This window comes from Mustela putorius, unplaced genomic scaffold (assembly GCF_011764305.1).
Source record: "Mustela putorius furo isolate JIRA1106 unplaced genomic scaffold, ASM1176430v1.1 tig00537227_pilon_pilon_pilon, whole genome shotgun sequence".
NCBI lineage: Eukaryota > Metazoa > Chordata > Mammalia > Carnivora > Mustelidae > Mustela > Mustela putorius.
The window spans coordinates 40784774-41800000 of NW_025422368.1; the positions used below are offsets into that span (position 1 = coordinate 40784774).

A 1015227-nucleotide genomic window follows, 5' to 3' on the forward strand; every position below is an offset into this window, starting at 1 on the left:
ACTCTGGAACTAGCCTGCCTAGGTGCGAATCCTGGCTCTGCCACTAAGTAGCAGGGGACCTTGTGCAAACCACATAACGGTCCTGGGATTCGTCTGTTCATTTTTCAGTAGAAATAATAACCTTTGTCTAAGAAGGCTGTTAAGAGGATTAACTAAGTCAGTACATATGAAATGACTAAAAGCACTTGGCATGCAGAAGATGCCCCATAGTGTTAGCTATTATTTCCTTTATCCTGCTTCTGGCCACATGGTGGGCTAAAAGCGAACATTTTTTCCCCTGGTTTCCATCATTATTTGATCTTTGGCACAAAAGGGCTATCTAGACATCATGGGCAAAAAGGTGTCAGGGTTTTCGAACCCCATTTTGGTTGTACATTTCATGCATAGAAATCATTTCTATACATACTTTCTCCCCACTGTGGCTTGTGCTACATTTGATCTCACTTGATTTACTTACTAAGGAATCACCCCTAAAAAATCAGCCAAATGCAAATTGCCCCCATTACAGTGCCGCCGCTTTCAGGGATCCCTGATGTCCCACCGCTTTGTTTGCTTAAGGGGATGCTCACTTTCTGCCATTTCAGTCCAGCTGTCAGCCCTGGTCACTCCCGGCTTTTGTCTTTGGCCGCAGTTGAAAGTATCCTAGTGTTGGGGGTACTGATCTTCTCAGTGGTCTCCCTCCTCCTGGCACATAGCTCCCAGCTCCTGATATAGCAAAGTCAGCTTTTCAGGGGATCACTGCAATGGCAATGTGCTCGCTCTCTGAGTCTTCACCATCCACCAGAGTTCCTTTGTCCCACCACTGAACGTCTATCTCAACCCAACCACTTGTCCCATTTATCAATCCAAGAATATGCATCAGGAGAATGTGAGCTCCAACAGATTTAAGGGATTATCTAAACTGCAGTAAGCAAGCTGGCTGTAGAACCCAGAACATTCTTCAGGGCCACCAGAGTTTAAAGTCCCATTCCTTTATCTTTAGTTTAGCCACCGAATCTGTAGGCTCAACCAAGTTCCCTGTGGTCTTGTACTCTTAAATCAGGCACGTGGCAGGCTGATATATGGCCATTATTTATTACAATGGGATACATTTAGCCATAAAACAATTATGTTTAGCCTAATCCCCAGCTGATTTAATACTGTCATGGAAAATAAAAGCCACAATTCGACGAGCTAATGAAAATGTGAAACTTTCACAAATCCACAGTTATTTTGCACTGCCTGTCCAATGACTGCAGAAGTCATCTTTGCAAAACCAAGATTTCCCAATACCTCTCAAATGTGGCTGTTCTCTCTTCATTTCCATTGTCACTACTGCAAGCCAAGCCACCACCAATGTTGGGCGCTCTGACTGTGTAGACGTGCCCCATTTCATTCTTTCTCTACCCACAGCAAGTGAAGGCTTTCTGAAAACACAAATCTAAGGCTGTCAGTAAAATTCAAAATCTCTCCTGTGACCCAATTTGTAGCCCAGTCTGGCTCCTGCTTCCTTCTCCAGCCTGAGCTCTTACCAACCTCCCTCACTCTGTGTCCCGCCACTGGCCAGCCTTCCTAGGAGAGCTCAGAATGCACCAGTCTCTCCTCTGTAATCTTGAGCACTTTCTCAGGGGCTCTGGATATCCTCTGCCTGGAGTGCTTTCCCTTGTCCTGGTCCCTCTGACACCTTAGCAAACCTCCTCCTCGTCCTTCCAGTCTCACTTGAAATGTTCCTCCAGGCTATTTTCTCTGCCTGCCTCACTGCCTGCTCTCTCAACTCCGTGCAGCCAGCTCCTTCAGTGTACCTTCTCTTAGAACATTCTAGACTTCTCCTTGCTGGCAATCACTGCATTGATCTTTGTGTAATGAGCTGCCGGAACAACATGAGGATTGCCTTGCCACCTCTGTGTCCCTACCACCTGGCACAGCAGCTGGCCACAGTCACCCCTCCGGAAAGTACTTGAATGAATGAACCATGCTGGGTCACCCCTGGGGCTGAGCAGATAGATTCTCCCTGCTGGCTGGCTCATCACATGGTCTTTTTCCAGATCTCTCCATGCCTCTGGCACCTACTGACCTTCATTCAGGCCTCACTTTTCCTCCCTTAGGCAGGGCTCTGTACCCCAAGCCTCTCCCTGTTGCCTCCCCATCACCCCCTCAAAATATCCAACAAAATCTTTCCTCTGCTGCATTTCTGTTGGTCCAACCTTCTGCCCACATGCTCGTTTTGAAGAATCAACTAATTTTTAAAAATGGATTAACAACAGATACTATACAGACACCCAGAACAAGTTCTCAGACATAGAAGGTAGATGAAGCAAATTGTGGTTGCATCAAACTACTCAGCATCGATTTTATTTTCCTTTGCCACCAGCGCACCTGCCCTTCCTTTTGGTTCAGGGACAGGCGCATTACCCATCGTAAACCCATGAGTCTTAATATCAGTACTTTTTTGGGACCAACTAGGAAAGTGAGCCTTTCTCACTCTTGCAGAACTAAATCTAGCAGGTTGCACGCCTCTAACTTCTAAGGGAAGGGTGGTAAGAGGGGAGGTATGTTGCCATCTATCCATGAAGCCAGCACGGACAAAAGTGGTGACAATATTGGGAGACACTGCTTGCATTGAAGACACTGCTTGACCCACTGGATTCTATTGTGCTTGAAAGCTCATAAAGTTTCTTCTCATAAAGTTTCTTCTTTTCTTGAAGTATGTCAGAGTTGGGCTTCTCTCACTTGCACCTTGAAGAATCTTGATTATGCTATGAGTTAGAGAATGAGTAGATGAATGAATGAGTTAGAGAATGAGTAGATGAATGAATGAGTTAGAGAATGAGTAGATGAATGAACATAGTGAAAGGCCCTTCAGAAGGCCTTCCTTCTAGTCTTGGTTCTACAGCTCTCAGAGTGAGAGCATGGACAAAGCTCTGAGTTTCCGTTTCCTTATCTACAGACTGAGGAGAGTGCTTTGATCCATCTTTAATATTCCTTCTAGGTTTAAAAGTCTAAGATTCTGTGATACTCAGATGTCCACAAAGCTTAACACAAAGGAATGAGCTCGAAGGGGAGGGAATCCAGAAGAAAGGTTTCTACAGGAAGCTAGTGCTAGATGGGGAGAAGGCTTCCTGCCTGTCCCACATCTCACGGGTGCACAACTTCCCATTATAGTTCCAGGTTAGAGACACAAGCAACTTCCTGGACTCATAATAGAACCTACTGGAGTTTGAAGCCAACAAATAGCAAAATAGTCACCTCAGAGTCAGTAGTAGTTTCATGAGAGAAACTGTCTACTACATAGCTGCTGAAGATGATGTATACCTGTATATAGATCACTTTAAATTAACAATTCTGGGGGATTTCTTAATTTTAAAATAATAAAAAATACAATTAGTCATAATTAAGCAATAATAACCATTATTATAATAACTATTATAATTCGAGCCAGAGACTAGTAGCCAGAGACTAACGAGTAGAGTTAGTAAAGTAAGTGAATGAGGGGCACCTGGTGGATTCAATTAGAAGAGCATATGACTCTCGATCTTGGGGTTGTGAGTTCAAGCCCCACATTGGATGTAGAGATTACTAAATAAAAAATAAATAAATAAACTTAAAATAAAGTGAATGAAACATAGCTTATTATCACACTTGGCTAAGTGAAAGATAGTGTGGCTGTTGTGGTCATAATGGATGACATGATAAAGATTTGTGACCAGTGGGATGCCTGGGTGACTCAGTTAAGTGTCTGCCTTTAGCTCAGGTCATGATCCCAGGGTCCTGGGGTCTAGCCCCACATTGGGTTCCTTGCTCAGCAGGGAACCTGCTTCTCCCTCTTCCTCCTGTTCTTCCTGATTGTTCTCTCTCTCTCTCTCTGACAAATAAATAAATAAAATCATAAAAAAAAAAACCACACACACACAAAGATTTGTGACCAACTCTGTTTCAACTTTTAATTCTATGTATCTCTGGAACATCATTTGAATCAAAGATACGTTTTGTTTAAAAGAAATACTTTTCTGACAGAAGGAACAATTGCCATATAAAAATAGGCATTGAGGCAGAATCTAGTCTTCCCTATCAATGACAATTTTCCTATGATTATTGTCAATAGCATCCTGACTTATCTATTGTCTTTTAGAGTCACATAAACTTTTAGAGTCACATCGCACATATGTGTGATGTATACAGCATCGCACATAAGACACATAAACCATCACATAAGCCAAGTAGAATAATTCTTTCTTCTTACTGCTCCTTTGCAAGTCCAGAAGGCAGTTTCCCCAAGAAATGTTTTCCTTTGATTTGTCATTGCTTAGCCTCTCCCCTAACATGCATCAAAAAATAAAATCTTGCCCAACTTCGCAGTGATCACAGAATGACCACACCCCCTGAAACAATCATCTTCCCGCTAACCTTAGATTCGAATTTTAAAAACTTTAAAACCTTTAATGTTCTCTTTCAACTTTTTCATATCGCTTGTGAGGGTGTTCAGCTCTGACCCGAAGAAGAGCCATAGAGAAGCAGGAAGTAAGCCTGATGCTTCCAGCGTATCTCAAGGCCCCAGCGAGGGGATGGGGGTAGGTGGGGGAGGGGCTGCGCTGAAAACATTTCACTTCACACAGCGCAGAACTCATGAGTGATGAGGCGAATTCAGTTTTCCATATGGCCTTCGGCTAACGATTTTTGAAACGCTCTGAAGAAGTAACTACTTTCCCTCACCTATTTGTCCAGCCGTGAAGAAGAGGCTAGGTGATAGCATGAAGAGCAAACCATTTTGCAAATATTTTACTTTCTTCTTTCACGGGACTGTACAATTACGTGGTGCATTCTCAATTGACTTAGGAAAGTGCTGGAGAAAAAGAGTTGAGAAATATTCATTTCCTACGAAGCATAGGAAAAATGCACAGCCTTCTGTCTCGTTTTCCTTTAGCTTTGGGATTGAAGCCAATGTTTTTAACTCGTTAGCCTTTGACTTAGCAACTTTCAGCTCAGCGGTGCAGTTGTATTGCTTGTGAGTTTTGACGCATACTCAGTCCACGCAGACTACGGAGGACCTGCACACAGGGACAGATGCTTCATTCTTTTGTTCGTTCATTCATTCCCTGGACCTTTCGTTCATCCCATAAATGCTTACTGAACTCCAACTTAGCACCAGGGCACTCTGCCACGTCCGGAGCCGAGCAAGACACAATAGTCCAGCGTCTGCATGCAGGGAGCCGCAGATCCAGCAGAGAACAAAAATAAATGATAATGACAATGCAGTATATGACACGAAATGTCAGAGGGATGCTCTGGAAGCATGGGGAGGTACGGGAGTCCCACTGAGGTTGTGTCATCGCCAAAGGAGCCTCCTGCAGGGGGAAGAACACGTCTAAGCTGAAGCCCGGAAGGTGGGAAGGGGTTGAGCCAAAAAAAAAAAAAAAAGGGAAAGGGGAAGGAGAGGGAGCTCCCAGCAGATCCATAGCACAGTCTAAGCACCAGAAACATCTAAATAAAAGAATCATGCTAAAAAGGTTTTGACAACTAGCAATGTTAAATTTCACCTCTGGAATGACTGAGGAATGATTTGCAGTGGTGACTGGTTCCTACGTGTTCCTCAAGGACCAATGCACGACAGCGCGGCTGAACACCCCGGGGCCAGCCCGGAGGAAGCGGATCAGCTGAGGCCCAGAGTTGACTTTGTCAGATGTCATTTCATGTTGTGGAAATCTCATAAATTTCCTGCAACAAAGGTCACTTAGCCTCCAGATGAACAGACTTCCAGAGAAATGTGGAGTGGAGACAAGAGTGGCAGGAAAGTAAGCAGATGACACCGACAGATATTTCCAGAAGAGCTTCCACACAATTTTCCTTTTACTTTCTACAGTTCCAGTTGCAACAAATCCCGTGGGCAGGCGGGTTTGCGAGTCTACAAGGATTTCCTAGGGAATAAAAGCTTGATTTAAAAAATATTTGTGGGATTTTTTTCTTGCATTTTAAGGACGTGAGGAGGCATATCAAATTTGTATCTTTGTTATGAGGACTGATAAGCAGAATTTATTCAGCTGAGTTTAAGTTACTAAATATTTATATTTTTGGTTGGAGGGTAGGTTTTTTTCCTATTTTTAGGTGAAATCCAGATGTTTTCAATCCATGCAAAATGACAACAGATATATAATACATTCTCCAATAATCCATCGTAAAGCCTGACACAATGCCTGGCATGTAATAAGTGCTCAATAAATTTTAGCTATTTTTATCATTGATATGACATATTTACATTAAATAAATTTTTTAAATGCTTTCTAAGGCATACACTCTTTTTTTTTTTTTTTGAATAAAACAAACCATTCAGGCTCATGGTGAAAAAGCAAAAGGTTCACAAAAAACTTATGAACACCAACAGTGACTGCCTGTTCTCATTCCTGCTCATCCATCCCAGCCCTGAGGGGCGGTTCAAGGCCTTTAACTCCGTTAGTTGTGCCTGCAGGTGGTTGCCTCATATTTCTAAACTATGAGCCTTACATTATTTTTATTGGTGAATCAATTTGAGGCATTATCCATTGACTTCGCTCATGGCAGAGGAGACTCTAGATCTCAGGCATCATTGACTTACATATTCACTCAACAAATAATTTACGGAAGACCTACTGTGCCAAGCACCAGGCAGGCACTGAGGATGCTACCGTGAATAAAGCTGACAGAGCTCCTTGTCTGAGGGGTCTGACATTCCAGTGGGGAGAGAGAGTTTAGATGAACAAGTACAATATGTACTAGGTCATGTGGTTACAAGTTCAAGGGAGAAGAACTGAATAGGGAGGGAGAACACAGCACCGAGGAGAGGGGCTGCAGTTTAAAGAGGTTGATCAGGGAATGTTGCACTGAGAAGCTGATTATTTGAACAGACTCTAACCTTGTGAACGCTCCTTTTCTTTTCCTTTGATACTTTCTTCACCTTCATTTTCTCTCTTCTGTCTTTGTGGACACCCCACCGGTCAGCTGTTGATCCTGCTGCTTTAATCCTTTACACTGCTAGGATTGTCTTTTATATATTCTTCTGCCTTTATCATTTTGTCCTGTTTTCTGGGAGGTTTTCTTGATTTTATCTTTTTAACTCTTCTTACACCAGGTATGTGGAGGTTGTTATTTTTCTCCAAGATTCTTTGGGTCTCCTGGGAAGTCACCTCTGATTTCTCGGCTCAGTACGGAAACAAGGCTATTGATATCTTATTGTCCAAAGTCAGTTGACTCATATTCTCTCCAGGTGTCAGCCCTATGCCTAAATATCAACCACTACTCTGCCTGGCATTCCGAATGCTTAATCCTTCTAGGAGTCCTCTGGGAAAATCTGATTTCCTTTGTCCCTGTCTCCCTCTGCGTGGAGTCAAAAAGGCAGCCTCCCCTCCTTTGCTAAATTTGCTAAATCTGTGTTCCAGGATTGTGTAGAAATCTTTTATCTGCCACTGGCCCCAATTCCATTCTTTTTATCCTCAGGGATCCATACTTTTTTACGGCTTTACTAAGATTCTAATGGGGCCTAGAGATGAAGAGAAAGTTAATATGTTGGTTAATCTACCATCTGTAATCAGCCAGCTACGTACAATTTTTTTAAAGATTTTATTTATTTATTTGACAGAGAGAGACATCACAAGTAGGCAGAGAGGCAGGAAGAGAGAGAGAGAGGGGGAAGCAGTCTCCCTGCTGAGCAGAGAGCCTGATGTGGGGCTCGATCCCAGGGCCCTGAGATCATGGCAGAGACTTAACCCACTGAGCCATCCAGATGCCCCCATCTATGTATAATTTTTAAAAGCATCATTGATTGCTGTACTTCCCGTCATATATATATACACATTTATCTCAAACATTTATTACACATACATACATGTAAGTATATAAATATGTGTGTATACAAATATGCATATATGTATATAGGTATTTGTGTGTGTGTGTGTGTATGAGCACATGAGTATAATCTTTTTTCCATCATTCCACTCTCTGGGAGTTAAGATATATAAACTCAAGAAATATCATCAGTCTCAAAGACATAAAGCTCTACACATTATGTTTCAAGGTGACAGGGCCTAGCCTCTTTTAAATCCTGCAAGAATGGCTAGACTGCAGATTCGTTTTAGGAAGAGAGAAATGATCACAGAAGATGCTAGAGAGAAATTCCAAAAAAATGGGTTTAGTTCCTGAAGGGTCATGTAAGCCAAGTTAGGAGGTTTGAAGTTTTTGAAGTTATTCTAGGATCTATGGCAAACCACTGAATGAGTTGAACAGGAATGATGTCATCAGACTTATATTTCAGGAAAATCACTGACTCCAGTGGAAAGAAGTTAGTAGGGGTTAAAACAGATAAGGGCCCATCCGCAGACGATTGCAGTGATGCAAGCAGGAGATAACAGTGGCCTGAACAGAGGCAGGGGCAGCGGAGACTGACAGAAGTGGACCAATGTGAGAGAGAGTTGGGAAGTAGAGTTGATGAGTCTTGATGTTTGTTAGAAATACGGGTGGACGTAGGATGAGGAGTCCAGGGTAATTCCCAGTTCTGACCTAGGCAGGTGCGTGCTGGTGCAAAGAAGGAACAGCAAGCAGGTGAAGGAGAAGCTGATGTAAGGAGAGAGAGGAAATGAAGACCCAGAAGCCAGCAATACCCACCAAGGCAGGGCGCAGCCAGCCACAGACCTCAGCGTGGAAGGAAGAACCATCTCATCTGAACACAGACTGAGGCACTGGTGGACATCTTCTGCAGGACCCTGCCCAGAAACAGGGATTTGGGGCTCAAAGTGAGAACAGGACTGTTATTGGGGAGTTCGCCAAAAAGACATCACATTTTCCAGAACTTACATCCAGTGACAGAGGAAGTTTACTCCTGCTGAGTAAATTTAAAATTGCTTTTTTGTTGCAGGCCGTGCATCGTGGTTTCAGTATGCTAATTACCGCTCTATGGATCTCTGTCCTCCCCAAACTGAAGATACACATCCTATCCAAGCACATATAAAACATTATCACAATTGACAGACTAGGCTGCCAAGGATAGCTTGAAATTTTTCAAATATTTGTTGTCATAGAGATTACATTACTTTTTTTTTTTTAAGGTTTTATGTATTTATTTGACATAGAGAGACAGCGAGAGAGGAAACACAGGAGAGGGGAGCGGGGAGTGGAAGAGGCAGGCTTCCCGCCAAGCAGGGAGCCCAATTCAGGGCTCGATTCCAGGATGCTGGGATCATGACCTGAGCCGGAGGCAGACGCTTACCATCTGAGCCACCCAGGAGACCCGAGATTACATTACTTTATACATATCATCACCAAATGAGGTATCATTGACAACACAGAAAGTACCACCTATCAGAATTATTGGGTAGATGGTCTGAAACTTCAGCGAGTTCGTAGATATTTGGCTTTCATATATATATATGTATACATATATACATATGTACATATATACATATGCACATATATACATATATATGAATATATATTAATATATATAATGTATAGACAATATCCATATGTATACACAATGTATATGATTCTCTGTGTGTATACATCATAGTCTAACTTGGACATGTTAGGAATGGAATGTAGGCCGTCTCTAGAGGCCAGAAAAGTGCAGGTTCTCCCCTAAGCTTTCAGTAGAAATGAAGAAAGGAAGCCTTGTCAATGCTTTGATGTTAGCCCAGTGGGACCCATTTTGTTTTGTTCTTCTGACCTCCAGAAACTGAAGAAAATAAGTTTGTGCTGTTTTAAGCCACTGAGTTTATGGCAATTTGTTATAGTGCCAATAAAAAAATGATACCTAAGTGTACCTTCCAAGAGGAAAGACTGCATGGCCATTGACTAGATTAGTTTCTGGAAGTCTTCCTTTCCGTCAACACACAATAGCCTGAATATTAAACGATTGTGACTCCTGCCTTTGCTACAGCTCCCTGGGATTTAGTCCTGGGACATGTCACCCCTTGCCCTTCCTTGCCCCTGTACTGTCATCCACACTTGTGGCTTCGGATGCTATTTGTATACGTGGGTGACTAACAGGTTTGTATCTCTCACTGACCCCCCCTCCAGAGCTCCACTCTAAAATATTTCCATTTGGATGTCACAAACTTAATGTGTCTGACACTGAACTCTTGGTTTCCTACTCCCCACCCTCCATGCTTACATCACCAGCCTGCCTTTCCCTAGACTTCCCCAACTGCTCATGACAGAAACTAGCTAAAAAACATGACTCAACCTCTAGTCACCAAATCTCATCAAGTCTCTCACTCTCCACGCTGCAACCAGAGTGATCTTTCAAAACATGAACAAGACGGTATCACTCCTCTGCTTAAAACCCTTTAGTGGTGTCCCCTTGTTTGGACTTAATAAAAATAAAATCCTTGAACATGGCTTAAAAAATAAAAATCCTTGAACATGGCTTAAAAAACCCTGCATGGTTCTCCTCCATTCCTCCAAATCTACTCCTACCAAATACTCCCTCACTGCTTCTGGAAAGCCGAGGCTACATCAACCTTCTTATAATTCCTTGAACATTCCAACCTCCTTCCACCTCGAGGTCCGCATAAAGACTGTTCCTTCTGCCTAGAACATGTTTCTCCTAACTTTTCACATGACCCTTCATCCTTCAGGTTCCACCTTATCAGAGACATCTCGCCCAACTTAAAGTGGTTCTCTTAACGTCCTGTTACTTTCTTCCATCATTCTTACCCAAATCTCTAATTATACATGCACTTACTTAATTTCTGTAACCTTGCAAGTCTGTAAGCTCCCTGTAATCTCCTAATGTTCATCTGTATATCATTAGTCCCATGCGCAGTGCCTAACACATAGTAGGTATTCAGTAATGTTTGATGAAGGAATAAATTAATAAATTAATGATGAGTTTGAATAAAGTAAAGAGAATTTTAAAGATCTCTTATCCTACCCCCTTCCGACTATCTTGACCTCCAACTCCTACCTTCTCTAAGCAGTCCCTATGTTCTGAAACTTCTCTGCAATCCAAAGAATGTCTCTCTTCACATTCTCACAGGGATCCTGCCCTCTTCTGGACATTGTGGGAACCAATTCTCTTTTAATGGATCCTTAAGAACTAATTTAATTTCCCCTCTCCGAATTTTTATCTTAATCAGCAAGTTCTGGACAAAGAGCTTGCCCCAAAACAAAGACTCCAAATCCATTTCTATTTGGTAATGCATATAAATCAAGTCAATTACCAAATTCTTGAGTGATGAACCCATAAATATAACGATGCCAGTCTTCATTTGTTAATTCAACACCTATTTATTGACTACTTTGGTTGAGACCTAAGATTTTTCAAAGAACTCCAGACCTGGTAGGGGAGAAAGATACGGTAGGTAAAAGAATGAAACTCTCACCTCTGTGGACAACTTCCAATCTCAACTTCCCTCGTCCAAATCACTGAGAAGGAAGATGATCCCTGGGCTCTAAATTTAATCAGCAACTATATTATGGCACACCACTTAGATCCTATCATATTTAGTCATGCCTAAGTTAGGGGTAGGATCAAAGAAAAGAACTAAAGGCACTCTGTAAGACTTCAGGTTATGTTTAGGAAACCTAGGCTTTGCCAACATTGTCTTTGAGAATCATTCGTGCTTAAATGTGTGTGATCCTAAAATTGATTGCTGGACAAGGGGAAATACTTGTTGGACAGGATGTCTGCAACTCCCCCTAGTAGAAAGACCTGAAAAAACCAGTCAAGATTTAGAATATGCATACTCACCTTGGGCTACGAGGCACTTGCTATGCCAGAGGCTACCTCAGATTGGCCTGCTGGAGCCACCATTCTTCCTCATGTCATCTTCACCCTTAGGATTTCCCAAAATCTGGGTGGAGTCTCCCCCATGAGAGTTTAGGAAGAAGAGGCACGTTTTTTAGAGAGGCATCCATGTGAGGACAGGGGTGTGGAATATCCATAAGGGAACACCCTGTGAATTGTTCAACTTCTTGGATGAGCTTCTCTTAGACTATGGGAAATGTCAAAATACATCGTTGTAAATATTTATCCTTTTATTATATAATTATTATCTTATATTATTAACATAATAATAAAAACATTAATATATTGTGTCCTGTTATTACTATAATCCCCCATTCAGTAATTCTCTTTAAAGGCACCAAACCTTCAGTAAAATCTCACTTGTCTGTACATCCATGTAGAATGTGGAGACAAATACAGAACTAATACAGTATAAAAATATTTGTCAGAATCTTTTGGTTGCTGAAAATCAAATGGGCCCAAGTGAAAATAATGAATTCACAGGATCATTGAACTGAACATCCGAGTGTTCTGTATTCAAGAATTCTGTAAATTCTGTACAAAATTCTGTATTCAAGAATCTCTCTTTTCTTCTTCCAGTGTTATTTTTCTCCATATTGTCTTTATTTTTTACATGGTGTCTCCCATAGATTGGTGGAATGGCCACTCATGGCTCCAATTTAGCAACTCCAACAGAGAGTCAGAACTTCTGTTTGCAAAATGTTTCAGTAATGGTACTAGGCAGATACTTCCTTCCTTCCCGGGTCTAAACCCAGAGCGATCACCATGGCCAGGCATGTCCAAACCTGGGTAAAATGTCCATCTCCAGACTCAGGAGGATAAGTCAGTTCTTTGAAATACATAGACTAAGTCTGAAATGACAAATCTGGATGACAGACACAGTACATTAAAAAAAAATAGAAATGTAAAATTCTATCAAGGATTAATAAATCTCCTAAATAAAAGCATAGCTGAGTAAAGGAGCAGAGGAGGACAAGATTTGCCTTTTAGGAAAAGCCAGCAGGGAATGAGGTGTAGGAGAGTTCCGGATGTGGGGAATGACAAAGGGAAGGCTCTGAGGGTGGCTGGTGCTGAGAGCATCTGACAGACAGTGTAAGGCCCATGCGGCTGGAGCACAGAACGCCAGGAGGAAATGGTAAGAGATGAAGAAAAAGAGGGATACAGGATATAAATTAGGAACAGCCTTGTACACTGTGGAAATGGAGAGTTTATTCTAAACATGACAGGAGAGTATTGAAGCAATTTGAGCACAAGATGGACATGACGTTTCCTACATTCTAGAAGGATGACTACCTGCTGTTATGGACTTTAGGGGGCATCAGGGGAGGGCAAGAAAGGAAAGAGAAGAGTTAGGAAGCCCAGGGCACCAAGAGGAGATGGAAGGTTAACGGTGGCTTGGGCTGCAGCGGTGCTGGTGGAACCTGGATGCATGGTCTGATTCAAGAACGAGCTTCAAAGTTTGTGCCAACAGGATTAGGAGATGGATTTCATAGACGATGAGAGAGAGAGAGAGAGAGAGAGAAAGGAAGGAAGGAGGGAGGAGAGAAGGAAGGAACAAACGAATGAAGGGAAGGAAGAAAGAAAGAGGTCCAGGGTGATTTCAAGCCTTCATGCTAGAGGAACTAAGGGTTCCATCTAAGTAACAATATGTAAAAAAATAATGGCAGCTCCAGGTGCTTGGGTGGCTCATTCCATTGAGCGTCTGACTCTTGATTTCAGCTCAGGTGGTGATCTCAGGACTGTGAGATCAAGCCCTACACTGGGCTCTGTGCTCAGTGGGGAGTCTGCTTGAGATTCTCTCTCTCTCTCTCCCCTCCTCCGCCTCTTCCCCTGCTCATGCACTCTCTCGCTCTCTCGCTCTCTCTCCAATAAATATATGTCTTTAAAAAAAATAATGGAGCATGTCACAACACACATTCACACATCCACACACATTTTATTAAAGCGCTCATGGGCTCTGTGACTTAGGATCTGGCACTCAGTGCCTGCACATGTCTGGTAATGCTAAACATTGCTCCTAAGACTAATATCCTTCAGGCTCTCAGGGAAGCACTTCTCTCCAATTTCTTGCCCCATATCCTTGAGCTGTAAGCATATGAGTGTCCTGAAGGTATACAGATTTTGTGATTCCCAAGGCTGGAGAGGAACCCCTGCTTTCATCTGGGAGACACTGAGAAGAGGGCCTGAGCAGCGCATGTGCTCAGGGAACAGAGAGAGACAAATGAAGTTATTGCGTGTCCCCTCTTGCATGAAGAGTGTCATTTCCAGGCAGTCCTGAGAATCCGTTTTCCTGCTTCTCTTGATATTCCGATTTGTGGCCTGGGAGATATTCTTCCATTGCTCATGTTTCAACATTGTCATACATGGCTTCTGAAGAAAACAATTTGCAACATTTTAAAAATTCAGATCACTCTTAAATGTATATCTAGATCTAATTGATGCATGAGATAGACTACTGATTATTTATACCGGTGATTAGATGCCTACTGGGCACTAGATTTTTCAGTACTTTAACTTTTTTTTCTTTTTAAGATTTTATTTATCTATTTGACAGAGAGAGAGAAAGAGAGATCACAAGTAGGCAGAGAGGCAGGCAGAGAGAGAGGGGGAAGCAGACTCTCCACTGAGCAGAGATCCCGATGCGGGGCTCGATCTCAGGACCCTGAGATCATGACCTAAAGGCAGAGGCTTAACCCATTGAGGCACCCAGGTGCTTTTTATAAAAGTACTTTTACATTTATAAAAATATTTAGTAAGATTTAATTAACTTTTCAAAATAATAAATTTAAATATATGAAACTTAGGAGAAAAGACAGAGTCCTACAAAGACAAGCCTTGAACTTTACAGTCATCAGCTTCATTTCCTTATCCATAGTCAATGCATCATGGGTATCTCAGTACCAATACATTGGTATGAACATTTTCAGGAGATGGAATCATTTTATGTTAATAATTTTTATTTAAACTATTGATATGCATTAATTTTCATATGTATTTCTTTTTTTTAAAGATTTTATTTATTCATTTGACAGACAGAGATCACAAGTAGGCAGAGAGTCAGGCAGAGAGAGAGAGAGGAGGAAGCAGGCTCCCCGTTGAGCAGAGAGCCCGATGTGGGGCTCGATCCCAGGACCCTGGGATCATGACCTGAGCCGAAGGCAGAGGCTTTAACCCACTGAGCCACCCAGGTGCCCCGTATTCATATGTATTTCATATGTATTTTACCTTCTAATTTTGTAATCAATTGGAAGTATTCAATTTTGTATTTACTAAATACATTCTACTGTTCAATCTTTTAGATCATAACTGACAAATGAAATGAATATCTTTATTATAATATAATAAGTGATTTTGCTGAAGTCAAGAAAAATCTATTTCGTAGAATAACTATATAAAATCATACAAAATAATATATAATAATGGTGAATTCTGTATATCTTTCTTATAACTCATCCAAATAAATGAAATTAAACAATGCTTATAAGTTAAACCTATATATTAAAGAATGTTTATTAATTAAAGAATGTTTAATAATGATTGATGAATTTAATTCAGACATCTTCAATATTTTGCCAACTTCCAGTCTTTAAAAATAATATTTTCTCATAGTTGTTATTCTGTTATTATGGTGATATATTTGACAAGGGAGGAAGAGAGAACATATTTTATTTTATTGATTAGCTTGATTTATAACTCTTAAACATTTGGTCATTTGGCATGCAGGTCTCCATTCGTGCTCTTGCTTGGGTCCTATAAATGTCAGGGGGGCAGCCTTATTCAAAACACCAAGAGAACACCAAGAAGAGTATGATTAATTCCCAGAGGTCAGAGAATGTTCCACTGGGGAGACATATATCAGGGATAGTTAGGAGCTCATCAAGCAAAGTAAAAAGGGCATCTAGAGAGTGGGAACAGCACATGCAAAGCCGAGTAATCATGTATTGTGAAATGCAGTTAGCTTGACATGGTTAGACATGAGGGTAAGGGAATGGTTGGACATGAGCTAGAATAGAACCCAGGGAAAAACATCTAGAACCAATACACTTATCTCTTGTTGGCACTCATGATCTACTGCTTTTATATTTTATTTTATTAGTTTTTATTTATTTATTTGAGAGAGAGAGAGTACAAGCAGGAGTAGGAGCAGAGAGATTGGGAGAGGGAGAAGCAGGCTGCCAACTGAGCAGGGAGTCCAATGCAGGATTCAATCCCAGGACCCCAAGATCATGACCTGAGCTGAAGGCAGATGCTTAACCGACTGAGCCACCCAGGCACCCCTCATCTACAGCTTTTATTCATTTAGAGTGTCTTTCTGAGTTCTCACTATGCATCAGGCACCAGGCTAGATGCTGGAGGTACAACTACAAACCAGGCACCATTTCTGCTCTCCGGGAGTCTAAGTACTGAAAGTCCAGTGGGGCAAGGTGTTCTGTAAGTCACTGTGCAGGTAAGAAGCTTTTGTGTCTTAGGAAACACATATCTTTGCAAGCCTACCCAGCCCAGGATCTGAAACCAAATAAATACTCCATGAGTATTTGCTGAATTGAAGTGAAAAAAAATTGCCGCCGGGATATTTGAATTTATTCTTAAGGACACATTACAGAAAGCACATTTGTGAACTATTTCCCAAGGTTTCAAGTCTGAGGGATGTTTGGAATCCATTGGCTAATGAGAAATGCTGTAACCGAGTCAAAGATTTACAAACAATAAAATATTATCAATGTTAAAATAATAAGTTATTATTACCAAGAGTAGCTGCCATCTACCAATCACTTAGTATATGCTGATCTTTGTGCTTAGTGCTCTGCGTAAATGATCTCTATGACTTCTTCATTCTTATGCCAACCCTATGACATAGATGGAGATACTGATGGGCAGCAAAATGAATTTACCTGCCCTGATACAACTAATTAGTAATAGACTAGAAGTTCGAACCCAGATCTGCCTGTATCCAGAAAGACTTGGAACGTGTCCCTTAACACACACACACACACACACACACACACACACATGCACGCACACACGCATAGACATGGAGCAGACAGTGCTTTTAAAATAGTCCAAAGAGCTGTGATCACCCTCAAAATGCACCGCCTTGTGGTTTTATTCTCTCTTGGTGATTTTGTAAGATTTGGACAATGGCCACATCTATATGATAAACAGATGGAGTGTGGACCCTTTCCATCTGGCCCATCTCTAAAACAAGCTCAACTCAATCGACTAGTCCTGGGGTTTCTGTGGTGAGTGAAAGGATCCTCTAGCCAATATGGAAACATAGTCACTCAATTGATAGAGCTAAGAGACAAGGTTTCATTTGTGGGGTTCCTAAGTCCTGTTAATGAGAATCTATTGCCTTGTCAAGGAACCTGTTGAGAGACACAGGTTTTGTTTTGGTTTGGTTTTTGTTTGTTTGTTTGTTTTAATTAGAAGCATTTGCTTCTATCGAAAATGTTTAAAAGAATGTAAAAACTCAGATAGGGGAAAGAATTACTTCTCAGGTTACAAAAGCTTGATGAAGCTCTACAGATGAATCTTCGTTACTAAGAGCCAGAAGATGATTAGAGAGTTTACTGAAGAAAGATAAAGAGGTGGGCCACCATGTGCAGCTGTGCGAGTTGTTCACTGCATAAGGATTCCTGCTAGACGGGGTGAGACTAAACTTTAGCAAACACTCTGTTTGCCAAATCAAGCACACTTGTGCAGGCTGTGTCTACCCAGGAGAAGAACTTCAAATCTGTGTAAATTTACCAAATGTACTGGTGGCAGCCCTGCCTTAGCTTCCTTCCATTTCAAGGGTGTTAGTGGTGACATCAGGTGTTCATTGCCACTCTTCCAAATCCCTCCCACAATGTGAAGCATTTGAGAAACCATATGGTTTAGGAGACTCTAGCTCTGAGCTACTGACCCAATTCTGTAGCCATTAGCCACATGAAGCTCTTGAGCATTTGGAATCTGGCTAATACAAACTGACACGTTCCAGGGGCACCTGGGTGGCTCAGTTAGTAAAGCATCTGCCTTCAGCTTGGGTCAAGATTCCAGGGTCCTGGGATTGAGCCCTACATTGGGCTCCCTGCTCAGCGGGGCACCTGCGTCTCCCATCTCCTTCCGCCCCTCTGCCAGCTTGTACTCTTTCTCTCTCTGTGTCAAACAAACAAATAAAATCTTTTAAAAAAATTGTCATGTTCCATTAAGGTAAAATACACCTCATATTTGGAAAACTTAGTATGGAAAAGAGTGTAAAATATTCATTAATAATTTTATACTGATTATGTGTTAAAAGTCACAATAATTAACATATTGAGTTAGAAATAATATATTATTAAAATTAATTTCATTTGTTTTTCTTTACTTTTTTAATGTGGCTGTAAGGAATTTTAAAATTACATGTTTGGCGTGAGGGGGTAGTGCCAGGTGGTGGTATAGGACCTCATCTCCTCCTATGGAATAATTCCCATTGAAAAAGAACAAAAATCTAGCTGAACAGTTGCCTCTGCAAGGGATAAAAGGGCCACACTGAGACAGACAGGAGAGGCAAAGATGTAGTCCTACCAACCCCCATTCCCCACCCCAGTACAGCAATCCACAATAGGGAGAGATCTCACAGACCCAGAGCCTCTCCCTGAGAAGTGAATGGGTTTTGCTCCACATCAGCCACCTCAACCCTTAGAAACTGTACTAGACAGACAAAGCCCCCAAAACATCATCTGGGAACCAGCACAAAGGCAGCAGATTGAGAGATAAGGGAATTCTATGTGAAGGTGATTCATTTGTTAGTCTTAAAGTACCTGATGGATGGGGCAGAAATCAGTTGGGATTTTCCTCAGGAATAGAGGTGCTAGTGAGTGCCTTCCCTCCCAACTTTGGTAGCACAGGCAGGCACAGATGGACACAAACTCACTAGAGCCAAACGCATGCCCCACTCCCAATTCTCTTCTTCACCATCATTAAAGCATGGGCCTGCCCAGCTCCTGGTATGTTTCCTGGCTTTGTTAAAACCACAGTCACCCCCACCCCTCCTACCCCAACACTCTCCAGCAGCTGAAGCCAGTGGATAACCTCAGAGCAGAGAGGGAATGCCCCTTGATCACCTGGCTCTGATGGCCAAACGGTCTTGTGTTCCTGGCTCCAGAGAACTGTAACAGTCAGAAAGACAGTTCTGGGAAGGATACCATATCCAGAGCATCACATAGATGGGAGACTAACATACATCTCCAGTCTTCAAGTGAAAAGGGCCCATTTAATTGTCCTGGAGCTTCAGCTTGAGGGATAAGCTTCAAGTTTGCCAAACACATAAAGGCTACATAGGGGCTTTCAGGGAACACGGGCAGGGAGATACCACCTAGTAGCTTGCTACAACTTCCCAGGGGAGCCCCAATTCTTGCAACATTCACCCAAGAGATGCCTCTAGATAGCTTAGTCTGAAGGTCAGCAGGGTCTACAATGGCAGCCCCATAGGACTGTATATATTGGGATACCTTAGAAGTTTCTGCCTGAGGATCTGTCTGGCAACCTGAACCCAGGTGCTGACTGAGATCTCTCCCTTCGCAACACTGACAAGTCCTGGCAGACCTGCCACCACTGGGGCCTATCAAGAATAAATAAAGTTAAAAATATGGAGGCAGCATAAATGAATGGGTAAAGAAGTTGTGGTGTGTGTGTGTATTACTTAGCCATTAAAAAGAATAAAATCTAAAATCTTGCCATCTGTAACAAAGTGGTTGTTGAAAGTATATTAAAACAAAATAAGTCAGTCAGAGAAAGAAATACCATATGATTTCACTTGTATGTGGAATTTAAGAAACAAAACCAAAAAAAAAAAAAAAAGGAGAAAAAAGAGACAAACAAAGGAAAAACCAAAACCAGAATCTTAATTATAGGGAACAAACTTATCATTACCAGAGGGCAGGTGGTTAGGAGAAGGGTGACATAGGTGAAGAAGATTAAGAGTGCATTTACCTTGATGAGCACTGAGTAATGTATAGAATTATCAAATCACTGTATTGTACACCTGAAATTAATATAACACTGTATGTTAATTATACTAGAATTAAAAATTTTTTAAAAGAATAGATCAGACTATTTAAACAATCACAAACATTTGAGAGAAGACTAAGAGCTAGGGCAAGGTTGGAACAAGACAGTCTCTTCAATAAATGGTGCTGGGAAAACTGGACAGCTATATGTAGAAGAATGAAACTCGACCATTCTCTTACACCGTACACAAAGATAAACGCAAAATGGATAAAAGGTCTCAACGTGAGACAGGAATCCATCAGAATCCTAGTGGAGAACATAGGCAGTAATCTCTTCGATATCAGCCACAGCAACTTCTTTCAAGATATGTCTCCAAAGGCAAAGGAAACAAAAGCGAAAATAAACTTTTGGGACTTCATCAAAATCAAAAGTTTCTGCACAGCAAAGGAAACAGTCAAAAAAACAAAGAGGCAACCCACGGAATGGGAAAAGATATTTGCAAATGACAGTACAGACAGTACAGACAAAAGGTTGATATCCAGGATCTATAATGAACTTCTCAAACTCAACACACACGAAACAGGCAAACATATCACAGAAACATAAACAGAAGATATGAACAGACACTTCTCCAATCAAGACATACAAATGGCTATCAGACACATGAAAAAATGTTCATCATCACTAGCCCTCAGGGAGATTTAAATTAAAACCACATTGAGATATCACCTTACACCAGTTAGAATGGCCAAAATTAACAAAACAGGAAACAACATGTGTTGGAGAGGATGTGGAGAAAGGGGAACCCTCTTACACTGTTGGTGGGAATGCAAGTTGGTGCAGTCTCTTTGGAGAACAGTGTGGAAGATTCCTCAAGAAATTAAAAATAGAACTTCCCTATGACCCTGCAATTGCACTCCTAGGTATTTACCCCAAAGATATAGATGTTGTGAAAAGAAGGGCCATCTGTACCCCAATGTTTATAGCAGCAATGGCCACCGTCGCCAAACTATGGGAAGAACCAAGATGCCCTTCAACGGACGAATGGATAAGGAAGATGTGGTCCATATACATTATGGAGTATTATGCCTCCATCAGAAAAGATGAATACCCAACTTCTGTAGCAACATGGACGGGACTGGAAGAGATTATGCTGAGTGAAATAAGTCAAGCAGAGAGAGTCAATTATCATACGGTTTCACTTATTTGTGGAGCATAACAAATATCATGGAGGACAAGGGGTGTTAGAGATGAGAAGGGAGTTGGGGTAAATTGGAAGGGGAGGTGAACCATGAGAGACTATGGACTCTGAAAAACAATCTGAGGGGTTTGAAGTGGCGGGGGGGTGGGAGATTGGGGTATCAGGTGGTGGGTATTATAGAGGGCACGGATTGCATGGAGCACTGCGTGTGGTGAAAAAATAATGAATACTGTTTTTCTGAAAATAAATAAATCAATTTAATAAAAAAAAAAAGAGGGATCATAACCTAACCACTTCTTCAAGACTGGGAAAGGTAGGTGCTTCACCTTATATACGGAGAGGCAAATGAACATGGAGAATCAAGCAAAATGAAAAAGCAAAAGAATATGTTCCAAATGCAAGAATAAGAAAAACCTAAGACAAAGACCTTAATGAAACAGAGATAAATAATCTACCTAATAAAGATTTTTTTTAAAGATTTTATTTATTCCTTTGACAGAGACAGATCAGAAGTAGGCAGAGAGGAAGGCAGAGAGAGGAGGAAGCAGGCTCCCTGCCGAGCAGAGAGCCCGATGCGGGACTCGATCCCAGGACCCTGAGATCATGACCTGAGCTGAAGGCAGAAGCTTTAATCCACTGAGCCACCCAGGCGCCCCCCTAATAAAGATTTTAAAGTATTAAAGATTTTAAAGTCATAAAGTTGCTCACCGAACTTGGGAAAAGAATAAATGAACATAATAGGAACTTCAAGAAGATAGGAAATACAAGAAAATCTCAGCACTGAAAAATATAATAACTGCACTCAAAAATACACTAGAGGGAATCAAGGCTAGATTAAATGAAACAGAATAATGGACTAGTGACTTGAAAAACAGGGCAGTAGTCTTCACGCATTCAGAATAGCGAAAGAAAAGTGAATTTTACGTAGTAAAGATAACTGAAGAGACCTATGGGACAACAACAAGAAGACTAACATTTACATTATAAGAGCCCCTGGAGAAGAGAGAGGGAAAGTAGAAGAAAAATTATTTAAGGAAATTATGAATGAGAACTTTCTTAATCTGGGGAAGGAAACAGACTTCCAGGTCCATGAAACACAGAGAGTTCCAAATAATATGAACCCAAAGAGATTCACACCAAAAAACATTATAATTAAATGTCAAAAGTTAAAGATAAAAAATCTTAAAAGCAGCAAGAAAAACAATTCCTTAAAGCTATGAGATGATTTTTCAGCAGAAACTCTGCAGACCAAAAGGCAGTGGGATTATATAGTTAAAGTACTGAAAAAAAGAACTGCCGACCACAAATACTCTACCCAGCTAGGCTAAAATTCAGAATTGAAGGAGAAATAAAAGTTTTCCAGAGAGGCAAAAGCTAAAGGAGTTCATCACCACTAAACCTTATATGAAATGTTAAAGGAACTTCTTTAAGCTGAAAAGGAAAAGCATTAATAACAAGAAAACATATGAAAGCAAAAATCTTGCTGGTAAAGGTGAATATGTACTAAGGGAAGTGGATTAACCACTTATAAAGCTAATATGAAGGTTAAAGCACTAAAATTATAATTACAATTATCCATTAATACAGAGTATAAAAAATGTAAAATGTGACATCAAAACCATAAAATGGGTTGGGGGAGTAAATATTTAGAGTTTTCAGAATAAGTTCAAGTTTAAGTTGCTTCCAACTTAAAATAGACTGATATATACATAGGCTGTTATATATGAAACTTATGGTAACCATAAAAGAACCTACAGTAGATACACAAAAGATAACAAGAAATAAATCAGAAAGTAGTACTAAAGAAATTCATCAAACCACAAAAGAAGTGAGCAAGAGACCAAGAAAGAAACAGAGAGGAACTATGAAACAGCCAGAAAACAGTGAACAAAATGGAGATAAGTACATGCCTTTGGATAATTACTTTAAATGTAAAAGGACTAAATTTTCCAATTAAGAGATATATCATGGTGGAATAGATTATAAAACAAGACTCAACTATATGTTGCTACAAGAGACTTACTTCATCTCTAAGACACACAGACTGATCTTAAGGGTTGGAAAAAAGATTATCCATGCAAATGGAAAGAAAGAAACAAGAAATCTGGGGTAGCTATACTTACATCAGAAAAAAATATACTTTATTTTTTAACTTTTTAAAAAAACTTTATTGTACTACTGTCACAACATTGTTTCCATAATGTGGAAAAATATCCTTTAAAATAATGGCTGTAATAAAAGAAAAAGAAGGACATTACATAATGATAAAAGAGTCAGTATAACAGATAATACAGCATTTGTAAATATTTACACACCAACATAGAAATACCTGAATATATAAAGTAGATATTAATAGACTTAGAGGGACAAATTGACAGCAATACAATAATAGTAAGGAATTTTAATATCCCACTTACTGCAATGGGTAGATCATCCAGAAAGAAAATCAATAAGGAAACATCAGCCATAAATGATATATTAGACCAGATGAACTTAATAGCTATATACAGAACATTCCATCCAAAAGCAGTGGAACATACCTTCTTCTCAAGTGCACATGTAATATTCTCCAGGATAGATCAAATATTAGGTCACAAAACAAATCTCAAAAAATTTAAGAAGTTTGAAATCATATCAAGCATCTTTTCTGACCACAATGGCATGAAACTAGAAATCAATTATAAGAAGAAAAGCAGAAAAAAAAAACTACCTGTTTTTTAAGTTTAGTTTAGTTTAAACAACATACTACTAAGCAACCAATGGGTCAATGGAGAAATCAGAGAGGAAATAAAAATTACTTTGAGAGGAATGAAAATGGAAACATAATAACCCAAAGTCTATGGGATTCAGAAAAAGCAGTTCTAAGGGGGAAGTTCATGGCAAGACAGACCTACTTCACTTCAAGAAACAAGAAAAATCTCAAGTAAATAACTTACTTTCACACACACACACACACACACACACACACACACACAAAAGAGTTAGAAAAAGAAAAACAAATGAAGCCCAAAGTTAGTAGAAGGAAGGAAATACTAAATATCAGAGAGGAATAAATTAAATAGAAACTAAAAAATAAAAAGATCAATGAAACTAAAAGCTCATTCTTTGAGAGAATAAACAAAATTGACAAACCTTTACCCAGACTCACCAAGAAAAAGATAGAAAAGGTTCAAATAAGTAAAATCAGAAATTAAAGAAAAGTTACAACTGACACCACAGAAATTTATATAAAAGATCATAAGAGACTTCTATGAATGATTATATGTCAACAAGCTGGACAGCATAGAAGAAATTAATAACTTCCTTGAAATATATTCTTTCAAGACTGAATTATGAAGAAATAGAAAATCTGAATAGACCGATTGCTAGTAGGAAGATTCGATCAATAATCAAATCAAAGATTCAATCAATAATCAAAAAAAGAAAGTGCATTACCAGATGGCTGCAATGGTAAATTCTGCCAAACATTAAAAAATAAATAAATAAAAATTAATACCTATACTTTCAGAAAATTGGAGAAGAAGGAACCCTTCTAAGTTCATTTGACAAGGCCAGCATTACCCCTATACCAAAACCAGACAAGGACACTACCAAAAAAAAGAAAGTTATAGATGATTAAGATAGATGCAAAACTCCTCAACAAAATATTAACAAACTGAATTCAGCAATACATTAAAAGGATCATACACCCTGATAAAGGTGAACTTAATTCAGGAATGTTCAACATTCACAAATCAATCAACATGATATACCACATTAACAAGATGAAGTATAAAAAATATGTGTTTATCTCAACAGACACAGGAAAAACATTTGACAAAATTCAACATCCATTTAAGACCAAAATCTCTTAACAGAGTGCGGAAGAAGGAACATACCTCAACATAATAGAGGCCATATATGACAAGCCCACTGTTAACATCATACTCAACCATAAAAAGCTAAAATTCTTTTTCTCTAAGATATGGAACAAGGAAAGGATGCCCACTCTTACCACTTTTATTTGTCATAATACTGGAAGGTAGCCAAAGCAATTAGGCAAAAAAAAAAAAAAAAAAAAAAAAAAAAAAAAAAAAAGAAATAAATAAATAAAAGACATCCAAACAGGAAAGGAAGAAGTAAAACTATCACTATTTGCTGATGATAAAATTCAAATTGAGAAAACTCTAAAGACTCCATTAAAAACACTTGGAACTAATACATAAATTCAGTAAAGTTACAGGATACAAACTCAATATATAGAAATCTGTGACATTTCCATTAAGAAAAAGAGAAATTAATGAAACGATCTTGGGGTATCTGGGTGACTCAGTCGGTTAAGCCTCTGCCTTTGGCTCAGGTTATGATCTCAGGGTCCTGGGATCAAGCCCCACATAAGACCCCCTTCTCAGTGGGGAGCTTGCTTTTCCCTCTTCCCTGCTGCTCCCGTACTTATCCTTGTTCTCTCTCTGTCAAATAAATAAAATCCTTAAAAAATATATATCATTTACAATGATATAAAAAAGAATAAAATACCTGTTAGCAGTCTTTTTCTATGCTACCTGGGAATAAATTTAACCAAGGCTATGAAAACTCTTTGACACTGATGAAAGAAACTGAAGAAAACATAAGTATATAGAAAGATATTCTGTGCTAATGGACTGGAAGAATTAATATTGCTTTGTTTTGTTTTGTTTTAAAAATTTTATTTATTTATTTGACAGAGAGAGAGATCACAAGTAGGCAGAGGCAGGCAGAGAGAGAGGGAGGTAGCTGGCTCCCTGCTGAGCAGAAAGCCCGATACAGGGCTTGATCCCAGGACCCTGAGATCATGACCTGAGCCGAAGGCAGAGGCTTTAACCCACTGAGCCACCCAAGTACCCCAAGAATTAATATTGGTAAAATGTCCATACTACCCAAAGCAATTTATAAATTCAATGCAACCCTTATCAAATTCCAATGGCATTTTTCACAAAACTAGAACAAATAATTTTAAAATTTGTGTGCAACCACAAAAGACCTCTAATAGCCAAAGCAATATTAAGAAAGGGAAAAAAAAAAAAGCCAAAGGTATCAGACTCTCTGATTTCAAACTCTACTACAAAGCTATGGTAATCAAAACAGTATAGTATTGGCATAAAAACAGACATACAGATTAATGGAACAGGGTAAAGAACCCAGAAATAAACCCACACATATAGGGCCAATTAATAAATGGCAAAGGAGGCAAGAATATACAATGGGAAAACAACAACCCCTTCAATAAATGGTACCGGGAAAACTGGGCATACACAGCTAGTGCAAAAGAATGACACTGAACCACTATCTTGTTGAAATAATTTACAGAGTTGAATGTAAGACCAGGAATTATAGTACTTCTAGAGGAAAACAAAGATGGTAAGCTCCTTGACATCACTCATATATATATTTGTGGATCTGACTACAAAGTCAATAAAAGCAAACAAACAAACAAACAAAAACATGTAGAACTCCATTAAGCTAAAATTTTCCTCATACTGAAGGAAACTATTAACAAAATAAAAATACAACCTTCCAGATGGGAAAAGATATTTGAAAATCATATTTCTGCCAAAGGGTTAATACCCCAAATATACAAAGAATAAGAAAGCAAATTTAAAAAAATTGATTAAAAAAATGGGCAGAAGATCTGAATAGACATGTTTCTCAAAGGAAACATACAGATGGCGAACAGGCACCTGAAAAGATGCTCAACATCACTCATCATCAAGGAAATGCAAATCAATACTACAATGAGCTATCACCTTACATCTGTCAGAATGGTTAGCATCAAAGAGATAAGAAATAACAAGTGTTAGAAAGGTTTTGGAGAAAAAGAAGCCTCATACACTGTTGGTGGGGTTGCAAGCTGGTGCAGGCACTACAGGAAAACAATACGGAGATCCCTCAAAGAATTAAAAATAGAACTACCATATGATCCAGCTATTCTATGACTGGGAAACTTATCTGAAGAATACAAAAACACTAATTAGAAAAGATATATGCACCTTTATGTTCATTGTAGCTTTATTTATATAGTCAAGATATGGACACAACCTAAGTGTCTGTCAAGGATGAATAAATATAGATGTGATATATAGATATAGATAGATACAGACACACACATATATGACATCTCTGTAGATGTGTATCTAGAACAATGTGATATATATGTGTGTGTACATATATATGTAGATGTGTATATAAATATACAATGAATGGAATACTACTACATCCAGAAAAAGGGAAGGAATCTCACCATTTGTGACACCATGGATGGACCTTAAGGGTATTGTGCTAAATGAAATCAGCCAGAGAAAGACAAATGCCATATGGTTTCACTTACATGTAGAATCTTAAAAAAAAAAAATTCAAATGAACAAACAAAACAAAACTCATAGATAATGAGAACAGATTAGTGGTTATCGGAGGGGAAGAGTTTTAGGGAGTGGGCCAAAATGGTGATGAGGGTCAACTGTATGGTGGGGATGATAACTAGATTTATGACAATGATCACTTTATAGTATAAATTCAAATATCAAATGATAGTGTTGTTCACCTGGAGCTGATATAATGTGGTATACTAAGCTTACCTCAATAAATACAATAATAAAATATGTGGCCTGTGTTATATTTCCGTTAGATAGAGCTGTTGTAGAGCCAGTCAGAGAAGACTTAAATACCCTCCTATCCACTTATGAGCTCTGATTCTTTGGGCAAGGTCTTTAATCACTTATTTCATATAAAAATGAATTTATCAAACAAAAAGCAGAAAGAGACATATAAATGCAGAGAACAAACTGATGGTTGCCAGAACGGAAAAGGGCAGGGAAATGGGCAAAGTGGGCAGAGGGGAGTGGGAGACCCAGTTTTCCAGTGATGGAATGAGGAAGCCACAAGAATACAAGGTGCGGCATGAGGGATACAGTCAATGAGGCTAAATGGCAATTTATGGGGACAGACGGCAGCTCCCCTTGTGGTGAGCATAGGATAACGTATAAACTTACTGAATCCCTATATTGTACACCTGAAACTAATGTAACATTGTGTGTCAACTCTACTCAAATTACAAGTAATAATAACAAAAATGAGCTTATAATTTCAGAGTGTTAATTCTGACGATTAAGCCTTCCTGAAGCAGATGGGTATTCCCAGCTTCCAAAACACAGGTTGAAGTTTCATCCCAGAATCAAGCCAGAGCCTCCAGCCAGGAAAGAGACTTTGAAAAGGACCTTGCCTTTGAGCATCATTTTCACTTTTCAGAAATCCTGTCTTTGCTTCCAAGAAGCCTGCTAACACCAAGGAACCATTCTTGCTGTCATTGTCCAGTGCCATCTGCCTGCACAACACTGAGCCAGGATCCTGGATAACAAGGCCCTCGGGACCAAGATGCAGACCTCCACCCTTCACCAGGGTCCCTACCCCTAGGTTATGTGTTTCCACCAGCACTAGTCATCGCACCATAAGTATACTTTTCTTTTCCTCTGCCAGGGGAGTAAAAATAAACAAACAAAAATCCAACTATTCTTCAACCATAATACTTACTTAGTTATGTCTGTGTCCAGCTTTTTCTTGAATAGGTGAAGTTAGGAGGGAATGTTCATCATCTCCATTTTTGAAAAGGCCTCGAATATCTTAATGTCTTGGTCCAGAAGTGTTCCTTTGTAGGTACATTTACAATGTTTTTACTCACAAATTAGAAAGCTGGGACAGATGTGTTCATATAAATGCTCAACGTCAGACCAAAGTTTTGTCTGCTCATTCCATGTTTTCGGGGTGGGAGGGGGGGACCGGGGAGGAGGGTCAACACCAGATATCCAGGGGCCAAAAAGTCATAACCTGAGTCAATGGCATGTATCACAGATATTTGTTTCTCAACCACAACCTCACATGCCTCATGGTGATTCATTTGGTTCACTTGCCCACTAAAGCTTGTCCCTGGAATGCTACAACTGCAGTTTTCCACTACAAAGAAACTGACTAATTGATAAACCCAAATCCAACTGACAAAGAAAACAGCAATAAAACAAATGGGTCACTATCTGCTGACCATATCTAATCTCAGAGAATCGTGCAACTTTCTGAGTTTGAGCTAAAATCAGAAAGGAGAGTTAAACTATGTGCTGAAGTCTTTGGGAGGGGTTGGGGGGCGGAGGTGGGAAGTGGATCAGAATAAAAGACAGGTAACAAGTATCATTAATTTTAAGAAATCTACTCAATTAATCTCCGTGGTCTTTTAAAGTTCTGGAATTGCCTAACATGGGACCTAGCCCTGGTTATAATACATCAGTGTCTCCACACACCCTAATGAAAACCAAACAAACCCAGCTCCTTAGCATGGAATTTGAGGCCCTCCATCATTATGCCAACCCATGGATCCTCTTTTCCAATCTTGACTCTCTCCCTTACCCCTACCTCCTCCCCTCTGGAATGATCTCACTTCTATGGCTCCATCCACACCATGTTGTGTCACGTCCCCGTATCTCTGCACATGCTGTTCTCTTGGCTTTTCCCACATCCTTATCTGCCAGCATCACTTCAAACCCTGCTTAATCATGGCCTCTTCTGTAAATTTTCCATGGCTCTGACCTCACAACAGACCCCCTACGGTCCTCTATTTTTTTACCTTAGCATTTCAGAGATTACAGGCATGATTACAGCTATGACACAGTGGCTGTTGATCTCTATAGGTAGCTGTCTCCTCTTCCAATACATCCATTCTATGTGGATGAAACATTGCGATTCAATCCCCCGATAAGGCTGGGCCTTGTACAGATTTCTCTGAACCATATGGTTATTGTGATGCCTCCTTAAAAGGCATTTTCTGAAGGATCTTTCCAGACCTCCCCTGCTACACCTGTTCTGGGACCAGTTACTCACTCTTCTTCCAGCACTTGTTCTACTCTTTGTGGTCTGCTTTAGGCTTTAATGTTTAAGATCCATCCATATTTCCAGCCCCAGACTTTGCCTTGAACACCGAAAACTTACAATCTTAGGTCCAGTTTAATCAATCCCAATACAGGGACAACCACGAAAGCCAGAATCCTGTCCTTTGGTTCCGCCGGCAGAGGGACACTGCTAATCTCTGTGCACACAGGAGTGCAGAAGGAAGCTAGCCTCACTTTGCAGAAAGGAGGTATGCCTTCATTCTTCTTCACTTGTGTGCCACCTCATCCCTGCCAATCTCTACATCCACAGGAACAGATTTTCAAAAAATCTGAAGGGTGAGTGGCAGCAGCTTCCAAGCAGATTGGGTGGTCCCCCTAGAGCCCATCAGGCTTATCGTACCCAGCCTTCCTCTTCCCGACCTCGCCTGTCTCCTTTCTCCCTCAAGTTGCTGGAAATGCTTTCAGAGCCATCACTTACAATAGAATTAGTAGAATTTGTCCAGGCCTGTCTGAAATGGGGTACAAAAACCACAAGAATGAAGTTGTGTGCTTTTTTAATTTAATACTTGGCAATTCCTCTCAAATATGTATCCTGATATGGGAGAGGGGTCGGAATAAGCTATACTCCTTGTCAGACTCTGTTATGTGAGCACGAATCTCCTCCTGGGGCCATTTTGCCTCAAAGAGTGTGTTTTGAATCTTCTCTGTCTTGGAAAAGCCCGCAGGAGCTGTGAGTAAGAATGGTGGTATGCAGGGGCCTGGGTGTGGGCTGGGAAGGCTTCACAGTTTCTGGGAAAGCAACATAATTGTGGTAGGAAGAATTTCTAGGCAATACTGATTTCAGGGAATAGAGGTAAAAGTAAAGGGAAAATAAAACTCAGAAAGGAACACAAAGGATCAAGTGATCTTCCTTTTGAATGACCTGATTAAGCCCATTATTCCCCAACTGATGGAAAGAAGATCCAGCATTGGGATTATGAACTTGTGCTGTCCACACTGGCTTCAGATCTACAAGGTATAGGGAGTTCTCAAGTCCCCAGCTGGAGGAAAAGGCACCTAAGAAGGTCAGAGATGTTGTGGTTAGTTCCAGATCTCACAAAGGGAAGGGAAGACCTGGTCTTGTCCATGCAGCCTCTTCTTTTGGAAGCCTATGGTGACCTACAAACATCAGCAAGGTCCCTCAAATGGTATAAGTCAGACCCTCTGCCATCTCCTCTACTTTCTTATTTCAGCATGGATTAATGGCTCATGATATTGCTTGACAGTGCTTTATTCAAACCAGAACTAACTTCCCTTAAATTTTAGATATGGATACGGTTTATTCAGAGACCACTGAGAATGCGTTGGATTCCAATGGAAAGGTATAAAAGCTTGTTTTCATGTAGAACCCCATTGCTCTTGGTGTTTGAAATAAGGCCCTAACCCCACAGGAAGGCAATTTGCAGTTCACCTCAGTGAGCCCTGGAGAGACAGGAAAAGCCAAGGAGAAAGTTTCTCTGAGAATCAGTCAGAAGGCTAGGCCTGTGTTTCTCCATACACTGAGATCAGCTGGGAGTTTTTTAATTCCCAGAGAAAGATGATAAGCTCAGAAGAAAAGCTCTAAAACTGGCAAACTAGGGCAATTATTGGAGTAGTGTAATACAGCTGCTGCCTCAACTATAAAATGAGAAGAAAATATTAAATATTAAATGATATCCACTTAACATATGAAATTTATTAACCTAATAATTTATATATTAAGTTATAGTATCAATATATTAATTTGGTGATTATATTAAACATTATTTTATTAATATAACTAATCAATGTGATTACAACCATTAATTTAATAATGATTAATATTAGATTTATTAGATATATATTTGATTTAACATATATAACTATTGGATGAGATACCACCCAACCTTCAAAGAACATTTAACTCCTATATTAGATAAGAGCTCTAGAGATTAAAAAAAGTGAGTAGCTCCCCAACTCCTTTTGTAAGCTAGAAGAACCTTGATGTTAAAATTCCACAAGGCAAATAATAATAATAATATTTTCACAAGGGCAGTATAGTATGAGAAACAGATGTAGACTTGTCAACAATCTAAACCAAATGTCTTACTAAGCATGAAGCATTAGAAGCATTACTTTTTCTTTGATTGAGATATAATTGACATATCACATTGTATTAGTTTTAGCTTTAAAGTCAGGGACAAGGCAAAGATGCTCACTAGTACTGCTTCTATTCAGGACAGAAACCCAGAAACAGAAAAAAAAAAAAAAAAAGAAGAGAGAGAGAGAGAAAACTCAAAAAATGAGCAAAACAGTATGGTCAGTATTAACCAGTGATATGATTATCTACATGTAAAATTAGAAATATCCATAAGTGATTTAGTAAAATTAATGAGAGCTCATTGAAGTTAATGGATAGACAAGCAATAAATAAAAATAGTAGTTTCACTATACCTAATAAAGAACCATTTAGAAAATGTAATTAAGGAAAAGATCTTATCCACAATGGCTGTTGGAAGTTATAAAGCAGGTAATACATATAGCAAAAGTTGTACAGTATCTTACTAGAAAATAGAAAAATGTATTTCAGGACACAAATAAATGGAAAAGTATAGACTGCTAATAGGTAAAAATACTCAATGTTTTGAGAATGACAATTTTTCCCAAATTAGTTTATAAATTCATTGCCATTCTAATTCAGATTTTAAAAGAGATTTTGACTACATTTGACAAACTAACCTTAAAATCCATATGGAAGAGTAAAGGACCAATTTTGAAAAATTAGAATAAGGAGGGAAGCATCTTGTCCTCCCAAATCTCAAGATTTATTATAAAGCTTTGGTCCTTAAACAATATGATATTAGTTTGAAGATAAATAGATGAACTAATGGAACAGGCTAGAAAACCCCAATACAGACATACACATACAGAGAACTTAGTATATATACTTCTGGTACCTGGTGGGGGGCAGGAGGGAGCTAGCAGTGGCAGAATAAATAGTGGGGAAAAAAAGTTCTAACTCATTAGTGAGGTGCAGAAAATTGACGATCCTTATTGTAAAAAAAAAAAAAGAAGAAGAAAGAAAGAAATAAAGAAAGAAAATCCCTACAGACCTTATATATAAAAATGAATTCTGTGTTAACTAAAAGTCTATGAAATGCAAAACTTCAAGATTATGAGAAGACAATGTGGAGAGTATCAATAGAGAAAGAAATATCTTTATGACCTTGTGGTACAGCAGAATTTCTTAAATAAAACACAGAATTTGCCATGTGCTTCAGAGGAATCTGTCCCCTTTCTAGGCCAGAGACAAATCCTGATGTTAAATCTAATAGGGGAGTTCCATTCCTATTCTAGTAAACAATTGAGCAATGGGCATGTGACCCAGTCCTGTTGAATAAGACATGTGGCAAGTCTGATAGGAAGTCTTTTGTGATTTCCTTCTTTCTCTTAAAAAATAATGACACAAAAAAGTCATTAATTTTATTTAAATTTTTAATGTGTGGCTTGTTCGTTTTTACCTCTCTGATGTCCAGAACTCTGGTAGCCATCCTGGGACACATGAGGAAGTTACCCTAAAGGACTCAACAATGTCTTGAGAATAGCAGAGTGGAAAAGAGAAAGAACCCAGAACCCTAACAAAATTGTTGACTTGTAAACCTGTACCTCCGCTTTCCTTTATAAGAGACAATAAAAACTTCTGGTTTACATATTTTGGATTGGATTTTCTTTTATTTGAAGTCCAAAATTACCTGACATTTGGTCTATGAAATAAGATTTGCTCATAGATGGTTTAAACACCTAGAAATAATTTTTCTTATAGGTCAAGAAATAGGGTTTCTGGCCTCATTATGGGATGAGGCCACCCAAGCACCCCTATACTACTTTTTTAATGAAAAAAAAAATATGGAAAGAGATATAGATAAAAGTGTTATCTAAAAAATATGGATCCTACTTCCAGAAGTTGTTCAATTATTTAACTTTAATGGTCATCATTTTCTACATTTGCTTCAATTTTAATTCTCCATTCTGGATTTCACACTTACTTGATTTTTGTATATAAAGACAATTCCTGAGTTATACCTACATAATTACTTTTAGATATAAATTAACAGAAACTTGGTTCAAAATGTTATTAATATACTACCTTGAATTCATGGACATTTTAAATTAACAACTTTATAAGCATTATTAAAACTGTTCCCACAACTCCACAAAGAAGAGAAGAATATGTAATCATGAGACACAGAAGTTAAACAACTTTCTCAGGCTCAAGCTATATTGACCAGTTCAGATCAGTCCAACTAAAGTCAAGTGCCTTGAGTCTTGTGTGCTACACTCTTATGGTTGGATTAACTAGATCTGGACACTGTTCAAGGTCAAAAATACATGACCCAAAACTTCCAGTCTAGGGGAGAAATCAGGAGTTGGAGCAAGATTACCAGACAAGGTAGACATTGAAAGATGGCGATCTGGGACAAAATAAGCACAATCAATAGGAAGCAAGAAAGGCCAAAAGTTTTGGAAGTTTGACCAACCTTTTATGCTATGGTGGGACAAACCAGAGGTAAAGGGGCACCCTGAAAAATGTAACCCTTTAGACTCTCCAGCTGAAAAACAATGGGGTCAGGGAAGCCAATGGCCAGGTGAGAGGAGAGTCTGAGGTTGAATAACCAATTCAATGTGGGCAGTCTTGTTACCTTTCTGATCCAGGTTCCCAGATTAACTCTTGCATGCTCAGTTCACCCAGCAACACTGCAAGGTCCACAAAACAGCCAAATGGCTGATTTTGTGGAATAAAAAGCCAAGCAAGTTGACTAAATAGACAATGTCAGCAATTTGTCAGATGTTTTGGTTCTTTTTGATGGAACTCTTTCAACATCACTTTGTTTAATATTTCAAAATATGGTTTTATGTTTAAAAGGAAACACAGAGTAGCAGTAAGAACATATTTTTTGGAGTCAAGCAGACTTGAGTAAAAAATCATTGCTCTTTCTAGGTATATAACTTCAGACAATTAAAAAATCTCTGAATCTCAGTGTCCCTCTATATGATGGGTAAACAATGCTACCCTATGGAATTCCTGTGAGAAATAAGTAAAATGGAGTTTGTAAAGTTCCTAACACATGGAAGGCATTCAGCGAACAGTAATAACAATAATCATTATTAAAAAAAAAAAAAACACTTCTTATTTAAATTGAAGCTTGCGCATTTCATAAATAATCCATCTAGTTTGTTCAGGAAATGTTTACTGAGCACCTGCCATACACCAAACACTCTTCTTGGTACATAGATTTTGACAACAAGGAAAACAAAATCTCTGTCCTCCTGGAACTATTCTACTGGGGATTTGTATATTACATGCCACCCACATAGCAAGAGATTCTTCTTGCACTGAGCCCAGAGTACAGCTCCTCACCCCCCACTGAAGCTCAGTCAGCAAGGACCAAGGCCACTGAATTAGCTCTATTGAGAGAATGGTCTGTGATTTCCCATACAACTTCTGCATCAACATAATGCCCAGCTAAAGAAAAGAGTTCAGTTCTGCATAATGGGTATCTAATCAAAACAGAACTTAAATTTTGCAGACCACGTGTCATAAGGATACAGAAGTAACACCGTTAGTATTGCAGAGTAATCTTTCTACAGGAGTCACAGACGCAACGGCCAACAGAAGGCCATGGGTAAATGAGTCAGGAAGCCCAGTGTCATGGCTGAAGAGTAGAAAATATTATTTAAAAAATGAAACTGTCTCTTAAAAAATGTGCAGCCACTACTACTTCTAGTTGGTGTTGCTGGAGAAAATGCTAGTGTTGCCAGAATGGATTTTTCGATAGAAGCTGAAATCTACATTTTAACATGACATTAAGTGATTTTCCAAGTAAATTCCCTCATCAGTACGAATCAGCATAGGAGATGTCAGTTTGCAACTACTATAGAGCTCCAGAAGACTCCATTTTCAAAAAGCAATAGCATAAATGATCTTTAATCCCTTTTCACATTTTATACTGAAAGATATTTTTAAAATTGAAAAATGCCAAATGGTAAAGATTTCTAATTTTGTTTGTTTCTTTGATCTAAATCCACAATTTTTATCCAACATCTAAGGATGTAGAGCTCAAAAGGTTGATCCCCTAATTTATGGAAAAGCTACAATGAGGTTGGAGTAATGATGGATTAGAGCAAATAGGAGGCTCTCACCCTGATGTCTTATAGCCTACTCTTGCCCTCACAGTAAGACATGCAAGGACTTGTTTGTAGTCACAGGTTTTGTATTCTGTCTTGACATGGCTGCAGTGGAAAAGCACATCTGTGAAGTGTTTACCAGCATGTCAAAAGTAACAGGACTCTTAAAGCCATTTCAAATGTCATGCCAATCCTTGCGCATAACATCTTTAAAAAGATTGTTGCTTTAGAGATCTTAATATTTAAAAAAAGAAAAAACCAGAAATGCAATACTCTTAGCCACTTAAAAGTAGAGTTTTTTCCACTAAGCAAAGTTGAACTTTTTAAACTTCTTTTTACCAAACAAGCCTTTCTGGTGGTGAGCAAATAAATTAGCATGTGAGTCCTAAGTGCTCTTAAAATCGTTTTGCTATAGATCTGTCCACTGTTTATAATTCCTGAATAAATCTAAAAGTACAGAAAGCCATTCTCTAAAGGTTTATGAGCATTTTTCCATGAAGCAGAAGTCAAACAGAAGATCAAAGACATCTAACAAAATGCTTCAAATTTGGGATAGGGTGGCCTGAAGCCTGGGGAAAAGAAACCAACCTCTCCAGATAGTTTGGAAGATATGTCTTGTTCTTTCAAAATAAAAGGAAACTAAAACATGATAGTCTAAGTATATCAAACTGACATTTTTGAGCAATGCTGCTAAAAGTATCAGTCTTTGATATTTTACCCGTAGTATCAAAGGCATTTTAAAAGTGATTAGACAACTGTTTTACCAAGTGGCAAATATGAACAAAATCAGGTGAATTTCTTCTCTATTCTTAACAGCCATTCTTCTCTTGGCTTCTCTGAGTCTTTCAGCAAAGACTTTTTTCCAGGCTCACCAAGAATTAATATACAGTCTTGAGTTATCTTGAGCAGTATAATAGATTCTATATTTTGAATACTAATTATTTGGTGCTTCAGCTTTTGATATGGTACCAATTTACATGCCTACAAACCACTCACTATAAAAAAGGAAAATAAAACAAAAGAACTAAAATGAATATATTTGCTGGAAAGACATGAATCTATCCAGCCATGATTAAACCCTCAATAAATCTGCTTCTAATCATCCACTGGCATTTAAATACATAGCAACTACTCTATTAAATTTAATTCTCCTTATTTTATGACAGTTATTCTAAATTTAATGACAGTTGTTTAAAATGTATATCCACAGATCACTAACAACATTTTAACAAGATTTCAAAACCAAGGAACACAAGTATGAATCCATCAAATGTCAATAAATCAATTGCTATTTAATGTAGAATGCTCAAATTGTTAATTTGAAGCATACACAAATGAGAATACTTTGAAAACACTTCAGTGAAAAGTAATTTGCTAGGGTGTGTGGTTTGGGGGTTGGGGGCATGGGAGGAAGGGTGAAAGGAATCCATCTGTGATCTGCTAATACTATTTCAGCATAAAATTAGCGATATATAACTTTAAAATATATTTACTTTGTAGGAAAGTGTGCATTTGGTGAAGCACATTAAATTTTCCTGATTTTAACCAGAATACCATTTTCACATTGTAAGTCACGTGGTTTTAATTTTTCTGTTGCCTGTTAAATATGTGCTAAAAATATTACATACTATTTTATTCTGGAGATTCACAACCAAGTCGATACAGAACATTCCTTTATACTGAATACAAGAAAAAACATTTTTCAAGTTATGGTGACCACCAAGTCACCAACCATCCAGCAAAACCAAGGCCTTAATCCAGATAATTCTGTTTCTGCCTGCTGGTGGAATTTGCTTTCTGTCAGGACTCTGGCGGCCGTGCCTTTCTGGTGAGCATGAGAGACCCATGCCATTCTTGCATGGCCTTGCCTTTCCCGCTATCCTCATCCCCATCACTGGGGCATTTACTGGGATCGGCAGTAAAGACTGGCAAGTTCATGTGACGTAAGAATACTAACCTATAAAGCACATCAGTAGACACTTTGTAGCATATGCCGTTTATTAGAGTTTCCATTAAAAGTATTATGTTTCCATACTTTACAACCATAAAAGGGTAAATAATTTCAAAGGATTGCTTGATAGGAGACTTCTGTTTTAAATGGAACTTGGAAATATCTGGGAAATCACTGGAATAAATGTACTTAATAGACCCAATGCTGTGAAGTTCTTTTTAACTGTTTTCTTAAGCACATAAAAAGAGATACCATTTCCTCCAACATTTTTTGAAATAGGTTTTGGTTTGGAGTTTTTCTCTGTAACATTTGACTTATAAATATTTCTTACAATGCTTCCTTTGTTTTTCTTTTTTTCTTTCTTTCTTTCCCTCTTTCCCTCTTTCTTTCTCTTTCTTCTACTACTGAGACGTCTTAACACCAACAGATTTGGCCCCTACTTCACTGCTCTATCCTATAGGATAAGTTAGAACTTCAAGCCGGAAAGTAACATCACATGCCACTCAGGAAAACCTGCTATACCACTTGATATGTTGGCAAATGTCTACTAAATGTCCCTACTGAGATATTTTTTTTAGAGGAAACACATTCCACCCATGACACCAAGCAAATAGTTCATCAGTCTGGGCGTGTGTGAAGCCAGTACACCATCCATTGCATGGAAAAGATGAGATTAGGTAAGTTTCAGAATAAAACTTGTTTTTTAAAAAAATATTGCTCATACTAAACATTTGAAGAAAAGCTAAGTAATCCATCGAGTATTAACATGTTACAATCTAATTTGATTCATCTACATTAGCTATGTCTAGGTTCCTATTCTCCCAGAAATTACATGAACTTCTGTCTGGTTTTGTTTGTGTAGACATAGTGTTAGAGCACTTGTTTTTTTTATAAGATCATTATTTAAAAGGTGAAGTTGAAAAAAAAATAAAATACAAGGTGAAGTGAGACATTTCTGAGCACCAGCAACCCTAGCCATCAGAGACAAAATGATAAGCAGGTCATACTGATGGTGAAAATCATTTATTTAATTGTACAAATTAGACATCTGAAAAAGAGGGAGATTAACTTTTTTAAATGCCAAATTTTAAACTCTCAATAACAACCCTTGGAGCTAAGGAAGAAGAGTAAACATAACATGGTCAGGTGAATTTCCTAGACTTGGTGAAGAGGGCACCAGTCATTGAGAATAGCAAGTACCAGATTTGCATGCATGCCACGCACTACACTCAATTCTTGGCTCATATCATATCACTTAATTCTTACCACTCCTCCTCAGCTTTATTTTACAGATGAAGAAATTGAGTCCCAGGGAGACTGAGTAACTTGCACAAGATCACAGAGTTAGTAGTGTTGCTGCATTTAACCCAAGTCTGATAGAATCCAAAGCTATGCCCTTTACTCCTAAGCAGTATCTTTTGGTTCAGGGTCAGGTATGGCCAGAGGATAGAAGCCAGAGCCAAACCTAGAGAGAAGCTTGATTCTTCAGAGCTGAGAATGCAGTGAAGTCAAGAAGGAAGTCACCCAATGGCTGTTTATAGAACCAAGGCCTCCTCCTGGCACTGTATGTCTGGTTGGCAGGGAAGAATAAATGGGAGATGCAGGTATGGTCTTTTGGATCTGAGCACAAGATTTAATTTCTGTACTCTGTCTCCTGGAGATGAGTAAAAGCTATGTCCTTGCTCTGGTGCTAAGCCAGACCTGCATCTCTGGGTGGTAGAAAGTTAGAGGATTCATCTAGCCAGAGTGGGCAAAGAAAGAGGAATAAAGGCAGAGAATGACAACCCAAGGCATATCTTAAGGTGATATCTTAATATATCAGTTTATATCTTAGCAATCCAGTAAAGCTTTACTGGATTATTTACTTTACTGGATTAGGACACGATCTAGGAGAAACTGGGAAATGGAGAAGAGGAATTCAAGGCAATGAATCACCTTGCCTGCCAAGGAAGTGCAGTTCAGAAGCCAAAAAGAAAACAGGGCTCCATTCCACAAAGCACTCAATCTCCTGGAAGCAACAGTATAAATAGAGTTACCTATGCCAATGAAGGTTTCTAAATGTTTAAACTAGCCAGTAACACCACACAAATGGAGAAGCTAATGCTTGCGGAAGTTAATGATTTGTACCATAGTCACAGAGGGAGTTGGAGATAGAGCAGATGTGAACCCCCAATCACTTGACTCCCAGGTCTGCACATAAACCTTCAAAAGTACAAAGCTTCTAGCCCTGAAATCTGCCCAGCCCTCTGTCTACTGTGTGGTCCCCTGTCAACCTCAACATTGTACTATGCAGAAGGGATTTCTTTCCCCGTACACAGTAACTCTTGGTCAACTACATTACAGGGTCTCCTTGCTTTCTCTTTCTATCTTTTCCTTCACTTGACAAATATTTATTGAGTGATTACTATGTGGTAGGCGCTGTCCTAGATGCTAGGAATATGTGGCAAACAAGACAAAGATCTTGTTTTCCTGGAGCACACATTTTAGGAGGGATAGACAGACAGTAAACAATGAACAACCAACTAAGAAAATATCAAGGAGTGAAAGCGCAATGTGGAAATGAAAGCAACATGCCCAGATGGAAAACAACTGCACAGAATACCTTTGATTGAGTAGTCATGGAAGGCCTCTTAGAGGAAGAGACTTTTGGGGTGAAAGCTATATGCCAAGAAAAGTCAGCCAAGTACAGATTGGAGGAAAGCAGATTTTTCAACCCAAACACACTCCTATAGACTTCCCCAGTTGTTTTCCTTAACCTGGTTTTCTTTTCTACCCAAGACAACTTAGAACATTGCAAGTGAGTGGAAGTGCCATCCTACTGAGAAAAAGGCAAAACATTTTATTCTAGATTTCAAACTTTTTTTAGTAATCTTCGATATTTTGACTATTATTAACATTAATTTGTATTAATATAGAATTCCCTACACATTTGACAAGAGATTATGATGTAGCAGTGTCTTATACCAGAGAGATTGATACACAAAGGAACTGGGATGTTCACAGAAGAGCTCAATGGCATGACAAACGTCATATCCAGATTATTCCCAAATTTATGCACACAGCAGATTCTACACTCTCTCGGGTTCACCATTATCATCATCTCTCCCCCATTTTATCATAGCAGCCTCCTAACTGCTCTCCCAGCTTCTCAACAACCAAGGTGATTTTTTTCAGAAACTCTCAGCATGTCTCTCCACCACTCACCTATCTCTGACTTACAACTTTCTGCAATAGTAGATGGTTATGGACTGAACTGTGCCCCCAGCCCAAACTCATATATTGAAGCTTTAACCATCAAGGTGGCTTATTAGGAATAGGGCCTTTAAAGAGATAATTATGGTTAAATGAGGTCAAGATGAGGGAGCCTGGATCCAATAGGACTATTGTCCTTATAAAAAGAGACAGAGACACCAGATCTCTCCCTCTTCCTTGCTCTCTCCCTGTCTCTCTCTCTCCTCTACTCCTCACCCCCGAGCATGAACAGAGGAAAGGCTATGTGAAGTTATAGTGAGAAGGCCATCATCTGCAAAATAGGAAGAGAGGTCTCACCAGAAACCAACCCTGATGGCACCTTGACCTTGGACATCTAGCCTCCAGAACTGTGAGAAAACCACTTCTTGTTATTTTAGCCCCCAGCCTCTGCTATCCTGTTGTGGCAGCCTGACCCCACTGCTGCATGGATACTCAACATCTGCTCACCTCACGCTCACCTCCTGCTGGCCTCCCTTCTCCCATTCCATCCTAGCCGTGTGGCTATCCTCCTTGTTCCTTTTTTTTTTTTTTTTAAGATTTTATTTATTTATTTGTCAGAGAGAGAGAGAGCAAGAGCGAGCACAGGCAGAGTGGCAGGCAGAGGCAGAGGGAGAAGCAGGCTCCCTGCAGAGCAAGGAGCCCGATGTGGAACTCGATCCCAGGACGCTGGGATCATGACCTGAGCCGAAGGCAGCTGCTTAACCAACTGAGCCACCCAGGCGTCCCCATCCTTGTTCCTTTTAGCTTGAAATTCTCCTCTCCAAATATCCACATGGTTCTCTCCCCCTCCCCCCATAGGGTTTTGCTCAAATGTCTCTTCACAGTGAGACCTTTTGACCACCTCTATTTAAAGTTATAAAAATGTCCCCTCCCCTGCATTTCCTGGCTTTATTTTTCCTTAGAGACTTATCACTTGCCTATGTAATTGATAACTGACATATTTATGTTGATGTATTGTCTATCTTCACATTGTTATGTAAGCTCCAGGAGGGTAGGGATGGTGAGCTGTTCTGTATTCTGCCAAACGGGGATAGAATGGGGAGTATGTGGGCATGAGAACGAGGAGAGACAGAAAGAGACAGAGAGACAGAGGGGGAGAGAGAGAGAGAGAGAGAGAGAGAGAGAAAGCCAGAGAAGGGGGCAGAGAGAGAGACAAGATCATCAGTCATATCAAGATTGTGTCCATTGGGGAAGTTCTATTGAGTTCTCTTTTTATTTGGGGGGATGGTGGGCAGAGGGAAGGAGAGAGAATCTTAAGCAGTCTCCATGCATGGAGCCCAACTCGGGACTTGATCTCACTACCCTGAGATCATGACCTAAATGATATCAAGAGTCAGACACAACTGACTGAGCCACCCAGGCACCCCTCTAATGAGTTCTTTGACCAAGTTCCTTAGATATTGACTTGTAAATGTTAATCAAATAAAATAAGAAAAAATAATTTAAAGACTTCAAAATCCAATGAGAAGTACTACTTACTGCACAGCTCCTGACAGAAAGCTTGTTATAAAATAGATTTTCAGTGACTGTTTTTTAACTAACTAGTCATCGTTATCATAACCATCATCTCCATAATCTAGTAACCCCCAATGACTATTGTTTGATTATGGAAAGATACAATACACAATGGCATTGTATGAATCTCCAGGCCCCCATTTCTGCAAATTACTCTCCAAATAGTCATAAATCTAAGTAAATTCCTGCAGGACAGCTCCCAAACAAAATGTGGCCGAACACAGAAAGCTGAAATACATAAAAAACAGGCTTTGAGTATATATTTTGTCTGGAATTTATTAGGAAACAGAAATGCCACCAAAATGGAAATTGCACACAGGGAAAAAAATTCCATCATGCTTTTATCCGGATAGGTTGGAAGTGATGTAATAAGGCACCATAATTTATGTACATAAATGTGTGGGCAACTTGCTCAGGGAGTGACAAATACAGTAATCCAGTTTAAAAAAAAAATAGAGGACATCAAAGAAATTTGACCAGCTGCCAAGAACCATTAATCTCTTCACGACCTTTTTACTATATAGATGCCAAATAGAGCTTGTCATTTTATTCCATCCTCAAAGCAAGATATTCTTATTTATGAAGTTATGAAATAATATAACATTTTACTTCATTTGACATACAACCACAGAGTGTATGGCAACCTCGAGAAGATTTCATTCTTAAAAATAAGGACACTGATAAATCAACAGCCATACACCTCGAGGATAATGGCTTAAGTCCGACCATAGTCCTCAACTAAATGTGACTGTGATCTTCATTCATCTTGCCATGGTCAGAAAACCACATCACAGAAACCACTGTACGTGATGCATCACCCACAACCAGTTCACTAACCAGGAGGGACTTCAAATAGAGACAGCACTGAATTGTTTCAGATGTGGAAGCAGGAAAAAAAAACCCTCAGAATTAAGACAGAATACATTAAGTATCACACTCAAAGAAAACACTGGTGTCGTAGTCCAGAAAAGCTAGGAGCTGTTGGCTGCAGTTACCACAGAATTGTAGCTTTCCATGTGCTAACACTGTTAAGTGATAAACCTTTCCAAGGATGTGGCTTTACAGGAAGTCACTTAGCACTCTTCAAACTCATAGTTTGATAGGTTTCCATGGAGAGCTTGCCATAAAGATATTTCCTTCTTTGGATTTCAATAATTTTATCTCTTACACACCTCAGCAATAAAACACAATGTGTTACTTATTACCCCTTGTGAGATGAATAACCACTATTTCCCACCTTGAAACATTACTTCACACAAGTCTCGATGAAAATATTTCTGCTTATCTGGACATGAACAGAAGAGGCCTCGCAAATAATCATTTAAAATCCACTCATGTGGGTAGTCATAACATTGTCCCCCTCACTGCAACCTCAATAAATACTTGGAATGAGGAGTGTGTGGTTAGTACGAGAGAGAGACAACAGAGACAGACAGACAGATGAATGGATGGATGGATGGATGGACACAGGTAGTAAAGCATTAGATCAAGATTTATTGAGTTCTTTAAGCAAGTTCCCTAAATGTTGACTTACAGATGGTAATAAAATAAAATAACAACAACAAAAAAATAGCTTAAAAAGTTCAGAATGCAACAAAGAAGTACTACTGCCCAGCCCCCAGCAAAGGGCCTATCACAAAGTAGAGGTTCTAGAAATATTTTATGAACAGATGGATCATTGTTGCTGTAACTATCCAATCCTTAATCTAGTGACCCTTCTTGCCTCGGCAACTATCCTCTGATTATGGAAAAGTTTTCCTTTGGAAACTTCCCAGGAGAGACAGAACAAGGTCTTATGTGTGGACATAGGCCTGCTCATGGCAACCACCCCTGCTGGCCTTGGAAAATGAATGTTCCCATCTTCTTCAAAATGGTCTAAAACAACGTTACCTGGCACCTTATGAGAAAGTTATGGAGACATATAATGAGTTCCATTCTCCCCCTGTTAGTCCACTTGAAGAACAGACCAGGGTCAGACTATGTAATCATGATCCCAAGCCTCTGAAAACATGCTAATATTGGGTTTGAAGAGACAGAAGATGAAGCAACAGAAGTCACAACTGTCCTTCCAGTTTCCACTATTCTAACATACACAAAGTATTCACATTATAGATTTGTATTTTCCAAAGGGGCAAAGAAAAATAAAGCCAACAAAACCAGTGTCACTTACCAATTAATCAACACTGGTCCTTCTTCTATTTCTCTTAGTTAGTGGTTTTTTTCTAACAGTTCCTAAAACCAAAGCAGCCAGTGTCATCACCGTGGAAATGGAGTCATGACCGCCACCAAGAGAGCAACCAGCTAGAGCTGTATCTTCACAAGCAGAAGGGTGGGAGCTGAAACAGAGGGGCACAAAATGTTAAATCACATGCTGGGATCCAAAATAGATCCAACAAAGAGACAGAGAGAAATGATCCAGGAAGCATCCCTCTCAGAACACAGAATGCCTCAGATTTCTGGATGGGTCCTGCCACCCAGGAACACTGCAAGAGTCCCCTACGGGAGTCAAACAACTTAAATAGGGGGTACAAACAGATGTTTTAGCAGTCTGAGGCATCCAAAATACAGTCAGACATCACACCTAGATTTTGGTGCACCCAGACCCGCAAAAACTGTCCCCCCAGTCCTGCCATTCTGTCCTGCTTCTAATTCCACCTTAAAAGAGCCACCTCCTCTCAGCCACAACAAAGCCAATTCATGTCCATTTGTTGCCACTCACTGGATTTTAGTTCTACTTTTAAATTACATATTTATATGAACTCGTCTCATGCTCATCACCCAAAATTTACTTAGTCAGTGATTTTTTAAGATCCCAAGCTAATAAACCATTGAATTCACATGGTTCAAATACTAAGTAATTCTTAAAATCTCATTACTTGAGTGAGACATTTATCTCAAGTTAAATCTACAAAGAAAAAAAAAAAAGATGTGATGGTAATAAAAACTATTGAAACAGAATCATAAAGTTGGATGTCAAACAATAAGGTACTGTAAATGATAGCCTCCCCAGAAGGTTCTCTCTGATAACCACAGCTACAGAAAACATACGCTAACAATAAATATGACTTCCACAACACCACAGCCCTTTCAGCACTTGGTTCATGTGGGGATGATAAGCAATGGTTCTGCTCTGCATTTTTTGTTCAATAAGAAATTCTTCCTCACAAATAATAAATTTATAACAAGAGACTGTCTTTGTGACTCAAGCCTGCATTTCTTTAACTTACTGCTTTTCTAGACATAAATTCTATTAGCCTACTTGTGGAAAGTTTGTGAGGGCAACCTGGGACCAGTGGGAATTGGTAAATGCCTCCTAGTTGAAAAGGAAAACATACAATTCACTTTAGAATCTTTGTAGCTCTCCACCATCTTCCTGGCCATTTCAACCCAGCATAGGAATTAATACTACTTCAGTCAACAGTGGATTAAGCAACGGTCTACATTCATTCATTATAGTAGGGTAAAGAAAGATCAACTGAAAAAAAATAACATGGCATACGTGAATGTGTATATCATGTCAGTTAGCTGTATATGTATTTCAGAATACCATACCCTTATTTACATTTTAGAAATTGTTTCATTCTAAAGACGATTTCAGTGTTAAAATAGATTCATTCTTCCAGTCTTGGAGTACAAGCAGGACCCAGATACCAGATACCAGAGATACCCCGCATACATAGTTTATTTTACTTAAGGGAACACTTCAGTGATTTTTATAAATCAACAGTGCCCAAGTAATTATATATTTTCCTTCAAAAGAAAATAATCCATAATTATAGCACAAAATCAAATTATTTGAACAACACCAGAATTTATCTCACTGTCTATATCTCAATAGCACTTTAATGGCTCTGAACTTAATCGATTATCCTTTTCCTTTTGTTTGTCAGCATGAGACCATCTACAAGGGCACCATTCAAATGGTATTTGAAGAGTAGTGCTAGCCTCAGAGGGGACAGTCATACACTATACTGAGTTAAGTACAGAAACTAAGAATAAGCACTTAGAAATTTTTACGACAATTTGACATAATTTTTGCCTGTTAAATCTAATATTATATATTAAAGGTTTACCTTCTGCATGATTTGGGGTATTTTTTAATTTAATTTTTCTTGTAATTTGTTGTGGTAATATTTTATAAAAATATCAATCATGACTGATTGGAAAATTTAAAAACTGGGCCTTTGCCACCATGGTTTGAGAGGCATCAGTGTAAACTACAAGGTGGTGGGGGTAGTCAGGGAGCGTTCTTTGGAATTAAATGTGCAATACCAAATATATGTATTTCTGTGTGCATATATATATTTATAATTCGATCTAGGTCTTATCTATGTAACAGAACAATTAACTTGGCAAAAACAAAGGTCGGAAGTCTGTGAACTCCTTCTCTCAATCTCTCCAGATGTGTTGCAGCGAAAGAGATTATTCAGAAATAGAAGTGCTTTGATTAAAAGACTGAAGCAACTGGATTGGCTATGCCTTGATCTTTTTCCTTCCATCTTTCCTTCCTTAGTTCCTTCTTCCTCCCTTCTCCCCTTCTTTTCTACGTAAAGACGGTACCATCTTCTTCTCTTTCTTTAAAACATGAAACCAAGAGCTTCCTGTCACACACATCAATAAAATGCATCCGTAAAATCCACTGTGGTGGAAAAGGAGGAAAAAGTATATCCGTATATCCATCCGCTGGATATGGATATATATATGGATATATGGATATATGGAGAATCAAAACTATGGACAGGAAATGCAGTTACAGTAGGATCTAGAAAGAAGTGTTCACAACAAAAGAAGCATTTCTTCATGAATCCCTCAAGGACTTTTTTCCTGAATTAAGTCACTTTTTATTAGTGTATTTTAATTGTCTAGAAAAGTGATTTCTTTTTAATCTGAATTTTTGAAGAGCTCTGCTTGGTTATTTACCCATGAACAGCCAAAGAAATGTCTTGGAAGTCCTTAATGAGCATTCCTTTGGACTCTGTTGGGAAGAGAACTGGTGAAGCCATTTCCCCTGCTGCTCGCCCCTTCCCCCACAACCACCCCAGATCCACACTGCAGAACACGGGACTTTCATTAGGTCCAAGTCATTTCTTCTCCTTTCTGAAATATGGATGGTTAAAAGTAGGACACCAAAGCAACCATATTTCCTCCCACGACTCTGCCTCTTTCTATGTACTCAAAACAACTCGGGTTTGTTCTGCCTCACCTATGTCTAATGTTACACACATGCCCAAGAATCTCTGACTACTTTTGTGTGTCATTTCACAATCAAGGGAACGTATAGTGCAGACTTACAAGAAAACAGAGAAATGAATCTATATCCCTTAAGCTTTGCAATTCATTTTTCCTCTCTGTCTGTTCTGAAAACAACTCCTTGGGTTGCCGTTTTATCCTACAATTTGTCTTCTGCCCTTTTCCCTACTCCACCCCTCCCCCATGGAGTCTTTGGCTCCAAATAAAAGCAGCTTTCAAACGGCCAGGACCAAGTTCCAAAGCTCCTACGTCTCCTAGAGATTTTCCTTCTTGTCCAGATTCTCCTGCATCCCACCCTTTGTAGGAGATCATGACTCGAGGTGGGGCTCTGACCCAAAGTATTGCACCTGGACCCCCACCCCAACTGCAGAATTTTATTTGAAGTTTGTTACTCTTTGCCTGCTTCTTAACTTGAGCCCCAATAGTCTTACAATGTCATTTTTTTTCTCCCTACTGTAATTCAAGAGACAGCTGTCTTTGGGATAAATACTAAATAGTTGGTCTTGAAATGAACTTCGCAATGGGTCCCTCCTCCATTCTGGCTGATGTTCCCCTATTAATTTCTTTTTCTCTTTCAACCATTCATTGGCTGATACATCTATAAATACATCTCATCTGCTTTTACTTTGCTTTTTAAGAATAAGCTGATACCAAACACACTGTCTTAATTACATCCACAGGCAAAAGCATAACACGTTTAAATGTTGTCACAATCTAGTTTTAAAAACTTGACATCCTTAATTATGCCAGCTGTGATAAAACTGGTAAATGAAAATTCTAATTTGAATGTGTAAATGAGTAATTCATCTGAAAGGCATGCTTAACGTTAGTAAGTGAAAACAAACTAGCATCCCACTAAGCAAAAGAAGGCCGTCTGGCAGTGAACTGGTAAGTGGATTTGTAAGGAGGCAGGGAAACATGGCCCCAGGTCCCTGGGTCAACACACTGCTAAAATCAGGCAAGTCAGTCCTAAATTCAAATCAGACTTGAATTTGTATCTCAGTGTCCAAATTATGCCCTGACTGTACATTCATAAGGATCTGAATCCTACAGGCATTTCAGGAAGGAAGGCCCAGGACAAATTCTGACTTGTTCTCAGAAGTTGGTAGGTTTTGGAAAGTTCTGCTTAGGAGAAGCAGACAAAATTAAAGGAAAGGATAAGCAAAAGATAAGATAAACATCTTTGCAGGATCTTCCCAGAGAGGCTGCCCTATACCCAAACCAGTGTTCCCCAAGCCATCTTTTTTGTGGTTATATTAACATTCTACCCTTTTATAAAAAATGCCTTCTATAAATGCGCCCATGAAACCATCTCTTCCTTTTCTCTCCACGAGATTCAGAAAGGGAAGAAGATCTCACTTTCAGTCCAGAAAAAAAGCTACTAATCTACAAACTGGTTAAGTAATGGTGGTCCATTATATAACTTACTATTTGTCACTCAAGTCCAATACCTTTCAAGTTATTAAACCCATCGGGATTCACTTTTTAAAAAAAAGTTTGCTGATACAAATAATGATCATAATAGCAAATATTACTTATATATTTTTATAGAAAATAATGGTTCTGATGGTACAGTTGATAATTCTCAGATAATAGTCGGCTATTGGGATTAATTTTCTGAATTTTATTTAAAAATCCTTGTTTTCTTGAAGTATTCATACATAATATACAATGCTTATTTGACAAAAAGCACCAGAGAAATGAATATCCATTTTGAATGGGAAATAAATGTCAACAGGAACTTTCTCAGGTATTAAATGATTATAATGTGGCATTTTTCACATACAAAAATGCCACAAGAAAATAGCAGTCGATCTGTTTTGAGTCATGTGTAGAAACTGGTAGACATATTTTTTAAAAGTTTTAAGCGAGCCAAAAAAAAAAAAAGACATACAGATGGCCAAATGGTCTTGACATTGATGGAGAAATATAGGAAGAGTGATGATCAGATGTTTTACTATTTCAATGAGGACAACTCAAAATGAACACAATTAAACTGTAGAAGAATCAAGTCTGGCAGCATATAAGAAACTTCAGACTAGCTGGAACCAATTCATCACTACAAAAGCTTACTAAAGGAAACTGTGGAAGAATCTATTTTATTTGAAAAGAATGTTCCCCCTTTTTTTTTTTTTAAAGATTTTATTTATTTATTTGACAGAGAGAAATCACAAGTAGATGGAGAGGCAGGCAGAGAGAGAGAGAGAGAGGGAAGCAGGCTCCCTGCCAAGCAGAGAGCCCGATGCGGGACTTGATCCCAGGACCCTGAGATCACGACCCGAGCCGAAGGCAGCGGCTTAACCCACTGAGCCACCCAGGTGCCCCTGTTCCCCCTTTTTTGAAAGAACAGAAGAACATCAAGGTCTAGGCTGGTAGTTCTCCACCTTCACTAAGTCAGAATCACCAAGAAGGATTGGTTAAAATACAGACGGTTGGTCCCACCCTGAGAGTTTCTGATTCATCGGTCTGGGGTGCAAACCAAGAATTTGTATTTCTGACAAGTTCCAAGGTGATGTCAGTGATGTTGGTCTGGTGGCCACACTCTGAGAACCAGCGGTCAATATTAACTCTGTGGTAGGCATCATCACATAAGTATCTCACTGATTCTCTGTAACAACTCAGAAGTAGTGACATTTGCGAATATCTTCTCTCATTCCATGGGTTGCATCTTTGTTTTGTTGATTGTCTCCTTTGCTGTGCAGAAACTTCTGATCTTGATGAAGTCCCGAAAGTTCATTTTTGCTTTTGTTTCCTTTGCATTTGGGGACATGTCTTCAAAGAACTTGCTTGGCCAGTGTTGAAGAGGTTACTGCCTATGTTCTTCTCTAGGATTTTGATAGATTCCTGCCTCATGTTGAGATCTCTTATCCATTTCGAGTTTGGGTTTTCCATATAAAGTATTATGTCATGTGTGAAGAGAGAGACTTTGACTTCTTCTTTGCCAATTTGAATACCTTTTATTTCTTTTTGTTGTCTGATTGCTGTTGCTAGGACTTCTAGTACTATGTTGAACAACAGTGGTGAGAGTGGACATCCTTGTCGTGTTCCTGATCTCAAAGGAAAAGCTGTCAGCTTTCCCCCATTGAGGATGATATTCGCTATTAGCTAGGATCTTGTTGAGATCCTATTAGCTAGGATCTTGTTGAGAATCTTGGCATCCATATTCATCAGGGATATTGGTCTGAAATTCTCCTTTCTGATGGTGTCTTTGCCTGGTTTGGGAATCAGGGTAATGTTGGCTTCATAAAAAGAATCTGGGGGTGCCTGGGTGACTTAGAGGGTTAAAGCTTCTGCCTTCAGCTCAGGTGATCATCTCAGTGTCCGCGATCAAGCCCCGCATCAGGCTTTCTGCTCAGTGAGGAGCCTCTCTCTCTGCCTGCCTCTCTGACTACTTGTGATCTCTGTCTGTCAAATAAATAAATAAAATCTAAAAAAAAAAAAAAAGAGTCTAGAAATTTTCTTTCTGTTTCTATTTTTTGACACAGCTTCAGGAGAATAGGTATTATTTTTTTTTTTTTTTTTTCCATTTTATTTTATTTTTTTTCCATGTTCCAAAATTCATTGTTTATGCACCACACCTAGTGCTCCATGCAGTACATGCCCTCCTAATACCCACCACCAGGCTCACCAAAGCCCCAACCCCAGCTCCCCTCCCAAACCCTCAGTTTGTTTCTCAGAGTCTGCAGTCTCTCATGGTTTGTCTCCTCCTCTGATTTCCCCCATCTCACTTCTCCTCTCATTTCTTCTTTGAATGCTTGGTAGAATTCTCCATGGAATCCATCAGGTCCTGGGCTCTTGTTTTTTGGGAGGTTTTTGATCACTGCTTCAATCTCGTTACTAGATATTGGTTTATTCAGGTTGTCAATTTCTTCCTGATTCAGTTTTGGAAGTGTATAGGTTTCCAGGAATGCATCCAGTTCATCTAGGTTGCTTAACTTATTGACATATAACTGTTGATAATAATTTTTGATTATTATTTCCTTGGTGTTAGTCATGATCTCTCCCTTTTGATTCATAATTTTATTAATTTGGGTCCTCTCTCTTTTCTTTTAGATTAGTTTGGCCAGTGGTTTATCAATCTTATTGATTCTTTCAAAAAACCAGCTTCTAGTTTTGTCGATTTGTTCTACTGTATCTCTAGTTTCTATCTTATTGATCTCTGCTCTAATATTGATTATTTCCCTTCTCGTGTGTGGGATTGGCTTAATTTGTTATTGATTCTCCAGTTTTTTAAGGTGTAAAGAGGGCTGGTAATTCTGGATTTTTCAATTTTTTTGAGTGAGGCTTGGTTGGCTATATATTTCCCCCTGAGGACCACCTTTGCTGTATCCCATAGGTTTTGTACCAATGTGTCTTCATTCTCATTGGTTTCCATGAATTAAGTTATTTGATTTCCTGGTTGATCCAAACACTCTTAAGCAGAGTGGTCTTTAGCTTGAAAGTGTTTAAATTCCTTCCATACTTTTTCCTGTGGTTGAGTTCCAGTTTCAAAGCATTGTGGTCTGAAAATATGCAGGGAATGATATCCAAGATCTATAATCTCAAACTCAACACACACAAAACAGATAATCATGTCCAAAAATGGGCAGAACATATGAACAGACACTTCTCCAAAGAAGACATACAAATGGCTAACAGACACTTGAAAAAAGGTTCATCATCATTAGCCATCAGGGAGATTCAAACCAAAACCACATTGAGATACCACCTACAACTGTCAGAATGGCCAAAACTAACAAGACAGTAAACAACATGTGTTGGAAAGGATGTGGAGAAAGGGGAACCCTCTTATACTGCTGGTGGGAATGCAAGTTGGTGCAGCCACTTTGGAAAACAGTGTGGGGATTCCTTAAGAATTTAAAAATAGAGCTAGATAGCTCTAAAAATAGAGCTAAAAATGACCCTAAAATTTCACTACTATGTATTTACCCCAAAGATACAGATGTAGTGAAAAGAAGGGCCATCTGTACCCCAATGTTCATAGCAGCAATGGCCACAGTTGCCATACTGTGAAAAGAACCAAGATGCCCTTCAACAGATGAATGGGTAAAGAAAATATGGTCCATATATACATTGGAGTATTATGCCTCCATCAGAAAAGATGAATATCCACCTTTTGTATCAATATGGTTAGGACTGGAGGAGATTATGCTGAGTGAAATAATTCAAGCTGAGAGAGTCAACTATCATATGGTTTCACTTACTTGTGGAGCATAAGGAATAATACAGAGGACTTTAGGAGATGGGGAGGAGAAGTGAGTTGGGAGAAATCAGAGGGGGAGAAAAACCATGAGGGACTGTAGACTCTGAGAAACAAACTGAGGGTTTTAGAGGGGAGGAGAGTGGGGGTTTGGCTGAGCCTGGTGGTGCATATTAAGGAGGCAATGTATTGCATGGTGCACTGGGTGTGGTACATAAACAATGAATTTTGGAACCCACACACACACACAAAATAACAAAGCTAAATTAAATTTAAAAAGAAAGAAATAGATATGAAAAAAATAAAAGTAAAAAAAACCCCAGAAGTAGACATAACTCTGAGAGATAGATATACAGATATTCCCTAACTTTCATACATTTCATATATCATGTATGGACAGCTATAACTGCCTTTATATACCCAAACCACCTTTTTGTACATCAGTTGATGAGCAAACTTCCTGAGAGACCCCCTGGTCACTATCTGACAACTATGATTCATTTTGGGCAGCAAAGATGACAGCAAAAGCCATGTGATAAGTTCACCAAACCATTTTGTTTTCTCTCCTGGGCAAACAGGAAAACCACATCTCTCAGTTTCCTTGCATCTAGATGGGATCTTGCACCAATATATGCCCAGTGGAATATGAGCAGATGTGATGTAGGTATGTACATGCCTGGCCCTTGAAAAGATTAAGGAGATTCTCTTCATTCTTTCTCTTTGCTCATCAGCTAGCTGAATATAGTGGATACACCAGAGACCTCCCAGGGAGGCCCTAATGGATGACAAAGACACCAGGAAAGATGTGAGGACCCCTGAGCCCCCAGTTTGGATAAGAGCTGTCCAAGCAAGATCAACCCCTTTGGAGTCTGTGTGAACAAAGAAATAAACTAAGCCCCTGAAGTTTAGAGGTTCTCTGCAGCAACAGCTAACAGTAGCTACTTCAATAAATAACTTCCATAGATAAAGCAATCCAAACAAAATTCGATATTTGTGCTTAAGTCTAACTTCAGTGGGATTCTCACTTAAGCAAGCTGACTCTGTGTTCAGTAGCAAAGCAATCAAATTCAAGGATGTCAGTGAAATGCTAGCATTTTAGTCATTCAAATGTGTCTAAAAAGTAAAACTTACATGGAAACACAATCTCTCCCCTTTGAATCCATTGTTTCACTATCTTACAATCAACTTGCAGTCACGTCTTAAGGATCAAAAGCCCAAAAGTGCCTATTTCCTCATTTTTGAATACAGGAAAATTAAAAATCAGAGAGGCTGAACAATTCCCTCAAAGTCATGTTAATAAATAATAGAATTAAGGTTCATTCCAACATTTGTATCAGCCTACACCCTCATTCTTTTCACTGTACTTCACTGCCTCTCATCTCTCAAAATGTCTGCCTATCTTGGAAAAAGAAAATATAGAAGATGATCTTACAGTACCCCCTTTAAGCAATCTAGTTCTGTGAAAGTTATTCCCATACCTTTCTAATCTTGTGAATGCAAGAAGCCTATGAGCAATGTCCTTTTGCCTTCCACGTGGAGGAGTTCCCAGAGATAGGGCTCCAGTCAGCTACATCATGCTACCTCTGCAGAACAACCTTGTTTCTACGAAATATTTCTATTCATTTAATGTGAAAAACAAAGTTACCACAACGTGAACGATTATGCTACAGTTTCATGCTATACGCTGTGGACAGAAAAGTTGGCCTGCATCCCACTTTGTGCCCCAGCCACATCTCAGGGGGAAAGAATTCTGCCTATCACCCCATAACAGCTCATTCTGCTCAACTCAGACCCCCACAGATGTATGGTGGTGAAGACAAAAGGTTTCCAAAGACAGAACTGACAAACAAAAAGCTTGGCGACGCCCAGCTCTTGAGAAAAAGGAAATAAATTATTTATTTATTAACATCACAATGGTCCTTAGATGAATGTCATAAAAAGCGTCCTTTGTCACTACTGCCATATCAAAGCAAATGTGTATGAGATACTTTAACTGGAAAAATTATTTTTCACTGACAATCCAACAACTTTGACCTCATCGCAGTATTTTGAGAGCCCAGTTTTACCATAAATCAGTCCTACAGTCTCTTGGGCCCCGTAAAATATGTACATCATGGTTAGACATTTGCTTGTGGATGGTAGCAATGTAAAAATAAGCTTGAATAAAGTTATTACCATCCATATACCTCTGTACCCATAACCACTTCCATGCCTCCAGTTCTGTTAAGATTCTTGCTTGATGGGTGTTTCCTATGAAGATTCCCCTGACCTCCCACCCAGAGGACTTCCCAATGGACTGTATAGGGACAGAAGCAGCCACTGGGAGAAATTATTATTCAGGTGGCTCTCCAGAGTCCATCAGAATTAAGACCATACATTGTTTAGAGTCCCAGTGTCACAAGCAAACTCCATGGTTCATACATTTCTCTGCGAACATCCTGGCTCTTCTCATTCACATCTTTGAGCCATGTCCAAAAATGCGAAGTGAAATATGGTGATGGATGAGAGGAAAGGAGAGATCTTGGAGTGAGGATTCATGTTAACACAATGGAATTCTACCAACAAACTTTTGCTACTTAAATCACTCCTGAAGAGACAGTTGCACACACTAGGAAGTATACTGAGGCTTCCAGCCACAGAGTTTGGGAACTATCAGACATTTGTCCCCAAGAGAAAGTGGTATCACGTAGACCAGTGTTTCTCAAGTGTTAATATGCATATGAATCACCTGAGATAATACTAAAATGCAAGTTCTGATTCAGTTGGTCAGGAGTGGGACTGGAGGGGCTATCGTTCTAACAGATATTGATGTGATGATGCTTTGAGGATCTAGGGTGTAGAAAGTAAGAACACAAAATCTAATTTCTGAATATGTGAGCTGTGAAACCTCGGGCTTCAGGTTTCTTTCCTGGGAAGTAGAGATGAAGTACTCTCCTGTAGGATTACAGTGAACACTAAATGACATGGTTTCATCTACCTGACATGTAATAAGAACTCAATGTACTACCATTAATATTGTATTTTTACTGCTCTAACATTGGAGCAGCTTCCAAAACAAACACACAAAAAAATGATGCCAATTGTCAACTTAATTTTTTAATAGTGAGACCAAGGTGGGCATAATAAGGTAAAATCTACGTCTGTACAAAAGTATTCTGGGTAGGTAAAAAAGAGGGCTAAAAAGAAAACCTGGGGATGAATAAAAGGAGACATCCCCCTCATACTTCCATTCATGCTTAGATAGAAACTAGCATAGTAAGAAATGCATCTCAGTGAAATTACACTAGGGAAAGTATGAGCAGTTATTAGGAGAAGACAAAGAACAAGCTTTTTCTTTTCTTTTTTCCCCCAAAGCAAAGGCATTAAGGTAAGACTGCCACAACCAAAATACCACATCCCTTTAACCCTTATACCTGTGATTCTCACAAATACTTCCATCATAGGGATAACATAGACTTATCAACTAAATAAAAGAAAGTAAATTAAATCACTGTGATGCATTCCCAGAGTACTCTACCAAAATTTTAGTCAAGTACTTAACTCCTAAGTGTTCCCCAGTTCTCTGAGCTGCACGTAAGATGAGCTCATTGGTATAAATAATATATTACAGTGACTTCCTATTTAACAAGCACATGTTAAGCACTTCCTTTGTCAGACAATGTACTAATTACTTGGAATATAAAAATAAATAAGATATGGTTCTTTTCCATGACCAGTTTTAATCTAGTTGGGAAGACATATATATCAACAACAACAATAAAAATGAGACTACACTTTAGTAAGTACAACAGAGATACCCACTGAGTATTTTAAGAGCACAAGTGAAGAATTTCTAAAACAGTAGTTGTGTCCCAATGACCCAAAGACCAAACATAGCCCATGGGTATAAGATATAGATAGGAACTTTTGGTTTGAATTTAGTCTAATTAGTTGACAGCATTAAAATAAAGGACAACAATAAAATAAAATAAATGCTCAAATTCTCTCTGTTGAGTAATGGATGTACCTTTCAGATGAGATATTCATGGTCTAGTTTACCACTGTTTCCTATTGACCTAATCATACACAGGCTTCACTCATTTGCCTTATCATTCTGGACTATGTGGGCTGTTGAGTTTGGCCCAATGAAGGATGTTGAAGAAGTATAGAATTTCTTCCTGGAGAAATGGATACAAGCTCCAGGGTACCTGGGTGGCTTAGTCAGTTAAGCATCTGACTCTTGATTTTGGCTCAGGTCATGATCTCAGCCTTGTGTCAGCCTCCATGCTGGTTGTGGAGCATGCTTAAGATTCTCTCTCCTTCTAACCCTCCTCTTGCTTGCTCTCTCTTTCTCACTCTCTCTCTCTCCCAAGAAGAAAGAAAGAAAGAAAGAAAGAAAGAAAGAAAGAAAGAAAGAAAGAAAGAAGAAAGAAAGAAGGAAATGGATACATGTGAAAGAGATGAAAAATTACCCAAAACACTCTCATTTTTAAAAAATATTTGTCCATTGGGGCACCTCGGCGGCTCAGTTGGTTAAGCGACTGCCTTCAGTTCAGGTCATGATCCTGGAGTCCCAGGATTGAATCCCGCATTGGGCTCCCAGCTCCACGGGGAATCTGCTTCTCCCTCTGACCTTCTCCTCACTCATGCTCTCTCTCACTGTCTCTCTCTCAAATAAAAAAATTTTGTCCACATATTTACCATCTGTATTGCTCTTCATCTCTTTCTGTAGATCCCAATTCCCACTTGGTATCATTTTTCTTCTGCTGAAGGAACTTCTTTTAACATTTCCTTCAGTGAAGTTCTCTTATCTTTTATTGACCTGAAAGGTTTTTATATTGCCTACAGTTTTGAAAACACTCTTTGCTGGGTATAGAATTCTAGGTTGGTTTTTCTCTTTCAGCACTTAAAAGTTAGCATTCTATTATATTTAGACCTGCATGGTTGATGATGAAAACTTTGATGAAATTATTGTCTTCATTCCTCTGTACAAAATGTAGTTTTCCCCTCCCGCTGCTATTTAAATTTTCTGTTTGGCATTGATTTTGAAGTTTAATTATGATGTGTCTTAGTGTGGTTTTCTTTGTTACTTCTGTTTGTAGTTTGATGAGCTTCTTGGCTCTGTGGGTTTATATTTTCATAAAATGTAAGTACTTTTCAGCCACTGTGTCTCCAAATAGGGTTTTCATTTTCCTGAAACACATTTCTAGGACTCCAACCACACATATGGTTTAATATAATCCCAGAGTACACTGAGGCTCTGTTTGTATGTGCACATTTATTTTGGGTTTTGTTTTTAGTCTTTTTTTTTTTCCATCTACAATTCATTTTGGATAGTTTTTGTTACTGCGTCTTCAAGCATGGTGATTTTTTTTCTGCAAAATTTAATATCCTGGTAATCTTAACTATTCTATTGTTTTATTCCATAAATTTTCATACCTGCAAGTTATATTTGGGTCTTTTCTTTATATCTTTCATTGTCCTTTCATTATGTTTGTGATTTTTTTACATCTTTAAGCATAAGAATAGTTTTGTAATGGTACTGTTATGGTCCTTGTCTTCTAATTATCTCTGTCATTTCCGAATCTGTTTCTATTGATTAATTTTTCTCTTGTTGTGAATCATATTCTCACACTTCTTGGCATGTCTAGTAATTACTTTTGGAATTTCGCATATTGAATTTTATTTCATTGGGTGCTGTATTTTATTGTCTTCCTTTAAAGAACATTGGATTTTATGGCAGCTCAGTTTGATCCATGAGAGCCTTGCCTTTAAGCTTTTTATGGTAGGTCCACAGGAGTAATGTAATCCCTTACTAAGGCATGACCTTTCTGAGGACTCTAGCCAATGCCTGAAGTATTTTGAAGTTTCTGCACTCAGGTTGGTGGAAACACAAACTCTTCCCAGTCTTGTGGGAGCTCTAGGTCTTGTTCAGCCCAGTGCATTCTGGGTAGTTCTACCCAGTCTTGGTAGTTTCTTCACATGTGTGTACAGATGATAATATTCAGCCAAATATTTGGGGTAAACTCTGCAGATCTCCACAGTTCCCTTTCCATTTAGTTTTCTCATTTCTAGTAATACACCTTGTAAATGCTACCCTCCTTGTTCTTCCCAAACTTCGATCTCTGCCTCTTCAACTCTGTGAGACCACCAGACCCTCTTCTGGTTCCCCAAACTAGGAAGTAGCCTGGAAACTCTCTCCAAGCTGGAAACTGTGACAATAAGAGGGCTCACTTCATTTGCTTTCCTACTCACGGATTTAAACCTTTTGTCTAATATCTGACCTTTTGTCTGATTTCTAATTGTTTACAGTCAGATGGCAATTGTGGTAGTAGTTAATCATTCATGAGCAGAAGCAGGAGTTAGTGTAGTTAGGAGAAGAGGAAGACAAGAAGAGGGAAGAATTTCAGGCAAGAATGATCACATAGGCCAAAGGAAATAGGTGAGAGACAGCAAACACGAGTATGAGGAAGTAACACTTTGGTATTGCTGCACCATAAGATAAAGGCAGACAGAGACTAGGAATATGTGAGTCTGGAGTTGGTGTCTAGAGCCAGATTTTGGGACCTCAGAGATCACATGATTCAGAACTGTGGAATAGGAAGAAAAACAATGGACAAAAAGGAGTACTTTGTGTGAGTTTTAGCCTATTATTAGCTGTGTAACCTTGACCAATTTTTGTGCTTTAGTTTTCTCATTTGTAAAACAAGAGGCCTTCACCAGTTCTTACCCAAGACTATATTTCAAGGCAAAATCTCTCTAATTGGGCTCAGTGGAGGCAGAGGACACGTGAGCTTGTGATGTTTTTAGAGAAAATAGGTTATTAACAAATAGTATTTACTTCTCACCTACTATAAACCAAGATTTTTGCCCAGTTTTAAATACATCATCTTTTATTCTTACAACAACCCCATCTCACACATTAGGAAAAAGAGAAGCTAATACTTTGTCAAAGGTCATATAGGTTAAAAATGATGCAAACAAGATCTGAAGTCTGGGTGGCTACATTTTGCTGCTGCTGTCCTGGGACCAGGAAGCAGTATGTCCTTAAAGCTCCTTGGATGATTCTAATGTGCTTCCAGGACCAACAAACATCTACTAAAAAGGCTAAAAGCAAGTTCGAGATATCTACCTAATAATAACAGGTAACACCTTCAATACTTTCAATACCTTCAATACTGTCTCCCCTCCCCCATTCCACTAATTCAGACAAACTGGGATTACACCTGTACGATACCCCAACTCTGTAAGAGATGGAGAGGTAGATGGATAGAAAAAGCTTTAATTTTTCCAGAAGAGGATACATTCAAGAGGTGTCCTCTTCATGGACCTTCTTGGCTCAGTGAGTGGTCAGGTGTCCTAGCTTGTCCTCTCTGTGCTTTTAGCAACCATACTAACTGACTGAAAATATATTATTTAATAATGTTGGAGTAAGTTGGCCCGTATTTTATGCAACTTGGTTTCTGGAGCATACCGATGGCTTTAGGGCAAAACTTTACTGTACTCACAGCAAGTAACTGAAACCTTCCTCGGGTCCAGCTGAGCACCGTACCTGTATTATCTCAGCTGATCCATATAACAGCATGGTAATTATTTCTGTTTTACAGGAAACCGGGGCCCGAAGTTACACAGTGGGTCATCCAGAAATGAGGCCAGGCCGTCTGGCTCCAGAGCCAAAAATTTCTGAGCCCTGCATTGCCCTGCTCCTCCCCTTGCCATGGCTGCTGGTGAAAGGGTGATGGTCTTTATTTCTCTTTCAACAATAAATAGTGAAACTAGAATAATCAAAAGAATTTTAAAATGTTGTCCTCCCACTCTTTGAAAAGGTAGACTACAACAGAAAAAGGAAAGTCTTGATACCCTGAGACCAAACTCTTACATTCTTCTGGTCTATTGTGGATGAAACCTCATTTTTGGCACACGGGTCATTGCTCAAAAGCAATGTGTGCCTTTATCTTTTTAATCTGTGTGTGGTCTCAGTAACGTACGTGTGTTATGGGCCGTGCCACAAATCTGGCTCTCCCTTCACTGGCAAGGATTTTACTACACAGACCACGTTAACATGAAAAACCTGGAACAAAGAGCAACACTGACTAGCAGCATTGTTTCTACAGCTAAATGGGCTAAATGATGTATATGACCCCTTGATGAGAAAAACAATTTCAAAATATTTTCTTGCACTATGGGAATCAACAACTCTAACTAGGAGATGAGTGCTTAAAAGGTCTAGGGAGGTAAGAAGCCAGCGATTACAAGTATGCCTCTGCATGCAGGTCTCTGATAGGAAGCAAAATGTTTTACAGAAAGGAATTGTACCTGAAACAAGTCTTGATTACCCAGCAGGTAACAGGCCTCAGTGAACTTCTCCAGGGGACAAACAGACATTTTTTTCCCCATGTGAGGTGACTTTTCATACTTCTGGAAGAAAAAAAATAGGGGAAGAAGTTGTTTTTCTATTAACCTCCAATCATAGATACCCATCCCCTCCCCAGCAAGACTGGCAGGGAAAACAGTATACATAAGAACAATGCATAATGACTCTATCATTTCATTTAGGTATTAGTTTCCTCAAACAAATGGGCAAAACTCTCTGATCAATCTCACCACAAAATATGAACATTAACATATCATTCCACACATACTCCCAGCTCCAAACACGGAGGAGCTAACAACAGCAGAAAGAGAAGCCAGATCCAACATGATAGTAAATCGGGTAACAGCCCAGAATAAACAGCTGGTCAACCTTACATTTTTATCACTTTTCATTTAAGAAGCTTTGGACCCAGCATAAAGTTTCTCTATAGTGTGGAAACCTGACAGGGGCGAGGGCTCTGTCCCGGGGCATATTCGGTGTCAGTCCTGCAGAAGGGAGGTACCCTTTGAGCAGGAGCCTGGACTGAATGATTCTGGATGTTGGATAGCACATGCTGAGCTGGCAGACAGACACATCCATCCAAGAAGAGAGGAATGCCTACACTTGACCTACTTGAGCTACCACAGAAAGTCACCTGGAGATGGGCTAGTTCCTTCTGAAGTGAAAACCCCACGCAGCCCTGGGTGTGCTCTAGTGGACAATTGCTATGTGGAGGGTGGGTGGGTAAAGGGTGCTCCCCCACCCCCCAGAGATTAGGTGGCTGCCTCTCTTCCTACTCTCTGTGGTCCACTGGCAAGGGTCAAGTTCCTGTACTCCACCGAGGCATCAATGCCTCCAGGAACTCAACCCCTTAGATCCTGGTTTTACACAGTAATGGGGAGATCTTTGCTGGGACTCTGCTGTATGGGGTCTGAGGCAAAGCAAAGCCCATAGCAGAACCCAGTGACCCCGTGGGCCCCAGAGAGGTGATCCCAATGGCTGCTGAGCAGCCCCCGGCCTGCCTGCATCATTCGAACAGCTGGACTCCCACAGTACTCTTTCTCACCTCCTGGTGAATCAGAAAGGTCTTCTCCTTTCTGATTCCAGTTCTCCAGATTAAAAGCTGAATACCCTCTGAATACAGTCACGTGGATATTGTCTTTTAGTTCTAAGTTTTAAAAAATTAAAATTACTATTAAAAGGAAAACCTTCATCACTGCTTTTGTCTTCTGAACTGCTAGTGAGTTATACAACTCACTTGGTCACAATCAAAATGTCCGAACCTGACCTGAAATGCAGCTCAGACCTGCACAGAGCCTTGGACTTGACGGCCACTTGAGCTGGGCTGCCTGCTTGCAAGCCTCAGAGAATGCAATTCCTTCTCTTTCCCTGTGCAGGCAACTTTTGCAGGGCTGTGAGCCGAGCAGTAAGTGTCCAAGCCTATGATGAGAGCTTTCCTGTGTGTTTCATCAAAACCAAAGCCAAATCCAAAGGGTTATGTCAAGGAAATCACGTTAGACAGTGCCCTTTCAACATCTAAACACCCGTGCCTTAAAGACACTGAATAGAATCCATGATTTTTTTTTTCCCCCGGAGCTGTTTGCTCTAAGTTCATGACAACACCAGGAGAACCATCTCTCTTTTCTCTTGTTTGCAAGAAGCATTAGATGCAAAGGACAGGCAAGAATCAAGGTTGGGGGGGGGGCGTTACTAGTAGACAATATTAATGAGACACCACAAAAGTAAATGCAAGCTGTTGTACTCGTCTTCTCTTAAGCTATCATGGGTAGCAAATGGAAATAAATATAAAATAAATGCATTTGCTGGTGGTGAGCGGGGCTAGGAGCGGAGTGGGGAAGGGATTCTTTCTGGTGCTTTCTGGTGCAGCTAGAAACTGCCTCAGGACAGGCTTCGGACTTTTGCAGCCAAAAGGAGTATTTGGCAGTAGAAGGATATGGTTAAGGGAAAAGTTACCCTAAGCTTCAGAAAGACCTGAGTTCGAGGCTTAGCTCTGCCACACACACACACACACACACACACACACACACCCGTTTATACTTGTGCTTACTACATTGGGCAGTTGTAAAAATAAGTAGTATTTATAGAGTACCTATTCCATGCTGGGGGCTCCTCTTACTGTTTTGTGTCTATTCCTTCAGGTAACCCTCCCAGTGGTAGGAGGTACCACTCTCACACCACTCGATAGAGGATACAACGATGCCCAGTGCCATGCAGCTCAGAAGTGGAGGACCTGGGATTCCGACCCAGGTGTTCTGACCCCAGAACACAAGCTCCTAATGACTACACTGTCTTTCACCTGCACAAGACTGCACGAGCCCCGTCTTCCCTTCTTAACAGATGAAGGTTATAAAACTCATAGATTTATCATACGTGTTCAATGAGATAGGGTGCAGCACAGGGACTGGGGTAGGAGAGACAACCGAATAATGCGAGCTGGGATCTTCGGTCTTTCTTTCCTTCTCCTTTCATCCCAGACCCGAAGAGGCAGAACGCGCAGGGAGGACTTGAAAAAATCATGCTAGTTTCTTTTCTTCCCCACCCAGGGAATCCTGTGTCCATACACTACCGTGCTACACAGCTAAGACACACAGGGATAACAATGGGGCTGTTGGGTGCCAAGAACATGGTAGGCATTATACAGAACCCGTCTTTCTCCAAAACCTGTCTGCTTCCCAAGCCTGCCCAGTCTCTGCCGCGGGTTTAAGATTACTAGCAATATATCCATCTCAAAGCCCTTTAGTCAAGAGGGTCGGCTCCTTTGTCTTTAGAGCCTTGTGTCTGCAAGAATACAAAACTTGTTTATTTCGGCTGCAAGAGTGTTTGGGTAGCAGCCAGAGTCTGTAACATTTGGGCTCCTTAAGCCTTTATGCCTCTGTTGTTTGGCCATCACGACTGACTGCATTGACTTGGTTGGAGTTACAACTCAATTTACACCCCGTATTCCCCCTTTACTTATTCTGCATCATACAGGACCAGAGATTTAACAGCATTTCTCTGACTTTCTGGCCTCCTCTCAAGACTTGATTTGATTTCTACAAGCCATATAATGGTGTTCTCTGCAGCCAATAAGAAGTCTTCAGTAGGATGTTTGAACGAGGCTCGTTCCCTGAGCAACAAGCCCCTGCAGCCTCCTCTTCACTCCTGCAGGCCGAGAGAGACAACTCTGCCAAAAACAGACAAACAAACAAAATATGCTCCATTGTCAGAACGAGGCTAAAGTTTGCTCAACAGGTAAAAGCAAGCTATCATCCGAGTGGGAAGGGTGGTTCCTCTGGAAGAAAACTCTCCCTCCGCAGGCACGTGATTCCTGAGAAAGCGACGAGGCCCATAGACCCGCTTGTAAGCCAGGCCATGAGGCGTTGTTCCTGATGCTCACTTGGCCCGTGATTTAAGCTTATTTGCTTCTCTGGGACTTAGTTTTCACCTGTAGAATAGTGGTCTCTGGCACTTTCACCACAGAGCTTAAAACATTTCACCGTATGTGACATCGTCTTCTCACAATCCTGTAAGTCAAGCCAGATGCTTTGCTTTAGGACCTGAAAGGAAGCAGAGGAACAAAGAAATTGAGGGACCTGCCCAGAGCTGCAATATAGCTGGGATAGGAATTCACATTGTTCATCTTAAAGGTGAACGCCCTTGTTCTCTAGAAATATCTTTGCCACAGAATGGAATAATATAGAATTAAACCATTTTGCTTGCAAGTTGCTTGATTTGGGTATTCAGATGAACTTAGGGGGCTTTGAAAAACCTGTCGAATAGAAAACATTTACGTTCAGTCAGGAAAAAAAAAATAGGTTCACCAAAGCTGCACATAATAGAAATATTTCATCCTCGGGGTCTGCTACCATGAAACACTGACTACTTAAATCTACCTTGTGAAAGACATTATTAGTCATTATTAGTTCCATTTTACAGCTGGAGGAACTAAGGAAGAGTGTTCAAATGGCTTCTCTGGGGCCTCAGAGGAAGTCAGTACTGCACGGGAGAAATTCTCGTATTTGCTCTCTCTCCCTCACACAGATAGAGAAAACAGGTTGTCTGGAGAAGTTCTCACAGCTGAAATCGTTCCGGCAGCTAGAGGCACAGTCTGCTCACGCCAGCTTGGGGGTACCGTAGGAGCAACAGGATTTCTAAAAGACAAAATAAAAACAAATGTGAGCTCCATAGTGGAAAAACTCCTTGGAGGTTGTGTTTCTCTAACCGTCGTCACTGGGTCACCAGAAATTTGGGAGGACCCTACAGCAGTCACAGACTGGGACACTTACTGTAGTCCTCATGAATTAACTCCGTATTTGATGGCAATCGAAGAAAAGCTGATGTCTTCATGTGTGCCAGGCTTTCCGCTGGTTTTCAAGATGTGGAGTGTTCGGTGTGGTGCTGAAGTGTGTGTGTGTCACTTCCTGAGCATTAGCTACCTATCAAGCTCTGTGCCTACTTGTGGGAAATAGAAACAAAAGTATTCTCTCTTCCCCTGAGGAATTTAAAAGTTAGAGAAGGAAACAAAACACAATATCCTAGGTTTTGATAAAACCTGGAGTTTAAATATGTTATTTTAAATTTTGCTGAACCCCCACATTCCTTTAGTTTGTCAAATTCTGGAAAAGGTTTGTTTTCTTTTTCAAAATGCACCTAATAACATCATTACAATTAGTTCTTTACACTTGAAATTAATTTTTTCCTCTCCCAATCAACATTTAGGATTAGAACTTCCTAAAAGGCCATTGCACTTAAACCCCCATATAAAGCAATTGCGTAAATAAAATGCAAACCAAGGCTGCTTAAATCACATCTACATTCCCTTCTTTAAGGGAAATCATGGCCTTCCTTCTGCCAGGGGCTATGCCATGTGTTGAGCATAAAGGAATCAAGCGTGAGCCCGACTGGAGGTGGGGTGGGGGGCGGCCTCAGCGGGAATGAGACAGAAAGCACTGATTTCAATACAGTAAGGTAGACGCCGGTTAACACCCCTACAATCTACAAGGAGAGCCCAGAGAGCAGCCCCACCACCACGTGGGTGTGTGGGGGTGTGCCGAGGGAAGGCCGGCTTTCTTTATGGAGGAGGTGACGTTTGAGCCGTCCTCCAACAACAGCAGGTCCCCCCGGAGCAGGATGAGGACTTTTCCAGGCAGAAGGAGAAGCATGTGCAGAGACAAAATGGCATGATTTGGGAGTCTCCGGGGGTCTGCCGATCAAAAGAAAACCTCCTGAGAAGGTTGACAAGTCGGGCCGTGTCCGCAGGGTGCTTTGCACAACCAGCTGAGTCAGACACCAGACTGCTTCGGCTAATGAAATCTGCCGGCCGGCCGGCATCCTCTCCCCCGCGCCCGCGCTCCGGGAGACACCCCTAGCTTCTCTCGCGTCTCCCCTTCTTCCTCTGACAAATAATGGATGGTAGAGTCTGCTTCTAACTTTCCCAAGCATGGAAAAAAAGACCTTGAGCTCCACCCAGGAGAATCCCCGAGAAGCCACCGGCGGGTCCTGGGTGGTGTCGTCTTTGTCAATTGCAGGAACGAGCTTCCCGCAATAGGAACCTGTAGTGAAAATTCCAAGGCGTAATTGCTTCATATGTGTGTTAGCCGAGCCTCCAAGACCGCCTCCTTCTGTTGCTTACCCGTGGGCTATCTCACTGTTGACCCTTATGCACATAATTCATTGTGCCCTTCCAGTGCTGCCTACTGTGACTTCTCAGGGTAAGGAAAGTGAACACCGCAGAGGGTGATAAGATTTGGGAATGATTTGTGTGGACTGTTTCCAGTTTGATCTAGATCACGGAAAATAGAGATTTTTTTTTCTATTTTGTGTAAAATTAACACAACTGTCAAAATGTTCTTTTACAGTGTTTTCAGCTGGTGTCTAAAGTCGTTGGACAGCTAAACTGCTGCTGAATTTCTTGAGTCTTCAGAGAAGTCCCCACAGCGAGGGTAAGCCCGTTGACATGGATAGCAAGGGGAAACACTGTGTAAAGATAATTCTGTTGTGGCTAAAGACCTATCTTAAACTAAAGACCTTGAACAAAGAACAGTTCCAGGTATCTGTGTTTGAAGTTTTGTGGTGAAATAATAATCGGAAGCTTGTGTAGATACGCCTTGATTGATAACTGTTGTATGAAAATATTTTTAAAAGGCTGGACATTTGCTAGGTGATACAAAGTGCGGTTTAAAAATTCCGTATTGACAAGGTTATATATATTCACACAAATCTTTACTGAGTTACTTCATTTGTATAGATACACTCAGATATAAAAGCTTGACATGTCATCTTTAAAAGAAGTAATAATTAGGAGCACTTGAGTGGCACAGTTGGCTAAGCGACAGACTCTTGGCTTCTGCTCATGACCTGAGGGTCATGAGATCAAGCCCAGTCTTTGCTCAGCAGGAAGTCTGCTTGGGATTCCCTCTCCCTCATCCTCCGACCCTCCCACTCATCCTCTCTGTATCTCTCTCTCTCTAAAATAAATAAATAAATCTTAAAAAAAAAAAAAAAGGAATAATGATTATAATGACCCAAGGAGAACTTATAGTGATTACCATTGGCAAAGACAAAAATTTAATAATATTCTATTACTATGTATTAAGCAATTACTAAGTACCAAGCACTATGCTAATCACTCAATGTATATATTACCTCATTTAATCCTGTTGGTAACCCCTTGAGGTAAGTTTATTATCTCCCTTTTTATAGGTGAGGAATCTGAGAGCTAAAAAGATAAAGAAATTGGTCAAAGTTTGTCAAAGCTGATAATAACACACACAGCTAGGTTTTGAACTCTGGAATAGCCTAACTGCAAGGACTGTCTCTTAACCACTATCTCTTCATTGTCTTAGGTAGTTTGCTTCCTAATAGGAGAACTACTTGTAGTAGATACTTATCCCTGGTTGATAATATGGTGACGTTCTCTAATAACAGTATTTGATGTAGGTATTATTAATTCTTCCTTTTTAGAACTGAATACCTTGAAGCTCAAAGAAATTAAGGAACTTGGGGAACCTAGGTGGCTAAGTCGGTTGGGCATCCGACTCCTGATTTTGGCTCAGGTAGTGATCTCGGGGTCATGATTTCAGGGTCATGGGATCGAGCCCCAAGTGGGGCTCTGCACTCCGTGGAGAGTCTGCTTAAAATTCTTTTTCTCCCTCTCTCTCTGTCCCTCCTCTACTCACGTGCCTGATCTTTCTCCCTCTCTCTCTCTCTCTTAAATAAATAAATAAATAGAAGAAATTAAGGAATTTGCCTAAAGTCTTACCATGAGTATGAAGCAGAACAAAGACTGAAAGCCAGGTCTTTCCATCTTAAATCCTCTGCTACAATTATGATTGTCATTCTTATTCCAAATAGGTAGAAAAAGAAGTAATAGAAAGTTTGCTCTACACAACTATATATGCACATACACTCAACAAGTAAGGAGGCATTCCTATATGTTTTTGTATAAATAAAATAATAATTCACATCAATTTTTATTTTTTTACAAAAACTTAGTGGCAATTAAAACTTCTATCAATCTCATAATAAAGGTTAAGAGACTCAGATATTTATCAATGCTTATGAAATAAGATTTTACAAATTCTAAGATATAATTTCCTTAGTTCAGCGACTTAATAATCTTTCAAAAATGGAGACCTATTAAAATTATAAACAATGATGGGGCACCTGGGTGGCTCAGTGGGTTAAGCCGCTGCCTTCGGCTCAGGTCATGATCTTAGGGTCCTGGGATCGAGTCCCGCATCGGGCTCTCTGCTCGGCAGAGAGCCTGCTTCCCTCTCTCTCTCTCTCTGCCTGCCTCTCCATCTACTTGTGATTTCTCTCTGTCAAATAAATAAATAAAATCTTTAAAAAAAAAATTATAAACAATGATGAAAGTCTTTATCATGGTAGGCCAAAAAAAAAAAAAAAAAAAGGAATAACTCACAATCTACCTGTTTTAACATGGCAAAGGGGAAATTTTTCCAAAATGAATTGTTAATGAAAATTCTGAAAAGATGATGTTCCTTGAGACCTTTGGATCTTGTTAGTTCTTGGAGTTGAAATTTTTACATTTAAAATGGAGAGAAGAGTAGAACGTTAGCCCTCTGAAAGATGTTTAGAGGATAATATCATTCAAAAAGTCGGTGCCAACAACAATTTATACACAGCATGAAGAGCAACAAATTCCGCTTCTGTGGTTTGTATCTGGAGAGGCAAACAAGCCAAAAGGAAAAATTCCAAAGAAGGTTCAAATTTATTCTCTAACCTCAGAACCTAGTTCAGGTTTGCCTGTGTGGTTTTATTGCTTAGTTCACACACACAAATTAGCACTGGAGATCCTAAAAGCCAGCTTAAAAAAAAAAATCTTTTGCTCCTGGTGTTGATGAAAGAAAACACTCTTTCTCAAAAATGTGATTATTTGGTTCCTCACAAGTTCAAGATGTGTGAAAAGAGAGAAGGAAATTTCTTTAAAAGAACTTCCTTCTACCACATTTTAAAATGTTGCTCTTTCGTCAGTGATAGGCAATCAGGGGCTTCTAAAAGTAAAGAAACATAATGGTATCTTTCAAATTAGTCAACAGGGAACTTAGTGTCAAATTATGTATATGACCAGAATACCTTGGAGCTGCTTTCTGTAGTTATTTCTTTACAGGGAAAAAATACACACACCACACACACACACACACACATTGTAATTTACATTCTAAATCATTGGAAATTAACAGTGACCAGTAAAATCTCATTGAAAAAAAAAAAAAATCTTGCTACAACCTTACCTCAAGAATAACTTTTTATAGTTATAGTCAGATAAAATATGATTTGCTTTAAGGTGAAAGCTACTACTATATCCTACCATCTGCATTATATATTACTGTGAAATTATATTGAAGTTATAGTGAAACAAGTATTAGAATAAGACCAATTGTCTAACCAAAGAAAACATTCACAAATATAACAGTTAAAAAAATTATATGAGAAATGTAAGTTACCAAATACATATTTTGCTCAAGTTCTATAACAACCATCAGGGAAAGAGTGTGCACACGGCGCAGGAGGCCAGGAGTTCAGAGTCCTGCCTGGAGCTCTGGGGTGAGAAGATTCTCTGTCCTGGCGTAACCATATGAGTCACTTGGAAACACACCACATGCATTAGCGTTTGAGCTTTATCTAATACCTTTCCACGCTTCTCAGGCCACTGCCGATCAAACTAGTTTTTAAAAATACATTGGCTCTTTTTCTCTCGGCCAACCTCATGAGGTTTTTGTGACTTTGCCCTGGGTGGCATCACAGCACATCCTAGATCTGTGATCAGGAGAATCTCCGAACCCATTTGTTTTCTCCTTAAAACATGTACCAGCTCCTAAATCTGTGTTTTCATTCAAATGTGTTCATTTCCAGTTATTTTATCTCAGCATCATTTTTTACCTTCTGCAGATGAAAGTTTTCTTCTCGATTTAACAGTGTCAAGACCTATGACCTCTGTTACATGTGAGGATTTCCAAGCTGCCTCCTAAATTGGAAAGTATTATTTACATCCCAAATATTTTTTAAAAACTGAAAATGCTCAAAACAAAACAAAACAAAAGACCAAGATGCACCAATATGCCCATTTCAATATTTTGAATAAATCTAACTTTTAAAAATGATTTAAAAACCCAAACCGAGTCCCTTTGGCTGAACCCCCTATGACCACCTACTCTGGGTAGATGTAATGAAGCTGAGGTATTGGGGTATGACATCTGGCAAGGACTTGTGAATTACAATTTTCTTTTACAACTGAAAACCATATCCTGGGCAGGCCTCAGTGGGGTTTAATGCTGTCAGAGCACACAAGGTTTGTTTTGATCTGTTATAGAGCAACACACATAGCTTTCAGTTCACACTAATAACGTCTCCATGTCTGGTATACACCAATCCAGAGGCTACTAATTAAAGGCTGGAATTAACCAAACACAGTTTCACTACAAGACATGTGAAACTTATTAAAACTTAAAAGTAACTGCTGATTCTCAATACAGGCAGAACTAAAGAATGTGGGAGTCTTGTGAGGTTACTTAAGCAAAAAATTTTAAAGCACTTTCAAGATGCTTTGGGCCGGCCTGTTCAGTACACAATGTGTTAACATAATAGGAAAATGTGCTCAACTGAAGATTACTGAAACCAAGAGATGAAAAGGATTCAACAAGGAAACAGATCATTTCCCTCACCAGGGTTAACTTCTACTCTGAGTCTTTGGTCTAACACGTAATTCTATATACACTTGTTGGAACAATTACCTTACCATTTTCTCACCAGAAACTGTGTGTTGATTTGGAAATGAAGGGGGAGTGGGGACCAATGGAAGACGGCGGAGAGGAGGTGGCTTTCAGCAGCTAAGTTGTGTAACTCAATGTGAGCCTACAGCTTTATTTATTTATTTATTAGCAACGTGTAATGTACTAATAGGGAGGTGGCATGAGTATACAGTTTGCTGAATTTTCACAAATTAGATTTCTCCATGTAACAGGGACCCAGATCGAAGAATAGAACATTCTTGGCACTCCTACAGATTTGTTTTAACTTAGCAACATATCTTCACCCAGAGTAGGCATTTAGATCTCACTCTATGTCATGATTTGAAAGAAGAGCAAATCCCCAGACCTGGAAAGCAAAAGGGAATGACAATAATTTTCAGTTTTCTCTGCCATGTAGGTTTTGATAGGGCTACTGGGTCCTAACAAGCAGTGTGTGACACCAGCTGCTCAAGCTGGTTCCAAGAATGACATAAGAGAGGTGGAGAATGCTTCCGTTAATGTTCTTTTCCTGGGAGGTTCCCTCAAAGCTTAGGCTTATAAAAGTTATGGAAACACTGTGGTTTGGGAGGCGAAGCTCCCCCATTTCTGGAATCAGAGATACCATTCCTGCAACTTACTATAAAGAAGACCCAGTCCAAGAAGTGTAATCTCTCTGAGCCTCAGAGACCTCATCAATAAAATAAAAAAGTGCCAGTCTCACTGAGTTGCTGAGAGGGTCCAGTGGGAGTCCTACGGTGGCACGCAGAAGTACGGAACGCGAAGAGGCAATCAGAAGATGGCATTCATCATTGCTATCATTAGTACCGGGCCCAAAAAAGCGATTCCTCCATTGGAGAAAAGACCTCCAGCTTTCCCCTCCGTTAGATACCAACTCCTCCTCTTGGTGCAGACTTAGTTGTCTATCTCTTAGCCTTTAGAACCATATTCAAGTCCAAAGAGTGTGTGACCCCTATTGGTGAAAGAACCTACTGTACCCCATCCCTTCTCTTCCGGACTTACCTCAATCTTTAAACAAATACCTCTTACCTTTTACCCTACCTAAAGTTTTCAAACTCTGGTGTGCCTAGGCGTCCCCTGGATGTCTGGGACTCCGCAGCTACCCATTCTCTTTCACCAGATCTGGGGCGGGCCCCAGGAATCTGCATGCTAATCAATGCCTCGGTGACTCTGACTTAGGTGGTCTCTGGGCCACCATTTCAGAAACACAGACCTTCTGATTCTAAGACCCCAGAGGTTATAAAGAGCATCTGTGAAAGCAGACGAACACTCACTTAATCTATTTTCTGTGCTGAGTAGACAGTGTCCACAACTGACACTTTCCAACCATTAAAATAATTTTCCAAGGAATAAAAAAAAAAAAATTCTCCAAACATACGGGCTACTGGTTTTCATTTCAAGTAGATTATTGGCATATCATTTAAGGTCCTAAGCAGAAATGAGATGCTAATGAAATCAGGTGAGTTGAATCAATGCAACTTCAAAATTCATGAAAGAAAACTAAGATTCCTGCTAACATATAAATGAAGCATTTTTCTCATTATGGTTTCCTATTTCTTGGGCTTATTTCTTGGTAGCTGACATTGACTGTTTTTTCACATTTTCAGTTCCTCTTATTTTTTTTTTTCTAACAATAGGACCATCGGCACCACAGCCCAAGACATGTATGTAGAAAACTTTATTTGTACATATGCACTTAGAGATCTGTATGTATAGATATTCATTGAGATGAAAATAATGCTCTGTTGAGTGCATAATTCTTCCCGGCTTTCACATTTCCTCTCTCCACTGGCATCATCATCACTTCATTCAGTGTATATTGAATTACGTCCACATTCGCTTAAAAGATATATCCTTTAAATAAGTTCAGTTATAGGTCATTGAAAAAAACAATTTGGCTTCCTTAAGTGAGGTTGCAGTCCAGATGGTGAGTTTCGATTTCTTCCGTTGTGTTCCATAAATATCTCTGTAAGACCTACTGCGTACTCGATTCTGTTTGCTGCGTTGGGTGTTCTCCCTAGTTGAGAGGGAGATGAAAACCACATCGCGGTGGAGCACACGTTGAGGTGAGTACCTGGAGTCACTTCTCTCTACCGAAGAAACACCGTTAGCAAATCTGAGCTGTGGATAGACAGATCATTCGGCACCCAATACATCTGAATTTGCTTTCAGGGAACAGATCATTTTCATTTCCCTTCCTAGACACCCCACCCACAAATTCCTACCCAGAGGACACAGTTGTTGGAAACTCCTCTCTCACACAGTTCTTGGCTGCCCAACCCTAGTTCATGGCCTGACATTGTCAAATTTGCTTGCCTTCCTAAGACAACTTGAACCAATCCATTTCTAGGAAACCACCTGCTGTAGTGAGAAAGAAAAGCTTTGGGACTGGGTGAAAATATATCAGCAATAGTGCTTATCTTGAGAACTGGGAATAAAGAAAAGTGTTTTTTTGTTTTTTTTTATGTCCTCCAAATTTTCCATAATTAACATGTTACTTTCATAATTGGATGAAGTAACTTAGAAAAAGAATGAGGAAAGCATACCTTCAGTTGGGGTGTCCCACCATTAAAAAATAGGGTACAGAGTCATTGTAATCAGTGCTATTACCAATATACTTTTATTGGTGTTTTAAATTCAACTGCATAGTAAGTTCAAAATATTGTTGCTTTGAGAAAGGACCCTCAGTAAAATATACAATTGCTTTTTTCTTGGATGTCAAGATTTCAGGCATGAGTAAGATTGAAGATGGTTTTGTTTTCTTCCTTTTTCCCTTTAAGTTTTCTAAAATAAGCATGAATAACTTTTATAATTAGAAACATACCAATAAATGCTATTATTTGAAAAAAGATTTTAGGCTTGCTGAAACCCACAGATATTTAGACTGTGCCCAAATTTATTCCTACACTATAGGAATTTGCCCAACCACTTTCAGTGTGGTGGACAATTTCTTAAAATAGCACTCAATGAATTCATTTGCTTTAATGATTTTATAATTAGATATCTTATAAATATTCTTGATTTTTAAGTATCTGATATTGGTATGAGTAGAATCCAGGAAACTATGCAATTAACAAAATTCAATCTCCTTTGGATATAGCCTTTTAAATAAGCAAGCTTCAGATTTACAATGTGGGACTTGTGAAAATGTCTCATTACCTAGGATTATCATAATCCTGGAAATGACAAATTTTAAAATTTGTAGATTCATTTTAAGACCACAGAGAAGGCTGAAAGAAAGAGCCTATATTTATTGTGACCAGGTGTGCCTGGCCACTATCTTTAATAGCCGAGACCACATTGCTCTATCCCCAGAGCTCTGTTCAGGAAGGCATAAAAGGTATGAACGTTTAAGAGGGCCTGGTAAACTTTTCACCTTAACTGCTCAAAGAGTACCTATTTCTTGGGGTAGAACTTAGCAGCTTCCAACTTAAGGTGAGAAGTGCTGAGATTTCTGAAAACAGATGTTGAAGTCAATAAACTCAGTCTATGTCTAACACTTGATCCCACTGGACCAAATAAGAGTGTAAGAAATTGAATTCATTAAAACAAACACAAGAAGGCAAACAAACAGGAAAAGACAAATGATAGAACTGCCTGATTCTAGGCTCAGCCCGAGTGCACCCATCACGGAGATCATTTTTATTCTTCTGTTTCCTCTTAGAGGCAATATTTCACACTAAAAACAAAATTTAAGACATACGGTATTTTTAAACTATACCAAGCCGAGAAAAGGAGAAGGAGATGCACATCTGTCTGGTTTAATTTCCAGGACTCAGAGTTGCAAGCCTGGAAAGAGATTAGATGTCTTAAATACCACCAAGGATAATTTTCCTCAATGGAACCTTCACTGAAAAGGAAGTTTTCTTATCATTGGACCCTGTAAACAACCTTTGTCATAAAGATTGAATTGACCCTTAGAGGCTGCATTACTTTAAGCAGCAAAGGGATGAATGGCCTCCAGCCAAGGTCACAGGAGCTGACTGTTCTCCAACACAGAGACCCAGAGGCTACTGGTGGCCTTGCAAGCTTCTTCCATAACTTCCACAGTCCTTGGGTTTGAGCTACGGAGGCCCTCTCAGAGGGCCATTTTGCAAATACTAGGGCTTAAATGGCACTGGAGTGTTGTAGTCAAGAGCTGGTGTTACTCCACTGCCAGACTGCTTGGGTTCAAATCCCAGCTCCCTTTCTTACTAGCTTGACCTCAGGTGACTTATTCTAGTTCTTTCTACCTCCTGTAGATGAGGATACTACTACTACTCTATCATCAGGTTGCCATAAGATGTTAATAAAGTTAATCCATGTGAAGTTCTCCCATCAATATCTAGCGCAGAGTAAGTTGTAAGTATTAACTGTATTCATAAATATAGTCCGTGTGAAGCTACAAATAAATGAGAGAGATCAAGAAGGAAGAGCAATCAGCGAAGAGAACTGTGAGCATTGCCTTAGGAAAAGCAGAAATTATACGTGAACGGATTCATACTTCCAAGCTACGCAGTTCAGTTCGGGAATGGTCTTCTCTTTTCTCTTACATCCAGGTGAAAGTCTCCAGGAAATACGACTGGGAACTTCTCTATTATCATCCAAACTTTGCCGTAAACAAACATCAATTTCCCACAAGGCTGGGATAGCATTTTTAAAGGAATAGCCGTCACTTGTGAAACATTTTCACCTGTAAAAGTAATAGCCAAAGCTTGTTCTCAGTTTCACTTAGAACCCATTGTGTTAAGAAGTGAATCTCCTGGGGACTGAACATCAGTTCCATGTCAATGTAGAAAGTATTTTTAATTGTGCCCCACCAGTGGGAAATAGCACGGAAGACTAAGGAGGCTGCCTAACGAATGGGAAGTACAATGACGAGTCTAATTCACCAGATTTCTCAAAGGCCTTTCCAACAGCTATTACAGCAGTCAAATGAAGGGGGAAGGTAACAGTGGATTATTACCTTTCACTCAACACTTCTCCCTCTGCCAAGAATTTTTAAATGTCACAGGAATATAATTCACATGCTTCACAGATTGTGAACAATTTTCCCTAAACCTTCAACCATGTATCTAGCAAGCACTGAGGCTCCATATAATCCAAGCATGACAGCAAGGGGACAATGCATCTTGTGCCCTGCCCCCTTCTCCTCCAAAGCCCCCAGGATATGGAAGAGAGGACTCCCGTGACACTTGCCCTCAGGGTTGGGTGGGGCACCAGTAACACCCTGAAGCTTTGCCAAACATGTGAAGAACTCTGAACCAGAAACTCTCCTGGATGGTCATTTTGTCAACTTGACTGGTCCTAGTAAGAAAAGGAAAGATACTCTCCAGCGTTCCTGGGCCACTTATTCCTAAGCCATGAATTCATGAGAGAGAGAATCACCTCCTTTCAAGCTTGGATGGCCAGTTTAACACAGTCCCTGCCATAGCAAAATCATGACGATCACTAACATTGTTGGTCATCATCACTAACATCGATTAGAAACTTATTATCTGGGGTGCCTGGGTGGCTCAGTGGGTTAAAGCCTCTGCCTTCAGCTCAGGTCAGGTCGTGGGATCGAGCCTCGAGTCAGGCTCTCTGCTCAGCTGGGAGTCTGCTTCCCTTCCTCTCTCTCTCTCTACCTGTCTCTTTGCCTACTTGTGATCTCTCTCTCTGTCAAATAAATAAACAAAATATTTAAAAAAAAAAAAAACTTACTATCTACCAGGCACTGTGCTCAAAGTTTGACTACAAGTATTACCTCACTTAATCCTAAGAATCCTATCTTACACTTCAGCAGCCAGAGGCTCAGAGGTTAAGTCACCATCACCCGTGGGCAATTGTGACTTCCGTAATCAATACCCAATATGTACTTGAATGAATAAATGAAGTGACACATTTCCAAGTAGGTCTAGTTTCCCAACACACAGATTCACCAAATATGCACATATAACTAGAGCTGAAGGGAAAAGACGCCAAAAACTGGGTGAGAAACTTTGAAAATTACTAGTACTGCTGAACACAATTAGGAAGAAATATCATTGCCTACTGCAGAGAAATACAGAAATCAGGATACAGCCCTCCTCCTCGTTATCTTTTTTAAAAAATCTAATTTCTTAGGGTGCTTGGGTGGCTCAGTGGGTTGGTCCTCTGCCTTCAGCTCATGTCATGATCTCAGGGTCCTGGGATCAAGTCCCACATCAGGCTCTTTGCTCAGTAGGGAGCCTGCTTTCTCCTCTCTCTCTCTCTCTGCCTGCCTCTCTGCCTACTTGTGATCTCTGTCTGCCAAATAAATAAATAAAATCTTTTTTAAACAAATCTAGTTTCTTAGGAATATGCTTCACCTGGCTTGTAACTGTTCTCAACAACTGTGACTATTATTGCTGTTTCGTTTGGAGCTAACGGTGTATTAATCTCCAATAAATGGTGGCTACTCCCTCCCTCTTCCAGTAGGAACAGGGAGCAGCATCATTCTCTTGTTCATTCATTCTGCAGTTATACATGGAATATCTATCCTGTGTCAGGCTCCAGGGATATGGTGATGAATCAGACATGGTCCGGCTCCCAGGAGCTTGCAGTCGACCCAGGAAGCCAAATGTTAAACAATTACCTGGAGAGTTAGCAAATTACAACCAGGATACACACTATCAGGGACAGACACATCATACATGAGGGTATAGGGGTGGTACTTGGCCAGCCTGAAGGAGACGATGAAGGTTGGCACTGATGTGACTTTGAAGCTAAGACCCCAATAGAAAGTATGGAAAATGCATGGAAGTTTGCTGGGGTTGAGTAGTAGGTAAAAATGTCCCAAGCAGAGCAAACAGCCTGTGACAGCTCGTATAAAGACGTTAAAGCAGGAAAAGAGCTGGATACAGTATGGATATTCGTTTTCTTTTCCTTTTTTTTTTTTTTAAGATTTTATTTATTTATTTGACAGAGAGAGACACAGCAAGAGCAGGAACACAAGCAGGGGGAGCGGGAGAAGGAGAAGCAGGCTTCTTGCGGAGCAGGAAGTCTGATACGTGGCTTGATCCCAGGACCCTAGGATCATGACCTAAGCCAAAGGCAGACGCTTAACAACTGAGCCACCCAGGCACCCCTTCATTTTCATTATTAAATAATTAACACGTCAGTGGTTGACATCAGAGCAGTATTTTCTAGAAACTGCTATACAAACTGAGCTCTAGAAAATAGGATACAGCCAGACAGACCAAGGATAGTATCCAAACCCTAAATGACACCACTGGCCTTGGTGCAGGAAATTCTTGGGAGCATTTGCTCTGAGAGCCACCTCAAAAGTGTTGGTGAGCCTACCAGAAAATCCTATTGCCTCTCTCAGTCTCTGCCTGTCCCATCTCCCACCATACAGAATGAGTATGAGAGAGAGATTCCTACAGAAGAACCTCTTCTGAAACATTCACCCAGTTCAAGTCCCCCGGCAAAGCAAAACAGGGTGGCAGCTGGCCCCATCGCATTTCCATTCTCTTCCCCCACACACTTCCTTCCCTGAATGCTTCCACCCCCCCCCCCTTTAACTTGGACTGATGTATCTGCCAAAGTAAACAAGGATGCCCTGAAAGAGGGAAAGAAAGAGAGAGAGAGAAAGGGAAGGGAAAAGGAGAGGAGAGGAAGAAGGAAGGAAGAAAGGAGGCAGAGAGAGAGAGAGAAAGAGAAAGATGGATGGAGAGGAAAAGGGGAAGAATGAATAAAATAAATCCCTTTAGGACTTCTTGCACTTTGGGATTCATACAGCAACACTATCTGAATGCCAACCTGACTCCTGCAGCTTTTCAAAGTCCACAACAACCCCATCACCCAGCTTAAGTGGCAGAAAATCAGACCCACCAACTAATTGCATTCATGATGTGTGGTCCAGAAAATCAATCCGGTAGGAGGACAAAGCCCACACCTCTTCTTTGCAAGTTCCTTTGGTTACTTCACTTACTGTTTTCTCCAGGTAATGCCTGCAACCTAAGTAGGATCAGTAAAGTAAGGAGCCCTTGATAAAGTGCAGGAAACACAGGCGGGAGGGAGAGGGGACAGGAGGGCAGAGGGGGAGCTGGAGGCCCTCCATTATCCTGGGAGCCAAGGAAAAGTGTGATCAAAGCCTTCAAAGGCTTCAGTGTACTCTCAAGTTATGGAGAACAGAGCAGAGAGCAAATAGTTCCTAAATGTTTACTTACAAATTCGTATAAAGCTCCATCACAGGTTACTCAGCATTTTCCGAATTTTGAATCCCTGGAGACGGCTCTCAAGAAAAGTGCCAGTTTGGCATGGAAATGGGGTGAGTGCCTCCCAGCACACCTGGGATTTCAACAAGCTCAAGCCTTTTTCAGGAGGCTGGGCGGGAATTTAAACTTGCCCACCTTACTACACAGAGTCATTCACTGTTCATGACTGACTTTTAAAAGTGAAGTCGGACAACCCAGTACTAGGTAAGCCTATCCTTAGTTCTGTTTTGAGTTTTAAAACAATCTCATTGTCCTAACCAAACAAAACGAGTTGGTTTGTTTTTTTGTTTTTTTCTTTAAGATTTCATTTATTTATTTGACAAAGAGAGAGATCACAAGCAGGCAGAGAGGCAAGCTGGGCGGCGAGGGGTGGGGGCAATCAGGCTCCCTGCTGAGCAGAGAGCCCAACACAGGTCTTGATCCCAGGACCCTGAGATTATGACCTGAGCCAAAGGCAGAAGCTTAACCCACTGAGCCACCCAGGCACCCCACAAAATGAATTTTGACTTGAGCAAAATAAATAAATGTTACCTGAAAGAAAAAAAAAACTATATATATATATATATATATATATATATATATATATATAATTTTATATATATATAATATTGTGGCACCTGGCTGGCTCAGTCAGTTAGGCATCTGCCTTCCTCTCAGGTCATGATCCCAGGGTCCTGAGATGAAGCCCACCATCAGGCTCCCTGTTTGATTGGCAGCAGGCTTCACCCTCTCCATCGCTTGTGCTCTCTCAAATAAATAAAATATTTAAAAAAAAATATATAGTATATATAAATAAAAATTTTAAAATATGTATGAATTATAGATATAAATATGGATCAAGTTCTCTCTTTTGCAGAGGAGTTTCTCTCTGTCAGTAGTTCTCAAAGCAGGAAAAAGTTAGAGCTGCAGGGTAATGGTCTGGTTTCTATTTGGTTCACCTCAGTTTCCACAAGAGATAAAGCCAAGCTACCATGTTGACCGACCGCAGGAAGCTCCGAATTTTTGTAAACCACAGTGTGAATGGTGCAAGGTGGAAGAGCTGTTCTACAGAATATTCTGTTCACAGAACACTCTAGAACGTTGGTGAGATGCTCATCAGCTTCTTCTTTTACATGTGGCTTCTCTCCACCACTCTCCTAAATGATGCTTCTATTTAAAAAAAAAATATTTACTTATTTGTCAAAGAGACTGAGAGAGTGAGCACAAGTGGGACGAGCAGCACGCAGAGGGAGAAGCAGGCTTCCTGCTGAGCAAGGAGCCCAATATGGGACTTTATCCCAGGACCCTTGGGGCATGACATCCTGAGCCAAAGGCAGCCACTTCACCAACTGAGCCAGTTAGGCATCCCCAAAATGATGCTTCTTTTCATCACAAATATTCTGTGCACGGGAGATGAAGCAGAACTGAGGAAGCAGGGCCCAGTGAGAACCGAGTTTTTAAGAAACACACATTCAGGGGTGCCTGGGTGGCTCAGTGGGTTAAAGCCTCTGCCTTCAGTTCAGGTCATGATCTCAGAGTCCTGGGATGGAGCCCCGGCATCGCATCCAGATCTCTGCTCAGCAGGGAGCCTGCTTCCTCCTCTCTCTCTGCCTGCTTCTCTGCCTACTTGTGATCTCCCCCTGTCAGATAAATAAATAATCTTTTTTTAAAAAAAGAAACAAACAAACAAACACACAGTCATTCCGCTTAGCCCCTCTTGCCCCAAAGAAGCCTAAAAGCCATTCCTTTTCTGCGTCTTCTTAAAATGAGCTATTTTCCAAGTGCCACTTCAGCCACCCCTCCCGATTTTGTGAACATACACAGGTTCCCACAATTCTCAGAGCCTGTAACTGTGGTTCACTCCGCAGCTGAGACCCTGAGCTTCTCACTTAGTTTCCCATTTCCCCGAAGCTTTTGCTCTTCAAAAAAGGACATCTCTGGGCACTGGCACAACTTTTTCTGATAGAGCTTAAGTCGGCTTTAGGGATCCTGGGCAACTCGAATTTAACAAAGGATTCAAAGCAGGCAGGACGAGGGAAGGTGCTTGGAAACTAATGGCTTGGCTTTTAAATCCTCAGTTTCCAGGCTGTACTCCCGAGAGTATCAAGCTTCGAGGACACTTAATATGCTGGTAAAGAGAGCCCAGAGAGAACCCCTCCGACCCCCCGGAAGCACTGGGAACGCAAAGATACATTTAATAATAAAATTTGACGGGGGTGGAGAAAGAACTTTTTTTTTTTTTTTTTTTTTTTTTTTTAATTTCCCAGGGAGAACTTCCTTTGGCACCACAAAATTAAAGGATTTTTTAACCCTGTCTTCTTTTCCACCTTTCCCAGAGGAGGCAATTGTAAAGGCCGGCCCTTGAAAAATAATATAGTAAAATCTAACTTTATTCCCCTAATCTCTTAATGATGCAGCACCTGGCTGTGATCTATCCAGCATCGCACCAAAAATACTGTATTAATACCAAGAACGTTTGAAATGCTTTAAAATAGTGAAAGCTATTTACTTGATTAAGTTAAAGTGTTTACATAAAAGTGCCGTATTTTGACATCAGTCATACAACACCACATCTGGTACTTCTAATTAAATTGTGTGAAAAAGATGACATTTTTTATTCAGTCGCAACAATATGGCTAATGGGAAGTACAAACGTATGCGTCATGCCTAGTCTGGGATCTGCTCTTACGGCACGCGGCTGCCGAAATCCCCAGATTTGGATTTTGCAAAGCCCTCATAGCTTCCAACACATGTTTTGCCTGAACAAAGACAAAGTAACTGGGCCCCACCTCTGTGAGTCAACGGTTATTATTTTTCCTATTTTGATTTAAACCTCTCCAAGCGCCCTTAGTGAGCTAAAATGTAACAAGAATTAGAAAGAAGTTATCTTAAGGAATTGGTGCTCAGAGCCCAGGTAAGGCGTTTTGTTTTGTTAAGCGTTAGGCCTGCAAATTAGGAAGTAAACTGGAGAAACTTTAATGGGGGAACAGGGGAGTGAAACCCTATTCTTCATTCAGAGCGGAGTTCATTTGTATCTTTGTTGAAGTGTGGAACCCATACAGTACCTTAAAGACAGCCTGCTCCTTCCTGAAGCTCTTGATTTAAACCACTGGTGTTGTTTTTTTTTTCTTCCAGAATTGAGATGAAATATTTTAAATATAACAAATAAAGGACAAAATGGCTTGGCTTGTTAAGGCATGCTTATTTCACTTTTAATATAGACAAATAATACTTCAAAATCCTTTTCTTATTTTTTTAAGTTAAATTATGTCCACCCCATGTGCAGATTCAATTTACGGACTAAGTACACAACCAAATCTAGCTTCCCTGGGAACCATCCATTTGCCTAAGAAGGTAGAGGATTCACTGCTGTATTTTCTTAAAGAGATTCCTGGCATTTTTTTCCTCCTTCGTTTTGCCTTAAAGACTACCTTGAGAAATGTTGCCCAACAGTAAAAGGAAAATGAGTTCAAGCTTCAAAAATCAGGAAATTGGGGCAGTAAAAATGTAAGTTATAAAGTCAATGTTGATCAGAAAATAAACCAAGCTCTTTTAAATGGGTTAAGTGTCAGCCATGAAAGAAGGAAAGACCATCGGACTTCCTGTGGAATTAGTCATCCTTCCCAGGACAACGCTGCCTCCAAAAGGCTCTTTCGCTGCAAGTGGATACGTTGGCCCAAGATGGTAAAGTATTTGAACACGCATATGGGGTATGCACTTATTTACCATGTACTATGTTCAATTTAAAGAAAATAAGCGTGAAGGCAGGAACCGTGAACAAATAGAGGGCATGGTTTTCCATAATTGCAAGGAGGCTTAGGTAATGCTCTCTGTGGTGTTTGATTTAAAATGTTAAAATATTAACAGAAGTTTTCTATAGCAGAGTGTTCCTATCACAGTGAAATGACTCATAAGAATGCTAAATTCAAACCAGATGGGCACAAACATTAACTGGGGAAAAAAATCGGATTTTTAGGGGTCAGCATGGGTCTTCATAAAAATGAAGACCTTGTCTGAGTTCGTGAAAAATGAACTTGCAGTGATAAAAAAGAAAACAAGATAAAATATTAGCGACTTGATTTTAATTATACAAGCCACTGTCAATTAGAAGAACTAACATTTACAAAACTTTACATTGCCATTTTAATTTGAAAAAGATGACGAGGGTAATCTCTGAGACTTCAGACAAGCAGGGACTTGGGTGTCTCCTCCCGGTCAGCCAGAGCCTGGGATGCAGGAGTGCAGTTGTGTGCCACCCTCAGATTCTAGAGAAATCTCTCCGCTTCCCACCGAGAAGGAACCCTCCTTGAGGATTTGTGTGGTAGAGAAACCTCCAGCCGTCTGCCCACGGCACGATGCCAGGCTCTGCTCTTCTTTCAACAGACCACAGAGGAAAATTCTCTTTGCCGGGTCAGACACCCCACCAAATCTCTCCCCGGCTCTCTCGTTAAAAATACGTTCCCTCGCCTTTCTTCCTTTTTGTTTTTTCTACCAGAGCTTTTGACCATTTGCAGATTGTCTACAACATGGGCTGTGCTTAAATGCGTACATACCCTACAAGAAGAAAAATATGTGGGCTCAGAATTAATATTGTATTTGACTTATAGGGAAATTCCAGTTGTGTTTAACTTGGACTGTGGGATCCAGGAACTTTACCGAGAGGAGAAGCGAATATGTTTTGCACAAAAAAATGTGTATGGGGAGTTCCCTACTGTTTTGTTGCTGGAATCTTGGACAACACGGGGAAAAATGACAAGCACATAATTCAGTCTGGCAGCCACACGGCTTTGTGCTGTGAGCCTGTCCGTTCTTACTAGCTAAGCGAGGGCTGGTCTGCTCTGGTGCAAGGATGAGAGACCTCCCAGGAACAAGAAGGTACTTCAGGAAATGGTGTTTCTCATTCAGTAGGTGGCCTCTCCTCTCTGGGTCCGTGTGAATCGATGCCCTGCGTGGTGTTGGGGGCACTGTGCTGCACTGAGCTGTTTACCTTTTGGATGAAACCTAAAACCACAGACCTAACCATTTGTGGTCACCAGAGATCTTATGGCAGACTTTCTAAGAGCAGTTGTGTTAACTCTGGAATCCTGGCGTGAGGCCAACTAAAGTAATTACATTCTGCCTCCCTAAAATTCCCCCTGCAGTTTCCACCCAATCCGAGGGTCTCAGGCCCTTCCCCCGCCCCCCACCGGCTCCCAGCGTGGCCGGGCATGGCCATAAGCAGGCCATGTTGGTCCAGCCTGTGAGTCTGGAAGAAGTAGGTCCCTGGTCCTCGCCAAGGTGGGAGAAGGTTTTGTTGACTAGTGCTCGTAAAAGTTTGTGGAGAACCTCACTTTAAAAGTGCTCCTGGTATGCAAAGGGGCAGAAATGTTCACACGCTCATCTGTCCCTCAGAGCCGGTGAGCGACGCGCTATTAGGGGCTCCAAGGGAAGTACAGCCTGAGGAAGGAGGAGGCAGGACTAGAGTCCCGCTGCTCTCGAGCTGGAAATACTGGACGCATTTCCAAGAGGCACCTCATCTAAATAGAGTATTTCTTCAGGGACATACTGTCATGAGGAGGGATCTCAACATGCTGTCCGATGAGGCACAGGCCTGAAGGAACTGGGGATGTTTGACTAAAAAGAAAAGAAGGAAGAAAGGAACAGAGGAAAGAAGAACAGAGAAAGAGGGAGGGAGGGAAGAAGAACGGAAAGCTGAAGAGGGAACATGCTTAGCAGCTTCACAGAAAAGAACCAGGACTGGTGGGCAGAAGTTCCAGAGAGGCAGAGGAAAGCCCTTCCTCTCAGTCCCAGCCTAGACTATCTTAACCCACCACCCCTGGGTGTTGGTCCAACTCTTACCCATTCTCGAAGACTGAATTCCATTCTAGCACCAGATGAAACTCATGCCATGTAAACTTATACCAAACTCACTCAGTACTTACTGTGTGTAACACTACTGTGGCCCTTGTCATAGGCACTCAATGGATAACTCATTAATTCTGCCCTTCCTTTCTCATCAGTATGTCTCTAAGATTTATCCCAGCATCATACCTCTCCATAACCACAGAAGTGTTAAGTAAGCAAAGTACCTTCTCTCAGTTCTTCCCAGGAGCTATTTATTAAGGGACAGTGACATATGTGCTGGGTATACAAAGATGAATAAGACAAGCCCACCCTCAAGAGTGGACTCCCACTGCAGGCCATATATTATTTTTAAAGTTAATAAATAAGAGGGAGGAAAAACCAACATACTAGAAGCTTCCAGAAAGAGTTTCATGAAGAAGTGATATCTGTGGTGGGCCTTGAAGAAAGTGTACCTTTCTAATAGGTCGAACTGTCAGTGAAAGTCATTTTACAGGGAGGGAACCTTAGAAGCAGAGGCTTGAAAGTGGGAAAACAGAGTAATTTATTGGACCTATATAAAGACGTTTCTGAAATAGAGGAGTAAGTTAGGGAAGAGCAAGAAATGAAAGGGCTAGTCGAAATCTATTTTGGAGGGTCCTGAGAAAATAGTACTTAATCCAGCAATTAACAGGTGGCAGTGAGAGATTTTATCTTTGTGTTCAGGGGGGACAATATTAAGATGAGACATTTGCATTAGGATACGATATGATATGATATGATATGATATGATATGATATGATATGATTGATAGGGTATTGCTGAGGACTGGAGTCCAGTCCATGTTAAGGTAATTGCAGGTCCAACCAGGGCGCTAAAGAGGTGCTGCAAGGTGGGGTCGGAGGGAACAGAGAAGACTCATTGCACAGAAATTCAACAAGTTTGCCGTGGGGATATGAAAGGAGATCTCTAGGTTGGAAACCAGATTTTTTAAAAAAGAAATAAAAAAATAAAAAGAAATAAAGAAATCAGGATTCAGATTTGTTTTCCTTGGGAAAATGATCAATTTTGTCTTGTATATGTCAAGTTCAGGAACTTGGGCCGAATCCAGAGGAAGAGTCCTAGCATGCCTTTGGAAATGCAGTACTGCTCCCTAGTAATAGAATACACAGTGGTGAATCTACCGCCTCCGTCGACAAGGTATAGAGTGTTTGCAGGAGCAAACTTCTCAAGAAAGAGAAAAGATCTACCAGACCGTCTGCTGCAGAAGCCAGGCAGGACAAAATTTAAGATGATTACTGGTGAGCTTCAAGGATTCGGTAGAAAAGTGGAAGTGCAACAGCTCAGAAGAAAGTAGGAATGGGAATGAATATAATAAACATTTGAGTCCGAGGAGATTTAGAAAAGCTTCTATCAAGCATATGATTTTAAAAAGTTGAATCAATGAGGGATGGATTGAGTAGTATTGAACTGAGTGAGTGCCCAAAAAATATCATACACACCAAAACAAAACTAAACATGAGGAATACACACTGGCTTATGGTTTTTCTTGGCAGGGGCACTGAGAAGACAATAAGTGAGGGCTGATCTGGATGTGGATTTGATTGTGAGGGAGACAGTGAGTATAGATGGATGGCAGGTGCAACATGAAACTGACTCTCTCAGATGGCATCTAAGGTGAACCTGGCCCCATGGTCCAGTTGTGTAGAAATAAGAACGAAGAAGGGGTAGACGCAATCCCGGACTCCAGCCCAGAACCATGGGAGGTACTGGGGGATGGAGATGAAAATGTGTGTATCTCTTGGGGAGAGTTCAGAGTGGGAACATTCATGTCGATGATGATGCAAGGGTATGATGACCAATACCAGGCCCCACCCCTTAATGGCTAGGGCATCCTTAACCTCTAAGCCTCAGTCTCCTATCCTGTAAAATGGGCGTGGCAACTTACCTCACAGGGTTGTTATGAGAATTAAAGAAAATGCTTTTGGCTCAAGGTAAGCACCTAATAAATGGATGTCCCATGTTGCCATGTTCTCTTTAACCTATTTTAATCTGTAGACTTCTAGTGTCCCTTTCCTGTGGTGTTACCATCCTGACCTTCTGTGAGTGCTTGCCCTGATTACTTTCTCCTCCACAGGCCAACTGTGTTGTTATCCCCTGGGGAATAGTTAAGGATAATGAATCTCAACCCTACCAAGTGTTGGTGAATTTTCCAGCACTTTCTCTCTCTGTCTCTATAACCCATAGCAGCTCAGATTAATAGCGGAGGGACTATACCCAAATAAGGATGGGTTGTATACTGAGGAAAGTGGATTCACTTTTTAGTAGCTGGGTCTATCTCCAAGATTTCTCTTTCCTCAGTGGAACACCTTAGCTACAAGTGATTTCCCAGGATCATATCCTCAGGGAATCGGGTGAAGGAGGAACATAAGTAGCCAGCTGGTTAGAGAATTACTAGCCATAGCTAGGAGTAGAAAAGGAAGAAATCAGCACATGGTGGGGAATTCCAGTCCTTGCACTCTCTGCTTCTCGTGGGCCCAGAGACTTTCTCTTTGTCAACAGTGCTGTCTATGTATCCGGTGGCTAAGAATTTAGCTCTTTGCTGCACTTTGAGGAGACCACAGTATATTTTGCCTTAAAAATAAACCCCAACATTTTACCAGCCTTGCAGACTTTACATTTCATTGCTAACATAAATTTAAGAGGGAAAAAAATGAATATAATAGTTTTTCTGAAATTGAATGAAATCAACAAGTTTTTCTATCTTGGGGGGGAACATAAATTGTGACCTTCCCCAAAGGTTTAGCAAATTACTGGGTCTAAATTCTTGGAATGTGCTTCTGCAGCTCCCCTGTTTTCAGGAGAATATGGATAGTCCAAAGATAAAATCAACTAAATGTCTTATCAAGAGACAAGAGGGTGGGAACATAGAATAAGGGTCTTTCAAAGAGGTTCGAGATCAGTAGAAAAAATAACTCAATGATCTGTCTTGGACCGGCGTTCAGACCTGGCCAGGTGTCAGCTCCCTCTTAGAGAGTCACTGGCAAGCTGGAAGTTCCCCTCATGCCCAAATTTTCACTTTACACGTGAGAAACACTAACCTGAGAGAGAAATTTTTGTAAGTCCCATTTTAAGAAATAAACATGTAGGAACAGACTAGATATATGGCAACTTTCATAGTTCCAAGGTTTGGTTCCCTGAACCTATATTTTGTTGATCTACTAACTACAAAATCTAATGCAAGAGACACCGCTACCTAAAAATCCATTCCTTGCCTAGAGCCTTAAAGAGGCAAAAGTATTCAATGACCATGAAAAGAGAAGATGTTAGGATTTATCTATCGCAAACTGTCATCTCATTTCAATCTCTTAGAGTCCCTTAAGGCTGGTATTATCACCTCGTTGTTAAGATGAGGACATCTATTTGTCTGAAAGTCACACAACTTGCAAAATGTGAAGCTTGGCTTCCAAGCCCCGTTGTCTGTTGCTCTGGTGTTCAGTCATGACATTGCATTGATTTCTGAGTTTGCATGTTAAAATTCCATTCTTAATTCCATTTTAGAAATGACTCAAAAAGAAGAAAGAAGAAGAAGAAGAAGAAGGAGGAGGAGGAGGAGGTGGTGGTGGAGGAGGAGTAGTAGTAGTAGTAGTAGTAGTAGTAGTAGTAGTAGTAGTAAAGTAAAAAAGAAACCCTTCTCCAAAAACAGTGACCTCTAAATCAGATCCAGGGATGAGGGAAAGGTGGACAAAAGGGAATCCATTTGATCCCACTTTCCCCTTGCTGGATCAAGGCTCTTTCTTCACTCATTCAGCCATGCCAAAGAGAATTCATTTCACTTAAAAATGGAACTGCAGCAACATTTCATTCAAAAAACAGCTGAGGTATCTTCTGCTATTTTTAGAAAAGAAGTTGAACCCAGATATTCTGAAAGTTTTCCTACACCTACCATCTTTTTTTTAAATTGTGAACACAAAGGCAATGACAAGGAATATATTCTTCAAAGTGATACAAATTGTTTCTAATGAAAAGATACATCACAATGAGCTCTGTAATTAATACACCCATTCGTTCTTTTAACAAATACTTCTTGGGTACTAATTATGGATTAGACACTATCGAACTTGCAATTTAGCCTCATAATTGGGATCTGAAATAAACAAAGATTTAGGAACCCTTGCCTCCCTAACTAGAAATATGATCCTAGCATTAAGGTGTGTTTCCATCTGGTAATGCAAATCATTAGTTAGCCTTTTCCTAAAAAGGGAGGGGAAATAACCAGATTTTATTATAGAATCTACATGTATTGATGCTAGTTGCAAGTAGGAACAGCACAAAACTACCAAAATTGATAATGAATGCTCCAAGCATTTCGTGCTTCCCACACAAGCATATATCCGGCCACTAATATAAACATAGTCCTCCCACGGAGTCCTGGCATTGCCGAGGGGAGGCATAAAGCAGGAAGGCCTAACCTCATGACCTCTTTGTTTCCCAGCTAACATATGGTAACAGAATTCTTGCTGATTTATTTTATTGAAATCCCAATCAACTGTCCTTAAAGGATATGTATTTTTTCAACATCAAAAATATTTCCATAATGTTTCCAGTTGGGTCCTCCAGAAAGAAAATGAAGTTTTCATTCAAAGTTTGTACTCAACACTATTATTATTACTGCCTTGGACATAAATGACATTTTTCTTAGAAAAAGTCAGGTTTCTGACAGAGTAAGTGAAATTCAGATGATTTAATTAATTTATCCACACATACAGATGGTTTCTAAAGGACGAACATAAAAATAAAACACTGCTGTTGGAATTGCTACACCTATTTTCGGACACAACAATTTCACTTCCAGGATTTTACTCTGTAGATATGCTCACACGCGTGAAGCATGATTTGAGGGTGAGAGCAGAGGGAGGAAAATGCCTTACAGATGAGTTTGAGGCAAGTATTCAATAAATCTTGGGTTTAAATTCAAACACTGAATGAGTTCAAATTCCTTCAGAAGTATCTGAGCCATTGTTACTGAAGCATCCAGATTGCCACTAGTACCCAGTGGCTGCACCCTCAAAAGACAAAATTCATGGAGGAGAAGGATAAAACCAATTTGCCTTAGAGAAAAAGAAACCAAAGGTCTCTAAATGCTGAGGAAACGGTGTACCAGAATGTATTCCAGATGGGACACATTTTCACCTCCCATTTCCCTGCCTGGAGAAACCCTCTTCCACTCTCGCCTTGGCACCATAGATGCCCCTGCTTTGCCCCCAACAAGGTTGGGTTGTGACGGGCTGCAATTCTCACACCATCTGTACAAAACCTATGAAGCTCAGATTTTTCTAAGTGTAACTTTCAATACATTGTGTGAGTGCATCATTGATTAATCATTTAATTCAAGTGTAGAGCAAGTTCTAAAAGAACAAAACTATTGGGACCCTGGTAAACTTTGGTTCCAAGAGAGCTCTCTTAGGTTGACAGCTTTGCTAAGGATAGCCCAAGGTCCTGGGTTTTCCCTGGGTTAGTTTGTGGTGAATCTGATGGAAAGGCGAAGCCTTTGAAACCTCACTTTGTTGGCCCTTTGATGCCAGATACATTAGCCACAGCTTGACCTTCAAACCACTCCAGGGTGTGGCCCCAATATACATTTCCAGCCTCACGATTACATCTTACCTCAGCCTCTGCTCCACCTTTCCTCATCTAGCACTTTCCCCTTTTTCCCTGCAAGAAACTATGACAAATAATATTGTACAATCTCTGAGGTGAGAAAGGCAGAAACTCCCTCAAATTAGCTTAAGAAAAAGACAAGACATACAGTTGGCTCATATAAGTGAGTGTTCTATTACCAGATAGACATACTTGAGTGGAGGAACTCTGATCATATCATTAGGACTTGTTCTATCTTTCAACTCTGTTTTCCTCAGACTTACCTCTGCTTTTATTAAGATTGATTGATTGATTGATTTGAGAGAGAGCATGGAAGGGGCGCACAGAGGAAGCAGACTCCCCTCCAAGCAGGGAGCACCCATTCGACCCAGGCTCAGTCCTGTTGAGAAGATCATAACCTGAGCTGAAAACAGAGTGGGACTGAGCCACCCAGGGGCTCCGATTTATCTCTACTCTTATGAAAACTCTGCCCTGGGGAGGTAGGATGGCTGTCCATACTCCAGAAAAGCCCCATCTTTTCTCAGCTTGAAGAGATTTTTGTCTTTAGCTGCTTTGGTAAAAATTCTGAAACTGAGGTTTATGGATCTGCTTGGGTGCCATGCCCCCATGCACAGTATTCACTCTGACCCAAGGAATGCAATGTTCTGATTGGTTAGGCCACTGCCACTGGCCCTTCCCTGAAGCCAAGAGTGAAGTCAGCTCCCCATAATCTACATGGAGTAAGAATGGAGGTGCTGTTATCAAGAAAAGGGGGAGTGTGTGTGGAGGGTGGGAAACAGAAACAGATGTCTGCTACAAAGATTGACTTCCCTTGCTCCAAAAGCCAAAATCTTGTGAGGGAGCTATATGTGGGAATAGGTGATGACCAATCTTGCGAAATTTTGCAGTTCTTACTATTTCCCAAAGAAATACATCAGTGTGATAATAATGAGTTTATTTTACTTCACTGCCATTTTTATGAATTGCTGTTGTTTGAGGCAGAAAAACTAAAACTGGTTTGTGTCCAATTCAATAATCAGAGATTGTTTTATTTGGGGGGAAAAAATACACATAACCCCATGTCTGAAAGCTATTTTCTTTTTTTTTGTAACTTTGGGTCCTTGTTTTTATGCATGTATTTTCATAGAAACCTTGGTGGTAAGCAACATTTTGCATTCATTTTTAAAGTTAGATCATTATAAATATGTTTCTGTATTTTCACCAAATAACCTAATGATCTGATTCAGCAATTGCCTAATACTCCATGGAGCAAATCTCTTCCGGTTTCCTTAGCCATTCTCCTATTGTGAGAAAGGGAGGTGGTTTCCAATATTTGTTATGATACAACCCACTGCAACAAACATCTGTGCATATGCAATGGGCTTTCTCTGTTTTCTTTTGTTTTTCTAAGAATCGCTTCCTTAAGTTACATATCCCAGGGTAACATTACTGTGACAAAAAGTTTAAGTATGCAAAGAGGGTTAAAGACATAGGATTTGAAATCAGATAGCCTTGAGTTCAAATACCAGCTCTGTCACTTAGTATGTGACCCAAGACAAGCACCCAGGCTTTGTGAATTTCCCCTTCTTACCTGTTAAGTAGGGATGAAGATAACTATTGTTTTAGGGTTGTTGAGAGGATCGTATGGAATAATTTGTGTAAAGTAGTTAGCACAATGTATGGCACACACATCCAACATTATAATTAATATTGGAATTATCATCCTAAATCTCTTGGTGATACAGTATCATATTATTTCCTTAAAAAAATTATTAATCTGCACAGAAGTTTACCCAGTTTTAATACATTTGCAAAACATATTTGTAAATCCTATAGCTAACCAACTTAAATTGGTACTACAAGGCTATTTTAAATGGGAAGTTTTATGATAACTTAAATAAACTTCCTCCTTATATTTTAACACCAAGTTGTTCTCAACTAAAAGGACACCATCACCTCAAGTCTCAATAAGTGAGCCACTTACAATTAGTGGTTCTCAAGATTTTTCCAGCCTAAAATACCTGAGGGATATAATGTACTTCATCAATAACAGTGACATTTTATGGCAGAGTTTTTCCATCTGGAGACCATATCCCTTGGAAGTTACACTAGAATTAGAAAAGAGATGGTTTGAATAAGTCTCTCAGGTGATTTATCTCTTTCAATTAAGAATCACCAATGTAAATAAACATATACATTTAATTGTATTAAAAGTTCTATATTCCAATACCCACAATTGTACCAGCCTTGTTTTTCTACCTATGAATATGAGATTGCCCTGTCTACAAGGTTAGAGGACTGAGAAACAGGCTATGAGGTAGGGGTATGAGCAGAGAAATCCCCCTCAAATGGGACCTCAACGACATACTTGTTCCAAATCTCATAGGTATAGAGGCTTAATCCTACACCCGACCCCTGTAGCTGCTGTGAAAGCAAGCAAGTGATTAGGCACCACAGTGATGGAGAGGATGGTGATGTGGTACAGTGGGAGACTGAAAGCTCATTAACACTTGGTGACAGATTGATTGATTTTCCAATTTCTTCCCTGACCCAGTGACAGAAAAGGACTACAACCACACAGGACCATGGATGGCCCCAATCTCAGGGGGTCTCTCTTCACACAGAGTCAGTGTTTCGAGCCCAGGTAAGACAGAAGACAGGATTTTGTAAATTAAAAACCCAGTGGAATAAGGAGGAAGTGGGAGAAAAGTAGCCCATGGGAAGAGGGGGGCAGAGGGTTTCTAAACAAAGTGTAATGGTACTAATTATTAAGGGGGGAAAAAAAGGTAGCCGTAGCATCTTCTTTGCCCATCAGCATCCCAGAAAGAAATGTAGATTGAGTCTCTAAACTCATTAATAAGCCTTAGAACACTGACTCCCATCCCCCATCATTACTACCACCGGCCCTTACTCAGGATGGGGAATAAGTAGTAGTTTGTGTAGATTATGCACACTGAAGATTAATCTGCATAGCCTTTGAGGTAAAAGTGATGGAGTTTAATCCCAAAGTGGGGGGTTAGAGTTCCTTTGAGACTGGGGAACAGATGAAGGACAAAGTAGCAAAGGAATCATCGCTTTATAGAGAGGGATAGCTCTGAGATGCTGATTCTGTGATCAGGGGAAGATTATTGGGAGAAGCATCTCTAAGCCTGGCCAGAGCATGGAGCTGAAGAGACAGAGGGCAGAGGCTAGGACAAACCAACTGCAATGGGCAGCACGGGGCATGAGAGGAAAGCCAGAGTGGTCCCAGACTACTGCCAAGTCCCACCTTTTGTTTTTACTTAAGACCAGGATTCTTGCCTGATAACATAACATGAAAGGAGCTTCCTCAATGACAACAGATCCATGGCCGCTCAAACAGGTAATGGGCTGAAGCAGAATAAACTTTATCTAGAAAAATAAAGTAGGCTTGTGGTTAAAGATGGCCATAGCCTCTGCTCTCTCCCAAGACCCAATTAAAGTAAGAGTAAAGAAAACATTTTTAAAGCATATACCCACAAGAATAAAGAAAAAGAGAGAGAACACAACAGCACTTTGAAAACTAAAAAGCTCATGGACAAATGCAAATGCATTTAGCAGAGTTAAGAGCTAAATCCTAAGCAAACACCTAGGAATACTGATAAGCAACCTGAATTACACCTACAACTCACAAAGGCTCAAATATTCACGGTACAATATCTCTCTGGTTGTAGGCATGAGATGGACTTAGAAAGATCTGTTGGAAGTCGGCAGGTGAAATCATTAACTCCTCACCAGATCCCTCTAGCTGACTCTGTGCTGTTGGTCAACTGTCCTCCTTCCACCCCAGCAGAAGACAGGAGGCTCCGTCTCCAAAGACAAGGAAATGGAAGGTATTCAGAGTGGGGATACCAAGCTCAGTTGAAGACAAAGATATCATGCTGAAAACATAATGATGAAGTGAGAAGTGACATTCTTTATGTTGAGACCACTGAACCTTCTTCCCCATAGAGCTTCCAGAATCCTGATATCCCAGCAGAATATTCAAAGTCTTCTCTAGGTCATGTGATTAGCCTAAGAGGAAAATCCTTAATCCAACAGCCTGAACAGCTAACCATCCACATACTCAAGCCCCTCCCACAAGTACAAAGTTCCAGTCATCTTTTTACAGCTCAAATATTAAATATGAGCAGATAATAATGGTCACCAGGCATTTGAAGAAATCTTCCTATGTAAAAGAAAGGGGTCCAATCCAACAAAGAGCAAAACACAATAGAGTTAATGACTACTGCCGGAAAAATAAAATGTCAAAGATAGTCATTGCTATCCAAAGAAAGATAAAACATTCATGACACAAGAATAGGAATTTACTTAAAAAAAAAAAAATAGTACATAGAATATTCAGAGACTTAGGGGCACCTGGCTGGCTCAGTCATTAAGCGTCTGCCTTCGGCTCAGGTCATGATTCCAGGGTCCTGGGATTGAGTCCCGCAATGGGCTCCCTGCTCAGTGGGGAGTCTGCTTCTCCTTCTCCCACTCCCCATGCTGTGTTCCCTCTCTGGCTGTGTTTCTCTCTGTTAAATAAAAAAATAAATAAAATATTTTTTAAAAAAGAATATGAAATACTTTGAAAATTTTTATTAAATGATATCTAGTCATTTTTCGATACTTATTAGTAGGTAGGAGTGAATGTGGAAAAGCTCTGAATGTCAAATTGCCATCAGTATGGAGGGCTTTAAGAAAACTTACAGAAACAAGTTCATTGAATTTTAGTTCTTGGAAACATGACTTCATATCACCAAATTGTACCAAACACTTGCTAATTTGTAAACACCACTACTTCATAGCATCTGGCAGTTCATTGAAACACCTTCATATGGCAGATTAGATTATTTTTCAGATTTCTTCTTCACCTCACCAATGTTGGGCTCAGATATATGATTTGCCTTGGTCAGCAGAATGTGGGCTGAAGTGACCAGGCAATAATTCTTAGCACGGCCTTAAAAGTCATTGCTGGTATCCCCTCATTCCCCTGGCACTTTCTGACTTCTGCCATGGAAAGAACATCTCCCAGTTAACTGCTGTTCCTCTTGCCTGGGTGCTGGAATAACACATGAATTCCACCTACACCCTAGACAACACATAGACCCGTGCAAGAGTTACCTGCTTATCACCGTCAGCTGCTGATGTACTGTGGCTGGTTGCTGCCCAGCAGAATGATGGACTTATAGATTTTAAAAAAAAAATTTAGAATTTCTAAATTCTATTAAGAAAATCAGACCTAATATTCCACACTATATACTATATACAGGCAAATAAGGCTTCACACTCCCTTCTGCTGTTATACTTATCACTTTTCACCTGTATTTAGTTTTCATTTTACAAATATCTTTTTCTGAATTGCACACATACCCATTTCAGAAACCCATTACGGATAAACCAGAGCATTAGCCGTCCTGTAAAGATGGCAGAACTAAATCTAAATGGCTTCCTACTGAAGAAAACCAAAAGAGTAGACACGTCCTCTTAAAAGCATCAAAGAACTAACAAAATAGCAAAGAACTGCTGGCCCAAAATCCAGGTGAAGACAAGACCCCAGAGAGGTAAACCCAGGATTCAAAGCTGCTTGGGCCTTAGGGCATTTGTTGATGTGTAAGAAACAATTTTGAAACTTAGCTGTACTTTGAGCGGGCTTCAAAGGATCAAGAGGATGAAGGTAAAAGCCTAGGGCTTGCCAAAAGCAAAGACTCTGGTAAACTATTTCTTAAGATCAGTAGAAGGATGAACTGAAAATAACCCAGTCTTCACATGGTTTTACATCTAGCATCATCTGGCTTGTTCAGGAAACTTTAAGCCTTAAAAGGAGATTAAGATACTCCCAGATTGGTAGTGTGCCCAGGCTCCTGGTTGAAGTCAAATAATATGAATTAGAAGAAGACAAGTTTTTAGGCCTCAGAATAGTTGTAAATGCAGTGTCCAACACACAGACAAAAATAATCAGGCAGACAAGAGAGCAAGACACTTCACGTGACACCTGGAAGAAATAACAACGGACACATAAACACTTGAGAGATTGAAACGATCAGATGAAAACTACAGAACAAATATGCTTACATTTTACCCAGAAAAGTGAAGCCTGAAAATTGCCCTGGAGAACTGGAAACTATAAAAAGTGATAGAACAGACTAAAATGGAACCAAATAAAAATTCTACATATGAGGAACACAATGGGAAAAATAGACAGAAATCAAGGTAGTAGACAAACCTAAGAAACTATCTGTATCAAATGCAGGACAGATTATGGTACTACTCTTCCTCCAGATTAAACCAACTTCTGCAGCAATAATTCTTGCAGTTAAGAGAACCCATTTAATTCTTTTAAGCTATCACTAATAGTTGGTGCACAGCCAAGTCCATGAGAGAAGAATGGCCTATGTGCAAATACAGGGTGAATTCTATTGAAGAGGAGCACCTTAGCTTACTGTAGTTTGCATTTCTCTTCCCCCACCTCTCCCTCTCTCTCTTTCATTTCAAGACTGAATTATTTCTGTTGACTAGGGTAGAAAGCCAAGCCCACAACCTTGATCTGACCTATGATTTGAGGTAGTTGCTGGCAAATGTAGAATCTCCAAATACATAGTCATTTTAAGAAGCAGGTCTGTTGTAAGATATTGGGCCAGAGTCCCCACTATTTGTGTCTATAAGACACAATGTAGCGGAAATAGGTTCAGAAGAAAACTTAGAAAGAATAACAATGAAGACACTAGGGAAATCTGATAATACATCTTTGTTTGTTTCTTTTTAAAACCAGAGTAATAATCCTTTTCTTTCCCATGTTTTTGTGAAGGAAAGAATAAGCTCTATCTTCAGAGAGCCTTGCTAATTAACTCCTGCATTTTGACTTTCTCAGTCTTTGGGGGAAACAGGTTCTTCCCCATGACACAAAGTCCTAAACCAGCATCTAGGGCATAATTATTTATGAAAAAAAATTTTATTGAGCATCTGTGTTTGAATATAGTAGGCATTTAGTAACTATCAATGTGAATGATAATATTTCTATATTCATTGTAGCATGTTTTCATTTTGTTTTGAAGTAGATAAGATTGTCTTAACTCAGAGAAGTTAAGAAACTAGCTGACAATCACACAATAGTATATGTTAGAGCATCAACTCTAAAACCAGGTCTGTTACCAAGACTAGAACGGTACAAACTGTACAATAATACTCCTTTGTTGAATGAGCTGAATAAACTCCCACACTTGCCAACATCACTAGCCCCCCTGTGAAGTAGAAAGCACCAGACTTAGCTTGTTTTAGCCATTTAGAAGCAATTAGGTGTATTTGCTCTCTGTGCTCTCTCCCCTTGAAAATCTGAAACATTCCTGTGGACACTAAATCAATATTGCTTTTGTGATTACCTGTTTGCTGAAACGATGGCCCGGTCCCTTTTTGTGTGTTTCAGGCAATTCCTCAATAGTCTTCATATTTACTTTTTATGGTTTGCCATTTGAGATATCTACTTGGAAGACTGAAAATAAAACTACTTTTCCCACAGACCAGTCTCTGTTTCCATTTGACAAACTCCAATGATTTGTCTCTCTGTATGTTTCAAATTCAACTGAAGTCAACAGAGCTTTGCTCTTGGCCTTCCTTTTACTATTATCATCCTTGTGCATCAAGGTCAATGAGCTCTTAAATGCAGTTGCTTTGGGGAAGGGTGATATGAAGACCCTTACAGCCAATTGCATTTGAATCTGCTTCCAAACGCGACATGCATTTTTTCCCAATAGAGCAGCACTCCTGGGGACACTTCAGACATGGACCACTGACATCAGGCCTTGGGCATGGGTGCCATTGATCAGGATTTCTCTCTTTCAGCAGTTTCTCTGCCCTCTTGCCCTACTCAACTTCCTGAGGGATTTCCTCAAACCAACTTGCAACCCACATGATCAAAATTCCTATAAAAACCCAATACAGGGACGCCTGGGTGGCTCAGTTGGTTAAGCAGCTGCCTTCGGCTCAGGTCATGATCCCAGCGTCCTGGGATCGAGTCCCGCATCGGGCTCCTTACTCCGCGGGGAGCCTGCTTCTCCTTCTGACTCTGCCTTCCACTCTATCTGCCTGTGCCCACTCTCGCTCGCGCTCTCTCTGACAAATTAAAAAAAAAAAAAAAAAAAAAAAAAAAACCCAATACAAGCTCATCCTCTCTGGACACCCCCCAAACTCCAACTCCCCTTTGCTACCAGGTTACCTCAAAGAATAATTATTGTATTTTCTAGAAGATATAATTCCACCTGTACCCCTGGAGCAAATAATACATTATGTGTTAATAAAAATAATTAATAAAAAAGATATAATTCTGTGCCAAAGCTAGAAAATAAATGAACTAGGAATTAATAACAGAAGTCAATATTGGGGATTAAAGAGATTAGTAAGTCTACCAAAAAAAAAAAAAAAAAAAAAAAAAGGAGTGCCATCAAGAAGGGCAAGGAGACATCCTTGAAGACAGATCTTGCATCTTCCAATGGAATAAACTTATAACCAGAGTTCACCCCAGGAAGCTAACTTTGTTCTGCTTACAAATGCTCATCATCATGTGTGTGCATTCTTCATCTGGAGTCTTGAATATTCCCACAGTTTCTCCTTTTACATGTACCTTTGGGACTTGGGTGTCTCTCATTAACACCCTTCTGATAATTGTCCCTGACTTTGTTTCTATTCCAAATACACTTGTGGCGTTAGACTTAAGTCTTTCACCCTCCACTCCGCCTTATACTTTTTGCTTCATATCTACCAAATCTTGTTAGACTGCTCACTCAGCAGGGAGAATGTCAGCAAAGAGATAGCTGAACTTTTTGTCCGGACTTCCACCCAAGGCAATGGCTTGTTTAGTTAAGAGGTGGCTTCTCTTCCAATTGCCGAATCTACCACTGATCGCAAAGAATCATTTCCTACCATGAAATCTTCAGGTTTGGAAGTGGAGAGGAGTCTGAAAGAGGGGCGGCATCCTCTGCAAAAACCATATCGCTTATTTGTCAGTTCAATCAGGAGTTACTGTTTCTGTACACATCTCCAAACAGGCGCACTCATGGGAATAAAGACAGATTTTATGCTGGTCTTTTAAAAAAATACACACACACACACAGGGTGTTACAGTGCATTTCAGCTTCTTCCGATAGGAATGAGTTTCTTCTACACGGGTACTTAGATCATGAAAAATAGTCTCCTGAGTTTTACTGGGCAATGGTATGACACATAACCACTAGACCTCATATTAGGAAAAAGTGAGCTTAAATAAGAAATTGAAAAATCTGCCTGCAAATAATACTGTAAAAGTTTACAGTCCATCCTAACCATCAAGGATATTTTCCATAACTTTAGGGTTTGATAGTAAAATATATACACACACATATGTATGTTTCTAATAACAAAGCACTAAAGTAAAATAAACCTGCTTGTCCAAATACGGTTGCGTTTCAGTCAAAGTTTTGCTTAATATTTTGAGAAGAGCTTTGAGAAGATAAATGGTCTCAGCCTTGGACGTGATAGCAGGTGCTCATGGTGCCATCTACTGGCTGTTGGTTACATGACTCTCAGTTGAGAGACCTTCAGAAAGTTGTTTGCAACACAGAGCAAACTCCATGGTACCCCATAGGCACAGCTCCACTGGTAGCCCAATTTTAAGGTAATGTCACCCATGTTGATTTTCTTTTTTTATAAAAGGATATCCAAATTCTTGAGTGTTTTCAGAATTATGAGGCATCTCTTTTCTGAACAGCAATGCATCTGCTAATAAAACGCCCGAGCTACCTTGTGCGGTAGGAACCACAGATAAAAAACCTAACTGCACTGCGATGTCTGGCTCTGCCCAAGCCCCAGAATGAGGAGAGGCAGCACACCTGTGGCCAACTGTGTCTCCATGGAAATACTATCTTAGGCGCATAGAATGTTCCCAGGAGGGTGAAGCTAGACAAGAATGGCAGTGTTGGGTGTTGGTCTAAAGTGATCATTCCTCTGTAAAGACAAGAGTTGAGAGACCTTGTCCCCTTACCCCCCAACCCCCCTTGGAAGTCATGAGATTACGGCAGGTGGCAGGAGATGGCTCACCTTCACCAGGTTCTCTCTTGAGGTCCATTCCTGGAGAGCAGATCAAATGTCTTCTTCTTTCGTTACCTCCCCATTGAATGCATGCTCTTTCTGTGGTATCTTTCGACTTCCATTTGCCTTTCAGAAGTTAAGGTTGTTCTCCTCTTTAATATTTTCTGGGTCTCAGTGCAAAAGGCCTTTATGGATATTCTGCACATCACTAATGGGTTCATGGATTATCCCGCGTGACCTCCTGGGGAGATACTCTAAGTTTGGAGCTCCCATGGGCCTGGATGCTTTCAAATGTAAGCCCACCTCAGCCACAGCAGGAGGCCTTCAGAGCCACCCCAGCTGTCGGTTAACCGGGTTGACTGAGCAGCCATGTTCCCTCTTACATAAGAGGTCACATGCAAATCAGGAAGTGGTCTATCGGTTTCTGTGTGGAGACCACCTGAACAGACTTCTGAAATCTCCTGTTTATTAAAAAATCTATGAAGAAACTATTTTCCAAGAATTAAATTAAATTCCAAACCTGATGTATACTTTGAGGCTAGAGTCCAAGATTCTGAGAGGAGGGTAGAGTCCCTCCTGAACCAAATATCAACCTACCCCCTTCCAAATGCAATGATAATCTGTGGTCTCTAAGAAAAGATGTAGTGAAATATTTTGTAGAAATTAGGAATCAAAGACAATTCCTTCCTCCCTTCACAGCAAACCCAGGTCTATCTGCTGTCTTTAAAAATGCTAGTAAGACTTACACAACAATATTGGAAGCATATTGATGATTTTAGCAATTATCTTCTCCTCCTGAGAAATAAGAGTTGGAAACCTTAAAAGGATCTAAGTGTTTACAAGAGCAAAGAGTATCAAGTCCTGGACCAAAGCACATATTTTAAACAACAGGTTTTATAGGCATGAGTTATTTTAAAATAAAGGTTGTTCCTAAACATTGTTTTATTTTTAAAAAGCCGTCTCAATTTAGTTGGCACGGAAAAGAGGTCTAGAAGAAAAATCGTTGTTTCTTGAATGATCATGGAGCTCTGAAAACCTTGCTAAAATGCAACTGATGCCTCTGTAACAGTGGGACTAATGGAAAGGATTTGTCAGAAGAAACAAAACAGCAGTTTTTCTACCCGGGATATCTGGGCTACATAAGAAGCCTTTTAGAGAAGGATAAGTCCTTAATAATATAACTAAAAATGAAAGGATACAAAATAGATTCGTGAAGCACAGAGAAAAAATACAAGGTAAAATACTGACATCACTGACTGTATCCAGTCAGCTAATATAATTTGTGACTTTTCTTTCTTTATTAAAAAAAAAAAAAGATTTTGTTCATTTATTTGAGAGAGAGAGAGAGCACAAGAAGGGGGAGTGGCAGAGGAAGATGGAGCAGTGGGCTTCCCACTGAGCAGGGAGCCTGATGTGGGGCTTGACCCCAGGACCCTTGGATCATGACAGGAGCTGAAGGCTGTCTGTCTACTGAATGAGCCATGCAGGCGTCCCTAATTTGTGAATTTCCAATCTGATATGTCAGGAGGTGTAGGTTTCGGTTTGGATCTCTTGAGGATCATTCTTTTGTTTCAAGTTCTCTAAAGAAAACTACCAGTTTGTAAGTGCCATGTTTACTCTAGGAAGGAACCCAGGTTGTTCCAGAAAGGCACCAAAAATGCACAGCTCCCAAGGAAAAAATGCTCCTGCTGAACTAAAACTTCAATCATATTTGCAATGACAATGATGGGATTATCAGCCCAGAGAAACTAAGATAACATATTTTCTTTTTTAAAAAAATAATTAATTTATTTATTTGAGAGAGAGATAGTGAGAGAGAGCATGAGAGTGGGGTGAGGGGGCCGAGAGAGAAGCAGACCCCCCACAGAGCAGGGAGCCCGGTGTGGGGCTCGATCCCAGGACCCTGGGATCATGACCTGAGCTGAAGGCAGACGTTCAACCGACTGAACCATCCAGGTGCCAGAAGATAACTTATTTTCATGCCCAAACTCCTAAATACCCTAAGTGTTCATTCATTTTTTGAAAGAAACATACACCCATTCTGCTTCCTTTGATCAATCCTTCTGGAATTTTCCAATACTTGTAACTAAATGGTGTTGCAAAGGGAAAATAAGGTAGGTTGAAGGAAAGAAAAAGAAACGTGTGAGGAAGAGCAGGAGAAAAGAGAATACTCAGAGAAAAGAGAGATACTACAAGGAGAGAGGAAGGAGAGACCAAGAGACAAGAGGGCATGAGCAGGGACACAGCAAGAGAGTGAAAGAACCAGAGAAAGAGAGGAAGGAAAGAAGGTGGGGATGGGCGGGCAGGCACTGCAAGAAAGCTGAGAAAAGGGCGGGGGGGGGGGAACAGGAGAGAAAGGGTGGAAGAAGAGAGAAGAAGGGAGACAAAATGACAAGACGGGGGTGGGGAGGATTGAAAAGCCAAAGAAAGGCTCCTGCGGGGTTGGATTCTTGGAGAGGTTGAGCAAGAGAGGTAAGAAAGTAGTCACCCAGCCATTCAGAAGCACAGCAGGTCCCAGCTGGAGGGAATATTATGGAACATCTCCTCCAACTCTCCAGAGCACACATTCCAAAATAGAGGCCAGCAAGTTAAATAAACTGGACGGATGTCACACAGCTAGATAGCGCTGGTGGGAAAAGTCATAGAAACAGGACCAAAGAGCACTCGACGTTTCTGCCACAAACCGTGCGCCGGCGGCCCGGCGCCTTGGGCAGGTGCTGGGCCGGCTGGTCGGTGACACGGGACAGGGCCCAGGGCAAGGGGTAGGACAGGCACATCCAGAGAGGGTGGGGTGTTGTCTGATGTCATTACTCTGCTCCTAGTGAATTCCCAGGGCAAGTGGCAGCTCCACTGTCAAAGAGAAGTGTCAAAAACAGAAGAGCAGTTCTAACAAAACTCCAGTCCCTCTGGTGTTTAGAGGAGGATGCGAGCTTGATCTCCAAGGTCAGGCTGCCTCCGTGTGAATCCTCACCGAGCCACTGCCCCTTGACTTTGGAAAAGCGTTTTCTTGACCTCGGTCTCCTACTTGGTAACTTGAGATAAGAATACTATTTACCGCCCAATACTGCGGTGCAAATGAAACGAAATAATCCGGGGTCCTGCGTGGATCGCGATGCCCCGCACACCCAACGGGCACACATGGTGTTTGGATTCCCTGTTGATCCCTCCGAGCGTTGTCGCCCCCCCAGCTGTGTTTAAAGCACTGAATCGACTGCCTTTCTTCTGGGTAAAATACTTCATTCTGAAATGCCTTTCATTCACTAATAATTTCATTCAATTATGAATGAAAGAGGAAGGAGAGTCCTAGGCTGTCTCTCTGAGGCCACCGCTTGGTGAGGTGTTCAAGCACCCCTGACCTATTTTGAAGGACCCAAATTTCTGATGTCACCAGCCTTGGTTATGAGGGATAAACTTCATTTGGCGTCTGACGTGCTTGCCTGCAGACCTACTGAATGCTATTCGTTTTGAATGAAAACAGAAAATTTAAACTATGGCAGGGATTATTAACGAGCAAGCATTAGTGCTCATCTGTGGCTTTTCCTATTCAGAAAGCCTTCCTTGTGCCCATCTCAGCTGAGGTGCTGAGCCCTCAGTGACGGCCTCTGTGGCTTTCATGTCACTTCTGAGGGCTCTTTCATGGCAGGAAGTGAAGTAAATCAGTTGGGAGACTGATTAGAATCCCTGCTAGAGGCAAGTGGACAAAAATGAGATTAGGGAATGTGAGTGCATCTTTAAATCACTGCACGTGCCCAAATCAATTACATGTAAATATGCCTTCTCCTTCAATCCAGAGGAGAGAAAAGAGGAAATCCAGGAAAAGAGAGACTCAAATTCACAGAGTGGTAAGCGGTAGTTCCTGGCTTGGCTTGGCTTATCTCTCTCTCTCTCTCTCTCTGTCTCTCTCTTTCACACAAAGACACACACACACACACACACACACACACACACGAGAGCATGCATGATTTTCATCAGGTGAAGTGGTCATTTTCCTTCTCTAAAACTTCTCCAGATGTCCTTAAATCTGCTTTGCAATAACCACTCTTCTTATTTATGGCGTGCATTCTAAGTACCCAGCACTGGGTTAGAAATTTTCCATATGTAGCTTCACTTCATCTTCACAACAAATCTGGGACGCAGATAGCGTTGTCCTCTTAAAGATGAGGAAATGGGAGCTCAGAAAATAATAATACCAATCCTCAGAGTTACATGTTTTAATACTTACATGTGCTAGATGGCTTTACATATGCTGCTTCATATCTTCTTAATGATTGTGTGAGATAGATTTTTGTCCCATTCCAGTTTTTAAAGGGGAGAAGAGTGTGGCTCATAATTATGTATAATTACCACCGTGTACTGGATACCAACTGTGTACCAAGCACTCTGTCACACCCCCCCTTTTTTTTTAAAGATTTTATTATTTATTTATTTGACAGAGAGAATAAGAGAGGAAACGTAAGCAGGGGGAGCTGGAGAGGAGAAGCAGGCTTCCTGCTGAGCAGGGAGCCCAATGCAGACAGGGCTCTATCCCAGGACTCTGGGATAATGACCTGAGCTGAAGGACATTAATGACTGAGTCACCCAGGCATCCCTGTGTCACACCTCTTAATACAACACATTATTTTTTTTTTAATTCTTATAACCTAGTAACCTAGTAACACAAATCTTATCATCTCCACTTTACGAATAAGTAAATGAGGACATAGCAAGGCCAAGAACTTACCCAATATCATGCAACTAAGGCAAGACTAAGCCAGGATTTTACCCAAGATTTTGGTGATTTCAAGTCTGACTCTTTAACCTGTGCCATGCACCATTCCTACTTCATTGCTTTTCTAATTTTGCATTTTTAATTTTGCTCTATCTCTATTTAATGTAGCATAAAGGGTATAATGAAAGAAGCTCCAGATCTAGAAGACATGGATTTGAAACCAACTTGAAGGGGCTCCCACTGTCTAAATCTGGGACAATTTGAGCATCAAAATAAATAATGACAGTAAAGAATTGTAATCCACTTAGTAAGAATTTATGTGTCCACACTGATATCAATGAATGTATGAAAGAAGGAAGGAAGGAAGGAAGGAGAAAGCTCTTCCTTAACACAGAAAGGCAGACAATAAAGAAAGAAAGAATGATGGAATTGGAAGACCACCATAGTGGCAATTACCATAGTAATAATTAACTCTTGCAAAAAATATCAGTGGACGTCAGAAGTAGTGGGTGAATGTGGAGTAAGGAATGAGATTTTATTTTATTTTTTTTAAGATTTTATTTATTTATTCAACAGAGAGAGACAGCAAGAGAGGAAACACAAGCAGGGGGATCTGGAGAGGGAGACGCAGGCTTCACACGGAGCAGAGAGCCCAGTGCCGGGGCTGGATCCCTGGACACTACAATCATGATCTGAGCCGAAGGAAAATGCTTAACAACTGAGCCACTCAGGTGCCTCAGGGAATGAGATTTTGTAGTCTCAAAGTATCTTCCCACAAAGTATTTGTTAGTAACAAGGGAGAAAATAACTCTATAGCAGAGAGACAAAGACAGACGCTGCAATCTTAATCAAGAGCTCAAAGTTAACACTCCCAGGAACAGGGCAGACAGACAAACATGCCTCTTATAAGATGCAACAAAAAAGATCATGAAAAAAGTATCAGAAGAAAACACCAACTGAGGGACATTCTACACATCAAAAATGTCAAGTCATGAAAAGACTGAGGATCTGTTTCAGGATAAAGAGACTGGAAACTCAACTGAGTGCAGCATATGTCTTTAGATTAGATTCTCCACTGTAAAGGACGTAAGTGGGAGAATTGGACAATTTTAAGTGAGGTGTCTGAGTGAAGAATGCAGATTTCTTTGTGCCATTCTTGCAACTTTTCTTTAAGTCTGAAATTTGTCAAATAAAGAATTTTTTAAAGAATTCAACCGCTTTTATGTGACCTTGGGCAAGCCATCAAAATTCCGAGTTTGTTTTTTGTTTTGTAAAAATGGGGAAATAATTCAGTACTTCTGATGGGACAATAAATGAGATGGTACACACAAAAACAGTGTTTTTTAGGGGCTCAGTAAATACTGGTTCCTTTTCCTATTCAATCTGCTTACTAATACTTTGAACTGATCTGTTGGTGGGGAGAGGGGTCGGAAGCAACAACGTGATTTATGCTTTGCTTCACAAGGTGAATGTTCAATGTAACATCAGAAGAAACATTTCACAAGCTCCAAGCTTTTCTTTGAGTGAACTTAACATCTGCTAAAAAATTATCGTTCTGTAAGGCTGTGATTCCAAAATCAGGGTCCACAGATCTATTCTGGGAGGTCCAGAGAGTTTGAGTCCAGAGAGTCTGAAGCAAGTTTTGTGTGTTTTCGTTTAAACTCAAATAAAAATCAATACATTCTTATCAGCATAATGATTTTCAATTGAGTGACTTTAGTATGCATATTTGTGATTATTTTTGCAATTTCAGAGCCCAGATTTACAATGGTGTTTATAATTACTTAGAAACCAAATAGTCCTACTTTTATTATCATGGGCTAATGAGAAAAAGAAGTGGATCCTATAAGTAATTTATGAATTGGTACCAAGAAAAGGTTACTGCTAGTGAATGCAGACCCCTTGTGTTAATACAAAAAAGATGTCCTGTCCTCAAGACATCTTACCTCCAACTGTCAGACAGATTATCCTACCATAAATAATAGGCATAACAAATTGATAAATGATATACTGTTAGAAGGTGATAAGTATTTTGGCTTTAACCCACTGAGCCACCCAGGCGCCCCAGAAGGTGATAAGTATTTTGGAAAGAGAAAAAGTAGAGCAAGTGAAGGGTTATCAGGAATACTGAATCAGGATTGGAGAAAAGCATCAGGTTCAATATTAAATATATTGAACAGAGTAGGTTCCATGGAAAGGTAACATTTAAGCAAAGACCAAACAGAGGTAAGGGAGATGCCTGAGGCAGATATCTGAGAGAAGCAGATATCTGGCGGAAGAGTATTTGAGGAAGAGAAAGCCAAGTCACCAGGGCAGGTATGCCTGGTGCCTTCAAGGAACAATGAAAAAGGCCAGAATGGCTGAAGCAGAGTGAGGAAGGGAATGGTAGGAGATGGAACAAGAGTGTGGGACCAATGATGTATTAGATTTTGCAGGGCATGGCAAAGATTTGGGTTTTAGTTTGGAATGGGGTTTTGAGCAAAAGAGTAACTTGATGTGAGTAACATTTGGAAAGGATTACTCTTAAATTAAATTTACTCAATAAATTGTAGGTGGCAAAAGCAGAAGTAGGGAGATGGGTTGGGAGGCTACCTTAGTAGTCTACATAAGAAATGACTGGTTCAGACAGAGGATGGTCAATGAGGATGGTAAGAAAAAAGATTCTGGTTCCATTTTGAAGATAAAACCAATTGCATATGCCTAAAGATCAGATAACAGTGTGAGACAAAGATAAGATTGATGATGAATTCAAGGTTGTTGGACTGGATGATTGGGAGATGGATTGTCCAATCACTGAAAGAGAGAAGGCTGGAGGTGGAGGAGTGAGACGTACATACGGAGTTTGAGATGTCCGTTAGGCACCCAGAAGGATATATTCTGGGCCTCCGAACTGGTGGAGAAAGAACGGTGGATGTCACAGGCCACAAAGCAGGAGTACAATGTCTGGGAAGTCAGATGAAGGTAGGAATCCTTGGTCCAATTCCTCACTTGCCTGTAACAGGACTATACATCCAAACCATTCGCTGGGTCACTCTGGAGCACCCTCCCATGGAGGTAGGGATACTTCCCCGCTTCCACGGGGCTTGGGCATGCGAATAACTTGGGGGTGTGACTACAGCAGAGGCTTGAAGTGGACTTGCATGGTTTGCCTGATCTCTTGCAGTCCTGGCATTTTCCATGAGAAGAACATGTTCTGAGTAGCTGTTGGTTGAAGGGAAATGAAAGCCTCATCGGGTACACCTGAACCCAACCTAGAGCTTTAGCAGATCTGCCCCCTCTAACTTGTAGCCTTGTGAGCGTGAGAAATATATGTATTGTTATGAGTCACTGAGCTTGGGATACAACTTCAAGGCAGCGTTAGCTGACGATTATGATCACACCTACGTCCTCAGGAACATTTACACAACCCAAAGAAAAAGGGAGTCCCTCTTCCTTGGTCATAACTGCCTGCATCTGATTTAGATCAATGATGTAACATTTCTTGCACCTGCATGATTCAATTCGTTCCTGCCAGTGTGTGTGTGTTTGTGCACGCATGCGTGCGTGCGTGCGCACGTGTCTGTATGTGATTTCTCAGGTGATGCTTAGGATCAGCCACAGAAACCACTAGACTAGATGACTTCTAAGGTTGCTTCCAAATCTAAAACTTCATGATTCTTTATTTTTTTAAGATTTTTATTTATTTATTTGACAGAGAGACACAGTGAACAGCGAGAGAGGGAACACAAGCATGGGGAGAGGAAGAGGGAGAAGCAGGCTTCCCACCGAGCAAGGAGCCAGAGCAAGGAACTGATCCCAGAACCCTGGGATCATGACCCAAGCCGAAGGCAGCCGCCCAATGGCTCAGCCATCCTAAAAATGGCTCAGCGCCCCTAAAACCTCATGATTCTACGTGTTCCTTTATTTTTTCCTTATTTTTCACCATGTCACATGTAGATCCTCCCTTCTGGTAGCTTCTGCTTTAAGTCAAATGTTGGTCACTGTCCACCCCTAGGCTTTAAAAGTACCATTACTTCTGAGGTCCTCTGCAACCAGCAAATACACAGCCTGTAGATGAGGGAGGAGATGAGCATGGGGATGGTGTGGCTCCTGCATGGTGTGGAGGAGAGCCATAGAGACTGTCAGTCTCGAAGATACCAGCTTCCAGATCCCCGGACTTCAAACGACTGCTTGCAATAGACTGGGAGGGGTCTGGGAAATAGGGCAAAATTCCTTTAATAGCACAAATGTGGAAATAAAAGTACCATAGTAGCAATATTGGACCAATATTAACACTTAGGATTCTTAGTAGATTTGCCATTGGAACAGAAAACCTAGGAGGAAAAATGAAACTCTGTGGAGTATTTGAAAGTCTCATCATCACAAATGTTCGCTGATACAGTGGAAATTCCCAGACAGGACCTGGACTTAAATGTAGGTGGATATTGGGGAGGGGGGGAAGAAACTGTTGTGCTCACTATCTCTCTCATTCTCTCTCTCTCTCTCTCTTTTTAAATAAGCTCCCTCTAACTTCTAGAGAGCATACACAACTGATGGGAGATAAAGTCCACCTTTGGGGGAACTCTCAAGTACTTTTAAAGTTGTTATTCATCTTAATAAGGTGTCAACATGGAAAGCAGACCAGTATTTACATCAGCTCCAAAAGAATTTTTTTCTACCCAAAGACACTGAAGTTTTACTGCATTCTAAAGGGATTTCCTTCTTTATCTTTAGAGATTTTAGAATTTCTTCTTTTGTTATTTCCTTCTCTTTCTTTCCTGGAGGGCTGATCTATTCCTACACTTTTCTTCCTGATCCATCTCATCCCATCCCAAAGAAAGTGTCGAAGGTTAGACAGACCACAGACTATGTTTCATTGTTCAACTCCTTTGAAAGAGCCATAAGGATCCTACAAGCCCTGATAACTTTTCTTGCTCATCGTTAGTATCTTTCTTCGTGAATCTTCCATTCTACCTCCAGTGGTGTGTCTGTGTGTGTGTGCATGTGTGTGAGCACACCTATTAGAGGCAACACTATATTTTTAAGACACAAAAAAAACCTTTCTTGGCAAACTTACCTGCTGTTCAGTGACTCTGGGAGGCCATATGCTCTTTCTAGTCTTGACTCATTTGTTCCTTAAGAAGTCTTTTTTTTTTTTTTTAAGATTTTATTTATTTATTTGTCAGAGAGAGAGCGAGAGCAAGAGCGAGCACAGGCAGAGTGGCAGGCAGAGTCAGAGGGAGAAGCAGACTCCCTGCGGAGCAAGGAGCCTGATGTGGGACTCGATCCCAGGACTCTGGGATCATGACCTGAGCCGAAGGCAGCTCCTTATCCAACTGAGCCACCCAGGCGTCCCCCTTAAGAAGTCTTAAAGCCTGGCTACATTGACAGGAGTATAGTCATGTGACAATATACTTTCTATTAGATTCATCAAACTCAATTACATAAATCAGTTCAACTAAATAAAAATTATGGTTTTTACCTACAATGGGAAGTATTTCCCACTCTCCACCTGTTAAAAACAACTATCTAGCTTACCTCCAGGATCCATTAGAAAGTGGAAAAAAAAAAAAAAAGATGCAACAGTGTGTTGAGTGCACTACCATTTACATAAGGGAAGGAAAGAATATATATGAACGTGTTTCTAAAAGCTCAAAATATGTCCAAAAGAATACACAGGAAAAAATTAACTGTGGCTGCCAGTGTGAGCGTGACTGCGGGAGGAGTAAGGAAGGACAGAGACTTCTTTGTGCCTGTGTACTTGAATTTATCATGCATATATTTTACCTATTCAACAAAAAAGCAAAATCGCAGAAAGAAGTTTCCATTGGCCCGATTTTTAGGAGTCATGTGTTAGAGCGCTCTACTGACATGAAGCTAGGCTTTGGGGCAGGCAGGTTAAGATCGGAATCCACACGCTAACTCTGAGACTTGCTACCAGTGGCTGAACTTGCCTGAAGAATGTTAACTACTGTAAAGGACTGCCTCCTGCAGGAGCGAAAGCAATGAGTGGAGGAACACAGTAGGCACTCAGATTCGTAGCCTGGATTTCTGCTCTGAATGTGGGAAGGGGCTGGCTCTGCCTACATGATGTCCTTCACAAGTCTAATTTTTTTTAAAAAGATTTATTTATTTGAGAAAGAGAGTGGCGGGGAGACGGGCAGAGGGAGAGAATCTTTGAGCCGACTCCCCATGGAGCACAGAGTCCCACATGGGGGCTCAACCCCATGACCCAAGGGATCACGACCTGAGCTGAAACCAAGAGTCGGTCGCCCAACCAACTGAGCCACCCAGGCATCCGCTTTGTTAACTTTAAAGTTATTTGGTTGCCGCCTGTTTTTTTCCATCGGTCGCATCCAAAGGAACAAAACTTTATTAACAATCTCCTGACTCTGCCCCAGGGACCAGTTCTCGGTGCCTCAAAACCAAGATCCCATTGCCTTGAGGGGAAGATGCGTTTGGAGAAAAAAGAGAGAGAGAAACTTTTTCTACTTGTTTTGGTACAAAACTTCACCATGAAATGTCTGCCTTTTATATCTTGGTAGCTAGCAAATCCTTAGCAGCCTTAGTATAGATGATATTTAAACCTCATCTGCTAACACTTTCCCAGAATTAGTTTAAGCAATTAAAATCATTCCCTTCTCCAAACATCACCACCTACCCATAAAAGAGGACTTATGAAAGGCGAGGCCCACCAACCAGCCTCCCGTCTGGTCCAAACCAACTTGCTGAGATTTTAGAAGTAACCTTCTCCCCAAGACCCTTTACCGCCACCTGCTGGAAAACTGTGGGTATCAACTAAACAGATGCCCCTACACTGTGAGACCTTGGCACCCCTAGGAATTGTGCAACAGAAAGCGTGCACAATCAGAAACAATGTCCCCAAACAAGCTTCACGGTTTTGCCAAGGGCTGGCACTACTCCAGGTGCACAGGCACCTTGGATATATAGCTGTCATCCTCCGAGGTGCGCCCCGCAGAAATTTTTGCCCAAAAGGACTCTCCTTGCCCATCCATGGTACTGGACTGCATTGCTCCTTCCTCTCCCTAAAACCTCCCGAATGGACTATCTGTAGGTGCCCTCCAGACCGTTTCTAAAACCCCTTCAGGAGTCCATGACCTCCCCAGGTGAAAAAGGTTTTAAGGCGCGTGAATTCATCTTTCCATCATTGCTCGAGGCAGCACCATAAATCGTGGCAGCCCAGGGAGGTCGAATGGAATGCAGCATCGCATGCAGGCTCCGAGGATGGGAAACAGATCTGACTAGGTGTCATCAAAACAAGGCAACTGGCCATTGGAAACTCTGCTGAGGTCTCGGGTGCTGGGAAGTTGGAGAGGAGAGGAGGGGGAAGAAGTCCTGCGGGGTGCACACAGCCAGCCAGCTCCTCATCTCAAAGACACAAATGAGGTTTGGCTTCCTTTCAGCCCACTGATTGCTTTATTTCAAATTACCCTAACTACTTAGCATGGTAAATTAAGTTGAAACCCCCAAAAGTTTGCAGAGGATGTCATCTAATCTGATTAAAAGGAATATTCCCGTCACAAGCGAGGGAGGAAATGGAAATTACTCTGAGCCCGCTGCTATTAAATAATTTGCATAGACTTGCATATGCTATACATCAGAAAAGCATATGCTGTTTAGATTTAATGAAATAATTTTCCCTCTCTAAAGACTGTTACAGTTTCTGTCCTTCCCTATCTGTCTTTTTCCTTTCCCATCTGTCTCTTTTTTAATGTTAAAATTATTTCATGGGAAGGGCACATAGCAATGTATGAATTACATGAAATATGCTAATAATCTTCCTGCTGGCGGGGCTGGGAGGTCCTGAAGCTGCAGGGCCAAACTTCCCATGTACCCTCCCCTACGTCCTCCTCACATAGTTGAAGTCTCCCTTTACAGCCCTTAAAAGGCCCAACTCGATTCATTTGGGGCTTCCATTGATGGGAGGACGGAGGGATGGGGCAGGGTGGTTAAAACCAACCCTTTGGCTATACTTTCCAAAGAATGTTTTCCTAACCCTGAGGAATAGCATCTAAATCAAAATAAAAATGAAAGGAAAAATCCCCATCAAGCCCATGTCATCTGTATCTGTTGAGACTAGGACGCTGCCATTGTGGTTGCACGTGTACAATAATCATCCTTGAAAGATTTTTGTGCCTGCTCTGCTTCTCAACGTTCAAAACCCTTGACAAATGTTGGCTGCTGTTAAAGCATCACCCCTATTTTTATCAATGGAGACAAGGAAGCCCAGATAGATGAACACGATGCAGGGGCAGGGGGCGGGATGGGGGGGTGAAATCTATCTATTTTTGTATTTTGTATTCTCTATGGATATTCACTAGTTTTGGGTAATATTTTAGCAGATCTCATGTTCAGTTGTAACGTAGCCAACAGAGGAATTCTAGTGAATTCCCCAACAAAATTACATTAGGATCAAATGTGATCGTTATAAACACTATCCAGATGTTGGGGATGGACTGGATATAACTCTTTAAGCCCCAAATTACAGTATAATAAATGCAAGCATGGGGATCTGCCAATACATCTGAACTTCGTGTCGGAAACCAGGTCTGACCTTAATTTAACTCTATAAGGAACTAAGAGTTTCCCCACTTGTATAGTTAGGATGCATCCAAAGATCTCCAAGTCTTACACTGTCACAAGTTTTATCACTTACTTGAAGAATGACCATATCAGATTCTGGAGTCAAGCCAATCTTAATGCAAGCATTTTAGTAACACATTTAGAAAGGAAACAGAATTGCAAATAGAAATAACTACTGAGGTTATGAAACAAACCTGTGAAATGAAATACAATATAATACTAAGGTCACATTTGTCCTTGGTAAATCTGAGGGAGTTAAGATACTATAAGAAGCACTAAAATATTTTACTACATAAACCAGGGATGCTAACTAACACAGGCCCACAGAAAAAGATAAAATTGAGCAAGGAAAAACTTCATCCTCTGCCCCTGAAGTTTTCCTTTCCGTTGGTAGGGCTGATATAAACTGATAACTTTGTATTACAGCTCAGGACCAGTACTGAATTGTATCCTAATAAGAACATCAGTGTCTGGGTGCCCAGTGGGTTAAGCTGCAGCCTTCGGCTTGGGTCATGATCCCAGGGTCCTGGAATCGAGTCCTGCATCGGGCTCCTTGCTCAGCAGGGAGCCTGCTTCTCTCTCTGCCTCTGCCTGCCTCTCTGCCTACTTGTGTGCACTCTCTCTCTCCTCTCTCTCTGACAAATAAGTAAATAAACAAAATCGTAAAAAAAAAAAAAAAGAACATCGGTGCATATAATAGAAGATAAATATTTCAAATATTCTAGTGTCAAATAAAAAGAAAAACAGGTACTCCAAAAAGCAGGAATCAATAGATTAACTAATGTGTTAAGTAGCATACTATGGCACGCCTACTAGCCGCATACTAATGTTCTGGATGTTGCTGGAAGAAACAGAAAGTAAAAGGAAATGTTTTTTTTTTTTTTTAAAGATTTTATTTATTTATTTGACAGAGAGAGATCACAAGCAGGCAGAGAGAGAGGAGGAAGCAGGCTCCTCGCTGAGCAGAGAGCCTGATGCGGGGCTTGATCCCAGGACCCTGAGATCACGACCTGAGCCGAAGGCAGCAGCCCAACCCACTGAGCTACCCAGGTGCCCCAAAAGGAAATGTTTTAAGGAGAGTCAAATACGCATCAAGTCATTTAAGAGATGTATGTTCTTTCTCTGGATATGCGAAACTATAGAATAGTCTCCTCCCTGGAGAAACTTAAAACATAGCATCAAAAACCTGAGATATACAACCCCCCAAATTCAGCAGTTAAATCAGCGAACAAAATAATAAATGTCACAAGTCAGTATTAACTACAGCATTGAGAGGCTCTCTGTATCTCCCACCACCGACTTTCTAAGCAAACAAACAAACAAAAGCTATTTGTAGCAGTCAAAAAGGATTGGGGGGAAAAAAAAAACAAAACATAAAATCAGCTACCAAAAATGTGGAACTTACAGTATGATTATAATTTTTAATCACAAGTAGTTTTCTAAATCACACTTTTTTTATAAAAAAAAAATAAAAATCTATCACTATTACATTTATATAGTCTGTGAACTCTCCCTCTGCTCCTTCCTGATGGTCTTCCCCATTATTTTCATCACTCAGTAAAAGAGTTTAAGGCAAAGGAGTTCAGACAAAGGAATTTCAAGAAGGGAAGTTTGTCTGAGAGCGGAGAACCTGGCTTAGCCGGCACCGTAATGAGACTCAAGATATTCTCCGTAGATAACCCAAGTGTCCACTGATGTTTTAATGGAAAAACACAAGTGGTATATCCGTACAAGAGAATATTATTCAGCCATTAAGATTAATGAACTTCTGACACATGTCAATATGGATGAACCTTGAGAACATTATGCCGAATGAAAGAAGCCAGGTGCAAAAGTATAATTCCCCTTGTGTGGGGGGAATTAAATTCTTAGAGACAAAACAGAGTAATCGTTACTGGAGGTTGAAGGGAGGATGGGATGGGGAGTTATTGTTTAATGGGACAAAGTTTCTCTTTGAGGTGGTGAAGACGTTCTGGAAACTGATAGTGATGATAGTCGCACAACACTGTGAGTGTCCATAACGCCACTGAGTTGTATACTTAGCAATGATTACAATGGTAAATTTTATGTTTTGTGCATTTTACCACAATAACAAAATTTTTTTTCTGGGCACCTGGGTGGTTTAGTGGGTTAAGCATCTGCCTTCAGCTCAGGTCATGATCACGGTGTCCTAGGATCGGGTGCTGCCTCGGGCTCCCTGCTCAGTAGGGAGTCTTCTTCTCCCTCTCCCTCTGCCCCTCACCCCGCTCATGCTTGCATGCTCTCTCGCTCACTCACTCTCCCTCCCTCTCAAGTAAATAAATAAAATCTTTATAAGAAAAAGTTAAAATGAAAATGAAAAAAAAATTTTTTTAAATACATAGGAGAAAAGCCAGTGGAAACCAAGGTGCGCTGACAGTAACAGATCTGAAATGTGCAAGGGGAAGATTAGTGAGGACTAGCAGAGAAGGTTTGTGGAAGGTAGACTTCCTCTCAGGGTCAATTAACTGTGTACAAAACAGTATGGAGTAGGGACTACTACAAGAACTTACAAGTACCTGGGGGCACCTGGGCACCTGGTTCAGTCTGTTAAGTGTCTCACTCTTGGTTTTGGCTCAGGTCTTGATCTCAGGGTCCTGAGGTCGAGCCCTGTGTCGGGCTCCCTGCTCAGTGGGGAGTCTGCTCAAGAGTCACTCCCTCTCCCTTTGCCCCTCCCCCTCCATGTGCTCTCTTTTTCAAACAAATAAATAAAATCTTTTTTAAAAGTAAAAACGGGGCACCTGGGTGGCTCAGTGGGTTAAAGCCTCTGCCTTCAGCTCAGGTCATGATCCCAGGGTCCTGGGATCGAGCCCCTCATCGGGCTCTCTGCTCAGCAAGGAGCCTGCTTCCCTTCCTCTCTCTCTGCCTGCCTCTCTGCCCGCTTGTGATCTCTGTCTGCAAATTTAAAAAAAAAAAAAAAAAGGTAAAAACAAACACTGAGAAGTGTCTGACTCACCTAAAGGCAATAATTCAACTAAAAACCAAGTAGACACTGATCGAAGTGTCTTTAGGGCAAGGGTACCAATTTCTCACTCTGGATGTTAGACATCTATGTGATGTTAGACCTACAATAGATATTTTATTATAGGGCTATTTCAAAGGACATCATACCAGAAACCGGAGGGACAATTTGAGGAGTGACAGAGGGAGATCAGATACAGCAACAAAACAACCACTGGCACGTATAGTAAGCTGACTATGTACTTGGTAAGCACTGGAAGTGTTTTACCTGTGTTTTATTTAATCTGCACAACCACCTAGGAGGTAGGAACTACAATTGTCCCCCGTGTGACAAATGCAGAAACAGGGGCACAGAGAAGTTAAATCTTTCCCAGGTAGTTAAGTGGAAAAGGCAGCTGGCTATCTGGTTCCAGTGTAGAGTCCCAGCCCTCAAAACATTAAAAAACTAAATTAAATTAAAATAGAGTAGACCAGCGATTCTCAAGTTGGAAAGCTGTTTCAAGCATACAGTGTTGAAAGAGACATGATATTGAAAGTTGGGAGCATAAATAAAGTTGGCAGATGATGATGAGGTCAGAAGCTCGTCTCATATCCACACTTAAGTGGAAAACGAGGGATGAAAATGCGTTAGAGACTGAGGATAGGTTATAGATGAAGGAAAACACCAAGAGTGTTAACGGCACAAGACAAAAGAAAAGACGGCTTCAAGAACCTCAGAGATATCAAATTCTACAGAGGAAGAAGGACCAAGCATAGGCTCATACCACCAGATCAGAGCACAATCGCAAACAACCCCTACCCTCAGGCTTTAGAAAAGCGAAGTCTAACTCTCGCTCCAGGTGCACATCCATTACTGGGCGGCTGGGGATTCTTCTTCACATTGATGATCTCTGTCCAAGAGCCAGGCTCATGGAGCGACAACCTCCAGAATTGCCATTTGCCATGGGCGAGAGAACGGGAGAGCAGCTGCCTAAGGGCTAGCTCTTACGAGGTTTTGCCTATATGTGCACCTGTCATTTCCATTCCTATTGTGTTGGCCAAAGTCAGTCACGGAGCCACATTCAAATTAAGGGGGGGTGGAGCAGGAAAGTGAAATTCTACCATAAACCTAAATGAAATTAGAAATATTTGGTGAGGGGCACCTGGTGGCTTAGCAGGTTAAGCCTCTGCCTTCAGCTCAGCTCCTGATCTCAGGGTCCTGGGATCAAGCCCCATATCGGGCTCTCTGCTCAGCGGGGAGCCTGCTTACTCCTCTCTCTCTCTGCGTGCTCGTGATCTCTCTCTGTCAAATGAATAAATAAAATCTATATTAAAAAAAAGAAATATTTGGTGAATAGCACTAATAACTACCACATTACCCCCAAGAGTAGTCTCCATAACAATATACCCCCCAACATTTACAGATTAAAAACATTTCTTGCATATATCATCATGCATATCCCACAAATCAAAGTCTATTTGATTATTTCTATTTTAAAGCTGAGGAAAAGGACTCGGAGAAATTAACTTACTTGCCCAAAGTCACATAATACAGAGTGTCGGGGCTGGGTTTTGAACCCTAATTTCCTGACACTTTGTCTAGTCCAGGACTGTTTCTCTGAGGCCTCCAGGCAGAAAATGGGGGCAGATGCCAGACCTCGGTAGTTGAGGAATCAGTTGCAAGTGAAGAAAAGGAAGAGTTTCACTAAGAAATTTAGATTTGACCTTGCAGCCACAGGAAGTTTCCTAGCTGGAGAGGGACATATTGAAAGGAATGTTTTAAAAGGCTTAATTCACAGCTCTGCCTCAGATGCACAGACGCACACTCCTGGAAGAATAATTCATTGTTTCAGCCTTTTGGGAAAGTGGTTTGGCAATATGGATTGGGAGTCTTGGTAAGAAAATTCATTCTCGGGACGCCTGGGTGGCTCAGTTGGTTAAGCAGCTGCCTTCGGCTCAGGATCCCAGCATCCTGGGATCGAGTCCCACATTGGGCTCCTTGCTCAGCAGGGAGCCTGCTTCTCCCTCTGCCTCTGCCTGCCATTCTGTCTGCCTGTGCTCGCTCTCTCCCCACCCTCTCTCTGAAAAATAAATAAAATCTTTAAAAAAAAAAAAAAAAGAAAGAAAATTCATTCTCAAAATAAAAAAAGAAAGAAAGAAAAAGAAAAGTTTGTTCTCTAGAACTCCTAAAAGAATATAATCAGATAAGGATTAGTAATAACATTAATATCACTGGAAAATATTTTCATCAAAAAAAATTTTTTCTGGGGCGCCTGGGCGGCTCAGTGGGTTAAGCCACTGCCTTGGGCTCAGGTCATGATCCCAGGGTCCTGGGATCAAGTCCCGCATCGGGCTCTCTGCTCGGCGGAGAGCCTGCTTCCTCCTCTCTCTCTCTGCCTGCCTCTCTGCCTACTTGTGATCTCTCTCTGTCAAATAAATAAATAAATTCTTTAAAAAAAAATTTTTTTTTCTGAAAAACTTTTTAAGTACCCCAAAATAGACACACAAGAATATTTTCAATTTCCCCATGGGATAGAATATAAGGGAACTTTTCAAACAACAGTTTTGAAGAATTTTCAGTGGCATGGGAAAAATCCTCCTGATACGAACTGAAGAAAGCAGAATATAAATTTATACAGGGTTAAGGCAATTATGAAAATATACACACATACATATATTCTCTGGGTGTTTGGATTACAAATGATTGTATTTCATTGAGACTTTCCTGGGTTTTCTAATTTTCTAAAACAGATATATGTTACTTTCATGTACATGAAAAAATTAGTAAAAATTACAATAAGCCATAGAAGTTTTACAAAAGAATAAAAGTCATAAAAAGAAAATAAAATTGATAACCGCACAGGTTAAATTACAAGAATAGAAGCCCCCCCCCAAAAAATACAGCCTTTTCTGGGGGGGCACCGTGGAAGAGGATGGTCTGTCATTGTTCTGTTTCAACTAAAACATGTAGCATGGGGCACCTGGGTGGCTCAGTCATTAAGTGTCTGCCTTCAGCTCAGGTCATGATCCCAGGGTCTGGGGATCGAGCCCCGCATCAGGCTCCCTGCTCATCAGGAAGCTGGCCTCTCCCGCTCCCACTCCCCCTGCTTGTGTTCCCTCTCTAGCTCTCTCTCTCTCTCTCTCTGTATGTATCAAATAAATAAATAAAAATCTTTAAATCTCTAGAAACTCTAAAAAATAAATAAAAATAAAAAATAAAATAAAACAAAACATGTGACACCACATGTGAGCAAGGGGCACAGCCACCAATGGGAAGGGCTCGGTTATCAACCACAGAAGCAGACCTGTGGGAAAGACCACCAGTCACACACCCTCACTGCATTTAGCCACCCCTGTCTTTATCTTTTTAAAAGACTTTATTTATTTATTTATTTATTTGACTTATTGTCAGAGAGAGAGAGAGAGAGAGAACACAAACAGAGGGAGCAGCAGGCAGAGGGGGAAGCAGGGTCCTTGCTGAGCAGTGAACCCGATGCGGGACTCGTTCCCAGGACCCTGGGATTAGGACCTGAGTTGAAGTCAGATGCTTAACCTACTGAGCCACCCAGGTGCCCCCTTTCCTGTATATTCTTCTTTTTTTAAAAGATTTTATTAACTTATTTGACAGAGAGAGACACAGGAAGAGAGGAAGCACAAGCAGGGGAAGTGGGAGAAGGAGAAGCAGGCTCCCCACCGAGCAGGGAGCCTGATGTGGGCTTGATCCCAGGACTCCGGGATCATGACCTGAGCCAAAAGCAGAAGCTTAACCAACAAAACACCCAGGCATCCCTTCTCTTTGTATTTGTTTCTGGTTTTGTTTTGTTTTAGTGGCCCCTCTCTTTAGCAAAAGGAAAGGAACAGAATTAATTGTAACATTAGTCGGAATGTTACACTTGCACAGCTAGGTGTCACTGCATTATGGTTTAGGAAATATCTGGTCTAAAAATAAAGAGACTTGGGCTCCTGGAACTCTGTGCTAAACTCCTAATATCTTGGGAAAATCAGAACCTCAGTTTTCCTTATCCTTTGAAAAGCACAGTGCTAAAATAAGTGATCTCTAAAACATTTTCCATCCTTAAATACTATGGCTATTTTAAATCCATATTAATTTCATGACAAACCAACCAATAAGTTAACGTGTATACAAAATTCTCAATGAGACCACCTGCCAAATCAAACTGAATTGGAATGTTTTTCTATGTGCCCCTATTCTGGGTGCCATCCTAAATTAAAACAGTGCCCTTTCTCCAGCTTCTAACATTTCCAAAAACAGATCGTAGGTATAAAAGAAAAGTTAGTTGTTAGATTTTTTTTTTTTTTTACATTTACAATGGAATTTCTTTCCCCAAAGACTAAAAACAGTCCAGTCAGAGGTGGAAAATGGGAAACACATGTCAACACAAACACACCACAAACAACAACCCTTCGGTGTTACCCACCTTGTTAGATAGGATGAGCTTGTCTTTTTTCTTTTAGATACCATTGTCTTCAAGTAAAACATTTAGGGGAACATGAAAATATAAAAGGCGACTTAATTTCATTAAGTAGGGATAGGAGATCTAAAACCAATCCAAATCGCCTGAATTTCCAAATAAAGAACAAAGCCTTCACTTAATACAAAAATATCTTAAAGCAAGATTCAGAAAACTTCTTGAAAAACTAGATGGTAAAAATACGGCTTTGCAGGCCAGAAGACCGTCTCATTCATGACTACTCAACTCTGTCTCTGTAACACAAAAGCAGTCATAGACAATATATGAACGAGTGAGTGTAGTCGCTATGTTCCAATAAAACTTTATTTTAAAAGCAAATGGCCAGCCTGTTTGTCTTTCCCTGTTATAAAGCATATTTCCTAGTCATGCATCCAGTTAAGGTGAGGCAAGAAGGGTGAAAAGAAAGAGGAAGAAAAACGTAAGGAGCTGGAAGACAGGTGAAAGGGAAGAACCAAGGGGAAGGGAGTCAGAGCATGCCAGGAGGGTAGTGATTTGAGCCTGGAGAGGAAATTAAGAAATACCCACACAGAAGAGGACAGTGTAGAAATAGGGAGAAAAAAAAAAGGGGGAGGGAAAACAGAGGAAGAGAGAAAGACAAAGTGGTGAAGAGAAATAGCACAGAAGCTGGAAATCTATTTCTACCATGGGCACTGGGCCACAGAGAAAAATGCCCTGCATCATTTATAATCAAGAAACACATAGAACTAAACTTAGCAGATTTTTTTTTTCCCTAAGAGGTAAATTAAAAAAAAAAGTCTGACTTACAGCTTTAAACTTTTATTAAATAAAACAATTTTAAAAAATAATTTGCAAGAAACACAGACTGAAGGAGAAAAACTAAAAGTGAAGACATGCAAAGAAAAGGGAGGTACGGAAGGGAGTGCCAAGTGGGGACAGGGGCAGGGTGGTGACCACCGGCAGGGAAGAAAAAAAAGGTCAATTTTCCCTGACCTTGGTCTTTGTTCTCTGGAATTCAAAGTGCCAAGTTAGATCTGAAACCTCTGGTCTTTCTGGAGACTTCCTGGGAAAAATATTCTGCTGGAATAGGCCCCGCCATGACATGGTAGCTGTACCTGCTCCCCGGGCCTCCCAACCCATCCCGAGCCCAGTGGTCTCAGCCTACCAACCACTTGTCCTTCCACAAATGGCTCAGTGTCCAATTCCCCACTGGCACACCACGAACTCAGTGTGTACGCTGGTCTTCAATGATAAGGGTGGAAAATTAACCCTGGGTCCGCTTCCTCATAAATTGGCCACACCTTAGCGTTTCCTTCCAATTATAAAATATACCAAAAGGACATCCAGACCTAGGGGTCCCCTGGCATTTTAGTTCTAATGACTGAAGTCTATCTGTTCTTCAGGTCTGACCTTCTAAGCCTCATAACCTGAGATGGGAGTGTGAGAAGAGAATGAAGCCCTCATATCCATTGGGCAGAATTATACTTAAACCATCTTGATTAAGGGGGTTATCTCCCACTCTTCGGCCCCCTTCCATTTCTTTCTCTAGCACGCTCTCTCTCCTCCAGAGACAACTCAGACAGCCTCTTTTCAATCCATACTTGGCTTTCAATCACACTCACATTCAGGAAGTTCTTCTTTACATTTAACCCAAATCCCTTCTGCTACAGTTAAAACCCGTTTCGTCAGTGGAGATTTGGAACAGCTGGTTCCCATTCTCTTTATGGCAACTCTTCTTAAAGATTCATAGTCTTAGGCAGAACGTCCATACCAACTACACCTAAGGCACAAAGCTTCCTTTTCCTTAGCATTTTCCAAGAATATTTTCCTATACAGTTACTGATAACCAATTCCTTAGTTTGCGAAGAGCTGACTCATGGAGCAAATTTCTACAGCTAAAGAAAGACAATAGCTGCTCTCCAATTACTCAAGGGTTTACCTGAATTTTAAATACTTTGGCTTTTGTGAAGACACTGTCAGTTTGAGGTTTGGGACAAAACAAAGACTAAAACTAGGGCAGAATGCTTATGGCTGAGTAGCAAAGCATGTGGGAATGACCAATCTTTGGCCAACTGCCTACAGCTCTGGTCAAGAATATCATCTCTTTTTGTAAGGCGAGGCATTTTAGAATTTTGACAAATGGCGCCCAATGTTGGTCTTTCACTTAAATTTGTAACTCTACCCCTCACCCCACCATCATATCTCTCAAACCATTTCTTCTCTATAGGATTAACAAACAAAACAAACAAACAATCAAAAAACCCTGGAACAAGACAAAAGATCTTCAGCTGACCCTTAGGAGCAAACGACATATGTTCTTGAACATCTGGGCTTTTCCCAAGCTATTTTTTTCCATTATTGTCGAGAGAAAAGAACTTGAGTGGAATGTTTCTCCACAGAGGCACAAGTCTATAATACTCCCTGTTGATTACATATAAAAGACACAAAATATTAGTTTATTAAAAGCAGCTTCAACTGTTGCTGTGCAAAGCAGTTCTCCGATGGAACAGATTTATGAAGTAACAGCTGAAAGGTATGCAGATCACAAGAGACATGACAAATGTACTTTATTACACGGATCAGAAATACCATATGTACTAGCAGTTACTGTACAATGATACACAACACCAAACTAAGACCCTTTAAAGGTTTTGCCGATATTGAAAACTTATAAAGGAACAATGTGAGAGTGAGAAAGTGTTTCATAAGATAGCATAATGCCAAGACAAGTCATCGCTTTAGGAAATTAAATACATTCTGCATAATATAAACAATGTATAATAGAACTATGCCATTCTCAAAATTAAAATGCAAACAACTTTACCCCATTCATTGTTTAAAGCAGATGTTGACAAAGATTTTCCATCCTTTACAGTGGAACTTAAAGGAATAAATACCAGACTTACCAACATTAACAAATTTAAGATCTCAGATTTTGTTATTTTCACCCAAAAGAGACTTAAGCCTGTAATCATGGGACACCAACAGATTGTAAAGAGTAAAATAAGCACAACACGTTTCAGACGTGACAACTTCCAGCCAGCCATTTCTTAGCCAAAAAGGACTTTTGCAGGTTTCAACCCAATTTCCAAGTACCACATTTGAATCCATCCTGCTGTGCTCCAGCCAAGTGGCTCTCCAACCTCCCACCCAAGTTTGATAGGATAGGGCCCCGAAGGCTGCCTATTCCATTTTCCATATCAGTTAGAAGATTCTTCCTTAGACTGAATCAAAGTCTGACCCTCTGAACCCACCATCCGGGCATTCATTCCACAGTCTAGGGCAATCTTGCTCACATCTTAATAGGTGCATAACTTGAGGCATGTATACTGACCTCTTCAAAGGTGTTTCCCCTTCCAAAAATCAGGACAAGGGTATTGATCCCACAGTATCATTTTAAAGATTAAATGAAATAATATAGGTAGAGTATTTAACACAACATGCTCTAAATGTTGGTTGTGATCACTACTATTATTCTGCCAAATGAGTCTTATTTGGTAACATATATTTTTCTCTTGCTCTGAAATAGGTGACGACTCTTGGCATTCAACTACATGAATTTAGGGTTTTCTGTAAGCAGACACAAATCTGGCCCTTGCTCTCCTGTTGCCTCATGAGGCTCTGGGAACAGTCGAGTGGCCTTTGACCTGGCCTGAGTCCCTAACAGTTCTCCATACACACCCCTCCCTATCCAGCATTTCCTTGTAAAATTAGTGTGTGCTGCAGCGGCATTTCAGGGGAAAAGGATCCTTTCTTGTGCCTAGCATGGACTTTAATCACTCTGCCAGGTGGCATCACAAGTTAGTCACTTGGCTAGCAGACTGCTTCACAGCCCAGCATCTGCTTCTTGAATGCAATATTTATAAACCTGGGAATTCCTCAACATGTCTTCAGATGATGCCCATTTATGGTGTGGCCAGGTCTGTGCTGATTAAACTATACACCCCTAACCCTCACAGTCACAAACAATCCATTGCAGGTATTTAAATCAAGGAATTTATAGCCACTTATTTTGAATTTTCCAACTCCCCCAAATCATATCCCAGATATAGGAATTCAAATTTTGAAAATATCTAAATTTCCTAATGAGCAAATATATTCCATGGTGTATTTATTCTAGGCAGCATAGGGGAGGAACAAACATATCTACATCAGTGTAACAATAGGGAAAAAAAAAAAAAAAGATGTACTCAAAGCCACTCCTTGACTCGGCCTAGAGCTTCGACTGCGGCTCGCGTGACTCTCTGGGCGGTCCCACACCACTGACTCAGGCCCACACCTTTAGAATTGGGGTGGCCCATTCTATAGGAGTACTACCTATGGAGCTCTGGTCTGGGTTAGACTGAAATTTGAGAAAAGGTCTATAAGTCATGAGCCTGCAAACAGATTGAACCCAACAGAGGTGCTGCTGGGAGGATTAAGTGAGTTAATACTTTGACTGAAGAGTTTAGGATTAAGTCATATAGACAAGACCTGTTTAACAGACAACAAATAAATGAAATCAATTTTGAGTCCCCTTATTTTAATTTCTTAAAAACAAAAATGGAATGTTCTAGGAATGTTCTATTCAAGTCCTATTGTGATTTAGGCCCCTCTACTTCCAAAAAGTGATTTGGTGCTTAGCTTGAGCTCCATCTGGTGGTTTTACAGCAATTCTCTGGAACACGGGAGTCAAATGAACAATTTTAAAAAGCTAATTGTATAAAAGACGAAAGGACGATGCTGTACTTAACATAGGATCCTTAAGAATAAAGCAACAAAGAAAAGAACTTTGGTGGACTATACCCCTGTACAGTACTGATATTTTGGAATGTCAGTCTAAATTTCCTACCAAGCTTTGGAGGTGGGATGAATCTTGCTGGCTATCCAGTTCAGGACGCCTCAGAGGCCCCAGTCAACAGCCTCGTGCAAGACAACTTCTCTCTCAGACCCACCTGTTGAGAAGCCCTAGGATATCCGAGAGCATGTTTCCCAAGTATGTTTTCCAAGAGTGCGTTTTTATCATCTTAAGTGAAATCCTGAACAGACACATTTGTCATTGGACAAACATCAGTGAATGTCCTAATATCAAGAGGCCCTGGATGAGAGCTCAGAGCTGTTACCACTGGAGTCAAATTAGAAGTTACCCACCACAGAACACATGAACATATCCCGGGCATTGGCCTCTGATGTCAACTTCAGGAATATCCAGGGGCACCTGGGTGGCTCAGTCGTTAAGTGCCTGCCTTCGGCTCAGGTCATAACCCCAGGGTCCTGGGATCAAGCCTGAGCTGCAGGAAGCCTGCTTCTCCCTCTCCCACTCCCCCTCGCTCACTGGCCTCTGTGTTGTGTTCCCTCGCTCACTGGTCTCTGTCAAATAAATAAATAAAATCTTAAGAAAAGAAAAAGAAAAAGAAAAGAAAATCCAGCTACAAAATACCGGACAACACTGCTAAATTTTAAGTAGGCACCAAGTGTGTAACATCATCAATACGGTCAATTCCTATGATAGTGTAACAAATAAATAACTCGGCTAGTATATTTAGGCCGATATTGCCATTGGCTTAGATATTGTTAGCAACTTTTTTTCATGGATACACATGTATTTACTTTTTCCTCACAAACTATTTGTTGTGTGCAACTATACCAAAAGGCAAAAAAAGACCATGGGTAACATTTTCTTCCCAACTCTTTTCTATTAGCTTTGAGAAAAATCTATTTTAAATATTTAAAAACTATCCACTAAACTTTGGTGAACTAGTCACTGAGTAAATTAAGAAGAGTCTATTATATAAGATAATCTATATAATATAATCTACTATATGAGATTTTACTGGCACTGAATTTTATTAATTCAAATCTCCTCAAAGACTTTGGTCTTGTCCTCCTATTCCTCTCTATGATGGTGTCATAACCTAGCAGCGTGCCTGGCATGAATCTGTGTCTTGATGACTAAGTGACTTTATTCTAATAAGTTTTACTTTTAACTTGGTTACCCTCTAAGCTAACAGCCTCTTCTGAGTAGATGCCCAAAACCTCCTCGGTCTCCTTCCCTATGTCCTGAGCACGTGGAAAAGTCCCTAGCACTTGGTAGGCATTCAATCAATGTTATTCCAGTGAACATGTAAGGATGGTTAAAAGGACTACAGTAAAATTTCAGAGGGAATAAAAAGTTTAAATTCCTTAACTAAAACTAAATTTAAATAAGGGTGAGATTAGTAAACTGTAGCAAGACATGACTTAACAAAAGTCATCTCATTTTATCAGCATTTCTGACAGCATATTCTATCCTTCAGAACACTAGTTTGAAAGTCAAAGTTGAACAGTTTTCTCGACTGTTAGATCTCTAGAATACTATACTAATACTTTCTGTGAATCTTCAAATATGTGGCATTTCCCAAACTGATGTGACTATCAAATGTGTTTCTCACCATGCATTCAGAAAAACTGCATCTGAGAAACATACTCTGGGGAATGCTGTGTTATACTAGGCTACATAATATAAAAACTGAAGACCATTAAACTAGTTTCCAGGATATTCTATCTCCTGAACAGATGGAGCATACAAATTGTAGATGTTAATACTCTACCCAAAAACTTCAGTTTTTTTTTAAACAATTTAACTGAAGGTGGTCTTCTCTACTACTAGAAAACCTGAAGGATAGGTGAAAGAAAAGCTCTTTAAGATCTTGACAAAATATCTTTTACTCTGAATTAAACAAAAGCAAAACTCCAAACAAGAAATGCTTCTACTCACATTGTATTTTAAATTGTATAAAAATTTTCTTTAAACCTGAATCACCTCAAATTTGTCAGTAGGTCTTTTTTTCTTCATCTTTACTGAGACCAAATAGTCACAGCCACAGTAACACTTGAGAGAACTGTGATATCTGAGAATCCCTTCACACTGGACAGCATCCAATTAAAGTACCAGCATAGCTCTCATTTATCAATGAGAATATTTTATTCAAGATCCCAAAACAAAGTTGAGGAGTTAAGGTAGGTTTGAATTGAAGAACAAGGTCAAGTTAATTCTGGAGACAAAGTTTTCACTTGGTGGAAGTTGAAATCCATGTATACATTGTAATCAAAGACCTGTCCCATGTAGGAGTTTTCAAGTTTTTAAGAGTCTACCAGGCCAAACCCTTGGGCGCCTTTGCTGCTTTTGCTTTGCTTTTCCCCTTCCCTTTTTCTCGCTTTGCCTTCAGCCTTTTCCTTTGTCTCTGGTTCATCCATATGGGGTACTGTCCATGCTGGTCTAGAAGACTCTTTTTGTTTCTCTTAATTTCAGTCTCCATTTTCATGTCATCTGAATAAGAGACAGAAAACTATTAATGCTCATCAATGAAGAAGCAATCTTATGAAAAAGCATGTTAAGGCAATAACAACATGAGACTTGAAAGTGGTCTGAAACTACAAAAGGAAAAAAAATCCCTTTTTCTGTGGAGCACTCTTTGACTAACACTGAAAACTTCTCACAGCACATTCAATGGACTGGACATCCTCTGATGTATTCCTACAACTGTGAAAGACATAAAAAGTGCTTATAAGGAACTAGAGATGTCATTTAGTCACTAAGAAACTTTCTGAAGAATGTGTCATGTGTGCCCATCTTTGGAATAGAAAAGTTAAACAGGAAACATGCATTTAGGCAGTGTAGGTTTGTGTCACTGCATGAAAGGTAAGTGTATGGCTGTGAGGATATGTGCATTAGAAGAACATTTCGCAGTGCTTTCCTGAGCTAAATAAGACAGTTGAACCTATTAAGAGCAACCACACTTTCAAAGGACAGGCCTTAGATGCAAATGAACTATCAGGAATGGCTGGCCACTTCCAGAGAAGTGTACGTGGAAGGAGTGGGGTAGGAAGCAACAAGACTGTGATGACAGAGATGGGCAGATGACAAAGAAAAATCTGGATGGGGGGGCTTGGCTAGCTCAGTCAGAGGAGCACGTGACTCCTGACCTCAGGATCCTGAGTGTAGAGATTACTTAAATAAATAAAAACTTAAAAGAAAGAAAGAAGAAAACCTGGATATACGGGCACCTGGCTGGCTCAGTTGGTAGAGCAAGTGATTCTTCATCTTGGGGTCATGAGTTTGACCCCCACAGAGGGGGTAGAATTTACTTAAAAACAAAATTATATGAAAGAAAAGACAGGAAAGAAAGGGAAGGAAGGGACAAAGAGAAAGAAAGGAAGACCTGGATATACACTGGGCTGCGTCTCTTTCTTACCCAGAAAACACGCAGAGATCCAGCTCCACTGAATAGAAGACCTGGCAGGAAGCCCAGTGTGGCCACACTACGGTACATCTATCACCAGCCTTATCTGCTGTGAATGGTCTGCCCAGAATGTCCCTCTCTGGGAACTTATCAGGGTATACAGGGTCTTTCATGATCGCCGCTGCCTGACATAACATTAATTCATTTATCTGGTTCACTTTTAGTCTCCTCCGATATAATGTAAATCACATCAGGATGGAGGCCAGTTCCCTTGTATGTATCATGTTTCCTCAGTGCCTAGAATAGTACCTGCTACAGATCAGCCATTCAATAACTAGTTGTTGAGTGATTATTTTACGTACTGCACTAGGTTCTGGGGATACAATGGTCCAAACATGCTGTCATGGAGCTTACAATGCTCTGTAGAAGGGAGTATAACAAAGCAAACTGTAGCCTATGTTAAGTGGATTTAAAAAAAAAAAAAAGTACCAGAACCAGATTACTTAGGACCCGGTAAGCTCTGATGAGCACATGGAAAGACAATGAGATGTTTTAAGCAAGGGAATGCCGTAACTTACGGTAGGTAAAAGAAGTCAGGCACAAAAGGTCACATGTTATATGATTTCTTTTATTTGAAATAGCCAGAACAGGTAAATCCATAGATACAGAAAACACATTAGTGGTTGCCAGAGACTACGGGAAGGAAGGAAGAAAGGTACAAACTGTACAGGTTTTCCTTTTAAGGTGATGAAAATGTTTTGGAAAGACGTGATAGTTGGCCAACATCATCAATGTACTAAATACTACTTACTATATACTTTTAAATGGTTAATGTTATTTTATGTGACTTTTACCTCAATGACCAGAGAGCCAATGGGTAGAGGCAGTGTACCTATGAGGAAACACGAGTGTTAAGAAGCTTCAAGGAGAGCTGAATAAAGCAAAAGACTGAGAAATGTGAGATCAAAGGGAGGATTTTTTTTTTTCAGAAGGAACATTCCAGAACACAATGGTTGAAGAAACAACCCAAGGGAGAAGAGAGATTGATAAGCAGGATGCATGCCGACAGCCTTTGAGAATGGAGAAGATTCAGAACACAAACAGAGAAACTGGCCTTTGAGAGAGTATCGGCAAGCGGGAAAACGTCTCTGATTGGAGGGCTGAGGATTGCTGCTCCCTTCCGTGGACACCACATAAAATAATTCTATTTTAAGAAACTGATTATCATGCACGCTTATTTCAGTTTGTTGCCAAACTGTTACAGTATGCGAAAACCAATGAGTCTTTTCCCTTGCTGAAACTAATATGCTGATATACACAGCGTCCCTCTGCAGACTATGATTAAGACAGAGATACCTAAAATCTGTCAAAATTGAATACAGATTTTGAAAACTCCTGTTTTTTTCAGGAAAATGACATAATGGTATACAAGGATTCTTGGAATGGGAACCAGATGTTGCAAAGGATAAAATGAAGAAAGATCTCCCACCTTGCCTAGTCCCTGACTGAATAGTGTACCCTTCCAATGAGGATACGTCTACGTCTGTCTACTCGTGTTGTACTTTGTACAACTGAGACACTCAGGCTACTGCATAAGCACCTGAGGCACACTATGAATAATCCAAAACACGCCTATTCACATGAACCAGCTTTAAAATAGTTCAGCATAAACTACCTAGCAGCATTATAAGTCTTCAAAAAATTACACGGGCATGGCAGGAGGCTTGTACGAAGCATGTGCAGCAAAGAACGGAGGGCAGTCAAAAAGGGAAAAAGTCACAAAAGAAAACGGATAGAATTACTATTTGTTTTTTTTTTTTTTTTTTAAAGATTTTTTATTTTATTTATTTGACAGAGAGAAATCACAAGTAGTCGGAGAGGCAGGCAGAGAGAGAGAGGGAAGCAGGCTCCCTGCTGAGCAGAGAGCCCGATGCGGGACTCGATCCCAGGACCCTGAGATCCTGACCTGAGCTGAAGGCAGCGGCTTAACCCACTGAGCCACCCAGGCGCCCTAGAATTACTATTTGTAAAATGAAGCACATAAACTCACCTTTTTCATCTTGTACCACACACTGAGTTTTCTCTTCACAATGTTTGGGTACCACCACAGTTGCTATCTCTTGAACATCTTTCATTAAAACATCACTATCTATTTTAAGAATACTTTTCAGTCGGCTGAGTTCCTTTGGGGCATTCTTTTTTCTCTTTTCTGCACGCATCTTCCTCTTCCACTTACTCCGTAAGCTTTTAGCCATATTTTACCTGGAAAGCTAACAGAAATACAAATACCAAAGCAAAAATTTGCTATTAAAGAACGGCAAATCCTTGGAAAACCAGGTCAAAAGGTATCTCTACAGAACATGAACAAATGGAAGGTAAAATCACTCTGTTCATGATTTATGATGGCATAATGAATTACGTGAGGGTCAACATGTCATATACAGCCATTAAATAACAAGAGCACCAAGTTAAACTCCCTGTGGCCGCTGGCAAACTCTAAGTCAAGCCAATTTCTGAAAACTCCTGGTATTTCCATACAAGATGCAAAAATTTAATTTCCCCCCAAATGCAAAGAGCATCATCAACTTATATTTACACAACTTACAAATTACAAAATGTTTTTTTTTTGGGGGGGGGGCGGTATTTTTAAAGTAGGCTCCATGTGCAGCTTGAACTCAGCAGCCTGAGATCAAGATCTGAGCTAAGATCAAGAGTCTGACTTACCTGACTGAGCCGCCCAGGTGCCCCTAAAATGTTTTTATAAATATTTTTAAACTTGATTTCCTCCAAGCCTATAGGACATCCCACCTGTCTTCCTCATTATCCTCCCCTCAATTCAATGTAGCTATTTTAAGGTTGTCTATTTCCACTCCTGCTGTTCTTCACCCTCAGCCTCAGCCCTAAATCCTCCACAAAGCAATAGTATGAGCTTTTTTGTTTTTTTTTTCCTTCCTTCCTTCCTTCCTTCCTTTGGCAGGGGTAGGGGCAGAGGGCGAGGGAGATACAGAATCTTAACAGGCTCCAATTCACAACCCTGAGATCATGATCTGAGCTGAAATCAAGAGTTGGGACGCTGACCCAACTGAGCACCAAGGCACTCCTAGTGTAAGCTTTTAAACTTTGAGCTTTTCATTTTTTTTTTAAGATTTTATTTATTTATTTGATGACAGAGATCACAAGTAGGCAGAGAGGCAGGCAGAGAGAGGAGGAAGCAGGCTCCCTGCTGAGCAGAGAACCCGATATGGGGCTCAATCCCAGGACCCTGGGATCATGACCTGAGCTCAAGGCAGAGGCCTTAACCCACTGAGCCACCCAGATGCCCCTGAACTTTTCATTCTTTCATGGGATTCTTTACTGATATCCCACCTCATACTCATGATTACAAGATTATTTTGACTGAGCCCTGCCTCCTTCAACTCTTTTCATGATCCAAGCTCCATCCCATCCCCAAGCAACAATTACACCTGAAAAGAGTTAACTCAATGAAAACCTAGGGACAGGGTGAGGAAGGAAGGAAGTATGGGTATTACAGAGGGCCTGGAGGACGGCTTCTGGGAGTGATGTGCAACATTATCTTGATTGTGCTGATGGATGTTTGTATACATATAGGAAAACTTATATTACATACTTTAAACATGTGTAATTTATTATACACAATCAAGCAATTAAATAAAACATTAAGACATGATTTTAGAAAAAAAGAAAAATTTACAAGTCCCAATCAGGTCCACTTTAGCACCTTTCCAATGTGCTGCCCCTAAGCCTGGGAGTGATCTTCCCAACGCTTGCACCTTCACTTAAGTACCTCAGAGAGAGCTTCTCTGACCCCTACCCCTATAGACTCCCCTCCTTTTATTCTCCACCATATCACCATTTTCTTTCCTTTTAAATGGAATCTGGAGTTACATTCTTTATTTTCTGTCATTCCCTGTGGACTGTGGGCTCCACGAAGGCAGAGGCTAAGTAAATAGACCTTGCTCTCCGTTGGATCCCCCAAAGCAGTGCCCATGTGTTGAATGGCTAACTAATGGAGTACCAGTTTTTGGACGTCAGCAATCACAACTCACTCTGTTTCCCTGTCCACAACAACCCAAAACTTCGAGGTATAGAAGGGTTCCGGTAAACGACCTCGAGGGCCCAGATTAACCTAAGCGAGACCACCGAAGAAGGAGGGCTCCACCTCGCAAAAAGCACAGGGAAGCCGGGGGCCATCACCAAGACCACGGGAGACCCTCGTCCTGGAAACAGGTCTGCGTCTCTCCCGGACTCAGTCTTGTCCAGAGACGGACCGGGCTTGAGACGAGATTCTCTAGCGGCGACGGGATCCAGCGACAGGTTCCACAGCCCACTACACCGAGAAAGCAGAGAACTCACCGGGAAACTCACCGACGACACTCAGAAGCACGCTGACCGGAAGCTTCCGCACTTCCGCCTTCCGGCAGCCCCGTCCACAAACCGCAGGGAGTCCCGGGCGGGCGCACTGCACGCCGGGAGCCAAGATGCCCCGGAAAGCCTCAAGAGGCGGGGTCTCCCGAGTCCGGCGCACGCGTACTTCCTTTGATGGGCGGGCGACTCTGGAGCTTGGCTCCTCCCTTGTGGGTTTCCAAGGGGCATTTGGACAATGCGTAAAATAGCGGTGGAGGCTGGGCGTGAGCGAGTTAGCTCGGACCCCAACAGCGATCCTGGCCAGGTGACCCTGCCTGCCCAAGAGTGAACTCAGAGCGGACCTTCGCTGAGCAGGTACTGAGTCAGATAACGTGTTTTTCGAGAAGCGTTATTGAAATCTCTTTTGCTTGAAGCCCTTAAATTTTCCCATCTTGGGTGATGATCTCAGGAATGTGCCATTTGTCAAAACTGATCAGGAGGGCGCCTGGGTGGCTCAGTGGGTTAAGCCGCTGCCTTTGGCTCAGGTCATGATCTCAGGGTCCTGGGATCGAGGCCCGCATCGGGCTCTCTGCTCAGCAGGGAGCCTGCTTCCCTCTCTCTCTCTCTCTGCCTGCCTCTCTGCCTGCCTCTCTACTTGTGATCTCTCTCTGTCAAATAAATAAATAAAATCTTTAAAAAAAAAAAAACTGATCAGGAAACAGAGGGCAAGTTGAGGACAAAGCCTAAGCCGACACCCTGCAATCTCACCTCCACTCCTAGATGGGAAACGTGTGACATTCTTCCAGGAATTTCCCAAATGTTATTAACATTAACATTAGTGTTAATACCTTGCTAGAGGGAACAGAACCTTAACCGACAATGTCAAGACGTTGTTATATTGTGGGTACTTTGGAGGTCCGTCCTCTTTAGCATATCAAAGTTGTTTTGAAACCTCCCTTTTCCTTACTACCCCCAGTCCGGAGTATATACGCTCAAGACAGTGTGTGGTGCAGCAGCTCTTTCTGCACACAGGTCCTGTCCCGGTGCTTTAATAAAACCACCGTTTTGTACCAAAGACGTCTCAATAATTCTTTCTTGGTCCTCGGCTCCCGACTCCACCCCACCAAACCTCACTCGTATTGCAAAACCACACTGTCAGTATATTTGAAAATCTTTAATTCATTCCCTCATTCCTACATGAGTATGCATTCTGTGATAGGCTCTATGTTGGTTATACAAAGATGACTGAAACTCAACTACGGGTTTCAGGAATCTTTAGCCCCTGAGGGAGGGTCGAGGCTTAAGAGTCACTCAGAGCTCCAGCGGGAAAAATCCCCTGGGACCCCAGGCACAGTGGAGAGCCTGACTGGAAGCACACTGGTTGCTACACAGCAAGCACCAGTCAGTAGGGCCCATGGAACGCCCAATCTGAATAATCACTCAGTGAGGACTACAAAGGCTTCCTGGGATTCAGCTGGTGACCCCATGATGTCTAGGTTGTGGACATATAGGTGGTGGGGACTTCAAGGCAAAGCTCTACAAAGATGAACATACCTCTCTGGGAAAAGAGAATTGAGGATGGGTGGTATGTCAGGGCCTGCACAGCTATTTTTTTTTTTTTTTAAGATTTACTTTATTTATTTATTTGACAGAGATCACAAGTCGGCAAGAGGCAGGCAGAGAGAGAGGAGGAAGCAGGCTCCCCGCAGAGCAGAGAGCCCATGCGGGGCTCGATCCCAGGACCCTGGGATCATGACCTGAGCTGAAGGCAGCGGCTTAATCCACTGAGCCACCCAGGCGCCCCAAGCTATTTCTTATTATAGAGGGAATAGCACTTTTTTTTTTTCTAATTGTATGTTTATTACTTTGATAAAAAACACACTGTCATCAACCTGCTCTTCCCTCCTGTACTCACTGGTACCTGTATCTGGCCTGGTCTTACCTTTTTCTTCTCACAGAGAAAGTAGTGTTTTCCTGTCTCATTATCTGTGACCTAGATCAGTAGTTCTCAGACTCTGCTTCACTTTGTAATCACCTGAGCCATTTTAAAAAATCCAACTGTCAGACCTCACCTCAAGTAATGAAATCAAGTATCTGTGGGTGAAGCTTAGGGATTTTTTTAAAGTTCTACAGGGGATTCCAGTGTCCAACAAGTTTGAGAACCAGTAGTCTAGATTCTTGCTAATCTGAGATCTACAGAATAGTGGTATCAGCACCACTTGGGAGCTTGTTAGAAATGCAGAATGTCAGGTTGCACTCCAGACTTACTGAATACATTTTAGTAAGACAACCCAGGGATCCAGGTTGAAGTTTAGGACTCTTTAGTCTACATGTCATCCCATTCCTTCTCTTTTGGATATTTCATCATTGCTCCTTCTGCATCTATCAATTTCTTCAACTGTCTCCACTGATTTCTTCTCCAAACACATTCAATTCCTTTATATAATAAAATAAAACAGAACAACAAAAATACCAAAAAGAACAAAAAAATTTGAAAACAAAAACTCTAGAGTACTCCCTGTATTCCACTTTTTACTAATTACCTATATGCCTCCATTTTCTTCATAATCCATTTTATTGAATATATTATGTACACATTTTCTCCTTTATTTTGGATCCAGTTATTCATTGCAATCTGGAATCTTCTACCATGACATGGAAACTGCTCTTCAAAAACAGCCAGTAAATTTTAATGGACTAAAATATCCTTATTTTCACTATGTGTTACATTTCACTATTGATGTCATTCCATACACAGCCCTTTTAAGCAGTTATCCCTCTAACTTCATGATACTGCTGAAAATACACATAAGCAGGCTCTCATTGATCTTGATTGCTTCTAAATCCTAGGTTTTGTCCTCTTTTTTTCCCTTAAAAAATTAATGTAAAAGGTATATTGTAAATGTTTCAATGAAAATAAATAAAATTATAATACAAAAAAAAAAGATGAATAAGCAAAATTCCCAACTGTTCCAAAAAGGCCCACAGCTGGCTGCTGACACTACAAATCTCCCAAAGTGCATCAAGTGGATCAAAGTGTGGTGTGGAGAAGACTGCAGGAAAACATGTAGGCAGCCAAGCAGAGTCCACTGCACCTTTCGCAAAATTACATTCCGTACAAACAGTTCTCAGCACTGCTCTGTCTTCCTCCTACTTCTGGCTATACTTTGTACCTTGCGTGTGGAGTTGATCACTCTGTCCAAGTCCTGCTAATTCCACTTTTTAATATATTTCTGGAGTTTGCATATTTTCACCTTTACTTTTTATTAGAAATTGAAGTTGCATGTACCCTTTATCCAGCAATTCCGCTCTTAGGTATATCCCCGTCTAGGCAAACTAGTATCTGTGCACACTGTGACATATAGGGACAAACACAGCAGCACTGATTTTGCCAGTAAAAAAGAAGGAACCCCATAAAATTCTTCAACAGGATAAAGTACAAATAATTATGTTTCACTGACCGAATATAATAGTCTGCATCAGTGGTTTTCAAACTTCTTGGTCTTGTGATCTCTTTACAGTCTTAGAAATTCATCATTTGTCATATCAGAAATTGAAACAATTTTTAAAATTTAACTCCTTTAAAAAGATAACTGAATTACATGTCTAAATTATTTTTGTTTAAAAAAAAACCTATTTTCCAAACCAAAAAAAAAAAATTAATGAAAAAGAATGGCATTGTTTTACATTTTTTAAATGTCAAATATGCATTTGCTTACTTACTATCTTTAGTCACAATTCAATGCATTCTGCTTTTGGACTGCCTATAAGAATTAACAGTAGCTGACATTAAGCACTTAGTTTATATGACACATCCATCTCAATTATTCCTTACAGTAGTCCAGTAAGGCAGGTATTATGATTCTCATTATAAAGATGAGGCAAAAGACCTAAGAAAGGATAAGTAACTTGCCAAAAGTCACATTACCAGTTGGTTGCACAGCAAGGATTCCAATTTAAATGCTCTTACCCACTATGCTATGTTAAACTTGAGTATAACACCATGCAACTGAGGATTCAACAATTAATTGATAATGGTGGAGCCAAATTTGCATCTAAAATTCACCAAAGGCTAAATCTCTATTATTAATTTACTTCAACTTAATAGCTGGAGAATGATGCTTAGTGGGTGTTATGGACCGAGTTGTGGTCCCCAAAATTCAGATGATGAAGTCTGTCTTAAGTCATTTGGGCTGCCACTACAAAATACTAGAGCTAGTTATAAACAGCAGAAATTTATTTCTCACAGTTCTGGAGGCTAGGAAGTCCAAGATCAAGGTGCTGGCAGATTCAGTGACTAAAGGCCCTTTCCCTGGTTTGAAGACTGTGTCTTTTTACTGTTACCTCATGTGACATGAAGGGTGAGGGATCTCTGTGGGGTCACTTCTATAAGAGCACAAATCCCATTCATGAAAGCTCCATCCTCAGGACCTAGGCATGACCCAGATGACCTACCTCCTCATACTTCTACACTGTCATTAAGTTTCAACATGTGAACTGGCGAGGGGGCAAGGGAAAAGACAACAAACATTCAGACTGTTAAAAGGTCCTAACCTCTAGTATCTCAGAATGTGTCCGTTTTTGGAGACAGGGTATTTAAATAAGTAATTAAGGTAAAATGATGTCATTAGGGTAGGGCCTAATCTAAAATGACTTGTGTCCTTTTAAGAAGAGGAAATTTGGACACAGACAAGTAGAGAGAAAACCATATAAAAACACATGGAGAAGATGACCATCTACCAGCCAAGAGAGAGATCTCAGAAGAAACCAAACCATGATCTCGGACTTCTAGCTTCCAGAACTGGGAGAAAATAAATTTCTGTTGAAGCCACCCAGTATGTAGTACTTTGTTAATGGCAGCCTAGCAAATTAATACAGTGAAGGAATTCATGAAAGTTTGCTTGGTCACTGGTACACTGCTATAATTTCTATACAGAACCTGTAGTTTAAAAAAACTAACAAAGTCAATTTTATATCAAAATATCTGACTTTCAAGAAGATGTCGCACTTTTAATACATCATTTTATAAAGAAATGTCAATCACATTTTAATATAATGCTGAATAAGTCAATGGAATTTATCTTTTATACGTTTTCCTCTCTAATAAATAAGATCAAAATCTTCTAGTAGAAAGAAATTTATAATTTTTTTAAAGGATTTTATTTATTTATTTGACAGAGAGAGAGATCACAACGAGGCAGAGAGGCAGGCAGAGAGAGAGGGGGGAAGCAGGCTCCCTGCTGAGCAGAGAGCCCGATGCAGGGCTCGATCCCAGGACCTTGAGACCATGACCTGAGCCGAAGGCAGAGACTTAACCCACTGAGCCACCCAGGCACCCCATATACTTTCTAATGGTAAGAACCCCAGTACTTTTAAATCAAAATCAAATCTAACATTAATTAAGGAAAAATTTAGATAAAATCACTAGACACAGATAAACTGACATTCTAATCTACCCAGGAAATTATTTTTCAATTGCAGATAAACAATCTATATATGGCAAATTTCGGATTGAAAAAACTGAAAAACAGAATTTTGATTATCTCCTGAAAATACAAATCAAGGATTCAGAAATGAGACACCATAAAGAATAGTAAGATTTATATTATTAGTATATAATCTAGTAATTGTATCACATATTTAATATATTACACATAATCAGAATTATTATAATCCCTTTTATACAACAGTAATACAGATACTACTATTATACTATATAATAGCTCAGAAGTACATAGCATACGAAGAAAGTCACAGAAGTATTTAATAGTTAATTTTATCTCAACCTTTATTAATGAATCAGTTTCCACATACTGCTTTCAATCACTTTTTATTAATTGCTTCCAAAAACCGCAACACATGCATGAAGAGGTTGATGACATCCAAGTAGAGGCTGATGGCAGCTAATACATACTCTTCAGGTGACAGCCTATGCATCAATGAGTGTGTGTCATAGATGATGAATCCACAGAAAAGAAGGGCTCCCATGGCAGCCAAGACCAATTCCATTGTTTGACTATAGAAAAATAACTACAGGCAAGAGATTAGTAAGTTTATATTTAAGAACCCTATTAAGAAGAGTTACATATAGCTATATACATATTTAATAATGCTTTACAGTTTGAAATGCAAATGTTAAAAAGCAGAAAACGACAAGGCAGGTTCATCCTCATTTCTGTTGGATGTAAAGATGAATGGATGAATTCATTACATCCTTTCTATGCCATTACCCACAACTTTGAACAGCAGCATTCCAAATATAAATTATTTAAAAATATATTTCTTTTTCAGAATTTTATGTGCCACATACAACAGTAATTACAAGTGAGGGCCTCTTTCTTTGTAATTTAAGTCACATGTTTATCTTTCTCCCAATCAATAATATTAACATAAGATTTTGATGTTTTTAAGATTATTTTTCACAATTTATACAGAATTTCACAATTCTTTAAATCATAAATCTTTATATAGAATTTCACAATTCTATATAAAAATGTTCCAGATAATCATAACTAAGTGTCCTAGCATAAGAGTACCTCTTACAGTTTTTGAAATTATTTATAGTGACATGGCCAGAATTATATAATTCAAGTTACCAATTTAAAACAACTTACCTTCAAGATTCCTGACAAGCACAAAATCCATAAAACAGCAAACAGTCTATAAAAACAAAATATTAGTAATTTAGAATATTGTTCCTTTACAAGCTATGTAAATGGATATAACATTTACTGAAAAAATAAATCCATCCTGGTATTTGCCAAAGAATAAGTAAAATATAAGAGTTCATAAACATACAATGAATACTACAAATACTCAGAAACTTAAAAAACAGCCATCCGCTCAACATTTGTTTTTATGGTGAACAAAACTAATTGAAAGTACCATTTTTAAAGTTTTTGACTGGAATACAAAGAAAATATTGATATAAGCAGAAATATCACTAGAAACATTTTAAGACAAGGACCTGCAAGACTTCTAGAAAATATATACATGAACAAATGAAAGATAACTGCATTTTTAAACCAAATAACAATAGCAAATTAGTCTGTGAACATGCATATCTGTTAAAGTACCCGATGTACTCCCTATTTTATTTTAATGTATTATGGAAAGTAATATACACAAATAATAAATTTGCCACTGGTATAATGAGTTACCACTCATATATATTATATATAATGTATAGTTATTATAATATAAAGTATAAATATATGACAAAGGACACCTAAGCAATCAGACCTTTGTTATCAAATATGTCTTAGAAGCCCAAACACACACCTGCTGCTTCAGACCACAAGGAAGTACTGGAGTCAAATTTACCCTCCCTCCTTACATAAAAACCACACAAAACATATGACTGAACAGCAGGCAGCACAGTACAGTAATTCCCGAGATCAGGGAAGCAAGGAAGGTAAGCTCTGCACCTGACCCAGCTACAAAGTGTTTCCAGACCATGAGAACCCATATGAAGCCCCACAGTCTCCCTGAATTGAGATGGTGAGAATTCAGAGGTCAGAGAGGCCACGGGGGCTAGAATTTGTGGAGCAAAGTTCCAGAAAGGGGAAAGCTAGAAAGAGAGCTAGCTAGCTCTGGTGATATGTAGAGAATTCTTTTCAAGTCGTTAGCTGAGCACAGATTAATGCATACATATGAAGAAGTGACAAAGCCTTCTGTGGAGAAGCAGGCAGAACAATCCTCAAAGCTCATACAGGGCCAGAAATAGTTCATGTTCACCCCAGCCAAAGTGGAAAGACTTCCTAAGACATGGGGCTTTGAATAATTCTTAGAAAGTTACTGTCTCAAGAGAGTGGCCAGATTAGCTCTCACCTAAATGTTGTTCTGGACCCACCTAACAAAGTGTGTAAAAGCAAGTGTCAAAAGGTTCAGACAGTTTCCAAGAAACGTAACAGCTTTCTAGAAGAGTAAAACCAACATATTTAAAGGAAAACAAAAAAACTCACTATCCAACAATATAAAATTTACAATGACCAGCATCTAATAAAACATCATAAGGCATGCAAAAGAACAAGGAAATATGACCTATAACAACAAGAAATATTAGTAAATAGAAACAAATTCAGAAATGACACAATGATAGAATTAGTAAACAATGACATTAAAAGAATATATTCTGTATATTCAGGAAGGTAGAGGAAAGCATCATCATGAGAAGAAAAATGGAAGACATATATTTTTAAAAGACACAAATTAAATTTCCACAAATGAAAAATATGTCAAAAGAAAAATATTCTGGTTGGACTTATAGATGCTGAAAAAGAAAAGATTATCAAACTGAAAACAGCAACAGACATTGACCAAAATGAATCCCAGAGAGAAAACTGGGTGGTGGGGGGGGGATAAACTGAGCATCCCATGAACCACAGGACAACATCAAGAAGTCTAACATATATGGTGAAGTCTCAATAGAGAGGAGAATGAAGGGGTACATAAAAATGTTTGAAGAAACAATTCTATTGGTGAAAACTTTAAACTGATAAATCCAAGGGCCAGAAGAAACATGAAAAAACCACACCGAGGAATATGATAATCAAACTACTAAAAATGTTAATCAAATTACTTAGAAAATATAAAAGGTGGCTGGAGGATAAAAGACACGGTGTACAAAGAACAAAGATAAAGATAAAAGACTTCTTGTTAGAAAATATATAAACCAGAATACTAGGGAATGGCATCTTTAAAATACTAAAAACAGAAAAATAAACAACAACAACAACAACAACAAAAAAAGACCTAGAATCCTACACTCAGCAAAAATAACAAATTCAAAAAACAAAGTTGAAATAAAGATTTTTTTCGGACATGCAAAAGCTGAGATCAAGACACCACCCAGCACTATAAGAAATATTAAAAGGGGGCACCTGGGTGGCTTAGTTGGTAAGCGACTGACTCTTGGTTTCAGCTGATGTTGTGATGACCTCAGGGTTAGGAGATCAAGTTTCCCATCAGGCTCCTCACTGGGATGGAGCCTGCTTAAGATTCTATCTTTCCCTCTTCCTCTGCCCCTCCCACCCCGCCCCCACTTATGTGCATGTGTGCTCTGCCCCACTCTAAAATAAATACATAAATAAAATCTTTTCAAAATAAAATAAACATTAAAAGGAAATCGTTTGGGCAGAAGGAAATACAAGATGGAAATGTGGATTGACACAAAGAAATGGAGAACAGAAATGACAAAGTAGTGGGTGAACATAAAAGTCTTCAACTATTTTTTAATCTCATTAAAAGATAATTTAATGTGGGCATCTGTGTGGCTCAGTGGGTTAAAGCCTCTGCCTTCGGCTCAGGTCATGATCCCGGGGTCCTAGGATCGAGCCCCACATCGGGCTCTCTGCTCAGCAGGGAACCTGTTCCCCCCATCTCTCTCTGCCTGTCTTTCTGCCTACTTGTGATCTCTATCAAATAAATAAATAAAATCTTTAAAAATAAAAAAAAGATAATTTAATGTTTAGAACAAAAATAATATTATGAGGTGTATAATATATGTGAAACTAAAAGTCATAGCCACAATAGCACAAAGGTAGGGGAGAGGAGATGTAACTATGCTCTACAGGAAATGGTATATATTATTTACAGGTAGACTATGGTGATCTAAAGATATATAGGGATGCCTGGGTGGCTTAGTCAATTAAGCCTTTGGCTCAGGTTATGATCCTAAGGTCTTGGGATTGAGTTCTGCATCTGGTTCCCTGCTCAGCAGGGAGCCTGCTTCTCCCTCTGCCTGCACATCCCTCTACTTATGCTCTCTCTCTCTCTGACAGATAAATAAAATCTTACATTTATATATGTATTTTTTAAAGATTTTATTTATTTGAGAGAGACAGACACAGAGAGAGAGGGAACAGAAGCAGGGGGAGTGGGAGAGGGAGAAGCAGTCTTCCCACTGAGCAGGGAGTCCAATGTAGGGCTCAATCCCAGGACCCCATGACCATGACCTGAGCCAAAGGCAGATGCTTAATGACTGAGCCACCCAGGTACCCTATATATGTGTGTGTGTGTGTGTGTATAAATATAAAATACATTAAAATATATATATATATATATATATATATGTAAAAAAATACACATACACACACACACACACAGCCCCTGTAGGGGCAGCTGGTTGGCTCAGTCCATCAAGCATGCAACTCATAGGTTCGAGCCCCATGTTGTAGAGACCGTTTAAATAAAAAAGCTTTAAAAATCTGGAGTAAGAAGAAGAAAGGAAGGAAGGCAGGCAGGCAGACAGGCAGGCAGGCAAGCAGTATACTGTTTACAGTATACAGTATAACCTAGAGTAATACTTATTTAAAAGAGCTATAGCTAATAACTAATAAAGGAGATAAATCAAATCAAATAATCCAAAGAGAGGAAAAGAGGTACAAAGAACAGATGGGACATACAGAAAGAAACATAACGGCAAGATCGGAGGCTTAAATCCAACCAGGTCAATAATAACATTAAATGTCAGTGGTCAGGGACGCCTGGGTGGCTCAGTTGGTTGGACGACTGCCTTCGGCTCAGGTCATGATCCTGGAGTCCCGGGATCGTGTCCCGCATCGGGCTCCCAGCTCCATGGGGAGTCTGCTTCTCTCTCTGACCTTCTCCTCATTCATGCTCTCTCTCACTGTCTCTCTCTCAAGTAAATAAATAAAATCTTTAAAAAAAAAAAAATGTCAGTGGTCAAAACATTCTAAGAGCAGAGATGACCAGACTGGATAAGAAAAAAAAAAAAAGCAAGAGCCAACCATATTCTCCCTAGAAGAAAACCATAAAGCTACAAAGAAGCTAAAAATAAAAGGCTGGAAAATGATATACCATGTTAATGCAATCAAAAGAAAGCTAGAGTAGCTGTATTAATAAAGTAAGTTTCAGGGCAAAAACATTACCAGAGACAACTACTTCAAAATGACAAAGGAGTCATCAAAAGGACATAACAATCCTAAATGTTTATGCATCTAAAAACAGAACTTCAAAATAATATGAAGCAAAACTTACAGAAATGGTAAGAGAATCATACTCTAAATCCGTAATTGTAGTTGGAAATTTCAATATTGCTTTGACATTAACTGACACAATGAGCATGCAGGGATTACGAACTGTGCAGGGCACTTAAACAATCCTATCGACCAACTTGACATGATTGACGTTCATCACTCGTCCAACAGCAGCACAATATATGATTCTCTTCAAAAAACATTTACCAAGTACCACAAAATGAATCTCACACTAAATATTATGGGACTGATAATAAGTATAATATGTTATTTAACAACAAAAATAAAATCAGAAATTAAGTATACATAGTATTGTAGTCACACACGGCGAACTGAGGGCATAGTGAGGTTCCAGCTGTCAATTCTCATGCTGGAACAGCCACAAAATTTCTCTGGATACATCTGGAATACCTACTTAGAATGAAGTATCATGCCACCACATAGTATAGATCCTTCAGGATTAAAATGGACTCATGACTTACTTGGACTTACTTACTTACAGGACTTACTTTTTATTTTTATTTTATTTTATTTTTTTAGATTTTATTTGAAAGACAGAGATCACAAGTAGGCAGAGAGGCAGGCAGAGAGAAAGGGGGGAAGCAGGCTCCCTGCTGAGCAGAGAGCCCGATGCAGGGCTCGATCCCAGGACTCTGGAACCATGACCAGAGCCGAAGGCAGAGGCTTTAACCCACTGAGCCACCCAGGTGCCCCCAGGGCTTACTTTTTCATACATAAACTGCACCAAGGAGTGTGGGGAAGGTGGTACTAGTAACTATTTATCTGAGGTTTTACCCTACTCTCTGGATGTCTGCACAAGACAGGGGACCACCGGGTCTGAGGAAGAAGTTGATCACAGCAATAGCAGCTCTTAAGGAACAAGCACAACAGAGAGGTATTGGGGGCACAAAGAAATGAGAGAGCTAGTAGAAGGCGTAAGAAAGAAAGTCAGTGACTGGCATTTAAGATTTCTTCAGTGCAACAATCTCTAGTGGCAACAAGTTCCACAATGCAGTCATGGCAGGGAAATGAAAAGTTGCTCAAGAAGAGCTCCAGACACACTGAGAAGCCAAGGTGACAGATGAGCCTCACATGTAGTTTGATGCTAAAGTCTTTAAAGAATGAGGATGGGCTAGGGTGCCTGGCTGGCTCAGTGGAAAAGCCTGAGACTCTTGATCTTGGGTTGAGAGTTCGAACCCCATACTGGGTGCAGAGGTTACTTAAAATTAAAATTAAAAAAAAAAAAAAAGAGGGAGGCTTGAACAAAGGGAATCAGTGGCAATAATGGGGAAGATTGGGAAATGTATACCCAGATACTCAAATGTTAAAACATAAACCTTAAAGCATTGAATTTCCAGCATGCCAAGGAAATAATGAAAGCACAAGGAGACTGGTGCAGTTTTCAATACTAACACCCCACCTGAAACTATACGGGGTGGGGGAGAATAAGGAGCTAGAGAACAGTGTTCTCAAGGAGGAATCAAGTTTCAGCTGAAATAAGAAGAAAGAATATTATTATTATTAAGATTTTATTTATTTATTTAACAGACGGAGATCACAAGTAGGCAGAGAGGCAGGCAGAGAGAGAGGGAAGCAGGCTCACTGCTGAGCAGAGAGCCCGATGTGGGGCTTGATCCCATGACCCTGGGATCATGACCTGAGCCGAAGGCAGAGGCTTAACCCACTGAGCCACCCAGGTGCCCCAAGAAAAAACAATATTATTATGAAGAGACTGAAATATGGGCAAGATTGTTTATTAGAATGGGATTTCTAGAAACTATACTAGAATGGATGGGAAGAAGCAAACAGCAAATCTTCCATCATATATACCACATAAACGTGTATCTCCTCCAAAACACGAAAAGCAGGAAGTAAAAAAACTGCTGACTCTCCCGACATCACACTTCATTCTAATATAACTAGTTAAGCATCTTGCACAATTGTTAGTGTTGGCTGACCACTTATACTTTATCGCAATAAAGATTTCTGGTAATCTGGATTACCAGGGGGAAAAGGGGACAAAAAATGTTTTGTAAGAGCTTTTGTAAATTTTTAGTGTTGTAACAGGAAAAAAAAAAAAACAGAAGATGTTGACTAAGTGTCAACAGGAAGCCACTGTGAGCTTAGAACGGAGTATATACATTCTTACCAGGTGAGGGCAACACTGTATCATTATCCTAACATAAAAAGCTTCACCCTTCATTTTTAATAGTTTTAAGAAGGATACAGGTTAATCTACATAGGTCAAGAAGTTTTTGGTTTTTTTTAAAAGATTATTTATTTGACAGACAGAGATCACAAGTAGGCAGAGAGGCAGACAGAGAGAGAGAGAAGGAAACAGGCTCCCTGCTGAGCAGAGTGCTGGATGTGGGGCTCGATCCCAAGACCCTGGGATCATGACTGGAGCCAAAGGCAGAGGTTTTAACCCACTGAGCCACCCAGGCGCCCCAGTCAAGAAGTTTTTAAAGTTCATGCAGATATCACCATCACCTGGGTCATTTACCCTGTTTCTGCTAAAGAAGCGGATGGTCTTGGTAACATTTATGTTAAAACAAAGACCTACATAATGTAGGCAAGTTCCATAGAGCATACAAGCCTAGCCTCTCTAGAAAACTGGGGAGATTTTTTTGGGCATTCCCTCTCTTTTCAATATAGAGAGGAAGCAAATGACTCAAAGCCACCTTCCATCTCCTTGTATGTTCTAAAAGCATAGAGCCTGGCTTTAGTTAGTACTCAGAGAGATGTCTTCTCATCACCCTCCATTTTATTTATTTATTTATTTTTAAAGATTTACTTATTTGAGAGTGCACATGCACAAGAGAGAGAAATGCGAGTGGGGGGGCAGGGCCAAGGGAGAGGGAGAGAGGGAATCCCAAGTAGACTCCCTACTGAGCACAGAGCCCCACTCCCAGGCATTTATCTCAAAACCCATGAGATCATGACCTGAGCAAAAATCAGGAGTTGTACACTTAACCAACTAAGCCACCCAGGTGCTCCTCATCACCTTCCATTTTAAAAGACAATATCTAAAGCTAAAGGTACAGCCATTCTCTTAAGATGACCTATAATATAATGTTAAAAATATTTATCTAACATAGCCATGAATATGTAACTTACCCCGCTCCAAATTTGCTGAAATCTCTCTTAGATTGCAGAGTATACATAGTCAAACCAAGAAATACAGCAGTAGTCAGTATAAACGCTTGCAGAACAATATATACATCATAGAAAGTAACTGTAAAATTAAAAAAACACCGATTAAAAATACATTTAAACATACTCTATATAAAATGGCTTTTTTCCTGGCGTTTAACAGAAATCCTATACTTGCTCCTGTACTACTTGTGAATAAAATTAACTATGAAAATATTCCTTATTCAGCCTTTAATACTGATAGAGTAAAACCACACTCATACTGCAATAAACAGTCATTCACACAAAATAAGGTAGCCACATTATTATGAAGCTAAAGAAATGACTGGAGAGGGAGGACATAGCCAGCAGGTTTGGAGTTTGAGGGATATGTTTGGAGTTTGAGGGATATGAAAGAATGACTGTCATCTATCTCTGTCCCTGCTTCATTTTATTACCATCCGTGGTGACTGTTATGACTTAAATATCAATAGGGATGACTCTGAGTCCTGTGACTGGCTGGGAATTTCTGGGCAGTAGCAGCAATTTTAGCAATCATCTGGTTAATTGCATACCCAATTCATCGATCCAATCAAAGAAACTAGGCAAGGTTGCCATTCACCAACCCTGCAAAGAACAGGAATGAACCACTAATTGCTTTACATCCAAAAATGCATACGATGAATACATAATTGGGGGTTTCTTGAATACATACCAAATTCCCTTCTCAATTTTTAGAATGAACATCTAGATTGACTGTGTCTATTTTAATTGTAATAGAACTGCTTAGCATTTTAAAAAGAGGCTACATCCTAACCCCTTTAAAGGAAGTTAAGTGCTTTGAACCCAAAACCATTTAAATAATTTTTAATCTGCGAAGGTTTAATTTCTATTCCTAAATACTATATTCCTGGACAGGATTAGGAAAGTGAATGCAGAAATGAAAAAACAAGAGATTATTTTGCTTGTCAACAATTTAAGTGTAGGATTAGGTGGAAGGGATATTATAATTAATGAGGAAAACAATGTTCTCAGATTACCCCATCTATGTATTTCTACCCCCAATTCCAATAACTTTGAAATAGCTCTCTCTCCTTTATCTTTTACAAATGGTGGGAGCCAAGGAGGACAGAGATGGACTTGATGATAACATTAATAGATAGTAACCTTAATAAGTAAATATTAATAACACTTCCTTTCTATGCTGAAAATTTCAGTTCTATTTAATAGTTATTATTACATATATTACAGTTCCTTTACAAAAGGAATAAGTGAATTACCAAACAATATATAAATTTAATAAAACTGGCACAGAAAGGTTAAAAGCAGTAATGACAAAAGGAAAAAAATATATTAAACTGAGATATATGCAACTTACTATTATTGACAGCTAACAGTTCATTCTAACCTTTTTTGTATCCCAGGTTAATCATTTTGAGACAATCTGAATCTTTATTTTTAATAAATCATGAAATTTTTTACTTGAGACATTACATATGGTACATCAAACAACTCTAACACACACTTCCTTTCAAATACAAATTTAACATAAAATATACAGTAGAAATTACTAAGTTTCTTATGGGGTCATCTGATGAAATATGAGACTATATAACAAAGCACAGTTCAGTGCAGCAATTTGAGAGGCTGGGCTCTGTACTGATGATATATGGCTCAAAATATATTTTATCAGGGGCGCCTGGGTGGCTCAGTGGGTTAAGCCGCTGCCTTCGGCTCAGGTCATGATCTCGGGGTCCTGGGATCGAGTCCCGCATCGGGCTCTCTGCTCAGCAGGGAGCCTGCTTCCCTCTCTCTCTCTGCTTGCCTCTCCATCTACTTGTGATTTCTCTCTGTCAAATAAATAAATAAAATATTTAAATATATATATATATATATTTTTTATCAGTTCCTTTGAGATCCCTCTAAATTAGGGGGAAAAGATTAGCTACAGTTGTCTTGTTTTTATAAATGGATAAACACACATGAATATTATTCTCATTATTTTCCTAGTTCTTTTCCACTTCCTCTAAGCTTAGTTGAACTAAGTATGAACCTTTAATTTTGCATATATTTTAAGAATTCTTCATCTGCTATGTATTTGAAATGTAATATCCCATGATATTAAGCTTTAGTCCTGAACAACTTTCAACTCGAGATTTATCTACATTGAAACATTATTGTAACATACAGAAGCACAAATTATGACTTACCGACAAAGGCCACAGTCAGAGCTTCGAATAGCGTCTAAAAACAAGAAACTAAAATTACATAAATGCACATAACATTTACACTATGTCATGTACATGTTCTAATTTCTAAGAGTTCCATGTGATTCCATATGTATGATCTCTCCTTAGCTTCAAAGCAGCCTTGTGAATTACATGGGACACATGATACGCCTACCACAATGAAAATGAGACCTCAGTGTATTGAGTGAGAAGACTTAGATTCTAAGAGTGATCCTATCACTCTTTAAACCCTAACTAGATTTTTTATATTTGTAGCAGGAAGATACAGAAATAGTATGGGAAATTCTATTTTTCTCACTCTGTGTAAGTAAAAATGAAACTGCAAATGATATGCACGTTCACAAAACTCCAACTTCACACATAAACATAGGAAGAATAAAATATTTATGTAGCACTTTAGTGTGGCAGTCCTGAAACTGCCTCCCAGTGTTCATTCTCTTTCTTTCCTAGTAACAGAACTTTTACCTGGACACATAGGTATTCAGATTAAACATTACATTTCTCAGTCTTCCTTTTAGCTACCTCTGGTCATAGGACTTTATTCTAGCCAATAGAATGTGCGTGGGGAGGGGTACAAGTGCTAAAAGCACAGTGGCTGGGGCGCCCGGGTGGCTCAGTGAGTTAAATCCTCTGCCATCAGCTCAGGGCATGATCCCAGGGTCCTGGAATGGAGCCCCAACTCAGGCTCTCTGCTCAGCAGGGAGCCTGCTTCCCCCCCCCCCCTACCTGCCTCTCTGCCTACTTGTGATCTCTATCAAATAAATAAATAAAATCTTAAAAAAAAAAAAAAAAGCAAAGGGGCTTGCTCTCCCTTTTCTCTTCTCATTTTTAAAAATAACTGGATGGCATATGTCTATGGCAGTGAGCTATCTTATGTCATACACTGCTTCAGGAGTCCTTGAACCATAGCAGGTGCCTGAACCCCTAACAACTTCACTACACAATCATGCAGACTTTTACATGAAAGAGAAGCATCTTGTTTCACCCATGTCATATGTAGCTGAACTCATATCCCAAATAAAAGATTTAGGGATGTTGAATTTTTATCCTCTAGCTTCTCTTTAACTACATACCTTTATTTTGCTTTAAATGCTTATTCTAGGGACGCCTGGGTAGCTCAGTCAGTTAAGCGTCCAAGTCTTGATTTCAGCTCAGGTCATGAGCTCAGGGTCCAGAGATCAAGCCTCACTTCAGGCTCCATGCTGAGCATGGAGTCTGCCTGAGATTCTCTCCCTCTCCTTCTGCGCTCCACCCCACTCTCACACATTCTCTCTCTCAAAAAAAAAAAAAAATTAATAAATGCTTACTCTAGTTAGATTTTACCAACTACTTAATAGACCATATCATAAAGGCAAATCCAGAAGTAACATCTGTGGCTATGTACTCATACTCTTGGTAGAAGCACTCCTTCTAACTTTCCCCACCTGAAATCAAGAAACCTATCAGGACTAGAGCAAAAATGGCATTAGAAATTGCACATGGATGTGGAGGCAATATTTTGTCATAATGTTGTTGACAGTGTCAGGGAAGTGGTAGCAAAAGACGGCAGAAATATTTCTTTTTTCTGGAAAAATAAAATTAAACCTCATTCTTGGTATTTGTGACATGATTTTAGGTAAGAAATCCTACCCCATACTCAAGTATCCAAAAGAAACAGAAGAGGATGAACAGGAGAAAAGGTAATACTAGGAAAACATACCACCACCCCAAAACAGTACTCAGGAAACAAAAGAACCTAAGATTTAAATGAATAACCTTTCCTATAATTGAAATTTCTGAAATCATAAGCTTTTCTTTCATCATATTAATATAAACTTGTTACCAGAATTCATAATCTTTCTTAAGATTAAAGCAAATGAATCTCGTAAATAGCATTTTCACTCTTATTTGACTATAAATATTATTAATATTAGTTTGAAATATTTTGAAGTAAATTTTTGGTTAGAATCCAAAGTCATACTGGATAAGAGAACAAGAAAAATAATTTAAAAAACATGTAATTTGAGCTTTACCAACTTATTCTGGTCATATTACAGACTGGGTTTTTAAACACAGTGGTTTGGGTTTTCATTTTCACAAATATCTAAATAGACATGACCTAAAGTGAAGTTCCCCACTCGTGATTTTAAAACATATTAGTAGAGCACATCGATTGAGCAAAGAGGTTCTTTAAAAGAACAGAGTACTGGGGCACCTGGGTGGCTCAGTGGGTTAAGCCTCTGCCTTCAGCTCAGGTCATGATCCCAAGGTCCTGGGATCGAGCCCCGCATTGGGCTCTCTGCTCAGCAGGGAGCCTGCTTCCTCCTCTCTCTGCCTGCTTCTCTGCTTACTTGTGATCTCTGTCTGTCCAATGAATAAATAAAATATTAAAAAAAAAAAAAAAAGAAAAGAGTACTAAGATAAAAAGTAACACTGAGGGATTAATCATAAAGATTTTACTTTAAGGTCTATGATACTAAGGTTACAATTTCTTCCCAAGAAAATCACAGAATATTAGGGGTCCCAAGAATCACAGAGATAATCCACTTCAACATGTCCATTGTACATACAAGCAGACTTAGGTACAGAATGGCTAAACATCCTGCCAAATGTCACATAACCAGAAAGTGGCAAAGCCAGGTCATGAGATCCTACTTCACTATTTTTTTCTACTGTACCATTATTCACAGAAAAAAAACACTGAAACTGACAAATGTTAAAAATTCTAAAATTAATTGTAATTTCCTAAAATATTTGTTTACTAAAAACATTAATTTTGTTATGCTACTATTATATATGTATTTGCATTCAATTAAATAAATAAAGTTAAAATACAGAAATAAATGCTAAAGTAAAAGATATTGTCAAAATACTCACAAATCCAAAAAGCAGGTACAGGTTAAGGGGATGCTTATGTCTGTTTACAGTCAATACTAAAATCAAACTCAAAGATCCAAGGGCAAACACCAAAATTAAGGCAGGACTGAAAGACAAAATTGAAAGCATTTTTAAGTTTAAAAACAGTATAAATAGTGGGGTGTCTGGGCGCCTGAGTGGCTCAGTGGGTTAAGCCTCTGCCTTCAGCTCAGCTCATGATCTCAGGGTTCTGGGAAAAAGCCCCGCATCGGGCTCTCTGCTCAGAGGGGAACCTGCTTCCCCCTTTCTCTCTCTGCCTGTCTCCCTGCCTACTTGTGATCTCTCTCTCTCTGTGTCAAATAAATAAACAATAAACAATAAACAATAAATAAATATGTTATAATATAAATATAAATTAATAAATAATAACCTTTAAAATAATATAAATATTAACAAATTTAATAAAATAGCAATTTAATAAAATATTTTTTAATAAAAAACCAATTTAATAAAATATTTTGTTTGTGAAGGTAAGAAAAGGAAATCTGGAAAGAATGACACTAAACTGTCAAAAAAAAAGATCTCTCCATTCAGGGAATGGGAGGACTGTGAGCTGGGGAGGGGAGCAAGACAAAGAAAAGAGCCCACAATGAATGAGGAAGACTTTTCCTTTTTACTTCACGAACTTCTATCATATTTGAATTTTAATATTTACAATTACCATACTGTTTTTAACAGAAAAACAATAAAGAACAACTATTAAACAGTAAGTAAATTTTATATACATTTACTATATAGCTGTAATCTAAATTAAAGAACTTGAGTCCAAAGAGCAAACGCATTTTTTTGTAGGGGGAGGGATGAAATTGTCTACTTCTAGGAAAATATTCACTCCTTATTTTCTTTTAATATACAAAATCTATATAACTTTTAGCCATGGTAATCATTATTTTGGAGGTCAGATCCTAAACAAATTAGGGATGAACCATACAAAGCTCCTTTTTCTCAGTGAAATTTCTCAGTGAAATTATCTTAGTCATGAGCCAACATTAAGAAAAATTACATATACATTTATTAAGTACCTTTATTTTTCAAGCAGTCTTAGGCTTGGGGGACTAGGCATAGGTGTAATAAAAGCAAAAAACAAATAAATAAATAAAACTTCAAATAGTTGCATACAGTAAAAATTCTTACTACTACCTGGGAGATGAAAGTTTAAACGTACAAAACTATAAGCTAAAAAGTTTAGAGATAAATATCATGTTGTAAGAACATTTTCTCAAAACTAGTCTTCTAAGAGTTAATAAGTGTTTTTACATTCTAACCTCAGGAGTTAATAGAAAAAAGAAAAAAACTTTACGTATAATACGGCCTTTTGATCATAAGCAGCAGCTAGAAAGGTTTCAGAATCATCAGCTTACTTTTCATGTACAACTGTCCGTATAGACTCAAAGTATAAAAAAAAAGCAGCTGTCACTGTAGTTAAGAGAACTTGCAGAGAAAGGATGCTGTAGACTTTTCTTAGAAAGGCTGAAAAAGAAAAATAATTATACATGATTATTTTCTTAAGCATTTATCATAGAACAGCAAGATCAAATCTCCTCTTAGAAACATTAAACTTTTATATATAATCTTTAAATCCTAATCCAAATAATGTAGTCTATAACTTGAACTAAACAACAACAACAACAACAAAAAAAAAAAAAAAACAAGAAAAACACTTCCAAAGAAATCACAAATTGTAAATAAGTGTGAGTTTAAAAAATATTAATAGCCCTGGGTGGCTCAGTGGGTTAAGCATCTGCCTTCAGCTCAAGTCATGATCCCAAGGTCCTGAGATAGAGCCCTGCACCAGGCTTCCCCACTCAGCAGAAAGCCTGCTTCTCCCACTCCCTCTACTTACTGTTCCTTCTGCTTGTGCTCTCTATCAAATAAATAAGTAAAATCTTAAAAAAAATTAATAGCCCATAATGAAAATGTTTTCAGCAATGGGGCACCTGGCTGACTCAGTCAGTAGACTCTTGTACTTAGGGTTGTTGTTCAAACCTCCTGTTAGACGCAGAGCTTACTTAAAAAAAAAAAAAAAAGTTTTCATCAAAATAAAAAGTATAAAACACATGTTTGTACACAGCAGCATACAACAAAGCAAAAAGATTAAAAAGAGAACATTTCTAAATAACAAATCTATCTTGAGACTGAAAACCAGGAAAAGAGGACATATGATTAGACATATATTTTAAAAAGATATCCAAATTTCCAAGCAGTACAAATGCTTCCTCAAAACGAAAACTTATCCCTAAAAGGCAAATAATATATAAACTTACTTTTACTCACCTCCTTTTATTTCTCACACATAGTACCTCTGCCTCTAATTTCTTCTACACAAAAGAAATTCTTACCTTCAGTGTATTTTATTACTAACATCCATAAATCAACTCTAAGGCCTAACGATGAAAAAACTTAGTAAAGTCATCTGCCATACAGATGATATAAATATGGTGAACACCCAACTCACCACCAATTTTAGAAAAAAAGACATTTTTCCACCTCCTCTATGTACACATACTGATAATAACATCCTTTTCCCCCTCACCCCCTTAGATGCTAATCTTTCAACATTCAGCCTTTCTCATTTCCCCAGTCTGAATTAAATGCTCCTTCTGTTCCCAGGAGACCCTGAACATACATCTAATTGCTTCATTTTATAATTATAAGCCTACTGGCCATTAACTCTCATTAAACTCTAAAGACTAAAAACCTCCCTAATTACAGGGAACACATCTCACTCGTTTTTGTACCCCAAACACCCAGCCAAGTGGATGGCACACAATGCTCAGTACATTTTATTTGCTTTTTAAATAATTGGTATTGAATTTATGAAAGGTAAGTTTTGCCACTCGACTGTGTTACTCTAGAACAATAGTGGAGCCACGTAACTTTTGTAGAGCACCAACTGTGCTTAGAGAGGCAGTAAAAACATTGTTGAATGGGGATGCCCAGGTGGCTCAATCGGTTAAGCAGCTGCCTTCAGCTTGAGCCATGATCCCAAGGTCCTGGGATGGAGCCCCACACCAGGCTCCTTGCTCAGCAGAAAGACTGATTCTCCCTGCCACTCTGCCTACTTGTGCTCTTTCTCTGTCAAAAAAATAAATAAAATCTTTAAATAAAATCTTTAAAAAAAAATTGTTAAATAACTTTCACCCAACAAACCAGATGAAACATCGATTCTTGCTTGTCATGACAATGCCCATACAATAAAAGTTCTCTTTGAAAAGAATCCCTACTAGACCCGGCTTCCCAAGTGAGGATGAAGTACTTTGATGGCAGGTCAGCTAAATATCAAGTAATAAATATTCTGTGAGAATAAAGGAATTTTCCTAAATACCAAAGATTTAATCCTTAAAATGACCCCAAATTAAATCTTAATTAATGTTTCCCACTGGTACCTTTTCCAAAATATACGGTCAATTTTTCCTGATGTCTTAAACAGGTTTTACTGAGCATATAAGTTAACCAAAGACTCACAGTAACACTGATTATCATGTGTATTCTGGCCTACATGTAGGTATATGACAGAAAAGAGACCAAAAGGGCTAACTTCCACCATAGATCTATAACTTGCTTTCTTAAAAAGGCCCTGATGTCTGCATGCTGTGGAAGGTCATTTCCACCTTTCTCACAAGAGCAGAGAAAAGCACATATTACTGTCGTGGACAATGTTATTTGGGCTATCTTTCTGCAAATTTAATTACTAAACTAAAGGCCAAATTATTACTCGCTCAAGGGATTTTCCAGACTGCAAAAAAAAATCATACATTTAATTTTGATACCATATTATATACCTCACATAACTCAAACCTATTCCATATATTTTCTCAATTAAGCAGTGAAAGTTAATGTTAATTTTTACCATTTCCTGGAACTGTTCCATAGTTCAAAATACTATATGCAATGTTTATTTGGATATGGGTGTGTGCACACAAGTGCATATATAATGGAAGTGTGGGAGAATATACACTAAGGTATTAATAATGGTTTTCTCTGAGCAGAATGACTGAAGATGATTTGCATGTTCAGTTCTTTGCTAATCTGTGTTCTTTATATATCACCAGTAAATATTTATTACTTTTGCAATAAAAAAACATTTTGAGGAAACCTGTGCTAAGCTGGGGCACCTGGCTGGTAGGTCAAGAGAATGTGACTCTTGATCTTGGGGTTGTAATTTCAAGCCCCACACTGGGTATGCAGATTACTTAAAATCTTTTTTTTTTTTTTTTTTTTTTTTTAAATTAAAGAAGGGTGCCTGGGTGGCTCAGACGTTGAGCATCTGCCTTTGGTTCAAGTCATGGTCCTGGAGTCCTGGAGTCCTGGCATTGAGTCCTGCATCAGGCTCTGTGCTCAGTGGTGAGCCTGCTATTCCCGCTCCCTCTGCCTGCCACTCCCCCTGCTTGTGCGCTTGCTCTCTCTGTGTCAAATAAATAGAATCTTTTTTAAAATTAAAAAAGATTTATTGTGCTAAGCCAATAAATTCATATTCATAAAAATAATCCTTATGCCAATAGATTTCTAGTGTCTAGATTTCTAGACACTTTTTAAAAGGGACCTTAGCAGTGCCTAAGTGGCTCAGTTGGTTAAGCTTCTGACTCTTGATTTCAGCTCAGGTCACGATCTCAGCATTGTGAGATCGAGCCCGGCAGGCTCTGCACTCAGTGAAGAGTATACTTGAGATTCTCCCTCTCCCTCTGCCCATTCCCCCATGTGCACATGGGCATGTGCACTCTCTCTCTTTCTAAAATAAATAAATCTTTAAAAAATAAAATGAAAACTTAAAAGGACCTTTAATCAGATCCAAAGGAAAAGCAACATGGGACACCCATTTTGAATAACTAATACAAAACATGGCACAGGCTATTCATACTTAGCTCACAGAGCAAAATAAAAGAGCCGACAGGAAAAGAATATAAACCAAACAGCAATTATCTTTCATTTTTTTTTTTGACCCCTGATCTCTCCCCCTGCTACTTTAATTGCCCCCTTTTCTTCTACTCAAACTTAACATGGCCAGAACGGCAGCTCTTCATTTCTACCCAGATCTATCCTTCTCCCAGTCTTCTTATCAGTAACCAGCACCAACATTCCCCACACCAAAACTGTGGGGGCATCATCTCTGATTTGCCTCCCTTCTTCCAACTATCCACAACTACTGAGCCTTCACTCATAAAGTACAACAGGTCCTCCTCATTGGTCTCTGCTACCTGTTGGCTGTAGGAGCAGTCACCTACTACTAAAGCGGTCCTCTTATGGTCTCCATGCTTCCATTCCTGTCCCACATCCTTCACACAGTGGTCTGAGTGATCTTTTTATAAAATGAACGATGTCATTTGACTCCCTGCTTAAACACTTAGAATAAAATTAAAAGCTCTGAGGTCTACAAGGCCCTAGCTGATATACAACTTTTCCAACCGCATCTCACACCAACCACTCCTTCCTTTCCTCACTAGCTTCACCCACACTAACTACCTCTCTGTTCAGCAAGCATGCCAACTCCTTCTTTGTCTGGGCCTTTGCCCTTGCTGCTTCCCCTGCCTGGAATGCCTGTGTTCTTCTTTACATGGAATGGTAGTTTAAAAGGGAGTTTTTGACACTCCCTTCAAGGGACTCACTTCCAACAAAAAGAATAAGGCAGAAGTGACAATGTGTATTATTTCTAATACTAAGTCATAAATGGCAATTTTTTATACCTCAGTTGAAAGAAAAAAGTAATATTTTTTTATTATTTTATTACTATTATATTGTAAGAGTCTTCTTAGAAGACTCACTCTATGGCATTGTTTCTCAACTTTTTTCACTCTGTACCTAAGAAGCCTTCTGGACATTATTTTCCTAATAGTCCTCCAATAAAATTTTAATGGCACAAACATACTGTACATCTGTTTATGTATCATGATTCTTCAGGAGGCTACAAACCATTGTAAAATCTGAAGGTTTTCTGCTCTCCACCTCAAGAACCAGTTTTCACCCTCTTGGCAGCCATTATTGGCCCCACTGAGAATGAATGCTACAGGAGAAGCCAGCTGCCAATGTTGTGAGGAATCTCAAGTAGTACTATGGAAAGATCCACCAAATGGGAAAGTGAGGTCTCCTGCCAACAGCCAGTCAGAAGAAAGTCTGTTGCTAATAGTGATGTGAGTGAGAATTCTTGGAAGTATATCGTTCAGTTGACTTCAGCCCCACCCTATATTTTGACTAGAACCTATGACAAATCCTAATCTAGAGTAAGTAAGATGCCTGGCTCTTAAAAACTGATAAAAAAGATATTTATTCAAGCCATTATATTTTGTGGTAATTTGTCACACAGCAACAGAAAACTCATTTAGACCTTGGTACCTGAAAGTAGGGTGCTGCCACACCAAAAATCTAAAATACGGAAGAGGCTCTGGAATCAGGCAGTGGATGGAAGATGGCAGGTCTTTGAGCTAAAAGCTAAAAAAATCTTGAAAAAACTGTTTATAGAAGGAAGCTGTGGGTCACAGCTTAGAGTAAAGTGAGGAAAACCTTATTGGAAACTGGAGATAAGAAAATCCTTGTTTTGTACTGGCAAAAAAAAATTAGCAACACTGTCACCTGTGGGAACACAGAAAGTAGAAAATGTACCTAACGATGTGGGTTCGAACTAAAGGAGATTTCCAGACAAAATACTGAAGGTACTTGCTGGCCTCTTGCTGCTTATACTAAAATACAAGAGCAGAGACAAAGGATGTGATTGTAAAATCCTTTGTTAAAACTCACAAATATCGGGGGCGCCTGGGTGGCTCAGTGGGTTAAGCCGCTGCCTTCGGCTCAGGTCATGATCTCAGAGTCCTGGGATCGAGTCCCGCATCGGGCTCTCTGCTCGGCAGAGAGCCTGCTTCCCTCTCTCTCTCTCTGGCTGCCTCTCTGTCTACTTGTGATTTCTCTCTGTCAAATTAATAAATAAAATCTTTAAAAAAAAAATAAATAATAAAAGGGAAAATGTGAAAGTTTAAAAAAAAAAAAACTCACAAATATCTAATTTTGCACCTCAGAAAAACCATTCAAACACAGGGCTTCTGAGAAGCTTGAGGAAGCCATCTCTTCTCTAAGCTGACTCCAAGACATTTCTCGGTGTAGCTTTTATCTACCAGAATGAACCTCAAGAAGAACCACAGGAAATCCAAAAAGGTTCTAAGAAATTTTATTGGAAAAAAATACCACCACATTATGCCTGTCCAACCACCACATACTGGGGGTGTGGGTACAGATCAATTTGTCTCTTTAGTTCCGAAGTCTTCAAAAGGAAATATACTCAGAGGATATACTTAAGAAACTACACCCAAGAGGCCTCATTCACATCTGAAATTTATTTAGATGACAAAAATGCTGGATCTTGCATTGAAGCTATACTCGAATAAGACTTTCTGAGGGTATTAGCCTTTCAAGTGGAAAACAGAAAAATCTGTAACCAGAGAAAAGGCTGTGGTAGTTTAAAACAATTATTTTATTTGGCCCACCAATTATTTGACACTTACCTTCTAAAGGTGAGGCCTAAATCCCCTCCCCTGGAGTGTGGACTGGACTTAGTAACTTGCTTCAAATGAATACAAGAAGGAGATGTGATGGTGCGTGAGTACCATGACTTAGTTCAGTAAAGACACTGTGGCTTCCTTGTTGCTCTCTAATGGATCACATGCTCTGGAGGAAGCTAGGTTCCATGCCATAAGGACACACAGGGGCCTATGAAGAAGTTCATGTGGCAAAGAACTGAGGGGCCTTCTGTCAACATCCACATGAGGAAGATTTTCAGGAAGATCCTCCAGTCCACTCATGCCTTCAGCTGACTACAGCCAAAGTCCCCATCTTGGCTAGAATCTCATGAGACACCTTGAGCCAGAACCAAGTCAAACCTCTCCCAGAATCCTGACCCTCAGAAACTGTGAGACAATAACTATATGTTGTTCTAAGTTACTAAGTTTAAGGATAATTCTTTATAAAGCAATAGATCATTAATAAATGTAGCTAGCTGCTTCTCATCACAACCACCATCTCCTTTAAGAGTGCGTTCCCTGACCATTCCTTACTTATACTGCTGCCAAATTACAATTCATAAAGACTGAAATGTTGTCTGGTCACTGCTATATCATAATATCAGTACAAGGCCCAATAGTTTTGTAAATAAAGGAAAATGCTCATCTTTACTTACAGAGCTAAAGAAATGCAAATTAAAACAAGGCAATATTTTTTACCTACCAGGAGAGTCAGTAACCTAAGGCTCCTGGGCTAACTGGAGCCCACCATTGGATTTTGTAAGTAAAATTTTCTTGGGCAAGATAGTGCTCCCAAGTATATATCGTGTATGTATCATCTCCAGCTGCTTCTGCACTCCAAAGGTAGAGCTGATTAGTTGCAACAGAGGCCTCGTGGCCCCACAAAGCTGAAAATGTTCACCATTTGGCAATTTGTAGAAAATGTTTGCCAACCCCTGATCCAACAGACTGCCAAATAAGAAAAGAGTCTGATGATATTCCGTGTTGGTGAGGGTGCAAAAAAGTACCCTCATATATTGTTTGTCAGGAGTCAACAGGTACAATCTCTTTGGAGACTGATAAAGCTACATGTACTGCTTTTTTTAAATAAAAAAAAAATTGTAAATGAAAATAAGTTGTAGTAACGTATAATATCATCCCAAAGATTATAATGTTGTGCTTCTGAGTCTATAAAATAGTATGTTTTAGTGTTTCACAAATATACACATAGCTAAAACAGACTAGCTTAATAGACTACTATGCTACATATATATTACAACTAGTTACATAAACTAGGTTAATTGGTACTGTAAAGAGCTCAAGACAGAGACTTACTCAGAAATTCATTCTCACATAACTTTCCTGTAGCTTCACGATTTGTGCTTTCCACCAATGAGTAATGACATTTTAGATATGATGTTCCGAAAGCATTTCCCAGAAAACATATGCATTACATTTTTAAAGGAACCTCTTTTTTACGCATCTAAAGGCAGTGAGGAAGTAAAATTTTGAAGTCACAGTGGTTCTCCTTAAGGCATTAGGTTACCTAACTTATCCTGCTTTAAAAGTCAGAGGGAGGGTTCACTTTGTTTTACCATTTATTTAGTAAAGAACAAGAGACAGATGAGAACCAGTTTTTTAATACAGACGTAGTCAGCTTAATTACCAGCTCAATTATCAGAGCTCCTAAGTAAAATGCTCCTGCATTATTTAATATTCATGAATTATTGAGTTTCTGGTATTTGATCAGCATTGTTATAGTGACGTTGAGACCTACGGAGGTAAATCAAGTATAAGGCTTATTATTTCTTTAAAAACAATCTACATACGTAGACATGTGGAAAGAGCATTCACCTAGGGATTATGAAACCTGGTTTCTAGTTCCCCTGCCTCACTCTCAAGAACTATGCTATTTTAGACAAGTGTTTGGAAACTTAGTTTTCTGTAAAACATATGTGTATATTATGTTAGGGACTGTAATTCCAGAGAAAATAACAATATTGTTATTACAAAATTTTTTCAGCATTTATATATCCAAACCAGCCCTCCACTGGGATTCTACTTCCTCCTTGAAACTTGCCTAGATTATTCTGGTTTACACAACTCTCACTTCCTTCCTTAAATTCCCTCCAGACTTGGCACTTTAGAATTTCATTAAGTTGCTATCACAGATTAGTTTGACCACTGGCTTACCCAACTAATGCCTTAAGGACAGCAACTGAGACTTCCAAAACTTTAATTTCCTCACTTCCTTTACATTCAATAAAATGTACTTTTAAAAAAATGTAGTGTATCTATGAAATGAATATTAATGATTCAAAATTTTCCTAAATGGCAGTATCCTAACTCACTAAGATTTCTCTAATAACTGCCTTCTATTCACACATCTGATACCACCTCCACAGAAATGTAATTTGCCGCACTAGCTGCAGTTGTCTATCCCTGTCCTTCCCTGAAGTAACTGATTCTCTTTCTTTATCATGTTTGGGATCAGCAGAGACCCTCATGTTCCCTCTGGAATCTATGCCATAGCCAGGAGTTCTAATCCCCTGGGTGTTCTTGCAGTAACAATTCTTAATTACTCTAATGTATTACATCGTCACATCATCACTGTGCACTTCACAGATGAATGGAATCTGAAGTGCCTTACTGGTTTAAGCAAACATATAGTAAAAAGCTGAGTTTGAAAACCAATCTTCCACAAACTATCCCAAAAAGCTGAAGAGGAAAGAGTACTCCCAAATTCATTCTATAAACCAGCTTTACCCCAATATCAAAGCCAAAGACACTAGAAGAAAAAACTACAAACCAATATCCTTGGTGAATACTGACTTGAAACTCATCAACAAATACTAGCAAGACAGACATACAGAACAATGGAACAGAAGACCAAAAGTAAACCTGTGCATATATGGTCAAGTGATTTTCAACAAGAATGCCAACACCATTCAATGAAGGAAAGCCCTATCTCTTCAATAAACAGTGCTAGGAAAACTGGATAGCCACATGTGAAAGAATCAAGTTGAACCCTTACTTTATGTCATACCCAAATATTAACTCAAAATAACTTCAAGGCCTAAACATCAGACTTAAAACTGTAAAAACCCCTAGGAAAAAAACACAGGGGAAAAGCTTCATGATATTGGGTTTGGCAATGATTTCTTGAATATGACACTAAAAGCATAGGCAACAAAAGTAAAAATAGATAAATTGTCCTACATCAACATTTAAAACTCTGTACACCAAAGGATGTAATCAACATAGTAAAAAGGCAACCTAGAGAATGGGAGAGAATTTTAAGTCATTATATATAAGAGGTTAATATCTAGAATATATAAGGAATTCTTACAATTCAATAACAAAAAAATAAATAACCCAATTAAAATATGGGCAAAGTCAAGAGAATGAGATGCCACAGACTAACAGAAAACATTTGCAAAGATGCATCTGATAAAACTACTGTTATCCAAAATATACAAACTCAACCATATGAAAATGAACAACTCACTGAAAAAGCAGGCAAAAGACCTAAACAGACACCTCACTGAACAAAATATACAGATAGCAAATAACATATGGAAAGATGCTCAACATCATACATCAGGGAAATGCAAATTAAAACACTACACACCTATTAGAATAGCTGAAATCCAAAACCTGACACCACCAAATGCTGACAAGAATGTCTAGCAACAGGAACTCTCATGCATTGCTGCTGGAATGCAAAGTGGTATAGCTATTTTGGAGGATGGTTTGACAGTTTCTTACAAAACTAATCGCACTCTTACAAGTTCCAGCAACTGTGCTCTAGCAATGTCTTACAGAACTAAACATATTCTCATCATACAATCCAGCAATCATACTCCTTGGCATTTATCCAAATGAGCTGAAAACTTGTGACTACAAAACAATCTACACATGGAGGTTTATATAGTAACTTTAGCCATAATTGCCAAAATTTGGAGGCAACCAAGATGTCCTTCAGTAGAGGAATGAGTAAACTGAAGTACATGCTGACAATAGACTATTATTCAGCACCAAAGAGAAATAAGCCATCAAGCCATGAAAAGATATGATGGAGAAATCTTGAATGCACATTACTAAGTTAAAGAAATCAATCTGAAAAGGCTATATACTGTATGATTCCAACTATACAACATTCTATAAAAGGTAAAACTATGGAGACAGTAGAAAGATCACTGGTTACAGGGGCTGGTGGGAGGGAAGGATGAACAGGCAGAGCATAGAGGGGTTTTAAGGCAATGAAACTATCCCATATAATTCTATAATGGGGGATCTTTGTCATTACGCATTTATCAAAACCCATAGGATGTACAATAGTGAGAGTGAACTCTAAACTATGGACTCTGGGTGATAACGTGTCAGCTTAGGCTCATGGATTATAACAAAGTGGGAAAAGTTATGTACGAGCAGGAACAGGTTATGCAGGAACTCTGTACTTCCCACTCAGTTTGCTGTGAACCTAAACTGCTTAAAAAAATTAAGTCCATCTTAAAAAAGGGCGAAGTATTTAAAAAACATTTTTACAAAGAAGATACAAATGTCCCATAAGTATATGAAAAGATGCTGAACATTACTAATTATTAGGGAAATGCAAAGCAAAACCACAATGAGGTATCACCTCATACCCATGTGGATGGCTACCTTCAGAGAAACAGGGAAAAGAACAAGTGTCAGTGAGAATGTAGAGAAACTGCAACACTTATGCAATGTCAGTTAGAATAGAAAATGGTGTTGTCGCAATGTAAGACAGTATCTTAATTCCCTAAAACACTAAAAATACAATTACCATACCATGAGATGATACAAAATATATATTGGTTTCTGCCCCAGCTTCCTGGCACTTGAAACCCTTGTAACTTCCGAACTGATAAGAGCAATGAACAAAAAAAATCTTTTGTCCTAACATTTGGTCTTTCACCCCAGTTGCTGACACAGGGTTCCTGAAACCCTTATAATTTTCTGTGTAACAGGTGTGTCTTTTGTTCTACTGAGGTGATCCCACATGAGCTCTTAGATGAGGGCTGGTCACCAGAAAGAACAAGCCATAAGCAAGTGCAGAATTTTCAGCCCTGCCGAAGTGGGGAGAAGAGAAAAGGTTGAATATGGGGCTAATAACTGATATCCCTAAATGAGGAAGCCTCCATAAAATATTATGAGTATGGGGTCTAGAGAGCTTCCAGGTTGGTGAATGCATCCACATGCTGGAAGGATGACACAACTCAACTCTGTGGGGACAGAAGCACCTGTACTTGGTGCAGACCTCCTCCCAGACCTCCCACTATATCTCTCTTCATCTGGCTGTTTACCTGTATCTTTTAATAAACTGCTAAATATAAATGTTTCCTTGAGTTCCGTGAGCTGCTCTAGTAAATTCATCAAAACCAAAAAGGGAGTCATGGGAACCTTCAATGTATAGCCAAGTCTGACAAGTTATGGGTAACCTGGGGACCTATTACTTGCAACAGGCATCTGAAGTGGCGTGAGAGCAGTCTTCAATGGGACTGAGACCTTAACCTGGGGGATCTGATACTATCCACTCAGAGAGAGCATCAGAACTGAGTTCAGACTCATGTCTCACGAGTCTCATGAGTTCATGACACTGAGCGGGTGTCATGGAGACCTGCCTGATATAGGGAAAACATACACACACACACACACACACACACACACACACACACATACTTTTGGTGACCACAAGTATCAAAACTGAAGTGTTCTGTGTAAGTAATAAAGGAGAAACACAGGAGGAAGAACTGGTTCTTACCCTACTCAGGTGGGAAAAAATGGGTTTTTCACTAAAACACATATGATCCAGCAATCCCACTTCTGGGTATACAGACAAAACAACTGAAAGCAGGATCCCACGTGGGTATTGTATACACATGTTTATAGCAGTGATTCCTAGTGAGGTGGAAGCTATCCAAGTGTCTACAAGTGGCTAAACAGAAAAACAAAATGTGATTTTGTCACACAATGGAAAATTATTCAGCCTTAAAAAGCAAAGTGTAACACATGCTACAAAATTGATACACCCTGGGGCATCTGGTGCCTCAGTGTGTTAAGTGTCAGACTCTTGAGTTTGGCCTAGGTCAGTTCTCAAGAGTTGTGAAATCCAGCCCCAAGATGGGCTCTGCCCCAGGCATGGGGCTTAATATTCTCTCTCTCTCCCTCTCCCTCGGCCCCTCCCCCAACCTCCCTCTCTTAAAAAAAAAAAAAAAATGGATACAACCTAAAAACACGCTATCTGAAATAAACCAGTCACAAAAAGAGACACACCGTATGGTTCCACTTACATGAGGTATCTAGTGGAGCCAAATTCATAAAGCAGAAAGTAGAATGATCATTGCCAGGCACTGGGAGAGGGGAAAACAGCAAGTTCTTTGATGATACAGAATTTCAGTTTTAGAAGATTAAAAAGTCCTGGAGACTGGTTGTACAACTAGGTGAATACCTACTGAACTGTACATTTAAATATGGTTAAGAACGTACATTTTTAAGGAAATGTGTTTCACCACAATTAAAAATTTAATTGAAAAAACTATGCTCATATGCCAAAATCATTCCAAAATTCAATTCCAGAAATATCATAGATGTCAGGGATCAAGATTCTTAGCGCATCAGATTGTCCTAATTCTTTTTCCAGAATAAGTTCCAGCCACGGGAACAGAATGAAAATATGGGACAACCTCTGAATGAACTGGCTGAACTAGAACGGACAATGAACTCCACTTACGTGAAACTAAGCATTTTATATTTTTAAAGCATTTTAAATTCAGTCAATACTGCATAATAACTTAAAACTAATACTGCATTTTGATTGGTCTCTAAAGCTTCCATTTCCAGCAACCGCCTCAATTAAATCTCAAACTTATGTTGAGTTCTAGGTCTTGCAGACTCCAAATAGTGAAGAAGAACAGAGAGGGTCCCTGTCCCCACACATCCTACAACCCAGCAAAGGACACACCCGAGTATACAGAAACTTGAAACGCGATCACACCCCTAAACCAAAAACATGTAAGCAAATAACTGCATTCAGGTGCATGTCACAGTAACCACCTAATAAACTTTTCACCTTAAAAAGTAACCCTGCATTTCTTTTAATATCAAGATGCCAAATAAAGGCTGCCGAAGTTTTCATGTCCCTTTGTAGGGGGAGGAAGTCAGGATTAAAGCAGGATGGGCTTGGGGTGCCTGGGTGGCGCAGTGGGTTAAGCCTCTGCCTTCAGCTCGGGTCCTGATGTCAGGATCCTGGGATCAAGCCCCACATCGGGCTCTCTGCTCGGTGGTGAGCCTGCTTCCTCTCTCTCTCTCTCTCTGTCTGCCTCTCTGCCTACTTGTGATCTCTCTCTGTCAAATAAATAAATAAAATCTTTAAAAAAAAATAAATAAATAAAATAAATAAATAAAGCGGGATGGGCTTCAGCTCCGGTTCCCGAAGGGAGCGCGCAACTACCCGACCACCGCGCCTCCCCAGGGCCGCGCTCTCCCCGGGAGCGCTTCTTCCCGACTCCCGGGGGAGGGCGCTCTTCCGCGGAGCCCGGGGGGCGGGGCGGGGAGCCGCAAGCAAGGCTTTCCTCTGAACCCCACGGGAGCTGCGCTCAGCCAGCGAGCCGGGCCCCGGGAGGAGCTGCCGGCGGAAGCCGAAAGCCACCCCTAGAGGCCGACAGCGCAGCAGGCTCGGCGCGGAGCCGCCCGCAGGGACCGGGCTGGGGGAAGGGGAGGGGGGAGGGGAATGGGAAGGGACGAGGGGGATGGGAGGACGCACCCATTCGGATGTGCACACTGGCCGAGGCCACGCAGCTGCCGTAGTTGAAATCATCCTCGATGGAGGAGCAGGGGTAGCGGGGGTCGGGGTTGGCCATGTCGGCAGCAGCACCCCAGCGACCCCGCCGAGCTAGGGCAACGACGCCGAACTCAACGGCCTTCAAGCCACTTCCGGGATGAAGCGCTCCAGCCCCAACTAGCCGAGCGCAGCCCGCGCTCATCGATGCGCTCCCCCGGCGCTGCGGGAAGGCTGGGAGCGAGGAGGTTGCTTCAGCTTGGGGCGGGAGAGAAAATGAATGACGTTCTCGGCGTCATCTAAAATGCAGCTTTTCTCAGATTTTCCCTCGACAAGCTTTTTTAAATCCTCTGACCTGGAGAGTTGCTGAAAGTGATAGAAGCGAGGTCCCATCCATCTGTTCTTGCAACAAATACTCAGCTCATTCACATGGTCCTTCAGTAATCACACGGGAGATACACTTTTTATTATTTTTAATATTAATAATATTCCCTAAATTTCTTGAGCACTTTCTATTAGCCAGGCTTTCCGAATGAGGTAGTGCCCCATGAGCACAGAAGACAAGCGCCAACCAGAGAAGACTGAAGTGATGCGGGTAGGTTCAGGTGAGGGGCGAAGCTTAGGGTTAAGATACAGGTGACAAAGAATGAGACAGGGATGGGAGGGCACAGACAGTGCGAAGGACTGTTTTACCAATCTCTCCTTACCAATCGGAACTTACTATGAATGCAAAAATAAGGCGGTGGTGTTCTAAGAAGCATGAATGTCCAAGCAATCCTAGCCTATCCTTTTTCACTTGTGTTACTTCCCAATATTAGCCAATTACTAACACTAAAATGAAGCTATTGAGGGAAAGGAAAAGAGGGCCAACCATAATTTCTTTTCCTGTACATCCTTGCCAGTAAGCTGAAGGTAAAGAGTGTTAGTAGAATGTGTACATCTCAAGAAGTAAGATAAAAATATTTTGAGTTTGTTGTATATAGCTGTTCCACAGTTCTAGTAAGAATGAAATGCTTATGTATATACAGGCTAGGAAATACAAACTGATTTTGGTGATCTTTATGAGCTTGCCTTTAAAACTGGTATTATGCCGTATAAGGATCAATGATAAAATTAGTGCTAATAATTTTTTTAAAGATTTTATTTATGAATTTGACAGAGAGACACACAGCGAGAGAGGGAATACAAGCAAAGGGAGTGGGAGAGGGAGAAGCATGCTTCCTGTTGAGCAGGCTCCACCCCCCCCATGTGGGGCTTGATCCCAGGACCCTGGGATCATGACCTGAGCCAAAGGCAGACACTTAACAACTGAGCCACCCAGGCACCCTGTGCTAATAATTTTAAGTGACATTTTTCCTTCACTTAAGCGACATTGAGTAGCAAGGTAAAAAAAAAAAAAAAAATCATGGTAAATGTGGAGACTGCAAAAGAAATGAGAGCTTTGGGAAGATTATAAATGGCTTCACAGTGTTTTAGTTTGCTAGTACTGCTGTAATAAATTAGCACAAACTGGTGGCTTAAAACAACAGAAATGTCTTCATTTACAGTTCTGGAGGCCACAAGTCTGAAATGAAGTTGTCAGGGGCTTAGTTCCTTATGGAGGTTCTCACGGATAATCTGTCCCATGCCTCTCTTCTGGTGTTGGCAGTCCTTGGATTTCCTTGGCTTGTGGTTGCATCACTCCAATCTCTGCCATCATCTTCACCAGGCCTATATTCTATGTTCCTGTGTCCAAATTTCCCTCTTCTTATAAGGACACCAGTCTTATTCCAGTGCGGCCTCATCTTAACTCGATTACATCTGCAGAGATTTTACAGGCATACCTCATGTTATCGTACTTCAGTTTTGAAGATACTGTGTTTTTTACAAATGGAAGGTTTATGGCATCCCTGCATTGAGCAAGTCTATTGGCATCATTTTTCCAATAGCATTTGCTCACTTCTCATGTGTCTGTCACATTTGGGTAATTTTCATATTTCAAACTTTTTCACTATTAAAATGTTTTTTATGGTGATCTACACAGTGAGTACTACCATGTGAAAGCTCATATGATGGTTAGCATTTTTTAGCAATATTTTTAAATTAAGAGATATACTTTTTCTCTAGTGATGCTATTGAACACTTAATACACTACAGTAGAGGGTAATACAGTATAGTGTAATATAGTATAAACTTTTATATGCTTTGGAGACCAAAAATTTATTTGACTCACTTTATTGCAGTATTTGCTTTATTGCAGTGGTCTGGAATTGAGTCTGCAATGTGTTCCATGTATGCCTGTTTTTCCAATTGAGGTCATGGTCAAAAAGACATCAGTAGTTAAGCCTTAAATGTATATCATGGGAGCCCACAAGCCAACCTACATCAGAGGTGGTGACTTTTAAATAGGATCTTGAAAGATAATTAGGGGCTCATCAGGTAGGAGATGCTGAAAAAATCCAAACATGAAACAACTAGTTGAAATTGGAAAAGATCCAGACACTCATGAAGGACATTACAGAAAAATAACATTTGGTGATTAATTGTATATAAGCATCAGCAAGCATAATGTCTGACATAGCAGGTGCTCAGTAAATTCTAACTATATCAATCAATCAATCAGTGGAACAAAAGTACAGAGTTCTTTTGGCTCCTGCGACCAGACAAAAAGAAGCTGATTTTCTAGGAAATGATCAGATTGGGGCATGCTGAATTGGGATGAAAGAAAGAAATCAAAATGCAATTATTCAGTAAACATTGGAGGCGGGAGTGAGAAGAAGCCTACAGGGCAGGTTAGGGCTAAGGACATATATATGAGAGTGGCCCACATAGAGATATAGATGTAGAGTGGATTATATGAAATCTTCAAGACCTGGAATAAAAAGATCAATAGAATTCAGCCTATGGGTGCACAGTACAAGCCAAAGGAAGAGTTAGTTGGGAAAACAGAAGAAACAATCAGTAAGGTAGGTGCAAAACACTGAGTATTGTCTGAAGAGACCAAAAAAAAAAAAAAAAAAAAAAGACCAAAATTCACAAAAGATGGTGTGGTGAGGGACTAATGCTGTGAAACTGTCAGAATAAGCCCTAAAGAAAGACCATTTGATCAGAAGTTACTAATAGTTTTAGATCCAAATATGCCAGATACTTTCCTATACAGACATATTACCTTCAATATCAAGGCACCAGATTGGATATCCAAGCTTTTGTTTTTCTTTCAAAAAAACGAATGAATAATGAAACAAATTCAGTACAGAACAAGAGGAACCATGACCACTATGAAAGGCCAGAAGATACAGATAACTAATTACCAAGTATTGTTAGAACGTGTACTATGAAACCCAATGATGTGACATTACTTCTTGAACTTCTGTGCAGAGGGTTTGTTATGGACTGAATGTGTGGCCCCATTTATATGTTGAAGCCCTAACTCCCCTTGTGGCTGAATCTGAAAAGGGACTTGTAAGGAGTCAAGTAAGGTTAAGTGAGGTTATAAAGGTAGGCCCTGATAAGATGGAATCAGTATCCTTATAAGAAGAGACACCAGAATGCTGGTGTGCTCTCTCTCTCTTGCTCATTCTCTTTTTGAATGTGTGTTTGTGTGTGTGTGTGTGTGTGTGTGTGTGCGCACGCGCACACACCTCCAGAAAAGGCCATCTACAAGCCAGAAGGAAAGATTTTACCAGAAACTGAACCTTGTGGACACCTTGATCTTGGGATTTGTAGCCTCCAGCACTGTGAAAAAATAAATTTCTCTTACTGAGACCATGCAATCTGTGGTATTTTTAATGCCAGCCTGAACAAACTAATACAGGATTTATTGGGGGGGATTTACTAAATAACAAGGAAAAGAAAGCCAAATCCTTGAGAGGGAAAAGGCACACGATTTGTGCTGATAACTTGACAAGGAAATTTGGAAATCCTGAATGAGATTTTGTGTGTGTGTTTCTCCAACAAACATTGCATCCAGAGTTCACATAGCCCGCAGCAGTTTTGCTATCTGTAAAATGCAGTACTTGGATTAATATCCCTAAGCCATTTTCCATTATTAAATTGCAAATAGTCTGAGTAGAGTCTTGACTCCAAAAGAAAAAATTTGTGCCATAATCTCAGATTTATGTCACATGTTTGGGGTACTTCTAGAGATAAATAAATGATTGTGTCAAAAATATAACTTTAGCTAATATTGAAATTATCGTGAAAAGCCCTTGACTGAAATCTCTTCAATTAAAAAATCAGATTTTAGAAGTTAGTGGTGACTGGGCAAAAGTTATTATAGCAACACACTCTAGGGTGAAAAAATACTTTGAAAATGATTTAAAAAGAAAATGGTGAAACAGGATGAAGCATGAAAATGTTGAAAGAAATTATTTTCTATAGTTGAGTGTTTTCTAGTTGAGACAATACACGTTAACTTTAGAAAGTGTGGAAAACACAAAGTAAGAAAATAAAATCACCAGTTAACATTCCATCAACCCTAAAAGGATAATTGTTAAAATCATAGTATACATCATGTTATAAAATAATAGGGTTTTTTTTAAGGATTTTTTTTTAAAGATTTTATTTATTTATTTGACAGACAGAGATCACATGTAGGCAGAGAGGCAGGCGGAGAGAGAGACGAGGAAGCAGGCTCCCCACCGAGCAAAGAGCCCAATGCGGGGCTGGATCCCAGGACCCCGGGATCATGACCTGAGCCAAAGACAGAGGCTTTAACCCACTGAGCCACCCAGGCGCCCCAAAATAATAGGTTTTTAGAACAATGTTTTTGATATCTTCGATGGGAAAAAGTTGAGTTACAAGACAATGGAAGCCTAATGTTCTTTATAAATACACACACATACACATACATCAGGGGTGCCTGTACCTGTGTTCAGTCAGTTAAGCATCTGACTCCTAGTTTTAGCTCAGGTTGTGAACTGCTGGGTCCCGATCTCATGGGTCCCGAGATCACCCGGCGTCAGGATCCATGCTCAGCTGAGAGTCTGTTTGTGACCCTCTCCCTCTGCCCCTTACCCCACTCAAATAAATCTTTAAAAATACACACGCAATAAACTGGAGGAGTAACTATTGCATGTTATTATTATTAGGTCATTTTTCTCTTTTTTAAATCTTTTATTTAAGTTAGATTTAATGAACATATACTTTGTTAATAGTTCAGAGGTAGAATTCAGTGATTCAGCAGTTGCATACAACACCCAGTGCTCATTACTTCAAGTGCCCTCCTTAATGCCCATCACCCAATTACCCCATCCTCCCATCCACCCCCCCTCCAGCAACCCTCAGTTTGTTTCCAAGAGTTAAGAGTCTCTTATGGTTTGCCTCCCTGTTTTTGTGTTATTTTATTTTTCTTCCCTTCCCTTATGTCCATCTGCTTTGCTTCTTAAAGTCCACATATGAATGAAATCCTATGGTATTTCTCTTTCTCTTTTTCTGATTCGCTTATTTTGCTTAGCATAAAACCCTTTAGTTCTATCCACGTCATTGCAAATGGCAAGATTTCATATATTTTGATGGCTGAGTAGCATTCCACTATATATATATATATATATATATATATAGATGTGAGATATATATATATATATATATATATATTGTTCTATATTCCTATATATTTGTTATATATATATTGTTCTAAAAACCTATTATATATATATATATATATATAAAGAAGATGTGAGATATATATATATATATATATATATATATATATATATCCCACTGAGCCACATCTTCTTTATCCATTCATCTGTAGATGGATATCTGGGTTCTTTCCATATTTTAGTTATTGTAGACATTCCTGCTATAAACATTGGGGTACATGTGCCCTTTGAATCACTGTGTTTGTATCATTTAGGTAAATACCCAGCAGTGCAATTGCTGGGTCATAGGGTAGCTCTATTTTGAACTTTTTGAGGAAACTCCACACCATTTTCCAGAGTGACTGCACCAGTTTGCATTCCCACCAACAGTATTATTAGGTCATTTTTAAAATAAAGTTGTTTTTTAAAAAATTTATTTATTTGACAAAGAGTGAGAGAGCACAAGCAGGCAGAGCAACAGAGGGAGAAGGAGAAGCAGGCTCTGCACTGAGCAGGGAGCCCAATGTGGGGCTCGATCCCAGGACCTTGGGATCATGACCCAAGCTAAAGCCAGTTGCTTAACTAACTGAGCCACTCAGGCACCCCTTATTAGGTCATTTTAATGAAAGCCTAAAACTATCCAACTCTTACTTCTTAAAATTACCAAGTAATATGCCCTACAAACATTCTTACCCCATACTGATCTTTACCTCATCCCGAACCCCAGTGCACCTAGGACCTTCTAAAGCCCAGGGAAGGGATAAAGCTCAAAGATGGCATAGGCTAATGACCTTTATTTTGGAAATTATTTCCCAAACAAAAAAAAAATCTATGTCCCACAGTTGGTTGTCCTTTGAGCGTCCATCCTTAGGGATGCTGGGTAAATAGCTTATAGTTTTTCATATACACGAAGTGCTGTTACCTGACTCACCTGATTTTTTATTTCTTAGACTTCAATTCCTGTGCTTAGCTGGGACTTTGTCTCTGATAATACCGTGTATCTGTGCCATTATGCCATCTGTGCTCTGGCCTTCAGGGTTCCCTCAGCATCTCAATTGATTATGATTCTCCAGTGATCATCTCCAGTGATTGTGATCATCTCCAGTGATTCTTTGCAGTTCATTACTCTCTTGCCTCCAGCTGGGGTGGAAACTCTTTCTCCTTCTAGCATCTGAAATTTGGGGTGGGGTTAGGAGGGTGAAAAACAGTGAAAGTGTTTGAGGGTTAACCACAGCCACGTCCTTGCCAGAAGCATGTATGCTAGAAGTGGGTGCATGGATTGCCGGGCTGGTCTGGTTCTGCATGGATTTTCACTGCAGTCTCACGCGCCTCTAGAACTTCATACTGCTTCCATCCATGCTGCCAGGACCATTCCCTACTAACACTTATTTTTTCCAAGACACCCAGTTGTCTCTACAATGCAGTTTTCATACCCATCTGACATTCCAGAGATAGAACTGTATAGATCTGAACTCCAGTTTTGGACAGAGGTTAGTTTCTTTCCCATTCTCTTACAGGCCATCAACAAACCAAGAACTATCATCACATGTCTGTTTGGTGTATCCATTAGGATGCATTTGTCTGTGAATTACAAGATTCCCAGTTTAAAAACTGACTTACTAAGGAATTTGTGTGATATAATTTTAAGTCCAGAAGCAGGACATTCTCTAGGCATAGAACAAAAGAGCTGCTTAATGCCATTATGAAGGATCTGGTTTTCTCCCTCACGAGACCATCCCCAGGGCTCACTTCATTCTAGTATTTATATCCATGTGGCTACAAAATGGTTCCAGAGATGACCAAAGCTGCTGCACGTTCCTATTCAGATTCGGAGAGAAGGAGAAATCTCAATGATATTTGGTCCTCCAAGCCATATATTATTGCCATTTCAGTCATACGCCAACCTGACTCTCAGTGCATGGACCACTGCAGTTTTAAATATGGAGGTCAGGGTAGACTGTAGCAAGATGGGAAGAGCATCCCTGGCAAGGGAACAGCAAGTGCAAAGCCTTTAATGTGGGACTCTGCCTGGTGTGTTCAAGGACCAGCAAGGAGGCAGTGTGGTTATGCAGGATGAACAAGGAAACAAGATCAGAGGGTAACAGCGGAGTGGGAGAGGGAGAGTGAATGCACATCGGATAAAGAGTTTGACTTTCATTCTGACTGAAATTAGAAGCCATTGTTGGCTTCTAAACAGATGAGAGACATAATCAGATTTGATTTAAAAGGATGAATCTGCCTGCAGTGTTGAGGAAAGTCTATAGGAAGCAACAGTGGAAGCTGCTTTAGTTCTAAGATAAATGTAGCAAAGCAGGCAAGATACGATGATGGCTCAAACCAAGGTGGCAGTAGCGGAGATGGAGAAAAGGATGATTTTAAATATATTTTGAAGAGTCAACAGGGTTTGGTGGTGGATTGAACACGGGCTGGGAAAAAAAAATAGAGGAGCCTAGAATGACTCTAGATTTTGGTTCAAGCAACTGGAAGCAAGAGTGACTTGGATGGGGGGGAAGAATGTCGAAGAGCAGGTTCAGGAGGCATGATCAAGGGTTCACTTTTGGAGATGAGTCTGAAGTTGAAGGGAGATGTCTGAGCTAACCATATGCATTTGGCAGTCCTTGGTAGGTGGTATTTAAAGCCTTGAAACTGGTTGAGATCATCAAGGGAGTGGGTGTACATAGAGAGAACTATGAACTGAACCCTGAGGCACTCCAGCATTAAGGGAGAAGAGAAAGGACAGCAAGGGAAGGTGACCAGTGAAATAAGTTAAAATGTAAGACAATTTGGAAGACAAAGTGTCACAGAAGGAGGGGGGTGATCACCTGTGTTTCAAAAACTACTGAGAGGTCAAATAAGATGAGACCTAAAAACTGTTATATTCAGCAATGATGTGGACATAGATGACCCTGACAGCAGTTTCAGTGGCGTAAAGTAGGAGGGGTGGCTCTAGAGTTGGCTTAAGAGAAGATAACAGAAGAAAAGTTGGGAGACAGTGAGAATATTCAACCTTTTACTATGGAAAGGAGCACAGAAATGGGGAGGGGGTAATAATTATGGCATCAAAGTAGGGGAAATGGCATCAAATAGTTTTTTGGTTTGTTTTAAGGTGGGAAAAATAACATCGTATTTGTATGCCAATAGAATTGATACTGTGAAGAGTGAGAAATTGACGACATAGCTGAAACTGAAAAACACTGCCCTTGATGTCTTTGAGGAAGAGGCAGGAAGGAAATCAGATCTAGTGCAGGGGTGAAGGGATTAGATTCACATAGGAACCTACATAATCTACCTATAGAAAAGGAGGGAGGCATGTATGTCTGTTCAGATACTGGTAGGTAGAAGATGTGATGCTGAGATTCTGTGGAAGGTTTTTAATTTTTTTTTCTGATACATCAGTACTCTTAATAAATATTCTCAAGATCATTAGTTGAGCCCAAGGATGGAGGAGAGGGTAATGGGCGTTGAGAAAAGAGAAGGCATAAAACAGTTGTCAAGGGGACCAGCAGGGTAACAGTGTGACAGCCCGGTAGCATAAAGGACCCATTTGAAAGTCATGGTTTTGATTTTAAATTAAGTCCAATCAACGGGTTTTTATTTCCCACCCCACTCCCAGCTACATTCTGGTACACAGGTATGCAGCCCAATATTACAAACTCGTATCTAATCAGGATGGTAGATTTAAAAGAGCTCAACAAAGCCAGAGAGGAGCAAGAGAATGGAAAGCATATGCAAGAGAGGGATTATAAAAATTGAGTGTGGACTTTATGGATAAAGAGAAAAGCAAGGGCATCAAGAGGGCAGAGCCAGAGAAGAGGTAGCAAGATTTTGGAATTGGTATCCTGGTAAGGGAGAAGGATTGTTGGGGTCAGAGTACTAGAATGAATGCACTAAAAGGGCAGGAGGTGTGGTCAGAGAGTGGATTCATGAAATAGAAATTACAGAAGGGATGGTCATTGATAACGACAAGATCTAGGGAATTTTCATGGGAATGACTGGCTAAAATAGGGTGGAAGATAGGATTACTGGAGGAGAGGAGAGCCAAAGAACTGGGAGGACGGGTCCTGGATCATCATTTGCCCAACAAATATTTCAGATCACCAAAGATTAAGATAGGGTTAGTATTGGAGAGGACTGCAGGGAGCAGGAGCTATATAGCCTAAAACAGAGAGGGCAGAATTAAGGTGGAGGAGAACAGTGGATGACAGCAACAGCGAAGCTGTGAGTGATACAACCTGACGATTTAAAATTCAAAAGTCAAAGGCAGTTTTAAGGAATAGGGAGGGAGCATGGTCTGATACTAGCTGCCAACACTGAAAATACAAGAATTGTCGCATAATCCATATAGATTTCACATAATCTGGCTTTCACATAAAATTCTTGCTTCTCTTGAAGTCAGAAGATCTGGAAAAGCAGGCCATGTTGACTGCTTCACTCAGCGACGGTGATTCGCTTGATCACGGTCCAGCGACTGGTTCCTCTTCGTGGGAGAGGTTAAGTTTGGGTCCCCTGTTCTACCAGTTCACCAACTCAACAGCTGTCAAATACTTGGACCCTGCCTCTCTTGCTCAGTTTACTCGGGTAGTCCCTTTGAGAGGTATAGGGCTTCTTAAGCGTGTTCAGATCGACAATAAAAGTTTAGCTATTCAAACAAAGGGATATAGAAACCTTTGCCCAAAAAATATTGTATTTATCAATTTTCAAGTGTATTTTGTGGTATATTCTAGCTGAGAACGACCTGGGACTACAGAGAGTGGTAGGGGTACGAAATGATAATGTAGCATCAACGTTGGTCTCTAGGGGGCACCATAGCCAAAGAGTACAAATCTGAAAGCTTTCAAATAGGGTTGCTATTTTTCAGTTGATGACAATTGTCCACTCTACAGTCATTAAGGTTGGGATTTTTTTCTCACCACTTTCAAAGCATCTCCTCTTTTCATTAGTAACATTTGTATCATGCCTGTGATGGGCTATTACAGCACACACGATAGAATATTTTAAAAACAATACTCAATTTTACTTAAACTCCATGTTGGAAGCAAACGACTCCGTCAAACACTTTGGAGAAAGAAAAAGTAGTGGAACAATGTTTTATCAAAGGGCGCCTGGGTGGCTCAGTGGGTTAAACCTCTGCCTTCAGCTCAGGTCATGATCCCAGAGTCCTGGGATCAAGCCCCGCATGGGGCTCTCTGCTCAGCAGGGAGCCTGCTTCCCCATCTCTCTCTCTGCCTGCCTCTCTGCCTACTTGTGATCTGTCAAATAAATAAATAAAATCTTTTAAAAAAAAAAGAAAGAAAGAAAGAAAGAAAAGAAAAGAAAAAGAAAGGCCAGGGAGGGGGCGCCTGGGTGGCTCAGTCCTTAACCCTCTGCTTTCAGCTCAGGTCATGATCCTGGGGTCCTGGGGCTGCCTTCTCAGCGGGGTGCCTGCTTCTCCCTCCCCCACTCCCCCTGCTTGTGTTTTTTCCTCTCTCTCTGTCAAATAAATAAATAAAATCTTAAAAAGAAAGGAAGGAAGAAAGAAAGGCCAGGGAGAAAAGGATTTAGTAAAACCAAGTAGCAATGTGGAGAATGGGCAGCCTCATGAAGAAAATGAATACAAATTTTCTTCTGCTTTGTTCTCTTTTTTGTTTTCCTGTTGTTGTTTTGTCTTTCCCAACATTAACTTCATATATGCACATTTATCTGTTCAACTTCAGTAAAAGTTGGGAGGAAGAATGTGCCAAACCTTTTGAATGGTTGTCTTCAGCTAAGTGTTTTCTTCCTTCAGTTTTTCTGGGGTTTCCAAGTGTTCCTCAATAAACATGTGTTGCTTCCTGGCGGGGTAAATAAAAATGCATTTTTCAAAGAAGTCGTGGCAGGTCTCTGTCCATCCCGCCAGGAGCCGGCCCATGCAGAGTGTATGATAGACCCCCGCCTCTGTGAGTTCTGCCCTCCAGGTCTTTCCCCAGCTCTCGGTCTCTCCCGTCGCGCCCCAAACCCAGAGCAACGAAAGGGCCGGCCAAAACTTAAAGCCTGTGACAAGGGCCACACCGAGGCAGGGAGACCCCGCGGGCGCCCTCCCGGGCATCGCGGCCGGGCGGCGCTGTGCGTCATGTGGGGCCCGCCCCTTGCGGGGCTCGGCAAGTTCTGCCGCCTTGGCCGCCGCCGGGGAAGCAGGATTTCCGCGGTTGTGTAATCGCACCTCCCCGGCGCGGAGAGGCCTGCGCTCCGCATCCGTCCTCCGACCGGCCCCTGGTCTCCGGCGGCCGAGCCATGGCCTGGACGGCGGCGGCGGCGGCGGCGAGGAGCTGCGGGGCTCGCGGCGCGCTCACGGCGCACACGCTCCTGTTCGACCTGCCGCCGACGCTGCTGGGCGAGCTCTGCGCGGTGCTGGACAGCTGCGACGGCGCGCTGGGCTGGCGCGGCCTCGGTGAGTGCGGCCCTCGGGGGGGCGGCGGCGGGGCGGGCGGCGGGCGGCGGGCGGCAGGCGGGGGCGCTGCGCTGCGTCGCGACGCGCATGCACAGTCCGACCTGCTTCTCTTTCACAGACGTTTTGGGTCCCTCGGTGGGATTAGGCGGCAGCTACCCTCCTGAAACCATCCCGTGTTTATCAACTGTTCCCGCCTTGCTTGGTTCAGAATATTTTAAGTTAAATCGCCCATGTGATGCCTTCTTATGGCAAAATTACCCTAGAATATAATTTTCATACTAAAACATGTTTATCCCTTTAAATTTATTCTTTGGTGTTTTCAGGGCACTTGCAAGTGCCCTTCTTAATTAAATTCTAGGTGAAATGGTAACGTAAAATACTATTTGTCATCAATGTGGCTCCCAGTTTTCTTAATATTTTTTGCTTAGTTATCATATTCTGTGGCATGAAGGTTTATGCTAGATGATGTCTTTTTATATCCATGTGGAAAGTTGGCTTTACAACCATTCTCTGCAGTCATTGGGAAGTTGAGCAACTGCCTTTTGGAAGTCTTGAGTGTGATCACTGGAAATAATTCAGGGGGAAAAAATCTTTGTTTTATTAAGTACAGGCACTTTTGTTAGATTTGATCTTCCATGGTGACACATTTAATGTTAGTTGAAAATAAGCACAATCATGTCAAAACAACTCAGCCTTTATTCTCTGAAACATCTTTTTTTTTTTTTTTTTTAAGCAATACTAGCAAAAGACCTATGAGAAAAAAAGTTTTGTTGTTAATGAACAATATGGTCACACTTTGTGGAATGTGGCCGTGGGCTTCTAGGTATATTTAAGAAGCAAAACAAGATCATAGGGAAAGGGAAAAAAATAAGACGGAATCAGGGAGGGAGACAAACCATAAGAGACTCTTAATCATAGGAAATAAACGGGGTTGCTGGGGGAGGGGGGAGGAAGTTGGGGGATGGGGCAACTGGGTGATAGCACATTAAAAAGGGAACGTGATGTTATGAACACTGGGTATTATATAAGACTGATGAATCACTGACCTCTACCTCAGATGCCAACAATACATTCTAAGTTAGTTAATTGAATTTAAATTAAAAAGTGAAAAAAAAAAAACCCTAAAACCATTTGTATATTATAAGGCTCTGTAATTTTAAAGTATGACCCTTATGTAAAAATATCAGAAAATACTTGACTCTTTGACTTCTGGAAAACATAGAGTATGCATTTGGGGGATAAGATCCTTCCCATACCAGATCTTTTGGAAATGGATGACATGGACGTTTTAGGACCCACTGGTTTCCTAGAATGACTACATTCATGAGAGAAGAATGTTTTTGTTGCAGTCCACAGTTAGTCAGTGGGGCCAGGTGGCTATCATAAATGAGTAAAGCACGATGAAGACTGAACATGGAAGAGTGTATGTCCCATCTAGTAGGGGTGGTTAGTTCTCAGTCCCACATCACTGGTGCTTTTCAGGAAGTCCAGCCCAGTATTGCTGCAGTCACTCTCTCTCTCTCTCTCTCTCCCTCTCTCTTCTCTGCATTCAAATCCAGACATTCACATTTTACATGGGTTGTCTCATAAAGCATTAACAGTTGCCCTTTGAGGCAGGCGCTATTATCATCACCGATGTGTTAACGGATGAGGAAACTGTGGTACACATTCATTAAATGACACTTGCCCAAACTGACACAGCTAAGGAGTAGCAGAGCCAGGATTTGAACCATGGCAATTTGGATCACTGCCTGTGCCCTTACCCACAGCCACACTATTCTTCCAGACCATGACTTCCTCAAGTTCACAAGTACTGACTGCTCTGCTCTTTCCGCTCTAAAGTACACTCTCTAAAATAGCCTCTCTAAAGTACACTCATTTCAGCTGTGAAAGAACAATTCAGTGAGCCATTTCAGACATGCAGCCCCATTTTTCTAGTTGTGGAAATCAGTGAAGACCACCCAAATGAGAATAAGCAGAGGCTATTTATTCAAAGCAAGGGAGTTAGCCACCATCACTTGCATTTCACAGAGACCCAAAGGCAAGCAAGGAGTGGAAAAGCTTTGTGGTAGAAAAAAGAGAAGGCTTCAGGTCTTCCACTATTGGAGGAGTTGACATGGAGAAGCTATGGACAGGCTAACTAGCAGAATTGTTTAGGGTGTATATTTGGCTCTTTCAAGATGGTCCTGAATTGGAAGCAGGGGCGAAAATCAGGGAAGTTGACAGTTGTTAATTGAATCGTAACTATTTGGGACTGATTGCTACAGAGATTATCTTTTGGTTTCTTGGACTAGCTGCTACAGATGCTAACATGACTTCTCAGACTAGTTACTGTGTATAGTAGATTGGCATTCTGGACTGGGTAACGCATGTTGTGAGTCACCATTCTATTTTTGTATAGAGTCTGGCCATTGTTCCTTTGTATATTCTTTCATAGGAGAAGAATCTGAAATGCCTATTTCTTGATTCTCTAGCTTAATTTACTGTGCACATAGCTAGACTACGTAGCTCTGAAAGGAGACCTAGTACAGAGCAGCTGCTTCATGAATTATTGGCTCAGCCAGAAGGGAAGCCTGACTCAACTCAGGGTGGTTGAGGGCACTGCCCATGTTAAATAGATGCTGAGTTTCCCTATTGGCATGGGGAAAGGAGAAAGACGGGAAGAGGTAGAGGGAGGGAAAACTTGACCTTAGAGGGTGAAGGCGAGAGTGCTGGAAGACTGAATCAGGGACGCAGTCCCTTTTATGCTCAGGACAGCAAAGAGCCTGAAGATACAGAGTGTCCAAAATTCCATGTAGAAAACAATGCAGTGTAATAGTTAAGACTGTCTCAAGCTGATCATGATGCTTGATGATGGTGAATATCAGATGACATTTACAAAGGCAGCTCTGCCATAGATCATATGGCAGCTTGGTTGTTCACAAACCGGAATCATCTGTGTGATCTTTTAAAGATACAAATGCCAGAGTTCCTGGGTGGCTCAGTCAGTTAAGCATCTGCCTGCAGCTCAGGTCATGATCTCAGAGTCCTGGGATCAAGCCCTGCGTCGGGCTTTCTGCTCAGCATGGAACCTGCCTCTCTCACTCCCTCTGCTTCTCATTCCCACCACCCCCCCACTCCAGATTGTGCGCGCTCTCTTGCTCCCTCTCTATCTCTCTCTCTCAAATAAATAAATAAATAAATAAGATAGAAATGCTTAGGTCCCACACCCAGAGCTGTTGATTCAGCATTTGCTTTAAGGATCCAGCATCTTTCTGTTTTTTGCAGAGGTGAGTCTGATGCCCAGCCTGGCTTGGGAGCCATTGCTCTGGCCAAATTCTCTACTTTAGTAGCATCTTAATATAGCAGTTATTTTACCACACTCTTTCACTTCTCCACTTAATTGTTTTTTATCCTTAAACATATTCTTCATATTACTCCTCAAGTCCCTTTTGTCACATATGGTTATTAAGAAGAGGAAATCACAAGGTAATACATTCTCTGGTCGATGATGATTTATGGCTTTGTAATGAAAGGAGGAGCCCAAGCTGAAAATGTTACTGATCTTATACTCCCTTCCAGACGTGGTAATAGAGCCTCTGGTGACAAGTCATTTCATTACATTATCATAGGGTAGTACTTGAATTAAATTATTTGGAGAAGTGCACACCATGACCCATTTCAACACTTGTGATACCCTGGGAAAGAAACCCTTTTACAGGTAGTCTGGAATGGGTTGTATTCAGTTTTTTTCCCTCTGAAAAAAAGAAATGAAATTATCATAGAAATTATTATTAATCACTTTAAAGCAAATTAAGTATAAAATCACATTAAATGTGTCTTTGAATATTCAACAAAGAATCAAAATAATAGTCCTAATAATAATAAAAGCTGCCATCTATCCAGGGCTTGCTCTTTGCCAGACACTCTCTGCTAAGCACTTCTTGTGGATTATGTCATTTGTCACAAAAATTCTATGAGGTAGGTATTTTTCCTATTTCCACTTCATAGGTAAGGAAACTGACTCTCAGAGAATTTAAGTAACTTAAGTTACGGTCTAGTAAAGTGCAGACTAGGATTCTAATCAGATGGTCAGACTCCAGAGCCTATGTTCTTTAAAAAAAAAAAAAAAATTTAGATAGATTTTATTATTTAGAACAGTTTTAAATTTACAGAAAAAATTAGGAGATTGTACCAAAAATTCTCATCTTTTATATCTTCTGCTTATACTCTCCATCCAGTTCCCCTGTTATTAACATCTTACATTAGTATGGCACAATTGTTACAATGTCAGTATATTATTATTATCAAAGTCAATATTTTATTCAGATTTCCTTCATTTTTTTCCTAAACCCCCTTCTCTCTCCCAGGATCCTATCCGAGATTACATTTAGTCATCATGTATCCTCGGGCCCCTCTTCACTGTGATCGAGTCTCAGACTTTTCTAGTTTTTGATGACCTTAACGGTTCTGAGGAGTACTGGTCAGTACTGGCCTACCATTTTGTAGAATGTCTTTTGATCAAGATTTTACTGATGTTTTACTCATGATTAGACTGAGGTTACGGGTTTCTGAAAGGCAGGGGCACGTGGGTGGCTCAGTTAGCTAAGCGTCTGCCATTGGCTCAGGTCATGATTCCCAATGTCCTGAATCAGGCTCCCTGCTGAGTGGGGAGCCTGTTTCACTGCCTGCCACTCCCCTCTGCTTCTGTGGTGACGTGCTCGCTCTCTTTTTCTGAGACAAATGTATAAGCAGAATCTTTTTTAAAAATTTTGAAAAACAGATTTTTTGAGAGGCAGACTGCAGAGGTAAAGTGCCATTTTCAGGACATCATATCAGGGATACCCACTGTTTACGTGACTTACCCCTGTTGACATTAACCAGAGTTGAGGTCATATCCATCGATTTGCTTTGCTGATACTCTCTCTCTTCCCCTCTTCACATATGCTTTGGAAGGAAGTCACTAAGTGCAGCGTACACTTAAGGAACGAGGAGTGATGCCTCCCCACCTTGAAAGTGGAGTAGAGCCTGTGTTCTTTTGACGACCACGGAATTTCTCCCATCTTACAGTGTTCTTTCTAGATCTTATTTTTAGTCTAAGTTACCACCCCATTTCTCTGTTCCCTTTAAGGTGAAATTCTGTAAAAGGGCTACTTATATTTCAGGCCCTCCATTCTCCCTGGAACCTGCTCCAATATGGCTCTCACCCCCACTCTGGGGGACGCCTGGGTGGCTCAGTTGGTTGAGTGACTGCCTTTGGCTCAGGTCGTGATCCCGGAGTCCCGGGATTGGGTCCTGCTTCGGGCTCCCAGCTCCATGAGGAGTCTGCTTCTCCCTCTAGCCTTCTCCCCTGTCATTCTCTCTCTCACTCTCTAGCAAATAAATAAATTAAATTAAATTAAATAAACACCTTAAAAAAAAAACAACTCCAAGTCCCAGGGGCTAAAGCCAATGGTCAGTGCTCAGTTTCCTCTTATTTGATACACTTCCTTCCTCCTTGAGGCACTTTCTTTCCTTCTAGAACTTACACTGTTTATTTTCTTCTCATCTTACAGGTTCCTCTTTATCTCTCTGACATCCCCGAGTACCCGTGGAATTAGTCCACAGACCTATGTATCTACCATACCCACGATCTTGCCGGTTCCATCCATATGCTGATAACTGCCCCGGGTCTAGCTTGCATCTCCCTCTCCGACATCAGCACCATCTCTTCTATTTGCCTACTTGACAGACGTCTCCAATGTAACAGCCCAGAAAAGCTTCGCTCCACCAAAGATTTTCCCCATCTTGGCTAATGGCAACCCCATCCTTCACTTGTTCAGGCTGAAAATACTGGTCTTCTTGCTTTCTTGCCAAACCACATTCATGTCTCTAAGTCTATGTTGTTAATTCTGCCTTCAGGCTCTATCTAATAATCCGACTGTTTCTTAGGACTGCCTGGTCCAAACCACCATCAGGTCCCACTGATGCCAGTGGGCCAGGAGCCTCTTTTAAAGATTATTTATTTATTTATTTGACACACACACACACACACACACACACACACACAGAGAGAGAAGGAGGGAGAGAGCAGCAGAGGGAGAAGCAGGATCCCTGCTGAGCAAGTAGCCAGATGCAGGGCTCCATCCCAGGATCCCAGGATCATGACCTGAGCCGAAGGCAGACGCTTAACGACCCACTGAGCCACCCAGACACCCCTTTCAGCAGCCTCTTAACTGGGCTCCCTGCTACTGCCCTTGCCCTCCTGGAGTTCCTTTTCAGCCAGCAGCCAGTGAGCTAAGGTCATTGTCCTATTCAGAACCCTTCAGTAGCTTCCCTTCTCACAGTAAACCCCAAAGTCCTATATGGCTTTTCTCCCTTCCTTCTTGTTTGCCCCATGCCAGCTGCATCGGCCTCTCCTGGCACATGCCAGAAACATTTTCCCTGCAGGTAACCCTGAGGCTTATTTCTTCACTTCCTTTGTATTTTTAACTATTATCTACTCTGACCACTTTATAAAAATTGACACCACTGTGGTCCTTATGCTCCTTTCCTGCTTCGATTGCCTTCACATCACTTATTGTCACTCAAACACTTTATCTCTCTTCATTTGTTTTTTGCCCATCTAGATAACAGGCTTCAAGGGGAAAAGAGATGTTTTGTTTGCCTTGTTTCTTGCTTGCTCCTCGAGCATCTAAAATTGTACCTAGCACAGAGTAGGCATTCTGTAAATATATGTGATTGAATGAATGATGAACAGATGCCTGCTAAACATCCAAAGCTCGTGGGGAAGAGTATTAAACAAAGCACTGTACTAGATACAAGTTGTGGTCCCTGCTTGTCGAGATTTTCCAATTTGATTTTGCCAATTGGTAGAGGCAGTAGGCCTATACAGATTCTATAAAGAAGTTGAACAAAGGAAGAAAGTGAGGAGAAACAGTACCGATCATTACCCAGGTATGGAATCACACAGCTTCTGAGCTTTAGCCTGAAACGCTGGTGTTGAGGGTGAACTGTTCTTAAATTGTTTCCCAGAGGTAGTTAATGTTACATGCGTACCTGAATCTGGGCTTGAGGGAGCAGGGCACATGGAAGGATACCTGAGAAATCACGCACAGCCCTGCCATGGAAAATAAGTCCTGCTCAAGTATGGGTCAAAAGTAAACATAAGCTTAAGTATGGCTCAGAATTACTTCTCATAAAATGTATTAGCTGGTGGGTGTTATTGCGGTAGTCTGGTAAGAGGAGTTGAGCCAACTCACACATTTGACTTTTGTTTGACTTCTTTTGCAATTAAAAATATCTTCAGTTGTGTGTTGTTTTAAAGAAGAAGGCCTTGGGGCGCCTGGGTGGCTCAGTGGGTTAAGTGTCTGCTCGGGTCATGATCCTGGAGTCTGAGGACTGAACCCTGCATTGAGCACTGCGCCAGGCGCTCTGCTCGGTGGGGTGTCTGTTTTCCCTCTCCCATTGCTCCGCCCCCTGCTTGACACTCTCTCTCTCTCTCAAATAAATAAAGTCATAAATGAATGAATGAATGAATAAATAGAAGGCCTGTGTTGTGTGCTTTGTAGAAAGAAAGAACAGAGGCATCTTTTCCTTTTCCCATCATGTTATTTCAAAAACAAACTGTGCAGTCTTAACTTACTAGGGATTTTGGCTTGGGGTTTTATGCAAATACAGATTCCAAACAAGGGTGTGTTGCCTTATTCTAAAAAACCCCTTCAGAGAGCTATTTGCATATGGAGTGATTTCTGCAGTTGAATTCCCCAGTGGTTAGCACCACCTAGATAGTTCTGCCCTCTCAAAACAAAGCCTGAAAGGAACTTTGAACATTAAATGATTATTAACAATCAGTGTCTTCAGGTAAACTAATCTCTGAACTTTTCAGGTGGACTTTTTGGCTTCTGTTCTGCCAAGATGCCTTTCAAACGAAAGATTTGCCTTCCAAAAAACAATGTTTGGGGGTGCCTGGGTGGCTTAGGGGGTTAAAACCTCTGCCTTCGGCTCAGGTCATGTTTCCAGGGTCCTGGGATCGAGTCCCACGTCAGACTCTCTGCTCAGCAGGGAGCCCGATTCCCTTCCCCTTCTCCGCCTGCCTCTCTGCCTACTTGTGGTCTCTGTCTGTCAAATAAATAAATAAAATCTTTAAATAAAAACAAAAACAACCCCCCCAGTATTTTAAATAATGCTTAACTGCAGCATATTTTTCTTAATTTATCTTTTCCTTTAGAATGCTCGAGTTTACCAACGCAATTAGTCATTGAGAAGTTTACTTTTTGTTTAGTACTCTGAATAAACAAAGTTCTGTGTTCTGGAAGAAAACAAGGAAGATTAGAGAAAACCATGAATACTGAAGGCTGTAACTAACTTGTCAGGAGTCTGCATTCCTCTCTCATCACTCTGAAGCTCTTGTTTTCTAGAATCTGTTCCAAATGAAGTATACATTTTATGGATGCTAAATAATGCTGTTTCGTGGTGTTTCTGGGCAGAATGCATCATCGCTGAAGAAAAGCTATTAAGATTGCACTGTGAATCCCCAGTTAGAGAAAGAGAAAATGTATTTCATGTCTCATCCTGAAAGTAACTCCACACATGCAGTATCCATTTCAGCTGAGCCTGTATCCGTTTTACACGGTGAACTAGTACTATTGGAAAACACTTTGCTGGGCGCCTGGGTGGCTCAGTGGGTTAAGCCTCTGCCTTTGTCTCTGGTCATGATCTCAGGGTCCTGGGATCGAGCCCCGCATAGGGCTCTCTGCTTAGCAGGGAGCCTCCTTCCCCCCTCTCTCTCTGCCTGCCTCTCTGTCTACTTCTGATTTCTCTTCTCTGTTAAATAAATAAATAAAATCTAAAAACAAGAAGAAAGGAAGAAAAACACCTTGCTTTATATAGACCTGGGGCAAACCCAGAACCCTCTGACCCTGCTCAGTGTTAGGAAACCCAAACCTCAGCTCTGTTGGCATAGGTGGTGCCTCAAGTAACAGGATGACAGGGCCCAGAATTGTGGCCTGTTGCCCTTTTAAAAGGGAAATTCATAAAGTTAAAAATGGTAATAGAATTATGTGGGAAATCTGACTTGAAAAGTTAACTCCAGATCTCCTTGGCAGCTGTAAGCTGTTCTTTTCCTACTGTGAGGATTGTGAGCCATAGAGTGTTTTTACCTTTCTGTGTGCGAATATTGTTGGTGACATGCCTGCTAGTATTGCCACCAGATGGATTCTCCCACAACTGGAGCTACTCTCTTGGCGTCACCTCCTCAAAAGTCTTCTACTGACCTCGAGTTTGCTTTCAGGATGTTTTCAGTCTGTATGCTATCACTCAGGGCCTCTGTCTGTCACTCAGCAAATCTGCTATGTGTCGAGTGGTTCGTACCAAGGTAACACAGAAACTCTATGGGGCTTGTTCACCCTTTCTTTAACATGAAGCCTCCGCTGTAAGCCTACCCGCCTCCTCTTGACCCTATCAGGCCCTTTCCTTCCCTTCTGGAACAATTCCCCACCTGACTGATTCTCTTCTTTCAGCCCTTAAACCTTGCCCCAATCTATCCCCATTGTAAAGGGAGCGGATGTTGTAACCGAACCAACACGAGTCCACCACGGCTTGGTGAGTCAGGCACCAGGTTCAGTTGTCCCACAAAGAAAACTTTCATCTGTAGCAAATAAGAAGATCACAGGGGTGGGGTGGGGGTGGGGTTGGTTTCCAAAGCCAGGACTCCTACAGAGAGGGTGAATGGGTTCCTCTTGTTTAGGGTTAGGAGGAATATTTAGCTAGGGAACTGTGTTGTCCTCAGTAGAGGCAGGCAAGAGGTCACATCCTCTACGGATCTTGTGTGCTGTGTTAAAGAGGCTGAAGCTCCCCCTTGGGCAGAGATCTTCATATTATGATGAAGTAAAGGTAGATCATTCCAGAGGCCACTCCGTGGTCTACCTGCAGAGACTCATGCCAGGTTTAACTCAAATGGTCTGGGTGGTCTGGACCAACAGGAGGTCTTGTGAGGGCAGAAGCCATACCCTGGAGGAGTGGTTTTGGGGTTTCACTTCTCTGAGTTAAGGGGAAAGCTGGAAAGAAGAGCTTAGGGAAAAATATAAGAAAAAGTGTACAAGCAGGGGGGCAGGCAGTAAAGGCCAGGTCTTGGGGTCTAACTGGTAACAATGTCACTCCCTCACACTCCTCCCTGACTGTGGGACTCCACAAGGGTGTCCTCTCTCCTGTCTATCCCAAAGTCATGTCATGTCTTATGCCAAAGATTCAAGTTGGAGGGGGACCTGGGTTTTTTTTAAGTTTATTTATGGTTTTTTTTTTAGTGACCTCTACGCCCATGGTGGGGCTTGAACTCACAAATCCTGAGCTCAAGTGTCACATGCTCTTCTGACCAAACCAGCCAGGTCCCCCCAGAGGAAGCTGTTTTTTTTTTTTAAGCCTATTGTATTTTGCATAGATATTAATAACTGATAGAGTTCATTATGCCTATTTTATGCCTAATACTCTATAAATAGTAGCCACTAATTTACTAATAGAAAAAGTAGAAACCTAAATTTTCACTTTGCTGAAATTTGATATTTAGTGTTCCCCTGTTGGCATGTTAATTTGGAGACTGGGAAGTGTTCTAAACACTGGGGTATTTTAAGGTCATCCTATAAACAGTAGACTAGAGAAACTTGGTGTCTGTTTTGGGAGGGATTTCAAATGGATTTCAAAGGATATTAATTAATGACAAGTTTGAAACTGCTCAGTGACTTGCCTGGAGTTGCACCATAGGTCAATGGCAGAGCCACCACTGAACCCACATTTTCATGCATATATCCAGAGGCCACAGGGTCCTTGGTCTTGACTGGTGACTTTCTCTTCTAAAGACAATATAACCTCAGAGTTCATTCTTTTATCTTGTTTTCCACTGAAAAGTCTGGTGATTCTCTTTTTCCTCCCCAATGTAGTATATTCCATTTAATAATTCCTTGACAATTGGTCTCTCTTTAGAAAGACTTACAGTTTTCAACTTGGCTCATGCTCCAGAAACCACTCCTGTAAGAAGCCTTCCATAATGGTCTCATCTTTTTTTTTTCTTTCTAAGACTTTATAAGATTTTATTCTTAAGTAATCTCTACACGGAACGTTGGGCTTGAACACACCACCCTAAGATCAAGAGTCCCATGCTCCACTGGACAGAGCCAGCCAGGTGCCCCCAGGATGCCTCCATCTTTAGTTAGGGAAACCTCTTCTTACTTCACACATGCTTTTTTCTTTTCCTTTTTCTTTTCTTTTCTTTTTTTTTTTTTTTTTAAGATTTACTTATTTACTTGAGAGAGAGAGAGAATGCATGAGCATGGGGAGGGACAGAGGGAGAGAGAGAATCCAAAGCAGACTCCACACTGAGCATGGAGCCTGACACGGGGTATGATCTCATGACCCTGAGATCGTGACCTGAGCTGAAATCAAGAGCCAGGCACTCAACTGACAGAGCCACCCAGGCACCCCTCTACTCACACTTGATGTATGCAGTTACTGTACTGCTAGCACATCAAACCAATGTTCCAACTTGTTAAAAAAAAAAAAAGTGAAATTCAATCAAGTAAATCTGAAGATCTAATTGGCTTTCTTTAGTGATTCATGAATCAGTCTGTATCCCATCTAGCAAACAGGGAAGTTCAGGGAGTTGTACAAGATGGAAGGTTTCTATAGGAAAGATGGTGGGTCAAGAAAGTTATTAGCAAAAGAAAAGGATTTGTCCTGGCAAGATCACTTTCCCTTAAGGAGAAGAACAAAGTTTCTTATCATGAAGATGATCTCATCTTCCTTTGGGGATAGAAAGAGCCCATGTAACAGATTACTTCATTGGCCCTGATTAGAAAATTTCTGACTGACTACGATTTATATTTCTGAGGGAGGTTGAAACTCCAGTTAGATTAGATATTAAGCCCTGTTTGGTGACTTGGCCTACGTGACGCCCTTTGGGGCCCATGGTTTTCTTTTTAACAAACTATACTGATTTGCACTATTTCCCCTAAGAGCTTCTAGAAATAGTGAAATAAAATGTTTATGAAAATTGTGCCTCAACCAAATAGGCAGACTACGTCATCAAAAAGAAATACATTAAAATAGTTACGATGTCTTGCCAAATAGTCTTGCTTTGAAGGTCCCCTTCCTTTTTTTTTTTTTTTTTTTTTTTGTAGTGATAAGCTATCTAAAATTTATATGGACATTTGGATAGTCCTTGTCTCTTGATGAGACATCATCTCTTCTAAGAAAGAAATAATAAAAATATTCTTGCCAGAACTTAAAATATGGAAGAAAGGCAAAGACATTCCAACTTAATGATGTCAGATAATTTATTGTAGCTGTTTTTTCCTCTGCAGCCTAAGCATCCACTCATATGGAATGTCTCAACTTCATCATCCTTTGACATGTAGTCACAAAAGCTGCCACTTCCTTTCACTCTTCTCTGAGTGACTGAAGCAATAGAACACCCAAGATAAAACTTTGTGTGTATTAATGAGGGTGGACCCAAGTGAGACTGCAGGAAAATCACCACTAAAATCACTCAGTGGTTGACATGATAAAAGTGTGCCTTTTGCTCATGGGAAGAGGGTTGAAGGTCCAGGCCTCCATGTGTTGGCCCAGCATTCCAGGCTGCTTTGATCCTGAGGCTCTCCCATATCGGCATGTCCTGCCACAGCAATCTGCTATTGCTGTGGCAGGAATGGGAGCCTGGTGCGTTGTGCCCTGGCTCTTCTGTGTTTCTGGCTGAAAGAGATACACAGACATAACTAACCCAAGCCAGGACCCAAGGTAACTAACCCAAGACCTAATCCTTCCTCTCTGGTGGGGTAGAGACAGGAAATGTTGGTGGGCACTGGTAATACTTACCACATCAGTTTTGGGTTCACAGAAAGAAGGGCAGTTATGATTTCATATTGTGATCTCTGTCAACTTTCAGGATTTACTTATACTGTCAGCAAAAACATAAAGCTAGAGGAAATAGAAGGACCCAGCAAAAGGTGGAGGGACGGAAAATGTAGGGAGAAGGGATGCCATATTGGATCAGAAGATGTTTGCCTTTCTGATATCTTGATTGAGATACTGTAACTGGTGTAGGAGCTTCCTAAGAAATTGTTTTTAAACTTCAGAGTCTGAAATAGAACACAGATAGTTCCCTAGGGAGTTTATTACGTGTCTCCGATCTGAGCCCGTTCGTCTTTTAAAAGGACAGCAATATTTGGAGAATATCATTGATGAATAGGTACATCCTTCAATGAGATTACCTTGGTTACTGCTGGAGAGGAGCTTCCAAATTTATGTGCGGCAGAGGAAGAGAAGGCTGATTTCCATGACCAGTTATGGTGAAATATTGGGGGTCCCCATGACCACACTCAGATGATGATAGGATTTTATCTACTGATGTGTATCTGACTTCCTAACTTTTTTAGACTTTCCAGAGGATAAAGGTAGGAGAGAATGCTGCCATCACCATCACTGACTCCCAATCACATTGCTAATTTTAGTGCTCAAGATGACTGGGTTAATCTGGGAGCATTGTCCCAGGGGCCAGAAAGACACCCATTTGATCTGTCATTTGGTTTCTTTCCCCCTCCTTTGCCTTAAAATACACTTCAAGATTTGGAAGTTGTGCAGAGAATCCCATTAACTTGGGGTGTCATACAAACTCATATACTCTCAGTAAGTACAGCTTCAAGATATTTATACCAGACCTTAAATAAGTCATATATGCTGTTTTTGAGCAATTGAAATCCTAATATCCCAGTAGAACGTTTCCCCCGATGCTACCCAGATATTAACTTTTAATTGCTCAAAATGTTTCAGCAGCAGGAGAGTATTGAACAAAAATTTAAAACAGCATTCCATTAAAACTGCAACACATGAACCTAACTATGAGTAACCACACCAAAGGGAGTGATGAAGAAAAGAACTAACCTAGTAACTTTGGGAAAATAAGCTCTTACCTGAATATTCTTAAGCTGAGGGCAAATAGAATGATACGTACATAATGTATTTTAGTTAAAGTGTTTCTCAGAGGGACAAAGAACAAAGAAGTAAAGACATTATAAATAATGAGAGCAAAGTTTCTTGCTGTTTGGGAATAAAGTTACAAATGAGAAAGAGCTGAAATATGCCATGTGGTATTGATTTAGAATTACAGGTATCCGTATAAAATCATGGTTTTCAAGATGTATACAGACAGAGAAATATAGGTGTGTGGGCTCATGCACATACCTAAGTTTCTTAGCTCTGTCTGCTTGGATGGCCTAGAAGCAATGGAACTCTGGCAGTCATGAAAGCATCTAGCACCTACATCTTGTCCTCTAAATACATTATCTAATAAAAGCAACCAGGACTCCTGGGAAAAGCAATCAATTCCATGGCTGGGGTGCAAAATGAGCCTGGAGCTTCTCATAGGGTCAGAAAATAAGGAAGTGTTCCAGAAACCATGCGGCTATCGGAAGAACGTGGGATCCAACCTGAATGGACAGAGCTGGAATAATTGTGACACCAAAGTCAATAATAATAATACTGGATTTTAATCTGTAGAATAAAATAAACATTCATGAGTCCCTACTGATTTAAATAAGTTAAATAAAGGGGGGGGGAGTGGAGAACACTTTCTTGCAGAAGAATTATAGTAGGAGGAGGAAGGGGAAATAAAAGATCACCATTAAGCAAAGACCACAAAAATTATTATGATATGCACGATCCACTGGTGGATGCAAGTGTTTATGGGTAAAACGTGAGGAGAAACAGCGTATTTCCATAGTCTCAAAGTATCTCCACCAACATAGTTATTAATTTTACAGGGAAAGGTAATGTCATAGTAGAGAAACCCATTAAGGTAGCAGATACCACCTTAACTAAGCAATCAAGTCAGGATCACTAGTATAGGACTTGGACACCATGAACCTCTTGATACTAAACCCTGAAGAAGACGTAATCGTATTACGCTGTCCTTAAACTCAAGGAAAGACTGAAGTCCATGAGAATCGGGATTAAGAAGTGCCAACAGGGGCGCCTGGGTGGCTCAGTGGTTGGACCGCTGCCTTCGGCTCAGGTCATGATCTCAGGGTCCTGGGATCAAGCCCTACATCGGGCTCTCTGCTCAGCAGGGAGCCTGCTTCCTCCTCTCTCTCTGCCTGCCTCTCTGCCTGCTTGTGATCTCTTTCTGTCAAATAAATAAATAAAATCTTTAAAAAAAAAAAAAAAGAAGTGCCAACAAATGGCACTGTGGGAAACTGGGTAGGATCATAGAACAGGAAAAGGACATTTGTAGAAAGAACTGGTGAACATAAAATAAGGTCTGCAGTTGAGTTATGACTGGTTCTGAACATTGTACGAGGTAATGTAAAATGGTAACATGGGAAGTTGGGTGGGAAGTAGACGCTGAAATTAGTTCAAAATCAAAAGTATAAATAATATGAAATAAATAGATAAAATACCCCCAAACAAGTATCCCAATCAAAGTAAAAAAAAATTATTATTATTAATATATATATATATATATATTGGTTCTTCCCATTGCAATTTCCACAGCGGAGCGACTTTCAAACAGCTGGCTGGATGTTCGTCATATTGAAAAATATGTAGACCAAGGTAAAAGTGGAACAAGAGAATTACTTTGGTCCTGGGCACAGAAAAACAAGACCATCGGAGACCTTTTAGAGATTCTTCAGGAGATGGGGCATCATCGAGCCATCCATTTGATTGTAAACCATGGTAAACATTTTTGATTCTTAAATGTGGCTCTTGGTCCATTTTTGGGCGATGTAATTTTTAAATATAAATATTGCCTTTTATTCAAGATATTGACTGGTCATGTTGTGTCATTTGATTCCATACCTGAGGCTTTCTCTAAAGGCTTTTATTACTTTTTGTTGTTGTTGTCGTTATTTTCTTTCCTTATTGCCTAAGTTATACAACACATTCCTTTCTACCACTTGTTCAGTTTTTAAAATTTTTTACTTAGAAACTATATGTTTTAAAGTGTAGAATCAGTTCTCCACCCAAAACTCTGAACCTATTTGAATCATAACCAGAATCACAATATTTGAGTAAAATATACTTTTATAATTAGTTTTATTATATGATTAGAAGTCAAAATATAATTGGGTTCCCCTCCCTGTATTTTATTTTATTTTTGAAGATTTATTTATTCATTTGAGAGAGAGAGAGAAAGAGAGAGCACTCACACACACACGTGTGTGCGAGGTACAAAGGGGGAGAGGGACAGAGAGAGAGGGAGAGAGATAGTCCTTGTGCAGGACCCAGGGCTCCATTCCAGGACCCTGAGACCAGGACCTGAACCAAAACCAGCAGCTTAGCCCACAGAGCCACCCAGGCATGCCCCACCCACTCCACCCCACCCACTGTATTTTAGGACAAATGATATCTACAAACTAACCCTGGGATGTATCTTTTATCTTTACTGCTGTGTTTATGCCATGGCCTCTAATTTTACCATACTTATCTGCTATCCATTTCACAGTGGCCTAACCTTTCCCTCCTGTCTGTTTCTGATGCTGTGTCTTGCCTTCCATTTAGAGCAACCTGATAAGTAAAGCTCATGAAGCTCTTTCCATTCATCTTTATCAATAAAATAATTTACTAATGTCACCTGTTCTGTTTATTCCCCTTTAGATTTATTGACCTCAACAAGAGTGATCTTGGGTCTTACCTTACAGACTCTGGGCTCTTAGGCTGAAAATTCTTTTGAATCAGCATCCTTATTCTTTTGGCTTTTTCATCCAGACATATTTTTAGTCCTTGGTCTCATAGAATGATTTGGGTGTTGTTAACTTCATCTTCTATTTTGGAAGAATTTGTAAAGAACCCATATTAAATTTTGTTCAAATGTTTGGTAGGATTCACCTGTGCTTTTGTTTGTGGGAAATCATAGATTATTAATTCAATTTCTTTCCTTGCAATACATCCATTCAGATTGTTTCTTCTTGAGTTAGTTTTGGCAGTTCGTGACTTTCTAGGAATCTATCTGTCATTTCAATTATCTGATTTTTTTACATACAGGTATTCATCACCTTCTCTTATAATTCTTTTTATGTCTATGAGGTTGGTGGTTGTGTCTCCTCTTTTGTTTTTGGTTTTAGCAGTTTGAATCTCCTTCTTTCTTTCTTGGTTAGTCTATCTAGAGGATTGTCAATTTTGTGATAATTCCAAAGAACCACTTCGGTTGCATTGATTTTTCCCTTTGCTTTTGTTGTCTATTTCATTTATTTCCACTGTAATCTTAATACTTTCTTTCCTTCTGCTTCCTTCGGTTTAGCTTACTCTTTCTTTTCTAGTTCCTTAAGGTGAAAATTCAGGTTCTTGATTTAAGATTTTTCTTCTTTTTTAAGGTAGACATTTACAGCTATAAACTTCCCTTTAAGCACTGCTTCTACTGTGTCCCATAAGTTTTGGTATGTTTTGTTTTCATTTTCACTTATCTCAAAGTATTTTCTGATTTCCTTTGTGATTTCATCTGAACTCATTGGTTCATCCTGAACTCATTGCATCTCCCAACCCTTCCAGAAGATTCCACCAGTGGTTGCTTGGTTGGATTTGTTGTTTAATTTGGTTGCTTATGGATTTGTTGTTTAATTTTCATGTATTTGTGAATTTCCCAAATTTCCTTTTGTTATGAATTTCTATTTAGGTCCATCGTGGTCGGAGAATATGCTTTGTATGATTTCAATCCTTCCAAATTTATTGAGGCTCATTTTATTGCACAGGATACAGTCTATCCTGAGGCTTGTTCAATGTACAGGTGTGAAATATGTGTATATTCTTCTGGATGGAATGTTCTAGAGAATGTCTGCCAGGTCTATTTGGTTTATAGTTTGCTCAAAAAGTCTGTTATTAACTGATTCCATTTTGTTGTCAGTCTTCTAAGCAAAATAATTTTGAAAACACTAGAATACAATCTAAGAAAAACTAGATGAAATAAAATTTTTCTGAAGTCTAAATAAAAATGTCAGACGTGATAGCGAAATAGTTCAGAGTTTTCATCTTTTGTAGGAAGCTACACAGACTGCCTCAATTCAAACAAAACAAAAATTACAGTGTGTATTCGGGAGGGGGTGGTAGGTATTTGTGGTTGAACACACACGTGTGCATGCACGCACACACGCACACATCTCTAACACCTTAAGGCATAAAATGGGATAAAAAATAAACTAATCTCGGGAGATAAAATCCCATGATTGTAAAACTTCAAAATATATGGGCAAAAAGCTGATACAGTGTTGCTTTTTCCTTTCCGTTTTCTGCTTTATGCTCTAATATATTTAATGATATCTAACAATAATTTAAGGTAGGTCTTTGTGTGTTAAGTGAACAAAAGCATGTTTGTATCATTTTTGATCCTTAGAAAGCTATTCACATATGCATACTTGTTACCATTCAGAGAATGACACTGAATTTTAGAAATTAGCATTACTAGGAAGGTGTTTATTTTCACTAAGACAGAAAAAAAAACCTGCTTATTAGAGACATCAATTTTTTCTGCATCTAGCTCCTCTTATTTCTCTTTCAGGAGCATCCGTGAATCCTTCAGAACAGAGGCATCAGGGAGATGGATTTCCAAACATGTTACCCAAGGTAGAGTGTATGTGCATAGATAACGAACCTTGAAGTTGGTTGCATGTATAATTGAGCATGGGAAATGAAACTGTCAGGCAGAAAAAGGCTGGATTTGCAGGTACTTTCCTAAAGCCAGAAAAGCCTTAGTTCTCTCATTACTCTTTGTTTAGTTGGGGATTGAGGAAATTAGAGATTTGTGAATGTTTGAAGAGTGAAAAGCTTTCTCCTCATGGTGATCTGTCATAGATGAGGCTTGGAACTATTCAGAGCGCCATGAGTTATGCATTTGTCTTAATTCAGTTTTTAATTTTCCTCTTTTAGTTGGCATTTTGCATGTTGCTGTTGGTTTTTATTGGAGCAAATAAATTGGCAGTAATCATCTTTTATAGCATTGGAAGTCATTTAAAATTGACTATAACCATGACATTGAGTTTTTGCAGTGGTATGGAAGGCTTAACTGTGTATGGCAATGAATACTATTGGATTAAATAAAGTAACTTTGCTTTCCACTAGATTTCTTCTAAATTAGATTCTACTCTACTGCACTGTATAGTCCAGGGGGAGCTTTGGATTTCTGTTAAGATTCTGTTCTTTCTAGACTTATGAAATGGAATTACTTCAGTATGTATTTCCTCTCTTAGGAAACAGCCCATGTCACAGTGGATAATGTTAGTATTCCTGAACGTAATGAAAAAGGTAAAAAAAAATTTTTTTTTTTTTTAATTTTAAATCACGTTTTGCTTTAAGTTAACTTACAGGGAGAAATAACCAATAAACCTATTGATTATTCGTTAATATGCAGGTGTAGGGTAAAATTTTCATGGATATTGAAATACTTGCAGTTTTGACTGACACAGAACTCTGATGGATGATATCTTCTGGTGATATTTTTAAAAAATCCATTGGCCAATGGGGAACATAATGGTGGTCTCATCCCTTAGAGGGGTTTCATATTTTCCATTAGTGAAATTTGCATTTTTATATGTCATTGGAAAACATTTAAAAATTATACTGAGTTTAATATAGTTTTAGAAATTTCCATAGCCCTTGCAGAGATCTTTAGAGACGCCTGTAGAGCAATGCTGAAGGTCACTATGAAAATCCCGTTATTTTCCTTATCAACTTTATTACTGTATTAGCAGGGAGAATCATTCTGATAAACTTTAATGGCTAGTTAAGGCTCTTTGCCTCCTCTTTTACCACTAGATTTGCATCCATTCTTTGGTTCAGAAGAGAATTAGTAAAGATGGATAAGGTTTTGCTCCTTTAAGATTTAACAGTAAGATCTAAATCAAACATCAAATGTGGAAATACAGCCAAAATTGGGCCTGGAAGGATTTAGCTAAGATTTTCCCTGTAGATATGTATTTGATTACCTTTTAAATATTTTCTCCCAATCTCTGCTTTAGAGGATTTTTTGAAAAGCTGAAACATCTTCCTAATTTACTCTGAGGAAGTAAGTTAGGAAGAGAGAGGATTTGGCTCATGAAAAATGTTTCCATCAGTCATGCTTGGAGAAAATTGTTTAGTCATAACAAAATTTCCCTATGGTTTTTGGGTTTTTATGGGTTTTGGGTTTTAGGTTTTTTTTTCTTCATGGTTTTGGGTTCATAGTGAATCAAAAGCAACCCATTGATCTAATGACAAAGAAACCAAATTTTGGAAAACTTTCCCCAGCTACGTTCTTTGGGTGACCTCTTTGGAGGGGTGAGAGAATCACAGTGCTAGTGTTCAGATATCTAAAAAGCCATTTGCTCTCTGGAATGGTGGGTACCAGACCCGAGTAAATGGGCAGAGAGCACATGGTAGGCTTCACTTTTGGTTCCTGGGCCTAGCCCTGCTGGCTCTCTGTTGGACTCTGATGTATTTCTAGTATGGAAGTCCTGGTTCTTTATAATGGCAGCATTGATTCTTAAGAAGAGAAAAAGTAATGGGGCGCCTGGGTGGCTCAATGGGTTAAGCCCCTGCCTTCGGCTCGGGTCGTGATCTCAGGGTCCTGGGATCGAGTCCCGCATCAGGCTCTCTGCTCAGCAGGGAGCCTGCTTCCTCCTCTCTCTCTCTCTCTCTCTCTCTCTGCCTGCCTCTCTGCCTACTTGTGATCTCTCTGTGTCAAATAAATAATAAAATCTTTAAAAAAAAAAAAAAAAAGAAGAGAAAAAGTAACTTCTATTCTCCCTCCTTTCCTTCCTAAGGAATATTGTTTAAATCCTCCATCAGCTTTCAAGATATCAGTGACGGAACCAAAAATTTCCACAAAGACTTTCTAATTGGAGAAGGGGAGATTTTTGAGGTCTACAGAGCTGAGATCCAAAACCAAACCTATGCCATTAAATTATTTAAACAGGTATGGAAAGAATTACTATCCCAGGATACCCATTCCATTTATTTGCTCATATTTCATACTAGAATGTGTCACTTTTCATCAACATTGAAAGGAGGTATATTTGAAAATAAAGTTTCATAAATGGAAAGAAGATCTATGAGCTCAGGTGACTGGAGAAAGACTGTGAAATGAATGCCTGTCTCCTAGGAATGTGGAAGGGAAATTCTTCCCATCCCCAGATGTGTCAAAGGAGGGGGACTTTACTGAAAAGACTTGCAGGACCGTTGGCCGTTTGTGCTGGTCTGCTCTGGTTCTCTTGTTCTTTTTAGGATGGGCGGTGTCCTCTCCAGGTAGCTTCCCAGGTTAAGGCACAGGCCGGTATTTATAAACTGTCATGTATCACGGTTATCACGGTTCAGGAGGGCTGGAAGAAAGAGACTTCGGGTAGGAGGAGCAAGGCAATGATCAGAGTAGGAACTTAAGAGAAAGCTGAGCGGCCACCAGCAGTGAAGCAGAAAGGGTACTGGAAGGTCAAACTCAGGAGTCAGGAGGAGATAGGGGTGCAAACAGACGCCCCAGAGAGCTGCTCTTCATCCTCATTGTTTGTCAATGGTCAGTAAGCCTTTATTAAACTCTTGCTGGGCTGGGTGCTGGGCAGGGACAGTTAAGGCATAATTCTGTCCGCAGGGAGCTCAGTCTTCTGGGGCAAACAACCGGTCAGGTAAAGACAAGGTGAACCTGCAGGGTGAGAAGCAGTTGAGGAGAGATTTGTAGGGAAGGTCATGGGAGCCCAGGAGACAACCAGCCCAGGGTGTACCCAGCACCTGGAAGAGGGGCTGGCCCAGAGGAACTACTCCATACACATTTCTGCAACACACACATGGGAAAGTGGGTGAAAGGAAGTGACCTTTCAGCTGGAGTTTGAAAGATGACTATGGCTTTGGCAGGCAGCGAGGGACGGGAGGTGCTTTCTGGGCGGAAGAAAGAGCAGGTGCAGCCGCATGGAGGTGTGCGCGTGGCGGCATACGTCTTAAAAATAACAGATCATTCGGTGGAGGAGAGCTTGGCGTCGGGGGTGGGAAGCTTGCGGCAGGCGCTCCTGGAATGACCGGTCAAGTGTGACTGGTTTGCTTCTATGTGGGAGAGTGAAAAGACTACGTATTGTGTTTTTGAAATAAAACTTAGATTACAGGTTAGATGATGGGCTGGAAGTTGGTAGAGGCATTGGAGAAGAGATGACAAGGGCTGGATAGGAGATGAAATGAAGAAAAGAGGGATTTTTAAGATGTATAATGAAGACACGAATGGGGCTTAAGCCAATGTCTTCAACCCTATAGCAGAGTCACCTTGGGAGCTTTCTGAAGTGAGCGGCCTCAGGTTAGGTCAGAGTACTGGGGACAGTGGCAGGCATCAGCATTGGTGAAAAGCTCCCCCCATGGTTCAGATGTGCAGCCAGTGTTGAGACCCAGGGCTGGGGAGCCAGGGCAGAGGCAAGGAGAAGGTATGTCTAAGAGCTGAGGTGAAATGGACCAAATCTCATGACCAGTCAGATAGAGCTGCGGAAGTAGAGGAGAGGATGGATCTGAGCCATTCCTCCTCTGCAGCTTGGATTATGGGCCCCCCTTTTTCTTTTATTATTAACCTGATGTTTCCAGTTCCCCAAAGTGCATTTTTGCCCACTAATTCTATATGGGCATCTCAAGATTCCTGAGGAGATGAACGTTCTAATAAAGGAGTGAAACTATTGGGGCATCTGGGTGGCTCAGTCAGTTGAGGGTCTGACTCTTGATTACAGCTCAGGTCGTGATCTTGGGGTCGTGATTTCAGATCCCTGTGTTGGACATGGAGCCTACTTTAAAAAAAAAATTGAAAAGAAAAAAGATATGAAACCATCTATTGGTAAAACCACTCAAGAGGTTGCTCTAGAGGTGGCCTAACTGAAGCCTCTTTCCTAGGGTCACATGCCCCTCCCCCATCTGTATGGTCTTTCAGGGTTGAGCCCCAAGGCCACCTCCCCAAAGGCTCCAGCCATCTGCTTTCCTCTTCTCTCTGCGGCTGCCACAAACTCACACTCCCTTTTGGGAGGTTTTTGGGTTTTGGGTTTTTTTCTTCAAGGAGTCTGGCTTCAGAATGAAATGTCATTGACTTTAGATCTCCTTTGCTTCCTGTCCCAGAATTCCTGTCCCACAACGCTCATTTCCTTGATTGCCTTCCAGTATAGTTTTGGTGACCCACCGACGTGCCCACACAGCATCACAGCATTATCTCCTAATATTGATTCTTCACCCACCTCTCCCAATGAACTTGATGGTTTTCTTGAAAGAGACTCACTTATCTTTGTTCCCTAGAGCCTCGTACAGGGCCTGACCCATGAAAGTTGCTCAATAAATGTTCATTAGGGTGGCTTGGATGAAGCATGTATGTCCTTTTCATGAATTTAGTGGCTAATCTCTAGGGGTAAAGAGACAGGAGCTGACAAAGTTACCAAAGACTGTATAAAGTCCTACACACACATCAGGAAAGATGCAATAATTTAATGAACACTTAGCCACAGAGCATTTGTTTTTAAAGAAACGTGTTTTTGTAAAATTGGGACATTAACTTCAGTAACCTGTCTTCAAGGGACAGAAGTGGGGAAATGTACAAGATGTGTTAGATGGGTGCGCACAGATCACCTGGAGATCCTACAATGCGGATTCTGATTCAGCGCACCTGGGCAGGACCTGAGCGTCAGCATTTCTCACCAGCTCCCAGGGAAGCCTATGTTCCTCACACACAGAAGACCAGACTTTGAGCATTAAGAGTGCTAAATTAGCATGAACACAAAAAAAACTAACCCCTTCATTTTTCAGATTAAGAAAACAACCACCTCAAGGATGTTAAGTGACAAAAAGTCACAAATATTGAGTATTGGAAATAGGACCGAGACCCAATACACCTGACTCCTGGGACAATGGCTTTTTAAAATGTAAATTCTCATAAAGTGGTTCTGGAAAATGATTTTTTAGCTTAGTTTACTGTTTCTGACTTCCTGGATTAACTTTTGGAAAATAGCTTCCAGAATTCCTATTGGATTTCTCTCCCTTTCTTCCTGAGAACAGAGCTCTAAAAACTCTGGCCAGTCTTAGAAACTTATAGCTGATGGAGCTTAAGAATATTTAACTCTTTTGTGGTAGAAGTTAGGAACTGGAGATGTGGAGACATGGCAGTGACATCAGGTGTAAGCCATCAAGAAAAATGTCCGGTACCAGGAGTAGGTGCTCATACAATAATACTGAATTCATCAATCTGGTCAATAAATACTCATGTGTCAGATACTGAGCTAGCTTCTGAAACTCCTTTGAAGTTCTATTTCTGAATGTCTTAGTAAGACCTTTCCTTTTCTTTCTTTCTTTTTTTTTTTTTTCAAAATCAATACAAAGGTAAACAGAGTTGCCATCTCCAAATGACCCAAACCAGAAATGGCAAATTAGTGAAATCACTTCTAACCGGAATATAGCAACAACAAACTGGATTCTTTGTGAGACCAAGTGGGGAATTTCTGTCCCCAAAATAAATAAATAAATAAAATAAAAATCTGATGAAAGCTAGGGATCCTCTCCCCGGAGATATATTTATATGCATTTACATGAAAAAGGGCAGCTAATTTCCAGGAAGGCTATGGGCCCTGGGTTAAGAATCCCAGAAATAGAGAACCTTTCCTTAATTTTTTTTCCTCATTTTTCTGTACGATATTTAGGAGAAAAAAATGCAGTGTAAGAAACAATGGAAGAGGTTTTTATCTGAGCTTGAAGTTTTACTACTGTGAGTATATTTTGTCTGGAATTTCTCCGTCTGTGCCTGTTTTTCAGCTTTGTGCATCTTTGATGCTAGAACACCATGTTTGGCATGGTCGGCATGTAATAAATGTGGGTTGGCCGTGAGAACACCGGGTACATTTTTGACATCTGCTTTAGTCTTTTCCTTAGAATACATTTTAAAATAGACCATTCGTGTAATTCACTTGAACATATTTTAACAAGAAACTGTCACAAGGCAGTGGGTGAAATCATGTGTGACTAACGTGGCTCAAGGTCAAGTAACTCCTAAAACATGAGAATTGCATATATTTGACCATTTCCCCCTTCCTTAGAGACATTTTAGTCCAGAAACTGTTTCATCCATATAACTCTCTGCAGGAAGAGAGTTTAGACAAAGAAATCAACTGCTTTTGATGTGCATATTATTTTCTGGGAATTCATTCATGAGCCCGGGAGTCCTCGGAGACAAACTAAAATGACTTCATTTTCATATATATTCATATCTGCAGCTGTGCATCTGCTCAGCGAAGGCCCTTAACCCTATAGAGCTCACTCATCACTCTTTATGAAAAGAAAATGTTCTTTTCAGATGTTTTCTAAAGCAATAAGTGAAGTGGGTGGTGGTGGAGGAGACTTTGTGCTAAATCCTTCTTTTATCCCCAGGACCAGAAATCAACACATTAAAAGTCTGATCATAAAAATTTAATGTGTATCATTTAGTCAACCAAAAACTAAGACCCAAATTGTAATAGCAGAGGGTTTCTATAGTTCAACTTTATTTATTTGCTAATGAATAAGTCATAAGTTGGACGATTTCAAAATTCCAAAAATACCAAAGGGTAAACCAAGAACAGATTTTTTTTTTTCCGCACTATTATCTTTAACTACCCCATCAATTTCCCCAAGGGCAACAGTTGCCTGTTTTCTGTATCTCCTCCCAGAGATACTTTATGCATAAGCATGCATGTATTTTGTTTTCTTATTTTCACACCAGGGGTAGCAAATATATTGTTCACTTTGCTTATTTTAACATTTCATGGTGTGCTGTACTGTGATTTAATTAACCACTCTCATATCGACGGATTTTTAAGGTTTTTTCTAATCTTTTAATATTAGAAAGTAAGATGCTGCAACAAGAAAAGCTCATATATGTTATTTTGTACCTGTTTGAGTTTATCTAAGTTCCCATAATACAATTGCAGGGTCTAATGGTTATATGCATTGCATAATACCAAGCTGTCCTCCAAAAGACATACCAATTTACATATACAAGGGCTCCTGGCTCCCCATGTTTTTGGCAACATAGTGTTTATTCTTAACTTTTTTTTTAAACTTTTTATTTTTTATAAACATATATTTTTATCCCCAGGGGTACAGGTCTGTGAATCGCCAGGTTTACACACTTCACAGCACTCACCAAAGCACATACCCTCCCCAATGTCCATAGCCCCACCCCCCTTGTCCCAAACCCCCTCCCCCCAGCAACCCTCAGTTTGTTTTGTGAGATTAAGAGTCACTTATGGTTTGTATCCCTCCCAATCCCATCTTGTTTCATTTATTCTTCTCCTACCCACTTAACCCCCATGTTGCATCACCACTTCCTCATATCAGGGAGATCACATGATAGTTGTCTTTCTCTGCTTGACTTATAATTTTTGCCAATGTGCTCAGGGAAAATGGTTTCACATTTTTTCTATGGTGTGGTTTAAATTTCTTTTTCTATTATGGGTGAATCTTTTCACATATTAAGACACCTTCCAGGATGCCTGGGTGGCTCAGTTGGTTAAGTAGTCGCCTTCGGCTCTGGTCATGATACCAGGATTCTGGGATCAAGTCCCACGTCAGGCTTCTTACTCAGCGAGGAGCCTGCTTCTCCCTCTCCCTCTGCCCCTGCTCATGTGCACTCGTTCTCTCTTTCTCTCCCTCTCTCTCTGTCAAATAACTAAATTTTTAAAAATCTTTAAAAAAATAGAGACCTTCGTTTTCTATGAAATATCTGATACTATTCTTTGCCCATTTTTTAAAAAAATTAGGCTGTTGGCATTTCTCTTAATGATTTGTAGGAGCATTTTATATATTAGAGAAAATTCACATTATTCCTGTTTTGAGATTATTTTTTTTTACCAGATTGACAACTTGTCTTTGCCTTTTCTAGTGTTTGCTATCTGGAAATGGTTTTAATGTAGTGAATTTTTAAATTTAAATTCAATTAATTAATATATAATGTAGTATTGGTTTCAGAGTAATGTAGTGAATTTAATCTATATATTTTTTTTTCAAGACTCTACCCATCTATTTGACAGAGAGAGAGAACAAGAGAGCAGGGGGGGTGGCAAGCAGAGGGAGAGGGAGGCAAAGAGAGAGGGAAAAGCAGGCTCCCTGCTGAGCAAGGAGCCTGATCCCAGGACCCCAAGATCATGACCTGAGCCAAAGGCAGACACTTAGACTAAGCCAGCCAGGCACCCCAGATTCTGAATTTTATATCACAGTTTGAAGGAACTTCCCCAGTGAAAGATCATAAAATAATTCTACCATGGCTTTTTCAAGTCCTTTTATGGTTTTATTTTTTACATGTATACATCTGATCCTTTTGGATTTGTTCTGATGAGGTGTTTATGTATGACTTTAGAGAGAATTGGCAACTCTATGATGGTGAATATTCTTGGTGTGCTATTATTATTACTTATATTGCTAATATTTATTTAGTTTTAGGCTTTATACCAATTACATTACATGTAGTAATTCATTAATCCTCACAACAATCCTGTGAAGTAAATACTGCCCTTATCCCTATTTTGGAGATGAGGAAGATGAAGTAGATCCTACCTTTTTGATCCAACTCATCTCCTAAATCATCTTCAGTCTTCTTCTCAGGTATTTACTTGTGAATAAATCAGGTGCAGCCCTCTCCTTTCAGAGCATGCTGCGTGGTGTGGGGTTAGGAGAGAAGTACATAAGTCAACAGGCAATTTCAGTAAATGAAGGGGTAAGATGGGGACATAGAGGATGCTGAGGGAGGGAACATGGTGACCTGGGGGCTGGGCAATAGAATAGGCTTCTTGGAAAACGTCACATCCAAGCCAAGACCTGAAAGTGAGTTTTTTTTTAGTTCAATATTAAGGGAATCGCTTAACCCCTGTCCCTTAGACAGAATTGTAAACTCCTTGAGATGTGGCTTCTGATTCCTTTTTGCGCTTCTTTCCCAAGGGGAGAGGAAGCGCTAATAATTTTTGAGGATCCGGTACTTGGCTAAATATTTAACTTTTCACTTAATTTAATTAAGAAACTTGGGAAGGGGTATCTTAATTATTGTTTAAGTTGAAGAATGTTCATCTGCTAGGACTGCCGTCACAAAAGAGACAGGGTGACTTGAACAAAATCTATTTTCTCGCATTGCTGGAGACTGAGAAGTCCAAGATCAAGGCTGATCTGGTTCTTGGTGAGGATGGTCGCTTGCAGATGTCTGCCCTCTGATTCTGTCCTGACATGGTGGAGAGAGGGGGAGCAGATTCTCCAGTATTTCTTCTTATAAAGGCTGTAATCCCATTGTGAGGGATCCCATCCTAACCCTGACTAGCTCCCCAAAGCCTCTCTTAACACCTTTACATTGGAGGTTAGGGCTTCGATGTTGGAGCTGGGTGGGAGAGGAGAGGAGGGGTGTGGGGGAGAGACATAATTGCGACCACAGCAAAGATACAGGCTTACAGACACTAATTCACGTGGCCAAGTTCACAGCTTGGTCTTTAAGAAGACCAGAGATTCAAACCCAGGTCTGTCTGCCACTCGAGTGTGCCTGCTCTCCCACCCCGCGGGGCCCTGCATCATGTTTCCTCTGCAGCAGGCACTCACAAATATGTGGCAAAACGATTTTAAAGCTTTTGTATCTGCAGACCTTCGGATCTATGTAATCTAAAATCCCACCAACTTAAAAACTTGCAGTGAAAGGATGGGTGAGAAGCGTCTGTAGATGTGAAGCCAGAAATCTTCTTCTACGGCTGCCCCATCTTCCATACCTCGCTAACTGGTACAGTGTCCAATTTTCTGCTGGATTGGTAATATCTAAAAATAAGCAAATGCAAGCAGGCAGAGCAGGAGAGCAGAGCACCTGGCCGTGGCTGTGTCTGTATGAGGTCTGCTATCCGCTATCCAAAAAGATTTCTGTCTCTTTGAATTATTTTAAGGGGCAGGACTCCCAGATAGTGGTACAGATCCATTGTTTCGGCAGCCAAATATGCCAGCTGAATTCCTTTTCAGTCCCTTGCTTTTCATTGTACAATGATGGTCTGGATTATAGTAGGTGTAGGAATTTTGAGTCACGGGCATTTTTTGCCATATTTAAAAGAAAAATATGTCTGTGTTTGTGTATGTACACACACACACACACCACACAGACACACACACTTCTTTAAGGAGGGAGGAATAAAAGAAATCTGGAGCTATGTGTGTGTATGTGTGCGTATGTGCGTTTTATAGGGCAGTTTTGCTATTGAAGAAACTAATAATAAGTGTTTATAAATAGAATCTTTAAAAAAAAAAAAGCTTTATTTTAATATCCCCGAGCATGCCTGGAACATAGTAGGCATCCAGTAAATATTTAAGTTGAACTGAGTTCCCAGTATGGGTGAATTTCACATTTTGTATTTCATAGTTGTTACCTGAGTTCTCCTGGTTTTCACAGTGATGATACAGGCATTCAAGAAATAGTGTTGAGGGGGTCGGTGCCTGAGTGGCTCAGCTCGGGTCATGGGATCAAGCCCTGTGTCCGGGTCCCTGCTCAGTGGGAAGTCTGCTTCTCCCTCCGATCCTGTTCCCTACTTGTGTTCTCTCTATGTCTGTCTCAACCAAATAAATAAAAATGTTAAAAATAAATAAATAAATAAATAGAGTTTTGGGGCACCTGAGTAGCTCAATTGGTTAAGCATCCGTCTCTGGGGCTCTGCTCAAGTCATGATCTCAGAGTTGTGAGATCGAGCCCCACATGTGACTCCATGCTCAGTGGGGAGTCTGCTTGAGATTCTCTTTCTCCCTCTGTCCCTTTCCCTTCTTGCATATTCTCTCTCTCCGTCACTTTCGCGCTCTCTCAAATAAATAAATCTTAAAAAAAAAAAAGAAATAGAGTTATAAAAGAAAGGAGTCTGAAAATGTCTGCTACACTGACAGAACTCTGGCATTTACAAATCAGTGACATGTTCTTCAACATCAGACTTTATTAATCACATGAATTTTAGATAACTGTACAGCTTTATGAAGACACTGGATGTCACAGCCTTTAACGGTGTGACTGGTGCCTCGCACAGTATCTGACAGAGTGGATGATTAAATGGACGAATGAAAACAGTCTTCTGAACTCTTCTATTTTGGTGACTTACACAGTGTACCTAAAACAATGAAATAAATAATCTCATTTGTACCATATTTCTTTACTTAATAAATAAGTTGCATTGATAAACAATTTTGATAAACATAATTTAATATCAGATAGTGTTGTCTATTTATTATAAAGTTCCTAAGACTGCCAAATCTCCAGAAATCATTACTTTCTTAAATTTTCTCTTATATTTGGGTATTTTATTTATAGTTGCATGGTCATAATCAATCAGAGTGGCTAGTGTTTGTTAGATCTCTTTAGACCAATTTGGGAAACAAATCTGTGCTATGTGTCCAATGAGATTACTTCTCCCTTGGCCAAATTTATGTTTTGCTTTAGACCTATTCCCCATCCCACCTTATCACCCCCAAACCACAGCACTGTTCATTTCCTATTTGCATAAACAATCTGATGGATTTGAATATCTTTTCTTTCGAGGTTTCATCATCCGAACATACTGGAGTTGGCTGCCTATTTTACAGAGAGTGAGAAGTTCTGCCTGGTTTATCCATATATGAGAAATGGATCCCTTTTTGACAGATTACAGTGTGTAGTAAGTCATGCCTATGACTCTCCCTGGCCCTCTGACCCCCTGAAGCCCTGAAGAAGCTGCTGAAACGTCCTGTGGGATCTAGGAGGCCAATATGGATTCGCAGGAAGGGATAGCCTCCAGTGGCTTTCCCAAGGAAGTAGAAGTCTTTTTCATCCATTAATATTTTACTCTTAAAAAAGACTGCCTAAATACCCGAGTTGTGGTGTGTTGTGCAGCACGGTGGCCAAATGATTTGCTAGGCTCTTACTCCTTAGCGCTTCCATATCTCCAAGGAGTTTACATCAACTACCCTTATTTCTTAGATAATTTTTATTTGCATAACTTCACACAAAGTACCATTCAATACAAAGGATAGACATAAATGTGATACAGACTCCTTAAAGAGAAAGCGGTTGAATACATGCCTTGATTTCTCATGTCTTTGAAAGATAAGTTTAAAAATTCATTCTGAATAGGTTACATTTCAGTTAGGATAAGAATAAAAACATTATTCTTGATAATCCACACTATTAGGCCACAGATAATTTTAAGTCTTATTTAATGAACTTTTTTTTTAAAGTTCCACACCCAGTGTGGAGCCCAATGTGGGGCTTGAACTCCTGACCCTGAGATCAAGACCTGAGCTGAGATCAAGAGTCAGATGCTTAGCTGACTGAGCCATGTCGTGCCCCTTATTAGTGAACTTTTAAACATAGTTACTGGCCATATTTTGATTAAGCTAATGTTAAAATTATTGGGTATTTCCATTGGCTATAAAAAGGCCTGGTACCGTTGGCTGCAGAGGAAAATGTATCTTGAATTACAAATAGGTTGTGGGAAACCAAAGTGTTCATTGCCTAGCCTTTCCCCGCCTTATCATCTGCTTTTCTTCTGGCACACTCCTATGTAATGAGGACACACGTTTCACTCCCATACCAACTACTGCTGTCTTTTTAGGGTAACACGGCCCCACTCCCTTGGCACATTCGGATCAGTGTTTTAATTGGAACCTCCAAAGCCATTCAGTACTTGCACAACACGGAGCCATGCTTGGTCATCTGCGGCAGAGTATCAAGGTAAATTATCCCAGAGATTTAGGTGGCACCCAAAAGCCCCTTTCATCATCATGGGTGAGTCAGACTTCACACTGTTCTCTACCTGTAGCTTCCCTGGTATGTGTATGTGTGTAAGGATTAAGAATTCTCATCTAAAGGGCGCCTGGGTGGCTCAGTGGGTTAAAGCCTCTGCCTTCGGCTCAGGTCATGATCCCAGTATCCTGGGATCGAGCCCCGCATTGGGCTCTCTGCTCAGTGGGGAGCCTGCTTTCTCCTCTCTCTCTGCCTGCCTCTCTGCCTACTTGTGATCTCTGTCTGTCAAATAAAAAATAAAATCTTAAAAAAAAAAAAAGAATTCTCATCTAAGAAGGGTGTCTGGGTGACTCATGGTTTTGGCTTGGGTCATGGTCTTTGGGTGATGGTCCCAGGGTTGTGGGATAGGGTCGTGGGATCAGCCTGTGTCGGGCTCCGCCCTCAGTGTGGAGTCTGCTTGGGATTCTCTCTCTCCCTCTCCCTCTGCCCCTCCCCCACCCACCTCCACAGGTGCATGCGAACCTCTCAAGATAAATAAAATCTTTTAAAAAAAGAAATTCTCATCTAAGTATTTACAACCTTACTTTTTTTTTAGTGAAGTATAATTGACATATAGTACCCAATTAGTTTCAGGTGTACATTACAGTGATTCACATTTTTTTTATTAATGAAAATTATCTACCCAATTTAAAAAGCCACATTTATATGGCCAAAGGGAGAGTTTATATTATCTTTGGGAATTATTAATGAACAGCGTAGAATAGACACTATTTGTGTAATTATTCCTGGCACTAAACTTTGAAATGAACCTTATTACTCTCCCTTTTTCCCTTTTAAGTGAGTCTGAAGGAAAGATTAAGTGACTTAAACAGAGATTCCAAGCAAGATAACAGCAGTAGACAGTAGACGGTAATTAAAATTCTCTGTCCCTGAGTCTCCAGTGTCTTTATGATTCCACTGAGCCTAAAGGCTCTTAGCTGTACGTATTCATCTGTGACAAGCCAAGCAGCAACTCCCGGTGTTCATTTTTGAGACACGAGAAAATTAGAAGCAACATCTTCCATCCTTTTTTTTCAGGAGACCTAAAGAATCATTCAGACAGAGAGTAGATACTCTGTAGCAAAATCCCCCTGGTAGATTTTTCCTGTGTGCCCTTCATCTCTAATCTGTCCAAAAGTAGGTAAATACATCGTGGCTGAGAAGCGGGGATGACTGAATTTAAAAGGCTTCTGCCTCTTCTGAACCATCTCCTGGTATCTTGAAAAAGCTTTTAGTGTGCTTTTGAGTTGAGCAAAGAGGGACCGATTGCTTACTTCTTTGTTTTTCTGGTGGAATGAACTCTGTATCAAAAGACTAGATTTTTCCTGAGTCCTGGGTGTGTGCGGAAACCACAGACAGGTGTCTGCTCCCATGGTGCTGGGGTAATTCATCAACTCTGCTGAGAATCAGCACAGAGTGGGTGCTCCCTCAGGAGACCTGGGTCAGAGATGCACAGCAACGGAATCAGGGATCTGTCCCAAAGGGCTGAGGTGGTCACCCCCAACCAGAAACGACCCACCTACCTCACCGCCAACTCAGCCTAGTATTTTATCTGATAAATAAATATCTGGAATATTGCTGTGCATATATTCTTTTGGTTTAAACTTAAAGTAAGCCTAGCTTCTTTTCCGTCCCAAGGGGTAACACATTAATGGTATTAATTTTTCTTTTGTGTGACTGAGCTCATCACATCCTTTCCTGAACGTGGAACTTGATGGAAGAGAAGAGTGTCAAGGTTCTGGTCCTTGACAGACGAGGGAGACAGGGAAGGCCACCAAGGGAGTGTCAGGATGGAGAGCTACACATCCAGTCCCTGCCCATGGCCAAGGTTTTCAGCAGCTGGGGATGTGCCCCGAAGCCTCTTTCTGCAGGGATTAGGTGAGAGCTCAGGCAGTGGTCTGACACCCACTTTTTCATTGTAGATAGGTGTCTTCAGGCGCGTTCCCAGGAAGTAGGCTCAGAAAGGAATGACTTGGCCACAGGAGGGTTTTAGAGTCCTCTCAGGAACAACAGGAGCGAGGAAGGGAGGAAGGAAGGCAGAATTGGGCAGTTGGAGAAGCTGAGCTGGGATATGGTGGTAGAGTCTGACCAGCCCTGTGTGGGACTGTGACTTGGACTTTGACTTGGGTGAGGTAGCTCCCCTCAGCCAAGGGCAGGTTCCAGGTAGAGGTTTAGCTGTGCACCGTCAGCAGCTGCTGGGGTTTGTCTCCCTAAGGAGGGATCTGGGCCGTACCCCTGCAGTCACTGTCGTCCCGGGGAGAGAGATGACTGCCTCGTGCTCTGCAGAATGGACCCAGATGAATCTTCTTTTTCATCTGCTTCCCTCCCCACTCACCTTCTTCCCATTCTTTCCTCTTATCTCACTATCCCCTAATGTTTCAGAGACATCTGATTTAAGAAACCGACTTTCTGCTAATTGTGATTCTGAGCAAATTGCTTAATTTCTGTAAGCCTCAGTGTTTCTCTGTGCAAAATGCTAATAAAAGACTAACAGCATCTATCTCTTAGGATTAGGTGACATAAACTACATATGGTGCTTGGCAAAGAGACTGTGCTTATCAAATGGTCAAATGGTGGCTTCTTTTATAATTGGTGGAGATGTGGTAGGAAGCCCGTGGCAAAGGCTAAGAGATACCATGGCCAATCTGTCCTTTTGCTTACGCTCTTAATCCATTCAAGATGCTATAATCAAAATACTAGAAAGTGGATGACTTAAACACACTCTTATTGCTCATGGTTCTGAAGGCTGAAGTCCAAGATCATGGCACCAGCTGATTCTGTGTCTTCTGAAGATCCACTTTCTGACTCATAGGTGCCCATCTTTCCTCTGTCCTCATAGGGTGGAAGGGGAAAGGGATCTCTCTGGGCCTTCTTTTATAGGGTTACTTATCCCAGTCATGAGGGCTCTGCCCTCTTGACCTACTCCCCTCCTGAAAGTCTCACCTCCACATACCATTCCACTGGGGGTTAGGAGTTCAGCTTATGAATTTGGAGAGGAACACAAACATTCTATGCATGGCATTCACTTCCATCATTCGCTTACTGTGTTTGGAAAGTAGGACCCACAAACCAAGCTCTGTTTTAAGAAAAACAACTTCTTATTTATTGAACATCTTGAACATCACTTTATTTTAGGTTACAAATATTTAGGGAACATCTGTTGTATGGAGAGTGTTGTATTAGACCACGTCAGGTAGATGCTGGTGGTCATGATATTGGCCTTGAAGGTTCCACCTGGTGAGCAGAGGGATAACACCAACACAGAAAATAATGTGCTACAACGCTAGAGAAGCCCTGCCTGGTCTGAGAAGGGTCATTCTACTTGCAGAGTTCCAAGCCCAGCCTTTGAGGAGATGGGTCATAGCAGTGGATTGGTTGAAAGAACAAGAGAGAATATTCCTAACAGAGGCAATAATTTGTTCAATGGAAAGATCAAATAAAGAGTGTTTAATGAAAGCAAGAAAAATGGGTTGACTGGAGAGGAAGGGATGAGACTGGAGAAGGAAAGGGCTCCTGGGAGGGATGAGGAATGTGGGGGGCAGGGCTACAGTGGGGTTGCATGCTAAACAGGTGGAGGGACTCTTGAGACGTTCCTGGGACTGTAGGTGAGAACAGAAAGATTCTGGAGTCTCTTACGATGTCTCACCCTTAGAAGGAGGCTATTTCTTCCTGGCTAGTATCTCAGGTACTTGTCTGGATGTGGCCAACTATAAAATAATTACAGAGTGCCCAAGAGAAAGAGCCAGTGGCATAATAGAGTGCCCAACAGTATCACAGATACAGAGCAACCAAAAGAGATCTGGTCAGAGACAGAGAATTTCAGGGAAGAGGCAGAATTCAAACTGGATATGCACTACCAGCACATTTTATGTTTTTTAGGTGGTGAAGGGGCTGCTGAGGGTTGTTGCCTTTCTGGGTTTTCCAAAGGGATCGAGGACTCAAACATAACCATCAATCAATTATGCCTGCTTGGGCATGTGTCAGGGTGTGGCATTCCGGGGCTGTGGGCATTTTTTTGAGATTATGGTTTCACAGGGCTCATCAGTGTGTCACTGTCTGTTCCAGAGCAAATCAGTCCCTTCTATGGCCAATGAACTCTTGGCCTTTCTGCTGAGCTTGCCAGCGAGAATGTTAATTAGTACCAACTATAACTATGGGTAGACCCTCCCCCTCCCCCTTTCCTTGTGTGCACCTGTTCTCTAGAAGCTGGAATGAGATCAACTTCTTTCATTTGGGGCACTGAACACCTAATGGTAACAACATTCAGCCTCCAGCAGTCTTGACTGAATGTGGATTGGTTGACCCAGATTACCCTCCTGATTCTTTCAAATGAACTCTTCACTTTGCTTTAAATTTCAACATTCCTGATTCTTGGTCCCTGTTAGTGCAGGCTAGTGCTTTGAGGAAGGTCTGAGATTTCTATTCTTCTGCCCGTGTCAAATACATTTTCTCATTCTTTGGAAGGAAAGGCCACTTCTAGGAGAGATGTCATTTTATTGCACGGCCCTGATAATTGGCTCGAAAAAAGACATCTCAAAAGGTGTTCGGCAGTGACCTTTTCTAAGACTAAGTCAGAGCTCTGTTTTTGATGGAGTAAGAAAAGGAAGATATCGTTACCTTTATTTTCTTTTCTTCATTTGGACCTCAGATTGATAAGTCGCAGGAGAGTTTTCTGTATATCATTTGACATCACTAAATAATGGTTTTTAATAGTATGAAATAACATGGAACAATGCATGCAAAGTAAAATGAAGTTTAAAAAGCCAAATTGAACTAGTATACAGTGTACAGTTATGACTTTGCAGAACTACAAATTCATGAATTTTTCAAAAGATTAAGGGGTGCCTGGGTGGCTCAGCAGGTTAAGCCACTGGCTCTTTCTCTTGGCTCTCAAGTCTTGATCTCGGGACCATGAATTCAAACTCTGTGTTGGACTCTGTGCTGGGCGTGGAGCCTAGCTTAAAAAAAAAAAAAAAAAAAAAAAAAGCTTAAAACATACCCCACTATGAATTTAGATGGAGAGACTATGGCTTTTTCACGAATGGTTTGTTTTTTCCTTTTCTATCATGTTTTAAAATTTTTTAATTAAGGATTATGTTCTACTGTTATAATAAAGTAAAACTCCTTGTCTGGAAATGGGTAGGTGACTTCTGCACTTCTTCCCAGAGTTAGGGGGAGGCAGTGAGGTAATGAGTGTGAAGCCCAGGGCCAAGCTTGGCAGTAAGCTCTCATTCCTCCCACGTCATGGACAGTGTCTCTAAGCATCTCGTCCAGCCTGTCCTTGGACCCTTGCACAGCACGTTATTAGTACTCCATTTGGATGCATCTCTAACCCCCTGGAACTTCATTTATTTTGAGCTAAAATCTGTCTTCCTGTAACTTGCCCATTAACCGTTGTTCTGCCACTATGATTATCTGTATATACTCCAAGGAAACACAAGATGAATTTCATTTTACATTTGCTTGGTAATCAAGAGTTTCTTATCTTTTATGAGTAGCTGTATAAAAAGGTTTTTTTCAGCCAGCTATGGTAAATTGAAAGAGTAGCAAATGGAAAAAAAAAGGAGGGTTAGGCTTTAGTCCTGGCTCTGCCATTAAGAAGCTATTTTGCAAAAAAAAAAAAAAAAAAAAGACAAATCTTTTTCATCCCACATTCCATCATTGATGGATTAGTAATGACTTTCCACCTGCAGTGTTGAAAGGGAACCTGGGGTGAACTCAGTTAGTGATGTCTGCCAAGGAACCTGGAAGATGCTTTGGCAACATTTGGGCCATCTATTCGCCATCGAGGGAGTGGTGTGGGTCCGCTTATGGTTTCAAATTCTCTTAATGAACAAATTGATCAGATCAACACATGTTTGCTTGATATCGCCTATGGACTCAGCATTATGCTTATGTAAACAACATAAGCTGGTTTCTGAGTAAGTGCCAAATGGTATCGTTGGGGCAGCACAGTGGGAAGTTGGAGAAAGGAACACCACTGGAATTCAGGGTAGCAGAATGAAAACTTCAGGGAAGAAGTGAATCTTGGGCTGCAAAGAGGATTTGAAGGAAAATAAGGATTTGAATGAAAAATAAAATTTCATTTGAATGAATATGAAAATAGGTACCTTGCAGGTGAGGGGAACAGTATAAAGAAAGTCCCCAGATGGACAGTACTTAGCACTGCCTACGCAGACTGCCTTGGTGAGTGCTAATGGATTCAGGGGGGCTGATCAACTGCAGACAGATTAAGGAACTCAGTGAAGGTCAGCCTGACTTTAGACATGACATAAAAGCTCATTGAATAATTTACTCCTCCCAACAGCCCTGAGTTTGGGTATCATTGGTCTTATCTCAGTGTGACAGAGGAGAAAGCAGACTTAGAGAGGTTTGTAATCGGCCTCTATCCCGTGTCTGCAGATGGTGAAGGAGGTAGGGTTCCAGGTTTGTGTGGGTCCAACAACCACGGTCTTACTAAGCAATTAAGTGTTCGGAGCCAGGATTCCTGGGAGCATGTTGGTTTTTTGGGCAGACGGAGAAACTGGGCAGGAGAAGAAACCATCACGAGTGCAAACTTGGGAAATGTTGACATTGAGCACCTAGTGAAAATGGCAGTAGGCAGCAGACTTTTAGGGGAGATTAGGCCTGGAGGTCTATTTTGGGAATCTTCATCTTGTTCAAGCAATGAGAATAACTAGTCTTCTAAGGAGACACTGAGGACATAGCTGTAGAACACCCAAGGAGGAAGCCAAGCCCACATTTCAAAGGTATTTTCAAGAAGTCTGGTGGTTTAGTTAGCCCCAAAATGTCTTCGTAATTTGAACTCTTCAAAGAGAATGTTATAAAAACAAAATTCACTTCCAGATGGTGGAATTTAAGGAGGAAAAGGATTTAAAGAAAAGAATCTTGCAGAGTTGAAGTCTCTGTTCTTGGCAAAGTCTCTGTTCTTCGGGAAACGAAGATGTTTTTGACTTACAGAATCACATAAAAGCATCTGAAAGCAGTAAACCTTCTTGTTATTTCCATCCTATCCCTTAGCCGGCTTAATTGTTTTCACATTTATGAGTGATTTTAAAGTGAAATGCATTTTATCCTCGGCATTTTTCATCCCAGGCATTCATTCCTGTTAATGTTTCCAAAGCCGAGATAATCTCAGTGAACGTTTCTAATGTTTCCTCTAAGATCATGTTCTCTGTCCGTATTGCCATGTGTCTCCTGCCAAGTCAAACAGCATTTCATACAAGGGAGGTGGTTTCGGAAGGAAAGGAGGGGAAAAGCCATATGCTTGAAAAGGAATTCTTTAAAAAGGGAAAATGATCAGAGATGGATGGTGGTAGTTAATGCGTGGAGAATTCCCGTTGTGAGGGACTAGAAACACTGAGCGGCTGGGTGGGAGGCCAGAAGCCACAGATAGGCCCCTTCCTACAACCCTGACACTCTTGCCTGAGGACCCAAGCTCCGCCTACATTTACCCCCCAGACCTGATGTGTGTGGCCAGGACTCAAAACACCAGCTTTGTGTTTGGTAGGGTTGTAAAACCTGCCAGGAATGCAAAGTCCATTTGTTTGGTTGATTGTTTCATTAATGAGTCCTCTTCCCTCTCCTCTCCCTGCACATCCAAAGACGTACTTTTGTTTTTCAGAACCATTTTAGACACGAACAATTGCTTTTCCTCAGATTTCCCTATTTCCCCCGAATGTCTCCCTTCTTCTAAAATTTCCAGATAGGTTCATTTTTTTTCTCAGGGCTGCCAGCACAATGAAATAGTACATAAATTTAAATTTGCCCTATTAATTATGTTTGCCATCACTGTCTCTAAACCCCAACATTCACCTATTTACACACATGTGTACAGATGTGCATGCACACATTTATGCCAAAAATTCTATTTTTCTCTCCACGATCTGGAGTATCTGGAAATGTTACTTTAGTCAGGTCAGAAGGTCTCTGGAAGTCTTCTGGAACTCAACAGATGCCCTGACACTAATTCACCCGAGGATCCTCAGCTCTCCAGGGTCATCGTGCATCCGTCCCTCTGTACTGCGGTGACTTCAGACTGGTGCCTTGAACCTCTAGAGCTACCCAACCAGTTTCCTGGGATTTTAGGGTGGGTGTAGGATGGACAAAGGCCAGCCTACATCCTTCAGAGTATATTTCAGGGCCCTCCCTGTGTAGCAGGACTTCTGATTACATTTTCTCATTTAATACTTACAATAACCCCGAGAGGCGAGCCTTTTCAGATCTTTTACCCAGGAGGAAACTCAGCCTTAGGGAAGTTGTGCTGGTTTGGTTAGAGACAAAATTTCACATTAAAGGCGGGAATATGGGTCACTGGCTGGGCCTTTACATGGAGAGCCTAGGACTCATGAAGTCATCAAAAAGCAATAACCACCTTTAATACTGTCTCTGAGTTCTGCCTGGGTTCAATGGAAAAGAAAGAGAAGGTCATGCAATTGGAGGGAAAAGAAAGGGCTTCAGTTTCGACAGATGTATGGCTTGCTGAAGTGGTGGGGGAGAGGGTGTGTGTGCCCTTTTCCGGTAACCTATAGATTCCCTGAGAAGCTGGATCTTGCCTCATCTGGTGAGGTATCGGTATGGTGTCATAACAGCAGTGACACATAGTAAGATGTCCTGTTGCCTCAGGCTGTCACGAAGAGGGCAGTGGGTCCTCTATCTCTGCGACCAATTCGTGGGAGACCAGACTTTTCTGGAGAATTACCAGGCACTCAGAGACTGGGCTACTTTGTATCAATAACTCCCCCTAAAATCCCTTAAAAATACATCTTTTTAAAAACCAGTTGTGTGCTTCCCTGTCAAATGTGTATTTGCACTTCCATTCAAAATCTGCATTAAAATCTAGAGGTATCATCATGCTTTAGATTTTAGGCCCAATGGCTTTGACTAAATCAGGAGAAAAACTAGTGTGCAAAGAAAGCAAATCTTGTAGCCTTTGGGAGGTTCAGGTCCCCCAGAAAGAATTGTCCTGAAGACCCCCGGCAATAGAGAGATGGAGTATGTGACTCCCCAGAGGCAAGATACATATTGACCATCTTGTGTAGGATCTTCCCTGTCTCCTCAGTGTACCACCACTGATACTTGTCCTAGGAGAATCAGCTAGAGAGGTGATGGTCTGTGTTATAGTAAGTAGCTTTGTGGGAAAGAATAGAGAAGCAGGTTGTGGAGACACAAAATTGAAGGTGTGGACCATTACCTGTATTTCTCGTCTGCCTCGTTGGTAAGCATGATAGCTAGCAAGCTGCCCTTTTGTTCAATTAATTATAGGGTTATATGATTGCAGTTAGTTTATGTTGTCTTTCTTTTATTAGTCTGTTTTTACACCCATATTATTACTATATTATATATTATATATTATCCCATATTATTATATAATATATAATTATTTATAATTATATGATATTATATGTTATATATTACCCCCATATTCCATTGACCTGCTTGATAGTTGAAGGCATAGCGTGTTCTATTCAAGGCTGCAGTAAGAGAAAGAATTAGGATGGAACTTACTGTTGAAGGGTCTTTTGCAATTCCTACTTTCTTAAAACAGAACCTTCTTCTACGTCAGCTCCTGCTGACTTTTGTTTAGAACGGGGCAAATCACTGCACTCAAAATCCGTGTTACGCACTCAAAAGTGTGCTGGTCTTTTCACCAAATATCATCATTAAAAGTGTAAATGCGGTGCCCTAGGACAATTTCACACTCTTACTGTCGGCCTCTCACTGACCCAAAGTCCTCTGTGGGTGATGTTGTGTCACACATTGTGGTTACCCATTCCCCCAAAGTCTGTTGGAAGCATGAGTCAGTTGCTGACAACTTCCCACTCACTTTGCTGAGGGCCAAACAAAGGGATTAGATTACGATTTTGTTTTTGATGCTTGGTTGTTTTCTTTTCTCCTGTGCGTAGAAAAGACCCATTCTTCAGGAATTCTAAATGTTTTACAGAATCAGCTTTTGCATCCTCATGGGTCTAGCATTTTAAGTTATGATTTTATTATACCTTCCTTAGAGCTGGAGTTGAGGAGGAAGAGGGCGAGATGTTTGACACTGAAACTCTGGCCTTCGGAGCTTTGCTGTCCCTCTGTGCTGAAATCCAGTGTGTGCGTGCAGGGGGAGGGGGTGTGTGCAGAAGAGAGCGAGGCTGTCAGTGCGGCAGAAGCTGGAGAGGCAGAGGATGGGGTCCTGGTAATGGCAGTTAGTGAACCTCTCTGCCCATCTCACCTCCCGGCACATGTGGCAAACTCCTAAATTAAGTATCCTGGTGCTCTGAAATGATCAAGAGATCTCCAGAAGCTGCCTCCTTGGTCAGAACACAGAACACTTGACGTGTACACGTACCTATGGAAGAAGTAATTATGAACTCTATGTCTATTCTTATCTGGAGCTGGAGAGAAGGTAGGGTCTGCCTCTAGGGGGCGCACATCTTCAGAGGTTTGTCAGGATAGTCAACACTGTTTTCCAGAAGAGATAGAAGGTGAGTGACCTAGTTGTACGTAACCCAGGCTGCCCTTGGAAGCTACCAGGTTTGCCACATATGGAGAAGAGACAAGACCAGGAGAAAAATAAGGACTGGGATTGATACAGTTGAGGACTGATCCAAGTCTGGAGGGCTGGACCCTCTCTAACATTTTCATACATGCCTGGGTCCCACAATAGGTGTGGGCGCTGGGACTGACACATGAGGTGGGTTCTTTGGATTTTGCAATTCTCCTGCCACCCTTAAAGGACAGAGAGTGACATCAAGTTGAGAATGTGTTCTTCTGGATCCCTAAAGGGTCCTGTGGAATGTCTTCATGCTGTCGTTGGCAACTCAGTTCTAGACAAAGTCCAGGCTAGAAATCTTTTTTTTTTCTTCTTTTTTAAATATTTTACCCATTCACATGAGAGAGAGAGAGAGAACAAGCAGTGAGAAGAGGCAGAGGGAGAGAGGGAGAGAGAGAGAGAGAGAGAAGTAGACTCCTCACTGAGCAGAGGGCCTGACACAGGGATTAATCCCAGGAACCAGACACCGTGACCTGAGCCGAAGGCTGATGGCCAGCCAACCGACTGAGCCACTCAGGTGTCCCCAGGCTGGAATTCTTAAAGACCCCAGCTTTGAATCCTTGAAACAGAACTAGGACTCTGAGTACTCTCGATTATTAGAACACCTGCAATTCAGACCTGTGAAACTAGATTCTGCCTATCAGCCTACCTGTACAGGGCCAGCAGGGGACTTCTAGAACTTTTGTAAGATGCAATATTTTTTCAGGATTAAGAATTTCTTATTCTTTTCCCATAGCTATTAATACTATTTTTTAAAAAAGATTTATCTATTTATTTTAGAGAGTCAGAGACAGGAGTGGGAGGAGCAGAGGGAGAGGGAGAGAGAATCTCAAGCAGATTCTGCACTGAGTGTGGAGAATCAAGAGTTGGACACTTCACTGATGGGCCACCCCAGGGCCCCGCTGTTACCACCTTTTTTTTTTTTTAAGATTTTATTTATTTATTTGATAGAGAGAGAGAGAGAGAGAGATCACAAATAGGCAGAGAGGCAGGCAGAGAGAGAGGAGGAAACAGGCTCCCCGCTGAGCAGAGAGGCTGATGTGGGGCTCAATCCCAGGACTCTGGGATCATGACCTGAGCCGAAGGCAGAGGCTTAACCCACTGAGCCACCCAGGCACCCCATCCACTTTTAATCACAATATGTAACACTGTAACTATACCACTTGTCATTTTTGGATGGGCAGGCCTGGTATTAGAAGCTTTGGTTTCCAGGAACAAAAAGCAAACTCTGAAGACCTCCCCAAGCAAAACAGAGAAACAGAAACTTTCTCTTGGCCCACCCACCCCTTTATCAACATTTATCTGCCCTCTTATGATTCGTTACTAATTTTCATCTTCCTCACCATTTATTGGGCATTATTGTATGCCAGGGAGTGGGCTGTTTGTATTCAGGTCCGTGAGTCCTCTTGTTCGCCTCATTTCACAAGCAAGGAAAACAACAGGGAGGGGAACGGGACGAAGTAAGCCAGCCACAGTCAAGGAGCCAGGGAAGGGCAGAGCTGGGTCTCCCAGCAGGTGTGGGCTGTGTGAAATGCACGGGCTTACCCTGTCCCATCCCTGCTCAATTACCTTTGAGGGTAAAAGTAAGCTGAGGCTCACTTTACCGTCAGCCACGATGTTAAGTGATTCTTAAGGTTTTTATGGGACAGGTAGCTCAAACTGACTCTAAACACTTCAGCTTTACCGTGGCAGGTGTTTATCTTCCAAATAAGTCTCAAACACATTTTTGTCTTTACTCCATAGAAAGTCCGTAGAGATGGGACAGTGGACTAGGGTTATCCTTAAGGCAGGAGAATTCCTCACCTCACGGCAGGTTAGTGGCTCTCCGCTGATAGGCTGGGCATTCTGTGGCAGGGCTCTAGGCACCTAACAGGTACTTGATTATTAGCTGATTAAAACCCAGTTCATGTCCTCGTTGTGAATCAGAAGAGCACAAGGAAAGCTGCTTTGGTTTAACTTTAGTTTCTCTTGCTGGCAAAGCATCAACTTTACCCAGCAATTCCCTATATGTATCTATAAATTTGAAAAGCTCACTGTTCCTAAGTCAGGTTTCCAGCATACCTTATGTTTTTAGGATTGACTGATTGATTTGAAAGAGAGAGAGTGAGAGCGTGTGCACAAATGGGGTGAGGGGTGGAGGGAAAAAGAATCCCAAGCAGGTGCCCCACTGAGCATGGAGCTCAAGGGGGCTCAATCCCAGGACCCTGAGATCACGACCTGAGCTGAAATCAAGAATCGGTCGCTCAACTGACGGAGACCTGCAGGCGCCCCTGGTTTTCGTTGTAGAGTCTCATATAATACTTGTATATATACTTTAAGAAAAATGAGAAAATATCCTCTAGTTCATCGAAGACTATGTATGTCTTTGTGTTGTTGGCATTTGGAATTAACTGAGCTTGTCATTTTGTTTTTCACCAGAATGCCTTTATGTTTTTGTCTTGTTGGTCCTTGATTATAATTTTAGTGCAAACATACTTCTGGATGATCAGTTCCAACCCAAACTAACTGATTTTGGCATGGCACACTTCCGACCCCACCTGGAACATCAGAGCTCGACCATAAGCATGACCAGCAGCAGCAGTAAACATCTGTGGTATATGCCTGAAGAGTACATCAGACAGGGCAAACTTTCCATTAAGACAGATGTCTACAGCTTTGGGATTGTGAGTACCAGCTCCCAGTCAACCAAGGAGGAAAGCTGATGGCCAGGAATGCTCTAAATTCTAAGAAATTTTTTTTAAGGGTTTCACTTTTAGACCTATTGATTTCCTGTTGCTCTTGTCTTATATGTTAATGTTATGTAATCAAAGAGTAAAACGTAGTCATTGAGTAGAGTGAACGTTATCTATTGTCAAGGTTAATCACTGCAACTGACTCTATGTAGGTGTTTAACATATGTAACTCATTTTATTTTATGTTTCCCATAGGTAATAATGGAAGTTCTGACAGGTTGTAAAGTGGTGTTAGATGATCCAAAGCATATCCAGCTGGTAAGAATTGTCTTTATTTCTGTTCCTATCTCTCCGTCATTTCGGGGGTAGAGTTCTGAAAGATAAAGTTGTCTTCTTGTCTTCCTAGAGGGACCTCCTTATGGAACTGATGGAGAAGAGAGGCCTCGATTCATGTCTTTCATTTCTAGATAAGAAAGTGCATCCCTGTCCTCGGAATTTCTCTGCCAAGCTCTTCTCTTTGGCAGGCCAGTGTGCTATCTCGCGGGCAAAGTTAAGACCATCAATGGATGAAGTGCGTACACATGGTTTTATTCAAAACCAAGCCCACAGAACAATGGAAAATCTAAATTGTGTCTAATTGAATTCTTTATCAGTGGGGCAAATCCAGCCCCTAACAGAGAATTCTAGTCTCATAGTTTTTGCAAGTCACCAAGTCACAGTATTTGGTACTCTGGCAGAGGTCATTGCTAAGTAAGACCAGGGCACCACAAAAATTTAATGAAAACACTTGAGTAGTCCGAAGAGAATTTTATTCAACACTCTTTTAGAGATCTGGCCCATTAAAAACGCATTCTATATTTCCTCTATTGATTTTTTAAATTTACTCATCAATTTAATCATCCATTCACTGATTTGCTTATTTGTTCACCAAATATTTAGCTAGTGCTTACTTGGCATGTGCCAGACTTGGTTCTGGGTGCTGAGGGTACAATAGTAATCAAGAGACAGTTGCTGCCCTCAAACTCACAGTCCAAAGTGAGAGTCAGATTACTTAACATGGCATTCCAAGATGGAGACATAAGCATGATTGTAGGTGGAAGCCTAGATCAATATGGGAGCGTAGAGTCGGAACACATACCAAATCACAGAAGCCCTTCGATGGAGGTGACGGCTGAGCTATAGTCTAAAGAATGGTGAATTTAGGCAACAATAAGGACAGAAAGACATGTTAGTCAGGGAGAATCCAGCTCAGAGATGATGGGTTTTATGGCACTAATACTGCAGGCAGTTCATGGACGTGGGATATAGTGATGGAAAAGCTGGGGTGCTTAAAATGATAGAAAGTTTCAGGTGACAGAGGGACATGAATTCCATTCTGGGATTTGGGGCTTTACCCTGAGTCTATCGTGGAGCTATGAAAGGGTTTTAAACAAGAGGTCAACAGAATCTAATGTAAGGAGCACTGGCCTGGGAGTCAGAGCTACATTCTGGGCTTAGCACCACCAGTAAGAGCTATAAGAGCTGGAATCTTGGGCCCAAAAAGAGCTGTGAGATATATAGTGGAAGAAACATGGAATTGGGAGCCAGATCTGAGGTCAAACAACAGATCTGCTCCTTACTGGCCAGTGATACTCATTCCCTTTATCTGAGCCTCAGCTTTATTATCTGTGAAATGGGAACAATAATGTTGTTTGTGCGGATTAAATGAGGTGATGTGTATGGAAGCACTTTGTAAGTAGTGAAGTTCTCTAAATGTATTTTAAAAATTACACATGTGTGTGAAGAGATGTTACATGTTCTTCCAGACAAGGTCAGCAGTTTTCTCAACTTGGACTGCACATCCAAATCAACTGAGAAGCTTTTAAGATACAGATTCCTGGGCCCCTATCTTCATATGTTGTTGGTGATAATCTTTAGGTTGGGGCCAAGGGATCTGTATTTTAAGAAGGCTCCTAAAGCTAATTCTGGCATTTGACAACTACAGATTGTGTCCCCTGGACCCTGACCATTTCTAGTACTCCACATATTAAGGTTGAAGTAGAAAATGTACAGAGACTCACCCCAAGTCACACAGTAGTTGGTGGCAAATCTGAGCCTCAACTCAGGTCTCTTGGTATTTACTTCAGGCGAGTATCTTTTATATTTGGCTTTAAGTCTTTTAATTTACTCATTAAACTGAAGGAGTTTAGCTAATTTTTAATACCCTCCCATTCAGAACTCTATAGTTGAACTTAATTCATGAAAATAAGAGAATATTCCGGAATAGGTAGATAGAAAAAAAGGTAAAAGGAGAGGCTATGGAAGTTTAACGTAAATATTTCTTTGCTTCTTGGTGAACTAGGTCCTAACTACTCTTGAAAGTGCTCAAGCCAGCTTGTATTTTGCCGAGGACCCTCCCACCTCCCTAAAGTCCTTCAGGTGTCCTTCTCCTCTGTTCTTGGAGAATGTACCGAGTATCCCAGTGGAAGATGATGAAAACCAGAATAATCATTCATTGCCTCATGATAAAGGTTTGAGTAATCATTCATTGCCTCATGATAAAGGTTTGAGAAAAGATGGAGTGACTCGAAGAGTTCCATTTGAATGTAGCCAGTCTGAGGTGACATTTCTGGGCCTTGACAGAACAACAGGCAGCAAGAGAAATGAGGATGCTTACAACAGGCCCAGTTCTTCTTGTCCAGAAAGTTGGTCTCCTGAGCACGCAGCTGTATCCCAGGACCCAAGGACCTATGTTACAGATATGGAACCTTCGGCAGAAGCACCAGGCCATTCATACAGGAGCAGGCCAGTGGAGACCAGCAGTTCCTGTGAATTTTCCTGGAACGAATGTGAACCGTGCAAAAAGGAATCGATTTCACCAGAAGATAAAGAAGGAAGCAAGTATTGCTAAGGCACCTGAGTATAGGTACCGTCTTGGGAAAATACTGTCACCATAAGTCATGCTAAGAGGACCATCAATGCTGAGTTTAGGTGATGGAGATCAACTATCTGCACAATGCCATTCCTTTCTTCCCAATCCCTAGGCTTAAACCTAGGCTAAATTAGAGCCATTCAAAATTACTTCAGATCATGAGCTCTGACTTCAGACAAACAAAACCTACCAAAAGGGGACTGGGTTCTACTGGCTTCTTCCTCATCAGCGCCATGAGCCCTCGGAGCCTACAGTCTGCTAAGTGGGTTCAGTTCAGTTAGATCCCATTGTCTGGTGTAGCTTGATAAGGTTGTAGGAAGTGTCTAATTTGTAAATGTTAACAGATGCCTTTTTAAAGAATTACCTTTTGGTTTGTTCTAATTAACTCTTAGTATGTTTTCTGTTCATCCCTGTCAAGCCTGCCTACCTGAAAATGAACCAGATTCGCTCTTGCCTATGACATGTTTGCCGTAGAACGGGGATTCTTGCCCAAGATCTGGATTTCTGTATTTAAATTCTTAGGATAGTTTATCATATATCATATGTTGTTGGCTATTACTACTTTTTTGTAAACAAATTTAGAGACCTATTATATCCTGAGAAGAATGTATGAAATTTTACTCAAGTAATTTTTGTTTCTGAGAAAAATGGCTGGTCACAAGGTCTGTGTCAGCTTTTTGTTTGATACTCTACCTGCCAACTCTGTGCCTTTACTCCTCCTGTTTACTGGGTCTCCCCCTATTGAAATCCTACCGAGTCCATCAAGGCCCAGCAGAACTGCCTCTTCCGGGAAGCTTCCCTGATCTCTCCAGCCAGAAGTACACACAGTTCATCAGCATTCCCATAGCATTGTTTTGTGTTTCTATTTTATACTTGTTACTTTCTGAATTGTAGCAAAGCTGCCTGTGCCACCTTCTCTCTCACTAGATTATAAACTACCTGTACTCATGTCCTATTGTTGCTATAATAAATTTTGACAAACTTAGTGGGTTAAAGCAATGTAAGTTGGGGTGCCTGACTGGTTCATTCAGTAGAGCATCTAGCTCCTGACCTCAGGGTCATGAGTTCGAGGCCCACATTGAGTGCAGAGATTACTTAAAAAAAATATATATATATATATTATTTTTAAGTAATATGTATATAAATTATTTTACAGTTTACAGTTTAAAAATATATATGTATATATTTTGAAGATAATATATATATATATATATATAAGTTATTTTACAGTTCTTAGGTCAGAAGTCCTTGGCATTCTTTCTGGAGGCTCTAGGGGAGAATTTGTTCCCTTGCCTTTTCTAGCTTCTAGAGACTACCTGTATTGTCTTGCTCCATCCTCAAATCCAGCATTGTGGCATCTCTGAATCTAGATTTCTCTTTCTTTCTCTCTTTGATCTTTTCTTCATCTCCTCCTTCTCTTACTTTGGCTCTCCTGCCTCTCATAAGGATCCTTGTGATTGCGTTGGGTCCACTCAGATAATCCAGAGAAATCTCTGTTTCTCAAGACCCTTAATTTAATCACATAATTCACAGATTTCTGGGATTAGGACATGGATATCTTGCAAGAGGGGTGGTGGGAGAGGTGGCGGGGGAGAAAGCATTACTCTATTAGATTTCCCGAGTGTGTAGGAGCCAACTCTAAAAGGCCTAGTATGTGAGCCTGTACTGAGCTGTTTTTTCCTTACAAGTGAAGTTGAATTAAATTATCCCTAAGAACCCACATACTAAAAAATTCAGCCACAGTAAACATTGCTGAGTCAAGTGGGGATAAGGACTGTCTTTATGATGATGGATAGAAACATTTCAAGAAAGCCATTACCACGGGTTAATGGAATTTCCCTATCTAGAACATTTATAATAAAAGGGTAGACCTGTAGCCTTCTATGCATCAAAGGAATAGGCTCACACATTTTTTTCTTTTTTTTTTTTTTTTTTTTTTTGGTGAGTTATTAGGGTTGGGTTAATCATAGATTGGAGTCCAGATTTAAGAACAAATGATTAAAGAAGGAAGTCATCAGGAATCAGGGTCAAGTGAACAGACCAAGGTCAGAAACATGAAGCTACAATTTGGGAAAAGGGCCTCATGGTGAGGTTGAAACACAATAAGCCTTAGTCTGATTGAGTCTGATTGGCGGGCCACATAAAGACCCAGGTAAGCAGTTGGAAGAGGTCATGCTCAGGCTGGTCCTCAGGGACCCTGACTACCCCTTGCTCTCTTCCCCATATGTTCATGGCACCTGTTAACAATGCTCCCAAATTGCCCATGTCCCCAAACCAACAGGGGCAAAAGGGTTGAACTAGACTTTGGATGATTTCAATTCCTGCGACCTGTCCTACTTTGGAAACTCTTGATTATCCATGTTAATGAAAGGAAACATAAAAGCCTTTGATGTTTGGCTTTATTTATGTAAGCCATTACAGACCGATTTAGCTTATCTTAGAAATATAGTCTGAAAATCTTTTGGCTGAACTGGGGAATTAGCCTGGGATTGCGTGCAGTTGCCATTAATAACACAAAAGTGGTAATCAAGACAATCAAGGATTGACTTTATGTTAAACTGCTTTTCACTTTGAATACGGGCCTCCCAGAACCTTCTGTGAGAGGTCATAAAGGAAGCTGGGGTGAACACAAGCCCGCCATGACTCAGCCCATGTGGAGGCTGTTGGAATTATGTTGATCTGAATGTGCTTATTTGACTTAAAGCAGTGTTTCTCAAACTTTAGTGTGCATCCAAATGATGTGGAAGCCTTGTTAAGAACACAGATTGCTGGAGCCTGCCCCTTTCCGGTGCATGAGTTCTGCGGTTAGGAATTGGGCTTTCTGACAAGTTCCCAGCGGCTGCTCATGCTGCTGTTGTGTATACTCTTGGAGAAACACCACTTGAAAGTGTTCTCAAGTCTTTATAAATCAGTAGCTTCTACCTTTCCATTTAGGTGTACGTTTTTTGAGAGAGTAATCATTTTTAAAAATTCTTTTGTATTTACCCTATTACTTAGGATTTTGCTTAATTGGAGGAGGAGCTCTAGAAATATTATTAATCAATAATCTTTTTTGATAAGGTCACCTTGCTAAGGTATGACTACTTTGGAAAACTTAAAGAGCAAGTCAGATTGGCTGGCAATAACCTGATCAGTGATCCAGCAAGCAGATGTCACTATGGCTGGAAATGAAAAGAATCTTCTATTTGAGTGATCTAGTCCTTGATTTGCCTTCTGGTGAGTGTGTCAATAAATGTTAATCGATAGGAATTCAATCTTTCATCCCACTATGGGCAATAAGAATGTACCCTCGTAGCTTCAGGAGGTAGAGATTCAGGTACATGAAGAAACTGAGAATGAGCTTCCAGTGTTCCCTTCGATCAGCAAACATGAATTAATAAGGAATGTCAGTCATTTTCATCCTTATAACATACCATGGGCAATCCCCAAGGCCGATCCCATTTGCTTGTTAGGTTTTTCTTCCATTTTATAAGGCCCCATAGCATAGAGAAAAATACTTTGTTGTTTTTGAAAATAGGTATGGGATTTCTGGCACTGTCACATTTATTGACTTCTTGAGAATTGTTATAATGATCCGTGACTCACGGCATAATGGTGTAGTTTCATGGGGTGGTACGTTAGCCTGTGTAAAAACAGCTTTTAGGACCTGAGGTGTGGTGAGGGTAGCAAGTGATGTTATCACGAGTAGCATCTATTAAACATCTGCTAGATCAAGGCACTGTATTGGCTCCTGGGATACACCAAAGGAGGAGGAGAAGGCAACTGGCCCACTCAACAGTTTGGTGACATCTGTCTTTCGAACCGCATACCTATGGAACTGAAAGTAAAATGGTGAGGCAGTTACTGTGCACTTTCAAGAGGGGAAGGAAGGCTTTCGGAGAAGCTTGCTGGAGAGAGAGAGGGAGGAGAAGAAATAGCGAAGGGGGCCCAGGATGGACATCCGGGGATTGGGGGCCCAGCGCTATTGCAGAGTTCTGCACAACACCAGCTCTGAGGCTGGAAGGATAGGGCAGAGGGAGCTGGGTCCAGAGCTTTCTGTATTTTTTCCTGTTTATCCTTCACAGTCACCCCGGAGGTCCAAATCCCACTTTAGGGCAGAGAAGACTAACTTAGGTTAAGGAATGTGAATGGGGTCGTCCCAGATCTGGAAGAGCCACGATTTGAATGCACATCTGTCTGACTTCACGGCCCATGCTCTTTCTCATACTCCACATGGTACATTAGAAGCCCCCGCAGATTCAAGCTCTGATGAAAAGGAATGGATGTGAAAAGTCATTCGTTGATTCCACAGTGTTCGTAAGCACACAGGTCTCGCTGGGTCTTTGGCCTTTTTCACTGTGCTGCTCCTCTGTTAAAGTTACCCACATCTATAGTCATTAGATGTGAGCTAAATATACTCACTGATCCAACCATTCATTCCTTGAATGAATGTTTATAGACTGCTTCCTTTGTGTCAGGGCTGTTCTGGGAGCCGGGGACACAGTGAGGATCACAGCCAACAAAGATCCCTGCCCTCAGGGAGCTTATGTCCCAGTGAATAAATGAATGAATGCGTGAAAGGAAACTATTGTGGGGGAGTTTTAATTTTGGTTCTAATGCTCACTGGTGGCTCTCGGAGAGCAGCTTCACGGAGCTCTGTCAAGGTGTTGTCTGGAATGAGACTCTGGCTTCTTCGCCAGCTCTTTCTAGGGATTCACAGAGGTTCCTCCTTATGCTATCATACAGCTGATGTCTCCATGGTAGCTGGCTGCTTTACTAATAGTGAGCACGAGGCGCACTCGTGCCTTGTGGCAATCATAACAGACCTGATTCTTCTACTGATATGGGGTTTCTTCAGGACCTTTATTTGGCTTCTAATGGCGTCTTCCACTGGCCTCTTTTAAGAACTCTGAAGTACCTACATGTACCTCGCCTCCCTATAGCTCCATCATGTTAATTGTTGACTTCTCTCTTCTCCACAAAACTGAGACTTCCTTGAAGGCAGGGGCTATACCCTGCTTCTTTTTGTATCTCTAACAACTAGCATGGTACCTGGCACATGATATGGTTCAATTAAGAAGTTGTAAAATGAATGAACCAAACAGTCCTTTAAAACATCTTCAAATCATTGGCATCAAGATATCAAGACTGTCATCTACCCATCATCCAAAGTGCATCTTTCTTTTTTTTTTTTTTTTAAGATTTTATTTATTTATTTGACAGAATGAGACACACACAGTGAAAGAAAGAACACAAGCAGTGGAGTTGGAGAGGGAGAAGCAGGCTTCCGGCTGAGCTGGGAGCCCAATGTGGGGCTTGATCCCAGAACCCTGGGATCATGACCTGAGCTGAAGGCAGTTGCTTAACCAACTGAGCCCCCAGGTGCCCCCAAAGTGCATCTTTCTAATACCCATACTACCAGCATTCATTAGCCTAGATGGTTCCATCCTGCTATTCGCAGATAGAAAGTTTTTAATGTCAAATAGTAATGTCTGAGATATCTTGCAAAGGAAGAATTAGCCATTGTGAACATTGCTTATAAATTTGCCTCATGGTGGAAAAATTCCCAAACCATTTCTAAGCAATGGTAAACCAACATTTTGACAGAGGATAAACTGGTATTTGTAATAGTTTGTTTCCATCTTTCTGTCATATTATTTATATATATTTGATGGTCTATTGAAATTGACATGCAAGTATTTTCTTGGAAAACATTTTTCCTCCAAAGATCTACATTGCCTACCAAACCTTCACTTCAGAGCCTTCTTATGGATGTCATCTGTCTCATCGAAAACTTTGCGGTTATCTCTATAAATAGCAAGGGAATATTTCCAAAGTTTGTTTTATTGGCTCCTTAATTTTAAAATTTCCTGTAGAGCAACACTGATTGCAATGGAGAGTAAGCAGGTGGAAAGAGCCACTTGTGGGAGATTCAAACTTAGTCAACACTGAGGTGTCTAATAGTGTGGTAGATGCATTCATCACTTATGCTTTGAATGCCTACTATAAGGCATTACTATAAGATCAAGGAAAATGATATTTTTTTTAAAATGACTCTTCTCTGGAGACACACCAATATTGGAATGAGGATGCAAACTGAAAAATTTTTATTCAAATCCAGGAAAACATCTGCTCTGAAAAGGGGTGACTTAAAAATTAAAGGTATCCCCCACTTGAAAATAAAAATAGCAACAAATATGTGTTTATTATTTCATTTGTTTTAATTGTATCCTCCCAGGTTGGCAAATATTAAAGTAATTGACAAGAATATGAGCAAAGGGGCATTCTTGTTCATTCTTGGCAGGAGTGAAAATTGATACAACTTTTCTAGAAGACAATATGTATCAAATTTGACAATATGTATCAAAACTTTAAATGATAAACTTTTACCCAGCAGTTTGTTTAGACTTTATCCTAATGAATAAAAATTGCACAAGTATGTAAATATGAGGGTAAAGAAGTACTTTATGATGTTTATGATACTAAAACTTGGGGGGAGCACCTGGGTAGCACAGTCGGTTAAGCATCTGACTCCTGATTTTGGCTGCAGTCATGATCTCAGGGCTGTGAGTTCAATCCCTGTGTCAAGCTCCACGCTCAGTGTGGAGTCTGCTTGAGATTCTCTCTCCCTCTCCCTTTGTCCCTCCTTCTTGTTTTCTCTCTCTCAAATAAATAAATACATCTTAAAACAACAACAACAACAACAACAGCAAACTTTGGAAACAGCCTTTAGAAATATCCTTTAGTAGAAAAATGGATTAAATAAATTCTAGCACATATATACCATTGAGTCATATATGACTGTCATTAAAAATTATTTAGATCTTGTTTATTGCTATGGAAATTTGTTCTTGAAATATTATTGAATGAAAAAGCAGGCTATAGGATAATGTGTTCAATATGGGCCCATTTATAATACTGAACATTTTAAAATAGTATATGTTTCATGCAGAGATCTTTTCCAAAAATTATGTCTTTTTCCAGGCTATGGTATTTGGTTGACCCTTAGTTTCTTTAGACTTTTATGTATATGAAATTTTTATAGTGAGCATGTATCGTTTTTGTTACCAGGAAATAATACAGCTATTTTTATGTTGGAAAAAATATTCTATACATTTCTACATTTGCCTGGCTCTTCGCTTCATTCCACCACGATAACAACTGGCAACGACCAGTAATCTTATATTCCATTGCCCTTTATTATTTCTGTGTTCCAATCCTGGTGGCCGAAGCCCCCAGGAAGATCTGTCTGCTAACCCCTGAAAAAGAGGTTTTGAGAGGACTTAGAGAAAAGCAATGTGAGATGCAAAAACCAGACAAGCCGAAATACAGAAGAGTGGAGAACAGATCGCAGCGCACAGCTGAGAATGCTTTATAATTAATATTAGTTGATTTTGGTAAAATCTTTCAAAATTACCCTTAAGCTCTATACTTACAAATCAGTACTTCAAGGAATAGCCTATAGTTAAATTTTAAAAACTTTTTTAAAAAGGTCTTTGGAGAAATAGATTTTTATTAACCATCAAATATCCATTCTTCAGACTTGTGTCCCACTATCCCTTTTTAGCCTATGTAAAATTTTTAACTTGATAAATTTAGTAGGCTCGGGGCTGTAGTTATCAGTTGAACATAAAACTTGCCACAGTGCAGAAAACATGTGACGAAATACCACGTTTTTCTCCAGCAGGTAGAGTTGGAACCTATGTAACAAGGCTAATGGGGCCCACAATACATTAATTATTATTTTTTTTAAGATTTTATTTATTTATTTGACAGAGACAAATCACAAGTAGATGGAGAGGCAGGCAGAGAGAGAGAGAGAGGGAAGCAGGCTCCCTGCCGAGCAGAGAGCCCGATGTGGGACTCGATCCCAGGACCCTGAGATCATGACCCGAGCCGAAGGCAGCAGCTTAACCCACTGAGCCACCCAGGTGCCCCATTTTTCTTTTCTTTTTTTTTTTTTAAGATTTTATTTATTTATTTGACAGAGAGAAATCACAAGTAGATGGAGAGGCAGGCAGAGAGAGAGAGACAATACATTAATTATCCAGGGAAATAGCAAAGTGGACTCCAGGGTAAAATACCAATTCTAATGAGTTCTATCTGGAAGGACTGTTTTGTGGGCACAAGTTACAGAGGTAAACATGATAAAAACACTTCCGAGACAAATCCCGGCTAAAAGATAAATTAGTGCTGGCTTCTTAAGAGCGTAACACGGCCATGAATTTTTTTTCTCTTGGAACCAGATAAATGTGTCACTGCTATTTTTGTGTTTCCTGGAAGAGAAACACCAGGTAATACCATGGTACCATCACTGCAAAGATTTCACAAAAGAGCCGTTACGGAGCGGTACCTGGGTGGCTTGGTCAGTTAAGCCTCTGACTCTTGATTTTGGCTCAGGTCTTGACCTCAGGGTGGTGCGATGGGGCCTGACATGAGGCTCGGTGCTGGACGTGGAGCCTGCTTGAGAGTTTCTCTTTTCCTCACCCTCAGCCCCTCCTCCTTCTCATGCACATGATTCTCTCTCTCTCTCTCTTAAAAAAAAAAAGAGACAGTGAGAGAGAGAGACATTAGGGAATCTAATACATAAACATAGTGCAAAGCGAAATCATTCCAACAGCACACTTGGGAGAAGCATACCTAACTTCTGGTACTCTTCTTTATCCGATTATTCACTGATGATAATTTCATGTCCTCCTGAAAGTGTATTGGCTAATTATAGTGTACTTGCTGGACCATTAAACATTGGATCTTGTGATATTTCTTTTTATTTTACGTTTGTAGCATGGAATTTTTTTTTTCAGGAATTTTTTTTTTTTTTAAGAGCTGCAGTGGCTTTAGCCAAAGGCAAATATTAAGCTGTGACCTTTATTATTTTTATTTCATGTACCCTGGAGGAAAAATGTAAGATTCTGGTCTGCCTACAGAGCCAAGTATGCGTGTTTATATTAGGTCACTGCCAGCAGCTCTAAGGTGATTGCCTGAGACAGGAGGAAGAGCCATCTATGACATTTTCATTATGCATTTGTCTAGCAGTTTGAAGAGGGGGAAATAATTCATGTGACTACTGGTATCCCATCTCGGCTATGAAAGGGTATTTCCCTAGGGGTGCCGGGGGGCTCATTCTGTTAAGCCTCCAGCTCTTGATTAGGTCATGATCTCAGCATCCTGGGATGGAGCCCTGTGTCTGGCTCCCTGCTCAGCCTGGAGTCCCCTTGAGGATTTCTCTCTGTCTCTCTCTGCGCCTCCCACCACTCATATTCTCTCACTTTCTGAAATAAACAAACAAACAAATAAATAAAAGGTATGTCTCTAATGAAAAAATTATCATATTTTAGAAACCGTGGTCTGACATGTCCTCATCTCTCTCCCTGTGTCATATCCCAGCATCATCGGTCCTTGTGTCAATGCCATTTGAGCGAACCACGTAGTGTCTCTGCATCACAGTTAAATGATATTATCAATCCCAGCAAAACTACACCTCCACTCTACTTCTGCCACTATTTCCAGGGCACACTCCGGACCCCATTCTTACCCAAGGCTGCTACACATCAGATATCGTAGCACGTTGTCCTGGACTTGATGAAGACATCAAGTCTGACTTCTCCAGTTTTTCCTGGCCTGTCAATGACCATCCTTTTCCTAACCATCTGTTCCATGTTTCTCTTTGCCTAGGTTGAGCCATGGGTTCATCTGTATCAGAGTTTATCCTTATGGAGAAATGGAACCCCTAGTAATGGTTTCAAATGGATGGAATTTAATATTGGGAATTGGTTATCAAGGGCTTGGAAAGGCTAGAAGAGAGAGAGAGAGAAGGAAAATGCAAAGTTATCCAGAGATTAATAACTACGGGAAGCCATCCATTGTCACGGTTCTGGGTGGAGGAGAAAGAAGAGAAAAGGTGTAACTAAGAGCCCATGATCACTGTTCTGCTAAGGTTGCAGTGCGCTTGCTGCTGTTGCTTCCGAAACATGCTGCCATGGAGGAAAGCAGGAACATGGACCACCATGGACCACCACCTGTGCAACTCCTACATGACTGCCAGGGGCCCGACAAGAAGCAGAGAAAGAAAAAGCTTCTCCCGTTCTTCTATGTTCCATAGGGAGGAGCCAGCTGTTGGGGGCACCCAGGATGTGGTTTTCTCTAAACTACAAAGGAAAGCAGAGAAGGGCAAGAACAGACAAATCCTGCCCTCTGGCTATTCAGCATTTATTTTCACCTTTCTACTTCAGGTTTAAACTTCCAGTAACAGTAACAAATATTCCTTAACTAACTGAGGATGCTGTCACTCTTTCAAAAGGGGAGACACAGGATCTCATCAGTCATGATCTCTGTCTCCAGGTGATTTTAATTTATCTTCTGCCTAAACTTTCTAAGAATAAAGGTAACCATCATCAACACTTCTTATATACTACAAGAGAAGAGAGAGGGAAAATCGGTAATTGGTGAATGTACACGGATACACACAAAGCAAAGGAAACCTGCAGGGCTGCTCTAGTCTTTGTTTCTGTAATTTGTCACAGGCTGCAACGTCACTCTCCTTCCAGGTTCCCTGTGCCCTGGGCCAGCACATTTGTTGTGTAGGGCCCCCTCCCGGAAGGTGCACCAAACCTTCATTCCTAAAGGGTGTGAGTCATCTGCGGTCTTTAGGAGCGCTAGGACCACACACTAGCTTTCATCACTGGATGTGGAACTGTTAGTAGGCAGGGTTCCCTGGATGCCAGTCGTAAGCCTTCCTGTCCTGCCTGTGCTCACCAGTTTGATTTCCCTCCTCAAGAGCTACAATCAATACCCAGAATCGGTATAATAACCTCTGTCTTTCTTCTTGGCTCAGTGGCGTACAGAGCCCAAAATGGAAGTCTCGACCTTCAGGCTTGTAAAACCACTATGCCTACATGGGATAACTTCTCACTTCAGATCTGAGAGTTTTAAATTAGCAGAGCTCATGGGGCAGCTGGCTGGCTCAGTTGGTGGAGCATATGACTCTTGAGCTCAAGGTTGTAAGTTTGAGTCCCATGTTGAGGTAGAGTAAGTCCATACATATAAACATAAATACATAAATAGAGGAATAAGCAGAGCTCAGAAATGACAAGATGAGAAGCTGAAAAAAAAATATATGAGTGGGTGTTTCTATTTTTCTCAGCACCCTTGTCATTGAATAATGGGAAACATTTAAAATCATCAATAGCTCTCTCAAAATTTATCATACCAAATCAAATATAATACTTTAAGTATTGTATGTAAAAAGAATATTAGTTTATTCTGTTAATTTGGGTCTATTTCTGTTACTTTAGTCTCAGTTGGTGCTAAGAGTGCATCCCGGTGTGTGTTAAAGCCATCACTTCATACTAGCTCTCACAGAGCTTGTGGGCCTACCAAGGCCTTGAGATCTTTTTCATGTAAACTGCTGATAGCATGTATCTCCTTCATTTTTCCCTTATGCAATGGATTGTCACAAAATAAAACATTGAGTTTATTATATTTTTATTGTCCTAACACTGTCCAACTATTTTTCAATGACTTCATATGGTTATCTTGTGTGTTTTGAGTCACTGATCCAACATTTTGAGGTAGCCCCTGTCTGACTCCGTTTCTTATCACTCAGCCTGTTGTTCGGCAACCGAAGCCACACTAGCCTTCCTGTGTGCCGACCTTGTTCCCACCTCAGGACTTCTGCACTCGCTGTTCTCCTGCCTGGAACTCTCTTTCCCCAGAATTTCTCTCTCTGCCATTACTCCCCCCTCCTCTTTGACAATGTGTCGGTATCCTTCAATTCATTTGTCAGTGCAGGACACTATATTATACACTTAGTTGTTTATTGTCAGTCTTCTTCCCTAGAATATAAGCTCCATGAAACTAAGGCTACTGACATGTTCACCACTAGATCCCCAGCACTTAGAAAATTTCTGGAAACATACTACGTGTTCAATAAACACTTTTAGAATGGTGGAATAGCTAGTTCTTCAAATTTTTAATTCCGTCATCCCAATGATTAGCTCATTTTTTTCAGGTTTGCATTATTGGCCAGTTGGTGAAGTTATCTTCTCCATCCACAAAATTGTTGATAAAAAGTGCTCTACATGATAAAGTCAACTTTGGAACCATGAGGCACTTCACCAAGTATCCTCTTCCAGATTAATGTCTTTCCAGTAATTAAAAAATCTTTAGGAGGGGTGCCTGGAAGCAGGAGGCCCCCGAAAGGGGTGCCTTGTACAAGCAGACTAGTTCTTAACGTTTTCTTCCTGGTTAAAGTTTTTTTTTTTTTTCCCCCAGAAGGCTTAAAAGTAATCTTGAAGACATTATTCTTTTTAAGTTTTTATTTAAACTCTAGTCAGTTAACATGCAATGTAATACTAGTTTCATGTGTACAATGTAGTGATTCAACACTTACATACAATATGGGGTGTTCGTCTCAAGCGTACTCTTTAATGTATTTCCCCCATCTCTCCATCCATCTCCCCTCTGGGAAAGATCAGTTTGTTCTCTATAGTTAAGGGTCGGTGTTTCTTGGTTTGTCTCTCTTTTCCCCCCTATGATCATTTGTTTTGTTTCTTAAATTCCACACAAGAATGAAATCATCTGGTGTTTATCTTTCTCTGATTGACTTATTTCACTTAGCATTATGCCCTCTAGCTCCAGCCATGCCATTGCAAATGGCAAGATTTCATTCTTTTTATGGCTGAGTAATATTCCATTGTACATAGATGCGCACCACATCTTCTTTATGCATGCATCAGTTGATGGACACTTGAGCTCTTTCCCTAATTTGGCTCTTGTAGATGCTGCTGCTATAAACATCAGGGTGCATGTATCATTTCAAATTAGTATTTTTATACTCTTTGGATAAATAACTAGTAGTACAGGGACACATGGCTGGCTCAGTTGGTGGAGCATGTGACTCTTGATCTGGGGTTGTAAGTTCAAATTCCATGTTGGGTGTAGAGAGTACTTAAAAACAAACAAACAAACAAATAAATAAATAAATAAAAATAAAACCTAGTAGTGCAATTGCTGGATCATAAGATGATTCTATTTTTAACTTTTTAAGGAAACTCCATACTGTTTTCCAGAATGGTTGCACCAGTTTGCATTCCCACCAATAGTGTAAGAGTATAAGAGGGTTCCCCTTTCTCTGATTCTCACTTTGAGATGTTATTGACATCTATGAATCAATCCTATGGAAATAATCATAGAGGTGCAAAAATTATTGTTTTAAGGATGTACATTTCTACATTGTTTATAATAGCAAATAGCTGAAATCATCTAAATGTCCAACAATCAGAAATTTTAGTTAAAAAATAAACCGGCTAAATGTAGTCCTTGACATAATGTTATACAAGAATGTCTGTCTTAACCATAAGAGACTCTTAATCTCAGGAAACAAACTGAGGGTTGCCGGGGGGAAGGAGGTAGGAAGAGATTGGTTGGGTTATGGACATTGGAGAGGGTATGTGCTATGGTGAGTGCTGTGAAGTGTGTAAGCCTGACAATTCACAGACCTGTACCTCTGGGGCAAATAATACATTATATGTTAATGTTAAAAAATTTTAGAAAAAGATAATATATGAGAAAAAAAAGAATGTCTGTCTTACATTGTTAACGGTAAAAGGCAGATTACTAAACACTGTGTAAAACAGGATCTTACTTTTTGTAAAAAGGAAGTGTATGGACACATAGTTGTAGAAAAAGGACTAGAAAAAATTAACAAATTTATCTAAAAATAAGTGGATGTTAGGATTATAGTGATGCCACCTTTCTTTTCTGCTTATCTATATTTTAAATTTTCTCTACAATGAACATGTGTTATTTTAACTTTTAAAATAATTGTCACTATTTGAATAGTTTTAAAATTACTTTTTTAATCTTCTTTGATGGGGTTTAAATAAAAAAATCATATGCAACAATATGTCCGTATTTTCATGATGCAGCTTTCTGTGTAAGAAACTGCTTTTATTTTATTTCACGTGTTATTAACATCCTGAAGTGATATTTCAGTACAGAAGCTCTTTAAACTTATTAATCGCTTGTATTTCTATCCGTATAAATGCAGACAAGGCTTTTTTGTTGTCGTCCTCTGGGAGAGACTAATGTAAGAGCAAGGATAATGACTCAACTGAATATATACAAGGGACTAAGTTTAATTTGTTAGAGCACTACAGTGATGTGATAACAATTATGATTTCGTTTCCAGCGTGGAAGAGTAGGCTGCATAATAAAACTTACTTACTGCATGGACTGGAACCGACACCACAAGAGAGCAAGGGCAGATCAGCATGAAACGTTTTCCCACTGGCCAGTCAGTAACACCGTGATTGTATATGAAGGGCAGCAGCCGGTGGATGGAGGAAAGTGAATATTTCATTATAATTCAGTTCCATTTTAATTTAATTTCTAAATTCTGGGAATTAAAAACCAGCGTACTGAAAAGTACTGAAATGTAAAGTCCTCCATCTCTCTTCACACTCCCATCCCCGTGCGCTTCTCTTCTCGCCAAAGTTTATCTGCTCACTGCTGACCTCCCTCCCAGACGCTTCTCCTCTCTGCGGTGGGATGTTCACTTGTTTGCAAAGAAACTTTTCTTCATCCTCAACCCGCTCAAGGGCGTTTTACACCTTCTTTATTATCTTAACCAAACCTGGTTCTCACCAAGAGCCCAGCTTTGCTTCCTTTACAATCTGTCCAGGGAAGGGTGCTCATTCTGCTAGGAACCTCTAGGTCCGGGTTGGGGGAGGGGGTCCGAACCTTCCAGCTCCACACTGTTGCTCCTGCACCACGCATCTCCCAGTCCGGGGCTGGCTTCATGGGCATGTCCGGTGCCATCACCCAGGGTCCACGCACAGAAGTACCCCCTGCGTGGGGCTCAGCGCTCTGGTGTTGCTATCTAGAAACTTGTTATGGGCTGAATTGTGTCCCCCTAAATTCATATGTTGAAGACCTCACACTTAGTACCTCAGAATGTGACAGTGTTTGAACATAGGGTCTTTAAAGAGGTAATGAAGGTTACTGAGGTCACCAAGGAGAGCCTTAATCCAATATGGCTGGCATCCTAATACGAAGAAGAGGTGAGGACACAGCACAGAGGAAAGAGCTGGTAAAGACAGAGAAATAAGTTGGCTGTCTACAAGCCGAGGAGGGGGGCCTCAGATGAAACCAAGCCTACACATGGGACATCTTGAGCCAGGACTTCCAGCCTCCAGAGAATTGAGGAAATACATTTCTGTTGTTGAAGCCACTCAGTCCCTGTTTCTGTGTTCCCGCAGTGTTAGCAAACTAAGAGAACAATTTTACCTTTTAATTTGTGTTTAGCTTGTAAGTGAAGTCTGATGGAACAGTACTCAAGGGGCATGGAGCCATAGCTCACATGGAATCCTGCCTCCACCCGTGTCACCACCTTCCCTAGTCAGATTCTTGGTTGCTGTACTCCCTCTTCCCCACCCCCAGCAATCTCAGTAATGCCCAGTCTACCCCTTCCCGTCCCCTCCCTGGGTCGTTCAGCAGAGCAAGTCCACCTGTGTCCCATCATTTCTCCCTGTCCCTGGTTGAGGGGACATACATGCACCAGTAGGCTTAACGTTGGGGGAACATTCTCTTCCACATACATAGGGAAGGCACAGAAGCACAATCTCTGTTCCAGGAAGACAGTTGGCAAGGGCGAGCATGTTGCCCACCCTGATCCAGGCCCCAAGAAGGTCCTGGGACAGGGACTGGCTGTCCCTCTGCTCTGGGCTGGGGTGGCAGAACTGGGAAGTCAGTGGGCCACACACTGAGTCATGAGGTGGAGCCCCCATAGGGCATCTGTGAGGGTCTACATTCACTCTCCAAGTATCCCCGTGTCCAAGGAACCATGACACAAAACTGCAAATAAAAACACCATGACAGGTCAAGAGACCGCAGGGGCAAAGAGAGAGTCTTTTATATTTTAGTAATTTTAACAGCTTTATATTCAAATGAAAGCCTTCACAGATTCATTTTTTTAAGATGTATTTATTTATTTTATTAATTTAATTTAATTTATTCATTTAATTAATTCATTCATTTATTATTAATTACATTATAAATTATAAATATATAAATATATCATAAATTATTATTATTTATTAATTACTATTTAATTCAATAATTTAATTTATTTATTTTAGGCGGAGCTCGGAAGCAGGGGGAGGGACAGAAAAAGAGAGAGAGAGAGAGAGAACCTCAAGCAGACACTCTACTGAGTGAGGAGCCCCAGGCGGAGCTCAATCTCGTGACCCTGAGATCATGATGTGGGCCAAAATCAAGAGTCAGAAGCTTAACGGCCTGAGCCACCCCACATTTTCATTTTGTACTGGGCCCTACAAATTATAGAGCCAGCTCTGCCCAGCCCCATCCATTAAAAGTACACTTTTAGAGCTTAAACAACCTGACTTTCAGTATCCCTGCTTCTGTGCTTAACCAAATACTCCCTTTGCTTCTATCTTCATCTCTGCTCCTGGCCTTCAGGGGGTGGTAATGCCTTATTAGTGAGTCAGAGCCAGCTACATCTCGCTCTGTCTCCCCGACCTTGAATCCAGTCTAGGAGAGCAACTCACTCTGGTGGCCACCCTCATCTTCCTTAGCCAGCCGCCCCACCTCTTGACCTCACTTTGCGATTTGGTGTACGACGTGCTATGGCGGAGAAGAGTGATGTTGACTTTATAGGTTTGCCGTAAGGCTCAATAAAATAATAAATAGGATGGGCTTAGCACGGGGCCTGGCACATAGGCCTTCTCCCTAGGAGGCTAGCATTTCCCCCTTCGCTCACGACCTCCAATTCTTCAGTTCCTCCCACTCTTTTCCTCCCACCAAAGTGGCCTCCAACACTAAGATCTGAGCTTTCAATTTTCCTCTTTCATGTCAGTCTATCACAATACCTCTCACCATCCCCAGGCTTCATTTTTTTCTTTTCTTCTTCTTTTTATTTTTTAAAGATTTTATTTATTTATTTGAGAGAGCGAGAGAGCACAAGTGGGAAAGGGGGTAGAGGGAGAGGCAGGATTCCTGCTGAGCAGGGAACCCCATGCCGGGCTCTATCTGAGGTGGGGATCGATCCCAGGATCCTGGGATCATGACCTGAGCTGAAGGCACAGGCTGGCTGTGCTTAACTGAGCTAACCAGGCGCCTCCTCCTCCACCATTTTTTTGTCATGTTGGTAGTATTCTCATTTTTTTCTGCCATATCTGATCTGCAAAATATGTGCCCTGTACAAATTTATCTGTTGCCTGAGGTCGGCTATCTATGTTCTGGGACCAAGTCCAGCTGTGTAGGCCTGGGCCAACACACCAGGGCAGCGGCTCCAGCCGGCCCCCTCTGGCCGGTCTCCGTGCTCGTGAGAAGGCTTCTCTTCCGGCTTCTTGTCCTTTCCTATCTGACTCTGAGCCAATGTCCCTGATTTCTACTTCAGAGGGGAAAAGAAAACAAAAAACAGGCATTGGACTTGACTCTTCCTTTCCTCCTCTGCCTAAGGGTGGATACACATGTGGTGGGGTCCACCTTCCTTCCCTCTCTTCCAGCATCTTCTTGCCCGTGTTCCTCTATGCTCTGGATCCCCCTTTTCTCCCAAACTCGGTCAGTCATTCTTTCTACTTACCTTCAACATTTGTCTCCTATGTTTGCTTCTTCTCCATGCAGAAACTGAATTATATCCTCTTCAATATTTATGGGGGAAACGCCTCTATTCTCCTCAGCCAGGCCCTTGATAAAGCAGACTGGCTTGCTCCCCTCCCCCACTTCCAGCACATTCCTCAGTTCCCCTCATAGATGGTTGTCCTCCATGCCACCAACATTTCTCTCTGTGAGACCATCAGTGGGCTCCTAGCTGCCAAACTGTGACTGACATTCAGGCTTGTTTTCTCTGCAGTGTCTGACATTGTTGAATTCTACTTCCTTCTGGAAAAGAATTCTGGAATTCTCATTTCTTTAGGTGCTCTCCCTCTTTCTCTTTCTGCTCTCTTTACCTTCTCCTTTTGCTCCTTCTCTGCCATGCCCTCAGACAGGGCTTCCATACTCCCCTCTTCTCATTTCCCCTCGCAAGCCTCCCTTGATGAATTCATTTGCTCTGGTGGCTATGTTGGCCCTCTCGCTTCTGATGACCCCGGTAGTGCTTGGGGACAGGCCCTCCAGACTAGCTTAGCACAGTGGCCGTACAGTTGATCTGTCACACTGATGATCAGCTGAAGGGACTTGGGGCAAATGATTAACCTATGCAAGTTTCACTTGCCCTCCATGGTACAGTGAGACTAATAATATACAGTTCATGGGCTTATTGTGGGGATTAAAATAATGCACATAAAGCCCAGCTCCTGGCACATACAAATGACTTAATAGATAGTAATGATCCTGCTGCTGCTAATGGCAATGAACTTTAAAAGTTGCAGGGACTCGAGCCCTGATGGGTCCTTGTAAGATCTCACCTACACGTGTTAACCTGCCACCTGCTAGTGGTAGTAACGGCAGAATCTGGGTTTGGCCGCTGGCCCCGGCTTCCGTCCACACTCATAGCATTTCCAAGTGTTGCATAGTCTCTGCTCCTCTCCTGTATAACCCACTTCCCCTTTCTGTCTTTACTTCCTGACTTCAATAATCTTCTATTCTAGCTGACCTGATCTTCCCGAGATCTGCAAACTTAAAGAAACCCATTTTTAAACAGTCTCCCATGTCTAGGTAAAGCCTTGTAACATTCTCCATGTGTCTTCCTGCAGGATTTGCTACAAATCTGTTAATAGCCAGCAAAGACAGCATGAGGGACACTATGCAATAGGATGAAGACAGGTTCTTGCCTACTTTTCCACTTTCTCCGGTCTCCTGTAAGGGCACATGCACCAAATGAAACTGCTGACAAATTCTAGAAGGTACCAGGCTGTACTAGCTTCTCTGCTCCAAACAGCTCGTCTCTGTCGCTACCCTCCTCTGCGTACCGACCCCCGACCATCTATCCCCAAGCCCCTTGCCAAATTTGCTACTTCCACCAACTCCTGCAGCTCTGATCAGCTTTTTTTTTTTAGATAAAGGGTTGTCTCTCAGCCATACTGAACTTCGCTTTTGTCATGTCTTTGTCTCCAGAGTCCAGCACAAGGCCTGGCACACCGACCTTTAGTCCCTCTCCATAGGGCCAAGAGGGAAATACAAAGCCCTAGAGAAGTGCTTCATCAGAATTCCACTAGGGGTCACTTTCTTTCCATTTTCGGAAGAAACGGCACAGGCACTTAGTAAATCAATTCTTTATGAAAAATTTAGCTCTGTGTTTAATTTTTAAAGTCATTTATTGTTTATTTAATGGAAACTGAAATTCTGCCGTGTTGTACAAGCCTCGGAGCACTATACAATCTGCAGCTCTTCCAGATTTTATGGATAATGTCAAAATTCATGTTTGGGCAAACAACAAAATTGAACGTGGCATTTAATTTTGCATATGAAGAATTCAGATCTCTGAATTTATATGAGAGTTTCTTCCATATTTTTTAGGTTAATATCTTTAGATAGGGATATTAGTATTTCATTAGTTCCTTTCAAATATGTTTATAGTTTATCCCGAAGACCTAATCTTCCAAAGCTTTATTTCTTTATTCATCTCAGTTGCAAAATTAATGGTGTATTCCTACCAATCATCTTGATGCCTGGCTTGCAGTGGGCACTGTAATTTGTATCATTATCATTATTGTCTCTACGAGAAGTGGCCACCACACAGAATGAGAAACCTGTCTTCTAGGGAGAGTCAGGGAAGACTGCCTTGAGGAGGTTACACTTGTCCAATGGTCTGGAACAAGAAAGAGCCCAACATTTGGACGAACTGCCCCAAATTCAGTGTGGCTGAAGCTTAGGATGGAAGAGGGCAGTGGTGGGAGAGAAGATAAACTCAGGGGTTACCTGAGTGATCCCAGTAGTTAGCTGGCACCAGCCAGCCCAGAAAGAAGCTTGTAATCACGTTTCATCTGCTGAGCAATGAGAAACCATTAATGGGGCTCGTTCTAGGATGACTCTGATTGCGTTGTGGAGAAGGGATCAGAGAAGCATAAGAAGGGAGTCAGCAAGACCTTCTAGGAGGCTGTTCACAAAGACATACTGGTGGCTTGGACTGGGGTGGTCCAGAGAAGCGGACACTGGAAGCTTATTCTTGGGAGGTAAAATTTATACGACTTCATGAAAAATTGCAGGGGTAGGTAGGGTGGAGAAAGCCAGGATATGAGGTGGCCTCTAGGATGCTAGCCTGGGCGATCGGGTGGAGGAGAGTACCATTCAAGGAAGGCCAGGTGTAATACACCTGTCATGACACCGCTTCTTGACCCAGCAGCTGATACCCATCACCCATTTCTCTGCTCATCCGGTGTATCATTTCTCTTTTAGCTGGAATACAAGTAAACTGTAGGAGTCTGTGGAGTACATAGACTGTCGGAGCGGGACAGGGTCTCACGGATTAGCAACAAGGTCATTTTTTTAAAAAAGATTTTCTTTATCTACTTGTTTGTGAGAGACACAGAGTGAGGGGTTGGGGGTGGGTGGGGAGGAGCGGAGGGAGAGGGACAAGCAGACTCCATGCTGAGCATGGAACCCAGTACAGGGCTCGATCCCACAATCCTGAGATCATGACCTGAGCTGATGCCAAAACACTCAACCGACTGAGCCCCCCACAAGACCCAGCAACAGCCTTGTTTTATATGAGCTTGAAGAATCACAGAATTCATCAGGCCTCTGTGGTCCTCCTATACACATAAAACATATCAGGTCCCTATGCTGTGTAACTCTAGGAAATATAGTGAACATCCAAGTATCTCTAGTTATTTCTAGGAGGATGTTTACACGGCCTCTTGTCGTCTAGAACCACCAATGCTCCATCCTTTCCTTAACCTCCCCCCACCCCCCCCGACTGCCTCTTCCTCGGCTCCCCTTCATGTTCTGGCTCTCTCGGAATCCCTTCATTCTAAGTTGGCTATAAAGCTCCAGACATTTATTCCTAGGACCTATGAACCTAGCACTGTTGCCTGTAACTTGCTTTATGAAAGTAGGATTACTAAGCCAATGACGGAACTTTAGACTCGGGTATCAGACTGTCCCTTATTCCTGGGCCCGGCCAGCTGCCATACTTCTAGGCATGCTCTCATTTACAACAGGTGTCTTCACCTGGCTTCTCTCCTCCCTATCTTCTAGGACCCCAACCCCTCATCTCCAGTCCCATTCCTAAATCAAGGATCATCCAAAGCAGTCCTCTAAGGACAACACCCTTTTCCCTATTATCTACAGCAGTTTGATCCATTTTATTTACTTGTGTTTAATTTTTCTCATCCTTGTTAGCTCTGGGTCCTGGCTTTGCGTGGCCACGAGTTTCCCCAAAGCTGTTATCTCTAGTTGAACTCTGCTGCGCTTTTCAAATAGTCATGATTTCCTTCTTTCTGTCTGTACTCTATTTTTGTTTTTAAAGATTTTGTTTATTTGACCGAGAGAGAGCCAGAGAGGGAATACAAGTAAGGGGAGTGGGAGAGGGAGAAGCAGGCTTCACGCTGAGCAGGGAGCCCGACACGGGACTGAATCCCAAAACCCTGGGATCATGACCTGGGCCAAAGGCAGACCCTTAATGACTGAGCCACCCAGGCGTCCCTGTCTGTACTCGATTTTAATGAGAAAGCAGAGCCCCCCAAATCCAAGTGCGTAGCTTGTGAGTGATAGGTATTTGAGCAGAACATCTCTTTCTGAGACATCTGACCTTGAATCCAGTGTGCTTTCTGTACAGATCTCTTGTCTTCTAGCCGGGCACTTCCCTGAGGGTGGGGAATTGCTAGCTAGCTCAGCACAGTGCCTGGAAGGAAGGAAGATCATGCTCTGTGAATGTTTGCTGAATGGACATGCTTCGTCCTGGTTCCCTCAGAATTCTTTAAACCCCAGCCAGCCTTTCCGGTGCCAGTGACCAGCTGTGACCATTAGAGGGCAGCAGAGGTACAAAAGCACTCCGCAGGGGACAGCGGAAGTCCCTCAGAAACCTGCAGAACCTAACGTCAGGGGACACAAAGTGCAGGGCTGTCAGGGTTAGGTAAAACCAAAACCAAAACCAAAAACAAGAAATAGGAAACTCTGGGAATACTTACATTGGAAAATTTTCATTGCTAAAAAGAAGAAGAAGAAGAAGAAGAAGAGGAGAAGAAAATTTTCATTGCTTATCTGAAAGTCGAATGATCCTGGTGTCCTGTATTTTACGTGGCAACTCTAAAAAGTGCTCAAGAGGTGGCTCTGGTTCCTCTCAGGAACCCGTGGGAAGGAATTTAATGGGGAAGGTGTATGGTGAGCTTACAGAAAACAACTGTGGGCGCTCATCACACAGGGGATTAACTAACGTGTTAGCTTAGCCCAGGCTGATTCTGCCGGGCAGAGAAAACTGTAAGGGGACCTGGAGCAATCAGGATGACACATCCTTCCTCTGTCTCTTCCTGCAGGAGATGAACCAGTGCAAAAGATGGCAACGGCTGAAAGAAGATGGGCGACATGTCTACATGCGGGCTCGGATTGAGCAACCATTGTTGAACTCCACACAGTGACAGCTGTAACTCCTGTTCACCCTCCTCCTTGATCTTGGCCTCTTTCAACTCACATGACATCGACCGAGTCTCTTATTCCAGAGTCTGCCATTTTACACATAGTTTTCCTAGGACACCTCCTTTCCCCAAGGTTCTTTTTCTTTTTAGAGACCTCATAATTGAAATTATGCTTTTTAAATGTACCGTTCTCTAATTAAGCAGAGACATCCATTCTTCAGCCAAATGAGAAACATAAACATTGAGTAAGTTGAGACACATTTGTTTCAATACATATTGATGGAGGGCCTACTAGGTAGGAGAAAGACTTCACCATGAAGAAACTTGTAATGTAAATAAAACATGCGAAACCAGAAGAGAACCCTTCTCCCCTGTAAAAAATGATTGATCCAGGTAGGAGAGAACGACTGGTTCCTTTACAAATCACTGTTCTCATAGTCCTATGAATTTACTTTTGGAAATAACTTCAGAGTAAGAGAATTTATGATTATGTTATAATTGATCTGTGGAATTAGGGAAGTTATCAGTAGAGGCTTCTTTTTTAAAAGATTTTATTTATTTACTTGAGAGAGAGAGAGAGCAAGAGAAGGGAGCAGAAGGAAAGGGAGAAGCAGACTCCCTGCCAAGCAGGGGCTCAATCCCAGGACCCCAAGATCATGGCCTGACCTAAAGGCAGACACTTAACTGACTAAGCCACCCAGGTGCCCCAGTAGAGTTTTCTTTAAATTCTTCCTTAAGGAGAAGTTGCTTGCATCCTCTTTTCGTGTAGGCAGATCTGTCAACATCTAGCCTCAGTTATCATTCTATATATAGAAGCAACTGAAACACACACACACACACACACACACAAGCACACACACCTGCATGGCTTCAGGATGAACAGGCAGTAGTGACAACTGGCTGAAGGAGGAGGCTTCTGAGTATTCTAGAATGTTAGTACCTCAAAGACTAGCGATCCATAACCTGGCCCAACTTCCTTATTAACAGATGTAGTATCTGAGGCCCAGATATTAAAAAAAAAAATTGTGTAAGGTCCAACACCAAGTTGGACATGAGCCCAACACTCCCATCTGTGTCTAAGATTAGGTTCTGAAGGACTAGATATGATGCTTGGTGACATCTAGCTACTAACCTTTTCCTCCTTGGAATCTTTAATTTAATCTTTAACCAAGGTCCTTGGCTTATATGACCATTTCTCCCTGGGCAGTCTCCTCCCCCTCCTGGATGTTCATTCTCTGCCTCCTTTGCCAGTCCCTTCCTCTAGTCTGAAAGGAATGTTCTTGAGGGTTCACTCTCCCACCGCCCTCTACGGAGTTTCATCATCTGTCATGGTTTTAGGCACTATAAAAACTACCTCTTCAACTCCCAAGTCTTTCTCTCTTGTTCTGACCATTTCTCCAGGATCCATATGTTCAACGGTTACTTGGATGTCTTTTTTCCAGATGTTCCACAGACATCTCAAACTGTCCAAAATGGAACCCTTAGCTTTTCCACACTGGGTTCTCTTCTTGTGTTCCATGTCTGACACGGTGATGTCATTATCTATCCAAGTCTCCTTGTCCCTACCCCCTTCCTACATGCAAATTGGTCACCAAGTCCTCTCAAGTTTGTCCCCTTAACACCTCTTTAAGAAGTGCTTGCTCTGCATTCACACACCCCTGCCTTAGTTTAGGTCAGGAGTTAGAGAGTCACATGCATACAGGAGGTAAACACGTGAGAGGGGACACTTCTGTCTATGAGGGAATGCAGCCCCAGTATCGCCAGATACTCTAAATTGAGAAGCCTAAAACTTTAATATAAAATATTCCGATTTTTAAGTGGGGCAAGTCATTTAACTCTTAAAAGACACAAATATTGGATGGAAAACAAGCACACCCTCCCTGTCTCCCCACTGCCACCACCGTCACCATCACCAGGCTTTATCTGCCCTAGAGCTCTGCGTCTAGCACAGTGCCTGAAACACACTAGGTGATCAGCAAGCGCTTGATGAATGAAAATGGACTGTGAGGTTGTAGAAGGAAGTTCTTATTGAGTTGTTTGTAGTTAAAACTTAAAAATAATTGTAATTACTGGATCATTATGTGCACATTTTAGTGAATGAAACAATCCAAAAGTATTTCAAGAAAAAGTCGATTATTTTCCTGCTCCATTCCTGTACCCTACAGGTAACTGATATTAATAGTTCAGTGTTTATCCAGTGACACGTTCCCTGTGGCCTTAAGAAAATTATGTAAAATTTTCTTTTTTCTTTTTTTTTTTTTTAAAGTGTAAAAGTACTTTACACATTACTCTGCAATGTGCAGTTCCCAGTTAATTATCCAGAATCGACATCTTTTGGCTTGGTAACTATCCACCTAACTTCATTCTTTTTAATAGCTGCAGAATGCTCTTTAATATGATTCGCCATAATTAATTCAACCACTTTTCTATTGATTAACACTCAGATTGCTGCTAGCTTCTTTTTGCTCTCAGAACAATGTATAATAAATATCTCTATAAATTTACACAAGATGCTTCCATGCTTTCTATTTCCATGGGAGATATTTGCCAAAATGGCATCACTATATTAAAGGATGTTTTAATACATTTTAAAAGACACTATGCAATTACTTTCAAAAGGTTGTAGCAATTCACATTCCCATCAAGGCCTTTGGCAGAGCGAACAGAGAAGTTCCCACTGGGAAAATGATGTATGAGCAAAGACTCAAAAGCTGGTGAGGGACCTAGCCACACATATCCCTGGGCAAGACAATTCCAGACAGAGGGAACAGATTGTGCAAGGACCCTGAGACTGATGTGTTCAAGGAACAAGAAAAAGGCTGGTGTAGCGGAAGCAGAATGAACAAAGGGAGAACAGGAGATGATAGAGTCAGTGAGATTGACGGTAGCCCAGAGCAGGTAGAAACTTACAGGCTTTGCCTTTATCATGAGTATGATGGGAAGTCATTGCTGGGTTTTGAGCAAAGGAGTAATATACTAAGACCTGTTTTAAAAGGATCACTCTGGATCTTAAATTGAGACATACTCTGTAGGGAGAGCACTGGAAGCAGGAGACCAGTTAGGAGGCCACTGCAATAACCTAGCACAGAAAGGATGGTAGAGATGAGACTAGTGGGAAAGTAGTAGAGACGGTGAAATGTGTTGGATTCTGGGCATATTTCAAAGGGAGGGTCAGTGGAATTTGCTGATGGGTTGGTGATGGGATATAGGAACAGTGAGGAGTTGGAGATGAATCCAAAGAGTTCGACTAGAGCAACCAAGAGGATGAAGTTGCCATCCATTGTGATGGGGAAGAGTCTAGGTGGAGCAGATTTGAGGGGAAAAGGTCAAATTCATATTTGGTCATATTAAGTGTTAAATGTGTATTAGTGATGTAAATAGAGGTGTTGAGCAGGCAGTTGGAAATACAAGTCTGTAGTTCAAAAGAGAGGAAGAAGCAGTAATACAAATTTAAGAATTGCAGCATATTAGATGCTGTTTAAAGACAGAAGACCACGAGTGAAGAGACTGTAGAGAGAAGACCAAAGACAGAGAGCGCAGAGAGAATAGGGGGGACCAGGAATGGAAACAACATAGAAGCAGCAGCTACAAGACGGGGGAAAATCAAGAGCCTGTGGTGTCCCAGAGACCGGGAGCCCCAGATGTATCAAGGCAGAAGGAGAGATCAAGTGTGCCCAATACCACTGGCTGGTAACATGAGAGGACAGCTGGTCAGGGCCCCTCGATTATGTTCACAGCTTAGTCCCCAGAACCTGTGAATATGTGACCTTCTGTGGCAAAAGAGACTTGGTAGACATGATCGTGTTAACAGTCTAGACATGGGGAGACTATTCTGGATTGTCCGAGTGGGATCAATGTCATCACAAGCATCCTTAAAAATGGGAGGCAAGAGGTTTGGGGTCAGGCACAGAGAAGAAGATGGGACAGTGGAAGCAGAGGTTAGAGTGACGTGGCAAGGACCACCAGAAGGAAGGCAGTCCCACTGACCCGGTTTGAATTTCTGATCTCCAGAAGTGTGTGAGGATAAATTTGTGTTGTTTTCAGGCACAAAGTTTGTGATACTTTGTTATAGCAGCAACAGGAAACAAATAAGCCAATCCTTGGATTCACCCATGTGACTGTCACATGGTGACATTGGACCAGAGGAGTTTTAAGGGGAATGATGGGGAAAGTCTGACTGAAGTGGGCTAACGAAGTCCAGGAGGATATGCAGGACCGTTGGGCAAAGCCAGTTAAAAAAAAAAAAAAAAAAAAAAGCCTGCTTCAGGCTGGCCAATTGGAAATAGTGATGCCTCAAGGCAGATCAATTGCAAATGTTGTTCCTCAAAAATGACAAAGTGCTGTGTCAAGCATTTTGCTTGTCAAACAAAGAATGAGGGAGATTTCAGCCTCTCCCCATCCCTCCTCTACCAAATGCCTTTGTGCAGAGCACAAGTTAGCAAGGGAGGAGAGGAGCCAAGGATTCCTTTTAAGTGGTTTTGCTGCAGGAGAGCCACACAGTGGGCTGGTGGCTGGTCGGGGGAGCAAGGACAAAGAAAGGATTTTAATAAGTTGGCATATTTGTGTGATGATGGAAGTAATTCATGAGACAGAGAGAGAAATGAATGATACAGGAGAGAGGGGAAGATAGCTGGATTGATGATCTTGAGACAATGAGAGGGGCTAGGGTCTAGACCGTAACCTAAACGAGGACCACAACAGAGGGCTTCATATTTGATAAAATCAGTAAGAAGGAACGTGGTACAAAAGGAGATAGTGGAATATTAATACTATGTTTGCACTGTGAGGACAATGCGCACAAAAGGAGGGAAAGGGGAGGGTGTGAGATAAAAAGGAGGGAGTTGTAATGAGTTCGGCGAGGAGGGACAGAGGAAACTGTTGCTGTAGCGTTTACACTTATAACTTAGGGCTCCTAACGAGGGCCCCAGGCATCAGGGGTTCTCACTATCTGAAGGGACTTCCTTTAGTCTTCTTAGACCCTCTCCGGTACCTGGATCTGGCTGAAATTGAATTGGCATCCATCTGGATGGGGTACATCAAGACCGAACTGGGACCCCATATGGGCTCAGTCAGTACCACGTTTTCTTTGGGGGGATGATCTCCCACCTCCTGTTTAATGAATGGACTTGACCAGATCTCTCCAGTTGCTCAATGATTCATGCTTATGCAGTCATCCTGGGGTTCTGTGGCTAGGTCCTCGCTCTGGGAGGCTGACCTGGCAAGCCAAATACACCTGTGGGGAAGTCGGGGGTGCTTGGTTTTGTTTTGGTTTTATTTTTGTTTTTAGGATTGTGGGAAAGTGAGATTGGACTGTCAGAATGATACTGGCATGCTGATTTCAGGTGGCTTCAATTGTTATATAGACAGGAGCCCTGCAAAATGTATTTGCACATGGCTCCATACACCCTAGGAATGGCCCTGAGTGTGGCATAGCAGTAATGAAAAGGCAATCAAAGAACCATTTTAGAGGAGGAGGAAGAGGGGCACCTGGGTGGCTCAGTGGGTTAAGCCTCTGCCTTTGGCTCGGGTCATGATCTTGGGCTCTTGGGATCAAGCCCTGCATTGGGCTTCCTAGTTCTCTCTCTCCTTCCCTCTGTCCCTCCCCATTGCTCATTCTCTATCAAATAAATAAATAAAATCTCTAAAAAAATAAAGGAAGAGGAAGAATAGACACAACTTAGGGATTAATTAGATGTTTTGATATCTGAGTGTCATCTTTTTAGATAAATCCACCCCCCTGACTACACACATAGCTCAAACCCTGTGTTTACCCCCATCATTTGGCAATAATGTGATTTAACACAGAGATAATAGGTGAGGCTTTTTTAAGAGCAGTGTGGGAGCTGTAAGGAAGTAGTTTTTCTCAAAATATGAAGTAGTGGTCAAATATTATGGGGCAGGTATCAGCCAACAATAATCTTTCCCAAACAGAGCTAGCCAGGAAAGAAGGAAAGAACATTCATTTCTCCCATGTGGACCATTGGTCTTAAACCACTGAGTGTGGAGTTGTTATAGGTTGATCCAGCAGCTATGTGAAATTAACAAGCCTCTGTGCAATTTGAGTTATTTATCACGTACGGATGACATCACCGTGTGGCCATCTTTTTATAATTGTTTTATATGTATAGTAGGATCACAAAGAAATGTGTGTATGTGTTACAAATCTCAAACACATAAGAGAAGGCAGCACATCAAGGAGTTTTATTTTGCAGTAATGTGCGTCCGCCCCAACGCTGTGTCCTCACTGTGTGTGTAGATGCTGAGAACATAGCGCTGTGTCTGAATGCTTAGCTGCGGAGAACTCAGGCACGGGAGCCAGACTCCCTGGGTTCAAATCCTGGCTGGGCCACTTCCAGGTATTCAACCTCCTCACAGCCGGTTCCTTGTAAGGAAGATGGCTGTTTTATTGATACTTATTTCACAGGGCTGTTGGGAACAGCCAGTGAGTTCACAAATTAGGTATTTTTGTTGTTCATAAATAAGATAAAAATACATAAATGTTCTATTTTTCTCAGTGTGAAAACCTTTTATGCACCCTCTTCAGATTGTTTTCTTCTATTAAAAATGGAATTTCACAGATTTTATATCCCTGAACGAAATAAGCCATTGGGTAAAAGAAGCTATTGTTAGAGCTTTATAGCCTTTTTTTTTTTTTTTTTTTTTTTTTTTTGCTGGGGGGGGGGGGGGAGTGGGGGAGAATTTTCAAATTCTTTTTTCTACTGCCCTGCATATGATGACTTTATCCTCAGTGTACTTCTCTTCCTGTACTACTCATTCCCTCCCTTTTTGCTCCTTATCATTCTAACCTAGTTCTTTGCACCTTATTCTTCTCTCATGCTCCAAAAGCTGGGCAATTTTTTTTTTCCCTCCCTGTCTTTGGCCAGAGGTATGAGTCATATGTAGAATCTTTTCACAAATGCAGGGGATTTTCCAGTCATTTAAAATGAGCCCAGGAAAACACACCTTCTAATCTGAAGGCAGTTTGACTTCTGCAACTAGGCTGACCCTGTAGAAAGCGCAAAGAGATTTCCGTTTCAGGGAGTCAGTCTTATCATCTGCTAATTATGGATTGCATAAGTGCTACATTTTTCACTTGTTCCTCAGTGTGCCTTGCTTCTGTTCAATAATTCATCCCAGAGACAGTATAACACACTCTCTCATCAATGTCAGTTTAATAATATCTCTGCCTCTATTTCCGTCAATCACCACTATCTGAAATAACAAACCTCCAGTCATCCTCTGTCCCCTTGATCTCTTTTATTCTGGTCCCTCATACTCATCACTACTTGGTATTTATATTTACTTGCTTTTTGACTATCTCCTTCCACTAGAATATGCAGGGACTTTTTTTGTTCGCTGTTCTTCTCTACTGCCCACAACAGTTACTGTCCTCGAATAAGTACTGACTGAATAAATGGATTATAACCACTTGCTCTTCTCACTAATACTTTTCAAACTTCTGCTGCTTTTTTTTTTCACTTATACAGAATGAGATTAATAATTTTCATAAAATGCCTAACAAAGACCAAGATGGCCAATGAGGGATCGATCGGGGGCATCATACCTCTGTGGTAGCAGAGCTGATCTGCTTTCACTTTGGGGCTTATCTCATTGGCGGCATATTTCTTAGGAAAGGAGGGCCTAAGAATATATTTAAGAAAGCAGTAATTTTTTTAATCAACAGATTGTCCTATAACTTGAAAACTTATATACTAAAATAGAAACATAAGGGCATGGATTGAGCCCTACAGATATTTTAGCTTGAGTAGACTTACAGAGTAATGCAGACTAAGTGGAACTGTAATTGAGGTAACTGGGGCCATTGCTTTGTAACATTTAGAGAGAAGGGCTTAACATCAATGGCGATTAATTATATCAATATTTCCACTGAGGCACCCATGTGGCAAAGAAGAGGGCATGAAGTCTTCATGGGATCTTGCAGTATTATTAACCTGTCTCCTCAGAGGGAAAATTACTTTTATCTTTTACCTTAAAAATTTGTCACTTTTTCATTCTGTATATCATTTTTTAAAAGATTTACTTACTTGGGAGAGAGAAAAAGAGAAAGAATGCTTGAGAGCCAGGGAAGGGGCGGAAGGAGAGGGAGAAACTCAAGCACTACCACCCCTACCACCACCTAGCCCTGCTGAATGCAGAGCTAGATGCAAGGCTCAATCCTGCATCCCTAAGATCATGACCTGAACAGAAATCAAGTGTTGGTCATTTAATCTACTGAGCCCCCCAGGCACCCCTCTGTATATCATTTAAAAAAATATATATGTCGCTATATAGGTGGCTCAGTGGATTAAGCGACTGCCTTTAGCTCAGATCGTGATCTTGGAGTCCCAGGATAGAGTCCCAGCATTGGGCTCCCTGCTCAGCAGTGAGTCTGCTTCTCTCTCTGACCCTCCCCACTCTCATGCTATCCCTCTCTCTCAAATAAATACAAAAAATCTTTTAAAAATTAAAAAATATATAAAGACATATCTTACATATTAAACAATATAATATGAGCCAACTACACACTTCCCAAAGCCTTTTAGCTTCAGTCTTTTTGTCCCTTTTTGGTGTATTACTAAACTACTGAGAGTCTGAATTCCTGGTTGGAGAATTATGGAACTAGCTATCAGCTCTTTGTGGGTAGGGTTTTATGCGGCCTTAAATCCATTTCCCTACTGCACAATGCTGTCTCAGTGTTTCAGCATTTAAAACTCCACTGAATCACGTCCCCAGGTCAGTTTTGCAGCCCCTTGGCTCGTTAGCTTCTGATCTACATACCTTAATTAATTTACAGGAACATTTTGGCAAGGGCTATAATTGTTTCCATATGTCTCTCACTGTGCCCACCAGCACGACCACCTAGTGTAGATCAGTCTTAAGTCAGGAAGGGTAGAATAGGTTCTGTTGACAGAGAAACAACTCCGTAATCTTAGTGGATTAACACAACCAAGATTTATTCTTACTCACAGTTGACTGTAAGCCTACAGAACTCTCCTGGGCAGTTGTCCATGATACAAGGGCTCACTGTCACACCTCACACTCCCACAATCATCAAGGTAAGGAATAACCAAGGATAGAGAGCTGAGCACGCCCCATTAAATGTTTCCCCCTTGAAGTGATGTGCTACTCTTAGTTCATTGGCCAAAACAGGTCAGATGGCCATGACTCACCTTAGATTGGTAGGAAAGTACAGTTCTACTGTGTGCCTAGAAGGAGAGGGGAACTAGATATCAGGTGACAATAAGACTTTGTGCCATACACATGTGTATGTACTGACTGAATGAAACTGAACGCATTTTTATTACAATTTCTGCTCTGTATATAATTACCAATCTTTTCTGTCATCCTGTTACTTAAGTCCTTTCTTGTTTTGATTCTACCATTCCCTTTCAGACATTACTTTAATAAACAAAAGGGGCAAATTGCTAATTCAAAAACACTCCTCAGGATAAATGAGTCGGAATCACTTTCATATAGCTGTGAAACAATCATGATCATGACTTCACATTAATTGCATGCTTTCCTTCGTCACATTAATTAAACAGGTCACTACATCTCATTCCCTTCCTGCTCTCCTGATAAAATGTTTAAGTTTTACTAATGGTAACTTTACAGTTACCTGCCTTGATACCATCCAGGCATTCGAAAACAAAGACATTTCCAAAATAACCAGAGGACACGTTACATATAACATAGAGAAACAACTTCCACAGGAGAAACGGTATGAATGAAATACCAAAAATTCTTTGCTTCATGATTTAGATTGATTTATTTAACAGGCATTTCTTAGGGTAGATTTCAAGGGGACATTGAAATGAGAGCTTGATTAGTATGAGATGAATAGCCTTGGTTTCAGGAGAAAATGGTTAAGCCTTCTAAAACCTTCTACGGCTTCTTGCTACCCTTACTGTGACCTCTCAAAGCACTGCGTGGTCTGGCTCCTGCACTGTTCTAGAGCCTCAGCTTGTACCTAATCCTCATGCTCTGGACTTCGGGCACTGGCCTCATGTGAATCCTGGAATCCCTCTTGTCCTTTCCCACCTTTTCCCCCCATGACACTGACTTTCTGGAAAACCCAGGTCTGTTGTCTTAGAGAATGTCACATATGCCAGATAAAGTTGCCCATATTAGGGCCTGTTTTTGTACAGCACAGAGCTAAGACTAGTTACTATATTTTTAAAGGTTGTGAGAAAGAGGAAGAGGAGAAAGAAGGAAAGGAAGGAGGAGGAGGTGGGAGGAGAATGATGTGATAAAGACCATATGGCCTGCAAAACCTAAAATATTTACTATCTGGCCCTTTACGAAACAGTTTTCTGACTTCTGTCTTCAATCTTTCTGTTTCCTTGTGGTATTAGTAGGTACCTTGGTTTCTTCGATTTCAGACAAGTTGGAAATTAGATCTGGAAATGTGCTGTCCAGTATGGTAGTCAGGTGGGTAGATGTAGTACTGGGCACTTGAAATGTGGCTAGTCCGAGTTAAGATGTGCTATAAAGGTAAAAGACACACCAGATTTCAAAGACTTAACATGAAAACAAGAGTGTAAACTATGTATTTTTAAAAAGATTTTATTTATTTATTTGACAGAGAGAGTGATCACAAGCAGGCAGAGAAGCAGGTGGAGAAAGAGGGGGAAGCAGGCTCCCTGCCAAGCAGAGAGCCTGATATAGGGCATGATCCCAGGACCCTGAAATCATGACCAGAGCCAAAAGCAGAGGCTTAACCCACTGAGCCACCCAGGGGCCCCACAAGTATAAAATAACTCATTAGTGATTTTTATGTTGATTACCATGTGGAAGTAATAGTATTTTGGATATATTAAATTAAATTAAATGCATCATTAAAATTAATGGTAGCTGTTTCTTTTTAAAATATGGCTACTAAAATTTTTAAATTATTTATGTAGTTCACATTGTATTTTTATGGACAATTCTGGTGTAAAGCCTTAACTTAAATCAGATTAAATGTTTCTGGCAAGAATGCTTCTTAGCTGATTTTACATACATCATACCATGAGACATACAATATCAGTTCCTCTCATTAATGACACTAAATTTGACAACCTGATTCAGGGGTGACTGACGAGTATCTTCATTGTAAAAGGAAATTTTTCCCTTTGCCTTTTGTAATCTTTTATAGCCATGAGACTGCTGAGCCGTGGTTCCCCACTGACTTTTCACTTAATGGTTTTAGTAACCTTTGGTGGTCCTCGCTTGAATCAATTATGACGTCAGGGATTGCAAAATGGTGTTTTATACTTTTTGAGTTTCTTTTTAAATGTCTTACCTGGTATTCTTTTCTTCCTTTCCTTTTTTTCCTTCCATTTCTTTCTTTCTTAAAAAGGTTTTATTTTTGTTTTTAGTGAATATCACAATGGACACATCCTTCTAAAAAAAAAGATTTATTTATTTCAGAAAGAGACAGAATGTGGGGGAGGCGGGGCAGAGGGAGAGGGGAAGCAGGCTCCCCGCTGAGCATGGGGAGCCAGTGATGTGCTAGATCTCTGGACCTGGAGATCATGACCTGAGCCGAAACCAAGAGTCAGATGCTTAACCTCTTAATCAACAGAGTCGCCCAGCTGCCCCCACATCACTTTTTATGTACTCAGTGTGTTACAGTCAAGTGCAGTAATTATTCTTTTTGGTTCCCAAACTTCCCTAAATTTGGCTAGTGGAAGTCCCTTCAAGTTGACTCCTGAATCCTTTCACCATAACCGCATTAGTTTTTGAGGGCTTCCTTGGCATCTGATTCAAGAAGTCCCAGGTCTGCCTTGTATTTTCCTTGTTTTGGAAGTAGAAACAGCTATTCCTCAAGAAGCCTCTGCTTCCTTGAATGAGAGATGGTACTCCAAAGCCAAGATTATGATGGTAGATGTGATCAGAGTTACTGGAGTGACATTACTTTTAGGCCCTCTCAGTAGACAGAACTAGAAAATATATTTTAAGAAATCACAAGATCATACTGATGTTTCTAATTTAAGTTTAATATTATAGGAGTTATTCCTATTTTGTTTGTATTTCTTTTCATGTACATTAAAAAACTTCATTTGATGAAACAAAAAGACATTTACTTATTTGCTTTCTCCTATAATATGTAATTTCAAAATTATAATAACATTATTAAAACTAACATTAAACATAGTGTGCGGTGAAGTTTAAGATTACTTTGTGGATCTTTTGTCCTCAGCGTATACCCTACTAAAGGTATATAATCAGAGTAACTTAAAATATTTATTTGAAGTGTTCAAAAGTTACTTGAAGTAATTATTTTCCCTGAAAGGTTATGTTATACATTTGAGAGACATTTTGATTTGTTTCTGTTTGTGTTCCGTTTTAGGTTTGCTTTTGGTTTATTTATTTTTGAACATATGAACATTCATATGAACATTCACATGGCTCAGAAGTTCAAACCATTACAAAAAGTTAAACTCAGGGCACCTGGGTGGCTCAGTGGGTTAAGCCTCTGCCTTCAGCTCAGGTCATGATCTCAGGGTCCTGGGATCAAGCCCCACATCGGGGAGCCTGCTTCCCCCTCTCTCTCTGCCTGCCTCTCTGCCTACTTGTGACCTCTCTCTCTCTCTGTCAAATAAATATATAAAATCTTTTAAAAAAAAGTTAAATTCGGAGATTTTTTTCCCCATCTTTGTCTCCTCTATCTTGTTTCCATTATACCTGAGGTAACTATTTTCATTAATTTCTGTGTTCATCTCTCCGGTGTTGCTTTTCCTTCCTCCCTTCTTCGCTTCCTTACATCCTTCCTTTTCCCCAAAACAAGCTTACCCACATACACATAAATTAGACTATATGCACTGTTCTTGCTTTTTCTTATTTAATATATCTTAGAAACCACTCCCTATCAGTTAAAAGAGATATCCCTCTTTCTTTCTTTTTTAAAATTACTGAAGACTATTCCCTCGTGGGGATATGCCATATTCTATTCAATAAATCTCTTAAACACGTTTCTGCTGTTTCCAGCCATTTGCCACTCCAAAACTCACTACACCGTGAATAACCTCATGTCTGTGTTGCTTTGTGTTCATGGAAATATACCTTCAGGGGAGAGCCAGGAATCTTATTTTTAGAAACATCCCAAATGATTATAATGCACAGCCAGATTTGAGTACTATTGCTTACTGTGTAAAAAAGGTAAAAATGGTATTCAGGAACATAGAATTGCTAATTTTTTTTTTTTTTTTAAGTGAAGAAACAACAGGTAAGGAAACAAAGTTCTCACCATCCTGAATCTTCACCTACACTACTTAGAAGAATGCAGTTGAGTTATATAAACAGCAGCTTAATTTCTGGAGTCTTGTGCCCAAATCACCATGTTGGTATCAAGAACATCCTATGTAGACTACGTACGCTTATGTGTATAAGTGACGTGGGTTTGGGGAGAAAATACCTTTTTGTTTAGATACACTGAGTCTGAAGCAGCCATGGGCCCTCCACGAGTGGCATCTAACAAGCAGTTGTGGGCACCTGTTTGCAGATCAGGTTAGGAGTTATGAGCATGTAGATGACAGAGTAGGTCAAAGATGATCGAGGGAAGGATTACAGAGTGAGAAGGTGCTCAGGATGGAACCCGGGGGAATAGTAGTACTAAAGACAACAGTAGAGGAGTGCAAGGGACTATCCATGGCTAGAGAGGTAGGAAAACCTGAGAACACAAGTCATGAACAATGTATTACAAGAAGAAAATAGTTACTAGTGTCAAAGGTTGTTGAGAATTGAGGTAAGACTCAGGCAAGAAGGTATTCACTGGATTTAGCAACAAGGAGACCAGTAGTGTGACAGAGCAGATTCAGTGTTGCGGAAACAATAGCCATTAGGAGTGTTAAGGAAGGAATTCAAGCTCACATAGTGGATTCTTGGAAACAATGGTGTTTTGTAAGCGGTAACACAGTTTTTCTAAAAGCAACAAAGAGACATACTTGTACCCAAAGGGAAAAATCAATTTTAGTATTTTTCTCCCACAATTTTTCTTAAACCTTTCGTGCTGGCTGTTGTTCATGTATATTAGAATCATAAAGTGCTTTAGGATTTAGCAGTGTCTGCTTACTTATTTTGGGTTTATTACTAATAGAGTAATTCCATAATAAACAATACAAAAATAGTGAGAATAATATATGTTATGGTGTTCCTCAAAGAGTAACAGGACTTTCAAACAGTATCCCCAGCAGGCGTGGAAACCATGGCTCCAGAATAAAGTTTTTAAGCCACTGTGCTTCTCTTCTACTTCCCTTCCCCAGTCCTTCTCTAAACTCTTGGCTATAATCAGGTGTTTTTTTTTTTTTTTTCTGTTTTGTTTTGTTTTGTTTTGTTTTGCCCCCACTGTGAGCAGGTGTAGTCCAGCTTAAAGAAGCTTGGGAGACCAGTTTGTACTCAGAGAAGAAAAGATGAAAAGACTTTGAATGTCAGGTAATCCAGCTGTTCCCAGACCTGGCTGAGCATCAAAATAGACAACCCTGGGACGTAAATTAAAAAGACAGAATCCGGGCGCCTGGGTGGCTCAGTGGGTTAAGCCGCTGCCTTCGGCTCAGGTCATGATCTCAGGGTCCTGGGATCGAGTCCCGCATCGGGCTCTCTGTTCAGCAGGGAGCCTGCTTCCTCCTCTCTCTTTGCCTGCCTCTCTGCCTACTTGTGATCTCTCTCTGTCAAATAAATAAATAAAAAATCTTAAAAAAAAAAAAAAAAGACAGAATCCTGGGGTCCCTGCCCCAGATCTCGACACGGTGTGTATAGAATGGAGCCTTGAGAACTGTACCTTGATTAAGAGCCTTTGCTGACATAAGTTCAAGTCCTTAAGGAAACGGAGGACAAGAGCAGTCCTGAGTAAACGGGTCTCCCATCTGGAGATTCGCGGCTCTGTGCCTTGGGTGGTGGCCGTTTGCTCTGAAGTGCATCTGGGCTTTCGTTCCAGGGTGTTGGGGAGGGCTTCGCTTTTCCGGGCTCTCCAGGCTCTCTAGACACGGCCTTCCCTCTCATTTCTCTCTCCGGAAGTGCGATAAGTTCTGCGGATGCCACACCTGACGCTGCCCAGCGGGCGGTGCAGTCCAGGTACCGCTCGGACCCTCACTTCTGGATGCCGAGTGCGCAGGTTCTTCTCCAAACCCCCAATCGTCCCGCCTTCATCCCGCCCCTCCAGGGTCTTATCCCCGCCTTCCGTGGGAGTTTGGGGAGGAGCTTCGCCGCTGCCCCGCCCCTCCGCACATGCTCGCCGCCGTGGGGGCGTTCCCGGAAGTTCTTAATTCGCGGAACTGATTGGCGGATCCTGGCTGTGTGCCCTGCCCGGGTTTTCCGGAATTTGGGGAAAACTGCAGGGGGAATAATATGGCTTTTTCGAGTCAGCCCTTGCGGGAACTGCAGGGACCTCTGCTCCCACCCAAGGACTTGTTGGCGGAGGACGATGACTGTCTGAAGGAGGACGTGGAGGAGGATGAAGACCTGGAGTTTGTGGATGCCGAGGAGCTCTGCAGTGGGGGCGTCAAGGCTGGTACCCTCCCCGGGCGCCTCCACGGTGAGGAAGCCCCCTACCCCGAGGGGATGGGATTGGTGGGTGGAATGTTTCCCGTTCTGGCCTCGTCCTAAGTAAGACGCCCCATTGCTGCTAGCAGACGTGTTTTGGGGATGGCCTAGCTGTTTCCTCCTACTTAGGATAGGATTCGGTAAGTAAGTAACAATAGCCGTGACTTGAGAATACGTGACTTGAGCTTGTGCTCAACGTGTTTGATCTCATTCGATGTTCACAACTCTTTGAAGTAGTTTTATTTTTATAGTCCAGGAAACAGTTGGCTGTCGAGCCTGTATTCATACCCAGAATTAGAGTTTTTTAAACTATTTTCCTATCCTACCCGGAGACAAATATTTATTTACCAGCTACTTAGAAAATACACACACTCACACACACACACACACAAACACCTCAAGGCATTGTGGATTCATTAACTTTGTGTCAGTAACGTTGTGATGAGAGCTTATCTTGCGCCGTTTCCTGTGTTATGAATAATACCTTTTATGTGTACGTTGTGAGTGATAGCTAGGAAAATTTTACGGGTAAGACCAGAAAAGTGTTGTGTGTTGATGGCATTGTTCTGAATTTGCGCTGTCCAGTACAATAGTCACCAGCCTCCCGTGGCTCTTGAGAACTTGAAGTGTAGCTGGTGTAACTGAGGAGGTGAAATTTTAAATTTTGTTTAATTTTAATTAATTTAAATTTAAATAGTCACATGTGAGTGGGCAACACAAGCTTAGACAGAAAGTTTTCAAGTATTTGTGGAGGGTTTAGTCATTTATCCTAAAAGTATTAGTGACTGGATACCATGTTCCAAGCAGGGTACTGTTTGTTGCCGGGGGGATACCCAAGAGCGGTAAGATAATAAGGTTTCTGTCTTAATGGGGCTTGTTCTTTGGTGAATAAAATAAGACATTTTAAAAAATAATTACAGAAGTAACTGTAATATTACTTAATGCATAGAATGAATAATAAGTATTGCTCTGAGAGGGCTTGTTCTTTGGTGAATAAAATAAGACATTTTAAAAAATAATTACAGAAGTAACTGTAATATTACTTAATGCATAGAATGAATAATAAGTATTGCTCTGAGAGGTTATAACCTTGAGATTCAAGGAAGACTTTCGTGAGGAAGTGGCCATTAAATTTAGAGGTCAGTAGTAAATGGGGGTAAACAGTAAGGAAGAGAACATTTGAGGCAGATGGAACAACTTACGTAAAGGCCCTGTGGTGGGCCGGTGGGGGGGACCATGGGATATTTAAGAAACTGCATGAAGGTCACTTTTGGTTTAGGTCAGAATAGCAGAGAGGTGGCTGTTTTTAGAAGACAAACAGCAGACTTGCCATGTACCATATGTACCTCTTGGAATACAAGGACAAGTGGAACATTATCTTATTCTAGAGAGCTTACAGCACAATGGAGGGAGACTGATAAATGGGTAAGTGGAATGTATATGTAGATACCCTAATAAACATCTGTACAGGGTGCTGTGGGGAGGAACAGAGTGGTAGATTTGGTAAAGCATTGAAAAAGAGGTTTTAAAATGTCTTAAATTAACTTTTTTTTTTTTTTTAAGTTGTAATTTGTGATGAAAACACTCAAGAGAAATGTGACGTGTTTGGACGTTTTCCAGTAACGGGTCCTTGGTGGCGAGTGAAAGTGCACGTGAAACCTGTGGGATCAAGGAGCTATCAAGTTCAAGGATTTCCATCTTACTTTTTACAGTGTGATATGTCACCGCCAAATCAAGAACATATCTGTTCCCTGTTTCTTAAAGACTGCAATTTCTCCAGTGATTATATAAATAAATTTTTAGCATGGGTAAGTGCTGTATCAAGCTATAAAAACCTCAACTTTGGAAATATTAGGGAAACATTAAGAATGTTCCAAAAGGAAACTGGAAAGAAGGGTCAAAAACAGTCTACACAGAATGAAGAGGAAGAGTCTCTACTGGAAAATGAGATGTGCCTCCCTGTGGAAAACACGAGTAGGTGGGATTTTATCATCCAGTTTTATTGTAATTGAAATACTTAATGGCTAATGTGTTTTAAGATATCACCACTATAGTATGTTGGCACACTATTCTTTTTTAAAATCTGTTTTTGAAAATGTGTTTCTGTTGCTTTTGAGTTTGTCATTGTAATTTCTAGGTTACCTCATCATTAAGGTGGAGAGGTTGGGAGAGAGGATCTTTAAGCTCCTTTCAGTTCCTCCCCAGCCCTAAAGCTATGTTTCTCTCTGACTTTTGTGTGAATTGGATTACCTTGAGTCATTAAGAAAAAGTTCAGTTGTGGGGCACCTGGGTGGCTCAGTGGGTTAAGCCGCTGCCTTCGGCTCAGGTCATGATCTCAGGGTCCTGGGATCGAGTCCCGTATCGGGCTCTCTGCTCAGCAGGGAGCCTGCTTCTCTCTCTCTCTCTCTCTCTGCCTGCCTCTCCGACTACTTGTGATTTCTCTCTGTCAAATAAATAAATAAAATCTTTAAAAAAAAAAAATTCAGTTGTTAACTATTCAGTTCCAGTTATTACTCTGTTTAAGAAGGCAGAAGAGAAAAAGAAGAATACGAGTATTCCATTTTGGAAAGATTTCAGTCCAAAATGGTATAAAATAATTTTTTAGTATGGTGTTTTATCTGGACATTCACCTGAATGCAATATTTCATTTCTTAATTATTTGAAATAAATTTGGCAGGACATCACCGAATGACATCAGTGACAAAAGAATCTTGATAACAGAAAAATGATTATAAAGGTTAATATGTCAATGATTTATTTTTTGTGCTTAGCTTTAAATTTATCTTTATAAATGGAATCACAAATTTTACTCTGATTATATTGTACACAAAAGTAAACAGGAGGCTCAGGAGTGGTTGTCTAAGCATTCGAAGAACATAAATTTTGGAGTTACATACAATGATGAAAACCACTTCAGTGCAAAATCGATTGTTGTAATACAATCAATTTTCTTGCTGGTTCAAGTAAATTTATTTATCTCTCTTTGATTTGGATTTTTGGAACTGGTTGTGCTCCAGAAGGACGTTCATCACATCGTTGTTCTGTGAGCTCATCTGTATGTTTTGATTTGTTCTTTTCTGTTATCCTGTAGTTCCATTTATAAATGTAATGACAGCTTTGCAGTTTCCAAAAGTAATGGAATTCCTTCCAGTTCTTCTGCCTCGACACTTTAAACGGCTCATAAGCTCGGGTTCTACGAAGGTGTTGGAAGACATAGAAGAGATGTTAGGTACGCATCCATGGAAACTTGGATTTAGTAAAGTAAGTAAGACACTCACTTTAGTAATCTTGTGTAAGGGAGGATTTCTCAAACTTTACATCTTTACAACTTTACATTTACAAACTTTACAGTTTTTGCATCTCTTTCAGAGGAAGAAAATTTGTATGGATCTCAATGTTGATTTTTCTTTTAGTGTTAGAACCAACTAGAACTTCTTATACTTGTAGCTCTTATGCAGGAAATTTATGAAGGACAACAAAATAAAAGAATTGATGACATTGAAATTGTCAATAATTTAATTATATAATTTAATTTAATAGAAAACATCTTTTTGGTTACTGGTCATTTGCAATGTGAATATAGATCTCATTGAAGACACAAGTTCTTAGTAATTTGGCAAATCCGTTTAATCCCTCACTTTTCTATTTGAACTTTTGAAAACTTTCATTACTCTTGTGGTACATCATGATATGATTGGAATTTTTATTTGGCACAATAATACCACTTACATATGAATATGAATCCACTTCTGTTCTTACCATTAGAAACCAAGAGGAGGAGTGGCACTATGAGACTTCAGGGGTGTTGGAAACCAAACTCAGCACTAAAATGTTGGCAGTACTTGGTTATGGGTGGTTTTCCAAGTGAAATACAGTTTAAAAATTCTGAGATAATTCTTGGATCCCCAAGAATGCTTTCCAAACCTCTTTCCCCCCAATCTGAGAAATACTGAAATGATGCATTTGTTCCCTATGTCAAATGATGATGACTTCAGTATATCTTGCAAAATGAAATTCTGGAGCATTAGATTACTATATATATCCAGTAGAGAAGAGAGACAGAACAATGCACATACTAAGACTCAAGTGGGAACAGGAGACTTGAAATCCTGCTGTTCAGTATGGAAACCACCATCAAGAATAAAGACCATTAGTGAGGTATTAGATGGCTGAGGCTGCCAACCCTCTAAGTTGGTGCTTCACCCCATGGTCTGGGTTTAAACAATAGAATTTTATTAATAGAAATTTATTTTAAATAATAGAAATTCATTTTCTCATGGTTTTGGAGGTTCTAGGTCCAAAATCAAGTTGTTGGTTGGTTGGTTTCTTCTGAGTCCTTCTTAGCTTATACATGGTTGTGAGAAGACACTTCTCCCCAAGTCCTCACATAATCTTCTTTTTGGGCCTATCTGTTGTAATTGCCCTTCTTGTAAGGATACCAGTCATACTGGATTAGGGCCAGTGACCTCATTTTAACTTAATTACCTATTAAAAGACTGTATCTCCAAATATGGCCACATTTTGACATACTAGCAGGTTAGGATTTCAACATATGAATTTTGCAGGGACACATTTTAGCTCATAAAATGTATAGAGGGCTCCAGGAGGGATGTCTCTGTGGGTGGGGGAGAGAAATGGAGCTGGTGGAGAACCTACTGAGGGGATCATGGTGAAGGAAGTTTCATGCCCCTTCAGCAGAGTTTGGGCAGAATGGTTGAGAGGGATGTCAAAACCTAAACAAGCCAAGAAAGTGAGGCAGTCATGAACTTCACTATATATGCAAGAGTTTGACACAAAAGTTAATATAATTGTAGTATATCCTGTCACTCAGCTGTGAATCCTAAAATCGATTTAACCAAAATTGATTCACAAAATGTATAACTTTTTTTCAGAGATGGGAAGAGGAGAAGCATGTGTGGAGGCGATGGTGTGAAAAATAGAGAGCTTAAAAAAAAGAAAAAGAGAGAGAGCTTCCCTAGAAAAAGACTTACCATAGGAGGGAGTTAATATTAAATAGCAAAAATTAAAAAAAAAAAAAGGCTAGTATAAACAGTACTTAGAACAGTGTTGACTTTATAAGCCATGGAAAGGGTGAGTCAGGGGATTCCTATCTTTTGTGAGAAGCTGCATAGTGTTATTTGACTTTGAAAACTGCATGTGTATTGCTTTGAGAAAATATAATTTTAATTAAAAATGTATATAGATCTTTAATTACAGTATGGCAAAAACTTGGTAATGTATTATGTACCCAGTTTTTTTCCCCCAAATTTTGTTGATATACATTTCCTCTGGGACTTAAGCATTACTAACAAATAATACAGTTTCATGTAATTCTGATAATATTCATCAACATTTGTAATTTTTATAAACCAACTTGAATTTTATTTTCTTAAAGATAACCTACACAGAACTGAAGCTTTTGCAGTGCGAGGCAAGTTGGACATCATTTTGTCAGTGCAAGTCTCTTCTCCGGTTGATGAGTGATTTGGAGAAGAATGCATTAATAATATATTCAAAACTGAGGCACATATGTCGAGACCAAGGGCACACATGCATTGAAGAAGCTGACTTAACTTCTAAGTTGTCAGACCAGATGTCCTTCCAAGAGGCTTGGCAGTCTCTGAAGTTTTTGAAGGACATTGGTGTGGTGACATACGAGAAGGGCTGTGTCTTCCTTTATGACCTCTACCAGGCTGAGCGAGGCATTGCCTCTTCGATATGTGACCTGATGACGAGGCCTCCGTGGCATTTACGGGTGGATGTCAAGAGGGTGCTGTCATTAATTCATACCACGAACCCTGAGAATTCAAGAAGCAACGAGACGCTGAACGAAAGCCAACCGGACGAATCAAGTTTAGAAAACTCTGTGGATGTTCTGGACCCCCAGGACAGTGGTGACCACATTTGGGAAAACGGTGAAAATGACGTGAACGCAGAAATAAATGAAGCTCAGCTGGACCAGGGTCAAGTGGCTGCTTTGGAAATGGTTTGCTCCAATGCCGTGACGGTCATCAGTGGGAAAGGCGGCTGTGGGAAGACCACCATCGTTAGCCAGCTTTTTAAGCATATGGAGCAGTTGGAAGAAAGAGAGGTAAAAAAAGCCTGTGAGGATTTTGAACAGGACCAGGATGTCCCAGAAGAATGGATCACCTTTACCAAGCAAAGTCTTCCGAAGGCCGACAAGGCGCTAGAGGTGTTACTCACTGCCCCGACTGGGAAAGCAGCCGGCTTACTGCGGGAGAAAACTGGTTTTAATGCTTACACACTGTGTCAGGTAAAACTTTGCCCATTTTTAAATTTCTTCCTGATGGCACTCAGTAGGTACTTCTTGGATGTCTTAGGGCTCCCTTCTTTGTAGTAGAACATTTAGATCAGAGCCACTCAGAGCAGCCGGTCTATAAACTGCAACTGGTTTGCAGGGAGGCGGAAGCTGGTGTGGGAAGGTCAGTCAGTAACCTGCTTCTCTCATGGAGAAAGTCTTGCTGTGAAAAGGAAGTTGGCCAAATGGAAGTGTAGGCATCACGTCGTAGTCCGTGTAGATTCTGGTACAAGCTTTATCGGGGTGGGGCTGCTTACAGGCATGTTATTATCCACAGACCTTTTCCGAGAAGCACTTGTGTGGAAAGGACAACGTTTTATCCTATTTTATAGAAGGAAAACTGCATAGAAGTGAATGCTTTGATCATCGGGTTCAGTTCTTTAGCTCCTTGACCCACAACAACGCATGGCCCACAGTCACATAATAAAATTTTCAAATGAATTGATATGCTCGAAAAACATAGTTGGGGCTGTAGTTAGAACTCATGGAATTTTAAACTTGTCAGGAACTGAAAAGGTTTTTCTAGGTCTGACCTGTGATTTTTATAGATCAAGGAACTCAGTTGTTGGAAGATTTCTGAAGGAAATAATCATTGACTTGGACTGTAAAGGACAGAGAGGTTCAGGTGAGAAGGACGTTTTGTTTAGGGGGAAGGCCTTTCCACAGGCATTGAGGAGAATGATCATAGTGTGGATAGATGGTTTTGAGGTGATGGCATTGATTAGAATGAATTGTGTGTGCTGTAAAATAATGGAAATTGAATTTGGTTTAGACTGGGAACTTGAGCTTTAAAGTTTGCAAAGTATCTCATTAAATCCTTGGTAAACCAGTGAAGTGAGTAGGTGGTATCATCTCCATTTTACAGAAGAGCCCAGTTGAAAACTGGGGGTATTAAATGACTTGGCCAAGATCGGAACCAGGTGTAGAGCTACTGGCCTTTGGATTCAGGTTTGTGACCTCCCCTCTCATTGCGCTTCCTGTGGTGCCACAATTCCCTCCTTTATTATAGATCTCGTATACCTAACGGAGCTTGGACTTGGTTTACTGGGGAGCCATTTAGGATCCTAAGCAAGAGAATGAAATGAAGAAAGCAGTTTTAAGGAAGATTACATAGAATCATATAGCTATGAGCCACCTCAGAAAGGACATTACACATTACCTTTATTTGTCACATGAGTGAACATAGCCCTAGAGAAGTTCAGTGTAGCTCACTGATGGTAGAGTCTTCTGATTATTTTATGATTTTTCTCATTATGCCTTCACATCTGGTTAGTCTGAAGGGTTGGCTTAGAAGAGGAGAGCTAGAGACGCATTGTTACTAAGTTTCATCTTATGTTCTAACTCTGATCAATGAGTAGTATCTTAATATCTGTCTGGGACGCTGGGAGAGAGTGTAAGGCCACAGGAAAGGCACGCCATTTATTTATCCCTTGGGCTTCGGGTTGCCAGATGGAGCAGATAAAAAATAAAAGTATTTTTTCAGTATAAGGAAGTAGCAAATACTGCATCAAACATAGTTGTACTAAAATGTCATTTATCATTTATCTGAAATTCCTGTATTAATCAGGCAATCCCATTTTGGGTTAGAATATAGGGGAACATGATTGTAAGGCTGTGGGAGTAATCTAGGCTCATAGATGGGGCCTATATTGGCCTATATTGGCAACACCAGAAATATAGTGGAAAATGTCAACCAGGCATTTCTAAGATAACTGATTGAATATATAAAATCAAAGGAAGCAGTTGGCCACGATTCAGATGTTCTTTTGAGACAAGGCCAATTGAGAGAATGGGGGTTTTATTGAAGGGAATTGATGCATTTGGGTGGAAAATATGAAGGCTTTTACTAAATAGTAGACATGTTGAATCTAGCTTCAGTAGAAAAATTAAATAAAGATAGGATACCATTTAAGAAATCTGTGTACATATATAGTTGTACATACTTGCAACGTAGAAACATTTTGAGAATGATGTATACCAATATATGTAATGTTCTCTGGTTTTATTTTCCAGATTTTTCTCCTCATCTGAATTTTAAATTTTTATTTATTTTTTTTAAAAGATTTTGGGGCGCCTGGGTGGCTCAGTGGTTTGGGCCGCTGCCTTCGGCTCAGGTCATGATCTCAGGGTCCTGGGATCGAGCCCCGCATCAGGCTCTCTGCTCCGCAGGAAGCCTGCTTCCCTCTCTCTCTCTCTCTCTTTCTCTGCCTGCCTCTCTGCCTACTTGTGATCTCTGTCTGTCAAATAAATACATAAAATCTTTTTTTTTTTTTTTAAAGATTTTATGTATTTATTTGACAGAGGGAAATCACAAGTAGATGGAGAGGCAGGCAGAGAGAGAGAGCGAAGCAGGCTCCCTGCTGAGCAGAGAGCCAGATGCGGGACTCGATCCTAGGACCCTGAGATCATGACCTGAGCCGAAGGCAGCGGCCCACCCACTGAGCCACCCAGGCGCCCCGTAAATAAATAAAATCTTAAAAAAAAAAAAAAGATTTTGTTTATTTTTGCAAGAGAAAGAAAGAGAGAGCACATGCATGAGTGAGCATGAGGGGGCGGGTAGGAGCAGAGGGAGAAGCAGGCTCCCCACTGAGCAAGGAGCCCAATGCAGGACTCTGTCCCAGGACCCCAAGATCATGACCTGAGCCAAAGGCAGACGCTTAACCAACTGAGCCACCCAGGCGTCCTCATCTGTATTTTTAAAATAGTAAATATTATTACATCTTTAATAAATAATTTTAAGTTGTTTTGTTGGCGGTGGTGGGTGGGTTTTTAAATGTTGGGGGCGTAAGGGAACTAAGACTATTAGAAGAAAAATAGTGTTTTCATCATTAGGATGGGAAAGCAACCTTATTTCCAGAAGGGAGTGTTACGATTAGGAGGAAAGGAGGGCTGAAGTGACCGGGCCGTCTCCGAAGGCCAGCAGGTTTATTTGGGAATGGGAAAGAACAGGGAGCTCTGTCTGGTCGAGAGCGACAGGAGAAGGGTTGAGATTCTGCCAGTACTATAGTACCGGGTGTGAAGCTTGTGAAAGTTAACACACGTAGTACTTAGCAGAAAACCCTTTTTAAAACTGTTTGATCTTTTTGTTGTTGTTGTTTTTAGATTTATTTGATCTACTTCTCTGTGTGTCCATCCCTTTAGGGTTTTAAAAAGCTTTAACTTGTGTGTCCTCCAGTTTTTTAGACTGTCTCCCTGTGTGGCTTTACCTACATCCTCCCCCCCACCCCACCCCATTTAAGTTTTGTTTTAAAATTACATGTTGTTAAGATTTTGTTCTGTGAACTTTATAACCTGAACTTAGAAATGCCATACTTTGCTTGTAGGTCAATTACAGCTTTTATTTATGGGAGAAGAAAAGCCCGGACAAGAACCGTCCATGGAAGTTTTCTTCAGTTAGAGTTCTGGTTGTGGACGAAGGGAGTTTGGTATCCGTCAGAATCTTCAAGTCAGTTCTAAAGTTATTGTGTGAGCACTCCAAACTTTCTAAGCTTATTGTCCTTGGTAAGTTAAAGAGTGTTGGAATCCTAATTGTTTAGTTCAAAGCGTTGCAGTTGGTAGCCCGGCTTACACCATTTCACTGTTTCAGTATCCATATCCTACAGGCAGGAAGCCGTTTCTTAGAGCCCACCCCCTCAGCCCACCCTGAGTTCAGTCCGACCTCTCCCTCTATCAGCTCGGGTGGTTCTTCAATTGGGCCGGGATATTAGAAGAGCAAGCTGCAAAATGAAATAGAGTTGTCAGGGGTTTCTGCTAATCACCTGAATGATGACCGTTAAAACAGTAAAAATGTCCCGCACTTAGAGCAAATAATGATGTAGATCGTTTGGAAATAATAAGAAGACTGAACTATAGACCACTTAGGAGTGCATTTATGATTTTCGCTAATAACTCAAGTTGGATATCAGTAGCTGCTTAAATCCTTTCCCATTCCAGTGAGATTTAGATTCGGTTGGGTACCACTGGTCTGTAGACAGTATGATTTCTTGGAGAATCCTGCCTTGGAGAATCATACCTTGAGAAGCAAATTGTATGCAAATAATTCTCTTAGGTCTTTGAGGATGTGCTGTAAGCAGTTGATTCTGTTAATGGCTTAAGCATTTCCTCAGTTTCCATTGAGAAAATAGTTGTGGTTTGCTTTTTTTCTTTAAACTCCAGGGTTGGTTTGTTTCAAGAGATTTCTAATAAAGCCAAACATGATTAGTTATATTATGGGAATTTATCTCTTATCAAATACGTAGGGCTTGTTTGTGTTTTATATGTTCACTCTATTTATTTGAGGGCATGGATTCTTCTAGGTCCACTAAGATGTGAGCAAGATTGAGTAAGTGACTGAATACCATATACCTGAGATTCTAAGGCACGTTTTTCTCTAAAATGTATGCCCCTAGACAGTTTGCCCGGGGTTATAGGTATGAAGGAAGTTCAATTCAGATGTTACCTTACTGTGTTATCACTGTTTTTTATATCTCAACTGTTCCTTCTGAATGCTTTGTTGTTAAATGTTTTTAAAGAGTTGATGTTCTTAAGTAATTTGGGGGACGCTTTTTTTCTTAGAATAACTCTTTATAATTATAGCACATGGCAGTAGGGAGAAATAAAAACAACTTCTAAATTTCAGGAACCCCATTACCGAATACCTACTATATCTTATTCTCCTCTTAGGTGATATTAGACAGTTGCCCAGCATCGAACCTGGTAACTTGCTGACAGATCTTTTTGAGACTCTTAAGTCAAGAAATTGTGCTATTGAACTAAAGAAAAACCATAGAGCAGAATCTGAGCTAATTGTGAACAATGCCACAAGGTATAGTATAATGAAAATTTTGCATTTTCTCTCTGTTGTATTAGAGATTCAAAGTAAGAAAATACCTATTAGCTTTTCTATTAGGGCAGTTCAGTGCGGTACGTTTACTGTGCCCTTCTAGCACACTTATTCTGGCCTTCAGGCATATACGCACTCTTTGCCCCAGAATTAGAAAAACAAGGTAATGTTTTTCATTACTGGTCCGGCATGAATTATTGAAATTTAAGAGCAAATGTATTTTCCCGATTAAAAAATATATATATATATATGAATTAAAATTACATCAAGCTTAGAGACTAGAATAAGCCCAAGGGAAACAGAGACTTGGAAATGAGTTCATTAGACTTCAAGGGAGAATGGGAAGAATTATCCCCTAATTTTTGTAAGGGGAGCCCCAGGCCAAAAAAAAAAAAAAGGAATATGGTATTTTCCGTGATGAATCCTGGTGGTACCCATGGCATATTATTCCCCTTAGAGTAGAAGAGAATCCTTCTCTTCCCTTAGTCTTTGCATACACCTTTAGAGTGACCCTCTGTAATTGATGTGATGGGATCCCAGAATACTAAGACTGTTTTATTCATTGGGCCAAGATTTATCTTTGTTTTTTGACACTCTTTTACAAAATGTTGGTTTTGTTGCTCGAACATTTTCATGGTTGGCTTCAGCAGAAATGAGAACATTCAAAACTTCCTTTCTCTATGCCCGTCTGCCCTGGGTAGGACTATGGCAGTATAAGAAGGATTGACAGGGATAGGGCGGATATGGTAGGTTCATATTAATTCATTAAGCACAAGAATGCAGTTGGATGTGTAATATCCTTTTTGTCTAACCGGGGTCCCAGGATCGAGGTCCACATTGGCTCCCTGCTCAGCAGGGAGTCTGCTTCTCCCTTTGACCCTCTTTCCTCTCATGCTCTTTATCTGTCTCTCAAAAAAATAGATAAAATCTTAAAAAAAAAATCTTGGAGGAATCTAAAGCACATTAGATTTCTTAGAACTTAGTTTATCTGAAACGTAGGAATTCCTTTTATTAACCCTTTTAGTGTCATTTGAGCTGTGCTGCTTTCATCATTCCTTCTTAATTGTCATCACCAAATATTTAATGTCACATAGAATCCCAGTGATAGCAGAGAGGGGCTCATAGAGTTAGAAGTGTTTCAAGTTCTGGGTCAGAAGCAAAACAGGAATTCCATGGTGATTCTCAGCACCCCCAGATTTAGTTCTGGGATATTTATATATCTGGGATATATAACAATAATAGGACATTGCCCATGGAACTGTTTGAGAGTTGAGGGCATTCATCTGTTTTGAGGCACTGTATAATTTAGTTTTTTGTGAATAACAGATATTAAATGATCTATTGCAAATCAGTTAAAACCTTTTGATCTTTGTCTTTTTGATCTTTGATCTTCTTCCTTTTCCTCCCTTTCAACCCTATGAGGAAAGGTTGAAGATGGCAGTAGGGTACCACTAGCTTTGAAGCAAGGTTGCCATTAGGTCTTTTCAGGGAGTTGGTCTTCTTCCAGATAACCAAGGGGAGACCTTGTTATGACAAGGCACCTGCCCCATGCTCTGTTTTCTGATAGGATTTGCTAGTCTTGGGAAATATAAGAACAAAAGAAGGAGGAGGGCATAGAAGCAAAGAGAAGATGTGGATACTTGGTTCAACTGAGAAAATGAGGCCACATGTATGATACACACAAAAGAAAGGTGGAAAAGAGTGTGATGTAAGCCTATGGAAAAGGCCCCAAAGAGTTGGGGAAAGGGCTATGGAGCCAGAAGGGCCCAGATTTACCTCCTAGCCCTCTGCTTTCTACCTCTGTGTCTGGAGGCAGCCCACCGCAGTTGCTTAAGCCTCATGCTACTCATCTGTGAAATGAGGATAATACCTACCCTTGTATTGGTCTGGAGGAGACTAGGTCAAATTCTCAGAATGGTAAATTCCCTGGCAGTTTTAGCTAATGCTTTTAATTTGCTTGGGGGTAGGGGACTAACTGATACATGTAACATTACAGTCTTGCTAGTTCTATTTTCAAACTCATTTGCTTTTTATAATGCCTATATGAGTAGCCTTTTCATCTTATTTATTGTCTATTAGCAGATATCAGTTATTGTAATGCCATTATCTCTGATAATATATGAGGACACATTTTTGGATGTTAATGTATTGCTCTATTATTTTATCTTCACTTAAGAATCTCAAGACGCCAATTTCCAATATTTGATGCAGAGCTGAATATCTCTGATAATCCAACATTCCCTGTGTCAATACAAGATAAAACATTTATTTTTATCAGACTCCCAGAAGAGGATGCCAGCTCTCAATTATCGAAAAATGATCCTCACTCTTGTAAGTATAAACATCTGTATTATGTAGCGTTACGATTTCAGTTTTCTAATATACTTACTAAATGACTAGTTGCAATTTTATCTGGTGGTAAAGATAAATATTGCTAGTAAAACATTTAGGCACTGTTAATAAATAAACTATTTATTCATCATCAAATGCAGAGGACCTTGGATTTTGCAAAGAAGTAAGTTCTCCAGCCCAATATATGTAACCATATATATGTATATTTTATTTATTTATTTATTTTTTTTTTTTTTTTTTACGGTTCCAAAGAAGTTGTTTATTTGCAGATACAAAACAAGGCCCTGGCCATGGGAGGGCTGCCCCTTGGGCTCACCCACAGCAATTTTTCCCTGGCCAGAGAGAATGAGTAAGACTAGAAAAACTTCATCTCTCCCATCCCACCCACCAACTCCTAGTCAAAAATAACTGGGACCCCAGCAGAAGGTCCCGTCTCTCCCGCCCCGGTTAAAACTTAAAACCGAGCCCAGTATATGTAACCAGATCTGCCTTAACAGATCCTATGTGTAACATCTCCTGGTGGAAGGATCTTGGAACGACTAATGACCCACATATAAATACACACATATCCAAGAAGTAAGCTCTTGACACATACATAGTAAGAGCTCAGTATTTGTTGAGTGAAGAGGTGGATGTAGATGATAAGTTTAAAATGAAGCAAAGCCCCAGGAATCCAAGTTCATTCAGGAGAAAGCATATGCTAATTAATGAAGATTTTCTTTTATAGCAGTTGGAAAAGTAATTACATTTGCTATTGGGTACATTTGAGAATCAAAAATAATGGTTAAACTGTTGCCAAGTTGAGTTCCTACTAGTTCTTTCTGTTTCTTATCAAATGGACAGGGATTGCTTCCAATTATGGGTCTTAGGATGACAACGTAACAGGGTCAAAAAGAGCACAGGATGCGGAGTCTTTTCGCTTACGTGTATGACCTGTGTCACATCACATAAGCATTTGTAAAATGGGATTAATAGGACACTGCCCATGGAGCTATTGTGAGGGTTGAGCGCATTCATCCATTTCAAGGCACTATATAACTTAGTTTTTTGTGAATAATAGATAGTAAATGATCTATTACAAATCGGTTAAACCTTTTGATCTTTATTTGTATTCTGAACATACCTAGCAAGCTTTTTTAAAATAGTGTAACGGTTTCCTCAAAATTGAATTCATGAAGGTTTAAATGATTATTACCGAGCATTTATTGTAGTGTTGTCATCATTCTTCAGGGTATATCCTAACCACTTAGCAACTTTCACTCTGATGTGAAATTCAGGGTTGTACTGCTTTATGTGTAAGCCTCTCCTGCTTTGTGGGTCATAGTCACAGTTCCCTTGGGTTGGGTTCCATTCACATGGTATAATAATTTTTTTCTCTTTTGAAATGGGATCATATAATACATAGTATTCTATAAATGCCTTTTTCATTTTTTAAATTATGGAAATAATTTCTATTCCTTAAAAAACGTCAAATAGGGGCGCCTGGGTGGCTCAGTGGGTTAAGCCGCTGCCTTCGGCTCAGGTCATGATCTCGGGGTCCTGGGATCGAGTCCCGCATCGGGCTCTCTGCTTAGCAGGGAGCCTGTTTCCCTCTCTCTCTCTCTCTCTGCCTGCCTCTCCATCTACTTGTGATTTTTCTCTGTCAAAATAAATACATAAAATCTTAAAAAAAAAAAAAAAAAGTCAAATAATTCAGAAGTGTCTGAAGTAAAAATGAATATTTCCCTGTTGTCTTCCTCTCCATTTCCCCCAAGGCAACCCCCAAAGAGTCACATACTATTTTTCTTCCTCATCCACTACTCTTACTATGCTGTAAGAATTTGGTGTTGATCCTTTAAGCCTTATTATATCCAGACACAAACATATAGTATTTATTTAATATGAATAGGATGATAAGCTGCATGTTGCTTTGTGATTTTTTATTAAATATATTTGAATCATTAATAGGTAACATTTATTCTCACAACAGCTTAGTTAAGAGTAGGTACTAGTACAGATAAAAAAATGAGACTTAGCTGGTTAAGGAATGTGCCCTCCTTGTCACTCCATTTGAGGCTACCTAAAATAGGATTAGTTTTATTTCCGGTGCCCATTCTTTATGTTAATGAGAATGTACTTTAAGAAAAGAGCGGTCTGCTTCAGAATGACAGCAGAGCTCAGCCGATGCTGTTTTTCCATCTCAATTATAAACTTCAACTGGGAAGTTAGTCCCTTCTTTAAAAGAACTGAATAAATAATATTCCATAGAGAGAGGCATGTTGTGCTTTTCCATTAATAATTAAGTTACTGAGTAAATGATTCCCATTATTACAAAGTAGAGAGATGGAAGACAGGCTTAATAGCTGGGCTAGAACTTCAGAGGTGCTGAAGTGTGAGAAAAATGCGTGTCTTAGAATCAATGAAATACAGTGTACATATTGATCTGTAAGATGTCGAGAGAATAAAGAAAGCAAGGAGCAGAACAGCGCGATCCTGTATGTGTAGAGGAAAGCAATATCCTGTGAGACCTTTGGAAATTCCTGCTCTGGCAGGCCTGGGGTTGGCTGAGGGTGTGCTGAGTGGCCATTTGTTAGTCAGAATCTTCCCTTCATCTGAACAACGAAAGGCTCATAAGCAACTAATTTAATCTTCCTCGAGCAGGGCCTCACAAGGCCTGGGTTTTTTCATTCCACGTGATTCATCTGCTACAAGGGGAAGGCACATAAGCCTAGAATGCTCTTACCTAAGTTTTTCTGTCTTCTCTCTCTTGTGAGAAATGTTCACTGTTTTGCACTATTGGTAAGACAGATGAGAGGAAGTCTCCTTCTCAGCGCTTTGAGGGAGGCTCTAATCATTGTCAGTGATCCGAGGTCTAAAAGGGAGGCCGGCCACCTCTGCCATTTGGAAAGTGGCTTTTACTTCCAAGAGCCTCAGCTTCACATTTCTAACTAGAATATAATCGGTGTCTGCGTTCCAGCTATTTCCTAGCTGGCTAGGTTTGGCCCCTCTTGGGATGGACACCCCGGCTGTCAGGGGTTAACCTTTTAGTTGCTGGCTCCTGGAGGTCTGGGCATCTTGGGGGAGCAAATGAAATCAGTGCCGAGTGGTTATATTACAAATTAGGAGCTGTCCTGGCTAGTGGTTGACGCCTCTGTTGAGGATAGGGCATCTGGGATCTTCATCGTCGTTCTCGCTCCTGGTGCTCTGGCTGCTGTTGCAAATGATGTTGGCGTCCCCATGGCCTGCTTGAATTCCATTTCCCAGAGCCCCCTGAGCAGGAATTCTGAGCTGCTCCGTCAAAACAATGTTGTACTTTGGTGCTTTTCTCTATTAACTTTCTTCTCTTGAATTACCAGATTTATATTCTGCAGTTAGAACCCTACTCAAAGAAAATGACCTACAAGATGCACAAACATCACAATTTATTGCATTTAGAAGGTAAAGCATTTACAGCATTTTAATGTTCTCAGCCTTGCCTTTAAATCTCATAACTTATATAGATGCTGTTTAAATGGGAGACTCTCATCATTCATCACTGCGAATTCTCTCTCTAATCTTGAGGTCTTTCTTTGTTAGACATGGCAGAAGGCAGTTTTTAAACAGGGCTCTTTGTGTGGCTCAGTCAGTTAAGCCTCTGACTCTTGGTTTTGGCTCAAGTCATGATCTCGGGGTTGTGGGGTCCAGCCTGCATCAGGCTGTGCACTGAGCGCTGAGCGTGGAGCCTACTTGGGATTCTCTCTCTCTCTCTGCCCCTCTCCCCACTTGCACTATCTTTCTCTCTCTCAAAATAAATAAATAAAATCTTAAAAAAAATAAATAAGGCTCTTGCTACCGAATATTACCTTTGGAAACTCCCATGAAATCTGAGCGGAACAAAGATTTACATTGAGATAAAAATGACAGAGGCCCTTGGCTTGGCTCAGTCAGTGGAATGTGGTGCTCTCGATATCCGGGTTGTGAAGTCAAGCTCCATGTTGGGTGTAGAGATTACTTAAAAATAAAAACTTCAGAAAAAGAAAAGATAAAAATTAAAATGGTTTTTTCTGGACCTCTTCCTAGAAACTTTTAGTCTTGTGTAGTACATTGACATCGTGGATAATAGGAGTAAACACAGAACAGATACCATTATGGTGACCCTCGCTTCTTGCTTGTTCCTGTGTTCCAGGCAAGACTGTGACGTCATCAACGCCTGCTGTTGCAAGCACTACACGGGCCACCTAATCAAGTGAGCACAAAAGATCGGAAAGCTCCAGGACAGTCCTTCCTTTAGTCACTGTTCTTTTATTTGTCTTGACCTTTATCATTGTAGCCACATATTTAAAAATCATTTTTATTCTCACTTGTGAAGTCAGACGATCTCTTCAATTAAATATAATGTGTATGCTTAGGCACTGACTGTTTTGGCAATCCGTGTCATCAGAAAAATAAGGAATACAGTTTTCCTTGTGGTTTTCAAGTTGGCAACCTCCAGCTTCTCCAAGATGAGTGTGGGGAATTCAGAATGGTTTCCAAATACGATATGTGCTTAGGTGTGTCTGGGAACCTTAGCAACTGGATACCTGCAGAGAGCACCTTTGTGGACATCTGTCAGAGAAATAGGAGTATGGAAAAGTTGCTCTGTTTACACACCGGAAGAATTAACTCACTTGTCTTGCATTTATCTACACTTACTATTTAATAAGTGTAGAGAACGTAGAGATATGAAAGTTCTAGAAGAAGCTCCCTGTCTGTTGAGGGAAGCCACAATGAAAACCACCTGAGGTTAGGGAACACCAGCAGGAGGTCATCCAGTCTGTCCCAGTGACTGTGATCTTGGTGGGGGTGGGGGTCAGTTTCTTTTTTCCACATATGTAAAAAGAGGATACCGAGCAGCATTTCCCTTGTGCAGTTGTAGTGAGGGTGAAATGAAATAATATCTCTAAAGCACTTAGCCTAGTAACTGGTATATCACCAGTGTTTATTCAATTTGCTGCTGCTGTCCTGATAAAAATCATAATTATTAGACTAGAAGTATGTGTATGTGGGGTTAAGACGTGAAATAGGATAGTGATAGGAGAGATTGGCGAGGAGAGGATGAGTTTAAAAGGTAGACTCAGTAAGATCTTGGGTAACTTTTAGAGCATAGAGGAAAAGAGAGATGTCAGCATTTATGCCAAGATTTCTAATTTGAAAAAAATTGGCTGGGATGGGTCTTTGGGTTTGCAGTGCTGCGGAGGGGATAGGAGTTCAGACCATGACCGTGGGAGCCCGATTTCTTGTTGGCATTTGGAGAACAAAAGTGAAGTAAAGAGAGTATGGAAATCATCTTGAAAATTGGATCAGATCTGAGTCGGGATTAATGCTTAAAATGAAATCGAGTTTTTCTAAACCTCAATGACATATTCTCATTTTCTGACCCAGAGACCATCGGAATAGGCTTCAGTTTGGAGTTGGTGATAAAATTTGTTGTACCAGGAATGCATATCTCTCGGAGTTACTCCCTGGAACTGCCTCTCCCAGTCAGGAAAGTAATGAACGCGAGGCCAGTGGTGACGATTTTAATGGTACTCCTCATGGTTTTGCTAAAAATAAGCATGACTTTGAAAGTGATATTCGACTCTGCAATGGAGAAATATTTTTTATAACAAAGGCAAGTGATAACAGAAAAATAGTACCTTTTTACCTATTAGAGATAGGTGTGTGTTTTTTTTAAATTACCCTAGGTTTGATTCAGAATCTAATATCAGAGTTGACATTCTTCCATAATTTTTTGCTAAAAAGATTTTTGTATTCACTTTTTTTTTTTTTTTTTTAAGATTTTCTTTATTTGAGAGAGCACAAGAGAGGGTAGGGTCAGAGGGAGAAGTGGATCCCTGCTGAGCAGGGAACCTGATGTGGGACTCAGACCTGGGACTCCGGGATCATGACCTGAGCCAAAGGCAGTCACTTAACCAACTCAGCCACCCAGGCACCCTGTATTCATGTTTATGAGGGATATTGTAGTTATCTAGTAATATCTTGTCTGATTTTGGTGTCAGAGTAATGCTGGCTTCATAAAATGACTTGGGACATGTTTCTTTCTCTTAAATTTTCTGGAAGACTTTGTGAAGAAACATTTTTTAATAAGTTCGAAGAGCTTGGGTAGCAAAAATAAGGGACAAATGACACACTTACTGTATTTTGCAAAGCATCATTTCTTTGGTTGCTGCTTACCTGTAGAAACAAGAAGTTACCTTGAATTTGTTCTCATTGTGTAAATGTCCTCTTAAACTTTGAGGTTATTCTTTACAAGCTGTGAGGAAAAATTAACTTTTTACAAAGAGTATATGCAGACTTACAGTGCAAGAAGTGAAATGTGTAGACTTCAGAGCAAGTCAGACAACACAGACTGTTCTCCAGAGAGTCAAACTGAGGTCAAGTTTTAAGCTGATTAAAATTTGGCTGTATATGTATTCAGTTTGTGCTCAGGTATAGGTTTTCAGCCTTTTAAAAGTTCTTAATAATCGTGAATATACATGCTATTTTATGTTCAACACAAAAATAGAGTATCTCTACAGTGTGCATATTTGAAAACATACAAAATAGTTCTTTGTTTTGGCTATAGGATGTCACTGATGTAACTTTTGGAAAGAGAAGATCTTTGACCATTAATAATGCAGCTGGTTTGGAAATAACTGTGGACTTCGAAAAACTAATGAAATATTGTCACATAAAACATGCATGGGCAAGAACTATCCACACTTTTCAGGTAACAGTGGACATTTATAAAGCTATTTGGACAGGTTTCCAGGCCACAGAGTACCTTCAGTGATTTTCTTCTTAACCTTTGCTGTCTTTATTTGTTGAATGAGAGACAGGTTACCAAGGTTTACATAAATGGTACCGGGGTGTTTATTTTTGCAGCTTGCTTTTTTACTGTTGTATAATCAACTTTATTGGGGTATAATTTGCATAGGCATTTATATTTATAAAGCTGGGTGCATTTTGATAAATTTCTCCTCTTCCTTTGCTCTTGTGAGGCACCTACTTTCTACTTGGGAATTTTAGTTTTCTATAAGAGTTGGAAAGATAGCACAGACTGTCCCCACGTACCCTTCCTCCAACTTTCCCTAATGTTAACATCTTATACAACTATGATGTTTTTGTCAAAACTAAGGAATTACCATTAGAAGAATACTATTAACTAAGCTACATACTTTATTTGGATTTCGCTCGTTTTCTAATAATATCCTTTTTCTGTCCCAGGATCTTATCCTGGATACAACATTGCATTTAGTACAATTTGCATATAAATTCTGGGTTTTTTTTGTTTTTTGTCTTTTTTTTTGGTGCTAGGGGAGTACACGATGAAGGGTAGAAGGAGACTGAGAATCTTAAGCAGGCTCCACACTGGGTTTGGAGCCTGACATGGGACTTGATCTCACAATTCCGAGATCATGACCTGACCTGAAATCAAGGGTTGGTTGCTTAACTGAATGAGCCACCCAGGTGCCCCTTCACTCTATTTTAACACTTTTGAATTCTTGTAAGTTTTTTTTGTGGTTTTGTTATTTAACTCTTTGTTTTGAGCACACCTCTTTGATGTTGGTATGTTGCTTTAATCATGAGGCTGCGTCAGCCTACATTTGCATGGGGAAAAATTTAGGTTAGCCTGTATCCTCCATTGGTAGGCAAAAATTAATTAGCATAGGGATTTTGTTTTTTTTAAGTAGATGGTGTTTTATTTATTAACCTACTCCATCTCAGCTCCAAAAAGAATTTGAAATGACATACAAAAAAGCTCACAATTCAGCCTGATTTTTTTTTTTTTAAATACAAAGTAATGATGTGAAGTGGAAAATAAAGGTAAGGCTAATAAAAGGATTCTTGCTAAGAGTGGGATGGAATGCTGATCTGCGCACTGACCTATTTGCCTGCTAGTGTTGACGGCAGATTTGGCTCTAAATTTTCAAACCAAGAGAGAGGCAATCAGTGGACTGTGTCTGTGGGTTAAAAAACACAAAACAAAACAAAATGAAACAGACAGTTGTTTAGAAGTACAAATGTTCATGGCTGTGAGGTCCTGGCACAGTTTCTCCCATGGATGTTTATGATGGGCTCTCTATAATTCTGAAAACTTGTATCATGCAATTTTGGGGAATTTTCTTGAATAATTTCATAAGATTTCTTGTCCTCAGTTTTCTCTGTTTCATCTTTGTAGAATTTCTTCTATGTTCAACCTCCAGACTGATTATCCAAATATCCTGTCTCTGTCCTGTTTTCCATCTCGTTATCATTTTGCTGTATTTTCCGAGAGACTTGGTCAAATTTATAATCCAGTCTTTTTTTACATTTCTGGGCAAATGGAGTATGAAGGGGTCTTTTTAGTACTTGATTAAGGTTGTAGTAACTGTCTCTAAATGTTCCTTTTATTGAGTCTGGCTCTTATTTTGTGGTTGAAATAGCATCTCTTACCTCTAAGAACATTCACGATTGCTCTCTTGTATGAGTGTAGTTTGTTTCTTCCAAGTTCAGTTCAGTTCAACAAATACTTATTGAGTCAGACTGTTCTTGGTGCTTGGTTGAGATCAGTCCATGAAACAAAGGTACCTGCCCCTGTGAAGATTACATTTGGTGGGTAGGAGGAAGGAGACAGACACAGTAGTAAAACACTTAAGTAAACGGTAGCTAACCCTTGAACACTGTGGGTGTTTGAGGCACCGACCCTGCCTTGTAGTCAGAAATCTATGTACAATTTTTTGAATTCCCAAAGATTTAACTACTAGTAGTCTATTGTTGACCAGAAGCCTTACCAATAATGTAAAAAGTTGATTAACCACATATCTTGTATGTTCTATGTATTATATACTGTATTCTTTTTTTTTTTTTTAAGATTTTATTTATTTATTTGACAGAGACAGCGAGAGAGGGGACATAAGCACGGGGAGTGGGAAAGGGAGAAGCAGGTTTCCTGTCAAGCAGGGAGCCTGATGAAGGCTTAATCCCAGGGCCCTGAGATCATGGCCTTAGCCAAAAGCAGATGCTTAACAGCCAAGCCACTCAGGCACCCCTGTATACTGGTATTCTTAACAATAAAGTACATAAGGAGGTGCCTGGCTGGCTCAGTCAGTAGAGCATGTGACTCTTGGTCTCCAGGTTGTAAGTTCGAGCCCCATAATTTTAAAAACAAAGTAAACTACAGAGAAGAAAATGTTATTAAGCCAATCACAAAGAAGAGAAAATACATTTGCAGTGCTGTACTGTATTTATCAGAAGGAAAAATTAATATATAAGTGGACCCATGCAGTTTAAACCCATGTTCCACGGTCAGCTGTATGAGTTACGGTAGAGGTTGGCAAATGCTATGGAAATGGGATGGGGATAGTTGTGGGATGAAGCTGTCATTTTAAATAGTAGTTGGGATAGGCCTCATTGAGAAGGTGGCTCTTTTTTTTTAATATAGTCTAAAAGTATTTTGAACTTTATTTTTTAAAAAATTTCATGTTGCTATTTTATTGTTTTATTATGTTCAGTTAGTTACTGTGTAGTACATCATTAGTTTGAGAAGGCGGCATTTGAGCAAAGACTTGAAGGAGGTAAGGAAGTTAACTGTGTGGGTGTCTGGGAGAAGAGCATTCTAGGTGGAGAGAATAGCTAAGGCCAGGGTTCTTAGGTGGGAGCCTGCCTGGTATATTTGAAGAACAGGAACAGCAAGGAGGCTGGCACTGGAGAGTGAGAAGAGATGAGGTCAGAGAAGTAACGTGAGGTAAGGGAAGGTAGAAGGATTGGGGACTGGGTCACCTCCTTCATCTTCTAGGACTATAGTATCTAGTATGATATCCATTTCTGGCCCACTATCAATTTTTTATAGATAAAGTTCTATTGGAACACAGCAGCACTAGTTCATTTACATATTGGCTATGACTGCTTTTGCATTGCAAAAGAATTGAGTAGTTGTGGTAGAGAACATCTGGCCTGCAGAACCTAACATACTTATTTTTTGACCCTTTACAGAGAAAGTGGTTTGCCCCCCCAACCCCACTCTAAGGGCCATATACACTTTCACATTCTAAGTCTATAAAATCTCAAAAGAAATGAATGTTTTGTGTTTATTTTTCCAAATGTTGAGTTTCGGGTCATATTTAGAGAAGAGAAGTAAATGTATAAAAACTTGCCTCCTTCAAGAAGTTCAATAGTTCTAATGATTCAAGGAAGATATGAAAAGAGGACGAATGATTTCTAGTAGGCGATGGAGGTGAAATTCGGTGTCCCCATCCTGCTTTCTGAGCACATCTTTGGCATGACCATTTCATTTTAGCATCATTCATTCAGTGAGACACTGGATAAAGAAGAGTGAATGAGGAAGAGCTTACAGTCCAGTGAGGAATACAGCCAGGGAGGTGGAGAGTTCTGTTCCGGCTTGGTGAGCATTCTGTGACGGAGGAAGTACAGGGGACTCGAGAGTGCACAGTCCGCAAGTGGGTCTGCCCTGGCAGGACCACAGACAGGTTCCTTGTGTCCAGTGGAGCGTGGCTCGGGGGGAAGGAAGAGGAAAGGGGAAGGGAAGGCAGCAGGCTCAAGGCTGGCCTTTGAAGGAGCAGGTGAGCCATATGATGGAGTCAGGACTTCGTTTTGAGAGCTTGGGAGCTGTTTATCAGCTCTAAGCAGAGTCCGATGCGATTGGATTTGCTTTTTACAAGTATCACGAGATGCTGTGAGGACAGAGGGTGGTAGCATGTGTGAGTCTGAGGGAGACCAACTATGACGCTGTTAAGTTTTTCTGTGTTCGTTGATTATTAGGAACTCAGTGAACTAAGTTTAGGTTAGGCATTTACCTGCCTAGGAATATGCAGTACGAAGTCCACGGGGGGAAGTGGTGCTGTGTATCTATAAAGTGTACTTAGTATTTGATCAGGTGTCATTTAGGTAGATTTCTGAGACTCAGCGGCACCTGAAGAAGTGCTTATCACACTTTTATCATCTGAAGACTGGATTCCCGTTCTCTGTGTCTAGAGAGCTAGAAGTGCTTGCTGAAAAAGAGGGTTTTAACTGTGGATCTGTATTTTCTGAATGCCCCGTCTTGTCATTCGTCTTCCCACAATTCTTTGGTCTAGGGGGATGTGGGGACACGAGATAATGATTCACAGCACTCCCTGGTTTATGTTGGCACTGAAAATATAGGGACTAAGAATAGCCCTGAAACTTGAAGTTGTTTTCTTACAGTTATGTGGTGACATTGGGCATTTTTCTTGCCTATATAATTCTTGGCTTGCTAAACTTAAAAACCAAATGTTCATTGTTCTTTTGCATTGTTTATCATGATGAAAGCAATAAATGGTTCAACAATGGGAGAATACAGAAAAGTAGAAGAAAAAAGAATCATCCATAGCGCCCTCCATTTTTGGAGACAGACTAGTTAATTTTTTTTTTTTTTAAAGATTTTATTTATTAGAGCACAACCAGGGGGAATGGCAGGCACGGGGAGAAGCAGGATCCCTGCTGAGCTAGGAGCCTTACGCGGTACTTGATCCCAGGACCCTGGGAGCATGACCTGAGTTGAATGCAGACGCTCACTGACTGAGCCACCCAGGTGCCCCTAGTTAATTTTTTTTTTTTTAATTAAAAAAGAACTTTTAAAAAAGATTTTATCTATTCATTTAAGAGAGAGCGAGCGAGCAGGGGGAGTAGCAGGCAGGGGGAGAAGGAGAAGCAGACTCTCTACCGAACAGGGACCCTGATGTGGGTCCTAGGACCCTGGGATCCTAACCTGAGCAGAAGGCAACCACCTAACTGACTGAGCCACCCCAGTACCCCACCCCTAGTTAAATATTTGATAGAATTTTTCCTCCTTTTTTGTGACTTTTCTTGTCAGATATTTATGTTCATTTTGTATGTACTTTTTTGGATCAGAGTAATTTTATTTTGTGTTACATAGTTGTGATCATTTTCTACGTGAAAGTATCCAGTTTTTAAAATGTTAGATTTCAAAGCATCTTTGATATTTGCAGAATAGTTTATCAAATGTCTGTATACAGATACTTGATATAAATGTAAACAAAGAAGCAAATTTATCTATGCGCTTATTCCTGAATATTTAAGGTGTCTATTTTTTGCTATTTAAGTACCAATGGGCCAACACATTTGTACATAGAGTCCATACGATCACTGAAAATTCTTTTATTAGGGAAGATTTGGCACTTCATACTGTCTTTCAAGTTTATTGTTGGGTTTCTATACTCTAGTTGCGCATCTCTAAGACCTGAACCTAAGCGCATAATTAGGAAACATGAGTTTTTGGGTGATGAATAAACTGGAACTGTAAGGTGGATTTATAGGAACATTCTGGCCAGGTGGCACTTTGGGGACTTCTCTCTTTTCTGTCTGGGTAGACTGAGGCTGTGTGAAGACATGAACCCATGACGCAACATTAACTCTTCTTCCTGCATTATCCCCTCCCAGGGGTCCGAGGAGAAGACGGTCGTGTATGTGGTTGGGAAGGCGGGCCGCCAGCACTGGCAGCACGTTTACACTGCGGTGACCAGGGGCCGCTGCCGAGTGTACGTCATTGCAGAAGAGTCTCACCTCCGGAGTGCAATTATGAGAAGCAGCGCTCCCAGAAAAACTCGCTTAAAACATTTTTTGCAAAATGAGCTCTCCAGGAGTTGTGCGCCTCCAGCAGATGTCGCCTCCCCGTCGCAGAGCTCTGGAGAGTGCAGAGGACCGAGCACACAGCCCTCAGGGTCCCCGTTCCCTCCAGTGACAACCAGCAATGTGACCACCGATATCCCCGGAAAGGGAAGCGAGGCCTCTGCGGCTGAGGACCAGACATTTGCCTATCCTGGAGAATGGACAACAGCTTTCTCCGTTCAAGTCGACCCAGAGGAAGATCTAGCAGAACTTCGCGGGTCCAAAAGAGCCTGTGGCCTGAGTGATGCTGAAAGTCCAAGCAAAATGAGGATGGTAGGAGTTTTAAGTTTTTAAAGTTTTTTAAGTTAAGCTCCAGTTTTAAGTGCCGCTCACTTCGGTGTGCTCATCCGTGGCTATGTGTTTTCAGTAGCGTCACCTTGTGCTGAAGCACTTAAAAACAAGGTGTTCTCACCTCTGTCAGCTGTCCTCTGTTCTGTGCCTGTTCGGTTCTAGCACCGTCTGTCACTTGGCTGGAGGCCGGCCACTCTAGGCCAAACGTCGGTCTGTTGATGCAAGAGGGTGTGCGGAAGAAACCGGCCACTCTGCACCTTCTTTCTGAAATCTTCCATATCCCCCACCCCTCCCTTCGGTGGCCCCAGCCTCACATTAATCCCCACTTTTCACTGGCGGGCTGGTGGTCTCCAAACCCAGTGGTCTCCAAACCCAGTTTAGATTGTTGCTTAAGGTTGCTGTCTGTGCTGCCGAGTAGACTTGCTCCAGTGTCCTGAGGCTTTCAAGGCCGTGCCAGGGAGAAGGGGCCATGGTGGGAGCCCAGGGGAGGATGTGCTCATGGAACCTGCCAACGCCTCTGACCCCACATGGCATGGAGACAGTGAAACAGTTCTCTAAGCGGGTGCCCAGCCTATGCAGCGGGCGATGTCTTGGTGTCTTAGGCAGCCACAAGGATGGAGTATTGTGGCTGGAGCACAGTGTGAAAATGGAGGTTGAGCGGAGGACCCTGGAGAGTCGGGAAGGCACAAAGGCTCTTCCAAAGAGATTGGACATTCTCCTGAATGCGATGGAGAACACTAGATGCATTTTAAGAGCTCTGCGAATTGAAATTTATGAAGGTCACTTTGGAGTTTAGTAGATTATGTTTTGGGAGACTGTAGGGGCCAAGTTCCTTGCAAAAAGATGATTTCAGTAGCTTGAACAAAATTATTAGGTTCTAAAGTCAGGTAGTAGTGATGGGGTTGGAGAAGAGATGTTTGGGGGGTGGTGCATGGGATTTAATGGGCATTTATATATTGGGGGGTGAGGTTGGGCCTGAGCGTGTGTCTTTGGCTTCTGGCTTGGGCATCCAGGGGGATCCAGGTACCATCAATCGGGACTGGGAAAAGAGGCTGAGACCCAGGTTTTGTAAGGAAAGTGATAAAAGTAGGCATAGTAAAAGAAAAGGTTTTTTTTTTTCCTTCTTGGAAGTAGTAGGATCCTGCTGATTCTAAGGTCCGTTCTTTTTTTTTGTGTTTAAGGATTTGATTTTTTGGCAGAGAGGGAATACAAGCAGGGGGAGTTGGAGAGGGAGAAGCAGGCTTCCCATTGAATAGGGAGCCCAATGTGGGGCTCCATCCCAGGGTTTCGGGATCATGACCTGAGCCCAAGGCAGACACTTAATGACTGAGCCACCCAGGTATCCCTCTAAAGTCCATTCTCTGCTCCAGATCAACTCTCTGATACGGAATTTCCATCTCAGCACAATGTCTTTTTCTGAAATGGAATGTGTTACCTCTTCCAAAGACCCAGGGATAATAAGGAGTTTGGTGTGGAACAGAAAATTCCAAAGAAAGTCATTTCCTAAAAGTTTCCTGATTTTTATTTCTTCGCACCAGCATGGGGTGGGCGAGTTGTGGTTTCTGTGGTAGTACAGAGAGACAGTGACAGCATTATCCATCTTACCTGCTGAACTGCCCCAACGTTTGACATTCCGGCCAAGACCAACCCTGTAGAAGGTCTACGAACAAAAAAGGCGAGTGCTGGCTGCTGTCACTGTCCAAAGGCTCCAGTGTGAGTGAAGTTTTCTAACTGAAGAGGATAAGTTTCCTCACAATGCTTGCCAGAAATGTGTGACAGCTACAGAAATCCCTAACAATGAGGAAATTAAGAATTCAAAGCCTCAGGCCTGGTAAATTAGGGACTTCTGTGTCTAGACTTTGTAGTGCATTGAGATGTGTGATTTCTAAAATCTCAGATACAATGGCCAGGGCTGTCCCCTTTTCTGTCCTTCATATCCTCCACATGGCTACATCAGAGCCAAATCAGCATTTAAATTCTGCAGGTGCTAAATGACAGAGTTCCTCCTAGATGAAAGCTTTTCTTCAGTTCTGTGGGTTAACAGCTTTGGGTTTTGAAAAAAAGTTTTAAAAGAAAATGTCCTGATTTTGTTTTTTGGGGTTGTGGGGTTTTTTTGTTTTGGTTTGGTTTTTTTGGCCTCATGTTCCACAACCAAAAAGGGAAACACAAAAATGCCCCTTTAAATAAAAGCGTATGTATAAATATTCTAAAGTTTATCATATAAAGCAGTGATTTCCAGAATTCTTTGAAAGAAAATTACATTTTGTCCTTAAAATAATCTAGGAAGGATATGATCATAAAATCCCAAATAGGGCACCTGGGTGGCTCAGTGGGTTAAACCGCTACCTTCAGCTCGGGTCATGATCTCAGAGTCCTGGGATCGAGCCCCTCATCGGGCTCTCTGCTCAGCAGGGAACCTGCTTCCTCCTCTCTCTCTGCCTGCCTCTCTGCCTGCTTGTGATCTCTCTCTGTCAAATAAATAAATAAAATCTTAAAAAAAAAATTTTTTTTTAAATCCCAAATAAAGATAGTTCTTATGTTAGTCAAGGTTCTCTAATGAAACAGAACCAATAGGCTGTGTCTGTATTCCTATCTATCTTTTTACCTGTCTACTTTTTATTTATCATCTGTCATCTATTTAGATTGTTTTTAATTTTAATTTTTAAAATATTTTATTTATTTATTTGACAGAGAGACACAGTGAGAGAGGGAACTCAAGCGGGGGGAGTGGGAGAGGGAGAAGGAGAAGCAGGCTTCCCACGGAGCAGGGAACCCGATATGGGGCTGGATCCCAGGACCCTGGGATCATGCCCTGAGCCAAAGGCAGAGGCTTAACCACCAAGCCACACAGGTGCCCCTATTTATTTATTTTTAAAGATTTTGTTTATTTATTTGACAAAGAGGGACACAGCAAGAGAGGGGACACAGGCAGGGGCAGAGGGAGAGGGAGACGCAGGCTTCCTGCTGAGCAGGGAGACTCCTGGCGGAGCTTAATCCCAGGACTCTGGGATCATATGAGCCGAAGGCAGATGCTCAACCCACTGAGCCACCCTGGTGCCCCTATTTAGATTTAGTTAAGACTTGGCTCATACTTGTAAAGGCTGAGAAGTCCAAAATCTCTGCATGGTAGGCTACCAGACTGGAGACCCCGAGTTGATAATGCAGTTTGGGTCCAAAGGCAGGCAGAATTCTCTTTTTCTAGGAGGTGGCCAGTCTTTTTTTTTCTGTTAAGGCCTTCAAATGATCAAGTGAGGCCCCCTGCATGATGGAGAGTAATCTGCTTTATTCATTGTCTGCTGACTTAAATATTTAGCTCTTCTAAAAATACGTTCACAGAAACATCTAGAATGGTGTTTGACCAAATATGTGGGTACCATGGCTTGGCTGAATTGACACATAAAGTTAACCCTTACAAGTGCTCTAAATTGAGCAGATTTAGCATCGTGAAAGATGAATTGTGCTTATTTTTCTCATTTCCCTATGATGGCGAAGCTTTCTCGTGACCATACTGGTCCATTGCCTTGTGCTTGGGAATCACCAATAGCACCAGGGATGCGGGTCTTGCCCTGTCAAGTCTTACCACACCTGATGCTGGCATCATGGGTGTGCATCCTGAGCAGCCAGTATGGGGCTTTGTGCTTCAGACCACTCATACATGTTTTAATGTTCTGTACTTGTCATCTTGAACATCTTTGAACAAAGGGCCCACATTTTAACGTTGAACTGGGCTGCCAAATTATGTAGGGGCCACACCATTAGAAATTATATACATGTACTCATTCAACCAATGGTCACTTCTTCATGCCCGTCCCAGAGCTGAGTTCTGAGGATACCACAGGGAGCTGATAGCTCGGGTCTGCTCAAACCTTCCAAGGGGAGGGTGGGGGAGGGGGAACGTGTTATGTCTTCCATAGAAGTTGTCAGTTGGAATAGAAGTACATAGGGCAAACTATATTTTCACAAAACTATTTTTATTGCTGTCCTTACAGGTGGAAGAATCCTCTCCTCATGTGTCTTCCAGACTACAGAATTTGAGACTAAATCGTTTAACCCCCAAGCAACTTTTCTTACCCACAAATAATCAAGAAACTTAATTTTGTTTCAGATGGCTCAAAGTAATTCTCTGTCTTTTTTCCTACTCCACACGAAATGAACATCATACCTTCAAACTCTCAAGAAACAAAACAGGATGTCTGTAACTGGAGTTTTATTTTAAGGTGTTTGTGTTAGCAGATATTTTAAATTCACTGGATCCGAGAAAACCATAATGATTTCAACATCGGTCATCATGAGAATTGGTAGCCCTGGACATAAATGCAGGCAAAATTTGTTGTCTTTTTTGGTTTTTTAAAAGACTGTACTCAGTAAGTTTTATTTTTATAATAATGCCTTTATTGACTTCCGTGATCATTGTGGGTGATTGCGACCAGCGGTTTGAAGCCATGGTCGAGAGAAACCATAATTACACCTCCTGTGTTTTTGACACACATTTCAGGATGTTGGGTCTCCCGCTGGTTGTTCAACTTGCAACGTGGCTGCTCGCTCCGTCCCTGCTAGCCAGACCCACTTCACGCGGGACTGTTTTCCTGGAAATTGCCTTCCGAGTTGGGAGTACTTCTTTTTCCTTAATTGGAGATATAATTGACATATACCACTGTGTAAGTTGAAGGTGCACACCGTGTTGATTTATTTATGTAGTCCGCATGATTACTGCTGTCACATTATCTAACACCATCATGTCACATGATTGTCATTTCTTCTAGGAATACGTTGTTTTGAAAACATACCACTTGGGAAAATTATTCTCTCTCAGAGTGACTTTTATTATTATTTAGAGTGTTATTTATTGCTAAATGGTAAAAGAAAAAGTTAAGAAAAAAATTTACCCGTGATTCCAATATTTGAAAAATAGCCTCAGTGGGATATAATTTACACACAGTTCACCCATTTAAAGTGTACAACTCCACGGCTTTTAGTATATTCACAGAGTTGTGCTAGTACCACCACAATGGGTTTTGGAACATTTTGATCACCCTCCCCGCTCCCCCCAAGAAACCCTGTACCTCTTGGCTCTGATCCCCTCAACCCCTCCAGCTGTAGGCAACTGCTAATTTGTTTTGTCCCTACTCATTTGCCTGTTCCAGACATTTCGTAACAGTGAGATCATACAATACGTAGTCCTTTGTGACTGACTTCTTTAACTTAGCAGAATGATTTCGGACTTTCTGTTGTGGTATTTGTGCTCTACTTCTCTCTCTCTCTCATTATTATTTTTTACTATGTTAGTCACCATACAGTACGTCACTAGTTTTTGATGCAGTGTTTCCAGGTTCATTGTTGACCTGTAACACCCAGTGCTCCATGCAGTACATGCCCTCCTTAATTACCAGGCCAAACCATCTCCCCTCCCCCTGCAAAACCCTGTTTGTCTCTTAGAGTCCACAGTCTCTCATGGTTCGTCCCCCGCTCGGGTCCCCCCCCCTTTTGTTTTTCCTTTCCTTCTCATGTCCTCCATGCTATTCCTTATTCTCTACAAGTAAGTGGAACCATATGATAATTGACTCTCTCTGCTTGACTTATATCACTCAGCATAACCTCCTCCAGTCCCATCCATGTTGATGCAAAAGTTGGGTATTCATCCTTTCTGATGGCTAATATTCCACTGTGTATATGGACCACATCTTTATCCATTTGTCTGTTGAAAGGCATCTTGGCTCTTTCCACAGTTTGGCTATTATGGACTTTTTAAAGATTACAAAATATTATGTAGAAAGAGCCAGCATTGTTCCTTTTATTGGGTAGAGGTCTTGGAGTGTCCAAGCAAGGAAGCTCACTCAGTCAAACCTGATGAAGCCTGTATTCTTTGCGGACTGATGGGGAAACTGGCAGCGTCTATAGAGGCTGTATTTCTGGATCAGACCATGTGGGTTTGAGCTGATGGGGCAGAAATCAGGAACTCTGGCCGAATTCTTGCAGGTAGCCCCAGCAGAACTGCCGCTGATCTATCTTGCTGTCATTATTACCATGAGGCAAAAGACCTTCCTCTCCTTTTATTACCAAATACTACGCTATTGTGTGGGTGTAGCACATTGAACTTGTCTGTTCATCAGTTGAAAGACATTTGGGTTGTTTCCACTTTTTGGCTATTATAAAATGCTACTATGAAATCCGTGTACAAGTACAAGTTTTTCTGTGGACGTGTATTTTCATTTCTTTTAATTATATACCTAGGAGTGGAATTGTTTGGTCATATGGTAACTCTGTTTCACCTTTTGAGGAGCTGCCAGATTGTTTTCCAAAGCAGCTGCACCATTTTGTATTTTATTTTCACATTTCTTCACATTCTCTCTAACACCTATTATTATCTGACTTTTTGATTATAGCCATTCAGTGGTTGTGAAGAGATACTTCAATGTGTGTTTTTTTTTTTTTAAGATTTTATTTTATTTTTTTTTAAAGTAATCTCTGTATGCACTGTGGGGCTTGAACTCGCAACTCAAGAGTCACGATCTACTGACTGAGTGAGCCAGCCAGGCAGCCTTCCCACAATCTGGTTTTGACTTGCATTTCCCTTATGGCTAATGATGTTAATGATCTTTTCATGTCCTTATTGGTCATTTGTAGGACCTCTTTGGAGAAATGTCTATTCAAATCTTTTACTCATTTTTAAATTGGGTTATTTTTCTTTTTATCAAGATACATGTTCTTTATATATTCTATATACAAGGTCCCTTATTAGAAATGTTATTTGCAAAAAAAAAAAAAAAAAAGATTCCTATTCTGTGGATTTTACTTTCACTTTTATTGATGGTGTCCTTTGATGCAGATTTTTCAGTTCTGATTATGTCCAGTGTATGTCATTTTTGTTGTTGTTGTTTATGCTTTGGTGTTATATCCAAGGAACTTCTGCCGATCCAAAGTCATGAAAGTTTACTCCTGTTTTCCTTCTAAGAATTTAAATAGTTTTAGGTTTTACATTTAGCACTTGGATTCATTTTGAGTTAATTTTTGTGTATGGTGAAGTAACAGTCCAGCTTCGTTCTTTTGTACGTGGATATCCAGTTTTTCTAGCTCCATTTCTTGAAGAAACTATTCCTTCCTCATTCACTTGTCTTGACACCCTTATCAAAAATCAATTGATCATAAATGTGAAGGTTTTTTTCTGGATTCTGAGTTCCTGAGCCTATTCCATTAATGTATACATCTATTGTTATGCCAGCACCATGCCCTTTGTTAGCTTTGTTTTGAGATCAAGAAAAATGAGCCCTCCAATTTGTTCTTTTAAGGATTTTGGACTATTCTGAGTCCCCTGTACTTCCATATGAATTTTAGGATCAGTTTGTCAGTTTCTACAAAACATTCAATTGGGATTTTGAGGGGTGATTGTATTGAATCTATAGATCTGGGGAGAATTGCCATCTTAATATTAAGTCTTCTGAACCATGAACATGGGTTGTCTATGTCTCCTCTTATTTTTTCAACATTTTGTTTTGCATTTTATTTTTATTTTTTTTTTAATTTTTAAAAAAGATTTTATTTATTTATTTGAGACAGAGCATGTGCGCACAAGTGGGGAGGAGGATCAGAGGGAGAGGGTGAGGCAGATTCCCCATAGAGTAGAAAGCCTGATATGGGGGTCGATCCTGGGACGCTGAGATCATGACCCAAACTGAAGGCAGACATCTAACCAACTGAGCCACCCAGGTGCCCCTGTTTTGCATTTCTTAAACTTATTCCTGGATATTTTATTTTTGATCCTAATGTCAGTGGAATTTTTTTTTTCTTATATTTGGTCTGTTAATTGCTACTGTATAGAAATACGATTGATCATGTATCTTTCAATCTTGCTAAACTCATTTATTAGTTTTAAGAGGTTTTTAGTTAATTCCTTGGGATTTTCTATACATAAGGTTATATTATCTGCAGATGGAGATAGTTTTACTTCTTTTGAATCTGGATACCTTTTATTTAATTTTCTTGTCTTAAGGCTCTGGCTAGAACCTGCAATAAATTGTTAAATAGAAGTGGTGAGAATCCTTGGATGGTGGTGAACATCCTTGCCTTTTTCCTGTCAATTTACAAGGCCTGCAAGATAGTTTGCAAAAATGAAAATGTTGGGACTACAGTGTAGATTTCTTTTTAAAGATGGCGTACATTAAAATTTGTATATTTCAATAGTTAATGTAAATGTATTTCATAGAATATATATAATGTTCTCTGAGGGCAGGTGCTATTATGATCCTTGAATTAAAACCTGCCTTTGTTACCTAAAATAAATGTATCATTAGTCTGGGAGGGTCTCTGTCTGCAGGCTGTTTTAGGACTTAGACATATATTTTACATCTTGTCCTTACAGCAGTCGTGGGGTGCAGATATGACCTTCAATACCATGGGTGGGGAAACTGACTCACAGCAACTAAATTTTATGAGTGAGTACCAGAGCTGGAATTCAAACTGAGATCTGATTTTAAAAGCCATGCTCTTCCCATTCTTCCATGCTGCTTTTCAAATTGATGGCAAAACCTTTCCTCTTTAGAAAATTCTGTACAGTAAGCATCGTGTAGGGCTCATCTAGAATACCAAAATATAATCAAAGTATTCCAAAAAACCATGTCATAATTTTGACTTTTTAAAATCACTGTTTATTCCATTTGGTAGAGTATTTTTTTCCATACAAATATTTGCAACAATTTTGAATTCCCCAAAACCATACATAGACGATAAATACCATGCTATTAAAGTATTAAATTTGTACAAAAATACTTTACAGCTTAATACTTGTTTGTTACAAATAAAAATACATATTTAAGTGACTCATGATCTTCTTTTTCTCTTAACATGATTCTGCTTTATACTCTCTTGCCCTGGCGGGTTGTGAAATATGTCTGAAATAATATATTTCTCTGCACAAAAAGAAAGGTGAGCTTTCTCCTTAAACAAAGGACACAGTGTTCAAATGCTTTACCTAAGCAGTTGTTGGAACCATTGACCAAAATGAAAATGTTTGGAAAATAATCATTTCAATATGGAGATTCTACAATCAATATACAGATCTATTTTTTTTAAATATTCACCAAATAACAGTTATTAGCGTAACTATTCAAAAGATCTGAACAAATGAGAACAGTTGCTGACGAACATCTTAAAAGCAACTGTCACAGTTTATTGCTTTGAGGGATGGTGATAATTGGCAATGCATTTTCGTGAAAAATGTATTTACAATTTCAGTAAAGTAGCATGGCTCAGAACAAAAGACAGTCCAGTGTCATCTCAAACGTACATGTGCTGTCCACCCCTCTGTAACCAGTTTTCAAAACATGGCAAGCAAGATGAGTTTGATCTGCCTATCATTAAGATAAACCTCACTGTAATAGACTCTTCATTCTCTCTTAAATTCTTAGTCTGGAGTTTTAAAAATAACTACTTCTCAGTGTTACTAAGCACGCTAATCCATTATCAGAGATTCGCAGCTATTCAAAGTGTGTCCTTAAAAAAAAAAAAAAACAGGTCACAAGACATATCCTGTTTGTTAATTTGTTGCATAGGGAATAGCATACATCTTAGTTAAAATCATTCCTATATTGGGGCAAAACATTTACCACCACCTATTATGGTCTCCTACGTGCATCGTCGCTGAAACGTTTCAAATAATGTTCCACCTGGACCCTCCCATGGCAGCGGTCCCAGCCGCGTCTCAAACCCCAGATCCCCTAGGAGAGCCAGCTTTGTGACAAGCCTTGTTGGTCAGGTCCTCAACGCTGACGGCTTCATAGTAAGAAACTGTTGATTTCAAAGTGACTTAAGGAAATTGTCATAGAGAATATTTTCAAACAGACATTTCTCTTTTTAAAAAGTGACTGGAAGATGAACTTGTAAAAAACTTCCTCTGATGTTAATTGCGGGGAAGGGGCGGCCTATGTAGTTTTCCTTTTCTCTACCATTGGGCCTGGCAGGGAACCCTCTACCACAGCGGTCACTAAGAAAGAAACCTCTTCAGCTTGAAAGGGGAAGTGAACATGAGCCATGAGAGAGATTTAAAAGACCCCTGTGCTTGCGGTTAATGCCACGTGATATCTGTGCTTTAAATGCCACAGAAATCTCAAAGGGATTTTTTTTTTTAGCACCATGTAGATATTGTCTTTTGTCCTGCTTTATAAAAAGCATTGCTATAATGTGTTAGTGGGTTCTCGTATCTCCAAATTACCACCATGACTAGGCTGTTGGAAAAAAGCACTGTTCTGTTCACTCCATTCTCCTCCCGGTAGAGTCTGTTCTATAGACTTCTGTGAAGCCAGTGGGTTTCTACTAATAACCAAGTCCAGCTTATTACCAGATTCTGCTATGAGGGGCACAACAAGGCAGCAGTCAAAGTCTCTCGTTCGGACATGATTAACCTGAAAAATCAAGAAGAGCCATTTTGAATTACAGCAGTAATTCTCCACACCGAGTAACCCTTCCTGTGTAACAAGTCGAAGGTGCCGAAAGGAGCAGCCTGTGCTGAGAGGTCTCCCTTCTCTGACCACACGCGGAGGTGGCTATTGGCTGACTTATTCTTTGCTACTAAATCATAAAGCCCTTAAGAGCTGGGAACAGGGACACCTCCCAACATCCCCATTCTGGGCAGGCTGCCTTGCTCATGCTCCAAGGGCTGAACATTGCCCCCCGTTTCCAGATGAGGTAAGTGAGTCAGAGTGGTGAAGAGATTTGTCTCAGAACAGTAGTTGTTAAGTGGCCCAGCTCGGATGGGCTCCCAGGCAGTCTGACTGACTCCCAAGTTATGCTCTTGACCGTGATGTTGAACTGCCTCTCGCAAGTGAACCCATTCCTGTCCTCAGCTTGCACATGTGCTCGTCTTTCATTTCTCCTTACTCTTCGCCAGCAAGGAGTTTCAACCCATCTACAAGCTGCTTCTACTCTTGGCCTTTCATACTCAATCTTCTCACGTCTGGAACCTGACACTTATACTGTACCACTGACCCCAAATGTCCAATACCCAAATGGTGTCTCCAAGTCTCGTCCACTTTGGCCTTTAGCACCGGCCGTGCTTCACGCCCACTCACCCTGAAAACTCCTTCCTTGGCACTTTGTGACACCGCTTTGTTTTGATCCCCTTACCATTCTGATTCACTTTCAGTTCTTCCCTGCCTTTATCTCTTCCTGTCCTTCAAATTTGTTTTTCTCAGGATTCTAGCCTTGATTCTCTCCTTTTTCTTACTCTAAGCCCACCATAGGTAACTGTATCCAAACACATGCCTTCAGTGTCCTCAATCTCCTAATTCTGGCTCTAACATCTCTGCTGGGCTCTAACATCTCTGCTGGGCTCTAACAGCTCTGCTGGGCTCTAACATCTCTTCTGAGCAACGTCTCCAAACTGCCCCCTGCCCCCAAGGCTGCTCTGCCAGGATGCATTGAAGGAAAAAGGACCCAGGTCTGACACAGGCATCTGGTCTCCTTCCCTGCAGCCTCCCCCCTCCCCATTCTATGCCAATCCACCTATAGTATTATTCTATTGTCGCTCTCAATTACGAACGATGTCATTATTCTGCTTAAGAAGTTGATATCCTTGAGGGTTAAATCCAAGAGCTTTCTCATGGCATTCAAGGCCCTCACAGTCTGAATCTACTTTATAATAGTCTCACTGTCTATGGAAGGAGGGACAGCACATCCCCAATTTAGCGATTGGGAAGAGCCACAGAGTGGTTAAGTAACCATTAATTCAGCAAATATTTATTAATTCAACAAATATTACAGTATCTGTGAAAAATGAAAGCATCCCATAATGCCAAGATAAGACCAAATGTTCTGCTGCCATTGTAAAAGTAACCAGAATTTGTTTTAAAACTACCTAACTGGTCAATGATGACGCGCCTTGGTGAACACGTGTTGGAAAGCCAACCGCCCTTAGTACAGCCTCGTGCTCTGAAAGTCAACTCTTTGGTTCTGGACTCATTCCAGCTAAACACACTGTCAAGACTGATGTCAACCCTCTCCTTTTTGCCTACAAAATGCTATTCCTAAAAATTGTGAATAAAATCAGGGATGGGCTTGGTTCACTGAAATTATTCCTGACCGTGACAGCATTCCGCTCACTAAACAAGATCTGGCTTTTCGCTTTCAGAGAAATTGTGTGAGACACTGAGATATCAAGTACTGTATAAGGAGAAATGGGAGCATAAGTTCTCAAGAAGTTTATAATCTGCTGGGGAACATATACAGAGAACCAGACAATTTTGATTAACCTAAGGAGAAAGTTTCTACCCCATATAGGAAGGGCCCCTAATCTCATCTTGAGGCCAAGAAAGATGGGTAGGCATCAATCAAGTAAGACTTTGAGAAGTGAAATTAAGCAAAAAGGTCACCTGCGGTCTTACCTGTAAGAGTCTATCATAGGGCTTTAAGCCACCAAGATCTCCTGGCCCAGCTGGGCGAATATTCTTGACATACACTCCTTTCTCCAGCAAGCCATCTGCGACGCTGAACCCAAAGTCCTCCATGTCAGAGCTCTTGTACAGGGTCACCTGGAAAGTGAGAGCATGCGAAGGACACATTCAGCTTGGCTGCAGACTTTTGCGTGTGAAACTTCTTGTCCAGCAATCTTTGCAAATTAATTTATTCAGTAACATCATAGACGTGTAATATATTAGGCAGCTCCTTCTTCCCTTCTAAGAGAACAGGCTTAGAATTTGTAAAGTCCCACCCAGAGCTGAGAAGGAAGGAGAAGGGAAAAAGCTGCTCCCCCCTCTCCCTGCCCCACGCCCACCCGCGCAGGTGCACTTCTCTGTTTTCTTGGAGCGGCACGCTGCTGTCCCAAGCAGCGCAGCAGCCCATTGCACCTGCTGGGTGTCAGGACAAAGCCAAAGGCCCTTCCTTCCTGCTCACTCTGCCTGATGCTGCTCTGGGGACAGTGCTCAGCCTATCACCTTCCTTTGAGCAAATGCCAGCCTGGAGCCCATCATTTGATTTGTTCTGGTATTCTAATCAGAATGTCAGTACTGACTGCAAATTGAGTTAAAAGACCTGAAAGTGTTCTTATAACCAACATGTTACTCTGGGGTCCGGCTTGACTAGCAACCAGGCTTTGGTTTAGCAACTCAAGTCCTTTACCCTTCCTGGCTATGGGTCTCACTGGTGCCCTCCGCTCCTACGGCCATCTGCCAGCCAAGGCTTCCCCCGATCCTCGTGCCTCCTATCTGACCACCTGGAAGAGTTAGTCTGAGGCTCAGACATTCAGCCAATCATGCAAACATTCACCAACTGTGGACTGAGTCCCTACCCTGTTCTAAGGACGGCTCTGGGTGCTGGGGGACAGCAGTGAATGAGAGAGAGAAAAGGCTGCCTTCCAGAGGCAAACACATTTCTGTGTAATATTTACAGATCACCTGCTGGCCAAGGCCCTGCCAGGAGGCATATGAAGCACTTGGTGCTCATTTAATGTCTTAAGCTGGTCACTGATGTCACTAGGTTTTGCCTGATGCCTTCCATATAAACAGATGCCCTCTTCAAGTACTGATCTGGGCTGATACGTTGTTTTACTCTAATTTCTTTTAAAAATGGATTTTATTTTCACCCAACTACATGAATATTTTCTTGTAAAATAGTAAAAATTTCAGGGCTCCAGAGGGCCAAAGGTAAAGATAAAACAGGTCCATTTTTTATACCCAGCTAGTTTATTTCAGAGAAGTAGAGAATATTGAAGGAACTACAAAAAATGGTGTTAGTGGTGGTTGTTGTTGTTGTTTTAAATTTTGCTATGCTAAGAGCTAAAATATCAAGCTGGCTGAGTCTATACTACTCACCAGGCAGCCCTCGTGGTTATTGCCATATTAGAGGTGAGGAAATTCAGTTTTACAGAGGTTAAGTCATTTGCCCAAGGTCACAAAGATAATGAATAGTGGGGCCCGTTTGTCTGATTCCAGACAGTAAACACTTAATCATTCTACACTACTGTCACTCAAAAAGCTTTATTTTTTAGGTTCTAAGATATGCTTTATTTTTCATACTTTAAAATCTCTGAAATCAGGTGTGTTTCATAATCCATGGCCCCTTAGAGCCTATGAATTAAGATATATAAATGTTCTATTGCCACCTGCCTCTTTCCTACAAGGGCACTAGAAGGAAACGGGCCACAAGTCTGCTGCAACTTTGTTTTAAGAGGAAAAAAAAAAACGTGCTTTGCAAGTTCCAGTGAGGTCCAGAAACAACACCATCTCTCAGGAGCATGTTAAAATGCCGAGTCTCAGACCTTGCCCTAAGTCACTGACTTAGCCACTGCAGATCTCTGGGTATTCCTGCTGGGTGTGGTTCTGGGCATACAGGGGGGCTATCACACGCTCTGAAAAGACGAATCAAGAAAACTAAGGTTTAATGGGATGATACTCTTTGCAGGCTCATTCCGTCATTGTGTGTGTAAATGTGTGTATGTGTGTGTTGCTTAGTAAAACCCAGCCCCCCATGAGACATGGACTGTGATAATGCACGGGAGAGATGTAGGTTCAAACTGCATGAGTGAGAGCATTCCCTCCCCACCAAACCTCAGGAGGGGAGGGGGAGTCTTTTGGTGATCTGGGCTCAGATGGTCTTAGAGAGTATGTGGAAGAGGCACCCAGATCCCAAGCTCCTTGAGGTGAGGAAAGAATCTTTTTTTAGTTCACTGATACCTTGAATCCCTAAAATGATGTCTGCCACATAGCAGGGTTAGTGCTTGTCAAATAATGAAATGAATAGGTTTTGTTTTTTGTTTTGACAAACTTTTTTTTAAAAATTAGTTTTGGAGGTAGAGTTTAGTGATTCATCAATTGTATCTAACACCCAGTGCCTTCCTTAATACCAGTCAACCAGTTACCCTATTCCAGTCCCCCCCAACACCGCCACCTCCCCTCCAGCAACCCTGTTTGCTTCCTATAAAGTCCAGCATCTCTTATGGTTTGTGGTTGAAATTATAAGCCAGTTCGAATTGGCCAAGATGTGCTGTGAGCTTGAACCAAGAGGGATTTAATTCAAGCGGCGCCCCACCTTCTCCCGCCCCAGGGCTCTGCCGGGAATTCTCAAGGCTCCCCCAGGAGTGGGGCTGGGGTCCGGGCCAGTTCGAAGTTCCAATGGCGCCACCGTGTGGTCACCCAGGTGAAACATCGCAGCCAAGCCGGCCCTGCCTAAGGGCTGAGGAAGCTCCGGGATATGAAAGCACATGGAGGGTTAGAAACTTCTCCACGGAGAAGTGGTTCAAACCCAAGTGTAGTGGCTGTGACGCTCAGATATCCCCACGGCACACCTTCTCTATACCTAGAAGGTGGTTGATTAATAAGCACTCATTATAGAGAAGAATTTTGAGGTTCCTCTCTAGTTATGATTTGCCCTCAGGCCACGGGATAGGAAGAGTCCTGCCTCTTTCTTAAGGTGGGGCAGGTGGTTATTGGAGAGGACTATTTAGAAAAAATTTTTAACTTCCAGTTTTGCTGTGATATAATTGACGTACAGCTCTGTATAAGCTTAAGGTAGACAGCATCATGATTTGACATATATATATATATTTACCACAGTAAGTTTAGTTAGGAGAAAGTTATTTTTTAATGGAAAACATTCAAAATGTCTTCAAGAGCAGAGAGGCTAGAACAAACAACGATTCCCCATGTGCTCATCTCCCAGATCCAAAAACCATCAAGAGCTTGCCCCATGGGCTCCACCCCCCTTCTTTCTTCTTCTTTGGGGGATTATTTTAAGGCAAATGCCAGTCCTTAAGTCATTTCACTCCTACATACCTCAGGATGACTCTCTAAAAAAGAAAGATCACTCTTTTTACATACCCTGGATGTACGAATTCATTCACAAATTCACCCTGATTCCCTGATATCCTCCAATACCTAGTCCATAATGAAACGTCCCTGATCGTCTCAAAAGTGGTTTTTAGAGTTGTTTTTTTTTTTCAGATCAGTATCCCAAGATCAACACAGTAGCATGAGGTTTCCATAAGTCCTCTTGTCTAGAGCATGGCACCACACTGCTGATTTATTGCCGGGAACTGTATTTGTCCTGCACTGTGTTCTTCCAGTCTTTGTGTCCCTCTACATGGAAGTGACCCTGGCTGGGTCCTTGACTGGAGTCAGAGTCAGCTTTGTGGGGAGGGATGTGAATGGATCACGGATGCGACAGGGTGCTCCCTACGACATCACGTGATTCAATATCTAGTTGTCCCACTAGGTCCAGGGGAGGACAGCTTAATGCCTTCATTGGAAGGCTCTCCCTCTCATCTAAATGTTTTTGACCATTGATGACCATTGTCTGAATAATTTCATTAGGGGTTACAGAGTGATAGTCTTTTTCTAATTCCATAATATCTTCCGTATTTGTTAGCTAGAATTCTTTCATAAATAACTGTCTTCTCTTCAAACAGTGCTTTTTATTCTGATGTGCACACTGATCTGTCAGAAAGGCAGAATGAATGTTAATTCTTTTCTTTCCTTTTTAGTATAGGGCATTAGTACACTAAACACTTCTAAGACATCTTTTGTTTGTGCGGGGATGACTTTCATTAAGTATCACTATGAACACATGGGTTTCATATAGATGTTTGTATTTCAAGTAATTTTCATCATTATTCTTTTGTGTGCTCAAATTTTCTCATCTTTGGCTAAGGGGAGTCTTTCAGGTTAACCTCTGTGTCCTTTTGATATGACTCATTTGTGGTGATAACTTTTTTGCTTTCTGGCTCAAGATCTCATGACTCATCATGAATATTCCTTGCATTCAGTCTGGAATCAGCCACTCCTCCAAGGCACCTTCATTGGAGGAAACATTTTTAGGTTATATTCCAGTTCCTCCCCGCCCCCCATCCTCATGCTCCTTTCTCAAAGGAAGGGAGGGAGGAATGGGGAAGGAAGGCCAAATTGGGGGCGGAGGAGGAGGAGGAGAAGCAAGAAATAGCTAACAGGATTGGTGATAGCCTGCCATTTGGGGGCCCTCTTTATTGGTAGATGAAATCTCTTTGCTCAAAGTTGCTGCTTCTACGGCCCTCTTTGGCTTTGCCTGTGCCTTCTCTGTGGGATTTCTCGTCCTTCTGCCCCACATGCATTCTTTGTTTCTAGTTGCATGTGTTCTCACCATGTGACAAGCAGCCTGCCTGGGGCAGGGAAAACCACGGCTCCTAGAGGCTGGTGCCTCCTACTTCTCTGTTCCACTTGCTGCTAGATACAGGGGAAGGTGCTAGGGACCCTGTGCTCATGGCTGGATGGGTAAGTGGGTTGGCCCAGCCACTCTCTCTCAGTGCCTCCGAAAGTGAGGGTTCCAAAGCCTAGGCTTGTGATGGACATTAAGGAGCCCACTTCTTCAATCTGAGACCGGTTTTCTGACACAGTGAACCAGTAGCCTTGCACGGGGGCGGGGGGGATATTTAGTGTGGGCCTGGAATGACAGTGAAGTTCTTCATTGCTCAACTGGCCTGGTTCTAGGATGTCAGCTCCATTGCCAGAACTCAGGAGGGGCACCAAATACCGCCAACACCAGTCAGGGGGTAATACATTAATGAAAATATTCAGAGCCGGATGTCAGCCGGAGCAGGTTAACAGATTAGCTCCCTGAAGGTCAGAGTTGCTGGCTGAGAGGCTTGGTGTTTCAGAGCCTTAGACCAGATGGCAAACTCTTCAAGATGAGAGCCTAATCAATGGTTTACATTTGAGATGAATCTGTTTCTCTGGAAAGATATCCTAAGGTTAGAGGAAACTGAATTTTCATAGCCAACTCTATTGATCTCCTGGAGAGAGCCAATAACAAAAAAGAAATTATTTTAAAGTGACACAACAGATAAGATTCCTGGAATCAATAATTCACAAAAATGGGGAGTACAGCTGGCCGCTCCCACAGCAGCGACAATAAATTGTGCCGTGTCACTGCTGCCCTCCTGCTTGTGTGGAGACTGGTGGTAGTTACTTCTGATTTATTTCCTATCCAAAAAGAATCCAAAGGATTCCAAGGCTTAAGTCTTTTTTTTTTTTTTTTTTGCCACAGATGAATTCCTTACCCAGGCACTTTCTTCTATATGATTGCTTTTGAACTAGTAACTCTGTGCAGCAGAATTATTCCCTTCCTGTTAATGAGAACACGGACTCTTAAAGGTGATGGACGTACTTGTCTAGTTGCAATCAGAAGCTAAGAGGCAGTAGTGGAAAAGTATCTGACCTCATATACTGTGTTCCTTCTACTACATCGTCATTTTTTCCCCCTGGACATAAAATCTCCTAACTGGTCAGGCAGCCTTTATCCATTTCCAACTGCCCAACCAGCTAAAGATGAATAATTGATCATGCCTGCTACATTTCTTCTGATCGGGCCCCTTTGTGGCTTTCCCTGAACGTCTGCATAAACTCCTGCTCTGAGAGCTCTTCGTGGTCCACTCTGGCTCATGGGAATCAAGATTCTTCCCGTGGGGTCTCTGTTTTGTGCTGACCGAAAGATTCAGCTGCAAAACCTGGGCTATGAACCCAAGGCTAGATTTTCCTGTTCTGAAAAGGGCCAGTGAGACTCTTGGAACATTAACTCTGGGCAGGAACGTGGTTCTACAAAGCTCGGTTCAATTTTAACTATTCGCCAGTGCACGGTGCAATTGCTTCTAGCCCTCCTGAGAACAGAAGCTTTAACGGGAGGCGAAAGGGTTCACCGCAATTCAAGCTGTGCCTTGTTTTCTATTTCTAAGCAAGTCTATTCACATGTCTGAACAATGTCCTCAAGGCAAAGAGTAGAATCCTAATGTTTCTGTCTTCGGTTTTGACACACGTGAAAATCTTTAAGTAGCAGAAACAATTCTCCCTCCTTGGAATTTAAAGGCGATGTGTCTACCGTCTTGAGCAAGTCACAGCAAGTGACGGCTATCGCAGAAGCAGTTTCTAAGCCCTGGCCGCCTTCCTACCATTCAACCCCTGGCCTGATGCCTTAAGGGCCAAACCAACACCTATTTCTCAGAGATGGTACTAGTTTCCCCATAAATCACCAGGCACTTGGGTTTATTCTTACAGACACCACTGGGGCAGCTCTCTTCCTCTAAACAAGGAATGTTAGCCTTGAGGATAATCCTATATTCCTTGTGGGGCTGGGGAAAAAAAAAAAAAAAGGTATGGCCTTCCCAACTGCATCCTTCCAGCCCAAGAGGAAGTGACTTCAGTTTTTGCCACTCAAAGTGGGCATCAAGACAAGCTGGGTCGGGAAAGGCAGCTGCTGCCCTCCTGTCTGGGGAGCCTCGTTGGCAGAGGAGAGCAAGGGACAGCTGCTTCAAACAGTGCCTCCTGCTGCTTCCTGGCAAGCGTGTGGCACCACAGGCTTGAAAAGTAGAGGCTCAACAAGGACAGATTCAGAAGCTCGGAATCTGGCTCTAAGCAGGAGCAAGTAAGGGCTGACTTGGCCTTTGGAGAGCCGAGTCCTAGGCAAGGGAGTGTCGCAGTTCTTAAGATCTGAGGTGGATTTATGTGCTGCTTCCCCCATTCATGTCAGAGCAACGCCACCTCTCCCATTTCACAGCACATCAAAGAGAAAAGAGCTAGATCTGTCTCCAGGTTCTCTAGGAGATCAAACCGAGCCATGGGCACCTTGGTCCACTAGTTATTGCCAACTCTGTGGTCAGAGAAGGCAGTTAGTTAGGTTCTAACAGGATGTCTGGAGGCCAGCGCCGAGGAAGTCACGGTCAGCTATCAGGAAAGTCAGAGGCCCATCCTGGCAGCCCTCTGCAAGAAGCTGGACCAAACCAGACAAGCCCAAGATGGGGGATGCCATGACAGGAAACCCATGACCAAGGAAGGAAGGAAACACATGAAACTCTGCATCTCCACCCCCTGTTAACAACTGTCAATAAAAAACAAAAACCCAAACTCCAGAGTGCGCAGCAGCGCGCTCTCTCTCTCTCTCTCTCTCTCTCTCGCTTGCCCGATCTCCCATCTCCAGAGTATACTTTCACTTTAATACACTTCAATGTTTGTGTCACTTGTCCACCATGTTGTGTGTCGTTTATTCTTGAATTCTTCCGTAAGGAGACTAAGAAACTTTGGCACCATCTTTGGGATAAACTGAGTGGAGGCCCCAGGGCCCAGGGTCTCTTTCCCCAGTTCACCCAGCAACCCTGCCCCCGGCCCCTTCCCCTTGCCACAGCCACCACCAAGTTAGTTGGCTGGCAGAGTCTCTGTTCCAGGGTTTTTCTCAGGACTGCCCACTGGTTACTCAGCACCTGCTCCTTCTGCTTCTGCTTTCAGGCTCCCAGCTCTGCCCTGGCCTGGCTCTCCTCCAGTTCTTGACCCTTCCCGATTCCCTCTGCACCCCACCAACCTCTGTTCTCCTCAGATCTAAGGGCCTCCTTGCTCCAGGGGCCACCTACTTCGCTGGGTGGGGGGCATGCCTTCCACTCATCCTCTGGCCCTGTGGGAATTCAGGACCAGGATCTCGCGGCCATTCAGGAAGCATGACAAGTTACATAGAACAGACCAGACCCCTGCCGCACTGAGCGCTGACAGTCTCGATTTTATTCCTCGTTCCAGGTGTTGCTGTGGTCAGACACGTCAAAGATCCTCAGAACAAGGAGAGAGCTCTGTGTCTATCTAAGGGAAAGAAAGAGACAAGCCCTAGGCAAGACCATTATCAATGTACTCCTTATGATAGCCAGACAGGTCAGAGGACAGAACAGTGGGGAAGGAAGACGTTGAGCAGGCTACTCTCCAAGGACCAGGGGACCAGAGTGACCCTCAGAGAGCAAGCCATTTGTGAGGGAACATCCTAGATAAAATACAATATCTTACAACCTATAAATGAATATATTTGATCACCACAGAGAGACATAAAAACATGAGGAAGATATGCATGATCTCTGGCCAGAGCTAGACTTAAGGGAAGCTATTAACATTTCTGAAGAGGTCCTTGACCAAGTGCCAAGATGAAGATCAAAAACTAGGAAGTAAGGCACATTGGAGCCCTGACACCGCCTGAGGGTCATCTGGGTCGGGGGGGACTGTAACTTTGTTGGGATTTACATTTCTAGTGCTCAGAGCTCAGGCCCAGCCAAGGCGGATGGCAACTTGCTAAAAGGTAGTGAGATGCAGACTGAGTAGGCCAAGTAGAGTTGCAGATGAAAAGACGACCTCAGAGGCTTGGCTTTTATTTCTCTATAAGTCATTGGGCAGCTTTAATCCCAGCTCGGAAATCTTATTCTAGCATTCTTCCTTCCCTCCTCCTCGCTGCTGCCACTGATGGAGACCTATCCATCCCTTTGGACAAGCTTTATCATCTCATGGTCATTCCCCTTCATAGGGGAATAGGAAAATTTTTGACATGAGCTTAGGAAAATTTTTGACATGAGCTTATCATTTCTCTAAGAATTATATTGGGGCCTCTGGGTGACTCAGTGTTAAGTGACTGACTCTTGATTTTGGCTCAGGTCATGATCTCAGGCTTGTAAGGTCGAGTCCTGTGACCAGCCCCAGGCTCAGCTGGGAGTCTGCTTAAGATTCTCACCCTCGGGGCGCCTGGGTGGCTCAGTGGGTTAAGCCGCTGCCTTTGGCTCAGGTCATGATCTCAGGGTCCTGGGATCAAGCCCCGAATCGGGCTCTCTGCTTGGCAGGGAGCCTGCTTCTCCCTCTCTCCCTCCCTCTGCTTCTCTGCCTGCCGCTCTGCCTCCTTGTGATCTCTATGTCAAATAAATAAATAAAATCTTAAAAAAAAAAAAAGATTCTCACCCTCTGTCCCTGCCCCCTCAAATAATATTTTTTTAAAAAGAACTATATCTTCTACATTGCATTGCCCCTGTATGTTTTAATAAGACCATAGACAAAGGAAGCTGAGGGAATCCATTTCGAGGACTGTCAGGGCTGAATACCGTCACTTATTTAAAGCATATAATGTAGACTCCAACCCTTATTCTACAATTCCACGCTCCCCCAACAACCTTCTGATGATCAGCTGGCCCTGGTTTTACAGGGAGAGCATATGTTCATCAGACTGAGGTAGTGACTGGTAACGAGACACGCATCTACCTGTCTGCACACAGATTTCCATCCTGGTTTACATCTCCATCTCGGGGGCTCTGAGGCTGAATCCGCTCTTTAGGCTGGGAGGCTGTGGAGACCTCATTTTCTGGGTGTCTGCCTGACTGAGGCGAGACTCTGAAGGACGGTGACTTCCCCAGGGGCAATGCTATTTGTGAAGGCTCCTCTCCTGAGCAGGATCCTGCCCCCTCCTTTGCTAAAGGAGAAAACCAAGGTTCCGAGAAGGGACATGGCTGCTGCCTGTCAGACTGTGACCAAACCTCGGTCTGCCTGATGACAAAGTCTGTGTTCTTTCTAATTTACCCCTCTTCACCTGGAGGAAGAGAAACTGGAGGTAGCAAAGAGGGTTAGCAAAAGCAGAAGGTGCATCTATCCAGTGTGTCATTTTTAGCTTCTCGTGACTTCCACAGTAAGACAATTCGACACAAGCTCTTTGGAGAAGGTCGAGGCCTGCCATGAAGACTCATCTGATCTGGAGTACCAACTCCAAATATCTGGTGAAGAAAGACACTTGTGTCTGAATAAGATACGTTCTGCCATTTCTTATTTCCTCCTGGGGCTGAGCCTCTCTTCTCGACTTGGGGAGAATACTGCAGAAGAAGCTGCCATCAGGCACTGCAAGGGACCCTCCTTACAAGGACAAGAACAACTTTCTCATATCAAGAAAAACAAAGCTCCCCTCTCAAAGCATTCAGATACATTGAAAATGCAAGTTGAACTTGGCTGGGGGAAAAGTTGACAGCAGCCAAAGCAGCTATAAGAAATACGGGGGTGGGTGGGTGGGTGGGGGTTGGCGCCTGGGTGGCTCAGTGGGTTAAAGCTTCTGCCTTCGGCTCAGGTCATGATCTCAGGGTCCTGGGATCGAGCCCCGCATCGGGCTCTCTGCTCAGCGGGGAGTCTGCTTCCCCCTCTCTCTCTCTGCCTGCCTCTCTGCCTACTTGTGATCTCTCTCTGTCCAATAAATAAATAAAATCTTTTAAAAAAATAAATAAATAAAAAATAAAGGGGGTCCTAGCAGGTGATTTCAATATCCCCGGGTGGTGCCACCAGCAGCCATAAATAAATGTAGATGCTGAAAAGGATTTTTAAAAACCTTTTTGTAAAATGTAAATACAAATAACTACATACAGTTACGGAATATGATTTTATTTAAAAACACAAATGACAGGGCAAAAGGAAAAGTTCAAATGACCCCCCCCCCAAAAAAAGGGCCAAATGTTCTGAATGTGGGGAACTTTCTACTCTACAGAAGAAAAATCTTTTTTGCTTCAAAGTATGCGAAGAAGTAAGGCGAGACTTCATCTCAGAAATAGATTAAGTGGACATAAAGGATATTTAAGCATCAGAAGGGAAAGCAGGGTTATCAATGAACTATAGCCAAGATCACAGGCTCCTTATCTGTAAAGAGAAAGAATCTGGGATAAACTATAGTACAAACCAGAATTCATTTTGAAGATAAAACCCAGAAGCTGCAGAGCTGAAGATACAACCTCATTTCCTTTTTCCCCTGCCACCCAGCTGCTGCCCATGATTTCACTGAAACAGAATCATCACCTTCTTTAGCAAAACCTAAAGGCGTGATCCTCAGTCCTTAGGGCACAAAAGAATCCACTGCAGTCCCAGAAAATGCTGAGCAGGCAAGTCTGGGTGGGGTTTAGAAAACTGAATTTTAATAAGCATGCCATGTAATCATGGGGGAGATCATCAGAGGTTTTTACTGCGGACTACTGTCTAAGGGAGTAGTCTGCCAACTTTTGATTAAGACCCATTACTAAATTCTGAAATCAGCTTAATACAATAGTATTAAGTATTTGTATTAAGTATTAAGTATTTGACAAAAGAACAAAGAAAAAACAGAAAATGTTTGGCATAAGCCATGCAATCAAGTTCTGGATGCATTCATATATGAATGAGGATATTTCCATGTCCTGAATTGGGAGGTAAGGCATGTTTCGGATGGTCTCAGCCAACAAATACCAAGGGAACCCGAGTATCAGTTCCCGGTGACCCCCTCTGCCTCCGTCCCCCCACCACCCTACTAAATATCAAATCATCTTGCCAGCTCTAACTTCCTTCCCCATCCAAACAGCTGAAAAAGGAAGTGGGGCTGTGTTTCCACGTTGGTTTCAATGTCATGGAGGACAACTAGCTTTGGGGGTCCAGGAGAGAATGCAGACACTCGCCCAGACCTGAAAGAGCCTCAGATACAGCAGATGATGTGAAATGAAAGCAAACCGTCGAGACCCTGACCCGAGCTTGGGGCTATCTGAAGGTCTGGAGGAGGAGAAGGAATGGAGGCCTGAGCAGAAAGTTCCGGGTAAACCAGGGAAAGGAGCGGAAACTCAAGAAAGTGCAAGAGAAGCCCACACTGAGTTCTTCATGTTTGAAGATGGTGTTAGTAACCCGTCAACCAGAGAAGGAACTGCCTTTGCTTTTTGTTTTTTTTCTCCCCAGGAATGAGGATGGATACTTGCCCATTTATACACATCCTCTTTTTTTTTTTTTTTAAAGATTTTATTTATTTATTTGACAGAGATCATAAGTAGGCAGAGAGGCAGACAGAGAGAGAGGGGGAAGCAGGCTCCCTGCTGAGCAGAGAGCCCGATGCGGGACTTGATCCCAGGACCCTGGAATCATGACCTGAGCCGAAGGCAGAGGCTTTAACCCACTGAGCCACCCAGGCGCCCCTATACACATCCTCTTGATCCAGCTTCTCACGAAACACAGTATGAGTTTGGAGGTGCCGGCTCAGACAGGCACAGATCTGCAACCTGTCCTTGAGGAGACAGGTTTCACCAAGCAGCCAGCAGCCATGTTTCTCATGGCACCCAGCCTGGTGTACCATCAACCTCATCCGGCCCCGCCGCCCTGGTCTTGGCAGTCCCTTGGGAATTCCTCTACCAGATCCATTTGGAAATGTTCACAAAGGGGGCTCAGGGAACTGACAACCAGCCCTCATTCCACCCATCACGCTGTACACCCAGCACGGGATTATCTTCAACTTGAAGAAGGAACGTTTTCGAATTCCCTGGCCCTTCCCCATGCCACCACCCACCAGAGTGCCTTTCCCTCATTTTTCCAAAGGAAAAATAGGCTAAAAAACAAACTCTAGGCTAGGAGCACCCCACAGGGAGGCTAGTTCAAGTCCATCCACAAGTCACTGCCCTTTATCATGGCGTCAGGCAATCCCGCGGTGTTCAAAAGTCACCCCCGTGCAGGGTGCAAGCCCGACCAGCGGTCCGAGTGACTTCTCTCACACACTTCAGCACTGGAGAACGTACTTAACCGCCAACACGTGCACGGCCCGACAGAGTAGCCGAATCACTTAAAAAAGGAAAAGATACCCGGACGTGAGCTGACGGCCACTCCCAGAATTCCATGCTGCCAGCTCAGACTCCCCCGCTGCCTTCACTTCCCTTGATCTTTTCTTCCTTGTGCCTTAGGATGCCCAGGACACCATCTCCTTTTGAGAGTCCTCTTTGGTTAGGGACTGATTCAGAAGGAAAGTGAAGCTACATGGGAGACACGCTTATTGTCCCCACCGAAGGGACTGTTTGAAGTGAAGGCAAAAAGAAGCATCCCGCGGATTAGGTCTTGGCCCATCTGTGTGTGTGTGAGCTGGTGGCCTCCTGGTCATCCTCTGCCACACAATGTTCCCCCAGTCCACAAGCTGCCACCCATGCTGTTGGGATGTGGAGGAGGCCTTCTTAAAAACATGACATCGATTTTCAGCACAGGCACTTTTTTAAAAACCTCAGCTCCAACGACTTGCACACCCAATTTCTCATCATTATTCTTGCTAAATGCTTTCCATGCAGGAGGGATGGGCTGATGGGTCTTTGTACCGGTTGCTATCAATATTCTCCCTTTGAGGCAAGTGCCTCACTCTAGAAGGATAAATGACTCTATTTTATGCCTGCTATTTCCTGATCTTATAGATGGAGATAATACATATCTGCTAAGAAGGGCTGTTGTAAGGGCTAAAAACAAAGAATATAGCGTATAATAGGAACTCAATACATGCTGGTGTCCTTTCCCTTTGGGGAAAGGAGGGGCCTGGGCAAGAGAATTAGAGAAGAAGGGTGGGTAGTTTTCTTAGACACCTGAGGGAATTGGATGAGGCTCACTTCTTCCTGGTATGGCTGAACTCACACGGACTGGATAGCTTCTGCTACGTAACCCCCAGAGAGGATCTTACGGCCTCCTCGTGGGCTTTGTCAATAGCATCTGAGGTCATTTGGCAGGCAGTGGTGGCTAGTGCGTTTCAAAGAGATGCCCCAATGCAAAGAAAGTGGATAAACTAGGTAACCTGTGACATGGGTCTACACCTGCGTCCCCACCCTAAAGTATCTGACATTTCTTTGCTTTTCTGTAAGTCTGTAGTGTCCCTGAAGGCACAAAGCTCTAAATTCCAGGCTCTGGTCACTTTGGGATGTTTGCATTCCCTCAACATGCCACCATCCCTTGGCACAAGCGTCCGTCTGTGCTTGGAATGCCCTCTCATTCTCCACCTTCCTGCAGGGTCCACACCTACTCCTAAAAGCCTTTCTTGTTTCTTCTGTAGTGGGTGAGGGTCTACCCTCTGTCCCCCAAGGCAGCTGAGTCTTGCCTCTCTCATTGTTCCTACCTCACCCTCTTCCTACTGTTTCCCAGACTGTCTCCCCATTAGACTCTGGGCCCCTCAGGGGTGCACAGTACACTGGATCAGTGACTCAATGTGCAGAATATGTATGAAATGAGCGAATGAGTGGTAAAAGAATCAACCCAGAATTGGAACACAGGGTTCAGAACTCAACTTCCTGTTCTAGTCTCTCTTTCACTACATCCTTTGTCAGCTGCAAAATAAATAGCTTCAAGAAGATATAAAGTATCTTTTATAGGGTGCTTGGGGAAATTGAAGACTTCAGAGAAAAAAAGGAGGGGTTGGCCTGTTACCTCCTCTCAATCCAACATTTACTTGCTTTTTCTGGGTAATCATAACTGATTACTCGTTAACAGAGTATCAACTACAGAGAGGGTCTTGGTTCTCAAGAAAAGTGGGGTGAGATTATGGCTGTCTATACATCCTTATGTATTAACTAAAAATAAAACATTAGTTCCATGGAAAAAAATCAGAGACATCCCCTGACCACTGCTCTCCTCACCCCAGGATTCTTACATCTGCCTTGTTTAAACTCGGCAGATTAAAGAGTAAGCACTCCTACACTGAACCCGAAACTCATTTTCAATGAAGCTATGAGTGTAGGACACTTAGAAAATCCTTCTCCCACTTCCAAAGAGATTGGAATGACAAACCAGTTCATCTAAACTCCATAGGATCCTGAAGTCTCCCCCTTTTCGAAGAAGAGTCTGGCCATAAATCAACTTTTAGTAAATTCACTGCCCCAAAGCAAATTGTCCCTGCTCTACCGGACAACCTCCCGAAGATCACATTTGGAGAACAGAGTCTCCGATGATCGGCCTTTAGGCTCTGGCTTCTGTCCCTGGCCGAGCCCTTGGTAGAGCGTCATTCCCATGTTTGCACCCAGGCACTCACACAGGGCAGAATGGCCACTAAAAGGGAAGAAGGAAAGGGAAGACAGCATCCTGACCTTGTGCAGCTCCACAGGAGTCGGGGACATGATCTCCTTGATTTCTTGTTTCATTTTTCTCAGGGGGACAGACTTCCTGCCCACATCTGTGGGTAGGGTGTTGCTCCGAGTTGTTTGGCTATAGTGTGGCCGTGAGCTGCTCCGTTCCTGGAAGCTGGCCTGTCGCCCCAGCTGACTGCGAGGTGATGGGGCCTCATGATTCAGACTCATCGTGCTTCCCGACATGATTGTCGCCTGTGGCATTGACAATTTTCAGAAACAATTAAGCCGTGGACTGAGGAAAGGGTTTGGTTGTTTGACACTAAGCACATTTCTCCTTCTGCCCAGTCAAAATACAGTCTCTTCGGGGCACAACCAAAGGCCGGAGAATGGACGTACTAACTGACCTATGAAAGTCTGGGAAAATGCTTTCCAAGTGACTTTTATAATGCACATCTCAAATCCAATTTAAGTACTTAAGCCACTGGGTTTATTTAATCAAATACCACCCCTGGCAGTTTTGAGGCAAATTGAAAAGCTCTAACATTTGCTTACTGCAAACTACATTTCAAGCATTAACTTTCCACTGAGTGGGCTCTAAAGATGGGATTCATGAAGCAACTTCAATATATCTTACAGAAATGGACCAAGGACTTTTTGAATGAAACTAGGCAGCCTCTTTGGCAATGCTGCCTCTAGCCCCACCTAGAGGTAACAATGGGCTAAAACAGGGCTATTGAGAGAGAGGCAATAGCCAATGAGGATGGCCTACCACTGGTAAAGGGTCTTTCCTTTGGCTACTGGCCTCAGAAGCTTGTAGAACCAGCTAGATCTCCACACCATTTGGTGTAGGTCCCCATTTTTTAGATATAGTCTTTGTGGGAGATCCTCAAAGGCCAAAGAGTAATCATTCATTGTGCTGCTGGATTCAACCCTTTGCTCGAAAGCTGGGAAACCTGGATTGGATTTTACCAGTGAACTGGGAGGTTTGTTCAGTTTCAAATATGTTCATGTGTGGGACAACTGGGTGGCTCAGTGGGTTAAGTGCCTGCTTTTGGCTCAGGTCAAATAAATTCATATGCAAGGAAAGGCAAGATAAGACCCCAAATAGGACTGAATCTTAGAAGTGAATCTTAAAAAGCATCTGAAATTAATGTCATGTTGAGGATGTTCATTTCTCATGGTTAGGAAATGCTAAAATTCTGAAAACATGTCTGTAAGGCAGCTCCACCCTCCTTGGTAGGATGGTTGAACGATGGCAAACCAGCACTGGTGAGTCCGTCTGAGGTCAAAGGACCAGAAAACAAACTCTGCATCTGTGCTGCTGGCTACACTGTGAGCTGATGGTTTACATTCATGCTGATGCTGACAGTAGTAGAGTGTCATTTCTTGAGTCCTTGGGTTCGCTCATTTAAGCCACACAACAACTTTGAGATGGCCACTGTTGTGACTCCCAATTTGTAGGTGCGGAAACTAAGGCTGACTTACCTACCCAAGGTCACCCAGGTAGTAAATGAGCCAAGGGCACCATCTAAAGTTACTGATTAGGAGGGAACACTGCAAAGTGATCGAGTTCTCATTTGTTATCACTCTAAGATTTTGTAATTCCAAGTCACCTGGTGTTTGGCTACACACACATCAGTAATAAGATCTTTGACTTGTAGCCAAGTATGGGCACACATTCACGTATACCTACGACTCCAGTGAAAAAGGAACAAAACCAGTTATTTCATCAATATTCTGACTAGACCAGTTATTGTGCTCAGTACCACATCTATGTGTCTATAAAAGGTCATTTAATACTTGTGATGAGTCTCTAAGATATGAATTAGAGTTATCATACCTCCCCACCTCCATCATGGAAAGGGATGCCTGGAAAAGGTAAGCAAGCTGCCCAGCAGTCCAGGACTGCAGCCCTCACACTGATTCCAGAACGCTTATTCTTGCTACCAGGCTGGATTGTTTCTCAGTCAAGTATTAGGTTGAAACATATAAAATTGACTTTTTAGGAGATTAAAAAAAATAAAATAAACCAAATGGATTATCCATATTATGGTTTATTTCAGTTAAATCCTTTTTAAGATGGAAAGCTTTTGACTACTGGCTTTGTTTGGGGTCGTGGGACATCCTTTATTTTATGGCACTTAACTCACCGAAAGCATTTCTCTGTCCACTATAAGTGACAGCACCCAGTGACTATTTTCTTGCAGTGGTGACCATTCGTCTATGGTTTTTACCTACTTAGACAAATTATCGGTTTTGTTAACATCTATTTTTTATATTCATTTGTCATGGGACCAGTGGGAAACATGTTGGAAGTAAAATACTTCATTATTACAGTAGAGAGATGCTGGTGTGAGTCTTGGCCACTACAGAAGTTTCAAACCTAGAAAGAGTTCTGATGGAAGTAAGATTTCAAAGCACAGCTTGATTGCTTTGTTTAAAGTGAACTTCAACTGAGTTACTACAAAGGAGTATAAAAATTAAAACACAAATATAAAAACTAAAATAAAGCTTAAAATAATTATTTTTTAAATTATCTAAGATTTGTTTTCACTTCAGGATTATCTATTGCCTGTTCACATTTTGCACAATTCAAAATTTATAGCTATAATCCTCTCCCCCAAATTATCAGTGAGACAACTGATATACATTAACTTAGCGGGATAAATTCAAGGGCTTTCTATCTGATATTTAGTTAAGCCTTCTCCCTATATTAAACAAAAAAAAAATAGTTAAGGCCGTGCTCATTAATAAAAATGGCAAAAATAATAATTTCTTTTGAACAATTATTAAGTGCTATGTTCTATGTTAAGTGCCCTATAATCATGAATCATTATAATCTCCTTATTTTACAGAAGAATAAATATCTGATAAGACAGATTAAGTAACTTGTCCAATGTCTTAGTTTGAAATTTTCTCTTTCGTTAAAACTATACATTTTTCAGTGTTAAAGTTGAATCTAAATAATTGCTAGCTAATGGGGAGAATGCCTAGTATAGTTTTCATTTCCATTTCAGTTATAATCATTCTTTATCTCAGCTAATCTTCTACACTTATGATGGTTATAGTACGCTGTAACTTTTAATACTGGACGTAAATTTCATATGCAGGAAACCTGCTCCAATAATATTTTTTGTGTCGTAACATTTACAATCAAGCCATCAGTTCATTTAAACTAGTAAATGAATTGTCTTTGCAATACAAGTATAAGTAAGACTCTAATTTACAGATTTGCCAATCATTCTTCCTTGTTGAGGGCTTTAATTTCCTTTTGGCTTATAAATTCAACCCACTTCCTTTCTGGTGTTATAATTTCAAGGGCCACACCTGCCCGAAGCTATGTTAGAAATAGTTTCTAGGCCATTGCAATGTAACTTCTATGCTCACAGATGTCGTTTTCATTAGATAACTCAACCTCTGGGTGAAAACCCAACCTCACTGTGTTACTTTTTACATCACCTTTGTTTTGCCTGCTGTAAAAGAAGTTATTAGAAGAATGGCTGCTTCTTTAAAAGAGAAATATCAAAATGCAAAGCAAAGAAGGCATATGAGCCAAACATGCTTTCAAAAGCAAGTATATATTCAAGAATTGTGAATTGAGCTCATTATCCAGTTGGGGCCTCTTCTCCTAATCATTCTACATATAGGAAGTGGTAAAAGTTTAAATAAGCCAGCTGATACTTAAGCATTTTACTCGTTTTGAAAGTTGCCTGAATCAATTGCTAATGTCTTTGTTTAAGTTTTATAGCAGTATCCATCTCCAGGCTCTTCAACTGTGCTCTGAAGTTTCAGTTCATGCCAGGTAATACTACGATATTTATAAATTCAAACTAATATTTTCCTTCATAATTCTCTTTGCGGATTCACAAACATTAGAATCACATCAAATATCCACACATGCAATTGAGAAGCAAAATAATATAAAGATGAGTATTCGTTTTAGAATTGCAATTTCACCCACTTATGCCATTCACATTCCTTATGGTGACTCGGGGACCTCAAATGACATCAAAATAAAAATGAGACTTTTGCCACTCTATTTTTTACAGCTCAGAAAATTTAAAAGAACATAAAAGGAAACAGTCCAGGACCTCCTAGACCAAAGAGTGAATATCGTCAGCAAATTCATGGCTTTGATTAAAGAACTCACCAGGAGTCCAGCTATTATGTTCCATCTCGCCACAACTCCTAGAATTCACACTAAGTTAATACGGAGTCAGGATTTGCAATTACCAGCAAAGCACTGTGTAATATTTTGGCTGCTTTTCACACAGACTGGCCTTTTTCACCAGCTGCATTGTCATCTACTTTAAGGGCAAAACAAAACAAAATAAAATAAAATTTCCTCTTATGTTCCTCTTCACGATCAAATTAATTGCTATACCAGGTACAAATGAAAACATGCCAAAGAAACCTTTCTAAAGCAGCTCAGAGAATGAGATGCGCCACGGCTGGGGGGCTTAGCTCCCTCCCCAGTGACTCAGTGGCAAACAGGGACAGTCAAGGTTAGCACGGAGCGATGGCAGAAGCCACAAGTCAGTAAGCTCGGGGTAGGGGGTGGAGATGGGGAAATCAATACTTCCAACTGCACTGAATAAAATCAAATTGCTGTCCAGAAGGCGAGGGGGCAGGGAAGGCAGCTTCACAAGCAAAAATATAAACATAAAAGGTAGCTACCAAGAGAGTCATGTTTCTCAAAGACACACGCCTGTCAGCTTTCTCCTGTGGAAAGGGGTTAAAGCTTTTAAATGAACTGATGTGATAAATGCAAACTCAAAAGGACCAAAAAAAAAAAAAAAAATGAATGTAGAAACAATAAAAGTAAGTAGCAGGACCAAGGCTACCTCGAGTTCTCTCAGAATTCCTGACTGTCCACAGGTTTCCAAATCCTCCAGCGCTTGGGACCAGAAGTTCTCCTCTTGCTCAGCCTCTGAACTGTCGGGAGCCCCTGTAAAACTGTCATCAGAAAGCACAGTCCAGGGTGAGAACTTTCCAGATATAATCCCAGAATCTCTCTCTTTCCTCTCTCACACACCCAAAAAGTGGGAGATTCTTTTTGGATCTGGCTTTCTTCAGCCGTCATCTCCAAGTGAGGCTGCTTTCGGAAAGGCAAAGCATCTACACAGAACCGAGGGAAGGACCACGGTCTCACTAACAGAATCTGCGTGTTCCAAGCCACGGCCCCATGAACCACATCAACATGGCGCCCTGGGGGAAGAGCTTCCGGCTGCTCTGCCTGCTGAAAGACAAGCCAAATTTCAACAGAAAAATGTTTTCTCACGTATAAATATCAGTGTAGATCATCTAAGAGCTATCAATTTTTATCAATTTCCTTGATATATTTTGGTAAGGAACAAAATCCTAAAAGAAAAAGAGAGGAGACTAGTCCGAGAGTGAGGACAGGGTTTACAGACACAGATCTTCCCGTGTGCTACTATTGTTTTCATGAAGGGAAACTGAATTCTTGCCGTGCTGTGGGGTGATGCCCAGGCTCCTGTTGGGCAGGCACTGGTCGCGGAACCCTGCCACGGGCCGGTGGGGTGATGACAGGGGTTCCTGTCATGCTTCTGATACTAGCGATAGGTGCCATCAGAAGTGGAGAGAGTCAGGTCTGGGCTAATGGCCGCAGTGTGGACAGGCAGCAGTTGATGAAAACCTTACCCACTGACTGTGGACCGGTCCCAGTCTTCATTATTCAGCCCCACATCTGGGTAGGTCTGGCTTCGCGGCTTAGTGACTGGGGACAGGCTGCCTCTCTGTTTCGGACCCCTCCACTCGTAAGTGTTGAAGTTGTAGCCTGAGGCCTGAAAGCTAGAGCCTGAAACAAAAATCAGGTGTCACCTTCTGTTTGCTAATTTGTCTTTTTCTGCAATTTCCATTAGCTCACTCAAAGCAGATGACCTTGACTGAATTTGGGCTCAGAAAGGCCATCGAGATAATACTCAAGTCTTACATGCAACACACGTTCACACACGTCCTGTTAGCTGATGCCAACAACAGCTCTAAGGTAAGACCTTCAGACCTACGTGGGAGAGCCCACTGCGCTGGACCTGCCGGGAGCAAGTTCTGGAAAGTCAGAACCCTGAGCTTCTTGCCCAGATACCCTGTGTCCACCTAAAGGACGTATGAGGGCTTCTTACCCAAGTCTGTCCTTTAGAGAGTGGAATTTGCCACCCAGATGTGAGTTCAGGTCCAACCCACTGGTCCAACCAGTGACTAAGAAGTTGCTGGTTGCAGGGGTGTGGATGGAGCCTGGCTCTGTGGAGCTGAGGCCCACAAATGTTAGGGATGGGCCCGAGGATGACTCACCACTGAGAAGTGACACTGTTAGTAGAAAAGGGGTGGAATAAGAATGGTGACAGCAATAACAATAGGGATCACAGAGTGGGTACTGACGCACCTGAAACTTCACTGAGTGCTTGATTTGCATTTATTTATTCTTCCTCACGTCTTCGAAGGTAGTACTATTATTATTTGCCTCTTACATATGAGCGTACTAAAGGCTTAGAACAGTGGTTCAAGTATGTAGGGGTATCTGCAATCTCTCCCCGGTGGGGGGTGGCGGTTTCCAGTCATAACCTTGGGAGCATCAGTTCTTAGACCCTCAAGTTTCTTAAGCACATCTTCCCCAAATCAACCCCACTGAAAAGGACCAGGGTTCTGAGATCTGTTGGCTCTCCCTTCTTACTTCCCCCTTCACAGTTGTTTTTCTGTCACTTTACAAATGAAAGCCATCTCCCTTCTTTACCATCTCAAACCTTTGGAAGGAGCTTGGCCCTAGGATGCAAAACCCCCCAGTTGTCAAATCGAGGCATAATTTGGGAAAGCCTTGCTCCTGCGAGAAGGCCTCCCGGGAGCAGCGCCTTAATTCAACCAGGCACAGACTCCTGGCAAGGCTCTCCCTTTCCATCATCCGCCTGTCTCTCTGCATCTCAGAGTTAGAATTCAAAACAGTTGTTGGGTGGGAGGTGGGCACATTGTTATGTTTATTTGAATTGCAAAATGGAGACTGACTTCCTTTCTGACAGGAAGTTAAATCTGATTAGCTGGATGGGCGAGGCAGGGAGGAACGGCTTTGGCAACTGGGTCATATAACGGACATTTTCCATAAATTTGAACTAAATCCGTGGTTCCAGATTTTGACAAATATATAGTCACGGCATATTAACAACCAACTGGAAATTATAGTCTTTGCAAGTATTTAAATTTGGGGAGAAAAAAAACGAGATGACATTGATGGGGTATGTGGTTTTTCAAAATTATTTTGGGAGGTTTAAATAGGAGAGCAGGGGCTTACAAGCAGGTCTGTCTCCACAGTGTGTTCTGTAATTGTGATACACGGCTCCATCCACCATTTTGGGTTGTGACCCACTCTGTGTGTGTGTGTTTGTGTGCGCGCGCGCGCATACATGTATGTCTGTATGTGTTTACATGTGTGTACTGGGTTTCAATATAATACGTATTTCCTACTGTGTTTAAAAACTGTTAAGACAAAAGACAAACAAGAAACCCACAGAAAAGCCAAAATAGTTAATACAGTGAACAGGCCTTGGCCACCATTTTCACATGAAATGAAACGAGCGGATCACATAAGATGACGGTCACCACGGTATCCCCGTTTCGTCTTACTCACTTTTCCTCCATTAGTTAGAACCTACAATGCCATCCTTACTAACACGGAGCACGGAGGAAACAGGATACCCAAAGGATAACGCTCTGCTCAAAAGGACTTGATCTCAAGAATGCAGAGGAATGCCCACAGCTGCAAGAACCTTCTGTGAACCTTCTGTTTTAGGATCCCAAGCATTAGGAGTTCTTGGCACAGAGAAAATACTTACAGTTTGGTATCTCATTTTCTTCCTGGGTAACGACAGAAGGATGGCTAGCCCTTTGGGAAGAAATTGTGCTGTTTTCTGTCAAAAGTGTTGAATTAAGGAAACACACAGGTCTCTTCTTAAAGAGGAGTGACTACATGTGACACCACTTCTCCTGACTTCTTTTCCACAGGCTATCCATTTTCTCCTTCCCAACCAGATAAACCAACCCATCAAATAAGCGAAGTCTTACATTTTGTGATACGAAAAAAGTTAGGGGAAGACTGCACCTCACTTGCCTTAACTAGCCTTCAACTTGCCAAGGGAGACAAATTGTAAATGGTGGTGTCCTCGGGACAGTACCCTTTTCTGGTAGGCATTAGCCCGTTTGACCGATCAGTTCCCTGGGGAAATTCTAACATGTTTTAAACGGGACAGATTAACTTTTCGATTTTCCTTCCAACTGTTGTTTGCAAGTACTTCTTAGTGGGCAAAAGAGTGGAAGGATGGCCTTGAGCAGATGTGCAGAATTGTTCGTTACTCGGGAAACGCCTGTCTTGAAAAGTCTGTCTGTCTACACCAAGGATGCCTTGTGTTATTAAACAATATTAAATGATTATTGTATTATAACAAAGAAGGGCCTGAAGAGGGGGAAAATTTCAAATATTCTTTGGTTAGGTGTAAGCTCAAAAGACCTGGGTCCGCCCCGGGGCTAATAATACATTATATGTTAATTAAAAAAAAAAAACCCGGGTCCCAATCACGCCATGCTGGCACAGGGACTGACTCAGAGACATGAGTTCAAATCCCAGTTTTGCCACTTCTTTGCTCTGTAGCTGTGGCCAACTCACCTCATTGTAAAATGAGGGATAACCACACATACTGACATGAGGATTGAGAATAACATACATAAACTCTCAACACATAAAGAGGTTTTAATAAATACAGGTGCCCATTACTTTTATTTCCTGCTCTTTCCTGCAGTTTCCTGCTCTTTCCTGCTGCCTGGGATGTAGATGAAATAGCTGGTGCTCTGTAGCCACCCTGGGTCATGTGGTAAGCCCGAAGATGGAAGCCAAGTGCTGGGCACAATAAAGAAGAAATATGGAAGAGCATGGGTCTTTGAGGACCCTGGAGAGCTATATGCCAGCTCTGAAATGCCCGGTTTTTTTTTTGTTTGTTTGTTTGTGTGTGTTTTTTTTTTAAATGATTTAAGTCACTATAATATTAGAGTATTCAGTTCTATTTAGCTAATTCAAACCAACTGATATGTTGGAATACAGTTAGCTGGGAGACAGTTTGTAGATCTGACTTCTTCCTCATTTAAATCCTAGCATCTAGACTTGGATTGGGAGGACAGAGATAAGAACTGATTCTGGCTGCATGTCCAAGCCAGATTTTCCAGAAACAAACAAACAAACAAAATTAAACAAAAACCCGCCTCTCCAAAAAACAAAAATAGCTGGTCTTTTAATATACAGCCAACTCCATTTGTACTTCTCCACTGATTTAGAATGGGTAAAGGTGGTGAATAAATTGACGAAGATATTAACATACTGATGAACAGACCCAGTGCTGTGTGGTACCAAAGAGTAAAGCTTGCCGGTGAGGAGTGACCAGCTCAGGGTGTGTAGATGCAAAGGTACTGGAAAGAACTATCTGGAAATGAGACTGATAAAGCGATTGGGAACTAGATTACCAAAAAACTCTGATTTAAACTAAGCATCTTTGATGTTATCCTAAAACAACAGAGAACCATCCAGAGGGTTTTGTGTGTTTGTTTTTGAGTGGCAAGATTAAATTTAGGTTTCTTTTTTTTAAGATCATTGATGGTAATATACTCAAAGTAAGGAGCTGGTGAGGAAGTAAATATTTCAGGCCTAATGGAAGTTTTGTATCAAAGGTGTGGTGTCTATGTGGTGTCTCTCCTGATTGGGTGTCGGATGAGGGGCCCCCAAATGTTGGGGGGGACAACTGGGTGGTGTGGGTAGTAAAAGGATTTATACTCGGAACAAAGGAGATAGAGGTGTATTGAATACATTGCAAGGGAGAGGCTGTCTGCTCTCCCTGGGGACTGCTGGGGACTTGTGGGTGGGGGCTCCTTTTAAAGGGGGGAAGGTGAGGAGGTTTGGGACACACGGAATTCTCCCTTTATTTTAGTGACTGTGCCTCGTTGGAAGTAGCCCATTGGTCAGTTAGGGCCTACGGATATCTTGAGGCGGGTCCTCTGAGGGGCCAGTCTGTATCCAGCCGGGGGGTCACTGTAGGCCCTTTCTGCCTTCCATTGCTCAAGTCTGTGGGCCTCAAGGCAGCCTGTACAACAGGCAGTGACAGTGAATGGAGAGACAGGAGAGATGTGAAGCTGGAGGCCGGAGAGGCTGGGTCCTGATGACACTGTGGGGACCACCTGCCTCGCCTGCCTCTTTGCTACAGTGGGAGAAAAATAACTAACCCTACTTCGACACCATCATTTGTATTTTCTTTCATATGCAGGTGAACGCCACCCTCCCTGGTGCAGGTGGAGGACGCCGGCATAATGTAAAACAAGACATGTCTGACAGAAATTAAGTGAAGACAAGCTGCTTGCGATAGCTGAGAATTCAGAGTTCAGAAGTTCTGAGGAATATCCTTTTTCACGGGGAGTCGAACTTAAAAGCCATGGGAGGAATGGAATCAGTGAGGCAGCCCACATATAAGAAAAACCGACCATCAGAAACAGAATGGTTTTTACTGAATGGTGGTGTGAGCACATAAAATTAAAATGCAGGGATGAGCTAGATTTTAAATTCAAAATTTATAAAAGAAACACCTTGAGAGACAGATATAATTAAAAAAAATGTATTTCCTAAGAAATTACTCCTTTTATTTAGAATTGGAAACCTTTCTGTTTTTCCCTCCCTTTTTCCTTCCTTCCTTCTTTCCTTCTTTCAATCTAGGTTTCGATATCTGTTTTTATCCTCATAAGGTGAGGTGTGTTATGGACTGTATCATACCTGCACCTAAGTTCATATGTTGATGCCCTAGCCATCAATGTGACTGTATTTAAAGATAGAGCCTTTAAAGAGGTAATTAAGGTTAAATGAGGTTATAAGGTGGGGCCATAGTTCAATCTGACTGGTGTCCTTATAAGAAGAGACAATTTGGACACCCATGAGAGATACCATGGATGAGCACACGCAGAAGAAAGGGCATATGAGGAAGGGAGAAGGCAACCCATGGTTTGCAAACCAAGGAAACAGACCTGAGGAGAAACTACACCGGATACCTTGATCTTGGATTTCTAGCCTTCCAGGCAGTGGAAAATGAATTTCTATTGTTTAGGCCATCCAGTTTCTGGTACTTTGTTATAGCAGCCAAAGCACACTGATACAAGGTATAAAATTCAATCTAGAGTCCTTTCATTGAGAGTAATGGTTAGTTTTGTTTGTTAGTGTTATGGAAAATAGGTCTTCACAAATGTTGGCACTTCTAATAGCATATGGAATCTTGGTACAGTGATTTTTATTTTGAGGGTAACCATACTTCAGATACCTGTAAAATTCTCATATTCCAACATTGTACTATTGGGTTTTCAGTACAACAACATTGTGAAAGTTAACATCTTATACTTGTAGCTCTTAATTCACACTCTGTATTAGTTTTAAAAGGCAAACTAAACAATGTTGGTTCATATTCATAAAATTTGGAAATCAGAGAATGGTTTTGGAATTCAGTCGTCAACTCTACAATTTTGGGACTGTAGCTCCTGCCATTACTTTCATTTTTGGAAGCCAATTTTAGTACAGGAAAGCACACCAGATAATTCCCTGCCAAACTTGTTTCCTAAAAATCCAGTTTTGTTAAGAATGAGAAAATCACATCATACATTTACGTTAACTATTTGTAATTGTTCTAGCCAAGAAATACTCAAAGTGTTTAAATGAGAGTATTGTTTTAAAAAGGCAGAGCCGGGCGCCTGGGTGGCTCAGTGGGTTAAGCCGCTGCCTTCGGCTCAGGTCATGATCTCAGAGTCCTGGGATCGAGTCCCGCATCGGGCTCTCTGCTCAGCAGGGAGCCTGCTTCTCTCTCTCTCTCTCTCTCTCTCTGCCTGCCTCTCTGCCTACTTGTGATCTCTCTCTGTCAAATAAATAAATAAAATCTTTAAATTAAAAAAAATAAATAAAAAAAAAAAAAAAAAGGCAGAGCCTTTTTACCTTCTCTAGAAATCACCTCAAAACAGGAAGGGTTGACAAGTAACATAACCTACATTTTTAGCAAAACTAGAAGCTCAAACCATAAATACATAAGAAAAAGTGACCAAATTCCACTAGTCAAAAAGGAGGTGGGAGGCAGTGATAAAAAGCCAAGAGGAGACACCTATAACCAGCAATTTCAGAGAGGGCCCAGTCTTTCAAAGCAGGGGCCATGGCATAAAGCAAAACAACAATGCTTTGTTTGCAACACTGGAATGGATCTTATAGGCTGGTGGCAGCAAGCTCCCAGGACTAGTATATTAGGGTAAAGCCAGGGAGGTGGGCAAAAGACAACACCTACAGATATACCACCACTTCAGGAAGCAATCTGTCAGAGAGGCAGGCTAGCAGAGAAGAATTCTGTATTGTTGGCAGCCTACAGTTATGTCTCTGGGCTGAGGAAGAATGCACTCATCACAGGTTACTGTGAGCTGCGGGGTAATTTTTGCTAGTCTGGAGCACAAAGTTAGGCTCTTCTGTCTCAGAACTCCTTTCAAACATCCAATTTAGAAAGAAGTCATCTCATTCAAAGATGCACATTAATTCTAAAAGAACTAGCATAAGATGTATACCAAGTTAATATAAAAAAAAAAAGGAGAGAAGGAACAGGAAAACAAAGCAATAGATGATGGATACTCATGAGCAAAAGACTGCCCCAGAGCAAATGATAAATATGACCAAACAGATCATCACAAAATGTTAAAAATATACACTGAAACTATCATCTCTATAAAGCAAGAGATCAAAGCAGATATATAAGAGCTCATGGAAACCTGGACAAGCCAACATGAAAGAAGGAGATAAAACATGAGCTTGTAGAGATCAGAAGGGAGATTAAGGAGAAAAATAAAAGCCCCCACACCCACCCTGGTCACCAATGGCGAGAATACTGCTAGGGGTCTTGCTCTGTTACTCTCTTTATGTACTATGTTGTATGCCTTAACTACATTAAGGAGAAGTCGGGCTCTTTGTACATATTGATGTCTCTTTTTTTTCTTGTAAGTTCTAATTTAAATTCTAGTGTAATATTAGTTGCAGGTGTACAAATAGTGATTCAACACTTCCATAATGTTGGCCTCTTCTCAGTCATCATTATCTTTATGAAAACTACAAGGAAGCAGGGAAATAGATAAATTATGCATCAAATTCTAGTTACAAACAGAAAATCTAAGAAGAAAGTTAATCAAATTAAAAGGAAAAATTTATTTTAGAAAACAAGAATAGAACTGATAAATACATTCAAGGGTCAGCTCTTTGGAAAAACACTAAATAAAAATAAACTATTACCAGTATACTCATGGGTAAAAAGAATAAAAACACAAATGTACCAAATATGGAACAATATTCAGGATATAATTCTAGAAACTAAGAAAATAAAAAGAAACAAATTCCTTAACTGTGTGCAAATATATTTGAAAACCTGTATGAAATACATTTTTTCCCTGAGAAAATAAAAATGATAAGAATGACCTCAAAATGGATCCAGCAATCCTACTTCTGCATATATATACATTGAAAGGAAATAGAGTAGGTATCTTGAAGAGATAGAACTGTGGCATTATTCACAATAGTCAAGACACAGAAACAACCTAAGTGCCATTGACAGATGAATGAATAAAGAAATGTAGTAATATATACACATCAGAAAATTATTCAGCCAGAAAAGTGAAGGAAATCTTATTTGCAATGACACAGATGAACCTGGACAATATTATGTTAAGTGAAATAAGTGAGAGACAGAAAGACAAATACTATATTAACTTAGTTATATGTAAAACCTAAATTAAAAAAAAAAAGTCAAACTCAGCTCTTAGAAACAGAAAGTAGAATGTGTCTGGGGCCGGGGAGTGGGAGAATGTTGGTCTAATGGCATATAGTTTCATTTATAAGATGAATGAGTTCTGGTAATCTAAAGTGAGCATGGTGACTATAGATTAAAATAAGATTGTATTGTGTACTTGAAAAGTGCTAAGCAAGTAGTTTTTTTTTTTTTTTAAGATTTTATTTACTTATTTGACAGACAGAGATCTCAAGCAGGCAGAGAGGCAGGCAGAGAGAGGAGGGGGCAGGCCCCCTGCTGAGCAGAGAGCCCAATGTGGGGCTCGATCCCAGGACCCTGAGATCATGATCTGAGCTAAAGGCAGAGGCTTCAACCCACTGAGCCACCCAGGCGCCCTTAAACAAGTAGATCTTAAGCATTCTCACCACACACACCCACACACACCCACACACAAATGGCAACTATGAAGTTGATGGGTGTGTTCATCAACTTGATGGTGGTAATCGTTTCACAATGTGTGTGCATATCATAATCATCACATTGTACACGCTGTCAATGATACCTTAATAAAGCTGAAAAAAGTGAACTGAAAAGAGAGAAATATCTAAAGCTTAATGTGGGATAAGACAGAAAACATAGCTACCTGAGTTGATAGTCAAGAATTACAGACACCAAAAGAGCTACACCATCCATGAGAATGACAGAGTCCAGGTACCAGCAAACTGTCAGTCTCCCTTGTATTGAATGATCTTTGCTAAATCCAAGGAAAGGGTTTTCTGAGTTAAAAAGAGGAATAAAGGGTTGCCTGGGTGGCTCAGTCAGTTAAGCGTCTGCCTTCAGCTCAGGTTCTGATCCTGAGGTCCTGGGATTGAGTCCTGTTTTGGGCTCCCTGCTACCTCTGACTCTGCTTCCCTCTCTCTCTCTGTCCCCCATAAATAAATAAATAAATAAATAAATAAAATCTTTAAAAAATAATAGAAAGAGGAATAAGACAGACAGAAGGGGTCCAAAGCATAAGATTTTGATAAAGCAGAAGGGTATAGGTCTAAGGGTCAGGAGAATGGGAGGAGAAGAAGCTGACCCAGAGGCAGAGGAGAAATGTTTTGCATCCTAGAGTTGCGCAGTAGAATTGAGAGTCATCCCAGCATGAGACTTCCGTAAACACCCACCATACCCCCCAGCTTGGGTCACTCCATTCTATTTCTCTCTGCATTAACTAATAGTTTGCACTGTAGGTACTTGGTGATTGTCTGGCCCTTCAACTGGCTTACATCTTCCGTGAGAATAGGGACCACAACTCTTTAGCTGATCTTTGTAGATCCACTGGCCTTCTATTGCGCCAGCCATTACATATTTGTTGAATGAATGAATGGGGCAGATTTGACATTTGGAGAAGCAGCAGAGAATAATAAGGAATGTGGCTACAGAGACATTGGACCCAAGAGGAAGATGAGCATCACAGAGGTGTGATAGCTTGCTGGCAATGGGACAGCTATAGTGGACCACATGGTGTGATAAGAATGGGCAAGATCTTCCTGGTAGATGGTATATGGTAGAGTCCCTGACAGGCTGGAGCCACAGGTTGAAGAGATCATGAACATGTCACAACATAGTATTTGACGAGGAAAAAAGTGTGGTTCTGTGTCTTGCTTTTATTTATTTATTTATAAAAGATTTTATTTATTTAACAGAGAGAGAAAGAGAGAGAGATCATAAGTAGGCAGAAAGGCAGGTGGAGGTGGAAGCAGGCTCCCTGCTGAGCAGAGATTCCCAGCGTTGGGCTCTATCCCAGGACCCTGAGACCATGACCTGAGCTGAAGGCAGAGGCTTAACCCACTGAGCCACCCAGGCACCCCACATGCCTTGCTTTTAAAAAAGTCAGTGTCGTTCACGTAATCTGGAAAGACTTGGTTTAACCTAATAACACAAGTTAAAAAAAAAAAAAAGCTGGACTTTGAGAACTTGGTAAGCAATAAGCACAAAATGAGTGACAGGATTCAACCACTACAATTCTGTCAAGGTAGGTAGGCTACTTTCATAGGGTCTGAAATTCTCAGTGATGAAGGTGACAGGCTTGAGTTGCTCTGGGCTGTCAGACTGTTGTATAACCTTTCTTTCTGAGCGCTACATTTTAATAAGTAGGGAGTTAAACTTGAATATACTCAGAAGAGAGGCCTTCAGGATGATAAAGATACTCAAAAGTAAGTTTTATGTGAGGAACTGTTAAGGACCTGGGGCAATTTTGCTTGGAGACGGAATGACTTCAGAGAGGCATGAGGGCTCTCTTTCAGTTACCTGAAGGGCTGTCAAGGGGAAGAGGCTTTAGTCTAGTTCTGAACGACCTTGAGGGTAGAATGGAGACTAATAGGCAGGAGCTACAAGCAGAGAGATTTCCACTCAATACAAGTGAGAACTTTGGGCTCCTGGTGTGGGGTGGGAAGACTGTCTCAGCCTTCAGGGAGCACCTGGTCCCTGTGGGCGCTGGCGTCCACAAGCAACCTGACTTCCAAACTCTCTGCTAACACTGAGCTCCTGTGATCAACCAGCCTTTCGACATCCACATTCCATATGAGAACTGAGATGGGTGCTTGGGATGGGCTATTTTACAAAGATGAGGTATTGTTACTGGGTTTTCATCGTCCTGGAGGACTTCGATTCTCTTACAATTGCCATCTTTTCTCTTTATCTTCATGAAGATTTCTAACTTATTGATGCCCAATTTAATATTATTATGACTACTATTCTCTGTCTAGGAATTCAAATTTTCAAAAGCCTCATGAATAATAAATGGTTCTTCATTTTATATTCATGTGGGAAAGGCTCTATATTTAGTGTGCTAATCAGGGTTCTCATCCTATGGTATAAAAGGTCAGAGTAGCTAAGTTCTTTCTTTCAAATTATTATTATTATTTTTTTTAGTTTTTAAATGTATTTAGTCATTTTAAGTATTCTCTACACTCGATGTGGGGCTCAAACTCATGACCCCAAGGTCAAGTGTAGCTCGATCCACTGACTGAGTCAGGCAGGCAGCCCTGAGAGTAACTTAAGTTCTTACAGATTACCTTATGGGCAGAACTCATTAAAATCAGTAACATCCTTACAAAAGAAAAATCTTTCTAACAAGAAAGTCTCCAAATTAAGCAGCAATAAATAAGCAAGCACATTAATAAACAAACCTCGGAGTTCTACTCTGATAGAATCTGACTTTTGTCTTTTATCAGAGACCTCTGGTGGCTCCTCAACTCATAGGCAATGAGAAATCAAGAATTTGATCAATGACAAATTGATAGACAAGTTATCTGGTGGCACAGCCAACTTGTCACAAGATATTATGACTTAGAAACACTAATTACCAGATAAACAAAAGCTCTAACTTTATTTTGGGTCTTCAAAATATTTTCTCCAGTATAATAATAAATCCCAGTGTGTGTGTGTGTGTGTGTGTGTATATATATATATATATATTCCAGTATCATCTCTAACAAGTAATTACTTGATGGTTTTTGAAATATCATTCCTTTTCCTTGTCCCCTATTCGTGGGACTTGACAAAGAGTGACCTAGGCAAAGGCAAGGTGAGAGAAGAAAACTAGCAGAACCAGAAACAGAGTGAACTGGTTACAGAGCCTTCCAAAAAGCGGTTAATTAACTAAGTTGCAAAGCAACCCCCAAACTTCTGGTTTATGTATTTTATTCTCCAAATGACTTAAATCAGAGCAGAAAAGGGATTTGGAGGCTGGGATTTATACCAGGCAAAAAAGAGAAGGTAAACTCTTTTTTTTTTTCTTTTTGTACAGATTCCCTAACTTTAATGTCCTGTCACTTGATATTTTTGGTTCACTAATATTTAGGCATTGCAAGCAACGTGGGAAACAACGTGTTTGTCTCTCTGTCTCTGGTATAATTATTTCCTCAGGATAAAGTCCTAGAATGGAATTGCAAGGTCTAAGAGATGATGAGTATTTGGAAGGCTTTATGCTATCGTCTTTATGGTGAATCTGTTATATTTTGCTTCTAAACAAAATCCTCTATGTAGCTCATGCCCCACCCACTTTCGGCACATGTGAAGATGGCCAGGATGCCCCCAGTCAACACTCCTGCCCAGTCCGTCCACCTTCAGGTAGGTAAGCAGCTGTGGCTTGACCTGGAATTCAAATATTCTCTAGGCACACATGGGCAATCTGGAACATCCTTTTCTTGAGGGATATTTTCACTGGAGATCCAGAGGGGGGCAATCACATCTCAATCCCATACAGGAGAAATACAAAGAATTTCTGACACACTTTTCTTTTGATGTCAGGTATCATTGGAAGGAGACAGATGTTTAAAAGAAGCTTTTAGTTTATTAGTCTGCATTCAGTCTAATACTTTTTGTGTGTTTACGTTCTGTGGTGAGGTTTAGCTTTTTTTTTTTTTTTTTTTAAATTTATTTATCTGACAGAAATCACAAGTAGGCAGAAAGACAGGCAGAGAGAGAGGAGGAAGCAGGCTCCCTGCTAAGCAGAGAGCCCGACGTGGGGCTCAATCCCAGGACCCCGGGATCATGACCTGAGCCGAAGGCAGAGGCTTTAACGCACTGAGCCACCCAGGCACCCCGTGAGGTTTAACTTCTAATGTAGGTTATACTTCTTCACATGAGGCTGATGCCTGTAAAGAAAAATCTACTCTATACTTTTATGTATTGTGGTCACAACTCTCTCATCGTGGGTACTCAGCAAACCTGTATAAGTTTCTACTAAAAGTCAGGAGGAGGCAGGAATAAATGGGGTCACAGATCATCGGCTCACCTCTCAAAGCACACCTGCGGCACTCCCCAATCCGTCTTTGTGGAAAGCCTGCTTACAAAAGTAAGAAAGGGGCCTGTCTTTGGTGAACCACTTTATTGTATGGTTTGCCTCCTATTAATCTAAGCAGGAAGGACAAGCTCTGAATTGAACACTCAGACATCAGCAGACCTAATGCGGGCTCGCTAGTGTTTGATAAATGTTCAGGACTTATCAGTATTAAGGAGGAGAAAATGCAAGGTCACCATATTCAACAACCATCCCCCCCCAGTTGCACTGAAGCAGACACAGTAAAATAAATAAAGAACTTGTTTTCTCCCCAAAGAGCAGAGGGTAGATCTTTGAGGAGCACAGGCTTCAGCTGTAAGCCCTCTCTGTTCCCCGAGGCTCAGACGTACCTTGATTCCCATAGCTGCTGTCTATCCCAGAGCTGTCCCACGAGTCCACCGCACTGTCCACACTGGGCACAGTGGATGGGTATGTGTCGGAGAGCTTGCCTGGCTTCTGCCCTGGAGAGGGGTCCTCCTCCACATCTCCCAGGTCACTCAGGTGGCTAGCCATGGGGAATTTCTTGGGACTGGATGCTGATTGGGCTGCAAAGACAGAGAAGGAGTTTAAGTCTGAGGGTAATAAGAAGATATTCTAATCCTCCCTCTGGAGACTCGTCTTCCCTAGAAAGATACAGAGGGATAGAAATGCACTGAAAATCCATAACTGTGGCTCTCAACCTACTCACCATCTGTCTGTTTCTTAATTTTCAAGGTGACAGTTTCTCCTGCCATCTGTAACAAATGGATGGCTTCACTCAGAGGCTTTCCTTTCAAGCTGCTGCTGTTGATAGCCAGGATTCGGTCTCCTATGTGGATGGCGCCAGTTCTGAAACACCAAATAGTAATAGGAAAGGTAGAAAAATCCCTGTGTGCCACTGAATAGAAATCCCCTGCCATACTTTATACATTCATGATAATAAAGCCTTGGCAAGGGTCTCTAGAAGCCACTTCTTGCTTTCTCCTGGGCAATGTTACAAGATAACTGCATCTTTTGTGAATAACTTTTTAGTTTCAAATAAAATTAGAAAAATTGTTTTAATTAGGGTGTAAAATGGACTTGCTGTGCTTTTTGAATTCTAAAAAATCAGAGGCATTTAGTAACCCTCTTAAAAAATCCCAAGTGGCTCAGTGGGTTAAAGCCTCTGCTTTTGGCTCAAGTCATGGTCCCAGGGTCCTGGGATCCAGCCCTGCATCAGGCTCTCTGCTCAACCGGGAGCCTGCTTCCCCTTCTCTCTCTGCCTGCCTCTCTGCCTACATGTGATCTCCGTCTGTCAAATAAATAAATAAATCTTTTTATAAAATCCCAAGGAAATAAACAATGCTGGACAGTAAATGCAGTGATACTTGGGATGGAGCACTGCTTCTTTGCACAGATTTAACTGTAAATTACGGGTTGAACACAACCATGACCCTAGCTCACCAGAAGTGAGGATCAGAGAGATGGGGACCTCCCTCAAACCCTGGTATGGCAGGGTCCCTCTGTTGGTCATTCTAAGGATTGAAAAGGCTCAGAGAATCAATTCGTGCTACGTTTGAATCCAACTCTGCCCCTCTCGAGTGACCCGGATTTCTTATTTTAACCTCTCTGGGTATCACTTGCCTATGTCACTATAATGGGGGCTTGAGGATTAAATAGGAAAACATATGTAAAGGGCTTGGCCCACTGCTTGAAATGTGGAAAAAGAAAATTTCTTTTTTTTTTTTTTAAAGATTTTATTTATTTATTTGACAGAGAGAGAGATCACAAATAGGCAGAGAGACAGACAGAGAGAGAGAGATGAGGAGAAGCAGGCTCCCTGCTGAGCAGAGAGCCCGATGCGGGACTCGATCCCAGGCCCCTGGGATCATGACCTGAGCCGAAGGTAGAGGCTTAACCCACTGAGCCACCCAGGCGCCCCGAAAAAGAAAATTTCTTGATCAACGAACTAATAGACCCTTGGCCTTTGCTCTTTTCTTTCCATCCTCACCCAGTTCTGAGCAGGCAGGCTGGAATTTATAGCTCTGCTGTTCACCATACCTATCTTTGGGAGCCCTGAGTGGGACATTCGGGCTGGGACACTCAGGGATGGTCTAAAAACTCCGATCTCTCCAGCCGGGTTACAGGCTATCGAAGGGGAGTCCCAAGTACCAGCCTCTTGTCCTGGCTTAGTGCGCAGGACAGTGAGTGAAGGAATGAGGCCACCTCACCGGGCTGCCTGTGGCTGAGTGCACTGACAGCAGCTTGCCTCTGGGGTAGTGGCAGCAGCACCTGGGGTAACAGGTGACATGGGGTCACAGTGGTTACGAGGGACTGCTGACCACATCCACCCAAGCACCTACTCTCAAAGAATATATTTTCTTCGGGATAAAGGGAAAAGATCACTTCATTTGTTCATAAAGGATCTCCAGTTTAGAAAACTAGGTTGTAAGCCAGGGAATACCTGACCAGTAGGTTGCCAAACTGGATCAACATGAAACTTTTCTTGTTGTCTCCCTGATAGAGATACCTAGGATGGTCTCCCTAACAGAGGAAGCTAGGAGAGGAGGATATCTGAAGAATACCCCATCATAGGTGTCTCTGTTAATATCACAATATGACTCCCCAACAGGGTAACCCTTTCTCAGCTGCCTCAGTGCCCTCTTTCAGCAGATGAAGATCTTGGATGAGCTGATTTCCAGGGGGTCTTGCAGCTCCAAGATTCTGCAGTGCTACAGCTCTGTTTTGCAAACCTGCGTCAGCATGATGTGTGTGCATTCTTGAGCTAGATTACTGAAGGGAAAGTTTGGAATATGCACCACCATGTGTCTCAGAGAGAAAGGCGATTGAATGGGGGTTGGGGGTGGGCGTGCATCTTGGCCAAAAGAACTAATGGACATTTTAAATCACATTATGAAGATGGGTCACTGTGCTTTGTCTCCCCAAATCTTTGAAGACAAAGCCTGTGTCATCCTCTTTGGAAAACAAAGCAGCCAAGCCCAGTACCTGTCAGGTAATACAGGCTCAGTAAATGTTTGCTGAATTGAACTGGACAAGCCTTTTAACCTCCCTGAACTTCAGTCTCCTCCTCTCAAAACGGACATGATATAAATCCACCTCCAGTCCACTGTGGTCAAGCGTAGACATTTCCGGAGAGTAATATCAATGTTAAGCCCATGACATCTTTTACCGCCTGTAGATGCCCCTCGAAGTCAAGTTGGAGCTCTGTCTGACAGTTCTCAAGCTCTAGGATCGATCCTTTGTGCAGATGTGAAAAAGTTAACAGGTAACCAAGCAGGGGAGGGGAGCATGTATTCTCTGAAGCTGTGAGGAAGAAAACCCAGCACAGACCCAGGTAATTGTAGCAGTTTCTTGAAATCTTACCTTTCAGCTAATCCCCCTTTAGTGAGGCTTGAAATGATTATAGGATCAAAGGGTTCTTCAGTTCCTGAAATTGTGATGCCAAGGGGCCCCCCATAGCGCTTGAGCTCCACAGTGTAAATAATGGCTCCGGAACTTTCTTGCTCATCTGCAATAAATGCCAAGGAGTCATAATTGGTTTCTTTGGAGGGGAATAAAAAGCAAAGTAATAAGACACATATATTCATATATAAAATAAACTCAAGACATCATCATTAAAGCATTATGTCTCAGAAATTATTTGGGGAGGTAGATTCTCCTTCGTAAGATATTACATTCTAAAACAGGGATGTGGCCGTCATTAGTGTTGGGGGAGGGGTCCACTGCCTAATGACCTATGTTTTAAATCAGGGAGTGACCCGCCCAGCTGGACCTCGAGCCCTTTAGCCTGTGTCCATGCCTAGCACAGGGCTTGCCCTGCACTTCCTTAGAGTGCCCTAAATACCTGTGAGAGGAGAGAGTCATGTGATGATAGAGACTGGGACAACCCATTCCTATTTCCAGGCCTTCCCAAGCAAGCTAACTTTGAATACAAAGAAGATCTTACTCAGGGTTGGAGCAAACTTTAACATATCTGTGGTTAAGTGGGGCTTAGAGAAGCTGGCTTGGAAATCTAGAATCCTTTCCACATTATTCCACTGATTGTATCTTAAAACGTCAATCCTGTGGATGAATTCCCAGATACTGAAGTGCAGGTTTGAATGGTTCTCTGTCCTCTGCTCTAGAGAGGAAGAGCCATGTCAAGTACGTTTCAGGAGAACAGACCAGGCTGCTACACGGCCATGAACTGATCTTCCCTGTTTCACACCGGCATGAAGGAAATGGTCTGTTAACAGGGTCTGCCTACAGCACTGGCCCGCACCATGTCATGGGACACCTTTGACACGGCAGGGTGTTTGGACTGTCAGGATTACAAATACGCTGTCTCAGACTTCAAAGTGTTGTATTTGCTTATGACATGCTTAAAGTTCTTGGGCATTTCTTGTTTTATTCCTTGAGCCCGGGAGCTGTGAAGGGTTAGGGAGCAGTTTCATTTCTGTACCCAAGGATACAATGAAATGGTCCAGTAGCTACTTTAACTAAACAGTCAGCTTTTACAGACAGACTGCATCATAGCTAAAGGTTGACACAGTCGCATTTCTGCAATGAGCAGCTGTTCGTTTATGACATGAAACCCTGAAATAAGGAGGAAAAGAAAAGCTTGAGTTAACAATTCAATTATCTGTGTGTACAGTGAACAATTACAAGGAACATAAAATGAAAGGTCTATAAAGTAAGGTACGAAGCGATGTGTCCTCTCCTACCAGCACTTACTTCATTTCTGCCACAGAGCAGGCTTTTGGAATGCACCGGTCACTTCCCCTTCCGCAATCCTCTACATCTAACAGGCTACACACAGAGAATTAAAGACTGTCTACCATACCCTACAATGTTTAAATCAACCTCTTAGGATAGAAAGATACTCAATATTACACTCAAGTGTATATATACGTACATATATAATTTTTAAAGATTTTATATATTTATTTATTTGAGAGAGAGTGAGAGCGAGAGAGAGAGAGAGAGGGAGTGTGCACATGTGGGTGGGGAAGGAGCACAGAGGCCCCGACACAGGGCCCAATCTCAGGACCCTGAGACCATGATGCTAGCTGAAACCAAGAGTCAGACGCCCGACTGACCGAGCCACCCTGGCTCCTACACTCAAGTTTCTAGTGACAGCTGAGACTCCTCCACATCAAGCTTCAGTAATTCGCTTGATGGTTTGCAAACTCCTTACAGGTTTCTATTTGTGGGGGCCACTCAGGTTGTGATAAGCTGCTATCGAGCTGCTAGGAGAGGCCTGAGGATACAGTGCAGGGTGGAGGCTGGGGGGGGCCCAAGGATACGTGCAGGGTGGAGGCTGAGGTCAAAAGTTGAAATTTTTCTACACTATGATCTACCAGCACCCTTCAGAGCTGGCTTTGATAGATAGGGTGTTATTAGATAGATTACATGTGCTTTGTAGACTGTGCCTCCTACTATATTCTGGATAAAATTCTAGATGAGTCCTTTGATTAGTAGACCTTGGCATAGTTAAGTATCAGCTGCCACTGGGCACTCTGCTGGTCATTCAGGGTGGGTGTTTATGCCAGGGGAAAGACCCTGGCCCTTTATTGTTCTCCCTTATAGGGCAAGCAGGAGGCCTACCTTGTCAGTGGTCACCAAGCATCCTGGGTTTGGCCATCAGCTCTTCATGGGAGTTGTGGAAAGTAACAACTCTCTAGTACCTGGAACCAGCTGCCCAGAACCCAGGGGACTGTGGGAAGTTTCAGTTGCAACTTCAGTCCAGATGAAAATAAACACTGACCTATAGGATGTCGGAGCAGGTTGAGTCCCACTCAATGCAAGAACATGGAGAAACTGGTTCTAATTTGCTCATTCTTTAGGCAACCCAGAGTGCGTGCCTGGAGTTATTTTTTGATCATTTGGCAACTTACGTCACAAAGATGACACACTAACGTCAGAAATGGAGTAAATGGGTTTAAGTTCGTTTCAGGTGGGGACATTTTAAATTAGGCAGCTGAGGCCTCACAATAACAAGATGGCAATTGACAGTGAGAGAGAGAGCATGAGCGAGGAGAAGGTCAGAGGGAGAAGCAGACTCCCCGTGGAGCTGGGAGCCTGATGCGGGACTCGATCCTGGGACTCCGGGATCATGACCTGAGCCGAAGGCAGTTGTCCTACCAACTGAGCCACTCAGGCGTCCCAACAAGATGGCAATTCTTAAGGCACTCAATGAGTTTAAATAGCGATGGGGATACAAATAAAAAAAAATAAATAACAATTTTTAAATGGCAGTATTTTAGTGAGGAAGGACACACTCCTGTTAGAACATTGTGATGGAAACAGGAAGTGATGCTGTGTTTAAATTATGACAGGGGCCTCTGGGTGGCTCAGTTGGTTAAGCATCTGCCTTTGGCTCAGGTTATGGTCCCAGGGTCCTGGGATGGAGCCCCATGTCAGGCTCTCTGCTCAGTGGGGAGGCTGCTTCTCCCTCTCCCTCTGCCTGCTGCTCTCCCTGCTTGTGCGCTTTCCCTCTCTCTGTCAAATAAATAAATAAAATCTTTAAAAAAATTATGACAGGAATAGAAACTGATTTCTGATTTCTTCAATAAACACATTATTAGAACCAAAAATCAGGGAAAATTTAAGGGACATTAAAACCAAAAGCAATGAGTAGATCTTTTCAGACCCAAATTAAAATCAACTTTATAAAATAATCTATCATCTATTTATCTATCCATCCATCTTTATCCATCTGCTACCTAACTATGTATGTAAATGAAAATCAGGAAATGGCACGATGAATAAATATTAGGTGAAATCAAGAATTACTGATAATATTTTGAACCATGATGATATGGAGTTATGTATTGTAGAAATCCTTTTAAAAAGTAGCATTTAGGGATACAGTAATATTTACAAGATGGAATGATATGTCTGGAATTTCTTCCATATAATTCAGTGTGTAGGTGGGGTGGGACAGTTAGGCTGGGAACAGAGCTGAAGCAAGATGGAGCCTAAGTTAATAACTGTTGAAGTGAGGTGATGTATGATGGTTCCTTAACACCATTTTTCTCTACTTTAAAAAATATACTTGGAAGTATCCCTAATATAATTGTTTTTTAAAGAGAAAACATTGGGGTACCTGGCTGGCTCAATTGGAGGAGCATGATGTGCCTTTTGATCTCGGGGTCCTGAGTTCAAGCCCTACCTTGAATGTAGACATTGCTCAAACAAATAAACTTTAAAAAATAAAAGATATTAATTCCCTTAGAAAACCCTAGAGGATGCCTTGAGTAAATGGCTTACTTAATTAGCTTGGCTTCCTTTCTTTCATAGATGATGGTGGTGGCTGTATACCCAGTCTCATCCAGACCCTCCCGGTCCATCTGCCCACCAGGCAAGGTTCCCAGAGCTTCCCACTGCCACTGGCTCTAGAAGAGCCCTCCCCCCCCCCCACCCCCCGCCACCGGCTCTGCCCTGTTTTTCACAGCAACAATTTCTTCCTAATTTGTTTTCCTGGTGGGGCCCCAGCCTTTGCCCCTCCTATTTGTACTCTCACCCCCGCCACCCATTTTCACCAGTGCCTGGCAATATACAATTCCTTCTCTTTTCCTCCCAGAATACTTCTAAAGCATAAATCTGAATAGCTTGCTCTCTTACTTGAAGATTTTCAGTAGTTCCCAATTTTTTAAGAATAAAATACAGCCTCTTTGCATGAGCTGAGCTGGAGCCTCTGTGTCTCCAGAGGCCCGGCCGTCCTCTGTCCCGCAGTCCAATCTCCTACCTTCTCTCCTTACAGAACCGCTGCAGTCCCTTAAAAAGCACTTTTCTCACATGGCTAGCCTCGCATGCGTTACTCCCTATGCACAAATATCTTTCTCCTGCGTATTCTTCCAGTGTTCTCAACCTCTCTTAATTCTTGTTTTTGTTCCCCTCGCCAAGGGGGGCAATGAAATGAAACAAAGTCTTGTTCTCCTCGCCAAGGAGGAAAATGAAATGAAACTTAAATTCCCCCTAACAAGAGAGATTAAATATGAAGGGATAGATCCAGTCAGGTAGGGTCGAGCTCTGAAGAACGACAAACCATCGTCACATAATATCTAGGATTCTTTGCTTCTGGAGAACCAATCTTTCTTTGCCCCACAAGAATGCCTGTTCTAGTGCCTGTTCTAATGGCTGTTCTACTTTTCACTCTATGTTTGAATGATTTCTCTACTTGTCTCCTTCATTGGAACAGGATCACCTTACAACAGACATTTTCTCTTCATGTCCCCAGAGCAATGCTGGCACCACGGAGATTTTGGTAAATGCGTGGATAAATGAGAGAGGGGGTACAGGAGGGTTGTTAGCCCGAGTCCCAGTTCCAAGGGAGGAGGTCTCTGAGCTTTGCGAGTCACCCTCCTTGCTCCTCTGAGGTCTGGTTCCCTCCTGCAAGGTGATGCACACCCAATATGGCTCGCTCAAAGACGGACACTCGGACCTGGGCTGCCACTGTGGGAACCAGCTATGCTAAAGCACTCTCCCTCCACAAGGCCAAGAGCATCTGAGTCAGCTTCAGGCTGCACTTCCAAATCCATCTGCCTTCTCGGGCATTAGCCCAACTGGCAGTGGGAGGGCATACAGCTTAGGAGGGTGAGAACTTCCCTGTATGCTCACACCATTTTGGGGGTGGAAGCACTCCAAGACCCTCTCCCCCTGAAGCTGCTCCAGCTTAGAAAGAAGCAACTGAGAGTGTTTAACCAGAACAAAAACTTTCTGAGACAGAAAAAACGCAGGATCACCACTACGTTTCAAAATGAGCCCAAACAGATGTTAATGATATTATAAGAAGCTTTTGTATCACAACAGAAGGTTTACAACTCTTAGTGAAAGACATGAAAAGGGGCCAGCCTACTTGTTTGCTCTGCTCAGCTCTAGTTAAGAAAATTAATGGGACCACAGAACAGATGCAAAATTGCAGCATTACTTATCTGCAATGTTATTTTCGGGCTTCTTGAGTGCTGCCTGTTTAACAAAATGAACGCTATCTGGCTTGAATCCATAATGGCAGCTGCTTATGTGGACCAAATAGGAGGCTTGGATTTGGGAGCGAGCCTTTGGAATGCATACATGTGCAGGTCAATCAAAGTTCACTTCAACTAAAAGCGATGGACTTCATTTTACGCAGTCCGGCTACATTTCTTGGGGGACAGGCCCGAGAGGATCAACCATTTAGAAGAGCGCCTTTATAGCTTCCCACTACGGTGTGGTCTTTCTATCTGGCCGTGTCACAACAGTGTGCCAACAGAGTTCCAAGGAGTTGCTGAGTGTCTAAGAAGAGAATTTGAATTTCTTTATGTTACTGATTATTTATTATTATTATTATTATTATTATTTATTACTCTCCAAGTTAGGCTGCTTTGTGACAGTGCTTCTCAAAGTGTAGTCTTGGGACCAGGAACTTCAGCATTACCTAAGTACGTGTTGGAAATACACATTCTCAGCTTCACTCAGACCTGTAGGAACCCTTGACACTAGGGGAGGGGCCCAGTCACCCATGTTTTAACAAGCCTTCTGGGTGATTCTGACTAGACTTTGAAACCATTACTTTGAGATCAAGCATTAAAAAAAAAGAGAGAGAGAGAGAGAAAAAAAAAGAGAGAAAAGAGAGAGAGAGAGAGAGAAGAAGATAACCTTTCTTTTCCTTCCTTCCTTCCTTCCTCTCTCTCTCTCCCTTTCCTTTCCTTTTTTTCTTATTTTCTTTTTCTTTCTTTCTTATTTTAAATATCATACGTTCTTTTTTTGGAGACAGCCTTTTGCCAAAACCATCCCTACTATTGCCCCTAACACAGATAGGATCATTCTTGCTTGCTTACAATGAGGTCTTTCTGCTACTTCAACCTAGATTTAGGGGGTGGGGAGCTGGGGTAAATTGTTCAGCTAGCTTAGCAATGATGAACTGAAAAAAAAAATTCAAAAGCTGAAATCTTTGAAGGGCAGATTGAACTGGTACTAAGGCTAGACATGCCTAAGACTCTATTTGGAAATGTGTAATGGTAATTTGCTTTGGATGGGACAAATTGCAGCCTGTAAATGTTTCTCTGCACAAATTAGAGCCAATGCAGGTAAAATGCTGAATTTAGAGTCTCTAAAACATGCTCTATATTAGAAGCAAGGTGCTCTAAATCAAGAGAGAAATCATTAGCAGCTATGTATTTGATTGGCACAAAGGCAGTCATACAAAGGAGAGAGGTCCGTAGGAATTTTTGGTGACAGGTTTGGAAGGCCCCTCTACTTCTTTCTACAAGTCCCCAAATTCTCGACTGTTTTTGCCTCAGGCTACTTCTTAGCTGTCCAATATCTCCCTCTTCATTTACATTGGATCTAGAAGCAATCAAAGAAAAACAATAGATTTTATGTCAAGAGGGTTATTTGCATCTTTGGGACCCATCTTTGGGTTTGGGTAATAGCCTTGTTCTGGAGCCTCAGACCCAGACAAGAACCATCTGGCTTTACTTGACTTGTCTTCCTATGGTAATGAAAGATTACAAACGCAAAAGCTCCTGAAGGCAGAATAGTCACTGAATATTAGGGGGTATAGAGGTGGGGGGCAAATCCCTATAATTCCAAGTGTTCCAAAAGATTTGGAAAGTAAATAAAGCTAAAATTAATTTTAAAAGTACCCTAATAATGGCAGTTAGCATTTTGGATTCACTGGGCCTTATTAGGTGCCAAACATTATCGCTGAGTGCTTAAATATATTACCTCCTTTGGTCCTTCAAACAGCCATGTGAAGTAGTCATTAAATGGACATTTATGGACGAGAATTTCATTTTCCCATTTCCCAGCTTGTTGGCTGTGAAGCCAGTTCGTGTTCTTATTCATTTCATCCTACTGCTCCCTAAGCCAAGGCTAGAAACAGAGTGGATTCTGACTCTTGAATGCCTCCTTCTCCAGTAACCGACCGCAACCAGTCATCACTGACCAAACACTTTGGCCTCACTCCCTGCTTGACGTCTTTTAATGGCTCCCATTGGCTTCTGGAGTGAAGTTCAAATTTCTTAACACGGTTTAGGACTGTAATGATCTGGCTTCAGTGTATCTTCCTACTCACCTTCTACGAAGTCCTTACACATAATTTTTGCCTCAGCTACATCTGCTACTAGGATGTGCGTGCTCTCTGATCTGCTTTGGCCCATTCTCTTCTGGTTAATTCTAACACATTTCCAAATGCTTTCAAGACCAAGGTTGACAGAAGCATCTCCTTAGCTCCCCCGGCTCAAATGGATGCCTCTACATTCTCTTAACATTTTGTGCTTATACCTAGAACATTCATCATATTTCTTATTTTCTTCTGTATCTCATATAAGGTGGTGACTTGACTTGGGGGCAGGGATTATATCTTTTCTCATCTAAGACCTGGTTGACCCTAACACCTCAGAGAACCAAATAAATGCTGGTGGCATGACCGAATGAAAAACAAAGACTTTAACAACTTTGGAGAGTGGTTCTACCATTTCCTCGGGTAAGGGTCAAGGCAGAACAACGCCATTAGTATGACTGGAAGATGAGCTCATGTTCTGAAGTAGCATCTATTAAACCAATTGCAGTATTGCTAGCTTAGGAAACCAAGTTATACTGAGTATGCTTATCAAGTTTCTGTAAGTGATAAGAGAAGCAAGATGGAGAGGGCCAGATGATTAAGGAAAGAACTGGAAAACTCCTGGAGTACAGAAAATCCTATATCAGTATGAACAACATTTTAGGGAGTGAAGACTATATACTGAGTATTGCCATTTTAAAATATTGAGACAGGGGCGCCTGGGTGGCTCAGTGGGTTAAAGCCTCTGCCTTCAGCTCAGGTCATGATCCCAGGGTCCTGGGATAGAGCCCCACATTGGGCTCTTTGCTCTGCGGGGAACCTGCTTCCTCCTCTCTACCTGCCTCTCTGCCTACTTGTGATCGCTGTCAAATAAATAAATAAAATATTAAAAAATAAAATAAAATAAAGTATAGAGACAAAGGATGGTAATAATTCAAATCATCAGTTTAATTTCAGATGAAGCACAGTATCAAACTTCCAAAATCAGTGACTGTTGTAATTATTAATGGTTATTTACCATTCATTTAAATCTTGATGAAGGATAAGAACAATGGTGGGGAAAGGCTTTTTTAGGATGTATTAGTAATAAAAAGAGTTTCCACGTATTGCATGCGAACTGTGCTAGTAAACATTTATATTAGTAAGTTACAGCTGCTCCCTAAGGTGGGCATTACTATGTGTACATGACTGGAAATGGAGCTGGATCTCAGACTGGTTAAGTAACTTTCCCAAACTCACATAGCTCAAATGTGGTAGAGCTGCCTTGAATGCATTCATTTTGAATAATTTCCTCCCCCACTCCTTGCTCTGCTCTGAATAAAAGAGAATTCAGTTACCCAAATTATACTTATATTCTCATTTGGAAGAGGATAGAGAAACACTCAAATTCTTCCAAATCAATGATCAGATGGTAATTTTCAAATAGTGCTCTGTTATAAAAACATGTCTGCATGAGTATATTATTTTCATATATCAATTTAAGGAAATCTGGTTTGGGTAAGTATGAATCTCACCCCTATATATTAGTCTTATTTTGGGTAGGTGCATGGTTTTCAATGGAAGGATTTAGGATTTTAAAAATAGCACCTCCTAGAGATTAAAAAAAAAAAAACTTAATAAGCAAGAGAATTACCATAGGATTAGGCATCGGGATTGTAGAGGGAAAGGTCTACAGGGGAAAAAATAAGCTGAAAGGAAGAAGCAATTGAAGCAGGACCGGACTCTCCAAGAGCTCGGTTATTGTTTCTGAACTCCTCCCACCTGACATATCTGCAGAGCCTGGCTTCAGTACTGGGAGAATGGCCAACTGTGGGCACCTCCGGCTTGGCTCTTTTGTTCTGCACGAAAGGTAGCTGAGATCTGCGTAGTTTGGCAGATCATGCAAAATGGGTTTCTCCACAGAGCTTTGCCTCTTCACTAGGACAGAACCCAGATTGATGCTTGAGGCTTTATCCTTTTTCGAAATAAATCCCCCAAAGAAAGTGCAATTGAAGCATGCTTGTAAGGAGAAGAATGCAAATGCTGGTACAGAAGATCAGTTGCTTGAGAAATAATGAGTGGAAATTTTTAAGCGTTGGTTATAAAATACATTTGGATACAATCATCCTTACCAGCTGTACCAACGGATGCAACTACCAACTTGTTTTGACGTTGAGCAGGAATCAAAAACACATGGCCTGACATGACCATAAACTTTAGATCTAGATGGCTTAATTATAGAAGATTCCAGAACATTGACAATAATTCGTCATCAGTGGGAATTAAGTTATACACAGTAGAAGTTCTCTTAACCAATCTCTCTTTAGCCATTACTGGATTAATTGTGGTTCTTTATCTTCTTTGTAAAATATACCTAGCAATGCCACTGAATACCCCAGAATAATAGGTCTTTCTTTCTAGTACCTCTGTGCACCTCTGTGTCTGCTAACAATTGAATTGCAAGCTTAAAAATTTAGAGTCAATTTTGTTTATTCCAAAACCTGATTATGTCAGTTTTACTAGTTTTTGTAACTATGTAATTTAATGACTCTTACATAACCTACGAAACAGGAGAATAATGGTTCTATGGAAACAAAATCAAATGCTTTGGAAAAATCAATAAGGAGAATCATTAGGCAAAAATCTACCAATTCTGTAGAGAGCAAAGTTGAAAACATTGGGCAAATAAAAACCTAACTGGAGTGAACATTCAGATTACTTTAAATTCTTTAAATTTTCACTGTATTAAAATAAAGCAATAAAAACTGGGAAATACAAACTGTATATTATATATAAGGTTTGGGCCAACAAACAAGTAAAAAGGCTTATAACTATAACCAGCAGGATGAAATTCACAGCAAAGAAGTTGGCTTCATGCATAATATTAGCAAAATATTAAATTAAATGTTCATGCTATCCATATCTATCAATTTCTATAATTCCCCACATTAGCTGCATCTTTCAACTATGGACTTTTTCCAATTACCTCTAGGTTTTTATTGTAATCAGATAGATTACAATATTATCTACTGCTGGGCTGCTCACATTGTGTTTCTTGGACCACAGTAGTATCATCAGGAAATCTGTTAGAAATTCAGAATCTCAGGCCTCATCTGGGGGTAGTGGCAAGGAACTGTGTTTTAACAAGCTTTTCAGGTGATTCTGAGGCCTAAGAAAGTTTGAGAAGCCCTGCCCCTCTATATTCATCCATTACTGGAAACCCCACAAATGGATATGGCACTTTTAGAAAGCAACATGGTACAAGACTTGTCAGAAATCCTGAGAAGTTCCTTTTTATTCATACTCAGCAATTCTACTTCTAAAAATATTTCCTAAGGAAATAATTCAGAAGAAGAAGAAAAGTTGATTAAAGATATCCATACATAGGGGCGCCTGGGAGACTCAGTGGGTTGGGGCCTCTGCCTTTGGCTCGGGTCATGATCCCGGGGTTCTGGGATCGAGCCCTGCATCAGGCTCTCTGCTCGGTAGGGAGCTTGCTTCCTCTTATCTTTCTCTGCCTGCCTCTTTGCTTAGTTGTGGTCTGTCTGTCAAATAAATAAATAAAAATCTTAAAAAAAAAAAAAGAGAGATATCCATACATAAAGATGTCCATGATTACACTATCTGCAATAGTGAAACAATTGGAAGCAATCCAAGAAAGAAGAGAAAAATGATAAATAAGTTACAGGCAGTAAATAAAAAGTGTTCGGTATTAAACGTTTGGAAAGTGGTAATGTCCTTATAAAGTTAAAACGTGCACTATGGCTATAATTATGTAATATAAATATCAACTAGAAAGTGACTGGTTCTGGGGTGCCTGGGTGGCTCAGTCGGTAAAGTGACTAACTTCAGCTCAGGTCATGATCTTGGGGTCCTGGGATAGAGCCCTGTATCAGGCTCTTTGCTCAGCAGGGAGTCTGCTTCTCTCTCTCCCTCTGCCCTTCCCCCCCTGCTCATTCTCTTTCTCTCTCTCTCAAATAAATAAATAAAATTTCTAAAAAAATGAGGTTCCATTGTATCAGGGTAGTACTGGATGATGATTTAATTTTCATTTTTGAACATTATTTTGATACAACCATAATCATGCTTTAATTATATCATTAAAAGCACCATTATTTAAAATTCATCCTACACTCTCAACACACAATTTAAAGACCCTCTTTAAACTATGTGAAACACTGCTGCAGTGTCACTAGCCAGCGGTCGTGTGTGAAACATCAAGATCTAACATCTGCGACAGATGGGCAGTTAGAGAAATCAGTCTCAACTAAGGAAGCTTTCCGTACCTGAGTTATCTTCGTCTTTGCGGATTTTGAGCTTCACCAGGTCTTCACACTGCTGGAGGATCTGAACAGCATCTTCCATTGAACAGTTGTCCAGTCGGATGTTATCTATTGCAAGTAATTTATCCCCGAGTTCCAGGGTGCCAGTCCTGTTAGCCAATGCAGAGCAACGCATGATTAATGAGCACTTACCCGGGTCGTTTAAGAGGCATTAAGAATAATGTAGTATTATGGCAGTCTTTAGAGAAGAGACGTTCTTCAACTCTTTTTAAATTGCATTTTATTAACAAATCCCTTTTTTCTAGTCTTAGTTTGGATGGCTGCCATGACATTACATTTCAGAGTATTAAAAACATTTTTTTAAGATTTTTTAAAAATTTTGACAGACAGAGATCACAAGTAGGCAGAGAGGCAGGCAGAGAGAGAGGGGGAAGTAGGCTCCCTGCTGAGCAGAGAGCCTGATGTGGGGTTTGATCCCAGGACCCCGAGATCATGACCTGAGCCAAAGGCAGAGGCTTAACCCACTGAACCACCCAGGTCCCCAACATTTTTTTTAAAACTAGTTTCTTGAACTAGTCCAGGACCACTATATAAGCTTCACTCAGGAATTCAAACTTTCCTAGGAAGGGAGGTAATGGCGCAGGGTGTACAGACACTGGGTGTTCTCATGCTTCTCCACACTGTTGCACTACTTGTCAGGTACTAGGAGAGAGTTCGGAGAGTGAGGGGGTCATGGTGGGTTAACTTCGTGGGGGTCTGAATCCTGGCGTCCCTGCCATTTCCACCTGCACCAGGAAACCCAGGGTCTTTGAGAGTCTAACACTGGCACTGGACCTCTGCAGGTCTGTTGAAGATTTTTAAGGTCCATCATGAGATGAGAAAAATAATGAGAATGTGTATGTGTTTGTTTGTGTATATATATGTATACACATACATATTTGTACACTGAAGGTTATGTTTTGGTAAGAACTATCCTTGAGGAATTAAGTCTGTTACAGAGACTGCTAATTACTTTCAGCCTCTGTTCTCCTCGCTTTTCTTCTGGGTCATTCCCTGAAGATGCACAGCCCAGACTCTCTCAGCACCACTCCCACTTCCCTTCTGTGGCTAGAAAATTGCAATGACTGGAGCAAACTGGTGAGGATAACAGAGTTGCCTCCCCAGCCTCGAATTGCCTGCCTACCTCCCAGCTGTTACATGAGACACACACTGCAGACTTCTTTGTCCCAGTATATTTATAAATCTCTCTATCGTGGCATCTGAGCTTATAGCTATATACCTAGACTCATACAATGTCCTTTCTACTTATTGAATATTAAAATATTACTTTAATGAAATGACTATGATAATGGATGGAATATTAAAAAAAAAGTCCTTAATTGGACAATAGAAAGTTAATAGTCTTTTATCAGTATTCCCAAAGATTTGAAAATATTTTTGATCTAGGAGCACCTGGGTGGTGCAGTTGGTCAAGTGCCTGATTCGAAACCTAAGGGTTTAGACTCAGGTCATGATCTCCAGGTTGTGAGATCTGGCCCTGAGTCAGGCTCTGCTCCCGTGTGCTGGAGATTGTCTCTCTCTCTCCCTCTATCCCTCCTGCTCATGTCCTCTCTCTCTCTCTAAAATAAGTGAGCAAATCATTAAGTATTTTTGATCTGTGAAATCAAAAGTTTGAGACTCTCTGATTTTGACGGTATATGGATCAAACAGAAGACAAACGTTCAAGGATCAAGGACCTAGCTTGGCTACGGAGGACATTCTGGCATCTAGAAAAGCTCTTCCACAAGCAGTGATCTATTTCCATATGGGGTGTTTCTTATAATTGGGTCATTTCCAGTTTTTCAGCTGGAAAATGAAGGCTGGAAGATGATCAGTGAAGGAGAGTGTGATAGACTCAGGAAGGACCCTAAAAGGTGACTGTCGTCTGCAGTGGGTACAGAAATAAATTGACACGAGGAGAGCTACAAAGTCGTTGCATGAGGAATGTTGAATACAATCGCTTAACAGTGGCTGTCTGGAGAACATTAAGAATACCATGATCCACACTAAGAAGGTCTGCCTTGAGTGTTGAAAGGGTGTCATCTCTACTTTAATTAAGGAATGTCTTAGTAGAGCATGTGACTTTTGATCTTGCGGTTGTGAGTTCAAGCCCCATGTTGTGGGTAGTTACTCTGAGAAAAAGAAATGCCTTGGAATGAACCAGAAAATTCATTTTCCTTACCTGTGTGCCACACTTCCTTTCTTGATATCTGATATGACAAGGGGATCTCCTGGTTTTCTGCTAGATGGTGCTGTAATAATGAAGTTAGAATCTTTATATCCATGATTCACCCACACCGTATAGTAGCTATTTTATAGCAATGGTTAATGCAAGTACATATTTGCTTTGTATGCAAAGCAAAGATGCCAGCAAACGAATTAGAAAATGCGCACATTACATTTTCTTAATATAAAAATGTGTTAAAGTATGTATAAGCTTAAAAATGAAAGCAAATTCATTTTAAATTTGTAATTGGAAAAAGCAATCACAGAGCTGACCATCGGGTTTAAATCTATTTCAACCTGTGATTCCAAAAAGAAAGGTGAAGGCTGAGTATCCAAAGAGGAAACTATCAGAAGCGACTGGGGGCTCTTGTTAGTGGTGTCCATATATGCTCCCTTCTCCTAGTTCTTCCCTTACTTCTTTTTGGTGAGGAGACATCACCTTTTGTGGGACCATGCCGTATTTCTTCAGGTATATGGAATTGGAAAGTGGATGAGATTCAGTGATTTAAAGTTCTTTTTCCCCCAGAAGGAAATCTGTTGCTAGATAGACTGTAAATCTTAATATTTTGCTCACACATTCATACCTAAAATGCTCCGAAGTGTTCTGGAATATGAATATTTTATTTTATTGACAGCAGTCAATATTTGACTTAATTATATTTTTATACATATTCATATTCTAAATGTGAACATTCAACTTTTATTGAGTCTACAGATTATCCTATTATCCTGCACAGTGGTCAGTTTTTGGTTTTATAACTTTTCTCAGATATTTCTATTTGATGAGAATGAAAAGCAATTAGTTTTGTGTCTACCGTAGAGTTAATCCTGAAAATGAGCTATAGTTCACACAGCACAAAAATATCATCTTGTCTAGAAAGTGTATATTTAATTTAGGTGTTTGATAATTAAAATAACCCATACTGACATTTATAAAAAAAAAACAATTTGCCTCCAAGAGGAGATGTTTTGCCAGTTTGAAGTCTGTAGTGATTTTCTTTTAAGAATCATTAAAAGGCCCCTAAAGTAAGATTTTATTATAAACAGGCTGATCACCCCATTATAGTCATAGAACCATATCATATCCCATAATCCCACCTGAATCCCAGGAAAATGTTTATGCATAAGAACAGATGGTTTAATATTTCAATATAACATTGAAAGAAAAAGCAAATATATAAACCAATATCTTACCCACTGTCTAAATTAGCCCATAGTAAATGTTAATGGGACTTGATTCAATCATTATTCTTAGCTTCTAGCAAAGTATGCAAAACATTCTATTCACTACAATTAATTCATAATTTAAACCTCCACTCGATTTGATATAATTCCTCCAGAGAAATAGAAATATTTAGCATTTTTATACATGTCAATTTTACAACTACAAATCGTTTTGGACATAGGGCTCAAAGACAAAAACTTTGTTATTACCCCAAAATACAACTTTTTAGCATCTGCCAATGACTTTATACTCTATTTTGCCAAGCTGTAGTAACCATCACAAAGCACTCAATGTTTCCCCTGGTTTTTAATAAAATCCATGTTCCACCAAAATGGTCTGAAATGAAACAATAGTAGAGGCAACAAAATACATCAAACCCATCTCTGTCATCTTTGCAACAGAGGAAAATAGCACTGGGGTCTCTTGGACAAACCCACCCAGCTTTACAGAGAGGTTTGAAACTTATTATGGCATATGGACACATATGGTGGCCATTCTCACGTTTGCTAGATTCTTCTCTTTCTCTTTTAACCAAGATCATACCTGAGGCTTGAGAAGCTCATCAGGGTAAATGCCCCTTGGAGTGATGAAGTTAAACTCAGAAGTTGGTCCAAATCTGTATGAGCTCCTGGCACTGTGGCTCCCGTGCCTACCAGGCATGTTAAATGTGGTTCTGAGGGCTCAGATATCGTTTGCATACCCCAGGACCTATGTTTTAATTCTCCACTACCCAAGAAGAAGTCATAAACCAAGCATGCTTTGCTTGACTTGTAGGGCTTCAAGAAATTAGGTTAGTTGTCATCATTTAAAAATTAGTAGATTTCATGCACATGTATAGTTTGTTTTAAAAAACTGGACAGGCAATATGGTAGAAGAGCTTGACAGCCATAATGTTTGGATCCAAAATCCTGGCTCTACCACTTGTCAGCCATGGGCATTTGAGTGCATAGTCTTTAGGCACCTGAGTTGATCTGAAAATAGTGATGAAGAATAGTAAGAGTGCTTACCTCAGCGTTTTTGTGGCAAGGATGGAGATTTACATTAAAGCAATGGGACCAGTGCACAAGCAATGCATAACATAATTGTTTACTGTTATTATTATCCAGCAACACTGGACACTTCCAACTCCCCCTTTGGATGGAGCCTCCAGTTTCCCATTTGCCACTGTCCTCCATGGATGGATCTCATTCACTGACTTGCCTCACCTCTGAGGGCTTCTGAATTTGTGACCCTTTGAGAATACACTAGTGCTTAATGGTTCAAATTTGAAGTTCTCCACAGAATCATTTGTTTAATACATATTTATTGATACTAACTATAAGTCAGGCAGCTCTGCTTTGAGCACCAGCCATGAAACCCCATAGAAGTTGCATAAAATGGTGGGAGTGGAGGCTGGGGCAGGGATGGTTAAATCTTATGAAGTTATTAGCCATGAAACTCTCTCTTCTCCGAAGTGAGTATAGCTGGGAAGGCCATATAAACCATCATATGGCTGGAAGGTTACCCTAAATGGGTCAAGTGTGTGGCCTAGCAAAGAAGGGTAGCACATGGTTACTGAGCTCTGAAAAAGACAAAATAGTTTCACAACCTCTTGAAATCTCAATATAAACTGGTGAAATGTATGGAACTGAAAGGCTGACAAAGGAGAAAGAACAAGATACAAATCCCATGTTATAGGATACATGTTAAATTTAACATACTGCCTTTTTCTTAGTCATAGTTCATAAAATAATTTTAATTCAAACTCTTCTATCTCTGTTAGTTGTTTTTGTCTTACTAGATCTACATTTTGAGTCATCTACAAGTTTATTTTTTTTTTTCTAAACTCATCACTTTCATGTCTTTTAAGGCTATTTTGCTGTCTAAGAAGATGATGTCACTAGAAATTGTATCCTAAATCGTAAGTACCCATTTGTATACATCATAATGACTGATTTTTTCATGCTGCTCATAGGTGGACATTCTTGATCCTCACAAGAAAACTACTATATATTTTTAAATTTACTTTTACTCATTTATATCAAAATTACACATGCATACAACTTGAAGAGTCCAATTTCTCCAAGACCAGCCCTTCATTTCTTACTTCTCCAGATGCTACTGCTATATTGCTAAATAACATACAACTGTTATATTTAATTATTTTTCAGGGCTAATTATTTACCTTCTGTTATGAAAGATGCTATTCCAGCCCTATATTCACATACATGCCTTGTCCTGTGGGCTCCCCACATTCTTCCATCACAGTTTGGTCTGAATTTTTTATAAGATTGATATTTGTTATTTTCCTCTGTATGACTACATAAACAGTATTCACAGATAAGTCATGTAGCATACCATGACTACTTGCCTTTTCATAGGGTATGTTTTCCCTTTAGTTGTCAATTGCCTTGGTGTCTCTGGATAGTTTTCTTGTATTTATCAAGAATTCAACTCCTCAGATCCCAAGCTATATAAATTTTCTCTTAGTATGATAAATCATATCAGGGTTTCTAGCAGAGGTTTACAACTTGTCTGGACTGTTTACTTTCTAGGGTTGCTCCATAGATCTTGGAAACTTCCTTCTCACAGATCCTGGAAGATGTTCTCTTGACTCTGTTACACTAAAACAAGGAGGCCATTAGACTAAGGTGGCTGTAAAGCCGTGATGGCCTATAGAAGCAACCTAAAATCTAAGCCTGTCAATGCCTCAAAGTTACAAATTCAAAATGCTAAGGAAAACCAATCACAAACAGCCAACTAGGCTTTAAGTTACAGATGATCAATAATTTCCTTTCTCTGTGTCTGTACTTTGTCTACCTGTCTTCTCCCAGGCTCTTGTGGATAGAGCCCTCCTATTTCCTTCCACTTTGGCACTGCCTGATTTGAATCTATTTTTACTTAAATAAATCCTTTACATTTTTAATATGCCTCAGTTCATCTCTTAACCCTCTCTCTTACATCCTTGGAGCCCTCACACTTTTCTCTCCTCTTTCATTCTGTAATGGCTATTATTGGATATTGTATCCTTTGGACTCAGCCTGCATACTTCTTTTCTATCCTGGATTCCTTATTTGTGGTTTTCTTCTAATTTCCGGCACTTTCTCTCACCTTTATTTTCCAATATTTTAATTTCTGCCATGTTCTTAATTCCAAGAGGTCTTTGTCCACCCTGGTATGTTATGTTATACTATGTTATGTTATGTTATGTTATTTATTTATTTATTTATTTTTGGTATGTTATTTTAGACTAGTATTCATTTCTTGCTTCCAAGCACACAATCTCTTAGGTTAGTACTGACGTTAATGAAGCCTTGTTCTTTTTTAAAGTTTTCTTCTTCCTGACTGCGCTGCTTCTGCTTTTCTTCTTTGTTTCTGGTGATAGACTTGCATATCAGATTCTTCCCTCAGGTGTCTGCTTTTTCTTAGCTGTCTGTTCACATGAAAGAGGCAGCCCTACAAAGCTGTTAGAAAGCTTGGTGCATCTGAGAGGGGTCTGTGGACTCTAATCTTCCCTGGAGAGTTCAGGCCAGGCTGTTTCTTTGGGTCAGATGGCTCTGATTCTTCCTCTTGGCTTGGAGGGTATTAAGCCGGCTACCTTGCTTCTCTGAGTTTATAGAGGAGAAGACTAGCGGTCTCAACATTCAGTATGTACACTTTTTTTTTTTTAAAGGTTTTATTTATTTGACAGACAAAGAGGGAATACAAACTGGGGGAGAGGGACAGGGAGAAGCAGGCTTCCTGCACAGCAGGCAGCCGGATGAGGGGGCTCAATCCCAGGATTCGGGGATCATGACCTGAGCCAGGCAGACTCTTTAAGAACTGAGCCACCCAGGCGGCCCTGCTCATCTGTTTTTGGAGAGCAGTACAGCTGCCCTCCGCTGTGCTCTCCCAGGCCACAGCCCCTCCATTTCCTGTTTTCCAGAGAATGAAACTCCATTCTTCTGTGGAGGGGAGATGTGCCTGGATGTGCTGGCTGGCAGAAGGCATCTAAGGGACTAATTCATTTTTCACGGACTTTCAACCATTCCTCATGTCTCAGCTCTCCCATCACTCTCACTTCCGGAAGGTCGTCATTCCACCAGTTCCTGATGCTGCTGGGACTTTCGGATGCAAATCCGGTTCCCTGTCAGCTTTCCCTTCTGCTTCTTTAAATTCATCTTTCTCCATCTTCTCTGCTACTTCCAAATTTGGTTGCAGCTATCTATATTCCTTTTCTTCTTCTTCTTATGGGTTTGTGCCTTTTGAAAAATCTTACACTGTTGTTTTAAAATGCTCTGGGGTGGGAGCAGCGCTAACACCAGGGTTCACGCTATCATCTTTTGACCCTGAAGTTTAAAATCATTAGTCCAGGGACTCCTGGGTGGTTCGGTCAGTAAACCACTGCCTTTAGCTTGGGTCATGATCCCAGGGTCCTGGGATTGAGTCCTGCATCAGGCTCCATGCTCAGTGAGAAGCTGCTTCTCTTTCTGCCTCTGCTTGCCACTCTGCCTGCTTGTGCTCTCTCTCTGACAAATAAATTCTTTAAAAAAAAAATCATTAGTTCTCTTTCACTATCAGAAACTGATTATTAAAGTGAACATGGATTCTTTGCTTCTCAAATAATCGTTGAAAAGGTGGAAAGTGATATTCTCTATCTTTTGCTTTAAAAACTTTGTAGTAGAAGACAGGTAAAATCTTCTGGATTTTGTAGTAATTAAACTTGAATCAACAAAGTATTCCAAGAACATTCGATAATATCTAGCCATTCATGGATCTTACTCTACTAGTCAGGGTACTTTGATCAAAGGGCTGATAAAGTGTCCAAACTATACTGGACACACACACACACACACACACACACACACACGCACACAGTCATTCAGTTTTGCTTTACTTGTAACCGTATATATGATACTTGGCAAGTAAAACAAGTTATTTGATTTGAAATGGAGCAGTGAGTAGAATTTTTATTGCAAAGTTGGCAAAAAACTTGAGCCATTCTCTTATAAATACGCTTAAGACTTAAGGGAAAAAAATGACAGATTTATAGTGCTTGTCATAAAGGCTGCTTTATGATTTTTTACAAAAAAAAAAAAGAGCAAGCCTTTGTTCCTGAAAACAATTCGGTCAAAACTAAAAAGGAAAGCCAACAAATTAACTCCACTCATAAAATGCTGTCTTTTGCTTTTCTGATAAAGGATGTGGGAAAGGTCATCAATCATGTAGAGGCAGTGATGAGCACTGGCGGGACAGCAAAACCCATGTTAGGTCAGCAGCATGGGTTTAAAACCCATGCAACCTTTATGAGCTCTGGGGCCTGGGCAGGTTACCCAGCCCAGCCTTTCTTTTCTATAAAATGGGTATAGACGCCACAGGGCCGCTCTATGGAGTAAGTGGGAAACACACAAACTGCTTATGGTCATGCCTGTCACAAAGTAGGTAAAAATCCTTGTAGTAAAACAGCAAAAAGAAAACATTAGTATCAAAAAGATTTTACTGACAACTGCGCATGATAGAGTTAAGGGGCGTGGTCTGCAGTGAGGGTGGGTGGGGGGCGCTACGCGGCTGGGCATGCGCTCTGGTTTCCCACTGGCTGAGGTCTTAGAGCTTCAGGACGCTGTTTCCAGCACGAGGCCGTTTCACTTTATTTGCTAGAATAGATTGCTCCACATTATAGCAATAACATCAATAAAAGTCATGGCTGATGCTAATGTGCTATGAATGTCTCATCAGGAACTTCAGAAAATTAGTCTAAAACTGCTCACCACATCCCAAATCAGAGAGACTCATTTCTCAGTCAATTAGGTATGAAGAGTGAGTGAGGCTTCAGCCGAGCGTGCCAGGCTCTGGCAGAACGTTTCCCGGGATGAAGGCTGCGTCTTCTACTCAGGTTCTCACAGGGTGAAGGAGACAGAAGAGGGCTTTGCACAGGGAGTGGGACAGATCAGTTAGACCCTTGCAGGCCTCAGTTTCGCTAACAGTACCTGGGTGCTGGAGAAGAGGGTCCCTTGCTTTCCTCCCTAAGTGCTAGAGTTGCAGTTGGCATAAAATTTTGTGGGGGTAGAGCTTGGATTAAGCTATTTCAGGAAGCTCTATATGTAAAATAAATAGCAGTCATCATAATAATGAACACGTGGTTAGGGCTCATAACTGGTCTAGGCACTTTACATACACTAACTCATATAATCTTCTCAATAATGCTACGAAGAAGGGAACAAGCGCACTGTTTTATAGACAAGGAAGTGGTACAGAGAGCTCAAGAGGGTCGAGGAGTGGAGATGTGTGTGCTCTGGGGCCTTGCTTTTTTTCTTTTTTAAAGCTTTTATTTATTTATTTGACAGAGAGGCAAAGAGACACACGCAGAGAGAGAGAAGCAGACTCCCCTGCTGAGCAGAGAGCTGGAAGCAGGGCTCTATCCCAGGACCCTGGGATCATGACCTGAGCCAAAGGCAGCCACTTAATGGACTGAGCCTCCCAGGCGCCTCTGAGGTCTTGCTCTTAATCATTTTCCAAGTTAGTGCTTCTTTAGTTCACCCAAGGGCCTTTGCATAAACATCTGTATTCATCATCACCTTCAAAGGCTCATTTTCTGGAATGCACAGTGGTTAGCAGATTATCAGCAGAAGATTATTTTTTATAGACTCTTTATTCATTCATTCTACAAAGACAGGAATTAAATAAGCACCTTGTATATGCCAGGAACCACTCTAGACCTCAGGAGTTCATTTCATAACAATATAATTGGATTCTGGCTTTTTTTTTTTTTTTTTAAAGTAAATTCTGTTTTCTCAATTGAGAAAATATTAGTATTTTCCACAAGGAGACACAAATTCAGCATGGTGATGGTTAAGTTGTATAAAGGGAGCTGTAGGTCTGGATGGGCTGACAGATGAATCTGACAAGCTTATGTATCATTCCTCCATCCAGGAACAACAGAACACTTCCAGCTTCCATGAATAGCTTTAGTTTATGCTGGTTGAAAGTCAGGCCATTCTTGTGAGGGTTTGGGGGAAGTTTCTATTGTTGGCATTAAATGTCATACTTAGTTCACACACAAAACCACCATAAAGCATAATTTTAGATGATTGTTCATATGAATAAAATATGTTGTGGTTGTGTATACATGAATACACTTCAAACAAATGGAGCATCTAAATATTGACATCACAGGATCAGTTTTTAAATGGGGACTCTCCTTAATAGTTGTATTTTTAGGTATGTCAATTTTTTCTTTAATTGAAGTTAGTGGACACACAATGTTACATCGGTGTCAGGTGTAAAACATAGCAATTTGACAAGTCTACATGCTAGGCTAGGCTCACTGGCATGTAGCTCTCACCTGTCACTGTGCAATGCTCTTACAATACCACTGACTCCATTCTCCGTGCTGTCCCTTTTATTCCTGTGATTCCCGTGACTTATTCATTCCATAACTAAAGCTGTACCTCCCTCTCCCCTTTATCCATTTTGTCCATCTCCCTACCCTCCTCCCCTTACATATATCAATTTTTAAGAATAAATCTATTTTTTTAAAAAAGATTATTTTCCCAATTAAAATTTGGAAGGAAAACGATTATGTGGCAATAGGCTTCCCACCTGTGGGTGCCTCCAGCGGACACACTAGCAGTAAGTATCTCTAAGGACAGGGAGTGTGTTTTCAAAACTTAGCATAGGTTCTAGGCATCCTAGGCACTCAGAACGCATTTATTTCATGCAAGCGAAGGGAAGAAAGAATAGAGTGGAAGGCAGGGCACCTGAACGCAGCCGGACGGTTATACACTCCTCGGAGGGAGACTGCTTTCGCAGCCAGTACTGACGGGATCAATCAATGGAGTGGAAAAAATAGAATAAATGAAAGCGGTCTTAAAGTAACATGGGGTTTCGGCAGCCACCCTGTCCCAAATATTTTTAGAATAGTAAGTTCTGATGAGCTCTCCCTTTATTTCAGTAACCACCGCTGTTGACAGAATAATGGCATACTCTCTTTGTTCCAGAATGAACAAACTGAGAGGCTCAGTGATCCGATTAAAGGCACAAATGACTTCAGTAGTACCTAGAATAGGTCTGGAGTCTCCAAAACCCCATCTCATCTTTCTGCTTAGCGGAGAAGACATGGAGACACATCAGTCCTCCTCTTCTCTCAGGAGGCCTGAGAGAACCTCCTGGGTTCAGGAGGTGGGTGTGAGCATTCTCTCATGCATGTGGCTTCTTGCTCTTTACATTTATTCTGTATTGTAGTTCCACTATTTTCGGGGCTGCGCTAGATCTGTCTGATGTATTGGTTATACCTCAAATTTCATTTTCAGTGTTACACTGATATTGTCAAAGTTGAAGTAGACGGCCCCCATTTCATACCAGCCCAGCTGAGAACTATTTTTGCCTTGACCCCTAACATAAGTGGGATCCAATAGTGTGTAATGAGGCACTTCACGTGAGCTCATCGTTCTTTCTTGAAGGGACCACTCCTTGGTCACAAACACTGCCTCTTTGGTGTTTATGCATTAATCATTTGCTTCATTTTGTTGGGGGCATTTGTGGACAAACCCAGTTTATGGATAGTAAAAGCATAAAAAACTTCAATTCACATTCTATAAATGTTTCTCAAAGCCATTTTACCAAAACAGTTATAAATCTAGAGCTCGAGGAAAGGAGGGAATTTAACACATTTATATGTTCTGCTTTTCTTTTTGGTTTGGTTACCCAGACGTCTTGGACCATGCAGGAATTCCAAAGGTTACTAAATAAAGAGACATTATTTTTAGTCTTGCAAAATAGCTTTTAAATGCATAGTGGACAGACAGGAGCATTGTCTTGAAATAAACGTGATTTTTGTTAGTTAAACGGATGATTGTGAAAACTTAACCCATAATATACTAAAATGTAGAGAACGTATAGGCACTTCTACACACATCTAATCATTCATGGTGAGGGTGAGACACATTTATTGAGTCCTCATTACCTGCCTTGGACTAAACTAGGTATAAACAATATGTTCTTTTATTTCACACTTCAAATAATCCTTTATCTTGTAGATAGCCTTATTTCCATTTTACAGCTGAAGAAACCTAAGATTGGAGGGAATTTAAGTCACTTGCTCTATTCACACAGCTAGTTAAGAGAGGGAGGGGGGAGAGGCTCTGCCCATGTGTAATGTGAATTAGAAACTTGGCAATGACACTTCAGAAACTTCTGTCAACTTCTAAGTCATTCAACAACATATTTTCTAATGTCTTTTTAAAAACTCTACATTTTAAAGGGAGTCACATTTACTTACAACTTATGGTTATTCCAAGTTCCACACTGTGCTTCTTAGGGAGCTTCACATGAAATGTCCCACTGCTTGGGATGACAGACTCTGGAATTTCAAAACAGAGAAGAGAGGATGTTTGTAGGTGACCAGGAAGCATGGAGCACCAGTCAATGAAACTGTGTCAGGAATTCTTGTATCATGAACATCTGGAGTTAAAGTTGAAGGAACTAAAGGTAGGCAAATGCCTATAAAATCCTGGTAAGTAATGCTTCTGGTGAAGAAAAGATGTCCTGCCCCAAGGCAGCTGTGTTTTTTTCATGGCAACACCTGAGCTCAGTATTAGTGAGGTGTCATTTGGGCAACCTTTGGGCCAAATTGACCTGGAATGCAAGTTACAGAAACAGATTCCATTCATGCATATCTGCATTCATTCATTTGCCAGAGGGAGAGCACAAGCAGGGGGAGCTGCAGGCAGACGGAGAAGCAGGCTCTCTGTCTCCCGAGCAGGGAGCCCGATGTGGGGCTCAATCCCAGGACCCTGGGATCACAACCTGAGCTGAAGGCAGACACCTAACCCACTGAGCCACCCAGGTGTCACACAAATACAGATTCCTGAATCATCCAGATCTACAGGATCAGAATTTCTGAAGATAAAACCTAGAAATGAGCATTTTAAGTATGTTCTCCAGATGATTCTTAGGCACACCAACATTTAAGAACCACAGGTCTGGTTATCTTCTTTTTTCCTCTTCAGCCATGTTTCCCCAGAGTTAACCTATTCTGCAATACTTTGTCTTCAACTGTTGTTTGAAGGTAGCTGGGGAAATAGGTTTGATGTTGTTAGGTCCGTGATCAAAGGAGCGAGACTGATACAAAGGGAAGGTCAAGCAAAGCTATATTTCGTGCCAAGGATGGAGAATCAAACCAACCGTTCGGGGCCACCTCTTACAGAGAGAGCGAGCAACCCCCAGCCTCACAAACTAACTTTTAGAAAGCAAAGGCCATGTGGTTGAGCCCGGCCACACACAGGTGGCCAATGAGATCGTAACACACAGACAAAGCTGCGCAGTCATGCTAGGCCACAAACGGGTGGCCAACTGCATTACAATTCACCCCATAGAAGCTATTTGAACTAGCCTATCACCTTGGTCAGAATTGGTGCCCAGAAGGTGGGGCCCACACTCCTTGGTAGCTAGGGAGACAGTATGTGCGCCCCCACTGATTGGATGTCTCCACCTGGCCTGACTCATCCCTGCATTCCTGCTCTGTTATCTCCACCTGACCTGACCCACCCTTGTATTTGGGCTCTGTTATCAGGGACTGGTCGACCACATTTTACTGGTTTCCTGGACTTGCTTTTAGGGAAGTTCCCCTGGTGGGGGCCAGGGTCAGTTTAAGTTTTACTGCATAAACAACAAAATCACTGTTTAATGATATGAAATTGCTCTGGCTAAGTAAGCACTTACAATGTGATGGTTGTTGATTTGGGGGCTAGGGAGGTGCCTTAATTTGTACTGTAAATAGTGAAAACAAGAGTGTAGAAACAAGAGGTAGAAACAAGAGTGATGCTCAAAGTATTTCTCAACCTTTCAGACCGGATGCTGCCTTCAGGGTTGGAACACAGGACCCCAGGAGGCCCCAATTGCCCTCTAATTTCTGGATCCTGGGAGCTCCAGGAGGTCCCAGGGAGGAGCAAGAGGGCAGGGGGCACTGGAACAGGGTGAAAGTGGGCTCAGACACTGACCAAGCACTTCTGGGGTAATAACTAACATTGCTGCAATAGAAAGAGAACCAGCGTGCCCTGGTTGAAATGTGACGGTGGATGGAGCTAAGTTGATTTTACTAAGGCTTGACCAGTATTTGAGAAAAGAAAGAACTGCTACAAATTCTTAAGTATACTCTTCTTCAAATTCCTTTAACAGTCTGGGAAACCTTCAATTAGAGATAAGGTTAAAAAGAAAATATATTCTAAAGAGATAACATCTATTCACACTAAGCTGCTAATGACTGTAATCCTTTCTGGAAGGTTTGGGAAAGGGGTGGAAGGAGCAGACAGGGGAGGCCTGTGGGATGGGGAGCTCAACTATTTTTACTGCTTTATTGTGCTCAATGCTAGCTCCCCAGTCTACACAGCAGGGATTGCCTACAACTATGGGGCCCCTGGTTCAATTTGCAAATCCCATATTTAACACATTTCCTGTCACTGCAAAGTATGGGTGAAAAGTTGGGTCGGCCTCATGGAAACAGAGCTGGAGTACTCCCTTCTTCTGCCTTAACTTGCTCTTCCAGGCCTTTTATTCTTTCCCGGGCGAAAAGCAGGCAGTAAATCTTACAAGACCAGAATCTCATCTTCCAATTTTGCCACAGGCTATTAAGACTTCCAAGATTTGCCATAGGCTGTTAAACTGGAAAACACAATAAAAATTTGATTTCTCTGGGCCCTCCAGGCTTCTAGAATGCCACCTGTAAAAAAAAAAAAAAAAAAAAAAAAAAAAGGGAGGGGGGTCCCCAGGCTATCCCTCACAGTCCCAGCTGCTGTGCCCAGTAAAAGCAAATCTACCCTCTTGGGCCTGTTCTTTCCTTCCAGTGTTTTGCCCACTTCCCAAGAAAGCCAGGGGGGTTGCTGCTTCCCCCAGCCCCTCGCACTTGTCTTTCTTTTACTTTTAAAGTTTTTATTTAAGTTCCAGTTAGTTAACATACAGCATAATGTTAGTTTCAGGCGTACAATTTAGTGAGTCAACACCTGGTACTCACGACAAGTGCCCCCCGCCGCCCCAATCCCCTTCACCTACTTCCCTCATCCCCCCCACCCGCCTCCCCTCTGGTAACCATCAGTTTGGCCCCTACAGAGAAGAGGCTGTTTCCTAGTTTCTCTCTCTCTCTCTCTCTCTTTCCCACTTTCTTCATTTGTTTTGCTTCTTAAATTCCACACATGAGTGAAATCATATGGTATTTGTCTCTGACTGACTGAATTTCGCTTAGCACCTCCCACTCTTCCTAACTCTTCTGCGAGTGTCACAGACCGTGAGTAGATGTTTTTGGCTTTGCTGTTGTCCTCAGCTAACACTCTGATATACTGGAGAGGATCCATATAGATTTGTTTGTTTATTCATTAATAATTTGTACCCTTAGGCACCTGGGTGGCTCAGTCGGTTAAGCACCTGCTTTCCCACACAGGGCTTCTTGCTCAGTGGGGAGCCTGTTCTCCCTCTGCCCCTTCCCCTGTGCCCCCCTCCCTGCTTGTGCTCTCCTCTCTCTCTCTCTCTCTCTCTCTCTCACAAAAATAAGTAAATAAAATCTTAAAAAAAAAAAAATTTGTACCCTTCCATTTCCCAATAGGACTTGAGATAGACAAAATTATTTCCCCTAACAGATGTCAAAAAGACTGGCTAGTTGGCTAGTTTTCTACACTGGTGTAGAAAAAGAAATGAGGTAAGTAACAACATGTAGGTGTGCTTGATTTCCTCATCTTGGAGGCTGCAGGTATCATAAATACTTACTTCCAAAATATTCCTCAAATCTGGGTCTTCCCTCCATCTCACCCCTAAGTCCTCTACATGCCTCCTTCTGGTAATGGAAGGCTAATTGCCCCCTTCTTCCCACCCCTAAAGTAACAGTTTACAAATGTGGAATTAGCATGCAGACCGGGGGCAGAGAGGGCATTTGAAATGGCCCCATTTTGCCCATCTGCACCAACAGCTGCTCTGGGGAGAGAAGGGAAAAACAATGAGAGGAGGAGCATGCTGAGGTCTTGGAGAGCGCCTGGACTTGGCCTTGAAAGCCCTCCGTCTGGTTCTAGGCCTTCCTGGGGGCTATCCTGTCCTCCTGGGCTGTGAAACTCCTGTGTGCTTCCAGTAAATGCCCCCTCTCTGTCTCATTTAGCTCGGGGCATGTCTGTTGCTTGCAACTGAACCATCTCTGATGAACACATTGGTCTAGCAGAGGCAACGGGATAGGAGCTAAAAGCAGACCGCCTCCACGGAAGTGTTCATGGGAGTGTTAGGAATTTGATTACCCAGATAAAGCACACAAGTGGCCCATAAGTAAATGCAGAAGAAGCTTTAGAGGCACAAACAGCTTCGCTCGTTATGGAACTCATTTCATGTATGTTTGTTTTAGTGTTATGTGCTTTTTACCAAAATCCTCCGTGAAAGGGGAGGGGAGAATATGCATGCTTGTATGTATGTATACTTGTATTCCTGTAGGTGTGTAACAGCTTGTTCATGATGCTATACAAATAAGATCTTGCAACCCTAAGGGCCAGGAATCATTGATCTAGAAGAGTTACCATAGCAACATTTTGCTTTTATACATTTTTAATGCAGGGAACCTTGACCAAGATTAACATTGTTAATGACACTGGAGGAGATGTTATCACTTCCCGGAAAACAGTAATGAATCATGTTTGACTACATAAGATTTGAAATATTCATAGTGATGAACAAATATCAACAAATGAATCTCTTTGATCAGCTGTGGCTTCATTTTAATCTTTAAATACCAACATGATTTATTTTATATTTGGTAATTTTTTTTGCCTACACAGTTATTTGGTGGGTAAAGCAAAGGCATATGTAATTTGGTGTTTCTTAACGAAATACTAGTAAAGAGGCAAAAAAGATGTTTGGAGAAACAATAGGTTTCGAGTAAGTAAATAGAATGTTTACTTTATTAGACTCCCATGTGATTATTTTGTGCTTCCCTCATTTTGCTTTATCTTTGTTAATACTATAATTAAAAACACATTTGGGTAAACAAAGGCGCCCTTCTTTCCAATTGGCCTGCTTTTTCTGCCTGAAGCATTCGTTGTTGGCACAGTAAGATAATCACTGCATCATAATGCATTAACCTGGACATTCTTGTGAGATTTGAAAAATTAAGAGATTTTAACGGGGGACGGTAAATGTAAATGCTTAATCCCTCCCCCAACTCAGAGGAAAACACTGGGGGCTCTAGTAATAATGACAAACATCATTTGACAGCATTTTCACTGGAACTTCTTTCCAAAACTAAGCTGCATCTTTTCCAACAAAATAATGTCAAAATGAATGCAGAATCTTCAAGTATTTATGATTTTTTAGACCTGTATTTAAAAGACAGTATTGAAAAAAGGCAAAATGTAAATTGTGCATATATTATGAGTATAGCTTTATAAAATTATATGTATGGTAAAGGAAATATTAATATATATTATTACATATTATTATATTAGACATATATAAATATATATGATAAATATGTATGGTAAAGAAATATAAACAAATTAAACTTTTGTTTTTTAGAGTGATGAGGCTATGAATCATTCCAGCTTTAAAAAGAATTCCGTAAATGTCATCACAGTGTTGTTTGTACAGTAGTACCCATTTAAAGAGAGATTTAGGCAAGAGTGTACTCGCAGTCAAGCTTTTTAAACATTCTCTGTATCACTTAAAATAGTTATAAAGTAGAAGTGGCTAATCTCTGAGATGAGTAGCTTGGGAATAAATATCTGGGTAAAATATACTGTTGAGGAAGAATTTTAGAAATAGGTAGCCCACGCCTGTACAATGAGGAGTGAATCCAGAAAGATAGGGCAGCCTTGAAATCGCTCATGCCCAGATATTTCCTACCAATGTTCCAAGTTCTCAAATGGCTAAAAAAAACCCTCTTTCTGATTCCAGCAGTTTCCAACAGATGCCAGTAGACTGGTAATGACTAGCTAGAGTGTTTTTTTGGAGATTCTGATGTTGTGTCTGGGCTCAGCAGGAGGATACTGAAATCAATTAGTGAGATCAGCCATGAACAAGGGAAGAGAGGATGATAGCATGGGAGCAGATTGTTTTCTGGCCCTAGTCTATATCATTTCCATCCATTTGAAATGGACTGAATTATGGAACAACCAGGGCAGGGGAGAAGACCGTAAGTCCCTTTCTTCCTGTCTCTTATTCAGGCAAGTTTGGTACTGAATAAAGTGAGTTTACTAGACATAGTTTCTATTTCTTAGGAGCCTAAACCAAGGATATTAAAGTATTTAACCAACAAATATTAAAGTATACATATATATTAAGAATGGGTTAAACAATGAATAAATATTGAGGATATACATAAAACAAAAATGCATTTATAGCATGAGTAAATACTTAGAGACTGCTTATGGAAGAGGTCAGATCGTGCTGGCCATTCATAATGGGAGTGTTTCAAGTAAATGCTACCCAACCTCCTACAGTGGGCAGAATAGCCACCTCCCCTTGACAAACAATGACAGTAGAGCATAGGTTCAGAAACCCTGCTCTTTCATGCTGGAAACTCTGACATCTCTTTGAAGAGGCAGTGTAACATGATATGAAAAAGACAGGTACAAGTCAACAGATCTGGGATCTACTATTCACTTTGTTGTATGACCTTTAGTTTCCCCACCCAAACTTCAATTTCCCCATTTATAAATAAATGAAGGTATTGGATCGGAAGAGTCACTTCACCACTAATGTTGTGTGCTTGTAGAGAGGACATTCTGGGGCTTGCGGACAGCCTCCTTTGAAAACCATATCCTCACCACCATCTGACTGATTCTTACAGGGTCCATCTACCAGATTCCTGCTTGGCTGTGATGAACCAAATCTAAGAATTAGAAATTTGAACTGGCTGGTCTTGGCAAAGATGGGGCAATCAAGTATACTCAAAAGTCAGAAAGAACTTGTGCAGAGACAAATAGAGCAGATATGCAGAAATATGCAGCACAGAGAAACCAGGAACCCCAGAGAAAGAGTGGGTATGGGACGAGTTCTGGATGCAAACTGAAATTCCTGGTTCCAGTCCCTCAGGAGAGGTAACTGTACTTCATTCATTCATTCACCGCCTCTTGGCTGAGAGTCTCCTGCATTCCAAGCGCTATTCTAGGGCCTGGGATACATTCATGAACAGAAGGCACAAAGTCCCTGACAGCATAGATTTTTTTTCTGCTGGAGAAGACAAGACAAAAAATAAATCCACAATGTAACATCAGAGCATGAGAAAGGCTAAGAAGAACCATAAATCTGAGAAAGGGGACAAAGTGATAGATGGTGAGGGAATGATTCTCTGAACAAGTGATATTTGAGCAAAGACCTGAAGGAAGTGAGCAGACCACCTGAACATGGTGGGGAAGAGCTACAGGTGGGGGAAACTGCAGAGATCCTTTGATAGGATTGCATCTGCCGTGCCAAGAGCAGCTAGCTCATATTCCTTTCCTCATTCCAAGTCACGCCCTCCTTGTGGGAGATTCCACGGTATGCAAGGTCTTTCTGTTACACTGCATTTCCAATTCTCAAACCTCTGGTTGACTAATATTCACCTCCACGCTATATCAGTTCAGCAGCCTGCTACCCTGAGCCTTTCTTGACCTCTGAAATCCTAAGCTCTAATATGCCACTTTGACTCGGTCTCCTGCCATTGGCTCCCTTCTCAACTTTCTCTTGGTAAGCCCATTTCTCTTCCAGAATACTCCTAGATTCTTCAGTCCTCCCTTTCTTCCCAGTCTATCATGTGGCTCCATTATTGACTTCCCCTCTGCAACCTGTGTCCAGTGGTTAGAGCATGGCCTTTGGAGCCAGAATGCCTGGGTGAAAATCCCAGCCCTACCAGTGACTATGTGGGCCTCAGTTTTCATAGTAATCATAGTAACCTCAGTAAACATAGTAACCTCCACTGCTGTTATAAGTGAGCTAATACACAGTGCTTAGAGGAGTGACATGTTATAGAGCAAGCATTTGATAAATATTATCGTGATTTCTGAGGTTGTCACCGTATTTATTCATGTGCTCTTCCTGGAACAATTTGACCCACTGTGACTTTAGTTTTCTTCCTGTTGAACCTTCTCCAGAAATCTCCATCTCTGGCTCAGTCTACCTGCCCACTACCTCTACTGGTATTCCTCAGTAGCTAAGGTCACATGACCAAGAACTACTTGACCATACAGGTTGACAGGGCTATCCACGTGGAGCTTCTGGACTCTGCCTGGTCCACTGCGCAGCTTGAAAATTCCTTTACAGGAGTCTGGCTAGCTTTCTCACTCATTTCCCCATTAGGTATTCTAAACTATCACTCTCTTCAACTCCCCAAGATGCTGATCTTTTTACCTTCCATTGACAGTTCTTACATAAAACCCTAAACACAGATAAAAATGTACTTATATTTTCATATCCTTCTCTTTAAACTCACAAGAGGCAGCTGCCAACCTTCTGTCTTAGGCCTACCTATGTTCTAGATAACTTCTCCTCTCATCCCTTTAGGGGATGAGACCCATAAGGGGACCCATACTCATCAGTTATCTTTTTTCGCCTTCATTTACTTTAGGCCGCAAACATGTTCAGATCTCTCCAGTAGCAACAAAACAAAATACCTCCCCTCCGGACCCTGAAGCCCCCTCTATTGTTTATCCCATCTTTTTTCATCCACAGCTACACTTCCTAACATTGCCACATGTTCCCTAGGGCAAAACTGATTTTGACCGAGAACCACTGGGTGGAGGATTAGGCGGTATAAAGGAGTGTCCAGTAGGTAATGAAATGCTGGAGCAGTTCTAAAAAGAGAAGTCCACAGTGGCCTCCATCTTTTTTTATCCATTCACTGCATTTGTCTGGCCATACTCTGTTCCAAAACCCAGCTCCTTGGCAGAAAGCAAGCATAGCTTGTCTGTAGTTCTCTACCCTTTCCAAACCCCTCAGTTTACTAGTCTGACTTGGGCACCTCAGTTCCCTGAAACTACTCTGCAATGTGCTCTTTCCTAATTGCCACATACAGTGGACCCTTCCTGCCTTATACTACTTGAATTCTCTGAAACACCTTTATGCTCTTGACCATGACCTTGAAATTCTTGCGTTGGCTTCCAAAATGCTACCTTTTCTGGTTCTCCTTCCACTTCTCAGACTGCATCTTCGTTATCTCCTTTGCTAGCATCCTTCCTCTTTCAATTTTAGTTTAATTTCTCAGGCAGAACCCCCTCCTTCCTGTCACTCGTTCCTTAGTGCTGGCCTGTATTCCAAAGACTTTATCAATCACTGACAGGTGGTCCCCCTCAGGGCTGCTCTCTGGCCCACGCACCCCTCCCATCCTAGGCTACAGGAGGGATTGTTGGAGGTCCCCTGGGCCCATCCTTTTACATTCCAGTGGCAACACACACTCAATAAGTCTGTTCTTATCTTGCAACAGCTCTTGCTCTTGTCTAATTGATTCTGAGCACTTGGAGGATATTAATCCTTTATATTTTCCCTTTAAATGATTTGAAGGTAACACAGTGCCTAGCATTTAGAGACTGGTGCTCGACAATTGCTTTTGAATTCAGGAAAGGATCTGCTTGTACTTTCCCCCCCTAGAATTAGCAGTGGATTTACCAATTCAGGTCTAAAATACAATTTGTTGTCATCCTCAAATTTCCATTCTTCAAGTCTTCCTCTCCTTAAAGCCATCACTATTTACTCAATTACTGACCCTTCCACCTCAGGAGTCATCCATGATCTTCCCTTTCTCTCATCTTCCATATTCATTCCATAAGCGAAGTCTGTGAGCCCTGCTTCAAGCCATGTCCTAAATCTCACTCTTTGTCACTATCTCTAGCTCCACCACCTTGTCCAAGCTGCCATCATTGTTTACCTATCCCACCCCTGCAACTTCCTAACTAGGTTTCCTGCTTCTGTTATTGTCCCTTCTCATTTCAGCAGGATCTCTAACACATCCATCAGGATAGCCCACTACTGTCCATAAAACGCTCCATGATATCATTACACTTGGAATATAAATTCTTTATACCAAGGCACTGCATTAATTGGCCCCTTCTAATCTCTCTCACCCCATCTCCAACATCAAATCTAATCCCCATTCCCAACTTCCTTATGCTACAGTAAGCGTCCCTCCTCACCTTTTTAAAGACTCATTTACTTACTTGAGAGAGTGTGTGTGAGCATGCACGCCCATGTGAGTGGGGGAGGGCCAGAGGGAGAGAGAGAATCTCAAGCTGATTCCCCACTAGTGTGGAGCCCAATGTGGGTCTTGATCCCATGACCATAAGATCACGACCTGAACTGAAATCTAGAGTCGGACACTTAACTGACTGAGCTACCCAGGCACCTCGGTAAGAGCCACCCAGCCAAACTTGAGCCATTATTCTGGCTCAAGTCTTTTACACTGGCTGTTCCTTCTACCTGGAGTACTCTGCTCCCATATTTCCACAGAGCTGGCTCCTTTCTAACCGTCAAATCTCGGGTCAAATATAACTTCCTCCAAGAGTCATCTCATGAAAATAGCTCCCCACAGTCATCCTCTAATTCCCCATTCTGCTTTATTTTCCTCAGAGCACTTATTATTGCTTACATTGATATTTGTTAACTTAAAAATCAACTTTCTGTACTACCACAAGCTTCACGAAGAAAGGGATTTTTTCTTCACTCCTTGTCTACTGTTTCATCTCCAGTGGACCCCCAGTGAACACTCAGCAAGTATTTGTTGGGATAATGCAATCTCTATGTCCAAAGGCACATCTTTAGTGATTGGTAAAGATTATTGGCTCTTCACTGTGTGAAGACAATTTTATTAAATAGAAATTGGCACCCACTTCTATAACCCACACACCTTTTAGCTACTGACAAGGATTCCCTTCCTGACCAAACTTACATCAGGCTCCTCTTCTCAACCAGGCCTTGTCTTTGGCCTAGTCCATGGCCTGCTTAGCCCCGTTTTAGTAAGAATCTTGTTCAGTCAGTTTATTGAGAATCTCTCCACCTTTGAGTAGAGAGTCAAATTCCTTATCTCCACACCCTCGATATCGAAGTAAGTTCCTGTTAGTCAGTTTCCATTCCATGACTCCCTCACCCTTCCCTTGCTTGGTGGCCTTACATTCCCAGCTGTCCTTACTGTTTTTGAACTTAAATTCAATTTCTCTTCCCTATCCAGGTCTTGATTTCTTTTGAAATAGTCCTGAAGAAAGCCTTCCTTGTTTTTATCAAGTGTCTGTTGCAGTTTTCTTTTTAACACTAGAGACCAAATATTTACCAACTGTGCTTGTATAAATCCACCTAATGAATTTTCATTGTTCACTACCAAACTTTCATATGTTCTTTGCAAGGGTCAAAGAGAGGTTTTTCAGTCTGCGTGACAGAAGAATATGGCTTCTCTGGCATATAAGGACAAATCTGGAAGAACACAGGCTATGTGATTTTTTTTTTATCACCCGTATAGTAGCTATTACTTATTCATTTTGTCACATTTATTTTCAAGTGTTCTTATGGTGACACTTTAATGAATAGTACAAAAACAATGCTCAATACAAAATGACACCCCAAATCTCCTAAACAAAAACGTGTTTGGTATATAAAAAAATAGTTCCACTTCTACCACATAATCCATATAATTCACACGCAGTCCACTGCCAATTCTGCAGCTGACTTGCGATTATATGATCATACCTGCGACATCAAACTCGATTTCCAGTGTGACCTTGCTTGTGATTGAAGAGTCTCGGAGGAGCTGGTTGGCTTCCTCAAAGGTGCTGTCTTCAGTCGGAATCCCATTAATGGCCATCACTCTGTCTCCGATCTGTAGCACCCCACATCTATATTTAGAACCACATGTTAGAGGTTGTAGACAGAGCAGGTAATTATCAGGTGGATGTTGCCAAATCTATTTTGTTTGATCCTTGTGAAATAGCATACCCATTTGGTTTTGTTTATTCAATGCTGTGGGCATCATATGAGGACAACTGCAAGGTCTTGCCCTCTTGCATTTGACGGCTACAAATGTGAGGGAGTCTCAATGTATCCCAGAGAAGTGATTCATAATTTAGCACTGTGGTATTCTTATAATCGGATCTGGACCAATATACAGTAATGGTGAATGTACAGTCCCCGCACAGCAGAGAAATTATTATAATTAAGTCTGAACTTCAGAGATGTTCTTTCCCTTTTAGTTAAGATGGCCACCAGTCCCTGATGGACAAAAATCTGCCAGATAAAGGCATCTGTGCTCATTATTCTTCTCAAACCTTATCAAGAACATAAAATTTTATTGGTCGAACAGAGAGTTCATTACATCCTGCATTTCCTGCATTGAGCACTGTTCCATAATTTATTAGCTAGTCAGAGATAGCCGGCACAAGAAATGCACAGAAAAAGATGCTGTGAAAGAGTGTCTTACCTCTCTGCTGGGCTGTCAGCTTCAATATAGGAAATCAGAGGTGGAGAAGAGAGCGTCTCCGTGGCAAACACACTGCCCTGCAGCTGGATCCCAAATCCTGTGACAGGATCTGCTGTCAGCACAACTTCTGTGGTTTCTGTGTGAACGACCTGCCCAGCCAAGCCCACTGTGCTGGAGGCTAATGACACTAGAGGAACGAACACAAAAAAATGACTTTGGGTTGAGGCAAGCACAAGGAATACTAGCATTTCTTTCTTTTCTTATTATTAGACAGAGAGAGAGAGAGAAAGGAAGGGGGAAGAGAGAGAAAGAATCTCAAGCAGGCTCCATGCCCAGCACAGAGTGGGATGCAGGGCTTGATCTCAAGACCCTGAGATCATGGCCTGAGCTGAAATCAAGAGTTGGATGCTTAACCAACTGAGCCACCCAGGCGTCGCAGAATACCAGCATTTCTGACACAGATCAGGTCTTTGTTTTTTTTTTTAAGATTTTATTTTTTTTATTTTGTTTGACAGAGATTACAAGCAGGCAGAGAGGCAGGCAGAGAGAGAGAGAGAGAGAGAGAGGAGGAAGCAGGCTCCCTGCTGAGCAGACAGCCTGATGCGGGGCTCGATCCCAGGACCCTGGGATCATGACCTGAGCCGAAGGCAGAGGCTTTAACCCATTGAGCCACTCAGGCGTCCCACAGATCATGTCTTTGAAGAAAAAAAAAAAAAGCTCATTGGCAATGGCGGAGGTGATACTTTGGTCTTCTGGACAAAAATTTCATCAGAGCTGAACTAGATAAAGGAACCTCCCGGTATCTATCACATTTTAGTCACAGTGTTACATACTCAGTCACATACTCAGCCCTGGTACCAGAGACAGTTGCAGGAGCTGGAGGCAGAGGACAGCTTTGGGACTGGGTATCTGGCTTTTGATCCTGGCTCCATCAGCAGGCAACCAGCTGTGTAACCTTGGGGGAAGGCATTAATTTCTTTCCTATGAAAAAAGAGTTGAGCTAACTGGTCTAATACGTTTTTCCCTTTATCCATTGGTGCCTAAGCTTTAAGGTTTTTTATAAACAATCTGACCTTCAGCTTTGAAGAAAAAGTCTGGCTCCTGATGTGGTGAGGACGAGCTCGTCATCAACCTTATTCTAGTATGGGGTTGGCATGATGGAACGGTTGAAACTTTACATTTCTCCTTTCCCCCAGTTTAAGCTCTTCGGTCTTCATTCTATCTCGCGCCATCTCCAGCCTACTTTGTCATCTCTTATTGCATTCATTCTTTTGATACTCATCTAAGCCCCAGGTACCCATCTCTGTCTTGTTCCTATCCCCAGTTTGGGTCATGGAAAGGCCACTCCACTCCTCGATGCCGATCAGCGTTGCCCACTGGGACCCTTGCCTCCTTTACTCTCTATGAGCAAGCTCTCCGAACAGTCCGATGTTGGACCGTCCCTTCCTCCAAAAGAGATCCTTTGGCCTCTTTACTGTAATTGAAACTAGCTGACACCATATACCTCAAAACTCGCGGCAACCAGAAGCCATTTTCTTTTCGCTTTCCCTGCATGGGGCAAGGAGAAAGAAGAGCTCATAACCCTTCTTGCTCCCCACATCCGGTGTTGTTTTTGTTTTTGTTTTTACCATAAGCCACTTCTATTTTAAAGTTCTATATTATGTACTTAGTTCTCCTTTGTCTCACCTTCAAACTCATACTTTTCTACTTTTCCTGTTTCCTCCCATTTCTTCACTGACATCAGGGCTTGACTCTTAATTTGCCTCCTCTCATCTGCAGCTTTTCCATATCCTCAGTATTTTTGACACGATGGCAACACGTAATGCACTATGTTTATGGTTCTTTAGCTCTCCCGGTGCTGATTATTGGCAATCCTACCCAACTTCAGCTCTCCATAAGCAGAGCCCTGGGCATCCTTCAAACTGGAGAGAGTTCTGGGATCTTCCTATCGGAACCTCCCTATTGATCATGCAACCTTATTAGCCATCTCTCCCAGTCCTTAGGCCCTAACTTTCCCTTCTTGATGACTCCTAGCCCCACTCCCTTTCACTTGTCTTCCAATCTAGTGGTTTTCAAATGGTTTTGGTAGCAATAGCTTTCACCCCTCCCCCCACTTCAAATGAAAGTGTGTAAAGGATGCTTTTGTATTCCAGATAAAAACAGCTACTGAAGGTACTGAAGTAGGAATAGCAGACCCTAGAGGAGGCTTCCCCATCCCTCATGTGTGAATCTGGGGAACCCAGTTTGAAAGCTATCATCTTTACCGATTGCCTTTTACTAGCATCATTTCCCTCCATAATCCACTTGGACCCCTGGTGACCACTTCAATGAGGCATCTGCTGGTATCAGAGATGCTTAAACCTCATGACATTTTCTATAGTCTAATACACTATACTCTTTGATAATATCTGCTCAAGTCCACTGCTCTTACTAGTTTGCTGAAGGGTGCTAGAGAAAGTCACTATGAATTCACACAATTCTCTGTGGGGCCCTGGAATCTTCTGTTATGTAATATTTGATTTCTCATAGGATCTGTCTCAAACATTTCTAACATTTCAAGGGCCAAACTTTACTCCTACTTCATTTCTTTCATTGACAAGAGTTCCTTAAAAACATTCTTTTCCACCTCGATTTCTCTATATCATTATCTGCTCTCACTTCCTTTTTCTTCCTGCTTCAGAAGGATGGATCCTTCCTTCCCTTTCAAGGTCAGCTCCTCCTTTCTGAGATTATCTGTTTCCTCTCCTTGTGATTTTGTGCCATAAAAACTTTTCTCACTTACTCCAACTTTCCTCACTTACTCCAACTTTCCTGCTCACTCTCCCTGTAGGTTTTGTACTGATTCCAAAACTGCTTTAAACTTGGCCTCTCCCTTCACCCTTTACAGAATCTACTCTCACTGATGACTTCCTGATTGCCAAAATCAATGGCCTTATCCTTTCAAACTACCCTGCAGCAACTGGCCTTGGGAACCACCCTTTTCTTTCTGAAATTACTCTCTTGGTTTCAGTGAAGCTTTGTTCTGTTTCTGACTTTTCCCACCCCCTCCCAAGTCCCTTTGCCCTGCAGAGAGTTGCCCCTGGTTCTCTTCTTAGCCTTCTCTCCTTTCCTTTCCCTCATTCACTTGTCACACTTCTTTAACATGACCTCTGTGTGTATCTTCTCAAATCTAACCCTCCGGTTTCTCTCAGGCTCCAGTGATGGATTTCCTGACTTGGATAGCCCATCCACAAGAATATCTCACTGACTCTTCAAACTCAAAGTTTTAGAAATTGAGTTAATCATTTTCTCTTTCTCATTCCTGCTATTGTTTCTATGAATAGGACCATCATACTTCTAGTTCACCAGGCTTGAAATCCCGAAGTAGGCTTTGACTTCCAACATCCCCATTGTCTCAAATTCAATTGACTAGTAAGTCCTTTCAAAATGACCACTAAAATATAACCTCTACAAATCCTCTTTTCCCTTCTTACCGTTAATGCTTCAATTCCGGCTTTTACTACTTTTATTTTAAGTATTTGAACATGCATGTTTCTGGTTCTTCTGCGCACAACACTTTCTGCATATTATTGCCAGATTAACTTTCTTTTCATGAGGAGGCCCCCAGTTCATCTACTCTCTGAAGGAGATCTTCACCATTGCTCACAGAGCTCACTGTAGACTTACAACCTGCGTCCTTGCCTCTTGTCTTATGCTAACAGCCTCCAAATTGCTGCCAGAGTGGCTTTTCCCATATATGCAGGTCATCGCCCAATTTAGAATCTTTCAATGCCTCTCTGCTTCCTGTAGAACAGCATCTTCAATGCTGGCAGAGCTCACGAGACCCTTCCTAAGTTCATGCTCTTCTGCCTATCCAGTCTTGTGCTCCTTGATGCTCCCTCCATGTGCCATGTCCTGCAGCCCTGTTTTCATCCCTCTGTCCCTTTAGCCCTTCCCCTGGGTTTTCAATGTCCCCTTCCCTGCCTTATCCAGGTACTCATTTTTCACATATCCACACTTCAAACGCACGGTCCTATTTCAGTATTTATCAGGTTTTTATTTGCCTGACTTTCTCTCCACTTGACCCTGAGTTCTCTAAAGACTGGGACAGAGCTCTCTTTCTTTTTGAAATCCCAATGTCTGGAACATTCAAAGAACACTAAATAAACAAAGAACAAACTGGGTCTTGTGACATCATCCACATTTTCCTTTTGGGAATCAATAGTTCAGTTTGGAATCATCAGGTTCTGCTGACTTATGGAACTAGAAGTTGTTCCTCGGACCCCCATTATCTCTACTATATGGTTCATTCCAACATTGTAGCCGACATGGCAGAGGATGGTGAGATGGATCATTTGTCTGGGCAGAGGAAGGAAAATCACCTTCTTCTTAAAAAGCACCATCATTGTCCTCACAACAGAATTCGTACTGTTGAGATTAAAGTAGCTTGCAAGTAGGGGGTAAAGTCAGCTTCCAACTCTGAGCTTTTTATAGGTGGTGGCCTAGATCATTCCCAGATCTGACCCAGGGACTACCTCATATTAATTCACACTTGATCTCAGCCAAAAGGCCGAGAAGCGATATCCCTTATTAATTCAGATCACACTTTCTAGTGTTCCTTTGTTGATGTCAACTGTACTTTGATTGTCCTTCATATCATGCATTTATTGTTGGTGGCAGACAACGACTAGAGGTACTCAGGAATGATCTGGAGAGTTGGGTTTGTACCCGGTCTGTTTCCATTGCAGGCAGGAACACAGTAGTAGAATGTCACCTCTCTGGCAGATTACTTTTATTCTGTCTTCCAGGTGATGATTTTCGTACTTCATTAGGAATACTTTACTCCTGTTAATTTTCCTATAGGTTCACATTAATATGTATTTTTTTCTATGTGAGGTCTCGGTTTTGTATAGATTTTTGGATTACTTAATTGGAGTTAAAAGGTTTGAACCCTTAAATCAGCTGATTGGCATTTCCACTAAGACAGAATTAAGAAGAAATAGGTCAATCATAATAGGAAGGGTTAGGCTGGATACAGTAAAGACCTTCTCAAAGGACAGACTTGCTACATTTTTGGAACGGTTAGAGAAGACAGTTGAGAAACTGAAATCTCTGGAAGGTTTTGAAAATAGAAATAAGTGCTCTCTGTGGGCATCGTTAAGTTCGTAAGCTTTATCAGGAGGAAATTCGAGGTAATACAAATTATTAGGGCCTTTAATTTAGGATTAAAAATATGTTAAACGGGGGCACCTGGGTGGCTCAGTGGGTTAAGCCACTGCCTTTGGCTCAGGTCATGATCTCAGAGTCCTGGGATGGAGTCCCGCATCGGGCTCTCTGCTCAGCGGAGAGCCTGCTTCCCTCTCTCTCTCTCTCTGCCTGCCTGTCCATCTACTTGTGATTTCTCTCTGTCAAATAAATAAATAAAAATCTTTAAAAAAATAAAAAAAATATGTTAAACGTTGGTTCTATAATTATATAAATTTATAATTTATCTAATAAATATAGTATTATATTAAATAATCTAGGTTTTTATAATTAACTCTGAAAGTCCTTTGATATATTGAAATCTGTTCTCTGAAACAATAAAATTTCATTTGAAATTGTACATACTGATTACTCACAGGTATTAAAGTCTTGCAAATTATTACCAGATATGAAAAAGATAAATTGTACATTTAAAGATGATGAGCCAGAAGAAAAAAAACACCATACTACTTGGAGGAAAAAAGGATGAGCTTGATTACCCTGCTTCATTAATGGGGCCAACCAGCAAGAGAAAAAGGTGATTATAACCCTGTAGTTTACACATTTCTATGATGGATTCTCCCCCAGTAGCAGATACTCCGGGAAGGTACTGGCTCTGGTCTGAAGAGTGCCCACTGCTACTCACAGGTGAAGAAGGGAATGGCTAAGTTGCTGCTGTAATGTACATGCAACTTGCTCATTAGTGTGCGGCAAGGTTGCGTTCAGGCTTCGCATCTGCTCTGTCCTGTTCCTGTTCACACCTGGAGGGTTCCGTTCACAGATAAGACAAGAACTGTCTTGTCTCAGTATAAGTAGGAGGAAAAGGGACCATCACTTGTCAGCTTCTAAAGTTTTAAAAATCTGCCGAATGTTTTCTTCACTTAGAAGTCTGTGAGGTTGACTGTCCGTTACGAAAAGCATTTAAAGGTATCCAGAGCCATGGTCGCAAAGATTTATTAATATACGGTTTTTCTCACTATTCAATCCTGTCCGTACCTCACGACCTCTAGCTCACTGAAGTGTTCCCCATCGGAGTCAGCCTGCTCTGGGTCCAGCACACGTGATCCGGTTCCGGTGTCCAGCAGCTCCGTTCTCCAAATGAGGGTGGGCTTGGTGGTGTGTGGCGGGGGAGTGGGGGGCGCAGCTCAGGAGCCACCTCCTGGAGGGCTCCCTGCACGCTCCCGTCTACAAGCTTACCATTAGCTGCCTTTGCCTTCCGGCCTTTCCTCAGGGGTCGGTGGCAGGGACAGAAGTTGTTCGGCTTCTTCATTCTCTTCCTTTTAGCTCTCTTCAGTGTTGGCCACCCTGCTAGTAAGTGGTGATGGCACAAGAGGCAAACACTGTTCTGGGGACGTGGTCTAGCTTCCACACTTGGCTGCAGGTCAGGTAAACTGCAAACAGACAGAGTCTACACTGGCTCTGTGTGCAGGAGCGGGAAGCCGGGGGAAAGAACCAGGTCCGCCGCTCAGTCATGCTGCCATCACGGAGGGGATGATAGGGTTCTGGAAAAGGCCCTGACCTCCAAGCAGCCCAGACTGCTTGGTAAGGTCAGTAAGGTCAGTAAGATTCCAAAAGAGGTGACAAGAGGGTACCCTCTGTGACACGGCCCTGTGACGCTCCCAGAGTTTTGTGACACTTCACCCAGCCCAGTCCTGGGAGACTCCTCATTCTTCCTGTGAAGCAAACACAGCACTTTCTTCTTTTAATTCTTGTCACGTGTTGCTACAGACGTCCTGTATTGTCCCCCTTTGGTCAATGAGACAGAATGTTTTAATATTTAGGGGAGAAGAATTTAATTCTTCTTGGCATGCCCTTCTCTACTAGAAACATATGTGGGGATTTTTTTCTGTTTTGCAAGCTCTGGCCTCACCTCATCACCAATACAGCGTAGAAGCTTTTTATCATATTTGTTGTGACTCTGCCATGATTCACCGTCCATACAAATGGACTGGTTGCCATAGAAACGTAAGTATTAGAAAAGGGGAAGCAAACGGCATAGAATAAAGACATAAATAAAGTGGTGGAAGTAAACCATGGTATAGTGAGAGAGTAATCAAACTTTTATTATCCGTTCTTTGGGAAAACCTCTACATCTAATATGACCATAACCAAGAAGCAAGGAGAGACAGGGAGAGGGAGAGGAAGAGGGAGAGAGAGAGAGAGAGCGAAAGAGAGAAAGTGGGAGGGAGGGAGAAGAGAAACTAAAAAACAAAACAAAACAGAGGGGCACCTGGGTGGCTCAGTGGGTTAAAGCCTCTGCCTTCGGCTCAGGTCATGATCTCAGGGTTCTGGGATCGAGCCCCGTGTCGGGCTCTCTGCTCCACGGGGAGCCTGCTTTCTCCCCTCTCTCTCTCTGTCTGCCTCTCTGCCTACTTGTGATTTCTCTCTCTGCCAAATAAATAAAATCTTAAAAAAAAAAAAAAAAAAACCAACAATGACAAAAAAATCCCCAAATCCAAAAAACTTCATTCTTTTTTTTTCTGACTTCGGAGTACTATCATTATTTTTATAGGTCTCTTTGGAGTAAGAATAAAAGCGTTGGATGTTATTGTTTGATTGCAATACAAAATGTCTGATCTCTTGAGACACATTCAGAATCTCTTTGACACAATGGTCAAAGACACTTGGTGGCTAATGTGTACCACAAACCCAAGTCGCTTGAGCTTTCCATTTCTGTTTCTCCTATGCTGGAGCATCACTTTCTGGTTCCAAACAGAATTTCTGAGTTGGTTTTGAGTGTCAGGGACAGCCTGGCCTTGGCTTTGTTTCCTACTACAAATTCAAGCAATGTCAATGTCACCCCGAGATAGCCAAACATGTTATTACTCATTTGTAGCCAGTAATGTTTTTAATTAATGCAGCGAGTCTTACCTAACACAAATAAATATTTAGCCAGTGAAGCAGAAGTACAAACAGTAATGAATTTGCTTTAATTGCTCTTCCCTGCTGAGGGCTGTGAGCCTGTTGCTGTCAGTGAGGGACGCTGCCCATGGAAGCATTATATCTAAAAAAATTGCATATACAGAAATCCACCACCAACCCTGAAAGTTTATATAGAAGACTCAAAACCTATGTAGTTAGCTAAAGTAACCACTGTGAAAAATGCTTAAATTTGAGAACACTGCCAATAGTTTTTTGCACATGACAATTTAGATACAAGGAATAATAACTAACACTTAAACTATTCAAATGGCTAACAAATGGGTAAGTTAAATAATGTTAACTATTTACCAGGTGTTCTAGTGTCTATCTATCTATCTGTAATTATAGTACTTATTTCATTGGATAATTGTGAAAATTATATATATAATACACATGTGTATAATATGTATATCCATATATGTATATATAGTTACCATATAATTTAGCATATAATTTTATTATGATATGAATAATATATATTCAATCATATATTATATATATATATATATATATATATATTCACATCATAGCCTAGAGTGTATTTCTTGTCCCATATGTCCCTTTTGGTGGGGGACTATATATATATATAGTGAAGATTATATGAGAGTCTCTCATATAATCTTCACAATTACCCAATGAAGTAAGCACTACAATTACTCCACAGTTCATAGCTCCGGAAGCCAAGGCATAGGGAGTTCAGGTGACTTGCTGAAGGTCCTACAGGAATGATGCTGGGAGAAGAACACGGGCCTCTGTCCTCATCACCAGTTCATTCTACTGCCCTCAACTAGTTTCTTCCAAGAGGGAATAGTTTACTTTGGTTTCAGCTAAGAAACATATGAGACTCTAGAAGCTGTTTATTCTCATTTTAACCAAACTCAATCTTCCTTCTAGTTTCCCAATTTCAAACTTACTGTCATGTACCTATACTAAAGGTGACAAAGCCCCTTATTCTTGAAGGGATATGCAAGTCCAAATCACGAATATACCACAGTGGTGACCCTATCTTTTGCAATGGTTTTCTTTGTAAGGAAACTGTCAGCTTCCTACAGCAGGAAGAGATGGTTTCCTAGTGTGGGTGATGGCTGGCCTCCCGCACTGATGGTGGCCTGGTGGGTCTACTTGTGAAGATGAATCTCTGGAAAACAATAGGTCCAGACATCCCTTCTCATAAGAACATTCTCTCTTCACTTCCAGCCTTGAAGTACCTGGGTTTCATTCTATTTAGGTAATGTAAGGGTGTTCCTTATATTATTTCTATGGTAAGCACAGGGAGAGAGCCCATCGTCTTGGAGCTTTTCTATAGGAATCATAATTGCAGCCCCCAAAGGGGACAGATAGGACAAGAGACACTCACACCTCTCTGGACTATGATTAGATCTGGCTGGAAAGATAACTGAGTAAATTTATAATCTTATTAAACAAATGCACGGGATTCTTCTATTTATCAGAAGGGGGACATAGTTTTCAAAAAATTGCTTTAGCATGAATAAGAAATTAAGAACAAATGTTTCATGTCCAAAGCTACCCAAAATGGAAGGAGTATCCAAGGGAAAAAAAAATCACCTCTTTGGTTATCTTCTCAATTCAAAAGAGGAAGAAAAAAAAAAAATTGAAGAGACGAAGTTGTAGGCGGAGGCAATATGAACTAATTCAGTCTGAAATTGTATTCCACGCAGTTGCTTATCATAGAGATAATAGATATCATTTCCCCGACCTCTGGCAGAGAGCTGTGAGCTCCTTAGCAACCACGTGATCATTTAGGCACTGTAAACCACGCTGGCCACTGACACCAAGCCGCCCACACGCTTTCTCCAGGCCAGAGACAACGGTTACCATTTCACTTACGTGAGCTTTTGAAGTCTTTCTTTTTCAGTCTCCTCCTCATCATGGTTCCACGAGGGCTAGTAGAGTAGAGGCTTCGAGGTAAAGTCCCCATGTTCAGGGAACTCAGGCTGTATGCACTCATGGAGGTAGGAGAGAAGGACGACACCAAAGCTGCTGTAAGAGAGTAGACACTTGGCACAGAGCGTTCGCAGGGGGTTGGGAGCCTGCTACCCTTGCCAACCAGCAACGATCCACAAAGACAGAGGATGCACAGGAAGGACCCCAACCAGACAGAGAGCAGGTCTTGGAGGGCAGGGAGACAGCCCTTCGGACTCTCCGAGTTCCCAGAGCCTACACCCACTTGATGGAGTGCCACGACCCTCGGGAGCACAATGAAACACAGAGACGCTCTATCAACGCTGCTTTAGACACACACAAATAAGCATTAAAACAAGATTCCCCATAAATGACAACTCCATGTATCAGGTACATTGTCTCATTTTCATAGATACTTTCTGACATGAATTTCCCAAGTGGTGCCAAACACACAAGAAAACCCTGGGAACATTGTAGTCTCCATAATCTTTGGAACTGTTATCTCCTGACCACCTATTAAAGCCTTCTGAACAGTGACATCCTTCCCTAATGACAAATGCTTTCTGAAGAAAAAAAAAAAAAAAAGACTCAGATGTCAGAAATGGTTAAGTCCTTACAAAAAAAAAAAAAAGCTACTACAAAAACTTGCTACTACAAAAAAAAAAAAAAGCACATAACACTCATGAAGCCAGATATGGTATGAATTAGATGAGGAAGGGGAAAGAGGAAGAATATCATTTCAATAAAAGCAGGAGGAGAAAGTCTGGAACATTACGAGGGCTGTTGGAAGGAGACGCTTTCGGGCCCGTCAGGGCTGGCACTCTGCAATGGTCAGGGTGGGTCGTATGAGGGTGATGGTAGGTGTGAAGGCTGCAGTGGTTGCCGGCCCAGGAATCCCACGCAAGTTGCCTGTCGCTCCTCTGAATTTTCACTGCCCACATGAAGTGATGATGAGAAATAAGAAAAACAAACAAAGAACCAAAAAAAAAAAAAAGAAAGAAGAAGAAAGAAAGAAGAAAAAGTAACTGAATTGTACAAATAAAAAATGTAACCAAAAAAATGAAAGCTACTTACAAAAAAAGAAAAAAAATGTACTGCCTTTGCCCTTTCTCAGTGGTCAGCAAAACAGATGATTAACATCAGGGATGGAAGCCTTTCATCTTCCCAAGAATAATGCATGTCTTTCCCCAGCCCATTTTTTTCTCCCTTTAAAATGACTATTGAATCAATTTCTAATCTCCCCCTATGCTTTGCAGCAGAGATTAAAAACATTTTTTTTAACACTTAAAAGTCAACCCCATAAAGATCTATGGCACATGACTAGTAATTAAAGATTTGCACATCTTGGACAGTTAGTAGCGCTTGTTTTGACAAAAAGAAAAGAAGGAACAATAAATCACATTGGCTCCTGATTTGAGTAGTTTACCAGCCACACATCACAATTTCCTATTCCAACATTGTAATTACACTCCAATCCATCACTTGGACTTGATTTTTCTTAAAACAACAACAACAACAACAAACAACCCCTCCAAAACCCATTCTCAATCATCAATATCAGAATCTTATTTGTATCCTCATACAGAGAAAATAAGTCTCAATATACTTTAAACTTTTTTGTATTTTTGAAAAAATTTGTTTACATTTGAAAGAAATAATTCTCAAAAGAGCTCACATGTTCTTCTATTTTAAGATGCCATAACTTTTTAAAAATTAACATATAATGTATCATTTGTTTCAGGGGTATGGGTCTGTGATCAATGCCATAATGTTTTAATAAAGCTTATTTCAAAACTTTCCTGTCTCCTTCATTGAAAAAGAAAATGTATTTGTGTTTCTATTCTAATTTTGACATTATTTAGATTTTATTTTCTACCCAGCATTCTGAAGGAGGGTCAAGGTTATGTTTGTTACTAGGTCTGGTATGAGATTTTTTTTCATTGAACAATCTTAAAGAGTTAAAAATAACATATGAACTCGTAACTCCTTTCAGTGTCCTGATTCTAAAGTAAAGTAAAAGATGCCTAACGTGTGAATTATTTAACAACATTTATTCATGTAGAGGGTCAAATACAAGTATTTGAACATGGCTCATTCTGATAATGGCTGAAGTTGTGCCACCTGTGATAATCAGCACCACTGGCCACCTGAAAGCCTTTCTGGAAGAGACTGCTCATGGAACCAAAGCACCAGCGGGGAAGGGCACCTCGGGCGGCAACCCACCCGGCTTTCAGTCCTGGCTGCAGCCCAGCCTTTCTATAGGACCCTGGCCCGTTACTCAGTCTCCCTAAGCCTCAGTTTCCTCACGTGTCAAGGGGAGATTGAGAAGGCATCTCCCCTGCAGGACGATTGCGGTAGTTATGCACATAGTGCTTCGCAAGGTGCTGGCACACACAAGGAAAACAAATGAGCTCTTGCTACATAGCCTGAGTCTGCCTCTTTGCCATCCACTTGGCTACACATGAAGTCTCTCTTAAAGGAAAAAGATGTTATCTCTCACTTAACAAATTTCACTCACTGGACACTCAGGTTTAGAGACTATCTCAGGAATCTGCAGAGCACTTGCACAGGCACTGTAATTTTATAGCTCTGTGTCCCTTGGCCCTTTCCTTCTGTTCCACTCCTGTTTCTAGTTTGGGTTCCAGCTCCCTGTCCATATCCTAGCTTCAAGCCATTATCTCCCTGACCCTTGCAACACTGGCAGACTTGGTTCCCCGATGTATCTACTACATATGTCTCTCCCAGTATCTGTAAGACAGGGTAATCTTTTTTTTTTTTTTAATTTTATTTATTTGAGACAGAAACACAGTGAGAGAGCATGAGAGGGGAGGACAGAGGGAGAGGCAGACTCCCCATAGAGCTGGGAGCCTGATGTGGGACTCGATCCCAGGACTCCAGGATCATGACCTGAGCCGAAGGCAGTCGCTTAACCAACTGAGCCACCCAGGCGCCCCAAGACAGGGTAATCTTTTAAACAAGTCCCTCCCATTTAAGCTGCTTCAGTGGGTTATAATTACAAGGAGAATTGAATGTGACCCATACTTATCTCTCTCCAGCTTTCTCCCTATCACTCTCCCCACTGTGTTGGTCTTACAGCTATTCTTAGAACAAGCCAGGGTTCTTCCTGCCACAGGGCATTTGCCTGTGCTCTTCTTTCTTCTCCCAGTTGCCCGCAGAGTTGGCTCCCTCTTATCAAGCAGGTCTCTCCACTAAGGGGCTACCTCGCTGCCCTACCCCACGCTGTCCCATTACTACTCTCTAGTCTTCACAGAACTTATCGCAGCCTGAAATGGCTTTATTTATTTAACATATTTTAAATGTTTGTGTCTCTATACTAAAATTCCATGAGAATTTACTTGGCTTGTCTGGCTCACTAGACGTAGCAGCTAGAACACTGCCTGGTCCATAATGACGGATGAATGAATGAATGCGTAAGTGAGTAAGAAGGAGCCAGAGTGTATCCGTCCACAGTGCAGCAGCATTTTCCTTGTGATAAAGAGTGTGGCAGGGGAAGTTCATAATGGATTCTCTTTGCCCATCCTCATTCTATTTTGGAGAGTGCAAGAAGATCTCTTAGAAAGATGCAATCATGGCTGTGTCTGGCTAATCCACAGCAACAGCCACTCTAATGAACTTCTTACCCAGGACTGTCTGTGTTTCAAATGAAGGCAGAGCATAGAGAATGGGCTTTAGAATCCTATACTCACTTTCTGATCCAGTTCTTTAAGGGGGACTTTGAAAATCACTGGGCATTTTTTTGTGACTGTAGTACCCAATTAACAAATCCGTAAGAAAGATATTATTGACCACTACAGGTGCCCAGCTCTGTGCCAATTGTTACAAACAGATTAAGTGTAGGTTAGTAACCTGTATCTTGACTTTGAGCTTTTCCTGATGACTATAGCTTCACATATATGAAATATTAAGGGGCAAAAATGATGTCAGAGAAATCATGAGATTGTATGCCATGCATAATGAATCCAAAAGGTGTTCAACAAAAATGTGGGTTAGGGAGACCAGCTATTGCCTCTTTTAAGAGAACATACACTCCAAATCTGTTCTGTTTTATGGAGGTGGACTTGATGCTCACTTGCTTGTGGGGCAACCATTTCAGGAATTTCAAGATAATATGTTACATTTTGCAAAAACCATTTCTTTACCTTCTCCCATTTAATGGTCCCCATAATAACAGCCAACTCTCACTGAGCACTTGCTAAATACCAGGCATTGTGCTAAATACTTTTTCATGGATTGTCTCAGATAATTCTCACAATACACTTAGGAGGCAGGCACTGCTGTTATTATTACGCCCATCTTACAGATAAAGAAACTGAGGAATAGAAGAGAGGGAGAGCTTGCTTACGGTCCCAAAGGGTGGAGGCAGAATGAAGTCTGCAAGTCTGATTCAAGAGGCCCTGCCTGGAACCACCACACACGGCCTCTTCCCGTGGGTGTTCTTGGATTTGATATAGACACATATGTAGCAAGTTAAAAATAAAATGCTCTTTACATCTCCCATGATGGCATCATTCATGGAGTTTTACGAGGTATCTGACATGGAGGGGACTTTTTTCTGCTCCCCTCTCTTGCTGTACCCTCCTGCCCTGTCCAGAATATCTAACAGGCAACAGCGGCTTTCGTGGTTGCTGCTGGAGCTCACAGATGGCAGGTTCTCACTGAATGTACTGACCGTGTCACTCTGCTCCCATGTTCTCTTCCAAAGTCTTGCGAACCTCAATCACGATTATGTCTCCCAAAGACCCTCAGTGGGACCAATTTCTAACCTTACTAGAAACTCAACAATAACTCCATCTTGGCATTTTTAGTGCTATTTATCAGCAAAAGGCACAGTTACTCTCATTCTTAGCTGATGGGCCCATTTCTTTATTTCTCTGAAAAAACTGTGGCAGTGAATGCTTTGTTGGGAAGCAAAATTTGGGAACTGTACCTTCATCCACTTTGGGATGGGAGACATGCTGTTCAGGCATCAGAATTCCTGAAAAAAACAAGCTGAACTTTCTTGTGGACAAAGGGTAAAACTATATAAAACTACTCTCCCACATTAAAGACCCTCAGAAGTTTGAGAATATATAAAAATACATAAAATTCTTTAGGTATTTCCCCCCCTTCTTAACTGTGATTAAATTGTGTTTTAAAGCCAATACTTTTGTCCTCTTGGAAATGCAAGTCTGATTTTAATGTAAAATGCAGGGAGATGCCTGTAGGCTAGATAAGAAAGATGGTACTGTCAGCCAAAGTAGATGATAAGGTCGGAAGTGGAAGCTAGAATTACTTCAACTACCAGCCCCCATCCTCCACCCCTCCAAAAAAATCACAATGACATCAGGTTTTCCACAGGGGAAAAAATTTTTTTTTTGTTCTTGGTCTCCATGTCTCTTAGTATATGAACGCACCCTCTCAAACTGTCTTGACAGGTAAAAATTTTTAATATTTCATGCGTTGGAAACTAGTTGGACTACTTAGGATTTCTACACAGGGCCAATAAAAAGGGGGAAACGGGGCTGCTATAGATAATGACATTTTGCAAGGGTCTGTTCCCTAGTCTGATTCTCTTGACAGTGGAATTTACCAAAATGAATCTCACGCAGAGAAAGCATGACACTGTGTGTGTTCATGGACCCTCCGCGGTCCAGATCCGGTGACGACTTTGGGCTAATTTAGAAGAAACTTAGTTTTAGAAATCTCTTCCCTCTGCCAGTGTGCCCTGTGGGGTCTCCTGAGCGGAAAGGGGGCACAATCCCATGAACCCCTTACCATTTCTAGTCAAAGGAGGCAGAGATTCCTTCCCTAACCTGCCTCTACCACATCACTTCTCTGCTCCATTGTGTCAAATTAAAAGCTGATAAAGGTAATGCTTTTCTAGAGATTTTCATTAGCTCCAGGGCTGTCTAAGCTCCATTTAATTAAAAAAGGTTGCATCCAGCTGACTCATTCAGTATGAAAATGATCTGGTCTGTCTTTTTTTTTTTTTCATCCCCCAAAGTGCAGTGGGTTTCAGAAGGTGGGAGACACATGATACAAACGATATCCTCACAAGCAAAATTTCAGTTCCAGGGAAAGTTCTTCTCTTTCTTTAAAAATACAAAAAAAAAAAAAAAAAAGAAAAGAAAAAAAGAAAAGAAAGCTCTTCTCCAGTCGGGCCCCCTGACAGCACTCTTGAAGCTTCAAGGAATCCATTTCAAGGAATAAAAAAGGAGGCCGCTTGGTGTAAGCAAAAGGAGAAGGAGTTGGAACAAGGACTCCACTAGAGAGACTTTCTTCATGTGATTTGGCGTTCTAAGTCCTTTACCTTGTGCCCGGTTTTATTTAAAGATGCCTAAGGGGTGGGTATATAAACACTGAGCACACATTTCTGTGAGTGTCTGTACAGTACAGATGTGGATTCCCTCAGCTGGCAGCTGTTACTGGATAAATGGAGTCAAATATTCTGATACTCCCAGGAATGGTCCTTGGTCACAGAGGTAGTTCTCCATCCCAAAAAGCTACTCTGGCAAAGAGACAATATATAGAGAAATTTTTCTCATGACTGTTTTTTTGTTTCTTTTCCTCTCCAAATATTTGAAGGGTGTGCCATTAATACCCACTTCCTAATTATTTTTTAAAAAGTGAGAGTTTTATCTTTAGGGTAAATACCCAATAGTGCAATTGCTGGGTCATAGGGCAGTTCTATTTTCAACATTTTGAGGAACCTCCATGCTGTTTTCCAGAGTGGCTGCACCAGCTTGCATTCCCACCAACAGTGTAGGAGGGTTCCCCTTTCTCCGCATCCTCACCTGATATGAGGAAGTGGTGATGCAACATGGGGGCTTAAGTGGGTAGGAGAAGAATCAATGAAACAAGATGGGATTGGGAGGGAGACAAACCATAAGTGACTCTTAATCTCACAAAACAAACTGAGGGTTGCTGGGGGGAGGGGGGTTTGGGAGAAGGGGGTGGGATTATGGACATTGGGGAGGGTATGTGCTTTGGTGAGTGCTGTGAAGTGTGTAAACCTGGTGATTCACAGACCTGTACCCCTGGGGATAAAAAATATATGTTTATAAAAAATAAAAAATTAAAAAACAAGAAAGTGAGAGTTTTACAATTTGCCTTTGTTGTCCTTCAAGTAGAATGGAAATTCAATATGTCTAACAGGAAGTCCAATTATTTCCTTTCTCTCCACATTCAATTCACAACAAAGGCTTAAAAAAAAAAAAAGTACAAGCCTGAAAATTCTGTTTCAAACCCTGTTTCTTTCCTCAGTTCTGAGGTTTCAAATAAATTACGTTTGGCTCAGGGATTGGGATGCGGGGGGGAGGATCTGCAAAATGAAGAAAAGCCAACAAAGATAATCTGCAGCTTTGAAAGAAATAAAGCCAGGAGTAGACTCCCTGTCTCTCGCCTCGAACTCTGCTGGAGAGGCAATAACTATAAGGGGAAGATAAAGAGAATTATCTAGACGGGTCCTCTCACCGTGGTCGGGTCCCTTCAGGGCCAGGCGGGTCTGATGATGAGGAAGAATCTCAAGCTTGACCTGGTCCGTGGTGTTTGCCAGGAACTGAGTGGCTTCCGCTAATGTACAGTACTCCATGCTCGTCCCGTCGATAGACAGGATGTGGTCTCCCACGTGCAGGGCACCGCATCTACGGAAAGGGAAAGGACACGTACTCAGTGGAAGCGCCTTCCGCTTTGGAATATGACTTTCCCGTCCTTCACAGTTAACGTTTCACACAGTTTCAATTGACTTAAGAAAGGAAAAGTTTGAGTGTTATAGGAAACACCATCTGTCAAATGTTAAGTACCTCGCGTGTGAATAGGAATGTAGAAAATAACAGAAAAACTCAAGGAAACGTTTTTCTCTCATGCTTCTTAAAAAAGAAGAGATTATTTCGGGGTGGCGGTGCCCAAAGTTGAAGGGAAGTGAGTGGGAGGGAAGAGAAGAACAGGACAATTTTCCCCCTTGGCTTTATTTTTTTCTTTCCTGTGATTTTTTTTTCCCCTTTGTTAGTTTTTATATCTGTAAATACGAGCTGGTAAATACTCAGAATGTCAGGATGTGACTCATAAATGGAAGGGGATCATTTACAACTATTTTATGTGTGAATGGGAATAACTGGGGGGTGGGGAGAGTGTCAGCTAATGCTTTCTCAGAACCTCTCACAGGAGCTGCCAAATCACCACTGCTTTAATTATTCTACTTTATTTTGTTATTCTGGAGTTAAACAATGATTAGTACAAAAGCTCTCGATGGTGATGGAAATTATGCAGGAGTCAGAAGAGTCAAAAAGGAGGCCTGCATGGTGAGTGAAGGGGAAAGCTGGGGGGGTGGGGGAGGGGCTAGCTGCTACATCTTGCTGAACTCCAAGAGACTGGCTCCTGGATGAGTTGAGAAAAGCAAACACAGCAGTCAGCATCCCGACGTACCAGTCAAGTGGACAGCTCCTTAAACTGGTTACCCCCTGCGGAATGGGAAAAAAACAGGGAGAAAATTAAAGCATCCTGCACCATTGAACTGGAGAACACCCCTGGATCAATGGCCGTCACTGGTAAAGGACCAAATGTAGGGTAAGACCACAGTGGAGCTGTAGACTGATCACTGCAGGAGCTGAAGACTGACCACAGTGCAGCGGCAGACGGATCACTACAGGGTTTGCTGCAGGTTACTGTATTGGAGTGCGAGGCTTCCTAGGGAGGGTGAGGGCATATGGAAAAGAGGCTGGAAACATGCAGGGGAGGTGGGGCCTCTGGGAGTGTATTGAGCAATTTCCACAGTGAGAACAGTCTCCTTCTCAAGACAAAAAAAAAAAAAAAAAAAATGGCATTTCAAGTCATCCCTTTCATCTAAAAATCAAATTCCGTGCTGATGCCCTTGGAGAGCTTCAGCGATGGAAGTGGGGGTTTTCTTACCGGGAGCTGGGAAATAATTTATTAGGTGGGCAGGTAGTCTTTTTGCCTCCAACCCTTCTTACCTTATAAGTCTAAAACAGTAATTAGGAAGAAAAACTCAGGAAGAAGGGCTTTTGTTTTCATGGTGTCATAGGAACGAGTGCTGTTTCAGGGGCCCTTGAAAACTGTGAAACCTTAAGATGAACATTCTGTGACAGCGTGAGAGCTCTCTTTAAAGACTGCATTGTTTCAAAAATACTGTTTTACTCATTTATGAAAAAAGGAATGAGATTTTTATCAGATTTTGGCAAGATTTATTTGTTAACAGTTCAGGAAAACGTATGACTTCTCTAAAGGGAGCATACTGAAGACCCTACACCAAAAGCAATCTATCACCCTAGAACAGTAGGAAAACTAGTTCAGTTGCTTGACTTTCTTTTTTTTTCTATCTCTAACAGCCACACCAAACATCAGATGAGACAACAGTACATGGTGGGGTGGCTATAAGGTAGGTGAATTTTTAAGCCCTTAGTACAATAACTTGCTTTCTCGATGAAACTCATATAAATGGGCAGGTGAATTGTTTTCTTTAATCATATATGTATGTGTGAGATGCATGTGTACATGTATAAGTATTACATGTGTGTATATACACATAGAAAAACATATATATATTTATATTTTAGCACATGCAGTTTTGAAAAGTAGGCACTTTGTACAACACCCACCTGTCTGCAATACTTGCAGATTTGATTTTGTCTATGACAATGACCTGTTTGTTACAGCACATCGAGGTAGTGAGGGCAACCCCAAGGCTGGCACCAGGAGTTTTGGCAACTTCGACTAGCAGTGGCCCGGATGCCGTTGCCACAGTATCTATGGAAGAACAAATATCAGAAAACAAAACAAAACAAAACCAGTAAGCAAACAGACACATAAAAAATGCGGATAATGTTTAGTCTGATGTTGGTCTGTTAACGTTATCGCTGAAACTTACATTTTCCTCCGGTACCATCCTCCTGGCCAGTGGTAACTCCTTAGAGCACCTTTTAGGACACCTGTTCTGCCCAGCTTGTATATCCAGTAATACGTACACAGGTTTACCTCTTCAATTAAAGTTCAAGCTTCACATTAGTTGGGGTAATGTCTTGTGTGTCCTTATGCCCTCTTTATCACTCGGCACTACCTGAAAGTACTAGGTTTCTCAATAAAAGGTTTTCAAATAGCACCTACTGTGGATGGATGGATGGATGGATGGATGGTTGGTTGGTTGGATGGAAGAGATGGATGAACAGATGAAATCTCTCAGTAACCAAGTACTAGGAATGCACACACTAAGCTGAACTTGTAAATCCTTTGCATCTTTCCCTATTCTGGACCTGATCTGAGGTCACCTCACCCTCTGCAGTGACTTCACACCACACAGATTTTATTTTTGGCTTGGAACACTCTTTCTTCCTTCAACTCCTACTCACCCTGGGGACTCAGTGTAAATATCAGCTCCTCTGAGAAGCCTCTCCTGACTCAGGATTTGGGGAGATCCCTTTCTCACGTGCTCCTACAGCCTGCTACACTCCTTCTGTTGCTGCACACACCCCAGTGTTTCGCAGCAGTCAGGGTGGATTACACGCTTCTGTCCTTCGCCAGACCGCAAGCTGGCTGTGAAGGCAGAGAGGACGTCTTGTCGGTCACAACATCCTCAGTGGCTGGCATAATGATCGGCCCAGAGGAGGTGAGCGACAAACAGTTGTTGAATGAATGCACGAGTACATGAGAAAGCTCATGCAGTCCCTTAAAGTTCAGAAGAGGCAGGGGTCCTATGGGTGAGAGCCTTGGACATGGAAATAAAACACCTGTGTTTAACCCTTTTTGTCACACTATTTTCATCACAGCACCTCAGATGAGTTACGAAAACTTTCCAAGTCAGCTTGCTCGCTTACAAAACGGTATTCTTTCCAGAGTGTTTATTTCAATGACATCAACGTCTTGTTAAAGCGTTTTGTAATTTACAAAGTGCTATACATTGATTATTGCTATATTGCGACCCCAACCGTTTTATAAGACTACATTAGAAGACTCTAATATTTCTCCGATTTTCTACTGCTTTCATTAAAGCAAACTCTGTCTTTTCTGCAAGTACATCTTTATCACAGAGGTGACGCTCGGGTAGGGCAAGCTAGGAAATCTGTCTTCCTGTTGTTGAAGCTCAGGCAGTATGGACTGGTTCATGAAGCTGAAAGTTCCACTGGAGAGACCTATTTTCAGTTTGCTGTGAAACAAGGTATTTCTTTTCTTTCTTTCTTTCTTTTTTTTAAGACTTTATTATTTATTTGACAGAGAGAGAGATCACAAGTAGGCAGAGAGGAAGGCAGAGTGAGAGGGGGAAGCAGGCTTCCTGCTGAGCAGAGAGCCCAATGCGGGGCTCAATGCCAGGACCCTGAGATCAGGACCTGAGCCAAAGGCAGAGGCTTAACCCACTCAGCCACCCAGGCACCCCACAAGGCATTTCTTGAAAAAGGTAAAGATGAGAACATTCATGCCAGCAACATCCATATTCCAGTGCTAAGGATTCTTGTATATACTATGTTTCCTTCTTTTTTCTTTCTTTTTTTTTTTTTTTTTTTTTTAGATTTTATTTAAGCGACTGAGACAACACAAATGCGGGGGTGCGGTAGGTAGAGTGGGGAAGGGCAGAGGAAGAGGGAAAAGCAGACTCCCTTCTGAGCAAGGAGCCTGATGTGGGGCTTGATCCTGGGACTCCAGGATCATGACCTGAGCCCAAAGGCAGATGCTTAACCCATTGAGCCATCCAGGCGCCTTATACTTGCTTCTTAAATGGTTGGTGATATTGCAATAATTCAGTCCTAAAAAAGGCTAAGTGACCATTAGGGCCTGTCAGTTCTCTTCCTGTCAATTCCGGTGCAGAATCTCATTAATAATAGCAGGGAGGACTCAAAGCTCTTAGTCTGCTAGCAGGACTTTATGACTCTGGGGTGTTATGACTATAATTTTCTCATGAACCTAACTCTTGTGGCTGTGACTCTCTCTCGTCTTGCTCACCTTGCTGTGTCAGCACCCTGGTCTAGGGCCATCAGTAATGTCTGGCTTCTCCTCCTTCTCCCTCACAGCTGCCTTGTTTCTCTCCAGTGCCTCCCTCACTTGGTCACGGTGCTGCCCAGGGTCCTGCTCTACTCTCACCTTGCGGTTTACAGTGAGCGGTCCCCTTGGCTATGTGCAACAGTGGTTTGCACCTGATTTGCCTCAACGGGGACCCCCGATAAAGAATTCTGCTCAGTCCTCATAATCTCTGTTTTGGTGGTCCTTACCTCACTAGGGTAGTGGATTCTGCCCACCTCTCAACTCTCACACTCCAAGTTCTGTGATTAAGTACACAAAATCTGGTGCCTCAAGCTTCACCCCCTGAAGTCCGCTGTTCTCCCCTTCCTTGAGCAGGCTCCCCAGCAAGCTCCCTTCTTGCTTAGGTTGACCCTCATGTCAGCTCTGGCCCAGCAGGACCTTTCCTCACACTATCTTTAGAGAACTTTGGAAAGACTTAATTAATTAATCAAAGAATAATTGACGGATTACATTAGTTTTAGGTATACAATGTGATGATCTGATATTCATTCATATATGCTGTGAAATGGTCACCACAAAAATAGAAGGAATAACTTTAGAAGGACAAATTTCCAAAACCACTTCTCACAGATTGGTTGGATTTTAATAGATAGCTTTGTGAGGTGATAATCACATATATTCTTCCACTTGGTTTTCTCATGTCGAAAGATCAATTTCTTTGGCTTAACGGATAAAAGTGATAAAAGTTTCTCTGGTCCTTATAACTTAACCTCTTACAAATGACAGAGACTGGTGGTTGTTCCTTGTTATTCCATCTTTCCTTCTTTCTTCAGTAACAAGCTGCTCAGCTAAGGACATTTCCCAGCCTCCTTTGCAGGGAGGTGCATCCATGTGACCAAGTTCCAGCCAATGCGGAGTGAGTAGAAGTGAGAAGTGAGCCATTTGTTGCTGTTGCAATATGGATCCAGGACTGGTGACCCATCTTCGGCCATGTAGACAAGAGCAGGGAGCCAGGTAGAACAAGCTTAGGCTTCTGAAACCCTATCTCCAGAGTTTGGAGCTCTCCCATTAAATAAACTTCTATCATATTTAAGCTAAGGTATTAGGTTTGAGTCTTTGTTAAAAGCTAAATCTATATCCTGATAAGCCTTTTCACTTGCGTCTGGCCCTCCAAAGTATCCTTCTTGAATTGCTATTCTAAGAGGCAGCTATTTATAACTAGGCAGATGTAAATTTTTTATAAAACCACAATCAACCATTACCCAGTACACATGATGTATTCATTTTTCTTAAAAGCATTACATCATGATTAAAGGTCAGAGTTTTTTTAAAAGAGATTATCAGTGTATGTGGAAATTGTTTAAATGTAAACTCTTATATTGTTATTCTTTTTTCCCTGGCCTATATTTGTCAAGGTCCTAAAAATTATATTCTTGTATGGTTCTAATGTTCCAGTTATAGTGAAGAATGAATGTTAAACTTTTCCTTTAGAAAGAAATGAGAGGAACAGGGGTATCAAGAAACACAGAAAAATACTGGCAGACTTGAAAGGAACTGATTACCCATGAGAAGCGTTTTACTTTCTGTTCTTTAAGGACATAATTAGTGCTTAAGAAAACTTTTAAGATGCATGCAAAGGTCCTATATCAGGCTATAGTGTTCTAGAAGAACAGAACAATTAGGAGAAATCATTGGTAGGAAAGGGGCGGACAGAAAGTCAAAAGGGAAGAACTACACATTAAATCCATGGAGTAGCTGACAAAATAGGTTTAAGGAGGTCATAGGAGACCTTTGCTCCCATCATCCCTTTAGCTTTGCACTTGGCTATTAGTGCTCTGCTATCACTGAATTATGGCTCCTCCCATGTGGAGGGGGTCTTGGGGTCAGACTGAGGAGAATGGGGTGGGTCTAGAACAAGTGTCAGGTTCTCTTGAGGTAGATGATGTACATACATTTAAAGCGGTTTATGGGGGGAAAAAAGAAGCATAGAGAAAGTGCACCAGATCTTCTGCTGCCATTAATTTAGAAGAGAAGAGAGATCATACCCACAGTTTCTCTGGTGCACCTCTTGAGTAAGTATCTCTTTACATAGTACTTTCCCCAATAAGGCTTCAAAGGAACAAGTGCAATATTTCCATTTAGGAGAGCCAAATGTGCCATGAATGAGTTTCTTTTACATTTTAAAGTAGAAAGCTTCAGAGTTCTGAGAAGAGAAATTTAAAGTCCTGGTTAAGGGAAGAAGCAGTGTACTTCTAAGCTGGGCTCAGAGCTGGAAGCTGGGAAGGTGATGCCTAGTTATGCCACCAACTCACCATGAAGCCCAAGCCATCATTTCCTATAAGCCTCATTTTCTTCATTAGTAAAATAAGGGGACTTGAATAAAAGCTCTCTAGCCTTAATAATCTATGACTCTACAAAGAAATAGCAACGTCAGGTAAGGAAAAGCCTAGGGAATCAGTAACTTACAGAAGGTTAATAAATTTTATAAAAATATGCAGTAGCTAAATTTAAATCCCAGTATCCTGCTAATGAGTAGAAGAGGTGAACTCTTCTAGAAAACCCATGCTTACCAAGATGGGTCGTGAAACCTCACGCTTTTAAGTATTTTGAGAACAACAGTAACATCCTTTAAAGATTGAGGTTGAGGGATGGTCTCCCATCTTTATACACTCATTATGTAATATTAAGATTTCACATTAAGACATTTCCAGGGCACAACTTTAACTTTCTAACAAGACTGTCATAATGAGGTCCTAATTTCTGCAGGAAAAAATAAAGATGTGGAAAGGAAAGGTAGGTGCTTATCTCAGGGAAGGATGATGAGGGATTTAAAAAAAAAAAAACCTTAATTTAAATTCAGTTTAGCTAACATATACTGTATTATTAATCTCAGGGGTAGAATTTAGTGATTCATTCGTTGCTTATAACACCCAGTGCTCATTACATCAAGTGCCCTCCTTAATGCCTGTCACCGAGTTACCCCATCCACCCACCCAACTGCCCTCCAGCAACCCTGAGTTTGTTTCCTAGAGTTAAGAGTCTCTTATGGTTTGCCCTCCTCTCTGTTTTTATCTTATTTTATTTTTTCTTCCCTTCCCCTATGCCCATCTGTTTTGTTTCCTAAATTCCACATATGAGTGAAAGCATATTGTATTTGTCTTTCCCTGACTTATTTCGCTGAGCATACTACTCTCTAGCTCCATCCATGTTGTTGCAAATGGCAAGATTTCATTCTTTTTAATGGCAGAGTAATATTCCATTATATTCGTATCTGTATACACACACACACACACCCACAAGGATGATCAGGGATTGTTGACAACAGTTTACTAAATATGAGCTCACCCTTCCATTGTCTCTCCTTAGTAGTCCAGTTTCACTTAATCACAATCACCCTTAAATTTATGTGTCCAGCATATATCCTTCTATGCTCCCACTGCTACTACCGCCACCTTGAACAATTCTTGGATGTTTCATGAGCACAACAAACATAATAGGTGCAAAACTGATAGTGAGCCCACCACATTTCATGGTTCTTCTTCATGTTTCCTTCTTCCAGCAACTGACTCCCATTATACACCTTCACACAAACCAGAAACTGAGGAGTCATCTCAATTCCATCTTCTCCCTCATCCTCATAAATTCCTCTTGACTCTAATTCCCAATAACTCTCAACTTCATCCTTTCTTTCCATCTCCACAATCACTCTTTCAGTCTAAGTTACCACCATCTGATAGGTCCTCATCTTCTCATGGCCTCCTCTCTCCCCCAAGCCAGTGATTTTTTTTTTTTTAAGATTTTATTTATTTATTTGTCAGAGAGAGCAAGCACAGGCAGACAGAGTGGTAGGCAGAGGCAGAGGGAGAAGCAGGCTTCCCGCTGAGCAGGGACACTGGGATCATGACCTGAGCCGAAGGCAGCCGCTTAACCAACTGAGCCACCCAAGTGTCCCACCAGTGTTTAAAAGTATCTCACCATGTTGACGCCATGCTTAAATCCTTTCAATAGCTGTTCATGTGGGGTAAAAAAAAAAAAAATTAACACAATCTACAAGGACCCACATCTGGCTCCTGCTTAACTCACCAGTTCTGTTTTCTACCATTCTGCTCTTGTTCTCTCTTCTCCAGCCCCCTCTTTTTCTTTCAAGTCTTCAAAAATGCCATGTGCCTTCTTGCCTCTGGTCCCTTCTGTCTATGGAACGCTCCAACTCTCCCCCATTCCTCCTTCACCTACTTCTTCACCACTGCCTTGTCAAGTGTCACTTCCTCAGGGATTTCTGCCTCACATCAACCTTACTGAGAAATGTATTAGCAGAACCCAGTGCTTTTTCTTCACAGCACTTCTAATAAATGCCATTCAACAATTATTTGTTTAATTAGATATTTACTTAATCTTCGGTAAACATGGAAGCTCCACACAGCAGGCATTATATAAGCCCTCCTCATGACTGTGGTTCTCCACAGTCTACAGTGTCTATGTATATAGTAGGTGCTCAGTGATATTTGTTGGTGAAGCAAGCGAAAACACGAACATTTATTATTTTAAGTGCTCTGCAAAATATACTGATGATGCGGGATTAAATCATACCCTTTCGCTTGAAGTAGTCCCTAGTGTAGTTGGGATCATGTTAACCCTATGCTTAAATCCTTTCAATGGCTATTCTTGTAACAAGGTCCATATGCATGCATAATGTTGATGATGAAGAGTATTTTTCTTTTGTCTAGATTCTAAGCCTGCATAATGAATTTCTTCTAGTGCTTCATAATATCAGACTGAGAAGTGTGTGTTTATCTAATAGTGAAAGAATTAGGGAACAGTCCATCGGCAGAAAGGTAACCCACCTTCTTCCAGATGGAACTTGAGCTCATTGGTCATTCCACTTCTAAAGTGGGTATTACAGCAGCTGAAAATGGTCAAGTAAATAAGCCTCCTCCAGGATTATGAGCTTTTAAAAAAAGACTGCTGTCATTTAAGGACTGCACAGAGGTCCTATGCCTTAAAACCATGAAGAGATGTGAATGCTCTGGATATCTGGGAGAGGACATTGTCTGGCCCCAGGAGAATCTGCCAGACCAGCTTATCTACACAGGACCTGAGCAAATCATGTTGACCTACAGCTCAAAAGAATCACAGAGTAGAATATGCTTATTTGAGTCAGGGTCCTCGCAAGAGACAGATGATACACTCAAATTGGGATAATTAGAAAGATGTGGGCAGGTTAGAGAGAAACTACAGGGATAATGCAATACTCTGGGTCCAGAAGCAAAGAGCACTTTACTACCCTGTCCTGAAGCAGCAAAGGATAGAGCTGTTAGTGAAATGGGGGTTCAGAAAGGACTGTGTGGAAAGGACGCCTGACAGGAGCTGGCACCTTCCGTCCAAGGATGTAGATCGCTCCAGTGAACCCACAGAAAAGCAGCCAGGGAAGAACACTCTCCATCCCTATTCTTCCTCCCTCTCATCCCCTGCCAGGATTCCCTCAGCTAAACCCAACTGGAGCCTGAGGTCATGAGAGCCCATTCCGCAGGCCCCGTAGGTCAGAGCACATAGCAGCATGGAGAAGGGTGGCCAGAAGCTCTAGAGGAAAAAAGGAGGATGTCCTTGTTCGTATATATCTCCACTCAATTTCTTTCCACAAAGTCAGGGGGCTGCCCGCTTTAAACTAAATATGTAATACAAAGAAATAATCAGGAAGAAGAAAAGGAGCCTACACTGCCTTGCCCACAAGGGTTAATAGAGGTGCTCTGAACTGCAAAAATGACTCAGGACTAACAGGTAAATTGAAGGAGACAGAAAGTAGATTGCTAGTTGCCAGGGCTTGGGGACAGAGGGGAAGAGGAGTGACTGCTTAAGTTTTGCATCTAGACAGAGCTGATGATTGCACAATGTTGTACATGTACTAAATGCTACTATCAGGTTGTACACATTAGCATGGTTAATTATAGATTATGTGAATTTTGCTTCAGTAAAAAAAAAAAAAAAAGATTTGGAGTTTCCTGGAAATTGGGACAATAAAGGAAGCATGGTCAATTACGCAGTAATCAATATTGCAAAGGGTGAAGTCTTCTAGTCCCTATATGGGAAGTAAGGATTTTTCTGTCAGAGAGAAAGATATCTCTCCCATGGGATTTCATATATATGATGCTAACTGATATAATGGGGAATATCCTCAACACATTTTTATAATAGGACACAGAAGTGATTTCCAATGGCTATTCCTTGACCAAGGCTAAAAAATAAAATTGAAAAACAAATCAATGATAGTGTCTCTATAAAGGAATAAGCTAATGTGGTGGTCAACTTGATTTAAAGGCAGACCCTAGGATAGACAGACTAGATACCTCTCTGGGGATCTTTCCTAGATATCAATCTTTTCCCTCACTTGGGTTTCCAACAGAAGTTGGATATCAGACATTTCAAGAAGGTCCTCTGTGAGAAGACTCTGGTATGTTGGCATTTTATATACGTGACTGAGACCAGATCCATTTGGTTTAGACATCAGGTGAATCAGGGGCAGGACTAATGTACTTTTCCGGAGATGAGAGGCCTAACCAGATCCTTGCCAGGTTAGAAGATCACATACCTCATATTCCCACAGAAGTGAGCTTTCTAAGTCTGTGGCTAACTCATCATTCTTGCAACAAAATGAATTTTAAAAGTACTTTTATTGAGCACTAACTATATGCCACAACACCAGAGAGTACCGGGACTCAAAGATGAAAATGTATTACCTCTTCCTTCTAGTAATCCCTGGGGAACTCTTGCCAAGAAGGTGGGGGGAAGTAGGACAGAACTCCTGGATCCCACTATGGAAAATGATTCTGTTGGACCTCCTTAAGTTTTAGTTATTTTTTTTTAAACTGTAGGATATACAATGTTTGCAATCCCCCCCACCCCGTGAAATCTTTAATATAGTAGGGTCAATGTGCTTTATAAAAAATAATGGGTCATCAAATAGGATGTGATTTCTAGGTTTCTAGGAAAATTACTCAAATAGGTTCGAAAGATCCAGAGAAGGTGACCAAAGTTCCCTGTCCATGAGGACCGTCTGTAGAAAGGCAACTGGTATGACCAAACATCTGTGGTACATTTCTCGGAATGGCAATGACAATGAGACCTATTGGGATCTGAGGAGTTCCCAGCACAGTGAGTTGGGATAGTTAGGAGGAGCTTTTTGGATAACACAGAATTTGATCTGAATGTTTTTCAGCTGCCTTGATTTTAATGGGCTCTAAGAAAACAACAAAACTGTTTCAGCAAGTGAGCTTTCCAGCATTACCCTAGTGGCAGTTACTTTCTGCATCACAGAAGGGGATCTACAAATGCTAACGTTTAATTGATCATTAGCCTTTTCTGGCAATTGCTTTCCATAATAAATGTTTCCCCATAACAACATCAAGAAGCTCATACTGCCTTGTGGTATTAAGCCCATTTCCCTAGTTGCCACCTAATTCCATTTACAGAAGGCCTTATGAAAAGTAGGCGTCCAGAAGCCCTGGCTTTATTCCAAGATGTCTAAGAAGATGCATAGCAAAAGTAAAAGCCAGCAGACAGGGTGGATGAATGAGTCACCCTTATTTAAGAAAGTGCAAGAGGGAAAAAATGGAGTGTGTCAAAATGAGAAAAATAAAGAGAAGAAAAATCAGGAAGAAATAATCAAGAGCCCATCCCCTGACAGAAGATTAGTTTGTCCTGCAGAAGTGAAGCATGGTTGAGAAAAATGGATCATGCAGATATAAATTATTCATGGTTAAAGACGGCTCAGTCATTAAGATATTTACACTATGGCTGAAGCCCTTGCACGCTGTGTTGATTTATGGGCTACATAATTACATAAGATATGTTGATGACTGTTTGCATGGGAAACACTCCGGATTTTTTATTTTGTTAATCAGTTTTCCCACTCTGAGCCCTGCATTTCAATCAGAGCACAAGGCTTGATTAGAACCTCCCGGGGTGGCAGAAAGACTGCTTGGTATTATTAGCTTTGCCTGCCTTCCATTCATTCTGATAAAAAGTACCTTTGGGGTACTTTTCCATTTACCCATTAGTTAAAAGTATTTTTATTAGTGATAACCTATTCAAATAATGCTACTAATAATTTCAATCTCCTTCAGATGAACTAAACTCTAAAAAGAATTTTTTTTAACTTTCAAAACAATTTCCAGGTTTTTTTTTTTTTTTTTTCTTACTGAAATACACTGCCTGGGAAATATTCCCAATACAACAGAGTGTACCTTCCATGTTCAAATGAGGTTTATCTTAAATCCTAGGTTTTTTCTAGGGAGTTAAAGGAGATAGCTGGCGTAGTTACTGTGCTGTAAGAAGAGTCCAAAGTAAGTGAAACTCAGTAATAGGTCCCACGTTAACTTGAGCTTGGCTAAAGCATGGTTGATGATTGACTTTTGTTCTCTGTAGGAGCTCACCCTGGGAATCTGATTTCCTTTGGACTATCTTGGCCCCTTACCCCACACTACATGACTGATTTTTTTTGTACCCTTCTTATTGGCTTATAGTGTCCTATAAACTTTTTATTGAAGTATAACAAACATACAGAGAAATGCATAAATCATAAATCAGCTGCTTGATAACTTTTCATAAACTGAATACATCTGTGTACCATACCCAGATCCACAAATAGAACAGTACCACCATCAAAGAATCCCCCCACTGTATAGTCCTTTAAATCACTCCCTTGTTCCTGGTAACCACGGTCTTGACTTCTACCAGCATTGGTTAGTACTGCTTATTTTTGTAGTTTAAAAAAACAGACCCAGTTCTTACTCTTCTGATTCCGGCTTCTTCTGCTCCATATTATGTTAGTGAGATTCACGTATATTGTTGGGAACAATTTTAGGTAATTCATTCTCATTGCTATATAATATTACATTGGGTGATTATGCCATAGTTTATCCATTCTACTATTTAGGTTTGGGGCTGTTGTTACAAATATTGTTATGAACACTCTACTGTGTCTTTTGGTGGACACAGAAATGCATTTCTGTGGGAGTCATAACTAGGAGTGAATTGTTGGGCTGTAGGGTATGAATATGTCAACGCAAGTAGATACTGTTAAAGAGTTTGTCAGAAGAGTTGTATGAGTTTACCTTCTAATCAGCAGGGAACGAGAGTTCCAGTTGTTCTCCATCTCTGTCACCTCGTGCTATGGTCAGTCTTTTCCACCGTGGCCATTTAGGTAGGTGTGGTAGTGGTATCACATTGTGGTTTCCATTTGCATCTCTGTGATTACTAAGGTGTTGAGCCATCTTTCCTGGCTTATTGGCCACTTTGATAACTCTTTTTTTTAAAGATTGTATTTATTTATTTGACAGACAGAGATCACAAGTAGGCAGAGAGAGAGGAGGAAGCAGGCTCCCCACTGAGCAGAGAGCCTGATGCAGGGCTCGATCCTAGGACCCTGGGATCATGACCTGAGCCGAACACAGAGGCTTTGACCCACTGAGTCACCCAGGCGCCCCTTAATAACTTTTTTTAATAAAGTGCCTGCTCAAGTTTTTCCTTCCAACTTTCCATTAGGTTTTCTGGTTTATTGACTTGTGGGAATTTAAAAATAGCATATTCTGATATGAGTCCTTTATTGGATACATGGTTTGCAAATATATTTTTCCCCTCTGCAACTTACCATTTCAGACTTTCAATGGTGTCTTTTTAGACACCAGACTTTTAATGATGTCTTTTAAGTGAAGAGAAGTTCTTAATTATTCTTTTTTTCTGTTATGGTACTTTCTGTGTTCTTTTAAAAAATCTCTGCTTACTATGAAGTCATGATGATGTTATCCCATACTTTTTCTAAGAGTTTTATTATTTGATTTTCACCTATAGATAAGGAATCTAGCTGAATTGATTTCTATGTATGGTATGGGGCAGTGTCATGGTATACTTTTTCCACATCATGGTATACTTTTTCCACATGGCTATAACCGACCCATCATCATGTGAAAGAAAATAAAACAAAACCATTCTTTTCTCACTGCATTGCAATGTCACCTTTGTCATAAACTAGGAAACTATATATGTATATTTCCGTTTCTGAACACTCTTTTTGTCACATTGGTCAATTTGTCCTTCTTACGCCAGTACCACACTGTCTGAATTATGTTAGCTTTTTCCCAGAACCTGATGTATGGTAGGATTAGTACTCTGTTCTTCTTCCAGACTGCCTTGGGTTTTCTTGGCCCATTGCAGAGTGATGTCTTACCATGAATGTAGTTCAGGGGAAGCTAGAACCCAGTAGCTAAATAAATGAAAGCATTTTGGCCCCTGGCTAAGGGAATAATACTTTCAGGTTTCAATATTAAATTTTATAGACTCACATAGTACTTATAGATATTTAAACGTGTTTTGTAGGATACTAACAAAAGTCTTCTAACACTAATTTCTCAGGCTCTAATCTTATCCCATGTAGATTAATAATAAAGAGTTTTTAAATTTTAAAACAGAGGATGAGAAAAATCAGGTCACAACGTTTCTTAAAGAAATTTATGAGTTCAGACAGAGTGAGTTGGAATGCACATTGTAGACAATGCCATGTGTCTAACCGCACAAACTCCAGAAGCTTCCATTTCCACTGCCAGTCCTAATGTGATGACTTTGTAAAAATGGTGTAATTTCACCAGGAGCAAGCTTTCAGGAAACTCACAAAATCTATGTCCTATTTGCTTTAAAAGGTGTAAACAGCCAAATGAATCTGGCATTTAAGTGACCAGCACCAAGGGGAAAGTAGAAATATTTGCCAAAAAGTAAAAAATTCTTTGCCCTGACTGTTAAAAACATTTGGCATTTATGCATGGCTACTCTGTCATCATCATATTCCCTATCATCACTCTCCAGGAAGTCTGATTCCTCCTCAGTCTAAAAATAGTCCCTGTCAGGTTTTCTGAGCTGGGTAAGTGATCCATGCAAAAAATGGGATGAATCTCCATCCGATTCTGCTGAGGCAGAGAAAGTACTTAAGTAGGAATAAGTGTCTGCCAGCCTGAAAAAGAATTCCTACTACTCAGGATTCTTAACCTCCCAGGACTAAGAGGAACGGTAAGTCAGGAAAAGCAAAGGCTTCAATAGCAAGACACAGACTCTCTGGCACCCTGTGCTAGATTTGGCTTTACGTATACAGTTAAAAAAAAGGTATCCTAGCTCCCTAGGAACCAGATCTGAAATAAGACAAATGAATACCAACCATAGACGCATCCTAAAAGCCAACTTTCTTGTACGTTGCCAAAAATATACTTAGAAATACTTAAAGCATCTATATTTCTGACTGACCTTGGGTTTTTATAGGGGGTAAGAAAGTAATGCTGGGCAAATGTATAGACATAAAGATATGGCTAGATAAAAAAAGGAAAAACAACTTGATCATCATGTATTAAAACCATAATGTCTTGTCAATGAAGAAGCAAACGACACCTGACCAAGGCATCAAGAGTGAGAGCTACCACTGCCCAGCCCCCACCCCACACCACAGCTTGGGCCAATGGTGATCACTGGATAGAAATAATAAGCACAGAGTCTACTATTTTGAATCTGGTAGGTCCTCAATAAATATTGATTTATTCATCATAAATAAATACAATTTCTAATTAGAAAAGTTTGACATTGGGGTACCTGGGTCGCTCAGTAGGGTAAGCCTCTGCCTTTGGCTCAGGTCATGATCTCAGGGTCCTGGGATCGAGCCCCGCATTGGGCTCTCTGCTCAGTGGGGAGCCTGCTTCCCCCCTGCCCCCTCCTGCCTCTCTGCCTACTTGTGATCTCTGTCAAATAAATAAATAAAATCTTCAAAATAAAAAAAGAAAAGAGAAAAGTTTGACATAGCTGGAAAAAATAGAAAATAAGTTGGATGGCAGATCTGAAAAAGTTTAGATAGGCTGGAACGATGGGTGAATATTTAGAAATTATTGTTCAACAGCACAAACAACGATATGCCTTCCATTTCTGCTGCGAATTATAGTTTACAAAGTGCTTTCCTATATACCATCATGTTCTCTTTGTCACAACCCTCCAGGATGGGATGGTCATTTTAAATGCTCTCCAGGTAATTCCATTGTAGATTAAGCATAGAGGACTCCTGCTTTAGGCTTTGGCAGGAGGTTGTCTGCTGTTAGTACTGAACATTTAAAAAAGAAAAGAAAAGAAAAGAAGTGGTCAAATAGGGGTGCCTGGGTGGCTCAGTCAGTTAAGTGACTGCTTTTAGCTAGGGTCATGGTCTCCTCTAGGTCCTGGGATCAAGCCCCAGGTCAGATTTCCTGCTTAGTGGGGAGTCTACTTCTCCCTCTCCCTCTGCCCCTCTCACCACTCGTGCTCTCTCTCTCTCTCGCTCTCTCTCTCTCTAAATAAATAAACAAACAAACAAACAAACAAATAAAACGTCTTTAAAAAAAGTGTTCAAATAGAGCTTGGTAAGGAAGGTTCTGAAGGGATTCCTGCATTGGGTAGTGGTCTGAGCAGATGCTGCTGAGATTTAACTGTAGTGTGTTAACTTTAGAGAGTACCATCTCCAGGGAGCCTTCTGGGTCTTCAGAAGTGTCTGTAGAACAACATCTTTTTGTTACAGTTATATATATATATTCTTGTATTCAAGCCTTCTATAGGCATCTGTCTCCTGACCAGGGAGGGCATTTGAAGATGACAAACAGCCTTTCATGCTACTCTAAGATACTCTACTATTGAAGAGAAATTGAAACAACTCCTGGAATATTTCAAAAGATGAGAGTAGAAAGCCTCCCTAAACCAGTACACACAGCAGAAAGTAGAGCCAAGTAGCTCCGCCGTGAACTTCTGGAGTCCAAGCACCTTTGGCACATGACTGGAGAGTTAAGGAAGGTGAGAGCCTTTGCCGAAGGACAAGAGCAGACAAATGGCTCCAGTGTAAAGCCACCATTACGGAACCCCGAATCAGATGATGGTGCCGTGCTATCTTCATTATGTTAGGAAGTGAACACAGACCCGACTTTGGGAGTATACTTGTGTTCCTTTTCCTGGACTATCTATTGCTCTCCTGTCTTTGGAGACTAACTAGATCCTAATGCTTTTGGCTCATTGTGGCGATCGTGGTCATCATGCAGTGCTTGGGAATCCGCGAAGATGTCTCTGGATGTGCATGAGCTATTAAGAGACCAAGGAAAAAAATAGGTAGAAGGATTCCTGGATTCTTATGCCCCACTCCCTTAGTCTGAGTAGCTTTACAAGAATTCGTATTGGTAAAACCTGAATGATTAAACACCAGTAGATAATTAATTCACTGTCTCACTTTCTTCCTCTTACTCAGAACTCTCTTAGGTACTTAATGTTAAATATTTGATGCTCTGGGATTTTTTTTTTTCCCTCAGTAATGCACTTAGGACTAAAATGATTATATTTTCTTATTTTTTTAAAAGAATTAATTTACCTACTTACTTACTTGAGAGAGAGGCACAGAGAGAGCACAAGCATGGAGAGAGGCAGAGAATCTCAAGCAGATTCCACGCTGAGCACAGAGCCAGACCTGGGGCTCAATTTCATGACCCTGAGATCATGACCTGAGCCCAAACCAAGAGTCAGATGCTTAACCAATGGAGTTGGCCACCCAGGCACACCTCAAGTAGTTATATTTTAAATAGTAAGATTTTACTTTTATATTTAAATATTCCCTGTAAGTCTTTTATTTTTGAAAGATTATCAACTGAGTCTTACCTTTCAACTTCAAAATTTTAGGTTTAGAATATATAAAGATACCTTAAAGATACAAACGTAGTGATACAAAGGGGCACGTGCACCCGAATGTTTATAGCAGCAATGTCCACAATAGCCAAACTGTGGAAAGAACCTAGATGTCCATCAACAGATGAATGGATAAAGAAGAGGTGGTATATATACACAATGGAATACTATGCAGCCATCAAAAGAAATGAGATCTTGCCATTTGCGACAACATGGATGGAACTAGAGCGTATCATGCTTAGCGAAATAAGTCAAGCAGAGAAAGACAACTATCATATGATCTCCCCGATATGAGGAAGTGGTGATGCAACATGGGGGCTTAAGTGGGTAGGAGAAGAATAAATGAAACAAGATGGGATTGGGAGGGAGACAAACCATAAGTGACTCTTAATCTCACAAAACAAATTGAGGGTTGCTGGGGGGAGGGGGTTTGGGAGAAGGGGGTGGGATTATGGACATAGGGAGGATATGTGCTATGGTGAGTGCTGTGAAGTGTGTAAACCTGGTGATTCACAGACCTGTACCCCTGGGGATAAAAATATATGTTTATAAAAAATAAAAAATTAAAAAAAAAAGAAGATATAAAGATACATTTCATTAGTTTTTCTGCTGCTTCCAAAGCTTTCATCCATACTTAAAATATTTCCTGTTTCATACATTGGCCATAATGACTGTCAGTCTTCTGTGGGCACATAATCAGATGTGTGAGGGCAATCTGGCTTTAATCTTAGGTTTTACACAATATTATCTGTGTGAACTTGGGCAGTAAATGCCACCTCTTCAAGACAATTTCTTCACTTATGAAAAATAAGGATAACGATTTATATGTCACAAGATTGCTATGACAGTTAGAATTGATGAAACAGGTAAAGTACTTTGCATAATGCTTCACAGAAATTAACCACACACATTAGTACTTCTGTCCTTCTTTGCTACTTCCTGGGATAAACCCAGGACATGCTGATGTCATCTATGCTGCTTAATTAACTTCCTAGTTGATGTGAACAATTACTTTCTTTACTTAACTACAGAAAGAGAACAAAAGCCTCTTACATCAGTGAATGAAATTATTACTTATATGCCCCCAGAAGTTTGAATCTTTGCCTAATGTACTATGTAGTGATGTTGTCATTAAGAGAAAGTTTTAACAGAAGAGAAAGGAAGGGCAGGATGACAGAGCTGGACAGTATTCTAGTATATCGTTAGTTAGATTTTCTTGTGTCTTTCCACTTACTTAGCTTTAAGTGCCGTAAATGATCTCAATATTCCTCTCTCTCTGCAATTTCAGATTATCTACATTGCTATGGATTTATTTTATAACCTATAACTAATGAATCCATATCTTGGACAAGGTAGTCAAGAAACACATGTGGGGGCACCTGGGTGGCTCAGTTGGTTGGACAACTGTCTTCGGCTCAGGTCATGATCCTGGAGTCCCAGGATCGAGTCCCACATCGGGCTCCCAGCTCCATGGGGAGTCTGCTTCTCCCTCTGACCTTCTCCTCGCTCATGTTCTCTCTCACTGTCTCTCTCTCAAATAAATAAATAAAATCTTTAAAAAAAAACAAAAGAAACACATGTGGAGCCTTTGAACGATACAATAATGAAAATTAAATCAATTTTCATTTTTTTTCCACAGATGGGATATTTAGTATATCTGCCAAATGATATCCTCAGCTTGAATGACCGCACTAAAATCTCAGGCCCCCACATGCCCTCCTGAGTTCAAGAATTCTGCAAGTAAGGCTGCCAAACTTTTGCTGCAATTCTGTTTGGATAGGAAGGCTCAGGTGAAGCAGATTCTGCAAGGCAAATGTCCCCCTCGGCACAGAACTATCCTGTAAGGGCCTCAACAGATGCGTTCAAGTCAGGAAATCATCTCCGAGAAGGAAGATGTCCCAGAGTATCCCAAAGCACTTCTCCTACAGTGTGAGACATCTTAGACAGAGTCTGTGGCAAAATCTGAAAGGGGTCCTAAGAAGCAGGCAACCAACCGCCAGGAACTCATAAGGCAAAAAGGCCGGTGAGATTTCCCTTGCATGCTGCTAAAATATTGCTGGAGTACTCAACCCAGTTCTTGTGCATTAATGATAAGCACTCCTCCTGCCTCTCTCAGAGAGAGAGAATGTGTGTAGCTTAGTAGTATTTTTTTTTAAAACCTCTTGATAGTCGCCAAGTTCAACATGCCAGGATGAAAGGCTCCAATGAGCCCAATATGTCAGGTCTCAAAAACTTGCTTGTTCAAATATCTGATGCTTAGCTGGAATCACAGTTATGAATGTCTAGGAGAATCTCCCTTTTACCAGTATCTATAGGGCTCAGGCCTCCGTGAAAGGCATGGGATATGACAGAGGCCGGACAGAGAGTATGGATGGTACAACACATCAACATTCCCAATGAACAGCAACAGCTATCATTAAACAGAGGCTGAGGATCCTCAAATGATCTCAAATGCAGAACACTGAGCTTTCAACCAGCTAAGACCCCATAGCAGGTCAACTCGCCAAAGCTATGGAATTAGGAACTTTGATCATGAAGACTCAAACTTACTTCTCTGGTAAAACAAGGGTCTTCTAAAATAGGAGATCTGGACACAGGTGATACAGGCCACTTTGAACTCTGATCCCAGCTCTTCCCAATCTTCAAAGAACTATAGAGAAATATTTGTTGCTTGTACGCTAGTGCACCTAATTTGGGGGGAGACTGGTATATTCCCTGAGTCTGGATCTCCAGACTAACGTTTACTGTTAGACTCTAGGGCTATGTGTGGTGTCTTGGAATCACTGAAAATAGCTAATGAAAATTTGGGCAAGAAATCAGCTGCAGGTATGGGTCAGTGAGTCACCGAAAAGCCTTGCAAGTGGCTCTCTGGGTATTAAAGCACCCTGATGGTTTTGTCTGTTACCTGCAGGAAATGCTTCTTGAAGGAAAGAGAAGGGAAGGAGAGGGGGGTAGGGGTGAGAGAAGGGGGGGGGCAGGAATGAGGAGGGGAGGGGAGAAGAAAGGAGACAACAGGGAAAGAGGAAGGCAGGGGAAGGAAGACAAGAATGAGTAAGAATATTAAACTAGGAATAGGAGTTGGTTACTGAAGACTTTATTGCATCTTTTACTATTACCTTTGGAGTTCTTCAGAGATGAGTAAATATTTATTCTCAATTTAGTGAAATACAGTAGATGCACTGTCCTTAAGCTGTTTGTCTTTCATTCATTCAACAAATATTTAATGTGCACTTTCTTTGGGCTGCACGCATATGCTTTGCATACAGTGGTGAAAATATTTACTGTCCCTATCCCTGCCCTTTTGGTGCTTACAGTGTCCCGAAGGAGACAACAGATAGGTGATAATTACTGCGAAGGAAAAGTAAGGGTTCCCTGGGCAAGTAGAACAGGGAGACCTAACTGAAACAGGGTGCCAGGGAAGTTGTCTCTGAGGAAGTGACACGGAAGTAGAGACATTAAAGGCTATGTACAAAACAGTTGGGTAAAGAATGTGTTTGTGTGCAAGGGCCAGAGAGTCACTTCTGAGGCAATGGGAACAGAACTTGCCAAGTCCCTGAGGATGGGAGCCTGGTATGGGGGAGGGGGTTACAAAAAAGAGCCCTGGGACTCTAAGAGAAGAGAGCTTCTGGGAAACCACGGAAAGTAGAGCGGGGGGCAGCTTTGGGACAGAGCATACAGGGATTCAGGGGCACAGCACAGTTTAACTTTATTGGAAATTTAGTGGGGCCACACTGAGCTAAGGGGCCATAGGCGTTAAAGGTCTCTGGGACTTCTGTGGGAGCACAGATATGAGTGGGAGGGAGGGGCGAAGAGGAGACAGAGGTAACTGGGAGACGGCTCACTGCATCTGTGAGTGACAGGCAAGGACGAGTGCGTGGAAAGCTAAATGGAACAAGCCAGGTGACGACAGGGAGAAGAACTGGCTGGCTGGAAGGAGAGTGAGGGAAAATGAAGGATGAGCCAGGGCTCCGGTGTGAGAACTCGGATGGAGGCACCACCACCTGGGATGGGGAGGACGAGAGAACAGGTCAGGGGCAGGAGTCAAGTTCAGTTCTCAACACTGAGCTTTAGGAAGTATCATAGAAACGTGGCATTAAGACTGCTCAGGTGGTTAAATGGCTTTGAGCAAAGCTTCTGGAATCAGACATAACGTTTGAATCCTGGCTCTGCTATACTCCACTGAGGCAAATTATTTTATTTTCTCCGCTTCCTGAAATGGGGGATATACACACATTTACCTCAGAAGGTAAGAACACAATGAGATAATGTTTATAAAATGCCTTCAACAGAGTAAGTACTTAGTAAATGGTAGTTAGGACTACTATAATTTGCTAATAGCAGCATTAGCATCATATATGATGTCAAAGGCTGAATTTTAATTTTGACATTTATAAACTATGTCATCTAGGGGAATAATGTATGTTAGATTTCTAATTTTTAAAGCAGCCCAAATCCTTCCTTTTCTTCAATATAAGACATAAAAACAATAACTCGAACATCCTTGATTTTGTCTTGAACCTATAGGACCCACCAATAAGGGATGAGAAACCCGGAATGAACAATTCTTTCTTCGTATCGCAAGGAAGAGAAGATTAACAATATTTAGTCTGTGGCCGTAGGAGCTCTGTAAAAAACAGCAGAGCCCTCAGGGAAAGACCCTATATAAGGTCAGTCTCACGTGTGTTCCCTGAGAAGGAACAAAAAGTTGCTTAAGATATGCAAACATTAACTGCAGAGTTCTTACCTAATATTCTAGAAATGTAAACATTTCTTCAGCATTAACTATCATATGTGAGATGATCATGAAGCAAGCCTATGTTTTGATTTGTTCAAAGTGCAAATGAGTTTACTAGCTTAGTGTGAACTGACCTATAATTGTAGAAGTCGTGTAGATTCTTTTATCAATCAGAAAGCATCAGACTCGAAAGGTCAATATAATCCTTTCAGGCTTTCTCAAAAAACATGGTTTAATAGAGGCAAGAGGAAGATAAAATAGGATAAGGATTGTAAAATGTCCTGTAGACTAAAAGCGTTCTCAACACATGAGAAGTTATTTTGAATATCATTAAATTAAAGGGAAAGGCAGGCTTCTTCACATGAATTACTCCTTGTTTATTTGTTCATTCATCTGTTCGGTCAGCCAAGAGATAAACAGGGCACTGCAGAGGATACAGTATGGGTATGAAGTAGCCTCTGCCCTCAAGGAGTTTTCCATCTCAGAGAAGAGAGAAGTCACACACATAAACAACGACACTCCCATACTCAGTGGCGTAAAGACTATAAAAAGTGTATTAAAGAAGATAGAAGCTAGGATGACAGAGGGACTGCTGCCAACTGGAGTTGCTAGGTCTAGCTTCAAGAAACAGAAGTATGTTTTCTCATTGGCAGGTATTGTCTTCATGTGTTTCTAAGGAAACAGAAGCCAATGGGTCTCTGGTTTATTTCTTTGTTTCCACTCTGACGTTGTTGATGTCAGCAAAAAAATGTAGGTTTGTTTTTTTGGAGAGGGTCATGTTTTCTTTTTCCATTTAGCCTAGAAATGGTGGATCCCACCTGCCACGTCCCTCTAAAATAATAAAATATATTTAGAATATGGGGGGGAAAAAAAAAAGAAACAGAAGTAAAGCTGGAAGGCCGTAATAGAGTGAGAAAGCTCACAGAACAACAAAAATAATAAGAATAGTAACAGCAGATTTTTTTTATTTCTATGTGCGCTGGGAATATACCAAGTGCTTTAAATGTACTAACAACTTTAATCACCACGGTAACCACAGGAAGGAGCTGCTATGATGAATCCCTATTTTACAGATGGGGAAACTGAGGCCTAGAAGGAAGACACACCTAGAAAGTTGCAGAGCCAGGAATCATACCTGAGTCCTTTAAATACTATACTTGCAGGTGGGATGAACGTCATGAGGAAATACACAAAAATGGTAGGACATCGTTCACAAATTATTAAATGTCCAGTGTGGCTGATGAAGCACAGGATTTTCCAGGGATACAACAAAAAACTAACTTAGAAAAGTAGGTCAGGAAAAGCTTGGGGACGGCCTGAGTCTCAGAATAAAGACTTTGGGTTTTATTTTATAGCTAACAGGTGGGGAGATGTCCAAATAAAGATGGCGGTCGTCGTCAGAATAGACGATAACATTGTGAGAGAGTATGTTCAGAGACAGGAAAGTAAAGAGGTTGGGGGAAGAAGTTTGAAATGGCTCTTTGCATTTTACTTTTGCAAAATAAAATAATTCCGTAGGAGGTTTGGTCTGTTTAGCAGTCATTTGATGTTTGTTGTGAATTACTCCGTTAGATGCTCTAGTGATTTCAAGTAGGATTAACGCAGGGTAGTAGTGCCCTCATAGAGATCAGGTGAAAACTTGCTGGCTTTTCTATTTCCTATTTTATTACCAACATGACCCCTTCAGGTGATGAGAACTAAAATCTGCAGAGAAGATGCTGGATATTTGTGTGTTTCTAAAGGAAATGAGTATGAAAAGTTTGATCTCAATCTGCTTCTGTGAATTCACAGTAGAAAATTCTTCAGTTATCTTCAAGTAAACCAGAGGGTCCTTACAAAAATGCTCTGACCTCCTGACTTTCATGAAGACAGATTCAGGGCAGTTGTTAGCATTATAACTGTGGATCACACAGAACATCCAGGAGGCAGGGGACTACAGTGGTGCAGGCATATTGAACAAACGGACAGTGGCATCAGCATCATAGCCGCAAAGACAAGTAGAAATACTGTTTATTCCCTATATATTTATGACTACTGGCAGTCAACCTGATACTTTAACCCCCACTAGTATTCCATAAATAATGCTAAAAAATAATAATTTTACTATACACCAGGTACCGAAGTGGCTGCTGTTGAATAAAGGTAACTTAAGTATGGAGAAAGAGGTTTCATGTCTCATAGGAAGTTTGTGGTCTTCTGTTTCTTTGGAAGTTATCACCCATAGCTAATACATAATGGTTAACAGGAAAGTATAAAGATATGAAAAGACACAAAAAAGAATAAATTTTCCCCAGTAAAAGATGATTTGGTGCTCATCTGAATTAAGAATTAAGCAAGGAATTACAAAACTAGTATCCAATCGCAGAGCAAAGTAATCTTGATTAGTACTTGGGTAGTATTCTAAAAAAAAAAATGGCCAAGAACTGACCTTGTGATCGAGAGAAGTTCTTATCTGTTACCCTTCTTAAAAGGAAATACAATTCTGCTCTACCTAATACATGTACATGACCTTAAAGAAACCATGCAAAGAGATTTCCCCTGACAGAATTCAGTCAGTTTTTCATTTTTCTAAAACACACTAAAATTAAAGATCTAATTTTCCCCTTAAGGGACATGTTTAATTTTAGAAGATAATATTCAATCAGAAATTGAGGGAATTTTAGCCCATTTTCCATTAATTTATTAATGTCTCAGAATGCCAAGATGCAGATTCTTGCAGTTAATGGTTTCACAGCAGCAACTTGGCCTGATGCCTATTACAGAACTGCTGGGAAGAAATCTCAGGGAAATTGTAATTGTCAGTGAGATTGCTGGGTTTGTTTTGATTAACAAGGGAAATGACCAACTTTCCTTTTTAGATAGTGTTTTGGCTGTACCATTTTAGTTCACTTTGAACTATAGTTAAATGTTATTTTGAACTATTTTTGTACATAGTATTTTGCTTTGGAGTTACATCATTGAGAAAAGAAGTGGTAATTACTTCTTAAATCTTTCATGAGAAGTTGCTAAATTCAAAGACCCAGAATTTTAGAGCTGGAAGAAATTTTGAGATGATGTGGTCTAGTATCCTCAGGTCCCAAGTGACAACAGTGATCCAAAAGACTTAAAAGACCTTTCTGATTTGATTATAATGGATAGCATCTAATATACAGTAAAATGGGCTCTTGTCAAAAAGGTAGATATTAAATTGCTAACCTATATTACTCCTACATTGGTACCACCACCCATCTTCTTAGTACCTAATATAACACTGAACTCCTAGGAGTGAACTCCTGATTGATATTCTACAGTATTTTATGTTCTTACATTAGTGTTACTGAGTTATTTAAAAATGTGCATGAGTACATCTTACACTAAAATCAGACTATCCACATCACTTTAGAGACCCAGAAACTAAAAACTAACGCACTCAGCGTGGGCTTTCAACGGACATTATCTGCTGCCAAGCCCAAGGAAAGAATCAGGGTGCAATCATCATAAAGAAACAAGCTAGTAGGAAGCAGAATGGGGAGGGGCACCTGGGTGGCTCAGTGGGTTAAGCCTCTGCCTTCAGCTCACGTCATGATCTCAGGGTCCTGGGATCGAGCCCCACATTGGGCTCTCTGCTCGGCAGGGAGTCTGCTTCCCCCTTTCTCTCTGCCTGCTGCTCTGCCTACTTGTGATCTCTCTCTCTCTCTCTCTCTGCCAAATAAATAAATTAAAAAAAAAAAAAAAAGAAGCAGAAAGGGGAACCAAGAGAGGCTCATATGAGAGGGACCGAGAGTTGGCCGTTCTGAGTTAGGCTGAGCATCTCTACTACTGTGCCAAACATGTGAAATGACAAATAGTTGTAGCTTTAAGCTCTAGTTTGTGATATTTTGCTCCCAAGCACTAGTTAATACTAACACCTTGCTCATAGCACTGGCTAATAGTTATCGAGGACTAAAATCCAATGACAACACTGGATTTGGTAGATGAAGACGGTAGAACAAACTAGATGGAATTTTACATCTTCCTCTAGGCATCTGTATGTCTAAATCTTAGGACATTTCCAAAAAAGCATGCAAGCAGTTTCGTGAATGTTACAGTTTAAATCTACTAATTCTGGCATTTCTTCTCCATGTCATAGTTAGGGTTAATTGGTAATATATGTAACTAAAATAGGGTTTGTATACATAACGTACAAAGAACTCACATAAATTTATAATGATACGGTGGCCTAACAGAAGGGAAAAAAAAATGGATCAAAAGACTTGAACAAACACACAGCAAACGAGAATATCCAGATGGCCAATAATGAAAAGGTTCCCAACATCCTTACTCATCTGGAAATAGACATTAAAGTCACAAAGACATACCATCACACACTCAGAATGGTTAGAATGAAAAGGATTGACAATGCCAAGTGCTGGGGAAGATGTGAAGGAAGCAAAACAGTTGGTGCAAATGAAAATGGGTACGTCCACTTTGAAGAATTGTTTAAGACCACATACTAAAGTTGGGCATAAATGTAACTTAGGGCCTAGCATTTTCACTCCTAGGGATAACCTCAGAGAAACACATATCCATGTTCACTCAAAGACGTATGCCAGAATGTTCACAGCAGCATTACTTAAGAGTCTAAACTGGACAGTACCCAAATGATCCACAGGAAGGGCTAAATTGTGATCTACTGCAACAGGAGAATACTATGATGACAATGAAAAAGAATGAATTGCTGTTATAAGTAACAGTAGGAGAGCACCTCACAAAAACACTGTTGGACAAGAGAAACCCAAGGCCAAAGAAATACACTATCTGATTCCATTTATATACAGTTCAAAAATCAGGAAAATAATAAATTTATGGTTTAGGAAATCAAGATGGGGTTACACTGAGGAAAGAGATGGAGTAGTGATTGGGTGGAGACAGAGTGGGGTTTTTGGCAATAATAGTTATGTTCTATTTCTTGACCTGAGTGGAGAACATACGAGTGAAAAGTCAACGAGGTGTAAAAGTAAGATTTCAGCACTTTCCTATTTGTGTCTTGGACTATAATACACAAGTAAAGTTAAAAACACATCTATTATAATCTAGTAATATAAAATAAAAACATACTTTTTCTAATTTAAGGTAGCTCTCTCATCATCCACTCCTTTTGCATCCATAAACATATGACAAGTGGCTCTGAGTTCAAATACGTAAAAGAACTATATGAGGAGGAATAAGAGTGTTCTGCAAAAATTAATTTTTTAGGTAAAAATGTTATAAGGAAATCTACCTTCTATCTTAGAAAAATAACATTCCAAATAAATGGCTGTTGCCATTTGAAGATTAGACTTTTTTGTGTAGAAAACTCTTTCTGAAATTGTCTATGAAGTGGAGGTTATGCTGGTCTCCCACAAAGCAGGTATGTCATAAATACTTCTAGGAGCCCTTGAAAATCTCAGTTTCCAGTATATCAAGATCATCCGGAAGAAACGGACTAGAATGTACAAATAGTAGCCAATTTCCTCTTGGTACCTGTGACTCAGAAGTCGCTGGTAGAAGTGTTATATCTAGATCTTGATATTCTGAAAAAATGAAATGCAAAGCATAGCCAAGATCCAGTCGTGACAACACCAATAAACCAGCACTTTGATTGCAAAAGGGTTAGTCATCTTTTCTGAAGATTTGTAATGTACAAATCGATCCCTACTAAAATAGTTACTTGAAAACTACTAAGGACTATCCATACATCTGGGCAAACATATAATACACTTGGGCATTTCCAATGAAAGGATAATATTTTTCTTGGCATCCTTGGTTTTGCATGCTGGCTTAGTCCAGGTAAATAAAAGGAAAGGTTTGAAGCTGAGCAGAGAAATTGTTAAGAGGAGAGTCAGAGGCTTACAGGAACACAAAAAAATACCCACAGGCAGATTAAGAGGGTTTTGTGATTTAAAGATTCATAATGTCATTCTGCAATGTAAGAAGATGTCATGAAGTAACCTCATTTTAGACCTACCACATAAGCATCGATATTTCGCTATATTCTATACACATCCACTTAATGGTGATTAGTCATAAGAACAGCTAATCTATAGGTGATTGCATTGTTCAATCTGCCGTTATCATTAAGAGCCTACTATGTATGTCTAGAGTCTCCATGTGAGATAAAGAAATAAGCAAAGAAGATGATTCAGTCAGTGTTCCCAAGGAGTCTACAGAACCCAGAAGCACAACAGAAAAACTCACAGGTAGCTAAGGCAAGACAAAATGTAAATCCCTCACAAGTTGCCAAAAAAGTACTAGTGGGGTTCAAAAGGGAGAGAAAATGAGAGAAACTAGGTGAACTAAATCAGAGTAGGATCAGGGAAAGAGGTGGAGTTGACTTAGGTATATTTATATAGAGAGAGTATATTTTTGAAAGGTCTATGCATGGGAATAGTAGATATTAGAAACAACAGTAGAGGGGTGCCTGGGTGGCTCAGGGGGTTAAGCCTCTGCCTTCGGCTCAGGTCATGATCTCAGGGTCCTGGGACTGAGCCCCACATCAGGCTCTCTGCTCGGAAGCAAGTAGACTGCTTCCCCGGTCTCTCTCTCTGCCTGATCTCTGTCAAATAAATAAATAAAATCTTAAAAAAAAAAAACAGTAGAAAAATGCACAGTATTTGAGAAAACATTTTAGTTCCGTTTCCATCTTAGTATCAATGATAATAACTTGTTGGTTACATTTGATATCTACTAAAATGATTCTGATACTGTTTCTTAGTAAAAAATCTTACTTAAATTATACTACAGTGAGCCTTGTTTAATACGGTCAACAGGAAATCCATATTAACTGATGGCTCTCCACAGGACTTCCCATGGAAGAAAGAGGAAAGTTATAAAATAAATAATTATTAGAGGATCTTAAAATTTTTAAAAAGCCTGAATAAGCTATTTTAGTACAGATTTGGTATAATCTTCTAAACCTCTTGACTCTGCACTGATTTGAAGATTAAATTGTTCAGAACAATGTTCTTGAGATAACTGTGTGTTCCTCTCTCCCAAAGATTCAAGTATCTTTAATATTAAATACATTACCAGAAACATATTTTAGAAATATTTTTAGCAAAGTTTTAAGCAAAGTAAGTGTTTTGATGAATTTTAGAAAATAAAATTATCCAGGACACAAATGTCTCAAATACTCTTTTTATCAGTGACTCAGTATTGTCCAGAATAAAGCTTCAGCTACTTCTTAATTCAAGGTAATAATGGAAGACCTGAGTTCATTTTAGGGAAGTGGAGCATGGAAATAGTTAACTTTAATTTCCCAGAATTCAGTAACACTTTAGTTTAGTGATGGTAAGCATTTTATATGCATTCACTCAATCTTTCCATCAAACCACTGTAGAAGTCCTATTATCATCCCTGGTTTAGAGATAGGAAGGTTGAAGTTTGGAGAGGCTCAGTAACATGTCCAAGGTCAACAGAGAGCCAAGACCCATCCAAGTTTGTTTGACTTAAAAGTTTGTTTGACTTAATGAAGTCATTGTTTTCAGATGTTCTTATTCTCCGTGTATTTTATGTTACTTGGTTTCCAGTAGCAGAACTCCCAGACCCAGTTGTTTGGTAATACACTTCTACAATAATAAAGGGGGATGCTTTTCCCTACAAATATTTTAAACAAGTAGTTCATGTTTACTGAGCACATATTTTGTGTCAAATGCCGAGTATGTATTGATTCTCTTGCTTCTCATAGCAACTTGTGAGTTTGATAGTATAATTACCACCATTCTGCAAAGGAAAAATCTGTCCTCTGCGACTCAGCACTTTGCTTTGGTTCTCCATCTCTTCCACTGGATGCTCCTTCTCAACTTACTCCATAGGTTCCACTTTATCCTTCTGACCTGTGACTTGTCACTTTTGGAGAGCCCCAGAGCTCAGTCCTCTCTTCTCTCTCTCACTTCCTTATGGTGCCTCATGGTTTTAAGATCCATCTCTGTGCTGTTGACTCAGTAATTTATATCACCAGGCACCTGGGTGGCTCAGTCATTAAGCGTCTGCCTTTGGCTCAGGTCATGATACCAGGGTCCTGGAATCAAGTCTTGCATCAGGGTCTCTCCTTGGTGGGAAGCCTGTTTCTCCCTCTCCCACTCCCCCTGCTTATGTTCCCTCTCTCGCTGTCTCTCTCTGTCAAATAAATAAATAAAAAATCTTAAAAAAAAATTCATATCACCTACGCTAACTTCTGCAGTAAAATCCAGGCTTAAATACGCAACTGCATACTCTACACATCACTTAGATGATAGACATCTGAAACATAACACATCCAAAATTGAACTCTTAATTTCCTTCTCACAGTCTTCCTTATCTCAATACACTTTCCTTAAAATTTTAACACAGACTAACTTCACTTTGATTAATAAAATCTAGAGTTGCAACCCTTTTCCAAATAGGTTACTGAATTCGCCAACATTTATATTCTGAGATTTGCTGAAAAATATATCTGATTCCAAGGTTGAGATTTATGGTTGTATGCACACGCATGCGCACTCACACACACACACACAACTTACTTAGAAATAATTTGTGTACATTTAATAATGTATAAATTAGATCAATATATCGACAATTATAGATACTCATCTAAGATACACTGTGTCATATTTTTAATAGTATATGAATAAATAAAAGTACTAAAAGTAAAACCAATGCAACAAGTATGTCCCACTGGCAAATGAAAAGGCACTCCACATGGTTATTCACTGAGGCAATGTACATTAAAGTGGGGTACCATTACACATCCATCAGAAGAGTTAGCATGAATCAGACTGAGAATACCAAGTGCTAGTGAGGTTGTGAAGGAAAGGAAACTCTCACATTAGAGAAAATATAACTCATGTTAGTGGGAATATAATGTTTACCATTAAAATATGGTCTCAAAAGGGCATCTATTACTCTCATCAAGTCAATACCATCTGCTCTGGGGAAGTGCCATTTTTCTGTCTCATTCTGTTGGGGCTGTTTACCAAACATTCCTGCCTCCCTTACCAAAAGAGCAAAGAGTGTATTATATCTCTGGATATAGTGACTTGTATAATGGTCAGCTTTTGCTTCAAGCTAAGTCACTAAGAATCCTCTAGGGGTGATCCAATCTCATTTCTTTCTTTGACCTCATCAACGTTCAAGGTAATGGATACTTGTGGCTGCTGGGGCCATCTTATCACAAGACAAGGAGAGTCCTACTAGAGAGACAGAGGCCTATGACATTACTGAACTTGTATTTGAAGCTAGGATACACCACGGACTTCTGACTTTTGCAGGCAAATAAATTCCCTCCTGATGCTAGGTTATACTGGGTTTCTGTTATTTGTACTTGATGGTATCCTCGTAAACTGTTGAACTACTGCTCTTCATTTTCCCAGTTTAAGCCCTCAAGTTTTCTGTTGCATTTTTTGGCATCTATTTAGCTTTATCTAAGAGTGATAGGAAGGTAACTGAATGGAGGCCTATAAACTTTGAGTTTTATATATTCTTTCATAAATTTATTTCTTTTGTATTTCTAAATAGCTCCTAGTTCCTAGTTTCCTTTAAAAAATGAATGTCTTTTTGTTTTAAATGCTTAATTATTGAGGACTTTAGTATCTTAATGAGCTGAATAGGGTAAATATCATTATTCTTATTTTATAGAAGGAAAACATAATACAAAGAAATGAAGTCATTGAGTCTAACTTCAAGGGAGATTGGCAAAAGTACAAAATAGGAGTCGATATAATCTAATGCCTACCTCAACACATTTTCCCTTAGGATTGAGGAATATATTATGTATAAAAAGAATTGATAATCTTTAGGCCAGTACCTGACCTAGAGTCTCAAGCATTATAAAACATGTTTAATACTTATATTCAATAAAGAAAATATCAGTGTCTTTGTTTTATTTTCCCATTAAAAAAATCCTTTTCTGCTCATATCCTGTTAAAAATTTGATAAAACTAATTTTTCTTGGTTTATCAAATATTAAGTCTATGAATGTTAGATTTTTTTCACAAAAAATAGGGTGGTAAACTATTTTTTAATGGCAATTGACTTACAAAGAGTTTGAAATGCTAATTGGGCCTCTTAGAGTAAATAGGCTGTGTTGTATAAGAACTCATTTCATTCCTTTTGAGGAAGAAAAGTAACAAAAGTTATAAAAGAAAAAGTATTACCAAAAAAGGGAAATGTGTTTTTTGTTAGAAAAAGCTTCCATTAATATCTGATGGGCAATTATAATTTAAAGTATCCCATATTGTAAGGCACCATTTTTACTTCTCTTTTCTCAAACTGTCATTCTCAATCATTTGACCTTGTGGATACTCAACACTATTGTAACCCAATTAGGAGAACAGGAATGGGAAAAAGCAAGAAAGACAAACATCAGGTAAGACAATTAGAATAGAGAAACTGAGAGCAGAATATTAAAAAGAACTGGGTGGCTGGAAAGGAAAGGAGGAAGAACAGAGGATGAAATAAAGGAAGAAAAGAGGAGAGAAGTTGAGAGACAGTAAGCAAGTGGGTACAAGAGAGGCGAAAAAGAAGAAAAGAGAGAAAAAAGAATTTAAAAAGAAATTGAAAAAAAAAAAAAAGGAATAACCCAAATCAACATTTGCTCATTTACTACATAAAGCTAACAAAACTTAGAATAATATAACAGATGTAGTATATATATAAATATTTTTTCCAAATATAAATGTGTGTCCTTTGATATGGTAACAAGAGCTCATATGCTCTAACTTCAGTTTAAAAGTCTGATCCTGAATTCTGGTGTGAAACTAGATACAGAGATCAGAACAACTAGCCCAGATGTAGAGGTTAGTAAATTTAATAATTAAATGTATGATTAAAAAAATTTAAAAATAGGGGATATGTGACAGATCTTTCATTAAGTGATTGGGATATTAGGTAACTGTTTAGAAAAAAATAATATTTAAATTCTAAGAAAAAAGTTAATAAAGAAAAAACACTTCAATATGTTAAAAATGGGAAACTACTGACAAAGTTTTTAAAAAAACTGATAAGGATGAATGTCCTTAATATTTAGTTTACACAAACCAATAAAAAATTAAGAGCATATCCAATAGGGAGTGAATAAAGGCAAAAGCATACAATAAAAAATGAAATTGGCTAGTGTTCATATGAAAAAATATTTGTACTAGAAAATTTTAAGAGTAAATTAAAATATAAATGCAATTTTCACTTAACAAATCAGAGGGAGTAAAAGTGATAATTTCTAATATTGACAAGCTCTGGTGAGATAGGTACACTTAAAACATTGCTGGTAGTAATATGAAATAGTATACATTTTCTGGAGGACAATTTAGAATGAATATCTAAATAAGAACTACATACTTTAATGAAATCAGAAATACAGACAAAAAAAGATTTGGGTAAAAGGATGTTCATTCCAGTTATTTGTAATAGCACTTCATTGGGAAATGGTTCTGCAAACACAGCATTTATTTTTGAATGGGTTACGAAGTACGAATTTAACTGAAATTTCCCCATGTGGCTAGTTGACCCAGCATCACACACTGACTAGTTCAAGCTTTCCCCACAGATGTAAGATGATACCTCTGTTTCTGTATCCACAGTGGTTTGTTTGTAGGTATTCCATTCTCTTCCACTGATCTCTTTATTATCCTATGGCTGATATTACACAGACTTAACAGCATCATTTTAGAATGAGTCTTGATATTGGGTAGAACAAGTTTTTCTGCTTTCCTATTGTTTCAAAAACATTTTGGCCTTCCCCCTCCCTTTCTTACTCAAAGTACATTTTAGAAATAGCTTAGTAAGGTCCTCCCAAAGATCCTTTTAAGATTTTGGGTAGAATTGAATTTATGGATGCATTTGAGAGAAATGACATCTCTTAGATATTAAGACTTCCCATTCAATAATGTTACATAGGTCTTCATTGAAGTATTTTTTAAATGTATATGCCTGTATCTATATATTTATATAATGGGCACACACAACTTTTTTATATTTATTCCTTTCTATTGCTATTATAAACGGTCTCCTAAAATTTTAACTTTCTGTTTTTGGCTGATACAAAGAAATACAACTGATTTTTGTATACTGATCTTATATTGAGCAACTCTTATATTTAGCAACCTCTTAATGTGTTTCCTTCCTGATGGCCCACTTTCCCCTATGTTTGGGGCTATTTGAGAACTCTGAGGTGTGGAAACTGTCAAACATCATTCAGAACAAATGAACTGGGGTGAAGGCAGACAGATGGGTCACCTCTTCCCCTACTGATGCTGGTAATAATGGAACATGGAGGAATTTCCTCTGAAGTGGTATCCATCCCCATGCGAGAGTGCTTGCCTCTTTGAGGTAGAGTGCTCAGGCCCTATAGACATATTGTTTCCTTCAGTTTGGGAGCTGGTTCCTTTTAAGCTTTCAGGTTTTAGTCCACACGTCACCTTTCCACTGACCACCTTACTGGCTTCTGAACTCTCCCCTGTCCTTTCCTTTATTCCCAGAATCCAGTTCATCCCCTTTATAGCAGGTAATGATCCCATATCATGGGTATAAGTTTGATCAAGTTCTTGCTTACTGTCTGTCCTCCCCATCTACTGGAGGCTTCATAACACGCAGGGACCAAATCTGTTTACAGAACTCCTGTATTTTTGTTACCCGCCACTTAGCTCAATAAATATTGGTGGACTGAATGAATGATTAGATATATTAAACATCTGTTTGAATTTTTAATGTTAATAATATATTGTACCATCATTTAAAATATATTTTACTGGGTAATTTTATTTTAACTCCATTACCTTTAACATAGGCATCGCTAGTCCCCATTTGACCAATGAGATAACAAAGGCACAGGGAAATAAGTAACACGGTCCAAATCAACAGCTAGAAATCAGTGGAGTGAAAAACAGGGCTCAAGTCACCTAACTCCGAATCCCATTCAAAACTATGTAACAAAAGAGAAAGAAATAAAAAGGAGGAGGGAGAGGATACAAGAGAAGATAGATGAGGGAGGAAAGTTCACTTATTTCTGAATTTTCCATGTCAAGGGCACACCATTCAGTTTATTCTGCTAAAAACTCCTTAAATCTCATACTTTAAAATTTTTTTTAAAGATTTTATTTATTTATTTGACAGAGAGAGATCACAAGTAGGCAGAGAGGCAGGCAGAGAGAGAGGAGGAAGCAGGCTCCCTGCTGAGCAATTCCCAGGACCCTGAGATCATGACCTGAGCTGAAGGCAGAGGCCTAACCCAGGGAGCCACCCAGGCACCCCTCATACTTTAAGTCTTTTCAGAAGCTTCATACCTCATTAAAACATTTCAGGCCAGTAGATATATTAAGACTTCCAAGCAACACTGTTCTCCATGAATCATACAGAGGTGGGTAAAAAAGGAGTTTGCAGTTACAGAGTAAGTCTCTTTTCCTCCAATACACTTCGCCAGTATAACACTTCCTGGTAAAATCCAGTCAGATAATTATGTCTGATAATTGCAAGAAGTACTTAGAACGTGATTCAATTTCAAGTTCCAATTCATTATTTTATCACTTTTCCTGCCTTAGTTAAAATTACACAAAACTTTGGCTTTCTCGTAACATTTAAAAGCCAGATGAGAATCTCTTCCAAGTTTTACCATAGTTGTGAGGGTAGAAATAGAATTCATTTCCATTGGAAGCATTATTGAAAGAAAGAACAGTACACTACATTTTGCTAGATATGTCTCCTAAGGTGAGGGAAAGAAAAGCAAAAATAAACTGTTGGGACTACATCAAAGTAAAAAGCTTTTACACAGCGAAGGAAACTATCAACAAAACAAAAAGGCTACCTAGTAAATGGGAGAAGATCTGCAAATGGTACATCTGATAAAGGTTAATATCTGAAATGTATAAAGAACTTCTATAATTCAACACTGAAAAACCAAATAATCCCACTAAAAATGGGCAGAAGAACTGAATAGACATTTTTCCACAAAAGACATTCAGATACAAACAGACACATGAGACACATGAGAAGATGCTCGACATCACTAATCACCAATTGGTGAGGATGTGGAAGAGAAGGAACCCTCATGCACTGTGGGTGGGAATGTAAAATGATGCTTCAGTATGGGGGGGGGTTCTTCAAACAATTAAAAATTGCAATACCCTATGTTCCAATAATTCCACGATTGGGTTTTTACCTAAAGAAGACAAAAACACTAACTTGATAAGATACATGAACCTTTATGTTTATGGCATTATTTTCAATAGCTAAGATACAGAATCAACCTAAGTGTCCACAGACAGATGAATAGATTAGGAAGGTATGTCATCTGATGCAGCCATAAAAAAGGATGAGACAGTGCCAGTTGAGACAACATGGATGGACCTAGTGGGCATTCTGCTACATGAAGTGAGTCAGACAAGGCAAATACTGTATGATTTCATTCATATGTGGAATCTTAAAAAAATCAAACAATTGAATAAACAAACAAAAGGCAGAATGAGGCCCTATAAATACAGAGAACAAACTGATGGTTACCAGAGGGGAAAAGGGTGGGGGGATGGGCAAAACAGGTGAAGGGGAGTGGGAGATGGAGGTCTCTAGTTACAGAATGAACATGTCATGGGATTGAAAGGCGCAGCAGAGGGGATATAATCAAAGGTACTGTAATAGTGCTGTGTGGGGACGGATGGTAGCTACAGTTGTGGTGGGCATAGCATTACACACTAGCTTGTCAAATCACCATGTGTACACCTGAAATGAATGCTACATTGTGTCAGCTCTATTAAAAAAAAATACTACACTCAACAGTATTTGTACTTGAATCAATGATTCTCATTGATTTTAATCAATGATTCCATATGTCCCCTTTTCTTTTTCTGTTCCTAAATCTAATGATAAGGTGCTTGGTAATTTCCACTGATTCTGCTTAGGGAGCTTCACACTGTGAAGTTCCAAGAAGGAGAGAAATCTCCCATTCTTCCCAGTCTCCGGGTAGTAAAAGACAAAATACCAGCCCTTACGTTAATAATACTATTTTTGTGATTTGGCGGGGAAAATACTTTGCTGCCAAAGGGTAATCCACACAGCAGAACTGATAGCTAAGTGAAACACTCTGACGGAATGGGACCTTATTACAGAAGCTATTGACACAAGAACTCTAACTCGCTGAAAAGTACCACTCACCTCTTCCTGAACCCAACAGAGTAATGATACAGTACTGACGAAAATCTGTCTGCTGCAGGAGGACAGAACAGTCCATTCTTAATCCAGAGTGGTTTATCAGGGATGGACAATGACATGACCTAGAGCTTAGTGAGCCCCACGTCAGGACTCGGACATACCCATCACTGAGACATCATATTCTATCAGCAGTGTTGCTTCTTGTCCGCACTGTTTAAGAATACTCATGGCTTCAGCATGTGTGGTTCCGAGAAGCCGAATTCCATCCACACTGAGCAACCTGTCGCCAGGTTTGATCGTGCCCTCTCTGCAGGGAGAACAGAGAAACAGTCTTCATTAGCGGAACATAATGTGGTTTAGCATTAACAGCTGCTTAGCTAAAGCGGTTCTTTCACGTGTTTGACCATCCATCCCATTTGCATTTCCTTTTAAGCATCGTTGTGACCATAAGGGAGGAAAGCCGTAACCCTGAGCAGAAAATTGCTGCAATATGCGTGTCAGTAATAAGGAAATGACTACCCATCAGTCAACCACCAAGTCACCCACACTTAACTCTTGGGGTGCAAAAGTATGAAATGCACAGTTTTCTTCCCTTTTCTAGGTTTTTGCCAAAATATCCAAAATTCATTTGCTAGAGCCTGGCTTTGGAAAACTAGGTAAATGCTTTGGAAAACTAGGTAAATCCTACTTTTTTAGTAGCATTTACCTAGTTTTCCAAAGCCAGGTGAGCAGAAAAGACTGCTGATTCCATTCAGTTTGTTACCAGTGAACCCAAGTGGGACAGGGAGCACTGGTGAAAAATTTCCCTAGTCTATAAATTTCCTTATTGATTTATCAGGCCATTTTGGTAACCATTAAATGGACTCAGTCTCATATTCCCTATGAGAGAGGGAAATACTATTCTTTCTGCTGTGACCACAGACACTAAGGTACTGGAAAAAGATGCCTCAGATATTAGGGTACACCACTAAAATACAGCCCATGAGCCTCCTAGATCATAACCTCCCTGCCTCAGGGAGGGTCATGGGGATGAGAAAACCAAATGGGGGGATTGCAAGTTTAGGATTTGAAAGGATAAAATTGTCTTAAATATCTTTCACCTAGATAACTCTCGAGAATTTTGACTCGAAATTTTTATCTTAAATTTTTAGATTCCATTTCATCCCCAATTAAGTTGGTTATACATTGCTCACAAACTAGTGGCCTGCTTCTGACATTTTGGTCCACCCCAACCTAAATGTTAATAAGGAATGGAAATGTTATTTACTTCCAGAAAAATCATTGACAAGAGAAAACAACCTCTTTGTAATCTCTTATTTTATATTAAATACAAACTTTTTAGAAAAGTAAGCTAACCGCATGAGTTTTGAAGGAAAAGAAACCTGAATTCCTATCCTGGCTCTTCCATGTATAAGCTAGCTGCCAAGTCACTTAAGCATACCATACCTCAATTTTGTCACCTGTAAGTGTGGATTAAAAAATACTTCATTTCGTAGGCAGCTGTGAGGATGAAATAAAATAATGTCTGCCAAGCACTTAGTACACTTCCTGGCACATGGTTAAGTGCTCAAAAAATAGTATGTATCATTACTGTTTCTATTGCATAAGGGAAGGTTTAAAAACTGTATCCTCGTTTGAAACATAGTGCAAAGTCTGGGGTAATCAGGGGATTTTTTTCCCAACCCCTCAACAGTATTGAACGGCAGGAGTTGTGGTCTCCTGCCTTTATGGAACTGACTTTTGCTGTGGGAAATTAATACAAAGACAAGTATCTCCTGAGACAGCTAAGTTGTGAGTTTACTTAGGACCCCTCCCTGAAGTTTATGACGTGAAAGGAAAGAGAAGCCCTTCCGAATATTCTAATCAGTAAGAAAGAGATAGCTCTAGACACTGACCACCCTCCTTCCCTCTTACTAAAAGTCACTTTCAGGGGCACCTGGATGGCTCAGTCGGTTAAGCGGCTGTCTTCTGCTCAGGTCATGATCTCAGGGTCCTGGGATAGAGGACATTGGGTTCCCTGCTCAGTGGGGAGTCTGCTTCTCCTCCACCCCTCTCCCCAGCTTGTACTCTCTCTCTCAAATAAATAAGTAAAATCTTAAAAAAAAAAAAGTCCCTTCCATTCTGACATACATAATCGTCATCAAAAGGTAATAACAGTCATAAGAATGTGGATAATAGTAACAACCAAAATGCCACCACCCGTCTTTTTGGGTTAGGAGATTAGCAATTGGGGATGATGCATGTAAAGCGCTTGCCAAAAAAACCAGCCACCTTTTATTAAGTATCTACTGCATGATAGGTCCCCTGCAAGGCACTAAGCAGTCTTTGATAAAACTTTGAAGACCTTGAGGGGCGCCTGGGTGGCTCAGTCATAAAGTGTCTGCCTTTGGCTTAGGTCATGATCCCAGGGTCCTGGGATTGAGTCCCGAGATAGGCTCCCTGCTCAGCGGGAAGCCTGCTTCTCCGCCTCCCACCCCCCCCTGCTTGTGTACCCACTCTTGCTGTGCTCTATCAAATAAATAAATAAAATCTTAAAAAAACAAAAACAAGGGGCACCTGGGTGGCTCAGTGGGTTAAGCCGCTGCCTTCGGCTCAGGTCATGATCTCAGGGTCCTGGGATTGAGTCCCACATCGGGCTCTCTGCTCAGCAGGGAGCCTGCTTCCCTCTCTCTCTCTCTCTGCCTGCCTCTCTGTCTACTGTGATCTCTCTCTGTCAAATAAATAAATAAAATCTTAAAAAAAGCCCAAAAAACAAAACCCTGAAGACCTTAAAAGGTAGGTATTGGTGTCTACATTTTACAGTGGAGGAAACTGAGCTCAGAACCATTAAGTCACTTGCCAAATACATAGGGTAATTAAGGGTCGAGTCTGGAGTCAAACCTTCTTTCTTCTGATTCCATAGCCCGAATAATTTCAGTTTTCACGTTCCAACATATTTGCTTGCCCCAGCTTTGTGTAATCTATCTGTACAGCGACACAGAGAGACAAAGTTTACCTGTCAGCAGGTCCTCCAGGACGAACGCATGTTATTACAACTGGACGAGATTTATTTCTATCATCATGTGCTCCTCCTAGCAAAAAAAAAAAAAAAAAAAAAGAAAGAAAGAAAGAAAGAAAGAAAAATACAGCTTAACAATGTTTTTGTTAAAAAGAATCACTTACAAAATGCCAGCATGGAACTAACGTACATTTTGTTGCTGTGCAGAGGGAAACATGGAAATTTTTTCCAAAAATCTTCATTTTATATAGAATGTGCTTTTGAAGTCACAATGTCTCCGCCTCTCAATAAATATATGACTGGATTCAGGGGTGATACAGAAAATATTTAACAACTAGGGTCACAAGAGCACGAACTATTGGCGAGTACCAGCCTAACGAGAACAACCAGTTGTGAGCAAAGTGCAGGTGGCTATCCTGGGGGCCGATGAACCTGGGCTATGACACAGGTGAGTAGGTCTACAACCTGACACAAAGGAAGCAAAAACTAAAGCAAGAAAGAAAAAATTCAAGAGGCTGAAGTCTGTTCCATTAAAGTTGGGCTGTTCAAAAAATTGGGGGCAAATTTGACAGACTATTTCAAAACAACTGCAATGCTTATATGGAGATTTTAGCTCTGGATAAGGACAATTTCTGCTTAAGAATTCTTGGAAACAGAGAAACTTCAAGACGGAAGATAATTGATTATAAATTCTCTTCTACATCCAGGACCCCTTTGTAAAACTTCCATACTCTGGGCTCCCCCAGCCTTTTCTTGAGAACCCCCAGATGGCCTACTTATTAGATTTGAAGAGCCCATTTTACATTTGGACACATTGTGGTGTTGGAAGCTTCTTTCTAATTATTCATCTGATACTTCTTCCTTTAGCTTTCATCTCCTGGTCCTTGTTCTATTATTTAGAGCAGTGACACAAAAATGGATGCTCTCTACTCTAAGAAACATTTTCTGAAATTAGGAAACAGTGATCATACACCTGTAAAGTCTCATCTTCTTTAGGCTGGACATCTCCACTTTCTTAACTATTCTGCATCTGACCTGGTTTCTTTATACATTACCATCCTGGCTACCCACCTGGGGGTCCCTGGTTTGCCAGTATCTGAAAAATATGAATATTAACCATTGAATATTCCATCCCTTTTCTGCATGGTAGAAAAGACTGGCATTTCCCAAACTTGGAACAGGTAGAGAGGTCAACTTAAAGAATCTAGCCCCAAAGAAAAATCAAAAGGCATTCACTGCTCCTGATGAATGCAAGTGCTTCCTTTCTGCTCACTTCTGCTACAAATGATTTATTCAGTCTGGCTGAATGATACGAGCTCCATTTCAGTATCTCATTCTTTCCCTCAGTTTATTGGCTTCTTTCAAAGTTCCTCTTTACTTACAATAGGAAATTCACAACTTCCTCGGAAAAGCATTTTTAAAATGCAAATCATGACAATAAATTACAGCATATGCTTACCCACATTTATATAAATACTATTATGTAATTTCTCTTTGGCAAGGTGATCGTAAAAAGATAGATCTGTTTTCTCCTGAAGGGATGCTGATTTAGAAAAGGATGGGGGGCCAAAGACAGTACGAGACTTCCCATAATTTTGATCTGGTCTACGTTTAAATCCCTAACAGTGAATGCATGGCAAAGGGTGAGATAGCTCTAAATTTCTTGATATGTGGCATTTTATCAGTATTTGAAATAACAACCAAATTTAGCTTATGATTCTCCTAGTTCTAGACATTTGGAGCTGCAAAGCAAAACAGAGACCACTGAGAAACCAGTAGTATTCTCAATTCTAGCTGCATGTTACTCGTCTGGAATGCTTTTTAAAAATATCCATGCTGTATGATCTCCCTGATATGAGGGAGCAGAGATGCAACGTGAGGGGGTTGGGGGGGTAGGAAAAGAATAAATGAAACAAGATGGGATCGGGAGGGAGACAGACCATAAGAGACTCTTAATGTCACAAAACAAACTGAGGGTGGCCAGGGGGAGGGGGTTAGGGAGAGGGTGGTGGGGTTATGGACATTGGGGAGGGTATGTACTATGGTGAGTGCTGTGAAGTGTGTAAACCTGGCGATTCACAGACCTGTACCCCTGGGGCTAATAATACATTATATGTTTATAAAAAATTAAAAATAAAAAAAATGTCCATGCTAGGCCCACAACGCAGACCAAATCTGAATATTGGGCTCCATGTATAGGCGAGTAGACCCTATCCACAATTTTCTAGCTGAGAATGACGGATAAAGTTTCTTTGCCCAAAGTGAAAAGGAACTTAGTGGCAGTGTGCTTTCCCTATTATTCCAAGCTGTCTTCCGTAGCTTGGTGGCAAGGGCATTAACTCAAATTTAACTCTGCAAATTTCAGACCAGACATCATTTTTCATTCTATAGGTGAAAGGTTCTATTATTTGGGGAGTCAAGGTTTTAGAACCTCTCACAAATAGCATTAGAAATGCAATTCCATTCATCAGGTAGAAGCCCGCTTTATTGTTCTAACACCCATCCTAACTGGTGAAGAAGAAATTCACCCATACGGAATAAAGGTCCTCCATCTGTGATACTGTCCTCCTAATACTGTCCTCTTCCTTCCTGAAAGTCCTGGTGTTCTCACTGAAATAAGTTTAGCTCAAAATCCACTGATGCCATGATGTCTTCTCTGCCTTGATAACATCAACCCACAGTACTTTCTCATTCTGTATGTCTTTTGGGGAAGAATCAGGATTCTGAAGGGAGGGGAGGGGGCCACCTTTTGAGCATAGACGTCTGACCCTTCAGGTGGGCCTCGAACTATTCTAAAAATATAAATGCTTCCTTTGATTCTCCTGAAAAATTGTACAAAATTCCACAAGCTTTTACATTCAACTGATGTACTAAGGGAGTGTTTAAAGCCTACAAAAATGTGGTTTTCATAAACTAAAACTGATTCATTGTTACGAAGGTTTTAAAATCAGTGTAACACTAAGAAGTCTATATCTGCACAAATCTAGGCCACATTCAAGTATTTATTCATTTATTTATTAAGCACCTATGGTGAACCAGATAGTATTCGAGGCTCATCCTAGAAAATGCTTATTCTTCATCTATGTACAGATACTTGAAATTCTTGCAAATGGTGGGATGGGCGTTTTATTGACATTATATTGTCGGTTGTCTTGAGGTGGTTATAGATTTCAAATGCTTCCATTCTTTTTTTGTTCCTAATGATAAATTACTGTTGTTTTAGCTCTTTCATTAGCAATTTGATTTGTTATTGATTAACCATATAGCAACTAGTAATGAATATTTGTACCAGCAGTATTTTTTACTGCAGCTTTTCAATAATTAGGGTTGTAGGCATGTAGTTCAAGTGTGTCATTCTATCATACCTATATTGCAAAAACGGATTTGTATCTACCACCCTCTGAGCCAAAATTACTTCTATACTGACTTTTTATTATATTCTTCTAGTTCCTTTGTGCGGCAATGTGGGAATGGTTAAAGGTAAATGATGAAGGTATAACGCTGCATCTAAAAATAGGAGCTGGTCAGAAAAAGGTAATAATTGCTGGTCTAAATCACTCAGTGAGTTCCACATTTTTCATTTTCTCTATCATTCACTTGGGTACTTTATCAACTTATGTCTTAAATTCACTGGATTATAATTCCCTGCAGATAGGGAGCTGTCTTATGACTCCCTAGTACTCGGCCCTCTGCTTACATGCTGACATTCTGACAAGTCCTTAATAAATATATGATTGATTTGCTAGATAACTGGCACGGAATGGAATCTAATGTTTAAAGCTTAGTTATTTAAGACAAGTCTATATAAGTGAACACATTTCTTTTATTCCTTGATGCATGTATGTTTATTAAGATGCTTAGTTAACTTTAACCAATGTTTTAATAATTTGGATAATAATTTGATCTGGTGAAATATAAAATACAATAGGTAAAGACAAAAAAAAAATCAAGAAATGTGAAATGTTAAAAAAATTCCTTGATGCCTACATAGTTCCCTATTGAAATTTATTGTCACACTAGCAATTACAAGATGTTTATCTGCAGTTTTTAAGGTATGAAACGGCTAATAAGAAAAATAAAATATCGAAAGCCAGAATTACGGCTCAGAATTGATGATTTTATAGACAAGTTGGAGTCACTTGGAATCTTTATTATTAATGTCATTCCATAATAATGTAAATTAAGCTGATGCACATAGGTACTCAGGGATTAGATTATCTTTAATCCACTCTTAGAAAGCTACAATAACAAAATGTATTTCAGGAGAAAATAAAGTTGCTTAATCCTAGTGTATTAAATCAAATCAAGCCATATTCATCAACGTTTTGGACTCGAAGGTAAAAAAAGTATAAAGGGAAAGCAAAACACATGTTGAAATTTGGTTAAATCAGTAGGACGAATGAATTGACAAGGTTTACAAACGGTGACTTCTTGCTCTGTATTAATGGGCTGAAAACAAATCTAGGTTATTTGGATTCCTTGATTCCCACTCATTGTTTTATTTTTAAAAATAATGGTGCAAATATTATAAGGTGACTTTATGCATTAGAAACATCTGTTGTTGTTGTTTGGATGACTTTCTAGTTCACTGCTAATATTTCATTGACAAATCCTCTAAGAATATCAGATAATTCATATTTTCCAGCCACCACCTACCTCGTATTACAAAACCAAAGGTATTGCCTTCTTTATGTAATGTGACCTCCACCGTTCGGAAAATAACACTTGATCCTTGAACAGCTGAATGCCAGGAAGAGAGAGAGAAATGTAAGTCTTAAGTCATAAGAACACATCCATTTTTTTGATGTGGCATAAGACACTACAAATCCTGTTGCAAATTATTTTTATTATGAGTAATCAAGAGGCAATAATTTCTTTTCAAAGATAACGTTAGAAAAAATACTTGGAGTGTCACACAAATACCATAAAATAGTCTGCACAAGGGATTTAGGCTTAGGCCCAAGTGGAGTCAAAGTCATGGGTACTTACTTCTGTCTTATGTAGCCAGCTTGTAGGTAGAACATACAATAATCACAATGTTAAAACTCATATAACAAGAGAGACAATCTTCATATACTCAGTAGAATTATTTCCCCTTCGTAAAATTTAAAACCAATTTTGATTTTGTAAAACTTGAAATAATGTATTTATATTTATTTTTGCAGCTAATACGGGAATTAAAAGTGCTACTCTCAAATTATCATTAACAGATGATGCTGATGCAGGTAGATTTCCTGACATGATGGAAGCATAGCAATTAACAAGGGTAACCCAAATCAAACTTGGAAGGCAAAAAAAAATTGTAAGTATATTCAGAATATTACTGCTGTCTAATAAAATAAAGATTAACTTAATTTTATGTAATACCATCAGGCATATGTTATGTTTGTCTGCTTATTGCTTCTATTTCAATTTCAAAATAAAATTGCATGATCAAATTGAATATCTAATTAATAATGTATACAGTATAAGTGTGTAACACAGGGTATAAGTTGCAGGAATGTATAGTAACTAAATTCTTCTGTGAGATTGTTTTCAGGCAAGTGGTGAGTATTTCTGGTTATACGGCACACCACTGCTGAATTAATAAAAAACAAATTTCTACAAATGAGTATTTCATCATTATGAATACAGGGATGTTTTTATTCAGAAAGACAAAAGAATCTGCAAATAGTAGAATTTGATGGTCTTGGATCCTAATCTTAAATTTGTATAACGATAACTAATTATCTGATGCTGTGTTTATTATCAATGGCACACTTTTTACATTGCTATTAGATCTTGAGAAGTTTATTACATGAAACTACCAACAAAAGGGGAGCCTGGGTGGCTTAGTCAGTTAGGTCTCCAACTCTTGGTTTCAGCTCAGATCATGATCTCATGGGTCGTGGGAGTGAACCCCATGCTGGGTTGGGCGCTCAGCCTGGGACCTCCTTGAGGGTTTCTCCTTCTGCCTCTCCCCACCACCATGTGTGTGCTCTCTCTCTCTCTCTCAAATAAATAAACCTTTAAAAAATAAAACTATCCACTAGAAATATATGGATAGACTAGATATAGGTATAGAGTCTATAGATAGAATTTAATTGCATCTTTTAAAAGAACATTTCTTACCATTTACAGATTTTAATTTAGCATTAATTACAACTATTTTTAATTATCAGAAATTCTGAATCCTCAAAGGAATAAACATGATTATGAAAAGTACACAGTTAAATTCACAAAACTGCACACAACGGACTGGGATATAAAGTACAACATGAATTTGGATCTGCTGAAAAACAACATAAACCTACAGCTGAACAAATGTTTTGGTATACTGCTGATTTAATTAAATGTCATATTCTTGCTATCAGGGGAATTTTAGTTTATTTTAATCAGCTAGGAACACTACTTTCAAATAGCTAAAACTGTTGAGGTACAGTTTTAATTAAATGAAAAAAACATTGAGTTCAAACCAAATGTTTTCTTATTTCCATGACCCAATAAGCCACTTGAAGTAATTGGTTAAGAACATGATCTTTTTGTTCTACTGGAACAAATAGAAAGGACAGGAAAAGATGTGGGGAGAAATAATTAATGAGCATCTACTGTGTGCCAGAGAATTTGCAGCATGGTTTACAAATATTATTTCATTTAATCATTAAATCAACTTTCAATTATATACCACCAAATTTTAATTCTGGACCACCTGTCCTTGTTGGCTGGGTGTCTGTTTTGGGAATGAAAGACACCATAATTTAAATTTTGCTTGAGCTAAATCTTGCTGACCCCAAAATCTTACAATCAAATCTAGAGTCAATAGAAAGACTTTTAGGATTATCTACAGCTTTAGATTATCCACACTCTTGCTGTTCATCATTTACAAAACTAAATGTGAATGTTGATTATATTTTTATATTTTTATTTTTTATTTATTTTTTTAAAGATTTTATTTATTTATTTGACAGAGAGAAATCACAAGTAGATGGAGAGGCAGGCAGAGAGAGAGAGAGGGAAGCAGGCTCCCTGCCGAGCAGAGAGCCCGATGCGGGACTCGATCCCAGAACCCTGACATCACGACCCGAGCCGAAGGCAGCGGCTTAACCCACTGAGCCACCCAGGCGCCCCTGATTATATTTTTATATACTTCATGAAATAGATTTGGTCTTCATAATTTTTGTTTGCATGGCTAGATCTTGGTGACTGGGTTTGCATATTCAGTAGCTGGACACCCTATATTGCCACATCAATTGTATTCGTTACTTCACATTTGCATATGTGGACATATGGACATATCGATATAATCTAAGTAAGGGTCTTCCCCAAAGAATGAAATCCAGTACATAAAAGGGTTAGATTGAAATGAATTTTGCCATGCAAAAATTGTTGTATTGTTGTCCCTTGTTTCCATCTGTGAAATTGTATTATTTTACTATGGCAGATAAGATTTTTCTAAATTAGATACTACTCCCCGCCTCCTCAACCTCTACCTCAACAGCAGAATAGAAGTTGGATACTTTGCCTCCTCATTATCTCACTGTGTTGGCCTTCTGTGTGACTTGCTTTGGGCAATAGGATGTTAAGAGATGTAAAAAAAGGTTGAGAAGGTGCTTGTCCTGTTTTTCCTTCACCATTGTCATATGTGGAGGAAGAGCTTTCCCTGGGTAGCTTCTGCTTCCTCACACTGATTTCTGGGATGAACTACACGGAGGGGACCTGAGACGGCTTCCCCAGCTCCCCATCATCATCTTCATCATCGTTATCATCAATTACCTGTCTCTCTTAGAACTGGAATTGAGAAGTAAGGAGGCCATCTCAGGGACATGTTTTTTTGTTTGTTTGTTTTAAAGATTATTTATTTATTTATTTGACACAGAGAGACACAGCGAAAGAGGGAACACAAGCAGGGGGAGTGGGAGAGGGAGAACTAGGCTCCCCGCTGAGCAGGGAGCCTGATGTAGGGCTCGATCCCAGGACCCTGGGATTGTGACCTGAGCTGAAGACAGACGCTTAACGAGTGAGCCACCCAGACACCCCTCAGGGACATGTTTTAACACGTTTATTTGAATTAAAGAAGTCCCTTTTCTGAGGGAAAGCTAGTCTGATTTAGCTGATGGTGTAACAGTGAAGCCTGCCTTTGCCAATCAGATGCCGTGGTGGACGTATTCCATAAAATAAATGAAGCAAATGTGTAGCACCAAGTTCTGACTGGAAACACCATTTAAAGACATATAAATATTATGCCAGAAACTACATCCTCTCCAATTATTTAAGCTCATGATAAGGAATGTTAAGTGCCAACTAAAAAAAATGAATGACAATTATGTAATATTTCAAAACCCTTTAAGGGGTTATGTCACTATAAAATATGAAGGCACTGCTCCAGACCAAGTTTAATACAAAAATACCTAAGATATGGATTGGTAATAGCCTCTCTAAATACAAAACACCACATAATTTTTAAGTCGAAAAGAACTTCAGAGCTCATGTAGGTCCACCATTCCTTTCTCAGAAAAAAATCTGAATTTAAAACAGGTAAGTGGTTTGCACAAGGTCCAACTTCCATTTCTTCTCTGTCAGATCACATACACACAGACACATGCACACGCGTATCCTTCCTCCACTTCCTTCTGGACTCTGGGGGTGGCTGAGCCTCAAATTGCAGATTCCTGAGAGAGCTTCCAGTCTCGGCCTCCGGCGGCTTATCTCTTGGCAATCAGCTCTCTCCCCAGGTTTTCCCGGCAGCGGCCTGCTCCTGCTAGCTGTCTGCGCTCAGCGAAGGGGCTGCTTATTAATCCCTTCAACCTCCCTGAACTCAAAGATCTTATTAATTTATCCAAATATAATAGAGACAGAGATAATCCGCAGAGGATACATCTCCTCCATCTGATTTCTACCATTGTAGTCACACTTTTGTTTTTTTAAAAATATCTTTTCCCCTTTTCTCATCAGCTTTCATGCATGAGGAAGGACAAGCTGGTATCATCACCAAGTTATGATGGTTTTCAATCCCTGCATATGTCTGATCCCTACTCTCTCCTCTTTAACTTTACTAAAGCTGTATTTATTCAGGATGTCACTTCACTTTTGGAAAATTGTAACACCCTTTGGACTTACAGCCTCTTACCTATTCTCCACTTGGCTCCCTAAAATGATAATTCTAAAAACTCAAATATGATGATGATGATCCTTGGCTTTCAAAGCCGTTAAAGGCTCCTTATCGCCCACCTGCTAGTATCCAAGCTCCACCAATACGGCTTCCAAGGCCCTCCACCATTTTGTTCCTATTTATCTTGCTGGTCTCATCCTCCTCCTGGTCTTCGCTTTCCCTTTGTGCTTCAGCAACTCCAGTGTGTCGTTCTGTGTTCTTACTTCCTTGCTGTACCCTCTGCCTAAAATGTTCCTTTTCTTGGTGGACCTGCTGAACCTCCTTCAAATCCTCTGAAACTCCTAGTTCTAGATAACCCCTAACTCGGCAAATCTCTATTCCTGGACTTACCCCTGGACAGCTATTCTAAGAATTCTTTTTAGGAAGAGGTTGTGTTTTATTGATATTTTATATCCCCAATGGAATAAAAATGGTTAATCAAAGAGCATTCGCTCTAGATATCTGGATTCTCTTAACTCCTTGGTGATGGTCTGAGATAGTGATTTCAAAACAAATGGACTCTTTTGAAGTTCAAGAAAACAGTACTTGAGTGTAATCATGGCTAATCATGGTAATGATGGCTGATAGGCACTATGGCTTGCTAAGTGCACGGTGATGATCTAAATACATGATAACAGCCTTGGATTCCTGTCAAAATCCTATATTTACGATAGCCATTTTACAGGTGAGAAACCTAAGGCTAGTAGAACTTAAATAACAAAGCTAGAAAGGGGAAAACTGACATTTAACCAGTGACACAGTCTAAGTTCTCAATGCTCGATTCTACTGCTTATTCTTGCTGAAGATGAAAAATGGTATAGCAAGGTTTCTGAACACAGACTTCAGTGGATTTTATTATAAAAATACCATTGCATTTTCGGTGTTGGATTTTATGTTAAGAATAAAAACTCATGATTGGTCATATAATACTCAATCCTCGAGTGCTTTCATCTGGTCCCAAAGCTTCAAATACCTTCTATGTTCCCATTACTCGAAATGTACATTTCCAGCTCAGATCTTCCTTCCAAACTCCTAACCCCAACTCCAGTTCTTTTCTTGACATTGCCTTTCTGTACATCAAGTAGACACCTCCACGGTAACATTTCAAACAATGAACTTCTGATCTTCTCCTCACAAATCAGCTCTGCCCACATTCTTGCCCACCCCCAACTAATGGCAACCCCAGCTTCTCGTTACTCAGGCTTAAAATCTCAGGTGGTCCTTGACTGCTCTATTTCTGCACAACCCACATCAAATCTATCCAGAAATCCTGTTAGCTCTACCTTCAAAGTGATCAAGAATGTACCTGCTTTTTCCCTACCTCTGCCTCCGTCTCTCACCTGGACCACTGTAACAGCCCCCCAACTGGACTCCCAGGGTCTCCCATTGCCACTGCAGTGTCTTCTCAACACAGCAGCCAGAGGAAGCCCTTGAAAATAGACATCAGATCAGGACCCTCCTTTGCCCCAAATCATACAATGCCTTCCCCTAACACTCAGAGCAAAACTTAAGGTCCTCCCGGTGACCTACAGATACACCCCATCCTTTATATTTCTGATCCCCTCGCCTAAGTTTTCTTCTTTCTTCTTTCTTTTGCTCTAGCCCAGTCACGCTTAACGTTTCTACGACAACCCCAATATATTTCTGCCTTGGATCTCAGCACTGACTGTTCCTCTTTCTGCAGTCCTCTTCCCTCAGAAATGCACACAGCTATGTTTCTCACCTCCTTTGAGTCATTGGTTAGTGTCTCTCTCTCTCAGTGACGCTGTTCCTAAGCACCCCATTCAAAATGGCAATCTCACCCCCCTCCCAGCATTCCCAATCCTTCTCCCGACTCTGTAGTGCCGATCATACTATCTTGTTTCCTTCCTATTGTGATCCTGTTTTGTTATCTGTCTTCCTCCATCAGAATGTACAGAGCGGAGGCTGCATTGTAGCAAATGCTCAAGAAGATACTGCTGAACAAATGAGCTATTATCAGTTATTAATATTCAACTTGAGTTCTCACCGGGAGAGAAAAGCAAAGAGCTTTCTTAGGGTAGCGTTCGTATTAGTAACATTAACAGGAGAGAAGGTGCTAGAACAGCCCAGCTCAAATGCAGGACGGCAGTAACACAGAGCATATGTATATATATCACCGTGAATAAACGTATGGACTTTGGAGTCAGGGAGCCTGGGTTCACATCATGACTTGGCTGCCTATATATTTGGGAGAGATACTTAACTTAAGCCTCCGTAAAATGAGAATAATAATAATAACAATGCCTGTCTTGTAATACTGATTGATTTGTGTATTTGTTATTACTTTTTATGTATTTATTATTTATTTATTTATTTCTATTTTTATGGAATCAGACACTGTTCTCATTGCTTTACAAACACTAACTCACTTAATCCTCATGACAGATCCATGGGTAGGAACGAGTGTTATGCCCATTACCCAGATATGGGAACTGTGACACAGAAAGCCTTAGCAACTTTCTCAAAGGCATGCAGTTAAAGGTGAAGCTGGGGTTCAAGGCTGGCTATTAGACCCCAAAGTTCAGCGCTGCTATGCTGACTCCCCTTATGATGAGGATTAAGGGTATCCGTGCAAGTCAGGTTTCTTATTGTGCTGGAGACTTAGTAAGTCCTGAAAATGTGTGGTTCTATTACTATTATTGTTACTGGATAATAATGAGTTTCCAATCTATTTTCATGGTTCAGAAATTAACATTGCTATAGAAGAATCAACATAAAACACATTAAACATGCTTTTCCTACCCTGGTCACTAAACACAAAGCCTGGATGGAAATGAATGCACAGAACTTATAAATATGTTGACTGTTCATGAAAGTAGCTTAAATGGCAAATATGATGCACACAGATCACCTTAATGAAACACAAATCCTACATAATTTTATTGTTATCCGTGCTCTTTTTAATTCTTCTGGAGCGGGCTACACATTTATCAATTCAAATAATTTCTAAATACCAAGAAACCCCGCTCTGTCATTCATGTACAGAGACAATGTTGGCCAAAGGAGGGGAGCAGAATGGAGAACCCATTGTTTTAGGCAAAAACGTGGCCCTGTTCTGCCCCGGAGTCGCGATTACTTACAGACTGGCGGCAGCTCATACTCGACTTCAAGAACCACTCTTTCGCCGACGTTCTTCAGCAAGCTGATGATCTCATCATGGCGGAATTTGGCCAAGTTGATCCCATTCACTGCTTTGATGTAGTCCCCCACATCCAGCTGGTCACTTCTGCAATACAGGGAATGTCGTTTCAGCGGACCCGTCCTCTCTACAGGCCTATATTTTCCACGTTTCCTTCGTGAAAATGCACCCAAGCCCCCAAGGCCCATGTGGCAGGAGCCCCTGCCTTCTAGGGTGCGGCTATCCCCTCTCCCCGCCCCCAGCCCCAGGAGTAGGAGTACAGCTAAAGGTGGATGAGAGATTCAGCGATCCCTCCCCTGCTGACCGGGATACTTTGAAAGCCCTCTACAGCATCTGCTGTGGTCTCTAATTTTTTCCTAACCCATTGCATCTTTGATTTTTAAAGACACAAAATAAAGAGGTTTCTGGTTGCTGTTTGGTTGCTCTGCCTGTAAAGAGTTGGTTCTCTAGGAACAGAGTATCCAGATCCTGACACACCAGGGATAAAAGGGACTTTTTCTTCCTTTTTATCTCTATCATTTTGCTGCCGGCCTCCTGGACATTTCCTAGCTCTCAAGATCTTCCCTGGGAGTTTCCTGAGGGCTAAGGAAAGGGTCAGCTTCTTTTGCTACTTATTGCTTACAGCAGGATGAAAGAAAGAAAGAAAGAAAGAAAGAAAGAAAGAAAGAAAAAGAAAGAAAGAAAGAAAACTACAATGAAAGCATTGGGTTTCAGTACTATTCTTGCCTCTCCCCGGCACCATAATAGGACTGTGGCTAATTTTGGGTTTTAGGCAGACTTTATTCCTAAGGCGAGAGCAGGCAGTAAGACCAAAGACAGTCCTTACAATTTGCATCATGAATGAGGACCTTCAGTAATACTCTGTCCCCAAACAGAAACACCTAAATGCATTTATTTTATATAAGTCCAGCTCTAACCATTCCTCTTGGGCGAGCTCTCCTACCCTGCTCCTGCCTGAGGTCCCTCCATGCTGTCCCTCCTCCCTCGGGTTTACTCACTCTCACTGGACAACTTAGCCACCTAATTCTCCGTGACAATGCTCACCTTGTCGCTTTTTACTATCATGCAATGCTGTTATTGTTCCCACGCTTTTCATGCTTTTTACACCTATCTCCTCTAGTAAATTATAAGCCCTCCTAGGGTAGGGATCTTATCTGTAATTATTTTAGTTTACTACTTGGAAAATGGTAGTGCCTTCAACAATGAATAGTTGGGCACTGATCACACGTGACCGGCACAGCATCACCTTTAATTATGGCATCAATACAAGCGAAGATGGCATTTTCCCTTCTATTTACTCTCGCTTCCAGGCTATGTAGGAAAAAGTTCTGGAGATGTATGAAGCCCTAGCATCACAGATTGGCCACAACGGTTATAAAATAAAGGAGGCTGTGGGGTGCAAAGAAGGCTCTCTTCTCCTGAGAAAAGGAGATTAAGGTGCTTGTGTTGACATCAGCCTACTTTATAAACAATACCCAGATTATGGAGCAATCAATTAGAAGAAGCTCATATATTGTACAAACAAGCTGATCATCCAAAGTAATCACCATTCTCGATGATGCTTCATAAAGCAAGAGCTCTAAAACTTAATTTGTGATTTCATAGACAAGACTATCAGTGTCCAGGATTTAAGAACCATGAACCTCACTTGTAATGAAACCTGATTGTCCCCTCTAAAGTACTTGGTGACTCCGTCTCTAAAGCGAGCCCTCCTGTACCCAGCAAGCAAGACATTCTGCCTTTGGCCACGATTAGGCCAATGTGCTGTTCATCAGAACAAGGACACCATGAGACGTCTTCATCTAAGCTTTCTATCCTTTTGGAAGTTGTGTCTTTGTCTTGATGAAAGGGAAGCTCTCGCAGGTAGAAAAGCAGAGACGATATGGGACAGGGGGAACTGTCACTCAGACACTCGGAGATGGCCTCCTCCTCCTCTAGGCTCACCACTTCCCTCCATGCCAGGCTTACGAGTACCCATTATGTGGATCATCCTTCCCGTTTCTGTGATGGGAGTATCTCAATCCCACAGCAGCCTGTCTGCTGTTCAGAGGCACGTTTGGGGATGACAGCCACACAGGCTTTTTAGATTTTTTTTTTTTTAATTTATTTGCCAGAGAGAGAGAGAGAGGGAGAGAGAGCGAGCACAGGCAGGCAGAGTGGCAGCAGAGGCAGAGGGAGAAGCAGGCTCCCCGCCGAGCAAGGAGCCCGATGCAGGACTCGATCCCAGGATGCTGGGATCATGACCTGAGCCGAAGGCAGCTGCTTAACCAACTGAGCCACCCAGGCATCCCCACACAGGCTTTTTAAAATGAAAGTCTTCTGAGGGCCTGGTGGCTCCCCGGTGACTCGGTACAGGCCAGAAAAGCTTCTGAAAACATGCCCCAGTACGCTTCTGCCCGGCAGACGGCAGCTGTCATATTTATTTATTAGTGACCTTTTCTGATGGAGCCTCAATTTTTGCATTAATCACCCCCCTGTGTTCCTTTTCCTACATCCCCCTGAGATGCAGTTACCTAGCAGCAATTCCTCCTTGCCGCAGGTTCGAGACTCGGGGCTTGCCGTCCTTGTCAACTCCGCCCGACACGGTCAGCCCTAGGGTGGTGCCCTCCTTCTTCATCAGCTCCACCACGGTGGAGCCTTTGAATTCCTCTGTGAAAAGAAAAGCATTTGCTTTATTAAATGGCAGTCGAATAACGAGATACTGCTGCGCCTGGTGAAGGGACTCCATCCCATAAACTCTCCCTGCTTTTTCTTTTATGAGAAAAGATCTGCAGCCTCTTTTCCACTGCAGTTTGCAGAGTATCTCAGAAAGACGTCCATGCAGGTTAAGCGGAGAAGATATTCCATTAGAGGTTATTAAAATGGGTACCAGTGGGGTAGTTCCATCTAGGGTCACAATTAAGAGGCCGGCATGGGTTATATGCACATGACAGTATCTGCCCTTTGTTTTCTGTTGTTCTCAAGCGACTTTCTCGGGTTTCTCTCCTTGCAACTCCAACGGGAAGAATTGAGAGTTGCAAGATAAGAGCCTAGAACAGAGTTTTAAGTAATGATACAACAAGAATGATTTTAAATAATAATATATATTATGCAGCAGCAAACTCCAAGCTCTTGGGACATTTTGGCTGAATACAGCAATGGACCCAAGAGAAAAGAGCTGTCTATAGGTTCAAGAAAAATGTTCCTTTGAGAGGCAGGGCAGAAGGTCATGGCAGAGAGGGAGGGAAAAAAAATGAAACAAGATGGGACCGGGGAGGGAGACAAACCATAAGAGACTCTTAATCTCAGGAAACAAACTGAAGGTTGCTGGGGGGAGGGGGAGGAGGGATAGGGTGGTTGAGTGATGGACACTGGGAGGGTATGTGCTATGGTGAGTGCTGTGAATTGTGTGAGACTGATGATTCACAGACCTGTACCCCTGGAGCAAATAATACATTATGTATTAATAAAAAAAAAATAGAAAAAAAGAAAAATATTCCTGACTCTATTGTTTTTCATCTTTTGGGAAATGAAGTATAATGGCTTCAGTTAACAACTCATATCACTTTGTACAGGATGTGTCACAGTATGGGAAGTCAGGGTGGGTCCTCAGAATCCCCAGGTAACTGCCATAAATCCCTCATTCTACACTTTCAAATTTAAGATCTCACAGATCTTGTCCACACAATGTCTCTATACGAAGAGGGGACCCAAATCTTCTGATTTTAGGCACAACAGAAAGTGAGAAAACTTTGAGCATATCCTTTCTTTCAGAAGTAAAAATAGGTAGTCAACCTTGACCTATCCAGAGGTTAATTATGATAAACGCCATTCTCAAGTTCTCTGTTACATTATTCCCCCCTCTGGATACACACTTTCTGAAGAGGGATGGGGAAATTCAAGTTGCCCAGTTCCTCCTGAATCACATTACGAATTTTAGGAGTTATGATCTTCTAGGACATCAAAGACACTCATATTAAAATGCAAGAATGGGGGGCACCTGGGTGGTTCAGTGGGTTAAAGCCTTTGCCTTTGGCTCAGGTCATGATCTCAGGGTCCTGGGATTGAGCCTCACATCAGGCTCTTTGCTCAGCAGGGAGCCTGCCCCACCCCCCTCCGCCGCCTGCCTCTCTGCCTACTTGTGATCTCTGTCAAATAAATAAATAAAGTCTTTTAAAAAAAAAAAATGCAAGAATGGACTTTCTTCTTCGAAGTTAAGAAACCCAAAAGGTTACTAGCACACCTCTTCTCCTTCCTTAATTACACATAACAGAGTTAAATGTTATTTCAAAAATCTATAGGAATGCTTACCATAAAGTTTTTAAATTGTTGCTGCTGGTATACTACCTCACTAGCCAATGAAAAAACTCAAATCATGTTCGGGAGGGAAATTTTCACTCATCTGACCTAGTAAGGAGAACAGAGTATTCCAGGAAGGAAGGCGAGGGGCCAGGCCACTGGCATCCTCACCAATGTACTGAGTCACATTCCAGGCAAGGCTTTCAAGATTGCCAGGTCCTGTGACCTTAGCAACCTAGAACACCCACTGTTTCATGATAGACTCATGACCCTGCATATGTGAGTGGTACTGTTTTTTAAAGTAGAAGCCAAGGAAGAGTCTATGAGTGTGAATGATATCAGCTTCCTTCTCTACATTTTGTATGAGAGACCAAACCATAATTGAAATTCAAGGATCAGAATTCTTGTCATGCATATACAAGCACACGGCCTTTTCCATCATTTACCAGAAGGGTTTGAAACAAAATTTCATCACTGTATGCATTTAACCTGTATCCCCTCAAATCAGAATAAAACAGCCCCTTCTCCCTCCCATAAAAACATAAATAAGCTCAGCTGTTATTTACAGAGCCTAACTTAACAACCAATCCCTGTAAGTCATTCTTGGCAGGAGGCTAGGTATACATTATGTTCAAAATTAGGTTAAAAAGTTAAAGTAATGAGAATAACATAGCAGATGATGACTAGATACAATATAGAGGCATAATGTGCTCAATGATTTTGCCCAACAGAAGAATTCTTTGCATTTTCTTTAAATACGTAGATTGATCCTGTATATTTAAGCATTTGGTCACAGATCTGTACCTGAAGAATTGGAAGAATAGTTTTTTAAGGGCCTATTTCAAAGGTCAATCAGAAATGGACAAGGAAGCAACTATGAAACACTGATAACTGGTATAGGAGAAATAAGTTTTAACTAAAAGGACCTTCATTCCTACTCAGTTTTTCAAGAACATGTTTCCTGCCTAAAATGGGATACCTACATAGGTGCAGACTTATGGGATGTGGACAACGCAGTTTTCTCCGGAAGGGACCCAGGTCCTTACCAGGCTTCTGGCTGAATCCTGGAAATCTAGAAAAAGCTTAATTCCTTTAGTTTAATTTGTTCTTGTTAAAATATAAATCTACCTGGGCTTCTTTTTAAACTGGTAATAGTCAATTACCTTCTTATTTTAAAATCTTTCCAAACTTTCCCCAAGTGCTAGTTTTAGTAACTTGAAAGAGAAAATATTGACGCGCCAGTTAATTGAGTAATTTGTGCATTCATGGATTCGAGCATTTACTGAGTGCCTACTATGAGCCAGACAATGAAACTCAAGAGATGAAAAAGTCACAGATGCTTGCAGCCTAGTCACAGAGGCAAATGAGTCCCCGGCCACCATGCCAGAGTGTGTTCTGGGGCAAGGTGGCCACAGGAGAGACGGGCTTGTCTACGATGTAAAGTGAAGAGTGGCTGTTCCCAATGCTGCATCTATTTCACAATTTTGTCTCCTGTCTAATCTGTCTGTATTTATCGACAAGGATAAGCTGAGCAGAACAGACTAAAGGAGGAATCTAAATTAGGCAAAACTCAGGAGTAAAGAGAGAATATTGTTGCAAGAAAATGTGCTGAATCACGTGAATGTTAACTGCCAGTAAGCATATCTAGACCCCAAAGGACTGACTAAATCTGTGGGTGTTTCGAAGAAACAGGAGAAAAGCAGCAATTGGGAGAGGGAGGAGCATGCTTCTGGAGTTTACTTCCTGCTAATCTGCACTCTCCATCAGATGAATTGATCATGTTATGTATTTTTTGATGTTTCATGTTTGCATAATGATCTAATGACAAAGAGAAATGATGACAGATGCATTCAGTTGCACAAGTTCATGTACATATCAAAGCTTACTGAACAAAACTCTGCAGCAAAACACTAGAACTTAGGCCAGTCAATATGTAATGACAATTTCTTTCTTTGTGATTTAAATTGTAAACATCCCTTCCTAAATTAAGAGGACCATGTTGAGAAGACTGTAGCTTCCCCAAATTAGCAAGCAGCACAGGGAACAGATGATGCCCAATTGGCAAGGAATGAGATGGTTCTGGATTAGACGTTTTCCTTCATCACCATGTTTAATTATCTTAGCAAAGAAATTGCAGGTTTACATCTGTATGTGTGCTCACTCAACGTAGCCAACAAGAATCACACCGATAAAATGGGATTTAGTTATTTGCTGTTTCCCTTGGATTTGTAATTCAGTCCTCTTGATTACTGAACTCCAGAAAGCTTTAAGGAAAGTAATAGTGATGCCTGGTGAAAGCAAGAGAATTACAAAAAGTTCTTGCAAACAAGGAAGTTCAATAACATAGTTACAAAATTAATGTGCAGGAAACCATATCCTTTACATAAACAAATAGATGGTTAGAAGTTATCATAGAAGGAAAAAAAAGCCATTTACAATAGCAAAAAAAAAAAAAAAATCCCAGGAAAAAATTTAATGAAAAGGTACAAGATTTACATGAAGAAAACATCACAAACATTTCTGAGGAACAAAAGATGAGAACAAATGTAAAAGCACTGAATTGATTCATTCAATAAAAAAATGAGCACTTACTACATGCCATGCATCATTCTAGGCTTTGGAGATATAAAACTAAACAAAATCAAGAAAATCCTTGCCATTTAGGAATTAATATTCTAGTAGGTAGCATAATCTAATATCAAAAATATGTCAATTCTCTTTAATCTCTGAAGTTCATAATATCAATAAAAATGCCAATAAGATTTTTTTGGACCCAAGATATATTTAATATTATTGCAAAAATAAAACATGCATCCTTGCAAAGGTTCTGCAAATAATTTTTGTCCCAAAGTGGAGCTGTTTAATGTTGCTATGAAAGAATATAGAGAGCCTGTCCATGATGCCAACTGGATGAGGTACTGGAGTCATGACTGGAGGTTATGCTACTAATTATAGATACCCAGATACTCTGGAAGCATGAACCTGGAGTGGGAAGGTTGGCAAAGCCTCTGTGTATGCCTTGCAGATGTTGGTCAGAGTCTGGATCTTCTAGGCTTTACCAAAGGAGAGAAGCAGAAAGGAAGGAAGGAAGGAAGGAAGGAAGGAAGGAAGGAAGGAAAGAAGGAAAAGAGGGAGGGAGGGAGGAAGAAAGAAAGTGAGAGGAAGGAGGGAGGGAGAAAAGAAAAAAGAAAAGAAGTAGCATAGACATAGGGCATTCAAGACCCATCATCAGACCATCCTAGTGTTTTGTAATACTGATTTGCATAAAAGAAAGGTTTGGCATAAGAATCATATTTTGTTTCATAAAACTCTTTGGCATCTGGACATTCTGGCTTCATGGCTTCTTTTAAAAAAATATAATTGGTGGGTATTATGGAGGGCATGGAGCAATGGGTGCTGTGCATAAACAATGAATTCTGGAACACTGAAAAGAAATTTAAAAAAGAAATAAAAATTTAAAAAATATACTAATAGTTTACTGTGGGAGAAAAAAATCTGCAAACACAAATTATGTGAAATGTGATATACAAAAAAAAAAAAAAAGTCAAGAAAGGGCTGTCATGGTGTAACCTGCGAGGACCCTTATCAGTCTGGGCAAGTAGTGCTCTGGATGGCTCCTTGGAAGAGTGATCCCCGAGCTTTCTTGACAAGAGCCTCAGTTCAGCAAGTGGAGAAGGGAAGGTACTAGAGGCACAGGAACAGTAAATGATAGGTGATTACATGGGTTCTGGGAAGAGGATATCCATCAGTTTAATCTGCACTTTGTCCATCAGGCTGGGTGTTAGAATCGCCTGGGGAGCTTTTCAAATACCAATGCCTGGGCCAAACCCAGAACAAACCATCAGAGTACCCCCTGATGGTAATTTTTAAAATTAAACTTTAAATTTTGAGATAACTGTAGATGCTCATGGAATTCTAGGAAATATTGTAGAGATCCTGTATACCCTCTGTCTTGTTTTCGCTTGTGGTAACATCATGTGAAACTGTAATACAGTATCGCAAGCAGGATATTGACATGATGCTGTCAAGATACAATATAACATGTTCCCACACCCACTTCTCTCTTCCCTGGACACCCTAACCCTAACCCATTCTCTGTGCTCATGACTTTGTCATTTTAAGACAGTTAAATAAATTGCATCATACAGTTTGAAACCTTTGTGGTTGACTTTTTACATTCTGTACAATCTTCTATACAGTAACAATAGTTTGTTCCTTTTTATTGCTGAATAGTCGTCCATGGTATAGATATACCACTGTCTGCTTAACCATTTACCTGTTGAAAGATGTGTAGGTTGTTTGTTGTTTGGGACTGTTATGAATAAAGCTACCGTAAACATTCACGCACAGGTTTTTGTGGGAACCATAATAATTCATTTCTCTGGAATAAATGTCCAGGAGTACAACTGCTGGGTCATATGGTAGTTCTATATTTACTTTTCTTCTTTTTGATTATTTAATTTTATTATGTTATATTAGTCAACACACAGTGCTTCATCAGTTTTTGATGTAGTAGTGTTCCATGATTCATGATTTGCATATAACCCCTGGTGCTCATTGCAAAATGTGCCCTCCTTAATACCCATCACTGGGCTCACCCATCCCTCCATGCCTCCCTCTGAAATCTTCAGTTTGTTTCCTGGAGTCCATAGTCTCTCTTGGTTCATCTCCCCCCCGATTCCCTCCCCTCATACTTACTTTTCTACTAAATTGCTAAATTGTTTTTCAAGATAGCCATACCATTTTATATCCCCACCAGCAGTGTATGAATGATTCAGTTTTTCTACATCCTGTCCACTACTTGATGTTAGCCATACTGATAGATGTGTCAGTAACATCTAATTATGGTTTTAATTTTTGCATAATTTGAGTCATTTCCCTAATGGAAGGGAAATAGAAATAGAGGGGAATACTGAGTGCCTAGGAGCCAGACAATGAAACTCGAAGATGAAAAAGTCCCAGACGCTTGCAGCCTAGTCAGAGAGGCAAATGAGTCGTAGACCACCATTTGTGGTCTGTGTGTGTATTTATTTGCCATCTGCATATCTGACAGATGACGTATCTTGCCATCTGACATTTCTTTGGTGAAATGTCTCTTTATGTCCTTTGCTTATTTTCTTTAGATCACTTGCTTTTTTACTATTGAGCTTTGAGAACTGTTATATATTTGAGGTAATAATCCCTTGTTGATGATGAGATTTGCAAATATTTTCTCCCAGTCTGTAGGTTTTCTTTTCACTCTTCTGTAGAGCAAATATTTTTAATTTTGATGAAGTGTATGTAATTAATCAATTTTTCCTTTTATGGGTCATGTTCTTGTCAAGTCTAAGAACTCATCACCAAGCCTCAGATCCTGAAAATTTTCTCCTTTCTTCTATAGTTTCTAAAAGTTCTATAATAATATTGTAACATACTATAACCATAATATAGAACTATCCATTTTGAGCTAAATTTTATTTAATGTGTGAGACTCAGTAAAAAATTCATATATTTTTTGAGGGGAAAGTTCTATAGATGACCAATTGCTCCAATACCATTTGTTGAATAAGCGATCTTTCCTCCATTAAATTGCTTTTGCACCCTTTCAAAAATCAAGTATTTTATGTACCATTACTAAGTACTTCTGATTCTTTCAATTTATATGTATTATTTTATTATTTTTTTTCCAAATTGCAAGTAAGTGGTTAGGATACAATATATACTGTGTTTGTCAATTTCCAGATCCTTCATTCTTTATTTTGTTCCATTGATGTATTTATCCCTCCACAGATACCACACAGTCCTTATTACTCTATCTATAAAACAAGTCTTGAAATTGGGGAGGCCGATTCCTCCCTCTTTATTGTTCCTTTAAAAAATTATTTCAATTATTTCTTTGCCTTTCCATATAAATTTTGGAATAGTATTGTCTATATCTACAAAAGCTTTACCTGGGATTTTTATAGGATTTGCATTAAGACTGTATGCCAGTTTAGAAAGAATAGACATCTTTACTATGTTGAATCTTCAAGTCTATGAACCTGTTATGTCTCTCCAGTTACACAGACCTTCTTTGATTCATTCATCGGCATAACGTAATTTTAATTTTGTATCTTGTGGTCTTGCTGAACTCAATACTTCAAGGAGGTTTTTTGCTTGTTTGTTTGTTTTGGCTTTCATAGGGTTTTCTATGTAGACCATCATGTTCTCTGCAAAAAAGGATAGTTTTGTTTCCAATCAGTATGCCTTTTATTTTTCCTTTCTAGCATAAAGCATGAGTTAGAAATCCCAGAACAATGTTGAATGAGTGGTAAGAGTGGATATCCTTGCCTTCTTTCCTGTCTTAAGGGGGAAAGATATCAGGTGCTTCATCATTAAGTATTATGTTAGCTGTAGGTTTTCTTCATCAAGCTGAGGAAGTTCCCCTCTATATCTATTTTTCTGAGAAATTTTATCATGATGAGTATGAATACTGTCAATTTTTTCACCTTGATTAGTTGCGGATCATGTGATTTTTCTTCTTTAAAGTGATAATGTAATGGCTTACACTGATTTTCTAATATTAAACCAATCTTGCAAACTAGAAATCAATCCTACTTGTTCATTATATATAATTCTTTGTATACATTGATGGATTCTATTGCTAATATTTTGGTAAGGATTTTCTTTGCATTTATATTCATGAGGAATATAGTACGTAGTTTCTTTTTGTGCTATCTTTGGTTTTGGTATCAGGGTAATAATACGAGTTTCATAATATGAATTGGAGAATACATTCCTTCCTTTTCTATTTTCTGAAGAGAATATAGAGAATTGGTGTTTACTCTTTTTAAACATTTGGTGTAATTTTTCAATGAAGCCACTTGAATCTGAACTTTTTTTTTTTTGCAGGTTTTAGATTACAAATTCAATCTCCTTAATAGTTGTAGGATTATTTATATTAACTATGTCACATTGTGGTGAGTTGTGGTACATTGTGCTTTTCAAGGAATTGGTCCATTTCAATTATGAAAATCCTTGCAGGTGGGGGAACTGGACATAGGTATTTTTTTTTTTTAAGCTCTCCAGGTGATTCTGACATGGAGTCAAATTTGAGAGATACTGATTTAGAAATTGGTGCCATGAGGAAAGATGGGTAGAAAACAGACTGGGAAGCAAACAAAGAAAGTGCTCAGATTTAAGTTTTAGGAAAGGTAAGCCTGTTATTAGGTAAAGTAGTGGACTTGGTAATGATGGTATGAAGTGTTAAGGAGAAAGGTATTAGATTTGGGTCAAGGAGAACCATTAAAAGCCACTGCAGTAAAATAATGTAAGTTAGACTTTGTTGTGACAAAAATTAAAAAATGAACAATTGCTCAACCACAACAGAAGTTTATTCTGCTCACATACAAACCTAAGGTGGGTGTTCCTGATCAACACCCAGCTGCTCTCCACATAATGGTTCAGGCATCTATGCTTTGTTCCATTTTTACGACACTGTCATCTTTCAGGACTCTGGTTTCCAAGTTATGAACTAAGACGCCTCAAGGTTCCCTAGTGAACTCACAGGACCACCATAGACTATTTTAAATTTTTGAGGAACATAGAGCCATTCTTGATATCTGTTGGACACAACACCACCTATTATCTTGAAGTAGTTTTGCTCAACATTGGATAATACTGCATTGCTTCTGTTGATGTCCTACCTTTCCAAAGTTAGGTTTTGAGTTTTATAAGAAGGGAGCTCCATGTGAAAATCAATGCAGAATAGGAAATAAAGCTGTTAATGTTTGATCTGAAAGTCTGAGAAGTTGTGCAGTGCCCAAGAAACAAACATATACCATTCTAAGTACTTCTGATTCTTTCAGTTTGTATGTATTATTTTTTTTCAAATTGCTAGTAAGTGGTTAGGATAATATGTACTATGTTGTTTAAACTTAGCTATTTAATAAATGGAACTATTGATATTTCATTTGACCTGGAGCTCCTGTAAAAAAAAAAATAATAATTACTGAGACATTAAGGGCTCTACAACCGAGAAAGTTTGGAAACTTCTGCCCTAGGACTTTAACCTGTCTTCTTGCACCTGGGGCAAGCGGAAAAAGAACTTTCTTAAAAGCCACACTGTTTACATTCCAATGGCAAGAACACATTCCATGTCCACACCTAACTGTAAGGGAGGCTAAGAATTGGAATGTAGACAGATGTCAAAGCAATAAGGGTAGGTTGGGGTTTAAGGGACAGGTAGGCAACATATGAGAGACTGAAATCCATCAACAGCTATATGGATGGTATGGATTCCAGAAATATTGAGGAAGAACTGCCCCGAGTCAGAGACAAATCACTGTGTGGGGAGTGAGGAACTGTGAGGGGCTAGAGGATCTCAAGGAGTCCAACTCGTTTGATTGGGGAATATTGATGTCTGTCACTAAGAAAGGGAATCTGGAAAATGAGAGGAAGTTTCTGTGGCTGTGTCTCATTGGAGAGGGGACAGTCACATGATATAATACCATATACAGAGAAGGAAAATGTGACTTAAATATCAGGGGAAAAACCTAGTGCTAGGATAGTTTTTGTCATACCTTAAACCAAGTGAGTGGTCTGTAAGACCCTCACCCTACAGCTGTAAAAAAAAAAAAAAAGTACATTTTAGAAGCAACCTCCATAGGCACATTCAGCCAAATAAGCATTGGTGAAACTCTTTACTTCTTGAAGTTCCATTAACTACATAGATTTTACAAAAAAGATATAACCAGTGAAATGGAAATACAGCTGATGAATACTCTATGCCATAAGTCACAAATTTCCCAACGCTAGTGATAAGGATAGTGTTTCCTCCCCCTCCCCCACATCTCCAGCGCCTAGAACAGTGCCTGGTGTATTAGTAGGTATTTCTGGTAACTGCTGAATGAATGAGCACATCAGTTCCAACAGAGGGAATTATGACTAGGCAATGAGCATTGGCTTGCAGCGAACAGAATTATTGTTGGATGGTGCAGAAGCAAAAATGATAAAGGAGCAGAATTTAAACAGCAGAAGACATGGTTATTTCCCTAAGCTTACTTGGTTGATCATTATCATCATTATTATTTTTACCATTTCTTTAGTGAGGGGGATTGAGGCCCACACCAGAATACCATAGCTATATCTGTGTATTACTTTTGGAGAGAATATTACTGCTCACACTACAGTTTTATCTACATATTAATTTTAGTGGTGCCACTAGAAGTTTATCCCCCTCAGGAAATAAGCAGATGCTTTTTCCAATACTCATTCCAAGTTCCTCCTAACAACCCCTCGTTCAGCAAAGCTGCTGGGATCAAAGCTGGGTTTCTGTGATGAATGGCTGTATTTTCAGTCTCAGTTCTTGCCACCCAGACTTGCGGAGAAAGGTCTTCTGGCACTTTCTATCTCTGTGTAGTGACATGAAGGATGGACCTGAATTTCTCTCATCCCCTGGGAATCTGAGCATAAGTTAGACTAGTGGCAGAGATGTACAGCACATAAATATTACCCAGCACAAATATTCATGTGAAACAAAATCATGATTGGTATTTATCTTACACAGTGATAGAGATGGCTGGATTAATATCCATATGTTTCTTAGGGCACCTCAAGAAAAAAAGAATATATAAATATGCAGGACCGAATATAAAAACCTGAGCCTCCTGAAAGTACATGATAGATCCCAGTGTAACTGATTCAGATACAATATGTCTCCTAAAGCATTGGGAAAAGGTGTCACCGATTTTTAAATATGGCAAAACTAGAATTCTTTCAGTTTTCCACTTTTTCAAAATCAATGATTTAATTGTCAAAATTTGGTGTTAAAATTTCCCAGTGGCACAACTTATTAACACATTATTTAATTTCTCTGGGTCTTAGTTTCCTTATCTCTAAAATAGTGGTAATAAGAGTACCTACTCCTAAGGTATTGTGAAAACTAAGTGATAAAATTCTTGTAAGGAACGAACTTATTAAGTGACCTTATTATATGTGGCACATGGTATAATATATATTTATTATGTTAATATGTATTAATTATTATTGTATTTATTATAGCACCTGCTACATGCTGCACATTAAGTGTTCAAAATATATGTTAGTCATAGTATTATTATCATCAGGACCTTAAATTCCAGGTGTGCAGATGACCAGTCTTCTACTGTTTCTGATTGTTATGAATAGAAGACAAAACAATGAGCAGTGGCATTTCATCATTTGTAAAGTCATATATTCCTTTGAGAATCTAATGAAAGCGATTGGCTCCCTCTCCAGAGAAGTTTTGTATATAATTTCAGGGGAATTCATGGGCACTCTTGACCACATCCCTGTACTCAAGAAACCATAAGGCTCTTGAGTCACATCAGATTTGAGCAATGTGAAAATCAAAGAACACCAGCTGCTAGGCTGATATTTTCTAATTTGTGCACATAATCAGGTAAGGGTCATGAAACAGCAAATAACACCCAAACCTACCATTCATATGTTCCTATGTAGTCATTTAACAATCGAAAGGAAACCATATCCATGATAGAAGAAATAGGAAGTGATTCACCTCAGTGAAACTTCCCCTCTTCCTGAGCAGAATGGCCTGTGCAGTGGGCATGTATATCTCAGAATCCATAAGGACCAGCAAAAGGCACTGTTCCAGTAATTGCGCTTGTCTTAAGAGCCCCAGGCAACTGTCCTTTGAGAGAACTCTCCCTCTGTGACTTTTTACTTGCGGCTGGTTTTAACCACATTTTCCAAGTTGTTGACACAATCGAAAACTGGATTCTATAAGTGAATCTTAAAGAATTGGCACAGCTAATTTTGAAATTATTTGGATCTTCCATGGTCTCCTAGAGAAGTTAACTGCATTCTTATAGCTACTTGTGTACCATATAGGTTCAAAAATATTTTTGAGCTCTAGCATTTCAAAGACCAATAATCACTGCCCTTACCCTTTACAGCTTACATTCTACATGTCTAAGGGACAGATGTCTAGGCTAATAAATTCATTTAAGTGTGTTTGGTCCACAGCATGGCCCAGGAGCCTGAAGAATCACAGTTCAACCTGTGGTCCTGGGAAAACCTCCTACAGCCTATAGATGTGCAGTTAGAGATTTAAGTTCATCCTTCAGGTGATAGTTCTTAGGTGATATCTATTAAGATATAAAAACCAGAGCTACTGTGTAGGGCTGGATTAGAATGATCAGATGGTCTGGTCTGGGAGTCTAGTTGAACTAAATGGATGAAAGATAGGTCTTTTCAGTTGAGAGTGAGAAGAGAGAAGCACTCTGGAAGGGAAGGAAGACATTGAGACATACAGATGTCAGGTGAAGCTATCATCAGGGGATTAAACAGCTTAGCTAGTTCCCAGGAGGAGGGCTAACTGCTGCTGAGGCACTGTTGCTTCTTCAACGATAACTGGAAGGACACTGCTTGGGGTCTTATTCTGTGTGAGAAGGAAATGGGTGGATGATGAACTTCAACGAGAAATCAGACTTCTTAAATCATCCGGGCAAAGTGGACTGAGAACTATGCTTGCTCCCATGGCTTCCTCCTTCCCGTGATACCTCAGTACCCAGGAGTCCAGCATGAGGTAGACAGCTTGACTGAATAGAGAAGTTAAAATAAGGAAATATTCTGACACCTTTTAAGATTATCCATCCTTTTAGAGCAATTAATACTTTTCAAAATGTTCTCACATGCACGATCATATTTAACCTTCCGAACAACTCTGTGAAGAGAGTAACCCTCCCATTTTACAGACTAGGAAACTGAGATTTGAAAATTAGTTTGCTGTGCAGAACTTTGTACCTGTTTCAGCACATGAAACTTGCATCCTTGTATAACTGAAAGCCATAAATGTTTAGACTCATCATCAATTAATGGCGAAACAACGGTCATAGAATGTAATGAAATGCTATTGAGAAAGGGGCTGAAAAATAAGGCCCTCCCCAGGTAGAGTCCAAGCCATCAGAGTAACAGTAAGCTAGTGAACTAGTCCCTCTCACGTTGTGACAGATGTCATAGGTATTTATTTGACTTTGTCTTGTTTTACGAGACTTGATCTGTTTCAAATAAAGGAACAGATGGAGAACTAATAGTGCACTCACCGCAGACAAACAAGAGGCAAGGCATCAAGGGAGCCCTGTTGGCTCTCCACGGAGAAGCCAGGCAGCAGGGCTGTAGTGAATATGAGTTTTATTGGAACCCTCTTGAGACCTCACTGGAATTCAGAACAGGGGAGGCTGCGCTGCCCCCATCAAGGACAGCTCCCACATCCTACCTTTGACTTCCTCTACCCTGACAAGGACAGGAGACTTCTCTCCTAGCCCCTCTCCTGGTCCGACTCTTATCTTTGGCTCCACATGGGAAACAACTATATTCTCATCCCAAAGAAAAGGTTTCCCATTAGGGTGAGCAGCAGGGAATGAACAGACAAGCCGGAGTCATTACTGCTTCCTCTCTGTATTAGTACCTCCATCACTGTAGGGAACGCGAACTTACCCAACTATCTTGCAGCTTCACTCTGAATATGAAATGTTTTAGTCCTTTCTGTCCCTCCCTATCTTCCCTCCCTCCATCTTTCCATTGAATAGTTACTGATAATTTGCTAAATGCTGGGCACTTTGATATCTAGCAGTAAACAAGACAGACTCAGCCCCTGCCTTCAAAGAATTTATATCCTAGTAAGAAATATAGATCCTAAACAATTAAAAGTCATAACAAATATGATTAGTAATAATTAGTGAAACAAAGGGTAAGGATTCTAAGTCCAGGGCTAACTAGGAAACTAGGAAACAACTGCTTGAAAAATATTCACAACTGGTTCATTATGTTCACATGGTCAAATGGTTTTGTAAAATTTGAAAAACATATTTTGGAGTTCTTTTTCTTAAACAGTTGCCCCCCCCCCCCCCGACCAACCCAGTTCCAAAAGCTTCAGGTACCACAAAACTTAGATCTTCCTCTGGTAACATCACTTTACATCTAAATAGAGCTTTAAGAGTTGCCTCATACAGTAACATGCATTTTCTCATTTGATTCTCATGGAAACCCAGGATCTAAGGATGAAAACCACTGAAGCTGTCCAAGGTTAGATGATTTGCCTAAGGACACCATATCAAGCAACTCATTTGCTAGAACTTAAAACCAGGTGCTCTAATCCTAAATTCAACCTTCTTTCCACTCTATCATTTTGCTTCACTCAGGCTCTCTTGGCTTGACAAGTTGCCCAAGTGACACTTCACCAAGTGGTCCATATACACCATGGAGTAGGATGCCTTCATCAGAAAGGATGAATACCCAACTTTCATATCAACATGGACAGAACTGGAAGAGATTATGCTGAGTGAAATAAGTCCAGCAGAGAGAGTCAATTATCATATGGTTTCACTTATTTGTGGAACATAACAAATAACATGGAGGGGGGTGCCTGGGTGGCTCAGTGGGTTAAAGCCTCTGCCTCAGATCATTGTCCCAGAGTCCTGGGATCGAGCCCCATATCGGGCTCTCGGCTTGGCGGGGAGCCTGCTTCCTCCTTTCTCTCTCTCTACCTCTCTGCCTACTTGCGATCTCTGTCAAAATAAAAAAAAAAAAAAAAGAAATAAAAAAGAAAAAAAAAAAGAAAAGAAATAACATGGAGGACATGGGGACATGGAGAGGAGAAGGGAGTTGGGGTAAATTGGAAAGGGAGATGAACCATGAGAGACTATGGACTCTGAAAAACAATCTGGGGGTTTTGAAGGTGCGGGGGGTGGGAAGTTGAGTGAGCCTGGTGGTGGGTATTATGGAGGGCACATATTGCATGGAGCACTGTGTGCCGTGCATAAACAATGAATTCTGGTACACTGAAAAGAAATTAAAAAAATAAATTTTTTTTAAAAGTCCAAAATTCTAACCAATTCTAAGATTATTTTTCTTTTTCTTCTTGAATGTAAGTATGAAACATTAAAACAAATTGTGGTTCAAACTGATTGTGAAGGTCACTTTCACACAACAGATAAAGGAATATTTACTGATTTGTATTAAGTGAGCAACCTGCCAAATCCTCATTTGGAAGGCCACCCCAGTTCCAGAAAATAACACCTTTGTGTTGAATTTCATGAAACATATGCCTTGCTGAGTATCTAAAGAAAAGGCGGACTCTTTTTTTTATTGTTTTAATTTTTGTTCAACTCAGTGATATATATACACATATGAACATATTTTTCTCCTTTCTGAAATCTGGATACACATTTCCTAGAAGAACATCACCACTCTCGTCTTCCTCCCCACCACATACTCTCCGTTAAGAGATTCATCATGCGGTCTGAATACAATACCCGCCTACGTTATCAAGTATGAACAGAGCAAAGGACAGTTTCTTTTTAAAAGCACAATGCCCTACCAACGCCTTTAAAATCCATTAAAGAAATATCTCACCAAGCCCAGGAGAGCATTACAATAATTGCTTCTCTCACCCAGGTGAAAAAGGACATATCTGTCAACGAAAGAAGTGTAGAAGCAATTAACACCTCAACACTCTCCTGGGAAATTGCTTAAATTAAGGAAATAAGAGGGATGCTTTATGGTTATTGTATTTCTCATATTTAGTTACTAGCATGGCTGGAGAGTGCCTCAGTCATTCCCAACTACTCTCCCCCAAGTAACAGGGTCAGGAGCCAGCATGGGCATGACTTGGGGTGTATGTGGATGATTCCATGTGTGGCCCATATGGGTTCTTCATTTACTCCATTTTTCCCGGGCTAGGAGCAGAAATAGGGCTGGTTGATGCACTAATGAAATCTACATCCAAGGCTAGATATGTCTTAAATCAATAGCTTCTCAGGCATACAAAACTCATTTCTGAATTCTGTGCTACCACAATGGAACTGCTTTCTTCTTGCTCTGCTAAAGATGGGCTACCAAAAGTTCATGTTTACCGAGCCTTCTCTACAAATAGCAGAGGCCTGTGATTGAGCTGGGGAATGAATCAGACAGCTAAAAGCCTTTGTTTGTCAGCCACAAGATCTAGAGAGAACCTAGAAACCCAATCTATCATCTCTCCCTCTTCTGGGAAACACCCAGTAATGTTATATGGCCTTTATTGTACAATATAGGTACACAAATCTGCTTAGGGTTTTGAGAGAAGCTGAAAATAGAGCCTGGGATTCTACAAATCTTAGTAAAGGGAAAATATATTTCTTTCCTCCCCACCCCATCCCCAAAGTTGGAATATTGAAGAGGGACCAAAGCCACTCAGAATTCCCAAGGAAAATTACAGAGGATGCTGTAGTTCTCCACCCCCCCCTTTTTTTTTAACAGGTGAGGTCAGGTAAAAATGAAAAAGAAAGCACGCCAGAAGAAAAGCATCAATGAACCCAGAAAGATGCTGGGGGAGATTTTGAAGGAGTAGGGCAGTTCTTTACCCTTCCTGGTGACTGAATTATACTACAGACAGCCTTAGAGTTCAAGACCTACTTTCATTTGTTTGTTTTTCACTCTGTGCCTATAAACATCATCCAGCACCTGTTTAAATACTCAAAGAGCCATCGATGTCTTCTTCAGACAGTTTCAGTAACTAATAACTGCACTCACTAAACACCTTATGTGGACCAAGACTGACGTAGGCTGTGGCAGACAGATTCTCGTGTGGTCCTCTATGATCCCTAACTCCTGATCACGAGCCCTGGTGTTGCTCCTTTTCTTGAATGTGGGTGTGACTCGTATCTAACCCGCAGAATATGGCAAAGGTGCCGGGATGAATGTGATTCTGGGTATGTGATTTTGCACACACGGCTGGGGTGCTCATCTTGCTGGAGGCTTTCCCACCCTTGTGGGCTTTTAGGAAGCAGACAACTGTGTTGGGGCTGAAGGCAGCATCTGGCTGACAGCCAGCAAGAAACTGAAACCCTGAACTGAATTCGGTCAACAATCTGTGTGAACTCAGAAGCAGATCCTTCCCTGGTCAAGTCTTATGAGACTGCAGCCCTGGCTGATGCCTTGACTGCAGCTGTGTGAGACCCTACAAAGAAGACCAGAGGAGCTGTGCCTAGATTACTGATGCACAGAAATTTTTAAGGTGCTCAGGCTCCGGTAATATGGTTACATCGCAATAGAAAACCGACACAGATGCTCTCTATGCATCAACTTTTTTTCTTAGATTTCATTACTCTCCCATTTCACACAGTGGGAAATGGGATCACACAATGAGACACACAAAGCATGACACTTAAGTAGCCAGCCAAAGTCCCCACAGCAGTAGGTGGCAGGGCTGGAATTCCAAAGGGATAGGCTAACTCCAGAGCTAACTCCAGAGCCTGTGTTCCCAACCAGTGAGGTATACTGCCTTTCTGTAGTCTTACAAAGTTCTACCTTAAGTCGCTTCTAAATCTGATTTCCTATAGCTTACCCTTGTAGTAGCGGTCAAGAACCCAAATGCAGGTACTAATTACAGATAATAAATGAATGAAACAGGCTGTGCGCCACCTGATCCGTAGAGTGGGGTGTGGGCATGAAATATTGTGTAAGGCAATGGCTGCTGTCTCATGGTATTTACCGGCCAAACAAATGCATCTAGAGGCTTCCCTGAACTGGTGGGATGATGCTGGTTGGGGACCTATGACATACATGTTCCAGTTACACCTCTGGGATCATGGAGGACACATTGATCCCTTTTCCATATGACTCAAAATATCTGAAACCAGTGATGGTTTTTGTTTCAAATCTTCTATTTTCTCTTACTTATATGAAAAGTGATGACCTCACCTTTGTGTTGCTCTGCCTTGCGGATCACCTTCTTGACATGCGTGGAAGGGTTTATAAGGTTGCTACCTCTGCGGTGTGAGCTGCAGAGATGCCTCCCTCTCACCTCCATCTGTGGGGTTGGATCTGGTATGCCCACCGAGATAAGGTTCTAATCCACTAATTTTCCTTCTTGTTACCAACTTCAACATAAGATTCAGCAAAGCCCGGGTTGAGGATGCCCTTCCACACTCTGCCTCAACTCCTCCTCTCATCTCAGGAAACAACTGTCAAAATTTGTGTCTAGACTTCCATTCTCTTGTCAGACACTAACATTTAACCTAAACCGGATCAAACAACTCAGTGATAACTTGCTGTTTTCAATGTAACACATATGTCTTGGAGATCTTTTCACCACAGGGACTATATATCCACTTCACGCTTTTTAGAAGTCTTGTGATCTTTCTTTGAAGGATTTGTGTGATCATGCCTCATTTGATAGATACTTGAGGTTGTTTCCAGTATTTACTAATAAGCAATGCTTCAGTGAACATCTCTGTATATATGGATTTGCTGGCACATTTTATTTCCAGTCCTGCCCATTTTCAGCCACACCCCACCTGTCCACTCATGGCTGACTGAAAGCCCTCTCATTCCACTTTTCAACAGTGAAGCAACAGAGCTGGGGGAGGTCTCTTCCTCTCTTCAGAGCCACCCTCCTCCAACGCTAATAATGCTCTATCTCAAAAGCAGGCAGTGATGGTGACAATGGTTGTTGGGAGCCAACTTATACTTTTTGAAAGCATTTCTTTATAGAGTGGGGATGATCCTCAAAAACTACCACATCTCCTAAGTAGGCAACTTATAGTTACGTATTTGTGCATAAGGATGAGGACTGCTGTAGGAGAGATCTCCAGAAAATTTGGGAAAAGTGGATACGTTTTTAAACATTTGGATGGATGCTACCAATGTGTCTTCTAAGAAATTCATATTCCTACCAACAATATATGTTCTTATTTTCCTATGTCCTTGATATAATTTAAATATTTGCCATTTCATTTTTTTGCAAACTCCTAATATATCCTTCCCTTTATCTCTCGCTCCTGAGAACAGAGGATGAGTTCTTGTTCCCATGGCTACTACACCTTCATGTGGGCTTCTAGAAAGAATAGTTCTTGGATATACTTTATTATAATATGGACAACTTTTTCATGTGAGAACAATAGGAGGTATTAAGGACACCTAGAAGAATGTTTTTGAGTTCTCTAGGCCCGAACAAGAACATGGGAAGAAGTCTAATGCTGGTAGAAGCTGGGCTAATGTTGCTTTCATCTTGGTGAAATGTTGGGTCACTCAATTCTAATGATGCATATCTTGAGCGGCTTCTGAGGAGAATGATCTTAAAATGGAAAAGGTAGAATTTAAAATTAATGCATGAGAAAACTGCTGAAAGTAGGTAAAGTGATAGTAGAACAATTCCTTGACTGTTTAAAAATCTATTTTAAGGAGTTTTCTGGAGTCAGAAAAATAACCTCCCCTAGCATTAAGAGAATGTACAGATGTGACCATGAAATGAAGATATGCCAAAAGACTAGGAACGAGTAAGCATCTCAATTTTTACAATGAAGTGCTCTGGAAATCACAGATTTCTAGGATTAAGGGCATGTCCTGGTAAAATCTGAGATAGAATTATCTCACCACTGAAGAATAAGGCATACAAATCAACATTATATATAAAAACAATATAACACTTGAGCCTTTCAGTGGGCTTTGAGAAAGATCTCTCATGATAACCTGTGGACAGAACAGAGTACCAAGAGCTCAAAGCCTGTGGTTTTAAAACTCACTGAGGATGATAACCAAAGGCTGCAAATCAATATTAACAGGGGGAGGGTCAAGATTCCTGGTGGGGTACTTCAAAGTTCTGTCCTTGGTACTGCTTATGCCCCAAATTCTTAACACTATTAGATGCCTTGAACCATTTGAGAGCTGAGTATGGAGCTGAATGATGAGGAGCTCTGGATTCAGATGATTCTAAACTCAAATACCAGCTCTGTTGTTGCATAACCTTGGACAAGTCAGTCAAGCCTCTGTAAGCCTGCATTTCTTCCCCCATAAAATGGAAATAATTAACTATCTCTTTTGAATAAATAAGGCTGGCCCATGATAGATGCCCAACAATTGTTAGTACCCTTCCCTCCTCTTCTCAAATTTTACTAGCTGAAGACAATAGAAGTGAACATGCAGACAAGAGAACGAAGGGTCCCGTGTTGCCCAGCATTACACACAGTGCTGATGCTCAAGGCAGAAAGGCCGACTCTTAGGAACGGTTCAGGAGAACAACACCCACTGGGTGCCAGGCCAGCACAAACAAACATCTCTATTTCATGTAAAAAAATACAACCTTAATCTGCATTAACCCAATGGAGAGCATCCAGGTCACGGAAGGAGATGGTTTTCTCACACTGTGTTCTCTTCAGTTAGAGGAAGTTTTACTTTTGGCTGCCACCTGGTGAAGAGCATTAACAACCTTAGAAAGACCACTAGGGTGAGGAAAACACATCATGGAAAGCAACATTGAAAGAATGGACATGCTTTACCTGGTTGAACAACAAGAACAATGACAACTCAGGGAAGAGATGATCAGTGCATGAAAGTACATGAAGAACTTACTTAGGCGAAATTCAGGAGGATTAGAAGAACCAATGGGTGGAGGTACAGGGTGGGAAATTTCAATCCATTGAAATCCACTGAATCCATTATGAAGAACAGTTTCTAATAAGTAGAGATAATAGAAAGAAAAAGTGGGGGCTACCTTGGAAGGTAGTCAGTTTCCTGTCTCTAAAAATATTGAAGCAGAAGTTGGATGTGGAGTTTCCTATATTGAAAGAGGAAAACAGAAAAAAAGGTGCCATGTGTGTGTATGCATGTGCACATGGATATGAATGTGGTAGGTTTAAGTGTTTATTAGAGAACGAGTTAGAGTATTATGAGTTGTACTCATCATTTCATCCATTATTTTATAATGTTTGATGTATAATAGTGATCAGATCCTAACGTAAGTGGTGAAAGCAGTCTTTATACAACCAACAAGGACTTCACTGAGATATGAACCCTACTAGGCAAAACTTTGTGGGCGGAAATTTTAATAAAGGTATGTTTTCTTGAATTTAAGGGACTCTAACCTCAAATTAGAGATGAGTGTAGAATCCAGAAAAATAATTGTAGAGCAGCTTGAAACAGGATGAGCTAAACTGCAAAAAAAATCAATAAAAACACATGATATTCTGGGTTTGGAAGGGAGAAGTTAGAGGAGAGCTCCCAAGGGAAATGGAATAGAAAGTGGCAACATGGGGTATCAGCATTAGGTGGGTGAGTTCATTTTATCCTGTTTGATTTGAAGAGGTAGGGTTTGTAGGAGACAAGAGGGTTTTAATTAGAGATCTACAGAGCTGCCTGCTGAGCCTTGGAACTTGCCCTAGGAAATCTATTCTCCCAGACTTTGAAATGACACCTCCTCTCTCTACTAGCCTATACCATTCCCTTCACCACCTTATTCTCTGTAATGATCTCCTTCCTATTTCACAAAGAATATGGAACACAGAAGAGGACACACACACACACACACACACACACACACACACAGAAGAGAACTCACACATCTTCTCAGCAGGAAATCTACCACCTGCTTGCCTTTGTGCCTTGGACGGTCTGCCTTGTCTCCTGCTGACACATCCACTGAATGCTGGATAGTCTCTCTCTAGACTCTTCAAAGACTTTGTGTTTGCTTTTACCCCCCTCTCCCTCCTGTGTCAATTTCTCCCACTCCACTGGATCAACCATATTAGTATTACCCACAGTTACCTCTCCCATATTATTTTTTAAAATTATGTAATGTTAGGCACCCTACATATTTTTTAAAGAAAAAAGAGTCCCTCACTCCCAGGATCATATGTCCTCTCCAACAACTGCCCCATTTTCCCACTCCTCTTGATAGTTTTCTGTTGAGAGGCTGAAAAGATTGTCTACCTTCTCTGCCTCTGTTTACTTAAGTCCTATTCTTACATCAACCCACTCAAATCAGGCTTTTGCTCATACCATGTTATTGAAACTAGTCAGAGTCACTAAAAACTCCCTGCTTAGGGCATCCTATGTCAATTCTCAGCCCTCATCTTATTCATCTTAACAATATTTGACCCAGTTTTTTCTCCCTCCTCAATGACAGGCGGTTCTCAGCTTGGATTCCTGGTATATTCTCCCGGTTCTCCTCCTACGGCTTCTGTTTTGTTCATGTCTCCCGTTGAAACTTCCCTCACAGCTGACCTCTGAAGGCTGGTGTGCTCCAAGCTCAGGGCTTGGACCCCATTTTAATCGATCTGCACACCTAAACGATCTCACTCATCCACAGGGGTGAACGTATGGCTGCTGAGCCCACAGTCTGTATCACCACTGGCTTCTCCTTTGAGTTCCCTACTCCCTCTACTGCTGATCTAGGGCGTCTTCAGTGGCTCTCTATCTCGGTAAAGGGCATCTCTGTTTACCCAGTGAAGAGAAAAAACCATGGACTTATCCTAGACTCCTATTTTCTTCTCACATTCCACATCTCATTTTTAAATAGGTTCTTGGGCATCTTTATTCAAAATTTGACTATTTTTCAACATTTGCACCTACATCATCCTAGCCTGACTTACCACCATTTCTCTTTTCGTTTTTTTTAAAAAGATTTTATTTACTTACATGTATGTGTGTGTGTGTATGTGTGCACGCGCGAGCAAGTCAGAGAGAGAGAGAGAACATAAGCAGGAGGAATGGCAGGTAGAGGGAGAAGCAGACTCCCCATTGAGCAAGGAGACTGATGTAGGACTTGATCCCAGGACCCGAGCTGAAGGCAGATGCTTAACTGACTGAGCCATCCATACATCCTGATTCACCATCATTTCTTGTCTGAAATACTGGAATGGCAACTGATCTTCCTGTTTCCACCCTTGTCTCCTTCAAGTCTATTTTCCATATAGAAGCCAGAGAATTTTTAAAAAGAAAATTGTATCGTACCTCAACTGTTTGACCCTGGCAGTGGCTTTGGGTCACACTCAGAATAAATTCCAAACTCTTACCTTGGCTATAAGCTCTACAGAAGCTTTGTCTCTCCTCCAATCTCCTTCCTCACCTCCTTCCTTCCTTCCTTCCTCCCTCCCTCCTTCCCCTTCTTTCTCTCAAATTTTATTTTTAAATATTCTCTATACTTTTAAGTAATCTCTACGATGTGGGGCTCAAACCTACAGCTCTGAGATCAAGAGTTGCATTCTCTACCAACTGAAACAGCTAAGCATCCCTTGACCTCATTTATTACCACTCTTAGCCTTGCTTCTCCCTTTCTGACCACGTTGGACTTCTCTCAGTTTCTTTAACAAGCCAAGCTTATTCTGACCTCAGGGCCTTTGCACTTGCTATTCTTTTGATCTATACTCTACTTCCTCCAGAACATTATATAGGTTACCCTTCATTTTAGGCTCCCCAAATGCTATTTCCTCCCAGAGGCCATCCTTGACTTTCCTCACAAACCCAGAGCCCCTGTCTTTCTGCATCCACTACTTTCTACCCCTTATACTAGTTTATTCCATGCTATTATACTTAGCACAGTCTGACCTTATGTTAGGTACTTGTTGAATGTATGTCTCCTTGACTAGCAGGCCAACTCCAGGAAGACAAAGGCTTGTCGGATATTCCTACTACCTGGAATAGTAAATAGGCATATAGCAGGTGCCCAAGAAGTTGTTGGATAATCAAATGTTGAATGACAGTATAAAGGTCACTTTTGATAAAAACTCAGAATAAAAAAAATGAGAGATCATGTTAATTATAATGGATTTAAGAAGAAAATAAAAGTATGGCTGGAGAAAAAAAATAAAAGCAATGCAGCCAAGTATGCAAGAGTAGAAGGCATGGAATTGATGCACAGTTTACATTCTATGCAGTTACATTCTTTGCAGAAAACAGGAAAGCACCAGAAGTGCAATCAAACTCTTAAAGAGAAAAAGATATTTGGCAGGTGCTGTAAAGTATTTTCTCCCAGTTATGATGCAGAAATCTTATAACATCAGTTTAACATCTAATTCATTAATAGACTCTAGAATGTATAAGAATGTTTAATTAAAAAAACTTTATATATAAAATATATATGTTATATATTTTTATGTGTGTGTGTAGAGAAAGAAAGAGAGAGGGAGGGAGAGAGAGAGAGAGAAAGAGATGGCATGCACATTGCCTAGAGTCAGTCTTTACTCATTTAATCCGATAGTGGGGGATATATATATATCCTTATTTTAGAAACCTCTTTGCAAGGTTAAATTCTCGGCCAACAAATGGGGATTGATTCCATTTATTCAGTGTTATCCTAAAGTTCTGTATTATTCTAAGGTTTTAAAAGGGAAACATAGAATATGGTATTACCAGTTTAAGAACAAGTATTTACTAGCCTACTTGGCCAATTTTAATTTTTTCCTTTGAATCGGAAGCCCTGAAAAATCACAAATGTACAGAAGAAAGTATAGCACAGCCTGAAGCATGGCCAGTTTTCTTCCCTGGATTCTCCTAGGCCTTTGTTACTAGAGAAATCATGGTATGATCCCCCTGACTTCAGCCTTCACTCACTGACCCACTCCAACAAAGAGTTCCAGTTGGTTTTGACTAAGATGGATTCCCTACATTTTCCATATACATCTGAGCAGAGGTTCATGTGGCCCATTGAAGTCAAAGTCTTTATACCTCTTACTCATTAAGGATTGTCTTCACCACCCTCTCCTCTGCATTGTTCAGGATTCTAGTTGAACTTGCGTTTTATCTAGGGTTTGTCCAAGCTCCACAATTCTCCAGGCCCTGTGACCATGGGCAAGTTCTTTTAGCTCTCCAAACTTAAATTTGCCTATCTGTTAGAAAAGAATAAATGAAACTTACTTCCTGAAGGAGTTTTGGGGAAGAGAAAAACAATATTTATCAACATAGTTGTCTAATACTGGAAGCATAGCATGAAATAAATGGCACATAGTATTTTTATAATTTTCTATAGCTTCCCTCATTTTTTCTTTCTAGATTAGGTTACTCTTAGGATCCATGCATTCTTGTCTATCCCTAAGCTCTGGATTAATATTGCTCAACCTCCTCCTTTCCTTTTAGTATTTCCTCTCATTTTCTAGCAAAAGCCCTAAATGCCTTCTACTGCCATTCCAAAGATCCATGTCTGCGCTATGAATCTACAACTACTTAGCAACATACGAACGAAGCACAAAGCATTGGGGTTCTTGAAGTCATTTCTTTTGAGAAGAACCTCATTCCAACGCAGTGCTTCCTGAAGTATGGTGTATATAAACGTTAACAGATGTATTTGAGAGGACACATAGCCTGTTTTTTAAATTTCTTTTCAGTGTTCCAGAATTCATGGTTTATGCACCACACTCAGTGCTCCATGCAATCCGTGCCCTCCATAATACCCACCACTGGGCTCACACAACCCATGACCCTCTTCCCCTCCCAAACCCTCAGTTTGTTTCTCAGAGTCCACAGTCTCTGACACAGAGCCTTTTTAAAAACTTCAGGGTTAGAAATTTTAAAAATCTATGTTAGAAAATAGAATTAGTATCTCAAAGCCCAGATAACAAAGGTTTGGATAAAGCTAAGAAAAAAGTGAATCGATTTAAATTGACTGAAAACCACAGTAATTATGGTATGGACAGAACACAGATATATCGCCAGCATGATGAGGATGGCATGTGAGTGACAGAAATTTGGGAAACTATTCCAAGTCATGTAATAAGAGAATATTGATGGGCCCAACTGCTCTATTCTACCGTAAATTGTGTAAGACGGTTCTTCAGTTTCCCTAAGCGCCGGTCAATCAATACAGCTTTCACCCAGCTTAATTCTCTAAAGTCACTTGATTTAAAAACCCTGATTGAAGGGCTCCCTAACTTGGAAATGGGGAGAATTAATTTTTCTTCAGCGCAAAAGTCTCAAAGGGAAAAGTCTTTCTCCTTATAGTTCTTGTCCACATATCCTTGAGCCTCTTTGTAAAATGGTCTTCAGACGCTGGGGGGCTGTGGTGGCCACCCCGGCCACCCCATCCCATTACTATGTGTATCTGGAGCATGACAGTGACCAAATGCCACCACTCCTGTAGCACGGGGTGGGGGCGGGGGGACTCAGGAAATATTGAGGCACAGTACTAATTCCCTACAAATAATTTTCCCCTAAATGGCATGCTGGAAGAATTACTGTTTAAAAATTGTTTGCCACATACATGCCACTTTATTATATTTCACCCATGTTTACTAAGGTGTGAGAGAAGTTCACGCATAATGGACTGTCACTTTTCTGAATTGCTAATGAAAGTGGCAGCATGGAGCACACAAATCAAGCCGGCTCCTCTTGCCCAGCGTTATTTGAGAGCTCACTACGTGCGACCAGCCACACAGCAAAGTGGATCAGTTCTCTGGGGGAAATCTTTAATGTGCACCTGCCATCATAAGTAATAAGTTCTGCCTTGCATCCGTCTATTGATAGACTCTGGCTCTTTTCACATACTTTTTAGCCTTTTTTTTTTTTTTCCTTCTCCTAGAGCAGAACACTTGAATGTCTCATTCTCATCTTGTCAATTGTATTGTTAAATTGTGCTCCGACTTCCTGTGTCGTGCGGCGTTCTAGGACCGCATGGACATTTTCTGCTCCGAAGGAAACAGGTAAGGCTGGAGGGGGTACCTCTGGCCTTTAAAATACTCTAGTTTCTAGCTGACCTATATTTCACTCATTTGTCTTGGGCCGTAGACGATTTCCTTAGAAATGTATTTGGTGCAGCCTCAAGGCCCACGTGAACAAGGGCTACACAGCATTCCACGAGTCAGAATATATAGGGTAAAGAGACACTGTTAGACTTCTATAAGGAAGCGTACTCGTCATAAGGTCACAGATTCTGCCCAGAGCAGAGCTGCCTGCCACTTTCTGCCTGCTCATTCATTCTACAAGGCCTGACTGAATATCTACCATTTGCTTAGCTCTGTTCTATGCACTGGACACACACTTGGCAACAAGACATGGACAGTAACTGCCCTCCATCAGCTTACATTGGGTGGAATGAGAAACAAAAACAAAAACAATAAATCAATGAGTCCATTTCAGAGCATGGGAGATACAGGATTATAGCCAGAACAAATAACCAAGTAAGGGTATGGACAGACTCTCAGACATCTCTGAAGCTACCCATAGTCTCGGCTTGATTGGCTCAGAAATTTTTTGTTAAAGATGTGATTTAGTTTTGTTGATTCCTTAAATATCCAGTCATCAGAATGCTGGTAAACACTGCTATGTTGTGTTCCGAATACTAACTGTGAGGGGTTCCAGGAAGGCACATGACGGACCCGAGCGCCCTTGTCCTTCTCTTGGTCTGCTGTTTGTTTCTGAGGATGTGGGGAGAGCCTGGCTGAGGGGCAGAGGTGCTTGTCTTTTCCTATTCTCCTGCGTGGGTCACTCCCTCACTAACAGCGGAGTTAGACGCAGTATCTTTGGGCAACATTGGTGCACTATGGCACCATTCTTTTTTTTTTTACTTTAAATCTTTGAAATAAGTTGAAAATTCGAAAAGAGTGGTAGAAACACTATGCGGGTCTCCTTCACACACACACATGCACACACACACACACACACAGAAACAGCAAATTTTCTTTTCTAAATCATTTGAGAATACACTGGAAATAGAATGGTCCTTTACCTCTTTTTCCCCAGCTTGACCGAGATGTAATTGATAAAACCGGAAGATACTTCAAGTGAACAATGTGATGATTTGATACACGTATACATTGTGCAGCACCTTTCTTTGTAGGATATTTACTTGATTCCACTGGCTGCAGTTTGCCACCAATGAGACTCCCCTATTTTTTGGAGGAACTCTGTGGTGGAACTACATACATGCCCCCATACACAATCTTATAGCTAAAAAACCCTAGTGTAAATGTCATATTCTATGGGCCGTAATAATGAAAATGCTGACCGATATAGTGTCACATTGTGTGTTAATGAAGACAGGAAAGTGCTGGACAGAGAAGGCAGAACTTTCCTCCTTGATTTAATGTTGCCAGCTTCTCTGTGGTGCCAAGGTCCCGGTAGTATTCTCCAGACTGATTTTTCCATAGGTGTTGACCCTTTCCTGGATGTATTCTAAACAGCTTGGGTATGTACATCTTGGGCTAATGGACATTTCAGACTCAGCTCCATATTTTTACTCCCCCGGCAAATACCCAAATGTGAGAGGTAAGAAAGATTGATACAAACTTTATTCCATTATGGCCAAACTGATGTGTCTTTTTTTATATTCTAGGAGAAAAAAAATCCTGCATGAACTTTTGTAGCCCATTCTGGCTACAGATAAGATAATTTTTCTGGGGCGCTGATGTTTGGAAATACAATAGATGTGAACGCTTGACATCTTGCAATTTTGAACTGCCCAGATATCTTTGCCAAGACTAGCATAATCAAAGAAGCTGTCCTACTTGGAAAGAGGAAGCATGTCAAATAAATAATACACTAACTCTAGGCCTTGAGCTCTACAGTAGTATCCTATCTTTTCCCTTCATTAATATTAGACACATAATTAAATCTTTCATCTCTAAGTTGGTAATGCAACAAACTATTGCAAAATGTGTTAAACTAAGAATCAGTAGAAATTTCCTCTAATTTGGACAGATCCTTGAAGTGGCCAAATTTCAGTTCACCAGTACTCTGTCAAGTAAACGGGAACAGATCAAGTGATTCTTTTTAATAAACATAGATGTGTGGTAGAATCTGTTACTTCAAAATATCTTTGTACTTGGAAATCATCTTCTCTTTGATTAAAAAAAAAAACACAGGCAGAAAAGAGATTGAAAATATGTTTCCTTAATATTTTTTAACAGACTTAACAGGTCTTTAATCTAAATTTAAACTTCAGTGTTGTAGAGACACTCATGTCGCTTTTTTACTATCATCATTATTAAAATTTTACAAAACTTTATGAAAGGCTAAAAAAATCTTTTTTTCCTTCACATTTAGTGTCATAAGAGACATGATTAAAATGACAAATTTCCAAATAACATGAATAATGCATTTCCCCTTTATCCAAAGCAAATGTATTTTGTTCCTAAGAGACGTTTAATCCATTCCCTTTTTTGAGAAGAGAATAGGAGGAGGATGAAAGGATTTACAATTTGAATTGTCACTTAAGAAAATCACATATTTGACTTTTGAGTATAAAATAACTGCTGCAGTAATTTTGAGTTTAGACAGGGGTGGTGGATCTTGATGTGAATGAAAAGCAAATTATATTTCTGTTAACATTCAAGGTTTTCTCTTTGGACAGAATTATTACAAGTTGCTCCTTGTTATGCCATGAATACAGTGGAACCCATGTTAAGAAATCTTGGCTATGCATATGCATATAACTATTTACTCCAGGAAGCACCAGGTCTACATTTGTAGAATAAGTTTCAAAGAACTAAGCTTTCATAAAACTTGGATCAAGAAGTGCTTTCCACTACCCTACACCCTCCACTACACTCTAACCCCTTTCATCAGAGAAAGTGCTAATGAGAATGATCAAATTCAGTCACTACCATAGGACTGTTGAGAGTGGAGTCTGGGTGAGAAAAACCATAGCTCCTTTAAGGTTCCAGCTTCCTTGTGTTTCCTTATGGTGTCTGGGTAGCAAAATGGCTGCAGGGCTACATCTGCCTTCAGAGCTACCTTTGCACTGAGAAGATCCATGTTCTGCTAGATTAGCCAAGAAAGACCTGTTTAGGCCTTCCTTCAATTCCTTGTTCCATTCCTAGTTACAGCCTTCCTTGCTACCAAGGCGGTAAAACTCATTTGACAGGGGTAAGACAGGGAGTGCAGGAGAAAGGAACAAAGACTATAAGCTTGCATTCTGCTCTTATGGCTTCATGTGGTCCAATGGAGTTCAAAAGGAGAATCTTTTAGGATTTTTTTTTTTTAGCTAAAGATTCTGCAATTAACAAAGAGTATGCACTTCCCCAGACTCTTGCTCTGTGGACTTAGTAGGTACAAATGTTGTAAACATAGTAGGTGACTGGTCAAGTCTTTTGGATGCTGGGTTAGATCTCTCCTTAAGTAACTTCTTGGCCATAGATCAAGGGAGGACCTTCATCTCCCCTTTTTGTTAGAACAAGAATGAATAGGGACTTTAAAGTAAGACAGTAAAGTCAAGTAAGTAAAGGTTCGGAACTCCAAGTGTTGAAAATCAGGAAGCAGTTTCTAAGGAGTTCCTTAATCTTCTCCTTACAATAAAGTAAGTGATAATCAGCTATTAACCACTTTGGTTTCTTAAACCACTTAAACCACTTTGGTTTCTGGCTGGTGAAGTCTCTCTTCTTGGACTGTTCTAAATAAGAGGATTATCAAGACCCCCAACCCTTCTGACTGCTACCTCTCCAGAGAGGAAGAGAAAGATGTCTGTCCATGTGTAAACCCTAAGAGAATAACCCATGAAGCCTACAAAAAAGGTTCATGATTCTAATTAAATTGATACTAGGAGGACCAAAGGAAAAAGTTCTGTAATAAAGAATTACTGTGTGTTATGAACTGAGGATTATGATGAAAGGCTTCTGTGTACCTAGCATGTAACTAAAAAAAACTACTGAATGACTTTAGGGAAGTTTGTCCCTCAAATATGTGTTATGATTTAGTAACACTAGAGAACCCATGAAAAGAAAACACGATTATCATCAGTGCTTTTGTCCAATATCACATAAAGTGTTAAGGACACAAGGACATCTCTTCACTCTTTCCAGCAGAGGAGTAGTGCATACCAGGTAATGTAAAGAAGCCAGCAAGGAATTGGTGGATAATTGGCATTCTTGACCTTCAAACTTTGGGCACTTCCTTACTGCTGACAAGGAGAAAGTAGAGAACACAGCCCATGGCTGATTACAGTAGTTTTTCTAAATGTGACTAGCATTAAGAATGATGTTTTATAGGATGGAATAGAAGAAATCTCGGCACTGGGTGATGCTATCCAATTATAGAATTCAAATTACTTTAGAATCTTCAAAGCACACAAACAAGGATGTATAACACGTTCACAATATGCCTCTTTACAAGCCATGTACTTTCATAACGAATCCAAGCCTTCAGAATAAAAATAAAAATAACCACATGTCATTCTTATAAAAGTAAATAATAATCATGGGCAGGGTTGCTCAGAAACTGGACTCGTATTGCTCTTATTCAAATAGAAAAATTCCTGTTTTCATTGTCAGAGTTTGCCAAACCATTCAATTTAATGTTTGAAATACTGCTTTATTTCTCCTGAATTGTTAAACTACTATGATCTAAAATCCCACAGCTAAGGTTTGGCGGTACTCAATCTACTCATATAAAATACATAAAGATATTATTTTTGATACATGTCTAAATGTATTAATGGTTTTAACCCTTCTTAAGAACAGTTGCTTCCATAAGCGGTTTTCCATGAATTAACTCGTTTACATCAAGCTTGAGTAGTATTTTGAATTTTTTTCCTTCTTTAGAACTTTTGTGTCATTCTCAAAATCAAAGCTTCAAACTATTGAAGTTTTGGAGTAAAGGCATTTTAAGATGTTTGTCCAAAATGTTTTGCTGAAGAAACAGGTATCACTTATTCAAGTATGAGAATCCTAATCACAGCTTCCTAAGGAGACAAAGTCCCAGAATTTTACAAGAGTTGCCCTGGAAGTCAATCCATGTTCAAAGAGCTAAGAAGAAAGGACCAATTTGTTATTCAGCAAATATACGTTCTGCCACAGCAATTTCGAACCCTTTTGTTCTGGCTGGTATGTCTCAGTAAAGAAATAGATGCTGCTGTGAAAGTCACCCCCTGGAAACAGAGAAGAGAGTAAGCAAATGAGTGAGAGCGGACATAACTTCAAGTCATTTTACAAAGGATTTGTACATAGATGATTTCTCACAAGTTGGCAAGCTTTCCCAAAGGCTAGCTGTTATGAATATCCTTTGAACAAGTTGCGTAGAATGCAGTCTACACCCTATGAAATTGCATTGATTTTTATTACCAAGTCGGAACTATTTAGGATCACCAAATAACAGGGTTCAAAAGTAAAACAGCTGAAAAATCCAACAGTCTGGTCTAACCTGGGATGCTCTGTCTCCTCACAGCCAACGCTCCATCAGGCGGCTTTGTCTGGCTGGCGGATTTAGTGTAGGGGCTCTCATCTGCAAAGGTACAATGAAGCGTTTGGTTAATTTCCATCCAGTTTCTAACGCAGTGAAGACCTTTTAATGGATTGCAATCCTTCTGCCAGAGAGAGGTGATATGGTACGGATAGGAGAAAGAGTTGGGAGATCTGAGTCTTAACCTTGACTTAGTTGTGGGACAAGCCATTTGAAATGCTCTGAACATTCGTTTTCTCACCTATAAAAGAGGGAGATACTCTCTCATTTACCTCTTAGGATTGTCAGGATCAAGCTATTGTGTACATGAAGGCATAAAAATGATAAGAACTATGCAAATATAGTGTACAAATTATTTGCCTTTCACTTAGATGCATTGATCAGAAGTATCAGTGAATATCACTAAGAGGAAGAGAAAGAAGGAATAAAACGGCTCAGGGGGCACTAAGAGTAATCAGGTCAAAGAAATGAGAAGAAAGGTTATATTGCAGATGACAGAGCATTATAAGCAGATGACAGAGCATTAGTATTGCAGGAAAATAAAGACACACAGAATTAGTAGGTTCCTCTTGGAAGTGAGAAATGGTATCCAAGCAAAATGAAGGGATTGGGACATTTAGAGTAAAACCAGAGAAGCTATGTTAAGAACAAGGGAGGAATGATGGTTTGGCAAAAGAAACGTATATTGCAATGGACTAAGCCACCCTCTTTGAGAAAGAGATAAAAAATAACCTACAGAACCATGAGGAGAACAACTGAAAAGACAGAAGGACTAAAGCTCAGCATATCTGTGACAGTTAGGCAAGAAGCTGAACGAACAAAACACTATGTGACAAGATCATAGAAGTGATGGGTCCATGAAAATTTAAGGAAAGTAACTTATATTTAAATACAGAAAATTCTGTATTTTAGAAATATAGAAAATATTCTGGCTTGGAATACAGGAGTAATGATCTAGGATGGCAAATATTAAAGTTAAAAAAGAAAGGAAGTATTCTTCCCAGTTTGCATGGGGCATTTGCATAAAGTAAGAGATGTCTGAGTGACAACCTTAAATATTTTCAAGAATAGGATGTATATGGCCTGAGTAGACATAATGTAAAATAATTATTTAGCAAATCTAGTCAAGCTAGATGATCCAAATGGTACTTCTGGTCACAGTGTAAGGTAGGTTTATTGTGGTTTTTGTTGGAATAGGAAGTCATTAAATGATCGAAAAGAACAACACTGTACATCATAAACTGTTAAATATAACAGTGATTTAATTCAGCAAGTAGGCTTTATCATTTGAAAACATTAGTTCTCCCAACTAAGTGGTCTGTGTTTCAAAATTGAGGAATTGGATTCTGTTCTAGGATGTACTTCTGGTTGAAATTATTCACGATTTCTTCATAAAACTAACAAGGCCTTTATAAGCAATGACAAAAAAGAAAGATTAATACTGCTGTAGGCTGCAATTAACTTAAAAAATGGAAATCATACTGTTTCATGTTTATATTCCATTTGTCACACAATTCTTTATGTTCTTCCAACCCTAAATGTAATCTACCAACTTTCAGATACCAATACAATCAACAGCATCATTCTTGTTTATGATACAATATCCTTGGTCTTTGACTCTTCTCCTTGAAAATGCAATTTTGAGTCATAATCAGAAACCACAACACAAAATGTAACCATTGCACTACAGAAGTCTCTATCTGCCCCTCTTGAGTATGTCAGTGCTTTTCTCACAGCACTGACTTCATAACCAGGCAATAGGCTTTATACAGCACCTATTAAAACAAATTTACTCTAAGTGAAAACCAGAATTCTTTATAAAACCAATTAAAAATATTTTTTCTTTCATAATCTAAAACTTTGAAACTGTATGAGTATACAACGCTGAGCCAGGGAGATATAGATCATAACCACCAGTTTTAGGAACAGTGTCTTGGAAGCCTAAAGGCTTTCCTCAGTTTTCAATTTGTCAAGAGTCCAGCCAATTAAAGTCTTGGGTTGAATCCAGTATTGGATTTTCTTAAAGGGCAATAAGAGATTTGCCCAGGACACTCTGGGGGATTTTTGCACTCAACACTCTATTTTAAGGAGGTCTTTCTTCTTTCCTTCTTTCCTTTCTTTTTCCATCTCTCTCTCTTCTTTCTTTCTTTTTGAAATTTATCACTTTGCACTACATAAGTAGTCAACCTTGGTAAAATTGTTTTCTTATTTATATTTGAAAAGTTTCCACATTTAGAGCTGAGATTGTCTAGTTATGCACATCCTTATAAGGTTGGAACCACATTACAGATGATCACCTGGCCAGCCTCTACATATTCATCCCCCGCCCTCCACCCGACTCCCCATACTACGAGTGTCCTTATTGAGTGTAAACAAAAATCTAGAAGCCAAAAGTTGTATTGGTTAAAATTCCAGACTGAAGTAAATTGGATATTGTCTAAAAATAGTTTGCCAAAGTTAGTCAGGTTGAAAGCAATAATTTCTAATGGAAGGGAGTCAGAATCCTGGCACCATCTATCATGAGAGTTAAGGGGAGCACAGCAACTCTGCAGTATGGCACCATTTAACACCTGCATGTGTGTTTTTATACGTGTCAGAGGTAGAATGTTGTGATTCATCAGTTGCATATAAGACTCAGTGCTCATTATACCAAGTGCCCTCCTTAATGCCCATCACCCAATTACCCCATCCCCCAACCCATTCCCCTCCAGCAACCTTCAGTTTGTTTCCTAGACTACATCATCTCTTATGGTTTGCCTCCCTTTTGATTTTCATCTTATTTTATTTTTCCTCCCCTTCCCCTATGTTCATGTTTTGTTTCTTAAATTCCACATATGAGTGAAATCATATGGTATTTGTCCTTCTCTGACTGACTTATTTCACTTAGCATAATACCTTCTAGTTCCAACCACGTTATTGCAAATGGTAAGATTTTATTCTTTCTGATGGCTGAGTAAATTCCATTGTATACATACACTACATCTTCCTTATTCATTCACCTGGCAATGGACATCTGGGTTCTTTCCTTATTTTGGCTATTGTGGACATTGTTGCTATAAACACTGGGGTGGATGTGCCCCTCCATACTGTTTTCCAGAGTGGCTGCACCAGTTTGCATTCCCACCAACTGTGTAAGAGAGCTCCTCTTTCTCCACATCCTTGCCAACATCTGTTGTTTTCTGAGTTGGTAATTTTGGTTATTCTGATCAGTGTGAAGTAGAATCTCATTGTGGTTTTGATTTGGATTTCCCTGATGCTGAGTGAAATTGAGCATTTTTTTCATATGTCAATTTCTAAATAAACCTTTCCTAAGAATATGTTTATTTTAAACCTCTAGGAGGCAACTTTTTTATAAAAAATTACCCATGTCCATAATGGACATGAACTCTTGCTGTGATTTACTCAAAGTCAACTCTTGATTCAAACTTTGCTTGAAAGTAGAAGTGGAGAAAAGAAACTGAATAAATCAGTGGCTGACGGGTCCACAGTAGGATACTAAAGGATAAGAAGGTCTGGGGTACATTTTAATCCTTGAGCATAAAGTCACGGAAAGTTATGGAATCTTCTATTGCAGTTTTCTCATGTGTTCCTTAATGGAGATGGGTTGATGTATCATTAGAATCTCAATGGTTATAAGGGATGATTTAGACCACTCTTTTCATTGATAGTCAGGACTTAGTGTCCAGAGAGGTAAATTTATAGAAAACACAACTAGAGTGAGTCTGGATTGGTTTTCTTTTATTTTTACTCACATGCTCTTTCCTCCTTATGCTATATCCTCATAGGTGAACAATGAGCTTTGATAGGTTCTTAGTCACATGCTTCTGTGTCACACAGGTAAGGTCTGGACACATCACTCCAGTGGGGAGCTTGCACAGTATAAGTTAATTCCTATGGAGAGGGCTATGAAAAAGGAGCAATCATACCTAATTCCTTTTGTGTCTATCTAAATCTCATCCCCCACCTTCCTCCACATATTTGTTTGCCTGAAAAGAAATATACTTAAATTATACCATGGAACCAGTCTATACTTTTAGTTCATTTTTTTTTTTGAAGATACAAATTTAAAATAAAAGCCAATATAATGCACGGTTCCTCAGTAAGGACCTTAAAAGATTCACTGAATGTAAGATTCATGTTAATACTTCTTTATCTTATCAGGGAGACACTAAATAGACTTTCAAGTTCCACCCAATTACATAAATGAATTTAAAAAATAGGTCAAGGAAAGGAATCAGTAGATAATACCTGTGTTATGTGTCCAGAACAGTGTCTGACACGTAATATGCATTCATTAAACATTTGCTGATAGATGATTGAATGATACTCAACTTTAGATTAGAGCATTTATTATAAATAAGCAACCTGAAGAAAGCCAAACATTTGCTATGAGCTATCCTCCTTCCTACCTCTGATTTTCTTTTTCTAGGTTTATAGTTTATTCCTTTCAATGTCATATCATCACCTGGCAGCTATTAAGTACTGACTTAACATGTATGTTAAAAATTTGTGATCTTTGTAAAACTAGTATTAAAATATATTTCCTTTAATTTTCACTCAGACTACAGAAAGATTTCTCAAACAACCTTTAAAATAATGCCTTTAATAAGCAAAAGACTTCTGATTTATACACAGGACTTCCAGCTTTGATTTTGATGGTGGGTCATTTAAAAAGGGATCGTTATTGAAAGTCATCACAGGGGCAAAGCAGACTTTCAACTGGTGAGCTACTGCTCACTGAAGTGAATGCTATGAGTAATCATTAAGGGCATCACAGGGTGTCAGAACTGTCAGCCTTTCCTAATGACATCTTAGCAGCTAAATAATCACTGTCACACTTGATGGCCACCCACTGTCACAGGAGCATATATTGGTTCTAACAAGGAAGAGCACAGGGCGCCTTTAGAGTGACATCCCATGAGGCTAGGGAAAATACCCTCCATTAAATGGAGAAATGACACTGTGACAGAGGCACAGAAAGGGCTTAGTCAAGCATATACATAAAACAGAAGTAGAACAATGGGGAAGACCATCTGTCCCTCCCATTCCCTCGAGCTTGGTCAGTCTCCTCATGTGCCAAACACAGGAGGAGCAAACACAGATCATTTGTTTTGATTACATATTCCAAGTGAAGCTGGTGTTTATAAGCCTGGAAAGCTAACAGCAGGCACCTAAGGAGTAATGCTTCATTCTGGATCATGACCAAAGCCCATGCTGGAACTGAGAAAACCACATCTTGAGGAACGCACTCAGGTCCCCTCCCGTTCTCATAACCTTGAACGGCTGCCTGACATCAAATAGCATCCATGTGTAATCAGGCTGCTGGTTCTCTCTCCGTCTTCTGCCTCCCCCATTCCTAGTGTCTGGGCTTCCCAGAGGAAGCAGCTATGAATATTGTTTCAAGAACCCCTAGCTATGTTCATGGCTTTGTTGAAGAAAAAAAAATTAATGTTCTCGGGCTGAGACTAATCAGCTTATGCTTAACAATTCCTAGCAACTAATTATGCACAATTGAGGCACCTGCTAAGCCAACGGATCCCTTAATTTCTTGATTAGGAAAAAAAAAGACATTTTGTGCAATTAAACATTATGACCATTTCCTAGCAGCGGAGAGATAGGCAGCTCATGCCACAATGTTCATGCACGTCATTATGAACTCAGAAGTAAACTCTGTTTTTCATGAATGAACAAAATGAAATCCATTGTGAAGGGATTAATCTGTCCCTTGAATTCAATTACATTCCACAAATTTTAGTGCCTACTATGTGCAAAGTAGGACTCAAAGTGGATAAAAGATAATAAAACTTTAAGTGGAATGGTGATTGAAGAATCCTTATTGCTTCGTGGATTTGAGACTAGAACATGAGCTTCATTAGCTGAGGGGGGAAATTAGCACAGGCTTAGGGTACTGGTGGGGGAGGGGGCACACGGGAAAAGAAAGGGAGCTCCACTGCAAAAAAACGTATCCAGAATTCTGCAATCAGAAAAATCAAGAAACAGGCCATTTTAATTTTCAACTAACCTGCAAGTCTTGTGTGATGTGGGACCATAATCTTTTCAGGACCTGGGTCTTGTGAACATTTTATGCCAGGCCAGCATGAATGTATTGTAAATCAGCTGTGCTCTTTTTTAGACACTAGACCACCAGTTGAGTTTGCTGCCTTGGAGGTTTGATGGCACATTCTAAAATTTAAGCAAGATTCCCTATAGGGTAGTTGTAAAAGGGTTTTGACAATAGACACCTTATTAAAATAATGTATAAATGCAAGCACCATGACCCACATAATGTAAAGAAAAACACACTAAAAAATATGGCCCAATATTCCTCTTCAATCCCAAATAGTTCTTAGTCTCTGATAAAATAACCTTTTCTCCCTAGGGCCAAACCAAAAAACGCACCCTCAATTTTTCCTAGAGTCAGAAGCTTCTGAGTCATACATGGGCTTCAGTTCTATAACTGTGGCGTGTTGAAGTGACAATATGGGTAACTGCTGACATCTGACCGTGAGAGTGAATTAGCTTAATCTCTTTGCCTAATGGATGAAGTAGTCCACAAACTAGGTTTAAACCAGAAGGGGTGGGAATGATCTGAGCTCGATGGTAGAAGGCAGAGGTAGCGTGCTCCTCTGGTCCAGTCTTCTTCCTATGAAGAGATGGTTTCCCTCCTCTCTTTTGTTAGTTGTTTTACATCTGCTGGACATTATTGTCTCTCCTCGATTCTGCAGGCCTCTGTACAGTTTTATAAATCAGACACAGACATGCTTTATGTACTTAAAGGGGACCGGCCCTTTGTTTTTGAACATTAAATAAAGAAATCATCCAGAGAGTGACTTCATTTTAAAAACAAACATACAGTTTCTTCACAACACAATGATACAATGTCCTCTGAAAGAATATTAATCATAATCGCATAACCATTTCAGGGATTAAATACTACAGCTAAAAACAATGCCAAGACAAGAGTTTGTACTGCTGCAAGACCATTTTTCTCCCTTCCTGCTCCATTCTGTAACTCCTTGCTACTCAAAGTGTGGTCCATAGATAAGCAGCCTGGGCATCACCAGGGAGTTAGTCATAAAGGTAGATAATCAGGGCCCACCCCAGACCTACGGAGTTGGATTTAACAAAATCTTCGGGTGATTTGTATGCACATGAAAGTTTGGGAAGCTCTGTCCAATTGATTTGACCAACAGCAAAAGCACAGGTAGTGAGGATGCATCTGTTCTGACTGTCACCTGATTGTGTCACCGGCGGCTCGCAGGAAGCTGTCAGACTGTCAGAAAAGCTTCAATGGTATCCCCCGTTCTCAAATACTATAATTATCAAATTACTTATGGAATTATTTCCTCAAATGGAAATGAAACTGTTGCAATGTCCTCTCTTGATTCACTTTAAACCCTCTGATAATCCTAAAATGACTACTTTATGGAGATAACCGGATACATCTAAGGTTAGATTACCTACAAGAGTTGATTGATTAAGGTGGAGACAGGAAATGGTATGGTGTTACTACCCCTCGAGCCAGTATAAAACAACTGAAAATGAAAAGTTATGTCCTGTCTCATGGTAGGAACATGGGGGAAAGAATCTTCTGTGGTACCATCTCCTTAAACTCTTTTTGTCAGATACAAAGTTGCTTCCTTGCATGCACACAGTTCTTTTTGGAACCAGGAAGTTCTCCAGCACAGAACCTGGCCTATGATCTTCATGCAGGAATGCACGGGACCACTGTGGTCACCGAGCATCTGGTCAACCTTGTGTAAGTGGCCTGCAGTAACTGTGCTGCTTGATGATGCCTACAGATTTTTTGGAAGAGTAATATCTCTAGCCAGGTTAACTTGTAAATCCTCTCTGAAATTAATGAGCATGAAATTACACATTTTCTGCCTCTGGCATTCCCATTGCTCATGTGTCTGAATCACAAATGATAACTCCTATGTTCTTCTTAGTATTGTTTCCAGTAGGAACAGATGAACAAGAATCACAGCAGTAACAGACTGGCCTCATCACCAAAGAATCGACATTTCTAGAGTGATGGACACTATGCATGAGGCTTATTTTCATTAATATATCTTAGATCCCAATTAAAATGTCTAAAATTTTATTTAAATTCAGTATTCTACATTTTCCATACATAGGGAGGGCTATATGCTTTGATTCTCTGACTAAACCACCAGATCATGCCAGTTAATTATTCCTGATATCTTAACACTATGAAATACATTTAGGTTCAACAAGCTCTTAGTATTAGAATAATAATGTAGTGAAAAATATTAGTTACTTCCGGGTAACAAGTATTGGCTATCTGAAGCCACATTTGCTAATTCTTATTTAAAAAGTGCACCATTGGAGTGCCTGGGTGGCTCAGTCATTAAGCACCTGCTTTCGGCTCGGGTCATGATTCTGGGTCCTGGATCAAGCCTGGATTGGGCTACTTGCTTGGGGGGGGAGCTCGCTTCCCCCTCTCCCACTTGCCCTGCTTCTGTTCCCTCTCTCACTGTGTCTCTCTTTGTCAAATAAATGAATAAAATCTTAAAAAAAAAATTAAAATAAAAAAATTAAAAGTGCACCACTATTCAGGAAAAGTATTTGAGTATAAACAGGCTAGAACATATCTGAATATTATTGGAAGGTCATAAGAATCGATGATTGCATGTAATAGCGACTAGAGCTGGGTGGATCAATAGAAATAAAACATTTGGAGAGATTAAGGTTTCCCCAAATTTTTTTGACCAATAAATAATATGAAATTAATTAGTTACTTTGAGGGGCGCCTGGGTGGCTCAGTGGGTTAAAGCCTCTGCCTTCGGCTTAGGTCATGATCCCAGGGTCCTGGGATCGAGTCCCGCATCGGGCTCTCTGCTCAGCGGGGAGCCTGCTTCCTCCTCTCTCTCTGCCTGCCTCTCTGCCTACTTGTGATCTCTGTCTGTCAAATAAATAAATAAAATCTTAAAAAAAAAAGCTTACATTGATAAATACAGAGCACAAACCGGTGTTTGGGAGAGGGGGTTGGGTCGGGAATGGATAAAACAGGTGAAGGAGATGAAGAGTGCATTCGTTTTGCTGAGCACTGAGCAATGTATGGGATTGTTGAATCATTGCACATCTGAAATGAATATAACACTGTATGTTAATTATACTGGAATAAAAATAATGAAAAGAAGTTATTTGGACACATATTGATCACAATGTCAACTGGAGTACATTTGGGGAACATTTTCTGAAAGTACATGGATTTCCTAGTGATAACTCATGAAACAAAATGCTCAACATGTCTTCATTGAAAGGACTGAGATTTTAAAAAACATTCCAATAACAATGGTCACAGCTTTTAAACCAGATCATTTAAATGATTACATCTTTTGACTACTCAAATCTCTTCATTTTTTGGTCCCTTTGTCTGGGACACTTTTTGCATATCTAGTATAAGCTGCAGAGAAGAAGGTGGACCTTTTTGCAAAAACCAGGGCTCTCCAAGAACTCTTATTTTAAATGATATTACTACAATGCTTTCTATATTTAGAACATTTCAGTATGAAATATCAGTTGCAGGAATGAGATTAAAATTTATGGAAAAAATAAAGAGGAAGCAAAACGCAATCCGGATGACATCATTTTAAGAGGTCTGCATCTTGTGCCAGTGAGTGAATAAACACTGGATATCATTAGATAAAAGAATGATTAGCCTATAGTTGCGGGGTGGAGCATTCTGGTGTAGGTTTGATTATTGAGAAAACAGCCTTTAGAGCCTTCACCTGTTGGTAGCAATCAGTGACAATTTTATAACTAAGGCCACTTTCCAATCTGGTTCAATGGCTCAGTATCTTTCTTTCTTTTTTTTTTAATTTTTATTTTTTCCTGTTAACCAAGTATAGTGTAAGCTAAACAAATGCCAGCTTCTGCCAAATTACTTTATACAAATAAATGATCAGATAGCCCATGACTGCCACTGAATTTCTAGATGAAACTGAAAAAGTATTATTACCACCATTCAGACTCAGTTTCTAATACATAAGCTGAATCTATATGAAGCATTCTTGAGTAATAGATCGGGAAACATAGTAGAATAAATTTATAAGCTGACATTTTGGAGCTAGGAGTGGAGACTGTTTTCCCCAGCATCTTTGATCTGCCTGAAGCACAAGGACTATACATATTAAACCCTCCTTCGTGGCTCAAGTGTGTGGTGGCCTTAGAAACAATACTCCAAAGGATGTTTCCAATATGCCAAGAAAAACCAAATCTTTTTCAAGAGTCTACTTTCATTAATAATCAAAACAGTGAAACAGGAAATGAGACTTTGTGGTAATGGGGAAAAGAGATTAAGACATAAAAAAAAAAGTGAACCTCAGGTTGAACTCCCTGGCTATATGTGAAAGATACAAGATACATGAAGAAAAATTAGGGTTTGACCTTAATCATCTATGATTTTTTAGATGCTTCTGTCCTTATACATCAACGCCATTGATTCCCCCTACAAATAACCCAAATACTTTCTTAGAGACATTTCCTTTACTTCTGACTTTCTGCTCTCTTTAGGAAGTAGTCCAAACTACTTGAGTAGTTTAAAATTTTTTAATTTTTTAAATATTTAAATAATTTTTATTACTTAAAAATGTAAATAATACTAATAATACTGTAAACAATTACAGCTAATCCTTAGGACTTACTGTATGACATCTTGAGTCTTAGTCCTTTTGTGTTTAATTTTATCCTCACAAATCAATAATACTTAGAACTGTGCATGCACACACACACACACACACGCACGCACACACCATACAAAAGATAAATTCATTTTACAAAAGAAGTTCTGGTTTAAAGGAAGAATTTGCCATTGTTCGCCCTAAATATTAGATTCCATGGAGAATTTATTTATTTATTTAAAGATTTTGTTTATTCATTTGATGGAGAAAGATACAGGGAGAGAGGGAATACAAGCAGGGGGAGTGGGAGAGGGAGAAGCAGGCTTCCCACTGAGCAAGGAGCCTGATGCAGGGCTCGATCCCAGGATACTGCAATCACGACCTGACCTGAAGGCAGACGCTTAATGACTGAGCCACCCAGGTGCCCCTCCATGGCGTATTTAAAGGCAACTCCTACTATATTAAAACCGAGAGCAGTGTGGAGTATACCACATGCCTAGCACTGTACATAGTACCTCGTATACATTATCAATAGCCACAACAATACGATTGTGCAGATACCATTATACTACTCGAAACACAAGGATATAGAGGCTTATAGAGATGAAAATAACAAGCCTGAATGTTCCCAGGGAGCAAAGTGCAGAAACAAAGCATTAACTTACTCGTCTTTATAGGGTCAGCTCTTTACCACAATGATATATTATTCACCAAAATTTGATGCACTTCCATTTTTATAATTTCTTGTGTGTGTGTGTGTGTGTGTGTGTGTGTGTGTGTGAGAGAGAGAGAGAGAAGAGAGAGAGAGAGAAAAAAAAAGAGAGGCACATTTTCATACACAAATCACCCCTGGGTATATTCTGAGTGACTATATATCACTGATAGAGGATACGACTTACGGCTGCATTTGAAGATTTCCTGGAATTTCAGTTTAGAAAAGAAAATATCTGCTCCCAGTTTTTAGATCTCACTTCCTTGCCATGAATTCTTAGCTTAATTTATGACATAAGATTCAAGTTTTTTCCTGGCACACAAACAAATCACTTGAAAGAATGCCTTTTAGCCAAGAAGCCCCAAGCATTCTAGGAGATGAAATCTGGCTGAATTTCTCTCTCTAACTCTTGCTCTATGCCAACCATTCTCTACTGATAGGGCAGTTATGAACAGGTTCCTACAAGTGGTTTATCATCTTAAAAATGAGTAAATAGTGGGACAGTCTCTACTCTCCTTTCGTATTCCAGACACCATGTTCATACCCTGCTGCTTACAATATTTCAAACCTTTCATTAGTGTTCATGCAGCTAGAAGGGGAAAATAAATCTTGGACCAGGCGACAACTCACAATACAATGAAGAAAATGGTGGCATGCCTCGGGCGGTTGGCAAAGGAGCTCACTGAAGTCTGTCTTTCCTCTTCAGCTGGCTCCCCCAGACCATATCTACAAATAGCCAGGCCCCAGAGCAGGGGTGCTGCAGTCTCACTTCTCAGACTCAGGAGTGGCTCTGGGCAGCAGAGTTACTGGACAGATGGGTGCAGACTCTTTGCCAGACCTAAGAATTTCACAGGGATCCTACGAAGCCCAGGGACGAACACCTATTAGCTATTCTTTCCAAGATTGTCACTCTTCTCGCCTTGGCTCATTTCAGGACCTATCTCTGAACTTACTTTTTAATAGCTTATAGTTTTAAAAAATTCCCAGGTTTTAGGTCAATTTGTAAGTGTGAGCTAGTGTCGTTATATACCATTTTAGAGCTAACACCTTTTTGCCCGTTGGGCAAAGGGTGAGAATCACATTGGGATGCCTTGGGAATAAGATACTCCATACACACGCCTTGGATTGCCAATGTTTTTCCTTATTAATTCATTGCTAGGTCAAGCAATAGCAGATGACTGCTTATCAAACAGATGACATGTGTTTTTAATGCGTGATTAAAGCAGGATTTATCATGGCTGTCAGAATCCAGGGTGTGTGTGATTTTTGTTATTTAAAGCCCTATTTTGGATTCTCTCTGGTTTTACAGTGAGAGGCAGTGATTATACAGGCAAAACTTTACAAGGGTGTTAGACCAGAAATAATTTTTGTATGTAAAACATTAAACCCCCTTAATACACTGGAATTTTACTATAATGCAACTTTCGTAGTTCACACGGCTCTGTCATTTACTGTGTTAGTAGGTTACTTACTAACTGTGTAAGTCAGTTACTTACTCTCTTTGAACACCACTCTCCTCGGCCTATAAAATGTAAATAGTACTGTACGTACTTCCTAGGTTTGCTGTGAGGATTGAGTAAACAGGGTAAAGAAAGCACCAGGACTGACCTGTGTTCCATCTCTTTACTTGGTATATTAGGAAGCTGAGGGATAGGCAAGAGTCCGCAGGGACCCTCTGCCACAAATGTTTTCACGATAGCCCTTACCATGCTATCTTGTAATCACCAACCTGTTTTTCTTCATAATATGAACTCCTTTGAGTGAGGATTTACTTTGATAGTTATAGGTATTATTATCCCCATTTTTTATAGATGAGAAAACTACATCTCAGGGAAGCCAAAAATCTTTCTAAGGCTAAACAGCTAGTAAGTGGCAGACCATTCTTTTCCTAATACTGCTGCACGGCCTCAATAAAGAGAGCTTACACAGCAAACAAACTTAAGCGGAGAGGGAAGCATGTTCTCTGTCTGTTTAAACCAAAATGAGTGTCGTCCAACCTTCCATTTTCTATCATAATGAAGAGGCAGATACTTGACACATCATTTTTTATTTTTTCAAAGCTATGGGACACCATTTGCAGAGTTTTCAGATAGAGAAATTCACTGATATTAAGTGGTCTATAATGATTCAATTTGTCAGTGGCAAAATAAAAATTAAAACCCAAGTACCTAGATTTAATAGTCCAAAGATGATCAAATTACCTTCATTTGCTTCTGAGACAAATTATTCAGACATACAATTTCCTCACGAATTACTTGCTTGTCTAACTCTCCTTGGGTTATGTCTACTTCATCAACTCCACTACTTTTTCACATAAATCTTGCCTGAACAAAGATTCAGCTTTTATAGTTAATTAGGACAAACAAGGAAAATGCAATTCAACTTCACAAAACATGAATGTTTAATTTTGAACTGATTTGGTAGCATTATACTCACTAGGACTCTTCGAATTTTCCAATTAGCAAGTTACTGACGTGTACAAACATCTAGAATAAAAGAAACCCTTTCTTCCATCACTGTTTGTCAGTTTCATTACTGAATTTGGGTCTGCTTTGGGACACTTCAATCATGAAAGTAATCATGGAAAACTATATTGGATTCTATTAGCAATAATACCTTAGAGGAGGTTCATTTATGATAACTAAAACTTTCTCCAACTGATTCTCATCTGCCATGTAATTTGCCTAAGGTATCATACTGTCAAAGCTTTAGAAGAGTTCTTCTAAGCACTTAACTCTGAGCCACAGTGTATTTTGAAACAGGGATTTTTATGAAATCCAAGGCTGACAAGCAAATCACTAAGCATTTTTTCAATGTGAATATTGTTTAAATTTTCTAGATCAGTGTATATCAATGCCATAGGAGACAACCAGGAAGATCAATATCTATATTTTCATATCTATATATTTGTATCCATAGCTATGTCAACATACACATATACATAAATACACACACAAACTCATACATACATATTTGATAGATGCAGTTATCCATATCTATCTATCTATCTATCTATCTATATATCTATGAGTGCTGGTAAAAAAAAAAAAAGTATGCATATGAACAGGAGATCTAAAAGGAACTTTGAACCCCAAGACAAGCCTCTTCTCCTATCCTGTAGGGCAGATGCCATGGGCAGAAGTTGGAGGCCATCACCTTTATTCCAGTGACCCCGCCCCCCCCCCCCCCTGAGTCCTATAGTAAAATGAGCAACACCTTAGCGCTAATGGCAAGAATCAAGATGGTATGGAGCATCTAGAACATCCAAGACATGCCAACTTCTAGAAAATACATGCAAACTGGTGTTTTGAGTTATAAAAATTCACAGACTTTGGGATTCTATGTTTAGGATTGCTACATTATCACAAGAGATGCTTTCAGAGAAACGGGATTTAGCTTGGAGACAGCCTACCAATACGTAATGCACGTCCCCAAGCATATAGAGGAACAGAACAGTTATGTGAGAAGTTAATTTATCTCAAGGGTCCAAAGTGAATAATTCAAATACAGCACACCAGATGTTGTACAGGTGGGCATGATGACCATTGACACATACTGTCTACATGTGTACTGTGGAAGGACACAGGTTAGCAGAGCATGCATGTGTGTGTAAACCTACTGAAGATTTTGGGTCCTGATTTTAAGTATCATCTACCTTCACATTTCTCCACTGTATGCTGCAGCATTTATTGGCTTCTTACTTTGCTTAAGACAAGCTTAACAAAACATTTGCTATTTACTGTGGTAGAAAGAGTAAACAACACATAATGGCTATGCTGGGTACAATAAAGCTCAGATATCTGCTTCTTTGACAATTAGGGATGTATTGCTTGAAATAAGTATAAGCGTTTGTACGTTATCTGAAAAAGTCACATTTATGTAAACAGAGATAATAAAACTGAAATATGAAAGCACCGCTGGCACTATTCCCGTCAGCATCTTCCCTCCAGGAAACCAGTTCAAGGGACACTTTTCACAAATTCCAATTATGTGAGATTTGAGCTAAAAATCTATTAGGTCACACAATTCTTTGTTAAACCAAGTAGAAAGCTTTACCACCTTTCTTAAATATCTACACATTAAATTGGGAAAAAAAGATGTTAAATTTGGTGAAGAAATACCAGAAAACCTCGAGCAACCTGCATAATTAAATCATCTTTTTCAGGGCACCTGGGTGGCTCAGTCGGTTAAGCCTCTGCCTTCAGCTCAGGTCATGATCTCAGGGTCCTGGGATGGAGCCCCGCATCGGGCTCTCTGCTCAGCAGTGAGCCTGCTTCCTCCTCTCTCTTCCTGCCTCTCTGCCTACTTGTGATCTCTCTCTCTCTCTCAAATGAATAAATAAAGTCTTTTAAAAAATCATCTTTTCCTTTATCTTTTTTCTTTTTGATCCCAAAACTTCCTGCATCACATATTTGCATGTAACTGAGATGCAGCACGGTGCAGAGGTTGGACCTCTAGGTCTCAATGGGCCCCTAGGCTCAGTGGAGGGCGAGCTGGTCAGTGAGTAATGTTTATCAGACTTAAGACCTGGATGTCCATCCACTAAATGATCTCTTCTGATCTAGACTGCAAATCATGTAGGCCTCTTACAAATTTCATAAATAGAAAGGAGGCAGACATTGGCCACATCTGTAGTTTCTGCCCCCAGCAAAGATAAGCCAACTGGAAGAAGGTGAGAGAAAGCAATTCTTTATTTTTCTTCTACAATTTCTCTCCTTAAAAAAAATAATTTTTAAGTAACTTAAGTAACTTCTGTATCCAATATGGGGCTTGAACCCACAACCCTGAGATCAAGAACCCCATGTTGCACTGACTGAGCCAGCTAGGTGCCTCCTCTCTCTCTCTCTTTTTTTTTAAATTGAAGTATAATTGACCTATAATACCCAATTTGTTTCAGGTATACTTCAAAAGCATTTGATATTTTTATATATTATGAAATGATTCCCACAAGTCTAGTTACCATCTGTCACTATACAAAGTTACTACAATATTATTGACCACCTTCCCCATGCTACACATTACATCCCCATGACCTCTTTCAACCCCCACTCTGGTAACCAACAATGTGTTTCATGTATCTATGAGTCCATTTCTGTTTTGTTTTATTTGTTTGTTTATTGTTTTTTAGATTCCACGTATAAGTGAAATCATATTGTATCTGCCTTTCTCTGCCTGATTTATTTCCCTTAGCATAATACCCTCTAGGCCCACCACATTGTCACAAATGGTAAGATTTCATTCTTTTTTAATGGCCGAGCAATACTACATTGTATATATAACACCTCTTCCCAACCATTCATCTATGGACAGACAATTGCTTCCAAATTTGGCTATTGTAAATAATGCTGCAGTAAACATAGGAGGACATGTATCTCTTTGGATTGTGTTTTCATTTTCTTTGGATAAATACTCAGAAGTGGAATTGCTGGGTCATATGGTAGATCTATTTTTAATTTTTTGAGTAATTGGGGCACCTGGGTGGCTCAGTGGGTTAAGCCTCTGCCTTCAGCTCACGTCATGGTCTCAGGTCCTGGGATGGAGCCCTGCATCGGGCTCTGTGCTCTGTGGGGAGCCTGCTTCCCTCTCTTTCTGTGTCAAATAAATAAATAAATAAATAATCTTTAAATTTTTTTGAGAAACCTTCATGCTGTTTTCTAGAGCGGCTACATCAATTTATATTTCTACCAATAGCGTATGAGGGTTCCCTTTTCTCTACACCCTTACCAACACTTATTTTTTTGTCTTTTTGCTAATAGCCAATCTGACAGGTATGAGGTGATATTTCATTGTGGCTTTAATTTGCATTTTCCTGATGATTATTGATGTTGAGCATATTTTCATGTGCCTATTGGCCATCTGTATGTATTCTTTCAAAAAACGTTTCTTGGAGTCCTCTGTTCATTTTTTAAATTGGGTTTTTTTAATTATAGAATTTTTCTTCTTAAGGCTTACAGCAACAGAATGCATGTGTGTACTGTTTTTATATTATATTCACCTGATGCCTAACATTTTTCTCAGCTAATATGACTGCCAAGAATTCAAACATAGAAATGGGGCTTCTTTTGTGGATAGTTAATTTGGTAATGTGGAAGGCATCCAGGCTTTATAGTCTTAAAGTATTTGAAACTTGGTTTCTCCATTTACTTTGGGCACGTTACATAAATCCTCTAAGCCTTTATTTTCTCATCTCTCAAACAGGGATAACAATACCTGTTTTTCAAACTTGTGAGAATTAATTGGGGAATGTGTATAAAGACCCTGGGGTGGGGCACAGGCTCATTAACACCAGCTCCTTCCTGCTACTCTGTCCTGGTAAGGTGTCAGGGACCTCTTGGACACGTGATAAATGTTAACTGATCAAGTTTAGTAGAAATAAAAATCATGCAAATGGGGATTTTTAAGGGCCTAGACTTCTTCTTTTTCATTTGTTTTTATTTTATTATGAGGGAATATCAGAACCCTGACAATGGAGAACAAAGACACTGCTGTTCACACATAATTGAATTACTTAGAGATGAGTTCTAAGAGGGCTAAAATGGCTCCTTAAAAACACAGTTAAATAATCCTAAAAATACACAGGAAACCTATTAAATATCAAACATATCTTTAAAAAAATAATATGGTAAATCCTCCCAGAGCCACAACTCAGTCCCCTAAAACAGACACGTCAGGTAGGCAAATGCCAATTCTTTCATGGTACTAGAATATCATTTATTAAATTACTTCTTTTATGGTGCTCTGGTGGCCCTGGGACTAATGCGCCTCATAAAGGTTTAAGTTAGAATGAGAAAAAGGACTTGCTCATCTGATCCTTTATGGATAATTATCACTAATTGCACAAATCTGGTTTGCGTTTGTTCATTAAGTATCTCCAGTGGTGTTGCTTTGTATACAGCCCAATTCTGGGATGCACACACCATCTACACACAGAACGTTTTTTATGTTATTATTCAGTTCAGAATTTTAATTAAATAAATGAGAATCAGCTGAATAACAAGGCAGCCACAGCTTTTAAATAATGAACATGCACTAGTGTCCTTGCTTTACATGACAAATGATGACAAAGGACAGGCTGGCATCATCATCCAGTCTGGCAACAACTATGAAAAAAAGAACTTTTTAATTTCTTTCTCTAAAATTTTATTTTAAAAAGTGAAATATGGCAAAAGGCAAGTACTCTTGTGTATTATAAATCATCTCCTAGCTAGGGAGAGACATCTGCTGGAAGGCTGCCCAGGGCACACCAATTTGTTCTCTTTTCCTAAATCACTATTAGGGGGCAATTACTTTTCATCAGATTTAAGTTTATTCTCTACAAGCATTACAAAAGTGCTTCTGTATCCTGGAGTTTAAAAATATAAACACAGTACACACTTAAAATGCAGTATAGGTAGCACTGACTTCTGATCAGAAGATTGTCTCGTCATTAATGTTATTTTTTTTTAAAGATTTTATTTATTTATTTGACAGACAGAGATCACAAGCAGGCAGAGAGGCAGGCAGAGAGAGAGAGGAGGAAGCAGGCTCACTGCTGAGCAGAGAGCCCGATGTGGGGCTCAATCCCAGGACTCTGAGATCATGACCTGAGCTGAAGGCAGAGGCTTTAACCCACTGAGCCACCCAGGTGCCCCTCATTAATGTTATTCTAAAACTATTCTGTGATCTCTTCATTCTGGACATCTTGGCAGCATCACAGGAGTCAATCTCTCCGTGTGCATGGGTTTAGGTATACCAGATGGCTCTAGCTTCCCACTTACCTCAACAATCAACATTTTTTTGGCCTCCAAGGATTGATATCTCCCTTCCCTTCTCTCCTCCCTCATTCAGCCTATAAATATGGATAGGCCTCTCCTTTTTGCAGCTACTCACCCTCACCATCTCCACCAGTTCCATGCCTTTAAATGCTAATGACTCCCATATTTATATCTGCAGCCGTGGCCTCCCCCTGAACTCCGGACTCAGGATATACAACTGTCTGTCTATCATTTCACCTGAATATTGAGAAGGCACTTCAATTTTAACGTGTCCAAAGTAGAATGATTGATTCCCCCTACCACCAGTACTTCATGGCATCCCCATTCAGGCAGCTGCTGCAGCCCCAAACCTCTGAATTATCTTGGATTCTCTTTTGCCTTTACATTCTACCTTGAAATCATAAGCATATTCTGCTGGCTCTTCCTTGGAATATTTATCCAGTCCATTCACTTATCACCACCCATACTGCTACCACCCTGACTGAAGTCACCATCAGCTCCCTGCACTACTGAAACAGACCTCAAAACTTGCCCACTTATTGCCCATATGACTTCCAGAGTTTATCTAACTCCCCCACCCCCCAAGCCCCCTGCAGAAGTCATAATACTCTTTGGCTTAAAGTTCTTTAGAGGCTTTCCATTATACTTAGAGTAACATGCAGAAACCTAACCATGGTGTCAGGTACAATCGAACTCTACTCATCTCTCTTACTTCATGTTGTATCTTTCTATCTTTTTCTTCTCCATTCACTATACTCCAGCCACAGTGGCCTTCCTCTAACTCCTTGACCATGGTAAGGTCCTTCTCACCTCAGAGCTCTTACTCCTTCCATTCCTTCAGCCTGGAACATTATTCCCCCAGGCCTTTGCACAACCAGTCTCTTATTATTCTGATCTTGCTGAAATGCCATCTCTTCATCCTTGGGCATTCTTTCCCAATTTGGCCCACTTTTCCCAAGCCACTCTCTATCCATTAACTTATTTCTATTTCTTCTCCAACACCTAGAGCTATCAGCCATATCTGTTTATTTACTTGTCTGGTGTCTATTTCCCCCACTAGAATATGAACTGAATATAGAGCAGGAGCCTTGGATATAATCCATGTGTCTTAGCACATAGTATGTATTTGTTGAATAGATACTTTGAATGCCTTCCTGACCAACATATTTACATAATAATGTATAGACATACAATATAATAGAGTCAAATACAGCAACTAAAATGCTTTATAATAATTTAAAATAATGAAATCATGCATTTGGCCATAGGGCTCAAGAACTGGGAAGGAGGGGCACCTGGGTGGCTCAGTGGGTTAAATCCTCTGCCTTTGGCTCAGGTCATGGTCTCAGGTTCCTGGGATTGAGCCCTGTGTTGGGCTCTCTGCTCAGCAAGGAGCCTGCCTGCCTCTCTGCCTATTTGTGATCTCTCTCTCTCTGTTAAATAAATAAAATCCTTAAAAAAAAAAAAAAAGAACTGGGAAGGAACTTAGAAATTATAAGGCAGCCTCCTGACTTTATAATGTCTTGAGGATCTGAGAGGGTCAATGAGCCACCAACAGTTCACAAAGGGAAAGAGGCAGAGTTCGGCCTGGCCGGGTCCCTGGATTTGCAGCATCCAATATAGTGGGCTGCTACTTATTATATATTGCACACAAGCAATTGTACAGAACTCACTGACAACGCAAGAAACACAAATTCAGCATCAAAATACACAGACACTATGCACCATTAACAGTATAATTTTGAAGCATAAATTTGATTTATCTTAAATGAATATGCTAGTGTTCATAATAAATGGTAACCTTTTAATTAAAGTATGCTTGCGTTAGAATTTAAAATACGTTTCCAGGGACCGCTGAATGACATGTCACTAGAAATGAGACCAGGAAAGTTTTAACTGACACTTAGTTTCTCTCCATAAACGTCTATAAATATCACTTCCAGAAATCTTTATAGCTGCATCTCATTGTCTGGGTGTCTTTAGTTAAGAGACAGAATGATGTATATAATTCAGCCCTTTTGAGTACTTAGGGATTTCATAAAATTGAGAGAGGCCTACACTACTTAAAATTTTTGAGACAATTGGTATTTTTTTTAGTAATAAAATAATTGAAATGGGGTTACCCAAATTATGCTATACCTTAAATATTTATATTGAACAAATTGACATATTAACCTCCAAAGAGTGCCTTATAGTTCATTATAGGATTTATAAAATATGTTTATCTCTCATGCATTTAGAGCTCTGTGATCTACTGCAGGGACATACACTGTGAAATTGTAAGAGGAACATCTACGCCGTGCAATGCTGTCCATGAATCTCTGGGACACATATGTACAAATAATGGTAAAAATCTAAGCTTAAAGTTCTTTATAAAAGTGAGGTCTGAGCCAAGTGGCCCTCGTAGCGCCCATGACAGGTCTCGTATATCTGATTTTCTTTGCTTTTTACCTTCATTCCAACCACAAGCAAGAGATGTGGAGAGAGGAGGGTGGAGGATGGGGGAGACATTAGCCTCAAACGTAAGCTAAAATCGAGCGTACAAAAAAGTGAGGGAAGGATAGAAAGTGTTTGTCTCAGAACTGGAAAACCAACGAACCAAATAAGTAAAAGTGACTGATGTGACTGTCTGCATCTCTCTCAACCCACTCTCTCTCTGATTTTCAGGGGGAAAATGAGTGGCTGTTTGGGATTTAGAGTCACTGTGGCCTAATCCTGAATGAGGACAATCTGCTTTGGCCAAATCCTGACGTGCACATTTCAGCCATGGACTAAAATGACAGCAAAATACCCATTTATTATAAATACCCATTTATTATAAATCCCCAGAGGCCTTATCAGAGTTGCAGATGGGTGTTCTGAAAGGTCTACTGGGTTCCTGAAGGGTAAGTCACAGAAGAAATGAAACCAGAACTGTCTTCTCAAGAGCTAGGGAACAATTTGACAAGCAATTGTGTGTGTGTGTGTGTGTGTGTGTGTGTGTGTTAGAGATGCATATTTTGAGGTGTCTTTCGACTTCAGAAACCAGCCCTGCAGGACTGGAAAATAAGCCACCTTTTAATTATTCAAAGAGACCCCATTTCAGATCTGGCTCACTCTTTCACCTAGCCAAAGAAAAAAAATGCTTGGAAATTGCTGCATTGGTGGTCCTATTCATCTTTTTAAAATGAGGTTATCCATCTAATAAGCTTTAGTTCTCCACTGTTTTTTATAAGAATGGTGTTTAGTCAAAGCTAATGATATCAGGGTACTTGAAACATCACATGAATTAATTGAGCAATATGAATGCTTCACCACATTCTCTTTTTATGTCTTTCAATATTAATTAGGATCATTTCCCATGGAAAGTAGAGGTCCCAGGGATGACTTGGATATACAACTTTTCTACTCCCAGTGGGCATATTCCACAGAAAGATTGGTTTTGGTTAGAAATCTGTTTCTAAGATTTGCCCAAATCTATGATATTTACATATATTTGATTTTAACACACTATAAGCAAAGGCCAGTAGGAAAAAGAGACTGTGATAGTAATAGAAATTCAAAGAAAAGGAGATAGGAAAAGTAAAAAAAAGTTGTTTAAACTTACTCATAAGAAATGCAAATTAAAGCCATATAAAATACCACTTTTTTTTCACTTCCCAGATTAGCAAAATCCTCTAAGTTGGATAACATACATATTGGTCAGGCTGTGGGGAAACAGAAACTGTCACACACTATAGGTGGAAATATGATCCAGTATAACTTTGGAAGAGGTCATTTGATGATATTTATCAACATCATAAATGCATATGCCCTCTGACCCAGATTTCCACTAAGGTGATTTACCTTACATATACATTTATGCATGTATAAAACAATATATGTAAAAGGATATTCATTATAGTAATTTTATAATAGCAAAATATTGGAAACAATTAAAATGGTCATGAATATAGACTGGAAACAACTTACATGTTCACAAATGAGGGACTAGTTAAATAAATTAGAATGAACCCATAAAAAAACTACCATCCCAACTATAAATAAAGAATGATAAACCACTTCTTATGCTAAAATGGAAATATTCCCAAGATATATCTTCTCAGTGAAAAATGCAACAAAGAAAACAGTGTGCACAGAATGCTGTTTTGTTTTATAAAGGAAAGTTATGAATATGAATTTATATTTGCTTATGTTTGCATAAAGAACATCTGGAGGAATTCTAAGAAACGAGTAAGAATAATTTTCATTTTGTGCATGTAGTGGTGGGATCTTGTTGGCTGGGGGTTATGGAAGAGAGTGAATTTTTTCACTATATACTTTTTAATATGTTTTTTATTTCAAACCATCTGTTTATCCCAGAATCTACCTATTTATCTGTTAAAAAAATAAAGTACAATTGATTAAAATGTTATAATTTCTGATTTTCCAAATATATACTGCATCTATGTTACTGAATACACTTAAATTTTCTCTGGCAGCTTTCTTTGCCAAGGAAGAGTTTTAAAATACCAGAAGATAAGCATTAAAGACATTTCATGAATGCACGTGCATAATGAAACATTTCTAAAGACCCACTAATGTATTAGTGAGTTAAGTTCCTTGAGAATTAGCATTGATTAAATGTCATACTTGTAAAACAATTAGGAACTAAAGCTTATTAGATGGGGACCAACTGAAAAAAGGCAAGTACCATTAACATCTGGATTAAAGGACAAACATGCAATGTTCATGCAGCTATCATATATCATCTTTGTGAGATAGGTTAAAAATCTGTTTATTTTATTGTTTTTACAGGTTTTTAACACTAGAAAGTTAAAACTCCTATTACTCTAATACTTTTAAAAATGATGTTCAGGCATGTATGAACCAAAGGTATTTAAAATATTCAGATACAAAAGTAAAATAAAGGGCATTTCCTCCAAGTTTGTTGTTGTTGCAGTTATTTGAGGTCTTGCCTGTATAATTAAAATACAGAAAGAGCCCAATGTATCCATATCAAGATAAAAGACAAAATTACATAAGCTAAAATGCGCACCTTCAATTCAAAGGAAACACTGTGAATAGAGAAACAATTTAGGAGCCACAGGACAAGAGGTACTACTATGTAAGAGTCCTATTCCTCTTGTAAGAAGCAAACAAAAAAATTACACAAGATATGTTTAAATGAACTCATAATGGCCACAATTCACAATTTTAAAAGGATACACTGGGGACTAGGTACTGGATCACAGGATCTCATGGGTCAATGTGGAGTAGGAAAAAATGGACCTAAGTAAAGAGAACCGTTCTGGGTGGTTTGCTTTGGTCTCCCTGAATCACGAGTACACATCAAGGATCTTTTGCTTTCTTCCTGGTGGCACCTTTGATGAAAATAGCAGCTCACGGTGTTTGCACTCAAGACCCATTTCAAAAGAACAGAGAGGGAAGCTTCTAGCATTTGCCGTGTATCAGCTAATAAAAATAAGAGCAATAAATGAACACTGAAGGTGAAATCAATAAAGACAATAAAATGGTCAAAATGTTAAACTTTTTCATTTTTACCTGCTCTGTCCAAGAAAATCAACGAAGATTTAAAAAAACAAAGACTTGAGGGTTATCATCAAGCAACAACCTTATCAAAACGGTTATAAAAAGGTGAATAGATAACTATATTCTCCATTGAAAGAGCAAACATCTGAGAAGAGATCTCCACATAGAGAGCAGAGCAAAGAAGGCAATTAAGAAATACTAGTTTACTACTATATGGTTTTGTTTGTTGAAGGAGGAGTAAAAGTAATTCATTGCTTGGGATTGATATTGCTGCCTCTTACAAACCTGCTAACAGAAACAACTCTTATTTAGAAAGCACATTACAATTTTAACTTTACATCCATTCTCCCATTTGGTGAGTTGGTATTATCATCACTGGAGTATACAGAGAGACCAAAGCTCAAAGGCATTAAGTTACCTGCACAAATTTGCACACATAGAAAGTAGTGGGGCAGATTCAAACTCAGTTCATGACTCCACAAATTCTAAGCTCTCTGCTCCACAGATCAAGTAATGATGCCCTAGTAGCCTTCGTGAAATGAGGCTTTCAGTTCCCTTCTAGAGTAACCAGCCAGGGAGGAACAGAATTTTGTTTGTTTGTTTTAGGCATAAATTTTATTTTAATTTTTCCCACCTTTTTATTTTATTTATTTTTGTTAACATATAATGGTATTATTTGTTTCAGGGATTCATCAGTCTTACACAATTCCCAGCACTCACCATAGCGCATACCCTCCAGCCACCCCAACCCTTCCACATCCCTCCGTTCCAGCAACCTTCAGTTTGTTTCCTGAGATTACGAGTTTCTTACGGTTTGTCTCCCTATCTGGTTTTATCTTGCTTCATTTTTCTCTTTCCCCCCATGATCTTCTGCCCTGTTTCTCAAATTCCACATATCATCAAGATCATATGATAATTGTCTTTCTCTGATTGACTTATTTTGCTTAGCATAATACTTTCTAGTTCCACCCACGTCATTGCAAATGGCAAGATTTCATTTCTTTGATAGCTGCATAATATTCCATTGTATATATACACACACCACATCTTCCTTATCCATTCATCTGTTGATGGATATCTAGGCTTCTTCTATAGTTTGGCTATTGTGGACATTGCCGCTATAAACATTGGGTTGCATGTGGCCCTTTGGATTGCTACATATGTATCTTTGGGGTAAATCCCCAGTAGTGCAATTGCTGGGTCACTGGGTAGCTCTATTTTCAGCTTTCTGAGGAACCTCCATGCTGTTTTCCAGAGTGGTTGCACCAGCTTGCATTCCCACCAACAGTGTAGGAGGGTTCCCCTTTCTCCACATCCTCGCCAGCATCTGTCGTTTAATGACTTGTTAATTTTAGCCATTCTGACTGGTGTGAGGTGGTATCTCATTGTGGTTTTGATTTGTATTTCCCTGATGCTGAGTGATGTTTTTTTCATGTGTCCATTGGCCATTTGGATGTCTTCTTTGGAGAAATATCTGTTCTTGTCTTCTGCCCATTTCTTGATTGGATTATTTGTTCTTTGTGTGTTGAGTTTGATAAGTTCTTTCTAGATTTTGGATACTAGCCCTTCATCTGATATGTCATCTGCAAATATCTCCTATGCTGTCGGTTGTCTTTTGGTTTTGTTGATTGTTTCCTTTGCTATGCAAAAGCTTTTTATCCTGATAAAGCCCCAACACTTAATTTTTGCCCTTGCTTCCCTTGCCTTTGGCGATGTCTCTATGAAGAAGTTGCTGCGGCTGAGGTCGATGAGGTTGCTGCCCATGACGAACAGTATTTTGACAGTCTGTGCAAATGGTGTACTGAGGGAACTCTCAAAAACAGGTTCAGTGTTAGTTAGAAAGACACATTGATTCATTGTCATCATCCAGGATCCTCAATTCCCTGCACCCAAAAGGCCAATATAATTTTGAACCATGAGTTGAGCAAGGAATCGATTTCCCTTTGATTCAAATTCCTGAGTAGGCTACTCTGGAAACCTGGGAAAGCTTCGCTCTCATCTTCTGGACATTCTACTTTAATATCAGACAGATGTTAACAATTAGAGATGTTCAAAGAACAATAAACAATTAAGGAGTCAGCATGATTGATCTCATACTGCAGGTAATTGCTCTCTGAGGACATCGTGCCATTCTTGAGAGCGAGAACAACAATCAGCGCTTCACAAAGCTGCAGACCAGGGCTTTGAAAAAATTCTGGCCTTCTCCTGAACTGCTCCTTCCCGCCACCCCTCCTGCAACCACCCACCTAAAGCCTCTTTGCCTCTTCAGCTGGAGAAAGTGGCAGAAGGGGCTTCTTCCTCATCAGAAATTAAGAGTTGGGCTTTAGAAGTTCTTCTGAAGTTTGTAAGCTGGTGCACGAGGTTATTCACTCAGAACATCTGTAACTGGCTCGAATATACACACTCCAAAAGTCCCAAAGGCAGCAAGTAAATAATGAGTGAAATAAAAATCCAAAGAGATTATTGTGTTTAGAAAAGTTTTACCTTTGGGAAAATGTCTTGTAAATTGCAGGACATAGTTATTCCATCAATATTTTTTTGATATTGTGGTAAAATATACATAACATAAAATTTACCACCTTACTCATTTTTAAGTGTACAGTTTAGTGGTCTTAAATACATTTATATCGTGGTACAACTAAAACCACCATCCGCCTCCTGAATCCTTTTCGCCTTATAAAACTGGAAGTCTATAGCCTTTAAACAACACCTTCCATTCCACCCGCCCTTCAGCCCTTGGTAACCTCTATTCTACTCTCTCTCTTCATGAATTTGTCTATTCTAGGTATCTCAGATAAGTGGAACCATACAATATTTAACCCTTTATGTCTAGTTTATTTCATTTAGCATAGTCTTCAAGGTCCACCTGTGTTTTAGCACATTATCATACTTCCATTCCTTTTTATGGTTGAATGATACTTCCTTGTATGTATATACCAAATTTTTTTACCCATTCATCTGTTCATGGACTTTCAGGCTGCCCACCTTTTGGTTATTATGAATAATGCTGCTATGAACATTGGTGGGCAAGTATCTGTTCAAGTCTCTGTTTTCAGTTCTTTTGGGTATATACCTAAGAGTGAAATTGCTGAATCATATGGTAATTCTATGTTTTATTTTTTGAGGAACTCAAATTATTTTCTACAGTGAATGAACCATTTTGTATTCCCACTAATAATGCAAAAGGCTTCCAAGTTCTTCACATCCTTGTCAATATTTGATAGTTGTAATTTTCCACTGTTTTTATGTTTGGTTTTGGTTTTGAATAATATCTGTTCTAATGGTTTAGAGGTGGTATCTCATTGTAGTTTTAATTTCACGCCCTTAATGATTAGTGATGTTGAGTATTGTTTCTTTGGCTTATAGGCTATATTTATATTTCCTTTGGAGAAATGTCTACTCAAGTCCTTTGCCCATTTCTCGATTGGGTTGGTTTTTATTTTTGTTGTTGTTGTTGAGTTGTAGGAGCTCCTTCTATATTTTGGAATATAGTAATCCTTTATGAGATATATGATTTGCAAACATTTTCTCCTACTCTGTGAGTTGTCTTATCATCATTCTATTGACAGTGTCCTTTGATGCATGAAAGTTTTTAATTCTGATGGAGTCTAATTTATCTATTTTGCTTTTGATGCCTATGTCTTTGATGTCATACCCAAGAAATCACTGTAGAGATTCCATTTGATCAGTCTCTGAGACCATTTTCAGCAGCATTCTTAGATTACTCTGCAAGCCACCTATAATAAATTTATTTATTTATTCCCAAATAAATTCTAAAGAAATACAATGTGATAGGCTAAAGAACAAAAGATGCATGGGTGACTTCAAATTGGCTCCCAATTGTTTTTAAGGTTCAAACTGGATGGCATTGGTTTTCCTTCATGACCTGACCTGACCCCTGCCTACTTCTTTAGCCTCATCTCACCCTTGCCATCTAACTTTTGTAATCCTGAATTCCCTGTGCTCTGGAATATTCTACGTATGTCCTTTTACCTGCCTAACTTATATTCATCCTTCAAGTCTTAACCCAGTCAGCACTTTTTCCAGGAAGTACCTCATGATCTGTCCCGATTTCCAACCAGCTTCCAGCTGGCCAGGGGGTTGATGTGCTAGCTTTGAGATCCTGCGGCATCCCATGTGGTGTCTATCACAGGATTTGTTCTACAGAGTTATTATCCATTTAGCTCCGTCCCCCTTTAGATCACAAATTCTATGCAGACAGTAACCTTATCTATAATTTATTTTTATCACTATATCCTAAGTATCTAGAACAATTCCTCATACATAGTAGATGCTCAGTAAATATCTGATGAGTGGATGAATAAACCAGACAGACAGCTTTTCCAACCCAGTGTTCTATTTTTAGTTAAAGAAATCTGTTCATGAGGAGACATGGAATTTAAACATTTAACCAAATATCCCTGCTTTTCTCAATAACTGCTTCTCTGTGAAGTTTATCTAACAAACTTTAAGTGTTTTAAGTACTTTAAAAACATTAATTCATTTAATCTTCATAACAGCCTGATGAGGCAAGTATTATTTGTTGTTTCCAAGGAATGAAATAAGAGCAGAGAGATGTTTAGTAACTTGCCAGTGGTCATAGAGCTACTAACCGGACTTGTGCCCATTTAGAGTTAGTCACCCTGTACCATCTCTTGGTTGTGGTAAGTTCCAACTAAATGTGAAACAATATATACTGGAACATTTTAGACTTACAAGGATCGTCAAGTTCATGATGTTTATGATATCGTCAACTTGGCTCACATCCTCCTCAGACTTATAGTCTGATTTACTTTGTAGGAACTCTGAGTTTCCCAACTGGTACTCATGCATCTGTCAATCCTTCACTCCTTTAACTTCCTCTGTGAGAAGCTGAGCTCACTTCCTCATCCCTTTTGGAGGCTCAGCTCCTGGAAATGTTGCAAGTACAGATGGATCATATTATCTTTAGGATTAAAAACAAAATTTCTTACTTGGTTTCTGCTACCTCTTTGTTTTCAACTTTTAAAGATTTTTATATTTATTTATTTATTTGACAGAGAGAGAGAGAGAACAAGCAGGCAGAGAAAGAGGGGGAAGCAGGCTCTCCGCTGAGCAGACAGCCCAATGTGGGACTCGATCCCAGGACTCTGAGATCATGACCTGAGCCAAAAGGAGAGACTTAACCCACTGAATCACCCAGGCACCCCTTTGTTTTCAATGTTATCAAGATGTTCAAATAACTAGCTAAAATGTCCCTTACATTCTTTCTTCAACCTCAGCTGATAGTACGTCAGCTTACAAGTTTAAGGGATATTTGAAATCTTTTCTCACAAATTTATTATCTTTTGGTTACCGTCAACAAAACTCATTTTCAGCCACATTATTGTTATTATTACACAGCAAGGTATCTCTTTAAATAGAGTTCCTCTGTCCCTCTGTCTCTCCCTCCCTCATTAATTCATCTGTCCAACTAGTGATTTCAGCACTTCCAAGGTGCCAAGCACGGTGTTAGATGATGGAAACGTAACTCTTACCCTGAAGAAGCCAGTGTTTTTCCCCATTTAAAATGGTTTGTTCAAAGCCATGCAAGTTAAATAATCCTATGATTTTAGATATTAAAATGTAATAATGTAAGAAAATAAATTATAATCACTTCTCTTTTTTCCATATTCATGTTTGTCCTCTCAAAAACTAGAATACAGTTGCATAGAGGTCAGTACCATTACCTTGGTTTGAATAACTCAACAAAACATCTCATTTTGGAAAGTATAAAAATATGTAACAAGGTGATTTACAACTTTAAGTTAAAGTACATAATAGATAGCTAGAGTTAAGAGTTAATCTCCTTAAAGCTGAGAAGAGAGAAAAAAATTAGAAGTAAAGTAACATTTTAGGGCAGGATGGATATATTAGAAATTTATCATTGGATAGACTGCAAAACATCTCTTGCATCTGAGTAATAAATAAAATTTATTGATTCTCTGACTATTAGAGAAATAAAGCATGTAAAATAATCATTTATGCTAAGGACATAGAGTAAAAAACCAGAATTATTCTCTGCAGCAAGCACTAGGCTGATGGTTAATAGCACATACAGCCACTTTTATGCCTCTTGCCCTTTTTAATCTATCTCCAAAGAAAGACAGTGGTTATTATTTGGTTTTCCCCATGTAAAATTTCTCATATAATGCAATAAATCTTTAAAAAGTTACATGAGAAGTACATTTTTCTTTCAGGATTGTCGTTCATAGTTAAGAATGCTTGGAGGTATATTTCATTTACCATGGACAACATTTCCAATTTAACTTGTTCCAGAGAATGTAACATTTGCAGTTAATTTCCAATATAACATTTAGAAATAGCTCAAAGTGAAAATCCATTATTGGCTTTTGCCCCGTTTAAAAGCCAAATGCAAATGAAAACCAAGGCAAGACTGTATTTTGCTTTTGGATCATACATTTTGGTTGCTTTTCCAGAAAACTGGGTTTGGTGTAGGCAGCAAGCTTGCGATGTCATTGTTCGTTTTACATGTGAGTCAGGAAGGTCTCAAGGAGGAGAAGACTCATGTTAACAGGTCAGGACCTTATTCTTATGGATCTGCCATTCTTATGAATCCGCCAGATGGGTGGCCATCTTGTCTAAATTACATATATTATATTAGCTTCATTTTTTGCTAACCAATATAGTTCAAATCCCCGCTTTCCTATTTCTATCAGCTTCTCATTATGGATAGCTTACATTATGTTTTGCCCAAACTGAACTGACTCTCTGAGGTGGTTCATGCATCTCACTTGCAAATGGACAGATATTCACAAACGTACTTTCCCAGAAGAACTGATGACCAGTGGGTCTTATGACCTTCTTTTTTGAGTATTTCTAATGTTAAAAATTACTACACTAATTTTCAAAGGGACTTATAAAGTAATAAAATATTTACAAATTTAGATTGAAATACCTTCATTCATACTATTGCATCAAGAAACCATAGTTGGTATTAGTGATTTTTTTTTAAACGTAATTACCCTCTGACAAGATGCATAAAATGAGGAAATTCAAAATGATAGAATTAACCTTGGAGTTTGAGGCAATATGTAGTTTTATAACTGTAAGAGTGTAATGGAAAACGTCACTGAGGTGGAAAAATTTTGCAAACATATATTTTAGATGGGAAGTCTAAAAGGGAATCATTTTAAGATAACCTATCAAATTTGAGGAGTTAGGGATGATATAGATAAGACATTTACCAAAAATATAAATAGCATAAAGCGTATACAGAGAGATTTGCAAGTATCTTTCATATAGGATTCAACAAATATTTATTTTAAGCCTACTAAAAATTTCAGATACTCAAGAGTCCTGAGTGGAAAGAAGGAAGCACCATGGGGTAGGGAATGCCCCTCTGTGAAGGCGACATGTGCTGAGATTCAAATGAGGACCTCTGGGGAGGAGGGCTCCAGGCAAAGGCAAGAGCAGGCATACCAGTCTCAAGTGCACATGAAAAGTGTATTTTCACAAGATGAAACCAGACAGGGAGATAAACCATAACAGACTCTTAATCTCAGGAAAGAAACTGAGGGTTGCTGGAGAGAGGGAGCTGGGAGGGATGGGGTGTGGGTGATGGACTCTGGGGAGGGTATGTGTTATGGTGAGTGCTGTGAAGTGTGTAAGACTGATGAATCACAGACCTGTACCCATGAAGCAAATAATACATTATACGTTAATTTTAAAAAGTATAATTTCAAAACCAAATGCTGAAAAGAGTCAAACAAAAGTTCAGTTACAAATTAATGTATCCCTAGAGAGCATATATGTTGGACATGACAAAATATATGTATACACATGTACATGTATATACAGACATATATGTATACTAAATATGTGTGCATACGTAATTTTCTATAAAGAAAACTGAAAGTAAATTTCTTCAATGTCTTGAACATAAGCCAGCAGAAGCTAGGAATAGCTGGCTAATTCATATCCTGAAAACATTTGTTTACATTTGTCCTAATAAATCTGCCTTGTCCTTATTTCTCTTAGCCTTTCTTTCTGCCAGTGTTTACTTTCTGTCCCCTTATCCTGTGAGCCGGGGAAGCTGAGAAAGCCTACTGTCTCAATTAAAAAGAGGTATAGTCAGTGTCACAAATCCATGTTTCACAGTTCTGGAAATGAGCACAGAATCTTGATGAGACAGTGCACTGCTTTCTTCTATGGAGGTGGCTCTGCAGGTGGCAAAAAGAAAGAGCACTGGGCTGGGACACCCAGGGACTTGGCATGGATGCGATTTTGCCAGGATTCATGCTCTCGTGCTTTCTGACCATCCTGCCTGGTCCAAGTAATTCATTTGCATGGACATTAAGCTCCAAATATCACTGCACACTGTGCCTTCCCATTTTCTAACCACAGGTGCTTATAGATCAGGCTCTTGCTCAACCTGCCGCTGGCTGCTAAGCCATTATCTGTCCTACAGAGCCTTAGGAGAGCTGTACTCTTTCCTTTGATAAAGGATACTTAGATGTTCTTTGTCATCACTCGGGACAGCTCAACAACTGACACTGTATTACTTTTGGTCTTCATCAGATGGTTTCTTTGTGGCGGGGAGCAGTGTCTAAACTTAGGACTTTATACTTCTGTATTAGGAAGGCGACTGCAACCCAGAAATTTAAGCACAATCACCTAGTCCACCAAATCTTTTATCTTGGACTAACAGACTCCTAACTGGTTTTCCTGACTCTTCTTCAATCATCAGACCTCTATCTGCAGAACAAAATGAAACCATCAGTCCACCTGCTTATTCACTCATTGTCCAAGAAATATCCACAATATCTATTGAATATCTTCCATGTGTCAAGCACATGTCTTACAAGTTTCAAAGTGACTGTCAGGACTCGCAGTAGTCAGAGAGGGATGAATCAGGTAGGTTACTATAGGGAACAAGTGACTTTTTGTCTAATTTAGCAGCTATTTCTTCCTCTATTAGCACCTCCTGATGGATATACAGACAGATGGACATAGATATGCATATAGATACCTCTATCCACCTATCTACCCATCCACATGTGCTAATTCCAACATCTGTGCATTTAGGTTTAATTGTGCCCTGAAGCCTTAAGGCCAATGATGGAAACACTGACAAACCACAAAACGAGTACTGAGGTGGAAACAGCCAGCTCTCTCTGGAGCAGCTGCGTAAACACACACCCACCCAGCACTTGCCAATTCTCCACTATTCTTCAAATGTTACCTCTTCAGGGAACACTTTCTCTCCTTCTCCCCAGAAGGATGACTTCATTTTATTCTGCTCTTCATAGATTATGAGGTCACAGATGCCAGAGAGTATGGCTTGGCCATGTTTGTATCTTCCAGGGCTTACCATTGTGCCTGTTAGACTGGATACAGAGTATTCCTTCAACAGAAATGCCTCGAGTGCCTCTATGTCCCCAGCCCTAAGTGGATGCAGGAGGTTCAGACAAGAGCAAGGCTGGGCCTGTCCTTGAAGAATTCACCAGGGTGGCTAATATCTACAGAGAATTGGCCTTCAGAAGGAAACCTGAAATAACTTGTTCCATTTCTCATTTTCCCCTTTTCTCCATGTCCTTTTCTGTCACCGTACTCTCGTTAACTCCCCATCCGAGCCTAATACAAATGTTACCATGTCACTTTTCAGACAGCCTTGCCAGTTTCCTTGTTACATGTTCTCAAAATACCTTGTATTTCTCCTGCATATCAAGGAGTTCTTCTCAACCAGGAATGATTTTGGTCCCCTTTCCTGAGGACATCTGGCAATAGCTGGAGACAGTTTTGATTGTTACTACTGGGGGGGGGGGTTGCTGTTGACATATAAAGGACAGGGATCCTTCTAAACGTCTCACAAAATACAGGACAGTTCCCTATAACAAAGAATTATCTGGCCCCAAATGTCAAGAGCTTGAGAAACTCTTACAATAAATCATCACAGTTTAGAACTATTGATCTACCTTTGTCATTCTTTGTCCCCATTAAACTTTAAGTTCCAAAAGGGGAGGAGCTAAGTCTGCTTTGCATCATTATATTCCCAAAGACTTTCAAGTAGTAGGGACTCAACAAACACTTGTTGAACACAGTCTTTAAAAATATGTTAAATCTGCTCCCTGAAACAGAATACAGTATTCAAGCAACTTATCCTTTATTGCAAGTATGTATATTAGCATGAAACATTAAATTCTTCCTACTCATTTACCATTTCCTAGAAACAAAAGTTGTTGGTTGCATGGCTGTATTTTGGTCTAAGTGAGGAGGCTCCATTCCAAAATGAAAATATCACATATGGAACTATTTGTTTTAAATTATTAGAAATTCTTGGGAGATTGAAAAGATGCATGAAATGCATGGTTCTAGATGCAATAATGCTTCATAAAATTTGCAGTATGCAAAACTGACAAGTTTCAATGACACAACTGGCAGGAAGTCTAACATGCAGGATGCCCAGCATGTCACACAGCGATCAGAGTGGCATCACCAAAATGCCCCTGAAATAAATGATAACACAGATTTCTATACTTCATAACTGCTCCCTCGGAACAATAAACTTGGATTCTACTGAGCTGTGTCTTCAATGAATGGTAGTTCTAAACCCTCTAATTATAATCTCGAGTCAAAATATTTGCCTTAAATTTAACTCAAGTGAACATTAAAATGTGATTTTTATATAAAAGTCAATTTCTGGAAGAGCTATGATGTAAAACCATTTGGAAAAGGACTCAGTTAATTATTAAACTGACTCTGAAACAATGTATTAAAACACACTACTTTATAAAAATAAAAAGTAATTCGTTTATAAAGGACACTGTCCTTAAAAGCATGTTACAATTGCACACTGGACCTACTTTCATCCAGAGATGTTTACCTTCTCCAAGAGGCAGTGAATTATTTAAATATACACAGAACCTTCATTTGAAAGCATGCTAAACCATTCATCTTTTATATTTCCCTGCTGACATTCTGTAAGGAAAGAACACTTTAAGATCCTAGTTTCGAAGAATACAAACTTACTTTTGACTTTTAAAAATGGACATTTCCCCCGCCCTGAAAAATCTCGAGGCACTGGTAGTCACTCTGTCAAATATAGGTCATGGCTTTGGGGCTTTTTCAGGCACCTTTTCTGCTTTTGAGTTTGGCAACTACAATGCACAAAGACCTTTTTGCTAGGTTCTGAAGAAGATGTGGAAAATTCCAGAATCCTTATTTTCCAATACCAGCTCAGAGCCTCCCTGGATTTGATTTCTTCTGCTCTCTGCCCTCATGGTGCTTAAACTCTTGTGAGGCAGAAAAATGTGGACTTCAGTCCTCAATTTGTGCAAAAAAGATATTTTAGAGTGAAAGAATGGATCTCATTTGACAAGTGAGAAAAATAAGGCTTAGAGAAATTAGCTGAAAGCGTCTTAAAATAGAGGATGCCTTCCTGCATCTTTTCAGGCTATATGTTCAAGATTTTATTGTTCTATCGTGGGACTACATAGCCCATGAGGGCAGGGAGCAGAGACTTTTTGAATGAGTCAGTAACATTTTACGTATCACAGAGCAGTATCTGCTTCTGCATCTCATCATACTTTCAGTGCCATAAAAGATGTTTCCCACTAGAGTAAAGTCACGATTGAAGGAGAAATGTCTATTCTTAGGATTTTATTGGGATTGCCTTGTAGAGAGGAAGGGCCAGAAAACATTCCGGCTAAATCAAATGTCTATATATGTTGGCTGCATTTATTATAATAATTGGGAATAATAGCATATGAGGAAAGTAAAATTTCCTATTACTCTAGTGATAGTAAGATAATTGGAAAAGCTATTATTTCCTTGGTCATGGACTTGATAGGAAAATCTTAGAGCTGGGCTATTTTATTTTTTTTAAAGATTTTATTTATTGAACGGACAGAGATCACAAATAGGCAGAGAGGCAGGCAGAGAGAGAGGAGGAAGCAGGCTCCCTGCTGAGCAGAGAGCCCGATGCAGGGCTCGATCCCAGAACCCTGAGATCATGACCTGAGCCGAAGGCAGAGGCCTAACCCACAGCCACCCAGGTGCCCCAGAGCTGGGCAATTTTTTATTCATTTCCCCCCCACACATAGTATCTTGTACATTCTAGGTTGCTAAATAAGTATTTGTTCATTGGCTTTGTTTACTATTTGATAAAAGGGATATTAAAAGTGCTATTCAAATAGAACATGAAAACTTATAAGAAAAATAAATACTAGTTATATGCAACTTTTATTTTTATCACTATAACAGCAATGCTAAAGACCTTTGTAGTGTATCACTGTTTTCGTTGCCATTTTTCTCCATTTATTAAGCATTAGGCAGAAGATTTTACTCTTTGTCTTAATATAATGCCAACCAGTATAGCCACCTAACTTTCTATGTAAAAAGGGAAAAGGGCAAATGAAACTGTCCTTGTCATTATTATGGGAGACTGGTGACAAACTATAGAATGGTGGTCCCACCATGTGAGTCAGTGATAGAGAAATTTCTATCTAAGCAGAAGATTGTCACAAACTCTCTTAAGGTGACAGAACTACAGCAAAAATGGAATGAACAGGTATTAACACTGAATATGGGCCAAGGGCTGGTCCCAAAATGCAAATACACAAAACAAATCCTAGAAACCCATACTGAATCCAAGGTTAAAACCATTGTTTAAGGGGTGCTCAGTGGGTTAAGCCTCTGCCTTGAGCTCAGGTCATGATCTCAGGGTCCTGGGATTGAGCTCCCCATCGGGCTCTCTGTTCAGCGGGGAACCTGCCTCCCCCTCTCTCTCTGCCAGCCACTCTGCCTACTTGTGATCTCTGTCTGTCCAATAAATAAAATCTTTAAAAACAACAACAAAACCCATTGTTTAAGATAAATGTGCATATTCCTGCTCTGAATCATTATGTATTGATCAAATGTAACACTCACAGTCTATGGAAAGCCTATAATCCTTATGAATTGGTATCAATTCCACTTAACAAACAAGAAAGGAAAAGCTCAGGATGGGTAAGTGACTTGCTCAAGGGACAGTAAAAGGTAGGATAAGAAACCTATCTGTTTGTATAGCAGATAGAAGCATGTCTGTAATTTGTTTTTAAGTAAGCCCTATGCCCAACATGCGGCTTGAACTCATGACTCTGAGATCAAGAGTTGCACGCTCTACCAACTGAACCAGCCAGGCACCCCAGAATGTCTGCCATTTTAAAAGATGACCCTATATAAGTGAAGACTTCATCTCAAATCTCAAAAATTAAAAAAGGATAAGTGGAAAAAAGAGGGAAATGGGTGTTTTGTAACTTCTGAATACCTAAAGATGACCACAGCTTTTGTCTTTAAATCGGTAAAGACATAGATTAAATTACCACTATCCCCATTTTACTGAAGAGTATTAATTACCTGAAGTTAAATAAGTTGCACAAATTTTCTTAGCTATAAGTAATAGATTTAGAATCTGAATGGAGGAAGTTGGGTTCCAGAGGCCATGCCATTGTCCACTGTGCTACGTGATGTCTGACCATACCCTTAAGCAATCTCTGGCTTCATCCATCTTTATTATCCTTTATCCTTTACATCCTATCCTGATCCTTTATTAGTCTTTTTTTTTTTAAAGATTTTATTTATTTATCAGAGAGAGAGAGGGGGAGAGAGCGAGCACAGGCAGACAGAATGGCAGGCAGAGGCAGAGGGAGAAGCAGGCTCCCCGCCGAGCAAGGAGCCCGATGTGGGACTCGATACCAGGACGCTAGGATCATGACCTGAGCCGAAGGCAGCTGCCAACCAACTGAACCACCCAGGCGTCCCAATCCTTTATTAGTCTTAAACTGAAGTTGCCAATGGCAGTCAAATCACATGTTGTAAGTGCACCTGAGAGTAGGATCTTGAAGGAACTCTGCACCTTCAAGTTCAAGAGACCAGAGCCCAGGTAACCCTCAGATAAATGGGAAGATTCATATGTATGAGATTCATAAACTTTCATTCAGTTTTTCAAAGAGGTGTAAAATGGTTTATGTTTTCCTTCAAAAATGGTCCATCTCTGCATTTTCCTTTTGCATGGTGTTATATTTCATGAGGCAACAAAGGCTTCATGTCTTCCATTCCTGGTAATAAGAAGTGATTAATCACAATCACCTGTCACACTTAATTGAGCATTCATTCCACAAAAAGATTTTCTACAAGCTCCAAAGAGAAATTTACATTTTAATGTCCACAGATAAAAAAGTATAGCAATATGGGTTACTTTTTTTTTCACTATCAAAACCATTTTCGAGAATTTAGACTGTTAAATAATCATTCCTTTTATGAGACTAGCTCCAAAGATACATATAAATTTTGAAGTCTATAGTATTATTTAACAATTTTAGTGCTTTAAGTTTTGCAGCCGATCATGGAAGACTTGTTCTTATAGCTTTCTCTGCAGAGTCGTCTTACTTATAGGGAAATCCCTTTACAAATGGTTCTCCATTTACAATGCTTCAGCTGGAACCTCATATTGGTTTTATTGGAAATGATGAAAAATTACTCTGCCTGGGACACAGCGTTAACAATCAGGATTGGAAGTGAACTACACTCTTTTAGCTTTAGAAAAATTTAGACTTAGCATATTTCCTTTTAAACAGTTTTTCCCAAAGAGGTTTAATAAAGCAAAAACCTTTTAGAACTTCAGAACCTGAATTTTGCAAGGTGAAAGGATTCCTACAGGTTATCTAATTCGATCTGTACATTTAATTGGCAAATAAATTTCACCCAATTTACAGAGTGAAAGAACCAGGACTAAATTTAAGCCCAGGGTATGGGCTGCCATTGTGCCTTCTTCCTGTGCTTTTCATGTAGCTCACATGGGTGGGAGGGTTCTCTGGTCCTAATGACAGTGATTTCTTTCAGTCTTTCTTCATAGCATTTATGACAACCTGGCTGGTGTTGTATACTAACTTGGTTATTGTCTTTCTCCACCAGAGCAAAGAATCTGTGGCTTCTAAGGGTGTGTCACAATGTAGGACTCAATAAACACTTGATAAATTATGTTTAAAATTTAATACTAAACCTTCCCCCATCATTTACATTTTATTTCCTAAAATATCCATGTTTGCTTTAACTAGAATTTTTTTTTTAACTTATTTATTTGACAGACATAGATCACAGAGAGCGAGGAGGAAGAAGGCTCCCTGCTGAGCACAGAGCCTGATGCGGGACTCCACCCAGGACCCTGGGATCATGACCTGAGCGCAAGGCAGAGGCTTAACCCACTGAGCCACCCAGGCACCCCTGCTTTAACTAGAATTTTAAAAATTAAATATCTTAATGTTCTCAAGGTAGAAGGCTTCTTAAATAAGAAAAGTCATAAAAGGAGAAATTAATAAATTCTGCTACATTAAAATTAGGGGTTTCTGATTCAACAAAAACCCACCATAAAGAAATTGTAAATAAGAGTCACATATCAAGAGAAGAAAATTGTCACACATATAAGCAGCAAAAGATTAGTGTCCGGAATACACAAGGAAGTGCTAAAAAATCAAAAAGGAAAATAAATCCAAATTATGCATTAGATTAAAAAATGATAAAAGATATGAATGTATATTTTAAAGAAAAGCAAACACAAGTGCTAAGAATGGCCAATAATGACCAATAAAAATAAGATTGATACTCAACCTCTTTAGTAATCAGGGAAATAAAAATTAAAAACCACAGTAATACATACTCAAAAGAATTGAAAGCCAGGGCTCAAGCAGTGCACCGATATTTGAACACTTGTTTGTAAATCCACGTTCATTACAGCATTATTCACGATAGCCAAAAGGTGACAGCAACTCAAGTATCCATCGACAAATGAATGGATAAACAAAATGTGTTTTGTTTCAAATGGAATACTTACAATGGAATATTATTCAGACTTTAAAAGGAAGGAAATTCTGACAGATGCTATGACATGGATGAAAACGTAAAGGCATTTATGTTAGGTGAAATAAGCCAGGTATGAAAAAGACAAATACTATATGGCTTCACTTATACGAGGTACAAAGAACAGTCAAATTCATAGAAAGTGCAATCGTGGTTGCCAGGGTCTGGCAGGAAGTAAGGATAAAGAGACACTGTGTAATGGGTGTGAAGTTTCATTTTGAGAAGATGAAAAAGTTCTGCGAATGGATTATGGTAATGGCTGCACAATGATAAGACTACTAAATATCACTGAACTGTACACTTAAAATGGTTAGAATAGTAAATTTTAGGTTATATATGGTTTACCACAATAGAAAAACCATAAGATATCATTTATACCCACTAGTTGACAAAACACAAAACAAACCCCCCCCAACTTCTGAAAATATCAAGTATTTATAATTACGATGGACTGAATTGTGTCCCCCCAAAATTCATACATTGAAGCTCTGACCCTCTCCCCACCCCGTGATTGTATGGGAGACAAGCCCTTTCAGGAGCTGATTAAAATTAAATGAGGTCATAAGGGTGGCGTCCTGATCCTATCAAACTTACACCCTTGTAAAAAAGAAGAGATACCAGAGAACTTGTTTCCTCCCTCTCCGCTAGTAAGGACACAGCAGGAAGGCAGCCGTCTACAAGCCAGGAAAAGAGCTCTCACCAGAAACTGAACCCTGGTCTTGGACTTGACAGTCCCCAGAACAGTGAGAAGATAAATTTCTGTTGTTTAAGTCACCTAGTCTTTGGGATGGAAGCCCAAGCCGACTAAGTGATAGTGGAAAAAGGGGAACTCACATGTGGCTGACAGGAGTATATGTGGGGATAGTCTGGTCTAGCCAACGTGAAGGGGGGCACACTCATAACCCAGGGCACGGTGTGCACTCCAGAAAAACTTGAGCATATGTGCAACAGAAGATTAAGTACATGGGAGTTAACTGGGACAGCTTTTGTACTAGCAGAATCTGCAAACAGCCAGAATAGACACTGAGAGCAGAATAGAAACTATAAAGGAAAATAGCTGAGTAATAATTTGAAAAACACAGGATGGTATTACTCCTGGAAAGATAAAGGAACAATGACATCCTTGAGGGGAGGACAGAGGGTCCACATGCTCATCAACATTCTATATTTTAAGCTGGGTGGTAAGTATGTGGATGTTTTACTACTCCTGAAAACCAGCATATCCATTCTGTAGACTCTTATTTTATAGAATATTATTAACAATTAAATAAATGAGGGGTGCCTGGGTGGCTCAGTCAGTTGAACATCACTTTGGCTTAGGTCATGATCTCGGGGTCCTGGATTGGGCCCCGTGTTGGGCTCCCCACTAAGCAGGGAGTCTGCTTGTCCCTCGCCCTCCAAGCCTCCCCCCGTTTGGGCTCCCTTTCTCTCTCCCAAATAAATAAATAAATAAATAAATAAATTTAAAAAATATTCTTAAAAACCAATTAAATAAATGAAATTAATGACAATATTCAATACCAAAGGCATATAGCTTAACTACATTTCATTCATATCGGTCCAAAATTTTGGATTATAATTTTATCTATCTTCCCATGTTAGGTCCTTATGCTTTTTTTTTTTTTTTTTTAATTTACAAAAGATGATAAAGAGTTAAAGAAAGTAACTGTATTCAGTTTAAAGATCTCAACTTTTCATTTTCTCCAATAAGAAAGTGAGCATCCTGGGACCAAATTTTCCTTTAAGACCACAGAATCCTCTACTGATCTCACAGCCCTCCTGGTCTTGCTTAGGTCTATCATACAACTTCCTGGCGCAAGTGTCTATCATAGGCTAATGCAGGAGAGAGAGACATGGAAGGTCAAATAAATAGCATATAAAACTTCAACTTTCAGGGCAAAATGGGGACAGATAACAAAGCAAGCAAAATTCTGATTTAATAAATTACCTGCACTATCTAAAAGAGTTGTCTAAATAAATCACAATTTTACCAGAAGTGCTGTACCATCTACCAAATGCAGTGAGAACAGTAAAGAAAAATCTTCTCTATGTTGTCAACCAAGACTCCGCATCACATATGCAAAGTCCGAGGGCCACTTCGAGATATGCCACAGGCTTATATACACAATTGTCAAAAGCAACTTCCGCCTTCGGGGTGAGAATGTCATTGTTCACATGAAAGCATGCAGTGTTTTGTTTTTGTTTTTGTTATGGCTGGAGGTAGGAGTGAGGAGTTAGAGCGAATGAGACAAATGAACAAAGAGTTAAAAAAAAAAAAAAAAGAATGTTGAAACCATCAAGAAATGCTATATTTTACAAGTTATCCCGCCAGAGTAAATAAATTATTCTGGGGGCACCAGCAATATGACACAGAACTGTTTCAGGTGCATTCACATTTACCATTTTATTTAATCCTCAATATATCATCTTAGATAGGAATTACTTTTCCCACTTTATATATGAAGAGAGAGACACAGACAGAGATTAAAGAATTTGCCCGCGGTGACAGTGTGGGTAAGTTAAAAGTGTTGGAAGTCAAACCTAGCTCTTACTCAAAGTACAGTACTTTGTCCACTATACTATTTCATTATGACTGCCTTAACAATAATTTTTTTTAAATGACAGCAAATAGGCAGAGGGAATTAAGAGGCACAAACTTCCAGTTTTAAGTCACAGGATGAAATGCACAGCACAGGGAAGGTAGTCAAGATGACTGTAATAACCGTGTGTGGTCTCAGAGGGCAAGTGGACTCATATCACTGTGTGTATAGAATTGTTAGATCATTAAGTTGTATACATAAAACTAATATAACATTGTGCACCAACTATAATGAAAAACAATCAGCAAAAAAAAAAAGCAAAAATAACAAGTCAAGAAGTAATTAGCCAGATTCTTCTCTCTCCTCTCAGACTCTTCTATCTTTTTGGTCATATTCCTGCTTATTAGTTACTAAGAGGAATCACAGAAATAAGACATGGAACCAACTTTGTCAATTTTGGTCCTTCTTTAAAATTCAGATCATGATGTCCAAGAGGAGTCTTAGGATTTCTTTCTTCTTTTTTCTTTTTTGTCTCAGCCTTATATCCTGTAGTTTTATTTATGGCCCACGTAAAGTGTGTGTGGTGCAGCGTTGGCCCAGAGTGGGAACTCTGGAATGAGAAGGGCTGGGTATAAATCCAGAGGCAACACTTACAACTCTGTGCCCTTGGGCATCTTCTATAACCTCTCTGTGTCTCAGTATTGTTGAAAAATGAGGATTTCATCTCATGGTATGGTTTTGAGAGTCAAATAATATAATGTAGGTAAAGCATTTAATAGTTCCTGACAGATAACAAGAGCTTAATAAATGTAGGCATTACTATAGGCAGCAAATATACATGCACACATACTAATAAATGTTAGGGATTGGTATTATACTATACTAGTAGCACAGCTTATTACTAGTAAAGCAAACTTAGGTGCCGAGGTATGGGGGCAGGAACACAGCAGAAAGGATTAGGCAGAGGCTGAGTTTGAGGTGGGTTTTGAAGAGTGAGCACAAGTCAGATATGAAGAAGGTATGTGTACTGGGGAGCAGGGTCTTTCAGGATGAGGGAATGATGCTAGTGAAATCACAAAGCATGAGCTTGCACAGTGTGTGGGGTGGGTAGGTGGGGTACCACACCCGTGTCGAGGGACCAATCACAGTGAAGTAGTAGGAATGGAGATCACATTGAGGGAGACCCACAGGGATTGGATAGTAAGAGGAAAATGACTCTTCCGGGCAGGTAGGCTGTGAAAAGATGAAATGTTCTAGGAGTTAGAAAGAACCACAGAAAAGACTGATAAATAATCCAGCATAAAATGTCCACTTGAACAGTGATCAAACTCTTATTTCATTTACAAAATTTGCATTTTCTAGTATGAAGATACTAGAGGTATTTCAGAGGTACAGGTGTAGAAAACACCTGCATCAAATATCCTCATTGCTATTTTTTCTATTAAAAATTGCCACACACGAGAATGAGTGAAATCTGTTTTCTCATGACACATATAAGGAGCTAATGACTTTAGTACAAGTGCAGTTATATTACCAGAATTAAAACCGAAGTTGAGACAAACTTGAAGGAAATAGAATTTTAAAAATATCTGTCTGTATCCATCCCTGAACTGTGAGTAACCTCTTAAAAAATGCATGATGTGCCTTTCCACATAGCTATGCCTGTCTCTAGAAAGTTCTCCTTTTTCCTTTTGGTCCTCTATCTTCTACTTTGGCCTTTAAAATTTAACGGAAGCGTCATTTTCTCTGGGAGCCTTTTCCAAGTCCCCAATCTGCTTTAAATACACATCCTTTTGCTCCCAGCTCTCATGCATATACCCATCTGAACAATTAAACTACATCACAACTGTTGGTGTTACATTTATTTGCAAACTGTGAGGTCGGTGAAGGTAGGGACCATGGTTATTCAGAATAGAGTTTGTGCATGACCCTACGCTCCTAATTACAAACATGTTCCTTAGCATACATGTGGCATTAAATAATTGTATGTTTTTCATTACTTCAACATCAGACAAGCACAGACTGAAAAATGAATTCATTACCCTTAGACTAACAAGATGACTTCCAAACAGGTTTCTTGTTTCTCTACCTGAAAAACTACAAATTGAAAACATGGCAAAATGCCCCAAAGGCATCCGAGGCAGTACAGAAGTCTCAGAAAATGTCTCTCGAAGTTGCTTTGGGCCGTGGTATAAACATGAATTCTTTCCTCCTCAGGTGCACTGAAACTCTACTTCAGTTTCCAGATCAGTCCACCTCCAGATCAATAGTTATGATTTTTCATTATTGTGAAAGAAGAACAACTCTCTCATCTACAAAATAGGCTGTTAACAGCATTACTGGATCATTTTCTCCACGTAGGAGCATAAAAACGAAAAGGGGAGTATTCAAGGGATTAATGTTTCAAGGTAAAACCATACAGCGTTTTGCCATAATCTTTCAAGAGAATCTCCTCTCTGGTTCTCCCAAAGCACATTTTCTATACCAAGAAAAATCACTTGAATTTCAAGGCAAAAACAGACCAAAAAAAGTGCCTGGAAATATTTTGTAAAACTTCAGTGCGGAAAAGTTCCTTACAGAACAGGAATAGAAGAAGATTACAGTGAGTTAGTGGATAAAAAAAAAAAAAAATTCAATGTAAGAGTGTCAATAACTTTTTGAGAGGCTCCTCCAAATTTGAGCTCGATGCCTAAGATATGCCAGAGGGGGCTGCGTGTGGGAGCACACAGTGGGTAGACTCACATTTCCCCCTCATCTTAGATTAAATATAGCTTTATTAGACACATTGAGGTAGTCATTCTTGAGGGTTATTTTTCAGTCTAGCTCAGTTCCTTTAACCATGCCAGGCTCCGCGGAAACAGGAATAACAAGAGCCAGTGCTGGTGCCTCACAGAACTCACAGAAACAGACACAGGCAGCCACCTGTGGTGAGTGCGAAGCTCCACGCACGTGATACCACAACAGCTGCTGTGGGCTCTGCAAAAACGGTGTAGCATCTGGGTTGAGTGTGAGCGATGAGCCTAAAAAGCGTCCAATCAAGTGAAGAAGTATGGGCATGGGTCTCTGAGAAGTCGACCCAAAGAAATCATCAGTTGAAAATCTGGTGAAGAAGTGAAAGGATCCCCAAGCGTGGTGGTGACATTATGGGTCATCTCTTTCTCTTTGGGGATGTATCCTGTAAAGGTCTTGGTGTTATCAGCCCTGGCATTGTGTAGAACACGCTCATGTTGGTCCAGTGAGACAGGGAACTAAGTATCACCCCTCTGAGTGAGCAAATCATATACTAGATTAACAATTTTTAAAAAGATAGAGAGGAAGGCAATATTTTCCATAACAATCACACTGCCAATGGAATGAGAGGCCTAGAATGAGAACAACAAGTCATAGACACACACAACATGACCATATTGCTTCCTTTGCCACTTCCTTCTTCGATACGAATGGACTGTGTCCCTCAGGGCCAAGTTACAAGGGTAAGTACAACAGGAAATAAGACAGAGACTCAGGTGGCCCTGTCAGTCCAGTGGGAGGACAAACTGGTGAGCAGATTCTTACAATGCAACGTTACATGGCACCCTAGGGAACGCTGCTACAGGTGGGAAGGGAAGGCACAGTGGAAGCAACCAAACTGGACTTTGTGAGAAGAGGCAGGGAAGTGACATCTAAACTGAGGCCAACCAGGGCGCCTGGGTGGCTCAGTGGGTTAAGCCGCTGCCTTCGGCTCAGGTCATGATCTCAGGGTCCTGGGATGGAGTCCCGTATCGGGCTCTCTGCTCAGCGGGGAGCCTGCTTCCCTCTCTCTCTTTCTGCCTGACTCTCCGTCTACTTGTGATTTCTCTCTGTCAAATAAATAAATAAATCTTTAAACTGAGGCCAAACAGAAAAAAAGGGGGTGGGGAGGAGAGAACTCCAGACTGACGGACCAACATATAAAAAGTAGAAAGGCAACATGTACACACTCCCTGGGCTGGAAGCAGCTCCAGACAGCCGGAACAAGGACCCCCCTGGGAGGTGTGTGCACGTGCGCCATAGCAACAGAGAAGAGAAACGGGCTAGGTTCATAAGTAGGATCCAGATCACCACTAGCCCTGAGAACATATTAGGGACTTTAAGCTTTCTTTTTAGACTAGTTGGGGGGAGGGCCATTACAGAACCTGCAGCGCACAAATGACAGAAGTAGATCTGTACTTCCTGAAGATCCTTCTTCTGCAGGGTGGATGACAGGTTGGAGGGGGCCACGCAGGGCCCAGGAGGGCAGTTAGGAATTTAATCTAAGTATTCCAAAGACCAACATTTGGAGATTGTTTAGAGTAATTTTAAAGCCCATTTGGAAGAATAAACGAGTAAGAATAGATATGACTCCTAAGCTCTTTATCCTCTGTCCTAGCTAAGACATTAAATTCACTGTACAACTACTGTCATTGAAATAGAGTGATAATAGTGCAGAAATGGAGCAGACAGGTGGTTGGAACAAAGACTCAAGAAATATATGGGAATTTAGGTCATGACAAAGTGGCAAGTGGAATTGTTTAAAAAACTAATTGAGCTTTAACTGTACCTAACAACAAAATAAATTCTAGAGGAAGTAAAGATTTAAATGTACTAAACAAAAACAGGTAAAAACCAATGTTAGGCAGTTCACAAAAGGAGAAGAGCAAAGGCTCAGTAAACAGGGATACCAACTTTTACCCAGCAGACTGGCAAGAATGTAAAAAGATAATATTCCTGGACAGTGAGATTATAAGGGAATCAGGACACTCCCACTCCCTTGAAGAGAATATCAAATTGGTATGTCCTTTCTGGAAGACAGTTTAGTAATATAAATCACACTCTTAAAAATGTGCATGTTGTTTGATCTAGAAACCCCATGCCTAGGAATTTATCCTAAGGAAATAACTGGACAGCTACCTAAACATGTATGTACAATGGTGGCAATTGCAACAATTTTTTAATTTATTAATAATTTTTAAAAATTATGTTATGTTAGTCACCATATGTTAGTTTTTGATGTAGTGTTCCAGGATTCATTGTTTGTGTATAACATCCAGGGCTCCACATAATACGTGCCCTCCTTAATACCCATCATTGGGCTCACCCATCCCCCCATCTGCCCATCCCCCTAAAACCTTCAGTTTGATTCCTGGAGTCCATAGTCTCTCATGGTTCGTCAACATTTTGAATAGATACTAGTGACAACTAAAATGTCCTGAAACAATGAAGTACTGTAGAACCATTTAATGTAAAGATACAGAATGATTTTAATGACATGAAAAATATTTGCAGCTTATTGATATTGATAAGTGAATAATCAAGATCACAGAACAGAATGGATAGTACCATTCTATCATAGGTATTTGCACTGGAACAAAAGAGGGAAGTTTATATAGAACTGTTGACAGTTTTCTCCATTGAGATTAGAATTGATTTCTGTTTTCTCCTGTGTTTTCTGAAAATTTATTGCCAGAACTACTTTTATAATCAGAAAAAAAGCCCTCTATTTCCCTTTACAAAGACGTGTCAAGAATATTGTTGATGGCAGAGTTAACTCAAGAGGAGGCAGGAAAGAGCATGTGCCTGTGTCATATTCCAAGCCATTAATAAGGGCCTGCAGTGTCTCCTTTAGATCCACGGGAAAAACTGGACATAGGAAGACTTTCTACAACAAACCTTCAAAAAAAGATATTTATCCCAAAGGTAGAGATGTCATGAAAAGAAGGGGCACCTGCACTCCAATGTTCACAGCAGCAATGTCCACAGTAGTCAAACTGTGGAAGGAGCCGAGATGCCCTTCAACAGATGAAGGGATAAAGATGATGTGGTCCATATACACGATGGAATATTACTCAGACATGAGAAAGGATGAATGCCCAATTTTGCACCCATGTGGATGGAACTAGAGGGAATTATGCTAAGTGACCTAAGTCAAGCAGAGAAAGACAATTACCATATGGTTTCACTCCTATGTGGCACATAAGCAATAGCATGCAGGACCACAGGGAAGGGAGGGAAATCCAAAGGGGGAGAAATCAGAGAGGGAGACAAACCATGAAAGACTCTGGACCCTGGGAAACAAACGGAGGGTTTTAGAGAGGAGAGGATATGGGGAGAGGGTAACAGGGTGATGGGTATTGAGGAGGGCACGTGTTGTGATGGTCACTGGTTGTTATACTTAAATAAGGAATCACTGAACACATCAAAAACTAATTATGTACTATACAGTGGTTAACTGAACATCATCATAATAAAAAAAGATGAAAATCCTTGTCAGAAAAGCCAACAGTCTTACTGACTAAATTACAATATATTTTACAGTTCGATCGCATGGATAATCTAGACGGCTGAACCGCACTTTCACACTCAATCCCCATTATCATGCTTGCCTATTGATCAAACCATGTCAAATATTTATAATACAACGTGGGTTAAAGAATTATAGTTTTCAGGTGCTTGGGTGGCTCAGCTAAACGTCTGCCTTCAGCTCAGGTCATGATCTCAGAGACATGGGATCGAGTCCCACATTAGGCTTCCTGCTCAGCGGGGAGTCTGCTTCTCCCTCTCCCTCTGCCCCCCCATTCCCTCTCTTGCTCTCTCTCTAACAAATAAATAAAAATACTTAAAAAAAAAAAAGAAACGTTTTCTCTCGTGTAGGGCATGCCACAGTTGCATGAATTCTCGTGCCATTTTATGTTTTTTCACTTATGAAAAAATAAAAAGCTGTTTGATATACTCTAACTTTGCCTATCAAGCCTAGCATGTATTATTATGGTGAATGTTGTTTTCATAATAATTCAAAATCAATAATACTACATGCCACCTTACTTTTGTAATGTATGGCTTCCCATGTTTAGTGAAGAAACAGGCATTCTTATTATTAGTATCAATATTATTATTCCTACTTATACAGATAAGAGGAGGAGGTGATATCCCCAAAGTTTTCAAGGTCAGTCACAAATGCAGATTCATACCTGATTTTACTTTCCTGGTGGTAATTTTTTTTTTTTTCTGCCTTCTACAAATAAGACTTTTTAAATGAGAAATACTAGAGTTGAATAATTTTATTTTCCTGTAATCTACATAATGCAGAATTTTAAAATTACAGAGCTCATAAATTTCAGTCTCCTGATCTTATTGAGAAAGAAACTGAAGCCCAGGGAGAGGAAATGACTTCTCATATCTCAGCTCATTAGCAGAATAGGAACCAGACCTCAAGTCACTTATTTCCATTATAGTGTTCATTGCGCTACAGAGAGAAACTGAGGACCCTACTATAGTCATGACGATTTAAGAGCAGTTCACGTACATTTAGTTCCCACAATAACCCTGTGAGGTGTTACTACTGTTATTCCCATTTTGGAGAATTTAAGTGACTTTGTAACACCTTTAGTCATAGAGCACAAGGCTTTCTAGCTAAGGCCAGAGCTTTTGCACTCTGAAATCAAGGCTCGGGTGTGCTTTCTATAACTAACTCTCAATTCGAAAGGAGCCATTGCTGTAAAGTTTTGGAAACTTAAAACTATATAGCAATCTTATAAAAAGATTCACAAAGTGTAAGATAATTATTTTCCAAGAAAAAAAATCTTTTCGATCATAGATCTTCTCAAAGCATAGGCTTTCTATAGATAATGAAAACTGAACTCAGAGAATAATGAAAGCTTACCACTGTTTAGTTTAGCAAGAAATTCGAGAGGGTTCTGATCCAAGTTAACCTTTGTATCATTAATATCAGGTGGCTTACAGCTTAAATAGAAATCATCAATGTAAGCGTCTAGGGCTTCGGAGGCAGAGAAATACGGCTTTTCTTTATACTGGATGGAACCATCAATATTAAAGGAGATGCTGTTGAAGACTAAAGTTGCTGGAAGAGAAGGTTCAGAAGTGCTAAAGTGATGTTTCTTAACTGACGTTGCCATGACTTTTTCAAACTGGGCTGCAATGTCCATTCATCTTTCAAAAAACCCTAAACACAGAAAAAGGTAGACACGATTTCAGTTAAATAGGGCTGGGTGATGATATAGAATCCTTGCTACTCTTTGCATCGTGTGTATTTATTTTCTTACAAAAGCAATTGCTTTTTCTCCCCTTCTATGCTTTATATATATTGAGCTCTCAAGCAATGTTCACCGATTAACAGTTTTACTGACATGGCCAGAAGTAGAAGTTGCACTTGAGAAACAAATTAGGGAACTAGAATATGAGCTTTGCCAGGTAAAGCATAACACAGAGGTTTTACTTTCCTTTGGTTTTAGTTTTACTGCATTGGATGAGTAATTGAGGAGTCTTGAGATATTTTTATTTGCTACAATAAAACAGGACAAGCCTCCAGAATCATGTTGTAGTTTTTATTCCCTATGCCTGTTTCCACTCCATGAATGGGACAGGGGAAGCCATGTAAGAAGACAAGAAAACAGGAACAGAGGACCCTGGTACAAAAATGATGTCAGAGACTGGGAAGCAAGATGAAGTGTGTGTTGAAAGGAGTAGATTTAGTAGGACATTGGGTCCTCTGATCTTCTAGTACTCTGGCCTTCAAGCAAGAGTTCAGCTGCCATGAGCCTTTGTAGTCCCACCTTCCATCAACCTCTTCCTCTCCACAGCAACTATGAAAAACAGGTGCTATCAGTAGTCTCATTTCCAGGATAAGAATATGACGGCACAAGGAGATGAAATAGCTTGTCTGAAGGTATAGAGCAAGGAATCAATAGCTAAGGTTGGATTCCAGTGGTTGGATCTGAGCTTGAACTTAACCACTGCACTAGACCACCAGCCCCACTGTCTCAGGTGTGCTGGAACTGCTGGTGTGACCTGTGATCTCTAAACGTCAGCTTCTGGTAACATGCCAGAATTGTCTGCCAAGGTTGGGTGCCTGAGTTCCGTGGTGTCTCATTTCTCCAACATTTAAGAGCATTCACTGGTATGTGCGAGGGGAAATGCCATTTATTTGATAACAACATATAAGTAATGCCAAAGAGAGAGTACTCACTTTTCAGTCCTTTGAAATTCAAATGGATACGTTGTATTTTCAGAATGTTACATTACATGACATCATAATGCCCCAAATTTCCATCTGTGGAGTATTGTTTTGTTTCCTCTAATGTAATGAAGTTATACCGATGCCTCAGAACCTGAAGAAAACTATAGATCCTCTTTCCACAAAAATGCACAATGGCAGACACAAATACAATGGGCTCTAAGATTCTGGTAGCTCATTCACAGTCCTCTTGCAGCTGAACCCTACAGGAAGACTTTCTATCCAAAGGAAATGATAGACACGGGAAGAAAGGAAGGACAAGAAGGCTAATTAGGAAAAGAACAGCAAGAAGATTCTTACCAGGAACGAAACAAACTAACATGGCACCATCTACTCTTGGAAATATGATAAGAATATATATTCTGTTATTTTAAAGGCTTAGCTCAAAACGTACTCTTCGTTTGTAAATCATAATCATGGTCATCTTTGTCGTCCTCCTCTAGATCTGTGAGTATGAACTGTTACTAAAACAGATGAAGGGCTTTAGAACAAAGGAAGAAGTAGGTTAAATTCAGTTCTATCTTTCACTAGCTATGTGCCTCTATCCCCTCCCTAATATGTGATTTCTTCCTTTTTAAATTCTGCTTAATAATACTTCACTCATAGAGTGGCTGCTTTGATCGTCTGCTACTTTGTACCAGAATGGTCACAGAAGGGTTAAAATACTGAAATACTTTCAGGACAGCTGGTAAAAGCTGCTGCCCTTCAGATGTAACCTCCCACCCCATGCCTACCTCCTGTACCAGCACCTTCTTGCTACCTCAGCCCTGACCCACCTCACCCGGAAGCCCTCAGACCTTCCCACAATCCAGCAAGATAAGGGGTACTTTCTGGCTCTCTAGGACTCTGCACCAGCTCTGGCTGATGTCCCTTCTGTCTGGCCAGTGTCTGGCCATACAGATTATTAAATGTGTTGAATATCATCCATGAGAAGATAATGGTATGCAGAACCTGTTCATGTTTTTCCTTTCCTCGTCCTTAGTACTTTGCCTCACCCAATTCATACGAATCATAGCTTGACCTACATGTCAGGTGGATATGTGTCGTATAACCTCTCTAAGTTCAAACAAAATAAGGAGTGGATGAGTATCCCAGGCTTTCCAGCCCATGGCAGTTGCTCGATACAGGTGTGTCGAACTGAATCTCAGTCAAGATGTTCCTTTTGCTATAAAGCATTCCAGCCTGATTCCTGCAACCGTGACAATGTTCAGGAAGATCAAGTTCTTTGGGTTTATGAGTAGCTGCTGAGAGAAACAAAATGGGCAAATAGGATAACGTTATCAAGTCAAGGATTTAATGAGAGGAGGGTTCAATGCACAGAACAAGAAGCTGATGAGGGAGCTGGTGAGATTATCATCCATGGGGTCAATATTTTTGAGGTTCACTTACAGCAAATCCTTAGCACCAGACTGTCCTATGTCCATCTCTAGCTCAAAGTCCAGTTTTAACTGGAAATTTAAAGGTGTTTTCTGTATCACCTAATTATATGAATAACACTGTAAAGGAAACTTGATATTTACGTATTTCTAAAACAATATAGAGGGAAAAATCAATGTGTGAGACATGTTGATAGTCCTGGTGAGTGAACCTTATTTATAAACTTAGGTTTATTTCGTGGCTTCCATTTTATCATACACATGGTGATGTGCAAATTCATTCTCTTGGATTTTCACCTCTTTTTTTTACTTGTAGGGGATAAGCAAAGAAAGGAATGACTACTCTTCTAGTTTAAAAGCAAGATGACCATATGCAATAACTAAGAGAAGAAAAAAAATCAATAATTTCCTAAATAGAAATCAAATAAAATGCAGATTGTCTGGCTATTTCCCCTGGCAATTTCATGTTTGAAGTTGGTCCACCTCTATTCTCTTTGATAGTATTTTAAAAAATGTATTCAATCTATAAAACCTCAGAGACCATCCATCAACCAGGAGGCAACAGATTCCTGAAGAATATAGAAGATTTCAAGTAGGACTAGAGAATATTAGCTCTGTCTTCCTTATTACTTCAGGTCACATCAGACTCAGTCAAAGAAGTGGAGTCCCTCGATCCTGGGCAGGTAGAAAGGTTTAGAGATTTGCACAAAGTTCAGTTTCCTTCTCTCATTCAATTCAATTAAACACAAAATTATTGACTGCCAATGCGTAAGGAATCATGCTAAGTGCTGCATAGGGATACAGTGATGGATTAAACTTTATTTCCTCACAAGAAGCTTATAGTCTAGTAGGAAGGATAAAAGCGGCACATAAATAAGTGCCACCGAGCACCCCCAAGGGTGACTGGAATACAGAGAAGAGAAATTACCTCTGTTTGATGGAATTTGGGAAAGTTTCATTTTAGACAGACTATTTAAACTAGGACTTGCAAAAGAGGTAGGATTTAGAAACATGGAAATGGGGGAAAACACAATCCAGGAAGAAGGAACCACATAATCAAAGGCAGTGAGTGAAATAGAGATACAAAGAGAGACACCTGCTTGCATGTCTAGATGGAGGACTAGATCTGATTTTCTTGGGTTGTCAGGTAGTGAGAGAAGAGGGTAGAAATACAATCTTCTCTGCTGGACAGCCAAAGTGGTGAGCTTCAGGGCCAGGTATGATATCTACCTTACAGAAAAGGAAAACTGAGCCGCAGAGAGCTTTGAGAGTGCTCTCAGGGAACAGATCTAGTGAGTAGCAGATCTGAGACTTAGAACGTCAAAGGTCATATTCTTTCCACCGCATCCCCAGGTTCACCATCTACCTGTCTTCCCCCAAGAACAGCTGAGTAAAATAAGCACAGACTTTCCTGGCCATGCCTTCCCTCTGTACCTGGTGATGAACTCCAAATCCAAGTGAGAGTATCCTGCCCTACCTGTGCAGCAACCAGAAGTCTGTACCCCAGTTTAGATCATTGGTAGACTAATGTTTTTGAAAGTCTATTTGGGCGTGGGGGTGGAGGGCACCTGGGTGGCTCAGGTCATGATCTTGGAATCCTGGGATCGAGCCCCACATCAGGTTCTCTGCTCAGTGGGGAGACTGCTTCCCCCTCTATCTCTGCCTGCCTCTCTGCCTACTTGTGTCAAATTTACTCTGTCAAATAAATAAATAAATAAATCTTAAAAAAATAAGAAGAAGTCGAAGAAGAAGAAGAAGAAGAAGAAAAGAAAGTCTACTTGGGTTATCTAGTCAATGGGATATATTACTAGCCAGAGCCCATAGATGCCAGCTATCTCAGGATGCTTGAGGGAGACAAGAAGCATCAGGGCAGAAATATTCCTTAATCTTACGGGTTTTGTCCAAGAAATGTAGTAATCAAATAAAACGTGTTTTACTCAAGAGAGATTATCTTCTCTGTTGTCATTCTGATTCTGATAAAGTTTTGAGCCTTCAAAGATCAAGCTATAGACACACTATGCTTCAGAATTTGAATTTTAGTAGAATAAAGTCCCTGCAATGCAACTTTACATTTCTCGGTATGGAGGGCCTAATGGAAATTCTTCACTCATTACATTAATCGCCAGACACTGTGACAATACCTTGTACCTGTAATACCTTCTTTGAAGGACAGCTTACACATATAGTCACTATTATTAACTATTCAGATTTTAAACCACAGGCTGATTCTTAATTACCGAGAAAGAATTAGAGAGGAAACCAGTCTTTGAAACACGTAGGACTTCACAGATCAAAATGTTCTCTTTGAGGCTTGTTCAGTAGTAATTTGGTACACGGTAGACAATGGGCAATAATGTAAACTGGTGCTACCCTTGTATTTTGCAGTTTGGGGTATGTAATATATTATTTTGTTTATTATTTACAACAGGTGGAGGTGAAGAAGAAGAGAGAGAGAGAGAGAGAATCTCAAGCAAATTCCCAGCTGAGCGTGAAGCCGAATGTGAGGATCGTGACCATGAGATCATGACCTGAGCCAAAATAAAAAGTCAGACCCTTAACTGACTGAGCCACCTCGGGTCCCTGGGGTATGTAATATTTTAGGTTAATAGCTTATCGCAGTGTTCTGTCACAATCTTTTACAAACCCAAATAGCAACCCTTATAGACACATGTAAAGAATAAATACTTATAGTAAATGCAGAAAGGTAATACAGAGCAGAGTGTCAGGCGTCTGGCCCTGGTAGCACACTGATTAGTTTCACATCTAGCAGCATGACTTGGGGCAAACTACCCAACTTCTCTGTCCCTAAACTTCCTCATCTCTAAAATGGTAATAAGAACCAATTCAGGGGCGCCTGGGTGGCTCAGTGGGTTAAACCTCTGCCTTTGGCTCAGGTCATGATCTCAGGGTCCTGGGATCAAGCCCCGCTTCTGGCTCTCTGCTCAGCAGGAAGCCTGCTTCTCTCTCTCTCTCTCTCTCTCTCTCTCTCTGCCTGCCTCTCTGCCTACTGTGATTTCTGTCTGTCAAATAAATAAATAAAATCTTTAAAAAAATTTAAAAAAAGAACCAATTCACAGCCCTGATATAAGGTGATGATATGGTTAACATGTAGAAAAATGCCTTAATATACATGGAAGGGTTCAGTAAATGGAAGTTGCAGTTGTTATTATGATTGCTTAATATACATTAGTATGTATCACCTACTTGTGATAGGACCTCTTGCTAGAATATTCATTTCCCATGGGGACACATATATTTTGTGACTTCAGGGAATTCTACCCTGCCCAGACAAGCCGTGGTGTAGCAACTTTGGAATATTAAGCACCAAAATAAGAAGCCTAGAATTCCATTCATTGTATCCATTAATCTCCTTAAATTCACATTCCATAGATAAAAGGATTATCCTAAAGCAGGATCGATACTTGATTCATTCCACATTCTAGAATCTTCTGTAGAGCCCAGGAAGCCTGAGGCTGGAGGAGAGGCATCAGCAAAATTTAAATTATTTCCTAAATCTTAAGCTTTAAGAGTTATTGTGTTCTGCTCTAGGGACTGCTTTTCTCTCTATGTCATTTAGCGTTTTTTCCCCCAAAACATATTCAGTTTCTCTTTATTTCCAAATCAGAATACCCACCATTATTGTTCTTCTAATGTAGATGTGAGCACTTCAGCAAAAATAGCTGCCAAAAGGCTTTAAAAGATTTTATTCACTTTAATACGCCATGACTAATTGGGGAAAACAGCAAACAAGCACATTAGGATCCTATCTGTAGGCCTGTAACCACTCACTGGCACATGGGCGACACGTTCAGTGGATTGTATTGGGTAATGAGGAAAAAATTCCTTTGCTTGGTGGAAATCTCTGTGAATATAATTGCAAGGAGGAGGAAAGGAGTTTTTACTCAGGGTTTCTAAACTAGAGAATATCATCCATCACCTCTGAATACATTGTTTTTATTGTGGAAAAGATATTAGAATCAGAAAGGGAGCACATGCACTCTGCATTTTGAGTTTTCTCAGCAAAGGCGGTGGCATCTGGAAATTATTGTGAAAAAATTAAAACACTAGGAAGTAAAGGGGGTTCCGGGTAAGTTTAATGGAAGAGAAGTAAGGGGGTTCTGTTTAAGTTTAATGGAAGAGAAGTATTCTACTTTTTGGGAAAAATGAACAAAAATTTCTTAATACAAAATCAAATGAGGAAAAACAAATTCTTATTCCACTACTCCTATGTGTAGGCCCTACAGTGGGGGCTACGGAGAAAAACAACTATCAGAGATGCCTTTGCCTTCTTGGAGATTCTAAAACAGTGGGAGACAGAAGCATGATTTTGAGATTTAGCAACTGGCATGGAGCAATTTGTGTTAAGGTGACGAGTAGAGTCAACAAGTAAAGCCTTGCACAGGCGGTGCTGGGCAAAGTATCCCACTTGCAAGCTGAGGCGCCATGTCCTTCTCTCTCCACATGCTTTTCCCTCATTTGACCAAAGCTGATTTGACTAATGAGAAGTCTAGCCTTTCCTCTTAGAATCTGATGAAAGATTTCCACTTCTGGGACTCTGACTTGGGACTTTCTTTAGGGCCTATGTATGCCTCACAAATGGCAGAAAGGCACAGATGAGGATTATAAAACAGGCTACAAGCTTTTCATTTCTAGTTCATTTGATCTATGAAGCAGAAATGCCAGTTGCTTGACCTGAAAGATTCGAGATACAAAGAATACTAAAAACAAAACAAAACTCCAACACTGAAGTGTTTTAATTTGGTTGTTCTAGGGTAAACTTTATTGTGCTCACAATTAATTGTGTCAGAGGAGTTGCAGTTGGTGAATGAGTGATGGCTCTGCCACTCTTGGTATGAGCTGGGTCCTTGGTTCCTTGATAGTGATTCTAGATCCCAGGTTCTCAGTTTTCACACATAATTTTCACTGAGTTTCCAAATTTACAAAGGAATCAAAACCCCCCATGAATCTCTTTCCCTCAAGTATTAACATGTAATCAATCTAACTACTACTCTATTATAATTTTCCAAATATCTGTTTTGCCAAACACCAAGCTACTAAAACAGGGCATGTTATAAATTTTAGGTACCTTTGTAAGGTGAACAGCTCACATCTTCACACAATTTTTAACAATTTTATACTAGCCTACCTATCTCCTAAAAGTATCACCTAATGTGAATACTCATTTGGGAAACAGAAGAAGCAAACAATCTATCATCTCAAAATTAGCGGTTCCTCCATTTATTAATCTGATGTACTACAAGCTTTATCCCAGTATTAACTGTTCTTCAGTTTCTTACACGCCTTGGCATGTCAGCATTTATGTCACCAAGATGATATCGAACTCAAAAAATTGTTGACCGATGCTAGACCTAAAGGAAGAAACTATTTGCTATAAGAACATGGCAAATCTACCATAAATCCCATCCAAGAGATTGTTTCTTCTGCTCATACCAAACACATAGCAGTGAAAACTTAAAACAAAACTAAGAGAGCATAGGCACACTTCAAAACAAAATAAGCATCTCTGTGGCCCAAACTTCGAACTGAAATGTACACTATTGGGTGGAAACTGGAGTGGCCTATTGGGCTCAGGGTTGGATAGACTGTAGTGGCCTGATGAACACATAGAATCTGAGAGAAACGAGATTAAAAGCCCATGGATGCAGGATGTCAGTGGTTATAGGATCATCACATGAGACAGTGAGGTGGAACAGGCATCCCTGCTAGGGGGCAGAGGTTGAAGATGCTGTGACCACTACCAGGGCTGTGATCGCTACTTGGTTGCAGAGGAGGGAAGGAGCAGAGCTACCAGGCACCAGAGCTAAGCTCCAGATTTAAACTCTCTCAGTCACAGGAAAAGAAGCCCTAGCGGTCTTATAAAAACCTGCTTCCCAATGGTTGAGCCCGGGAGGACAGAAGACAACTACAACAATTTGGGATAAGAAGAAGTGATCTTGAGGAAAGGGGGAAAAGTAAAAAATCAAAACAACAACAACAACAACCAAACCAAAACTTCCATCAAAGATGAACCTGCAGACAAAAACCATAATATGGTACCAAAGTGAATATAGTCCATGTCAAAAATATAGTAACAACAGAGAGATAGATCAAGTTCTACAGAAGAGGTGGGATTTGAATCATACTTGCAGGAAGAAGTTTTGGAAAGGTAGAAAAGGAAGGGGCATTTTGTGAAGAAGAAACATCATATGCAAAATCATGGAAGTTGGATGTGGAAAGCTGCTTGCTTTTTAGGAGGCACTGGAAGGTTGATGAGATACTTTGGAAATGTTGGAAAAGGGAGACATGCTTTATAAATTGAGATGGGGCCAAACTATGGTGTGCCCAATTGCCATGGAGAGATGCTAAATGTGACTTGTGAACAATGGGAGCAGGCAAAGATGTGATGAGGGAGTAACAGCATGGCAACAGGAGGAAATAGAGGGGGAATGTGGTGGCGGCCAGACATTTCAGGAGGTGCTGAAAGTAGTTAAGATATTAAAGGAGGATGTCTGTGCCATAATGATAAAACAAAAATGGAAAAAAGATGGTTCTAAGGTAGATTTCATAAGTAACAGATTGGGTTAGCCACGGGGGAAAACCAAGGGGGAAATTTTAAGTATTTCAGGTCTGGGAGTCTACTGCCACTCAAACAGTGGTGAAAATTAGAAAAGGCATTCCCTTAGGAATAAATTTTTAATAAAAATCTAATTTAGTGGTGCTAGTATTTTATATTCTTATTTCTTTTATTATTTATTTAAAAAACTGTAAGCAGGAAGACGGAGAAAACATGGGATGGCTTAGCAGCCACCACCAAGACTGAACAAACGTTGACGAAATCGCACCAGATATTTTTAAGGAAATAAAGTGTTGCAGATACAACTATAGACCAACATCTCCAACTCATTTCCCTCTTTCATCCCCCAGAGGCAACAACTATCCTCAACTGGGTGTTGTTATCTTTCAGCTATGGAGGTTTTTGTATTTTTCCTATAATTGGATATTTTTATAATATATACTATTGCTTTGTGTGCCTTAAAAATTCACATAAAATCATGCTGCATTTTTTTGCAATCTTTTTATTTCTTTTTTCCTCACTATTATGCTTTGAATATGTGTTAACGTTGATACAAGTAGACCTAGCTTACTGATACATCATATTTGAAGGAAATTAGATACACTGAAGGTCAGGTGGGAGATTAGAGCTGTAGGTGCTGATTTGAAGCCTATAAACATACAGAGAATAATTGAAATGTGAGTGCAGCCTTGTTTTCCAGGCGAGGATGAAGCATCCTCTAGACTCTGAGTTCTTGGAATGCAATGACCCTGCATTACTCATCTTTGAAAGCCCCACAGACCCAGTCATGATGTGAGATTCCATGAAAGTCTGCAAAATGAAGGAATGGACAAATAAACAGCGTCCTCCCTCCCCTGCTCTTCTTTTGCTATAAAATATACATTGCACAGTTTGGAAACTGGCAACCAGAGGCAAATTTGAACTATAAGTAAACTTTATTAGCCAACACAGTATTATTTTTTCAATAGAATCAACATTTTAAAACTGTGAGATTTCCCGATAAAAAACCCAGACACCTGGCTTTTATTTCAAAATCTAAATATCTGATAATGACTGGCTTGTACTTCTGCCTGGCATGAATCGAGGTGAGTAGCTGCAGCCACCTTTAAACAGGCCATATGTTTCCAGCAGAACACCACCCCTTCCCACGGTGGCTCTGACACCAAGGCCAATTGTCAGTTACAATGGATTATTGCTGGCCCTGTTGTTCTCCTGATGGTGGGAGATATTTCATTGTATCCTAGCCTCTGAAAAGGAGGGGATAAATAGAGATGGACTGATAGGGCCCAGTGCTTCACACCAAATTGGAGAGAACACGGTTCTTTGCAAAAGTGAAGACTATATCCTTAGATGTTTAACGTACAATGGTACACCCTGACAGAGTGTCTAGGTCGGACAGTCTAGGTCGTGGGGAATGGTATTTATTTATTAAATAAATATTAAAAATTTCGATTCTGTTGGCATTTCAGTAAGCAATCCAGCCCTCTCTTCTTAAATACTTTTAGAATACAATACCTTTACATGAGCTATAAAGAAAGAAATTTTCTCTTTAGTGTTTTAGTATTTATTTTTGCACAGTTTTCATCCCAATAAAAAATCCTCCCTAATAAGTGGGAAGCCTTCCTAATCTCTGTTTTCTCTTTTAGATTGCCCCAGATGGGAGCAGTCATAACTCTGGTAGAGCTTTTTATCAGCACATATAATAATTCTAAAAATTGAAATGTGTATGGTTTTGATTTAAATAAGAAAATACGGGAGTGGTTCTTTTAACTCTAGCTCTAGCAGATCTGCCTCATCAAATTGCCATCTTTAAACAATGTGAGACAACTCTGGAATAACAACTTCTCAGTCCAGGATGCACCACCAGGAAGGCTCCTGGAGGGAGAAAGATGACAAGCTGTCGGTATGGACTGATGGACAGTTGATCCCCAAGAAAAGTTACTCTTTGACTATAGGAGGACCCTCAGTAAGGCAGAACACTTCTGTCCTTGGGAGTCACTCTGGGGGCCCAATTCTTACAGCTGGACAGAGTACAGCATCAGAAAAGGTGGGGGACAAGGAGGCTCAAGGTTCTAGGTGGGGTGTCCTTATGGCTGAAAATGATACTTTGAGCTTTATTCTGATCTTCTGCTCGAATGAATTAAGTCTTTCAGGTGGTCCTTTACCTCAACAGAAGGTTATTTTTATTGAGGAAGAAATGGTGTTTGATTAAAGTAATTTTTTCCCAAGCTTAGGAGTGGAGGAGAAGCAGTTCTAAAAGCTGTACCGTCCCTTATCCCATGTTTATATGGGTTTAAGTGGGTTTATTTCTAGCTACAACAGTTTCTTTTCACTGCATTTTAAGGATTTACCCCCTACATTTAGCGTGTATCAAGCTGCCCTGAGAATTAATAAAATCTTTATTATTGGTTAAGAGAAAGACAATACACAAAGCATGATAGCCATAATGCCTTTGAGACAACAGGAGGCACTCTATTTTAGATGATTTTAAGGATTATTCTTAAATACTGTTTTTTAAAAAAGCATTTGTTTTGAAGATCCAACTTAAATTTTGGTTCTTACAGAACCAAAAGATATTTTAAATTTTATAAGTAAATAGTTTACCATCCTCTCTCACCTTAATAAGGTGATTCCTTCCTGGGATGGCAAATTCTCAATTTTAAAATGTACTTACTAATGAAATAAGTGGTACATAATTATTTGAATAGTAAATAAACAATATTACAATGAATAGTTTTTATTTGACTGGTATGTTGATGCAGAAAGAAACCCCAGGGAGACAAAAGAAATCAATAAGAACAATGGAAACAATGCACATCATTATTGCTACTAGCAATTAATAAATTACTTGAGAAATTAATGCAGCTGAAGCTAACTGTAGATCTGAATGAAGCCTCTCTGAAGCAAGAAATGGTCCTTGTAATATGAAGAAATGCCCAGTAAGTATGGTACTAAATAAATTTGTCATCTTATATTCTTGTAATCCGTACCTCTATGAAGCATTTTGGAGGTGTGACTACATTTGGATATGATAAGCAATTAACTTAAAAATCCCTCATTTAAAAAGCAACTCCTGGGGCACCTGGGAAGCTCAGTTAAGTGTCTGACTCTTGTTCTCAATTCTGTTCATGATCTGGGTTGTGGGATTGAGCCCTGTGTTGGGCTCCATGTTTAGCAAGGAGTCTGCTTGAGATTCTGCCCCTCCCCCTCTGCCCCGTCACTCAAAAATAAATAAATAAATAAATATTAAAAAAAAAAAAAGCTAGCTCCTGAACTCTTTGGTTTTCTTACTGAGCTCTAGCAATACTGTCCCCTTGATGAGACATATAAACCAAGTTCATTGTAGCCCCGGGGCCTTTGCATTTGCTATTCCCTCTATGTAGAATACTTTTCCCTTAGATATCCACATGGCTTTCAGGTCTCGGCTTTCAAGGAGGCCATCTCTGACTATCCTACCACAAATAGTGCCTTTCCCTCACACCCCCCTTTAGCTCCCTACACAACAGTATGAGCACGCATTTATTTGCATATTTATTGTCTGACTCCACCATTAGAAGTTAAGCTCCATAAATGTAGGGACAATCCTTGTTTGTTCACTGCTGCGTAAACCCCCATCACCCAGAGCTTCATCATTTAGTAGGTGCTCAGTTAATAATTGTAAATGAGGTTGTCATTGTACATTTCTTTTTAAAAACAACTTTGCTTTATATCCTTCAAAACAAAACTTTTAAAAAGCTACACGTCCATACATATGTAATAATACAGTGTCACACAATCCTTGAGGATTTCCATTTCATTCATTCATTCATTCATTCATTTGTTTGTTTATTTATTTATTTATTTTAAGAGACAGAAAGAGCATGTGATCAGGTAGGGAGTGGCAAAGGGAGAGAGAGAATCCCAAGCAGGCTCTACACTCAGCGCAGAGTACCACCCAGGGCCCAATCTCATGACCGATCACACCAGAGCCAAAAATCAAGTTGGACACTCAACTGACTGAGCCACCTGGGCTTCCTAATGTACTATTTCCATTTTATAGGCTACTAAAAAGGAATGCATACCAATCTCTATATAGATTCTAATTTAACATAAACTGTATATACACACTGAATTCAATCTAAGAAAACAATTTTTTTCTCCTTTCAAATGGTTGTTTCTGATGGTATATCTAGTCTGTGCTCTAAACTTGGATATTTAAAAGATATATTCCCTGAAGGGCCCAGATTTGTACCTACCATATACTCACTAGAGGCTCAACTGTTAACTCTTGGTGAATTGTTGCTATACAATTTTCCTATAAAATCTCTCTAGCAGAAAAGAAAATGAAGTTCTATCTTGCTTTTAGATCAGAAAAATGGTCTTATATAGCATAAACTCCCCAAATATCTCTCAGGATAACACAAAGGTCCTACATACAAAATAAACAAAGGCTTGTCTTTCTATTAAAAAGAATCCAATTGCTTTATAAAGATAGCCATCAAATAAATCAGTGTTCATGCTTCTCTAAAACTAAACTGTCCAGTCTTTTCTATGATTGTTCTGCAGGGGCCTAACCTGCAGATGATTCAACAGCCTCAGTCCAACTCTTCTCCAGTGAACTGTTGGCCACTTGTGAGGCAAAGCTGTCTTTACTGTGACCTCATTAGAATCGTCCTCATCTATCTTCAAGCCTTAATTCTATTACTAAAATGTGCTCAAGCATCCATACACTAAAATAAGATCAATATCATAACACACCATACTACCTTTTTTTTTTTTTTAGATTTTATTTATTTATTTTGAAAGAGAGAGACACAAAGGGCAAGCATGGGTAGGGGAGAGGGGCAGAGGGACAAGGAGGCTCCCTGCTGGGCATGAGGCCAGACAGGAAGCTTGAGCCCAGGACCCTGAGATCATGACCTGAGCCACCCAGGTGCCCCTACCACGCCACCTGTTATAATGATGTGCTTATCTAGTCAAATGAGTGGCAATATTCTAGTATTAGAATATATATCACATTGTTCCTATGTCACAGATAAACATTTAATGGTGTTTGAGGCGAGGAAGAAAAATAATAAAATTTATGAATTATCCTCATTGATATTTTAAACAAGAACTTATTCCTCAGCTAACAGCTTATTAATGAAAACTGTTTATTATTAATCCAGGTTCTACTACTAAAAATACGTTTATATTATACAACTATAATACTTAAAATGTTTTTATTTCATAGGAACATAACACTATACAATACTTATGTAAAATTTTACAAAGCACTCTCACATATATTTCCCATAAGCCATTTTTAGTTCAGTATTTCATACAATTTCACATTCTAACACACTTCTATTTTCTGCAGAGATGTGTGAATAGAGGCTAAGTTATTAATTATAAATTCAATTTTATTTATTTATATATTTATATTTACTGATTGCCTGATATCTTCCAGGCATTTTGCTAGGTGCTAGAGATACTGAGAGGAGTAAGATATGGGCCATGACCTTTATAGTAGTGGCTGTTTAGACATGGAGAAAGTAAATGTATTTTTGCAGGGCATCCAATAAATTTGCATGTACATGTTTGTATGTATATATATATGTGTGTGTGTATTCACAAATATACATAAATCACATACATATATATTATGTATATACATATATAATTATCATATGTATATCATCTGATCTCCCCACATAAGTCAATAGTTACTTATACTCTGAACACAGATAAATATTGAAGTTGGAGTAAATGTTATAATTTTTAGGAAAATCAAAGCTTAATATGCAGATATATGGTGACTTTCCTAGAAACAGAAATATGCTCAAGGTTCCAGCTGTGATGAAAGGTTCATGGCCTTATAGAAACTGAGTAATATTTTGGGGGGAAAAATGGCTCCTTCACAGTAATCTGAAAGCAGTTGCCCTTCAGAGTCAGAAGCAACCTATGTAGCTGATTTGAACTTCCTGGGCTGAGTAACCGCTGGGCAGAGAGGTTAAAGATCTGTCTATGGAGATTTTGGATCTTGAGGAGATTTTACTCATCTGGAATTCCCAATGAAAAAGGTCAAGTGCTGAAGCAGTGAAACAACCAAAGTCCCTAGGAGTTGATTTCTCAAAGTAGAGATGACTTCTCTCACAAACCACCACCACCACAAGAAAAGCCCCACTAGCTCTGAGGGCCAGGTCCTGTGGAAGTGAAACCCTAGTTAGCCTCTGGAAAAAACAGGAGAGGTGGGAAAGAGACCCAGTGCAAACTGTTTTCAGTTTAACTTCAGGACTGTCTAGAATAAATTCATCATCATCTTGATCAGAATCCCAGACAATCTTTATTTCAGTATCACATGCTACATAACATATTCTACACTCAGTTTTGCCTAAAATTTCACTGAAGTGATAGAAAAGATGAGATCACATTTTCCCCCCAAACTAATGTTTTTCTGAGTTCTCACTGAGTTTTACCTTAAGCATTAGCCAAGGACCAACCCAAGCCTTTACAATGGCCAGTGCCCTATTTATATAACTACCAACCTATGTTTCTTTCCATCTCTGCCCTTAAGAAAATTTAAATAAAATTTATCCTAAATTTAATCTTCAGCACTCAATATAATTATTCTAAGATTTCACCATATGTATCAGTTGAACAGTGAAATTTCGGGCAGGTAGGATTTAGATAAAGCAATGATCTCTTCCTTCCCATAAATCACACTGCACCTTTCTTACTCTAGATTCAGAGGAAGATTTAAGACCTAATATTCTAAGACAGTCGTACTCCTGTGCATGTAGGGTGACGTTAATTGTGTATCATCCTTGGAAGATTTAAGAAAACAAACACTCCAAACATGTTCACTGTCCTGTGTTTCAAATGAGGAACCACCAGGCAGAGAAAGCAAAATGTCCTTCTAAAGAGGTTTTCCTTTTAACTATGAGTAACTAATATCTACTAATCTTGATGGACTGTTCTTTTCCATTTCACTGTCTGCTGGAGCCAGGAGTCCTGCTTCCTCCCCTCCCCCCCTCCAGGTTCCTTCCCCATTTCCCCATCTACTCTCCCACTGTACAAGTTCAACAAGTATGAAGGAAATCATGCGTAATCCCTTTAACTTCCCATCTTTGCAGAGTAACATATTCCTTTGGAGCCGGGGAAGGGTTCTAATAAATTGCTGCTAACAACTTTTGGCTCACAAGAGGTTCTTGTGCACTGTAATCCGAGTGATAAGGTCTCCAGGAGGGAGAGCAGATGCACACATTTCTTTAGGTGACTGGGTGATTACTTCGTGATGCTTTTCCCACATTTTATGGCTTACAGGTCTGCCTTTTCCTAGGATTTGATGAAAACAAAACTAAAACAAACCAAAAAACCACAAACTCTTTAAAAAATTTCTATCACTTACCAAAATGTTGAAAAAGATCTCAGGAAAACACCCCTTCCTCCAAGAATTGCTAAATTTCTGTCCCAGGAGGCTGTGACTTTTGTGTCAGACCACTTACTGTAATGACTTTCTTTGGCATAAATCCTTTGTGGTGGGCTGTCCTTTCAAAGTGGGAAACCTCCTTACCTTTCATTTAAAGTGCAAATCGACGACTCATTTTCTTCATTAAAAAGAAAAAGAAAAGGGAAGCCTGGGTCCCTCAATCTATTGTTCTACATTAAGGAGCCAGTTTTCCACTGTTAATTACTGCTCTACCCTTATTTTATCACACTAAGACGAGGTAAGACTTTTTGTCATGTTCATTGATCTTTTTTGCCTTTGATTCTATAAACAGGAACTATCTGTAAGTCAAGCTGTACACTCTTGGATTAAAGCCCAGGCTATTAACACTTTTTCAAAGGGTATGCCATAATACTAGAGTGAGAATCATTGTGGATAAGAATGCTTGTTTGACAGATCAAGTTCTAATTCTAAATGGAGCAGCATCCCCTTTCTTGTTAACCTTCATCAAGATAACTTGATAACGTTTTGTGCTCAACTGGAATTCTGCCCATAGGTTCTAACAAATTGAAAGATGACAGTATGCCATTATTTTATTACCAGGATATTTCAATTAATTATTGCTATAAAGAATTTAGCATAATATATACTTACAATAAAGTACTTATATTTGGCAGACATTCTCTTATATACAAATGAAAAACGAAACCTCTCCCCCCCTAAATTTACTTATTCAGCTCTCTAGGATGAGGGGAGCTTACTTTGTAGAGAACATAAGTTGCCAGACTCCTCAGGAAGTAGTTATATTGGAAACGAGACAGTATAGAGGGGTCTGTTTCTTTCCTTGTCTGGGTTGGCCAGTTTGTAAGCGTTGCCTTTTAAATGTTATGGATTCAAATCATCTTTTTTGTGCTTCACGGCACAGAACTTAGATGTTTCATGGAATTGACCTGAAATGATTTGACAGGTTCAAAATGCAGAAGCTCTGCACTGTGGAGGTGTCAGGGGTAGGGGAGGGAATTTAATCTAGAAGCAGACATCCCTGTAGTTATTTTTGTGTGAAAGTGGGAGGCTTGTGTCTAGGATAGAATATGTCAGACTCCCAAGTTTCTGTAATAGGACATAAACTATGCTTTCTGCACTTCTAAACTCTAAATCACATGACTCTAATTTTATAAACAATACCAGAGAATACTGGCACTTGAAGCAATTCTTAGAAAATTCACCTTACATATTTGCCTAGACTATGTTTGAAACAACTAGTTTTGAAAGCTACTATCTAAGGCTTTACTGACGACTAGGGCTTCTATGTTGGCTATGTTCCAGTCTGTATTGAGGTAAACTAATGTGTCCCCAAATCTGGTTTCTGCAGTTGAGTATTTAATTGAAAAAAGGTCCTATCATCAAATAAATTGGGAAAATACTGGATTAAACAAAATTAATTAGCTTTATTTCTTACTGGATTTCTAAGAATCTTTAATAGGCTAATATAGTTCTACAAAAAGGAGATCAGAGTTTGTTGCATTTTTCCATTTCTTGAACCCATTTTTGATGGAGTGACTATTAACATCTAGCATAATTAGTTTTCCAAAGAACAAAGGTTGGGAAATGCTCCAGAAATCATTATGTCCAGATTCTACTACAAGCATTTTCTGAGAAATCACTTCTCTGCATTATGATATCATACCATGACTTTGGGTTTTACAGTGAGTCAGTAAAGGAAAAAAGTTTTTTACTTTTTTTTGTTGTTGTTGTTTTGTTTTTCTTTCTTTATTTGAGAGTGAGAGAGCATGAGTGTTAGCGTAAGAGCAAGCGGGGGAAGACGCAGAGGGAGAGAATAGCCAAGCAGACGACCACTGAGATTGGAGCCTGATGTAGGGCTTGATCTCATGTCAGTAGGATTAGTCTTGCAATAATTGTTCTTGTGCAAATTTTTGAGTCATATATTATTTATTTTTGCATTCTCTTTCCTAGATTATAGGAAATATACATATATGTATATATAATACATATTAATTAATATATATTAATATTATGTTATATTATATTATATAATATATAATATTATATTATGTTATGTTAATTAATATATATAACATGCATATATGTATATATACATGTAGTTTTTTCTTTTTTTAAAGATTTTATTTATTTATTTGATAGAAAGCGAGATCACAAGTAGGCAGAGAGGCAGGCAGAGAGAGAGCGGGAAGCAGGCTCCCCGCTGAGCAGAAAGCCCAATGCGGGGCTCCATCCCAGGACCCTGAGATCATGACCTGGTAGAGGCTTAACCTGCTGAGCCACCCAGGCGTCCCTGAGGTAGTTTTTTCTAAAAGTGCATGTTGGATATAAATTGTCTAAATCATTGCATGTCTAAAGATGTCTTTATTTTAAAAGCTCACCTTTGATTAATAGCTCAAGGTTTAAAAGCATACCTTTTCAGAACTTTCAAAGTGCCAAAAATCTTTTTCTAGGATCTAGTTTTACAAAAAGTCTGATACCAAGTGAATTCTCATTCTTTCATAGGAAACTTATTTTTATATCTCTTGATAAGCTCTTAGGAGCTTCTATATTTTTTTCATAATGTCCTAGGATTTTAAGAGAATTTGTCTAAATCTTTTTATAGTCATCTTGTTTAGGGCTCAATGGGCCCTTTCAATCTGAAAATATTCTTTAATTTCAGTAATTTACATCAATCATTTCATTATAATTCCTCTTTTTTTCTTCTGCTCATGTCTTTTTAGGTTGCTGCTGTGTCTTTCTCATTGATCTTCTTCCTATGCATTTACTTTCTTCAAATATGTACCTTTATTTTGTCAACTTTTTCTTTTAATGAATATTTATTTCAGGAGTCCTATTTTTATATTTTAAGAATTCCATGTATTTCCCTTTTGTCCCCTTATCATTATAGCTGAGCTTGTGTCGTGTCTTCCTAAATGTTTCTGAGGCTGGTAATCAGAATTTTTAAAAATGTATCTTTATACCCAAATTGCCTCCTCTTTCTTCCTGACATTTGCTAGCCCTCAAACATCAGCAGTTATCAATTTACATTTATTAATGAAGAACTAGGTTGCTTAATACAAGTAGCTAGTGTGAGTTAAATAGGTATGTTTTCGGAACCAAATTTACCTCAGAATGACCGAGCATGGTAACTGGAAGGATTTACGTGAAGGACTGGAATTGAGATCAGACAGCAAAGCAAAAGAGCATGTTATAGCTGCCTATTCCTCACTAACTCCTTCTGAAAATGGGGAGGGCTTTCCTCTGAGGGTCATCATTGCAGAGTCATAAATTCCTTAAAAGACTGGTTTTCTAGTTTTAGATGAGGAATAATACTATAATGGAAGGTGGGTGAAGGGGAGGGGACTGACTTTCTCAGCTGCTCCATCCTTCAAAAATATCACCTTATTTTCTAAATCCCTTCTTCTTCCTCACGTACCAAACCACAGAAAGTTTGGAGCCTGTTTGTGCCCCATTGCCAGGAAGCATGTGTTCCTCCTCTATTGTTCTTATATTTGCTCTGGACTGTAATGTCTGCTTTGGTTTATCTATTTCCATCTTTCAGAAATTTCTGAAAAATCTCTGGTCTCTTGATACCATTCCTCCCATTTTTAGAACTGTCCTATTTATTTTCATGCTGACATTTGGGATGTAGCTGAGGGAAAAGTTTTTGGCCAATGTGCCTTGAGCCCCTAATTCTTACACAAAACTTAACACTTGGGAGGCGTACATTTAAAACAAATATCATCTACATAAGAATATCATTAGGAATTAATATTCTTGGAAATTGTCTTGATTCTGAGACTTTATAACTAACTTTTCACAGTTTATGAACCAAATTTACTAAGAAATCATTTAGAAAACAAAGGCAATAAATGAAATTCATTTTTGATCTGTATGAGGTGACCTAGCTTTAGAGAACGGGAGAGACTCAATTCAATCAGAAACTCTGTGGGGTCCTAGATAGTCCCCAGATTGAATCAATTGGGAATTCTGTCATGCAGAATTTAACAACAGTTTGTCCTTCAGCCTCCAGCTCCCTGGTGCTATTCCTGGATGCCTGCCAGTATCTTCCCCTAGTCTGTCCTTCCCCTAGACTGCAGGCTTCAGGCGGAGGAGGGAGAGAAGGTGGGCATGGAACACCCCTCTTGTTAAAAGAGAAATTGGGAAATTAACAGGTGTGAGAGAATGCTGAACCTCCTTGGAATAGTCCTGGGGCTTACTTCCTGATGTAATATTAAAATGTGAAAAAATATTTTAAAATCAAGACCTCTGGTGAAAGGAAAGGGGTTATCTGAAACATTTCAGGTCCAAAGTAAACATGCAAGATTGATTAATCCAGATCATTAGAAACTAACATTATCCATTGTGGGGCGCCTGGGTGGCTCAGTCGGTTAAGAGTCTGGTTTTGGCCCAGGTCATGATCTCAGGATCCTGGAATAGAGTCCCGCTTCGGGCTCCCTACACAGGGAGGAGCCTGCTGCTCCCCCACTTGTGCTCCATTTGTCAAACAAATAAATAAATCCTTAAAATAAATAAATAAATAAATAAACAGCATCCATTCAATGTGGTATTTTCTTTGCACCAAATACTGTGTACTTGCGGTTGATAAAATGATCAGTAAAGCACTATATATTAACTGCAAAGAATTAATAGTCTGATGGTTGTATGCAGATTAACATATAATCACTATTCCATATAGAAAGTATAATGAAAGACATCCATACAGTTTTTATGAACACCAAGAGCAGAGGTATCTATCCAATGGCGTGCTGGTAAATGTTCAACAACCGGCTTTCTGGGGCATAGGCTTTGCCCATTTCTATGGGATAAATACTCATGACCAGTTTCAAGTTGATGTGCAGTAGCACACCTTCATATAGCGTTTCTGCCATACTGAAACACCAGACTTCAAGAGTACAATTAATAAAATGCAGTAAAATAATAACTAGCTAATAGTCAAAAGGTGATGAATTTAGAGTATTTATTACCTTTCTTTTTGATATAATTTATTTAATTGTAAGTTCATATAAAATCATGCTTAGTAATAAATGTGCTTCACAACCAGCTCACAAAACTCTTGAAAAACTAGCTATTGGTTTGTAAGCCAGTACAAGTGGGCTCCAGCAAACTGCTACCCACAACTAAGGGATGGGGAGGCAGACATCCTGCAGGATACACGTGAGGGTGCAACACTTTACCGTAAACAGGTTTATGTCCATTAGGATTGGAAGAAGAACAGTAAAAAAAGGGAAGAGGGAGTAGGAAGAAGAGCTGATGATGCCCAGAAGAACAGTGCACTTCATGTAGCCAAAGCAACACAACTTTATAACCCTGATTTTTAAAGTATGCTCTTGTGGTTTTTTTTTTTGTTTGTTTGTTTTGTTTTTTGGTTTTTTCTTAAGAGAGAGAGAGAGAGAGCATGAGAGGAGAGAGGTCAGTGGGAGAAGCAGACTCCATGGCGAGCAGGGAGCCTGATGTGGGACTTGATCCCATGACTCCAGGATCCCATGACTCTGAGGCGAAGGCAGTCGCTTAACCAACTGAGCCACCCAGGTGCCCCTAAAGTATGTTCTTGTTAAACAATCACCTTCTGCTTAGCAGGGAGAGGATGGGAGGCGTCAGTTGGCCCTCAGTGCCTGGAATGGTAAGGACAGGAAAATAACATGGAAATGAAACATGCTTTCCATCCCTACTGGAACATTCCTTCTAGTTTATGATACGGTGTTCCATCATGGGGGCAGTGGCAGGGGTGGGGGATGTTTCAGGGAGGACTTACAATGGATCACTAAAAGGAAGACCCAGTGAAAAATCGTAAGTTAGCAGTGGTGCTCATTACTTAACACAGAGCAGGGCGGCAGGTGGGCGGCGGGGGGGGTGCGGCGTGACAAGGTTTGCTGAGGCTCTGGTGGAGTTCTATGGAATATGGGTGATCCAGGAGTCCACAAGTGGTTGAGTCAACTGTCACTTTTAAGCTATATTTTAAAAACTCTTATCAATATATATATATATACTCAAATATGTTATAACCCATATAGGGCGTTTTTTATTGCAACTGACAGAAAACCTGTCTCTAGTTTAATTTAGATGTTGGGGAAAACTATCAGCTAATGTCACTAAAGAAGTCTAGGGGTAGAGCTCAAGTTCACTCAAGGTAGTTTTGACCAGAGGCTCAAGTAATGGCACTGGGACCCACTGTCTTTTTCTCTTGGCTCCATTCCCATTCTCAGAAGGGCTCTGCCTATGGTCACAGGAAGGCTAGTCTATTCAATTTCTCCCTCCCAGGCTACTAAAATTCCTGGGCTTGTCTCTGGCCAAAACACATCTGATTCCAAAGGACCAGTTTGGGGTCTCTATGAAGCTGCCTAAATGGTTAGGTCCCCAGCTCCCAAACTCAACTGCACAACACAATCACCCAGGGTATTTTTCAAAAATTCCTATGCACAACACTCACTCCCAGTCGATTAAATCACAGTCTCTGGGGTTGATGCAGGTGTCACCATTTTTTTTAAGCTCTTCAGGTGATTCCAATGCAGAGACAAATTTAGAAACCACTGGATTAGGAACTCCTAAGAATATGAGTTTTTAGAATCTCCTTCTCATTCACTAAGAAAGTCGGTTAGGTTAATTTCCTTAATTCCTTCCTCAAAATCTTTCTTCCTATGCTTTCCCATCTCTGTGATAAAATGTTCCTCTGTTTGCCCAGCTTGGCATCCATCTGTATCCTCTATTTGCATTCTGTTCCCCTCCTCTCGCCCTGCCTTGCCTGACTCCAGGAACAATCCTTTGTCTGCTTTGTATCTTGAAGTTCATCTCTCTGCTGGCTTTTTCCTTGAGACCTTGAAAGACATGCTCCTCTCTCTCTTATTCCATAATACCCTTCCCTATTCCCTGTGGCCTCACCCTCTACTCCTAGGGGCTACTGCCCAGCTGGCCTCCCCTCTACTGTCCACCTTACAAGAGTGGGCTGCACTCTCAGCCTTATCATCTGGCTGTGGACATCACTATTCTCCTGAAACTGTTCTCTCAGAGGTTAGCAATGACCCACTTACAAAAGTGAATGCCTGTTTCTTTTTCTCTCTTTCTCACTGAAGGCTGCTCTCTGTCCTCTTTTTGAAATACTGTCCTAGCTTTGCTTTTTTGGCCATTACAGCATCCAAATGTTCCTTCCCTCCTCGTTTTTCTTTCTGCCACCTTAGTTAGCTTAAGAAAGCCTTGGAGAAAATGGATATGTGTCCCAAACACATTTTTATAGGAAATATGTATCAGGAGACTTTAAAGCAACTAAGGCAACAATTTGGAACACAAAAGAAATTCTATAAAGATGCTCAACACCACCATTTATCAGAGTGAAAATCTGGAAACAAACTGGGGAGATATGCTACTTATGGGAATCCACACAATAGAATACTATCAATCTACTGTAAATTTTCCTACCACAACTGTGTGTGTTAACGTGCACAAATGGGTAAAATTTTAAGAAGAGAACAGAGGGGCAAAAGGATGTATTACACACACAACAGAACTTCAAGTCTTATTAAAAACCATGCAGAATAAGTTGTAAATCAACTTGGTTGATTTCCCCAAGGTATCCATTTTAACACTGGCAGCATATCTTTAGTGACATTAGATTTCACCTTATTTTATTTTATTTTTTTAAAAGATTATGTATTTATTTATTTGATAGACAGATCACAAGTAGGCAGAGAGGCAGGCAGAGAGAGGAGGAAGCAGGCTCCCTGCTGAACAGAGGGCCCGATGCGGGGCTCAATCCCAGGACCCTGAGATCATGACCTGGGTTGAAGGCAGAGGCTTTAACCCACTGAGCCACGCAGGTGCCCCGAGATGTCACCTTATTTTAAAAGGAATTCAGTTTTGTTTTGAAAATCGAACAGAAAGTTTCCTTGGCACAAATTTTAATTACTGTGCTTTTTAAACAACTGAGTCTGAATTATTTTAATAAGAAGTGTTTTCTCATTTTCTCATTGCCCAAAAGCTTGGTCTGAACTGAGGTGGTCACCACTGCCTAAGAAATATGAGACCATTTTGTTTTTATTGCTTTTATAATGGCAAGGTCAAGGTGTCTCTTTCCATTTGAAAGGTGAAGTAACATCCCTCAAGAAACTAAATGTGACAAACATTGGTTTCGTGACTTTTCCTTTGAATATATGTGGTATTGAAACTGTAATAAAGTAATTACGAAAGAAATGGTGCGAAAATATCTTTTTCTGTAGATTCATAAGCATAGATTATTAAATTTTAGTTGAACATATCATTCTCATGTGTATGTGCAAAATAGTGCCAAGAGACTTCATAAAAGAGAGAAAGAGTGAAAGAAGGATCTAAACATTGACTGCTACCTTATATTCTGAGAAATTTTCAGAATACTGTATTTTGTCTATTCTCCAATAGTAGGAGATAACTAGAAATATGTTTTCTGCCAGAACAAATGGAATTTACTAAGATAAAAAAATTTTGAGGGGCGCCTGGGTGGCTCAGTGGGTTAAGCCGCTGTCTTTGGCTCAGGTCGTGATCTCAGGGTCCTGGGATCGGGTCCCGCGTCGGGCTCTTTGCTCAGCGGGGAGCCTGCTTCCTTCTCTCTCTCTGCCTGCCTCTCTGCCTACTTGTGATCTCTCTCTGTCAAATAAATAAATAAAATATTTTTAAAAATTTTTGAATAAATCAATTGCTGTAGTCAATTAAAATTAAATTATTTTGTTATGGCTAACATGAACATAAACCGTACAAAAGTCTTCACATAGGATTTTTAACGTGTAGATGGGGAAACCGACATTCAGTGAGGGCGTTCTCATTTCCGCCACACCAGTGAAAAAAGAAGAGCTGGGGCAGGATCATGTATCTTCTTTCTTCCATATCAATTCTATTTCCCCTATACCAAATGGAATGCCAAGGGATCAGAGATGCATTGCTTTAGTTGGTTCTCTCTCATGTCTAGATGGACACGTATATATGGTTCCCATCCACTCCTACTACTCTAGAAAAATCTGGTGGCAAAAATGAATCACTGAGTCTCATTTTCCCCAAATGTATAAGTTAACACATTAGCATGACTGTCTGAAATCGGCCTTCCTTTTCCCAGCAACCAACCAGCTTTTTCTTCCTGATCAGCCACAATTACGTTAGAAGGGGATGGACTCCCTCTAGTTCATTGGAGGTTATGTGCGGGATAGCCAAATTGTCCCTCGGCAGGACAGGAGCCTCTCGCAAGGAGATAAAGCATTTCTAGTATGCAATGCCTATGCAGAAGATGGGGAGTGGGGGTGGGAAATAAACCTGGAACTACGAGAAGTCTAGCCAGTTTACAAAAGAAAAGGCTGAGACGACTAGGAGTAATCTGGTACAAGCCACTGTTCAATGTAAACGCTCCAGAGCGCTGGGCCAGGAGGACGGGAAGAATTCCATCACACTCACCACCACTCGCAGCACCTGGGGGAGAAGGACACACCCCAGAGATCTGTTTCCAGAATTCACCCTTTCCGACTGTTTCTGTGTTTGTGAGAGAAAGTTGTCCGTGCTTTAGCAACACTTCAAACTCCAACAAAATAAGCAATTTTATTGTGTGAAACAACTTTTAAGTGCATGGGGTATTTTTTAAAATTTTATAGACTGGAATGATAAACTAGCCTTGATAGGGTGAAATGGAGTGATAGAGGCAAAGGAGAAAGGATATGTTTTCAGGTGAGGTTTGAAAAGGGATGGGAAGTTAACGAGGTGAGGAGATACAGTCAAACTGTTCCAGATGGCAGGATCTGACAGAGGAGGCCAGCGAGGGTTAGCAAAAGAAATGAGGATGGGGAGATGGGAGACTGGGGTCCAGCAGAGAGAGGGCATTCTCAACCTAGATGATAATCGATTCTGAATCACGTCACGGAGTGGATGAGGAGCCGTTCGAGGAGAATGCTGGCGCAGCTGGGAGACCAGACACAGACAGATGGGCAAGTGCAGAGGGAACTAAACAGAAAATCTGAGCCTATCAGAAGATGAGCAATCATGTCCAGAACAATGACATGAGCCCGAGGAATTCCTTGGATTAAAAGAACGTAGCAGAAAGGGAAGGGATAAGAAGTCTTTTTCCTTTTCTGTCAAACAAAAAAATTAAATGCATTATTGCAGTTGATTGAGATTGCATATGGGAAATGAATTTCTGAATAGGAAAAAAATTCAACACTGGATGAGGGTCAAAGTATCTTGGAGTTTAGAGGGACTCAGAGGTCACTTGAATAATCCTTTGGAAGACTGTCAGACACGTTGTGAGATTGTTCTTGTTGGGGAGAATTAAGAATGAGATTGCTGGCTGTCTAAGATAGTTGAGTTTCAGTTCTCTCAGGAGACAAGTCCTAGATTAATGTCTGACCTTCCTTTTCAAGCACGATGAGTCTGTGATCGGGGGAAGCGTAAGGAGCAAAGACTGAAGGGAAGAGACTGCGGGTATGATTGGAACAAAGCCTTTTAGTCCTGCTCCGTGTCAGTGGCTAAAGTCATGCCCATGGATGCTCAGGCAGTGGAGGAGAAGAAAGGATACTGAGGTTGGGAGGAGAAATAAGGAAGGAGAAAGAGGCAGAGAAAAAGAAAAGAGGCACAGCAGGGAACAGTTGGATGCCAGCCACAAATGTCTCACTCAGATACCCCACTGGGATGCAGGTCAACAGGGCTGCCTGTCTAGGAAGCTAATGGGACAGGCCAGAGACAGTTAATTCTAATTCCAGGCCACTTGTGTGTTTGGGAAGAGAGAGGAAGGGAAGGCAGGTAGGAAATAAAATGACCCTGAGGCCATCTATGATTTTGGAATTTGTAGTAAAATGAAAGCAGAGAATTTTGGACATGAGGTTTGAGCCAGTAGAGAGAAGACGGGAAGACAAACTGAATGGTGACAAAACACAAAGGGTGAAGAGAGCCATGGTCCCCATGGAATGTCAGTAAACATTCATTGGCTGCTGTTGACTTTGGTAGACAGAGGGAAACTGGTGAAAGGAAAATGCCACTGCCAGCGGGACATGGAAGTTCAGGTTCCTGGGCCCCAAACAGTGGTCCCTGAGGAGGGAGTAGAGTCACACCCATCACCACCACAGAAAGTGATGCTGAGCACATGAGGCCAACCAGCCTCAAGGAAAAAGAAATGATGAAACCATGACAGGAGAGAGCGCACAAAGCCTGTCAAAGCTGTGAAAATATATTCCCTTCTCAGAGAACATATTCACTTCTCTCAAGGCCCGTAGCCCCTGGAGGAGAAAGCAGGACTCCCAGATGTAGCAGCTGTGAAGGTAGACGCCAAGAAGCCTTCCTTTACTCACTCAAGAAACTTCCTCTGTCAGATGTGGCTAGAAAGCTGAGAAAATGTTATTTTTGAATTTGGCTCCAAGGCCAGGTAATCAGCAGACAGTCTCATTCTGCAGGAGAGGACAGGCCTAGTGGCAGAAGACTCCACTAGGCCTGTCTCCAGATTTCAGTGCTAGGTGGAAAAGAATGCTTTTGACAATATTTGGTCTATGGGGGGCTCAAAGTTCCTGTCCTAATGGTAGGGGCAGGCCTTTCAAGTTAAAGTTATTTTCTTCTGGTTCTACCTTTGTAGGGGACCAAGAAGGCAAACAGATTGGAAGTTGTTTGAAGGCTTCATAAGAAAAGAAGACTCGATGCCCAAATCTGAGAAGTGTTAAGTTTGCCTAAAACATACTCTGATATAATACTGTGGGCCATGCTTCTGTGTGGGATGATCCTTGAAAATTATTCTCAAATAAAGAACTACTCACTTATTGTTAAAAATATATTGATTAAAAAAATGCTTGATACAAACAACACTCAAAGAACAAATAATCCAATCAAGAAATGGGCAGAGGACATGAACAAACATTTCTGCAAAGAAGACATCCAGATGGCCAACAGACACATGAAAAAGTGTTCCACATCACTCAGCATCAGGGAAATAAAAATCAAAACAACAGTGAGATACCACCTCACACCAGTCAGAATGGCTAAAATTAACAAGTCAGGAAACGACAGATGCTGGCGAGGATGTGGAGAAAGGGGAACCCTCCTACACTGTTGGTGGGAATGCAAGCTGGTACAACCACTCTGGAAAACAGCATGGAGGATCCTCAAAAAGTTGAAAATAGAGCTACCTTATGACCCAGCAATTGCACTACTGGGTATTTACCCTAAAGATACAAACATAGTAATCCGAAGGGGCACGTGCACCCGCATGTTTATAGCAGCAATATCCACAATAGCCAAACTATAGAAGAAGCCTAGATGCCCATCAACAGATGAATGGATAAAGAAGACGAGGTATATAATGTCTACAATGGAATACTATGCAGCCATCAAAAAGAAATGAAACTTGCCATTTGCAATGACATGGATGGGACTAGAGGGTATTATGCTTAGCGAAATAAGTCAATCAGAGAAAGACAACTAGCATATGATCTCCCTGATATGAGGAAGTAGAGATGCAATGTGAGGGGTTTGGGGGGGTAGGAAAAGAATAAATGAAACAAGATGGGATCGGGAGGGAGACAAACCATAAGAGACTCTTACTGTCACAAAACAAACTGAGGGTGACTGCGGGGAGGGGGGTTAGGGAGAGGGTGGTAGGGTTATGGACATTGGGGAGGGTATGTGATATGGTGAGTGCTGTGAAGCTGTGAAGTGTGTAAACCTGGAGATTCACAGACCTGTACCCCTGGGGCTAATAATACATTATATGTTTATAAAAAAATTAAAAATTTTTTAAAAATGCTTGATACACCTATAAAAATGCCCGCCTAGGATTCTAGCGCAAAAAAAATCACAGTCCCTGGCACACACAGGCATTTGCTACATAGAGAGGTGAATGAAGAAGCTAAAAAACAAGTCACCTACAAAGAGTGTAGGTATATGTAGAAAACAGTTTTCCTTTTATTGAACCCTTTTCTCCTTAAGAGAATTAAAAAAGATAACTGCAATTGCCATTGCAATTGTGGGCTACATGAAGCAAGGTTGTTTTGGAAACATGAAGCTCATCTCCCCTCCCCCGCCCAAGATCTGAGGTTCTAGCCACCAGGGGTCTAGTAAAGAACTTGAAACATTTGCTAAAACTTTCATGGATAATTCACCAGTCCCACCCATTTCAACTATGCAAATCCTATTCATTTTACCAAACATTACTCTGAGCCTACTACACTGTGCTAAGTATCTGGAGGAGGTGTATTAGTGGCAGTCCTCAGTGAGTATAAACAATATACAGGTTTTTGGGGTGGAGGTTGAGGGTGTGGGAATTGTGTGGCCAGCAAAGAAGGAAACTTCATCCCAGTGCAAATCCACAATCATATCTGCACCACCCCCACCCCCAAGAAAACCCAAAGGAGGACCATTAAGATGACAATTCCTTATATTTCTTGGTTTTATTAGAGCAGCCTAAGAAAAAGAGCACCACAGGTAGGGGTGGCGTTCAAAGAACTCAATGAACAACAGGTAGCTTTGGTGGGCCTTGAACCTGGTGTGACTGAACTGTGAGTGGATAGCAAGGAAAGGCACTGCCCCACTCAGGCATACCCCTGCCAATGCTCCAACATCCAGTCCGACATGCAGAGGAGTCAAATTATGGTAAATTGTTTCCATATACAGATTTTATTTTAGTCATCAATTGACAGTATTAAGCTACGTACTGAATAGAAAACAGCAGATACAAAGATTTTGGGGGGAAACGAAATGGCAACTACAAAGAAGGCGTTAATACTTTCTTCATTTTTCCAGATTTTTAGCAACTGCCTTAATAAACATTTAAATCCCCTTCCACTGCAGGCGACCAATGCTTCCAAAAGACTCAGAAAACTGGTAAAAGTTTAAAAAAATATTTGTAATAACATTGTTTGGGTCCACTCTCATTTTTAATATGTAGGACTTATGAAAGAATTTCTGATACACGAGTAAAAATTATTGTTCCATGATGTATCGTGTAAGAAGAGCATCAACTTCTCAACATCAAGATAGGTAAATGCTAAAATGAGCTAAGAAAAGAACTTTTCAGAATAAGAGTCCTTTCTTTAAAAATCTTAGCCAAAACCATAACATGAAGGATAGTCTTTTAATAGTGATTCATAAACAGAAATTATGCATTTATTCCAATTGCCAAGGATACCACCAAAACAGAATTTACAACCCCATGCTAACAGCCTAATTTAAAATGGATAGTCTTTCCTAAATTTTCCCCAAAGTACCTTTTAAAAGACTTGTTCTGCTATCCAAACAACTTGCAAATGCATTGGGTAAGTTGGGCTATAGTATTTATTCTCTTTCCTGTTATTGACTCAAGATCTATTTCTCACTATTTGCTTTGTGCTTATTCTTCTGCCAAATAAAATATTAATTGCATTTTTAGCTGCACTGCTGGTGATCAAAGAACTCTGATATGTCAAGCTAAACTGATAGAAATAGCATCCATTACCATATTTATAGGTTCAGAGCTCCTAGAGCATAATTACACCCATTAATTACTTGACAGTACTCTATATTACAAGCTAAAAAAGAAAGACATTCGCAGGTACACCAATGAGTAAAGTTTTTTTTTTTTTAAATAATAAATTCTAAGGAAGATCCTATCTACAGGAAAGAAAGCAAGAGGGCTCTCATATCTATACGTAGTTAAGGGAGAATTTTTAAGCATTCACTAACTTTGGAACAGAAGGCACACAAAGTAAAATGAGATGGCACAGATCGAGGGATTTCCAAGAAAAGCATAATTTAAATGTTTCAGAGAGATTTAATTAATATTTTAGAGTTCTAAGAGAGATAATCTCGAGCCAGCAATTCATGATGATAAGCTACAGAGCAATGATTTTTACTTTCAAATAGACTTCTTCAAATATCACCTAGGACCAGAGCATTTCAAATTACCTACACTTCTGAATGTGCACTGCTAACACATAAAACCAAAATAAAGCTGTCCTCCAATAAAGCTCATGAGATGTTGAAAATTAATCAAATAAACAATGATTCTGTAGATTCCCCAGCTGTGCGAGTCCTGAAGCTGCCAGCTGCGTTTAGCACATGTATGAGGCAAAGGATGGTAACACACACTTGACTTCTCTTGACCAGTTAATCAGTATGCAAAATGACGGTTTCTCATGATAACTTCAGCACCGGACCCCAACACGTTTTCTTTTCAGCAATGACTGAAGTCGTTAAGAAGATAAAAAAAAAAAAAAAAAAAAAAAAAAGAAAGCAAGAAAGAAAGAAAAGAAAAGGAAAAGAAAAAAAAAAACCCCACACAAGCCAGGTTTCTTCCTGATCTCAGCATGAACACAACCAGGATGGAAGGACAAAAAGCAATGCCGACTCTACCTGTACGTCTATTTATGCATATTTCACGGAATTCTTTGTTGCCTGACAATAAATCGTAAAGGCAGTCATATCTGAAAGTAAAAACCGTTAAACTGTGTTTCTAGGCGACTGCCACAGACGCGAAGAGTGAATAACAAGGAAATCACGGTACCTTTAGTAAGTCGTCTCAGAATTTGGCAACGGCATTTAAAAGAGACAGCTATCATTCTTGCTCACTGCTTTCTGTGGCAAAGTGTACTCAGGGCTCTGCTCTGGTGGCCGCAGAGGCAGCAGCATATGAATTCCTTGCGCACATACCAGGAGAAAGGTAGTCCCAGTGGGGAGTGACAAAGCTTAATTCCTCTTGGCTGATGCAGAGGTCCGCTACATGTCATCTGGCAAAGCTGTGTCATTCACAACTACTACCACCCCTGCCCGCCACAGCCTCCTCCCCCTGCACAATCACAATGGCTTAGAAAGTGAGGCTGTTTCGATAGCAACAAAGCACCAAATTGTGGAAAACAGGGACAACGCTGGGAGAGGAGCCGTTCCATAAATCTAATTCTAAGCGCCGAGCAATGCATTCAGTTTGAGGCAAAGGGCTACGTATTCCAGCCGTTTCACTGACCCCCGCTCCCTCTCAGCTCAGCACCAAGTCAGCGTGCTTTATATGTCTCATTTAACTGGAAATGGTAGTGAAATGCTTGCACCCACACTTCACAAAGAAACGCATATATCATCTACTATGTTTTCGCAACAAGAATGGAAGGCACAAGGGAGGGAGGCAATTTATCTCTGGGATTCAGAACAAAATAGAAGGGAAACAGCCCTATCACAGAGTCAGAAAGACCTATTTGGCACTTTGCAAATCTGTGAGGGGCCCAGGCAGTCTAGGTTTGGAGACGAAATGCAAGAAGAGGTAAGGGAAAGGGCTCAGGCAAGGGGACCATCAGGCAGAGGGAGACCCGGTCCCCTTAACTACTCTTTCAAAAAAAAAAAAAAAATTGGCTGGAAAACAACATAGTCAAGACTGTTCCTAAAGATACCAGGAATAAATATAAACAAGGCCAAGTACTTCTATTTTTAATGTACTTTATTTAACAGCCCTCCCCCAAACCATTCTTCTCATTATGCAAATAAAACAGTCTTGCGACATTGCAGATATCTGTCAGTATCTCTGCTTCAGTGGAGTGAAGAGGAAATTAACAAACCCTTCACAATCCATTCACAAAATGACAAGAAGGTGGAGCACATTTCTTCATCTGCTTACACCAGCCTACTCACCAGTCAATACAAACTAACATTTGCTATGGAATTTTCATAAAAATCCAAGAAGCTCCTGCAGGAGTTAATACAAACATTCAGAACCCCTCCAGAAAAATCACAGTTGGCCAGGAACTTTAAAAACAACAACAACAACAATTAGTCAAAATAGAAAGATATACCACTGTCCAAACTATTTAACTAATATTTCTAGGACTAAATGAATTATTCATACAGTGTTATTTTCTACCCCCAAGGCTGGGGGAAAAAAAACCAAACCCTATCAAACTGGTTTCTAAAATAACTTCCAATAACCCAAATTTAGTCATAGAGCTTTCTCCTCTTCATTCATAAATTCCATATTAAGTCAAACAATTTCAACTTACTGATAATGAAATGAATATGCTTTCTATTTGGGGTCTAATAGGAAAATAATTTGTGTAAAAAGTAGCTGAATATCATAAGCATTTACTTTAAAGGTTTTGAAAAGAACACAATTCCCTGACCAAAGACAGCCTCGCTAAAGCAGTCAGCTGCCACTAATCAATAGGAAAGTACATTAAATAGATTGTATTACAGAATCGAATTTTTATAACTGCTCCAATTAGCATAAATCTGTTTTTGCATTTCAACCCATCTCATTTTCATCTTTATTAGGTCATCCCTAGTAATCTTCTAGCTTCCTTGATATTTTTTTTTTTTGCTTTAATAGAAATGTACCTTAGTGCTAGAGAATTGGGTTATTAACCAAAGTGAGATAAATATTTATAGTTAGCTCTTTAAAAGATCCTCTCTTAATTTCACCTCTTTCTTTAAATCAGTACTCAGAATATGCCGTCGTCAAATAGCATTAGTAAAATCTTGCCTGTGGACTAGCACCACTCCAGCCCATTTTATTAATGTCTATTCAAATAAAACTCAGAATCATACAGGAATCTCTTGCCCCCTGCTGTTATGCTTACTCAGATCTAATTTGCTTCTTCCTTAAGGCTAAAGTGATCAAATATTTCCTCTTTTACTAGAATGCTCATTCTTTTTTCAAGGCTCTGTCTTCTGGTCCTAAGAAAGATCCTCAGAACTGCTAAAATACCCTACTTTCCTGGCAGTAGAAAAAACCCTACCCTGGAGCCGCTTGAAAGGTTCCTGGAGGCTCAAATTAGGGGAATTTTTTTTTTTTCTCTTTGGAAATTATGGCTGCTAATCCATATATATCCTATTAGCCAGCTCAGGCTGAGCTCCAGGAATCTTACAGAAATAGAACCATCTTGGAGTGACCCTTTTCTAGGAAATGAAGGAATCTGCCACGTGTTCCTACCTCCTCCCATTTTTGGTCTCTCTGGTCCTGAGAGATTTCCTCAGGAGCCATTCCCAGCTCTTCCTCCTTATCCGAAGCCCTTTCTCCTCTCTTCACCTGACTCCAGCCTCGCCTACATCCTGGACTCTAATGCTGACAGAACGGCTTCTAGCAGGCAAGCTTTTTCTATCTCACAGCTCACGGGCCCATAGGACAGAGGTCCCAAGAAGGCGAGGCAACGGAACCACAGCCTACTAACGTAAGCCGCCCTTGGACCAAGCAACCTACATTTCTCAGCCACCAGTTTAATATAAGTATTTGTTGGTGGAACCCTATAATCAACTGTGTCAATTAAGGTGGCTCGGTGGGGGTCTAGATAACACAAACTTAACAGCATGCTCTTGGAGGGTCACCAAGTGGGTGGGGGCTGTAGAGATACAAAGCAGGCAAAATGGTAGAAACTATTTTTCTGACTAAGATCCAAAGTGATCTGGAAATTGATGAAGTTTCACCTTTTTTTTTTTAAAATCTCAGTATATGAAAACATGTGCTTACTGGATTCAGGGCTGATTACTCCTTTAAAATGATAATTCTTATTTCACCATTTCTTTATAATACTAGTTTTCCAGGCCCCCTAGGTGGCTCAGTCAGTTAAGTGTCTGACTCCTGATTTTGGCTCAGGTCATGATCTCAGGGTTTCAAGATCCAGGCCCATGTGGGTCTCCACACCCATTGGGGAATCTGCTTGAGATTCTCCCTCTCTATCAGCTCTTCCCTGCCCCCTCCCTCTCTAAATAAATAAATAAGACTTCCTGTGTGTGTGTGTTTACAAAGCACTGTCATACACAATGTTTCACTGGCATGACTCTGGTGTGGGGTTTTGTTTCTGGTAAGAAACCTGGTTCTCAGAGAGAGAATTCTTCATCAAAGTCACTCAGCCAGTAAGTTGCAAAGAACAGGAAAAGAGTCCAAGGCCTCTCACCTGGGCGGAATATTCTTTCTACTCTTTATCTTTTCACTGTGTCCCTTCTCCACTGATAGAAACGGTTATCTTGATTACAAGGGGTGAATCCAATGAACAAAGAACCTTTCTGTGCAGTTACATTTTACAGTCTACCACTTCGAGCTCCCCTTCTCCCCTGCCCCTACCCACGCCCCTCTTAGGTCCTGCTAGTGTGTGTCCACAACCACTGTGACTGAAAGGACCCAGAAACTGGAGGTGGTTAAGACCACTTCCTCCAGGTTCCAGACCATTATGACCCAAGTGTTTACCAGAAGAGTCCATTCTGACTGGGTGGTATCTTTGTTATATTTGATTTTAAATAGTTTCATATTACTGCCAGTGACAGTATGGTACAAATTTCATCATGGGATGGAGAATGGAAGTGTGGACCAAAACCAAACCAAACCAAACCAAACCAAAACAACATTTCAGACTGGCTTAGGATTCATATATACATATATAAAATTTATATCATATATATCATATATTTATAAAATTTATATATAAATATATAAAATAAATAGAAATACACTTATAAACATAAATATATGATAAATATATAATAATAATATATATTCATATATAACATATTGTATATTATAAATATAAAATATATATTATATATAACACATACTTATATATTATATATAAAATAATAAATATAAAGTATATAATTTATGTATATATAATAATATTTATATACATAAATTATACATATATATAATTATACATAAATATAATAATGTATATAATAAATATAAATATAAATGTATATAATTTATTTTTAAGTAGACTTCGTGCCTAACATGGGGCTTGAACTCATGACCCTGAGATCAAGAGTTGCATGCTCCACTGACTGAGCCAGCCAGGTACACCTCCAGCATATTTCCAAAACTATTCTGCAGCACCATCAACAATGGGAACAACCCCCTCTGCCACACAGATGATCTACTCTGCTAATTCTCATCTCCTTGATGCTTCTCTATTGGACTCTTTCTTTGTAAAATCTCCAGCCCCAAAAATAAACACTGCTGCTTATGATTCTTCTGATTCATAATAAATCATAAGCCACAGGTTTTCTGCCATATACCTCTACCTGGGAAATTCATTTATTTTATTTATTTTTAGGATTTTATTTATTTATTTGAGGGGTGGGGAGAGAGCATGAACAGGGGGAGGGGCAGAGAGACAGGGACAAGCAGACTCCCTGCTGACTGGGGAGCATCATGTAGGACCTCAGGACCCGGGATGAAAACCTGAACCGAAGTCAGATGCTTAACTTACAGAGCCACCCACGTGCCCTAGGAAGTTCATTAAACACACACATACACACACACACACACACACACACACACACAATGGGGTCAACTCCACAAATAAATACCCCGCTATTTTATATCATTAGAATCAATTTGATTAAAGTACTAACGTAATGTGTACCTTCTTCTTCATGTCAGCTGATTTTGTAAATCTGTTACAAAATATACTTGATAGATCCCACTGGCTTGAGTATTGGGCTCTTACCTTTCTTTTTCATCGAATGCAGTTGATTCTAAATGTTTAGCATGGCGAGGTCATTATTTGGATAGCACAGGATATCTTGAATTTGCTAGTATTGAATCAGTATACTGACTTTTCCCCCCTCACACTTGGTAATTGTTAGGCATCTCCCAAGTCTTGAGGGGATTTTAGAAAATGGTGTTCTTGGAGGTTTCAAAATGTGAGGAGAACCTCCTATTCAGCTACTTATGGACAATCTCACTAGTTCATGCTTAGCTTATGAAAATCAGTTGTTTTTCATTTCCTTTTCAACAGTGTTTAAAGTAACTATGATCCTCACACACATTCTAATTCTGGTGACCACCATCTACCACTGAATTCATGAAGTGTGTCGGCGTGAGACTAAACTCTCGGATGGGGCTCCGCACGGAACCCGTCCATGCCGAGCTGCCGCTGAGGACCATTGAGAAGCCGGCAAAGCCAGACCTTATGTGCAGAGAGAGGTTCCAAGGGTGTGGAGATTTGGTGTAATTGCCCAAGACAGAATTTATTAGGCATTTTTTACAAATATTTTATGAGAAAACATTTGTGTGCAAGTAATGATGCCCTTTAGGAAGTGTCATTAGGATATACTGTGGCAAATCCAGGGTGATTAAGAAGCACTTAGTGGCTGTGAGCCTCTGGGGGGCCTGCCTTCAGAGGGAGGGTGTAATGCACACTGTGTGTGGGATTTGCTGATCTGCTCATGGCTCTAATGCTCTTCACGGGGCCAAGGCAAGAAGTTTGCCTCCACCTCACATGAGAAGGCCAGAAAAGCTCCCACCAAGGAAACAACCTTAGAAATTTGTCAGCTGAAAGCATCAGGTGGGAAATGGTAAAGAATGGAGTGTGGAGAGAATGAGAAATAGAGCACACAAGAAAACGTGCCAGAAATCAGCCCCATAAGAGACTAGGTTAAACTGACTAGTTACTGCGGCCCCACGGAGAGAGAAGATGGTATAGTGGTCAGAAGCCCAGGATTTAGGGGGCGCCTGGGTGGCTCAGTGGGTTAAAGCCTCTGCCTTCGGCTCAGGTCATGATCTCAGGGTCCTGGGGTCGAGCCCTGCATCAGGCTCCCTGCTTAGCAGAGAGCCCGCTTCTCCCCTGCCCCTCTCTGGCTGCCTTCTCTGCCTACTTGTGATCTCTGTATGTCAAATAAATAAATAAATCTTTTAAAAACAAAAACAAAACCCAGCCTTTAGAATTAAATTGACCGGCTTTCATCCTGCTTTTCCCACTAAATGGCTGTGTCACCTTGAGCAAGTTAGCGAATCTCTCTGCTCTTCATTTGTAAAATGGTGAAAATCCTTTCTTGGCTTGTTTTCATAATTCACTGAATTATTTGTGTAAAGGGCCTAGAACAGAGAATGGGAAAACAATTTCACTAATCACTCTGTTTTTGGTAGGGAATACAATCATATCATCTGGCATTTGGTTATAGGGCCCAGACTCTTGAGGTAGAGCTAGGATTAAGAATCAAAATGATTTGTTTTCCATGAAGTCTTCCATGATTGCAATGGCATGAGATAATCTCCCCTCAACTCCTCAAATGTTTCCTGCCCTCATGTATTTTCCTCTCCTGTTCCTGAATGATGGCATTGCCTCAAATACCGTCAGAGCACCTTACCCGCTTCTGCTGCACTGAATTTACTCCAGGTTCCAGCAGCCTCAAATCTTGGGTCTATGACTCAATCTTGCTCTCATTCCAAACCACATTCCCTGGTCCTTGATTCCCAGATCTGTGTCATACCCATGGCCATCTCAGATTAGCCAGGAACCCAATCTAGCCCCTCACTTTGTCCCCAGCAAGATGCCTTTTCCTTCTTCATGCTCTTGCTGACATCAACACCCTTTTCCTCAGCAGTCAGTTCCTTTCAAGTCCTTCTTTAAAACCCCTCTCAACACTCTCCCATTCTGACCATGAGCATCTAGTTGAAAGCTCCATAGTTTTGAGGGTTTTTTAGGGCAAAATTAAAGGGTACTTAATATAAATCATCTCATGCATTAGGACAACAGATAGCCCAGGATATTCAAATACTTTGACTATACTGTGAAGATCACCTAGAGGTAAGCCTGTTATCTGAACAATGAAGAAAGGTGGACTATGTCATACAAAAAACCTTCTGCCCAGCAAAGGAAACCACCCAGAAAATGAGAAGGCAAACTACTGAATGAGAGAAAATCTTTGTAAATCATATATCTGATAAGGGGATAATACCCAAAATATATAAAGAGCTCATACAACTCAATAACAAAAAAAAAAAAAAAGAAAGAAAAGAAAAGAAAAAAAAAATCTGACTAAGAGTAAGTAGAGGATCTGAATAGACATTTGCAAAGAAGATACAGATGCCCACCAAGTACGAGACAACATCACCAACTGTCAGGAAAATAACAATCAAATCTATAATGAACTATCGTCTCCCACCTGTAAGACCAGCTATTATTTAAAAAAAAAAAAAAAGGCAAGAAATAACAAGTGTTGGTGAGGACATGGAGAAATAGGGGACCCTTGCCTCCTGTTGGTGGGAATGCAAACTGGTGCAGCTACTGTGGAAAACAGTATGGAAGGTCCTCAAAAAATTTAAAATAGAACTACTATATGATCCAGCAATTCCACTTCTGGTATTTATCCAAAACAAAAACAAAAACAAAACAGAACAAACAAAAAAAAACACACACAAAAAAACCCAAGATATAACCAAACCAAACCACTAATTCGAAAATAAATTTGCACCTCCAGGTTCCTGCAGCATTATTTACAATAGCCAAGATAAGAAAACTACCTAAGTGTGTGTCAATGGATAAAGAAAATGTATGTTTGTATTATATGTGTGTGTGTGTATATAGTATCATATACATATAAGCATATAATGGAACATTATTCAGCTATAAAAAGACTGAAATCTTGCCCCTGTGACAACATGGATGGACCCTGAGGATATTATGCTACACGAAGTGTCAGACTGAGAAAGACACATATACTGTATGATCTTACTTACATGTGAAATCTAAAAAAAACCAAACCCAAGCTTATAGATAGAGAAAACAGATTGGAGGGTAGCCAGAAGCAAGACATGGGGAGCAAGCAAAATGGGTGAAGGTGGTCAGCAGGTATGAACTTCTAGTTATGAATTAAATAAGTCCTGGGGATACAATGTACAGCATAGTGACTACTGTACTCCATATCTGAAAATTGCTGAGAGTAAATCTTTTTTTTTTTTTTTTGGTACAAACTTTTTTTCCGCCCTAGGAGAGTAAATCTTAAAAATTCTCATCACACACACAAAAATTCTGTTAGTTACGTATGGTGACTGATGTTAACAGGAATTACTGGTATCAGTATGGTGATGCTTTTGCAATGTATTCAAATAATGAATCATATTGTGTACAAGAAACGAATACAATGTTATATGTCAATGATACCTCAATTTTTTTTTAAAGGGAAATCTAACAGGAGAGGCTCTATAGATATTAAAAAGACTAACTTATAGGAGCAGGGACTAAAGCTGACTTACGGGACTGCTAATTTTCCACACCTCCAGGATGTGTGCAGGGGTTTATGTGCTAGTAAGAAGGCAAGAAACAAAACTAATTCAAAAGCCTAATCATAAGGAGTGTGTGCATGGGAACAAGATCAGATCAAGGGCAGAAATAGAATTTCCGAAGGGGTTTGGCTAAAGTTCTTATACAGCCCACCTCCATACTTAATCTATTATAACCTATTGATTTATTTTTCCCGAGGTCACTAAACACTATCTAACATACTATTTTATTATTTGTTTATTGTCTGCCTTCTGCCACCTAGAGCTTTTTCTTTTTCCAAATTAGAGATTTTTTTTGGGGGGGGGGAGTCTGTGTTCATTGCCTAGCACTGTACCTAGCACATGGGCAATATTCAATAAAATTTTTGGCAAATAAATAAGTTGGGCATGGGGACTCCCTTCTAGTAGACTTCTTTTATAAGCAATACTATTTCTAAAGCTCTTCTACAAAAGATGAAGTTAACAACTTTAGGATGAAAAAAAAAAAGGTTCTGCCACGTTAAGAGCAAATTCTTCCAAATAACAACATGTTTCTTGAAGACTGTTTGTGGAGGGGGGAGGGCAGAAAGATGCCATGTACCTTCCTTTCCAGAACACACCTCAGATTTATTCCTGGCGCTTCTGACAAGATGATTCATAAGGATCCTGTTGTTCTCCAAATATGAAGAAACACACAACACAGCTAGTTTTTCATTGAAGTCAGAGGCAGCAAGAGCAACCAAGAAAAACCCAAAGTAAAAGATGCTAAAATTAAAAAGAATTCTCTCTGGCTTGGCGAGAAAAAAGAAAGTAGCAAATGCGAATTATCTTGATAGCAGATTCTGGTCTAACGCCCATAATTACGGGCTGTCAAGGATATTATGTATCTCTAAAATAGCAGATGTGTCTGTTTTTAAAACTTTCTAAATCCAGTAGTACACAGCTAAATAACTTTGTAATTCCATCTTCAGCAGGACTTTGTACTATAACAATTAACCTCCAAACTCACCTTGTTGCTTGTTTTAGCTGCTATTTTGACAGTTTTCATTTTGTTGACACAGAAGTTACACCTTCCGTGGTAAGAAAGGCAGGCATTAAAAACAAACTACACCTCCAAGCCACCTCAGTTCTAAGACAATTTACTCATTCAAATAAAATTGAGCTGACAATATTTTAAGATATCCCAGAGAGACATAACCATCTAAAGAATTTGAATGCAATGAGGGAAAAGGAAGTCTTGATATTATTACCATATCAGACACAATGAAATTGACAGACTCCATCAGTCCTCCAAGCCACGTGCAATACAATTGGAGGACTAATGCCATCATCCACTATAATATTATAACCAAATGACACGGAAATGATGGTGGAAAGTATGAAAAAGGAAAAGTATATATGGGAAATAGGATGGCAGAAGGAAAAGATGTCCTAAGGACACAGAAGTCTCAGGTTAAATTTGGATGTGGTACGGATTGGCTGTTTGATCTTGGGTAAGAGTTCCTGAGCAACTCCTTTATGCTCACCACCACCATGGGTCCTGCAAGTACGAAGGTAAAAAAGATGACACTCTTTTTTGCCAAAAAAGGATACTAGTGGGGGAATTTCAACACAGAACACTCTCTACACTCTACACCAGAATTCCAAACAACAAACTACGGAACCACTTTACATAAGACGACATAAAGCCATATGAACTGCTTATCTGTGCAGCATCAAGGCTCACCTCCCCTTTGAAGAAGAGTAACACTTTACTCTTTTACTCTTTGAGGAGCCACTGTCAGTCCATGCAGTGTGGGTGGAGTGGGCACTCCCCTCATCACCCCTCCAGGGCATTAGGTCTGACCAAATGAGCACATGATCCACTTAATCACATGGATTGGTGCAGAAATAGGCAGTCATACAAGCCTGTCTGATGAGCTGCAATCCTAGGATTTTTGTTAGAATGACTACAAAGGAAATATTCTTCTAGCAAGAATTAGGTTAGAAGCCTGGGGCCGCCATCTTATCACCACTTTGGGAGAAGTGACCTTTGACCCGTGCTAAGGCAGAGGAAAATAGTAAGTGATGGAAGATGTTGTTGGAATATCTGGATCCATCCATTCTTGAAGCCATAACAGACTGGACTTTTTGGTTATATTTGTCAGTATTGTCCCCTGTTTGCTAATCCAGCTTGAACTGAGTTTCTGTCACTTGGAATTGGAAGTGTTTTGGTTACTGCTCTTTCTATTTTCTTTTTATAGATTTCTTTATTTTAGAGAGGGGAGGAGGGAAGAGGGGGAGAATCTCAAGCAGACCCCCACTGAATGCAGATCCCGACACAGGGCTCATCTCAGACCCTGAGATCATGACCTGAGCCAAAACCAAGAGTTGGATGCTTAACCAAATGAGCCACCCAGGCATCCTGATGGTCTCTCTAAACTCCCCTACAGTTCTGCCATTTTATTACAATACTGATATTTTATCAGCATTATACTGCAAATGAGATAACAAGAAGGCACTTTGTTGATTTTAAAGTGCTCTACAAGGAATAGGAGGGTTACGAAAATAACTATTCAAATTCAAATAGATACGTATGTGTGTAAATGTGTGTGTGTGTGTGTGTACTGAAAAAAAGTTAAGAGGCTCCAGGGTGCACACCATTTGTAATAATATAGTGATATAAGAAGTACAGATGCAGAAAACAAGGAAGAGAAAGGTCTTGCTCCTTCTGTGCTTCCTTCATAGGAAATCCCCTTTTTAGCAAATCTCAAAGGTTTCAGCTAACCATTACCTAAGCTGTGTTCCTAAACTCATTACCACACCCCTGAAGGACTCTTTTCACTCTGTTAAAAAAAAATAGTAGCCATTATTTTTCACTTTTTTCCCCATAAAAATAACATTAAGGGCTCCTTGGAGACATCTTACAAACACTTTCACTCACTGATCACTGATTTGAGGAGGAAAAAAACCACGTCAAGTTGTTTCTTTTATTTTCCTCTAAAAGAGGACCAACATTTTAATAATGCCTAGATGGGGACAAGGCTCCATAAAGGCGGAAGGAGAGCAGAAATGAGGAATAAGAGAAAACAAGCTGGTGTGGAGGGATAGTCTACGTTCAGTCTCTCTCTTATCGGGCATCTTCTTAAGATCCAGGTAGGTGAGCCCCTGACATCCAGCAAGAGCCAAGTGGGTTTTGGATTCCGGCTGTGCAGTGGGATGGATAGCTACTAGAGGGTGGCAAAGGATCAGAAGTGAGAACACAGGGTTCAGGTAGGCTGCAGGAACAGATGGGGTGACTGGGAAACTAAGTCCAGCTGCGAGGATTAACTTGCAAAGGGCCCCTTGGAGTTCTTATGCAGCTCATGAGCTCTTATGCAGCTCAGTCTGCGTCCACAGCAATGCAAGGACTCACTGAGTATCCATGATAGGATCACAGGTAGACAGGTACCAGGAAACCAGGAGTGTAGGGGAAAACCAAGAGAGAGCCCAAATGAAGGAAAGGTGGTGGGGAGATTAGAGAGACCCGCATTCTGACTAGAATTCGGGGATGAGGTCCACGGGTTATGATGACTATTGTCATGTTTTCCATCATCACTGTCATTGCCAGCAGCAGCAATGGCCTGGTTAGCACTTATGTGAAGCTCCCTGGGTACTGGGCACGGTCTAAGCATTGACATACATTGATTTTCTCAGTGAATTTTCAAAAAAAGTCCATGCAGGAGAAACTATTATTGCCCCCTTTTGGCAGTTGAGGGGGTTCCTTCTACTCACTCACCACACTTTGGAGCAATGATTGTAATTTGTCCAGTCAACTCTTCAGGGAACTGAAAGTTTCCGGGGGAGGGGGGAGTGGGAGGGAGAGACAAAGGCAAGTCTTTGCATCTTGAGGGTCTCGGCACCTAAGACTTGGAGAACAGTCAGTTCTTAATGAGTTTCTTTTTCTTGAATGAAAGAAAGCATGAATGAAGAGGAAAGGACTAGGGGAACAAGGATGTCCTATTCCAAAGTGTACAGTCAGTGTATGCTGGGGTGTAAAAGGCTGAGGACTAACCACACAAGAGCTGTACCTCTCCGATTCATGTGCCCAGAAGGCAGCCCTAATGGAGGCACCTCAGCTCCAGGTGGTGGGGTCCTACCATAGCTTTCACTTGCAGAAGGTCCTTACTATCTCTGGATTTCTCTTCCTTAGCCCTTTTCTTTTTTGTTTTTTTTTTTTATTTAAATTTTTTATTTTTTTTATAAACATATATTTTTATCCCCAGGGGTACAGGTCTGTGAATCACCAGGTTTACACACTTCACAGCACTCACCAAAGCACATACCCTCCCCAATGCCCATAATCCCACCCCCTTCTCCCAAACCCCCTCCCCCCAGCAACCCTCAGTTTGTTTTGTGAGATTAAGAGTCACTTATGGTTTGTCTCCCTCCCAATCCCATCTTCTTTCATTGATTCTTCTCCTACCCACTTAAGCCCCCATGTTGCATCACCACTTCCTCATATCAGGGAGATCATATGATAGTTGTCTTTCTCTGCTTGACTTATTTCGCTAAGCATGACACGCTCTAGTTCCATCCATGTTGTCGCAAATGGCAAGATTTCATTTCTTTTGATGGCTGCATAGTATTCCATTGTGTATATATACCACATCTTCTTGATCCATTCATCTGTTGATGGACATCTAGGTTCTTTCCATAGTTTGGCTATTGTGGACATTGCTGCTATAAATATTCGGGTGCACGTGCCCCTTTGGATCATTACGTTTGTATCTTTAGGGTAAATACCCAATAGTGCAATTGCTGGGTCATAGGGCAGTTCTATTTTCAACATTTTGAGGAACCTCCATGCTGTTTTCCAGAGTGGCTGCACCAGCTTGCATTCCCACCAACAGTGTAGGAGGGTTCCCCTTTCTCTGCATCCTCGCCAGCATCTGTCAATTCCTGACTTGTTGATTTTAGCCATTCTGACTGGTGTGAGGTGATATCTCATTGTGGTTTTGATTTGTATTTCCCTGATGCCGAGTGATATGGAGCACTTTTTCATGTGTCTGTTGGCCATCTGGATGTCTTCTTTGCAGAAATGTCTGTTCATGTCCTCTGCCCATTTCTTGATTGGATTATTTGTTCTTTGGGTGTTGAGTTTGCTAAGTTCTTTATAGATTCTGGACACTAGTCCTTTATCTGATATGTCGTTTGCAAATATCTTCTCCCATTCTGTCAGTTGTCTTTTGATTTTGTTAACTGTTTCCTTTGCTGTGCAAAAGCTTTTGATCTTGATGAAATCCCAATAGTTCATTTTTTCCCTTGCTTCCCTTGCCTTTTGCGTTGTTCCTAGGAAGATGTTGCTGCGGCAGAGGTCGAAGAGGTTGCTGCCTGTGTTCTCCTCAAGGATTTTGATGGATTCCTTTCGCACATTGAGGTCCTTCATCCATTTTGAGTCTATTTTTGTGTCCTTAGCCCTTTTCTTATAGAAGAGGAGTTGATCGCTTCTTGGCCTTTTGGCTAAGATCAACTATAGAATAGAAGCTGAATATATAGACATTCTAGGAAGCATTATATTAACCACGGGCTGGCAGTAGGCACTGCACATGTCTGGCATATGCATTCTGGAACAGTCTGGGGCTTTCTAGTGTGAGGTCACCTGAGGGGTCTGGATGCTTCTGGGGGTGTTGGCTAAGGAAGCTCTAATAAGAAGTGTCAGGTTCTGGAGCCTCTGTTCATTTCTGAATCCTCTCTGGGTTCCCAGAGGCTCCCCTAGATCTTTGGCTTCTCCCTGAGCATCCATCTTGGACGTAGGATCCCAGTCTCTTGGGAGTTTTCCTAGAAGGTTTTAGAAACTCCCTGGCTTCAAAATATATAGGAGAACTACCTCAATGGCCAGCAGACTCCAAATATACCCAACCATTTTCATCACAGAGGGCTCGTAAAAAGATCCTGAGGGACACTGGGAAGCCAGCTTCACATATGAGGCACAGAGGGGAGAGTCTGTGGTCCTGCTCCCAAATCCTTGATGGCCTAAGCCTCTTAAATATCTATTATCTATGGATTTTTAAGGCAGTGTTATTTAATACAATACGAGCTGCAAATGTAAGACCATATATAATTTACTGTTTTCTAGGAGTCACTTTAAAAAATGTTAAAAAAAAACCAACCCAGATAAAATTAATGAGATAGTTCTCAATTTATTTTATCCAGTAGATCTATATTTTCATTTATCATGTGATTGATGTAAAAAATTATCAACGCGGGTCCCTGGGTGGCTCAGAGGGTTAAGCCTCTGCCTTCACTCAGGTCATGATCTCAGGGTCCTGGATCAAGCCCCACGTCAGGCTCTCCGCTCAGCAGGGAGCCTGCTTCCCCCTTCTCTCTATGCCTGTCTCTCTGCCTATCTATGATCTCTGTCTGTCAAATAAATAAATAAAATATTAAAAAAAATTATCAACACAATTTTTACTATTTTTCCCTCATACTAAGTCCTTGCAATCTGGTGAGTATTTTATATTTATAGCACATCTCAGTTTGGAAAAGCTGTATTTCGAGGGCTCACTAGGCACACGCAGCTACCATATTGAATGGTACAGGCCTAGGACAACTCTATAACAATTATGAAAAGAACTCTCGCTATGAGACAGCATTTTCTTGTAGGACAAATTCTGCTTCCTGTCCTACCCTTTATTTCCTGTCCAGACAAATGACATATCATTCATCTAGTTTCCCCAGGTCCAGACACCTGGCTGTCATCCTGGCCTCCCTCTTCATTCCCATACCCAACTGTCTACCAGGTCCTTCATCCCCCAGCAGCTACTACCTTGCTTTAAAACCACACCCTGTATTGCATTAGTCTTACCATTAAGGTTGCATGAATTTTCCCTATGCTCATCTCAGACCCCTTTGAGTTATCCTTCTGACTTTTGCTATTTTTTTTTTTTTAAAAAAGGTTGATTATCCCTGTCTGAAACCCTTTCAGTCTCCGTGGTAATGCCTTCAAGGATCTTCAAGAAATGGTCCCTACCTTCTTCTCCAGTCTCTCCACTGCTGTTTGTAAAGATCCAGCCACACAGAATGATAAGGAACACCCAGAACACACAAGCCTACTCCAAAATCCATGCTTTCACTTGCTGTCCCACCCTTGCCTGGGATTCTGGGAAAGGCACTTACTACTTACCCTCTTATCTCTGCTACTGGGCTCCCTATGGAAGAGGTGGGTCTCGTTTGCCCTTGACTCTGGAACACTGAACATGTAACTGGAACACTGAAGGCACGTGATGCATGAATGGATGAATAAATAGTAAAATTCAACAGACCTTAGTTTGAGATGTGACTTCATCAATTTCTAGCTACATAGCCTCAGAGAAGTCAACCTCTCTAAACACCAGATTCCTCACCTATAAATTGTGAATTGTAATACTTGTCCTGTCCATCTCACAGGCTTGTAAAATTGTTACATAAATTATTATAGAAAATTTATAAAATATTTACAAAATTTATATATACTAGCGTATAAAATATACACATACACATAGATTTGCCTGGAGATACATGTATATGTCTTCAGGCAAATCTCTCAAGCCATTCCCTTCCTCCCCAATACCCCACCCAAAAGGCTCAGATATTACAATACAATTAATCAACACCAGTTATGAGAAGCATTAACAATCTGAAACATTTATCTGTTACAGATCATTTTCTTCAGGTCAAGAGATTTCTCAATATAATTTTCAGCTGTGAACTATGAATTATAAGTCAATGAGAAGTTTTCAGGTACAGAATTTAGTCTCCATGAAAATACTAATTAAAGCAGGAGAGGGAGGTAGCTAGCTTTACAAACACGCCCAAAACTAAAGTAGTAAACAGTCTTATAAACGACTTCATTCCGTGATGCATAACCCCTTGTGATAACCATGTTTTGGATACTGTTAGAGATATGAGAAGGCAGCCCTGGGTACCTGCCTTGAGGAGCTTAAGCTCTGGTTAAACGAATCATGACATAGTTCTCAGCAGTACATGTGCTGTAGTCATTCAGAGTGAAAAAAATGTGATTAGGGGTTCAGGTCTTTTAGGGAGCCTTCATGGAAGAGACAAGTCTTGGAAGAAAGGCCAAAATTTTTGGTAAGAAAAAAACCACATCACATTCTGTATCAAAAACGCAAAGGAACAGAGTCAAACCATATACATTATATTTATGTGATTTCAGTCCTTTGGGCCTTTCTCTCGGCTCACTCTCTCTTTACACACACACACACACACACACACACACACACACACACACAATGCTATATTTTATATAATATATTCTCTGTATTTTCCTATTCCACAAGCATTCTCAGTTCTTGGTTGACTCTCATTAGATGAGCATTTTGCCATGTTGAAAATGATTCTTTGACTCAGCATCTACATTTTGGCTGGCTGTTTTATCTGCTTGACCCAAGAAATACAAGGATTGGTCAAGGATAATTCTGACTTTATGAGATTTTTGATTCATTTAACTTTAGAACTACCCACAGCATGCTCAACTCCAATGCTACTAAACTCACAGACTTTCTAGATCAATTCTGATGAAGTCATTTCTCATAGTAAAGATGTTCTTTAAGGGCTGTGCCTTTAGTCATTTATATCCATGGTCCTCACTGAGGACAAGAACACAAACGGTTAGAAACATTACATTTGTGCAAATCCTGTGATGTATATTCGGGCCAATAAGGATAAACTATCAAATGGACACAGCAGAGATTTCTTCTGTAGTACCAGAAAAGAGTCAAAACATTTAATTAAAAATAAAACAGAGAAGAGCTTACTTTCAAGTTTTAGGGGATATTTAAAAATGCATATTTTTTTTTAATTTTATTTTTTGAGAGAGAGAGTGTGTGAGTGTGGTAGGGAGAGGCAGAGAGAGAGAGAGAGAGAGAGAGTGAGAGAGAGAGCATCTTCAGCAACCTCCATGCCCAGGGCAGAGTCTGACTCTGTCTGATGACCCTGAGATCATGACCTGAGCCTAAACCAAGAGTAAAAAATGCCAAACCAACTGAGCCACCCAGGCGCCCCTAAAAAGTGCATGGACCTTTTTCAAAGGTAGTTAGCTCCCTTAGCTTTTATCTTTCCCATTTTATAGCTCTTTAAGGGTCTTTAAATGGTTGGCTGTATTATCAAGTCCAGAATTCTACAATGCTCCCAGAATGCCCTTGGTCACTCATTCTTCCATATTTTTGGTTGTGAGTCCCCGTGGTCAATAAAAAATTTCTTTTTACAGGCATTTTTTATTCCAAAGCTACCTTTCATTTGGCTTCATATCTAATGTTTTATTTTCAGGACTGACATTAAAACTAGTCCCCAGGAAGAAAGGTCTTCCACAAATCTTCTCTGCACTTGTTTAGGGAGGGAGATACAGGAGCTGAATTGATCAAAAGGGAGTCACGGAAGGATGAAATATTTTGCAGAGGCATATGCTAATGGAAGTACACCAACTGCTAAGACCCACAGCTTACAGGGAGCTTCATAAACTGGTGAGCTGATGGAAATGCAAAGTTGTAAAGGAATAGCCAAATCTACTCCCCACCCCAACCCCCCCCTAAATGAGGGGCATCTTCTAAATAAGAAATTAGAGTACCATTTGATATAATTCATGGCACAAGACAGCTTTGGAGTAAGTTCCCACCCTGTCCCCTCCTCTCCGTTTTTCCTTATCAATCTCTCAGCAGGGTTTAGGTTTCAGCATTGGCACTGGCAGACAGAATTGTGAACAAGTGCTTTCTGCAATTTACTGCAAGCTCCCATGTTGTAATTCCATCCTTGTCCATCAGACACAGACTCCCGGTTGCTGCTACCCTTAAAGTCAATTCTCTGTCATTACAACTGTAATTTTTCACTTATTTCAGGAGTTCATTTTGTGCAAGCCTTTGGGAAGCCTCCCTCCTCGGATGTGGCTCAGACGGAACAGGAATCTGCGTGGAGAACCAAGCGGTCACTCTCTTTCTCAGCACTGTCATCGTATTCTAATAGCAACCCTTAGACTGCCATGATGACGTCGGGGCCAAACTTGTTAAGAGACAAGGCCATCTATCACCATTATTTGGAAATCTCATCTAGCAAAGGATTTATGATCTGATTTAAGAGGAGATTAAAAAAATACCAAAGATTGGAAAAAGCATGTGTGATGGTGCATGAAAATGAGATGGATTTCCCAAGGGACCTGGGGCTGGCGACACTCCGTTGTCAGCCACATCACCTTGCCAGTGTGGAGTGGGCTTGTCCGAGACCACTGAGCGCCACAGCTTAGAGGTACTGGAAGGGTGATGGGTACCCAGAGCACCACAAAGCAGTCAGAACAGCAGCTGAGAATGTGGGCTCTGGAGCTAAACCGCCTGGGCTTGCATGTAGGATAAAGGCTAAGGCAAGTGACTAAACAGCTTTGTGCCTCGGTTTGCATGTAGGATACAGGCTAAGGCAAATGACTAAACAGCTTTGTGCCTGGGTTTCCCTAGCTCTTTATAAGATTGTTATAAGGATTAAATGAGTCAGGACTTGTGCCCGAAGTCTAGAAGTCTCTAGAACAGTACCTGAGGTACAGCAAATGCTACCTAAATGCCTGCAAAGCCAGTAGTCACCTACCTCACAGGGTTATTGAGACGCTCAAAGGACCTACCATAAATAAAGTACTCGGAATAGTGTGTGGGACAGGGTAGGTCCTGGAGTGTCAGCCGCTGCTATTGTGACTGTTGCTATCACTGTAATAACATTCGTCAGTAGGGATGCCAGTACTAGGATTCCCTAACACGGTCTGTATCCCCATCCCAAGAGAGCCAGGTCTTGAGCTTATGATCCATCAGAGGCTGACGTCTTAACTCAGGTTGTCAAACCGGCAGCTCAAGGGTCACATAGGGATTAGAGGTGCCTCCATTTTGCCTGCGCTATTTAAAATGTTAACTCGTTGCGCCTTCTAGAAATTTTTTTTTTTAATTTTATTTATTTATTTGAGAGAGAGAGAGAGCATGAGAGGGGAGGGTCAGAGGGAGAAGCAGATTCCTTGCCGAGCAGGGAGTCGGATGTGGGACTCTGTCTCAGGACTCTGAGATCCTGACCTGAGCCGAAGGCAGTTGCTTAACCCCCTGAGCCACCCAGGTATCCCTTTCTAGAAATTTCTGCAGTTCATTTACAATTATGGACTTGTGGGTTCTTTGGAAAGACTCCAGAGGTCATGCCACTCTGGGCCTGCATTCCCATATGGCAACTCTCAGCAGGGGGTGAGCAACCGGATGCCTGTTTAGGTATTTGGGGAACAGCTTCAGCAGCTCACCCCACTCCCCACCAGGTTTAGTCCCTTCATACTGCTATCTGCCCAGCCCTTGCAGGCACTTGTGTTTGCTGTTTCCACCTCTACCAGCATCTATTCTAGGCCTCCGTGGGGGGTATGCCCTCATATAGAATGTGTTTTTAATGGCCCGGACCCCAACTGAAACTCTGATGAATGTTAGGGAAACTCCCCTGTAACAAACACACAAACTCATATGCTTATGACACGTGATAATCCAGGGGGGGTCTGTGGAGGCCCTGAATCCCACTCACGGAGAAATTATTCCCAGATTTAAGGGTTTATTCACGAACAAGAAAATTCTATTAATCTTCATCCTCACTTAGGTTCCTATTTTATCTCACAATGTTGCAAGGATGAGGACATGATTAAAATAAGGGAAATCATGCAGGTGCCCAAACTGAAGGACAAGGCAAAATGCTTTGAAAGGACACCTTCGGTGGTTGATCTGGTCTCAGTGAAATTTTGCAACTTTAAAAGAAAACTAGCCTATGGGCTTGCTATCTCATTTCACTTCCTAAGAACTTCTCAACTCCACCTTTCCTCCACATTCTCAGCCAGGGTCAACGCCGCCCAGAGAGAAAAAGGCAGCCCCTTCTCAAAACACCTTACTGCCATCTGCTGGTAGAAAAATGCCATACTAAGTATGTGTAGTCCTCATGTCTGTGAGAATGCCTCCCCCCACCCCTGCCACGGCCCCCCCATACCAGGGGTCCTTGAGTAGTGAGTGTCTGCAGCTGCACAACGGTTTCCAGCATGATTTGGTTTGTAAGCCTCCCAGACATGGGCTGACTGTTCCTACAAGAGGCTGGAATCCAGATGAGGCAGCAGAGAGCAGTGCTTACAAACTTGGCTGTTTTGAGTTTTTAAAAGCTTTCTATTTCAACTACCCTTAGACTTCATGGAAAGCTGCAAAAATAGAAGAGAGAGAATTTCCACATATTCCTGACTCACACTCCTCCAAAGAGTTTTGTTTTTGTAGCCCTAAAAACCACGGTTTCGATTAGGATTCTGACCAGATCTTGGAAGATGGGCACAGTGCCAGCACACAAAAAATGCTCCATATGTATTATAGGTTGTTGCTACTATCTGCTAGCATGGCTCTCCTCAACTGTAAATGGAAATGATAAAAACACTGAGTGAAAGGACTCTTTTAGGTTATATATAAATTATTAAGCATGATGCTTGACATAGAGTAACATTAATTTTTGCTGATATCGGTGGTGATATTAATGTTTATTATTTCTGAGGTTTAATGTCTCCCTCAACCAGTTATCTAGTATCCTGTCACCCCAGTCCCTAGTAGTCACTCCTAAGGAGATCCTTCCATATCTCAGGAGGTAGATAATGGAGGCCAAGTCCAAGAAGACCACACTAGGCATCCTAGAAGTTTAGGACAGAACCAACTCCAAGATGAGTATATGACTAATGGGGACGTTCTTTTTTTGTATCTTTTCTGAGACTTGACACCTCTGCTTCCTGGTTGTTGTGTTGTTATTTAATGTCATAAAAGAAAAGCAACTTTTTTTTTAAAATAAGGGAGACAGGCTTTCCTACCCCACTTCCAGACCATCTGTGTCTAACCAAGTAGTGAAGACCATTGGCTCCTGGTGCAGTGAGCTGTGTTAGATTTTCAACAGGAAAAAATAGGCAATCTAAAAGGTCTTGGTTCCTAGAACAGGCTCTGACTTTTTAGCACGGAGGAGGTGGGCAGGGCATGTGTGAGGAGGAACCTTGCTCTTAGAAGTGAAAACGCTTTGCTTGAAGCACACTTAAGCTGCTGACACAGCATGCGATGGAAGATTTTCTTTACAGCATCTGTTTATATAAATTCTAACCGGGTGGCAAACTCTTCCCCTCTGCTCTCAGCAACAGTGTGGTGGACAGAGAACACCTGTTCTAAAAATGGACTGATTAGCTCGAGGTTGGCATACACAGCATGGGCTTGGGGCCACACGTGGGGAGGAGATCCTGCCACCTTGTCAGCAGTTGGCTCTGCTTTTCCTCTTGGCACTAGTCCATGTCTACTGCTAATGGGATTGATCCATGGGCATAAATCTGAAAGACCTTGCTAGACATGTGGGAGGTTATTCTATCCCAAACTGCTACTATGTGCAGTTAGGAGTGTAAAAGCAAATGTTTCAAGCGTAGGGTAGGGTACTGGAGGTACAAAATCTACATGATGATCCTTGTCTCTAAGGAGCTTCTTGGGGGGTTAATGACTACAATAGAATGGAATGGAAATACCATTAAATGAATGTCATTTCTGGAATGGAATTTACATTTGCAGGTTCACTTTAAACAAGTAACAATAATTCAACAGGATAGAGGTTCTATTAGTGCTATCAAGAGAATGCTGTAGAAGCATTCTACAGAATTCTCCAGAAGCATTCCTTCCTGTTTGGGAACAAAAGGTGAATGGATAAGTGAGGGAGTAAGGAAAGTGTGGGTAAGTTTTCCAGAGGAGATGGCACTGAAGCTCGATCTTGAAAGGATACGCAGAAGCTTGTCTGTGGACGAGAAGGCAAATAGTCCAGCGTGCAGTGTGGGGCAGGATGGGAACAAAGCTTGAAAGAAATTGAAAGAACTAAGTGAGGAGAAAAGCAAATTCCAATTTAGCTAATGAATCTGGGGAAGCTAATCGTGAGCAAAGCTACTATTATCTCAAACACCATTTTCTTTTTTTTTTTTTTTTTAAAGATTTTATTTATTAATTTGACAGAGAGAAATCACAAGTAGACGGAGAGGCAGCCAGAGAGAGAGGAGAGGGAAGCAGGCTCTCTGCCGAGCAGAGAGCCCGACGCGGGACTCGATCCCAGGACTCTGAGATCACGACCTGAGCCGAAGGCAGCGGCTTAACCCACTGAGCCACCCAGGCGCCCCTCAAACACCATTTTCTTATGAGGATATCACATCACCACACTTCCCATATAGGGGGCTCTGTTCAAATATAGGCTTCTTCCATGCTCAGGAAAGGTCCTTCCAACGAGGGGGCATACAGAAATACAAGGGAACCCAGTCAGCTTTCTAAATCTACAGAAAGCTATAGCTTTGCACGTTCCTTGTCATTTTTAAAAATTTGTTTTCCGATGAGTAAGATGCAAGCCTAAAGTCAAATACTAATCTAAACATATTATGGATGAAGTAACAAGAAATTCTACCAGTTCTCTAATCCCAATAGCCAGAAAGGGCAGAGGACAAAAAATATCATAACTTAGACAAATGTACAATATACTTGAAAAGGACATTTAAAAATAATTCCAGTTATAAAAATTTAGATATGGGGGGGATGTTAGGCAGCCTGCTTTAATAGAACATCGCGGATGCTCAAGAAATATTTGTTAAATAAATAACTGAATAATTTTCTACTTCAGTGGTTTAGAAACTGTGCTTCCTGGAGGTGGCTCTGGGTCCTGTAAATCCCAAAGTTAATTTCTGCATGCGATGGAGGTTTAAACTGGTATAGAGACAAGTTTGACGTAGTACTTGACATATAATGGTGCCTTATGAAAATACGACAGTGAATAAATAAAGGAATAAGCAAATACATTAATAACCAGAAGGATGGGGTTATCTGAACATTACCAACCGTGAAATAAGAGTAAAATCCAAATGAAGAAGATAAAGACTAAGTTCCATTCTCTACTGACCTGCTTCAGACTTCACCTCTGCCCTATGTTACTCTCCTCGGATCAGGAGAAGCATAAAAATGACATTTCCTCCCTTCAGAGGGATATGGGAAAGATAAATGGATTAATATGTGCAAAGCTTCTGGAGTTCATTGGACAGGGACGCTACTGGTATTAATTGCATTATTAGGAGCCTCTTGTGAAAACACACCTCTTGCACCTTTAAACAAACCATTTTTGATGATATCTCAGATACCTTCATTTAGGAGAGGGACCAGACGATGTTGCAATAGGAAAAATTGCCAACAAAACCAACCTTCCTGGTCCTCAGTCTTGGACTCACCCAGGGCTCAGTTTGGGTGCAATCACAAATTTAAGGTGAAGGGCTGGTGGGTGCACAGTCAGCCCGCATGGAGGAGGTGGGAGGCAATGATAAGATAAATGCCTCTTTCTCTGTCCACTGAAAGCCTTGATTTTGAACTAAGTTTCAGGAAATTAAGTGTGAAGAAGATGGAAAACAGTGGATTTGAAGGTATTTTAAATAGTGCTGTTTTTTAAAAATTTTAATTTATAGGGAGTACTGACCCTATTCAAGCTATATTTCTCATGTCAACGTGACAGACAGATTGATCTAATCAGCAAACGCAAACCAAGACCTCTTCGGTAAAGGGAAATGGAATAAAAATAAAAGCCTATTGATCTTTAAATAAAAGCATGAGAAAGAATGAGACTCATCACTGAACAAACTCAACGAGAAATGCCATCAGTTACACAGGCTCATGAGGGCTGTCTCAAAATTCTTCTCGATCACTGTGCTATCAATACATACATGGACTTGAATATATGCTGAAAGAATCGACAAATCAAAAACATAACCAGGAATGAGCAAAGATCGTTAAGGATCACAATTAATTGCAAGTGATTTAGAACAAAAATTTTACTTTCTTTATTTTACTCACATTCTTTATGAGAATGCCTGATATTTTAAAAGACACAAATCATGACTGAACAATGAGAACTATATTTGTACTTGTGCTGTATTTTCAACACAGGCCATCAAACTTGAAAATTCCATGATTCTCTCAATTCCACATAAGCAAAGCAGACCTTAACCTATCCCCCTGCTCCCAAAACAGTTCCATTTCAACGCTCTCCTTTCTGTCAGTTTGACCGCCAGTCTTCTAGTCTCCTAGCCTAGAAATCTAAGCATAAACATTCTCTCTTGCTTCCATCCTCTGGAGCCTTGCCATCATGAGAATCACAGAAAGAAAATCTTTGGATTTGTACTGGGAGGGCATTTTTTCATTGCTGAGTCTTTGTTTCATCATTTGTTCAGGGAAGATGATAACCGTCGCCCTCTTACTCCCTGCCCTGCTTGCTGGCTCCAGACCGGTCTTCCACCCTCTCTTCCTTCCGGGAGCTTAGGAGAGCCTGTTGAAGTTATCTGGTTTCTCAGGAAGTCCAAGAGAGGCTTAATAAATGCCAACTGTCCCCATGATCATCACCTTCATCATCACCATCATCATCATCACCTTCATCATTCAGGATTTGCTCACCATTGTCACCAGTCAGTCCTAGTGCAGGCCCACTGCATGCAGCCTTACCACACACATCCAACAAGCAAGCACTCAGGGACTGTGTCCACCTGGCACCATAAGTACCAGGCTCTGTGCATGCAAACGTAAGGTAAGCAGCAGTCCCTAGTCTTATGAAGATAAATCCAGTCCGTGCCCAAGACAGACACATAGAGAGGACCAAAGTGCAAAAATGTAGTAGGATGGTTCCAATGGGTCCTGCATGGCTCAATAGCTAACACTTCTTTATCCCTTTCCGAGGTCAGACACAAGAGAGATGCCCAATAGAGTCAGGCAGATGGAAAGCAGAGCATCTCCGTTGTAACTAATAAACCTCCTATTGGAGAATGCGGCTTAGTGTGAGAATCCAAAGGGCTGGCCAGCCCGTTGTGAGTCAGGCCGACTAACACAGTCCATGTCACAAACACTGCTGAAGAACGACAGCCCCCCATAGGAGGCCCATGCCTGAAGAATGTAAAGCATGAAGTCAAGGCTCCAAAGACAGGGGAGAGGGAGGGGCTCAAGACAGTATGCTCAATTTCCTACTGGAGCTAACCCCCTCCATCAGTCTCCCCACTGTGAGGAAGCAAGCTGGGGGGAGAGTCATGCAGGAAGGGGGTAGAAACTTCCCACCTCCTGCCAGAGAAATAATAGAGACATGCATAGAATATGCAGTGGCAGTGGGAATGAGAACATCACCCAGGCTGTGTGGGACTCGGAGGAAACCGGAGCAAGACTCCTGGAGGAGTTTCAAAGACTAAGGAGGAGATAGGGAAAGGAGGGGAGAAGGGAGAAAGATGCACCACCAGTGGGAAGATCATCAGTGAAGGCAGGGACCCAAAAGCCTGATGGCGGCTGAGACAACAAGCAGTTTCTGCAGTTTCTGTTGCTAGAGCTCTAAGCTCAGCCTGGGGATGTCAAGGTGTGAGGCTGGGGAGATGGACGGGAAAGGGCAGGGCTCTGGAGGGCTCGGTGTGGCGTGTTATGGGGAGCGGACTTCATCCCGGGTGGGAGGAGCTGTTGTAGGCTTTCCATCAAGACATGGCATGGCCAGATTTGTGTGTTTTAGGCAAACTACTCTGGTGATTGCTGAGGATGGACCGGAGGGGGAAATTTCAGTTCATGATGAAGGGTATTCAAATATTTCTAGGAGCCTGAAGTCGGAGAATGCTGTCAGGGTCCGAGAGAAGATGGATCTGAGAACCTCCAAGCTGCCTCCAAGCTGCCCTTTTTCCAACTCACTTGGGATCTTTTCACAGGCTGTGTGAGGTCCCACCATGTGCCAGGCACGGTACTGTATGACTGACCTTCCTGTTCATCCTCAGACTACCCCCATGATGTGTGTATGAATAGCTCCTGTCGGGCGGAAGAGGAAGCCGAGATTCAGAGAGATGAACTCTAATAAGACCCAGTGAATCAATGGGATTCACATCTAGGCACTCTAATTCCAAAACGTGTGCAATGAACCAAAATGACTCTCCCCCTTTTGACACACATTCATGGTGTCCTGCTCTAGGGCTGATACTCCCCAATGCCCTCCACGTACGAGAGTGTTCTCCCTGGTCTCCTCTGCTTTGCCCCATCCGATCCTCCTCCTTCAGAGCTGCCTCACAGCATTCCCTACTCTGCTGCTTTTCCACTGAGGAGCTCCTTGAGCTACCCACTTTAATTATTCACCATTTTATTTTGAGAATAGGAAGTATAAGCACAAGGTAAGAAATTCAAACAATCTAATTAGAACACCATAAAAAGTAAGACTTCTACCAGATCGTTTCTCCAGAAGCAACTACTGTCTGTTACCAATCTAAGGAACACTCCTGAAAAGACAGATAAAAGCAACAGAACCATAAATAGACACATGCTCTTCAGGCTGCCCATAGGAAGGTTTCTCCAAATCCCGTCTTCACTGCTGTCTTCCTCCTATGGATGCTTCCTATTTATCCATAACACAGTGCCCCAGACTTCACACAATTAACCTCAAGTTGTTTCATACATATTAGTCTTGTCTCCTTGAGGGCAATGGCTGTTACACACACATCAGAATGTTAGACACACAGTAGTTGTTCAATAAATAACCTGCTGATTAATTAAACCTCCTTGAATTAACTTCACGCTAGCTTAAATGGTGTATTTCACGCAAACCTTTCACAGAACCCATTCACAGGCTTTTTACATGGTTACTTCTGCAACAGCTATCTACTTAATTGGTCATCAATCTCTTTTTAGAATTCCAACTGTACTAGTAGCCAGAAAAAAAAAAAGAAAAACATTATTATGGACGCTAACATTACAGTGAATGCAGTCATTTAAAAACCTAAATCTCAAGACGTTCAAGTATCATAGAGCGGTCATGCAACACGAATTCCAGTTCCACTCTGAGAAGTCTGGGCTGTAAATGCTGGGGAAGAGGGAGCAAGGACTTCTTCCGTAGTAACAGGGCTGTTATTTCTGCCATTTCACCCATTAACATGAGGTGAAATTTTAGATTTTAGACACCGGCTCTATTGCTTTCATTGATACTGCATCAAAAGGAGACCGCCAGGCTCATTTAATTTACTCTTCAAGGGAGTGAATCTCAGATAATCTGTCAAAGAAAGACCAAATGCTTCTTTTCACTGTGATTCAAAGATGTTTTCATTTAATAACACTCTCGAATTACACTTCCCTCCCTTAATTTGGGATGTCTTATGCTAAATTCATGTCTTTTATTCTCTTGACAGTTTCCAGTCATGGTTCAGATTCTGCTTTCAAGGTAGTAATTTTTGATCCTTATTTTTAATGACAGCAAAAATTCTATGAATGGGTTCATGTGGATGGCTTGCGCTCTGCATTTTACAAGCCCAAAGAAAATTACATTTCAGAGGAGGTACATATCCAATTACTAGGAAATGAGTTACAACAAAGTGGCCATACGAGGCAGTGTAATAAAGACAATCTCAATTAAAAGTCACCATAGCAGAGCAAAAAAGAGAGACACAATGCAGTGCACATTAATAGCTTATTCAGAAGCTAAATACAGAGTAGGTTGTGGAAACATGAAGTTTCCTTCATGTGCAAGTTAATGAATCATCCTATTTAACAAGAGGTAGAGTGGGAAAGGGTGAGGGTCCCTTCTGAGATCAGTAGAAAACAGTAGTTAGAATTCAAGGAATAAATCAATTCTCAGTGGGGCGCCTGGGTGACTCAGAGAGTTAAGTATCTGCCTTCTGCTCAGGTCATGATTCCAGAGTCCTGGGATCAAGCCCCACATCAGGCTCCCTGCTCAGTGGTAAGCCTGCTCTTCCCTCTCCCACCCCCCCTGCCAGTGTTCCCTTTTTCGCTGTCTCTCTCTGTCAAATAAATACATAAAATCTTCTTTAAAAAAAAAATTCTCAGTAACCTTGTGAAAAATTATTTCAGACAAATCTTGTTAACTTCAGTCCGTTTTAAAGAAAGACCACGAGACAAATGATGTGCAAGTGAGCACAGGCTCATACTCCTCTCCTCATTTTGCTCCCATAAATATTATCGTGCCCTAAACTGCGCTGGAGAAAGACGGAGGTCCCGCCTTCATAGAACCTTTCTTTCACTGCAGGGCTGTGACCTCCACGGAAGGGCGGGCAGCAGTCCTCCAAGCCCCGCGGAGGAGACTAACAGTCTGGGGGCAGTGGTGGAAATGGAAAGGGGAGGACACTGGGAGAAAGAGGAGCAGGTGAGGCTTCTGGGCAGGAGCAAGAATATGGAACCTTGACAGAGACCGGCCTTCCCGGAGTGCTAAAGCCATTCCACGAGGCTGAAGCTTGCTGGCTCTGCGAGTGTGCGCGCGAGTGTGCGCACCTGGGAGAGCATGGCTGTGCGCACACAGCTGGGAGCGCAGAGCTCAGGGGAACAGTGGTGGATGTCTATGGTCCTGCAAGATCCTAAAATCCTTCAAAGAATCTGAACTTGACCCTGAAAGTCAGGAACTTCAGGCAACCTAAAGGCAGCGCCGTGGTGGGATTGTACTTGTACTGGAAAGACAATCGGATGGCACCAGTGTGCGCGAGGAGTGGGAGAAGGCAAAGGAAGAGGAAGGAGGGTGGGCTGGGGAGGCTGAGACAATAAGCCCCGTGGCGGGGGAGGAGCCTGAATGAGGCACACGGGCCAGGACAGAGGAGAAGTAAGAGAGCAGGGGCGCCTGGGTAGCTCAGTGGGTTAAAGCCTCTGCCTTCAGCTCAGGTCATGGTCCCAGGGTTCTGGGATCGAGCCCCACATCGGGCTCTCTGCTCAACGGGGAGCCTGCTTCCTCCTCTCTCTCTCTGCCTATCTCCTCTGCCTACTTGTAATCTGTCAAATAAATAAAAATCTTAAAAAAAAAAAAAAGAAGAGAGCAAGCAAGGAATACTGATGATAGAGGCCAGCAGGATGAGTGACGGATGTGAGGAGGGAGGAGGAAAGAAGCTCCCAGAATCCCGAGCCCACGTGCCGGCTGGAGAACGGAGCCACCCACGGGAGAGGAGATCAACTAGGAGGAGCCCGTGAAACAACACGAAGCACAGGCAAAATGAAGAGTATCACCTTTAAAGAAGAATGGGCTGGGTGCTTTTATGCCTATCAGACTCTAAAATATATTGCAAATCTGTAATAATTAGAACCATGTGCAGGGAGAGAGGAAAGGAGGAGTTGTTGTTTCACAGGGACCAGAGTTTCTATTGCGGACAAATAAAAAAGATCTGGAAGAGGACAGTGATGATGGCAGCACAATGCTGTGAATGTACTTAATGGCACTGAAACAGACACCTAAATATGGTGAGAGTGATCAAAAAACTTAAAAATCATGTAACAAGGGTGTGAGGAGCACACATGCGTCAACGAGAAGGAACAGACAGATCTAAAGCTGATCTCAGTGTACAGAAGAATTCAGATGACAAAAAGAGGCTAGATCCACAGAGGTGGTAGGGGGTAAAATTAGCTAACTCCTCCGAAAGATTCAATTTAGATACATTGCACAAATATCAAAATAAACTCCAGTATGATCTCAGAGTCTTGGGATCAAGCCCTGCATCGGGCTCTCTGCTGAGCAGGGAGCCTGCTTCCCCCCTCTCTCTCTGCCTGCCTCTCTGCCTACTTGTGATCTCTCTGTGTCAAATAAATAAATAAAATCTAAAAAAAAAAAAAAGATACAAACGTAGTGATCCAAAGGGGCATGTGCACCTGAATGTTTATAGCAACAATGTCCACAAAAGCCAAACTGTGGAAGAAGCGTAGATGTCCATCAACAGATGAATGGATAAAGAAGATGTGATATATACACACAATGGAATACTATGCAGCCATCAAGAGAAATGAAATCTTGTCATTCGCAACTACGTGGATGGAACTAGAGGATATTATGTTTAGCAAAATAAGTCAATCGGAGAAAAACAACTATCATATGATTTCCCTGCTATGAAAAAATTGAGAAGCAACAAGGGGAGTTTGGGAGGCAGGAAAAGAATAAATGAAACAAGATGGGATCAGGAGGAAGAAAAACCATAACAGACTCTTAATGTCACAAAACATACTGAGGGTGACCGGGGGAGGGGGGTCGGGAGAGGATGGTGGGGTTATGGACATTGGGGAGGGTATGTGATATGGTGAATGCTGTGAAGTGTGTAAACCTGGCAATTCACAGACCTGCACCCTGGGGCTAATAATACATTATATGTTAATTAAAAAAAATATAATCCTGTCCCTCCATCCACTAATTGCATTGTTGAGATCACACCTAAAGAAGTATTCTGAAATATAGCCAAGATTTTTGCATATCATCATAGTCTCTCTCTTTTTTCCTACTTAAAAATAAAGGACGTGTTACTAATCCTTTTGTTTGTAATACTTTTCCCCATTATTCCTCTAGATCATTTCTTCTTTCCCTTTGGGTCTCCTTGGCCCCTGACCACACCGCTATTCCTGCTATACACGACGTCGGCATCCTGAACCTCCTTTATGCCAATCGTCATGCTCATCTTGTTCGTCTTCCCCTCTTTGGATGTCTAGATGATTAGCTCCATGAAGGTCTTCTTCTCTGCCATATAACCATCACCTAAAGAGAGCCCGAAATACAAATACTTTCTGAATGAAAGCATCAATGAATGATCGATGGCTGAGAAAGAGGACTGTGATCAGTTTTTCCTTTTTTCTTTATGTTTACACAATTGTCTCCCATGACTTTTCAATTCAGACTAACTACAATCAAAGCTATTTAAAATGGCATCTTCATTCAGTTCACCTACTACCCTCTAAGTCAACAGAAGTAAATCGTGAAAACCTACATACGATTTAAAACTAATAAAACCACCTGCTTCCTACTTGTTCTTAATTTTTCAGCAGGGGGAAAATTGAAAACAAACTGAACCACCGTGCAACATGGGAGGTGGCTCCCTGTGAGTTAAGTTGTTCAAGTTGTGTCCTCCCCGTGACCTCTGCTCCATCCCCACGGCCCACACATCCTTAGAAATGGCCAACATCAGAACCTTTGTGCCACCTCTGCCAGGCAGAACTGCTGCTCTGAGAGTTTCCCAGCTGTGCCTCGTAGATCGTGAGATCTAAGGAATTATTTATGACTACTGCAGAGGTACACGCTTACTTTGACAAGTTAAAACACACCATGTAAATAAGCAATGTGGATAAAAAATATGTTTATACTCTGTCTCTGAAGTCTGATTCAAAAGAGTAAACCCCATCTTTCTTCTTGGAACAGGAGCATGAGGCTTTATGATTTTACTGCCTGAACCAATCCCGATGTAAAAAAAAAAAAAAAAAATTGTGAATGCGCTGGTCTAATTAGAGGCTCTGAAAATGTCTTTAACAACCCTCTCTGAGCACTAATGCTTCTTTTTTAAAAAAGGGGGCTTTTTTGAAAGTGGCAAGAAAAATGATGGCATGCCCCTTCCTCCACCTTCTTCCTGCTTATTCCTCCTAAACGCAGTTGGAACTTGGTGAATGTCCCCAGATTTCAACCATTCCTAAAGTACCTTTTAGTGCCCTGCAATGCTGGCTATTGAAAACCCATGCATGATAGCTAAAACAAGGCTCCATTAGTTTTAACACGTTACATATTAATGTTATATTTCAGAAGATTGTGCTAAGCAGAATTAGTCATAACCATACAATTTCACTCATATGTGGAATTTAAGAAACAAAGTAAATGATCACAGGGGAGAAAAGAGAGAGGCAAATCAAGATACAGACTCTTAACATAGAGAACAAACTGATGGTTACCAGAGGGAACATGGGTGGGGGATGGGTGAAATAGATGATGGGGATGAAGGGGGGCACTTGTGATGAGCAAGTGTTGTATTGAAGTGTTGAATTGCTGAATTGTGCACCTGAAACTAACTAACTGGAATTACATTAACTAACTGGATTTAAATAAAAACTTAAAAAAAAAAAGTGCTAGCATCAATAAAAGTAACTTTGACAGTCTACTCTGCTATTTTTTTTTCCTTTTTAAATAGAACTGCTCTATTCCAATATGTGTAATATGTGGAATACTGGATGTTAATTGAGGGTCCATCTTGCCTGAGAGAGGTTATTAACAATGTTTTAAAAAGAAAAAGAGAGAAGCAATGTGTATTTACAGAACAGTCCCTATTCCAAGAATACTGTGAAGAGTCGAAAAGGGAATATTTTCAAGTTCCCTTACTACTATCTTTTGAATGTTTAAATTGATCTGGTCCATAAAGTCTCTGAAGCCCACAGCAGCCGGGTGTGTCCTGGGACACAGAGCACACATAGCACATGCACCCCATGGTAAGAAGGCACGGGGGATGGGGGGTTCACAACACTTTTTTTATATCAATACTTGATAAACAGAATTAAGCACAGCCTCCCCACCGAATCGAGTGCAGCAAATTAAAGATAATTTTGAAAAGAAAAATGATGAAGAAACAATCTAACCCCTAGCTAAAGTTTTATTTGTTTGGATGCTGGGTATCTGCAATGAAAGGAGTGTCTTTTAAGACTCGTTCAAGGTGATGCTGACAGTCTACAACCGCAGAGCTGATTTGTTCGTTCACTTTTAAGTTCTTTAAGGAAATTTTAATTTGTAATGCTTAATGCTTATTTTCTTAGTTCAAGATCAGGGAGATCGAAGTCAATCCAGTGTTTCCAAGGGATGGTAAAACAAATTATTTTAAAAATAGAATAAAAAATAAAACCCACTCTCACAGAGTAAAGTTCTCACTGAGTAAAGTTCTCAGACTTCTTTTTCTCCTCAAAACTAAGCAATAGCAGCCACAAATTTAAAAGTACATCAGGGAGAACAGCAGCCCCTGGTTGGGGAATCACAACCACACTCACACCCCAGGATCAAGAGATGGAGAAAGCGGGCGCTGGAATCCATATTTAATGGCGCTCCCCTTGTACAATCCTATGGAGTGGATGGACTTGACACTGTCTCAGGGATGTGTCCCTAGACCGTCCTGATCACCAGATTTGCCAATGCAACTTCTACATATACTTCCCCATCAATGCTAATCTTGAGGAGGGCTCTGATGTGATGAGGCAGAATGGGGAGTAGCTGAGGAACAGTGAGAAAAAGGCTGAGGGGCTGGCTTTTCTCACTGATGAGATATGTAAGCAGGTGCTTGCGGGAGCAGCCTGTGCTCACCACTCATAGTCTGTGACTGGTTTCTCAAAGCAGTGATGGTAACGTACTTATTCATCGTAAAATTCCGTAAATTTTAGAAGTTCTTTTCATAATGATAAACCACAGGTTCAAAGATATAATGTGGCTTAATTATACTTTAGGGCTATAGTATTTTTACTTCATTAGAATATTAAAGGAAATTTGTTTTTTTACAGCTCTTAAATACAAACACATGTCTTATGTGTTCAAATAACACTAATTTTCTTTTTTAGACTTTGCATTAAAAGAGAATTAAAACAATATGTCAAGTAGAAGAAAGAAGAATAGAGATGAGTATGTTTACAGAACTGAAAAGACAAGTAAATGTGTGGTCTGTCCACAATGAAAATACATTATGTTAAATTATATTTGTTTAGATTATATGTATATACTTTAAAAATATATGATACTACATTTTAAAATCCACAAATGAAAGCTTATACTCTTTTTCTTTGTCATAAACTACATTTAGTTGTAGCTGACTCCCTCTACTGGCTAAAAATGATACTTTTTGTGAAAATATTTTTGTCAAGATTTTGACACATGAAATAAACATGGTTTGTAGAATCTGACAACTAATAACATTACCATGAGACATGATTTTTAGGACCAGAGGGAAATTAATATAAAAGAAAAGATAACATACCATCGTGAATTAGAACAGAATGAAAAATAAGAAAAATGTTCCCACAGTATTCACTAAAAAGAAAGGGAAATATTAAAAAAAAAGAAGAAGAAGAAAGAAAGAAAAGAAAAGCAGCATTTGAAACCAATTTTAGAGCTTATCCAAATATTTGATAATCATATTGAAGGACAAATAACTTTTTTAAATGAACAAAAAAGAAAACATCTCAGGATCTGATCAGATCTTTTACTTTTTTTTTTTTTAATTAATTACTTGAAAGATTTTTCAAGTATATTTACAAAATTGTCGGTACTCAGGATCAGGTACTACTGGTGAACTGACTCAAGACTCAAAATGATCTTAATGGGGTGGCACCGTGAATTGACTTTCTTATCTACAGTCCCTGCACCAAACACACTGAAAATGGAAAGTTGCTGAATTTGCTCCTTTGATGGCAAAATCAGACCTGAGTTAATAAGAGGTTATAAAAATCTTTATTAGCCCTACTTCCTATGAATACCCACACTTTTCACTGCAGAAGTATTAGCATGCTTGGTAACCGGGAGCTGTTCCAGGATAATCCTGGGCGGTGGGCATATTCTGTAACCTATAGGTCATACAAGAACCACCGCATTATCTTCCGAAGGCTGAGCGTCCAAAAACACAGAAGCTCTATGGATTTGTGATAAGAGACTGTGAATAGATAGCAAAACTGAACCAAAAGGGGTAAATGCCCATAGGCCCATAGAACCAAAAATTCAACAGCACACAGGCAGGAGAGACACTTAATTAAACAGCATATTTAGTAAAAGGAGATGGGTTAGCTTATAGTGAGTGTATTTTTTGAACACCTACGATTTGCCCAGCCCTTTGTTAGTCATTTTATATAAATTATCTCTAATTTTACAACATGTGTATAAAGTAAAAATATTACTCTCGTTTGACATAAGAAAATTGAGGCGAAGTGAGGCCAAATGATGTCACCCAGACCACAGCAATTACAGGGCCGACCCAGGAACTGACTCCTGTTCTTCCTGACTTCTAAGGCAGCAGCCTTAGGACAGCGCTGTCCTCCAGAACTGGACAGGGAAGGGATTTGAATCTAAATCATGTTGACAATATTGGAAGGAACTGGGAAAGTGCTGCCAGGAAACAGTATTTGTTGGGATTGGAGTGGGTGTGGAAGTTAAAGACACAACAGCTATCCTCAAACATGAGACTTTTATGTGGAAAAAAAATGAACCTTTCTTTCCCCTTAATGCAAGCTATAGGGATTCAGATTTTGGCTCAAGATAAGGAGAGATTTTGTAATCTTCAGAGACTGTAAATTTCAGAGCTTCACAGGGGTAGGGATATTGCTCTGTGTTGTTTACTAATGCACTGAAGTGACTAGAACACAGCCTGTTAAATAGTTGTTATTCAAAAATATCTGTAGAATGAATGGATGAACTGACAGAAACAAGGAGTTGTGAGTCTGTTAGCAGCAGTGATGGCCTTCCAAGGGTAGCTATAGTGCCACTAGTTACTTGCCTAACCTTCCAGTCTTTATTTTGACCACCACCACCAGGGGGGGCTCTTTACACCAAAGTTTCTTTTCTTCTAGGTCTCTAGGCCATGGCTAGCTAAGAACAGATGTTCAAGAAATACTGGTAGGAAGGGGAAGGGAGGGAAATCCAAAGGGGGAGAAATCAGAGAGTGAGATGAACCATGAGAGACTATGGACCCCAAGAAACAATCTGTAGGTTTCAGAAGGGAGTAGGGTGGGTTAGAGGGTAACAGGGTGATGGGTATTGAGGGCACGTGCTATGATGAGCACTGGGCGTTATACTTAACTAATGAATTATTGAACACTGAATCAAGGACTAATTATGTACTATACAATGGCTAACTGAACATAATAAAAAAAAACTTAAAAAACTTAGTAATCATGATCAATAATATTTTAATGCACTATTTTCAAAATAATCAAAATTTATGCAGAAAATCAGGCAAATGATAAACAAAATTTTAAATTAAAAAGAAAAAAAGAAATGCCAGTTGAGTTGACACATATAAATGAATGATAGGTCATGGTTATCCAGACTTGCTATATAACACATTGCATTTCAATAATAAAATCTTGCCTTAGAACATGCATGTAATACCATTTCTTTACATACAACAGAAGGGCTAATGCCTGACACCACAAGATAAGTAGAGCTGGTGTCAACTCTAAGCCCTAAGATTTTACCTCTTGGTCTAGAAATATAAACTCGGATAATCCAAGGCTCAGAAATGACAGCATCACCGTCTAAAGATGATGCTGGTAATGTTACACAGAGTACTAATTCTAAACAGAATCAGACATGGCTCTTTCAGAATGAGAGGAAAATCCAATAAACCCTATACAAATATTATTCTTCTGAGTAGATAATGGCTACAATGCAAATCGTGCATGTACATAACTTTCTAGGTTTTTGTTTTTGGTTTTTTTGTTTTTTGTATAAGATGTTAAATTTAGAATAGTTTTAGATTTATTAAAAAATATGAAGACAGTACCTCAAGTTCCAATATACTCCAAACCCGCTTTCCCCTTTTAACAACATCTCACATTCACGTGGTATGTTTGTCACAATTAGTGAATAAATACTGACACATTATTCTTAACTAAAGTGTGCATTTTATTCTGTTTTCTGTGGTTTCTACCCACTGTCCTTTAACTGTTCAGGACCTAAACCAAGATAACACTGCATTTAGTTTTCATGACTCCCCAGCCTGTTCCTGGCTGTGATATTTTCTCTGACTTTCCTTGGTTTTGATAAACTTGACAGTTTCGCAGAGTACTGGACAGGTATTTAATAGAATGTCCCCTGATTGGAATTAACCTGATGTTTTTCTCATAATTAGATTGGGGGGGATGTATTACTGGGAGGAAGATCAAAGCACAGCGTATCAGCATATCGTGTGAAGGACGGATGTCCAATGTCCTAGCAACCTGACTGGTCCCTGCAGAGCGTCACCTTCCTGAGGAGTCATTTGTCAGGTTTCTCTCCCATGAACTTATCCTTTTCCCTCCTTCCCACACTGTGGTCTTTGGAAGGCAGTCACTCTATGTCTTAGGAGAGAAAAGAAACAGTAGATCAACAAAATGCTCTCTATTCTTTGGGGGATGATAAGCCAGCTGTGGGAACTCTTGGGATAATAAAGAGTCTCTTAAAGAAATAAGTGGAGCTTCATTGTTGAAGACTTCTCCAGCAGAGCAGTACTCCGATTTTCCTTTTAATGCTAAACATGTAGGTCGGCCATTATGCTTTCCTCATCTTTTGTGAGTCTATCTTATTCTTGAAGGAGGTTCATATTTGTTTGTTAAAACATATGACCACGGTACATGGGTGTGGTATTTCCAAACCCAATCAATTGGTTTCCAAACCTTTATATGAGCTTCCTCACATCTATAAACAAGATGCAGAGAAACCAAGGCACTAGACTTGAAAATTTACTGTTGCTATAACCCCTGAGTTAATGATCCCAAACACAGAGAAGAAATTCAACCCCGTCCCTCTGTCATATACTTTGCGAGGCCTTACGATTAAAGAGAATCTTAACATAAATAATGCACGATCAATAACATAGTACACCAAATTGCATTTAAAATATTCATGCAATTCTTTTAAAAAATAAAACCACAAATTGCAATTCAGATCAAGACTTCTGAAGGGGAAGGGAACAATGTATAAATAAGTCTGAATATCTCTGAAATGAATCTATAGAAGAATCTTCCATAGGTTTCTACCTTTCTGGATCAATGCAGCATGTTTTATGACAGTCGCACAGAGCACAAGAGTTTCTGAAAATACTAGATAATAAGGTGTGTTTAGCTCAGATATGGTACATTTGTCTTCAAGTAATCTGTTGTGACTTTATAGAGGATATCTTTTCCTTCATTCTTCAAATACAGTGATATAATTCAGTAGACCAATATAGAAATAGCTTTGGGTATTGATTTAAGGCTCAGATGGATAACGTGCTTTGGGGTGTGTTTGCTCTGATTCCTGCCTTACGGAAAAGCATTTTCAAAATGTTTGGTTAAAAATGTTTTTAATAGGAAAATAATGAGAACACAGGATTTTAATCAAGGGTACTCTTAAAAGCTTCCATTTAGAAACAAAAAGTAAACCGTCTAAAAATGGATTTAAGGAGGTGGAAAGGATGGGGTGGCTGGATGACGGACATCAAGGAGGGTATGTGCTATGGTGAGTGCTGTGAATTGTGTAAGACATGATTCACAGACATGTACCCCTGAAACAAACGATACATTATATGTTAACAAAAAAATTTATTATAAATGGATTTAAAACTGATGCAGCTCAGTTGTCACTAAATGTATGTGCCTGGGACATATTATTTTGTAAATGTTTATACAAAACACCTAGAGAATGCTATGAATTTATAAGCATACTTAAATCATCAAGAAAGTTTTCTGAGAATGGTAAATTTTATCTCACTGTGTATCAACAAAAGGTCTTGGCATTAAGAAAATTAAATTTTGTCTAAGTCTTGAAATATATTGATAAAACAAAATTCGCTCTACCCTTAGATATTAAAAAGGCTAAAATATGATAGATATAATACATATTTATATTCACATATTTCTATTCACTTATATGTATATTGAGATCTTTCTTAGTAGAATAATTGAGTTCACACTGATCCAAACCTTGGTAAATTTATATATCTTATAAACTGAACAACTGTAAATCTGAGGGCATGAATACTCAAATAATGGGATAACTAAAAAATCTACCTACCAAAAATAACCTTTTGGAACTCAGAATTGGCCTGTTTAGGTCTGCCATAATGAGTTCTATGTGCGAATGCATGACTAATAGCATAACTAGTTTACAGACTGATTTTGAGAACACCCAGTTATTCGTCAAGTTATGCAAATACTGAGTCATAGCTCCTCAATGGGTAAATCAAGCCTGTCCCAGTAGTTGGCATGAACAAAAAGAATCCCAAGTGGTTTAGGGCTTGTATCATCTTTAAAAATAAATATTCATGTAAAACTGCCATATCATTAAAAAACAGTTGAATTCAGTTATCTCACAATTGTGTGTTACTTTTTATGTTAGTGACAAGTGTTTTTTTTTTTAAGAAGTTTTTTTTGGGGGTGGGCACATGAGTGGATGGCGGAAGGGCAGAAGGAGAGGGAAAGAGAGAATCTCAAGCAGGTTCTACGCTCAGCATGGAGCCCTACGCAGGACTCGATCTCACAACCCTGAGATCATGACCTGAGCCAAGATCAAGAGTCTGATGATTAAATGAATGAGCCACTCACTGCCCTACTCACATTTTTTTTTTTAAAGAGCAGATGCACTTAAGCCTTGAAATTTAATACAATTAAATTTAATAAATTAAACTACCTTGGGATATCTTCCAATTTTGAACTTGAATTTTGAGGGAACTTAAGATGTCAGTGCATATTTTATACACACACACACACACACACATGTATATGTATATAAATTATACTTCATGACAGGCATGAGCAAACAGCCGAGGGCAGGCAAAAGGACAGTACAGTGATTGGGAAATGCAGTGAGTAATAATAACATGTTTTTACAGACATTGAGTTCAAATTATAGTTTACCACTTGCTACTATGTGAGCTGGGGTAAATCACTTAACTGAAACACAATTCACCATCTGTAAAATATTTGTCTGATACAGTTCGTAGGATTAAGTGATATGATCATGTATGCCAAGTCTCTGACCACGTACTTGACACTCATTCTGCAGTCCTACCACTTACAACTCTGTATCGTAACTGAGTTTTGTTTGTTTGTCTTCACCTCCACATTGAGCGCTCACTGGGCGCATGTTGCCTTTTTCATCCCTATACAGTCCTTGGACTCGATCAGCAGATTAGTAAATCCAAAAATTGGTGGCTAAAGCATGACGAGTGATCACTGCATATCCAAAGAGTTGAAAGCACTTTCATAGACCTTTTCTCTTATCTTTATGTTTAGCTTCAGAGGCAGAAAAGACAGAAAATAAAGCAGGAGCCTTTACTTTATATTTATTATACATATTTACTTATATAAATATACATTTATTATATATCCTGTTTTTCCTTCCACCGAATAATGTAACACCTGTCTATCAGAAATTTCCTTCGCTAATTATTGTCTTTATCACAATCAACCCTTTATTCATTCATTCATGCATTCGTTCATTCATTATCTATTTTTAGAGAGGGAGGGAAAAGAAGAGAGGGATGGGGTAAGAGCAGAGGGAGAGGGAGAGATGAAATCCTAAGCAGTGTGGAGTCGGACGTGGGGTCTGATCTCACAACTCCGAGATCACAACCCCAGCCAAAATCAACAGTCGGGTGCTTAACTGACTTAGCCACCCAAGTACCCCTCATAGTCAATCCTTTTACTTTCTCAAAGTGGGATGTGGCAGGAGTAAACTTGAAGTGAAAGCTGAAAGCTGAAAGTGGCTACGAAATTGACCAGGAATTATTTCTTATGATTCAAATGTCTAGCAAGTGGTCTCATTCCTCAAAACACATTCATTGATCAACTACCACATAGCATGTAGTGTGCTAGGTACTGAGGATATAGTGATAAGTAAAACAATCTCTACTCATGGAATTTAAAATTTAAGAATGATTGCACTAAGCCACTCTGGAAGACAGTAGGGAATTTCCTCAAAAAGTTAAAAATAGGGTGCCTGGGTGGCTCAGTGGGTTAAAGCTTCTGCCTTCGGCTCAGGTCATGATCCCAGGGTCCTGGGATCAAGCCCCGCATCACGCTCTCTGCTCAGCAGGGAGCCTGCTTCCCCCTCTCTCTCTGCCTGCTTCTCTGCCTACTTGTGATCTCTACCTGTCAAATAAATAAATAAAATATTAAAAAAAAAAAAGGTTAAAAATAGACCTGCCCTATGGTCCAGCAATTGCACTACTAGGTATTTACCCAAAGGATACAAACAGTGATTTTGAAGGGGCACCTGCACCCCAAAGTTTATAACAACAATGTCCACCAATAGCCAAACTATGGAAAGAACCCAGATATCTGTCAAGAGATGAATGGTTAAAGACATTATACACACACACACACACACACACACACACACACACACACACACGATGGAATATTACTCAGCCATCAAAACGAATGAAATCTTACCATTTGCAATGACGTGGGTGGAGCTAGAAGGTATTATGCTAAGTGAAGCAAGTCAATCAGAGAAAGACAATTATCATATGATTTCACTCACATATGGAATTTAAGAAACAAAACAGAAGATCATAGGGGAGGGGAAGGAAAAATAAGATGAAAACAGAGAGGGAGACCAATAATAAGAGACTCAACTCGAGGAAACAAACTTAAGGTTGTTGGAGGGGAGGTGGGGGGGGAGGATGGGGTCACTGGGTGATAGTCATTAAGGAGGGCACTTGATGTAATGAGCACTGGGTGTTGTATGCAACTGATGAATCACTGAACTCTACCTCTGAAACAAGTAATATGCTCTCTGTTAAGAAATTGAATTGAAATAAAAATTCAAGTTAAAAAAAATACTGACTGCACTAAGATGAACAGTAGTTTGCCTGAGAGTCACCTGAGAGTACTTGTCAAAAACATAGGCTCTTGGATTCCCCCTCAGAACAATGAAACTGAAATTTCTGGATGTCAGGCCTAGGAGGCAACAGGCTGACCTCCCGAACCCCACCCCCCCACCCTCAGAGCACTGCCCAGGCTCTACTACTGCTCGTCCGAATTATCTTCGATTCATCATTATCCTCCCTACTCACCCTTCAAATTCCACTCCAAAGCTACATCCCATAGGAACCTCGCCTGATGACCCCTGTCGCCCATAGAGTGAATTCCTTCTTTCTTTGTTTACTGGCACCCCCTTCTATCAATGACACACTTAGACGCTGCTCTGTGACTTACTGGTTTCTGTCTGCTTCCTTATTGGTCTAGGTGCTCTGTCAACAGAAACTAGCCCCATTCCCCTCTATATTTCAGTCCCTAGCACAGAGCCTATATGGGGAGGATGGGCAGGGAAATTTTGCTAAATCATAAACAGTGCCCTGACAGATAAAATGAAGAATATCTTTAGTCAGAGATAGGTAGGTTTAAAAAATTCATTTAAATTCACCCTATTGCCAGTTCAGTGACCCAACACAGTCAAATTCCCCAAACTGTAGGACTGTTTTGACAAGACACCGAATTTTACTTTTTTTTTTTTTTTAATTTCCTACAAGATGTCTTCAATTGTGATTTTTAAGCTCAGGACTTAGAATTCTAAACCAATGTGAAAAAAATTTTTTTTTGTTTTAATCTATAAATCTACCCGTCAGTTCAGTTTGGTCTGACTGATTTAATGAAGACTTTTTTAGACCCAATTAATAAAAAAGATTTGGTGATATGAGATGTGAAATATTTGAAGTAAATGTTTTCTATTTTCTATGCACACTGTATTTACTGAAAATAATAGTTTAACTCTTTAAAATACTATGAACATAAGAGACTAGAATAATGAAGGGAAATACAGAGGCAGAGAAGATCAGTAAAGAATATAAACTGACCTGGGGCGTCTGGGTGGCTCAGTGGGTTAAAGCCTCTGCCTTCAGCTCAGTTATGATCCCAGGGTCTTGGGATCCAGCCCCCATCTCTTTGCGCTCTCTGCTCAGCGGGGAACCTACTTCCCCCCTCCCCCCACCGCCTGCCTCTCTGCCTACTTGCAATCTCTGTCTGCCAAATAAATAAATAAAATCTTTAAAAAAAAAAAGAATATGAACTGATTTAATCATTAATCTTATTGTGAAATGCATCTTTTAAGTCTTTCATTTTCTATTCTATTACCATGAAAGCTTGTATCAGGATCTATCTAAAATAAATATATCACCTAATCTTAATTTGTATGTAATTATACTAAATCTCCTCAAAGGAGATCAGTATAAAATGTTTACTCCTTGTATAGTTTTGAACTATCAAAAATATTTATTAACTAATCACTGCATTTGCATGCATGGTTTACAACGAATATGACTTTATTCAGTAAACCACACAAAAAAACTGTATGTTATTTGGTGAGTATTTGTGAACACGACCTCTCCAAAAGTGTTACCCCTTCTAGACACTTGGTTAATGGTGTTCCCAATCTTCCGGGTGGTCAGTCCAGATAAAAGGGAGTCAGCCTAGATTCTTCCCTCACCATTCATCCAGCCATCCATTCACACAACCATCCATCCATCCATTGGGAAAATGAAGATCCTGTAGACTGGATTCCATACTTGTCTCTTGTAACCCCCTCCTCTTGCCTGTGCCCACTTCTACTTTTCTAGTGCAGGCCTTTGATTCTGTTTGCCCTCCTTCCTTCTTTGCTATAGCCAGTGATCCTTCTAACTCCCCAGCTGAAGAGCTTTCAACTACTTTCTACCACCAAGGGCATTAACACTCTGAAATCTCAAGCAAGGGACACAGGGACTTTCATGATCTGCCTTCCATGACAAATATGAATCTGGCCCTCAGACAATACTTGCTATACTGTGTATACTTTCTGGAACTTGTCATGTGGTCTGTCTCCTCCTGAGACAGTGCTCATGCTATCCCTGTCCCTAGAACCTTCTCCTTACTTACTGGACCCATAAACTCCCATTTTGTCTATTAGACCTGATTTTAGCCATCATTCCTCCATAGACACCTTCTGACTGTAGTTTGATTTTTGTTCAGTTGGTTGTTTTTGTGTGTGTCTCCCCTCTGGGTTAAACATCTTGTGAACAGGAGTTCTTTTGTTCATCTTCGTTGCCCTGGTGACCCGAGGAGTGCCTGGCATCAGGAAAACAGTAAGTATGTTCAATAGTGACTAGTCGAATCAATGAATAGTTGATTCATTGATTCATTCACCTACGCCAAGACTGGTCCTGCTCAGAGTCGTGCAAAAAACGATGCAAACATTAAAACATGGACTACGTGGACAGAGGAAGATATACAAATTTCTGCTGCCCCTCTCACCCACTTCTCATTGTCTCTCTCCTTCTCTCTTGTCTTCACAGATTCTGCTGTGGGAACGAAAACACTTTTGATCTAGAAGTTTAAGAAGGAGAGAAACGGTGACTATTCAGAAAAACCTCAGGGAGTTTTCCTGGAGAACTTTCCACCCAGCCCAGCTGGTCTCCAGGTGCCCCTGGACCAGGAGAAGCCTTGCTCAGCTGCCGCAAAGATTCACTTGCTCATCCTAGCCCTCTCCTTGGACATGCTTCTGAGGCTCTTTTATACCCATTCTGTGCTAAGGAGGAATGGCGGAAGCTGATGCATAAGATCAGTTTCCTTATTAAAAACTGATCACCACCTTCCCTTTTTCTCCACTCTGAAGTTCAAACACAATGAAGTGAAACTTTGAGAAGTATTTAAAAAAAAATCTAATAAATTTAACTTTTTATTCTCAGCTTATGCAAATTTATTTAATTTGTATTTCTTTTTCCTTTAGAGCCAACTGCCTTGTGGAAACAAGTTTTGATTAGGAGGGAAGGGATTCCAACTGTTTTGATTATTGGTTCCCTGGCCTGGCTGTTCACTGGAGGCTCCTGGGAACGCACAGATGCCCAGGCCCATCTCTGACCCAGAAGCAGGGGCTCCAGAAACCTGGGAATCTCCACAATAATAAAAGTGCCCTCGAGGACTGCAAGAATTGGCTAGGTGGAAATCCAGCATTTCAGGCTTACATCCTTTAAGAAGGTATTCCTCAAAGTGGAATCGTGCGTTAAGAATGCAGACATGTGGGCCCTGGACAGACTGAACTAAAATCTCGATGCTAACCATGCCTCCCTGACTTCTGGCCTCCGTAATCACAAGCGTTTGAAGGGAGCGATGCATTTAAGAGAGAAGCATTTAAGTGTGGAAGATGAGTGACAGCCACAGAAACTCTACGGTCCCAGCTCTCATGATAGGAAACTCAGCTTGCCCTGGACGTTCTAATTCAGCTATGTCAAAAGTCTCCTCTCCTGACCCTTCTCAAACCAAATGCAGCCAAGGCAAGAAATGGGCAAAACTGCTCAGAACCTGATTACTCTTCATATAATTCTGTTTTTAATGACAGAGTCTGTTCCAGGTTCCCAAAATCTTAGTCACAAGAGATCTCTAGAGACACAACTTATTCTTAGATCAGAAACTGTCTCTCTTACCTGAGAAAGTTACAGAATGCACATATTTATAATAGACTGTTCTTACTACTAGACAATTTATGACAAAAATTTATTTTACTTGCATTTGGTAGACAGAGGGCAGCATGCACAAACCAACTGTACGATCACAAGCTGAAGCGCCAATTTTACGGAAAATGCTTTTTAAGCATCTTTGTGTAATGGTCCTTTTAAACTTCAAAATACTGCTTAGTTGTTTATAGTGGGCTGGCATTTTTGCTCACTATAAAAAAAAGCGGTGGGGGGGGCAAGAAGGTGTTTATTTCTTTGGCTCAGAACATGGATACCTGTGAGGTCACCATGGCTCGGAAAGGGGATACGCACAGATGTGGTAACAAGCATTGTGCCAGAAAACCCAGTAGTTAAAGATGATTACTGATCTTGCCACGCTATGTCATTATGCAAATCCAATAAATGGATTGCCCAAGTGATTTATATTAGTGCAGTTGAAAGACAATTAAAAACATTATCTTTGGCAGATCATTTTAGGACTGACTCTCCATGGCTGCCTATGCCTTATCATGGTGATGCATTTTGAACAGTAATTGTATTGGTCTTTTTTGTAAGTATAAATAGTAATGGACTTAAATCCAATGTATCCAGCTGAGAAAATTAAGTTAGTGGACTTTAAAAGCCTCTTTCCCAATTTTGTGTTTTGGTTAACAGCTCTTCTTGGACTAAATGATAGCATATATGTAAGTCTCTTGTGTAGGACATAGCTGGGGGATGAGACCCTGTGTCCTGGGAATGTTTCTGGAGTGGGCAGTGCCAGTAGGGTCATCACAAAACAGTTCCCATGGAGATCTGTCTCTGACCTCATACTTCAGTGATCACGCTTCAATTTTCTTCAGATCCCCTGATAAGTTTCTAGATGTTTCCAGCTACGATTGACAGAATAGCTAGTCAGTCTTCCCAGGCTGCGGTGATATCTTTCATTATTGCCAAAGGATCCCCACCACTCCTGCTGACTCTGGGTTACCGTGATTTACCGACACTAGAAATAGGAGGGAGGTTCATCTAAGGTGGTTGCCAAGATGTTTTTCCAATGTGTTGAGCCTCAGAGCCCCTTCTAATTCTCTCATTTTACAGATAGAAAACAGAAAACTCTGTGGTTAATATTCAGGGTAATCAATCCTTCTAATAATTTGGAAGAATATCATAAAATAGGTGGAATTAAAGTTAAAATTTACACAAGCTATTTTTCTAAAAGAGGGACTTTCAAGCTGTATTTCTTGGAATATTAAGTATTTCCATGATTAAATAAGTTTTAGAAATAGTAGGGTCAATAAAGTAGAGCAGATTTTCTTCCTACAGAAATTCTCATGAACGTTCTTGGTGAATCTATATGAAGACTGTTCCCTAAACTTTTTTCCCCCCTCTTTTCTCATAGAACACCGTTACAATCTAGAAATCTGCAGAATAAATTTGGTAGACACGATTATGGAAACATAGAGTGACTGCATGTTTTATTGACCTCAGGAAAATTGAGAGTGAAAAGAGGTGCCATTACTATTTATGCGGGGAAGACGGGCATAAACTGCAATTGTCTTGGATAGCTGTAGGGTTGCCACATAGAGGTATAAAACAAAACATTTTGAGGGATAACAATAATAGAAAGACAGGCATAATCCTGACCCCCAACTTGACTGCTATAACATATAAAAGGATGAGTACTATTCTGTGTTTTTAGAAGGCAATAGTAATATCAACAACAATAATATGAGGGAGAAATTGCATGGGGGAAGATTTTTACACAATATAAAAAGGAAACTTCTAGCAATTTGATCTGTCCAAAAAGGGAATGGCTTCTGTTAGGAAGATGTGGTTCCTCCTTCCCTGCCAAGAAGTGTTCAGACAGAGGCAAGCTGTTGACCAGTGAGGGAGGCCAGTTGACCTAGGGGTACATGACTTCTAAGAAACAGCTCATATTTCTATGATTCTTTGATTACACTAATAGGAACTCATTTCCAAGCCCTGAGACATGACTGTAATTCAATCCAAGTAAAGTGCTTGTTTCAAGGGAGAACTCAAAGTGTCTTATAATCCAGCTTTTTCCAATTAACCATTTGCCCAGAAGCCCATGAAGAAGACACTGCTGAACAAATGAAATGTCATCAAACTTGAGTGATTTAGCTTCACACAACTTAAACCACACTGAACACTGCCACGAGCCCTGGTCTCAAAGAGGTCATTGCATTTATGTAAAAATTAATGCCCTGGAAATTCCCGGGGCAGTGCCATTAAAACTAAAGAACTAGGAGGTTGAGACTTAGATACAATTTATAGATGAACAAAATGTAGAGAGTAAGGAAACTTGCAGATCATTCTAATTTGGTTTATTCATTTCCTCATAAGAACATAGGCCTGGGGATATAAAATGTATTGCCCCAAATCACGTAATAAGTTAAAAGCAGTTAAAATGATAATCTAGGTATGAATTCTGAGTAAGACATGTACAGAAGGTTAAAGTTATTTTAACTATTCTCACACAAGAAAAGAGCACATACTAACAAATTAAGATGAATTTTCAGGCATTGTAAGGTGCTGAGTTCCCTCATTTTATCAAAATAGGTTTGAAATAAATCTCTAATCCTTCTAGTTCCCAGAATAGGAAATTCAAAATAAGGGTTATACAGAAGTAGTTAATCTTTTCAGCTCTAATTAATGTTCCTTACTAATAATTATATACATATTATATACTAATATGTATTATATGCCAATATAATATTATATGCCAATATAATATTATATACTAATATATAATCTATTTATATGTTATAATAAGCATATTATTTAATATATATTAGTATGTAATATTATATTAATATATGACATATTAATATATGCTATATATTAATATATATTTAATCTACATATTTATATATAATAATATAGGCTCAAACTGTCCCATTTTAGAAAAGGTAAATGGTACGGCCAAAGTCAAATAGCTAAAGTGGGAAGAATAGAATTCCAACTCCAGTCCTATCACTGGAAAACAAGTTCAGTAGTATTTCCATTATGCTTGCCTGCCCGCTATAATAGTTTTGGTTTTGCCAAGGCTAATTTTTTTTTCATTGTATTACAGCATCGTAATCAAAAACTCTCTACAAAACAGAAACCCTACCTTTAGAGGACCCATTCGTCCTCAGGCCTTCACTCACCCCAAATCAGGCCACTGGAGCCAGAGCCTTGGGCAGCTTTCAGTAAGTATCTTTTGGAAAACAAATGAACAAATGAAAGAACATAAAGGGTTGGATTCCCGTACATGGGGATCCTCCACCAAAGACGTGTTTCCCATTTTCATCCTGGCTTGAGACTGCAAACAAGGCATCCCGCACACACACCTGGCTTCACCATGAAGCTTCCTAAGGTTTGCTAAGACCACACGACTGCAAGGTGTCTATGTGCAAAACAGTCTGAGAGTCTTTTTAGGGGAGGTGGTGACCTCCCCTAAAAAGGGGAGGGGTAGGAGAAACAGAAAATTAGAAATGATCTGAGGTAGCCTCAACACAAGAATCCAAGCACAATTACCAAACAGGGGGTAGGAGGGTCATTTTTCAAAACACACATGTGAGAATAAAACACAGTGGTTCGATGAAATGAGCATTTTTTTTAACTGGGTCAATGAGTTATAGATTAAGCCAGGAAGGGGCAGGAAAAAAAAGACGGGTTAGTTAGGAGATAGAAACAAAGTAATGGCCCATTATAGAAATGATGGGGGTAGGAATATCATCAAGCTCTCAGGCTGTAACAGCTTGATATTCCTCTGGCCTGAAACCAGAGGCTGGGTGTTGAATTAGTACACAGGGATTTTTAGTTAGGAGACTCTGGGAATTCACACTTGAGTAGTGAGAGAGGATGGGCTGAGGTAGCTCTGTAAGGGTGTTTTCAAAGAGCTTCCTCTGGTTCTTCTGCAGTGAGAAGTTTCTGACAGATCTGAGCGGAGTGCTGGCAGTCATTTCTGGACACCTATCAGCACTCTTAGCAAACTGCCTCTATACTTCTCACATGAAAAACGAGCAGATGGGGTGCCCCTGTTAACCTCAAAGAACAGAATGCTAGCAGGACCCTTTCTGAGGCTGGGCAGAAAGCTCAGAGGTGACGAGCTGCCCCAAGCCTGTGTGTTTTCGGTAACTGAGGTAGAGGAAATTCATAGCTCCTGATCTCTTAATTATCCAACATCACACTTGCCATGTAAGCGCATGGCATCTTAGTGCAAAGTTAGCCAGTCTTTGGCTCTGTTTACCTTGGAAATGGATCTCTTGATTCACCCAGGGAGCTTTGGTCATCGGGAGTCTAAAATGGACTCCAGAGACAATGCCAACAACAGGTAGCCTCATTGTTATTGGTGGCTAAGTGGTGTTCTGTATCCTAAAACCTTTCCTTTAGGAGTTATTTCTTGTACTGTATGGATAAATAAAGCTACTGCTACCTGAGATTCTCACCTCACTAGAAGCCTCCAAAGAAAACTCTGGGGAGTTAAGAGAACCTTTGCCTGCAGAAGCGGAAGGGAATGTTGTCAAAGCAGAGTCTGTCTGAGAGCTGATCCTGTGTCAGAAATGCTGTGTAGAAATGCTCATCCATGGCCAACAGAAATATGAAAAACTTCTCAACACTCCTTGGTATCAGGGAAATACAAATCAAGACCACAATGAGATACCACCTTGCACCAGTCAGAGTGGCTAAAATTGATAAGACAGGAAAAGACAGGTGTTGGCGAGGATGTGGAGAAAGAGGAACCCTCCTACACTGTTGGTGGGAATGCAAGCTGGTACAGCCACTTTGGAAAACAGCATGGAGATTCCTCAAAAAGTTGAAAGTAGAGATACCCTATAACCCAGGAATCACACTACTGGTTATTTACCCAAAGGGTACAAACATAGTGATTTGAAGGGGCACCTGTACCCCAATGTTTATAGCAGCAATGTCCACAATAGCCAAATTATGGAAAGAGCCCAGATGTCTATTGATAGATGAATGGATAAAGAAGATGTGGTATATATACACAATGGAATATTACTCAACCATCAAAATATGAAATCTCACCATTTGCATGTGGATAGAACTAGAGGGTATTAATGCTAAGTGAAATAAGTCAATCAGAGAAAGACTATCATATGATCTCACTCATATGTGGAATTTAAGAAACAAAACAGAGGATGATAGGGGAATGGAGAGAAAAATAAAACAAGAGGAAATCAGAGAGGGAGACAAGCCACAAGAGACTCTTAACTAGGGGAGCCCCGGTGGCTCAGTCATTAAGCATCTGTCTTTGGCTCATGTCATGATCCTAGGGTCCTGGGATCCAGCCCTGCATCAGGTTCCCTGCTCACCGGGGAATTTGTTTCTCCCTCTCTCTTTGCCTTTTCCCTAGCTTGTGTGTGTGCTTCCCCCCACCTCTCAAATAAATAAATAAATAAACCCCACAAAATACCTCTTAACTATAGGAAACAAACTGATGCCTACTGGAGGGGAGGTGAGTGGGGGGAAGGGGCAAAGGGGTGATGGGCATTAAGGAGAGCACTTGATGAACCAGCACTCGGTTTTATATGCAACTGATGAGCCACTAAACTATCTCTGAAACTGATAATTCAGTGTATATTAATTAATTGAATTTGAATAAAAAATATAAAAATTTAAACATTAAAAAAAAAGAAATGCTGCGTGACAGCAGGCAAGTCTAGCTCCTGACTGTAAAAGATTTTTCCCCATATAGGCCACCTTATTTCTCTCCACTTTGTCACCCAAATGGAAAGCTCACCACTTAGGGGTTCTCTTTAAAATGATAGAATCTTGTTAAAGTACATTTTAAAAAGTAAAATACATGATCATTATATAATATAAAGGCAAACTAAAAAAAAAAAAATTTTTTTTAATTTTTTTAAAAAAATTTTAAACCTCATCCCGAGCTGATCTTGGTATTAACTTTACAGTTTTTTCCTATTATACACACACACACACACACACACACAATTATATATGCATTTAGATGGTATATATGCACACATAAAATAGATATGTGTATGTATTGCTTTTACAAATGCTTTTCCTTAGTAAAGTATGACAATCTTTAAAAGTCACTAAATATAGTGTGTGAGTGTATGTGTGTGTGTGTGTGTGTGTGTGCGTGCGCAAAAATTTGTAGAATCATAGACTATAAGAGCTGGAAAAGATATAAGACACCATCTATTCAAGCTTTGACTACAATCCCACACTAAAAATACATTTTATATTGCAATTCAGTACACACATTCATATTTGTTATACACACACACCAGAAACAAGAGTTTCATGTAACAACACTTATCCTTACTATAAGAAGCACTCTAATAATTTCTATTTTCCTTTTATTATAATTCAAAAGTGCCACTGATAATACCAAATACTGGCAAGGATGTGGAGCAGCAGGAAATGCAAAACGGTACAGCCACTTTGGAAGACAGTTTGGCGGTTTCTCACAAAACTAAACTTATCACACGATCCAGTAATTTAACTAAACCCAGCACTCCTTGGTATTTACCCAAAGGAGTAAAAACTTACGTCCACACAAAAATCTGCACTCCAATGTTCAAAGCAGCTTTATTCATAGAGCCAAAACTTGGAATTAACTAAGATATCATTCAGTAGGTGAACAGATAATAAACCACAGTATATTCAGACAGTGGGATATTATTTAGCATTTTATTTCATAAAATGAAAAAAAGGTATTCAGCCAGGAAGAAACATGGATGGACCTTAAGTGCATATTACTAAGTGAAAGAAGCCAGTGTGAAAAGGCTACATGGTATATGATTCCAACTATAACATTCTGGAAAAGGCAGAACTATGGAGACGGTAAAAAGGGGTTGGGTGGGAAAGGGATGAAAAAGCAGAGCACAGAGGATTTTTGGGGTAGGAAAAGTATTCTGTATGACACTCTACTGATGGATTCATGCCATTGTACATTTGTCCATAGAATGTAACCACCAAACGAAGAAAATGGACTTTGGATGAATATGATGTGTCAATGAAAGTTCATCAATTGTAACAAACGCCTCACTCTGGCATGGGGTGTTGATAGTAGGCGAGGCCATGCATGTGTGGGGAAGGAACTCTATGAGATATCTTTGCATCTTCCTCTTAATTTTACTGGGAACCTAAAACTGCTCTAAAAAAATAAAGCCTCAATTCCAAACACCTCCAAACCCAACAGGAGATCGAAGAGAAGAAGAGCAGCAATTCTAGAAACAGAAAATCAACCACTTTCTGAAAGGCAGACATGCGGAGAAGTGAATCCCAAGCTGGGAAGACAGACCGCGGGGGAAGGGGCCAGCTCCCAGTAAGTGATGGAGCAAAGGAGCACAAAATTTGAACTTTTAAAAATCTGCTCCACTGAGGGACATCACCCCAGAGGCTAAGCGGGGGTGGTGCTCTTGTGGGGGCAGTGTGGTCTCAGGTCCCATGGGATCACAGAAGGATTGGGGGTATCTGAATGTAGCAGAGTTTGCAGGTATTTGAGCGGGGAAGCTGGCTACAGAGTTGGAGCTGAGGAGTGAGCTCTCGGCTCGGGGTTACCTTAAACTGTGATCCGAGGCAGGGACAGTCAGACCACTGCTCTTTGAGCAGGGACCTCACAAGCGGCAGATCCAGGGAGACTCACTTTTCTCCTCCAGAGGACATGTTGCAGGAATCTGCTGGGTTTGGAGACTCCAAAACAGGGTTGTGTGCCAGAGACAGAAACACTCGATCACAGGCCAGATGAGCCCAAGTGCAGCCAGAGACCAGGGAGATGGGAGGGATTGAGAGCTTTTCTCCGAGGCTACACTGAGGAGTGGGAACCCGAGCTCTTGGCTCCCTAGGCTGGAGATTGGGAGGTTGCCATTTTCATCCCTGCCCTCCAGAGCTCTACAGAAAGTGCTCAGGGAACAAGAGCTCCTGAGAGCCAGAGCAAACCAGAGCAGATTACTTAGCCTGGCCCCTGGCAAGGATGGCACAATTCTGCCTGGGGCAAAGACATGTGAGAATCACTCCAACAGGCCCCTCCCCCAGCAGATCAGCAAGAACATCCAGCCAAGACCAAGTTCACTGATCAAGAACAGCAGAATTCCAGAGAAGGGGAAAGCAAAGCATGGAATTCATGGCTTTCTCCCCATGATTCTTTAATCTTGCAAAGTTAATTAAATTTTTTAAATTTTATTTTTTTCTTATTCTAAATTTTTCTTAACTTTTCCTCTTTCTGCTTTTAATGTTTTTTAACTAGTTTATCTTAACAATACCTGTCTCTAAAAAAATCTTTTTAAACCTTCATTATTATAGTCATATTTTATCCTTCATTGTATCTAACACTATTTTCTGTATACATATAGGGTTGTTTCTTAAAAAATTTTGGGATACAACTTCTTCTAATGAATCAAAATAAACCCTAAATCTAGCACAGGGCTTTGTTCTAGTCTCCAGCCTGAACAAATTCTCTCCACTTTCTTTTTCCGACCAACTTATTAATTCCTTTTTTATAATTTTTTAAAAATTTTCATCTTCACAGTCATATTCTATCCCTTCATGTCTTTACCCTTATTTTTGTATAAATACAAGTTTTTCTTTCTTTAAAATTTTGGAAGGTAATTTCTTCTAAGAGACCAAAATATACCCAAAATCAAATGGGTGGCTCTGTTCTACTCATCAGTCTAATATATATATATACACTATTTAAATTAAAAAAATTTTTTTCTAACTTCTTTTTACCCCCTTTCTTCTCCCTCTAATTTGGGGTCTGTTCTGATTTGGTTAGTGTACATTTTTCTGGGGTCTTTGCCACTCTTTTTGTATTTTATTCTCTTATTCATATATATATTTTTAAAGACTTTATTTATTTATTTGACAGAGAACACAAGTAGGCAGAGAGGCAGGCAGAGAGAGAGAGAGAGAGAGAGAGAGAAGCAGGCTCTGCACTGAGCAGAGAGCCCGATGCGGGGCTCGATCCCAGGACCCTGGGATCATGACCTGGGCTGAAGGCAGAGGCTTTAACCCGCTGAGCCACCCAGGCGCCCCTCTTATTCATATATTTTTAACTGGGTAAAATGACAAGGCAGAAAAACTCACCACAAAAAAAATAAATAAATAAAAAAGAAAAACTCACAAAACAAGAGGCAGCACTGAAGGCTAGGAACCTAATCAATATGGACATTGGTGATATGTCAGATTTAGAGTTCAGAATGACAATTCTCAAGGTGCTAGCTGGACTCAAAAAAGGCAGGGAAGATATTAGAGAAACACTATCAGGAGAAATAAAAGCCCTTTCTGAAGATGTAAAAGAACTAAAATCTAATCAAGCTGAAATTTAAAAAGCTATTAATGAGGTGTAATAAAAAATGGAGGCTCTTACTGCTAGGATAAATGAGGAAGAAGAGAGAATTAGTGATATAGAAGACCAAATGACAGAGAATAAAGAAGCCGAGCAAAAGAGAGAAAAACAACTAACAGGACCACGAGGGGAAAATTCGAGATATAAGTGATACCATAAGACAAAACAGTATTAGAATAATTGGGATAGCAGTGGTGAAGTGCTAGCCTCAGCAATCAGTCCTAGCCTCAGTAATCAGACAACAAGAAGAAATTAAAGGCACCAAATCAGCAAAGAAGAAGTCAAGCTATCACTCTTTGCAGATGATATGATACTTTATGTGGAAAACCCAAAAAAGACTCCACTCCATATCTGCTAGAACTTGTACAGGAATTCAGTAAAATGTCAGGATATAAATTCAATGCACACAAATCAGTTGCATTTCTATACACCAACAACAAGACAGAAGAAAGAGAAATTAAAAAGTCAATCCCATTTACAATTGTACCCCAAACTGTAAGATACCTAGCACTAAACCTAACCAAAGAGGCAAAGAATCTGTACTCAGAAAACTACAAAGTACTCATGAAAGAAATTGAGGAGGACACAAAGAAATGGAAAAACATTCCATGCTCATGGATTGGAAGAACAAATATTGTGAAAATGTCTATGCTACCTAATGCAATCTTCATCCCTATCAAAATACCATTAATTTTTTTCAGTGAAATGGAACAAATAATCCTAAAATTTATATGGAACCAGAAAAGACCTCAAATAGCCAGGGGAATATTGAAAAAGAAAGGCAAAGCTGGTGTCATCACAATTCCGGACTTAGGTTCTATTACAAAGCTGTCATCATCAAGACAGTATGGTACTGGCACAAAAACAGAAACATAGATCAATGGAACTGAACTGAGAGCCCAGAAGTAGATCCTCAACTCTATGGTCAATTAATCTTTGACAAAGCAAGAAAGAATGTCCAATGGAAAAAAGATAGTCTGGACAGCCACATGCAGAAAAATGAAACTGGACCACTTCCTTACACCATAGAAAAATAGACTCCAAATGGATGAAAAACCTCAATGTGAGAAAGGAATCCATCAAAATCCTTGAGAAGAACACAGGCAGCAACCTCTTTGACCTCAGCTGCAGCAACTTCTTCCTAGAAACATTGCCAAAGTCAAGGGAAGCAAGGGCAAAAATTACCTATTGGGACTTCATCAAGATCAAAAGCTTTTGCACAGCAAAGGAAAACAGTCAACAAAACCAAAAGACAACCAACAGAATGGGAGAAGATATTTGTAAATGACAGATCAAGGGCTAGTATCCAAAATCTATAAAGAACTTATCAAACTCAACACCCAAAGAACCAATAATCCAATCAAGAAATGGGCAGAGGACGTGAAAAGACATTTTAGCAAAGAAGACATTGAGATGACCAACAGACACGTGAAAAAGTGCTCCACATCACTTGGCATCAGGGAAATACAAATCAAAACCACAATGAGATATCACCTCACACCAGTCAGAATAGCTAAAATTAAGAAGTCAGGAAACGACAGATGCTGGTGAGGATGCGGAGAAAGGGGAACACTCCTACACTGTTGGTGGGAATGCAAGCTGGTGCAGCCACTCTGGAAAACAGCATGGAGGATCCTCAAAAAGTTGAAAACAGAGCTACCCTACAACCTAGCAATTGCACTACTGGCTATTTTCCCTAAAGATACAAATGTGATCCAAAGGAGCATATGCACCCAAATGTTTATAGCAGCAATGTCCACAATAGCCAAACTATGGAAAGAACCTAGATGTCCATCAACAGATGAATGTATAAAGAAGATGTGATATATACACACAATGGAATACTATGCAGCCATCAAAAAATGAAATCTTGCTATTTGCAACAATGTGAATGGAACTAGAGGGTATTATGCTGAGCGAAATAAGTCAATCAGAGAAAGACAATTATCATATGATCTCCCTGATATGAGGAATTTGAGAGGCAAAGTGGGGGGTTTGGGGAGTAGGGAAGGAAAAAAATGAAACAAGATGGGATCGACAGGCAGACAAACCATAAGAGACTTCTAATCTCACAAGACATACTGGAGGGTTGCCAGGGAGAGGGGGATAGGGAGAGGGTGTTTGGGTTATGGACATCGGGGAGGGTATATGCTATGGTGAGTGCTGTGAAGTGTGTAAGCCTGATTCACAGACCTGTAGCCCTGAGGCTACTAATACATTATATGGTAATAAAAAGAAATAAAATCTCAAGAAAAAAATGCTGGTGAAAATCTTCTGTGGATTTATAACTTACTACTGGGTTGTGATCCAATGTCTGAAAAAACTCATCTCACTAAACCTCTTCTTTTAAGAAGAAAACTGGTTTCAGAGAAAGTATGTGATTTCCGAAGATCACACAGTGAATGGCCTTGTCAAAACTAGGATCAGATCTGGAAGTCAGAAGAGCGCGCGCGTGTGTGTGTGTGTGTGTGTTGCACATAGTAGATTATTTTTCCATGAGAAAAATAAAATTAATATATTAGCTAATTTATGATTCACAAGTTAACATCCTCCTATTGTTTCATAATTTTCTAAGGCCAGCAGGTCCGGTCAACTGAATACAGATCAAGCTATTACAGATACAAACCAGTAGGTAGGAAAGGTGTCAGCCACAGCACTGTGGAGTGTATGAGGTTATCACTCTGTGGGTTGGCAGAGGGATCTGGACTTCATGAACTTCAATTACTTTCTTTAACTGTAAAGTGGAAATGACTGCCCCATACAAATGAAAGAATGTCAGACAGGGCTCCAAAAAGCTTTAGTTCGTTTGCCAATCCCAGCACAGGCTGAGGAAGTGTCCAAGCTGGTAACTCCATGACCCTGGCTGCTTCAGTCTGGTGCCACCACCACACCCCCACCAACTCCCGGTGCCTTCCAAGCCAGCAGAGTAGGAGAGAAAGAGCCAGAGGCTGCCTTGATGACTCTTAAATGCGCTGGCCCAGAAACAAAACAGTAATATCTAAGCACAGCTCATTGTCTAGATCCAGGGACTGGCCCTACCTACAAGCAAAGGGACCCGGAAAATGTGGAGGAGCCCAAGTATATTTCACGAGCAGTAAATGTTGCTCCTTCCTCAGGGAATTAGACCAAAATGGATAGAAACCAACTAACTATAATGAACTACATTAGTGCACATTCTTCAGCTTCAATGTGTACAACTGGAGTGTCCAACCTATCATCATGATTAGTGTTTCTGTTTTTCAAATTGTGATCTAGGGGCACGAACAATAAATTTTTAAAAGCTTACGTGCCTATTATAATTGGCCAGACCTCTAATAACCAATGAAGCAGCCTGTCAAGGAGCTATAATGTTTTATGTCCATTGAGGCCTCAAACTATATTACAATCATATATAGAAACTACACTCCGTTGAGCAGGGTATTTTTAGCACGGTTCTCAAAGCATCATTGAGCTGGAAGAATTTGAGGCAGTAAAGTTAGCCACTATCTTCATTTTGTCCATTAAGTAAAATCAGCTGGATCCTAAAAGGAAGTGATACCAGTTAACAGAAGCAGAAGCAAGGTTCCTCAAGAGACCTGATGTGTGTTTCAGGATATGGGCTGACAGCATTGGCATTTAAAATTGAATAATACAGTTTGGTTAACTTGCCAACCCATTTATACTGTAATACTAGAAAAGGTAAAAATCTCTTTAAAGACGATGGATATAAAGAATTCTCTAGGGGCCCCTGGGTGGCTCAGTGGGTTAAGCCTCTACCTTTGGCTCAGGTCATGATCTCAGGGTCCTGGGATGGAGCCCAGCATTGGGCTCTTTGCTCAGTGGGGAGCCTGCTTCCCCCTCTCTCTTTGCCTGCCTCTCTGCCTACTTGTGATCTCTCTCTCTGTCAAATGAATGAATAAAAACCTCCCAAAAAATTTCTAAAAAAACTAAAAAAATAAAAAGAATTCTCTAACGTACTGCTTAAACCTCCCAAAGTACAGAAACTCCTTTCACCTTTTTGGACTTTACTCATCTAGACTTTAAAGTCAGAATTAGATGATCCTGTACTTGTGTGTGTATGCACAAAAACACGTGTGTGTGTGCCAATGTGTGGATGGGGAGCACCAAGAGAAAGAATATGTTCATCATTATGGTACACTAGAATGAAGTATTGCTTCAAATATTTCATTTTCCTGTAAGGGGATTATAGATTTGCCCCCTCCGCCATGTAACTTTGCCATGCTTCTAGAAGGAACAGGTGGAGTTGTTATTCCTGCCTCACTAACTCTGGCCAATGTAATCTGGCAGAAGTGACAGAACAATAGTTCTGAGATGATGTCCTAAGAGACTCAGTCCTCTTGCTCTTCTACCACCTGCCAGGAATGATTGGTAGCTGTTGGTTGTAGAATGAGAGACACATGGGGCAGACCGGAGTCCAATCCACATTAGAGGCAAAGCTGACCCAGTCATCCCATAGACCCAGGAGAGAAAAAAAATTAATGGAGGTTGTTATAAGCACTGAGATTTGGGGCTGTCTATTATGCTGTATTAATGGGGAAAACCAAATGGATACAAATGTGGAAAACATAGAAACAGCATCTTTTTCTTAAGTAATTTATTTCCAAAATTCCTTCTATAAATTCCCATCTGGAGACACAAGGCCCTTTGAAAGAAGGTAAAAAAGAATAGAAAGAAATGTCATGGAAATTAGGGAGAGCTGTCCTATGAGGATCTATAAAATAAGATGTAGAAGCTGAACTAGATTAAATGGGTATAGATGCATGCATATAAATTCTTAGGAGCTGGGGCACCTGGGTGGTTCAGTTGGTTAAGTATCTGCCTTCAGCTCAGGGTCCTGGGATTGAGCTACACGTTGGGCTCCCTGCTCAGCAGGAAGTCTGCTTTTCCCTCTCCCTTTGCCCCTCCCCCTGCTTGTGCTCTATTTCTCTCTCTCTCTCTCTCTCTCAAATAAGTAAATAAAATATTTAAAAAGTTCTTAGAGGCTGCTGATATACTCAGAGAAAGCTGGAAAAATTATAAAATAATGAGAGAAGGATTTTAGCTTACACAAGAACATAGGCAAGAAAAATCTCAATTTTTTAAACAGTGTTGTCCTTGATGATGACAAATCTTGATTTAAGTTTTCAAATTCAGAAAGGCTAATTAATACTTAACAGGTTTTACAGAAGAGACAAGGCACTTGAGAAAGAAAAACAACAGAGACACTGCCAAGACACAAGTTCCACCTTGAAGGCGAATCTGTTATAATGAAAAAAAATGGATGAGGATAATTGAGAATTTAGTGTATTACAAATTCTATAATCTATAAAAATTCCCTTATGTTACTATTAATTTTTAGGAATACGTCTGACTAGGGGTTACAGATAATCTGAAGTAATAGTGGCTTAAACATAGTAGGATTTCCTCTCTCTTATAAAAAAACATTCCAGGGCAATCCCTACAAGGGCTGAAATGGCTCATTATTATGCCGTAGGCCCAGCATCTTCCTCTTTGCTTGCTCCACAGTTTTAGTACACGGGTTTCCCTTTTAGCTCTAAGAAGACTTCCTGATCTCCAGCCATCACATCCATATTCAGGAAGCAGAACAGAGGAAAAGATAAAAAGGAAGTTAGGTCCCTTCTTTGTAGGATGCGTCCCAGATGTACCATGTGACATTTTAGCTTTTATCATATTGCCTAGAACTTAGAGTCGCAGGCAGCTTTAAAGGGATGCATCCCGGTGAGAAAAATGGGGGTTCTATTATTAAAGAAAAAGGGAATAATGGATATAGAAGATGAGTAGCCTTTGGTACAATTTTTATTGTGTTGAGAGTGTAACATACAAGCAAAAAACAAGCAGTCCTTCCAACAGCCTGCCCTCAATCACTATGGCAAGCAAGACAAGAAATAGAGAAAAAAAACAATAGCATTTCACCTCAAGAGCTAAACAAAACACTAACAACATTAACTCACAGAATCCCAGCGTACATCAAACTGAGGTGAAATCTACAAATGTTTCTCCCTTTCTTCTTTCCTTCCTTGGTGCTGATTAAAATCCAAAATTCAGTAATCTTTAACATTATCCAAAACACCTTACCAGTCAGATCAAAAAGGGTTGGTGGGTTACATGAATTAAGGAAGCTTGTTTCAGACAAAACATGTTAATCTTCATCACTAGCATTAATGGCCTAATTTGGGGGAAAGAGGCACATTGTCTTTTTCCTTCTGGCAATTAACTTTATCCCAAAGGTTTGGCTAATATTTTTTTTTTTTAAGATTTATTTATTTATTTGACAGACAGAGATCTCAAGTAGGCAGAGAGGCAGAGAGAGAGAGGAGGAAGCAGGCTCCCTGTTGAGCAGAGAGCCTGATGCGGGACTCGATCCCAGGACCCTGGGATTATGACCTGAACCGAAAGCAGAGGCTTTAACCCACTGAGCCACCCAGGCACCCCAGGTTTGGCTAATATTATGATAAATCATGTTGACATTAATCTTTTCCTGGATATATAGTATATATTTTGAATATGCATAATTGTTTATGTATATTATATGCATGTTACTTCCAATTAAAAGTATATGGCTTATCAATGACAATACAAATAATATTTGTACATTGTATATCATACAGTGAACACAGGCGACATGCCAGGCATCCTACTATGTACCTGACATTATCATTTTGTTTAATTCCTTTTTCAAAAATAAACCTAGAAGCAGAGACTATTATATCTTCCAAATTGCAGAAGAGAGACCCAAATGGATAATCAGCTCTTGGTCACACATTACTCAGTGATGGACGTGAAACCAGGATATAAATTTAAGTCCCTGGGAGAAGACTCATGCTTACCCCCTGCTTTATTGCAGCACATATCTTAAGGAAAATGGAACATATTTTGGAGATAGTTAGCTAATCACATATTTGCCTTTATTTTTATACTACCTCTTCATCTTATCAACATCTTGAAGGTAAATGAATATTCAGAAAATTCTGTCTCTGATTCATCACAAAACCAGTCTCCAGCAGAGTGATTTATACGTAACAGCCAGTTGAGAGCTGTGGAATAACTGAATGAAATGCGAAATTATTATACTTATTAGTAGTTCTTTTTCATCCATTTTTCCAATACCTATATACCATCTTAGTGGGCTCTCTTTTTACCATAACACTTCAGAAGTCACAAACATTTACCACATCATGTTCAATTCCAGCACTCTGAATTTTTGTTATAAAATATCATCCATCACAAACAGCTAGTAGTAGTTTTAGAATACTGCAAATAATTGCATAAGTCATTTTAATGTAAATGTTTTACTATTAGAACTATGTGTGTACAGTTTACTGAAACATTCTGGAGCAGGAGCGATGATTTGAAAATGCATCATTAATTGCTTATGATTATGTATTTAATTTCCTTTACTAAATTAAGATCAATAGCAACCTCCTGATTTTTATAACACTTATAATTATCCAACCAAAAAAAAAAGGTTCCAGTTTCAAAAATATATGAGAATTACACAAAAGCAGGTTACCCAAAGAAGACACAAATTGAAACCTAAATATGCTTGTTCTAAACAGCCAGACCCAGACCCTAAATGGATGCAATAGCAGAATAAGACACCAGGACAGTCAAAACAAAGAAAAAAATTCACCTCATTTGAAGTATTTCCTGAGGAAAAGGCGCCAGAACACAGCACTGAGCTGGTATGCAGAGGAAGTGGCTTCTTATTTCAGATTTTCAAAAACAGTATACCTAACTTCCATTTCTTACTATGTCCCTTGGGTTGTGTCAAAATACAATATTTTGTACTCTTGGGAATAAAAACCACTAAGTAGGTGTGGAAAGCATAATTATTAATGATAATATTCCAATCGGTTTTATCTTCTTTGCTGGTTAAATAATAGAGATTGTGAGCCCACTGTTCTTGCTCTGGGGTCATAAAGAGCCCATGAGATCTTCTAACCACATACTATTTTTTCCCCAAGCAAAACAAAATCAAATTTAATGGTCTTAAATGCAGAAGGTAAAAACAAACAAGGAAAAAAAAAACTACAAAAAAAAAAAAAAGAAAATTAAGAGAGTAACCCCAAATGTCAAGGCAGTTATGAAGAGAACCCAGAGGGTTAACCTTTAAAACTACAGATCAAAGGATTTTGCTGTTGTTGTTAATAGATAACTGGCAAGAAGTAAATACATTTTTGTTGAATTTTCATACAGAAGCAAAGTTGTAAAACAAAATCCAACAGGAAAATCTAAATTAAAAAAAAAAGTCTAGCACTTACAAGAAGGGATGCAAGAAACACAATGCTCAAATCTTGGGGTTTATTATTAAAATACAGAGCTATCAGGGTGCCTAGATGGCTTAGTCGGTTGACTGCCTTTGGCTCAGATCATGATCTCAGGGTCCTGGGATTGAGCCCCACATCAGGCTCCCTGTTCATCGGGGAACCTGCTTCTCCCTCTGCCACTCCCCCTGCTTGTGCTCTCTCTGACAAATAAATAAATAAAATCTTAAAAAATATAAATAAAACATAGAGCTATCTCATGCATTAGAGTTATGTCAAATGCTCTTGGAAACTGGAAAAATGGGAACAACTGTGCCTGATGGGTAGGGCACTGTGCATGCAATGCATAAACAAAAATTTGGAATGTCAGAGTAGCAACACATCTTTAGGCATGCCTGAAGCTTAGGTCCAACTCTGGAATATACTGGAGTTCCTCTGGAACTCTTTGGACAGTCCCCACTGGCATCTCTGGGGACATATCATTCGATATTTTCTCTGCTGGTGGATTTCATTATTTTAAGGATAACCACTAAATTGCCAAAGAAGAAAAGAATAAATTCTACAGATGAAACCAAAACAGAATGAAATAGAATACAAACACAAAAGAGATCTTTATTATAACTGTCACTAAAAAGATTAAAAATGAGAAATATTTTTGGATTATCATTAAGCCAGTATTGTAACATACTGGACTCAGAGACTTTAATTTACTCATGTCATAAAAATTATCTTAGCCATTTGGAATTTTATGTGCCCTACCTTTAGTTTTAGGGACTAAAGGGATGACAGTCCCATACTGTAGAAAATCACTTGGAGTGCTTTGGATAAAAAGTTCACTGGTTAGATAGTGTGTGATCCAACTAGACCCGTTTATGCCCATTTGCAAAGTACTTGCTTTATTTAATTCCTGGAATTCCAAATAAATATGGTGAAGACACGACTTCTCTGAAAAATTCACCTGCATTGGGTGCCTGGGTGGTTCAGCTTATTAGGCGACTGCCTTTGGCTCAGGTCATGATCCCAGGGTCCTGGGATCCAGTCCCGCCGCATTAGGCTCCCTGCTCAGCAGGGAGTCTGCTTCTCTCTCTGCCCCTCCCCCTTCCTGTTCTCTCTCTCTCTCTCTCTCTCTCTCTCTCTCATTCTCTCTCTCTCAAATAGATAAAATCTTCAAAAAATTCATCTACATGGATAAACTTTGTGCCAGATACTATGGTAGACAAGAAAATAATTAGATCATAATAAAGAAATAAAAACACAATGGAGAGTTCTACAACAATGTCAATGTACTTAATGACACTGAAATGTACACTTAAAATGGTTAAAATTGCAAATTTTATGTTACATTTTTCTGTATATTTTACCATGATTTAAAAAAAAAATGTCTTGAGAGAATTATTCATGTCAGAGTACTAGTACTTCAAGTGGACTATGGTGGGCTAGTAACAGAGGCAGACCCATTCATATTTGGGCATGAAATGTGTTGAGGACCCCGCTTTTAACTTTCTAAAAATGTGTACTGGATTTTAGGTTCATAAGAAACTTGCTTTAATTCAAAGGATTGAGAAATGTAATATGGATGAGAATTAGACATTCTTTTTTATCTGGGACCCAAAGGGTCATATCCAAAAGGCCCACTACCAAATAACTTAAAATGCTAAAGTAACACGAAGTGATACTTAAAAAATAGGATTTTGATGATTCAGAAAAGTCACTAAGGACTGTGTTGATACTAAATTTTATTGTGATAAAGAGTAATTTTTCTAACAGCAGAAAAATAGTCCTGGTAATTTATATGCTGAATAAATAAGTATTTTCTGCAGATAAATAACAACATAGAAAGAGGGGAATCTGCTGTTTATGTTTGGTTTTATACATTGCCACTTGTGGCAAAGACTGCTAATTACCAAACCGATACCCCTTCTCTCCTTTTTCTAGTATGGAACACTGCTTTTTTTGGGAGAGAAGGCAGTATATTCAGCTGATAAACTATATATTTTCCAAGTGACTACATTCTGGTTAATAAGATGTGGGTGGAAGTTTTTAGATGGGACTTCTGGGAGAAACTCCTTAAAAAAGAAGACTGACACCTTAAAAAAGAGAAATGTGACCTTTTCCCCTTATCCCTCATCCTCCTTGGGACTTCAGTGAGATGAATGGAGATCTGGCAGCTGTGACGTTGTCATATGTGGATGGTCGACCTTGAACATTCTCATCCAGGAGATAAAGAATCAACTAATTTTTTAAGACCACTAGCTCTGGGGCTTACTAAGTAGTAGCTGTATGCAATTTCTTTTATTATTTCTTTTTTTTATTTAAGATTTTCATGTATTTATTTGTCAGAGAGAAAAAAGAGCACAAACAGGGGAGCAGCAGAGGGAGAAGGAGAAGCAGGCTCCCCACTGAGCAGGACTCGATCCCATGACCCTGAGATAATGACCTGAGCCAAAGGCAGACGCTTAACCCCCTGAGCCACCCAGGCACCCCTACAATGTCTAACTAATCTATCAGTTAATAGGAATACAATGGATATGACATCCACTGAAAGAGGAGGGCCCTTTTCAAATTTCTTTTTTTTTTAACTTTTTTTTTAAATGATTTCATTTATTTATTTGAGAGAGAGAGAGAGCGAGCGAGCAAGCATGAGCGGAGAGAGATCAGCAGGAGAAGCAGACTCCCTGCTGAGCAAGGAGTCCGATGTGGGACTCGATCCCAGGACTCCAGGATCATGACCTGAGCCGAAGTCGCTTAACCAACTGAGCCACCCAGGCGCCCCACCCTTTTCAAATTTCAACCACAATGTCTTGTAGGATTTTTTTTTTTTAAAGATTTTATTTATTTATTTGTAAGAGAGAGAGAGTGAGAGCGAGCATAGGCAGACAGAGTGGAAGGCAGAGTCAGAGGGAGAAGCAGGCTCCCTGCGGAGCAAGGAGCCCGATGTGGGACTCGATCCCAGGACGCTGGGATCATGACCTGAGCCGAAGGCAGCTGCTTAACCAACTGAGCCACCCAGGCGTCCCTCTTGTAGGATTTTTAACCTCACAGCATGATATGTATACATTTTATTCCAGGAGAAATCAAAGAAGAAAGAGTAGTTCCTTTTATGATATTTCTGAGTTGAGTATGTTGAAAGTCACGGCAGCATCCCTGCAGGGCGTCATTCTAAACACAGATGCTCATTGCCGTTCACCAGGAGAGAGCCGGTTTTCCACGTAAGCTGCAATGAGGTGAGGCACAAAGGAAGCGTGTGGCCCACACAGCAAAAGCAGCAGGAATCAAAGTTGCTGGCTTTGTAAATCCTGAGATCTGAATGGCATATACACTAGGCTCTCAGAGGTCTAGTATAATAAAATTCCTCTTTTAATTACAGCAGCATACTCAAAGTGCTGTCATTAAGGTGGTGTCAGCAATTACTTTTTTACAACCTTATTTTCCAGAGAATAATAATAATGTGTTTGGGACCAATACCTTGGTCTGAAAGGTGGCACTCAGCTCTCCACCTACATGCCTTTCCTTGTTTCTAACAGACTGGAAGAGAGCCAGAGCTGTGCTCCCTTGGAATTGTGGAAGAGAAAATTCTAAATGAACAGACATGCAAATTATTTTGCCTTTGACTGTCTGAAATTCAGGTCTGTGAACTGTCAGGGACAATCACTGCTGTCATGTTTCAGGATGAGAATGGGGGTTTCTACGGTAACAAAGACTCAAAATGATTAGTGCTTAAAAATTAAAATCACCTCTCTGAACTGTACTTTAAGGAGGGGAAACCAGAGTCACAATACAGAAGTGTTAATTTTCTTGACACATAGATGGAATGATCTGCAAGGAACAAAATAAGCAAGAGATTTAAAGAGATCGATTCAGATGACTGTGAGAATATGATTTTATTTCAGATATGGAAATCTCCAATGATGGATGAAAATAAACACCTAAGTTTGTGACTAGTGAAAAGAAAGCTGTAAAAACAGAGCACAAAAGGCAATATTAGAACAGTCATTATGAGAAAGAATTATCATTGAAAGAAGAGTAAAATCTCTTAGTAAGATTGATACTGCATTAAAGGCTGCAGATGATTTCAAGCTTCAGTTATAATAACATAATTAATATAATAACCAACATTTATTGAGCATTAATTATGGACAGGCCTCTAGGTAACATTTTAACATGTATGAACTCATTTGACACTAATGGCCATCCTACGAAGTACATAATTTTATTATTCCCATTTCACAGATGTGCAAACTGATGGAAAGAAGCGTGATGGGCCAGAAGAGGCAGATCAACGTGTGTTCTTCTTGGGACTATTTACAGGAGCATGTCTTGCCCTGGGTGGTGTGCGTATCTATTGAGTAGTCAGCTTTACAATAACGGACTTGCATGGCTTTATGAAAGAAGGTTAAGCAGCTTTTAAGATACTCATACAGAAATTAAAACTTTGTTGGTAATGATGAACTGATAATAGGAATTTTCCAAGGCAAAGGAAAAAGACTGGGAAGGAGACCAAACTCTGAAGTAAAGAAAAGCTATGGAAACAAAGTCCCCAAAAGGGACCACGGAGGCAATAATAAAAACCTCCAGTGGCCCAGCAGCAGGGTGACAGGAGAGCCCAGCAGGCTAACAAGCCCGGGGTCCAGACGTGAATTTCTGACTCACTCCATAGGACCTGGAGTCATTCTAAGACTCCTTTATGAAAAAAGGGAAAGCCTGATCAAATTTGGTAAAAAGATAAAAAGTTTAAGTGGCAGCAGGAGGAAAGGGGGAGGGGGGAAGCAACAGAGGTGACGGGAGTGGAGAAAACCTAAGAACAAAGGCGGTGGGAAGGGTGAAAGGGTGGGTCAGGGGAAGGAAACCATCAAGAAGGTGTCTGAGAAAAGAGGCCAAGCAAGGAAGGCAGAAGAAAGAGATGGCCATGGACCCTACGTGGCGGGACTTCCAGATCCAAAAGCTGCCGTTACTAAGGCAAATGTTTTCATAATCCTGTTTCTTATCAATTTCAGCTTGAATGCCTCCTCCGGGGAATATGCTTTCAGAACTGAACAGTAAGTACAGGCTTCCCGCTCCACTCCGTGCTTACCAGTAAGTAAAGATGGCCCTGAGGATGTGACACGGTTAAATGAGAAGAGGAATCTTGAGACAGACATGCGACGCAACACGCAGGAAAGGGACAGAGAAAGTGAACATGTATTTTAAGTATTTGAATTGATACTTATCTGCTGCTAAAAATCCGGGGGGGGTGGGGGGAAGAAAAGCTATATGAAGAATGTAAAGAGATCTGGGAAAGAGGTTTGTCAGGGAGATATACTGGAGTCATAAAGAAGCATTGAAATTAGACGAGATTCACTATGGCATTTTGGGAGAAAGAAGTCTTCAGATCGAATACACATCTGTGCTTTTTTTTGCCATTTGATTGCTTTGCAAGTCTTTTTGTTGATGTTAATACACATCCTAGTATTCGTGGAGCCTTGCCAAGTGCCAACTAGTACTCAGAAATTCGCAGGTATGGCTGCAAAGCAGCAAGGAAGACTAATCTTTGAAAAGTTGACCACGATCATGCATGCATCTCCATCAGTTAAATAAAGCACAGAGCTAAACAATGGTCAGTTTCCTTCTCGTGGGTACCGGAAGATTCCCAAGTCATTACCCTAAGCTGCACAAGGTGCTTGCCTGCTTAGGCTGCAGTTCACCGTGACTGACTGCTTTTTCCCCCGTAGGTTCTGCAAATCGTCCTCTATTTCACCTTTAGCGATTCCCAGGATACTCTCTGCCTGTTTCTTTTACACACTCTCACCTCATAAAATCACCTCATTATTCCTTATCTCTCTAGTCTTTCCAGCATAATTTCTATCTCCCTCTTGCTCTCCCTTCAACCTAGTATCCCTTCTGAGATTATCTTTAAAAGCTAACAGTATTGCCCCAACTCTTTGTTCAGTCTTGGACCTGTTTCTTTACTCTTTTGTCCTTCCTTTCACAAATATTTAATCCTCACCCACCACATGTCAGATGCCCCCTTTAGACATTCAGGACACCACAATGAACAAGGGAGACTGATTTATGTTCCCATGATGTTTAAATTCTCGCCGAGGAGGCAGACAACAAACAGGTGATTATTTCATAAAGTTGCGATGGTGTACTACAAAGGAAGGAAGGGCAGAGTGCAAAGACAGCACCTAGCAACGGGAGCTGACCAGCTTCAGGAAGGAGAAGGGAAGGGTTTTCGGGGAAATCCACCTCTGGTGCGCAGGGCCCCCTGACTGCAAAGTCTCATGCCAGAGACAAAAGAGGTGTTTGAGCACTAGAAAGAGGTAGAGAGACAATGAAAGGGAGAAGATCAAGAAAAGAGTTGGTGAGGCAGGCAGAGGTCAGAACCTGAGAGCCTTGCAAGTTCAAGATTTGACTTTTTTTTTTTTAATTCCAAGAGCGATGTGAGGCCACTGAATGATTTTGAGCAGGAATAATAGGAAAGGTCCATTGCACATGTTGAGAAAGATCATTCCTATGACATGGAAGATGAATCAGAATGAGGAAGGAGGGACATAGGGAGACCACTAGGAGGCAGTGGTGGCAAGTTCAGGGGAGATATAAGGGTGTTACTGGTGAGAATGAATGGAAATGGGTGGGAGTAAGTTATATTAATTATGGGAATAAATATGACGGATAAATACCTTTGATGTTTCTTCTATTGCAATAATATGAAGGTGTTAAATTGTTAAGAAGGAAGCTTTCTTTTCCACATTGCCTTCTCCACTCCTGCTAGACACTCATCCTGCCCCATTTCTCCTTTACTTATTCAGTGTTCTTCTCTCCTTTATTTCATTAAGAAGTTCCTTGGGAACTTTGATCCTTGATAAAAAGAGCCTTAGGTATTTATTCACAGACTGACATGATTAGCAAGTTGGTTATGTCCTCGTGACTACAAATTCCCACTCCACAATTTGCTTGGGTCTTGATACATTTCTGGGCTAAAGGACTCATGATATTGAAGTCACCGAAGAAACACATCATCTACTTGTAACACCCAACCAAAGGAAAACTAAGATTAGTAAGCAGATAATAATAATCATTATTAACATCTATTGAGTACTTAGAAGTAGGTTAGGTGTCCTAGGCTGATTATCTAATTTAAACCTCACAGAAATCCTACGAGGTGGGTCATGTAATTTATCTCCATTGTACATACTGAGGCTCAGAAAAGCAAAGTAATTTGCACAAAGAAACAGTGGATGATGGAGCCAGCAGTCCAACTCTACCACTAATTCACCTAGCTACTAAGGTACTACACATCTCACAAGAAGAGGCTTGATCTTCTAAAGATATCATAGCTTCCAAGTCCCATACACCAGTTAAGGGTATTACTGAGATTTTCCACAGTCTCAGTGGAACGCATATTTATCAAACTGACTATTGGCATTATCATAACTTGACTACTTCTCTGTATTGGTTCTCTTCCTGGGTCAGGGTCATTGAATAGTCACTAATTTCCACTTCTGGTCTATAAACTCAGACCCATCACTTTCTAGAACTGAGGCAAGAGAGATTTACAGAACAGTATTGGATTGATTTTGTTCTTCAAGGAAAAGCCAGCATCAAGTCAATCTTACTCCAAGTCGGCTAAGTCTCAGTGCTCAGAAACTAGCCTCTCTGTGTTATTGGAGCCCTATCTTCTTCACACATGAATTCTTATAACTGATTCTTTCCCGAGCCTCTATCCTAAGAAAGCTCAGTATTTCTGGGACTGAGATCCTATCTTTTCCTGCTCTCCTCTACAGTCCCGAGTCCTGGCACATTACCCAGGTTCTTCTAACAGATACCCTGGATGTGACTTGAGTAGATCCTCAAACATGGCTATGCCAAGAAAGCCGGTGCACAGGCACGGTCTGGCAGTCTGATGATCTTGTTACAATGTCACTCATGTTGGACCCAGAGATGATTATATTTGTTGCCCTAATCTCTGATGTGTGTTCTGCTTGCCCTTCCTATCCCTACCACCACCCTATAATAGGAAAAACCTAATCCCAGGCCATTTTTCCTCACTTTGCTTTTGTCATCTGAGTTTAACTGGGTCATCCATAGCCCTGTCAGTGCCTGTGAAATAGAAGGGATATAAATGATCGAGTCAGGATCCATGTAATGTTCCTGACTTCAACAAAGGGATGTCAGGACTGTAGTCATCCAGCTTCCCTCCCAGAACCTGAACTGTGGCCAGCAAAAATTTCTGGCTCCTGGCCCAGAACAGAGAAAGGTTGAAACTTGAGTTCTAATGCCAAGTGTGCTTTTAACTCATTAAAGATGTCAGAAAAATCACTTAGTCTTGTGTTGATTCATCCCATTAGAAGGATATCAGGCCAAAATATGGGGAGGTAAATGAGGACTCTATTTTCACCCCAAAGTTATACTTATAAGACCCATATCTATAAGACCCACTAATGTGTCAGACGTTGTGCTAAATGCTTTGGGTAATTATCTCATTTAATTCACACAACAATACAATGACTAGCTTTTATAATCACCTTGATGTGACGTGAGAAAAACTAAACATGGAGAGCTGAACTAACTTGCCTGAGATCAAGAACTGGGGACACGAAGAACTCAGGATCCAGCAAGAGCCATCATTCCCAAACTGGTATAAGGGCTCCTATGTTCTCTTAGCACAGCCAGACGCACTAAAGACACAGATATGGACACTTTTGTTTTAAATGTACGTAAATTTAAATTCCAAAGCTAGAAATGTAAAGAAATCTGTTTGTTAAAAAGTCCAAACTTGGGGGTGCCTGGGTGGCTCAGTGGGTTATGCCTCTGCCTTCAGCTCAGGTCACAATCTCAGGGTCCTGGGATCGAGTCTCACATCAGGCTCTCTGCTCGGCGGGGAGCTTCCTTCCCCCTCTCTCTCTCTGCCTGCCTCTCTGCCTACTTGTAATCTCTGTCTGTCAAAAAAGTAAATAAAATCTTAAAAAAAAAAAAAAAGTCCCAACTTGACCAAGGCATCTCAAATCTGTAAGAAGACGGTTGGATGATGAAAAATGATGCTCAGAAAAACAGCATCCCCCTCTTGATAAACTGTTCACAGTTTTCTTTTTTTAAAGAAGATGCAACATCTATTCCTCTAGTAGGAATAAAAGAGGATTATTCTGAATCAATTTATTCTCTTAGATGCTTTTTGTGTAGCATATCTATCAATAATGAAAATGTGACAAGACTCTTTACTTAAGAAGTACTTAAAAATCCTTTACTTCACAGGAGTGTCTCCAGAGCCTGTCCATAAAAAGAATTCTCTGATTATGTTACTTATTTTCTTTATTCCTTTCAACTTCCTATCTTAAAAAATAAAATTTGCAAAACAAATAAAACAACTCCAAAAAGAATTAGCAAATTCATAGGAAAATGTGAGGAGAAAATCAATCACATAAGAAATTTAACCAAGAATAAAATGCCAAAGATATAAGATTGTCATACTAACAGTGAATGGCTAGACCACCACTGTCCAGTAGAAATGTGAGCCACATGTATAATTTTAAATATTCTGTAGTCCTATTTATAAAAATTTATAAGTGAGTGAAATTAATTTTAATAACACTTTATTTAATCCAATAACAAAAAGTTATTTCTACATGTAATCAGTCTAAAAGCTGTTTTGATGAGGTATTTTGTATCTTATTAGAGATGATTAAAATTATATATATATCATATAATATATGGCAGATATATTATATGATATATATATATGCGAAGACTTGGAATCTAGTAAGTATTTTTCACTTATAGCACATCTCAATTTGGACTAACCACATTTCGGGTACTGTTATAGCCCCATGTGGTTAGTGGCTATGGTATCGGATAGCAAAAAGCTCGACTATCACAAAGCTGAACATTCTTCCAGTTTCTAAAACATCACGGCTCCCTGTCTTCAGAGAATAGCTAGCTCCTGCCTCAACCTCTTCTTTCCTGCCACTTTTCCCTTTCATCGCTTCCCATCCTCTCTATCAATTCTTTACTAAACTCACACTAAAAACTCACAGAAAAAACGATTTTCTGTCAACAGACCACAACACAAGAAATTATATACCATGGCACCCTTCTCCTCTGCTTCATACCGTGCCTAGGTTATTTCCTTGCTCTTGAATTATTTTATTTTCAGATATCTTGCCTCTGATTTATAAGGGCTGCCAGTTTTTTACAGGTTTACTACTGAAAACTCCAGAGTTTCTTCTATAAGAGGGATGAATTTTCTTTCTGATATTAACTGCGTCCATTTGCATTTTTTTTTCTGGAAGCCCCCTTGAGTCCTCTTTTTCTTTCAAAGAAGTTGGGGTGTTTCTTACAAATGAACTGTTAATGGAACAGCTTCCGTGGGGCACCTGCATGGCTCAGTAGGTTAAGCTTCTGACTTTGGCTCAGGTCCTGGGATTGGGCCCCATGTCAGGCTCCCTGCTCTGCTTCTCTCTCTCTCCCTCTATCCCTCCCCTTGCTCCTTCTCTCTTGCTTACTCTTTCTCAGATAAATAAATACAATTAAAAAAAAAAAAGAGTTTTTGAGGAAAACCTGCAGTGCAGCAGGGGGTGGGGTCGGGGGGGGTGAGAGAACAACAGGAAGAGACAGTGAGCAGAGTCAGAGTAAAAAACAGACACCAGACAGACACGTTGGCTTGTAATCATCAAGGCACTGATATGAAGTTGCCTAAAAGGAGCTATACTGCCCAGAGGGGTCCCGACCAAACCACCAACCCCTCTGCGAGGAGAATCTATTATTATGGGAAGATAATTAGAAAATCAAGAAAAAACAACCGTAGCATATCCCAGATCAGACTGAAGAAAGGTTAACTGCAAATGAGGCGCTGAAAAGATTTACACTATTTGGATAAAACCGACCCGCGGTCATGTCTGGTGTTTCACGCCATACACATCTGACCCAGAAAAATACAAAAACATTACATTATAAGTGCGAGATGGCATGGGAAACGGAAAACAGTAACACTGGGAGAAACGGCTGCTTTTCCCCGGATGATAACAGGAGGAGACTGCAAGCCAAGAGCCGAAAAGGGCAAGGGAACCATGACAAGGTGATAAAATATAAGAAGAGAATGTCAGCCCAGTTTATTATCTATATTTTGACAATTAAAAATAATAGCTCATTCAGGGCGGTTAAGGACTAGCAGAAATAGGCGGTGAGACAGTCAACTCAAGAATTAAATTCGGATTGAGAAAAGAGCAGTATACACCTCTCTGAACGAAACAGTTAATGTCCAGGTAACAAAGAACCTATGCAGCATACAGCCTTCCCCAATTAGACTTTGCAAATAAACAGGCCAATAAGAGAGGTCTACTTCTGCAGGCAAACAAGCAGCCCTTGAAAGCATACTGTACAAAAAAGAGGAAGGAGCAAGAGAGCTGGTCTGAAGCCAGGTCTCAGGGACTGCATTTACCCACCTAATATGCACCCTTGGGTGTCTGGCACCCGGTATCATGCCTAGCACACAGCAGGTGTTCATTAAATATCTGTCCAGAATATTTTGGGGGCAATGGCCACAACTGTAGGCTACTACCAGGTATTTTTCTGTCCCCAAATATGCTGGGGTAGAAAAAAGATTGAGAACCACTGGCTTAGTGTCAACTTCCCCAAAGGTGGAAGGGTGAAGACTTAGTAGCGACAGGAGTCCTACTATTATGGGAGCTGGAGGAGAGACCAAACAAAACAAAACAAAACAAAAAACAAACAAAAAACCCTTTATCAGAGTAGAAGTCATGAGGAAGAATGCCATCCAAAGCTGAGGTATGGCTGATACAACCAGATGTGTGGGTCAGGAGCCAGGGACCCAGGAGAAGACAGTATCTCAGCCTCTGAGGAACATGGCCATGCTCTCCATGGGTAAAGTGGAGTAAACGATACCCATAATATGCCCTTTTTATTTTATGTAAATCAGGCATTTGACCTTTACCGGGACTTAGAAGGATCGTGTCCTAGAGTATCTAGGCTGTTGTGCAAGCTCCCCCCACCCCAAAGCACGGGATAACAAGGAGGGGAAAGAAAGCGAACACTCTGTGACAAAACCAGACAAAGTAAATGGTGGAAAAATCCGTGTGCTAACAAATGAATCTATCTTCTATTCAAAATCATCAGTTCCCAGTGATTACCACAAGAGCCACGGGTATGGGAAGACTGAACCACTGTGGAGGGCCTCTTCTCCTTTACATGTTTAGGTGGAAAGAGGTAAATTCTTATTACCAGGAATTTCTTTACCTTCCAGGAAAAAAAATATAGACACTATAGCTGTGTAGAATTTCTTGCCCTTACCTATTATAACAGTGATTTCCTTCTCAGGTGCCTTTAGTGCTTTTCCATTGCTTTCTATGTCATAATTAGAATATTATCTTCATTTCATCCTCATGCTCCCTAGAGACCCATCTAGCTCCCATTCTTTCAGGCGTGGCAGTGGAAAGTTACCGAAGTAAGCCCCATAGTAAAGTAATATACGAACAAATTCATAGAGACATTAAAAACGAAATAGATTAAATACTGCTTAGTTCCATTCTTACCTCATGTCCCTCTTTCCCGTTCATTTCTCACCAATGTATTTATCAAGATGGTCCTCTATTTCTGGAAAAAAGAAATGGTCCATTCTATAAGACTTTAAGATTCTATAAGACTATAAGAATAGCCTTCCCCTTCCTCTCCAGTCTTTCTCCAGTCATTTAATTCTTTCTGCAATACAGAGCTTACCCCTTTCTTGGGGACTGGTGCCCAAAAGATAACAAAGAATGTGGGGCCCCAGACATCTGCCCCAGACAGAACTGCTTTGTTGAATTTCTGGTTCTTGTGATGCTTCTCTGCAGATTCCTTCTCTACAGATTCCTATGGTCGTACCTGTCTCCTGGGTTCAGGGTCCTCTTTTATGTTCTGACTTCCAAGACTGATCTGGATGAGCGTCCCTGATTGTGAATCAGTCTGCCCTGGATTGTTAAACTCACTGCGGACTGCCACACTGACCCTTCCTCGAAGCCCCTTCCCCTCCCAGGGGAGGCTGGCCCCGTGCTCTCCCCCAACCTGACCCTATGCATCTCCTGTTTTTGCCTCAGCATTTCCTTCCGTGTAGACAACTCAGTACCACCCAGACGCTGATACTACTGAAAGGTAATTTCCCCTCACCCTTGAGTAACACATCCATCATAATTTAGTTTCATACACAGGAATCCTACCCAATTAGATTATAAACAGTTCTCTTAGTGCTGCTGACAATTACTAAATTCATAGTACTGCACGGCTATATATCACCAGCAGGAGATTAATGAATGGGGCTTCCAGTTCTAACAGAGTCATTTTGGTCCCATAAAAGGCAAAAGTAGGAAGCACTGCATCGCAGGGACTACTTCAATGTCAGGGACAAAGCATTCCACGCACCACCTGACAGCTGCATCTGAAAGGGTCACTCCATCACATGAGGTTCCTAGATAGTGAGGAACACTGAAAGCTTCTATTGCTCCCAGGTGGCAGAGCTACCAAATTACTTCTACAGGAAATCTGACCAGAGCATATATAAGCTAGTCTGTAAGAAGGATCGCAGTGTTACAGAATCAGCATTCAGGGATAGTCCACAAAACCCAGCAGAAAATATACAAATGACTTCCAGACGATTTATATAGAGAACAGAAAGACCTCATTGGTTTGGCCAAGACCAGAGATCAATCAAAGCTGAGGAAAGGCAAGTTATGTGGGAGCAAATGATCCAATTAGGAATTGTATAGAGGGAAGGCGAAGGAAAAACAGGCTGATCAACAAACGCATTCACCTGACATTTATTTTGAGCCCAGTTAGGTCCCAGATATTCACTAGGAATTACAGAGATAAAAATGAACACGATGGTATTTTTCTCCTTAAGAAGCTCATGCTCCAGCGCTGGAGACAAACACATAAACAAAGCATTGTAATGGGTGGGGGAGGGGGTGCTGCCGCGTGATTATGCCAAGTCCTTACAGAGCAGAGGGAAGGGACTTCCCACATGGAGCAAGTGGAAGAAACCTTTGAGCATATCTTAAAAAGGAATAAGACTTGACAAGCGCAGGCATGGGGACATTTCAAGGTATCAGCAAGGTTGAAAACACCAAAGGAAAGAGGTACAGATAAGTGCACTGGAAAGGGCCAGTTGGGCGTGGGACACAGAGGTGTCCCAGAAGCCTAGGAGAGGAGATGGTCAGTGATCCCAGTGTGGGCAGCAGTGCTGAGCCACTGTGATACTGGGCTCTGTGGGCCAACCACACCCAGAGACAAGTAGGACTTCGCTGCTGTAGAGTGAGCTGAACGCTGAAGTTTGAAGAAGCGTGCATCTCTTCACTTGAACTGAGTTCTCAAATGTATGAACTTAGACTAGCTCACAAAATAACCATCATACAAAGGACCAGTGCAGCCGGAAGAAAAGACAAGTCCCGTCACGTGTCCCAAATTGACAACGAAGATAAAAGGGACAGAAACATCAGCAATCTTCTTGCTTGAAAAGTAAATGATGCTATTGAGAGTAGAGCTCAGAAGAGAAAGGATCTCTGTAAAAAGAGCTAGAGGTAAATTTAGAAATGGACAAACATCCCCACAGTGGATCCATCACTTTGATGGATACATTGGGTATTTTGTAACTTTGCCACTCAAAGGATGTTCTCGGACCAAAAGGATCAGCATCCCCCGGAAGCCTGGTCAGGGATGCGCACTCTTGGGCTGCACCCCAGAGCTGTAGAATCAGAATCTGGAGTTTATTAAGATCCCTATATGAATCAGGTGTTCACTGACGTTTGAAAAGCATTGCTCTGTAGAACTGGGGAAACTGTCCACGATGCAGAGAGGGCAGGGAAGCTACTGCTAAGGCCATCAGGAGAAACAAGCCTTTCTTCACCTTCTGCCCTCAGCGCCATCTTGTGGTCCTCTCCATTTGAAATCCCGCAGGTCTGTCAGCCGTCTCCCAGGAGTGCCTCAGAATACCAACATCACCTCTATGCATACACCACTGATGCTGAGCTTAATTAGGTACTAAAAGAAAAAGAATATGATTAGCTCCTTAAGATAACATCTCACTAAGGTGTAAAAGGCTGATTGGATTAACATCCTCAGCAAGCATTGATATTTGAGGGTATTTGTTAATCCAAATGGATTTCTAATTGGTAGTCTGCGGGAAAGAGTTACTCTTGAGCTGGGAAGACTTCCAGGTATGTATCGTTCCTGCTTGCTGCAGACTACTGCTAGCACAATGATAAATTATTAGAATCCACTTAGGGGCCAAATAGTGTTACAGTAAATTAAACTATGCTCATCTGAGTTATGGAAATGATGATGTTGACAGGCTAAGCAGACGAGCTAACATTGTTTGAGCCTGAGTGCCAGCGGAGGAAATCCGCTCCTCTGTGTATCTCCATGTTGTAAGGCAAGAATAGGAAGCGGCCCCATCAATGCTCAGAGCCAGGCAGCCACAATCTAGGGTGTCGACTGTTTACATGAACTGCCCAAGAAAGCCAAGCATCTGGATGCTATAGTCCTCTCAGCAAGGGGAGCCACAGGTCCTGCAGACAAATGAGCTTAGGTATAACCTCACCCCTGGGAGGAGAAGGCAGCCCCTCCCCCTCTGTCCTAGCGGGCTTATTGTCCAGTCAGCCCAGACTCAACTGGGTCTACCCAGGTCTGACACTCCCTGAACAGCTCAAAATGGATAGCTGCTTCTGAATAAAAACTTCAAATAAGTCTGTTAAATCATATGCGAGTGCCCAGATACCTACAGATGGTAAAGGGATGATAATCCTAAAATCAGTTTTAAATGATACATACTAACAGCAAGAGCGGTTCATAGAATAAGCAAACGACTTGTGAAATAGGGGTTAAGTCACCTAACTACAGATATCAAAGAGAATTTAAAATAAACTCTTTACATGTGATCATTAAAAGAGCATAGGCAATGAGCTTGTAATTCATCTAAAGTAATCGGAAGATTGATTTAAACCAATAAAGAATAAAATATTCTAAGGTTGCTATAACTTTATTCTCTTTCATCTTCAGATATTTATGACAGCAGTCTGCTTTTGGGGGGATAGCATTAATTTAAAAAAGATTTTAAGTTAAAATAGAAATACTATCTAGGTGAGAAATTGAGAAAGAATTATAGATACAGCTTGTGGAACCCTCCAGAATTCTTGTTATTCGATTTTAAGGGAGGCGCATTGAACTGGTTGCCCCCTAACAGTGCTACTCATTCTACCATGGAACGGTTTTGCCTCTATCAGCTCTACCAGTAATGGAGACCAAAAGAAGAACTGGAAAATGAAAGATTAAGAAAACTAATGCACATAGAGGAACAAGGTAAGGAAGGAACTAGTTGAGATGTGACTATCTACGGATGTGCTGAAATAGGAACAGAAAAAGTAAACTGCATTAACTGGCAAACTATTCTCTCCCTCCATATTCTGTACCCTTCACCCATCCAACCCCCTAATCAGTCCACACACTTTGGAAATCAAAGATAAAGGAATATACAGGATCATCTTCCATCAGGGCAGGGTGAAGCCCATGGAGCAATTACTGAGTGCTTGGTTTAGTGTACTTTAATTCTATTTTTTTATTAAAAAAAAGATTTTATTTATTTATTAGAGAGATGGAGAGAGAGCATAAGTAGGCAGAGAAGCAGGCAGAGGGAGAGGGAGAAACAGGCTCTCCACTGATCGGGGAGCCCTATGTGGGTCTTGATCCCAGGACCCTGGGATCATGACCTGAGCCGCAGGCAGCTGCTTAACCGACTGAACCACCCAGGTGCCCCAGTGTACATTAATTCTAACCTGGCTCAAGAGTCACCTTCACCCTGAGGTCTTCTCTGCCCGCAGGAGCAGGAGCCAGGAGCTATCCTTGGCATTCAGGACTGGCTCTTGGGCTAAGGCGCCATGAAATTGAATTATATAAGAATGTAGATTTAGAGTGGTGCTTTCATTAACCCCAATGAGAAACAATTCACAGTTTGTTTAGCTAAAGTGAATAGATTTAGATTTCTTACCAAACTGACCTCACTTACAGACTTGGCAAATTTGCTTTTAAGTTACATGTATAATCAAAAAGTGCTGACAACACGTGTCACCAACGTAAAATTTACATTGTGATCCAGTAGTGGGAGGTGACCTCTAAGGTGACTTAGATGCAATTTCAAATAAAAGCAAACCACAGAGCTATAATGAGTATAATGAGTAACTATAACACAAGGATGTCACTAATCCAAGAGACCAATGCAACACATGCAGAGAGAGAGAATACTGGATTATCATTCTCGTGGGTAGGATCTTGAGTTTTCAACAAATCACTAATGAGTACTAGTGGAAATATCTGAATATAGAGGAAATACTTCTCCATATTATAAGCCATAACAAAGTCTGATATTAGAATTTATTATTACAAAGATAAACTCGAAATGGATAAAAGACCTCAACGTGAGGCAGGAATCCCTCAGAATCCTAGAGGAGAACATAGGCAGTAACCTCTTTGACACTGGCCATAGCAATTTCGTTCAAGATATGTCTCTAAAGGCAAAGAAAACAAAAGCAAAAATGAGCTTTTGGGATTTCGTCAAGATCAAAAACTTCAGCACAGCAAAGGAAACAGTCAACAAAACAAAGAGGCAACCCACGGAATGGGAGAAGATATTCGCAAATGACAGTACAGACAAAAGGCTTATATCCAAGATCTAGAAAGATCTCAACGCACACAAAACAGATAATCAACGCACACAAAACAGATAATTACATCAAAAAATGGGCAAAAGACATGAACAGACACTTCTCCAAAGAAGACATGCAAATGGCTAACAGACATGTGAAAAAATGTTTATCATCACTAGCCATCAGGGAGATTCAAATCAAAACCACATTGAGATACCACCTTACACCAGTCAGAATGGCCAAAATTAACAAGAATAAACAAGTGTTGGAGAGGATGTGGAGAAAGGGGAACCCTCTTACACTGTTGGTGGGAATGCAAGTTGGGGCAGCCACTTTGGAAAATAGTGTGGAGATTCCTTAAGAAATTACAAATAGAGTTATCTTATGATCCCGCAATTGCACTACCGGGTATTTCCCCCAAAGATACTGACGTAGTGAAAAGAAGGACCATCTGTACCCCTATGTTCATAGCAGCAGTGGCCACAGTCACCGAACTGTGGACAGAACCAAGATGCCCTTCAACAGACAAATGGATAAAGAATATATGGTCTATATATACAATGAGTATTATGCCTCCATCAGAAAGGATGAATACCCAACCTTTGTATCAACATGGAAAGGACTGGAGGAGATTATGCTGAGTGAAATAAGTCAAGCAGAGAGAGTCAATTATCGTATGGTTTCACTTACTTGTGGAGCATAAGGAATAACACGGAGGACATTGGGAAATGGACAGGAGAAGTCAGTTGGGAGAAATCGGAGGGGGAGACAAACCATGAGAGACTATGAACTCTGAGAAACAAACTGAGGGTTTTGGAGGGGAGATGGGTAGGGGATTGAGTGAGCCTGGTGGCAGGTATTATGGAGGGCACGTATTACATGAGCACTGGGTGTGGTGCATAAACAATGAATTTTGGAACACTGAAAAAATAAAATAAAAGCAAAGAAGAGAAAAGATTAGAAAAGAATTTATTACGGTTAGAAATTTCCATTTCAGAGACAAGGAGGTGTTGACTCTAAGGACCATGGAACAGAATGAACAAAGGGAACTGGCTGGAATGCGAAATATTTTTATCAAACACCTGAATAGTCCTTCATCTGAGAGTTCCCCTGATTTACTATTCTCAGGGAGACTAAATTCACATATCTCCCTGAAATGGTTTTCAGTTTGAAACAAGATGGCATTGAGTTTTTTTATTTATAGTAAATTAAACCAAACATGTTCTGATATAGGATTAGAGTACTCCTGAAAAAAATCAAAGATTTTCCCAGGATAGTGATAGTCACACTTTTTTTTTTTTTTTCATTTGAAGACTTAAATGTCTACAGGACTTATCTTATTATGTCCAAAGTCTTATACATATGGGCAATTAACATATGTGATTTAATGATAAAACACAGAGGCCCCTTAGTTGCTCTTAAGTATGAACTCCTGATTTATTTAGATATAGCCCCATGGGCTGGTGACATTGCTTTTTTATACCTTTAAAAATAAAAGTCATTCTTGTGAGGCTGTTATTAAGCAATAAGCTAATCAATTAAATACTCATTAGGTACCTTTGTACCTCAGTGATCCTGGGAAACTATCAGGAAATATATGAAGTATAAATGTGGCCCTTAACCTACAAGAAGGTTATAATCTTATTGAAAAACAAAAATTTTTTAAATGCATTATTAAAATACAATACCTCAGATCTGATGCAGTAAATGAAACATCTATTTCAAAAGTTAATTTAGGTCCAGGAAATCAGTCAATTAATATTTGCTTATATTAAGACAGCAATGAAGAACTTTTCAACAAGTGGAAACTTCTCAGTAAACTATTTATGATCTTTTATAATCTGGCCCTGAATTACCTTTCTAGTATTATTTCTCACTGAGCCTTCCCTGCCTCCCATGCTGTGCACTCTAGCCAGAACAGAATATTCCCTCCTCTTTCATTTGACTGTGTATTTTCCTTGGTCCTTTCTTCTACTTATATTGCAATCTACCCTTCTAAAATATCTAAAAAAAAAAAAAAGAAAACAAAACGAAACAAAAGGAAAAAAAAAAAACAAACTCTTTCAGTAGCAAGATTACTTCTAAAGTCTGTTTTCCACCTTCCTCACCGTTAGACGTGGCCATATATGTCTGAGTCCCAGGGAACAGAATGTGAATGGAATTGATGGGGGTTACTTCCTGGTCTGGACCAGAATAACTTCCTCCTGTAGACCTCTTATTCCAAAGTTCTGGAAGAAGGGAAAGCAGCAAGTGGGAATGATCAATGGCCTCCAAATCACGCTGCGGAGCAGAGCCCCCCTTTCCACCACTGCTGATCCACTTTGGGCTGCTGGCCTGAGACATGAGGACGTTGTGGGAGTGGACATGTCATAACAGCTAGCATTACTCACTTTAACCAATACACCTACCTCTCTTCTAGTCATGGATCAAAGATTCCTCCTTTGTACAATCTTTTCCACCTCCTCAGGCAGAATGAATCACCTTCTGCACTATGTTCCCACAGCATTTATTATGAATATTTACTATTTATTGCTGCCTAATTCATCAACTAGCCTGTGAGCTCCCTAAGGGTAGCTACTGTTTTATTCATCTGGGAATCCGTACCCTAGCCCACAGTAGGTCAATGCATGTCTATTGAAAGTTCTTGAATGATTGATGGCATCTAAGAAAGTTACATTAAATTACTAGAATGCTTATATCTGAACTTGATTTAGAACACAAGAGAAAGCACTTTTTTTCTTTTACTGAGAAAACACCACTTTGGATCCAGCAACGCATTCAACTTACACGCTTAAACAGTAACATCTCTTTGGATAAACATGGTTCATTTATTCTTTTCCACTGTGGTTCTTAGCATTGTGAATCATCAAACTCAACTACCATAAATGCATTTCATCTTACTCTGACTTTTAATCACCCTTAGGGTTTAAGTGACTACATGCTGGTAAATAAGTATGATCTGTTGTGATTTTTTAGAATAGTTTTGACCAAAAAAAAAAAAAAAAAATTGATGGAAGGATATCTCTGGTATTCATTCAAGAATAATCCAGCCCGGGGCGCCTGGGTGGCTCAGTGGGTTAAAGCCTCTGCCTTGGGATCCAGCCCCGCGTCGGGCTCTCTGCTCAGCAGGGAGCCTGCTTCCTCCTCTCTCTCTCTCTCTGCCTGCCTCTCTGCCTACTTGTGATCTCTGTCTGTCAAATAAATAAATAAAAATCTTAAAAAAAAAAAGAATAATCCAGCCCGAAGTAATTAAAAAGGGTCTGCAACATGGATGTTAATGTAAAACTGAAAATATGCAAAGGATCAATTTGTAGTCTCTAATATCAAACACTGAAACAAAACCCATACATTTCTGAGTTCATAAGTATTGTGTCTGCTTCTCTCCCCAGGCTGCATTACCACATTAGGGGATATCTTGAGGATTGTATATGGGATGGAGCAACCGTACATGCACACCCAGACAGATGAACACAGAGAATACGACTAGATTGAATCCTTCACTTTATTAATGAAGAGACACAATATCATTTCCATGTAGCTTCTCCTAGCCCTTAGTACCCTTAGCAAGGGCAGATAGCTGTCTCTACATTGCCACCCAGGGTCTCACAGGATCTAAGAGCACAATTCCTCCTTGTATTATTATTATTATTATTATATCATTATTCCAGAAGAAGTAAGACTAACACAGAGTTCTCTTGATTCTCAAACCAACACTGGCCTGAGAGAATCCCCATCTTCCTAGAGGAGCAGAGGGAAAAGGAGGATTGAAAGTAATGGAGGGTGGGATGCCTGGGTAGCTCAGGTGGTTAAGCGGCCGACTCCTGGTTTCAGCTCAGGTCATGATCTCAGGGTGTTGAGATCAAGGCCCGTATCAGGGTTCACCCAAAGCACAGAGTCTGCTTGAGAGTCTCTCCCCGTCCCCCTCCCTCTGCTGTGCATGTTCTCTCTCTCTCAAATAGATAAACAGATCTAAGAAAGAAGGAAAGAAGGAAAGAAAAAAAAAAGGAAGGAAGGAAGAAAGGTAGGTAGGTAGGTAGACAGTAGCCCAAATGCCCCTAAAAATAACTCTACATTTCACACTTTGGGGAGCCCATCTCCCAGAGTTTTACCAACCTCATTCTGACTTTTTGGGAGGAAGGTTTTAAGAAATCATCTAAATCTTCACTCTGACCCAAAAGCAACGCACCTCTATTCAACAGTTGTGTTGTTGTTTGTTTTATATTATGAATCCCCTAATGAGGCAAAAGGAAACGCTGGGAATGAAAGCTTCAGTTTTTTTATTTTTCTCCAGAAGGAATTACCTAACATTCAATAAAGAAAAGGAGGATGTGAGATGTTCCTACAGTCACGCACAGGTGGATGGCCATTAGGAGGACCACAAAGTGCCGGTATTTCTTCACACCTACAGGTGGAAAGAGACAGGGGTCAGGGGATCCAGAACCACCTTCCTGCCTTGGAACAGCACTGAGGTTGTGCGGGGAAAGCCCCGGGCATTCCCAGAGGGTCTGTGGAGTGGCGTCCTCCTCCTTCCCTGACCGGGGACTATCAGCCACTGAGCACAACAGCAGACCCACCCATCCCCTCTGTGCGCAGGGACAGCAGGCTCTCTCCCAGATGGAAGAGGAGAGGCGCCAGAACAGAACATCATGGGGGCTTGCCTTTCCTCCAGAATCTCTCTGTGAGAACAGATGGGGAAAGACCCCAGCTTCTGAGGATGAAATGTACTATTTAGACTCTTGAGTATTTTAATTTTGTAATTTTCCAGTTGCTTCTACCTTGCATTTCTCCTTGCAGCACTACTGAGAATGTCAAAATAATTGTTCCTCCAAGAACAGAAGTCAGCCATCAGATCTACCCAGAAAGGAGACCCTAAGTATCATCTAGAAGGGACGTCCTCAAATCTTCTTAGTGGGATGCAGTCCGAAGACTCAACTAGCCTGGATTATCCATGAACTAGGAAACTGCCCCCTTCCAGGGGCATAAGGGACCCAAAGCAGGTTGCCAGCCACCCAGACAATGAAAAGGGATGGTAGGAAAACACAGTTGAATCATTGGTGTTTTCCTGTTAGAAAGATGGCAGAAAAGAGATGGACGAGAATTGTCAAGGAAGATTCATAACAAAGTAAGCTTTGCTAAGAGAGCCACTCGGAAACTAGCGTGTGAAGGACAATAAGGAAGGAAACCATAGGCACATCTCCTGTTTCAATTATCCGAGCACCATGAACTTTTGACTTCTGGCACATGGACCTGCTCAGTGGCAAACCCACCACCACCGGGTACACATTCTTCTACTCTGGACTGAAGGAGAGACAGGCCTTCTTCTCATGTGATCTCTAATAACACACAATGATGAAAATAAAGAAAAGTAACAATAAAGGCAGCCCTTTTTTAACACACTTTTATCTAGTTGGCAGTCACAGGACTTTACCTCCCTCCCCCCTTGAAACACTGGGGTAAAAAACACATGACATAAAACTGAAAAAAAAAAAAAAGATGTTATACAAAATAAAACAAAAAGCAAACAAACAAAACTGGCCATCTTAACCATATTTACATGTTCCGTCCGCCAATGTTAAATATATTCACACCCTCCTGAAACACATCTCTAGAACATTTTCCCCTTTCATTGGAAACACTGGACCCACTGAATAGCTCCCCAGTTCCCTCCTCACCACCTCGGCACCTGCAAACACCATTCTACTTTCTGTTTCTAGGACTACGATGGATTGAAATGCCTCACTTGTCCACTGGTGACTTCCTTCCCTTTTTCTTCACCTCGCTGGCTGGGTTTGTATATCCCAAATAAAGTATTAGTATTTTGATCCTTTTCTCAGGTGAGTCTCTAGAAAATTCTGGCTAGAACACAGCGTTCTTGGGATGCCTGGGTAACTCAGTTGGTTAAGCATCTGCCTTCAGTTCAGGTCATAATCCCAGAGTCCTGGGATGGAGTCCCATATCAGGCTCCTTGCTCGGTGGGGAAACTGCTTCTCCCTCTGCCTCCCGCTCCCCCGGGTTGTGCTCTCTCTTTCTCTGACAAATACATAAATAAAATCTTTAAAAAAAAAAAAAGAATACAGTGTTCTGCACAACTGAGAATCAACTCATCAGAGCAATACACCTGTCTCTTTAAAACAGATCCTTGGTTTGCGTATCAGGACTAGTCTAGAAACATCTATCATATAATAACACTTCATGTCATAAGTACCCTTTTGGGTAGATACCTAGTTTTTACCTTAATTTATACTGTAGATATTAACTACGAGAGCCCCAACAATGGTGGTTGGCAGGGAGTCAGTGAACCATTGCTGAGCACCTCTGGCTTGGCACTGTGTACCGTCCCATTAAATCCTATCTGCTATGAGGCAAGTCTCATCATCTCATCATCGCATGACAGATGGAGAACCCAGGTCTCAGATGAACTGAGAACTCATCTTGGGCCACAGAGCCAGTAAGTGGCAGCACTGCGGTTTGCATGGAAGCTTCTGCCCTCAGAGCCCAGCCCTGAATCATGTGTGCTATAGACGCAGCCTCCCCTGCAAGCCGTCAAATCAACCTGAGTCCTATTATGTGCCAGGAAATTTGCTAATGCTTTACATGTATCTTCTTCTTCTTGTGAAATCCCCCAAAAGATCCCATGAAATGAAAAAGCCTCGCTGATGCATAAAATCCTCTCCATTATTTCTCCCCAAACAAATCCAGGAAGAAAATAAAACTTTCCTGTATGTTTTAATATAGGAATAAAACAAAATTTATGGAATCTGTGAAAACTAATACACACTTACCAAATCTAGTTAGTTCAGAAGAACAAAAACTGAGAAATATTTCTGAAGACCAAGAAGTACTGTGAAATTTATTTGTGATGAAAATGCACTCACAACAAAGATGGCACATTGTCAATATTTTGTATAGCCTCAATTTGATGAGGAACTTGTTTCCATGTGAATGCCCCACCCCGTTAGCGAGCATCCTTTCTTGCCCCTTGCCCCCTCCCCCAAAGTAGTCTGGGGCACCTTTCCATGATTCTGGATGCCAGGCAGAAAGCATAATTCAATGAAAGTTTTGAGCTCTATGAATTCCCTCAAATTACCAGCCAGTGCAAGAAGACATGGTATGCCAATTCTAATGGCTTCAGATAAGTCCCTCCCCTTCAACCAACCTGGCAAAAGACCCATCCTGTCCTGCTTTTGTCCCCCAGGAGTACAATCAGTCATTGGCTTTCATGTCTCTCTTTTCTGTTGCTCACAACTTACTGCTTCCTGTTTGCAGCCATGGGATAGACCCTCACACCAATCCCGCCCTTGCTGCAACCCAAATGTCATGTCACCACAGATACATTTTCCTGAAGCACAAGTCATCTCTCTACCCCAAATGTCCACAGACTTTCCCTCCCGTCTTCCAAATTAAGCACTTGCCATCTCATCTGTCCCCCAAGGCCATGCGTGTCTTGTCCCCTAGCCAGAGCTGGGGGCATATTCTTCTGCACCTGCATTGTGCTTTCTGCTCTGTTTCTGCATCTCTCTTTTCTTTGCACCGAAAATGAACCCCCCCAGCCTCACCCCCAAGCTTTTATTAACCGTTCTCCAACATTCCAGCCTCCCATTACCCTTCCTCAGCTACATGTGATCTCTTTTTCCTTTGATCCCCATCACAGTGGGGGTCGGACCTCACCTATGTCACCCAGTTAACTCTGCCACATACCCTCCCTCTACTCTACTAAAAGCTTTCTTTCTTTTTCTTTTTGTTAGAGAAAGGGAGTGAGCACAAGCGGGGAGAGGGAGAGAGTATCTGAAGCAGACCAGGCGCTGAGTGCCGAGGTCACCCGGGCCTCGAACTCCCCACAGGAGATCATGACCTGAGCTGAAACCAAGCATCTGATGCTTAACCCACTGAGCCACCCAGGTACCCTGACTAAAAGCTTTCTTAAGGAAAGGTATGTCATATATATCTCGGCTTTTCCTTTGGAGTGTAGCACATTGCAAGGCCCATTAAGTATGTTTTTAAAGGAAGTAGGAGCTTTAAGGCATCAGTCGCAGAGGCTGTTGGTGTTTATAAGCTGAGTTTTGAAGGAATCCGAGAACTAGAAGAGTCAGACCTCAGCTTCAAGTCGGTGTTTCACTTCTACTGAAGGAGAGTGGGGCGAGTGAGTGGAACAGGGAAGGGCTTCAACTACAGCTGGATGGCCTGGGGTTGAGTCCTGGCTCTACCACATGCTAGCTAGCACATGACCTTGACAGCTTGCGTTCTTTCCCTCTGCCTCAGTTTCCTCCTCTACAAAATAAAGAGAATTACGTGGCCTAAATGGAGGCTCAGGAAGAAAAATACATGGGTTAATATTTGTAGAAAACTTAGCTGAGTGCCTGACACATAATAAATAAGAATAATAGTAAACTGGGTCTCCATGTTTTTGCTCCTTCTGTGATAGTCACCTTCTGTTCTGAGAGAATGGTTTTGTGACCTTGGAGAAACTTGCGGCCATTTATATTTATTTAGTTTGAGCTTTACTTAACATTAAATATCAAGGCCTAATTGTCGACAAGGAGATTCTTGACATGCAGGCAGCTTAGCTGGCCTGGAGGAAGCTTTCTGCTACACAGTGGTGGTTGTCAACAGTCTCATTTCCCTCTGGTCAGAGAAGGCTGTTGGGCGAACCCAGCCCTCAGTCCCCGTTGCCGTGGCGGGCAGTGAAGGAAAGGGACGGGGGCTGCAAGCATGTCTGTGCTCCTCCTCTCCCAGTTTCATTTTCCTGTGTCCCACTGTCAATACCCTTCTTAATTCCCCATGGCTGTACCATTTGAAATTTGTAGCTAAACGTATGCTCCAATCTTTCAGCAAATAGACGCAGTATTTAGTTCGCTACGTGGCTCAATTCAATTCCCCAAACACCACCAGCACCATTCTGTGCGAGGCACTGGGCTTATGATGAAGAATCAAAGAGAAACGAGGCAAGGTCCTCACCCTCCAGGAACTCATATTTATTTGAAGGAGAGCCAGTGAAAACACATAACTGTAAGGTAATGTGAGGAGCCAAGACAAGGTATAGCGTTTACACCGGTTGATTCTGCCCTGGGGATTGGCTTTATTAAAACCTCTAGCCAATTAATAAACAATACTGGTCTATTTCATTTCGTCATTCCCTGTGTTTAATGTGTTTTGTATATGTGGCTGTTACCAGGGTTTACTGAGCTAAAGTACAGAGAAGTGTCACTATCATCATATTCTTGAATATTCTGTTTACAGAAGCCATGCTCATAGTTTGTTCTGTTACTACAAAATGCAAATAAAAGTGATACGATGTACTTAAAAAAAAATCATAGCTTTGGGATGAGTGGATGGCTCAGTCGGTTAAGAGTCATGATCAGGTCATGATCCCAGGGTCCGTGGATGGAGCCCCACATTGAGCTCCTTGCTCAGTGGGGAGTCTGCTTCTCCCTGTGCCCCTCCCCCTACTTGTGCTCTCTCTCTCTCTGACAAATAAATGAAATCTTAAAAAAAAAAAAAATCGTAGCTTTAAAACTAGATCACTAGATCTCTACTGCTAAACTAATCCTTGCTATCCTCGAAACAGGTCCTGGAGAATTTGTTTCTCGGTGCTTCTATCCCCAGATTTAGAAGTGGACCCCTGACCTATTAAGGCCACTGACAACATCCATGACTATGGGTGGTCCTGCCAAATCGGCCCCCACTGGTGACCCATTCTTTTTTTCCAAGCTTTCTGCAAATCAGCTTGTCCTTTGCAGGCTCCAATGGCTGTCCCACCCAGGCTCCCCCTAGGCAAGCTATCCAGCCCTTTAGAAACAAGCTCTACCTCAGAAATATGATCCAACATAAAATTACAAACAACTATGGGTCTGACCACAGTCAAGGATAATTCCCCAGGACTCAGCTTGACAAGGAAGAAGAATGAAGTGGAAGAAAATGAGATGCTTGCCAGCATGACTGTTAAATGTCAGCTATTTTGGAGTTTATCCCCACATGAGAGATTTCCTTTGTACTGGGAGGGGGATCACTGAAAAAACATGACAACATAATAAAGCCACCGAAGACAACCCCATCATTACTGCTGCAGGAAATAAAACACAGATTAGTGTCACCAAAGCACACGTCAGGAGGGATAATGATGATGTATACAAATGAATCTTCTCATCCTGGACAAAGGGCTTAAGTACCACCTAAAACTGAGTAATAATTATATACAAATCACCAGTGACAATGCTATCTGCTATGCATGCATTATGGTCTCGCATTTTCAAAGAGTTTGTTTTATTATTTTTCTCTGAAAATTCTCTAAAAGTCTTCCCACTTGTATTCAAATGACACAAATTACAAAGCGGTGCGGCGAGCACTTACATTGCCTAACAAGGCAAATACAGCCTGCCAGGGACAGCTAGGGGCCGCCATGCTTCCCTACGCGCTTCAGCGTGCCAAGAGAACTGTACAGCTGTGAGCGGGCGAGGCAAGAGTGCCGTGGACCATGCAGAGAGGCCATTTGGCTGTCCCAATCAAAACTGGAGATAAACAATCATCTGGAAAAGAGCTTCCATTTGTATTTCTGGCCCCAGAACAATGGGGCGGAGAGTAAAACATAAATGGCAAAGAAGCTGAGGCCAACAGCTGACCGATTTAAGGAATGCAAGATCTAGTGTGAATATCAAAGAGGAAAGGGGTTAGAATTCCTTTATCTTGGCTCCTGGCTACAGTGATTTCACTATTAATTAGTAGTCTAAATGCGGTTGGCTAGAACATCATAATACTCACATCAGCCCACTGCAATCTCAGGCTAGGCCTTAGGAAAACATAATCAATGACAAAACCATTTTGCTCATAGCTATGGCCTTATTTACACTGAAATCCTCGACCAAAATTTAACCGAAGCTCAACTTTTCAGGGATATGCTTTATTCCATAACCAGAAGCATACCTACACTGGAGAAAAAATGAAAGGGTTCTAATTCCTAAAGCCGTATCTCATCATGAATACATTCTAGCTAGTTTATATATTTATTAAAGCCTATTAACACTCAGTTATTTAAAAGGTTGAGGGATAGAAAAGGACACTTTGGGTTTTTTTCTTTATATTGGTCCCTTTGGGGATTAAAGCACAGCGAGGCACACACAAAAAGAAAAATGTCACTCGGACTTGAGCAAAGCTCTCCAACTGCTGCCTGGCCTATGGAACCACTACTATGGTCCCCTACCTTTGAGAAGGAGTGCAGCTTATGTAGACTGCAAAATATAGCCATAACAACAATATTACTAATAGCATCCTTCTTAGCGCTTCCTATGTTCCAGACATTGCTCTCTTAGTGATTTATGTGAAGCCACTGACCCAATCCTTACAAAACATTATGAAAGAAACTATACTATCATCCTTATTTGATATAGAAGGAAACTGAAGTACACTTATAAATATTAACATAAATAGTAATATACAATAATAATATGAATACCTTTATATTATTTTATATTTTCTCATAAAGAAGGTTATCTTCTTGCAACCTCAATAGAGTACATAGCTAAAATTGCTCTTACCAGATATAGAATACACAACTATACCATAACTTATCCTACTTCACAGAAACCACATTTGGTCTTCCTTGTTTATGGGACAGGCCACGGGCACAGCCTATTCATCTGATGCAATAATGACATTTTGAAGACTCAAATAGCCTTCAAGACGAAGAAGACCTTGGAATCATTTAGGGCAATGTTCAGCCTACTGTAGGAAGCATCCTTTCTGAATGTATTTCCGGCCATTATCTCAATGTCTCCGACCTATCTTATTAATGGAAAACTCTGGGTACCAAAGCTATCATATTGATTCACACTCATGACAGTCTTTGAAACGGTTCTTTTTTTTTTTTTTTTTTTTTTTTTTTTTTAAGATTTTATTTATTTATTTGAGAGAGAGACAGTGAGAGAGAGCATGAGCGAGGAGAAGGTCAGAGGGAGAAGCAGACTCCCCATGGAGCTGGGAGCCCGATGCGGGACCCGATCCCGGGACTCCGGGATCATGACCTGAGCCGAAGGCAGTCGTCCAACCAACTGAGCCACCCAGGCGTCCCGAAACGGTTCTTTTTTAGTCAACTAAGAACTTCTTCCTTTTCAGTGTTTCTCTATGTGAGTGAAATAGTCTGGGAAAATGTCACTATGGGTTTTTTTGTTTGTTTGTTTTTAATAGATATGAGCGAAAAATCAAGTGTGTGGTATTAGAGAATTCTACATAAGGCAATGAAGGAGTCTGGTCCTCAGCTGTGCTTTGGGAGATCTGGTCCTCAGTCCTAGTGGTCACACCCCTTATTTCAAACCCTCCGTGGTTTCATCTGGCTTCTCTACTGTTGAACATACTAAGACCCCTTCACACCACCTTGAAGAAAACACACCAGAAATCAATAATATGTGAAAATCACATTGAGTGGGAAGTTCTAGATGGGTAAAGCTGAAGCAGTATTTTAAAATCTCTTAAAAATGGTATGAAAACTTACTTTATTTCAATGAAAGAATAATACATTAAATTTGAAGGAAGAGGAGGAGAAAAGGGAGAGTAGGGGAGGAGGGGAACAAGGAAGAGGAAATGAGTGCTGATGCCTCCATCAGCAATGCCGTACTTGGGAAGAGAGTGATCTTCAGACTTTCAGACCATCCAACACAGTTCTGATCCCGGCTCCACCATCCATCTTTCTGAGGCCCTTTCTCCATCCTCCTCTAGGACTCTCTACACTGAGGCACTGGCTTTTCTTCCTTTAAACTATGAAAACGTACTTGGGGAAAAAAAATCACCTGAAGCTTATACACACTGACTATAAATGACAGATGACAACTGGATGTTAGCATCATCAAAAGTACATTTTTAAAAAAGATTATTTATTTATTTGATAGATCACTAGTAGGCAGAGAGGCAGGCAGAGAGAGAGAGGAAGGGAAACAGACTCCCTGCTGAGCAGAAAGCCTGATGCGGGGCTCGATCCCAGGACCCTGGGATCATGACCTGAGCTGAAGGCAGAGGCTTTAACCCACTGAGCCACCCAGGCGCCCCCAAAAGTACATTTTTAACAGGAATTAAAATCTTATATTAGAAAGCTGAAGCTGTAGGTCTTGAATTTAGTATATAAATCAGCAAGTGGCAGAGATATTTGGGGGGTGGGGTGGGGATGTTCAGTGGACCTTTCAAGGACCAACCTCAATTCTTGGGACCCCCTTGGAGTTGTATAAAAGCTCATTAAGGTTTTTCAGATCTCTGAACATAGCATCTCTTTTGAGAAGGTGGTGTTACAGGCAGAATTGTCATCCCTTCTATAAGCTTTACAAGCCCACAACACACATCTCCATTAAAGCATCTGCCTATTGTACTTTAACTCCAAGTTCACACATCTGTCTCCTCCACCAGACTGTGAACTCCTTGAGGACAGATACTGTATCTTGATCATTTTTTTATTCTCGGCATTGTGTATCAGGCCTGCACTGTCACCCATTCCTCTCAGACGACTGTCTGTGAGGAATTAAACACACAAGGAACACCTCTGCCTGGGACAGTCTTATATTTAGGGAGATGCAGTCAGGTTCTCCAGGTATTGACAAGAACTTGAGTAAAGGGATCAAGGTCAAGTCTAGTTAATCTTTCCATTAAATTATAAACTTGCTGATAGCATACTTGTAATTTTTATTTAATAGAGTTCCAACTTGCTCTTTCTAATTCAGTGCCTATGAGCATAATCTCAGCAACTAAGGTTTTGAGTGATACATACTGAAAAACAGATCCACTATAGCAACAACTATGAAGGAACAGAGAATGAATAAATGGATAAGGAAATCACTCTGACTTCCTTTTTTCCAGTGGAATTTCTAACAAGGAAAACAAGGAAAAGTAGGTTGGAGGGCACCTGGGTGGCTTGGTGGGTTAAGCCTCTGCCTCTGGCTCAGGTCGTGATCTCAGGGTCCTGGGATCGAGCCCCATCAGGCTCTCAGCTCAGCAGAGCTTCCCCCTCTCTCTCTCTGCCTACTTGTGATCTCTCTCTGTCAAATAAATAAATAATCTTAAAAATAAATAAATAAATAAAAACTGAAATGATTTCAAGGTGAACCAGATACTATTAACTAAACAAAGGTAAGCCTGATGACAGAGGAGTAGATCAGGGGACCTAAATGCTTTGGTAATTACCCCCAAAATGGCTAGCAAATACTCAGATACTAAAGACTGGAAGCCAGTTTACATGTCTGTGTGTAGGTAACAGAAAGTGGAGAAATGGAATTAGGCCTTTATAATCCTTGCCCCAAATTTGACAAAATAAAATCATTACTTTAAAATGAAATAATGCTCAAAATGTATAGTTTATCTAACAATAAGAACCCAAAATGCATTTGTATAATTAATCAGTGGTACAATACACTAATTATAGCAAATGCATTTCCCTTGGCAAAAGGAATGCTGATTTTTAATAGAATGACATCATGAGAAATGCATCTATAAAAGTAAAGCTAACAAGTTAGTCTTAAAACTCTTATATTCCTTGAGGAATAAAGAAGCCCCCCAAAAACCTGTAAGTTAGAAATCATTGTTTCATAGGTAGATCAAAACACACCTTTATCAAATATATATATATATATATATATCCATACATACAGTGGAATACTATGCAGCCATCAAAAATGATAGCTTGTCATCTGCAACAATGTAGATGGAACTAGAGGGTATTATTCTAAGTGAAATAAGTCAATCAGAGAAAGACAATTATCATATGATCTCTCTGATATGAGGAATTTGAGAATAAGACAGAGGATCATAGGGGAAGGGAAGGGAAAATGAAACAAGATGAAACCAGAGAGGGAGACAAACCATAAGAGACTCTTAATAGGAGACAAACTGAAGGTCGCTGAAGTGCAGGGGGCTGGGAGGGATGGGGTGGCTGGGTGATGGACATCAAGGAGGGTATGTGCTGTGGTGAGTGCTGTGAATTATGTAGGACTGATGAATCACAGACCTGTTCCCCTGAAATAAATAATACATTATATGTCAATAATAATAATAAAAAAAAACCCCACACATCTTTACCTGTTTCTTCATCCATGACACGGGGAATATTTTGACAAAACAATTACCAGGTGAGGTATAAATTAATATGCAACTGCTTTCAGTGTGCTTGCATAGACATCCTTCGCTAAAACTTTTTTGTGTTTCTAGGTAATATTCACTAAGCAGAAGTTTCCAAAATGATCCATAATTTTCTGGATCGATGCCTTTAATCCTGCTACCAATCTAATCAGCTTCAAATTTCAGAAGGTCATTGTATACTTTTTGAATATAAATGCTTTCATTTTATTTACTCCTACAATTCAGTTTAAAATACTCTTTTTGCTACTTAGAGACACCTTTAAGTCCAGATTGCTTTTACATTAAAAACACTTCACCTTAACAAGCTGTCTCCAGAAACACTCCCAGTCAGAAGAAGCCAGTTACCTCAGGGGATGAGGACTGAGAAGGAACAGAAGATGGGTGGAGGGAAGGAATTCTCAGAAGCATCTAAGGATAAGGGACTGAGGGAAAAACAAACAAACAAAACTACTTTCATTATTTATACCCTCCACACTTAGATGTTGAAGGAGTTACTTCAACTGAAAGGTCTGGGACAGGATTAATGGCACTAGAGTTTTCTGATACATCTAATTAAACAGTAGAAGCTAACAAAGAATGCTATATATCGTCATTTTTGCTTTCCCAGCAAGTGCCTGCCTCTATGTTTAAAAAAAAAAAAAATAGCTTTAATCAGTATAATTGACCTTTGACGGGATTAATAGGCTACCAGGCACGATTTCTCACAGTAGGCTGAAAAACTGCAGCTAACATGAGAGAAAATTACATAATCACTGAAACAGAAGACAAGCAAATGATTTATACATGAGTCAACTGAGATGGAGCATCCCTGCCAGGATGTCCGCTCGCCTCTCCTCGGCTGAGACACAACACACACGTTTTGGTGCCCCAGTGAGGTAATGTCTTATAACAAGACAATAGCCTTGAGTTTTCCCCCTTCGCAACACTGCTGAGGTCCAATGACTCATTTGTGATGGACCTCGTTAAAGCAACCACAGGGCTTGTAACAGGAAGAAGAGAGAGTTAAAAATCAACACAGTTCTTGTCAAAATGTTTGTATCCACAGGCTTGTAAAAGGTAGATTCAATTTGCTTCAGGCGTGAGTAATCCCTCCTCTATGTCCTTGAAGAAGCACTTTAAGAAATGCTAGAGTCATAGAACTATACATCCAGTGACACTGATTAAATGCTCTATTTGCTATATATTTTATTGAAGGTGGAGGTGGGGAGGCACATTAATATTGCTTGCTTGTACTGAGAGGACCAACACTGAGAAAGCTGGGTAAGGAATCCAGGAATGCCGTTTGCAAGCTGCTGGCATTTTCTGACAAACGTCACTGGAATTCCTAATCTATATAACCTCAGTTTAACAGGCACCCACTTCCCCAATTACATTTCTTACTGTCACCAGTCCCCAAGTTTGTCTACAAATGCAAGCATGCATACAGTTGGGGATGCTACAGATTTTGTAGGTTGGGACCTGCAACCTTGCCAATTGTTTCCGTGGCAATAAAAATGAGAATTTCCCAGCACAGGGGCTGATACACCTCGGGGAAGTGAGGAAGTGAGTGATGTGACAGTTGGTGTGGCCCAGTGTTTGGCCAACAGGCCGAAGGAATGAGAGCAGGAGCACTGTGTTCTCATCTCAACTTTGCCAATGGCTTGGAGGAAACTATTTATCTTTTCCAAGCTCGGGTGATAGTGTAAAGGTATATGATGGAAAATAAACATGTCAGCTAGACACTGTTTATACATAATAACATTTATCCTTTCCTTGATTCAGTGGCATTTCATTATTGGTGATTGGGGACAAAAGCAATGCTTGTATTAAAGTTTTCACATTATGGAGTGAATGAGAAAAAAAAAAACTCGGGTAACCAAAGCTAAAGACAGTGGTTCTTAAACTTTGCTGCATATATGAGTAGCCTGGGGACCTTTGAAAAAATTCCAGTACTCACCCCATATCCCAGACTAACTCAATCAGAATCTCTGGGAGTGTGACCCAGTTTCTAAACCTCCCCAGGTAATTCCAATGTGCGGCCACATCTGAGAACCAATGATATGGGATTGTACAACAGTGCTTTGCTTCTCCTACTCCAGCTGGCCTTGCTCTTGAGGTTGCCTCAGAATTTCCTGAAGCTCTTGTCGAAACATAGATTGCTAGGACCCGCCTCCAGAGTTTCTGGCTTGGTCCGTCTGAACTGGCACTTCTAACAAGTTCCCAGTGATGCTGAGGCTGTCCAGGGACCAAATTTGAGGATCACTGCCTCAATCAAATGTTTTCAGCTGCATGAATAATTCTCTGCCTAGAAATGTTCTTTAACAGTAGCCTTTCTGAGGTATGGTTTTCAAACCACTGGCATCGCCAACCCCTGGCATGCCTGCTGAAAATGCAGATTCTCAGTCCCTACTTCAGAGAGACTATTTAAGAATCACTACAGATGGGGCCCCCTTTCTTTTCGACTATGTCTACACTTGTGATTATGCGCAAAAAAGTTTGAGGACCTCTTCTTTACTTCTTCCAGTATGTGTTTGAAATGGTTCTCCCCTAATCACCAAAATGACTCCAGCATGAAAAGGCCACCTGGCCCTGACCTGAGAAGCAAAAGAGAGCGAATTCCCTGTGGTGCAGCTTCTTCACTGCATTATTCTATGGGGCAGGGGTCAAGGACACAAGTGCCATTTTCAGAATACAGTGGCTGAGAAACTGACTTTGTCATACAGAAAAGTCTCCAGTATACTGAGCACAAACTCTTTATCTTTCTTACTGCTGCAAACCCTTGAATGTAGGAGGAAAAAAAAAAAAAAAAAACTTCCTTTCCAGAAAGTTCTCTGTAACAACCAATGATTTTTTCTTTTATTTGTAATATCTGTTTTATATTTTTCTGGCTGTATCCATCCCTATCTCTGTGTCCACTCCTGAGCTGTAAGTATTAGGAGTCTTACGAAAGGAGGCTATTTTCTTCCCCATTCCACCTTGCTAAGACTCTCAGATTTAACTAATGAAAAATAAGGGAACTGGTCGATAGAATAGCTTAATTGTTTATCATTTAAAACTACTATGGTAACTTGTTTGAAGGATGGATGTTGGAACCATTCAAATATGGGATGATATCTCAAATCTGCCACTCACCAGCTGGTGGCCCTGGGGGAAATTATTTAACCAGTTCCTTGCCTATAAAATTGAGGTAATAATAATGCCTAATTCATGGAGTGATTGAAATGAACTAAAGTATATAAAGCATTTAGCACAGTGTCTTTAGCACATAGTAAGTGCTCAATAAATGTGAGATTTTGTTTTTATTATGACATAATGGACACTCTATGAATGCTGAAAAGAGCATGGAATAAATGAATAAACAAATGACCAACCCAATTAACAACAGGAAAGGCTGTCCTTTAGGTCTGCCAAATTTCAGACTCAGACTACGTTATTGCTCGGGGCATCTACAATTTCAGAATGCCTGGGTAGACATCATGATTCAGTACAAAGTTCATTAAGAGAAGTGTTATGAAATTTATTTTTTATAGCTGGGTCAGGCCCAAGTTTAATCTCTGAAAGTTACTTTTGCCAAGACAAAGAAGAGGGACTTGGGCCTTATAAACGATGGAGCAGACAGCTAGCTAACACAGAATGACAACTAGCAGGGCTGGAGGCAAAGCCCCGAGGTTGACCCACTGGCTCAGTTCGTGAGAAACTAAGGCAGGGCAATGCAATAGGCCCATCAGATGGTCAGAAAGAACCTGGGGACTGAGCAGTATATGGCCAAGGAAGCTTGACAGGGGGAGCTGGATGGATCAGGAAACTTTTTTAAATTTTACTATGTCTTATGGATTTTCTCCTATTTATATTGATAAATATAATAAGCTATGCTCTCTATCTCATGGTACCAGCAACTCCAATTTACTTTATCAGTTGAACCCATAATAAAAACTCAGCAGTTAGCCTCTGTGTTGTGGTTTATTATTCAGAGACACGCCAAAGACTCAACATCGCAGTCCATTTCATCTTTTGGAGTCCCAATCTCCCACTTAAATTCAGAAAATACTTTATTTAAAGGAAATCCATTTTTAATGATAAGACTTTTATTCCCATCATTACGTTATTCCAACCTGATACTCAAAAGTAATACAGTAATGCACCATTAAGTTTCAACTATATTTACATGTATATATTAAGCCATAAGCATACAAGATCTTATACACATATGGTACACATAGATGTTGCCACCCCTATCAAAACATATCATCAAAGCATAGAGCATATCATAAAATAAGGCCCACTCACTTTCTGTTGCTATAGATATGGGGACTGTATGTTAAGGCTGAGTTAAATTTGGGGTTCGCTTTGGTGTAAGGAGTCTTAGATACAACCTACCTTCAGCCAGTCCCAGGCTAGAGAGTTCCCAAAGAACAGGTCAATTCTAAGATTCACTGAACTTTGCTCAGAGGGTTATACAACAGACCTGGCTTTTGAAGGGGCTGTTGTGACAAAAGGCCACCTCAAAGTCAGAGCGTCTCCTTGTGTTGGTTTTGAAAAAATGTAATTCCTTTAAGCCTAAATTAAATAAGAAAAATTATTTCATTAGTTCTGAAAAGAGCCTAAATCCTTGGATTGGAGTAACATAGAGCCAGGTTTAGGATCTACCGTGGAAGGTAAATCCGTGGAAGCTCACTGGAAATGTCACAATTGGCAGAAGAGACTTCAACTTACTGGAATAGGACCTACACATATAAGTGACACATAAAAATGAATGGCATAAGAAAAACTGTAATAAAAATGGCAATAATAATTATTGAGAACCGAACAAATTCTAGATGCATATAGATATTTCACATAATTATCTTATTTGATGCTCTAACAGTCCCATGAAATAGGTATCATATTATATCTATTTTATAATTTAGGGAACTATGGCTTAGTGATACCAAGTAAGTTGCTCCAAGTCATGTGCAGAGCTCACATGTACACACACTTAGGCCTGTGACCTCCGGAGCTGAAGCCCTCAACCCTACTTGTCTGCCTCTCAATACAGAGCACCAAGCAGAGAACTCCTCAATGGTTTTAGATCTTAAATGGGAAATTAACCAACATGGAAGAATTGGCACATAGTCAAGAAGGAATACTACGGGGTGATCCCAAAGGGTGAGCTAAAACCCCAAAAGAAGACAGATCTTTTGGAATATTACTGGAAATCACACACTCACACACACACACACACACACACACACAACATTTTATTGATGGAATTTAAGATTAAAAGCATAAATCCACAGCTGGTCAGTCTGAAGGACTAATGGGATATGTCTTTTAACAGAGAAGTGAGAAATCACCAAGAGAATAATATACCCTATGAGAAAAGTCTGCTGCCACATGAAAGCTTGGTTTAAAAGGATAATGGCATCAAGTTAGAGGGGTGCCTAATTCCCAGTCATTAGTGTATGCTACCCTTACTCCCTAAGCTCACGGCAGAGATCTGGGGATTGGAGATAGAAAAACATTGCCTCTTTAAAACCCCTTTGGCTTTCGAGAGCACAAGGCAGTCTGCTCTGAGATCCACATAACAGAGTGTAGCATGAGTGAGAGGGAAAGAGCTTTTCCCATCTGGGTGGGAAGGCCAGTGGAGACTCCGATGGGGGCTGCGTACCACCTGGCAAGGGGCCATGCCCCAGAGCATTAGGAGTGGGAAAAGACACATAAAGACACAAGAGAGGCAGCCTCAGCACATGGCAGCTGGGAAAACAGATCAAGTGAAAACCTAGACCAAGTGAACAAAAGACTTGCAAAATAGGCTGGAGAGCTGTTATGTTGAAAAGACTGAAGAGGAGAAGTAATTCTTGCCTTTCTCTTCATAGGGACACCCAATGGAATTGATGGTGGAAGGCAGAGCCAAGAAAAGACATTTTAATAGTTACTCATTTACCTTTAGGTCAGTAGGACCTTCAGAAGCTGAGGTTGGTTATATTAGGTCTGCTTTTGGAAAAAAGAAAGAAAGGGACAAATTCATTCTTGGTCATTATTTTTGTTCTTGTTGGTGAGATGTTTTTGTTGGAGTAATGAGAAGAAAACATTAAATACACACAGAAGTTTTGAGCTGCTTTTTCACATTTGTACTATGTTTACCATGACTGTGGACAGGTGTGCCACAGTAGCTCCTGAATCCAGGAGTTACTAGATCAGTGATCCAAAAACTAGTGTCACTGACAGAAGAACTACTGTGGTTAATCTCTGCATAATCTTGGTAAGCTTGAATGATGCTAGAAGACAAGGGGCAAAAAAGAATCTATGTCAAGGTTCTAAAAAGAACAACATATTTGAGAACAAATTTAATAAGATATTGTCATATAGTAGAAAAAGGACAAAACTAAATGCACAGAATATGGTTCAGAGTCATCGTTCACAAATAGCCTTGTTGTCTCTGTTTTGTCGTCCGTAGAAATGGAAATTTTTAAGATCATTGGCTCAGTCCCCGATTTGAGGGGATCCTCAACTGAGACAATGGTTTCTTGGGAAAAATGCTCTGAAAGCTGAAGCTCTTGAAGCTGTGATGCCCCACATTTCTTTCCGCAGTTTGTATAAAGGTACAGAAATAAAACTAACCCAATATGAAAATGACACGACTGGGTTAAAACTAAGGTGTTGAAGACTGACCGAATGAGGATGGATTAAACACTCCACTTGCATAAACAGAGGGACAAACCCAAATGAGATGGAATGTAACAGGCAGGTACTCTCATTAATACAAAACATTTTAACTGCACGGGTATAAAAAGTGAGGAAGGTATAGCCCCACCCATTTGACATGAAGCATTTGACATGAAGAAGCCTTGGAGGTTTCATATTATCATAAGGTGCGGAGGAGCCGCCAAGAAGATCTGGACACTAAAAGGGAATGCAAAGCTACACTGACCCAAACATCACTCTGGCAGAATAGAGTAGGACTGTTACTTCTTTTCCACTGGAAATACACTTACTTGTACTACTGCAGCTCCCATGATGTAGCTATTTGTAGCACGTATTAGATACCCTAGGGGCTAATGGCCTTTTGAGGGCTGGCTTAGGATCATAATAACCATAATAATCATAATAACCATTGAACAGTATTTTTCAATAGAAAGGGGAAAAGTGTTCAATGTTCCAATCAGTCAGTTTACAAATATACTTTGGAACACAGCTCATTCACAAAGCGGCTGGGGCGTAAGAGCCCAAGGATTGGGGGCTGGTCTCACGGAGCCACCCCCTCCCGATGGTAAGCCTCCCATTTCATGGGAGGTGCTTGCTCTCTCTCTAAGATGATTTGGAACGATGGAAGTAAATTAACATATTGATTTCCCAGCACTCTGAAGGCCCTAAGCTGTACACATGCGGTCGTGTTTCAGATGATGGAATGCAAAATTAAATTAAAGGATGCATCTGTGCTCAGTCCCTAATTGCCAGCTTCGTGGATGTTTTTAAGGAGTACAGAGAGGGAAGGGAGAGAAATGAGAAGAGGGAGAAGCAAGGTGAGGACATGAGAGAGCCTGAAAAACACAGGCTGTAACAGAAGGAAAGGGGAAGGGCATTTAGGAATTTCTACACACAGATTGAAGGTTCCCAGTGCCTGTTAAATAAATCTGCACAATTTAAAATGCAAGCAACAGCAGTTATCAATTGGTATCTTTGATAATACAGATAGAAGTTTTAGAAGCATTCCTCTGACAGCATTTCCAGTATCTAAAAATATTATGTCATTAGGGGAAACAAATAGCTAGGTTTGTTTCTGGAAATCAACACTTTCTTTAATATATCAGTTTTCAGACTTACACTTGATCCTAAACTCTCAGGTTAGCTTTAATGTTTCTAATTAATCCTAGGATGGCATCTGTTTAAAAAAACAAAAACAAAAACAAAAAACAGATCCTTAAATGAAAATGTTCAGTTCATCTGTGGCCTATTTCTGTGGTCAACCAGCTATTATCCAGCCAAACTAGATAAGCAACTCTTCATTTCATAAATACATGTGAGGTACTTAAGATACACATGCTGCATGATTATTTCTAAATTTATATAATTAACCTCTCTTGGTACAAAAAGAAAAACAACAGCTCTTTGTTTTTTTTCCGGTCTTCTGTGGAAAACGTGTATTCTGTGATACACTGATAGGGGTTGCTAGGAAAGAAATAGTTTTCTGTGGTCAAATCAATTTGAGAAACACTAGCAAAGAGCTTTCTTTACTGCAGGGCTTCTCAGAACCTTTAATAGGCTTATGTGCATGGAGGGGGAAGAGTCAGTATAACGTTTCCAAAATGGAGCATTTGTTATTCTCTCCAGGGACTCGAGTGCACGGAGGAAACCCAGCGCAGGAAATGCTGCTCGTCTTCCTGACCCAGAACACACTCCTCTGTCCAAGCCCATTTTCAAAATCACATTTCCAAGATTCTCAAAACTAAGTGACGGTATAGCCATTGGCCTAATGACCTCGGCAGCCAGATGCCCAAGGCTTCATGCCAGAAACTGCTGCTCAGTTTCACGGTGACAAACCCCACAGAAACAGACGAATCTATAGCAATCTGGCTAAACTATACTTACCGTCACTTACACAGGTATCCAATTTAGTCCTACTCAGGTTTTTGTACATTTAAAGAAATGCTTACTTTCAGGATCGGAAATAAGATAACAAATTGACTATTTCCACGCTGAACACTACAGACAGGATACAGAACTATTCTCAGCTCGCAGTCAAAAACATGTAATCCAATAAATCCAATGGTTTCAGTGACAGTTCTTACTGGCATTTTAATTATTACACTGATAACCCAAGTATAAGATTAGATAGCATAATTCAAACAGAATTAAGTCATTCACTCATTAACCAGCAAAGACACGACTGTTAATTACATGTTGAGCAAAGTTCCAGGCGCTGAGGGAAGGCATAAAAAATAAGAGCTTAACTCTGTTCTTGAGAAGCTTGTAATAAGGAGTGGGGTATAAGGACATAAACAGTGAAAAGACAATTAAAAGACAGTACATGTTACAATAGATGTAAAGTGCACAGCAGTTTAGGAGCCCTGAGAAAAGAAAGAGGAGTGGAACAGAACCCACATGATTATACGATTTAGAGTGGAGGAGGGATCCCCCTGAAATTACGCCAGTAAGAGAACATATTCACTTACAGAACTGGCAAAAAATAAAACTATTGATTAACTGCTCCATGGGAACAGGAAAACAAGCAGTCTCACGTATCACGGATGGGAGTATAAACTTGTATAACCGCTTTAGAGGGTAATTTGGCAATGTCTAAGAAAATTAAAAATAAGCACTCCTTCATCTAGCTATCCCATTATGAGGAATCTATTCTCTATGTAATTTCACACACATGAGCACGAGCAAAAATAGATGCAGATTCAAGGATCGGTAACCTGTTAGTGTTTAGACTATAAAACAGACCAGAAACAACTTAAGCGTCCCTCTCAATAAGGACACTGGTAAATAAATCACGGTACATCCATATATCATAATGCTCTACTACTGCTAATGAGAACACAGCAGACCTCCTCATACTACAGCAAGATCCCTAGTGGCTACGGTGGCCTACAGAGCAGGCAAGAGCCAGTGCCCTCCGAATCTGACCTCACCCACACCCATGCTCCCCTCTCCCACTTCACTCCAGTCCCACTGGTCTTCTCACAGCTCCTCAAATGTACCAGGACCCTCCCACCTGAGCCTCTGCACAGACCTCCTTCTGCTTAGGACACCCTCCAGCCAGGTTTACCCACAAATTTACCCACTTCCTTAAAGTAAACAAGTCTCTTAATGAGGTGGACCCTGAGCACCCTATTTGAAATGGAAGCTCCTGCCCCCGCAATTCTTCCTTTTCTTTGTTTCCATAGTACTACTAGCTTCCGACACACTATATAGTTTATTAAGGTATTTACTGTCTCTCTCACTCCTTTAAATGGAAAATCCAATGGCAGGGGTGTTTATCAATTTTGTCCGCTTATGCAATCCAAGTGCCTAGCAAAGTGTGTAGAATATAGTAGTTTGTCAATAAATGTTTGTTAAATTTAATTAACACACACACACACACACACACACACGTATACCCACACATACACATAACCATACACACTGAAACCACTATGGAAATATCTTCAAAATATAGTATTTAGTGAAAAAGAACACTAAATATAGAAGTATGTACAGGGTGCCTCAATTTATGTAAAAAAAAATAAGGAAAAATATACCTATGTATAGGATAATTGAAAAGTCCGGGACGCCTGGGTGGCTCAGTTGGTTAAGCAGCTGCCTTCGGCTCAGGTCATGATCCCAGCATCCTGGGATCGAGTCCCACATCGGGCTCCTTGCTCAGCAGGGAGCCTGCTTCTCCCTCTGCCTCTGCCTGCCATTCTGTCTGCCTGTGCTTGCTCTCTCCCCCTCTCTCTCTGTGATAAATAAATAAAATCTTTAAAAAAAAAGGATAATTGAAAAGTGCATCAGAAATTTTATTTCCCTTTGAAGAAGACTGAGGAGTTGAGAATTAGAAGCGTAGGGAGTGGGGTTTCCCAGTGTATACCATTTTATACATGATTACCTCCTTCCTCCTCCCTTCCCTTCCTCTGCACAATACAATGCAGTAACCACTGATAGCTAATGAGCACTTGAAATGTTGCTAGTTCTCATGGACATATATTGTCAGTGAAAAATACATTCCAAATTTGGAAGGACTGCCCCCAAAACGGAATGGAAAATACCTCATCAACAATTTTTATATTGATTACATGTTGAGATGATAGTATTTTGGATACATTGGTGTAATAAGCTATACCACTGAAGTCATTTTCACCTGTTTCTTTGGGATTCTAAAAATGTAGCTACGATGAAATATACAATTATGAATGTGACTTGCCTTTGTAGCTCATATTGGATTTCTATTAGCTAGTGCAGCTCCTGCCCCAAAACAAATCAGATCAATAAATAGACACCCACTCCCCCAAACCTCCCCCTACCACCCCACACAAACACACACATTAACAGGAGTCATAAGGAGGCTTAGAGTTAGACATAACAGACCTGGGAAAAAACCAGTTTTGTTTTTACTTAACTTTTCTGAGCCTTTTTGGATCATCAACACTGATCATCTACACTGCAGGATTAGAGTGGAAAATAAATGAGATCAATGGGATACAAGGGACTTGGTACACAAAAGCGTGCCACAAATTGGTAGTGATGACATTTTTCCCCCAGAGCAAAGAGGTCATAAGGCTAGTATGAAACCATGAGCCCAACCACCCAGAAGTGGGGCAAAACTATTTTTTGCATTGTTGTGCAAACTGTATTAACTGCGAGAATGGAAAAGAAAGGAAAGTCACCCAATAAAGATATGCATCCTTTGCAGAGAAACATAAGCCAGGAGACAAATGAAGGAACAAAAAGCTGAATTTTCTATGCAGGGCTGCTACCATACTTCTAGAAGTAGTTTCACAATGTTTGCTAGGTGCCAAATTGCTCATCAGTGAAAACTTTAATTGAGAGAAGGAAAGGAAATGCCATTCCATGGACAGCTGCAGGGTGGGTGCCAACACCCTCCAAGACAGGAGGGCAGGGTCTGAACAGACCTCACCTCCAGACAGAGTCAGGTTGGGAATGTGAGGAGCAGCTCTATCCGGTGAGAGGTTGGAAGGGAGCACACCAGCTGACCCTGCTGCTCTGGAAGCAAAGGAATTCAGAGAGGAGAAGGAGGAGAGACCGGAACACCTGTCCAGTAAAGATCAAGTGGTGTATTTGAAGGAAATGCCTTGGCTCACAATCTCAAAGAGAAAAAGTGACACCGGATTTAAGGTGCCCAAGGACAGTGTGTCTTTCCCATTCCCGGTCAGTGCAGGAGGTTTTCAAATGGGGCCGGACTATCGGTCAAACCATAGCACCAAGGGGAAGAGTAAGGACCCCTTGAAAATAAAAAGCTTGTGTAATGTAGTGTAGCATTTATTTTAGTGGCTGAATTTATTTGAAAGGCTTTAGAAATGATTTTAGAGCTGCATTCAAAGAAACATTAAGAGGTCACTTAAATTTTTCAGTTACACTTTACTGCATTTTATGGCAGAAATTTTGCATTACGGTATTTGTGAATCTGTGGAAACAGGAAGGCCCCCTGGCTGTATGCCTCTCGAATGTCACAGGTTTACTGACTCAAAGACTACCAGAAAGGGGAAGGCTTTTCAGGAGACTGTGGCCCCCAAGACAAAGCAGCTCAGAGATCATAATTCGGAAACCTGGATCAGCCATTCCCAAGCAGAGACGACAGAGGAGTGGCAGCGAGAGCACAGCGGGGCCAGTAAGAACCTGACGTGCCCAGTGCGTGGGGGGAGACATTTGCATTTTATTCTGGTTGCGGTGGGATGCTGCTGGAGGATTTTCCATTTTTTAAAGATTATTCTAGGGGAGTTCTGGTAAAATGGTTGTAATGGGGCAGCACAATTTTGGGTCTTGCCAAATCCTCACATCAGAATGGACAGAGTAATGAACATCCAAGACAAAACCCAAGGGACAATATTTATACAAAATTAGGAAAGAAGGTAGCTGAGAAACCCCAGATTCCAAGCTGGTGACAAAGCACTGACAGGCGCTGTAACGGTGTCTGTGCCAGAGAAGCAGAGCTAAGCCTAAAGGTCTCTGACCAGTCGGAGAACAAGAAAACCCACAAAGAGCCAACAGGCAGCTATTCACTACAGAGGACTGCAGTAGCAGTGGCTGAAGTCACCCAATCCAAAAGCCAGTGAGGGCAAGGGCAAGGCCTCAATGGTCTGGAACAGTCTCGCCTCTGTGAACTTCTGCACCCAATGCAGCCAGACTTCTCTGCCTGGACAGGACCCATACTGAGAAGAAATTTCTGGGGGTGAAATGCAAATTGGCTGGGACAGGAACAACTGCTGTGAAGGAAACAGAAGATCCAGAGAAGAGGGAGGCCTGCTTTCCAAAGCTGCACCCACAGTACCTCCCATTCTACATGTTCTCAATACACTGTGACCTTGACACCACTCCCATCAGGTAAGGAGGTCTTTATCCTCTGCCCCCTGGAATCTGGGCAGAATTTTGTGACAAACTTAATCAACAGGGTATGGCCAAAGTGACTCCAGGTGATTTCTGAGACCAAATCCTACAATGCCAAACACCACCACCTTGCCTTCTAGAGACACGTCCTGTTGGAACCCAGCTGCCACACTATGAGAAAGCCCAAATTCACCCACAGGGAGAGGCCATGTGTGTGTCTTCTAGTTGACAGCTGAGCCGAGGTCCCAGCCAACAACGAGCTGAGGTCTCGCACAGCGGAGTACACAAGCCATCTCTGCTGGGCTCCATCTGAATCCAGACCCACGGAATCCAGGAGTGTGGTAAGACAGCAGTTTTTACCACAGATTCCTGGGGTGTTTTGTTACTCACCAATAGTGACAGAGATGCGATGGTTTTGATCAAAATTTTTGATCTGCTGGGAAAAACTTATGAGGCATGTTTATTTCAAAAGTTTCCTTTATTTTTGATAAATCACAAAACAAATTCAATACTAGTGAAGGACTCCTCTTTCAAAAGGGTAGCTTAGTGGACTAGTGTAATTTTCCTTCCCTTTGGATGACACCTCTTGCTAGCAAATGCTTCCAAAGCCATGCCAGGGTGGTTTCTGTTTTTTATTTATTTATTTATTTATTTATTTATTTATTTATTTATTTGACAGAGAGAGATCACAAGTAGGCAGAGAGGCAAGCAAAGAGAGAGGGGGAAGCAGGGCTCCATCCCAGGACCCTGAGATCATGACCTGAGCCAAAGGCAGAGGCTTAACCCACTGAGCCACCCAGGTGCCCCGTTTTGTTTTGTTCTTTTCCCCTAAAAGAAGCAGCCAGGATTATTCTGTTTTTTTTCCTTCCTTTTTCTCTCTTTTTAAAATGTTGGGGAAAATGGGATCAAACCAGATGACCACCTAATTTACCATCCAAACTGGGACAATTTTTCAAAACAGGTTTACTGAGATAGAGTTCATAAACCATAAAACCTGTCCATATAATGTTTACAGTTCAATGATTATTTATTTTAAATTATAGTCACAAGATTCTGCAACCAATCACTACAACCTAATTTTAGAATGTTTTCATCCCTCCATAACCCTGGGCAATTTGCAAGTAAAGGGAGCACTAATAATAAGTGGGCAAAGACAGCAGGTATAAATCTGGCACCACTGAGGTCTGTCCAGGGCAAACCAGAGTGTATCATCACCTGAAGCTGAGGGCACAGGTGTTAGGGCGAAATCCATACAACCTAATTCAAAACAGTAGCCTCCTTTAAGAAATGTGGTTTTAAAATCGATAATCAGAAATGGAATTCTCATTTCCTGCCAGGACTAGGGGATGAGTGTATAAATTAGTGGAACTGTTTTTGAAGACTGGCAGGATTGGATAAAGCTGAACATAGGCAGACATAACACATGTGCAGTTCGACTCCAAGCTGTGTATCCAACAGAAATGACTACTTGTCATTTGATTTCATTTACACCAACTTCAAAAACATGAAGCTGTCGCCTTCAGTGGTGCAGATCAGGATAGTGGTTAATCCTGAACAGGAGTTAGTGACTGGAAAGGGCACATGGGAAGGAAATCTTGAGGGGCTGGTAGTACTCTGTTTTTTGATCTCGGTGCTGGTTACAAGGGTGTTCATTTCATAAATGTTCAGCAAGTTGTGAGTTTTTAATTGGTATACTTTTCTATACAAATGTTCGACTTTAATAAAAAGCTTACTTTAAGAATGGATAGGTTTAGGTTTGCTAGAGGAGTATGAAGAAACTGGACTGAGACAGGATTTCCAAGCCCCATTAACAGTGAGCTATTTTAAAGTGAGTAATTAACAGCAGTTAGTGTTCACACTTTAACAAGGTGTTGATTTTCTTTCTTAACACCTTTCCCTTGAACTCGAGGCATGAAATTCCTAGGGAAGATAGAGGTGGGGAAAAGCAAAATGTCTTTCCCTTACAAAAGGAAATTTCTACGATGGGAAAAATCAATCACCACTTCGGAATAGTGGAGGCTTTTTTACTTGGAATTTTTAAGTGCTTTTGCTCACCAGGATAGTATTTTAGAATTGGAAGTACTATTCAAAAGAATTCCATCAATTTCTTTAAGGAAAATTAAGGAAGCAGAAGTCCAGAAACTGATAAAAGTTTTCCCAAATCACACAGCTAGTTAGTATTTAGATGAGTTCAGAACCCATGGCTCTTGACTCTTCAACCACTATTAACTATTAATAATGAGAGTCGGGGCACATGGGTGGTTCAGTGCGTTAAAGCCTCTGCCTTTGGCTCAGGTCATGATCCCAGGGTCCTGGGATGGAGCCCGACATTGGGCTCTCTGCTCAGGGGGGAGCCTGCTTCCCCCCAACCCCCCGCCTGTCTCTCTGCCTCCATGTGATCTCTGTCAAATTAAAAATAATAATAATAATGAGAGTCACTCTAACAGCTTCCCACACAGCAGTCTCTGTAATAACGACATGGCTATGATCTCATATAATTTCTACAAGAGATAACAGGTATGGACTCTTGTCCCCATTTCACTGAGGGGTAAGCTAGAGATGTTCAGACAAGTTCACATGCTTTAACAAGGTTAAAGTTAAGTACAGGATCCAGAATTCTGATCAGTTCTCACTCTAGAGTCTAAGATTTAATCAAAGGATAATATGACTTCTTTGAATTAACAGTACTTGTCATGTTTCTAAGCTGAAGGGTAAGTAAATAAATAGATGTGCTGTTTCTTGATCATTATGCTGTGGGGGAAGAGTGGGTAATTTATTTCTACGTTATAATCCAGCTATTCTCACTTATTCATATCTTAGATATCAATGATTAGTTTAGATAAGATTCATATCTTACGTCCATCCCCTGGACCAATGCTATCTTCGGTAGCAGTAACACTTTCCTCTTGGCAGCCATCTATCTATGAAGTGGCTATGCTTAGCTCTCTAGGAGTTATTCAACACCCAGGGAGATAACCTGGAAACATCACCTCTTTTAATGATACATCTTTATTTCCTTAGTAACGTTCTTGACAACATACAATAGGTAGTGTTAAAGATTCATGACTGACACATCAATTGTACAGTTTTCTTCTTAAGTATCCATGGAGATATAAGTTACTCTAAGAAGAGTCTAAGGAACGATTCATATCCTAAAGTATGAACAAAACACTGTTTTGAGTTCAATACAAATACAAGAAAAGTACATTTGGATAAGACATATTAGATTTGATAAAAGATAGCTTGCTTTAACATTTGATTTTCCTCAGATTCTTTCCAAATATCTAATCTACAGAACTAAGACACTTAGGAAGCACAGGTTCATTTGTTGTGCATTGTAAAGTGTATTTCTTTCCAATTCATCCACACTGCAAGACTAGCAAGGTTAATACAATAGTTGAAAAATGTATTTTCTTTCTATATAATTGTCTTATTTTTAAACTTAGGATACACAAGAAAAGATGGAAGGAATGAAAGGAAAGATGCATGGCAGAAGCTCCCTGATTTAAGCTAATGTTCCCTCTAATTTATTTATTTATTAAAAGATTTTTATTTATTTATTTGACAGAGAGAGATCACAAGTAGGCAGAGAGGCAGGCAGAGAGAGAGGAGGAAGCAGGCTCCCTGCTGAGCAGAGAGCCCGATGCGGGGCTCGATCCCAGGACCCTGAGATCATGACCTGAGCCGAAGGCAGAGGCTTTAACCCACTGAGCCACCCAGGCGTCCCCCTCTAATTTATTTTTTAAGTAGATAATTATGTATCATAAGAAATAAAATACAAGGACTGAGTAGAAATGACCCTGTCATTAGAGTTTACCCCACAGATGAAAAATATAGGGCCTATTTTCCTTCACTCCCATGACAGACATCACTAATCAATCAGCTTTGCTTTCCCACCTAACATGATCTCGGAATCCTTCTTTGACGCCACAATCTTTCTCAATGCTAACATTTATCACTTCCCATGTGTAAGGCATGGTACCAACTGCTTTCTATGCCTTATCTCCTCTCATAGCCTCACAATATCCCCAGGGAGGTAGGTACCTACTATTAATCCCCTTTTAGAGAGGTCCATGCTGAGAATCAGCTGTTAAGTCATAGTGCTGGAAGGGGCTGAGCTGGCATGTAAAGCCAGGGTCATTTTACTTCTGTGTCTGTGCTCAAAATCACTACACTGTTGGAAAAATCTTCCAGCAACTGACAGGAGTTAGCGCATTATAGATCAGCTACTTTCCATCCAGCTTGTCTACGCAGACATTCCTTCTATCACATTGCTAACAGTAGTCACAGAAAAGAAGTGTTAATACTTTCAGAAAAAAACAAAAAACAAACAAACAAAATAACACAAAATCAACCAACCAACAAACTTTCCTCAAATCTACTCACTGATTTTAGCCTTGTTTTTCATTAAAGACCATGCAGAGCAAATTCGTGGGTTCCACATGGTAACACTACTGTTCCTCCAGCCTCCTCTCTGCTATTTTCCTGCAAAGTCTCTTCTTGACTAAGGTCAACACATTCTGTTCTTTTAGCCACTCCGCAAGCATTTCATGTCATTCTTCTCTGGCGGGGCTCCAATTTCCCCACATTTCTCTGAAGCAAATGGAATGTTTCTAGTGAAGTCTAACCAGCCCAGCATAGGGGGGCTATCTCTACCTTGCATGTTCTGACTGTCTTTATTATCACATCTGAAGGCTGATTTTAATGCCAACTTCATATCTCTATTGACTTATGCTGACTATTTAATATCCTACTAAGTCAATATAGGCCTCAAACTCCAATGGCAGCAGTTAGATATAAGAAAAGGAAAGTAGAAGAAAGCTAAGTATAGGGGGAAGAAGAAGGGTTAGGAAATGGGACTATTTCTGATAGGAGAGGCTGCAAATCCCCGTATCAGAGTAGATACCAAAATGGGATTTCTTCTTCTCTAAATAGGATATGCTTAGAAGCAAAATCAGTAAAAGCAATCCAGCCCAAAATGTACTCTCCTACTTTGCCTGAAATCCCACCATTTAAAGGCTTATTGTGGTTAATAAGCAAAAACAAACAAACAAAAACCCAAACCAAAACAGAAACTCATCCTTAATACTGTGGGTTACCAGAAAATCATACATCTTGTGAGTTTTATTTTTCTAAGATTTTATTTTTATTTATTTATTTATTTATTTATTTGACAGAGAGAGAGAGATACAAGTAGGCAGAGAGGCAGGCAGAGAGAGGAGGAAGCAGGCTCCCTGCCGATCAGAGAGCCTGATGTGGGGCTTGATCCCAGGACCCTGAGATCATGACCTGAGCAGAAGGTAGAGGCCCAACCCACTGAGCCACCCAGGTGCCCCTTACCTCGTGAGCTTTAAAAAGAAAGTAATTTGGTTCAGCAAATGATCTAAGTTTTGGTATTGAGATGATAACTTTTTGACTGGGACAAGAGTTGGGAAGAAGGTGAACAAAACAGAATTTGGGGATGGGTGTTGTGAGGGAGAAACCAAAATCCATTCCGGAGGAGAGATATGATAACCATGTTTTGCAAAATAAAAATTAGGACTCATGGATGAATAGAGGCCAGAGGATTTGGAACTGGCAGTAACCAAACCTGAGACACATGGAGGCTATAAGACCTTCACTGATGGGCAGGCCTGGAAAACACATCACCACATGAACCAGGTAGTAACTAGCAGGCAGCAGGAGGGCTGTGGATAGTTTCAGATGCCAAGTTCACTCTCGTGGCTTTTCAACCCAGGGCCAGTAAAGCCGCTGCTTTCTTCTCCCCCCAAACCCAAGCCCAGATGTCATTTATCTCTAAATCACACATGGACATGGACCATGTTCTGTTTTTCTTAGGATCCCCCATGCCTCACGCAATGTCTAGAAATGAGAACTTCAGAATGAATGTTGCTGGAACAGTCTCCCCACCAAATGTCCAGCCTGCAAGGTGCCGCTGCTGGAAGGAGCATGGTGAGGACCTTAGCTGGTGGCTCTGCAGGACATACTGACTCCCAGGGGTCCTCCTGGCGCTAGGAAGAGGGGAAGCCCACAGTCATGTGTATGCTGGGAAGGGCCCCTTTTTCCTGGAACCATAGGTGGAAACTGCACCGGGTCTGGCAAATGAGCTTTGGTTTTGCTAACGACCTCAAAAACATTTATTTAAAATAAGCCTGCTTCTTCAAGTATTTGACTTTCTTTTAAAACTTCCTAGTTAAAACTCTAAAGTCAAAGGCTCCAGGGTGGCTCATTCAGTTATGCGTCTGACTCTTGATTTCGTCTCAAGTAATGATGTCAAGGTCCTGGGATTGAGCCCCACATCAGGGTCCTTGCTCAGTGGAGATTCTGTTTCTCCCTCACCCCTGCTCCACCCACTGCTCATGCTCACCCTCTTTCAAATAAATAAATAAAATCTTCCTTTTTTTTAAAAAAATGAAGGGGGAATAACTGCAGCCAGTTTGAGTTGGGTTTCCATAACTTTTTCCTTAAAAAGTTTGCACAAGGTGGAAGTCAGTCTGCTGCAATTTTATTTCTTCTGATTTATTCTATTAGAGCAACAACATTAAATATAAATGTCATACCCAGCCCTCAGATGGCCACCATGATTCTGACCTCTTAGTACTCACAGGCTGCTGTAATCCCATCCCTTAGGTTTGGGCTGATCTAGTGACTCTCTTCTAATAAACAGAAAGCAAGAGTGATGGGTTGTTAGTTCCAAGATTAAGTTACAGTGAGACTGTGGGCTTTTGTCTTGCTTGCCCTCTCTCACTCTCTCCATCTCTCTCTCTCTCTCTCTCTCTCTCGGCTCACTTGCTCTGAGGGAAACCAGCTGCCATGTTTGAGCTAGGGGAGAGACCCACATGGGAAAAACTGATGTCTCTAACCAATAGCCGGCAAGGACCTGAGACCATCACATAAGTAAGCTTAGAAGCGGGGGGAGCCCTCCCCCAACCCAGCCTTGAGATGACTACCACTCAGGTCTAAATCTTGATCACAGCCTCATGAGACAGTGAGCCCAAGCAATGAGCTAAGCTGCATCAAGACTTCCATCTTACAGGAACTATAATATAATAAATATTTTCTGTTTTAAGCTGCTGTATTTTAGGGTAATTTGTCATGCTGCAAAAAATAACTAATAGAAAGGAATTAACCCCAGATAGATTAACAATAAAATACTTTTCCTTTGCCTCTTTGTTATGTTTCCCATGACAACCCTCAATTTATAAAAAGTACTTTATAGGACATTAAAAATTCACTGTCAATATTTTCAAGTGCACAGCCTAATTCTCTTAAGTTGATACAATACTGTATTTGAGTAGTAAGATTCTTTAAGGGACTGACAGTTGAAATTCCATTCTAACACAGGCTAATCTATTCGACAAATACACTACACACCTGCTATGTTCCAAGTACAGGAAGATAAATAGGACAGGGCAGCCTGTTTCAAAGAGCTCAAGTCCATTCAGGACAGTAGAAATGCCCAAAAGATTTGGAAACAGATGAATCAAGAGGAGTACAGCAACTCACTGACTGTGTGACAGTGAACAAGCCATTTAATTTTCCAGTGCTTTCCCCCCTCATTTATAAAATGAGGAATAACAATAATAACAGCTGATTTATCAACTTACAAGATTACCAGAAGGGCCACAAAGTAAAGTGTGTATAAAAGCATTATAAAATTCCAAAATAAAATAAAGCTATTATTGTTGCAATGTTTATTACCAAACTAAGGCGTACAGGTTGTACTACAGAAATAGCTAAAAGATTCATAATTAATTTGCTATTTACTGGCATGTGACATTTCTTTCCTATTAGGCATTTAAATATGTCCTTAAATTTGAAATTTGCACTCCAAAGGTTGTTCAGTCTTCATTCCTTTCAAAACCATGCAATCTAAATTACTCCTCCTCCGAATTTAAACCTCTCATCATTTCATTTTAATTTGCTTTCTGTGAGAAAATAATTATTGTAATGGCTTAAAGAAAAACTGAATGAAAATTACAAAGAACATGAAAACTCTAATCATTTTGGTCAATTAAAAACTGTTGTAAGCAAAAAAGTTTCTGTCCTATAAAAAAGAATTTTCTTTGATGTTAAATTTAAACAATGTTTAGAGCGACCATTTAGAATCAATGAAATGTTCTCATTACCTCATTGCCTTTCTTCATTAACTTCCTCTGATACACTTCGTGATTTATTAGATCAACTTTAAAAGTGAAACAGTTAATTTTTCATATTTTCCATGTGCCACTATACTTCAATTCATTATTCTAATCCAAATAGCCAGTCCATTAATAAAAATGTATAGGCAAGAATAATTGATTCCATTTTAGGGAAAGATATCAACAATAAACTGCTTTGGACTGAACAATCAATGGTTATTGAATTCTAGACCCCGAGCTAATATTTCTAGCTATACAGGTCCTGAGACTTGAGCTGTCCACTTTGATTTTAATGAACAAGGTCAAAATCATGAACTGAAAATACTATGACACTAATAAAATACTTTACTTCAGAAAAATTTTAGCCTCGAGGTATCACAGACTCTCAAGTATCTTTCTAGTAGCCCTATATATTAATACATACATCAAAGTTGAAGACAGATATGTCCCTTGGAATCCACTATTCTAGTTGTCTACAGTGTGGTGTGAAATAAAATAAAATTAAACATTTATTAAGTTCCAACTATGGGCTAGCCTAAGTGGAGAGGGAATACAAAGATGAAGTACAAAGTGGATGAAGTAGATAAAATATAATTGAATAATTCAGAGAAGCTCAAATGAGGAATGATTTGAGCTTCCTATTTTGGACAACTTTTTAGAGGACATTGCCTTTAAAAGAGAGAAGGAAGCTGGATCATCTGTTTGAAGTGGGAGATGCGGTACTGACTTCAGTTTAGGAAACTCTGAAATCTGAGATGATAGAACATCCAGAAGAGAATCCACAAAATGGATCTAGAGCTTATTCGTGAGCTCTAAATTGCAAAGAAGAAGGAGCCAAAGGTTTCCTGGGAAGAATTTACAGATGGAGAAGGCAAAAAGCCAGGATTGAACTATAGGGAATTCAAGAGCAGAAGGGGGACAAGTAGAAGGTGATCAAAGAAAGGGAAGAAGAACCAGGAAGAAGATGGGTCATAGAAGCCAAGAAAAGAAAGACTCAAATACCAAAATGATGACCAATGTTACAGAAAGATCAGCAATATTAACACCATTTTAAAGACGACTAAGTCATGACGTACTATATGTTGGCTAACTGAACATAATACAAAAAATAAATAAAAATGTTTAAAAAGACCACTAAATCTACATTCAGGAGGTCACTGGTGATCTTAACTGTATCACTTTGAGTGGGGTGGCCGGTGTGGAATTTGGAGGATCATGAGACACTGTTCTATCAGTCTAATATTAACTGAGCACCTTGTTTGTACTTTGGGATGGCAAAGTACAGGCTGTATAAATAGAACTCTCTATAAAAGACACTTGGAGGGGATGTGGGGAGCAGAGATCTTGGAAAGAGTCGGTATACTCAGTTGAGAATCTGTTTAGGAGGGGAAGAGCAGGTTTGGCGTTCAGAAGACAGGTACAATTTGGGAGAAGCTGCTCAGGGAAAGGGAATGAGAGCAATTAGGGATAAAAGCTGAGACGGATGACTAGTGTTGAAAGCCCAGCTGAGGCTGGAACTCCTCAGTTTGTAATACCGTCACCCTCCACTGTTGTATGGTCTTTTCTTCCATGAATGTCAGTAGCCTAGGAGCAGGAGTAAAGACCACAGATGGTTTGGTGGTACTAAGGCCCAGCACTGGTAGGCACGTGAGGCAGAAGTCCAGGGGACTTGAGAGGTCTGGAGATTAAGTAGGGAAGTGGACCCTTCCTGAAAGAATGAGAAGTCAGCAACATTCTGACAAGTGGAAAGGACAAGTAGGAATTGAAGGCCATGGTGAGCCTAACATTCAGATTCGCTGGTGAGGGAGAGGTTGGAAAATGGGATTTTATGAGATTTCCGAAAAGGAAAAGATACAAAAATAGAGAAAACCTGCTGAAACTAAAAATTACCAAATGTCTTAACAGAGCAAGAGAACGGATTCTACATTTTGAAAAATGATACATATCACTATTTTTCTCTATGCAACTTAAAATTTGTGCTTTGCTCCTGACATTACATAATTCCAGGTAGTATCAGGTCATTTCTGAAGCTTGACATTACATTTCAAATCAAGAGACCCCTGTCAGGTTAATAAAGTATTGTGATTTCTAATTATTAGGGAAACTTGCAACTTTAAGAAGAAAAAATAAAAATAAAAATAAAAAACAGAGATTTTCCAAATGAAAATAATAAACCGATAATCATCTGAGACAATTACAAAATCCAAGTAAGACACTTTGTAACTGAAGTCCAAACTGGATAATATAAATGACATAACCTGCACTGAGTTCCTTGATCACTGCTGCCGAGAATCAGAATAATATTCACTCTTCAAATTTATACTTTACAGTAAATAATCTCACTCTACTTGAGGATTATTTCCCATCAGCCAATTATTTTATTTGGCGGGGGGGGGGAATGATTCATGTGTGACTTGGTAATAGAGAACATAAATAAAACTAATTCCTATATCCTTTTCCAATGCTCATGAATTCAAGGATTTATTTGGAACCTCTATGAGAACTCTTACTTTTTATGACAGATTTACGCCTGTATTCACATTGTTGCTCCTATAGCTGCACTGGTTTTGTGCAGTTTAACTTCTAATAATCTGAGCTTTCGGTATCATAGACACAACATGCATTCACATTCAGATATTCAAATGGCCAGATATTCACACTCCTCCTGCTCTACTTCTACGTTGCTGAAGGACAGTGAACAAGGCTTCATCTAGGTTCTCACCCTAGACTGGATTTGTTTGCTCATCTTGGTGGTAATAAATTTTCTTCCAACCTAAATGTGCTGTGAATATACACTAGTTCCTAATTTCAAATTTAGTGGGGAAACACACATACGCCTGCCACAATGTTATGCCAGAACACAAAGCAAATTGTTCTGTTCAAAGTGCAACTGGGTCCAAAATAATTCAATGAAGAGGATGGAGAAGAAAGTTTATTTCATTACAAAAATGGTTAGTCATAACAGCAGTGGCTTCTGCTGCTGCTTCTACCTTTGCAGACATGGAATTATATCCAAGATGACTCAGGAGTTCAACAAACTGTCTGGGGAGCCGAGGTTCCCATCCTGACAGCACCCCTGACTTGCAGAGTGAGGGAGGAAGGCACACAGCACTGCAGTTGGGAGATATGATTCACTTATAGCTCTCAGCATATAGTATGTGCTTAATGAATATTTGGTAATACGATCTAACAGCTCCAATAATTGTATGACACTGGGAAATTTAATTAAGCTCATTTGGAACCAGTTTTATGGAAAATAAGGATGATAATATTTGTCTCACAGAGTTGTGAGAATTAAACGAGCTAATGCATGGAAAGTACTTAGCACAGATCTCAGCATGCACTAAACTCAGAAAACCACGCATTAACAAGTGTGCTGAGAAAAACAAGGTAGGTCTATACAATATTATAAAATAAAAACACTTCCTTTCCACTTCTCTTTTCTTTGCATTTAGATTCTCTAAAAAATCTGTTGTTAGAGCTGTGTTCTCTTAGGCTACTGGGGTAGCTGTAGGGAGAGGGACAGTATCAGAGCTATGGATATGGCAAACTCCAATTGTTATAGCCAAAGAGCACCGTTTGCTAAACCTCCTACTTATTTCAGATACATGAATAGTGGCTATAGAGTAATGAGGCAGGTTTCTGTGCGTGGCTTGTGAGAATCAGTCTCCACAGATTTTTAAGCAAGAAACAACTGTGGAAGGCGCAGAGTCTATCAAGGCAGCCAGGCACTGTCCTAGGTGCTGGAATATAAAGATGCCTGTGTGGCAGCAGCAGAAGAGACAGACATAACAGCAATCATGAAACAAGAGACTAAGTGAGGCATCATCCACACGCAAAGCACTCCGGATCTGACCCTTGGGATTGGGGTAGGGAGCAAAGCTTCCCATGGAAGCAGTCTTTGAAGCAAGGAAAAGGGTTTGAGGGAAAGTAAGATTAAAAATACACCAAGCTCAGAGTTAAATACTTATGCCAGTATTCTTAACTGACTGCAATCCTGAGTTAGATTTTTTCCTCTCTCTTTAAGCCTTAGAAAAAGAATTACTGAGCAAATTATGATGTTCTTAAGGATAATAATTACACTCAAAATCAGACAGCTGGACTGGAAGATCCCAATAGTTTTTCTTAGCTGTAAGATTCCTTTTATGCCTGATCATCTTCCAAATGGTCCTAAAACACCATTACACAAAAGCTTGGGATTTTTAAGAATGAAAGAGGTATTTGTCCCTACACAAAATGAAAATTTGGTCCTGAGAGATAAAACGAGCCATAAACAACAGTTCTCAGGTGCTGGGAATTCCCCAACTCTATGTCAACAATGAAAGGCCACTGTAAATCCCTAAAGTGGACATTTACAACCAACTGCTGAACACCTGTATTTCTCACACAAAATTTTGACAGCTGCTCCCTTAAAAAGTGATCATGACTCCAGGCAGGATGACATGTGCTGAGCGAAGTATTTTCAAAGTGTTATTTTGTGTTTACGTCTTCAAAGTACTTGCAGAAATGAATTTCTCCATATGCCAATTACAGTTTACAAACACAAGTGTTAACCCAACTGTAATTGTTCATAAAATTTTCCACTGCAGCTATTTTGTTAACCTACATCCAATTTTTAGAATCACCAAGATGGCCACTGTTGGCTTCACATTCTATACTGGTTACATGTGACATGTGCCTAGTCTGATTTCAAAAATGGGGCTTCACAAATCAAATGTTATTTCCACACCTGCAAATTCATGAGTCACACACCAACACCAGCAGAAGAGCAACAGTGAAAACTAAGACCAACTCAGCAGTACTCAGAAGCACCTGTTTTCACATAACGCAAACTACTGCACTGAAATTAGGCATGCATTTTAAAAGTTTATTAGTTAGATGCATCTCCTGAAAAGCAATCCAGGCATTCATCAGAAAGCAGAAAGTTTTTTTAATCTCACACTGAATTTATTTCTAAATATAAAAAATAAACCCTGAATCATATTTTACAAGCAGTAACTGATCTAGAAAATAGCTTGACATCACAACAAGCAATGTAAAATTTCCCCGGTTATCTATTGCTAGTGAAATCATAAACAACAGAATTGCAAGGGGTCCAATTATCCATAAAGCACAGAAAATGGCAATGCTAGGGGCTATAACCTGAAATATCATGGACAACTTTGTTCATTCTCTGGAAAAGAATTTCTTTGACATGTAACCTTTCCCCCCAAATGTACAAGCCATTGACAGTCTCTATAATGTAGTGATTTTCAAAGTATATTTTTGTCCCACAGAAAATGGACAAAAAGCCACAAAACAATCATACATTTTAGTATCCTCTGATTACGTGGCAAGCACATTTTAGCTTAACAGCTATGCTCAATGGATATCTGGAATCCAAGTTTAAAAAAGACCACAACATATTCTACTAACCTACAGTAAAATAAACCATTTTCTCGTTCCTCCAAAATACCACTGCCATTCAAGCAACCCATGGCAGTATTTGACTAAGAGAAGAGACCTATAAAAGAAGGGCAACTGCATCTCTATCTTTTTCAGCAAAATAAAAGTTTTCTCCAATAACTATGCCTCCTTTAGACACAGCTATATTTTACCTGTTAGTGAAATATTGCAAAGACTTTGTTGGTCAGGTCTAGCTTGAAACCTACATTTTCCTAAAAAGAAATGCATTTGAAATTCCAAATAACTGATTTTGCAAATGACCTTTCAGGGAACAGCCCACTCATAAGATGTCAAACACGTATTATATTAAAAAGAGTAAGTACATTTCCAACTCCAGAGGGTTTTATGCCCAGCCTTCTATCCAGATCGCCACACAGTAGCTCTGTCTCTTCAGTCAGGTTCAGCTCAAACATTAAGTTTTCTTTTTTTTTTTTTAAAGATTTTATTTATTTATTTGTCAGAGAGAGAACGAGCAAGAGCGAGCATAGGCAGACAGAGTGGAAGGCAGAGTCAGAGGGAGAAGCAGGCTCCCTGCAGAGCAAGAAGCCCGATGTGGGACTCGATCCCAGGACGCTGGGATCATGACCTGAGCCGAAGGCAGCTGCTTAACCAACTGAGCCACCCAGGCGTCCCAACATTAAGTTTTCAACGAAGGATCACTTTAGCTAAAACACTCACCCCTCTCACCACCTTCAATACTTTCTTCTGTAACTCTGACCTGACTTTCTTCATTGCACTTAGCACTATTTTTTATATTTTTATATTTTTTATATTCTACTTCCCTATTGGATTTTTTGATCACTGCTAATATATATATACATATATATGTATGCATATATGTATTTTTTTTAGTATTCTATTTCCCTGTTAGATTCCTGGTTGCCAAGGGTAAAGATCACCTGTGTCTTCTGTACCACTCTACATCCAGCACCTAGAATGATGCCTGACATGTGATGAATATCGTCAAGTATTTGCTGAATGAATTAAAAGAGTGAAATGCTTACCTAAATGTAATCTTCCTAAACTTGATAGGGTATAAAAATAAAGAAGGAAATTTGAGCATTATATCTTATATTTTAAATATTACTAATTATGAATAATTTACTTAGCCATAACCTCATAATATTTTGGAGTCAGTTCAAAACAGTTTCTAGAATAGAGATCTTGGAAGGTTTATAATATTAACCGAAATTCAACTCAATTTCTACATTTCTATAGGCCTAATTGGAAATATTTAATTTAAATCCACAGACTCAAAAAACTCAGTTCTATGGTTCAATGTTTCAGAAAAATTTTTGGCTTTAAACTTGTATAATAGTTGAGATACTGGGGTACAATTCTAATACTTCAAATAAAAAAGCACAGAATCAATTCAATTATAATTCTAAAATATCACTGGGAATATTTCCCTCTGGCATCATGGTGAATCATTCTGTATTCCACTTTTTATCTGACCTGGTACTTACATACTTCTTGACTGAGCTAATGCATAGACATCTCATAGTGGAGGGAAAAACCTCTGATTGCCCATTTGGGAAGCTGTTAAACAACAACAAAAATTTTTGAGGTTCTTCCACGTTGTGGCATATACCAGCCTCCTATCTTTCTAAGCTCATTTTGAAATAGCATTATCTGAATGTACACTAATAAAAATCCCCCTTTTGAATCCTAAAACTTACTCTGAGTTTCATTTCCCTTTGCAAGATCACCTTTCATTTAATCTTTCGTATCATCATTATAAGAAATTAATCAAATGTGTAATCAATCTAGTACTCATTACAAATTCCCTAAGGTATCCTCTATCTGTTGAAACACTCTTACATCATCAGAACCATGTGTTTAATCAGTTTTCCTGGTTTGGTCCCAAGAAGAGTCAGCATAAAGTTGAGTCAAAAGACCCCTCTTTCCTAGTCCCCTGATTCACCCATCAAATCTACATACACCAGTTCCAAGTCTCTGAGCCTTATCCCCGCTCTGTAACCCTGACTCCCACATTTCAAGTTACCTCCTAAGAATTCTCCTCGGACATCTTTTTGGCAACTCAAACTCAGCATGTCGAATATATTCCTTCTGTTCATACTGATGTTTTCCCACAACTGCTATATCTGCTCTTTTATTTATGTCTCTCCCTCTAATCCTTTTTATACACTAATACCACACTAATCTTCCTAAAGTACAGTTCTTTCCTAGTTATACCTCTACCAAAAAACCTACAATATGGCTCCAGTGCCTACACAATGAATTTAAGCTTCTTGGCCCGCCATTCATAACTATTCAACATGCTTTACTTAGTATCTTTATGAATAAGGTTTTCTTCCACTAACATTTACTAAGTGCTTACTATGTGTCAAGCACTAAGTGTTGTATTTAATGTCATTTAATTCCCAGTAACCCTAAGAGGTGTGTAGTTACTGACTCAATTTCACAGATGAGGAAACTCAGGCACAGACAGATTTACTTGTCAAGGTCACATACCTATTAAGAGAGTGAGCCAGGATTCCAACTTAGGTATTCTCATCCACATCCTTAACCAGCAGGATACAGCTGTCTCTATAGAAACAGAGATCACCTTAAAGAAAGGTGTCATTTTGGACCTCACAAATAACTATATAAGTGCTGTGTGTGTGCACATGCATGTGCACATGTACACACACACATACGCATACACAAACCTGTAATTTCAGGAGGGTCTCACTCTCTGGTACTTGATATTCTAAAGCACTTTGTTTCAGGGCATATGCTGATAAAGAATTGTCTTGTATGTAACACATTTTCTCTTATGCAGCTCTAGATACTGGTGGAAGAACTCTGGTAAGATGTAGATGGGGAAGTTGTATGAATCTCTAAAGCAAGATTAAATTCAGAACTGGAAGCAAGGGCAGAGAATGTTAAAGACAGAGTGGTTATACTTCTAAGAAGTCTGCTCAGATTTGGCCACAGGCTTTTTCCTTCCTCTACCTGCTTTGGCTGTGCCCTGCACAAGAGATACAGCTCTACAGACTAGACCTGTCATCGATTCCTTCTATGGGGACATTGGTGTGTAATGCCCTCATTTTACAAGTAAGAAACTGATGAAGCACAGAGTTCCAAATGATTCATCTAAAGTCACACAGCTCCTCAGCCCCCTTAAGAAAATTACATTTTTGGTGGGTAGGAATTTTAAAAATATAGTTTCCATCTCTGGCACTTATTTCTATCTAATAAAAATAACCAAATGATCATATTTTCCAAATTAAAAAACTAGAAACTAGCCCATCTGAACTTCAGTCCCGGTTCTGGTCCTTTCTAGCTACGTAAACTTGGATCTGGGTAGCCTTAGGAACCTCAAGGACTGGGATTAGTAACCACGGAACTCTGAGGGGTCTCTTTCTACCTCCATCTCCTTCGCATGTTGACTTGATTCTCTCCTATTCCTGACTGTTTTTCATTTTGTGGTAGAAGATATTGTCTTGAATTTTGCAAACTCCCGGAGGAGTACCGATTGGTCTAGTTGGTTTACATGTCTACTGTCACACCAATCACCACAACCAAGGAAATGGTTTAATATGTCAGTTTTGATCCATCAGTAATGACTGAATTAGAGTGGAACAGAGGTATATTAAATATGAGGATTATTCTTCTCAGAATAAAAAAAGAAGAGTTTCGGGGCATACAAATAATGTGCACAGAATCATGCAAACAGAAAACACTAGAATGTGTTTTTCATTAAATGAATGGCAGGTTTGGTGATGTTTCAGAAATAAACAAAACAAAACAAAACAAAAAAGGAAGAAAGGAAAAAAGAAAAGAAAAGAAAAGAAAAGAAAACTTACAACATGGATGTGAGCCCAACAGAGAGTTCTTCTGGGTTTGTATAGTTAAAATAAAAATAGCATTGAAGGAATTCCTCACCTCCACATACCATATGTTATATCGATGAAAAACTAATATGAATAGAGAGGAGGCATGAAATCTTATTGCACATCAAATCTAATAGAATCTATATTTATTTGGGTCAAATAAAATTTTAACCATATATTGCATTTGTTGAAGTATGTAAACAACATATAATTCAGAATTTGTTTGAAAGAGACACAGGTTGGGGTGCCTGTGTGGCTCAGTTCTTAAGCATCTGCGTTTGCCTCAAGTCATGATCCCAGGGTCCTGGAATCAAGCCCCACATCAGGCTCTCTGCTCAGGGGGAAGCCTGCTTCTCCCTCTCTAACTCCCCCTGCTTATGTTGCCTCTTTCACTATGTCTCTCTCTGCCAACTAAATAAATAAAAATATTTAAAAAAGAAAAAAAGAGGGGGAGAGAGAAAGAGAGAGAGACATAGGTTTATTCAGTGACCTGTCTTTCTGGAAGTGAATGAGTTCATACAGAAAGATTTAAACAAAAGCTGGAGATCCTCACAGTAGGGACATTGAGAAAGGACTTCTTGTGTTGAATAGTAGGCTTCCCTCACTGAACACCAAGATTCCTCTAATACTTCCTGATAGAGTTATGCTATTTTAGTCCTTCCAAAGGGATAATAATGAATAAAAGTGACTGTGTTTGCAAACCACAGAGCAAAAGGGAGGTGATATAGTATATACTTTGCTTTGGTTTTTGAATCACTGGCAATCACTATCAATAACATCATCTAGAAATACAACATCATGTTAATTTGACTTGTATTACTGGAGTTTTTGTTCACGAGTTTAGTTTAAGATAAGGTGACCCATTGCTCAAAAGAATAAATCTACCTATGTGGGAAATTAACAGTTCTAATTCATATACAGATGAATCCCAGCCCTTAAATATCAGGGAAGAGTCATCAGAGAACTAAAAGATGAATGTGGAATAATGAACGGAGGACTAGACCCTAACAGGAGGTCCGCCTCCTGATACCACTTCTAAAGGATCACTGGGGCTTGCATATTTGTGCACCATGCTTGGACCCTGGTTTATTCATCTAAAAACACACTTGAGGTCGACAAAAGTGCATTCCAAAGTCCCTTTCAACTTTATTTATTCCTTTAAATTATTCCATGTGGGAAACAACACAGCTGGAGATAATAAAGCAGATGACACAGGATACCCCAGAAAAATGGAACATGGTAGCCAATCAATTTTCAACAAAACAACTACACTAGGGATGGAAAGCAATTCTTAGCAAAGAAAAATAAGCAGCAGAGTCATAAAACAAGCAAGTTTGTCTTGTTTCTATATGATCCATGTTTCTTCCAATTCACTGGGGATTTCTTGAGTCAAACTGAGCACAGCCAAGGTTTGAATCATCCAGTATCTCACATCCAAGACCTGTCAGTTGGGCAATCACTGTTTTTAACATAGAAATAAACGGCTTTTATGCTTGTGAACCTTGGCAAAGTAAGGATGACCTATGAAATGTGCTGCATTCTCTCCTTTCCTTTCCCCAGCTCCTCTTTTCTCCCTTCCTCCAGATCCCCTGGCTGAGGAAGATGACTTTCCCTTTGATTATGTGTTCAGTTTTTATATGCATTACAGTGGGGATCAGCTATCTTTCTAATGTACCTATAAAAGTTCTTACTCTATCCTTTTGGCACACTTACCACCCCCTTGTCCCCCAAATCCTAATTAGGCATCAATTCCAGAAGAAAAGAGGATGTGGTTATTGAAAAAAAAAAAATTCTAACCAAAGGAACTAGTGAGAAAAAAGTACTTGTACTAATTACTCACACAAATTCCTAAAAATTCTCACACTACAAACATGCATTATCAATATTGTTTTGTATCCAAGAAGAACAGTGCAGGGCATTTTTCAATGAAAAAAAAAAAAAAAAGTAAGCACCCCTCTTAAAATACGGTTTGAACATCTAGACACTTGAAAGTCTGAATTCCCTAACTAGAGATTTTAGATGCACATACTGCTTAATAAAGTAACTTAGCCAACAATGTTTTTATACACCCACAGCACAATTTTTGCTCACTCTCTATTAGAATAGGCAAAATAAAATAAAATAATGCGTCAATACAAATGATCTTTTCTCAAAAGGTCTAAACCATAACTCTTGTTTCCCCCTTCCTAGACTTTCTCTGAACTGACTTCAGTAGGAAAGGTGAGTAAACCACTAATGACTGCCCTGAGCAGCTTCCCCACATAGATTTTCTCCTGCCTGGGTGAGTCAGGATGAAAACCTTGGTTACCATGGAGGAGCTGCTTGCCTAATTCAATGCCATTACCCATGTGCAAAAGGTGCTAGGGCCAGAAGGGAAAGTGACTCACATACCTTTCATATGCATAAGAGAGAAACAAATTCCTCCTTCTTAAGTAATTCAGAAACCCTCCCCACTTTCCTGAATAGTTCATGGCAAGTCAGGCTTTCTGTCCTGGATATGAGCGGTGCTAAAAGCATGCATAAAAAATGTACATTATCAGTTTTATAATTTGAATATTATTTAGAGTGGTTGAATAAAAATATATATTATGACAGGGCCAAAGGGTTTATTTTTTCTGTGTGACAGAGTAATCAAAATATGATATGCCAGAGTGGTTTTTTTTAAAGATTTTATTTATTTATTTTGAAAGAGAAAGAGAATGAGAGAGAGAGAGCATGAGAAGGGGGAGGGTCAGAGGGAGAAGCAGACTCCCTGACAAGCAGGAAGCCTGATGTGGGACTTGATCATCATGACCTGAGCCAAAGGCAGTTGCTTAACCAACCAACTGAGCTACCTAGGCATCCTGCCAGAGTGTTCAAAAGGGCACTACTGTAAGAGTATTTGGTGAAAAACAAATACAAGCACCAAATGCAATAAAATTTAATTTCAGGATCCTTTTCTAGCTTTTTATTACATGCAGGTTTATGAATCAGTTTTGGGATCAATGCAAGTTTTTCTTGAGGAAAAAATACCAAATGAGTCATCTATGTGAGATTTTCAGAGCAAATGGTGTTTCTTGGCAGATAAGATAAAAGATGAAGTCTAAGATTTACCAATATGTTCAGAATTTCATAGATATAAACATTCTCCAAAACTGCTTAATATTCAATGATAGATTACTGTCTTAAAGGAATAGGAATCTCCCAACTGACAATTCCTCTCAGAAAAATAATTCCCTCCGGACACCCACGTGTAATTTTTTTTTTCATTGAAATCCCAGTTAAAATCCTTCAGCCAATACTTTTATGTAAATTGTTTCAGAACTAAAATAGTCTAAAATCATAGTTTCAAACCTGAAAAATCTTAAGAAATAAAGCTACCTCTTATCGCATTTTAGGAAACAAAAACCCATGAAAGTTTGGTGATTTCCCCAAAGCATCTGTCTAGATTATTTAAACTCTAACTCTAGAATTCTGAAAAGATAGATGAGTTGAAAGCAGAATTTTAAAAATCAAATATAGTCTTTCCATGCACAGTGATATGCATCAAGTCCATAAAAAAAAAATTGGGGAAGGGACGCCTGGGTGGCTCAGTTGGTTGGGCAGCTGCCTTCGGCTCAGGTCATGATCCCGGCGTGCTGGGATGGAGTCCCACATCGGGCTCCTTGCTCGGCGGGGAGCCTGCTTCTCCCTCTGCCTCTGCCTGCCATTCTGTCTGCCTGTGCTCGCTCTCTCCCCCTCTCTCTCTGAAAAATAAATAAAATCTTTTAAAAAAATTTAAAAAAAAATTGGGGAAGATATAAAATCAGTTTTTCCTCATTGCCATCATTGCTAAAACTCAGTTTTGATAGAGTTACAGATACAGAAAAATTACCCATTTTTAGAATAACTTGTCTTCTGTAGCATCAGACCCTACTAACATTTTAATTCAGGCTTTGACATTTCATGAGATTATAAACTGTGTTATATTCAAGATGAAGGAAAGGATGGAGAGATTCTAACCCGAACCCACAACAGAAGAGACATTATTTAGGATAAAGTTAAAAATATCAGTGAGCACTTGAGAATGTAGTAAAGGAAAAGCAGACTTATTGGAGAGCTTTCTGAGAAGGTTTTCCTAGCTCAGACTTCCATTATTATATGTCTAGAGTCTTGATGTTAATCTGAACCACTAGATAAACTGACAAGGCAGAGAGTTAAGTTAATTTCAAGGAAAAAAAAAAAAAAGAAAGAAAATTACAGGGAGAAATATAAGAAGGACACATCTGGTTTATCAAGAGCACCATTAACTAAGATGTGAATGTCCTTAGTAAATTCCACCAAGCTTTGAGCCTTAATGTAAATAGTTTTTCTAAGCCATCTAGGGAAACAGGGCATGCACTTTCAAATTAAGCCAAAGACTAATTAAAATAGATATGCTGTAGATGTAATTGAATTCAACCATATTACCCATTTAAGAGGATTAGTTTTAAGGATCAGTCTTACCCTTTAATACATTTCTACAGCTGTAAAATATAAGTGGATGTCTTCCCTACCCAATTGAAATAGGCCCCTGAAACTGAAGCCAAAAGAGGCACTGAGAGGTCATTATATTACATGACATGTCCTCTCTAAAAGCCCTAGCTCTCTGACATTTGACGAAATGTCAAATCCCAAGTGCCCAAGACCACTGAGACACATGCAGTTTATTATGTAGCAGTTGGAAGTTGGGGAACCTCAACATGCATCTCACTCCACAAAGTTAAATATTACATAATGGGTGTTTTCAGGTAAAGCACGGGGAAAAACATGTTGGTTATGTATCTAAAGCAAATGCGTTTTGATGTTTAGCATCTTTTCCTTAGCATGACCTTCACCAATCAGATCAGTTAAGACATCATTCTCTGTAAGTTACTGCATTGATGTATAAAGACTAATGCCTTCATCTAATACATCATTCTCCTAACTCTAATTTGAGGATCTTTCTTAGATACCTTCATAAATACTTCTCCTTACAGGCATATTTTGTAAGCTTATAAAACAGTTATTTTGTTTTTAAATTCAATCCAAAACTAAGATGCAGGCATTTAAGAGAGATTATTTGATTCTATTTGTACAAGCACATCCCAGTACAAACTTGGGAAAGTGTGAATTTGACTCAACATATATTGGTTGTAAGAAATTTGTACAACGGACACTGATATAATTGAAAGTTCCCAAGTTTTTCTTTCTTTTTTTTTAATCTCTAATCTTCAGAATTATGCATGCAAGCAGATAGTATTTTTTGATCTAACACGAATATTAAATTTGTAAGTATATTATGGAACCTAAGTTTAGGAAACACATACTGTCACTACATTAGAATGAATTGTTAATGTAGAAGCATTAGAAAAGAGAGACAGCACTAAAACTCAGAGATTACTCTGTAAAAGCAACATAGCCATATCATTCAAGCAAATGTCAAAGAATTATATTTTTTTCATTATTATGTTATTGCCACCACATGACTTTTCAACCCTCAACTTTCATCAATCACAACGGAATTTCTGGCATTAAAGCTAATGCTCATGGATTTCAATTATCACAGAAATAGAATCTAAATTATTTATTAGTCAACACTCAGAGACTGTAAATGAGATATATTCATAATTAGACATCAAAAGGCCAGAAAGAATTAGAATTGAAATATGAGTTTATAAAAATCCTTATTCAAGAAGATAAAATAATTTTTAATTTTGTAAATGTAGCGTATATGTAACTGTCAGTTTCCCACATTTAGGGCACTTCATAAACCCAGTGATCTCTGCATGTAGCTGCTCTCTCTCTGTACCCTTAGGCATTTCTGGGCATTATGAATCTATTGGGACAAGTCTAAATCTCACCAGAAATTTAAAGCAGTAATAAGTACAAGAATGATTCTAGTTCTCTGCTGTTTATCAGCTCATTTACAAATATCTTAATATGGGTATATTGTTTTATTCTATAGGTACCACTGATTCCAGTTGACAGCAAGTAAGTGTTCCCTTAATTTAAAAATGAAATGATGAACATGCATCAGAGAAAATAATTTGAACCTCCTTCTACAAACAACACCTCAGATTAATCACAGATAACTGTCTAGAAGTCTGTGTCAGGAACATTAATCATCAACATCAACTTGAAGATGAACAACTATTTGTTCCAACTAAGCCAGTCTTCTCTATTCAAATGAAAAAAAAAAAAAAAAGAAAAAAGAAAGAAAGAAAAGAAAACAACTACAACAGAGCATATTCTAACCATCATATTGTCTTGCAAGCTACTTTTTTGAATGGTTCGTTAAAATAAAATAACCCTTTAATTGCACTTAAAATACTAACAAGGCATAGCACGAGCCAGTTATAAGGTCTAGAGGCTATCTGAGAGCTGTTCTTGCAACCAATCAAGCAAAATGTAGCACTTCAGTACTTACAGACTGCTCATAGAGAACACCATCTGGGAAACCTTTTGCATTTAAGATTAAAGCTCCATACAAGGTTTATTGTTAGCCCAGCACGCGAGAAGGAACAGGAGGGTGGAGGGAAGTGCTTACTTCGAAAATGCTCTGAAGCGTAATAATAGACATCCTCATAGCCCTCGTGGTAATCCTCTTCTGGTCGGTACTTTTTCCCCTTTCTTCTCCTAGATCTTCTTATCTGCTTGACAAAACCCAGGAAGCGGTCCATCTCTCACTCTCCGTGCAGCCTGGTTCAGCCAGCACCAGAGCGGAGCGACAGCCCAGTGGCTTGGGGCGCTGGTGGAGCATGAAAGCTGGACACTGAGCCTCGGGATGGGGACACGCTACCCTTCCATCTGCCTCTGCGCTACCACCACCGCCCGGACTTTAGCCATGGGTGGGAGAAAAAAGAGCAGCGAAATGGGGTTACTGTAGTAAGATTTCCTACTTTGCTCAAGAAACTGTCAAATGTGCGATTTTAAAAGAAATAAATAAATAAAGGGAAAGAGAGAGAAAGTGAAATAATGAAGGACTAGGAGAAAAAAAAAAAACAGGAAAGCTTTGGACTTCAAACAGCTTCAGAATAGAAACTACAAAGTTCAACAAGAGATTCAGCTGAAGCGAGAGTAGTCCCGGCACTAGAATTTCACTATCCAACATCTCCCTCGTCAGGGGCGGGGGAGCAGAGATGAGAGGGGCGGGGAGACACGTTAGTCAATGGACTGAACCAAAGCTGGGGACTGAACCGGCTTTTTCTTACCTGCTAATCCCACCACCTAATCCTAGCACCCTTTACCGCAGAAGCACAGGCTTGGGAAACTTCTCAGAAAGCTATTGTTTGGCCAGGAGCATATTCATTAACCCTTTCTGCTCTTGCACATATCATATTAATGAGCCCTAGAGTGGTTTCATCCATATGCACAGCCTCTTGCTGACAAAAGTGTGCTCTATGCGTTAATTGGAGCAGCAGGGAGAAGGCTCAGCAGCTGCTTTCAAATGACACATTTACCCACTGGGCATTAATGTATTCCAATCACTGTTTGATCTAAATATTAAAAGGCACTTCACAGAGAGCCTTCTCATAGGCTTAGGAACTGCATACCATGATCAGCAAATAAAAGAAACTGCATGGTTTGGGGGAAAAAAAACCACAAATAATGCCACTGCTTACACTCAACTCAAATATAAATCTGAGTTGTTACACTTAAAAAAAAAAATAGGAAAACAGATGAGCTAAATAGCAAACAAAATTAAGTTCTTGGTGAAGATGGAGAGAGGGGGATAAATATTAAAAAATGCTGACACCCTATTCATTCTTTGTCTCTAAAATCACAACGCTTTTTTCTTCTTTTTTCTTTTTTTAAGTATGACAATCAGAGACACTTCAGACTAGACGAAAGAGGTACTGTAAAGTCTAGACAGGTCAGCGTTAATCATGGGTAATCTTTCTCCCTAGCTTCTTTCTTCTGGTCTTTAAATGAATGTTATTTTTTTAACACCAGGAAAAATTCAATTTTTTTATAATATAATTAATAAACATGCCAGCATATCACCTATGAAACTAATAATATTCTTCAGTTCCACATTCCTAGAAAGGTAATTTTTTAAAAATTTTTACTTAGTTAGGGGTTTTTTATATTTAATTTTTTATTTTATTTTATTTTTTTCAGTGTTTCCAGATACAATGTTTATGCACCACACCCAATGTTCCATGCATTTTTTAAAAAGCTCCTTACTGTACAGAGGTTGTTCAATATCTATGTAATATCAGTTTGTAGGACCATCCTAGAGGAAAGTGACTGTACTCTGCATTATCTGTTGCTAGATTCACAGGAATGCTACTGTACAGAGGTTGTTCAATATCTATGTAATATCAGTTTATAGGACCATCCTAGAGGAAAGTGACTGTACTCTGCATTATCTGTTGCTAGATTGACAGATTAAGACAATTCTTTATTTGCAGATATTAATTGCTAATGATAGGGTGGGGAGACACTCACAGAGGTAAATATTCATCAACCAAGAACATTTCAACTCTAAAATATATAAAGTGAGATACAATGGTTATATAAATTTCCCCTATTCCTCAAGATTTCCCATTCTTTTATGCTTTATAAGTGAGTTTGTGAAGAGAAACACAAACTTAATGATGCTAACATAAAGATGCTATAAAATGTTTTATGAACATCTTTACACAAAAAAAGCACTTGTCCTTAGGTTCCAAATCCATTCTTTATTATTCTGACTCCCTCAACCAAAAGAAATGACCAGTTAAAAAACAGTGAACTAGAAACTTGAAGATCTGGAGTCTAGACCTGGAACAGGTCACTAGATAAATGATGATGATATGTCATCTGTTGGGGTGCTTTGGTGGCTCGGTGTATTAAGTGACCAAAGCCTGATTTTGGCACAAGTCATGATCTCAGGGTTCTGAGACGGAGCCCTGCATGGGGTCCTGAGCTCAGTGCGAGTCTACTTGAGATTCTCTCCATCTCTCTTTACCCCTCCCCCCATCCACACATGTATGCACGTTCTCTCTTTCAATACATAAATTTAAAAATATATGATATCTGTTCATTTAATTCCTGTAACAACGTTGATATGGAGGTGATAACTCCATGAGTGAGGAAAGAAGTTTCAAAGATGTTTTAGTGGTTTGTCCAAGGTCACAAAAGTAACAGTGCCAAGTACTAGCTAGTACCATGCATTTTTTCATACAGATTCAGAGATTATCTCGTCTATTTAGGAATTATTTGCATTCAGCGAGTCATTGTTTTCTATGCAAGTTTGCTATTGAAAATAGTTGTTGACTTTCATTTTTAATTGGGATAAACATAAAATCTGGTTTATATGTGACTAATTTGTCAAGTACACTTGTCCCCGGAGATTATTCAGGCAACAAATTTTACCCAAATACTCCTGAATTATTATAACTCCTAAGTTGGTGGAGACCACATTATTTAAGTTTTGTAGTTATAAGCTCCTAGTTGAATCTAAAAGGACTGATGTTATAGGACAGATGATGTTTTAAAAGAGAGAAAATCCTTTATGCATAGGACAGATGATGTTTTAAGAGAGAGAAAATCCTTTTTGCATAGACCAACTTCAAACATTCCACTACAGTTTACTGATGCAGTGGTAAGCAACCATTTCTGAACAAGAACCAATACAAAGTAAAATTACCTATACACCAAAGAGAAAATGTGCTTTACCTTTCTACTATTTTTATAGGTTTCAAAGGAATTTATTTGGAAGGTTAGCATTTTTGCATCTGATTATAACAAAATGTTTATAGAAGATGAATTTTGGTGGTGTTTGGAAAGAGTTTATAATTCAGCCATATATTTGGAGGGGTGCGGCAGAAGAAGGAACAGCCCTATTAAAATAATCATTGATGAGTGGGAGGCAGGAATAGGGAACCTGCCACTTCAAGGAGGTGTACTTGGGTCATAAAAAACAAAAGAATGTGGCAGTGTACTATGTGAGGTCAGGGAGCATGTGTGTATGTGTCCCAAAACAAAAGACAGAGGGTAAGACACTTGACTCCCTGCCTGATGGGTGGTCCAGGAAAGGACAGGATCCTTTCATCCATCTTCCTGGGTCCATCCTCTGAATTTTTCCCATCTGCTATCCTAACTCTTCCATGGTTAGCCATGGAGGATCAACCTTAAATCTGTAAGGACTTGTTATGACACAGTAAGCTAATACCCTACCACAACTGACAAATTAGTGGAGTAAAGTTCAAGTCCATTCAGTTGGGTGTATTACTGTTTCTGTAGAGAATTCCCCATTCTCCCCATAGCACAAACACTGCTGAGTGGCGCTATTCACCAACTGCTGCACTCCATAGTTTAAGCCCATGGAATACTTTAGAAGTTGCAAAGGGCAGTTCACAGAATAAGTATGGGTTTTCTTTGGCTCACATGGGTGTATCTTTTGTTTCATTTGTTTTGTTTTGTTTTTAAACTGGGTCAATAAAAGTCAGGAATTTCACAAATAAATGCAACCCTTTTTTTTTCTTGAAAACTCAAAGGATCTGGCAATTCTGGGCCCAATTCCAACATGGTAACTATTGATTAGAGCTGAGTGGTGGCTGCCACCCATAAATAAACCTGGGCTTTCCACTTAGCCACAGTCTCCTCCCCTGGGCCCAATTCTCTCTTTCAGTTACCACCTGGTCCCTGGGGGCATTTACACTCATCAACTATGTTTGAGGTATTATCCTGACTAGCCAGCTCCAAAACACCAATTTCTTTCCATTACAGCTCCCCTACAATTTCATGTAAAGAAAGCAGATTATTATCATAAATCGGTTTTAATTGAGCTAAATGTTCACTAAACTACAAAATTAAAATTCTTAGAAAAAAAAATTATTCACAAGAGAAAATAAAGCAGGTTGAATTACTCAACAAAATGTGCTTCAACAAACAATGGCAAATATGTTGGGGGGAAAAATCTAATTCTGGGTTTTTTGTTTTGTTTTTTTTTTAAAGTAGATAATTGCCTGAACAGCAATTATGTGGCTTCCATAATCTTCTGAATTAGATTCTCCAACCCCCTTTTTAAAAATTATTTATTTTTTTTTAATTTTTAATTTTTATTTTTTTTAATAAACATATAATGTATTATTAGCCTCAGGGGTACAGGTCTGTGAATCACCAGGTTTACACACTTCACAGCACTCACCAAAGCACATATCCTCCCCAATGTCCATAATCCCACCTCCCTCTCCCAAACCCCCTCCCCCCAGCAACCCTTAGTCTGTTTTGTGAGATTAAGAGTCTCTTATGGTTTGTCTCCCTCCCTCCCTTCCTATCCCCCAAACCCCCGACATTGCATCTCCACTTCCTCATATCAGGGAGATCATATGATGGTTGTCTTTCTCCGATTGACTTATTTCGCTAAGCATGATACCCTCTAGTTCCATCCCCTTTTAGGAAAAGAGAAATAGACCCACAACTGAGATTAAATCTTCAATTTACAACCTTCCCAGATCACTGATTAAGTAGTATCCTTCCATGTTTATTTAGACTGAGTATTGTTTATAGTAATTTCTGAGTTGTACTATGGAAAATCTTTGTCAATCCGGCTTTTTTAGATGCCATGCTGTTTGCAGATGATGCCAAGAACTATGGCCAACTCCCTGTGACCTCAAGGAAGACATTCCAATATACTATATTGAAGATGGCAGAAGAGGAAGGAAAAAAACTCTGGGTCCTAGAAATGGCCCCTGGTATTCCTAATCAGACCCTATCAGACCCAACACTACTATGTTGCAACAAATGATTTATCATATCCCCCTTTACTGGTCTAAATGAAATTAATGTATCATGTGATACATGCACACATAATTTAAACATAAAATAACATCATCATATATTTAAATATATGTTTAATAATATGTATTTAAATTAGTAAATTGGAGGATACAGTCACACCAGAAGATGCTGCTGGTTCCTTGTACCTACTTCTTTTTATTTATTTATTTTTAACTGAGGTATAGTTGGCACAAATGTTAGATTAGTTTCACGTATACAACATAGTGCTTTCATGGGTTTATAGGTTATGCTATGCTTCCCACAAGTAGAGCTCCCATCTATTGCCCATGTATAAAGCTGTTACATGTTATAACTATGTTCCCTGTGCTCCACATTATATCCCTGTGCCTTATTTATTTTATAACGGGAAGTTTGTACTTCTTACCCTCCACCTATTTCATCCTTCCCCTGAGCTCTCCATCCCCTACCACCCTCTGGCAGCCATCAGTTTGTTCTTTGTATTTATGGGTCTGCTTCTGCTTTTTATTTGTTTATTCATTTTTTGGGGGTTTTTTTTTTTTAGATTTCACATATAAATGAATTAATGTAGTATTTGTCTTTCTCTACCTGACTTTTTCACTTGCCATAATACCCTCTAGATCCATCCATCCATGTTGTTACAAATGTCAAGATCTCATCCTTTCTGAGTGATATATGAAATTGTTGAACCACTGTATTGCACACCAGAAGCTAACATAACTCTATATGTTAACTACACTGGAGTTAAAATAAAATTGAAAAAACAAACCTTATCCTTTTTTAATGGCTGAGTAACATTCCTGTGTGTATGTACCTTGCACATCTTCTTTATCCATTTACCTACTGATGGATATCTTGGCTATTGTAAATGATGCTGCAATAAACATAGGGGTATACAAATCTTTTTGAATTGGTGTTTTTGCTTTCTTTGGGTAAATACCCAGTAGTAGAAATATTGGATCATATGGTAATCCTATTTTTAATTTTATGAGGAACCTCCATACTGTTTCCTGTGATAGCTCCGCCAGCTTACCTCCCCAACAATGGTGCACAATGGGTCCTTTTTCTCCACATCCTTGCCAATACCTGCTATTTCTTGTCTTTTATTCTAGCCATTCTGACAGCTCTAAGGTCACTGTGGTTTTGATTTGCATTTCCCTGATGATTAGTGACACTGAGCATCTTTTCATGTGTCTGTGGGCCATCTGCATGCCTTCTTTGGGAGAATATCTATTCAGATTTGCTGCCCATTTTAATTGGGTTATTTAGGGGTTTGAGTGTTCAGTTTTGTAAGTTCTTTATGTATTTTGGATACTAACCCCTTATTGCTCATATCACTTAAAAATGTCTTCTCTCATTCAACAGGCTGCTTTTTCACTTTGTTTATGGTTTCCTTCCTTCTTGCACCTACTTTTAATGAATAATTTTAAATTCAGGACATGACCAGCAGCCATTCCATACAATGTACAGAATATAAAAGGGTAGAGTCACAGGCAGACACCAGAGCAAAAATTAGTAGGTCTGTGGTATATTAAAACTGTGAAATACTTCATGTAAAGAGAATGATGAGATAGACTTGGGAGAATATTTACAAAAGACCCATCGACAAATGACTTGTCCAAAGCACACAAAGACCTCTTAAAACAATAAGAAAATAAACTACCGGATTGAAAAATGGGCCAAAGACATTAACAGACACTTCACCAAAGAAGATATACAGATGGCAAAGACTCATGTAAAAATGTTCCACGTTGTAGGTCATCAGGAACATATAGATTTTTTTTAAAGATTTTATTTATTTATTTAACAGAGAGAAAGATCACAAGTAGGCAGAGAGGCAGGCAGAGGAGAGGGAGAAGCATGCTCCCCACTGAGCAGAGAGCCCAATGCAGGACTTGATCCCAGGACCCTGAGATCATGACCTGAGCTGAAGGCAGAGGCACAACCCACTCAACCACCCAGGTGCCCCAGGAACATATAAATTAAAGCAGCAACAAGATACCATGACACACCTATTAGGACACACCCAAAATCCAGAACAATGACAATACCAACTGCTGGTGAGGATGGCAAGCAACAGGAACTTTCCCTCATTGCTGATGGGCACACAAAATGATACAGATGTTTTGGAGGACAGTTTGGCAGTTGTTACAAAGCTAACCCCAAGATTACCATACAATTCATCAATCACACACCTTCGAATTTACCCAAAGTTGTTGAAAACTTATGTCCACACAAAAGCCTGCACTCAGATATTTGCGGTAGCTTTATTCATAATTGCCGAAATTTGGAAGCAGCCAAGAGATCCTTCAGAATGTGAATTGATAAATAGCTGTGCTTACATCCAGATAATGGAATATTATTTATCACTGAAGAGAAGTGAGCTATCAAGTCCTGGAAAGACATGAGGGAAACTAAATTCACCTTATTAACTGAAGAAGCCAATAAGAAGAGGATACATGCTGTAGAATTCCAACTATATGACACTCTGGAAAGTGCAAAACTATGGAGACAGTAGAAAGATCAACAGTTGCCAAGGAGTTAGGGAGGAATGAAGGACAAGTAGGCAGAGCACATAGGTTTTTAGGAGTGAGACTACGCTGTAGGATACTGTAATGGTGGAAACATGTCAATTGTCCATTTGTCCAAACTCATAGAAAATAGAGTACCAAGAGTGAACCCTGATGTAAACCAAGGATTCAGAGTAATAATGACGTGTCAGTGTAGGTTCATGGATACAACAAATGTACCACTCTGGTGGGGGATGTTGGTAATGTCTACCCACGGTAGGGGTAGAGGTAATATGGGAAATATTTGTACATTCTGCTCAACTTTGAGGTGAACCTAAAACTACTCTAAAAATTGAGGTCTATTAAAAACTGCTTCATGCCTCAGTGTATAACAGTATTATCTTCTAGGTTCAAAGAATTATAAATAAGTGTTCGCTTACAGGAATATTTAGTCATATGAAATATTTGGAAGTTGTACAAATGCAGGACAAATTTTTAGCTTTGTAGGGTTTTCCCCTTATTTAAATACTTCTAACACCCCGGTCCCCCTTTCACAAAATGCTGCCAGCCCCCTTTTCTCTTCCAACTTGCTTATTAGCATTGTGGCCATCCAAAATGACTCTATAAGTTTCTAATAGGAGCATCTGAGGTTGTTCCAGCTGATGACCCCTGAGCTAAATTAACCAAGCAAATGCTGCCCTTCCCCTGAAATTCTTCCTCTATACTCTCATAGCTCCCACTCCTCTTTGTTCTCCTTATTTAAGACACTCTGTAGTGTGAAGACTAAATGTATTATTCAGCTATTTCAAAAACAAGTATTGTTTTATTATTGTATTATTGTATTGTATTATTGTATTGTATTGTATTATTGTATTATTCAAAAACAAGTAATATCCTAAGAATCTAAATTGTATAATCCTAATATTTTCTGTCTTCTTGTTCCTATGAATTTGGACAACATGTAAGGAAAACTAAGTTCCGAAATAAATACTTTGAATTAAATGTAAGTGCTTCACACCAAGTCCAAGGCTTTGAAATGATTGTTCTGCCAGTAACCGCACTTAGATTTACTAGAGAAAAAACACTGCCTGTCTTTCTAGCAATGAACAAATGCTCCAATTCTTACATTCATTTAAATAATGAAAACACTTGTTTTCATTCTTAAAAAAAATAAATAAATAAAAGTAAGGCACAAGCTCATGGTCCAAACTTGGCTCATCAGAGTCTAAAGTAATGTTTCAAGTAAAATCATATCTTTCTAAATTCTCCTAAGGCAGCCATATCTGTTGGTAAGTAAATATAATCTGTGGGTAAGTAAATATCATCATACAGAGATGCATTCATTGTCCCTGGCAGAGAGTAGATGTTCAATAAATCTTTTTGTTTTGTTTTGTTTTGCCTTCATATGTTAGCAATGCCAACATACCTTAGTCAGCAAAATAGATAAAATCTAATGCCATATTTTTTAATAAATTAGATTCACAAAATACTGATATTAGAAGAGGTTTCAGAGACCATTCTCATCTCTCTAGTCCCCTCTCTCCACCAATGTGGAAAGCCTAGGTTCCCACTATGTTCACTTTAGCAATGCTACAAGACCCAGACTTAGAGCTATGTTTGCTTGAGGCATCCTGGCTTTCCTCTGGAGCAGAATGGATTTTTCCTATGCACACTAATGGTACTTTGCTTCTGCCTCTTTTAAAACAATAGTTCTTTCCCCCATCACAGTGCCCCTTGACTCAAACATCTACTTAGTTAATGTACATTAGACATCATTACTAATTTGAGATATGCAAATGGTATGCATATTTTTAAAAGATTTTATTTATTTATTTGTCAGACAGAGGGAAATAGCAAGAGAGAGAACACAAGCAGGGAGAATGAGAGAGGGAGAACAGGCTTCCTGCAGAGCAGGGAGCCTGATGTGGGGCTCCATCCCAGGACCCTGGGATCATGACCTGAGCCACCCCAGGTGCCCCCAAATGGTATGCATATTTTTGTTTGATGTGCTGTCTTTGTTTTATTTCAGGGGAAATTATAAATATCTTTTTTTTTCAAAGATTTTATTTATTTATTCACTTTACAGAGAGAGAGCACAAGTGAGCGGAGGGGCTGAAGGGGAGGCACAGGTACAGGCAAATGCCCTGCTGAGCATAGAGACTAATGCCTGGGGCTTGATCTCACAACCCTAAGATCATGGCCTGAGCTGAAATCAAAAGCTGGATGCTTAACCTACTTACTGAGCCACCCAGGTGCCCTATAAATACATGCTTTGTATACTCTCTTTGCTATTTTCTCATAGAAGGCTCTTTTCAGTAAGTGAACTGATGATGATAACAATAGTAGCAAAAACAGATTTAAATACTTCTTGCTATGTCTCAGTCTTCAGAAGTCTCGTGTACTCAATTAATCTTCATGGCAATCCTATGAAGTTGGTACTATCACTCATCTTCATTTGCATGTGAAGAAAAGGGATACAGAAAAGTGAAGTAACTTGCTATAAGCCATACAGCTAAGAGTGGCACATTTACCAGTCTGAAATGAAATTCGTAGATTATATGATCTACATATCTATAATTTAAAATACATATGACCTCCTAACAATGAACCAGACAGTTTAGAGTTTGTGCTCTTAATCTTCATGTTATACTGCTGCTCAAGATTTATTGTATTTATTCTACTCCCGCAGTATTTATAAAATGATGATTATAAAAAACGGCTGCTCTCAGAATCACTGTATACTTTCAAATGAATGATCTCATGGATTTATTTAAAATGTATAATATGCTAGCAATGATATATTTTGCAAATATATAAATGATAAAAAGTATGATGAAAAACTTTAGACGTGAAGTTAAAAAATCTGTGAGGGGAATGCATTTGTTTTTCAAATTCTCTTAAGGCAAAAAATTTGGAGACCGCTGACTAAATGTGCAGTGGTTCCTTGTCACCTTTGTAGCCTGAGCTGGGAGAACTTATTACACACTCCATGTCTGAGCAGCAGAAAGACAGAATAAAGAGTGAACAAATGCATGAATGAATCATTGATTGAATGATGGCTGAAGAGACAAGATTTGCTTAAGACTGCTCACTAAGATTAGGAGATCTATCTGGAAATATAGCTGTTCCCTGTCCCACTGGACTAAAAGGTCATGGAGACAACTAGACAGTGAGAGGAGACTAGGAAGACAGAAGATGAGGCTGTGATGTCCCAAAAGACCACACCAGGCAGATTTCTTTCCGTTCTAACTACAGCTGCTTGAGCACCCTGAGCACCCGGCCCCAGGTACTGTGTGGGCCCATGCACAGCAGGGGAGCCACAGAAAACAGACTAGTGACTACGTACGAAGTAACTAGAAAACAGTCCCAGAACGTGACTGGCACGTCACGTCACTGTTCCTATTGTTCCAAAAACATGTAACTTGACACACAATGGGCCCATGAAGAGGATTCTAGCTGGGTCCTTCAGAAATTGAGTTCAGGATGTGTAAGAGTCTGTTTAGTTTGACGAACAATAATGGCTACTTGTGGGGCACCTGGGTGGCTCAGTGGCTTAAGCCTCTGCCTTCGGCTCAGGTAATGATCTCAGGATCCTGGGATCGAGCCCCACATCGGGCTCTCTGTTCAGCAGGGAACCTGCTTCGTCCTCTCTCTCTGCCTGCTTCTCTGACTACTTGTGATCTCTCCCTCTGTTAAATAAATAAAATATTTTTTAAAAAATAATAATAATGGCTACTTGTTAGAAAATCTAAATTAGGCTTGTCCTTAACTCATTTTTTTTAAAGATTTTATTTATTTATTTGACAGACAGAGACCACAAATAGGCAGAGAGAGAAAGAGCAAGAGGAAGAAGCAGGCTCCCTGCTAAGCAGAGAGCCCAATGTGGGGCTCGATCCCAGGATCCTGGGATCATGACCTGAGCCGAGAGCAGAGGTTTTAACCCACTGAGCCACCCAGGGGCCCCAAAGGCTTGTCCTTAACTCTTAAGGGGGGGGAAAACCAACTCCTTCCTTTGTTTAGACATTAAAAACCCCATTTCTTCCTTTCTCTGTGTTATTAATCTTTAAGCCCTGATAGATATATTTTTAAAATTGGATGTTTCCAAAATCTTGGATTATGGGAGCATAATCCAATAATCCATGTAGCCCAAAGGCCAAACCAAAGCAAAAAATCTGTTCTACGTAATTTAAGTTTCATTGATTCTTTTTTTTTTTCCTTTTTAAAAAACTTCTGTTTAATTCAGGTTCAATTAGGCAATACATAGTACATTATTAGCTTCCGATGTAGTTAGTGTTCAACAATTCATCAGTTGATTCTGTTTCATGTCAGGAAATCTAGTCTCATGATGAGAACAAAATGTAAAATGCTATCAGGAAAGACTGGAATTTGGAGAGTTATCCTCAACTGGGCAACTTTAACTTCTATTATTCTGGTTTTGTACAATGATTAAATACACATGAAAAATGAATATAAACTACTGGATTATTTTTTCAATAAGAATGACATGAAGGATTGAATTTATTGTCAAGTCTTTCAAAATATCCACATTAGTTTTACAAATGTGCATAATATCCAATATTTGCCTATATTGAATTTTTTCATGCACTTATTTTTCACATTATGCCTTGTAAGGATTTCATTGTGGGAGATGACCGGAGGCTAAATAAACACAGAGGAGTATCTTAGTCCAATTTATAATTGGTACTATGTATTTAACGGAAAGAATGTTATTCTGTTTCTATTCTCACTATGCCTATACCAGCTCTAGATTCACATAAACACATCCAGCTCCCCATTAAGATACATAAGAGGCCTCTCCAGGATCACTAGATCAGAATCCAGCACAGCCGTCAAATTTGTGCCTCCCACCATAGTTCCCATCTATCCTTATAGTTGCTCAATTAAAAAACCAAAGTCATCCTTGACTCCTTTCCTTTAGATTACTCACATACCATTTGTTGGCTCTACCTTCAAATGAATCCCTAATCTACCCAATTTTTCATCTTCCACCGTCACCCCCAAAGCCAGTCTTCTTTCTAACAAGGCACCCTATTTCTACTCTCATTCTATTTTCCATACATCAACCAGAAGGATCATATAAACAAACATTAGGTCATGTCATTTCCCTGCTTTTAACTCTGCAATGACTTCTGTACATTCCACAATCCTTACTAGGGCTTTTAAAACCCCAGACCCTGCTTACATCTTTAGCTTCTTTTCTTTTTCTTTTTCTTTCTTTCTTTTTTTTTTTTAAGATCTTATTTATTTATTTGACAGACAGAGATCACAAGTAGGCAGAGAAGCAGGCAGAGAGAAGAAGGGAAGCAGGCTCCCCGCTGAGCAGAGAGCCCGATGTGGGGCTCATCCCAGGACTCTGGGATCATGACCTGAGTGGAAGGCAGAGGCTTAACCCACTGAGCCACCCAGGCGCCCCTCTTTAGCTTCTTTTCGTATTATTCCCCATCATGACCTTCTTCTTGTCCTTGTCAAGCTCAGAGCCTTTGTTCTTCCTGTTCACTCTGCACCAAACATACTGTCCCCAAATCTTTGCACAGATGGATCTTTTTTGTATTCTTTAGGTCTTAGCTTAAATTTTGCCTCCTTCTGGCGAGGGCTTTCCAGATGCCCCCATAATAATATAGCACCCACAGTCATTTTGCCTCATAACTCCCTGTCACATCTCACTGTCAGAAATTACTTGGTTTGATAATGTGCTTACTTGTATGTTACCTGTTTCTTCTCTTCTAGAATATGATGTCCCTGAGAGCTGGGACATTTACCCTCGTGCATGTTGTTCTAACTCTGGGCCAGGAAAGGTACCTGGCAATACAGGCAAACAATAAGCACTTGTTGAATGAATGAATCAGATTTCATAAGCCCATATTGTTCAGAGTTTATTTAAATATACTATTTAAATTATACAATGGCCTTTAATGTTTCCTTCCTAAAAAGTATATTAAACATTAGAATCAGCCAGCAAGGATAAGACATGGGACGAGTTCTAAAGATTGTCAGCGCTGGCATGGATTAAGCAGGTAAAATGTCACTGGTGTTAAATACATTTTACAGAATGAATAGATGATTCCTTAAAGCCACGGACATTCCCAAACTCCTTTCACGCTGATGGTTTTAAACTCTTCACTACTCTTGTAACTAAAGTAGAAAGATGGCTTAGAATTCTCCCCATGGCCTTTTGGTTTTTTAAAGATTTTATTGATTTGTCGGAGAGAGAGAGAGCACAAGCAGGGGGCGCAGCAGACAGAGGGAGAGGGAGAAGCAGGCTCCCCATGAGCAGGGACCCCGATGTGGGGCTTGATCTCAGGACCCTGGGATCATGACCAGAGCCGACAGCAGACACTTAACCGACTGACCCACCGGGCGCCTCTTCTCCCCATCTCCTGGTATGTACCCACTGCTTAATGAATACTGAGTGTGTGGTATGTACACAGGGAACAACTGAGTGAAAAAATGCACAAATGAATGAACCAAAGTTCAATAGTAGAGAGGCAAGAACATAATTTAATTAAAATTAGATAAAGAGCCTCTAAAAAGTCAACAGCTCATAGATTCTTTGATGGAAAACCAGACAAGTGTGCCTGTAAGTGACAGTAAGAATTGGAAACTAAGAAATGGCTTTACGACAAAAAGGTTAAGAAGGTAAGATGAATCATATGGCAAAGCACTTAGAGGAAGGAAAAGAAGAGAAATTTAAATTAGATTACTCATCACAACTCAAAAAAGAAGTGAGACTACAGGAAACTATTCTAAATGCCAAGCAAATGTTCCTGTAGCCAAATGAATCAATTAAAAAACCCCACAACAACAACAACAAAAATAAGCTTTTTGAAATGCAGTGCTTTGGTAAAATGAATCAACCAACCAAGACACATAAATAAATAAGTGTGTGTCATTTAAAAATAGATTTCCTTTGCTCTCTAGTAGCCTGGAAGGACAAGGTGGGGGTAAGGAGAGAGCAGAGGAGACAGGAAGAAGTATGAATGAATTCCCAGGCAATACAACCATTAGGCAGTACATTGGTCAGAACCACCAATAAGAAACTTAAATGAATCCTGTGACGTCTCACATTTATCTAAAAGAACTTCATAATCAGAACTGTTTTGTCCACCATCACTTGAAAGCGTCTAGCTACAAAAAAATAATAATCTCTTGCAGCTAGAAGATACTTTCTATCTCGATCATTCTATGACATATCTTCAGGGAAAACATGAATTATGATACTTCCCATGTTTTTCAAACCTCTATAATATTCAGATGGTACATTTAGCATTTCAGATTTGGAAGTAATTTTTGTTTTTATTTTTAAGTCTCGTATGCTCATTCGACACACAGTCTTGATGGAATATATTAATTAATTTTACATGGCGACAAAACTAGAAAATATCTTTAAAAATGGAAAGAATCATCTCAGTTCTTCAAGCTCTTTGAAGCCTGGTGTATTTGGGCTCTCAGAATGCTGGCCTGACATTCCATTTTGCAAGAAGTGTAAACAACTACAATAAATTTACAAATGCAGACATGCCACAGTTAAATTTCATTTCACGCTCGGTAAGCAAACATTATCAAACTATAAGCACTGTCCTCCACTGTCTTTTTAACTAAAAATCTTGTAGCCAATGGATGGCCGACCTTGAAATCTTTCACAGATGGATGAATTGGCTTAGTTTATTCGTGAATTTGCAGACTAGCAAACTTGGGCTACATGTATTACTATTGGGCAGACAGGTGCTCTATAATGTATTGAATAAACAACACAAATAATCAGCGATCAGACAGAATCAAATTAGAGGCCCAATTAGGAATTATTCAGGGAACAAAATCTACTAAAAATAATGAATATCTTTTTTCTGCCTTCAAATTTCTTTAGAAACTTGACGCCACTTGAATCTCTGAAGGGCAAATTTCTTTAAATAGCTTGCATCAATTTCAATGAAAGCAGGAAAAGATGTTCATTGAAGAAACCATCAGATTATACAGGGGTTTGGGAAACCAAAGGAAGGCTGAGTGTTATAGAGGGCTTGGTAATTTCTTATGTATCAGTAGTTACCTGCAGTTTTATATATATATATATATATATATATAAAGAGGAAGCTCTCTTTACTTAAACATGTTTGGTTTTGTAATACTGCCAATTCCTTTGTCATTCTGCATTTATCAGTTACTCAGTAAATGTAATAAAGATACAACATGAAAATATATAGGGGGGAAAAATCCTCATAATGTACTTAATAATTTTGATGCCAAAATCCTTTATGTGAGAATCTTCTGTCCAGTTTTTATTTATTCAGTTTAAAAATTAGTTCGGAGTGGGACGCCTGGGTGGCTCAGTTGGTTGGGCAGCTGCCTTCGGCTCAGGTCATGATCCCAGCGTCCTGGGATCGAGTCCCACATCGGGCTCCTTGCCCCGCAGGGAGCCTGCCTCTCCCTCTGACTCTGCCTGCCACTCTGCCTGTGCTCTCTCTCTCTTTCTCTCTCTCTGACAAATAAAATCTTTGAAAAAAAAGAAAAAGAAAAGAGAAAAAAAAATTAGTTCAGAGTGCCTGGGTGGCTCAGTCAATTAAGCATTTGACTCTTGATTTCAGCTCAGGTCATGATCTAAGAGTCGTGGGATCAAGTCCCTTGTTAGGCTTGAGCTCAGCTGAAAGTTTGAGATTTTCTCTCTCTCCCTTTCCTTCTCCCCCTCCCCCCTGCTCACTCGCTCTCTCTCTCTCTCTCTCAAATAAATAAAACCTTAAAAAAATTATTTCACAGTATCAACTTCTAATTACAAATTACTGGAAAGGCAAATTATTGATGCAGATTTACATTGTTGAAAATTTCTTTGACTAATCAATCATTAAAACTAACACATGGGGCACCTGGGTGGCTCAGTGGGTTAAGCATCTGTCTTTAGCTCAGGTCGTGATTCCAGGGTCCTGGCATCAAGCCCCACATCCGGCTCCCTGTTCAGCAGGGAGTCTGCTTCTCCTTCTCCCTCTGTCTACTGCTTTGCCTACTTGTCCTCTCTCTCCCTCTCTGCCAAATAAACAAATAAAATCTTAAAAAACAAACAAACAAACAAAACCCTGACATATGAATTAAAGACATATTCTTTAAAGTTGTGGTACATGCTGTTCACCAGTAGGGAAGCTTCATGCTATAGCGCCCACGATGTTAGCATTAGTCATGATTTGCCTCTAATGCTAGAGGGCAATGCAAGTCAATTATCTACATCCTTACTGACTTTTTCTTTTATATCACTGGTGCATCACTGAGTAAATTTCTTTCTGTAAGCAGTACCCCCGGTTGACTTCAAACTCTCAAGAAGTGATGTAGTTACTTTAGCGATGAGTCAAAATTGAATTCTTCAAAGCCCACCTCCAGATAAAGATACCTAAGCACTCTTTTTGTAATGCATTTCTGAAGAAATAAAATTAAATTATTTTTGTGCTGTGATGACTGTCAAAGTTTAACTTGCAGAATATATTTATTAACCCTATCATCGCTGCTCTAATAGCCTTTTCAACATCTGCTTTCTTACCTGGGAATACAAGGGCAAAACTGTCCTTTCCACTGTTGTAGGCTGAGTGTCTAAGCATACAGTTTTCCCTTTATTTATTGGTTCTTTCAGCAAAGAATTTATTGAATGCTTACTATGTGACCAACTGCATTGAGTACTCATGATAAAAACACAAAAAGCAGACAGTAATTATCTGAATGATGCTTATACTCTGGGTAGAGGAGAATGACAGTTTATAGAAAAAGTAAAGAAAATGAGTAAGAAAGACCTAGGACCTATATTGGATATTTATTTTCTTTATTTACATGTATTAAGTGTTCCATGTAAGTTACTATACGAAGCAGTTATGAATGAAGCAATTACTACTTAATTCGATTTCCCATTGGATTATTAACAAAGGAAAAGTCAAATCTCATTGTAAGGCATCACATCAGTGACCCTCCTGGGGTGGAGTTCTTAAGAGGGGAGGATCAGAATTACCCAAGGAAGAGGTTTCCCCAACTCATGGCGACTTTTCAAAATGCAAGCCAGGGACCTCCTCCTACAGCAAGCCTTGCTGTAGGAGACTTTCCCATCTCTTGCAAGGAGTCTAGACTGGGGAGTTCCAGCATCCTGAGCTTACCCTACTAGTTAGGATATGGGTTCAGGCTCTTTAACAATTCACTAAATGTGCCTAACCAAGATGAGAGGTTTCTTTCTTTCTCACATTAAGGTCTGAGCTGGCAATCTGGCCGGGAGAGATTGGGAGAGAGTAGGTGGTGTTGCTGTGCAATCATCCAAGGATATGGGCTCCTTCTATCTGAAATGTTATGAAGTTGAAGCGCTGTCCTTATACTCCTGAGTGTGACTCACCACCACTATAGCTCAACGCTAGCCTGAAGAAAGAGGAAAAGAGATAGTAAAGTTTCCTTTTAAGAACAGAAGCAGTGGGGCGCCTGGGTGGCTCAGAGGGTTGAAGCCTCTGCCTTCGGCTCGGGTCATGATCCCAGGGTCCTGGGATCGAGCCCCGCATTGGGCTCTCTACTCAGCGGGGAGCCTGCTTCCCTTCCTCTCTCTCTGCCTGCCTGTCTACTTGTGATCTCTGCCTGTTAAATAAAAAAAAAAAGAACAGAAGCAGTAAGTTGTACATATTACTTTCAGTTGGTACCATTGTTAACATGGCTGCTCCTCACTAACCAAGGAAGGGAAATGTGGTTTCGCTAGTTGGGAGGCCAGATGGCTAGCTAAAATAAGGAAGTTTCTATTACTAAAGAATGGGTCAGTAACTACTGGAGGATAACCAATTTGTCTCCCCTCACTTACTTAACTATGGCATTATCATTCTCTGTCGTAAGTGTGATTATCTGGTTTTCCTTGGGGTTGATCTCAAGGTTTGTTCAGCAAAGAGCCAGCATTCTATTCATTTTTGTTTCCCTGGTACCTGGCACAGAGCTATGGCCCTGAGTGGGCACTCACATCCTGTGTATACTGACTATACTGATTGCTCTAACGAAATTGCAGTTTTTTGTACAATAACCTAGTAACATAGGTGTAATAAATTCATTTGATAGGTGCTGATATTTATATACTTACCAATTAAAGATTCAATAAATTATGGATTCAGTATTTAAAACCAAATTTGTATGGGTCTTCAAATACCTTGCTCGTTATAACAAATCATACTGTTATGTTTTAAGTACACAACAAAACTTGAGGTGACTATTTTAAAACGTAGTCTCAAAATCTTACAATAGACATGTGCTAGAATTTTCAGGTAATATTCCAACACCAACAGCCTTATTTTTAATCCTACATTAGTGGGAATTTTCTGAATGACAGGAAACAAGAATTCTGACGGTAAAGACTTTGAACTTCTTATAAAACCCTGAAAACATTTGGAATAAAGCAAAAACTAGATCCTCATCACTTGAGTTCATTAAATAGTGTGATATCATTTGCTTCATGACTAAGGTTGTCAACCTTTATATCCTACACTAGAAAGCTGGAGGGTTTATATTAACTTTTAAAATTTTTTATTTTTATTTTACTGTGGTAAAAGCACTTCGCATGTAATCTACACCACTCCTAACAGATTTTTATATGCACAATAGAATATTGTTAACTAGAGGCACAATGTTATGCAGCAGATCTCTACAACTGATTCACCTTGCAGAACTAAAACTTGGTGGGAATGAAAACCAGTTCTGCTGCTATGGAAAATAGTATGGAGGTTCCTCAAAGAATTAAAAATAAAACTGCAATATGATGCAATCCAGCAATCCCACTTCTGGGTCTTTATCCAAAAGAACTGAAATGAGTATCTCAAAGAGATATTAGTATATTCACTGCAGCACTACTCACAATGGCCAAAGGTCCACTGGCGGGTGAATGAAAAAAACAAAATGCAGTATATACATACAATGTGGTATTATTCAGCCTTAAAAAGGAATGAAACTCGGCAATGTAATAACATCTTAACCTATGGTTAAGATCTTTGAAGCAAGATGTAATTGAAGGAATGTTTGCAAAACATTATTCCTCAAACATCCCCTCTTCAGAAAACAAACAGGATTTTATCCAAGAGCCTGAGAAACACCAAGTTAAAATCACACGTTTCTCAACTGTATGACCACCTTAGTACTTTGGTATGTAACAGAAGTCCTCTAAGACTACTTCTCATCTCATAACATAGAATATTAAAACAGTATTTACTACCTAATCAAAGACATTCTTAAGTGAGGGGCACCTGGGTGGCTCAGTTGGGTAAGCAACAAGACTCTTGATTTCAGCTCATGTCGTGAACTCGGGGTCCTGAGATGGAGTCCTGTGTGGGACTCTCTGCTCAGTGGAAAGTCTGCCTGGGATTCTCTCCCTCTTCCTCTGCCCCTCCCCCAACTTGCACACATGCACGCTCTCTCTCTCTCTCTCTCAAATAAATAAATCTTAAAAAAAAAAAAAAAGACACCCTTAAGTCCTGTTTTTTAAGCTTTTCATTTTAAGTGTGTGATAGTGAAGAATATAAATGACTATTAGTCCACTTTGGTGCCACTGCCCTGATGCTTAAGTTGTTCAAGTTGTTATCTGCCATTCTATGACTCTACAGAATCACTTCTGAGTAAAAACACACAAGAGCCTCGGTCCTCTGTTACTTGCTCCAAGTCCTCCAAGTCCTCACAAAAGGTTTCTCAAAACTCTTAGTGCATTTTAAGGCTTTAGTAACTTCAGAGGTATAAATGATACCAATTTAGTTAAATGTCTTTTACACAGATTTAGTTTAGTGTGTTGGAAAGAATTAATTTTTAATTTTTGCCTGCTGTTTCCAGATGGATTGGTAGAGAAAGCTCGAGGCTTGGCTACCTCAGTCACCACATCTGCCTCCGTTAGATTTTTGGGTTTTGTAGGCAACACCCAAACTGTTATATATATAACAAAACTGTGTTTTAGTAATTTTAAAGCTAGGATTACAAATGTAATCCTTTCAATCAATGAGCTTAGCTGGTGAAAGTTTTTACAAAAATCAACTACAGCAATGTATAACATAAGGTGGTAATTATGTCAAATTGTAATAAGAAACATCAATATTTTTAAATGTTAAGTAATCAACCTTTCAAATGTTTCTTTTAAGTAATTTTACTATATAATTCTTAGGTTATTTGTTTCACAGAGCAATTATGGTAAAACAACAACAAAAACATGAATTAGGGGCACCTTCAGCTCACGTCATGATATCAAGGTTCTGGGATCAAGCCCCACATTGGGCTGGGCACTGCAAAACATTTAGTAAAGGAAGCTTTTAAATAACACACACTGCTATATTGAAACTGTTCTTTAGAATGCCAGTGTAAGGTAGTTTTCGAGATTTACGTGCAAAAAATTGTCAAACTGATAATCTTTAATATTCACTGTCAAAATTCAACCTAATCTTATTCTAGCACTTAGAGTTAACATTCTGAACCTGGTAGAGGTGGAGTAAAATGAACTTTTACTTGACACTGCTTTTAAAATTTATCATAAGATAATGAGTACTATAAAAATAGGGCTAAAGATTTTGCATCTCAGCCAGAATATAGAAAGTTAAAGGTAAATAGAGGTCAGTGATTTTTTTTTTCTTCATAGGTACTGTAAATCCTTACTTCAGAAGCACCATGACATGAATTATGTGCTTTTCCCTTGATTTCTTGCTTTATGACATAAGAAACCAGGAGTATTTCTTTAGATTACATTTGTAATTTTCTTTTTTTTTTTAAAGCTTTTTTTTTTTTTTTTAAAGATTATTTATTTATTTGCCAGTGATAGAGGGAGAGAAAGCGAGCAAGCACAGGCAGACAGAGAGGCAGGCAGAGGCAGAGGGGGAAGCAGGCTCCCTGCCGAGCAAGGAGCCCGATGTGGGACTCGATCCCAGGACGCTGGGATCATGACCTGAGCCAAAGGCAGCCGCTTAACCAACTGAGCCACCCAGGCGTCCCTACATTTGTAATTTTCTAACATAGGTTGAGAAAAAAGTGAAACAACTATCGGCATACAGAAATAAAAATATTACCCTTGTCAATACAATTTAGCCTACGTTATGTTTTAATTTTTATTGGTGCTAACCAGTCTCCCTAGGGGAATGAAGACAATGGTAATTAGAAAAATCTCTCACACCTATTCATTCTGCTGGGCTTTGGGAAAAAAACACTGAGATCATTCCCGTCACCTCTCTTCCAAAGTAGTCTTGTGGAAATAGATGACTTCTCATGGAAATGAGTCAGACTGAACATGGGACGTAGATCCCCATGGGAATGAGGGGAACTTCCACGGACATTCCATCATGGAACCAAAAAGGGAGGTTCTGTTGCGATCCATTGTGATCTAAGAGGAGTTGTGAACCCATCACATCCTGGGCCAAGCACATTCACTCCAGGAAGAACTCCCGGACACTGCGCATGCTTTACCTCGCATAAGAGAGGGAACTTGACAAAGTGATGGTGCCACTTTCAAGACTTTTACATATATGCACACAGCATCTAGTTAATGGGCTCCTTTTCTTTTCCGATACTTCATGTTCACAGAGCATCATACAGTTGAAATAACATCTAGGTGGGCCAGGAAGAAATTAATTTGACTGTAAGTGATGTAACAAAAGTCCAGAAGCAATACTGCGACATAATTGTCTTATTTTCACCCATAATGCTTTATGGCTAACAAAATATTTCACTTTTTCAGCATACCTGTGAAAGGTTCCAAAGGACTATATGCCATTTCACTTGTAAAGCCAAAGCTAGTGATGCAAAAAGAGGTCTGTTGAAAATAGACCTGGTGACTAGTTCCAGCAGAACCTTCTGACCCAGCGCATGACCTTGGGCAAATGACTTCAGCTCTCTAGACTTGTTTTGTCAACGGTAACATGAGGGGACTGAACAATATGAAGGTATACACATTTGGCAGCTCTAAAATTCTACAACTATCTCATTCTATACCCTCAGACATGTAAATACTGCAAATATAAAAATTTCTAAGGAAATCAAGAGAGTATCACCAAGACTTGTTTACAATTATGTGTTCTTTGGTATGTGTTGGTAAATGGTTCTCAAGTTGCTGCCTTTGTTTTCATTTGGGGTAATTAAAATTCCTTGAAGATGGAGATCTCTTGATTTCTATTTGGTTAATTACCTAATAACGTCTAGTGAAGTGCTCTGCACATTAACGTACTCACGATAAAAATGATCAATGATCATTTAAAGCTGCTCTTGCTAAAGTATTGGTTTATAAGAAAATTATACCTCCATTAAGGTTCATTTTTTCCCCCATCAGTATTTAGTACATACACAGGCATCTAACAACCATATCTATCTATCTGGGCAGCAGACAAATTAAGATTGTGTTCTTTGACCAAAAAATTAGAGATGTTTAAAAGCAACAGCACTGGAAATCAACTATTTACTGAGTAAGCAGCACCTTAACACTGGGGAACCATCTCTCTGTACAAATGCTCTCCTGTATCTAAGACTCAGAATACCAACTTACAGCCTTAATGGGGTGCCGGACTCTGGGGAAAGAGTTCTGAAAGGATTTTGGGGAGACAGCACAAGCCACCCTCCCTTCCTGGCCTTCTATGTGCTTTTTACTGCCATGTGTGAATGAAATTTCTCATCAGTTGGACAATACATAAACAAGAAAATGCAATTCCATCCTTTGCTCTGAAACGGGGAGTCTGATAATTCCCCGGTAGAACCAGCTCTCATTCTGCTGAAAGGTCTGTTCTTGCCAGGAGAGTAGACAGAAGTGGGCTCCAGCTGTCATAAGAACCTAATGTTTCATTCTGGGTGCAAGCCTGACAAGTTTGCAAATCTTAATCACATTAGCAATGATTTCCATAATGTAACCATGGCAGAGGTGCCTGGAGTCTGCCAGGATTTTAAAAAAGATGGGTGGGACACAATTCCTAAATGCAGGAATAAGGTATTTTCATCATCACCCAAAAAAATCAGACGCACACAAACACACACACACACACACTCCACCCTGAGGCAGGAAGTAAAGAGCAAGAGCTACTGGTTGAAAGGTGCTCTCAAAGAGGTGGTTTTGGGTTTGAAAAAGGCAATGTAAAATAGTGAACAGAAAGATGAATGCAGCACAGCACGTGCTGTTGGAGCTCCAGACCCAGGTAACCAGGCCTCTGCGACACGAGAACTGCCTCCCATGAATGACGGCCAGCACTTAGGGCACGCCTCTGAGTTTTTAGGGAGCCTTTTTGATCTGATGGACCTCAGAGGATTCCACCAGTCTTCAGCATTGCAAGTGGCCTCCAAGGTCATGAAGTCCACACACTACCCCCTCCCCAGCACGCTGGATCCCCCTTGCATAATCTGGACAAGCGGTTGTCCAGGTCCCCCTTCAACTCATCAGAATAAAGTAACTGTGCATTGTCTCCAGGAAGCACAAGGGGACTCATTAGTCAAAGATAATTGGTACTAAGAAAAGGCCACCCAAAGAGAACCCACTTAACAAGCTAAATTTCATAGTCTAGAGTAGAAATAAGAAGGCTCGAAAAATGAAACCCCCCCCCCAAAAAAGTACCAAGTGTTGACTTTAATTGTTTGGGGAGGATGCATAACTTAAAACATTTTACGGGGAATTTGTATGACAGTACATTATACGACACTGAATTTAAAACCTTCACTTCAAATTGGATTTTCACAGCCCAGCCTGAAAAAAAAAAAAAAGAAGACTTTTTTTTTTTTTTGAGAGAGAGAGAGAGAGAGGGCACCCGAGTAAGGGGAGAGGGGGGTGAGATAGGTGCAGAGGGAGAGGGAGAGAGAAAATCTCAAGCGGGCTCCATGCCCAGGCCTCACAACCCAGAGCTCATGATCTGAGCTGAAATCAAGTCAGACGGCTAACCAGCTGAGCCACCCGCGTGCCCCTGAAGAAAGGTCATTTTTTTGTAAAAGTTTTTAAGATCTTTATTAGTGTTCCCAAAGGCCTCTCTTAATCTTTCGATACAGAAATCAGTATTTTTAGAAGCACCCACATTGATGCTATTGTCTATTTTTCATCTTCAATTTTTAACTAGTCCAAGTCTATCTTTAGGTTTGAGCCACATCCCCCTAGCAGTCTCAAGAAACTGAGTTTTTGGCACGATTTGGAAATTTACATTACTCTTCATTGTCAAGAAGAGTCAGCAGTAACCACATGTATTTGTGGATCCTTAAAAAGGAAGGGAGGCTGACTGAAAGACTAGAAGACGGAGGTGAAGGGTCAGTGCAGGAGGAAGAGTGCTCCTCAGGACAAACTTGAAAGGGGTCAGTTCGGAAGTGAATGTTTTCCACATTATCACAATTTTTGCTTTATAAGTCATTGAACGAAGATCTGTTACACATAATTATTGTCTCTCTCTGTGGGACTTTACACACAACGCAGAAGAAGTTAAACACAGAGTCTGCTTATACTATGCATGATCATACTATTGAGTTCAAAGGGCACTAGCTGCCTTTTCTCCTGGGGAGCTCCTGGCTGGAGAAGGGCCTCCATCCTTATTTTTCGGGATTCGTAAGGAGGAAGATCTTTGGTTCTGACATTCGTCCGGTTGCTATTCCGCTCTTCTAATTGCTACCTCTGAGACCTTCAGGAAGGCATTTACCGTCTTTACCCTCTGTTTCCTCATCTGCAAAATGGACACAATACTGGCATCGACGTCCCCAGTTGCCTGGGAGGACTGTTGCCAGGAATCAGCAGGCAGCCCATGTCAGCCGTCACTCTCCTGCCGGGGCTGCTGTTGCAATAAAGAGATGAGGAGGCCCTCCGGACGACTCACACATGGCCTTTTTTCCCCTTTTCAAGGAACAAAACTGTATTTTAAAATGTGAAAAAAGCATCCTGGGTCTATGGGATAAAAATCCTGATTAGGAATTAAGGAATTAAGCCTTCCACTAATATACAGAGCGTATATAATCCCCAAGTACTTGTCGAGAATGTGGCTGATGAAAATGAAAACTTAGCAAAATGTTGTTTTATGGTAATTGCACCTGAGTCCTCCGTTCTTCTATTTCTGATGCTTCTGGGGTTGGAGATTTAAAATGCCAACCAGAGAACTCTATGCCCTGCCTCTATTCAATGAAAATAAAGTCGCTGAAAAGAAAAAACCAAAATGTATTAAATTCTATCCAGCAGCAGCCACAACAAAAAACCCTTAAAGTGAGGAAGGAATGGCTTTCCTCCAAAGGTCAGCTCCAATGATTCCCCAGGGAGGAAGCCTTCCAGGAGAGTCTTCTGCACCCTGCTAGTGTATCCTTCTGCCTCGAAGGGCTTCTCTGCATGGAAGAGCTCAGTGTTACTTGTCTCCTACTCAGAAATTCGGGTTGTTGTCAGGGTGCGTTTTATATTTCATTTGCTAGATGGGAACCTCATCGAGGAAAGGGATTTCACTTGTTTTTATTTTTGTTTGCGGTTGCTCCTATAATGCCTCTTAGAAGTGTCCTTGCCCATGGTGGTGGTCAACAAAGGGTCTGATGTTCAGCCACTGATTGAACAATCTTTACCATTTCAGAGAGGGCTGTCCCCCACTTTCCCCATACCTGTGCAGTAGGCTGGAAATAATGACCACCTTTGTTCACCACTACTTACTAGTACTCACTTTATAAACCTATTTGAAGTACTTTATACAGACTCTAAAGCATGATTTTCAAACTTTAAAAAAAATAGAATTATTTTTCAAAATCTTACATGGAATCGTCAATATACAAAAGAAATCAAAGGAATTTTGCTCTGCTGAAATGTGACCGGGGGCGGCAGGTGGAAGCAGGTCTGCCCTGCTTTCCCTCTTGCCCTCCCACGGCCGTCCCAGGTCCCTGGTCAGCAGCCTCAGAAACCACCCGAAACTCTCTGTCCAAGGAAGTAACTTGGGAATCTCGGTCCCACCAGCCACATGGGCGCTGCCCACTTCATCAGGTTCCTACAAGCACAGTGAACTGCGGCTTTCCCCTCTACAAGGTGACACTTGGCTCTATTTTTCCAGGAATGCTGATTAGTTCATGTTGATTTATTCACATGAATAAACTAGCATTATGTTAATGCTATTGATATTTTCAAGGACTTTAAGATATCTTACACTAGCAATTTCAAGAATGAGAAGAGGAAGAATGAGTTGACTTGGTCACCCTAAGTTTAAAGGTAGAACCGACCAAGGTCCTTTCAAAATGTCATACGCTGACCCAACCAGGTTCCCTGGACATGTTTCAAAGTTATAACGGCTAAGAGTTTATGCTCTATGCGTGTGCTTACAAATAACACTTCAAAGCAGGCATTTTATCCTCCATTTGCAGTTTTATAAACCAAGATTTCGAGAAGCCAAAGAACTGAGGTCATACAGCTGGAAAATGGCAGCACTGAGGTCTGTACCTAGGTCAGTCTAAGACATGCTCTTTCTAGATTTTTGCACCAAGGAGGCCTTGCTCTTGGAAGGAGCATGCTATAAAATCTATCTTTACCTCTTACTTACCAAGTTACCTCTTGCAGCCTCAGTTTCCTTCCCTGTGAAACCAGGACAACAGCACCTATCACACTGGCCACAGTGAAAACGAAAAGAGCTAACACAGGTCTACTGCTTGGCAAAGTCTCCGAACTAAAGTACGTATTTTTAACCATTATTATTATCTACTAATGACTTTGAGTTACAATTTAGACTTTCCTCAGTCTTTCTGTATCACTCCTTGTTTTACCGGAGTCATAGCTGGAGAAAACGTTAGCCTCTGCAGAAGATCAGGACAAGTTGTGAATTGAGACAAGTTACCTCCGAGACCTGCTTTGTGTACACTTAAGACCCAGACATTCCTACTGAATAAGTTTCATGCTTAGAAAATATCAAGAGGTCATGGAGTTCATCTTCAAGCTGTGGCCCAGTCCCTTCTGAAATTATTCACCTCAGTTTGAAATATCTCCAGAGAAAGAGATTTTACAGTTTCCTGTGGTAATTGATTCAAATGTCAGACACGGATAGACCCAAAGTCAGGAGCACAGTGCCTCATGCTTCACTTTGGGCTCGAGGTCAGGAATACATAAAATGCAATCTAGAATTTCCTACAGAGACCCGGGCTATTTTACAAAGAGGCTTCTTGAACTTTACCTGATATCCTTGCTTCCAGATGAACACTTACTACATTCTTCCTTCTAGCTTTCCTTGAAACTAATGAATATCTCAGTTTAAAAACTGTATCATCTGTTGATGGAAAATTTTTATTTTCCTTGTAGAACTGCAGAACTCAATAAGAACACGATTTACTGCAAACTGAGCTCTGTTAATAGAGCAAATTGGAGCCAGGGGCAGTGAGTACTTAACTAGTTGTGGCAAAGTGTCCAAGAAAATCTCTAGCCCAGAAATAAGGAGAGAGACTCTACACAAGCCGTCTTTCATTTACTGTTTATCTGCTCTTAGGCAAACCCAGAGCCTTACACTGCAGTGCCACCGTAAAATCAGGATGCAGTGGCCTTTCACTCCTTACCAACAGTTTCATATGTGCATGAGGAGATAGTGACTCTGAATTAATATGGATACAAGATAAAGCAAAACAAGGGCTCACAATCCCAAGGGGAAAATGAAATTAAAGAACTTCCTGAGGATCAAGGAAAAATTAAGGTTGAGTTAAGTAGCAATTAGTGATAGCCAAGTTAGCAGCCAGCAGTGTTTATATCTTATTCTCCATTGTATTTGCCTCAAAAAAGTATTTGAAGAATGTGGATGATTTATACCAGTTTAGAAGAAGCATGCAATCGGCTGGACTGTATGTATGGAGACAAACAGGCTTTTTATCTAAGTCTGCCTCTACTACTAGTAAGGGGTTAAGGCCCTTCATGTAATAACAAATATGACATGATTGTTTTAGCATCCTGATGTGCCTAAGATCTCTGCATCCATCTAGGATATTATGAATAAGTGTTTCTTATAGATAACAACGTCACACAAAACCCAACCTTTCTAAATGCTTAGAAGAGCCCCACAACCTCACTTCCTCCCAGAAGACACCTGCCCCCCTCCCCACCATGCCAGACTTCTTGGGTCTTTATTCACGGCCCTATAAGCCTGCTACTAGTTAATGGGAGCTTTCAGGCAGTGACGCAGTGGCAATTACATTAGCGTGCTCTTCAATACATCTTTTAAAATAGGCCATAGTTCCTGGAATAGGAATGTCGTTAGAAGAATTCCCCCCATTACCCTCCCCCACATTGATTTCCCTAAATACGGAGAGAAAATACAGCGAATACAACATTTTTGTTTCTGCTCGTGAATCTCTGTTTTTAAACACACATACCTTTTCACTTGTAAACAATGAAATAGTGAGAACTCTTTCTCTAGAAGGATGAGAGACTGGCATTGATAAAAATGCCTCCATTAATAATATGGATTCATGGCCAGCACCAGTACTTGGGGTCCTCCTTCCCTTGTGTTTACATTTACAGACTTGGAATTAGTGATATCATTAATAGGCCTCATTTGTCAGCGGGCAGCAGGTTACCCCGCCTGGAGGATGAGCGATGATTAGCTCATTTGAAGAGGAGAATGTTTATCCCTCACAGTTAGGAAGCTCAGCCATCAAACAGCACACTGCTTTTGCAAAAGAAAAAAAAAAAGAAGAAGAAGAAGAAGAAAAGGAATAAAGAAAGGGTGCGTTCACGCTGTTTTTCTCTTCAAAGCCCATCTTTCAAATGGGGGTGACAGAGGAGGAAATGTATGCTTTTATCCAAATGATAATTGCTGTCAAACAACCTACTATAAGATACTTTCCATTGTGCACTGAATCACTCCTCTGTCATTTCCATTTACCTCTCCAGAGTCACTACTCATGCCTCTTCCCTTTCCCAGAAGAAGTTAGTAATGCCTTTATTCTCTCATTCAAATTAATTTAACACATATTTACTGAGTACCTACCATGAGCCATACCAAGCCAGCAGAGTGCAAAGGTAAATGGGACGTTGTTCTAATCTTTAAAATCTCACACTAGGTAAAAAGCTGAAGGTTCTTCCTCTACAATCACGAATGCGACCACAAGGCCCACTCTCAGAACTTTCACTCAACACAGTATTGGAAGACCAGCCACAGCAATCAGACAAGAAAAAGAAGAAGGAAAAGGCAGCCAAACTGGAAAAGGAGAAGTAAAGCTGTCACTATTTGCCGATGACACGATACTGTAGACAGGAAACCTTAATGACGCCACCAAAAAACTGTTAGGATACAAATTAGTATTCATAAATCTGTTGCATTTCTATATGCTAATAATCAAGTAAAGAAAAAGAAGTTATGAAAATAATTCCATTTACAAGTGTAGCAAAAAACAAAACCAAAAGCACAGGAATAAATTTAACCAAGAAGATGAAAGACGTGCACACTGAAAATTATGACACTGATGAAATTGACTGGAAGAATGAATATTGTTAAAATGTCCATACTTAAAGAAATCTGCAGATTCAAGGCAACCCCTATCGAAATACCAGTGGCATTTTTCACAGAACTAAAACGAATAATTCTAAAATTAGTATGGAGCCACAAAAGATCCCAAGTAGCCAAAACAACATTGAGAAAGAACAAAGCTGAAGGTATCCAGCTCCCTGATTTAAAACTACAGAACAATGTTACAGTAATCAAAACACTATGGTACTGGCACAAAAACAGACACACACATCAACAGAGCAGAACAGAGGGTCCAGAAATAAACCCACATTTGCACGGTCTTCAACAAAGAAGTCAGAAACATACAATGGGGAAGAGAGTCTGCTTAGTAAGTGCTGTTGGGGAAACTGGACAACAAGCAAAAGAACGAAATGGGATTATATACAAAATGAACTCAAAATGGATTCAGCACTTAAATATAAGACCGGACACCATAAAATCCCTAGAACAAAATACAGACAGTAAGCTCTTGGACATCAGCCTCAGCCATATTTTGCTGGTGCTGTCTTCTCAGGCAAGGGAAACAAAAGCAAAACTGAATAATTGGGACTATACAAAACTGAAGAGCTTGCACATGTTAAGGAACAATCAAGAGGTTAATATCCAAGATACATAAGAACTCACATAATACAATATTTTTTAAAAAACGATTTAATTAAAAATGAGCAGAGGGAGGGCCATGTCAGGGTAGTATATTAGACTCTTGGTTTTGGCTCAGGTCATGATCTCAGGGTCATGAGATCAAGCCCTGCATCTGGCAGACTCAGGGCAGAGTCTACATAAGTCCGGCAGACTCGGTCTACATAAGACTCTCTCTTCCCTTCCCTCAACCCCTCCACCTTGTTCATGCATGCTTTTTCTCTCTCTCTCAAATGAATAAATAAATCTTTTGTTAAAAATGGGCAGAGGACTTGAATAGACATTTGTCCAAAGAAGACATACAGATGACTAACAAATATGTGAAAAGATGTTCATCATCATTAATCTTCAAGAAAACGCAAATCAAAACTACAATGAGATATTACCTCATGCCTGTGAGAACAACTAGAATTTAAAAAGAACAAGAAATAACAACCGTTGGCAAGGATGTGGAGAAAAGAGACCACTTGTGCACTACTGGAGTGAAAAACAGTGCAGCTGCTATGGAAAGCAGTATGAGGTTTTCTCAAAAAATTAAAAACAGAACTACCATATGATCCAGGAATTCTACTTCGGGGTATTTACCCAAAGAAAATAAAAACACAAATTCAAAAAGATCTATGTACCTCTATATTCATTGTAGCATTATTTATAATAGCCAAGATATGGAAGCAACATAAGGTGCGCACCCGTGTGTGTGTGTGTGTATTAAATGGAATACTACTCAGCCATAAAAGGGATGGGATTTTGCCATTTGCAGCAACCTTGATGGACCTAGAGGGTATTATCCTTAGCAAAATAAGTCAGACAGAGAAAAACAAATTGCATGATTTCACTTATATGTGGAAGGTGAGAAACAAAACAAATGAACAAAAAGAAACAGACTCATAGATACAGAAACAATCTGGTGATTGCCAGAAGGTGGAGAGAAGGGGATTAGACAGGAAGGGTGAGACAGATGAAGGAGCTTAAAAGGTACAAACTTCCAGCTCTAGTATAAATAAGACACAAGGATATAATGTGCAGCATAGGAAATATTGTTATATGCAATGGTTTTGCACAGTGACAGATGGTAGCTACTTGTATCACGGTGATCTCTTCATAATCCATATAAATATTGAATCACTATGTTGTCTACCTGAAAGTAATACAACATTGCATGTCAACTACACTTCAATAAAAAATTCTTTTTAATTTTAGAATCTCACACTAAAAAGTAAGGCAGAGGGAGATTCAGAGAGGAGTTGCATTAATTTAGGTATTTAAGACCTAAGGAGAATAAACAAAATGGAAGTAATTGACCTTACTTCAGTGGGTCAAGCAAGGCTTCAGAAAGAAGATGGCTAAGCCCATCACTGAAGTGCACTTGGTATACTTTCAGAAAAGAAAAGCTTTCCCACAGCAGAAGCAACCAGCACCAATGCCCAGAAGCCTACGGTCATTAGTTCAGTGTGGTACATGTGCAAAAAAAGTGAGATGAGAACAAAGAAGTTGGCAAGGACAAAGCAACAGAAGGGCAGGTTAAGGAGTTAGTATTTGATCTTGTAACCAATGAATGGCCACAGACTGGAGTTTTAGAAAAATCATCATGTTGCCATATAAAGAGTGGACGGAAGGAGGGTGGGGGGAGATTGTTAGAAACCTATTGTAACAGTCCAGGCAAGGGGAAGTGAAGGTGTGAATCATGGCCCTAGGGGAGGGGTAAAGAATGGTCGAAGGTTTAAGACTTGAAGACAGACTTGAAAGCATCGGGGATGAAGATCCAGTTTTAATCTTGGTTCTCTGAGAAAGTGGGTATGGAATCCAGTTGGTTTGGGGAGAAAGACAGTGAGTTAGTCCTCTCCACGACAGTGATAGCTGAGGTGTAAGAAACACTATTCTTCATTCCTTCATCTGTTACCGGGTACCATTAACACGTCCCTGTATTTTAGAGCACTCATTCTGAAAACCTTAAATACTTCAAGTGTTTCAGAGTGAGAGAGCTTAGTGAGCACTGGCTGAAATCATTAACAGATAGAGGAGAGACGAGGTGGGAACATCAGAATTGCATTAATAAGAGCAGACTGTCTGCCTGGAGGGAACACGGCAGATGCAAAACTCTGATCAGACAAGAATGCCGCCAGGCGCAGAGGTGTGACACACTCACTCGTGCATGGGGACAAATCGACTTAGACATTATAAAGCCAAAGAATTTGATTAGGAATGTTTGGGATCAGCGACTGGGTTAAACTAACAGTAAAAGGAAGCCCAAGGACAGAACGTTGGCTGATCAGGTGGCCTGGAGTGCTTTGGTTTGGGCTGATAAAAGTAAGGGAGTGACTCAGGTGATTCTTTCTGGTTTGGTAACAGAGGTGATTGGGTAAATGAGAAAATAGAAGAGGTTAAAAAAAGAGAGGGAGAGAGGAGAGACCCACCGAATAAGAAAAGGATGACAGACGAGGCATTAGGATAACAGAATTGTCGGAGTAAAATACTGGGGTCACAGATAAGGGCAGCTTCCTTAAACTTAGCAGGGAATAAGACATTTTAAAGGGCAAGTCAGAGTGGAGGCAAATGGTGAGCTGCCTCGGTCCCAAATGTTACAAGAACTCTACCGCCGATGTGAGCGTTCGGTAGCAAACAGCAGTGAAAGCTGGACATTAAGTGCTGGCCGCTGCCATAATGAGCATTACTGTAAAATGATTATTGCTTCGAGAGAAAAGTAGACTAATTTGGATTTATTTTGCAATATTTGGGGTAAAAATACAAAAATACAGAGAAAAATGGGAAAAAAAAAACCTGCATTTACTGAACAGAAAGAATCCTCCCATTCACTGCCAGGAGATAATGGACAGGTGGAATAAGTTAGCAAGCAAAATTGCCAGATGTGATTCCAGGGTCCCTAATGAACGTATTAGAGGCCACTGTGGGCACGTAACGTAAGTACAGACACCCGATGACTCTCCCCTATGTAACTTGCTTATGAAGTCAAACCATAATAGAAACAATTCGATGGGATGAGAATTTCCCAAAGCATTTAATTTAATTCTGCAAGCTAATTGCAGTAATATTCATGTGTGAGCTTGCTTTAAGTACATATTTAAGTATATATATGCAGTGCGTGCATATATGTATGAAGCTATAGGAAAACCCACAATCATATAGGAAACATCTGAAAAATTCAACTCTGTTTCAGCAGCTGTGTAATGTGAGAAGCGATGAAGAAATGGATCCCCAAAGGGACAAGCTTGGGCTTCAAAGGCCAAGAAGAAAACAAGGGTCCAGGGCACACAGGATTCCTGAAACACATGGGGAGCCAAGTGACAGCTGACTTACGGAGAATGGGTATCCTACCCAGTCTGATTGGGAGGGGGACGTGGCATTGACCATTTTGCACTTAACTCTGTGCAAGGAGTTCACAGACAGTTGGGTGAAGTCCCATTCAAGGACCCCCTGTACCAGTCTCTTCCCTGACCCTTGTATTACCACCACTTGTATTTGACAGTGTGTTCAATAGACACTCTAGCTAGCAAATATAATCCATAAGGTTGCAAATTCAATACAATTCAATCCAGGACCAAAATGGGAAATTACTTTAATTTAAATATTGGTATTTCTAGGCTTTGGTCCCGCACGGCTGTTTCATAGTTTAGGCATACAAATTCTCTCCCAATAAATGCCTCAGTCTTTAGCAACCTAAAGCACAAGGACAAAACAACCCCTCAATGTGTAATTAAAGGAAAATCTCTATTTTTTAGGAATTTAAAATAATAACAATAGTCATAGTCATAATAATAGGCTCCTGGTCTTGACTGTCAACTAAAACAACATTGAGGGGCTTTTAATCTCCAGGCTATCATTTCAAATATAAAGCAATGGAGGTTATTCTTAGCAAGAAACAATAATAAACTACAAGTTTGGGGTGGTAGCTTTGAGCCGCTAATGAAATTGTGAAAACTTAACATTTTCCTAATGTTAATCTGCCAGGAAAATGACTAGGAAACAATGTAAGAGGCAGCTTTAAAAGCAGAATGTTTGTCCTAGACATGAGCAGGGAAGAAATACCCTCATTAGACAATGACTGCGAGGGCTGCTTGTTAATGAGGCGTACGTACAATTTTTCCTAGCTGATTGGCTGGCATTTTCCTTGCCAGTGATGCTATTATTCACCTTGCAAAGTGAAGTCATTTTACAACATCAGGGCACAGTATTAACTCTGAAATATACAAGATTTTTCATACTACTGAATAACCTATGGTTCAAACTGAAATGTACTGACCTCCTACTGTGTGCCCACAGCTCTAACTGGTCATATGGGCTGCCTGAGAGGCACGAAGGGGTAGGAGTTACGTCAGCTTCTGGTCCTCTAGTGCCTGATCCACAACCTGACTATCAAATGTTCATAGACAAGCCTGATGAGTCTTTTTAGATTTTAACTGGCTAGTCATTCAGCAATTTTTTTCTAACTGGATGAAGTATTTTTTAATCTTTTTAAAATTTAAAAGAGGTGACAGGTAAAATACAGGAGAGCCATTTAAATTTGAACTTCAGAGGGCAATGAATAACATTTTAGTATAAGTATATCCCAAACACTATGTGGGATATACTTCCATTAAAAAAAAAAAAAGTATTTGCTGCTTTTCTGAAATCTAAGTTTAACTGAGCAACCTGTATTTTAGCTGCAAAATCTGACACAGATGAGTGGTCAAAGACATAACGGACATTCCTAGGGTGCGAGTGGGAAGCAAAAAGGAACCAAAACTGAAGATCTGATTGACTGACACATAGTGTGTGTTTCCCATAGTTTTGTTCCTTTCTCCTTTCCTCTTCTCCTTTCCTTGCTCCTCTTCTCGGCTTTAAAAGAATAGCAAGAGGTTGATGTTCCTGTCCTCACTGAGCATACAAGTGAAAACCAAACACAGTCATGTAAGAAAATAAGGCCAGTGCTAGTGCCAAAGAGGTAGCCAGGAGCAACTTCCTATGAAGAGGAGAGAGAGCAAGTCTAGTTAAATGCATATTCTTACCTAAGAAGCAAACACCCTTTAAAAGTCTTCAAAAACAGGGGCGCCTGGGTGGCTCAGTGGGTTGAAGCCTCTGCCTTCCACTCAGGTCATGATCTCAGGGTCCTGGGATCGAGCCCCCGCATCGGGCTCTCTGCTCAGCAGGTAGCCTGCTTTCCCCCTCTCTCTCTGCCTACTTGTGATCTCACTCTGTCAAATAAATAAATTAAATCTTTAAAAAAAAAAAAGTCTTCAAAAACACAAAGACATGAAATGCAGCGGGATGCTCCTAGGGCTCTTGCACTATTGTCACATTCCTTAACACACACTTTTGAGACATACCCTTCCATTCCCTCAATTATTTCCTACTGGTCCCAGCTCAGTTTCCTGACTTTGGAAGCTGGGTTCAAATCTTCAGTCTCAACTGGGTCATAAAGGTGACCACAGTTACTTAACGTGACAAAACAACCAGACCAGAGAAATGGGGAAGTCACGCCAACAGCCCAAAGAAGCCATTAGTACTTCTGGGAACATCTGGTGTAAACATGCTCCTTTCACAAATGCCAAGCACAAGGGTCATATTTCCCTCTCCTGCAAATCAGATTTACAAAGGTAGAGCAGGCAAAGTGATCAAACACACACATACTTACAGATTTTATTTTTAAAATATATACAGGACCAAAATCTTCGATGACCTTCATAGCCCTGGTTATAAAATGCCAAAATAAGATCGGCAGTGATTTCTCTCATTGCCCCTGGCTATGCCACTCCCAACATGGAGTTTAATTTCAATTGCTTTAATATCAGTCCACCCATTAAGAAAAGGCATATTTTTAAATCATTTTCCTAACAATTAAAATGCATTCCCACTATAGAAAAAAAAAAAAAAAAACCCTCTAAGTGCCCCTCAGCCCCATTAGGATGGCTACTATAAAAACAACAGCAATGAACATACCAAGTGTCGTTTAGGACGCAGAGAAACTGGAACCCTTATGCACTGGTGGGCAGCAATGTCAAATGATCCAACCACTGCACAAAGCAATATGGCATTTCCACAAAAAAAATTAAAAATAGAATTACCACATGAGGGGCGCCTGGGTGGCTCAGTGGGTTAAAGCTTCTGCCTTTAGCTCAGGTCATGATCCCAGGATGGAGCCCCGCATCCGGCTTTCTGCTCAGCAGGGAGCCTGCTTCCCTTCCTCTCTCTCTGCCTGCTTCTTTGCCTACCTATGATCTCAGTCTGTCAAATAAACAAATAATATCTTAAAAAAAAAAAAAAAAGCATTACCACATGACCCAGTCATTCCATTCTGGGTATCTGCCCAAAAGAATTGAAACGGGATCTTGAAGAGCTCTCTGTACACTCATGTTCATAGCAGCATCATCCACAAGGGCCCAAAGATGGAAGCAGCCCAAGTGTCCATCAGTGGATGAATGGAGAAGCCAAAGGTAGTAAATACATATAATGGAGTATTAGTTGGCCTTAAAGAAAAGGAAATTCTGAACCACACTACAACACGGATGAACCCTGAGGACATTATACTAAGTTCAACAAGCCACTCACAAAAACCCAAGTACTGTATGATTCCACTTACATGAGGTACTTAGAGTAGTTAAATTATAGAGAGAGAAAAGAGAATGGTGGTTGCCAGGGACTGGTGAGGGAAGGGGGAATGGAGAGGCATTGTGTTAAATGGGCACAGAATTTCGGTTTTGCCAGGTGAAAAGAATTCTGGAGATTGGTCACATAACCGTGTGAATATACATAACACTACTAAGCTGTATACTTAAAAAAAAGGTTAAGACAGTAAAATGCACATTGTGTGTATTTTACCACAATTAAAACGAAATACACAATAAAAATGTTTAAGGATAAATGCAGGAATGTTTCATGATATATTCTTTCTCGCATTAGTTTTTAGGTTCCACGTCTCTCTTTTTAAGTCTCTTTTTAAAATATAAATTCTGGGGGCACCTGGGTGGCTCAGTGGGTTAAAGCCTCTGCCTTCGGCTCGGGTCATGATTCCAGGGTCCTGGGATCGAGCCCCACTTCGGGCTCTCTGCTCATCAGGGAGACTGCTTCCTCCTCTCTCTCTGCCTGCCTCTCTGCCTACTTGTGATCTCTCTGTCAAATAAATAAATAAAATCTTAAAAAAAATATATATATATACATATATGTATATATATATATAAATTCTGTCTCGCCAACATAATTCGAATTTCCACAAGACCATGGGCTGAGTCTCATGATTTAGGTACACAAGTAGACTTATAATAATCCTCAGTAGTTGACTGAAATAAAATTAACATATAATGTTTTGGTTAATCTTCTTTAGAGCCTCAAACACTAATACTCTCTACTTGAGCTGAGCATGATCAGCAGGAAAAGGAGAATCTCTACCCTGTAGAAACATCTATTCTAAAAGACAGAAAAGCCTAACAATAGGAGCTCTATTTAATTCTCTTAATTAAGCACCCAGAGGGCTACTGGCACTTAATAAACTCGTTACCTTCAAGGCTTTCGAGGACTGAATGATTTAGTATCTAGGTACTCTACACCTTTGCTCCCAACAGCCTCCCCCCACCCAATACAAATCACCTGCTTTTGTTAAACTGGACTACCCATTGTTCAAACTTGCAACACACATTTTGCTTCTGAACCTTCGTTCACACTCTTTATTTCTCCTGCTTAGAATTCTTCTGTATTAACCCAGCAACACTCACAACTGACCCCCTGCAGGAGGTGATTCCTCATGAATAGCCCTTGGAGACTACCATCTTTGTTTGCGATGTGCTACCATCTGTAATTCTCACTTGCTGGGATTTTTTAAAAGTCTATTATTCATCTGTCCTCCTTTCTCAATGAGACTTAGTCACCAGCTCTAAACTGTAGATCTGCCTGTCCCCTTGACATTTCCACTTGAATATCTCAGAGTTACACCAATATCAAAATACCCCCCCCAAAACTCAAGACTATCACACAGTCAGAGCCTTTTCCAGTTTTCTCAGTCTGGATGAATGGTCCCTATTACCCAAGCCAGAGATCTAGGAGTTATCTTCATCACCTACTTTTCTCCCATCCTATCATGGAATAGGTCATGGGACCTATCATGGAATTCTGTTCATGTTATTTCTTAAATATCTCTGTATTCACCAGCATCTTCAGCATCTTGCAGTCTCTACCACTGACCTAGACTGGCCCTGTTTTAATAGGTTTTACTGTTATTTAGGTACGTATGGTAAGGCCAACGAGATCAGGAGACAATGCCATTGAAAAGACAGGTTATTCTACTCACAGTTCTGAAAGGAGGGAGTACACCTCACAACACAGAGAGTCACCCAGGGAATCACTGGGGTCTGTGATGGGGTAGAGGGGCAGGGAGGAACTATGGGCAAGTCTTTATTGAGATTTTTATGAGAAGAAATGGCAAAGCTGAGTAAGCCAGCTTAGGATTGGCTAATTTGAATAATTTCTGTGGGCTCTGGGGTACGGGGCTACCCCGGTTGTCTAGTATCTGTCTCTGGAGTGGTGAGAGCAGGTAAATCATGGCCCAGAGCATGAGAGCCCAATAAAGAAGGTGGTTGGTGGGCAACTGTGTGGCTCAGTTGGTTAAGCGACTGCCTTCGGCTCAGGTCATGATCCTGGAGTCCCACATTGGGCTCCCTGCTCAGCGGAGAGTCTCCCTCTGACCTTCTCCCCTCTCATGTTCTCTCTCTCTCATTCTCTCTCTCACATAAATAAATAAAATCTTTAAAAAAGAAGAAGGTGGTTGGTGCTGAGGACTTAATCAGCTTTTCCAGAAGAGGAATAGTTTGGCCTCCAGCCAAGACCTCAAAACAGGGGCAAAACAGTATTTAAACAACTATGTTACAAGCAACCCCCCCATACTGTTCACTTCAGTAGCTTCCCACAGGTCTCCATCAGTCACTCTGATCCACCCCTAACTCCTCCTCTCTCTCCTCCAGAAGCCTTCAGTTTTCCTGTTTCCTTAGAATAAAGACCAACGTCACTGACATGGTTTGTGAACCCCTGAATACTCTGTTCCCTGCTTACTTCCCGGGCACAGCTGCACCTTGTTTCCTGTAACTATATACTCAGTTCTTGTCTCCTTGTATAAGTAATTTGCCATTTGCTCCACAAAAAGGTATTTCCTGCTAAGAAGACACCAGTTGCAAGATCTCTGATAAACATCTTAAATTAAAACCATTTATAGGATTTATTTTTACTTGGCAAATTACATAATATCATTTAACTTTCATTAATCAGATGTTGCTACCCATTACACATATTTACCTGCATCATTAATACAAACCCTGAAGTTAAACAGGCTGAATTTATTGCTCTATGAAGGGTATGTTTCAGGTAGACATGCTAAATTTGGTTGTTGAATCTTGTGATGAAAATATTCTCTTCAGAAAATCCTTGTTTCTAGGAACTTTATGAGCTAATATAGCCACAAATTTTGCTTTAGAATGTGCCTGACAATTCCATCAGTCTCATAAACTTCTTCAGGATCTGATGGTAACATGTTAAAAACACACTTAAAAAATCATTTCAGGATAAAATGTTTTCCTCAAGCATTTAGATTGCAGAAATAGGATATGAGAATGTGTTTTAGTTTCTTTTTTTAATGATGCATTATCATCATTTTAAATAAAAAATGTCTTTGCGGTAGCAAGTACGTTTATTGGATCCTTGGATTTGTTATGATTTCCCTAACCTGAAATTTTTTGCTCATTTTCCTTGGAGGCACAATCAGACGTAAGAGCTGCATCATATAAGGCTTTCAAAGATCATGATGCGAACATCACATTAAATCAATATTAATGGGATTTGTGGAAAGATACATGAAGCCTAGTTGAAGCAAAGTTCTTTTGTAAACATTAAATTAGTTCTTTTATCTCTAAATCTTGAATCCTTTCTCCTCCTTCTTCCATCTCTCTTCCTCCCTCCCTCTGTCCCTCCCTCCCTTGCTGACTCTGTTTCTCTCTCTCTCCACACTCCCCTCAATCCTCCCCTCTCCCTTAATATGACTCTATTGTTCCAGCTGGTCAGTCACTAGTCGTTCAGCGAGAACCTACCTAGCACCTTCTACATGACGGGCACTGTACCAGGCCTTAAGGATGAAACAGCAAACCAGAGACAGAAAAGACAGAAAGCAGTCCTGTTGTTGGGAAGCCCACAGTCCAAAAAAGTGCCCAACCGTCAGGCAATCACAACCCGGCCTGGAGGACACTGTGGTACGTCAGGGTAAGGTGCTATGAAAGCATGTGGGAAAAAGCATAACCTGAACCCAGGGATCACAGAAGGCTTTCTGGAAGAAGTGACATGTAAACTATAGCAAAAAAAAAAAAAAAAAAAAAAAAAAAAGCCAGATGGAGGGTGAAATTTCAATTCAAATGGAAAGACTGAAACAGACGGATTGAAAGTCTAACTATAAGGATTCTGGTTGTACCCAGTTCCTGCACTAACCTCAGTCACACTAAGGAAGTCACCTCCACTTCCCAGGCCTCACCCCAAATCTATGAACGAGGGGATGGCCCTTGGTAAACTCTGTCCAGGCCAAGATTCTCATGTTCAGTGTCTGAGTCTTCCTAGCCTGGGTCTTCTTTATCTCCTGTCTCTTGCCTGCCTGGTTCCCTTCAACTCCAACCCATCATGCACTCTGCTGCCACATTTGTCTTCTGAAAGCACTGCTTTATGCCAGCTCTCTGCCTCCAGGATATTTAGTGGCTCTCAAGAGAACATCCTGTCTCACCTCTGTTACCAGTCCTACCTCATCTCCCCAGGATGAGCCCTCCACCGTGAACAGGTAACAACGCACAGCCAGCAATGGGGTTGCTCATGGCCGCTCCTTCCTGCTGAGGAGCCCCTGGTCTCTTCTCCCCTCTGTTCATTTTGTACACATCCTGGGAAGCTCGCCCCACATACCTTCTCTGTGAAACCTGCCCAGGTTACTCCAGCCCGCACTCACTCCATTATCTCGGAACATTTGCCATGCATTTATTCTGAAATCTCTGTTTCATGACCCAATATTACAGTCTGTGTTGTTTCTCTTTCCCTGATGATACTGAAAATTTTTTTAGCTCTTAAAATCCTTTCATTCACCTCCCCTCCTTATCACCTTCCATGGTCATGTTAATAAGCCCAGACCACATACAGAACTGAATGAAAATGAAAGACCTAAATTTTTACCTACTTCCTAAAAGCCATGTGCACTGGTCCTAGAATAAGAAATAGAACATTCGTACCTCTTCAAGGACCAGCCACCTTCAGCTCGCAGACACAGTCCAGTGTGGGGAACACTGAGCTGGAAGCCCAGAAATTCCAAGTTCAATTTCTGGCTCAGCTGCTAACCAGCTGGCTAACTCTGGCCAAGTTTTCCTGTCTCTCTGTGCCACAGTTTTCTCACCTACAGACTGAAGGACATTGGTCCGGGTAAGTCTCAGCCTCGTGGAGACACTGAGACTCTACTCCAGGACACACAGTTAAGCAGAGGGATACCAGGGAGCCACTTGTCAGTGTGAGGGAGTCTGAGACAAGAGAGGAAATGAATTATATTACAAATTCAAGAGGCAAAAAGAATTTGTAAAACCATTGTGCAGAGGAGCCAACAGTCCATCCTTTGAGCACATCATCTCTCCAGGGAGTTAGCTAACAACACCGATTGATCAAGATCAATCGTCAGCAGTTCACACATTCATTCTTTCTTCAGGCCTTGCTTCCAAACGCAGATCTGAGTTCTTGATGTGGCTGCACAGTTTTCACCTTGAAAACAGCTCCTTGGAACAGCTCCTGATTCACAGTTAGAACGGCTCTCTGTTGAAGGACAAAACTGTATTACCAGAATTAGGAAGCTACCATCAGGTTGCAAAGGTTTTATGTTGTTTTTTGTTTGTTTGTTTGGTTGGTTGGTTGGTTTTGTTTTAATATGTCCTAAGAATGGATTTTAAACTTTGCATCTTGGAATCACAGAGCGGGATGCAATATTAGCCTGGAGCAGGAAGACAAGGCAAGGAAAATGAAGGCAACACTTTCAGTGACGCTGCAGACTCTTCCTGGGAACACCTAGATGTACCTGTTGGTTGTGTAGGACACCAGCAACACTACTCCTACAGGAGTTAACGCAGAGAGGGAAGAACAGCTGAAGAAATTCAGAGCCCATTTTCTAAAAGTACATCTTTCTTTCTATTTTTTTTTTAAAGATTTATTTATTTATTTCATGGGGTTGGGGGGACACAAGCAAGAGGGAGTGGGAAAGGGAGAAGAAGTCTTCCCACTGAGCAGGGAGCCCGATGTGGGGCTCGATCCCAGGACCCCAGGATAATGAGCAGAGCTGAAGGCAGATGCTTAACAACTGAGCCACCCAGGTGCCCCTTTCTGATACAAAAATTATTTAGGTGTATTTATTTATTATTTCCAGGTAAGCAGGACCCAGCAGGTAATCATATTCCTTCCTTCCTTTGCCTCTTCCTTCCTTTTCTTTCTTTCTTCTTTATTTTTGTTTAGCACTCTTTTTATTAATGAAGAAAGGGAAATGTGACCTGTTTCTTGGCGGTGTCTCTCCTTTTGGACTTACTGGCATTTTAACTCCTCTCTCTGGCTTTTTTTTAACATCTCTGAGCCTTGATTTATTCAGTAGTTAATAATGTAGGCAAGGTATCGAGCATGATCAGATCTTTTATTGATTTATTTATTCATACTGACCTCATTCGAAAAGCAATTTGAGGTGAATACTTGGCAAATAGTAGGTGCTGAATAAATGTTAGTTTTCTTCTCCTCTTTCCTCTCTTTAAATTACCCCTGGTTTTTCTTGAGAGGGAAGGATTAACTGAAAATCAAGAGGAATTTAGAAATAGAGGCTATGGGTGGAAAATAATAATAAGTGGTATAGCTCAGCTTTTAAAAAAGCTCCCGCATCTGAAAGAATGACATTCTTTCACAAGACACAGGACACCTAGAAGTGGAAATGGGAGGCTGTCCACGAAAAGCAGGGACACAGGCACGTGCCTCTGTCTATAATAAAAGAAGTTGTAGGCAGGAGAATGTTTCTGTGGCTAGAGCAGGTGTCCGTCTGAGGACTTAGCTGCCCAAAGCCAAAATACAGGGTTTTATTATAATTACATACGAAATTTCTATAACCTTTTCACACTGCAAACAGCTACCAAATCGTTGTGCAGGCCTCGCAGACATCCCGTAACAGACATTCCTAGCTGAGCCTTTCCAGAAGCAAATACAATGCACTAGGAATCAAAAGCTGACGCTGAAGTGTGCTTGGACACACCACCTTCCCCTCTCTGGACTCAGCTTCTCCATCTGTAAAATGGGCTGATATAAGTTCCCTTTCAGTTCTAAAATCCTGCAATTCTACCTTCCTAGCCATGGAAAGCGCGCAATTTCACCAAGCCTGGGAGAGCACTCAGCCGAGCAAGGTCTTGGATCCTCTGTTCTCTAAAACTCCCTCTCTTTTTGTAAAATTTTTCATATTAAACGAGCAACGTGTTAAAAGACGGAGCACTTCTTCAATGCCAAATCACTTGCGATTTTTAGGTTAACTCCGTCTTGACAGATACGTATGTATTCGTAAAATTCTTTCAAAAGCTCACCGATCTGTCACGCCCGTTCACACCATTTACAATTCAGACTTTGCCATGATTAGTATCCCTTTTCCTCATCACATCATCATGCATTAAAGTCATAATCTAAAAATACAGGGTATACAATTTCAAATAAAAATTCAATTTGCATTTCAAGTCTTTCATAAATAGAGCCAGTAAATTCAGAAGAGAAGGCCTGGGTCAAGACCGTGAGGAGGGCTGCCTGTACAAACACAAGCCCTTTCTCCCATTTTTGGACACCTTCTTGTACCTCCTTCAGTCATGAAAATTATACCTCACGTGAGCCATGCCAGGGAATTTTCTTTCCAAAAATGGTTTGATGCCTTCCCCAAACGGCATATGGTTTGCCTTAAATCAGTAAGGTTGGCTCTCTGATCAACTAGCAGCCCTCCCAAGGAGTTAAATTTGAGGTCAAATAAAAAGTATCAGGTAGGATGAACTCACGGCAGAAAGCGATCTCTTAGTGCCCCCTGAGTTCAGTTTCGATTTTTAATCACCCCAAACAATAAACAAATTTAAAAAAGGCTTTTCCCCACAGATAAACATCACATAGTATATATGCCACATTGTATCCGTTAAGATAAACTTGGGCATTGTTCCAGATCAGTCTAAGTTGACATAAATCTTATAAATCTATATTTTGATAAATAAAATGTATTTTCCAAATACCAATTAAATAAAGATATCAGCTCTAATGATTTTGAAACATTTACTTGCTTCATTATTAATGGGAAATCTGGGCCAATTCCCATGTATTTCAACTAATGCCAAAAGATATAAAATGATTCCATTTATAATTCAAAGCCTGGAATCATTGCAAGTAAAACAGTTTTACTGTTAAATATTGCAAATCATTAGCACTATCACCATATATGTCTTTGGAGAATAGACTCCCATCCTAACACAGAAGAACCTCCATTTATTGCAAGTGTACAAGTAAGTAAAACACGCTAGGTTAGCAGAATGTGTCCTGACCCTCCCAGGCTACCACTCTCCTTGTTAAAGTTTCCCTTGATATATACAAAAAGTAACAGACAACTGAGATGCTATAAGCTCAGAGCTCACGTCTCATGGATCAAATGGCGGGGGGTGCTTTTTCCTCCAGTCGGGAGAATTCTCAAGCCACCAGAAGAGAGGTCTTTATATGAGTAACAGGAAAAGGAGATTGTCAATCTTGTAGTTGCTACAAAGCTCACCTATTTTGAAAAGACTTGACTTCTTCTGTAAATAGCCCCCAATCTTTCTTATGGGAGACAAGTCTTGTTTTTTTTTGTTGTTTTTTGTTTTTGTTTTTTTCTTTTTTCTTGAGACTTTATCATTACCTGTCAGCAGCCAGAGATGCCTTTGATGTTTGGCTTCACTCCTAGACCACAGAGAGGAGTCATCCCCAAAATGAATTATAGAGTAACTGGCGGGCAGACTGTTGGACTGAGGTTTATTTTTGAAATTTATCTTTTTTTCTCCTTACATAATCAAAAGCTCAAGTATCTCGGGGAGCCACTGTAACAACCCTTCTCTTAAGTAATAATTAAAGCTGCAGCCACACAGAAGTTCTATGTCTTTATAAATGCCAGTCCAATTCTAACAAATCTGAGCTTCTTTCTGCAGCTCTAATGCCACACCTACGGAGAAACACAATTTTCAAATGCCTTTCTGCCATGGAGGCATCTATAAATCAGGGGCCCAAGTTAAAACCCAAATCACGTGTGTCCCTCTCACTGATACTTGAGCCAACAGTTACAGACCCACATGCTAGAAGCAGAACTCCACCCAGATTCCTGAGAGCAAGCGGACGCCGAGGCCCGAGGCCCGTGGGAAGACTACATACCTACGGCTGGATTACCTCCGTTGCGCAAGAGTACCATTTGAGAATTCATGAATACAATTGGTTCCTGTCATTAGAGTGTTTTTTTTTTTAATACACATACAAATTCACTTTTTTTTTTCTAAGTAGAGACTAAAAATAAGTTCTTTTTTTGGTTCACTGAAATACTGTAGCTCTATTAGGATTAATAATGATGAGTCTTTTCATTCTCTTGGGGTTGATCGGCGTAGAGGGAAAAATAAGGTGAGAGAATCCATGAAGCCAAGATTTACTGAGCAATTGCTGTATGTTGGATATTGTGCACTGGGAATATAAATATGAATCAGGTCCAAGTTGCACCCTTCACGTGCCAGCTTATGAGGGAACAGATACACAGACTGGATTAAGATGAAAAAATGCAACAAGATGAAGAGCACAGAAGGGAGACACTCATGCTAGACGGGTTGGGGGGGGGGCGAAGGGAAGGGCCTCCTAGGGAGGAAAAGACATGCATGACCGTGACAGAACCTACAATCCCTAAGGGTCAGAGGAGAGCAGACAAGTTTAGGGTCACTGGTCATAAAGCATGAAGGTAAGAAGGATGGGAAATGGGTTTGGAAATAAGCCAGCTCAGGGGGCCTTCAGTGACTGGTGAGGAATCTCAGGTTGATCCTGAGAGCACTGGGCACTACTGAACGTTGTAAACAGATGAATTCAGCTTCATATTTCATATTGGTAACTCTAGGCGTGGTAGGAAGGAGGGCTTTGTGGGAACGGCATTTAGGGAGCAGCTAGTAGCCACCAGGTCTTTACTTCTAGGATCACCGAACGCTCACGACAACCCTAGGTAACATTATCTCCGTGTCACTGCTCAGGTGAGGAGACGAAGAAAAATGAAAGGCTTTGGTTAAGATCATATAGGTGGTAAGTGGTAAGACTGGAATTAAAATGTCCCGTAGGACAATCCACAGTTTTCCCAATGACATCAACACTTGGCGCAAAATCCAAAAGGCAACGGGAACAACCAGTGTGCAACCTAGGTTTCAGGACCGGTACAAGGACACTGCTGTAATTTAACACAGAGTGTCAACGCAGGGGGAGAATCTGTGGAATGAGGCCCAGGGTAGGAACACGGCTATCCACACTGTCCAATACGGAAGATAATGGGGAGAAACTCCCAAATTATTTCCCTATGGACTTTATACGCCACGATGCTTTATTAAGAGAAACTACTTATTCTTAAGACATAGTTTCAAGCTTTGTCAACATCATCCCTAATCAAAGTGATATTTCAGACTATGGGTCCATCCCCATCTGCTTTGTTTGCGGGTTGTATGTGAGGGCTGGAGGGGGACCTGGGGACAAGACGACTGGTAAACAAATGCCTCACACTATGTTACTCAGTCATGAAGAATGAGTTGAAAGTGCTCCCTAAGCAAACTGGCTTAAAAAAATATCCTAAAGAGTGTCCCATATGGAATCAGGCAGAGAGCAAACACGGTCTCCGCGTTGTTTGTTTGTTCTGTGCTGTAGTCACACTTCAGGGATTCAATATTCCCCCCTCTGTCAGCAAGGAAACGAAGGGTCATGGAGAGAAATGACAATACTTTCAATGCGTCTGTGAATGTCAGTCTTGTGGGGGGACTTTGAGTCTGTATCTGTGGACTCCTCTCACTACTTTAACTTGATGCTTCCAAAAGAAAAATTAAGAATATATTTTCAAAGGTCAAAGCATTTAGACATCAACAGGAAAACAGAGGGAGCCATCGGTCCCCACTATTTCTACAAGGATATTATAGATGGTATCATTCAAAAACAGGAAAAACGGAAGCCTGTGGTTCTCATTATTCCCAATACTGGTAACTAAATATAAATACCTAAATAACCCAGGATGGGGAAGACATGAACAGAACTTTCTAGAATCCACTACAGAGTGGGTCCTGGGGAACACTCATCCCATAAAACACTCCATTGTTGGAATATGTCTGTGAAACACTAAATATTTTATTCTCTTCATGCAGATTCCTGATGCGCTCTGGCAGAAAAGGGATTTGGGAAGTTCTGTGAGGTAAAGGAGGTGTTTCGCTTTACTTAACTCAGAGCACTTTAAAATAATGGAAGTACAACACAATGACTGAACACCAGTGATTGAAGTACCTGCAAGTTTTGTAACATTTCTAGACTCCACCCATCGGAATACTTAACCCATGTGTTGGCTTCTGTATGATTTCCATTTATGGAATGCTTACAGCAAATGCTTGCATTATGCTTACAACGAGACAGGTGTTTGGCTAGACCAGCTGTGGCAAGGAAGCTAAAACTAGCGTCAGTCACAATGAAGCTGTGGAAAGTAGAGGCCTGAAGCGCGGTGTTCAGAAGCCCTTGGCTGGACGGAGTCTCAGAGAGGACGAGTACCAGGACTGACGTGTACGATCTGCCATAGATGCGGAGCTGAAGAGTGGAGGCCTGTGAGCCACCCATTTTCCATTATGAATGAGGCACTGAAGAAAATGAATCAAATGTGATTCCTGCCTTCAAGCGGCTCCTCTGGGAATGGGAGGAGGGCGAGGCATCTCATCCTACGATCTCAACACACTGAGACAAGAGCAAAAGAAGGAGGTCCTAACGGAAAGCAGAGGAAAAGAGTGATCCACTCAAAGGTGAGAGGATACTCGGTCTGAGTCTTGAAGAAGGACACACCAGCGCATCACACATGCAGAGAGGTGAGGTATCAAAGCTGGCACTACAGGTTAACAGCACAGCACAGTCCTGGGGCTCCCAGTAACACAGCCTGGCTGGACCATGGGACTGTGGCAAAAACACTAGGCACCTCTGCTTGATTATATTTTCCAGGGCAACCCTCCCAACAGTCTTCATTATGCCTTTTTACTTGTTTGGGGGTTTCTTTCAGTCTCAGGACTGTTCAGTTATTTAGCATATTAAAGGAATGGATGTTCTGTTTAATCAAATAATATGGTTAGTAGTGGATTCCTATACATATAATACATTGTATTCTAATTTTCAACAGGACCCGTATGCTCCTACCTAAAACAAAGCCCAACACACCTTATAATACATACAGCATTCATGTTGCTTTTTTGTGATAATTTACTATCAACGCCATGATACGCTGCATTAACTCTGAGCTTTGTATGTTTAAGAAACTAAGGTAAATATGAATGGATTTTACAGTATAATCCAGATGACCATTTAAAAATAGAAACATGAAATATTCTTAAAAATAATTCAAAATCACTCCAGTTGACTTGTTTTTCCTCTTTTGTGTATCGTAACTACTACAGCTTTCCTGTGGAGGGGATATTGGGTAACCATGTCTACTGTTCTCTGGGCAGCATTTCATCTTCTCACAGGGAAAGGTAAGGACAAAATGACATGCTCAAGAGCCCACTTTCGAAAGTGTCTTGAGACAATAAGCAGACACAATTCCTAACAGGCTTTCTTTCAGAGGTGCTTCCCTCACCTCTATCCTTTTTACATTTAAAACAATTAAAACCTCTATTCCAAGAAGACAGAGTTGAAGCAAGATTAAGAGTGAAAGACGAGCTAGTGGTGTTGAGGGGCACTTGAGGGGAGGACCAATGAGAGGAAGGAAATCCTCACCCTTGGACAAAAAGCAGGTTCACATTAACTCCGTGTCTTTTGTGTTGTTGATTATGGAGACATTTGGGCACATCAGAGTTATTCCTTCCATGAATGAGATAACTGTGCTCATTGACAAATTATCATGGTGGCCATCATGGTTGACCATTCTGACCTAGTTACGTGATCATGCCCAATCCCGTGAACCAGCACAGATGTGTATTCCCTGACAATTTCTATGACATCCTACACCACTTTGTATGTGGAAATATGCACCATATTAGGAATGCGTGTTCACCACTACTAGCCAACTAATCTAGAAAGAAAACCATTTCTGACTCTAGGATACTAAATGCAACAAATTGCCTGGAAATAACAAGCTGGGGTCTAAGACATTTGGAAAAACACTCCCAGAAAACACTAATACTGGTTTTCTGAAAAAGACCAGTATTAGCCATCAAAGACTTAGAGGCCAGTCAGTCCTTTGGCATCACTACATGATCCAGAGGTCTTCATGAGAGGCAGATTTTATTTTTGCCAACGATGTAGGATTCTGTTTCTAAACCATTATTTAAATTTCATATTCCGTTTTGCTTACAGGTGTATATATAAGACATGAGTTAGTAAATGATAATACAAAAGGGAGAAAAGGCTCTGAATGAAACAATTTTCTCAGACGGAGCAATGGTCCTCCCACATACAGTGACAAAAAATAGATATAATTTCCTTATCTTACTGAGATATCTAATTCCTTTCTCTGTGGGAGACTCATCAATGAACTTAGATAAAACAACCAGGCTCCTATAAGTGCAGGTAATTACATCTAGGTTTACCCCTGAAAATGGTTTTTAAGAGATTAGTGTCAATCTGGCCAACTCCTAAAAATAGTGCTTGGGGCAGGGAGACAGGAGGTGGGGGTGAGTGGGCTAGGCAGGGCTCCAGGTTACCCGACAGACATCCTGATGAATGCTGACTTGCAAGCAGCCTCCAGCAGGCTGTGGGAGAGAATACCTGTGGGAGAGAATCTCCTGAGCTCCGCTTCCCTAAGCCCACTATGTTACAAATTCTCCATCTAAAGGTCCCCAGGGCCACCCATCTGCAGCCAGCCCCTACCTCCTCAAGATGGCAGGGCTCCATTAGATCTCCCGATGTGCTGATGGAGGAACCTAGATGACCCACGTGTGAGGTATTAGGTTGCCTCTGCTCTCATTTGAAGGAAGTCACTCCTAGGTGCTTCACTTACAAACTTTCCAAAATTTACATTTTAATGCGTTGCATGCAAGGTCCTCAGATCCTTGGTCTGGAAAGAACTAACTTCCGTTGTAATCTATAACAGAGGTGATACAGATAATTTACTGAAAAGGCCTGTGATTCCAGGATGCAGTGGATTAAAAACACTTGGGCTTTGGAGCCTGACAGACCTGGGTCTAAACTTGAAGCTCATTGCTGACTGGCTGTGTGAATGACTTTGCATCGTCTCCTCTTCTAAAGCAATTTCCATCTCTCAGAGCTGTTAGAAAGACAAAATGCCAAGCTCAGGTGGATGCCCACCAAACACACACCTGCAATTCGGACATACCCATTTTAACACCTCTGTCACTATATTGGCTTCCTTGTTTGGGTTTGTTTCTTTAACGTGCTATCTATGTCCTGTCAGTTTCCTTGATGGCCGGTATCCAGACTTGGCCATCTCTGTGGCCCCAGCCCAGGATGCCCTCTTGACACAGCATGGGCTCTCATCATTGCTTTACATTAAAAAGAAGAGGAAACACTCCATAGTCAATGGTTGTCAAACTTGAATGTGCTTATGATTCATCGGGAATCTTGTTCGAAAGCATATTCTGATTCATTACATCTAGGGTGGGCCACAAGACCCTACATTTCTGCCAAGCACTCAGGTAGACCCATGCTTGCAGGACACACTTAGAGGAATGGGTGCTAGTTTCCTTTCATTTCCCTCCTTGTGGCCACCACAATATTCCATGAAGTGGTAAAGCGAGTTGTTTGTGAGCAGCTCTTTGAGGACTTTTACCCTTAGCCCAACCACATTCCTTCCTTGACTCTAACACAAGGCAAGGGCACCCAGGATGATATTAATGAGGGCATTATTTGCTGATGTAGCTCTACCCTATTAGGACAAGCTATTAAGTGAACTCTAATGTTAATAATCAGAAAAATAAAAAGCTCCTTAAGGAACAATGAACAGTTTGATTATATTTGTAGAGAGCAATGCTACAATATTACAATAATGATGTGCCAGTATTAAGATACAAATTTACAAATCACAGACACTTAATACCTTGTATTTCAAAAAAGTGTCACACTCTCCACTGCAGTGTTAACAAAACGAGTATTTATAAATATATACAAGGTAGAAATGCACACTGCCCCATTTGCAAAAGGAAGCTGTCCTCCTATTACTACACAGTGCCATCTGCTGGACCGTGGCTGAACAGCAGGAAAAAAGCAAGATAACCGTTGGGAATAATAACCTGATTTTTTTTTTTTGCCGTTTTCAAGAAGATTTATGCAAACTAAGGCAACGTCCTACAGTTCTGCACTGGCTTATTTGTTGAGTATACCACATAGTATCTATGCCCTTTGTGCTTAGAGAGTAGAACAGTTTTATAGCGATGTGCATATTGATGCAGGACTCAAGGCTGAACACAGAAATTCCACATGCCCTGAGGGGGAAAAAAAACCTGTTTCTTTCTCCCAAAGAAAAACCTTGGACCCCAGTGGAGTTTACATGAGTTTTAATTGATAAAATGCTAGTGCACGTTATTCTGTAGCTCCCCTCACAAACAAAAAATAGATAAGACTATGTAGAAATACAAATCCCTAACCTAGTTCACTGAACACAGCTTCCTCTTGAACCCTAAAATTAGTCGTAACTCGTCAGTGCAAATGGCAGGAACAGAGTAAGTGGGAAAAACGTACGGCTTATGTAAGTCTTTCCTGCCAACTTCCTTCAAGGAAAACGCAACTTGTTCTCTGACAGAAGCGGTGTAATTTTGAAAGTGATTTAACAGTTTCCTACCTGAATATGCGTTCTTTCTAGTGGCAATTAAGCAGATGTGTGAGTTAACTGGACTTTTACAGAATAATGATTGGTGCTATGAAATATCTACTTGGCAATGTTAAAAGATATATGTGTAGCCAGGCCCTTTTAAGCAATTTTCTGTGTAGGATCTCAAAGGAGAGTACTGGCTTTCGCTCAACGACCCTTTGAATGGCTCTGCTGAGGTTTTTGGAGATTCAGAAGTGAAAAGTATGAATAAAATATGGACCAATAAACTACCTTACAGGTACTTTAGAGAACATTAAGTGAATTGCCTGAGGTCACTAAGCCCTAATGGTGAGGGAAAAAAGAACCTGGGACTCTGACTCCGGATCCTGGCTTAAAAAAAGAAGGGCAATGCCTTCCATGGTACACTTCTTGGGGGGACAATCCCATAATTAATTTAAACAGCTTTCTGGGGCATATTAATTATGCATGTTATCTGTACTCCAGGCCACTATGAAAGCACAAAATGGCTTCCCTGCTACTCATAAATGGATTGCTTCCTTCTCAGTGATACCAAGGTGCTCTGCAAGGCTCCTGGAAGGAAACAGCAGCAATGCCAAAAGGGCTGGAAGCACCTTTCTTTCCAGCTGGGAAGCCTCACCCCAACCCCAATCCCCACCCCCCCCAACAGGCCCTCATCACCCTCCTCAGGATGAATCCCAACTGTCAATTTTCATGAACCGTAAGCGATGCCTAAAGGCCCAACTGTAGAAAACCAGAGCGCTCCATGGGTTTTACCCCCACCTCTACAAACAGTAATTTCTCTCCTCTGCCCGCTCCAAATATGTTGCAGTTTCAGGAGAGTTAAATCACAGTTTGGGGAGTAAACTCTTACATGGCAAGATGACGAACATCAAAATATGAAGCACTAAGATTGAAATATGAAAACAAAACAAGGGCATCTTTGTTTGGTTAGGGAAAGGATCCTGGATGGTAACGGGGCATCTGGTACGGCTCAGGAAAAAAAGACTGTTCTTTTATTATACGTGCTGTAGTCTAGAACCAAAATATGACTTCACCCACTGGAACTGAAACTAGAGCTGACTGAAACTCCTTTTCTCTTCTCCCCTTTTCTAGCTAAATTAAATTACTCACTGTTCCCTAAAGTACACCCGCAGTTCTGAGCCCCACCGCAATTGATCCTGCCATTCATTCACGAGCAAATATTGATCGAGGCCAAGTACATGTCACCTAGCTGTAAGAATGTAACACTGCACACTACAGTCGTCCCTCCTCATCCCTGGGGACTTTATTCCAAGACCTCTAGTGGATGCCTAAGATCACAGATAGTACCAAATCCTGATTATATATACCATCATGTTGTTTTCCTAGACATACATACCGATAGTATGTATAATTAGTAAGTATAAATTAGACACAAGAAGAAATTTTAAATAACTACTAATAAAATAGAACAGTTATAACAATACTGCGACAAAGATTATGTGAGATGGGCTCCCTCCCTCTCTCTCTCTCTCTCAAACTATCTTGTTGCACTGCACTCCCCCTTGCTCTAAGGATGGGAGATGATACAATGCCTACGTGGTGAGACGAAGTAAGGCGAATGACACAGGCATTGTGATAACAGCGTTAGGCCACCACGGACCCAACAGTGTGTTAGAAGAAGGGTCATCTGCTTCCTAGCAGTGGTTGGCATGAACGGGGAAACCTCAGATAAAGGGGAACTGGTGTTCCAGGAAAAACCAGTCCCCATTCTTACACACTTGACTTCTAGTAGGGCATCAACCAATAAATAGACACAAGGAGTTAAGAACTTCCAGGAAGAGAGATAAGCAAGGCAAGGAGACAGAATGACAAGGCAGGGATGTTGAAGTCATCAGGGAAAGCCCTTCTGCGAAGATGACACCTGGAGGAGGGGAAAAGAGAAAACAGAAGGGTGACAAGTGTCTTGGCTTGGCATACTCAGGGACTACCTAGGAGCCCTGCTGATGCCCCAGCGAGAAGGTCATACAGCCTGATGCTCCTCAAACTCTCTGCGGTAAAAAACCACTTCTCTGTTTTTCTTTTTCTTTTTTTTTTTTTTAAGATTTTATTTATTTATTTGACAGACAGAGATCACAAGTAGGCAGAGAGGCAGGCAGAGAGAGAGAGAGAGGAGGAAGCAGGCTCCTTGCTGAGCAGAGAGCCTGATGCAGAGCTCAATCTCAGGACCCTGGGATCATGACCTGAGCTGAAGGCAGAGGCTTAACCCACTGAGCCACCCAGGCACCACCCCCCCTTCACTGTTTTTCACCATCCATGGCAACTGTTTTATAAAAAAGCAATTTAAATATCATAGTACTATCCACTACTAGGAAAGCTACTGGATTGATCTCCTTACAGACCTATGGCCATTCTGAGACTGGCAGCGATCCAGGAGCCACACTGCCCAGCACGGAGACAGGGTCAGGGAGGTCAGGGTCAGCACTCTGAATCTCATGCTGAGGACGCTGCTCCACCACTTGAAAGTCTTGATCAGAGAGACCTTTGTTCCTTTGGATTGAAATGCTCTTCCCTCACCACCATGTGGAAGATCTCACCAATTACTTGAACTATATTCCCCATATACAGAGAATCCTTCAGTGGGGGACCTCTGAGCACTTCATGTTCTTATATACTGACCTGATCCCGGGGCTCCTCCGCTACCCCCACTGAAAGTAATCACTTTAAGTGAAAATGTCTCTTTTTCCTGTCTTGTTTCCATGACATTCATGTACACTGTATTGTGATTTCTGAGGATAAGCCACATCTTTCCAAAAAGTCTGTAAACTCCTAGATATCAGAGACTATTCATCAATCGTATACTTATTATTTTAACCTGACACTAAGTGCCTGCTCTTGAATTGAGTTCTAAACTAGATCTATAAAGTTCAGTCATCAATAATGGGATATGAGTAGATGAAACAATTTTTTAAAGGCCTGTTTATGGCATTTTTGGAAAGTGTGGACATTTTTTCAAGCTCCCTATTGCTCTACAGATAAAATCCAGAAATGGTTACTAGCTAAAACTTTCGTAGTTCTAATCTTTTGTCGATGGCGTATTTCTTGGGATACATGGCCCATTGGCTGGAACTTGTGACCATTTCAGTGCTATAGAGATCTCTTTTCTAATGAAATGGGTTATACTACAAGTTTGACCTGTACAGCTGAAGAATTTAAGGGCTCCCTGAAAAAAATCAGCAGGAAACAGCACCGTTTATATATGTCTCAGACCTATAGTTAATTTTCAAATCAAAAGTAATGATCTGCTATGTTAAATGAGTAAGAGAGTAATTAAACATCTGGATAAGGGAACTATAAGATAAAACCCAGCAGCAAGTTGAAAATTTAGCTTTCAAGACTTTAGCTCAAAGAAACATGGCAAGAAGATCATTGCTCCAAAATCCAATATGAAAATGTTCATGGTGATCCCAACTTTATTTTTACTAGTACAAACACATTTGGCTGCACATTCCTCAGTGTTTGTGTCTTTGGGCTGAATCATGATTTGTGATGAAATTCTTGGTTAAAAAACAAAACAAAACAAAGTGCTCATTCAAATCACAGAATGGTATTATTTTTTTCTCAAAATTACTACTTTCTCTTTTATAAAAGAGGAAAATCTCTTAAGAGTAAGTAGGCAATCAGAAGGACTACCTAAATAGAGCAGATCTTCACTGTAGCTTTTTTTTTTTTTAAAGATTTATTTATTTATTATTTTAGAGAGAGAGGGCTGAGAGGAGGGGGGGCAGAGGGAGAGAAAGCATCTTAAGCAGGCTCTCCGCTAACTGTGGAGCCCGACGTGGGGCTTGATCCCAGGACCCTGAGATCATGACCTGAACCGAAATCAAGAATCGTAGGCTTAACTGACTATGCCATCCAGCTGCCAAGGGCCCTTCCTAATTTGACACATATAGCCTAAAAGGTAGTAGTTCTTTCAGGTTGCTATAACAAAACACAACTGGTGGGTGGCGTATAAACAATAAAAATTTATTTCCCATAGTTTTGAAGGCTGAAAAGTCTAAGATTAAGGCACAGGCAGATTCTGTGTCTGGTGAGAGTCTACTTCCTGGTTTATAAATGGCAACTTTTTTCTGTGTCCACATATTCCAAGAAGGACTGGGGGATCTCTCTGGGCCTCATTTATTAGGGTACTGATCCCACGTATGAGGGTTCCTCCCTAATGAGCTAATCACCTACCAAAGGCCTCACCTCATAATACCATCACCTTGGGGGTTAGGATTTCAACAGAAGAATTTCAGGAAGACAAGCGTTCAAACTACAGTGATCATCACTTCAGTCTAGTCATTACTACATCCATCCACCCAATCATCCATCCATCCATCCTGTTCGTTATGATACACATCTCTCTGTCTGTGAATCTATCCACCTATCTGCTCACCCATCCACTCACCCAGGTAGATCTATCAATCAACTGATCAATCTCTCTCTCCCTTTTGTAAATGTCATTGTGAAACACAATATCTTCTTCCTCAAAATCACAAGATTTAAAACTAAGCACAAGGCATATCCTTACGCTTATCTTTGTATCTCCTTGGTTAATCATCTTTCTTCAGCAATTTTCCTATTTCTGCCCTTTTCCCCAACCCACTTTTCTCCTTTACCTAAATTGAATCTTTTCTCTTCTATATGTAATTCTCCATTTCTTTCTGTCAATATGCAGAGGAAAATTTCAATGAATCTCAAACATTTTGCTCAGGGATCCATGTAAAGCAAGAAAAGAACAAAGAGCCAGGGACTTCCTTTGCCCAGCCTTCTCTCTGGATCCCCTCCTGGGGTTATGAGTTTATTTGCTGCTCCCAACAGATTTCTCACTCAGTAGACTTTGTGCTAACACTTTGCCCAGAGAAAACTCATGAAATAACCTATGACTCTATGGAAAAATCTAAAACAAATAAGAGAAAGACCTGCTCCTAAATAATTTAAAAATTATTTTAAAAATAAAAAGCAGTTAGGGGCACCTGGGTGGCTCAGTGGGTTAAGCCTCTGCCTTCAGCTCAGGTCATGATCTCAGGGTCCTGGGATCAAGCCCCCCATCGGACTCTTTGCTTAGCAGGCTTGTTTCCCACTCTCTCTGCCTGTCTCTCTCCCTATTTGTGATCTCTCTCTGTCAAATAAATAAATAAAATCTTTTAAAAAAAAGGCAGTTATTTTGCACTATACATTTAAAAACCTATGAACAAAATCTGATCTTCCTAGACAAACGCTGGTACTCACTGGCTGAAATGATATGATATCTGAGCAGATGGAAGTACTCAATTAGCTTCATTTTTTCCCCTACAAATTACAAAATATAAAGTTTAAGCATTTGGAGATTATCTTTAGACAGGTTTGGAATGGGCAAAGGGTTGGCACGGGGCAAAGAGCTTTCACATGGACTTCTGTGTGTTTAAGAAACATGATAAAGTTACTGGTAAACTCTTGTCAAGAACAGCATTTGAGGCAGGAGTGTTAAGGGAAGATTTAAGAGATGACTAAGTATTCCCGTTCTGAAAGAGAAGGAGGACCCTGAATGGCAGACGAATGCTCCAGCATTTCCTGGCAACAAAAGACAATGACAGCAAAGAATGGAAGCAGCAGCTCTGACTATACAATGTGACCTTATTCTTTATACATACAATTATCTTGTCTACATTCATTATATAATAAAATTATTAAAGCCCATCCCTTGGAAAAAATTGTGATTTATAATTTTATCGGTTTAGAAAATGGCAGAAACAACACCTATTTTCTGTAGGTGTACACTTTTAAATAAAAATATATGCACCAGAAAACCACAGTTGGTGCTAAAGATATGTGGCATGATAAAGATGTCTCACATCTTTTTGTAGAGTTGTGAGATAATGAATATAAAAGTACTTAATACATTGGTTCATACATAGCAGGTGTTCAAAGAAAGTCCTTGAAGTCAAATATAGATTGCTAAACAAAACAAAAACCGTCCACAGAAAGACATACATAAGTTGCCATTTAGCAATGCTAAATTTTCAACTCCACATGAAAAGAAAAATCTGATTCTTTATTAAAAAAATATTTATTTATTTATTCCAGAGAGAGAAAAGGAGAGAAAGAGTGCATGAGTAGTTGGGAGGGGCAGAAGAGAGAGGATCTCAGCCAGGTTCCCTGCTGAGCAGAGAGCCCGAAGAGGGGCTCGATCCCAGGACCCTGAGATCATGACCTGAACTGAAATCAAGAGTGGGCCCCTTCACCGACTGAGCCACCCAGACACCCCAAGAAAAATATGAGTCTTTATTTTTAAAGTAAGCTACATGCCCAACACGGGGCTGAAACTCATGACCCTGAGATCAAAAGTCCCATGCTCTACCAGCTAAGCCAGCCAGCTGCCCTGTGGTTCTCTGTTTGAATACAAATACAGGAATAGAAAAAAGGAAGCAGTGACTGGTGAGGCACGGGATAACAGTAAGAATCGCATAATCAATCTCAACATATGTGCAACAGAAGGCAAACTGCTTAAAAACCCAACCTGTGGTTCACTTAACTTAAACAAAGAAACTATGGCTGTCTTAGTCCCTTCGAGCTGCTATCACAAAACACCATAGGTAGGGTAGTTTATCAACAACACAAACTTATTTCTAACGGCTCTGGAGGCTGGAAGTCTCCGATCAAGGTGCCAGCATGCTTTGGGTCTGGTGAGGATGCAAACTGCCCACTTCTTGGTGGGTGTTCACACAGTGGACTGGGGCAAGGAAGCTCTGCAGGATGACTTTGATAAGGACATTAATCCCATCCATAAAGGCTCCAGCCTACACGATTTAAGCACCTCCTAAAGGCCCTGCCTCCTAATGCCACTACCTTCGGGAGTCAGGATTTCAACATGTGAATGCGGGGAAATGGGGGGCGAGGCACAAATATTTGGACAATAGCAATGGTAAGATATGGAATGACTTAGAATTTCACAAGAGAAGATGGGATGGGGGTAATGTCGATTGCATTGTCAATGAGAATGATCAGGAAGTGACGGGGCAAATCTGTGCTGGTAAAACTGTGACCCAACAGAAGCCATTACTAAAATAAAGGACAAGGAAAGAGAGATCCCTCTAGAAACACTACGGAAGTGAGGGAGATAAACATGGGGGTAGAGGGCTCGCGGAGGCATTTTTTTGGCAAGCATTTTTTATGTTATTGCAACCAATCTTCCCCAAACCGTGAAACGCAGATGTTATTAACCCTGTCTCCGAATGTGAGGAAATCGTACTTTTGTCAAGTTGGAAAAGTCACCCCAAAAGACATACAACGTTATAGCAAAGACTTAAGTCCAGATAAATTTGACCCAAAACTTGTAATTTTTCTACCACACCCAAGTAAAGTCCACAACATATAGTCAGAGTGAAGGGAAGAGGATCATCATCTATGCAAAAAAAAAAAAAACCCCAAAAACGGTAAAACTAAAAAATACAGAAATTAAACAAAATTGTTGAGTCCCCATTGCGGCAGTTATTAGGAACACCTGCAAGCTAACATCATCTTTTGAAGCACAGAGGTCAAACTAATGTTAAGAATACATGATGTCCTGCATCTAATTGACACACCAGACATAAATAAATCACCAGGAGTGGTTGTAATACACTTCAGAGGTTTCAAGGAACTTCAGGACCGAGCAGGGAAACAGCAGGCCAAAATGTACAACCCGTCACTTATAAAAATCATCCTTATGCGAGGAGTCGGGAAGGCAGCCAGAGTAATTCTCATCCAGGGTATGGGTTCCGGAGGTCTACATCAGTTCCTTGAACTTTCATGCATGACGGGCAGGTAGGCTCTGCAAGTCTGATGCTTCAGGCACAGAAGTGTGGCTCTCACACATCTCTATTACTGCAGTTACTTATGTACATATCTTCCCCTCCTAACAAGGTTTCTAAATGTTTAGCAAGGGCTTTTTCTTATTCATCTTCTATGCCTTGACAGCCTGGCATACTAACCAGTACGTAATAGCCACTCAATACTCAGACAAGTCAACCCCTGCCCACATCAGGAAGCACCACTGCTGGGTGGAGAAGCCACTGTGAGTTCTGTTGGAGGAAATACTACGTCCCTGATCTACTAGAATTCATTAAGAAGTTGACATCATCAGCTTGAGGCTAAGAAGAACCCATGGATAGACTTTTCCAACTGAATTCCACAGTAACTGGGAAAATGTTTTGTCAAGGGAAGAAAACGGTTTTGAAAATATAAACAAGAAGGAAGGATAAATGTGTAAGTTCTCTAAATGAAAAGGCACTAGCAACAAAGAGTCTGCTGCAGCTGACCTTAATTAACATTTTAAAAAATATAACTCATCCGGCTGATGAAGCCATGAAACGTTCCAGATTGCAGATAAGAAGTCAAGCATAAATGGCAAAGAAACTGGCAAGAGTCGAGTGGAATGAAAAGTGACAGATGTGCTTCATGGACAAGTACAAACTAATGATTAAAATAGAAAAGGATCATATAGGATGAAAGACTCCAAGCATTAGTAACAACTGAGGAAAGCAACGAGGCCCTAAACTCGGGCATTTACTAAACACACAGATCCCACATTTCCAAGGCAGGGTTTGGAAGAGCAAAAGGTATTATTTTCCTTTTGCACCGATCCTGGATTCTGCGACTATGCCTGAAAACAGACCTACAGGGTAGAAAAGGCTCCAGAGAGATACATTGAAAGCAGGGTTCTCAACGTTGTAGGAGGACAATTCTTCGTTACGGGGTGTTGTCCTGTGTGCACAACACAATGCCGAGCAGCGTCCCTGAGCTCTAGCCACTAGACACCAGGAGCACAGTCCTGGTTAGGACAGCCAAAAAATACCTCCAGATGTCACCAAATGTCTCCTAGGGGGCAAACCTGTCTGGCTTCAGGACCACTGCTCTGAAGGGATCAGGAGACTCCCCAGGCTACAGATGAAATCCGATATGCACATGACAGAAATAAACATTCCACGAAAGAGCTGTTGCAAATAGGCCTATGTTGGCCAAATCCCAGGACGGAGGATGGGGTTGAAAGGAGACACTCTCAAGTGCCTTTTAAAACCACAGAAGGATTACTAAATGGAATGCAAACTTACAAATTTCACCTCACCAAGTGGACCGAGTTGAAAAATATGGGTTGAAGAAACCGTCTGGCAAAGTCACGTGAGGACAGATCCCAGATCTTTTTTTATGTTAATCTTTTACAGGGCAATGCTGCTCCTCCCGGAAACTAAAATACTCTGTGGTTCTAATTTTCAAGTATTTTTCCCCCAGTTATTCCTGGGTTGGTATTTCCACCCCCAATTTTTTCCCAGGTTTTTTTTTCCAGTTATTTCTGGGCTTCACCAAAGGCACCTCGTCGAACTGCATAAGTTACTTCTTGTGAGGGGTTAGCTACATGTGAGCACGGTTGTGGAAATGAAAGGAACAGCGCTCGATTTCGTGCTTCCAATAGGATTACCGGCCAGTGCTATCGACTGGAAAGACTGGTTCATGACCACCAGGAGGTAAACTGTCCGTGAATGCTGGAATTTAAAGTCGGGGACTTGGTATGTTACATTTCATAAACACCCACCCCATTTCCCCATACAGCTCCCTTTTCACTGTGGCTTTTTGGCCTTGTCTTGCTGTGCTAAATGGTGGTCTCCACTTATCTGGGACTTTGTTTTCCTTGGTTAATCTACCCACGGTCAACTGTCGTCTAGAATCAGATAATCCTCCTTCCTCTGTATCATCAGAAGGTCCGTAGTAGCCTAACACTGCATCACAAGCCTGGGTCACTCACCTCACTTCACCTCACCATGTGGCATTAGATCCTCTCACCGCATCACAAGAATGGTGGGGACAGTGCCATCAGATATTCTGAGAGAGAGACCACACCCACAAAACTTTTATTAAGGTATATTGCTATAATTGTACTATTTTATTGTTGGTTATTGTCGTTAATCTCTTACTGTGTGTAATTTATAAATTAAACTTTGGCATAGGTATGGATGTATAAGAAAAAAAACAGCCTATGTGGGGCGTCTGGGTGGCTCAGTCATTAAGGGTCTGCCTTTGGCTCAGGTCATGATCCCTGGGTGCTGGAATCGAACCCCATATCAGGCTCACAGCTCAGCGGGGAGCCTATTTCTCCCTCTCCCACTCCCCCTGCTCGTGTTTCCTCTCTCACTGACTCTGTCAAATAAATAAAATCTTCAAAAAGAAAAGAAAAAAACATAGCATAGGTAGAGGTCAGTACTATCCACGGTTTCAGGCACACACTGAGGGTCCTGGAATGTTCCCCCCCACAGATAAGGAGGAACCACTATATTGCATTTTACAGAGAAACTTAACAGGATAGCTTCCACAGTATTTGAGAATGTGGGATTTGCATTGAAAGCCTAGCTTTTACCATCTATGGTCTACATAATCTCAACTGTAACACAACCTTCAAGACTCATTTTTTCATGTATAAAAAGGAAGTATTAATAACCAATCTCTCAGCACGGATGTGAGCATTAACAAAGGCATATGTTTGGAAAGCCACCACTGAAATTGTTGTTAAGTGGAGGAAGAAGGGTTTCTAGGACATCAGAGTCCAGACTGAAGACTCTTGAAAAATTAGACAGTGTTGCAGTTTCTTAACTGCTTCTCCTTTTATTAAACAGAACCACCTAAGGAGAACCCGTTATTATCATTTCAGAACACTTTTCACTTTTTACCCTAGTTAACATAGCAGCACTATATTAGCGCTGAATTTCACTCAGAAATTCACTCAGAAAAAAAGGGGAAAGCCCAACCCCCAAGCTATCTAGTAAAATCCCTATCTTTCTATGGTCAGAACACCTGAGTCCAGAGAACAGCACTATGCTTACGAGCGGTCCCTTTGTGCAGTTTCCTCATCTGTAAAAATCAGATAATAACTGTACCTGCCTCATAGGATTGTTCCAAGGATTGAAAGTAACTGATACCTGTAAAGTACTTCCAGGAGTGGCTGGCACATAGTAAGTATCCGTAAGTGTTGGAATCATCACCATCTTCATCAACGTCATCATCATTTGTCCTCAGGATCACACTATGCCAAGAGACAGAGGCAGATAGGGAGGGGACCCCCCCCCCATCCCAGCCTAAACCATAAAGATGGCCGAGTTAAGCTTATTTATTCATCTCCTCTGATAATAAACCCCTTATCCCCCTAACATCTCAGGTAGAGATTTTGCTGAGAAACTTGAAATTAAAATAAGATTGGATAGTTGTGCTGGGGCAGGGGATTTTTCTTGAACTCTTTATATTGGTATGAAATTTAACACCAGACTGCCGGTACACCTGACTCCTCTGTCAGCAGTCTCTAGTTCTGCTTTTTGATGCCGCCAGAATGAAGCAATCTTCTGAGTTGTGGTCAGCAGGACGTCTGCTTATCTTCTTTTAATGTGTCCCATCTGTGCGTAGCTGTCATGTTTTCCAGACACCCAGCACCTGCCAAACACTTCGACTGTGTTTGAGAAATCAGCGGCCCTATGAGTCTGGCTTCAGCAGAGCAGAATCCAGAAGTCAAATTCTCAGACTCCCTTGTAGCTAAGATACAAGCACCTGTACTCGAGTTTGCTGGCTAGTTGCATGCTCCCTAATCTTTGATTGAAAACAAGCAATTTAAGGAAACAAACTTTCGAAGGAGTCCATTTTATGGGCTTTGGTGGCAGCAGAGGCATCCAATAATCAGGAACAGCAGCTCACACCGGGGTTTCCTCTTGGGTTCAGTGGGCGGCAGTTTCAGCTGACTCCTCAGGCCAGTGTTGATGCATGCTTTAGGATTGGTCCGATATGTTTAAATTCAACTATTCTTGTGTGTTTGCACTCTAGCTATCGCCACAATTCTAGGAGCTACCTACTATCTTTACCCTAAAATCCTTTTCTGGTTGATTAGTCAAAGTTGGTTTGTGTTGCTTATACACACACACACACACACACACCATGCACACACATATATGTACATGTATATATGATTAATAGATAGATACACTTCCTGTTACAAGACCTGTTATTTAAAAATGACAGCTGATACAATTATGTCTACCCTAAATGTACAAATTCCTTCTTCTCCAAATTTTTCAATAACTACTGCTTCTATAGAGAAGAAAAGAATTCATTTAGGCCTTTGAAGTTGACAATAATGCTTGGTTATTTTAATGTCAAGTTTACCTTACCAGTGATTTTTCTAGTTAACTACAAAATAAACTGCCCCAAACCTTAGCAACTTAAAACAACAACAGTTTTGCTATGTTCACAGATACAGTGGGTCAAGAATTTGGGTAGGGCTCAGAGATGTCTTTTTTTCTGTTCCAAGATCTGAGAGCTCAGCTGGGAAGGACTGAAGAGTGACACATGGCTGAGAGTTGGAATCCTCTGGAAACCCCCCTTTCCTTGATCATCTCCGTTGCTTAGCCTGATCTACTCAAAGACTAGGACTACTAACTGGAGCTCCTGCAGGTTTCCTGACTTCCTCACAATACAGCAGCCTCAGGGTAATCAGACCTGTCACTTGTCATCTCAACTATAAACAAAGGAAACAGTGCATTGCCTTTCATGACCCAGACACACACCCTATTATTAATTCCTGCATACTCTATTGGCCAAAGCAATCACAAGCTTGCCCAGAATCGAGGAGAGGAGAATTGGACTCCATCTCCTGATGGGGAAGTGGCAAAGGCGAAAAGCTTGTGGGAGAAGATATGTTGTGGCATGCACTTTTGGAAAATAAAATCTGCCACAGTGATGCTAGAAAAATGGATTTAGAATCTAAGTATTAATTTAAGGATGTCTAGGAGCCATAGACATTTAAACAACTGGGGTACTTTGCATCTGGTATAGGTCCCAAAAGGATAAGCTAACTTTCTCAATTCTGCTTTCTTTTTTCATCCATCAGTACATAATTTGACTATGGAATACTCATCTGGAAGAATCTGGTGACTACCTATATTCTGAATACTAAAACAGCTCAGTAATAGTCCAAATTAACATAGGTTTGTGTTTTCTTCCAGCTTCTCCTAAGTCCCTGGTGCTATAGTTCCTCTGCAAAATAGTTAAAGATCCCTTGAAAAATCTTGTTTTCCTTTCACAGCAATGTCATGAATATAAAGTCCTTTAGATGATAAAAGGATTTTTATGATGCTCATGTATTTCCTCCAGTTTTATAGATAGAAGATGGTGTTGATAACAGCATGATAATTTATATCATACTCACCGAGCAGATCATTACAACTGAGATTTTCATTGAAAAATTCAATGACATTTCTCTACGTTTTAACACCACCGCCAAAGGATGCAGTGAAATCTTTCCTAACTCCCTTCTAGGCCAAAAAAAAAAGGTTCCGCTACAAAGAGTCTCTTAAGATTCTTGAAGGCCCTGTCTTCTTGTCACTATGTGTTCTGGGGGGAGATATATGCTGTTTCAAGATAGAGGCTCATCAGTTATTCTCTTGGTAAATGTAAAAGCTTTGACTGTCTGATTGCAAAGGTAATACCTGAGAGCTATTGCTCTTAAGGTACCCCAAGCCCTTCCAGAAGAAAACAGATCCAACATTCTTTAAATGTAATGTGCACGTGTTCCTCAAGGCTAGAGCTCGAATCTTACCCATTGATGCCCAGTTCAGTACATTTATGTAATGGTTGTTCAACAAATGTCTGTTGGCAAGAATTTTATGATTATACATTACCTCCATGAATATATGGTTCACGTACCACAATACTGACTTTTCCATAATTTTTTTAAAGATTTTATGTATTTATTTGACAGACAAGATCACAAGTAGGCAGAGAGGCAGGCAGAGAGAGGAGGAAGCAGGCTCCCTGCAAGCAGAGAGCCTGATGTGGGGCTCGATCCCAGGACCCTGAGATCATGACCTGAGCTGAAGGCAGAGGCTTTAACCCACTGAGCCACCCAGGCACCACTGACTTTTCCATATTTTGCTAGAATTTTAGATTTTTAACTTCTGATGGCTGGCATTCTATGAGATGGCCATTATATTCACATTTGAAGATATGTTACACTTCATACATATAAACTTTATCTGTATGCTACAAGGAAAAATCCATCAGAATTGGTAGTAAGATCCACAGAGATAAGAACCATATCTATCCTACGTATTTCCTGCACCTAGCACCATGCCTCATCCTAAGTAAGTGTTCAATAAACATTTGTGAAATGATGCAGTGATTGATTGAGTGAATAAAAGGATGGCATGTTTGGAGCTTAGGTTTCCCTGTCTTGTCTATACATTATCTCATGAACCATTCTCATCCTAAAAATTAATTGGTAATCTCCACATTGTTCCTAATTGGGACCTCAGCTTCTTTAGAAAATAACTGGCTCAAATCCTAGACTGTCATCACCAGAAAAGGTTTTAATTTCTATCAGCAAACTGTGTAAATTGAGCTAGATCTCCAGGAATGGTTCCTGATGGGACTGAACAATTGGGAGTGCTGCACTGATGTGTTAAGTGAACAGGAAGTGATCAGAATGTAGTTAGCTAGATGCAAAATTCCATGGTCATATGAGTTCCTCTGATTACTAGGATTCACCCATCCCATAGACTTCTTTATAAACATTACACATCCACTATAAAAATAAAATCCTGGCATTGTTGCTAGTTAGTCACTAATTAAATTCAATGCACATCCAAAATTTTGTTCGTATGTACATTTTAATAATGAGGTTGTCTTAACGGCTTTTGAAAGGTAGTGGAAGACTTCATTGCTTAACCAAAGTCTGCCAATTATCCCTGAACTTTACAGTTTTACTAGGATCAATCATCCATCATACTGTGGTGTTTTAAATGGTTACAAATTAAACAGAAAAAGTAATAAGAAAAGAAAACTAATTTTCCTAGACTACCCTAATCTTGCCAAGCATAAAAATGCACTTACCTGAGAAAACTGCTGAGAGATTAATATAGAATTTGTGTGCTACTAAAGAAATCATTACAGCAGCTAAGTTCTGGGAATATAGCCTCTGCAAAAATGAAGGGAAATATCTTTTTCAAAAATAGTGGTGCAATAACATTAGACATTTATTCTCTACCAATGTAAAAGGGATTTTTATTAGTATAACTTCACTTAAAGTCACGTATGCAAATCTCCAGCATGCCAGTGAAGAAAATGTTTCAATGGCCAGGCAATTTAAATGATAATATTAGCTAAAAGGAAAAAGATGAATATTTAACTTAAAACAAAGGAATCTGCAAAAGTGAAAAATCAAGCTGACCTAAAAGAAAGAAAAAAAAAAAAACAGGCTATCTAGCTGCTTAAAGAAAACAATTCTAATTAACTTAGAAAGAAAATCAAGGATAAAGAAACTTTTTATCTCAAATATCATTCTTTATCACTGTCCTTATTGTCATCATTGTCACCATCACTACCACTGCCACCACCATAGCTATCCTTTACCAAATGTTTATTCTATGACAAGCACCTTATATAAATTTTCTAATTTAATCCTTAAAACAACTGAGTTCAGTTTTATTATTCCTGTGCTTGACTCTTAAAGAAACTGAGTCCCAAACAGGCTAACCAGCACAAACCTAAACCTTGTAAGTGGTAGGTTCATATTCCAAGCAGTCTGATTTCACATGTCCTAATAATTATCATCTGTCTAGATATTTCTGACAATATGTCTGACAGCAAAGCCGTCCAGCTGCTCCTGAGCTACATGAAGCTGAGCAGGGTATGTGACTAGTTTTGAGGAAAGGAAACTTTTTGGTTCCTGTTCCCATGTTCCTAAAGGAGGCAGCAGGACTAAGCTAGAGATTTGCAACTGACCAGTACCAACTGTGGGGAACAATCCAGACAATGATGGGGAGGTGTGATCACAATGATTATGGGCCACTCTTGTGGGCATTTGGTGGGCAACAGTAGGTCACAGAGTTTGTAATGGGAGGAAATTCCACTAAAGAAAAAACTGTCCTATATTCTGCATGATTTTCCAAATGTTCCACCAGACACTCAGATATGAGATAAACCCTTTTTATAACTATTTAAGCCTGCACATTAACTCATTTTTCACATGTAAACACAAAGTATTTCCCTATTTTAATACATAGCAATTTTTCCAGGTATGCAGCTATAAGGTATGTGTATATGTAAGTGGACTGTGTGTGTGTGAAAGAATATTGCTTCATTTTGAACTTTATCAATAATATTTCACCATTGGGGAAAATTATACCATTGACATAATGCCCATTACAGTTTTGAATTGCCAAAAAACACACCTATATCTGAAAGTATCTGTGGTTCTTCCATTTACGGTGCTTCCATGACATACGTGCAAATGTGTGACTACTTTATACATCTGGAGAAGTCATGCTCAAGCATTTACATATTGATATGATGCTATAATTTTATATATTATAAATATAATATATGTAAATTATATATAATTTAAGTATACAAATGTAATTTTATATACATTTAATTTTATTATCCATTATTTCCTTTTTATTTTTCCTTTACATCTCAGAGCGTGTTATTGATTTTTTAACATATAGGAGTGTTGATTATATTATTGGTGAAATTTATTTTAAGTCACAAAATGGTTGTTACTAAATATTTGTCCCAAAAAGAGTGAACTGGTTGTGAGAGGATAAAGGAATTCCAGACAAAGTGGAATCTAGGGTCTGACCCCACTTTAAATTCTATTTCCTCCTATTAAATAAAGCCATAAGAAGTGATTTTTCTCCACAAAAGTGACTATAGTCAAAATCAGAAGTAAATCACACACTCCCGCTTACTTAGCACTACTGTTCAAAGAGCACACGCTTGTGTATTTCTGGAAATTCCCTAATTTGCAAATTTATATAATGGGAAATGCCTTTCTTAGTCTGAGACAGAAAATGGCATTCCACATACCTCCCTGTATTCCTCTTAACCCACACATAAAACACACCTGGCAGAGAGTCAGGTGAATTAGAAAATAAAATGAGACTATGTTTATAAAATAATTTTTAATGAAAAAATATTAAAAAGTGAGTGAAAGGAATAACAACAGAAACAATGAATGGCAAGTGAGAGAAATGGTGTGGAATGAAAGTAATTTGATTACTCTGCACTGTGGGCCAACATAATGGAAATAGAGGATTACAATGAAGTATCATATTTTAAATAATGGAGAGTTTAAAGTTTCCCCAGGGCCTTGCCATCTGGAAGGTTCCCTTAGTCAAACAAACATTAAATAGGAGTTCAGAACTCTTTCCAGAGGGATATGAACAGCACTTTTGAAGTCTCTTCACACCCTCTGACTAAACAAAGATTTACTGAACACCCACTGAGCACAGGGGCAGAGCACTGGGTTGGGTGCAAGGGAGGACAGTGGAAATCAGGAGATCCTATAATCCAGATTCTGGCCGGACACACCCACATATGTAAATCTGAAGGAAGGAAAACTATGACAAAAGTTATGAAAGGCACCAAGTGCTAAAGGAGCCTGGGACAGAGAAAGATTCATTTCCCTGGGGAAATCTGAGAAGGCTTCTTGGACAGGGAAGGATCTGAACTGAGCCTGAGGGAGAAGAAAAGCTTTGAAAAGCAGAAATGAGCAGGAGAGGGGAGGTAGCCCAAACACAGGAGACAGTTTGAACCAAGGCCTGGGAGAGGAGAGGACACAGGGCAAAATGGAATGATGGTATTGGGGTGGAAAAGTGACACTGGAGAGGGCCAAAATAAAGATGTATTTGAAGTCTGGGTTAGGTGTTGAGACGATAGTCTGTACATTCAACATTCATTAAACAAACATTACAGCACACCTACTGTGTGTCTGACTCTGTTTTAAGTAGTAGAGACAGAGTTGACAAGGCAGATGGAAATTTCATGGAGCTTACATATTTAGTTGGAGAAATATGTACGATAAATAAAGAGGATACAGAATGTCACAGGAGGAGCAATCCTGGGGAGACAGAGGAAGAAGGGAAGAGGACTTGAGAGCATCCAATTTAGACCACCCAGGAGAGAGTGCCCTGAGAGGGTGGCATTCTAACAGCAGCTTGTAGGAAGTGAGAATATATGGAATGGGAATTTGAGCATAGATCGTGACCACCGCCGACTATTAGAATGGCCAAAATCTGGAACGCTGACAATACCAAATGTTGACGAGGATGTGGAGACAGGAACCACTGCTGGTGGAAATGCAAAATGGTGCTGCCACTTTGGAGACAGTTTGGCATTTTCTGACAGAATGAAACATACTCTGAACCATAGACCCCAACAATCACACGTGACTTGGTATTTACTCATGGGGGTAAAAACTTATGTCCACACGGAAACCTGCACCCAGATGTTTTAGAGCAGCTTTATTCATAGTTGCCCAAACGTGGAAGCAACCAAGACATCCTTCATTCCGTATCTGAATGGATAATCTGTGATGCATCAGATAGCGGAATATTATTCAGCACCAAAAAAGAAATGAGCTACTGAGACACGAAAAGCCATGAAGTTACATTAAATGCATATTACTAAGTGAAAGGAGCCAATCAGAAAGGCTACTGACTCTATGATTCCAGCTCCATGACATGATGGAGAGAACATGAAGGCACAACTATGGAGACAGTAAAGAGATCTGTGGTTACTGGGTGGGGGGTGGAGGGAGAGAGATCAATAGGCAGAGCGCAGAGGATTTTTTAGGGCAGTAAAAATAATGTGTGTTATATTATAATGATTGACATGGCAGTATACAGTTGTCCAAGCCCACAGAATGTGCTACAGCAAGAGTAAACTCTATGACAAACTACTGACTTTAGGTGATTATGATACTGAATGCAGGTTCAAGGTTGGTTTTTAAAAAAAGGACCATTCTAGTGAGCGAGTGATATTGATAACAGGAGAAGCTCGGCATGGGTGGGAGCAGGAAGTATATGGGAAATCTCTGTACCTTCATCTCACTTCTGCTGTCCAATAAAACTGCTCTAAAACGAGTCTTTAAAAAAGAGAGATTGTGAACACTTCAGAGAATCAGATTTCTGTTTTGGGGTGATAATTCCAGAAGCAATACGGATCACCGAGTTGAGGAGTGCATTGCGGGGTGGGTAACTGACGAAGCAGCAGAATGCATCGTACCTCATCTCGTCTTCATGGTTTCCAGTCACAGAGCAACGTGCAAAAACAGACCTACAAATGATAAACGCCACATATTGATCAGTGGTTATCTTTGAGATGGAGGGAGGGAGGGAGAAAAAAGGAGCAGAGGGAGGAAGGTGATTAAGGGAAGGGTCTTCAAGTAGCTTTTACTGTGTTTATTGTTTCCTTTCTTAAACCAGTGAGGGGTACACAGGTGTTTGCTGTATTCACCTCTATTCCTATTTGTATGCTTGAAATCGTTCACAAGAGTTTTTTTAAAAAGACAATTGTAAATGTGGAGGCTAGGAATAATTAAAATAATTCTTATGTGAGTAAATGACTATGATTACCATTTATTATCTCACCAGGCACTAAGTGATACACAGAAACTACCTCAATTTACCCACATAACAACCCTGTGGAAGGGGGTCTTGTGATTATCCTTCTTTTACAGGTAACAAAACATAAAGGAGGCACAGAGACCAGGTAATTCAGACAAAGCCACACACCTAGCAAACCAAGCCACACCGTCCCCAAACCAAGGCAGCCAAGTTCCAAAGACTGTACTTAACAGCACTGAACTAAATAGCCTCTCCAAAAACAAATAAAAGGTTGAGCTGGAGGAAACTGATCAGTGAGGGAAGGTTGACAAAAATGGCAACAGAGTTAGAAGAGGCACTGTCAAGGCAAAACGGATTGGACGGCAACTAGTGATAAGATTCATTCATTCATCCATTCCTTCATTTTTTTCAGTGTTCAACTTTCAATGCATATTTCTTGAAGCTTATGTGCCAGGCTCTATTCCAGATGCAGGAGTCTAAGAGTAGGGAGGGAATCTGGGTGGCTCGTCAGTTAAGTGTCTGCCTTTGGCTCAGGTCATGATCCCAGGGTCCTGGAATCGAGCCCCAATTCGGGCTCTACACTTGGTGGGAAGCCTGCTTCTCCCTCTCCCTCTGCCTGCTGCTCCCCCTGCCTATGTGCGCTCTCTCTCTCTCTCTCTCTCTCTGTCAAATAAATAAATAAAATCTTTCTTAAAAAGTAAAAAATAAATAAATAAGTAAAAGTAGATAAGGCAATTTGGGGCAACTGGAATATGGCATGATTCATGCTATAATAAAGATATGCACAGACGGCATGGGAGCCTGTAGCAGGCCTGTCTAAAACCCAAACCTCGGAGACAATTTCAGATGAATAAGGGGGACACCAATTGAGCAAAGGCTGAGGCAACCGTTTGTGGTACGGGAGGTATTTACACCAAGGCTCACTTGAAGAAATGCAAATGGTTAATATGGGGAGAAAATGGGGGCTCTAAGTATTTGCAAAATAGGAAGCTGGAGCAGTGAGCAGAAGCCAGCTCCGAAGGCATGGTCAGCCATGCAAAGGTAGGAAGAAGCTAAGGGTAGGTGAATCGGAGAGCAAATTTAGTGTGCAAGAGAGGGAGAAGACAAAGCACGAGAACCGCACATTTTCTAGAACTGTGGGTGTAACATCATCGGGGGAGAGAAAGGGAAGTGGGGGTGGGTGAAGGCTTTAGGTTAGAGAAGGTCAGAAATATTCATGTTCATTAAACTGACAGGAAATTAACAGGGGATCCAGAATAAATGCATCCTGACAAAACAGAGAATGCACTGAAGGTAAAGAGCCTTGACGTTGAATTTGTCGGTCAGCGCACACATCGATCAACATCACAGTTGGGAGATCCCGATCCGTTCTCAACCATTTAGGGCTGGAAACAAACAACCATTTAGGGAAAACCAGGGAATAAAGACAACCAGGATGTGCATGATGGACTCTTGGACCTAATTTTTACATCATTTATAAGGATTCAGTGGCTAGTAGTAATAAGAAACATAGACTATACTGCTTCCAACTCAAAGAGTTTACATTACAACTGGAATAGAGCAAAAGTAACAGGAAGAAAATGCCATCTGTGGACAGTAAGTAGTGGGAACATGGCAGAATGCACACAACAAATTTACAGTAGCCCAAGCTTAACCAAAAGAGTCCCAAAAAAACGTTGTGTCAATTAACTGACCTGTACCATTACATAGGCAAATCCTTAAAAATTAAATAGCCTTTTTGTTAATGTTTCTTAAGGTTCATCCAATATGTGTCTCCTACAAGCATCATTTCCAAGTACGTGGGGAGTGCGGTGAGAAAAACATCTTCAATTCGCACCTGTGGCTCAATACAAGAAGTCAGGTTTTTAAGCACATTCTGCTGCTCTTCTGTTCCTTTCCCTTCCTGCAAATTACAGGTGTCTCATTTAAGTGAGAAAAGGAAAACGAAAGGGAGCTTTCACTCCCATTCCCTGCATTTATTAATTCTTACAGATATTGCTCCAAATAGGCTATCTGATGAATGGTAAATAGACTTGCTTTAAAAAAAAAAGAAAAAGAAAAAGAAAAAAAAAGCAGCAGCAGCCACAGCAGCAGCAAAAGCTTTCGTGTATGGTAGGGGGCAAGAGAGCCACAGTTCAGAACTCCCTTTTTCTGAACGCTAATACCAGTGGACAGTTTTGAGCCTTAGTCTGTAAAGACAGACTCTAGGCTTCACAAGGAAAGTAAAGGGTAAACTTCTTTAAAGCATAGATGGAGAAGCTGAAGCTGCTAATTAGCTCTAATGATGTGAATGCAAATTAATAAATCTCTATGCTAAAAATTACACGCATATATAATTGTGACTTTTATAACTTAAGAGCTCTATTAACCCATCATTCACTTTTTCCTTCATAGGGCCCAGTAGGGATGGAGAACTTTTCTTCTTCTGTGTTCACTTTTTTAAAATTATTGAAGCAAAGTTGACAACAGACCATATTTTACTAGTTTCAGATATGTAACACACCTGTATTCACTTTAATTTTTATTTATTTATTTATTTATTTGAGTGTAGTTGACACACAATGTTACATTAGCTTCAGGGATACAGCGTAGTGATTCAACATCTCTATAGGTCAGGCTATGCTCATCGTTAAGGGTAGATCCTGTCTGTCCCCCTACAACACTGTTACAATGCCATACACTACATTCCCTACACTGTGCCTTTTATCCCGGTGACTTATTTGTTCCCTAACTGGAGGCCTGTATCGATGGTGAACATTTTTTACTACCTCTCCTGCACCATCCATCACATGTACCATTGAGTTTTACAGCTTTCGAAGGTCTTGTTAAAAGAATCCAAGGATTGCAGAAATGAAAGCCCCAGACATTTTTACAAAGGAGCGGGGAAAGGGTCAGGCACAAAGCTGTGGAAGACTGAGCAGCTTGAAAACTGCCTGGCAAAGTTGTCTCCCCAAGAACTGATGGACCCAGCAAGAAGAAAGACTTGACATTGCAATATGTGTGGCTGTTGGTTGTCAGAAAGGGAAGGCTTGTGTAAGAACACAGCTATCGAAAAATGGACAGACATCAGCATTTTCGTCAACAAAGACCGTAATAGTTGTCAGATTAACTGAGATAATTGATGTGAAAAAGCCTGTGTGCCTGACACACAGCGGGTTCTCAAAAAAAGGTCCTTTCATTCATTCCTCCACTTGACCGGTCAGGGAGCATCTAATTCCTATTTCCAGTCCCCATTAATTCAGTTTTTGCTTGTCTTCCTCTGGGTGTTTCTTCTTTCCTATGTACACTTGGCCCCTCTTCCCCCTTTTCTCCCTTCTTCTTCTCATGCCTTCCATCGCCCGCATGGACACCCTTCTCTTAAGTTCCTTTGGGGACATGCTGAAAGGATAGGTATTGAACCTCAACAACAAACACTCACCAGAGACCTGGACCTTGGGCCCCATGGCCTGCACTCCCCATGGAAACATAGTCTGCCATCGCTTCCCAAGCCACTCTTCTCTCAACATGGACGTCAGAGCACCTGAGCCAATGGCATGTTAAAAAAAAAAATGGAGAAGGGAACCATGCCTGGAAAGCTGGCAGGTGGGGCAGAGTCTACAGGCAGGAGACCTCATATTCACCAGAGAAACCCTGCTTACAGATGAAATCCTGCACTGTACTCGGGGTCTGACAATAGTGGTGTAGGCGGAGACCGTAAGAGGAGCCAGCAGACCCGAACCCAAATCCATTTTAGGTCATTGAGCAGCTGTAATCTTGAATAACTGCCTAAGTTCTCTGTGCCTCAGTTTCCTGATCTGTAAACTTAGGTTATCAAATGCTGCTGGTAAGAGTAGTTAATATTTATTTTAATATTAATTATTATATAATATATAATATCAGTTAATATTTATTTTAATATTAATTATTATATAATATATACCAGTTAATATTTATTTTAATATTAATTATTATATAATATATAATATCAGTTAATGTTTGTTTTAATATTAATTTTTATATAATATATAATATTAGTTAATATTTATTTTAATATTAACTACTCTTACCAGCGGCATTTTCTTTCAAGGTAAACCCAGAATGAATGCTAGAATTATTAGTACTAATCATAGCGATTTTCTGCTTATTTTATATTTTGCTTTTCAGTCCCCAAAGCACCTTCCTTCCGCATGCTCTCATTTTGGCTGTTTTAAACACTTGCTCTACCCTGCCGCTCTCTGCGAGGGTCGTAACTGCAGAAACACTTACACTGGATTCTGGCTCCAGGAAGCAGGGACAGAAACACACAAGAACGTAAGCAGCGAGAACTGGGAGGAAGGATTTTCCCTCTCTCCCCTCACATGCCACCAGGCACCAAGTTCTGTGTGACCTTCATTTTCCCCCTCTGCGTCCTTCCTTTCTCTGCTCTCCATTCCACCCTCACTGGCCTGGCCTTTGTCATGTTACTCGGATAACTGAAACCACCATTGCCAGTCCCTCCTGTCCGTCCTGTCTCTGGCCCTCACAGCATTCTCCACACGAAAAGCCATCACATCCCTCCCCTCCAGGGGCTCTCCTCACCAGCCCCAAGGATGCCTCTACTCTCGGGGGGGCCCCCCCGCACGTGTGCTCCCCTGCTCCCCTCCTCCCCTTCACGGCTCTGCTCGCTCCTTTCCATCGTTGTTGGCTTTCACCGTGGACATTGTCATTCTCAGCACCCATCAGAATACCCCACCCACGGTCAGTGCTCAATAGACGGACGTTGGGCACAGAATCTGAGATTCTATAATGCAAACCGGGAGGGACAGGGGAGCGGCCCTGACCACACTTACATGGGATTGCGTCGGTGGGCACATTCCTGGAAGGCTGCCTCCTTGGAGCCAAAACTGATCTGTTGAGAGACGAAGGGCTTTCCCATCTTGGGGGAAGGAAGTTGGAAAGGGCTCGCTCCGGAGTCTCCATTTACTGTCTCAATAATTAAAAGCTCCCCACCAGGAGGGTTTTACACTTCAGGTAAATATACGTTTGGCCTGCACGGAAAAGCTCTGGTTTGTGACTTTCATTCGCTGTAGATGGCAATGATCTCCCATTTCACTCTGAAAGATGTCCCGATTCAGATACCATCTCCCATGGTGGGGAAAAAGCGTAGACTGGGTTTGAGCTCCGTCACCTTCCAGCTTGATGACCTGGGTCAACTTCTCTAAATTTCTCACTCTCTACCTACAAAATGGGTATCTCCTTTATGAGACTGGAAAAATTAAATGAGACAAACCATGCCAAGCCATGAGCATAGCAGCTGGCACATTGCTCAGAGATGGTAGCTATTATTGTGATCACTGACATTGGTCACTCTGATATGCCTGTGTGAACAGGGAAAAATGGCAATTACTAAATGTTAACTCTCCAACACATTCTGGCAACAAACTGATCAGGTTTTTGACTCAAACCACGTAGGAGTACCCTTTGGGCAACCTGACAATAGCACTTTTCAGAGTCAAGAAATAGGGAAAAGCAGGACAAAAGGCTGCATGCTTGACCTGTGTATTTTGTTAATAATTTAGTGAGACCACTTAGTGCTTTTGCTTACAAGAGGGAGCAGAGATCCGCACCTTCCACTGACATATAGGAACTTGTCAGCCACAAGGGAGTAGAGAGTTGTTTGAGAAATTGCCTCTCTCCAGCCTCTAATAATAACATTATATCCGTGAGGATTTATCATTGGTAAAGAAGGCTAAGACTAGAAAGTAAGACTCCAATTTTCTAGAATCTTCTTATGATAAGTAATAAATTTCTTTTAGAGGAATCAGAATCAAAATACATAGAAATAAGAAGAAAAGGAGCTACCTGGGTGGCACCGTTAGTTAAGTGTCTGACTCTTGACTGTGGCCCAGGTCATGATCTCAGAGTCCTAAGACTAAGCCCTGCGTTGGGCTCCACACTCAGTGGGGAGTCTGCTTAGGATCCTCTTCCTCTGTTCCTCCCCCCTCCCCCGGCCCTCACTCACATGCTCTCTCTCTCATTCTCCTTCCCCCTCCAAAAATAAATAAATCTTACAAAAATAAAAAATAACAATAATAATAAAATCCTCCAATATGTACATTATATGTCCAACCTATAAAGACTTAAACTGATAACAACTTTGTTACCAAACTGAAGATGGGAAAGATGCCTGGCGATGCCTACAAACCAGAGCAAAATCTAATTTCTCCTGATTCCCTGGGAAAACCCCCCATTTTAAAGTAAGAAACCCAGGGTGCCTGGGTGGCTCAATTGTTAAGCGTTTGCCTTTGGCTCAGGCCATGATCCCAGGTCCTGGGATCTAGCCTTGCTCGGTGGGAAGCCTGCTTCTCCCTCTCCTACTCACCCTGCTGTGTTCCCTCCCTCTCTTGAGTGTCTCTCTCTGTCAAATAAATAAATCTTTAGAAAGAAAGAAAAAAAGGAAGGAAGGATAGAAGGAAGGAAGAAAGAAAAGAAGGAAGGAAGGAAGAAGCCCCAGAGACAACACTGGGATTGGGAAGGCCTTTTACAATACACTCTTGATGCAATCCTCCCAACAAATTCCTGACATGACGTGGCTACGGTCATTCGCACTTCATGAAAAAGTCCGAGGTTCACAGAGGCCAAGGAGCTTGTACAAGGTCACGCAGCCTAAAGGTGGCAAAACTGGGATTCAAACCCTGCTGTCCCCAACTCCCCAAAGGCCAGGCCCTCTCTTGGTCAAAAGCAGAATCAAACGTGTTGATATCAGCATGTGAAAATCAGAGGGGAAAAGGCTGAGCAACAGAATTCTGGGGGCTGCTTCGCTGCGTTAGGAACACGCATGACACTAATTTAGATCTCATAATATCTAAAAATGGAATTTTCTGAATCATAATGAAGCAATATCGGAAATAAGATTATTTTTATTTGCAAGGTTTAGAGTTTGTTTGCTACCTCCTCTAAGCAAATATTGAGCGTGTGTTGTAGTGCCACACAGTATTATTAATATTTTAGTGTGGATTCTTTCAAACTCAAGTGAGAACACTCACTTGGAAGTAAATTATTAAGCTGAGAGCTAATTTCATAACCTAATATGGGCCTTGATATAAAATAAGGGTGGAAAGAAAAGATTATCTTTACATCATATAATAGAGGTTTTTAAGGCGACAGTGCTCATAATAAATAGAATGAAATCACTAGTTTTAAAAGTGAAAATTTGTGCATTTGGACTGACAAATTAATAATGACTGATAATCTTGAATGGCTTCTAGTTTTTATTTTTTTATTTTTTTAAATTTATTTATTTGATAGATGGAGATCACAAGTAGGCAGAGAGGCAGGCAGAGAGAGAGAGAGGAAAGCAGCTTCCTGCGAGCAGAGAGCCCGATGTAGGGCTTGATCCCAGGACCCTGGATCATGACCTGAGCCAAAGGCAGAGGCTTTAACCCACTGAGCCACCAGGCACCTGCGTCTAGTTTTTAAATTCCACTTACTCCTCAAGCCCAGTTATGATCTCCCCCATCTCTACTCCCCCTCCAGTAAAAATTCTCTATTTTGAAAGCAAATTAAGAGATTTCCCTACTGAAAATGCGTTCATGTTCCTAAGCTTAAAATCTCCCACCAGTCTTACAAGGGTAGATGCCTGAGCCTGGCTCCTGTCCCCGGCAATCTCTCATCCTCTCCTCTGTCTGCTCAGAAAGGCAGGATCATTTTGGGTTTGTGGCAATAATAAGCATAAATAATAAGATAATAATAGGAACAATAAAAACAAGATAATCATAATAAGAAAACCTAGTATCTATATATCATTATATAGCCAAGAGCACTCTGACAAATAATCTCATTTGACCGTGACAATAAGACTGTTAAGAGCCACAGCGGGTAGTGGTGTCCTTGTTAATTACAGCTGTTCCCACTACTTTCCTTCTATTTGACAGCACAGACATGAAGCCTCAACAGGTTCAGGGAGTTTTGCAAGATAACACCCCACAGTGAGAGTTGGAATAAGAAGTCCAAGTTCCCCTGTGTTCTTTCCACTTACTTCACTATCATCCAGTATCACTTGCTAGATATGAAATGAATTTCAAATCCTGAAAGTTGGGGAATTGAGAATGCAAAGCAATTAAAATTGTGGTGTATGATCCACTTGATCTTACCTTCTGTTTCTCTGGTTTTGTTAACTATGTCGGCATAGGAGATTAAACTGCTTTGAAGTCTTGGCCTTAGAGTACGACATGTTTTTAATAAAGGTTGCATTTCAAGTCTACCAGTATTCAGAAATAATAAGGACTACTAAGGCTTAGAAATTTTTGAGAAAGAAGGCTTAGAATTCTAATTGTAATTACTAATGATAATGTTTATATAGCATTTGTCAATGTAAAATTGCTCCTTGTGGTCTCAATGTTCTCATTGGTAAAATGTGATAAGATGGTACCTACTTCATAGATAGGATCGAATGAGATCCTTCCGTAAGGTGCTTAAAATACTAACATACCAGGAGCCCATCACTGTTAGCTGGCAGCTCATCATTTTAATGATGAGCTTATGATGAGTTTCTTATTTAATGAATAAGAAACCATGGGTATCTTCCTCCTGGTCTTACTTGATCTTACCTTCTGTTTCTCTGGTTTTGTTAACTATGTTGGCATAGGAGATTAAACTGCTTTGAAGTCTTGGGCTTAGAGTACGACATGTTTTTAATAAAGGTTGCATTTCAAGTCTACCAGTATTCAGAAATAATAAGGACTACTAAGGCTTAGAAATTTTCCTAGGTGTCAATGATACGTACATCTGATATTTAGTTGCCTTTAACTGCCTTGAAAATTCGGTACACTTTATTATAGACTGAATGTTTGTGTTCCCCCAAAATTTATATATTGAAATCTTAACCCCCAAGGTGATGATACCTAGAGGTGACTAGGTCATGAGAGTGGAGTCTGCACGCATGGGAGAGAAATCCTCTGATCCTACCACCACATGAGGACACAGTGGGAAGACCACCATCTGTGAAAAATGAGCCCTCACCAAGACATTAAATCTGCCGGTGACTTGACCTTGAACTTCCCAGAGTCGAGAGCAGTGAGAACTAAACTTCTGTTTTTTATAAACCACTCAGGGTATGGTATTTTTGTTATAGCACTTGAATGAACTAGGACATATATCTGATAGTGTGTTTGCATTACCCTATTCTATGTATTGTTATTCTAAAATACAAATTTTTAAAGAAATTAACCATTAAGATGTGATGATGGTAATTATAAACATTTGTTTATAAACTTTAAAGCTCCCTTTACTAAAAGAAACAGAGAGGTAACTCCCAATTACATTGCTTCTCCTTAACCAAAGATTTTTACTGTGTGAAGATATTTCTTCCTCAGTGCCTCCTTATCAAAAAAGTGCTACTTTAATTAAGAGTAAATTTAATTTAGATAAGGACAGGCCTAAATCAGCAGTTCTCTGTCCTCTGTGTACAGGAGAATCATCTGGGTTCTGGAGAGTTTGTTTTTTTTTTTTTTTTAACTGAAATGTGGTTGACATATAATATCATATTAGTTTCAGATGTATAATACACAGTGATTCAACATTTATATACATGATGAGATGATCATCCACAATAAGTGTTTACCATCTGTCCCATACAAAGTTACTACAATATTATTGACTATATTCCTTACGTTTTTAATAAAACCAGAGCCCAGGCCCCACCCCTGGTAACTCTGATTCTATTGGCCAAGGGTGGGTTCCAAGAACTGAGAATTTTAAAGCCTATTCAGGTTATAGGAATGTGTACTCAGGGTTAAGAACCATGGATCAAAACTAGATTCCCAAGTTCCTATTTTACTAATAGGAATAAAAATCTTGTTTCTGTGATGTTTTTCTACTGCGCAACACAATCCTTCTCATCAGACTTGAAAAGCCACATTTAAACAAATCAAGCCATATTTTGATCTGAGGAATAGTACCCTAAAAGCTTTGAAGACTACATTTGAATAAACATTTGAGTCTTATATAACTGCAGTGGGATGTTAATGAAGAAGTAGTGCTAGAAAACACAGTCGATCTAGAGAAAAGAGAAGTTCTAAGAAGGAACAGGATTCACCCATGGGAATAAAGCAGACTTTTGTATCAAACCTATTTGTTCCAACCCTGCCATACTTGTTCTATTGGAAGTCTACTCGTTTCAAGTATACAGAATGCACGCAATAATTTTTTTTTAACAATGTCACAGATTTTGAAGAACTGTGATCCAATACTAAACCTTACCTATTCTATGTTACATGTTGAATATTTTAAAATATATGTTATGTTAAAATATATGTTTATATAAAATATATGTTTAAAATATATGTTATATGTTGAATATTTTAAAATATAGCTGTAAAAGTCAAAGTGACTATGCTACATCGTCAGTTATGTAAGCAAAGGCATATATCCTTTATATATATCTGACCAGAATAGAGTTAACTGACCTCCAAATTTTAATATGCTACATAATACTAATTTTCTCAAGTTTAATTTTATGCTATTTGTATGATATTTTAACCACAAATGTGTGACACCTATGGGGCCTGAGCTATGCTCCTGGGTAGAGAATAACGGCAAGTGCCACCATATATTATGATGGGTGCTAACCTATTTCATATCATTGAATTAGGAACCACGTTTGCAAAAGTAACAAGAGTATACTAAAACAGTATTATTGTAACAATAATCACAGTCATTTATTGAGGGCCTATCATATACCATGCATTGTATTAAGTATTTTACATATACAGCCCTTGATATTATTATATAAATTTCATAGATGCGTCATCTGAGGCTTAGTGCTCACAAGAACAGCCATTTGGTGGCAAAATGAGGATTCCAGTGCAGACCAGTTTTGTTTGAAAGCCAATGCTCGATCTACAAATTTATTCTGCCTTAAAATAGTTACTTCGAGACCATTCAAAATTCAATTTTGTTGGATGCAAAATTACATTAAAATTTTTGGATAAATTTGAATTTAGGTATAATTGAGGTTGAAAAAACTCTAATTGTTTGAGAAAATACTGATGATGGAGAAGATTAACACTGATAAAACTGGAATGTAATAATGTTAAAGAACCTCCTTATTAGTCTGAGTGACAGAGAAAGATGACACGGGGTTCAGCGGTGATACACCTGTAACTAGATACTATTATCTGCTCTGTACCTGAGAGTGAGCACCAGGGAATTTAAAATTAGAAAAGCAGGCATAGAGAAAAAATTTTAAATGCAAATAATTCAGATGATTGTAACTGGAATACAAATAAGTTTATTATACATGTTAATGGCTCGACCATCTTTAGATCTGAAAAATAAATTATCTGACTAAAGATAAATTTTTGCAGGAGGGCAGGGGATGGAACAGGGTAACAGAAGTGCCACGTCTAGAAAGAACTGCATCAGGGTGGGAATTAGAACTAAGACTGTGGGTCTATCGTCTTGTAGGATTACCAGTGAATGCTCCATGACTTTATGCTGTGTTTCTTAAAGACTTCAGTAACATCACAGAGAACATATGGATTTCAAGGGTAAATGGGGAAACAAAGTGTTGCTATATTTTAATGCTGCTCTAAAAACTATAGAGTTGGTTTTCTAGTAGCTATTGTGGGATTGTTGTAAGGAGCCTACAAGTCATGCTGACTTTAGATAAAGAGTTTGTTTTAATGGAATAGAAGTTGAGGGATCTCAAAGCAAGCCAAAGCTTTTTTATTTCTGCATAAAGGTTGAATCTATGTTTGGAAAGCAACTGGCAAAAGTCCCAATTTTTTTTTTTATATAATGCCAATGATGATTCAAAATTCATACAAGGCTTCCCATAACCTTACTAAGAAATGGGCTGCAGTTACAATTCACTGGTCCAGAACCGCTCAAGGACTTAATGTAAATTTTGTGTATCAAGGACCTGGCAGGACTGTCAGCCCTAGAAAAGTGTTCATATCTGAGTGGTCACAGAACCTTCAGCATATGCTTCTAGGAGGCTGGGAAGGCGGAGGGCCTGGCTGCAGCCAGAAATAACGAGAAGGCATTTATCTCCCAGCAGAAAACCAGAAGGGCCTGGGGTAGTGTGTTGATAGTAAAATGATGTCTGAAGAATTGGCTGCCAAGAATACAAGTGGGGCAACTACATCCTCCACATCATAGGGAATGGAAATGAGAAGAACTGAGCCTCTAAAGATCACTGAGTTAGCCATAATCCTAAGAGAGGATACCTACCATAACACTAGATGAGTAGGAAGGACAATGCTTTAACACAGAGGGTTTCCTTCCTTCTCTCACTTGGGAATGTGTCTTGGAAAGAGCTGAGAGATGAGGACCCTCATTGGAAAATATACCCAAGGTGAACTCTTCTCCATGGATGTGGAAAGGGAATTAGAAGCTCCCAAGAAAGAGGAAGAGGCAAGAGCAAAATACGATCCACCTCCTGTGGAGAACAGTCCAGCGCAGACAATATGGGGCAGGTAGATGAGCAGAGAAAATAGAGCTCAAAAGACAAAAGTCAAGCACCTGGGAAGGCTCAGGCAATTCTGGCACAGTAAGGCAAGAATCAGTGGCATCATCAAGGGCAGGAGCACTCACTCTGGCTGGGATCAGCAATGGGCAGAAGACTGGATCCGGAGATGACAGCAAAAATGGATGGGAGTCTGGCAATTCTAAAAGCTGCTCCTTTGCACAGCCCAGGAGGGACGGGTAGGAGCTCCACCACCGATTCCACGCCAGCCCCAGCCACCGTCATCCTTCATGTGGGTGGTCTCCTTGCTGCCCCTTCTTCCTTCAGTGTGGACTCAACGTAATTGCCAGGGAGTCCTTTTTTAACTTTAATTAGAAATCATTCTAGACTCAGAAGGAAGTGGCCAAAACAGTACAGAGAGACTGTGTACCCTCCACCCAGCTCTACCAATAATACCACCTTACATGTCCACAGTACATTATCAAACGAGAGAAGTTGTTGATATCGGTGCGATACTATTCATTCAACTATAAAGCTCATTAGAACTTCACCACTGTCTTCATTTTTTACTCTATAGCTCTTTGAAATATTGCCACATGTACCGATGTGTGCAAACACAATCACAATCGATACAAAACTGTGCTACTGTTGACAGTCACGGGCGACCCCAAACCTCACCCTCGACAACCACTCGCCCATTCTCCACCTCCATAATTTTGCCATTTTGAACATGTCATATAAATGGGATTATGCAGTACAAACCTTTTGAGGTTAGCCTTTTTCACAGTAATGTCCTTGAGCTCCATCCAAACTGTCGTAGGTGAATTGTTCTTTCTTTTTAATCATGAGCAGTATTTCCTGCTCTCGATGTGCCAAAGTTTGTTTTTCCATTCACCCACTGAGCAATGAGCGACATTTAGGCTGTTTCCAATGTTTTACTTTTACAAATAAAGCTGCTATGAGCATGAACACATAGGATTTTGTGCAAACATACCTCCCATTTCCCTAGGAGGAACACTCCGGAGTGTGAATGCAGGGTTGTATGGTCAAGAGTATGTTGAACTGCACCGGGAATTGCCAACTATTGTGAGGATCATTTCAAACCAAAGGTCATGTTATATCACTCCTTGCTTAAACCCTCCAGTGGCTTCTTGTCTTAGCCCATTTGCTCACCCGATCTTAGGCAATCCGTACCCCCTGCTGACCTCTCTAACCTCTCCTTACTTGACTAGTTGCTTATTCTGCTGTGGCCACACCAGCCTCCTCTCTATTCAGCTCACCAAGTAAGCCACTCCCAACTCTGGGCCTTTGGATCTACTGTCCCCTCAGCCCCAACTACTCAGCCCTTAGAAGTCTTTGCACCTTGCTTCCTCATTTCCAAGGCAAAATTAGAGTACCTCCCTTTCCTGCTTTATTTTATCCAGAGAGGAGACTTTTAAGATTCTTTCTCCATCTTTTCTGTGAGTGTCCACTCAAGCTCCTGGAGAAAAACCATTAAAAGAGCGTGTATTTCCCCAATTTCTGCCACCCTTCAAGGGAGGCGTTCTTGCAGTTTAATGGGCTTTTTGATTTTTTCACTGTAAGGACTGGCACAGTGTTCTTTCCAGCTGTCTACAAGCCAGAAGGAAAGCTAGGTTCTCCTGCATCCTACGATGTGTTCTAAATGGCATTCTGTGATCACTGGCCCTGCCGCCTTTCCATGTCCTTCACCTCCCTGGTCCTCACACTCCAAGCCTTCCCTGGTTCCTGAGCTCATCACGAAAGTGGCCAGATTTAGATCAGAAGACACAGACCTGGTAATTCAATTAAACTGTCAGACCTCGCAAGGGACAAGCAGTATGCATCCATGAAGCCTCCCAGCAGCAATTCTTCTAGCTACTGTGATCATTTTTTTTTCATAATCATGGTTCTATACTGACCAATAAAGCAAGGTTCCCACTAGGACTGAAATCCTAGGCTCTGGGCTCAGATACTGTACCCTATGGAACCCCTTCCCCGCTTCAGGGTCGTGCTGCTCTCCTGCAGTCCATGGCTGTGATTCTCCTGGAAGGAACAGGGTCCTCACATGTAGTTCTGCCATGCCTGACTGTGCCCTTGGTGCTTGCCCTTGATCCCCAGCACGCGTGTGCGTGCGCGCGCACACACACACACACACACACACACATACATACTCCACCCCACCGAGGTGTACTTTGGCTTCGGCTGCCAGACCGTTGACTTCCAGGACCACAGACTGCCTAGACACATCCATTCTGGGCACACATCTTCCGATTGCTCAGATGCCAAGACAGCCATCGGCTATCACAGCCTCCCTTGGTTTGAATCCATTCTCTCTCCTGTTTCTGCCCGAGACCTATATGCCTCAAGCTCCCTGCATGCTCTACTGAGCACTGTTAATAAGCAAAAATGAGATTCGATTATCAACCATTGCCTAATTCAAGGATCTGTCCTCAAAGGGAACAGTAGCCCCAGACCTCCCACTACCTCCTGCGGTTAATGGAAGTAGGCTACTGGTTTCCTTTCACATTAGCGTTGGTTTATCAGAAAGAAGGGAGGCTCCACATGTCTTGTAGTACCCTGTGGTTCCTATTATGTCTCTTAATTATAACATTAATAGTCCTTTGTTGCTAGTTTAGCCCAAAGAATAAATGTATTTAAAACTCAAACTGACTGTAGTCAGTTTCTGCCAACTAATGGGAAAGTCAAAATCCAGATCATTGAAAAAAATGTGTTTTCTCCTCCGATCTTTTCCATGTTCAGAGACGAAGCAGAGGTGAAGAGAAGGGATGGAGGAGGGAGAGACGGGATGAAACTCCAAAGTCACGGTCATCTCTCCTATCCTGATAGAGACTCAGTGGGCGTTCTGTTCAGCGAGATAGTAATGAGCCCTTAGACAGACAAAGATAGGCCTGGAGCTGAAGTGTGGGCTGTGAGAGAACTGAATTTGAAGTATAGAGGGAACTGGAGGGTGGGGAGGCTGAGCGAGATTCTGGAGTCTCTGACAAGGGAGGTTGGTGAAAAAATTTTCTGGGATGGAGTGTGGCTGAGGGACATTGAGGGAAAGGAAGGTCTAAATTCAATTCTAGGTTATTTGTGCTGTGATGATAGAACCGCTATCTGTCTCCCATAGCTCCCAAACATTCAAAGGAGTCTGTTATGCCTAAAAATGCCTTGTATGAGGAATCAGCCAAATACAGAGTTGAAAAGCTGGGTATAGGTTAACGTGGAGCACAGTTAAGAAAATATCTGGGGAGACCAAGACGTCAATGGGAGCTAAAGCTCCAAGCCAGAAGTGACTGGGAAAATATTACCTCTCAGGAATGTGCCTCCTCTCCCCAGAAAAAAAAGTCTTTGGTGGGCCTGGATTCCCCACCACACACAGAAGAAACCGCATCAGTCCCTGTTCTGTGACTCCTAGCAAAAGCGGGCTCCTACATTGTCATCTGGGACACCTGTGTGCATGAGCATGGACACTCCTCAAACAGATAGCTGTGGAATGAGGTCCCGGTAACATAAAGGCAGGAAGGGGTTAAAAGACAGCCAGGAAAAACAGTTTCCGCAGACTGAAGAAAGTCCACTAAGTCTGGATGCTGTGTTCAGAATCGAGAGAGTTCCAAGTTAGCCAGCCATAATAAATTCTGTCTTCTAAGTTAAGTGTCATGAAACAAGGATTAGGAAGGTAGGCTGGCAGTTTTCTGGTTCCAGAATTTCAAAAACATTCCCATGATAAAGGAACAAATAATTAGAATGTGTCAGGGTATGTTTCACATACTTCCAAATGCCAGCTTCCCCAGCAACGGTGAGCGAGCAGTTCACATAGAGCGGCTGGGGAGCTGAGGCTTGGCGAGCAGGCTCAAGATCCTGGCTTGCAGCTTGTATTCTCTGCCTCCATATTCTTATCTATAAAATGGGAATGATAATCATTAGGACAAATTCACACTGCTTTGGGGAAGATGACATGAATCAATGCACATACAGCACATAGATAGATACCTGGTACCTAGAAGACACTCAATAGATATTTGCTCTCTTTATTATACGAAGGAAACGGCTCACTGAAAGTACTCTGAAACCCTGCCCTCAGAGCTAGGAATCGCGCTCCACAACGGAGCCAGGAAACCGTCCCAGTCTAAGACTCTTGGGGGTCAAGGCAGTTCCGCCCCTTCTTTATTCGCCTCTGGCAATGCAGTGAACTGACACTAGCTTTGCATCTGCACATACTTAAATATCATTTAGGAAAGAAAAACCTACTCTGTTCCACTGATTAGGACCCAGAGACTACAGCCACAGCAGGCAATCAGCAGCTTGGGAATGCCTGCCGAGAAGACAACATACAAGTAAACAGGAAGGCGTTGGCAACGATGGTACACTGAGATCAGAGAGACCAGTGCTTCCACGACTGAGAGAATTTTACCAGGAGTTGACAAAGCGACAATAATCCTGGTAACATGAAAAGATCTAGTATGGCAAAACAGGGGAAATTAATACTGAGCCTCAGGCACGTAGTGTTCCTTTCACACCCGTGATTTCTTTTTGAGACATATACTTCCTAATTCTCTTGACACTGATTTTGAAGTACCTTTCTTCTATTGCTTTGTTCACGGAGTAAGTATGAATCCAAACACATACACACAGCAGCATGGCTTTGTAAAACCAAGTAATAATAATCACCTGCCACAAAATGTGAGGATCTATTTTTCTATAAAAGCCAGATCCTTGAAAAATGAAGAAAAATAATCAAAACTGACAAGAACACATGGGCTAACCCTTGAGCTATAAAATCTTAAATGATAGTTCAGAAGTTAAGGGGGGAAATGATGTTTCTCTATCACCTTTATCACCTCCATGCTTGTCCAAATACTATATTCCATAATGCCCCCAAATCCTGCAAAGTGTAGAAACTTTAAAGATCATCTTAAAGCATGTCAGCTAAGGCAAGAACAGAGACTCAAAACCAGCTCTGAGTCTACCGCCTGCGTTCCGAGCAGCACACTAGTGTCTTGAGACAGAGTCCCCATACGTCCTCAATAACAGTTTACAGTTTGCGACATTTTTTTTCCTTTAATGATGCTTTCAACAGATGCTTCCCAATACTTAATCTAAATCCCTGTGTTCTCCTCTATTTTAAACAATTCCTTTTATTTATGTTCTCTATGGGGAGAGAGTGCATGGGTCAGTGACGCCTTTAATAACAGTTCTTTAACAATTAATTTTTTTTAAGATTTTATTTATTTGACAGACAGAGAGACAGCCATAGGGGAACAAGGGAACACAAGCAGGGGGAGTGGGAGAGGGAGAAGCAGGCTCCCCGCTGAGCAGAGAGCCGGATATGGGGCTGGATCCCAGGACCCTGGGATCATGACCCGAGCCAAAGGCAGACACTTAACAACTGAGGCACACAGGCGCCCTCTTTAACAATTATTAAATCATCTTTCTTTCAGGCTAAATACATTTGACTCCTTCAACCTTGTGTGGACGTCCCAATTTTTTGATAATTGCATCTGCTTTTCTCTGGACCTCTTGCAAGCTCTTGATGCTGCCTCCCAAATGTATACATGTAACATTTATACTCTGTCTTATAATGAAGTCTATGGCAAATAAGGCCAACTTTATCCTATCCCCAACCCCATTCTTTTATGTGTGGGGGAGAGACTCATAATTTTAATGTTGGGATGTTCATTTAATGTTAGGATGTTCGTTATCAACTTACCACCCACTATCATCACAGATTTCCTTTTATGATACTCTTTCCTAGTCCAGCTTGTGCCCAATGTAGTGTGTTTATTATCAACAAAAATAATCTACCTTGAAATTACTCTAGACAAGCATGCCAAGTGCTTCAGCGCCTAGAGGAGTAACAGACTGTGCTTACAGGGATCGGGCTGCTGAGACCGGAAGTACAGGCGAGGCCTCAACATCAAGGATCCTGACAGCGGCGGGAGGAGACAGCGGGATGACTTCATACCATGCATGTGACAGCGTCATCCTTTCCGCCATGGAATGTGGCACAGAAAGGCATCGGGTCGTCTTGTTTCTCCACGTGGCATCCATGGCCTTCCCTTCGTGTGTGGGCCCAAGTAACTCGCTCCAACCCCCACCCCACCCCCACCCCACCGCCAACCTTTAAGTCCCTCCTGCTTCTTTGGGAGGTTTTATTTTCCATTCACCAAATAACTCCTTTAACTTACCCAGGCTGAATCGGGGCTGAATCAGGGCTGAATGGATGTCTGTTCTCTGTGACATCGGCAACCCCACAGAAAGCTGCAGGAAGGCCTTTCTGTACCTGGGGTCTCTTACCCAAGAGTAAGGGGTCTCTTGGGTAAGAGACCCCAGGTACGGAAAGGTAGGGGTAAAGTGGGCTGTCTCGCTCGCTAGTCCATGAAGCACTCACCCAGGGAAGACACACTGGACTTCCCGGAGACCTTCTTGGAAACAAACTGTGCCCCGGACCTGCGTGCAACTCTGACCCTGTCCAGCTATAGGGTAGCTTTTACTACATGGAAGATTCTAGACCTCAAGGGCTCGTGCACCCCAAACAACCGGCCTGTCCTGCACGGCCCACCCACAAGGACTGCAGTGAGTTCACTTTGCAGTTTGTGTCGCTGTGAAATCTTTGTGCTCCGAGGAGAACAAAGGAGCGAACCGCACAAAGAGCTGCGCAGATGTTCTTGGGCAGGACCCATCTGGGGACGTGACTCTCAGACAGGCACTTCCTGACTGAGACCGTCCTCTCGAATGCCAGTAGAGATGGTGAGAAGAAACAGAGGGGATGGGAGTTAGGAGAAGAGAAGAGGTGGGTGCACGGTGACCTGATCTTTCTGCATGACACCTCCAGAGAAGCTAGAGAAACAGTATCAGCTATGACTAGGTCTGCCGGCACAGAACAGAGATTCCCCGGGGCGCCTGGAGGACTGAGTCATTTAGCATCTGCCTTTGGCTCAGGTCATGATCCCAGGGTCGTGGGATCAAGCCCCATATGGGGCTTTCTGTTCAGCACCTGGGGGGGGGAAGGGGGGGTTGGGGGGGATTTCACCTGCTTCTCCCTCTCCCACTTCCTGCTCTAGTGTTCCTTCCCTCGCGGTCTGTCAAATAATTAAATAAAATCTTAAAAAAAAAAAAAAAAAAAAGGAGACTCTCCCCCCCAAATCCCCAAATCTGTGACTTCAACAAGACAGTTGATTTCCCGTGCAGATGAAGGAAATGCTGTGGGCAATATTCGCTCGCTCCAAGTCAGCTCCCAAGTCACCTGTGACTCTGAGCCCGATCTTTCCGCGTGGCTTTCATCCTTGATGCCCGTGGTGGCCCTGGAGATCCAGACATGGCATTTCAGGCAGAAAGGGGACGAAGAAGGAAAGAACCAAAACGCAAGCCTCTCTGGCGCTTAGTTGAGTCCGATGACCTTAGCATCTTCCCCGAAGCCCACCCGCAGCAGCGGCCATCCACATAATCTCACTGACCGAGATAAGCTGGGAAAGAATGGTGTTTATCTTCTGGGCCTATTGCCAATTGGGGAGGGGGCAGGTCTCTGGGAGTAAAGTAGAATGGATATTTGGTAGATAACTACCCGTTTCTAAAAGCTAAAACAAAATACTTTTGGTCTTGGTTCTTAAACCCTGCCTGTTTGGGTTTTTTTGTTTGTTTGTTTGTTTTTTGCTTTTTTTTTAAAGCAGGGAGGACAACGCCCCATCATTTCCCCAACTCCCCACACTTTGCCCCCAGGGCAGTGGAGAGACACGGGAGGAAAGCAGACCAGGATATTTATATGCGTTGCATGGAAATTTTGTCTTTTAGATCATTTTTTTAACGTTTAAAATGAATGGAAATCTTGGTTATGTAAGTAAAACAACAGAACTTTATCGTATCAGAGGGAGCCATTCAAATTGAAATGTAGAGCTTTGTTTTGAAAACAAAACACATCCATTAGAGGGAGAGTTAGTTCAACAAAGGAAAGAATGAAACGAGTAAACATCTGCAATTTCACACAATGAGCTAAAATAAAAGAAAGCTCAGTTATTTTAAGCAATAGGCAAAAAAAAAAAAAAAAGAAAGAAAAAGAAAATTAGAAAACAAAATGGAGCCTAAGACTTGTCATTCTTGCTGACAGGAGGAATGGCTTCATTCAACCCTGTGTGTGACATTTGGTGGAAAGGGAGGTCCTATGTGATTCCCTTGGTTGTCCTTATGATGCCTGAGACCCTGTGGATTACAGCAAACATAATCTCTCAGTGGAAAATTCCGATTTTGGGAGGACAGGGGAGTCAAGCTGTGGGAGAGCCTCACAAAGGTAAGATAATGTACATTCAAGAGCTTGCCTTGAGGGCAAAGAACAAAAGCACTTGAACTCAGGGCTACTTCAGGATGGCTGGGCTGTAGGCTAGACTTAATAAATCTGGATTGACCTTTCAAATGAGCCACTGAAACGCTCTCCCGGGAGGAGTAATTGCCCTGCCAATAATACCTATACCACAGGTCCAAGCCTTATCGCTGGCCTAAGGGAAAACCAGTATTGGACAAAAGACAGGGAACAACAGGAAGGCGGAGACCTTCTTACTTCTTTGCTACCTTATCACCACAGTAATGAGGGGAAGGTTCAGATAATGTTCCACAATTGTACTCAGATAATGTTCCACAAATGTTTGGGGATCGCTGCTGTGCACAAAGTCTTCTCAAGACTGTAGTGCATTCAACAAAAGTAAAGATTTCTTCCTGAGATAAACTTCCTGAACACGTGCGTAGGTGGGGAAAACAGGAGACTTAGAGCCAAAAATACCTGTCTGGCCATCCAAGATCTATGATTCACTGGTCAAGAGTAACACTAGGAAAGCAATTAACATTTTTCACTCGCAAAACTGGGGAACCGGTTCTTTACCTCCTTACAATGATGCTGCGATGATTCAGTGAAATAATACATACCAAGCATCCAAGGGACACTGAATAGGTAGGGTTAGACTCCTTCCCTCTCTCCCACCTCCCTACTCCATCCCTTTGCCCACTCTCAACAGTTCCCTGTTTTGGATTTAGGTTCCACTACTTAGCACAATTTGATCATAATAATAGATTGTGAGCTTAAATAAGGATACCAGTATGGACAAAAACTTCTCCCTGGCAATGTGACATTAGGCACAGACCTCTGAGAACTAGCTGGCCTGAGCAGTGATTTTGGCAAAGACCCTAGGAAGGCACAGGGATACAGGAAGGTCACTTGAACAGGCTCCCAGACATCTTTCAGGGATGTACATCCTATGCCCAGTCCTTTGTTCCAGGACTAGGCAGTGGCACGTAAAAATTGCCAGGTTAATTTACCAGCCCAAAGTTAAAGTCACCAGGTAAGGCTATTTGGAGACACTGCAAAGGACATGTCTGCAGAAAGTGAGAGTGAACTGCAGTTTTTGGCCCCAATGACCTAATGGAGGAATAGTGACAGTCTTCTGGGAAAATTCATTTAGAAATCATTTAATATATTTGGAGACAGACACAGAAATAGTGTTGGTGTTTTAAGAGCTTATACATCAACATGAAATATAAAGACCCTAAATGTATATCGTTTTTACTGCTTTTGAATTATTTAATAGTAAAGATGCATGTCCTGTCTGAAATCCTCATTTCTTCAATGCTCACAATCGAGCACTAGGGAAAGCGTTCTGTCTATGTGAAAAATTAATTTCTCAAGCCATGGAATTCTGATCTGTTCACCTTTAAATACTCATTATTTATACAATTATTTGTATTTTTCTTCCTGCTATTTTTCAGAGCAAATGCAAGAGAAAAGTATAGAATTAAATAACTGGCTAAAATCTGAAATGAGCCCAAAATACCCATTAAAAACCTTTCTTGTTAATTCGCATTTAATGACTGGGAAGTCCTTTGCCTATTACTATGCTATGCAAATGAATAAACAAAAAATGAAAAAAAATTAAGAGCACCATACCACAATCCGTAGTTAACTATTTGTTTTGACAATTCTAGTTCTATTTTAATTATTCATCGTAGTACTTTATGGAAGAGTGTAAATGTACTACGATTTATTTCTTTAAGTTAAAAATTGTATGTACTGCAAACCTCAGGGAAAATGTTTTTTCCCATTAAATGTTTTCTATAATTGGGAAAGAGACTGCCTTTCTAGAAAACTTCCAAGGTTATGCAGTGACAGAGCAGAATAAATTATGTTCTACTGTTCACCTACTTCTACAATTTAGAGATTTTAGAGATAAATTTAGAGATGTTTTTTTAAAGTCTGAAGAAAATATGTACTGTGGACCTCACTTAGTGAAATTCTTAGGGTTAAAGTTTTCGTTTTTCAAGGTTTCTCTTTGAAGGGGAGGTGAGGAAGAAACCATAGAAACGAGTAATCAAAGAGAGATCCTAGGAAATACTAAAATTTTCTCTTTAAAGTCTATTTATTGAACTTAAATCAACATAGACAGGAAGGCTTAAACCTATAGATTTCTTTTTCTCTCCCGAAATAATATGAAGGAGGAGACGGTGAGTAATAAACAATAATGAATTAGGGATCAATGATAATTAGATAGTGCCAAGCATGCCTGTCATTGCCACACTCAAGGACACAGTTTATGGGTTGCTGCTTTTCCCTGGGGGCCGGGAGGGAAGGTGGGACAGGACGAAAGGTATGGGGGTGACACTCTTCCTCTCCTTTTCCTCAGTCAAGCAAACAGCTCGAAGGATGGAGCCCCCTACACACTGTAGTTCTACGGTTCTTTACCTGTTGACACTTAAGAGTATTGGATACTCCTTCTGAAGAAGGCTGTGGCTCTTTAAGAAAGTGAATTGATGTCTGCTATATATATTTAAAAAAAAAAAAACATTTAGGGGGTACTTAACAGAAAATTAGTATCCTTTACCTAACAAATATATTTAGTCTGCCTACAGCAAAAGGTTGTTGCTAAAGAATGTACCTCCAGAAATGAACAGCAGAAAGGGGAAACATTTTTCTTCCTGCTATATAGGCTAGAGGGCACTGTGGTATAATCTTAATAGACATGTCTTCAACCTCTCCATAACCCAGACTTTTGTACATCAGTTATGGAACAAATATTTCAAACCACTATATAACGATGCTGCCTGCTGGCCAAGACTTCAGTTTGGACAGTGGGTCCAATCTTGGAGTGAGCAGCAGGGCACATTTACAGATTTCTTCAGATTTTCTCTCTTTGGTCATAATAAATAGCATAGAAAACCAGAAGTCGTGAAAAAAAAAATCGGTCCTAATGATAAGGAGCACAGACCTCAGATGGAAAACCAGTGGACCTGAGCTGCTGACTGATGTCATGAATTAAAACAACAAAAAGCAGGAACTGTACGAAATGCTGGGAATTTAAATTCTAAGATTGTATATAAAAATATTATCTCATGAAGGATTTTATCATCTATTTAGGTCTTTGGGTAAGGACACCCCACACCTTGAAATACAGAAAACTCATTAAAATGTAAAAGATCAGAAAGATGTAAAATGTAAAGTACGGTGTTTTGATCATCTTTTTAATAGGAAAACGAAAGAAGCAAGTGGCCCATGTCCGCAGAGTAGTCAGGAATGGTGATGCCACCATTACAGTCCTTAGATACGGCCAATGTCATGGAGTCCCTATACCTGCTGACCTTACAGAAACACTTGTGTTTCTCACAAAGTGGGTACCATTTGGGTTTTCAGTCAATGTTTCAAAATGACCATGTATATGAAAATGGGGGCTGTTTCATTTTTCCTTTTGAACTCTAGTTGGCATTGCCCCCAACTCAGTTGCCAGGATTTTACACTAGAGGGGCAAGCTGCATTTGTCGCATTGTAAAAAAAGAAAAGAAAAGAAAAAAAAAAGGTTCTTTGTAGGAAGCCTCTCCTCCAAGCGCCATGCTTTCCACCTGTGTGTGGATGTTTGTGTTTGCGAGGTGTGAATGCCTAGATACAGAGATGGTAGATGCCACAGAAAGACACGGTAGGCAGCAGTGCAAAGCAGAAAGCCCCAGGGGAGGATGCTGAGAAACAGACAAGAGGGAGTCTGCTACGACAACTTGTAGCTCTGTCATTGGCAGTGCACAGCTGAAGAGAGCAAATGGCAGTTCCATGGTGGTGGGAATGGAATGTCACGTGACTTGAATAGGACCCGCTGCATGTCCGAAGTTTTATAAGCAGGAGGAAAAGAATTACACATTCACCCTAAATTTCTATAAATGATGGAATCTTTAGAAGATCCTACTTAATTTCCAGCTGATGAGAATGTTTTCTTCTAGCCTGTATTAATTACATGTGCTATTATATAGTCATTTTGAAGAAATGGGCTAAGTTTAGAGTGTTCTTGGGGATGCTCAGGGATGTTCTCACAGGATTTCTGAGGTGTTAAACATTTTGTCAATCTTTACAGGTGATCTTAATAACCAAAGTGTTTGGATTTCTATTGCGATCGATGTATAAGCATGAAGATTTTCTTTAGTAGCTTTCAAATATTTTAGAGGGACATTTTCTTCACAGAATTTGGGATGAGATGCTATTAGTGAAAAGGCAGTCAGTCCTCAATGCGTAAAATAAAATAAGAATGTTCTAAATCATAAAAAAAGAAAAGAAAAAAAGTTCAGTTGGGAATCTCACTGGAGTATCTTGGCATTCAGTATGAATAGCAATCTTGAATTCAAAGGTGAAACATATACAATTTAAAATCAAGGTACAAAGAGACCAGATTCCCCATTTTTATTTTGGTTTTCCTCCAGCACAACTCTTCTTTCTTACCCTCAGTCCTGATGGAAGCAAATTACCAATACGTGGGATAAATGTAGCACAACCTCATTGCCACCAAAAGGCAGGATTCTGGCCTCTCAAGCACATTCACTCTGGGACCAGGTCCTCCCTAAAGGCACCAAGCTGTTGCTAGGTAGAGCAGGAAGGGCAAGGAGAAGACACAGACTGCAAATTACCAAAGTAGGAGCAAGTAACAGTAAATCAATTTGGTATTTACTGAGCACCTACTAGGCTGGGCCATGCTAGGGGTTAGAAACCTAGTTTCTGTCTACTGAAAATTCCTAGTTGATTTTTCTCTTAACTTTTTTATTTTAAGATAATTTTTGATTTTGTGAAGAGTCTGAAGAATTGTACAGAGTCCCCACATATATTTCACCAGCTTGCCCTAACATTAGTATCTTCCATAATCTTCATGCCAGTTATCAAAACTAAAAATCCGACCCTGGTAGAATCCTATTAACTAATCTACACACCTTCTTTGTACCCCACCGGTATTTCCACGACTGTATGTCTCTTCTGGGATTCACTACAGGATCCCACACTATATTTAGTCATCACGACACGTTAGTCACCATGGTGCGTGAGTGTCCTATACTCTCTGACAGCTCCTCAGCTTTTCCTTGTCTGACATTGGACTGACATCTGACTTCTGAACAATCATAATGGAAAGTGTACACTGCGTGAGAGAACTATGTTTTTGCCCGGGGAAGGAGAGGCTTCATAGAAAGACGACATTTGAACTGGGTCTGGAAAAATGAAGTGGGTCTTTGCCAATTCATTATTACATCTCATCTGTTCAATTCAACATATATTTATAGTAATGAGAAAAATAGTAGGCATTGTGAATGTAGCCTCCAACAAGACAAAAATGGTCTCTGCCTCAGACAGCCAAGGACGTCTCTGCCCCACACAGGGTAACTCTACCCCAACAACTTAGCCTAGCAGTAAATACCTTCCTTCCTTTTTAGCACATTCCTTGATATTTTTACCATTTTCCTTTACTTGTTTATTTTTTGCTAATACTGTCCACTGCATTATTTTAAAATTTGTTCTTGCCGACAATGTTTTTAATCATCTTTAATTCATTTATTTTCTCTGTCCTTGCTATCAATCTGTACATGCATTAGCTTCTGGTACTTCTGTCCTCCTCCTCAAATGGCCTCTCCACCACCAGCAACCATACCCTTCTGATATTCTTCTCTATGAGGTCTGAGAGAAGGTCATCTGCTGAGGGATGGGGAGGTGATGTGCAGGACACCGCTTGCAGTGAATCCTAAATAAGAACGGTTCAGACAAATAGGTTATTCACCTGGTTGGTACTGATAAGGATTTTGAAAATTGCTCCATATGCAAAACCAGTTTCAACCTAAAACCTGCTTACAGAACATTTCAACAGGGATGTTTCATCGTCAGCTCACAAGGTCATTTTAAGGCTTCTTATCGTCCCCAACCTTGTTGCCACTAGCCCGTTATGTCTTTTACTTCTTTCCTACTTAAACCCAACTAGGATTTGCTGAGTGCCTACTGAATGCGTTCCTTTGGTCATTCAAGTAATTATATGTGAAATCTGCTATACTGGGAGCAGCTCCAGGGTGCAAGGGAACGAGGTTTATGATGTTCTTCCAAACATCTTCTGGCTCCCTTTGTTTCTCTTGAGCCCTTTCTCTACCTTCTCCTTCTCCTTACTCCATACTAGTTCTCTTCTAGTATTTCTAAAAATACCATCTCCAGTTAGCTGACCAAACACAACAAAATGGCTCCAGGTTATTTTCATAATGGTGTCAAATCTTTTAAAAATAGAATAAAAAGCCTTCTATAAACTGAGAGCATCAAAAATAGCTCATTCCCATCACTTCAATTTCTTCCCTCATCTAAGCAAATCATATGCAATCGTAGTATTCTCCTATCTCTGGTCAATGCATTTAGTCAAAGTATTTGTGTAATGGACACTCCAGGTTGAAAAGCACTGTCATAGGATGACTAGTAGAGGTAGGACATGGAATTCCACACATAGAAGCACTTGGAGCATGAATATCCCTTGCTGAGAAGTAACACCCAGGCCATGGACCCATCTCTCTTCTTGCCATTCATTCTCCCCCTTTCCTGTTTCCTTGACCAGTTTGCTGACAGAGCTCATCATTAGCATGAGTCCTTAGTTCTCACTCTCTCTCTGGCTAAGTGCAAAGGAGGTAGCAAGGCTGTGGCCATTATGACACCTGTTTCCATCTGCAGGGTTGGGCCACCCCTGTCCTTTATTTTCTCAGCTTCTATGAAATGTAATTTCATGTCTGAGTAACGACCATAAGCTTACCAAGCTCCCAGTTCATCCACAGTCAGAGGCAGGGGCCAGAACACAAAAGACAGGATATTACCACCCAAAATGTATGGAAACCAAAAGTCCATAGCAAAAATGCTTAAACAAGAACTACAGAATGTGTCATGTAGCCTTCCCAGCCTAAGAACCTATGAAATTATGGCAGGAGGTGAAGACATGCACAACACACCGCATCTATTTAACATCTGGCTCTTTACATTCCAAGGACAAGAAAAAGCTTAAAAATGAAATGCAGAAAATTTGAAATGAAGGGATTAAGAATCAAAAAACTAGAGGTCAAGGGGCACCTGGGTGGCTCAGTGGGTTGAGCCGCTGCCTTCGGCTCAGGTCATGATCTCGGGGTCCTGGGATCGAGTCCCGCATCCGGCTCTCTGCTTGGCAGGGAGCCTGCTTCCCTCTCTCTCTCTCTCTCTCTCTGCCTGCCTGTCTGTCTACTTGTGATCTCTGTCTGTCAAATAAATAAATAAAATCTTTAAAAAAAAACTTTTTTTTTTTTTTTTAAAAAAAACTAGAGGTCAAAATGTGAACTACAGAAGTCTTCTAAGCTCGAGTTTGCCCATCAGTGGTTCTGAACTTGTATTCTTCAGAGGTGCTTTAAGGGCAGGTCTCCAAGCCCTAGAACTCCACTTAACCAGAACAGATCCATTTTTTATCTCTTCCACACACTAGATCTCCATGTCCTTCAATTTGAAGGACAGGTTTTTAAAAGTTTAAAAATCATTATTTCAAACTACAGCCATTTGGCAAACATTTATTGAGCATCTATTATGTGCCAAGCACTTGTTTTGGGATGGAGATACCAAAATAGGTAATGCATGGTGGTTACTTTCAAGGGGTTCTTCCTGGAGATGGGGAGACAGATAAATGACACAAAACACAAAGCAGAGTATATCAGGTGCTGACACGTGTAAGAACAAGGAGCTTTGAGATTCCAGAAACAAATGTTTTAACATTTGGAAATTGGCTTTGAAGCTCTGCTTAAACATATCCAGTAATTCTACAAGGTAATTCCACAAGGAAGCCAATCCTATTTTAAACATGGTAATTATTAAAAATTTTTCTGTTTTGGGCTTGAAATCTATGTTCTTGCGGCTTCGGTACATTGGCTCTAGCTCTGGCTCTACATCTACACAGGCTAGATCCATTAGCCTTTCCCAAAAGATTGCACTTTAAGATTTGAGCTCAGTCACCACCCCCTTCCCTTGACTTTCTAGTCCCTAGGCATACAGCCTTTATTTATACCAATTATATTATGGATTTGCATAATCAAGACAAAAAGGGAGAGAATTTTTTGAGAACAGACCATTGAAGGAATGGCTCCTTCTGTGTGAGACCTTTGTTTTATTTGGGATAATTGTAAGAACAATCCTGTGCTCTCCTGGAATCAAGAAAAAAATAAGTAAATGAAATTAGACTCAGGTCATGATTTCATGGGTTGTGGGATTGAGCCCCCTGTCAGGTTCTGAACTTACTGGGGAGTCTCTCCTTCTGCCTCCCCACTCCCTCTAGCTCTCTCTCTCTCTCTGACTCTCTCTCTAAAATAAATAAATAAATCTTTAAAAAATAAAAATAAAATGCATGGGTCAACATACTCTTTAAAATTGGAATGAAGAATTCCCATTAATACCTACACAAACATCTAAGAAATGTTGCCTGAGATATAATACCTCTGATTTTCACTGACTAAGCCTACATCTTTAGCATCCTTTAGAAGTAACCAAGGAAGATTAATTTTCAAAAACAAAGTAACATTACCTACATTTGTAGATTTCATGGCCAGCATCTATTTTTCATTATATTTTACTATTTCTCTTATTAGTTACTGCTTAACTACTGAAATCTTTAGAAAATTATTATGCTTAAATAATATTTCAAAATGTTTCATATACCTAATTTTATAAAGCATTTCAGTATTTCTTTTTTTTAATCACAATTCCTATACGCAGGAATTTTGCTATATAATGAATTACAGAGCTTCGAAAGCCGGTGTGAAACCTAACACACAAAACATTTATCTCTATAAAAAATTGTCAGTTAAAATGATTTGAAGGTAAATATTCTCAACACAGGCTTTGCATAAAAAGTATGTTTCACTGTTACTATAAAATTTAAGTACTACCTCCTTCTAAAGGGAATTGAAGCAATATATATAAGCCTGATTTTTCTTTTCTTTTTTTTTTTTTAAGATTTTATTTATTGATTTGAGAGAGAGAGAGAGAGCATGAGAGGGGAAAAGGTCAGAGGGAGAAGAAGACACCCCATGGAGCTGAGAGCCCGACGCGGGGCTGAATCCCGGGACTCCGGGATCATGACCTGAGCCGAAGGCAGTCGTTTAACCAACTGACACACCCAGGCACCCCAAGCCTGATTTTTCTTATTTATTTTTGATAAGCCTGTTTCTTAAAGAAAAACATATGTAGATATTACTATGGTGTATATCAAATTTGACTTTGATCTTCCTAGCAGCCTAGGCAAAAAGGAAAACATGAAAGAATATTTAATTATATTTGATGCATCTGATAAGATAAAATAACCACTGTGGGTTTTTTTTTTTGTTTTGTTTGTTTGTTTGTTTGTTTGTTAAGGAAAAAACAAACACTCCCCACTAAATTCAAAACAGAATTCATCAAGAAGTACTAATCAAGGGAATTTAAACCAAGGACATAGAGCAATGTCCATATCTTCAACAAAGATACACAACAGAAGACTGGAAAATGATCCTAATAATGTCAGACATTACACAGATCTATAGAATTTGAGGGCACAGTACTAACATAATTTAGTAAGGGTGTTTTATGGAGAACTATCCTGAAGAAGCCAAGGAATGCAGCTCTCTCGTGAACTGTGACCAGCAATTCACGAGTGAAACAAATTAATAGAAAAGTAGACTGGTATCTTCTTGTATTTCTCTCTTCCCTCCTGCAACTATTACAGATTGTTACAGAGGGAAGCTACCTCAAGTGTAAACTCTGAGGAAAAAGCCTGGAGGCCAGGTATCTTGTGTTCTTACCCAAAGGAAGAACTCAGGATATCAAACACGAAAGCTCCAAGTTAACATTCCATTACAGAAGCTGAAAAACTGTTTCTAATCCTTGCCTGATTAAAGGATCACCCTATGGCCACACAAGTCAGCAGCATGTTGGGCCAAAACTGACCTCAAGACACAGCTTTGGTGCCATTCAAGTACTTGAGAAGAAACAACAATAACAATGCTTGTTTAAAATTCCAAAGTACTGTACCAAAGATAATTGTTTATCCAAGTGTCTCTTTGGTCCAAGACTTCTCAGAGCTTTTAAGTAGCTAACATGCAGTGTGGACCTCCCAAAGTGGGCATAGAATAAACAGGACTCTTGTCTGACCACAGAGATACCCTTGCTCAGAGCATCTTGAAATACCACCAGAAATGCCATAAGCCATATTTGAGAAAACAGGTCTCCCTCCACTCCAGTCCCTCCCTGCCCCCAAAAGACCCTAGGTCCTGTTTCAATAAAATGTTCAGTCTTCAGCATAACCGACTGCTCAAAGAACTTCCACACAACAGTTCAACTGAACAATTTGTTCAGTTGCTCCCACGCAACTAAACAAATGAGATTTCAGGAAGACACTGCTTATCGTTATTGGAGAATTATTAACAAAACAACAATAACTTCGGCATAGTTTATATAAAGCTTCTCCTTTAGAGAATAATGTGACAAGGAGATCAAATGTTTTCTAGGGCTAGAGAAGGAAATCCAATGTCCTCAGCCTAAAGAGGATGTTTTCCCATTCAATTATGTCAGGAGATCATTTAAATAATAAATCTGAAAGTTGTAATAGGAAGATAAATTACACTGGTAGGACATTTATGTTTTATACTGCCTGTATCATTTGGTATTGAAATCTGGTCCATTAAATAGTAGATAATTCCTTTTCATTCCTGTCATCAAAAGAAAGTATAAAAATACTGATTTTGAAGAATCATCACTAGCCTGGGCTTGAGACTGGTTAAGAGCCAACATAGATCATGGTATACTCAAGTCATTAAATTCTTAATACCAGTCCTATGAGATGGGGACGATGGCCATCCTTCTTTAACTAATGACAGAAAAGATTCACATACAACATACTGTAAAACCCAATCTGCTTTTTGATAAAACCAAACTGTGATGAAGTCAACTGAGAGACAGAATTTTTGCCATAGTATTTTTTAAAGATTCATTTGTTTGAGAAAGAGAGAGAGAGAGTAGGAAGAGAGGCAGAAGCGAGGAAGAAAATCTCGAAGCAGACTCCCCACCAAGCATGGAGCCTGACACAGGAATGGACACGGGGTTCGATCTCACGACCCTGAGATCATGACCTGAGTGGAAATCAAGAGTCAGACGCTTAACCGACTGAGCTACCCAGGCATGCCACGCCATAGTATTTATAAAAGTATTTCATAGGCATGCAGGTCAGGAAGCCTCAATTTAAAAGTCCTCATATTTTTGTAATTTTTTGTGGGGAAAAAAAAAGAATAAATATAGTTATTTTTATCTCAAATATTTTTTTTTTAAATGTGAGTCTCTGCCCAAATGTTATTCCACAGGTAAGGTTAATTAAGCAAAAGACATGCATTGCTGAAGAACAAGCATAAGAATATATTAGTTCATTGTTGCAAATTACAGTACATAGAATTTATATTTTTAAATTATAATAAATGTTAATCATGTTATTGAAAGTTTTATTTGCATCATCATCTTTTCTGCTGATTTGCTAATGGCTCTGATGTAGATATTAATATAATTGGCAATTATTATTTTTTTAAAGATTTTATTTATTTATTTGACAGGTAGAGATCACAAGTAGGCAGAGACAGGCAGAGAGAGAGAGAGAGGAGGAAGAAGAAGCAGGCTCCCCGCTGAGCAGAGAGCCTGATGCAGGGCTCAATCCCAGGACCCTGGGATCATGACCTGAGTCAAAGGCAGAGGCTTTTACCCACTGAGCCACCCAGGTGCCCCTAGTTGGCAATTATTAAAACTTTTATTATCACATCAACAATGACCACAGCAGATTCACTATTCCTACTTCTCTTCCATCTGAGAAAGGATATCATAAAGCAATGAACAGAATTATAGGAATAAATCAAAGTCTACTTTAAACTACTTGAAAAAGGAAATCATTATCAAATCTGGGGATTTGTTATTGTGTCCAGCATAACACACAAATGATCAATTAGTATATCATGACACAGTATGTAAAAACTGACTGTATTAAGAACTGCCCTTGAGAGAGGCCTGTCCATCCCAAATTTTCCCTGATAAGAGGATTGGAAGGTCACAGAGGAAATACAGATCATGACCCAGAGCCCAGGAAACCAAATAATCTGAAGGCACCTTGGCAGAAGAAAAACAAATATAAAGATACTACAGGAGGGTCTGATCAGAAAGCTGAATTAAAATCAGACTAAAGCTGAGAAAGAAAGAAGCTCTCTTATTTTATGAGACATGACAATACTTCTGGATGGCCCAGTTCTGTACCCTCTCCATTTACCTGATCTTGAGGGAATTCTAAAATGCAGGGTCCCTGTGAGCAAGCAACAAAAACAAAACAACAAAAACAAAACCAAAACAAACCTGACGGGAACTTCAGCTCACCAGAAAATCGTTTTTGAGACGCCCATCCTGACAGATTCCAAATAGAGTCTTAACCACCAAAAAGAATAAACATCCCAAACAATTCACTAAAGGAGGAAAAAAAGTCATTTTCATTTTGGCAAAGGCTTACTTATTTGGCAAATGCCTACTAGCAGGAGTAACACCTCGAGAGTTAGACTAGCTTAATTACCGATGCATCCTGGGGACGTTCTTGGTAGAAAGAAAGTCCGTGGGCTTCCCACACAAAGCCATCTGCAGATGGAAGGGGGTTGTCTAGACAAGGAGAGAGCTAGCTTTAGAAAAGAAAAAGAGTATGTTTTGACAACAGAGAGTAAGACACAAGGGTAAGAATCAACACAGGGTCTCGGGCGCCCATGTGGCTTGGTTGAGCTTCTGACTTTTGATTTCAGCTCAGGTCATGATCTCAAGGTTGTGAGACAGAGCCTAGCACTGGGCTCCCTGCTCAGTGTCTGAGATTTTTGTCCCCTCCCTCCCCCACTGTTCCTCCCCCTGACCCCCTCCTCTGCCCTTTCTTAAAAAAGAATTAAAAAAGAACCATACAGAGTCCATGTTCTCAGCAGACATTAGACATGGATAGGCCACCCGCAGTGGGACAGAATGAATGAAGGAATGGTGCTTTTTGTCCTCAGTCACTGAGAACATCACCGAGACAGTTCTGGAAATGGTACGATCATCCAACTGGGAAGCTTTTCCATGTAGGGTTAGATTAATGAGATTCATATCTTATTAAGTGGACTGAATGGGAGTGGGGAGCCTATGTCTTGCATGCCGCCAGGCCTCAAGCCTGACTCTTCCTTGGGACCATTTCCTCATGCTCACTAGACAAATCAGAGGGCTAGGCACTGGGTTGAGATGAAGAAAAAAACACAGTTATCTCATCAGATGTCTCCGCACCTATGAACATTCCATAGAAACTGGAAACAAAGTGAGAGGAAGGGTTCAGAACCCTCCTTACAGGAGCTGCTTGTGAGCGAGCACCAGACCATACCAGAGCGAGCACCTGGCAAGTTCTGTGCAGGAAGGGTAGGGGGGTTATGCCCTCCCTGAGCTTTGGCCAAACACTATGGTACCTGAGGCATGTGTGCCTTCAGGACAGTGCAGCATGGCCCTTAGAAGTCCACCTGTGCTCACCAGATCAAATGGTTTTGTAAGAAATCCTAGTAAATGGAAAAACAGTAAAGGAAATGATAGTTCAAATTTACAATTAAAAGATGGCATCCTCCCTGATCTATAAGTTTTTGGCTCCTACAAAGAATAAGGAGATATCTGTGCATCTGCTCTCTGGGCTGGAGTCCATAGCATGGGGCTCTAAGGGGCTGAGATGCTCCTGTTTGGAGCCTTGTGAGAGAAGCCTTGTGTTCATGCTCCCCTCCACCCACACACAGTTTCTAACCATTCAGGTTTGGACATGTATAGTTCCACTCTCCTGGGAAGTCCTGATTTTGTACAGATAACAGTCAGCCCTTCACCTTCCAGCAACCCCCCTTCAGAAGCAGCCAACGTGCCATAAAGTGCCTTTCATGTTTAAAAAAGAAAAAAAAAAGACCCTTCACATAAAAAGTATTAGAAGCACTATGTTTTTTAAAAAAACAAAATGCACATACTTCAAAAATCTTATATTCCAACAAGTTTCGTAGGAAATTAAAGAAAATGTATCTAAATCTTCACTTTTCTTTTTGTACAAATGTTAAGGGAGCCAGCCTCAGGAAAAAACAGTCAAGAATATCTAGGAATGGAAGATTTGGGTAGAAAAATAAAATCTTAACATAAAATACTTACAGTTTCTGATACAATGCCCTTTTGCCTAGGATTGAAAGACAACTACTTTACACAGAGGCCTAATATTCTAAAGAAGTCACTTGTATTTCCATTGACGGGTTAATACAGTTTGGTACCACATACACATCACACAATGCCAGTAATATATCTTTATGTAATAAATCACAATGGATTTTTGTTTGTCTGTTAAAACTAGAAAGCAGTTTTCCCCCCCAACAAATGTTCAAAATTTTAAGACCTATTTTGAAGTCATCTGTAACACATTTAGAATATTTACAAAATTCAATGTGGAAAGGGTTTTCTCAGTCTACCATAATCTTAAAATTGGATCCCAGACATTTAAAGAATATTTTCAGGTTCTTCAAGTCGTGTTTTATCTCTGCTTATTTTCAACCTTTTTATATTTTTATCATCATAGTTCTAATTTAGAACTAGTCACACATTGCCTCCCAATCAATTACAAAAACAACAAAACCCAGTAACCAATGATCTCTACACTTTTCTGAAACATTATTTCAAACATAGTCCATTCTGCATAGCAAAATGTTGTTTCCCAAAAATGGTGAAACCACTTTCCTTAATCCAGAAAAACCATTGCTGAGCAACAGAAGAACTAGGAAGGGAAAAATATCTTATCAAAGAAGACCTATTCTTAATTATGTATGGTGAAACTATGCCATGATGCGTATCAAGCATAAATTAGGGTTTATAGCTGTATATTTTCATGAAAATATAATTAAAGCATGAATTAATTGATAATCAAAAGGTAAAGACATGACTTCCTTTTATCACACGCCAAATGTAATGCTTCATTTTAATCATTATTTATCCCATACTTAAAATATGCCAGAGGGGAAATTTACTGCAATAATTTCAAACACCAGACATTTTAAAGAATGCTCTGAACTACTTTTAAAACATTATTTCTTTTTTTTTTTTAAAGATTTTATTTATTTATTTGAGAGAGAGAGACAGTGAGAGAGAACATGAGCGAGGAGAAGGTCAGAGAGAGAAGCAGACTCCCCATGGAGCTGGGAGCCCGATGCGGGACTCGATTGCTCAGCATCATTCTTTTTATTTTTATTTTTAAATTTTTTTTATTTTTTAATATATATTATTTGCTTCAGGAGAGCATCATTCTTTTTAAGTAGGACATTCTTAGAAAACCATGAAACTGGACAAATTAAGTCATTTTTGTGTAATGTTCCCTTTAGTTTTTATAATTTTCAAATTATTTTGAAATTTTATAATTTAAATTTATAATTTTAATAATAATTTTCAAAATAATTACATTTTTATAATTTTCAAAATAATTATATTCCATCATAAAATTATTACATTCCATCATCTCTGTTTTAATATCTATGAATCAAAACTACGTAGTCCCACTGCATTAGTCACAGTTCCCCAGAGAAACAGAACCAAAGAACCAACAGGATGTGGAAAAAGATGTAAGTAGATAGACAGACAGGAAGACAGGACATCTAGATATAGAAAAGAAAAAATTTTTTTATTTTAATGCCAGTATAGATTACATACAGTGCTTTATTAGTTTTGGGTGTACCATATAGTGAGTCTATAATTCTATGCATTACTCAGTGTTCCTCATAATAAGGCTACTCTTAATCCCCTTCACCTATTCACCCTCCCTCTTTTTTCTTTGTTCATTTGTTTTGTTTCTTAAGTTCCACATATGAGTGAAGTTCATATGGTATTTGTTCTTCTCTGACTGACTTGCTTCACTTTGCTATATACCCACTAGTTCCATCCACATTGTTGCAAATGGCAAGATTCCATGCCTTTTTGTGGCTGGACACTATTCCATTACAAATATATACCACTTCTTTATCCATTCATCTATTGATGGGCACTTGGGCTGCTTCCATAATTTGGCTATTACAAATAATGCTACAATAAACACAGAGGTGCATGTGTCATTTTTAACTAGTATTTTCATAATTTGGGTCAACACACGGTAGTAGAATTACTGAATCACATGGTAATTCCATTTTTAATTTTTTGAGGAACCTCCATACTGTTTTCTCTAGTAGCTGCAACAGTTTGCATTCCCACCAGCAGTGCACCAGGATTCCTTTTCCTCCACATCCTCACCAGCACTTGTTTCTTGGGTTGTTGATGTCAGCCATTGTGATTTTGATTTGCATTTCCTGATGAAAAGTGATAATGACTATCTTTTCATGTGTCTGTTGGCCATCTGCATGTCTTCTTTGGAAAAATATCTCTTCATGTATTCTGCCCATTTTGTAATCGGATTATTTGGTTTTTGCCTGTTGAGTTGCGTAAGTTCTCCATATATTTTGGAAACTAACCCTTTATCAGGTAAGTCATTTGTAAAAATCTTCCATTCAGGAAGTCTTCTAGGTTTGTTGGTCGTTTCCTTTGCTGTGGGGAAGTTTTTTATTTTGATGTAGTCCCAGTAATTTATTTTTCCCAAGCCTCTGAAGACATGTTCTAGAAAGATGTTGCTATGACTAATGTCAGAGAAATTACAGCCCGAGCTCTCTTCTAGGATTTTTATGGATTCAGGTCTCACATTTAGGTCTTTAATTCATTTTGAGTTCATTCTTGTGTATGGTGTAATAAGGTGGTCCAATTTCATTCTTTTGCATGCAGCTTTCCAGTTTCCTCAACATCATTTATTAAAGAGACTGTCTTTTTCCCATTACATATTCTTGCCTCCTTTGCTGGAGATTAATTGACCATATAATCATTTGAGTTTATTTCTGGGCTCTCTATTCTGTTGAATTGATCTATGTGTCTGTTTTTGTGTTGGTACCATACTGTTTTGATTACTACAGCTTTGTAGTATATCTTGATATCTGGGAGTGTGAAAAGTTCAGTTTTCTTCTTCTTTTTCATGATCATTTTGGCTATTTGGGCTCTTTTGTGGTTCCATACAAATTGTAGAATTCTTTGTTATAGTTCTGTGAAAAATTTTGTTGTATTTTTGTAGGGATTGCTTTATATCTGTAGATTGCTTTGGGTAGTATGGACACTTTAACAGTATTTGTTATTTCAACCTATGAGTATAGAATATCTTTCCATTTGATTGTAGTGTCTTCAATTACTTTCATTAATGTTTCCTAGTTCTCAAAATATGGGTCCTTCACTTCCCTGTTTGTTTATTATTGGGTATTTTACTATTTTGAATGCAACTGTAAATGGAATCATTTTCTTAATTTCTCTTACTGCTACTTTATCATTAGTGTATAGAAATGTACTGAGTTTCTATATAGATTTTGTATGCTGCAATCTTACTGAATTCATTTACCAGTTCTAGTAGTTTTTTGGTGGAGTCTTTAGAGTTTTCTATGTATAGTATCATGTCATCTGCAAACAGTGAAAGTTTGACTTCTTCCTTACCAATCTGAATGCTTTTTTTTTTCTTTTTCTTATCTGTTGCTGTGGCTAGGACTTTCAATACTCTATTGAATAATAGTGGTGAGAGCAGACATCCTTGTCTTATTCCTGATCTTAAGGGAAAATCTTGACTATGATGTGAGCTGTGGGTTTTTCATATATGGTCTTTATTACATTGAGGTATGTTCTCTCTACTTTGTTGAGAGTTTTTATCATGAATCAATGCTGTATTTTGTCAAATGCTTTTTCTACATCTAATGAAATGATCATTTGGTTTTTATAATTTCTCTTGTTGATGTGATGTATCATGTTAATTGATTTCTGAATATTGAATCACCCTTGCATCTCAGGAATAAATCCTACTTGACCAAGGTGAATGATTTTTTAAATGTATTGCTATGTGCTCTGCTAAAGTTCTGTTGAGGATTTTTCATCTCTGCTCATCAGAGATAATGGCCTATAGTCCTCTTTTTTGTAGTGTCTGTGTCTGGTTTTAATACTGGGGTAATTTTGGCCTCATAGAATGAATTTGGAAGCTTTCTTTCCTCTTCTATTTTTTTGAATAGTTTGAGAAGAAGATACATTAATTCTTCTTTAAATGTTTGATAGAATTCATCTGGTCTTGGACTTTTGGTTGTTGGGAGTTTGGTTTGTTTGTGTGTTTTTTAAGATTTTTATTTATTTATTTGACAGGGAGAGAGAGATCACAAGTAGACGGAGAGGCAGGCAGAGAGAGGAGGGGAAGGCAGGCTCCCTGCCAAGCAGAGAGCCCGATGCAGGGCTTGATCCCAGGACCCTGAGATCAAAGGCAGAGGCTTAGCCCACTGAGCCACCCAGGCACCCCTGTTGGAAGTTTTTTGATTACTGATTCAATTTCACTGCTGGTAACTGGTCTGTTCAAATTTTCTATTTCTTCCTAATTCAGTTTTGGGAGGTTATATGTTTCCCAGAATTTATTCATTTCTTTTAGGTTATCCAATCTGTTGGCATGTAATTTTTCCTAATAATCTCATAGTCCTTTGTATTTCTTTGGTGTTGGTTGTTTACTGTCTTCTTTCATTTCTGGTTTTATCTATTTGAGTCCTCTCTCTTTCTTTCTTTCTCTGTTTTTTGGATGAGTCTGGCTAAAGAGCTACCAATTTTGTTGATCTTTTCAAGAACCAGCTCCTGGTTTCATTCATCTGTTCTACTGTTTTCTTCGTTTGTTTGTTTGTTTCTTTCTTTCTTTCTTTTTTTAAGATTTTATTTATCTTTATATGTATCTCAGAGAGAGACACAGCAAGAGAGAGAACACAAGCAGGGAGAGTGGGAGAGGAAGAAGCAGGCTTCCCACTGAGCAGGGAGCCCAGGAACCTGGGATCATGACCTGAGCTAAAGGCAGACACTTAACGATTGAGCCACCCAGGTGCCCCAGTTTTATTTATTTCTGCTTTAATCTTCATCATTCCCTTCCTTCTACTGGTTGGAGGGGGAGGATTGTTCTTTTTCTAGCTCCTTTAGGTATAAGGATACGTTGTTTACTTGAGATTTTTCTTGCTTCTTGAAGTACACCTGTATTACTATAAACTTCCATCCTAAAACAGCTTTTACTGTATCCCAGAGATCGTGGACTATTGTATTTTCATTTTTCATTTGTCTCCCAGTATTTTTTATTTCCTCTTTGATTTCTTGGTTGACCTACTCATTGTTTAGTAGCACGTTACTTAATTTCCATGTACTTGTGCTCTTTCCAAATTTTTTCTACTGGTTGATTTCTGGTTTCACAGAATTGTGGTCAGAAAAGATGCATGGTATAACTTTAAACTTTCTGAATTTGTTGAGACTTGTTTTGTGGCCTGACATGTGATCTATTCTAGAGAATGTTGCAAGTGCATTTGAAAGGAATGTGTATTCTGCTGTTTTATGATGGAATTTTCTGAATATAGCTCTTAGATCCATCTAGTCCAATGTGTCATTCAAAGTCACTGTTTCCTTATTGATTTTCTGTTTGGATGATCTACCCATTGATATAAGCAGAATGTTAACATCCCCTACTATTATTGTATTACTATTAAGTACTTCCTTTGTTATTGGCTACTTTATATATTTGGGTGTTTCCATCTTGGGTACCTAAATATTTATAATTTTTTTATCTTCCTGCTGGCTTGGTCCGTTTATGATTGTATAGTGTCTTTCCTTGTCTCTTGTTACAATCTTTGTTTCAAAGTCTATTTCATCCAATAAAACAATAGCCACCCAGCCTTTTTTTTTTTTCCACTTCTATTTGCATGATAAATGCTTTCCCATCCCTTCATTTTCAATCTGCATGTGTCCTTAGGTCTGAAATGAGACAGCTGTAGGTAGCATAGGTCTTGCTTTTTTATCCACTGCATCACCCTATGTCTTTTGATTGGAGCATTTAGCCCATTGACATTCAAGGTAATTACTGATAGATAAGTACTTATTGCCATTTTGTCACTTGTTTTGTGGCTGTTTTTGTAGTTCTTCTCTATTCCTTTCTTGATCTGCTCTCTTAAATCATGACTTCCTGGCTTTCTTTAGTGATACATTTTATTCCTTTCTCTTTATTTTTTGCATATCTTTTACCGGTATTTAATTTGTGGCTACCATTAGGCTTACATACACAACTTGTGCATAGAACAGCCTATATTATGTTTACAGTCACTTAAGTTTGAACTCATTCCTTACTTTCTCCCCCATCATGTTTTAAATATATGGTGTCATTTTTTACATCCTTTTATTTTGTGAACCCCCTGGCTGATTTTTACAGATAGACTTAATTTTACTGCTTTTGTGCTTCCTACTTTCCTTACTCCTACTTACGGTCTTTCCTTGGCCTCAAAAGTTCCCTTTAAGATTTTTTTGTAGGGTTGGTGTAGTGCTCATGTATTTCTTTAACTTCTGTTTGTCAGGAAACTCTTTATCTCTCCTATTCTGAATGACACCCTTAGCTGGATAGAATATTCCTCACTATAGATTTTTTTTCTTTCAGCACTTGGAATATGTCATGCCACTCTCTTCTAGCCTACAAAGTTTCTGCTGAAAAATCGGCTGATAGCATTATTAGGTTTCCTTGTATATAACAGTTTTCTTCTTGGGGCTTTTAAAATCCTCTTTATCACTACATTTTTGTATTTTAATTCCTATATGTGTCTGATATGGATCTGCTTTTGTTGATTTTGCTGGGGGCTCTCTGTGCCTTCTGGATATGGATTTCTGTCTCCTATCGAGCTTCAAAAACTTTTCAGCTATTATTTCTTCAAATAAATGTTCTGCCTTTTCTTTCTCTTCTCGCAGCATCCTTACAACATGAATGTTCTTACATTTGATAGTGTTGCTGAGTTCCCTTAGCTTATTTTCACCCATTATTATTATTATTATTACTTCTCTCTCCTGTTCGGTTTGATTGCTTTACACTATTCTGTCTTCCAGATCACTGATCTATTCTTCCACTTCCTCTAGTCTACTATTTATTCCCATCTAGCATATTTTAAATTTCAGTTATTGAGGTCTTCATCTCTAATTGGTTCTTTTTTATGTTTTCTGTCTCCTCATTGATGTCTCACTGAGGTCATCCTTTTCTCAAGTCCAGTGAATATCTTTCTGAACATTACTTTAAATTCTCTATAGGGCATATTACTTATCTCCATTTCATTTAGCTCTCCTGCTGTGATTTTATCCCATTTCTTCATTTGGGACATATTCATCTGACTCCTCATTTTGTCTCACTCTCTGTGTCTGTTTCTATGTGTTAGGAAAGTCAGCTACATCTCCTGCTCTTAAAAGGAGTGGCCTTCTGAAGAAGAAGTCCTATAGTGCCCTGCAGTGCAATGTTCCCTGTTTACCTTCAGGGGTGTCACCTATGTGTGTTGCCTATGAACTACTACTGTTCCACAGTCATTTTTCCTTCTGTCCAGTCATCTGTGATGCTTCTTTTTACCTACTGTGGGCAGGGTTTGGTCCCTGTGTTGTTAGTGGGTCAGTTCAGGGCCAACCTTGGGCTTGAGCTGAGTCAGAACAAGTGTTTGTCAGGGATGTAGTAGCACTGAACTGCAGGGTGCCTTCCCTGGGTTGTCTCCTGAAAAGCTTTCATCTGTGGGCAGCCTCTGCAGTCAGACCCAATGTCTGCCCTTAGCCCACTGCTGGAGCCACAGCCGGACTGGTCTGTATGAGCATCTTCCTCTCCCTCCAGAGCAGGAGTCACTTTGAAGTGGTACTGAACCTTGTTGGGGCTGCTGCACACTGCCAGGCTGGTGGCACTGCTTTGGATGAGCTTTAGCCAAGGCCATACTGGAGGAGGCAGGTCCATAGAATGTGGGGCCAGGGTGCCAGCAAGGTCCATGCCAGTCCACTTTGAGAGGGGACTTGTAGCCATGCCTGGGAAAACTCTTGCTGAGGCTGGCCAGGTGGGAGGGGGCAAATCCACAGAAGTGCTTGAGGGAAGGGCTTGCTGTTAATGAATTGGGTAGAGTCTTAGTGCTGAGCTGGTTCCCACAGGTGTCCATGTATCTAGGCTGGGGTCAGGGGAGGGAAGTGGTACCTGCCAACCCTTTTGTTCTTGGAGAGGTGTCTCAAAGATCCCTGCCCCTCCAGCACATGCTCTGAGATTAGTGTATAAATCTCCTTCCCGTATACCCCAGGTGTTTTTCAAACTGCTGCTTCTATGTTGTATCCCACTGTTTGTTGTGCTATCTCTTCAAAGGCAAGGACTCACCTTCTGGGTTCTCCCAGAGCCCAGCCCTCTGATTTTTAAAGTTCCAGGTGTTAAGTCCCACTGATGATTAGGCCCCAGTGGTTTTCAAAGCTAAATGTTATAGGGATTCATCTTTCCTGCGTGGGTCCCATGTGCTGGGGTGTGATCTCCTCCTCTCCCTCTCCATTTTCTTTTCTTTCTTTCTTTCTTTTTCTTTTTTTGGACTTTCCATCACTGCATGTTTTATTGATTTCAGCTAGAGGATGCCAGCTGGTCCTTCCCTCCCAAGGCTACTCCTGCAGATTCATTTGGCTCCCAGCCACATGTCTGCCCTTCCCGCCCTCTTCAGTAGGGCCTCTTCTCTACATTTAGCTGTGGAGTCTGTTCTGCCAGTCTTCAGGTCATTTTCTAGGCTATTTACACTGATGTGGGTGTTATCAGGTTGCATCTATGGGACAAAGTGAGCTCAGGATCCTCCTACTCTGCCATCTCCCCCAGAAGTCCCAAGAGAAAAATATTTATTATAAGGAAGTAGCGCACACAAATATGGAAGCTGACAATTCCCAAGATCTGCAGGGTGGGTTGGGAAAGCTGAAACCCAGGAGAGCCAATGGTATAGTTCTAGTCCAAGTCCCAAAGCCTGAGAACCAGTAGAGCTGATGGTATAGTTCCAGTCCAAAGGCCAGCAGGCTCAAGACCTGATAGCTGAAGTTTCTGTTTGAGTCCAAGGCAGGAAAAAGTTGATGTCCCACTCCAAAGGCAGACAAGTGGAAAGTGCCTGGGTGGCACTCTTGATTTCAGCTCAGATCATAATCTTAGAGTTGTCAGATTAAGCCCATGTCTGGCTCTGTGCAGGGCACAGTGCCTACTTAAGATTCTCTCTCTTGCTTTCCTTCTGTCTCACCCCTTCAACTCTGCCCATGAGTACACTCTCTCTCAAAAAGGGGGGGGGCAGTTAAGTGCAAAGGGCTCCCTCTTTCTTTTCGGAGGGAGCCTTTTTGTTTTATTCAGGTCTTCAAGTTATTTGATTGAGGCCCACCCACAACAGGAAAGGCAACCTGCTTTACTTCGATTTAAATATTAATCTCATCCAAAACATCCTCACAGAAACATCCAGAATAATACTTGGTCAAATACCTGGGCACCCCATGGCTCAGTCAAATAAAATTAGCCATCACATCAATCAATCAGTACATATTGCCAAATGTACTCCCTTTTATTCTGTACTTTCCCTTTCTCTCAAAGTTCAGGGGTTTAGAGGGTTAATATGTTTCCAAACAACAATTAAATTCTAAATTATTCAGAAAAACCTCATCAACAGGAATAAGTTCTCTTATTCAGAAAAATGATCAGATATTCATTTTCAAACGTTCAGAAAAATGATCCTTTCTTTATCATATTTTGCAAGAGTTGCATATTTCCCAATAAAAGAGTGCTATCACCAAGATAAACTAAAAGAAAATGTTAACCCTCAATTCAAATATCAGTCTTCATTTGGCAATTTCTCTTCCAAATTCCCAGAATGTCATTAATGCTACAAGGTAAAGATGTTTTATAAAAATGTAAAATGAAAAGTAAGAATACATGAATAAATTAAAACAAATGTCACAGAATCTAATTTAAATTTTCTTCAAGGTTTTTGGAATAACCTTAAAACATTTATGAAAAAATAACGCACGATATTGAACATCCATCATGGGTGGTTCGGAAATGGGTAAGACCAGAAGCTGCAGGCTCACAGGGGGCAGCGCCTTTGTCATCACCGAAATTTAGCATCTGACTTTTCTGCAGTTTCAGAAAAATAGTTTTATTTGGTTCTCCAAGGCTATAACAGATATAATGGATTCACAATAATCTAAAGAAAAAGAAACCTATTTAAATCTAAATTATTAATTCTTTAAGTGGATGATTTGACATCAAGAACTAGGGACATGTCTGTATGGAATGTGTCCTTCCTGGGGGCTGAGGACTGAGGTGGCAGGAGGGAGGATATTCACATTCTAAGCAAACTTAGCAGCTGACAGCTGGCTTGGTGACAACAGAAGAGAGCAAAGATTGTGATACTCCTTAGGGAATCCGAATGGTGTAGTTCAATGAGCTACCCTTCTCTACCTTGGGGATACTTTTGGATACAGAGCAAGATGACTCATTAACAATCAGAACATTTGTCCTCTGGGCAGTCCTGGAGAAAAATTATAAATTTTTTCTCTGCAATTCCTTTTTTCTTTTCCAGACTACACAGGAACTTGTTTGCACTTATCATTACATCATTCTTTTATTTTAGCTTACATAATAGACTGTTGTCTGTTTCCTAATGATATAAAGGGAGGCACCTCAATGACACCAGTGAAATAAAGCAAGAATTTGGTTTTGGGCTTGAATTGTACCCAAATATTTACCTCAATTATCCATTCCAATGAGAGACAGGAAGTGAAGAAATGTGTGTCACAGTGTATAATGTTGACTCACCTGTCCACTAAAATAATACAGTAGACATATGAATAAACAAAAGAGCTGTCAATGTGTTAAAAAGATATCGGGCATCTGGGTGGCTCAGTCAGTTAAGCCTCTGCCTTTGGCTAAAGTCATGATCCCAGAGTCCTAGGATTGAGTCCCACATTGGGCTCTCTGCTCAGTGGGGAGCCTGCTTCCCCCTCTCCCTCTGCCTACTTGTGCTCTCTGTCTCTCTGTCAAATAAATAAATTAAAATCTTAAAAACAAAAACAAAAGAAGAAGATATTACAGATTCTCTTTTAGGTAACCACCACAGTGGTGGTTATTTACATTCTAACCTTGGGAGAGAATTCCACAACGTACTCATCTGATGTCTACTTTACCTTAAGTAAGTTTTTACCTTGGTGAAGCTAAAATACTTCTAGGTGGGAATATTTATCTGCATACTGAATATAATACATAAGTTGATCAAGAAATGCAGATTACCTAGAAATACTAGAAAAGCTAACAATTATCAATATATAGATACAAAGGAGATGATATTTTATAGGTATATCAAGAACATTTATAGAAAGAAGAGGTTGTTGATTCATCTAACTGTGGTAATTATAAATCAATTTGAATCATAAAACCCTTAAAGGTTATTAATAATTAGGATAAGGCAAGAAAAAAAAACAAACTACGAAAAATGTCAGAGTTTGACTAACTTGTACTAAATATTAAAATCTCCCTTGCCCCGCATTGTTGGGCAGCATTCTCTCCCAACTATACTCATGGAATATGTCAAGCTTTACTTTTCCTCTCCGTCCTACCTTCAACCTCCTGCTTACTCAGCTTCATGTCTCACAGATACTACTGCAACCATTCCTTTGCACTCATTCTATCCTTCTTCCTCAAAAGCAGTGACCACTTGATTTTGCCCAAACATGTGCCTTCTCTCTATCCCCCCCAAGCAGCTGAATGTATTTTGAACAAACAACAACAAAAAGCCACACTCACAATGACAAAGCACATATTACATCTGTGTCCCCAAAGCTCAAATGAGCACTCAGCACTACCCAGTGACTCTCAAAGGTACCAAGAAAAGTTGTCCAGAGTGGAAAGTATCATCAGGGAAATGATGGAAGAAACACAGGGACTAGGAAGACATTTTAGAGTCTAGTTCAGAATCACCTCCCTGGCACTTACCATTCCTAGTCATATGTCCATGATTCCAGAAAAAAAAAGAAGTTATGCAATTTATACATATTTTACTTGCTAGTAGACATGATGAGCCTTAATCAGGCCCAGACCACAAAATGCTTTCCTTAGAATTTCATAACCCTGGAGGATCTCTATTCAACTTCTTCCTCTTCTTTTCTTTATTTAAGCATTAACTTCTGGACATTCTGATCCATTCAACTCCTCTTCACACGTTATCACCTTACCATGAAGACCTTATCTGCTGCCCTGCTAAGAGTCCCACTGATTTTGAATGTAACAAGTCTCTACCTCCCCAGCACACCTATTTCACCACCAAATAATGAAAGTGCCACAGTGAAATCCATTCATTTGGGGTAAGGCATAAAAGGACTTCTGAGTACCTTTCTGGCAAACTGTAACATGAGGAGAGAATGCCTCCTGTCACTCCCTTTCACTTGGGATGGGACAACCCACCCTCTGAATACAGGTATCCAGATGACAGGAAATTAAAGTTGCACTCCTAGGAAATGAGAGGCCCTGATGTTACCGGTAAAGACAGGTGATACGTGAGCCTTTGTTACCCATCATTCAACATCACTCCCCACCCAGAGGGAAATAATAGATGTGCTCAGAAGCCTTTCAGCTCAGACAACTGTTTATAACAGCAAAGAAAATGCTGTGATAGTCTCTGACCTGATATGCCATCCTGGGACACAAATGAAATATCCAAGGAAACTCTTCTTCATAAACCCAGGGTGTGTCAACTGCTCAAAGCCCCATGCAAATTCCACACAAGGTCCTGAGAAAGGAGATTGCTCCTGGCTCCTAAGTACTAACTTATCAATACATAATAACAGAAACAACCATCTGGATCACCTGAAGGCATCTGAGCTACCTTCCAGCCAGCCTCCTGAACGATTCCTTCACCCTGCTCTTTATTTCTAATTCCCAGCTGAACTCACCTTTCCCACCCACTATACCCTCCCATCCCTGCGCTGCAGACCCCGGCTAATCAGCCCAGCACACTGTAGACCACCCTACAGGTACCTCATTTGTACCTTCACTCATTTGTACTCTAGGGGCAAGACACTGAGGCAAACATCAACCAGCAAAGAACTGGTTGATGAAAATACAAAATCATTAATCTGAATCTGTTTAAAACCACCCAATGAAACTGGAAGCTTGATCTGGAGACACTTAAATGTTGAAAGAAATCAATTCTATAGATTTGAAGGTATTATCTTTTGCTAAGCTCTGAAATTTCCTCTTCTCCAGATCCTTATAATTTCAGGCCATCTTGAATCTCTTCACTTTGTTACCATCAAGTAGCTCCAGCTAATTTCTCCACTTGCTTACCATCCGAAAAGAAAGAGAATTAGGAAAAAGCTTCGCTGCTTCCAAGAACAGAAATACAGAAAGTTATTAATATGAAACAAATCGTGTTTGTTTCAAAAATGTTCCTTCGACTTTATCTTTTTAAAGAGGATGTAGCTGATTTATATTTCATTTAGAAACCAACTGTTTATAAGAAGAACCAACTACTGTGAAATCTCTTTGGGAAAGAATGAAGAAAACCAATTAATAAATACACAGAACAATCAGCAGTAAACACTTTTTTAATATATCCAACTTCCTGCCTCTAGAACACACCAGCAACCCAAAACAATTTACATGATGCAAGCCTTGCCCTGGGGGGAAAAAGGAGGAAGTGTCTTTTTTTCTTTTTTTTTTTTTTTTGCCTTCCCCCCTTTTAAAATCATGATTTCCATGTTCTTAAGTCATCTTAAAGTATAAAACAGTGGTGGTTATTTACATTCTAACCTTGGGAGAGAATTCCACAACGTACTCATCTGATGTCTAATTTTCATCTTAGATTTCAAATATAAGGGTACAACAGAAGCTTCAGGTATAGAAAGGTGTTGCAGAGACTGCACTGTCTATTTAATATCCAGTTTTATTTTATTTTCTTTAAAAGCAGGTCCCCATACTGTATAGGCAGCTATGTGCCTGGGCTTAAAACAAACAAATGAACAACAACAAAAAAACAAATAAATAAACACTGTAATTTTCAGACTCCCCTGCATTTAAGAGTATCTAAAGATTTGAGCACAAGTCATTGACAGGCTTCTGGGAGAATGCTACAAAGGATCTGACTCAGCTGACAGCCTTTGTCCTTCTCCCATCTCGAATATGGGCATGATGGCTGGAACTCCAGCAGTTATTTTGTGAAGATGAGATAGAAAGCCTGGCCTGGGAAGAGTGGTGCAAAAGAAACAGCTGAGCCACTGATGACTGCAGAGATATCATACAAGCCCTTGACTACCTACCTTAAGATTTATTTTGCATGAAAGAAAAATGAACCTGTGTCTTAAAAGCCTAGAGAGTTTCAGATTTCTATTACTAGCAACTGAAATGAACCCTAACTGATACAAATAACTATTAGATTGTTTGACTCCCTTTTTAAAAATGTGTCTTGCAACACTGTACATTATTTGCCACATTGATTGTACCACTAAATCATGGGCCACAGCATCAGCTGACTCCTGGGGAATGCCTACTATTCCAGCTCAGTGTCCACCATCCCCTAACCCTCCTACTCAATGAGAGTTCTGCCAAATGTCTCCAGCTCTCCACAAACCCCTATCCTCTTCCTCATACTACTCAATACTCAGCAGATCTTACTTTTTAAGATACTTCAGGATAAAAAGTAGAAATCATCAGGTAAGGGCCATCACTGTTCCCTCTATCAAATCCTCAACCCTCCTTGCGTTTTTGTGAGTCCATACAGGTTAAAAGCTCGGGTCTGGATTGAGAAAGACCTGGCTGGAATCTCAGATACTTGCTGAGAAATGTTGGGCAGATCCCTGACCCTAGGTTTCAATTCCTTATCTAGAAAATGGGAATGATTATTGTATCTGCAACTCATGAGCTTTTGAAAGTTAATTAAATGAGATAAACATTTAACATACTTTAACACAATGCCAGGAACGTAGAAGACATGGAGAAACATTGCTAGTTCTTAATGTAATTAAGTCTACCCCAGGTATGTCACAGTCACCACAACGCAAAGAGCCTGACACACAGCAGGCACGTAACATATTTTTGCTGAATGTGCTATACATTAAACAAATTCCATTTAAAATCTAGTGAAAATCTCTGAAAAATAAATTGAGCCCATGTTGCAGGTAGAGATAACATACCCAGAGTTGCACCATCAGCAGACAAAGTGGATCACATTCTCTGAATTCCTTTTCTCTTCTCTGGGCAAAATACGCACACATACAGACAAAAAACTTGCTATGAAATGAATTGGGCTGATTTTAACAGTGATCTTGTATTGGACCAACTAATTGAGAGAACATTGGGCAGTATCACAAAACAGAAGCTTAGTTCATAAGAATAACCAGATAAAAATTAATACGCAAGATAAGAAATATTTTCATTCAAAATATGAAAATAATTATGTTATTAGTGACATTGTACTTTTAAAAAAATGATGAGACTCGCTTTTCTAACAGATTTTGGGCAGTTGAGATTTGGGGCAGCATGGGGCAGATGAGATTCATAGGAAGAGGAAATAAGGAAATAAGCCCACAGGACTAAAAGATGAGTAAAGAAACAGTGCCAAAAGAATTTTTAAATATCTAAGTCAGAGACATTTTTTTTTAATAGCTAAGTAAAGATCTCTGCATACACACTGGTGCCTACAAGTGAAACAGTATGCAGGAGTAATAATGAGACGGGGTTAGCGCAGATGGCCAAGCAGCAAGCAAAGGACCCAAACCTTTCTTGAGTCAGGCCAGCAGTGGTAACCAGAATATAAAAAGTCTGTTGAGGGGCGCCTGGGTGGCTCAGTGGGTTAGGCCACTGCCTTTGGCTCGGGTCATGGTCTCAGGGTCCTGGGATCGAGTCGCGCGTCAGGCTCTCGGCTTGGCAGGGGGTCTGCTTCCCTTTCTCTCTCTCTGCCTGCCACTCTGCCTACTTGTGATCTCTGTCTGTCAAATAAATAAATAAAATCTTAAAAAAAAAAAAAAAGTCTGTTGAAAAAGACAAAAGGAGAGGCGCCTGGGTGGCTCAGTCAGTTAAGCGCCTGCCTTGGGCTCAGATCATGTTCCCGGGGTCCCGGGATGGGGTCCCTCCGACTCCCTGCTCAGCAGGGAGTCTGCTTCTCCCTCCCCCTGCTCATTTCCTGGCTTGCTCTCCCTCTATCTCTCTCTCTCTCTTCCTCCCTCTCAAATGAATAAATAAAATCTTTTTTTTTTAAAAAAAAGACAAAAGGAAGTAAAAATACATTCTCAAGTATGAGAAGCATAGTACAATACCCCTCTTACATTATACAGAAGAGTGAATGAACACACAGTCTGTTTTCATTTGTCTGAAGTCAGAAGGTGGAAAATACAGAATGTCAGAATTTCTAAACCCGGAAGGTATCCAAAACACCATACACATTGCAGTCTGTTACAAGAAATTTTCTGAATGATAAGGAGAAATAGCGTGAAAGTATGAATTATGATAAATTAATAGGCTAAGTTTATTAGACATGTTAATATAAGAATAATGAGAAGGTGCGAATTGACAGATTCTCCTCATACATGGGAAGGAAAACAGCATTCTCAAAGGAATGGCTCCTTTCTCAATGTTAGCAAAATCATTACCTCGCAATGTTCTTCAGAAGGAGTCACTGAGGAGTTTTTGTTGAAATTTCTCAGTGTTTTACAGTCAATGTTACCAGTTCCTCTGATAATAACTGCAGTCTTTTACATGTAATAATGTTCTCCACCACCTAAGGAGACTGTTACTTTATTTTTTTTTTATCCTATTCCAAATGGTCCATTAGCAAAAGAAAGGTCTATTCAGGACTTGCAAGACCCCCATAGCTCGAAGCCAGCTACTGCAGAAAATCAAACACTCAAAAATAAGCCTGCTGCTCTCAATTACCCCTTAGTTCCTCTCTCAGCCACACTAGAGCAGTTCAGCTGAGAAACCCGAGTTCGATTTCTACCTCTACCACTGACCCAGCCCTGAAATAGCGGGCCATCACCCTGCTTGGCTAAGCTCAGGTTTTCCATCTACAAAATGGGACAGCTGAATTAGATGGCCTTTCCAGACTTTTCCAAATATGCCAGCAAACTATCCTTCACAACTTCAGACATCAGTTTGCATTCTTGGGGGGTAGGCGCTGAGGTTATTTGCTGTCAGACCCTAAGAAGGCAATTTGGTTGGGTGGAAAATCTATGCACCTGTGCTCCAAATAATCAGACTTTTGTTTGATGTGGAATACCAAGTCAAAGAGTCAAAGCACATTTCACTGAGCTACCGTTTTCCGTCAGAAATACAGCATTCCATTAAAATTACAAAGCTAATATTACTACAAATCACACCACTATAAGCAAAGAAAAAAATAAATGCATGAAGGCACATTTAACTATATGAACATTTAACTATTTAATCTAATCATAATATTTTCCCAAATCTAATTAGAAGGCTCACCATTCTTTCATTCATTATTTATTTATTTATTGAGTATGAACTATGTGTCAGGTGTTGTGCTAAATAGTCTTGTCAAGTAGAAAGCTTCCTTCCACATAGACATCACCCAACTTGTTCCACTGTGTCAATGTCTCAGAGCTTCTCTGGCATCCAAAGCCCTCCATTACATGCTAACACCCTCCAAGGGGGGAAGAATTAATTTCCCTCCTCAGACTTCTTACCTTACAGAACCTTCCACCCCTTCAAGCATGCGACTGAGCTTCTGTTGTACGTGCTCTATTATTGCATTATCTTTTCAGAAATCACTAATGATTTTGGCTCCGATAAACATTATTTCAATAAATATGTGCAGCATGTTCAGTGTATGTCAAGCAGCATGTTAGGGGTTGGAGAGCACAGGGAGAAAAGCAGTAGGAAAGTTCCCACTCTGACAGAGCTTATCCTGGAGCAGATACTGATTAAAGGCAAATAAGATCAGTAAGACATGTCCCTGTGCTCTTGGCAATTCCTGTCACTATTATTAAGTGTTATGTGACTACCTTATGGATTTCAGTTCTTAAAGCACAGTACAAACCCAGTAAATATTTTCTAAATGAAACATTTCAGTCCCGTTCTTTTTCTGCTCACAAGAAGGAAACCGGCTCCTTAGAACTTGGCTGCTACCAGTCAAGAACAAATAGAAGTGCTTACTAAAAGATCTTTCGTCATTTCTATAGACTCCTACCTTATAGGAATGGTCGTCACCCAGTATCTATCCTCCTCCTTCCTCTTCTCTAATGGAGCCACAACTTAGGTCAGGATTTTGCCCTCTCAGGACAGCCATTGTTCTCAAGGGACCTCAAGGGATCCCAAGATCCAAGGCTAAGTCCAGACAGCCTATATGCTCATCTCATTAGCCTTGGTATTCATGGCTCAGGGGTGGTCACATGATCTAGGTTAACCAATCATACTGGAAGAAAGAATTTTCAGTCAATGGCTGGAGAACAAGCCCTTTCTTTCACCCCGATTCGGGACAACTGCTACCAGAATTGGTGATTATCTTGGGACAGCGGTGGAAGCCAGCTTGAGAAAAAAAGGAGACACATGGAAGAGAGCAGAGCTGAGATCCTAGAAAGAAGGAGTGGGGACTACTCAACTTCTGGCTGCCAGTTATGTGTGATCATATCTCTGCTTATTGCTTATGCCAGTTTAAGCAGGGTTATCTGCTACTCAGAATTAAAAATATCCTGACACGATCGATCTTCTGAAAGCTACTGGTTGAACCCCAAACCACGAGAGAAGAAAATATGCTTTTGAATACATGATATTTTAAAATGTAAATTCCAATCATAAGGACTGGGTCTTCTGAGACCCAGTTGGGAAGTGAAGCATCTGTGAAATTGTTGTGAAGTAAAAACAATATTTACAACAAATAATTTATGAGATGCTTTTCCCTCTCTCCAAACTTGGTATTTATTGCCCTCCAGAACTCTTAGAAATACTTTGGTTTTAAAGTTCCTTCTCTGAGTTGAAAGGAGTTCCCTTAAAAGCCGTAGGAAACAATCTACATTGGATTATTCACTCAGTCATAAAGGAAAAGAGGTTAACAATAAATAACCCAATGATGAAGAACTTCTAAAAGGATAGTGGATAACAGAATTGTTCAGTGTCTAGATTAATGCTTTCTAAACTTTTCCAATGAAATTCATTACGAGGACAGAAATAGAGTGGCCTGTCAAAAACATGAAGTATCCTTGACATTTGATATTTTAATCTTAAAAATGCAAGGGAATTTTGTGTTTTAGTGCATAATATTATTTATATATAATTTCCCCCTGACTCTTAGTGAAATTAATAGCCCAGAAAGTTGCCAAGTGTCTATACTGCGGTTATGGGTTGACCTGACACACCACTGTGTATCTCCAGGGGTAGATGGTATGTTTACCCAAATGTAAGCATATAGCTACTGACCATTCCCCTCATGTCACAGAGCAGAGAACTGAGATCAAGACAGGTTAAATAAGTTGCCCAAAGTTCTGAAGATAGTTATTGGCAGATCTAAGAACAGAATCAAACTCATTCTAATTCTCAAGACCAGTAATCTTTCCAAATGCTTCTTCCAATCCTTGTATGAAAATAAGAACAACCCAGCTACAATTCTAATCAAATTCATCATTTCCTGAACAAGGCTTGCTCCAGTGCCTTTGCATTTGCTATGTCTTTCTTCTAGAAGGCTCTTCAACTCTCTGTATGGATGGTTCCATCCCAGCATTCCTGTCTCAGCTCAAATGTTACCACTGGAGAGCAGAGGCTTTCCATAGCCACCCTATCTCCCACCACGAGTTAAGCTCTACCTTATCAATCTGATTTGGTTCCTTCATAGACTATATCACTATATGAAATCATCTTATTGATATATTTGTTTCTTTGTACATTGTTTGGTTTCCTCCCTCTTGAATATAAACTCCACAGATGACCAGACCTTTTTTGTCTTGTTCATTGCTCTCACCACAAGTGGGGGTTCACACACGGAAGATGTCTGAAAGATATTGTTTAACAATAAATGAATACCCTATGCTCTCCTACCTCTCTACCTTTACCCAAGCTGCCACTCTCCTAGATGCCTTTCCTCCTTCACACTTGCCTGCTCAAGTATTATCCATTCTAAGAACAACTCAAATCATACATCTTTCAGGAAGCCCCCCCTAGGTCTATTTCCTGACTTGCTTGTGAGGACACTGAGGACAGGAAACCTGTCCTATGCACATTTGTATTCCCAGATCCTAATGTAGGGTGGACCTCTGAACCCAGTCCTTGCCTTCAGTCACCTGCTCATTTGCCTTTCTCATCTCAGTGCACTTTTTCTCCATGTTCTAGAAGACCATTGTAAGGTTATCCTTCTTGTGATTGGCTATATTTTCCCTTATGTCAATTCTGTTCCTTAAATACTCCAAAGTAAATTTTAATTTCTCCATATCATTTGTGGGTTTTTTCTCCCTTGTTATCTTTTGCTCATGTCATCCAGGCTCTCTTTCACCTCAAAGCATTATTTCCTCTGAGCTTTATGCTCTTTCATTGAGATTCTGCCTCTTTGTAGCCAACGTAGGATACCTAAGTTATTCAAAATAGTAGGCATTTCCTGTAATAAGTCATATTCAAAAGTACTCTCTTCCTCTGATCCTTCAGCTTGATGCTTCTTTCCTGTAGTCTGCACAGTTATGTCATGGGCTATAGACCTAGAGGTCCCTCTGTTTTCAACCTAGAAGGAGGGGAAGTTCTATCCAGATACTGTATTGACCATATAGGTAATTCAGAGAGCTCTTGGCCCTACTCATTGTCTGCCAGGGAGCAGGTCTAATCCCAGATGTAAAGCAAAGGGAAGATGGATGTGTCAGATCTATCTTGGCTCTAAGAATCTAGGCTAATTCAGAGCAGCTCTAGTGGATGGTGGATCTTCTCCCAGCTCTGTCAAATGGTAGAGCTCAGAAGCTTAGGAAAAACCACAACCACCAGCATGCACAGTGTAAAGGAATTCCTAAAATGCGATGCATTCCTTCCCCAACCCCCTCTATGCTATATTCTGTTCTGTTGTTTCCTGAATTCATTGCCTTCAAGTGGACATTGAAAGTAGAGGGAACAGAATTAAAGTCTCTTAAGGGAAACAAAGGAAAAGGCAAGGGATCAGGAACCCTTAAATACTGCTAAATTGAAGGACCGAGGAAGAGAGAGAAAGAAGAAGCAGTACAAGTGCTAAACAGTATATCATGTCGCAGAGATGATTTGAGGCGAAGGGAACGTTGAAATACTGCAGAGGGGTGACCAACAACGTCAACGATTCCATCAAGAAAAAAGAATGAATATTGCACAATTAGGAGGTTCCTAATGTCCTTGAAATTTTCAGAAGGATAACAAAGAACATCACTCTGGCAGGTGATTAAGCAATGAGTAGAATGATGAAAACCAGGGCTTATTGTAGAGGAAGACTGACAGTGAAATCCAGGGGAGTAATAGGGAGTAGTCATCGATTTTAATATTTTAGGAGAGATGCTAAAATCTCAAAGAACTATTTAAATCTGTAAGTAAAAGTAATTGTCATAATTTCCTTTTTTGAATTTAGGAAGACTATGTCAGGTTTCGAAAATAATGAGCATAACCATTATGCACATCCTTTTTTAAATAAAAGGGCACAGAAGAATGAGGGGGAGAATTCAATCCCAGAAATGAGAAATCAGAGAATATTAGATAAAATACCAGTGACGAAGGCTCCATGAGTTTTCTAACACTGCGTCCCAAAATTTTTTCCTTAAATCTGCTAAATCATCATGGAATTTTCAGATTCTTTTTAATATTTTTTAAATTGTTACATGACCCCAATATCAACTATAGGTTATGTGCCAAATTCTGAAGGCTACTTATAACTAAATAAAACAGTGAATTTGTATAGTTTGCTACCTAGACATTATTAAATCCATTGACTATGAAGATTACTGGAAAAGAAAATATATGTATTTTTATAGATAAAGAAAGGTCATTTAACATTTCCTTTCATATATTACAGTCTGAAAACATCAAAAAGCTATTCTTCTCAACCACAACCTAGCAAGACTAAGTGAAAACATAAAGGCTCTTGGCCACAGGCAAATCTGGTAAAGGTAGTGGAAGCCAAGAACGAGAAGTATTATATATCTCAGTTAAAATCTACAACTACAAAGAGAGCCTCACAAGGATTCTATCCATCCAGGAGTAACAAAAGCAAAACCAGCAGACATACACCCCATCAGTCTAACCATCTTTAATTGTTTTTACTTCACTAGTCATTTGAGAAAGAGATGAAATTAGAAACTCTACCACTCTAAGAATTAATTCCCACCCTAGAAATGAATCATCAAAATCATCCAGCAACTGCTTAAATACTTCAACTTTTAAAGAGATTCACTCAGAGCCACTTGCATAGCTCGGTCTTTTAAGCATCTGACTCTTGATTTTGTCTCAGGTCATGATCTCAGGGTTGTGAGATCAAGTCTCACATCAGGCTCTGCTCTGGGCATGGAGCCTGCTTAACATTATCTCTCTCCCTCTCACTCTTAAAAGAAAGGGGGGTACCTGGATGGCTCAGTGGGTTAAAGCCTCTGCCTTCTGCTCAGGTCATGATCTCAGGGTCCTGGGATTGAGTCCCACATCGGGCTCCCTGCTGAACAGAGAGCCCGCTTCCCCCTCTCTCTCTCTGCCTATTTGTGATCTCTCTCTCTGTGTCAAACAAATAAATAAAATCTTTAAAAAAAGTGGGGGAAGGAGTCACTCAAACAAGTACTTATTGAGGACCCCTATATACCAGGTTCTGAGACTTAAGCAAATAGTTCCCTTAGCTGGACACTGAACTGAATCTTAGTCAACTGAGCAGAAGAATAAAGATTACACATACTAAAGACACAACACCCAAGACGTTAGCTCAAGGGGCTGAACTCGAAGAGAAAGACTCATAGATTACCTGTGTGGTTTAGGGGCAGTGAGCCTAGCAAGGGGTGATTATTATTCCTATAGGCAGCAACTTTCATTTTTATTAATAATCTTCCCTACATGTGGGATCTTTTAGCCTTTAGTCTAATTTTCCTTCTGGACACTGGACTTGTTGGCTGAACATAAGTTTCCAAAGCAAATAAGCTTTTGGTGAACTGACCTAACCTTTGTCTTAAATAGTCAATAAAAACGGAGGTGGGTAGCGCTTTTCCAATATCAAGGCATGACCGAGATAGTAGCTCTTCCCAGAGGAGCTTCACAAGGGTTTGGAATCATCAACATGTTAATTCCCCAGAGAAATCTACAATAAAAGATGAGATCACTGTGTGTAATTAAACTAAAAATAAATTGTCTTATGTTATATGGAAATGACTGCTGACATTTTCCCCCAACATAACTCTAGTCGTAGGAGAGCTCAGCTCAGCTTGCCATTTTGTTGATTTTAAAATTCACTTATCATATTAAACACATAATATCTGTTATTTGCTTCTTCCTCCACACAGTTTCATCAGGGTATACATCTTAGTTTCTGTATATTTGGTGCATTCAACAAAAATTAATTGGGGCCCTCCTATGTACCAGCCACCGTCATAGGCTCCGAGGAAATCATAATGAGATGAAATGAAGAAAGTGACATCTCTGACTTCTCAAATCTCACATTTCCATGGATGGATATATCATTGGGGCAATATTTATTCATCAAAGCGAACTCCGCTTTCCTTCTTAATTCTGTAAATATTTGAATAGTGTCAGGGGTCTATACATGTCACTGAGCAACTGTATTCAACAATAGCCCAGGACTAAATCTTAGCAGATTCCCATCATATTCCTTGGGCTCGTTTTTCTCCTTACGGCACTTTATTCCTTTGCAGACCTTCTTGCCTTCAACAGCCATTTCATTCAACAGTCTTTCTCCATTCTTGACCCCACCAAACTTCTCCCAGCAGCCTTACTCCCTGTCCCAAGGTGAATGAGTATGTCCTCATTGAGCTTGCCTTCTCATGAAACAGCACCTTGATCGGAATGGTACTTTCTTGCCCTTGGACTAAAAGATGTCCAAGATCTACTTACTGCAGCATACGATGTGATCACTTGTCACCTTTCCAGGTCATTTCTCACAGCTCAGTCTCTAGTTCACAGCATTGTTTCTGAGTCTCCACTGCAGTTCCATCTCCCCTCCAAGGCCTTTGTTCACCAAGCATCGGCCACACTCTGGCAGGCAGAGCACTTACTCATCCTTTCATACTTAGTTCAGGCACTACCTCCTCCAGGAAACTTTCTCTGACCTTTGCATGTCTGCTCCCTGGAGGCCTTTCAGCTCTCCGCTTCTCTACTTGCATGATACAGAAGAAAGAATTCCACTCACTCAATGTATACCGTATCATAATCATCTGGCAGGAGACTTGAAAGGGGCAACAGGGTTCTGGTCATGTTTGGGGACCGGTGCCTCACACAGTGCCCTGCACATGACAGATACCAAAAACAAAACAAAAAAAACTGTGTTCACCAAGTGAACCTTCGATACATTTTTATAGTAAAAATAGCAAGTGACAAATTACCAAGCTCCCCCTACACCAAGGAATGTTTCTTCCCTCCATCTAATGTTTTTCTTTTTCTTTTTATAATTTGCAATAAAGTTTTACTGTCGGTGTAGAAGAAGAGCAGGGAAAACAATTCAGTAGCTTTCAGTGAGTAAAATTTATAATGTTTTCCTTCTTTTTCAATACAAGCCGCCTGTTTATGTAGCTTTTTGTTCTAACTAGATATTAAACACTAGTTGAACGCTTGTTTAAACTTGAAAAATCCTACAGGGATCATGGAAGTTGATAGAGGAAACACAGTAAGCAACTGAACAAATATTTGTTATGAGATTCACTCTCTGCCCAGGAGACACCAGAAAGAACTTCATTAGCAAAGACTTCCTTCACCTATGAGGTAATGAAAGGGGAATTGCCAACACCCTCAAGCCAAGGAGTAGGTGACATCAACTTTATCCTGAGCAATTTAAATCCATCTACATGCCCTGTTCTCCAGAGGAGGCCCAGACGAAAGAGATGAGCTAAACACATTTTCATTTACCATGACTTTATGCCCCTCTAACAAAGAGATGAACTTCAGCTTTGATTGTGGATATCCCCCTCAGAGTCAGGATGTTTCTCCCCGCAGTTACTGCTTCCTTCTTATCTCTGAGCCGGCTACAGCGTGGAAAGATTCAGAGGCCAAATTATTTTCATATTTCTGTCTGTTGTATTATAAAGCATGTGTCTGGTCTCTGTCCCAGGTTCCTGCAGCCAAGTTTCTAAATTCGGAATTGAGAGACAGGAATGTCTTTGTTATTCACAGTAGGTCCTTGGACCACATCAGAGTTTATGTTAATGAAGCGGCTCCGGAGGGCCCCAGGCCCACTGCAGGAGAGGTGCCAGTGGTGCTAGAAAGACCAACCAAGTGATGAGAGGGTTGGGACTTGGAGCCAAGGCTCTGAGGAGCTTCCTGACCACATTGATGTGTCTGGAGGGCAAGGTGTCCTGATTCCAAAGGGAGAGCACATGAAAGTTTTGAGTCCAAGACACTTCCAGACCTTACCCTGTATGTATTTTCATTTGGCTAGTTCTGATTTGTATCCTTTATAACAAAAATATAACTGTAGGCATAATGCCTTCCTGTTTTCTGTGGGCTGTTCTACTGAATTATCGAATTTGAGGTGATTGAAGATACCCTGACTTTGTCGCCAGCTGGACAGAAGTGCCAGTGGCCTGGGGACCCCCAAGACTGTAGCTGGCCTCAAAAGCAAGGGCAGCCTTGTGGGGAATTTGGCCCTTAAGCTGGGGAATCTCCTTGGGATGGTCAGCATCACGAATGTATTGCAATATCAAACTGTTCTACTATGGAGACCACAGGACCGCCATGTTGATTCAGCAGGAATGACCAAATGCCAGGCCTGGTGTTCAGGGGACCTGGGTCCAGAATCAAACTTGCTATTTAACAGCCCTGTGATCTTGAGCAAGCCACAGAACTGATCTGACTGTCAATGCTCCCGTCAGTAAATGAGAGAGGTTGGACTCAATAGCTTCTGCCATTTCCCATCTCTATGCTGCTCCTAGTAGGTCTCAATCTGCAGAAGCCAATGATCACGTTTTCCTATGAATGATCTTCATCCATAGGCTCCTCTAAGCAGCAATGGCTTACAGGTGGGTTTAAGGCCTTTGTATTTGCTGTTCCCTCTACCCAAACATCCCACTCCCAGATACCTGCATGTCTTACTGCTAACTTTCTCCAATGCTTTCCTGCACAGACGTCGTGTTTCTGCTCACCCTCACTGGCCACGCGATCTATAATTTCAACACCCATCCATGACACTCGGCCACTCCCTTCTCTGCTTTATCTCACTGCGTGACATCATTAGCTAACATATTATATATGACAATGGCTTTTTCTTTCTTCTCATATCACTCCAGCTTCTATTGCATCTTTAAAACATCACAAATAAATCTGAAAAATCATCCGGCATCTTGCTGTTTCTATAGCTGGACAACTTAGATCTTACTCGTCAGCCTGTTGAATTGTTCCTTTTTCAGTAACACAGATACCATCCCCAAATTTTCTGATGTCCTTGATTTTAACTGTTGTGGCTTGCTGAATCAAAGCAGCTGAGTTTGATAGATTTCCTTCAAGAATTAACTTATCTTTCTGGGCCTGAGATACTGAACAAGCAACATCTGGCCTCATCCAAACCCTGCGGACGTATTTTTGTATTTTTCTTCCCAAGAAATTTCGGATTTCAACAAGAGAACCATTCTGAATAACAACACTGCTGGGGAAGTGCGCACACACAGACGTCATCTTGCAACAGATAACCAGTGTAACACCCTTGATGGTGTTCTATACGTGACTGTAAGACAGTGCAAACAGTAGTCAGTTCTTTTCTGTTTCCCCCCATTTGTCACCTCGGAGACTCTTCTCTTTCTTTCCAAGGAGACTGAGTTCTATATTGATATGACAGAAGTCCATCTGCAGAGTTCCTCTGGGGCCCTTCACGGTAATGGTGCATCCCTTCTGAGTGATGTCGACATTTGGGGGCATGTCAATCATCTGACTGATGAGAATGGTTTTCATTTTTGCAGCAGATGTGGCAAAGAGAGGACAAAGCCTTATTTTTCATCTATTTCTTCAGTAGAATGGAAGCTCCATGAGGGCAAGGACCTCTACTGTTTGTCCACAGCTTTATACTGAATATCTAAAAAACTGCATGACAAACAAATGACTTGAAGTGAATATTAATAAGTATTTCACAAATGAATCAAACATCAGCTTTATTGAGATCAGGTAGGCACAGCAGTTTAATAACGCAATCCATACGCTCATACCTGAAATAATTGAAATTACTTCCGCAGTTTGGAATGACTAGGAGCAAGGGTATGGCAACAGGTAATAACAGAATGCTAGGAACTGTGGCCAGAGAGAGGAGCTTTGGAGGTTAAGAGATTTGGAGGATGATAAGGATCAAAGAATGGAAATGATGATGAGTGAAGAGGAAGTGACATAAGACACTGAGAGAGAGAGTAAGATCATAGATATTAGAATCTACAAAGGTGGCAATAGGGAAAGAAATGGGGAAATGATACAGCAACTGATTCTACTACAACTCTGAAAAGTAAGAAATTATCTTCTCGGTCCCAGAAAAGGTTATGGGAAACAGATGGTATAAAACAAAGGCTCTGAAATATTGAGAAATTTCAAGGGAACAATAGTTTAAACTGCACAATACAGTAGCCACTAGACACAAGAAGCTCGTAAGCACTTGAAATGTGCCCTGTCTGAATTGAGAGGTGCTGTATAAGTGTAAAATGAATGCCAGACTTGGAACAAGAAAAGTAACACATATCATTAAAAATGTTTATGTTGGGGGTGGCCTGTGTAGCTCAGTGACTTAAACATCCAACTCTTGATTTCAGCTCAGATTGTGATCTCAGGGTCCTTGGATCGAGCCCCACATGAAGCTCTGCACTGGGCATGGAGCCTGCTTGGGATTCTCTCTCTCCCTGTCCCTCTGCCCCACCCCCTACTTGTGTGCACAAGCGCCTCTCTGTCAGACATGCGTGCTTTCTCTCTCTCCAGGGGGAAAATGTTTAGTTAGCTACATGTTAAAATGGTAACTTTTGGATGTATTAGACTAAATAAAATGTATAATTAAAATTAATTTCATCTATTTCTTTTTACTTTTTTTAATGTGGCCAACAGAACATTTAAAATTACATACGAATGCCAGTGTTATAGTTCTACAGGTAGCGCTGGTCTAGAAGTGTCCAAGGGGTGTATGAGGAAGTCTGCAGGCTTGATATCAGCCTCTATGAATCTGGAGAAATGAAAGAAGGCATGACTCCCAGTAGAGAAGTTTGCTAAAGTGTTGTCTTCAAAGGAAGGCAAGGTTTTAACCTCAGGGAAGAATTAAAGATTTATTTATTTATTATTTATTTGAGAAAGAGAGAGAAGAGAAGGACTGAGCTGGGAAAAGGAAAGAGGGAATCTAGACTCCTAGATAATTTGGAGCCTGGCGCAGGGCTAGATTCCCGAACCCTGAGATCGTGACCTGAGCCAAAATCCAGAGTGGGCTGCTCAATCAACTGAGGCACCCAGGTGCCCCATCTCAGGGAGGATAATGATTATTTCAAAGAAAGGACATGCTAACAGTGGCTATAATCATATTGCAAAATATAAATGTATCAAATTGACACATGGTACACCTTGAACTTCACAGTGTTATATGTCCATTATAGCCCAATTTTTAAAAAAAGAAGAAAAAAAGGTATAGTTCATGTGTCAGATGCAGACTGGCATATCTCAGTCACAGGAGAGGTAGAGACTTTGAACTTCACCTATTCTGTGCTGGTTCCAAAGCCAAGAGCACTTCCTTTAGTCAAGACCAACTTCCATTTGGGAGATGGAGTGGATGAATAAGTCATCCACTTATTATCCACTTATTATATCCACTTATTATATGCAGTATATCCAATTATAATGCAGTCAATCAACAAACATTTATTAAAGACTTAATACATCTTGGGCTCTAGAGATCTAAAAAATGAATAAGTTCCTGGCTTCAAATTGTTCTCAGACCAGTACGAGAGACAGGTATGTAAAAATCAATAAATTCCAATACGTATCCTGGCAAATACAGTAATTGAGTATAAATTAGGCCTTGAGGTCAGAGCCAGGAATGAGATATACACAGTTTACATCTTGTGTAGCAATTTCAACTAGGGCAAAGAATGTAGAAATAGCCCATTCAGCACAATTCTAACTCTAGCTACAAAAGGGTCATGTCTTCTTTCACTTAAAATCATTAAAGCTTTTGTCTGGGGAAAAAAGTAAGACTTTTGCAGATATAAAGGAAAATAACAGAGTTTACAAATGTATTTCACTCTCTCCATTTAAAGTATAACCATAAAAACTTCAAAAGTTTAATGTATAATACAAAAACTTTAAAAAGACCCAGGTGCCTGGGTGGCTCAGTCAGTTGGGCATCTGCCCTCGGCTCAGGTCATGATTTTGGGGTCTTGGAGTCGAGCCCCTCATTGGGCTCGTTGCTTGGCAGGGAGCCTGCTTCTCCCTCTCCTTCTGCCCCTCCCCCTGCTGTGGGCTCTCTCTCTTTCTTTCAAATAAACAAAGCCTTTAAAAAAAAAAAAAAACAAATTTAAAAATACCAGCTTATATTCTGCAATATCATTTTCAGATGTCTTTATATAAAACAAAAAGTGCATACAACTGCTACCTGCTTTTACTATCTTAAGATGCCAGATGGTTACAAAAGAGAGTAATATTCCTTCTATTTTCTTGATTTCCTTCAAAAATTATAAAATAGTTTGGTATAGTTTCCCAAAGGTATATATAAAAAGGTATAATAAGAAACCCCAAAACCTCATTTGTAGAAACAAATCAGCCTACGTGTACCTTTTTGGTTCTTCTCGTTTTCTCAAAGTCACCACAGGAAAGGTGAAGATAATTGCTGGTAACAACGTGTGTGTGTGTGTGTGTGTGTGTGTGTGTGTGTGGTTGGACAGGGGTGTTGCCCATTCATGTTTGGGGCAAGAACCCAACATCTCTGGAACTTATCCTGGTTAGAACAGACCCATGGCAGAAGGAGAGGCACTGGGCATTAGAATCAGAGAAATCTAAATCCAAATCTCATCACCATGACTTATCAAATTTAAAATCTTGGGATTTTATTGGATTGGGATTAACTGGAATGTTAATCACCTTCTCAGAATTTTAATTTTATCACCAAAATAATGGAAGCAATGTGCTACGTACCCCCAACACTGTGAAAATAGTATGAACATTCTTGTACATGGTAGGTGCATAAAAAGTGTTAGTTCTCCAATCCTTTTCTTTCCCTCCTGTTTGTGGTCACATACTCCCGAAAGAAGGACAAAATTACATCAATTGGAGCAGTAAGCTTTGTTCTCCTAGAGGTGCCAGTGCCTCAGTGAAGGCAGCCAACCATATCCTGTGTATTAAAATGGAAGAACTTGTTTTCAGAATAAAAATGTCATTAATTTCTGATAAAAACTAACTGCTTCTAGCAAAATTAATCCAAGCTAATTGAATAGTCCTTGAAAAGCAGGTAAATCATCATGGCCATCACAGACGACTGACTCTGTTTCTACAAAGTTAAAAAGCAAATTATAGAAAGTTGTGATGAGAATCTGCTCCTTATCAACATGAAAAAAGGCTCATAAATGTCACCCACTAAATTCCAACGATCTAAAATCCAAAAGAAGAAAAATGTCTTAAAATAACCCTAGGAGGCTATGTTTTTATCAGGAACATAACTTCCCTTAAATCTGCTATGGAAAGAAGACACAAACTTATTTTTATTTAGTAACACTTTCTGTTTTTTATATCAAAGTCTCCTTTTTTATTTGAATAAGTACAATCCCCACAAAAAAAAGTTCTTAAGGAAGACAGAATCATGCATTTGATTAAAGCACAATGCTGAGTACAATCTTCAGTAAATAGAACCCTCAATGAATGCATAGCAAATGACCCAAAAAAGCAGTAAAAGCGATCACCCCTTTATAACATGTTACAACAAGATGGCACATGAATTCCTTTTTTTTTTTTTTTTTTTAAATCCATTCAGGACAGGTAGAGCCAGTTTTCTGGCTGAGGAGATTCAGAGAGGATGACTTGCCCAAACTCATACTTTCTAAGTGAACTAAAAACCAAATCAGCTGATTCATCTGCCCACCTTTACAATCTTAGTGTTGAAACACCCCATGGAGGTAATTTGGTCTCAGTCTCTCTGGTGACACAAAAATCCTATCAATAACATTCTTGACACATGGTTATTTGGCCTCGGTTAACAGTTCCAATGACTCATTCCTTTTATAAGGTCACGATTGCCATTTCTGAAATGTCTTCTTTACGAAGAATCTAAATCTTCTCCCTAGTTATTTTTATTCCCAGGTCCTGAGCTACAGCCATAACTTTCATTAAAAAGCTGGTCCCCCAAAACTCTTTGGATTTCAAAGCTAAATATACCTTTCACCCATATGGTTTTACCATGAGGTATTGCTACGGGCATCATCAAGGTACCATGTCTGAAAACCCTTGTTCATTTCTATCTTCCCATCTTTTCCCACCTTTTGATTTTCATTTCATCCCTGAGGTATTTAAGACAGAATAAAAAATAGGCTGATAAATAAAAGAATGTACAATTAAATGAAACCCGACCACATAACCATGACCTTCCTTAGTTGTTGATCTTTCTGAAATATCTAGCACTCTTCAGTAGAGAATTATTTATCTAGAGACTCTAGATCTATAAGGATCAACAGAGTCATCAAATCTCTTCATCTTTTAGATTAAAAGAATTCATTCAACCACCTATACAACAAGCATTTAATGAGCACCAACTACACACCATACTCAATACTAGGCTCTATGGCAAGTTCTACCAACACAAAAATCGATAAGACAGAGTTTCTACGCTGAGAAGGTGTATCATATTATTATTACCAAATAACTTTCAGTGAGCCTTTACTCTGTGTCAAGCACAGTTCTAAATGGATTAATTCACTTAATCTTCACAATAACCACAGCTAGATGTTATTGTGATAATTATCTTCTGATGAGGAAACCAAGTCCCAGAATGGTTGGGTGTGAGGTAGTAGGGTGGGAATTTATCCAAGATCTCCTAGCCAATAGAAGTGCAACCAGAGCCTCAGGGAAGAATTTCAAAGTAAGTAGTTCCTTTCTTTTTCCAAGCTGCTGCTGCTTCTTCTTTTTTTTTTTTTTTTAACTTTTCTTTCAGCTTTTCTATTACTTCCAGGCTACCCCAATGTCTTTATTAATGCTAAGTAATGTGAGGTTTTCTTCAGTTACAAATTTATATTAGTATGTAGATAATTACCAGCCATAACACTACTACTTTTGCTCTTCCTGCTTTCTTTGGCCCAATTCTTCTCCCTGTACACAAATGACCAAGGTCAGCAGAAGGGCACTCCAACTTGGACTTGGCACTTGAACTGAACAGTGACATTTATTTTTTTTTTTTTTGAAAATTTTATTTATTTATTTGTCAGAGAGAGAGTACAAGCAGGGGGAATGGCAGGCAGAGGGAGAAGCTGGTTTCCCACTGAGCAGAGAGCCCGATGTGGGACTCGATCCCAGGACCTGGGATCATGACTTGAGCTGAAGGCAGATGCTTAACTGACTGAGCCACCCAGGCATCCCCAACTTAAACATAGTCTGGGGAAGAAGGGAATATATTATTTCAGAGTACCTATTATTAACTGTGCCTGACATTCTTCGTTTGATGCAATTCCTGGTAAGAAAGGCAGATCTGCAGAATAAGCAGTGTGTGCTGTGACACCGAAAACTTCTAAGATTAATCTGTTGATAATTTTGTCCTCTAATCTTACCCTGAATCTTTCCATCTTCCTTGTTGTCGCATCTACAATGAACTAATCCTGGATTTCCCTGCTTAACACCCCAACCGAAGGTCATCTAAGGGTTAAGCTGGAGAGGGGAAGGGCAGAGTAGAGAGGGCACAGCATATACAAAGTCCCCAAGATGGGGATTCCCGGAACAAGTGCCAGGCTAGGAAGGAAAGGGAGAGAACATGGTCAAGGAAGAACTTTCTGATGAGAGGACCTTGAAGTGACATGAGAAACCCCAGTACATATAAACACATATCTGATATTCATAAATTGATTTCCTCTATTAAGTGTTACAGGCATTGGAAACGTCTTTACGAAAATGGTGGCATTACAAATATTTGGAGTTTAATATTCCCCTTTTCTGTGAAATTGCTTCATCACAAATGCAAAAGAAAGGCCATATGCATGTCTCTGACTTTTTTTTTTTTTAAGATTTTACTTATTTATTTATCTGACAGAGAGAAAGATCACAAGCAGGCAGAGAGGCAGGCAGAGAGAAGGGGGGAAGCAGGCTCCCCGCTGAGCGGAGAGCCAGATTCGGGCTTGATCCCAGGGCCCTGGGATCATGACCGGAGCTGAAAGCAGAGGCTTAACCCACTGAGCCACCCAAGCGCCCCTGTCTCTGATTTTTTAAAAGGGAAGCAGCATTTCAGCAAGTACATTTACAAATCGTTGTGTTTGTGAATTTTCATTTGATGGATATCATAATCATCTCTTTAATTTTTGAGCCACAGTACATTTTACAAGGTGTTCTGGTTTGTGTGTTTTGTTTTTTTTCATTTAAAAGGATCTTGGGGTGCATGGGTGGCTCAGAGGGTTAAAGCCTCTGCCTTCAGGCTCTCTGCTCAGCAGGGAGCCTGCTTCCTCCTCTCTCTGCTTGCCTCTCTGCCTACTTGTGATCTCTGTCCAAAAAAAAAAAAAAAAGTCTTAGAAAAATAAAAGGATCTTCAACAGACTCTAAAAATGTCATGTAACTAAAAATCTACTGAAACAGTGGGAGAATCTAATTCAATATATGCATTCTTCAAGTTTCTTTTGTCTCCATTTGAAGCAGGCTAACTGGGTCCTATCTAACATTCTCATAGGTTAAGCATTTGTTAAGGTTCACCTTGACCCAGGTAACCTGAAAGAAAAAACAAATAGGGCTGAAATCTACCATCTTCAGTCTTTCTGTAATACCCTGAGATGATTAATAATTCCAACCCCCAGGCTTTCAGGGGTTAATGTGATGTTCCCATGGATTGTTCTACTTCGAGCTTCAGTGCCAAAGGTGATCAAATGTCCTTCTTGGCACTGTGGACAGAAAGGCTGTAGAGAAGCTACTGTGCTTGGAAGAGTACTCCCTCCTTAGCCCAGGCAACTCATTCACCCCTCGCTTTTGATCTGTTAGATAAAGAGGCTGGACTCTATAATCTCCAAGGCCCTCAAATGCTAGGTGTCTGTGAATTGTGAAAAGACTTGCTTTTCCCATTTATAGAGTTTTAGCATGACAGAGAGCCTGACCTCAGGCAACTATAAAAAGTCTATCTTTCTCGAGTAAAAGGCTGTGTCCTTTTAAGAAAATGTGATATACAGCTGGAAATTCGCATCCATAAAGTGAGCACTGATCCATTTTAGTGAGACTGTCATACAGTTTCAATGGGGCACTCCCCTGCATGGGGGCCTGCGCATCTACTCAGAATTGTTGAACAGGAAGGAGGGGCGTGACTCTGCAAGGAAGGGCACAGTTAGAGAACTCCAGGACATGCAAGAAAATCCTGTGAACTCAGGAGCTGATGGGAGGGTGGGAGGAATGGCGAGAGAGTGACTCTGAGGGTCACAAAGGGAAAGGTAACTGTGGACAGCAGGGCCCAGATGTCCCTCAAAAGGCTGCCACCGAGACATTCTGTCCTCGTGCCTTATCAATGGTTTTTAAATCAAATTATGTGAGAGGTTTTTTACTACAGAATTGCCATTCTCTTTCACGGGATAAGAAGACTGACTATAGAAACACTCATCCAACTGATAAAATAGAAATGGAGCCCAAATGTCATGATACCCTTTAAAATCCAAAAATAATGGGTATTAAAGGAGGGCACGTGTTGTGATGAGCACAAGGGGTTTTACACGACCAATGGATTGTTGAACACTGCATCAAAAACTAATGATACACTACATGCTGGCTAACTGAACATAATAATAATTTAAAAAATCTAAAAACGTTTGGCTCAAACATCCATGAGATTAATTCACCAGATTAACGGGTTAATTAACCAATTATTTCTGACTGTTCTAGGAATGAATCCCATATCTTCCTCTGTATTTCAGAGGAGACTTGTGTGCTCAGGCTCTGATTTTCTACTTCAGCTGAATTCTCATCCACCCCCCCATACCTTCTGCCATTTCTTTTCCCCGACCTCTCCAAAGAGCCAGATGTGGAACTCCCTGGGGTCCCACCCTTCTTCCTACTATAGAATTATTTAGAATTCTTGCACTTAGCAGAGCATTTCCACAAAGATGGTGGGTCCTGGGCAGGTATTACTGCATGGAACTGTCCAGTCAACAATTTAACCTTTTGCTAAAAAAAAAAAACAAAAAACAAAAAAACTTTCTACTTTCTTCCCCATAAACATTTCATGGGGCCCTTCTATCCTTCTATCTAGGTCCCTCATTTTTGCTTACTCTTCTCTACCCCTCTACTTCCCACAATGTCCAATAAAATTCTACATAACCTCCCTTTATTATTTAGAGCAATGCAATCCTCTCCACTCCCATTTTATAAATTTAATTTCAGGCCTACCTTTGGATAATCCAAACCAGAAGAGAGCCTGAGATTACCGCCTTTCCGTGAAAATGACTGGCAGTTCATAGGTAGTTGTTATGGTTTTAAATAATAACATTTTCCACTATGAAGGGTGGATATCAATTCTAAACAAGACTTAGTCAAAGAATATTATCCATATTATCAAAGAATATCAAAGAATATATTTCACTTCTGAAACTTAATCAAGACTGTATCATTCTTTATCTACTTAAATACAGTTATTCTCAAATTTCAGCATGCATCGGAATCAGCTGGAGGGCTTGGTACACCACAGATTGCTGGGCCTCATCTCCAGGGTCTTAGGTTTCTGCATATTTGGAACTTCGGCATGTTCCAGGTGTGACTAATACACTGTCCCTTTAAGCACCACTGCTTTACCTGAAGTTCTCATCCCCTCCACTCCAGGAGGGCAGGAAGAGCAATAGAATGCTTTTACTAACATAATGGCTAGAGCTTGCTGCTGAAGGTGTAGGGAGGCAATATGCTCACCTGTCCCCTTTCAGCCCACATATGGTGATGAATCATCCTGTTCCCACGGATTCTATTTCCTGTAAGATCTGCTGTGCGAGGGCTGGTGTGGTCTACATATTAATCATCGCTCCCAGAGCCCTGTCATCACAGTAGCGAGAAGGATATGCTCAGGCCTTACATTACAAATGTGGAAGTGTTTAAAAGATGATGCTCATTTTCCATCACCATAGTTTCCCCTTAATCATGGTGATTGTTGCTGATTACTCCTGAATGCTGGCGGCAGAGAATATGTAAAGAGCAAGAAGTTTCAAGGAGATGAAAACAGTTGAGATGGTACGCAGTGCTTCATGTGTTTAGCTTCTAGAAGCGGCAATAATTTCCGCACTCTTCTGAGCAGGTGACAGATGGGTGACTTCTGGCGTCAAAAGGACCGAGCTCTGATTTGATGGCTGCTCCCACGACATCACTGACAAAGCATTATGAACAAGAGCTGTAACCACAATTCAAGCCACGGTTCAGCATCACTATTCAACATCTTCTCACCAGAGAGATTTCTCCTGAGCTAGACTAAGTCTGCAGGATTCTTGAAATTTACCAGCCTAATCAATAACCAAGCATAAGACATAAAGCCACACAGTGGTCCGCTCTGTAAGCAACATTTGCAGCTGAAATTAAAGAACCACCTTCACGCTTCACTGTAGTAAGGGGCCGTATTCTTGTCTCCTTGGTCATCTATTTAGTCCTTTGCAGAGTGATCTTGAAGGACTCAGGACCTCATTGTTTATAAAAGAATGACCAACAAAACCCCTTTGTAAAGTGAGTTGACTTACAAACGTCAGATCACATCAAGATATACAAACCACTCTCACTACAGCAAAGAAAGCTTAAAGCTGAAAATCTGGCGATGTGTTTATTCCCCAGGCTGGGTTTAAAGGTTTACATTAAAAAACCGACTTACAAAATTGATGTTTCTATACATTAGAAATATTTTAATACTTTAAATTGTCATTGTGGATCCTTGTGGGAGAGGGCAGACTTTAAGATTTGCCCTTAGATAGAATTTAGTCAATTTCTCAGACACTGGGCCTGTTATATATGCATTTGTTCTTTGTCCTCTTCATTCTTCTCCACTTCACTTAGCTGAATAATCTGGGGCATGACTATGTAAAGGACTCTTGACATTCATGACATTCATTGATTTATTAGTCAATCATCAAACTTTACTGAGCAGATCCTATCTTAAGGACAGTGTCACACAAAGGATACCCAAGACAAATAAGTGATGGTACCTGTCCTAAGGAAGCCCATAGCCTGGGGTGGGGGTGGGGGCAGAGATAGGTATGTCCTTAGATGAACTACTATCAAATCAGGTGTGGGGGGCGCCTGGGTGGCTCAGTGGGTTAAGCCTCTGCCTTCCGCTCAGATCATGAGCTCAGGGTCCTAGGATCGAGCCCCGCATCAGGCTCTCTGCTCAGCAGGGAGCCTGCTTCCCCCCCTCTCTCTGCCTGCCTCTCTGCCTACTTGTGATCTCTGTCAAATAAATAAATAAAATCTTAAAAAAAAAAAAATCGGGTGTGGAAACAGATGAGTAAGTACAGCACTCTGGGAACAGCAGGTAAGGAGAGACGAAATTCTTAGAGATGTGAAGAAGGCTTCAGATGGAGGCTTTGTCTGAGCTGGGTTTCAGAGAATATAGCCATAACTGGAAGAAGACAAAGGGAGAGAAAGGAAAGATATCCATACAGGTTCTATCTATTCTTCAATTTGCATCAAGAACAAAGTCTTAAATTCCTACAATATAAAGCTGGAATTGTAGAATTTTATTTTGTGTCTCCTTTCACTTCCGTCTTTAGCCAATGTCAGGGAATCTCTCTTATAAATTACTAAAGATATGTTACAACTAAAAGCATAAACTAGAAGCACATAGCTGACCTGAAAGGTAGAGGGAATTCAGAAAAGAAGCAGAACTTTTCCTCCCATTCAGCATTATTTCCTACTTTTTCAACTAAATAATCTGATTAATCTAGTTTAACCAAAAACCAAGTGCTTAAATTTAGTTAAAAATGTTTTATAATGGGGACTTTGGCTCACTAACAAAATGATGTAAGACATGACTATGGGCACCCAATACTATAATTTTCATTTATTGATTATTTAAAAAGCTGTTAGGAAAAGAAGTATGTATATTAACCTAGTTGTATCTGGTTCTTAGAGGAAAAGTCCTGAGACTTTTCTATAAAGGGAACTAAATCACAAAATAAACAAACAAACAAAAACAAGTAGAAACATCCTTCTAATTGGCGGAAGAGTCATGAACCATTTTCTACCAGTTTAACTCTGATCATCGAGACTAAGAAGTTAAATGAAAGGTCTGTTTACAATTAACTAATAGTCTACATGACATGAATGCAAATCTTGGCTCCGATGGGACTTAGCATGCACAATGGCTAATGGTCACAGCAACCTGATAAAGAATAAAAGATGAATGGAAAATATATCTTTCTCTTTTAAAAACTCTTCTAAAAGAATGTTTGTCTTACTAAAGTTGAGCTGTCTTAATGACAAATTGTGTACCTTATTCTAAAAAGTGGATGTGAAAGAACATTAGCGCTAACCATCCTTACTTCTCTATCAACCTGGTGTTTTAAGCACCCTCGAAAGTTGGCTCTACAAATCTGAGGTCATGAACTAATCACAGATGTAAGAATTCTATTTCCTTTAAACTTTCCTTCTTACGTGTTTGTCTTTCCCATCTAAAACTTCATCAAAAGGCACCCGGGTGGTTCAGTTGGTTGAGTGTCTGCCTTCAGCTCAGGTCATGATCCCGGGGTCCTGGGATCAGCCCATGGCAGGGCGGGTGGGTGGGCAGGAATAAGGGAGGAATGGAGGACACGGGACACTCCCTGCTCAGCGGGGAGCCTGCTTCTCCCTCTTCCTCTGCCCATTTCCCCACCCCACCCCCAAGCTTGTGCTCAGGTAATGCTCTCTCTAGCTCTCTCTCTCTGAAATGAATAAATAAAATCTTAAAAAAAAAAAAAAAAAACTTTTCATCAAAATAGTATCAAAACCTTCCTGACCCTTCTGATTTCTGAACTCAAAACCAAATTTAATGTCAATATTGTACTACATGTTTTTAGATACAAAAATAAAGGGAATTCCAAAACAGCTAATAGTCCTCAAAAGTAGTATTTCAAAGTGCCCGCCGGAAAACAATTTTGGTATATTAACTCTCCTGTACTTTAAGTGAGATTGTGTCCTCAAACCTCAAACAATATTTTCCTTTCTTCAGCCAAACTAATTTTCTTGAATTAGGGGCGCCTGGCTGGCTCGGTCAATAGAGCATGCAACTCTTGATCTAGGGATTGTAAATTCAAACCCCACACTGGATGTAGAGATTACTTAAAAACAAAATTTTAAAAATCTAAAAAAGAAATATCTAATCTTAATCAATTCACTATTCAATTTTAATATTTAGCCATAATAGCCATTAAAAGGCCATAGCTTTAAAAATTAAAGTCTCTAAAAATCTTTTCCCACTGTGAAATCAATTAAGTTCTAACTAATATTGATAAATAAATAAGATAGGTTAGCATAAAATAGAAAAGAATAGAAGAAAAATTAATAGACTATACTGCTGGTAGCAATAGAAAATACTGATTTCTTAAGTTTTATTTCAGTTTCGTGTGGGTGCATGTGTATCATGAGGTAAACTGAGTCACGGCCAAAAATTTTGAAAAAACACTGTTCTAAAATATGCTGCAAATTTTATCACATTTATTAAGAAAAGGCATTGCAAGTTGATGACTGGACAGTCATTCATTTTTTTTTTTAAGATTTTATTTATTTGACAGAGACAGACACAGCAAGAGAGGGAACACATGGAGAGGTAGTAGGAAAGAGAGAGAAGGAGGCTTCCTGCTGAGAGGGCTCCAGGGAGCCCAGGACCCTGGGATCATGACCTGAGATGAAGGCAGACGCTTAACGACTGAGCCAGGTGCCCTGACAGTCATTCATTTCTATATCCTAGAGACCACGTGCAATGTGTAGGCTGGCCATTATGCTCAGCCTGCAAGATGAAGGAAGCCACTTCTATAGGATTTGCTTACAGTATGTTGAATATAAAAATTGTCCAGCTGAACACTTGGCAATTTGCTAGAGCAATTTGCAAATATCTGAATATCTTTAGCTTTCATTCGGCCATGTGGCTTGCATTTATAAAGACTAATTTATAAAGACACCATGATAGGCACCCAGAGAAAAATGGTGAGCAAAAAAGTCACGAGCCCTGCTGTCCTGGGGCTTATAGACTAGCAAATGTTAATCAAATAAACACACAATTAGGGTTTAATTGTAGCTGTTACATGCTATGAAGTATGACAAAATATTCAATTAACAATATTTAAGTGATATTAACTTTTGTGAAGAAATGATATTTTAACAGAGATCTCAAGGATGAGAAGTAATTAATGACATAAAGTAGTGGGTACTGAGGGCTGGGGAATGAAAATAACATTCCAGGCAGAGGAAATAGTAGGTACAAAGGTCCTGGGACAGGAGACAACAGGGCATATTTCTAGCTACTGAAGAGTTGACAAGCTGGCTGTAGCAGAGACCACAACAGGAAGCAGCTTCCTATTGTGAAATGAGGTTGCAGGGGTGAGTGAGAGCAAGACCATGCAGGAACTTGTGGCCTTGTTAAAGATTTTCATTCTAACAAAGGGGACAATACATAATCAAATTTCTGTTTTGAAAAGATTACTCTGGCTGCAGTGTGAATAAAGCTTAAATGAAGAAAAAGAAGACTGGATGTGAGAAAATAAATCTGAAGATTATCCTAGCCTGTAATAGCAATCCCTAGTGTAGCCTGGAAGATACTGCTGGCTTGGCCTGGTGTGCCGGGTCAGGTGCACTCGTGAAGAAGAGGAGCTATTAAGGGGGGAAAATAGGTCGACAAGCAGACTTGAAAGGTTAAGGAAAAGACAAATACTGTCAGGATATGACCCAAGTCTCCCGCTTATATAGACTTGGGGGGAAAGTGAAGATGTGGAAGTAGGTTTTATTTTATTTTATTTTCAAAAAATAATGTATTGTCTCTTTTTTTTGTTGTTTTAAGATTTTATTTATTTATTTGACAGACAGAGATCACAAGTAGGCAGAGAGGCAGGCAGAGAGAGAAAAAAGGGGAAGCATGCTCGCCGCTGAGCAGAGAGCCCGATGTGTAGCTCGATCCCAGGACCGTGGGATCATGACCTAAGCCGAAGGCAGAGGCCCCAACCCACTGAGCCACTCAGGCACCCCTGGAAGCAGGTTTTAAATTGAGCAATGGATGTGTCCTAGAGGCAAAGGGGAGATTTTTGGATAGCAGGTCTGGTGTTCAGAGGAAAGGTATGGGTTGAAGATTCTGATGTTTGAGTCAGCAGCACTGTTGCAGGTAACTGACAATAGGGCAATATGAGATTACTTAGGGGACAAAAGTATAAAGTGACAAGAGGTGAGAGGGAAACAGAGGATCAGGGAGAGAAAGAGAAGTCAGGGGAGTAAGAGGAGGAAGGAAGAACAAGCAGAGAGACTAACTGAGCCCACAGGATGAATGGCTCAGCAAACCAGAATAAGGAGCACACAGAAAGTATGAAGGAAAACCACGTGCCAAAGTCAAAGGAAGAGAGCATTTTAAGGAGGCAGTGGCCATCGGGTGGAACAGTGTTTAGAGGTTAAACAAGGTAAGGACTAAAAAGTATTCTTTAGATCTTGGACACTGAGGGCACCAGAGATCCTAGTGATCACAAAAGAGAGTTTTTCCTATATAAATATTGAGAGTTTCAAAGCTCAAGATTATGAATGAAAATCACAAATATTATTCTGTATCAATGGCCTATTACTGGTACCCAATGAAAAGGTAAACACCAATCTCCTCTTGTAACAAAAAAATAAACAACAATGCCAACATTTGTTCATCTTTTTCTCCATGATTGATCACATTCTCTTGCCCTTAGTTATGGTAAACAGGACTTAAAAACAAAATATGAATGGCAGATAAACATTTACTTTTCATCTTAATACAAAACACAATGTTTCATCTCAATAGAGTTCAAATTTCTCTGACTCAATATATTTTCTACGTCTTTCATGACCACAATTCGGTGTGATTTGACAGCTCATTAAAAACATTCTCTATTTGCTGCTGGATGAATGATTTCATAAATTGCATACATGATCCAGACCCTAGAAAACTGAAAAGGCCATGATTCTGATGAGCAAACATATGCCATTTTTAGTTCATTTTTATTGTGCATACTTGCAAACTTATTCAAGTTTACGACTAGAGTTACATGAGGACTTTTATAAATATTCTGTAGAGCTCGACTATGTCACACATAGAAATTTAAATTCCAAAGTTGGTTGAGCATAGCTGCAACCCAAATCAGAAGAGGAAATGTTTATTGGAGTACATTATCCAAGCCCAGAAATTACACCACATCTCAAAAGAAATCATTCAGCCAACAACAAATGGAAATGACGTTTTTGGAGAATGCTCTTTAATCTTAAAAAAAAAAAAATCTAAAATAGTCATGTATTCATTGATTCCTTTTGTCAATATTTATGGAGTGTCTACCTTTTGTAGGGCCGTAGGTCACAGGTGTGAACAGACAGACATGCTTTGTGTGCGAGGAAAACTACAACCATGCCAAAACTATGAAAGAAAACATCAGGAGGTAGGCAGTGTGATCTGACTCAGACTTGGGGGCTGGAGAATGGTGATTTGGGACCTACTACTGTGCCCAACCCTTTGGAAGCACCATGAGGATTATCTCATTTGATCCTCATAGCAATTATCTGAATTGGATAATAATAACATTATTCCCATTTTAAGATAAGAATACTTAGAGTGGTGGCTGGTTTTGCTTGTTTTTAGCATAAGTTAAAATGCTCATCAAAGAAAATGTAAACTCTGCTCAACAAAATAAGAGAAGAGGCTGTCACAAAAGTAGTGGGTTATGATTTTGTTACTGTGTTGGTGCTCAGAGGTACCACAGCTTCTGGTGAAGACTCTATTCCCTCCTAGGAGGATGGATGAAGGAGCTAGTACTATAAAAGATTAGAAAAAGGTGAAAAAGAAAGAGAGAAACAAGAATAAAAGTAGACAAAACTGAGTAACACTGCATCACCCTGCACCAGCTACTCCATGACAGACCAAAGAGAAAGTGTGATGCACACGTCCGCAACAACCTAAATAACGAGGATCTGGCCTTCCTCACCTCCTACAAAAAAACTTCACATTCCAAATCTGGTCTTTTGCTCAACAGATTACACAGTACTTCTTCCCGACTCCCAAATCTGTGAAAAAAATATTGTCAAAACTCATCTTATTTGCAGCTGTCACAACACTTCTCTCTCAGAATCCTCCGCTGATTCCCCTGAACAAAGTTCACATTTCTCCTACTGGGTTTCAAAGCTTCCTCTTCATGTTGGCTTTGCCTTTATCACCTCTCTGGCTTTATTTACCAGTATCGGTGCATCTGCCCCGTCCATCTAAATCCCCTCTGTCCCATTTCTTCCCTTCTCCTAATTCTTTCCCCATGACATCTCAACTCAGTTCCTTCTGCCAGGAACAACTTCATAGTTCTTAACTGCCACTCTCACCCATAAAAAATGACTGTCAAGTTCAGGAGTGCTTGGGAACGCAAACTTGTTCCAACTTAATAGTATAGAGAAGAGAGTTTTAAACTCTTTTAGCTATATAGTCCTCTTGTCAGTGAAATCATTTCCAGAATCCAGCCACTCAAGGACTCCTAGGGGAAGGGTGAGTGTTTGGGGCAGCCAAGTGGACTGGGACCCCTCTCCTGCCCCAACCACAGAAGCTCCCCAAGTTGATGCATTCCCAGTGGATGGTTGAGACCTAATTAGGGAAGCTTTTCATAAGTCAAATCACACATGCAGAACACCTAAAGTGCTTGAAGAGTGCTTGGATACCCAATTTCATAGAACAAGAGTACTGACCAATGAAACAAATACTAAAGCACTTAACTTACGTGCCGGGCACTGATTTAAGCACTTGGACTACCTCAGTGAGAAAAAAGGTCCCCTGCCTTGAGGAGATGCAAGTAAGCATGGAAAAGATAAATATTTTTTAAATGTGCATAATGAATACATACACTATATAATTTATGAGGTGATAAGTGCTCCTGGGCAATGGGAAAACTGGGGAGGAGGAAAGAAGACTGGGAGTTCTGGGTAGTGGGGCAAGAGGCATAGGTATGTTGCAATTATAAAGGGCAAACAAAGAAGGCCTCCTTGATAAAATGCCAAGTAAGCGAATCCCTAGGGGAGGTAAAGGGTTTAGGCATGAAGCTATGTGAAGGCAGGGTGGTGCTATCTGGCTTTAATTGGTACTTTTTCCTGAACCACTGACAATGTTCCAGGCAAACTGCCTAATTGTCTTGCACTACACACACACTCCCATTATATGTACAACGGTAAGAGGCTGGATTACTATTGTTTGCATTTTACAGACAAGGGAGCTGGGATATGGAGCAGTGGAATCACCTGGAGGGCTTGTTAAAAAGCAAGACTGCTGAACCTCATCCCCAAAGTTTCTAATCTGGTAGACTGAGGTTCAGCCTGAGACTTAGCATTTCTAACGCATTCTCAGGCCATGCTGAGGCTCCTGAGTCCCAGGGCACACTCGGAGAACCAGTGCCTTAATAGAACACGGTAATTGCAGCAAAACATTTCTGTCTTCAAACCCACATATTCTCGTCTCTGTTTTATAATTCTTCTTTCAAATAACAGCACCTTCTTCCAGATGTTTCCATTTACCATCTCGATAAGCCCTAAAAGCAAAAATGTATATCATATATAGATATATATTTATAAACAAATGTGCAGTTCTTTTAAAAAAGGATCAACTGATAATAAAATGAAAGCATTACCAGGGTAAGAATACTATCTGTATTATTCACTGCAGAATTCTTAGCACCTGGCAGAGTACCCGGAAGAGTACTTAGTAAATAGCTTCTGCATGAATACTATCATCTACCTTACATTTAACCTTTAATCTCACAATAATTTCAGGTTTACAGAAGAGTTGTAAAGACAGCATAAAGAATCCCTAGATACTCTCCAAGCAGCTTCTCCTATCACTAACATCTTCAAAAACATTCACCCAAACTGAGAAATTAACATTGATTCAATACTATTAACTAACATCTGGACTTCAGATGACGCAGCTTTCCCGCAAATGTTCCTTTCCGGTCCAGAAGAGCCTACTGCACTTGGTCATGGTGCCCATTTCCTCTCCTCTGCTCTGTGACAGTCTCTCTGTCATTCCTGGTTTTTCATGACCTTGACACTTTTGAAGCAACCTATTCAGGTATTTTGTAGAATGTCCTTCAATTTGAGTTTTTTTCCTATTTGCTTTTGGCTCTCCCCCATGAATAAACCAGAATTCTGAATCTGGGGGAGAATGTGTTGGAGGTGATGTCCTTATTTCATCCCATCAGTGACAGGTGATACGCATTGGACTCAGCACTGGTGATACTGAACCTGATGACTTGGTTAAGGAGGTATGGGCCAGGTTTCTCCACTGTGAAGTTCCTATTTCCCTCTTTCCATAACTTCAGAAGGTGGGTCACTGAGTCCACACTTGAGGAAGAGAGAACTGAACTCCACTTCTCAAAGGGAGGCATGCAAAGGAGTTTGTGGACATATGTTAAAACCCCTGCGGTACTTACTAAATATTTGGGTGGGGATGTAGTTTGAAGTTATGTACATAATCTTATTTCTCCTTAAATTTTCTGAGACTAATCTTGTATTTTTGCTGTATGAGTCCCAGAATTAGCTGTTCCTCCTCTACAAGAGAATGGTATTTAGAAACTATCTGGGAGCTGCGTATGCTCATTGCTGCTGGAATGTCCCTGCAGCAAATGAGCTACTTAACACATGCATATATACTACATATCTCCGTATTTATTTCTGTATCCATATGCATATCGATTAATGTAAACACAAGTTCTCACTAAGATTGTTTACTTAAATCTATTACCACGGAGTTCATTATAGACCTTCTCTCCTGTTTATTTGTAACTTCTTTCTCTGAGAGTGAGAAACCTGGTATTGGGGGTTGAATTGTATCCCCACAAAAACTCATATGTTGAAATCCAAATCCCCAAAACTTCAGATTAAAACCCTATTTGAAGATAAGGTCTTTAAAGAGGTAACTAAAATGAGGTCACTAAATGAATTAGAATGAAGTCATTAGGATGGGGGCCCTGATCCAATAGAACTAGAGTCCTTAAAGGAAGAGGACATCTGGACACAGGTCCACACTGGAGGAGGACAATGTGAAGACACAGGGAGAAGAGCTCCATCCACAAGCCAAGTAAGAGAGGCCTAGAACAGACCCTTGCCTTGTGGCCCTAGAGAGGCACCAGCTCTGCAGACACCATGATCTCAGACTTTCAGCAGTTACAATTAAATAACCAATATTGATACATTATTATTAGGTAAAATCTGTACTTGAAGATTTCCTTCACTTAAACCTCATGTCCTTTTGCTGTTTCAGAATTCTATTCAGGTTAACACACTGAATTTAGTCATTATGTCTCCTAAGGCCACTCGTGGTTGTGAGGGTTTTTTAGACTGCCCTTGCTTTTGATGACCATGACAATTTTGAAGATTGCTAACCAAGATATGTGGGGTTTTTTTAAGATTTTATTTATTTATTTGACACACAGAGATCTCAAGTAGGCAGAGAGGCAGGCAGAGAGAGAGAGAGGAGGAAGCAGGCTCCCTGTGGAGCAGAGAACCCGACATGGGGTTCAATCCCAGGACTCTGGGATCATAACCCGAGCCAAAGGCAGAGGCTTTAACCCACTGAGCCACCCAGGGGCCCCCTAACCAAGATATGTTATAGAATGTCCTTAAATTGGGATTTGTCTGTTGTTTTTCTCATGATGAAAAGGTTATGGGTTTGAGGGAGGAAGATAAAAGAGGTACATTTTCATCACATTATATCAAGAGTACCTACAATCAGCATGACTTATCACTACCGATATCTACCTCAATCACATGGCTGAGGTAATGCTTCCTGTATTTCTCCATCATGAAGCTATCCTTTTCTTTTAATTGAAGTATAATTAACACACAATATCCTATCAGTTTCAAGTGTACATCACAGTGATTTGATATTTTTATACGTTATGAAATGATCCCCATGATAAGTCTAAGTTACCATCTGTCACCATACAAAGTTATTACAATATTACTGACTATATTCCCTACGCTGTACTTTTCATTCCCATAACTTATTTATTTCATAACTGGAAGTTTGTACTTCTCATGTTGTAAACTATTCTTTTTTCCCTTCCTGTACTCTTTGGAAGGAAGTCACTATGTAGACCACGCTTAAGGATCTGAGAGTTACACTCCACCTCCTTGAGGGTGGAATAAAGTATTCAGAATTTTTCTGCATGGGAGACTTGTTCTCCATTTATTGATTTATTCTATCATTTATTTATATTAGCGTACTCATGAATGTTTGTTTTGTACTTTAGATTATAATCCAATACTTCTATATTTCTTTGTGCAAATCTTCCAGCTTTGCTATTGGAGCTCTCTCTTTCAGCTGCTTCTTTCATCCCTTTAAAGATGCCATCACTGCAGGGTTTATGTTTTGGAATCTGGGTAGAGTTCTTCTGTTTGCTTTTGTAAATACTTCCTTATTTGCTGGCACTAGAAGATGCTCCAGGCCCATTTTATACATTTGCTGACACAGTCCTAGAAGTGGCTGTTTCTCCAAGGAGCCCTGGTTTCTTTAACTGGAGAATGGTATTAGGAACCAAGATCAGGGTGCTAGATGTATTCTGTACTTTTGACCTAACAATTCATCATAAATATTTTCTGTGTAAATAAGTAGTTTATCATTTTTGGAACTGCATAATATTCCACTGTTAGAATAAATCATAATATCATCTATTGATGGATATTTACATTGGATCTAGCTGTCTTGGTATTAAAAACAATGCTGGAATAAAGTTTCTTCTATCAAAATCATCATGCTAATGACTATTTCCTTAGGATAAAATCCTCAAATTGAAAACTGTGAGTGTGGGGCTTTTGATGCATATTCTAAGTCTTTCAAAGTCCCACTTATAGAGAATGACTGCCCTTCCCCCAACATATTCTCCAACATCAAATATCTATCATTGTTGGTTTTATATACTTTTTATTATTTCTTGATAAAACTTACTTTGTCATTATACTTGATCCCTAACTAAAATGAAAAATTATTTGCCACCTGAATTTCTTTTCAAAGGAATTATCTGTTTTTTCTATTCTGTTTTATTTTTAATTAATATACAATAGTGCTTGTGTACTAATGAAATGAACCCTTTGTCTATATACATATGTACATATTTAACTATCTTTCACTGTTTGTCATTTGTCATCTAACTGGGCTCATGGTCTCTTCTTCTAACCAATAACTTTCCATATTCCTTATTCTACAGTTAAACTAACTTATAAAATATTCCCCTAAGCCACATTTACATTTTATAATTTTGCTCACAGACTTTTTAAAAAATGTGTTTACTTTCAGATTTTTGCATCATGTGAGCCAATCTAAAAAAGAGCTGATGATGTATTATTGGTTCTGACACAGTCATGAAAGCACAGATTATGCTTCTATTAAAACTTACATTTTATGACAGGTTTGTCAGGTTTAATTTATGACTCATACACATTTCTGGCTCAGTAGCCACAAATTACCTCCCTTTGAATCTTCATGATATAGTACATTTTCTTGCCAGATCATTTTTTCAAAAATCTTAATATTTAACCTAAATAAATAAATAAATACAAAAAGCAGAAAATACACACCAACAAGTGATAAATAAGAATCACCATTTTTCAAAGCAATTCTAAATACAGTTGACCCTTACGCAATATGGCTTTGAACGGCACAGGTCGACTTACATGTAACTGTATTTCCTCTTCTTTATCATTTTTTAAATATTTTCTTTTCTCTGTTGTAAGGATATGGTACATAATACACATGTCATACAAAATATCTGTTAATTATGTTCTCACTAAGGCTTGCAGTCAATAGTAGACCATTGGTAGTGACATTTTGGGGAAGTCAAAAGTTACATGCTAATTACTGCATGGGGGGTTAGCCCCCCCCCAATTCCCATATGGCTCAGTGGTCAACTGACTTAAATATATATCATTTAATCTCTACTTATCTCTCATTCTAGTTTCATATCTTTATAAATATACTTTTCTCATTTTTAGAGCAGGGTATAATATAGACATTCATGTAGACATGTTATTGTGTTCATTCCTAACACATTGGAACTTTCTGAATATAAAAAACATGAACAACCAAATAGAAAGAAGAAACTCATGAAATCATCTTCCCTACAATGACATTAGTGAAAGGAGAGAAAAAACACATATCATTCTAATATGAGGAATTAGAATGGTGGGATTGAGGGGAAACAGGATAAGAATATTCAAGTCACATGCAGAGACATGGCAGTGGGAAGATACATGGTATTTTCAGGAAATGAAAAGAAGGTAGGCAGGGGCCAGATCACACAAGCCATCTAGTCTTCTAAGGGATTTAGATCTTCAACCTAAAAGTAGGTGAAAGCACATGTAAGTGATATTCAAGTTTATTGTCTTACTCTTATTCTAGCCTCTGAGTGATACACAGAATGGATTGAAGGGAAGGACAAAGTCCTGAAGTCCAGAGCTGAGCTTTGGCAGTGGTCCAGGCAACAGATAGATGACGGTGACTTAATGTGCAGCAGTGAGGGTGTAGAGAGAAGGGAATGGATCTGAGGTAGATCTGGACAACTCTTGTGGATTGACTAGAAATAGGAAATGAGGGAGATGAATGTATGGTCCTACTTATAAGATAGGAAACCACAAGAGAGGAAGTGTGGTAAGAAGAGTAGCATTTTTTACTTTCAGCTTTGCAATCTCTTTGAAATATCCAAAAAGACATGCTGTCACTGGAGCTCAGGCACAAAGTCTGAACTGAGGTTATATAATGAGTGTGATTAACATGTAGATCATAACTGAATCCAAGTGTGTTGGTGGGGTTGCTTAAGGACAGAATATAAAGTGGTGGTTCTCAACCAGGGGGAGGGGAATTATTATTTTGCTCCTTGGGGGATATCTGAAAATGTCTGAAGACATTTTTGGTTGCCACAAATGGGGCATCTCATGAAGGGGAGACAGGGATGCTGCAAAAAATCCTACAAGACATAAGATAGGACCCTGCAACAAAGGTTACCTAGACCAATATGTCAGTAGTGCCAAGGCTGAGAAACCCTGATATGCAGGAACTCTACCTGAAAATGAAGATGGGTCAAGAACGGAGACTAAGAAGGAGCAAAAAACAGGAGGAGATATCTGAGATATCTGTTCCTGCCTGGTGCCAGGAACATCAGGGCAAGAGAATTCTCGAAGACACGGGCAACAAACAGAGTCCAGTGCTGTGATTGCAAAATGAAGTACTGTACTGGCTCAGAGTCTAATTCATGCAGAAAATACTTTTAAAACAATTTCCCCTAGAGAATGTTCAGATCTGTACTATTTTTTTCAGCAGACCACAATATAGCCATCCATTTATAGAAAGAGCAATGGAATTTTGCATCACTTCTCATTAATGCCCAACCCTAGTCCCCTTTCCTGGATGTCTCTAGGTCTCGGACGCTGACCTCCCGGAGGAGGGAGCAACTACTGTTTTAGAAGGAACAAGACTGGGGACAGAAGGAGGGGGCAGGGAATGGGGAGGAGAAAGGATGAACCACTACAGGTTTTCCAAGCAAGCCACACTTACAAATATGAAGCATTCCAAATGACCACTCCAAGTTTTATTTGGAATTCCCATCCATCTTCCCACAGACACAATGTTAGAGAAGTCAAATTTAAGGGGGAACTCCAAAAGACTATTTCACCTGTGTTATCTGCTACCACTGATGACAGCCCAAGGGATAGAAGGATAGAAAGCCAGGAGTTCAAGGAGGATCAGGAGGATCTGGGGGGGAAAAAATCTCCTGTCTTGTCTTTTCTTGGAACACCCCCAATCGCGGTATTTCAAAAGCTCATGTATTCATCAAATATTAACTGAAAACTTACATAGTTATTTGAGTGCCTGCATCCCCCACTGAACGCTGAGCTCCATGACAGCAAGCACAAGGTCTACTCTATTCACGACTGTAGGCTAAGAAAATGCTCTTAATCCCTGCCATCCACAAAATAATAATTGAGGAAGGAATAAGAAACAAATGAATGAATATATTTCTATTTTTAAGATGATGTTTGGTTAATGCTAATGTATTTCAAAAGGGCAAATTTTTAGGCAGAATCATCACATAAACATTTTAAAAGCAGCCCGGTAGTGTGAAGAATGCTATTTTGATGCAGAAAGGTCACCCATAAACAGGCCAGTCCTGACTGAGAGCCTACCCTTGAGGTCGGCCTTGTTCGAAAGGTACATATATATTTATAGTTATATTCCACCCCCCTTTTCAAGTATTAAAACAACTATTTTTGACCTGGCTGTGGAAGTGATGAGGCACGCATAGCTCAAACTAACAAACAGCTTTAAAATTGAGGGAGAAACAGTGTATTCCTTTAATAATAGAAGGAAATCTTCAGGAGAGGCAAGTTTTTGAAATGTACAAAACCTACTAACAGGATTAATGTATTATCGTAAACAATTTTATGCAAAGAAACTTTCAAAGTTTGGACTTCAAAGGGGAATGGAATTAAGACAAGAAAAGTGGGTCAGGTGGAGAGGACTTTCCTGATTAGGAAAAGATAGTCATAGGAGAGCATTTTACAGTGAACTCAAGCACAAGGTCTTTGTAATGTGCTTTTCTTATAGCTAAACAGCGCCATTTAGACCAAAGCATGATATTAGAGAGTGAAAGCCACTTTTCTACAGAAACCAGGCAGGTAGCAGGAAGAACTGAGTACTCCATAGGAAGTCACACCATCAAGACATCAGTTAAAGAAGAAAACCAATTTCAAAAAAGAAAACTGCAAACACACACTTGAATGAGCCCATAAATGTGTAGGGTTCCAGGACTTTCAGATATTCAAGGAACTAATATAAAGGTCCATCTGAAAACAAAAAGAAAACAGTAAGACCCTGATTACAAAACCATGAATAAGGTTTAGTCAATAACACAATTTTATTCTGGAGTCTGTACTTTATATCAAAGTTGCTTACATTGAATATCATTTAGTTTACAATGTGATTAGTAGTTGGTAGGTATACGGCGTATTTTAATTATTCACATACACACATATCCACAAACATAACATAAAGGAGTGCTCCGTCAGCTCCACCTACACAACAATCCACCTGGAGAGATCTTCCGTGATCGATCTTAGAAGCTACAGGCACTGATGTTCCAAACTGGAAACACAGTAATATAATTTTAAATGGTACTGATAAGAGCTAACATTCACGGACCTCACACTATACGCTAGAGGCTATACATCCATCTTCTCTAGTCCTCAAAACAGACTATGATGGAGGTAGGTATTACACTTGGACTCCTTCTGCACATGAGGAAGAGTAAGGTATGAAGGGTTTAAAAAATTTACCAAGATTGTACCTTCAGAGCTAGAATCTGGACTGTGCATTCTTAAAGTTCTATAAAGTTACAACAAACACAGCAATAAGGATTTCATGGAAGTTTCAGAAGAGCAGTAACCTGCTCAACACCTGCTTTGATTTCCTGTTTCCATTTCACTCTCAATACGCCATGTTCCTATTGTCAGTGTCTACACACTCTTCTGGAATAACCTCATCCATTTCCATGGCTTTAGTTTGGCCTCTAAGTTGATTCTAACTCTAGAGTCAGCCCAGAGAGCCCTTCTCTATGCCCACAGATGAGTAGACAGGTTGGTATCACTCTTCCACCGAAAAAGCTAGACACAAAACCGAACTATCTCCAACCAACCTGCTCCCCAATCTCCTCTGTTTCCTGACTCAGGAAATGACCCTGTCTTTCAATGCCACAGTCAGAAACAAGGGCGTGATCCTGGAACTCCCTTCTTATCCCTCAAGCCTTACGACTTGCTGAAGTATAAGTTCTTGAAATTCACGTGCCAAGTGACTCCCACAACAGTCTATCTTCTGTCCACAACGCCCCCATCCACTTTGGCAGGACCATTCCAACAGCCTCCTAACTGCTATCCCTGCTTGGGGCCACAGACATTCTTCACTGTGCTGCCAAAGTAATTTTTTTTTAAAAGAAAACATCATGATTTTACTCATTCGTGTATTTAGTGATTCTGTTTTGTTAACACCTTCTATGTGCCAAGTACTAGTCTAGCTAATGAAAATATAACAGGGAAGGGTGTCTGCGTGGCTCAGTCGTCAGGCTTCTGCCTTTGGCTCAGGTCAAGATCCTAAGGTCCTGGGATTGAGCCCTGCATCAGGCTTCCTGCTCAGCGGAAAGCCTGCTTCTCTCTATCTCCCACTCCTCCTGCTTATGTTCCTCTCTCACTGTATGTCTCTCTGTCAAATAGGTAAAATTAAAAAAAAAAAAAAACAAACAAACAGTGAGCAAGGGACAAACAGGCATCATGGAGCTAACCTTCTAATGGGGAGAGATGGACTAACATTAAAACAAAATGAGAGAGTGTGTGTGTATGTATATGTGTGTGTTTGTTAGAAAAGAGCTTAATACTCTAGTGCCTAATCTTCCCACTCCCTCATTCACACACACCCTAGACTTCATTCCTTTTGAACTACTTTTGATTTCCCAAATATGCCACGGTCCCATACCTAGGCAACTGCCCATGCTGTTCAAGTTAAACTTTTCTTCCCCTGCCGTTTTCCCCAGGCTAACCCTACCTACCTTTAGCAAGTCTTCCCTGATCTCCCTAGCTCTGGTTTTGTCATCCATCGTTGGGCTCCCAAAGCAACTTCAGCTTCCCCTTTATCAATTGCTGTATTCTACGGTCATGGCATAGTTACTTACCTGTCTTCCCTTCTACTTTTTTAGTGCTGGGAGAGCAGAGAACGTGTGTTCTGATGACATCATAGGTATTTGTATCAGAGCTGCCATAAGAAAATACCACAGACTGGGTCACTTAAACAACAGAAATTTATTTCTAACAGTTCTGAAGGCTACAAGTTCAAGATCAAAGTGTCAGTTGGCTTGATTTCTTCTGCAGCTTCTCCTTGGTTTGTAGAACAGCATCTTCTTGGTATACCCTTGGATGGTCTTTCCCCTGCATGCACATCCCTGGTGTTAAATTATATTAGGGCACATTTTAACTTACCCACTTCGTCAAAGGTCCTATCTTCAAATACAGTGCTACTGTGGGGTAGTGGAGGTTGAGGCTTCAACAAATGCATTTGAGAAATGGATTTGAGGGCAACATAATTCAGCCTGTAACAGTTTCTGTAATCAACTCATGGCCAATCTTGTTTTGCTTATAGCCCTAGCCACTTCCCCCATTCCTGTATTATTTTGAAGCAAATGCAAGATATCTCTATCTTTAATCAGTAAATATCCCTTCAATGTATTTAGATAAGACAATATAGTCTTCTCTTGGGGATAAAAGAGATGAGTCCTACTTAGCTCTCTGATGACTCCCTAACAACTTTTCAGATTTGGAGGAACAATGATATTTCAACAAAAATTCTCTCTTCCTGAAAAAGTTTTCCCTTTAAGTAAATCATGGACAAAAAACAAAAAACAAAAAAAGATGTTTTAAATCTTCAGCACGGTAGATCTCAGTCTATGCTCTCATGATGGAGGAGGAACTATGTACGGGTGGTTTTAGTTGAGATTTAGTTTTTCTACCTGCTGCTTTAGGCTACCAAGAAGTGAACTATGTGTATACGTACGTGAGTGTGTCCCTAAAATATTGTGCCTAAAATGAAGGTAACAAATGTTCAAGGTACATTTTTAGAATCCATGCATGCTGTTCCTTGCATCCAGTGAGATCCAAGAAACGAGGCTGTTTTCTCTTTTCATTATGGATTGCTCTTTACAGCATCTCCACTCTCTGAACAGCTGTCATGGCAACATTCTCCTCTGTCAGGATGAGAAAGCGGCAAGGCTCATCCTCTTAATGCATGAATGAACCAGGGAGACTTCTGAATAACAGAACTCCCCAGAGTTTGGATGACACCATTGCAAAATGCAGCTTCTGCCATGCAGGCTGCTTTCAAAGCAAAGCCTTCTCCATCCCGGCACTTCATAACGCGATGACAACATAAGGAAGAGATGAGAGAGACGGACTTCATTTCTCATTTGTGACTTGACATATTTTGTCCTTAAATAGTAAGCTGTGAAGTGACAATGAATAACATGAACCCTGGAAAACATTTGGAAGACACAGGATTTTTAATAGCTGAAAGACAATTCTGTCCTTGCAAACCTTCATAAGGGAAAATAAAAGAACTGCCGCATTCCAGAAATAAGCTGAATATCATAGATACCAAAAGTTTTATCAACAGAAACTCTTGAACGTGGAACAAATGGCCTCCAATAAGAGTTCTACAAATGAAACAGGTGTAGGTATACTTAGATTGTTTGTTTCTTTGTTTGTTTGTTTTTTAACTAAAATGTATTCTTATAACAGTTTAGACTTACAGAAAAATTATGAAGTTAGGGAGCTTCTATAACCCCAGATTATTAACATCCTACATGTATATTAGCTATAAAGAATGAGCCAATACTGATACATTATTATTAACCAAAGTCCCTACTTGATTTGGATTTTCTCTGTTTTTACCCAACACTTTTTTCTGTTCAGGATTCCACCCAAGATAAAACATTTCATTTAGTTGTCAAGTCTCAGGCTCGTTCAGGCTCTAACAATTTCTTAATTTCCCCTGTTTTTGTAGAATATCCCTCAACCAAGATTTGTCTGATGATAAGATGGGGGTTGTAGGTTTTGGGGGAGGAAACCGCAGGAGTAAAGTACATTTTCATCACATGTCAACAGTAGATAATACTGACACCACTTATCACTGCTACTGTCAATCTTGATTGCCTGGCTAAGAAAGGTTCGTAACTACCGCAACCACTGTAAAGTGACTTCTGCCTCCTCTTTGGAACAAAGCCACTGTGCACATCCTACCCTTAAGGAGTGGGGAGTCACGTTTCACCTTCTTGAAGATAAAGTATCCATATACATATCTCCAATTCTGCAGAGCAGATGGTCTCTTCTGTCCCATGATTTCATTTTTTGTATGACTGTGCCACCGATTGTTGTCCATTTATCTGCTGAGAGACATCTTTGTTTCAAACAGACAACAGAGAGTGAGGTCTGTGTTTTTAAGCTACTCTGATAATCTCCGTCTTTTAATTAGATAATTAGTATATTTAAACTATTCACATGTAAAGTTGATTATACAGTTGAATTAATATCTACCATGTTTTTGTCTGCTTTCTATTCATTATATATTTTTCTCTTTGTTCCTTTCTCCCCTCTCATTCTGCCTTCCATTATTTTAATAAGCACTTTCTATGACACTTATCCCCTCTCTCAGCATATCAATTATAATCCTTTTTAAACTTTTCTTTTCTTTTTAAGTGGTTGCCGTAGAGTTTGTAATATGCATTTTAGACTACTCCAAGCCCGCCTTCCAATGACACTACACCATTCCACGTGTGGCAACTGGACCCTATAATAAAGTCCCATCAGTACCTGCCTCAGGTCTCTATGACACTGCTGTTATTCCTTCCACTTCCCCACATGCTGTAATCATCTAATACATCATGACTAGTGCTAAGCAAACAGTTTCCTTAATTTTTAAAAATAAAAGATTTCCTTTTACCTTCATTTATTCCTTCTCTGCGGTACTTCCCTTCTTTATATAGATTCCAATTTCCAAATTACAACATTTTCCTTTGCTCTAAAAAATTTAACATTTCATGAAGGGCAGTTTTGCTGGTAATAAAATCCCTTAGTTTTGCTTGTCTGAGAAGGTATTTCTCCTTTACTTTTGAAGGATGAGTTCTCCAGATACAGAATTCAAGGTTGGTGGGGGCTTTTTATTTCAACATTTTAAATATTTTACTCCACCTATGAGGTTTCTGATGAGAGATCCACTGTAAGTCTTGTTCTTTTTCCTTTTTTTTTTTTTTTTTTTGGACAGAGAGAGAGATCACAAGCAGGCAGAAAGGCAGATAGAGAGGGGGAAGCAGGCTCCCTTCTGAACAGAGAGCCCGATGCGGGGCTCAATCCCAGGACCCTGAGATCATAACCTGAGCCAAAGGCAGAGGCTTAACCCAATGAGCCACCTAGGTGTCCCTATTCCTGTTCTTCTAAAGGTAAAGTCCCCCTATTCCTACCCATGTAGGATCCCCTGGTTTCTTTCAAAATTTTCTCTTTGACTTTGGTTTTCTGTAGTTTAAATATATACCTAGCTATAGATTTCTGGCATTTACACTGCTTGGTGTTTTCTGAGCTTCCTGGATTTGAGATGAGGTATCTGTCATTAGTTCTAGAAAATTATCAGTCATAATTACTTCAAAGATTTCTTTTGTTCCATTTTCTCTTTTTTCTACCTCTGATGTTCTTATTACATGTATGTTTCACCTTCTGAAATTGTAGCAGAGTTCTTGGGTATTCTGTTCTGGGTTATCTTCATTATCTGTTTGTATTTCAGTGTGAGAAGTTTCTATTGACCTATCTTCAAGCTCACTGAGACTTTCTCAGTCTCAATCCAGTCTACCGATGAGCCTATCAGAAATAGTCTCCATTTCTGCTATTGTGTTTCTTATTTCTGGCATTTCTTTTGATTCTTTCTTATATTTCCCATATCTCTGCTTTATATCATCTATCTGTTCTTTCACATTGTATACAATATACATTTGCAGACAAATTAGTTAATAACCTATGAATCACAGTTCTTTTAACTTCCCTGTCTGATCATTCCAAAATCTGTGTCATGTCTAAGTCTGGTTCTCATGCTTGCTTTGTCCCTTCAGATGATGTGTTTCCTTGCCTTTTAGCACAGCTTATAACTTTATGTTGAAAGCCAGGACATGATATATTGGATAATAGGACTTGAGATAAATAGGACTTTCATGTGGACCTGGCTAGGAGCTACTATGTTTAATGTTCGCTGTAAATATGGGTGCCCGAAGCTTAAAATTCATCTAGGGTCCTCATTTTATGTCTCCTATTATCTTTGGGCTTTCCTAGGAACACCTCCTAGGACAGAGTCTGAATTCTGCATCTCTTTCAGCTGTGACCTACTGTCACAGGAGAGCTCTGTTGGTATGATAAGAAGTAGAAAAAGGAAAGCATTCTAGAATCTTATTATTACATTTGTCTTTTAGTGGGCTTGTGTTGCTGTGTCGTGACCTTTACAAGTGTTTCTTAGCTTGTTTCTTTTCCCTCTTAGGGGCTACAAAAAATCTAGAGAGGGCTTGAGTCAGAGAAATGTCCTTTTACCAGGTGGTATAAGAGTGATGAAAGTCATGTCCCCTGGAGAGTGGACCTTTATTCTAGAGAATGCTCTGGGAGTATTTCACAATGGTTATTTTTTTTTTTCCCTCTTCTTGCCAAAGCCAAGAGAGAATCTTTCTCGGCTCTTTATTGAGAGAACTTGATGGGGTTTCTAGAAGCAAATCCATGTAAGTGTGATACCCCTTCTGAAACTGCTGACCAGGGATTTCTCACTCTCAAGCTAAACTACACTCAGCCTCCAGGAATTCCTCAAAATCACTATTTAAGTAATCCTCCCACCCCCACCCCAGGTTGTGACTTCTGCTTCAGCTTCAGGCAAGCAAATCTTATTTGTGACTGTCTGGATTTACATTTCTCCACATTTCAGTGGCATTTATTCTTTGACTACTCATGGATCTAAGAAAAGTCATTGATCTTGGTTTGTTCAGCTTTTTCTGATTGTAAGGACAGGAGTGAGGACTTCCAAGCTCTTTATGTGTTGGAGTTCCTTACATTCTTTTCATAATCATATTTTAACATTTTATTAGAGAACATAAATCTTTGGCTTGAAAGTACTTATTGAAGACTTATCACAAGTATAGCACAGTACCAGGTACTCTGGAAGATAAAAATTCATTCATTTGGGGGGCGTGGGTGGTACAGTTGGTTAAGCTTCTAACTCCTAGTTTTAGCTCAGGTCATGATCTCAGGGTCATGAGACCCAGTCCTGTGTCAAGCTCCACTTAGCACAGAGTCTGCTTATGACTCTCTCTCCCTCTCCTTTAGTCCCTCCCCTGCTTTCTCTCTAAAATGAACAAATAAATCTTTCCCAAAAATCCATTCATTCAATAAATATTAAGCACCTATTACGATAATAAGCCATATGCCCAACAGTAGGGATATGGTGATGAAGAAAGCTATGGTCTCAACTCTCTGAGAACTTACATTCCTGTTAGAGACACAGGAAAAGTACATACACTCAAAAATAGTAACCTCAGCCTTTAAGAAACTACTCAGTGACAAAACAAAATGTAATAGTCATAAAGAATGTCTGTGTTTGAGTACACTGTCATAAGGTGGTCCAGCAAAGAAAAGGAACGGTGTGAGCTCAAGTATTCTGGGGCTTGAGCAGAAGTTAGAGAATGAGTAGAATTCAGGTTGTGAAGAAATGTCCCTTTGATTAAGGGCACAGCAAGGGCACATACTTGAAAGCAGTAATGAGGAGAACATGTTGTAGCATGGCTAGTACAACACAATAGTGTGTCCCAATACAGCTTGGCTGCCGTGTAGCTTTTGGTGCAGAGTAGTGCAAAAGAGCAGCCAAGAAGAAGGCTAACATCAAAGTCAGACATGTGTGGTTCGACAAGCTCCATGAGGACCTTGTTATTACACAACATAAGACAGCAAGTGGAATGAAAACAAGCACTGTACTGGGACTCATGAGGACACCTAGCCTCTGCCATCAACCAGGTGTGAGTCCCTGGGCAAAATAACTTGGCGCTGAGTCCACTGTCCCATCCTTATCACAAAAAAAAAAAAAAAAAGTTCCATCAGTGAGTCGCCTTCCCATCTCAATGCCCTAAGAGTCTGTGTGGGAATCTCTTCTACATCACTCCCGGTAAGTAGTAATCTAGGCTCCAGACAAGTCCATCAAATGACAGGAGGCTCACTGTTCTCTGAGGCAGCCAGTTCAACAGAACCAACACTGGACAGTTACATTGATAGAATGCTTCTTTCATAAGGAGCTGAAGTCTACCTTTCCATAATCCACTCTGTCTAAAGCTTAAAATGAGAGCAGCTCTGTCCCACTCATCTCTCTGCGATGTTGAAATATTCCACATCTGCTCTGCTCGATTCAGGAGCCAGTCTCCCCATGCAGCCACTGCTCACTTGAAATGTGGCTGCTACGACTGGAGAGTTGAAATGTTTATTTTATTTATTTTTTATTTAGTTTTTGCTTTATTTTAATTGAATTTAAATGGCCACATGTGGCCAGGGGCCACAGTACTGGACTGCCTAGCTCTAGAGCAACCCGAATAAACCCATTTCTTCTACATGACAGCTCCTCAAATACGTGTGATAGCCCATTGTTGGCCTGTCTGCTAAGCTTTTATTTTCTAGTTAATCAAACTGTGAGGCTCTAACCATTGCTCACATGGCATATTTTGTGGCCCTGAGTCCTTACTGACACATTCTAATTCACTCACATTCATTTGATGTCCACAGATGGTTTCCAGAAACCGTGAAACACGCCTGAATTTACATGTAAATCTGCCATGGATGTATGTGCATTTTTGATGGGAGAATGTCCATGGCTGCCTTCAAAGTCTCAGAGGAAACCCTGACCCCGAAAGGGGGCTACAGGGAGAGGGGAAGATAAAAGAAAATGAGACACAATAGTATTATTAAAGCTGGCTCTGAAACATCACATAACTATTAAGAGTGAAAGCAGATCTTAGGACCCCCAGAGCCCAGTCTTATTTCTATTTCAATACCACCTATGTATTTTCACACTACTTCAATTTCTTCCTAAAAACATAGCCCATCATTCTTCTTCTATAAACACAGTAACATGTATTTTTTATAAACCTATATGTCATGTAAAACTATGTTATTTTCAGGAGAACTATGGTTGGAAGTGTTTTTTAAGGCACTCTTTAACACCACTAATACATACATACATACATACATACATACATACATACCCTTCTCCAGTTTATTCAGTCTTGGGATACTTTTTTTTTTTTTTCCGACTGAGATGACAACTTTTTTAAAAAGGAAAATGCACTTCAAAACCCTTCCTGCAGTCTGCCGAAGATATCTGCCAATTCCCCAGGTTCAGATCCTGCTGCCTCCACATTAGAAGAGCATATATTAAAAAAATGTTTGATGGGGTGCCTGGGTGGCTCAGTGGGTTAAAGCCTCTGCCTTCGGCTCAAGTCATGATCCCAGGGTCCTGGGATCAAGCCCCACATCGGACTCTGCCCAGCCAGGAGCCTGCTTCCTCCTCTTTCTCTCTCTGCCTGCCTCTCTGCCTACTTGTGATCTCTATCTGTCAAATAAATAAATAAATAATCTTAAAAAAATAAAATAAATATAAAAAGATGTTTGAATTCATCTTACTAAATCAAAGGACCTACAGGTCCTTTGTCAGGTCATCTGACCTCCATTGACCTAAATCAAAACATCACAGCTATGCCGGGATTTATCCTACTTTCAAAGAACTCCAGAAAAGATCATCTTATTACCTTGAATGGCAATTCATTCCAATGCCATTCAATAAAAGACCTGGTGCAACATAACACTAAACTAATTTTACAGACAGCACATTGCCTTTTCCCAGGGTATGTATCAAGGAAAAGTACATCATCTATTCGGACAGCTGGGACTCTTCTTTGCTATCATCCAAATTGAATCTAGGCATTAGAATTATGTAAGAAGACCCTATGGCATAGTGAATATTCAAGTCTAGAGTTTTCCTAGATTCCAGGGTTTGCGAGCATTCTTTTTTTCTTTCTCTTCATTTCTTTTCCTCTCTTGTTTAAATATTAAACAAGCAGCTGCACTGGCTACAATATAAAAATTTTAAACAAACAAGCAAAAAAGAATACCCCCTCCTGACATGACTCCTTACCTGGAGGTTACTTTTTAATAATAATTGACTAAAAGAGCATGCAAGATCTGAATCTACCTTCTTGCAATTAGATCTTTCTGCACAAACTTTAGAGCATTTATTTTTGTCTTTCCAGTTCTGAAGAAAGAAATAACCATGAGATATGAGCAGAAGTCCTTCTAAATCATCATGAGTGGTAGAACCCAGAGTCCGTCTGACCACTGGAGTCTAGAGCTGGCTCTTGAGCACTGTGCTATGACTGCCTTAGGAGCTCCCACTCCATCTATTAATACTAATAGATGTCTATTCTACTATATGAAAGACCAAACACAGAATGTGGCTCCATCTCACCACCTGTAACACTGCCTCCCTGGACCATATCTCCATGACCCCCATCAGATCCAAGCTAGCCCATCTCCCTATTCTGCTCTCGACCTCCTTTATTCTCAACTCAGCAGCCAGAGAAATGCTTTCAAAACACTGGTCAGTTCATGTTATTCCACATCATGTCCCAAATGCTTCCCACTGCACTCAAAGAAGCCAAAATCCTCACTATGCCCCACAAAGCTGCCCAATTCCTTTAAGTCTTTACTTGAACGTCACCTCCTCCATACACTGACCCATTTAACTCTCAACCTTTACCCCCAAGACACATACATATCTTACCTCCTCACTTGCTATACTGCTTTTCTGTAGCACTTCAAACTATTTAACGTATTTGAGATTGTACTTATTCATCATATTTGTTGACTTACGTATCTCCCTCAACCAACTTATAAGCTTCATGAAGGTAGAGATTTGAAGATCTAGATCACCACTTAGCATTTAATAAGTAGTTGGTGGGTTCATACACAGGATGAAGAAAAAAGTAAAGCAAAAATGATCATAATTTCCATACTGTCTAAATGCAAATCCTCATTTAAATACTAGTATTATCCTCTGGAATTTTTTAAAAATAGAGATCTAATTTTTGTTATAAAGTAGTCAAATGCTCATTACAAAAAATCAAAATGAAGTCTTAGCAAAGTCTGGTACATAACAAGAACTCAACAATTCTGGGGGCACCTGAGTGGCACAGTCAGTTAAGCACCCAACTCTTGGTTTCAACTCAGGTGGAGATCTCAGGGTCGTGGTTCTGCACTGGGCATAGAGTCTGCTTGAGATTTTCTCTCTCCCTCTGCCCCTCCCCACCCCCCTCTCATGGGTGTGCTTTCCTCTCTCTCTCTCTCTTTCTTCCCACAAAAAAGAGAAGAAAAAAAAAGGGAACTCAGTGATTGTTTTCTGTTATTGATTCTTAGTACAGATTTTCCTTAGGATAAACTCTTGACAAGTGCTATCACTGGTCATAGAGAGAGATGTACAGATTAAGTTCCTAATAAAGTGTCATCTTCAAGGGCCATCCTTTGCTAGAGCCTCTTCCAAGACATGAAAGAGTCCTCAAATTATATTCACATGACCATGTATTGTTGTAAAGTTTGTAAAAATAAGATCTTTAACTGCATCTGCTGTGACTGATGTTGCCTTCCACTCGACTCTCCCTTTCATCAGGCTTTCCCTATGTTGAGTGGCTCTGGAGTAGCCATGGGCATTCTGGGATTCCAGCAAGGGCAAACTGAGCTGGGAATTATATTTTAGTTTACAGTTTACACATGGACTTTGAGGTCCCTTCCAAAGGTAGTTAGTGACAGCTACTCCAGGCTAGAAATGGCCACAAATATTCCTACTGCCCATCATTCCAACTCACCCTCCAAAACTAGAGGTCACAGCATAAGAACTCCTCTTGCCAAGCCCAGCACCAGAAGTATGTGGAGAGCAGACAACAATTAAGATTGGAAATGCACAGAACCAAGAGCTAATACATAGCGAATTCTTCCAGTCATCAGGTGTCTGAAATTGTATGTAAGGGATTCGATTCTGTTTTCATCAGTGCTTAGACTAAATGGAAGCAATCCTGTGTCTGGGCTATATTCAGTAACAGAGTTTATTCAGTTACAAACACAACAAACCTACAGCTGTACTACAAACAGCAAATACATGTGTGAACTTTCAACTTCTATGAATTCCAGTTGCCAATGATGAAAAGAAATCTCCATCTACCGTGTGAGAAAACGTTGGTCTTTCTTGTGCCTTTGTTGAAAATAACACAAAATCAGTATCACATGAAAAGATAATCAAAGAGTAACCAAAATAATGTGAAGGATAAAATATGACAGAAGAATGTCAGAAAGTTAATTACTAAAAATGTGTATAAATGTAATATGTACATTCTGTTCAAGGGCAAAACACAGAGACCAATTAGGAGGCTATGCCCATGATTTGAGAGAGAAAGAGAGCCAAGATGGAGGTTTAGGCCAGGGCACCAGCAGGGGAGGTGGCAAAAAGCAAAAACGTTTCGGTCATTAGCAGTCAGCAGACGTATATAGTGTTACATTCAGAGGCAGTCACAGCAAAGCTGTCGCGAGCCAAGCCCAGGACCCAGACTGACTCAAGTTTGCCACATTGAGATGGTGTATGATCCTTATGGTATTTACCAATTTCATAAAATATTGTTACTAGGTTTTCCTCATTAAAACTATTTACTTCCATATCCAATTTTATATTCATAACGTTAGAATCTTTTTTGAAAAGAACCCCACTCCCCTCCAAAAAAAAAAAAATGCAATACAAAATACCACCCCACCTCAGGCTCCACAAATCTTACAACTGCCTTTGCTCACAGAGTAGGTACACTTTAAATTTCAATACTGGCTGCTTCATTTCCCACTGGAAAGATTACAGCAAGTGACGCTCCAGTTTCCTTAAAACATCATCAACATTAGCTATTATTATTCCTTCTAAACTTGGCCACTCTGATAGATGACATTTCAATTTGAGATTCTTTGATTACAAGTAACTCTGAACATATTTCCATATATGTACTGCTTACGTGTAAATCTTTGGTTAAAGACAAGCCCTTTGCATTTTTCTTTTTTTTTTTTTTTTTTTTTTAAATTTTTTTTTAATTTTACTTATTTCTTTGACAGAGACAGATCACAAGTAGGCAGAGAAACAGGCAGAGAGAGGAGGAAGCAGGCTCCCTGCTGAGCAGAGAGCCCGATGCGGGACTCGATCCCAGGATCCTGAGATCATGACCTGAGCTGAAGGCAGCGGCTTAACCCACTGAGCCACCCAGGCGCCCCCTTTGCATTTTTCTACCGGAAAGGTAATCTCTGTCCCTTGACTGGTACACAATGCTTGGTAAATGTCAAATACTGTTACCATGTGTATTTGCCCCACTTATCTGGCACATATATTTCATTTAAACATTTTAACTCTAAATGTCTTGTTTTTCCCACTACGGAATAAGTTCTTAGTAGGCAGATAAAGTCCTTGGTGAGCAGATACATACTTACTATATTGTATATTTTATTTAATATAATATTGCTTACCTAGCACAGAACCAATGTATTTTTTAAATTTCAGTATGGTTGACACATAACATTATATAACTGCAGATGAGCAACGTAGTGACTTGACCTCTCTGTATGGTATGCAACGTTCCCCACAAATGTGGCTCCCATCTGTCACCATGTAACACTACAATACCACTGACTATATTCCCTATGCTGTAACTTTCATGCTAACATCCTATTAGCTCCACAACAGGAAGTTTATACTTCCCACCACGCCTTCAACCAAAGTTCTTTAAATGAGTAGTGTTTGAAAGAAAATCGAAATCCCTTAAACGACTCCACCACCACCACCATTACCATCACCACAACCACCACTGTGGCCACTATGATCATCGCATCTGTAGTCTGAACAGCTAAATCCATTCACTCAGTAGGAGTTAAAATGTCTCACTGTCTGGCTAAAAGAGGATTCCAATGTCATGCTTTCAAATGAACATCAGAAGAGTTGTGTCTTCATTATTTCCAATCACCCCCCACTCTTCTTGCGCTCTTCCAAACCTTCTCCATGTCCTCATAGTTCTCTTTTGTCCAAACCTCAGATTCCTAAAACACACACACACACACATGCACAAACACACAGATACATTCATGGTTTATGAACCACCAGTTAATGAGAAATCTGAGAAACAAATTCTATGTTTTGAACTGAACATGAATTGTAGCTAATTCTGACCCCCACTGAGGCCTCTGAATACACTTAGATGATGATTAAAAATATAATTTCAGAAACAGAAGCAGGTTGCTAATTACAAGAACATCAATGGACAGCTCCCAGAGAAAGATTCCTCAATTTTGATGCAATTATGAAAATACAAAATATAAACACGAGCATTCCCAAATCTCCCATGCTTAGGATCGGGTCAAATTTTCATCAAGATACATCAGTAAGCCTATAAAATTTAAATTTCTTCAGAAGAAAATTATCTCAAGAAAAGTTCTGAAAGTCCATTAAGTTCTATAACATATCATTTTAATTTTATGTGTAACATAAATGTAGCAGAAAAGTACACAAGTGATTAAGTATAGAGTTTGATGAATTTTCATAAAATGAACACTCTCAGATCATCAGTCCCCAAATTATGAGACAGAGCACTACCAGAAGCTGGGGAGCCCTCATGGTGCCCATTCCACACCGCATTTCCCCAAAGTACACCACTGTTCTCACCTTTAACATTATAGGTTAATTTTTTCTATATTTGAACTTTATATAAATGGCAGTTAATCAATATACACTTTTTTGTGTCCAGCTTCCCTCTTCTCCTAATTATGTTTTTGCAAATAATAATAATAGTGCAAACATTCAAGTTGTGTAATACATCAATAAAGAATGCTTTCCTTTAGTCACTATAGTTATTTCCAGCAATGTGGCTTTGTTTTTCAATAAAGTTTTATATTTTAGGGGCACCTGGGTGGCTCAGTGGGTTAAGCCTCTGCCTTCGGCACAGGTCGTGGTCCCAGGGTACTGGGATTGAGCCCCATATTGGGCTCTCTGTTCAGCAGGGAGCCTGCTTCTCCCTCTCTCTGCCTGCCTCTCTGCCTACTTGGGATCTCAGTCTGTCAAATAGATAAATAAAATCTAAAAAAGTAAAAAATAAATAAAGTTTTATATTTTAGACTTTAAATCCAGACTCAAAAACTACCTCAACAGGAGTTAATAAATAGATTCAACTGCAGAAGGGAGAAAGGAGTGATTAGGATGATTTTTTGGTAAAGTACCTATTCACACATACCAAAAAATAACTATCTTTTACTACCCTAAAAAAGTAATAATAAAGCCCTATACTCTAAGATTTCTGAAAGTCTGGGATGCCTGGGTAGCTCGGTCAGTTGAGTGTCTAACACTTGGTTTCAACTCAGGTCCTGATCTCAGGGTCATGGGATGGAGCCCCATGTTGTTGGGCTCCATGCTCAATGGGGAGTCTGCCTGAGATTCTCTCCCTTTCCCTCTTCCGCATCCCCCCAAAATAAATACATCTTTAAAATTTTTGAAAATTTGATTGAAAAGCAATTCTATACTACCCTATGACCCAGCGAGTGCACTACTAGGTATTTATCCAAAGGATACAAACATAGTCATCCAAAAGGGCACTTGTACCCCAATATTTGTAGCAGCAATGTCCACAACAGCCAAACTGTGGAAACAGCCCTGATGTATAACAACAGACAAATGGATAAAGAAGATGTGATATACACATGCACGTGTGCGTGCACAGGTATATTACTCAGCCATCAAAAAGAATGAAATCTTCCTATTTGCAGCAACATGGATAGAGCTAGAGTACATGATGCTAAACGAAAGAAGTCAGTCAGAGAAAGACAAATACCATATGATTCCACTGATATGTGGAACTGCAGAAACAAAACAGATGAATGTAGGAGAAGGAATGGAAAGATAAAATACAGTGAAAATTGAAAGGGAGACAAACCATAAAGAGGCTCTTGACCAGAGAGAACAAACTGAGGGTTGCTGGAAGGGAGGTGGGCAGGGGATGGGCTGGATGGGGGATGGGCACTAAGGATACTTGTTGGGATGAGCACTGGGGTTATATGTTAAGTGATGAATCGCTGACCTCTACTCCTGAAACTAATACTCCACTATGTGTTAACTAACCAGAATTTAAATAAAATCTTGGAAGACAGGTAGATAGATATATGGAATTCTACAGAAATGCACTGTAGAAACTTCTGAATTATAGATCAAATCAATACACATATAGCAAAATCACATCACTTTGACTTACCTATTTTTAGTTACATAATTTGAAACAACTATTCCTTGTCCCCCATCCACCTCTGTCTTGGGTAATTCTGTTAACAGCTCCAATCTCCCTCACACTGGTCATACTTTTCTCGAAAAGGCAATGTTTCTGTAAGAGTTTCCAGGCTCCGCGCTTCACACTTCAACACCCCTTTCTTTCATCTGTCTCAGACCAGCTGTTTTCTATTTTCCCCCAACCATTAAATGTTACTTGTTTAAAGCCAAAAAGCGTTTGCCTCAAAAGCTAAGATAAAAAATAAACAATAACAACGAAAGAAAAACAAAAACCTCTATCTTTAAAATACCGCATTTCCACCAGATGGCTCATTTTTCTCTTGTGCAATGACATTTTCATTTTCTTTAACTTGATTTGACTTCTAACCAAGTTCATTCTTAAATTACAGGCAGCTAAGCCTTTGAAAATTTTATCTGCAGCTTTCAGGATCCACGGGGACAAATGGCAAAGTGGTAGACCGTGACAGGGCCACAGCTCAGCCCACAGAAGCCGGCCAAGCTTTCTGCCTTCGGCAGCATGCCTCCACTCTTCTGTGCTAGGTCAGTAGCTTTACACCATCTGGGTTGCTGCCCCGAGATATATGATTTACTAAACCCGCTGTGATCCCATGTGTGACTCTTCCCAAGGAATTAAATAGAAAATGCATTGCTCTCCCTAAACAGCAATAAATCCCAAACATTTTGATCCCCATTACGCCACCTGAAGATTCACATAAAACCCTAAAGCCACCAAGCTTCTCTTCTATTAAAAAAAAAAAAAAAAAAAAGGAAGCAAACAACGAAAGAAAAATGTGTCATCTTACAGGTACCATCGCTACTAGATAATTCTGAAATTAATTTTGCTTTTCTATGAACTCAAACACTTTGGGGAAGGTGGAAGGAAATTGAATGAGTGGAACCAGGGGTGAAAGTGACTTGCTAACCTGGTTTACGTGGCAAGAGCCTACACCAGGCAGCACTAAAAAGTCAGAGCTCTACACTCCAGTGTTCATGAACCCCTAAAAACATGTTCTAAGGCTCCACATCTCAACTTTGAGATACCATGTTATGGGCTGATTGGTGTCCCCAAAGAGATCTCCCTGTACCCATGAATGTGACTACGACTTTATTAGGATCCAGGTCTTTGTAGATGTAAATCAAGTTAGTTAGAATGAAGTCATAAGGGTAAGCCTTACCCCAATAGGACTTACATGAGAAAAATGCCATGTGAGACACAGAGATGGCCATGTAAACACAGAGACAGAGACCAGAGTGATACAGTACAAACCAGAGCTCAGGGCGGTCAGCTTAAGTCTCTCTCCCTCTCCCTTTGTTCCTCCCCACCCCAAACTCTCTCTCTCTCTCTCAAATAAATGAATAAATTTTAAAAATATGTGTATGTAATGCCACTTCTTTTATAAGAATCCAGACTCCCATCAGAATATTCACAATCCACCATCATGCATTAAATTTGCTCAACTCTGAGTTCTCCATGATGAGATGAAATACTGAAAGTAGATTTATTTGCTTTTGCATTTTGTACTTATATTTGAATGTGAGCAACTGGCATTCTAAAAATTCACTGTACTTCAAAAATAACAGCTACTGTATACTGAATGGTCTACCACGGACCAGGCACTCCTCTAAGAATTCACAAGCATTACCTCATTTAATTAGTACAACCCCATGAAATGGTAATACTATTATCCTTCTTACATAAAGGAGGAAACTGAGGCAAAAAGCAATATGCTCACTCAAGGTCACCCAATTAGAAAGCAGCACAGCCACAGTTCGATCCCTACCAGTCTGACTGCAGAGTAGTGACCAGCTTGCAACAGTCCCTATTAAAAATGCACACTGGAAGAAGTTTTGACTTCTTAGCTTACCTATGTTACTGTTTCTACTCAGTGTCTTTTGTCTTTCCCCATTCTTCCTGCCTTGCTTCCATTATCCCATTTTGGTCATTGGCCAAATTACCACTAGGCAGTGTAAAGGGCCTATGCATTGCAAAGCTGAGGCATTCCTGCAAATGTGCAGTTTCCTGCTTTTCCTAGGGCAGAGAGGTTAAGTATTTTGATTTAAAAGGCCTTCTCTCCCGACTGAATTATAGTCAACAAAACTCCTATTTATGTCATCCAAGCACTTAAGCAGAGAAGGTGATAATGTCAGCAAGTCTTCTTTCCAGCGCTTAATGTAGGGAATGCCTGATCAGGAGTCGGCCATACTCAACAGTGGTTTCCCAAACCCATAAGCTGGAAAAGGTCCCCTCCTCTCTCTAAATCCCCTTAACCTTTAACCTTTAGTGCTTCCTTTTTCTTTTTTCTTTTCTTTTCTTTTCTTTTTTTTTTTTTTAAGATTTTATTTATTTATTTGAGAGAGGTTTTGGAGATGGTAGAGGAAAAAGGAGAGGGAAAGAGAATAATCTCAAGCAAACTCCACTCCAAGCACAGAGCTGGGTGGGGCAGGGGGACTTGATCTCATGACCCTGAGGTCATGAACTGAACCCAAGCCAAGAGTCGGAAGCCTGAGCCACTGAGGCCACCTGGGTGCCCCAAATTTTAGTGCTTCTTATAATGTTTATCAGAAACTACCTTCTACTATAACTACTTGTGTTCATGTGTTACTTCCCTTTTTGCACTAAAAATTCCTAAACATCAAAACTACATTTTATGTTTGTCTCCCCAACAGCAATTTCCTTGGTGTTTTGCATTAAGCCTGGGCTCAAAATACATTTGTTGAATGAATAACTGGATAAATAGATAACAACCATAATGATCCTACTAATCCTATTAGTAGGATCCAACCAAGTGATCCTACTAATAATATGCTGAATTCTAGACACAGATTATTCAATCCACTGAAAGTAATATAAAGGAATTTCACTTGAAGAATCAGGTCCCTATCTATTATAAAAACTATAAATTAGATTTAATGTTGAAAAGCAGAGAAGACAGAAATTTAGCTTTGCAGCCAGCAAGGTCCTGAGATACCCTTACTAACCCAAAGACAAGTTGAAAAGATAAAGAGTCTATTTAAAAAGACAAACAAAAAATTATATTTTTTCAAAGATAAAGGAAGCATACACTTTGATTGATACAGGTATTCCAGTGGCTAAGCCTCTGTCCTGAGCCACAGAAACTAGGAGATAATAAATGTTTGTGGTTTCAGCTTCTACAGTAGGATAATTTGTTAGGCAACAATAGATAACACCATCCCTTTGAAACTGGTAGGGACTATACCACCTCTGAGATGTACTCAGAAGTCTAATGAATGGGACTACTGGAAAAGCTCGTGTGCGCTTGATAAAAAAAGGCAAACAGCTGTCATGAGCTTTTGGCATTTTTCTCTTTCCCTTCATTCTTCCTGGATTATGAATGTGATGCCTGAAGTTGCGGCCATCATCCTGTAACCAAGAGCACAAAACCTACGTGCTAAGAAAGGCAGAGAAGAAAGAGAGAAAGAACTGGGTCCTTGGTGGCAGCATAGGGAGGCTATCCCCTTGACATTTTGTTACAAAAGAAAAAGAAACCTTGTTTGAGTCTTGTTATTATTGAGAGTCAAATGTGATTCTAATGTATTCCTTTTCCAGCTTTGGCTAGATCTTCTGTTTTCTCTATAAAATTGCAAGTGAATAACATCTCTCTCTTCCTATATAGACAGGTGTGTTGAACTGCTCAGTTCTCATGAAAGGCAATATAAATATAAGGTATTACTCAAAATATTATTAAGGACTCAAAACATTACTAATATTTAATGACAAAACCAGGTATAATATTACTGATGATATGTAGATAATGTCTAATTCTAATTCTTAGTGATATTTTAAAAAACAACATACTAATAAGTTTCTGAAAACTAAAGTTTTATATCCCTCCCTTATGCAACATATGGATTTGATGAAGTTGTGTCTATGCTTTCTAAATGACTCACAAAAAAATCTGAAATATAAGCCCAATAAGTAGCAAACTAAATTCAATACCTATAGCTCGTCAGCCAGTATCATCAATGTAACTTACAGGTTACTGCACATGAAGTACTTAAACAGTACTGCCCTTGACTGCTGCTGTCAAGGGTATGCTTAATGGTGTTACCCAGGAAGTCTCATGGTGTCTGTGTTTTTGCACAATGGGGTATCTATTTTCAAATCAGACTCCAGGCAGGAAGCACCACTTCCCACCAAGGGAGATTTAAAACCCGCCTCTATCTTTGCAGCACACAGAAGACATCGATTACAGCAAAGAAAACACAGATGGGGATGTTCAGGTTAGAGATACAGCATTATGTGACCACAGCCAGCAATCTGCAGAACAAACTCAAGAGAAGCAAAGCCACACTTAGGAAAACCACAGATAAATCAAATCTCTAGTCTATACTTAAAGACTGTATTTCAAGACCGTAAGAAAAGAGAAAGACGTAGTTATAATGAGCCTACAGCAAAAAGCAGACATCTCAGCAGATTCAAAAGCATGGGGTCCAGACTAGTCTGGACCAAATGATTTCCAGGTCCCCACTGGTTAAAGGCTCTCGCCTGGGCTCTCTACTAAGGAGAAATCTGGGACTTACATCAAAAGCCATTAGATGGCATAGACAATTTATCATATGTAAGAACATGTAGAAAAATATGAGATGATCATAATCAGTTGTAGGTTCAACTGTTAACAAATCTTCGAACTGCCTTCATAAACTCTTGGAATGATAAGAATGCTGACATCTATGGAGTGCTTTCTAAGTGCCCCGTGTTATTCTAAGTGCTTTCCATGTACAAACTCCTTTCAGCCTCACAACTCTATGAGTCAAGTGTATTAGTATCATTCCAAATTAGCAGATGACAAAATCAAGTAGCCTGCCCACAAACTAGGAGCTGATAGAGCTGTGGAGACGGGCTCGCTCTCAGCCATCACACTAAGAACACACTGATGTTGTTAGCTATTAGCTACGTCACATGGGCTCGAGCTAGCTGTTAGAATCAAGATACTGTTGTAGAGTATAGGCAGACTAAGATCTATCAGACTCTGTCAGAAATTAGATTAGTAGGACTTATTTAAGTCTGGGTAGGCCAGTCCTGTATTCTGGTCCTCTACTGCCCATGAAATAGACTATGTCAGACTACCCCAAAGTTAGTGGCTGAAGCCAATCACTTCATGTTGCTCCTGAATCTGCAGTCTGGACAGGCTATTTCTCTGCTCCACAGAGTGTCACCTGAGGGGGCTGAACGGCTGCTGGGGCAGAGCAGGACTCTATGCCGGCAGGCTGGCATCATCTGAAAACTCACTCACTCATTTAGCTGATGGCCAGCTGTCACACAGGACCTCAGCTAGTCAGCCAGCATCTCTACTTACATGTCTCCTCACAGCATGATAGTTAGACTCCAAGAGTAAGGACCCTAAGAAAATAAGGTGGAAGTCGATGGCATTTTTATGACTTAGCTTCAGACATCACACGGTATCACTTCCAACTACCAGCCAAGGCAATAATAAAGTTGGCTCAGGCTCAAAGAGAAGAGACATAAATCCCACCACTCAATGGAAAAAGGCAACAACAGCGTGCAATATGAGATCCACTGTGGCAGCCATCTTTGGAAAGTGTAATCTGTCATAACAAGGCAATTACAGCTTCTCAAAAGCTAAATATGATGGACGTACATGATAAATAAAATAAATAAGTGATACCAACATAGAGGCCAAAAGATACATGAAAAGATGCTTAACGTATCATCAGGGAAATGCAAATCAAAACTATAATGAGAGGGGTACCTGGGTGGCTCAGTGGGTTAAAGCCTCTGCCTCCGGCTCAAGTCATGATGCCAGAGTGCTGGGATCGAGCCCCACATCGGGCTCTCTGCTCAGCAGGGAGCCTGCTTCTCCCTCTCTGCCTGCCTCTCTGCCTACTTGTGATCTCTGTCAAATAAATAAATAAAAATCTTTAAAACAAATTAAAAATTTAAAAATTAAAAAAAATTTTTTTAACTACAATGAGACATCATTTCACACCAGTCAGAATGGCTAAAATCAACAACACAGGAAACAACAGCTGTTGGCAAGGATGCAGAGAAAAGGGAACCCTCCTGTATTGTTGGTGGGTATGCAGACTGGTGCAGCCACTCTGGAAAACAGTATGGAGGTTCCTCAAAAAGTTAAAAATAGAGGGGTGCCTGGGTGGCTCAGTCGGTTAAGCACCTGCCTCTCGATTTCAGCTCAGATCATGATTTCAGGGTCATGAGATCAAGCCCAGTGTCAGGCTCTGTACTAGGTGTGGAGCCTGCTTAATGATCTTTCTCTCCCTCTCCATCTGCCCCGCTCCCAATCTCTCTCTCTCTCTCAAAACAATAATAATAATAATAGTAGTAATAAAGTTAAAAACGGAACTACCTTATGAGCTAGCAATCGCACTACTACTACTTACCTAAAGAATATAAAAATACTAATTTGAAATGATACGTGTACCCTGATGTTTATATCAGCATTATCTATGAGAGCCAAATTAGGGAAACAGCCCAAGTGTCCATCAATTGATGGATGGATAAAGAAGAGTGGGTATACTAAGCACCTGGGTGGCTCATTGGTTAAGCATCCAACTCTCTTTTTTTTTTTAAGATTTTATTTATTTATTTGACAGACAGAGATCACAAGCAGGCAGAGAGGCAGGCAGAGAGAGACGGGGGAGGAAGCAGGCTCCCTGCCAAGCAGAGAGCCCGATATGGGGCTCAGCTCAGATCATTCTCAGGGACATAAGACTGAGTCCCAGGTCAGGCTCAAACTCAGTGGGAGTCTGCTTGAGATATGCTCTACTCCTTCTCCCTCTGTACCTCTTGCCATTACTCTCTCTCTAAAATAATAAACAAATAAAACTTAAAAAAAATAAAAATAAATAACAAGTAAAAAAATTTTTTAACAAATAAAAAATAAATAACAAATCTTTAAAAAAATAAAAATAGAGGTGATACACACACACGCCCCAGCGCGTGCACACACACACACACACACACACACACACACAGAAATACTATTCAGCCATCAAAAAGAATGAAATCTTACCATTTGCAACAACATGGATGGAGCTAGAAACTATTATGCTAAGCAAAATAGGTCAGTCATAGAAAGACAAATACTATATGATTTCACTTACGGAATTTAAGGGGGAAAAAATAAGTAAAGAGAAAAGGAGAGAGAGAGAGGTAAACCAAGAAACAGACTCTTAATAATAGAGAACAAACTGATGGTTACCAAAGAGGATGTGGGTAGGGGGATGGGTTAATAGGTGATGGGGATTAAGGAGTACACTTATGACAAGCACCAGGTGGTACATGGAAGTGTTGAACCACTATAATGTACACTTGAATCTAATATGCACATTATTAACTAACTGGAATTTAAATAAACTTAAAACATTTTTTTAAAAGTGAATGCTGTGGAGGCCAAGAAAAACAAGGCTGTACCCATCTCGAGTCTAGCCCTGACATAAGTGCAGCCATCTTGATGTTCCAGATTATCAAAAAATATTTCTTGGGTGCTGAACTACTCAGGTTAGCAGTTTAAACTGTCCCTCTCTCCTTTAATAATTGATTTAAACCCCTGGATTCAGCTGCCTTTGTCTTTCATAACTCCCCTATACATTCCCAAACTGATCAATGTTGACCCGAGTAGGTAGGGACAACTCTACACCCCTACTCAGCATGAAGAAGTTACAGAAGATGAGACCTTCCACCTTCAACAACCTTAAAGATTTAAGGGTCAAAATTGTTCAGGGGAAAATGTGGAGGCCGAGAAAATTAAGGCCATCCCACCTCAGGTTTAGCTTTAGCATAAGTACAGCCTCTTAGCTCTGGCAGCCATCTCAGACCCCTATGCCCAAGGGCTGAACTTTCCCCTACTTTGCTGTAGTAAGCCCCACCCTGCTTTGGTTCCAGGAATCCCCACCCTGCTTTAGTAACAGGAACCCATAAATACCCCTGCCTTAACTCTGCTCAGGGTCCAAGTCCCTACTCCATTGTGCTGGGTATACTTGGGCCCAAGCTTAAGCTTGTCGAATAAACCCTTGTGTGATTGCATCAGTGTTGGCTCCTTGGTGGTCTCTCAGATACAAAAACTCGGGCATAACAAATGCAACAACATCCTAATTAAATACCTTATGAATTAATTTAAAAATAAAAATTTTAGTTTAAATTTCCTTCTATTATAAAGCTTCATTTCACTTTACAACTTAATTGTAGGTGAACAATTTCAACTTCCTGGGGACCGAATGGGAGTAGGTAGGGAAATGAGGACCGATATCACGAAAGAATGGGATATTTCTTTCCTGTTAAACTGGAAAAATAAGCACTGCTCCTCAGGTTTTCCAGGATAAAATGTCATTTTCAGTAACACCTTACCACCTCTGAAACATTTCATCCTGCCTTAAAAAAGCACTGTAAATCAAAATCTCAATTTGCTTTACCAAGATGGCATGTCATTTGTAGATCCTTCAGTGAGGACACTAGAGAACAACTCCATCACTGTAACTCATGGGCCTCCGGTCAACCGTCGGCAACAGCTATTGATTTCAGTCTAACTATAAGTGTTCAGTATTTTTTTGTGTCTAAAATTCAGGGTCATCTCGTTAAATGTGCCGCTTACTTTTTCTCTTCATCATCACTTTCACCCTTGAGATACACGGTTTTCCAACCTTAGATGCCCCTCTCCCAGCTGACCTAAATCTCATGTATCACGTAATTCTCACATAATTCATAATTTGATCACAAATCTTGATCAAAATACTCCTGAACACACAGCCACAATCCATGCATGAGGCACACTTGTATTAGAAACATTCTAATCTGAAGATAAGATATTGGAGACCTATAGAAATTCCAAGAAGCTCAGAGATGCATGTAAATGCAAAGTGACAATATACAGGGCTTTCCCTATTCAGAGTTTGTTAGGCAAATTACTAAAGGGATCAGCAAGAGTAGTTGAGCCTTACGGCTTCACACTGTGAAGCTTAACAAGGGCAGAAGGAGGTAAAATAAATTGGAATATTGCTGAATTCCTGAATTTCCAGGAAAGAGGGAGGAGTAAGAACCTATGGAGTAGGGTATCAAGGGGAACCGCTCGGGGAGAGGAGAACTATGATTTATTGTTTCTCTCCACCAGGATATATAAGTTCTGTGAGGACAAGGGTGGTGGTTGTTTTGCTGTCTGGGAGGTCTGCAGCACCAAGAAGAGGACCTGACAAGTAGCAGATACTCAACCGGGATTTGTTGAATGAATAAATGACATTGTAGATAGTAGTTGTCCTCGAGAAAAATGCAGTGAGAGATGAGAATCCAGGCCTTCCCTCTTCTGATAGCTAACTCTGTTCTTTAGACCGCTGCCTTCTTACCAACCTCCCCATTCCCTCTCCCCCCTCAAAAGTCTCAACCAAATAGAATGCTGACCTCCTCCCCTGCCTGGAGAGCTGGAGTATAGGGTTGTGTCTCCCCAGTACGATGCAAGGAAATATTTGTCCACATCAACGTAACTGGTCATCGTTGCAGCTTCACTGCAAGCTTTCCCACTGGAAAGAAGCATTACCTGAAGCTTGGTCTTTTAAGCTGATTTTACAAGGTCAAAAAGTCACAGAGTGGTCACCAAAGAATGATACTTAGACATATTCCACTCTCTCTGGACCCACTAAAAATTAGTTAAAAAAGAAGAAGAGGTTTCTCCTTCATTTAAAGTCTTCTTAGAAAATTCCTCTTCCTGGGGCGCCTGGGTGGCTCAGTGGGTTAAAGCCTCTGCCTTCGGCTCAGGTCATGATCCCAGGGTCGTGGGATCGAGCCCTGCATCGGGCTGTCTGCTCCGCGGAGAGCCTGCTTCCTCCTCTCTCTCTCTCTGCCTGCTTCTCTGCCTACTCGTGATCTCTGTCAAATAAATAAATAAAATCTTTAAAAATAATAATAATAATAATAATAATAATTAAAAAAAAAAATTCCTCTTCCTTTCAGCTCCCCTTTTCTCTGCCCGTCCTGACGACCATTCCTGCTTTCAGAAATGCCCAGTCAATAGCACTAAAGGTGTGGTAGGTTCAGAAATGCCCAGTCAATAGCACTAAAGGTGTGGTAGGCCGTGAGACAGGCTTTTCTCTACGTTTATGCTCTTGGTAAATGAATCCTGATTTCCAAGCCAGACTCAAGCACTAGGTAGCTACGTATGGCCAGGTCATTTAACTCCCAAGATCTCTGTTTCTTCATTTATAAAACTAGAGGTTGGGAAGAGGTAAACTTAATTGTCTTTTCTAGACACAAATTCTTTGAATCAGTAAGTAATTAATAAAACACTCCAAATGATAATCTTTCTGATGGTATAAAGCAATGGCATAAGTTAATTGTCTTGTAATCTAATGGTACCATTTACTTTTCTGACCAAAAAATAACTAGTCACTCACTATACAAGTAGCACTATAGTTTTGTGCTACTTCCCTGTTATTCCAGAACCTGCATTTATGAATGATATCTGCTTGAGTTTTGATCCATGTTTTGGAAATCTAGTTCTTGTTCCAAATTCTGATAAACTGTATGGTTTGTTCAGTCATCTAGTTATGAGACAGTTAAAAAGCTCTGTGCTTACTGATTAACTCCGAATAAAGAATGATTGATTTGACTTCCTTATAATGAAAGATGTTTCATTTTTGAGATTTGCTTAACTCTATGAACTAGAGAAATGGATAGGCAAGCTAATCTGTGATCAGAAGCTCCATTTATAAATGCATAAGCTAAATGCTGGGACTACCACCTGATGGGCAGTTTACTGTGGGTCACTGCTTTATAGTCCACCTTCAAAACAGCCCTCTGAGAAAGGTATTATTCGTCCCACAGAACCAACTACACAAGAGACAAGAGGCTGCAGAAGATTATACCGTGAATCACAAATTCCTAACTGTAAAGCTCTCTTTCCCAAGAGTCATAAGCAATTTCTAACCAATGTTCTAACATTTCTAAGTTTTTGTTCATCTGATATTCCTGTATGAAAACTTGCTGCTGCTTCACAATTAAAATGCAAACTTATTCACTGGAGACTTCTTTGTTGCTACTCTTGAGTACCCGCTTGTGGCATGGTATAGAAAATTTTTTAGAGTAAATGCTGTGAGATTTTTCGCCTTGTTGAAAATGATCAAATTTGAGAGTTATCACAGTGAAGATCAGTGTGTCCTTGGGAGGGAGCCATGGCCATGGAAATCTTCCCCAAGCAATAAGCAATTAAAGGGGTGTCTGATCTGTCTGCCTTCAGGGTTCAGAATAAAATCCATCTGTTTGTGCCCTTATACAAATGGCCTAATGGCAAAATTATCTTCAGTTCCTCAGATGAATACATCTAAATAGGTTATTAATCATCATTAAACAGAGAACTTTTATCTCCTGCTTAGAGAACTTTTTGGTCTATTATGGTCAGATTAAAATACAATGTTTCTAAAGTTAAGCTTCAAGGTTGCTTTGGAACAATAATAAACACTGTCACTACACAAGGCAGAAAAATAATGGAAGGTATCAGTTTGTGAATGAAAAATGGGATCTCCGGCTCCAGCATGATCTGGCTGGCAGCACCCAAACTTTTCATGGGATTTTTTTTTTAAGAGTTTATTTAGAAAGTATCATAGTGTAAACAAACTATACCACTTAGATTTTCTTTTAATACAAGACTCATGATGCAAAGTTGAAGCCACTCATGAGGGTTGTGCTTCTCCTAAAAGTTAGGGTTTTTAAAAGAACATCTGTGAACCATACATAATTAATAAAGATTTCCTTTAAGGCAAAGTCTGGCCGAGATCCTGCTCTGTTGACTTCTGCCACAAACAGCAGAAGTAGTCTTGTTTCTCAGATTTCCACCACCAGTGAAATCCGTGTGTCCACTGACCGTGCCCACCCAGAGCATGGGAAGTGGGGCGAAGAGTGTTGGAAACAGAGGGATTATGATGAGAAGTAACTTGATGGCAAAGAACATTCAGGTACATATCTTAAGGGAGCCCAGTAAACGGGTGCTTATTTTCAAGTGTGACAGTAAAAATGCTGAACAACCAGGATGGCACAGCTTACGAGGGTGCCAGAGTGGGCGGTACTGTGGCCCTGAGTCAACCCTGACCCAGCCCCGCCTACCTCAGTCTTTGGCCTTGAGGCCAGCTGAGTCCCGCTCTTCAGGCACAGAATTCTAGTTACAAGTAGAGAAGGAAATACAATCAGTTCTACTGATTTGTGGCAATGTGGGAGGCAGGGTAGAAAAGTATAAATGATTTAAAAGAAACTACAAATTCCAGGGAAAATGATAAAACAGCAAATATACAGTTAGATTTTTTTTTTGTTAAGTTTTCATAGAACTAAAATAAATGAAAATATCGCTGCTAGTTCTAAATGCGTGATATTGTGCTTATTCCTGACTAGCAGCATATCGAATATATTTCATTAAGAGGCACAGCCCATAACAAGGATGAGGGAAACGCTGCTTCAAATTCTGAAAAATTAGAAACCTAGGGAGAGGCAGATTTGTTTTGAATATCTGGAGAAATGCTGTTAAAGTTATCAAAATAATGTATTTAACACAAGTTTCTTCTAGCCCCGGGCCAGGTTTGAAAAATACAGAGGTAATTAATATAAACCTCCCAACATAAAGGACTTTATCTACTACTAGAAAGGAGAAACAGGAAGGAAAAGGAAGCTAATGAGTGTTGAGTATTCTGTATATCATGCATTATAATAGGCACTTCGAAGACATGAGCTCGTTTAACACTTACAACAACTTAGACCATTATTCCCATGTTACTATAAGGGCCTATTTAGCCAGAGCGATTCCATCTTGGATTAAACAGTGATTTTGTTGTTTATGCAGTTAAACTTAAACTGACCCTGCTGCCCCCCCCCCCCCAAAGGGACTTACTGAAAAGCAAGCTGGGGAAACCAGTCCCAGGTAACAAAGCCCAAATACAAGAGTAGGTCAGGCCAGCTGGAGGTATCCAATCAGTGGGGGTGCATACTGTCTCCCTAGCTACCAAGGAGTGTGGGTCCCGCTTTTTGGGTGCCAATTCTGACTAAGGCGATAGGCTAGTTCAAATATCCACTAGGGTAAATTGTAATTCAATTGGCCACCTGTGTGTGACCTAGCATGACTGTGCAGCTTTCTCTGTGTGTTACAGAGAAACCTGTGTGTGGCCAGGCCCAACCACACGGCCTTTGCCTTTAAAAGCTAGTCTGTAAAGCAGAGAGGGGCCCCACTCTCTGTAAGAGGCATGGCCCTGGCCGGGTGGTTAGATTCTTGATGCTTGGCGCTAAATAAAGCTTTGCTTGACTTCTCTTTGTATCAGTCTTGCTCCTTTAATCAAGGACTCATTATTGGGGGATCTTTCATTACATTATTTTCTAAGGATAATTCCCAGGCTCACAAAAGCTCAGAAAAATTGACTATCTTGCCCAGGATCATGTAGCAATGGGGTTAAGCTGCAATTTAAAACCACTGTATCTGTATCTATATACCACTACTCAAACAAATGTATCTAAGTACAACATACAACAGACTGGGAGGTAAGTGTTGCTCATAAGACAAACCATGCTCAGGAATAATTAGCTTTTCATTTATTTGAACTCTACAAAACATCTGCAATAGACAAAAATCAATTAGTAATGATTAGAGCTGTGGTTTCATTTCCAAATTAGGGAGAATAAGACACTGGCACAGTAGGCAGGGGAAGAAAGAAATATTTCTTCCATATAGCTGAGTAAAGGGAAATCAAGATGTTATCCAAGATAACCTCAAGTGTCGAAGTAAACTACAGAATTATTAGCTACAATACTTTATTCATTTCTATAAATAATTACTATTTCTGAATGGAAGAGTAAAGGAAAACATGAAGGCACTTGAAGAAAGCTTGGGCACAACCAACTTTTTCAATAATGGGCAGCATATTCACAGTCATATTTTGAGAGCCAAATGATATATTAATAGCAATGTTGAAAAAGAGCCAGTTTGATTTTTTAATGGTGATATAAAAGCTGTGCCAAGCAATTTAATTCATCCAAAATATACTTAGTGATAATAATAAGTATATTTTAATCGATACTAACTACATCAATAAGAACACTGGAATTTGTCAAAGTGAACCATTTTTCTGACTCTCTAGGGTGTATTTAGCCAGAGCCCATCTCAATTTGGATTCCAAATTAACAACAGTAATGGGAGTTCTTGGCCTCAATTTCAGTAGTTTCATGAAAGAGAAAATGCTTTCACTGAACAGGACACATTCAAACACAACTCAAAATATCACTGAAATAAATAGAAATCTCATGGTAGTACTAAGATACTTTTAGCCCTATTCAAATTTCCAAGAATGTTGTGGGTACATTATCTTAGGCATAGATTGAACTCAGTTGAATTTTTTTTTTTAAGAGAGAGAGGGAAAGAGGGGCATCTTAAGCAGGCTCCGTGCCCAGCACGGAGCGCAACATGGGGCTAGATCTCACAACCTTAAGATCATGACCTGAGCCAAAATCAAGAGCTGGAACCTTAAGCAACTAAGCAACCCAGACACCCCAAAAACTCAGCTGAATCATAAATCCCATGCACACTAAGGGCTATAGTCTGCTAATACAGATATTCAGGGACAACGGCAGGAACTTAAAACATGATTCATATTCATCAAAATCTGTGAATTTCCTCTAGAACTATGAGTATATTTTCATCATGTTGCACAATTCTTAAAGGATCAGTAATTCTAATAATTTTAAGATAATTCAATAAAAGAACATGAATAAGCAGGCTGCACTTGGCAACCAAGGCTTCACGGAAAGCACAATGCCTACATCCTAGAACAATAATTTTTGAGATTTGTTTTAAATCTTTCCTTTTGTTTGGCTTTTAAATATAATTTCAAATTCAGTGTGTTTGGATATATGTCAATTTAGCAAGAAAGTGCAACCAAACAGGCAGTTGGCTCTTCCAGAGACATTTAAATACCAAGAAGTCCTAAGTAAAAGCTTGGTATATCTATTCAACAAATACTTAAGATGAGACATGTGCTGTAAACTAATGACACCTAGCATACATCTATAGAACACTTCACTCAATAAACAGTAGAATACAGTCTTCTCAAGTACACATGAAACACTCCCCATGATAGACCATGTGATAGGCCATAAAACAAGCCTACAAATACACTTAAAGGAATAGAAGTTATACAAATTATGTTTTCTGGCCCCAACAGAATGAAACTAAAATTCTGTAACACAAAGAAATTTGGAAAATTCAAAAATATGTGGAAATTAAAGAAAAAAATACCCACCTCTAATTAACCAATGGATCAAAGAAGAAATCACAAGAGAAATTAGAAAATATTTTAAAAAGAAAGAAAATGAAAATAAACATACCAAACTTACAGGGTACAGCAAGAGGAGTGCAAAGAAGGAAATTTAATGCTAGAAACATTTATATCAAAAAGAGGGGCACCTGGGGGCACCTGGGTGGGTTAAGCCTCTGCTTTCAGCTCAGGTCATGATCCCAGGGTCCTGGGATGGAGCCCCACATCGGGCTCTCTGCTCAGGAGGGAGCCTGCATCCCCCTCTCTCTCTGCCTGCCTCTCTGCCTACTTGTGCTCTCTGTCTGTCAAATAAATAAAATGTTTAAAAAACAAACAAACAAACAAACAAAAGAGGGGCACCTGGGTGGCTCCGTGGGTTAAGTAAGGCCTCTGCCTTCGGCTCAGGTCATGATTCCAGGGTCCTGGGATCGAGTCTTACATTGGGCTCTCTGCTCAGAAGGGAGCCTGCTTTTTCCTCTCTCTCTCTTTCTCTGCCTGCCTCTCTGCCTACTTGTGATCTCTGTCAAATAAATAAATAAAATATTTTTTAAAAATAAAAGAAAAAAGAAAAAACATCTGCAATCAATAACCTAACCTTCCACTTTAAGATACTGGGTAAAAAAAAGCAAACCACACTGAAAACAAGCAGAAGGAAGGAAATAAAGATCTGAGCAAAAATTAGTGAAATAAAAAAAGTAAAAAAGAGAGACAAAGAAAACCAATTAAGCCTAAAGTTGGGTCTTTGAAAAGATCGATACAATTTACAAACTTTAGCTAGACTAACCAAGAGAAAAAAGAGAAAAGACACAAATTACTAAAATCAAGAATGAAAGCAGGGACATCATTTAACAATCTTACAGAAACAAAAAGGATTATAAAGGAATACTGCAAAAAAAAAAAATATATGCCAACAAATTAGAAAATCTAGATGAAATAGATGAATTGTTGGAAATATATAAACTACCAAAACTGATTCAAGACATAAAACAAACAAACAAAAACTGAATAGACCTATACCAATACTGAATTAGTCATTTAAAAACCACCCAAAGGAAAGAAAGCACAGGTCCAAATGTCTAGAGTTAGTATACAGAATGTCTAGGTTAGTAACCTAGAGTTAATATACAGAAAAACTTGCACACAAATGTCTAAACTAGCATTATTCATAATAGCTAAAGTGAAGAAACAAGCCAAATGTCCATCAACTGATGAGAGGATAAATAAAATGTGGTATATCCATACAATGGAATATTTTATTTGGCAATAATAATGATTAAAATGCTGATACATCTTACAATATGGATGAACCTTGAAAACATTATACTAAGTCCAAGAAGTCAGTTACCAAAGACAACATACTGGATGATTCAATATAAAGTGTCCAGAATAGGCAAATCTATAAAGACAGGAAGTAGATGAGGGGTTGCCTAGGGCTGGGAACTTGGTGGGGAGGCAAGTGACTCATGGCTACTGAATGAGGATGGGATTTTTCTTTTGGGGCAATGAAAATGTTCTCAAATGGACTGTGGTGACAACTCTATAAATACAGTTAAAGCTGCTGAATTGTACACTTAACTTTTTTTTTTTAAGATTTGTTATTTATTTATTTGAGAGGAGAGAGACAGAGCACACAAACAGGGGAAGGGGGTGCACTGAAGGAGCAGAGCCACCCAGACACCCTTATACACGTTAATTGAGTGAATTGGTGAACTGTATGAATTATACCTCAAAAAAACTGTTAAAAAGTGAATTAGTAATCTGGAACTTTTTCACAAGTGAAAAAAAAAACAAAAATAAAAAAATGAGACTTCTGACTATAAAGTTAGAAAGTCAGAGGCCAGCTGCCACCTAAGCCAAGATAGTAGGGCTAAGATACCCTGACGGCACCTATGTTACCTAATGGCCTTGGAGTCTCAAGAGCAGCCCAGGGAAAACATCCCCTCTGCACCAACATTACCTCCACCTCACCAATAGCTCCCTTGGTACATGGATGAATAGAAAAGCCCAGACCAACTCACTGATTCCCCACCCCATGACCACAGTGGGGGTGGAGGGGAAGGCATGATGTAGAAGAACAAGTTCCTGGTACATAGAGATTGGCCCATCCTGGAAGATACAGCAGAGTGAAATTAGGGGATCACCAAAAATTATATTCTCACAGTATCTATTATCCCCTCTGTATTTTGGAACTCTGGATTTCTCTCACTTTCCCGCTCCTTTGAGTAAAACTCTGCCTACTGAAAGAGGCTCTTCCATCCTCACATCTCACTCCTAACCTGAGAAAAACCTTCATCCCAGAAAGATCTGCTAATGCCTGCCCACATAAAAAGAAGGAAGAACCAGCACTAACTTGTCACACCCCAAGAACTGTGGTGATAATTTCACCACACAGTTTCCAGCTGCAGACCTAAGAAGATACACTTGGCAATCCCTGAACAGAGAGACTGACAAGGGGTGGGGGGTGGGGAAGCGTATCCTTAAATCTTGACTATTCTCCAATACTGAAGTTTGGCCTTTACTCAAAAACTTTTAAAAATGGAACCTTTGCTGGAGTGCCTGGGTGGCTCAGTCATTCAACATCTGCCTTCAGCTCAGGTTATGACCTTGGGGTTCTGGGGTTAAGCCCCACATTGGGCTCTCTGCTCAGCAGGGAGTCTGCTTCCCCCTCCCACTCTAACTCTGTGTGTGCACTCTCTCTCTCAAATAAATAAGTAAAATCTTAAAAAAACAAGAAATGGAACCTTTGAAAAAATCTGCAGCACAAGAGTGACATTTAAGAATTGAATGCAAAATCCTCTTCTTGAGTATTTTTACCACCAGCATATACTCCATGAAGCATATGTAATACATGGAGCTGCTACCACCAATATTTAAGAAGATATTTCGTTAAATAAGAGTAGGCAGAATAAGAAAAGTAAGCAGCAAAATAAAAAGTAGCTCAGAAGTAAAATTCATACCGCAAGCAATGTAAAACAGACTTGACACAACAGAAAATGGAATAAGGATGAAGAACAAACTTGAGCAAGTATCCAAAAGAAGAAATAAAAAGATGAAAAGGATGAATCTGAAGGTAACCATTAGCAAGGTCTGATCACAAAGCCTGCCTGTGAAAAATGATAAGTATTCTTGAAGCAGAAACCAGAGCAAATGAGTTTATCAGAATGTGGGGGAAAGAAGTGACTCCTCTATCTTAGCCTGATTTTCCCTTGCAGGAAAATAATTTCAAAAAAAGTTAAGGCATTTTCAGCTGGGATACAAAGCCAGATTTGAATGGCCCCTAAATGTATGTTTTAGTCAGTTCACAGCTTCCAAAAGATATACTAAAAGAAAACTTTCAAAACCTGGAAAAGAACCGGCAAACCACAGTGCACTCAGCAAGTTAGAGTTTTGTTTTGCTTTGGTTTTTTAATAAAGATTTTATTTAATTATTTGACAGAGATCACGAGTAGGCAGAGAGGCAGACAGAGAGAGAGGGGGAAGCAGGCTCCCCGCTGAGCAGAGAGCCCAATGCGGGGCTCAATCCCAGGACCCTGGAATCATGACCTGAGCTGAAGGCAGAGGCTTAACCCAATGAGCCACCCAGGCGCCCCTGCAAGTTACAGTTTTAAAATATCTAAAAGCCATATCTATCAGTTATGAAATTCCAATTTCCTGAAAAAAACGATAGACTTGAGTTTGGATTCTCTCTACAATAGTAAATGCGAGAAGGCTATGGAGTAGTGTCTGTAAGGAGGCTGTAACTGCTAGCCATAGGTGGCTATTTAAACTAATGGAAAGCAAATAAAATGCAAATTTTAGTCCTCCACCAGCATATTTCAAGCATTCAAGAGTCACATGTGGCTAGTGGCGGCCATCTTGGACAGCAGAGATGCCTACCCCTTCTATTGCTGCAGACAGTTCTACTGAACAGGCTGGACCACCACATTGTGAAGAAAAGTTCTTGACCAAATAATTGCATGGGGAAGTTGGAATTTCTGTTTGAAGGTTAGAGAAAACATTTTTTTTTATCTGATTTTTTCGATCTCAGAAATATATAACCCCTGCTCCTTTCTGAGAAAAATGATTGTTTATGCATGCCATCCTGCTTACTAGTCTCATTTTAAATTCATGACCACAAATCCCAAAGGGACGGTAAGAACTGTCTGGAACTCCACTACATACCCCTGAAAAGTTCATTTTACAAATTCTTCTTTCAAAATCCCCCTCCCCACTCCCTTCTTTGCTCATCCTGCTTCTCCTAATTTCCACAGGTCCCTCTCAACCAAAGCGTTCTCCAAAGAGAAAATACAGCAACTGCATAGGAACCCCCTTCATCCAGTCCACGTTCATGTACAATAAAGAAGAGCCCCAGCTTCTAATAGAGACCTTGGCCTTCCAACCATTTCAGGGATGGCACTTCTGCCATTATTCCTCTCTCCCCAGCAGCATGAATGTCCTCTCTACTGGGTTTTGCCCACCAGCATTAAACCATGCTCCAAAATTTCCTTTAAAAAAGAAAAAAATGGTGTTTACGAGTTCACATATACAAAAAACAGATTGGTGGTTGTCAGGGGCAGGGGTTGGGGGGGGGTGAGTAAAATGGGTGAAGACAGTCAAAAGGTACAAATTTTCAGTTATAAAATAAATCAGTCCTAGAGACATAAACCCCAGCATGGTGACCACAGTTAATACCATATATCTGAAAGTTGCTCAAAGAGTAAATCTTAAAAGTTCTCACCACACACACAAGAACTCTGTAACTCTATATGGTAACAAACGTTAGCTAGACATTGTGATGATCACTTTGCAATAGATACAAATATCAAATTATTATGTTGTACACTTAAAACTAATCAATGCTGTATATCAGGTATATCTCAGGGATTAAAAAAAAAAAAGAAAAGAAAAGAAAGAAAGAAATGAAAACAAACACAGTGTTTGGACACTAAGTGCCCTTCAGCTGTAACATCATTTTTTCTGCTCCCCTCACTCAGGTCGCAGCTCAAACGAAGCCTCCTCAAGGCGCCCTTCACTGACCATCCTATGCAAAACTGCCCCCACCTCATATGGCCAGAGTCTCTGTCACATTAGGATGTTTTCTTCATAACACTCACATCAGGAGGAAAAAATAGTTCCAATACCACAGACCTTGTCTACTGATTTATAACCCACATATCCAAGGGAGCAAATAATAACCATAATAAAAGAACAATCCTTAGTGTGCCATGGTCCAAGCATGGCTTCTTATTAAATTTTCACAGCTTTAAGGAACATACTATTAATACCTTATTTTATAGCCCAAAAGGCTAAGGCCCAGGAAGGTTGTGTAGCTTGCCCAAGGCCACACAGATAAGGGGACAAACCAAGTTGAAGCCCAAGCAGGCTTTCCTCACAGCGCATGCTCTCAACCACTATATTTTGCTGCCTGTCCCTATGATAGGTACACAAATACACATTTTGTTTGTTTACTGAATGAAGTTTTTGACCAAGTCATCACAAAACAAAGTTTTAATTCAAGAAGGAGAAGATTAAGGAAGTGAACTTTGAAACCAACTAAGGGTGTACGATAATGGTAAGTGGCATTACCCACCAATAAGGAAAAATATAGTGCAGAACCACCTAAATAATTAATCCACATATAGGAGCAAAAAAGAGAAAGCTTATTAAAAGGAAAAAAAAGTGCAAAAGAAAATTCATAGTAAAAAGAGCAAGAAATAAAAATATAGACAATCAAGACAAAGTTACATAACATGGGTCCATCTGCTCACAATTTTTGTTAATTTTTGGTAGCAGTGTGAGCTGTTCTGATAATAACAGGTGACCACACGTGCTCCATGGAACTCTCACCACCCTGCATTTCTGTCCTATCTCTCCCTCCACCCATAACTGTTGTCATTCCATTTTCACTCAGCATAATACCCTGTAGTTCCATCCACATTGTTGCAAATGGCAAGATTTCATTTCTTTTGATGGTTGCATAGTATTCCATTGTGTATAAAGCCCCAATTTTTTTTTGTATGAGCTAAAATTATTTTTTTTAATTTTTTATTAATTATTTTTATTAGCATGTAAATATTATTTGCCCCAGGGGTACAGGTCTATGAATCATCAGGCTTATACAGTTCACAGCACTCACCATATCACATACACTCCCCAATGTCCATAACCCAATCACTCTCTCCATACCACCCCCCCGCAACCCAGAGTTTGTTTTGTGAGATTAAGAGTCTCTTATGGTTTGTCTCCCTCCCGATCCCATCTTGTTTCATTTTTTGCTTCCTTACCCCCCAAACCCCCCACGTTGCCTCTCAACTTCCTCATATCAGGGAGGTCATATGATAATTGTCTTTCTCTGACTTATTTCACTCAGCATAATACCCTCTAGTTCCATCCACATTGTTGCAAATGGCAAGATTTCATTTCTTTTGATGGTTGCATAGTATTCCATTGTGTATATATACCATATCTTCTTTATCCATTCCTCTGTTAATGGACATCTAGATTCTTTCCATAGGTCAGCTATTGTGGACATTGCTGCTATAAACATTTGGGTACACATGCCCCTTTGGATCACTGCGTTCGTATCTTTAGGGTAAATACCCAGTAGTGTGATTGATGGGTCATAGGGTAGCTCTATCTTCAACTTTGGAGGAACGTCCATGCTGTTTTCAAGAGTGGCTGCACCAGCTTGCATTCCCACCAACACTGTGGGAGGGTTTCCCTTTCTCCACATCCTCTCCAACATCTGTCACTTTTTGACTTGCTAATTTTAGCCATTTTGACCCGTGTGAAGTGCTATCTCATTGTGGTTTTGATTTGTATTTCCCTGATGCCAAGTGATGTGGAGCACTTTTTCACGTGTCTGTTAGCCATCTGGATGTCTTCTTTGCAGAAATGTCTGTTCATGTCCTCTGCCCATTTCTTGATTGGATTATTTGTTCTTTGGGTGCTGAGCTTGATAAGTTCTTTATAGATTTTGGATACTAGCCCTTTATCTGATATGTCCTTTGCAAATATCTTCTCCCATTCTTTCGGTTGTCTTCTGGTTTTGTTAACTGTTTCCTTTGCTGTGCAAAAGCTTTTAATCTTGATGAAGTCCCAATAGTTCATTTTTGCCCTTGCTTCCCTTTCCTTTGGTGATGTTTCTAGGAAGAAGTTGCTGGGGCTGAGGTCAAAAAGGTTGCTGTCTGTGTTCTTCTCAAGGATTATGATGGATTCCTGTCTCATATTGAGGTCTTTCATCCATTTGGAGTCTATTTTTGTGTGTGGTATAAGGAAGTGGTCCAGTTTCATTTTCCTGCATGTGGCTGTCCAATTTTTCCAACATGATTTGTTGAAGAGACTGTCTTTTTTCCATTGGACATTCTTCCTGCTTTTTCAAAGATTAGTTGACCATGGAGTTGAGGGTCTATTCCTAGGCTCTCTATTCTGTTCCATTGATCTATGTGTCTGTTTTTGTGCCAATACCATACTGTCTTAATGATTACTGCTTTGTAATAGAGCTTAAAGTCTGGAATTGTGATGCCTCCAACTCTGGCTCTTCAGGGTCTTTTCTGGTTCCATATAAATTTTAGGATTATTTTTTCCATTTCTTTGGAAAAAATGGATGGGTTTTTGATAGAGATTGCACTAAATGTGTAGATTGCTTTAGGTAGCATAGAAATATTCACAATATTTGTTCTTCCAATCCATAAGCATGGAATGTTTTTCCATTTCTTTGTATCTTCCTCAATTTCTTTCATGAGTACTTAATAGTTTTCAGAGTACAGATTCTTTGCCTCTTTGGTTAGGTTTATTCCTAGGTATCTTGTGGTTTGGGGTACAATTGTAAATGGGATTGACTCCTTAATTTCTCTTCCTTCTGTCTTGTTGTTGGTGTGTAGAGATTGCAACTGATTTCAGTGCATTGATTTTATATCCTGACACTTTACTGAATTTCTGTACAAGTTCTAGCAGTTTTGGAGTGGAGTCTTTTGGTTTCCACATAAAGTATCATATCATCTGTAAAGAGTGAGAGTTTGACTTCTTCTTTGCCAATTCAGATGACTTTAATTTCTTTTTGTTGTCTGATTGCTGAGGCTAGGACTTCTAGTACTATGCTGAATAGCAGTGGTGATAGTGGACAACCCTGCCATGTTCCTGACCTTAGCAGAAAAGCTGTTAGTTTTACCCCGTTCAGGATGATTGCTGTGGGTTTTTCAAAGATGATGATATTGAGGTATGTACCCTCTATCCCTACATTTTGAAGAGTTTTGATCAAGAAAGGATGCTGTACTTTGTCAAATACAAAGCCCCGACTTTTATTTCTTTCCCTCCCATTATGTTTTTTTTCTACATTTAGGAACTCCAAGATTTCTCTCCTTCTTGACTTCAAACACTTGCCACAACTCGCAGGGTTTCAAGCCATGTGACAGCACACACTTCTATCCTGTTTACTCTATCTTTTCCCAAGGTGGTTGTCACCTTAAACTAAACTGGAACCAAATCAAGCCATGTGACAGCACACACTTCTATCCTGTTTACTCTACCTTTTCCCAAGGTGGTTGTCACCTTAAACTAAACTGGAACCAAATTTGGGATGAGGCAGCCCTGTCATCCACACCTGTTTTTTCCCTCAGGGCCTCTCCCAGTATTTTACACATAAATTAGGTAAATAGTGCAAGGCAAGGAGAGTACCATACATGTCCCATTACCTAATACTTAGGACAGTATTTAAAAAAAAAAAAAAATTAAACAATACATGCTTCTATAGAGCACATAATACACAGGAATTAGCTATATTCCTCTAAATCTTTTATTTCTTTCATAACCAAATAACAGGCATTAGATATTAGCCATTACTAATACCTAATCATTTCCCATCACTGTGTGTCTGCTAACATATCTAACCAATGATTTCTATCAACCTCCAAAGCATCTTTCTAAGTGTGACCTCTGGAGAGTATTTGACCAATGACAAACCAACATCTGAACTGTTTCCTCCCATAAACCTCCACGTTAGCCCCACACACATAGCTCTGTCTACCCCCTCACCTGCAGCAGTTCTAGTAAGGTCACTTTAAAAAACCAGCAAGTTCAGCTAATGATGTACTACATGCTGGCTGACTGAACATAATAATGAAAAAAAAAATTAATTAATTAAAACTTGTAGTTAAAAAAAAAAAATAGCAAGTCACAAGGACACATCAACATCAGATAATCAGTCCTAATACTCTTGGAAGAATTTGTTACAATTCTTCACTATATTCCAGCTCGTGAAGTTTGGATATTCTGGCCCAGACTTTGAATTTTGCCCTGGCTTGCAGCATAGGATTGCCAGATGGAGCAAACACGAACATACACAAACAAGATGCTAGGTTCAATTTGAATTTTACATAAAACAACAAAAAATACTTTAGTACAAGGACGCCCCTTGCAGTGTTTGGGGGGATACTCACACTTCTTAAATATTGCATAGGACATATTTAGACCAAAACAGTATTTGTTGTTTATCTGAAATTCAAATTCAACCAGGTGTCCTGTATTTTGTCTGGCAACTCTACCCTGGAAGACAGAAATCAGACTTCCCATATTTCTGGAACCATCTTCACTTAGCATTGATGTCACATTCCCTAAACTGGTATTTTTGTAAAATGCTTCCTGGCTAATCCAATCTATCCCTCTCTTACTCTACTTGCTTACCCTAGCTCTGTTCCTACTGGAAGATTCTTAAAATCAGTTCTGATTATCTCTTCAGACGTTGCTCTAGCTCAGCTGTTTGCTTTAAAAGAGCCAAGTCTCCCCCAGTGTTTCCCAACATAAATTACACTGTGAGCTTATAAGCTACCTCAATTCTCTTCCATAGACTCCAGGGGTAAAAGAGAGAGGAAGAAAATAAGATATATCCTCGGTCACAGAGAAAAAGTAGGCAGCAGATTTGAGATCCTGTAGTGTTTTTTAGAATTTTCAATTAATAACCAGATTTAAAAATCAAGATAGTATCTAAAAATTCTCACTGTAGTTTCTCTTGGGGCGGGGAGAAGACCCAGCAACTCTGAGCCTGCGTTGTTGTCTGATAACCAGAAACTGGAAGTGAAGAGGTGCTCAAGATCCCTAAACCAAAGACCCCCCCCCCCCGAACTGTCTCACCTGCATCCCAGCATGCACATGACCACATCTGATACTCTCTCACACAAACCCTTCGCTTTCCACAGGTCCACATGACCAACCACCCTGGTTTCTACCTTCCATCTTCTGAAGCTTCAGGAGCTACGCAGGCGTGTCACACCCAGCAGGTCCCAGCCTTCCACTGTCCCTACTAGTCATCTGTACAATGTCTGCCTGGACAGAAGAGTGGATTTGCCTAGATGTAAAATAAAACTGAACTCGATCCAAGAGAGAGAGTTTTTGCACAAGCCATGAGGGAAAAAAATATCCTGAGGAAAATACGTGCCAAGTTATAAATCAAGAAAGCAGTGTAAATCCTGCAAGCACTGCACAGGAAATGAACTGATTCAAACCCACTGGAACAAATGCAGGACTTTCCCTATTATTAGAGCAGTGATAAATGCAGCCAATGTGCCCCATTCAGAAGAATGGGAGCACAACCCATTTTCCTGCTCAAAACACAGCATTTGGGAGTTGTACAATCTGTCAAGAAGTGAAGACGACCTAAAGCAAAGCACTGAAATCAGCAAATCTTCATGTTGAAAATCACTGACCTAAATCTTACAAAGAATGTAAATGAGACACTGCCAGAGAATACACCAAGAGAACCGGTAAACACTGTACACCGGTCACAGAACAGACTGAAACACAGAATTCCCACTGCATAGCCCATGATCTCACGTTTATCTGGCAACCTTCCTCAGCTTGCAACCTCACAAAAGTTCTGTTATCCAACGTGCTACACAGGGGGTGATACTGGCTTTTATCACAGGGCAGTGCATGCAACAAACTAAATCACAATTCTCTAATCAGTTTCAAGAAGCAATTTGATTTTATTATAACAACCATATATAATTAATAAGGTTCATGATTCAAGACCCAGTCTGTAGACCTACCTTCTTTTCTCATTTTTAGCCATGAAGTCATTTTTAAGAGAACTCAGACATACCTTTTTCCTTTTCCAGTAGAACGGAACCAGACTCGTGGTTTTCTACTCGTCTTTTTCTTCATTAGTTTCCTTGCCCTCCCTTTCTTTCTTTACCTCTCCTTTTTCATCTTTATCTTTAGACACTTTCCTAAAGCAAAAGTCCTTTGTCCCTATCAGGGTTGAATTGCAGTCATAGTTGGCTTTTTGCCATCAGGAAAAATAATATATGGGGCAAAGAAAATCAGTGACCTCCCAGCCCCCCCCCCCCCCCGCCCACCAGCACCTTGCTTTCTCCCTGCTGCTTCTTTTTCTCCCTCTTTTCACCATCTGTTTTAGAATAAAATTATCAAGAGAGAGAGAATAGATGTGTATTAGTTTCCTGAAGCTACTGTAACAAATTACCACAAATGTGGTGGCTTAAAATGACAGACATTTACTCTCTCCCAGTTGTGGAGACCAGAAGTATGGCTCCAGCAGGGCCATGCTTCCTCCAGGGACCCCAGTGGAACACTCTTCCTTGCCTCTCCCAGCTCACAGGGGCTGCCCTGGTGGTCCTGGGCTGTGGCTGCCTCATTCTACTCTCTGCCTTCATCCTCACATCACCCTCTCCTTTGTTCATGTGATCCCTCTCTTATGGGGACACTGGTGATGTCATTTATGGTTTACCTGGTTAATCCAGGGTAATCTCCTTCTCAAAATCTTTGACTACATCTCCAAAGACCTTTTATCTAAATAGAGTAAGAGTTTAAAATCACAGGAATTAGTATTTGATTTCTTTGTGTGACCATCACTCAACCCACTACAAGGTGAGTACTGTACCACATGCAGAATATCACCATGGGCTGAAGAGCATTAGCCAGCGACATGGTCTGTTTCAATTACACAGCATATTATGAACATTCTTATCAAACAAGCCCCACTGGTAGCAGTCAACCTTAGCACTTTGTAGCTGAAAGATTCAAGATTCTTAATCAGGAAAATTACTGGATGACAGAGGGAATTGGGTTAAATGAAGAAATTATTCAATGGGTAAAACTACACCTCTCATAACTTGATGAAGACCCAATTTAGCAGGCACTCCATGAACAGGATAACATTCTATTAATATAAAACCAATGAGCCTGGCTATGGAGAGGAGAATATAATATGTCGAAATGTGATCCACCCATGACTCCCCCAATTATAGTTGGGCAGGTATGAAGAAGAAGAGAAGCAACAAAATATCCTTCCTGGGACACCACAGAAAACCCATGAGTTAAATGTTGAGCACTGCATGACAGCAGATAATAATATTTTGAGCTTAAAGGGAATGAAAAAAGTATAATAGAATTGGGAATGGAATTCACTTTTAAGAAAAATGAACTGAGTATATGACTAATTTCACCAAGCTTCATCTCAGATAGGGAACAAACTGTAGGCCTACAAAATGTGTACATAGTGAAAAGAGAGGAATTTAAATTATTATCAAAGGATTAAAAGCAATGGAAAAAAAAGCCATCTTCAAGTGAAGCTATGAGACCATTTTTTAAAGGTCAACAGCTGGCCTTGTTGCATTAACTTTAAAAGAAGATAGGGGTACCTGGGTGGCTCAGTCATTAAGCATCTGCCTTTGGCTCAGGTCATGATCCCAGGGTCCTGAGATGAAGCCCCACATGGGGCTCCCTGCTCAGTGGAGACCCTGTTTTCTCCCTCTGCTTGCCCCTCCCCCCATTCATGCTCACACTCTCTCTCTCAAATAAATAAATAAAATCTTTTAAAAATTAAAATAAAATAAAGTAAGATAAATGGGGCACCTGGTGGCTCAGCCGGGTAAGTGTCCAACTCTTGATTTCAGCTCAGATCATGATCTCAGGGTCATGAGATTGAGCTCCACATGGGGCTGTGCACTAGGCATGGAACCTGCTTAAGATTCTCTCTCTTTCCCTCTTCCTCTGCCCCTCCCCACCTTCTCTCTCTATAAATGAAGCAGCAGCAGCAACAGCAATGGCAACAGCAGGAGGAGGAGAAGAAGGAGGAGGGGGAGAAGACGACGACGACAACAAATAAAATATCAATTTATTTTCTTCACTCTGGACAGAAATGTGAGAACAAAAATGTTTAATTTTTTACAAAGGGCTGACCAAAGCAGTCTTGTCATAACTACAAGACAGGGAGACAGTGTTCAGCCCACGTGGATAGTCTCCATAAGACCCTGCCGCTCTCCTTCACAAAATTCAAGTACCTCAGAAAACAAAGTCAAATATTTTAGAAGCTCCGTCCATCCCATCTCCTGTATCTAACCTGAATCTGCAACCTAGAAAGAAAGCAGTCTGGTGATAACATCTTCCAGCCATGACACACATAGCGTTGACAACTCAAAACCTACGAACAGGGGGCACCTGGGTGGCTCAGTGGGCTAAAGCCTCTGCTTTCGGCTCGGGTCATGATCCCAGGGTCCTGGGATTGAGCCCCACATCGGGCTCTCTGCTCAGTGGGGAACCTGCTTCCCCCTCTCTCTCTGCCTGCCTCTCTGCCTACTTGTGATCTCTCTCTGTCAAATAAATACATAAAATCTTAAAAAAAAAAAAAAACAAACCTACAAACAGTCCTGAAATACGAAGACAGTAAAGGACCTACCAAAAATTCACTACAATGATAATATTAGCTAACATTCATTGATAGCTTGCTACCAGTCAGGCACTGCTCTAAGCACTTACCTTGGATGATTTCTTTAAGTTCTCATAAAAAATGTTATAAGGAAAATACCGTTTGCACAGAAATTTTACAGCAAAGGAATATAAAGTCAAGATTCCAAAACCAAAAGTAGCTGAGCCAGGATTCAAACCCAGAGAGCTAAAATCAGAGTGAGACTCTCACCTATGGCCTCTGCTGTGCATTAGCTCCAGTCACTTACTGAATGCCTACTGGGTGCCGGGCATTGCCTAAACTACCCCCCCCCCAGCACACACACATGAAGACATGCCTCCCAACCTCCCTGGGAGGGAGGAACTATTATTAAACTCAGTGAAGGAAACTGCCACACAAAAAGATTATGTAATAGTTAGATTAGCATTTAAACACAGCAAGAAGAATTCAAAAGGCAGCATATTTGATAAGTACTCTAATAATAAAGACTAGTGACTTAAGCTGGATTTAATAAGACTTTCTCTGACCAAGCACAGGAAGGGAATCCAGTCATCTAATCTGCCTACTGAGGGCTGACTACCTAACATCCTTCCCCCTTGACTCCTCTGCATAATATCCAGATGCCAGTCCCTCAGTTTTCAAAGGTAAGGATTAGGTAGCATCATCACTTTCAATACATTTTAATGGGAAAAACAGTGCCAGGTTTTCCAATGACTTGATACTACAGAGGTAAGTATATATGAGGAGAGGACTAGGAAGAGGCATCCATAAACAAGGCAGAAAAAAATACAAGCACCAAGAGCAAGTCAAAAATCACTTTTCCACTGCTGCCTATATCTAGTCACACAGGTACCAGCATTTCCCAAAAAAAACAGGAAAAAGTAAATAAAGAAAGCCACATGGCCAGCGCTCAGCTGAGGGGACTTCCAGGTGCATTTAAGAAGCTGCTGGCTGGGGCACCTGGGTGGCTCAGTAGGTTAAGCCTCTGCCTTTGGCTCAGGTCATGAAATCAGGGTCCTGGGATCGAGCCCCACATCGGGCTCTCTGCTCAGCAGGGAGCCTGCTTTCCTCTCTCTCTCTGCCTGCCTCTCTGACTACTTGTGATCTCTGTCTGTCAAATAAATAAATAAAAATATTAAAAAAAAGAAGAAGAAGAAGAAGAAGTTGCTGGCTGACACAAACCTGAGACAGAAGGAAACAGTCTCCAAAAGGTGGGAGAGAGGAAATAATTGGGTCCAAAGCAAAGATAAGCAACAAGTAAACCAAAAAAGGGCTCTGCGTCTGTGTGTGTGTTGTGTTCTTAATTACCATGAGAAACTTGATAAAGATAATCCGCTGTCCTGGTTTGCAGAGTCAAGTACATGCAAGGGGAATGTTTCTCTAATTCCTATGAATTCGGAGCTAGGATCAAGGTAGGACAACCACGGCTCCCCTTTTCAGTTTTCCTTTAATGTCTAGAAGGAGCAACAGAACCTTAGTGAGGAGAGCACAGTGGTGATAGGCAGGAAGAGGGGAAAATGCCTTAAATTGCTAAGTAATTATGATTTCCTTCCCACTGTCTCACATACACACACACACACACACACACACACAATATACCAAAGGTGGGGGGTGGTGCCTGGATGGCTCTGTCGGTTTAGCATCCAATTCTTCTATTCAGCTCAAGTCGTGATTCAGGGTCATGAGATCGAACCCCATACCAGGCTCTGCACTCATGACAGAGTCTGCTTGGGTTTCTCTCTCCCTCTGCCCCTCCTGCTTGTGCTCTCCTTCCTCTCTCTAAAATAAATCAATAAATCTTTAAAAAAAATAAAATAAAAAAGAAAGGAAAGAAAGAAATACAAAAGGACACTCCATACCAGAGTTCAACATGATTATCTGCCAAAATTCAGGGCAACAAGATTCATATGAGAGAAGAAAAGGAATCTACTCAGCATTTATACAGAAAAGTAATATCCAAAATATGTGTGCCCAGCAGACGCAACTTATCTTCTTCTTTCATAATTTTTCATGACCTATTGCATTTCTTCTATGAGCAGAAAGCCATGCAAAGCGGTACCCCTTCCCCCACCAAAAAAAAAAAAAGAAGAGTAAGGCCAATGAATGAACAATAGGCAAATATGATAACTGGTTTCCAGATGCAGACATGTGAATATACGATATTTAAAAACTTATTAGGGGGCGCCTGGGTGGCTCAGTGGGTTAAAGCCTCTGCCTTCAGCTCAGGTCATGATCCCAGGGTCCTGGGATCAAGCCCCACATCAGGCTCTCTGCTCAGCATGGAGCCTGCTTCCTCCTCTCTCTCTCTCTCTGCCTGCCTGCCTCTCTGCCTACTTGTGATCTGTCCATCAAATAAATAAATAAAATCTTTTAAAAAAATAAAATAAAATAAAAACTTATTAGACAGATAAGTTCACTCACATACCTTATTCCATTTGTCACTGTTACAAGCGACATCTTTTATTTCCAGTGCCATCCCCACCAACATCTCCGCCACCACAGGAAAATTAGGGTCATGGTATGATAGTGGTCTTGCCACATAAATCAAAGATAAGATTTTCTTACACAATCAATGCCTTTGATATCTATACTATAAACTTAGGGAGATTTAACTGCAGTCAACAGTCATTAAGTTTTACAAACAGCTGTGTCCCAACCCTACAACGTGCCTGAACATCTCGGAAATAACACTGCCTATATAAGGAAAAATTTAACAAAAAAACAAATCATGGCATATTCAGCCAAGGAAAATGAATAGGAACCCATAGAGTTTTTGCAGAAATAACAATTCATGAATAAAACATCTGCATAGTATATGGCTTCAGAAAGAATCAATCATAATAAAAGCTTCTATGACATAGGATAATATGCATGTATTTAAACTTTTCTTTCTGACAAATGACAGAGTATCATCAAACCCTTCTGTCTCCAATGAAAAGATATTGCCAGTCTAAATGCTGACAACATCTACTGCCTCTTCATATGTGTGGTAGGGGGTGGGGGAATGCTAGGGGTCCTGCCCCACTAATGTTCCAAGTACAGTTTTACACATACACATACGTGAAATTTTAAAAGTAAAAAAAATATATTTTTTTTAATCTGCAGAGGTAGCCACTCTTTGAGGAAAAATGCAGAGTTTGGATAAGCAAGTCTTACATTCATTCACCATATTGCATATAAAAATTTATCTTAAAGACTTCCCAAATTAAGGCTGTAAGTTCATTTTAACAGAAGGCCACTCAATACGTTATTATTTACATTCTGCTTACTTTCAAAAAGGAATTCGATTTAATGTACAATAAAAGACACATCAAATCAAAGATGGTAGGAACAGCAGTTTGGCACAGCGGTTCTGAGTCCAGACTGTGGAGGGAGTGAGGACAGAATCACTACACCTTAGTGGCTGTGTGACCTTGAGCAAGTTACTTCACATTCCTAGTCCTCAATCTCCTCACCTGCAAAACTAGCATGAAATTACCTACCTCTTAGGAGACTACGTAAAGTAACGCAGGTAACATAACAAGGCAGCAGCACTGTGCTGTGTTCAAACAGCAAGAAATCGAGAACTATAGATGCTGTTAATTGTAATTAATAAGTACAGTAGAAGATTTTAGAAGGCCTCTCCAAACTGCCAGGTCGTGCTTATTAGCTTTTTTATTTTTTTTTAAGATTTTTATCCGTTTATTTGAGAGAGAGAGAGCGAGGGAGAGAACAAGTGGGAGGGATGAGCAGACCCCACTGAGCAGGGAGCCTGATGGGGAGCTGGATCCCAGGATCCCAGGAGCATGACCCAAGGTGAAGGCAGGCGCTTAAGTGAGTGAGCCACCCAGGTGCCCAGTTATTACCTATTTTAAAAAAGAGGGCGCCTGGGTGGCTCAGTGGGTTAAGCCGCTGCCTTCGGCTCAGGTCATGATCTCAGAGTCCTGGGATCGAGTCCCACATCGGGCTCTCTGCTCAGCGGAGAGCCTGCTTCCCTCTCTCTCTCTCTGCCTGCCTCTCCATCTACTTGTGATTTCTCTCTGTCAAATAAATAAATAAAATCTTAAAAAAAAAAAAAAAAAAAGAAAAAAAGAAAAAAATCCATATGCTTCCACTAACACAAAGGTGCATGTCATATAGTTATAAAAATGACAGAATCTGGGGCGGCTGGGTGGCTCAGTGGGTTAAAGCCTTTGCCTTCGGCTCAGGTCAGGATCCCAGGGTCCTGGGATCGAGCCCCACATCGGGCTCTTTGCTCAGCAGAGAGCCTGCTTCCCCCTTTCTCTCTGCCTACCTCTCTGCCTACTTGTGATCTCTGTCTGTCAAATAAATAAATAAAATCTTTAAAAAAAAAAAAATGACAGAACTTGACCCCTTCCCATCTCCAGAAAAAAAGTCATATCATCTTGACAAAAAGTTGGCCAATAAGTAAACCTGTAAATGTGAGAGAAAATGTGACTCAAGAAATAGTTTTGCATTAGTTTCAAGGGCCCAGTAAAGGAGACACAGAGTTTTACATCATAAAACAGACAGCAGTGACTTTGGTTTAGAATATTTTAAGAGGAGGAACTACCAGCTGGCTACTTTAATTATGATTTCTATTTTTAAAAACTGCATCCTCTTGTGTCCCCATACTGAATTAGCTACAAACCGTTTCCCCTGAGAATTAAACAAAAAAAGTAATTTATTTGATATTGTACATCTGATCGCTAAAGACTCTGACAGAGAGGATTATTTCGCTTTCTCTTCGAGAGTAAGTAGCCACTGCATTCACCTGCCTTGCTAACAACACGGAAGTAGACGCTTATCTTCCAAACTTGGACAGGAGGGCCTGCGTACAGCTCATCTAAAAGCCACAGTGACTTATTTGATGCTGTTGGAAGTCATCAAGATGGCTAAAAGACAATTCTGTTTCATATTATTTAGGACTGGAATCTGATCTACAAAGAGCATATGCTTACCTACTACCATTCTCAGAATGTCTTTATATCCACAGACTCTGCGGAAGCCGTAACCGCTCATAATTCACGTGGAATTACAGATCTGCTCGTGGATTCAAGCCTGACCATGGACAGAGCAATCGGTCTGGGGAGAGTCCTGCATTACTCCCGAACATCCAACTGAAAGAGACGACAGCCTACTAATCCTCATCCAAGAAAGATGGTAAGACTCAGTGAGTGGTACTGAGAAGGCTGTACATTTGGAATGGGCACTTAGCCTAGGGGCAGGTCTATAAATGGGGGAACTGAACCTACCGAAGTACTTTAGTCTCCATCCGAGTCCATCCTAAAGAGACTGTGGCTGAAGAAGGAACATCAGAATCTATCACCCTGAATAGGATTTCAACACATTCTCGTGATACCCTCACATAGTGGTGACTTCTCCTTCGACTTTGTTATTTTGACAAATAACATCTCCATACTGAGTTCTGACTAAAGGGAGATGTATGAGGCATGCAAGGAGGTATTTCTAGGCTGAGGGATCACCACCTCACAGCGTGTTTTTGGGTGGTTTCGTGTCAACCCAAGTTTCCATGGATATACCACAGGAATGTCTCCAAACCTTCCCTTTCCATGGTTTTCATCTGTGATTCAGATAAAGATAAATACATATATATACTTATCAAACTTGTGGATTGCAAAGATAATATAAAAGAAAAAAAATACAGGATTCAAAATGGGGACAGGGGATTAAATAAATGAGCCAAAACATAGAGATTAAATTTAATTCTCCCTTCTTAGTCTCAAAAAATTGATCACGCAAGTATAGGATTTGACTTAATTGTAATTTGTGTTTAAAAAGAGAAAAGATACAGGCATTTTAGTCGCCTTCAAGCTAAATGTGAGACAACAGCATTACAGCTGCCCAAAAAGCTAAAGCAATCTGAAATTAAATTTTAAAAGAATAGTGCCTAAAGTAAAAAAAACCACAATAGTCCTTTTCTATTATGAACAGCTACAACCACACCAGTAACTTATGAGTTCAGTTCTGGTGCTACTCTTAAGGTCACTGACAAGCTGGAACATTCCTGCAGAAGGTGATAAGAAAGTTATGGACTCTCAAAACCAGATATGACAAAGAACTAAAGAAAATTAAGATATTAACCAGAAGAAAACACTCTAGAAGAAAGCTGGTGGTGGCATGTTCACCTCCTCATTGTAGCTAACCCAAGGGCTATCAATGAGAGCTGAGTGCAGAAATAGGGAACGTAGGACCCCATACCCCAACTCCTGAATTTTCAGCCCAGGCCAAAGATGAATGAGTCATTTTATGTCCTAGGGAATAAGGACTTCTGGGGTCTATCAAAACCAAATCCACCGAGATGCCTTGTATTTTCTGCTTTCCTTGGTTACCTCCTACCATGCACGCCTCTCTTCCCAAATAGCACTCCAGTTACCTCTTGTTGCTAACAAACCACCACAAGATTTAGGGGTTAAAATAATCGTTTTTTTCTTTTCCTTTTTCTAATCATGATTATGCAATTTGGGCTAAGCTCAGCTGGACAGTTTTTCTATTGACCTTGCCCTTGGTCACTTGGGGGCTGTATTCAGCTGGCAGATTGGCTGGGGACTGAGCTCAGCTAACATGACTTGGGCTCCTCCCTCTCTCCCTCTCTTTCTCTCTCTCTCATTCTCGCTCTCACTCTCTTGCTCTCTCCTTCTGTCTCTGGGTGTGTAAGGTGATCTCCCTCTCCAGATGCTGTCTCCAGGTGGTCTCCCCACGTACTCTCTCCAGCAGGTAATCAGACTTCTTGAATGGTATCTGAGGACTTACAGAGAGTAAAAGCTTAGTTCTAGAACTGGTGTTACTTCCCTATTGCCACATTCTACTGGTTAAAGCAAGTCTAGACTCAGATCAAATTCCAGCAAAGGGGATCATACAAGGACATGACTCAAGGAGATGTGGTCATCAGGACCATGGACGGTGCAGTCAACCCCAACTGTTATCTCCCCAACTACTCAATAAAGCTCTCTGCTCTGCCAACCACCTCTTGTCCCATCCTCCTATGCCCTCAACTGTGGCCTCTGGAACTCCAGAGAACACTGTTTTCCCCCATATCCTCAGCCTCTTTTCTGAACTTTTTGCTGCCATGCCTTTGTCTCCTTACCTGAGCAGAAACCTGGCTATCTCCAGAAGATTCAGGTCTGTTGCTGCTCTCTAGTATCTCGAATCTTCCTTGCTTTAGGACCTGTATTGGGAGTCTGGTCAGCTAAGGCCACCTGTGGACAACTGCTCCACTAAGATGCATATTGACTTTCCCCTCTTTGTTTTTTTCTATCAAATCTTAGACCTCACCATCACCAAAACTAAAGGCACTAATGCACACATCCCATTCTCTGCCTATAGTCACTATTCTCCCAGATTGCTAGCTCAAGTGCCAACACAGGGTGTGTGTGTATGTGTATGCATGCATATTGGGGTACAGGCATGCATCTTGCAGGCACCTTTAATCCACTGATTCCTGTTCCCCTCTCCATGAGACCCCTCATGTATGCATTATTCTCCCTATCCATCTTACACTCCACAGTCCATCATTACACGAACTCTCTTCGGGACACCATAAATAGTCTTATCCTTTGCCCTTCCGTCTCACCCTTCTGCCTAACCTTCCTGTTTGCTCCTCAGTTCACAAATTCAAGTAGAAAAATCACAGAACCACAGACTAGTTCACGATAAAGTCATAATCATTGCTCTCAACCAACTAGCAATTCTACTTCTTTCTCGGAGTAACAGGCTCTCCTTCTCTCAGTGGCAAGTACCAACTATGTCATATGTTCTGCATTTTCATGTTATTTCCTTTCTGATTTCTGCCCTCCCACTTTTAGCAGGTGACTTTGTTTCATATTTCACCGAGAACTAGAAGACACCCATAGACATCCTCCTATCTCCGCTAGCGTATAGGCAAACCGGCCTGTCTACGCTCCTTCCTGCCGTAACGGAGAAAGAGTGCTTCCTACCATCCAAAGCCTGCTAAGTAGACTCCAGCTTCCTTCCCCTCTAGTAATATCACAGACGTCACCTATTATCCTTTAGCTCTCTGCCTCTTCACTCCTCCCACCCTGCTCTTTCCTATTCTTTCCACTGAGGTCCAGCATCTTATAAACAAATAAAACTTCTTCTCTACCTTTCCTCTCCAGTTCTAGCAGCTGCCTCTCTCCTGTCCTTCCTGGCCAGACTGCTTGAAATAATATCTCTTTATCCTTAATTTCTACTCATGTACCTCTCAACCTTCCTAATCTGGTTTCTGTGCTCATCACTTGACTGAATCCATTCTTGCTAAGCTTCCCAGGGCGCTGCATGTTCCCATCCTAATGGCCACTCAGTCTTCACCTTATATCAGCAGCAACATGTGGCATATGAAACCCGCCTTCCTTGACCCTACTTTCCATAAGGATACCAATTCTCCCAGGTTTCTTCCTACTTCTATAACTGTTCCTTCTCAGTATCCCTTGGAGGCCCTCCCTCCAACTCCACCCAAACTATAAATGTTGGCACCCTCAGGACTTGAACCTGGTACTCTCCTCCATGTACCCATCTCCCTAGGCAATCTCCCCAGCTGTCATGGCCTCAGGGAACCCTAAATGCCAATGACTTCCTGGTTATAACTACCATACCCATCTCTTTCCTCTCCGCTCCACATCTGCACATCCACTGTCCTCTTGACGTATCTACTTAGGGATGTCACTGGCATCTCAAAGTAAACAGCTCCAAAATTCAAATCATTATTTTCTCCCACTAAGCCCACTTCTCCTCCAGGGTTCCCCATATATGACTACTTCATTCACCCAGTTGCTTAAATTAGATAACTAGGATTCACCCCAGACTCCTTACTCACCTCACACATCAAAGCAACTGGTTCACCAAATAGTTAATCCAATGATTTCTCTCCATCTCCATGTAATTGCTTTAAAATGCAAATCTACTTAAAACCCTTCAGTAACGTCCTGGTGCCCTTGGGAAAATAACAGCATCTTTAAAACGTTCTGCCTGATTTGGCTCTTGATTACCTCTCCGGACCTCAAACCACCCACCTTGCCTCCTCACCTGGCTCCAGCCACACTGGCCTTCTTTCAGTTCTTCAGATAAGCCAAGCTCTTTTCCTTCCGCAGGACTTTGTACCTTTGTACAAGGTGTCCCTCTGCCTCTTTGTTCCTCACACCCTCAGAATCTTCTAGTTCTTTTGTTTGTCCTCCAGGGCCCACCTGAAATATCCCTTTCTCAAGGAGGACTTACTTGCCGCCCACCCTAAATTAGGTTTTGCCTGTTAGCTCATACATAGCACCCTGCACCGCAGACATTTAAAATGACATATTTTATTGACAGATTCAAGAACTGAATATCTACCTTACACTACCAGGCCAGGAGTCAGCAAAATCTTTCTAGAAAGTGCCAAAAAATAAAGATTTGAGGCTTTACAGGCCACGGGGTCTCTGTTGTGGTGCAAAAACAGCCAGAGATGTTATGTAAGAGAATGGTGAGGCTGTGTCCCAGCAGAACTTGATTTACAAAGCCAGGCAGCGGGCTGAATTGGAACGAGAGGCTGTGGCTAGCCACTCCTGCACTAACTACCCTCCCAGGGTGGTGGGGGCCATCCCCATGTCATTCTTACCACGGTGGCTCTGTCGCCCAGTGAGTGCCTGGCAGACAGGCGCTGCACAGAACCAGGTGTTTAAAGGACCTGCCATGAAAGACGATCACAAGAAAATTTGCTCCATGGAGCTCTATGGATCAATAAGGACAAGTTATAGGAGTTATAGGATGGCACATTTGGGTTCAATATGAGGAAAAACTTTCTACAGGTTCCACCAACTATACAGCATTACCATACAGATTAGCTAAAATAATGGATCTGAAAGCATTTTGTAAATTACAAACAAAATGGGTGCTGTTATCAATAATAATTAGCAATATCCATAAACATGTGGAGGCTATCTTCTGAGGAAACAGGTCCTCGGGTTATTTAATGAGCGCCTGAAGACCCATTTTCCAGCCGCCCTCCAGGACAGATTTTTTTGCATTGACAGGAGGTTGGACCAGAAGACCTCTAAGATACCTTCCAACTTAAAGAGCCTAGGCCACCACTCAGGACCTGCTCATTAAGAGCAACGATGTACTGCCTGAGTCCCTACTTTGTGACAAGAGCTCTATATGCCATGATTTATATGACTCCTAAAACAACCCTTCAGGTTCAAGTGGCATTATCCTCAGGCTAGAGAGAAGCTGAGACTCTAAGATGTTCAAGTAAAGGGGTAGAACCAGGACTAGGAGCTCGGGCCACACAGGTGTAGCCTCGCCCAGCCACACCAGTCCCTTCTCAAGCACCACACTTAATACCCCCAAATTACAGGCATGTAATTCCTAACATGCCCCTCTGTATTTAGGGCTGAAAGATAAGGCCTTCAAAAAGCAGCCTCTGTCAAATTCATGATACGGCTCTGAGGGAATGAGGAAGAAATGTGTGTCTCAAAAGTCATTTTTGAAAACAATTTTCCTTTAAGATACGCTGAATAAAGGTAACAGCTTTGTAAATAGAAAATAATTTATGTCTAAGAGAAACGTTTTCACCTTTGTGAGAGAAGTATTATTTTTCAATCTACTTTTCACAGAAAGGAAAACAGATAGCTAAAGTATTAGGAAATACTATAAATTACTACATCGCGTAATTTGGGTAACATTTGTTGGGAAAAGAAAATAGCAGGTACAGAGCAGAATAAATACTGCTTTTTTCTGATGTTCAAAGACAGAACAGACTTTCCATTTCCATATACAAGTGCCTGTATAAAAACAGGCCACTTTTATTTCAGAAGGAGGTCAAAAACTAATCTGGTTTTGAAGTCAAAACAATGGGATTACAAATACTCCTTATTATGTTCAATAGCTTATCTATATTTTTCTATATTTTAATGATGAACATATATTACTTGGTCATAAAATGGCCAAAACCAATCTGATCAGGAGATGTCTTTCTTAATATTTTCTGCATAATTTTATTGCCCAAATCCTTCTTAATCACTCCATCTATTCATTTACTTGACCTCATCTACCCGGAACACAACTGAGAATGAAGAAGGGAGCCAAAACATCTCTGAAGAACCCAAACAGATGTGACAAACCCAGTGTTCATGCACAGTTACTACAGAGGGACCTTTGAGCCCTTCTTAACTCACAGGGATTCTCATAAACATAGATAGCTTGTTGCCAAACCTCTCACAGAGTGGGGGAAACCAATAAAAAGGGATGTGGAGTAGACAACACAGCTATCTCCCCAGCATCCACTCTGATCTCTGCCTGGGTGGGATTGAGTCCCTCCTGCTGGAATATTCTCTGATTACCATGGTAATATCAGAGTATTCCCATCTCCTTTTCACCCTGATCGCTGCCTCATATCTCAACCAATAAGTTGTTCAAATTCCTTGGGGTTGGTTCAGGAGTTTGACCAGTCAGTGCAAAGCTCAGACTTTCTACTAACAATTCTCAGGAAAGAGGTTCTTCTACTCTGTTGGCAAACAGCATCATTTGCAAATGACAAAATGCAAAACCTTAAGATACTGCAATTATTTTGCACCATGACACGGGTCAGCCTGAGGACAAACCTCACACATGAATCAGGCTAATGAAGCCACATCTCTGATCAAGCCACATCAGAGACCAGCTCAAGGCTCTGAGGTTTTCAGGTACATGAGCCATTAAACCCCTCTATTGCTGAATTAAATTAGTTTGTACTGGATTTTGTGTGAGCCATAACAGTCTGTTTTGCCTTATAATTTATAGCTATTGAGAGTTCACTCTCCCTTCCAAACGTATCCTGATTTCAATGACCAATTATATGGACACCCAGATTTCAACTGATGTGGGATGAGCAGAGAGTGTTAGGCAGTTAGGGGAAGTCAAAACACTCATAGTGATACCCAAAAACAGTAAAAAATAAGAATGCACATAAATGTCTTTTAAAAGGAAACATAAAAATTCAGCAGCAGTCTGGGGCCATTCGATGTTAGAGTCAAATAATCCCATATATATTGACAGCCCTATTTAGAGGCTATCACACTCAAACAGCACTTTTCCCCAGAAGTTGTAAAGATTTTCTCCAGGAACTAAAACAAATGTAACACATATGAGGTTTTCTGGTCCATTGTAATTGAGAAAAGCTCCATTCTACTACTCCCCATGGAGACTTAAAATACATGAGAAAGTGCTAAGGGCTCTGAGTACTCTTGGAAAAAAGAAAAGAAAAGAAAATGACTTATTTTGTTTACCCAGTACTTACCCAATTTATCTGATCACAGAGAATTGTTTTTCTAAGATACCTACTAATATGCAGTAGATAACTTTTCTGCTGACACCAATTTGAGAAAAGCTATAGTCAGTAATTAATGACTGAGTCATCCAAAAAAAATCACCAAATTACATTCACTGTTTTTTATTTTAAAAGTTGAAAAGTACTTCATAAATTCAAGAAAGATTTCCTTTCAAAATGATTAAAATTTTAAGTATGAATAAATAAATAAATAAATGGAAAAACTCACCCCTCCTCATGACTAAATAAATAAGAATGGGAAAAGGGGAATCCAGAGCATTAGCAAAAGAGCACCTTCTAAGGTGCTAGAACTTCACAAAAGTTACCGGTCCTATTACCTAGGAGAGACAAAAAAGCTAGGAAAACGCGCACACATACCCATCAGTAATTGGTCTAACTAGAGAGTTCTACACTGATCAAGAAATGTATAAACCTATAAGCTCCAACATTTTAAGATGTGTATTATCTCAGAGGTCATATCAACCACAATGACTTTATAGGGACTTGGGAAATTGCAATCTTTGCTAGATAAAGTCTCAGCAAGCTTCGGGGGCTCTTTCACGCTGAGACATAACCAAGTGCTAAGGAGAAATGTGCCAGAGCATATTTCATTGTCCCCAAGAGGGCTTCTCTTGACTCGGAGTCAAATAAAACAGAAAGCTTCAGAGTTGCCTCAATATAAATCCTGCTTATAGCAGATAAACCAGCATCTTCACAATACCTTGAGCCTAGTGAATTCTTTTCTTTCTTTCTTTCTTTCTTTCTTTCTTTTTTTTTTTTTTTTTTAATAACTGGAACCTGGTGAATTCCTATAATTCAGTAAGTCTGAAGAGCTTTCGAGAATCACTCTAGAAAGACTTCTTGACAGATATTCCATGTTGGGCATCTGAAATGCAGAGACGGAAGGAAGACAGAGGGAGAATGCACGGCTTGGCAAGAACATCAAATACCCAAAGCTGGGCAAGGAGGGAAACACAGGAGCCTCCGTGAACACTGCGGGGCAACAACCTGGCTTAAGGGTTTCAACCAAGTTGTGATGGTCAGAGAGCAATTTGCCTTGGATTTCTACTGAAGGGATCATGATCTAACCTTCAGGTGATCTTAGCCACTGACAATACCACCATTAGCATAAAAACTGGAAAATTCACTGCTGGGCCTCAGAAGTAATTATCATCCCCACATGAGATGCAACAACAAAGTTCTGTCGGAACAGGGCATGAAATAGAAGTGACCCCGATTGTTATTTACAGTGAGTTCCGGCCACCAAGAATCCCAGCTGTGGCTCACCACTGCCCTCACGACCAGCACCACTGCTGCATCATCTATTGCTGGGGGCCTCTCAGGAGGCTGGAGTGAGGATTTAAGGGCACGAGACTTTATTCCTTAATCCTGGAACCAAGTAGTTCTGGGTTGCCAGGAGGTCTAAGGTCCTCTGCCCAACTTGTACCCACAGTAGTTTTAATTGTCTGTATGTTTGTTTAAGATGCACATGAGACTATCCCTTGAAAGAGAGAGGAAATTAACACTTTGCTCCAGTTTGCGTTTGTATAAATGTAAGAAATTAGGTTAAAATAGTTCCTTTCTCTAAAGAAGATAGAAGAAATTCCAAGTACTTCAGATATTAAAGCATGTAAGACACTCAAAAGTTCCAAATATCTGATAACCCCAAATTCACAGATACACACATAAGGAAGGATGGATGGATGGATGGAGGGATGGTTGGATAGATGGAAAGATGGATGGATGGATAGATAGATACAGAAGGAAAGCTAGAGAACTAGCTTAGAAAGACAGAATGATAGCGATAGATACATCAATATAGAGATAGATAAATAGATAATCAAACATAAGGCAGCAAGCCATAAAATAAAGAAGTATTCTGAAACAATCTCTAGTACTCTGATCCTTTATTTACACTTAATTTCAGGAAGATTTTCACATACATTTATTTTGAGCCTGTCACTCTCCCCGTGGACAGAATAGGTATTATTTCATTTTAAATATCTGGAAGAGACTCAAAGAAGCTGAGTGGCTTGCTCACATGCACAACAGCAGACGAAATGGCCAGGCTAAGACTTGTATTGGTGACCCCAACCTGCCTTTTGCTCCCTTTCACCTTATTTTAACCATAGTTAATAATCAAACTTCCACTGGAAAGAACAACTCAACAACTGAGGAAGAGGTTCTCTGCGCCTCTCAACAGGAAACAAACAAACGGACTGGAGTAAGAGTATCGCCTTGTATCTATGCAGGCACTTTCCCAGAGCCCTTCAAAGTGCTCTTGCATACAGCCTTCCCTTTGCCCTCACAATACACCCAGAAGGTATATAGCACAGGTGTGATTTCCCTCACTTCTGAGAAGAAAAATATAGATACCTAGATCTTTAAACCCCTCACCCAGGGTCATATGCAAGGTTAGTGAAGAGGGTAGAATTCCTAGAACTTAGATCTGATGGTGGCTACTCAATTCTGTAAGACATTTTTAGGGACCTGTGAACATCAGTGTGGCTATTTTTCTGTCTCCCGCTCTCTTCAGTTCACAACCAAGTACTCCCTATACCACAGCACCGTGCCAAATGCTCTGGGAAAGGCAAATAAATAAGACAGTGAATCCATGTTCTAGGAATTTACAATTTAAGAGAGCACTGATACTGACTTGCCTCAAAATACCAGGAAGAATGAAATGTATCCCATTAGAGATACAAACTAGTTCATCAGAAGGGAAAGATCATTCATGAATGGAAAATTAAAGGAGAGGCTCATGAATAGTTACTGTACGTCCCAATCTGCCACGCACAATCCCAGTTTATGCCTGCTCTCCTTTTAGTGTCTCTTCCTCTCCAAGGTGCCCCAATTTGCTTGATAGATTATATGATCAGGCTTTTTGAGAAGGTAGTGAAATTTAGATTGGGCCTTAAGGAATGGGGTATACTTTAATGAGTGGAGATCTGGGAAGAGAATATTAATAGAAAGAAGGTAACAAGAAAACCAAAGACGGAGGCAGGCAGGAAAAAATGGAAATTTAGGATAGTATATAATCTACAGAGCTGGCTGCCATCAATTCTTTCCCTCCCCACCTCTGCATACTGTTCTATCCATCAAGAGGGGGCCTGTCTTTCCCCTGAATCTAGGCTGCCCCCCTAACTTGCCCTTACCAGAATGCACTGGAAGTCCCATGGTGTCTGCTCCAGGTCTAGCCTTCAGGAGGCTAGGACCTTCTGCTGCTTTGCTCTTGCAAACAGCAACCAAGAAAGCCAAAGACAAAGGCAGGGGGAGAGTGCATGCCCAGACCAACTGCAGAAGTTTCAGCGATCCCACAGAGGGGTCAGCTTATGAATGGGGAAGCCACTGTGGCTATTTCAGGGCCAGCAGACCCCACACGGAGCAGAAGAACTGCTCAGAATGCCTGGGTTGCAGAATTCTGAGAGATAATAAATTGCTCCTGTGTTAGGCCATTACACTTTAAGGTGGTCTGTTATGATAGACCCCGGGAACATGGTATAAGCAGACCATCAGGGTCTGAACTCGGCTAAGGCATGCTTGGTGAGGTAGGTGTTCTCTGTTGTCCTGTGCAACCTCCAGGTTAAAAAAGCCCCCTGTCCCTGCGTCTCAGGGGTGGTCTTTCTCAGTGATTCTGATCCTCTTCCAGCGGTGCAAGGTCCCCTTCTAAGTCTTTGGCCCAAGACAGTTTCCTCTCATCCTCCAGGGCTACACACCACCAAGAGATATCTCAGGCCTCCTGCTCTGTCTTCAAAGGTTTTCCTATGAGCACCAGGAAGGCCTGTGGAGGAAAGCCTTCAAAGGGCTGTCAACTCCCCTAGTGTCTAAGACTTCCATGGGCTCCCTATTGTCACAGTTCAGATTCTCAAAATTCAACAGCTATAGCTGAATTTGGTTTACCTGCTTCCCGTGGCAGACGGGCCTTCTTCCTTCCTGGGTTCTGTAACAGATAAGCCAAAGTCTGCGCCCAGTCTCTCCTAGGACATACCTGCTTGTCCTTGGATTTTACACTAGTTGTTGACCTGCAACCTCAGATCTCCAATGGGCTCAAGAAAGGTTATAATTTGGGATGTCACTTCTCAGGTCAGGCAGAAGCTAGAAGCTCATAGTTGCTTTTTATATGATGATCCAGTGAACTCTGGGAGGATCCACAGAAGAGCCTCAGGGCAACCCCCCCAGGAATAGCGGAGGGTGAATCTGTTGCCTCCCAAGCTTCCATTTCTGGCTCCGCCAGTCAGCTCTATGTTTTTTTCAATTCCAGTATCCCTAACATACAGTTTTACATTAGTTTCAGGTGTACAAGATGGCGATTCAACAATTCTCTACTGGTACCCTTAATCTCCTTCACCTATTTCCCCGTTGTCCCCACCCACCTCCCCTCTGCAAACCATGTGTTTGCTCTCTAGAGTTAAGAGTCTATTTGGGGGGTTGTCTCTTTAGTTCTTTGTTCATTTGTTTTGTTTCTTAAATTCCACATATGAGTAAAATCGTGTGGTATTTGTCATAATCTGACTTATTTTCACTTAGCATTATACCCCCTAGATCTATCCATGTTGTTGTGAATGGCAAGATTTTGTTCTTTCTTATGGCTAGTGAGCTTCCATTTCTAAAAACCAAGTTATACTAAGCTTCAGTAGAAAGGGATGTGTGACTAAAAACACCTGGAAAACCCATGAAACTGACCCATGGCCAATTTCAGATGCACCAAGCAAGCTGTCCCTTCCCCAAACCTCCTTCTCTCTACTTCTTCCCCAAAGCCTGAATGCTCCTCAGGGGAGCAAAACCTGCACCTCACACTCACAGATAAAGTTTACAGTGCAAAGACTTCAAGAGAAAGTTGACTTAAATTCATATGGAATGGAGTTGACGATAGGATTTTTCCCCTAAAAGCAGGTATTACAAGGCCAACAAAGCCTGCGAGCCTGAAAAGAAGTAAAAAGGGCCCTGAGTTAGGGACACAGAAATGATTTCAAAAATGATGGTTTAGGTACAAAAGGCAAACTTTCTACTTCACAATTTTGCCCGCAGCTAGCATGCCTACATATGTCTCTCTGACTCTCTATCTCTCTCTGTCTCTCTCTCTCTCTCCCCATCAGGAGAAGCAGGTGAGTCAGGAATCTGCTTAGCTGTCGTGCAACAGGACCAGCCATAGTCGGCACCTCAGGACACCCTAAGCGATGACTAGCTGTGAATACAGACTCTCCCCTCTTGGCCACCTTGCCTCAGAGCCTGGGATGAGCACACAACAGCTCCACACCTCCCCGACCTCGAGGACAGAGAGCTGTAATAGTAGAGAATGAAATACAAAGAAAGGAAGGGAGATGCATTCACGATGTACAACATGAAACGTGGTCATGGTAAAGCCACCCAAAATAAGGGCAATCGAAAATGTAGGCGCTTCTCCAGAAAGTACCTTCAACGTCCAAGCTTTACGTGGATCAAAGAAGGCAAATCTTCACATCTGGAGAAGTAATGTCTGCAAAAGTGCTCATATTAATGAATAGCACCGCGGCCATTTCCAATGAGGATGACTAAGCCAGCAACGGCATGAGCAATTTTCAAATTAGTTCTTGGGTAAATATATTAAAAAGGAAAATAAATGTAGAATTAAATTCTCTTCTAATCTTCAGCTATAATTATTAAAGACAAGTGGTTCATGATAAAATATATATGCATGGAAGATTAATGTAAAGACCTGAAACATGAGAAAGTGTCATGATTTTCTGCAGAAGACATCTGGTCTCTGAATCAATACCTGAAGAGGTAAGAATTACAGGAAATGAATGTCAACCACTCTACTCTAAATCTCAGTGAAAATCTTCCTTTAATGTTGCTTACTTTGTTATGTGCCTAAATATCATCTTTGCAACCCTCTAGTGGGGATGAATCCCTCTAGCTCAGCTTTTTTTTTGGGGGGGGGGGTGACTTGGGTTTTTTTGCACCTTGTATATAAAATGAATATAAGGAACGTAATAGAGAAATACCTGAGAAATGACTACACTGTGCTTCCTATAATGTTATATGGAGAAAGCTTTGATTTAATAAATGATTAATGTTGCTTTATTTCAGTTTCTCTCATGAAATTTTGGTCCTTCAACGTTTGTCACTTTGAGGTTGTGCATAACATTTAAAATCTAAAAACATTTATATATCACTAACACTAAAGGAACTGTCAACTTCAGCTGCCAGAAAGCATCAACCTAAGAACACACTTACACCATTAAGTATAAACCCACATTAGTGGATTAAACTTAAGAGAATTCTTTTCTTTTTTTATCAACTTTTCTAAAATTTAACTGAAATACAATATGCCGCATATAACACAATCTGATATGTTTTGACTTATTTATATATCCAAGAAACCCTTACCACAGTCATAATAATGTCACCTCTGAAATTTTCCTCAAAACGTTTTTGTTAGTGCCTTCTTCCCACTTGACCCTGTCTTCCTCCCACTTGATCTGTCCCTGTGCGGACAATGATCTGCTCGCACTTTTTTTTTTTTTTACATTTATACAAATGACATCACACATTATATACCATCTGGGGGCAAAGGAGCAGGGATGCCTGGCTTCTTTTATTCAACATTAATTATTTTGAAATTCATCCATATTGTAGCGCATATCAAGAGTGATTCCTTTTTTGTTGCTGAGTAGTCTTTCTTGTATGGATTTACCACAGTTTATCCATTCATGTGTTGATAAATATTCCAGTAGTTTGCCATCTGGACTACTCTAAATAAAGCTGACGCGAAGATTCATGTACAAGTCTTTGAATGTATAGCCCTACTTCATCGATCTACAGAATATCACAATAAAGTTAATCAAAGGAAGTTTTTGGTTTCCCTGTGCAACTAAAAGTTGTTTACACTGTATTGTATAGTTTATAAGCACATAACAGCATTAGATCTAAAAAACAATGTACATACATTAATTTAAAATTTCTTTATTGCTAAAACATACTAACCAACAATGCTTTGAGCTTTCACCAAGTCTAATCTTTCCATTGGAGGAGGGTCTTGCTTCAGTGTTGCAGTGTTGATGACTGCTGACTGACCAGGGTGGTGGTTGCTTAAACTTGGGGTAGATATGGCAGTTTCTTTCTTTCTTTCTTTCTTTTTTTTTTTTAAAGATTTTATGTATTTGACAGAGAGAGAGAAAAGCACAAGTGAGGGGAGGAGCAAAGGCAGAGGGAGAAAGAGTGGGAGAGAATTTCCAGCTGACTCTGCTGAGCTCAAGCCCTACATGGCTTGATTTCACCTCCCGAGATCACTACCCAAAATCATGACCTGAGCTGAAACCAAGAGGCAATCACTCAATGACTGGACCACCCAGGTGCCCCCACTGTGGCAACTTCTTAAAATAAAACAACAGTGAAGTCTGCTGCACAGGTTGAAGATTCCTTCCAACCTGATAGTATTTTACCCACTATAGATTTTGTTTTTTTAATTGCAGTCATCCTCTCAAACCCTGCCACTGTTTTATCAACTAAATATATATAACGTTCTAAATCTTCCATTGTCATTTCAACAATCCTCACAGTATATTCAGCCAGAGTAGATATCATCTCAAGAAAGCACTTTCTTTGCTCATCCATAAGAAGCAATTCCTCATCCATTCAAGTTTTATGACAAGTTGGCAGCAAGTCGGTTCCATTTTCAGGCTCCACTACTAATTCTAGTTCTCTTGCTTTTCACACCACATCTGCAGTTACTTCCACCACTGAAGTCTTGAACCCCTCAAAGTCAAACATGAAGGTTGTACTCAACTTCTTCCAAATTCCTGTTACTGTGGATATTTTGACCTCTTCCCATGAATCATGAATGTTAGTAGCATCTAGAGCAGTGAACCTTTTCCAGAAGCTTTTTTATTTACTTTGCCCAGATCCACCAGAGGAATTGCTACCTATGGCAGCTTCTCCCTTGATCCATAAGCCACCGAATGGATTTTGTGTTAGCAGGCATGAAAACAACATTAACCTCATTTTACATCTCCATCAGAGCTGTTGGTTGACCAGGCACACTGTCACTTAAGAGTGATCTTTTGAAAAGAATCTTTTTTCTAAACAACGGGTCTCAAAAGTGGGCTTAAAATATTCAGTAAAACATGTTGTAAACAGATGTGTCATCTGGATTTTGTTGTCTTGTTTATCGAGCACAGGCAGAGTAGATTTAGCATAATTCTTCAGGACCTTGGAATTTCCAGAATGGTAGATGAGCACTGGCTTCAACTGAAAGTCACCAGCTGCATTAGCCCCCTAACAAGAGACTCAGCCCACCCTTTGAAGCTTTAAATCCAGGCATTGACATCCCCATCTCTAATTAAGGTCCTACCTGGAATCTCTTTCCAATAGAAGGCTGTTTCATCTACACTGAAAATCTGTTGTTTGGTGTAGCCACCTTCATGAATGATCTAGAGCTTCTAGATAACTTGCTGCAGCTTCTGCGGCAGCCCTAGCTGCTTCACCTTCCTGTCCAGTGTTAAATAAAGGGTTTCTTTCCTTAAACCTCTTGAACCAACCTCTGCTACCTTCTAACTTTTCTTTTGCAGCTTTCTCATCTTTTTCAGCCTTCACTGAAGTGAAGAGATAAAGCTTTGATCTAGACAAAGCTTTGGCTTAAAGAAGTGTTGTGGCTAGACTGATCTTCGATTCAGACTATTCAAACTTTCTCCAAATGGTCAATAAGGCTGTTTTGCTTTCTTACCACTCATGTGTCCACTGGAGTGGCACTTCTAATTTCCTTCGGGATCTTGTCCTTTTCATTCACAACTTGGCCACCTCTTCAGCACAAGAGGCCCAGCCTTTCAACATCCTTCTTCACTAAGCTGAATCATTTCTAGTTTTTTTATTGAAAGTGAGAGACTGGGGCGTCTGGGTGGCTCAATGGGTTAAAACCTCTGCTTTCAGCTCAGGTCATGATCCTGGAGTTCCGGGATCCAGCCCCACACTGGGCTCTCTGCTCGGCGGGGAGCCTGCTTCCTCCTCTCTCTCTGCCTGCCTCTCTGCCTATTGTGATCTCTTTCTATCAAATAAATAAATAAAATCTTTAAAAAAAAAAAAAAGTGAGAGACATGCAACTCTTCCTTTCACCTGAACACTTAGAGGCCATTGTAAGGTTATCACCTGGAGTAATTTTAATAATGTTGTGTCTCAGGAATAGGGAAGCCCAAGGAGAGAGAGACAGATGGGAGAATGGCCAATCAGTGGTGTAGTTAGAACACATGCAAACATATATCAACTACATTTACCATCTTACATGGGCATGGTATGTGGTGCCCCCAAGACAAGGACAATAGTAACACCAAAGTTCACTGATCACAGATCAATATAATAAATGTAATAATAATTAAGAAGTCTGTAATATTGAGAAAATTACAAAAATGTGACACAGAGACATGAAGTAAGCAAATGCTGTTTGAAAAAAATGATGCCCATAGGCTTGCTCAATACAGGGTTGACACAAACCTTCAATTTGTAAAAAAGGCAGTATCTGGAAAGTACAATAAAATGAAACGCAAGAAGACAAGGTATGCCTATACACGTTTTTATTTCTCTTATACAAGCACCTAGGGGTAGAATGGCTTGATTTGGTAGGTGAAATTTTAACTTTTTAAGAAACTGCCCAACTGCTGTCCACAGTGATTGTACCATTTTGCATTCTCATCAGAAGTATATGAGGGTTCCAACTCCTTTTCTCCCTTGGCACCACTTGGTATGGTCAGTCTTCTCATTTCTAATAGGTGGATATGAATAAATCCCTGTGGGTTTAGTTTGCATTTCTCTAGTGATTATGTTGAGCATCTTTGTATGTGCCTAACTGCAATCCATTTATCTTCCTTAGGTTTCTGTTCAAATTTTTTGCCGATATTTTAAAAAATTGGATTGTTTTCTTATTATTGAGCTTTGGAAGTTCTGTATATTCTAGATACAAGATCAGACATATGCCTCACAAATATTTCCTCCAGTCTTTTCATTTATTAATGATGTCTTTCAAGAGCAGACATTTTACATAAAGTTCATTTTACCAACTTGTTTTTGGATTGTGCTTTTGGTGATGTATCTAAGAAATTTTTATCTAAACTGAAGTCATAAATGATTTCTCCTGTGTTTTCTTACAGAAGTATTATAGTTTTAGGTTTGCATTTAGGACTATGACACACTTTGAGCTGCCTTTTTTTAATATTATATAAGGTATGGACTGAAGCGCATTATTTTACATGTAGATATCCAATTTTTTTCTGCATCATTTGTTGAAGACTCTCCTTTCTATACATAATTGCCTTTGCATCTTCATCAAAAAGAAGCTGCCCATATATGTGTAGATCTATTTCTGGATGCTCCATTCTCTTCCACTGATTTATCCATCTAACTTGATATCAATACCACACTGCCTTAATTACCGTAGCATTATGATAAATGCTAAAATCAGTTAACTAATCATATAACCTTATTCTTTTTTATTTTTGATTGTTTTGGGCTATACTAAGTCCTATGCATTTCCAAAGGGATTTCAGAATCAGTTTTTCAATTTCTATTTTTAAAACTGTCAAAAAAAAAAAAAACCCAAAACTGTCTACTAGGATTTTGATTGAAATTCCATTGAATCTATAGCTCAGTCCGGGGAGAAGTAATCTAAGGTGGAGGAATCTTGAACTTCTGCCTTCATCCTTTCCTCCCTCCCTCCCTTTCAGCCTCCCATCCATGGGGGCCTGGGTGTAGAGGGTAAGAACAGAGACCCACCAGAGAAAAGGTGTCTCCTACTAGTATGTCTCCATGGGGACCCAAAGGCTAGATCCCTCTTCTGCCTTTTCTCCCCTTTTCCTTTACTTTCATTTCTATAATTTTTTCTCTTTTTCCCTTCCCTCCCTCCTTCTCCCCCAATTCCTTCCTTCAATAGATTAGCTCCCCTGCTTCCCTTCCCATTGTTAATACCAGCACCTTCCAATCAAAGCTGGCAACAAGCTTCACAACATTTCCCAACTCTAGGGTCCCTGAAGCAAGCAAGTGGCCCTTTTGAGAATAGCCACATTTGGAGATCTGTGGGTCCTTTCTAAATAATCCCTCATCACTGCCTCCCCCTTTTTTTTTACTTGCCATGATTCTAGAGAAAGATGAAATACAAAGAATGTGGCCATGATGGCCTGAAGAACTGAAGAGTCATGCACATTTCTAAGGAGGAAACTGTCTCAAAGGAATTCTGGCTGGGGCAACATTGGGTCAAAAACAAGAAAGAATAGAAGGAAGAAAGACAGACTTACAGCCTAGACACTAGAAGGGGAAAGCAATAAAACAACTGGGGAAGACAAAGAAGAGTGTTTTAACCCAGAACAATAAAGGGAAAGTGAAGGAGTAAGGGAGGAAGTCCTGGCAGAGGCAATGTATCTGAAACAGGACGTACTGGGGCACCGGGGCACCGGGGCACCGCTCCTAGAGATCCTTCGGCTGACACAAGACTTATCCCTAGGTCAGGGGCTGCCTTTATAAGAAAACAACCATTACAGAGAAAAGCTCACTGCTTTATTTACTTTGTGTTCTAAATGCAAACTCTAAATTATAAATCGTAGAGAAGAAAAGTATTATAACCCTGATCACACCACATATGGAATTTTTTAAAATCTCTATATCGCCTTCTTAATTTTTATTCAAATTTTAGTTAATTAACATACATTATAATATTGGTTTCAGGAGTAGAATTCAGTGATTCATCACAACAACTGCCCTCTTTAATACCCATCACCCATCTAGTCCATCCCCTGCCCACCTGCCTCCAGCAACCCTCAGTCTGCTCTGTATCATTAAGAGTCTTTCACGGTTTGTTTCTCTCTTTCCTTTTTTTATTCCCTCCCTTCCCCTACATTCATCTGTTTTGTTTCTTAAATTCCACACATGAGTGAAATCATATGCTATTTGTCTTTCTCTGACTGCTTTATCTCACTTAGCATAATACACTCTAGCTCCATCCATGTCGTTGCAAATGACAAGATTTCATTCTTTTTGATGACTGAGTAATATTCTAGTGTGGGGGAGTGTACGGGGGGGTGTGTTGTGTGCATACCACCTCTTCTTTATTCATTCGTTAGTCATGGACATTTGGGATCTCTCCACAGTTTGGCTATTGTTGATAATGCTGCTATGAACATCGGGGTACATGTACACCTTCGAATCTGTGGAACTCTATATCTCTTAGAAACTTACATAAGATCAGAAATACAAATGGCTACTCTTCCACATTTAATTTTACGTCATTCCTGAGATAATAAAAAAATGATTAATTGCTACACATGTATTTTAATCAACAGTTCTTTAGAATAATGTTTGTCATGATTATTTTTAGCCAGTGGTTCTCCTACCAAGACTATTCATAAACTCGTTTCAATTTGAAGCCATCATAACATTCTCACTGCCAGTTTTTTTATTAAATTTAGTCCAGGGTATTCCTCCAAAAGGTGTAGTTGAGAACTGATGTCAATTTCTGATAGATTCGCATGTGCTTAATTGCAATAGAGCCCATCTCTACTTGACTAGTAGAAAGCATAAAATTACCTCTATAACAATATGTGAAAAGAGCCATCACAGGGCCTGCAGAAAAGAAAGTTCTTAAAATCAAAAAACAGAAGACTACTAAGAGAAACAGAAAATAAGGAATTCTAAATCCCATATCTATTTGTTATAATTATTTTTTCTTTCAGGCAAGCTTACACTTTAGCCTCCTATTTCCACAGAAATATGGGACAGAAACAAATAAATGCACATTACAAAGACAGTCCTAGCACTTCCCTCACCTTTAGGTTCACTTCATGGGTTTGCATTTCTAAGGCCAGCCCCTCCCAGCTTTAAGTTCCCCCAGGGCTTTACTTTGCAATTTCTACACCTGCCACCAGGTGGTATCATGGGTCATGATGACAAGGGTCAGGGTGGGAGGTTTCTACCCCAGGTGTGGGTAAGTGAAGGAATATAATCCAGGCAATTATGCATTCTATTTTTAAAAATAAATAAATTATTAAAATTGCAGACATAAATTATTAAACAGCTTCTAATTATCATGTGCAGCAGTGCCTTCTCAGCACTCTAATCTGAATTCTCAAAATACTCTTAACTAGCCAGCGCTGGGCTTTTCCTTGTTTGTTCGGTTGGAAACGAGAGCCACACTCACGGTGCAACCTTGGCAGGAGGAATCTCTGGTTTCCTTCCCCAGTTAGGACGTTCACTTCCTACCTGGGCTGCTTCACTCTTGCTTAACTCCCTCAACACTGCCTCGAACGACATTTAATTTTCATTGAATTACTTAAGTTTATTTATTGAAAGCCTTAGATGCGTTCTGCCAACTCTGCTCTGTGTTAAAAGAACAGTGTCTTTTTTAAAGTTCCTGCTGAAAAAAAAATACTGAAAAGTATAAGGGAGGGGAAAAACACAACAACCCATCCCTACTCTCATCAACCAAGGAGAACACCATAAAAAGCGACTGCAGATGTCCCTACACTTCTCACATTCTGTATTTCCGTCCCTTCCCCCTTATGTCTGACATATTTTTCTCAAGGTTGTTTTCTACCTCGCTGCTTGTGATATTCCTACTGATTCCCGTACAAAGGTTTTCCAGGTGGGCTTAATAACTGCATGTCAGTCATAGGGCTGTTGCAAGGATTAAATGAGATATAACATGTAGGCCCTTAGACCAATGCCTGGCCCCTAGCAAGTGCTCAGTAAATGCTAGCTCTTGTCATTATTTCCATTGAGACTGGCTTTTACATCTTGCAACTCTGTGTAACCCTGCCTCTTCTTCCTTTACCTGACAGCCCGCTGAGCGGTCATTTCACACATGTCGCATCCTCTCAAGTGTTGCTGAGGCAAAAAATATATTTTCTAAGATTGTCTCATATCTCATGGTCAATCTGTTACAGAGAAAATAATTCCTCTGCAGCCTAAGGAAAACAGCAATTACTTTCTTTTGAATAACAGAAACAATAATCTCTTTTTTAAAGATTTTATTTATTTGACACAGCTATCACAAGTAGGCAGAGAGGCAGGCAGATGGGGGTGGGGGGAGTAGGCTCCCTGCTGAGCAGAGAGCCTGATGTGGGGCTCGATCCCAGGACCCTAAGATCATGAGCTGAGCTGAAGGCAGAGGCTTAACCCACTAAGCCACCCAGGCGCCCCAGAAATAATAATCTCTTAAGAGAATCCATGAGAGACCTCATTTTCTGATAAAATCATCTTCTATTAGTTCTGACAAAATTTGTTATGGATTCCCACTCATATCTTTCTTAGAGATACATCTTTGCCTGGATTGAAGGAAAATGGTCTGGAACAGGTGAAGGAGGAAGAAGACAGTGTTTTGTCAGTAAGAACATCCAGCAATCCCTGCAAAGGGACAGTAAAGTAAACATCTCTGGACCTACAGTATGGATTTTATTCCGTAGGAAACACCCCATTTTCTAAAACTACTGCCTGATGTGTCAGCCACACCAACAGAAACCAGAAAAGCTTTTATATCAACATGCCTGGTCCTTTGCTCTGTGTAAGGAGCAAAGGACAGGGGTATCCTGGAAAGCTGCTGAAATCAATCCACCAATCCAACCATCCATTCGTTCATTCCATAAATAGTTACTGAATAACACGTGCTGCTAAGTGCTGAGCTAAACACCAGAGATGCAATGGTGTATGAAACCAGATACCTCCCGCGCCCTCATGGAGCTCATAGTCTAATGGGGCAAATACTACATGATTATGAAAATGACTCTACAATTAGAATCACAAAGTGCCATGAGAGCACAGATCTTTCGTGATCCCTAAGGAATAACAACAGAGGGGCAACTGACTGGCTCAGTGGGTTAAGTCTCTGCCTTCGGCTCAGGTCATGATCTCAGGGTCCTGGGATGAAGCCCTGCATCAGGGTTCTCTGCTCAGCAGGGAGCCATCTTTCCGTCCTCTCTCTCTGCCTGCCTCTCTGCCTACTTGTGATCTCCCTCTCTCTCTCTGTCAAATAAATAAAATAAAAATCTTTAAAAAAAAAAAAAAAGGAATAACAATGGAGAAGTCCTGAAGGATGATTAGCAATGGACTAGGAAAGAGGAGCAAAAATGATGTTGAAGCAATGGAACTAGTTAAGGGTCAGTGCAAAGACCCAGGGCCAGTGAACCGAAGAGGTCAGTGTGGCTGCAGCACAAAGCATGGTGGTCATGAGCCTGGATGGCCGGAGAGATCCATGTTCCGCATGTTTTGCCTTCATCCTAAAAACAGGCCAAACTGGATCACATGACAGACCTGCCTCTTGAAGGAACATGTATGTCTAGTAAGAAAAAGAAATTGGAAGAGGGCAAGATGGCTGCAGGGAGATAAGCAGTGGCCATTTCGATCTCAAGATGCTGCGGCCACCTGTTCACCAGTCGTCCCCCAACCTGCCCTCACTCCTAAACACCTGCTCACTCAGGTCACCTGGTTCTTTTCTCAACCCGGTGTGGGGAAGGGGCTCTGGAATACCCTTCAATCCAGATCCACTGAGGAACCCCAAGCAAAAATTCCCCTTACTTTCTGCCACAGGGACTGTGTCCTTTACTGGTTTATCTTGTTAACGCTGATGTTCCCCTTATTTCTTCATATCCTCAGCCTTCCCACTAGGAATCTGGGGAGAACTGGGGTCTGTACCTACATCAACCCACCAAACACAGAGGTTTCAAATATTATCTTCTACAAACTCAACGTTCCAGTTAAAGAACTGTGTTTGAAAGGAACCACTTTTAAATAGATGTATTTTTAGTAGCCTCTTCACAAGCATATTTTGGATCAAATGGATAGCTGTAATTATATCAGCAATTTTCAGCACTCATATAAGTAGAAATTGTTGGAAAAGATTGCTGAAAAGGGAAACATCACCCATATCCCTATTATCTGGTATCACAGAGTATACAGCTCACGTGCCTGATGGATATTTATGAATAATTGTTAAGAACTCTTTTTATTCAATATTCTCCACTTCTTTCACATCTTTTACCAAGAAGATTAAATGCCATAACTCCCTCTTCCTTTTTTTTCCATACCATGTTTTTAATGTCAATAGTTTAGGAAGCAATATATCCCAAATGTAGAGAGTGAGGAGTTCTGGGAGTAATCCCCAGGGTGTTTACTACAATCCTAGTAAATGAACTTTAAAAATTTTACAGTACCAGTACTTTGCAAGCTAATTTTTCAAATTAGTTAGCCAATACCATTTGTGAAAAACACTGATTAAAGAATTTCTCAAATTATCGTAATTGTTATTTTTTGCATTACCTAAGATAGCACTGTAGACTTTCCGCATGGGGGGACCTCATAACGAGATTCACTGGTACTCTCATTTTTATAAACATGGAATCTCGGGCTTAAATATTAAATAGGTTCACATAAAATTCAATCAAGGCCTCATAACGAACCCTTAGCAAATCCAGAGTTAAATCTGATATATTGTGATTACCAAACTGAAATTCTGGCAACCACATAATGTTGCTTTGACTTTTCCGTCTATTTTTAGAATAAAAGGTCCTCAAAAGCAGTCACTGACGTGTGCCAGTCATGCTGACTGAAACCTGGACTATACTCGCAGCAACCGTGTTTCTATTCTTGTATTTTTCTGTAGTTTTGTACTTTAGGACATTCAAGCTCTTCAAATGTGAATTACTTACATTTTTATCTGCTGGTTCCCAATAAAAATAATAAAGAAACCAACCTCTCACCTGAAGTTTTACTCTAAGCTTTCCTTAAGACATCAAGATTATTGCTGTGGGGAGGAGGTACATGCTGGCCACACGCGCAGCTGTAAACCTGAAGACAAGGTTCAGATGCACCCCTGCCCAGCCCAGATGGAGAAACACCCATCTCTTCGCACTGCCTTAAATGACGTTCATGTAGAAAAGCACAAAATTAGCCATGTAATGTGGTTTGTTTATATATATGTATGTATGTGTGTGTATACACACACACACATATTTCCCCCCCAAATGGCAAAAAGCTCCCCATTTGGAACAATACTATTATTTTCTCTCTCTGATTCATAAAAATCTGTTCCTCTATCTCCTATATCCCCCTCAGTAATAACGAGTACAATGAAGCAGTCAGGCCTCAATTTTCATCAAACCTGAGAACAACAGATAAAAGTAAGTCCAATTACTTCTAACTAGGAAAAGGCAATCCAGGCTGGGGTAAGTTTACCTATTTTTAAATGCTCCCTTGCGCCCCTCTCACCACCAGCTAATCATTTCAATTTTATATGAAACATTCTTCTTAGCCATAGCTGCATAAGGGCAAGTAGAATTAGACATCTTATTATTATTAGATCTCTTATTTAGGATGTCAACTCCTAAGACAGTCAAGAGCTTTCATAGAGAAGAATATGGACAACTACAAAGTTCTGGGACTTAAGAGGCTAATTACTAAAAATTTCCTTCTGTCCTTTTTCCTCAAGCAAAGACGTTGTTCACTCTGTTTTCTTGAGCCCAGAGGTGGAGACTATAGAGATTACTTATAGAGATTACCCAGAGGTGGAGACTATAGAGATTTACATCTATAGAGATTTCTTTATATATACTACTCCCACTCCCCATGGTAGGTCAAAGAATGAGTACATGCTCGATGAAAATCTGCCGAAGGCATGAATGACCCAAGGGGAAAAAATATCACAAAACTAGCATGTGTCTTTCTCCCAGCAGAGGCCCTGGGACAGTCTAGACCCACAAACGCAATGTGCCCCCTCCCTCCTTCATTCCATACCATCTCCTTCCTGTCCCCCTGTCCCATTACTAGAAGGCTACCGACAGCCTTCTGATGGTGAAACCCAAGTCCTAAACGTGTTTTCAGCCTCATCCTCCATGCTCTGTCAGTACGGTCCAATACTGTGGAACATCGCCATTTGAAACTTCTCTTAACTTCTGTGATGCTAAACTACACAACATCCTTCTTCTGTGTCTTCTGCCTCATCCTTTATGTCCTCCACTGACTTCTCTTCCTCGTTTCATCACCTCAAGACAGTCCCACCCAAAAGTGTGTCATGTCCTTGTCACTGGACACTACCTTCCTCGAGTACTCGTATCCATCCTCAAAACCTCAGGGATCTCTCTACTTGCGATGACTCTAAAATCTCTCTTTCTAGTCCTTATTACTCTCGCAGCCTCCAGATCTGATTTCCGGGGAGGGGGGGGGTCCTCAATCTCTCCACCATCTGATAAATGTACTATTACCTCAAACTCAGCAAGGTGATTCTGAAATCATCATCCTTCCATTCCAACCTCCTGGCCTCTATTCCAACCAAAGTCCCCAGACACCCAAGCTTAAAACCCCAGGATCATTTTTGACTCTTCCTCTCCCTCACCTACAGCCGGTCAATCGCCTACTCATATACATTGTACCTCTATTTGCCTCTCTCAGCTGCCTGTTTTTTCACCTTCCCAATCTGTTAGACACAACCTCACTCTCATTTGTGCCTGTTTCCTCTATTGAGGGTTTTCTTTTCTTTCTTTTTTTTTTTTTTGTCTTACTTCCAACTGCTTCCACCTGGGATTCTGAGTCAACCTGACAACTGAATACTCCCCCAAACATACAGCATCCCTTCCCCCTTGCCGTGGACCGTGCTGTTCCCTCTGCGGCCTATGCCTTTCCACCCCTCCGTGGTTATCCTGCCCACTAAAGGCACATTTCAAATAGAACCTTTTCCATGAAGCTTTGCCTGATTTCTCCAACGAAACATGGTATATTTTCCTTTGAAACCCATAATTTGTCTTGTTGTTATTTTTCCCATCTCTCTTCCGACAGCATATGCTGCCTTAAAGAGAGTGTACTTTTCATGCCACTCCCTATTAATCTAAAGGCTTTTTTATTTATTTTTTTTTAAGTTTTACTTATTTGTCAGAGAGAGAGAGTGTGTGTGTGTACACACAAGCAGGGGGTGAGGCAGGCAGAGTTAGAGCTCCTTCCCCCCTGAGCCAGGAACCCAATACGGGACTCAGTCCCAAGACCCTGGGATCATGACCAAAAATCAAGAGTCAGACGCCTAATGGACTAAGCCACCCAGGCATCCCTAATATAAAGGCTTTTTAAAGGCAGCAATCATAACGTTAACTTCACTTTCTCTGTAGAAGTTTTGGAAACAATCAAAATACAATATTTGTATATGTTTGTATATCTGTATTGAGTCTTCCCTCATCTTCTTCCTAAAACAATTTGTATTCATGCAATAAATATTTGTTGAAATAATTTTAAAAACCTGTTGCTTTTCTGCTTACACTCTATTTCCAATTTCTTTACTCTTTCCTACAATAGTAATCCTTCTTTAATGCTGCTATGTACTTATTCATTATAATATTTTTAATTAAATTAACCTAAAAGCAGTTTTGGTTCCCAATCTTTTTTTTTCTACTTCTCCTTTCTGAATCCTCTATAAGTTCTTAACCCCAGCACTATTGATATTTTTGATCAGATAATCCTTACTGGAGGGTGGGAAGAGGGTCTGTCCTTTATACCACTAGACATTTAGCTGCATCTCCGGCCAGTACTCACTCACTACGTGAAACAGCAGGCCCAGTTTTGACAACCAATAGTGTCTCTAAATATTGCTGAACATACCCTGGATGGGGGGCTGGTGTGAGTAGAGGAGGATTCTCAGTGGTTGAGAATCTCCAGTCTCTTGGCTCAGTCATTAAGTGTCTGCCTTTGGCTCAGGTCATGGTCCCAGGGTCTTAGAATCCGCCCTCATCAGGCTCCCTGCTCAGCAGGAAGCCTGCTTCTCCCTCTCCCACTACCCCTGTTTGTGTTCTGTCTCCCACTGTGCCTCCCACTGTCAAATAAATAAACAAAATCTTTTAAAAAAAAAAAGAGAGAGAGAGAGAGAGAATCCCAACCAGTACTATCATATAAAAATATAATCAAAGTTCTAAATGCAAACTATATATGCAATTCCAAATATTCTAGGAGCTACATTTAAAAATGAAAATGAACAGGGCGCCTGAGTGGCTCAGTCCATTAAAGTGTCCGACTCCTGATTTTGTCTCGGGTCATGATCTCAGGGTTGGGAGGTCGAGATCGAGATCGAAATCCAGGTTGGGCTCTGCTCTGTGCATGAATCCTGCTTAATATCCTCCCTCTCCTTCTCCCCCACCCAAATGTCCCTCGCTCTTTCTCTCCCTCTGTGTCTCCCTCTCTCAAAAAATAAAGATATTTTAAAAAATGAAAAGAAACAGATTTAATTTGTTTTCATGATACATCTTACTTAACCCAACATAATCAAAATACTATCATTGTAACATGTAATCAATATTAAAAAGTTATTGATAAAACATTCGATATTCTTTTTTCTTACTAGACTTCAAGACGCAATATGTCTCTTATATTTACAGCACATTTTAGTTCAGACTAGTCATACTTCATTTACTTCACAGCCGTATTTGCCTAGTGACTAGTGTGTGAGCTCAGATCTAGACAGTTTTCTCTACACTGAGACTCATTTCTCAAGAACAAAGAAATCTTCTCTTTGCTTGCCTCCTAATTATTCATAGCTATAATTGACTATAGCATAGTTCAGGATCCATCATAAACTCAGAAAATTTCAAAGGAGATAGATGCTACGGGGCCTGGGGAAGGAAAGTAGATGTGAAAAAAGAAAAGGAAAATCAAGAAATGACTGTAAGAGAATTCTCCTCCACTAAGCTCAGAATTTGATCGTTAGGTCACAGAGAGATGCCAGTTTCTTTGTGCCTTCCACACCCCAAATTCCCAGCCCAGAAGTAATATCTTTATTATTATATAACATACATCTCTGCTCTACACAAGATGCTCTCAGAGTGCTTGTGAAAACCTGTTCATTAAGTATTGATCTCTCTCCTTTCCCCCAGGCCATACATTACAGAAGTGGGAAACTTATTCCAAATCTTCTCATCCCAACCCCTTCGCTCTACAAATAAAGAAACAAGGGTGTATATAGGCCTAGAAATTGACCTGAGATCTCAGAGCTCATTAATGGAAGTGTAAGACAGAACCCAAGTTCACAGCCCTCGTTCTAAGTCCTTCCCCCACCCTCTCCTAGATGTGCAGTTTTTAATGAGTGACTTCACCTCTTAGACCATTGGTTTCGTTACATCTACAAAGGAAACAGTGATATTTACTTTGCCTGTTTTTGTGAGCATTACCTCAAATGAATTAATATATGCAAAAATATCAGGCACAGTGTTCCTATGAGCCCAAGTACTTGTTGAATCCAAAAAGGATCGCACATAATAGAATCAGAAGGTAAGAAGCCACTTGGAGATTAATTTTGATCCATTCTTACCCTTCAGGAGTATTATGCCTAATCTGTCAAGGCTGATGAAAATTTAAATTGTTCTTTAACAGCTTTAAGAAAAGGTTTTAAGACCTCTCTCAACAATACATTCCAATGAGGGACAACTCTTAACATCTGGAAGTCTTCCTAGACGCCTACATTTTTCAGTCAATGTTTCAAGAACCAAAAAGGAGCTTCATCATTAGCTTCAATCCACCTGGTCAAAGGAACCCTGCCAAAGGACACCAGTCAGCCCTGGAGGAAGAGTCCCCTAGCACCTGATGGCAGCAGGGTACTGCGCTGAAACTTACCATGAAAGGACTGATCTCTATTTCCTAAATACTCTGCCTTTACTTGGTTTGCTAATAGGAAGTTTTACTGTGCCAGTATACATAGAACCAAATTTCCTCTCTCTTCATACAAACATAAACCCAGTCACTCATGGAAAAGAGAGCTTAACTCCTTTAAATATCTGAAAAGCGTGGGACGCCTGGGTGGCTCAGTTGGTTAAGCAGCTGCCTTCAGCTCAGGTCATGATCCCAGCGTCCTGGGATCGAGTCCCACATCGAGTCCCACATCGGGCTCCCACATCGGGCTCCTTGCTCGGCGGGGAGCCTGTTTCTCCCTCTGCCTCTGCCTGACATTCTGTCTGCCTGTGCTCGCTCTCTCCCCCTCTCTCTCTCTGATAAATAAATAAAATCTTTAAAAAAAAAAAAAAATATATATATATATATATCTGAAAAGCGTGATTAAATCATCCCTCAGCCGCCCTTCCTCAGAAATTTTAAATATTAACTCTCTGGGTCTGCAGAAAGGTGGGCACACGAATAACACCTTATACCAATACTCCGTTGTGTTTTGGTCCAATTTGAACTTGGTTGCAGTCCTCATCTGGCTACAAGGAAAGAAGGCCCCTTTTTCCCTCCACGCAGTTTCAGAAAGCTCTGGTTCCGAGCAGGCTCTTTCATCTAAAGACATCCCTTTGAATTCGATACTTCCTGCCTAAGCCTTCCCCCAGCAGGGTGTTCTGAACGAGGGCTTGCAGATTGGAATTCAGGCCCTCCAGTTAGGGAACAAAGTCTGAATGTGCCTGTCCTTCAGGACACAATGAAACTGCCAGCTGTTTGCTTAGACATTTGTCTGAGTAGTATTTTATCAGGCTATTATTAGTTTTAATGTTGTAATTAGATGTGCAAATGTACCCTGAGGTATGTTGGGATGGGAACATCCTACAAATCTGAATGGACAATGATGAACACAGCTGCATCGCTGCCAGTGATTAGGCATTTAAATAAGTGCTCATGGTGTGTCTGCTGGAAAATGCGACCCCAGGGAGCGGAGAGGTTAGCAATGACGTGAGGCTGTCAAGGGGACATCAAAATATCATAAAAACAAGCAAGAGCGAATAAATTGGATACCACGTGGAAACTGGAAACTAACTTCCCTAACCACCTTGTCTAAAATAGCTCACTTCTCTCACCCCGACACGTTATATACAAGTGGGTTCCTCGTCTGCCAATAGAATGTAAGTTCTAAAACAGTAGGGACAAGGTTAGAGCCTCAGCACAAGTACAGTGCCCCCATTCTCCACATAGGAGAGCCTCAAAAATATTTAAATAAATAAAAATAAAGCATGTGCTGAAGAAATAAGTGGATAGAAATAAATAAGTGACAACATACACTGACAAAAGCTGGAGTAAATGTCTTTTCTTCATGTTAGATTTTCATAAAAATCATTTAATGTTTAAATATGTAGGAATGATATCAAATTCCACTCCAGCCCTAGAACTGGAGGCTGGGTTGGCTAAGTGACTTGTCCAAAGGCTATAATTAATTAGCCTGGACTCGGCCTAAAAATTAAGAAGCCAAATTTGTACTTGAACTTTACAGTTCTAACAGAGTAATCATCATGAGAACAGACGAGTGTTCTCTCCTGCTTACCTTATATTCTACTAAATGAGTATAATCACAAGAAATTATACAAGAGAATAAGGAGGTCAGCCCTTCTGTACCTTCACAGCACTCAGCAGTGGCATCATAATTAAATTTCTTCCATAAACTGCTGGTCTCTAAATCCATGGACCCCAATATATTTTCTACTTATCATTTCAAGTCCTAAAGCCTTGACTTCTTTCAACAAGATATCCTAGTTATCTCCCTACCACCTTCTGCCCTATTTTTCTTAATCCCACAAGAGTATGATCGCAAAGATATAAACACACAAAATAAACATTATATCTATTTCTGGAGGGACAGAAGCCCTGCAGTCTTTAATAAGCATGTAAGCCAGTTTGGTGGAGGACATGAACACACAGTTAAATACTGTACCAATGTTCTATGAATAAGAATAAAATATCCTAAAGCTGATGCTATACCAAATAATGTAACCGTCCTTTGGAGACTCGGAAGCCAATTCTGGCACTGCCTGGAGGGTACTATTCTGAACCTCGATTCTCTCTATACATCGCTGTAGAAAGAAAATATGATTATTTGAGCTCTCGGATGCTGAATAAATGGAACTTTATAGCATTCTGACAAAGAGGAATTATGATGTTCTTCATATGAAGCAAAAGCAAACATAAAGAAAATGAGCTATATTTCAAACAAAAATAGGCAAAATAGATACTTATCATTTCTTTATATGTGAAAGACTAAATCTAGGTCCTAAATTATTAAAGTATAATTGTATTTACCATGGGTTATGACCAGAAAATTCTACTTTAACTTTTGTCCTTAAGCAAAATGTTAAAATTACAGATTTCATGTCATATTAGATTTCTGCCTGGTAGTGGGATTTTGTCCTACACTCTAGCATATTTGATCTAGAATGCTAAACATCGGGTCATCTACAACTTCATGCAGGTTTTTCTTTAAATAACTTTTCAAAGAGGGGATTTAATATGACTAAAGCTACTTAGGCAATATCCTCAATATACTGAAATTGGCAAAAGCTACTTATCAACTTTAACTATTCAAGTTTATGAGAAACATAAACTCATCAACACAATTCACGGTGACTATTTGTATCTGTCACTATTGTGTAACTACCCAGTACGAACCTAGCTAATTAAAGACTAATCAATGACTTTTTTAAAGCTTCCTACATTGTTTTAAAAGCAGAAGGACTGGGGCCTTCTGCCTTCGGCCCAGGTCATAATCTCAGGGTCCTGGGATCGAGCCCCACGTCAGGCTCTTTGCTCAGCAGGGAGCCTGTATACCCCCCCACCCCGTGCCTGCCTCTCTGCCTACTTGTGATCTCTGTCAAATAAATAAATAAAATCTTAAAAAAAAAAAAAAAGGCAGAAGGACTTCTAAGGAAAGTACCTACAGATAGCTAACAATAGAGAAAGGGAAGAAATACAGCAGAGGCGTTAAAAGAAGCAAAAATAGGGGCGCCTGGGTGGCTCGGGTCATGGTCCCAGGGTTCTAGGATCGAGCCCCGCGTCAGGCTCTCTGTTCGGCGGGGAGCCTGCTTCCTCCTCTCTCTCTCTCTCTCTCTCTCTCTGCCTGCCTCTCTGCCTACTTGTGATCTCTGTCTGTCAAATAAACAAATAAAATATTTTAAAAAAAGAAGAAGAAGAAGCAAAAATAAGGACATGGGGAGAGGCTCCTGAAGGTTTTCCAGATCATTCTTGTGATCCAGTTCTATGCCCACCTTCACATCCCATGAGACATCTCTGAGTCCTTATGATAAATTTTCTTTTTCTTTTTTTTAACACCTTTAAAAAAATATTTATTTATTTGACAGAGAGAGAGAGAGATCACAAGTAGGTAGAGAGGCAGGCAGAGAGAGCAGGAGAAGCAGGCTCCCTGCCGAGCAGAGAGCCCGATGTAGGGCTCTATCCCAGGACCCCAAGATCATGACCTGAGCCAAAGGCAAAGGCTTAACCCGTTGAGACACCCAGGCGCCCCAATTCTCTCTCTTTAAGATTTCATTCCAGTTGGTGTCTATGGCTTGGGATAAATATCTTTAGCTATTAAAAGAGTATATGCCCTTCTTAGAGTTTTAAAATGTCCATTAATATAAAGCATCCGAGAATGCCCACAGTATTTCTGAAACTTAGTACACCAGTAAAACTTTTTTTCATAATATCTACTAACAACCTTTGAACTAGTGCCTCATAGAATCTATTTTGAAAAACAATGACATGGGGCTCCTGGGTGGCTCGGTCAGTTAAGTGTCTGCCTTGGGCTCAGGTCACAATACCAGTGTCCTGGAACCAAGCCCCGCAACAGGCTCCCTGCTCAGCGGGGAGTCTGCTTCTCCCTCTGCCCCTCACCTCACTTGTGCTCTTTCACTCTTGTGTCTCTCTCAAATAAATAAATAAAATCTTTTAAAAAAGAAAAACAATGACATATACGTTAGTATAAACTTGTATAATGTGTTTTCTCAACTAAGGCTTTTCAAATTAAACATCAAACTATGGTTGTAAAAGGGAAGGTTTGAGAAAGAAATCCCAGAAATAATATCACACAGGCATCTGCCTATTCCATCTCAGCAAAGGCAAATTCTGTACAAATCAAAAGGGCATTTCTCCTTTCAGAATTAGCTCAATTACCACAAATACATATTTTAACTTAGATAATCCATTATTGATTTTTAAAAATATAATCAATCAACACTTTAACATAGCATGACTCTATACTTGCTTCAGATCAATATTCACATATATCCTGAAGTCCTAGGCAAGGCCTTAATATGCACAACAGTAATATAATCAAACTCATCTCCAAATCTCTATAAATACGTAACAAGAAAAAGCCACAAACCACATACACATACATACGCTCTTGGCCTTTATCCCCAAAACAATTTTACAATGAAAAATCGAGGTCTTGAAAACTTAAAGTTATAAACAACCTTACTGAAAATCAAGAGTTAGATAAGATTTACATTTGGGTCAGGTGGGTCATTTTATTTTTAACTGTTTGGGAGGTTCCCCCAAAGCACAACTGTTAAACACCATCACAATTCAATTACTGCCTAAACACCATGCTTATTCTCAGACATCTGAAAACATGTTCCGATAAAAGGAAGCAGGACCTGGGTCTTTTTTACATGCCACATTCTACCAGGCATGGGCAGAAAAAAATAAATTCTGAATAGTGACTCTTCTATTATAAGCATATAAAACGAAAATAAATTTGATTCAGACAGGCTAAAAGGCAGTCAGGCTAGCCGCACAGTCAGTAGGAATTTGAGATCTAACACTGGAAAAGAATTCTGCACAGCTGGGCTCTCTAACTCTATTCAAACTATAGCCAACACGGGTGCTAGTCAAAAGTCAATTAAGGCTGAGAGCTCCATTTCCAAAAAAGCATTGCAACACTGGTTCTGGATCAGTAGTTGGAATTCAAAGGAGTCTCATAAAAATGATTATCATTTCATAAAGATATCTATTCAGAATCCTAGGAGCATGAAATATTATGGAGAAACTTCTTTCTAGATAATTGAAGCTTGTTCCTTCCTTTAAGCACTAAAACATCTTACCAATTTTCCAAAGGATCCTTCTAGAATATACTGCACCCTTGGAGGCCTTCTAAATGAGAGTGCTGGAAAACCTGATATGAACTCCTAGAGACACACTATGACTGACAATTAGTATCAATGGTCTTTGGTGTAAAAGGATGTTATAATTTAGCTACCTGGCCCCTGGTTGTGGTTTCAGGTTTATGTTTGTTTTTTTTTTTTTTTCCTTAAGATTTATTTTCTTTATTTCAGAGAAAGCAGTGGGGCAATGGGGAGTACCGGGAGAGTCTCAAGCAGAGACTCTCAAGGAGAGAGAGTCTCAAGCAGACTCCCTGCTGATCACAGAGCCCATGACCTGAGCTGAAATTAAGAGCCAGACGCTTAACCAACCGAGCCACCCAAGTGCCCCATTTGCTTTCATTAAGCTTTCCTCCTCTGCTCAGTTTACTCAACCAGCTATTTGTTTCTCCCCACTCTCCAGCTGTTTGCCCACTGCAAAGCCCCTCCTCCCTCCTTTCTGACGAGCAAAGCAGGCTAAGTCAAGGCCCAGGTTAAAATCCATGATTTTTAAGGCATCTATGAGCCTTTTTCACATGTTCTCTGGCTATTAGCCAAGTTCCAGATAATTGCAAAGTAATTACAGCCAAGGTGGATTCAAGCCCACACACAGCATCCCTCTCCAGCAAGGTGTAATGCTTGAGCTCCTATAGTGCATGGTGAGTCCCTACTTCAGCAAGCTGAAATAATTCTTGACTCATATAACTAGAGAAAGGACCTGCCTCAACCCCAGACATAAAATACACCCTAACTTGTGCTCCTCAGTCTGTCAATAACATTTTCAAATGACCTTTCTGGGTTTTGCCCTAGACTCCATTCCACAAAGTCAGAAATCCCTATTTTCAATTGCTCTTGTAGAAACAAGTCACAATCTCAGTAAGCGAACAGACAATTTGAACAGAATGCTCTTTGTACCTCAATTCAGATGTCCTTTCACAGGACAGCCCAAAAGTTCTCAGCCCACCTCTCATGTTCACGTTGAAACTGAGATGAAAACATGGACTCCAAATCCATCACCACTGCCTGCATGACCTTGAGCAGGTAATGGGCCCACTTCATCGCTAAGGCTTCCTCAGCTGTGAAATGGAGACACCAGATTGATAGAGCTAATAAAATACCTCAACAAGGTAATGTTTGGAAAGAGGTGGCACTCAAATGTGTTCAGTAGTTATTGTGATGGTTAACTTTACATGTCAGCTTGGCTTGGCCATGGGGCCCAGATATGTGGTCAAACAATATTCTGGATGTTTCTATGAAGTTGTTTTTTTGACTGATAAAATAATAAATTGGTGGACTTTGAGTAAAGCAGGCTGCCCTCCATAATGGGGATGGGCCTCATCCAATCAGTTGAAGATCTTCAGAGAACAAAGACTGACCTCCCCCAAGCAAAAGGAAGTTCTGCCAGCCGACTTCCTTTGGGCTCAAACTGTGGTTCTTCCCTGTCTGCAGCCTGCCAGACAACAATGGACTCACCATACTTCCAAAATTTCACAACCCAATTCCTTCAAATCTCTCCTTCCCCCCACCAATCAATCAACCTCTCTCTATCTCTCTCTACATATATGGAAAACCCTGACAAATACAGTTGCTATTATAATAGGTATAATCACCCTGATTATTATGTTATTAAACTAAACACACTGGATATCCTCCAGTTTCAACTCTAAAGGAGATCAAAAGAAAAGCACAATGTCCTCAAACTTCTTCAAATCGAAAAAGGATGAGATAATCCTCAGCAAACCCAGACTGCCCCAAAGTAGTTCATCTAGTATAGGAGCATGTCTTGGTACCAGAATATCACTTTAAACACATTTGCAAATAAATCTAACAACTTTAATATTTCTGTCTCTTTTTTACAAGAAATTTTAAAGAGGAAAAGCCACAGCAAAAGATTTTCAATTGGTAAATTAATCATTTTATGTTTTACTGTTGTACTCATGTGACACTGTAAGCCCCTTAAGAACACATACAATGCCTATATCTTTCTAGCAAAAAATGTTAACATGATTAGCTAGAAATGTTAATGTGATTATTCACTTAGTGCCTACTGATTTTGCAGGCATAGGCTTCTATGACCTAGGTTTTGCTCAAGAAACCATCATAAAATGAAACCCCTTTGTCTATGAAAGGTAATCAAATAAACTGGCTTCATGTCTTTGAAGTATGAAATTTTTCACAATCTCTTTTCATATTTTTTCTTTAGCAGAGGGTCAGAAGATATCTCAAAACCCTGTAATTTCATTCCATTGCAACTCACAGGATATAAATATCTTTATTTCTCTGCCAGGTATTTCATTTCTTCACTTGTTCATTTCTCATGTGTCCTAAATCTCTAGTCTCCTACTTGGTTTTTGGCTTTAAGTACCTATACTTCTTTAATCATCAGAAACACAACTCTGTGAGAGAGCAGGTTGCGAGTGCTCAGGAGTCCAGGACTGAGGCCAAGTTAATGGTGAAAGCAATTAGGAAGGTGCCAGGCTGGAAGACTGAAGTGTCCCAGACAGTTCTGATGGGCAGAGGTGTGTCATACTATGAATCATGGGAGTGAGAGAAGTCAGAGCAATGGAGCAGAGACAGAGTAAAGACAGGGTTAGACTCTAAGTATGAGTGAGAAGGAAAGGATCAATGTCCAGGGCACAACCTGGACAGGAACAGAATACATCTTTCAGGCAAGTTGCAAGGAAACAGGCAGAGAAGAGCCTCGCATGGGACAAATGGACTTGTCCACATGACAGCACGATTTGGAATGACAAAGGATCCCAGGGCAGAGCCATCTGCCTGCTGTCTTGGCTTTAAATGGCCTTGCTAGTATGGGGAGATAAAGGCTAGCAGGTGTGTGCTGTTCCAGGACAGAGGCCAAGGCTGGCTCCGCAGGTGCCAATGAGTGCAGCTGAGATTGAGGTCCTCTGGGGAGCTCTGGCAGTTCCACTGCCAACCCTGAAATTGATAAAGCAAAGATTCTTCCTTTGGCTTTCATCCTCTTAAAAGCCAAGAATTACATATTCATTTTTATTACGTAGTTATCTCCTGGAGCCGGCGGAAAGGAGGAATGGCTCACCCCTGGAAAAAGTCCCAAAAGCTGCAAGGAGAACCTGGAAAGAATCTGAAAATCTTCCCACTTTCCTTAAAACCATTACTGTTCGATACCCAAATATCTTCTTTCCTTTCAAAGAACAAGAGACTGATCCCAAGCTCTTAATCAAAAGCAAATTATATCAGCCCCTCTTAAAGATACAACTAAAAGGGCTGAGACACGAAGTTAGAGATTTTTGTTACTCAAAGATCAAAACAGAAGGCATAGCCCAGAGCAAAAGGAGGGAGCAGGTGACATCTGGCTTCCTGTCACCTAGTTTTTATGTGCCCCAGCTCTCGTTCTCACATTGGGTGGTGGAGGCATCACCCTCTTACTCTCTCACTCCTTCCCCCAACAACCAAGAATCATGATGCTCTCTCCCTATGATGCTTTCTCCCTACTCACTACTAGTTAAGGCCAAACAAAACACCCAGAATCCAGAAAAGAGGTTTGGGTTGTTTTTGTTGTTGTCACAACCCCGGGATCATTGACCTGAGCCAAACTCAAGAAGAATCAGACGCTTCATTGACTGAGCCACCCAAGCACCCCCAGAATAGAGTTTCTAGGGGCACCTGGATGGCTCAGGTCAGGATCCCAGGTCCTGGGATGGAGCCCTACATCAGCGGGGCGGTTGGCGGCGGGGGGGAGGGGGGGGTCCTTGCTCAGTGGGGAGTCTGCTTCTGCCTCTGCCTGCCGCTCCCTCTGCTTGTGCTGTCCATCTGTCTGTCTCTCTGTAAAATAAATAAATAAAATCTTTTTTAAAAAGTCTCTAAAGTCACAAGCCTATTACTATAAGGCTGAGCATGTTATTCCTTAGATACATCTGCAATATCTGCATTTCCAGAAGACATAAAACTTGACGTTAGGGGGGAAAGAAAAAGCAAAGAAGAATCTCTAATGTGGAATTTCAAACAGTGAATAGATAAGCTATTTGGAGGGAATTCAAAGGCATTTCTCAGCCAGAAATGAAACAACTTACTTAGGGCCCACTCCACCCACGGGTAAGACTGACCCTCTGAGAACCCTTTATAATACAGCAATGAGTTTTTAATCTTAAGGGATTTGCCCATAAATTCTGAAGAGTCAACTCTAAAAGAACTAGAAATTTCCCCCAGATCTATTTCTGTCGGTTCATTCCTGAGGGGTTGTGGGTTTTGGGGGTGGGGTGGAGGGGTGGTAGGGCATTTCTTCCACCAGTTAAATATCTCTGCTGAAGGAAACCATGTTGCATTCTTTTAAGAAATGTAATCCAAAGAACTTTTCTCCTAAATTTCACATGCAAATTGCTCCCATCTTGAGAGAACCAGGATTTGTAGATACTAAAGAAGTAAATCAGAATTTAAGCTGCTTGGATTTACCCCTGATCGATCTGGTATTATTCCTCAGGGAAACCACTCAACCATTTTCTTGCTCAGTTCACCTTCTATAGAAAATTAAAGTGATTAAAAATTTTTTTCATACAGATTTTTCTAAGTGGCTGTACATTTCCCTTGAAAATCTTTGAAATAAAAAGCTACTGTGAAAATCTAGTAAAACTGTTGTCATAATCATAATGACTGTAAAATTCCCGTTGATTCCCAGGATGTGTTATGTATCACGACTGCTCTTTATCTCATTCTGCTGTGTGCAAGCTGACACTAGCTACTTCTAATTCTCCTCTAGTGACTGTCATAATGTTTCTGTTTTAGAATTTAAACAGATTCCAATCCAGAGTCATGTAATATACTATTCTGCAGAAAAAAATTTTAAAACTCAAAGAATTCAACAACAAAATCTACATCCTAAAGGCATATTGTTAAACACATTTTGCATTGTATTAATCCCGAAGGAGATACTGAGGTGTTCAGCACCATATAATTCTGGGTACTTAGTATGTGCTAAGTGTTTTCTGTATGTTAGTTCATTTAGTCCTCATAATAACCAAATGAGAAAGAAATCATAATTATCTCCATTTTAACTATTCATAAAACTGAGGCACGGAGGCATTCAGAGACTGACCTCTATGATCATACACTTAACAAATGGCAAAGGCAGGATTTGAACGGAAGTGGACCATCATCAGGGTCGATGCTCTCAACCCTACTTTAGCTCTGCCGATGGAGAACATCAAACAGCATGGAGGGGACCGAATTTAAAAAGTCTTGTTTCAGCGGAAAATATCGATTCTCCGGTTTTTGTTGCTGTTGTTTTTTAATAAGCAAGAAAAACACTGTTGATTCTGCGCCAAGGGACAAAGAGAGGAATAAGGATAAGGATGGGGAGGGAGAAAGTGAGCGACAGAGAAAGACCGAGAACCTACATCAACTTTTGCATGGATTTGAGGAAGCAGGGAAATCCTGATCACTCTACCGCTTAGATCCCAAATAAGAGAGGAGGAAAGGATGTCTTCTTTGAGACCCTTTTCTTTCTGCTGTGCTGCTCTTCCAACCCCACAGAAAGTCTGTTGCAGGTTGTCGCTTTCCAGTAAGGGCCATTGTGAATGTCATCCTTGTATTTTAGTTCCCTTCATGAAGGGAAAGGGAGGCACCTGCACACATCTGGGTCCAGGACGGCAAACCCTACACTGCGAGCAGGCTGCTGAGGAAGCCAGTGTGAGACTAAGAGGATTTTGAACACACTGAGGAATCAGTCTCACGTTTCAGTGCACTGTTGTAGCTACATTAAGGGAAAGGGTAAAATGATGTCTCTAGTGGTGGTGGGTCAGTCTGGACTACTCTGTTTGGAGGCTGGGCTCGAACACGTGACCTTTGCACTAGGTGAGGGCTTTGACCGTGATCACCAGCACCATCAAACGCTGGTGGCTGTCAACACTTCAATCACAGCCAAGACAGCCATCAGACCTGCACCACTGAGGGGGTAACTGTGCTCACACTGGCCAGCCTGAGTAGGTGGGCTCCTTAGAAGGTGGACATTCACCTGAAACACAGACAGCCAACTTTGCAATTCTAGGATACATATTTTCCTTCTGAAGTGCATCCCTGTGGTGAGGCTGTCTTTACTAAGCTCTTCAGGAAGAAAAGCGGTCCACAGAGAAGACATGCAGGTAGGGGGCAGCTGCCATTTTAATTCCTGATAAGACTGGGGGGAAAAAAAACAACTTGAGCCCCCTCTAGTTGAACTCCTTCTCCCAAAGGAGGTCAGCCTCATAAAAGCTGGGAACTCTTCACCTCCTGTCACAGGAGAAGGGGTAGGAAGGAGTGCAGGATGGTGGTGTGAAGAGCAGGGGCTGCGGTGAGGGGCTGTCTCCTCCAAGGCTGCACCACCTTGCGAAAATCCAAGAACAGAATCTCCATGATGGAATCTCATGTGAAGAAACGATGCTGTTGTACCGAATTCACAGGCATCTTGTCTACCCCAGATTCTGAATACCGCCTAACTCTCTGGCAAGGGTTTTTGGTTTACCACTAACTCTTACCTGACTGAATTTCATGCTAATTTTAATAATTTTGAGCCCTGAATTATATTTTTAATTATTTATTTAAATTCAATTTAATTAACATATAGCATATTATTAGTTTCAGAGGTAGAATTTAGTGATTCATCAGATGTGTATAACACCCAGGGCTCATTACATCACACGCTCTCCTAACTGCCTATCACCCAGGTGCCTCATCCCCCTACCCACCTCCCCTCTAGCAACCCTCAGTTTGTTTCCTAGAATTAGAGTCTCTCATGGTTTATTTCCCTCTCAGTGTTCATCTTTTTTATCCTGTGCCTCCCCATGTTCATCTGTTTTGTTTCTTAAATTCCACGTATGAGTGAAATCATGTGGTATTTGTCTTTCTCTGACATTTCACTTAGCATAATACCCTCTAGGTTCCATCCATGTCGTTGCAAATGTGAGCCCTGGACTTTAAATCTTTTTTTTTTTTTTTCAAGACTTTATTTGTTTATTTGACACACAGAGATCACAAGTAGGCAGAGAGGCAGGCAGAGGAGAGGAGGAAGCAGGTTCCCTGCTGAGCAGAGAGCCCGATGTGGGGCTCGATCCCAGGACCCTGGGATCATGGCCTGAGCCGAAGGCAGAGGCTTGAACCCACTGAGCCACCCAGGCACCCCTGGATTTTAAATCTTACTGTACGTTTATATAAGACATAAAAAATTCTGGTACAACCGAATACGGAGTTTTCTGACCTATGTTCAACATCTTGAGCTGTTGGTAAACTCTTTCATCACTTTAAATTAGATTTAAAATATCTTTATTTTTAATTCAAAGCAATGTTCAAACACAAAGTACAAAAACAACCCCTAAACTTAAGGGAATCTATCTAAAACATTTCAAAACACAAACCAATTACACAAAATAAATTTACACGTAAGTATGGAACATAATTAAAGTTTACTTAGAACCACAGTAGCAGGATCCTTCACTATAGGAAATAATGCTTGAGTGGACATGTAAATTCCCTCATCTTACTTTAAAAGAGGAAAAGGGAAAAACACACCATTATCCTAAACATTTTCAGAATTTTAATTATATTATCCCACTCTTTATGGCATGTAAAATAAGAAGACTAAAAAATTACTAGGCTGTTAAATTTGCATTTACCTAATCAAATTGACATTGTGTTGGACTTTCTGATCTGTTGAATGTAAGTTTTTATCTATTCGATACACAATAACCATTTACTGCAGAAGTGTTTTAATGAAAGTAGCATCTTAAAGGCTTTAAACATATCAGTAAAATCAAAGATGTTTTAGGAGCTCAATAAAATCACAAGTTCTGGTAGTTTTAATTAGATCTATTAAATCCCCATCATTGCTCAGATACAAGTTCCTATTTTTCTATTTAAAAAGGATATTACAAACATATATAAATAATGGCAATTAAGTTTTTTGTCTATTTTGTTAATTTTAAAATGTGTTTTTATTGTAAAAATATTGGGACACACTGAAAAGTATTTTTTGAAAAATTCATCCACGATCCAATTACAAAATAACTGTCAATATTTTCATGCACCTTTATTTTCTGTTTATTTTTCATACCATTAAGGTCAATCCATTTATAATTTAATCTTACTTTTTATACCTAACATTTTAAAATGTTATGGAAAATCTCTTCTTAAAAATTATTGAGGGAAGAAATTTTGTTCCCTGCTGTGTCCTTGGCACAGGGTGTCCTGAAGACAGTGGCTGGCATATTATAGGCAACCAATGGTTATTTGTTAAATAAGTTAATCAATAAATAATTTTCCTACCCTTTGCTACCCCTGACTGTAGTGCTACACATTTCGGTTGTTTCCCATTTTTCCCTATTCTGGGTAATGCCACATATCTTGGTACACAAAGATTTTTCAGTATTTAGGATTATTTACTTAAGATCAAATTTCAGGAGCTGATCACTGACTGGGTCAAGGTTTATATCAACAATTTTTTTTAATTTTTTTTTTCTTTTTAGGATTTTATTTATTTATTTGACAGACAGAGATCACAAGTAGGCAGAGAGGCAGGGAGAGAGAGGGGGGGAAGCAGGCTCCCCACTGAGCAGAGAGCCCGATGCGGGGCTCGATCCCAGGACTCCAGGATCATGACCTGAGCCGAAGGCAGAGGCTTTAACCCACTGAGCCACCCAGGCGCCCCTATATCAACAATTTTCAGACTGCTTCTTTCAACACATCGCTTTCTCCAAAGCAGTACCTTTGCAGTGGCTGTTTCAGCACTCTTTGAAAAAGCTGTCCTGCCCTCACCTTGAAAATAGTGAGTGATCTCACGATGGTTTTATGTGGGTCTTTAATTACTAATATTGACTATTTCTCCAAATATATAGCAGACATCTGTGCTTCCTATTCTCTGAGTTGTTAGTCACACCATTTATCAATTTACTCATTCACTCTGTATCTACATATTCTTCCATTCCCTGGTTATGCTTCCCTTTATTCTTTTTTTGGGGAAAAAGTTGGGTCTGGTAACTCTTTCTTATTAACTTCAAAAATATATTGTCAGGGGCGCCTGGGTGGCTCAGTGGGTTAAGCCTCTACCTTCGGCTCAGGTCATGATCCCAGGGGCCTGGGATCGAGTCCTGCATGGGGCTCTCTGCTCAGCAGGGAGCCTGCTTCTCCTCATCTCTCTCTCTGTCTGTCTCTCTGCCTATTTGTGATCTCTCTCTCTGTCAAATACATAAATAAAATCTTTAAAAAATATATATATATATATATTGTCAGGTTCACACACAGACACACACACACCCAGAGAACCCAGAGACACACACACACACACAAACACACACACACACAAATTTGATAAGGCTTTTAAACTACGGTTGCTTATAACGCAATGCATACACACTGTAGAAAAATTAGAAAATATATGCAAAAAGAAAGTAAAGGTCACAGATAGGCACTATTCACAATTTGTTACATACTTTTTCAAATTTTGCTTTATATGATACCATTCTTAAAAGAACAAATGTGGAATCATAGGTGCAAACTTTTGTAATTATTTTTTTACTTAACTCTTTCATAAACAATTTTCTACATTATCAAATACCCTTGATGATACTATTAATGCCAACAGAATACTATGGTAAATAAGAACATGGACTTTAGACACATACAGGTATGAGTTCAAGTGTTGCCTCCAAAATCCTAACTATCCTACAAGACTTAACTTCTTTAAGCCCTTTGCTCATTGGTACAAAGAGGTTAACAATACCTATTTCAGATGAACTCTTGTCTAAATTAAAATTAAATAATATAACTTACAAAGCAATTTAATGATATGGTGATAACAGGTACTTAATAAGCACTATCAAATTAATGAGGGATGGGGCGCCTGGGTGGCTCAGTGGGTTAAGCCGCTGCCTTCGGCTCAGGTCATTATCTCAGGGTCCTGGGATCGAGTCCCACATCGGGCTCTCTGCTCAGCAGGGAGCCTGCTTCCCTCTCTCTCTCTCTGCCTGCCTCTCCATCTACTTGTGATTTCTCTCTGTCAAATAAATAAATAAAATCTTAAAAAAAAAAAATTAATGAGGGATGGATTAAAAGGTTACTTTGTTTTAATTTGCATTTCTTTATTTTTGATACTTGAATTTGTACTTTTGCGTGTAATATGCACATGTGCCTTATGTGTGCGTGCGAGCGCTCATGTATGTATGTGTGTGTTTGTGTATGTCTGAGAGAAACAGAGAGAAAGTGACAGAGAGAGAGAAAGAGTGGTGCTATGACCACCCTTCACATATTTTTCCTGTTTCGATTAGGGTGATTTTTTTCCTTACTGCTTCTCATTCATTCATTCCCTCATTCATTCCTTTATTCAACAATGACTTTAAAAATTATGTGCGCATTTTACGAAGGATAGTAAATTTGTGTCTTTTAATTTGCAAATGTCTTCCTACTTTACTACTTGCCTCTTAATTTTGTTTATAGTAGGTTCTGACGTATAGAAATATTAAATTTTCATGCAACTCACTCTCCTATTTTTTGTAACATGCTCAGAAATTCCTTTTCTGCCCTAAGGGGATCCTTTATCATCTGGAGTAGAAAGAGAATAAAGCCCTGTTAAATAAGTCTTGGGCCTGAAAGAAAGAAAAACAAAATAACTGGCTTAATGTAGAACCAGATTTATAAAATGTTCATTTTACACTGTAATTTGTTTTTTAAGGGCAGACCGAACTTACTATATTTGTGTTTCTGGCAACTAGTACAACATATTACACACAGTGAGTTCTCAACAAATGCTGAATTTGCTCATTTAGAGAGAAAAGAGCAATCAGTAAGGGCAAACTCAGTAACCAAACATCAAATTGAGAAGACAGCTTTTAATCAGAGTGACACTGCACAACTACACAGAAAACACCAAGAAAGTTCAAAATGAAATATTCTACAGCACTGATATTCTTCTGTGGTTGAGGAAATAACACTTGCTCTTAACATTTTTTTCAAGTCCAACATATCTCTACCTACTGTGTTTGGTAGCCTTTCTCTAGGTATGTTCTGAACTATACCCACCAAGATGCTCCAACAGCAAGTGTCCCACGGTCAATCAAATTTGGCAACCAATGCACACAGCTTTACCCCTTCTCAGCTCAACCCACACCAGAGGCACAATGGACTTTTGCAGAAATAAACACTCTGGGAAATTTCTGCAGGTACTAGTTTCCAAAGAATACAAGAGGAAACTAATTTCAGAGTTAGTCTGGGGTGCTCAGACAGGAAGAAGAGAATGAGGGAAACATCGGGTTCTATCTAATAAGAAGCTAAAATCAGTATTCTGGGATTCCGGAAGATCCTGGACAACACATACACTTAAAACCCAGGACTAGAGGAGACACAAACCAGGCAGGAGTCCTTCAGGGATACTGGCAGGACTCAGGCCATGTGGTGGTGTGGGGAATAAGGAAGCATCATGCAACTGGGACCCTGGAAGAGCCTAAAGATGGAATGAAGGGATCTGGCAGTCATGTCACGCCCAGTCACCAAGAGCTGGGCTGGACCACAACATGGGGTGGGACTCCTATGGAAGCCAATCATTTGCTTCCCAGGTAGGCTGGTTATTCAATGTCCTTTACTAGGGGTGGGGCCAATACACTCTACAGAGAGATTTTTAAAGACCTCCACTCTAAGGTTTGTCTACTGTGGTAAGAGTTATGTGTGAAGGCTTGAGCTAAGTTACACCATGCTCCTTATTTAGTCCAGTGATGTATCGCATCCGTTCAGACTTGTACTTTTGCAGCAGATCCCTTACACCTCCCATCCCTACCACAGAGCACCAAGTGAGCAGAGCCCTCAGCATTGATTTCAGTAACAAACCAAGTTCCCCCAGGCAGCGGTTCCCCTAGAAGACTAGACCTGTGCTAGATAATGAACAAAGCAGAATCAGTCAACAGGGGAAAGGCAGGCCCTTCAGAGTAGCTACAAATAATGCAGGGTTGGGGGTAGAAGAGTCCTGAGCTGGCAAAAGGCATTCCCTCAGCTCCCAGGTTAGGCTGGACACAACCTCAAGCCAAAGAGCATCTCTGCAGGGGTTTTTTGCTTGGTTTTGTTCTGTATTTATCTGTAAGTCATTAACTGAAAGTGTTGAAACAAAATCCAAATCATCCTATCTTTGTAGGTTCCCTACACTGAAAGATAATACGCTGGTTGGTACGCTTATTTTATCGCCTTGGTTTAACATGTATCAAAAGCCTTACACTGAACAAAGCTATTGTTCAAATGAAGTCACCGTCAGGAAGAGAACTGAAAAATTGTGATTCAAGAGCCTGATGTCTCTCTGAACCACCTATCAGCCACAGAATAAACAGAGGCAGGTGATTTTATAATCAATCCTTTTATCCAGATATGTAGAATTCCACAGTGACTTTGGAGCCCTTAAATCTGATTCAGATTAGCCTAGTTAAGTTTGTAGGCTATGTTGATCATTGTTTTTTCAAATATTTGTAACCAATTGTTAACATTAGCAAATATTTATTTTAGCATGAGAAATCTGTGAACATTTGTGAACTCTTCTCCTCCTGAGATGCAGGGATGTCCAGACATCCTGGAACCCCCACCTTCTAAAACAATCCCCGGCTAACTGCCTCTCGCACAATAACCTGGAAAGCGCAACTTCTCTTGTATGTGATCTTGCAATTAGTATACTCACCTAGATTTCACATTCTAAATATAGCTGCCATCACAGTTCTATATATAGACGACAGTTACTTCTACAGAAACTCTTAAAATCTACTATCACCATGCCAAGTAGGTGTTATTATGGGTCCTTTTACAAAAGAAGAAACTGAGAGGTCATAGAGTTTGCCTCAAACTGAGGAGCCATTCAAGGTGGGAGAGTTAGCATTTAAATCCATTTCTGATTCTAGAAGCTCACATCTCTAATTATCCTGCAGCAAAATCAAGTTGCCCAAATTGCTTTTCCATAATAGAAAGCATTATTTTGATCACCAAATGTTTTTCCCATATCTGCTGCATACATTCCAAACCTGAAAAGATAAGGAATCCATGGGGGGCCTTTGATTTATTCAGAGTCTTCCTTAGGTTAAACTCCAGGAGGAGTAGGGGTTTAGATCAATCAGTCAACAAGTGTTTACTGAATACATGAGATTTATCATACCAGGCATTATAGAAAACATCTTGGAGTATCAGAATTTATTGTTATTTTGATATTCCATCATAGGGGGAAAAGGGAGGAAACCAAGCAGATACCTTGGGAATGTAGGAAGAAATAGAGAATGGGTCTTAGAATGACAAGAAGCACTGAAGAGCAGTCAAATGACAGTTTACATGAAATAGGAGCCTGGGAAAATTGGTTGTTTAAGAGATGCTTTGGGGGCGGGGGGTGGGAGGGACTATTGCATTAAACCAATAGCCTTAATCTAAGTATGATTCATGATTATGCTGAAATTTGAGATTATCTACCATGCAATCAACTGTATCTAAAGAAAAAAATGTAGTAAAGAATGCATGTATATATGAAATGCAGCCTTAGAACAAAGCACAATGCTATATAATAACATTATAAATGTTTTCCTAAAGAATATATAAGCATTCCCTAATAGGGTTGCCATCTAACTATGCAGCCTTTCGGTTTCAGTAGTAAACAAGGAAGTTGATTAAGTACTACTTCCTGTATTTGATAATAAGGAAAAACAAATGGCATAATAAATTATTCAATTAAAGGCCATTTTTTTATTTCATTCCATCAGAGGGCAATGAATTGGCTTAGGAAAAAACTGAGTAAAATATACTAATCTTCATTTTAGTGGCATGTTATTACACACTAGTAAAACCAACTGGACTCATCTAGGGCCAGAAAGAGGCTGTTAAAAGGATGTTGCCTTCAGTACTTTTTTAAGAATCAAGAACAACAACAACAACAAAAAATAGTATAGATAAGAAAATGTGTAAACTATTCATATTTACTTTAAAAAACCACCTTGTCTTTGGCACAACTTCTTCAAATACCATACATAACGAAAAAGTTTTGCTCTGTTTTGTTTACTTAAAGCAACTGTAAAATATAATCCAGTGGTATGACCTGGAACTAAGTTCTAATATACTCTACTCTAGGTCTATCTCTTTCCCATCATGATTTTTCATAATGCCAACCCATTGGTTCCCGTTATTCATTCAAGAAATATTAAGTATCCACCCAGTGCCTGCACGATGGTAGGCAGTATGGACAGTAGGCAGTATGGACACAAATAAGAAGACAACCACACAGGTGATGATACAACCACTGTATTTCAAAATATCAAGAAAATGATTTTCACTGTAAAACATTCCTCTATCATTTCTGCTTTAAAACCATCTACTAGGGGTGCCTGGGTGGCTCAGTGGTTTAAGCCTCTGCCTTCGGCTCAGGTCATGATCTCAGGGTCCTGGGATCGAGGCCCACATCGGGCTCTCTGCTCAGTGGGGAGCCTGCTTCCCCCTGCCTCTCTGCCTACTTGTGATCTCTCTCTGTCTATCAAATAGATAAATAAAAAAAATCTTTAATAAAAAAAAAACCATCTACTATATCATCAACAGGGGCATATTTAAGCAGAAAATATTTGTAGTCTTAGACGTGAAAGGGCACTTTTCAAGGGCCAGCCCACAGATTGCCAATGACAGAAGAGAAGCTCCCTGGTCATCTGCCAGCTACCTTTCTCAGGGTAGGAGTAGTCTCTTTAGGTCTCCAATTCTTCTTCAACTCCACAGCGGAGACCAGGAATAACATGGTACCAAAATGGTTCCTGGTTCTTCTTCCCCTAGAGTCAAAATCCTTACGTTCAAACCTAAGCCCTGAAAAGCAATGGAAAATCTCCATGTGAACACAACTACTCTCATCTGAAAATCATTTATCTTGCTGTCAATTCACCAAACCTACTATGAGCCAAGCACTCTTCTGCATGTTAGGGATACAGCAGTAACCAAACAGACAAAATCCCTGCCTTCTTATTATTTAACAATAAACAATAGGAATATACAGTATACAAATAAGTAAGCCCAGTGAATAGTTTGTCATATCATCCTATGGAAAAAATTAAAGCAAGAAAGAGGAGTGTTGAAGAGGTTGCAATTTCAAGTAAGGTAGTAAGGGAAGGCCTCACTAGGAAAATGACCTTATGCAAAGACTTGAAGAAGGTGAGAGAGGAAGTTGTACAAGCAGAGGGAAGAGCAGGTGCAAAGAAAGACCCTGAGACAGGAACAAATTGGGTGTTTCTAAGGCCAGTGTGACTGCAATAGATGAGAGGAGGGAGCTGGAACAGGGCAATAAGGACAAATGGGTAACAGAGACTATGCAGAGCCTGGTGATGGAGGCCTTCTCCCTCGATTCTCACTCTGGGTGAGACAGAGTGCCACGAAAGTTTTTTGAGCAGATCTGACACCTTTTGAAAGTATCACTCTGGCTGTTTGGCAGTGACTTGTTAGAAGAACAAAGGACAAGGGGGCAAACAGAAATCCAGTTAGGAGGAAAATGCAATGATCTAGGTAAACACAGGTGATGGTGGCTAACGGAGTTGGACATGGTAGAGGTAGGTGATGATGATCACATTATAGACACGTCCTATAGGTGGAGTCAACAGGATGTTCTCACACACTAGATGTGAAGTATGAAGAGGTGGAGAAATCCAAGAGATACGTGAGGCTTTGTTGTGAGCAGGCAGCAAGATGGACCTGCCACGTACAAAATGAGCAAAAACCAGAGAGGAGCAGGCTTGAGGGAGCATGTCGGAAGCTTGATTTTGGACATTTTAGGTGTAAGATGCCAGCCTGTGAGACATTTGAATGGAGATGTTGAGAGTCAAGGGAATCTGGAAGCCTGGGGTTAAGAGAAAGGAGTAGGTTGAAGATGCAAATTGGGGAAGTGCCAGCATCATCAATGAGACTGGATAAAAACACAAAAGAACAGGAGGTACAAGGGCCAAATGCTGGTGCACTCCACTATTTAGACATCAAGGACCTGAGGGGAAAAAAACAGTAAAAGAGACCAAAAAGGAGGAGCTAAGGAGGGAAGAGGAAAAGTAGGACAATGTGAAAGTCCAACAACCCCGTGAATAAAGTGTTTGCAGAACGGGAGTAGTTCATTATCTCAGATTCTGCCGACTGGCCCAGTGATACATGATTGAGAACTGACTACTAGATGTAACAACATGGAGGTCATTGCTTATCTTGGTAGAAGATGGCGTAGGGCACAAAAACTGGCTTGGACTTGGTTCAAGAAAGAATAAAGAACTATTACAGAGTGAAAATAGGGACATCTCTCAAGGGATTTTGCTATTAAGAGGAGGAGAAAATTGTAGTGGTAACTGGAGGGACTGAGAAAGAGGGAAAAGAACATCATGGATCTATGCAGAGTGACAATAATCCAGCAGAGGGGGACACCGATGACACTGGAAAGAGGGGAGGATATGCTGGAGCCATGTCCTGGAGAAGGAATGGGATCCTGAGCACCAGGAGAGCCCTGGCCTTGCATAGGAGCAGAGAGTTCGACCACAGTAACAGGAGTGAAGACGGAATATATGAGCAGAGACACAGATAGAAATTCTCTTCTAATTGCTTCTATTTTCTACGTGAAATGGAAATAGGAAGCAAAGTTTTCAGCAGAGGGTGAGAATGGAAGAGGAGGTGTTGAAGGCTCGAGGAAACAGGGAAGAGTGGGAGGCATTAGTCATCTAAGAGGGCAGCAGCATGAATGAACTGACCAAGAAAGTGCAGCCTGATAAGCCGGCAGCGTGATCAGTGATTCCACTGGGGATCAGTGATTCCAAAACTCAAGAGAAACCAGTCAGCTTGACGCAATGCTTCTCTCCAACCACATTAATTGGCACAGGAAGAAACCAGAGTGGTAGCAAGTGGAGTTCAACCAGGAGGAGCTCTACAAAGTGAGAGAGGGATGAGGAAACGAAGAATCCACCTAAGAGACTGCTTATATGATGGAAGAGGAATTTAAGTTAGGTAGAAGGTAGACGAAGACATGGGAAGCACGTGGCTAGTACGTCTAAGGAGGGGAGAGTCAACAGGTTTTGGGCTCTCCTGGGATTGAAGGTCACTGGAGTTCAGGGTAACAGGAAGACAGGTGCCATGTGGACAGCAGAAGGCCTGAAAATGAGGTAATGGGGGGCGGCAGTCACAGTTCATGACACATTTCAGGGCAGCTAGTCTCCAACATACTGGTCTCAGGATGGCTTTACATTCTGAGAAATGAGTGAGGGTCCCCAAAAGTTACTGGTTACGCGAGTTATGTCCACTTGTACTTACCTATCACTATGCAAACAGGAAAGTTTTAAACACAAGAGTATGCAAGCATGCATTCCAGGCGGCTTCTGGAAAAGAACACTGAACACTCCCAAGACAAGGAAACTAAAAAGGTAAACAACGTCTTCGTATTATCATGGAAACACACCTCACAGACCGTCTAAAAGTGTCTTCCAGACCCCAGAGGCCACTGGACCTCATTCTGGTAACAGCGAGGGCCACTGAAGATGTGGTCCCAGGAGCAGGAAACGGAGGTACCGTGGTGGCTACAACCCCTGAAAGAGAGAAAGACACAGGACGGAGAAACCAAGAAACCAGAGGGATGATTTATAGGAATAGTGAACTCACAAGAACGGTGACAGAAAGAGTATGGTACAAGTGGCAGAGAGCCAGGAGGGAAATCGGCCACACACGGCAGGGAAGTGCCAAGAGAGGGGAGAAGCGGCTTGTAGAGGGCAAGGGCATGAGATTCAAAAGGAGGCATTTTCTGAAAGGGGGGGGAAGGACAACAGCCGGGAAATAGCAGAGAAGAACAAAAAAGACCTCCTATCCTCCTCCAGCAGAAGGTGAAAGAATACAAAGGAAGAAATGCCCTGACGGCAAGCCACAGGTCAGACCCAGCAAGTGAAGGGGAAGTTCACGGAGGAGACTGAGGATATAAAGGGTTTTGCTGATGATAAACAAGGAGTTCCAGAGTGTGCAATAGAACAGGAGGTAAGGGACCCAAAAAGGGGCCACACAGCATCTGTTCCACTTACTACTGCCACGTCACAAATGACCCTGAAACTTAGCTGCTTTTTAAGAACCATTTAATTATGCTAATAGCGTCTGTAGGTCTGGAATTCGGACACGACACAGAGAGAATGGCCTGTATCGATTCCATGATGGTCTGGGGCCCCCGCTAGGAAGATTTGAAGGCCAGAGCACTTAACGACTGTGGGCTCAAATTTTCCAAAGGCTCATTTATGCACCTGTCCATGGCCTACACTGGGAAGACTGAGGAGCAGGACTGCCAGCGAGAGCACCTACATGTGCCCTCTACAACAGAACCCACTTGCTCGTCAGAAGCAGGAGAGCCAGCCGGTAGCTCAGGGCTCCAAACATAAGTGTTCCAGCCAACAAGGCGGCAGCTGCATTGTCTGCTGAACCCCAGCCTCAGCAGGCACATGGCATCCAGTCCAGGAGACCCTGTTGGTTAAAGCAGCCAGCCACACGCCTGCCCAGATTCAAATGGAGGGGACACAGATACTCAGTGGGAAACCTGCCAAAAACCTGGGAGGCTGTATTTTAAACCATCTTCGAAGTACATCTTCTGTCCCAAAGGAGCAGTTTCCAGACGCTGAAGGAGGAAATGTACAGGAACGTGATATAAACCATGGACTAATTTTCTCTTCCTGTGTGTTGTGGACTGGATATTTGTGTCCCTATGTTGAGGCCCTTACTCCCAGCATGGCTATACCTGGAGATGGGCCTCTAAGGAAGTAATTAAGGTTAAATGGCATCATGAGAGTGGGGCCCCAGTCCCACAGGATTAGTGTCCCTATATGAAGACAGTCTTCTCCACCCCTTCCACCTCCACACTCATGCATACTCCAAGGAAAGGCTATGTGAGCACACATGGTGAGAAGACACTGTTGGCAACCCAAGGACAGAGCTGCCACCGGAAACTGACATGACACCTTGATCAAGGATTTCCAGCCTCCAGAACAGTGAGAAAATAAATTTCTCTTGTTTAAGCCACTCAGTCTGTGGTATTTTATGAAATCCCAAGAAGACTAGGACACCGTCCCCCTTCCTTTTTCAGTATGATGTGTAGAGACTGAAAGGGTAGGGTTTTGAGTAAATGAAGTCATTGAATGGAGAACCCGGGTCACACCCAATAATATTATGTACTGTTGATGAGAAAACAAAACTACTCTTCATTGGTAGGGCTTTTACACACACACGCATCATATCAGTTCAAGTTCACGAACAAAGCCAGATGAGGTGTTTTCTCAACAGATACAGCAACCCTACAGGTGTCTGATTCTAGCCTGGCAAATTTTCATTCTCCTAACTAAAATTATAGGGGGGAAAAAAGTGAAACATTAACAAAAAAACTAAATTTACATTGCCTTGTTCAAGGTTTTCATTTAATGAAAATGTGCTCTGCACATACTAGAAAATTATACATTTAAAAAGAAACACTTGAATTCATCTGAGAAATCTAATTTTAGATGCCATTCACTTTTGGTCAACAATCTTGACACTCCTGAAGTGGGCAGGGTAGAAATCCTTCTGACTGTCGAAGTGTGACTTCACAAGCATAGTCGCATACTCTGCTCAGTCTTTGTCATGGAATTTATGAATATCAGTAGTAAGAGTTATAAATACTTGATGCTAGAAGATATCAAGAAGGAAAATTATTCACAGATTATATATCCCAATAAAATAAACAAACCAATAAATACTACTGTGTTATCTGAATATTCACCTATGTTATTTCCTACCATTTTATTGTTGTTTAACGTACTAACACATAAAATCTATGTTCCTTAACTTTTTCTCAAGTGATGAACTGTACCAAAAAACCACACAGACTGCTTATTTATGCTGTCAAACTCTGTATCCAATTTGCATATTGTCTGTTATATTCGACAACTGTGAAAACAAAATGAACACTTAGTAAAATAATGATTCTAACATCAATTCACATGAGAAGTCTTAGGAATATAGGGATCTCTTTTAAACATCTTTACTCAAAATACAAGGTAAACCTTTAAAACACATCAGTATCTAACAGTTAATGCACATTGCAATTATGCAGTCGTGAGAAGAAATATGTCAGTTCTCATGGTCACACATTTGCTGATGCAACATAAAGGACGGATTTCTAGTAAATAGTAATAGTAAAGCTATTAAGCTATTAAGTGAGAGAGGTGTGCATACCAGGGAGACCAATAGAAGGTACTGGTCAAAATGACTCTCCAGCTTCAAGCTACATCATCTCTGGGTTGCTTTGTTTCTTTTCTCTGTGACATTCAGATCTTAGGGAAAGACACCCATCTGAAATGGGAACAGAACTCTTCCCTGTAATCAATCACTCACTCACCCTTCTGACTCTTGTCCCTTCTAGTTTTAAGTTTTCAAGTCACTGAAGCTACTCCAGACAGCTGGTACAGCAGAAAATTGGGCGGGGGGGGGGGGGACACAGGAAGGGGCACGGGAACAAATGATCAGATATAAGTGTCCAATACCTGCAAGGGCTCCACACTCCCTGACAAGTACAAATGGAAAGAATATCTAACACCTGTGGAGTTTTGCAGGTGTTGGTGCAGATTTTGACCAAAGACCCTCATCAATGGTTATTTGCCACAGGCAGCACTCAACACACTTAACATCAGAACAATACAATGGTGGTATCCACAGAAGATGCTGTAGGACAGAGGCAGATGAGGGTGCCTCCCGAGATCCCACAAACTCCATCATGATTCAAGGAAAAGAGTTAAGTGCTTACTGGCTCCCAGGAGGGACGCAGAAACCCTTGCAGGACTGGTACCTAGAAAAGGCCTAGTTTTGACAAGAAGGTCACAGGCTACAAGGATCTCACAAGTAGAGACAATGGCAAGGTCCAGGAAGTCCAAATCAGCTGCCAGGATGACATTCAAAGACGAAACAGGAACAGTTTCATTTCAGTGGAGACCAGGGCACAACGCCCGGTCACTAAGCATGCCAAGTCTAGAGCAGAGGACGCAGTGAGGGTCACACAATGAATAAAGAGAAGGAGGGAAGAGAAAACCCTTGAGAAATGAGAGCAATGACCAAAGAGTTTTTAAACTGAAGACTTATTAATTAATAAGACCAGATGTCTTCCATCTACAATATGAATGGGATCTCAAAGGAAAGGTGGGAGCCACTAGAGAAAATAAATGGTTTCATTTGTATATCTTAAAACTAGTGTGCACATTTTAGCACACACCTCTCTTCCATCCTTCTGAACCTTCTACCCTACCCCCAACTACATAAACATATTTAAAACCGGTACTCTTCAAAGAATGGTCTGTGGTGAGTGTCATCAGGAAACTGTTTATTACTTGTCCATGGTTACATAAATATGGAGACATACATAAAAATGAAGACAGGTGTTCAGAAATTCATATAGGAAGATGGGATTGCCCCAACATCCAAGTCTAGGATTAATGAGCTCATTTGTCTATAAACGGGGTAGGGACAAATACAGGTGTGGCCAGACTCAGATGACTCCGGTGAGACACAGTACACTCACTGGGCTATATAGGACCACATATCAGACTGGGATAAAAAAGAGCCCTTCACCAGGTGTAGTGTAAGGAGCACTAATGTAGGGAGTGCCTGGATGGCTCAGGGGAATCAAGTCTATGATTCTTGGCTTCAGATCACGATGTGATTTCAGGGTCATGAGATTAGCTCTGTCCATTTCCCCCTCTGCCCTTCCACTCACTTGCGTGTAGGCACTCTCTCTCTCTCAAATAAACAAATAAATCTTAAAAAAAGAAGAAGGAGAAGCAGCAGCAGCAGCACTAAGGTAGATCAGCACACAGCCTAACATTGCTACTAACTGCATTGCCAATACTGGGTTTTGTATTTAGGATTACTTTGATGCAAAACAGACCAGTAAGAATGGAGGACTTCACATGTAAATGATGTGTTCATGCCCAGGAAAGACCAAGTGACAACAGATTGTTAAAACCAAGGTTCCAAAGGAGTTCAGCCAGGAAAAAAAGAAAAAAAAAAGTGACAATATAACTTTCCAAAGCAACACGTGACAATTTGCTTTCCACAGCGGCAAGGACCACATTCACACTCCAAGAGCGAATTTAGTTTCAGGCAAATAATATCCAGTCACATAAAAATAAATGTCATTAATTTGAAAGTTATTGATTTTTCACTAGTTTTTTTTTGTATTTCATCTGTAAAATCTGTTTTGGTTCTGTGGTTGTACCAGAGCAATAAGCATCAGGAGTTTAGGCCCAGTTTTATGTTAGTACATATTTAAGTGGCAAAATAAAAATGAACTCAGCAGTAAAGATCTGCAAGACATTTTTTCTCCTGTAAAAAGGTTCTATACATGATTTCAATGTGAGAAGTAATGGTCCCTTGGACACTGGGTTGAGATCAGAAGCCGGGACTGGAGGGAGGCAGAAACTCAACAACAGGGCACAGGTGGCCTGGTGCACCTGGAGTCTGAGCCGGATCATCAGGGAAGAGGCTGTCTTGACTGTGCAGCTTTGTAGGTGTTGTCATTTAGTTGCATCATTTGAGTTGTTTTGTAACAAATGGAAGCCTAATGGAGAAACCTCACAACAGCCGAACTTCATTTTGGAAGACTGAATTAAGATTTTTTTAAAGATACTTTTTTAAGTAATCTCTATATCCAACTTGGGGCTCGAATTTCCAGCCCAAAGATCAAAAGTCATATACTCTACCAACTAAGCCAACAAGGTGCCCTGAAAATTAGATTTTTACTTTTTACTTCTCCCCTTTGTAATATAACAGCTTTTACCCCATAACATAACCCCAGGGGGTCAGTATGCCAAGAATCATCCTAGTTTTACAGATGAGAAAAAGGAGGTTCAGAGGGGAGTCTGTGGCTAGGCCAAACAACCAGGAATATGGCTAAGAGAGGACCTGAACCCCAGTTTTCTAATTTTGAGTCCCGTATAAGAAGCATTTTTAAACTTAATTCACAGAGTACTTAGCTGTTTTCAGAAAACAATATTAAAAACTCCACCCAATTCTATTATGAGGGGGAAAAAAGTGGTAGTCACATGACTACCACTTTTCTCTTTCAATTAAAAAAAAAACCACTTAAAATTCCATATTAGTTATAGAAGGTTAATGCATAGAATTATTTTTCCTTTAGAATTAGACAGTATATGAATTTTACATAATTAAAAAAAAAGAAAAACTAGTGCACATTAAGCTACCACCATGGTCCAATCACTTTAGTGGCCCTCTATTTTCACATTGTTCTATCAGATGATGTTTACATTTTTTCCCCTACATAAAATTGGTGAAGACAAAATAAAGGCAATATGAGGTAGAAAGAATACCAGTCTCTATATCAAGGCACTGGGATTTATGATACAACTCTGACTCTAACTGCGACCTAAAGCAGAGACCTACATGGCCCCTCACCAACACCACCACCCTCTCTACCCCCTGCCGCCATGTTTCCCACATTCAACTGTGTACCAAGTCCTCCTCCTGAGGACATCCGCATGGCCTGAAACAGGGCATAGCCTCCCGGTGACCCCACCCCTCCAGTGCTTCCCTTTTTGAATATTTTCTCCTTGCCTCTAGGGTGACCCTTCCAAGATATAAATCTGATCCCTTCACTTTTTTATCAGAAAACCTTCATTTAACCCAACGCCTGATGGAGAAAATGGGAACTCTTCAATCTGACATATGAAGTCCTTCCAAATCTGGCCCTCTCTGGTCTCATCTTCTCCACCTAGCCTCCCCACCTCATGGGGAAATGCATATTCATATCCTACATTCCATATGTATGGTCCTATTCTACACCTCAGCCCCTTAAGAAACCAACAGTGGTTCCTGGCATATTTTATTCTACAATGCTTTGGAGTACACCACGCCCATTGCCTGAAATTTCTACCCTCACCTCCCCACCTAACCTTCTAAGTTCCTCTCCTTCCTTCAAGTCTTTTAACACTTCCTCTGTACCACCTCCTCAGACAGGTAATCCCTCTTCTCTGCTTCCCCGGCACTAATCTTTACAGAAGAGAGGCTGTACTGAGTTATTTGTCAGATCCATGACTCTCTAACTGTACATAATAATCTCTTTGAACATGGGAACCATGATTTTCTCATCCCCAGTACCCAACATGGCAGTTAGTGGTTAATAAAAGTTTGCTGAATGTATGAAAAAAGTGGCTTTAAGAGTTTCTTCATCTTCATGTCAGCCAGACTAGAATGTATCAATGACCTCGCCTCCATATCATTCTGTGTTTTAGTACGGCTTTTCATAAAACACTCGATTTTTTTTTTACTGGTTTATGAAGTTTTTAAAGAATAAAAATTCATCATTTCATCAGCAGGACACCTTGAGGCGTTAAGTTTACAGATCTATATCAAGATGTCATAAAAATAATGAGTTGCTCTTACGGAGCCCGGAACTATATCAAAGATACTGTCATAAATTCCACATTTGTTAATTTCATTGAATCCTCCCGTGAGGCCGATGTGATTTGTCCTCATCTTCAAGAAGAGAATACAAGGGCTTAGAGGACTTAAGAGACCACAGAGCTAGGGAGTGCTGAAGGGATTTAAACCCACTGTTACTTGACTTCCAGTACCTTGTCCACCATGATGCTGGGTGGAGCTAAGGAACCCAGCTGGGATACTAACCCTGTCTTCACATTATTTTCAACACCTGATTTGCTGCCTAAAGTTTAATCACTGTCGAAATGAGAGGCAGTAAGAAAGTCAATCAGGTGCATTTTAATTGGCAAATATATTTAAAGAACATTAACATTCCCATAAAACTGACTGTACCCTTTGGTCACTGACATGCCTAAACAAGTAGGTTTCTTGACTAAGGAAATTCGTATTGGTAGGTGTTTATATGTATATTTAGACAAACTTTGAATTTATAAAGAAATACAATTTATTTTTTTAAAGATTTTATTTATTTGATAGAGAAAGACACAGGGAGAGAGGGAACGCAAGCAGGGGGAGTGGGAGAGGGAGAAGAAGGCTTCCTGCCCAGCAGGGATCATGAAGCCTGGGATCATGACCTGAGCTGAAGGCAGATGCTTAACCAATGAGCCACCCAGGACCCCCAACAAATAAACTTTAAAACTTCAAATAAACTTCAAACCCAGCTTTTGCTTTTGCATTTGAATGTTGTTCTGTTAGACATGTTACTTTGTATCACTATTACTATTGTATTTTGTATTACTAAACTACAATTATAATTTAACTGAAAATAAGCTGATCGGATCCTAAGTGCCTTAAGGCATCAGCCATCCTGCAACATTTAATATAACAGTTTTTAAAACAATGATATTCAATTCTCAATATCCTTTACCAGCTTAAGTTGATACTTCTTTTTCTTGGTGAAAAAAACCAATCAGGTTACTGCAGAAGAAAGTATTATCTGAAGTCCCTTTGTTTGGCTACTGAGCCTTCTGATAGCTAGGCTGAGAGTTCGGATGGATGGCTTTAATTAAATAAAATGTTGGCAAAAAAGCAAATGCACAATGGCTATTAACAATACAGTAGTTTCCCAGTTTGTCACAGGGAGGAAAAATAACTAATTCTTGTTAATTCTTGCCTTCATGGCAAATACTCTTTGGAAAGAAGGAAAACTATGGAATTATCAAATCTTTGGTGGAAGAGCCATTCTCTTAAATGATTATCTTTAAGTGTAGTCAAATAATTCTCCTCAAAAATATGTTGATACCTTAATCCTTATTGTTAGAGTTAATAAACCTAGCTGGTCAGTTTGTCAAAAGCCCAAAATATACTTTGGAAGTTTTGTCTCACTATATGTAACTAAAAACCCTTTTGATGAATTCTTGATGAAAGATTTAGTGTTAGTTTATTTGGTCTAAAAAAATGCATGTTTTATCTGTGTGTGTATCTGTAGATAATTATGCTAAAAATTTCATCTCAAGAAATGTAACTTAACTTCTTTTTTTGCATTATTTCTTTAGAAACTGGTGCCCTGAGTCGTGGATTTTTAACTTTAAGCATTCTTTCCCCCCCACCCCCCCATTCTGTGAGCATCAGTTGCTTCATCTGTCAGGGGAAATAATAATACCTACCTTACAGGCATGTGGTAAGATTTATACCAAATAATGCATGTGAAGTGTCCAACACCATGCCCAACGCATAGCTGACTTCCCATGCATTTTGACTTCTTCTCTTTTCCCCACAGCACTCCCCAGTCAAATGTCAAATTTCAAACTGAAATTTTTGATAAGTAGGTTGTATAGAATAGAGACCAGATCTCCTTGAGGTGCAGAAAATGAAATGAACCAAAGATATAATAAAAGCACACTACTTAAACCACCTGTGCTTTCTCATAGGTACTTCATAAAAACTAAATTCTTTGTATCTACAGAGATCCAAATATTCTCAGTTAACAGAACGGAAGCAAAACCCCAGACATGATAATTTCTGCAGAAGTCCAAAGGGAAGTTCTCAAGTTTACTTGTATGCCTCCAAAACTCAAGAACAGAAACACAAAGAGAAAGAGAGCTATACAAAATGCATATATTTTCTCCTGACGAATACACACACACACACACACAATTTACTAACCAAAGCCACAGAAATCAGAAGGGAAGCTACAAGGCAAAGGAAGCATCCTTAATTACTGAGACTTTCCTTAACAGCTGTATTTCTATTACACATGATAAACTAATAAGCAGATTAAAACAACTAATACATTACTTAATTTAATTCGAGTGGTATATTAAACAGTTTTCAGAATCATTTCTCTTCTCCTAAAACATTTACCCAGAAGCGCAGTAGGTGACTTTTCAATGGATTGGGTTTATCAGCTCCAGCAGAAAGGGGTGGGGGCAGATAAAAGTGTCCTGAATTTTAATAGTATGTCATTGTATGTGGGTGAATCTTAATAGGTCATTGTGGAAGTGACTGCATTAACTGCAACAACCTATCTGTTACAGTCGCTCTGCTCAGCACTGCAGGCAGTAGCAACAGTTCACTCAATATGATCTTGACAGAAGCCTTCGAGATGAACCCAAGTTATGAACGGTGTGTAGGTATGGGAAGAAATGATACAACTCTCTCTTTGTATGCGATAATACCAAGAAGGCAGTTTCCCTAAATCTTTGCGTTGAGATTAACATTTTTTTTTTAAAGAATAATGCTAAGAAATACTTGTTCAAATATGTGGTCCTTAATGAAGCTAGCAGTCTGTATTAATTTGCATTAAGTTTCAGGAAGAGATTTAGCCAAACAAAATCTACATGAAAAAATGTTATGCTAGAGTAGTCTCCATAATGGGTTTTAGAATGTTTAAATGGAAATTGCAGTTGGGGGTGGGGGGAGGATGTGGAAAAAAGCAATGGTTGTATGAGCACAACCAACCTTAGAATTTAATAATATTTGAAATTGGCATTTTGGCCAATGTTATCCCCAGACAAAATTTAAAACGTACTTATTCTCTCTATGTTCATTACTTTCCTGACCAACCTGATAGTTCAATATTTTTGTTTATATTTAACAAGAACTAATTCAAAACTGTTTGAATCATTTAAAGTTATAAATTCCAAGGGGGAAAAAAAAGCTAAATACAAGCTGATTACAAATGCAAATAGAAAACATTGCTCATTACAATAATATTCACCAAAAAAAATTAGCCAATTACAAGAAGTGTCCTTTGACATATGCATTAAAAATCAAGCAGGCAGCTCAGTTAATTTAAAAATGTGTGTTTCTATGTGCATACACACACACACACACACACACACACACACACAACCAAAACACAAACAGCAGGTAGGAGATTTTAAAAGAAACAAACCACATATATTTGTACATTTCCAATAGATCAGGACCTCAAAAAGAAATGTGACAATCAAATTGGAAACAATACTAATTAGAAAAGCATCACATGATATAAGCAAGAAGAAATCCTTAAGGTGTAAAAAGACACCAAGTAACAAACATCCCTGCTTCTCCTATTGTTAAAGATAAAGTAGAATACCCAATTTCTGACTCAGATTTTTATGTTCTGGAGGAAATTCAGTCTTATCTCCACCAAGCAGATTAGGTGATCATCTTTCAAAGTTACATATACTTCTAAAAGACGTACAAGTACATTTTGTTGCAACCTCAAAATCTACCCATTTCAGCATTCAGATAAAACTTGTTGGCAGAACTGCAATTTTTTTTAGCAAACAGATCCATTTAGCACCAAGTTCATTGTGACATTTAGTTGATAGGACAGACACTCCATGCTTGACAGAATGCTTTCATTTAGTGCTTTTATCTGGTTATAAATTATTGGTACCACCATTTGCAGCTTTAAAGATATGATTTACTAAAGGGAAAAGCAGGAGCATTTCTAAAGCAAGGGTGCCTTTTGAGTGGGTAAACATAAGGTCACCTGCCAGAAAGAGTGCTAGAAAATGAATTCACATATCTTATAAGGAAGTGGTTAAAAAGGGATGAATTCCCTGAGTCATTAAACAGGATATAAACCAAAGACAGGTTGTGCCACCTAGAGAAAAACTGGAAATCAGTACATTGGCTCTTCAGCAGTAAGCATTATTTCAAAAGCCTGAAACTTTTGGCATGCCCAGTAACCAAACCACCCTCCATATCAGCCCATCAAGCTGCTGAAATTTAAGCTCTGCCTTCTCCACACACCAGATTTGCCGCCTCCTGCTTTCCTCACTCACCCACCCACACAGCACCATTTAACCTCAGCACCGACTGTTGCCACAGCCCATGCGGACCCAGCATCCTGAAACACATCCAATTCTAAAGCGTTTTCCTCGAAGCCAGGGCCGGCAGGGGTGGGAGGAGCAGGGGAATAAAGCCTGGCGGACCTTGCCAGCCAGGGTCCCTCTGGATGCTAGCCCAGACCCGGCGCACACCTCTTTGGCCCAGGGATGGGGGCGGGGGGGGGGGGTGTGGATAGGAAATTCTGGTGCACTCGGTACATCATATCCAGGTTACCGAGCTGAACTCCCTGGCCAACCTCTGCACAATCCAAACAGCATGCAATGACCTCAACAGAATTAAGCCTTTTAAGTGCAAAGGGCCTTCAACTTTCCTCTCCTCGACTCACTGAGAAGCAACGTGCCCAGCACACTTTGTCGGGCAGAAGCACAAAAGGTCTACAAGCAACCTGGCACGCACAGCCGCCTTTACAAAAGAAAATAGACAGTAATTATGAAAAGCCCGCAGTCCTGCGGTATTAACTTGACAGCGGGCACTGCGCTAGGGCATAACTCATCTCCTAGGCATCACTCCGGGCCCCAGACCCTCAGCCTAGGGACAGCATTCCCCTCCTCCCCACCCCCTCCAGAGACCTGCGGCAGCGCCCACTTCCCGCCCCCAAGCTCTTCCTCCTCCTGCTCCTCCTCCTCACTCAATCTCCAGCAACTTTGGGCACCGTAGCACCATCGAAGCCCAGCCAGAGGCGGGGACACCGCGAAGGCGGCCGCGGGAGAAGGAAAGTTTGAAAAGTCACTTAAAACACTGCAGGACTCCCCCCCCCCCCCCCCAGCACCCACCCCATAGACAGGCGCGCGGGGCTCCACGTGCGAGCGGGCCCTGGAGAAGCTAGAGTAACCCCTACGTGCTCCAACCCCCCTCCCCCGGCAAAATCTTTCCCTAAGCGAAAAGTTCCCTGCTGCTGCCCCCTCCCTCTTTCCCCTTCTTCCCTCCCCCCACCCCCTCCCCACCAAAGAAATCTCGTCCAGTTCGCAAGGCGCCGCCTCTCTCCGCCCGCGGCCCGGGAGGGCGCGGCGCCCCTCCCCCGTCGGCCGGTGGACAGGTCGGGGGGAGCTGGGGGAGAGGGAGGCACCGGGGGCGGCCCCTGGCCCGGACCCCCCTTCCCTGCCTTCCCCCGCCCCGTCGCCTCACTCACCTCTCTCCTGCTCTTCCGCCTGCAAGCAGATGGGGATATTCTTCTTCCAGCCCGGCATGGTGTCTGCTCCCTGCGCTCGCTCTCGGGCTCGCTCTTCCTCGCTCGCTCGCCCCCTCTCTCCGGGGCTCGCCGCGCCTCCCCGCTCGCCCTCTCGGGCCGGCCGCGGCGCGCTCGGGGCTGCTCAGCGGGGCTGGGGCGCCGAGGCGGCTCCCGGGCACATCGAGGCGGCGCCGCGCGCCCCGCGCTCGCCTCAAACTCGCCGGCGGCTCCCGGTGGCGGCGGCCGGGCCAGGCGGGCCGGGCCGGGCCGGGCTGCCTGGGCTGCAGCAGCGGCCGCCGCGGCGTGGACGACAGGCCGTGCGGGGCCGGGGGCGGGGGCCGCGTGCAGGCCGAGAGCTGGGGACTGCGGAGCCCCCCCGGGAGGTGGGCGCCGGCGGGAGGAGTGGGCTCGCGCCGCCGCCTCCTGCCCCTCCTCCTTCTTCTTCTTCCCCTTCCTTGTCTCTCCGCCGCCAGCAGGTGGGACTCGTAGCAGCCGCCGCCGCCGCACAAAGCTCCGCGGGCGGCAGGACTGAGGCTGCGGGCTCCCCGGGCGCCTCTCGGCGGAGCCTCCCCCGAGACGCGCGCGAGGCTGAGCGGGCACGGAGGGGGCGCGCGCGCTCACACCCTCCGCGCCCCGGGCGGCCGGCCTGCGAGGCGCGCCCGGCCCGCCAGGTACCGAGCTGGCACCGAGCCGCGGGTGCGGAGCCCACGCCGCTCGGCCGCGGCCGCCACTCCTCCCTCCCAAAACCCCAACCCGCGGCTCCGGCGGCTTAGGCAACGACCTCGATGAAGTAGGGGGCAGTGTCCTTCCCTCTAGTCCCTCCTCCTCCTCGCCGCTCTCCCCCGCCCTGGCCGTCGCCCCCTCCCCCGAGTGGAGACTTCGCAGCCACGGATTCGCTAACTTCGCCCTCAACTAAGGGAAATAGCAACTTTCGGGATGGCCAGCGCCGGTTCCAGAAATACGTCTTCTGGTGGAGTGGGAAGGGCGTGAGTGGAGAACCTCTTTTGTTTTCAATGAAGCAAGGAGACCGTGGTTAAGTGAATATTTAATCGCTGTCTTCAAGTAGGAGAAGGCTTTTATGATCAGGTTTTACGATTAGTTTCTCTCCCTTGTCATAGGCTCATAGAATATCCGTGGAAGAATGGGTATGGGGGAAGGGGACAGCTTTACTGTAGCCTGGAAGATTCTGCCCAGACATGGGGGCGCTTGCTTGTGATTTCGAAAGGATAATGCTAGGAAGGGCTCCTGACAGTCTTCCAAATGACACTTGGCAACTGTCTGCCCTGTGGGGTTAGGACATCCATCTGCCTCAAAGCTGGGGGCCCGGCTAGATAATACCTATGTCTTCACCTCCTGAGTGCCTGGTGTGGACTGAAGAATTTCGCCCCTGAGGCTGTAACTACTGGTTTGTAGTTGTTGGGGACCAACCACCGCACTGTAATGACTCTCTCTGTCCTGCAGTTTATTTTGGCCTCGGAAGGAATTGCAGTTTCTCTCCCAAACTGAGGACATTGGTTCTTGCCAGCCCATTCTCTCTCTTCTGTTGGAAACATAATTGCACAGCCGGAGAAATACACCAATTACCAAAAAAAAAAAAAAAAAAAAAAAAAAACCCAGAAAGATAGGATTTTTTTTTTCGTTGCCACTGCATAATCAGTCTTATCAGTCTGGGATGTTTGCTCCTGCCACTGTCACTTAGCTGGGTGGCCAGCTGTCATTCCAGGGCTGTCCAGCTGCCATTCCAGAACTGTCCAGCTGCCAAAGACAAGTGGCATTCTCTTGCCTAAGGCAAGGAGAGGCCCAGGTCTAGAAGCTTCAAAGGTAAAGGAATTGAGGGCTGAAGGGAGGGCAAAGTCAAGTCATCCCTGCGGGTTATCAATAGAAATCCAGTCTGAGCAGCACAAATCTTCTTTCCAGACTCTTTGAGAAGTAAAATCCAGAAAATCAATATAAATGTAGCACCTGTTACTCTTAAATGGTTCACCCTCCATCCTGAAATAAACAAGACTGCTTGATACCTTTGTCTTGACTTCATCTTATTTCAGGATCTGGTCCCACCAATCTTATGTAGAGAAAGGCATTTGTCATTGATTCCCTCAAAGGAACAGGGCAAACCCAGCTATTACCAGGATAGCTGGTATATGTATACAGGCAAAGATCTAGGTTTTGATGACATAGAAATCACCACAACATTGGCTATACTTTTTGTTTTAAAGGTAACTTATATAGCATTTTATAAGTATGTGGTGGTTCTAACAGGCATAATCCAGACCTATACACAAAGGTGTGGATTGAATCATGTCCATATAATTACATCACAGTCAGTGGTGCAATTGTCCTTCTAGGATGAGTGAGAGATTATAGTTGATAAGGTATTCCAGCTCACAACTGTTAAAATGATAGTATTTTAACTCAGGGAGACAAAATTCCTACGATGTGTTAGACTTCGGGCTAAGGCTAGAGATACAAAAAGGAAATTATATTTTAGTAGTGGAAGATCAGTTTAGTAGAATGTATTTCTACTGTATGTTGGAGTCAGATATTCTTTACAGATTCTACAACTGAGACTAGTTAAAACAAAACAAAAACTCTTAAGGATGGATTCATGTCTATCCCACCTCAAAGTACTTATAGTCCAAACAGTTGTTCATCAATATCCAGTGTCTGGTATCATCTTGATATGTACATATAAGTCACCAGTGGGGCTCTAAGCTCTGTCAGGGGTACATGTGGCTTATCTCTTTGCATCCCCAGATCCAGGGACAGTAATCGCTTTTCAGTGATGGTTGGTTGATGATGATGGTATTTAACCTTACTTGGGCTATGTCCAGCACATTATCCCACACCCCCTAATGAATCCTTTTCATGACACTATGAGATCACTTGCTAATATCAAACCAGAAAAAAAAAACCTAAATCATTTTAAACTTAGTTCCATTGCCTGAAGTCATCTCATATTCCAAGCATTATGTATAAAAATCTATTCCAAGTAAACTGTAGTGCTATTTGGACCTTTATGAGGAAGATATCTACCAGCCAGTAGGATATGAACTATAGTAATTTTTCTCCATTAAATTTGAAAATCAATGCCTCTTAAAGACTGCAACTACAATGCAATGTCTGTTTCTAGACAGCAATTCACTTACATTAAGAATTTGTGGGAGTGCATGGCCAGCTCCATCAGTAGAGCACATGACTCATCTCCAGTCTTGAGTTCAAGCCCCACATTGGGTGTGGAGCCTACTTTAAAAAAAGAATCTGTGCTCCTTTTGGAACATAAATTTTTCCAACCAAGTTATCTGTGCAGTTTGAATGGTTTTATAGTCTGGGTTTATTTTTTTCAAAAATTTTATCTATTTATTGAGAGACACAGAAAGAAAATGCACACATGCCCAAGAAGAGGGGATGGGCAGAGGGAGAAAGAGGATCCCCAGCAGACTTCACACTGAGTGGGGAGCCCATAAGGGGCTCGATCCCACAACCCTGAGATCATGACCTGAGCTGAAACCAAGAGCCAGATGGTCAAGCGACTGAGTCACCCAAGGTCCCCCAGAATTCAGTTTAATTGTTTAACTAGTTAATGTGCATAGTTGATGATACAGGCCATAGGACTCACTTCTAAAGGTGGTCTCGCTTTATCTACTCTTCTATTTATCATCTTCAAGATAATTTGAAGAAAAGACATGTCCTCTTACTACTCCCCTGATAGAAAAGGGGGGGAAAAACCTGTAAACCCAAAGCTTTAATTTTAGCATTTGATCACCTTTCAAGCTTAGGTGGATCCACCCAGGCCTTTAAAGAATTGAAAGTGTGTGTGACAGAAAGAGCAGCTTCCTTTTCATTTCCTTTGTGCTCTGACAAGTGAGCTACCAGTCTCCTGGGCCTTCACTCTAACAGAGTGTTATGACTTCTTGGGACTGAATTTCATGAGTTTGAGGAGTCCCCTGGGAGATATAAAATCCCAGATGTTATTTTGGATTTGCTCCAGGGCCTAAAAACATCCACAATATATTTCTTTTAATCGTGCATTGACTTTTACGAACACATACCCTGCATACTAAGCAGACACCTGAAAGTTTCAATCCTGCTACCAAAAGCCAGCACTTCTTTTCTATTGCATGCAGTGAATTTGAAAACTCTTTCCACACCTGATATGCACCTCTAGTGGGTACCCATGGAGTCTTTTAGATGTTGTTAACTCACTTTTAGCAGCAAAAAAACCTTTTTGAACCTTTAAAATGAAAGAAGAAGCTTCCTTGGATGGTTTATCTTCTTGGGGGAAGAAAAGAGCAGAGAGCAAACAGAATGAATCCAAATGATTTTTCCTTTAAAATCTTCAGTTAGGGGAACGTAACTGGGTGAAGAGAAAACGGGAGAAGAAGCTCTAACATGAATAATTTAAGTAAGGCATGTGTGAAAGCAAAAACAAAAAAAAGAGAGAGAGAGAGAGTGTGTGTGTGTGTTCATTGAAGAAAAAGTATATTTTTAAATGACAAAGTAGTTGGAGTCAGAGATACAACAACAGTTTTTATGTTTCAATTTGACTGTGCTACTAGGTGCCCAGGTACTTTGATCAAACATTACTCCAGGCATTTCTGGGTGTTCTTGGATGAGACTAACATGTATATCAGTAGACTGAGTAAAGCAGATTGTTCCCCCTAATATGGTGACCCTCACCCAGCCCGTTGAAGGTCTGAATAGAACAAAAAAGCTGACTCTGAGTCTCAGAGTAAGAGAGAATTCCTCCTGCCTGGCTGCCTTTGAACCAGGACATCAGCTTTTTCCTGCCTTTGGACTTAAACTGAAAAATCACCCCACTCTATGTCTCAAGGCTGTCAGCCTTCGAACAGGAACCCCGCCACTGGATCTCCTGGGTCTCAGGCCTTTGGACTCAGACTGGAACTGAAACAGCAGCTCTCCTCGGTGACCAGCCTTCTGACTGCAAATCGTGGGGCTCATCAGCCTCCGAAATCACATGAGCCATGTGAATAGAACAAAGCTCTTCATACACACGTGCCCTATTGGTTCTGATTCTCCTAGAAACCTGACTAATACACAGACCTATCCAAACCCTGCCTTCACCACGTACTACCTTTGTAACTCTGGGCAATTTATTTAACCTAATCCTGTGTTCCCCTTGTTTGAGATGTAATACCTATATGGAGATATATGAGACAACATAGGTTAAGACCCTTAGCACAATACCTGACTTGTGGTTAATTATAGTTGGAAAAAATATGAATGCTTTGGTTAAAAAAAAAAAAAAAGTTATGCAGAGCAAACTCTTGGGTTTCTGGAGCTGGACCTCAAAAAATATAAGAACCCCCTAAAGCTGTATGCAACACTGTGTATGTATGTTTATGATTGTCCCCTTCACATCCCCCCGCCCCCCGCCATGCACATACACTCTTGGGGATACAAGAAGGTCTACAGTCTTCATTAAGTTCTCAAAGGAATGCCTCATCCAAAAAGAGAAGAAAAGTCCCCGATAAGAATGAAAATAAGACTCCATGATATATCATTAATTTTTGGTTTTGCTAAATGAAAGTTTTAATCCAAAAGAGATTTACCTTCCTAAATTAGCTTTAGGGTTACTGGCACTCAAAGTTCCCACTTTCTCCTTCCCTTTGCATTCAGGCTCTGCAAAGTCGTCTATACTGCTGACACCCAAGTTTTCGACTCTGATTCATCCCTAAACTAACTGCAATTTCTTGCTGTAAAAGGCATTATCATCATTTCAGGCTCCTGGGGTGAAAATCTGAGGAACATTTTGACTCAATCCCATATCCCCAATTGGTTACCTCGTTCTTTCAAATCTACCTTTGAAATTATTCTGGAATCTCTCTTCTTCTTTTCCATGAAACTCGCCTTGACTCATGCCTTTATTATCTCTCACCCAGGCAATACCAATAGCGTCCTCTGGATTCACTTCCTCAGCCTCTCCTTCCTCCAAACCACACCACCGTCAACCTTGTTGTCTTAGTAAAATGGTGACAAGTTATCTTTCTTCTGTCTTAAATCTTCCGATAATTCCTCATGCCTATTTCATTTGTCCTCAGCTACAACTGCTCCCCACAAATGCCATGCCTACCCTTCCCTCCCTCACTCATTGAACTGTCCCAAGACCCCATTGAACTCCATCACTATTTTCATACTCTAAACAAATCATATGCTTCCAAATATATACTTTCACTCATTAAACAAAAACAAATTAAGTGCCTGAGGCTAGGAGAGGTTGCCTTACAACTAATAGGTATTGTAGTCAGAATTTGAATCCAGGGGTATAGGATTCTAGAGTGTATCTTTCCACCCCATGTGAAACTATCCACTTCTATTTCTATCCCAGACCCTACTGTTTCCATCGTTCAAGGCCCGTTCATATCCTCCCTCTTCTTTGCATCCTCCCAACCCCCTGCATTACCATATCTTCTTGTTTATAGTATTTTATTGCAACTGATGTGTGAGTCTGATCTATCTTACTATACTCAAGTTTTTATAGGAAAGCATGTGCTAAACAAGCCAATACTGACGAAAAATATTTTAGGTTCAAATCCATCTGTCTGATCCTGAGCAATCAAATGCTTCTTCCTGCTTTGTTTCCTCATCTATAAAATACAGATATTAATAAGACCAATCTCATATCATTGTTGAGTGGATTAAATGTATTAGTGCACATCAAGCACTGAGGCCAGTGCCTGGCACACAGGAAGACTAATAGATTTTATATATTATTTGTGTGTGTGTGTGTGTGTGTGTGTGTGTGTGTGTGTCACAGGCCCTCGAAGGTGTCATATGGTTCTTGGCATTGCCACAGACATCAAGGACTGCATGTTCTAGTGTGTATTCGATGGAGGCTTTCTGAAAGGATGAATATTAAGAACAGTTTTCATTTCTGAATAAATATCCAGTGATCATGAAGACATGGCCTATCTAGCTTATTTCAAGAAGGTTTGACAATGCTTCATAAAGTAACCTTTTAGGTCAGGATAGAGAGCAATGATTTTTATTGTGGTATTAATATTAGTATTATGAACAAGAGCAAAAATGACTAATTGAATAGAGTTCTAGACATAAATAAATATTTCATCAAGAAATTAAATAGATGGTTCCTACCTTCATAAAAAAAAGTTTCTAATAATAAATTCAGGTTTGGCCCCTTGAGTATCTAAAAAATTAGAGCAGTGAAGTGATTAAGGAAGCTGACTTTGGAGGGAAAATTAAGGTAGCTAGCTACCTTTAGTATAGATTGGCTAAGCAATGACTAAGAGGTTTCTGGTTGAGACGATCAGTAAAGGTATAAATACTAAAAAGGGAAAGGAATTATTTATCATGCTGGCAGGTGATAAATAAAAATAAACGAAAAGGGGCGCCTGAGTGGCTCAGTGGGTTAAAGCTTCTGCCTTCGGCTCAGGTCATGATCCCAGGGTCCTGCGATCAAGCCCCACATCGCGCTCTCTGCTCAACAGGGAGCCTGCTTCTCTGTCTACATGTGATCTCTGTCGGTCAAATAAACAAAATTTTTTTTAATATCTTAAAAAAAAAAATAAAGGAAGAAATGAAACAGAAGTGTAGTCAGTCAAGAGGCAAGACATAACCTATATGTACCATTGGTGAATAGTGAAAACCACTGGTTAGGTAACACTGTGCTCACTTGTAGTACTGGTTAGCACACAGATTGTTACAACCATTTTGGAAAGCAATTTGGCAATATATACGGAAAGCAAACTGCATAAACTTTACCTAGTTATATTATTTTTAGAATTCTTAAGGAAATTATCAAAGACATAGGCTAAGCTTTATACTTGAAGATGTTTGGCACATCTTTATTTATGATGGCAAAAAATTGAAAAGGTCCTAAATGTCCAATAATAAGGAATTGTTTATATAAATTATACCAACTATTGTAAAGCCTTTAAATATCGTGAATTTAAAAGACAAGGTGGGGCGCCTGGGTGGCTCAGTGGGTTAATGCCTCTGCCTTCAGCTCCGGTCCTGATATCGGGGTCCTGGGATCGAGCCCCGCATCGGACTCCCTGCTCACTGGGGAGCCTGCTTCCCTTCCTCTCTCTCTGCCTGCCTCTCTGCCTCCTTGTGATCTCTGTCAAAGAAATAAATAAAGTCTTTTTAAAAAATTAAATAAATAAAAGACCAGGTAAATTCTCATGATGCAAAGTTCAGGGGGAAAAAAGGATTCATAGATTCTAAGATGCATAGTTTTTCATATTTTTACATATCCAAAATCCCATTTCTTGTAGTTTCACATGTATTAAAACTTTCCAATGGGGGAAATCAACTTCAAGGCAAGTTCTGGAGACAATAGAATAGTTTCAAGAAATGCTGCATCACCAACACCTTAGTGGAGATAGAAGATAACTATGTAGAAGAACATACACATTGAAAAATCTGAATCACAGAGTAAATCATAATTGTTGAAGTTTGAATAAAAAAGAATTTTAGGAATGCCTAACCAATTAGTGTTACTTAATTTTTATTTATATAAACTCAACAGATTTGATAAACCTATGTTTAAAGAATTTCTTTCAACAAGTATAAGATAATGATTCTAAATTGTTAAGCATTGTGTCATAGTATTAGCATTTTTTTTTCTTGTTTCCTAATGGTACATAAAATAATGTAGAAGTTAACATAGATGGCCTACTAGGTTAATGAAAAGCAATATATATATATATATATTGCTTTTATGCTATATATATGCTTTATATGCCATATATATATATATATATATATGCCATATATATATAAAATGAATCCAATATTTTTAGAAGGAACGTTACAACAAAATGAGTTCTATCTGGGTATTAACATTATCTATGAACTTTGTTCTTGTTTTTTCATACATTTTTATATTTTTCAATTTTCCTAAAAAGTAGTATTTTATTTTTAATTGGAAATCTTAGTGAATATTATTTTTAAAAACAATAATGAAAACAAATGTTTGAAGACGTGAGTTTTTTTTCTCCAGCTACTCTAGACTTAGAATATCTATGAGCAATCGTGAAGTAAAAGGCTGAGAAATTAAATTTGAGAAGTTTGAGTTCCATTTTTGCTTCCGCCAGCCTAGCTATTCGTGAGTGATTTGAGTTTTCTAAAATTTTCGCATTCCCATGTGGAAGAAATACATGATAATGCTCACTTGCCTACTTCAACAGAACGGTAAGTGAACATCTGAGATGAAATAAATAGATTATGTCATAATTGCAGGGAGTCCCAGCAAAGGGTATGAATGAAGCATTTTGTGAAGGCAAATCTCCCCCTTTAAATTATCACTAAGCAGCATTCATTTCTACATAGCTGTGGAGGCCAGGCTGCCGATCCTTCAAAATCTCAGGAACACCCTTAAAGCAGTTTCTGTCCGATATACCAAAAGATTAAAAAAAAAAAAAGTTCCTTTAGGATTTGTAAGTTTATTTATTTTTACAGACTGAAACAGCATTGAACACAAAGTGCCTGACACATATGTATTATGCATGTATGAGCATGTTTATATTCTCTTTGACTTTAAAAAATCTGTTCAATGAGCCTTTTTATTCCACACTTACTATATATGATGTTTCATTAAGATCCACGGATAGAGTCACTCCTGGTTTATATTTACATTACTTAAGCACTATAGTGATATTTGCTATTGGTAATGTAAATGGAAAATAACTTAAAAGATTTATGATCTGATTTTCCTTCTTGCACTCGGTGACTGGGTTGCCTCCTGATTTTTATTTATGCCCTGAATGATAAGCAGCACCTTCGATTTGCCCACCCACATAGTAGCTTCAGCTTTAAGAAACTTTGTGGCTGGTCATCAAGGTGCAGAGAAATAACCATACTTATTTCAGAATGACAATAGCTCCCTCCTCTTCGAAACCCTGAGGCAGGTCAGCTTCCAGGAAGAAATACCAACCCACTTTCTGTAACCAGGAAGCAGGAAGTGCTTCCTAGAATCTAACCTCACGCCGAGGAAACCTGTACTCCAGAAGTCCTAGAGATGATTAACAGGTGGACGAAGGGATTACTTCGAAGTTTTAATACGTAACGGACTAGATGATCAACGAGAACTGTGACCATCCACAGCCACCCTGAAATCTAACCGGAAGCAGGCCAAATTGCAAATTAGTCTGTCTAATGGTTGTGTGTGAGAGAAAGTGCCTCCTCCTTGTGAAGGAACTGTAGCAGAGCCAGTCTCCTGAAAAGAGGAAATTATAAATCAATTAGTCTCCTCAAAACAGCTTCCCTATATTCACCAAGTTTTTAAATGAGATTTACATTGTAGCCCAACTGAAAAAGGAAACAAACAAGAAAGAAGAACAAAAAAGCCCGCACAGCCCCCACATGAAACACCCTGATGACATCGTCTTGGATCACAAAAGACGTCCTCACGCCCAAAACAAAGTGAATTTTGTCTAGCAATCAACATCACTGCCCTTTTACTCTAGCAAAGTACAGTCCATATTCTCCTAATGAAACAGGCTAGGATGTCCTATCAGCCTGTAATTTAGTCCTATTTTTAACTCATTTCACAATTCCAATGACTGTTTTAGTGTTTTTATTTTCATAGTCATAGTCGGAGCAGCCTGACAGAGATTGGACTCTGAGGCGGCCCACAGCCTTTCCAAATCCTGACCCTTCTCCACATCACCCTCGTTTCCATCACTACTCGTGGTTGTCATTTGCCCAGGGAGCTGCCCACCTTGGCCCGTCAAGACAGAGACCCGCCCACCTCCTCTCCACCATCCTCACCCTGCACCTGACTCCGTTTCTGTAATCTCTGCTTTCTCAGTGACACTTACTTAATCTGATAAATAAGTCCACACTGATGTCCTGTTGGTCACCGTTTTGCCAATGAAAGCATGTTAGCTCCCTCACCTCCTTTCCTTCCAGGAATTTTTACCATGGCCTTGAAAAAAATGCCTCATGTCCTAGAGGTGGTGTTAGTGGTGGGAACTGGAGGTAAGAAAGTAGGACAGCCCCTTTTGTTATTTTTCAAATCACAACACAGAGGAATGGAGTCCCAGGGGTAGTAGCTAATGTATTTGATTATTATATTATGGATGGTTCTGCAATAGTTCTGTTTGGAGCTGCTGCGGACTCAGTATTAGGTTAAACCCTAGAACAATGCCATGTAAAGCAACTTGCATTTTCGTGTCTATAATAAAGGTTAAAACATTTGAACTCTCTATTTAATTGGTATATATTTAAACTTTTCTTGCCATGGTAAAAGAAAGCCTTTTTGGCATTAAGCTGCTGCTGTGTAGATCCTAAATGTCTGGAAAATTCATTAAAATAGCACTTTAATTTTGACAGAGTTGAACTACTGGGAAAAGTAATTGATTGTTTCTCACTTGAGCTTTGGAGAAGCCATTAAGGTTTTTATGGTTTATGGAAAATTGAGAATTGAAGTACACTAAAATCAATATGCTATCTGATGTAGAGAGAAAATGGCTCTTCAGATGAAAGAAAGCATAAACAACTCCTCCGAGCCTTTTCTTTCTTTCTCCTGATTCGACAAGCGTATTTACATAGAGCTTCTATATTTACTTGTATTCAAAGTCCTTAGTCAGTCATTTCATTGTGATGCACATCGTGAGGACAGAATAATGAGGTCTGAGAGATGAACCACTGCGTTTTAGAATCTATTCTTTCCTGGTAATTTCAAAAAAATATTAAGGACATAAAACTAAACCCCAAGCATATTGATCAAGGTCTGCGGATTTCGTAATGACTTTTAACAAGAAATTAGTAATTGGGCTTACATGTTAGGGGCAATGGAAAATACTTCTGTATTATGTATTGTGCCTACAGGTATGCTGGAGAAAACCATCACGCCTTGAGGAAATAATGGACAGTGAATTAGGTCCTGGCTGATACCACCAGCAAGATTTAGGAGCCTATCCTGTCAGATTAAATGAGGCTGAAGAGATGGGGGGTGGGAAAGAAGAACTGGTAAGAGAAAAGATCACAGTGCAATTTGCCTTTAGTCTTCTGAATATGTCCCCTCTGATATATACATCATTAATCCTGGGGAGATTTGGCTGTGTCCAGTTTTTGCAAACACTGACTGGATTGGGATTTTAAGAGTAGCCACTTGTGCATTTATTTACTCCCACCACCTCTATTCCAGAAAGTGATATTTTCCTTTTTGAGCATTCATTCATTGTTGCTTCCAAGCTCCTATAGCCTCAGACTGACCCTTTCCTTCCTCAGGTGGTTAAAATCACTTCCAATTCACCATCCTCCTAAACAGTTACATCCATGAAGCATGGGATATGGGGCGATCAGTAGGAGTGGGTTAGTGATAAAATATTTGCTAGCATAAGCCTTATCTCAGAAGCACTCAGTAAATAAAGCAGCCTTATATGGGTAGCGGGTGGGTTATCTTGGAAATCGCTGCATACTTGAAACCTGGGATGACCGTCTAGTAAGAATTTACTCCAGAACAGGTATTTTGGGTAATTAAGTGATTGCATAAGGAAACAAGAGTGTGCCCATTAAGTTTGCATTTGATACTTGATATCGTCACTATTCACTTCCTGTAGTCTCAGACTTTATCCAAAGGAGTTAATCATTGTTTCCTTCTTTGGGAAATTAATAATTCCTAAGGAATGTGCCATGAATAGAAAACTCTTTAAAGTCTCCCTTTTAAATTATATTTTAAAGTTCTTTCTTCTGCAGCTTCATTAACAAAGTCTATGGAAAACTCATTAATTCATGAAGGAATAAGTGCCCACCCAAGCCAGGGCAGGGTGCCAGTTCCCCTCCTGATTGTCAGGTTGGTATGCAGTTCTTTACCTGGTCTTTATGCTGCCAACTTGTGAGTGACTAATCCCTGCCTTCTTCTCCCACAGTCAATTTATCCTATTATATGTTCCCATGATAGACATCTCTGAACGTGTTCTAACAACTTGCTCAGAGGAAGGCTTTCAGTTGGAATGGAAGACTAGCAATTTTTCCTGCTTCAAGGGGCACTCATCAGAACACAATTTATTAAGCTAAATCTACTAAACCAAGAGTAAGAGTTTCTTGTTCATGATTATACTATACCTACAGATTTATTGAGATACCAAAAGGGAATTTTTTTTTTTTTCCCAAAAGACTCACGATAGCATCCATTTTTTAGAGGGGGGAAATTGTTAAAGAAAGTATAGTTGGGGTCAGGAGATTTAAGTGTTATTACTGCTTTCCACCCATTCTGTCCAATGGTCCCAATCATTTGACATATGTACCCCACAGTGCACTTTTCTGAGCAATAATTCTTTTTTTCTGCCTCTAAATTTAATCCTACAGGCTGTGCGACCTGCAGTGTTATTCTGTTTTCTATTACTGAGATTACACTTCCCACTCCTAGAAAGAGAATCTTTGGGTCAAGTCATGGTCTCATGAAGTCCACATTGAAATGTACCTGGGGTGTGCCACACATTAACTTATCAGTAGCAATCATGACATAATCAAAGATTGATTCATGGCATTTTTCACCAACTAACAACCAGCTGAGCAGGTAAAAATTGCCAGGAGACTAGGGACACAGCAGAAACCAGACCTGGAATTGTTCTTCAACAGGCAAATTTACAGCGAAGGGTTGGAGAAGGTTCCTGAAGAGGCAGCAGGGGGAAGCCGCCCAACAAGGGAATACAGGATCAGCTAATATTGAAAGGGCCCCACAGAGACTAACCCCACAGTCCTTCTGAGGCTGCTGTTTTCTAATCCATTCTTGAAGTAAAATGTTCAAAGTCTGCGGCAAAAAGGACAAAACTTTATCAGCTACAACTTTACAAGCTCTATTTACAAGTATGGAATTGCATCAAATTCTGATATCAATTTATCAGTAGACCGTCAGACTTCGAATCCTGTAAAAATCATCGGTATTTACGAGGCCCCCAATCATGTTGAAAAGTCTGCAGCATGATCTTTCTCGGTACATTCAGATGTCACTGATGACTAGGCTTTATATTCTTGGCTCCTTTAAAGTACAGATAGTCACAAAGGTGGAAAACACTTCAAACATGATCAGATAAAATTCAGGGACCACTCATAGCCACTTCACTCCTTCGCCATATGAAATCATTTCCCACAACAGTTCGTCCTTTATTTATTTATTTTTATTTGGAAAAACTTAAAGTTGAGAAATAGAACCATGTTAAATGTGTAAACATGGAGGAAAGAAAGCTTAACAGTATAGAATCCAACAGAACTGTATTGGAGTTCCAGCCCCCTCACTTACTATCTGTGTGAACCTGAGCAACATTGTTGAGGCTCAGTTTCTCTGTCTGTAAAATGGGAATAATAATAGTACTTCATGGAACATTGTAAGTTCTACATAAGTTAGCTGCTACCCACTTTTTAAAAATTAAATACTGTTCTACCGGAAGTTACTTCTGTGATATAAATGTTTTATACATTATAATTATAGAGATAGTTACCACTAAAATTTCTAAACAGATAAATTGCAATCAAGGAACCATATGACTGTAAGGTATTTAGTGCTGGGGCAGGAGCTTTATGAATACAAAAGATATACAAGCCCTAGTCTTTTCCCTAAAGTCATAGACCTCAAAATTAGGGAGATAAGAGTAATTTAGGACTACGTAATTGTTAGTAAACATATGCAGTATTAGTAAATAAAACATTATAGTATTTATTAAAAAGTTCGGTTTGGGTAAATATTATCATAATATCACATCTAAATCAGTCATGTAACATAGTCTCTAGTCTTCAAGTGCCTCAAGACAATGATATATAGTGATAAAATAGAGTAGCAACCATGGAAATAAATTCAGAAGCTGCAGTGAAATAGTAACCCATTCAATTTTGCATTTCCCGATTTTACCTTCATTGCAATGGTGGGTACCGTTCTCACCTCTGCAATGGGTATTACACAGTGCTCTCCCTATTGTACAGTGAATACAGACTGAAAGCGGTTGGGGGGAGGCTCATTTCCAGGCTTTGTATATCAGCTACATCCGCATTGCTGGATGGAGACCCAAGGAGGAGCCAGGATAGGGAATTTGATGCTGCTAGCCAATCAGGATTCAAATGTGCAACTGGACCAGACGACATGCTCTGTTTATAAAGTAGGCAACAAAAGATATTTCCGAAACCCCTCTTCCTTACACATCCCTCAGACTAAACATTGCTACACGATGATACTCAAGATCTATTTAGAAATGATTGTGACCGCATTAAAACAACAGATATCGGGAAAGGCGTCTTCTGGGCTTTACTGGCATCTAGAACCATCTGGGGATAACACGCTATTCCTAAAGTGAAGAGGGAAAGGAGGTGTTGGAAGTCAGATGCGGACACTGGCTTGCTTCAGTGCAAACATTTTCTGTTTTTCCAAAATGAAGGCTAGAATTGCCTGACTCTAGGAGGCACAGCCTGGGAGTTATTTATGTTTCCTGGTTCAAAAGTTTGTTTACTGTGCCTTTTTCTGATAATGATCTGAAAGTCAGTTTTACTTTAGAATGAATGGCAAGTCTAACTTGAATTTTTTATTATTTGAGCTGTGCTGCAAGAGGTCAGAAATGACCATATCACTGATCCATGGAAAAGCACAGAGCTGTTTTCTGTAAAATCGCTAACCTTATCTCCAGTTTTAACCTTTCAGGAACACACACACACACACACACTCAGTACACACACCGCTACACATTTTGCTTCTCTCCACACGAGAAGGTGGGCAGTTTGAAGCAATCAATTCTTATCTAAATTGGGTCAGTCAATTTTTACACACCTTTTTTTTCCTTTTTCTTTTTTTTTTTTTTACTTTAACCAAGAGTGTGACAATCATTCCCAAGAGCAAACAGTTTCTAATGAGTGCTAGCTCCTTTGGTTAGAACAGTGTTGGGTGGTGGTCAGTGGTTACAGAGTAACTCAAGTCTTGGGAAGAAATGCCACTAGAAGACTAAGACATGTTTTCAAGCCTGGCTGTATTTTATGTAACTATTTTGTGATCATATCTTCCACAAATATGTCTTATCTTCTTTAAGAGATTTCATATCCCAATAAGTCATACCTTACTTAGATGTGAAAACTACTTCAAAATTATTGACTATTGGAGTTTACTAACCCCATGATGTAGGTAAAATATATTATCATTTCGGTTAAAATAAGAACAGTGAGGCATTCAGAGTCTGTCTTATTTCTATTTTTTTTTTAAGATTTTATTTAAAAAAATTTTTTTTATTTATTTGAAAGAGAGAACATGCGTGTGCAAGAGAGCATGTGTGGAATGGGTAAAGGGGGAGACTCTTGATGTGGACTCCCCACTGAGCGGGAAGCCCAATGTGAAGTCAGGGCTTGATCCCACGACCCATCAGATCATGACCTGAGTGGAAACCACCAGTTGGTCGCTCAACCACTCAACCCACTGAGCTAACCAGGCACCCTTTATTTCTATTTGAAGATTTTATTTATTTATTTATTTGACAGAGAGAGACACAGTGAGAGAGGGAACACAATCAGGCTTCCTGGGGAGCAGTGAGTCTGATGTGTGGCTCGATCCCAGAACCCTGGGATCATGACCTGAGCCGAAGGCAGATGCTTAACGACTGAGCCACCTAGAGGTCCCTATTTCTATTTGAATAGAACATTCAATATTTGTGGCTTAGTCTGACACACAGGCAAGAACAACATTTGGTTCATTTAATGTCACAAGTGTCTGCACAGCATAATTAAAATTGTATTTTAAAGCTATTGTAGGGGAGAATTTTGTTGAGGCTGGCTGTAGAATTCTTCCTTTGTATTCTCAAAATAATACCCCTTAATATTGTAATGGTTATTCTGGTTATCATCTGAGGACACACACCCATAGACACACATACACAAAATTTGAAGAGGTAATATTGCCCTACGAGAGATCCATTAAAATGGCTGTCCCAAATACATTCTTTTGATTCCTATGTGTTATGTTCAAATATTTTCAGATTAATGTATGCATTTATTTATGTTCATCCAGGCTTTCCCTAACAATAGATTGCATATCTAGGGAGGAATGTTGGTGAAGAGTGAGCTGTGACTTCATGTGTGAACCTGCCCTGAAATACTCAATATTAATGAGGATCTTTCTGAGAAAGTGAAAATACTTTCAAAAGTAAGGTTATTTTTTTTTAACCATTAAATATGATTTTAGGGAGGCAGTTTTGAAAAAGTCACTTCCTTTCGCTGCTATAAAGTAGATAAAACAGGCTGAAGTTAAGGCTGTGACCATTCTGTCATATTACATGTTACAAATGATCACATTTATGTGAAAATATACTATGTCTGGTAAGCTTTTTTTCTCAGTGGCCTTAGTATTATATTTCAAATAAAAGAATGGATCAAAATGGCCAAAAAATAAACATCTTCTAAAAACTTAAAATTTCTCAAAAGAAAAAAAAAAAAACAACTGGGGATCGGGGTGTGTCTGGCTGACTCAGTCAGTAGAATATGCAACTCTCAATCTCAGGGTAGTAACATCAAGCCCCCCATTGGGCATGGAACCTACTTTTAAAATAATGATAAAAATAATAAAAACATAACATTTCTCTCTTCTAATTAAGGGTAGACTATTGAACCTAAGTTTAATACAAAGAAAAATATCAAGTAGTTGTAATCTTACCCAGATTCATGTTTGCTTTTCTATTTCAGATCAAAATTCTTCTGTATTCATGCTAAATCCTGGACTCAATATTAGTATTTTGCAGAATGGCTTGAAACTGAATCTAAAACGCAAATCATGTAGGCAATCTGCAATTTCATAAAATATGAGACTACCTCTTGCAAAAAGTGTACAATAGTTGTGAGTTATGTTTGTTTTTCCTGTTACCTTTTATTATTAAAACTCTTTCATAAAGCTGGTATTTCTTCTATGCCCAGAAGGCAAGAGCTTGGCCCTCTGTTGAATTAGTTCATCTAAATGTCAACTGTTGTTATTTTTTCATAGAATGAGAATTTTGTCTTAATATTCTCATTTAGGACTACAACTATCTGACATTTAAGATCCTTTCTAACAGTATGATTTCTGATAATTTTATTATAGCTTTCCTTAAAATTAATGGTAAAGATTTTTATCATGATTGTTAAGGATAATTCACTGTGATATTAGCTTAAGGCAGAATATGAAAATATTTATGTCAACTATGGCTTTCTGTTGGGATTAATAAGATCCTAAGCAATCTCTAAAAAATTTTCCTAGCATCTTTGGGTGGCTGCCTGAGAAAAAGGAAGCACTGAAAATTTTATCTTCCAAAGACTGTATTCTTAAACTCAGGTCCTTTCTCTTTCCCCTTCCTCCCCTTTGTGTTGCTTGCCTCCCCTCCCCCACTTTAATATCTCTGAGGTATGACACATGCCCAGCAAGACTGCATAATGACAAAAGCGAACACATCTTCGCTCACACGCTATATGTGGTTGGGCGATGTACAGATGCACAGTTGCTGTTACATAAATTAGGTTTTGTAATTTAACCCCTTGCTCTCATTCAAAAGCTCCCTCTCAAGATTCCCTGCAGGGTTTGCTGGCTCACTCTCTTCCCTTTGATCCCACATTTACTCAAGACTTTCTCACTGGCTCCCAGCCCTCACTGTTGAGTTCCAGTTTCAAAGTACTCTACCTGCAGTCACTCCTAGGGGTGACCTTCTCTCTCTCTCTCTCTTTTTTTTTTTTTAAAGATTATTTATTTATTTATTTATTTGACAGACAGAGATCACAAGTAGGCAGAGAGGCAGGCAGAGAGAGAGGAGGAAGCAGGCTCCCGGCTGAGGAGAGAGCCTGATGTGGGGCTCAATCCCAGGACCCGGGATCATGACCTGAGCTGAAGGCAGAGGCTTTAACCCCCTGAGCCACCCAGGTGCCCCAAGGGGTGACCTTCTCTTTAGTTTGCTCCTCTCCTGCCAGATCTCCCCTGCTCCCTGGACCCATTTCCTTGCTTTCTGGGATTGTGGCCTCAGAGAATGCTCCACAGTCCAGTCTGTTCTGCCTCAGTTCTTTCAAGGTTTGGTTGTTGTTGTTGAGCACTTTCCATAGCTAGATCACGTTTCTGCCAGCAGTTCTTCTCACAGAGTTTCCCAACTCAGATTAACATATAGCCCTTGCCTTTCCATGGTCTGTAGTGGAAAGAATTGATGAGGTAAAATTTGTTTGTTTTGTTTTAACACACTGCAGCTAATATATGCAGAAAGGACAATAATATCCAAATATTGCCATTGTGCAATCTGTAATAAAATAAAGAATCTGGGCAATGACCATCAGTATCTTCTAAACCATGAAGTGAAAAACTAATGGGGAACTTTAAAGATTGGATCAAGTTGACAATACAGAATACACTGATCGAGGTTAACATTACAAAAAGGAAAACAACCACACACTCTGTGCCTCCTCAGATCACACACACACACACACACACACACACACACACACACACACAATATAGACACAGCTCTCTTCTTTCCTGGCTGCTTGAAGCTTGGCCACCATCATGAATGACACAGTAACTACCCAGACCAGGAAGTTCATGACCAACTGACTACTTCAGCAGAAACAAATGATCTTTGATGTTCTTCACCCTGGAAAGGCAACAGTACCTAAGACAGAAATTTCAGAAAAATTAGCCAAAATGGACAAGACCATACCAGTTGTCATCTTTATATTTGGATTCAGAACCAATTTTGGTGGTGGCAAGACAACTGGCTTTGGTATGATTTATGATTCCTTGGATAATATAAAGAAAAATGAATGCATACATAGGTATGAGAAAAAAAAATACCTCAAGTAAACAGTGAAAGAGCACAAGAGCAAGTGAAGAAAGTCAGGGAGACTGCAAAAGCCAATGATAGTATCAGCAAGGAGTGAGCTAGACACTGGAGAACAGAAGGAGTAAATATTCTCAGTGACTTTACCTGTAGTGGTTATGCAGATTTTCGGGAGAGGATTAATAAACTGAGAACATTTACACACACACACACACATACACACACACACACACACACCACTAGTAAAGTATTCTTATAAAAATTTGGAAGAGATTCTTATCAAGGTCTCTAGATCTAACTGCCAATTTTATAGGAAACACAGGAGAGAGAATATCACACAAAGGCAATCAGTAAAACCCAGAATGTGAAAAATGCCATGGGGAAAATCATCTGCTTTCTTCAATAAATTGCAAGAGAAACAAAAAAGGAAAGGAGACACATACATTACAAAAAGCTTGAGAGACATACTGACATGTATACATTTTGCCTCCTGATTTGAACAAAGCCAGGCAATTGTAAACAAATGATCTATTAGGAAACAATCAGAGAAATAAATCCAAAGATTGGATATTTAATAATATTAGGGAACTTCTATTAACTTTTAGGCATAATAAGAGTAGTTTTTTTTTTAAAGAGAATCCTTATCTTTAAAAGATATACTATAAAACATTCATGATAGAGTGATATAAACTCTCAGATTTGTATAAAAATAATCTAGGAGGGACGCCTGGGTGGCTCAGTTGGTTAAGCAGCTGCCTTCAGCTCAGGTCATGATCCCAGCGTCCTGGGATCGAGTCCCATGTCGGGCTCCTTGCTCCGCAGGGAGCCTGCTTCTCCGTCTGACTCTGCCTTCCACTCTGTCTGCCTGTGCTCGCTCTCGCTCGCGCTCTCTGACAAATAAATAAAATCTTAAAAAAAAAAAAAAAAAATAATCTAGGAGATGGAAGATCTGGCCAGGATAAAGATGAAAGAGATTGGCCACGAATTGACATGGATTGAAACTGGTGATGGTAGTTCATCATTCTATTTTTATATATGTTAGTATATGCTTAAAATTTTTCATAATAAAACGTTTTAAAAGATTCAGCAAACAATACATTTCTCTGCAGATGCAATAGGATCTCTAGTGTCAGGAGAGAAGCTTATTCTAGAAGTTATAGCCTATCAAACGGAATCTATTCTGTAGGAGTGTAGTGATACTCTCAAGCCACTTTCTTCTCCTTTTCCTCCAGAAAGCTTAGAAAACATATGGTCTGTTAAAATGTAGATGTTGAGTGACTGGTGGGTGGAAAGAAAGGTGTTCACTAGGGAAGTAGCAGGTTTATCTGTTAATTTTGGAGTGTCTCTGCTTTGCTCTTACCACGGTAGAAAAGAATGTGGTGATCCAGGCTCCAGACAAATTGTGCAAATCCCCGAGTGCAAGTCCCCTTAAATGCCCAGTGCAACCCAGTGTGTATCCTGGGGCTACCTTGGATATGATCTGGGGAGTCACAGCCTTGTAGCTGGTAGTTCCTTGCTGGAGCTGGTAGGAGAGAGAAAGCTGCTGCGAAAGTAGCAGGGTTTGAGAAAACCAAGAACAAAGTCCTAGGGAGGAAATCTAAGTCCAAATCAGGACTTTCAAGCCACGACAAGTCCAGTCCTAATTCTGGCTAAAAATTAAAGGCTGAAAACTAGGGAGGTTGGGTGTAAGATGTCACCATAAAGACTTGTCAAGCCTGGAAGAAGTAGGAAAGAGGCATTGGAGCCTTCTGGTTACCAACCTAGTATGCAGAAGAGGACTCAGCCTTAAGGTTGAATTCGAGTGGAGACCAGGAGTCGGGAACACACCTTTTGGAGGGACAGGTTGATGAAGTAGATTTGGTGGAGAGGCTGTGGTCCATTGATTATGTGGTCTCCCAGGAGTCTAGTGTCACATGTAACTGATGCCAGGAAGGAGCTATCATTCAGTAGTAGCAGAAAAGGAATTAAACCCTGGTCTGAGTTCAAAGAACCTGGTTGTTTCCCCATTGCACACTCTGCCTCTCAGCTCAAGGAAAAGCCTGAGCATCCTGGAGAGACCTCCAACGAGCAGCTCTGTTCTATCCGCTAGGTGTTGTTCTTGTTGGCATCCTTCCCAACCCCTTAGTAGATAGCAGCCCCCTGCTTAGGCAGTAGTAGAGGAGAGAGCCAACAGGACATAAAAGGAGGAAGATGGAAGAGTCAAGGGGAAAGCTTGGGATGCTAGAGGCAAACCCACCTGGATCAAGTCCTGGTTTTCCTTCTTTCCAGATCGCTAGCCTCCGGCAAGTTTCTTGTCCTTTAGTGCTTGCCTTATCATCTGGAAGATGAGCAGAGTATTATCTATTTTGAAGGATTATTGTGAAAATGAAATTTAAAATGGACCATAAAATATAACATTAAAGTAGTCAAGAGCCCCTCTTTCCCTTTTAAAACTGTTTTTGACGCTTCAGGGGTCCTGGGATAAATGGAAACCAGACAGACTGTGGGACAGCAGAAACTCAGGAAGTTTTATTAGCCTGTGGCAGCCCTACATCAAGAAAGTCACACACTCAACCTGTCCAAACTTGTTTGAGAAAGAGTTGCTTTTGTGAAAATTTTATGAGTCAAAATAGTACAATACCTTGCCCAGTGTCTTGCCAGTAGCAGCCCATCCCATCATCACAGAAGTAAAGGAAGGAGCTGGAAGGGAGTTTCCTGCTAGTGTCATTTTGTCCAAAAGATTTATGTCTTTTTCTATTTCATGATTTTCAACATTGCCAGTAGATTGGGCATGGGACCTCCATGAAGCAAGTAACCCAAGTGATGCATATCAAACGGTTGATTCCCTTCGTCGGCAGGGCAAGGCTATCATCCTAAAGCAATTAGCTAGAATATTGCATCAGGTAATGTGTAAGACGCTTTTTCAAAGAGATCCAAAAACACAGAGGATTAGGAGCACCTGGCTGACTCAGTCAGTGGCATGCACAACTCTTGATCTCAGGGTTGTGAGTTCAAGCCCCACATTGGGTGTAAAGCTCAGACACACACACACACACAAATAGAGGATTAGAGGACTCTAACGTGTGAGGAGTTTATTTCCCTCATACATTGTAATCCTTAAAAGAGAAAGTCAGGTTGAGGAGTAGCTCTGCTCTGCGTGGGCTACAGTATGCAAAAATAGTGGCAGATAATGGAGGAAGAGAATAGATTGCAAATTTTTTGCTTATGTGTTATAAAGGTCTTTATCATTTTTAATATTCTTTCTCAATATATTGCTATTGCTCACTAAATGTTAACTCCTTTCTTCTTTCCATATGATTTATATCAAGTATGTTGGAGATGGCCAAATCTTCCACAGATCATTTTAATGAGAAAATTTTTTAAAAGATTTATTTATTTATTTTGAGAGAGAGACAGAGACAGAGTATGTGATGGGGAGGGGCAGACGCAGAGGGAAAGAGAGAATCTCAAGCAGACTCCCACTGAACATGGAGCCAGACGTGACCCCGAGTTCATGAACTGAGCCAAAACCAGGAGTCAGATGCTTAACTGACTGAGTCACCCAGGTACCCCATAATTAAATTTTAATTAAATTTGCAAATAATGTTCTACTTTGACACTGTAAAGAAATAGCCCTATTTTTCACAAGGAAATTCTCTAGAATTGTTATGACTTTGGCTCATGAGCTTTTATGCTTATTTTTAAAAGGATCATTTGACTAATGTTTAATAGAAAAAAACCTTAATTTTTGTATTTAATTTTTAATGTCTTACTAGGTTAGCTGTTGACAACTCTGAATTTTGGCTGATTTTTTTTTTTAAAAGGCATCGATCATAAGGATACAAAGTTTAAGAAACGGGGAAGATAAATGTTTAACACAGGAACCCCTTTAACACTTTTTCAAGATCTTCTTTGATCCATAGCCATCTAATCAAGACCAAGTCTCCAGGAAAATGCTATAATTTTGTTCATTTCAAGCTAAGTCATCAAAGATGTTTCTACTGTATTTGTCTCCATTTTATAAATCCTTTTGGGTTGCCAGAAGACCATTATAGAACCTTCCCTAACATTAATCTTCTAAAGCCATTCTTTGGCACAAATAATTAAAACTTTTCTTTTTTCTAGACTCATGGGACTTATTTTAGATCTGCTGAACAACTTTTATTACGATTAGATTGGGTTTATACTACTATTCTTTAACTGGTGATAAAACCTTAACAAACATATTTTTTCTGCTGTTTACATGATTCCAAAATACCTAAATGAATAAAGAAATTCATCAATTAGCTAGGCTTCTTGTTTCACACACACACACACACACACACACACACACACACACACACAGAGTAAAACCAGGTAAAGACTGTCATCTGGAACACAAAAATTTTTTCCTCACCTCTAACCTGGTAGTTTATGCCTATAGACAGAGTTTTAGACAATAGGTAGAATGAAAAGCCAGACTGGAAAGATCACGCTCATTTTCTTGAATTCCGGGCAATATCCCAAAATTAAAATGAATTGTTCTCAGAGCTATGGGGAGTGGATATCTGAAATCACTCCTTTACAAGCTGCAGGAGGCTTGGGAACTATGAAATGGTAGAATGTCAGCTGGAAGGAAATTAAAGGTTTCAAATCCTGAACTTGACCTTAGAGAAAAAGTTGACTCTTGAGTAACCACAGGGGGAAACACAGCCACAATGGATCTAAGTGAAAATTATCTAGAGCACAAACCTCAGGGGCCCCCATACCAGTAGAATGCTGACATAAGAAAGAAGCCGATCAAATAGGTCTTGGTTCCAGTGCTGCTGGTTACTGGTTGCTTGTGTTCTCTAAAAGTCAAAGAGTTGTTGGTGCAAGTGATTTAGCATCTGAGCCTTGGAGCCGGACTGTCTAGGTTCACAGAGCTGATCCTTTCCCTTACCAAAGGATGAACTTTGGGAATCTCAACCTCTCTAAGCCGCTTCTGTAAAATGGGACTAATGATAGAACCTAACTCTGAAAAGTGTCGTAAAGAGTCCCTGAATGAAGGTTAATACACTTGGCACCCAGTCAAGGCTCAGCTGTAGAGCTCTGCTTATTATTACTCCCGTGAGCTGCTGAAAGGAGCATCTGCGAGAAAGCATGTGAAATTCTGCCAAGACTGCAAATGGCTAAGCTAGTTCAAGGTGTTGTTAGTCCATCAGTTCTCCCTCAGACCTGCCTCAGTAACTCACCAGGGCTGGATGAAATCTCAAACCGTAATGGGAATGAGTACTCCTTCTATGTCCAGCTAAGGACCTACAGCTTGTGTTTGCAGGAACTTGGAAAAGAAAGTCTTTTCTGTTTTGTATGTGTCTGGTCAAGTAGAGACCTAATACTGCTGGCCGCCATGTCCTTACCTGGGTGATGGCCTCTTATTTAATAAAGTACAGGTCCATTCCTTGCCCCTGGACTTGAGAAATGCTGGGAAAGAGATGGTAATAGGAGTCAGACTCCTCCCTTCTTTATCCTGCTCTAGACAGCTCCCTTCTTAGGTTTTCTGGCCAGTAGATTCACCATACTTTAAGTTATCCCATAGGTTCACAATCTCCCTTCGTATATCAGACTGCCCTAGTCAGGAATTACAAGGTCCAGCTTTCTGCCTCCGCACAGATTGAATTTAGTGTTTGGAGAATTGGACCATTAATTGGGATGAGTTACCTTGAAATGAAATATATTCTGCTGCTTGAGAAATATTCTTGGAAGAAAAAAAATGATTAAATACTGCTAGGCCAATGCTCCTATGAGGTGCCTGGTTAGCTCAGTCAGTTAAATGTGCCTTTGGCTCAGGTCATGATCCTGGGGTCCTGGGATCAAGGCCCTCTTTGGCACCCTGCTCAGGAAGACGTCTCCTTCTTCTACCTCTCCCTCTGAACTTTCCCCTTGCTCTTGCTCTCTCTCTCTCCGAAACAAATAAATACAAAATCTTTTCTAAAAAAGTGTTGCTGGGGCGCCTGGGTGGCTCAGTGGATTAAGCCGCTGCCTTCGGCTCAGGTCATGATCTCAGTGTCCTGGGATCGAGCCCCGCATCGGGCTCTCTGCTCAGCAGGGAGCCTGCTTCCCTCTCTGTCTCTGCCTGCCTCTCTGCCTACTTGTGATCTCTCTCTCTGTCAAATAAAATAAATAAAATCTTTTAAAAAATAAATAAATAAAAATAAATAAATAAAAAAGTGTTGCTAATACCTAAATTGCCTGTTTGCTGTGGGAGCATAGAACAGACTGAGAGAAGGGGCTTATCATTTGGGGAGATGCTTTGAGTTCCTTTATAAAAGATGTTATCAGAATCCTAGAACTTTTGCTAGCTGATAACAATCCTATCAGAAGTCCGACCTTTCCTCAAGGCCTGGTGTATCATCGACTTAGAGCCCAGAGAAAAAACCATCAGAAACAAGTTTTATGGATGAAATAACACAGGGAGCTCTATACGGTTAGCAAAATACATGGTATTTTGAAAAATAACACTGAAGCCATGCTCCGGCTTCAGAAAAAAAGGAGATCAACCATTAATAAGATTCTGTGATAGGAATTCTGAAAATCTGTGAGACAATTTCCCCTTTCCTTTAAAATGGATGACATTGGTATATACACTATGATGGATATCATTAACATTTATTGGGTGACTCTCCAGTCAACAGAATAAAATTTACTCTCTCCATCTCCCTGCAAAACACATATCTTCTTGCTGTGCCTGGGGGAGTCTCAGGAAAGGGGTATTTTGATCAGCCTAATCCTCAAAGAAAATCTGAAGCTGCCTTCATGGTCTTTTTCGCCACAAGGGAAAAACTGTCCAGCAGTGCACACCCTCTTAGCCCATTGACTAAATCACAGCAAAATGGCCCGAATCTTGTATAATTCCTCTTCCTATAATCCTCTAAAAGGGGAATAGAAGAGGGGCAGGGGAATGCCAGGCTATGGCAGGGGCTATCCGCATTCTGTTCTTTAATCACCGCCGCCCCTAGCACCACGACACAGATGAGGAAGGGAAGGTAGATAAAGCCTATTGATTGGAATGTGTCTGGTTCCGTTTGCAAAGCACCAGGAAAAGTACATTTGATTGTCAATTGCTACAATGAGAGGTGAGCAGTGCAGTCATTGTTCATGTTCGCGCTACGGCTCTTCCAGGCAGAGGCAGAGGTCAACGTTGCCACATGAATGAGTGACTCAGCATTCCCAAACTGGGAGGTATCTCCTCTGCAATCAAAACTGGCTCTCTCTGAAGTAATCAAAACTAAGTGCCCAGCAGGAGCAAGGCTGGAGAGGAGTTTGGCGGTGTAGTGTCGTGATTTCTATTCTTTCATCATAATTGTGGTGGAAACTCTTCATTGGTACTGACCAAAACTCACGCTCCTCTTCTCTGGGCATAGCCCCATCCAACCCCAAGATTTCATTTCCCGGTCTCCCTTGACATGAGGTGTGGCCACAGGACTAAATTCTCAAAAATGTAATGGAAGTGTGAGTGATGTGTATGACACGTGCATCGTTTGCTTAAAACGAAATCGATGCTCTCAGCACTTCCCATGTGCCCGGGACTTATCTCTGACCTGGTGATGAGGACAGAGCTCTTTCTGGGGGGTCGCTGCAGGGAACAGGATGAGAGAAACACAAGCACCTGAAGGCAGGTGCAGAGCAGAGCCACCCAGGACCGGCACAGCTCACTCAGGACTGTCACATGTGAGGACAACAAACTCCTATGTCCTCGAATCCTCTTTCTGGATCTCTTTGAAAAGGCCTCTGACACTTTATCCTGATGCAACATATAATGCAATACAACCTCCTAGAAAATATATGTATATTTATATTCATTTTCTGTAGCTACAGAACCAATTGTCATAAACTTAGTGCCATAAAACAAGAGAAATGTATTATGTCACACATCTTGCATAGGGTCTCCGCTCAGGATCTCTCCAGGCTGAAATGCAGGTGTTGGCTGGGGTTGCTGTCTTATTGAAGCTTCAGGTTCCTCTTCCAAGCATGTGTGTTGTTGACAGAATGCATTTCCTTTCTGCTATAAACTGAGGTTTCTGTTTTCTTGCTGACTATTGGACAGTGACCCTCCCAATTCCTAGAGCTGGCCACGGTTCCTTGCCATGTGGGCCCCATAGGTAGTTATAGATAATTGTCACTGTGGCTTTCAGGCCATTGGGAAAACTTCTTTCTGATTTCTTGTTCAGACATTTGCAATCTGGAGAAAACTCGGCTAGAGAAGGGCTTGCCTGATTAGGTCAGGCCCACCCTAATAACCTTCAGTTATTAAGACTGTATTAGATAATACAATTACAGGAATGATACATCATAAATTCACAAGTTCTGTCCAAACTCAGGAGGATACTATATAGGGCTTGTACATCAAGGAGTAGGGCATTTAAAAATTCTGCCTACCACAATCATATTTAATATACATATATAATAACATGTATGTGATATGTAATAATAAAACATAATATAATAATGATTACTTATACTACTAATTATGCTTACTATGTGTCGGGAACTTACAAACCAGCGTATGTGCATTTTATCATTTAATCCTCACAACAAACTTACGAGAGAGAATATTGTATTCACCATTCCACAGATGATGGTAGGAACTGTGGTTTAGGAAGGTTAAGTAACTTACCCAACGTTACATAGCTAGTAAGCAGCAGAATCTACAATATACCCCATTCTGTTCCCTGATGACATACACTCTAGAAATGGACAGACCTGTTATACTTGCTCTGAGTGCCCTATAACTCTCCTTCATAGCACTTGTCACAATGCCAATTAAATAATTATTGTGGTATAGATTGGTTATGTCTGTCTCTCCAGATAGAGCATAAACTTCATCAAGGAAGTTGTATCTGTTTTGGAGTGCATTCAGGGTCATGTAACAGAAAACCTAACAGTGGATTAAACAAATAGAGATTGACCTTCTTTGTCTGAAAAGAGGTACAGAGGTAATAGCTGCTGGTAATGTTCAAGAGGCTCAATAGTATCAGGACATCTCTGACTTTTTTGGTCTTTACTCCATGGGCTCAAAATGGCTGTTGCTGCTCCAGCCATCACATTCAAACTAAGGCTGGAAGGAAGGGAAAGAGAAGAAGATAATCACATCAGTCTCATTTCAGTGGGAAAGCAAACTTTGCATTCTTGAGCTTGGTCATAACTGGGTGCTTAGAACTCTAAATTGCAAGGAAGGCTGGGAAAACAGGTTTTGCATAGTCTAAACTGGGGCAGAAATATACACTAAACTAGTGTATATTTGGTAAGCAAAAAATCGTGTCTGCCATAGGCAGGGACTGAATTGGTCTTATTCATCATTTTATCTCCGGCAACCAGTTTAATGATCGGCACATAGTCTCTTAGTCACTGTTGAATGAATGTTTGCTAAATAATGCGAGCAAAATTCTTAGCACAGTCTTAGCATACACTAGGTAATGGATAAACGATACCATTAGTAACTACATTGTTTAGAAATCCCAAGGGTGTGTGTGTGTGTGTGTGTGTGTGTGTGTGTATGCAAGTGTGTGTGTGTATGCATGTGTGTGTGTGAGTGTAGACACGCTCATGCACACACGTGGCAGATGGATGGTTTCCAACACTACTTTGGTTGATTAAGAATAAGCACCAGCAGGGGCGCCTGGGTGGCTCAGTGGGTTAAGCCGCTGCCTTCGGCTCAGGTCATGATCTCAGGGTCCTGGGATCGAGTCCCGCATCGGGCTCTCTGCTCAGCAGGGAGCCTGCTTCCCTCTCTCTCTCTCTGCCTGCCTCTCGGTCTACTTGTAATCTCTCTCTGTCAAATAAATAAATAAAATCTAAAAAAAAAAGAATAAGCACCAGCAGCTGAGGATTCTGCTAGGCGCATTAGCCAAAGAATGGCCCTGGATGGGGTGGGGGAAATGGGGAGTGTTGAATCTCCTTCTAGCCCTCTGGGTGCTTTAGAGGCTAAGACTGGCCTGTAAGGAATCGTCCGGCAGCAATCCCTCAGCTGCTGCTGGGGCAGCTCAGTTTACGCCGCTGGCTCCTGCAAAGAAGTGAATGCTTCAAGCTTGCTTTCTTTTGGTAAAGAGAAAAAAAAAAAAAAAAAAAAATCCCCCGCCTTCATGGTGGCAAGATTTCTCTGCCTGAAGGCAAGGCCAGGAAAGAACTTTAAGAGGTCTGTGCCTCCACCCTCTTCTTGGCAACTTTACAACGGCCTTGCTGGTCTTCAACCTAACTTCCTTTGCTCCCAGCTAGAGGCCAGGCAACAAGGTAAATGTAGATTGTCAGATGAAATGTACAGCCCGTGCTTCGCTCAGCCTCCCAGAACCAGCAGGTGAGCACATTGCTGTAGCAACAGTGCAGAGAATGGCACCCAAGCTACCTCCCTCTTCCCTCCCCAGCTACTGTGTGATCTGGGGGACTAGATCAGCTTGCGGGGGGGGGGGGGGGGCAGTGTTGGAGAGTGGGGAGGGCTGCTACCATTACAAGGTACCAGGAGCCTGTGACTTCAAAAACAGAAATTTAGTATCCTTGTTCTGGAGGCTAGAAATCAGAGAATGTCAGTAGAGTTGTTCCTTTCTGGGCTGTGAGCGAGACCCTATGGCAGGCACCTCCCCGGCTTCTGGCATTTTGTTGGCAGTCTCTGGCATTCCTTGGCTTGTCTCCTTCCTTGGCTTGTAGAAGCATCGCCCTGATCTCTGCCTTCATTTTCACATGGTGTTCTCCCTGTGGGCCTCTGTCCCTGGATCCAAATTTCCCCTTTCTATAAGGACACAGTCATATTGAATTAGGCCTATCCTAATGACCTCATCTTCACTTGATTGTCTGCAAATGCTGTTTCCAAATAAGGTCGCATTCACAGGTACTGGGGTTTAGAACTTGAACATCTTCGGTGGGACGTAATTCAAGGCATAACAGTGAGGCACTGGTACAGATATATGTCCCTTTGTTTAAACAAAGACAAATAGTGATCTCTGGGCCTCCTAAAATGCTGAAATAATTTCCAGGGTCCTATAAAGACAGTAATTCTACAGCCTGGATTTTTAGGATAACACTGACTCTGTGTAATGTTTTCAACGAAGACAAGTGGTGAAGCATACTTAAAGGAGATTTATGTTTTGTGCCTTTGTAAAATTTCTCAAATACTTAGACAAGTTCGGACAAATTAATGATTATTATAATTCATGGCACATAGCCTCCACGTCCAGACACTACTGGAAGTTTAACCTTAGTAATACGGCAAAGTGGGTGTGAGTAGACTCATTTTATGGATGAAGAAAGTGAGTCTCACAACAGAACGAGAACCTGCAGAGGGTCAGGCCCAGCTTGGAAGGTGGTAAATCCAGAAGACTAATCAATGTGTGTTTGATTCCCCAAACTGTGACAGCCTGTTTCTGTTTCAGAAAATATGGTGTCCTTACATTAGTGGCTCAAATCACCTGTACAAATTATAATGGCCGAACATGAAAAAATTAGTCGAGACAAACTCAACTTTTAATAAAAAGAGAAAATTGTGACCAGCAGTGCTGAAATGGCCCCTCATTGATTTACTAATATAATTCCATCAGATAGATCATGGTTAGATCTAAAGTGAGCAGGCAGGGGTATGTTTCTAATGTTGTTAAGAAAAATGTGGATTGTTGTTTAAGTAACTCTTCAAAATCTTTAGAAATATTTTTACCCTTTGGGGGTACGGGCGGGTGAAAATTGAGGTAAACATTCAACTCTTGCCTATGTCACTACCAAGAACACTCCAGAAAGAGACAGGCATGGTTGAGAGTTTCCTAAGAACAGAGTTTAAGAAGTGCCATTTGTTTAAATTTTTTGGTTTCAAGTCTTTATTTAAATTCCAGTCAGTTAACATACAGTATATGAGTTTCAGGTGTACACTATAGTGGTGTGTCACTTACATTCAACACCCGAAGCTCTCTCGTGGCAACAAGTGCCCTCCTTAATCCCCATCACCCATTTCACCCATCCCCCTCCCCCCTCCCTCCACCAACCCTCAGTTTGTTCTCTGTAGTTAAGAGCCTCTGGTTTGCCTCCCTCTCTTAGTGCCATTTGTTTTAAATTACTCTTATGGTCTATAAAATGTAGATTCCTCATCAAACTATTTAATTGAAGTCTTCTTAATACCCAGGTTAAGTTACATTAAAGAGAAGATGAAGAATCTCTTTAAATCACTTTCCATAATAGGATTTTGTGGATAAGAACCTAATTTAAAATAAATGGGCCACTGGCTAGATTTAGACATTTCTGTCGTACAAATTTCTGTTCCAAATATATTTGCAGTAATGGGTTTTGATCTACTATAAAAATGGTCAATTGTTTTGGACATTGTACCTCATTTCCCAGGCATGTAGCAACGGAGGAGCAACTTCTGGAAATTTTGCTAATTACCAGTGGCCTGTTTTTATGGTGATAAAGTTAAAGAATTGAGCAGAGCACAGATGGAAGACCTGCATTAAGCCAATAAGTACCCCTCTAACTATTTCTGCCTGGGGAACTCAGAGGTAGAATCCTCACATTCTCGTTTAGCATGTTCATTAAACACTGTGGGCCAGCCGCTGGTCTATGTGATTGGGAGACATCGGTGGACACACTGAGAAAGATCCTCCTAGTGGTGGGGTGGTGGGGGGAGTGGGAAGGCAGGCAACAAACAGTAGGATGCTAAGAGAGTCAGGGTATCAGAATAAAAGTCAGAATCAAAGAGCCAGAATAAAAAAGTGAGAAAGTGATAGTGCCATGACATAAAAGGAAAAACAACAGTGAGGCAAGAGGCAGGGAGAATGTTGACAAGCCACCTCCCCGTTTCATTTTTTTAAAAAATGATTTTATGTATTTATTAGAGTGAGAGAGTGCATGAGAACAGGGGTGGGTGGGGAGCAGAAGAAGCTGACTCCCCACTGAGCACGGAGCCTGATGCGGGGCTCCATCCCAGGACCCTGGGATCATGACCCGAGCCAAAGGCAGAAGCTTAACCCACTGAGCCACCCAGATGCCCCCAAATCCCATTTTTAATAGCTTGCTGAGGGCAAGCCTCACAGCAAAAGTGATACCAGAGTCTTAGATTGGGGAAATTGGAATCAGAGTTTCCATTCAATGAAATTCAGCAGGAACATGCAGAATATAGTGCATAGATATTATAAACAACGGCCCAGGTTGAGGTGGCGGAACCAAGGCCTGGCTGAGGAGAGTTCTCGAGACAAATCACATTCCACTCCCACCCTCTCTCCCTCCAACTTAGCCTCCTATTTTCAACCAAGTATGTCTGGAACAGAGAAGAGAGATCACAGGTTTTCCCTTTGAAGTGATGGGAGCGGGATGGAGGTAAACAGAACGAAATGATTGTATGCTGGAATAGCGAATTACTCCGGTGGCATTCTAAAATCAGCTCAAGACCTGATGGAAATGTTGAAAATTATCCTTGAAAATTCCTGTGTGCCCACTGGAGACCAGCATACCATCTCTCATGAAGTCGGCACGGCTAGGTTTTCTCCTGACCTTCAAGCAGATTTCTGTTTCTTTAGTTGAACTACAGATGAAATGATTGACTTGCATCCTGAATACCAGAAGTATTTAAACATGGTGAGAGGAGCACAAGGGAACGGAGTTGACGATGGCAGGTTCACGTCTCTTGTCTCACTCTGGCGAGGATGATCACGGAGGAGGCAGCAGATAAGTGCTATTTTCACATCTCTCTCTTCTAAGCAAGCAGGGTTGGATTTGCATAAATTATTTAAAAATAATTATTTAACGTAGCAACAGCTTACCTTTCAGCCTCAGGTCTGGTGTCCATCAGCTGTTATCAGCGTGCCTGTATCTCTCTCTGCCTCCCTGAAAGAATGACTTTCATTTGCCCATTTTCTACAGGTTACGAAGCCATCAGAGTTCACAGCCATGTGGCATTTACCCTTTTTTACTGTCCAGCAGGATTATCTTTACTGAACTACTGAAACAAACACATTACCTTATATTTTTCTCTTTGTTTCATTCTGTTCAATAACAGCATGAGAGAAAAAACTCGGGTGAAATGCCATAATTCGCTTCTATGCACTTACTTCATACAGACAAGATCCAAATTAAGAGAGCTGCTGGAGACAGCGAAATAATTTAGGACAAGTTCACAATATCATGAAGCTTGAAGACCCTTCATTTAATTATTAGTCAGGATTATTCTGATTACATATGCATAAACTTCTCCTTGGGGATAAGAAATAAGAAGATTAAGTTGTCTTTTTCTAAGCAACACATTACAAGCTTAACCAAGATTAGCCACATTATAACAACTGAGATTATCCACTCAAGATTCCAGTTACATAATTTAAATATTTCAAAAATTGAAGTTAACTCCTCAAAATGACCAAACCAAAGAGGTAGAAGGAGGAAGGAATTGGGCGGGGGGGGGGGTTGTGTGTGTGTGTGTGTGTGGTTGTTGTTTAATCCATTAAACCCAATTCTAAATAAGTTTTCTCATCTTATGGGGGAAGGTGTGGGAAGGAATATTACAGTTATAGAAGAAGCAATTGAAATGTAGTTTTCTTTTCGGTAGTGTCCCTAATGTGGAGACTTTTTCAGAGTTCTCCAAGATAATTACACTTCTCCAATTTTCATCTTGGCCGCAACGGGAATACCATTAATTCCTTTTAGAAGACTTTTGAGAACTTTGAACTTACACCCTATTCCAAAAGAAAAGAAGTAAAGGCTTGAAGTGTAGTACTCCCTCCTGGGTGACTGCCAAGTTCCTAGTTTTCAAGAACTTTTTTCATAGATGGCACAACCCTTACTAATATCAAATTTCACAGGTATTTAGGATAAAATACTTAAACAAGTCCAGTGAACTTAGTATCAAGAATCCGTTGCTTAAATCATTCAGGGACTACTTTTTAAAATAAAAATTTAGGAATGACATCGTTTTCTAAATGTGAGTTCTATGAAAGAACCTGAAGAAATTCCAAACCCACTTCTAATTCTCACACAGGCAGAGGGAATGAGGAGTGATCTTTGAGAGAGAAGCACCCCTGGGCACACAGAAACCTTTAGAATTCACCATTCAAACGGCCAAAGGGACCTGACATCTAGGAGAGTTCCAGAGTGAGACCTAGGGTCTGGGAAGCCCCTGCAAATCCTGCTCTTTCACAACTAGGCCTGGAGGGTCCATAGGGCGGCCCTGTCTCCCAGGGAGTTATTAACAAGAGGAAGCCTGGAGCCTTGGGGGAAGGATTTCACCCAGAGAAGGTAGAGGTGCTCAAGCTCGATCCAAGGACAATGAATCATTGTCAGAGGGGCGGAGCCGTCTGAGGTTTCCAACGTTTGTGTGGTTTTTTATTTCCCTCTGGCCCTCTTTGCACCTGCAGACCAGTGCCCACGTCCCCGGAGGAAGAGTGTCTTCTAAGTGGATCAGCAACATCACTGTAACATACAGGTCAGGCAGCAGGGCTCTGCGACATGTAGCAGACGATTACAGGTGAAGGGTGTGGTGAATTCCTCAGTTTAGTGAAAAGGCAGTGGGCACGGGTTGCAGCAGCTATGTGCTGGGAATGCCATTCAGATCAGGCACCTGGGATCCCCTTGGCCATGTTGTCTGACTGGAAGAGCAAGGACCACAGTCACTTGGCTGCCAGATAGGGGGGACACAACAACCTGACACTTAAGTGAGTTCTCCTGGGGAAGAGGAGGGCAGAGTCTCCTGCATCCCAGCCAGGAGGACTCACCCTGGGAGTCCACGAAGTGACACAAATTCTAAGAATTTCCTTGGCCTCTCCAGCAGATGTGAGGTGGGGCTGGGGCTTCCTGGGAGTCAGCTGGTCAGACCACAAGGACATTTTGGGTGAAAGATCTCTTGATCCTGTCACCTTACTAGACTGCCCACGGCTGGTGGGACCTGGGCAGATGCGGGTTCTGTATGGAAGTGGCTTCTATTAAAAAATCCCAGCTCCTCTCACTGCGTGCTCCCGTCCATCCCCCACTGCACCCTCCACATGCGCACAGAGCTCTGAAGCACTGATATTTAATGAGCACCTACAGAATTCATTCTGGATACCAACAAACCTGAAAAACGACTTTGACTTCAAGAGCTGTTGAATCTAGTCTGGGAGTCGCCATATGTTTAAAAATACAAAGCAGAATGAAACAAGGAGCACGAATGAAGATTAAAGCATTCCACGGGGCCAAGGAAATGAACGACCTGGTGGCTTCACTCGGGACAAGTTGCTTGGAAAAACCGAGGGGATAAAGACATTGGAAAGGAATATTGTTTCTACTTGTGATTGTGACATCCCAGTCCCCTTGGTGCCATGTTAGTTCAGGCAGTAGTACACACACACACACACACACACACACACACAGGACTTAGCCAGAGTGAAGCAAGGTCATGGAGCAGCACTTTGAACAATTCTCCACGGTACAATCCACAGTTCCATGGCCCTCCTCCGATGAAGTAATAATAGTCATGAAAACTTTAAGTGCTCATATTTGAATCTCTAGGGCATTGCAAAGAGGGAGGCAGGCCCAAGATTCATTCAAAATGCGCACCATAAAAACCTACATGGGAGCGAGAAGCAGCCTGACTGTGGGAGTCAGAGTTCAGGTAGAAATCTGACATCTCCCATGTGTGATCATGGAAAAGGCCCTTATCTTCTCTCTGAGCTTGGGCTTCTCATCTGTAAAATGGGCATAACACTCACCTGAAAGAGTTGTGAAGATGGAATAGACATATATAAAATCTAGTAAGATGTCTGGCATGTAGAAAGCAAGCCCTCAATATATTAGGATCATGGTTCTGCCCATGGGAGCAGACCTCTTCTCAGCCCCCAAACTGGGGGAAAACAGTGGGGTGCAGGTATCAGAATATAAGAACTTAGTGCAACTAATAGTGCCTGACAATGCCCAAAGAATCCTACTGGCCTCCAGCTATCGTCCTGTACCCCTAATCCTAGACCCCTTTGTCTCCTTCTGAACCAAGAACCAGCTCATCGGCTCTGCCTGCTGCAGCTGAGAGCTGACGTCCAGGTCATGCTCGTGCTCACTGCACTGGGTGTTGGAGGCTGGGATCCGAGGAATGCTGCTCTGTGTTCAGAATCTTCAGGACTTGGCTGTTGTCAGCAGTACGGAAGCTGCGGGCAGCTCTCACTGCTCGTCTTTGATGCTTCTCCCTATCACAGTCACTGACAAGTGCTAGCCTCAGCTGCTAGCTCTGGGCCTGCAGTCTGACGTGGGGAAGGAGGTGGAAGGAATAGGACTGTGTTTCCTCCCAGTGCTGGGCTGGGTTCTGGCACTGGCACTACTTCCCTTGTCTTCCGCACTGTTGAGTAGCTGCTTTTCATTTCCTGCAAAGGGAAAAGGTGTGTTTCCAACTGAAACAGAGAAAACCCTGGGATGTTGGCATGCTCTCACCTCCCCTTCCCGAATCCACCATTCAGTGATGCTTTGAAAATTATATCATTCAATCCAAACAACAACCAGAGAGAACATAGATATTGTTTTCCCATTTTACATTTGAAAAGCAGGAGAACTTCAGGTAAACCCCTTCACAGTTGGTTGGAGATAGAGCCGGAATCCAAACCCAACTTTCCTGGCTCAAAGCCCCCCTGCTTTCCATAGCTCTATAATTCACACAGAACTGTTGGTCAGGAAAGACCCAATCCTATAAATTGTACCTCCAGGATCTTAATAGTCCCTAATACCTATGAAGTACTCCACTGCCGTCTGTTGAATAAATGAATGCATAAATGCATATTGAAGGCAAGCACAACGCTATATTCAAACAACTCGCTCGGTGATAATAGACTGCCTTCATTTCAATAAACAGTGTTCAGAGATATAGAACACGGAGAGTATTATATGAATGATGGAGGCTCCAGCTAATTTCACAGTGCACAGCAGATGGTGATGGACAGGCAATTTCTGGGCATAGTGGTGCATCCATTCTGGGACACAATGTACATCAAAGGCCTGAGCAAAGGCAGGTATGGGTTTGTGCAAGTCCTCTCAGAACCAAGGACGAGGACAACTAGGAGTAACAGCAGCAAGCAGGCCTGAGAAGTGACATCTGCACTTAGGCACATGGACACTAAGCAGCGCAAGGAGAGTAAAACTTCGAGAAAGCACTCATGTGCTAAATATGAGAGAGGAAATGAAACAGGCCATGGAGGGAGGGCAAAAAGGCAGGAAAAAAGCTCACTGTGTATGAAGGAAAGGAAGTTAATAGATTGCTGAATAGATCAGGAAATGAAATTTTTTTTTCCCAGATACGATTCCTTTATCCACAATACAAAGAAATGAAAAGATTCCCCTGAGCATTGTGGACCCAACATTCTCTTCTTCTTTTCTCCCTCCCCTAATAAGTTACTTGTTCGTGAAAGATACCTTAACAACAGCTTAAGAAAATAAAAGTGTTTCTCCACCAACTGAAGGCCTGCCATACAAACTGGATTACAGGCACAAAAGAGCTCAGGAAAAGGCTCAGAAATCTAAGTAACAAGATAAAAGAGAGGAAGCACCATACTTTCTCTGGTTATTGGCAACTATACGTCTTAAAATGTTACCATATTGTGTGACACTGCAGCTCATTCACAGAGTCATCGGTCACCTAATATTTACTAAATCGCCCTGAGTAACAGGTATAAAAGGCTGGGAGCTGGGGACAATGTGACACCCTCTTGCCTTCAAAGAGCTCATTTCTATTAGGGGATATAATTATCTGTCTTACTACAAATGAGATACATAAACATTCTCTGAAAGCACTCTGCCTGGGAGATGGCTAGGAGTGGAGGCTGAAGGGTTTCAGAGTAGGTTATGTGTAAGTTATATCTTGAATAATAAGTAACCAAAGGAGGTGGAGGCAGGCCCAGGCACAAGAAACAGCATGAGCTCAGGCTTGGAAGCCTGCTTGAAATTAAATTCTAGAAGGCGCAGATCTAGACTAAGTAGGACCTGGGGATTACTTATTTGGGAAATCCCCTTTAATAAAAATAATAAAACTTATGAATATGAAATAAAATATTAGAATGCAGATTTATTTAGAATGAGAGGTAGATAACAACAAGTTACATAAGAGCTGGCAAATATCACTAACATCACAAAACCTGGAAAAATAAAGTAATATTGAATTAATTCATGTAACTCTGTAATACTTTTCACTATCATTTAGTGAGGGGTGGGGTGTTTATAATCTTTGACAGTCACTTCGTATGGCAATGATTTTACAATATAGTATGTATGGAAAAAAGAAAGATGTTTCATTACTTTTTCTAAGGTGGTTGATAAAATTGAATTTTATTGTTACCAATTTAGAAAAAAAATGTTTTAATTTCATAAGTCTTTGTTGTCAATACCCTGTTAACTTTTTTTTTTTTTTTAAGTTTTATTTATTGGGGCGCCTGGGTGGCTCAGTGGGTTAAGCCTCTGCCTTCGGCTCGGGTCATGGTCTCGGGGTCCTGGGATCGAGCCCCGCATCGGGCTCTCTGCTCAGAGGGGAGACTGCTTCCTCCTCTCTCTCTGCCTGCCTCTCTGCCTACTTGTGATCTCTGTCTGTCAAATAAATAAATAAATCTTTAAAAAAAAAAAAAAAGAAAAGTTTTATTTATTTAATAAATCTTTTAAAAAAAGAAAAGTTTTATTTATTTAATAAATCTTTAAAAAAAGAAAAGTTTTATTTCAAATAAATCTTAAAAAAAAAGAAAAGTTTTATTTATTTAATAAATCTTTAAAAAAAAAGAAAAGTTTTATTTATTTATTTGACAGACAGAGAGCACAAGTAGGCAGAGAGGCAGGCAGAGAGAGAGGGGGAAGCAGGCTCCCCGCTGAGCAGAGAGCCCAATGCGGGGCTCCATCCCAGGACCCCGAGATCATGACCCGACCTGAAGGCAGAGGCTTAACCCACTGAGCAACCCAGGTACACCCATGTTAACTTTCTGAGGCTGTTACTGAATTTGGGAAAACACTATCCAGTTTCTTTTATACATGAGCTGTAAGATTTTAGGGTATTTCAATTTCCTTTTCTCAGTGATTTGTCTTTAATTCTTTTTGAATCAATGACATTATCATCCTATTGTCATTAACGTCTTCATTATGGTGGTATATCATGGGTTTTATTTTATCTTCCTTGATGCCAGTTATTTTATGTCAAATCAGCAAGAAATGTAACATTTTTTTCACTGTATTCACATGCCTCTTCCGCTTCATTAATTGGATTATCAAACAATTATCCATGAGGTTTTTTGGTTACTTTTATTCAAAATTTATTTCTTCCTATGAATGACTTAACAGTGTCAAAAGAATTTCTATAGATTTTTATCACTGATCTTTATCACTTTTCATATTTTATTAATCTCATATAAATTTATACTTTTATAAATAAACTTACATATAAAAGGAGGTACGGTTCACATACATTTAAATCAGGAATCTATCAATTCTTACTAGTTCTATTGAGATGTTCATAAAACGACTACCAAATTACGGTTAAGTCGCATTTTTGAGTCTTACTTTTATTTTATTTATTTTTTAAAGATTTTACATTTGGGGGCACCTGGGTGGCTCAGTGGGTTAAGCCTCTACTTTCAGGTCGGGTCCTGATCTCAGGGTCCTGGGATGGAGCCCCACATCAGGCTCTTTGCTCAGTGGGGAGCCTGCTTCCCCCCTCTTCTCTGCCTGCTGCTCTGCCTTCTTGTGATCTCTCTCTCTGTCAAATAAACAAATAAAATCTTAAATTTTTTTTTTTAACTTTTTATTTAGTGAGAAAGAATGTGCATTTGAGCATAGGGGAGGAGCA

At 40.4% G+C, this 1015227-nt stretch overlaps 5 protein-coding genes and 1 pseudogene across 15 annotated transcripts; 2 read left to right on the forward strand and 4 right to left on the reverse strand.

The window, feature by feature from the left end:
- Positions 1-129080: 129080 nt before the first annotated feature.
- Positions 129081-134875, reverse strand: LLPH (LLP homolog, long-term synaptic facilitation factor). Of its 2 annotated transcripts, none has more exons than XM_004752480.3 (3): positions 134732-134875; positions 132408-132627; positions 129081-129444 (listed from the first exon to the last, which is right to left on the reverse strand). In XM_004752480.3, exons 2-3 carry the CDS (start codon positions 132610-132612, stop codon positions 129266-129268), a joined length of 384 nt encoding a protein of 127 aa, XP_004752537.1. In that variant the 5' UTR covers positions 132613-132627; positions 134732-134875; the 3' UTR covers positions 129081-129265. The 2 variants fall into 2 exon arrangements, with proteins under 2 accessions (XP_004752537.1, XP_004752538.1); XM_004752481.3 differs by having other exon boundaries at positions 134744-134814.
- Positions 134876-140492: 5617 nt separating this feature from the next.
- Positions 140493-169466, reverse strand: TMBIM4 (transmembrane BAX inhibitor motif containing 4). Its single transcript, XM_045072993.1, has 7 exons — positions 169269-169466; positions 155360-155468; positions 153960-154065; positions 151065-151098; positions 148840-148957; positions 141337-141382; positions 140493-140752 (listed from the first exon to the last, which is right to left on the reverse strand). Exons 1-7 carry the CDS (start codon positions 169363-169365, stop codon positions 140546-140548), a joined length of 717 nt encoding a protein of 238 aa, XP_044928928.1. The 5' UTR covers positions 169366-169466; the 3' UTR covers positions 140493-140545.
- Positions 169467-181093: 11627 nt separating this feature from the next.
- Positions 181094-230067, forward strand: IRAK3 (interleukin 1 receptor associated kinase 3). 2 transcript variants are annotated; one of them, XM_045072876.1, is made up of 13 exons: positions 181094-181250; positions 196746-196928; positions 199744-199808; positions 200432-200486; positions 201983-202134; positions 205853-205917; positions 211720-211834; positions 212771-212889; positions 225945-226143; positions 226408-226470; positions 226559-226723; positions 228494-228662; positions 228696-230067. In XM_045072876.1, exons 1-13 carry the CDS (start codon positions 181094-181096, stop codon positions 229040-229042), a joined length of 1854 nt encoding a protein of 617 aa, XP_044928811.1. In that variant the 3' UTR covers positions 229043-230067. The 2 variants fall into 2 exon arrangements, with proteins under 2 accessions (XP_044928811.1, XP_044928812.1); XM_045072877.1 differs by lacking the exon at positions 196746-196928.
- Positions 230068-266801: 36734 nt separating this feature from the next.
- Positions 266802-298845, forward strand: HELB (DNA helicase B). 4 transcript variants are annotated; one of them, XM_045073085.1, is made up of 13 exons: positions 266802-267091; positions 268663-269073; positions 270191-270360; positions 272495-273373; positions 276742-276919; positions 278081-278222; positions 280417-280571; positions 283928-284009; positions 284737-284796; positions 285972-286200; positions 287155-287298; positions 292989-293489; positions 298003-298845. In XM_045073085.1, the coding sequence occupies exons 1-13, from the start codon at positions 266905-266907 to the stop codon at positions 298150-298152; spliced, it is 3288 nt and encodes a 1095-aa protein (XP_044929020.1). In that variant the 5' UTR covers positions 266802-266904; the 3' UTR covers positions 298153-298845. The 4 variants fall into 4 exon arrangements, with proteins under 4 accessions (XP_044929020.1, XP_012911535.2, XP_044929022.1 ...); XM_013056081.2 differs by having other exon boundaries at positions 266803-267091; positions 297497-298140; XM_045073087.1 differs by lacking the exon at positions 266802-267091 and adding an exon at positions 267108-268524.
- A 3281-nt stretch (positions 298846-302126) lies between these two features.
- GRIP1 (glutamate receptor interacting protein 1) lies at positions 302127-974897 on the reverse strand. Of its 6 annotated transcripts, none has more exons than XM_013056079.2 (25): positions 974719-974897; positions 485848-485928; positions 453246-453381; positions 450674-450819; positions 443102-443185; positions 438443-438518; positions 435609-435754; positions 399536-399683; positions 397395-397564; positions 390697-390852; positions 389847-389999; positions 379854-380040; positions 379127-379272; positions 367737-367817; positions 357233-357302; positions 355015-355160; positions 343087-343231; positions 340433-340572; positions 340095-340289; positions 326749-326905; positions 325932-326043; positions 325765-325809; positions 321106-321339; positions 305879-306025; positions 302127-303901 (listed from the first exon to the last, which is right to left on the reverse strand). In XM_013056079.2, the coding sequence occupies exons 1-25, from the start codon at positions 974774-974776 to the stop codon at positions 303674-303676; spliced, it is 3387 nt and encodes a 1128-aa protein (XP_012911533.1). In that variant the 5' UTR covers positions 974777-974897; the 3' UTR covers positions 302127-303673. The 6 variants fall into 6 exon arrangements, with proteins under 6 accessions (XP_012911533.1, XP_044928788.1, XP_044928787.1 ...); XM_045072853.1 differs by lacking the exon at positions 974719-974897 and adding an exon at positions 536583-536876 and having other exon boundaries at positions 389847-389996; XM_045072852.1 differs by lacking the exon at positions 974719-974897 and adding an exon at positions 536583-536876.
- On the reverse strand, positions 831103-836248 carry LOC106005768 (annotated as a pseudogene).
- Positions 974898-1015227: the final 40330 nt, after the last annotated feature.

What these genes read in the sequence shown, in the direction of transcription:
- LLPH (XM_004752480.3), bottom strand. Translation starts at nt 132,612, where the DNA reads ATGGCTAAAAGCTTACGGAGTAAGTGGAAGAGGAAGATGCGTGCAGAA. An exon ending in TGTGGTACAAGATGAAAAAG is followed by an intron (nt 129,445 to 132,407) that starts GTGAGTTTATGT and finishes TCTCTTATTCAG; the next exon opens with ATGACATGAAAATGGAGACT.
- TMBIM4 (XM_045072993.1), bottom strand. Translation starts at nt 169,365, where the DNA reads ATGGCCAACCCCGACCCCCGCTACCCCTGCTCCTCCATCGAGGATGAT. An exon ending in TCTGACTGTGGCCTTTGTCG is followed by an intron (nt 148,958 to 151,064) that starts GTAAGTCATAAT and finishes TTAATTTTACAG; the next exon opens with TTACTTTCTATGATGTATAT. An exon ending in TTCAGCAAATTTGGAGCGGG is followed by an intron (nt 141,383 to 148,839) that starts GTAAGTTACATA and finishes TTGTTTTTATAG; the next exon opens with ACTGTTTGCTGTTTTATGGA.
- IRAK3 (XM_045072876.1), top strand. Translation starts at nt 181,094, where the DNA reads ATGGCCTGGACGGCGGCGGCGGCGGCGGCGAGGAGCTGCGGGGCTCGC. An exon ending in GCTGGGCTGGCGCGGCCTCG is followed by an intron (nt 181,251 to 196,745) that starts GTGAGTGCGGCC and finishes CAATTTCCACAG; the next exon opens with CGGAGCGACTTTCAAACAGC. An exon ending in ATGTCTACAGCTTTGGGATT is followed by an intron (nt 226,144 to 226,407) that starts GTGAGTACCAGC and finishes TGTTTCCCATAG; the next exon opens with GTAATAATGGAAGTTCTGAC.
- HELB (XM_045073085.1), top strand. Translation starts at nt 266,905, where the DNA reads ATGGCTTTTTCGAGTCAGCCCTTGCGGGAACTGCAGGGACCTCTGCTC. An exon ending in ATTGTGAACAATGCCACAAG is followed by an intron (nt 278,223 to 280,416) that starts GTATAGTATAAT and finishes TCTTCACTTAAG; the next exon opens with AATCTCAAGACGCCAATTTC. An exon ending in GAAAAATGATCCTCACTCTT is followed by an intron (nt 280,572 to 283,927) that starts GTAAGTATAAAC and finishes TTGAATTACCAG; the next exon opens with ATTTATATTCTGCAGTTAGA.
- GRIP1 (XM_045072852.1), bottom strand. Translation starts at nt 536,865, where the DNA reads ATGGACATTGCAGCCCAGTTTGAAAAAGTCATGGCAACGTCAGTTAAG. An exon ending in CAAGGAGGAATTGCTGCTAG is followed by an intron (nt 450,820 to 453,245) that starts GTAACTGCATCT and finishes CCTGTATTGCAG; the next exon opens with AAGTGACCAGCTGGATGTGG. An exon ending in TGAGAAACATGACTCTCTTG is followed by an intron (nt 321,340 to 325,764) that starts GTAGCTACCTTT and finishes TCAATGCCACAG; the next exon opens with GCGACAATCATGTCGGGAAG.